General features: G+C 46.6%; 5 protein-coding genes, 8 long non-coding RNA genes and 9 pseudogenes across 57 annotated transcripts, besides 110 other annotated features; 10 read left to right on the top strand and 12 right to left on the bottom strand.

Moving 5' to 3' along the window:
- Window positions 1-12,662: 12,662 nt before the first annotated feature.
- HEATR3 (HEAT repeat containing 3) lies at window positions 12,663-53,965 on the bottom strand. 6 transcript variants are annotated; one of them, NR_138092.2, is made up of 16 exons: window positions 53,666-53,965; window positions 53,396-53,568; window positions 51,068-51,155; window positions 49,645-49,757; window positions 47,221-47,330; window positions 44,224-44,364; window positions 41,780-42,033; window positions 40,917-41,194; window positions 35,908-35,998; window positions 35,644-35,827; window positions 35,284-35,366; window positions 33,584-33,720; window positions 25,142-25,230; window positions 19,562-19,705; window positions 17,500-17,676; window positions 12,663-14,996 (listed from the first exon to the last, which is right to left on the bottom strand). NR_138092.2 is itself a non-coding variant. In NM_001329729.2 (16 exons), the coding sequence occupies exons 4-16, from the start codon at window positions 51,113-51,115 to the stop codon at window positions 14,874-14,876; spliced, it is 1,692 nt and encodes a 563-aa protein (NP_001316658.1). In that variant the 5' UTR covers window positions 51,116-51,155; window positions 52,953-53,293; window positions 53,396-53,568; window positions 53,666-53,965; the 3' UTR covers window positions 12,663-14,873. The 6 variants fall into 6 exon arrangements, 4 of the variants coding, with proteins under 4 accessions (NP_001316658.1, NP_001316659.1, NP_891552.1 ...); NM_001329729.2 differs by lacking the exon at window positions 41,780-42,033 and adding an exon at window positions 52,953-53,293 and having other exon boundaries at window positions 35,644-35,801; NM_001329730.2 differs by lacking the exon at window positions 41,780-42,033 and adding an exon at window positions 52,953-53,267 and having other exon boundaries at window positions 35,644-35,801.
- Window positions 21,579-21,671, bottom strand: RNY4P3 (RNY4 pseudogene 3; annotated as a pseudogene).
- Window positions 39,870-40,070: a silencer, noted in NCBI's record as "peak2588 fragment used in MPRA reporter construct". NCBI's record gives its function as "represses an SCP1 promoter by STARR-seq MPRAs in K562 erythroleukemia cells {active_cell/tissue: K562}" and the evidence as "EXISTENCE:reporter gene assay evidence [ECO:0000049][PMID:32103011]".
- Window positions 53,243-53,502: a silencer, noted in NCBI's record as "silent region_7469". NCBI's record gives its function as "represses an Ori minimal core promoter by ATAC-STARR-seq in GM12878 lymphoblastoid cells {active_cell/tissue: GM12878}" and the evidence as "EXISTENCE:reporter gene assay evidence [ECO:0000049][PMID:35858748]".
- Window positions 53,583-53,632: a silencer, noted in NCBI's record as "silent region_7468". NCBI's record gives its function as "represses an Ori minimal core promoter by ATAC-STARR-seq in GM12878 lymphoblastoid cells {active_cell/tissue: GM12878}" and the evidence as "EXISTENCE:reporter gene assay evidence [ECO:0000049][PMID:35858748]".
- HEATR3-AS1 (HEATR3 antisense RNA 1) lies at window positions 53,611-76,095 on the top strand. Its single transcript, NR_186390.1, has 3 exons — window positions 53,611-53,882; window positions 55,128-55,244; window positions 73,298-76,095. It is a non-coding gene; the product is annotated as an HEATR3 antisense RNA 1 (long non-coding RNA).
- Window positions 53,863-54,157: an enhancer, noted in NCBI's record as "tiled region #4020; HepG2 Activating DNase unmatched - State 1:Tss, and K562 Activating DNase matched - State 1:Tss". NCBI's record gives its function as "activates a minimal TATA promoter and a strong SV40 promoter by Sharpr-MPRA in HepG2 and K562 cells {active_cell/tissue: HepG2 | K562}" and the evidence as "EXISTENCE:reporter gene assay evidence [ECO:0000049][PMID:27701403]".
- Window positions 53,963-54,012: a silencer, noted in NCBI's record as "silent region_7467". NCBI's record gives its function as "represses an Ori minimal core promoter by ATAC-STARR-seq in GM12878 lymphoblastoid cells {active_cell/tissue: GM12878}" and the evidence as "EXISTENCE:reporter gene assay evidence [ECO:0000049][PMID:35858748]".
- Window positions 59,085-59,260: a silencer, noted in NCBI's record as "fragment chr16:50094586-50094761 (GRCh37/hg19 assembly coordinates)". NCBI's record gives its function as "represses an EF-1alpha promoter that drives an FKBP-Casp9 reporter gene in an ReSE screen in HepG2 liver carcinoma cells and phorbol 12-myristate 13-acetate-treated (for megakaryocytic differentiation) K562 erythroleukemia cells {active_cell/tissue: HepG2 | K562(+PMA)}" and the evidence as "EXISTENCE:reporter gene assay evidence [ECO:0000049][PMID:32094911]".
- Window positions 60,634-61,979, top strand: ACTG1P16 (actin gamma 1 pseudogene 16; annotated as a pseudogene).
- LOC100130602 (regulation of nuclear pre-mRNA domain containing 1A pseudogene) lies at window positions 72,073-73,477 on the bottom strand (annotated as a pseudogene).
- Window positions 72,867-73,367: an enhancer, noted in NCBI's record as "H3K4me1 hESC enhancer chr16:50080479-50080979 (GRCh37/hg19 assembly coordinates)". NCBI's record gives its function as "activates a minimal SCP1, AML or CMV promoter by ChIP-STARR-seq in primed H9 embryonic stem cells {active_cell/tissue: H9 hESC(primed)}" and the evidence as "EXISTENCE:reporter gene assay evidence [ECO:0000049][PMID:30033119]".
- Window positions 79,691-79,891: a silencer, noted in NCBI's record as "peak2587 fragment used in MPRA reporter construct". NCBI's record gives its function as "represses an SCP1 promoter by STARR-seq MPRAs in K562 erythroleukemia cells {active_cell/tissue: K562}" and the evidence as "EXISTENCE:reporter gene assay evidence [ECO:0000049][PMID:32103011]".
- Window positions 81,351-81,551: a silencer, noted in NCBI's record as "peak2586 fragment used in MPRA reporter construct". NCBI's record gives its function as "represses an SCP1 promoter by STARR-seq MPRAs in K562 erythroleukemia cells {active_cell/tissue: K562}" and the evidence as "EXISTENCE:reporter gene assay evidence [ECO:0000049][PMID:32103011]".
- Window positions 81,851-82,051: a silencer, noted in NCBI's record as "peak2585 fragment used in MPRA reporter construct". NCBI's record gives its function as "represses an SCP1 promoter by STARR-seq MPRAs in K562 erythroleukemia cells {active_cell/tissue: K562}" and the evidence as "EXISTENCE:reporter gene assay evidence [ECO:0000049][PMID:32103011]".
- Window positions 82,854-94,710, bottom strand: CNEP1R1 (CTD nuclear envelope phosphatase 1 regulatory subunit 1). Of its 4 annotated transcripts, NM_153261.6 has the most exons (7): window positions 94,595-94,710; window positions 94,234-94,284; window positions 93,468-93,539; window positions 90,137-90,210; window positions 86,429-86,538; window positions 85,779-85,833; window positions 82,854-84,518 (listed from the first exon to the last, which is right to left on the bottom strand). In NM_153261.6, exons 1-7 carry the CDS (start codon window positions 94,617-94,619, stop codon window positions 84,477-84,479), a joined length of 429 nt encoding a protein of 142 aa, NP_694993.2. In that variant the 5' UTR covers window positions 94,620-94,710; the 3' UTR covers window positions 82,854-84,476. The 4 variants fall into 4 exon arrangements, 2 of the variants coding, with proteins under 2 accessions (NP_694993.2, NP_001268718.1); NR_104042.2 differs by lacking the exon at window positions 90,137-90,210; NM_001281789.2 differs by lacking the exon at window positions 94,234-94,284.
- Window positions 94,397-94,706: a silencer, noted in NCBI's record as "silent region_7466". NCBI's record gives its function as "represses an Ori minimal core promoter by ATAC-STARR-seq in GM12878 lymphoblastoid cells {active_cell/tissue: GM12878}" and the evidence as "EXISTENCE:reporter gene assay evidence [ECO:0000049][PMID:35858748]".
- Window positions 94,397-95,021: a biological region, named in NCBI's record as "H3K27ac hESC enhancer GRCh37_chr16:50058825-50059326".
- Window positions 94,520-95,021: an enhancer, noted in NCBI's record as "H3K27ac hESC enhancer chr16:50058825-50059326 (GRCh37/hg19 assembly coordinates)". NCBI's record gives its function as "activates a minimal SCP1, AML or CMV promoter by ChIP-STARR-seq in primed H9 embryonic stem cells {active_cell/tissue: H9 hESC(primed)}" and the evidence as "EXISTENCE:reporter gene assay evidence [ECO:0000049][PMID:30033119]".
- Window positions 97,937-98,443: an enhancer, noted in NCBI's record as "NANOG hESC enhancer chr16:50055403-50055909 (GRCh37/hg19 assembly coordinates)". NCBI's record gives its function as "activates a minimal SCP1, AML or CMV promoter by ChIP-STARR-seq in naive and primed H9 embryonic stem cells {active_cell/tissue: H9 hESC(naive and primed)}" and the evidence as "EXISTENCE:reporter gene assay evidence [ECO:0000049][PMID:30033119]".
- Window positions 104,022-104,071: a silencer, noted in NCBI's record as "silent region_7465". NCBI's record gives its function as "represses an Ori minimal core promoter by ATAC-STARR-seq in GM12878 lymphoblastoid cells {active_cell/tissue: GM12878}" and the evidence as "EXISTENCE:reporter gene assay evidence [ECO:0000049][PMID:35858748]".
- Window positions 146,061-146,561: an enhancer, noted in NCBI's record as "H3K4me1 hESC enhancer chr16:50007285-50007785 (GRCh37/hg19 assembly coordinates)". NCBI's record gives its function as "activates a minimal SCP1, AML or CMV promoter by ChIP-STARR-seq in naive H9 embryonic stem cells {active_cell/tissue: H9 hESC(naive)}" and the evidence as "EXISTENCE:reporter gene assay evidence [ECO:0000049][PMID:30033119]".
- Window positions 146,562-147,062: an enhancer, noted in NCBI's record as "H3K4me1 hESC enhancer chr16:50006784-50007284 (GRCh37/hg19 assembly coordinates)". NCBI's record gives its function as "activates a minimal SCP1, AML or CMV promoter by ChIP-STARR-seq in naive H9 embryonic stem cells {active_cell/tissue: H9 hESC(naive)}" and the evidence as "EXISTENCE:reporter gene assay evidence [ECO:0000049][PMID:30033119]".
- On the top strand, window positions 151,205-164,950 carry NCOA5LP (nuclear receptor coactivator 5 like, pseudogene; annotated as a pseudogene).
- Window positions 163,794-163,853: a silencer, noted in NCBI's record as "silent region_7464". NCBI's record gives its function as "represses an Ori minimal core promoter by ATAC-STARR-seq in GM12878 lymphoblastoid cells {active_cell/tissue: GM12878}" and the evidence as "EXISTENCE:reporter gene assay evidence [ECO:0000049][PMID:35858748]".
- Window positions 184,439-184,939: an enhancer, noted in NCBI's record as "H3K4me1 hESC enhancer chr16:49968907-49969407 (GRCh37/hg19 assembly coordinates)". NCBI's record gives its function as "activates a minimal SCP1, AML or CMV promoter by ChIP-STARR-seq in primed H9 embryonic stem cells {active_cell/tissue: H9 hESC(primed)}" and the evidence as "EXISTENCE:reporter gene assay evidence [ECO:0000049][PMID:30033119]".
- Window positions 184,588-184,909, bottom strand: RPL34P29 (ribosomal protein L34 pseudogene 29; annotated as a pseudogene).
- Window positions 191,043-191,543: an enhancer, noted in NCBI's record as "H3K4me1 hESC enhancer chr16:49962303-49962803 (GRCh37/hg19 assembly coordinates)". NCBI's record gives its function as "activates a minimal SCP1, AML or CMV promoter by ChIP-STARR-seq in primed H9 embryonic stem cells {active_cell/tissue: H9 hESC(primed)}" and the evidence as "EXISTENCE:reporter gene assay evidence [ECO:0000049][PMID:30033119]".
- Window positions 195,583-195,755: a silencer, noted in NCBI's record as "fragment chr16:49958091-49958263 (GRCh37/hg19 assembly coordinates)". NCBI's record gives its function as "represses an EF-1alpha promoter that drives an FKBP-Casp9 reporter gene in an ReSE screen in K562 erythroleukemia cells {active_cell/tissue: K562}" and the evidence as "EXISTENCE:reporter gene assay evidence [ECO:0000049][PMID:32094911]".
- Window positions 196,738-196,921: a silencer, noted in NCBI's record as "fragment chr16:49956925-49957108 (GRCh37/hg19 assembly coordinates)". NCBI's record gives its function as "represses an EF-1alpha promoter that drives an FKBP-Casp9 reporter gene in an ReSE screen in HepG2 liver carcinoma cells {active_cell/tissue: HepG2}" and the evidence as "EXISTENCE:reporter gene assay evidence [ECO:0000049][PMID:32094911]".
- Window positions 197,598-198,329: an enhancer, noted in NCBI's record as "H3K4me1 hESC enhancer chr16:49955517-49956248 (GRCh37/hg19 assembly coordinates)". NCBI's record gives its function as "activates a minimal SCP1, AML or CMV promoter by ChIP-STARR-seq in primed H9 embryonic stem cells {active_cell/tissue: H9 hESC(primed)}" and the evidence as "EXISTENCE:reporter gene assay evidence [ECO:0000049][PMID:30033119]".
- Window positions 235,623-235,917: an enhancer, noted in NCBI's record as "tiled region #4070; HepG2 Activating DNase unmatched - State 4:PromP, and K562 Activating DNase matched - State 4:PromP". NCBI's record gives its function as "activates a minimal TATA promoter and a strong SV40 promoter by Sharpr-MPRA in HepG2 and K562 cells {active_cell/tissue: HepG2 | K562}" and the evidence as "EXISTENCE:reporter gene assay evidence [ECO:0000049][PMID:27701403]".
- Window positions 243,019-243,178: a silencer, noted in NCBI's record as "silent region_7463". NCBI's record gives its function as "represses an Ori minimal core promoter by ATAC-STARR-seq in GM12878 lymphoblastoid cells {active_cell/tissue: GM12878}" and the evidence as "EXISTENCE:reporter gene assay evidence [ECO:0000049][PMID:35858748]".
- On the top strand, window positions 260,656-632,411 carry ZNF423 (zinc finger protein 423). 15 transcript variants are annotated; one of them, XM_006721171.5, is made up of 11 exons: window positions 297,197-297,265; window positions 314,166-314,351; window positions 314,562-314,629; window positions 315,259-315,446; window positions 330,389-330,448; window positions 388,964-389,164; window positions 481,061-484,275; window positions 493,681-493,765; window positions 594,441-594,572; window positions 596,196-596,311; window positions 628,631-632,411. In XM_006721171.5, the coding sequence occupies exons 4-11, from the start codon at window positions 315,386-315,388 to the stop codon at window positions 628,658-628,660; spliced, it is 3,900 nt and encodes a 1,299-aa protein (XP_006721234.1). In that variant the 5' UTR covers window positions 297,197-297,265; window positions 314,166-314,351; window positions 314,562-314,629; window positions 315,259-315,385; the 3' UTR covers window positions 628,661-632,411. The 15 variants fall into 15 exon arrangements, with proteins under 15 accessions (XP_047289765.1, NP_001258549.1, XP_047289764.1 ...); XM_047433808.1 differs by lacking the exons at window positions 297,197-297,265; window positions 315,259-315,446 and adding an exon at window positions 263,823-264,200; XM_047433806.1 differs by having other exon boundaries at window positions 314,166-314,629.
- Window positions 264,320-264,579: a silencer, noted in NCBI's record as "silent region_7462". NCBI's record gives its function as "represses an Ori minimal core promoter by ATAC-STARR-seq in GM12878 lymphoblastoid cells {active_cell/tissue: GM12878}" and the evidence as "EXISTENCE:reporter gene assay evidence [ECO:0000049][PMID:35858748]".
- Window positions 279,821-280,649: an enhancer, noted in NCBI's record as "H3K27ac-H3K4me1 hESC enhancer chr16:49873197-49874025 (GRCh37/hg19 assembly coordinates)". NCBI's record gives its function as "activates a minimal SCP1, AML or CMV promoter by ChIP-STARR-seq in naive and primed H9 embryonic stem cells {active_cell/tissue: H9 hESC(naive and primed)}" and the evidence as "EXISTENCE:reporter gene assay evidence [ECO:0000049][PMID:30033119]".
- Window positions 281,481-282,310: an enhancer, noted in NCBI's record as "H3K27ac-H3K4me1 hESC enhancer chr16:49871536-49872365 (GRCh37/hg19 assembly coordinates)". NCBI's record gives its function as "activates a minimal SCP1, AML or CMV promoter by ChIP-STARR-seq in naive H9 embryonic stem cells {active_cell/tissue: H9 hESC(naive)}" and the evidence as "EXISTENCE:reporter gene assay evidence [ECO:0000049][PMID:30033119]".
- Window positions 283,142-283,971: an enhancer, noted in NCBI's record as "H3K27ac-H3K4me1 hESC enhancer chr16:49869875-49870704 (GRCh37/hg19 assembly coordinates)". NCBI's record gives its function as "activates a minimal SCP1, AML or CMV promoter by ChIP-STARR-seq in naive and primed H9 embryonic stem cells {active_cell/tissue: H9 hESC(naive and primed)}" and the evidence as "EXISTENCE:reporter gene assay evidence [ECO:0000049][PMID:30033119]".
- Window positions 283,972-284,802: an enhancer, noted in NCBI's record as "H3K27ac-H3K4me1 hESC enhancer chr16:49869044-49869874 (GRCh37/hg19 assembly coordinates)". NCBI's record gives its function as "activates a minimal SCP1, AML or CMV promoter by ChIP-STARR-seq in naive H9 embryonic stem cells {active_cell/tissue: H9 hESC(naive)}" and the evidence as "EXISTENCE:reporter gene assay evidence [ECO:0000049][PMID:30033119]".
- Window positions 291,008-291,555: an enhancer, noted in NCBI's record as "H3K27ac-H3K4me1 hESC enhancer chr16:49862291-49862838 (GRCh37/hg19 assembly coordinates)". NCBI's record gives its function as "activates a minimal SCP1, AML or CMV promoter by ChIP-STARR-seq in primed H9 embryonic stem cells {active_cell/tissue: H9 hESC(primed)}" and the evidence as "EXISTENCE:reporter gene assay evidence [ECO:0000049][PMID:30033119]".
- Window positions 297,615-298,152: an enhancer, noted in NCBI's record as "H3K27ac-H3K4me1 hESC enhancer chr16:49855694-49856231 (GRCh37/hg19 assembly coordinates)". NCBI's record gives its function as "activates a minimal SCP1, AML or CMV promoter by ChIP-STARR-seq in naive H9 embryonic stem cells {active_cell/tissue: H9 hESC(naive)}" and the evidence as "EXISTENCE:reporter gene assay evidence [ECO:0000049][PMID:30033119]".
- Window positions 298,153-298,691: an enhancer, noted in NCBI's record as "H3K27ac-H3K4me1 hESC enhancer chr16:49855155-49855693 (GRCh37/hg19 assembly coordinates)". NCBI's record gives its function as "activates a minimal SCP1, AML or CMV promoter by ChIP-STARR-seq in naive H9 embryonic stem cells {active_cell/tissue: H9 hESC(naive)}" and the evidence as "EXISTENCE:reporter gene assay evidence [ECO:0000049][PMID:30033119]".
- Window positions 308,530-309,475: an enhancer, noted in NCBI's record as "H3K27ac-H3K4me1 hESC enhancer chr16:49844371-49845316 (GRCh37/hg19 assembly coordinates)". NCBI's record gives its function as "activates a minimal SCP1, AML or CMV promoter by ChIP-STARR-seq in naive H9 embryonic stem cells {active_cell/tissue: H9 hESC(naive)}" and the evidence as "EXISTENCE:reporter gene assay evidence [ECO:0000049][PMID:30033119]".
- Window positions 309,476-310,420: an enhancer, noted in NCBI's record as "H3K27ac-H3K4me1 hESC enhancer chr16:49843426-49844370 (GRCh37/hg19 assembly coordinates)". NCBI's record gives its function as "activates a minimal SCP1, AML or CMV promoter by ChIP-STARR-seq in primed H9 embryonic stem cells {active_cell/tissue: H9 hESC(primed)}" and the evidence as "EXISTENCE:reporter gene assay evidence [ECO:0000049][PMID:30033119]".
- Window positions 310,421-311,366: an enhancer, noted in NCBI's record as "H3K27ac-H3K4me1 hESC enhancer chr16:49842480-49843425 (GRCh37/hg19 assembly coordinates)". NCBI's record gives its function as "activates a minimal SCP1, AML or CMV promoter by ChIP-STARR-seq in primed H9 embryonic stem cells {active_cell/tissue: H9 hESC(primed)}" and the evidence as "EXISTENCE:reporter gene assay evidence [ECO:0000049][PMID:30033119]".
- Window positions 318,825-318,874: an enhancer, noted in NCBI's record as "active region_10807". NCBI's record gives its function as "activates an Ori minimal core promoter by ATAC-STARR-seq in GM12878 lymphoblastoid cells {active_cell/tissue: GM12878}" and the evidence as "EXISTENCE:reporter gene assay evidence [ECO:0000049][PMID:35858748]".
- Window positions 319,018-319,518: an enhancer, noted in NCBI's record as "H3K27ac hESC enhancer chr16:49834328-49834828 (GRCh37/hg19 assembly coordinates)". NCBI's record gives its function as "activates a minimal SCP1, AML or CMV promoter by ChIP-STARR-seq in primed H9 embryonic stem cells {active_cell/tissue: H9 hESC(primed)}" and the evidence as "EXISTENCE:reporter gene assay evidence [ECO:0000049][PMID:30033119]".
- Window positions 343,388-343,899: an enhancer, noted in NCBI's record as "H3K27ac-H3K4me1 hESC enhancer chr16:49809947-49810458 (GRCh37/hg19 assembly coordinates)". NCBI's record gives its function as "activates a minimal SCP1, AML or CMV promoter by ChIP-STARR-seq in primed H9 embryonic stem cells {active_cell/tissue: H9 hESC(primed)}" and the evidence as "EXISTENCE:reporter gene assay evidence [ECO:0000049][PMID:30033119]".
- Window positions 345,438-345,949: an enhancer, noted in NCBI's record as "H3K27ac-H3K4me1 hESC enhancer chr16:49807897-49808408 (GRCh37/hg19 assembly coordinates)". NCBI's record gives its function as "activates a minimal SCP1, AML or CMV promoter by ChIP-STARR-seq in naive H9 embryonic stem cells {active_cell/tissue: H9 hESC(naive)}" and the evidence as "EXISTENCE:reporter gene assay evidence [ECO:0000049][PMID:30033119]".
- Window positions 350,527-351,403: an enhancer, noted in NCBI's record as "H3K4me1 hESC enhancer chr16:49802443-49803319 (GRCh37/hg19 assembly coordinates)". NCBI's record gives its function as "activates a minimal SCP1, AML or CMV promoter by ChIP-STARR-seq in primed H9 embryonic stem cells {active_cell/tissue: H9 hESC(primed)}" and the evidence as "EXISTENCE:reporter gene assay evidence [ECO:0000049][PMID:30033119]".
- On the bottom strand, window positions 355,223-355,482 carry MRPS21P8 (mitochondrial ribosomal protein S21 pseudogene 8; annotated as a pseudogene).
- Window positions 364,666-365,324: an enhancer, noted in NCBI's record as "OCT4-NANOG-H3K27ac-H3K4me1 hESC enhancer chr16:49788522-49789180 (GRCh37/hg19 assembly coordinates)". NCBI's record gives its function as "activates a minimal SCP1, AML or CMV promoter by ChIP-STARR-seq in naive and primed H9 embryonic stem cells {active_cell/tissue: H9 hESC(naive and primed)}" and the evidence as "EXISTENCE:reporter gene assay evidence [ECO:0000049][PMID:30033119]".
- Window positions 365,325-365,983: an enhancer, noted in NCBI's record as "H3K27ac-H3K4me1 hESC enhancer chr16:49787863-49788521 (GRCh37/hg19 assembly coordinates)". NCBI's record gives its function as "activates a minimal SCP1, AML or CMV promoter by ChIP-STARR-seq in naive H9 embryonic stem cells {active_cell/tissue: H9 hESC(naive)}" and the evidence as "EXISTENCE:reporter gene assay evidence [ECO:0000049][PMID:30033119]".
- Window positions 373,146-373,646: an enhancer, noted in NCBI's record as "H3K4me1 hESC enhancer chr16:49780200-49780700 (GRCh37/hg19 assembly coordinates)". NCBI's record gives its function as "activates a minimal SCP1, AML or CMV promoter by ChIP-STARR-seq in primed H9 embryonic stem cells {active_cell/tissue: H9 hESC(primed)}" and the evidence as "EXISTENCE:reporter gene assay evidence [ECO:0000049][PMID:30033119]".
- Window positions 374,936-375,517: an enhancer, noted in NCBI's record as "H3K27ac-H3K4me1 hESC enhancer chr16:49778329-49778910 (GRCh37/hg19 assembly coordinates)". NCBI's record gives its function as "activates a minimal SCP1, AML or CMV promoter by ChIP-STARR-seq in primed H9 embryonic stem cells {active_cell/tissue: H9 hESC(primed)}" and the evidence as "EXISTENCE:reporter gene assay evidence [ECO:0000049][PMID:30033119]".
- Window positions 399,766-400,267: an enhancer, noted in NCBI's record as "H3K4me1 hESC enhancer chr16:49753579-49754080 (GRCh37/hg19 assembly coordinates)". NCBI's record gives its function as "activates a minimal SCP1, AML or CMV promoter by ChIP-STARR-seq in naive H9 embryonic stem cells {active_cell/tissue: H9 hESC(naive)}" and the evidence as "EXISTENCE:reporter gene assay evidence [ECO:0000049][PMID:30033119]".
- Window positions 406,618-407,184: an enhancer, noted in NCBI's record as "H3K27ac-H3K4me1 hESC enhancer chr16:49746662-49747228 (GRCh37/hg19 assembly coordinates)". NCBI's record gives its function as "activates a minimal SCP1, AML or CMV promoter by ChIP-STARR-seq in naive H9 embryonic stem cells {active_cell/tissue: H9 hESC(naive)}" and the evidence as "EXISTENCE:reporter gene assay evidence [ECO:0000049][PMID:30033119]".
- Window positions 407,185-407,752: an enhancer, noted in NCBI's record as "H3K4me1 hESC enhancer chr16:49746094-49746661 (GRCh37/hg19 assembly coordinates)". NCBI's record gives its function as "activates a minimal SCP1, AML or CMV promoter by ChIP-STARR-seq in naive H9 embryonic stem cells {active_cell/tissue: H9 hESC(naive)}" and the evidence as "EXISTENCE:reporter gene assay evidence [ECO:0000049][PMID:30033119]".
- MRPS21P7 (mitochondrial ribosomal protein S21 pseudogene 7) lies at window positions 411,675-411,934 on the bottom strand (annotated as a pseudogene).
- Window positions 414,435-415,115: an enhancer, noted in NCBI's record as "H3K27ac-H3K4me1 hESC enhancer chr16:49738731-49739411 (GRCh37/hg19 assembly coordinates)". NCBI's record gives its function as "activates a minimal SCP1, AML or CMV promoter by ChIP-STARR-seq in naive H9 embryonic stem cells {active_cell/tissue: H9 hESC(naive)}" and the evidence as "EXISTENCE:reporter gene assay evidence [ECO:0000049][PMID:30033119]".
- Window positions 414,435-415,117: a biological region, named in NCBI's record as "H3K27ac-H3K4me1 hESC enhancer GRCh37_chr16:49738731-49739411".
- Window positions 415,018-415,117: an enhancer, noted in NCBI's record as "active region_10806". NCBI's record gives its function as "activates an Ori minimal core promoter by ATAC-STARR-seq in GM12878 lymphoblastoid cells {active_cell/tissue: GM12878}" and the evidence as "EXISTENCE:reporter gene assay evidence [ECO:0000049][PMID:35858748]".
- Window positions 417,397-418,747: an enhancer, noted in NCBI's record as "VISTA enhancer hs625". NCBI's record gives its function as "enhancer in: hindbrain (rhombencephalon)[3/6] | forebrain[3/6]" and the evidence as "EXISTENCE:transgenic organism evidence [ECO:0001131][PMID:17130149]".
- Window positions 417,844-418,525: an enhancer, noted in NCBI's record as "NANOG-H3K27ac hESC enhancer chr16:49735321-49736002 (GRCh37/hg19 assembly coordinates)". NCBI's record gives its function as "activates a minimal SCP1, AML or CMV promoter by ChIP-STARR-seq in naive H9 embryonic stem cells {active_cell/tissue: H9 hESC(naive)}" and the evidence as "EXISTENCE:reporter gene assay evidence [ECO:0000049][PMID:30033119]".
- Window positions 419,208-419,889: an enhancer, noted in NCBI's record as "H3K27ac-H3K4me1 hESC enhancer chr16:49733957-49734638 (GRCh37/hg19 assembly coordinates)". NCBI's record gives its function as "activates a minimal SCP1, AML or CMV promoter by ChIP-STARR-seq in primed H9 embryonic stem cells {active_cell/tissue: H9 hESC(primed)}" and the evidence as "EXISTENCE:reporter gene assay evidence [ECO:0000049][PMID:30033119]".
- Window positions 420,572-421,253: an enhancer, noted in NCBI's record as "H3K27ac-H3K4me1 hESC enhancer chr16:49732593-49733274 (GRCh37/hg19 assembly coordinates)". NCBI's record gives its function as "activates a minimal SCP1, AML or CMV promoter by ChIP-STARR-seq in primed H9 embryonic stem cells {active_cell/tissue: H9 hESC(primed)}" and the evidence as "EXISTENCE:reporter gene assay evidence [ECO:0000049][PMID:30033119]".
- Window positions 421,254-421,935: an enhancer, noted in NCBI's record as "H3K27ac-H3K4me1 hESC enhancer chr16:49731911-49732592 (GRCh37/hg19 assembly coordinates)". NCBI's record gives its function as "activates a minimal SCP1, AML or CMV promoter by ChIP-STARR-seq in naive H9 embryonic stem cells {active_cell/tissue: H9 hESC(naive)}" and the evidence as "EXISTENCE:reporter gene assay evidence [ECO:0000049][PMID:30033119]".
- Window positions 421,936-422,617: an enhancer, noted in NCBI's record as "H3K27ac-H3K4me1 hESC enhancer chr16:49731229-49731910 (GRCh37/hg19 assembly coordinates)". NCBI's record gives its function as "activates a minimal SCP1, AML or CMV promoter by ChIP-STARR-seq in naive H9 embryonic stem cells {active_cell/tissue: H9 hESC(naive)}" and the evidence as "EXISTENCE:reporter gene assay evidence [ECO:0000049][PMID:30033119]".
- Window positions 422,618-423,299: an enhancer, noted in NCBI's record as "NANOG-H3K27ac-H3K4me1 hESC enhancer chr16:49730547-49731228 (GRCh37/hg19 assembly coordinates)". NCBI's record gives its function as "activates a minimal SCP1, AML or CMV promoter by ChIP-STARR-seq in naive H9 embryonic stem cells {active_cell/tissue: H9 hESC(naive)}" and the evidence as "EXISTENCE:reporter gene assay evidence [ECO:0000049][PMID:30033119]".
- Window positions 423,300-423,981: an enhancer, noted in NCBI's record as "NANOG-H3K27ac-H3K4me1 hESC enhancer chr16:49729865-49730546 (GRCh37/hg19 assembly coordinates)". NCBI's record gives its function as "activates a minimal SCP1, AML or CMV promoter by ChIP-STARR-seq in primed H9 embryonic stem cells {active_cell/tissue: H9 hESC(primed)}" and the evidence as "EXISTENCE:reporter gene assay evidence [ECO:0000049][PMID:30033119]".
- Window positions 438,694-439,614: an enhancer, noted in NCBI's record as "H3K27ac hESC enhancer chr16:49714232-49715152 (GRCh37/hg19 assembly coordinates)". NCBI's record gives its function as "activates a minimal SCP1, AML or CMV promoter by ChIP-STARR-seq in primed H9 embryonic stem cells {active_cell/tissue: H9 hESC(primed)}" and the evidence as "EXISTENCE:reporter gene assay evidence [ECO:0000049][PMID:30033119]".
- Window positions 455,807-456,340: an enhancer, noted in NCBI's record as "H3K27ac-H3K4me1 hESC enhancer chr16:49697506-49698039 (GRCh37/hg19 assembly coordinates)". NCBI's record gives its function as "activates a minimal SCP1, AML or CMV promoter by ChIP-STARR-seq in primed H9 embryonic stem cells {active_cell/tissue: H9 hESC(primed)}" and the evidence as "EXISTENCE:reporter gene assay evidence [ECO:0000049][PMID:30033119]".
- Window positions 456,341-456,875: an enhancer, noted in NCBI's record as "H3K4me1 hESC enhancer chr16:49696971-49697505 (GRCh37/hg19 assembly coordinates)". NCBI's record gives its function as "activates a minimal SCP1, AML or CMV promoter by ChIP-STARR-seq in primed H9 embryonic stem cells {active_cell/tissue: H9 hESC(primed)}" and the evidence as "EXISTENCE:reporter gene assay evidence [ECO:0000049][PMID:30033119]".
- Window positions 457,682-458,181: an enhancer, noted in NCBI's record as "H3K4me1 hESC enhancer chr16:49695665-49696164 (GRCh37/hg19 assembly coordinates)". NCBI's record gives its function as "activates a minimal SCP1, AML or CMV promoter by ChIP-STARR-seq in primed H9 embryonic stem cells {active_cell/tissue: H9 hESC(primed)}" and the evidence as "EXISTENCE:reporter gene assay evidence [ECO:0000049][PMID:30033119]".
- Window positions 458,182-458,683: an enhancer, noted in NCBI's record as "H3K4me1 hESC enhancer chr16:49695163-49695664 (GRCh37/hg19 assembly coordinates)". NCBI's record gives its function as "activates a minimal SCP1, AML or CMV promoter by ChIP-STARR-seq in primed H9 embryonic stem cells {active_cell/tissue: H9 hESC(primed)}" and the evidence as "EXISTENCE:reporter gene assay evidence [ECO:0000049][PMID:30033119]".
- Window positions 470,713-471,912: an enhancer, noted in NCBI's record as "CDK7 strongly-dependent group 2 enhancer chr16:49681934-49683133 (GRCh37/hg19 assembly coordinates)". NCBI's record gives its function as "activates an origin of replication core promoter dependent on BRD2, BRD4, P300/CBP, MED14 and CDK7 cofactors, with strong dependence on CDK7, by STARR-seq in HCT116 cells {active_cell/tissue: HCT116}" and the evidence as "EXISTENCE:reporter gene assay evidence [ECO:0000049][PMID:35650434]".
- Window positions 502,171-502,671: an enhancer, noted in NCBI's record as "H3K4me1 hESC enhancer chr16:49651175-49651675 (GRCh37/hg19 assembly coordinates)". NCBI's record gives its function as "activates a minimal SCP1, AML or CMV promoter by ChIP-STARR-seq in primed H9 embryonic stem cells {active_cell/tissue: H9 hESC(primed)}" and the evidence as "EXISTENCE:reporter gene assay evidence [ECO:0000049][PMID:30033119]".
- Window positions 503,689-504,189: an enhancer, noted in NCBI's record as "H3K4me1 hESC enhancer chr16:49649657-49650157 (GRCh37/hg19 assembly coordinates)". NCBI's record gives its function as "activates a minimal SCP1, AML or CMV promoter by ChIP-STARR-seq in primed H9 embryonic stem cells {active_cell/tissue: H9 hESC(primed)}" and the evidence as "EXISTENCE:reporter gene assay evidence [ECO:0000049][PMID:30033119]".
- Window positions 504,190-504,690: an enhancer, noted in NCBI's record as "H3K4me1 hESC enhancer chr16:49649156-49649656 (GRCh37/hg19 assembly coordinates)". NCBI's record gives its function as "activates a minimal SCP1, AML or CMV promoter by ChIP-STARR-seq in primed H9 embryonic stem cells {active_cell/tissue: H9 hESC(primed)}" and the evidence as "EXISTENCE:reporter gene assay evidence [ECO:0000049][PMID:30033119]".
- Window positions 522,476-522,996: an enhancer, noted in NCBI's record as "H3K27ac-H3K4me1 hESC enhancer chr16:49630850-49631370 (GRCh37/hg19 assembly coordinates)". NCBI's record gives its function as "activates a minimal SCP1, AML or CMV promoter by ChIP-STARR-seq in naive H9 embryonic stem cells {active_cell/tissue: H9 hESC(naive)}" and the evidence as "EXISTENCE:reporter gene assay evidence [ECO:0000049][PMID:30033119]".
- Window positions 550,693-551,193: an enhancer, noted in NCBI's record as "H3K27ac hESC enhancer chr16:49602653-49603153 (GRCh37/hg19 assembly coordinates)". NCBI's record gives its function as "activates a minimal SCP1, AML or CMV promoter by ChIP-STARR-seq in primed H9 embryonic stem cells {active_cell/tissue: H9 hESC(primed)}" and the evidence as "EXISTENCE:reporter gene assay evidence [ECO:0000049][PMID:30033119]".
- Window positions 551,194-551,694: an enhancer, noted in NCBI's record as "H3K27ac hESC enhancer chr16:49602152-49602652 (GRCh37/hg19 assembly coordinates)". NCBI's record gives its function as "activates a minimal SCP1, AML or CMV promoter by ChIP-STARR-seq in primed H9 embryonic stem cells {active_cell/tissue: H9 hESC(primed)}" and the evidence as "EXISTENCE:reporter gene assay evidence [ECO:0000049][PMID:30033119]".
- Window positions 561,532-562,419: an enhancer, noted in NCBI's record as "H3K27ac-H3K4me1 hESC enhancer chr16:49591427-49592314 (GRCh37/hg19 assembly coordinates)". NCBI's record gives its function as "activates a minimal SCP1, AML or CMV promoter by ChIP-STARR-seq in primed H9 embryonic stem cells {active_cell/tissue: H9 hESC(primed)}" and the evidence as "EXISTENCE:reporter gene assay evidence [ECO:0000049][PMID:30033119]".
- Window positions 570,090-570,901: an enhancer, noted in NCBI's record as "H3K4me1 hESC enhancer chr16:49582945-49583756 (GRCh37/hg19 assembly coordinates)". NCBI's record gives its function as "activates a minimal SCP1, AML or CMV promoter by ChIP-STARR-seq in primed H9 embryonic stem cells {active_cell/tissue: H9 hESC(primed)}" and the evidence as "EXISTENCE:reporter gene assay evidence [ECO:0000049][PMID:30033119]".
- Window positions 570,902-571,714: an enhancer, noted in NCBI's record as "H3K4me1 hESC enhancer chr16:49582132-49582944 (GRCh37/hg19 assembly coordinates)". NCBI's record gives its function as "activates a minimal SCP1, AML or CMV promoter by ChIP-STARR-seq in primed H9 embryonic stem cells {active_cell/tissue: H9 hESC(primed)}" and the evidence as "EXISTENCE:reporter gene assay evidence [ECO:0000049][PMID:30033119]".
- Window positions 580,612-581,112: an enhancer, noted in NCBI's record as "H3K4me1 hESC enhancer chr16:49572734-49573234 (GRCh37/hg19 assembly coordinates)". NCBI's record gives its function as "activates a minimal SCP1, AML or CMV promoter by ChIP-STARR-seq in naive H9 embryonic stem cells {active_cell/tissue: H9 hESC(naive)}" and the evidence as "EXISTENCE:reporter gene assay evidence [ECO:0000049][PMID:30033119]".
- Window positions 581,149-581,649: an enhancer, noted in NCBI's record as "H3K4me1 hESC enhancer chr16:49572197-49572697 (GRCh37/hg19 assembly coordinates)". NCBI's record gives its function as "activates a minimal SCP1, AML or CMV promoter by ChIP-STARR-seq in naive H9 embryonic stem cells {active_cell/tissue: H9 hESC(naive)}" and the evidence as "EXISTENCE:reporter gene assay evidence [ECO:0000049][PMID:30033119]".
- Window positions 591,262-592,260: an enhancer, noted in NCBI's record as "H3K27ac-H3K4me1 hESC enhancer chr16:49561586-49562584 (GRCh37/hg19 assembly coordinates)". NCBI's record gives its function as "activates a minimal SCP1, AML or CMV promoter by ChIP-STARR-seq in naive H9 embryonic stem cells {active_cell/tissue: H9 hESC(naive)}" and the evidence as "EXISTENCE:reporter gene assay evidence [ECO:0000049][PMID:30033119]".
- Window positions 595,912-596,411: an enhancer, noted in NCBI's record as "H3K4me1 hESC enhancer chr16:49557435-49557934 (GRCh37/hg19 assembly coordinates)". NCBI's record gives its function as "activates a minimal SCP1, AML or CMV promoter by ChIP-STARR-seq in primed H9 embryonic stem cells {active_cell/tissue: H9 hESC(primed)}" and the evidence as "EXISTENCE:reporter gene assay evidence [ECO:0000049][PMID:30033119]".
- Window positions 601,350-602,289, top strand: ADAM3B (ADAM metallopeptidase domain 3B (pseudogene); annotated as a pseudogene). Its single transcript, NR_144553.1, has one exon. The product of NR_144553.1 is annotated as an ADAM metallopeptidase domain 3B (pseudogene) (transcript).
- Window positions 616,628-616,727: an enhancer, noted in NCBI's record as "active region_10805". NCBI's record gives its function as "activates an Ori minimal core promoter by ATAC-STARR-seq in GM12878 lymphoblastoid cells {active_cell/tissue: GM12878}" and the evidence as "EXISTENCE:reporter gene assay evidence [ECO:0000049][PMID:35858748]".
- Window positions 616,738-616,787: an enhancer, noted in NCBI's record as "active region_10804". NCBI's record gives its function as "activates an Ori minimal core promoter by ATAC-STARR-seq in GM12878 lymphoblastoid cells {active_cell/tissue: GM12878}" and the evidence as "EXISTENCE:reporter gene assay evidence [ECO:0000049][PMID:35858748]".
- Window positions 626,164-626,785: an enhancer, noted in NCBI's record as "H3K4me1 hESC enhancer chr16:49527061-49527682 (GRCh37/hg19 assembly coordinates)". NCBI's record gives its function as "activates a minimal SCP1, AML or CMV promoter by ChIP-STARR-seq in naive H9 embryonic stem cells {active_cell/tissue: H9 hESC(naive)}" and the evidence as "EXISTENCE:reporter gene assay evidence [ECO:0000049][PMID:30033119]".
- Window positions 626,786-627,409: an enhancer, noted in NCBI's record as "H3K4me1 hESC enhancer chr16:49526437-49527060 (GRCh37/hg19 assembly coordinates)". NCBI's record gives its function as "activates a minimal SCP1, AML or CMV promoter by ChIP-STARR-seq in naive H9 embryonic stem cells {active_cell/tissue: H9 hESC(naive)}" and the evidence as "EXISTENCE:reporter gene assay evidence [ECO:0000049][PMID:30033119]".
- Window positions 635,250-635,429: a silencer, noted in NCBI's record as "silent region_7461". NCBI's record gives its function as "represses an Ori minimal core promoter by ATAC-STARR-seq in GM12878 lymphoblastoid cells {active_cell/tissue: GM12878}" and the evidence as "EXISTENCE:reporter gene assay evidence [ECO:0000049][PMID:35858748]".
- On the bottom strand, window positions 650,060-653,829 carry LINC02179 (long intergenic non-protein coding RNA 2179). Its single transcript, XR_243442.1, has 2 exons — window positions 651,454-653,829; window positions 650,060-651,356 (listed from the first exon to the last, which is right to left on the bottom strand). It is a non-coding gene; the product is annotated as a long intergenic non-protein coding RNA 2179 (long non-coding RNA).
- Window positions 654,658-655,159: an enhancer, noted in NCBI's record as "H3K4me1 hESC enhancer chr16:49498687-49499188 (GRCh37/hg19 assembly coordinates)". NCBI's record gives its function as "activates a minimal SCP1, AML or CMV promoter by ChIP-STARR-seq in naive H9 embryonic stem cells {active_cell/tissue: H9 hESC(naive)}" and the evidence as "EXISTENCE:reporter gene assay evidence [ECO:0000049][PMID:30033119]".
- Window positions 665,844-747,611, top strand: LOC105371244 (uncharacterized). 2 transcript variants are annotated; one of them, XR_001752167.2, is made up of 8 exons: window positions 665,844-665,930; window positions 666,561-667,756; window positions 705,046-705,196; window positions 708,352-708,527; window positions 709,064-709,118; window positions 709,235-709,264; window positions 710,470-710,586; window positions 745,005-747,611. It is a non-coding gene; the product is annotated as an uncharacterized LOC105371244 (long non-coding RNA). The 2 variants fall into 2 exon arrangements; XR_933534.2 differs by lacking the exons at window positions 705,046-705,196; window positions 708,352-708,527; window positions 709,064-709,118; ... (1 more) ...; window positions 710,470-710,586; window positions 745,005-747,611 and adding an exon at window positions 675,132-678,521.
- Window positions 676,156-676,657: an enhancer, noted in NCBI's record as "H3K4me1 hESC enhancer chr16:49477189-49477690 (GRCh37/hg19 assembly coordinates)". NCBI's record gives its function as "activates a minimal SCP1, AML or CMV promoter by ChIP-STARR-seq in naive H9 embryonic stem cells {active_cell/tissue: H9 hESC(naive)}" and the evidence as "EXISTENCE:reporter gene assay evidence [ECO:0000049][PMID:30033119]".
- Window positions 677,714-678,661: an enhancer, noted in NCBI's record as "H3K4me1 hESC enhancer chr16:49475185-49476132 (GRCh37/hg19 assembly coordinates)". NCBI's record gives its function as "activates a minimal SCP1, AML or CMV promoter by ChIP-STARR-seq in primed H9 embryonic stem cells {active_cell/tissue: H9 hESC(primed)}" and the evidence as "EXISTENCE:reporter gene assay evidence [ECO:0000049][PMID:30033119]".
- Window positions 678,179-678,458: an enhancer, noted in NCBI's record as "active region_10803". NCBI's record gives its function as "activates an Ori minimal core promoter by ATAC-STARR-seq in GM12878 lymphoblastoid cells {active_cell/tissue: GM12878}" and the evidence as "EXISTENCE:reporter gene assay evidence [ECO:0000049][PMID:35858748]".
- Window positions 688,193-688,693: an enhancer, noted in NCBI's record as "H3K4me1 hESC enhancer chr16:49465153-49465653 (GRCh37/hg19 assembly coordinates)". NCBI's record gives its function as "activates a minimal SCP1, AML or CMV promoter by ChIP-STARR-seq in primed H9 embryonic stem cells {active_cell/tissue: H9 hESC(primed)}" and the evidence as "EXISTENCE:reporter gene assay evidence [ECO:0000049][PMID:30033119]".
- Window positions 688,694-689,194: an enhancer, noted in NCBI's record as "H3K4me1 hESC enhancer chr16:49464652-49465152 (GRCh37/hg19 assembly coordinates)". NCBI's record gives its function as "activates a minimal SCP1, AML or CMV promoter by ChIP-STARR-seq in primed H9 embryonic stem cells {active_cell/tissue: H9 hESC(primed)}" and the evidence as "EXISTENCE:reporter gene assay evidence [ECO:0000049][PMID:30033119]".
- Window positions 720,504-746,131, bottom strand: C16orf78 (chromosome 16 open reading frame 78). The gene is made up of 5 exons (NM_144602.4): window positions 745,846-746,131; window positions 742,085-742,204; window positions 741,342-741,465; window positions 723,257-723,512; window positions 720,504-720,804 (listed from the first exon to the last, which is right to left on the bottom strand). The coding sequence occupies exons 1-5, from the start codon at window positions 745,993-745,995 to the stop codon at window positions 720,657-720,659; spliced, it is 798 nt and encodes a 265-aa protein (NP_653203.1). The 5' UTR covers window positions 745,996-746,131; the 3' UTR covers window positions 720,504-720,656.
- Window positions 745,217-745,947: an enhancer, noted in NCBI's record as "NANOG-H3K27ac-H3K4me1 hESC enhancer chr16:49407899-49408629 (GRCh37/hg19 assembly coordinates)". NCBI's record gives its function as "activates a minimal SCP1, AML or CMV promoter by ChIP-STARR-seq in naive H9 embryonic stem cells {active_cell/tissue: H9 hESC(naive)}" and the evidence as "EXISTENCE:reporter gene assay evidence [ECO:0000049][PMID:30033119]".
- Window positions 745,948-746,678: an enhancer, noted in NCBI's record as "NANOG-H3K27ac-H3K4me1 hESC enhancer chr16:49407168-49407898 (GRCh37/hg19 assembly coordinates)". NCBI's record gives its function as "activates a minimal SCP1, AML or CMV promoter by ChIP-STARR-seq in naive H9 embryonic stem cells {active_cell/tissue: H9 hESC(naive)}" and the evidence as "EXISTENCE:reporter gene assay evidence [ECO:0000049][PMID:30033119]".
- Window positions 749,905-750,486: an enhancer, noted in NCBI's record as "NANOG-H3K27ac hESC enhancer chr16:49403360-49403941 (GRCh37/hg19 assembly coordinates)". NCBI's record gives its function as "activates a minimal SCP1, AML or CMV promoter by ChIP-STARR-seq in naive H9 embryonic stem cells {active_cell/tissue: H9 hESC(naive)}" and the evidence as "EXISTENCE:reporter gene assay evidence [ECO:0000049][PMID:30033119]".
- Window positions 762,189-763,117: an enhancer, noted in NCBI's record as "H3K4me1 hESC enhancer chr16:49390729-49391657 (GRCh37/hg19 assembly coordinates)". NCBI's record gives its function as "activates a minimal SCP1, AML or CMV promoter by ChIP-STARR-seq in primed H9 embryonic stem cells {active_cell/tissue: H9 hESC(primed)}" and the evidence as "EXISTENCE:reporter gene assay evidence [ECO:0000049][PMID:30033119]".
- Window positions 764,234-764,751: an enhancer, noted in NCBI's record as "H3K4me1 hESC enhancer chr16:49389095-49389612 (GRCh37/hg19 assembly coordinates)". NCBI's record gives its function as "activates a minimal SCP1, AML or CMV promoter by ChIP-STARR-seq in primed H9 embryonic stem cells {active_cell/tissue: H9 hESC(primed)}" and the evidence as "EXISTENCE:reporter gene assay evidence [ECO:0000049][PMID:30033119]".
- Window positions 764,752-765,270: an enhancer, noted in NCBI's record as "H3K4me1 hESC enhancer chr16:49388576-49389094 (GRCh37/hg19 assembly coordinates)". NCBI's record gives its function as "activates a minimal SCP1, AML or CMV promoter by ChIP-STARR-seq in primed H9 embryonic stem cells {active_cell/tissue: H9 hESC(primed)}" and the evidence as "EXISTENCE:reporter gene assay evidence [ECO:0000049][PMID:30033119]".
- On the bottom strand, window positions 769,378-795,786 carry LOC124903689 (uncharacterized). The gene is made up of 2 exons (XR_007065068.1): window positions 789,279-795,786; window positions 769,378-783,274 (listed from the first exon to the last, which is right to left on the bottom strand). It is a non-coding gene; the product is annotated as an uncharacterized LOC124903689 (long non-coding RNA).
- Window positions 773,803-774,097: a silencer, noted in NCBI's record as "tiled region #1482; HepG2 Repressive non-DNase unmatched - State 10:DNaseD, and K562 Repressive non-DNase unmatched - State 23:Low". NCBI's record gives its function as "represses a minimal TATA promoter and a strong SV40 promoter by Sharpr-MPRA in HepG2 and K562 cells {active_cell/tissue: HepG2 | K562}" and the evidence as "EXISTENCE:reporter gene assay evidence [ECO:0000049][PMID:27701403]".
- Window positions 773,830-774,030: a silencer, noted in NCBI's record as "peak2583 fragment used in MPRA reporter construct". NCBI's record gives its function as "represses an SCP1 promoter by STARR-seq MPRAs in K562 erythroleukemia cells {active_cell/tissue: K562}" and the evidence as "EXISTENCE:reporter gene assay evidence [ECO:0000049][PMID:32103011]".
- Window positions 795,787-803,419: 7,633 nt separating the features above from the next.
- Window positions 803,420-807,424, top strand: LOC105371243 (uncharacterized). The gene is made up of 2 exons (XR_933533.3): window positions 803,420-803,507; window positions 806,877-807,424. It is a non-coding gene; the product is annotated as an uncharacterized LOC105371243 (long non-coding RNA).
- Window positions 806,650-807,149: an enhancer, noted in NCBI's record as "H3K4me1 hESC enhancer chr16:49346697-49347196 (GRCh37/hg19 assembly coordinates)". NCBI's record gives its function as "activates a minimal SCP1, AML or CMV promoter by ChIP-STARR-seq in naive H9 embryonic stem cells {active_cell/tissue: H9 hESC(naive)}" and the evidence as "EXISTENCE:reporter gene assay evidence [ECO:0000049][PMID:30033119]".
- Window positions 807,150-807,651: an enhancer, noted in NCBI's record as "H3K4me1 hESC enhancer chr16:49346195-49346696 (GRCh37/hg19 assembly coordinates)". NCBI's record gives its function as "activates a minimal SCP1, AML or CMV promoter by ChIP-STARR-seq in naive H9 embryonic stem cells {active_cell/tissue: H9 hESC(naive)}" and the evidence as "EXISTENCE:reporter gene assay evidence [ECO:0000049][PMID:30033119]".
- Window positions 825,727-837,873, bottom strand: SYNAGE (synapse stability regulating cerebellar lncRNA). 19 transcript variants are annotated; one of them, XR_007065067.1, is made up of 5 exons: window positions 837,703-837,873; window positions 834,312-834,452; window positions 832,460-832,568; window positions 830,280-830,531; window positions 825,727-830,197 (listed from the first exon to the last, which is right to left on the bottom strand). It is a non-coding gene; the product is annotated as a synapse stability regulating cerebellar lncRNA (long non-coding RNA). The 19 variants fall into 19 exon arrangements; XR_001752147.3 differs by having other exon boundaries at window positions 825,727-832,215; XR_001752150.3 differs by having other exon boundaries at window positions 825,727-832,105.
- Window positions 837,444-837,543: a silencer, noted in NCBI's record as "silent region_7460". NCBI's record gives its function as "represses an Ori minimal core promoter by ATAC-STARR-seq in GM12878 lymphoblastoid cells {active_cell/tissue: GM12878}" and the evidence as "EXISTENCE:reporter gene assay evidence [ECO:0000049][PMID:35858748]".
- Window positions 837,914-838,023: a silencer, noted in NCBI's record as "silent region_7459". NCBI's record gives its function as "represses an Ori minimal core promoter by ATAC-STARR-seq in GM12878 lymphoblastoid cells {active_cell/tissue: GM12878}" and the evidence as "EXISTENCE:reporter gene assay evidence [ECO:0000049][PMID:35858748]".
- Window positions 838,097-842,018, top strand: CBLN1 (cerebellin 1 precursor). Its single transcript, NM_004352.4, has 3 exons — window positions 838,097-838,733; window positions 838,893-839,012; window positions 840,334-842,018. Exons 1-3 carry the CDS (start codon window positions 838,470-838,472, stop codon window positions 840,529-840,531), a joined length of 582 nt encoding a protein of 193 aa, NP_004343.1. The 5' UTR covers window positions 838,097-838,469; the 3' UTR covers window positions 840,532-842,018.
- Window positions 838,376-838,993: an enhancer, noted in NCBI's record as "H3K4me1 hESC enhancer chr16:49314853-49315470 (GRCh37/hg19 assembly coordinates)". NCBI's record gives its function as "activates a minimal SCP1, AML or CMV promoter by ChIP-STARR-seq in naive H9 embryonic stem cells {active_cell/tissue: H9 hESC(naive)}" and the evidence as "EXISTENCE:reporter gene assay evidence [ECO:0000049][PMID:30033119]".
- Window positions 841,071-841,595: an enhancer, noted in NCBI's record as "H3K4me1 hESC enhancer chr16:49312251-49312775 (GRCh37/hg19 assembly coordinates)". NCBI's record gives its function as "activates a minimal SCP1, AML or CMV promoter by ChIP-STARR-seq in naive and primed H9 embryonic stem cells {active_cell/tissue: H9 hESC(naive and primed)}" and the evidence as "EXISTENCE:reporter gene assay evidence [ECO:0000049][PMID:30033119]".
- Window positions 841,596-842,122: an enhancer, noted in NCBI's record as "H3K4me1 hESC enhancer chr16:49311724-49312250 (GRCh37/hg19 assembly coordinates)". NCBI's record gives its function as "activates a minimal SCP1, AML or CMV promoter by ChIP-STARR-seq in naive H9 embryonic stem cells {active_cell/tissue: H9 hESC(naive)}" and the evidence as "EXISTENCE:reporter gene assay evidence [ECO:0000049][PMID:30033119]".
- Window positions 843,176-843,701: an enhancer, noted in NCBI's record as "H3K4me1 hESC enhancer chr16:49310145-49310670 (GRCh37/hg19 assembly coordinates)". NCBI's record gives its function as "activates a minimal SCP1, AML or CMV promoter by ChIP-STARR-seq in naive H9 embryonic stem cells {active_cell/tissue: H9 hESC(naive)}" and the evidence as "EXISTENCE:reporter gene assay evidence [ECO:0000049][PMID:30033119]".
- Window positions 844,228-844,753: an enhancer, noted in NCBI's record as "H3K4me1 hESC enhancer chr16:49309093-49309618 (GRCh37/hg19 assembly coordinates)". NCBI's record gives its function as "activates a minimal SCP1, AML or CMV promoter by ChIP-STARR-seq in naive and primed H9 embryonic stem cells {active_cell/tissue: H9 hESC(naive and primed)}" and the evidence as "EXISTENCE:reporter gene assay evidence [ECO:0000049][PMID:30033119]".
- Window positions 902,786-903,309: an enhancer, noted in NCBI's record as "NANOG hESC enhancer chr16:49250537-49251060 (GRCh37/hg19 assembly coordinates)". NCBI's record gives its function as "activates a minimal SCP1, AML or CMV promoter by ChIP-STARR-seq in naive H9 embryonic stem cells {active_cell/tissue: H9 hESC(naive)}" and the evidence as "EXISTENCE:reporter gene assay evidence [ECO:0000049][PMID:30033119]".
- Window positions 905,830-906,427: an enhancer, noted in NCBI's record as "OCT4-NANOG-H3K27ac hESC enhancer chr16:49247419-49248016 (GRCh37/hg19 assembly coordinates)". NCBI's record gives its function as "activates a minimal SCP1, AML or CMV promoter by ChIP-STARR-seq in naive and primed H9 embryonic stem cells {active_cell/tissue: H9 hESC(naive and primed)}" and the evidence as "EXISTENCE:reporter gene assay evidence [ECO:0000049][PMID:30033119]".
- Window positions 950,036-957,257, bottom strand: LOC102724847 (uncharacterized). 2 transcript variants are annotated; one of them, XR_933518.3, is made up of 4 exons: window positions 957,094-957,257; window positions 956,138-956,264; window positions 950,913-951,022; window positions 950,036-950,119 (listed from the first exon to the last, which is right to left on the bottom strand). It is a non-coding gene; the product is annotated as an uncharacterized LOC102724847 (long non-coding RNA). The 2 variants fall into 2 exon arrangements; XR_007065065.1 differs by lacking the exons at window positions 956,138-956,264; window positions 957,094-957,257 and adding an exon at window positions 954,490-954,573.
- Window positions 961,563-961,857: a silencer, noted in NCBI's record as "tiled region #1667; HepG2 Repressive non-DNase unmatched - State 10:DNaseD, and K562 Repressive non-DNase unmatched - State 10:DNaseD". NCBI's record gives its function as "represses a minimal TATA promoter and a strong SV40 promoter by Sharpr-MPRA in HepG2 and K562 cells {active_cell/tissue: HepG2 | K562}" and the evidence as "EXISTENCE:reporter gene assay evidence [ECO:0000049][PMID:27701403]".
- Window positions 997,200-1,048,168, top strand: LOC105371241 (uncharacterized). Of its 2 annotated transcripts, XR_933517.3 has the most exons (6): window positions 997,200-997,533; window positions 998,839-998,904; window positions 1,005,769-1,005,959; window positions 1,008,868-1,008,966; window positions 1,009,872-1,009,991; window positions 1,043,232-1,044,093. It is a non-coding gene; the product is annotated as an uncharacterized LOC105371241 (long non-coding RNA). The 2 variants fall into 2 exon arrangements; XR_001752138.3 differs by lacking the exons at window positions 1,008,868-1,008,966; window positions 1,009,872-1,009,991 and having other exon boundaries at window positions 1,043,232-1,048,168.
- MTND4LP25 (MT-ND4L pseudogene 25) lies at window positions 1,053,206-1,053,368 on the top strand (annotated as a pseudogene).
- Window positions 1,058,604-1,059,380: an enhancer, noted in NCBI's record as "VISTA enhancer hs124". NCBI's record gives its function as "enhancer in: neural tube[9/9]" and the evidence as "EXISTENCE:transgenic organism evidence [ECO:0001131][PMID:17130149]".

Genomic DNA, 1,103,241 nt, shown 5'->3' with positions numbered 1-1,103,241 from the left:
TATCTCAACATATTTCCTTCCTTCTTTCCTTCCTTCCTTCCCTTTCCTTTTTCTTTCTTTCTTTTTCTTTCTTTCTTTTTCTTTCTTTCTTTCTTTCTTTCTTTCTTTCTTTCTTTCTTTCTTTTTCTTTCTTTCTCAACATATTTCCTTCCTTCCTTCCTTCCTTCCTTCCTTCCTTTCTATCTTTCTTTCTTTCTTAGATGGGTCTCTTTCTGTCACCCAGGTTGGAGTGCAGTGGTGTGATTTTGGCTCACTGCAGCCTCTGCCTCCTGGCCTAAAGCAATTCTCCCTCCTCAGCCTCCCGGGTAACTGAGAATACAGGCACACGCCACCACACCTGGTTAATTTCTTTGGTTATTTTTTTGTTTCACCATGTTGCCCAGGTGGGTCTTGTACTCCTGGGCTCAGGTGGTCCACCTACCTTGGCCTCCCAAAGTGGTGGGGTTACAGATGTGAGCCACCACACCCAGCCCCTATCTCAACACATTTCAAAGAACAAAAATCACACATCCCTCCCATCACTCCTTTTTTTGTTTGTTTGTTTGTTTTTTGGAGAGAAAGAATTTCGCTCTGTCAGCCAGGCTGGAGTGCGGTGGCATGAAATCAGCTCACTGCAGCCTTGACCTCCCAGGCTCAAGCGATTCTTTCACCTCATTCTCCAAGTAGCTGAGACTACAGGTACATGCCACCATGCCTGGCTAATTTTCTTGATTTTGTTATAGAGACAAGGTCTCACTATATTGCCCAGGCTGGTCTCAAAGTCCTGATCTCAAGCAATCGTCCCACCTCAGCTTCCCAATGTGCTGGGATTACAGGCATGAGCTACAGCGCCTGGCCCCTTCACTATTTCTTTTTCTTTTTCTATTTTTTTTGAGACAGAGTCTCACTTTGTCACCCAGGCTGGAGTGCAATAGTGCATCTCGGCTCATTGCAACCTCCGCCTCCTTGGTTCAAGCAATTCTCCTGCCTTGGCCTCCCAAAGTGCTTGGGATTACAGGCATGAACCACTGCGCCTGGCCCTCCTTCTAGCTATTTGAAACTATAGAATATATTATTGTTAACTGTAGTCATCCTATACAGGTGTAGAACATGAGAAATTATTCCTCTTATGTAGCTGAAATTTTGTATCCTTGACAAATGTCTCCCTATCCCTCCATTCTCCCTACCCTCCCTAGCTCCTAGTATCCTCTGTTTTACTTTTTACTTTTATGAGATCAACTTTTTTTTAGCTTCCACATATGAATATGGAACATGCAGGCCGGGCGCAGCGGCTCACACCTATAACCACAGCACTTTGGGAGGCCAAGGTGGGTGGGTCATTTGAGGTCAGAAGTTTGAGACCAGCCTGACCAACATGGTGAAACTCTGTCTATATAAAAATACAAAAAAGAAAAAAAAATTAGCCAGGTATGGTGGCACGCACCTGTAGTCCCAGCTACTTGAGAGGCTGAGACACGAGAATCGCTTGAATCTGAGAGGTGGAGGTTGCAGTGAGCCGAGATTGCACCACTGCACTCCAGTCTGGGCAACAAAGTGAGACTCTGTCTCAAGAAAAAAAAAAAAAAGAAGAAAAAAAAAAGAATGTGAACATGCAGTGTTTATTTAACTTTCTGTTCCCTGCTTATTTCACTTAAAATAATGTCCTCCAGTTTGATCCCTGTTTCCACAAATGACAACATGGCTGAATAATATTCCATTGTGTAAATATATCACATTCTTTTTATCCATTCATCTATTGTTTCCGGATGACCGGATAAAGTTGATACCATATCTTGGTTGATTCTATATCCTGGCTATTGAGAATAGTGCTGCAATAAACAAGGGGGTGAGATGTCTTTTTTTTTTTTTTGAGATGGAGTTTCACTCTTGTTTCCCAGGCTGGAGTACAATGGCGCGATCTCGGCTCACTGCAACCTCTGCTTCCTGGCTTCAAGTGATTCTCCTGCCTCAGCCTTCTGAGTAGCCGAGAGTACAGGTGCACACCACCACGCCTGGCTTATTTTTGTATTTTTAGTAGAGATGGGATTTCACCATGTTGGCCAGGCTGGTCTCGAACTCCTGACCTCAGGTGATCCGCTGGCCTCGGCCTCCCAAAGTGGTGGGATTACAGGCATGAGCAACAGTGCCCAGCCAAGATATCTTTTTGATATACTGATTTCCTTTCCTTTTAATAAATATCCAGTAGTGGGATGGCTGGATCATATGGTAGTTGTATTTTTAGTTCTTTCAGGAACCTCCCAACTATTCTCCTTAGTGGCAGTACTGGTTTGCATTCCTACTAACACTGCATGAGTTCGCTTTTCTCCAGATCCTCACCAGCATTTATTATTTTTTTGTCTTTTTGGTAATAGCCATCCTAGCTGGGGTGAAATGATGCCTCATTACGGTTTTGATTTGCATTTCCCTGACGATTAATGATTTTGAATATTTTTCTCCTATATTTGTTGGCCATTTGAATGTCTTCTTTTGAGATCATTTGTCCTTTTTTTTTTTTTTCTTTCGAGATGGAGTTTTGCTCTTGTCACCCGGGCTGGAGTGCAATGGCGCAATCTCAGCTCACTGCAATCTCCATCTTCCAGGGTCAAGCGATTCTTCTGCCTCAGCTTCCCAAGTAGCTGGGACGACAGGCACCCACCACCACACCAGGCTACTCGTATTTTTTAGTAGAGACAGGGTTTTACCATGTTGGACAGGCTGGTTGTGAACTCCCGACCTCAGGTGATCTGCCTGCCTCAACCTCCCAAAGTGCTGGGATTACAGGTGTGAGCCACCGTGCCTGGCCCTCGTTTGTCCATTTTTTAGATTGGAAATTTTTTTTTTTTTTTTTTTTTTTTGCTGTTGAGATGTTTGGGTTTCTTGTATATTCTAGATATTCATCCCCTACTGGATGAGTAGTTTGCAAATATTTTCTCCCAATCTGTTGGTTGTCTCTTCACTCTGTTGATTGTTTCCTTTGCTGTTCAGAGGCTTTTGAGTTTGATATAATCCCATTTACTTATTTTTGCTGCCTATGCTTTTTTTTTTTTTTTTTTTTGACAGGGTCTTGCTGTGTTGCCCAGGCTGGAGTGCAGTAGTACAAAAGGCTCGCTGCAGCCTCAGTCTCCTGCTGCCTGTGCTTTTGAGGTCTTATTCATAAAATCTTTTCACAGACAATGTCCTGAAGCATTTCCTGTCTATATATTTTCTTCTGGTAGTTTTATAGGTTCCAGTCTTACATTTAGTTCTTTGATCCATTTTGAGTTAATTTTTGTATAGAATAAGAGGTGAGGGTCTAGTTTCATTCTTCTGCATGTGGATCTTCAGTTTTCTTAGCACGACTGATTGAAGAGACTGTTCTTTCCCCAGTGAGTATTCTTGGTACCTTTGCCAAAAATCAGTTGGCTGTAGATAAGTGGATTAATTTCTGGGTTCTCTAATCTGTTCCATTGGTCTATGTGTCTATTTTTATATGTCAGTACCATGCTGCTTTGGTTACTATAGTTTTGTTTTTTTATATATATATATGTGTATATATATACACACACATATATGTATATATATACACACACACACATACATATATACATATATATACACATATATATATTTTAGAGTCTAGATTTTTCTTTCTTTAGACAGAGTCTAGATTTTTTTTTTTTAAGACAGAGTCTTGCTCTCTTGTTGTTGCCCAGGCTAGAGTGCAGTGATGTGATCTTGGCTCACTGCAACCTCCACGTACTGGGTTCAAGCGATTCTCATGCCTCAGCCTCCTGAGTAGCTGGGACGGCAGGTACATGCCATCATGCTCGGCTAATTTTTTTTTTTTTTTTTTGAGATGAAGTCTCACTCCGTTACCCAGGCTGGAGTGCAGTGGTGGGATCTCAGCTCACTGCAACCTCCACCTTCCAGGTTCAAGCAATTCTTCTGCCTCAGCCTCCCTAGAAGCTGGGATTACAGGTGCGCACTCCACACCTGGCTAATTTTTGTATTTTTAGTAGAGATGGGGTTTCACCCTGTTGGCCAGGCTGGTCTCAAACTTCTAACCTCAGGTGATCTGCCTGTCTCAGCCTCCCAAAGTGTTGGGATTACAGGTGTGAGCCACTGCACCTGGCCAGGAGAATTATCTTCTATCCTAAGGCAAGAAATCTAATATAATTGCCCTACACATTGACAAGCACTACTCCACAGGTGTGACTAATGAATAGAACTCTTACACACACAGAATGTAAATTTATGAACTTGCATATCTTAGACACACACAGAAAGACATTTCCCCTACTTCAAAGAACAACTTGAATATAACTTAAAAGCTGGGCATCGTGGCTTATGCCTGTAATTTCAGCACTTTGGGAGGCCAAAGTGGGTGGATCATTTCAGGCTAGGAGTTCAAGACCAGCCTGGCCAACATGGTGAAACCCCATCTCTACTAAAAATACAAAAATTAGCTGGGAATGGTGGCACATGCCTGTAGTCCCAGCTACTCAGGAGGCTGAGGCAGGAGAATTGCTTGGACCCAGAAGGGGAAGGTTGCAGTGAGCCAAGATTGTGCCACTGCACTCCAGCCTGGTGACAGAGCAAGACTCTGTCTCAAAAAAAAAAAAAATTAAAATTAAAAAATTTTAAAACATTGCCAGGAGTGGCTGTGGGCACCCATAGTCCCATCTACTTGGAGGCTGAGGCAGGAGGTTCTCTTGAGCCTGGGAGTTTTTGAGGCTGCAGTGAGCTATGATTGCACCACTGCACTCCAGCCTGGGTGAGAGGGAGACTTCAGCACTAAAAACAAAACAAAACAAAACAAACAAACAAACAAAAACAAAAAACAGAACAAAACACACACTCTCTCCCTCTATCTGTCTATCTATATAACTCAAATATGTCTTGCGTTGCCTTGAGTTCTCCCAAGGTTTCAAGTGCAACCAGTCGTGTGGGAGGTAGGTAATCCCAAGAAACACAGTGGGCAGAGGGGAATTCCAGTAGGGAAGGGATGGGAGCAACAGTGGGTGTGTTTTCCAGCAGGGTCCCCTGGGAGCCTCTAAAACCTAATCTGCTAGAGAACTCTGGGAGCCAATGTAGAATGCGCATCTGATCCTCCTGCCTAAGGGGCAGGAGTGTGGGACCTTTGTGCACCTCCACCTGTCAGTCATCCATGGAGGGATTGGGGCAGGTTAGTCCACTCCCTGCACTTCTGACCTGTCATTCTGTGGCAAAGGAGGACCTGGGGGCTCAAGGAAGTCCTCAGGCAGGGAAATACAGTGGGTGGCAGCTGGAAGTCAGGCTGGTGTCACCAGAATGTCAGGATGAGGGCAGGAAGGCGGGACTCCAACTGCACAGGCCACATTCTCTTCCTCAAGCTTCTACATAGGCTTTAGTGCCTCTTTTCTCCTGTTTCTTTCAGAATTCATTGGGCGGTGTCATCCCACATACCACAGAGATTTCTCAGGCTTCTCATTCTTGTCAGTGAGTCTTGGAAGGCAGGAAGGGACAGGGACTTTCTCACCTTCCAGCACCTGCAGGGAACCAGCGTGGTGAGCACGGAATCACGTGTGGCCTCCAGATACCCAGTGACCCATTCTTTCTAAAGCCCTCTTTAAAGCAAGGAGAAAATCCAGAATGCAAGAGGGATACTCAGGTTTCTGGTTCTTATTTTTCTTTCCAAATGTAAAGAGAAGAAATCTAGGCCGGGTGCAGTGGCTCGTGCCTGTAATCCCAGCACTTTGGGAGGCTGAGGCAGGTGGATTGCTTGAGCTCAGGAGTTTGAGACCAGCCTGGGCAACATAGTGAGACCTTGTCTCTACAAAAAAGTACAAAAATTAGCCGGGCATGGTGGCACGTGCCTGTGGTTCCAGCAACTTGGGAGGCTGAGGTGGGAGGTTAGTTTAAGCCAGAGGTTACAGTGAGCCAAGATCACACCACTGCACTCCAGCCTAGGTGACAGAGCCAGACCCTGTCTCAACAAAACAAAACAAAACTTTTCTTTAAAAAAAAAAAAATAGAAATAGGGTCTTGCTGTGTTGGCCAGGTGGCCTCAAACTTCTAGTCTCAAGCTATCCTCCCACCTTGGCCTTCCAAAGTCCTGGGATTACAGATGTAAGCCACCATGCCCAACCCAAAATACTTTTCAAGAATTATCTTCTAGGCCGGGCGTGGTGGCTCATGCCTGTAATCCCAGCACTTTGGGAGGCTGAGGTGGGTGGATCACCTGGCATCAGGAGTTTGAGACCAGCCTGAGCAACATGGTGAAATCCCATCTCTACTAAAAATACAAAAAATTAGCTGGGCATGGTGGCAGGTGCCTGTAATCCGAGCTACTTGGGAGGCTGAGGCAGGAGAATCGCTTGAACCCAGGAGGCTGAGGTTGCAGTGAGCTGAGTTCGCGCCATTGCACTCCAGCCTGGGCAACAAGAGCGAGACTCTGTCTCAAACAAACAAACAAAAAAAGAATTCTCTTCTAATATTGTTTTAACTGTTTATCATGCATGGGTATTACCTGTTTTATTAAACACAACTTTAAGAAAATAGGAAGTATATCTTCTTTCAATACAGCAATGGAAAATGTCATCTGAAATTTTCAGAACTTATTTTACCTTATTATTTAAGGTGAAAGTGACAGATCAAAAGTGAACATTTCCATATCTTTCATATAGCTTTAAGGCTTTTTTGGTAGTTTATGAGAATATTTTGTCAAATTGTGAAATGCTTTAAATTTATGTGCAAATTTTCATGAAAGTGTGCAATATGCAGTTGTCTATTTCATTGCAGTGTGTAATGTTTTAAAGACTCTAATGATTTTAAACTTAATTTCCGTTTTTGTACATTCATCTTTGAAAGAAAAAAGGAGGCTAGACATGGTGGCTCATCGCTGTAATCCCAGCACTTTGGGAGGCTGAGGCAGGTGGATTGCCTGAGCCCAGGAGTTTGAGACCAGCCTGGACAACAAAGGGAGACCCTGTCTCTATTTCTTTTTTATTTAAAATTCTTTTAAAAAATGAAAAAAAATGAAGGTGATTATTTGAAACAGCTTTGTGAAAATCACTTCAGCTCCATGTTCTGTACCTGTTCCACTATATGTAATTTAAAATCTGATGGGCCTAAAAGCAAATCCATTATTCCTTTATTTATCTATGTATTTTCACCGCAGCCTCAAACTCCCAGGCTCATGCAATCCTCCTGCCGTGGCCTCCTGAGCAGCTGGAATCACAGGTGCAAGCCACCACGCCTGGCCATTATTCCTTTAATGCAAGAACATTCATTCAAAAATATCTTCATTTCAGGCCAGGTGCGGTGGCTTACACCTGTAATCTCAGCACTTTGGGAGGCTGAGGTGGGCAGATCACCTGAGGTCAGGAGTTCGAGACCAGCCTGGCCAAGATGGTGAAACCCTGTCTCTAGTAAAAATACAAAAATTAGCCAGGAGTGGTAGCGGGCACCTGTAATCCCAGCTACTTGGGAGTTTGAGGCACGAGAATCACTTGAACCTGGGAAGCAGAGGTTGCAGTAAGCCGAGATTGTGCCATTGCACACCAGCCTGAGCAACAAGAGCGAAATTCCATCTCAAAACAAAATAAAAAAAAACTTCTTCTTATTTTACTTGAATAACTAATTATCTTTATGTTAAATAAACTCGCGATATTGGTTCCCACAAATGAGAGTAGAAAAGTGTTTTTCCTGGTTTCACTCTCTTTTTTTTTTTGAAATGAGGACTCGCTATGTTGCCCAGGCTGGTCTCAAACTCCTGAGCTCAAGGAACCCGTCTGCCTCAGCCTCCCAAAGTGCTGGGATTATAGGCGTGACCACTGCACCTGGCCCTGGTTTTGCTCTTACTAAATGGAAGAAATTGAAGATAGTAGATTCTTTATTCAAAAAGAATGTGTTCTTTTCATGGGCAAGCATACATTGCTGAAAATGTAAAAATTTTAGGGCAACTGTGTTCTCATAATTAGGACTCCTATATAAGAGCAGGAGGGATAAAAATACATTTAAGCAAACTCTCAAAACCACTTGTTTATAATTTCTCACTGCATAGAATAAAATGACTCAAGTTAATTCTGTTCACTAAAAGAAGAAAATGCTCAATTAAGTGGACCAAAATAGTCCCAATTAAAGATATACATTTCTCTGATGAGCAAAAATTGAGAATCTTCCATGATATGAAGACGTAACTTTTTTTGTTCTTAGATAAATTAATATGTACTTTTAATTCACAAAAGGGACAAGATAAAAAGACCTTTAGGCCAGGTGTGGTGGCTCACGCCTGTAATCCCAGCACTTTGGGAGGCTGAGGCAGGTGGATCACTTGAGGTCAGGAGTTCAAGACCAGCCTGGCCAACATGGTGAAACCCCGTCTCTACTAAAAAATACAAAAATTAGCCAGGTGCAGTGGTGCGTGCCTGTATTCCCAGCTGCTCTGGAGGCTGAGGCAGGAGACTCACTTGAACCCCAGAGGAGGAGGGTGTAGTGAGCTGAGATCACGCCATGGCACTCCAACCTGGGTGACAGAGTGAGACTCCATCTCAAAAAAAAAAAAAAAAAAAAGATAAAAAGTGCATTAAAATTAAGACCTTGTTAGACACAGTGGCTCATGTCCGTACTCCCAGCACTTTGGGAGGTGGAGGTGGGCGGATCACTTGAGCCCCAGAGTTTGAGACCAGCCTGGGCAACATAGCAAGACCCCGTCTCTACAAAAATTAAAAAAAAAAATGATCTGGGCATGGTGGCATGTGCCTGTGGTCCCGGCTACTTGGGAGGCTGATGTTGGAGGATTGCCTGAGTCCAGGAGGTTGAGGCTGCAGTGGTCCATGTTCATGCCACTGCACTCTAGCCTGGGCAACAGAACAAGACCATGTAAGATTTTGAAGCTCTTGATTGTGTACGTGTGTGTGTAAACCAACAGAAGCAGTAGGCAGGCTTTGAGGTTTGGGAGTAAAGAACCCAAAAACTTCCTTAAAAAGGAAATTAAGATTTCGTAGGAAAATGCTTTCTCACCTCAAACTACAGGTGTGTTCTACCTACCTTAGGCCTTGTTTTCCATCTCAATAGACCACTATTCAGTCCATTCCCTAAGTGGGAAACCCAAGCGTCATCTTAGCATTTTCCTTTGCTCCCTCTTCCAAATCCTCTGCATCACCAGTTCATCCATTTATGCAGGAGGAGGACATTAGCAATTGTGACTCCTTCCTTCAGCTGTGGCTGTCTCTTTGTTTTCTCCTTCATACGTTCCTCTGAAGACTGCTTTGACTTCACCGGCTCCATTTCCTCCCATCTCACACTCCCCCAACTCCCTCCAACCTGACTTCTGACCTGCTCACCATGGAAACATCCCCTGCTAAGATCCCCAGTGATATCCATGCCTCGAAACCAAGAGACATCCCTCATCCCTCCTTGCATCTCTCAACTGCATCCATGCTCATGGCCCCTTCTTCCTTCTGAAGCCGCTCCCTTACTTCTTTTTAAATTTTTTTTTCTTAAGACAGGGTCTCACTCTGTTGCCCAGGCTGGAGTGCAATGGCACAATCTCAGCTCACTGCAACCTCTGCCTCCCATGTTCAAGCAATTTTCGTGCCTCAGCCTCCCAAGTAGCTGGGACTGCAGACGTGCGCCACCACACCAGGCTAATTTTTTGTATTTTTGGTAAAGACGGGGTTTCACCATGTTGGCCAGGCTGGTCTTGAACTTCTAGCCTCAAGTGATCACCGGCCCTGGCCTCCCAAAGTGCTGGAATTACAGGCATGAGCCACTGTGCCTGGCCACTCCCTTACTTCTTGACTGCACTCTTCTGTTTTTTTTTTTTTTCTTTTAGAATGTATAAAATGAGGCCAGGATCTGTGGCTGTGGGACACCTGTAATCCCAGCACCTTGGGAAGCAGAGGCAGGTGGATCACTTGAGGTCGGGAGTTCGAGACCAGCCTGGCAAACATGGTGAAACCCCATCTCCACTAAAAATACAAAAATGAGCCAGGCATGGTGGCACATGCCTATAGTCCCAGCTACTCAGGGGGCTGAGGCAGGAGAATCGCTTGAACCTGGGAGGCGGAGGTTGCAGTGAGCTGAGATCATGCCATTGTACTCCAGCCTGGGGAACAAGAGAGAAACTCTGTCTAATCAATCAATCAATAAAATGTATAAAATGTAGAGGCGGGGTCTTGCTTTGTTGCCCAGGCTGGTCTCAAACTCCTGGCTTCAAGTGGTCCTCCTACCTAGGCCTCCCAAAGTGCTAGGGGTACTGGTGTGAGCCACTGCACTCAGCCTTCTGGTTCCTTCTACATCTCAGGGGACTCCTTCTGTGTTTCTTTTCAGGTTCATTCTCCAACCAGGCCAGCACTTACTAGATTTCTTCACAACTTCGTCTCAATCCTCCTTATTTTCTCTTTCTAGCTCTTTCTAGACCAGTAGTTCTCAAAGTGTGTTCCACAGATCCTTTTCGGGGGGGGGGGTCATGAGGTCAATACTGTTTTCACAATACTAAATGCGACTTGGCTTTTTTTGCTGTGGTGGCACACTGGGGCTGTGGACACTAAAGTGATGGGATGAAACTGCTGGTGTCTAGTATGAATCAGGGCATGGGCACCAAACTACTAATTATCACTGCATTCTCCCCAATCACGCACTTAGAGGAAAAACAAAGCAAGCTGCACCCAAGACTGTAGTTGATGAATTAGTAAAAAATAAATAATAATTTATCAAACTTTGACTCTTGAGTATGTCTTTTTCCATATAGATACTCGTTATTCTAGCACCATTTACTGAAAAGACTATTGTTTCTCCATCAAGTTAACTTGGCACCTTAGTGGAAAATCAATTGATCATATAATTATGGGTCTATTTCTGGACTCAATTTTGTTCCATTGATCTGTATGTCTTTACTTATGCTAAAACCATATGATTTGATTGCTTTAGCTTTATACACAGTAAGTTTAAAATCAGGTTGCATGACGCATATGCACAGCCAAACACACCCAGGTCAGCTCCCCACCTTTTTTTTTTTGAGACGGAGTCTCGCTCTGTCGCCCAGGCTGGAGTGCAGTGGCACAGTCTCGGCTCACTGCAAGCTCCGCCCCCCAGGCTCATGCCATTCTCCTGCCTCAGCCTCCCAAGTAGCTGGGACTACAGGTGCCTGCCACCACACCTGGCTAATTTTTTTTTTTTTTTTTTTTTTGTATTTTTAGTAGAGACAGGGTTTCACTGTGTTAGTCAGGATGGTCTTGATCTCCTGACCTCATGATCCACCCACCTCGCCCTCCCAAAGTCCTGGGATTACAGGTGTGAGCCTTCACGCCCGGCCAGCTCCCCTTTTTTTTTGAGACAGAGTCTTACCGCCCAGACTGGAGTGCAGTGGCGTGATCTGAGTTCACTGCAACTTCCGCCTCCCATGTTCAAGCGATTGTCCTGCCTCAGCTTCCCAGTAGCTGGGACTACAGGGGCATGCCACCACATCCGGCTAATTTTTGTATTTTTAGTAGAGACAGGGTTTTGCCATGTTGGCCAGGCTGGTCTCGAACTCCTGGGCTCTAGTGATCTGCCCATCTTGGCCTTCTAAAGTGCTGGGATTACAAGTGTGAGCTACTGCGCCCAGCCCCCAACCTTTTTTTTTTTTTTTAAGAAAGGTTTTGCACTGTTGCTTAGGATGGAATCATGATTCACTACAGCCTCCATCTCCTAGGCTCAAGCCATCCTCCTGCCTTAGCCTCCCAAGTAGCTGAAACTACAGGTGTGCGCCACCAAGCTCAGCTAATTTTTTTTATGTTTAGCAGAGACAAAGCTTCCCTATGTTGCCCAGGCTGGTCTCAAACTCCAGAGCTCAAGTGATTCACCCGTCTTGGACTCCCGAAGTGCTGGGATTACAGGTGTGAGCCACTATGCCTGAACAGTGTATATTTCTTTCTTTTTTTTAACAGAGCTCACTCTGTTGCCCAGGCTAAAGTGCACTGGTGCAATCTTGGCTTATTGCAACCTTCACCTCCTGGATCCAAGTGATTCTCATGCCTCAGCCTCCTGAGTAGCTGGGATTACAGGTATGGGCCATCACACCCGGCTAATTATTTTTTTTTTGAGGTGGAGTCTTGCTCTGTTGCCCAGGCTGGAGTGCAGTGGTGGAATCTTGGCTCACTGCAACCTCCACCTCCCAGGTTTGAGTTTCTCCTGCCTCAGCCTCCCAAGTAGCTGGGATTGCAGGTGCATGCTACCACACCCAGCTAGTTTTTGTATTTTTGTAGAGATGGGATTTCACTATGTTGGCCAGGCTGGTCTCAAATTCCTCACCTTAAGTGATCTGCCCACCTCGACCTCCCAAAATGCTTGGCCTCCAGTGTGTATTTCTAACGGGCTATTCTGGGTGATTTTCAAATAAGTATATTTTAAAGCAGACTTTTTTTCCCCTATGGTCATACAGAAAAAGCTCTCCATTATCCTGTGCCATGAATAATACTTGCATGCTCTATTGAGTTATTATGTAAATAGTTAAAACTGTATGCTGTATTTATGAGTTGTTTTCCCTTCTTTTGTGTCGTTAGAGTGGTAAAGTTGAATGGGAGAAATCCAGACCCAATTATCCATGCCTCAGAATCTAAGAGATTTTTAGGATGGCACATCTTCAGTGTCATCTCATCTTCTACCGTGTTTAAGGATGATTCTGCATTCAACAGCTGCTTTAGAGCTTGCTTAGTAAAACAGAAAATCACACACAAAACAACGAGAAAATCACCAGCATTTATTTACTCAACAAATATTTATGAAGAGTCGACTATATACTAGGTCCTGTGCTAAATATCCTGGATATTGTTTATAGGTCAGAAACTGTGGGGAAGAATAAACAGAATGAGGAACTTTTTTCTCCTTGAAAATAATTATATTTTATAAATAATTGAGGCAGAGAGAACTCTAATACTTTCTTTTTTGGAAGAGTCGTTCTCCAAGGAGACATGCTTGGGCCAATCATTTAGCTGAAATGATCACTAAACATACATATATACCTTAAAATTCATGAGCAAGGACCATAATAAAGCGAGGTGTTGTATATGGTATACATTTCTGTTTTCCCACCATATACACAATTTGGGTTATTTTACTTGGTGCCATGGGCTAGGAACTCTTAGGGCTGGGAAACAATCTTGGTTTCCCAACAGTCTATATCATATAGGTGAAAACTGTAAAATACATCACAGTGCAGATGAAATCTAACACTACTAGCTCATTTTGTGCTGCTGTGGAAGCAGTGAATTAAAATTAAGTCCTGTACTGGGGATTGGGCCTTTTGTCAGGGCAACTGAGATCAACTGTACAGAAATTTTCAAATTTCCCTTCTCATCAGGCAAACGGATGGACAATGAAGCCGGTTCAGAGGCCCAGCCGAGACAATGATGCACAGGGAAACTCCCTCGAGCCCCAGCTGTCACCTAGTACTTCGAAGACACTGAGAGGTAATGCTGCAAAGTCGTGCTGTCATTTTTTTAATGTCTCACATATATTCCAAGCAATATGCATTAGCAAACAAATATCCACGAATAGTATCATCTCATTTTCTACTAATAACCCTTTATTTGGTATCTTAAAAAAGATTTTGTAAGACACAAAACTTTCCATTAAAAAGTTGTTTATTTAAAAATACCTTCTCCCAATTCTGATTCCATATCAAATTAAATCAAGAAGTGATGTTACAGCAATAACTCATCAAAGTCATGAGTAGGGAGGATGGCAATGACCCCATTAGCTCATTAGTATAATCTAGTAAGTGAAATAGAAATTCAACTCATTTACTTCTTCACAAAAGGCAAACATAATTGATATACTTCATATCAAAAAACTAGTTTATAAAGCTTGTCTTCATATTTCAGTTTAAGGTTCAACTGATATAAAATGCCTTAAAAGAACATCCAAGCAATGCTTTGGATTTTCTTTCTTTGCAAAATTCAAGGAAAACATGATTGGTTGAAGTTTCTTCACTGCTGGCGAATTAGTTAAGAGCTACCTGAGATTCCTTCGCACTTCCACTCTTCCACTCTTTGAGTTTCCAGTGATTAAAATATGCCAGAGACATAATTTAGAGAGCGCTAGAAATGCCACACAGATCTCATCACTTAAAAAAGAGTTTCTGGCCAGGCACGGTGGCTCATGCCTGTAATCCCAGCACTTTGGGAGGCCAGGGCAGGCGGATCACTTGAGGTCAGGAATTTGAGACCAGCCTGGCCAACACGGTGAAACCCGTCTCTACTGAAAAAAAAAAACAAACCAAAAAACCAAAAACAAAAACAAGGTGTGGTGGTGGGTGCCTGTAATTCCAGCTACTCAGGAGGCTGAGGCATGAGAATCGCTTGAACCTGGAATGGCAGAGGTTGCAGTAAGCCAAGATCGCAGCACTGTAATACAGCCTGGGCAGCAGTGAGACTCCATCTCAAAAAAGAAAAAAACAACAAAACAAAACAAACAAACAAAACACACACACAAAAAAACCAGCAACAGAGTTTCTGACAGGTTTTGAAGTTTTTTTTTTTTTTTTTTTTTGGAGACAGGGTCTCCCTCTGTCACCCAGGCTGGAGTGCAGTAGCGTGATCTCAGCTCACTGCAACCTCTGTCTCCCAGGTTCAACCGACTCTCCTCCCTCAGCCTCCCGAGTAGCTGGGATCACAGGCATGTGCCACCATGCTTATGCATGCGGTTTCACCATGTTGGCCAGGCTGGCCTCAAACTCCTGACCTCAAGTGATCCACCCGCCTCGGTCTCCCAAGGTGCTGGGATTATAGGCGTGAGCCACCATGCCTGGCCAGGTTTTGAAGTTTTTACAGAATGTACAGAATGTAATCATTAAAAAATGACTTTCAGAAACATATACATTCAAAGAAAACCTTTTAGTATTCTAAGCATTGAATACTTTGGGGGAAGAACTGGTTTCTTTTTTGGATTGTTTAAGAAGTCAGTCTTTTCTCAACAGTTTCTTGATAAGCAATAAATCTTCGCAAATTCATTTTCACATTGTCAAGAACACACAGCTGATCTGTGCTATAGTTACCTCTCCCTTCTTTACGTATCTGCAAACAAAAAACAAAAAATCATATATGACTTGGTAGATATGATTAATTCATTTAAATAAAGTATTTAATTTAGGGTGTATTTAACCATTTGCTGAAGCAGATAGCTGTAAGAATTTGGAAAAAATGTTTTTACTTCCAAGGTAAATGGAACTCGGTAAGTAAAGAATAAACTGAGAATGTGCATTATTAAAAATGATAGTTACAAAGGTGACTGAATGGCAGGTGGTAGGAGTTATATAAACTATAGAAAGGAATTATGTAAACCATGAATTGGGAAAATAACCCCTAACCTCTGAAAGGTCTGCTGTTCAGATTGATTTTCCTAGTTAGTATGCATTGCTATGGTAATAATACTTAATTGTTTTTCTTCTCTCAAAGGTATAAAGCCTTAATGAAATTCCTTTGTTAGGCTGGGTGCATACTCATGCCTGTAATCCCAGCAGTTTGGGAGGCCGAGGCAGGAGGTTTGCTTGAGTCCAGGAGTTCAAGACTAGCCTGGGCAACACAGTGAGACCCCACCTTAAAAAAAAAATTCCTTTGTTAGCCAGAGGTTAGTCTGTAGTGTTGTGGTTTTTTTGTTTTTGGAACAGGGTCTCTCTCTGTCGCCCAGGCCAGAGAGCCGTGCTGCAGTCATGGGTCACTGCAGCCTCGACCTCCCGGACGCAAGTGATCCTCCTGCCTCTGCCACCACAGTAGCTAGGACTACAAGCAGCGCACTACCATGCTGGAGTAATTTTTTTAAATTTTTAGTAGAGGTGGGGTCTCACTATGTTGCCCAGGCTGGTCTTGAACTCGTGGGCTCAAGTGATCCTACCACCTTGGCCTTCCATAGTGCTGGGATTACTGGTGTGAGCCACCATGCCCAGCGCTGGTTTTGTTTGTTTGCTTGTTTTTTGTTTTTAATAGAGATGGGTCTTGCTTCATCGCCTAGGCTGGAGTGCAGTGCTGCAATCCACTGAGCTCACTGTAGCCTCCAACTCCTGCACTCACACGATCCTCCTGCTCAGCTTCCTGAGTAGCTGGGATGACAGGCATGAGCCACCACTTAATGGCTAACTTAAAAAAATTTTTTTGTAGAGACAAGTTCTTGCTATGTTTCCCAGGCTGGTCTTGAAATCCTGGACTCGAGTGATCCTCCCACCTGGGGCTCCCAAAGTGCTGGGATTACAGGTGTGAGCCACTGCGCCTGGCCTGTGGTTTTTTATATCAATTGTATGGAATCTGAGTTTGATCTCACCTCTAGTCTAGAGCAGTGGCTCTCAGGTTTTAGTGTGCAACGGTATCATCTGGAAGGCTTGTTGAAAAATAGACTGGTGGGCCCATCCACAGAGTCTATGACTCAGTAGGTCAGGAGTTGGGGCCGAGGACCTGCATTTTGAATAAGTTATCAGGCAAGGGCTGATGCTGCTGATACAAGGAGGGCACTTTTGAGAAACACTGCTCAAGAGAAGTTCTTGATTGTACATAAATGCATTTTGCAGCTAAATATACACTGAATAGCCTTTAACACAAATTGTGGCTTCATTTAGCAAAAAAAAGAGTTTCACATAAATAACTACAGGCTAGCCTCTGGCTAGGAAGAAATCTCATTAGAGCTTTATACCTTTGATAAAAGAAAAACAAATGTTATTACCACAGCAATACATACTGAGTAGGAAAATCAATCAGAACAAAGACCTTTCAGAAGTCAGGGGTTATTTTCCCAGTTCACTGTTTAACCTTTTTTAAGCACCTGCTTCTGCAGAGTTTGATGACTCTAACTATTAATATATCTGCTTTCCTTGAAGCTGCAGGGAAATAGGGGATATTTTTTTCTTATCTTGCAAGCTCTTTATCCAGAAATTTAAAGGACTGTAACCTTTAAGAACAATATGGCTGGGCACAGTGGCTCACACCTGTAATCCCAGCACTTTGGGAGGCCAAGGTGGGCAGATCACCTGAGGTTGGGAGTTCGAGACCAGCCTGGATGACAAGGCGAATCCCCGTTTCTACTAAAAATACAAAAATTATTTGGGTGATGTGGTGGACACCTGTAATCCCAGCTACTTGGGAGGCTGAGGCACAAGAATCACTTGAACTGGGGAAGGGGAGGTCGCAGTGAGCCAAGATCGCACCACTGCACTCCAGCATGGGCGACAGAGTGAGATTCTGTCTCAAAAAAACAAAAAAAAGTAAAATTAAATAAATGCAAAATGTGTATGAAAGTGCTTTGCAAAATACAGAGTATAATACTGACATATATGAAGCATTGTCAAAATTACTAAACTTAAAAAAAGAAGAACTTGTCAGATACCATTTTAGCTTCAGTTTCAATGATTCAGTAGTCACACTGTTGAGCTATGACTCAGTCAACGAACATTTTACAAAGTACTGGGGATGCTGTGCTACATATGGGGATTCGTCATGCACATGCTTCTGAGTTGCACAGCGGTAACTACACACACCCTTGTCCCCACAGAATGTTCAGACTTATGTATTTATAAGTTAAATGGCTACAAACCTTCATTTTAAAGACCGGCTGGAATTCTTTCAGAGCAGATAATAATTTAATTTGAATCGAGGCTCTTTCGGCTTCTTTACCATCTGCAAAAACATCAAAGAGGGCATCCAAAGCTTCTCCTGCTACCACAAGGGAAGGATCTTTGGTGGTAACTTCAAGCAGAAAGCACCCAATGTTCTGGAAACAACAAAACACATTTAGTATGACTAACACCAGTCTCCAAAACAAGTACCAACTTTGAATGTGGCAATAACTCATGCATACTATTTTATATACAAATGCCAGGGAAAAATTAAAACTTCAAGAGATTAGACTTAAATACTTATAAACATACCAAGTATAAGCAAGATAAATTAAACATATTATAGTTTATATTCATAAATAAAGTGAATTAAAATCCATAAATGATGTATGATTTTGGAAATCACTAAATTTTCCCCTCTACCTCTCTCAAAAAGGATTTCTCCATGATGTCAAGATGCATAGAAATATTATCTGTAACAACAACGACAACAACAAAAAATCTGCTTTTAAAAGCATAAGAAAAACACTTTAGGCCAGTTGCAAGTGGCTCACACCTGTAAGTTCAGAACTTTGTGAGGCTAAGGCGGGAGGGTCGCTCGAGCCCAGGAGTTCAAGACCAGCCTCGGCAATGGAGCAAGACCTCATCTCTAAAAAACGTAAAATAGGACTGATCTGAATCGAATCTAGTCTGTAGATCTAACTGTCAGTTTGTAGGAAATACAAGGATAAAAAAACAAATTTACCACCACAAGGTAGCAATCAGACAAATCCAGAAGGTTTTGGACACTATATTGGACAACTGATCCAGGAGGTGAGAATAACCACGTGGTGCCGGGGAGGAACTGTTCAAGATTAAGAGAGAAAGAGAAGACCCCACAGGAAACATAACATGTGGACTTCAGCAGTGTAAACAAGCTCTCTGTAAACAGATAATTTTGAGGCAACTGTAAAATTATGAATATGGACCAGGAATTAGACACACTAAGAAATAACTGTTGCCGGGTGCAGTGGCTCATGCCTGTAATCCCAGCACTCTGGGATGCTGAAGTAGGTAGATCGCTTGAGCCCAGGAGTTCAAGACCAGCTTGGCCAACATGGCGAAACCCCATCTCTATTAAAAATACAAAAATTAGCCAGGTGTGGTAGTGGGCACCTGTAATCCCAGCTACTCGGGAGGCTGAGGCAGAAGAATTGCTTGAACCCAGAGGCGGAGGTTGCAGTGAGCCGAGATCACACTACTGCACTACTGTACTCCAGCCTGGGTGACTGAGACTCCATCTCAGAAAAAAAAAGAAAAAAAAAAAAGCTTTGCAAGTATCATTTTTCAAAAATAGATTCTTAAAAACATCAGTCATCATTGTAAAGTTCTTAGCAGGTTAAGAGGTACTTTATAATAATGAGTTTATTATCCACTAGTCTCACACTTCAGCAATTATTAGCACACCAAAGTGTAATGTTACTATGACTGTCCTTTTAATTACTAGTGACGCTGTACTCCTAACAGTGCAGTTTGTGAGCAACTGTGCTAAGTGGTAAGAGCAAATATGCTGAGGGAATTGCTAGTATATTGGCACTACCAGGGTTGCTGCTTAAAATTTATGGAGTGGTATTAGAATTAATTAACTGTGTTGTATTTTTCAGAATGCATGTTGCCTGGTGTGCAAGGAAAATGGTGTGGATTGTTCATTCATCAGCAGGAGAATGTAACATGCATACATTGGATGCAACAGCAAAGGCAGAAGGCATCTTTAAAAATTCTGAATTTGCCCTTTCACTAAAGACAGATTTATTTTTTTAAAAAAGTACCTCTGGAATAACGTTAAATTGTAAAATGTGGCTCAACTTTTCAAATACTTACCTAATTAATACACATAGTTAGATCAAGCCAAAGGGTATATTCTAATAATATGACTCAATAAAGCAACTTGATATGACTTCTTCTCTTCAAGTCCACACAAGTTTTAAGAAATCCTACACCAACAGTTCTTCTCCCATTTCTAATTATTTAACATGTTAGGTCAGAAGCAAATTGTTTTACCTTAAGAGTTTCAAGTGTACCATCTTCTTTGGCAAGGACGCTGCCAGTGATTCCTAAAATGCTAACGACATTCACTCTAACCCCGACATTACTACTATGAATGCCTGCTTTGCATAATGTCATCAGCTGATCAGGAGTCATGCACTGTTAAAAGAGAAGAGGACAGTATTTATAATGTTAAACTCAATTAATTCTATCAGCATGTGAAAACCGGACTGACAGGAATCTCCTCTATAGGCTACAGGATTTTAAGAGTGACATAAACTCCTGGCAGGTAAGTTACTATTAATATGTATTCCAGTTCTCCCAGACAGAGCTGGTAATTCTGAACTAAGGTGAACCCTGCTCATGTCGGCACTGTTATCTAATATCAAAGGGGCTCCATTTAATTTGATGAAGACTTTCATTCCAGATGTACACACACTAAAGAGAGTCCAATTCCTTTTTAATATTAATGGTAAGAAAAAGGCTTTGAAAGTATAAATAGGATTGTGTGGTTTTAAAAAAATTGGCTGAGTCTATACAAGGTAAGAACTTACTTTGAGATATCTGTATTATCATAATTAAAGACTGTAGAAACCATTACATTATATGGTGCTTCTACCATGTAGTGGATAATTTTCAGTTTAAGGCTGGGCGCGGTGGCTCACGCCTGCAATCTCAGCTACTCAGGAGGCTGAGGCACAAGAAACGCTTGAACCTGGGAGACAGAGGTTGCAGTGAGCTGAGATTGTGCCACTGAACTCTAGCCTGGGCAACAGAGTGAGACTATCTCCTATAAGCAGCAGCACAGTGTAGTGATGAAAGGCTTGGAATCTGGAGCCAGACACAAAGGCTTGGAATCTGGAGATTGAACCCTGGGTTCAAATCCTAGCTTCACTACTTATCACTCGTGTGAGCCCCTACACTAGACTAATGTATTTTTATTTTTTGTAGACATGAAGTCTCACAAAGTTGCCCAGGCTGTTCTTGAACTCTTGGGCTCAAGCAATCCTCCCGCCTCAGGCTCCCAAAGTGTTAGGATTATTAGTATGAGCCACTGCACCTGGCCCTGAACATGGGCTTTGAGTAATTTTCCTTAACCATCACACTGATCCCATAAGCTGCTGCTTACATACCAGGGGAAATCAATAAAAATACTTGATATTCCTATAGGCCCTAGAGTATAAGGTTTTCTGGTCCATCCAACAGCCACATGGCAGGCTATGCATCCCATTACCATTCCTACTTCTTAGAAACTGAGGGTCAAATTATGCTCTTCAAAAAAATTCTTAGCTTTGGAAAGCTGAGGCAAGAGGATCACTCGAGAGCAGGAGTTTAAGACCAGGCTGGGCAACATAGCAAGACCTCATCTCTATTAAAAAACTAAAAAATAAAAATAAAGTATAAAAAAATTTTAAAAGCATTAAGAAAAAAATTATATAAAGAAGCAAAAAGAAATAGTGTTATTGGCAATAACAAGAGCATTGTTATTTTGATACTATTAAGTACATTCCGTAGGATAAAGCAAATAATAGTTTTAATGTCACTACAATTTTAATGTTACTACAGCAAACAATTTTAATATCACTGTATAGCAAATAATTTTAATGTCTTTTAATGTCACTACTACAAAGTACATTCTGTAGGAGAAAGCAAATAATAAAATTTTTGAAAAATATTTTTCTTTCTTTTCTCTAATTTTAATTTTTAAATTATTTATTATTATTATTATTTTTGAAACGGAGTATCGCTCTGTCGCCCAGGCTGGATTACAGTGGCCCGATCTTGGCTCACTGCAAGCTCCGCCTCCTGGGTTCACACCATTCTTCTGCCTCAGTCTCCTGAGTAGCCAGAACTACAGGCACCCGCCACCACACCCGGCTAATTTTTTGTATTTTTTAATAGAGACGGGGTTTCACTGTGTTAGCCAGGATGGTCTTGATCTCCTGACCTTGTGATCCGCCCACCTCGGCCTCCAAAACTGCTGGGATTACAGGCGTGAGCCACCGTGCCCGACCTATTTATTATTATTTTTAAAGCCAGTCAAACTTAGCGTGGGGGGTTGTATACCAACTTCAGTGACACTAATGTTAATAAGTCCTGATAACCCACTACCATCAGACCAGCTGCAAATAAGAATTTTAATGTCACTAATGTATCTTTTTGGGTACAATGTACCTTTTTGGGTACAAATGTATCTTTTTGGGGGATACAAAAAGATAGAAATACAAAATCGAAAATTAAGTAAAAATATTGTACCATTTTTTATTTAAACTGGAAATTATCAGGATAAACTTACTATTTTTGTCTCCTAAAAAAATGCCTATTTCCTAGCTATTTCCACTAAAAAGACCTAGAAACAATGGCAACATGATAGCAATAAGCACTCCACAATTCACTTTCCCCACTAAAGAAATCAGAGCTTCTTGGAGAAGTAACTAATTCCAGGGTTTTTTTTTTTTTTTTTTGAGACGGAGTTTCACTCTTGTCACACTCTTGTCACCCAGGCTGGAGTGCAGTGCAATCTTGGCTCACTGCAACCTCCACCTCCTGGCTTCAAGCGATTCTCCTGCCTCAGCCTCCCAAGTAGCTGGGATTACAGGCGCGTGCCACCACACCCAGCTAATTTTTGAATTTTCAGTAGAGACGGAGTTTCGCCATGTGGGTCAGGCTGGTCTCAAACTCCTGACCTCAAGTGATCCGCCCACCTCAGCCTCCTAAAGTGTTGGGATTACAGGCATGAGCCACTGTGCCTGGCCAGATTCCAGGTTTTAAGCAAGAAAATTACAAATTGAACCTGGGACATCCTATGCCTGGAAGCAAAAGTGATCAAAAACCTAAAATTCTTGTAAAAGAGGCACAGGAGCCAATTTGAAGGGACTCCTACTATCCAAAGATGGGATGAATTTGGCAGCAAAAAGCATGACTATAATGGAATGAAATACAAATATATAAAAAACCCTGAGTTCAAAATGATACTAAAAAAAAAAAAATCACTGGTCACTTATAGAGATTGCTAGGATAGCTATTCTGAAAAAAAAAAAAATCATAGCTAATAAATGTAAAAAAAAAAAAAAGAAAAGACAAAATTAGGGTATCTCTATTCTGCAACCCACTAATGACATAATGGAGCCAGGCAACCACAATCACTGGTTATAAAACCATTATGTGAACCCACTAATTAATCTCAGCATCACTATTTTATAATATCATATGATTTGTGATATAAATATAGGAAATATATAAAGCACTATAAATTATTCTTGCCAAAAAATCTGGACCTGTCTAGATTATTTATTATAAATACAAAAAATAAATAAATAAATAATCTGGACCTGGATCTAATTAAGGCTCTAGACCTAGCTCCCGGCTCACAGGAAACATGGGGGACAGAGGAATGCTGAACGATGCCATCATGATGAGTTGGCCAAATCTGCCAGTGCAGAAAATGCTACGGAACAAAATGAGAGTTTCTTCAATGGGTAAGTGTATGGGGAAAGGAGGGGAGTGAGGGAAATGCTATAGACTAAGAGATTTAAGAATATGAGAATATACTAAAACCACTGAATTGTACACTTTAGTTACTTATTTTTGAGACAGAGTCTCCCTCTGTCGCCCAGGCTGGAGTGCAGTGGTGCAATCTCAGCTCACTGCAACCTCCACCTCCCAGTTCAAGCAATTCTCCCTGCCTCAGCCTTCCAAGTAGCTGGGATTACAGGTGCCTGCCACCATGCCCGGCTGATTTTTGTATTTTTTGTAGAGATAGGGTTTCGCCACGTTGGCCAGGCTGATCTTGAACTCCAGACCTTACGTGGTCCACTGGCCTTGGCCTCCCAAAGTGCTGGGATTACAGGCGTGAGCCACTGCAGCTGGCCTGAACTGTATACTTTAAATGGATAAACTGCATGGTATGTGAATCAAATCTCAGTAAAATTTTTTTTAGAGATAATAAGAGACCAAAATATCAACCAAAAGCAACACATGAACCTTGCTTAGATCCTGATTTGAACAAGCCAACTGTTAAAAGACGTTTTTTTCTTTTTCTGTTTTTTTTTTTTTTTTTTTTTGAGACGGAGTCTTGCTCTATCGCCTAGGCTGGAGTGCAGTGGCATGATCTTGGCTCACTGCAACTTCCGCCTCCCAGGTTCAAGTGATTCTCCTGCCACAGCCTCCCAAGTAGCTGGGATTATAGGAGTGCGCCACCATGCCCAGCTAACTTTTGTATTTTTAGTAGAGACGGGGTTTCACCATGTTGGCCAGGCTGGTCTTGACTTCCTGACCTCAGGTGATCTGCCCGCCTCAGCCTCCCAAAGTGCTGGGATTACAGGTGTGAGCCACCGTGCCTGGCCATGTTAAAATACATTTTTAAGGCAATCTGGGAAAACTGAACTTAGACTGCAGCTGGGAAAACTGAACTCAGAGTGCAAACCAAAGGATAATAAGAAATATCCGTTAATTTGGAGCCTTGGGGTAATGGTACTGGGGTTAAGATTTTTAAAAATTTATTTTTCTGTCAGACATGCATACTGAACTACATAATAAAATATTGATGGGTCTAATATGATTTGCTTTAAAATACTCCAGGAAACAAAAATAAGGACCCAGTGAGATGAATGAAACCATGTCACAAGAATGACAGGACGCTAATAACCTGCTGAGGCTTGGCGACGGTGCATGCAGGCTCATAGGGTTATCTCTGCTTTGGACATGGTAGCGCACACCTGTAATCCCAGCTACTTGGGAGGCTGAGGTGGGAGGATTGAATCCAGGAGACTAGCCTGGGCAACACAGTAAGACCCCGTCTCAAAAAACAAAGCAACATTATTATCTCTGCTTTTAGGAATGTTTAAAAGTCTCCTTAGTAAAAAGTAGCAAAAGTGGTAAGGCACCTATGGGAGATGAAGTGCACATGGATTGCTGTGAAGGGTCAGGAGGGCATGCTTGCAAAGTCTGTAATGAAATGTTAAAAAAAAAAAAAAAAAAAAAGCTGGGTACGGTGGTTCACGCCTGTCATCCCAGCACTTTAGGAGGCCAAGGTGGGTGGATCACTTGAGGTCAGGCATTTAAGACCAGCCTGGCCACACGGCAAAACCCCGTCTCTACTAAAAATACAAAAATTTTGTGGTGACGCATGCCTGTAATCCCATTTACTTGGGTGGCTGAGGCACGAGAATCACTTGAACCCAGGAGGCAGAGGTTGCAGTGAGCTGAGATCATGCCACTGCACTCCAGCCTGGGCGACAGAGGAAGACTCTGTCTCAAAAAAAAAAAAGATTTAAAAAAAAGACCAATGATAGAGAAATTATTTACAACATATCTATCAATTAAGTTGTATTGATTAAAAAGCACTTGTTTTGCTAGTAAGCCTATATATTAAAAAATTTAAAAAATTAAATTAAAAGCACCTGTGTGTTGCTGATGGTAGGGAGCAGAAAGATATTACTTTTTATTTTAATCACTTTTGTTTTATTTTTTACAAAGATCACATATTATTCTTGTAACAGAAATATGTATTTTTTAAAATAGTGAAGTAATGAATTTTGCCTCCATAATACACAATCTTTACAAGTTTCATACAAAAAATTTTAAAACTCTTACCTGGGAAATGTTCTTGGAGGCCATTGTTTGCAAAAGGGCCCTCAAAGCACTACTTATGGCTTCTAGAAAGTCAACATGTTTAGCAAAATCTAAAACACAAAAATGAAATATAAAATTTGCATTTCTCCAAGATAGGCTATTTTGTAGAAGCAACAAACAAAACAAAGCATGCTAAATGTTAATAAATGCTATTCTTAATAAAACAAACAAACAAAAAAAAACCCTCGATATTTAAGCCAAAATATTTAGTTAACAGCCCCCTGTACACTCTATACCTAAGTCTGAAAGATGATCGTGGTTAAAATAATCACAGCAAGGAGGTGTTCTACAGACAGTCCTTGACTTCCAGACACTGGGTTTTCATTTGACTCACACTTCAGCACATAATAAACCTAAGCTAGCTTTTGCAGACTGAATTCTGTCATTCATAGATCTCCATCAGGGTGCTGGGTAGAACTACCTTTGGTGGAGTCAGAATGCTTCCTTGCCAACCCAAGCCCACTGCTTAGCCACACACTGTTGCTTGTGCAGAGCCAGGACATGATGGCACCATCACTTTAACTGACCCAGCATCCCCTTCCCACTCCTACTCCTTATTCGCACACTTTTCTTATTGTCCCTTCTTCCCACACGGGACAAACAGAACACCAGCAGTAAGCCATTATGCTGGCACAGGCACGTGCAAGGGACAGTGAGGGTCACCCAGGGGAGTTGGCTCCTTAACCTCTTTGATGGGAAGAGATTTGCTTGGTGTGGTAGACTGTATTTTCTAAAAATGGCCATGGCAATATTTCAAGTCCTGTGTGATCTTCAAGAACCTTGCCACTTCCCATAAAGATGTGAAATCTACTTCTCCTTTCCTTAAATCAGGGTGGGACTTTGTGACTTCTTCAACCAACAGAATACAAAGTGACGGGCTAGGTCACAAAAGGCAGTATGACTTCCAGCCCTGACGCATGTGTGCATGCTCTTTTTTCTCTCGACTTCCGCCCTGGGAACCCAGCCATCCTGTTATGAGGAAGCCTGCGTCACATGAAGAGGTCACTGTGGGTGTTCTTCCTGACAACCCCTGCACCAACTGCCAGACACGTGAGTGAACAAGACTTCGGATGATTCCAGCCCATACTCTGCGAGTCTTCCAGCAGAGGCCCTAGACTAGTATTTCTCAGCCTCTGCACTACTGACATTTTGGACCAGATAATTCTTCATTTTATGTGTGCGCAGGGGTCTCCTGGGCACCGTAGGATGTGAAGGAACATTCCTGGCCTCAACCCTCTAGACACCAGTTGCAATTTCCAAGTTGTAAAACCAAAAATACCTCCAGACGTTGCCAAATGTCCCCAGGTGGGAGGTGGGAGGGGATAAGTGGCCATGGTTGAGAACCACTGGCCTAGACATTGTGGAATAGGAAAAAGCCATCTCCACTGTGCCCTGTCTAAATTCTTGACCAAAGGAAACTTCGAGAAATAATAAATGATTGTTGTTGTTGTTAAGTCACAGAGTTTTGGAATAACTTGTTACGTAGCAATAGATACACTCACTTCCTGCCCCACAGTTCCTGGGACTTATACCATTCCGATCCCCCACTTTTAGGTTACCCGGGTAGAAGAGAGGCAGCTTCTGTTCAAATTCTAATCCCGGCTGATTGTATTTTTTGGCTCTTTCATTTTCAGATATGTATTATGTACCAAAATAGGGGATTTCCCGTAATGATCACAGAATAATAGGAGAGCTTTACACACTCAGCCCTAGGATAGAGAGCTGCCTTTGACATAATTATGTGACTCCTCCTGCCTTCATTTTAGTCTTGGCTCAAATGTTACCTCCTCACAGAGGCCTTTCCACACTAACTGGCCTAGTGTAACGCCTCATATCATTCTGCTTTTACTTTTTTCTTCATAGCTAATATCACATAAAACATTTATTTATACTAGAATGCAAACTCCACGAACATATTGACCTGGCCTATCTTGTTCACGCCTGCATCCCTACCATCTAGAACAGTGTATGACATAAAGCATTCAATAAATACAAGCTAAAAGAATGACCTTGGGCCGGGCGCGGTGGCTCACGCCTGTAATCCCAGCACTTTGGGAGGCCAAGGTGGGCCGATCATGAGGTCAGGAGATCAAGACCATCCCTGGCTAACACGGTGAAACCCCGTCTCTACTAAAAATGCAAAAAAAAAAATTAGCCAGGCGTGGTGGCGGGCGCCTGTAGTCCCAGCTACTAAGGAGGCTGAGGCAGGAGAATGGCATGAACCCGGGAGGCGGAGCTTGCAGTGAGCCGAGATCGCGCCACTGCACTCCAGCCTGGGCGACAGAGCCAGACTCGTCTCAGGAAAAAAAAAAAAAAAAGAAAAAAGAAAAAAAAAAGAATGACCTGGAAGAGGTTCCTTAACCTCTCAGCTAAGGTTCCTAAATCTCAGCTTCCTCAGCAGGACAATGAAGTAACAAGGGCTGTCTCATAAAACGTGGTACCTAACAGGCACTCAAAAATCAGAGTGAAGTTGTTAATAGCCTGGACCTCCCGGGCTCAAGCAATCAGCTCCTGCCTCAGCCTCCCGAGTAGCTGGGACCACAGGCACGTGCCACCACGTCCAGCTAATTTTTCTTGTATTTGTAGAGACAGGGTCTCATCATATGTACAGGCTGGTCTCAAACTCTTGAGCTCAAGCAATCCACCCGCCTCAGCATCCCAAAGTGCTGGGATTACAGGTGTGCACCACTCCGTCCAGCCAATTTGTTGCTATTAAACTTCAAAAAGTTACCATATTGACTGCAAAGTGTATATATGATTAAAGCTCTAGGTATAGCCCTATAAAATTATGAATTTATAGATTTATGAATTGCACACAAAGAGGTGATTCAATGTCTTTACTCTCAACAACTTTGAACGATATTTTTTTTTTTTTTTTTTTGAGACAGAGTCTCGCTCTGTTGCCCAGGCTGGAGTGCAGTGGTGCGATCTTGGCTCACTGCAAGCTCCGCCTCCCAGGTTCATGCCATTCTCCTGCCTCAGCCTCCCGAGTAGCTGGGACTACAGGTGCCCGCCACCACACTTGGCTAATTTTTTTTTGCATTTTTAGTAGAGACGGGGTTTCACCATGTTAGCCAGGGTCTCAATCTCCTGACCTCATGATCTGCCCGCCTCGGCCCCCCAGAATGCTGGGATTACAGGCGTGAGCCACCGTGCCCAGCCAACTTTGAACAATATTTAAGAATTTGTAGCATGTCTAAATGTAGGTACATCATCAACCCACAAGTAATTATACTCAGGTGAATTTTTCAGACTGATTTAAAATTTTTTTATTATTATTATGTTTTTTAGACGGAGTATCACTCTGTCGCTCAGGCTGGAGTGCAGTGGCAAGATCTGGGCTCACTGCAACCTCTGCCTCCCGGGTTCAAGTGATTCTCCTGCCTCAGCCTCCCAAGTAGCTGGGATTACAGGCATGCACCATTACGCCCGGCTAATTTTTGTATTTTTAGTAGATATGGGGTTTCACCATGTTTGCTAGGCTGGTCTTGAACTCCTGACCTCAGGTGATCTGCCCACCTTGGCCTCCCAAAGTGCTGGGATTACAGGTGTGAACCACCACTCCCAGCCTGAATTTTTTTTCTTATTTTTAATTAATTAATTTCTTTTTTGAGACAGAGTCTTGCTCTGTCACCCAGGCTGGAGTGCAGTGGTGCAATCTTGGCTCACTGCAATCTTCACCGCCCAGGTTCAAGGAGTTCTCCTGTCTCAGCCTCCCAAGTAGCTGGACTACAGGCACACACCACCATGCCAAGCTAATTTTCGTATTTTTAGTGGAGACGGGATTTCACCATATTGGTCAGGCTGGTCTCAAACTCCTGACCTCAGGTGATCCAACTGCCTTGGCCTATCAAAGTGCTGGGATTACAGGTGTGAGCCACCGCGCCCAGCCACCCAGCCTGAATTTTCAATATTCCGATATGGAATGGAAAATATATCCCACAATGGGATACTACCATTTTAATTATAACTAAAAAAGAACGTTCTGATTCTCAAAATCTGGAAAAACAGAGAATCCTAAATGATTTCGGAACTCATGTAATAGAGCCGAATGACAGACTGACCCAATATGAAATACAACATTGCTAAAAAACGCATTGATGTTTTGAAAACCAATAGCTTTTAATGAAGGAGACAAAGAAATTAGTGCTTTTGAATGTAAGGACCAGATTGTACTAAAATGTGCTCCTTTTATCTCTGATATCAGACACAAACATAAATGTAGGTATGTACAGAGTATCACAAATGTTATAACTACTGTATTCAGAACTGTATTTAGCATTAAAATTAAAACAAGTTAGAGCAGTAGAACAATCATACCTTTAACTCTCAACCATAACACAAAACAGCAGAGATCTTTAGCCCCATTCTCCGCACTAAATTCTCTTTTTTTTTTAATTGAGATAAGAGTCTCACTCTGTTGCCCAGGCTGGAGTACAGTAGCACAATCATAGCTCATTGCAGCCTTGACCTCCTGGGCTCAAGCAATCCTCCCACTTCAGCTTCCTTGGGACCACAGGCGCAAGCAAGATACCACTCCTGGCTAATTAAAAAACCTTTTTGGAGGAGACAGGGTATCACTATGTTGCCCAGGCTGGTCTTAAACTCTTGGGCTCATGTGATCCTCCCAATTCAGCTCCCAAAGTGCTGGGACTTCAGGTGTGAGCCACCGTGGCCAGCCCCCACTAAACTATCTTGTAACAATTCCCACTATCCATATAGAACCCATAGGATTACATTATTAATAAATCCCAAATGCTTAGAAGGACTGTATTAGAATATCATCTCTAGGACGGGCACGGTGGCTCATGCCTGTAATCCCAGCACTTTGGGAGGTCGAGGCGGGTGGATCACAAGGTCAGGAGTTCAAGACCAGCCTGACCAACATGGTGAAACCCGTCTCTATAAAAATACAAAAATTAGCTGGGCGCATTGGCAGGCACCTGTAATCCCAGCTACTTGGGAGGCTGAGACAGGAGAATTGCTTGAACTTGGGGGGCAGAAATTGCAGTGAGCCAAGATCGTGCTACTGTACTCCAGCCTGGGCAACAGAGTAAGACTCCATCTCAAATAAAAGAAAAAAAAAGAATATCATCTCCAAATATAAGCGATTATCCTTTATCAAATTCATTCTGATAAGAAAACATTCTGTTACTCCAAAATAAATAACAATGACACTACTTTTCAAGTCATTTTGATTCTCCATTTCTCCGAATGCCAATATTAGGTGATACGAAGGCCACAGATGGGATACGAGTATGGGCCCCAAGCAAGCTGGACAGCCCAGAGGTATTGTAATGGCCCTCTTCCCCCAGCAGTAACCATCCAAACCCATTACATAGGCAAGGCCAATTCAGACTACCAATCCCTGGAAGTAACTGAGCACATGTCATTAGGTGAATACATTTTCAAAATTACTGTTGTGACAGTAACGTGTGGTAGGCGATTTCTACATAAATATCATCAAGACCCTCAGGATACACAAAAGCATTCTTAACCTAGCAGCATGTCACATTCCTGAACCTTAAAAAAAAAAAGATGATGTCAAGAATAGACATGAAATGGGAATTTATTTAAAATCAAAGTGCTTAGTTATATTTTCCCACAATTCAGAAACTTTCCATTATTTCTCCAGGACTCAGCTTGGGGCAGTTTTCCTGTGATCTTTGCAGTTAATAAATGTGCTGGCCTCAGTGACCACAAATAACCAGCAGAACCAAGAGAAACATATCTGAGTGCTTTCACTATAGCACAGGCACACAGGGAGTTTGTTTCAAGTGAAATAACCTCTGTGTGCTGCCTGGGGATGGGACCGGGGGTACCTGGACCAGACTCTCAGTGAGAAATGGCCCAGAGCTGAGAGATGGCAGCTTGTGGAACCAGGGCTGCCAGGGTTACCTAGAGCTTAGGTAGGGCTTGGAAGCAGTGAGAGACTTGGGGTCCTGCTCACCTGGGACCCTGGCTGTGGACTCCCTGCCTGGCTCTGCCCCCTGCCTCTACTCAGGGGAATGGGTGGGGGTGGGCATGAGCAACAGCAGCCCTCTCACTCCCACCCCACAGGACATCTTGCTGGGCTGATGGGAGCCAGAATGCTTGCAAAAGTTGGGGAAAGTCCCCTCCCCGTTTACCATCCAGATCTCTTCCAGGTTTAGGAGGCTAGGAGACAAATACAAAGCTACAGCCATCATCTGGTCTGCTCACACTGACGAGCTGCCTCTGTACTCCAGTGCTTGTCCCGTCCTGCCCTGGAATGGGAATGGGACTAGCACTGCCCATATCCTGACTATATCCTGTCCTGGGCATGGCTGGGCACAGCTTTCATGGGATCATTCCAGCCAATGAATGCACAGCCAGGGAGTACTTGAAAGGTACACCTGTTAACTGATCAATGTTGAAAGGGTGGCAGAGACAGCTCAGTAACCACATATGGGTTTCTGAATATTTAATTACTTAATTTTTAAAGATTAATTTAGAACTTAAAAAACATGTACCATTAAACACACAGCACCTCTTAGGAACTTGACGGAATGTAAAACAGATGTCTAAAGAACTGGGGACCAACACTTGAATGGATGTTGACACAAAAACTTGTATTTAGTTAAAAGTGACTCTCTTTTGATTTTTTTTGAAACGGAGTTTCACTCTTGTTGCCCAGGCTGGAGTGCAATGGCGCGATCTTGGCTCACCACAACCTCCGCCTCCCGGGTTCAAGCGATTCTCCTGCCTCAGCCTCCCGAGTAGCTGGGATTACAGGTGCCTGCCACCACGCCTGGCTAATTTTTGTATTTTTAGTAGAGACAGGGTTTCGCTATGTTGGCCAGGCTGGTCTCGAACTCCCAACCTCAGGTGATCCACCCGCCTCGGCCTCCCAAAGTGCTGGGATTACAGGTGTGAGCCACCGCGCCTGGCCTGATCTTTTAAGAGTTCAATTCTTGGACTTAATGTTGTGTCTGAAAAGGAGGATAAAATATATGAAGAATACACTGAATATAACACAATGGAATTATCTTATTTGCCAGTGTAGAAAGCAAATATCTTCACGTTTACCCTCAAAAAATCCTGAAAGACACCTGGAACCTCAGCAGCTGAGAGAGAGGGGCAGATTCCCACCTCCCAGGCTACCCTCGCTCCAGCAATGGATACTGGGTGGAGTAATGTGGAGAGTTTTCCTTCAGTATAGAAAACACCACTTGTTCTTCTCTCTCAGTCTCTCTTGTTTTTGTTTGGTTTGAGCTCCTATAGTTTAATGTGGTCAAATTAAGTAAGATTTTACTATGAGGAACTATGAAAATCTGTTAGAAGAACATGCATTGGACTTTGTACAGCTAGTTTTTGTTTTTTTTGTTTTTCCCTCCAAGTGAAACCTACAGCTAGGTCATTTAAAAGAATATTTAATTTAACTCTTGTATCGCTATAGATCTTTGTGTGCATATGAAATTAATCCGTATCAGAGACCTGTAACTTAAGAGAATCAGCTCCTACCATGCAAAGGTGTTTGAAGAAAGATACATGTTAGATGATGGCAAGGTGTAGAATTGTGTGGATGGTATTCTACCATTTGCCTTACACACACGCACGCATGCCCGCATACACACGCTCTCTTATACATGGAGAATCTCTCTGGAAGGATACACAAGTAACTGGTGCAACAGTAACTTGACTCTGGGAGAGGAACTGGGTGTCGGAGAAAGGAGGGAGGCTTTCCAGTTTCTGTCCTCTAATAACTTTTGAATTCTGTACTACATACATATATTAATCAAACTTAAATGCTTGTAACTGGGAAGAAAATAATAGAATAGTACTCAATTATTATTATTATTATTTTGAGATGGAGTTTTGCTCTTGTTGCCCAGGCTGGAGTGCAATGGCACAACCTCAGATCACTGCAATCCCCACCTCCTGGGTTCAAGCGATTCTCCTGCCTCAGCCTCCCGAGTAGCTGGGATTACAGGCATCTCCACCACCACGCCCAGTTAAAGTTTTGTATTTTAGTAGAGCGGTTTCATCATGTTGGCCAGGCTGGTCTCCAACTCCTGACCTGAGGTGATCCTCCCGCCTCGGCCTCCCAAAGTGCTGGGACTACAGGCATGAGCCACCGTGCTTGGCTGAGAATTATCCAAATACCTTAATGAGGCCTTTATGATATTTATGATACAGCCTTGACTGGCCTGATATAACTGGATGCAAACAATTTTAACAAAAAAGAAAATTATAAGCCCAGGAGCTGCTTGCATACCTCGTTTTGACTCTGTACCCCATGGCAACTATAAATACATGATTCCTGTGTCTGGGAAAGGTTTCTGCACATTGGATGACAAACAATATACATTTACAAAATCCAAATTCCTGCCCCTTCAAAATTCTGTTCCGTCTGCGTAGTCTTTCGCAATAAAGTCTAAATACCTGGTTGAGAAAAAAGCAGCTGTGACAGATGCTGTGCAAGCGTCTGAAGGGCTGCGGCTCCTCCCAGGTGCTCCACATCCAGGAGGGACACAAGACTCTGGAGACAGAAGAGGGCTCTGCACTGAATAGTGTTCATTCTGGAAAGGAAGTGAAACAATGCCATCTGATTCTCCAGAAGTTGCCCATCAGAATTCAGTATTAACTTTTAGCCTAAGCTTCACGTTCTGACTGGAAATATCTGTAAATACAAGGTATCTATGGCAGTTAGCAAAGAATCACAAGGTGAACTGTTTTTTGTGTTTTCTAAAATTTATCATCATTTTTTAGACAGGGTCTTACTCTGTTGCCCAGGCTGGAGTGCAGTGGTGTGATCACAGCTCGCTGTAGCCTCAACCTCCTGAGCACAAGTGATCCTCCTGCCTCAGCCTCCTAAGGAGCAGGATTACATGTGCATGCAACCACACCTGGCTAAGTTTTTTATTTTTTGTAGATAGGGGTCTTGCTATGTTGCCCAGGCTGCTCTGGAACTCTTGGCCTCAAACAATCCTCCTGCCTGTACCTTCCAAAGTGCTAGAATTATAAGGTGAACTGTTAATCTGCCAAATCAAACTGCTTGAATATTCACGGCCTCTGATACACAACTCATTCATGAGTCATGAGGAATATGTTTTAGAAAAATTTCTATGTAGGGTAGCATCCTTAAAATTATAATTTTCTTCAGACAGGGTCTCATTCTGTTTCCCAGGCTGGAGTACAGTGTCACCATCATAGCTCACTACAGCCTTAGACTGCTGAGCTCAAGCAATCCTCCCACTTCAGCCTCCTAAGTAGCTAGGACTACAGCTGAGTGCCACTATGCCAGGCTAATTTTTGTATTTTTTTTTCCTTTGTAGAGATGGGGTCTTGCTATGCTGCCCAGGCTGGTTTCAAACTCCTGGCCTCAAGTGATCCTCCTACCTTGGCCTCCCAGAGTCCTGGGATTATAGGTGTGAGCCACCATGCCCAGCCTAAAATTATTTTTAATTGTGAAATGTGACATATATACAGTTAAGTACACAACATACATAGAGAGTTTAACAAACAGTCTATGAAACCAAAACCCATGCACCTGGGAAAGAAATTAACACTGCTGGACCCTGAAAGCCCCTGTATCTCTTCCATATAATATCCCACCTCCCTGACACCTACAGGTAAGCACCATACAGACTTCTATGGTAAACATTTCCTTGCCTCTTTTTTTTTTTAATAGGTTTATCACCAAGGTATGCATCCCTGAACAAAATAGTTCAATGTTGCCTGTTTCTCAACTTTGTAAAAACTGAATCACAGTGTGTGTATTCTTTTATGTCTCGCTTTTTTGGTTCAACAATGTAAGTTCCATCCGAGTTGTGAGTAGCTCTAATTCAGATCCCTTTTACTGCTGCATGTATTGTACTGCGTGATTTTGTCAAAATTTATTTACCATTCTAACTCTGATGGACAACACGTTTGTTTATGGGTTGGGGCAACTGTGACACACACTGCTATGAACACTCTCATATACATGTATTCTAGGGCATGTGGGCACATATTTTTCTGGTATATATACCCAGGAACAAAACTTCTGGGTCCTAGGGGGAGTCAGCACCTTCTATTTAATAGCCCATCATTTCATAAAATAAAATAATGACAAATGTTTTTGAAAGCAGAAGAGTTCTTACTTTCTAATCAAAGGTTTCCAAGTAGGGTTCCTAGAACATAGGTCAACTGCAATGCTGTTTGGAAAGGCAGTTTTCTCAAAAATCTAGATTTAAAAGAGGCAGTAAAGCAAAGGTTAAAGAGTAGTCATTTAACACGATTCCCTTACATAATTCCAACATATTACTCCTAAGTGAAATGGTTAGGCTTCATATAGAATGACCTTTTCGCCTATTTCCAGTACTGTTAGGCTCAGCTTTGTCTCAGATCTTACCACCATCTACAACCTGGAAGTGTGAGCTTGCTTCTTTTGTACACAAAATGAATACCTTGCTTAAGCCTTTCCCATGCTCCACGGTAAGCCTAGAATGAAAATGGATTACCTTCTTTGGGATGAGGTAGTTGGTGAGAGCCGTGTGAACTTCATGGGAGAGGCAGAGGGGAGAAAACAGCTGTCCCCCGCACTCACTGAAGGAATTCTCCATAAATGCGTCACTTTCATCACTGCTAGAAAGCTCTTCCCATTCGTCATCAGAGGGATCTGGGAAGCGGGCAAACCACGCAGAACTGGAATAGTTAAGAAAATCTCCACGGGAGTTTCCCTCTTGGCTCAGGGGGAAAATGTCTAAATGTAAATGTTAACAAACCTTCATTGCAGCACATGTTGACAATAATTTCCAGAGCAGTCTGTTGGGCTGTCAGCAATGCTATAGTCTCTCTCAGTTCCTTGTCAGTGGGCTTAAAAAAAAAAAAAAAAGTAAATGACCAACTCTCAATGGTTGGGAAAATGTTTTTGGGGAATTTCCTTAGTGAAAGCCTACTAGAAGATTTTTGCGCTTGGAATAGAGCACACGGGGAATGGGGTAGGTAAAAGAAAAGTCATGAAGTGCCAGAAGTACAAACGAGCATTATAATTCCTCTTGGTACAGTGGAGCATGCCCCCGTTAACTGGGTTTCCATCTATCTGCATGGCTATTCCCCAAGCGTCACTTAGTTAGCTGGAGAGAACAGACAAATATTCAGGAATTCTGAACAGAATTCACCCTGAAACTTATCTACTGTGTCAAGAAGTAGCTGGGCATACTAAGATTTAAACAAGAGTTCATTTCAGACACCAGGCACTTAGAAACACCAAACCTGCTTTTAGATGCTTAGCTTAGATGTCTTTCTTGGAATGGCTGCGCTAACACACACTACTAACGAGCCCTTATGTGACCTGTAGAACTTGCTATGGAGCAGACAGACTTGCTTCCTGCCTTTCTGTAAAGACTATAATAAAGCATTTCTCTAAGACTAAAGAAAGAAGGAAGCTTTTTTTTTCTCTGAAAATATATAACGCCAACTTAAACTTAACATTATCAACCAACATTTCTTAAAATGGGTAATATAAATTTATATAACCTTAATTATCAAATTGTCTATGGAAAGTGAAATAACCATACTGATATTCCAAAACAGTACATGAGCTAAAAATAATGTATATTTTACTATTTGAATATTTCCAAACTTCAGTTTTCAATTGTCTTTTTTTTTCCCCCTTAGAGACAGAGTCTCACTCTGTTGCCTAGGCTGGAGTGCAGTGGCACGTTCATAGCTCACTGCAGCCTCAAATTCCTGGACTCAAGCAATCCTCTTGCCGCAGCCTCTGAGTAGCTAGGGCTACAGGTGCATGCCACCATGCCTGGCTAATTTTTTTAATTTTTGTAGAGACAAGGTCTTAGCCAGGCATGGCGGTGCATGCCTGTAATCCCAGCTACTTGGGAGGCCAAGGCAGGAGAATCCCTTGAACCCAGGAGGCAGAGGTTGCAGTGAGCCGAGATTGTACCACTGTGCAACAGAGTGAGACTCCATCTCAAAAAAAAAGAAAAAAAGAAAAAGAAAAAGAAAAAAAATTTACCTGCTTTTTTTTTTTTTTTTGAGAGATGGGGTCTCAGTATATTGCCCAAGCTGGTCTTGAAATCCTGACCTCAAGTAATCCTCCCACCTCAGCCTCCCAAAAGTGTTGAGATTACAGGCATGAGCACCATGTCCAGCCCCAGTGGCTTCTTTGTGCAACAATTTAACTGTAACTTCTAAGCATATTCTTAAAAAAAAAAAAAGCAAATTGCTAATTCAATAGACGTAGCTCAGGGATCCCTAAATTTGAATTCTACTTATTGGTAGCAAGAACCTATATAAAAATCATTTCTATTTGCTTTGTGTGTGTGCTAATTCAACTAAATATACATTTATTAGAGGAGATTCAAAGCTAAACAAGACATGTTGCTGCTGGGCTCTCATTCACTTAAAATATACGAAAATCTGGCTTATTCTTTTTTATTCTTTTTTTTTGGAGACAGAGTCTTGCTCTGTCACTCAGGCTGGAGTGCAGTGGCATGATCTCGGCTCACTGCAATCTCCGCCTCCTGGGTTCAAGCGATTCTCATGTCTCAGCCTCCCGAGTAGCTGGAACTACAGGCATGCACCACCATTCTCGGCTAATTTTTTGCCTTTTTAGTAGAGACAGGGTTTCACCATATTGGCCAGGCAGGTCTTGAACTCCTGGCTTCAAGTGATCCACCCACCCTGGCCTCCCCAAGTGCTGGGATTACAGGCGTGAGCCACCATGCCCAGCCGAAGATCTGGCTTAAAAGGAACTCTGAAATTAAGCTCCACCTCTTTATGTAACTCTCTTGCTCAGAACTTTTCTCTGCTTCTTACTGCTATCAAGCTGACATAAAGAACCAATTTAGACGAAATGTTATGACATCTGAGATTTGCTTCAAAATAATCAGTACAGAAAAGACAGCGTGACGGGAACTAGATGAAATCAAATAGACCAGACTTTGAAAATTGGTAACTGTAGAAGCTGGGCAGAGAGTACTCTACTTTTGCATGTGCCCCCACAAAAAAACCAACTTGGGTTGAACTGCTCTTCCTTTATATCTTTGTGGTTATACCTTCTTAAGTTAAATGATGCAGTTTTGATTCTAAAGGAGTGCTGCAGAAGACACTGGATAGTGTGGAAGACCACAGCTGAATATAATTTGTGTTCCTGGCATCCTACTGGCACTTAAACACTGGCTGGCTGACCGACTAGCATGTTAATCATCCAGTCTAGTCAGTTATGTTAAGAACACTTTATTCTCCTTTTCTTCTTTTTTTTCTCCTCTACCCCCCGCCCCACCACCGCCCACCACTACAATCTTAAGGAAGACTTTATTTCTATTTGTATTTAGTTTTATTTTTCTGAAACAGAGTCTCGCTCAGTTGCCCAGGCTGGAGTGCAGTGGCGCGATCTTGACTCACTGCAACCTCCACCTCCCAGATTCAAGTGATTCTTGTGCCTCAGCCTTCCAAGTTGAGTGGCTGGGACTACAGGCACATGCCACCACACCTACCTAATTTTTGTATTTTTAGTAGAGATGGGGTTTCACCATATTGGTCAGGCTGGTCTTGAACTCCTGGACTCAGGCAATTTGCCCACCTCAGCCTCCCAAAGTGCTAGGATTATAGGCGTGAGCCACCACACCTGGCCAGAAGACTTTAAAAAGCCAGTTTTTACTATAAGAAAACACTGCATTTTTACAAGCACCAAAATAAAAGTAATAAGAAAATAAATTTCTACATATCAGTTAAATATCAATCGTTTTTCAACAGTGGCACTTCTATCTAAACCTTGTTAGACTTGGGTCTCACCCCCAACCTTACTCCCTGTAGAAGGTCCTTGGAAGCAAGGCTGGAGGTGGGGACAATCACACAAGAATGCCATTCTCTCATTCCCAGCAAGGGATTTCAGATCCTTCAAACACAGTATATCAGATAGGATCAACAGAAACCTGAGTAGGATGGTGCCCACAGCTGAAAATGACCCCATAAGCCCTGATTTATCACATCCCCTCTTTCCATGCACAGGTATGAAACAGGTTGGGTACCATGGTGCACGCCTATAATCCCAGCACTTTGAGAGGCCGAGGTGGGAAGATCGCTTGAGACCAGACAGCATAGTGAGATCTCGTCTCAAAATAAACCAATAGTAATAAAATAAAAAGATCTAGGCTGGGCGCAGTGGCTTACCCCTGTAATCCCAGCACTTTGGGAGGCCAAGGCGGGCAGACACCTGAGGTCGGGAGTTTGAGACCAGCCTGACCAACATGGAGAAACCCCATCTCTACTAAAAATGCCAAGTTGGCCGGGTGTGGTGACACATGCCTGTAATCCCAGCTACTTGGGAGGCTAAGGCAGGAGAATTGCTCGAACCTGGGAGGAGGAGGTTGCAGTGAGCCGAGATCACACCATTGCACTGCAGTTTGGGCAACAAAAGCAAAACTGTCTCAAAAAAAAAAAAAAAAATCTGTGAGCAACTCAAGTTCAGGGTGGCCTTCCCATTTCTGTTATTTGTCCCAGCACTTAACACAGTGGTTTGCACCCACAGTTTGCTCATATGAGGGGAAAAGTGGTTCTATCCACATTTTGATTTCTTTGAAACACCATCAATTTACGCTTCCCGAGACATCACGAACACAGGTAAGCATGAGAGGACATGATTGCCTCCTTCCAACTCAGCCTTCATCGTCCTTCGGCAGCCTCCTGACTGGTCCTCCTGCTGCCAGGCCCCTGTGCTCTCCCTTCCTCCAGCTGCCTGAGTGATCTCTCCAAACACTAACCTGCTTTTTCTCACCCCCTCCTTTATGACGCCCCAGGTGTTCTGTCTAAACGGCTCTCTCTGGCAGCCTCTTCCCTAGCTCTCCCACAGGGGCTGAGTCACAAGGGCTTACTCCACAGATACTATTTTCTTAGAAATCTGTGCATGGCCACGGCACTGTTCTCAGCGTAGGCCTTAGAGCCATGGTTTTATGTGTCTGTCTTCCCAACATGGAGGAAGTTCCTGAAGGCTGGAAATTACATCTTAATCATCTTTTTATCACCAGCGTCTAGCACAGTGCCTGGCATACATTAGGAGCACAGTAAATGTGAACCTGAATGAATAAAGCCTCACTCACTGTGCCCCGTCTTCCTATTTGCTCTCCTCCTTAACAAAGTGTTCTCCCAAAACACTTTGGGAGAACTTTCTCTCTCTGCAGACTGTGTCAGCTGAAATGCTTCCTGCACCCAAGATTGTTCCCCTTTACTGCAATATCACACCACCAGCACAAGTATGCCACCATCACCGACTCCAAGAAAACTACAAACCATCATTCATCTCACAGTCACCCAACCTCTTTGGATCAGTACTGGATAAATGAAGGTTTGGTTTGCCACCTTGATAAGGCTACATACTAAAATAAGAGGCAAGAATGCAAGGGACAATTCAGGCAAAGTACAAATTCCTTTAGTTTGAAGACAGTCTGGCAGACAGTATGTAACAGAAGTGGGGAGAAGCAAGAGTTACGAAGGTGATCATCTATTTCTAAAGTGTTCCAAAAGGATAGGTCTATCCCATCTCTGAAACCTTCTCCTGCATATAAAACGATTCACTTTAGACAAGAGATTTTTTTCCCCCTTTAGGAGATTTTTAATGACATAAAGAGAATCAACAGGAAAATATGACTCATTTTTACCAAAACGCACTTTATAGCTAATTTTGCTATAACATTTTTCTGCAAAGCCAAGGATAACTGCTGGAAAAAAAAAACAGCTGTATTAATCCATATTTGAGAACAGCAACCTGACTTACCGGAAGTAAATCTGAAACGAAAGTTTTCCTTCTGACTCTTCTTTTATGAGAAATTCCTTCCATTTCATCATCTTCAATCAAATCATCCCCATTAGTGTTCTCTAATATTTCCTCAGCCTCTGCAGCAGTTTTTAACCTTTGCGTTTCAGCCTCTTTCATTTGAATAACCATTTCACCAGCATCCATTCCCAAAACTTCAGATAAGATCTTTAGTAAGGCATTTATGATTTCTGCTTGACTCTTGCATGGAATAATGTCCTTTAGATTCCAAATTGTGCCTGGGAAAAAAACAAGCATAAGGATAAGAAATGCCTGTGAAATATTTTACTAAGTTTAAGTTTTCACAAGACTGGAGCTTTTAAGGCCAGTGTAATTTCAAAAAATCTCAGCCCTACTGCCTTTGTTCATTATTTATTAAATATCAATGAGTTCTGCACTGAGGCAGTGCCCTTAGTTATAACCCTGCACAATCATCTCCCTTCCTTGGCACACAATGCCTTTCTCTGATACACTGCATTATCAGCAGACCCAGAGAACACTGATCAAGTTTCTTTTAAAATGACAAAGTGAGTGGCATCACTTTCTTTCATTGTAACCTAAGCTGCTCTCCTCAGCAGCTTCTTATATTCCAAGAGTGAAATGGAATGCACTAAAATTCCAAGGTTGGTCTGACATATAAACATGAGAGTAGGTTCTTAATTTTTTGATTATCAAAAAAGAACAGGAGCTATCATTAAGTAGTCAGAGTAATTTTTTTTTAAGTTACTACAAAAATAAAAACACCTCCTGACTATAAACCCAAAAGAACTGAAAGCAGGGACTTGAACAGATTACATTCATTTTTGCCAGGTGCAGTGTCTCACCCTGTAATCCCAACACTTTGGGAGGCCAAGGTGGGAGGATCACTCGAGGTCAGGAGTTCGAGACAAGCCTGGGCAACATGGTGAAACCTCATCTCTACTAAAAATACAAAAATCAGCCAGGCGTGGTGGTGGGCGCTTGTAATCCCAGCTACTTGGGAGGCTGAGGCATGAGAATCACTTGAACCCAGGAGGCAGAGGTTGCAGTGAGCCGAGATCTTGCCACTGCACTCCAGCCTGGGTGACAGAGCAAGACTCTGTTTCAAAAAAAAAAAAAAAAATTACATCCATTTTCACAGCAGCCGTATTCACAATATCCAAGTTGTAGAAGTAACCCAAGTGTCCATCAACAGATGAAGAGATCAACAAAATGTGGTATAATACCTACAAGGCAATATTATTCAGCATTAAAAAGGAAGGAATTTCTGACACATGCTACAACATGGATGAACCTTGAGGCCACTATGCAAAAAGAAATAAGCCAGTCACAGAAAGACAAATTCTGTATGATTCCACTTCTATGAGGTGTTTAGAGGAGTCAAGGAATGGTGGCTGACAGCAGCTGGGGGAAGGGGAAATGGGAAAAATTGTGTTTAAAGGGTACAGTTTCAGTTTTGCAAGATGAAAAAGAGTTCCGGATTTTTACTGCACAACAATCTGAATGTACTTTACACCACTAAAGTATACATTTAAAAACAATTAAAGGCTGGGTGCTGTGGCTCACGCCTGTAATTCCAGCACTTTGGGAGGCCAAGGTGGGCAGATTACAAGAGCTCAGGAGTTTGACACCAGCCTAGGGAACATGGTGAGATGCCATCTCTACAAAAAAAAATACAAAAAATTAACTGTGGCTGGGGACTGTGGCTCACGCCTGTAATCCCAGCACAGGGAGGTCGAGATGGGCCAATCACTTTAGGTCAGGAGTTCGAGACCAGCCTGGTCAACATGGTGAAACCTCGTCTCTACTAAAAAAATAAAAAAATTAGGCCAGGCGCGGTGGCTCACGCCTGTGATCCCAGCACTTTGGGAGGCCAAGGCGGGCGGATCACAAGGTCAGGAGATCAAGACCATCCTGGCTAACACAGTGAAACCCCGTCTTTACTAAAAAAAAAAAATACAAAAAATTAGCTGGGCGTGGTGGCAGGCACCTGTAGTCCCAGCTACTCGGGAGGCTGAGGCAGGAGAATGGCGTGAACCTGGGAAGCGGAGCTTGCAGTGAGTGGAGATCGCGCCACGCACTCCAGCCTGGGCGGCAGAGCGAGACTCAGTCTCCAAAAAAAAAAAAAAAAAAAATAGCCAGGTGTGGTGGTGGGTGCCTGTAATGCCAACTATTCAGGAGACTGAGGCAGGAGGATCGCTTGAACTCAGGAGGCAGAGATTGCAGTAAGCTGAGCTCGCACCACTGCGTTCCAGCCTGGGTGACAGAGCAAGAGTCCGTCTCAAAAAAAAAAAAATTAACTGGTCCTGGTGGCATGCACCTGTAGTCCCAGCTACTTGGGAGGCTGAGATGGGAAGATCACTTGAGCCCAGGAGGTGGAGGCTGCAGTGAGCCAAGATTGCACCACAGCACTCCTGCCTGGGCAACAGAGGAGGACTCTGTCTCAAAAAAACCCAAAACGATTAAGACGGTAAATTTCATGTGTATTTTTCCACTATTAAAATAAAAAAACAGGCCAGGCGCAGTGGCTCATACCTGTAATCCCAGCACTTTAGGAGGTCAAGGTGGGCAAATCACCTGAGGTCCCGAGCTCAAGACCAGCCTGGCCAACATGGTAAAACCCCGTCTCTACCAAAAATACAGAAATTAGCTGAGCGTGGTGGCGCACGCTTGTAATTCCAGCTACTTGGGAGGCTGAGGCATGAGAATCACTTGAACCTGGGAGGTGAGGCTGCAGAGCCAGCCACCGCACTCCAGCCTGGGTGAAAGAGCCAGACTCCATCTCAAAACAATAAAAAATAAAAAAAGTAAAAAAGTAAAAAAAAAATCTCTCAACATAAATTATCTCTGCAAGACAAAGGGCAAGAAGAAAATAGATACATAAACTAAATAAAGTACATACTAAACAGACCTTCAGATAATTTCTTACTTCTGTATTCAGACATTCTGCAGAGAAAAGAGTTGGTGGTTAAAAAAAAAAAAACTTATGGAAAACTAAGTGGTCAATTTCTGAAATCACTGGTTCATAAATAAGTGGGGATCCTGACAACAGCATCTCTTTATCAGGTTAACAGTAGTTTGTTAAATTCGAAACAAATCTATTCTACAAGGATTTACAACTATAGACAACTGCTTGAAGTAAGGGTCTCTTCTCAGATATTAAAATTTTCAGAACAGATAAAAGCACAGAAGACCTAATGTGTTGAAATGAATGACTAAATTTTGCCCCCACCACATCCATACCAAAAGCTACTGAAACAATATACTATGCCGTAAGGCTAAATTTTACCTGCTACCAATGTCTTCAATAGAAGAGATTCCATGGAACTGACAGGAGAAAGCAGTGCTGATTCCAGCATGTTCAATGCTGTAGCACTGAAAGACTTCAGCAGCTCTGGGTTATCCTCAGTCACTGTCTGCAAACAATATGCTACGAGGCAAAAAATAAGTATTTAGAAACAAATGAATTCTGCTTTGGATAATTTACACCAGTATAACTCATCAATAAAACATTGTATCATTACCACTTCATTAGACACATGTAGGTTTTGCAAAATATATATGCTTTATCTCAGGGTGATATGCGCAAATGAGGCTTCCCAAACTATCAGTGCTGGAAAAGATCATGTTTCTTTTCTTTTTAAATTTCTAATCCTGTACAGATCTATACTTTTTTTTTTTTTTTTTGAGACAGTCTTGCTCTGTCACCCAGGCTGGAATGCAGTGGCGCATCTCAGCTCACTACAACCTCTGCCTCCCAGGTTCAAACGATTCCTGTGCCTCAGTCTCTCAGGTAACTGGAATTAAAGGTATGCGCCATGATGCCTGGCTAATTTCTATATTTTTAGTAGAGACAGGGTTTCACCATGAAAGCCAGGCTGGTCTGGAACTCCTGGTCTCAAGTGATCTGTCCGTTTCGGCCCTTCAAAGTGCTGGGATTACAGGCATGAGCCACCATGCCCAGCCAGATCTACACTTTTTACAAAATACAATTAAAAAGACTCTTTTATTTTTTTTTTGAGATGGAGTCTCGCTCTGTCGCCCAGGCTAGAGTGCAGTGGCACAATCTTGGCTCACTGCAAGCTCCGCCTCCTGGGTTCACACCATTCTCCTGCCTCAGGCTCCCGAGTAGCTGGGACTACAGGCACCCGCCACCATGCTTGGCTAATTTGTTGTATTTTTAGTAGAGATGGGGCTTCACCTTGTCAGCCAGGATGGTCTCGATCTCCTGACCTTGTGATCCGCCCGCCTCAGCCTCCCAAAGTGCTGGGATTACAGGTGTGAGCTACCACGCCCAGCCTAAAAAGACTCTTAAATGCGGCAATGTCGTTACTATAAATGTTTATAAAAGTTTATCCTCAGGCCGGGTGCGGTGGCTCATGCCCGTAATCCCAGCACTTTGGGAGGCTGAGGCAGGAGGATCACTTGAGGTCAGGAGTTGCAGACCAGCCTGGCCAGCATGGCAAAACCCCATCTCTACTGAAAACACAAAAATTAGCTAGGCATGGTGATGCACGCCTGTAATCCCAGCTACTTGGGAGGCTGAGGCAAGAGGATAGCTTGAACCCGGGAGGCGGAGGTTGTAGTAAGTCGAGATTGCGCCACTGCACTCCAGCCTGGGTGACAGAGCTGAGACTCCATCTCAAAAAAAAAAAAAAAATTTTACCCTCAATTTATGTACTTATCAAGGACCAGTAGCAAACAGCCTTAGGTTTTGGGACGTCTGGCTTCCTTTAAATTTATCATGACCTTCAAAGTTAGGGTTATTTCTGGCAGAGCAATAGCTCTTTAAGAAAAAAAGTAGTTTATATAAAAGTATGAGCAAATTAAGAGATGTGTAAAATATTAAATCATGCCCATCAAAATTACTCAAAATGCATGCTACTGCTGTGGTTGATGATACATTTATATGGAAATCCACATATATGCATTTCTGTACATATATCCAAATGTAATATCTTTGTCATTAAGAAACTAATTAAATTTACTTTAGCCAACAGCCATGACTGCTACCATACAGGTTCAAAAAAAGTTATATGAATACATGGGATGGAATCTTATAAGTTCATTTTACTATATGTAAGCATTGCTTGACTTTAGAAGCAAAAGTAATAATGTATTTTAAAAAATCATTAATCTAGCTACATGGAGAAGGAAAACACTATTATACAATGCAAAATGACTATTCTAATCCATTTCAAAAACGCTCATTAAGGGGAAGAAAAACTAAAAACAGAAATAAATCTATAAGACTAAAGGCACAAAAATAGAAGTGATTTTTCTTGTAAAAGATATGAACTAACTTTCCTGAAGTTCTCTTATTGTAACAAAAACTGTCCTCTGAGATTAAGTCACCTATCAATTTCCTAAAAATGGCTGAATCGTTTTTAAAATCCCCATTTACTCACAACTCTCCAGCCCCACCAAGATTCCATTTAGAGAAATGATTTTTAAAATTTTCTCAGTAGTATTTATTCTACTATTTTCCCTCAATTCTGTTCTCTTAAAAATATCCATTAGAGTCAAGAAAAACAGCAGTCAGGGGAATACACTTCTTCCTCCCCAGGAGAAATGCAGTTCCACAAAGGGACAGCTGGATGCCCGCAGTAATGATCGGTAGAAAAGAAATGCTCTCCCTCAATTGTTTCTCCACTCCCACCCAGAATTCTGCTGAGTTGCCTATGCTCTGACTTCTGCCTCCTGCCACTGAGCTGAGGGTCCCCAGTGGTTCCCCAGCCCAATAAAGAGAAGGCGAGGCAGCCAAAGCCACTGAAGTTGCTGGACTTTGCCTTCCCTGTCTCATGGAAGGCATGAAGGCCTAAGTGGAATTTCAATCATTTCTTTTCCTCTTTTTCTCTCAACAAAACTCAGGCCGTCAGTTTTCTGCTGGACGTATGAGATAGTAGCACAATACATTTAAATAAGTTTAGATTCCAATTAACTGGCTTAAAGGCCTGGTAGTTGTGCGTTACTGTTTCTTAGTAAATGGAGATGAAAACTTCAAGAATTAATAAAGGCTGCTAAGAATGGAAACAGGCTAGAAACCACATATCCTCACATAATTACCTTTCTCCCTTTCAGAGTCAAAAGCAGAAAAACTGAATGAGTAGGTAAAGAATTAATATTAATCACAGATTTAAGACCCAGAAAAAACAGGTGCTGAGCTACACATTCACATACAACGAAACAAAAAATCACTCCAGTGGAATAAACACGCCAAAGCTGCATAAAAATTTTTGAATAAGGCTACACATTCTTAATAAGTCATCACCTTTTCTTCACTTACCTACTGAAATAGCCAGGTCAACATTGGTAGGAAACCTACTTAAATACTTTAACACAATCTCCAAACACCCTTCTTTGTTGAATATAGACACTGCTCTACTACTGCATTCACTAAATTGAAGGGGGAAAAAAAAGTTTTACTATTCACATTTTAACAGTAGGAAATCAACCATAGCAATCCATAAAAAAACAAACGAGGCTTTATAAACCAAGGAGTTGGAATCAAACACCCACCATTTTTATCGATGAAGGAACTAACACCCATTCACATTCACTGTACATGAGAACTGGCTATCTATATTTTATTTCTATCACAATGGGACCTTTTCATCAATCTCTTTGCCATGATGCCAGTTTCCTTATAGAAGGTTAGAGCTGGAAGAGATCTTGTAAATCGTTTAATTCAACTCCCCATTTTATAAATGTGAAGACCCAGGCCCCAAGTGGTAAAGTGGCCCATCAAAGAGCACACATTTTGTTAGTGGTAGAGCCAGGCCCAGTACCTAGGTTCCCTGGGTCCAGGCTACTGTTTTTTCTTTCCTCCATACCACAATGATAACAAGTTAAAGGAGGATAAAAGGCCTCTATATTTATCACACAAAAACACAAATTTATTTTTTATTTTTTAACCTACTATATTTTAGAACATTAACAAAAACACACATTTAAAGGAAAATAAAATTATATTTTATTCAAGCCTTTTAGAGTGCAATTATAATTTCATCAAGCAGAATTTGCAGTCTACAATAGAGAAATTACAATAAGTATTTTTTAAATTATACTACCTTTTAATAAAAGACTCAGCTTTCAGTGTTATGAATAAGCAAACACATTAAATACGAGTTAACAAGGCTAATTGTAATAATTGTATCCATGTTTCCAGAGGAAATATCCATGTTGTACATGTTTCCTCCATACATATAACATACACACATGACACGCTAACAGAGCTGACTAAATTATTAAACTAAATCTGTTATGTAATGAAAAATATTTCATATCTTCTATCTACCTACCTACCTACCTATCTAGTTATGGCAGCATGAAGGAGCCCACAGTCTAGTCAGGAAGACAAGGCATATATGTGTAAAGATAATTTGAAATATAAATGATGAAACAAAAATGTTAAAAGTTATAGTAACTCAGTGATACAGACAGGGCTCATAGGTATTCAGAAAAGAGAAATCACCTTGGAGATATATTCAGATTCTTTTCAAGGAAATTTTTTAAAAACTTCCAAATGCAACAATTTCTATGACTTAAAGTTATCTGGTGCACAGAAAAACAGCACCCATCAGTTTTTGCTCAAATGCCATTTCCTCAGATCTGATCTCTCTAATATTTCTGGTGGAATGCATTCATTAAAATGAAATCACAGGCAAGGTCAGATTGCCACGTAGGCATTTCAGGATCCAACTTAATCTTGTATTCTAAGAAACATCTGTGCTTTTAGGTCAGCCACTGTAATTGCTGCTGACTGAAGATAAGAAACTGTGACAGAGTCTTGCTAGAAATGTGGGACATAAAATGGGGCAGAAAAAAGTAAATCCAGGTTGTGTTTCTAGCCATTTCCATTCCTAGCGGCAAGTCCACTCCACCCTCACCACTGCTACAATCACAGAATGGAGAGTGGCCTTCTTCCTCCTGGGGCCAAGGGAGCTCTTCTTAGGCATCTACTTCCCAATCAGACAGTAAGTGCCAGGAAAGAGAAAGAAAAGCACCAGCCAAGGTCTGTGGTCCCCATCTCAGTCTAGAGGCCAAACCAAAGCTGCACCTGCATGTGGGACTGACCAGCTTAAAGACAAATTCTGCTCAGGGTGTACAAGAAGTCGGGGGAAAGGAGGAGCCACAGGTGCTAATGGTCATGATTCCTCCTATCTTTTGTCAGATGCAATGACTGGAGAGGAAAGCCGTAAAACAAAAGATGTAGTGATGCAGTAAGAAAACGGACTGGGAAGGAGGGTTGATCTTAGGTCACTTGATCCTGCCTCTTACCAAGTCTTTTTTTTTTTTGAGACAGGAATTTCGCCCTGTCCCCCAGGCTGGAGTGCAGTGGCACGATCTTGGCTCACTGCAAGCTCTGCCTCCAGGGTTCAAGCGATTCTCCTGCCTCAGCCTCCCGAGTAGCTGGGATTATGGGCATGTACCACCACACTCGGCTAATTTTTTAATATTTTTGGTAGAGACGGGGTTTCACAGTGTTGGCCAGGCTGGTCTCAAACTCCCGACCTCAAGTGATCCACCCGCCTCGGCCTCCCAAAGTGCTGGGATTACAGGCATGAGCCACCATGTCCGGCCCCTACCATGTCTTAACATCCCAGATTAACAGGCCTACCAAGGGGAACAGAGATTCCTACACAGTATAACAGAGAATAGCAGCCTGGGTACTGCTATAGCAGGAGACTGTGTTTGGTAGGCATCTTACCATATATTCCACAGCACGTTCACAGTCTCATTGGCTATGTTCTCAATAGAATTTCTGTTCTGATCTTTTTTCTCCTGCAGAGACATCTCATTTGAATCCAGTCCAGCACTACACTGTAACCAAATATCATGATTAGCACCCTGGTTCCTAAGAAGAATTAAACAAATAGGGTAATGATGGTGATGAAACACAAAGGCTAGACATCAGAAATTACCGTGGTTAACAAGCCAGTCGAATCCTTACAAACAGTAGTACAAAATCAATACAAAGTATTTTACCTAATAAATGTAATAAAAGACAGTAGGAAGGCAACAAAAGATGAAATAAGAGCTTCTACCTAGCACCTTCTGTTTATTACATAGCGCCTTCTAAAGTACTATTCTAAGCATTTTACATGTATCAAGTCATTTAATCCTCACAATAAACCTATGAGGTAGGTGAACTATTATTATCCCCAATCTCCAGCTGCAAATGGGAAAGTGAGGTACAGGGAGGCTGCTGAAGGTGTTAGATTAGCATGTGGTGAAGCTGGGATTCAGGCCCTAGCATTTGACTCCAAAGCTGGTGCTCTTAAGCCCCTCTAGTACAGCCCAGGAGACCCTCTAAAGCAGGGCTTCTCAATCCAGGTACTACTGAAATTCTCCACCAGAAAATTCTTTGTTGGGGAAGGAAGGGCTGTCGTGTGCATTTGGGGATGTTTAGCAGCATCCCTGGCCTCTACCCACTGGATGCCAGTGGCAAACCCCACAAGCTCTGTAACAACCAATGTCTCCAGACATTGCCAGTTATGCCCTGTGAAGCAAGATCATACCCAGTTGAGAATCACTGCTCTAAAATGACTGATGCCTCTCATCAAAACTGGATATCCTTTATGTAGCCTTAAGTGAAAATTACCCATCAGTACAGAATAGAGGACCAGAGGCACTCCAGAGACAGAGCTCCTTAACCTCTTGACTATGTCATGCAATAAGACTGGAATGAGATCAAACATGAGAACTTACTGTAATCTTCACAAGTTCCTAATGTCTGTGCCTCGGCTTTGTCATCTGTAAAATGGGAATAATACCTGCCTCATAGAATACTGTGAGGATTAAATTATATAATATCCAAAACATGAAAATAATACCTGGCACATAAATAAGCAATGACTAAATACTAATTATTTTTATTGTAAGAAGTTTAACATCTAAAGGAGTGAGTCTGTACAATTTTAGGAAAGTCTTTTCCAACTATCATAAAAATAAAGCTACAAAATAATAGAGATTAGTATCAATAATGAGAGCAGATTGGTGTTTCCAGGAAAAGGAATGAAATTTCCATAAGATGTTTAGATAGAAGACAAAGTCACCAACACCAAAGTACTAAAAAAAGTCTAAGTTTGCATCCCAAAAGCTACCATCAAGATACTGTAAAAACTGCATACCTCTTTTAGCAGCGCAACCAGAGGGGTCATGATATCCTTAGTCACCATGTCATCACAAACTTCAAAACCTCCACAAGCACTGAGATTTCTACACAAGAAGTTTAAAACATGTTTTACTTTCACATCACATGTCACAGAACACTTCTACCCTCTCACATTTCTATTTTTAGCCATATTTAAGGTTTCCCAGAGGAAATAGCTTATTGTTTCTGTCATACGCTGCAGAACCAATCCAGAGATTTCCATCTGTTCTGATCCATGTTCTACAAGATATAAACAGACGACGCTGTCATATAACTTAGTTCTGAGGTCTGAAACAGTATACAGGTGCATGGCTACAAGAAGGGGAGAGGGGAGACTTTTCTCATGTGAATAAATCACATCATGTATGAAGGGACCTTTTCTTGGAATCAAGACTACAAGGGCAGGGCTAGGTGCTGTGGCTCACACCTGTAATCCCAGCACTTTGAGAGGCCTAGGTGGGAGGATCAATTGAGCTCAGGAATTCAAGACCAGCCTAGGAACAGCGGGAGACCCCGTTTCTAAAAAAATAAAATAAAATAAAAAGCGAACTGCAAGGGCAGCAAGGTGGGGCTACTGAGAATGACACCCCCTAAAGCAGCCCTGGGTAAATTTTAATTGGAAAGACATGACTTCCGAGTACACAGCACTGTGCTAGTCCCTAAGGATATGGAGATAGTCAGAAGATGCCCTCACAATGTGCCAGGATCCCCCAGCCTCTGTATGCTGTGGGAGGAAGGGAAGGGCTTTCCACATGCTGTTTCCTCCCTAAAGGAAGAAGAGCGTCTATCCCCCCTCCATCAACTGGTGAATGCCCATTCATTCCTCCGAGCTCACCTCAAGCACCACTCACTCAGTCTTCTTCCCTGAACCCTTTGTTTGTACCCTCTTTTAGCACCCTTTGTCATTACCATTCATTGTAATCATACACTTATGTAACTGTTTGGTTAATGCTTGTCTCCCTCAATACACTTTAAGATTTCTTAAGGAGAGACATTGCCTTGCTCATTACCCCATGCCCACAGCTTAGCTCAGTGTCTGGCACACAGTTGGCACTTTATACATATTTGCTATATCAGTGAATGAAATATAAATAACAAACAGAGACAGAGCTGTAAGAACTACAAATACTAACCTCTACTCTTGCCCCCTCTGCAGTCCATTCTCTGCACAACCAGCAGAGTGGTCTTCACAAAATGTGTTGCAGCATGTCACTTCCCTGCTTAGAGTTAAGTCCTCAGCCCTACACCATCGTACAGCTCATCCCTCTCTCCAGCCTCACTTCCTGTAATTACCCACCCCTGCTCTTCTCAGCCACCTACCTACCCTCTCTGCTGTTTAACCACGTCAAGCTGCCTGCTGCTTCGCTTCTTTGCTGTTGCTGCTCCCTTTGTGGGGAATATTCTTCCCCCTATTTTCCCATGCCTCCTGGCTCTCTCACCCTGCACATCTCCTTTCACAAGTCATCTAAAGAGCACCTTTTTTTTTTTTTGAGACAGGGTCTTGTTCTATCACCCAGGCTGGAGTGCAGTGGTGTGATCATAGCTCACTGCAGCCTCGAACTCCTGGGCTCAAGCGATTCTCCTACCTCAGCCTCCTGAGTAGCTGGGATTACAGGCACCCACCACCATGCCCGACTAATTGTTTATAATTTTTCTACAGACGGGGTCTTGCTATGTTGCCCAGGTTGGCCTTGGACTCCTGGCCTCCAGTGATCCTCCTTCCTTGGCCTCCCAAAGCAATGGGATTACAGGTGTGTGCCACCGCGCCCGGCCCAAGAGCACCCAATTCAAACTTCCCACCCCCAACTCATCATCATCTCGTTTTCCCACAGCAATTCTCACTATTTAATATTATGTTTTACCTTTTTACTAGCTTCCTGTCTGTCTCCCCATCAACATGACTTGTGCCAAGACAGGGATCTTGGCTGTCAACAGATCTCGCTCAAAAGTCTTGGCTGCTCAAAGTCCCCTGCATCTAGAACGATTCCTGACACATGAACTGAAGAGTTCATCCAAGCAAGGGACCCTAAGGAGGGCTTTTGGAGAGTGTAAAACGTGCGCAAGGCGTGAGGGCAGGACGCCTGAGCAGGTGGACGCTGCAGGTGAAGCAGCCAGGTGGACAGATGAGATGCGGGGATACTGGGCTTCTCCGGAGCCTGGAGACTGGCTTCAAATCTCTGCAAACGGGAGACCGGGCCAGTGCCTGATGGCACACAGAAGGCGCTGGGTGACCGCTGCGACCGCCCGCAGCCCAGACGCGGGGGAGGCCAGCGGTGGGCACCGCCCCGCACCCTTCCTGGCTCACCTCAGCGCGCCGGCTGCAGTCTCCCTGACGGCCAGGCTGGGGTCTAGCAGCAGCGGCCCGAGGCGGCGCACGGCGTCTCGTCGCGCCAGGCCCGGGAGTGCCGGCCGCTGCTGCACCAGCCGGGCCAGCCCTGCGCAGGCGCACTCGCGGACCTCGGCGCTCGGGTGCTGGAGCTGCGGATGAGAGCGAAAAGGGTCAGAAGGCGCGCAATGCGCACGCGCGCGGGGCAACCTCGTCTCGCCTCCCGGCCCGACGGAGCCCTCGCCTCACCTTTTCCAGCAGCTCCGCCGCCGGCCCGTCGTCCTCCTCGCCTCCGGTCCCATTCGCCGCCGCAGCCGCCTCGGCCTGACAGTCGCCCGTAGGGGAGAACTGAGGTCGCTTGAAGCGCTTCGTCCGGCTCTTGCCCATGGTGACGTGCGCTGGGCGGACAGACCACCGAGAGAGGAGGGCAACAGCAGGCGGTGGAGGCTGCCGCGCCGTTAACAAGGTCCGTTGCTGCTGCTCAGCTGGGCCGGCTGACGGCTGCAGCACACATGGGCAAGCCGTGCGCAGGCGCACGGCGCGTCGTCTGCCGGGTCGGGGTTGGGGCGGGGCGGGGTGGGGGGAACTGGCGCACGGAGCGCGCAGGCGTGGAAGAGGGCATAGGCGGGGCCAGCTTCGGCAAAGGGGCGGAGCCTTGTGGGTTTACCGGGTAAGTAGGAGGTTGGACTAGAATAGTAACGCCGACCCGGGCGAGAGGATCACTTGAGGCCAGAAGTTCGAGACCATCTTGGGCAACATAGGAAAACACTCCACTCCCTGTCCTCCCCACCAAAAAAATTAAAAATTATCTGGGCATAGTGGCGTGTGTGTGTAGTCCCAGCTACTTGGGACGTTGAAGCCGGAGGATCACTTGACCCCAGGAGTTTGAGGCTGAGGTGAGCCGTGATCCTGCTACTGCACTCCATCCTGGGCGACAGAGCGAGACCCTGTCTCAATCAATCAATCAAGCAACCAATAAGTTAGTAACACCGGCTACAAATAATCAAATGTGATTAAGAATACCTAACTTGCAAGGTTATTGTAAGTTCTGTAAAGTTCATAAAGTTCTGTAAAGTGCCTAACACCAAGCCTGATATATAGCAGGTACTCAAAAAGCATTAACCACGATTTTATTTTGTGTCCCCAGCACCTCCCATAGCTCCTGTCGTAGACAGAGACTAGTTAATGTTTTGGAACGAATGTGTGTCTATATTTGATAAAACAGAATCGCTTAAGAACCTAATCTCCCTGCCTTAGTTTCCTCATCAGTGAAGTGGGGACATCGATAGTATATACCTCATGGAGTTGTTACGAAGACTAAATGTGTTCATATGTTTAAGGTGCTAAGAACAGAGACTGGCAGATACTAAGCACTATGTAAATGTTTGGAAACGTATTTAACAAAGAGATTCTTTTGCAGATATTTGTTGAGTACTAGGTACAGTGCTGGGCATTGGAATAAAGCAGTAATCAAGACAGTTTGGTTCCTGTCCTCTCTCCCTGTCCTTATGGAATTTACAGTCCAGGGAGAGATCTGTTGAATATATAATTATATGAATAACTTTGGTTATAATTGTGGTAAATACTAAGCAGAGGGAAAAGTACAGGAGAATCTTAGGTGGTCTTTATAATTAGACATGTAACGAGTGAGTACTCAATATATGCATAGCTTTGGGTCAATTTTCTTTTTTTCTTTTTGTTTTTGAAACAGAGTCTCACTCTGCTGTCCAGGCTGGAGTGCAATGGTGCGATCTCGGCTTATTGTAACCTCTGCCTTGGAGTTCAAGCAGTCCTCCTGCCTTAGCCTCCTAAGTAGCTGAGATTACAGGTATGTGCCACCATGCCCAGCTATTTTTTTTTTATTATTATTTTTAGGAGAGACGGGGTTTTACCACGTTGGTCAGGCTGGTCTCGAACTCTTGATCTCAAATGATCTGCCTGCCTCAGCCTCCCAAAGTGCTAGTATTACAGGTATGAGCCACCACGCCCAGGCTCAGGTCAACATTCTACTGGAGAAAATTTCCATTCCATGGTAACCCTACTGTCAAAGAGTTGACTGTCCAGTAAGGGAAATTAATTACTATGGCAAATTTTAGAGAGTAACAGAAGTGTAGCTCATGTTGCATTTGGGCCTATCAAAGATCAATCTTGGGCTGGGCACTGTGGCTCACACCTGTAATCCCACCACTTTGGGAAGCCAAGGTGAGCAGATCACCTGAGGTCTGGAGTTCAAGACCAGCCTGGCCAACATAGCGAAACCCCATCTCTACTAAAAATACAAAAATTAGCCAGGCATGGTGGCATGTGCCTGTAGTCCCAGCTACTTGGAGGCTGAGCCAGGAGAATCTCTTGAACCTGGGAGGCAAAGGTTGCAGTGAGCCGAGATCACGCCACTGCACTCCAGCTTGGGTGACAGAGCGAGACTCCGTCTCAAAAAAAAAAAAAAAAAAAAAATCAACCTTGGAGCCACTAAATATATGTTGGTGGGTTTTACTTCCTGTATATTTTATCAGGCCATCGATCTGCCTGCCACCCACCTAGTCCAGGCAACCGTCTTTTTGTTGTTGTTTTTTTTGAGATGGAGTCTCTTTCTCGTTGCTCAGGCTGGAGTGCAATGGCATGATCTCGGCTCACTGAAACCTCTGCCTCTTGGGTTCAAGTGATTTTCCTGCCTCAGCCTCCTGAGTAGCTGGGATTACAGGTGCATGCCACCACGCCCAGCTAAATTGTATTTTTAGTAGAGATGGGGTTTCACCATGTTGGCCAGGCTAGTCTCGAACTCCTAACCTCAGGTGATCCACCAGTCTCGGCTTCCCAAAGTGCTGGGATTACAGGCGTTATCTACCACGCCTGGCCTAGGCTACTGTCTTTTATCTTGAGCACGTGGCTCTCTGGTCTCTCCATTTCCACCCTGCCTGTCCCCCATCCATTGAGCAGCTAGAGTGATCTCAAAATATCCCTCCACCTTTCTCCTTATATTGTATTCACTTCCTCGCTTAAAACTTTTCAGTGGCTGCCGGGCATGGTGACTCACGCCTGTAATCCCAGCACTTTGGGAGGCTGAGGCGGGTAGATCACTGAGGTCATGAGTTCAAGACCGGCCTGGCCAACATGGTGAAACCATGTATGTACTAAAAATACAAAAATTAGCTGGGTGTGGTGGCACGTACCTGTAATCCCAGCTACTCAGGAGGCTGAGGCAGGAGAATCACTTGAACCCAGGAGGCAGAGGTTGCAGTGAGCCCAGATCACACCACTGGTCTCCAGCCTGGGTGACAAAGCAAGACTCCGTCTCAGAAGAAAAAACCAAAGAAAACAAAAAACTTTTCAGTGGCTTCCCTTTCTCTTTGGATAAAGATCAAAATCTTACCAGGGCTGCAGGGTTTCACCCCGGCCCCCAGCCTCACCTCTTCATTTTGCTCTTTTAGCCAACATCTATGGGGCCTCAGGGGTTTGCACAAACCCCAGCCCCTACCCTATGAACTAGTGAACACAGTCTTCATAGGCAGAGACAGGGACTTCGTAGTGAGAGACAGGTCTCCCTTGAGACAGCATGTACCTCGTTTCTTTGCTTCAAAGCACATATCAAAATTACAGTCGTAATTTTCAATTTCTTTGTGAACGGTTATACAATTGCCTTTCTCCCCAGCTGAACACTAGCACCTATAAAGACAAGACAGTGCCCATTTTCACACATCACAGTATCCCCAACACTAGCCCAGAGCCTGGCACAAGATAGTCATGCAATTTCTTGAATGAATGGAGTGACCACGTAGGAAAGAATAGGGCATTAAATCTAGATGGAATAAGATGACGAGAATTTAGATGAGATAGAAACAGATTCCTCCTGTTTCTCTCACTGTGAGGATGAGCAAGAAAAAAGTGGTTCAAAACTCAGGCTGGGCGCGGGGGCTCATGCCTGTAATCCCAGCACTTTGGGAGGCTGAGGCGGGCAGATCACCTGAGGTCAGGAGTTCCAGACCAGCCTGGCCAGCATGGTGAAACCCCGTCTCTACAAAAAATACAAAAATTAGCCAAGCATGGTGGTACATGCCTGTAGTCCCAGCTACTCAGGAGGCTGAGGCAAGAGAACCACTTGAACCTGGGAGGTGGAGGTTGCAGTGAGCTGAGATCATGCCACTGCACTGCAACCTGGGCGACAGAACGAGACTCCGTCTCAAAAACAAACAAACAAAAAAAACCTTAACTAGATGAGCACAGAGGACTTTTAGGGCAGTGAAAATACTTTAGATGATATAATGGTGGATATATGTCATTGTACATTTTTCCAAACGTCTAGAATGTATAACACCTAGAGCAAACCCTAATGTAAACTACGGATTTGGGGTGATAATGGCATGTCAGTGTAGGTTCATGGTTGTAACAAATGCATCATGGTGGAAGATGTTATCATGGGAGAGGCTGTGCATATGTGGGGGCTGGGAGTATGTGGGAAATCTCTGTACTTTCCTCTTTTTGCCGTGAACCTGAAACTGCTTTAAAAAATAAAGTCTTCGGCCAGGTTCACTGGCTCAAACCTGTAATCCCAGCACTTTGGGAGGCCATGGCGGCTGGATCACTTGAGCCCAGGATTTCAAGACCAGCGTGGGCAACATAATGCGACCCCATCTCTACAAAAAATTAAAAAATTAGCTGGGTGCGGTGGTGTGTGCCTGTAGTCCCAGCTACTTGGGAGGCTGAGGTGGGAGAATCACTTGAGCATGGGAGGTGGAGGCTTCAGTGAGCCGAGATCACACCACTGCGCTCCAGCCTGGGTGACAGAGTGAGACCCTGTCTCAAAAAATAAAACTAAATTCTTAAAAAATATAAATACGTATAAATACCATAGCTAGAGCAGAACTTTGTGGTCTGTTATCATTAGTTACTCTTTCCAGTGATAAATTACCATTGCTGCTAAAATGAGTAATTAGCTTTATTTAATGAGCTTAAGAGCCCTTCTGGGAGCCACCCTCAGTCAATTGTCAGTCTTGGAAGGAGCCCAGTGATCTTTAACCAGTCTAATCTTCCTTCACCAGTCATTTTTTAAAATGCAGTGAAGTAGTGATTATCTAACCATCCCTTTTTCCTGCAAATTATCTTTGTCAAGAGGGAATTTTTGAATTAGACTGCTTAGAAGCCTCTTCCCTTGAGACAAGTTGGAAATAAGCTTGTCATCAATTATTGGTCTGACAAATTAAAAAAAAAAAAAGGAGTTAGGCTGGGTGCAGTGGCTCACCTGTATTCTCAGAACTTTGGGAGGCCAAGGTGGGAGGATCACCTGACTTCAGGAGTTTGAGACCAGCCTGGGCAACATCAAGAGACCATATCTCTACAGAAAGTTTAGAAATTAGCCAAGCACAGTGGTGTTTGCCTGTAGTCCCAGCTACTTAGGAGACTAAGGTGGGAAGATCGCTTGAGCCCAGGAGTTTGAGACTGCAGTGAGCTATGATTGCACCACTACACTCCAGCCTGGGCCATAAAGTGAGACCCTATCTGAAAGGAAAAAAAAAAGAAAAAAAAAAGAGCTGCTCTGCCGGACTCCTGTTCCTCCCACTTCGAATTTTTATAATGTAATCTTCCTACAACACACTCAGATCAGTTTTTTCTAGAACATTTAGACAGTCCCATGGTCTTATACAGTCAGGTTCAGCCTTTTACATAACATACACAATGTGGCCACAGCACTCTGCCATGTCCCTCCAACACCACATCTCCAGCCCTGGGAGCCTCCTCAGTCTTCCCAGAAACTCTGTGGGACTTTGCTTTCCTTAGGCCTGGACTACCATCGAGCTGGGCAAGCTTCCATAACTCACAATGGCGTTAATCATCGCCATTCTAGTACAGTCTCTGATCCACTTACAGTTCCTGTGAGCTTTAGGGACTCATTGTGGGAAGAATGAGAAATATAAACCCAAAAGATGGTCAACCCCTGGGGCCTGGCCTACTGTCCTCCATTTCCTGCTGCCCCAGCAGATGCTGCACCCTTGGGCCAGCCGTGTACTTTATGTGCCCTGTACCTCTCTCAGAATTGTTCATGAAGCCAGGTGTGGTGGTGCACGCCTGTAGTCCCAGGTTCTCAGCAGGCTGAGGCAGGAAAATCACTTGAACCCAGAAGTTGGAGGCTACAGCGAGCTAGGATCATACCACTGCACTGCAGCCTGGGTGACAGACCCTGTCCCAAACAAGAAAAAAGTAATTGTCCATGAGTTGTCATCAAAGGTATACGTGTGAGGCCAGGCACGGTGGCTCATGCCTGTATTCCCAGCACTTTGGGAAGCCAAGGTGGGCGGATCGCTTGAGCCCAGGAGTTCAAGACCAGCCTGGACATTGTGGCAAATCCCGTCTCTACAAAAAATACAACAAATTAGCCAGGCATTGTGGCACAAGCCTGTGGTCCCAGCTACTCCAGAGGCTGAAGTGGGAGGATCACTTGAGCCCAGGAGTTTAAGGCTGCAGAGAGCTGTGATTGTACCACTGCGCTCCAGCCTGGGTGATGGAGTGAGACCCTGTTTCAAAAAACAAAAAATGTATACATGTGAGCTGCCCACACTAGCCTCTGAATTAGCAGTGCCTGGCACTTCGCTGAATTAATGTCCCTGGTGTGTCCACTCCCTCCTCGTGGTTACTGTCCTCTGTCTCAGCTGGCCCTACATAGAGTGACTCAGTAGTCACCAACAAGGAATGTCACTGCTGGTAAAGTCATCTGCAAGATGATTAGACACTGGGTCTCTAGTTCCAGTTCTGCCACTAACAAGCTGTCTGAACAAGGGAAGTTTTCTTTATTTACATAGACTTGGTAAGGGTTTTTGAACTATTAGAGGCCTGGGAACCATTTTGATGATTTCAAGAAAGGAAGGAAAATCGCCGGTTGGGTGCCTCCTGAGCAGGTGTCAGAGCCTGGGATAGGCACTGTTGCTGGTCATCCCCCACTTGGTCCTCAGAACTTGCTGAGATAGGTGTGACAATTGCATAACTGCTGACAGCCAACCCAAGGAAGTCACTGCAAAGGGACCTGCTACCCACCGAATTTCACCCCATTCATTCATTCACTTAGCAGATATTTATAATTGAGTGCTTGCCAGGTATCAGTCCCTGCAGCAGGTGCTAGGGATAATGAGAGAACCAAGCTCCAGTCCATGATGTCATGGTGTTTACAGTCTACCTAGCCTTGCAGCTCTATGCTGCCTTTAACAAAGGTCTTGTAGAAGAAATTATTACTCACTCGCTGCCACTAGCCCACACACCACGTCCTCCCGCTGCTCAGCCACCCACTTCTCCACGATGGCGATGGAAGAAGAGATCATCGTGCTCATCATTGACAATGGCTCTGGCAGGTGCAAAGCTGGCTTTGCTAGGGACGATGCCCCCTGAACCATGTTCCCCTCCATTGTCGGGTGCCCCGGGCACCAGCTCATGATGGTGGGCATGGATGGGCCAGAAGGACTCCTATGTGGGCGACGAGGCCCAGAGCAAGTACGGCATCCTGACCCTGAAATATCCCATCGAGCAGGGCATGGTCACGAACCGGGATGACATGGAGAAGATCTGGCACCACACCTTCTACAACAAACTGCGTGTGGCCCAGAGGAGCACCCAGTGCTGCTGACTGAGGCCCCCCTGAACCCCAAGACTAGCAGAGAGAAGATAACTTGGATCATGTCTAAGACCTTCAACACCCTGGCCATGTGTGTGGCCATCCATGCCGTGCTGTCCCTCTAGTGCTCTGGGCACACCAGTGGCATTGTCACAGACTCTGGAGATGGGGTCGCCCACACGGTGCCCATCTCCCCTAACCAACTACCTCATGAAGATCCTCACCGAGTGTGGCTACAGCTTCACCTGTAGCTTCACCCCACGGCCGAGTGGGAGATCGTGCGTGACATCAAGGAGAAGCTGTGCTACGTTACCCCGGACATCAAGCGGGAGCTGGCCACCGCCGTGTTCTCGTCCCTGGAGAAGAGCTATGAGCCACCCGACGGCCAGGTCATCACCATCTGCAGCCAGTGGGTCTGGTGTCCAGAGGCAACTTTCCAGCTTTCTTTCCTGGGCATGGAACCCCCGGCATCCACAAGACCACCTTCAGTTCCATCGTAAAGTGTGACGTGGACATCCACAAATACCTGTAGGCCAAGATGATGCTGTCCTGCGGCACCACCGTGTACCTGGACATCACGGGCAGGATGCAGGAGATCACCACTCTGGCGCCCAGCACCATGAAGATCACAATCATCGAGTCCCCTGAGCACAAGTACATGGTGTGGATTGGCGGCTCCATCCTGGCCTCCCTGTCTACCTTCCAGCAGATGTGGATTAGCAAGCAGGAGTACGAGGAGTCAGCCCCCTCCATCATCCACCGCAAATGCTTCTAAATGGACTGCGAGCAGATGCCTAGCATTTGTGGCGTGGATTAATTCAGAAGAATAAATTTGCCCCTGGCAAATGCATACACCCCATGCTAGCCTCATGAAACTGGAATAAGCCTTCAAAAAGAAATTCGTCCTTGAAGCTTGTATCTGATATCAGCACTGGATTGTAGAACTTGTTGCTGATTTTGACCTCATATGCAAGTTAACTGTTCCCTTGGTATTTGTTAAGTATTCTGTACATATCTTGGATCTCAACCCTTAGTACATGTGGCTTGGTCACTTTGTGGCTGAGGTAAGAACGTGCTTGTGGAAGACAAGTCCATGGCTTGGTGGGTCTGCGTGGCCAGCAGTCTCCCACGAGTGCAGGGTGTTAATGTGTTAGGGCTGAGTGTTCTGGGATTTCTCTAGAGGCTGGCAAGGGCTCCTGAACCAGTTGTTTCTGTTCTGCTGGTCTGTCAGGGTTGGAAAGTCCAAGCCATAGGACCCAGTTTCCTTTCTTAGCTGATGTTTTCCTGCCGGAATACCATGGCTGTTACTTGCCTTGAGTTGGAAGTGGTTTGCATTTACACCTGTAAATGTATTCATCCCTTTAATTTACGTAAGGTTTGTGTGTGTGTGTGTGTGTGTGTGTGTGTGTGTGTATGCAATTCTCAATTCTTTAAGAGATGACAACAAATTTTGGTTTCTTACAGTTATGTGAGAACATTAGGCCCCAACAACACGAGTGCGTAAGGAAAAATAAAAGTGCTGATGAAAAAGAAAAAAAGAAAAATTATCCAAAACTTGGAAATAAGCAAAAAGGATAGCTGCACATTTTTTCTGTTTCTTTTCTTTATATATGTTTTTTAAATCTTTTTTTGAGACAGGGTCTTGCTCTCTTGCCCAGGCTGGAATGCAGTGGTGTGGTCTTGGCTCACTGCAACTTTCACCTCCTGGGCTCTAGCCATCCTCCCACCTCAGCCTTCCGAGTAGCTAGGACTACAGGTGCCCACCACCATGCCCAGCTGATTTTTTTTTTTTTTTGTAGAGATGGGGTTTCACCATGTTGCCTAGACTGGTCTCGAACTCCTGAGTTCAACTGATCTGCATGCCTCAGCCTCCCAAAGTCCTGGGATTAAAGGCATGAGCCACTGCACCTGACCTGCATATTTTTTTCAATATTACATTGTCCCAATGTCTAACAGACCCATGAAATGATTATTTCTCTAAGGCAGTACCATCAAGCAGAGTTTTCCACAAAGAGGAAAATGTTCTCTGCCTGCCCTGCCCAGTAGAGTAGCTACTAGCCAAACATGGCTATTTTGTTGTTGTTGTTTTATTTTTTTATTTTCTTTTTTTTTGTAGAGATGAGGTCTCTCACCCTGTTGCCCAAGCTGGTCTTAAACTTTTGCCCTCATGCAATCCTCCTGACTTGACCTACCAAAGTGCTGAGATTACAGGAGTGAGCCACTGCACTTGGCCCACAATTGGCTACTGAACACTTGAAGTAAGGCTACTGCTAGGAACTAAATTTTCAATTTTGGTTAATTAAAAACATTTTTTGTTGTTGATGCCTGCCCAATTTTCCAACAAGCCAGATGTCCATAGAACTGAAGCTTGAGAAACGTACGTTTCTTCTGTGGGATGCCCCTGCTGCCTGTTGACCAACTCCTCTTCCTTGCTGCTCCTGTTATCCTCCCATGATGTGTAAACACCTACCTTTAGTCAGGGAGGAGGAATGGATTTGAGGTTTATTTCCGGTCTCTCCCAGTGATGTCACCTGAAGAAAGCTTTCTTCCCTGCAATACTTGTTGTCTCAGTGATTGGCTTTCTGTATATCAAGCCTAGGACCTAGACTGAACCCCTGGTGTTCATTAACATTATGACATTAAAAAGTAAATAAAAATAAAATAAAAATAAAAATAAATAGCTACACGTGACTAGATGCGATGCATTTGTAAAGTGCAACTCTAAAGCAGTGCGTCTGACCTGGGGGCAATTTTGCCTCCCTGTGGGACATTTGGCAATGTCTGGAGACATTTTGGTTGTCACAACTGTGGGGGTGCTACTAGCATCTAATAGGTAGAGGTGGGTACCACTGACAGTGTGGGCTGGATAATTCTCTGTTGTGGAGGTTGCCAGTCTGGGCTGGATAATTCTTTGTTGTGGAGGCTGTCCTGTGCATTGTACAATGTTTTAACAGCACCCCTGGCCTCTACCCACCAGATGCCACTAACACTCCCCAGTGGTGACAACCAAACATGTCTTTGGCCATTGCCAAATGTCCTCTGGGAGGCAAAATCACCTTTAGTTGAGAATCATTGCTCTAGAGAAATATATGTTTTTGTTTGACTGACCATTTACTTAGGGGCCTAGACTCTATGAAATTAGATGTGAATTTATATATGAATAAATTGCAAATGATTTTGATTTTGTCCAGTTGAGATGCAAATTATTTCTGTCCAGCAGAAAAGATAACCCCAAAGGATAGAATTTCGTTGCCCTGTAGAATATTAACCAGTTTCATATCTAACCTAGAAATCCCATTTAAATACATTTTTCCACACTGACTATATAAATTTCTGTTTCTCTGTTGAACCAGTTTTACCATCCTCCCAGTTCCTTCATTAAAGAACATGTACATGCTCACCCTATGTGTATACGAAGGTCAAAATTTTAACTTGAAAACCATCCTTTGATACTGTTTATCCATAAGGAAAGAAAGGTGTTCACCAGGCACTATGAAGTAAAAAGGCAGGTTACAAAGCAGCATAAATAGCATAATCACACTTTTGGAAACACACAAAACAGAGAAAAACTCATGGAAGTATATATACCTGGACCTTTCACATTTGTAAAAATGGAAAAAAAAAAAAACCGAAACAAAGCGTATGTACCAAAATGTTTCCTGTGTTTGCCTCTGGGCAGAATTAAAGGAGATATATATATATAGATATATATAGATATATATATAGATATAGATATAGATATATATAGATATAGATATAGATATAGATAGATATAGATATATATAGATAGATATAGAGATATATAGATAGATATATCTATATAGATATCTCTATATCTATCTATATATATCCATATATCTATATCTATATCTATATCTATATCTATATATATTTTTTTTCAGATGGAGTTTCGCTCTTGTTTCCCAGACTGGAGTGCTGGAGCGCAGCAGTGTGATCTCAGCTCACTGCAACCTCCGCCTCCCAGGTTCAAGTGATTGTCCTGCCTCAGCCCCCCGAGTAGCTGGGACTGCAGGCACGTGCCACCACGGCCAGCTACATTTTGTATTTTTAGAGACAGGGTTTCACCGTGTTGGCCAGGCTGGTCTCCAACTCCTGACCGCAGGTGATCCACCCACCTTGGCCTCCCAAAGTGTTGGGATTACAGGCGTGAGCCACCACGCTGGGCCAGATACTTTTTAAAAAGTCTGATTATTGCCCTGTTTGTATTTTCTGGGTTTTCCAAAATGATTGGGTAGTACTTACATAATTTTTTAAATTATGAAATTTTTTTAGAAGAAATACGATGCAATTCTGGCCTCCTCCACACAGTCCCCATCCTTTTCTATTTCCCACATGCCCACCTGTGACCCCCCAGTGGCTGCCTTTGGCTCTCAGAAGACTCATTTGGTATCTGGACACCAGGTTAGTTGCAGCACAAGTATTTCATGTAGTACAAAGATCTTACATTTGTAGAACTTTTTTTTTTTTTTTTTAAGAGACAGGGTCTCACTCTGTCACCCAGGCTGGAGTACAGTGCTGTGATCATAGCTCACTGCAGCCTTGAACTCCTGGGCTCAAGTAATCCCCTTGCTATAGGCCCACGCCACCACACTAGGACCATTTTTTTTTTTTTTTTGAGACAGGGTCTCACTCTGTTGACTAGGTTGGAGTGCAGTGGTGCAAACATGGCTCACTGCAGCCTTGACCTCCTGGGTTCAAGTGATCCTCCTGCTTCAGCCTCCCATGTAGCTAGGACCACAGGTGTGCGCCACCACGCCTGGCTAAGTTTTTGATTTTTTTGTAGAGACAGAATCTCTCTTTATTGCCCAGGCTGGTCTTGAACTCCTGGCCTGAAGCAATCCTCCTGCCTCAGACTCCCAAAATGACATTTGTAGAATTCTTTTTTTTTCTTTTTTTTTTTTTTGAGAAAGAGTCTCGCTCTGTTGCCCAAGCTGGAGTGCAGTGGCGCAATCTAGGCTCACTGCAACCTCCACCTCCCAGGTTCAAGCACTTCTCCTGCTTCAGCCTCCCATGTAGCTAGGATCACAGGTGTGCACCACCACACCTGGCTAAGTTTTTGATTTTTTTGTAGAGACAGGGTTTCACAATATTGACCAGGCTGGTCTCGAACTCCTGACCTTGTGATCCACCCGCCTCGGCCTCCCAAAGTGCTGGGATTACAGGCATAAGCCACTGCACCCAGCCAACATTTGTAGTATTCTTATAAAATTTTCCACTTTAAAAAAATTATGATTTTCTGCCAGGCACGGTGGCTCACGCCTGTAATCGTAGCACTTTGGGAGGCTGAGGCAGGTGGGTCACTTGAGGTCAGGAGTTCCAGACCAGCCTGGCCAGCATGGTGAAACCCCATCTCTACTAAAAATATATTTTAAAAAATTAGCCGGGTGTGGTGGTGGGCACCTGTAATTCCAGCTACTTGGGAGGCTGAGGCAGGAGGATCGCTTGAACCTGGGAGGCAGAGGTTGCAGTGAGCCAAGATCGAGCCATTTCACTCCAGCCTGGGCAACAAGAATGAAACCCTGTCTCAAAAAATTAATTAATTAATTAAATTAAAAATTATCATTTTCCAGGTAAACTCACTTAATATTGCAGTTTCTTTTCTTTGCTCCCAGGTGGGCAGCATTTCCTTTCTATTTGTAGTTTCTTGTTTCCTTTGCTCAGCAATCAATGACCCCACTCTCCGTCTAGGAACTTCTAGTCTCTGCTGAAGAGCTAGTACATTCCCATGTAGTTTTTAAAAAAATTGATACATAATAATTGTGCATATTTATGGGGTACATGTGATACTTTGATACATATAATCCGTACAATGTAATAATCAAATCGGGGTAATTAGCATATCCATCACCTCAAACATTCATCATTTCTTTGTGTTGGGAATATTTGAAATCTCTTCTAGCAATTTTTATTTGTTTTGTTTTAAATTTTGATTTTTTATATTGACAAGAAATAATTGTGTATATTCATGGGGTACATAGGGATGTTTCAATACATATAATGTATAGTGCTCAGAGCATGGTAATTAGCATGTTCATCATCTCAAACATTTATTATTTCTTTGCATTGGGAACGTTCAATATTCTCCTTGTAGCTATTTTGAAATGTACGATAAATTGTTGTTAATTACAGTTACCCTATTGTGATACTGGACACTAGAGCTTGTTTTTTCTATCTGACTATGTGTTTGCACCCATTAACCAAGCTCCCTCCCCTACTTCCTTCCAGCCCCTGGTAACCATCATTCTACTCTCCACTTCCATGAGAGCAACTTTTTTAGCTTCCACATGTGAATGAGAACATGCAATATTTGTCTTTGTGTGCCTGGCTTATCTCACTTAAAATAATGACCTCCAATTCCATCCACGTTGCTGTGATAGGATTTTATTCTTTTTTGTGGCTGAATAGTATTCCACTGTGTATATATACCACATTTTCTTTATCCACTCATTGGTTGATGAATACTTAGGTTGATTCTGTAACTTGGCTATTGTGAATAGTCCTGCAATAAACATGGCTGGAGCAGGTATACCTTTGATATGCTGATTTCCTTTCCTTTGGATAAATACACAGTGGTGAAATTGCTGGATTATACAGTAGTTCTATTTTCAGTTTTTTGAGGAAACTTCATGCTGTTTTCCATAATGGCTGTACTAATTTACATTCCCACCAAAATTATATAAGAGTTCCCTTTTCTCCACATCCTTGCCAGCATTTGTTATTTATTTATTTATTTATTGTCTTTTTGATAATAGCCATTCTAACTGGAGTGAGATGATAGTTCATTGTGGTTTTGATTTACATTTATCTGATGATTAGTGCTGTTAAGCATATTTGCATATACCTGTTGGCTATTTGTGTGTCTTCTTTTGAGATGTGCCTATTCATGTGGTCTTTACCCCTCCTTTTTTTTTTTTTTGAGATGGAGTCTCACTCTGTCACCCAGGCTGGAGTGCAGTGGCATGATCTTGGCTCACTGCAACCTCCACCTCCCAGGTTCAAGCAATTCTCCTGCCTCAGCCTCCAGAGTAGCTGGGACTAAAGGCACATGCCACCACGCCTGGCTAATTTTTTTGTGTTTTTAATAGAGATGGGGTTTCACCATGTTGGCCATGCTGGACTCAATCTCCTGACCTTGTGATCTGCCTGCCTCAGTCTCCCAAAGTGCTGGGATTACAGGTGTGAGCCACCACACCCAGCCTTTGCCACTTTTTAATGGGATTATTTGTTTTTTTGCTGTTGAGTTGCTTGAGTTCCTTGTATATTCTGGATATTAGTCCCTTGTATATTCTGGATATTAGTCCCTTGTTGGATGAATGGTTTGGAAATAATTTCTCATATTTTACAGGTTGTCTCTTTACTCTGTTGATTGTTTCCTTTTCTTCTTAGTTTAATATAGCCTCTTTTGTCTGTTTTTGTTTTTGTTGCCTGTGCTTTTGAAGTCTTAGGCATAAAATCTTTGCCTAGACCAATGTCCTGAAGCATTTTCCCTATGCTTTTTCTAGTAGTTTTATAGTTTCAGGTCTTGCATTTAAGCCTTTAATTCATTTTTAGTTGATTTTTTGTACGTGGTGAGAGAGGGGTCTAGATTCATTCTTCTGCATAGGGATATCTAGATTTCCCAGCACCGTTTATTGAGAGTGTCCTTTCACCAGTGTATGTTGTTGTCACCTTTGTCAAAAATCAGTTGGCTGTTTGTGGCGGAATTCACACAGAAAAAAAAATCAGTTGGCTGTAAATATGTGGATTTACTTCTGAATTCTCTATTCTGTTCAGTTGGTCTGTGTGTCTGTTTTTATGCCAATATCATGCTGTTTCGTTTATTATGGCCTCGTAGAATCTTTTGAAGTCAGATAGATGCCTCCAAACTTTGTTCTTTGTATATTGCTTTAGCTGCTTGCATTCCCATCTGGTTTTAATTATGTCAAGGCAAGCCCTGATTCCTCTAAAGGTTACTCTATTTTTGTACTTGTTTTATTTATTTTTAACTGATCAATGGGCTAATATCACTTCAGTTTTTAAATAAGTAACTATTAATATTAGTGATTATGTATTTTTGTTTTTGCATTATCTTCCATGCTACATCAAAATCAGGATTTATCAAATTTTCAGGTAACAATGGAGGTAAGAAATTTTTATTTATTTTTTCTTTTTAATTAATATTTTTGAGACAGGGTCTGACTCTGTTGCCCAGGCTGGAGTGCAAGGCATGATCTCAGCTCACTGCAGCTTCCACCTGCCAGACAGAAACCATTCTTCCACCTCAGCCCTCCTGAGTAGCTGGAACTACAGGTGGGCACCACCATGCCTGGCTAATTTTTGCATTTTTGGTAGAGACAGGGTGTTGCCATGTTGCTCAGGCTGGTCTCGAACTCCTGGGCTCAAGTGATCCTCCCAACTTGGCCTCCCAAAGTGCTGAGATTACAGGCGTGAACCACCACACCCAGCCTGGAAGTAAGGATTTTTTAAAAGTAACTGATGGAGTGACCGGGCGTGGTGGCTCATACCTGTAATCCCAGCACTTTGAGAGGCCAAGGTGGGTGGATCATTTGAGGTCAGGAGTTTGAGACTAGCCTGACCAACAAGGTGAAACTCCATCTCTACTAAAAATACAAAAAAATTAGCCGGGTGTGGTATTGAGCGCCTGTAATCCTAGCTACTTAGGAGGCTGAGGCAGGCGAGTCACTTGATGCCAGGAGGCAGAGGTTGCAGTGAGCTGAGATCCTGCCACTGCACTCCAGCCTGGGCAACAGAGTAAGACTCTATCTAAAAAAAAAAAAAAAAAAAAAAAAAGTAACAGATGGCTTGTTTTACGTATCTCAAATAAATAAATAAAATGTTTACAATTGATTACTTAGGGAATCTGTGTCAAATGTGATAAAACATGCAAAGTTAGGTAAACTCTAAAGAATCATGTCTGTTGATGCCACATTATACTTGCAAAAGAAATAGATAACCTTGGCTGGGCGCGGTGGCTCACATCTGTAATCCTAGCACTTTGGGAGGCCAAGGCAGTCCGATCACAGGGTCAGAAGTTGGAGACCAGTCTGGCCAACATAGTGAAACCTTGTCTTTTCTAAAAATACAAAAAATTAGCCAGGCGTGGTGGTGTGTACCTGTAATCCCAGCTACTCGGGAGGCTGAGGCAGGAGAATCACGTGAACCGGGGAGGCAGAGGTTGCAGTGAGCCAAGGTTGCGCCATTGCACTCCAGCCCGGGCAACAGTGTGAGACTCTGTCTCAAAAAAAAAAAAAAAAAAAAAAGGAGAAAAGGAAATAGGTAACCAGATAACCTCTCTATAAAACATTCAGACTTACAATTTTCATTTCACTTATTTAACCAATAGCAAAAGGGACAAAAATAAACCAATTGCTGATATAGCCTTTCAATTATTTATTTTGTACTAAGAGGTTAAAACTTTTTTCAAATAGAGAACTAATATTTAAAAAATTTTTTGGCCAGGTGTGGTGGCTCATGCCTGTAATCCCAGCACTTTTGGTGGCCAAGGTGGAAGGGTCATCTGAAGCCAAGAGTTTGAGAGCAGCCTGGGTTATATGACAAGACCCTGTATCTATGCAAAAAAAAAAAAAAAAAAAAAAAAGAGGCCAGTGTGGTGGCACATACTTGTTGTCCCAAGTACTCAGGAGGCTGAGGCAGGAGGATCATTTGAACCCAGGATTTCAAGGCTGCAGAGAGCTATGATTGTGCCACTGCACTCCAACCTGGGCAACAGAAATTCCATCTCTAAAAAATAAAAATAAAAATATGATAGTAAAAGGTTTTTTTTTTTTTTTACAAAGCTGATAGCTTTGCTTGAGCCAGATCAATTTTGTGTTGTAGAATATTTACATCTTTACCTTTGAAATCTATTACCTGCTTTGTTGGCTGTTTAGCCAAGATGAACACTGAAAAGCAAACAAACAAACAAAAACAAAAACCACCTAGGTTTCAACAACAACAAGTCACACCTACTTGGTAGGATTTATTTTTTATTTTTTTATTTTTTATTTTTTTGAGACAGTGTCTCCCTCTGTCACCCAGGCTAGGAGTGCAGTGGCATGATCTTGGCTCACTGCAACCTTTGTTTCCTGGGGTCAAGTGATTCTCTTGCCTCAGACTCCCAAGTAGCTGGGACTACAGGTGCGTGCTGCCATGACCGGCTAATGACCTCCATGTTTAATGTTACATGACCAATCTCTAGGGAATTATGGAATCAAAGGCATGGAGACAGAATCCATATTTTGTTTGGGGAAAAGAGGGATAATCTTTGTTCCAACATAAGATTATGTTGGGACATTTAGTCTCATCTACAATCCAGTCCTAACGATACCAAAATAGAGTCTCAACCAACTCTGATTGGTTCCTTCCCTTTAGGAATTACATAGTATACAGTGATTAGACACTGAAGAAAATAAAGAAAAACAATTGAAAATATATGAGGAAACAGAAACATGAGATTTCTCACAAGGCCCTGGATAAAAAAAAAATTACCAAAAGACCTTTTGAAAATAATCACTATTTGTGAGCTGATTAATACACAGAGATCATCTTTTTTTTTTTTTGGCAGAGTCTCGCTCTGTTGCCCAGGCTAGAGTGCAGTGGCTCATCTTGGCTCACTGCAACCTCCACCTCCTGGGTTCAAGAGATTCTCCTTCCTCAGCCTCTGAAGTAACTGGGACTACAGGTGTGTGCCACCATGCCCAGCAAATTTTTGTATTTTTAGTAGAGATGGTGTTTTGCCATGTTTCCCAGGCTGGTCTTTAACTCCTGGCCACAAGTGATCTGCCCACTTCGGCCTCTCAAAGTTCTGGGACTACAGGCCCAGCCCATCACTTTGTTTAAACGAAGTCATAGGTCAGGTGCATGCCACTGTACTCCAGCCTGGATGACACAACAAGACACTGTGTCAAAACCCCACCACCCCAAAACTAATTCATGTTAACTTATAAAGAAAATAGTAAACAAACCAACATTTCAAACATTTTTACTAATTGTCATTTATTTTGCTAGTGTTTCTCTCTCAAAAATATGCAAAAATACCACTACAGGACTATCCACCTGTCTCCACCTCTTGCAGTCTTGGGACCGGGAAAGAGGCTGGTCCATTAATCTTCACTGTAGATGTCCCTGCAAAGGGCAGGTGCATGCGGCTGCCAGTGACATTGGGTAGTCAAGATTAATCTGACAGGCTCTGGATCGGGGACCTGAATTCTTTGCACACCAGGGAAACTCTGGCTCACTTGCACTTGTATTCTTCCAATTTATGCTTTCTCTGCGAGGGCTTCCATTGGACAATGAAGAAAATCTGCTAACATTCGAGTGAGTTGCTTCCCCTCATCTATTTCTGCTGCCATTCTGCCATTGTAATCTGCTGGCAACATACATGCATCCATCATTTTAGAAAGCCTTTCTCCAGGTTCTTTATCTGCTATTTTATCTAGTAGAGATACTTCTTGGTCTACAGCAGGCAAAAAAGTGATCCTCTAGTGAACTCCTGCATCACCCAAGGCTGCATTTTCTAGATTTTGTAATGCTGTCACGAGATTTAGAGTCTGTGGTGGTGGCTCATTTGCAGATCCCAGAGAAGAACAGTTTTTATTTTCATTCATCTTTATCTGTTTATAAATTTGCTTCCTAGGCTTCTTATCACCACACAGAGCTTAAGTTGCTCTAATACATTGTTTCATTGTTTCTTGTTTGTTTGCTTGTTTGTGGTTTTTTTGAGACAGGGTCTTGCTCTGTCGCCCAGGCTGGAGTACAGTGGTGCGATCATGGCTCACTAAAGCCTCAACCTCCTGGGTGGAAGTGATCCTCCCACCTCAGCCTCCCGAGTAGCTGGGACCACTGGAGCACACCACCATGCCCAGCTGATTTTTTTTTTTTTTAGAGATGGAGTCTAGCTATGTTGCCCCGGCTGGTCTCAAATTTCTGAGCTTGAGTGATCCTCCCACTTTGGCCTCCCAAAGTGCTTAGATTATAGGCGTGAGCCACCACGCCTGGCCTCTAAATACATCATTTGCATAAACAGACCTTTCTTCCCAAATAGACAACACTCTTCCAATGTGCTTCTGTGCTTCTTACAACTCTCATCAGTTTCACTTGAAACATGCTTAAAAGCTTCCACTATAACCAGTGCAAATCTTTTGTAAGCTCCGGCCCCTTCCTTTTGCTTTGTATTTTAGTAGAGACAAGGTTTCACCATGTTGCCCAGGTGGTCTCACTGGCAAGGTAAGAAAAGTAAGCTTCCTGTTTGGCTTTGCTCTCTGCAGCTCCAGCTACCATGCGGTGACCACGGGCCCGGGTGCTTCTTGCTGTGATGAATGAGCCACAGGGACCAGGTCTGCATGCTCTGCTGCGCATTGCTTAACCCCGACAGCTCCTTCTCCAGCGCCGCCTCAGAGAAGACTGACATCCCTTCCACCCCACATTCACGCCGTCCCACACTGGGGTGACAGGAGGAGAGTTAAGTTGCCCTCTCGCAGCCTCGCCCGCTCAACTCACCCTTTCCACACCCTCACTACCACCCTGCTTGGTAGGATTTAATCCTAACACATATTACCCAAAATCCCATCTAACTCATCCGAACTTTGGAAAGTGACACACCTTAAGTGGTTGTGATTAAAACAGGCATTAACTTCTTTTGCTCCAGTGTGCTAAGAAACATTTGAAGGACATTCTTTTGGTTTTATTTGTTTGTTTGTTTGTTTGTTTTTGAGACAAGGTCTCACTCTGCCGCCCAGGCTGGAGAGCAGTGGCGCCATCATACTCACCATAGTCACCATAGCCTTGAACTCCTGTGCCCAAGTGATCCTTCCATCTCAGCCTCTTGAGTAGCTAGGACTACAGGCGCACACCACCATGCCTGGCTAATGTTTTTAAAAATTTTTTGTAGAGATGAGGTCTCTCTGTGCTGCCCAGGCTGGTCTCCAACTCCTGGTCTCAAGCGATCCTCCTGCCTCGGCCTCTCAAAGTGCTGGGATTACAGGCATGATCCACTGTTGAAGCTACATACATAGGCAGCTCATGACCCAGCAATTCCACTCCATGGCATTCCCAAGGGAAGTGATATATCCACACAGACTTGTACATGATTATTCATAGAACCTTTATGAATTATAGCCCCAAACTGAAAACAACCCAAATGCCCATCAATCCGTAAATGGATAAACAAAGAAAGGAACAAATTGCCAACATGCGTGTTAACATAGATAAAATCTCAAAAGCATGTTGACAAAAAAAAAAAATCAAAAGCCTGTTGAACAAAAGAAGCCAGAGACAGGATTATTGTACTGCATTATTATACTATGATGTCATTTGCATGAAAATCTAGAAAAGACAAATCTACAGTGATAGAAGCAGGACAGTATTTTCCCGAGGCCAGGAATTGGGGGTGGGACCTGGCAAAGGAAACGTTTAAGAGGATAACAATATTCTGCATCTTGCTCATGGTGATTGTTACACAGGTGCCACATTTACTAAAATTCACACTGTACAGCTTAAATGGATGCATTTTATTATATGTAAAGTTTTTTTTTTTTTTTTTTTTGAGACAGAGTCTCACTCTGTCACCCAGGCTGGAGTGCAGTGGCACGATCTCCGCTCATTGCAACCTCCACCTCCTGGGTTCAAGCGATTCTTTTGCCTCAGTCTCCTGAGTAGGTGGGATTACAGGCGTGTGCCACCATGCCCGGCTAATTTTTCTATTTTTAGTAGAGACGGGGTTTCACCATGTTGGTCAGGCTGGTCTCAAACTCCTGACCTCGTGATCGTGATCTGCCTGCCTCGGCCCCCCAAAGTGTTGGGATTACAGGTGTGAGCCACTGCGTCCAGCCTAAAGTTGATTTTTTTAAAGCCCACAGAACCTGTCTCTGTTTTGATTAGTTCCCCAGATTCGTTGTTTTTTTTTTTCGTTTTTGGTTTTTTTTCTTTTTTTGAGTTTCGCTCTTGTCACCCAGGCTGGAGTGCAATGGTGTGATCTCGGCTCACTGCAACCTCTGGCTCCTGGGTTCACGCAATTCTCCTGCCTCAGCCTCTGGAGTAGCTGAGATTACAGGCGTCCGCCACCACTCCAGGTTGAGTTTTGTATTTTTAGTCAAGACAGGGTTTCACCATGTTGGCCAGGCTGGTCTTGAATTCCTGACCTCAGGTGATTTGCCTGCCTCAGCCTCCCAAAGTGCTGAGATTACAGGCATGAGCCACGGCGCCCGGCATCCAGATTCGTTGTTAATTTTAATGGGTTGCACTCCCTGTTTGGAGAGTGAGCTTCCTGCTGATGGTCAATATGTATGTATGTATGTATGTATGTATGTATGTATATTTTTTTGACAGCAGGTCTCACTTTGTTGTCCACAGCTTGCTGCAGCTTCCTGGACTCAAGCAATCCTCCGGCCTCAGCCTCCTGAGTAGCTGGGACTACAGACATGCACCACCACACTCGGCTAATTTTTTTGTATTTTTTTGTAGAAATGGGGTCTCACCATGTTGCCCAGGCTGGTCTGGAACTCCTGGGCTCAAGTGATGATCCTGCCTTGGCCTCCCAAAATGCTGGGATTACAGGCGTGAGCCACCGCGCCCGGCCGGCCACTATTTATTGATCCCTCGATATGTGCCAAATGCTGCTCTAAGAGCTTTGCATATATTAAGCTACTAAATCTACCAACCATGCCACACAATGTCAACAGCTCCGTGTTAGAGATGGGAGAACTGAGGCACAGAGAGGGCAAGCCTCTTGCCTAAGAGCACAGCACGTGATTTTTGTAAGTGACAAACAGAATTTAACCTACATAGTCAGGCTCCAGAGTTTAGTTTGTAATAATTGCAATACACTGTCTCCTACTGAATTTGCTGATAGAGCTACTATCAGCTAGTAGCTACTATCAGATAGAGCTACTAAGAGCTAGTAAATTAAGGAAATCAAAGTTTTAATTAATAGATAACACCAGGTAAAAGGAGGAACATAGAAAAATGACTAAATATGAGAGCAGGGGAAGGGTTCCCAAATTGGGCAATATGCTTTCTATACCTGTTTCCCCACTTGTGAAATAAACTACTCCACCTAGCAAACTCACACTTAGGCACCTCACTGAGAAAAAAGTATTTCACGTGCATACATGATTTAAAAAGTTAAGGGCCAGGTGTGGTGCCTCATGCCTCTAATCACAGTACTTGGGGGGCAGAGGCAGGAGGACCGTTTGAATCCAGGAGTTGAAGACCATCCTGGGCAATATAACAAGACGCAGTCGAAGAGAAGAGGAAGAGAAGAGAAGAGAAGGAAAGAAATTCTGGAAGGAAGGAAGAAAGAAAAAAAAGAAGAAAAAGAAGGAAGAAAGAAAGGAAAGAAAGAAAGAAAAGAAAAGAAAGAAGAAAAAGAAGGAAGAAAGGAAAGAAAGAAAAGAAAAGAAAGAAGAAAAGAACAGAACAGCAGGTTCTTGCCTTCTCTAGAATCCCAAGCCCTCTATGGGAAGTAAACACTCCGACCCCTTCTGTTTCTCCTGTTATTATCTCTGTATTCCCAAATGATAAGCTATCACGCTTTCTGATTTATCAGTATCATATATTATCTTTTGATTTGCTGGCCTGATAGGTAAGGACTTAGCTCTCCAAAACTCTCTCCCACATTTCTCCTTTGCCCCACAAAATTGTACCGGAATTCTCTATTAAATCACTCTAAATTTCTAGGACAATGCAAATTTTGCTCACTGCTGAACTAAGAAGCCCACTAAACCACAATTCCTTTCTTTGTTCTTGGAATTAGTAATCGCCTTTTTTTTCTTATCCTGGTTTTCCATCAATTTGTCATTATTTTTCCCCTAATGTCCAACATCTTTGTCTATCGCTGCATACATTTAAACATACCCATTCCACTTTCTTCCTCATGGTCTCCTTCCTAACCCCATGCTGTCATCGGGACTGGGTGCTCTCTAAGGATGCGTTGTGCCTTGCATGCTGGAGTCCCATTTCCCATGTGGCTGTTAGCACGTGAAGAGATGGTAGTGATGTTCACCATGATAATGCTGCTGGTTTATTGTGGAAGATCTCAGCAGAAGTCACTGTACGTCATTTTGTTATCTCTCTCCTTTTTTTAAAAAAAATGTCTGTACCCATCCATCCACTAACTGTATGTCATTTATTGAAAGTGTATTCCATATGCATAAATTGAGTTCACATATGTAATCAGATAGAATTCAGAAACAGGGATTTCAGAAACCTAGGTCCTAGGTTGTGCAATTGCTACTATTCAAGTATCCTTTTCTGGATCTCAATTCAAATAACCCAACTCTAAAGGATACATTTATGGGACAGTTGGAGGAGTTTAAGCAGAATATTTGGTATAAAATTGCTACAAAATTATTAGCGTTTCAGGTATGATATAGTATTGTAGTTATATGTAAAATTTTTCTTAACTTTTGGAGATAGTTACTGGAAGATTTCTATATCAAGTGATGTCTGTGATTTGCTTCAAAATAATCCTTTGTGGGGGTGAGGGAGCAAGTTGAAATAGGGTAGGCTGAGCATCTCAAAACTGAAAATCGAAAATCTGAAAAGCTCCAAAATTCAAAACGTTTTTGTTTTGAGACAGAGTCCACTCTGTCGCCCAGGCTGGAGTGCAGTGGCACAATCTCAGCTCACTGCAACCTCTGCCTCCCAGGTTCAAGTGATTCTCCTTCCTCAGCCTCCCAAGTAGCTGGGATTACAGGCACCTGCCACCACGCCTGGCTAATTTTTGTATTTTTAGTAGAGACGGGGTTTTGCCATGTTGGCCAGGCTGGTCTTGAACTCCTGACTTCAGGTGATCCGCTTGCCTCGGCCTCCCAAAGTGCTGGGATTACAGCCATGAGCCACCATGCCTGGCCCAAAATGTTTTGAGTGCTAACCGGACACTTAAAGGAAATGCTTGTTTTGCAGCACTCAGATTAGAGAGTTTTGGAGTTGGAATGCTCAACCTGTAAACATAAAGCAAATATTCCAAAATGTGAAATCTGAAACACTTCTTGTCCTAAGCATTTTGGATAAAGGATTCTGAACCTGTATAAGAAACAAGATTGGCTATATGTTGATAATTGCTCAAGTTGGGTGATGGGAGTTCATTATACCACTCTCTCTATGTTTGCATGTGTTTAAAACATTCCAGAACAATTTGTTTTTAAATGGTTTTCAGGGTAGGTCAGGAAAAAAAATAAATCTGATAATTGTAGGAGACAGAATTTAAAACTCATCTTCTAGCAAGGATATATTTCTTTTTTAATTTACTTAATGAACTTACAATAGACTTAGTTATTTTAGTTTCTCTACCGTTACTTAAATTACAAATCTGAGGCCAAAGTGGGACGATCACTTGAGCTCAGGAGTTCAAGACCAGCTTAGGCAACAAAGTGAGACCCTGTCGCTACAAAAAATTAAAAAGTTAGCTAGGAATGGTGAGAGCCTGTAATCCCAGCACTTTGGGAGGCTGAGGTGTGAGGATTGCTTGATCCCAGGAGTTGGAGGCTGCAGTGAGCCATGATTGTGCCACTGCACGGCAGCCTGGGTGACAGAGCAAGACCCCAACTGAAAATAAATAAATAAATAAAATTTATGTTTTAGTGTATTTACGTATTTATATAAAAACTCAGTTTCAATACCAAAGTCAAGATTCATCCATTTGTTCAACAGCAATTGAGCATCTTCCATAGATGCCAGCACTCTTGGGTACTCAAGATACACCTATAACAAGTACTCAGAATAGCGACTCAAAAATTAGTTTGTGATTTTAAAAAAAAAGCTGGAAAGCTATCTTTTACATACATTATTTCATTTCATCCTTCTAGCTATTCTGCAAGATAGCTATCTAATAGGCCTAAATGAAATTAAGGTTCAGAGAGAATAAGTCACTTGCCCCACTGGCTAATGGAGGAAATGGGACTGTAATCCACATTGATCTGCCAAGTCTGGGTCCTTCCACTGCACGTGGCCCTGAGCTCTCTTACCTGCCAGATGGCATGAGGCTTGATTGGAAGCACTCTCATCTGTTAGATCAACTCTCCACAGCATGCTCCTGGAACACAACTGCTGTGTACCACTCTAGCAGTCAAGCAAGCAAGAGAAGCTGACTTTGAGTAAACTGAAAGCCAATTATTTAAAGGATATTGGGTACTTCAGGATTTTGGAGTGGTCTAGAGAGACTGGTTCAAGGCTAAAGTTCCAGAAGAAAAAAAATGCCCAAACCCATCTTACGGAACTGGTCGGATGAGGAAACTGATGCCACCACCACTGAGTCCCACTGAGTGCCCTGCCACGGAAACACAGCTTTACCACCTCCTCGCATGCCTGGGTCCCAAATGCAGGAGTCCAAAGTTTTCTGGGTTGTCCTGAGAGAGGATGGACTGACATAGCCAGCATTCCCCAAATCTAGCACGGGTGCTCAGAGGGAGCTGGGCAAGGCAACCACTCTGTGATTCTCTCTGTGGGATGTTCAATACATTTGCATGCCTCTTCTCCAATTAAAAAAGAGCAACTGGACAGACAGAAACCACAACAAACACTCTCTGTCCCCCAAATAATGTGAACAAGTCTTTGGTGAAATGGCAGAAAAGCAGGCAGTTTAACAGGTTTCTCTACTGCAGGGCCACTCGGGACATTCATGCATGCATTCATTCATTCGTTTGAGGCAGAGTGTCACGCTGTCGCTCAGGATGGAATGCAGTGGTACAATCATAGCTCACTGCAGCCCCGGCCTCCGGAGCTCAAGCGATCTGCCTGCCTTGGCTTCCCAAGCAGCTGGGATTACAGGCATTAGCCATCGTGCCCAGCCAACATGGAGCTTTTAATATGCTTTACAGCATGAACAATCTCCAGGAGGAGGATGTAGTAGTTCCCAAATATTGGTGATCATGGAACTTTTATTTCTGTAACAGGCTAAATATGATGGAAGAAGTGGTGCTGGTGGTAGGCTTTATGCTCAATTGCTTCTTCTTTTGTCCTCTGCGAAGTCCTATTCATTTGACATTAAAAGTTTTTTTTTTTTCCTTTTTTTTGAGACAGAGTTTTGCTCTTGTTGCCCAGGCTAGAGTCCAATGGCGCGATCTTGGCTCACTGCAACCTCTTCCTCCCAAGTTCAAGCGATTCTCTTGCTTCAGCCTCCTGAGTAGCTGGGATTACAGGTGTTAGCCACCATGCCTGGCTAATTTTTGTATTTTAGTAGAGACGGGGTTTCACCATGTTGGTCAGGCTGGTCTCGAACTCCTGACCTCAGGTGATCCACCTGCCTCGGCCTCCCAGAGTGCCAGGATTACAGGCATGAGCCACCACACCCAGATTATTTTTTTAATATTAAAAAAATTCCCCACTTGCCAAGGCTGACCTATCATTTGCCCTCTAAGAGGTTTTTGGGTAAGCCCAGGCAAAGATTTTTTTTTTTTTTAAAGGTTTTAGTTCTGATTCCACTCCCTGAACTGTAGTTCTGGGGCCCACATATCTCATCTGGGCTATAGCAGCCACTCCCAACTGGCCTCCCAGGTCCTGCCCTGTCATCACAAATGCAAATCCAGTTGTCACTTCCTTAACTGAAAACACTCTGATGGCTTCCCATTGCCCTCGTGAAATGCCATGTTCTGGTTCCTACTTCCTTCCCGTTTTCTCTTGTCACAGCCCCCTCCCCCGCAAAACTTCTCCCTCTAAGGGCAACCAGATGTTTGCTAATCACCTACTTTGGAAAGCTGGTCTGGCTGGATCCTCTTCCCATGGACTCCTGTAGCATCCTACATTTTTACTTTTCATAGCACTTAAACCGCATGGTAACTGCTTGACCACTTGACCACTGGTCTGTACTCCCCACCAGATAACAAGTTCTGAGGTTCTGAGAGGCAGAAATTCATTTTGATTTTTTTTTTTTTTTTTTTGGAGACAGTCTTATTCTGTCACCCTGGCTGAAGTCCAGTCACACAAGTCATAGCTCACTGCAGCCTTGAACTCCTAGGCTCAGGCAATCCTCCCACCTTCGCCTCCTGAGTAGCTGAGACTGTGGGTGTGTGCTACACCCAGCTAATTTTCTTACACATTAATACCCAGCAAAACACTTGCCATGTAAAAGTGAGTCTATAAAGTGATGAACACACTTTAAAATAGGGTAACAAATATCTTTTTATTTTTCTCTGTCCCTTTAAAATATGGTAACAAATATCTTTTTATTTTTCTCTGTCTCTCATACAGTCAGACTGGCATAGCAGGTATCAGTGGTACACTAAAAACATCAGATTTTAATGTGTTCCATGATGAAGCAGACAAGACGCACTTCCTAGCTTTGGTGGGAAAAAAAGAAATTATACTTACCCTTTGTAAAAGCATAGAGAAAGTTTAGAGCTGAAGAATAAGACTCAAACTTCTATGGTTTCAACAGGACAGGAAGCGAGAGAAACCTCAGTTGCTGAGGGCAGGGTATTTGTCAGTTAGAAGGATTGTTAAATCTTTATAAAATGCCAATCAAGATGGCTAGTTCTAAAGGAGAAAAGAGCGTCTCAAAAAGCAGCACTATCAGATAGTCACGAGCTTGAATGTTTTCAGAGAGGTTCTTCAGGAAAACACCAAACACCATTTTCAGAATGAGAGGCCAAATATCCTCTCTTTGCCTTTAGTCCAGTTTTCAGGAGTTTGCTTGGTTCAAAAGATTAGGTAAAATTTCCTCATGGTTATCTCAACTAAGATGTTGACTTTGGGCAAAGTTGTAACAACGTTTTTTTTTTCCCCCTTAAAGATTTGGGTTAACACACTTACTGAGTATTGACTCTGCAGCTAGGCACTATTTAAGTGCTTTACATGAATTAACACTTTAAGACTTGAAATAAGCCTGGAAGATTAGCATTATGCCTGTATCCTATATATTATCTCTCTGTACCAAAGAAACTGGCATTATGCCCACTTAATAAATGAGGAAACTAAGGTTGCATAATTTAGCTGAAGTTACAAAACTACCAAGGAGCAGATCTGAGATTCAAATCCAGGCAGTTTGGCCTAACAGTCTACATTCTTAACAGTAATATTATAATGGCTCTTGAATAAATTCACTTCACACACATACATAAAGATCCATTCAATCTGAGTCAGAGATTTGGATTTTGGTGCTGGCTCTGTCTTTAGTAAGTTGTGGGGATTTCATGTAGACACTTTGCAAATCTGAGACTGTCTACTCCACCTGTAAAATTAGATGATTGGATTCAATCAGTCACCTCCTAACAACGTGAGAGAGGAGATGAGAAGGTAGAGATGGTGGTTAGAAACTAACATCACAAGGATCCTTGGCCCATTCCGAACAAATACTCCTTAGGAAAATGAGTTATTCTGCTAGAAGTTAAGGTATGAAAAATCTCTGGACTATAACAGATTGTTTTCTTTTGAAGCCCATGGAATCCAAGTAATGTGGCATCTGGAAGTCCCCTCCAAGTGCATGCAAAGACACAGGTGGGTTTTCCTAGAGGAGGAGTCAAGTCTTTTATTAAACACTCAAAGGAATTCATGACTCCAAAAAAGATGAAGGGCCTGTAAAATACTTCTTCAGCTTTATGCTCTTGGAGGAAACTGGCAATCCAAGTTTGTAAAGAGCAATATGACAAAACCTGTATTTCCTGATTAACAGCCAAGTGTTATTAGACTATGATGAATAAGACATATTAAAAGTAATCATAACCTAATAAACTGGGTACCTACACGTGCTACTTAAAATTTGCTGTCTTGGACACAGAGCTAAAGTAAAATATCTCATCTAGAACTAGCTTATATCTGATACAGACAATATGTTTTAACATTTTTTTCAGAGTTACAAACTTAACAATAAAGAAAAAGTCCAATCACGAGTTATATATAAAGTATTTATTTTTAATGCACATATTTACCTACAAAATTTACAGAAAATAAAACAAAGCAGAATATATAGAATACCCTCTTAAGACTTCTTAGGAGCTGAGGGTTTTATTGCTGCAGTTCAAAGAATCAAATTTTATACAAGTGAAAGCTAAGATGAACACATTTAAGTTAAATGGCAGCCTTGTTAAAAAGCTTTTTTATCCTGTTATTGAATTTTCAGCTTTATGTTAAATGAAATTTAAAAGATTGCTCATGAAATAATTTAAACCTTTTCAAAATCTAATAAACAGGTAAAAGGCACCTCCAGTACTTTAAAATATTTACAGCAATCCCAATAGTTTAATTTTAAGGGCTATTATAGTACATGCGGCTATTATGCATACACAGTATGTCATTAACACTCTCTAAACAGTGAGAATTGTAGACTCTAGTTTCTGGCACCACTCCCAAGTTATTCTGGTGAAGGCATAGGATGACCAATTACACCTGTGCAACACTAGTGTCACAGCCTGTCTACCACAGCGTAAAATCCAGTTATCTAAAACAATGACTATCAAATTCCCAGACAATACATAATTTATCAGTAGACTTGTATATTCACAAGCCTTTAGGGTATTTTAAAAATTATTAAAGAGGCCAGGCACGGTGGCTTATGCCTGTAATCCCAGCATTTTGGGAGGATGAGGCAGGAGGATCACGAGGTCAGGAGATCGAAACCATCCTGGCCAACGTGGTGAAACCCCGTCTCTACTAAAAATACAAAAAAATTAGCTGGGCATGGTGGCATGCGCCTGTAGTCCCAGCTACTCAGAAGGCTGAAGCAGGAGAATCGCTTGAACCTGGGAGGCAGAGGTTGCAGAAAGCCAAGATCGTGCCACTGCCCTCCAGCCTGGCAACAGAGCGAGACTCCGTCTAAAAAAAAAAAAAAAAAAAAGAAAATTATTAAAGCAATATAAAGGATATTTAGCATTAAATGAGAACAATGAACTAAAAATATAACCACAATAGTTGCTGGAGTTCAATATCTGGTTTAACAAAAAGTGTCTCTCAAAACATCTATAATTTCTTACAACATAATGGAGAGTTTTCCTCAGTCTAAGCTGAATCCAATGTTTTTCCTGCAGTATGATTAGAAATGTAAGAATGAAAGGCACACATAATAGCCAGTTTTAAAGAGCTGTGGGGATGGCAAGCAGATGTTCCTGAAATACTGGTGCAAGAGAACAAAGTCCACACAACGTTTTCCTCTTTGTTTAACATTGGCATTGATTTGCTATTTACAGTAGTTTGCAAAAATACATTATAAAAACTGAATGAGGTTCTGTTTCTAAGTTTAACTTAGTAACATACATACATACTTCATCTGCAAAAATATTTGCAGGATCTGAAGTACTAAAGTGACACTAATACTGAAACACAGGTAATCAAAAGTACCAAAGCACTGATAATGAGTCACCATCATCAAGATAATCCAGGTAAATATTGCACACTTCTTGTCAGTTGCTGCTATGACCTTTACATATCCAACCGCAAAAGGAATCCTTTATGGCTTTTTGCTGTATCACTTATTCGAAGAAAGGCTATTTTAAGTCCCATAACAATGAGTGAAGATTGTCATTGAACATGAGGCCTAGGTTTCAAAATTAGTTTTCCTGTCTGCAAAAATGAAAAGACAGAATTTTTTCAATACACAGTTCTAGTAAAAATACCACTGCTTATTTATAAACCTTAAAGGGTATGTGCAAGGAATAAGAACGCTTCTCTATAGTCAAGATTAAACAATTAATAGTTATGCTTTCAGAGCTTCCTTTGTGTGGAGCTTCCTTCTGAGCTCTTTATTTTAAAATACTACATACATCTTTTTTTCTCCTCTTTTCATTTTTTGTAGAGACGGTGTCTTGCTATGTTGCCCAGGTTCATCTCAAACTCCTGGACTCAAGCAATCCTCCTGCCTTGGCCTCCCAAAGTGCTGGGATTACAGGTGTGAACCACCATGCCTGGCCTCTTTATTCTAATTTCTGTAATGAATAGGTATTACTTGTTTAATGACTTTTTAAATTGAAGGCTAAGACACTTTTATAAATAAAATAAGCAAATCAAAATAGAAGCTACCTATCAAAATTGTGAGACACCCTTATTACACACTGGTACATGATAGTTTTTAATTTACTTAAAGACAGGGTCTCACTGTCGTCCAGGCTAGACTGCAGTGGTATGATCACAGCTCACTGCAGCCTCAAATTCCTGGGCTCAAGCAATCCTCCTGCCTCAGCCTCCCAAGCAGCTGGGACTACAGGTGTGCACCACCTGCCTGGCTAATTTTTACATTTTTTTGTAGAGATGGGGTCTTGCTAATGTTGCCCAGGCTGGTCTCAAACTCCTGGACTCAAGAGATCCTCCTGCCTCAGCTTCCCAAAATGCTGGGATTAGAGGCATGAGCCACCATGCCCAGTCTCCCATCATCTACTTTTAAAAACACAATAGGTTCATATGTCCATAGTCCACAAATTAATCTATGACTCTATATTTACAAATAACATATATAGCATATCACTTGATAAATAACAGTAGTTTATAAAACCAATATCCGCTGAGCCATTTTTGGTCAATAACAAACAACCACTGTACTTCACTGAATCTAAGATGCATCAGTTATAAGATGCATCATGATTTTATGTCATTAAGAAAGATTAAATTGTCAACTCTCCCAATTTGTCAGATCTCATTGACTGTAAGATGGATCTCAATGCCAAAGATGTTAAATGTAAAAGTACCTTAGAATCAATGCTCTAAGTATATTCTCACTATTCATTCCACAGAGAAAATTTATTGCTAATAAAATGTCTACCTTTCTAAAGCCAAAAATTTCAGTGTTTTCATGCAGGTCTATAATTTTCTAACCAAAAAAATACTTACATCATCACAAGACATATTGTATTCTGCTAATACCGTTCGACATCGAGCAGCTATACTGAATACATGTGGTCAAAGGAAAATTTCTCATTTCAAGAGTATGCTTTTAGGCCGGGTGCGGTGGCTCAAGCCTGTAATCCCAGCACTTTGGGAGGCCGAGGCGGTCGGATCACAAGGTCAGGAGATCGAGACCATCCTGGCTAATCCGAGATCGCGCCACTGCACTCCAGCCTGGGCGACAGAGCAAGACTCTGTCTCAAAAAAAAAACACAAAGCGTACTCTTTTTTTTTTTTTTGAGACGCAGTCTTGCTCTGTCGCCCAGGCTGGAGTGCAGTGGCGTGATTTCAGCTCACTGCAACCTCTGCCTCCCGGGTTCAAGCGATTCTCCCACCTCAGCCTCCCGAGTAGCTGGGACTACAGGCACAGACCACCACACCTGGCTAATTTTTTGTATTTTAGTAGAGATGGGGTTTCACCATGTTGCCCAGGCTGGTCTCAAACTCCTGAGCTCAGGAAATCCACCCACCTCAGCCTCCCAAAGTGCTGGGATTACAGGCGTGAGCCACCACGCCCGGCAAGAGTAAGCTTTTAACCATTACCTAGATCAACAAAGCACTTCAGAGAATGGAATTTAATCCTTGGTAAAGGATACATTGATGGTGCAACTACTCTCTTGTGTATTCCAGCAAAGAACAAGCCTATTAGAGTGATACAGCTAATGGTGAAAAATGGGTGATTCCATAATGATGTGAAGAAGGACACCTGTAAAAGAAGAGATGAAAATATAAAAATGTTAAAAATCTTAGGATGGCTGATTCCTACCTCCCCACTTGTACATAAATATATATAATATTTTTTATCATATAAACCATGAGGATTTGAAGACTTCTAATAATCTTAGTTCTCTGTATTGCTGCGTTGTAAAAATAAAAATGTATAGGCTATCTTCTATAAAGCAAGATAAATATAGCAGTATTCCCTCCATTCATTTCAAATACTTGAACTATTACAAATTCATTCCTATAATCAAAAAACAACCCTATCAAAAATATTTACTGAACTCTGCATTGAATGAGTGAAGATGAGGCCTCTGGTCTCAATGAAAACACAAATCAAACTTGATTTAGTTACCTTCCCTGTTTTTTTTTTTTTTGAGACAGAGTTTCACTCTTGTCACCCAGGCTGGAGTGCAATGACACATTCTCAGGTCACTGCAACCTCCACCTCCAGGATTCAAGCAATTCTCCTGCCTCACCCTCCCAAGTAGCTGGGATTACAGGCGCCCACCACCACACCCGGCTAATTTTTGTACTTTTAGTAGAGACGGGGTTTCACTATGTTGGCCAGGCTGGTCTTGAACTCTTGACCTCAGGTGATCTGCCCGCCTCGGCCTCCCAAAGTGCTGGGATTACAGGCGTGAACCACCACGCTCAGCCTACCTTTACTGTTAAAAAGCTTCCTTAAAAGAGTTGAGCAAACTCTGCCATTCATAACCTGATCCCAGTCTAATTTTCATCTCCTGCCATATTTCCACACATATGCTGCCTTGTTCACCTCTCTCCCTCCACCTGGCTAACTCTTACATATCCTCATAACACTCAATTCCAGCATCACCCCTTCCTCCCTGCAGAGGCAAAAAACAAATTTGGTTTTGAAGCTACTGAGATCTAAATGACCACAGGACATTCAAGTAGGGAAAAACGATTAGTAGCTATCCATAAAGAACTAGAACGAAGGAGAAAGAAAGGGCTGATTTCAGATCTGGACATATCAAATGATAGCAGAAAACAGGACAATCCACAAGTCTAAGAATATGTAGAGGGACAAGGGTCCAGGATCCATGACTGGAATAAGAATAGGCACCGAAATGGAAACGTTGACTGGAGACACAGAGAAGACAAGCATTTAGAGCCTGTGTAGAAAGAAATCAAGTGGATTAGTAACTAGATGGGAGCAAGAGAATCAAGTTAAGCACATCCCCACTCCACTCTCACAGCAGGAGACGCGCAGGCACGTGTTTCAAGACAGAAGCACCAGGTAGATGGCTCAGCATGGTACTGGTTACAGAAGTTTGTCAGATGAAGAAATGAGAGGCTGAAAATACCAGGAAAGAAGCTCCCAGAAAGATGATGACCCAAGGAAAAGTTAATATTCCAGAAGAACGTCTTCTTCAAACCTCCGAGGAGTTTCTCATAAGCCAGCTCTGTTGTGTGTGGCCTGCACCAGGTTAGCATATACAGTGCTTTATGTCTTCATTTTAATTAGGCCATCAGTTTCAGCCTTCCTCCCTCCATGGCAACACTCCAATGCATTGAAACAGCAGTTCTCTCCAGGCCAGGCAGTCAGGTACTTCCTGTCTGCCATATTCTTTCTCTCCCTAGGTTCTTCTACCTAGCCACTGCTCCTGAGTTTGCAACTCTTGCTACAGATACAATTGCTGGTTAAAACTCCTGTCAGGTTTGGGGTTATTAAATACTGAAATATAAAGAGCCAACCCTTAGGCGAATAGTTATATTCTCACCTAATTTAGAAAATTATATTAACTACATAGTTTTGGGCCTATTTCAAATTACATTTAATTCTGTGTTTTATTAAGATCTCAACTAGCTGAGATCAGCTTATATTTTTCCCAATTAGAAGTCAGACTCATTTCCCAAGATGGATCTTTTTCAATCTTCTTGCCAGCCTCTTTCCACTCTTCCCCTAAAGATGACTACCAAGTGCAGCCTTAAGATCAGATTTTTATAAATGAACACACAAGAGAGTTTCCTGTCTGCCATAAAAATCCTCTATTAACATAAAATTCCATCACCAATCTCCCCTTGCTTCCTATCCTTTTAAATATCTCCACCTCAGCAGATAAAGTTAGGGAGACTATATGCGAAATAAACTTCTCTGGCTGTCTGAATTGCCATGGAGACTGATGACAAAAGCCTTCTCTTAGGCTTTTCTTCTGTAAAACCTAAAAGGTACAAATAGAGCTACTGAAAGTAGTCTACTTAATTGCAGCTTAAAGCGGGGAGGGGATTTTTAAGATTTGTGAAAATTACATCATTACTCCCTAAATAAAACTGCACTGGGGGAAAGAAACTTCACTAAAAAATTGGAGACTAACTACTTCTCTAATAAAAAAAAGCCCTGAGTTTGAAATTAAAGCACAAATTAGTAGAAAGAGGTGGAAATTTGAGAAACATGCTATCAGCTTTCATCAAAGGATGCTTCAAGGAATAACATTATGAAATCAGTTATTGCATTTGGTATAGGGATATTCTTGCACAGTGCCCAGTGGGAGATCCCTCAGTGTTTCCTGTATTAAACTTCAGGCAAGAAATTTTTTTTCAGAGATAAATGTTGGGAAAGAAAAGCTTTGCTAGCCCAAGGAATTGATATATGTGTTATCTTACAGGCAATGAAAATCACAGAATTAACTGTGACTTCACTGATTAGGTAACTCAGAGACTAATTTATAATCCAATTCTGGCAAGTGTGTTGGGAAACATGGCCTATACATCAGTGAGCTGGTTTCCTTTCTGGTTTTGACCTCATGGTCCAACTTGTTTTTATCTAGTCCTGACTTTTTATTATATGTGTATTTTGCTATTTTATCATGTGTGTTTCCTGTAAAGTCATCTCCAGTGTTTTATGGGATGAAGAAAGGTATTAACAGAGATAACTCATAGAAGAAAATGTTATTTTACAATTTTTTTCTCTCCCTCTTTTTTTCTGAGACAGGGTCTAGCTCTGTCACACAGGCTGGAGTGTAGTGGCACAATCATAGCTCACTGCAGCCTCGATCTCCTGAGCTCAAGTGATCCTCCCACCTCAGCCTCCCAAGTAGCTGGGTACAGCATGCTACACTTGGCTGATTTTTAAATTTTTTGTAGAGATGGGGTCTTGCTATATGACATTGCCCAGGCTGGTCTTGAACTCCTCCCTTGGCCTCCCAAAGTGTTGGGATTCCAGGTATGAGCCACCATGCCTGGCCTATTTTAGAACTTTTAAAAGCTGGCACTGATGACACTCAATGAACAAAGCAGAATGAAGATAATACTCACACTGAAGTAAAAATGAGAGATATAAAAAAAATGTAAAAATGATAAATTCAGAAGTGAATGACAAATAACAAATAAATGTCTAAGAAATAATAGCATCTCTTAGACCTTTTCCCTGTAGACATACTTAATTCACAATAGCCAGCCAAAATCTTCCTTGAGCAAATTAATAAAAGGCATATTTTTAATATGACAATATCACTAGTAGTAGTTAATAGGTAGTGTTTGAATACTTTATCATTAACAAAGCACTACAATATCCATTATCTCATTTAATTATGCTAATGATTTTAAAACAAAACTTCTACCTTTTGTGTCTCAGGGTCTATTAACCAGTTCCAGGCACCAGTAGCTGTACAGACAGATACCACTATAAGAAGCACTGATGAAAGATAAACACGAAATTAGTAAGCAAATACATACTTAATATGTGATACTATCACCACCAGTTCCTACTAAATGACAACCAAAGAATATAGCACTTTATTAAATGGAAAATGCACTAACTAGACTCAGGAATTAGAAGGCTTGCCATCTGGCTTCGAGGAATTCTCTTAAACATTGTGAACCTTAGTAATTAAGGATACTGTTTCTCTTATGATTTGGTCAGAACTTATGATGATCAATGAAATAAAAAGCAATTCGATGGTGACACTTCAGTAGAAGAGTCTACGCTATGTAACGTTCACTGTGCTTAGTGAAGATTTTGCAGATCTTGTAAACTCAAATTAAAAAAACAAACTCATTTTCTACTGTAAACAAACCATCAAAGACTCCTTTTTGAATGTACTGAGAAGACTGACTAAAGGATTTTGCTTTGCAGATGACTGCCATGGTTACATTAAAGTCAGTGCAGGAAGTATGGAGCACACCAGTTAGTATCGGATTTTCTTTAAGAGACTTAAAGAAAGGTAGGGTAGAAATTACTGCCAGTAAAACTTAGAAAAGGTCTTTCTCTCCACTAAGCTAGAATGATTTTAGAAATTCTAAATAAATCATAAGTAAAACTTAAGAATGGTATTAGTAAAAAATAATAAAGGGGCATCAAGACCCAGTTAATATTCTGGAGATGATGACCGTTGCCTGTCTTTCAGCTAGGATGCATACATTTTTCAAATGTGGAAATTCAGTTTCCAAGAACAACAGAAATATAGCAAATATACAAATATAGTAAAACCTTAATTATCTAGAATTCCTTGATGTACTTTTAGAAGACGTAAACTAAAGAAAAAAAATCTTGTTTTAGGTATTAAATAGGATCAAAATATCAAAACTATGTTCTGAACTCAGAACAGACTGAACTCAATTTCTTACAATTCTGTATTTCCAGAAATGCACTATATTACACATGTATGTTTTAAAAAAATAAGAAAAAGCAAAATCAATACACTAGAAAGGACCTCATACACATGCTTTATTTGACTGGTTCATTAACCAAGTAAGTGCTAAGACCATGAGTCAGAGAAAAAGTAAAGTATATTTATATCACATTTTATAAGATAGGGCAGTATCATATACATTTTAAAAGATTTTCAAGTAACAGTGAAACATAGGTTTTGGGGATAATTCCTAGGTAAACCAGAGAACCTAGGAAAATCATTACCTGTAAATTCTGACCAACCAGAATTCTCACAGCATACTAATAAAACTTTGCAAATAGATTTAATAAAAATTATACAAAAAAATCTTGCCAGATCCTTAGATCCTTAGCTTCAATAGTGCTTTTTTGGTCCAGCAAACTGATTTACACTTTGAAATAAAGTAAATCCTCAATGTGTGCTACTACACTTCCTTCTTGATAGGAATTAAATCTAAATAATGACCATCTAGGAAATTAAAACTATTTGGCCCAGCGTGGTGGCTCACACCTGTAATCCTAGCACTTTGGGAAGCCAGGATGGGAGGATCACCTGAGGTGAGGAGTTTGACACCAGCCTGGCCAAAATGCAGAAACCCTATCTCTACTAAAAATACACAAAAAAATTAGCTGCCGTGGTGGCGGGCACCTGTAATCTCAGCTACTAGGGAGGATGAGGCAGGAGAATCACTTGAACCCGGGAGGCAGAGGTTGCAGTGAGCGAAGATGGCGCCACTGCACTCCAGCCTGGGCAACAGAGCTAGACTCCATTTCCAAAACAAAAACAAATAAAAACTATTCCAAACACATATTAACAAAGCATTTTGTTTGATGATCTCATGGCTCATATATTTGTCCACATTTCCTATGTATTTCCATGGGCAAGTAAGCACTGTTCAAATTATATTTTGTAGCACTCATGATACTTATGAATAGATAGTAATAATGTGAATTTTCTAGGTCAGACTTCAAAGCAGCACAATTATGCTTTGTTAAAAATCAACTAAGGGTAATTTTGTAACTTTTCCAAGTATACATTAAATAACATGACTTTACTTTTTTTTTTTTTTAAACACAGGGTCTCCCTCTGTTCCCTAAGCTGGAGTGCAGTGAACATAGCTCACTTAGCTCACTACATAGCTCACTACAGCCTCGACCTCCTGGGCTCAAGTGATCCTCCCAAGTTGCTGGGACCTCGGGGTGTGCCACCATGCCTGGCTAAATTTTTTTTTTTTTTTTTTTGAGACAGAGTCTCGCTCTGTCGCCCAGGTTGGAGTGCAGTGGTGCAATCTCGGCTCACTGCAAGCTCTGCCTCCTGGGTTCACTCCATTCTCCTGCCTCAGCCTCCAGAGTAGCTGGGACTACAGGCGCCCGCCACCACGCCCGGCTAATTTTTTTATTTTTAGTAGAGACGGGGTTTCACCGTATTAGCCAGGATGGTCTCGCTCTCCTGACCTCGTGATCCGTCCGCCTCGGCCTACCAAAGTGTTGGGATTACAGACGTGAGCCACCGCGATGGGGTCTCTCCATGTTACCCAGGCTGGTCTCAAACTCCCATGCTCAAGCAATACTCCAGCCTCGGCCTCCCAAAGTGCTGGGATTATATGCGTGACTCACTGAGCCCTATTAATATGACTCTTCTTACTAAAATTTTATTCCAATAGTTTGTAGGCAAATTATAAAACTGCTAAACGGGCTACTGAAATTTTTATTAGGTATGTCTTTATCAAAACTGTAATAATTCAAAAATTTAAATATTTTTATTATTTATTTATTGAGACCGGGTTTTACTCTTGTCGCCCAGGCTGGAGTGCAATGGCGCAATCTCGGCTCACTGCAATCCCCGCCTCCCGGGTTCAAGCGATTCTCCCACCTCAGCCTCCTGAGTAGCTGGGATCACAGGCAGCGTCACCACGACCGGCTAATTTCGTATTTTTAGTAGAGACGGCGTTTCACCGTGTTGGCCACGCTAGTCTTGAACTTCTGACCTTAGGTGATCCGCCTGCCTGGGCTTCCTAAAGTGCTGGGATTACAGGCGTGAGCTACGGCGCCTGGCCAAAAAATATGTTTTTTAATGGAAAAACAAAAACAACCACACGAAATAGACTGTTCTTTTGAGAAGGCCAGTTATAATTTCCTTTTCTTAAAAATTTCTTCATAAGGCATTGTCTACAATGTTAAATAAATTTAAACAAACATTTTACATAAAAGCAAATCATTCCTATATTAGGATAAAAGTATCAATTGTTAGTTTTCCCTTAAAATAACATTCAGGAACTTACTTCTCCAGCGTCCAGTAGCAGGTTGCAAACAATGAATATATTCAGTAAGTCTCCTCTCAAAAGCCTTGAGATCTAGGTATAAAGATGTCAATTTTCTAATTAGCCACTCTTACTCGTCTGACGAAATGTCAGAGTATTTACCTAACATTAAGACGACATGTGAGATACTCTTAACTGCTTCAGGTCTTACACACTAACTTCCATGTATCACTGCACTGTTTATTTCATTTACTATGACAGCTTTTTAAGCACTTGACAAAAAATTAGGGCTCTTTAATTCCAATTTCTCATATAAGAAAACTTGCTGATTTACTTTTAGAAGCTTCATAAATGGTATTGGGAGAAATAAGCAGCAGCCTCGGCCAGCGCCAAAAGCGAACATTTTCAGGGTTGCAAATAAAATTAAAATCAGGTCGAGTTTTAGCTCTCTGGGAACCAAGAACTTCCTATTAGAACCACGTAGTGCCTAACATCAAAGTCTTCGAGGTCTACCTGACTGCAATTACCCGCCTCCGGTTTCCAGCTCTTATATTTAATTAATGGCTACGCCGTCTGGCCTTACTAGACTTCTTGACACTGATAGCGAGTGGGTGTGGAAAGACATTCCCCTTGCCCCCTCCGAAGGGGTACAGGTGATCTTCGTGGCACCCAGGCAGCGCCTAGTTCTAGAAGACAGGGGCGTCTAAGCTGCTCCGAGTGAGTGGTGGGGTATCCTTTCCGCAGTGGTGTGCTTTAAACTTTAAAACACCGAGCAGCACTTCCTAACCTTGGCAGTTACCGGAAACCACCGCAGGAATCAGGGATACAACTCGCGGGGCTGTGAGAATGAAATGAAATGAATTAGCAGGCTGCAATGCACGAAGTGCAAGTGTCTGCCAGTGAAAAGAAAATAAAAATAGAAGCTGGCGAGGAGGTCGACCCTCTAGGTTTGTGGGGACTCAGGGAGCTGAGGCACCGCCCCCCGCGTCTGGCCAGGTACGGCCGCCTACGCGCCCCCAAGCTCCGGGCCCCTAGCTCCATCCTCTGCGGCCTCCTCCCGGGGCGGGGGTCTTCACGACGCCGGCTCCTCCGGAGCACCGCCAGCTTCCGAGGGGAGACGGGGGACGGGCCCGGGCGGCCCACCCTACCTTCCGCCTGCTCCAGCGAGTTCATGTCGGGCGGCAGCTCGGGTCACCGCCGCTGCCCTGTCCGCATCGCAGCTTCCGCGGCCCCCGCCCGGCCCGCAGCGCCAACTCCCACCTCTAACCGCTCCCCGCTGCCCCTCCCCGTCGCACCGCCCCTTGCCTAGACCCGCTACGCTCATTGGATTCCTCTACTAGACCTCCAACTAAGACAGCTTTCTATTGGCTGTCTCTTGCACCGGCCTCGGCGCCTAGCGTTGGACGGTCAGCCGGAGGGACCAAGAACTGCCGGCGGCCAGGCGGGCGTAACGCTGGCGTCGCCTGCTGCCCCGGGGAGGAACTGCAGCCCTCCGGAGCCAGTTCGTTCATTCATTTATCCCCCGTTCCCCGCTTGGTTCTTTCATTCGTCAAATGTTGATTGAGCGCCCACTACCTTCCAGGCATTATTCTGGTCGCTAGCGAGGGATACAGAAATCAAAGAGCTGGTTCTGTCCTCAAGGATCTCAAGGAGTAATGAAATCTGTACAGAACTAACTAGAACCCTAAATAACCAGTTTCCTTAATTATGGTATCCTAGATAACCAACCCCTTAAGTAAACACTTCTCTCTTGGTTACTTTCCTCTCACATCACCCAGCTTTCATAATTCCTAAATGAGGCAAAGTGTAAGCCCAAATACCTATAACTTAAGAAGAGATCTGTAAGGGATTGACTACATTTGTATTTGATCACAAGGCCTTCTTGTTCATTTATTGGTGGCATTCTTTCATTCAAAATCATTTTATTGCCTAACATGCTAGACACTGTATTGATACGCGTGTGAGCCAGGTAGACAGGATTCCTGCCCGCAAAGAGGAAGGGCTACAGCAGGCAACAAACATGCAAATAAGTAATTGATTTCAAATAAGAATAGTTGTGTTAAAATAGAGATCCTGGCCGGGCGCGGTGGCTCACGCCTGTTAATCCCAACACTCTGGGAGGCTGAGGCGCGTGGATCACTTGAGGTCAGGAGTTGAGACCAGCCTGGGCAACATGACAAAACCCTGTTTCTACTGAAAATACAAAAAAATTATCCAGACGTGGTGGTGCATGCCTGTAATCCCAGCTCTTTGGGAGGCTGAGGCACGAGAGTCACTTGAACCCAGGAGACGGAGGTTGCAGTGAGCCACTGCACTCCAGCCTGGGTGACAGCGTGAGACTGTCAAAAAAGAAAAAGAAAAAAAAAAGAATCTAAGACTGATGGGCTAGATTTTTTTGTGGCAGTAACATACCAACTTATAAACAAGACCTAAGGCCCTGCCAGGCAAGGGTTAAATCACTCAAGACCCAGACACTTAAAGAATAAACGATGTTCTAACTGCCACAATGTTCGTTTTTTTCCTCTAGCAGCTAAACAAGCAATATTAAAACAATTGCAGCTTACCAAGTACCAGTCACTGACTAACTGATCCCTTTGTTCCACAAGCCATAACTCCTGCTTTCATTAGACAAGAGACTGATTTCAGTAACTTTCTCCTGATAAGAGACCACCCACCATAGATTGGCCCTAGCCAGTCTACAGAGGCTGCACAATGAGTGCCTTTATGTTCTCTGCTTCGCCTTTTGACGTAAAGGGTCTAACTGTAATGCATTTAAATGTTAAGTCTCTACCCCAAAGTGAACATGTGACCCATGTAACATGCATGATTGTTTATTATGCATGTGTGCACCCCTCTTTCCTGAATAGCTTCTCCTATAACCTGTTAAATATGTATACTTGGCCAACCCATTTGGCATAAATTCCTGCTTCACCCTTCCTCCTTCAAAGTGCCTGCTTTTGGTCTCTGCCAGAGACCATACTTCCCAGCCTATAAGGATGGCCAGCCTGCAGGCTCCAACCCTTCAGAAATAAACCTCTTTAGGCCAGGCACAGTGGCTGATGCCTGTAATTCCAACACTTTGGGAGGCTGAAGTGGGAGGATCACTTGAGTCCAGGAGTTCCAGACCAACCTGGGCAACATAGTGAGATTCTGTCTCTACAAAAAACAAACAAACAAACAAAAAACATTTAAAAATTAGCTGGGCATGGTGGCATGTGGCTGTGGTCCCAGATACTCAGGAGGCTGAGGCAGGAAGATTGCTTGAACCCAGGAGTTCGGCGCTGCAGTGAGTTATGATTGCACCACTGCACTCCAGCTGGGGCAACAGAGCAAGACCCTGTCTCAACAAACAAACAAACAAACAAACAAACAAACAAGCAGAAATAAAGCTCTCCTCCCCAGATTTATGAACCTCATGATCCTTTAGTTGACAGTTCTATGGAGGGAGTAACAGTAATAGGATACAGTGAGAAAAAGGAAGGTTAGCAGGATCTCATGCTTTGGGAGGGCTTCATGAGGCACAGGCATTTGAGCTGAGAATGAAAAGATGGATGAGAAGAATCCAGCCATGCAAAGATGAGGGCTAAGAAGGTTCTAAGCAGCACTGCAGTTTTTCCCCTATTGGTATTTTGTGTATTTAATTCATCCTCAACCTTCCTCCTTCCCATTTGTCAGCAGAATTAATTGACACCCCCACCCACCACTTCATTTTGAAGGTTCCTCTACTATAGCACTTTTCAGTTTTCCACTTAGGGAGCCTTCCTTGGGACCAAACCCTTTCCATGTGTTATCACCCTTAACCCTTTCAGGTGATATTTTTTAAACCGTGGGTCAAAATCTAGAGAGGTTTGTAAAATCTATGTACTGATTCATGACTATTATTATTATTTTTAATTTTTTTGTGGGTTCATGGTAGCTGTATATATTTATGGGGCACATGATGACTATTTTTTTTTTAATGAATTAAGGCCAGGCACTGTGGCTCACGCCTGTGATCCCAACATTTTGGGAGGCTGGGACGGATGGATTGCTTCAGGTCAGGAGTTTGAGACCAGCCTGGGCAACACGGTGAGACCCTCTCTCTACAAAATATACAAAAAATTAGCTGGGCATGGTGGTGTGTGCCTATGGTCCCAGCTATTTGGGAGGCTGTGCTGGGTGAATCATTTGAGTCCAGGAGGCAGAGGTTGCAATGAGCCGAGATCACACCACTGCACTTCAGCTTGGGTGACAGAGTGAGACCCTGTCTAAAAAAAAAAAAAAAAAAAAAAAAAAAACTAAAAAGAAACCTAATTGGAAGTAAGGATGTGGGGTTTCATGGCCTATTGTTTCCGTTGTGTGTGGATGTGTGTGCATGCTCACCGTGTTCTCATCACAGTACAAAGCATATACCCGAGAGTTCCACTTTAAAAAAAAGTTTGAAAGTTCGAAAGTCATCACGGCCCATTTCACAACAGAGAAAGTAAAAATCAGTTTGCCCGGATCTCACAATTATTGTCATAGCCTGATTTTAAGCCCTAAGTCAAACTACCCATTTTGACTTCTTGCTCAATGTTCCATTTCTCCATCTCCAAGTCTAATTCATCACATTTCCCTTCGGCACACAGCAGTGCTTAGAGAATGGCTATTGAACATCTGTTATATGACAGGCTCTCCTGGGCTAGATCCTGGGGAGGTGAGGAGTGAAGACAGACTGATGAATAGGGCATTGCAAAGCATTGTGGTGAGTGGAGGCTTTGCTGACTTGCCTTCAAAAGGGACAGTTCTGTTAACTGCAGGGCTTTTGTTTGCCTGAGGGGGGTGTGCAAGTTTCTAGCAAGAGCTTGGGACAACAGAGGGAACAGTAAGGGCTACCTCCTGGGGTGTTGCCTCGCTATCCTTCACTCTCAACTGTGTTAAAATAAATATTGAACATGCTTTTGAAAGGGTGCATGTTATTTGCCTGTCATTGGTGTCTACATTTATGGATAGAGGGATTGGGGGACATAGGGGAGGGAGACAGGAAAATAGGGTCTCATAGTCAGGTTAAGGAATTTGGACCATGAGGTAGTTGGGGAGATGAAAAGGAACAGATTTCGGAACTTCATATCCATGGGACTTGGCAAGGAGGAGATAGTAACACATATTTAAGGAAGACGTGTTCCAGGCACTAGAGTATGAGCTGAAGATGCAAAGATCTGTAAGACTCACTCCTACTGTCTATGAAGGTAGAGTTTAGTGTAAAAACAAAAGAAGACAAAACACTAATGACCCTTAAAACAGCAATGATAAGATGAAGATCAGCTGCTAAGAGAGATCACCTATAAAATAGTTAAAGTTGGTTATCTTTTACTAGGGGGTTGCCACTCTGCCTTTTATTAGTTCAGGAGCATTGAATCTTCTTTAAACGTCACAACAACAGCTCTATGAGCCAAGGGGTGCTATCAAATTCATTTCAGAGATGAGTTTATAGATGAGTAGATGAGTTGATCAACCCTGAACCCTGTAGCTGGAGATATATTCCTTCTCTCTCGTTCTCTCTTTCCACGTGGTACATCAGATCAGATAGCAAACCCTATTAGCTCTACCCTCAACATATATTAAATATTTCAGTTTGGACAACACAGTGAGACTCTGTCTCTGAAAAAAATAATATTTGGACGTGGTCCCAGCTACTGGGAAGGCTGAGGTAGGAGGCTTACTTGAGCCTGGGAGGTTGAAGTTGCAGTAAGCTATGATCACACCATTGCACTCTAGCCTGGGTGACAGCAAGACCTTGTCTGAAAAACAACAAAAACAACACCAAAGAATCACTTCCCACCACCTTCACTACTACCTGGTCCACAGCACCATTTGGGCTTGATTACTGCAGTGGCCTCTAACTGGCTTCCAGCTTCTACTCCGTCTCCAACAGTGCTTTGTAAAACACTAAAAGATAGCATGGCTCTCCTGCTCAGAACCCTCTGGTGGCTCCCTAAAATGATTATAACAGTGACAGTGATCTTCATACAGTTTCTCTTGCTGTACCTTGTAAAATAATTTTGACAAGATTATATGCCATGTCACATGTTTGTAAAATGATATCACAAATTTTCATCATGGGTTTAAATACTTGTAAAAGATGTAATTTCTGGTAAGTTGTAGGTATTGACATTTGGAAAGAAAGCTATTTCGTCATTCTTTTTTTTTTTGAGATGGAGTCTCACTTTGTCACCCAGGCTGGAGTGCAGTGGCATGACCTCGGCTCACTACAACCTCTCCCTCCCCGGTTCAAGCGATTCTCCTGCCTCGGCCTCCCTGAGTAGTGGGACTACAGGCACATGCCACCATGCCCGGCTAATTTTTCCATTTTTACTAGAGATGGGGTTTTGCCATGTTGGCCAGTCTGGTCTCCAACTTCTGAACTCAGGTGATCTGCCCACCTTGGCCTCCCAAAGTGCTGGGATTACAGGCGTGAGCCACTGCACCTGGCCCATTGCATCATTCTTTTAAATGTATTCAATGGAATAGAAATACCATGGCAGGTTGATATTCACCACCATCCTTTAAAAAATATATGAATATCTCAGCTGGGCATGGTGGCTCACACCTGTAATCCCTGCAGTTTGAGAGGCCAAGGTGGGCAGATCACTTGGAGTCAGGAGTTTGAGACCAGCCTGGCCAAAATGGCAAAATCCTGTCTCTACCAAAAAATATAAAAGTTAGCCAGGTGTGGTGGGGTGTGCCTGTAGTCCCAGCTACTCGGGAGGCTGACACACAAGAATCACTTGAACCCAGGAGGAGGAGGTTGCAGTGAGCCGAGATTGCACCACTGCACTCCAGCCTGGGTGACAGTGTGAGACCCTGTCTCAAAAAAGAAAAGAAAAAAAAATGAGTATCTCTTATGAACATAGACAAAAAATTCTCAAAAAAATTAGCAAATCAAATTCAGCAACATATCAAAAGTATTATACACCACGATGAAATGTGATTTATCCCAGGAATGCAAAGTTAGTTTAGCATCAGAAAATGCGTTCATATAATATGTCGTATCAGTAGAAAAAAGGACAGAAAACACACAATTTCATAAGGATGCACTCATATATTGCTAGTAGGAATTTAAAATGGTGCAGCCACTTTGGAGAATAGTTTGGCAGTTCCTCAAAAAGGTGAACATCAGATAAACATACAGTTGCTATATGAACCAGCAATTCTTCTCTTAGGTATATATCCAAGAGAATTGAAAACATACATTTAAGTAAAACCTTATGCATGAATGTGCATAGCAGCATTATTCCTAATAGCCTAAGAGTGGAAACAATTCAAATGTCCATCAAATAATGAATGGATAAACAAAATGTGAGGTAAATACACAATGGGCTATTACTCTATTTTGCAACAATGAAAAAGAATTAAGTACTGAAATGTTACAAAATGAATAAACCCTATGTTTCCATTCATATGAAATATTCAGAGTAGGTAAATCCATAGAGGCAGAAAGTAGAATTCTGGTTGCCAGGGAAAAAGAAAATCAGGAGTGACTAACAATAGATACAGGATACTTTATGAGGGTGATGAAAATGTTGTGGAATTAGATGGGGATGATGGTTGCATGACTTTGTAAATATAATTAAAACACTGAATTGTGTATATGTATATATATATATATATATTTTTTTTTTTATTTTTTTATTTTATTTTTTTTTTTTGAGATGGAATCTCACTCTGTCACCCAGGCTGGAGCGCACTGGTGTGATCTTGGCTCACTGCAACCTCCACCTCCTAGGTTCGGGTGATTCTCCTGCCTCAGCCTCCCAAGTAACTGGGATTACAGGCATGCACCACCACATCCAGCTAATTTTTGTATTTTTAATAGAGACAAAGTTTCTCCATGTTGGCCAGGCTGGTCTCAAACTCCTGGCCTCAGGTGATCCAGCCGCCTTGGCCTCCGACTGTTCTGGGATTACAGGTATGAGCCACCAAGCCTGGCCTGAATTGTATACTTTGAAAGGGTTAATATTTTTACTTAAAAAAATATTTCAATAGGTTTTTGGGGGAACGGGTGGTGTTTGGTTACGCAAATAAGTTCTTTAGTGGTGATTTCTGAGATTTTGGTGCACCCATCACCTGAGCGGTGTACACTGTACCCAATGTGTAGTCTTTTATCCCTCACCAGCTCCACCCTTTCCCTGAAGTCCCTGAAGTCCATCGTGTCATTCTTATGCCTTTGCATCCTCATAGCTTAGCTCTAAAATGGTTAATTTTATGGCACGTAAATTATATCTTAATTTTAAAATATATCATTAACTTCTGTGCATCAAAGCATAACACTGAGAAAGTGAAAAGACAACACACAGAGTTTAATGAAATATTTGCAAATCATATATCTGGTAAGGGACTTGTATCCAGAATTTATTTATTTATTTATTTATTTTTTAGTTTTATCCTTTTATTTTTTTTGTAAAATTAAACAAACATACCAAAAAAGTTTTCTGTGTCTACAAAATGTAACAAGATGGAGACCATGTTAGTCTTTTAGAGCAGGGGGCCACCAAACCCCAGGCCAAGGACCTGTACTGGTCTAATGCTTGTTAGGAACCGGGCCACATAGCAGGAGGTCACTAACAGGCAAGCAAGCATTGCAGCATTACCGCCTGGGACCAGTTTTATGGAAGACAATTTTTCCACGGACTGGGGAGGTGGTGGGGGGATGGTTTCCGGATGAAACCGTTCCACCTCAGATCATCAGGCATTAGTTAGATTCTCATAAGGAGTGTGCATCCTAGATCCCTCGCATGCGCAATTCACAATAGGGTTTGCACTCCTATGAGAATGTAATGCCCCTGCTGATCTGACAGGAGGCAGAATTTATTTTTTGAAAGAAAAAACCTCTTATATCTCAACAATAAAAATATAAGTAACCAGGTTGCTCACGTCTGTAATGCCAGCATTTGGGAGGCTGAGGCGGGCAGATCACTTGAGGTCAGGGATTTGAGACTAGCCTGGCCAACATGGTGAACACCCATCTCTACTAAAAATACAAAAATTCGCTGGGTGTGGTGGCGCGTGCCTGTAGTTCCAGCTACTCAGAAGGCTGAGGCAGGAGAATTGCTTGAACCTGGGAAGCAGAGGTTGCAGTGAGCCAACATTATGCCACTGCCTCTAGCCTGAGCGACAAAGTGAGACTCCATCTCAAAAAACAAACAAAAAAACCCACAAAAAAGTACAACAAAAAACCAAAAATATAAGTAACCCAATTTAAAAATGGACAAAGGGCCGGGCGTGGTGGCTCACGCCTGTAATCCCAGCACTTTGGGAGCCCCAGGTGGGCGGATCACTTGAGGTCAAGAGTTCAAGACCAGCCTGGCCAACATGGTGAAACCCTGTCTCTACTAAAAATACAAAAATTAGCCAGGCACGGTGGCACGTGCTTATAACCACAGCTATTCAGGAGGCTGAGGTGGGAGGATCAGTGGTGCCCAGGAGGTCTTGGTTGCCGTGAGCTATGATTGTGCCACTGCACTCCAGCCTTGGCAACAAAGTGAGAACCTGAAAAAAAATAAATAAATAAATAAAGTAAAATAAAATACAAAATGGACAAAGGATCTGAATAAATACTACTGCAAAAACGGCATATGAATGGCCAAGAAGCATAGACAAAGATGTTCATCATTAGCCACCAAGGAAATGCAAGTCAAAATCACACCACAGTGAAATACTACCTCACATCTATTAGGATGATTATAATAGTAATCATGATAATAATAATAAAACATAGTAACAATTGTTGTAGAGGATAGATATATATAAATTAGAATCCTTATCTATTACTTATGGGAATGTAGAATGGTGTGGCCACATTGGCAAGAAGTTGGGCAGTTCCTTAAAAACATAAAGTCATCTGGGTGAGGTGGCTCATGCCTGTAATCCTAACACTTTGGGAGGCTGAGGTGGGAGGCTGTCTTGAGCATAGGAGTTTGAGACCAGACTGGGCAACATAGGGAGATCCTATCTCTGTAAAAAATAAAAAAATAGCACGGCATGGTGGTGCAGGCCTGTAGTCCCAGCTACTTGGGAGGCTGAGGTGGGAGGATAGCTTGAGCCCAGGAGATGAAGGCTGCAGTGACATGTGATCACACCACTGCATTCTAGCCTGGGCAACAGAGCAAGACTCTGTCTGAAAGAAACAAATAATACACAAACGCGGAGGTTGCAGTAAGCTGAGATGGCACCACCGCACTCCAGCCTGGGTGATAAAGCAACACTGTCTGAAACAAAAACACAACAAATGAACCCGTAAAAATCACCATATGACCCAACAGTTCAACTCTCGTGTACCTAAGAAAGATGAAAACATATGTCCATAAAAAGGCTTGTATGTGAATGTTCATAGCAGCATTATTTATAATAGTAAAAAAATGGGAGCAAATGTCTACCAGCTGATGAATGGGTAAGCAGAAGGTGATAATATATCTGTACAATGGAATATTATTCAGCAATAAAAGGGAAGGAAGTTCAGCCACATGCTACAACATAGATGGGCCTTGAGGCCACTGTGCTAAGTGAAATCAGCCAGTCACAAAAAGACAAATACTCTGAGTCCGCTTATATGAGGCACCTAGAGTAGTCAAACTCATACAGACGGAAAATAGAATGGTGGCTTCCAGGGGCTGGGGGTGGAGGGAATGGAGAGTTAGTGTTTAATAGGTATGGAGTTTCAGTTTTGCAAGATGAAGAGTTTTGTTTCATGCATGGATGGTGGTGATGATTGCACAGCAGGATGAAGGTATTAATATTGAACTGAATTGAGCTGTACATTTAAAAATGGCTAAGATGGTAAACTTATGAGTATTTTACTACAGTTTTAAAAAATTAAAGTCACATAGTGACCTATCATCAAAAAAAAAATCTTTGTCTTGCTCTTTCTAGATAGATCCTCCTGCAGTATTGTGGAAACTTCCTGTTTTGCTAAAGATTTCTTGTTTTTTTGTTTGTTTGCTTGTTTGTTTGTTTTGATGGAGTCTTGCTCTGTCACCAGGCTGGAGTGCAGTGGTGCAATCTCTGCTCACTGCAACCTCCGCCTCTTGGATTCAAGCGATTCCCCTGCCTCAGCCTCCTGAGTAGGTAGACTACAGCTGTGCACCACCATGCCCAGCTTTTTCGTATTTTAGTAAAGATGTGATTTCACCATGTTGGCCAGGTTGGTCTGGATCTCCTGACCTTGTGATCCTCCTGCTTCGGCCTCCCAAAGTGCTGGGATTTCAGGCCTGAGCCACCGCGCCTGGCCTTGCTAAAGGTTTCTTACTTGGTCAGACTCTCTTACACCCTCAGTTTCTGGAAAATGTATCAAAAAGGCTTTACTAAAATGTGTCAAATTGCAACAAATGTTACCTATTCTTTCTTCACTTAGAGACAACTTGTTTAGCCCAATAGGCTCAGAAACAATTGGGGAAATTGTAATATTGGTGATATAAGATACATCTTTGCTAATGTTTTTTGAAAAATAGAAAAGCTTTTTATCTTATCACATATCTTAAATATATTTTCATCAAAACCTCAAAGGAGTCAATTTAGTTCATTTGATTTGGAGACACTATTCACCGTTTTCTTTAATGCACAAAGCCAGTTCTTATTGTCAAACTGATCAGTAAAATCAGACTTAATTTCTCTCAGAAACTTTACTTCACTTTTCAATGCAAATCCCTGTGAAAACTCAACATGTTTGTAAAAATTGTTTGTATTCAAAGCAATGCTTTACTCATTTTTTTTTTTTTTTAGACAGAGTCTCACTCTGTCACCCAGGCTGGAGGGCAGTGGTTCAATCTTGGCTCACTGTGACCTCCATCTCCCAGGTTCAAGCGATTCTCCTGCCTCAGCCTCCCAAGTAGCTGGGATTACAGGCACACGCCACCATGCCCAGCTTATTTTTGTATTTTTAGTAGAGATGGGGTTTCGCCATGTTGGCCAGGCTGGTCTCCAACTCCTGACCTCAGGTGATCCGCCTGCCTTGGCCTCCCAATGTGCTGGGATTACAGGCATGAGTCACCACACCAGACGTTTTTCTTCAGACAGGGTCGCATTCTGTCACCCAGACTGGAATTTAGTGAATTTAGTGGTGCGATCACAGCTCACTTCAGCCTCAGCCTCCTGGGCTCAAGGGATTCTCTTGCCTCAGGCTCCCAAGTGGCTGGGACCACAGGCGGGTGCCACCACACCTGGCTAATTTCTAAATTATCTGTAGAGACGGGGCCTGCCTTTGTTGCCCAGGCTGGTCTCAAACTCCTGGGCTCCGGCCATCTTTGCCATGACCTCCCAAAGTGCTGGGATTACAGGCATGAGCCACCATGTCCAGCCAGTGCTTCACTCTTAACTGAGAATCTAAACAGGACAAGAAAGCCAAGAGTGCAGGATGGATTTATTGCTCATGGTTTGAGGAGACTTCAAGCGTGTCCTTATTTTGAATAAGATGTCCTTCTTGTTCCTGCAGCCAGTGCTGTCTTCCATGCACCTGGGCACCGCCCCATTGTAACTCAGCGGGGCGAGAGGTGGGCCTTTCTTCTGTAGACTGGGGTTAAGGGCGATGGTGAAGCAGGGGAGGGAAGGAGGACCAGGTCTTGAAGCAGGACAACTGGGAATTCTTGCCCTCGAGAGTCTCCCTCCCTTCTTCCTCAGTCTGGGGGTCAGAGGAGGCTTCTTAGAGGACATGGGGCTCAAGTTGATTCTCCCCAGACCTGCTCTTTATCCATGGTCACCATTTTAGTAAATGGCCCCGTGTCCACCCACTATTTGCTCAGGCAAGAACTGGGGATCATCCTTGAGTCCCCTTCTTAATCTCACATCCATTACCCAATCCATCAGCTCTGTCACCTTACTTCCAGAATGGATCCCAAATCCAGTCATCTCTCACCCTTACCATGGTCACCCAAGTCCTGGCCATCAACACAGTTGCCTGGAAGGTTGCAAGCGTCTCATCGCTATCTCCCTGCTTCACCTCTTGCTCTCCTTCTGGTCCTCCTTGGTACAGTAACCAGAGAGGGCCTGTCCCTCCTTATCTAACACCTCCTCATTGCTTTCCTTTGCACTTAAAATAAAATCTGAGGAATATTCCACCTTGTAGGGTGACCAACTTGTCCCAGGCAAACCACGACAGTTGGGCGCCCTACACAAGACCCTGTAGGCTTGGACATTGCCTACCTCTGCAGATGCTTCTCACAGGTCTCCCCCACCCACATCCCACCTCTACCCTCACTCCCCGCACTCTCCCAGGCTTACTTGGCTCCAGCCCCATTGGATCCTTCAAAGAGCCATGCTTGTTTTAGGATTTTTGCATTTGCTACCTCTTCTCACTGGAACTCTCCTGCCCTGGCTTGCTCTTGCAATGTCAGGCTTCAGCTCAATGCCCTTTCTGCAAAGAGGACTTGGATCACTCCAGCTTAAGTACTTCTCTTTTTCTCTTTCTCTCTCTCTCTCTTTTTTTCTTTTTTTTTTTGAGACAGAGTCTTGCTCTGTTGCCAGTCAGAAGTGCAGTGGTGCAATCTTGGCTCGCTGCAACCTCCACCTCCTGGGTTCAAGCGATTCTCCTGTCTCAGCTTCCTGAGTAGCTGGGATTACAGGCACGTGCCACCATGCCCGGCTCATTTTTGTATTTTTAGTAGAGATGGGGTTTCACCTTGTTGGCCAGGTTGGTCTTGAACTCATGACCTCAAGTGATCCACCCACCTCAGCCTCCCAAAGTGCTGGGATTACACCCCTCCCCCAGCCATAAGTATTCCTCTGCCATCACCATCTGGACCACTGCATCCTGCTTACTCGCTGTGCAGTTTGAAGCTCTCTGTGCTTTACTTTCTTACCCGTGACTGAGGCAGGTGCTGTCCTCAAAGAACTGCAGAAGGGATCCTGTGAGATAATTCTTGCCAAGCCCTTGGATCACTGCTGGAACATAGAAAGTGCTCCATACATATGGTCATAATTACCCTGTTCTGTTTTCTTTCTAGCACCTGTCAATATGTGACAATTGTATTTATTGATATTTCTTCCATGTTTATTGTCTGTCTCTCCAACTAGAATGTGAGCTGCATTAGGGCAAAGACCTATTTTGCTTTCCTCAGTGACTATAACCATGCCTGACACATATCAGGAACTCAAGGTGTGCGTTCAGAGAATGAAACTTAATGGTTGCGCAGCACTGTGAATGTACATGTACCACTGAATTGCATGTGTAAAAATGGCTAAAATGTTGAAATTATGCTATATATGTATTTTAAGGTTGTGTATATTTACCCCCATGAAAAAGCACACTGATGTCCCATAATAAATATTTAACAACTTTCCTAGGTTAAAGCAAAGTGAAAGAAGCTAAGTCTGGGTACTCTTGGAGGAATTAGCTGCTCAGAGAGGGCGCAGCCTGGCCTTGTGGCTTTCTGGGACTCGTTTTACATAACACCCCTTCTCTTCATGACCTCTCATTGGTGTGCACACCTTCCTGAGGAGGTCAGGGGAGGTGGGGACTGGAAATCCCAGGAGACCCTGCCAAGGCTGAAGTGCTCTGTCCAGGTGTGTCCACAGCAGGCGGAGCTCCACACATCTGGTGTTGTCACTCTTCCACTGTGGTGTCTTTGCAGCTGATCAGTGCTGTGCCAGTTGACAGCTGTGTGATCTCAGGCAAGTTACGCAACCCTCCTGTGCTTCAGTTCTTCCTCTGTGGAGTGAAATAGCAAGAGAAGCTTTCTCATAGGATGACTGTGAGGATTGAATGGATAGTGTCTGCAAAGTGTTTAGAAAAGTGCCTGGCCTACACCCACAAGTGCTATATAAATATTAGCTATTATTATTAATATTTTTGGCCTGGAGTTGGTGGTTCATACCTGTAATCCCAGCACTTTGTGAGGCTGAGGCAGGAGGATTGCTTGAACCCAGGAGTTCACGACCAGCCTGGGCAATATAGTGAGACCCCTTCTCTATCAAAAAATCAATGTTTGTATTACCCATTCAGTTGCTTAAGCCAAAAATTTAGGAGTTATACATGCCCTTCCTTTCTCCCCATTTCCATCAGCAAATCCATTCTTCAAAATGTATCTTAACTTCTTTCACTTTTTCTCCTAAATGTTCTCAAGTTTTGCCTTTCACACTGAAGCCTTTGGGCTGGTCAGGAATGTATTCAATCTCTCTTTATTTCCACATGGACCACCAGGTGTGCCAGCACTGTTTACCAAGCCCTTTCTTTGTTGCCCTGCTTGGCCAGTGCCATCATAGGCTATAGCCAGTTTCTACGTCTGCGAGGGTCTGTTTCTGGGCTCTGCTCTGTTCCACTAGGAATTCTTTTTCTTTTTCTTTTTTTTTTTTTCTTTTTGAGACAGAGTCTCTCTCTCTCAGGCTGGAATGCGGTGGCATGAACTTTGCCCACTGCAACCTCAACCTCGTGGGCCCAAGTGATCCTTCCACCTCACCCTCCTGAGTAGCTTGCTTTCTTTCTCTTTCTTTCTTTCTTTCTTTCTTTCTTTCTTTCTTTCTTTCTTTCTTTCTTTCTTTCTTTCTTTCCCTTTCTTTCCTCTTTCTTTTTTTCTTCTTCTTTCTTTCTCTTTCTCTCTTTCTCTCTTTCTTTCTTTCCTTTCTTTCTCTCTCTCTCTCTTTCTCTCTTTCTTTCTCTCACTTTGTCACCCAGGCTGGAGTGCAGTGGCATAATCTCAGCTCACTGCAACCTCTGCCTCCTGGGTCCAAGTGATCCTCCTGCCTCAGCCTCCTGGGTAGCTGGGATTAAAGGCATGCACCATCATGTCCGGCTAATTGTTTTGTGTTTTTAGTGAAGATGGGGTTTCACCATGTTGGCCAGGCTGGTCTTGAACCTTGACCTCAGGTGATCTACCTGCCTTGGCCTCCGAAAGTGCTGGGATTACAGGTGTGAGCCACCACGCCTGGCTAATGTTTGTATTTTCTGTAGATACAGGGTCTCACTTTGTTGCCCAGGGTGGTCTCAAACTCCTGACTCTGGGGCTCAAGCAATCTGCCCACCTTGGCCTCCCAGCATGCTGAGATTATAGGCATGAGCCTCGGCCTCCCAGAGTGCTAGGATTACAGACTGCTCCTGGCCTGGGCAGTCATTATTGATCTTCCCTCCTCCTCACTCCTTACATGCAATCCATCAGCAAGTCCATCCTCCCTCCAAACACAGTGAAAGCCCTTCTACTCCACTCCTCATCACTGCTGCTGTTATTTTGCTTTTTCATTTTGAGACAGGGTCTTGTTCTGTCACCCAGGCTGGAGTGCAGTGGTGCGATCATAACTCCTGAAGCCTCAACCTCCCTAGCTCAAGTGATCCTCCCTCCTCAGCCTCCCGAGTAGTTGGGACTACAGGCAGGTGCCACCGCACCTGGCTAATTTTTTAAAAAATTTATAGAGATGAGGGTCTCACTATGTTGTCCAGGCTGGTCTCAAATTCCTGGACTCAAGTGACCCTTCCACCTCAGCCTCCCAAAGTGCTGGAATTACAAGCCTGAGCCACTGCACCTGGCCTACTGCTGTTCTTTTTCTTTTTAAACTTTTATTTTAGGTTCAGGGGTACATGTGAAGGTTTGTTACACAGGTGAACTCTTGTTTTGGGAGTTTGTTGTACAGATTAATTCAGCACCCTGTGTATTAGTCTGTTCTCACTTCTATAAAGATATACCTGAGACTGGGTAATTATAAAGATTTTATAAAGGGTAATTATAAAGGTTTAATTGACTCACAATTCTGCATGGCTGGGGAGGCCTCAGGAAACTTACAATCCTGGTGGAAGGTGAAAAGGGGAAAAAGGAAGAAAGGCATGTCTTACATCGAGGCAGGGGACAGAGTGAGCAGGAAGGGAAGTGCCACACATTAAACCATCAGCTGTCATGAGAACTCACGCCCTGTCATGAGAACAGCAAGGGAGAAATCTGCCCCCGTGATCCAATCATCTCCCATCAGGCCGCTGCTCCAACATGTGGGGATTACAATTTGTGATGAGATTTGTGTGAAGACGCAGAGCCAACCATATATTTCTGCTTCTGGCCCCTCCCAAATCTCATGTTCTTTTCACATTTCAAAACACTTCATGCTTTTCCAACAGTCCCACAAAGTCTTAACTCATTCCAACATTAACTCAAATGTCCCAGTCCAAAGTCTCATCTGACACAATGTAAGTCCCTTCTGCCTATGAGCCTGTAAAATCAAAAACAAGTTAGTTACTTCCAAGATACAATAGGGGTACAGGCATTGGATAAATGTTCCTGTTCCAAGTGGGCGAAATTGGCCAAAACAAAGGGGCTACAGGCCTCATGCAAGTCTGAAACCCAGCAGGGAAGTCATTAAATCTTAAAGGTCTGAAATGATCTCCTTTGACTCCATGTCTCACACCCAGGGCATGCTGATGCAGGGGTGGGCTCCCTAGGCCTTGGGCAACTCTGTCCCTGTGGCTCTGCAGGGTACAGCCCCCATGGCTGCTTTCATGGGCGGGTGTTGAGTGCCTGCAGCTTTTCCAGGTGCATGGTGCAAGCTGTTGGTGGATCTATGATTCTGGGATCTGGAAGACTGCAGCCTTCTTCTCACAGCTCCACTAGGTAATGCCCCAGTGGAGATTCTGTGTGGGGGCTCCAACTTTACACTTCCCCTCTGCATTGCCCTAGTGGAGGTTCTCCATGAGGGTTCCGTCCCTGCAGCAAACCTCTGCCTGGACATCCTGGCGTTTCCATACGTCCTGTGAAATCTAGGGGGAGGTTTTTAAAGCTCAACTCTTGTCTTTTGCGCATCCTGTGGTCCAACACTATGTGGAAGCCACTAAGGCTTGGGGCTTGCACCCTCTGAAGCAAAAGCTGGAGCTATACCTTGGCCCCTTTTAGCCGTGGCTGGAGCTGGAGTAGCTGGGATGCAGGGTGCCATGCCCTGAGGCTGCACAGAGCGGTGGGGTCCTGGGCCTGGCCTACCACAAAACCATTTTTCTTTCCTGGGCCTCCAGGCCTCAGATGGGAGGGGCTGCTATGAAGATCTCTGAAATATCCTGGAGACATTTTCCCCATTGTCTTAGCTATTAACATTCAGCTTCTCTTTACTTATGCAAATTTCTGCCGCCAGCGGCTTGAATTTCTCTCCAGAAAATGGGTTTTTCTTTTCTACCACGTGGTCAGGCTGCAAAATTTCCCAACTTTTATGCTCTGCTTCCCTTTTAAACATAAGTCCCAATTTCAGACCATCTCTTTCTTCAAACATACGAGCATACACTTTTTGCAATAGCCAGGTCACATCTTGAACACTTTACTGCTTAGAAGCTTCTTCCTCCAGATATCATAAATCATCTCTCAAGTTCAAAGTTCCGCAGATCTCTAGGGCAGGGGCAAAATGCCACCAGTCTCTTTGCTAAAGCATAGCAAGAGAGACCTTTACTCCAGTTCCCATTAAGTTCCTCATCTCCATTTGAGACCACCTCAGCCTGGACCTCATTGTCCATATCACTATCAGCATCTTGGTCAAAACCATTCAACAAGTCTCTTGGAAGTTCCAAACTTTCCCACATCTTTGTCTTCTTCTGAGCTCTCCAAACTGTTCCAACCTCTGCTCATTACTCAGTTCCAAAGTCACTTCCGCATTTTCAGGTATCCTTATAGCAGTACCCCACTCTTGGTACCAATTTTCTATATTAGTCCATTCTTACACTGCTATAAAGACATACCTGAGTCTGGGTAGTTTTTAAAGAGAAGAGATTTAATTGACTCACATTTCTGCATGGCTGAGGAGGCCTCAGGACACATAAAATCTTTTTTTTTTTTTTTTTCTGAGACAGGGTCTTGCTCTGTCACCCCAGCTGGAGTGCAATGGCACAATCTCGACTCACTGCAGCCCTGACCTCCCAGGTTGAAGTGATTCTTGTGCCTCAGACTCCAGACTAGCTGGGACTACAGGTGCATGCCAACATACTTGGCTGATTTTTTTTTTTTTTTTTTTTTTGAGACAGAGTCTCTCTCTGTCACCCAGGCTGGAGTGCAGTGGCACAATCTCGGCTCACTGCAACTTTCACCTCCCAGATTCAAGTGATTCTCGTGCCTCAGCCTCCCGAGTAGCTGGGACTACAGGCATGAACCACCACACCTGGCTAACTTTTTGTATTTTAGTAGAGACAAGGTTTCACCATCTGGCTAATTTTTAAATTTTTATTAGAGATGGGGTTTCGCTATGTTGGCCAGGCTGGTCTCAAACTCCTGACCTCAAGTGATCCATCTGTCTAGGCCTCCAAAAGTACTGGGATTACAGGCATGAATCACTATGCCCAGACAGGAAACTTACAATCATAATGGAGAGTGAAAAGGGAAGGAGGCATGTCTCGCATGGCAGCAGGAGAGAGAGCAAGCAAGGGGGGAAGTGCCACACTGTAAAACCACCAGCTCTCATGAGAGCTCACTCCCTCTCATGAGAACAGCAAGGGAGAAGTTCATCCCCATGATCCACTCATCTCCCACCAGGCCCCTACTCTGACATGTGGGGATTACAATTCAAGATGAGATTTGGGTGGGGGCAAAGAGCCAAACTGTATTGCCCAAGAATAAAGCCCAGTACCCAATAGTTATCTTTTCTGCTCCTCTCCCTCCTCCCATTCTCCACTCTCAAGTAGACCTCAGTGTCTTGTTTCCTTCTTTGTTTTTAATTTTATTAAAATAGTGTCACATTGTGAATATTCCTTTGAAATTGGTTTGTTTACCATTATTAATTCTAAGATTCATCTGTGTTGATGTATAAGTTCTCATCATTTAGCTTGCACTTATAAGTGAGAACATGTGGTATTTGGTTTTCTCTTCCTGCATTAGCTTGCTGAGGATAATAGCCTCCAGCTCCATCCATGTTCCCACAAAAAACAAGATTTTGTTCTTTTTTTATGGCTGTTATTTTTCAGCTGGACAGTTGGGATGGTTCCCACTCCCCACTTCCACTCTGGAACCCCTGCACCCCCTGTATTTCCCCATAGTGCAACCCAAGAGGGCATGTTCCCCTTTCATCCCTTTTAAAATGACAAAATAATTAATATGTACAAACACATTTAAGTACATACATGTAAGCATATGGAGGTGGTGAGGCATGGCCATTAAACAGCCCCTGTAAGCACCCCTTGCACCCTAGGAAATGGAACAGTAGCAAATCCTCTTATGTCTCATTTGCCCTTCTCAATACTCTTGGAAACTGGTTCTTTCTTTCTTTCTTTCTTTCTTTCTTTCTTTCTTTCTTTCTTTCTTTCTCTCTCTCTCTTTCTTCCTTTCTTTCTCTTCCTTCCTTCCTTCCTTCCTTCCATCCTTCTTTCTTTCCCTTCCTTCCTTCCTTCCTTCTTTCTTTCTTTTTTGAGACAGAGTATCGCTCTGCCATCCACCCTGGAGTGCAATGACACGATCTCAGCTCACTGCAACCTCCACCTCCTGGGTTCAAGCAATTCTCTTGCCTCAGCCTCCTGAGTAGCTGGGATTACAGGTGTGCAACACCATGCCCGGCTAATTTTTGTATTTTTGTATTTTTAGTAGAGACGGGGTTTCACCATGTTGGTCAGGCTGGCCTTGAACTCCTTGCCTTGTGATCCACCCGCTTCAGCCTCCCAAAGTCTGGGATTACAGGCGTGAGCCCCTGCGCTCGGCCTTTTTTTCTTTTTTTTTGAGACGGAGTCTCGCTCTGTCTCCCAGGCTGGAGGGGAGTGGTGCGATGTCGGCTCACTGCAACCCCCGCCTCCCGGGTTCAAGCTATTCTCTTACCTTAGCTGTGACTACAGGTGCACACCACCACGCCCTGCTAATTTTTGTATTTTTAGTAGAGATGGGGTTTCACCATGTTGACCAGGATGATCTTGATCTCCTGACCTCGTGATCCACCCGCCTTGGCCTTCCAAAGTGCTGGGATTGCTGGTTCTTTCTAAAATTATTCCCTTGCTTTCCTTTAGAGCTTTACTACATATGTAGTATTCCTAAGTAATTTATTATTTGGTTTTGCTTGTTTGTAAATTTTATTAAAACATTGTCATGTTGTGAATATTCCTTTAAAATTGGTTCGTTTGTTTACCATTATTAATTCTAAGATTCATCTCTGTTGATGTATGTAGCCATCAGTCAGTCATTTTCACCACTACTGAAGGATCCATTGTAAAAATCCATGATTTATACATACATTCTACTGTTGATAGCCGTTTGGTTGCTTCTTCTTTTCTCTTCTCCTTATTTCTCTTATGCACAATGCTTGTACCTGTCTCCTGGTGTACAGGAGTTTCTCTTGGGTAGTGGCTAAAAAATAGTTAGTACTTTTCTCTCCCTCCACTCTTGATAAGTAGTGTCTTTAATGCCATGACCCAGTACACACAGACACATATAATTATTGTCACTTTTTGTGATGCACTTTGGCGGCATTTTCTATGCTATTCTATTTCATTTTTTTAGAAGATGTTAGCCAGGTACACTGGCTCACACTTGGAACCCCTGCATCCCTGGTAATTCTTTATAGTGTAACCCAAGAGGGCATGTTCCCCTTTTATCCCCTTTAAAATGAAAAAAATATTTAATATGTACAAAAATATATGAGTACATATATGTAAGCATATGGAGGTGACAAATGAGACATCAGAGGATTTGCTACTATTCCATTTCCTAGAGTGCAAGGAGGGCTCACAGGGGCTGTTTTATGGTCATGCCTCACCACTTCCGTATGCTTACATATATGTACTTACATGTTTTTGTACATATTAAATATTTTGTCATTTTAAAAGGAATAAAAGGGGAACATGCCCTCTTGGGTTGCACTATGGAGAATTACTGGGGGTGCAGGGGTTCCAGAGTGGAAGTGGGGAGTGGGAATCATTGCAACTGTCCATTGCATTGCTACCCAGGAGGCTGAGGTGGGAGGATTGTGTGAGCCCAGGATTTCGAGGCTGCAGTAAGCTATGATCATACCACTGCACTTCAGCCTGGGTGACAGAGCAAGACTCTGTCTCTACAGAAAAGAAAAAAAAAAAAGAAGCTGATACAGATTACGAAAGGATTTCATGACTAACAAATTCGTAGTGTGAAAAATCTTGAGTGCATATATGTACGCATACAGAGATGGTGAGGCATAGGGCAGTTTGGGCATATATACAGGAGTGGAATTGCTGAGCCATGGGGTATATATGGACATGTTCATCTTTATCAGATAAGCCAAATGGTTCTGCAATGTAGTTATAATAATTGACCCCTCCCCAACCCAGAATGAGAATTGACATTTGCTCTACATCCTCACTTCTTAATTTGTGCCTGTCCAGTGGGTGTAAGATGATATCCCATTATGATGTAGTGATAATGCCTTTCCATGTCTTTTGCCATTTTATTAGTGGATTTTTGGTCTTCGCAATTTGTTAAAGTTCTTTGTATTTCATGGATACTAATATTTTATTGATTATATTTAATGTAAATATCATCTCCCAGCTTATATCTTATTTTTTCACTTCCTTTATCAGCAAAGGATGATGAACAGAATTCTTAATTTTAATTTAGTCAAATTTGTCAATAGTTTCCTTTATAGTATTTTTTGGATCTTGTTTAAAAAATTATTCTCATTTCTGAGGTCATAAAGATATTGTACAAAGTTTTCTGCTAAAGAAAATTTTAAAACTTTGAATCTTTTAACACCAGGCGTTTATGCAAGTTCTCTTTATACCCATATGGGTTACCAATTGTCCCAGTACCATTTACTAAATAGCCCATTCTTTTCCCACAGACCTGCTGGGGCAAGGCTGTCATAATCAAGCTTCACCTAGTGTATGGGTCCCTTTCTGCCCTCTCCTCAGTTCCGTTTGTCAATATGTCTATCCCTGTCAATACCATACTGTTGTGGTTAAGGAGTATCTTGAATATTCTTGGCCCTTTGTTCTTCCATATCCACTTTAGACCCAACTGGTTTTATGAAAAGCTCTGTTGAGACTTTGGAATTGCATTGACTCCAGAAGTCATTTTGGAACATCTTGATAATGTTGACTATTCCATCAGAAACACAGGACAGCTTTTCATTTATTTACACATTCTTTAATGTCCTTCAATAATGATTTGTCATTTTATCCATACTGTGGATTTAAGAGAGGATTTTACAAATGTTAATTGGGCTGGGATGGTGGCTCACTCCTACAATCCCAGCACTTTGGGAGACTGAGGTGGTAGAATTGCTTGAGGCTAGGAGTTTGAGACCAGCCTGGGCAACAAAGCAAGATCCCATCTCTATGAAATAAAATAAAATAAAATAAAATAAAATAAAATAAAATAAAATAAAATAAAATAAAGTAAAATAAAATAAAGTAGCAATCATGGCAGGAGGATCCCTTGAGCCCAGGAGTTTGAGGCTGCAGTGAGCTATGATCATGACAGGGCACTCCAGCCTGGATGACAGAGTGAGACTATGGCTCTCAAAACAAACAAAATCTAAGTTAGATCTCTTCCCTTTCATTGCTCTTAAAATAAAGCCCAAATTCCTTACCTGGATATGCAACCTAGCCCCAGCTTCTTCTTCAATTTTATCTTATAAAACTAGCACCCTCATCCAAGATTGGCCAGTCTCACGATTCTGGTCGGTTCCTCTTTCTCAGTCCAGGAAAGCAGCAACAGCCAGGCAGGGTTTACCCTCTGGTAGGAAGGGCTCCCACCCTCTGCCCGGCTAACATCTATCTCAAATGCCTCTACTTCTTCACTTCTTCTTCTTCCTCTTTTTTTTCCTTTTGAGACAGAGTCTTGCTCTGTTGCCCAGGTGGCAGTGCAGTGGCGTGATCTCAGCTCACTGCAACCTCCGCCTCCTGGGTTCAAGTGATTCTTCTGCCTCAGCCTCCTGAGTAGCTGGGATTACAGGTGTGCACCACCATGCCTGGCTAATTTTTGTATTTTTAGTAGAGACAGGGTTTCACTATGTTGGCCAGCCTGGTCTTGAACTCCTGACCTCAGGTGATCCACCAACCTTGGCCTCCCAAAGTGCTGAGATTACAGGTGTGAGCCACCATGCCTGGCCAAATGCCTCTACTTCTAAGAGACCTTTTTTGAACATCGTATTCAATATTGTCCAATCCTGCCCTTTCATAGCCAGAAGGAACACCCTGTTCTCTCCCTTCCAACTGTTAATCACTTTTGGCAGTTTATGATTCACTGGTGTGTGTTTGTTTAATGTCTGGCTTCCTGAACAGCCTGAAAGCTCCCTGAGGGGATCTTGGCTGTTTGGTTCACCAAGGCACCTGGAACATTGTTTAGCACATAATATATGCTCAATAAATGCTTGTTAAAGGAAGGGTGGAAAAGAGGGAGGGAGGGAAGGTGGGAGGGATGTAGGGATTTCCATCCTATCCTATAGTGAGGAAAGAATAAACAAAGCCAAATAAGGGACTTTAGGAGCAAAAATGAGTGAATTTAACATGGGCTTTGATATAGTTTGGATGTTTTTCCCCTCCAAATCTCATGTTGAAGTGTGACCTCCACTGTTGGAGATTAGGCCTGGTGGCAGGTGTTTGGGTCGTTGGGGTGGGTCCCCCATAAATGGCTGAGTGCCATCCTCACAATAATCAGTTCATCCTGGCTCTGTTAGAAGAACCAGTTCAGAAGAGAGCTGGTTGTTTAAGGAGCCTGGTGCCTCCCCTCTCTCTCTTGCTCCCTCTCTTGCCATGTGACATGCCTGCTTTTATTTTACCTTCTGTTATGAGTGAAAGCTCCCTGAGGCTTCACCAGGAGCTGAGCAGATGTCAGCACTATGCTTCCTGTACAGCCTGCAGAACTGCAAGCCAAATTAGCCTCTTTTCTTTATAAATTACCCAGCCTCAGGTATTTTTTTTTAATTGCAATGCAAGAATGGATATATATATATATATATGGATATGGATATATATATTTTATATATATATGGATATGGATGTATATATTTTATATATATATGGATATGGATATATATATTATATATATATATGGATATGGATATATATATTATATATATATATCCTCTTGGTTTTGTCTCCCTGGAGAATCCTAATACTCATATGTATAAAAATCTATGTGTGTGTGTGTGTGTGTGTATGTGTGTGTGTGTGTGTGTGTGTTGAGAGACAGACACACACAGAGAGATTTATTTTAAGTAAATGGTGCACATGATTATTGAGGCTGGCAAGTCCAAAATCTACAGGGTAGTTGTCAGGCTAGAAACCCAGGGAAGAGCCGATGGATGTTGCAGTTCAAGTCCAAAGGCCTTCTGCGGGAAAATCCCCTCTAGCTGGGGGGAGGTCAGTCTTTCATTGGATTCAAGCCTTCAACTGATTGGATGAAGTCCACCCACATGGTGGAGGGCAGTCTGCTTTACTCAGAGTCCCCTGATTTAAATGCCAATCTCATTTCAAATCACCTTCACAGAAACGTGCAGAATGATGTTTTTCCAAATAGCTGGATAACTTGGCCCAGTTAAGTTGACACGAAAGTAACCATTACATTCATGAACACATATCTTTGTGCAAATGTATAAACTTTTATATGAACTAGATTTCTAGCAATGCAATTGTTGTTTCAAGGGATACGAACAATTGCCAAATTTGTGGAAAGATATTGCTATGCTATGCTCCTAAGGGGCTACAGACTAAGAGGTGCAAACTCCCTCCAACAGTATATGAGCATGAGTTTGGGCATGTGTGAACCTGGCCACTTTGAATACATGTTTCTCTAAATCTCTGCTTTGTTTCTGCATCAAGGCCTTTATACAAACTTCTTCGCAGCCTAGAATTCCTTTCTTCCCCACAACATCCTTTGCTTAGTTACTCTCCTACACAAATTTATCTACCTACACCCTCACCTAAATTAGGTCAAACTCTCCTGTTTATTTTTTATTTTTTGAGAGGATCAAGCATAATTTTATTTACTGAAAAAAATTGTTCCAGCTTTGCTGAGGTATAATTGACAAATAAGATTTGTAAGGGCTGGGCGAGGTGGCTCACGCCTATAATCCTGGCCCTTTGGAAGGCCTAGGTGGGAGGATCACTTGAGGCCAGGAACTCAAGGCCAGCCTGGGCAACATAGCGAGACCCTGTTCTACGAAAAAAATGTAAAAATTAGCCGGATGTAGTGGTATGAACATGTAGTCCTGGCTATTTGGGAGGCTGAGGAAGGAGGATTGTTTGAGGTCAGAAATTCAGGGTTACAGTGAGCTATGATTATACCTCTGCACTCCAGCCTGGGCAACAGAGTGAGACCCTGTCTCTTAAAAAAAAAAAGGCATACATTTCAGGTGTAGGACATGATGTTTTGATACACACACACACATTGTGAAATAATTACAACAATCAGGCTAATTAACATACCTATCATCACATAGTGACTTTTTTTTTTTTCTGGTAAGAATACTTCAGATTTACTTTCAGCAAATTTATTTATTTATTTATTTATTTTTGAAATGGAGTCTCGCTCTGTTGACCAGGCTGGAGTGCAGTGGTGCGATCTCGGCTCGCTGTAACCTCTGCCTCCCAGGCTCAAGTGATTCTCCTGCCTCAGCCTCCTGAGTAGCTGGGATTACAGGCATGAGCCACCACACCTGACTAATACATACATATTTTTTTTTTGTATTTTTAGTAGAGATGGGGTTTCATCATGTTGACAAGGCTGATCTCAAACTCCTGACCTCAGGCAATCTGCCTGTCTCTGCCTCCCAAAGTGCTGGGATTATAGGTGTGAACCACCATGCCTGGCCACTTTCAGGAAATTTCAAGTATATAATACAGTATTTTCAGCTACAGTCATCTTGCTGTACGTTAGATCCCCAGAACTGATTCATCATGCGTAACTGAAAGTTTGTGCTCCATGGCTGACACCTCCCGCTCCCCCACCCGATGCTCCTGCCTCATGCTCTTCGATACCGTCCCACCCTTCACAGCCAGGGTCACCTCCATCTGCAACTGCATGTTCACCTCTGTTCTGCAGGCTCACTGGCCTTCTGTCAGCTCTCACATGTATCAATCCTCTCCTGCCCGAGTCTCTGCATTTGCTGTTCTCTCTGCCTGGATCTCTTCCCCCAGTTCTTCATGAGACTGGCAACTTCTCATCCAAAACCTAGCTTCAAGGTCACCTCCTCAGAATGGCTTTCCTGACTTGCCCATCTATCTCTGAACCCATTCCCCAGGGCCACCACAACAAATTACCATGAACTTAACGGGCTTAAAACAGCAATTTATTCACTCACAGTTCTGGAGGCCAGAAGTCCCAAACCAAGGTCTTGACAGAGTTGTTTCCTTCTGGAAGCCCTGAGGGAGAATGTGTTCCATGCCTCTCTTTTACTTTTTGGTGGCTACCAGCAATCCTTGGCATTCGCTGGCTTGTAGATGTATCACTCCAACAACCTTCGCCTTCATCTTCGCATCACCCACATCACCTCATTCCCTGAGTCTTCTCCCATTCTCTTATCTTTTTTTTTTTTTTTTTGAGAAAAGGTCTCACTTTGTTGCCTAGGCTACAGTGCAGTGGCATGATCATAGCTCGCAACAGCCTTGAACCCCTGGGCTTAAGCAATGCTCCTGCCTCAGCCTCTGGAATAGTAGAGACTATGGACACACGTCATCACGCTGGGCTAATTTTTAAATTTTTTGTGGGGAGAGGGTCTTTCTGTTGCCCATGCTAGTGTCAAACTCCTGGGCTCAAGTGATCCTTCTGGCTTGGACTCCCAAAGTGCTGGAATTATAGGCATGAGCCACCACGCCCAGCTCCTTTCTATTCTCTTCTAAGGATACTTACCATTAGATTGACGTCCCACCCATGGAATCTAAGATGATCTTACCTTGAGATCTTTAACTTAATCACACCTGCAAAGCCCCTTTTCCAAATAAGGTCACATTTGCACGTTCTGGGTGGACATATACTGCGGGGGCCCACCATTAACCTCCTCTACACTATCACATTATCTTCTTTCATTTTTTGATGTTCAGAGTAATTATACATTTGAAATGATCTAGTTCAGTGATGTTTTCTAGTTGCTGGTTATCACTCATTACTGGGTTTTGAAATCCAGTGGGCCCGGACAAGTATTTTAAAATTTTAGATAGAAATTTATTAAAAAATGAAACAGAAAATATGACAGCCTATCACATTTAATAAGCGTGATGGCTGAGACTACTTCCATTCATACTGCCTCCATATCAGGACTGAGAGCTGAGACCACTTGGCTTAATAATTTGTCCCAGGGAAATCTTGTCCAGGAAGACAAGGTGAGAGAAGAATGTGGAGAAACTGGAACCTTTGGGTACCCTGGGTGGGAAGGTAAAATGAGGCAGCTGCTGTGGAAAACAGTGTGGTGTTTCCTCACAAAACTAAGATTTGATTACCATATGATCTATCAATTCCATATCTAGGTGTATACCCAAAAGAATTGAAATCAGGGTCTCAAAGAGATACTTGCTTTTATTTTTATTTTTTATTGTTTTTGAGACAGGGTCTTGCTCTGATATCCAGGCTGGAGTGCAGTGTCGCAATCATGGCAGGTCTCAAACTCCTGTCTCAAGTGATCTACTTGCCTTGGACTGCCAAAGTGCTGGGATTACAGGTGTGAACCACTGAGTCTGGTCTCAAAGAGATAACTCATCTTCACAGCAGCATTATTCACAGTAACTGAAAAGCGGAAGCAACTCGGGTGTCCATCAACAGATAATAGATAAAGAGAATGTGGTATATACACACGTGTTAGTCTGCTCAGGTTGCCATAAAATGCCATAGACTGGGTGGCTTAAACAACAGAAATTTGCTTTCTCACAGTTCTGGAGGTTAGGAAGTCCCAGATGAAGATTCCAGGCAATTTGGTTTCTGATGAGGGCTCTCTTTATGGCTTGCAAATGGCAGCCTTCTTGCTGTGTCCTCACATGGCCTTTCTTTGGTACATGCCCCTGGGAGAGAGAGCACAAGCTCTGTGATGTCTTTTCTTGTAAGCACACTAGTCTTGTCCAATCATTGACCAAACCTATGACTTCATTTAACCTTAATTACTTCCTTAGATGCCCCATCTTCAAATATAGTCACACTAGGAATTAGGACTTCAACATATTAACTTTGGGGGAACATGAATATTCGGTCTATAACAATACACAATGGAACCTTAGCTTCAAAAAGGAAGGAAATTCTGACACACGCTACAACATAGATGAAGCTTGAGGATCATATGAGGTACCTAGAATAAGTCAAATTCATAGAGACAGAAAGTAGAACAGTGGTTGCCAGGGACTGAAGGGGAGTACTGTTCAATGTGTAAAGATTTTGGGTTTTGCAGGAAGAAAAGAGTTTGGGAGATGGAAGAAGGTGATGGTTGCACAACATGTGAATACATTTAATGCCATAGGACTGTACACCACTTTCACTTTTACATTTATTTATTTATTTTTTATTCTTCAACTGCTCTCAAGTGGGATGCTTTCACTTCTTTTGTGTATACACCCAGAAGCAAATCCATTTGGTTCTTTTTTATAGCTTCTAGTTCTTTGCTGAGATTTTTCATTTTTCATGTTTTAAGAGGACTTGTAATTGATTGTTGGAGAATTTTTGTGTTGGCTGCTTTGAAATCCTTGTCAGATAATTCCAACATTGGATTCATCTTCTCAGTTGATTGCATCTTCTCATTCAAATGGTCATTTTTCCTGGTTCTTGGTATGACAGGTGATTTATTTGTTTATTTTTTTGAGATAGGGTCCCACTCTACTGCCCAGGCTTGAGTGCAGTGGTGCAATCTTGGCTCAGTGCAGCCTCTATCTCCCAGGCTCAAGCAATCCTCCCACCTCAGCCTCCCAACTAGCTGGGACCACAGGTGCACACCACCACACCTGGCTAATTTTTGTACTTTCTGTAGAGACGAGGTTTTGCCATATTGCCCAGGTTGGTCTTGAACTCCTGGGCTCAAGCGATCCACCCACCTTGGCCTGGCAAAGTTCTGGGATTACAGGCATGAGCCACTGTGCCCAGTGACAGGTGGTTTTGGATTGTAAATTAGATATCACGTTAGGATACTCTGGGTTCTCTTTAAATCTCTTATTTTAGCAGGTAAGCATCCTTTTTAGGTTTGGCATGGAGGTCCTAGCTACTTTTGTGGGCTGTGGTTCCAATGACAGTTTAATTTTCAGTGTCTTAGAGGCCTGCTTTGTTTTCTGTGCCTCTGGGGCTCCTGCTGGTCTCTGCTCATGCTGCCTGAGCAGGTGGAAGAGGGGAGTCTCAGGCCCATGGGACAAAGAGGCTCTCCTGGCTGGCGCCTTGTATTGGGGATGGAGAGTATTTCCTGAACTAGGTGTTTGTCATGCTGGGATCTTCCCACCAGTGCCCTCCAGCTGCTTCAGTGCTTCTTCCAGTCAGGGGAGGGGAGTATCAGGCTCACAGGGTCAAAGAGGCTCCCAGAGCCAGGCTGCTCGTCCTGGCCACGTCCCTCTTACAGTTCTTGCCCAGATATGGGGGAATGGAGTCTTAGTTCTACGGGGACAAAGAGGCTCCTGTAGCAGTCTGCTTGCTCCTTGTGGCTGGGTGCCTCCTGCCAGTTCCTCCTGTCTGCTTTGGCACCTCTTGGCAGGGGAGAGGACTCTTGGGCCCAGCTAATGCTCACCCTGGCTGCTTAGTGTTGGTGGGACTTCCAATCTGTCCCCCTGCTGGTAGTGTTGGACTACCCTGATGTTGTCAGAGGTCCTGTTCAATTTGGGGGAGAAATGACCATATCTGGGCTGGTTTCTGTAACAACAGTGTGGGTTGGGAAATGCCAGGTCTGGATTGGGTTTGGGGGGAACATAAGATGCCCTCCTGCTTTGTTGTTCTTCCAGTCTTGGGGACCCAGACCAGTTTGCCTTCTTCTTACTGTCTTTCAGAGTTCTCTCTTGGTTGCCTTTTGCATTGCTTCCAGGGTTTATAGTTTTGCTTTGAGGGGAGGAGCAGGGAGAAACTGTTCTGTGCCACCTTGACCCACCAGGTACTTTGAGCACTGGCGCAGTGGTGAAGTTCCAGGGTACCCATTCCTGGATTCATGTCTCTCAGCTGGAATAACACAGAGTTTCATCCTCTGCCAATTAGACAGCCATTGGAAGATGCTCAGAGTCCTTTAGAAACAGACAGTAACAGGAAGAAAAACAGCTACACGAGACTATGAGATCAAGTAGATGACATGCGAAATAGACAGCTTCTGCTCCAAATTCCAAATCAAAACCTCACCTTGCTTTTCTTTTTTTTGCCTTTTAAATCTTCTTTGATATAGTCTAGTTACTCTGCTCTCCATTCTTTGCTCATTTACTTGAATATAAAGAAGGAGATAATTTTTTTTAAGAGATAGGGTTTCACCCTGTCACCCAGGCTGGAGTGCAGTGGTGCAATCATAGTTCACTGCAGCCTTGAACTCCTGGGCTTAAGCGATCCTCCTGTCTCAGCCTCTCAAGTAGCTGGGACTACAGGTGCACATCACCACATTTGGCTAATTTTTTAATTTTTTGTAGAGACAGGGTCTTAATATGTTGCCCAGATTGGTCTCAAGCTCTTGGCCTCAAGTGATCTTCCTGGCTTGACCTCCCAAAGTGCTGGGATTACAGATGTGAGCTACAGTGCCTGGCCAATAATTGCTTTTGTTAACTTTTTTTTCTAGATTTATGAATTTTGTTGCTTATTTCTGGGTATGATATTAATAGGTGGTTATATATGGCTCATTCAATAGTCAATGTTCAAAGGAAAAAATGATTGCTATGTATGTTTCCAGCTTTGTAGGCTGGTCACCTCATTATTCCCCATTCCATATCCTGAACAAGTGGAACACCCTTTCAGAGACAAGAACATGGGAAAAAGCCTTCCTTAAAAACTTTTCTGAAAATTGCTATAATCATAGACCCAAGGAACAGCCTAATTCACCTTATGATGTGGTTCCCAAGAAAGGAGAAAGAAAGTGTCTAGGAAGACTAGACCCAATCTTGAGACCCAAAGGTGAGACTGGCAAGGGCAGGAGAAGTCACATGTAGTTCTCTGTGCTGGAAGGAAAGTTCCACTGGATATAACCAGCCAATCCATGCTGCCTGCTTCTCCTTGGTTCCTCTTCTTTCTTTAGCTCAGAAGAAGGAACTCCTTATTTTCCAAGTAATCCCAGCATGGAGAATTTAAGATGGCTGTAAATTCTTTAACATTCCTTATATCACAGGGTCTAAGACCCCTTCTCTTGAATGAGGGTTCTCTTTGCTATTGCTTGGATCTATAGAATACAGCAAAAATGATGCTGTGTGTAGTAAGATAAGGCTGTAAACCAGTAAGAACTGATTCTTTTGCTTTAGGGAATTCATCCAAGCCAATTTATCTGGACAGTTTGCTGAACGAGCTCTCCCATCTGGGTAACAGATTGCTCATCTGGGAAAACAGCTTGCCTATCAAACAGCAGTTTCACTGATTGAGACTGGTTTTAAGACCCTTGCCTTGATGTGTTCACCAATCCTAAAGTATCATGTCATGAAATGTGCCCAATCCCAATCAATTTCTGTCTTGAAAGACCTTCTTTGAACCACTTGAGCCCAGATCCCAATAATATACATTTCCTTTCCTCGCCTTCCCCTTTCTAAAATACTATGAAGATTGTCAAGATGGTGGTCTCCATGACTGCAGAACATCTAACAAAGTTAGCTTTGCTTGATGGCTTGTTTTTTGGTTTTTTGATGGTCTTTTGAGGAGCTGACAGGCTATGAGGTAAGCATTGTTTTGTAAAACTTGAGTTTCAGTTTTATACTGATGTGTCTGTGTCTGTGTGTGTACTGAGAAATGATGTAAAATGAATCTCAGCTGTGGGTGATAAGCTGTGTTGTTTCATTGTTGTCTTCTCATACTAGAATGTAAGCTGATGACCACAGAAATTTTATCCTCTCCGCCATACCCCCAATGTTTTGAACAATTTCTGGCACACAAATGTCTTTCTCTCTCTCTCTCTCTCTTTTTTTTCTTTGAGATGGAGTTTCACTCTTATTGCCCAGGCTGGAGTCCAATGGCATGATCTCGATTCACTGCAACCTCTGCCTCCCAGGTTCAAGCAATTCTTCTGCCTCAGCCTCCTGTGTAGCTGGGAATACAGGCACCTGCCCCCATGCCCAGCTGAATTCTGTATTTTTGGTAGAGATAGGGTTTTGCCATGTTGGCCAGGCTGGTCTCGAACTCCTGACCTCAGGTGATCCACCCGCCTCGGCCTCCCAAAGTGCTGGGATTACAGGCATGAATAACCACCACATCTGGCTTCTTTTTTTTTTTTTTTGAGACAGGGTCTTACTCTGTCACCCAGGCTGGAGTAGTGAGGCAATCCTAGCTCACTGCAGCCTTGACTTCTGCAGCCCCTGCACCCCTACCACCTCACAAAGGGGGAGTTTGGGGAGGCCCAGGGGCACCTCAGATCCTCAGTTTTCCTACTCCTTGTGGGCCTCAGTTTCCCTAGATGAGAAACGGGCATGTTGACCCCAGAACTCAGGGAGATCCAGCAGCTGCTCAGGGTCCCTCCGGCCTCCCCTGCGGCCTGCGGGCTTGTCCGCTTGATTTCCCATCTTGGCACGTGCTCCCCACGTGTAGGCTGGTGCCATCTGGGTCAGCCCTTGGGAGAATGTGGCTGCCTCCATTCCTAACCTCCTTCAATATTTATGGAGGCAGTGAATTTGGGGATTATACCCGGCTTCTGGAGTCAGACCTAGATGTGAATCTGGTTGGACCACTGCTGAGCTGTGTGACCCAGGGCAAGGCACTTTACCTCCTTGTGCATCTGTTTTCTCATCCCTAAAATGGGGATAATAACAGAACGTACCTGTAGGACTTTTTGGTGGTTAAATGAGTTAATATGGATAAAGGTTTGGATCAGAGTGAACCTTCTGATGCACCGTTATCCACCTGCCTCCACTTCCCTGCCTGTCACCACAGTTATAATCTTGCTTCTGTGTTTACTTAATCACTGTTTCGACTGCTTAACGTTTGATGAATACTTTTTCCACAAGAAGCAGGACAGAGCAAAGACAACTTTGCTCACCCTGTATCCCAGCACCTAGCAGGTGTCTGAGTGGAGGAGTCTGAGGCAAGTTTGGCCAGGCTAGGTGGTAAGAAGTGAGTTTGACGGTTCTACATCAGTCTGAAAGAAGAATTTCAACAAGTACTGTAGTCCCTCCTATCCATGGTTTTGTTTTCCTCCATTTAAGTCAGTCAACCTCGGTCTGAAAATATTAAGATAATTTGGCTGGGTGCAGTGGCGCAAGCCTGTAATACCAGCACTTTGGGAGGCCGAGGCGGGTGGACCACCTGAGGTCAGGAGTTTGAGACCAGCCCGGCCAACATGGTGAAACCCCCTCTCTACTAAATACAAAAAATTAGCAGGGTGTGGCAGCGCATTCCTGTAATCCCAGCTACTTGGGAGGCTGAGGCAGGAGAATCACTTGAACCTGGGAGGCAGAGGTTTCAGTGAGCCGAGATTGCACCATTGCACTCCAGCCCGGGCAACAATAGCAAAACTCCATCTCAAAAATAGATATAGATAGATAATTTGGGAGAGAGAACACATTCACATAACTTTTATTATAGTATATTGTTATAATTGTTCTCTTTTATTATTGTTGTTGTTAATCTCTTACTGTGCCTAATTTATAAATTAAGCTTTATCATAGTTAATGTGGGTATAGGAAAAATAATAGTATTTTTATTTTTTATTTTATTTTATTTTTTTACAGAATCATAGGCTTCAGTACTATCCATGGTTTGAAGTATCCACTGGGGGTCTTGGAACATATCACTTTGGGGGACTGTTGTATAGGAGGGTTGGGTCTGATACGGAAGCTCAGTCTCCAGGGAAAATCAGTTAAGGTCAGTATTACCATTGAAGGACATGGGTTCTTGAAAGCCCCACACCTTTTTTAAATTTTAATTTTTATATATGTATTTATTTTTGGTTATCTTTGTATTTCAGCTTTGTCCCAGTCCCAGGGGCAGTGGAGGTCAAGAGTTGTTTTGCAAGGTAAATGCCTCCTGTGGGGCTTTCCCATAATGAAAGGATGAGAGAGAAAAGATGCAACCTGACATTTGGTGTTGGCTGGCTGGCTTGCTTTCTTGTCTTCTCTCTTTCTCTTTCTCCTTCTCTTCCTATAAACTAAATGAGCTAAATCAGAGCAAGACACAATCTTGCTCTGCTACCCAGGCTGCAATGCAGTGGCACGATCATAGCTCACTGTAGCCTCTACCTCCTGGGCTCAAGCGAGCCTCCCACCTCAGACTCTTAGGTAGCTAGGACCACAGGCATGAGCCACCATGCCCAGCTAATTTATATGTGTGTGTGTGTGTGTGTGTGTAGCTGGGGTTTTGTGTGTGTGTGTGTGTAGCTAGGGTTTCCCTATGTTGCCCAGGCTGGTCTGGAACTCCCAGCTTCAAGTGACTCTCCCTCCTTAGCTTCCCAAAGTACTGGGATTACAGGCATGAACCACTGTGCCCAGCCTAGTGTTGGCCTTCTAATGGTTCTCTCAGTTAATATTGAGAATGCACTGAAATCCCCAGCACTTGCTCTGGGGCAGGTGACTTCTAGCTTCTAGAGTGAGGTCTCATCCTCCCAGTTGCCATGGCAGTGAGCTGACATGGGGTGGGGGCCCTATTCCCAAGCTCTTGGTGGAAAAAAAATGAATTTCCCTCTTGTACCTTTGTAAGTTGACAGTAAAGTATTTTTCATTATACTCCTAAAGAGTTATAAAGGATATCATTACCATCCTATCCTGTATGTATTGTATGTATGTTTTAACTATATTTTAAGCAAAATCTAGGAGTTATAGATTGTTCATTTAGTGTGTGGAAATTGTCTGGCAAAGCACCTCACTGGCCAACATGGGCCTCAATGTGTAATCCAGAAGTCTGACTTCATTTTATTAAAAAAGCTTTATGTTTTAGTGAGGTATAATTTACATATCACAAAATTCACTCATTTTAAATTTAACAATTTTTAGTAAACTTATATTAATCACTGCCACAATCAATTTTAGATTATTTCTTTTATTATTATCAATTTTTTAAGCACCAGTTTGCTATTGAAATAACATTTTCATCAAACCAAAAAGATGCCCTGAGCCTATTTTCAGTCAGTCACTCCCCATTTCACCCCAGGCAACCAATGATCTACTTTCTTTTTCTATGAATTCACCTTTTCTGGCTATTTCATATAAATGGAATCATAAACATATAATACGTAGCGTTTTATGACTGGCTTTCATTTCAGCACGTTTTGAAGTTCAGCCACCTGGTAGCATGTATCAATACTTAATTCCTTTTTATTGGTGAATAGTATAATATTTCATTGTATGGATATACTACATTTTTTTTCTTTTCTTTTTTCTTTTCTCTTGGCCTCTTGAGTAGCTGGGGCTAAGGTGCATGCCACCATGCCTGGCTAATTTTTTAATTTTTCATAGAGATGGGGTCTCATTATATTGCCCAGGCTGGTCTTGAATTCCTGGCCTCAAGCAATCCTCCCAACTCAGCCTCCTGAGTAGCTGGGACTATAGGTGTGAGCCACCATGCCTGGCTATGTTTAACATTTTAAGAATCTGCCAAACTGCTTTTCAAAATGGCTATGGCATTTGACATTCCCACCGGCAATGCATGAGTTCCAGTTTCTCCACATCTCACCAACACTTGTTTTTATTGTAGCCATTTTAGTAGGTGTGAAGAGCTATCTTATCGTAGGTTTTTTTTTTGTCTCTTTTTTATTTTGATGAAATGCACAGAACATAAAATTTGCCATCTTAACTGTTTTTTTTTTCTTTTTTCTTTTTTTTTTAGATGGAATCTCACTCTGTTGCTCAGGCTGGAGTACAGTGGTGCAATCTTGGCTTACTGTAACCTCTGCCTCCCGGGTTCAAGTGATCCTCCTGCCTCAGCCTCCTGGGCAGCTGAGATCATACCAGGCTAATTTTTTTTTTTTGTATTTTTAGTAAAGATGGGGTTTCACCATTTTGGCCAGGCTGATCTTGAACTCCTGACCTCAAGTGATCCACCCACTTCGGATTACAGGCGTGTAATCCACCGTGCCCGGCAATCCAAAATGCTGGGATTACAGGTGTGAGCCACTGTGCCCGGCAATCTTAACCATTTTTAAGTGTACAGCTCAGTAGTGCTAAGTATATTCACATTGTTGTGAGCGATCACCAGAACTTTTTCATCTTGCAAAACTGAGGCTTGTCATTCGTTAAACAACTCCCTACCTTCTTTCCCTTTGGTCACTGGCAGCCACCATTCTACTTTCTGTTTCTGTGATTTTGTCTACTCTAGATATCTCATATAGTGGATTTTTAGTTCCTAGTTGCTTATTTTCCTTCTCTCCAGTCTAAGGGAATATTCTGCCAATACTCTCTTGATCTTCTGTAGATGATTTTATTGACTTAAACTTGTTTTTTGTTTTTGTTTTTTTTTGCAGAGAAATAGAGTTGGGGTGGTGTTTTTGGGTTGTCATTAGCTGGTCTTCATTGTTATGGTTGTTTGAAAATTGGCTAAAATGGGGTGTGGGGGGGTTGGAAGCAAGCATTGTGACTTGTAAAGCTTTCTGTGTTATTAATATTGTGAAAATGGTCTTCTAATTTAATCCTAAACAATAACCAATTTGTTTCTTTAGGACTTAAGATGTCTTCATTGGTCAGGCTTCACAGAGAACAATATGGCAACCTTCAGTAGCTACAGTGAATTTTTTTTTTTTTGAGATGGCATCTCTCTCTGTTGCCCAGGCTAGAGTGCAGTGACATGATCTCGGCTCACTGCAACCTCCGCCTCCTGGGTTCAAGTGATTCTCCTGCCTCAGCCTCCCGAGTAGCTGGGACTACAGGCTTGTGTCACCACATCTGGCTAATTTTTATATTTTTAGTAGAGACGAGGGGCTTTACTGGCCCAGCCAGAAACAGAAACTAAGAAGCCATGACTGTGTTCTCTCTCTCGGATAGCCCAGGAGGCCTTCGCATTCTCTCACCACTGACTCACTGACTCATCCAGAACAACTTTCAGTTATGGCAAGCTCCAGTCTTGGTAAGTGCCCTATACAGGTTGTATTAGTCTGTTTGAGTTGCTATAAAGGAATACCCGAGACCGGTAATTTATTCACATAAAGAAAAGAGATTTATTTGGCTCATGGTTCTGGAGGCTGTACGGGAAGCATAGTGCTGGCCTCCGCTTCTGGTGAGGGCCTGAGGAAGCTTCCACTCATGCTGGAGGTGAAGGAAGGCCAGCACGTCACACGGCAAGAGAGGGAGCCAGAGAGAGAGGAAGAAGTGCCGGACTTCTTTTAAACAGCCAGTTCTCACGATGAACTAACAGAGTGAGAACACGCTTATCCCCAAGCGGATGGTGCTAAGGCATGCATGAGGGATTTGCTCCCGTGATCCGACACCTCCCACCAGGCCCCACCTCCAACCTTGGGGATTACATTTCAACATGAGATGTGGAGGGGACAAGCATCCGAACCATATTGCATGTGTACACTTTTTATCTTTTTGAGACCAAGTTTCACCCTGTCGTCCAGGAAGGAGTACGGTCGCACAATCTTGGCTCACTGCAAACTCTGCCTCCTGGGTTGAAGCCATTCTCCTGCCTCAGCCTCCTGAGTAGCTGGGACTACAGGTGTGCATCACTACAGCCGGCCAATTTTTGTATTTTTAGTAGAGATGGGGTTTCACCATGTTGGCCAGGCTGGTCTCGAACTCCTGACCTCAAGTGATTCACCCACCTCAGCCTCCCAAAGTGCTGGGATTACAGGCATGGGCCACCATGCTCAGCCCACTTTTTATCTTTATACTGGTATTTTTACTATCCCTTTTCTATGTTTAGATACATGAATGCCATTGTGCTACAGTTGTCTATGGTATTCAGTACAGTAACACGCTGTACAGATTTTTAGTCTAGGAGCAATAGGCTACACCATATAGCCTAGGTGCGTAGTAGGCCATACCATCTAGATTTGTGTAAGTGCACTCTCTGATGTTCATGATTTCACCACAACGGTGAAATCATCTAGCCACACATTTCTCAGAAGTGCTGTATCCCTGCTCTTAAGTGATGTATGACTGTCTTTGTTTTTAAATATTCAAACAACATTGAAGTGCATAGTACAAAAAAGTGCAAATCCACTAAAATCCCAACGCTGAGCATTTGCCAGTGTTTACGGTTTCATGTGTGTTCTTTAAACTTTTTGTTATATTGCTGGAGAAGTCTGTAAACAAAGTATACTCTCGGTTTGTGTGTGTTTGAAGGTAGTTTGCAGACTTAATTGCTTATGAGCCATCATTAATATTTCACCTCTGCAAACACCAAAATAGATACCCTCAAATCTTTGCACTTTTCCCCTTTCATTGTTGTTTTCACGCGTTACTTACAAGTTCAGTGGTTCTCACTCAGAGCTGGTTATGCCCAAAGAGCCTGAGTTGGGCCCCCCAATCCATTGTGGCCTTGCTTCTCAAACCTCTGGATGCTTAAGAATCACTTGAAAAGCTCGTTAAAATGCAGTTTCCCAGGCCCCATCCCTGCTATTTTTTAAATTCTAGGGCCCAGGGTTTATAAGTACTCAGCTCAGGCAACTCACGCTAGTAATCTTGGAAACATTTTAAGAATTCTGCACCAACGAATTGCTGGTACCAATGAGGCAAGGGAATAGGGTCTGGAGGCAGGGAACCTAAGGCCGACTTCCTCGAACTAAATTGAAAGGAAAACCCTGACTTTCCATGCCTAAGTAACCAAAGGACCAGAGGGTACTCCCTTTGCAAACCCTCACCTTTTCTGTGCGGCAGATGGGAAATTGAAAGTACCTCCGATTGGTTGTTTTCTTCAGCCAATCAGACTGATTGCGGGCCACTACTTTATTTACAGATAGTGAACAGCAAGTGGCCAGTGGGAACCCTCTAGCGGGTATTTGGACCCTAGAAGATTCTGCATCTAGGCCCTTGAGCGGCTGCTCGGGCCGCTCCCACCCTGTGGAGTGTACTTTCGTTTTCAATAAATCTCTGCTTTTGTGGCTTTATTCTTTCCTTGCTTTGTGTGTCCTGTCCAATTCTTTGTTCAAAATGCCAAGAACCTGGACACACTCCAATGATAACACCAATTCTCTGGGCAGCCTTGCAGCCTGCTAAGCCCAGCTGCAGCCAGCATGCGACATCTGGCTGGATGCTCTTGGTCGTAGTCAGGCTGCCTGTAATAAAAGCCCGTGGGGGACCAGGCGCGGTGGCTCACGCCTGTAATCCCAGTACTTTGGGAGGCCGAGGCAGGCGGATCACCTGAGGTTGGGAGTTCGAGACCAGCCTCACCAACATGGAGAAACCCCGTCTCTACTAAAAATACAAAATTAACTGGGCGTGGGGCGCATGTCTGTAATCCCAGCTACTCGGGAGGCTGAGGCAGGAGAATCACTTGAACCCGGGAAGGGGAGGTTGAGGTGAGCCAAGATCGCGCCATTGCATTCCAGCCTGGGCAACAAGAGTGAAACTACGTCTAAAAAAAAAATCCTGTGGGGTGTTGCTCTAGATTGGGGTGTGCACACCCGACTCTGGCTGGCCCCATGACCGCCCTGGTCATTATCCTGCTGCCTGCCTGGTATGGAGCAGGAACTCCTGCTCTCTGGCATTAAGTGAGTGAGCCAATGCTATTTGCTTTTCCCTCCCTTGGCACATTTGAAACGGTAAATAAGCAGCATTCATATACACTACAGTAGTACCTCCTTATCCACAGTTTCATTTCACAGTTTCAGCTACCCATGGTCAACTGCAGGCCCAAAATAGGTGAATACAGTACAATAAGATATAAATATATAAAAGCATATTTATATATAAATATATAAAAATTTATATTTATATAAAGAAATAAATATATAAATACTTAAAATATATATTATATAAATTATATAAATATAAATCTATGTATAAATAAATATTTATGAATATATTTATATAAATATATAATATTTGTGTTCTTTTAAGAATATGAATGTGTGGGAATTTGTTATAACAATAGAAAACTAATAAATGGTTCAAATGCCTTATGGTTTTGAATATTTCTGTCTGCAGCCTTGGCCTCCCAGGCTCAAGCCATCCTCCCACCTCAGCCCCCTGAGTAGCTGTGGCTACAGGTGCACACCACCACATCTGGCTAATTTTTTGTATAGATGGGGTTGAGACCAGCCCAGGTCTCAAACAATCTGCCTACCTTGGCCTCCAAATATTTAATATTATATATATGATATTTATATAGATATTATATAAAAATAAGTTTATATACATATATATATATATATATATAGAGAGAGAGAGAGAGAGAGAGAGAGAGAGGGAGAGAGAGAGAGAGAGAGAGGTCTCGCTTTGTCACCCATGCTAGAGTGCAGTGGTAGGAACATGGCTCGCTGTAGCTTCAACCTCCCAGGCTAAAGACATCCACCCACCTTAGCCCCCTAAGCAGCTGTGACTACAGGTGCATGCCACCACACCTGAGTATTTGTGTGTGTGTGTGTGTGTATGTGTGTGTGTGTGTGTTGTAGAGACGGGGTTTTGCCATGTTGCCCAGGCTGGTCTCGAACAATCCGCCCTCCTCAGCCTCCAAAGTGCTGGGATTACAGGTGTGAGCCACTGCATCTGGCCCAGTAAGATCTTTTAAGAGAAGGAGAGAGAGAAAGACAGACCACATTCATATAATTTTTATTACATGTTATAATTGTTATAATAGTTCAATTATAGTTCAATATAGCAATATAACAATTGCTATATTGTTATAATAGTTCAATTGTATTATTATTGTTGTGAAACTCTTACTGTGCCTAATTTATAAATTACACTTTATTATAGGCATGTATGTATAGGAAAAAGCATAGTATAGATAGGGTTTGGTGCTGTTTGAGGTTTTTTCAGGCATCCTTTGGGGGTCTTGCAACATGTCTCCTGCAGCTAAGGGAGAGCTGCTGTATAGCCTCCTACCAAAGGAGAATAGAAAAAACCCTGTAAAATGCAGACAGAAACATTCAAAACCATAAGGCATTTGGGCCATTTGTTAGCTTTCTATTGTTATAACAAATTCCCAAGCATTCATATTCTTTTTTTTTTTGGAGATGGAGTCTCACTCTGTTGCCCAGGCTGGAGTGTGGTGGCACAATCTTGGCTCGCTGCAACCTCTTCCTCCTGGGTTCAAGCGATTCTCCTGCCTCAGCCTCCCAAGTAGCTGGGACTATAGGTGAGCGCCACAATGCCTGTCTAATTTTTGTATTTTTTAGTAGAGATGGGGTTTCATCATATTGGACAGGCTGGTCTCAACTCCTGACCTCGTGATCTGCCCTCCTCGGCCTCCCAAAGTGCTGGGATTACAGGGATGAGCCATTATGTCCGGCCTCATATTCTTAAAAGGACACAAATTTATTATCTTTTAGCAGTGTGGGTCAGAAGTGTATCATGGGTCTCACTCGGTTAGAATCAAGGTGCATTCCTTTCTGGGGAGGCTGTAGGAGAGGATCCATTTCCCTGCCCATTCAGGTTATTGGCAGAGGGCAGTTCCTCTGGTTTGAGGACTGAGAGCACCATTTTCTTACGGGCCATCAGCTGAGGGCCATTCTAGAGCCTACTTGCATTCCTTGGCTTGAGGCCCCCTTCTCCTGTCTTCAAAGCCAGCAACAGCATGTCCATCTCACACTTCCATATATTGTTATAATTGTTCTATTTTATTATTAATTATTGTTGTGAATCTCTTACTGTGCCTAATTTATAAATTAAACTTTTTCATAGGTATGTATGATACTTGTGATCTCTTCTCCTCCTCCAACTCATGTCTTATTGCATCCTGGAAAGATTCTCTGCTTTAAGGACCCCTGTGATTAGATTTGGCCCATCTAGATACCCGGGACAATTTCCATCTCAGGATCTGTAACTTTAATCACACTTCCAGAATCCCTTTGCTGTATAAGTTAACATAGTCACAGATCAGGGATTTGGGGTGGGAGATATCTTTGGGAACCATCATCTTTTGCCTATGGTGGGCCATTTAGGACAGATGGTCTCAATAGTCCCTGAGAGCATCATTCCATCATGGCACAACAGTTATCCTATTTCTTTTTTTTTTCTTTTTGAAACAGGGTCTCCCACTGTCATGCAGGATGGAGTGCAGTGGTGTGATGTTGACTCACTGCAGCCTCTACTTCCCAGGCTCAAGTGGTCCTCCCACCTCAGCTTCCCAAGTAGCTGGGATCACAGGTGCACACCACCACCCCTGGCTAATTTTTTATATTTTTTGTAGAGACGGGTTTTGCTGTGTTGCCCAGGCTGGTCTGGAACTCCTGGGCTCAAGCGATCCACCCACCTCACCTCCCAAAGTGCTGAAATTACAGGCCTGAGGTTATCCTATTTCTTTGATTCTAAGATGCCATTCATTAAAAAAAAAAGTTTTTGTTATGGAAAGTGTCAAACATAAACAGAAGTAGAGGAACAGTATAATTTTCCCCTATGTACCCATCACTTTGCTCCTGTAAATACCAGCTGCTGGCCAATCTTGTGTCCTCTCTACCTTCCCTGTTTCTCTAGTTTGGAATTATCTTGAAGCAAATCTCAGCAAACATATTTTTGTCTATATGTGTTTCAATATGTATTGCTAGAAGCCTATGTAAGATGCAGTCCATAGTTTACTAATGTATCTCCTCCAAATTACTAATTTAATATCATCAAATATCCAGACACTGTATTTTCTTGTTATGCTGTACAGTTATTTATAGTTTATTTGAATTTACAGTTTATTTCAATAAAGCCTACATATTGCATTTGTTAGATGTCTCTTAAAAATTGTGGTGAAATGTACGTAACATAAAAATTATCGGGCCCGGTGTGGTGGCTCAAGCCTGTAATCCCAGCACTTTGGGAGGCCGAGGCGGGTGGATCACGAGGCCAGGAGATCGAAACCATCCTGGCTAACACGGTGAAACCCCGTCTCTACTAAAAATACAAAAAATTAGCTGGGCGCGGTGTTGGGCGCCTGTAGTCCCAGCTACTTGGGAGGCTGAGGCAGGAGAATGGCGTGAACCCGGGAGGCGGAGCTTGCAGTGAGCCAAGATCGCACCACTGCACTCCAGCCTGGGTGACAGAGCGAGGCTCCGTCTCAGAAACAAACAAACAAACAAACAAACAAACAAAATAAAAATTATCATAACCATTTTTAAGTGTACAGTGTAGCAGCATTAATACTTTCACCCTTTTGTGCAGCCATCATCTCCATCCATATACAGGACGTTTTTCTTCTTCTTAAACTGAAACTGTGTGTCTGTTAAATAACAATGCCTCTTTCCTCCTCCCAGTCCCTGGTAGATATCATTCTACTTTCTGTCTCTGTAAATTTAACTATTCTTGGTATTTCATATAAGTAGAATCATGTAGTATTTGTCCTTTTGGGACTAGCTTATTTTGCTTAGCCTAATATCTTTGCGGTTTATCCATGTCGTAGCATATAACAAAATGTCCTTTCAAAAAAATTATGATTTTAACCGTTTTTAAGTGTGCAGTTCGGTAGTATTAAGTATGTTTGTATCGTTGTGAAACAGATCTCTAGAACTTTTTCATCTGCAAAATTGAAACTCTATATCTGTTAAACAACAACTCTCTTATGCCTCATCCTGACCACCCCCTGGTAACCATCATTCTACTTTGTGTTTCTATGAATTTGATTACTTTTAGTTACCTCATAGAATTGGAATCATACAATATCTGTCTTTTTGCAGCTGCCTTATTTCCCTCAGCATGTTCTGAAGTTTCACCCACATTGTAATGTGTGACAGGATTTCCTTCCTTAAAGGCATCAGAGTATTCCATTGTATGTGTGATGGTTAATTTCATGTGTCAACTCGACAGGGTGCCCAGATATTTGGTGAAACATTATTCTGGATGTTTCTGTGAGGGTGTCTGTGGATGAGATTAACATTTTTAAAAACTTCTTTAAAATTGATATATAATAGTTGTGTGCTTTTTTTCTTTCTTTCTTTGAGATGGGGTCTCACTGTGTTACCCTGGCTGGAGTGCTGTGGCTATTCACAAGTGCCATCCTAGGATACTTCATCCTTAGACTCCTGGCCTCAAGTGATTCTCCTGCTTCAGCCTCCCAAATAGCTGGGACTATAGGTGCATACCACTGTGACTGGCTTTGTAAATGTTTCTGAAGGCTAGAATTTTACAGGGCATGTAAACTTGTCTCTAAGCAAACATGGGGTTAGTTTTGATAGACATTTACTCCTTATTCGAGGAACTGAAGCCTTTCCATGCATTCTGTAAATATTTAGTTATTTATTCATGTTTTAGAGACAGGGTCTCACTCTGTTGCCCAGGCTGGAGTGCAGTGACGTGATCATGGCTCACTGAAGCCTTGAACTCCTAGGCTCAAGTGATCCTCTTCTCTCAGCCTCCCAAGTAACTGGGATTCCAGATGTGCACCACCACACCTGGCTAAATTTTTAATTTATTGAATTTATTGGTAGAGACAGAGTCTTGCTATGTTGCCCAGGCTTTTTTTTTTTTTTTTTTTTTGAGATGGAGTCTCTCTCTGTTGACCAGGCTGGAGTGAAGTAGTATGATCTCAACTCACTGCAATCCCTCTGCCTCCCAGGTTCAAGCAATTCTCCTCCCGAGTAGCTGGGATTACAGGCACCTGCCACCATGCCCGACTAATGTTTTTTATATTTTTAGTAGAGTCAGGGTTTCACCATGTTGGCCAGGCTGGTCTCGAACTCCCAACCTCAGGTAATCTGCCCGCCTCGGCCTCCCAAAGTGCTGGGATTACAGGCGTGAGCCACCGTGCCCAGCCTATGTTGCTCAGGCTTCTATAAATATTTACAGCCTGCTGTGTATTGGGCACTGGGTGAGCAAGAAAGGACACATTTTGAAGCACATGCTTAGCCAATTTTTAGTGCTCCATAATTACTTATGAATAAATGAAATTGGATTCCCAGCTCACACAGGTGTCCCTAAAGCACGTACTGTAAGGTTGCCAAGCAGGTATAATGAGCAGGGAATTCTTGGTGTGTCTGTTTCTGAAAAGATACTAGGGAACTAAAAAGGACAGAGTAGAAAGTAGAACTGTCATTCTGCCTAACATGGTGAGGTATTCCAAGAGGGAAAGGAAATGCTATTCAGTCCCTTACCACGTCTCTCCATTTACACACAGCTCTGATAGGGTTTCTAGCACTTTGTGTGAGTGTCAGGTCATCGGCCAGGGCCTAGGAAGCCTCTGATGCAGCCTGAAAGATTTCACTCCTGTTCGTCATCTGCATTCCTTAGATAACTTCTCCCAATCACTAGGGTCAGCATTTTCTTTCTTCTATTTTTTTCCACTTACATTTATAAAATAATAAGGGCAAAATGCAATAAAATATTAAACTTTGTTGACCCATTTAAATACTTTACATGGAAGAAGCTGTCAAGGTTGCTGAGAATGCAGATCAGCTCTGAAGTTTTCCCATGGGACAGCCTGAAGTGTTGGCCCAGTGGTGATTGAGGGGCCCTGGTGTACCGCGAAGTGTAGGTGTTCCAGTTGTGGCAGTCACAAAACATCAAGGAGGTTCCAGTGCTGGTTCCTGAAACTAGAGAATTACCTAATCACTCGAGACCTAATTGTCTTTTTTTTTTTTTGAGATGGAGTCTCACTCTGTCACCCAGGCTGGAGTGCAGTGGTGTGATCTTGGTTCACTGCAACCTTTGCCTCCCAGATTCAAGCGATTCTCCTGCCCCAGCCTCCCGAATAGCTGGGACTACAGGCACCTACCACCATGCCTGGCTAATTTTTGTATTTTTAGTAGAGATGGGGTTGCACCATGTTGTCCAGGCTGGTCTTGAACTCTTGACCTCAGGTGATCCGCCTGCCTCAGCCTCCCAAAGTGGTGGGATTGCAGGCATCAGCCATCGCGCCCGGCCCCTAATTGTCTTTATGTATAGCATGTGAAGGACGGGGCTCTCTGAAACCCAGAGATCTAAAGTGTTTGCTTGGCAAACTCATCTGGGTGGCAGTTACTCATGGAGCACCTATGCTGTGGCAAGCACCATTCCAGTTGCTGGGAAATGGCAGTGAACAGGCAGGCAGAAATCCCTGTCTTCTAGGCGCTTACCTCCTGCTAGGGATTAGAGAAAACACAAATAAGTGAAGCTCACACCTGTAATCTGAGCACTTCGGGAGGCAGAGGTGGGATGATACCTTAAGGCTAGGAGTTTGAGACCAGTGTGGCCAACACAGTGAGACCCTGTGTCTACAAAAAAAGTAAAAACTTAGCCAGGGGTGGTGGCACACACCTGTAGTCCCAGCTTCTCAGTAGGCTGAGGTGGGAGGATTGCTTGAGACCAGGAGTTCAAGCCTGCAGTGAGCTAAGAACGTGCCACTGTACTCCAGCCTGGGCAACAGAGTAAGACCCCATCTCTAAAAAATAATAATAATAATTAAATAAATAATAAAATAAAATAAACCAAAATAAAACAAATAATAAAATAAAATAAACCAGCATTGAGGAATACTGGTCCATACCATGCATGGTAATAGTGACATGTGTGTGATAATAGTAATGATGACATGTTTGTGATAATAGTAATGATGATGGCATGTATGTGTGATAATAGTAATGATGATGGCATGTATGTGTGATAATAGTAATGATGATGATGTATATGTGTGTGATAATAGTAATGATGGTGATGTGTGTGTGATAATAGTAATGACGGTGATGTGTGTGTGATAATAGTAACGATGATGACATGTATGTGTGATAATAGTAACGATGGTGACATGTGTGTGTGATAATAGTAATGATGGTGATGTGTGTATAATAGTAATGATGATGACATGTATGTGTGTTAATAGTAATGATTATGACGTGTGTGATAATAGTAATGACGGTGATGTATATGTGTGTGATGATAGTAATGATGATGACATGTGTGTGTGATAGTAATGATGATGGCATATATATGTGTGGTCATGTATCAGATGCTGATGAATGTCCTGGAGAAAAGTGAAGCCAAGGCAGAGGGACAGGGAGTGCAGGTGGGAGTTGGGGGAAGGCGAGGAGGGCCCTACTGGGAGGATGGCATTTGGACAGAGCCCTGGGTGGAGGGAAGGAGCATGCCATGTGGTTACCTAGGGGACAGCAAGGGGCAAGTCCTTGTGGGAGAGAACAACTATAAGCCCATTAGAGAACAAGGTCAAGGTGGGGGCTGGGGGTGGGGTGTGGAGCACGGGGGCCCCAGATCATGGGGAACCTTCTAGGTCCCAGTGAGGACTTTAGCATTGACTCTGGGCCAGGTGTTGGCAAAGCCGTGGGTCTGGCATGGAGTCCACATCACCATAGCCCTCCTTCCATGGGCTTTTGAGTTACCCCAGAGGTCATTGCCAGGCTTTAGAGCAGGAGTCCACCACCTGTAGCCTTGTAGCCCTTGGGCCAAATCCTATCCACTTGTTTTTCTACAAAGCTGTGCACAGTGAGCCAGCAACTTCCCTCTTACCTGGTCAGTGAGGTTCCTTTATACATTTGTGATGCCATTTGTAATTGTTTTGTCACATTGTATATCCCATCCTGACTTCCTAAATGATTTTTTTTAAGGTGCATACTTTGAGATTCACTCTTGATGCCGTAAAGGTCAATGGGTTTTGGCAAATGCATAGTGTCATGTACCCACCATTACTGTGTCATACAGAATGGTTTCACCCCCCTGGAAAAACCCTGTGTATCACCATTCATCTTCTCCCTTTCCCTTTAAACCCCTGGCAACAACAGACCTTTTCACCACCTCTGAGGTTTTGCTTTTTCCAGAATGTCATCTAATTGGAATCAGATAGTATGTTGCTTTTTTAGACTGGTTTCTTTCACTTTGCAATATGCATTTAAGGTTCATTTGTGTCTTTCTTGTCTTGATAGCTCATTTCTTTTTATTGCATAATAATATTCCATTGAATGGATGTACCACAGTTTGTTTATCCTTTCACCTATTGAAGGGCATCTTGATTACTACCAGTTTTGGATGATTATGAATAAAGCTGCTATAAACATCTGTATACAGGTTTTTGTGCACATACAAGTTTTCAGATCAGTTGGGTAAACACCTAGAGGTGTGACTGGCATGATAAGACTGTGTCTAGCTGTGTATGAACCTCTGCTTTTTAGAGTATTATGGTAAAGCTGTGTCTGGCTGTTTATGGACCTGTGATTTTTTTTTTTTTTGAAACAGAGTCTTACTCTATTGCCCAGGCTGGAGTGGTGCGATCTCGGCTTGCTGCAACCTCCACCTCCTGGGTTCAAGTGATTCTCGTGCCTCAGCCTCCTGGGTAGCTGGGACTACAGGTGCATGCCACCATGCCCAGCTAATTTTTGTATTTTTTAGTAAAGACGGGGTTTCACCATATTGGCCAGGCTGGTCTCAAAATCCTGACCTCAGGTGATCCGCTCGCCTTGGCATCCCAAAGTGTTGGGGATACAGGCGTGAGCCACCACACCCAGCCGGACCTCTGCTTTTTAGAGAATTATGGTAAGGCTGTGTCTAGCTGTCCATGCACCTCTGCTTTTTAGAATATTATGGAAAGAACCTGTGACTTTTTTTGGTCTGTGTCCCTTTTACAATGCCATGTTACTCTTTTTCTATTTCTGGAGGCTTGATTGAAATTTCTCCAGAGGAGTGTTAAAATTCAAATTGTTTTCAGTGAAATTTAAAATTATGATGGAACTTCTAAGAGTAGATTCTTAAAAATCTTTTTAATTTTAAAATTTATCCCCAGTGGGCTCTACCCTGAGAATTTAATAGATCGGCTGACTTAGAAGTTGAGGTAATTGAGATACAACAGTAAAAAGTTAAAAATAATCATACTAGCATTCCTGGAGGCTTTGGGAGTGACAGGTACATTTAATTCGAAATTGCAAGGAAGGTGTTTCAGTGGACCTTATTTCCGGAGATATTTAAGGTTCTCTCCATGTAAGGACATTAGAATCTAAATTATTTCTGACCAGTGCAAAAACTTGAAACATGTCAGAAAGCTATTGTTGTAAAAGAAGGAACAAAATGGAACAGGAAAGAGGCTTGGATTTTTTTCAGCTTTATTTTTTATCCATTATGAAATTATAATTTTATAACTATTGATTTATAATACTGACGTGTAATAACACGTTGTGCATATTTAAAGTGTACAAATTAGAGATTTGGCTTATGGACATCAGACTATCTGTACAATCAAGATAAGGTACACATTTGTCATCTCCTGAAGCGTCCTCCGGCCTCTCTGTAATCCAACCCCCGTCCCTGTCTCCAGGCAGCAACTTATCTGCCACTTTTAATTGCTATAGATTAGTTAGCATTTTCTAGAATTGTATGTAAATTTATATATTATATATAATTTTACATAAGTTATATAAATGGACTCATATGGAAAATACTCTTGGTTGGGGGGAATTTTTTTGCTTTTTGGTATGATTACTGTGAGACTCATGCATACTGTTGGGTGGATCAGCCCTTTATTTATTGTTGAGTAGTGTTCATTTTATTCTGTGATGCTGTGGACTGAATTGTGCCTCCCCACCCCCGCCCCCAAATTTATATGCTGAAGCCCTAGCGCTCAATGTGACTGTATGTGGTGATAGGGCTTTTAGGAGGTAATTAAGGTTGACGGAGGTCATAAGGGTGGGTCGTAATTCGTTAGGATGGATGGCCTTACCAGAAGAAGAAGAGAGAGAGATCTCTCCTTCTGGCACGTGAGGACACCGCAAGAAGGCAGCTTACTGCAAGCCAGGAAGAAGGCCCACATCAGACCCTGGCCATGACGGCACCCTAAACTTGGACTTCCAGCCTCCTGAACTGGGACAGAAGAAATATCTGTTGTTTAAGCCGCCCAGTCTATGATGTTTGCCGTGACAGCCCAAGCTGACTAAGACATGGATACACCACAATTTGTTTTTCATTTACCTGTTGATAGGCATTCTATTTATTTACCTATTTATTTATTTTTGAGACGGAGTCTCACTCTGTTGCCCAGGCTGGAGTGCAGTGGCACAATCTCAGTTCACTGCAACTTCCTCTTCCTCAGTTCAAGTGATTCTCCTGCCTCACCCTCCCGAGTAGCTGGTATTACAGGCATGCGCCACCATGCCTGGCTAATTTTTGTATTTTTTGTAGAGCTGGGGTTTCACCATGTTGGCCAAGCTGGTCTCAAACTCCTGATGGCAGATGATCCACCCGCCTCAGCCTCCCAAAGTGCTGGGATTACAGGCGTGAGTCACTGCGCCTGGCCTTATGGACATTTTAGTTGTTTCCAGTTTGACTATTACAGAGAATGCTGCTCTGAGCAGCTGTGTACAGGTCTTTGTGTGGCCATGTGCTTTCATTTTTATTGGGTGAATATCTAGGAGTGGACGGGCTGGGTTATATGGTAGGTGTATGTTTTACTCTTTAATAAACTGTCCAACTGTTTCCTAAGGCACCTGTACCATTTTATATTCACACAAGCAGTGTGTGAGCGTTCTACTTCCTCCACATCAGCCTTGAGGTCTGAATTTTGAATTGCTCTTCCTTAGATGGTCCACCCAGAGGGCTCAGCGTTGGCTTGTGACATGGCCAGGAGAGGCAGGGCAGGCAGCTGCTTCCCTCTGGAGCCCTCCCTCATACTCTTCATGTTGTCACATGAGAATTTTTAGGTTTCTTTTTCTTTTTTTCCTTCCCTGCAGTCCAAAGTCACATGAGAATTGTTTTATGCCTATGTTAAATGTGCTTTCCATAAAAATTTAGAATGACAATATAGGTATCCTCTGACTTGTCTTTCTTACGTTGCTTTTCCTAATTATTTACTTGCAGACATCCTGGAGAGGGTTTCTGGGCTGTAATGTATTAAAAGAAATCTAGGTTTTAAAGTCAGACCGACTTGGATTTGAATTTAGGCTTCACGGCTTAGTTGTGGGGCAAGTCATCTGAGTTGAGCCTCAGTTTTGTCATCTGTTTAAAAACTTTTATTTGTTTGTTTTAGAGGATGGGATCCGCTGTGTTGCCCAGGCTGCAGTGCAGTGCAGGAGCAATCACAGCACACTGCAGCCTCCAACTCCTGGCCTCAGGTGATCCTCCTGCCTCAGCCTCCTGAGTAGCTGGGACTACAAGCATACCACCACCACTCCCGGCCCCTCCTCTGTTTTTGAAAGGTATGTGTGGAGAGGTTGATATTACCCAGCTTGTGTGGTTGTTATAAAGCTTAAATATAATGCATTGAAAACATCTTTATTTATTGAATATCTGGGATAATGTATTAATCTTCCAGGGTTATACTTGTAATTATAAGCTGCATTTTCTATTTAACAGTGGTTGACCTGCTACCCACTTAGTGACTAGGAGAAGAATTGACATTTTCATGGATGCCACCGTTAGAGGGAGGCCACAGAGAATATGGTGAAATGCAGTGGCTTTGCCAGGGCTTAGGGTAACCTCGCAGTGGTTAACAATGTCTCAGGCCAGGTGCAGTGACTCACGCCTGTAATCCCAGCATTTTGGGAGGCCAAGGAGGGTGGATCACGAGGTCAGGAGTTCAAGACCAGCCTGGCCAACATGGTGAAACCCCCGTCTCTACTAAAAATACAAACATTAGCTGGGCATGGTGGCAGGTGCCTCTAATCCCAGCTACTCTGGAGGCTGAGGCGAGAGAATCGTTTAAACCCAGGAGGCAATAAGCCAAGATCGCGCCATTGCAATCCAGCCTGGGCAACAGGGCGAGACTAGATCTCAAAAACAAAAACAATGCCTCAGCCTTGCTTCAGTCATTTGTACTGTAGTGGGGATGTATTTCATATGCATATTTATGTACTTCCACCAAGGCAATTCCTGCCTGAATGTAATTCCTCGACGTGGCCTGTTTGGGAATCCCTAGCCTCCTTAGGGACTGCTTAGTCTGTTTTTAGGGAGAACAGGAACACACTCTGGCTCCAAGAGGCAGGTTTCCCAGGCTTCTGGGATTCCAGCCGGTGTGTGTTGCCTGCCTTTTGCAGCACTTGGGCCCACGGGTGGTAAGGATGCTGCCTCTTGGCCTGTAGAATTCTTTGTCCAGCTGGCCGAAGTGTGTTGAGAGTGCATGGGGCCTTCCTTCCCATGGAGAAGTGGGGGCTTATTCTTTGATGGCTGGGCCAGACTGCTCACTGATGTCGCTGGAATTTGGAAGGTTGTCGTGAAATGGACAGTCAGGAGATTGATGTTAGCATGGGCAGGTAGGCTGGTGCTGGAACTGTGAGGGGAGTGGGAAGGGTGGGCGTTGGTAGGCAGGGGATTTGCTGTGCCAGGTGAAGGTGTCTTGAGGCCTTCTCTGCTCTGCCTGACCGCTGGGTTTCAAATCCCCTGCAGCGTTCCTCCTTAGAGCCGGCTGGCTTTCTTGGCATCATTTGGTTTAGTTGCTAGGAAGCGGAATAAGGCAAATGCAACTTCCTTTTGACTTACTCACATTGAACCATCTGCTTATTCCTTCTCGTGGCCTTCAAACTTGGCGAGGAGCATTGAGAAGAGGGTCGAGCAGAGCATCTGTGCTCATCCTTACTGGAAACGGAATGCTTTCTGATAACTCTTTAACCCTCTCAGTCCAAATTCATTGCAGTTCATCTTGGACAGCTCCTAGTCTCTTTCAGCTAATGGTTTGGAGCAAGCATTTTCTTCTTTGGTTTTGCCCCTTATTTTCATCTTAGATTTAGAGCTATGTTAACTATATAGCTCTTAAATGAGGAAGATGGTGGCTACGTACTTCAAAATATATTTGGCATGTAAATATTCATAAAAATGGTCTTACTTGAGGTTATTTAACACTTGGAATGTATGCACATGGATTGTGTAGGAATTTTCTATCACAAGCTCCATTGTGAAGTCAGTGTCAGATACATTAAAGGTGGCAGATGATCCACAAAAATTTATAGTGCTATTGAGGGAGCATCTATCAAAGAGACATTTTAAACAAAACCAGTGATGCTTGTTTTTTATAACTGCCAATTACTACCGGCATTTACCTATTTACTTTCGGGTTGAGTTTCGTTCAGTTGGGCAAATCAGATGCATTGTGTGGAAGCCCTTTTCTGCTGGTGAGTTTCCTGCCTCTCCCTGAGCCAGCGCTGTGCGTTCAGTTGTCAACTCTGCAAAAGTAGTTGAACAAACAAGCTAGGCAGAAATAGAAATAGGCATTACAAAATAGAGTTAGAGCTTCTGAAAAAAAAAAAAACAAACCTTGAGAAAGGCCATTGTTTGAGATTTTAAAATCCAGTTTAACTGAGGATTTAATCACCCCTGAGTGTACCAGAACTGTGGAAACTAATGTAGGAACTATGGGAAATAATTTCTTCTGAAGTGTAATTTTGTCTTTTTTTTTTTTTTGCAGTAAGCCATATAAACCTTTTCTGCCAACTTCTTATTCACCCCAAGAGGGCTACTTAAAGGAGGGTGAAGACATGCTAAGGTAAAATTTTATTGTCGTGGCACAATTTGCTAAAAGCTTTAGTAGTAATTCAAATGCTTTCTTACTGTGCAGACTTAGATGTTTGTTAAAATTGATGTCATTAATATTTGCTTTTGGGAAGTCCCTCAGTTCAAGTTGATCAGATTAAGCCATTCTGCTTTAACTTTTACCTTTCTGTAGTCACTTAGACTTTAGTGGCTAAAATATACCTACAGACTGAAGGACTTAGCCCCCCAGGCCTTTTTGTTCTTCCATTGTTTTGGTGTGGGTCACCTGCTTTGTGGGTTATCCACAGCAGACTCTTGAATCCCTTCCTCCACACCCTCACACCTCACCCTCTTGATTTTGCTACCCTCTAACCATTGGTATATGCTCAAGAATGTAAATGTATTCTATTGTGATACAAATCAGAACTCCAGAGCCAAATAAAAATATAAGTCACTTAAAACTGGATTTTTTTTTTTACCCCAGGAATGGATAGATCTATAAGAGCATGTAATAATAAAAAGTGGGTTATCCATAGCAGACCCTTGAACGAAAAGGGTCTTAACAAAAATGAAAAAGGGAAGATCAAAAGCTAGGTGTCTGAGACCAGTCTGGGCAACATAGTGAGACCCTGTCTCTACAAAAAATAAAAAGATAAAATAAAAATCCCTTTTCAGAACTCTCCCACTCTCCCATTTCCCCCCACCCTTTTTTTTTTTAACTGAAATGGCTGGCCCTGGCATATTGTCCTGGACTTGTTTCTTTCACTTAACTGTGTATCATGAAGGAGTCTTCATCCTCATTGTTTGTAACCACTGCGTAGCATTCTCGAGTATGTAAATCACTTTTTTTTCTCTTTTTTAAGTTGAGACGGAGTCTCAGTCTATTGCCCAGGCTGGAATGCAGGGGTGCGATCTCGGCTCACTGCAACTTCCTCCTCCCAGGTTCAAGCTATTCTCCTGCCTCAGACTCTTGAGTAGCTGGGACTACAGGCATGCACCACCACACTTGGCTAATTTTTGTATTTTAGTAGAGACAGGGTTTCACCATATTGGCCAGGCTGGTTTGAATTCCTGACCTCAAGTGATCTGCCTGCCTCGGCCTCCCAGAGTGCTGGGATTATAGGCATGAGCCACCACACCTGGCCTCGAGTATATAAATCACTTTTGAAGGCGACTTTATTTTGTTTACTCTGGCTTTTATATTCAGCAGTGAAGTTCCTCTAAGTAACTACATGGGTAAATCAACATGGCAGTTTAAGATTCTTGCCTTAAATCTTTCTCTGTAGTTTTGGTAAAAACAGTTTTCCTTGAACTGTATTTGAATTGATTTTTATATATATGAACCTTGACAGGGCCTCTCTCTCACTTGCATTAAAGATGAGATTTGTGTCAGATTAGATTAATAATTCAGAATTGAAAAATGCTTTCCTCGACTGCGGAAGCACTTGGAAGTGTAGAATTCAGGAGTGACTGTTCATGGAGGTTAGTTCTTCTCAGTAACATTTCCTGAAGATGAGACCTGGAATACCTGCACTGTTGGGTGGTCTTCTGAAGGAGATCTTCTTAGCCTTGACCTGAAAGAAACCTAAAGGCAGAGATGGATCACAATGGCCAACACTGACTCAGGGCCCACACTGCATCAGGCACCATTCTGAGGATATTGCCTGTATTAGTTCATTCAATCTCATAATAGCACTAAGAGGTAGGGTCGATTAATAATCCCCGTGTTACAGGTGAGGAAATAGTCATGATGATGTCAAGTAACTTAATCAAGGCTACTCAGCTTGTAAGCGACAGAGCTGAGATTCAAACCCAATTGCATTGTCAACATTAGGCTGCCTTCCCTGGATGACCAGGTACTGGCTTCCCAGGCTCCTCACAGTCACCTCTAATTGTTTGGTGGTGGTGGTGTTTACCTACCACTTCATTAAAAGAAAGTGTCTATGGCCAGGTATGGTAGCTCATGCCTGTAATCCTACCACTTTGGAAGACTGAAGTGGGTGGATCACTTGAAGCCAGGAGTTTGAGACCAGCCTGGGCAACTTAGTGAGACCCCATCTCTACAAAAAATAAAAAGATTAGCTAGGTATGGTGGCGTGCACCCATACTCCCACCTGCTTGGGAGGCTAAGGTGGGAGGATCCCTTGAGCCCAGGAGTTCTGGGCTACAGTGAGTCAGGATCGCGCTACTGATCGTGCCCAGGCTGTGGGCAACAGAGCAAGAGCCTGTCTCTAAAAACAACAATGATAACAACAAAAGAAAGTGTAGAAAGTGTGAGGGAAAGCCAGCAAGAACAAAAGGCAGCAAGGGTTAGGAAAAGCAGTTGGCTTACAGAACGGCCTCTAGAATCAATGGCCGGTGTTGGTCAAAGACAAATAGACAAATGAAGCCTGCTCCGGAGAGGGAAGCATTGTGTGCAGCTCAGGATTCTCAGGGCAGTAGCGGGAGGCATGGACTCAGGCAAGAGCTTTGCTTGGAAATGTCTGTTGGGAGGCTGGCTGTGGACAGCAACCCGAATAAACATCGGAAAGGGGGGAAGCACAGGGACGAACGCTCGCAGGCAGCTTGCTGAGTAGTCATGGTTTGCGGAGTGCACTTCGGGGCCGCCTCGCCGTGCAGCCTGACGCCTCTTGCTAGATAACAGCTAATTGCTGCCCGCCAGCGTGGTTCAGTCCCTGTCAGGACATTCCTTGTGGACAGAAACATTGGTGTCTGGATCCTGGGGAGCCACAGTAAAAATGCCTGATTTAGGGTACAGCGTACATCTACTTCTCCCTTTCTTCTGTTAAATCACAGCAAAAGGGACTATTTAGACAGCTGATAGATGACCCAGCATCTGTGCACTATTTTGCATGTCTTTAGCAAGGGAAAATAGCCTGCTCACAGGCGCTGTGGAGCGTTTATAAGTAAAGGGAGCAGATCTTGTTCACTCATTCTTTACTCATATCCATATCCAATGAAGACCTTCCAAGAGGAGCATCCCCAATTTTAAAGATGAACGCTTCTGATAAAATTATCTCAAACCCTTTGGACTAAACACCTTAAAGTGTGAATATATAGCTCTAGCTATCTTTCTATCTAATCTATAACAAAGATCAGTGGCTCCATATAGCACTTTTCATCTCCATGGGCAAGAGGAAACAAATGGAAAGGGCAGAAAATCCTAGAAATTTATAAAACACTAAAATAAGAGCAGAGCAGACTATGGAGCGACATTTACCTGCAGATAGACACAGGCTTTAGTGACTATAGATTGCGCTGGGTGATCTGGTATTTGCTTTTTGGCTTTTGGGGGTACACTTAGAGGGGAAAATACATCCGCAAAATATTTGAAAAAATATTTTCATATTTTTCAGTTATGAAATTATGAATATTTTATGAAATATTGAAAAATAATTTCAATGCATATTTAACAGCATTGAGGGATTACGGGGGAAATGTGGCTGATTCTTCAAAAGGGAATGAAGACAACCGGAGCGGCGACCCTGGTGCTCTCCCTTCAGTAAGAATCCTGTTGGCCAGGCGCCGTGGCTCATGCCTGTAATCCCAGCACTTTGAGAAGCCGAGGCAGGTGGATGAGGACTGAGGCAGGTCAGTAGTTCGAAACCAGCCTGACTAATATGGTGAAACCCCGTCTTTACTAAAAATACAAAAATTAGTTGGGCGTGGTGGTGGGTGCCTGTAATCCCAGCTACTTGGGAGGCTGAGACAGGAGAATTGCTTGAACCCAGGAGGCAGAGGTTGCAGAGCGCCGAGAAAGCGCCATTGCACTCCATCCTCGGTGACAGAGCGAGACTCCACCTCAAAACAAAAACAAAAACAAAAACAAACAAAATGAATCCTGTCGCAGTTCTAGTGAGTTTCTCGTCTGTTCTTGGTAGCGGTGTTGTCTTTCATTTACCCTTTTGGAAAGAGACCCTGAAAACCTTCAGCAATTGCTTTTTGGGCTGTGCAAAAACACAAACGCATAGATGTTTTTCAGATGATGCCAACATCAGGGACACTCAAAAAGAGAAGCTTTTCCAGCCCTTTTATCAAGTGATTCAGAAAGAGTGGAAGTGAGAGAGGCCTTTGGATCGTGTTATTGTTTGTATCGACAAAAAACCGAAGTAGCGTTATTTCTTTGTAGCGTGTCAAATGAGATTGTGTACAAACCGAATAATTTAGTGTCCAGCCTTGAGCACGCCAGTCACTGAGAGCTGGGCCTCCCGCAGTGCTCTGTGAGAACACTGCTTTAGGAACTGCGAGAATGATGCTCTTGGCGTCACTGGTGGTAGCGTCGCTGGTGGTACTGGAGTGACCTGAGGGTGGGGATGTTTCTGAAGATTACTGTCTTATGCATCTTTTCTGTATTGCTTGAGGGTTTTCTTTTTTTCAATGAACATCTATCAATTTCTCAATCAGAAAAAAAGTTCAAAGCTATTTTGGGGGATGGGGAGTAGGTACCATGTGCCAGGCACTATTCTGGGCTCTGGGGATACTTTGGTGAACACAACAGGCAAAACCACTGCCCCTGGGCACTGACAGCTGCTGAGCTTTCAAAGAAGGATTTATCTCATTTCTGAACTGCTTCTCCAACTCCTCTCTGCCTTTATCTGTGTGATTTTGTCTTTAGTCTGGGGTGCCTGTTCCCTCCTCTCCGCCTGCTGAACTCATGTGGACAACTTAAGCACAGTGGCAGCCTGGTCCTCTGGGCATCCTGCCCCACTGCCCCTGCCCTCTCAGCTGTGTTCAGCTTGTCCCCTGGGCCCATGTAGTGTCCTGGTGTCAGGGAGCATTGGCTGGCACTCGCTCTGCTGTGTTAGACATGTTGGTTTGCTTCTGTCCCCTATCTTGAGGACAGACAGACTTAATATGTGATGATAACTGTGTCTCTGGGTGATGTCAGGTTTCACCATGCTTGGCAAACAGCCTGGCGTGTAGACAAATGGCCAGGTGGGGGGATGCACACTTACTCTGAGCTAGCTGCTCAACAAGGGACGCTGACCCAGGCTTGATGAGCACGGACAGTCCCAGCACAGAAGACCAGGCACACACGGGACACAGCTCTGCCCTGGGCTTTCTCACCTTTTTAATATGAAAATCTGCAACCTTAAATTCAGATGACTCAGAATGTTTATCATGATATCCTCTTTGCAGAAATTGACTTTATCTGTAGAAAGCATCTGTTCTCTAAGAGTTTTTGAAAGCAATAATACAGCCCCATCTCATTCGGAGGGTATTAGGGTTGGACCTTGGGAGATGATGTACTAGAAGAAATGAGGTCAGTCACAGCATGCGGGTGGAGAGGACAATTCCTTTTACATTCAAAAATGATGGAATTTCTTTTTAATAATTGAAAGACCACCAGACGTGCCCAGGATTAATTTGATCATATAGTAATTTAAACCAATTTTGAACCCAGAGGCAGTAAAGACCCAGCATTCACGGTAGCTTTGTTTCTTGCAAAGCTGCAATACTTTGCTACAATACTGTGCATCACCCAGGGTCACTGCATTAATCTTTGACCAGATTCCCTTTCTCAAGACTTGTGGCAACCATCATATCTGACTTGTAGCATCTTATGATTTTAAAAAAGGTTTTTTTTGAGACAGAATCTCACTCTGTTACTCAGGCTGGAGTACTGCGGTGCAATCTTGGCCTCACTGCAACCTCTGCCTCTGGGGTTCAAGTGATTCTCCTGCCTCAGCTTTCTGAGAAGCTGGGATTACAGGCGCACGCCACCACACCCAGCTAAATTTTTTTTGTTGTTGTTGTATTTTTAGTAGAGATGGGGTTTCACCATGTTGGCCAGGCTGGTCTCGAACTGCTGACCTCAAGTGATCCACCTGCGTCAGCCTCCCAAAGTGCTGGGATTAGAGGCATGAGCTACCATTCCTAGTCCTTCTTTTATTTGTTTTTAGTTTTTAAATTTAGAGATGGGGTGGTCTGACTATGTTGTCCAGGCCGGTCTCGAACTGACAGCTTCCTGCAATCCTCCTGCCTTGGCCTCCCAAAGTGCTGGGATTACAGGTGTGAGCCACTGCATCTGCCGTGTGATTCTTTTAGAATTGTGACTGACACCAGCTGCCATTGGACTTACACAGCCCTGATATTCTTGCCACCTTGCCATCTACAGAGCTGGGCCCACTGGTGTTGATTTGAGGGCTGCCTTTTGTAGTGGAGAGGCATGGAGGTTGTGTTTCTTCTCCCCCTCCACCTGGAGTGGCGTTTAGAAAGGACTCCTCAGATGTCACCCAGCCTGGTGATCTGGGTTCTAGCAGTTAGCCATGCATTAGGGGACTGGGTGGAAGCAGCTTTGGAACTCTTCGGCCGCCATGTAGACTGCAGCCACCCGGGAACCCTTGAGCTGGGGCATGTTGCTGGCTCTGCTGTCACTCTGATGTCAGGAAGGTGTGTGGTGATAAATTAGTTGGCTAATCCATCCCTTTATACTCCAAAACAGTAATTAATTTTCAAATCATGCTATCCAAATGTGACTTATTTTTGTGATCATTTTGAATCACAGGCTGTCACTCCGTAGATATGAACCATGTTGTGTTTTTCTTGCTTTCCTTTTGAATTTATTTTCTGGAATCATCCATCCTTTTCTAAATTACCAGAAAAGCATTTTTCCTATTATCGTATTAATTTGTAATTCACAAAACATACATTTAATGTGCACGTGTTATATGTAGAGCTCTGTGCTTGCACAAGAAGGAACATAATTAAGTAATAATTCTTATTCGTAGGTCATGCAGCCTAATAAGATAAAACATGTACATAAATAACAATAGAAGTCCTGACATGCTAAGAGGGTTTTTCCACTCTAGGAAGAGGGTACAATTGAGGAAGAGTGGATTACCATTGTAAGGGGTTCAAGGAGATAAATCAAGGGGGTTTCAGGGAGTAACATCATTTGAACTGAGCCTTTGAGGGAAGGGCTGGTATGTGTCCAGCAAACAGACAGGCAGAGAGGACACAGCTGGAAGAAAAGGGTGGAGAGAGTCCAAGGATCACAAGAAATTACATTTGGGAAGAGAATAGGATGTCTGGGGCCCAGTAGGTTACAAAACATGTGAAGATAGGTTGAAGCCCTGTCTTGCCAGGACTGTGAGTGCTAGGGTAAGACATTTAGGATGCCGAGCAGTTACTGTGGCGTTTTTGAAAGTAATACTTTTAACAAGATTACTCAGAGGCTGAAGTGTAGGACGGATTGGAGTGGGAAAAGAAATTGTGGTAGAGGCCTTTGCAAGTTTCTAAGCAAACGTTGGGCAAGAATGGAGGCATGAACCCAGTGGAGAGGCCTAGGACAGATTCCCTGGGACTAGGAGACTGGGGCTGAGGAAATGAGAGATGAGATGACTTCGGGTATTGATCCAGCATTAGTTATAGGATGGGCGATGTTGGCTAAAGTGGCTTCCGTGTAATTCCTTCACTTTCACTTGTGTATATGTGTATGAATGAATGAATGAGGTAGGGTCTCATTGTAGCTCACTGCAGCCTTGAACTCCTGGCCTAAAGTGATCCTTCTGCCTCAGCCTCCTGACTCTTAGGACTACAGGCTTGTGTCACCATACCAGGCTAATTTTTTAAATTTTTTCTGTAGAGACAGGGTTTCGCTATGTTACCCAGGCTGGTCTCAAACTCCTGGCCTCAAGCGATCTTCCCATCTCGGCCTCCCAAAGTGTTGAGAGGACAGCATGAGCTCATTCTTTTACTCTTTAGCAAGGAATCATCTTGGTGGTAACGACCACAAGTATGGGTCTGTCCTGGGAACTAACTGTGGATGAGCCTTCTCTCATTTTTCTGAATGTACTTTTCTCATCTGTTCTTTAAAATCATCTTTTATCTTCTTTTGTGATCTTTCAATTGAAATGACTTCATCAAATAACACTTGAATGTTTCCATTTTGAAAAAGGACATTTTAAAAATGTTTTCATTTTGAGAAAGAACATTCATGGTGCTTACCCAGTGTATCATGTCAAACGAAAACACATCTCCTGCTTTCTTTATACAATCATAGACATAGTCAACCCTATGAAGACACTACATCTTCAAAAAAGTAAGTTTCCTGTTCGCCAGAGTTGCTTCCAGTTCCCTTAATTGATTCCATCAGACAGACTGCATAGCCTTCAGTGTTTCAGTGTGTCTAAGAGTGAAAACAAGTTGTGAGACTTGCGTGATTTTTTTTTTTTGAGACAGGGTCTTGCTGTGTCACCCAAGCTGGAGTACAGTGGTGTGATCATAGCTCACCATAGCTTCAACCACCCAGGCTCAAGTGATCCTCCTGCCTCAGTCTCTAGAGTAGTTGGGACCACAGGCACATGCCACCATGCTCGGTTAAATTTTTTTTAAATTATTTGTAGAGATGGGGGGGTCTTACTATGTTGCCCAGGCTGGTCTTGAACTCCTGGGCTCAAATGATTCTCCTGCCTTGGCCTCCCAAAGTGCTGGGATTACAGGTGTGAGCCACCGTGCTGAGCCCATGCATGATTTAAAAAAATGTATAACATCTTATATCTCACTTACCTAAATACAGTAAAAATATAGGATCTTATCCCTTACTTACTTAAATTTGTGGATCAAATTATCTATATAACAACTGCTTGGTGACATAGATTCTTTTCTTTGACTGAAAGTAACCTTGTGTGTGTGTGTTTTAAGGGAATATGCAGCAGTTATAGGTCATCGTTTGTGGGATCATGGCCTCGTGGTGGAAACAATCCACCTTACCTCTGATTGGGTCTTACTTGTGCACTCCAAGGAGTGAAAGATGATGGTTCCCCATTATGTATTCTTGTTGAACAGTCCAACGTAAAACTTTTTTTCTTGCACCTTAATTATGCTTCAAAAGTCTATCACATCACTTAAAATATATCCTACTTAAAAAATGTAATGTTTTTTCTTTGTACACCGGTACACTTTGAAGGTTCATGTTGGTCAATGACTAAACTGAATCTAATTGCGGAAAAAAAATCACAAAGTACTCTCCTGTGTATTACTAATAACTGAAGCTTACATCATTTTCATTGCTTCTTACTTAAGAACCCAAAACATCTCAGCCAATATATTAGGTAATCAATTCAGTCCTCTTATCTGGCATTTTTTTTTTTTTTGAGATGGAGTCTCTCTCTATCGCCCAGGCTGAAGTGCAATGGTGGGATCTCAGCTCACTGCAACCTCCGCCTCTCGGGTCCAAGCGATTCTCCTGCTTCAGCCTCCCAAGTAGCTGGGATTACAGGCACACACCACCACACCCGGCTAATTTTTGTATTTTTAGTAGAGACGAGGTTTCGCCATGTTGGCCAGGCTGATCTCAAACTCCTGAGCTCATGTGATCTGCCTGCCTTGGCCTTCCGCAGTACTGGGATTAAAGACTTACTCAGAAATTTTGACCAAATTCCACCCCCAGCTTTTCTACCCTTAGCGATACCCTGCATTCTCTTAGACTTCCTTTCTTATCAGCTTTGCCTTGTCTATAAGATCTCATCCATTCCATTATTGTTAGGCTTATGAGAATGCACAAAAATGACCACTCTTCTCCTCCCTAGAATATACAGACTTAGGCAGATGAACACATTCTAGACCACCCTTCATCTCCTTCTTCCTGGTCACACCTGCTGCTTCCACCTGTCTCAGCCCCATCTCCTGCCCTGGACAGTAGATGGACACTGGGAATGGTATTCCTCCCAGCTGCAGGCACTTAAACTGCTGTTCCTCTCCCTTTCAAGAGGGGAGGGGGCTGCCTTGCAAAGAGCCTCCTTTACAGCTCACCTGCAATCCCATCCCAACAAACATGGGTTTTCCATTCCTTTCTTCTTTGCAGAAGTTCCCGGTACTGCTCTAGTCAGTTCAGACATATTGAGTGCCTCCTGTATGCTAGGCACTGTGAATGATGTCAGGCCAGTGCTGCTTCTTTTCTCTGTAGGTAAGCAGCCATCAGGCAGACTTCTCCAACAGGCCCTGGATCATCCGTCCCAGCTCATGTCTCCTTAGCAGCGTTGGATTTTCATTGCTAGGTTGGGCGAACCTTCCCTTGAGTGTAGAGAGCACCAGTAGCTAGATTTATATCATACCTGTAGCTTCCAGAGCCTGCAGAGAAGGGAATGCAGGGTTAGTGTTCTAAATCCAGGCATAATATTGGGTCTGAAGAGTGAAAAGTGAAGGACATTTGTGCCCCATCATCTCAGGGATGCCGGGACAACTCTATTCCCACCTTTCTATTTACTGTGCTTCCGTATCTCCACCTGGCCAGCTCTTGCTCCACACTACTCTCAAGAGTGTAAAATTATGGTTTTTCTCAGCTAATAATGGCTAATTTAATTTATCAATCTAACCCACATTTATGTCATACATAAGTTCTGGAAATGTAAAAGAACACAGACTTTCACTAAGTACAGATCCCAGTCTCCTGGCGTGAGGAACAGTTTAATTTGAGCTGGTTGTGGAAAAGGACTAATTACGTCTAGTTACTTAAGTGTTTACATTCGTGCAAGATCATTTAGGAAATTATCACTGAAGTAAGTAGGTTGAATAATTTGTTGACTACTAAAATACTTCAACAAAACTAGCGCTACTTCAAAAAAGCATATAATTTACTTTTAACATATTACAAATTCAGAAAATAGTTTCTTTTTCGTGTCCAGAATAGTATTGTTAGGGACACATTTCATTTGTCATCCATTAATTTAATTATTGAACTCAAATCATAAATAAAAAGAATACTGTTTTCTCCAGAAAGCTACATCTGTTTTAGTAAATTACTCTTAGCTGGGTTCTCTTTCACAATGCTTTGTGGCCAACAGTTCATTTCATACTTTGCATGCGGCCATTATTAAGAAGCATGTGCCAAGACAAATACTTAAAACAGTCAAACAATGAAACTTCAGAGCCTGAAGGCAAATACGTATTCCTGTTTCTTCCTGAATGTAACCTTAATAGACACAGTTTAAGATTTAGCCAATGCTGTAATCTCCACTGCAGCTCTGTATGCCTTTTGGGTGCTAAATTTGTTCAGAACTTGATGATCTATGGCAAGCCAGGGTAGGGGACTCCCGTCCAAGATTAAACTTTTATGAAGTCTTATTCTCAGCAGATAAACCTGGGAGAGATTACAAGACATCTATGTGTTGACTACAATCATTAAGTTATGGGAAAGCCACTCTTGGTGTCTCAAGTTTATTTTATATGTAGTATTTAGAGCCTGGAGCATTCCCAACCTGACCTGGAAAGGCCTTTCCATGGCTTAAGATCCCACAGGGCTGAGCTGAAGACAGCAGAACCACGCAGAGGAAGTGGGTTACCCTGCATGCTGCAGTGAGGGTGCTTGAAGCCCAGCATTGGCACGTCCATCTGTTTGTCTATCTGTTTTATTAATGCATTGCCTGTACAAAGTTAGAGGAAAAATGAGCAGTACAAGGTTCACAATGAAAAACATCGGTCAAGCCGGGCACAGTTGCTCACACGTGTAATCCCAGCACTTGGGAGGCCAAGGCAGGTGGATCACCTGAGGTTAGGAGTTCGAGACCAGCCCAACCAACATGGTGAAATGCCGTCTCTACTAAAAATACAAACTTAGTCGTGCGTGGTGGCGCATACCTGTAATCCCACTACTCAGGAGGCCGAAGCAGGAGATTCACTTGAACCCGGGAGGCAGAGGTTACAGTGAGCCGAGATCACACCATTGCATTCCAGCCTGGGTGACAAGAGCGAAACTCCATCTCAAAAAAAAAAAAAAAAAAGAGAAAAAGAAAAACAGCGGTCCCTTGCCACACTCTCTCTAGTCCCCACTCCGCTCTGGAAAGGCTGCCATTCCCAGCCCCTGGCTCTTTCTTCTGTGAATCACACACATCTCAGTTGTGCACCCTGATGCTGGAACCAAATAAAACACCTTCTCCTTTTGAGTTCATTTTTTTAGTCTTTGAATAGCCAGCAGTGTTCACCCTTTTTTAGGCCAGGTTTGTTTAGACATAAGAATTCCCATTGACACACAGCACCTCCATCCCCCCGACCCCACCCCGTCAGCCTAGCCTGGAGGTGTCCACTTGTGAAATGAGGGTTTGTGTGGAAGTGGGGAGCCACGCTGCCAGTTGTTATGGTTTTGAAACAGAATGGAATGTTTGATTTTGAAACCCTTCAGAGTCCCTGCTGCTGCGAGTCCTAGTCACTCTCATCCATAGACAGTCACAGCTCCACCAAAAAGCAGAGACAGTTTAAACAACTTGTGGCTAGATTAATTGTGTTTTCTGATGGTTTTTTCTCCTTTTTTGTAAATGTGTTTTTTAAAAATCAGGGCGCCCGTGTGGTAAAACAGGCTCTTCTTGTCCCTGGTACATCGTCCTGTGCCCTCGAGGATGCACCGGGGCTGGTGACTGAAGCACTTAGGAGATTTCTTGCTAAGTGGGAGCAGCAGGAATGTCCTGCAGTTTCTCAGAGGGCTGGAGAGCAGGCAGATGACATTCCAGGACAGGAGTGCCACCGTAGCCACCCCAGCCTCCGTGCACTCAGCACCTTCTCTTCCTGTTAAATTTGGGGACACATTTGTACAGGGATGAGTTGAGCCTGATCACTGACTGCCTGAAGACCAGAAAAGGACAACTGGGAGGTATTTGGTGCTGTCCCTTTTCCCTCCCATTTCAGATACCAGAAAGTCCTTTTTCTGCACATCCATTTGTGAAGGAAAACCAAAAAAATTTTCCTTTATGAGAGAATGTGCCTCTGTAATGTGTATATCCTACAGAGGCATTGGATTTGAGTGTGTTTCAGATAGGAATAGACTGTTTCAGTATTTCACCTTTATGGACAAAAATGCTTCTTCTAAAGCTAAATTTTCTTTTGAAACAGATTTTAAATATATAAATAGAATGACCTCTAAAGATAGATGGATGTGTAAGAAATAGTTCCAGTTCCCTATCAGTTTATTTTCCTGATTCTATATTTCAGTTTTTGTTTTTAGTTTTATTTTTTAATAGTTTGTTTTTGTTGTTGTTGTTGTTTTGAGATGGAGTCTTGCTCTGTCACCAAGGCTGGAGTGTAGTGGTGTGATCTTGGCTCACTGCAATCTCCGCCTCCCAGGTTCAAGCGATTCTTCTGCCTCAGCCTCCTGAGTAGCTGGGATTACAGGCACACACCACCACACATGGCTAATTTTTGTATTTTTAGTAGAGACAGGATTTTGCCATGTTGGCCAGGCTGGTCTCAAACTCCTGACCTTAAGTGATCCACCCCACCCACATTGGCCTCCCAAAGTGCTGGGATTACAAGCATGAGACACTGTACCTGGCCTAGATTTCAGTTTTTAATTGAGACATTTGTAAGGTTACTTTTAAGTACATGGTAAATGTGAAGAAGCAACTCCTAATCTTGAAGGTTTTATTTTATTTTTTGAGACAGGGTCTTGCTATGTTACCCAGGCTGGTCTTGAACTCCTGGGCTAAAGCGATCCTCCTGCTTCATTCAGCCTCTGGAATAGCTGGGACTACAGGCATGAGCCACCACTCCTGCTTAATCTTAAAGACTTTAAAGAGCATTCCAATTAGAAGCCAAACCCTTGAAGTAGTGACTTTTTCGTTTGCTTGTTTTGAGTTAAGTGGGTGAGAAGAGAATAATAATCACTTGTCCCTTTTAGGAAAAAGAAGCAGGCTGTGTTATAGGACCATGTTAAAGCCGTAAAGAAATTGTTTATCTTACAAAACACAGAATGTGATTGATTTTGGTGCAATTTTATTGTACCTACTTTCTCAGGGCAGGGGGAACCCATGAATTTAAAACACAGCAGTCTTGTTTCTTTTTGATTATAGAAATCTCAAAGTCAGTGAACGTGAAGATCTTTCTTGAGTAGGCTGTTGTTCTTTGTGTGGCTTGCTGGCTTGGACTGCAGACTTCTGCTAACCGTTTGTTTTCTTCCTTTTTCCAGGCTTGGAGATGCTGGATCCTTCAGCCAGCAGTGAGCATTCCTCATTTCAAGGCAGGAATCCCCCCCATTGTGGGCAAGCTGCCTCCACTTCTTCCAACTCCTGGCAGGAAATCCTTCCTGGGTCCCTCCTTCAGCTCCTGTCAAGTCCCGTTTGTGAGGTGATAGGCCTGGTGGACACCTCCTTCCACTGCCAGCTCAGTGCTTCCCCCTAGGGACACAACAGATGAGTAGCTCTTCTGCTTCTCGGAGAGCTCCCCGGAGACAGCGGGCAGTTTAGAGCCATGGCAGCGTGTGCTGTTTTATATATATATATATATATATATATATATATATATATATATATATATATATATATATATATTTTTATGGAGTCTCACTCTGTCACCCAGGCCGGAGTGTGGTGGCACAATCTTGGCTTTCTGCAGCTTCCACCTCCCAGGTTCAAGCAATTCTCCTGCCTCAGCCTCCGGAGTAGTTGGGACTACAGGGATGCACCACCACGCCTGGCTAATTTTTGTATTTTTAGTAGAGACAAGATTTTGGCATGTTGGCCAGGCTGGTCTCAAACTCCTGAGCTCAAGTGATCTGCCTGCCTTGGCCTCCCAGAGTGCTGGGATTACAGGTGTGAGCCACCGTGGCCGGCTGAGAGTGTGTTGTCAATCTGCCACGTTAAAAAACAAGTTGCCAGTGAAATCTTTATGGAAAGGTGGCTTTCACCTGGACCTTAAATAAAATTTAGATCTGGGGATGTCTTTGTAAATAAGAGTCAAATACAGCTTTGACCTTTTATGGGAACCGGGAATTTTTGAGCCAAAAATCTTTCTTATGAGCACAACATTTCAACCTTGACTGCTGTTGGGGATTCAAATAGAGGGAATATGCCAGCTTGCTTTGGAAGCTGTACATGTGCAGGCCTTTGATTGTCAAGGTCAGCCTGTATTGACGATCCTCAGCCCTGCGGGGGAGCATTTCTGTGCCCCACCCCCTTTTGACCTGTTGCCTTTGGAGATGGGTGAGAGTCCGGTTCTGCCTCCCCACCCCCATGCCCTCCTATTTGGGCTTCCTTGCTCTTGTGCCTTTCCTTTTTCCCTTCCTTCCACTGGTCCTCCCCTCACTCCCTGGGCCTCTGGACTCAGCCTCCCAACTCCCGATGGGCTCAAGCCTCCCTAAGACTGGGTGTGTCTCCTGCTTCAGGCCCCCTCTTGGCTCACCCACAGGCCCATTGTGAGTACCTGGACTTTTCCTGTGAGGAGTGAGCAGAGAATGGGGAGAAGGGCTCAGGAAGAAATCTTTCTGCTCTCATTTGCCTCCCATCCTTGCCATTAGTTTAGGAACAAAGCTCTTTCTGACCTTCACAAAAGGCCCGGTTCAGGGCCTTTATGGTAAGCACTTTGAGAAAATGTCTTGTGTAGCAGGGTAAGGGCTGTGCCGGACAGCCTGCCTGTCCAAGAGGGACAAGGCTGGGTGCTGGGTGGTGTGCCAGGCCAGTATTCTGGATGGCTGGAGGGAGGCCAGCTTTTGAGGAGCAGAGGATTTCAGCCATTAATGGCGCATCTGGGAACTTCACTGCTTTGAATGTTTAAGAATATGTGTTCCAGGCTGGGTGTGGTGGCTCACACCTGTAATCCCAGCACTTTAGGAGGCTGAGGTAGTGGATCATCTGAGGTCAAGAGTTTAAGACCAGCCTGGCCAACATAGTGAAACCCCGTCTCTACTAAAAAAATTAGCCGGGCATGGTGGTGGGCGCCTGTAATCCCAGCTACTTGAGAGGCTGAGGCAGGAGAATCACTTGAACCCAGGAGGCGGAGGTTGCAGTGAGCTGAGATTGTGCCACTGCACTCCAGCCTGGACAACAAGAGTGAAACTCTGTCACTCACACACACACACACACAAGCAAAAAAAAAAAAAAAAAAAAGAATATGAATTCCAGGTGTCAAAAAACAAACAAACAAACAAAAAAACAACACTTCAAAACAGCACATTTAGAACGAAACCCCCTTGTACAAAGGAGAATGGAGGACCAGGACATTACCACAGGCTCAGACTAGACCAAAGGTTTGCAAACTTTTTTGTTGTTTGTTGTTAAAGAGACAGAATCTTGCTCTGTTGCCTAGGCTAGAGTTCAGCCATGCAGTGATAGCTCACTGCAGTGTCAATGTGCTGGGCTCAAGCAATCCTCCCACCTCAGCTTCCTGAGTAGCTGGGACTATAGGCATGTGCCTCCATGCATGGCCACCATGCATGGCTAATTTTTAAATTTTGTTTTGCAGAGATAGGGGTATCACCCTGTTGCTCAGGCTGGTGTCAAACTCCTGGGCTTAAGTGATCCTCCCACCTTGGCCTTCCAAAGTACTGAGATTACAGGCATGAACCTCTGCGCCTGGCCACAAACTTCTTTTTATAAAGGGCCAGAGAGTAAATATTTTAGGCTCTGTGGGCCAAGAACCAAAATCAAGGATTTTATGTATATACTTACATAACTGTTTAGAATGTAACCACTTAAAAATAGGAAAACTGGCCGGGGGCAGTGGCTCACACCTGTAATCCCAGCACTTTGGGAGGCCAAGGCGGGCGAATCATTTGAGATCAGGAGTTTGAGACCAGCCTGGGCAACATGGTGAAACCCTGTCTCTGCTAAAAATACAAAAATTAGCCACGTGTGCTGGCAGGCGCCTGTAATCCCAGCTACTTAGGAGGCTGAGGCACGAGAATCGCTTGAACCCGGAGGGGCGGAATTTGCAGTGAGCCAAGATCGTGCCACTGCACTCCAGCCTGGCTGACAGAGCAAGATTCTTTGTCTCAAAAAAAAAAAAAGTTGGGGGAGGGGGAAACCATTCTTAGCTTGAAGGCCTCAACCAGGCAGCAGGGCTGATCTGGTCCCAGATTCTGGTTTGCTGACCCCTAATGGCTTTCTCTGGGTCTAAAGAAGACTTGGTGGAGCTTGCAGGGCTAAGTCAGAGCCTGGCGGGAGTGGCAGGTTACTTCCTACTTAGCCCCTCTCTAAAGATGAAGAAAGATCCCTTTGGGGAGAGCAGCCAGAACTGGATTTATCATGTTTACCCCTGTCTATATTTTTGTTTTTGTTCTCTGCAGGACTGGTCAACCCCGAAGGTCTGTTTTTCCCTCCCCTGCTTGTGGCAGGCCTCTCCAAGAGGCATAACCCTTTGGGGTGCCCTGAAGGATCCCCTAGGCTTCCCCAAGCCTGCCAAGCGCCCAGTACTTGAAGAGAAGCCAGGCCTTTTAGCACTGCCATCAGGTGAGTAGCCAGGTGAGCTGTGAGTGGCATTCTAGGCTAGTGCTGTCCGGTAGAACTTTCTATGATGGGGGAAACACTCTAGGGTTGTGCCATCCAATACAGTAGCCCTTAGCTACATGTGGCTCTTGAGCACTTAAAATGTGGAGAGTACAACTGAAGAACTGAATTTTTAATTTTAGTTAATAGAAATGACCATAGTCACATGCAGCCGGTGGCTACCATGCTGGACAGCACAGTTCTAGGCTGTTGGAGATCTCAAGAAACTGTAGCAATGGGTAGAATGGTGTGATGTTTTTACCAAGAAATTCGTTACTTAGATTTTTTCCCCCTCCTTCTTTCTTTTTTAGAGTTGCAAATGCACTTAAAAAAGGAAATATATCTCTTTCACAAATGGGTATGATTCTCAATTGCTATAAAGTAAGAAGGTAACTAAAAAAAAGCACAAAACAGTGTTACTAAATTCCTGCCCAATAAGCTTAAGGGTTGCTCTTCGCTGGTTAAAAACAGGGGTTACTAAAGGTCAAGGAGGTGTTCGTGGCATACCGACACTACTAGAAACCCTCTCCTTGACTTGTTCAGAAGGATTGCAAGAGGTTGGCAAAGGGAACATCTTCTTTTTTGTTTGTTTTTTTGTTTTTTGAGATGGAGTTTCACTCTTGTCGCCCAGGCTGGAGTGCATTGGCGTGATCTCAGCTCACTATAACCTCTGCCTCCCGAGTTCAAGCGATTCTCCTGCCTCAGCCTCCCAAGTAGCTGGGATTACAGGCGCCCACCACCACACCCAGCTAATTTTTGTATTTTTGGTAGAGATGGGGTTTCATCATGTTGGCCAGGCTGGTCTCAAACTCCTGACCTCAGGTGATCCGCCCGCCTCAGCCTCTCAAAGTACTGGGATTACAGGCATGAGCCACCATGCCCGGCTGGCAAAGGAGACATCTTCTAATGAGGTTGAGTGTCTGGATCATGGGCCTGTGAATCCTTAAGTCCTCTGGAGATGTGGATGCCCCGTATCTGCTGGCTCAGGGAAGCACACAGTCCCTCCCCTGCCTGGGAGGACGACAGGAGTCTGATCTGCCATGTTTAAGGTACTGACCAATACCCAGCCCTAGGCTGGAGCCTGCAGGAGAATCAAGGCTTTTTCTCTATCTTCCTTTTCAATGAAGACCTGGCCAGCTCTCACCTCCTCAGGTGCTGCCTTTTCTCCTGTGCAGCAGAGAAGATGAGGCTAGAGGAGTCACCTAAAGCACAGAGGGTATTAATCTGCCCAAGGTCACGCCTGGGCGACAAGAGCGAAACTCCGTCTCAAAAAACAAAAAAACAAACAAAAAAGAAGATGTTCCCTTTGGCAACCTCTTGCAATCCTTCTGAACAAGTCAAGGAGAGGGTTTCTAGCAGTGTCGGTATGCCACGAACACCTCCTTGACCTTTAGTAACCCCTGTTTTTAACCAGCGAAGAGCAACCCTTAAGCTTATTGGGCAGGAATTTAGTAACACTGTTTTGTGCTTTTTTTTAGTTACCTTCTTACTTTATAGCAATCGAGAATCATACCCATTTGTGAAAGAGATATATTTCCTTTTTTAAGTGCATTTGCAACTCTAAAAAAGAAAGGAGGGGGAAAAACTAAGTAACGAATTTCTTGGTAAAAACATCACACCATTCTACCCATTGCTACAGTAGTGTCTGGTGGAGCTGAGACTGCACACTGGCCCTGTGACCCCCCTGCCTGGGCTCTTCACCACCACACAGTCCCAGTGGCACATACATGTTATCAAGTTGATGTTGCTTTCAAAGAAAATCTTAGATTTTTTCTTGGATTTCAACCACATCCACAGCCCACACTTACTTACTTTCTTTCTTCTTTCTTTCTTTCTGTCTGTCTTTCTTTCTTTCTTTCTTTCCTTCCTTCCTTCCTTCCTTCCTTCCTTCCTTCCTTCCTTCCTTCCTTCCTTCCTTCCTTCCTTTCTTTCTTTCTTTCTTTCTTTCTTTCTTTCTTTCTTTCTTTCTCTCTCTCTCTTTCTTCTCTTCTTTCTTTTCTTTATTCCTTTCTCTCTCTTTATTTATTTATTTTTTTAGACAAGGTCTTACTCTGTCACCCAGACTGGAGTGCAGTAGCTCGATTTCTATCTTGGCTCACTGCAACCTCTGCCTCCTGGGTTCAAGCGATCCTCCCACCTCAGCCTCCCAAATAGCTGGGACTGCAGGTGAGCGCCACCACACCTGGCTAATTTTTGTGTTTTTTGGAGAGATGGGGTTTCACTATGTTGCCCAGGCTCTTGAACCCCTGGGCTAAAGTGATCTGCCTGTCTCAGCCTCCCAAAGTGCTGGGATTACAGGCATGAGTCACCATGCCCAGCCAGTACAGCCCCCCTTTGACAAAATGCCAGAAGTGTTTTCATGTCACTCACATCTTCTGATTCATCACAGTGTAGAAATTCAGAGGGAAGGAGTGAAGTTGTTAGTGCGGGTCTGGGTGAAGCCACAGAAGCCTAATGGAAGAGCCAGCCTCGGAGGAAGTCAAGTATTTGGGTGCCTGGAGGGGAGAAGGCACCGTGATCTCCTGCTTAGAGAGGGACCTTCAGGTGACAAGGGTTTAGGACTCATTGAAGGTGGGGGGATGGTAGGGTAGATGTCCCATATTCTTTGGCTGTCATCAGGATTAAATTAGATTTTTTTGTTTTGTTTTGTTTTGTTTTTGAAACAGGTTGTCACTCTGTTGTCCAGGCTGGAGTGCAGTGGCACAATCTTGGCTCACTGTAACCTCCGCCTCCGGGGTTTAAGTGATTCTCCTGCCTCACTCAGCCTCCCAAGAACCTGGGACTACAGGCACCCGCCACCGCCCCCCACTGATTTTTGTATTTTTATTAGAGATAGGGTTTCATCATGTTGGCCATGTGGATCTTGAACTCCTGACCTCAGGTGATCTGCGCACCTTGGTCTCTCAAAGTGCCGGGATTACTGTGGCGTGAGCCACTGCGCCTGGCCTAAATGAGATCATATCAATGAAAATCTTCTCGACTTTCCAAGAATTGCACAGATATCTGTCTGTTGGTGCTTGGTTAATCCAATTCTGCCTGCAAAGGCTGGTTGGTGTGGTTGGGGGAACTGACTCCGACTGATGGTTGGATGTGAGCCGATGCTGCGGTTTCCTCCTCTTCGCAGTTCCTTTGCAGTTAGAGCCACAGGAGTGGGCAGCTCAGCCTGTGTCTTTGCTGAACTAAGGGAAGCTCCACCGAGCCTGGAGAACAAGGTGGTTTCTGCCCAGTTGGTGGCGTCACCCTCCTTGAAGGCCCCTGCCTGGCCTGCAGCACTGATGTCCAGGCTGTGAGTACAAATGTGGCTTCCGTCTGTCTGAAACGTGGTCCCATAGAAACTTTTTCACGTTTGGGGTCTGTGCTGAACTAGATATTTGTGGAAAGTCATTTTGTAGACAGTAGGCCTCGCAGTTGTTCAATTATGTGCGTATTAAAATACAATAAAAATGTCTAACTTTTACATACTGGTTACCCTTGTTTAAAACCTTTTTATTTTAGAATAATTTTAAATTTACAGAAAATGTACAGAGATAGTACAGGGAGTTCCCTTCATCCAGCTTCCTCTGAATGCTGACATCTTATATAACCATGGTACATTTGTCAAAACTAGGAAATTAACATTAGCACAGCAATATTAACTACGCTACACATTTTATTTGTATTTCACCAATTTTTCCACTAATGTTTCTGTTTCAGGATCCTATTCTGGGTACCACTTAGATCTAGACCCCTTTTTATTTTATTATGTTCCAGTTTATTTTTTACCTTTTTTTTTTTTTTGAGAGTCTCACTTTTACCCAGGCTGGAGTGCAGTGGTGTGATCTCGGCTCACTGCAGCCTCAACCTCCTGGGCTCAAGCGATCCTCCCACCTCAGCCCCTCAAGTAGCTGGGACTACAGGTGCACACCACCATGCCTGCCTAATTTTTGGTACTTTTTGGAGAGATGGGATTTTGCCATGTTGTCCAGGCTGATCTCAAACTCCTGAGCTCAAGCAATCTGCTTACCTAGGCCTCCTACAGTGCTAAGATGACAGGCATGAGCCACCGTCCCTGGCCATTTTTTCTTATGAAACTTTTTTTTTGTAAATTAGAGACTGGGTCTTGTTTATGTTGTTGAAGCTGGTCTTGAACTCCTGGCCTTAAGCCATCTTCCTTTCTCAGCCTCTCTAGTAGCTGGGTCAATAGGCACACACCACCAAATCTGGCTTGAAACATTTTAAATATAAAGAAATTTGAATAAATAGTACATTGAACACCCATATATCTTGTATCGAGATTCAAAAGTTAACATGATATTTTTGTAAAAACTTATACATATGTCTGTGTACATTTAACTTTTTCCTCAACCGTGAAGATAAGTTGCAGAGTTTATGACCTCTCACTTTTAAGTATCTTAGCATGTGTCTCCTAAGAATGGGAACACTCTCCTATGTAATTATGATAGTATTAGCACACCTTAAAAATTAATGACAATTCTATAATCTCTAATATCTAGTTCTAATATTTGAATTTCCCCGGTTATCCCAAGAATGCGTTTATGGCTTCTTTTTAAAACTAGGATTTAATCAAGGTTTGTGCATTACCTGTAGTTTTTATATGTCTTCAGTTTCTTTTAATCTAAAACAGCCTTCTTACCTCTTTTTGTTTTCTCATGATACTGACTTTGAGTCCACGCCTTTCCCTTGTTTTGTAGAACCTCCTGCATCTGTTACGTGTCTGATGGCTTCCTCTTGGTGTCACTTAACTGTTCCTCTGTTCCCTGTATTTTCTGTATCCCAGAAGTTTGGCCTAGAGGCTTGATTAGCCAGGCTGTACATTTTCGGCAAGGGGGTTTCATAGATGGTGCTGCCTGTTTATGTGGCTTCGTATCAAAACATACATGACTGTCGTCCTGGTGGGAGAGCTCCTATGCTTGGTCACTTGGGTAAGGTGGTGACTGCCTGGTGCAGGTAGGTTTTTTCCTGGCATCAAGCAAATATCCTGTTCCCCACCAACCATTCCCCACCTGTTTTTTTTTTTTTCAAACAAAAAAAAAGGTCTCACTCTGTCACCCAGGCTGGAGTGCAGTGGTATGATTTCAGCTCACTGGAATCTCTGCCTGCTGAGCTCAGGTGATCCTCCTGCCCCAGCCTCCTGAGTGGCTGGGACTACAGGTACATGCCATCATGCCTGGCTAATTTTTGTATTTTTTGTAGAGATGGGGTTTCACCATGTTGCCCAGGCTGGTCTTGAACCCCTGGACTCAAGCTTTCCGCCAACCTCAGCCTCCCAAAGTGCTGGGATTATAGGAGTGAGCCACCGCTCCTAGCCCCCTACCAGCTTTTACCTAGTTGTGTCTATCGGTTTTTACCTGACTCAATTGTTATCTTTGACCTACCCTCCCCCTGCCTTTTTTTTTTTAAGGCAGTGTTTCACCCTGTCACCCAGGCTGGAGTGCAGTGGGGTGATCTCGGCTCACTGCAACTCCTGTCTCCCCGGTTCAGGTGATTCTCGTGCCTCAGCCTCCCGAGTAGCTGGGACAACAGGTTTTCGCCACCAACCTGGCTAATTTCTGCCCTCCCTTTTAATTGAGGTGTGCTAACTGCTACTACTACTTCTTCTTCTTTCATCTTTCTTCTTCTTCATCTTCTTCTTCTTATTTTTTTCTTCTTCCTTTTTTTTTCTTTTTTGGGACAAAATCTTGCCCTTGTCGCCCAGGCTGGAGTGCAGTGGTGTGATCTCAGCTCACTGCAACCTCTGCCTCCCAGGTTCAAGCGATTCTCCTGCCTCAGCCTCCCAGGTAGCTGGGATTACAGGCGCCCACCACCACGCCTGCCTAATTTTTGTCTTTTTAATAGAGACAGGGTTTCACCGCATTGACCAGGCTGGTCTCGAACTCCTGACCTCAGGTGATCTGCCTGCCTCAGCCTCCCAAAGTGCTGGGATTACAGGCGTGAGCTATGGCACTCAGCCAGAGGTGTGTGATCTTAAACATTCAGTTTAGTGAGGTTTGAAAATTATACCCATATAACTTGCACCCGAAACAAGTTATAGATGTTTCCATCACTTCATAATGTCTTATTGTGTCCCTTTCCAGGCACGCACCATCCCCTCCAAACGTTTTCTGACTCCCATGACCTAGGTTTTCTGTTCTTATATTTTATGTAAGTGGAATCATGCATTATACATTTTGTTGAGACTAGCTTCCCTTGTTTAATAGAATGCTTTTGAGGTTCACCCATCTTGTCACATGAGCCTGTAGACCATTCCTTTTTGTTGTTGAGCAGGAGGTTATTGTATGTTTATCTTTTCTCCTGATGGTGGACTTTGGGGTTGTTTACACTTTTTGACTAATATAATTATGAACACTCTTGTACATGTCCTTTTGTGGACATACATTGTCATTTTGCTTGGTTAATACCTAGGAGTGGAATTGCTGAGTCGTAGGAGAGATGGATGCTTAGTGTAATGAGAGTCACCCAACTGGTTCTACCATTTTCGCTGCCACTGGCAATATCTGTGGATCCATATCCTCACCCACTTCTGTGTTGTCAGTGTTTGATTTTAGCCTTTGAGTGGGGATGAGACATTTGTCATGGTTGTCATTTGCTTTTCTCTGATGATTAATGATGCTGAACACCTTTTTCATTTTCATTGTTTTTCTGTTTAGGAAATGGCCTGGGGAAGACTTACAAAGATGCCTTTGTCAGTGTGTTGGTTTCCTAGGGCTGCTGTAATTGAGTACTACAAATTGGGTGGCTTAAAACAACAGAAATGTATCGCCTCACAGTTCTGGAGGCTGGGCAGTCCAAGGTCAAGGCGTAGGCCAGGCCATGCTCCATCTGAAACCCATGGCAGAGAATCCATCTGTGGCTTTTCCAGTTCCGGGTGTTGCCAGCAGTCCTTGGTATTCCTGGGCTTGTAGATGTGCCGCTCCCATCTCTGCCTCCATATCACATGGCCGTCCTCCTTGTGTGACCTCATGGCATCATTCTTCTGTGCATGTGTTCTTGTCCACATTTCCCTCTGCTTTTAAGGACATTCTTGGTTGGATTAGAGGCCCCATCCTACTCCAGTATATCCTCATCTTAACTAGTTACATCTGTAGTGTCCCTATTTCCAAATAAGGTCACATTTTGACGTAATAGGGATTAGGACTTCAACATATCTTTTTGGGGGACACAATTCAACCCATAGCAGTCAGTAATAAGCAAATAGATTCATCTGTCTTCTAATTTGGGGATTATGGAGGATTGGTAAGAATATATTATAGAGGCCAGGCATGGTGGCTCACACCAGTATTCCCCAAATGTTTAGAGGCTGAGACAGGAGGATCACTTGAGGCCAGCCTGGGCAACATGGTGAGACTCCACTTCTACAATAAATGAAAAAAAAAACAGTCAAGCATAGTGGCACATGCCTACAGTTCCAGCTACTTGGGAAGCTGAGGCACGAGGATTGCTTGAGCCCAGGAATTTGAGGCTGTAGGAAGCATGATTATGTCACTGAACTCCAGCCTAGGTGACAGAGCAAGATCCTGTCTCTACAAATATGTACATTTAGGCCAAGCACAGTGGCTCACCCCTGTAATCCCAGCACTTTGGGAGGCCGAGGTGGGCAGGTCATTTGAGGTCAGGAGTTCAAGACCAGCCTGACCAACATGGTGAAACCCTGTCTATACTAAAAATACAAAAAAAAATTACTCGGGCATGGTGGCACATGCCTGTATTCCAAGCTACTTGGGAGGCTGAGGCAGGAGAATCGCTTGAACCTGGGAGGTGGAGGTTGCAGTGAGCTGAGATCACACCTCTGTACTCCAGCCTGGGTGACAGAGCGAGACTCTGTCTCAAAAAAATGTATAAAGTAATAAAAATAAAAAAATATATTTATATATATTAATATATATATATATCATAGAATTTTAAAGATAAGGATGAGGAGCTTGGGATGGGTGCCTTTCTACAACTTTCAAAAGAAACGTCCTTTCCTTTGGCTCAAGGAATCTCCTGAGATTATGTGAACTGAGGTCTTTCCTTCACGTGTGAAGTCTTTCCATTGGCCTGAGAGCACTTCGGCTTGCTCTGTTGATGTTTCATTTCATGTCTTATCATTCTACAAAATGGGCGACGCGGCGGGAAGGAGTCCCTAGTCAGGGGTCACAAACCAGGTGATAGAGGGACAGGATGGTGAGAAACTCATTCTGGTGAAGTCCTTGAGTCCTGTCCTGAGGTCCTGTCTTCAGGCGCTGGTGTTTCCTGGGTGTTAGTCACTGAGCCCTTCTCCTGTCTTACAGAGACTTCCTCAGGGACTCTTGAGCCCTCCCTTGCACATAAATATTCAGAAACTTTCTAGGGGCTTTCAGAGTTGGATGAATCAGTAACATCTACAGGGCGAAAGACTTTATTTATTTATTTATTTTTTGAGACGAGTCTCACTCTGTCACCCAGGCAGGCTGGAGTGCAGTGGCGGGATCTTGGCTCACTGCAACCTCTGCCTCCCAGGTTCAAGCAATTCTCCTGCCTCAGCCTCCCAAGTAACTAGGATTACAGGTGGACTCTACCATGCCCAACTAATTTTTGTCTTTTTAGTAGAGACGGGGTTTCACCATGTTGGCCAGGCTGGTTTTGAACTCCTGACCTCAGGTGATCCTCCTCCCAAAGGAGGCCTCCCAAAGTGCTGGGATGAGCCACTGCACTCGGCTGAAAGACTTTTTTTTTTTTAATAGTCATCTAAATAATTTAGTAGAACAAGATCAGCACAGTAACTTGAGTTAAGGATTTGAAGACAGTTTCTGTGTGTGTGTATGTGTGTGTGTGTGTACATATATGTGTGTGTGTATATATATATTATTTTATTTTATTTATTTTTTGAGATGGAGTCTCGCTGTGTCACCCAGGCTGGAGTGCAATGGCATGATCTCGGCTCACTGCAATATCTGCCTCCTGGGTTCAAGCGATTCTCCTGCCTCAGCCTCCTGAGTAGCTGGGATTACAGGCGCCTGCCACTATGCCTGGCTAATTTTTGTATTTTTAGTAGAGATAGGGTTTCACCATGTTAGTCAGGCTGGTCTCGAACTCCTGACCTCAGGTGATCTGCGCACCTCGGCCTTCCAAAATGCTGGGATTACAGGTGTGAGCCACCACGCCTGGCTAGTTTGTATATTTTTAAAAGCACAGATTTGGCCGGGCGCGGTGGCTCACGCCTGTAATCCCAGCACTTTGGGAGGCCGAGGCGGGCGGATCACGAGGTCAGGAGATCGAGACCATCCCGGCTAAAACGGTGAAACCTCGTCTCTACTAAAAATACAAAAAATTAGCCGGGCGTAGTGGCGGGCGCCTGTAGTCCCAGCTACTTGGGAGGCTGAGGCAGGAGAATGGCGTGAACCCGGGAGGCGGAGCTTGCAGTGAGCCGAGATCCCGCCACTGCACTCCAGCCTGGGCGACAGAGCGAGACTCCGTCTCAAAAAAAAAAAAAAAAAAAAAAAGCACAGATTTCTGTGATGTTGGCTTGTTTCCTTGTTTTTTGAAAATTAGTATTTTAAAAAATAAATGATACATACACATGATACAAAATTCAAAAGAAACAAAAGGTAAACAGCAAAAAGTAGTTCTTCCACTTCTCTTTCGTAGCTTAACAGTTTGTGTCTCCTTCTAGAGATATTTATCCACAGGCAGGTGTATGTGAACTCATACATAAATGGTAACATATTATAAATGCTATTCTACCCCTTTGTTTTTTCCATTATATCTTGGAAATGATTGTATATCAGATATACTATTGCCTCTTTTTAATGATTGCAAATTACTCCCCAGTATTAGATGTGCGTAATTTACCTCATTTGGTCTTTTAATTTTTTTTTACATTTATTAATTTCTTTATATATATTTTTGCTTTGTATTACTTGATTTACCAAGGAAGCCAATTAAGTCTTTATTGATAGACATTTTAGGTCATTTGTAATCTTGCTGTTTAAGCAAAAGGGAGTTTTATTTTGATGTAAGTTGGTTTTGTTTTTCAGTTATAGAGCAACAAGGTTTAGAGCCAATTTCATCATTCCTGTTACTCAATAAGAAATAACACAATTGGGTTTCTGCTATTAGATGGGAATAAAATGAAAACTCATGGTGTGAATTTTACAAATAAAAGTATTTTGTAACTTGGCTAAACACTCATGCTTGTCTTCAAGCTATACATTAGAAGACGAGGCTAACATTTGGAAAGTAAGTCCAATGAGATGCTTTCTAGCCTAGAAAATTTGGAGTGTCATTATAGACACTGATTTGGATAAGAAAGAATTTACTGGATTTCTTTAGCCTACTACTTACATTTTCATTTTCTGCTTTAGCAGATTTGTTTCAAATCTCTTTCATCACAAAGCAGGCTTGAGCTGCTGCGTAAGCCTTGACAAGAACCTGGCCAGAACCTCTGTCCAGATCATTCAGAGTCCTTTGATATGCGGATGTTTTAGTTTCCTATTGCTGTGTAGCAGATGACCACAAGCTTAGCAGCCTAAAGCAACCCAAATTTATTATCTCAAGGTGTCCATGGGTCAGGAGTCTGGGTACAGATTAGCTGAGTCCTCAGTCTCACCAGACTGAAAATCAATATATCGGCAGGGCCTGTGATACTCCCTGGTTGTCAACAGAATTAATTTCCTGTAGCCAGATAACTGAGGTTCCTATTTTCCTGCTAGCTGTCAGCAGGAAACCCCACTCAACTCCTAGAGGTCGTCCTCAGGTCCCTTCCACGTGGCCCTGTTCTCTCCCTGTGGCTGTTTGCTTTCTCCCAGGTTAGCAGGAGTCTCTGATGCTTCACCTGTTAAAGAGCTTGCCTATGTCACACTCACCCATGCAGCATTTTTATACGTGTGTATGTGTGTGTGTGTAGATACACACATATATATACACATATATACACACACATATATATTTATACATTATATATACATATAACTTTATTATTATTTTTTGAGACAGTCTTGCTCTGTTGCCCAAGCTGGAGTGCAGTGGCATGATCTTGGCTTACTGTACCCTCGACCTCTCAGGCTCAAGCAATCCTCCCACCTCAGCCTCCTTAGTAGCTGGGACCACGGGTGTGTGCTGCCACGCTCACCTAATTTTTTGTATTTTTTTGTAGAGACAGGGTTTCTCCATGTCGCCCAAGCTGGTCTTGAACTCCCTAGCTCAAGCTATCTGCCTGCCTCAACCTCCCAAACTGCTGGGATTACTGGTGTAAGCCACCACACCTGGCCCTATTTTTAAAATTATACATATTTATAATGTACAACATGATGTTTTAAAATATGTATACATTGCAGAATGGCTAAATTGACCTAATTAACGTGTTATCTCACATACTTATTTCTTGTGGTGAGAACACTTAAAATCTACTCTCTTAATGATTCTCAAGAATACAATACATTATTAACTATAGTAACTGTGTTATATAATACATCTCTGAAATATATTGCTCCTAACTGAAATTTTGTGTCGTTGATCAATATCCACCCCTCATTCAAGCCCCTGGTAAGTGATATCCTTCTTTTGTGTGTGTTTTTTTTTTTTTGAGACGGAGTTTCACTCTTTTTGCCCAGGCTGGAGTGCAGTGGCGCAATCTTGGCTCATTGCAACCTCTGCCTCCCAGGTTCAAGCAATTCTGCCTCAGCCTCCCAAGTAGCTGGGATTACAGGCATGTGCCACCATGCCCAGCTAATTTTTTTGTAGTTTTAGAAGAGATGGGGTTTCACCGTGTTGGTCAGGTTGGTCTTGAACTCCTGACCTAGGTGATCCACCTACCTTGGCCTCTCAAAGTGCTGGGATTACAGACATGAGCCACTGTGCCCAGCCCTGGTAAGTGATATTCTATTCTCTGCTTCTATGCTAAGATTCTCCTATTATTCTACTCTTTACTTCTATGAGATCAACTTTTTTAGATTCCACATATGAGTGAGAAGATGTGCCATTTATCTTTCTGTGTCTGGCTTATTTCATTTAACATAATGTCCTCCAGGCTCATCCATGTTGCTATGAATGACAGGATTTCATTCTTTTTGATGGCAGAATAGTATTCCATTGTGTATATATACCACACAGGTATCCCTTTGATATAATGATTTCCTTTCTTTTGGATAAATGTCCAGCAGTAGGATTGCTGGATCTATGGTAGTTCCACTTTTAGTTTTTTGAGAAACCTCCATACTGTTTTCCACAATGCCTGTACTAATTTACATTCCCACCAGCAGTGTATGAGTTCCCTTTTCTCTACATCCCTCCAGTATTTGTTATTTTTTTGTCTTTTTGATATTAGCCATTCTAACTGGAATGAGATGATATCTCATTGTGGTTTTGATTTGCATTTCTCTGGTGATTAGTGATGTTGAACATTCTTTCATATACCTGTTGGCCATTTGCATGTCTTCTTTTGATAAATGATATGTGTTCAGGTCCTTTGCCCATTTTTTAAGTAGAAATGGAATCTCACTATGTTGCCCCGGCTGGTCTTGAACTCCTGGCCTCAAGTGATCCTCCCACCTTAGCCTCTCAAAGTGCTGGGATTGCAGGCATGAGCCACTGTGCCCAGCCTCCTTTGCCCATTTTTAAAATTGAGTTAGGTTGTTTCCTTGCTGTTGAGCTTATTGAGTTCCTCATGTCTTTGAATGCTAACTCCTTATCAAGTGTGTGGTTTGCAGGTATTTTCTCCCATTCTGTGGGTTGTGTCTTCACTCTGTTGATTGGTTCCTTTGCTGTATAGAAGCTTTTTAGTTTGATGTAATCTCATTTGTTCCTTCACTTTTGTTGCCTGTGCTTTTGGGATCATATAAAAAAAATCATTGCCCAAGTATCGTGGAGTTTTTCCTTTATGTTTTCTTCTAGTAGTTTTATAGTGTTGGATCTTACATTTAAGTCCTTGATCCATTTTTCAATTGAATCATCTCTCTTTTGACAAACTGAAAGTGTATCTCATCATACTAATTGACATCACGTACACTCAAAGAGAGGAAAGCCCATGAGATTTGGAGGGGATGCACATCCAAACCATATCAGCATCTCACAGAGTTGGCAGTTTTGTTTGCTATTGTGATGTAAAATAATGGTGAGTCTCACATTGAACTCAGAAGTAAGCCACACCTGGCCTATTTCTAGATTAATGAGTTTTCATTGGTGACAGGTCAAGAATTGACAGCAGGCACCTGGATTTCTCCTTTCAAAAGATTCCCCTTTAGAGTGGGAAGAGGCAGGAGCCAGCGTTGACCTTGTCAGGTCTTCCTGCTTGGGTGCTGTCACCTCACTTCTTTTTTTTTTTTTGAGATGGAGTCTGGCTCTGTCACCCGGGCTGGAGTGCAGTGGCGCAATCTCGGCTCACTGCAAGCTCCGCCTCCCGGGTTCACGCCATTCTCCTGCCTCAGCCTCCCCTCACTTCATTTTATAATGACAGCTTGTTTATGCTCTTCCCCACCAAAGTAGCAATTGCTTTTTTTTGTTTATTTCTTTTTTAGAGACAAGGTCTTACCCTGTCACCCAGGCTGGAGTGCAGTAGCATGATCATAGCTCACTGCAGCCTTGAACTCCTAGGCTCAAGCAATCCTCCCACCTCAGCTTCCTGAGTAGTTGGGACTATAGGCATGCACCACCATGCCTGACTAATTTTTAATTTTTTGCAGAGATGAGGGTCTCACTATGTTGCCCAGGCTGGCCTCAAACTCCTGGCCTCAAGCGTTCTGCCCACCTCAGCCTCTTGAATTGCTGGGATTAGAGGCGTGAGCCCCTACACCCAGCTAGCAATTACTTTTAGTTGGAGTTGAACTTGCTGAGCTTCACACTATCTTCAGCCACTACCTTGGATTGGAATGTTGGTGTGTGTAAGAAGAAAACAGAAACACTCCTTTTCCATACCCCTGCTACGCTCACCGTCGCGCCTTTGCCACACTCCGCTTTCTTGTAGTGCTTTCCATCTCCAGGGGCGGGAGCTCCTGGGGTCTGCTTGTCCTGTCTTCTTCTTTGGTGGAAGAAGTGGGCACAGGAACACTCTTTGTCCTGGAACGGCCCTGAATGATGCTTTTCACCCTCCCTTGTGGCTTGTCTCTGCAAGTAGTTTCTCCTGGCTCATGCCCCTGTCCCTTGACACAGTGGGTTCCCCAGGTGTGGAGTGTGAACCACTGGTGGTTATGTGAGATAATTTTAGAGGGCACACAGACACACATTTTTATTATTAGCTTGGTGCAGAACTAATTGCGGTTTTTGCCATTGAAAGTAATGGCAAAAACCACAATTACTTTTGTACCAGCCTCACTCAACAGCGAATATTTGCTAAGCACCTCCCCTGTGCTTGCTGTGGTTGCAGCCCCATTCATAGGTGTGGACATATGCCTTTTGTAATAGCTCTTTTTTTTTTTTTTTTTTTTTGAGACGAACTTTCACTCTGTCACCCAAGCTGGAGTGTAATGGCACGATCTTAGCTCACTGCAATCTCCATCTCCCAGGTTCAAGCAATTCTCCTGCCTCAGCCTCCCGATTAGCTGGGATTACAGGTGCCCACCACCACACCCGGCTAATTTTGTATTTTTAGTAGAGATAGGGTTTCACCATGTTGGTCAGGCTGGTCTCAAACTCCTGATCTCAGGTGATCCACTGGCCTTGGCCTCCCAAAGTGCTGGGATTACAGGCGTGAGCCACCGCACCCAGCTGTAATAGCTCTTATTTTGGAAAATTTCAGCATACAGAAAAATGCTAACACTACAATAAATTCCCATATAATTTTCACACACATTCACCTATTATTGACATTTTACCTCATTTGCCTTATGTCTCTGTCACTATTTTACATATATATAAAATAGACATATATATTAGATATATGTATGTAAAATATCTGAATTCTCTTTTGCTTTTTCAGCCACTTGAGAGTAAGTTGCAGTAAGTGTCCTTCATGCCTAGATACTTCAGAGGCATTTACTTAAGAAAAAGGGTATTATTCTATTAACCATAGTGTGATGATCAAAATTAGGAGATTTAATGTCGATATGGTGCTATTATCTATGTATGTGTATTTCACCAATTCTCCCAGTAGCATCCTTTAAAAGCAACCTTTTCCCTACTCCAGGATCCAGTTCAGGGTTGCATAATATATTCAATTATTATGTCTCTTTGGGTTCTTTTACTTTTTTTAAAATTATTATCTTTTTTTTTTTTAGAGATGGAGTCTCACTCTGTTGCCCAGGCTGGAGTACAGTAGTGCAATGATAGCTCACTGCAGCCTTGATCGCCTGGGCACAGGCCATGCTCTTGCCTCAGCCTCTTAAGTAGCTAGGACTACAGGTGAATGCCGCCATGCCTGGCCCATTTTTGTATTTTTTGTAGAGATGGGATCTCACTATGTTGTCCAGGCTGGTCTTAAACTCCTGGCCTCAAGTGATCCTCCTGCCTTGTCCTCCCATAGTGCTGGGATTATAGGCATGAGCCACCATGCATGGCCTTCCTTATTTTTAAGGAGTATAAGCCTATTGTTTTGCCGTTCGGTTTGTGTTCTGTATTTAGTTTTCCAATTACTTTTCTTTTTTTCTTTTCCTTTTTTTTTGCGACAGAGTTTCACTCCTGTTGCCCAGGCTGGAGTGCAATGGTGCCATCTTGGCTCACTGCACCCTCTGCTTCCCAGGTTCAAGTGATTCTCCTGCCTCAAACTCCTTAGTGGCTGGGATTACAGGTGCTCGCCACCACACCCAGCTAATTTTTTGTATTTTTAGTAGAGAAGGGGTTTCACTATGCTGGCCAGGCTGGTCTCGAACTCCTGACATCAGGTGAACCACCCATCTCAGCCTCCCAAAGTGCTGGGATTACAGGCATGAGCCACTGTGCCCGGCCCCCAATTACTTTTCTTTTATGACAAGTGACACCGGTTTTCCATCCATGGTCATGCCAAGTTTCCTTTTAAAATAGACTTATTTACATTTCAAAAGTGAGTCAACTTAAAGAAAAATAGGACATAAATAATAGTACAAGAGATGCAAGGATCTGGCGAAAATGGTGAATGCTATGTAGGAATGACCTAAATTTGGAAAATCTACTAAAATCTGCAGAACTGGCCTTGCAGGATCCAGACTGTCATCTCTTGGTCCCCGATGGTGGAGGAGGTCAGGCCAGGCCACAGTCCTGCTCAGGCCTTGGGTCTGTGAGCTGGGGATGCCCGTGCCAGCCCTAGTGGTGCCTCTGCTCCCACCACTGGCAACTGGGTGCCTTTTGGAGCAGGACTCATTCCTTTGTTTCCACCCATCCTCTGTTGCTCCTCTCACCTCCATCCTCCAATCTTTAAAGTCTTGAAGTCTTCTGATATGGTTTGACTTGAATTCCCACGTGTTGTGGGAGGGACTTGGTGGGAGGTAATTTAATGATGGAGGCAGGTCTTTCCTATGCTATTCTTGTGATAGTGAATAAGTCTCATGAGATCTGATAGATTTATAAAAGGGAGTTTCCCTGCACAAGCTCTCCTCTCTTTGCCTGCCGCCATCCATGTAAGGTGTGACTTGCTCCTCCTTGCCTTCCGCCATGATTGTGAGACTTCCCCAGCCATGTGGAACTGTAAGTCCATTAAACCTCTTTCTTTTGTAAATTGCCCAGTCTTAGGTATGTCTTTATCAGCAGCGTGAAAACGGACTAATACATCTTCCCTCTCCTTGAAACCTTTCTTTCTCACTGGGAGCAGTCTAGGCAACTCATCTATCATCTGCCCTCAATAGAATCCCGCCTCTTTCTCATGGGCTTTTAAAATGATGTATTCAGCCTCTTCTTTGGTGAGGCTCATGTCTTAGGTCTCCAACCAGGATCCAAGTTCCAGGAGGGCGGGGTCCCACTCTCTGTTCAGTCTCTGCAGCAGGGAGCTGCTGGCCTTGAACATGGAAGATGTCCAGGAACCACACTCCAGGCCCTTTCAGACTGCTACAAGCATCGTTTTTTATACAACTGACTCGGTGTCCCGGAAATGTTGGACATCTAATCCAGTTGCCCCTATGACTTCCCGGCCCCCAACACTTAAGCCTTCCATCGCCTATGGAAATGTTTTTCAAATTAGAGACACAGACCCCTGGGGGTCTATGAAATGTATCAAGGTGAGTGTGAGTTCTATAAGGATCTCTTAATTTCATGCTTTGGTTTTAATGATCACCTTCGAGACATTTTTAATAAAAGCTTATCCTGGATTGGCCAGGCATGGTGGCTCACGCCTGTAATCCCAGCACTTTGAAAGGCTGAGGTGGTGGGTGGATCACTTGAGGTCAGGAGTTTGAGACCAACCTGGCCAACATGGTGAAAACCTGTCTCTACCAAAATTACAAAAATTAGTCGGTCATGGTGGCACATGCCTGTAATCCCAGCTACTTGGGAGGCTGAGGCACAAGAATTGTTTGAACCTGGGAGGCATAGGTTGCAGTGAGCCAAGATCGCACTACTGCATTCCAGTCTGGGCAACAGAACAAGATTCCATCTCAAAAAAAAAAAAAAAAAAAAAAAGACAAAGCTTACCCTGGATGATCTAGATCACTACTTGATACTGACGCTGTTGTGCAATTTCAGCGTGTGCATTGCTGTTTGGTTTGCTTTGGGGCCAAGGGCACATCCAACATGGTAGGGTTCTAACTGTTCATGCAGTGTTTTTCCTCATACTTGGTCTGTGGATGCATTTGTGTGTGGGTGTATGTGTGTGTGTGTGTGTGTGTGTGTGTGTGTGCGCGCACACACAGCTTTGGGAAGCAGTGGTCCTTGGGCTAAAGCCACATTCCTAAGCCCAGCTTACAGGGACCTTTGCACTCAGCATCATGTCCGCCTCTCCAGCCTGGTCTTGTCCTATCCATGAGGGTCCCATGCTGCGGCCTCCTCCCTGCTCCCACTTAAAAAAATTGTAATCTTTTCCCCCTTAGTGCATTCCCCTTCCCATTCCAGATGCGGCGCATTCTCCCAGGGCTCCTTAGACTTCCCAGAGACGGACGTTTCCTCCCAAGTTTGCTTAGTTCCTGGAATGCCCTCAGTGACAGCATCTCTGTGATGCCATCAAGAGTCCACCTGCCCATCTCCCCAGCAGACTGTGAGCTCCCAGGGTACATGACTGTGCTCTCTGCCTTTTTGTGTTCCCAACACCCAGCACAGTGCCTGGACCCCAACAGGTGCCTGATACACACTTGTCACATGATTTTTATTTTATTGTTATTTTTAAATTTTTATTTGTTATTGTTTTTATTATTATTTTTTTGAGATGGAGTTTTGCTCTTGTTGCCCAGGCTGGAGTTCAATGGCGTGATCTCTGCTCACTGCAACCTCCACGTCCCAGGTTCAAGTATTCTCCCACCTCAGCCTCCCAAGTAGTTGGGATTACAGGCACGTGCCACCACGCCCAGCTAATTTTTTATTTTCAGTAGAGACAAGGTTTCACCATGTTGGTCTGACTGGTGTTGAACTCCTGACCTCAGGTGATCTCCTGCCTGGGCCTCCCAAAGTGCTAGGATTACAGGCATGAGCCACCGCGCCCCCACCTATTTTATTTTATGTTATTTTTTAGACAGATTCTCACTCTATTGTTGCCCAGGCTGAAGTGTGGTGATGCAATAATGGATCACTGCAGCCTTAACCTCTGGGATTCAAGTGATCCTCCCACCTCAGCCTCCCGAGTAGCTGGGACTGACTACAAGCATGCGCCACCATGCCCAGCTAATTTTTGCATTTTTTGTAGAGACAGGGTTTCACCATGTTGTCCAAGCTGGTCTTGAACTCCTGGGCTCAAGTGATCCACCCTCTTTGGCCTCCCAAAATGCTGGGATTACAGGCGTGACCCACCGTGCCCGAACTTTGCATGATTTTTCTAGGCCCAGAAGTCTGTGGTTGCACCAGACACCCTTTGAGCTCCCTCCCCATGATAGCCCTGACTCCCGTGTCCTCAGGAGCTGGGGGACTTGCTGCTGTGTGTGATTAGCTAACATTGCCTGACTTCTCTGCTCCAGACTGTCAGATCTGAGAGTAATTTTCTATGGGCAACTGTTTTAGAATTTTGTGTTTTAAATCACAACTGTCCATTAAGATTCTAAAGCAGCATTGCTGGCATGTTATTTTGCAGTTCTTGTTAAGATTTGCCTCACTCGAGTATAGCCTTGGAGGGTTCATGAAAATATACTGAACGCGTCACTTGTGGACGATGCTGGACACATTGAGGTTTTTCTTGGATTATTTTCCCAGTGGAGGCCACTCCTGTGTTCAGTTGGCACTTCACTTAACCTTTTTCACGTGACTGTGGTACTTATTCCACAGTATTTTTAAAGTCTTTTAATTTTTATTACCCCAAATAGCTTCACTTTTTCAATTTAACTTTCTCTCTGTGCTTGTGCCTTCAATACTTTTTTTTTTTTTTTTGAGACAGAGTCTCACTCTGTTGCCCAGGCTGGAGTGCAGTGGTGTGATCTCGGCTCACTGCAAACTCCGCTTCCTGGGTTCAAGTCTGAGACTACAGGCACCTGCCACCACACCTGGCTAATTATTGTATTTTTAATAGAGACAGGGTTTCGCCATGTTGGCCAGGCTGGTCTTGAACTCCTGACCTCAAGTGATCTACCTGCCTTGGCCTCCCAAAGTGCTGGGATTACAGGCATGAGCCACTGCGTCTGGTCTGTGCCTTCAATACTTTTACAAAGATTTTCTGCTCCCCAATAGGGAAAACATGCTGGCTGCTGTCATGAACACCTCTGGCACCCATGGACCCTCCATAGGCCTTGCTGGCAGGTTTTTGCTTCGGAGGAACTCGTAAGAACTTTGGGTCTCCCAGCAGGAATCCGTCGATGTCCGCCTGGGCGCACACCATGTGTAGATTCTGGTGCCCTCCCAGCCTTGTTGGTGTAGGGATGGATGATTCTGTTACCAGGGGCTTGGGACAGCCTTGTTTTGTTAGCGGCTGCATTGTGGGAAAGCCTACGACCCTGTGTCAAACACAGGGCCGTTCCCGGTGCCTCTAGACAGCGCCCCTGGAAGAGCTCCGCAGTATTTTTCACAGCCACTCCACAGAATCCCGCCAGCCTCGCTCCTCAGTTGTTGAGGGGAACCACCCCTGGGGCCTCTGTGGTCGACTCACTGTATGATGCTTGTGTTCCCTGGAGCCGCTGGGCAAATGAGTTGGCTTGAACTTGAACCCTCTTCTCTCTCCTGTGCTTGTTTGTGTATGATAAACTTTCCAAAGATGTTTGAAAAGTAAATGTTTGAATTGCGCATCCTTATTTGATCAATGTTTTGTACCTGTCAGTGCGTCGGACTGGAGCGGAGTTGCCTGGTCATCTGGACTGTGGCAGGAGGGACAGGGAAGGAACACGCCTTGGATGGCACCTAAGGGCTCTTTGTATCCTGACTGTTTCCCTCTGGCAGAGGCTGTCTTTTTTAGGTAGAAATTAATTTAATGTGGTTTTTTTTTCTAGTAGAACCTTGCATAGTCTTTCCTGAGAATCACAATGACAAGGACACCATAACCCTCAGGGATTCTAAGATTTTATACTTGAATAGGGTGATAGTGACAGTCATTTTATAAGAATAACATCTTTTTGCTATTGGAGGAGTAATATGCACTCAAGGCAGACAACTTGGAAGATTCAGAAATATCACAAGTGAAAAGGTACAGCCTCAACACCCCGAGATGGCTGCAGGTCCTCTTTCTTCTGTTTCCTTCCATGCTTTTCCTCCGGATAGACATGGCTTTATTTTTCAACTGTAGCTTACTGTCTGTTTCACTCATCAATAGAGCATAAACATCTCACCATGTCAATATTTATTCTTTTCCCATATGTAGATACCATATTTAATCAATCCCTTGTTGAACATCTTGTTTGACACCAGCGTTTCGTTGCTAGAGTTTTCCTGTGATAAGCATCTTTACTGATCCATCTTTGCTGACATCTGTTTAATAATTTCCTGAGGAAAAATTCTGAGAGATCAGAGTTTTTGAATCAAACAGAATGTACACTTTTCCTAAAAACCAAAATAAGAACAGATTTACTTAATCAGCGTCATTCATGTAGAAAATTAAAACTGAATCTGCAGTCCTACAATCTGGAAGCAATGTTAACAGCCAGGTGAGCCGCCTTTCAATTTCTCATGGATGGGGCTGTGGGGTACATGTTGGGAAGCAGTGGTTAAGAACACAGAACTGAGCTACATGCCTGGACTCTGGGCTCCGCTCCACCACTCACCAGTTACGTGACCCTGGCGAGTCACTTTAGTGCCCTTGGCTTCAGTTTCCTCCTCTGCAAAATGGGGACAATAAAAGTACCTACCTCATAAAATTGTAATAAAAATGAAATGGATTACCATATATGAAGAGCTCAGAGGCGGCCCTGGCACATAGCAAGTACCATGTAAGTACTTACTATTATTTTATATCCATTTTTTCACTTAACTCACTCTTTGCATATCAGTGAATATAGATCCAATTTTTCTCTAGTATCCTATAATAACAGCATTCCTTAATTTTTTAAACTGGTCTTGAGCCTCTTGCTAGTATCTCCCTGCAATACATTCTTAGAGCTGCGATGGATGGGCCCCCTTTTAATGGCCTTTAGATAGACATTTCTAAATCACATCTTCAGAAGGAGGACTTACTGTGCCTGTTTGGAAGTGAAACCACTGTTTTCCTATTACTGTGTCTAAGAGTGTTGTGCTTTGATGGGTGGCTTCATCCTATCACCTGGGCAGAAGTGAAATTGTGAAAACAATTGGGAGCCTAGCCTTTATGGTTAAACTCGAGTGACTGAGACTCCTACAGCTGTGAGGAGCTGCCACTTTGGCCCGGAGGCCAAAATGCACGTCAGCAACCAGGAATTCCAGAACTGTCTCTTACTGTTACCATCTGTGCCTCCCTTTTATAGGATAGAAAACACGGGGACTTTTGAGAAGGAAAATTATCTAACAACTGACAGCTAGTCAGGACCCACAGCAAAGAAGGAATTGTTTAGTTTATTGTTTTTGTTCCTAAGTTGCCCCATCCTTTAGAATGTTTTAACTGGAAAAATAATTCATGGAAAAACTTACTAACAGTTAACAAAAATTTAGAATGAAAAGTAAATCCCTCTCCTCCCCAAGACCTTGGTCTCCCAGAGGCAACAACTGTTAGGGGTTTTGTGTGTTGTAGAAATTCTGCTCCTATACAGCTGTGTCCTTACTGGTTTTCCAGGAGTAAGAGTATACTACAACATTGTTCAGTCTTTTGCTTCTTTCATATAACAGTGTAAAATGGCTTTCATTTTTCTTAACCTGTCTGCAGAATGTTTGGCGTTAACATCCGTCAGTGGTGAGTGAGCCTGTGACGAAATGATTGAACAGAATGCCTCTCGTCACATGTAGGGGCAATTATTTTCTCTCCAGCTGCCAAACCTCTCTAAAAGGTCTTTCTAAAAGGACCTCTCTAAAAGGTCCTACGAAAGTTAAATGAAACCGCTTCTTCTGCCCATCACCTAATGCAAACCGACCCCCTGCAGAACTTGTTGGAATGTGGCATTTCAAGGCCGAGTTTAGCAGCTTGACTGTGCAGCTGTGGATCCCTGAAGGGACATAGCCTCCCTTCTTGGGCCGCAGCTTCATTTTTAAAATGAGGAATTCAGTATCTAAGGGGAGTCTCACAAAGTCAAGACCTCTGTCTCGTCCTCCATCATGTCACCCACTTCTGGAACAGCATCCAGGAACGCAGAAGGCCACCATGAATTACGAGCTCCCTCCCAGTCCCGCATCCCATTCTTCTGTTTCCTCTTTTCTGCCCCACGCAGAGTCCTTCAGCAAGGAGACCTGGGCTCTGCCAGGACAGTGGTCCCTCACCGCATGGCGGTCACGGTCACCGACAGGACCAGGAAGAGGGACGGGACACCGGCCAGCAGGGCCCATGTACTGAGGAGGGGCTTCTAGAACCAGGCCCTATCCTTTCACAGCTGCAAACCAGCTGGTTTCTGTGTCCACCTCCATTGTAAAATGGCCCATTTCATTGCCAGGAGAGGTGACCATGCTGGTCATTTTCACCCTGCAACTGACAAACCTCAGTACAGAAGTCTCTTGTGAGAGCATGACAGCTGCTAGTTATACGTATAAACATGTAGGTGCTTACGAACATTATTTCATTTAATCCTCACAGTGACACTCTGGAGCGGGTACATCTTATGATCTCAGGTTAGGACACTTGGACAAGGCCACCCAGCTAACAAGGAGCAGAACTGAGCCTTGAGCCCAGGTCTGTGCGATGGCAAACCCCAACGTTTAACCCCCATGCCATGAGCAGGGGGACTTTGAAGGGGAGGGTTTACTTCTCATTTTGGCTTTGTCGATAAACCACACTGTGTGACCTGGGCAAACCCCTCTCCTCTGGGCCTCAGTTTTCCCATTTGAACAATTAGAAAGGATTCGTGTCATTTCTAAGACTTTCAGAGCTTTGCATGTTCCAATTCTGGGATATTTGAGCTGCCTTGAGGTCAAGAGACATGTGGCATCGTCAAAGGCTTAGGCAGGAGGATGGCTTGGGGCCGGAAGTTTGAGACCAGCCTGGGCTAACACAGTGAGACCCTATCTCTTAAAAAAAACAATTAGCTGAGCGTGGTGGCATTCAGCTGTAGTCCCAGCTACTTGGGAGGCTCAGGTGAGAGGATTGCTTGAGCCCAGGACTCCATCATGGATGGAGACCCTGTCTCAAAAAAATAAAGACAATGGAGGGGGACAGCCACTACTGGAACCTGGGAGCTGCTCCCTCTTGCCCACCCAGACCTCACGTGTCTGCTCCTACATTGCACCACGTAGGAATGGCAGCTGGGCAGTGTGTTCATGCCCAGGGCATGGAGCAGACAAACAGAGGAGCACAGATGTTGCTGGGCTTGCGGCTTGTCCTCTGAGGGAGAGAGGCAGTTACACAGACCCACGGGCACCTGCTGATGGGCACAGAGCAGTGAGAACCCCCCTGCTGCCTGCCACAGGGCCGAGGAACCAGCAGGCACCCCCCAGCAGGGCTTTCCTTTCAGAATGGACAGAGAAGCCGGCAGACCCAGCCCTGCCCTGATTCATGTGAGCCGTTCTGATGCTTCTGAATCACATTTCCACCTGGTGTCCTCTCCTTAGTGAGTACCATTGCTTTCAGAATTTCCCTAGAAATAAATGTCCTCACACGTTAAGAATTTGTTTAAGGCTCTTGCTTCTTTGGAGAAAAGGATTCTGGATGCCTCCAAAACGTCGACCAAAAAGAGTTAGTAGAGAAGGAGAAAGACCCATTTTGGGGAGCTGCAGTTTGTGATTGTCAGCAGAGTGATTTGGTAAGTGGCTTCTGGGAGCTATTGCTTCCCGGCCCCACCCAGCCCACACACCTGCCTTTCAGGTCTCCCTTATTCTACCCGTGATGCAGCCATGGCTTCAGGGTCCCCTTGGAAGCAACCTCAGGCTGCTGGGGCCCTTCTCGCCCAGCCCCATGTGCCTGCTCTATGCTGCACCACCTACCCCGCTAGGCAGCTGGAAGTTGCGTTTTTTGCCTACCCCTCTGGGTAACTGCATTCCAGTGTGGCTGTTTCTGAACATGCAGAGGGCACACTGGGAGCATCATGCCATGATGCTTGGCAGGGGCTTCTCTCCCTGTTCTGTAGGGGAGGATCGATGGTCAGAGGCTTTCTGGAAAACAAACACTCTATCAGTACATCGTAGGAGCTTTACAAACATTGTGCTTCGACCCATGATTTCTTCTTTGGGGTCCACCTCTTAAGGAAATGAAGGATTTGAACTGTGGACAGAAATGCTTCTGACAAATCTGTCATAAGACTTGAGGGTCAGAAACCCAATGCAAACAGAGGCAGGCATGGGAATGTATTAGCTAATGTGACCAAGAAATATTAAGGCGTATCTGGCCTTCAGCACAGCTGGACCAAGGGGCTCATGTGCTGCTGTTTGCTCTCCTGGTGTCAGAATGCCTGTCAGAGGCTTGGGGCCTTCCTCTTAACTGAAGGAGCCCCAATAGACAGGAGGAGAAACTCTTCACAAGGGCTCCACACTTGTCCTAGAACCAAAGCACTGGCTCTGATTGGGCCACTTGCTCATCCTGACCCATCGCTGTGTACAGAGGGATGGAATAAGCCAACTGGTAGACCTCAGCCATTCCCTCTCCTGGACCTGAGGAGGCAAGCCATTCCCACGTGGGCCACACTGTGAGGCAGGGATCCTGGAGGGTACTTGGAGTGCTCCTGTCAAAAGAAGAGTGAGACCTTTCGTGGTGGCTTACTCCTGTAATCCCAGTACTTTGGGAGGCTGAAACAGGAGGATGGCTTGAAGTCAGGAGCTGGAGACCAGCCTGGGCAACATAGTGAGACCCAGTCTCTACAAACAATTTTAAAAATGAGCCAGGCAGGGTGGCACATCTGTAGTCCCAGCTACTCAGGAGGCTGAGGCAGGAAGATCGCTTGAGACCATGAGGTCAAGGCTGCAGTCAGCTTTGGTTGCACCACTGAAGTCCACCCTGGGTGACAGAGTGAGACCATGGCTCTTTTAAGGAAAAAAGAAATAGAAGGGTGAATGCTAGACAGGCAAAAGTTGCTGAAGCCTATGATTTCCGCACAGCGTCATGCAAAAAGGTGAGAAGTGCAACCCACAAGCAGCTCTGGAAGAATGGCTTAAATTGCAGCTTATTCCTAAGGCGGAATATTATGCAGCCATTAAAACATACATTAGAATTAAATTTATGGGGAAAACCTCATGATCGAATTTATGCTAGAATGTGTTAAAAAATAGGTTACAAAGTACATATACAGTATAGGTTCAACTGTGTAAAGTATATTTATGCTTTGAAAAATGCTGAAAGAAAATATGCAAAAACTTTCATAGTAATTATGGCAACAGGCACGAATTTTATTCTGTAATCTTTTTTCTTTTCTTTTCTTTAAAACATTAAAGTACCCATTATATGAATGCCTAAGGAACAAACATTAATTTAAAGAATCCAACCTGCAGAATGATTTCTACTTGAGCAGCATGAGGCTAGGCTGCAGCCACGTGGGAACCAGAGTTGGGGAAGGGTGAAGACAGGCGGGGGTGTGGAGAGGGAGGGGAGAAAGCAGCTCTGCCAAGTCTACACATTTCAACCTTAAAGAAAGCTGCAAGCAGGTCTTGGCCCAACTGGAAGCAAATTGTGGGAGGCGTGGCTGGGAATGGGTTCCCTTAATTCCCCAAGGCTTAACTCATAAGCCCTCATCCACAGGTTTGTTTGTTCATTCAGTCAGGCACTCCTTCATGCAGTAGATGAGTGTCCCTGTGTGCCAGAGAATGTGGAAGGAAACAAGTCATGTCCACGTCCTCCAGAAGTTCACAGTGTAGTCTGAGGACACGCATGCACGTGATGCTATCGTTGGCTTTCCATGTGTTGTGGGCCTGGTTGGTGTCAGTCATTGGCAGGGGAGGCTTTGGGAGGAAGCCTGGACACCATGTGAACGCAGCAGCTGATTTTGAGAGAGGGACAGTGGGGTGATCCCTCGTGAGCTTGGCACGAGAGGGACCGGTGGGCAATTGGCCTGACTCTGTCTCCCAGGCCCCAAGCGAGGCACTGTGGTTACCAGGTTCTGGACAGAAACTGACATCTGGCGGATGGTCAGATAGTGTGGAGTGGGGATGTGGAGGGCCCAAGGGAAGAACTGAAGTGAGCACACGGGCAGAGGGGAGAGCAGGGGGTCCTGCAAGCAAGGCAGAGAGCAGCACAGCAGGTAGAAGGGAGATGGCCTCATGCCCAGGGACCCAGCTTTCCTAACACAGCCAACAGTCAGGCCCGAGCTCTGAGACCTGCGGAAGCTGCAGTATCTCTCCTAGAAAAGGGGAATGTATCCTACTCTGCTTGGGGGTTCTGACAGGGACAAGGGCTAATGAACTGAGGCACCTGGGCTGGAGTCAGGTAGACAGTAGAAGCACAGTTCCCAGGAGGAGGGCAGGAGAGAAACCTGTGGCCCACTCAGCTGGCACCTTGACCTCAGCCATACCAGAAGGTGGTCGGTGTGGCAGATTTTATTTTCTAAAGAGAGCCATGACTGTCTTCTGTCCATCATGTTCTCTTGTAATGTGACCTTGCCACTCTGCATGGCTTCTAAGCATAGGTCATATGCTCCCACCAGCTCCCCCGACTCCTCCTCCCTTCCCTCCCTCCCTCTCCAGGGATGCTCACCTTTGGAAACTGGCCACTATGCTTCAAGGAAGCCCAGGCCACATGAGGAGGTCATGTGTAGGTTTGTCCATGGGGAGGTCATGTGTAGACATGTGTATCGGGAGGTCACATGTAGATATGCGGGCTGACAGCCCCTACTGAGGTCCCAGTGGACCTAAGGCATCAAAAGTGAGTGAGGGAAACTTGCAGATGACTCCAGCCTCAGATGCCACCTGAGTGCAACCATGTATAAGACCCTGAGTGAGAACTGAGCTGAACCCAGTTAAGCTCCAGAACCATGACAGATAACAAAAATGACTGTTGTTGTTTTAAGCCACTAAATTTTGGGTGGTTTGTTGTGCTGCAGTAGATAATCAGAACAATTAGTTTTTGTTTTTGCAATAGACTTGTTTTTTTTTTTTTAACAGCAGTTTTAGGTGCACTGGAAAATTAAGCAGAAGGTACAGAGATTTCCCATGTATTTCCAGTTTGTACACATGCACAGCCTCCTTCATTATCAACATCCTCCACCAGACGGGTGCATTTTTTACCACTAATGAACCTCCACTGACACATCATTATCATCCAAAACCCATGGTTTACATTAGGGTTCACTCTTGGTGTTGTGCATTCTATGCGTTTGGACAAATACATAATGACATCTATGCACTATTCTGGTATCATACAGAGTAGTTTCACTGCCCTGAAAATCCTCTATGCTCTATTTATCCTGCCCTCCCCCCAACCCCTGGCAACCACTGATCATTTTACTGGCTCCATAATTTTGCCTTTTCCAGAATGTCATAGAGTTGGAATCATACAGTATGTACATATCCTTTCAGCTTGGCTTCTTTCACTTAGTAATATGAATATAAGATTCCTTCACATCTTTTCATGGCTTGATAATTCTTTTTTTTTTTCTTTTTTCTTTTTTTTTTTTTTTGAGATGCAGTCTCACTCCAGGCTGGAGTGTAGTGGTGCCATTGCAGCTCATTGCATCCTTGACATCCTGGGCCCAAGCGATCCTCCTGCTTCAGCCTCCCAAGTAGCTGGGACCACAGGTGTGCATCACCACACTCGATTAGTTTATTTTTATATTTTGTAGAAATGAGGTCTCCCTATGTTGCCCAGACTGGTATCAAACTCCTGGCCTCAAGTGATCCTTCTGCCTCAGTCTCCCAAAGTGCTGGGATCACAGGTATGAGCCACTATGCCTGGCTTTATTTCTTTTTAGTTCTGAATAATATTCCATTTTCGGGTTGTGTCACAGTTGATTTATCCATTTACCTACTGAAGAACATCTTGATTGCTTCCAAGTTTTGGCAATTATGAATAAAGCTGCCATAAGCATATATGGGCAGGCTTTTGTGGGGACACAAATTTTCAATTCATTTGAGATAGATACCAAGGAGTGTTATTCCTGGATCATATGGTTAGAGTATGTTTCCTTTTATAAGAAACCGCCAGACTGCTTTCCAAAGCAGCCACGCCATTTTGCATTCCCACCAGCAATGAATGAGAGTCTCTGTTGTTGCACATCCTCACCAGCATTTGGTGCTGTCAGTGTTCTGGATTTCGGCCATTCTAATATGTGTGTAGTGGTATCTCATCGTTGTTTTAATTTGCATTTCCCTAATGACAGTGATATTGAGCATCTTTTCATGTGCTTATTTGCCCTTTGTATATCTTCTTCAGTGAGGTGTCTGTTGTGGCAAAAGATGGTCATTTGCCCATTTTTTAATCAGGTTGTCTGTTTTCTTATTGTTGAGGTTTTAGAGTTCTTTGTCTATTTTAGATAACAGTCCTTTATCACATATGTGTTTTGGAAATATTTTCTCCCAGTCTGTGGCTTGCCCTCCCATTATCTTGACAGTGTCTTTCAGAGAGCCAAAGCTTTTTAATTTTAATGAAATCCAGCTTATCAATTATGTCTTCCATGGATTATGCCTTTGATGTTGCATTTTAAAAGTCATTGCCAAACCCAAGGTCACCTAAATTTTCTCCTATGTTATCTTCTAGGATTTTATAGTTTTTCATTTTATGTTTAGATTTCTGATCCACTTTGAGTTAATTCTTGTGAAGGATGTAAGGTCTGTGTTGAGTTAATTCTTGTGAAGGGTGTAAGGTGTGTGTCTAGATTCACCTTTTTGCATGTGGATGTACAGTTTTTCCAGCACCATTTGTTGAAAAGACCATCTTTACTCCCTTGAATTGCCTTTGCTCCTTTGTCGAAGATCAATTGACTATATTTATGTGGGTCTATTTCTGGGCTCTCTATTCTGTTCCATTAATCTAGTTGTCTATTCTTTCATTAATACCTCAGTCTTCATTACTGTAGCTTTACCGTAAGTCTTGAATTCAGGTAGGGGCAGTCCTCTGACTGTGCTTTGGTATCAAGTTAGCTATTTTGGTCTTTTACCTTTTCATATAAACTTTAGAATCAGTTTATTGATATCCATAAAATAACTTGCTGGAGTTTTAACTGGGATTGCATTGAATCTATAGAATTTGGGAAGAACCGACATCTTGATACAATTAAGGCTTCTTATCCATAAACAAATAATACTACTCTCTATTATTTATTTCTTCTTTGATTTCTTTCATCAGAGTTTTTTAGTTCCTCTCATATAAATATTCTTGCATATTTTGTTAGATTTATGCCTAATTCATTCTTTTGGGTGCTAATCTAAATGGTATTGTGTTTTTAATTTCAAATTCTACTTGTTCATTGCTAGTATATAGGAAAGTGACTGACTTTTGTATAATAACCTTTATCCTGCAACCTTGCTATAATTGCTTAATTTCAAGAGGAATTTTTGTTCCATTCTTTTGGATTTTCTGCAGTCAGAACAGTTTTTTAAAACTTATACCCTACTTCTTTGCTACTAAGATCTCATCTACCTAGTGACAGATTTTGTTGGGGAATGGGTAGGAGCTGAGAGGAGAAAAAGAGCTATCCTGCTGTGAAAGGTGCTTAATAATTGTAAAACAGATACTAATTTAAGGAACTTTAAAATATCATGTGAGAAAATATGCATCATAGATCAGTCTTTTTCCTAGAAGCACAGCGCACCCTGAACTCCTTCTTAGAGTAGAAGATGCATCAGTGTTGGGGCTTCATGGGTCCAGGTTGCCAGGGGTGGGATGCCAGGAGCTAAGACCCAGGCTGTCCAGGGAGCTATGGGTGTCTGGGCAGCCCCAGATCTGCATGGGGCCAAAAGCCTGGTGTTCTGGGATTGGAGATTCAGTGGTGCAGCTCTTGTCCACCCTGGGGCCTTTTTCAAGCAGCCAGTGTCAGGGGTCTCAGTCCACAGGTTGCCAATTGGTGCTTGTACTTTTTTCTGTGTTTGAGCATAAAATATCAACTTCTAGGCATGAAAGAGCCAAACAAATGAACACACAACAACTCAAGGATAACAAAACACCACTTTTTGCAGTGGACATGTGTGGTTTCCTTCTGCAGGGATTTTCGGTTCACAGCCCTTTGGAACATCTCAACCCCAGGGACTGACTTCCCAAGCCCTGGCTACAGAGGCCGTCATGTGACTTGGGCCTGGCCAATCAGCATATTCCGTTGGCTTAGCCTTGGTGATTGGTTCAGGGATGGTCCCGTGATTCCAGCTAGTCCAATGAGAGCTCTCCTCAGGACTTCTGCCAGGACTTCCTGGGAACCCTGCAGATGTACCTTTTCTGGTGGGACTGCCAAACCCTTAGGACGTCATCCTCGAACTGGGATCGGGTAGGGAACAACCTAAGGGAGAGGATGGTGAACCTGCCTGAGAGTGAAGACACAGAGGACAGCGCAGGCAAGGAGCAGGTTCCTGATATGATTGTCTGAGGCCCTGGGTCCTGGTGCTGGAAGGCAGCCGCACCCTGGCATTTTCAGATACTAGAACCAGCGACCCCCTTTCATACTGAATCCTGTTTGACTGGGTGTTTATCACTTGACTGACATCCTCTAAGAATTGTGCAGTGGGCCGTGTGCAGCCAGCCACCTCCTTCCGGAAAGACAAACTCTCAACTCTGTCAGAAAATGGGCTGTGTCTGTGCCTCTCTCTCTTTCCTAGAACCTGAGGACCTCCCTCCTGACTCCCCACACCTGGGGCTGACCTGCACGCCCTCCGAGCCACATTACCTGCGCAGCCTTGCCTGGCGATCGTGCTGAGCAGCACCTACCTGGTACGCAGCTGCTTGAGCATCCGTCTGTCTTTCTGTCTTCTCTTCTGGAGAATATGAGTCCTGGGGAGCTGGAGCCCAATCGGTCCTCCCTCCCCTACAGGCCTGGGCACCCTACCTGGCACTTGCCCGGTGCTCTGTGAACTGAATGGGAAAAGGAAAGCAGACCAAGTCACCTGGAAAGCAGGCATGGGACGAGGAAAGATCAGTGGTCTTGGAATCCAAAAGTAAAGGGCGGCATCGTGGCACTGCAGCTCTCCGGCTATTTGCTTGGGCAAATCCTGGCTTTCATCTCCAGCTGCCTCGTCCATGGCAGAGAGATCGTGGGTCTAACCCTCGTTGTGTCACAGTGAAAGCATGCTCAGGGCCAGCATGTGGAGCTCTCACAGAGGTTGCTCCTATTCCCTGGGCTTTCGCCCAGAGCTGCGTGCTTTACACTTGCAATCCCCTCCAAACCTCCCTGCTACTGGATCCGGAAGGCTCCATTTTACAGATGAGCAAACTAGACGCAGTGAGGTTGAGTCAGTTGCTCAATGCCACACAGCTGGTCATCGAAGAAGGCTGCCCTTGAGCCCAGATCTGCTCACCCCAGAGCCCTGGGTCCTAGCTTTTAGGCTCTGGTCTCTCTGAGGCTGGAAGGGCTTCCCTGAGCAGTGGCCAAGCCAAGAGGTGGCTTAGGGGAACAGTTTTGTTGTGGTTGTAGAGTCAGGGTCTCCCTGTGTTACCCAGGCTGGTGTCAAGCTTCTGGGCAAGTGATCCTCCCACCTCGGCCTCTTAAAGTGCTGGGATTACAAGTGTGAGCCACCACACCTGGCTGGCCTAGGAAAACTTAAACCCATCTCACATCTCCCCCAGCCCCTCCAACCCCTGAGTGAAATTTATGGTTCAGGTAAAGACGGTGTGCCTGTTCTTCAGCTTCAAGACAAGCCCTCAGCCCCTGCTCCTAAGGCAGACTGCCAATCTCCTAGCCTGTCCAGCCTGCCCCTACTCAGTGAGCTGATGAGACAAGGAGTGGGGCTGGGATCCTCTGAGCCAGACCACACTTGAAGCTTCCGGAGAGCCAACACAGGGAGATTCTGTCCTGGGCTCCAGGCCTTTCTGAGACAAAGCCCCTCCATCTACATGTCTCAGTTGGTGCCTGGTCCTGGGCGGCATGCAAGGCCAGGCTGTTTCCAGTTTTGAGTGTTCCTATGTGGTAAAAATGAAGAAGCATCAACACAAATTTCCACCTTTGTAGTGTACTTACATAAATAGCTTTCACAGATTAATGCTTCTAACACACAAATGGTGTGATTTAACTATGCCAGGGTACTTAGCATATTATTTTTTAAATTGATTTATAGGTCACTGAAGGGAGGCTGGCCTGGCAATGGACCGCAAGATTCAAGGTGGAGAATGTCCCTCGTTTCCATCCTGTTTCTGTGACTTGTATATGACAGTATTTAGGGAAGGTGAAAGGCATACCTTTGTGGCTCCTGTCCTGATAAGGTGGGCAACCAATTGCCACAGTCAGGGTTGGGGAGGGGCACAGGGAGGTGGTGGAGCCCTGCACCTTCACCCCATTACCTGTGCTGGAGTTCCTGCCATCGGAGGCTTCCTGAGAATTTCCAGCCACCAGAAGGGGGCAGACGGTGACTTCTGAAGCTGGGACACAATGGGTCTGTGAGGAGGCAGGCAAGAGGGGGTGGAGGCGCCAGGCTGAAACCACCACCTCCACCACCTTGGGACAAGCTGGGCCCCCATCAGCTGGGCTTGGCTCTCCGGAAGCTTCAGGTGTGGGCTAGCTCAGAGGATCCCAGGCCCACTGCTTGTCTAGTCAGGTCACCAGATTGGGGAGGGCTTGACAGGCTAGGGGGCTGGCAGTCTGCCTTAGGAGCAGGGGCTGGGGCTGGTTTTGAAGCTGAAGAACAGGCACATTGTCTTTACCTGGACCATACATTTAACTAGGGGGTTGGAGGGGGCTGGTGGAGATTTGAGGTGGGTTTAAGTTTTCTGAAGCCAGCCAGGTGCAGTGGCTCACACCTGTAATCCCAGCACTTTGGGAGGCTGAGGTGGAAGGATCGCTTGAGCCCAGGAGTTTGAGACCAGCCTGGGCAACACAGGGAGACTCTGTCTCTACAACAACAAAAACGTTCCCCTAAGCCACCCCTTGGCTTGGCCACTGCTCAGGGAAGTCCTTCCAGCCTCAGAAACCCCCAGAGCTGCCGAATCGTCCCGCATGGAAGACAGACACAGATGCAAGTGTCTAAATGCCTTTGTGCATCCTGGTTCCAGGTGGGAGGCGCTGGGAGATGGGGGCCTCTCACTTAGAAACTGCCTCCCCTCCCAAACCTGGACACATGGCCCACTGCTACACACCACCACCACCAGTGTTGGCTGTCGCAGGACGCCGAGGGCCTGTGGTATGTCTGGAGCTTCCTCGTGGACAGGCCTTTCAGCAGTGTGCCATGATGGGCCCAGTCCCTGTTGAAATTGAGTCCTTTGTGGATTTCCTAAGCTACAAAGCAACCCCAGCCCTGGGATATCTCAAAGAGAATTTTTAAATGACATGAGCTGGACATGCAACCACAAGGTGTCTGCCCAGATTAAGGCGAACTCCAGCATGGGCCTTTGAAGGGCACTCGATTTCCCAGGGTGAAGATGGATTTCCACAACAGAATTCACAAAAGCCTCCCCAGCCCACACTCGTCCACTGGGACAGGGCTCACTGTCCCTGGGGGCTGCGGGGAAGGTTCCAGGATAGCAGGTATTTTTCACATCCCACCATACACTGCTGCCCAGGCAGTGGTACCAGCACCAGAGTCCCCGGACCTGTGTCTGCCCTAAGTGTCCTGCCTCCATGCTGTCCCTTCTCAGCACAAGACCCACTGTGTGTCTAGCCCCCCACCCCACTGGTTACATATCCATGGCTCCTGCAGCCTCAGAGCAAAATCCAGACGTTTATTGTGTTTCTGTGTGGCCTCCAGCCTCTCCACTTCCTCCCTCCACACACAACCAGCCACCTGGATGTCCAGTCTCTGGAGCCCTGGGCTTGCCCTGGGACCGTCCCACATTGCCATACTCTGTCTGGACTCTCTTGCCCCACTCTATGCAGCTAACTCCTCTTCATCCTTCGAGAGTCAGCTAAAATGTGGCCTATTGCAACAGGACTTCCCTGCCTACCAGGACCCTCGGTCCTGTCCTTCTGCTCAGTGCTGTCACAGATCTCATCATCACTTATTTATGTCACTACAGTCACAAGCCCAGCTCAGTGCCCAGCACATAGTAGGTGTTCAACAAACATGTGTTATGTGAACTCAGGAGCCCCTCATATGTGTCTGCTCCCTCCGGCAGAGGCCTACCTTGAGCGGGGCTTTGACCCTAAATCCAAGGGTATCCAAGAGGGACATCTGAGCCAACCTTGGGTCTCCATCTGCCCATGACTCCCCACCCCCCTTCCCTCCCCTGAAATGCACTTTCTTCATTCACTACAGATCTAGAACCTCCTGCAGGAACTGAGCTGAGCTGGCTAGCTGCAAGCTTCTAGGCAGGGAACAGGCATGGCCAGTCTGGAGGCTGCCTGAGAGACTGGGGCTTTGCTTCTCAGGCCTCACCTGCACCACCCTCCTTAGCTCACTCTCTGAAGCCCACCTTCCTGGAAAAGCAGGAGCCCCAGCCCCACCATTCCACTAAGCTCCCACCTCCAGCCTCTTGCTGGAAGTCTCTTGGCCAGAAGGAAAATGTCCCTTCACCTAGACAAGGCCCAGGTCCCTCTATGAGGGCTTTGGACTTGGCAGACAGCATTGGGTGCATCAGTCACCATTCAGACTGGCTTTCTGAGCCACACACAGTGCTCAGACCTGAGGGACACCATGAGGAATAAATATGGCCCCTGCTTCCCCAGCCCCAGGCCTATCCCAAGAGCTCTCATCCTTTCTGTTCAGGAAAGACTTTTGAACACATTTTAGTGGCTCATGAGAAGGGATTGAAGGACCCTAAGTCAGGAAGAATGACATATCACTGGCAGAAGAGGATGACAGAGCCTACTAGAAGCCCACTCTTATGCTCTCTGCTCTGCTTTGGAAGCAGGACAGAGGACAGGCACCCCAGGAGTGGTTGCCAGAGTTAAGGTGGAGTGGGGCACAGCAGGCAAGCAGCACCCTGGCAGATGGGAGATCCCATCCCAACTCCCACCAGCTCCTCTGTGTTCCTGGACAAACCGTTAAATCAAGGTGGCGAGTTATGTGGCCACAGGAGCCAGGTGTCAGCATAAATGAGTCTCACATATCCAGTAGAGAAAGCAAGACGCCACCTGAAGGGTTGGCTACTCCAGCCTCTGGTGCCTGGCAGGAATATGAGTTGCCAGATTTGATGATTGTTTAAAAAAAAAAAAACTTCCCACTTTATTATTTTGTTTAGAGGCAGAGTCTCATTCTGCCACATAGGCTGAAGTGCAGTGGTGCAATCATAGCTCACTGTGGCCTCGAACTTCCGGGCTCAAGGGATCTTCCCGCCTCAGCTTCCGGAGTAGCTGGGAACACAGGCATGAACTAGCATGCCTGGCTAATTGTTTTATTTTTATTTTTTTGTGGGGGACGGAGTTTCACTCTATCACCCAGGCTTGAGTGCAATGGTGTGATTTCAGCTCACTGCAACCTCAACCTCCTGGGTTCAAGTGATTCTCCTGCCTCAGCCTCCCGAGTAGCTGGGATTACACGCACGCACCACCATGCCCAGATAATTTTTGTATTTTCAGTAGAAACGGGGTTTCACCACATTGGCCAGGCTGGCCTCAAACTCCTGACCTCAGGTGTTCCACCTGCCTCACCCTCCCAAAATGCTCGGATTACAGGCGCGAGCCACTGTGCCCGGCCTATTTTTATTTTTTGTAGAGAGGAGTTCTCGCTATGTTGCCCCAGGCTGGTGTCAGACTCCTGGGCTCAAGCGATCCTCCTGCCTCGGCTTCCCAAAGTGTTGGGATTACAGACCTGAGCCATCGCACCTGGCCTAAATTTCCCATTTTAAATGTTGGCTCAATTATAAAACAGAAAAACAACAGAGCAAGGCAGACGGTGTTTCTGCAAGCCGTACTTGACAGGGCAGTCTCTCGATTAGGCTCTCAGTGGGGCCACCTGTAAAATGAGGGCACTACTCGAGGGTGAGAGCCATCAACAGCGCCTCCTAATGGATCAGCTCTGCCCATAGGCCACAGGACCTCATGGCTACAGCTGATTGGGCCAGGAGTGGGCACCTAGCCCAAGGGCAGCCAATCCCAGGCTAGCAATAGTTTATGCTGTGACTTGGGGCAAATAGTTTATTCTGTGACTTGGGCCACCACCGTCCTCACTCTTCTTACTCCGGATCCTCCCCTGCCTAGCCCCGTAAGTCATTCAGAGCTGAGTTCAGATGGTATCTCCATGCCAAGGCCATCTCTGATCACCTCTGTTTAAATTGCCTCCCGTTGCAGGGCAGATTTTTTTTTTCTTTTGCATTTTGTTCTGTGATGTATCTACAGTACCCAGAATGATATCTAACACATCATAGACCCTCACCAAATATTTGTTGAAGCAAGTAGTAAATTCCCACAAGTCCTCCCTTGTCGCTCCACAGCCCCTCACATGTTTTGTGCTAGCTCCAGCGAGACCTTCTGGCACACAAAAGAAGTAGATTAGGCCTGGCGTGGTGGTTCACGCTGGTAATCCCAGCACTTTGAGAGGCTGAGGTGGGAGGATCGCTTGAGCTCAGAAGTTGGAGACCAGCTTGGCCAACATCACAAGATCCTGCCTCTACAAAAATTTTTTAAAAATTAGCTGGTTGTGGCTGGGTGCAGTGGCTAACACCTGTAATCCCAGCACTTTGGGAGGCCAAGGCAGATGGATCAGTTGAGATCAGGAGTTCGAGACCAGCCTGGCCAACATTGTCTCTAAGAAAAATACAAAAATTAGCCGGGCGTGGTGGTGCACACCTGTAAACCCAGCTACTTGGGAGGCTGAGGCAGGAGAATCGTTTGAACCTGGGAGGCAGAGGTTGCAGTGAGCCAATATCAGGCCACTGTACTCCAGCCTGGGTGACATAGCAAGACTCCATCTCAAAAAAATAAAAAATAAAAATAAAAATTAGCTGGTTGTGGTGGTATGTACCTGTAGTCCCAGCTACTTGGGAGGCCACAGCAGGAGGATGGCTTGAATTTGGAGGCTGCAGTGAGTTATGATCACACCACTGCACTCCAGCCTGGGTGACAGAGACCCCGTCTCGAAAAGAAATAATAAATAAAGCTAAATTTAAAAAATAAAAAAAATAAAACAAGAAGTAGATTAACTTACTTCCTCACTGGCTATTATGCAGAGTAAATGAGAAGGCTTAGCAACAGTGCCAAGCACAGACCCCGGCTCATAGTAGCTCCTCAGTACATGTGTGGATATTTTCTTTTAGGTCTTTGCTCTCTTTCAGTTGTAGTGAAGTTGTCTCAGTGTGGACCTTTCCATGGCCTCCATAGGCAGATGGGAGCCCTGTCAGTCATTTGGAAAAGCCCTTGGTCAGTCCCAGGCCCACACACTCACTGGGCCCCTCACACTCACTGGGCACCTCACACTCAGAGCCTTTCTGGAATCCTGAATCTGGGTCCATTCCAGGCCTGCTCAAAGAGCATCCAGACACGGGTGGTGAGCATCATGCTGGAGTCTATGGCTGATAAAGAGATCACTGAGCAGCCCATTCATATTGTGTGTCATCCAAAGGAAAATCAACTTTAAACATCAGATAAAATATGACAGGCGTTTTAAGAATGTATTTTCCAAGCAATGCACTGCGATGGGAACAGGGCTGGTGGGCAAGTTGAGGCTGCGCTGCTGAGACATGCAGTGAGGCCTGCTGCAGACACTTTAGTGGGTCCACTGTCTCTGGTTCAGCATTGCAGCCTTGTGGATGCCTAGACTGGAGGGGGCCTTCAGGCCAGGCTGCTGGCAGCTGGGGAAACAGGCTAGTGGGGGTATCACACTTGAGGGTAACTGCCACACTGATGCTGGAACCCCTTCCTGATGGAGAACCAGGAGGCTGCTGGTCAGTCCTGGCTAGAATCTTCCTGGGGACCCTGGGTCTGTCACTCTGCTTCTCTGGGACTCGGCCTTCTTTTCTTTGAAATGGGGATAACCATACCCACTGTATTAGGCTGTTCTTACATCGCTCGAAAGCAATACCTGGGGCTGGGTGATTTATAAAGACAAGTAGTTTACTTGGCTCATGCTTCCGCAGGTTATACAGGAAGCATGGCACTGGCATCTGCTTGGCTTCCGGGGAGGCCTTGGGCAGCTTCTACTCCTGGTGGAAGCGGGAGCAGGCTGTTACGTGGCAGAGTGGGAACAAGGAGGGTGGGGAGGTGCCATACACTTTTGAACAACCAGACCTTGTGAAAACTCGTGATCACGAGGACAGCACCAAGCCACGAGGGATTCACCCCCGTGACCCAAACACCTCCCACCAGCCCCACCTCCAACACTGAGGGTTACATTTCAACATGAGGTTCAGGTGGGACCAATATCCAAACCCTATCACCCACCCACAGGGAGGGATAAACAACATTAGCAGGGGTTAAAGCACTTGGATTTTTTTAGAGGCAAGGTCTCACTGTCTTGTCCAAGTTGGAGTGCAGTGGCGCAATCATAGCTCACTGCAGTCTCAGACTTCTGGGCATAAGCAACCCTCCTGCCTCAGCCTCCTGAGTAGCTGGGACTACAGGCAAGTGCCACTGTGTGTGGCGACTTTTTAATTTTTTTTTTTTTTTTTTTTTGTAGAGTTAGGGTCTGACTATATTGCCCAGGCTGGTCTCGAACTTCTTGCCTCAAGTGATCCTCTTCCCTTGACCTCCCAAAGTGCTGGGATTACAGACCTGTGCCACCCTGCCCAGCCTTAAAACACTTTGAAAACAAGTTTATTATTTAAACAGGCAAAAGTCCCAAAAGAAAAAAATTTTCAAGCCATGCAAAAGGCTCTAAGATACAGAGTAAGTTTCCCTGCTGCCTTTGGACACTGGCTTCTCCCTCCCGCCCCACAGAACGCGTCCCTCCAGAGATGTTGCTCCCATGCACGTGCACACGTGTACACACTGTCCTGGACTTGGCTTTTTCATGAGAGCCTATATATACCTTGGAGCTTTCCATGTCAGTTTAGAGAGCGTGGTCTCGTCCTTTTCAGTGGCTGCTGTGGATTCTGCCATGTGGCTGTCCGGTGCTCTGTTAGCAGTCGCCTACCTACCGGCATTTGAGTGCTGAAATCTAAGCTGCAGTGAATAGCCTGGTTCGTGTGTGCAAAAGCTTTGAAGAGTGGGAAGCACCCTGTAACTTAAGAGGTTTTGTTGGGAACCTGAGCAAAGGGTGGGGGAAAGGCTGGGACTCGTAGCCAGTAGGTTCAGGATTTGGCTTTGCTGACTATTCACAAATCTTCTTCAACCCAAACCTGATTTTGTACCTGTCCATGATGTGAGCTGAACCACATACAAAGATGAGTTTTACAGGCATCCAGCCCTTCCTTACCCTGGAGGAACATCTGTAAGGACTCTGTCATCATGCTGAGTTGAAGAGACTTCTGAATCCAAGGGTCTGCCTGAGGGAGAGCAGGTCGGGGGTGCTGGACCCTAAAGAGCCTCGCATGCCTTGAGATTCTTGTGCATTTGGAAATTCTTGATGTCATAGATACCCGAGGAGGCTTTCCAGTTTGTAAAGCTCCCCCAGGGTCTCTGCCCCACCACTCCCTCCTCTGCTGGGACAGATGCTGTCCCTCAAGCTACAGACCTGCCCCTATCAGCCAAGGCCAGGCAGTTCCTGGTTCCTCCCTGCCCGCCCGCCCCTCCCCCCACCTCTTCTGCAGATGATTGACAGTGAGGTGTTCATCTGCTCAAAGTAGACCTGCTTCACTGGTGGGAGTGTGGCCTCACCCATGGCCCCTGTTGGATAAACTGCAATAGGACTCCACGAGACCATCACCATGCAGGAGCCCTCCCCACTAGGCACTGGGAGAAAGTTGGGAAAATATTCTAGTATGGTTTCTAGTCCCCATGAAGAACTAGTAAAGGCCTCTTTCAAGGGATAAGACTAATATTTGATGGACTTACAGGCTAGCTGAATGCTAGCCACATAATCGTAGAATCTGCTATGCTGTTTTCACGTCTATTTTCTCATTTCACGCAGGGAAGTAGGTAGAGCAGGTATTATCTCCATTTGACAGATGGGGGAACTAAGTCTCCAAGATACTATGTGGGGGACAGGCTGTTGGTTGCCTGTCCCACAGCCATTCCTCCATCCCTCACACACAGACCCTTCTTCATCCCCATTTTGCTTGTCTTTCTTCTTCCCAGGGGCCTGTTCTTCTTCCCAGGGAGAGTGGGCCACTCCACAGCCCAGGATGTGATTTTTGACTGATCAAGCCCTGTTGACCTCTTCTTGCCAAGGACAGATAAACAGAGCATGAGATCTGGTGCTGGCTGAGAAGTCGGCTGGGTACTGGCGGGGGGGTTTCCCTCGCTCTGATAAAAGGACCCAAGTTAAGAATACTCCCTTTCATTTTTTGCCTTTGATCGTTGTTGGCTACATGTGATTTCTAGAACTACTGTAGCCATCTTGGAGTCAGGAGGAGAGTTAGTGCAAGTTGTTGTGCTAAGGATGTGTATCTGTTATCTATGGCCACGATAATACTGTGGACAAGCAACCTCAAAACTCGAAAGGCATTCAGCAAGAAATATTTATTGCCCACATGACTGGAGTCAGCTGATCTATTAGGTTGGTGCAAAAGTCATTGCGGGTTTTGCCACTACTTTTTTCACCAACCAAATAGCTTGCCTCAGATGTGTCCTTTGTGTCTCTCATCCTGCAGCAGGTTCTCAGAGAAATGGCAGAGGTGCAAAGGACAAGCTCTAGCACGCATCAGGCCCATTTCAAACCTCTACCTGCATCCGTGTGCTAGAATGCATGGGTCAAAGTCAAGGGACTGGGGCTGATGGGTACCCAGGGATGTGGTTCCTGCATGAATTTGGGGGCAGGGATGAAAAATGGGGGCCATTGCTCTAACCTACCACAGAGGGCAGGGCAGAAAGATCAAAGGAATCTGCTCCCTGATAATATGATTGACTTACTGAATTAATGAAGCCTGGAGCTGCCCTACCTTGAAGCCATTGGTTATTCAAGAATAAAGCTGGGTGCAATGGCTCATGCTTATAATCCCAGCATTTTGGGAGGCCAAGGCAGGAGGATCATTTGAGGATTCACAAGTCTGAGACCAGCCTGAGCAACAAGCAAGACCCTGCCTCTGTAAAAAAATAAAAATAAAACAATTAGCCAGGTGTGGTGGCACATGTCTGTAGTCCAGCTACTGGTGAGGCTGAGGCAGGAGGATGGCTTGAGCCTAGGAGTTTGAGGCTGCAGTAAGCCATGACTGCACCACTGCACTCCAGCCTGGGTGATGGAGTGAGACTCTGTCTCTACAAAAAGAGAAAGACAAAACAAGATTGTTTTGGTACCAAAGATATCAAAGGAAGAAAAAACAGTTCTTATTTTTTTTTAAAGCCATTTAGTGGTTAGTCTTCTGTATTCGCCCCCTGAATTGCTAACAAGCCCAAGATCCCCTGGCTGGAAATGGGTGGAGCTGAGGCTGGATCTGAGCCTCTTGCAGTGACTTGGTGTCCTAGGCCTTCGTTATGTTTCAGAGGATGTGACTGGACCTCCTGCTCTGCAACCCCAGACCACAGGAAGCTTTGTCATGCACAGGGCTGGCCTGGCCAGGGATGCAGAGAGAGACTCCTGCTCTGTGCTATGGCCTCACACTTCTGAAGTGCTACCCACGGTGCTGGGTGTGGTCTTGGGGAAAGGCTCAGGCCCTGAGGAGCTGGGCCGGATGCCTCTGGGGAGACTGATACCCCACTGGGGAAAGGGGCCCAAGCAGTGGCTTTTGTCTTGGGCTCTGAGGGCCACTACATATGAAGGAGTCTTCCGGACCAGTCTCTCCACTCTTATAGAATGGTTCCATCCAGAGCCATCTGGTCCATACCCCAGCTCCATACAGGCACATACCTAAGCCACGCCAGGCTGATCAGTCAAGGTCATGACTGGATTCCCATCAAAGACAGAGGCTTCCCTGGGCATCCTGTGAACAGAGGACCCAGAAGGATCCCAGAAGGTCTGCAAACCGTCTTTAGTCTCCTCTTCAGCTCATTCATGGGATTTGCTTGCAAAGGGGACATCTGCTGGATTGGATTCTCCCCATCTTTCTCCAGGTTCTGAATGGTGGAAATGGAACTGAGCAGTCGCCCCTTGGAAAAGGGTGTATAGGCTAGGAACAGGTCAGCTGCACATAATAGAAAACTCAAAATAATAGTGCCTTAAAGAAGATAAAGTTTGTCTCTCTCCTATAAAACAAGCCCAGATATGGGGAGTTGAGGGTGGTAGAATAGCTCTACCATCAGTGACACGCTTCTCCTCTTCTGCCCCACCAAACACAGCACTGGTGTTCATCCCCAAGATCACTGCATGGCCCAAGATGGCTGCCAGAGCTCCAGCCATCATGACCAGGATCACAAGAAAGTCATAGGTACAGGAAAAGCAGAAGAGCAAAAAGAGGCTCCTCCCAGCTCTGGCAGTTCCCTTTCAACATCCTTCCCAAAAGTCCTGTTCAACAGTTATGCTCACTTCTCACTGGCTGGGACTATCTTTGGCTGCAAGGGAAGTAGAGAAATATGCAGGCTAAACATCAGCGTTTGATAACCTCAAAGAGGAAAGGAAAACTGGGTGGTGGGGAAGGCCAAGAGCAGCCTCTGCCACAAGGATTTCAACCTACCTCTTAGGCTACCACAGATCTATTGGTCAGCTAGTGTATGCCAGGCACAGGGCTGGGCTGTGCTACACAGAGATAATCAAGACATGGTCCCTACTCTCAAGGAGCCAGCAATCAAGGGCGATGGTGGACCACAGATAAAGTGGCTCTCATAGTTATGAGTTTGTTTGGGAGACAGAGTGTTTTTTGTTTGTTTGTTTTTGTTTTTGTTTACATAGCGATCTTTGAAACCTGGGAGAATTCACACATGCTCTGGAATTTTGGAGTCTCTTCTAACATTTGAAGCTCTGGCAACACAAGGCCTGCATTCTTTCATCATGGCAGCAGTTGGCTGAAGAAGTGGCTGCCCTTTCTAGGAAGGCTCCTCTCCTGTTGACCACAGTCCCCACCCAGCTCTGTTGCCTCACACCACCAAGGATACCTATGTGGCCATGGTGGGGACACTGGTGGGTGGCTGGACAGTGAGCTGACACTGCGAAAACCACCCTTGCAGATGAGAACTCACTGGAATTTGTGCCTCTCAGGGAGGAAAATGGCTCTGGAAATGAAAAGCAAACCAAACCCACACACCTTCCCAAAGTCCGGTGTTCTTCTCTAACAGAGAGAGGGAAGATGTGAAAAAATCCTTTTTCACCTCTCCTTTCTTCCAGAAGGCATCTCCGGCATGTGGAGACAGGGAGGGCTGACAGAGGCAGGCATTTCTGTCTTCCTAACAGGCGACCCCTGTGTCAGGCCAAAGGCGGCCCTAACTCACTGAAGGGGGAGCAGCTGTCGGGAGCTCCTCCGAATCCAGCAGGGACCCCGGCTCCTCACTCAGCTCACCTTGGAGCAGAGGCCCCTCATTAGTGCTTGGTGCCGTCTTCGCAGGCTGCCCCCTGGAAACCTTTCTCCCAGGCCCAGGGCTGGCGGATCTTGCTGGAACCACCCTCTGTCTCGCTTCAGCGCGTCCGCCTGGCAGCCCCAGAGCCCCTGCAAGCCGTGGGGAGCTGCGGCCCATTCTGGGTGGCCTCCCCTCCTGCCCAGCCCAAGGGCGTCTTGCAGCTATAAATTGAGTAAATTGAAAATGTTACTGAGGGTTGGAGATAAAAGAGAGAGCAGGGTGTCTCCATGAATAAAACATGGGAGGGAGGCCATTTCTTGGAAAAATAGAGGGAATAAATTGCGGTGGATCAATTTTATCTAATTTCTTGGCCGAGCTTCTGACATGCAAATGAATGTGCTCATAATTTATGAGTGAGCTATGGAGATTACCAGAGGGAAGGGATGCCTGGAGTTCTGGTGGAGGAAGGGGGAGGGGGGCACATGGTCGAGGATTTAGCAGAAGTCCACTAGGCTTTTTTTCCTTAAAACCTAAAGATTTAGAAATCCTCCCAGGGAAGGTAAAAGCCAGGCAGAGTAAATCCTAGATTCCTGGGCCTGTCTTTGGGGCCAGTTCCTCTGATCACCTATGTTCTGTCCTAACCCCACCACTGGCCAGCCCAGATCACAGCAGGTGTGGTCATTAGGCCACCAGGCCTTTGCTCAGTGGGTCCCCACCTCCTTACACCAGTTTTGCCTGCTGGATTCAACCTTGACCTTTGGTTTCCAGCCTGAGACTTGCCTGATAGGTCCCATCTGAACTCACCCTTCCTTCTGAGTGCCAAAACCCTCTGGAGGAAAAAGGCACCTGTCTCTTCTGGCAAAGCTCTGCAGGGGATTGAGCTCACAGCCCCTGCTTCTCGGTGGTGATGGGGAAGGAGTGCACCGGGCTGCATGGTCACTGAGTTCCCTGCAAGGCCCTGCACAGGCTTGAGTTTGCAGCCTTTGTCTTGCCATTCCGATTCTCTGTTCCTGCCACATGTTTGACTGGGCTGGAGGAGCTTGAAGAAGGAGTACAAGTGGCCCAGGGCAGTCTCTGGGGGCTGCTCAAATTCTCCTGGTGGGGAGTACTCTTAGTGAGAGCCTGTTATGGACAGAATATGTCTCCACGAAATTCCTGTGTTGAAGACTAACCCTCAATGTGATGGTATTTGGAGGTGGAATCTTTGGATGGTGATTACGGTTAGATGAGGTCATGGAGTGGGGCCTTCGTGATGGGATTAGTGCCTTTCATGGGAAAATGAGGAGACCCAGCTTCCTCTCTCCACTGTGTGAGGACACAGCGAGAAGGTGGCCATCTGCCAACAAGGAAGAGAGCCCTCACCAGAACCTGACCCTGCACCCTGATCTCAGACTTCCCAGCCTCCAGAACTGTGAAAAATAAATACCTGTTTAAGCAGCCTCCCAGTCTATAGTGTTTTGTTATAGCAGTCTTAGCTGATGAAGATGGAACCCATGAGATAGTCTCCACTCCCACTCTACAGATCAGGACACTGAGACACAGAGGGTTTGGTAAGTTGTGCAACACAGGTGGTTAACTGGAGAAGACCAGCTTTGAACCCATGTCTAGCTGGCTCCAATGCCCAACCTCACTAGTGCCCTTTGGCCCTCTCCAGTTGGCCCTTTCTTGGTCTGCTAGGATGATAAGTTTTGTAGTCAAAATAACTTACTGGCCACTCCCTGTCTAAAACCTTGGATGGGCCAGGTGCAGTGGCTCACATCTGTAATCCCAGCACTTTGAGAGGTAGAGGCAGGAGGATTGCTTGAGGCCAGGAGTTTGAGACCAGCCTGGGCAAGATAGTGAGACCCTGTCTCTATAAAAAATTTAAAAAATTATCCCAGCACTTTGGGAGGCCAAGGCGGGTAGACCACGAGGTCAGGAGATCAAGACCATCCTGGCCAACATGGTGAAACCCCATCTCTGCTAAAAATACAAAAATTAGCTGGGCCTGGTGGCGGGCACCTGTAGTCCCAGCTACTCAGGAGGCTGAGGCAGGAGAATCGATTGAACCTGGGAGGTGGAGTTGCAGTGAGCCAAGAGTGCCAGTGCACTCCAGCCTGGTGACAGAGCGAGACTCCGTCTCAAAAAAAAAAAAAAAAAAAATTAAAAATTAGCCGGGCGTGGTAGCATGCACCTGTAGTCCCAGCTACTCCAGAGGCTGAGGCGGGAGGACCGCTTGAGCTCAGGAGTTCAAGGCTGCAGTGAGCTATGATCATACCACTGATCTCCAGCTTGGATGATGGAGTGAGACCAAGTCTCAAAAACAAACAAACAAACAAAAAAAACAACAAAACTCGGACAAGCTGCATGCAAGGCACCACATGATCTGACCTTCTCTCCTTTCCCTCATAATGCCCCTTTCTGTCCCTCAAACTCCTCCAAGAAGCAGGGGCTCTGAGCTCAGTTTCCTGCAGAGCTTTGCCAGAAGCTCAGCAACCCTGCCTCTGGGCCTCTGCACTGCTGTTTCTCCCCCAGATCATCATGGTCCTGCTTTTCTCTTATCACCAGGGGCTTCGTCACCTCTTCAAAGTGGCCTCCTTGGTCACATATGACCCGGTCTTCACAGCACTCATGTTCCTCTGGAATCATCTTGTTTATTTATTTGCTTTTGTGTGTATTCTCTCTCTTTCACCCCTGGAAACTCAGCTCCCTGAGGGCAGAGACCTAATCTTATGCCACTATACCCTCATAGTTTGCACATAGTAGGTGTGTTCAATAATTATTAAAAGAAGGGATGAGCTGGACTTGGTGGCTCCCGCCTGTGTTCCCAGCTACTCTGGAAACTGAGGCAGGAGGATTGCTTGAGGCCAGGAGTTCAAGACAAGCATGGGCGATGTAATGAGATTCCATCTCTATAAAACATTTTTTAATGAGCCGGGCACAGTGGCACATGCCTGTAGTCCTAGCTACTTGGAAGGCTGAGGTGGGAGGATCACTTGTGCCCAGGAGTTCAACATCAGTCTGAGTAATAGAGCAAGAAAAAAATAAAATAAAATAAAGTACATGACGAAGAGAAAAATGGCATATCCAGGTATCTGACCCTTAGGAATTAATTCACAGAGGAGGGGTGATGAGAAGGAGGTTCTATGATAGTGAGGTGAGGCAGAAGGCGAAGGGGTGCTGACACAGCTGCCCTCTGGTGCCCCAGGTCAGAGGGAGCCTCACGGCTCACGCGGAAGGGAATACATATATACAATGATTTGCAAGGCCGCCAGTACAGGGAGGAGAGGCTGCTTGCTGGCAAAGGGGTGTCATTGGCTGAGTGGGCTCAGGGTAGGGCCTGAGGTGTGTGTTTCATCACTCCCAGAGCATCTTCATGGTAGCAGTGAGAATCAAGGTGTCCTGGAATGTTGCAGCTGAGAGTGAAACTGATGCTCAGGGAGGGGACACCTGGCCCAGGTCACAGCAAGTCCATGTGGACACAGAGGAGTCTTCTCAGGGTTAGAGCCTGAACCTTGGGGCCTCTGAGAGTACAGAGAGGTGTAGGCACTGTCATTTCTGAGTCTCTAGATAGATGAAAACAAACAGACAAATGCCCAAACAGGATTTCAGAAATTGGGGTAAATTTTAAATGTTTGCATTGAACAAACTAACATTTTAATACATTAAAAAATTATCAGGCAATGCCATCATGCTCTTCAGGAGATAATCATAGTTTTTAGGAAAAATGATCAACTCATACATCCTGCAGGGGTGATCTGGGAGCAAATAGATGTTTGTTGTAAGATAAACATTGTCTTTTTTTTTTTTTTTTTTTTTGAGATGGAGTCTCGCTCTGTCACCCAGGCTGGAGTGCAGTGGTGTGATCTTGGCTCACTGCAACTTCTGCCTCCCAGGTTCAAGCAATTCTCTTGCTTCAGCCTCCCTAGTAGCTGGGACTACAGGTGCACGCCACCACGTCCAGCTAATTTTTGTATTATTAGTAGAGATGGGGTTTCACCATGTTGGCCAGGATGGTCTTGATCTCCTGACCTCGTGATCCACCCGCCTCGGCCTCCCAAAGTGGTGGGATTACAGGCATGAGCCACCAGGCCCGGCCGAACATTGTCTTTTCTATTTATTCATGCAGCAGGTCCCTATGACCATATGTGGCAGCCCAGTGGGAGACTCTTCAAAGCCTGAAGTTGTGCAAAGGCCATATGGTTTCCTTGAAACAGGCCAGGGTTGGATGGTCCAGGGTGTGGGTTCCACTTGGGAAGCGTTTATGAACTAAGTTTTCTGATCTAGAAGTGGGCACACTTTGTATTTCACAGAGCTGACTTCAGGATGGATGGGTGTGAAATGCTTTACACTGACTAAATACTGGCTGCCAGGTTCACCTGCAGAGCTGGAATCCAAACCCAAAGCTCTTGCTCTTTGTATACCACTCCCCTGCCCCCATAAGCTCATCTCTTGGAAAGGTTTCAGAACTCTTTACTAAGAGACCTATCCCTTGAAAGCAGAAATGGGATTTTTTTCTCCTAAATATGTTCTTTGGGGGAAGTCTTCAAAGTGAATTCTTGTAATTTCCCATTATAAAATTTTATGTGCAATTACAAACAATGAACTGTGAGCATTAATTGGACAGACTGGGAGATTTTCTGTTTTTAAATAGCAGCCTATTTTAAATCCTTCCAGACCACAAGAAACTGACCTGAGAAAATGAGCTACTCAAGGGCAGCCCAGGCAGTCACCTCTGCAGTTCTCCTTGCTGCATCTTGGATTCTCCAGGAAAGGTGGCCGCTGTGCACAGAAGAGCAATAGGGCAACAGACTTCCCAGTTCTCTCAGCACACACATGTGTTTGTGTGTTTAAATAACGGCTTTCTATCAAGTCATTCAGCCTGATCAGCACATAGTAGGTCTGCATCCATCTATTCATTTAACCATCCACCTATCTAACCATCATCCATCCATCCATCCATCCACCCAACCACCCAACCACCCATCGATCTATCCCTATCCGTCCAACCATACATCCATCTGTCTATTCACTCATCCAGCAATCCATCCATCCATTCACCCATCTGACCCTCCATCCATCCATGCTTCCACCCATTCATTCATCCATCAACCATCCATCCACCCATCCAACTATTCACCCATCCTGCCATCCATCCATCCATCCATCCAGCCAGCCAGCCAGCCAGCCATGCAGCCACCAATCCATCCATCCACCAATCATCCATCCACCCACCCGTTCATCCATCCACCCATCCAACTATCCATCCATCCAACCATCCATGCATCCAATCATCCATCCATTCATCCAACCAAGCAATATTTGTTGAGTACCTACTATGTGCCAAGCACCGGGCAAACAGAAATGAACAAAACAAACAAAAATCCCTTCTAGAGCCAACATTTAAACAATAGAGACAAAGACAGTAAACACAATACATAAGAACATTATACACTATATTAGAAGGTGTTAAGTGCTTTGGAGAGAAACTAACTGGGATGGAGAGGGATAAAGTAGAGGGGAGCTGCAAGTTAAACAGTGTGGCCCAAGCAGCCCTTCCTGAGAATGTGACATTTGAGCAAAGATTTGAAGGAGGACAGGAAGCAAGCCAGGAGGAACCTGGAGTGGGAGTGTTCCAGGCAGAGGGAAAGAGCAAATGCAAAGGCTCTGTGGGAGGCAGAGGGGGAGAGGGCAGCATGGGAGCTGGTTCACCCTTGTCAGGACTTTGACTTTGACTCTGAGAAAAATGGGGAGATTTTGCAGGTTCCAAACAGAGAAGTGACATGCACTGATACACTTTTTTTTTTTTTTTTGGTGACAGGGTTTTGCTCTGTTGCCCAGGCTGGAGTGCAGTGGTGTGATCTTAGCTCACTGCAGCCTTGATCTCCTGGGCTCAAGCGATTCTCCTGCCCCAGCCTCCTGAGCAGCTAAGACCATAGGCACACACCACCACACCCAGCTAATTTTTGTATGTTTTGTAGAGACAGGGTTTTGCCATGTTGTCCAGGCTGGTCTGAAACTCCTGAATTCAAGCGATCAGCCAGCCTCAGCCTCCCAAAGTCCTGGGATTACAGGCATGAGCCACTTTGCCCGGCTGGTCCACTTTTTAAAAGAACTGCTCTGGCTGCTGTGTTGAGAATAGAGCTACTCTGTTCGTTATCAAAACCGCTGGCCACATGTGGCTGTTGAGTGCTTAAAATGTGGCTTGTCTGAATACAGCTGCACTGTAGGTATACATACGGTCTGGGTGTTGAAGACTTACTATGAAAAAAAGGGAAACTAATTAGCAATGTAAAAACATTGATTATACATTGAAATGATAATCTTGCAGATATATTTGGTTTAAAATACATGAATAAGATTAATTTTATCCATTTCTTTTTACTTCTTTGGGTGTGGCTACTAGAAAATTCCTTACGTGGCTTATGTTTCTAGTTGACAGCACTTATGTTTCTAGTTGACAGCACTGCTGTAGACAGGATAGGCCAAGGGCAGAAGCTGAAGACAGTTAGGAGGCCATGGTCAGACAGCTGGAGAGGATGGCAGCTGAGCCAGGTGCCAGGCATGGTTGAATTCTGGGAGTGTTGGAAGCCGATTGTGATGGGTGTGGGGCGTTCATAGATGTGTGTGGATTGAGTACTTGGGGCAGGCGCTGTCTGTTGAGCTGGGATGGGGAGGTGTGTGGACTGAGAGATGAGGGGCAGAGTCAGAGGCCTCTGACACCCTCTGCCTGTGACCCAGGGAGGCTGAAGGGAAGCTGAGTGTCAGTAAGGTGCAGTGTAAGCAGAGGTCTCAGATGACAGGTGATTGAGTAAATTCAGGGCTTTTACTTCCTCATCTGTAAAACAGAGGCAGTGGGACCCAAGCTCTTAGAGCTGTGAAAACTAAATCAGCAAGGATATGAAAGGCCTGGCATAGGCGAAGTGTGTAATTGATGAGGCCACTGCCATTATTCCAGGTACAGGGACCGTGGGTGGGAGGACCAGGGGCTGGGGAACACCTGTCGCCCTTTGTTCTGCTTCTTCAAGAAGTCCCACAAGCTAGGTACAGTGGCTTATGCCTGTGATCCCAGCACTTTGGGAAACAAAAGCAGGAGGATCACTTGAGGCCAGGAGTTCCAGACCAGCCTGGGCAATGTGGCAAGATCTCATGTCTACAAAAAATTTTAAAATTAGCCAGGTACAGTGGCAGAAGCTTGTAGTCCCAGCTACCCGGGAGGCTGAGGCAAGAGGATTGCTTGAGCCCAGGAATTTGAGGCTGCAGTGAGCCATGATCACGCCATTGCACTCCAGTCTGGGCAACAGAGCCAGATTCCGTCTCTAAAAAAACAACAAACAAAAAGAAGGCCCACAAGACTACTGTACTTGTTTTATTATCAGTGCTCAAATAAATTGGCTGGCCTGCTGAAGAGGAAGGGGCCTCCCATTCTCTTCCCAGGGCACTGCCAAGATTGCAGATGGAGGCCTGGTGGCCGTGGAGGAAGCAGGTTGGAGGCACAGTCCCTGTACCCTGCAGTCTCCTCACCAGTTTGGAGGCAGAGGGGACATAAGCTACGGGATGAAGGGACGCCTGGAGGTGGGATACTGGGGGAACCCTGTGGTCTAATGGGAGGAAGATGCTCCTACAGGTGGTGCAGAAGCTGGGAGTGAAAGCTGTCTGGGACGCAAGGCTCTGCCTTTTTGGTCTTTGCTGGGAGGGTGGGGCAGAGGGAGTTTCTGTCTTCTTTCACCACCAACCCCCTTCCTACCCAGTCTAATGTGGAGCCTTGCATACAGTAGGTCCTGAATAAATATCCGTTGCATTAAAAGAGCAAGGCACTACTGGGATGCACTAGGGTAATGTCTGTTTAATGTACAGCAGGAAGAGCACTGGAAGGAAGTACTGATCCCGCCTCCTGTTGACTGAGTCATGCGTAACCTACATCTGCCCACCCAGGGCCTTCCAGACCCGGGCTCCAACACCTCTCACCTCTCACCTGGACACCCACAGCAGCCTCCTCACTGGGTTCCTTCCTTCCACTCTTGCCCCCTCAACCCCTTCACACAAACAGCCAGTGGGAAGGTTTTATTTTTTATATATATATATATGTTAGATGAGGTCTTGCTCTGTCACCCAGGCTGGAGTGCAGTTGTGTGACCACGGCTCACTACAGCTTTGACTTCCTGGGCTCAAGCAATCCTCCTGCCTCAACTTCCCAAGTAGCTGGGACTAGAGGTGCACGTTACTGCACCTGGCTAATTTTTTTTTTTTTTTTTGGTAGAGATGCGGTCTTGCTATGTTGCCCAGGCTGATCACAAATTTCTGGCTTCAAGTGACCCTCCCACGTCAGCATCTCAGGCTCCCAAAGTGCTGGGTTTACAGGGGTGAACCACCATGCCTGGCCAACAATGGGAGATTTTGAAGACATAAGTCAGATTACGTGGTATCCCTGGTTAAAAGTGTCTACAGGCTTTCCTTTCAACCAGAATACCATGCTATAAGGCCCTGCATGATCTGGCTCCGGGTCTCTGGCCACCTTCAGGCTTTAATGCTCTTGTTCTCTATGTCTTGTTTTCCTAGATCTTTTCAAGCCAGTCCCTGCCGCAGGGCCTTTCCACTGGCTGTCCTTCTGCCTCAAATGCTGCTTCCTCCCAACATTGTCTGGGTTATGTCTCATTATTCCTGTCTCAGTGCAAGTGTCTCCTCCTCGGAGAAGACATCCTTGAGCCCCAGCATCTAAGAAACTCTCAATTACTTCCTATTTTAATATCGGCTGGCTGTAGATCACCATCTACAACATTCTTCTCCATGAATTTGGTTACCTATGTCCTGCTTCTCCCCCACCAGAGTGTAAGCTTTCTGAAGCTTCATCCATCTTGGTCCACTTCTCACATCCAGCCCAGGACCTGGAACATAGTAGGTACTCAATAAATGTCCATCAAGTAAACGAAGGCCCTTATTTATACTGATCTCGAGCACTCCGTACGCATCATTTTATTTAGTCCTTGTAAGGCTCCTCTGTCATCACCCTTCTGGAGACAAGTGACCTGCCGTTGTGAGGACTGAAACTGAGTATGTCTGACCCCAAAGCTCGAGCTGTTGAACACTGTATGATGCTATCCCACTGATCTGGGGTGTGGCCCTGTGATCTGGGTCATGTCCCATTCCCTCTTGGAGCCACACTCTGCCCCTCTGATGCGGAGGGTGCTGGCTGAGCGCTTCTGAAGTCTGCAGCTCTAACCGTCAAGGGCGTGGTTCTCCACAGGGGTATAAGTGCCTTCTCAGGAGGTTTAGGTCTGGGATATTCCCATGGGGACACTGACATCCTGAACTACTGTACTTGTTTTTATTATAAACACATATGCATGTATTATACTTTATTTATCTTCTTAATTCAGGTTAGGGCCAGTCTATGAATTTCATGTCAGGGTAGTAGAAGGGGTGTTACACAAACGTGTTATGAAAGGGGGTGTCCTGTCATCTAGGGTGACAGAAGCTGGAGGAGGGTCGCCTGGGGTTGGGGGCACACACTAGGAGCAGCAGGAGGGGCCTGCTGGAAGCTGACGGGGTCCTACATCTCCACCGAGGAGGCGGTCCCACGGGTGTACGTGTGCATAAAAATTCTGTGAGCTGCACACACCAAAGATAGGTCACTGGACTATTTGTAATGCCAGCTTTTAAACCTTAAATAAAATAATATTAATATATGTAAAATACATAAACAAAAAAGTGGGCCTTGGGACAGGATCCACTGGGCCAAAGGTCTCTGCCTGCAGCCTGGGGATCCTCCCTGGCCCCTCATCTAGTGAGGTTCTGTTCAATCTCTCAAACTCAGCTCCGGTATCGACTCCACACTGACACCATCCCTCGAAGTTTCTCGGTGGAGCCCCCTGAGCCCCACCCCATGCTCCCTTCCTAGCCTTTCTCACGTGATGACCTGGTGACTTGCCAGTGACCTCCTTGGCTATGAGTCCCAGCTGGCGAATGTGGCCCCCACTTTGGCATCTGGGACACAAGCTGATTGCAGTGGTGTTTGTTGAATGAATAAGCGCCCACTGTGTGGGAGAGGAAGAGAGAGGGTGGCTACTCTTCCTTTCTCCAGCCTCCACACTGTCTTCTCTAACTGGGGAGAATATGCACATTTAGGCTCTGTAAGCCCAGAGGAGGGAGAGGAGGAAGTCCTGGCCCCCTGCACACTCTTTGCAGGGCAAAGCTGGCCTTGGAGGATGTGGCAGTGGCTACATTAGTAGCAGCTACCATTGGGCTCAAGGCCCACTAGTTGTCCCGTGTAATCCCACCTTTGAAATGAGTATCCGGACGCCACCCATGTTAGAGATGTGTACCTGCAGGCTCCGAGAGCTCCGGCCCCTTCCAGAGGCCACACAGCAGAAGGAGCAGGGTGGGAGCTGTACTCCAGCTCCAGCTCCCCACCCTTCCATTCCCTGCTCGGTCTTGCTCAACTAAAAAGACAAGGAAGGAGGGAAGACAGCACTTTCCAGTTTTATGACACTTCCTTACCTCCAAACACTGGGTCCTCGAGTGTCTGGTCTTTAAAGCAGACTTCCTTATCACCCAAGATACAGATATGGCCTGACCTTTGGATACCACATTTGCAGAACATACCTACATGAAAGCAGGAGGCGTGGCAGTTAGACCTAAGGAAGCACTTCCTGACTGTAGATGATAAAATACTGTCTTGGGAGGGTTGGATACAGTGGGCCTCCACCCCGTGAGATCTGGGATCTCTCAGGCCCAGGGTCTAATTCTCTTTGAGCTCTTGGCTCTTGAAACCCTCCTCGGAAAGAGTGAGGGCAGCCAGGCATGAGGCCTCAGGGAACCCATGTTTCTGTCCTTGGAGAAGCAGGGGCCCAGGGGCCCAGAGGGCACCTGGGGGAGAGCGCTGCAAACTTTTCCCAGCAACTTCCCAGTGGCCTGAGGCTTCCTTTGACAACACAGCCTGCTGCCTCCCTGGGCTCAGCCCCCGTGGGTGCGGGGCCCTGGGGACTGGCCTCTGGGTGATTGGAGCTGGACAACTCCCAAGCAAACCTCCCCTCCTTCCTAGTTGCTTCCTAGGAGGGCCCTGACCCCAGAGTCTCACTTTCCAGTCCCTTCCCTCAGGGACCTGTCCCCTCTCGGGCTGGGGCTCAGCTCAGGTTGCTGAGCAGAGGACACCAAAGACCCAGGGGACCAGGAGGAGCTGGAGAAAGCCCCAAGGACCCAGTGCTCCCAGGGCCCGTTGCCAGGGCCACCACTTGGAGACTGGAGCTGCATCCCAGAGGTTCCAGAGGGTAGGCCTCCCTGGGGGCCAAGAGAGGCCTTGATAAAAAAAAAAAATGCAATATTCAAGTGGTTAACGATGGCACAAGGATCTGTAAGCAGCAGCTTACAGGGTTCTCCTAGCCACATGTTTGCTTCTGAGGATTCCCAACGGAAGGAGGGAGCCCAAGCTCCCTGGGGACACAGGTGCAAGAAGCAGCTCCTCTTGTCTATTTCATTCACCTTCTCTTGCTGGTTGCCCCCAGTGGAATTTACTCATTCATTCATTCAGCATATATCTACTGGGCACCCATTCCGTGCCAGGTGCAGAAGCTACAGCGCTGAGCAAGATGGCCAGAGGCCCTGATCTCAAGGAGCTGACAGCAATGAACAGAGAGATCAGAAACAAACGCAGTGACTTCTAATTGTGATAGAGGCTGTGTTGGCAGGAATCAGAACGATGTGACAGAAAGTGAGGGATAGGAGAATATTAAACCAGGCCATCAGGAATGGCCTCTGTGAGGAGGGGACATTTCCTCTGAGGCTCGCTGGATGCACTGAAGTCCTAAAAGGGCAAAGGACCCAAGGCAGATTCCAGGAACATTGAGATGGCCTGAGTGCCGGGCATGGCAGTCAGGGGCATCTGAAAGGTGTCATCAGCAGGGGCCCGTCATCGTGGGCTGGGCTGGGCTGGCAGTGGGCGTGTGATGGATTTTACTCTGATAGTCAGGGAAGCCACTGGAAAGTTTTAGCCAGGATTGATGTGATCAGCTCTGCATTTGGAGGACACTGTCCTAGAGGCCATGAAGGGAGCAGGTTGGAGGGACCAGTAAGGGCGTGCAGAGACGGATCAGAGGGACTCCTTAAGAGCCCTGAGGCCTCTTAGGTGGGTGAGACATGGTGCTGGCTTCCACTTCAGTCTTCAAGGTAAAAAAAGGGTGGCCTACGGAGGCATTTGCAACTATAGGGGTTACCCTGGGTTTTTTGTTTTTGTTTTAGAGACAGAGTCTTGCTCTGTTGCCAAGGCTGGAGTTCAGTGGCACAATCATAGCTCACTGTAGCCTCGAATTCCTGGGCTCGAGCAATCATTCTGCCTCAGCCTCCTGGGTAGCTGGGATTACAGGTGCCACCACCATGTCCAGTTAATTTTTAATTTTTTCATAGAGATGGAGTCTTGCTATGTTGCCCAGGCTGGTCTCGAACTCCTAGCCTTAAGTGATCCTCCCACCTCAGCTTCCCAAACTGCTAGGATGATAGGCGTAAGCCACTGTGCCTGATCTTACCCTGCGTTTTAATTGACCATCTGTGGCTGCTGCTTGGGTAGAAGAGGGTTTCAGTTTATTATTTTAAAATGTGTACATGGGGCTGGGCATGATGGCTTACACCTATAATCCCAGCAGGTGAGGGAGTCTGAGGCAGGAGGATCGCTTTAGCACAGGAGTTCAAGGTTACAGTGAGCTATGATCAAATCACTGCATTTCAGCCTGCCTCAGAGTGAGACCCTGTCTCTACAAATGCACACACACACACACACACACACAAAGATTCTGCTTTTGTGGAGCAAGAAGGGACCTGAGTTCAACTCTGGCCTGAGAAGGCCAGGGCAGTTCAGGCAGCTGGTCACTGGGCACCATGACCAGCCCACCCCCGGGGCAAAGCCCAGTGAAGGAGGCATGGGAGGCTGATTTCACCTCTGCCCTCGGAATGAAAAGGGAGTACTTAGCTGGGGCTAGTGCAGAGGGCAAACGGAAGCTTGCTGCCCAGCTCACGTTTCTTTCTGGTAATATTCCTCTCTGCAGGATTCACTTGGGGACCAGCTCATTTCAGGCTCTACAGGCACCAGGATGGTCCCATCTCTGATCATCAGTGGGCAGAAGATACCTGGTTGTGAGTTCTAAAGAGGAAATCTCAAGTTAGGTCTGGTGAAAGGCAGAAATAGCTGGAAAAAGTAGAGGGGACTGCCAAGCTTTTGCTCTTCCAAAGGTTTTGGAAAAATAGGAATGGAATAACTGTCTTTCTGGAATAGGATGCAGAAAGAGTCCCTTATAGTTGCTTAAAATTCTAACTCCAGGCTTCCTCATTCACAAGTCTGGATGGTGCTCCCAGGGAGTATGGAAAAGTCAGCCAGCCCTGGAAGCTCTGGCTGGAGAAATCTGAGGGTCACTGAGTGAACTCAGGGTGGCATGGGGCGAAGAGTGGGCGCTGAGGGAGTACTCCTGTGTTTAGATCTACAGTCTGACCCTGGGAGCTGCTCCATCAGAAGCCATCTCAGAGACAAGGACACGAATCCAAGTGTGTTTAGAGGGGATCTCAGAGAGCACCACACGGGAGACAGGAAAGAGCAGGGCAGGAAGGAACCAGTAAAGGGTCTGTTTCTCAGCAGGTCTGTTTCTTTTTTTTCTTTTTTTTTTTTGATACGGAGTCTCCCTCTGTCGCCCAGGCTGGAGTGCAGTGGCGCGATCTGGGCTCACTGCTAGCTCTGCCTCCTGGGTTCACGCCATTCTCCTGCCTCAGCCTCCCAAGTAGCTGGGACTACAGGTGACTGCCACCACGCCCGGCTAATTTTTTGCACTTTTAGTGGAGATGGGGTTTCACCGTGTTAGCCAGAATGGTCTCGATCTCCTGATCTCGTGATCTGCCCGCCTTGGCCTCCCAAAGTGCTGGGATTACAGGCGTGAGCCACCGCGTCCGGCCCTCAGCAGGTCTGTTTCTGAGCAGCTCTGGGAGTCAGCACTTGGCTGCACCCAGATGGATGGGGGAGCCAGGGCATTTATATGCCAGCCCTCGCCACCATTGGCTGAGGGCTGTATGGAGGCATATAGGTGCGGCATCCACTGTGTCTGCTGCAGCAAGTTATGTAGCCCAAGCCTCCACTGCTTCTTCTATAAAATGGGGATAATAAGAGCAACCTTGCTTTAAAAAAATAAGTAAGAAGCCTGTCTCCTCAGGTGACTGAGACTGAATGAGAATGCCGGTAAGGCTTGTGCTTCAGGGCGGGGCACTGGGCATGTGCTCTTTCCTTTGTTTGATGGATATTTACTGTGGGTCTCACAGTGCCAGGCCCTGGGATTCCATAGAGAACACAAGCAACTTGTAGCTGATCCCCGTGAAGCTGGACTCATGAGCAATCCTCGAGTCAGCGACAGCAAGTGTGACGGAGCCACAGAAGGGCAAGGCAGCGTGGGGAGGCGCCCCAAAGCAGACACCGACTCCCTTTATGGAGGCGCCATGTGAGACAACCCCACCCCAGTGTCTCCCATAACAGTAACATAGCCGGTTTCTTTTTTCTTTCTTTCTTTTTTTTTCTTTTTTTTTTTTGAGAGATGGTCTCACTCTGTGGCCCAGGCTGGAATGAGTGGCGTGATCATGGCTCACTGCAACTTTGACCTCCTGTGCTCAAGTGATCCTTCCGCCTCAGCCTCTCAGGCAGCTAGGACTACTACCAGGGGTGTGCCACCACGCCGGCTAATTTTTTATTGTTGTTTATTTATTGTTAATTTTTATTTTTTAGAGATGGGGTCTCACTATGTTGACCAGGCTGGTCTCAAACTCCTGGGACATGGCCAGTTTCTATGGGTAAGGACTGGGTGACATTTTGGTTTGTGTTCAGGGGTCAAGTGGTAGGAAAAATATACACTAAAAACACTAGAGTGGTTCCCAGTGCAGGAAGGTGGTTGCATTGTGAGAGAAACCAGGGCCCCGAGGCCAACCGAGGGAGGAGGGGCTGTGCTTCTATTTCACACTCAACCATGGAGGGAGCAGCGGGCAGAGCAGCCTGCCTGTTAAGATGAGACCAGCGTGGCCAACATGGTGAAACTCCGTCTCTACTAAAAATACAAATATTAGCCAGGCATTGTGGCAGGTGCCTGTAATCCCAGCTACTTGCGAGGTTGAGGCATGAGAATCTCTTGAACCCGGGAGGCGGAGGTTGCAGTGAGCCAAGATCCCACCACTGCACTCCAGCCTGGGCGACAGAGCGAGACTGTCTCAAAATAAATAAATAAATAAAAAGTTGACCCTTTTCCTCTCTTTCTTCCCCACCTCACATGCTGAGAGGTGGTTCCATGCCTGAAATGAGTTGGGATGGAATTCCACTATTGTCACCAACACTGTGGGCCCCTGCCGTAGCCCCGCAGCACTCCCTATGGTGGGGGTGCCCATCTGGTGGCTTTTCCTGCCAGCCCCTGACTTTCTCTGGTCCCTGTGGAGGAGGCAGGTCAGGGAGGTGGGGAGTCGGCACTCCCCGGAGCAGCTCCCAGCCAGCTCAGCTATCCCTCAGCAGGAGCAGCTCAAGCACCCTACTATGTCTCCCAGGATGCCCCAGCCACCACAGCGGCCACCAGGGCAATGGCATGCTCTGCCCCCACTTCCCTGCCCTGCCTGGACTGTCTTTCCCCATTTCCTCCCCTTGGCAAATTCAGGGGTCCACTTCCAGAGCTTTGTTGACATCTTGCCCAGCAGCTGGTCCCTTTTCCTCTAAGCTCACCTGACAGTTTCTCAAACTTCCTTTGTCACAGATGTACGCAGGAACACTATTACCTACTTGGCATTTTTATTTAAATCAATGTTTTAAAATTTTTTATTAAGTTTTTAAAGGCAGGGTCTTGCTCTGTTACCCAGGCTGGAGGGCAGCGACACAATCACAGCTCACTGGAGCCTTGAACCCCTGGGCTCAAGTGATCCACCCACCTCAGCCTCCTGAGTATCTGGGACCTATAGGCACATGCCACCATGCTGGCTATTTTTTTTTCTTTTGAAGTTGTTGTAGAGACAGGGGTCTCACTGTGTTGCTCAGGCTGGTCTTGAACTCCTGGACTCAAGTGAACCTCCTGCCTCGGCCTCCCGAAGTGTTGGGACTATAGGTGTGAGCCACTGCACTTGGCCTAAATCAATGTTTTAATTGACTCACATTTTTTATTATGACAAAATACATATAATGTAAAATTTACCATTTTAACCATGTTTAGGTGCACAATTCAGTGGCACTAAAATTATGCAATCATCACCTCTACACATCTGCAGAACTTTCCCATCACCCCAGACAGAAACTCCGTCCCCACTAAACACTGACTCCTATCCTCCCCTCCCCCAGCCCTGGCACCCTCTATTCCACCTTCTGTTTCTATGTTTCTATTCTAGGGACCTCCAATCAGTGGAATCACACAAAGTTTGTCTTTCTGTGTCTGGCCTACTTCACTTAGCAGAATGTTATCAAGGTTCTTCCATGTCGTAGCATGTATCAGAATTCATTTATTTTCATGGCTAACTGATATTCCACCATAGGTATATTCTACCTTTTGTCTATTCATCTGTTGATGGACATTCAGGTTGGCTCACTTTTTTTTTTTTTTTTGAGACGGAGTCTCACTCTGTCACCCAGGCTGGAGTGCAGTGGCGCGATATCAGCTCACTGTAACCTCCACCTCCTGGGTTCTAGCGGTTCTCCTACCTCAGCCTCTTGAGTAGCTGGGATTACAGGTGTGTGCCACCACTCCCAGCTAATTTTTGTATTTTTAGTAGAGACGAGGTTTCGCCAGGCTGGTCTCGAACTCCTGACCTCAAGTGATCCACCCACCTCAGCCTCCCAAAGTGTTGGGATTACAGGCGTGAGCCACGGCGCCCGGCTAGGTTGGCTCACTTTTTAAACTCAGCTATATTTCCTAAGCAATAATATCCATGAAAGCAAGAATTGGATAGTAAACTTTGTTTTCAATACTCATTAAATAAATACATAACTAACAAAGCAAAAAAGAAAAAAGTGTGTCTGCAACCACTGGAGTGACCGTGCCTGTCACCAGGGCTTCACATGCCACTCTGGGTAGCATAGAGGTCCCAGACTGCCTACATGTTCAGGACAAAGCCAAGTGTCACCCATGGCTGAGGCTCCAGATCTAACCAGTGTCTAGTGCCTCATGATTGCTGAAAATTACTTGCTGAATGGTTTAGGTCTAGGGGCTTAGAGTCTCCTCTGGCCAGGAGAAGCTAGGGCTGAAGTCCTTCAACACATAGCACAATCCAAGAACTAATGGCCCCACCAACATGTGCCGGGACCGGGGATTGTGCCCAGGGCCCTTGGATCTGGGCTGTATCACCAATGCCTGTGCCTCACACAGGTTCCTTCACCCTGGCCACTTCAGTACACACCAGCCTGATTTCCAACTGCCAGGTCCTGTGTTCCTTCGCCTGTGGGTGCTCTCTGGGCACTGGAGACCATTTTGCCACTGTAGGGGAGTCGGAGATAAGCCCCCACTCCTCTTTTAGCTCTCAATGAGCTCTGCAGCTGGAGCTAGAAACCAAATTGACACCTGGCTTCTGTCCTGAGTCCCTCTGGCTAAGAGTCTCCTCATTACATCCTTTTCTCTCTTTTTCTTTTCTTTCTTTTCTTTTTCTTTTCAAGACAGAGTCTTGCTCCGTCACCCAAGCTGGAGTGCAGTGGCACAACCTCGGCTCACGGCAACGCCTGCCTCCCAGGTTCAAGTGATTCTCGTGCCTCAGCCTCCTGAGTAGCTGAGATTATAGATGTGTGCCATCATGCCTGACTAATTTTTGTTATTTTAGTAGAGACTGGGTTTCACCATGTTGGCCAGGCTGGTCTCAAACTCCTGATCTCAAGTGAGCCATCCACCTTGGCCTCCCAAAGTACTGGGATTACAGGCATGAGCCACCACACCCGGTCACTTTTTGTTTTTAGAGATGGGGCCTCTCTCTGTTGCCCAGGCTGGAGTGCAGTGGCATGATCATAATTCATTGCAGCCTCAAACTCCTGGGCTCGAGCAATTCTCCTGCTTCAGCCTCCCAAGGAGTTAGGACCGTGGTGCCCAGCTCATCTCTTCTTCTTTTTTTTTTATTGCAATTTGGGAATGGAGTTGGGGAAGGACCTGAAACTGTCTCCCTTTCCAGTGGTCTGTCGTCCACAGAGGGTAACCCCAACTGGATAGAGCTTCTCAAAGAAAGGGAAACCTTGTAATTAATTAACATATGAAATTCTTATTTCCGATATTATTAAATTTGTTACTCTCATACAGTGCAGAACATATTTAAAAGGCAAATTAATATGTTATGTGTTAATAAGCTTGGATTAAATTGGGCTTTGAGAACTCAGAGAAGCAACGTTAGTCCCATGTGGATGCTATGAAGGGTTTTTAAGGCGCTGTTCCCTCCTCTTGAAGTTGCTACCACTGCAATGACTCAAGAAGACATGGGATCTTAAGAGGAACCCCAGCCTGAAAGTGTAGATTTCTGAGTGTGTTTCTGTTAAGTGTCTGTTTAAAAGTGGGTTCCTCTACATTTAGGTCCCCTGACAGGTGTGTGCAGAGAGGAGGAGGAAATTAAGACAGCTCTTGAAAAAAACAGGGAAAAGCCTCCTCTCGGCAGAACAACCCCAAGGAACTAGAGCCGCCTACACAAACATCCCTTCCTCCCACAGGCAGTTGGTGACTGGCTTCCCAAGCTTGGAGAACGTGAGGGAACAATCTTGGTCGGGGTTGTGCTACTCCGGATCCACAGAAGGATGGAATAAGGACACTCTTAGCCAGTGTGACTCAGTACAGAAGCCAGAAAACGTGAGCTGCTCTCTCGCTGCAAGGTCCATCCTGGGGTCCTGGCCACATCCCGGGGCTTCAGAGTCCTCATGCCAAGGCCGGTTGCATTTTAAAGCACTCCTTCTTTGCAAATGCCACATTCTTCTCTGATCTCCTACCTCACACTCCCTCCAGTGGTGGTCCTCCAGTGACCCATTCCTCCACCATCTGCTCTCTTTACACCACAAACCTTCTGTTTGTGGAAGGGCGACCTTTTCCACTTCCCAAGTTTCTCTTTGCACCTCCTCCTCTGCTGATCCTTCTAGGTCTCTCTCTTCCATCTAGATCTTCCCCTCAAACCTTTTTGTTTGTTTTGTTTTGTTTTTTTGAGATGGAATCCTGTTCTGTCACGCAGGCTGGAGTGCAGTGGCACAATCATGGTCCACAGCAGCCTGCAACTCCTGGCTCAAGTGACCCTCCTGCTTCGGCCTCCCAAAGTTCTAGGATTGCAAGCATGAGCCACTGCACCTGGCCCTCCAAACCGTTATGCCCAGTCATCTCCCCACAGGTCATCTCCACACAGGACCCCTAAGCTCAACATCCCCCAGTGGAGACTACCCTCTTCCCCCATGACAGTGCCCTACCTTGTGTCTCATCTACCCTAATATCCCAACTGGAATCCAGGGGATGACCTGACTGCCTACAGGGAGGAGCTACCCACTGCCAGTCTCCTCTGAGCTGTTCTAACCTCAGTAAAGCTCCTCTTCATCTGGCTCAACCTCCACTTGTTTTCTTCCTGGATGTAGGACAAGAACTTAGGCAAAGGCACCACCAGCCACAGAGGTTTCCAGCCAGAAAAGCAATACCCCAAAGATCCTGTAACAATATACTATATATACATCTATATACTATACCATGTAGTATATGTATATGTATTTTAGATATATTACATATAAAACATATAAATTATATATAAAAATATTATATATAAATAATAATATATAGTATAATATATAGTACATATTATAATTTGATTCAATTGCTGATTCGTCTCCCAGCACTGGCTTTACTTCATCCAGTCACTCTTTACCAGCCTCTGGAGGGGTAAGACCCCTCAGCGGCCCCCACTGTTCTTGGCTTGAACTCCAGACTCTCCTGAGTGACTGGCAAGGGCCTCTGGGCCCCTGCACTTCCTCCTCCCCAGATGCAGCTCCAGCTCCTCCCCACAGGCACCGCAAGATCCAGTCACGCCGGTCTCTGCAGCTAGGAGGCAGAATAGGGTAGCAGCTATGCTGGGCATTGCAGCCAGGCTGACTGGGTTTCAGTCTCACCTCTTTTACTTGTCAACTCTGACTTTGCAGAAGGTCTCCACTTTCCTTAGGCAGTGGTGGGGACTCAATGAGTTACTATATGAAGAGAATTCAGAAGGATGTCAGGCACATGTAAGTGCTCAATATCTATGTAAGGTGTTACCATCTTCATCATTATTATTACTCTCTGAACACACTGTAGCAAGATCTCGAACATCGTCTCCCATCAAGAACCAGAGCTCATGGTTCCCATCCTTGCATCTGGGAGGGCTTATGACTGCTTCAACCAACAGAAGGCAGTGGAAGCCGGGCTCGGTGGCTCAGCCTGTAATCCCAGCACTTTGGGAGGCCGAGGTGGGCGGATCACCTGAGGTCGGGAGTTCGAGACCAGCCTGACCAACATGGAGAAGCCCCGTCTCTACTAAAAATACAAAAATAAGCTGGGCGTGGTGGTACATGCCTGTAATCCTAGCTACTCTGGAGGCTGAAGCAGGAGAATCACTTGAACATGGGAGATGGAGGTTGTGGTGAGCCGAGATCATGCCATTGCACTCCAGCCAGGTCAACAAAAGTGAAACTCCGTCTCAAAAAAAAAAAAAAAAAAAAAACCGTGGAAGTGCTGCTTTGTCACTTCCAAGGCTGGGTTATAAAAGGCAGCTTTTATCTTTTCCACTGGAATACTCATTATTAGAGCCCTGAGCTTTGGTCCAGCTACCCTGAGACCACCATGATGTGAGGAAGCCCAAGCCACATAGACAAGCCAGGTATAGACACTCTGGCTGGCAGTCTTAGTCTCTGAGTCACTCTGGTCTGGAGCCAGACATGTGAGTAAATGAGACTTCAGGTGATTTCAGCCCTCAGTTTTGAGTTGCATCAGCCTCAAGTTTTCCAGCTGAGGCCCCAGGCATTGAGGACTACAGGCAAGCTGTCTCCTCTCTGCCCTACCAAAATTCCTAACCCACAGAGTCTGTGAACTTAATAAAATTGTTGTTTTAAGCTGCTAAATTTTGGAGTCATTTGTTACACAGCAAGCGATAACTGATACGCACATGATGCTCTTCTTCTTCTCTGGCAAACTCCTATACATTCTGCAAAACCCTGCAAAAATGACACCTCCTCCTCTGTGAAGCTTTCCCCAGCTCCTCTATGCCCTGGAAGCTTCTTGTGTGCCTGCCTCTTGTGGCCTTTTCTTCCCTGTGTGGATCTGTTTTGTGTTCATCTCTCTCCTTAGACCGGGCATCCCGCAGGGTGGGAAGTTGGATCCACCTTTATGTCCCCAACGTCTGGTCAGGGCTGCACAGCATAGTCAGCTACATTTGCAGAATAAATTAATGCGGCCAGAGGTGGCCTTCAGGACAGAACTATCTGGAAGATATTAGCATAGTTTCCGCATCATGGGACTCGATGTATATTGGTGCAGTGAAGAAAAATCCTGACTTGCCAGGTGCAGTTGCTCATGCCTGTAATCCCAGCACCTTGGGAAGCTGAGGCAAGTGGGTCACCTGAGGTCGGGTGTTCAAGACCAGCCTGGTCAACATGGTGAAACCCCATCTCTACTAAAAATACGAAAATTAGTCGAGTGTGGTGGTGCATACCTGTAATCCCAGCTATTTGGTAGGCTGAGGCAGGAGAATCACTTGAACCCGGGAGGCGGAGGTTGTGGTGAGCTGAGATTGTGCCACTGCACTCCAGCCTGGGCGACAGAGTGATACTCTGTCTCAACTAAAAAAAAAAAAAAGAAGAAAAGAAAAAGTAAAAGAAAAATCCTGACTTACTAAAATCCTATAAAATCACCTACAGAGCTTTAAAAATTCCCAGCCCCAAGCCCCACCGCAGGTCAGCTGAATCAGACTCTCTCTGGGGGAAGCCCAGGCCACTGAACTTAAAAAAAAATTTGCTAGGTGATCCTAATGTGCAGCCAGGTGGAAACCACTGCCGTTTATCCCGACAAAAACATCAACGATGAGGTTGGGTAGTGCTTTCTGAGCACTTACCACCTGCCAGGTGTTGTCCTGCGGTTTTTCATGAATTAACTCATTTAATTTACACCATCACCCTATGCCGAAGACACTGTCATCAGTTCATCTGTTCCCCCTATTTTTTATTGAGACAGAGTCTCACTCTATCACCCAGGCTGGATCGTGCAGTGGTGCAATCTCGGCTCACTGCGACCTCTGCCTCCTGGGTTCAAGCAATCCTCCTGCCTCAGCTTCCTGAGTAGCTGGGACCACAGGTGCGTGCCACTACGCCCAGCTAATTTTTGTGTTTTTAGTAGAGAGGGGGTTTCATCATATTGGGGCTGGTCTTGAACTCCTGACCTCAGGTGATCCACCTGCCTCGGCCTCCCAAAGTACTGGGATTATAGGCATGAGCCACTGCACCCCGCCGGTTCCCATTTTTTAACAGCTTTACTGAGGTATAGTTGACACACAATAAACTACACATTTTAAAGTGTACAATTTGATAAGTTTTGACATGTATACATACACCCACAAAACTGTCAACACAGACAAGGACCACATCCGTCACCCCCAAAAGTTTCCTTGTGCCCTTGTGCCCTTGTCATTCCTCCCTCTGGCCACGAGTAACCACTGAACTGTTTTCCAAATCTATAAATTAGTTTGCATTTTCTTTCTTTCTTTTTTTTTTTTTTTTTGAGACAGAGTCTCACTTTGTTGCCCAGGCTGGAGTGCACTGGCACGATCTCAGCTCACTGCAACCTCTGCCTCCTGGGTTCAAGCATCTCAACTTCCTGAGTAGGAAGGATTACAGGATTACAGTAGCTAGGATTACAGGCATGCACCACCAAGCCTGACTAACTTTTGTGTTTTTAGTAGAGTGGGGTTTCACCAGGTTGGCCAGGCTGGTCTCAAACTCCTGGCCTCAAGAGATCAGCCCACCTTGGCCTCTCAAATTGCTGGGATTACAGGCATGAGCCACCTTACCTGGCCCAGTATGTACTTTTTTTCCTCTGGTTTCATTCTCCCATAGTAATTCTGAGATTCATCCACATTGCTGTGGAATAGCAACAGTCCATTTCTTTTCACTGTTAAGCAGTATTCCACTGTATAGATGTATCACATCATCTCCCAATTTAGCTTGTTTGTTTATTTATTTGTTTTAGCAACAGGGTGAGGACCCCGTCTGCAGTGGCAGTGGCACAATCATAGCTCACTGCAGCTTTGAACTCCTGGGCTCAATTGATCCTCCAGCCTCAGCCTCCTGAGTAGCTGTCACCACAGGTGCATGCCACCACACCCAGCTGATTTTTAAATTTTTTGCAGAGATGGGGTCTCACTATGTTGCTCAGACTGGTCTCCAACTTCTGGCTTCAAGAAACTCCTCCCTCCTCACTCTGCCAAAATGCTGGAATTACAGGCATGATCCACCAAGTCTGGCCTCTGGCCTCATGTCCCATTTACACAACGAGGAGACTAAAGCTCAGAAAGTGAAGTGAAGTGAGTTGCCCAAAGTACCTTGGCTGGTGAACTTGAACCCAGGTGATTGCATCAGGACCCACTCTCCTAACTACCACCTGTGCCTTCTCTCTGCTTCTAACTGGGCCATGATGCCTTTCACGGGGGCAGAATGATGGCTCCCATACAAGTCTGCATGCCAGTCTCTGGAATCTGTGGGTATGTTATGTAAAATGGCAAGCGGGAATTAAGGTTGCAGATGAAATTAAGGTTGCTATTGGCTCACCTTAAAATAAGATCCTCTTGGTCATCTGGGTGCCTGATGGAATCACAAGTGTCTTCTAAAGTAGAAGGACGAGGAAGAGGGAACAGAGTCAGAGATTTGAAGGCAGTGCAGTGAATTCTGACTCTGAACATGGAGGAGGGGACCATGAAGCAATGGATGCAGGTGGCTTTTAGAAGCTAGAAAAAAAAGGAAATGGATTCTCCAGAAATAACACAGTCCTGCCAACACCTTGATTTTACCCCCAGCGAGGCCCATTTCAGACTTCTGACCTCACACACCGTGTGATAATAAGTTTATGTTGTTTTACATTGCTAAGTTTGTGATAATTTGTTACAGCAGCAATAGTTAACTAATATGGTGACTTTGACCAAGCCCTTCTGGAAGGTATGTCTGAGCCTCTGGAAAGCAATTAGGGGGTATAGGGTGTGCAGGGAAAATGGGGGCAGACTGAGCCTATCAGAGGATGTGGATTCCCAGGCAGGTGGTCACACCCCCAGACCTCTGCCCCAAGCTCACGCCCAGGCTCTGGCTGAGATATTCTCAAGGTTGCAGTGGGGCAGATAAGGACTGGGAGGCCCCAAAGCTCAGAGATGTCTGCACCAAGCCAAACATTCCCGAGTTCTCTGCGTTCCTAGGGTGAATGCAAGAGGCAGGCTTTCTTCACCAACCGAGCCTGGCAGACCCGGGCCCGAGCTGCCAAGGACGCTGGCCTGGCCCAGGGTTGGCCCTGCAGTGGGTGCAGAGAAGCAGAGAAGACCAAAACCCTTGGAGAAGGAGTAGGGCTCGGGAGCCAGTGGGAGCTGCAGCGAGTGAGAGCATGCTAGTGCTTACAGAATAGGAAAACAAACTGTTTCTCCCATACACTCTCAACCCTCAACACAGAACACTTCTGCAACCAGATGTCTAGGGTTTTTCCCTGCACCAAGCAATTCTCCAATTGTCTGTGGACATCGACTGGGTGTCTACAGTTCATTTCAATTCTGACACTACCCAGAGCTACTGCAGACTCCACCCGTTAAGGGCTTAGTTCTGCAATGCTACCCCCCAGTTCAGATGCCAATCACAAGTCCCAGGTTTTCACCTGTACCTCTTTTTTTTTTTTTTTTTTTAGACAAAGCCTTGCTCTGTCACCTAGGCTGGAATGCAGTGGCACAATTGTAGCTTACCGCATCCTTGAACTCCTGGGCCCAAACAATCCTCTCACCTCAGTCTCCTGAATAGCCAGGACTACAGGCACACACCACCACGTCCGGCTAATTTATTTTTATTTTCATTTTCATTTTGTAGAGATGGGGTCTCACTATATTGCCCAGGCTGATCTCAAACTCCTGGCCTCAAGTAATCTTCCCACCTCAGCCTCCCAAAATGCTGAAATTACAGGCGTGAGCCACCTCGCCCAGCCTCTGTCACCTGTACTTCTGATGGACTGGTTGTAAATCAGAATTACCACAACTCCCTCATTGGGTTAGATAATTTGCTAGGATGATTCAGGGAACTCGGGGAAACACACTTGCCAGCTTATTGGTTATGAAGGATGTGATAAAGGGTGTGGATTGAACATCCGATGAACAGGTACATAGGGTGAGGTCTGGAAGAATGCTGAGTGTAGCAGCCTCTGTCTCCATGGAGTTGGGGTGCACCACTGTCCCAGCATGTGGATGTCTTCAGCAGCCTGGAAGCTCTCCCACCTCACGTAGTTCTGGGATTTTTATGGATGTCATCATTTAGTCATGATTGATTTTTAACTCACTCTCCCACCTCTTACCCTTACCCAGAGGATGGGGGTGGGGGAATCCAAGTTTCTAGTAGTGGCTTGGTCTTTCTGGTTCCCAGCCCCGTTCAGGAACCCAGGAACTCACCAAGATTCACTTCATCAGAACAAAAGACACTCCCATCACCCAGGAAATTTCAAGGGATTAGGAATTTCTCCAGTATCAGGAACTGGGGATAAAGACCAAAATACAAATATGTTTCTTTTTTTTTTTTTTCTTTAGAGACAGGGTCTTGTTCTGTCACCCAGGCTGGAGTGCAATGGCTCAATTATAGCTCACTGCAGCCTTGAATTCCTGGGCTCAAGTAATCCTCCCATCTCAGCTTCATGAGTAGCTAGGACTACAGGTGTCTGCCATCTCACCCAGCTAATTTTTAAATTTTTGTTGAAACGAGGTCTCACTGTGTTACTCAGACTGTTCTCAAACTCTTGGGCTCAAGCGATTCTCTTGCCTCGGCCTCTCAAGTAGCTGGGATCACAGGCACACACCACTGGGCCTGGCCCTGTATTTCATATTATAAATCACAATATCACAGTCCACCTTTCACTCTTCAGACACGGATCCCTTATAGCAAAAGGACATATAACTCAAAAAATACTGGCATGTTACTAGAATCCCATTCAGTCGTTAATAATTCGTCCAGTCCACCACCACGTCATATGAAAATGTCTCCCAGGGGAAGCCACTCGGGTTTGCAGGCTTGCATTGATCTTGTCAGGTTCCAAAAGCAGGAGTGGTCTTGGCAGACGTAGCCTCACCCTTTCAGGCATCTGCTATGATTGAGCTAAGATACACTTTCGTTTCTTGCTGTGTGCCTCTTTCAAGATGTTAGAGTATATTGGATTTCCCTCACTATGTAACCCCTTCCTTCCTTTCTTTATCCTCAGCTACTTTTTCTCCTTCTCTCCATTTATGCCCAAGCTTTTCCCTCTGTGGAAGGGACATTATTTTTGGCCACCGTGCTCATCCAGATTGCAGGCAGTAGAGCTAGTCCAGTAAGCACCTCCCCCTGAGTCCACTGCCATTCAGATAAAGTAAGGTTACCCAGGTGTGGAGTTAGTGGGTTATTTTTAGCACCAGTCAATATAGCTGCTTTCACTGTGAACCCCGATTTTGCCAGAGGGTGTGGAGGCACAACACGCCCCCTCAGGCCCTTAGGAATTCCAACAAAGTTTAAAAACAGTTACAGTTTATTGCCTAGGAATCATCCCGGCGTCCAGTACTTGGAGTTTCAGCCCTGGTCCTGACCACTGCATCAGGTAAGAAAAAGGGGACAAAAGAAAGTTGACCGGATATGGAGAAGGCAAAAAAAAAGGACAGGCATTTCACCAACCAGCGTCCTCCTCCTCTGGCAACAATTGCATCATCACACCAGAGTGATATAATCAGATATGAGCAGGAACCTATGGTGCAAAGGTCCCTCTGGCTGTTTTGTGGCCAATCCACAGGAGAGGAACAAGACAAAGGGTCACCTAGGAGGCAAATTGCAGTTAGTGTGAGAGCAATGCCGGGTTTGGGGGTCGGGGGGGGGGGCACTGGGGTGGTGGCCACAAGCTGGAGGGGACTAGGACAACTTTGGGAGGAGGGGTCGCTGACAGCCAGTGGGAAGCCCGGTCCTGCTAGGATGAACTCAGGCCTGGCTTTGTTCGTGGCTTCAGGATTTGCATCCTGGAAGGTTTTAATATTGGCACTGTGGCTGGTGGGGTCCTGGGACTGGGGTCGGTGCACATTCCAGGGCCGGCCAAACTCAGCCACGTGTGAGGCCAAGAAAAAAAATGAATGCTGAAGAGCCCTGAATCCCTGAGTGTGTTTATGGAATCTTTTCATGTCATTGTTTCTTTCTAGGCAGAATTTCTGAGGAGGAGGTTTAAGAAAGCTTTCCTGAGCTGGGTGTGGTGGCTCATGCCTGTAATCCCGGCACCCTGGGGGCTGAGACAGGAGATAGCTTGAGGCCGGGAGTTTGGGAACAGTCCGGGCAACATAGCCAGACCTCATCTCTGAAAAATAAAAATAAAAAAATTAGCTGGTTGTGGTGGCATATACCTGTAATCTCAGCTACTTGGGAGGCTGGGGTGGGAGCATCGCTTGACCCCAGGAGTTTGAGGCTACAACAAGCCATGAAGGCACCACTGCATTCCAGCCTGGGCCACAGAGTGAAACCCAGACTCTTAAAAAAACAAAAAGCCTTCCTGAGGAGCGTGAGCTGGAGGCAGCTTCCCAACCCGGTGAAGCATGTTCATGGTCCATCTGGGCAGGAGGAAGGATGATTGGCGAGCTGTCCAGATGGTATTTGGGGCCCAGGTGCCCTCTGAGGGCTCTGGACACAACGCCCTCATCCACACAGGGCCTGGGGAGACTGTCCCCAAAGTACTGGGGCACAGAGCCCCAATGATGGCCTGAGTGTGTAAAAGCTGGAAAAGGGGGCTCTGCCCTGCAGCTTCCATCCTCATAGAGGTAACCTTGACCCAGTTCCAGAGCCCAAGCCTGCCCTGGCCCTCTTCCCACTGAACAGGGCTCAGGGGCGCTGATGGCCAGGCATTCAGGGTAGGGGGCGTCTGGGCAGCCACCATCTCTCCTCCAGCCTGTTCTGTTTCCAGCCCTGCCATGGTAACAGGCAACCCCCTCTCCCACTGTTAGGGGCCGAACTGTGTCGCCCTAAATTTCATGTGTTGAAGCCCTAACCCCCAGCACCTCAGAATGTATTTGGTGGCAGGGCCTTTAAAGAGGTCGTGAAGTTAAAAAGGGGTCATTAGGTTTGGTCCTCATTCAGTATGTCTACCAGTCTTATAAAAAGAGATGAGGGCACACAGGTGGGGCACAGTGGCTCACGCCTGTAATCCCAGCACTTTAGGGGGCCAAGGCAGGCAGATCCTCCTGCAGTAAGGAATTAAAGACCAGCCTAGCCAACATGGCAAAACCCCATCTCTACCAAAAAGTACAAAAATTAGCCGGGCGTGGTGATGCATGCCTGTACTCCCAGCTACTCGTGAGGCTGAGGTGGGAGAATGGCTTGATCCCTGGAGGTGGAGGTTGCAGTGAGCCAAGATTGCACCCCTGCACTCCAGCCTGGGTGACAGAGCAAGACCCTGTCTCAAAAGAGAGAGAGAGAGAGAAAAAAAAGAGATGAGGACATAGACTCGTGCTCAGGGAAGACCACGCAGGCTGGGGAGAGGACAGCCTCTACAAGCCAAGAAGAGAGCTCCCGCAAGAAACCACCCTGCTGACAGTATCTTGCCCATGGACTTACGGCCTCCAAAATCGTGAGAAAGTAAATTTCTCATGCCGAAGCTGTGCAGTCTGCAGTACTTTGTTATGGCAGCCCTAGAAACAAATGCAGCCACCCTCACAGCAATAACACCAGCCAAGACACACTGCAGGCTAACCAGGTGCCAGCCGTAGTGACAAGCCTGATCCACGTGTCACCATTCATGATCCTCACTAACCCTAGGGATCAGGGACCTTGTGGCCAACCTGGCTCTGCCACCTGCCAGCTGTGTGGCCTGGTGAAATTACTTTGCCTCTTTGGGCCTTCGTTCCTTCATCTGTTCTCCAGGGCGGGAGTAGTACCATACCCCAGGGTGGTTTTAAGGAATGATTTAGGCTTAAAAAGGATTTAGAGAAGTTCCTGGAACATGGTTGGTGCTCACTAAGTGTTGGCTTTTATTTTTCTTATTTCACAGATGTAGAAATGGAGGTTCTGAGAAGTTAAGTAACTTGCTCAAGGTCACACAGCTAGCAAGCAGTGGGGCCACATTCGAGCCCAAACAAGGCTGACTGCAAATGAACTCAACTATGCTGCCCCACTGCCTCCTGCTCTGCTTCCCAGGCACATAGCGGCCACCTCTGTGACTTAGCCTGCCATACTCCTGGACTGCAGCTGGCCACGACGCGGTCAAGATCTGTTTGGGGTCTGCCTCCTCTGCTGCCTCGAGCCTCTCCTTGGGACCGGAGCAGCCCCAGCTCTGAACACAGGGCTCTGGATGTTTGTTTGGGAACCACGTTCAAGTTGCACTCGGCCTGAGGTTATCTCCAGGCCTTACCCTCTCCATTCATTTCTGCCTCGAATACTCCCTGCAGCCATGAGCATTGGGCAGAGCAGGGGATGTGAGGTTCAGAGAGATAAGTCACTTGCCCAAGGATACACAGGGCAGAATAGGGAGGAAACCCCTGCCCTTCCGACAACCTCAGGTCTGGTCCTCTGGCTCCCCACACCAAGGAGCTCCAGGAGGGAGATGGGACTTGCCTGGGGCTGTGGGAGGGGACCATGACCCTGCGTGGTGTGTCTGCGGGGTATAGGCCTGTGCTGGCCTCCACAAATGCTGCCGCAGCACCACACCTGCTGCAGTAACAGCCACGTACATCGGAAAACCGCTCCATGAGCCGAGTCCCAGATGACAAGGAGGGCTGTGAGGGACATCTTGGGAGACCTGTGGCCCTCTCTGGAAAGATCTATGTCCAGCCAGGGGTGGTAGCTCATGCCCTGTAATCGCACCACTTTGGGAGGTCAAGGCAGGGGGATCGCTTGAGCTCAGAAGTTTGAGACTAGCCTGGGCAATACAGCAACACCCTGTCTCTACAAAAAACTTAAAAAATTAGCCAGTGTGGTGGCGTGTGCCTGTAGTCCCAGCTACCTGGGAGGCTGAGGTGGGAGGATTGTTTGAGCCCAGGAGATTGAGACTACAGTGAGCTATGATGGCGCCACTGCCTTCTAGCCTGGGCAACAGAACGAGACCCTGTCTCAACAGCAACAACAACAACAACAACAACTTATGTCCAGAAACGAATGTCCTTGCTCCATATCCTCTCCACCTGGTAAGCGGTGTCTAGCCCACACTTCCTGCATCCTCTGCATGCCATAATGAGAAGGTGGGTGGTTTATGGCAGAGGCGAGAAAATCCAGCAGATCCCGTCAGCTTGGAGGGCCCACTGTCAGCCCCTCTACCTGCTAAGGCCGGAGGGGTGGGTCCATGGTTCTTTAGACCACAGACTAAAACAGCAAAACATGCTGGGTGGCTCCAGGTGTACCCCTTACCGCCTCACTCACTTTGGCCATGGGCATCTGAGCTGTTGTTTGTTTGTTTGTTTGTTTGTTTTAAAGAGCCAGGGACCAAGAAAGGGTTAAGCAGCTCCCAATCTGACTTATGAGACTAGAAGCTCTTGCTCCCAGCTGGCCACCCACAGGCCTCTGTCATCTGGCCAGTGCTGGGCTGGGAGGTCTCTGGGTCTCCGCACCCATCTGGCCACACTGTCCTAGCACCATCGTCTCTCATCTGGCAGCTGGGACGGCCTCTCACTGGTCTTGCCCTATCTCTGCAGCCTACAGGAGCTCTCTGTCCTCAGTTGCTGCTTACCCCCTAAAATCCTTTTAAGTGGTTTTGTACTGCTCCCATTAATAGGATGAACCAAAGCTTCTTAACTGGCCCCGTGGTCTGCCCGATCTGACCCCCTTCCTGCCCACCCAGGCCACGCTGTTTCTCCTCAAATGTGCCAGTCTCTGTGGGCCCTGCAGGCCTTGGCGCATCCTCTCGGCTTGAAATACTTTCCTATCTCCCTGCCCATTCACCCTCCCCAGCCTGTGGCTGTAGACCAACAGATCTTGGTCCTCTTTTTCATTGGGCCCGCTTGGAAACTGGTTGTCCCCCAATGTCTGGGGCAGGCAATAGCAGTCAATCACAGGTGGCATGTGAAATGAAACACATCTGCCACTCATGCACAAGTTCAGATCCCAAGGTCCCTCTCAGCTCTCCCCTTCTGCTTTCTAAGACTGTTCCATCCTCAATTTGCCCTTCTGTAGAACGGGGAGAAAGAGATCCCTGCCTCCTCTGTCATCCCAAGGGGCTGAGAGTGTGAATCAAGGTGGCTGTTTTCACCTGGGTATCTGTTTCCTTGGTGTCTGTCCTGCCTCTTGCCCCAGAATATCCCCTTCTACCCGTGGACTTCCACTCTGACCCCTGATAGCTCCCAATAGCTAGCACAGTGCACCCAACTGCAGGTATTAGGATGTTTAAAGTGTCCATGTAGATGTGGCCTCATGTGCTGCACCCTCTTGGCTCTGAGTTACATGTCCTGCTGCAAGTTTCTGAAGCAGGAAACGGTATGTGGCAGTGGAGGCCATTGGGCTTGCTGGGCGTGGGGCTTTCCTAGGTGACATACAGAGGCACCACTCCTGCTTGTCTCGGGAAGGGGGTGTTCTTTACAGGGGGGTTCATCTCAGAATGATTCAGTGGCAGTTGGTAGTTGCATGGGTCAAAAATGAGCACAGGACCCAGAGTTGGGAAACCTGGGTATTTCCGAGTTCCAGTTCTGTACCTGGAATCCGACCTGGGAGTATCTGGACACACCTTGCCCCTCTCTGCCCTGAGTGTCCCTGTCTACACAGCGAAAGGGAACATAAGTCAGTAATCAGTGTCTTCTGGTTCTCCAACTGTTGGAGAAAAAATCAGAAATCCAGATTTCGGTGTGAAATTTCCAGACTTTTGGAAACAACAGGTGCTGGGGAGGATGTGGAGAAATAGGAACACTTTTACACTGTTGGTGGGACTGTAAACTAGTTCAAACACTGTGGCAGAGAGTGTGGTGATTCCTCAAGGATCTAGAGCTAGAAATACCATTTGACCCAGCCATCCCATTACTGGGTATATACCCAAAGGATGACAAATCATGCTGCTATAAAGACACATGCACACGTATGTTTATTGTGGCACTATTCACAATAGCAAAGACTTGGAACCAACCCAAATGTCCATCAATGATAGACTGGATTAAGAAAATGTGGCACATATACACCATGGAATACTATGCAGCCATAAAAAAGGATGAGTTCATGTCCTTTGCAGGGACATGGATGAAGCTGGAAGCCATCATTCTGAGCAAATTATCGCAAGGACAGAAAACCAAACACCGCATGTTCTCACTCATAGGTGGGAATTGAACAATGAGAACACCTGGACACAGGGTGGGGAACACCATCCACTGGGGCCTGTCGTGGGTTGGGGGAGGGGGGAGGGATAGCATTAGGAGATATACCTAATGTAAATGACTAGCTAATGGGTGCAGCACACCAACATGGCACATGTATACATATGTAATAAACCTGCACGTACCCCAGAACTTAGAGAATAAAAAAAAAAAAGAAATTTCCTGACTTTTACCTGCTAGTAATGAATTCACAATTTTATGAACTACTCTGGGGATTTAAGGATATGTGCCAGTAAGCCAGGCTGGGCCCAGGGACCACCGCTTGCTAACTCCAGACTGGAACATTTCTGCCTGACATTCAGTACTGTGGTTCTCACCAGGGGTACACATTGTAATTACCTGGGGATTAGGGGAAAAAAAAAAGCTAACTCTCCACTTCCCCCCAGAATGCTGACTTACTGGCCAGGGGTGGAGCATCTTGAGGAACTTGAGGCGCAGCTGAAGGGCTGAATCCTGGGCTGGCTGGGTGGCTGGGTGGCTGGGGTAGGTTCCGTCACTGAGCCTTGTCTTAGCTATCTGAGCAGTGGGGCAGTGGGCATATAGGCAGCATTCTCTTAGGTAAAGGGCTTGGCACATTAAAAAGGTGCCCAGTGAAGTGAGGATGGAAAAGCAATTGGAAGCTGCTTTTGACTTAGATGCTTGAACCTGGCTTTGGAAAACAAACCCTTTGGCTTTCAGGACTGAGACAGTGGAAAGTTTCCCCAGGTTGGGGGCTGGAGCATGTGAGTCTGGGCGCCACCTCTGCCTCTGGCCAGCTGTGAGGTTTAATGTTCTCTGCTCTGAGTCTCAGCATCACCTGCTTTCTTGAACATCATATTGGCTGGGCCTGTCTTCACTGTGAATGCCCAATATTCACCCCAATTTATTTGAGGGGAGGCACTGACTCAAGGCGAAGCTTCTACCTGTGTTTCCCTGGGAAACCCCCAGGCAGCCTGAGAGAGTAGGTATAATTGGCCCATTTGACAGATGGTGCTCCCTCAGGGAGACACAGTCTGAGAGGAGCCCAGCTCATTTTGGAACCCAGGACCTAGGTGTATCTGACTCCCAAGATTAGAGCAGGGGATGCCTTCAGGGGCTGGGTGAGCGACTGAAAGAAGGGCTGGGTTTACAGCGGGGTGTTTGGGGAGTGATGTGGTGACCTAAAGAGCCCAGGCTCCAGCTACAAAGACTGGGACTCATGTTAAAAAACAAAAAACAAAACAGGCCAGGTGCGGTGGCTCATGCCTGTAATCCCAACACTTTGGGAGGCCGAGGTGGGAGGATCGCTTGAGCTCAGGAGTTCAAGACCAGCCTGGGCAACATAGGGAGACCCTGCCTGTAAAACAAACAAACAAACAAAAAACCCAAAAAACAAAACACAAACAAACAAACAAACAAACAAAAAAACGCCGGGCGTGATGGCGTGCGCCTGTAATCCCAGCTACTCAGGAGGCTGAGGTGGGAGGATGGCTTGAGGCAGGGAAGTCAAGGCTGCAGTCAGCTGTGTTTGTGCCACTGCACTGCAGCCTGGGCGGCAGAGTGAGACCCTGTCTCCAAAAAGAAAAAACAAAGTTCTACACAAGTATGCTGGCCAGTGAGAACCCTGGGGCCCCCGGTTTGCGAGCCCCTACTGGGCCTGCGCAGTTTGCGGGGCTTTGGGTTCTCGGATCCCGGCTGGAGAGGATCTCCAAGGCCTGCGGGGCCCATGCCCAGGCCTGGCGGCAGGGGGCGCCCGAGCTCCCGCGCTGACCGCTGGTCCTCCCGGCCCTCTCAGACGCCTCCCGGGGCGGGTCTCCAGCTGCTTGCCCTGGGAACAACCCTAGCCAGCCGTTCCCGCCCCTCGCCCGCCACGCCGCACCCTGACCCTTAAGCGGCCCCCGCCCAGCTCCCTCCTGTGTCCCTGCCCCCTCCCGCCCCCTGGGCTGGCCCCTCGACCCTCTGATCTCACTCCTGCCTCCCGCCGCTCGGTCCTCCCCTACTCGGCCAGCTGGGCGGCTCCTCAGTTGGGGACCGGGGCCTCGGAGCCCCCGGCCTCGGGCCTGCGCCCTGTTCTTCCAGCTTGGGGGCTCCCTCTTCTCTCGCCCTCCTCCCCTCTCCTTCCTCCCACCCCCGCTGCGACGGCTTCCTTCTCCTCCCACCCCCCGTGGCTCTGGAATTCCTGGGGGAGCCTACTCCCCCAGCCCGGGCTGCACCCGAGCGTGCAACAAGTCCCGCCGAGCGTGCGAGCACGCAGATGAACACGCGGTTCGCGGGCAGCCGCGGCTGCGTGGACCCAGCTGGATGTTTCAGCGTGCACAAGTGCGTGTTTCTGCATCCAACTCTGCTTAGACACTGGTGTGTAATTTTTTGTGCACACACATTCAGTGACTCTTGGGGAAAGTTTTCTGAAAATCCCGGGCTGGCATTAAATATAAAAAGGCTTTGTTTAATGCCAGAGGCATTTTCCCCCGTGTTCTGGAAGTCGAGAAGCGTTCACCTGCTTCCCCCTTCCCCTCTTAAAGACCCGGAGGCCTTGCTAGCATTGGGAGAGAGGGGAGAATAGAGGGAGGTACACCAAAGAAGTGGTTCTTTTAGAGTCCACCTCCCCGTGCCTGTACCACAGCCCTACCCACAAAAGGCTTTCTCAGGCCCTGGAAACCTCCCTAGTCTTTGTCTCTTTCCTGGGCTGTTTAGCTTTGAATCTTCTTCCTCAAATATCTGGGTGTGTTACAATGATGCCGACATCATTCTGGTTTTGGAATTCAAGTTGTAGCTTAGCCAGCATGTGGAAGGCTGTGGAGCAGGGTGTTTGGAGGGCACTGTAGGGAAGGTGGGCAAGGCAAGGAAACTGAGAGCAGGGGGGCAGAGTGGCCCAGGGAAGGGGTGTCCTCTCCTTGAGCTGACCACTGTGAAGTGGGTCATATGTCTTATAAGGCTGTTTGCGTCTATTTCTTTTATTGTACATTTAGTGCCTCGGAGTATCTGGGCATAATAGATATTAAACAAAGACAGCTGGACTGGGCGTGGTGGCTCACGCCTGTAATCTCAGCACTTTGGGAGCCCGAGGTGGGCAAATCACGAGGTCAGTTCGAGAGTAGCCTGGCCAACATAGTGAAACCCTGTTTCTACTAAAAATACAAAAATTAGCCGGGCGTGGTGGTACGTGCCTGTAGTCCCAGCTACTCTGGAGACTGAGGGAGGAGAATCACTTGAACCTGGGAGGCGGAGGTTGTGGTGAGCCAAGATCGCGCCACTGCGCTCCAGCCTGGGCAACAGAGCAAGACTCCATCTCAAAAAAAAAAAAAAAAAAAAAAACCAAAGAAACAAAGACAGCTGTTTATGATTTTGTTGGATTTTTTTGGAGGCAAAGGTATAGAATAGTGTATAAAACCATACACTTTGGATCTGGATGCAAATCCTGGCCCCACAATTTTCTAATAATATAACTTTATGTCAATTTCTGTGTGCCTCTTGCCTTCTCTGTAAAGTGGGGCCAGCAATGATTGCACGCCTCCCAGGGTTTGTGTAAGGATTGAATGAGTCAATTTACATAAGCACTGGAACAGTACCTGGCACATATAAGTGCTGTGTAAGTTTCAGTTTTTATTATCCCTCTAGAACAGAGGTTGGCACCACCTGTTTTTATACAGCCCTCCCTTGAGCTAAGAGTGCTTTACAAATTTTTAATGGTTGGGGAAGAGAAAAAGAAACACTCATATTTCAGGACACATGAACATTACACAGAATTCAAATTTCAGTGTCCATAAATAAAGTTTTATTGGAACACAGCCACACCCATGCATGGGTGTTTTCACACTACAAAGGCAGTTAAGTCAGTTCAACAGAGACCTTATGGCCTGAAAAGCCAAAAATGTTTACTCTCTGGCCTTTAGAGAAAAAATTTGTCAAGCCCTGCTGGACAAGGTCAGCTGCAAGAGTGCAGAGATTTTTGCCTGTTGGATCATTAATGTATCCCTAGTGCCTGGAACTCTGCCTGGAACATAATAGATGCCCAATAAGTATTTGTTGCATGAATGAGTTTGGTCCCAGGCAGTTGTGAGGCAGAGGCTCCAATGTTCCTGAGCTTGGCATGGGGGTCTGTAGTGATTCAAGCAGATGCTCGTTCGGAGATCAGAAGAAGGAATTTGCCCACCCCCGACCCCTCAGTCTCCTTAAGCGGGGACCAAAAATCAGACTGGCCACAGGGAAGCTGCTCCTGCTGAGTTTGGCCTTGCTTTAGGTGAGGCACTCACATGGTCCAAACCAGATCCTTTCTATCCAGCCAAATCACACCCTAGGGAGGGGCAACTTGGTGTCATCACTTGGAGGGGGGGTCTTCATTCCTTCCCTCCCCCTCTGGCAGACTCACAGCAGGCAGTGAAGTGGCTGGAAGGATTTTGAGAATGGCTTCCTTGGGGCCAGTCGCAGTGGCTCACACCCACAATCACAGCACTTTGGGAGGCCAAGGTGGGCAGATCACTTGAGGTCAGGAGCTCAAGACCAGCCTGGCCAACATGGCAAAACTCTGTCTCTACTAAAAATACAAAAATTAGCTGGGCATGATGGCACACACCTGTAATCCCAGCTACTTGGGAGGCTGAGGCAGGAGAATCGCTTGAACCCAGGAGGTGGAGGGTGCAGTGAATTGAGTGAGATGGTGCCACTGCATTCCAGCCTGGCCGACAGAGTGAGACTCAAAAAAAAAAAAAAAAAAAAAAAAGAGAGAGAGAGGGAATGGATTCCCTGACCTTCTGGGGAGAGGGTGCTCCATGGCCAAGGGGTTGTTGGCTTTGGATCTTCCTGTCCTGGGGGAAAGAAGAGAGAGGAGGCAGAGGAGCCCCAGGCTCACTGGGGGCACTTGCCATGATGAGATTCCACTCGGCTTTGCCAAGGAGCTCTTCAAAGGTCCTAGCAAGGGGTGACCATGGGCTGGGAGAAATAACACATAACCCTCAGTGTAAGAATGTGCTCAGATCCCCCAGCAGCCTGCCCTGGTGACTGGGCCTGCTGGGGCATCCCAGGGCTGCCAGAGGCTCCTTTCTTCATTCAGTGCTTCCTGAAATCCTGTGTGCAAGGTGCTGAGCTTGGTGCTGGTGCTAGTGCAGGAGGAATAAGATACAGCCCCTGCCGGGTGGAGCTCACAGCCTTCTGGAACATAAATAACTCTGATCCACTGAGGTAAGTGCATAGTCAGAGTGCTCTTCTGGATTGACCACATCCTAAAACGAGCTAAGGATACAACCATGTGTTTTGCAGAAGAGGAAACTCAAATAGCCAAAAATGCATGAAAAGAAACTCAATATGACTCTTGGTCCAGAAAAATGCAAATTAGAGCCACATAAAATGCCACTAGTATGCCATGAGATCAGCAAAAATAAAATGGGTGATAGTCCTGGGGGAATCTGGGGGAGAAGGCACTGTCATATATAGTTGGTGCAAATAGGAATTGTTATGGCTTTGAGGGGAAAAGAAACTTGGCAGTATATATTAATTCAGGTTGAGTAGCCCTTGTCTGAAATGCTTGGAACCAAAAATGTTTCAGATTTCTTTTTTTTTTTTTTCCAGATTTTGGAATATCTGCATTATATTTACCAGTTAAACATCTCTAACTCAAAAATCTGAAATCTGAAATGCCTCAGTGAGCATTTTCTTTGAGAATCATGTCAGCACTCAAAAAGTTTTGGATTGGCTGGGTGCGGTGGCTCACGCCTGTAATCCCAACACTTTGGGAGTCCAAGGCAGGTGGATCATGAGGTCAGCAGATCGAGACCATCCTGGCGAACACGGTGAAACCCCGTCTCTACTAAAAGTACAAAAAAATTAGCCGGGCGTGGTGGCAGGCCCTGTAGTCCCAGCTACTCGGGAGGCTGAGGCAGGAGAATGGCGTAAACCCGGGGGGCGAAGCTTGCAGTGAGTGGAGATAGCGCCGCTGCACTCCAGTCTGGGTGACAGAGCGAGACTCTGTCTCAAAAAAAAAAAAAAAAAAAGGTTTTGGATTTTGAAGCATTTTGGACTTTGGATTTTCAGATTAGGTATATTCAACCTGTATAAACAAAACCATACAAACCAAAAAACATACCCTTTTTCCGGCAGTCGCACTCTTGAGATTCCATCCTGAGACTTAAGGGTAAATATACCAGGATACTTATTAAAGTGTGTGTGTGTGTGTGTGTGTGTGTGTTTGAGACAGGGTCTTACTCTGTTACCCAGGCTGGAGTGGAGTGAAATGCCTGAAGCCTCGAACTGGGCTCAAGCCACCCTGTGGCCCTAGCCTCCTGAGTAAGTGGAACTACAAGCACATGCCAGCATGTCCCACTGATTTTTAAACTTTTTGTAGAGATGGGGTCTTGCTGTGTTGCTCAGGCTGATCTTGAACTCCTATGCTCAAGCTATCCTCTGATCTCAACCTCCCAAAATGCTGGGATTACAGATGTGAGCCACAATGCCCAGCCCTTAAAGTGTTTTTATGAAGGAACAAAAGCATGGAAACATTTATACCCAAGATGAAAAGTTTAATTGTGATACATTTACATGTGCAGTATTATGTGGCCATGAAAAAATGATGAGTTAGCACTATTTCTTTCTTTCTTTCTTTTTTTGAGATGGAGTCTTTCTCTGTCACCCAGGCTGGAGTGTAGTGGTGCAATCTCAGCTCACTGCAACCTCCGCCTCTCGGGTTCAAGTGATTCTCCTGCCTCAGCCTCCCAAGTAGCTGGGAGGACAGGCGCCCACCACCACGCCCGGCTAATTTTTGTGGTTTTAGTAGAGACAGGGTTTTACCATATTGGCCAGGCTCGTCTCAAACTCCTGACCTCATGATCCGCCTGCCTTGGCCTCCCAAAGTACCGGGATTACAGGCATGAGCCACCGCGCCCGCCCTAGTTAGCACTATTCCAAGTGCCTGGAAGGGCTTCTAGGATGTGTAGTTAAGTCCAGTGAGGAGAGCCAGAGGTGGGCAAGTGACCAGCCTCTTCAGTGTGAAGCACCTTATCACGCTAGTACCAGCCCAGCCCCTTCCCATACAGGTACTTCTGTTTGTGTATGACCTGTGAGCATGGAAACCAGGCTGCTGGCCTTGGAAGTGAGGAGTGGGAAAAGGCTAGATAAGTAAGGGGGAAAACAGCTTGGTCTACAACCCAAATGGAAAAGTATCTACTGCATAATGTTAACTGAAAACATGTAACCTAATGTCTTATACAAGATACTATTGTAAATGTGCAAAAGCAAATTTGCATATAAACAATGAGAAGCTAGTGACAGGGACCAAGGATAACATTGTTTTTATCTTGGGTGAGCTGGTCAGAGCTTGAGAACAACTGTCTGCTCCCTCCACCTCCACATTTTCTGCTTCTGGGAGGGTAAAATTGTGTTCTTTCCAATAAAAAATTGTTTCAGTGCCTTTGCTGTTCTAGGTTTGCTCTAGGTACAGAGGACAGAGCCGTGAATAAGATTCAAGAAGTCCCTGTCCTCATGGAGCTTATAATCTAATGGCCAGGCTTATAACCAGCCTGGCCAACATGGTGAAACCCCGACTCTACAAAAAATACAAAAATTAGCCGGGCATAGTGGCACATGCCTGTAATCCCAGCTACTCGGGAGGCTGAGGCAGGAGAATCACTTGAACCTGGGAGGCAGAGGTTGCAATGAGCTGAGATCACGCCATTGCTCTCCAGCCTGGGTGACAGAGCGAGACTCCATCTCAAAGAAAAAAACAAAAAACAGTTGAAGAAAGAGGCTCACTCTTTCTTTTCTTTTTTGAGGCAGGGAATTGCTCTGTCACCCAGGCTGGAGTGCAGTGGCTAAATCGTAGCTTACTGCAGCCTCAACCTCCTGGGCTCAAGCCATCCTCCTACCTCAGCCTTTTGAGTAGCTGGGACTACAGACACACACCACCATGCCCGGCCAATTTTTATTTTTATTTTTTGTAGAGATGGGGTCTCTTTATGTTGTCCAGGCTGGTCTCAAACTCCTAGGCTCAAGCAGTCATTCCACTTTGGCCTCCCAGAGTGCTGGGATTACAGGCATGAGCCACCACATCTGGCCGACTCTTTCTCATTGACCTTGAAACTGTCAGGACAGCTGGACCCTGGCAGCCATGCTGTCACTGTGTGGAGTCTGAGAATGAAGCCACTATGCAGGAGAGCCAGGCTGAATGATGGAGAGATGGTGTCCTTTGTGATATGATTTGAATATCTGGATCCTCTCAAGCCTGAATCTGGAACCACACAGTTTTTGTTTAAGCCAGATTTTTTTAAAAAAATCATTTGCAACAGAAAAATTCCTAAATTGTTATTCTTAGTATTATTCTTGTTGCTATCATCTCACTGCTTTGACCCTGTGGCTTCTCTGAAAGTTCAAGTGAGTCCAGGGACCTGCCCAGGAGAGGGTTCTGCATTTCTGGTTCCAGATTCCCAAACCTTGAGGCTAGCTGGACAGATATATTCATACAAGAATGACCCCCAAAAAGTGTGCGTGTGCGGGGAGTGTCCAAAGAAAGAGACGGAGGGTCTTATGCTTGAGAGTCACCATCTACCTCCTGATCCAGGTGGACATCCCATGGTGGCAGGCGGCCCCTTCCTCATGTCTAGGGATACAAACCTGCCTGACATGTTGCCTGTCTGTCGTTCCTGAGGGTGCCTGTGAACACCCCCCTCCCAATTTCCAGATGCTCTGCTGGGTATCCCTGCTCAGCATCTCTGCAGGGGCCAACAGAGCCCTGAAGCCCCATGAAGCAGGCAGGGCAGCTGACCCCCAGGGCCCTGCAGCCTTCTTCCCTGGAAGCCAGGCATAGCCTGGCTCCTTCCCTCTTGCCAGGAGTTTCATCTTCCAGGGCCCCTCCCTCAACAGGTGCCGCCTTCCTTTCTGCATCTACTCTTCCAAGGGAAGCAAGGGGGAAACAGGGAAGCAGGGGTGGAGAAGAGAAAGAAAGGGCGGAATCTTTGGCCCCAGACAAGTCGTTTTCCAGCCTCAGGTTGCACCCCTGTAAATCAGGACCCTTGCTATCTCTGCTGTCTGTTCATAGGGCCTTTCTCCTAAGGGTGGTATGTTCAAGATCTGATATTTCAGTCAAGGCCCCTGCAGCTTTGATGAATACCTAACACTGGAGGCTTTCCCAGCCCTGCTGGTTACCCCTGCAGGCCCCTGACCCCCTGCTGGTTACCCCTGCAGGCCCCTGACCCCTGTAGCAGCATTCTTAAATGGGCTTAGGTCTAGTTGGAGGGGTACAGGGAACCTAGGTGATTTGACTTGAAGCTACATTTGAGTAAGATTGAGAAAACATCAGTTGTCCATATCAACTAACCCACCCCACTCCACCACCCCACTCCCCAACAAATGTAACATTTTCATATCTATTAGGTGCACATAAGTATCAGCTATTATTATTTTCTGCATGTTCAAAATCTTTCCTAATTAACCATGAACACAAAAGAATTTGGGGGTTGATGGAGATTTAGAGGAAGGACATGCTGTGCCCCCAACCTGACACCTGATATAATCGTCTGTGGTTCCCAGATGCCATCTTTATCTATCTGTTTATATGTCTATCTAAACGTCCATCCATCTAAAATCAATATGTCAACTATGCTTCAGGCAAGTTACAGAAACTGAAATTAACTGGCTGGGCAGGCGAACACCTCCAGCTTTGGAGGAAGATTTGCCTTGATTTCCATCCCAGCTCTATTCCTTAAGGGCTGTGTGACCTTGGACCAGTGACATGGCCTCTCTGAGACTCGATTTTCTCACGAAAAATGGAGATAATGACTGCATCATGGGTGTGAACTTAAACGGTACAGGAAGACCACTCTGCAGGATATTGGGCTGGGCCTTGGAAGTGGGGCGCTGGGAGAAAAGCGTGGAAAGGAGGGGGCTGTCCTTAGCCCAGGGGATCTGGGTCCTCTTCCTCCCACCTCCTGCTTCAGACAAGGTTTCTGTGAGGTCCATGGGGTTCCCAGGGCAGAAGATCAGGAGAGTTTGTTTTCGGGCTTGCTGGCTTTTTGAGAGCGGGTTGGCGCCCCACGGGAGGCAGTGTCCCTGTGGGCCACTGCGGGAGCTTGGGCCGCGCTGCTCACGGGCCACTGCGGGAGCTTGGGCCGCGCTGCTCACGGGGCTTGGCGAGAGTGCAAGAGCCAAGAGCAGCGAGGGGCACCTGGCTGCGGCCCGCCGGCGGCCCCGCACCCCTAGCTCGCAGACCATGCCCAGGGCCGCTCCGCTTCTAGCGCTGGGAGGTGGTGCAAAGTTGGAGAGCCTCTTGGGGTGGGAATGGGCGGCGGGGGAATGGAACACCGCAAGAGCGCCAGAATAAGGGCTCCCTCTTCTTCACACACCACCCCTGCCTCCCTGGCACCGTGGCAGGCAACGAGAATGAGCCAGACTCACCAGGCTGGGGAGGTCGCAAACTGTGGGCCTGGGGCTTAGTCCCACTTAGAAACATGGTTACAGTCTGTAAGGGGCACTGCAGGGTGGCTTCCCCCGTCTTTGCAGGGAACACACTCCCTTTGACTCCACGCAGATCCCAGCCTGCTTGCCTTCTCCTGCCTGGTCAGTTAGGATCTGGGGACAGCTGGGGACAGCTGAGTTTGTGGTCCCTGCTAACCTCCCACTAGGAGAATGGAAGATTAGCGTGTGCTACGTGCCGGCTCTGGGCTAACAAGCCAGCGTGTCAGTTAGTGTGACCCCCCACTCCCCCCGCCATGACCAGGCAGTTCCATCAGACCAGGGGCTTTTCTGCCTTGCCCAGCTGGTGCCCACCACTGGCCCAGTGGCTGTCACAGCAGGGCCCCCACCGGAGGTTGCAAACATGGGTTAGGTGAAGAAAGCATTTGTGATAGTAAGATGTCACTTTCTTCAGCACTATTCTAAGTGTTTTATCTATAGGCTCCTTTAATCCTTACAGCAGCTCTACCTGGTAGATATGAGTATACCCCCATTTTCACAGATGAGGAAACTGAGGCACAGATAAATGAAATTACTTGCTGGGAGGCAGAGGAGCTGAGTTCAAAGCGGGCTGTCTGCATTCAGATCACCAGATGTCGGTCTCACCCAGGACTAAAAGCAATGACACCCTGACACCTACCCCCCACCAACATCTAGCAACTTCAGGATGTTCAGTTCCCTCACCTGCCTTCCCTCCCCCAACATTTCTTTGTTATCTGGTTTTGGAATTGAGAGTACTGGCTCCAAGGCCAGCTCTGCCATTAGCTGGCAATGTGACCTTGGGCAAATCTGTTCCTTGCTAGACATCAGTTTCTCCATCTTTCTAATCCAAGGCTAGATCATCTCATAAGGCCCTTCCAGGTCCTTTAGACCCAGAATCCTGTTGCTTTTGTAAGGGGGACCTAATTGTTCATTTTCTGCCCTTGACAAACAGGCCCTCCAGAAGTCCTTGGCTTGGCCAAATGGTGGCTCTGCTCCCAGGGGCAGGAGAAGGTTTGGAGTGCAGGCAGAAACTTCCTGAATCTTCCCCTTACTCCTGCTATGGTCTTGGCTCTGGGCAGGGGCTCCAGGGCCTCTCCCAGTGGGTGCCGGAGGCCAGAGCCGCCTTTGTCTGCTGCAGGAGGCCAGGCAGGCGGCTGCGGCTGCAACCGGCCCCTGCCCAGGCCTGGGAGATGTTTTTTTTTTTTTTTTTTTTTTTTTTTCCCTGTGTGTTGCAGCTGGGACCGTTTATAATAGGAAAAAAAGAGAATGACCAGGCCAGCCGGCTGGAAAATAAAGAGACTTAAAAAGAAAAGGGCTAGGCCTGTTCTTCTCCTGTGGAGGCTTTGGTTAAGCAGAAAGTTTTAGTTCCTTTCTGAAAGGCATTTGGGCTTTTGAAGTCCCCTGCGGGAGCTCCCTCTGGCCCCTGGGAAGCCAGGCCCTGGCATGTCCCAAAGCGCATGGCCAGGATGGGGCTGGGCCGCTCAGCGGAGGCAGCGGCAGCCCCGGGAATTACTGCACCGGGCTGTGTCCACTGAGGTCTGAGTCCTGCCCCATCTGCTCCCATCCCAGTGGGGCCCAAGCCCCATAACCTCCCTTTGGTGGCCTTTTCCCTGAATTTCCTCTGCTCCTCAGGCTTTGAACTGTGGCCTGGTGCTGGTTGGGCCAGAGGGTAGGAATAAGCCCAGATGTGCTTCTTCCTTCAGACAGAGAACCAGGGGGATTTCACAAATGGGGAGACTGAGGCACTGAGAGGGTTTGCCCAAGGCCACCCAGGGAACCTAAACTTTTTTATTTTTTAAAAGACAAGGTCTTGCTTTGTCACCCAGCAATCATATCACGCTGCAGCCTTGAACTCCTGGGTTCAAGCCATCCTTCCACCCAGGTTCTCAGTAGCTGGAACCACAGGCACACACCACCACACCTGGCTAATTTGGTTTTTATTTTTTATTTATTTATTCATTTATTTTTGAGACAGAGTCTCACTCTGTCACCCAGGCTGGAGTGTAGTAGTATGATCTCAGCTCACTGCAACCTCTGCCTCCCGAGTACCTGGGATTACAGGTATCTACCACCATGTCCGGCTAATTTTTGTATTTTTAGTAGAGATGGGTTTCACCATGTTGGCCAGGCTGGTCTCAAACTCCTGACCTCAAAAGATCCACCTGCCTTGGCCTCCCAAAGTGCTGGGATTACAAGTGTGAGCCACCACACCTGGCCATTTTTATTTTTCTAGAGATGGGGGTCTCTCTATGTTGCCCAGGCTGCTCTTGAATGCCTGGGATCAAGCAGTCAACCTCACAAAGTGCTGAGATTATGGGTGTGAACCACGGCCAGGAACCTAAACTGATTGAGTGGCTGTTGTGTGTGCTCTGCCTACAAACATTAACAATAGCTAATGTGAATTAAGCCCTCACAATATGAAGGCCCTAGGGAAGGAATCCAGGGAACGGAGGAACAAATAAAACTAGGTGCTTGTGTTCTGGGGCTCTCAGGAAGCTGCTTACCTGCTCTCTTCTCTAGCCTTAGTTCAGGTCCTTGCAAAAGAGCTTACTTCCTTGTCAGCACCCCCTCAGCAGAGTCTCAGCCATACCCATTACTGAAAAGGAACCACAATCAAAACTTTATAATGAACATTGATCAAGCACCTACTATGTGCAAAGTGCTGCGTGCTAGGTGTGTTACAGCATGAGCTGATTCCATGCCCCTTTCATATCATGGAGGCAGGTCACTATGGTGACATTGTCTTATGGATTACAACCACCCTGTGCCAGGGACACTATCCTCTCATTTTATAGGTAAGGTTGTCTTGCCCAAGGTAAGGCTGGGATTTCAATTCACCAGCTCTTTCCCCTGTGTGTCTAGAGCCCACTGCTGACCTCTGGACAGTGTCCTGCCAGCTTTTCCAGTCACCAGCACTCACTGGGCAGGCAGTGGGCACCCTTGTGTGAAAGGGGTATAGAGCAAAATTGAGGGCTCTGCCCTGAAAGAGTGTTTGACCTAGTTGGGTGGGCAAGCTTTCTTTCTTTTGTTTTCTTTCTTTTTTTTTTTTTTGAGACAGTCTTTCTCTGTCACGCAGGCTAGAGTATAGTGGCACGATCTCAGCTCACTGCAACCTCCACCTCCGGGTTCAAGTGATTCTCCTGCCTCAGCCTCCTGAATAGCTGGGATTACAGGTGCACACCATCACGCCCAGATAATTTTTGTATTTTCGGTAGGGATGGGGTTTCACCATGTTGGCCAGGCTGGTCTCGAACTCCTGACCTCAAGTGATCTGCCCACCTTGGCCTCCCAAAGAACTGGGATTACAGGTGTGTGAAAGAATGCCCAGCTCAAAGCCTTCTAATCAGCCTCTGTTGTCCGGCAGAAAGCCTTCATATAACAATGGTTGATTGCCCAGGGAGGTATTTGGGCACTTCCTCTGTGTGCCACACAGATTGATGTTTTTTCTCCCAAAGCCACCCCTAAGTTCTGAGCATCTGCAGGGTACTAGGGATGCAATGGGGAGCAGTGTAGACTCAGCCCTGATAATCCTCTTTCTCTCCCTCCTTCCTGGAGGCATTGGGTGTCTAAGGGCATTATATGTGCCGGTACAGGGACCACACATGCTGATGTTCTTCTGATGTTCTTCTGAAATCTCCATGGTATTTCTCCCAGGCCTGGGCATCTAGTAGGTTCTTTCCATGATGGTGGGGAAAGAGTATTTATACAAGGAAAGAAATAAATACCAGATTTTTCCCCCCAAAATGATCTAAGCCAGTTTCATCCTTTTCAGTAGATAATAGTGGTCACAAAAGAGGTCAGAGGTGGATGAAGGTTTTCTACTCCCCCACAACCTCTCTACCAGGTGATACTGAAGGCCAAATTCTGCCGCACACACTGACCATTATGAAACAGACATTGGCTGAGCACTGTGGCTCATGTCTGTAATCCTAGCATTTTGGAAGGCTGAGGCAGGCAGATTGCTTGAGGCCAGGAATTCGAGACCAGCCTGACCAATGTGGTGAAACGCTGTCTCTATAAAAAATACAAAAATTCTCTGGGTGTGGTGGTGTGTACCTGTGGTCCCAGCTACTTAGGAGGCTGAGGTGGGAGGATCGCTTGTGCTGGGGAGGTCGAGGCTACAGTGAGCTATGATCATGCCACAGCACTCCAGCCTGGGCAACTCAGTGTGACCCTGTCTCAAAAAAAAATGAATAAATAAAAAATAAAAAACCTGGATGTCCAGTAGCAAAGTAGGACCATTTTAAGCACAAAACAGATCCTGCAACCACTTTTGTGAGCTCCATGAAGTCTCAGTTCTCTATCCTTCCAGACTCTCTGACCAGTTCCAGTGTGAAAGGCACACTATGGAGATACCCATCACATTTCCAGTCAGGAATCTGTGTCCTCTACTGGGCACCATGCAGCTGAAATCCTACTCAATGGCTGGACTCAGGGCCCCTTAGGGCTCAAGGTATGTGTGCAGGGGGTTCGCCTTAAAGATACAGCTTATCCCAGCCTCTCTGGCTTTATAGTCCCTGTTCATGCAAGGTGGGGTGTGTCTCTGGATCACTTTTGCTAAACTGTACATGAGTGCTTTCAGTTTCACCAATGAGAGCCCACTGCTAAACATATCACATTTTTTGATGTCCAGTTTGCTAATTAGATTGGATGGTGGTTGGTTAAGCTACTGATGGTGGAAGGACTTGTGACCAGTCCTGAAGTGTTTGAGTCATGAAATTTGCATGCTACAGAGCATTTTGCCTTACCACTTCTGGGTAAAGCTGAAAGAATTTGACATCACATCACATTCATTAAACAGAAGTTTTAAACATTTTCTTAAAAAGTCCAGGCACAGTGGCTCATGCCTGTAATCCCAGCACTTTGGGAGGCTGAGGCAGGTGGATCACTTGAGGTCAGGAATTCGAGACCAGCCTGCCCAACATGGTGAAACCCTGTCTCTACTAAAAATACAAAAATTAGCTGGGCATGGTGGTGGGTGCCTGTAATCCCAGCTACTCGGGAAGCTGAGGCAGGAGAATCACTTGAGCCTGGAAGGCGGAGGTTGCAGTGAGCTGAGATTGCGCTACTGCACTCCAGCCTGGGTGACACAGAGCAAGACTCCATCTCAAAAAAAAAAAAAGTATTAAAATTTACAAAAATCATACTGAAAAAAAATTGTAAAGAGAATCACAAACATTATAAAATAAGTATTTTAAGAGAACAAAGCAGCAAGTGACTCTGAGCCAAGTGACCCCAGGCTCGAGCGTGCTGCACACCTGGGCAGCTACAGGTGGTTGAGGTAGATGCTCTCAGGGCCAGAGCCTGGAGTTTCAAGCTTTCTGAGGGTATGAGTCCATGGGGATCCTCCCGCCAAGTTGGTTTCCTTGCTGCCTTGTGGGTGTTCCCTGCAAAGACTGCCGATGTTTGAAGAATTAAATGATTATAATAATGATGATAAAATAGAAATGGCTTTCCCAGCTGAACAGAAACCAGAGAAGACAAGGAGGTTCCCACACCCGGCTTATTGTTTTTGGCACCAGGCTACTACAGCCCCAGAGAGCCCCAGAGAGGCAGATGTCTGGGTCCACTGCTGGCCTCTTTGAGTTGTGGTCATGGGGAGGGGGGGACAATGGGGACCTCTGGGGAATTTCAGGAGCATCTGCAGGGATTTCCCTCCTCAAAACACCAGGCTGAGAACTAAAAGCAGAGGAAAGGACTCTCTTTTCGATCTTGCCTTCCTCTCTTCTGAACCCTCAGGAGCTTCAAGACCAAGTCTTGTGAGAAGAACCCTGCAAATAATGATGAAGAGGTGAGGAAGACCTGGGCTTGTGGCAGCTGCTGGTTAACAATCATGCTGCTAGGCCATCTCCTGGAAGGCTTGACCAGAGAGCATGGTCATTGCTTCCTCAGTACCCTGAGAACAGGAGTGTTCAGGGAAACTTGGATTCTACAGATAGATGCATCATTAAAATAAAACACAACTAGCCTGGCCAATATGATGAAACCTCATTTCTACTAAAAATACAAAAGAATTAGCTGGGCATGGTGGCGCATGCCTGTAATCTCAGCTAGTTGGGAGACTGAAGCAGGTAAATTGTTTGAATCTGGGAGGCGGAGGTTGCAGTGAGCCGAGATCGTGCCACTGCACTCCAGCCTGGGCGATACAACAAGACTCTGTCTCAAAAAATAAATAAACAAATAAATAAAATAATAAAACGCAAATGCACAAAACCTTCTCAATAGACATAAAGAAGATAGAAAGCTTCTAGAAAGCAAGGGCAAGTCTGAATCAAGGAAATACCAGGGAGAAAGAGGAACTTATTGGTGCAAGGAGGGGATCTGCAGTTGTGTAACTGGCATCTCTATGAACATGATTGACCTCGGAGGTGGTGAAGGTGAGAGAGAAAAGGTAAGGGAGGACAGCGAAGGCCAGATGACTGCTGTCTTGTGGCCAGACAGGCAGCATGGACAGATGAGAAACCCTCAGGACCACCCTATGAGATCCGTGCTATCCGTTTTCTCATTTTGCAGATGCAAAACTGGAACACGGGCTCCCTTGCTCCGGGTTCTTCAGCTAGGTGGTGAGGGAAGCTGGACTGGAAAATGGATGGAATTGGCTCCTAAGCCTGGCCATGGTGGCCTTTGCCTGAGCTGTGACAACTCTCGCTGAGAAGCCTCCAGCTCCTTTGTGCCCCAGGCCCTTTGCACACACTGTTCACAGCTGGGAACTCTATTCTCCATCCCCCCGCTTGGCTCCTTCCTCCTCCTCCATAGGGCTCTCAGCAGACCACCTTTGAGACTCTGTTTTGTGGCCTCTTTGTACTATATTTTAATTTCTTCTCAGGATTGATCAAAACTATAAGTAAATAATTATTTTTGTGGCTATTTATTTATTTATTTGAGACAGAGTCTCACTCTGTTGCCCAGGCTGGAGTGCAGTGGCGTGATCCTGGCTCACTGCAACCTCTGCCTCCTGGGCTCAAGCAATTCTCATGCCTCAGTCTCCTGAGTAGCTGGGATTACAGACACCCACCACCACGCCCAGCTAATTTTTGTATTTTTAGTAGAGACTTTCACCATGTTGGCCAGGCTGGTCTCGAACTCCAGACCTCAAGTGATCCACCCATCTCAGCCTCCCAAAGTGCTGAGATTACAGATGTGTGCCACCGCGACTGGCCTTGCGTGGCCATTTATTAAGTCAGCCACCCCCCTTACCCCCTACAACTAGAGGGCAAGCCCCAACAGGGAGGAACTGCGATCTTTCTCATTCATTGTTTTACCCTCAGTCTTGGCACACAGTAAGTGCAAAATCATAAATAAATGTTGAATAAACACAGGAACAAAGCAGTGAACTTATTCTCTGGGGAAAAGCTGAAGGGATAAATCATCCCTCCCCAAAATGACTGCTCCTCATAGGCTGATGCAAATTCTCCACAGTAGGGACTGGGAGTTTCAAGTAATAAAGCAGTAAACAAAAACCACTCATTCCAGATCGTATATATTCAAGTGACTGTTGTCATTTAAAGTAAGTGATGTGTGTGTGCCTGGAAGGGGAAAAGGTGGGCATTTGTTTTTTCTTTTTCTTTTCTTTTTTTTTTTTTTTGAGATGGAGTCTTACTTTGTCACCCAGGCTGGAGTGCAGTGGCATGATCTCAGCTCACTGCAACCTCGGCCTCCCAGGTTCAAGTGATTGTCATGCCTCAGTCTCTCGAGTAGCTGGGACTACAGGTATATGCCACCAAGGCACGTGCCACCATGCCCAGATAATTTTTGTATTTTTAGTAGAGACAGGGTTTCAACATGTTGCTGGGGCTGGTCTCGAACTCATGACCTCAGATGATCCACCCATCTCAGCCTCCCAAAGTGCTGGGATGACAGGCATAAGCCAGGGCCTCCCTAGCAGGTGATCCATCCGTTTCATCTTCCCAAAGCGCTGGGATTACAGGTGTGAGCCACGGCACCTGGCCAAGGTGGGCATTTGGTCACTTACTGGAAAGCATCCCTTGAGCAACTCTGGGAGCTCTGCAGGGATCATAGGTCTGAGGCCACAAAGTGAACACTGCCTTGTTTTCTTTATTGTCCTATCTTGTTTTTGTAGCCCACCAGACCCTCGTGCATTCACCAGACTGCTCAAAATGACGCCTGCCTCTTGAAAATTCAAGGAAGAAGCCTCAGTTGCTGCACATGTAGGAAAAACATTCTTAAGGAGCATGGTTGGGGAAGGCACCGCCTTGGGCAAGAGGTTTCCCCTCTTCCAGCCAAGTTATGACTTTGAAGGAAGATGCACCTTTTTGTGGGCAAAGTCTTACTTGTTCTCAAAAACCTCAACTTGGAATTTCTCTTGCATTTATGATGGTGGCTCCTGCTCCTTACAGCTTACAGTGGGTTTCCACAGCCACTCCTCCAAGCAGGGCAGGAGCAGCTGTTCACTTTCCGGCGAAGAAGGAGAGCCCAGAGGGGCCCCTTCTCATAGGGGAGGGGACTGGACCCCCTATTCCCTGCCAGAAGTAGGCAGGTGGGGGGTATAAAACACACCTGAAAATGACCCTTTCTGGTCCAAGGTCACCCGTGAGAAGCAAGGCCCAGGTGTCACCTGGTGTCCCTTGAGGCCCTTGCAGTCCGAGCTCAGAGGTGGGTGGGGATTGCAAATAAGGAAGGCACTATTGGCTTTTTGTTCCTTTGAGATTTTCCTTAAAACAACATTTTTCTGGAAGGAGTTAAAAATGAAACAAGCTTCAGAAGAAGCGGGACGGGCCGAGGCGGGGACAAGGTCGGGCTCCCTCTGCACCCTGACTGCCGCTGAGCTGGGAGACGCCGAACTTGGCGGGGGAGGGCGGAGCGTCGGGAAACGGACATACGTGCAGGCGACGCGTGGGAGGGGGCCCGGAAAACTTTGTGAGCGGCTCCAGGATCTCGTCCTTTCGGATTAGGTCAGGATGGGCTATTGCGGGCTCCCCATCCTGTTGCCCCCACCTCCGTCCTCAGTCTTCAGCAGGCCCCTAGGGGTGGAAAAGGGCAGCCCCGTGGGACTCCAACCACCCCTCTCCCCCGACGGCCCCTCTTTCGTCCCGCACACGCATTCCCCACCGCGCTCCTTTTGTCCGCCCCCTCACTCTCCAGACTCCCGGCTGGGCAGGATCCGCAATCTCCAGCCCCCCAGAAAGCCTGGGCGGGCGAGCTGGGGGCCGTTCCCCGCCCCCTACCTCTAGCAGAGGCAGCCCGCGGCGGGGGCACCCCAGAGCCGAGGCCAATCGTCCCCCTCCCCCAGCGTGTGCCATCTGCCGCCTGTCAGCCACTCTCCGCGGGCCTCGATCCCAGGCGCCGGCGGGGGTGGGGGAGCGGCTGATTCTGCCCCTCCTTCCTGGCTCCTTCCCAGGCGCCTCGCGGCCCCTGCCCTCGCCTCGGCCCTTGGCACCCCCGGTTCAGCCCAACTCCGTCCATCCCTGGGCCGCGGGGGCGTGGGGGGGGGGGCTCCTATTCCCTCCGGGAAGGCCGAGATGTTGGACACTCTTGGACGCACAAGCTGGGGAGGACTGTGGCCTGGGGATGGTAGCGCTAACCTGGGGAGGGGCGGCCCTCAAGGCTTAGGTCTAGTTAGGGGACGTCTCGGTCCTGGCCTCCGCCCCTCTGGGGAGCCTCGCTCGCCCGCTGCCGCTGTCAGGGTGTCCAGCTAGGCGTCGCGTTTAGCCCGTCACCCGACTCTACCTCTGAGACTGCCTAGGGCGCGCGCGCCTGGCCCCCCTGCCTCAGGCCTCTCCGCATCCTCCAGCTCGCGCTCCCCAGCCGCGGGGGTGCGTGGGTGGCATCTACCTCGGCAATCAGCCCAGCACGGGGTTGGCGAGCAGGGCCCGGCGGGACCGCGGAGAGAGCTGAGCGGGGCCGGGCCCGGCTGGCCGGCAGGCTGGGGAGCGGCGGGGCGCGGGCACCCTGCGTGGGGCGGGCGCCGCGGCCCGGCCGGCCCCGGCGCTGTTCTCGGCGGGCAGCGGGTTTTTCCGTGAAAGGTTGCCCTGGGTAACTCGTCTCCGAGGGGACGTAGCCCTCCCCTCTCCAAGTGGCAACTTATCGATCCGAGAGATTGATAACCCCCAGCGCCGCGCCGTGCACCCGCTCCGTTCTCCTGGCTCCGGGGCGCGCCGGCCCAAGGTGGCGCCACTCACCCGGGAGGGGGGCGAGGTCGGGGCCGCTCCCCACCCGAGACCTGGCCGCCTGCAGCTAGTTGGGGAGGGAGAGGCTCCGAGGAACGGTTTAGGGGAGCCGTCTGGGGAAGACTTTTCCCAAGTCAGAACCCTTCCCGGGCCTGCCCGGAGACCAGAGTCTCAGCCGGTTCAGGAGCTGCGGGGGACGCGCGGCGCCCCCTGGCGGCTGGGTAAAACCTCGCAGAAAGTAGCAGCTGGTTTATTTCTTCTGACAACTGCGCGGGGAGGGGGTGCTCCTGCAAGGTCTCAGGGGTAAGGTGTTCCTTTTACAGTCGGACAGAGGAAGTGCACACCAGGCGCGAGAATTCTACAAATAAGGGTGTAGGGGGCGCACGGGGTTAGCCCAGTGGTGGAAGAATTTGTTGGATGTGGGGCAGGGGTGGTCTTTGAACACCGACCGGTGGGCAAAAGCCAACCTGGCAGAGCCAGGTCCCTGGATAGTTCATGTGCGTGAGGCATACATCGCGAGGTGGCAATACTAGGGCAGCCCAACTCCGTTTGCTCCCCCATTCTTTCACTTTTTACAGTTTGTGAGGCTCATGCGTCTTGGCGAGCTTGACAGCCGCGTGGGCCCTAAGTGTGTTCCCTCCTCCTGCCCCCGGTGCAGCCAGCGCCCGAGCCCCGGCCCCGCGTGCTGGTGCGGTGCCCGCGCCCGCGCCGTGCCTGCCGCCGCCGCCGCCGCCGCCACCACGGTCCGGGTTTTGCGGGCGGCCGGAGCTGTATTTCCAGCGCTGTCCATCGCTCGGTGCTGTTGGCCCTCTCTCCGTCTGATCCGAGCCGGAGCAGTGCGGGGCGCCCCACGGGATCAGAGCGCTCCCCCGCCGGGACTCCGCTCCTCACATCCTCCTGCTGGGACCCGGCTACATTTCCAGCCAAGCCTGGCTTTATTATGTGTCTCTGCAGTGCAGCCCCAGCAGCCGGATCGGGAGGAGGAGAGCCAGCGACCACAAAGAAGACAGGAGCGCGAGGGAGGCTGGCGGGCGGGCCGGCGCCGGCTGGAGCGCGGAGGAGCCGGGGCGCAGCCGCCGCCGCCGCTGCCCAGGAGGACGGGAGCCCGGCCGCCGCCGCCGCCGCCTGCTCGTCCTCCTCTTCCGCCACCGCGGCCGCCGCCTCCCCCCTCTCCGAGCCCCTGGCCCATGGAGGCAGCTAGCGGGGCCGGCGACTTGGCACCGGCCTGGGGATCGGCTGCGCGCCTCGCGCTGAGCACCGCAGCCCGAGGGCAGGCAGCGGCGGCCCGGCGCACGGGCTGAGCGATGCCCGGGGCACGGGCGCGCCTGCCGGCCGCCGCCTGAGCGCCCCCGCGCGCCCCTTCCTCCTCCGGGGGGCCGGCGCCGGGCCGATCCGAGAGCCAGAGAAGGGGGCGTGAGCCAGGGGCCCCGAGCCGCGGCTTCCGAGCCACTGCGGCCGTTTCGAGCCTCCCCTCCAAGTAGGCTGAGTTGAGGGACCCCCGCCCCCCATCCATCATAATCTCCAAACCAGGCGCTTGGGCATTTTTGAGCCATTAATATTTATTATTTTTTTTTGTGCGGCAGGGGATAATTCGAAGGCTTCTTTTTTTTTTTTTTCCTGGGGGGTACTGAGCTTCCGCGCTCCCGACCGCCTCCCGGTCTCCTCCCCCCTTGAGATACCCTCGACTCCAGCCCCGTTCCCCCTCCTCAGATGGGTTCATTGTGAGCTCCGCACCGGGCTGCGTGGCCGGACGCCTGCAAACTTTGCACAAAAATCCGGCAAGGGGCGGAGGAGGAGGAGAAGGAGGAGGAGGGTGAGGGTGGCGGTAGGGTGGGGGAGGGAAGGAGGGGGCCGCAGGGGCCGGGGGCCGGCGGGGGGTTGGGAGGAGGAGGGGGGCGGCTTTTTTTTTTTTTTTTTTTTTTTTTTTTTTGCATAACTCGGCTCGGCCGAGTGGCCTCCGGACTCCCCGCGCCGCTGGGACCGCCGCTTGGATCGGGAGCCCCGGACTGCCGCATTGCAACAGGCAGGGCCCCGGCGCGCCCCCCGGGCCTCCCCCCGCCTTCGAGCGGCCTCGGCCGGCCCGGGCTGCCCCCCCAAGGGAGGCCGCCCCGGACCTGCGGTCCGCTCCCCACAGCCGCCAACCGGGCTGCAAAAAAAAAAGTTTCCAAGAGACAGGCGGAGGAGAAGGGGGAGAAGGGCTGCCCGGAGCGGCGGGGGGCGGCGGGGGGAGCCGGCTGCGGAGGGCGACGGAGCGCCCGGAGCCCCGGACATGTCCAGGCGGAAGCAGGCGAAGCCGCGCTCGGTGAAAGGTGAGCGAGCGAGGCCCGGCGGAGGCGCGAGCGAGCGAGCGAGGAGGGAGGGAGCGAGGGAGGAGGGACCGGCGAGCGGGCTGGCTGCCGGGGACCCGCGCGAGCGAGCCGAGAGGAGGAGGAGGAGGCGGCAGAGGAGGCGGAGGCGGAGGCGGAGGCGGAGGAGGGGGAGGAGGAAGCCGGGAGCAGGAGGCGGAGGCGGCGGCGGCGGCGGCGGCGGCGGAGGGGGTACGCCGCGGACACCCTCCCTGCCCGGACTCGGCGCCGTCGCCCTTGGGGGACCCAGGCCTGGGGGCGCCGCTAAGGGGCCCTTGCCGCTCCCTCCGTGCGGGGCCCGGGCCCGTGTGGCCAATCAAGGGGTGCTGGCCCGACTTGGCGGGGATTGCGAATCTCGGCGGCGGCGGGCGGGCGACAGGAGGAAGGAAGAGGCGGCGAGGACGGGCGCCCGGCAGGCCGACCGCTCCTCGCTGGCCCCGGGCCTCGCTGGCTCTCTCTGGCCCCTGCCTGGTCGCCCGAGGACGCGGGGAGCGGCGGGCGCTGTCGGCGAGCGCCCCGGGCGCCGCGCCCTCGCCCCGGCCGCCTGGCGCCCCCTCCCGCCCCTGCCCAGGCCTTCTCCCGGCCCGGGCCCCTGCACTTCCTGCCTCCTCCACCGAGGCCCACCGGGCAGGGAGCCTCCGCCAGGAGTTCATTGTCTGCACGGCGCCGGCGGGACGCAGGTCCTCAGGGGAGCTCAGCGGCCGCGGTGCGCGCCCCTCCGCGGAGGGCGCCCCGGATCTGACCCCGGGCACCGGCACCCTGGATCTGACCCCGGGCACCGGCACCCTCGACACCCAGGCCGGCTTTCTGTGCTGGCTCCCCGGGGTGCGCGCGTTTGTGGGGAGCTGCAGATATATAGATACACACACCCATCCCTTCGTCTCCACGCTTTGCTTTCTATTTCCAGCGAGGGCCCCCAGCTCGAGGGGACCCCTGGAGAGTAGAGGCCCCGGGGAAAGGCCGCGCGCCGGCAGCAGAGCCCCTCCCCTGGCCTCCTCTCCCCGCGGCTGGCCTTTCCAGGCCTTGCCTGCTGCTTTGTCCCGATTCTAGCCCCTCGGTTGGGTGCCCGGGCGCTCGGCTGTGAGATGGGAGATGATCGAGGAAGGGGGGAACGATGAGAGCGGCTAAGTCTACGGAGCCAAAAGCCCCCAGGCCCTTGTCTTCTCCCATCTCCCCTGATGACCTCTGGCCTGAGCCCAGTTCTGCTCTGAAAAGTTCATTTCCTGGAGGCCTGCGCGGGAAGGCGCTGGGGCCCCGCTCCCTTCCTGCCAGCCTTGCGCCTGGCTGGAATGGCTGGAACTGAATCTGGCAAGGAGGATCTTGAGACACTCGTCAGTTCTGTCCTCCTGAAGTCCCCGGAGGGACTGCCCCCGGCCCAGCAGAGATCCTCCCCGTCATATTAGAAGGAGACCAACTGAGTCCAAACGGAGCGCCCGGCCCGTTCCTACTCCTCCTTTTCCCTGAGAGAAGTTGGTCTTGTTCGCCTCACCCTGGCTGGTCTCCCAATCCGGGACAGCCTGGCCTGCTCCACAGAACTGGGGGTTCAGAGGGTGTTCTGATTGGGGGACAGGGAAACCAGAAGAGAGACTCCAAGAAGAGGACGGGAAAGAAGGGTGGATGTTTCTCTTTTGCTGATGGAAGGGCTGTACGGCTTGAAATAATACTGGATTTCTTTTCTCTTTCCCTGGCTCACTGCTCACTCCTTCAGGAGCCACTTAAGAGGCGACCCAGAAGAAAATGTGGAATTGGAATTTCTGGTTGGAAAAACAGTTTTATTTAACTCAGGCAGTTGATTTTGAGTTTGCAAAGCTTGCTTACCTAGACTTCCAATCCACTTCTCCAAACCTCCTTACGTTAGACGGCGAGACCCAGAAAGCAAAAGGAGAGCAGTTTGCAGTGAACAGATGGGTGGGTGTTTCAAAGTTGCTTGAACCGAGTTCTAAAACCACTCTGTGGATCTCTGAGAAGGACTCAAGAATTGGTCTTCAGCCTTTCATGAAATGAGCCTTGAAATGATTTTTAGTGAGTGCCTCTCTCAAATGTGTATGTGTGTATGTGTAGCAGACAGTTCAAGCAGGTTGGTAGGAGAAAGGCAGCAAGGTGAACAGGAGACCAGTGGAGGCATTTCGAGACTCGGTGTTGTAAATATCAGCCACACAGAGCCTTTCTGTCCGCAGAGTCAGAGACCCCCTGATTCTTCCCATGGCTTTTTGCATTTTCCAAAAGCAGCTACAACCCTTGTCTCTCACCATTTTACCTTTTATTCTGTTTACTGGGGTGAAGAGGGTGGAGATGTGGCCACTTATCAAGGGAGGAATTAAGAGAGAAGATAATTTGGATAGATAAGAGTTCCAGCAGGTGAGGGATTTATTGCTTTTCAAGAACTGCTCCCCCCCCGCCCCGCCCCTTCTCTTAAGCAATATTCAAAAGTGTGTGCTTGAGTGTGGACAGCTCCACACCAAGTGTTTGAAACGACAAGGTCTTCACCTTTAAAGATGCTTGAAAGTGCTTCTTAAGGAACAGCGGTGTCTTTTACATTTTATTTTATTTTATTTTGCCTCCACTGCTGTGTGTCAGGGCTAATGTAGAGGCTTTGTGGACTTCCCCGGCCCCGAGCATTCTGCTGTGAAAGTCGCTTGACTGTAATTTGTAGTTGATCTCGGAAATGTGAAAGTCCATAGCAGGAAGGAAAGACAGAAATACAACAATTTCGAATGGATGCTCAGAAAGTGTGATTTGAAAGCACAGGCATTGCTGCTTTGAAAATAAAACTGGCCTCTGGGGGCTGGGGTGGTCTCACTTCCCACTCACGGACACAACCTCCCTTCTGGAGTGGGGTCCCTTGTCCCCGCAGTGTGTTTGTCCTTCTTTGGAAAACCCAGCTCACAGGGAGGACACCTAGTAAATAGGGAAGGGGGTTGGGGCACTAGGGGAGGGGGGAGAATAGCCTCATTGGTTTTCAGAAGCCTTGTAATTTTATTTAAAAAAAAACAACCCTAAAGCCGGGAGTGTTATAAAAGTCACATTTTTCTGACCGATTTTCCCTCCCTACACCTTTCTCCCCTTTTTTGTTTCCTGGTGGTGTGGTATGGTGTGGTGGTTGCAGTGATTTGTTCTCTTTGATAATTTTGGCCTCATTTTCCCGGGCTGTTCTCATCATGCTCACTGATGTTATTTCGGCCGATGATATCAGGTGGTTTGGTTAACGATTACCACTGCAGTTCTCTCTGTCACTCAACATTAAGGAGGCCTGTCCCCTTTCACCCCATGGCTTTCTCAGATCCATGCAACAGCCTCTTCATTTATAGAGAAAATTGATACATCTTTTCCCTTGCCTTAGCTTAAAACTTTTGAATAATTTTAATACTGTCAATTTTCTCTCTCTAGCAACTGCCTGTTAATTACAGTTCTTAATATTAATTAGCGCTCAGGCTATGTCCATACACCCGCCCACCCCAACGTCCCAAAGTACCCCCAGTGACCTCTCGGCACTCCCTTCCCCTTCTTTGTCTTCCTCTTCTGCCAGCGTGTAGCTCCTCTAAGTCCATCTTATAAATTTGGTGGTCTAGGGACTTGGGAACACTGCGCGTGTTTCCATGGAAATAATTGAGATGTAATAAATAGAGGCGTTCTGAGGTTACAGGTTTCTCGATTCAGCTGAGACCACATACAAGTATAAATTGTCGAGATTTGTTTGGCTAAATGTACATGATCTTGTAGGAAGGGCAAAACAAATCCTTTATAGGGTCTTTAGCTTTCTATGTGGAGTGGGGTAGCTAACATTTAATCCTAATGTTTAATCCCCCCTCCTCAATTAAGTTATCGATTCCCAGCTTTGGTAGGGCCTGTTTCATTCTAGAAAACATCCTTTACGTCTAGTAATTGCTGTTTAGATTCTTACACCTGTTTCCTTGCAAAAACTTAATAAGCAATAAAATAAGATAACTATGTGCCTCTGGCAGGGGAATCCTGCTAAACGGTTAACCATGAGGTGCCTAGCGTGCATTCATAATGAAAGGTGCAAAATGCGGGTGACTTTACAGTCATAAAGTAATTCAGAAGAAGCAGCCAGCCCTGGCAATGTTGTGGCATGCTACAGTGTGTTAACAGAGGAGGAGGAGGAGGGGGAACCAGGAAGGCAGGAAACTGGAGCACTTGAGTACAGCGTTCCTAGCTGGAGACGAAAGGCTGGGGATCTGGTTCAATCTAATAGAAAGTTGCAATAATTGCTATATCGGTAGCCAACTCTTAAGCTAGTGGCTGTGGAATTCTTCCCCTGATGTAGGATTTAATAGTCTGGCAATTAGATGCATTGATTTCTCTTAACTGTTCATTTGGATGTGTAAACGAAAGGAACCTACCACTGAGGCTGATGGTGCAGACATGCTCCCCGGCTCTTTGAAAAAGGCTGATTTAGGTGGTGGTGGTGGGAGTATATGCTTTTTCAAGGCAGTGTTAGGACCAGTTCCCTCTTCTTTCAAAATTTCTGTCCATTCTGTAGTGAAGTGAACGGCACCTGTTCAAATTCTGTTTAAAAATAAAACAACGGTATCCCATTATAGCTGAAAAGTAAAAACATCCTTTTCTGCCGCAGATGCTGAGAGTGCTTTCCCTGTCTTTGAGTGACTGGACTTTGTGGCAGGTGGTCTGTAGGGTACCAAAGGGGCAAGTCACAGAGCCTTTCGGCTCTGAGTTCCCGACAGCCCTCCTGCAGAGATAGTTCTTGCTCCCACTCCTCCTCAACAATGGTCTGAGACTTGTGACCACCTAGACCAGTGGCTCTGTCAAGCCTGGACTGGATGTGGGGACATGGCATCTTGGAAGGTTGGAAGGCTGTGAGATGTCAGTGGCTTGGAAAGTGTCTGGGAAATGACCTCTTTGAAACATGAGGCTCTCTAACTTCCTGCTTCTGGACTTGCAGTTTTCTGTAAGTGTCAACAACTTCTGACATGCAGGCATCTGAAACTGTCTCGAAAGTAAGCAGGCAGAGGATGGCTGGATTTCCTGATGGCCCCATCGTTTTTGCCAAGGTGGTGGGTGCGTTTAGTTCACTCTTTGACATAGGTTAGGATGGACTTGGCTTTCCTGGCCACTGGCTGAAGCAAAGCCCAGCCTTGTCCACGGCACGCTGGTGTTTGCAAAGGGTATTATCTTCATGTCTTGAAAACATTTGCAGAAGATATCAGGGTTCCTTCGTATCTGTGAGTCTAGGTTGATTACAGTAGAATACCTTGAAAACTGTTAGTGGGGTCCCCATTATTTGGGTAGCCAGGAAAACCCCGATACACTGTGGTTGGAGAATTTGACAATTTCTGCAAATTCCCGTCAGCTTGCAAGGGCATCTTGTGCATGGACATGTTAGCGGGTAATCAGAGAAGTTTCCCACCCAAAATGGATGAATTGAACCTGGATTGGTTACATCCCGCTTGAAGTTTTTGGGGCTGGCTGTCAGCTCCCTCAGCCTACTGTGGGAGAGGCAGGGTGAAGTGAGTGAGGAAATGCTGATGGAAACTTTTGATTCATAGCTTACCTGCCAGGATCGGTGGCAGCCAACGATTGGGGTTGTACACTCAGTAAATAAAAATACTTTACCGCTTTCAAGGAGCGCCAATTAGCTGATTGCTCCATGTGGCTGTCTTTAAGGAGAATGCTGTTTTACCTATCTTCTTGCACAAAGGTTTGATTTTTAATGTCTTGTGAAAAGGATTCTCTTTGTCTTGATTGATGTCAGGAATAAAAGCATGATGGTAATATCCCTTTGAAAGCTATTGTATTGTCAGCCCTCGCTGACAGCGGGACGGCCTCCCAGCGTTATAGATTGGTGCTGTGAAAACACTGACATTTTCTTTGTTACGTTGCTGTTGTTCTACTTGCAAAGTCAATTACACAATGTCGGAGCTCAGTTACCAAGTTGACTTTGGAGGTAACAATGTCTTTCATTCTCTTTTTAAAGATATAATTTCCCTTTGTTGTTGTGGTTGTTGTTTCGTTTTCTTTCTTTTTTAACCTGCCTCCCTCTGTTTACCTCCCCTCCCTCTTGCCTCACCCCCCTCAAGAGTCTGAACATCCTAGCTAGGCAAACACACTCTGGTTTCAATTGTGACAAGTCAAATTCAAAGGCAACCACATCATTATCTCCGAATTCTTCAACTCATTCACATTTCAGTGGCTTCTTATTGATATAGTGACTAAAGCAGCCAAGATACATAAAAACCCATCAAATGAGATTGCAGTGTTGATAATCTCTTATCAAGTGGGTTGTTCTCTGGATTTGGGGTCATTGAGGTTGGCAAATTCAGAGTTTTCTTTCTTTCTTTTTTTTGTGGAGACTACAACCTGGGCTGAACCAGGTTCTGGGTCGATGGGACCCTGGCAAACAGTTTTTTCTTACAGAAGATTTATAGGCATTTGTATCTCAGAGGCTGGAGCCATTGAGTTCTGGATTTGGGATCCTGAATGACGTCATGTAGAAGGGTAGAAGGGGTCTCATAAGAAAATCATGTCATCTGTCCTTCTCCCTTTGCAGATGGCAAACTCCAATCATAAGGCGATCCTATCAGGTGATCCCAGTGTGCCCACTAAGGACTCAGGAGTGATTTGCATTCCCGTCTAAGTGTGCAAAATCTTGCTACTGAACAGGAGGAGAAAACCTTGAAAAATATTCAAAGCTGAATATGGTTCAGGTGGATATTTTTTAGATGCCTGCCCCCTATCTTCTGTCCCTCCCTGCCTTCCCCAGAAAGAGGAAACCCTAATTCCTTAGTTCTCTAAACCTGGTCATCCAAGAAGCAGTGACCTTCGAGCTGCGGGTTGTTGGAGCATCCTCCTGCCTGATACACTGCGGTGCGAGGTGCTGCCCTGCTGCCAACTGCCTCCAGATGACAGGGATCCATCAGGAAACTCCGTCCGAGACACTAATTGTGGGCCCCCGAAGTTATTATTATGAACCACCAGACAAGAGCCTGTATTCGCCAGCAATTTGTCAGGACTAATTTTGTTTTTCTCCAATAATTGAAAATTAATGTCTTGAAGTGAAAGCAGATGTTCATGTCATCTTCTGAATTGGGATATAAAATGGGGCTCTGTGGATGTGCTAATTTAACAGCAATTTCCCTCTCCCAGATAATGGGGGTGCTGGGGCTGATGTCACCTTTGGAGCAGGGACCAGGGGCCGGGAGAGAGACAGAGGCCTGGGTTATGCTTGTGCTTCTCGAGGGTTTGTTTTGGAGGGAGAACCCATACAGAAAAAGATTTGCTTGTGCTATGAAAGTTGGAGAACTCACTGTTTTGAATATTCATTTGCAGAAGAAGTATTTTTTGAGGTAATTCAAGCATTATGCTGGGGAGCCTTTGTTTGGGGAAAGGGTGGCTTCATACAGATGAGTGGATCCCCAGCTGTCATGCCTATCACCGTCACCTACAATAAAGCTGGTTAAATTGCATATTCCTGGGCCCAGGTCCTGCAGATGCTCACCTGGCTGGTCTGAGGAGGGGCTTAGATCTCTTCATCCCCCAACTCCTGCTTTTAAGCAATTTTGATAAAATATACGTAACTTAAAATTTACCATCTTAACCATTTTTTTTTCCTTTTTTTACAGACAGGATCTTGCTCTGTCCCCCAGGCTGGAGTGCAGTGACGTGATCGTAGTTCACTGCAGCCTTGAACTCCTGGGCTCAAGCAGTCCTCTCACCTCAGTCTCCCGAGTAGCTAGAACTACAGGCTAATTTCTTAATTTTATTATTTGTAGAGATGGGTCTATGCTGCCCAGGCTGGTCTTGAATGCCAGGCTTCAGGGAATCCTCCTGCCTCGACCTCCCAAAATGCTGGGATTACAGGCATGAGGCACCTTGCATGGCCCATCTTAACCATTTTTCAGAGGCATTAAGTACATACACATTGTTGTCGGGCTGTCACCACCATGAATTTTTCATTTATAGTTGGCACCCAAATGATGGTGGATTAGGGATCTGCAGCCCACTACCCCAGAGGAGGTCATCCAGGCCAGCCTCCCATTTCCAGGGTAAGAATGAGAAACAGAGGCTTAGAAGATGAGGCCATTCTCTCGGCGGGGGGCGGGGGGGTATGTTCTTTGCCTTGTTCTAGTGTAAGAGGTGAGATTGGATTGTCCAAGGCTAGGGCAGGGCATAAGACTAGGGTTCCATCAGGGCTGGGGGAAAGGGCAGGTGGGGTGCTAATAAGGACTTGCTGAGTGATCTGATGACCATTATTAGGATTAGAATATTTGTTTTGTCTCCTTGTGGGGACAGCATTCTTTTGAGACTGTGCCTGGTGGGTTGCGAGCTTGCCCAGTGGCCCTGGCAGATCCCTTGTGGCCCCTATGCCTGCCTGCCAGGACTCAGCTCCCTCGGCCTACCCAGTCCTGCACACTTAGGCCAGTTTGTCTATGACAAGGAGAGAGAAGAATGGCTGTTTTGTCCACTTGATTGCCTTGCTTTCTAGACCATCTTGGGCCCAAAGGTCTAGGCTTTGCAAACTCTTCACTGCCTCGCTCCTTGGAGGTGCTTGGAAACTTTTTCTCCCCCTGTTTTCTCTGTAATTGAAATTTGCCCTTTCGTTACCTGGGCATGAATTATTTTTTGCAGTGTTGTCATTCCCTATCCTGCTGTGAGGTTTATCTCTTCTGTTGATCCTAATTAAATAAAACATACTGTTCACCTAACTCCTGTTGCACTGAATTTTACCTGCCTGAAGGCAGAGTGATGACCATCTGGGCTTAGTTAGGGAGGTGGGCATGGCTGGAGAGGGCAGCTGGGTTGGTATGACTACACATTCAGGCTGGAAGACTGGGCAGGGGGACCTCCTTGGCCTGGAGGCTGCAGAACCTTGGAGCCACCAGCAACATAGAGTATATTTTTGGTTCCTGAACAAGAGATATGGCTTTGTCCCTCACCCCCTGTGGCTGCAGTTTTGAACTTGGAGAGAGGAGAGACAATCATCAGCTCCTGAGGGTCCCCAGGGAGAGGGAGAGGGAGGAGAAGCAGGTGCCCTGAAGTGGGGAGATGGAAAGAGGAGGCAGGCTTCTGTCTCTGGGGTGGAGGCCACAGAGAGTGCTGGGGTCTCTGGGGAGCAGCAAGCAGTGCACGGGTTCTCAGTGCCCAGGACAGCCCCTGCAGATGCCTTGTGCCCCTTAGGGAGACGCTGGCCAGCCAGGGGCCAGACACACATTTTGGGAAGATTCACTGTTTTTGCCTTTGAGCCTCTCCTAATCCTGAAAAACACAGGTTGAAAAGGAACCTTGGAGCTCACTTCATTTACACTTCTTTGGGTGTGTTTCTGGCAACCTTGGTTTCATCCAGCCTGGACGTACACACTTTCACTCGCAGGGCGCTCACTACCTCTGTGGCATATCTATGCCTTTTTTTTTTTTTTTTTTTTTTGAGACAGAGTCTTGCTCTGTCAGCCAGGCTGGAGTGCAGTGGCACGATCTTGGCTCATTGCAGCCCCCACCTCCCAGGCTCAAGCAATTCCTGCCTCAGCCTCCCGAGTAGCTGGGATTACAGGCATGTGCCACCAGGCCTGGCTAATTTTTGTGTTTTTATTAGAGATGGAGTTTCACCATGTTGGCCAGGCTGGTCTCGAACTCCTAACCTCAGGTAATCCGCCTGCCTCGGCCTCATCCGTGGCTTTTTAGCTTGAATTTCACACATGAAGCTGCAGTCTCCTCTCTGTGTTGGTCCTGGTTCCACCTCCTGGGGCCACAGTGAATAGCTCAAATCCCCAGTCCCTCCAGCAGCCCCATGTCCTGCCTTTCTCAGGGGAAGGGTCTCATGTATGGGATGCCAGCAGCCTGCTGGGCTTCCAGGGCTCCATGCTCATTCAGAAATGGCCTTGGCTGGGTGCAGTGGTGGCTTATGCCTGTAATCCCAACACTTTGAGAAACCGAGGCAGGTGAATTGCTTGAGCTCAGGAGTTCGAGACCAGCCTGGGCAACATGGCGAAACCACCTCTCTACAAAAAATAAAAAAAAAATTAGGAGGGTGTGGTGGCAGGAGCCTGTAGTCCCAGCTACTTAGGAGGCTAAGGTGGGAGAATCACCTGAGCCCGGAAGGTTGAGGCTGTGGTGAGCCATGATCATGCCACTGTGTTCCAGCCTGGGTGACAGAGTGAGACCCTTTCTCAAAACAAAACAAACCAAAACAAAACAAAACAAAAATGGGAGCCGTGGTGGCTCAGAACTGTTGTCCCGGTGCATAAGAAGGCGAGGCTACGTGTTCGAGTTCAACCTGGGCAACATTAAAACAAAAAACCTCTCATCCATTAAAAAAAAAAAATTGCTGGGCGCAGTGGCTCACACCTGTAATTCCAGCATTTTGGGAGGCTGAGGGGGGCAGATCACCTGAGATCAGGAGTTTGAGACCAGCCTGGCCAACATGGTGAAACCCTGTCTCCACTAAAAATAAAAAAAATAGCCAGGCGTGGTGGCATGCGCCTGTAATCTCAGCTACCCAGGAGGCTGAGGCAGGAGAATCGCTGGAACCCACTGCACTCCAGCCTGGGTGACAGAGCAAGACTCCATCTTAAAACAAAAACAAACAAACAAAAAACCCCAAAAAACACAAACAAACAAAAAAATCTGGCCTCAATCTTCTGGGTCATTATGTCTAAAAGATTTGTTTTTTTTTTTTTTTTTTTTTTTTTTTTGAGATGGAGTTTCGCTCTTGATGCCCAGGCTTGAGTGCAATGGCGCGAACTCTGCTCACTGCAACCTCTGCCTCCTGGGTTCAAATGATTCTCCTGCCTCAGCCTCATGAGTAGCTGGGATTACAGGCATGTGCCACCACACGTGGCTAATTTTGTATTTTTAGTAGAGACAGAGTTTCTCCATTTGGCCAGGCTGGACTTGATCTCCCGACCTCAGGTGTACACCCTTCTCAGCCTCCCAGAGTGCTGGGATTACAGGCGTGAGCCACAGGGCCTCGCCAATATTTATTAAATGAATGAGTGAATGTGTGAATTGTTGAAGGAATAAATATGAATGGGGAATAAATATGAATGGGTGAACAAGTGAATGAATGAATGAGTGACTAGTGAGTAAATGACTCGATGAGTAAATGGATTCATAAGTGATGAGTGGATAAGTGAGTGGGTGAACTGAGAGGGAGCACAGGCCTTTGCAGGACTTGGGTTCACCGTGAGAGTCAGTCTTTGTGGGCCCCTCCCGCTGCCCCAGCCTCTGTTCCTGATGAGGAGGTGGGAGCTGCAGGACACCCGGCTGGGAGAGGCTGATGCCGGTTCTCCTTCATACTCAGGGTACATTGTGCTGTGAGATTGCAGCTGCTGTTTATCGAGGGCTTTGTGTCATGGATTGTGTTAGGCTTGTAAAACATTGCTTTTAAAATGATAAAAGCAATGTGAGATTTTTGTACTAATTTAATTTTAATTATTTATTTTCTTAAAGTTTGGATCTTGCTCTGCTACCCAGGCTGGAGTACATTGATGTTATCATAGCTCACTGCCACCTCAAACTCCTGGGCTCAAGCTATCCTCCTTCCTTAGCCTCCTGAGTTGCTGGGACTATAGGTGCGAGTCACCATGTCCGCCTCTTTTTTTTTTTTTTTTTAACAGATGGAGTTCTTCATGTGTTGTTTAGCCTGGTCTCAAACGATTCTCCCACCTCGGGCTTTCAGAATGTTGAGATTACAGGCATACGCCTCTGTGCCTGGACTTAATTTTAAATAAAACAGAATGTTCAACTCAATAACCTTGCCATCCTGCCTGTGACGCTCATCCTGCTACATCATTGCCATGGCTCAGAATAAACACATTTGACCAGCTCGATCCTGGCCAGGGATCAGCCACCATTAAGTGGCCTTGGGACCCTCTTCATCTTTGGAGGGGGGGTGGTCTGCCCTAGGAACAGCACTAGGAGTGAGGGGTGGGGCCAGCTAAGTGGGCGGGAGGGGGAAATGGGATGTGTTGGTAGGGAACCTGCCAATCACTCAGAATAGAAAAGAAAGACCCCATTCTCCCTGAAGGTCTGAGTCAAGATTCCTTCATTTCTCTCCTTGGGGAGGGGAGGGGGTTGGAGGAAACATACTCTGACTTTGGGCAAGACAGTTCCTTCTATGGGCCTCAGTTTCCTAGTTTTCTATGTTTTCCTAGTTTCTCAGTTTTCTATGAAATAGGATAGAACTAGTAGGGTTAGCTACATGAGTTAAGTTTCCAATCTTGGTTAGTTGCACATCAGTATCATCCTAGGCACTTAAAAAATAACATTACCTGGGCTCCACCATAGATGAAATAATCCAGAATCTCTGAGGATGGGGGTAATTGGAATGTGCAGCCAGGGTTAGGAACCATTAGTCTAGGAGATAGCACCTAGAGTATATAAATCTGTTCCATGTTAATAGCCATAAGGAGGTCTACAGAATCGTTGCACCAGACTTTATTTACAGTCTTCCATTGGTGAACATTTAGTTGCTTCCAGTTTTTTGCTGTTTTAAATGATGATGCAGGGAGTATCCTCATTTATAACCTTTGTGTTCTTGTTTGAGTGTTTCTTTGGCTGGATTCCTAGAAGTGAAATTGTTGGGTCAAAGGGTATTCACTCGAAAAATCTGATAAATATTTCCAAATTGCCTTCCACAAAGTCTGTACCAATTTACCCTTCAATAATAGGGCATGAATGCACATTTCTCCTAATCCTTGCCCGTATGTGATGATGTTTTGTTTTTTCTTTTTCCTTTTTTTTTTTTTTTTGAGACGGAGTCTTGCTCTGTTGCCAGGCTGGAGTGCAATGGCGTGATCTTGCCTCACTGCAACCTCCGCCTCCCGGGTTCAAGTGATTCTCCTGCCTCAGCCTCCCGAGTAGCTGGGACTAGAGGCACATGCCAGTACGCCCGGCTAATTTTTTATTTTTATTTTTAGTGGAGATAGGGTTTCACCATGTTGGCCAGGATGGTCTCAATCTCTTGACCTTGTGATCCACCTGCCTTGGGCTCCCAAAGTGCTGGAATTACAGGCGTGAGCTACGGCGCCCAGCCTTTTTCTCTTTCCGTTTTCTTTTTGGCAATCTGGCAGGCAAAAAATGGCACATTGTTTAAATTTGCACTTCCCTAATTATTAGTGATGTTGCCTTTTATTTTTTCCCCCCCAAGATATGAGGCCTTGCTATGTTGCCTAGGCTGGTCTCAAACTCTTGGGCTCAAGTGATCCTTCCACCTTGGCCTCCTAAAATGTTGGGATTATAGGTACGAGCCACCACACCTGGCCTTTTATGTTTATGGGCCTGCCTGCCTGCCTGCCTGCCTGCCTGCCTGCCTGCCTTCCTTCCTTCCTTCCTTCCTTCCTTCCTTCCTTCCTTCCTTCCTGTCTCTCTCCCTTCCCTTCCCTTCCCTTCCCTTCCCTTCCCTTCCCTTCCCTTCCCTCGCCTCCCCTCCCCTCCCCTCCCCTCCCCTCCCCTCCCCTCCCTTCCCCTCCCCTCCTTTCCCCTCCCTTCCCTTCCCTTCTCTTCCTCTGTCGCACAGGCTGGAGTGCAGTGCCACGATCTCGGTTCACTGTGACCTCTGCCTCCCAGGTTCAAGTGATTCTCCTGCCTCAGCCTCCCGAGTAGCTGGGATTACAGGCGCCTGCCCCCCATGCCTGGCTAATTTATGTATTTTTAGTAGAGACAGGGTTTCGCTATGTTGGCCAGGCTGGTCTCGAGCTACTGACCTCAGGTGATCCGCCCGCATGGGCCTCCCAAAGTGCTGGGATTGCAGGCGTGAGCCACAGCACCTGGCCATTTTTCTTTCTTCTTCTGAAGGGTCACTGCACTATAGAGCTTGGAGATATGGGCATTTCTTTCCCTTGGTGAGTCCTTTGGTTGTCTGCCCTCCTTCTTTCCCTTTCACATCCATCCTTCCATGTAAATCCTGAGCATCTGACTCAGGTGAGGCTTAGCCTAGGCTCCAAGGAAGATGCAGAGAGAACGCAGAGGAGGCCACGTCCTCAGGAAGCCTGGAGGCCAGAGAGGGGAGTAGACCCTAACCACTGGACCAGACAAGGCAGCCTAGGACAGAAGTGTGGGCTGAGGGCTGTGGGAGGGGTGAGAGAGTTTCGGGGGATTCCCTTTGGTAGGGGAATCAGGTAAAGCCTGGAAGAGCGGGTAGCATTTTTTATTTGGTCCCTGAGGGATGGAATCACAACACCAAGAGTAGCTAGCCTCTAATGGGCACCCCTTGTATACAGGCACTGGGCTATGCACGTTACGGGCAGTACCTCATGGAATCCTGACACTTGCTTTTGACTGCTGAGGTGGGGACCTTAGGCTTTCTTTTTTACCAGCAGTCCTGGAGCTTGGAGAACCCTCAGCTGAGGTTCCTTTTCATAAAGATGATTAAACTTGCCCAGAGAGGGCAAGCTAGGTGTCCAAGGTCATACAGTGACCTTGTGGCAGAATTGTGCCTGGGGATAGGAGAAGGGGGAGCTGGAGGATCTTGCTGCTGCCACTGTCCTGCCTTCGGAACAACCTAGGATCCCCAAGCTTCTGGAGTGGGGGGAGGATTCTGAGCAGACAGATTTGGGCTCCTACCCCTCTTTCCCCACGTCCTTGCCATGTTATTGGTAAGCCTCAGTTTCTTTTCCTTTGAAATGGGCTCTACTCCCAGGAGAGAGGTGAGGAGGAAATCTCAGGTAAGGAAGAGCTTGTTGTTCAGGCTTTAGCCTGTCATTTGCTGGGGCAACCCTGCCCTTTTTAGAGACACCAGGTTTGAAGGGGGCTTTTGGATCTCTCCTCGAATCCGTCCTCCCCACCCCACCAGAAAACAGTTGCCCTTCTCAAGGGGCTTCCTGGCCAGGCTCAGGGAAGCGGCTGTGTGGGAGGGCATATGCCCTATAATAGTTGTGCATGTGTGTGAGTCTGTGTGCCTGTATGTGCACATAAGTGTGCATGCATGACTGTGCGTGTGTCTGAGTCTGTGTGGGTACCTGTTGGGTATGTGTGTGCATGTGTGTGAGTCTGTGTGTACTAGTGTGTGCATGTGGATGCATGCGAGAGTGTGTACACGTGTGCATGAATGCATATGTGTGTGTGCATGTGTGTGCCTGTGTGAGTGGTCATATGTGCCAGCTTCCAGGGCAAAGAGACTCTTCAAATTGCTTGCGTGATTCAGACTCTCAGTACAGGGACAGAGAACATACTAGTGGGTGGTAGACTTTGCTTATGAATTTACTTTATATCCATTCATTGAGATATTTTCGGAGCATTGTGTTTAACCTGACCCTGTAACGAGAAAGAAGCAAGTTCTTCCTTTCTAAGATTCAGCTGGCCATGTGTAAAGTTGTGGTTGTGAGGATGGGAAATAAATTTATATTGGCATTTCCCAAAATGTATTCCAGGATTTTGTTGATGTTCCACCCCCCCAAAAAGAGAAAAGTTTTCTGTCGCCAAATGCATTTGGCAAACACTGGATTAAACAGAGTTAAAATTTTTTTTAAAAAAACTTCACGGCTTCTCGGAGCCCTTAAAATGCCAGCGTGGGACTCTGAGAGATGTTAATAATTTGTGATTTCCAAACTTATTTGATCACTTGTCATGGAATCCTCTTATCTGGGGCACGGTTTAGGTTTCAAGGCTTTTAGGAGCTGCTATCATTAGCTGCTGCTCATTTGTTCATTCATTCCTCGCACATGTTTACTGAGAACCTACTATGTACCAGGCAGTATTCAAGGTGCTGTGGCCACCACGTGGACAGGTTTATTCTAGTTGAGTGAGGAGCCATCTGCAAGCATATTTCTGTTAAGCAAATTAGGTTCTGGGGCAGGCAGGGAGGCTGTGCAGAGAAGGCCATCCTGGAGGTGATGCTGGATCCCAGATGGTGAAGGGGGCTGCTTCATGAGGGGAGCTGGGGGCCTGGAGGTCTTTGTGGTTGATGCTTTGGGAGGCTGGGAGGTTGTGGCAGGTGGGGGTCCTTCTCTGAGCCTCTGTCTCTTCACCCTGGGAGGGCGGCGAGCCGGCTGGGAAGGTGCAGGCTGCAGCTTCAGCCAGCAGGCTGGGTGGGGCCCGGCTCTGTTCTCTCTGGAGGCTTTCCTGGGGCCGCGAGTCAGTTCCTTGGGGCTGTTTCTGGGCAGAAGCCGCTTCAGGGTCCCAGTCTTGCCCTGGGGACCTCAGTGTCATGTCCCGCTCCTCCGCTGCAGACATGCAGGCCTCTCAATGCACAGGTAACTGGGAGGGCTCAGAGGATGGGCCTCCCTGGGCCTGCCTGCTGTGAGCGCCACCCGGCAGAACTCCTGCCTGTGCGGGCCACTGCACTGCTCCCTGTGCCTGGCACTGGACCACGTTCCCACCCCCATCTGACAGATGGGCACATGGGGCCAGGAGGCTCCCACAGCCCGTTACCTCAGAGGCCGGCCCCTCTCCAAGGCATCTAGCCCTTCTCCAAGCCAGGGCTGTGGCCTGAGGCTTGTGGGGTGGGAGGAAGTGTCTGGGTGTGGGGGCCGAGATTTCCAGGACGGGAGGTGGGATCTGAACCCTCCACGGTCCCCCTGGAGTCCGATTGCGCAGTTGCCTTGTAGGATCTGGGTCCTGGGATGAGGGGAGGGGACGGAGAAACCGCGGGGGAGGGGAAGGGGTCAAGGGTCGGAGAGGAGGAAGAAATCCAGGGTGGGGTGGCAGTTGGGGAGGAGGCGGGGAAGAGGGGGGATGGCTGGGAAGAGGCGGGGAAAATCAGGGGAGGGGGCCTCGGGGCTCTTCCCGCCCAGCTACCCGAGGGGAGCCCGGCCGACGCTTGGGAACGCAGCCCCTCCCGGGCCCTTGTCTGCCCGGCCCGCGGGGGCGGCCCCGGGACCCCTTTGAGGCGGCGGCATTGGGAACGCGCTGGGCCGCCCCCCGCGCGGGAGGGCTCCATGGCTGCGGCGCAGTCACTCAGGGCCAGGTTCGGGCACAAAGCGGCCGCGGCGGGGGGCCGGCTGGGAAGGCGCAGGCTGCGCAGCTCGCTCACGCGGCCCGGGTGGGGCCTGGCTTGTTCTGCGCCGCGGGCCGCCCCCCGGCCGCCCGCCCCTCGGAGTCTGGCGCCCTCAGGACTCCTGGTCCCAGGCCCAGCGCTGGGGACGGCGGCGTCGAGCCCACAGCTGGTGCCGCCCTTGGGTGGGCTGCGGGCCCGCCAGCCAGATGTGCGCCTCGGGAGCCCTGGGGCACCGGAACCCCGATCGGGCCTCCGCTTTGGGGTGGGGCTGGGGGAAGGCGAGTGACAGCCGCAGGGCCATTCCCTGGTACATCCTCATACACGTAATGCCGCTGAGCGCACTTCCCAGGTACTGAGGACTGTTCTGAGCACTTAACACTCGTTGATTCATTCAAGGTTCACAGCACCCCTGTGAAATAGGTACGTGATGTGTATCCCCATTTTACAGAGGAGGAAACCGAGGCACGGGGAAGTAAAATAAATGGCCCAGTGCCCCACAGCTAGGGCAAGATTTGAACGGAGGCACTCCAGCCCCAGAACTGTGCTCAGCCCCTGCAAGGTGCCCAGGCCTGCGTGGTGGGCTGGAGGCCTGGCCCCGGGGGTGCAGCTTCCAGTGCATCAGCACGTATCCAGTAAATTACAGATGAAGATTGGCACACAGATTTGAGTCATGATTCTGGGTTTGCCGCTTAAAATTCCTTCTCTGGATGGATCCTTCTTGACTTCATTCATTCACTGGATGGATAGTTCTGAGTTTGTGATGGGCCAAATGCTAGTGCTGGGTCCTTGCCTTCAGGGAGCTTACGGCTTAGTAGCAAGACAGACAATAAAGAGTGAGCAGCTCCCCGGATTGTAATTGTTCATTGAGAGACCGCTCTGGCTTATCTGACTTCGACAAGGTCCTCCCGGGAGGGCACTGCAGAGGAAGTGACGTGACCGCTGGTGTAGGAAGATGAGAGGGAACTGCAGAGGACAGTGGCTAGTCTCCTCTGGCTCTGAACTCATTCACTAGGGCTGCCTCTGCCTGCCTTGGGCCCGCCCCATGTGGGGAAGGAGGGAGAAGAAGAGGCCATAGTCTCTGTCCACGAGGACATGATGGGACAAAATCTGGGGGAGTTTTGAGTGTGACTGTCTGGAGGGGCAGGGGCAAGTGCTGGCAGGCTCTCCTGGAAGGGCTGGAGCAGGGATGAAGGAAGAGGCAGGGTCGGGTACTGGGAGAGATGGCTGGGTTGGGGTGGCATTGCAGGTGGCCTGTTGATGCGTGCACACAGCATGGTGCATGGTTCTTTCTGGGGAGTCCCCAGGGAAAGCCACCGGGGCCTTGTGCTTAAATGACCCCTAAGGTTTGCACAACCTCTGTGCACTGTGTGGTTCCAGAGGCTCTCACAGGCACCTCCAAGTTTCCAGGGAGTAGGTTGTGGGGGTCTGGGGAGGGGTTGTCCCTCTTCATTTGCCAGTTGAGGAAAGGAGTTTCAGAGACGCACACAGCCTTGCCCTGGCTCACACAGCCACGTGTAGCAGGGCCTGTGTCCAGCTGGCAGGCAGGCTGCTCCTTTCCAAGGTCTCCATATCCCATGGACAGGGACCCTGACCCCCAGGCCTCAGCTCGCCAGGGCCCCCTCTGTACATTACTGGGGTGGGAGGTGGAGGGAGATGCTCCATCACTGTCACCCACGTCCCTCAGCCTGGCTTTGCACACTGAGCTGCCCCCATCCCCCAGACATCAAACCAGGCCAGTGAGGAAACAGTTGCTCCAATGTGTCCCGGCGTCCACAGTCCACTTTGAATTGGGAATCTGAGTGGGCTTTATTCTGAATTTCCTGTATCTGTTGGCTCAAAATACCTATTGCTCAGGCTCTCCCAGGGGAATGTAGAGGCCTGTCCTGGGTTCCCAGGGTCTGAGCTCATTTTCCTACTGGGACGTGTTGGACAAGGTTGGGCCTGGTCCCAGACCTCTCTTTGTATCCTGTCCTGCCTTCTTACTAGTAGGAGAGTTCCAAGCCTGCTCTTGTGGAGAGAGGTTCAGTGGGGGAGAAGGAGCATCAGGAGGGGATAAGGGCATTCATGGGGAGTATTTACTGAGGTTATTGTGCGTCCAGGGCTCTCTGAGGGCTTCCTGCACGTGTTCTCATGAATCCCCTCTGCAGCCCTGTGAGGTTGGTACCATTATGTTCGCCATCCTGTGGGTGAGGCAGCTTTGAAGGTCAGCCTGAGGTCCAAGGTCACATGTCACAGTGAGGCTGCCCCATGCCTGGTGCCTGCCTGAGTAACTGCCAGGGTCACTGTCTACACACCTGGTGAGCCAGCACCATGCCGGAATCTTCTCCCAGAGCTCCTGGAGGCAGACTGTAAACTCTGAGGCTGACAACACCTTGATCCCCCGAGACCCAGCTGGTGACTAAGTCCCCCTTCCCTCCATGCCAACCCCCTCCCCCACTGGGCCTGCTCCTGAGGCTCACTTGGGAGAGAAGCAGCTTGGACAGGTTGGAGGTGGAGGATGTCCCAGGCCAAGTCCTGGGACATTTGAGACAGGTGGTGGGCAGGGCTGTACTTGCTTCCTGATTTTTTGGGAACTGCACACCCAGCAAGGTTCAAGGCCTGGCACAACTAGGCCAGCACCTCTGTTCTGCTAGGTGCGAAGTTGGAGGTGTTTGCTGCATTTAAGGTATTTAGGCTGGGGGGGTCCTCCTTTCTACTGTGTTTTCCCCACAAGGCCCCAGGAGTCCAGTTGGCTCAGCTAGGAATCTTAGCTGTGGTTGTCGGGGTAGGTGGCCTTGCTGAGGGATTCAAAACAGGGCCCTGTCCTCTGGGCCTCTCTCTGTCTCCACCCAAACTGCTCCTTGGGCCCAGGACCTGGCCTGGAAGCCTGCCTCTTCTTCCCATCAGCATTTTCCCCGGGGCTTAAGTTGGAACCTGTGGGTGTGTGCCCCTCCTGGGCCCCGTTTTCCCGGCTGCCTGTCAACTGGCACCAACACCCGGGAGCAGCAGCTCCTCTTCCCCTCCCTGCTGAAACCTTACTCCCAGGCACCGGACCCTCTGCATCCTCTGCCCCCCCACCACCTCCTATGCAGGCTTCCTGGAACCTGGGGACCCTGGAGGTTTCTGGACCATATCGAGTTGCTTGGGTGGTTGCGTCCCTTTTTTTTGGGCCATGCCGGGTGGGGGAGCTGGGAGAGAAGCTGATGATTGGGTCAGGCCCAGCCAGGGGTGGAGGCTGCCCACTGGCCCGCATCTCCCCGGAGCAGACTGTGGGCCCCCAGCCCTGTCTCTGAGGGGTCTGTGGCCTGGCTTCCCTTCCTGGCTAGGGGGCGTCGCTGTTTGCCATTTCCTGCCTTCCTCCCTTTTATTTTGCACCAGGTCCCCCAGGAACGCCTCTGCGGGGATGTGGGGCCCATGCTCACCCTTCTTCCCGGTGATGAGGCCTGACTTGGCCTGGCACCGCCACAGTCCTGCTGAGTCTGGGCCCAGGATGGGGTTGTCTGTATTCTTCTCTCCACCCTCCTCAGACCCCACCTCCCGGCTGGACAGCTGGGCTCAAGGCCAGGGCTGAGCCAGGGGGCCAGCACTGATTGAAAGTGCTCCTCACAGACCCCTTGGCTGGGGGCCCATGGGGTGTGGGGGCTCTGGAAGAGGCTGAGGGCCTCAGAGAAGAGGGAGCCCCCCAAGGCCAGGGGGTGGGAGAAAGTGAAGGACTGACTTTCTGGGGCAAGAGCCAAGGCTCAGCCACCCTGGTGTTAATCCGGAGGTGATTCTGAGACTCCCCCCAAGGCCTCAGCAGCCCCTCTGCCGCTCAGCCCTGGCCCCCCAAGGCGCACTGCACACATGGTTTTGCTTTTCCAGGCATCTTCCCCTGGTCCCCTCCCCCTGGGTGCCTTCTCAAGCTCCTTGGCCCCTCCCCCAGCCCTCCTGGGCCCCCTCCTTCCTCCTTGACCCACTTTAGTCCCCTGTTGCTGGGGGAGGGGAGCGCACAGCCGGCGGCTCTGATCCTGGCGCTCTCCCCCAGCATCCCCTGGGGCGGGCTCTGGATGGAGCCTGCAGGCTGAGCCGGCCCGGCCCCAGGGACTGGCACACAGCGTGCTCCGAGTGGCAGCCACCCTGCCCCCTCCGTGGACAGACAGTTCTGGACAGCTGCCCCTGCCCGGGCCCCTGGGAAGCCCTGCCAGGACCAGGCTCCGGTTTCCCCCAACCCCAGGGAGCAGTGGCTCCAGAGGTCCCTCCTACCACCGCCTCCTTGGCGAGCGTGCTTCCCAGAGGGGACGCAGGGCAGGGCCCAGCCCTGGCCTCCACCCATTCTTCCCCTAAATCTCTGCTGGAGAGGCTGGAGCCGGGGTCAAATCCTTTGTCTGCTGTTTATCTGTGTGACTTGGGGAACTCCACCAACCCTCTCTGGGCCTCATCTGTGCATTGAGGGACTTGGAGCAGATAGCTAACCTCCATCAAACACGCCTGTGTTCCCAGGACTGCTGACTACGTTTAGGGTCTCTTTGTATTGTCACAGCACTGTGTTCATGCTGTCTCAATCTGTATTTTCATGATGAGGCAACTGAGGCACCGAGAGAGGAAGTCACTTGTTTGAGGTTATATAGGCTGTATGTAGTGGAACTGCAGGGCCTTAAGCCCAGGCAAGCCTGATGAGATGATTTTTCTTCGCCCTAACATCCTCCAATTGATCCTGACCCTGGGGCTGTTAACTCTTCAGGGACAACCGCCCAGCCCACTGAGGACTTGGGATCTTCACTCTGTCCTGCTCGGGTGTTGGCTGGGTCCCCAAGCCTGCCGCCTGCCCTGTGACAGGCTGTGCGAAGCCAAGGCCACTGCCCGCCCCAGCTGGGAACTCGCTCCATCCTGAGTTCCAGTTCTGTGGTCCAGTGGCCTGACCGAGTACAGGAGCCAAGTGCAAGAGCCAGGATCCAGGAGCGGCCTGGAGTTTCCACCTGCCCTCCCTGCCCTCCCTGCCCACCCAGCCCTGCTGCCCCCCTGCACATGCTCCCCTCCTCCCTTCCCACGAAATCCCTGAAAAACAAGTATAACATATACAGTGGGAAGGTCCTGAGGGGGCTGTTGAAATTTGGGAACCAGTGCTTCCCTAATCTCTGCATTTTCTGTCTTTTCCTTCTTAAGCCTTGACATCTGTCCGTCTTCTGGGAACCTTTTCATTTCACCATCATTGTCTTGCCGAATAAAGGAGGGGGTGGGAGGTGGGAGGGGGCTCTGGGAGCGAAGTCAGGACATCTTTTCTTATTTGCCTAATTTCCTCACTCGAATGTGTCTTGTGATTAAACATTTTCTTAGCGAGCTTGGTTAGGGCCAGGCTGAGTTTCTTTTCATAAACATTGGCAAGTGAATTTAACAGCCCTGTTTGTATTAGCTGGAGGTTTCATTTGCATAGTGATTGTTCTTAGGAAACAAAATAATCGCTTGCAGTTTATGAAACTGTATAAATACCGGGGTCTGGAGCTGGGCGCATGCGTAGGCCTTTGCTCTCGCACGTAAATCCATCCTGTTTGGGGAGGAAATTCAGGCTCCAGGAAGAGCCAAGTGCTGAGGGTTTTCTCTGCGGAGTGGTGTTCCCCTGGCTGGAGTCCTGGGCTCTGGGTGTTGCCTGCTGGGCGGAGCTTGTGAAAGCGGATAAACCTCCCCAAGCTTGTGCGTGGACCCCAGTTCCAATCAGGGTCCCATGAGGGGCCAGGCCTGGTAAGGCTGGGCGAGGAGGAGGGTTGCTCACCTGAGCGCCCACTCCTTTATGTTGCCCTTCCAACCTTTTAGATGAAGGCTGCGAACTGGAGGCTGGAGGCTGAGTGTTGCTCACAGATGTGTTTTGATTGGCTTGCGCTGTGTTTGAAAGAAAGAAATCAACATTGAGAGATTGGAGATGTCACAGAAAAAAATCGGAGTTCTTGCTTCTGTCTCCTAAGCAATGGGTAGATCTGGGACTTCAAGGTCCCCGTTTCAGGCTTGGCTACCATCCTGGGGCTGGGGGTGGTGACTGCTTCTGTAGGTGGGCATGTCTCTTCTGTCCATCACAGTCCAGACCTTGGCTGAAGTCACTCATTGATGTCCCTGCCTGGCCCCTGGGGAATTTAGGGTCCTGCTTGCAGTGGGTCCTCTCAGTTCACCATGTGCCCTGTAGGCTTGAAGTCAGCGATTCACCTGGCCCCTCGGGTGCTCTGTTCTGACCTGTCATAACTGCTCCTGCATCTTTTGGCTGTACCCTTCCCCCTCTTGCCCCACTCAGGACCTGCCTATTTGAGGAGCGCCTATTTGAGGAGCTCTTCCTGGGCCTTCTGGCTTTGCCCCAGTGGCTGTGAGTTCAAGCTCTCCTGATGTCCATATTGGCTGGGGGTGGAGATATGGACAGGGAGTCGCTTTGCGAGGTCACACCCTCATTCCCAGGAGCTTGTCTTTGCTCAGAACATTCCTGGCCTTTTCCTCAGCAGATCTCTCTGGGGCCTGCTACCCCAGAAGACAGGCATTTCATGAGCTCAGAATCTGTTTTTCAGACTCAGGCAGCATCGCCGCCCAGCTCGGTCAGCTGGCTTGGCCCGATTTTGGAATCTACTGGAGTTAAGTGGGCCCAGAATAATACCTGTCCATTAAGGGAATGGTTTGACAAAGCTTCAGGGCTGGAGTTGGATTTCTAGCTAAGGAATGATGCCTGCCCCACACCCCAGATGACCCAGCCTTGGTGGCCAGGGCCCTCGGATATTTGGTGCCTTTATGGAGCCTCCACTTTAGAGGAGGAAAAGTCAGAAGCAACAAAGAAAGCAGGTGAAACTGATGAATACTGGCATCTTCCTTTTTTTTTTTTTTTTGAGATAGTCTTGTTCTGTCACCCAGGCTGGAGTGCTTACTGCAACCTCTGCCTCCTTGGTTCAAGTGATTCTCCTGCCTCCGCCTCCCCAGTAGCTGGGACTAGAGGCACGCCCCACCATGCCTGGCTAATTTTTTTTGTACTTTTTTTTTTTAGTAGAGATGGGGTTTCGCCATGTTGGCCAGGCTGGTCTGGAACTCCTGACTTCAGATGATCTGCCCACCCTGGCCTACCAAAGTGCTGGGATTACAGGCGTGAGCCACCGTGCTCAGACTTTATCAATAATTTCTTCACTGTGCAGCGCTCTTCCCTGTAGTCTGGGTGTCCCAAGTGTCCCCTGGGAGAACAGCTCCTGTTGATCCCTTTGTGCTTCCAGGCCTTCATCATGGACTGCCTTGGGAAGTCACTGGGAGTTTCATGCCCTGTATGGTGGTCTCATGCTGTTCTCACAGCAGCTCCAGCTAATAGTTATATTAGTTCCGCTTTATAGGTGAGGAAACTGAGGCTCTGCGGCCCAAGGTCATACAGCTGCCCGAGGTCACAAACCTGGTAAATAATTGGAGATACTGGGATTTGATCTGCCCTCTTAACCCTGACCCTATATGATTTGTTTCTCCAATTATAAAATAGGGAAAATGAACCCATTTCCTAGGGTTCTTGAAGACAAAGATAAAATAAGTAAAGAGAGATTTACAAAGATAAAATGAATAAAGAAAGATTTCACTGTAGAACATGGACTCAGGCGCTTTGAGGTTTCTTTAACTCTTTATTTCTGGGTGGTGTCATTAAGCATAACGCTTTGTTCTCTTCTCCCCCTGCCTCAGTCTTCATGAGCTGTACTTTGACCATGTCACTGCTCTGGCTCTGGCCAGGTGTTCCCCCTCACACCCTGAGGTTGTGAAATTCCCCTGGGGAGAGGGTTGCATCTCTGATAGTTGGAGCTCCTCTTGGCAGGGAGCGGTGCAGAGAAACCTGCAGGGTCTTCTGGAAAGAGGAAGAGCAAGCAGTCAGGTCAGAAATTCAATTTTGGTGGAACTGGCTGGCTGACACAGGATTGTATCACCTGGGATGCTTCGAGCTGCAAGATGTGCAATCCAAGTTCGGAAAAGCTCAAGCATGAGGGGCTGTGAGATCTCCTAGGATGAGAAGTGTGGAGGAGTGTGGCTGCAGAGAACTTAGCTGAGCAGCTCAGTACTGTCAGCAGAGATCGAGCTGCCTTCTGTCTTTATGCTCTGTCCTGCTCAACTCATTGGCTGGTGCCCTCGGATTTGTCTCCTCATGATGAAGAAATGGCTGCTGTGGTGCCAGACATCACCCCCCGACACATCAGTGTCCAAAGACCAGGAGAGAGAAGCTCCCTGACACAGGCCTGTCTTTAGGGGAAAGATACCTCTCCTAAATGTCCCCATGTTCCCTCCCTTGTATCTCACTGTGTTGACAACGGCATCCCTTGAACATCCTGCACCAATCTCAGGCCAACATACGGAGCTCCCTTTGGAGTTAGTGAATCTGGGGATGTTCAAGCAAAATTTGAATTAGGCCAGCAAGAAAGAAGGAGGGGGAAAGGCTGCTGGGGAGCACCCAGCACTGTCTGGGGGAGCTTGTGTGAGCGGCTGTCTCTTCCCATGCAAGGTTCCGGAGCATCTCCCTCATGTCATGGGAGCTCTCCCTCACATCTCATCAGTCCCCCGGCCTCAACTCATGTCCTAGGACTGTGCCGTTCTTTCCTCTGCATGGCTTTCCCCGTGACTGAGACTCTTCCTCTGTACTAGCCTGCCTGGCTCCTTCTCCTTCTTCTGGACTCAGGTTCAATGTCACCTCTTCTGCGCGGCCTTCCCTGACCCTTCTCCCAAAGTGGGCCCACTGCTGTTACTGTCTCTCTCTTGCTCTTTTTAATGTCATGTGAGTTGTTCTCAGTAGGAATTTATTGATGTATTCACTTGTTTACAGTTCCTTCCTCAGTGGCCGCTCGACTGTCCCCGGACAGGGGCCAGGTTTGACTTGCCCACTCTTGTGTCCCTAGGCTTCAGGAGAAAGGGTTAGTGGGATGGAGAAGGGATTCACAGTGCCTGGCATGTAGTTGGCATTTAGGAGATATTGACTGAATGAAGGAGCCGCTTGTCCCCCATCTTACCTGAATTCCTGTCTCTTTTTTCCTGTTTCTGTCCTCCTCTCCACTGGAGCCCCCACATTTCTTCTTGTTCTTTGAGGAAGAACAAGAACTTCTCCATGAGCCCATGGAGCTGACTTCTCTTGACAGTGTTGGGATTGCTGGCAGGGCTTCTCCAAGGGCCACTTCTGTGAAAAAATCCAATCTGGAGGTAGGGCATGCAGTGGTGAACCTGTGCAGCGGAGTGGGCTGAGGAAGGGAGTCTGGACACAGTTCAGCCGCCTTCCTGGCTGGTAGGTGCCCGCTGAAGCCAGGGGGCAACATGGATGCTGGTCTGGACATCTGGATCTGACCCTTTCTGCACAGGTTTGGTCACTTTGCTCCAGGACAGTTTTTATTTTTGCATTTTTATTTAGAGACAGGGTGTCACTTTGTCACTCATGCTGGAATGCAGTGGTGTGATCATAGCTCACTGCCACCTCCAACTCTCGGGCTCAAAGAAGGAGGGCTCGTTTACACTGCTGGGGACTCCCTCTGTCCATGAGATAGTGGGATCCTTCCATTTCAGGGGTATCTAGCCCAGCCCACTCCTGGGAAAGCAGTTCCGTTGTGAGGATTGCCAATGCCAGATTGTAAGGCTGATCTGGGAGCCAGTTGGTCATTCTACACAACACAGAGGTGGAAAGAGTTGGCTGTGATTCCTTCAAGTTTAACAAGCAATCTGAGTAACTGCCTGGAATAGCCGGCTTGACCATCCCCAGGGCTCAGATGACGTGGGTCTGGGGACAGCCACATGATATGGGTGCTGCTGCATTGTTGGTGTGGGACTGGGGATAGAGGAGAAAACGGCTTGCTCTGGCTGGGTTGGCAACATTGGAGGGTGAATGAGGGCCCAGCGGGAGCAGGGATCAGACCAGGAGGCGAGTGGAACCAGGCTAGAAAGGGTCTTGAAGGCCACAGGCCAGCCTGCCATGAAGCCTCCCTAATTTGAGTCCTCAGCCTGCCAAAAATACGGTTCATTCTCCCTGGGGGTAGAGAAAGAGCCTCCCTGGGTCTCCAGACCTCTCCTCCATAGCCGGTTGTGGGACAGATGATGGCCTTTCTGCGTGTGCGTGGGCGGGACTGTAGTGTATGTACAAGGATCCACACAGGACTCGCCTGGAGCATGGCGCCCGCCCAGGGGCTCTTTGGGGAATTTGTTGGCTGCAGTGTGAGTCTAATGAGCAAAGCATTTGGTGGTGGGTCTGTGGGTTCCCCAACAGGGTTTGGTCTCCCCAAGTCCCTCAAAGTGGAGCTGTTTAAGCTGGCGGAGTCTTTTCTAGGCCCCTGCTGTTGCTTTTAGGGAACTTGCTTATGTTATGTTGCCTTTTCTTTTTCAGTGGGAAGTGTCGGTGTGAGTAATTATATATATTTTCACAAACTCGAACTATGCTTCATTTAAACTTCTATAAACATGTCTGTGTAATTCTAATTAACTGCTCGCATAAAGCCATCACAAGTTACATGGGGAAATGCTCATTTGCCAGACTGTTGCCTAAAAGCCAAGGAAAATATTATGTTCTTCCAACAAACGGACTATTCATGTAGACTGTTACCAAGATAAACAGGAGATATTTGAGGACAAGTGAGATTCTAAGCAGCGATGGCTGAGCCTCCCGTAAGTGGTGTTATTCAGGGTTGGCAGGGTGGGTGGCTTGATTGAGTGATAAATGCTCTTCAAGAAAAATGCCTGAATTTGGAATGTGGGGTCAGGACCCTGGAGATGGGCCATCTGGTGGTGCTCTTTGGGCAGGAGGCCACTGTGAATTTCGTGAAAAGTCTGAATCGGAGAAGAGTCAACGAAATGGCTTGCACTTGTACTTCCAGGAAGTTCTTTTAGCAGTTCATACTAGGGTCACTAAGAAAGTGTGTAAAAAGAGATTCTTGGGGCTGCTTTAATAAATGTGTAAGAGTGATTTCAAGTTAATCATTCAGACTGGGCATGGTGGCTCACGCCTATAATCCCAGGGTTAGGGGATATTCTACCCCCAGAAAAAGAATGGAATAGCTCTTTCTCTACCCCCACTGAAAAAAAAAGGCAACATAACAATTTTTCCGGAGGCCGAGGCAGTAGGATTGTTTGAAGCCTGAAGTGTGAGACCAGCCCAGGCAACATAGACCCTATTGCTACAAAACATAAAAATGCAAAAATTAGCCTGGCGTGGTGGCACATGCCTGTAGTCCCAGCTACTCGAGAGGCTGAGGTGAGAGAATTGCCGGAGCCCAGGAGCTCAAGGCTTCAGTAAACTATGATTGAGCCGCTACACTCCAGCCTGGGAGATAGAATGAGACCCCAACTCAAAAAAAAAAAAAGTTAGCTGTTCATTCATTCATTCTTCCATCCAATCAAGTATTACTGAGCGTCTGTCGTGTCCCAGACTAGGTAGGGTTCTTGCTGCTGCAGTGAGAAACATCCAAACCCCTGCCCTCCTGGAGCTGATGTTCTGCTTGTTGTTGTTGGTAACCAGACAAGGAAGTGAAATGTATACAGTTTGTCAGAGACGAGGGCTCAGGAAGACAAGGAAGGATGAGGGGTGGGGGAACTGGTGAAGACTGTCTGGTGTGTTTGAGGAGGGATGAGGCGGGGGCCTGCTCTGTGGCTGGAGGCTGGAGCGAGCAGGTGATCGGGAGAAGTGGGTGATGAGGTCAGATGGCTGACCTGGGCCGGGAGATGTATCTCTTTTATTTTATGCGGAAGATGTTTCTGAGCTGCTTGGCAATTATATTTTTTAATATCTTTTCCTTCACAGAATGGTAAAGTCCTTAAAATGTTGCAATACTTGCTCAATTGCAGCAGATAAGAATACTACACAAAACTATAGAGAAGAAAATCAAACCCTCCGGAATGTCCCCCTGAAGAGGACCACTGTTGCAGCGGGGACCCTCCTTTCAGGCATCCTCATTTTATCATGTCCCTTTGCTTTCTTCCCCAGTGGCCTTTTCAAAGGTCAGAGAGAAATGCTTAGTCAAACCCCTACTTGAGTATCACAGGTGACTAATTTTGGGATCGAAGATTAAGGAGGTTTTGTTGCGTCCTTAAAGAACTTGGAATTGGAGTCCAGGTAGTTTTGGTAAGTCATCAACAGCTGGAAAGAACTGTCGGAAAGTGACTCACTTTCAGGCTGATAGTTCTGTGTAGAAAACATTCCCTGTAATGGTGAACATGTATTGATTCCTTCCTGCGTCCCAGGCACTAGACATAAGCAGTCCCTATTCAGTTCTTTCGATTCTCACAGCAACTCTATGAGGTTGGTGCTGTTATTCTTATTATCACAGGCAAGGAACAGGGTTAGGGAGGGTAATGACCTTCCCCAATCACACAGGTGGTTAGGGACTGGGACCTCAACATCAGAGTCCTGGCTCTGGGCAGGAGTTAAGGTTGAAGATGCCATGAATCAATCCAGCCTGACTTGTTCCCCTTCCCCTTAACTGCATTTTGGGTAGCCCCTGCTGCTGCGTGCCCTGGCCATGTTGAGAGCTTTGCCTCTCTCATTTGCTCTTAAGAAAGGCATCTTGGAAGGTTCTCTTTGAGTCCTCTGGGCTGGATTGACCAGAGACAGATGTAATAATGCACATCAAAGCCCATCCCTGGCATGTGACAGCCCTTTCTTTTTTATTTTTTGAGACAGGGTCTTGCTCTTTCACTCAGGCTGGAGTGCAGTGGTACAATCTCCGCTCACTGAAGCCTCGACCTCCCGGGCTCAAGCAGTCCTCTGGCCTCAGCCTCTTGAGGAGCTGGGACTACAGGTGCATGCCACCACACCTGGCTAATTTTTGTATTTTTTGTACAGATGGAGGTTTCACTATGTTGCCTAGGCTGGTCTCGAACTCCTGGGGTCAAGAGATCCACCTGTCTTGGCCTCCGAAAGTAATGGGATTATAGGCGTGAGCCACCACACCTGGCCAGCCCTTTTCAATAAGCAAGAGATTTTATTATTAGTACATTCTTCTGAAACCTTGTTGGTCCCTCGGAAAGGGCCTGGAACCGCCTGTGTCTTAGGGGGCTGGATGGATTAGGTCTGGATGTTATGGTCTGTTTCTGACCACTTCGTTCATTCACGCCCTCGCTCATTGATATTGAGGTGTGATTTTTCCAGCAAGAGAGTCCCCTGGTCTCAAGTTTCCGGAGGCACCCACTACAATCTAGATTCCAATTAGCTTAATTGCTTCATATTAGACTTCTTAGAAAAGATTTTTTTTTTCTTGCTGATGGCTGCCTTTCCAGGAATGTCTCCCCCACTGCCTTCCTTCCTGCTTCTTCCAAGCTTGTTTCTTTCAACTTTATTTCTCTGGTACTGACCTGCACCTCAGTCCTGTTAGACCCGGTGCCATTGTGTCAGTTTACATCTGAGAGGCCAAAGTGACACCAGGAAAAAAAAAAGTATATATTATATATATGTATGGAGAGAAAGAGAGAATGGGAGCTTATATATCCCATGTATGTAAAATTACATGTGTTATTTTTAAATAGAAAATTTCTTTTTAGGGTGTGTGTATGTTTCAGTGAAAGAACTGGACACAAAACCTACCCAGAGTTCTGACCCTATCTCTCTTCCTTTTGCCATCAACACCAGATTTTTTAAAAAGTAATTTTCAACAACCAAAGGAAACAGTTACATCCTGATTGACACACAGGATGTCGGAGCAGCATTCTTGCTGTTAAGTGATCAGGATTTCAGCCAAGGGAATATAATGAAATCCACATAAAAATTTATTTACCTAATGAAAATCCTGGAGTAATGCATAAGTGGTTCTCTGATAATAAAATGCAAATCTAAAACTATAACCAGGAGGACAATAATCTTCATTAAATGTATTGTCTAGAGGAAGCCTGTGACATCTACTTAACAGTGATTTGATTTGTTTAGTAATTTCCACGTAATATTTAAACTTTATTTCGAGTCTTAAAAACCAGCCCACGAGTTTCTTTTGCATCAGAGAGGAGGGCAGCTGCTGGTGGGTGGAGGTGCCCGCCCATTGGATTCTCAGGGCCTCTGCTTACGGGGCACCCTGGAATCTCGTCCTTTTCTGGGCAGCGTGGCATTTGGTGGAGAGGCGGGGTCCAGGAAGGGAAAGCAAGGGGTCAGGTTTCCTTCTGGAGTGAGACCCAGAAAAGCTCCTGTTCTGCAGGAAAATGGCATTTGAGGCTTAGAAAGGCTTGGAGATGGGAAGTGACTCGCCCAAGTTTATCTTGGAGCTCTGGTGGTGCCCAGGTCTCCTGGCTCCCCACCCAGTGCTCCTGCCTTCCTGAAATCTGGCCAGAGCTGAGGATTTGAGTGCCACTCTCCTGCCACTCAGGCTCTGTGTAGCATCTCTGTAGCTCTCTCTCCTGGCCTGAGACCACTTAGCAACAGCACACCTCCCCCACCCCCAACTTGGTATTGGCATGATTGGAAGTTGCAAGCAGGGTGGAAGTGCTTTGGAAGCAGGCTGACCTGGGTTCAAAACCTGGCTCTGTCTCTTGTCACCTGAGGAACCATGGGCCTGTACCTTACTCTCTGTGAGGCTCAGGGTCCCTACCTGTGACAGGGGGGCTCTAATCTCTACCTTTGGGACTGCTGGGAGGACTCTGAGGAAGCGTGTGCAGTGTCTGGCTGGAGACGCAATGCCTGGCTGTGGGCTTAGAAGTCTCTTGGGTAGCTTAGAAGCATGATAGGGAATAATTTATTTTGGGACATTCCCCCCCAGTTTTGACACTAATAATCTAAACCCTAGATGAGAAAAACTACCCTTTTGGATTAAAAAAAAATTTTTTTTGAGATGTTATCACTCTGTCATCGAGGCTGGAGTGCCGTGGCATTATATGGCTCACTGTAATCTCCACTTTCTGGGCTCAAGCGATCTTCCCACAGCCTCCTGAGCAGCTTGGGACTACAGGTGTGTACCAAATTTTTATTTTTTTTTGTAGAGAGGTCTCACTATATTGCCCAGGCTGGTCTCGGACTCCTGAGCTCAAGTGATCCTCCTACCTCTGTCTTCCCATGGGATTACAGGTGTCAGTCACTGTGCCCGGCCCCTTTAACACAAAATCCCAGATACATGACAGATGAAGCCTGTTGGTGTGTGTACATGTGCAAGTGTGTATGTGTGTGTGTGTATTTTCCCTCCACATATCACGGTAACTTCGCAGATTACCCAACCTTCCTCTTACTGTCTCCTCTGCCTCCTTCTTCTCCTTTTTTTTTCCCCCAACAAGTTATAACTTTTTTCTTTCCCTTTCGGAATGTTGCAGAGCATTTTGAAAAAATATTAAAACAAATTATCCATAATCTCAAGCAAGAATCTCCTTCCAAGGGCAGCATAGGACTCTGGTTAGGAACACAGGCCTGTTCAGACACCAGCTTTGAGCTTACCAGCTAGCTGTGCACCCTCGAGCAACTTCCTTATCCTCTCTGAGCCTCAGTTTCCTTGCCTGTGATGCAGCATTAACACTCGTTTTTTTCTGCACAGCTGTGAAGATTAAACAAGATAATGTGTGTAAAGTGCTTAGCAGAGTGTCTGGCACTTAGTCAGTGATTGATAAATGGGAGCTGTTTTGTTGTTGCAAGAGAAAAGGTTGCTCTGAACAGAAGCCCCGTGAAATGGAGAAGTGAGGCTTCTGTCCAGGTAGTGATGCCAGCCGACCAGCAGGCCAGCCAGGCATAATGGCTTGAGTTTCCATCCAAGGGCTGGCTCAGGTTACTCCTGGCCCATTAGCATCGCTGGTGAGAGCTTGGAGCTTCTTAAGTTCAAGGTCGATCACAGGCCTTGTCCCCGACTCGGGCCTCTCTGCTTTGCCCAGAGTCATTAGTCACCAGGGTGGTCTGAAGAGAAGGTGAGGATGCCTTAGGGCCTCCTATCCTGACCTCTGGGCCATACCCCAGGGAAGGACCTTGCTCAAGACAGGGGATCAGCCATCCAGAGGCTTTGAAAATTCACTTGTGTATCTGGAAAAGCAGTTAAATCCTGGCTGCGTAGATGACTACCTGGGCAAGTCGTTAAGTAGTCTGAGCCTCAGTTTGCTCATCTGTCAAATGGGTATACAAGTGTTATTTCACCAGGAGATTGCACATGCTTACTAGCCTGCAATAAGAAATTTTGTATTTATTCCCCCAGGAAAACTTCCTGGAGAAGGATGGATTTTACCCTGTAAAAGAAGAAAGACATGGATGCATAAGAAGAGGGGTGAGCAGGGGAGGCCTTGGGCTGAGGGGTGGGGCAAGGGAAGTAGGCAGACAGAAGGAGCTCGAACTAGAGCTTAGTTCTCTTGGACAATGTGGGTCTCATCCCTTCTGACTCAGCTAGGGGCCTTGCCTGGGGAGGATGAAGGAGCAACATCATCTTGACCCCATCTAACTTGGATTTAAAAATTCCTGCAGGGGGCCGGATGTGGTGGCTCATGCCTGTAATCCCAACATTTTGGGAGGTTGAGGCAGGTGGATCGCCTGAGGTCAGGAGTTCGAGACCAACTTGGCCAACATGATGACTCCCTGTCTCTACTAAAAACACAAAAATTAGCCAGGCGTGGTGGTGGGCACCTGTAATCCCAGCTACTTGGGAGGCTGAGGCGTGAGAATCACTTGAACCTGGGAGGCGGAGGTCACAGCAAGCTGAAATCACGCCACTGCACTCCAGCCTGGGCAACAGAGAGAGACTCCATTTCAGAAAAAAAAAAAAAAAATTCCTGCGGGGGTGACTTAGGCAAACGGGTTGTCATTTCAGCCCAAATACTCCCACAGTCTCCTGTATCAGGAGATCCTGCCCACGTGCTGTTGGAATTCACCAGCCAACCAGGGACTGCTGGAGTGTTTCTTCTTACTCATCTTCGGCTTTCCCAGCTCTTTCCTCTAGCAGGATAGGGATGTGGAAGTGATTGAACCTTCTCCGGGAGAGAGAGGAAGACCCAACTGGAGGCATTGAATGCATCCCCCAGAGGCCCTTTCATGGTTGTGCACAGCAGACCTCACCGCCTTTGAGCACAGCCTTGGAGGCTGCAGAGGGTCTGGGCTGTCGGGGGTGGTAATAAATACCCTGAGGCCTGGGGAGCCCCGTGTGGCCTCCTTCCCTGGGCCCACAGAAGGGCCTGAGTGACAGCCAGGCTCGGCCTTCGCACACACCGGGGGAGGGAAAAAGAGAGCAGCAGGGGCAGAGGAGGGGGCTGCCAGGCAGGGACAAAGGCAGAGACAGGGAGAAACAAAGGAAGAGAGAAATCTCTTCTTGTTACAACCTGTGGTTTAAAGAAAAATGTGCTTTGCCACCCCTGAAGGCCTTAGAGTGAGACCCTCCGTTCATCTGGTCACAGAGCAGGACTTTTCACTTTGCAGACCACGCCTCGAGCCCAGGTGTGGGACCCTCATCCTGTGCGTTCTTCTGGGCCTGAAGCTTCCTCCACTTAAGCTTGCATGGAATCAGTTGGAAATGGGAAGAATCAGAGGCAATCATCTGCTGCCAAATTTGGGAGCAAACATTTTTCTTTCTGGATTTAAATAATTGCATTGCCTCCCCAGCTCTGGTTCTCTTCTAAAGCCAGCCCCAGATGACATTTGGCAGGCTATCCATGGTCTGGCTCCCCATCGCCCCCCGCCCCTGCCCCCGCCCCACCACCCTGTGGGGTTTTCTTAGAATATTTTCCTCCGCGTCTGGGTAGCTGGCTTTTAAACCCGTTCAGTTTTTCTTTTTTTTCTTGTTCAGGTCTCAAATTTTATTAAATTTAAATTTTATTCCATTTCAGGCTATAAAATCTCCAAAAGTGGCTTTGAAAGTGAACAGGTTTTGGCATGCTGGAAATAGGTTACCTCCAATGCAAATAAAAGAGTCTAGCTTCCGAGGCGAACAAGGCTCCAAGGGTTGGGAAAATGCGTGGAGCAGTTAGAGACTGTGGCATAGAAATGGTCAGAGACCAATTTAAAAGCACATATATTTTAAATGAAACATTTTGTGGACATATGGAACCCATAGCTTTTGCCAAAAGCCCAATTGTGGGGATCAAGTCTTAAGAGCTAAACTTCAATCTACTACCCAAGGTGATTTTTAACAGACAAATGAAAGCTCCTTTTTGCTTTCTAGTCTAAGGGGAATCTTAATACATTTTTAAATTATTTGGCATTTTGAATTAATTTTCTTAGAATGAAACGAGATTCTTAAATTGGGATCTTGTAGGGAAAAGACAGCCAGGTAATTAGTGAACTGATCTCCTTTCCTGACACACGAATGCAAGGGGGAGGGGGAGAGTTGAACTCCAACCAAGGTGCACACAAAATCTATTTTAGAGCAAAAATTTCAAAGTAAGCAACACCATCTGTTCTTTAATTATTTCTCCTTATTAAAAAAATGTAGCTAAATTTATTTGGGTTACTTAGTTGGAAAGAAATGTCTTTAAGACACTCAGAACTGGAGCTATTAAAGTCAGATTGTCAGCTCTTGTTTGCTAGGTATCCAAGAACTGAAAATAGTAAAGGCATTTTAGCATTGACTTTCTTTTCCAACAGAGCTTCCTCTTGGTTAAGCAGGACATGGTTATCCAAGGCCTAGCGGATATTCCTCTGCTGCTCATATCTTGGGGCAGGGGCTATGGGATTAAGCAGAGGGTTCATGCTCTAGCAGGTCAATCAAGGGAGGTAGGGGGTCTGCCTTCAAGAGGAGTTAGGCCACTGGGAGTCTCTGCCCCTTTCGGAGTTCTTGCCATTCAGCTCACTGTCCATCCTTCCATTCATCTGTCTGTCCGTCCGTCCGTCTGTCCATCCATCTGTCCATCCATTCATCCATCCACCCATCCATCCATGCATCCATCCATCCATCCATCCATCCATCCATCCATCCATCCATCCACCTATTCAACAAATATACCTTTAATAATACTCCTAACCTACAAACATCAGGGCTTAGCGAGCTTATCTTAACATACTTGGAACACCTACATTAGCCTACAGTTGGGCAAACTAATCTAACACAAAGCCTATTTTATAATAAAGGGAAGAATATCTCATGTAATTTATTGAGTACTGTACTGAAGTACAGTTTCTACTAAATGTGTGTTGCTTTCATACCATTGTGAGGTTGAACCATTGCACGTCTAAACACTTTAAGTCAGGGACCATCTGTAATCAGATACTCATGGATGGGCTCATTCCTGTAATCTAGCACTTTGGGAGGCCAAGGCGGGTGGATCACCTGAGGTCAGGAGTTTGAGACCAGCCCGGCCAACATGGTGAAACACTGTCTCTACTAAAAATACAAAAATTAGCCAGGCAAAGTGGTGGGTGCCTGTAATCCCAGCTACTTGGGAGGCTGAGGCAGGGAGAATCGCTTGAACCTAGGAGGCGGAGGTTGCAGTGAGCTGAGATCACATCACTGCACTCCAGCCTGGGTGACAGAGTGAGATTCTGTCTCAAAAAAAAAGATACTCGTGGATGAGCCTATGATTACTAACAGTAACATGTGCTCTAGAGTCTAGACCAGTGCTGTCCAATAGACCTTTTGGTGAAGATGGAAATATTCTATATCTGTACTGTCCAATATGGTAGCCACTAGCCACATATGGGTTTTGAGCATTTGAAACCTGGCTAGTGGGACTGAGGAACTGCCATTTTTTTTTTTTTTTTTTTTGAGACGGAATCTCACTCTGTCACCCAGGCTGGAGTGCAGTGGCACGATCTCTGCTCACTGCAAGCTCCGCCTCCCGGGTTCACGCCATTCTGCCTCAGCCTCCCGAGTAGCTAGGACTACAGGCACCCACTACCACGCCCGGCTAATTTTTTTGTATTTTTAGTAGAGACGGGGTTTCACCATTTGGCCAGGATGGTCTCTATCTCTTGACCTCGTAATCCACCGGCCTCAGCCTCCCAAAGAGCTGGGATTACAGGCATGAGCCACTGCACCCGGCCAGAGCTGCCATTTTAAATTTGATTTAGTTAAAAAAATTAAAAATATTTATTTTAACAATATGTATTTATTATTATTATTTTTTTAGAGACAGGGTCTTGCCCTGTTGCCCAAGCTGGAGTACACTGGCATGGTTACAGCTCATTGTAGTTTTGAACTCCTGGGCTCAAGTGATCCTCTCATCTCAGCCTCTGGAGTAGCTGGGACTACAGGCGTTCACCATCACACTCAGCTAATTTATTTTTATATTTTAAGAGATGAGATCTCTCTATTTTGCCCAGGTAGGTCTTGAACTCTTAGCCTCAAGGGATCCTCCCACATCAGCCTCCAGAGTAGCTGGGATTACAGGTGAGAGCCACTGCACCCAGTTCTTTTTTATTTATTTTTAGACATGGGGTATCTCTGTGTTGCCCAGGCTGGAGTGCAGTGTCTATACACAGGTGCAGTCACAGCGCACTATAGACTTGAACTCCTGGGCTCCAGTGATCCTGCTGCCTCAGCCTCCCGAGTAGCTGGGACTATATGCATGCACCACCATGCCCAGTTTGATTTACTTTTGGTTAATTTTTATTTAAATACTCACATGAGGGTAGTAGCGACTGTATTGGACAGCATGGGGTCAGCCTCACCTGGGAACTTGGTAGCAATGCAGATCCCCGGGCCCTATCCAGGTTCTGCTGAGTCAGAATCTCTGTGGGCGCCCGGGCATCTGAGTTTCAGCAATCCCTCCAGGTATTTTTATATGGCTTTGCTCTAGGAAAGGTAGGTGTGGGTGTGATGCTATCATGCGATCCATTCTGGGGGGCGGTGCATCAAGGAGTAGGGGAATTAGATTTCAACTGCACAGAAGCCTTCTGAGAAAAAGGACTGATGAGCTGTGACTGAGACATGAGTAGCGAGGTGACCATGGCAGGCCTGGCACTGGATGGGCCTTTGGTGGTGATGGAATACAGCTCACCATGCCCAGCAGTGGGGAGGGCTTGGCACAGTTGACGAACTCAAAAAAGGTCAGAATGTTGGAGCGAAGAGATGGAGCATTTGTGAACTGGCGGGTTGGAGGCCTGGTACTGCAGCTGTGTGATCCTGAAATGGTGTCTTAACCTCTCTGGGCCTCGTATTCTCTTCATTGATAAAATGGAGCTAACCACACCTTGCGACACACTCATCTAGTAGGGTCAAAAGATGGATAGACTCAAACTGCATGGACAAAGCATGCATGTGCACAACAGAAACCCTGGGATAAGTGACATGGTGGTCTTGTTTCTTACTGAGTTTTCTTTGTTCTCTAACTGCACTGTCCCCATTTCTCCTACCTTCAGGGTCTCAGCTCTGCCTGAGCACCTCCTGCCCAGCACCACTCTCCCCAGCTGTCCTCAATCAGGCTAAGGCGGTATCAGGCGTTCTGTGTGGCTCTGGACCCGCACCCTGGTCTGATGGGACCTGTGTTCCTGTTGCTGCTCTGCATTTCCTTCCTGGAAAGTCCTCCCCAGGCCTCTGCGTCTCTTTTATTGGGTTTATAATCTCAGGGGCCCTTTCCAGACCCTCATCTGGAAGCCCAGGATGGGCCCAGAGAGTGGACTTCTGCAAGTGCACGTTAAAATCAGATGTAACCAAATGCCTTTTGGGGAAAGACTTCATAGTAATTTTAGCAGCATCTTTTCTGTTGTCTAGACCTAAGATCAGCATTTTAGGGAAAAGTGTCGAGGTAAACTTTCCCCTGCCTCCCCCTGCTCTCCCCTCTCCGCTGCTAGGACTCCGTGCAAGGCCCTCCCTCTAGGACGTCAGGTGGCCAGAGCCTCAGGCGTGCCCCAGCTACTTGGCAGCCAAAAGTTTTGTCCATGGAAGATGCCAGACTTATTTCGAGATGGCAAATGTGGCGATGCTTCTCTGCTGGAAAGACACCAAGTGTCTGATCTCAGCCTTGGGAGTGGTATTTTGGGGAGATATTAGCAGCTTCTTATCTAAAATAGACACATGCTTTTCTTCACCCTCTCAAAAGCCTTTGCAGTCAACTGTGTCCTCAGTACTTGGGATGGTGCCTTGAGCATACTGATTGCTCAGTATAGGTTAGTTATTGCTACCGTTATTGTTATTATTATTACTTTGTTTTTCCAGGACTGAAGCATTGCTTAGGCCTCTCCTCTAGACTAAGACATTTACAATAAACGCTTTGGAATCTTCCTTTTTTTTGAGACAGGGTCTCGCTCTGTCACCCAGGCTGGAGTGCAGTGGCATGATTATAGCTCACTGCAGCCTCAACCTCCCAGGCTCAAGCAATCCTCCCACCTCAGCCTCCCCAGTAGCTGGGACTACAGGTGCGTGCCACCATGCCTGGCTAATTTTTAAATTTTTAGTAGAGATGGGGCCTCACTATGTTGCTTAGGCTGGCAACTCCTGGGCTCAGGCAATCCTCCTTCCTCAGTCTTCCAAAATGTTGGGATTACAGGCATGAACCACTGCATCCTGCCTGAATCTTCTTTTTAAAAGAATATCCAGGGAGAGCACTGTTTGACTAAAAGGAATTAGTAGCTAATGGTGGAATTTTAGTCACCTGGGCAAGACATTGCTTTATAGGGAAAAGTACTTTCCAAGCACCTCTCATGTCATTTTAGCTCAATGACAAAACAAACAAACAAAAATACTCAGGACCTGCTTTGAAATCCTGGGGGAAGGTTGCAGTCTGGGAACCCGAGGAGCGCATCCAGTGTCAGGATCATTTTGTTTTCTTGGCTGCTCAGGATTAAAATTTGTTTTTGGCTAGGCACAGTGGCTCACGCCTGCAATCCCAGCACTTTGGGAAGCCAAAGCAGGTGGATCGTGGGAGCCCAGGAGTTCAAGACCAGCCTGGCCAACATGGTGAAATCCTGCCTCCACTAAAAATACAAAAATTAGCCCGGCGTAGTGGCGGGCGCTTGTAATTCCAGCTACCCAGGAGGCTGAGGCAGGAGAATCGCCTGAGCCTGGGAGGTGAAGTTTGCGGTGAGCTGAGATTGTACCACTGCACTCCAGCCTGGGCAACAGAGTGAGACTTTGTCTCAAAAAAAAAAAAAAAAAAAAAATATATATATATATATATATATATATATATATATTTTTTTTTTTTGTTTGTTTGGAATTAGAATGTAACACTTAAAATTCAGGAAAGTATGCACAAAAATCCAGATTTCTAGCTGTTCTTCAAAGCAATCAGGAGATCAAGTTCCTGTACAGTGAGGATGGGCTGGTGCTGCCTGCTTATACCCAAGCCTGCGTGCTCTGTTCCTCGTACCTATGACTCCCTGTTGTGTGCATCAAGCCTTCCTTACCCTTTAATGTTACCTGGCTGGCCCTGAAGGCCTCAAGGTTGCCAGTACTCCGAGGATTGAAAGAGCTGGGCAGTGCTGCCCTGCCAGAGTCTGCCTGGAGCTCCTGGACCAGCCCTGCCTCCTGTTTGCTGTGTGACTTGGCACCCGTCATACCACTTCCCTGTGCCTCAGCTTTCCCATCTGTCCAGTGGGGCACTAGACTGAGTTGGCAGTTTCCCACTGTGCCTGATGAAGCAGAAGCAGGTGCCAGGCCCCCTACTTCCCTTGTGAATGAGGTCTGTGCCTTAGATTTCTCATGGAAAGTTAGGGAACTCCCAGATAACTTCCTGTCCTGACCCCGTATCGAGATCTTTGTGCAGCTGCTGCTTAGGGGGCTGCTTTTTTTGGTTCGTTTTGGTGGAGCAGCTGGGGGTATCAGGGCAGGAAAGGGAAAATAATAGTGTTATTAATAAGAATGGCCAAATTTACTGAGCAGCCTATTCTCCCACTAAGGTAGGCCCTCTTTGACCCATTTTACTGATAAGAAACTCAAGTTCTGAGAGTCTGAGTAACTTGCCGAAGTTCACACAGCTGATGAGCGGCCGAGCCCCGCTGTGAGCCTGGTTGGTTTCATCCCAGACCCTGAGGCCCTAACCAGCAGGCTGCCCTCCCCGACGTGGCTTGGGAGGTGGCATTCTAGGACACACGTGTGGGAAAGAGGAGGTCAGGAGAGATGCCCGCTGCAGAGTTGAGATGGCCAGTGCTCTGGGGCTGCTTCAGAAGAGACCTGACCGCCTCCTGTCGCCTCCGTCTTGCTGGCCATCCACACTCCTGGGGTGGGGGATGCCACCTCCTCCTGGCTCCCTGCTCACATGCCAGGCTCACCCCTATCAGAGCCCTGTTTTGGGTCATGCTCCTGGGTTTGAATGAGGTAGATAAATGGGGTGCTAGGCCTGTCGAGCTGTAAACTCATTGCGGATTAATTTTTTTTTTTTTTACAATAGTGGCTTGCAAAACTTTTCTGGAACAAATCTTATAGCAAGCCAATTGATTAGGTTGTTCAGGAGGACCTTGGAGGATTGGAGTAATTTTGTACTTCTCAGGAACAAGCGTGTTTCCTGTCTGAGCCTCAGTTGCCCACCTGAGAAAGCACAGCCCATGCCTGTCCTGCTTGCCCTCCGATCCTGTCCCATTGTTGGAAAAGGCAGGTGCAGTTTATCCTGGCACAGCCCACCCCTGTCCCGCTTGCCCTCCGATCCTGTCCCATTGTTGGAAAGGGCAGGTGCAGTCTATCCTGGCACAGCCCACCCCTGTCCTGCTTGCCCTCCGATCCTGCCCCATTGTTGGAAAGGGTAGGTGCAGTCTATCCTGGGCACAGGACATGTCGGGGATGTCATCCCCCCACCCCCCAGAGCCCACGGGAAGGCAGATGAATCATGTCCATTTTACAGGTGATGCCTGAAAAGGTTCAGTATTACAGGCCCCGTCTGGAGTCCCACTGCTGCTGAGGGCTGGGCTTGTGGCCTTGACCCAGGGCCTTCTGTCTCCGAAGCCCCGGCTCCTCAGGGCCTGGCTCTTGGACCCTGGCAGCCCACAGCCTTCGACCTCACGCCTTCCCTGGAACTGTCACTTCCTGCGTCCTCTGGGCTTTCCAGGAGTAAAAAGTGGGAGTTCGGCAAATCCTGCTAACGTCCTTGAGGAAGGAGCTGCTTGTTTTCTTTTTCCAGCTTCTTCTGCAGGAGCCCACCTGGGGCCTCCCGGTTCTCCAAGGCATTTATAGGAGTTGGGGGGCGGATGTGGACCCCTGGCCCCTGTCCAAAGAGCTTTTGGCCTTTCCTGGGTGGCTTCTGAGTCAGCTGCAATGGCAGGACCATCTCCATGGTCTCAGCTGCTGTCTCGGCCACTGTGCTGGTTTCCTGTCCAGCAGGGTTCAGTGGTGCAGGTGACAGAAGCCAACTCTGGACAACTTAAGCCAAAAGAGACTTTAACAGGAGGCCAAGGGGGAGCCAACAGTGTGAATGCACAGAGAGATGGAGGCCTTGGGGCAGCTCTGGAGATGCGGGAGCGAGAGGGAATGGATGTTCTCTTCCGGGAACTGCCATGGGGCGGGAGTTTGTCACCTCCCGTGTCTCCTGCGTGGCTCTGCTTGAGGATCAATCCCTGGGCAGATCAAGCATGAGCCTGGGCCATGGCCCAGGGGAGGGCAGGGCATTTTGACTGGTGGCACATTGAGGTTAGGGTTAGGGGCGGTTCCTCAGGGCACGATTGGGGTGCTGCTGTTATCCGAGGCTGGGGCAGTGGATACCTGGAGGATGAACATGTCTGCTTGGCTGTCACTGCTCTCCTGGTGGCCTGTCCTGCCACCTCAGAAGGCTCTGGCTGCCTGGAGTCGGGGCACAGGGTGGGCTGGGGGTGAAGTGCGCCGTTGCCTGTTAGGCCAGCTCTGGGCTGTGGGGTTGGAGTCACCAAGGTAGACCTGTAGGGCACCAGGGTGGGTGGGGATTTGGGGGAAGTCCAGTCTAATGTCATTCATACGCACAGGGAAATGGGAGTTGAGAGAGAGCAGCAAGAACTTCCCCAAAGCCCCACCGCCTAGTAGGGCTACAACTAGGGGAGTGGACCAAGGTGGGAAGGCAAAAATGCAGCACCCCAAGGCAAGTGTGGGTGCCCCTGGTGGTGTGGCAGGGGGTTTAAGTAGAACACACACACACTTTTAAACACACGAATTGCTAATGAATGCACAAGGAGCAAAATTAGAAACTCCCCCAGCCACCCACTGTCCTCCCTGGAGGCCACTGCTGGTCCTAGTTTCTTGTGTCTGGTTCCAGGGCAATTTACGTGTGTTCAGACACATGAAAATTCGTGTATTTATCTCCCCTCCCCAACACAAATGGAAGTACACCATACAGCCCCTCACCCTTTCTCACTTTCCAGACTGTGAGAAATGATTCCAAATCAGCTACTTCAGTACTGCTTCAGGACTTTATTTATTCATTTATTTAGGTTTTCTGAGATGGGATCTCACGCTGTTGCCCAGGCTGGAGTGCAGTGGCACAATCACAGCTCACTACAACCTAGAACTCACAGGCTCAGGAGATCCTCCCACCTTAGCCTCCTGAGTAGCGCATGCCACCACACCTGGCTAATTTTTGTATTTTTTGTAGAGATGTGCTCATCATGTTGCCTGGGCTGGTCTTGAACTCCTGGGCCTCCAAAGATCCACCCACTTTGGCCTCCTAGAGTGCTGGGATTACAGGCGTGAGCCACCATGCCCAGCCCCCTTATCCCAGCCTTTATCAGTAGCGTTGACTATGCCCTCTCTCCCCTCTCATAGCCAGCCAGGCAGCAGGTGCCTGTAGCTTCTAGAAAACAACCAGGTAGATGGGGAATGTGGATGTGGGAGAGCCAGGACCCTCTAGCCCAGTGGCTTGGTGTGGGATTTTAAATTGCATAGGTCTGGATTTGAATCCCAGCTCTGCCACTTGCTGGCTGTGTGACCGTGAGCAAGTGTCTTAACCTCTCTGAGTATAGGTTTTCTTGCCTGTGCAATGAGGATGGTTGAGGACTCCCTGCAGGATCCCTAGGAAGGTGACACAAGTGCTCTGTGTGTGGAGCACCCCGCCTAGTCACCGGTGCTCAGCGGAGTTTTGATTGTGGTGGCACCAGAGGTCTGCTCCCTGTCACAGGCCTAGGGGCAGGAGGAAGGGGAGAGGAGAGCGGGACAGAGCCTGCTTCTCTGCCCCTGTGGCATCCATCCCAGATGAGCAAATGGCTCTCAGCAGGGCATGGGGAACGGAATCTCTTTCTGGCTGGCGGTGGCTGGCCAGCCTCAGGGCAGCTGCCCTGTTCCCAGATCTGGGGTTCCAGGCTGGGTGGCTGAGGCGGGCGGTCAGGCGGGGCCTGGGCAGCTGACAGGGCCTCTGGGGGCGGGGGTGGGGGTAGGAGGCCAGCTGTAGTCCTGGAGCAGCAGAGAGCCAACTCAGACTTTAACCCATTCCAGTCCTGCGGGGATGGCTGCTCTTCTGGGCCCGGAAATGGCTCCCTTTTCTTTCAGTAGCCTCGTTTGCCCTGTGAGCTCCTTGTCTGACCAGGGGGTCGGCAGCCTGCAGTGCAAGGACTGTATTTGGACTGCTAGAAGTTTGGTCAGCCTGTCTTAAAATTGGAATGGTTCCTATAAATATTCAGATCTCTGGCCTCCCTGGAGAAACCAGAAAATGGGACCCTGCTAAGCACACTCTGGGTGGCAGCGTGGGCTGGGTTGGGGGTAGAGTGGTGCCATTGTCTCCTCCACCCCCAGTGTTTATTTCTGGTACCTACCTATTTCCCCTGCGATCATTTGAGATCCCATCAAGGCCAACTCTAACTCCTCTCCTAGCTGAGCCTTGACTTTCTTGGGGGTCTCTCTACCGCTGCTTGGTCCCCTCCCATGCCGGGAGCCTCACTACCCCCAAGCAGACCTCCCCTCATTGCCTCTGCTGATAGCGTCCCATCTGTTTCTTCTTGAAATCGTCCCATCTGTTTCTTCTTGAAATCTTTCTGTAGTGCCTTCCACTGGTTGGTCCCGGTTTGACCCCTTGAGGCCACACAGCCAGCGCAGTCTGTCTTCTCTGTGACAGCCCTTCAGATGCCTGAAGACAGCTCTGAGGGCCCCCTGAGCCTGCCCCTCTGGGCTGAACAGCATCAGTTCCTTCACTTCCCCTCCCAAGATGTGGTTTCAAGACCCCCCATTACCCTGATGCCCCTCCTTAGCCACATCCTCGTGGGCCCGTGAACTTCTTGTGGCCGGACTCTCAGCGCTGCCCTGCACACCCCGAGGGCCTCAAGACCACTCAGACATGCCCCAGGTCCCATTTGTGTTGAAGGAGAGAAAGTGTAAATGCACAGAAAGTGTCCGGTAGGGCCGACTGCCCTCAAATACCCATGGCATTTCCGAGAGGGGCATTATAGGTGGTTTTATTTTTCCCTGAGTACTCACCTGTATTTATTTATTTTTCCTATAATCTGGAAGATTAAAAAAGTAACAAAGCAAAGGGCTTGCGATGAATTCATTTTAATCAACTCATGGCAGTTGTCTGTGGAGACGAGGCCCTGAGCTGGGAGTGAGGGGCAAGGAGGAGGAACAGGGTGGGGCTGTCCCTCAGGGAGCTCACAGCATAGGGGACCCTGATGCGCCCAGGGGTCTCAGCTGAGTCGGGCCCTCAGAGAGGATTATGGGGACCAGAGAAGGAGGCGTCTGTTTATCCAGGGATCTGGGAAGGCCTCTTGGATAGCAGAGGTCTGGTGGGGGCCTCCAACATGGCAGGGGTGTTTTGGGTAATGAGAGCAGCAGTGGCAGAGGTCCTGAGACAGGAAGGTGGTTGCCTGGAAGGGAGCAGGTGGGTGCATGGCTTGGAGCATCAGGAGGTAAGAAGGGTGTGTGGCAGGGCTGGGGGCAAGGGGCTGGCAGAGGCCCCTCTCTGGCTGTCCTCTTTGGGGTGAGGAGTCTGTGAGTCTGGGAACGTGTTCTTTCTTCTAGATTATCTCCAGGTGCCAGGACTCCCCCAGCCTCCCCGACCCCAGACCACCCTGGACCTCTGGGGCCTCTCCCTGTGTTTGTCTTCCCAAGGGTGGACCAAGCCTTCAGTGTGCATATCCCCAGGCCAAAGAGTGGGGAAGGGGTGCTGTCAGCAGGAAATGGGGCCTGGGCAGACCTTTGACACATGGTTGCCCCTGTCCTCGAGGGAAGGAGCTGGGGGTGGGAGGAAAAAATGGGTGGGCGCAGGCTGGGGGCCTGGGTCCTGACAGCTGGGCGAGCTCTCACTCTCATGCGGTTCATAAGGCTTCCCCTGGTGTCCTGCTAAGAGCTCCCGGGTGGACCCTCCAGCCCCAGACCCCCTGGTGTCTTTGTTTCCAGTCTCAGGAGCAGGCTTCAGATGCCTCAGGGCTTGGTGGAGGCACTTTGGAGGCCATCAGAAGTGGGAGCAGGAATGCTTTTACCAGCTGTGCTAACCCACCCGGGGGTCCCCACCTCTCCCCTCTGGGAGCCAGCATGTGGTCTGCTATGGGAGGATGAGGCAGCCACATCTGTTCTCGCAGGTGCAGAGCGGAGCCTCTGGGACCTTTCTCTCGGATTCTCCTTTTCCCCAAAGTCCCCCTCTCGCCTTCTTGGGGGTTCCAGGACCAGCAGGACCTGGGTGTGAGTTCCACTACACACAGGCTGCACTGGCTTGTGTGTAGTGGAACACAAGGCTTCTCTGAGACCTCTCTGCCTGGGTGGGGAGATTGAACCTGCTGCCGCCCGCTGGAGCATAGCAGTGTGGGTGACACACAGAGCATGGGACCACTGCAGCCTATGCCGCTTTGCACGAGGCAGCTTTTCCAAGGGCCCCCAGGGCCGGGCCGGCCCCTGCCAGCCGTGGACCAGATGTGCTTTTTCTGATGGTGTGGGAGAGCTTCTCTGTGTGGGTGTCCTCGCATTATGTGTGGGCCGCTATGTTTTGATCGAAGGGAGCCAAACTGATTTTCCTGGCCCATCTCTCCGCCATTCGAAGCAGAAAGTTAAATAAACACAACCAAGTATTATCGCAGGACACGCGGAAAATGAACTTGGTCCCTACGGGTGGCCACATCTGGCAAGTGTGGGGCCGTGCAGGGCTATGGGATGAGACAGATGTGGTTGGGGCAGGAAGGGCTCAGTGTGCCCCCTGCTCGGGGACGTGCCTCCTGCCAGGGGCTCTGGCCCTCAGTGGTATCCTTTCCCATTGCTGAACCTTTCTGAGGCCGTGTCTTCTGGCTTGGCTTCCCCTGAGCCTTGCCGCAGCCTGGTGGGTCTCTCTGGCCCTGTCTGGTGTGCGTAGGGAATGCACAGCTGGAGTCCCTGGGCCATGGGGGCAGGTGGTCAGGTGCACTTGGGAAATAGTCACACTTGTCGTGATTTCCACCCCTCTCCACCCCTCTGCTAACGGCCCTGGGGGGTGGATGAGCCACAGGTTTTGGGAGTACTTCACTGCTTGCCAGAGTGTGTAGCCAGCATGTCCCCCGCCCCTCCCACTGTCCTCTGCCCAGCACTGCCCTTGGCATGCAACACTCAGCCCTTGCTGAACTCCAGTGGGCTGAGTGGGTTCCCGGAGATCCATTTAGGACAACTGACATGCACCTCTTTATCAGAGGTGCCCAGCACTTCTCATGCCCACTGTCCCCAAAATGGGACATTGCACCGGAGGCTTGTGGGATTCAGGTGGCTGATAGGTGAATGGTTCTCTTTTCTTCATACTTATATATATTTATTCCTTCATCTGTTAGGAACATGTTACTTCTTATGTTTATTTTATTGTCTATTAGAAAAATTGGGCCTGGCATAATGGCTCACATCTGTAATCCCAGTGCTTCCAGGGGCCAAGGCAGGAGAATTGCTTGAGGCCAGGAGTTCAAGACCAGCCTAGACAACATGGTAAAACCCTGTCTCTACAAAAAATTAAAAAATTAGGTAGGTGTGGTAGTGCACATCTGTAGTCCCAGCTACTCAGGAGGCTATGGTGGGAGGATGGTTTGAGCCCAGGAGCTCGAAGCTGCACTTAGCTATGATGCAGCCACTGCACTCCAGCCTTGGTGACAGAGCAAGATTTTGTCCCTATAAAAGAAAAAAAAAAAGAAAGAAAAATTGTTACTAGCACACCAAATGTGTGATTTCTTGAGTAACGCTGCTTAGGGAGAAGCTAGAAAAAAAGGAATGTAAGAAAAAGCAGGGAGTTGATGGGAAGAAAAGCATCCCGTGACTCTGAGTGCCAGAGGTGTGTCCTCCTGGCAGGAGTTGTCTGGGGAGGTCCCTGCCAGCCCCGGGGCAGGGACAGTGGAGAGGCTGAGTTGCTGCTCTGGAGCCTGTGCCCAGGCAGACCCTGTCACGGCCCCTGGGATGGTTGGCATGCTTAGTGAAGGTTTTGGGGTTGTCTTGGGATGGCAGGCAGGTTTGGATTAGGGAGGGCCTGCCTTGGTGGGACCAGCTGCCAGGTGGAGCTGCCTGGGGTCCCCCAAAGGCCTTTTCCACATGCAAGCTCCCCACGGTGGGTGGGCAATGGGGCCAAGTCGGGAGCACATCTGTGCCAGTGAAATGTCCCCCTCCCAAATCAGACATTAAAAATACAAACTCCTTAAGCCGTGAAGTATTGTGCTTGCCCCTACCCCGGGGTGTCTTTGTGGAATGAAAAAGTGTTTGGAACCAGACATTACAGTTCGTTTCTGTGGAAGGTTTGGGCTTTTATTTTGTATTTTTTGTTTTTTTTTTGAGACGGAATATTGCTCTGTCGCCTAGGCTGGAGTGCAGTGGGCTATCTCCACTCACTGCAAGCTCTGCCTCCCGGGTTCACGCCATTCTCCTGCCTCAGCCTCCCGAGTAGCTAGGACTACAGGTGCCCGCCACCACGCCCGGCTAATTTTTTGTATTTTTAGTAGAGATGGGGTTTCACCGCATTAGCCAGGATGGTCTCGATCTCCTGACCTCATGATCCGCCTGCCTCAGCCTCCCAAAGTGCTGGAATTACAGGCGTGAGCCACCGCCCCCGGCCTGGCTTGGGCTTTTAATATGAAAGAGAAGGAAGATAATGTGTGTGGAGTTAGTACTGCTGTAGTGTATGTTTAACATTGCTAAAATGGTACATTTTATGCTGTGCACTTTTTTTTTTTTTTTGGAGTCAGAGTCTTGCTCTGTCCTCCAGGCTGGAGTGCAATGGCACGATCTCGGCTCGCTGCAACCTCTACCTCCCGGGTTCAAGCGATTCTCCTGCCTCAGCCTCCCCAGTAGCTGGGATTACAGACGTGCGCTACCATACCCAGCTGATTTTTGTATTTTTAGTAGAGACGGGGTTTCACCATGTTGTCCAGGCTGGTCTTGAACTCCTGACCTTGTGATCTGCCTGCCTTGGCCTCCCAAAGTGCTGGGATTACAGGCGTGAGTCACAGCGCCTGGCCTGCTGTGCATTTTTTTTTTTTAACCACAAAAAAAGTATGAGGAAGAAGAGCAATGTGTAAAAAGAGAGATGGATGGGTGATCTGTGTGTTCAGAACCAGATGGAAGCACACACACACACGTCATACATACACAAATCAGTTTTCAATGACAGACTCAGTTTCCTCTGCTCGTGTTTAAAATAAACCACATGTATAACCAGGAACTGACATTTATTTACAGTATGTTAGCACAGAGGACAAGCTGTTAAGGGGTTGTAAAAAAACATTAGTTTCTACTTTATAGTGCTTTTTCTTCAAATGAAAGTGGAAAGAAGGAAAGAGAGTGGGGTGCCGATCTTACCTGCTTCTTCCTTTCCACCCGAAACAGCAAACAGACCTGGGCAGATGTGGGTCCTCTGTACCATACCCTGAGTGAGGGGCTGGGCCCCAGGCTGATGTGCCCACTGTCAGGTTCCTGAAGTACAGGCTGCCACTTTCATCTGGCGGTTGTGTGGGCTGTTGTGTGGCCCCTCCCTGGGGGGCTGGGGTGCCCCCCGCTCCACCACCTTCCATCAGCATTTCCCAGCTGGTGGGCGAGAGCCCAGTGTTGCCCCCGAAACAGGATGCAGGAGCCAGACCCCATTGTAAATCCACGTTTATATGCTGCACGTTTCTGGTTAACGAGACCATGCAGAGATGACTGTATGAAATGAAATACATGTATGAACGAGGAGATTAACCTCAGGGAGAGATGGGATTAAACGAGAGGGCAGCCCGGGAGGCCGGGGGCCCTCCCTGTTAAGGTCCAGGCAGGCGGTTCCCCAGAAAGGGAATTTTCCGCACACATTGCAACCCTGGATGGACTGGCTGGGGGCACAGAAGCAATCATCCTATTTCGTGTTGCTCGTTGGACGCCAGGCACTAAGCTGAGATCTTTACCTGTGTTATTTCACTTTGTCTTTAAAATAAATGGAATTTTTTAAATCCCCATTTTATAGATGTGGAAATAAAGACTCGAAGAGTCCATTACCCAAGGTTACACAGCAAGCAACAGGTGGAGTTTATGATCAACGTGGGCTGGCACACCCAATACTGACCTCTGCAGACTGGTCACTGGAGGGTTCAGAAAAAAGGAGTCATTTCAACCCTTACCTGCCTGGCGAGCTTTGCCTTATTTTGAGAAGGTACAGGCAATCTGGGAAGTTTGGCCAGTTAATTACTGTTTGTTTTGAAGGGGCCGAGAGAGGCAGGATGGCCTGGTGAACTTCAGAGCCATGTAGACCCAGCTTCAAATCTGGGCTCCATCTCCCTCTGCTTCCATAATTTGGTCCACTTAAAAAAATTAGTTTAGCCCCTGGTTTTTCCACCTGTAAGATGAGTACCTGCTTTTGTAGGGCCATTGGGAGTATCAGCATGAACGTGGTAACGTGTGAAGAGGTGGCTCAGTGTGTTCTCACTACAGGTATGTGATGGTTGTCTCTAGTGTCTCTGATGTGCACAGTCTGCTGCCAAGTGAACTGGAAGGTGGGAGAAAGAGGAGATGGAGAGACTTTCCCTAAAGGGGCTGAGAGTATGGTTGTGGGCAACATATAATGCTGTGGGATCTTGGGAGGCTGAGGCAGGTGGATCACCTGAGGTCAGGAGTTCGAGACCAGTTCTGGCCAGCATAGTGAAACCCCATCTCTACTAAATATACAAAAATTAGCTGGGTGCGGTGGTGGGCACCTGTAATCCCAGCTACTTGGGAGGCTGAGGCAGGAGAATTGCTTGAACCCAGGAGGTGGAGGTTGCAATGAGTCGAGACCAGGCCACTGCACTCCAGCCTGGGGGACAGAGTAAGTAAGACTCTGTCTCAAAAAAAAAAAAAAAAAAAAAAGCTGTGGGATCAGGGTTTCCATTTGCCAGGCACTGGGTATTGGGTCCTGAACCATGCACTTTATACACACCATCTTGTTTGATCTTCAGAGCTACCTTGCAGGGTTGGTGTGCACAGGGTTGGTGTGTTACCTGATTTGCCCAAGTCACACAGCAAAATATGGTGGATTGGGATTTGATCCTAAGGCATCTTGCTTCAATTACACCCTGCTGCAGGTGAGAACTAACTTCAGTCCATGGCTGGAGAAGACTTCTTGGAGGAGGTGACCTTGAGCTCTGGTCAGTGTTTCTGACCAGGAGAGGAGGTGGCCTTGTAGCCTGTGGTCAGGCTGACTCTGGGGACATGGATGAGAAGCTGGAAGCCCTGGGCCTGTTCCCAGGTCTCCTCATAAGCCGGATCCCAGGTGATGCTAGACTGGGTGGGGCGAGGCTACCTAGATTTCCTCTAGTATTGATTTCTTTGCTTAGTTAAATTCAATTTGATTAGATTTTTTTCTGAACTTTACTTTTGAGCAGGAAAACTTGCTTACATTAAAAAAGAGACCCATGGACTTTTAAGATTTTGTCCACAATTATCATTCTTCCTGAAAATGGGATTTGCATATTAGTGTAAAAAAATCAGAATTTTAACTCTGATTGAAGTAGAAACTCATCTGAAGGCGGGGCGCAGTGCCTCAGGCCTGTAATCCCAGCACTTTGGGAGGCCGAGATGGGCAGATCACCTGAGGTCAGGAGTTCAAGACCAGCCTAGCCAACATGGTGAAACCCCATCTCTACTAAAAATACAAAATTAGCTGGGCGTAGTGGCGGGCATCTGTAATCTCAGTTACTGGGGAGGCTGAGGCAGGAGAATCACTTGAATCCGGGAGGTGGAGGATGCAGTGAGTCGAGATCTCACCACTGCACTCCAGCCTGGGTGACAGAGGGAGACTCTGTCAAAAAAAAAAAAAAAAAAAAAAGAAACTCATCCTAGCCCTGGGCCGGTTCCCCACCCCTGAGTCTGCTCTGGGGCTATGGCTATGGAGACAGAGACCCCACCTTGAGCTCTGCCTTTCCCCTTCCCTAGCTCCCTGCCCCTCCCTTGTGTCTGCACTCCAGGTCCTCTACTTGGTTTTGTCTTGTTCTGAGTTTGGGATGCATTTAGCAACCTCCAGCATACCGTAGTTTGTTCATTCATTCACTCACTCAGCTCCTGTGTGCCAGCCCTTGAAGGGGCACAGTGATGGGTAACACTTGTCACTGTGGATTCACCATCTAGTGGTTGAAGGTCAAAACCCAGCTTCCTTTTCTCATCTCTCTCATGCTACCTAGCGCAGACTTCTAGGTAGTCTAGAGGTGCTCAGTGCTTGTTAAAGGAGGAAATAGCCAAATGCCTCCTGGTAGTGTATCCCAAAAGCCTAAAAATGGGTACACTCTTTGTCCTAGCAATCAAGCTTCTGACCTAAGGAATATTATCGAACAGGCTTGTGACCATACATGTGTTGCAGCGTGGATTCTCTTACAGGAGGAGACAGCTGGAAATAGCCTGGCTATCCAGCAACAGGATATTGGTTATTTGGAGCCTCCTGTGATGGGACTCAGGCCATCATTGATAATAGTGTTGGTCTCCGTTTATTTTTATTTTTTATTTTTTTGAGACAAGGTCTGGCTGTGTCACTCAGGCTAGAGTGCAGTGGTGCCATCATAACTCACTGCAGCCTTGACTTCCTGGGCTCAAGTGATCCTCCTGCCTCAGCCTCCTGAGTAGCTGCGACTACACATGCATGCCACCATGCCCAGCTAATTTTTTTTTTATTTTTCTGTAGAGACGGAATCTCGATATGTTGCCTAGGCTGGTCTCGAACTCCTGGCCTCAAGTGATCCTCCCACCTTGGCCTCCCAAAACCCTGGAATTGCAAGTGTGAGCCATCGGGCTGGTCCTTGGTCTCTGTTTTTGATGTGAAAGGATGTTCACTGGGTACTGCTGAGTTAGAAAAGCGGAATACAGAGCACTACCTGTTTTTAATGTTGTAACAATGTATTTACATACTGGAAAGTTGTGCTTTTACTTTCTTCATTTTAACTCACATGTATTCCCTAGTTTTCTACGTTGTACATGGATTACTTATGTCAGAAACTTTTACAGAAAGAAAGAGACGTTTGTTCTAGGAAACAATAAGCAAAGGGCCACTTGGAGTGAATTCTGTGTTTCTGACATATTTGGAACATAGGGGCAAAGCCTAGGCAGGGCAGGTGGGGTGGGTGGGAGAGCTGGGGTCTCTGCAGCGTCCTAGGCTGCCAAAGCCCCTTCTCTCCTTCCTCCTCCTCCTGTGACACTGTGCCTTTGTCCCATGGTGCGCTGATCGTGCACATTTATTCTGCTCAGCAGTGTCCTGTTTGGTAGCTTGATGTTGGCTGCAGTGGGGGCATTTACACTGCAGAAAGTGGCAAACCCTACAAACCAGAGCCTCTTGTTCTCCTGGATAGCCCCCTGTTAGACATTGACCAGCACACCATTGTCTCTCATGGTTTCACCCCAAGGACCTTGAGTGCTTAGGGAGACCCAAGAGATGAACTCTCCTCTTCTTAGGGTCTCCTGGGGCTGGCACAGGGAGGGACCTAAGGATCTTAAGGATCATGGGAGCGGGGCAGAGTGAGAGAGAGTGAGAGTCCAGTCCTATGTTGACTGATCCTACTCAATCTGGAACCAGACCTGCTGCCTGTTGGAGGCCGAAGTAAAATCAAGGGGTTAAGAATTCTACTCCCAGCTGGGCATGGTGGCTCACTCCTGTAATCCCAGCACTTTGGGAGGCTGAGGCGGGAGGATTGCTTGAGGCCAGGAGTTCAAGACCAGCCTGGCCACACAGTGAGACGCATCTGAAAAAAATTAAAAATTAACTGACTGGGTATAATGGCATGTTCCTCTAGTCTCAGCTACTTGGGGGGCTGAAGTGGGAGGATCACTTGAGCCCAGGAGTTTGAGGCTGCAGTGAGCTCTGATCACACCACCGCACTCCAGCCTGGGTAACAGAACAAGGCTGTATCTCTAAAAAAATAAAAATCCAGTCCTGGCTATACCCCATCCTAGCTCCATGACTTTTGACAAATTGCTTAACCTTAGTTTTCTCATCTGTAAAATGGGGTTAATAAATGTACTTACTCATAGGTTCTCAAACTTAAGCACGCATCAAAGTCATTTGTTGGTTTTGCAAAAACACAGATTCCTGAGTCCCACCCTCAGATATTCTGATTTTGTAGGTCTGGGATGGGGTCTGGGATTCTGCATTTCCAACAAGCTCCTAGGTAATGCTGCTATTGCTGGTCTGGAAACTATATTCTGAGAATTACTTTGTGCAACCGAAGTGCACATCACAGTGTGTGGCACAGGTGAGGGCTCAGTTGCACTTCACTGCTTATTCAGAGGTGGGCAGCATTGTCCAGGAGTATTCCAGGGCCTGAAAGCTAGAATGCCGGGTTCTGAGTCTGCTTTTGCCGCCTCGTCTGGGCCCCCAGGTGAGCTATTTCTCTTATTTGGGACTCTATTCTTCCTTCTTTGAAATGGGTCAGTAAAGCCCTGACTTTCAGGCAGGAGCTGAGGAAACATCTGTAAAAGCCTCCAGTGCCAGACAGTTCTGGTGCAGGGTGGTGGGGAAGGACGTGAGGGACCTGGGCCAGGCTGGCGTCTGTCTCCTCACCCACGTGGGACCAGCACAGAGAGGCAGGCTGTGGCAGGGCACGCTCTCCTCAGTCCCCCGGGGCTGCCAACGTACCCAGGCTTGGCTCCTCTTCTGACAGAGCTGCGAGGGACTGTTTTAGAAGAAGAAAAAAGACATTGTTTTAATTCACGTGGGTTCCTGCCTTTGCGATGTTGTCTTCAGTTCTTCTCAGTTCCTGATTCTGGCTTTCCACTAACATTGCCACATCAGGTGGCTTTGTGATATTCAGTTTCCTTTTCTTTTCCTACCCCATGGCTGGGCTGGACCAGGACAGAACGAGGGGTGAATGGCTGGGTGTTCACGGCTCCCCTTTTTCCTTCCCTTCCCTGTTTTGCCTTTGAGCTGAAGCCATGCTTGGAAACATCTGCCCTGGCCTGGGATTCCGTGGCTGGCATCTGGACAAATGCTGTGGCTCCCTGGGGCTTTGTTTCCTCACCAGAAAAGTGAGGATTTTAAGGGCTCCCTCTGAGGGGGCCTGGGAGGATGGAAGGGGAGCCAGTATGTGGGATACCCGGCACTGTGCCAGATGCCACTTGGGCTCAGTGAAGGGTGGCCTTTCCTGCTCACATTGGGCACATCCTCAAGTGTGTGCGCAGGAGTGTGTGTGTGTGTGTGTGTGTGTCATGTCCAGGTGCTTGCAGGGAAGTTCTATGGACCAGAACAGAGAAACCCAAGATTTTAACCCTCGCTGTTGAGACTTTTGAAGCTGCATCTGTGCCAATTTAGAGAAAGAACCCCGATCAGTTGGCAATATCTATGGTGGGTGCAAGATAGAGGAGCTGGGGCAGGTGTTCCACATGTGTGCTGTCCTGGGTCTAGTGGAAAAACCCTTTTCCTAGTACTTAGAGAAAACTCCCAAGGAGGGAGGATCATGTGAGGCCAGGAGTTTGAGACCAGTCTGGGCAACATAGTGAGACCCCATCTCTACAGAAAAATATCTTTTTTTTTTTTTTTGAGACAGAGCCTCATTCTGTCACCCAGGTTGGAGTGCAGTGGCACAATCTCTGCTCACTGCAACCCCTGCCTCCCAGGGTCAAGTGCATCTCATATCTCAGCCTTTCAAGTAGCTGGGATTACAAGTGTGCATCCATATGCCCAGCTAATTTTTGCATTTTTTGTAGAGACAGGGTTTTGCCATGTTGGCCAGGCTGGTCTCGAACTCCTAGCCTCAAGTGATCTGCTTCCCAAAGTGCTGGGATTATAGGTGTGAGCTCCCACGCTTGGCCAGAAAAATATAACAATTAACCAGGAGTAATGGTGCGTGCTTGTGGTCCTAGCTACGCAGGAGGCTGAGGCAGGAGGATCCCTTGAGCCCAGGAGTTTGAGGCCGCAGTGAGCCAAGATGTTACCATTGCACTCCAGCCTGAATGACACAGTGAGAACCTGTCTTAAAAAATAAAATAAACCAAAACAAAACAAAGAAAACTTCAAGTGTTTCACACTCATTGTCCTATTTTACACATCATCATCATCATCATGTTTTTATTAGGGAAAGATGGAGGAGAGGAGTCACCTTTCTGCAGAGTTGCCGAAGATATAGATTTTACTGGGGTTAGTGTCTGCTTCTTCTGCAGAGATCTCCTAGCCTTTCTCTTTTGGGGTGATCATGGGGAATAGGAGGGTGAGAGGGAGATGAGCTGGCACAGAAGCTGAGCCCCTTGGCTGTCACCTCCAAATAGTCCCACATTTAGGGACACCATCCCTGCACTGTAGTGGGAACAGGAAAGCAGTGATGCTGAGGCATCTGTGGCTCTAGCTGGGCATTCCTGTGGGTGGGGCGGGGTGGGCTAAATCGCAGTGGGAAATTTGATCTCACTGCTCAAAACTCAGCTCTCCTGTCTTTCCAGGGAGAGTGAAACCTCAGCAGCCAGCCAGGAACCTGGCGGGAGAAGGGGAGCTTGAATTATCCCAGTAACATGAGCTCACATTGATTGCATGTTTCCCTGGAGCTAAGTGCTTTGGGGTATCATCTCATTTGGTCCTCTCCAACCTCCTGCGAGGTTGGTATTCTGATTATCCCCATTTTACAGAGACAGAAGATCAGGGTGGATCGAGTCTCTGGCCTGAGATCTGATGGCCTGCAAGTGATCACTTGGGGGACAGCAGCCTATTCCAGAGCCCACTTCCCACACCCCTACATTTTATAGTGTCTCTCCAGGTTCCCTCCTCTACCTCACAGCCATAGCTAGATGAGCTCTGCTGCGTGACTTCTGCAAGGGTCACTTTTCCTGTAAGGACAGATGAATTTACTTTTTGGAATTCTTGGATTATTCCCTGGTGTCTTTCTGTTCTATTTTATATATAGCAAGGCAAGGAGAGGAAGGGGCACAGTGGCTAAGCAAGGTTTAGGCTTTTAGCCCCTCTGCCTACAATTCTCCAGGGCAACAGTTTATGAGGAGTCTGTAGTAGCGTGGCAGCTTCCAGAGGTGCTGGTTCTAAAGTCAGTTTAAGGAGAAAGTCAAGCATTGCCAAAATTGCCTGTTATACAAGCGCCGACGTGGAGACCCACTGACCATCTATCAGTAATTCTTAACAATGGTTTTTCTTCACACATTGGAATATTCTGCTTTAATTTTTTTAAAAAAAATTGTATGTATTTATTTTTAAAAAGTACTAGATTGGTTAGAAGATTTCTGGTTAGGAGTTGTGTTGTCTGAAAACAGGCTTCTTTTTTATTTTGTTTTGTTTCTGAGACAGAGTCTTGCTCTGTCACCCAGACTGGAGTGCAGTGGTGTGATCTTGGCTCACTGCAACCTCTGCCTCCTGGGTTCAGGCAATTCTTGTGCCTCAGCCTTCTGAGTAGCTGGGATTATAGGTGTGCATCATCACACCCAGCTAATTTTTGTATTTCTAGCAGAGATGGGGTTTCATTATGTTGGCCAGGTTGGTCTCAAACTCCTGAGCTCAAGCCATCTGCCCACCTCAGCCTCCATAAGTGTTGGGATTACAGGCATGAGCCTCTGCACCTGGCCTTCTTTCTTCTTTTAACAGATAGGGTCTTGCTGTATCACCCAGGCTGAAGTGCAGTGATGTGATCATAGCTCACTGCAGCCTCGAACTCCTGGGCTCAAGTGATCCTCCCATCTCAGCCTCCCGAGTTGCTGGGATGACAGGCACATACCACCATGTCTGGTTACTTTTTAAATTTTTTATGGAGATAGTATCTTGCTATGTTGCCCTGGCTGGCCTGGAACTCCTTGGCTCAAGCAATCGTCCTGCCTTGGCCTCCCAAAGTGCTGGTATCATAGGTGTGAGTGACTGTGCCTGGCCTAAAAAATCGGTTTCTTTAAATACTAGACCCAGCCTCCTTTTGGTGAGATGCCCATATATTGGGGGGCAGGGTGTGGACAGAGAGACCCATGAGACAGAGCCAGAGGGTCCTGTCCCTTTCACTCTCACTTCAGGGCATAATGGCAGGCGATCTTACCTGTGCTGTTGAAACAGCTTGTTCTCTTTTCAGCAAGTGGTCAGGGTGAATCACGGGAGTTAAACAAAGGTGATTGTGATGTGACTGTCATATTGTGGCTTTTCTGATGGTCTGAGCTTGGTGCCAAGGGGCCTGTCAGTGGAGGTGTTGGGTGGTTTTAGCTTTAGCTGCAGGGAGCCTTGGCTTTTGCATGCAATCACCCCCACCCCACCCACTGCCTGAACACATCGCCACCTGAAAGGAGCCTGGAGGATGTGGGCTTCCTCGTTGGGTTTGTCTGCACTTGACCCTGGTCATTTGACCTAGGAGCGTGATGCCAAAGATGATCTTGGGCTGTAGAAAAGTGATTGGCTATGCTTTTGTGCAAAGGAATGGGCACCCCTTTCTCTGGGCATTCACAGCCCTGCACCAGGACACAGTGCTGGGTAGACAGAGTGTGGGTCACATTTCAGCTCTTTCTCGCCACCTTTGCTTGGCCTTCTGTGCAGTGCTTGGCCTATACCGCTCTACCTGCTTGGCCTCCCTGCCTGGTCTATGCTTTTCCATTCCTGGAGGTTGCTCAGTAGTAAGTCAGAAGCAGTGATGCTCTGTTTCATGCTTGACAATGAGACTTGGGTCTCTCGCTGTCCCCTTTACCTGTTGTGGCCTTGGCCTGCAGTGTGTGAGAGGGTTTCCCTAAGGTTGAGCTAAGGAGGGGCAGTCACGTGCCCCTTGCCTGGCCACCACCTCTGCTGGGACAGGGATGTCTCTGGGGAGGCATGGGATGTTGTAAGGGTGGGACGGGCCAGCAAAGCATGGGGAGGTTTCCCAAGGCCTTGGGGAAAGTAGCTGAGAACACTTTGCAAATGAGAGCCATTGGTCTATGGGTGCTTAAAGTTATTTTGGGGGTGGAGGTGGTTCTAGATCTTCTGATGAAATCTATGGATCCTTTCCCCAGAACAGTGCCCTTTTGTGCCTGTGCACAGCAGCTCACACCCAGAGCCTTCTTCCAGCCTTCAAGCCAGGCTGAGCAAGTGGCCCCAGCATGGATTTTGGAGTTCAGAAAGGAGCATTCTGGGTTCTTCCCTGGCCCTACTAGAGGCCTCCTCTGACCCTTGGACCAGCACTAGCCTCTGTTTGTCTCTCATTCACCTCCTGCCACTGTCTGCCTCAGAATCTGTCCCCCGAGCTTTCCTGCCTTTGACCTGAACCTTCTCTGCCAAAACACATCTTGCCTGACTTTGACAAACTCCTGAGCAGGGCCCCAGCCCTGTCTGGGCCCCACTGCTGTGTTCTGGGCCCTTTTTCCAGACCCCATGCCCAGCTTTCACCTTCCCTTTCTGTTTCCCTCTCCAGCTCCATCTCTTCTGCCTCTGTGAGGTGTTGGGGAGCCCTCTGGGTGGAGGGCATTACTCTCCAGGCCAGGAGCAAGTGACCTGGAGGAGGTGGTGCATGCAGGTGTCTGCCTAGTGCCACTTGCTCTGTGCCACTGGATATCTGAAATCCAGAGGCCTGGCACACAAGGGATCTCGGTGGTGGCAAGGCCTGTGCTAGTGCACAGGGGACGAGCTGTGGCCAATCCCAGAGCAGGAGAGTTGTAGCTACTTATGCACCTGCTGTGGAGTTGGGGCGACAGCATTAGGGGGAGCTCTATACTCCCATTCGTCAATCAGCCTCCCACAACTTCTGACCCCAGAGCTGAGAGTCAACGTGGAGTCCTGATCTGCCTGAAGCCCTGGCAGAGCCCCAGAATCCTTCTTAATGCACCCCAGGAACCATGGTTAATAGTGAGAGCTGGTCTTAGACCTGCTGCCACCAAGCAGGCGCCCTCTAAGGGCCCTCTGGCCTCTTTGAGCCCCTTCTTGTCCATTGTTGAGGATCTTGACTCACACAGGGAACTGGAAGCCCCCCAGGACTTCAGAGATGGCCGCAAACACCCTTTCTCTTAACAGGATGTGTTCGGGTGCTCCTTTGAAGGGCTTTCTGCAGCAGCCCTTGTCCAGAGGCTGCTGGACGTTGCCCATCAGTCTCCACAGCTTGGGGGGATTATCCCAGGACAGCTGGGAGTCTTAAGATTGAGCCCGTTCCTACCTCCCTGTGTAGCCCCCTCCATCCCTGTGGGGGCGGGGCCTCCAAGGCCCTGTCCGGTGAAGTGTTTTAGCAGGAGCTCCTCGCAGGGCTACTGTGGTGCCCTTGGGCCCTTCCAGGGCCACCTGATTGTTGAGGTCACACTCAGCCCTGGGAAGGATCCCATCTCTGATGAGCGATGATGATTCCCATTGCATGGGCAGGAAGAACTCCCTGCTCCATCCACTCTGTAACTGGATTCTGTGGCCAGAGTTTTCTGTTCAGTGCCTGCCTGACCCCAGGCAGGAGTGGTTTGTGCTCAAGGCCGGGGCAAGTGTGAGCGCCATGAGGGAGCTGGATTGGCATGTGTGACCTTCTGCTCCCAGAGCTGGTGTGACTCTAGTGTGATGGGGTGGGGACAGTGGTGGCGTGGAGGGGACAGGTGTGTCTGTGGCTGCCTTGCCCACTGCCTGGTTCTGAACAAAGCCCATCCCTGCTGCAGGCCCTCTGGGATGTCACCACACATCCTGTGTGCTTATTGATTAAAAATTTGGGCCGGGTGCAGTGACTCATGCCTGTAATCCCAGCACTTTGGGAGGCTGAGGCAGGTGGATAACCTGAGGTCAGGAGTTCAAGACCAGCCTGGCTAACATGGTGAAGCCCCGTTTCTACTACAAATACAAAATTTAGCCGGGCATGGTGATAAGCGCCTGTAATCCCAGCTACTCGGGAGGCTGAGGCAGGAGAATTGCTTGGGAGGCAGAGGTTGCAGTGAGCTGAGATCACACTATTGTACCCCAGCCTGGGTGACAAGAGTGAGACTCTGTTTCCAAAAATAAAATTTTTGTTTTTTGTTGAGCACCTGCTACTATGTTTGCACTGAGCTAGGCACTGGGATACAACAATGAACAAGACAGGCATTGTCCATGCCCTAGTGAGGGAGGCAGATAAAAGCCTAGGAAACCAATAGGTGGAAGGAATAATGAGAGGTGTTCGGGTTAGCAGGGGCTAAGCCGGAAGCTGCCCTGCAAGGTCAGGTCTGGGAATCACGAGCAGGAGCTGGTAGACCATGGGGCAGGAGTGGGCAGCTGCAGCCTGGCCATGTGACCTGGGCCACTCCAGAGCCTTTCTGCATCTCACACATGAGCGTGTGCATGCCTGCACGTGTGCTTGAACAGAGGGTACTCGAAGTCCACTGCCTGGCCCCAGCACAGAGCTTGTGTGGGGGGCCGTATGGCTGAAACAACTGGGGGAGTCCTTTGAGACAAAGAGTGCAAAATGCCTGTGGCCATTCTCAAGGTGACCGACAGGAGAGGAAATGGGATGGAAGAGAGTTTGGAGTAGATAGAAAAAGTGGGCTAGGTGCAGTGGCTCACACCTGTAACCCCAGCACTTTAGGAGGCCAAGGTGGGAGGGTTGCTTGAGGTCAGGAGTTCAAGACCAGCCTGGGCAACATGGCAAAAACCTGTCTCCACAAAAAAAAAAAAACAAAAACAAAAACAAACAAAAAAAACTACAAAAATCCACCGGGCGTGGTGGCATGTGCCTGTGGCTCCAGCTGCTCGGGAGGCTGAGGCAGGAGAATCACCTTAGCCAGGAGGTTGTGCCTGCAGTGAGCTGTGATCACACCACTGCACTCCAGCCTAGACAACAGAGAAAGACCCCATCTCAGAGAGCGAGAGAGAGAGAGAGAGAGAGAGAGACAGAGACAGACAGAGACAGAGAGGTCTTAAGTAGGTAACAGATCTTTCCTTTGCAAAGGTTACAAAACATGTAGGGCTACAGAACCCCACTGCTGGGACCCCTCCCAGTGTGCAGAGGGGCTTGAGTTTGCAAAGGGCTCTGGAGCTGGGGCTTCATTAGCATCGTGGTGAATCGGGCTCTGCCATGTGCCCCCTCCCTGTGTATTCACATCCACCCTGCATGCCCTCCTTGTGTGCATACACCTGCCCTCATGCCTCCGCTCTGTGTCACACACTTGCCCCTATGCCTCTGCTCTGTGTCACACACTTGCCCCCATGCCTCCTCTCTGTGTGCACACACTTGCTTCACGTGCTGTCCCTATGCCGGTATACCCTGTGCACCCTCCAGTGTGGGCACACCCTGGCCACCCACCTACCTTACAAATGCCCATCATCCACAGGAGTACTGTGTTCCCCTTGAAGTGGGGTAGGGTGGGGTGTGTATCTCTTGGCTTCAGTGGGGCCAATTATTGTATACATTAAACAACTAGACATGGAGCTAGGGACGTCTGGAGGAGGCGCCGCGGGCCGGCCAAGTAGCCCCTTTGGTGTGTTGTCCCTATCGGCCCCTGTGCGGATTGGGGTTTCTCTGAGCTGCGAGTCTTCAGTGTGCAGTGGGGCTCGGCAGCAGAACTCCCTCTTAGGGATGTTGGGGGCTCGCTGCTTGGGCCCCCAGAGAGTGCCTGCTGCCAGTGTGGGTTGGGGCCACCTGTCCCCAGCTCCAGTTGCAGACGGGCCCTCCTTCCTCTGTGCCTGCTGCCCCTGCTTAGTGATGCCATTGCTGGAGATCCAGTCTGGACAGAAGAGTGCAGCTGTGGGGAGAAAAAAACCTCACACTCATTGCTGGGTAGCACAGGGCCTTATGGGGGTGGTGGGGGGTTGGGTGTTGACTCTTTCTCATCAAGAATGTATAAAAACCAGGCGTGGTGGCTCATGCCTGTAACCCCAGTGCTTTGGGAGGCTGAGGTGGAGATCACTTGAGCCCAGGAGTTTGAGACCAGCCTGAGCAACATAGCAAGACCTTGTCTCTATAAAAAGTATAAAAATAAAAAAATTAGCCAGATGAAGTGGCACACGCTTATAGTCTTAGCTATGCAGGAGGCTTCGGTGGGAGGATCACTTGAGCCCAGGAAGTCAAGACTGAGAAGTGAGCTATGATCGCACCACTGCACTCCAGCCTGTACAACAGAGCATGAGCCTGTCTCATAAAACAATCCTCTAGCCCATATTCTGTTTTTGTTTTTCTGTTTTTTGAATCCTCTAGCCCATATTCACCTTTGAAGGTGTGCTTCTACCTTCAAAAAACAGAATATGGGCTAGAGGAGGGCATGTGAGTGGGGTGGTGCCTGCAGTTGTAGGAAAACGCATTAACACCCAAGTCGTAAGTAAGGTGACCCACAGATCCCTCACCACACAGGGATGTGGTTCCAGGGACTGCATTGTGTCATGCGGCTGCTTGCAGTGAGGGACCAGGAAGCCTGTAGTGAGATCTGCCACTCTGGACCTCCCCAGCCAGTTAGCACTGGGCCACTTTCCTCCTCTTTCCACCCCTGCAGGCCTGTCTGGACTTCTGGGACCCAGCACAGAGCTTTGATTTCCCCCAGAGCTCCAAAATGTTGGGTGTTTCCCTGTTCTCTTTCCCATTATGGCCGAGGCCAGATCTTCCTAAGAGGATGACTTGACATCTTTGGGGCATCCTCAAGTTCAGTGACTTGGGTGGTCACACTTCTTAACTAAACCACCTTGAGTGGGTGTAAGTGTGCAGACTATTTGTCCTGATACCTGGGTGCACAGAGGTCAGAGGAGAACTGGGGTCATGTATTAATGCCCTGATACCTGCAGATGACTAAATCAATAAAAGAAAAAGAAAAAAAAATCAAAAAGAAACTCTGTATCCTTAGCTATCACCCCTACCTTCCTACCCCTCCCAGCCCCAGGCAACCACCGATCCACTTTCTTTCTTTTTTTTTTTTTTTTTTTGAGATGGAGTCTCGTTCTGTTGTGCCCAGGCTGAGAGCAGTGGTGCAGTATCAGCTCACTGCAGTCTCCAGCTCCCAGGTTCAGGCAATTCTCTTGCCTTAGCCTCCCGAGTAGCTGAGACTACAGGCATGCACCACCATGCCTGGCTAAGTTTTGTATTTTTAGTAGAGATGGGGTTTCACCATGTTGGCCAAGCTGGCCTCGAACTCCTGACCTCAAGTGATCTGCTTGCCTTGGCCTCCCAAAGTGCTGAGATTACAGGCATAAACCACTGTGTTCGGCCCTGGACATGTCTTTTTAATGCACTCAAAAGGGATTCTGCTGAACATATTTTTTGTGCTTTTTCTTTCAAATTTAACATATCTGACCTCTTTATCAGCTCATATACCTTTACGTCATTCTTAAGGTTTAGGGACCCATGGAGACCTTGTGGAAGGTGTCTAACAAAATGGCAGCATGGTAACCTTGCACACTGGCAGCAGTCTCTTAATAGAAGCACCATATATTTACATGTGTGCGTGTAAGTAAAAGATGAAATGTAAGGGAAACTGATTTTTTGGCATAGCATTGAATGCTGTTAACAACAGCTCCTTCCGTGCATGGCCCGCTTCTGATGGCTTTAGGCATTAGCCACCCATGTTTTGGAGGCTGTCTGGTTGGAATCATTTTAGTGAATAATATCAATTTTGTCTGACACGAGGTCTTGATTGCTATTTATAAAGCTGCACATTTGAAAACCCACCCCAGCTGTAACTAGCTAAGTAAAACAATAGCTTGGGTCCCAGCTCAAATTATCTGTGCATTTCATTGTCTTGATCCTGCCTGTCCACTCTCAGGATGCGGGCTTGGAAAAGAGAGCACACTTCATTAGCATTCCTTGGCTAGTTGCTCGTGGATGTTCCCTCTTGCATGTGCTGTTTCTCAGGGTTCAGAGAAACCCATTCTGTGAGGCTTTGGGGAGGAGGAAGACCATGGTTACATAGTCAAGGGGGTAGATTGCACCATGTAGAGCACCACGTAGAGCAGGACTGTTTGAGTTGTGGCATCGACCCCCACTCGGTTGGTTGGGCCACTGTTCTAGCAGATGACAGCCCTGACATTATTATGGGGGCAGTTACCCTGTGCCGGCACAGTGCCCAATGCTGCACAGACGTTATCCCATTTAATCCTCCCAGCAGCCCTATGGCTTAGGTACCGTTATTTTCTCCATTTTTGAAGTGGGAAAACAGAAACCCAGAGGTTAGATCATTTGCTCAGGTCATATACAGCTAGTAAGAGGCAGAGCTGAGATTTGAAGGTGGGCTGTGCCTTGCGCTAGAACTCAGGTTCTGACCACAAGCCAGCCTGCTTGCTCCACTCGCAAGGTGGCTGCCTGCGTGTTGTACATGCCTTCCATGTGGTGGGTTGGGGTCACTGCCCTCCAGCCTGAGTTGCTAGGGTTCTGGATAGCATCCTTTGTACCCCGGTCAACAGTGGTTTTCAAAGCAACCTTGGAGACAGACAACCCTGGGTTTGAGCCCAAACTCTTCGTGGCTCTCACTACCTGTAAGACCTCAGACACCCCTCTGAGAGTCCGTTGAGGAAGACGAAACCCAGTGATGGCTGCAAAGCCCCAGCACAGTGCCTGGCTCAGTGTGCACCCACGTGGTGCCAGCAAGAACATCGACAGTGCAGAGAGAACTGGGTGGTTCATGGTGGCTTCAGCCTGCACATATGCAGAGCTAGAAAGGCCATTAAATCTGAAAAATACTGTGTATGCACATTTTTGGCTTAAACAAAGTTCCATTTACAAAGTCCATAACCCAGCTTTAATATTATTACATGCCCCAGACTGGGATTAATTCCAGGACAAGAGTGTTGTTATGCTGTGTAGTGTTTCTCCCATATTCTCCTAGTGCATGGCCTCTACCAGCCTGGGCTTATGTCCTGGGGTGTGGGATGGTGGGGACACCCTATCTCTGCCCAGCTTGGTTCTGTGGGGTCCTGGGTGGAATGGGGGGGAGGCTGGTTGCCTTCTGATGTTGTCAGCTCATGAGTTGCAGTGCTCAGACGTGCTGTCATTGGGAGAGTTGACCTCAGCGTGTCCTGAGGTCTATCTGTGGGTCAGGTCTCAGCAGGGTCATGAGCACTCACCACTTTGCTGATCTCTGAGAGCAACCTTATTGGTTTCTTGAGGCAGTGCTGAGATTGATTAGTGATGTCTGCCAGGGGCACAGGGCTGGGGAAACCATAACTGATCCAGCACTTAACTTGCTTGCTATTCCTGTTTTATTCCGATCATTTTACATCTCTGTGAAACCAATAAAGGCCTCTTTGTAGGCTTTGCCCCCTCTCCCCTGGTGATGGGTATTATAATAAGGACCCCCACAAATGTTCCTTCTTCCTCGCCCTGTGCCTTACCTGATCTATTTGTACAGCCTTCAAACTCACAGGCCCATCTCTGTTCTCTCTTTCAGTTGAAGAGGGGGAGGCCTCAGACTTCTCGCTGGCCTGGGATTCCTCCGTGACAGCAGCAGGTAAATGCCCGGGGGCTGGTGGAAGAGTTGCAGGGGGTCCTGGGGGCTGGCCCAGGAACTCAGAAAGCCACCCAGCTGGTTATGGAAATGATATTCTTCGTGTCACATTCCTGCCTCCAATCCAGACTACCCCATGCAACACGATTTTTATATCAGTTCCATATGGTCAATAAAATCTATTACATACGGAGACTAATATTCCCTTATTCTCCCGAGGGCCACATTTCCTTCTTGTGGCTACAGTTCAGATGGGCAGTGATTTTCCCACTGCACAAGCCTTGAAGCTCCCTGCTATGGGCGTCACTGCACATTCATTCCAATCTAATTGCATAAAAGCCACTTTAATAGGACTTTTAAACTCCAGTCTACATCAGAATTCCTCTTTCCCTCCCTGGAAGGGGCTGCTCTGCATTCTCAGGGCTGGCAGAGCTGAGCTCATGCCTCCAGGGAGAGGTAATAGAGGGAGCTCAGACTCGTGGGGTGTCGGGGGTGACGTGACAGTCAGGATCCCCGCATAAGCTCTTTCCTGTACCTCTGTTTCTTAGCTGTAAAAAGAGGTGGATGAGTAAAGTTTTTCTGACTGTGAAGTTTTGTAGCTTGGAGCCTTCCCATGAGTACTGAGATTAGAACTGGCTTTGAGAGGTCTTTGGGAGCTCCTGAATGAGGGCCCAGGCTCTCCTGTTTGCTCCTCATGCAGCCAGGGCCTCTCTTGGCAGTGATGCCCCTGGCTCCCTGTCCGGCAGGCGCCGGGATCCCCTTCCTTGTCCTCCTCCCCTGCCTTGGGCCAGGCCTGCCCTGGGATCCTGACCAGCTTTTTCTGGATTTGTGGGGGAGCTGGAGCTGCTTCAGTCTTGCAGAATCCTAAGGCCTGAGGAGGCCTATGAGGGAACATTCAGTCCAAGCTTCTCCTCTTTTAGTTGTGGAAACTGAAGCAGGAAGAGAGATTTGCTCTGGGTCAGTATTTCAGAAACGCGGTTAGGCATCAGGTATATAAACATTTAATGTTTTCATGGTTATGTGTCTAATGTGTGGTATTATAGACATTTGTGACTTACGATGATGCTAAATTCATTTAAGTGAAAAAACTGAGTTGACAAGAAAGTGTTAATAGTACAGAATACGGAGACTCAGCGGGAAGCTTGAAGATGGTTCAATGAAATTTGGGAAAGGAGACTAAGCCCTTGAACCCAAGCCTGTGGCCCCTGGTTCCGTGTCCTTTCCAGCAGGAGCTAATGCTGCCTGCAGAGTCTCCAGGGTCCTGGTTGACCCAGGCTTGGGCACTGTTGTGGCTGCAGGTGCCCTGGCCCTTGGTGACAGGGGCTTCCTCCATAGAGAGGGGCCTTGTCTGAAGCCAACGTGGTAAGTGGTGCTCAAATTCTAGGGAGGAGGGTCCAGGACTAGGACAGGCCTTGGGGTCAGCACTGGGCAGATAGGAGGCTGGGGGAAGGGGCTGTGTAGCCCCCCGTGTGTCTCCTTCTGTGCGGGGAGTGCGTTCCCCATGGTTGGCGGAAACAGCAAGGCCATAAGGCGCCGTGTCTCAGACATGTAGTCCTCCTGAGAGACGAGGGGTGCAGGGGCTCAGGCTTGCTGCCCGCTCTAGAGAGGATCCCACTGTAGGAACCCCTGAACTAGGAAAGCACTCAGCCCAGTGTTGTCTACAGAAGGTCCTCCTTCCCAGCTGCTTTCCCGGTGGGGCTGGAGGTGATGCAGACAGATGGGAACAGCAGTGGCGTGCAAGGAGGGTGCTGGCAGTGATTGCTATAGACAGACAGCCCTGGGCAGGGGGGGTGTCAAGCACCCCAGCTGCATCCCCTAGGCAGTGAGGTGTCTCCCAGCTTGCAGAAGGCAAGGGTGGTGTTGGTGCTAGGGAACTGGGTTCTGTAGTTCTGTAATTCCATAGTTGGGCAGCCAGTCTTAGGGCCTCTCTGGGGTGCCTGGGAGTAGTGGGAGCTGTGGGATTTGCCAGTTTCCAGGCAAGAGCTGAGCATGCCTCGTGCATGTAGGAGGATGCACACTCCTTGTGACTCCATGGCCGTGGCTCGCCACGGTGCCAGTTTCGGATTCTCTGCTCAGCTATGGGGAGAGGGAGGGCAGAGCATCCCTGGCAGTGGATAATCCACAGCCAGACAGCCAGGCCAGGAATTGTTTTGTTTTCTTTGGCTCATTTTTGCTGGTGTTTTTTCTTTTTTTTTCTTTTTTTTAATAGTTTGTGCTGTGCATGTGTAAATTTTCCTTCCCAGTTCTATTGGAATTGGGCTATTAAAGTCAGCTTTTATTCCCTGAGCACTGGGCGTGTGAGACGGCTCCAAGCCTGGGTGGCAGGCGGAAGTCAGTGTGGGAGGTAGCCCTGGACGTGGGCGATGTCACATTTATTGAGCACTTACTTAGTGCATGCCAGGCACTGAGTGAAGACTCTACCTGCAGCATCTCGCTGAGCCATCGTGACAGCTCTGTGAGGTGGGTGCCACTTCCAGCAGCAGCTCCATAATTTCTCTGTGGGCTTGGTTTAGGGACAGCCATCTGGTTGACACCAGGGCCAAAGGCCTGGTGAAAGCTGCTTTTGTCTAATACTTTTCATTAAACTGAGAAAATGTCACTTGGCCACATCAGAGAATGGCAGCAGATGCCAAAGAAGATTATGGGGGAGCAAAACCTCCCAGGCCATCCTTGGCACTGCTACTGAGAATCCCCATCCTCATTTGACAGATGAGGGAAAGAGCTTGGAGCTGTACAGTAGTGAATCCACGGTCCCCAGTCGGCAAGCTGTGGATCAGGGACTCGAACCCAAGTCCTCCAGAAGCCAGAGCCTGTGGTTTCACCTCTGCACCACTTGGCATCGGGAGGTGGAGAGCTGAGCAGGACCTGAAGGCAGGGCATTATGGGGACTTCTGGAAGGTCCCTGGCAAGACAGGCCTGGTGGCTGCAGGGCATAGGTGGTCCTGCTCACAGGCCCCCAATGTCCCTGGGCTGAGGGCAGTTTACCAGGAGGAAGGGAGAGCTGTAAGGCATGGAGCAGCCCCTCTTCTTGGGGGGCCCTCTTGGCCCAGAGCGCAAGCTTTTCATGCGCCTTCCTCTCCCCTGCTTTTCCCAGCCTTGGGTGTGTGATGGAGAACTGCAATAAAGAAGCAGAATGCGCAGTTTGTGTCTTCACTCACCCCTGGCCTCCCCTGGCCACCCTGCCAGTGGGGACCCTGTGGCCCTCCGCCCCCAGAAACAACCAGGCTTGCTCCTTCCGTGCCCTCGAGCGGGGGCCCTGACAGTGATGGAGAGCCTGGCCTTGCCTGGCAGGGAAAGGAGCGAAATGATCAGCTCATGGCAATATCCTGCAGTCCGGAGGCGGGGGCGTGGGGAGCGGAGTGCGCAGGCCCACTCATGCCACTTGCTGGTGAATGGGGCTGCTAATGGTGAGCCCAGGGGAAGGAGCACTTCATCTGGAGTCAAGATGTGGGGGTGCCTTGGAGGTGTGGAGCTGGAGGAGTTCTTAACCTGTTTTGAGTCACAGGTGCCTTTGGGCATCCAGTGGAACTGTGTGGATTCTCTTTCGGACACACACAGGGTTTCATGTGTGACTTCAGGGGAGTTCGTGGGTCATTCTTCTTCTCCTGCCAACCCCAACTTCTCCTGCCTTGCCAGGCCATAGGTGTGAACTCCTTACAAATGTGAAAGTCCTTTGCAAATGGGAAAACCTTGCCAGGGTCACAAACTCAAAGGCCCACCCAAGGCAGGCTAGTGGCCCAGGTGGGCTGATACGTGAGGGGGCCGTGGTGGATGGTGACACAGACCTTGCAAAGGGGATGGCTGGCCCTCAGCTCCTGCTGGCTGGGCCATGAATTGCCAGAATTCTGGCTGGGTCCAGAGTTGCCAGATCTTCAGAGGTTTTAAAAGAAAAGCCAGAAAGCTGGATTTTCATAAGAAATCTTTAGATTCTTAAAAAAATAAAAACAAACAAACCCAGCTTATATCTTTTTAAAAACAGCTTTATTGAGATATAATTCACATATCATACAATTCACCCATTTAAAGTGAATTTTGGTATATTTAGAGATATGTGTGACCATTACTACAGTCAACTTAGAACATTTTCATGTCCTTAAAAGGAAACTCTGGACCAGGCGCGGTAGCTCATGCCTGTAATCCCAGCACTTTGTGAGGTCAAGGCAGGAGGATTGCTTGAGCCCAGGAGTTTGAGACCAGCCTGGGTAATATAGTGAGAGCCTGTCTCTACAAAGAATAAAAACAAAATAGCCCTGGGCATGGTGGCATGCACCTGTAATCCCAGCTACTTGGGAGGCTGAGGCAAGAGGATCACTTGAGCCCAAGAGTTTGAGGTTACGGTGAGTTATGATCATGACACTGCACTCCAGCCTGGGTGACAGAGTGATAACTTGCCTGCCTGCCTCTGAAATAACTAACTAAATAAAAGAAAAAGAAAAAAATAATAAAAAAGAAACACTGTATCCTTAGCTATCACCCCTGCCCTCCTACCCCTCCCAGCCCCAGGCAACCATTGATCCACTTTCTTTTTTTTTTTTTTTTTGAGACAGAGTCTCATTCTGTCACCTAGGCTGGAGTGGGGTGGCATGATCTCAGCTAACTGCAATCTCCACCGCCCGGGTTCAAGCGATTCTCCTGCCTCAGCCTTCCGAGTAGCTGGGATTACAGACGTGTGCCACCACACCTGACTAATTTTTGTATTTTTAGTAGAGACAGGGTTTCACCATGTTGGCCAGGCTGGTCTTGAACTCCTGACCTCAGGTGATCCACCCACCTTAGCCTCCCAAAGTACTGGGATTACAGGCATGAGCCACCACACCTGGCTGATCCACTTTCTGTCTCTGTAGACTTGCCTATTCTGGACATCCTGTCAGTGGAGTCATATAATACATAATCTCCATTGACTAGCTTCTTTCACTTAGCCTAATATTTTCAAGGTTCATCCATGTTATTATAGGAGGTGTCTGTCCTTCACCCCTTTTTAGGGCTGTATAATATTCTATTGTATGGGAGGACCACATTTTGTTTGGGTATTGTTGATTGACATTTTGGTTGTTTTCATCTCTGGCTATTGTGAATAGAGCTGCTGTGAATATCCATGTAGAAGTTTTGTTTTGTTTTTAGAGGTGGAGTCTAGCTATGCTGCCCAGGCTGGATTTGAACTCCTACCTCAAGGGATCCTCCTGCCTCAGCCTCCCCTTGTAGTGGGGACTACAGGTGTGTGTCACCGCACCTGGCAATGTACAAGTTTTTGCTTGAACGCTTGTTTTTATTTCTTTTGGGTGTGTTTGTAGGCGTGGAATTGCTGGGTTATAGGGCAACTTTATGTTTAACCTTTGGAGGAGCCACCAGACCTTCCCAGGCGTTTTACATTCCCACTGCTCATGAGGATTCCACTTTTTCCAGGTCCTTGTCAACACTTGTTATTTTCCTTTTTGTAAATTCTAAACTTCCTAGTAGGCATGAAGGTATCTCATTCTGGACAACTCATGGATTTCTTTTTCTTTTCTTTTTTTTTTTTTTTGAGTTGGAGTCTTGCTCTGTTGCCAGGCTGGAGTGTAGTGGCACCATCTTGGCTCACTGCAACCTCCACCTCCCAGGTTCAAACGATTCTCCTGCCTCAGCCTCCCGAGTAGCTGGGACTACAGGCACGTGCCATCACGCCCAGCTAATTTTTATATTTTTAGTAGAGACGGGGTTTCACCATGTTGGCCAGGATGATCTCGATCTCCTGACCTTGTGATCTGCAAGCGTCAGCCTTCCAAAGGCTCCCAGTGCCTTTGACCTCCCTCCTACCAACGTCTCCAAATCCCCTTTATTCTGCGCATCACAGCCTGGCACTAGCCCTAACCCTAACCCCCCCTCTCTCCCGCCAATCCCAGCCTTGTACGAAACCTACCCCTACACCTAACCCCCCCTCTTTCCCACCCATTTCAGCCTGCTACTAAACCTAACGCTAGCTCTAACCCCCCTCTTTCCCGCCCATCCCAGCCTGCTACTAACCCTAACCCTACTCTAACCCTAACCCTAACCCCCCTCTTTCCCGCCCATCCCAGCCTGCTACTAACCCTAACCCTACTCTAACCCTAACCCTAACGCCCCTCTTTCCCGCCCATCCCAGCCTGCTACTAACCCTAACCCTAACTGTAATGCTAACCCTAATCCCCCTCTTTCCTGCCCATCCCAGCCTGGCACTAATCCTAACTCTAACCCTAACCCTAATCACCCCCTCTCCCACCCATCCCAGCCTGGTACTAACCCTAACCCTACCCCTAACCCCTGTCTCTCCCGCCCATCCCAGCCTGGCAGGGAGACACATCTTACCTTCAGCATTTCCTCCCTCTTCCCACAAGCCCTTTGGAATGAGGTCTCTAAGTGGCAGACACCAGAAACATCATGCGTGATCCTGAGGTCTATGATGTGGGGTTTCAGGGAACCAACACGACCATGTGGAAATTTACCTCCTCTTTCCCTGTGACTGAGTTTGATCTGGGAGCTGAAGCTGCTCATCTTTTTTTTTTTTTTTTTTTTAATTGAGACAGGGCCTTGCTATGTTGCCCAGGTTGGTCTCGAACTCCTGGGCTCAAACAATCCTCCTGTCTCAGCCTCCCAAGCAGCTGGAATTACAGGCATGTACCACCATGCTTAGCGTGAAGTGGGTAAGGGGGTCATTTTTATGTAATTGTCTAGTCAGAGTCTCATTGGAATCTCCCACCTCTCCAGGCTGGGTTCTGGGACTGGTTGGGCAGAGTCTGCTCCATGGCTTCCATCCAGCATAGCAGCTCTGGAACAGCAGCAGGGAGAGGCAGTAGGAGAAGGGTCTGTGGATGGGCCAGAGATAGGACACAGTTTGCTGACACATACTTCTTGTGAATGCCTGGGCAGGTTAGGTAAGTTTATTTCTGGCATGGTGACAGACACACTTGTGGTTTGAGAGGAACACTCAGTATTATCAGTTGACCGTGATGGACCCGCAGCCTGAGACCTTATTGGTGTCGCACTGTGATCAGACTTTTAGGCTTTCCTGCCATGGGACAGGTCTTCTTGCTCTGGTTAATAGGAACCGTCACTCCCATTTACGAGGTGCTTCTAGGAGCCAGGGCTCCTTTCCAGTGCTTTTCACATACATGTGAGAAAACCGAGAAACAGAGATGCTATAACTTGGTTCTAGGTCACTCAGCCAAGAAGTGGCAGAGTGAGGGTTTGAACCCAGGCCGCTCATGCATGAATTTAGTGCCTCAACTGTAGATGGCAGACATGCCGGTGAGAAAGTGGGTCCCATGCCTTGTTTTAGAGGAGACTCTCTGGAATCAGCTCTGTGCCCCGGTCACTCCTGGGTCAGGTAGAAGAGTCTGACTGCAGCCAGCTCTCAGGATTTGCTGCCTGGAAGGAGAGGAGGTACATGTTTTGAAGACCTTGCACACATCTCCCATGTTCAAAGCCAGGCCTGGAAAACACTGGGCCAGGCTCTCTGCAGGGACTCACACCACCTCCAGCCCCATCCCCAGCCCTCCTTCCACATCTGGGTGTTGGGCATGGGGCCAGTTTGCAGGGGAAGGTGGGGATAAGGCTGCAGTCTCTGGGACCTGCTCAGATGGGAGGTAGAGCTGGCAATGGGGTAGCTGGTGTCCTGGGACCTCCTTGGGAAGAATGCATTGAAGCCTCCCATTTTTCTTTTAGCCTGGTTCTGGGTAAAAGTTGGGGTGAGGAGAATGGTCAGGGTCCCTGCTCCTGACCAAGGCGACAGCCTCATCCCCTGCAGTCCTTTGCCCCGAGGTTTTGGCTGGGGAAATGGATAGAAATGTCCAGAAGCCCGGGCCTTTCACCATGGGGAGGCGAGGCCACTCCGTGCAGTCCCGCCTGCACTTCTGAACCACGCGGAGCTGCCTCCTGCCCTGCTTGTGTTTTGCTGGAGTGCATAGTTATTATTTCAACAGCTTCACAGAAACTCCACCCACACCCCTGCGCTTCTGCACTTGCGTTTGCATTTCTCCCAGTCCCCTTTCGAGCTCCATTCGTCTATAAGCTTCTAGATGAAGTCCACGCTGAACTCGCAGTGGGTTTCCCTGTAGTCCCTGTTGGACCTGAGCTTCCTGTGATCCTGGGACCCACGTACCTCTCACCTTAGTGTCTGTGCTGGAGCCCTTGAGTGGATGGGCATGAATGTTATTCTCCGCCTCTCCCCTGTTGGACGTTTGGACTGCTTTAGGTGATGGCTGTTGTAAATAATGCCATGATGAACATCTTCGTGTGGGTGGTCTTTTTTTTTCTCCTTTGGAGATTTTCTCAGGGGCTCCCAGCACCTTCTAACTTTTTCTTTCAATCCCCAAATCAAGGCTGGAGAGACTGTTCCCCTCTTCTCTGTCCATTGCTCCCCGCTGGGTCTCACTTTACACATTTCCCCAAGTGACCGTCCTGCATTGGGTCACCTGTGGGATGTCCCACCCACCCACGATACTTGCCTGGAGCTGCCTGGCTGTGGCCCGTGGTGCATGCTGCCTGGGCGCCCTTTGGCTTCCGGCTGGTGTGCTGGTGGCGTCCACCTTTTGTGCTTGAGCCCTCAACCCAATCATCTTCTTGATGAGGACCAAGGGACATTTTAAAGGAGCAAAAAAGTCTCACTAAATAGATGTAGAATTTCCCAGCATTTTAAAGACTTATGAAATGCATTTTTATATGGGGCCAGCTGGGGAGTTTCTCATTAGCTCGGCTGGGGAGCCTGTGGGGAGTTGAGCTAAGTGGAGCCAGGCAGGCTGGGTAGGAAGACGCGGTGGCCCTGAGCTCACCGGGGGAGCGTGGCAGGCATGCGCTGGCGGGTTGGCTCCATGGACCCCTGGCCAGGCAGCCCGGGCTGCGCCTTTGTTAGAGCTGCTCCCCCTCTAGCACAGGGGGCCTCAGAAATCGTCAGGTGGTGACTGGAGCTGAGAGGTGGCCACTCTGTTACCATGGTGAGCAGTCTATGGGGTAGGGCATTCTGTATCTTGTGTGCACACGGATGCATGCACTTGTGTGTGTGCTTGTGTGTAAGTATGCCCAGGTAGCTGCAGCCCTGACTCGGACCCCTGGCAGGGGGAGGCTCCAGCACCCCTGTGCTCCGCCTGCTGGTTTGTGCTGCATCCTGGGCTCCCTGGGGCTGCCTTGGACCAGTTCTCTGAGGAGGAGGTGGCATTTCCTGCCCACCCTTTTCCTCTGGCTCTGCACCAGCCTTGGGGCCCCCATTGGGCTCCACTGTACTTGGCTTCCTCGTCGACATGCCTGCTGTGCACATGTGTATGCAGAGCCTGTGCATACATGTACACATGTGTGCTCTGGACTCAAGTGTGCTGGTACCCAGGACATGTGGAAATGAACACGTGTGCAGTGCGTCTTCTGACTCCTGTTTTCCTCCTGTACCTCTACCCTGGCTGATGACTTCGCTTCCACGGAGCTAGGCTTGTCTTGCTGATTTCCACCCACTTGAGATGGACTTGGGGCTTCCCTGATGGCAGGGATGCTGTCATTTGTCTCGTGTCCCTGGCCTGGCATTGAGATTTTGCAGCGCAGTTGCTCAGTTGATTTGGGACCATCTGCCCCAGCAAGCCCATGGCCCTGCCCCTCCTCTCCTGGTGCTGTTGGGCTTTTCGGGGGACTTCAGTAATGAGGATTGTAAAGACAAGGAGGGGCCAGTCCTACTTTCTCCAAAGCTGGGGTGCTCCCTGAGGATGGAAAGGCCTCTCTTTGGTGTTGGCTGTTTCCTAGGTCCCCAAGGATCCCGCTGTCCTGCTGGTGGACACTGGAAATCAATAGTTCTTTGGCGACTTGAAGCCTGCCTGTAAACAGTCAGGCATGTCTGTGGGTTGGGGTGTGTGGGGTGGGGTGCCAATGGCATAACTCCTCATGCATTTGGGGGAGTTGCTGCCCATCCTGCTCCCTCCAGTGTTGCCCAGCCTTGTGCGTCCTGGGGTGGTTTGCACCAGTGCTCCTCAAACTTGAACATGTGTGCAAATTGTCAAGATGCAGATTCTGACTCAGCAGGTCTGGGTAGGGCCTGAGATTCTGCATTTCTAACAGGCTCCAGGGTGATGTTGATGCTGCTGGTCCATAGACTGTGTGTGTCCCCTTGGCATTTTTTGAAGCTCAGCCTAAATGACACCTCCTCCAGGAAGTTTCCCATGATAGCCCTGACATAATTTTGTGCCCCCTGAGCCAAAGAGCTCCTGATCCTGGCCCTCAGTGCTCCCGCTGCCCTCTGCTTGGTTCTAATGTTCCTTCTCTTATACCCAGCTCCCTGATGCTCTGCTCACTCCTAGGGGACAGTGACCAAGTCTGATTCTCTGTGTCTCCACAGCCCAGCCCTGGCTTGGCAGTTGGCAGGTGCCTGGCAAATGTCTGCCAAGATGCAGAATCTCACCTCTACTTCTTCGTCTGTATTTGTCCTGGGAAGTGCAGGGCCTGAGTTTTGTTCACTTTGTTTAGAGCAAAATCTGGGTTTGAGGTCTAGATACTTATTAGCTGTTCAATATGGAGTAAGTTACTAAACCTCCCTGTCATTTCATTTTCTCATCGGAAATGGGGAGAATAATAATTCTACTTCCTAAGGCCATTGTGAGGATGGCACGGGAAATCCGTATGGAGTGCTCAACCCCTAAGGTGCCACCTGGCACCCTGTACCTTTACTTTTGCTATTGACACCATGTGGAGGGAAGTGCCATAGGAGCTTAGCTCTGAGCTTTGCGTCTGTATGGGTGACAGAGAAGGCTCAGATGGGCCCCTCCTTCTCGTCACATCGTCACAGCTTCCTGCCTTTCTCCCCACATCGTGACTGGCAATCTCTGGGCATGGCCACAGTGCCTGGGGCAATCCGCTTCACCTTCCTGCAGATTTGGGGTGGAACTGAGTCTGTAGGGAACCATTCTTGTTCACCGTGGTTGGTGAGGCATGGCTTGTTTCCCAAGTGGGGAAGGCCAGGTGGGGTGGGGGTTGGTGGGAGGTGGGCTGGGTCTGCTCTGAAAGGTAGAGGCCTGAGGCTGACCTGAGATCAGGTTCCTTCCTTGGGTGGGGCTGGACACATGGACTGTGCGGCCATGGGCCAGTGCCCATTAGGAAATGGCCAAAATCAGCTTGACCACACCACCTGGCGTGTGTTGGCTTCCTGGGTGGACACTCTGCAGGGCCCAGCTCCTGGGTTGGATATGGTCAATGGTGCCCTGCTGTAGACTGCAGGCAGCCCACAGGGGTTAGGCTGCTGTCATGTCAGCTGACATTCCCTTAACATTCTTGAATGTGCAGGCAGGTGCACACACACGCACACACACACACACTCTCACACACATGAGATTATGCTGAACCTGGCTATCTGATGCCTCTCTGGTTCAAAAAATTATTATTTTACCTCCACTGATAATTTGTTCTCCTTTGTCATGGTTGATTGCTTTAACTGATGGCTGCTGGCCATACGTGATAGTTAGCACATCAGACTCATGCTTAGTCTGGCAAATATGATATATTTTACTTATGCTATTCTACTTATCAAGGCTAAATGCCTTGCAAACCTGGCAAGCTTGTGGAGGCAGGGACAGTGCCTGTTTGCTTCCTGTCGTATCCTCAGCAATTATCACTGTCTTAACAATAACAATTAAAAAATAATAACCATCTAGTGAGCATCCACTTGGTGCCAGACAGGGGGCTGTGACATGCATTATCTCATTTAAGCCTTGTTAACCACAGTATTAGCATTCCCGTCTCACAGATGAGCAACTGAGGCCAAAGAGCTAAAGAGACTAGTCCAGTCTGCACAGCTAGTTGGGGTTTTGTCTGAGTCTAGGGCACGCTTTCTGTAGTTGCTAATTCACAGTGCCTGGGACTCAGTGGAGACTTACTGCATCTTGGTGGAATGACGGGCACTAGAATGTGCTGTAATCCCTAATGTCATTGCAGCGACACACCACTAGTGAGAAGCCACCAGGGTCAGTGTGGGAATGAGTGATTGCTAATGGGCAAAAACCTGTGAGTGCTCTTTGGTGGTGATGTGTAAATTCACAAGTCATTGTGTGTGCATGCATGTGCACACACAACATACACATATTACATGCACACCAACACAAGGATGCATGCACACATTCATACATATATATGCTCATACTCTCACTCAGTGCAAATGTACTCCACACAATGCACATGGACATTCACACACATGTAGGTACACATTTGCACACAATGCACATGTACCACCCATGCACATGTAAACACACACGTATGTGCACATTGGCATATGCATACTCCACACAATACACACATTCACATATATGGGCCTTCACATACATGTTCCTCCATACTACACACATATGTACGCACAGCCAAGTGCATGCATATGCATAATGCACACCCACACAGATGCCTGCAGACACAGGTATGCACACACATGCATAACACAGATGCACACCCATACGTGCATACAGGAGTGTGTTCACACTGCCAACATACCCATAGTGCGCATGTGCACACACTTACAAATGCATGCACATACAGAGGCATACACACATATGCAGCATTCACTCATCCACACCCAGGCATGCAAATGAGCAGAAAAAGCCTGTTTCTGGGCTGTCTCCCTTGAAGGATCAGGAACAGTGCCCAGGCGGGGTGTTCAAGATGTCCAGATTGTCTCCTTGCTCTGTTTTCTTTCTTCCATTTCTTTGTCGTACCCTCAGGGCCCTAGACATTCTTTCCATCCAAAGATTTGCACCCCTGCACTTGGGCCCAGTGCTGGGCTGACCCTGGTGTGGACCTAGACCCCAGTCTTGGTGCATCTGTCTGTTCGCCTGCCTGGCCTGCTGTGGCCTGCATGGGCCGCCCCGCAACCCCCAACTTGCATGTGACTTCATTTTACACCCTGCACCTGCCTCTTTAAGAGACCAGGGGCCTGGCAGGCCTGTCCCCAGGGTCGGGGCTGGGGGAGGCTGGACAGCTGCAGGTTGGGGGGAAGCTTTGTGAGCTCCCAGTGGCCTCTTGGAGCCTGGGTAATGCTGGGGAAACTGAAACAAAGGCCGACAATGGCCTCCTTCCCTCCCCGGGTGGCCTCGGAGCAGGGCCTGCCTGGGCGGCCTCTGGGGGCCCCTGTTATTTCCTGTGCTGGCTGTGGGGCTCCTGGCCAGCTTGGAATGGGGCAGGAAGCTGGGCAGGGCATCGCCTCCCCACCCGCTGGGCTGGCCCTCGCAGGCCAGAGTAGCCGCTCCTGGGAGTGGGGGTCGGCTCAGCGTTCCTGTTCTGTGACCGCTGCTCCAGCTCCGCTTGGCCTGGTCTGCCCTACTCAGGTCTGGCCAGGCCTCCCAGGAGGGAAACTCAGCCTTCCGTCTCCGCTGCCCTCTCCCTGCTGCCGACTCCATGTGCTCCCACCATCTTCATTGAGTCCATCTATGCTGTCACCTGAGCTCCTGCATCTCCTCTCCCTAAATGGCCCAAGCCTCTGTGTTCAGAGCCCTTGCCCCACAGAGCCAAGGACAGGGTCAGGCAGGGAGCATTTCATGGCTTATTAATTAATTCATTTGGGATTATGCTAGAGGTTAGCATAGGTTTGGTTATCAGGGTTAGGGTTACACTGAAGGTTAAGTTTAGCGTTAGGTTTACCAAACCCTGCAGACCAAAAAGACACGAGCGTTAAGGGCATGGGTTTTCAGGCAGATAGGCCCTTATTTCAATCCTGATTCACCACCAGTTATTCATCATAGTATTGTCAGGCGTCTGTGTGCTTCTAGGCCACAAGGGCACAGTTGGGTCCCTGACTTCCAGGACTCACATTCTAGAGTGAGGAGGCAGCAGTGGGCAGGTGAACACACACAGCACAAATTAAGTGTATTCACTGTGAGAATGGGCTTGACTCAGTGATTGCACCTTCCCAGAGCTCAGTTTTGTGATCTGTAGAATGGGAATAACAAAGCCCCTACCTTGTGGCACCATTATAAGGACAAGTGAGAGGGTACATGACATGTGTCCAGCATGGTGCCTGGCACACAGCATGTCCCCAATAAGTGCTAACTGTGATGATTACTAATGAAAGGCTGTCGAGGTGGCCTGTGGGTCAGTGGGGAGCTCAAATAATAGTTGAAGAGACTAATTATGTCAAAACCTAAGGGAAGGGTCAGGATGCCTTTGAGCCTCCTGGCAGCCAAGGCCCAAAGAGAAATAGAATCAAAGCTGCTTCTGTATTATGTAAGAGCTTGGGACAGACCAGTGTTTTCCCCCTGGCTTGGAATGCTGAGGAATTTATTCTGTGGATCCTCATTAATCAATGGACAAACAGCAGGAACCATCTCAGTAACAATTTGGCACACGATGCAGAAACATCTTTCTTAGAGTTCCTTCTTCAATTGACCCTGGAAAAATGCTCCGTGCCTCAGTGCACCACACAACCCTGGAGTTCCATGCAGTACAGCCTGGAGGGAGCTGGGCGGAGGCAATGCTGCCTTTGCTGGGCTGCGTCTGGGGGCTGGTGGGGCAGCTGCTGGGGTAACTTTCCTAAGTGCCTGGTTAAGTGCAATTGAATGGGTTTCTTTAAGGCAGGATCTCCAAGGGCCCTCAACATGCCTGTGGATGCTTTGAGTCATAGAGAGGGTTCTTAAAACTCTTGGGCTCAGAATCTGTCCTTCATCCCTTTTTTTGACTACCACCTATCCCTAAGCCCGGAATCTTGGAACACAGTTTGGGAAGCTCTGTTTATGTGCTTCTCCTTTGAACTGAACACCATGGGAGGCACCTCACTCACGGTGTCCCCTCCTCCCCTTGCCCAGACTGTCATTTGGCTGTGGTTTATTCCGATAGGCCTGGGGGTCTTCATCTGGCAGAGCCCACCCACCTGTTGCTTACTTCTTACTGGATGATTGCATTTACTCATCTTATCTGAGTCCAATCCAGCCTCCAACAGGGGTGCAGTTAGGGAAACTGAGGCTCAGAATGCGTAGAGGGCTCAGGGCATGCTCACACACATGCATACACCTGCATGCACGCACGATCACCCACTTTTTGCTCTGCGTGTGTAGGAACGTTGTTCTGTGTCTGAGATCTAAAGTCTGGCTGGAGCCCCCTCTCCCTCTCCTGCCCACCTCCCCCTCCTGGTGGGCAGGACTGGGAGCCTGCCCCAGTTAGGCCTGCCAGTGGCCACTTACTCCGTGTCTGGCGGGTGCCCTGTGGAGTTTCCATGGTGAGCTGTCCTCTGGGGGCCCTGGGTGGGACTTTCCATCTGGGTGGAAACCTGACCCACTGGCCCAGGGCTGGAAGGGGAGGAAATGCCTTCTCCAAACGTGGAAAGAGGAAGCAAAGAGAGGTGGCCAGCCTGGGATTCCAGCCACAGTCCCTGACTTCTGCAAAGCCACAGGGCCTGAGGACCCCAAGGAGCCTGGGAAAGAGCTGCGTAGGACTCACCCATCAGGGACGGCCACAGCTCAGATAGGGCCATAGCTGCACAGTGTGGCTTCGCTTTGGGAGCTGACTGTTGTAGGCTCCTGTGGTTCTGCCCTTGAGCTCGTGCATGTCTGTGCTGGCATTCCTTGCATGCTCTTGCAGAGACTTGGGGCCAGCCAGTTGGTAAATGGCTGGGCCAGGATTTGGACTCAGCTCACTGTCCCCAAGGCCCATGTGGTTGTCACTCTGCCTCCTTGCCTCCCTCAAGCAGGCATTTCCATAGGCATTGCCTCACTGAGTCCTTGCGGGCGCACTTTGACCATTGGTATTATCATTATTCTTGTATTTCATAGGTGGAAATTGAGGCTCAGAGAGGCTAGGCATCTTGCCCAATGTCACACAGCAAGTTTGTGGCAGAGCTGCACTATAGCACAGATTCCACTCACCCTTTACTTTGCTGACAACAACATATGCCTATGTACAGGTCATTATTTATCATTTAACTTCCTTCAACATAGATAGGCACATTTGCCAAAAAATGAGGACAATAACAGTGTAAAGGGATTGGCAATTGCAGTCAACAGGAGCTGGCTTACTCAGGGAACCTGCGATGTGGTTAGGCACTGTGTCCCCACCCAAATCTCTTGAATTGTAATCCCCCAAATCCCCATGTGTCAGGTGGAACAGGTGGAGATAATTGAATCATGAGGGCAGTCTCCCCCGTGCTGTTCTCGTGACAGTGAGTGAGTTCTCACAAAATCTGATGGCTTTTTTTGTTTGCTTTTTGTTTTTTTTTTGTGAGATGGAGTCTTGCTCTGTCACCCAGGCTGGAGTGCAATGGTGGCATCTCGGCTCACTGCAATTTTCGCCTCCTGGGTTCAAGCGATTCTCCTGCCTCAGACTCCCGAGTAGCTGGGATTACAGGCACCCACCACCATGTCTGGCTAATTTTTGTACTTTTAATAGAGATGGGGTTTTGCCATGTTGGCCAGGCTGGTCTCGAACTCCTGACCTCAGGTGATCCACTCGCCTAGGCCTCCCAAAGTGCTGGGATTATAGGCATGAGCCACAGTGCCCAGCCAATCTGATGGTTTTATAAGGGGCTTCCCCCTTCGCTCAGCACTCACTCCATCCTGCCACCCTGTGAAGAAGGTGCCTGCTTCTCCTTTGCCTTCTGCTATGATTATACATTTTCTGAGGCCTCCCCAGCCATGTGGAACTGTGAGTCAATAAACCTCTTTCTTTATAAACTACCCAGTCTCAAATATTTCTTCATAGCAGTGTGAGAATGGACTAATACAACCTGTGATGTGGGTGAGAATCTGCTGTTCCCTCGGGTGTTGGTCTCTGTGGCCCCTTGTGGGGCAGGTAAATTTGACTCTGGGGTTTTAAGATGTATTTTCATCCCACATGCTTGATGTATGGACCAAACCATTCTCCATGGATGTATCTCAAGCCACAGCAGTTGTATCTTAGGGGAGAGGAAAGAGTTTTGGGGAATAACTTTGACTCTAAGACACATTTGCCTCATAGACTAACTTTAGAACCTGGCACTCCCTTGCCCCCGAAGCTGGGACAACAGGGGTGAGCCTGTGCCTGACCCACGGGTTCACCAAGGATGCTTGGACCAATGTGTCAGGGCAGGTGTGATGGCCAATTCTGTGTCAATATGACTGGGCTAAGGGCTGCCCAGACAGCTGGTGAAACATGATTTCAGAGTGTGACTGTGCAGGTATTTCGGGAAGAGATGAGCATTTTGATGGCTGGACTGAATAAAGCAGACGGCTCTCACCGGTGCAGGCTGGCATCATCCAGTCCACTGATGGTCCGGATAGAATGAAAAGGCAAAAGAAGGGTGAATTTGTTCTCTTTGTTTGAGCTGGGCCATCCGTCTTCTCCTGCCCTTGGACGTCGGCACTCCTGTTTCTTGCGCCTTCAGCCTGGGACTGGGACTGACAACATTAGCTCCCCTGGGTTTCAGGCCTTGGGATTTGGACATGAACTGCAGCATCGGCTTTCCTGGGCTTCCAGCTTGCAGATGACACAGGGTGGGATGTTTCCAGCTTCTATACCTGTGTGATCCAGGCCCTCATAACACATCTCTTTTGTATGATCCAGGCCCTCATAACACATCTGTGTGATCCAGGCCCTCATAACACTTCTCCATATATCCATATGTGGATCCTCTTGACTCTAGTTCTTGGGAGAACCCTGGCTAAGGCTCTAGTTCTTGGGAGAACCCTGGTGAGGGTATGTGGGAGCTGAATTTTCTCTGTGTGAGTCCATTTTCATACTGCTGTGAAGAAATACCCAAGACTGGGTAATTTATAAAGAAAAAGAGGTTTAATGGCCTTACAGTTCCACATGGCTGGGAGGCCTCATAATCATGGTGAAAGGCAAAGGAAGAGCAAAGGCACGTCTTACATGGTGTCAGGCAAGACAGAATGAGAGCCAAGCAAAGGGGGACACACCCCTTATAAAATCATCAGATCTTGTGAGATTTACTCACTACCATGAGAACAGTATGGGGGAAACTGCCCCCATGATTCAATTATCTCCAACAGGGTCCCTCCCACAACACATAGGAATTTTGGGAACTACAATTCAAGATGAGGCTGTACTTGGTGGCTCATGCCCGTAATCCCAGCATTTTGGGAGGCTGAGGCAGGAGGATCACTTGAGGTCAGGAGTTCAAGACCAGCCCGGCCACCATGGTGAAACCCTGTCTCTACAAAAAATACAAAAATTAGCCAGGTTTGGTGGTGCATGCCTGTAATCCCAGCTACTCTCAGGAGGCTGAGGCAGGAGAATTACTTGAACCTGAGAGGTGGAGGTTGCAGTGAGCTGAGATCACACCATTGCACTCCAGCCTGGGTGACAGAGTGAGAGAGTGAGACTCCTTCTCAAAAAAAAAAAAAAAAAAAAGAAAAAAAAAAAAGAAATTCAAGATGAGATTTGGGTGGGGACACAGGACACAGCCAAATGATACCAGTCTCCATCGGTGGTGTTATGCTTAGTCTTACTCCTGAACAACACCTCTCAGCCCACTTCCCGGGGCCTGACCTGGAGGTGCCTTGGGCCTTGGCAGAGGGGAAGATTGGCTTCTCTGCTCCTCCGTCCCTTGGCCCCGACTCCTCCAGCATCCAGCACCCCTCCAAGCTCTGGTGCGAGGGAGGGAAGGTGGGGGCTGGAAGCCATGGCCTCCTGCTGCCGTGGGGAGGCTCCTGTGGGGTGGCTGGCTGGATTCAGAGGCCACCAACAACTTTGGGAAGTCTTAGTGCCCTGGGCCAGGTGGAAGCAACAGAGGCTTCACTGGGGCAGTTGGCTGGGAGAGCCACGTTGGTGGGTGATGTAGTAGGGCCCGGAGATGATCTCTTGTAGGCCCGCACTTTGTCCTTCGTCTGCATCTTGGCCCCTATGCCTTGTGCCCCTCCGAGAGCACCCTCTCTCCCCTTTCCCACCTACTCCAAAGTGGCAGTCTTCCAAGGCCCAGCCGCTGTCCCTGCCTTCCACAAACCCTTTGCACGTGAGTCTTCTGGGGGGGCCTGTCCTTTCCATGAACCCCTATCCTGCCCTTCAGAGCCTATGACGACCACATGCTGGCTTGTTCCTTTTCCTCAGCCATTCATAGGCTTCGTCTCCTTCCCACCGTGGAGCAGGTTCTCTCCCTCCCCTACTCCCCCTAACCCCAGTAATCTAGCACCAGGCTCACACTATACATTTACTCATGGATGGACAGTTTCTCAGCACTTCTAGCACCAGGAAGTTCTACTTAATGTCTAACCACTTTTTCCATTGCTGCTGGCTGAGCCTCGGTGCTGTTGTTGCAAGACCTCTCTTTGAAGGGCTGTGATGGTTATGAGCCTGCACCACTGGCAGGATCCATGAGGGCCCATTCATTCATTCATTCATTCGTTCATTCTTTTATTCATTCTTTCAGTCACAGATATTATTGAGCACCTACCATGTGCTGGTGAACATCCAGGAACAGAACTGACAAAGTCTCTGCTGTGCTCAGAGCTCACAGTCTTGTGGGGAGATGGCACTAGAAAAGTAAAAAATGAATCAATGAATAAAAATGCACCACATGCTTTCACTAGGGGTGGCCAGCAGGGTGACCAGATAGATAGAGTGGTGGGAGGTGAGGAGGAGAGGGCCGGCTGTGTTGGGGTGGTCAGAGAGGCCTCTGTACCAAGGAGGGGGCGTTAGAGCCATGCACAGCAGCGGAAGCAGTGTCCCAGGCGTTCCCCACTGTGGGACAGAAGGGACTTCACTGTGCCTGGAGGAGAGCAAGTGCCAGGCAGAGGAGGGAGAGGTGGGCTTGGAGATGAGGGAGGGAGACGGGGGTGTGAAATGAGGTGGTGGGGGGAGCGTGAGGTCAGGGAGATGAGAGGGGGAGAGAGGGGAAAGACGGAGCAGAAAGGAAGGAGGTGAGGTTGGGAGATTGTCGAGGGGAGCAGGCAGAAGTGTCTCATTTCAGGCCTGGAGCCTTAGTGGGTGCCTTGGCTTTTCTTCTGAGTTGATGGGGAACCAGGGAGGGCTTTGCACAGGGCAGTGGCGTGATCAGGTTTATATCTGGAAGAGGTCCCTCTAGTTGTGTGTGGGGAAGAGATGGTCGGGGCTGACCAAGTACTCATCCAGGTGCAAGCTTATGGGGTTGGGAGCAAGGTCAGGAGGTAAGCAGAGGTCAGATTCTGAGTTTCTTTTTTCTTTTCTTGCCTTTTCTTTCTTTCTTTTTCTTTTCTTTTTTTCTTTTTTTTTTTGAGACAGAGTCTCATTCTGTTGCCCAGGCTGGAGTGCATTGGCGCGATCTCGGCTCACTGCAACCTCCACCTCCCGGGTTCAAGTGATTCTCCTGCCTCAGCCTCCCGAGTAGCTGGGATTACAGGTGCCCACCACCACGCCCGGCTAATTTTTTATTTTTAGTAGAGATGGGGTTTTGCCATGTGGGCCAGGCAGGTCTCGAACTCCTGACCTCAGGTGATCCACCCGCCTCGGCCTCCCAAAGTGCTGGGATTACAGGCATGTGCCCAAGTTTCTTTTTGGAGGTAGGTTGAAAAGAGTTTGTCTCTGGATTGGATGTTGGGCATGAGAAAAGGAGAGGAGCTGAGGAAGCCTGCAAGGTTTTTGGCCTGGGCAGCTGGTGGCTGGGGCTGTGCTCACTGAGATGCAGGGTGCTAGGAGAAGTTGTCAGGGCGTAGGGCAGCTCGGTGTGGATGGTGTGGCTCAAAAGTTCGGCTTGTCCATGATAAGCTTGAGATGCCCGTGAGATGTTGAGGGGGTACTTGAACGTGTGTTCTGGCAATCGGGGGAGGATGGGACCAAGATGTGTTTTGGGTGCCATGAGTGTGTGGCTGGGACAGATGCACCCACTGGGGGGTGAGCATAGACTGAATACAGAGGAGCTGAGGTCTAGGGCCACGTTGACATTGCAGGTTGGGACATCGGCATTGAAGGTTGGGACATCGACGTTGAAGGATGGGATGATGAGGAGAGACTGAGGAGATGGAGAAAGGTGTCAGGGAGGAAGGAGGAAAACTGGGAGCGGGCAGGTCCCCAGAACCCTATGAAGAAAATCTTCCAGGAAGGACAGGGTCACCAGGCAGGTCCACTGCTTTCCAAAGCAGGCGATGGCGTGGGAGTACATGTGCCGTGACCTTGATGACACCGGCTCTTCGTTTAGATGTGGCCAGGTTGCAGGAGACGTGTGGAAGGGAAGCCCAGCCTAGCGGCTCTCATGCTTTGCGGGAGCCGGATCTGCTAAAACAGCCTTTGCTTGAAACCATTCTGGGCCGAGAAGAGTTGGGGCTCACGGGTTAATGAAATGAACTCTCGTCTGCAGACTGGCCCATCCGGGGGTGTCCGCGCCGCGCCCCCGTTCCCGGCTCCCGCTCAGGGACGTACCCATGGCTGGAGCAGAGGTGGTGTCTGGGAGCTGCAGACTGTCCACGGCAGAGTCCAGCTGTGCGCGAGCCCTCAGCGCTGAAATTGCCAGCCTCGTGCAGCCCAGAGCCAGCCTGCGGAAGTGGGCCAGCCGCACCTCCGTACAGGATTAGAGGGATGTGTAATGGATTAAAGATCAAAAATGTTAATTAAGAAATGGTCTTTTCTAATAAGATGCCTTCAAGGGCACAGGCCTGAAAAGGAGGGGATTTCTCATTTTGGCAACACGGTTTCTGTTGTAATGAAATTGGTTCACAGACAGTGGGGAGGACCCGACGTAAGCCTGGTTTTAAAGACATCTCCATCCAAATTAATTAGCAATAAAATACAAAGGCCCAAGTGTCAGGCTGGCAGGCAGACAGTGCGTATTGGCCTGGCTGGAAGGATGCGTGGACTTCAGAGGATTCCTTCTGTGTCCTGGTGCCTGCTGGAATGTTGTCCTCGATGCTGTGTTTGAGGGCATGTTCTTGGGGTGCCTGGTGGGGTCTGACTCTCCCTGGGATTAAAGGATGAGGCCTAACTCAGTGGGAACTTGCTGTGTGACTTCTGACTGCGCATGCCCCTCTCTGATCATTCCACTAGTTTCCTTTTTTATCAGTTGTGGATGACAGTGAATGACATCTAATTAGATGTCAGTGACAATGAACAGCGCTCCATGGGCTGTTGGATCAAATTGATTCCTAGATCCCAGTGCTGTGGAATCTCAGAATGGTTCATATGAATCAGTGTGATGATGGCTAAGGGATAGTTTGGTCTTTTTGTACCTGATGCAGCCTCTTGGCTGGGAACAAAGATGGAGGTGCCTTGGCCCACTTCGAGTTCTGCTTTCCCCGGCCTTCCCTGGTCTCCAGGCTTTGAAGTCCCCCATGTTGTTTGAATGTCTCAGAAGACCATCACAGTCTAATGGTTAAGAATTGGGTTCTGGGGCCAGGCACGGTGGCCTGTAAGCCCCGCACTTTGGGAGGCCGATGCAGGAGGATAACTTGAGGGCAGCTGTTTGAGACCAGCCTGGGCAGCATAGCGAGACCCCATCTCTACAAAAAAAATAAAAAAATTATCTGTGCACGAGTGGCACACACCTGTGGTGTAGGAGGACTGCTTGAGCCCAGGAGTTCAAGACTGCAGTGAGTGAGCTGTGTTTGCACCACTGCACTACAGCTTGGGCAACAGAGTGAGACCCTGCCTCTAAAAAAAAAAAAGAAAGAAAGAAAAGAAAAAAAAAGAATTGGGTTCTGGGGTTCTGGAGTTTGCCAGGTCATAAGTTTGCATCCCAGGACCTCCTACTTGGGACTTTAACCTTAGTACTTGACTTGTGAGCGTCAGTTTCCTCATCTGTAAAATGGGATCAGAGGTCCTAGTTTATAGCACAGCCGGGAAGTGAGAAAGGAGATAGTGCTGTGATGAGCCTGGCCTCTGAGGGACCGAGGCTCGGTCTGCACTGCTGAAGCTGTTGCTTTTATTGCCGAGATGCAGAGAATCTGCCTGTTGGTTTCAGACTGGGCCTCAGTTAGAGGCTAGCAGCTTCCCCACGGCTCAGGCTCAGGCTCAGGCCTGTAGTGTTTTGAGTTTCCTGGGCCTCCCGGGATCTGAAACTTTGTTTTATAAGAAGCCAAAGGACTGGGAGTCCCCCAGAGCCTGGGACTTGCTCTGAAGGTCACAGGCTTGGAAAAAGCGTGGGTGAGGATGTCTGAAGGAGGGTCTCTCAGTGCTGTGGCATCAGGTCTCCCTCTAGCTGACGGAAGCACCTGCGTTTTCTTGCCTGCCACAAACCTTGTTTTCCTGGGAGTGATGTTGGGAGCCTGTGTGAGCAGGGAGAGGAGCCTTCCTGTCACTTCTTGGGCAGGAGATTTCCTCATCCGCTGTGCCTGGCTCCTCCTTTAGGCTCGCTGGAGCTGCAAACCTTCACTTAAAAAAACATGAAACAACCTTGTCTTATTTAATGATATTTCCCTTGAATTGCATTTGGTCCTATGTTAATATCCTGACTTCTGCTTTGAATTTTCTTGCATCTGCCTGCTATACATTTTCTCAGTATTCTACTGTTTTCCTCCATTAAAATTTTCTTTTTAGAAATTGTGGTAAAATACATAAGATAAAATTTACTATCATAACCATTTTAAGTGCACAGTTCAGCAGCATTAGGTACATTCACATTCTCGTGCAGCTGCCTCCACCATCCATCTCTAGAGTTCTTTTCATTTTCCCAGGTGAAACTCTATTCTCATTAAACACTCACTCCCCATTCCCCGTCGCCTAGGCCCTGACAGCCACTATTCTACTGTCTATCTGTATGAATTTGACTACTGCAGCCAGGCCCTCATGTGAGTGGAGACATACAGTATTTTTCTTTTTGTGCCTGGCTTGTTTCCCTTAGCATAATGTCCTCAAGGTTTATCCAGCTTGTAGCATATATTAGAATTTCCTCCCTTTTCTTTGACTTATTTTTTTATTTTTCAAGGTAGGGTCTCGTTCTGTTGTCCAGGCTGGAGTGCAGTGGCGCGATCATGGCAAACTGCAGCCTCGACTTCCTGGCCTCAAGTGATTCTCCTGCCTCAGCTTCCCAAGTAACTGGGACTCCAGGTGCATGCTACAATGTCCAGCTAATTAATATTTGTGTGTGTGTGTGTGTGGAGATGAGGTCTCACTATGTTGCCCAGGCTCGTCTCAAACTCCTGGGATCAAGAAATCCTCCTGCCTTGGCCTCCCAAAGTGCTGGGATTACAGTCCTGAGCCACTGTACCCAGGAAAATTTGTTTTTATTATAGTAAAATATATGTCACATGAAATTTATCATTTTAACCATTTATGTGTGCAGTTCAGTGGCGTTACAGTACATTCACCTTTCAGTGCAGCTACCACCACCATCCACCTTCGGAAAGTTTTCATCTTCCCAAAATGAAACGATGTTCCCATTAAAACACAAACTCCCCATTGCCCTTTCCCAGGCCCTGGCAAACACTGTTCTACTCAGTTTTTTCTTTCACTTAATAAAAGAGAAGGCTCATTGCTGGCTCATGGGGTTACTTCTCTATGTGGCAGCCTTTTTGCATACATGGGATTGAGGTGAAGGTAGAGAAAGGTAACCAAGAATGGGGTTGCAGGAAGAAAAGAGGTGGAGGCACTTGGCTGGGGGTGGTGGCTGTAATCCCAGCACTTTGGGAGATGAGGCGGGCAAATCACTTGAGGTCAGGAGTTTGAGCCCAGCCTGGCCAACATGGTGAAACCGCGTCTCTACTAAAAATACAAAAAAAAAAAAAAAATTAGCTGGGCGTGGTGGCGCACACCTGTAATCCCAGCTACTGGGGGAGGCTGAGGCAGGAGAATTGCTTGAACCTGGGAGACGGAGGTTGTAGTGGGCCGAGATCGTGCCACTACACTCCAGCCTGGGGGACAGAGTAAGACTCTATCTCAAAAAAGAAAAAAAAAGAAAAGAAAAAAGAGGTGGGTGTCGTATCCACAGGCTCAGCAGCCCCGCCGATCCAGACAGTTCTTTTCCACCAAGAGGTTGATCCTTGGAGCCATCTCCATGCTGTAGATCTGCCAGCAGGTTCCGTAGCTTTCCCCTGTTGCTGGTGGCATGGCTTCTCATGGCACCGCTGATGTCGAATGTCCTCAGCGAGCCCATTCATGGCCACGATTCTGTGTTGGGTCCCGCACGCACCTTTCACGGTCCTTTTCTGTAACATCACAGTCCTGGCAATGAACTCCAGATGTTTTGCCCTGACCTTGGATTTAAGTCTCCACTCTGCAGGCCCTCATGAGCTCAGTCCCAGCCCGCCTTCTTTTTTAAGGCTGAATCATAGTCCATTGTGTGTCTAGCCCACTTTTTGTTTATCCCTTCCTCTGTTGATGGACACTGGGTTGCTTTAATTTGTTCAGGAATGGTGGGGTGAGTGGGACCCAGTGCAGCATGGTCTTCTCTTATGCTGGAGGGGACTGGTGGTGAGAGGCTGCGTATCTGGGAGTGGCTCTCATGTTCCCCGCAGCAGGGCATGGGAGCGAGGGGTCCTCTGTGGGGTTGGGGGCTCTTGCCAACATCCATCTTCCCCACACACATCCTCTCTTTGGCCTGAGAAAAGTACATCGACCTCCTCCCTCTTGCAGTTTGGCTGTGGGAGTGGGTGACTCACAGACACAGCCCCTTTCCTGTCTCCTCCTGCCCGTGGGGCCAGCAGGCTGCCTCAGCCGTGAGACTTTCTGCACAAAGGTCCGTCAGAGGAGAGGTAGCTCTCCGCTGAGTGGTGTCTGGTTGCCAGACATGGTGATGGAAATGCTTTAAACCTTAAACGAGCTACCCAGCAAATGGTGGGAAGGAAGGAACGGGCTGATCTGATCTGTGGTCTTCTGTTTGTTCATGGTGACATGGATGGGGCAAAAGGATTGGGTGGAAACTGACCCTTTGGAAAACAAAAATTAACAGGAAGGCATGAACGCAGCAATAAAGATGAACAACCAGTTGCCACCCCCAAGTGTGGGTGACTCGTGTAGACATCATGTTGAGCAAAGGAAGCAGAGGCAGCGGAGAAGTGGGGTGCACGTGTCTGTTCCTGTGACGCTGGGGAGTGGGCAAAGTGGATGTCTGTGATAGAGGCGAAGAAGTGACTGCCTTTGGAGGGACATGTGGGAACCTACTGGGGTGCAGGGAATGTCCCATACCTTGATTTGTGTGCTCATTTATGTAAAACCTTGCTGTCCAGCAAGGCAAAACCCCATGTCTAGAAAAAATACAAAAATTAGCCAGGTGTGGTGGCATGTACCTGTAGTCCCAGTCGGGAGGCTGAGGTGGGTGGATTATGTGAGCCTGGGAGGTAGAGGCTGCAGTGAGCCATGATTGTTCCACTGCACTCCAGCCTGGGCAACAGAGTGAGACCCTGTCTCAAAAACAAAACAAAACAAAACAAAAACAAAAACCAAAAAACCCAGAGTACAAAGAACAACAACAACAAAAATACCTGCTGTCACCCAGTTTGCTTAAGATTTGTGAGTTAAACCTGAATAAGAAAGGGATGCTGGGCACAGTGACTCACGCCTGTAATCCCAGTGCTTTGGGAGGCTGAGGAAGGAGGCTCTCTTGAGGCCAGGAGTTTGAGACTAGCCTGGGTGACGTAGCAAGACCCCATCTCTACTAAAAATACAGAAATTAGCCAGGCATGGTGGTGTGTGCCTGTAATCCCAGCTACTCAGGAGGCTGAGGTGAGAGGATTGCTTGAGTCCAGGAGTCCGAGGCTGCAGTGAGCTATGATCATGAAAGGGACGTGAAAAGAACTGATGAGATTAAACATTTTCATTTCAGTGATGTGGAGGTTGTGGGCTTTTTACTTGGCTTATTTCCCCCTCAATTATTAGAATAAGATATTCCAAGACCAAGCGTTGGGCTGGTTGCCTGGGCTCAGTCAGCCTTCAGATGGGGTGTTGAAGGTAAGAGTCAAAGGGCCCACCTAGGCCGTTCCCGAGAGCGGAAGGTAGTGGGAGAGTCTGGAGTGTCCTTGCACCTCCTGAGTGACAGCTGCCAGCCCTCCAGTCCTCCCCTCTGCACTTGTAAAGTAAGTCTTGGGCCTTCTTATGCTGGGGAAATTGTTCTAGAATGAGGTGCAGGATGCCTATCTTTTCTTCTTCCTGGCCTGACCTCATCAAATTGCTTGACCTCATGAACATTAGTCCTCTTGTCTAGACACAGACATGGTCATTCCTGGCTCACCAGCCTCACAGAGAGGTTGGGAAGCTCACTCGGGGTCTTTGTGCCCTGCGAAGGGCTGGCCACAGGCTTCTGTGTGGGGCATTCTGTCTGGGCATCATGGGCTCCTATAGCCAGAGATGGAGGGAAGACATGGGGAAAGGTGGACACTGCCTGAGCTTAGGCCCTCAGTGGAGGCCCACTTCCTTCTGGGGCGCTGGGGGACGTGCACCATGACTAATACAACCTGGTGTGGGGATTGAGATTCACAGGCATTTTCCGAAAGGGCTGGCAGTTCTGAACATAATGCTTCTCTAGGTGTCTGGGCACGGAGGCTCAGCCTGCTGGGCCTCAACGCCTTTGCTGAGCAGCTTTTAAATATGGATTTGGGCTGGGTGTAATGGCTCATGCCTGTAATCCCAGCACTTTGGGATGCTGAGGTGGGAGGATCACTTGAGGCCAGGAGTTTGAGACCATCCTGGGCAACATAGTGAGACATCTTATCTACAATTATTTTTAAAAAATTAACTGGCCATGCTCCTGTAGTCCTAGCTAGTTGGGAGGCTGAGGTGGGAGGATCACTTGAGTCCAGGAGTTGGAGGCTGCAGTGAGCTGTGATCGTGCCACTGCATTCCAGCCTGAGCAATAGAATGAGACCCTGTCTCTCTCTCTTTTTAAAGGATTCGTTCATGTATTCATTCCCTTATTAAGCCTTATTTGAACACTGTTACTGTACCTTGGATGTTTGTGCAGAGGTCAATAGTATTCAGAATTAGCTGGTTAGTGGGAGAAGAGGAGGGAGGAAATGGAGGAAGGAGTTGCCATTTTCTCAGCACCCACTCTGTGCCTATCTGGGTGCAGGAGGGCTCCCATACGCACGCATGTTGCTGCATTTACTCTTTACAACAGCCCTGGGAGGTGGTTTTTATGGCTCCTGTTTTGCAGGTGAGGTAATGAGTTCAGTTGGGCTGAGTCTTTGCTACTCAGAGCGTGGTCCTGGGACCAGCGTCGTTCTCCTTACTGGGAGCTTCTAGTAACGCACAATCTTGGGCTTCTTCCCAGACCTGCTGAAGCAGAATCTGCATTTGAGCAGGCTCGCTGGGGATCTGTGTGTAGGGTGAAGGCCCTGCCGTGGCATGGGAGCAGGCTGGCACAGGCCAGGTTTGCTTTCCTCTGTAGTATGGCCTCCTCAGTCGTAGCAATGGCAGTCAGAATGGAGCTATTGGCAGCTATGGTGCCCAGTGTTGTGCAGGACCCTTTCATGGTTTCTCACATTTAACCACCAGCAGTCCTATGAGGTAGACATTGTCATTGTCTCCCTTTATTGCTGGGGAGACCCAGGTCACAGAGAGGGCAAGTAACCTGGGCTGAACCTCTCTCAGGTCACACTGTGTTTGGGAGGCAAAGGGCCTTCTCAGAGGGTGTGTGTGTGCATGTGTGTGTGTGTGCATGTATGTGTGTGCATGTGTGTGTACGTGTGCATGTGTTTATGTGTATATATGTGTGCGTGTGTGCGTATATGCATATGTGTGTTCATGTGCATGCATGTATGCGTGTGTGTACGTGTGTGTGTGTGTGTGTGTGTTGGAGGGAGGTGGTGGTGACGGCATGGCAGGGGGAATTTGGGGAGATGACTCTTGGAAGCAATGGATATAGCAGATGGTCGGGGGAGAAGTCAGTGGGGTGGAGGGGACCCCAACCACCGCCTAGGGGTGCTGTCCTGAGTCTCAGGGGGAGACTTTCTGGCTTTTCAATCAAGAGTCAGGTCCAGGTCCCCTCCTCTGGGAAGCCCTCCCTCATTCTCTGCTCAGTTCGAGTTCTGTCTGTGCTCCTATCTTGTGCTGCTTGCCCTCATCACATTGTCTGATGTGTGTTTCTCCATTCCTGGCTAAATGGTGAGGTCCTTGGCGGCAGGACCATGTCTTGGTCATCTTCGTATCCTCTATCCCTAGCACAGTTGGTTTTTCTTCACCCATTCATTTATAAAAATATATTGGAGGCCTACTGTGTGCCGAACCCTGACTCAGGTGCTGATGGGTCCGTGGCAAGTAAGGCAAATATGATTCCTAATCCCCTAGAGGATATGCTGGAGAGGAAAGCTCTTGTGAAAGGGTGACAAATTTATTCATTAGTTCATCCATCCATCCATTCATTAATCCATACATCTACCCACCCCACCCACCCACCCATCCACCCATCCATCCATTCATCAACCCATCCACCCATTCATCCATCCATTCATTAATCCATCCATCTACCCACCCCACCCACCCATTCAGCCATTCATCAGCTCATCTACCCATTCATCCCCTCATCCATCCATCCATCCATTCATTAATCCATCTACCCACCCCACCCACCCATCCACCCATTCATCCACCCACGCATCCATCCATTCATCAATCCATCCACCCATTCATCCACTCATCTGTCCATTCAGTCATTAATCCATCCATCTACCCACCCCACCCACCCATCCACCCATTGATCTACCCATCCATTCACCCATTCACTAAGCAAACACTAGGCACTGGGGTTACAGTGTAAGCAAGTCTAAAGTGATCCTGGCCCTTGGAGCTACAGCCCAGGGGAACACCCACAACTCGCAATCTCTCTAAAGAGAACCAGGGCCAAAGGGCAGGTGCAGCAGGGACCCTAGTCTCATCTGCACAGACAGGGCCACCTCCTGTGACGTCTGAAGGAGGTTGTGGAATTACACAAAAAAGGACTTTACACTTGGAATGTTAGGCACCCAACACATTCCAAACTTACAACACTTCCAGAGTTTTGGGATCTTAACTCTAAGCTGTCACAGGGGTTAAAAGCAGGAAGTTTCAGAGGGTGTCTGGATTTGCAGAAGTGCAACTCCATGCTTTTCAACAGCCATTGCCCTGCAAAGCGCACTCCTGGCTGAGAACTTTCATGAGTATGTGCTGCTCCTGAGGCTGCTGTGGTCCCGCCAGGGTTGTCTGTTAGGGTCTGTAGCACCTATCTGTAAGTTGACCCTGGGCTGGCTAGATGTCACCCTGCAGCCATTCGCTGGCTCTTGGGTTGCATTGCACCTAGGCAAGGGGATAGCAAGCTTTCCTTTTTTTTTTTTCTGAGGTGGCGTCTCGCCCTGTCACCCAGGCTGGAGTGCAGTGGCTCGATCTTGGCTCACCGCAACCTCCGCCTCCCGGGTTCAAGCGATTCTCCTGCCCCAGCCTCCCGAGTAGCTGGAATTACAGGTGTGCACCAACACACCCAGCTGATTTTTTGTATTTTTAGTAGAGATGGGGTTTCACCGTGTTGGCCAAGATGGTCTCGAACTCCTGGCCTCGTGATCTGCCCGTCTTGGCCTCCCAAGGTGCTGGGATTACAGGCGTGAGCCACAGCCACCATGCCCAGCCAGCAAGCTTTCCTTTTATTATTTTTTTAAAAATATGGTTTTATTGCAAAATGAAACACAGATCTAGAAACCCACAAAGTCAATGTAGAACTTAGTGAATTTTTATAAGGTGAACGCCATTGAAACCACTTCCCAGGTCTAGAAATAGAACTTTGCAAGCTACTTCGGAAGGCTTATCCTTGTTCCCCATCCCTGTTTCTCCTTCCAGAAAGAATCACTAGCTTGACTTTTATGGTGATCACACCCTTGCTTTGTTTTAAAGTTCTGTCACTCACGTGTGTACCCCTTGCCACTATAATTTAGACTTGGAGTGCCATTCTTTAAGGAACATGAGGGAGTAATTTTTTTTTGTAGTGATGATTATTTTACTTTTTTTGGAGACCACTCTGTCGCCCAGGCTGGGAGTGCAGTGGTGCCATCATAGCTCACTGCAGCTTCAAACTCCTAGACTCAAGCGATCCTCTCATCTCAGCCTCCCTAGTAGCTGGGACTGCAGGTGCATGCCACCATGCCTGGATATTTTTTAAAATTTTTGTAGAGATGGGGTCTTACTATGTGGTTCAGGTTGGTCTTGAAGTCCTGGCTTCAAGCGATTCTCCCTACTTAGCCCTCCAAGTAGCTGGAATTACAGGTGTGAGTCACCATGCCCAGCTGATTATTTTAAAAATTCTTTTGGTCAGGCGCAGTGGCTCACCCCTGTAATCCCAATACTTTGGGAGGCTGAGGGGGGTGGATCACTTGAGTCCAGGAGTTCCAGACCAGCCTGGCCAACATGACGAAACCCTGTCTCTATTAAAAATACAAAGATTAGCCAGGCATGGTGGCGGGTGCCTATAATCCCAGCTACTCGGGAGGCCGAGGCAGGAGAATCGCATGAACCCAGGAGGCGGAGGTTGTAGTGAGCTAAGATCATGCCACTGCACTCCAGCCTCGGTGACAGAGCGAGACCCTGTCTCAAAAAAACAAATTCCTTTCTAACAATTCCTGATCTGGAAGCTTCTGGTGATTAGGCTCCCGGGTAAACCATTTTCTACCTTTGGCAGGTGAAGGCGAGGCAGGAAGTGCCTACCATTTAGCAGGTGTTCACTCAGAGTTTGATGAGAGGCTGGAGATGCCAGGGATGTTTTACAGTCACCTGGGGAGGAGGTACCGCAGTCCTGAACCAGGGTGACCACAGGCAGGGGGACCAACAGTGTGGAGGGGAGGAGCCGAGGGCGGGTCAGGGGAGGATTAACATGAGGGGAAAGGAGATCCTGTGCGTCATTCTTTCTTTCCCTTTCTTTCCCCTTCAGTACACTGGGGGAAATTAATCTCCCACCTGCCACGGCAGGGAAACCTGAGTTTGCTGTTGGGGCTGTCCAGGGCACGTGGGGTGTTTGTCTTTGAGGCCTTTCTTCACCAGAATTGATGACAGGGGTGTATTTCCTGCTGAGCCGGGCTCCTCACCCCACCCAAGGGGGATTTGGAGGCAGGTGGTCACGTGTCTGGCTTGGTTTGGGTGTCCACAATAGCCTGAGGGATGTGTTGAATTTTAGAAGTTACTGACAGGTGAGTTCTATGGGAGAGGGCTATGGTGATTTTCAAATGCTGGGTCAACAGCATTCTGCAGTCCTCACCATGCAGGTGCTCCTCATGTCCTGGAAACTTAACTTCAAGCAGGTGGCTGATCAAGCCTTGCTGTTGGTAGGAGCAGGGGGCTGGCCTCCTTATTCACCTAATCTTCTCTACATGGGAACAGGATAGTGGTTTTATGACTCATTACTGAAGGCTCCCTTTGTTAGAAGTTCAGACTGTAGGAGATGTCGGTGTAGCCAGTTTTAAGCTGAGTCAGGAAGAGCATCACGAACCTATGGAATCTCCAATAGCACATGGAAACAGGAAAAAATGAGAATGGAAATTCTTGGCCTCATTTATAAATAAGCGTTGATTAAAAGTCTATTTTTTTGTCTTTGTTGTGGAGGACACAGGAGTGTTGGATTCAGTCCCAACATTGCACAGCGTAATGGAAAAGAAATAACTGTCATTGTGCATCGTGACAAGTAATTTATAAGAAAAACAAAAACACTTGCACAGGGCCAGTTGTCTATTGTGTGTTGGTGACACAAAATGGGACTTCTCACTATAGTTAGGTGGGGTTTCTGTCTTTTGGCAGGACTTTGGCTTTTAAAAGTGCCACACACTCTAGAAGAAAACAAGGAATTATGCAGCCATGTGGACATGGGTTCTGAGGCCTGTTCATGTCTGCCCCTCCCCGCGCATGCTGGCTTCCCCCCGCCATCTCGCAATGGACTTGTCCTCAGGGGTGCTCACAAGTGTCCGAACTCATCATGGGTGCTTCCCCCTGTTCTCAGCCCACCCATGACCCGTGCCTTTTTGCCCGTGTGCCCTGGGAGGTGGTGATGGTTGCCACCTCCTCCTTTCCATGCAGGTGAGAGCTGGGCTGGATGAGGTGGTCTCTTAGGTCCCTTCCAACTTGAAGCTTCCCTGGGTCCAAGCTTAAGGGATGGGCAGGGACCTTTCGAGACACGCATTTGGTGGGAAGATGCCCCTGAAAGGTGCCATGGAGTCATCTGTGGCAGTCCGGGTGCTCTTTGTCTAGGCCAGTGTTGGAACTCCGGGGAGGGGTCCAATTCCGTATCAGTGTGGCGGGGACTGGCCTTCCAAAAGGCTGTTTTCCAAGCGCTTGATGTTCATGCTGTTTTCATTCTAAGATGTGTATTTTGTCATTGCCTAACATTTCTGAAATTGGGAAGCATTTTAATGTCTGTATGTGTGTTTAATAAAATGACAGTCCCTCCAAAGAGAGAGCTGTCATTAAGATAGTGGTGGGCCACACACTTAGAGCCTCTTAGACCTCACAGGCTGTCGTAACTGGTGATAGGCGGCCTGGGCTGATGCAGGCTGCCCCCAGGATTCAAAACAGCAAGTCCGTTTTGAAAACCCTTGTCTCTGAAACCTTCCAGTCATCTCTGTGGGCTGTCATCTAATTTTGCTTAAACACTGCATTTGCCTCCCCTCCCTCACTCACAAACCTCCAGTGGCTCCCTATTTCTTCTACCTGAACCTTGGACTCAGCCTGGCTTTCAGTCTGGCCCCTGCATCATTCTTTCTGCCTCAATCAGCCACTCACCCAGTTCCTTTCCAGTAGGAAGATTTCATGATCTCCTCCGAGGCAGGGCCGTCTCTGACTCCACCGGGTCCCTAGCACAGGGTCTTCGGGTGGCAGGCATTCCGGCAACACTTGTTGGCTGATGCATTGATGTGGCTGCAGCTCAGACCTGAAGTCCTTTGGGCATTTTATTACCATCAGCATCTGGGCAGTGTAACTCGAGGATTAACAGAGTTATAGGAGAAAACTCCACTCTAAGAATGGCTAATTATTATTATTTTTTAACCAACTACAATTTACAGAGGGTTCGTAGAGGCACAAAAGAGCACACACCCTGTAAACGAGGGTTAATGAGAAAGCTTCCCGATAGCTTGTGCTTCATCAGCAACAGAACAGCGTGTAAATAAATCTAATTTCTCTCCAACTCAACTCGTCACAGGCTTAATTACCGCAGCCACAATGTGTGCATGTGTGTGTTTTTTTCATTAGCGAAAGAGGGTCATTATTAGCCATGTCTGGTAAGAATTATGATGAAGAGCCTGGCTTACCCTCGATAGGTGTCCTCAGAGAGCAGAAATGAACTTTCCTTGTGAACTAAAGAGTTCCCAATTAAGGTGGTTTGGAGGAAGCAGGAAGCGGCAAGCAGATTAGAAAAAGATTACAGAAACGGGAAAGCGGGCGAGGAGGCGGGAGGGTTCTGGTGGGCTCGGTTAATGACCGAGGGAGGAAGGTTTTCTTCTGGGGGCTGTGCCCTCTTTTCCCGCCTGCTTTGTTATTTGCTTGCCCAGAAATCCTGGGGGCTCCGAGACCCCTCCTGGGGTCCTGTCTTGCATTCTGGCTCCAGAGAGCTGAAAATGAGACTTGCACTTGTGGGGGGACAGGGCTTGACCGCTCCCAGCCACCTCTTTTCGATGGCTTTTCACACCTCCCTCCCCTCCTGCTGAGGAGGGAGGCAGGGGAGAGCGTGCCGCTGCCACCGCGGAAGATAGCCGCACCGGCGGACTGTTGCAGTGAGTGTATTGTTCTAGAAAGAAATAGCTGAAAACCCTGAGTCAGAAATTAGTTAACACAAAGGAAGTTGAACCCTACAGGCCAAGTTCCAATTGTCTGCAGGAAGTGCCCTGCCCAGGGGGCCCTTTGAGGGAGGATTTAAGTCCATTCTGCCTGGCACTCTGTACACAATGTTGGCAAAAAAAGTTTTTTCTTTCCTTCCGACCCCAGGCCCGCAAGCCCCCCATAATGATTGCTTTCCTCATTAAGCAGTGCAGGAGGCCGCACTTTGAGGTGCAAATACATCTCTAGTGATTGAGAAATGCAGGCGGCTTCTCCGGCTTGGTGCACATGTGTTACGGCTGCTGAGACGCTGTCTGTCCCTGAGGCAGCCCGAGCTGCCCCTCCATCCCTTGCACTGGGCATAGGGCAGACCTGACAGCTTTCATAGTGGAAGAGGACCTGGAAGCCTCTTCTGGGTCTGAGGGTCCCTAGCATGTCTTCTTCTAGGTCCTGCTTGGATGCCTCCAGGGATGGGAGTCTCATCTCATTCCAAAGCAGCTTGATCCCTATTGGCAGCCCTGATGATCACATTTACTGAGCACTTACTGAGTGCCTATAATTACTTAATTAAACAAACATTATTGAGAATCTCTTCTGGACCAGGCACTGTGCTAGGCATCGGGGATTAATCAATGACCCTGGATGGAGGTTTCCTGCCCTCTTGGAGCTTACGCCAGATTGAATGCAGGAGGGAACTGATAAATGCAATGATGAATGCTTTGAAAACTAAAAGTGTGTAGAGAGAGGGCAGGTTAGGTGGGGGCAATGCCACTGCCTTGCTCAACAAGGAGGAGTTACTAAAGCCAAACTTCTCCCCGTTTCTTTATGAAACCCCACCTGACCTGGCCTTGGGTTGGGGCCTTTGCATAAACAAACTATTCTTCCTCCACCTTTTAATGCCTGGCTTTTTTTTTTTTTTTTGACGGAGTCTTGCTCTTGTCGCCCAGGCTGGAGTGTAGTGGCGCAATCTCAGCTCTCTGCACCCTTCTCCTCCCGTGTTCAAGTGATTCTCCTGCCTCAGCCTCTGGAGTAGCTGGGATTACAGGCGCCCGCCACCATTCCCAGCTAATTTTTGTACTTTTAGTAGAGACGGGGTTTTGCCATGTTGGCCAGGCTGGTCTCGAACTCCTGACCTCAGGTGATCCGCCCGCCTTGGCCTCCCAAAGTGCTGGGATTACAGGCATGAACCACCATGCCCAGCCAAATGCCTGGCTTCCTCGTGCCATTCAAGTGTTTGCTCAAATGTCCTTTCTCCAGAGAGGCCTTTTTTGATAGCCAGAGCTGAAGCTGCCTCTTTGCTTTTCAACAGTTCCTGTCCTAACACCTTTTATTGTTTTTTTTTTTTTTTTAAATAGGGTCTTACTCTGTTGCCCAGGCTGGAGTGCAGTGGTGCAGTCACAGCTCGCTGCAGCCTCTAACTCCTGGGATCAAGTAGTCCTCCTGCTTTAGCCTTCCAAGTAGCTGGGACTACAGGTGCACATCACCACGCCTGGCTAATTTTTTTTTTTTTTTCTGTAGACAGGGTCTTGCTATGTTGCCCAGGCTGGTCTTAAACTCCTGGGCTCAAGCAATCCTCCCACCTCAGCTTCGCAAAGTGCTAGTATTATAGGTGTGAGCCACCGCGCCTAGCCTCCTATCACCTTTGTTTCAATACTTGCCTTGCATTTATCACCCCCTGAGATTTTCTGATTATTATTATTTTGCTTTGAGACAGAGTCTTGCTCTGTTGCCCAGGATGGAGTGCAGTGGCATGATCTTGGCTCACTGCAACCTCTGCCTCCCGGGTTCAAGTGATTCTCCTGCCTCAGTCTCCCAAGTAGCTGGGACTACAGGCTCACGCCACCACGCCTGGCTAATTTTTGTATTTTTAGTAGAGATGGGGCTTCACCATGCTGGCCAGACTGGTGTTGAACTCTTGCCCTCAAGTGATCCACCTGCCTCAGCCTCCCAAAGTGCTGGGATTACAGGCGTGAGCCACTGTGCCTGGTCGATTTTCTGATGATTATATTCCTTGCTGCCTAGTGGATTTTGTCTCTGCGGTTGACTGCTGTGTTCCCAGCCCAGGACATTGCCTGGCACACAGCAGCCCCGCAGTCCTGACTTGTTGAGTGGGTGAGGACATGTGAGGCTCATGCTACCCTCTCTGTTACCTTGAATGAGCTCCACAGCAACCTCCCATTTTACAGATGAAGAAATGGAGGTTCAGAGAGGTTAAGTAATTAACCTAGGGTCACACGGGGATGCATCTCCAGTCAGTAGAAGGTCAAGCCCATGCCCTCAGTTGTCCCGATGAATTTGTGCAGGTTTTTTCTCCTCCTGATCAGCCCGTGGGGTCTGTTCTGTGCTCTGTGACCTCCTGGAGCAAGCCTGCTTGCTCTATGGGCCACCCTCCTGTGGTCCCTAGACAGTCTCCCTGGCCTCCCTGGGCTCCCCTTTGAAAAGGACAGGAGGCTTGGAGAGATATCCAGGGCTAGAGTTCTCTGGTGATGTTGCTATGGTCAGAAAGGGGGACCAGCCTTGCTCCCCCAGACCCCTACTGGGTCAAATGGCTGGTGCTGTGGATGCCCAGGTGGTTATGCAAGGGTTTCTGTGGCTGGGACACCGTCAGGAAGGGATGTTGAAGACCCCAGGCCCAAGCCATGTGGGGTGGGGGAGGGCCACTGGTGTGCACCCCCTCTCCCAATTCCGGTGTGCAGTTCTTGCCTGGGGGCCATGGAAGCCAGGCGAGGCATCAGGCCACCTGTTTGCAATGCCTTCCTGGGCCACGTCACGGGCACAGTGGCCCGCATTCTTTGATTCCTGAGGTAGTGAATATCAGGCAGGGGGAAATGTGGCCACACAATTCTGCTTTCTTCTGCAGGAGCTGGATTTGGGGGTGAGCACTTTGATACGGGCCAGGAGAGCCTGGGGTGGGCACTAGGGGTCCTGAGATGAGCTGCTGCTCTGCATTTGCTCCCTCCTTGCTGTGGGGTTTTGGCCAAGACCTTGCCCTCCCTGGGCTGTGGGGGCCTCTTCACTGTCCTGCCTGGGTGGGAGTTTGAGTTCTGAACCACTGAACCTTAGCCTTGGAAGGAAGAAAAACAGACTGTGGCTCCAGTGCACCTCTGGGGCAGACAACACCAAGCTCCACTCTCTGTCATAGTTGCTGAGTTGGCAAGGCTGATCCCATCATTATTTTGGGGAGCAGAGCCCATGCATGGGTGGTACTGCTTCTTCCTCTCCCGACACTCAGAAGCCCAGCATGGGTTTGAAGATCATTTACTCTTTAATAAATCAGAAGACTAGTTCTGGCTGAGGTCATGATGGGATTTGAACCCAGGTCTGACCTTGCAGCCAGTGCCCAGGCCAAGGCACTTTGCATGGAGCTGGGTACATATTGCTAACTCAGAACTCTCATGTTAGAAATGTTTCCCAATAAGATTTGACCAATTTAGGCTGGGCACGGTGGCTCATGTGGGCTCCCATCTCTGCCTCCCAAAGTGCTAGGATTACAAGGTGGGAGGATTGCTTGTGGCCAGGAGTTGGAGACCAGCTTGGGCAACATAGTAAGACTTCATCTCTACAACAGATTTTTGAAAAAAACTAGCCAGGTGTGGTGGTGCTTGGGAGGCTGAGGTGGGAGGATCACTTGAGCCCAGGAGTTGGAGGCTGCAGTGAGCTGTGATAGCACCACTGCACTCCAGCCTGGGTAGCAGAATGAGACCCTGTCTCATACAACAACAACAAAAATAAAAGATTTGACCAAGCTGAGTTATTTTAAAGTACGGAGGCTGTCAAACAGTCTTGTATGTGACATGAGCACCTGCAGTCTATCTTCAGTCTGGAGTTCCCATGTGTGCCTTGAATGGAGTTGTGTGCACTGGACTCTGGGCCGCTTGAGGGGCTCTCCCAGCACCTTCTGATTTCAGGATTTGATGGCGTGTCCTGGGCCTTCCTCGGGCCTTTCGTCGCCGTCGGGCCTCTGTCTCTCAGCTCTGTGCTGTAGACACACTGGCCTCCGCTTGGTTCTTGGAGTGCACGATGCTCCATGCCTCAGGTTCCTTTGTGCTTGCTGCTCCCCATCACTGTCACCATCACCGTCTGGTTCCCTGCAGCTTGGCTCACGCTGCTTCCTCAGTGAGGCTCTCCCTCCCTCACCACTCTGGCTGGAGCTGGCGTCTTCCAGCCCCTGTCACGTCAATTATTTTATTTCCTTGGATGCGCTGATCACTCACAGCAATGATTTTATTTCTCTATTTATGCATCTTCTGTCTTTTTCCCCACTAGAGGGTAAACTCCCTGAGAGGATCTGTCCACCTCATTCCCGGTTTTGCTCTGGGACAGTCCCTGGCACGTTGCAGGGTCTCCGTGAGTGTTTTGTGAGTGCACAGATGGCCTTAAATGCCCCTGCGCCTCTCTTCTGGAGAGGAGCGTCTGGCTGACCCTGGGGGCTCTGGCCCTCCTCCCTGTGTCTGGCTGACACGTCTTCTGTGACTCAGTGCTGGCAGTTGGCAGAAAGAGAGGAAGGTACCTCCCAGAGGAGTCTGCTTCCCAGAAACACCCAGCCCACTTCCCCCACCTGGGATCCCCCAGGACAGAGGAATGCAGGGACTTCTTGGAAACCCCTGACTTGGCCCCTGGAGGGTGATGACTTGAAGCCCCATATTTAAATGTTAGTGACAAAACCCAGGAAGCCTCACAATTTTGTGCCTAGGAAGGGGTATTGGTGGAGGAGAAAGAGGAGAGGAAGCCGCCAACTGAGAATTCCCAGAGTAGGAATTTCCTAAACTTTTCCCCAGATCACTGGGTGCAAGGAAGCAGCCCCGATGTGACTCACCCCGAGCAGCAGCATGATAGGTGAGCTTGCACTTGCCTGCACAGGTGTGAGTGACAGCCAGAGATGGGCTGTTCGGCAAGGTATGGGCTGACGGCAGCCTTCCCTTCAAGGTCAGCCCCAACTCTCCACCACATGGCCCTTTCCATCTGCACGGATGGACTGGGATGTGGGGAGAGTGGATGGCAGCAATGCTGAAGCAGGTGGCCCCCTGAATTGCACCTCCAGAGACACATGCGTTCGCGGGAGGGAGAATCTCCTTAATGCAAAGACTCCCAGGGTGAACCCATTTGCAAAGCGAGGAAACCTTTTCTAAGATAGAAACCCCACCCCCACCCCTCCCCAATTCACTACTGGGGCCTGTTCACATTTAACTAGGAGTTGTGGACCCGTGTGATTTCCCTCCAGACGAAACTTTAAAGGCAGACTCTCAAAACGATCCCTGGAAGAGATGACCATGGCCCAGGGGCGAGTGGAACAAAGTGTAGAAAGGTTACAAATCAGCGTGTGGCGCAGGATCCCATTCGCACACGGCGATTGCTGCGCGTGTCCGTAAACGCAGGAGAGGATGTGCGGGATCGCGCTCATCAAAGTGGTCACAGCCCCAAGCTCTGGTAGTGAGATTTCAGGTGTTTTTTACTATTTTTCTTTATACTTTTCTGTATGGCTTGTATCTTTGACATCAGTCGCAGTTATCTTTGTAATCAGAAATAACAGTAAAGCATCGTTTTTTTCTGGGAAGGAAAGATACTCAGAAACACAGAAGCAGTTCTGGGGAGAAAGCCGGGTAAGACCACAGGCTGGCCGAATGCACGCCCTGCATCCCTGTCAAGGTCAGGACCTGGGATGCTTGTTGCAGTGTGGGCAGATTCCCCGGCATGGGCGTTTCTTGTGGGGGTGGGCTGGGTCCTTCCTGCACCCACTCCTGCTCCTGGCATAGCCCAGGGCTCCCAGGGGACCTCACTTCTGGGGCTTCTGTCTTTGGTGAGACTTGGTGCTGCTAGATACCCCTGTGGAGTGGTGCCTTGGCTTGAGAGGAGGTTACTCTCCTATGCTGTTTCGCCACCTTCCTCGTCTCTTTATTTAATGCCGTGGAGATGGGACCGTAGCCCCTGGACTCCATAGAAACCGCATTGTCCATGTGGAAAAGCTGCAGCCTGTGGTCACGCTGGTCTTTACCATGCGCTGGACTTCTCTGTTGACCTCTTTCTGCATGAGAGGGGTGCACACAGCGGGGCTCAGAACCTGGTATCCCGGGAAGCACCTCGATGCTCAGAAGAAGCTGGAACCCCTCTTCTACCACCCTCTAGCAGTGACCTTCCCCCTCGGGGCCTCAGTTTCCCTATCTGTAATAGTACCTCTGTCATAGGGCAGGGGGTCACAGGTGGGTACCCATCAAGATACTTTCCCATCCTCCCATCCCTGCACGGAAAAGGGGCTTCGCTGGAAAGATTTCCAGAAACTGTTTTGAACTCTGACCCTGGCCATGTCTTGCCTGTAGTAAGTGATCAGGTGATGTCACCCGGTGTGATTTCTTAGCAACCAGCTACTTTGGTCGGCCAGCTGGCAGATGTTCTCCTACGGAGAGAGTTGGAGTAATTTTTTCCGTTCGATGTGCACTCCTGGAAGGGGGCCAAGACGCGTTTTAGGCAGTACCTGGCTCCTCCTTGAATTAGGCCGTTTTCCATTCTCATCTCCCCGAAGGTGGTTTTCCAGCCTCAGCCATGACTCACAATCTCAGCATACCCACAGGAGGGTCAGAAAATTGGTGAGAAGTGATTTTCTTTTTAAACTCAGAGGTGGAAAATCTGCATTTACTGAAAAATGACTAACTTGGTGTTGTCCAGCAATGGGGCTTGTCCAAGAAGGTCTGCTTTATGGAATGATGTGCATGACTTTAATCACCTCAGTCTACCTTCATTCATCCATTCAACACGGGGTTATTGTGCACCTACTACGTGCCAGGCACTGTTCTAGGTGCTTCGGATTCCACAGTGAACAGATAGAAGTTCCTGCTCTGAGAGAACAATATACTTAGGTCTTATTTGTTTATTTATTTATAGAGACAAGGTCTCACTTATTGCCCAGGCTGGCCTTGGATTCCTGGGCTAAAGTGATCCTCCTGCCTCAGCCTCCCAAGTAGCTGGGACTACAAGTGACAGCCACTGTGCACCTCAGTACCATTTATTCAAGCTCATCCCCTAACCAGGGCTAGGCTCCTCCACACCGGAGGGAGGGAAGGAGCACAGGGCTGGGGCAATAGCCCTGGTTCTGCCACTAACTTGCCTTGTGCCCTGGGGACAATCTCTTGCGTCACAGATTCTGAGAAAGCGCTGGATTGGATTGGCTGTCTTCTTCAGTGCCTTCTCCATCTAAAATTCTGTGCTTCCCTGTGGTTCTCCAATTTATTCACTGTTCTTTTAAAAACTTTTATGATCTAAAAATTTTCAGTGGCTCAGCAATGGTGTTTTTTTTTTTTTTAAATGAAATATCTCAGATAAACAGAAGAGAATAACGACTGTCCAGGATATACCTTTCAGCTTAAGGAATCGTTCACCCAGCTGAGTGCCAGAGTGCCCTACTCTTCCTGCCCCGTTAGGGCTTGGCATTCATCACTTCCCTGTATGCCTTGCTTCTGGAGATATGTGATATTTAATTATAGATGATATCAATTCTTCATTTCCCTGTATGTCTTGTTTCTGGAAATACATATAAATGGTATTTAAATACTACTGATATACATGTTTTAAAACAATATAGATACCATATTTTACCATATAGATAGTTTATCTTTAGCAACTTGCTTTTTTTTTCCCTCTCTCAACATTATGTTTGGAAGATTAATCCGTGTTGATACATGTAGCTGTTTCATTAATTTTAATTGCTGCATGGTGTCCACTCTGTAAATGTACCACAATCTATCTATCGATCTGCTGTTCATGGAGATGTAGATGCTAATTTTTTTTGGCTATTACAAATCATCCTGCAGCAGATACTCTCACGGCGGACTTTCACAAACAGGAGTTTTCTAGGATATAAGCTTCTGTGGGCAGTGACTGAGTCGAAGGGCATGGCTCAAACTCTTTCCCCCGATCTCTGTCTGCCCGCTCTGCTCTCCCCACTTTAAGTACCTTCTTTCCCGGTGGTTCTAGCATATCTCCGGATTGTGTCTTAGTGTCCCCACTTGGGTCATGGGCCGAGCTCGGAGGTCAGGGAAAGGTCAGGATGCTACGGCTAGGGGTGCCACAACTGCTGAGCACTGCTGGGCACCGTGAGGTGCTGCTTCGGGTAGATGGGCTCCAGCTGTTAGGAGGAAGTAGTTCTTTTGCTTCTTGCCCTGAGCTGTCTTAGAAAGCGCCCAGTCTTGGCTGGGCGTGGTGGTTCACGCCTGTAACCGCAGCACTTTGGGAGGTCGAAGTGGGTGGTTCACCTGAGGTCAGGAGTTCCAGACCTGCCTGGCCAGCTAACCCCATTTCTACTAAAAATGCAAAAATTAGCCAGGTGTGGTGGTGGGTGCCTGTAGTCCCAGCAACTCAGGATGCTGAGGCGGGAGAATCTCTTGAACTCAGGAGGCGGAGGTTGCAGTGAGCCGAGATTGTGCCACTGCTCTCCAGCCAGGGTGACAGAGCAAGATTCTGTCTCAAAAAAAGAGAAAGTACCCTGTCTTTTTGGCAATAGCAGTAGGTGAGCAGATGAAAGAAGCCTGGGTTTGTGCTTCACTGTGATTGATAAGGGCAACCCCAGGCTATGACCTTTAGCTTGTCCTCTTTTGAGGTGGGGAAGCTGAGGCTCGATGAGTCCAAGCAGATCTGAGATATCTGTGAGACCCGCTCTCACAGGAAGCTGCTCTGCTCTTTGTCCCACATTTTCTTCCCGCACCCAGTGGCCAGGTGATTCCTTTAACGGTGCAGGAAATTAATCCTGCACTTTTATAGGTGGGGAAACAGAGCCTGGAACAGCAGGGGCCAACATTGCATTCCACTCACAGAATGCCCTCCACACAGAGTTGATGTAGGATGTTGTTACAGGTGGGGAAACTGAGGCTCGGGGAGAGGAAGTGACTGGCCTGAGGTCATGCCAAGAGTTAGGGACAAAGCTCAGATGAAATTACGTACTTCCTCAGATCCCCCTGCACCTGTCCTCATTTTAGGGTATTTCTCTGCCCTGAGTAAGCTGGTGTTGGGGCGCAGATCCCAGTTGGACCTTCTGTGGGGTGAGGGGATAGTTCACTGGGTCCCAGTCCCCTCAGCTCCATCCCCGTGGGCTCCCCATAGAGAGTCCTTTCCTGCCTTTGATGCAAATTCTTGCACTTTCCTGATAATATTCTGGGCTCTTCTTAACACGAGGGGGTCAGCGGCAAGGCATCTCGGCAATTTATAATTCTTGAAAATTCTGTTTGGTGACACGAGTTAGCATTTAATAGACACCCTGCCACCTCCTCTCTCCCTATTGTGACAAGCTCCTGGCAGAATCCTTTTGAGACTAAGGGTAATTGCACCACGCTGCGAACGGGAAGACCACGTCGCGCTCGAGTGCGCCTCAAAAATGTCTTCACAATAGACAGTCAGGTACGAGTTTGCTGGGCTTCAAGGTAATGATTTAAACTTAATTTGACCCTTGATGAGGGAGCCCATGTTTCTGATCAGATGCAGTCTTTAAGTTTGGGCTTGCCTGCCATGCCTTCAATAGTAGCACAAATAATTCCTTCATAACAAGTGCCTTTCAGAGGATGTCTGCTGCTGACAGCTAATATAGAATTATTGCCCCTGAATGCATTTCTGTAATTACTTCCCAGAGATCTGTCTTTGTGTTAGAAGACATTTCGCACTTTAGTAACATAAGTGTTTTGGGAGAGCACGAGCAATAATTATGAGCAGTCTTTCTGTGAAAATAAACCTAAAAAAATTATAAAAGCTAATGGTAAAATTGGTTAGAGCCAGGGAGGAATTTCATCTGAATTTGATTCATGTATATTTATTCTGAGTATAATAACCTTTCCTGCATGGAAACTTTTTTTTTTAAACAAAAGCAATAATGATACAAAGAGCCCGCTTTCTAATTTTTGAGCCAGACCGAAACTGAAAACTGATTAAAAGTGACAAGTTACTCAAGAATGAAGAAAGAAGCCTGATCGTGGAGCTCTGATAGGAGACATTTGCGGTAATGGAAAATGAAATGATTCACAGTGTGATCAATAAAAAATTAGCAGCATTTAATAAAAGGTTTCTGCTTCATGTTGACTAAAGAACATCGCCAGCAGTTTGAAATCCGAGTTAAGTGATGGTTTGAGGAGGAGCCTGGGGGTGGTGAGTGGGGTGTGGGGTGTGCGTGTGCATGTAGATCACACTGATATTGGCCATCAGGCAGAGGCAGCCAGGTCCCTGGGGTGGGTCTGGAAGTTTCCTTGGTGCGGTTCACTTGACCTTTGGCCTGTGGCTAATCCCCCCATGTCTCTGCATCTCTTTGCCTAGGAATGTGAATCCAGGGGTCCTAGGCTGCCAAACAGGCCTTGCTGTCACTGGCTGGGGGGTCTGAGTGCAGTCCCCATCAAAACCCTGACCCCGAGCTGGGTACACCCCAACCCCGAGCTGGGGACACCCTGGCTGGCCACATGTGTGCTGAGCGTGGGGACACCCCGCCTGGCCTCGTGTGTGCTGGGCCTGGGGACACCCCACCTGGCCATGTGTGTGCTCGGCCTGGGGACACTCCACCTGGCCACGTGTGTGCTCAGCCTGGGGACACCCCGCCTGGCCATGTGTGTGCTCGGCCTGGGGACAGCCTGCCTGGCCACATGTGTGCTGAGCATGGGGACACCCTGCCTGGCTGTGTGTGTGCTGAGGCTTCTCGGACCTCTGTGGCAGACGTGTCATGCTGCCCAGGCCATTGGCTTTGTTCTGTGCCTTGCTTCCAGAATCCAGGTTTCTGGAGACATCAGAGAATGTCTTACAGCCCACTTGTGGGGCTCCAAACACCCTCTTGGGGACTGACGGGAAGTCGGCAGAAAGCCGGCAGACCTGAGCAAGTGGATGAGGGTAAGCGGTGGGGAGACCCCTGGGGTCTCCTGGAGGAGCCAGCTGCTTGCATGGATCCTTGGAGGTGGGCTGAGGCTGCCACCCTCCTCCAGTGAGTGGGTGCCTAGATGGGGGTTTACTGGGAGCGGCTCCTTGGAATCTGAGTGTACTCCTCCTGGGGTGGGATAGCACGGGAAAGCCACTCCACGAGTCCTGCTCCCTTTTCTCCAGGCGCCACTTCCGTATTCCCTGGAACGTGGCTGCGCACCAGGCTGTCTCCATGCCTGGCAACTGGTTAATTTTTAAAGGCTTTTTGTGGAGCCTCTGCACTGCGACTGGAGGGAGAGGGGGCTCCCCTGGCCCTCCAGGCCCACCTGGAGGCTCGTTGGTAGGAGGATCATTGGTGGGAAGGGAGCTGCTGGCTTTTGGGTTATAATAGAGGCCCTAGAGCCGGGTCTGGGGAGTCCCTTGAGCCCCCTGTGTCCCGGGGCAGCAGGCAGGACCAGGGGCCTGCTTCGGGCTTCATTCCTGTTGTCCCATCCCTCCCTGGAAATACAGACCTGTGGCTGGATCTTTAAATGTCAGAGTGGGAAGGGCCCTTCCAGACAGCTTCTTCAACACATCCTTATTAATCACCTGCTGTGTACCAGGCCCTATGCTGGGTGCTGAGAGGTGGAGAAGGGGGAAGCAGAGTGAACAAAACTGATGCGGACTTGCCTGCCTGGAGCTTGCATGCCCAGGAGACCTTCGCACATCCAGCAAATAAAATCATGAGGACTGCTATGATAAGTGGAGAAGGAGAGGTGCCCAGCGAGCTCCCAGAGCTCACAGGGGAGGCCTGACCCTGTGGGGGTGCAGATTCACTGAGCTGAGACCTGAACGGTGAGGAGGAGTTGGGCAGGTGAACTTTTACACACTTTCTATTTTGACAGTGAGGCTCTTTCTGCAAAGTGCTGCTGCGGGACCCTGGCGTGGAAGGCGGGCGGCAGCGGGGCTCCCTGGGTGTGGAGGTGTTGTCTTAGAGTTCTGTCCTCAGGCCTGCCCCTGGCACAGTGTTGAGCTGCTAAGGTGCATGGTTTTTAAAATTGCTTCTCTGTGGTCCATGCCTTAATTTACAGATGGGGCAGCTGAGGCCCAGAGAGGGCACACCTTGCCCGGAATGCACAGCGATGATGCCTGGCCCCTGGGCTCTGGGCTCTCCATTCACACCGCCTCTGTTTATCCTTGGCTCTGAGCCAAACTCCATTAGCCTGGCCACTGGTTCTGGTTTTAGGGGTACAGATCCCTCCTCTCCCTGCTTTTCTTCCCCTAACCGGGATCCTTTTTTTGCAGCCACAAGGGGGGTGATTTGCGCCCCAGCATCCTAGCCTTGAGTTCTGCTCCAGGACTGAGAGCAATTAGGAGTGTCAGGCACTAGCACTGGCCACAAATTAGCTGGATTTATCGAGCTCCCCACGCTGCCTGACCATCCTCCCTCCCCTGCCCACCGCCGGCCCTGCTCCCCCATCTCCCCCTTCCCAGAGACAAAACATGACAGCAAGGCGAGGGCAGAATGGTCACTGCCTCAGGAGGTCACGAGGAGGTAACAGTGCACAATTTTCATGGTTCCAGGGTGGCTTTGTCTGACTGTTCTTCATTACTGCACGCGGCGAGATCAGTTTTATTAAGATTGTAAGGCTTGGAGGAGTGACACCATTAACTACTTGCTGGAAAAATAAATTTGATTTTTTCTTGCAGGGGGTGTTTGAGGTTTATTTTTCTCCCCCCTGCTTCCCTCCTCCCCTCTTCCCTCCCTCTCATCTGCCTTCTTTTCTTTCCACTCATTCCTGACCCACTGTAGTTGAGAGCTGAGTGCAAGTGTCTGTGAGGTTGGGGAAGCTGCCATCTCTCTTTACCTTCCGGGGATTTTGTGGCAGCTGAGCCCTGCAGGGAGGGTAGAGTCATTCATTCGTGCATGTATGGAACACCCATAAAAAACAAGGTCCTTGTGACCAAATGTCAGCCTGTCCTGGTCATGGAGCTGTGTATGGTTCTTTCATGTGTTTGCATCTAGAACAGGGGCTGGCACATAGTAGGTGCTCAGTAAATGTTTGTTGACTGATTGAAGATGTGGAGGATTTGTGTCTGACATGGTTCCAACGTTTAGGGAGCTCACTGCTGACCAGCGCCTGGTGGGCAGAGACCTGGAGTGAGGTCACCTGGAAAGTGGTCCCATAGGGAGCATCCACAGCATGAGTACCATCCTCATTTTCTAGGTGAGGAAACTGAGGCTCAGAAGTACAAGCAACCAAGGTCTTGCACAAAAATGGACTTGAACTCAGTTCCTGAATCTCTAAAGAAGAGACACTTTCATCACTGCTTAGCTGACTGCTCAGCTGACTGCTCTTTCTGGTGAGGAATGAGCAGATGACCCTGTGCTCTAGGGGCTCTGAGGGGCTCTTGCTGGACACACTCCATGGCAGAGACCCTCAGTGGGTAGCCCCCAGGCTGGACCAGCCCTCCAAGGCATATTGTTTAGCCCATACTGTGTTTCTTAAAACTTGAAGTCAACATTTAGAAATCATCCAGAAATTTTATAGAGAACGGTGGATTTCCTCCTCCTTCTTCTTCTTTTTTTTTTGAGACAGAGTCTTACTCTGTTGCCCAGGCTGGAGTGCAGTGGTGCAATCTTGGCTTACTGCAATCTCTGCCTCCCAGGTTCAAGTGATTCTCCTGCCTCAGCCCCCCGAGTAGCTGGGATTATAGGCATGCGCCACCATGCCCGGCTAATTTTTTATTTTTTTGGGGCATTTTTAGTAGAGACAGGGTTTCACCATGTTGGCCATGCTGGTCTCCAACTCATGACCTCAAATGATCCACCCGCCTTGGCCCCCCAAAGTGCTGGGATTACAGCTGTGAGCCATGGATTTTCTTCTTTAAAAAAAAAAAAGCAGCAGGTGTGTTTGCAGTGCTGACCATCTAGAGGAGTTGAGACCCCTCCCTGGGTGGGCTTCTGTGTGCTCACTCCACACCCCATTCGCTTGTACACTCATTTCTGTAATTTGTGTGGTGGTGGGGGAATTGGAGTTGAGAGCTTCTCTCCACTCGTTATCCGAGTGACTGAGGGGGCTGTCTCAGCCATCGGAGCCTCAGTTTTGCCGTCTGTAAAATAGGTCTGGTGGTAACGTCTCCCTGACAGGGGCTGGGGGTCACGAGGCGAAAGATACAAAGGAATTGGAAGTTCTGGCCTGAAGGAGGCGATTGCCATCACACTGCTAGTCCTTTAGGTTCTAGACTTGCTGACAACTGAAGATACGTTCTCTGGAAGTTTCTAGTCATTTCTGTGGGCCTCTGCAGAGGGTTGTCCTGTATCAGTCCCTCATGGCCAGACGGAGCAGCCCAGCAAGGCTTGTGTGATGTAGCCGAGGTCAGGTTCAATGTCTCTGACGGACCTTGGCTTGAAATTCCATCCACAGAGCCACAGGCACCGATAGGGACACCGGGGTCTCCCCAGACAGCCATCAGGAAGTTGCTTCCTTATTTAAGAAGCCGAACTTGGACAGCAAATTATGTGTTAAAATATTTGCCTAGAGCTCTGCTGCCAAGGGGACCCTTTAGGCTGAGTGTTAAATGTTACCCCGCTGCCTGCACTGCAAATATTTTAAACCTGAAGATAAATAATGGCTGCCTTTTGGAATTTGGGGCCAGCAATGGATGCACAAGCCGAGTGCGGAATTGGGGTTGGTGGGCTCTTTGCCCAGCCCTGGCCACACCCCTCCCGGGGCCTGCTTGAGAGAGTGTTCATGGAGGAGAGGGTTCTTCTCTGTGAGCAGGACCCAAACGAACACTGAATAGAGGCTAAGCCAGGGCTTTGACCTGGTGCTCAGATTCAGAAAAGGCATCTTGCCCTCGGGAACATGTTTTTAGGAAACGTGCAGGCTGTTAGGGTGGAGGATATTTTTTTTAATGAAAAAGAAATGTCGGCGGGGTACAGTGGCTCACTTCTGTAATCCCAGCACTTTGGGAGGCTGAGGTGGGATTACTTGAGGCTGGGAGTTTGAGACCAGCCTAGGCAACATAACAAAACCCCATCTCTACAAAAATTTTAAAAATTACCTGGGTCTAGCCGAGTGCGTTGGCAGGCGCCTGTAATCCCAGCTACTCGGGAGGCTGAGGCAAGAGAATCACTTGAACCCGGGAGGCAGAGGTTGCAGTGAGCCGAGATTGTGCCACTACACTCCAGCCTGGGTGACACAGCAAGACTCTGTCTTGGGGGAAAAAAAATTACCTGGGTCTGATGGTGCATCTGTAATCCTGACTGCTCGGGAAGCTGATGTGGGAGGATTGCTTGAGCCCAGGAGTTCAAGGCTGCAGTGAGCTGAGATCGCATCACTGCACTCCACCCTCGGTGACAGACCAAGATCCTGTCTCCAAAAAAAAAAAAAAAAAAACCAAACAAAAACAAAAAAACAAACGTGTTGCTCCAGGGTAAAGACTTTGGAAATGGTAGGTATCTTCCTGGACCGTTTTTCCCTCAGCCACCTACAGAGGGCGGGCACAAGAACAGTGGGCTTGTGGGTTGTAAGCTGATCACACCCCTTCACGGAGGAGGTGGCTCGCACCTTACTCAGGATCGCACAGTCTGGGAAGGGGAGGATTCACACTTGGACCCAGGACTTTCCTCTCCTGATGGAGTGGATTTTTTTTCTTTTGGTATGCATGGACATTTTCGTGCCTTGCAAGAGGGCCTGTGCCATGACATTCCTTGTCCTCCTGCATCCTCAGGAGCATGTGAGGCCTCCTGCCAGACCCCTCCGGGTTTGACGCCTCCAGCTTTTGTCTGCACTGCGATGCTGCACATGTTGGTTTGAATCATAACCCAGCAGCAAGACAGTGCTTACCAGCTACCATTGTCTCAAGCTGTACTATGAGCCAAGCATCTGGCTTTGTATATATCACCTTATTAAAATTATGTGACTTAATTAAATGAGTCCCAGAGAGGGCAAGTGACTTGTTCATGGTCCCCCAGCTGCTAAATGGTGGAGTGTGGATTTGAACCCAGACAGGCTGGCTTCAGAGCCTGTGATTCTTTTCTGTTTTTTCTCTGTCATCCCCGACAGTCCCTGGAACATGCATCCAGCCATCTGCTGCTTGTATGTGTCATTACTTAATGACTGTCTTTATTTCAACAACTTGGTTCCATCAGCTCCACTGCACTCCTCTACCCCAGTGTCCCGATGGCTCCTGTACAGTTGGGTTCTCTGGTAACCCCTGGATATGCCTAGAATGTGGCGCCTGGTGGTTCTGCTTTCTGCAGGGGTGGGTGGTATGGTCTCCCATCCAAATCTGATTGGGAGAAGAAGTGAGAGGTGGGGAAGCCTTTCCAGGGCTTGCTGGCCTTGCTGGTCCTGCTGACCCCGCTGCCCTCTCACTCTCACCTGGCAGTGTTCCTGGCTCTCTCACTTTCTCCGCTCCACTGGTCTCCCTTCTCCCCTGCACCCTTTCTCCTCCCGTCCATCCCTGCTCTGGCCTCCCCTATCCCCTCGAAACCCCACAAGGCTCCTATATCCCCTGATGTGGAGCTGAGCTGTGTGCCTGTCTCATAGTGGCCATGCATTCAGGTGAGCCCCGCCTCCCCACTGTGAGGTTGGAGAGGATGGCGTTCATGAGATTCAGGCTTCTTTTGGGCCTATGAGGAATCAGAGGCTCAGGTAGGGGACTTGCCTTGGTCAAGGTCACTCATGGTTGGGGGCTGAGGTGTACTGGAGCTAAGACCGGAATCTGGGTCCCCGACCAGCCCCAGCCCTGGATGCCGGCCCCTTACTACTTAGCGTATCCTCTTGGGCATTCATTTATTCATCTAATCACTCATTTGCCCACCCCATATTTATTAAGCATCTTTTCTGTGCCAGCCTTTGTGTGGGCTTTGAGGCCGCCAAGATGAATGGGGTTGGGGAGCACCCCGTATGTTGCAGCAAATGTGCATGTGTTATGCCTGGCACACCGTAGGCACTTAATAAGTATTTGTGGAAAGAATGAAGGAAAGAATGGGTGAGTGCGTGTGATTGTTGACCCTGGTTTGTCGCATGTCTCTCAAGCTCTGTCCTAGGTCTCTCTGTCTCGGGTGCATGGAGGCAGCTCCTGGCCCCCTGCCTCCATCTTGTGGATACTCAGCCATGTGGCCCCAGAGGTGGGACCTCTGATGGTGGCTGGGAGGTTTTCAGTGTGCCCAGGGCTCTCTGCTGACTAGCTGACTCCCGGGACACGAGAGCAAGGAAGAGGCATCCTTCTGGGTGAGTTTCCTTCTGATTCGTGTGCTGGCCAGGGGCCGACATTGGCTGACCCTTTTCTAGCTGGCCCTTGGGAGGGTGAGGCCCTGGTGGCCCTGGCTCATGACCTTGCGAAGCCCTGCTGGGAAGGTAGGAAATGTGCTGTTCTCAGACCTGGCAGCCTGTGGGCAGTCTGGTCCCCTGGGGCCTCTCCCCGTTCCCCTTTTCCTGGCAGTGGACCCAGCCAGCTGTCCCCTGCCCCGTGATTTTGCAGGCATTCCCTTTCTGCCTTTCCGTATAGTGGTTAAGAGTCAGGATCAGCTGGGTGCGGTGGCTCACACCTGTATTCCCAGCACTTCGGGAGGCCGAGGCGGGTGGATCAGAAGTTTGAGACCAGCCTGGCCAACATGGCAAAACCCTGTCTCTGCTAAAAATATGAAAATTAGCCAGGCATGATGGTGCTTGCCTGTAATCCCAGCTACTCAGGAGGCTGAGGCAGGAGAATCACTTGAACCTGGAAGACAGAGGTTGCCGTGAGCTGAGATTGCACCATTGCACTCCAGCCTGGGTGACAGAGTGAAACTCTGTCTTGGAAAAAAAAAAAAGAGTCAGGATCTAGAGTCAGAAGACCTGGATACAAATTCCTCTCTGCCCTTCCTGGCACGTGCTTTGAATGGGCTCCTGAGCCTTGTTTTTTTTTTTTCCTCATTGACAAAGTGGGTGAGTCCATTGCACCTACCTGCAGAATGGGGATATCCATTGTACCTACCACATAGAGTTTCTGTCCTCATCGAAATGGGGCAGTGTGAGTGTAAAATGGTACCAGGAGATGCTCACACCATACTCAGCTCCCCTCAGGGTGTAGGGGAGGCTGTGCCACCTCCCTCTGTCCCTGGCAAGGCCCTCTGTCCCTGGCAAGGCCTCTGCTGCTCCTTCCCTCTAGAGGGCATGGGGCCATCTGTCTTGCTGCACAGCGTTTCTGCAGGGTCCGCTGTCTGCTCTCAACGTCATCATCTTGAATGCAAGCCCTTTCTTAAGGGCAGTAGCTCAGTGAGGTGGGAAAATTCACTACTTTTACTTTATTTTTTGAGACTCTTGCTCTGTTATCCAGGCTGGAGTGCAGTGGTGCGAACACGGCTCACTGCAGCCTCCAACTCCTGGGCTGAAACGATCCTCCTGCTTCAGCCTCTCAAGTAGCTAGGACCACAGGCGTGCACCACCATGCCTGGCTGATTTTTAAAATTTTTGTAAAGATGGGGTCTCACTGTGTTGCCTGGGCTGGTCTCAAACTCCATAGGTTCTCCTGTCTCATCCTCCTAAAGTGCTAGGATTACAGGCGTAAGCCATTGTGACTGGCCTGAAAATTCAGTGCTTTCCAGCGAAACATGATTGAGGTGAAAGGTTTTGTTATTGCCTCTCTTTGCTCATAGAATGTCCCCCAAGTCCATATCTTGGGTTCAGGGAAGCTGGGTTTGGGTGGGTGTGGTGTAGTGGGGTTTCCTGGTGTGGGTGTACCCTCTTCCTCCTGGCTGCAGGAAGAAGCTGGCAGGACAGGGCAACCTCGTCATATGTGAGGCTGAGCCATTTGAGATTGCCAATATTCAACTTTTTTGACCTAAAAAATGGCACCTTTATATGATTCAATCTAATACTTATCGTCAGACAATAAACTGCACTGTGGCCCCTTCCCCTCCTTCTGCCTCTACCTGTGTGGGGATTCAGAGGCCTGCTTTTTTGAAACCAATCAATTAATTCACTCATCCATTCATTCAACATTTATTGAGCCCCTACTATATGTCCCTCTGTATGCCAGGGTTGGGGGAGGTGGCACTGAGCTAAATTAGACACAGCTCCTGCCCTCATGGAGCTTATAGTCCGGTGTGGGGCGAGAAGGTCGGCTATCCATTGCTACGTAACAAACCATCCCAAAATGTAATGGCCTGAAGCAATAATTTATTACTACTTCTCACAGTACTATGAGCTAACTGGGTTCAGCTGGCAGTCTCACTGGGTGTTTCTTGTACAGTTGCAGCCGCATGGTGTTTGGAGCTGCTGTCATCCAAAGGCTTCTTGGGGTGGGATGTCCAAGATGGTGTGCTCCCATGGCTGAAGTCGGTGCTGGAAGCTGGGAGCTGTTGACTGGAGCCCCTATGTGCTCTCTCTCCATGTGGCTTGGGCTTCATATATTATGGCTGCTGGGCTTGAAGGGGGAGTGTCCCAGGAGATGCAGGGGGAAGCTGCAAGCCTCCTTCTGACCTAGCCTCAGAAGTCTAGAATAGCACTTCTGTTGCATCCTGTTGGTCAAGGAGCCACTGAGTCTGGCCAGCCCCGAGGGGGACTGTGGAGGAGAATTCGGTCCCTCGTTATGATGAGGGAGTCAAGGTCTCCCTGCAGAAGGGCAGGTGGGGTGGGAGATATTGCTGTGGCAGTCTGTGGAAAATGCAGCCTGCCAAGGGAGAGAGAAAGTAGACAAATTAGCCCACAAAAGCATGAGTGCACGTGATGCTGAGAGCTCTGACTGCAAAGGGAAGAGAGCCCTGGGGAAAGAGTAATGGGGCCCCAACTTCCGTAGGTGCCCAGGCTGGTGGAGATCTTTGGGAACTGTGTGAAGACTTAACGGAAATCTTCCTGCTGGAGATCAGGAGTGGGAAGCCCTGGACCAAAGAGACTTGGAAGTTTATGGGGTTGAAAGATGACCTTCAAGGCTGTGGAGATGGGCGATAAGTGAGAGAGATCAGCAGAGCCGTTGCTGAACCTTAGGGGCTGTGACCAGGACCCTACATGGGACTTTGAGGGGTTTTACAAACTCCCAACACCTGGCTCAGGTGTTCATTGCGTCTTACTGTGAGGAAACCATGTAGTAGAGTGGTTAAGAGTCACATGCAGTGGGCTTGAAACTCAGCCCCACCACTTCTCTGTGGCCTCACTTAAGCTCTGTCACTTCCCAGAGCTCTGCTTTCCTCACCTGTAAAATGGGGATATGATGACATCAACTCATAAGGTGCCTGCACTTGATTAAGCATTGAGTGCTTAATCAATGCTCACTGTTCTTGGGGCATGCCTGGGCAAAAGGATGCAGGTGTGCACATCAGAAAACAGTTGTCCATCGTGGAAAGCATGAGCTCTGGGAGGTAGGGAATCTTGTCAGCTGGACGGACAGGTCGGCGTTCACAGCACTGGTTCGGTTTCTGTCCCATGCACATGGCCCTGAGGGAGAGGTCCCTGATTTGAAATCCATTTGGCTCGGGCCTTCCCTGAGCGAGCTGTCTTCATGCTGCTGCAGACAGCCCCCAGGAGGACAGGGGAGGAGCCAGAGGGAAAGGAGCCAGCCGGCTGTTTTCGGGAAGCCCTCCCCAGCCCTGGAGGCCTCTGCAGAAAAGCATTGAGCCATTGGCCTTCTCCTCGGCCTGTTGAAGTTGCTTCACTGGGCTCTGGGGTGATTGGAGGAACCAGTGAGCTGCAGTTCTAGCCCAGGTCATTGAAATGAGCCAGCGCTTGTGATGGGACTCACAAGGCAGGGCCAGGTGCTGGGCCTCTGGGCCCTATGTTCTCTGAGTTTGCACAGGTGATGTCCAGACTCAGGACAGGGACCAGTTGAGGGGCCTCTGGGGCTGGACAGAGCAGCACACAGGACAGGCGGAGCTGGGTTGAAGGAGTAGGGAAGGTCCAATCATTCCATCCCCAGGACTTACTGAGCAACCGATCAGGTGGGCCTGGAAAAGAGGAACCCCAGACGGTCTCCAGGTAGGTCTGATGTCCTTGGAGCTCCCTGTTGTTAGAACTTCTGCCTCCTGGGCCTTGGAGAGCTTGGGGCTCCAACAGGCCCAGGGACTTCAGGAAAGGTGTGCTGCTTAATGAACACGTGAACGTGTAGATTCGATCCTGGCATGGCTTTGGGTGGCCTTGCAGAGGCTCAGTTTTCTCATCTGCAAATGGAAAAATAACACCATTTATTCTTTTGTCTTATGGTGAGGTTCAGAAACTCCTGGGCATGAAAGTGCATTGCAAGAGGCAAACCCTGCCTGGGGTGGAGGCCTTCCTGTTCTCCAGCGCCTGATTCTGCTGAATCAGCAGAGGGGCCCTTGGGTCTTCAGGGAAGTCCCACTCCCCAAAACTTCTTCAGGCCCCTGAGTCTTCCCTGTCTTGTGTCACCTCCCTGAGGGCCAGGCTGGGACCCCTTGGGAGCCCAGAGGATGAGGTCCGCGCCTTTGTGTGGCCTGAGCTCGCCTTCGTCTCCATCCCTTTCTGCACAGCCACCCTCCCTTCCCATTAGTAGCCGGCCATAGGGGAGGTGACAGTTGCTTAAAACAGATTTATACTCTTGGATGACTTTATGGGTTTTTGCCTTATAAAAACCTGAGAGTTGACATTCTGATTTATCTACTCCCGAGTCAACAGGATGTACCAGATTTAAAGAGATCAAATACATTGTGATGTTTGTGGTTCCAGTTGTGGATTAGATGAGCTATTATAGAAAGTGCTGCCAAGTAAATACGGCAAAAAAATAACGAGGGGATAATTTAAATATGTCTATTAAATTGTGTGTTAAGTAAAGTAGCACAAGTGTGGTGCTGATTGTAACTTATTATCTGGAGGGTCGGTGTAGTAGATAAAGCCAGAATTATGGCTCTTTTATTTTCCCTTTCTACAGAACATTTTTTTTTTATTAAGGAAAGACTGTAAACGAGGAATTTCGGAGACGGGCACTTGACTGTGTAACCATGGTTGTATGATGACTTACAATATCGAAGGCTCCAAATGATATTTCTCATTTCTTTGCTTTCTATTTCTTACCCTCACTGCAGCGGCAGATCAGATTCCCTGAGATAAATATGCTGCCTGACTTTTAATGGGATTTCTGTATTGCCAGGAGTTGGCGCGTTCTGATAATAAAAGAACCTAAAAACTGTACATCCCTTAATTGGTAAGAAGAGAGATGTTTTGATGGGCCACAAATGGAAACATTGATTTTTACTGCCTCCGCGCAGTTCCAGGCGGCGTGTCGTGCAACGTTCCCCGCCTTGGAAGGAAGCAGCTGGCTCTCCGATGAGCCGATTTGTGTTCCCAGGTTCTTGATGTCGGGTGCTTGGAAGGGCATGTTCTGTGCAGACAGGAGAAATAGAGCCCTTATAACATTATCTGTTTCCAAATTGAAATATTCACAGGACTGTGGTTTCCACCTTGAATTGAGTGCATTCTTTGCTTCGTGTCTGTCTTTCTTGCTTTGGCGCCCGCCCTCAGGGGTTTGCAGGTTGTGCACTGAGCCTTTTCCTGTAACTGTGATGTTGCATGTACACACATGTACATACAGGTGCACATACACGCACTTTTGCATATGTACATATGCTTTCAAAAACACCTTTATGGATAATAAGATCTCTTTCTTTGATTTAAATCAGTGCAGCTAGTTTCCGGATGGGTAAATCTGTTTTCCAGGACAGGCTGTGGGAAGAGACAACACACACTTTTATTTTCCAATCCGAGGGTCTCTGCATTTTAACACACAAATTTTATCCATTGACATTTATTAGGATTACTGATATATTCTGTGGGTTATATTTACCACACGCTTTTGCACTTTGATTTACAAGTTCCTGGTGTGTCTTATTAATCTGTAAGATTGGGGCTGTGCTCCATTACCCACAGTTGTGCAGGGAAGTGAACTAGACCAGGAGTCACGAAGTTGAGCTGAGCCTCTGTAGGGTGCTTGGGCTGTTGCTTCTTCTGGTTGGATGCCAGGTACCTTACCTGTGAGACAAAGCTGTCCCTCTCTGCAGGGGGTTGGATCACATGATCCTTTGAGCCTTCTTTGAGTTTAGGATATGCAAGACTGTGAAATGGGGCTGTGCATATATAATGGTGGCTTTGAAGAAGCACGGAACACAGCACAATTGCAAGGCATCATTATGATTACGAATTCACTTTTCCCTATAGATTAGCCACTCTCTGCACAGTGCTAAGCACAGTAGCTGTTTTATTTTAAAGAAATCAGTGAGATCATTCCACGACTGATTCTAACTGTCTAGGCCTGTACCAGGTCACAGGTGACACTATTTATTTTATTTTATATTTTTTAGAGATAGGGTCCAGGCCCAGGCTGGAGTACAGTGGCACGATCATAGTTCCCCGTAACCTCGAACTCCTGGTCTCTAGCAATCCTCCTGAGTAGGTAGAACTACAGGCACACACCACTATACCAGGCTAATTAAAAAAAAATTTTTTTTTTTTTGTAGAGATAGAGTCTTGCTATATTGCCCAGGCCGGTCTCAAACTCCAGGCCTTCAGCAATTTTCCCACCTTGGTCTCTCAGAGTGCTAGGATTATAGGTGTGAGATTCCATGCCCAGCCTGGATGCATTTTAAGCTTGAGATTCGACCATCCATGGTTCTTCAAACATGTGTACTTCCTTTATTTCAGAGTTGGACATCTTTGCAAAGAACTGAGCCAACGTCACTGCCCTGGGAGGCCTGTTGTGTGGAAGGCGAACTTGGCTAAGAGATCTCCCAGCTCTAAATTGCAAGGCTGTGGGGAAAACTAAAAGTTTAGGTGTGTTAGGAACAGCTGATGGAGGCTTTAAAAAGGTGTGTAACTGAATCTGGTTTTTAGGAGACAAATAAGGTTTTTCACCTCTCCGATGGGTCACGGCCCCCAGCATCCGTGCACAGAGGGGAGATGACAGGAAATCCCCCTAGAAGATTTGCACCAAGAATTAAAGAATCTGGTTGAGAATTATGGCACCACATGCTACAAAAAAACCCCATCTATTAATATACTGAGAGGTGTCAAGGATAATGGACCCCGGGAGGTAGAGTAATTAAATGTATCTTAATAAATGCCGGGCGATTCTTTTAAAACCCTTTCCCAAGACCCCATCAGCTGACATGGACTGTATTCTTCCTGTTGGCAGGAGGCCTAGAAGGAGAGCCAGAGTGCGATCAGAAAACCAGCCGTGCGCTGGAAGACAGGAACAGCGTGACAAGTCAAGAGGAGAGAAATGAGGATGATGAAGACATGGAGGATGAATCAATTTACACCTGCGATCACTGTCAGCAGGACTTCGAGTCTCTGGCAGACCTGACGGACCACCGGGCCCACCGCTGTCCTGGAGGTAATGCAAAACAGCCCCAGGACTCTGACAGGTGGTTACACGGGTAATTGGACATAGCAACAGCTTGAAGCCTCAAGTGAGATTAAAGAATTAATAATGTAATTTTACAGTTAATGTCATTTTATTGTGGTGTCTTGGGTACCCTGTATCCGCCTTTTAAATACAATTAAAAATAAAAGCAACAGCTTTCCGGCAGGCAGGAATTAGATGGTGGTGCTCTGTCCCGGCCCCCTCTCCCCGCAAGCTGTGCTCTGGTACTCAGGCCATGAATGGGTGGATGTGCACCCTGAATTTCTGGAAGGCCTTTTGGAAACGCAGTAATTAAGAGGTTGTTAGTGCAAAGTTAAGCAGCTTAAGTGTGGAAAGCTGCATAAAGGAGTAAGCTCCGAGGCAGAGCTTCTGATGGGATGAGGAAATTTCAAAGGCCAAGGACAGCCCGTGAAAAAGGGACCTGTTTCCAACTCTGTGCTTGACCTCACACTTCTCTGAGTAGGAGGAGAAGGGTAGCTGGGAGCTGCTTCTGCTAGATTTGACTGGAGCTCTGTTCTCCATTTACTTGGTGCCTTGGAGAGGGTGTGTAAGACCAGTTTTCTAGGAGCTACTGAAGACTTCAGGAGTTTTGTGTGTATATGTGTATTTGTCTGGGGTGATTGGGGTGGGGAGTCAGAGGGCATGTGCATTCCCTGGGATGTGGAAGCCATGCTACAGGGATGACACATTTCTGGGCTCTGAGATCTGCAGAGGGAGTCCATAGGACCTGTGTTCCTTACACAGTCTTCCTGAGAGACCTTCTTCCATCAGGGTTGTTGATGAAGCTCCTTGGATACTGGTTTGTGGAAGAAAGCCTGAAATCTCAGGCCTGCATTCTAAAGGGAACCCATCACTTGTTGAGGGGAACATTTACTGGTAGGGATTAGATTGGCACCCAAAGCTCTTGCTTTTTCTACTCCTCATATCATCTTGGAATTTTGAAATTAAGTGTTTGGGGAACTGCTATGATTTGCCCTCTAGTGACATCTGTGCCTGCACAGGGCTGGCTAGACCAAGTTCCCATTCTCAACCTCTGGAGGAACAGATATTTTTAAAATAATAATAATAATAATAATAATAATAATAATAATAATAATAATAGACCTAAGAGGAATCTTACAGTTTTGGACATTTTGGGGCCCAGTAATCCAAACCCCAGTCATTTGGAATTTGTGATATTGCAACCAGAGGCAGAGGTGATGGTTAATTTTCAATTCTAAATCAGAATTAGAAGGGACCTATGAGGTTAGCTTTTTAAGTCTCCTCACTTCCCCAAGGGAAATACTAGGGCAAAGGGAGGAAAAGGTGATTGCTTGGCCGGGGTCACATATCTGTTTGGTGGCCAAGCTAGGACCTCCTCTGGACACTGAGCTATTGACCCTCATCCTACTTGAGGAATAATATTATAGATGTTGGTATATTTCTTGATTTAGCCAAGAATTAACATGGAATCTTAACTATAAGAGAATAAAATATTGCCACTTACTTTATAATCAACTAATTGATCTAATGAAAAGTTATTCTCTTTATTTTCTAAATGCAAGAGAATAGGCCATTCTGTGTAGTTGTTAGAGCAGGGCCCCACACCTTCTGCTAAGCTGTGCTTTCTTGAGTCCCTGCAGCTCTTAGAGGCTGCCCCTTCCTCCAGCCCTTCAAATCAAGGAGATTCTCCTGTCTTTCAGTCTCACTTTTAAGAATGGTGGCATTTCGGGCTGGGCACGATGGCTCATGCCTGTAATCCCAGCATTTTGGGAGGCTGAGGCAGGCGGATCACGATGTCAGCAGTCCAAGACCAGCCTGGCCAATATGGTAAAACCCCATGTCTACTAAAAATACAAAAATTACCCAGGCGTGATGGCACATGCCTGTAGTCCCAGCTACTTGGGAGGCTGAGGCAAAAGAATCGCTTGAACCCGGGAGATGGAGGTTGCGGTGAGCCAAGATCATGCCACTGCACTCTGGCCTGGGTGACAGAGCGAGACCCCATCTCAAAAAAGGAAAATAAATAAATAAATAAAAGAATGGTGGCACTTCTAGGTGGAAAAAGGAAACTGGGAAACTGGGCTATATGTGAGAGTCTGAGCCAGAAATAAGAACTGGTAGCTAATTGTGCTTTGGTCCCCAGGAAGAATCCTCCTCCCAGTGGCAAACCCTTCTCTCATCAGCCTTTGACTCCAGGTGAAATCCATGGCAGCCCTGTTTGCAGGGTCCCCAGCTGTCCTTATTGATGCTGGTGGTATCCACCGACACTCCTGCCCGCTTCCTAACAGGACCCTGCTAATGACCTCCGTGGGGACGCAGGAGCTAGGAATACCCCCAAATCCTGGAGCATTGGAAGGGAGTCAGAAATTCCTTGAAAGAATGAGGGAAACAACCTTGCCTAAGCGCATCCCTGAGAAATTCATTACCGCCTGGTAAAGGCATGACCCAGCCTGGGATAGTTTCCTAGATGTGTGAGGAGTTACTTTCCCCCAGGTCTTCGGTTCTTAGGATTACTCAATGATGGGATAAACCACCGGGAATTGCGTATGTATTATTCAAAACAGTTCCCTACCTGGAATGCCTCCACACCCTTCCATTGTGCAGTGGTTTTCGAACTGTGTTCCCAGAGGTATCTCTGGGGCTATGGTGTGGTGTGTTTGGGGTGTAGGAAGTGAGTACTGGGGCCTGTCAGACTGAGGGGGCACTGATGTCCAGTCCAGTCGGAGCGATTCACCTTAAAAGTCTGTTTTATACCTGGGGCTTTAGCAGATGATGTTGTTTGAAAATTGGCCTCTGATTTAAAGGTTTGGAACTGATATAAATGTGCAATCGCAGGCTCCCCCTGGCCAGGCTGATGGGTCTGCTGGACTCTCACCACTGGTCACTCGATAGAAGCCCAATAGAGACCGTGTCCGAGAGGGCCGCGCTGGGCGCAGGCTGGGCAGACCATGGTGCCCTGCAGATGTTTCTGTAGGAACCAGAGGGTCTGCCCACTTGGCCTGGAGCAGAGGGCCTGCTTCTCAGGAATCGTGACCTGGGGTGTGAACAACCCTCCCCTTCATAGGGACTGTTGCTGCTGGAACGTGGAGGCAGCACGTGCCTCCCCAAACGGGTGTGTCCTGGCAGGGTCAGCCCTTGCAAGCCATTGGCCTTCTGGGGAGAGTGCTGTGTGTTGGGGTGTCGGGGGTGTATTTGTGGGCGGTGACCGTGAATGTGGCTCTTCCTGAAAACTGCTTCTGTATCTTTCTATGGCAGTTGGGGTGGTGTTGAGGGGGAGATTGGGGGCAGCGTTTTGCTCCCTCAGAATCTGGGACAGTGCTGTGGTGAGGTTTGGGGGTTTTCTGAGGTGGGGGGATGCTTACCCCTCAGGGGTGGGAGGGGAGCTTCATGCCAGAATGGCCACGATGGAAGACCCCCCCGTCCCCAACCTGGAGCCCGGCCTCTGTGCTAAGGAGCCTTCATTTCCAGTTGGGAGCTCGAGAAGGCACCTCTCTGTTGTCCTCAGCAGGAGTGGCATGCCGGGCCCATGAGCTGTTGAAGCGTGGACTTTAAGGTCTCGGACAACTCCATCAAGTCCTGTTCCTCTCTCTCCCTCTCGCTCTCATTTGTGTCTGAGGAGAAACCAACCTTAAACCCATGAGGTATCAAACATTGCATTTTTATGACACAAACTGAAAAGAGCAAAAATCCAGTCCTCTCCATTCATTCTCCCGCCCTGATGTCTGTTTGATTTTTCTTTGTTCCTCTCCAGCCCCTGGCCACAGGATGCCACACGTTCGCATGCTTGGGGTTGTGAGCACATACGTTTTCACGTTCTGTGTTTGTCACATAACATGTTATGAAGGGGTTCCCATGTGGTTACCTGGTCTTCGCCATTTTTTTTTTTTTTTTTTTTTTTTTTTGCTAGGGGGAACTCTGTCTTTTAAATAGCAGTGCTCAAGGGCAGGAAGCTTGGGTTGCAGGTACTGTGTCCATACTCTGAAAATATTAAATTTAGACTAAGATGTCTGTAGATGAGGCTTTTTGCCACAGTGTAGATAGGGGCTGACTGGGTAAGTGTGATGGGCTTCTCTGTTCCTAATGGAGACATTGTTTGTGGGCACCAAGTCAGGAAATGGCAAAGGATTTGGTGGCTGTCTGAATTGCCAAGGATGGGCAGTCCCTGTCAATTCAGGTCTCACTGATTTAAATCATGTTGGAACAAATAACGTCATAATTTGTGAAGCGCTGGCCAAGCAAATTTGGGTCCTTTAAACTGCAGCAGGGGGTGTTTATCATCATCTTCTAGGAGCCAGGAGGACTTGGACTGCTTTAGAAAGTTTCTCTAGGAACTGCCTGGGGTACCATAGAAGCAGGTGCGAGAGGTTTGGTTTGCCCATGGGGTGATGGTGGTTTTTTATGTGCTCACTGAAGCCAGTCACCTGTGGGCCTGTAGTCTGGATTTTTCACTTCCTGGTGCAAATACTCCCTTTTAGAGATACTGCAATTTATGTTGACCCCTGCTTTGGCCTGAATTAAGAGGCTGGCAGCTGGAGGGCGTGTGGGTGCTCCGTCTGCGCTGTCATGCTTGAGACCTGACTTTCCTAGTGCTGTTCCTCAGAGTGTCCACAGTGGGCTGTCAGCAGGGGCCTGTGCTGTGCCAGTCCTGGAACATGCCAGCCCAGGTCCCCGGGGCTGGAGCACTTGACAGCTTTTGGGGTCTTTGGCCTCTTTGCTAAAGGGGCTGCTGGCCTGATATATGGCTTTTTGTTGTAGGTAGTAAGACTGCGGGCTCCAGGCACTTGCCTTGGAATAGAAATCGCCTTCAGGACCAGTTTGGAGCTCAGCATTGGTGTCTTCCCTTCAGCTCCGTTCCCTGATCTCTGAGTTGGGCCAGGCTCCTGGCGGGCCCTAGAGAGGTGGCTCTGAAGCAGATGGGGTGCGTGCTGCCCTCCAGGGGCTGGCAGTCTGGTGCTGGGGGCAAATGTGTGAGCAGGTGTTGCCTCCTCCACACTGCAGTGAAGGCTGTAGTCCTGATATTCTTTGTGTTTTCAGTGCCTACTGCCCGCGAGGCACTATGGGACTCTGCCTGGAACACACGCCCTGCAGCCCTCCCTGCTGGCCCTCTGCAGCCCCCACGCCCACACAGTCCAGAGCACCCATCCCTTTCTGTAATTGTCTTTCACGTGTTTCTCACCCATCTCTCTCCCTACTATTAAGCTGCATGAGGACAACAGCCATACCTGTTTTGTTCCCCGTTATGTTCTAGCCCAGCGCTAGAGTAGAATTCAACATGTTTGTTGAATGAATGAATCATCTCACCTAGTCTTTATAACAATCACCTTTGGTGTCCAAGGTGACGCTGTCTTCATTTTTTTTAATTAATTAGTTTTTTAAGAGACAGGGTCTTGTTCTGTTGCCCAGCCTGGAGTGCAGTGGTGCCATTTGTAGCTCACTGCAGCCTCGACTTCCTGTGCTCAAGCGATCCTCCCGCCTCAGCCTCCTGAGCTAGGACCACAGGCATGCCCCACCATACCTGGCTCATTTTTAATTTTTTCTTGTATGGATGAGGTCTTGCTATGTTGCCTAGGTTGATCATGACCTCCTGGCCTCAGGCAATCCTCCTGCCTGGGCCTCCCAAAGCTAGGCACTATTTTCTACCATTCGTCCTCATTTTGCAATTGGGTGACTGAGGCTCAGAGAGCTGGAGGACCTTGCTCAAGGTTACAGATCGTGTCAGTAAAGGCAAGCTCTGAGGTCGGAACAGCTTGCCTGTGCTTGAGAACACAGATTGGGGACTGTGAGCAATTTCAAACTAAACTCCAGATGGCTTTTTTGAATGCTCAACTTCCAAAAAAACAAGAGGGGGGACTTTGTTGAAATAGCAACAGCAAAAAATGTGTTCCTGGTGGGTTAATTTTGCGGCTCCCCTCTCCGCTATCCCTTCTTGAGGACTGGGACCAAAGAGTGTTTCCCTGGCCCCTGTGAAAGGTAGGCCCTCCTTTTCTGGCGAAGGTGAAATGCTGCTGTGCAACAAGCCGGGTGGAAAGTTAATTACACCCTGGTTTGTTCAGCTGTGGCCAGAGTGACCTGTGGGCCCCAATTACAGGGCTGGTGCTGTGTGGAGCTGGCACCTTTGCCAGCCGTGTGCTGTCGGCCGGCTGGCCAGCGCTTGCCTTTTTGTGCTGGCTCAGGCCCCTTTCTTGCTCCAAAAGCATGAGGGGCTCCCTGCCTTACTGACTTGCGGCGCTCCTCGAACTGGCTCTGTTTTGGTCGTGCAGTGTGGGGCTGGGGCCAGTGCCAGACACTGTGCTACCTGATACACAGGTGCTGGGTGTGGGCTCCTTCTGCCCACAGGGAATGCACTCGGGGCCTTGGTGTCAGTTGACTTCACATGGCGCAAAAGGCTAGGGGCTTGAGCACAATTGATATCCGCCCCCTATCTTAAGAGTTTTCCTGCATGCAGACAGCTTCCAGTTAGGAAACACAGAGCAAGAAATGGTCCCGTTATGTCAGCCACAAAATGTATAAAAACCAGGGAGCAAACCCAGTAAGAAACATTCAAACGGCATGGAGAGGACAGACAAACAAAATCAATTATGGTGGGGGGAAGACAGGGAACACAGAAGAGACCTTACTCTTATTCTTGTGGAAAGATTCAGTATCATAAATATGCCAATTTCCTCCAAACGAACCTATTGGCTTAATGTTAGCTAATGAAAGCAATGGTAAGATTTGTTTAGAAATGGATGTGCTGAATTTATAGTTCATAAGAAATAGTGGGTATGCAGGCATCAGAAGGAATCTTCTGGAAAAGGAACAGGGAGTGGGGACAGGAACCAGCTCAGATTGCTCTGGAGCGGAAAGGATTCGAAGTGGTGTGAAACAGAAATGGACCCAAATACAACTGGAAATCTAGTGTATGAGAAGGGTGTCCCTGCACGACAGTGGAGGACAGATGGCTCTCTCAGCAACTGGGATTAGGATGAAAAGGTGGCCATCCCCCAAAAAGGAAATTGGATCCTTCCCTCACTCCTGACACCAAACTCAATCCCAAGTGGATCAGGAATCTAAACATAAAAAGAAAACTTTAAAATACTAAAAGAAAACAGAGAGCTTTTAAATATTTTAATTCAATAGTATCAGAGTGAGGAAGGCCTTTCTAAATATAACCCCAGTGTCAGAAGCCATAAAACCAAAGTCAAAACATTCAACTACATAAAAATAAAAAAATTCTACATTGTGAAAACCACAGTAAATCAAGCCAGGGACACATATCACAGGCAAAAGATGTTTTCCTTAATGTGTAAGGAACTCCTACAAATGCTAAGAAAATAGCCAATAAATCAACACAAAAAAACATGGCAAAGGCTAGGTTGAGGCACAGCCAAGCCTGCTTGAGATGCCTGGCCTTCCCCAAGGTCTGTACCGTCTCTGATCCATTGGTGCCACACTGGTGGTTAGATGTTTTGAATATCTCCCATGTGCAAACTACAGAAATGGACAGAAATGGAACCAGAGAAAGAAATACTAGTGGGATCCTAAATATTTAAAAAATATTTATTGGGAGGCCGAGGCAGGCGGATCACGAGGTCAGGAGATTGAAACCATCCTGGCTAACACAGTGAAACCCCGTCTCTACTGAAAATACAAAAAATTAGCCGGGCGTGGTGGCGGGTGCCTGTAGTCCCAGCTACTCGGGAGGCTGAGGCAGGAGAATGGCATGAACCCAGGAGGCGGAGCTTGCAGTGAGCCGAGATCACACCACTGCATTCCAGCCTGGGCGACAGAGTGACACTCAGTCTCAAAAAAAAAAAAAAAAAAAATTAGAACCCCGTTTATAGTAAGGGAACTGCAAATTTAAACCATAAGGAAATACCATTTTAAAAATACCAGAATGGCACAGATCAAAAAGTTTGCCAACACCATCTCACTGGTCAGGTTGTGTTCCATGATGTCCAGGCTTGGGGTCTTATTCTCTTCCCTCTCCGCAGGATTGCTTTGGCCTGTGGCTAGAACACATAGTAGGTGCTCAAGGAATGTTTGTTCTTGGGGCTAAGGAGGCTACAGCCCTCCTGCAAGGCAAAGGGGTGTGTGCAGTAAGAAAAGTGGAAATGCCATGGATACAGTGCTTTGGGATATGAGATAGAAAAAACAGAAGTTCTGGACATAGTAGGTCCTCAATTAATGTATAATCAGAAGGGTAAGTTTAGAGATGGAAGAGATGGTTCGTTCATACAATAAGTGTTTCTTTAGTGTGTGCTATTAGCAGGGACCCTCTGGGCTCTAGGGATGTGGAGGCTATTATAAAAGGTAGCTCAGTGGAGAAGGTGTTCACTTCACAAAAGGATGCTTTGACTTGTGTGATGAAGTGCTGTGGTGGTCTTTAAACAGCCTCCTTCTCTAGTGTCCTTAAGAGGGGCTTTGATGAACAGAGACGTTATTCTCTATAGCTCTCAGGAAGATGCTGACCTGCTAGCAGGCTTCCACTTGGGAGGGAAGTGGATGGGCAGGGTGGACCACCGGCCAGCCTGGGTCTGCTTGGCTGGTGGCATTTGTGGAAGCCTTCCCTAAATTGCCTGCCCCCTGCCCTCCGATGGCTTCTGATGGGGAACCATCCGGAGTAAGCTGGGGAACCAGCAGGCTGCATAGACGGTGGTTCTGAGTCTTGGCTCAGACAGCTGTGTCTTGGGTTCCTTCCTGGTGGTAATGTGGTGGTGGTGGGGACTTGTTTCTTAGTTGCTGACATTTTTATTCACCGCCTGCGAAGTCCGCAGGTTGCAGAGCATCCCTCCCTTGACTTGATTACATAGAGCGAATGCTGTTATCACACTGTTGGGCCTGTAAACCTCCCCAAAATTGGATGACAAATTAACAATATAGAAGGCAGGGGTCAAGGTGGGAAGATTCTGCATTTCTTGTGTTTTCCATGGGAAAAAAGGCATAGACCGTGTCTATGTGTCTACAGTCTATGTGTCTTTCTGGAGGTTTTGAGGACTCTCCAAAGTGGAGGAGGTTTTTGCTTCTTTCCTACCCAGCCTGCTTGACCACCTTCATGATTTTCTGAATAATTGAGCTTCTTGGATTCTTTGGTTTCCAAGGGTGCGCCAGAGTGGGATCCAGTGTGGCGCCTGGCACGATGGGTGTTGCTGCTGTACAAAGCCCCTGGGATGAGCCTGGGGGTTGATTCTGGAGATGGTTCTTGGGGAGCGAGGTGGGCTGTCCCCGGTTTCTGTTACCTTCCTGGCAGCAGCCAAAGCTTCCGGTGTCCTCCTGGGCCCAGGATGTACACCAAACTGGCCTTTAGGCTGGTTGTACATGTGTTCCCGGTGTGGTCTGGGTCCAGCCTGCTGTTGTCCATTTCATCTTGGGAGTTTCCAGAGGGCACCTGTCAGCAAGCAGTGATACCATACCTGCTGTGTATTCGGGGCCGTGAATGCCTGTGCATGGGTGTTCATTCATTCCCGTTAAGGGAAATGTATAGTCTAGCTGGAGGATGAAGTTGCTGTGATCCTTTTGGCTGCCAGCACATAGTTGGTCCTCAGTTAATGTGCTATCTGCATAGAGACTTGGCTCAAATTGACAAGCAGAAAATAGAGGATTCATTGGCTCCAGGAACTGAGAAATGCAGATGTAAGGCTGGCCTCAAGCTTGGTCCTCCAGGGCCTCCAGAGACACTGCCCCATGTCTGTTGACATGAACCCCATCACCGTGTGTACATCAGCAGAGGTGCCCCAGCACCTCCAGGCTCCACCTTTTCGACTCAGCAGTGACAATGGAATGAGCAGCCTCTTACCATTGCCAGGGTAGAAGTCCTGAGGTTGACTCTGTAGAATGGCCAGGACCAAGACTCACCCCCGCCCATGATGCGGCCAGGGAGACAACATACATGTTAGCAAGGGTCAGGGTTGGGTGCGGGGAATCAGGGCAGCTCCATGCAGACCACTGGGCCTGAGAGCTGGGGAGGGGCTCCCCTGAATGGTGGTCAGGAGCCACAGACATCTTCTTTAGGAGGTAGGAATTACATGCAGACAAACAGGAAGTAGTAAAAGAGTGCAATGAAATGCCAGATTGTCAGGTATCAGTTATCAATTGATAACCAATACTTTTGCTTTTGACAGTGTCTAGTCAGGTAATCTTAGAATTTTAGGGAAGCAGAATCCTTGGTGTGTATATCCTCAAACCTTTTTTGGTTTGAATGTGGTTGAAACAATGGCAGAACCAGTCTCTCAAACACAGCCAGGGCACTGACTGGACCAGGCTCCTTAGTGAGGTAGTACTTGTCCCAGGTCACACAGGGAGGTGGTAGCTTAGCCAGCACTCTCTGAGGTTATCTGCTAACTGCTGGTGGGGGGTGGGATTGCAGCTCCCAGGGTGGACAGGGGACTAGTGCAGCCTGCAGGGCACCCATGTTTTCTGGCAGGAGGTGCCCGTGTATATGCAGCTCCTGCCTGGCTCATGGGTGCTTCTGGGAATGCCACATCGAGCTCACTGTCTTTGAGGTCTCCAGACCCACGGACCTCACACTGTTTGCACTGGACCTTTTCTTTGTTTGCATCTTGTGGAAGAGTGACTTTGACCCTTGAATTCTAACAAACTTCATAGAAGTTGTGCCCCCACCTTGGGTGTTCCATAAAGCCATGGTCCCCCTGAACCTCTGCTGCTTGGTCCTTTGGGGGCAGTGCTCTGGGAGGTGGAAGGTGGGGTAATGGTGTGTCAAGCCCTCGTGGCATCCACCAGCGGCTTGGCCCCTACAATATTATGTTCAGGTCTCAGGCCAGGCTGGAGAGAGGCTGGGCAGCCACCAAGTTAGTCGGAGCCTTGAGCCTGAGTGGCTCAGGTGCCCAGATGGTGTTGAGAGGCAACTCTGAAATCAGCCAGCTATGCTGAACCTCTCTCGTGCGTTCCTGAGAAACCCAGTATATTAGTTCATTTTCACACTGCTATAAAGAACTACCTGAGACTGGGTAATTGATGAAGAAAAGAGGTTTTTAATTGACTTGCATTTCCTCAGGCTGTACAGGCAGCATGGCTGGGAGGCCTCAGGAAACTTACGATCATGGCGGAAGGTGAAGGGGTAGCAAGGACATCATAGCATGGTGAATCAGGAGAGATAGGGTGAGGGGGAGGTGCCACACACTTTTAAACAACCACATCTTGTGAGACTCACTCATCACCAGCACAGCAAGGGGGAAATCTGCCCCCATGATCTAATCACCTCTCACCAGGCCCCTTCCCCAACACTGGGAATTACAATTCCACATGAGATTTGGGTGGGGACACAGAGCCAGACTATATCACCCAAGTGTTACCAAAAAACCACATCATTTGCCATCAGCCAGAGGGAGAAAGAGGGATGCAGCTACGTATTCTAAAATTGCACTAACAAGGTCTTTTCTTTATTCTGTAGATATTTCAATAATAAGTTTTTTCCCCCAGTGTATTAGTGTATAGCTCTAAAACCTCAGTGTCACTGAGCCAGCTCAGGGCCCGTCACGTGGAGCTGCTCTTCCTTTCCCGTCAGGTCTGCTTTTTCATTAGGCCGGCACTTCCTGCCCTCCTTATCCTCTGTCTCACCCCTGGGCGGGAAAAGCAAAGGCCAGAGCCCCCCAGAGAGGCCCTGCTGCCTTTCTCCTGGAGGTGCTTGTGCTAATTCTGGATTCTGTTGGGCATAAAGATCTGAAAATTGTGTTCCCTGAGTAATCAATCTCGGTTACTACCAATTTGAGGTTTGCAAAAGCTTTGAGAAATGCCTGTGGGTGAGGATAGGAATAGCCTCCAGCTGGGATCCTGACCTGATTTTGGGGTAAAAGAGGCAAATAGAGGGGAGTTGTTCTAGAAGAGTCCTTTATTATAACTGGCTATGGTCTGAATGTTTGCTTTTCCCCCAAATTCGTTTGTTGAAATCTAATCCCCAATGTGGTAGTATTAAGCAGTGGGCCTGTAGGAGGTGATTAGGTCATGAAGGCTCTGGAAGAATGGGATGAGTGCTCTTACAAAAGGGGACCCAGAGGACTGCCCAGCTCCTTCCACCATGTGAGGACGCAGCAAGACTGTGTTGTCTATGAGAAATGCGCCCTCACCAGACACAGAATCTCCCAGCACCTTGATCTTGGACTTCCCGGCCTCCAGAACTGTGAGCAATAAACATTTGTGGTTTAGAAGCCATCCAGTTTCTGGTATTGTTGTTATATGAGCCTGAACAGACTTAAGACAGAGCTGAAAAGTGTTGATGCTCTCTTCTTCCATTCCTTACTCCACAATTCCAGGCACTCAAAGGAACAAGCAAACTTAACGGATGAAAGAGAAGTGTGTTCCTTAGAACCACAGCATCCCCTGGCACGTGTGCGTTCATTCACAGATCTTTTATTTTTGAGACAGAGTATCACTCTGTCACCCAGACTGGAGTGCAGTGGCATAATCTCGGCTCACTGCAGCCTCCACCTCCTTGGTTCAAGCAATTCTCCTGCCTCAGCCTCCTGAGTAGCTGGGATTACCACACCCAGCTAATTTTTGTATTTTTAGTAGGAAGGGGTTTTACCATGTTGGCCAGGCTGGTCTTGAACTCATGACTCAGGTGATCCTCCCACCTTGGCCTCCCAAAGTACTGAGATTACAGGTGTGAGCCACCACACCCAGCCACAGAGGCTTTTTTTAAAAGCATCTACTGTGTGCTGGGAACTGGGTGAGCAAAACACTGGGTGAGCACTGGGTGAGCAAAACAGACAACAGTTCCTGCCCTTGTGTAGCTTACTGGGCCCCTCGATAACTTTGGCCAGGGGATTCTTGAATGTACTCCTATGAGTTGGTTGGTCCCCTCCCTCTGTGGGGTAGTCCAGTAGTTCAGTACTGGCCAATGTGTGCATGAGTGGTGTGGAAATGAAGAACAGGAGCCGGTTCACTGCCAAAGGGTTATTTACTGTGCTCTGACGCTATGTCAGCAGAAGCAGAAAGAGTGTCTGTTCTGTGTGTTGCTGGAGGGAGTGGTTCAGGGAGGACAGAGAAGGAGAGATCTCAGGGTCATGCTTGCAAGTTGGAAGGTTGGGATTCCCTGCCGACCAGTGTCAGACAACCAAATCCTAACCAGCTGAAATCAAACAGTGCAATGTATTGGCTCATGTAAATAGAAACCTAGGTGTAGGACTATCTTCAGGTGCAGCTGAATCCAGGGACTCCAGTGAAGGGCGAAGGACCCAGTCTTCCTGCATCTCCTGGCTCTGAGGAATGCCATGATGGCTTTTGGCTCAGGTCAAGTCAAGTGCTCTGAATAGCAGACCTGAAAAGTTTCCCCAGAGGAAATCAGGGTGCTGCTAGCAGAAGAAGTGGGGATGGATGCTGGCCGCAGAAGCAGCCTGAAGAGAGAAGGAGCTGAGGCCATTTAACCTAGACAGCAGGTGACCTGACCTCCTGAACTGAGGGGTAGGCAAGAGCTTGGCTGGAAGTCCAGCCAGCCCTACCAGTTCCATGGGGGCCTGTTCCTATGATGGTGAAGGTATGGCTTGAGTGGCTGATGCTTTTATTATTGCCTCTGGGTAAGATGCCTCTGTGTGCCAGGGCAGTGGGGGAGTGGGGATGAGACCTGTCCACCCCTTTCTCCATTAATGTTGATACTCCAAGGGCCAGACCAGGACCAATTCCAGAAGTCCCCAGGGACACCTGCCTGGCCTATGTGTAAGGAGTGATGTTTTGGTTGGTGAGAGTCTTTGCAAGCCTGGAGATGAACACATCAGAGGGTGGCGGGGGAGGAGAGTGGGATGCAGGCTTGGGGCTGAGAGATGGGCATGTGGATTTATCAGGTTCCTTCAAACCTTGAGATCCTGTGATTGACATCCCTAACATGACACCCTAATACAGAAAAATAAAGAACATCCCCAAACAAAATGAGAAACCAACCAAATTTATCTCCCGCTGACTGGGGCTTGCAGGTCAAGGAGTGCTCCCAGCAGATCATCCCGTAATGCGGATTCCACTTTCCTCTGGTCACAGCCTCCCCAGCACCCCAGCCCACTGGCCTAGTGGCTCAGAGGGGCGATCAGGAGGAACTGCTTCTAGTGTCGCAGCAAAAGCCGGGGAGCAGGGAGAGGCGGGGGATTCGGAACAGGAAAAGAGCAAGGAAATTTAACTCTGGCACTGGTCTAAAATAAAGCGCTACTATTGGTTGAGTGTTTTGGCAGTGTTTTTAAACACTCTGTGCCAACTCAGAGAAAAAATGTACAGGGGATTATAAAATGCTTCATTTTGTGTTAAACAGTTTTATTTTGGAGTTGACTGGCTAGGATTTGGCTGCCTTTGGAAATGACGTCATGGGTATGAGGGTGCATGTGGGAAGACTGAGGCAGGCGAGGTGGCTCTGCAGGTGGGGGAATGGCAGCCAGCTTGGGGGAGCACACCTGCACCTCTGTCCCCGCCCTTGGATATGGAGTGTCTCAGCCTCTCCAAGGGCTTGGCTGAGCAGGTTGGTGCTGCCTCATGATGGGGGTGATGAGGTCAGATCTGCTGGAGCGGGTCTGACCCCTCTGAGGGTTGGTGGGGTGTGTTGTGGGAGGTAGGTGGAAGGAAGGTGGCTGAGGGGCAGGCAGCAGGGAGACTTGGGAGGGGCAATGGCTGGCATCTGCCTGTGGGCACCCAGCCTGTACCCAGCCTTTTCTCCTCAACTGCCCTCCGCTGTCCTCAGGACAGCTTGCATCTGACTCTGCTCCTCCCCCACTGCCCTGGGGATGAATCCACTCCCCTGCCTGGCCCTGTGCCTCTTGCGGCTTCTCCTCCTCCTGCTTGATTATCACAGCTCACTGCAGCATCGACCTCCTGGGCTCAAGCAATCCTTCCACCTCAGCCTCCCGAGTAGCTGGGACTATAGGCTTGCACCACCATGCCCCACTGTGCCCAGCTACTTTTTTGATTTTTTGCATACATGGGGTCTCTCTATGCTGCCCAGGTTGGTCTTGAACTCCTGGCCTCAAAAATTCCTCCTGCCTCAGCTACTCAAAGTATTGGGATTACAGGTGTGAGCCACTGTGTCTGGCTTTTGTTGTTGGGAGACAGGGTCTCACTCTGTCACCCAGGCTGGAGGGCACTGGCACGATTGTTGCTCACTGGAGCCTTGAACTCCTGGGCTCAAGCCATCTTCCCACCTCAGCCTCCCCAGTAGCTAGGACTATGGGTGCACACCACCATGCCCAGCTAAGTATTTTATATTAATTTTGAAAAAATGTGGTCTTGGTAAGTTACCCAGGCTAGTCTCAGACTCCTGGCCTCAAGTACTCCTCCTGCCTTGGCCTCCCAAAGCACTGGGATACTTGTGCCAGCTGCCGTGCCCGGCCTCAGTTCCTCCTCTTGAGCCGTCAACAGGCCGTGCTCATTCCACTGCAGGGCCTTTGCACCACCTGCCTTCCCCGGGTGTTCTTTCAGCTTTTCACGTGGATAGCTCTCTCACTTCCTTCTGTGTCTCCAAGGTCACCTCCTCAGCGCGGCCCTCCTTGCTGACACCCTCCCCCGTCTCCTGCAGCAGCGGCTCCCTTCAACGCCAAACACATCACACCATTTATTTCCTTTATGGCAGTGATTGCTTGATGTTTTTGAATTATTGTCTCTGCCACTCGAAGGTGACCCTCTTAGGAGTCCCGTCCTGTGCTGTCTCCCTCATGCCTGTTCCTGTCTCTGGCCTTGTGGCAGACCTGGTGCATAGTAAATGCTCAGGGAATACTTACTCAGTGATTTGTTGGAAGTGGCCTGGGTGGTGCTAAGTTGTTCCCTTGGATGGCACGAACACCAGGAATTCTTGGGGGCTTGCAGCTGGGCCGTCTCCTCGGGACTGGAAAGAAGCCTTCCCCTCCTCAAATTCCACCAAGCCACACCCAACTCACACCTCCCTTCCCATTCCAGAAATGGCTCTTCCCATGGCTTCCTGGGGGCTGGAGAGCAGGGGCCGCGGGACAAACCCCAGGGTGCATTTCGGTCTTCAGTGGAGGGGGCAGTTCATATTTCAGACCACCCATTTTTATTTTTAAATTAATTTTTTTTTTGTAGAGATGGGGTTTCACTATGTTGCTTAGGCTGATCTGGAACTCAAGCAATCCACCCATCTCAGCCTCCCAAAGTGTTGGGATTACAGGTGTGAGCCATTGCACCCGGCCTCATCAGTTTTTTTTTTTTTTCTCCCAGGCTGGAGTGCAGTGGCGAGATCTTGGCTCACTGCAACCTCCACCTCCCGGGCTCAAGCAATTTTCCTGCTTCAGCCTCCCAAGTAGCTGGGATTACAGACACCTGGCTAATTTTTTGTATTTTTAGTAGAGATGGGGTTTTGCCATGTTGGCCAGGCTGGTCTTGAACTCGTGACCTCAGGTGATCTGCTCACCTTGGCCTCCCAAAGTGCTGGGATTACAGGTGTGAGCCACCGCACCTGGCCCCATCAGTTTTTAATTTAGCTCCTAGTATGTACTAGGCCCTGGCTGCGTGTTGAAATATAGCAGCACCCTGAGTAGACCAGATCCCTGCCCTGGTTGGGGAAACAGATAATAAGGAGGTAAGCACCGGGTGCTTCGTCATACCGTCATACCATCATGTGTGAGGTGATGAATAAATACAATTGGCTCCCGCCCTTCGGAGCCCATGATCTCCTGGGAGAATGAGCCGTCTGCAGGGCACAGGAAGATGCTCCGGCTCCTGGGGATGGGATTTGAGAAGCACTGCTGGGGCGTTAAGCAAGAGACCCAGAGCTGGGCTTCAGAAGCAACTGTGCCTGGTGGGTTCACTCTCTCCTCCTTCCTTTACCACACTGCCGGGCTGACTTGTCTGCCCTGTGGGAGGCGTGATGGAGTTGCAGGGAGAAAGCCACTGGTCATTGACTCCACACAGCCAGATCACAGGGGAGGGATGGGGGCCCTGGCAGCGGGGGAGTGAGTTACTGGAAGATTCCCTCTTCGCCCACATTCTCTGGGCCTGCGTGTCTGATCACTGACTTTCTGTCTCTCCAGTCTCACGGATGGCATCTTTCACACTGCTTCCTCGAATGCCTTTTTATCACAGTCTCAACAAACACCTTGCAGACATATTTACTTAAAAATTCTTTAAAGAATACCCCCTTGGTCAGGGTCCCAACAGAAAACAGATGGCGCACTCAAACCGGGAGATGGAGGAGCATTTAATAAAGGGCCCATTTGCAGAAGCGGGCAGGGGAAGAAGGGGAGCTGTCCAGGAGTGGGGCATCATCCTGAGAACCTGCCAGGGTGCGGGGAGGGGCATTTAGGCCACCTGGAGAGACTGGCTGTAGGGAGGCTGCTGAGGGAGAGGGGTGCAGCAGGGCAGGGCAGAGGCTGGGAGAATAACTACCCCAAATCTGTCTCCTCCCCCACTGCAGTCGCTGCAGGAACACAGAGCAGGAATGGACCAAGGTGGGGGCGGATCTAGAGGGGACAGTGGCAAATATCCTTTGTACCCACCCCACTCCCTGGGCTCTCTTAGATCCTGCGGATGAGCAAATGCTCAGAAGTCAGATTTTGGAGATCAGCCCCAGTTTATAGCAGTTTCCTGTGTGATTTGTGTGGGGGAGTGGGTGGTGCCCTGTTTCTCCTGGACCCTGAGGCTATGTCAGGTGACTGTGGGCTTTTAGCTTTTGGTGGTCCCTTTTCCTGGGACAAGCCAATTGCCAGCACTTTGGTCTTGCTCTGTAAGGCCACAGATGATGGAGCAGAGGAGCAGATTTGTCAGACTGGAGGCCCAGCGCCTGGCAAGTGGAGGTGTACAAATGGAGGCCTGAGCTGCCAAAACTTTATTTGCATAAATGGCGACATGAATCAGTTATCATTCTGATTAAATCCATTTTCTGCTTAACTCCTGGAGAAATTGGCAATGGAAGGCATTCTGTGGCTGTCACCTGCACGACGGTGTCATTCTGTTTGTGGCTTCATAGGGACAATGGCAGTGGAGAGGTCAAGGAAAAGCAGGAAGGTCAAGGATGCATCCGCGGAGCCTCTTTGTTCATTATGTATTTCCATCACACGTGGTTTCCACTCGCGGATCGCGCCGCTCCCGGGACCCCCAGAGGATAAGACAAGGGAACCGGTGCTCTGAGCACCAAAGCTATTTTTATTTGTGTGCAGGGCAAGGTGATGTGGCGGCTGCAGGCCGAGGTTCAGCCGTCCCTGACACACAGAATTGGATATTAAGGTGGAATTAGAAGCTTGAGTCTGAGGAGGTCCCTAGCGAGGGATGCATTCAGGATGGCATTATGACTTTCCAAACTGCTTTTGCAGAGGGCAGTGAGGGGAGATGAAGGAGCTGTTTTGGGGGCCAACCCTCAGCCCCTGAGTAGCCCTCTATCAGTGGATTATGAATTGTTTGTTTCCCGAAATCAAATTCTCTTTCTATTGTTTCTTTTTTTTCCAATGGCACTTTCCCCTCTGGACATTCCTAAGAGCTTTTTTTCTCCTCTTCACAAAGCTTTGCGGCACCCCACCTGCTCAGGCACGCGAGCCCCACCGTGCATTAGCAGTGCGGGCGCCCGTTCCTTCTGTGACCAATGCAGGCCCCTATGTTATCAGCATCACTTTGCCTCCAAGTGAGGAGCAGAGAAGGCCTTCCCTCATTATTTTAAAACAATTAAATGTGATCAAATATCACAGTAATACATAAATGTATTCTTTATTATTATTATTTTTTTAAATAGCGACAGGGTCTCGCTCTGTTGCCCAGGCTGGAGTACAGTGGTGTGAACATAGCTCACTGCAGCCTCCTGGGCTCAAGCGATTCTCCTGCCTCAGCCTCCCAGGTGTCTGGGACTGCAGGCATGTGGCCCCATTTCTGGCTAATTTTTAAATTATTTATTTATTTTTTCTAGAGACGAGGTCTCACCGTGTGTTGCCCAGGGCTGCTCTTGAACTCCTGGGCTCAAGCCATCCTCCTGCCTCAGCCTCCCAAAGTGTTGGGATTAGAGGCATGAGCTACTGCGTCTGGCCATAAATGTATTCTGTTTGTAAAAATTTCAAAGATAGGCTTCAGGCTGTCCCCACCCCCTTGTTAACTACTGTTATTACCATTTTGGCTTTCTTGATTCCAGACCTTCTCCTACACCTTTACGTAATACTGTATTTCATAGATTCTAAGACACATTTTAACATTTCTGAAATTGAGGTGCATCTTTCAACTAGTGGCTTGTCATGGTTTAATTGACAGTGGGTTTTGTTTTTCTTTTTCAGTGGTCTGTAAAATAATGGTGCATTTTACCATCCACGGTGTCTTACGTTCAGTGAAATATAGTGTTATGTGTATCCACAGAAACAATGTTATATTGATTTTTGATTAAAAAATGAATGATACCATATTGGATCTATCATTCTGCAACTTGCTTTTTTTCCATTTAGTATTAGACCTCAGAGAGCTTCTCACCTCAGCGGGTACATCTCCCTACTTCTTATTAGCTGCTGTGGGGCTTGCGTAGTGTGGATGCCCCGTGCTTTATGCAGCAGGCCCCTGGTGGGGGGTATTTAGGGTGTTTCCAGTTGTTCACTATAGTAAACATTCTTGTACACGTCTCCCTGTAGGAACACTTTTTTCCATGGTTGATAAGGAGAAGGGGCATCGTTGGGCCCAGCCTCTGTAACCTTCTCTTTCCTTCATTCCAACATTCTGTTCCATTGCATCTTATTTTATCCCACCTGCTCTACTCATCCCATTCCACCCCTCTCATTCCATCCTATCCTGTCCCATCCCATCCCATCTCACCCCGTTCCACAGTCGTCACCCTAGTACCAACTTGGCTTTACATACTGTGCTTGAGGGGCCCACAGAGGGGAGTCAGTACCTGCCTACCCGGCAGCTTCTGGTGCAGCTGGGAGAGAAACCCTGAAATAAGACTTGGATCTGAGCCCCATGTCCCCAAGTGAAGCCTGGGGGTGGGGCACAGGTGTTGTCTGGTGCTGAGGGAGACATTGCAACCTCATTTTACACTCATTCTGGGTCCTCTCAGGCTGGCAAGCCCCTCGGGAATTAAACAGTGTTCCTTAGCATTGCCACGTGTTGTCACCTCTTGACTGGTATGGAGCTTAAATGAGAATCTTCCCCAGGTGGGTTCCTTAAGGCTGGACACCTGTTTGACTTTTTGTGGAGTCCCCTCTCTTGTTTTCCCACCATTAAGAGCCACCTGTCATTCCAGTGGCACCCGGCTGCTCTGCACAGAGGTGCTGTGCCATCTCACCAGGATGCCGGGGATGGAGAGGATGCAGGGATGGAGTCTCCCTCACTACTTCTGCCGCCTGGTGACTTTTGAGCAGAAAGTGCCAGAGTCGGCCCTGAAGTGACTTCAGGCAGTGCTTCTTAGGCGTTTAGGTCCTTATGATCACTTGGAATCTTATGAAAATGCAGTTCCATTTGAACAGACCTGGGGTGCCGGAGAGTCTACATTTCTTACAAACTCCCTGGGGATGCAGATGCTACTGAACCACACCGGAGTAGCAAGGACTTTAGGAAGGATAGGCCAACTATGGAGGCAGGGAGGACCTGGGAAGTGTGGAAGAAGAATTTTGGTGAGAGCTGAGGTGTTTTAGGGTCCAAAACTAGACATGACGAGCAGGTCACCTCTTCGGACTATAGATTATTGTCATTATTGTTATTTGTACTTTTGGCTCGCTATCTCTAGCAACTGTGTGCAAGTCAAGGGAGAGTTTGTTGGTTTATTTTAGGCTGATAGATTTGTTCTAGAGTTTCAACTGTTCTACATGTGGCATGTAGTGGAGCATAATTCTTCATTCTGAGGACTGTTCCTTGCTTGGCAAGACATTCAGCATCCTTGGCATTGCCCACTAGATGCCAGTAGCAACCTCCCTGATTATTGTGGCTGCCTCAGTCCGCTCTGGCTGCTATAACAAAATATCTGAGACTGATTGTGTGATTTACATGCAACAGAAATTTGTCGTTCACAGTCCTGGAGGCTGGGAAGTCCAAAATCAAGGTGCCAGGAGATTCCGTGTCTGGTAAGGGCCCACTCCTCATAGATGGAGACTTCTATGTGCCCTCTGGTGCAAGGGCAAAAAGGGACTAATAAGCTATGTTGGGGCTTTTTGATAAGGAAACTGATCGCACTCGTAGGGATGGAACCCTCATGACCTAATCACCCGCCAAAAGCCCCACTTCTTAATACCATCATCTTGGTTAGGTTTCAACATACAAATTTTGGGGGGACGTAAACATTCAGACGATAGCAGTGGCACTTGAAAAATGCTCCTGAAGGGCGGTTGCTGCCCCTGGCTGAGAGCTGCTGAACTAGATGCACCCCTTGTTGAGGGCGGGGACCATGGTCTCGTTTCCATACCTGGAGTGGCTGGCATCGTACCTGGCGTGGTGTAGGAACCTGATAAACGTGTCTTCCATGAAAAAAGGCAGCCTCTCGGGCACTAAGATGATGTCATTGTGAAGAACCCCTGCTTCAGGGAAGAGTCAGATTTGTGTGCCTCTGTTACACCGAGCAGGGTGGCACCTGCTGAGAACAGCAGCGTCCTGACCTCGAGGGATGGTTGGGGGAGACAAGAGGCAGGAAATGATGGTGCTTCTGAAGTCAGCTTTGTTTCCTTGGCTTTCCCCCAGGGCTCCGAAGCTCCGTTTTCATATATATATATATAAACGGCTGCTGAACGTTTGAGTTTTTTATGCGTTTGTCTTTTCTGGGCCGAGCTGCTGGAGGATAAGGCCTGTCTTGTTCATCCTTATGTCCTCAGGGCCTGGTACATAGTAGGTGTCTTGTAAATGTTTGCTGAAATAACTATTTGAATTCCTTAGGGAAATCAGCTCTTCCCAGGAGCTCAGTGATGGATCTTTCTGTTTCACTGAAGAGCAAGTTTGTAATGTGAATCTTTACCCCCCGCCCATTCATTCATGGGGTTATTAGTTCATTCATTCATTCAACAAATATTTACTGAGCACCTACTAGGTCCCATGCCCTGTGCTGAAGCAGGAGGAGGCAGGCATTGTCCTCACTGTGGAGCTGAGGGTGTGCTGGGGGGAACAGACATTAGTCCAAGAATCAGACAAGCAGTGGGAAAATGACAGCCTCCGCAAGTGCTTCTAGGGGAAGGTACATCCATGGCCTGTGAAAGGCTGTGCGGGTAGCACGTGTTGGGTCCCTGTGGCATGTGGGCAGTGGAGGATGTCGGGGAGGGGTCCCTGAGGTGGTAGAGTTGGAGCTAAGTTCTGCAAGGAAGAGCAGGGCATGGTGGCTCATGCCTGTAATCTCAGCACTTTGGGAAGCCGAGACGGGCAGATCACTTGAGGTTAGGAGTTTGAGACCAGCCTGGCCAACATGGTGAAACCACATCTCTACTAAAAATACAAAAAAAATTAGCTGGACATGGTGGCACACACCTGTAATCCCAGCTACTGGGGAGGCTGAGGCGGTTGAACCCTGGAGACAGAGGTTGCAGTGGGCTGAGATCTTGCCGCTACACTCTAGCCAGGGGGGCAGAGTAAGACTCTACCTCAAAAAAGAAAAAAAAAAGAAAAGAAAAAAGTGGTGGGTGTCGTATCCACAGGCTCAGCAGCTCCGCCGATCCAGCCAGTTCTTTTCCACCAAGAGGTTGATCTTTGGAGCCATCTCCATGCTGTAGATCTGCCGGCAGGTTCCGTAGCTTTCCCCTGTTGCTGGTGGCATGGCTTCTCATGGCACCGCTGATGTCGAATGTCCTCAGCGAGCCCATTCATGGCCACGATTCTGTGTTGGGTCCCGCACGCACCTTTCACGGTCCTTTTCTGTAACATCACAGTCCTGGCAATGAACTCCAGATGTTTTGCCCTGACCTTGGATTTAAGTCTCCACTCTGCAGGCCCTCATGAGCTCAGTCCCAGCCCGCCTTCTTTTTTAAGGCTGAATCATAGAATCGCTTGAACCTGGGAGGTGGAGGTTGCGGTGAGCCAAGATCGCACCATTGCACATTAGCCTGCGTGACAGAGCTAAACTCTGTCTCAAAAAAATAAATAAATAAATAAGTAAGTAAAATAAGATCTGCAAATCTGCAAGGAAGTGCTTAGGGCACTAGTATTTTTTTTTAAAGCATTAGAGGATGCATAAGTAAATAATACGTAAATTTTATCAAGGCTTCTTTATAGTTATTTTATAATTTAGTGTTTTTTATTTTGAATTATGAGTAGGGAAAGTGCTCTTTGTTTTTTTTTTTTTTTTTGAGACAGTCTCACTCTGTCGCCCAGGCTGGAGTGCAATGGCGTGGTCTCGGCTCACTACAACCTCCCCCTCCTGGGTTCAAATGATTCTCCTGCCTCAGCCTCCCGAGTAGCTGGGATTACAAGCGCCTGCCACCATACCTGGCTATTTTTTTTAACATTTTTATTAGAGACGGGGTTTCAAGATGTTGACCAAGCTGGTCTTTAACTTCTGACCTCAGGTGATCCACCCGCCTTGGCCTCCCAAAGTGCTAGGATTACAGGCGTGAGCCACCATGCCTGACAAATGCTCTTTTCTGTATATAGGTTCTCCCCACATCTTGACCCTGGGTCTGAGAGGAGCAAGAGGTAAGTGGGTGGAGCCTAGTGGGGAGAGTACTGCAGACAGTGGGGAGAGCATGTGCAAAGGCCCTGGGGAAGCAGAGGTGACACAGGGCGTCGGGGTACCGGCAGGGACCCCGGGGGTAGGTACCCAGGGAGCGGTGAGGTGAGGGCATGGCATGGGGCTGGGGCCAGATCACATAGTGCCTCGCAGGCCATGGAAAGGGGTGGGGATTTTATTCCAAGCCTAGTGGGAAGCCATTGGAAGAGGTCAGCAGAAGGGTGACAGGATCCGGTGTGTGTGTTTAACAGATCCCTCTGGCTGCTGTGGATAGCATGGGCAGGTGTGTGGGTTGTCCTGGGGGTTTGTTTATAGGTTTCTCCTTCCTGGCTGGCAGTCATGGGTCCTGGGACCACCTGCCATGTGAGGCCGAAGGTGCCCTTGTGTTGTTGGTGCCCGGAGCCATTACCTCACTTTGTCTGGGTTCTGGACTTTCTCTTCTGTTTCTGGGTCAATCAGACCTGGCCTTTTGAAGCCAGATGGAGGCAGAAGACCTTCGGGTGATGTTTAGATCTCTAAGTTGCTGTAAATCTCACTGAAGTGACCTATTTTTCTTCCATGTTGCTCTTGTATTTTTTATGAATGGATGATAAAAAATGTGGCAGGGTCATTTGTTTTAATTTCCTTCTGACACCTGGATTCTGTGTTTGGTGGCAGCCATCCCACCAGTGGCTGGAAGTCTGCCTCCAGGCGGTGGAGTGGCCCTGGGCCCAGTTCACACCTGGCTCTGTTGTGAATGGTGGGGCAGCATGCCCTGGTCCCCACAAGGCAGTGAGCCCCCTTTAGAGCACAGGACTGGAGGGTCAATGCTGGTACCCAGGGATGGGATTCTTCCAGCGTGTCTGTCTGATTGGCCAGGCAGCTGTGGCCATGGCTGGCCTGGAGGTGAGAACTTGAAGGCTCTATCCTTTTGGGACTACAGTCCTGCCCATCTTACGGAGGGTCCAATTGTTAAATGGAAACTAGTTCTTCAAGGCAAACTGGCTTCACCTTTGATGGGGAGTGGTGAGGGGTCAGTTCTGAGGACTGACAGCCTCCAGTGCCCATGAGACCAAAATTCATTTTTTTTCCTAGGGTGGCCATTTGTGGTCATGTCTGGCCCTATTTTCCAGGCTATCTTACCACTCCCCACCTCACCCTTGCCTTTGAAGTGTGTGGTGCCCTTGCCCACGCTGTTCTCTCTGCGTTAAACACCACCCCGCAGTGTGCCTCCCTGTAAAGCCATCCCATCCTTCCAGTCTTCCTGGAAGCCTTTCCTGACCTCTACACAGATGGTCGTCCACGTGCCTTCTCTGGGGTTCCCAGAAGCAATGGAGCACTTGGACACTCCCTTGTTTCTCAAAATACATTTTTCTTGTTTTATGCTTGCTATATAAACTTACTGTGGGGCCGGGCGCAGTGGCTCATGCCTGTAATCCCAGCACTTTGGGAGGCCAAGGTGGGTGGGTCACCTGAGGTCAGGAGTTCAAGACCAGCCCAGCCAACATGGCGAAACCCCATCTCTACTAAAAAGACAAAGATTAGCCTGGCGTGGTGGTGGGCACCTGTAATCCCAGCTACTTGGGAGGCTGAGGCAGGAGAATCGCTTGAACCAGGGAGGTAGAGGTTGCAGTGAGCCTAGATCGCACCACTGCACTCTAGCCTGGGCAACAAGAGTGAAACTCTGTCTCAAAATCACGCACAAAAAATAAAATAAACTCACTGTGGAAGGTCTATTAAGTACAGAGAAGTGAAAAGAAGAAAATCCAGTTATAACCTAGAGATCCAGAGAGTCATTTTGGCATTCATCCATCCACATTCTTGTTCTGCAATCTGCTTTGTTTTTGTTTACCCATAGGTTGTAAACAGCTTATCATATTAATATTGTCCAAAAGCCTCCTTTTAATCGGCTTTATACTGTTCCATTGTGAGGTTGTGCTCAGGTGTGTATTACAGTGCCCTATAGCTAGACAGAGGGCACTCCCCATCCCAGTGATCCACCTGCCATGCTGTGACCATGGCAGGCTTTGTGAAGGGCTGGGGCCTTGACTCTGTTGAATGAATGAATTCTCCTGCATTCACATCTGTCTCCTGATGTACCAGATAAGCCTGTATTTAAGGCCTTCTTATTCTCCCATCCCAAGTGCCCTCCCACCTTTTTCCCAGAAAGAAGACAGGACAGCCCACCGTGCTGTCATTTAACCTTTAAAAGTGCAGGCCAATAGCTCGGGCAACAAAGAGGCTGGAAGGGCTAGGCAGGAGTGGGTGCAAAGGGTGGCCTCCTGGAGGTGGCAGTGTTGGCACAGGTTTGTAAGTGGCTTCCAGGCCAGGAGGGAGCCCAGGGAGTTCTAGGTGGCCTGGGGCTGCTGATGAGCAGGAGAGACTCCAGTTGGAAGTGGAGGTCCCTTGGAGCTGGGAAGTTTTCATGCCTGGTTCCAAGCTCTGGCAGCCATATTTGAAGGCCCACAGTGCAGCTGAGGTGGCACTGTGGTGTTTGGGAGTCTGGTGTGTGTGTGTGCTCTGCATAGCAGTTACATGGGAGTGGAATTCTGTCCTCTGTGTGTGATGAGACACAAACCTTCATACTCCCTCCAGATCTACTGGAGCCTGGGAACAAAGCCTTCATTTATTCAAGCATGCATGCATGGAGTAAGCAAATGTTCACTGCATCTTCCTCTCTATCAGGCTCTATGCTGGTTCCTGCTCTCACAGAGCTCACAGTCTTGGGGGTGAGGGTACAGCTATCCCAGTTTGCTCATGACTGACTGACTAATGGGCTTCCTGGTATGTATGTAGCATTTTCAGTTCTAAAATTGGGGAAGTCCTAGACAAATTGGGACAAGTTGGTCACTGGGTTACTGTCATCCAAGGAGAAAGGTGTCAGAGCCCTGTGGGTAGGACTGAGGGACCCAGAGGAGGGAGGTCACCTCTGGATTTCCTGTTATAGGTGTGGCATGCTTAGTGGGAGTTTTCGTGGAGTGTCATGGAGTGGAGTTGAGATGCCCTAGAAGGGGGTTCTAGCGAAGATTCTTCCCTTCTCCTTTTCAGTTCTTTATGCCCCTGCTCCTGTGTTCCCCCTCTGGCTATGGCACAGCCAGGGTGTTCCAGAGGGGCTAAGACTGCCCTCTGGAAAGTGGATCCCTGAGACCCGGGCTCAGTCATCCCTTTCTGCCTCCAGGCCCTCTTTGAAGAACAGGGTTCTCTGAAGTCCACTCTGAAGGGGAAACCTGCCCTTCCTCCCTTGCACTGAATGGAGTCTACTGGGGTAGACTTAAATGGCTTTTATTTATGGCCTGGGCGCATCACTCATCAGTTGCTTCACTCACCTCTTCACTCACCACAGGGCTCCTGTTCATCTCTTATGTGCCGGGCACTGGGCTGGGCACAAGCTGGTGATGCATTGAACCCAGGGTGGGGCATAGAGGAGCTGGGAGATAAACAACCCCTGCCAGCCCAGCGAGTTAGGGCGACCTAGGAGCCAGCCAGCTCCAGAAGCCTTAGCAGCTTCTCACCCAGGACAGCTGGTGGGAAGGAATCCATTAAGTCAGCAGAGCCGGATCCACCCTTGCTGGGCCTCCCTGGGCTGACCCCATGGGGCTCCCCTGCTAGGTGCCTCTCTGGAGCCTTTGTCCCTAGAAGTCTGTGAGGGGCCTTGGGAGAGTGGAATCTTGCACCCTTCTCTAGGAAGAGCCATTTGTCCATTGAAATGTAATTTTCTCCTGAAAGGAGGAAAAAGACAGGAAGGGCCACCAGGTTGAGGATAGGATTCTGGTCCCAGATCCAGAGTAAATTTCCAGCCTGCAGGTAAAGTCCCTGAAAAATGTAGGGCTGGGTGGATGGGCACCCTGCCCTGGGAAACCCCCACCCCATCCCTGACTCTAAATGCCGTTGTGCCTAAAAATTAAATTGAAGTCAGAAATGATTTTTACTCCTTCACATGCTTTAAAAAAAATTCAATGAAGGAAAACCCCAAGCTGACGTAATGGATAGAGTACAGTTCAAAAAGAATAAATGTTTTCAAGAAAGAAATTTCTAAAGGAGATTTCTTTGTGTGTTCCAGCGGCCATGACACGGTTAAGCAGGTCGCCTCTCTGGTCCTGGTGCACCTGTGGGGAGGTTCTAGCGGTAACCGCAGAGCCCAGGAGGGAGGAGGGCCCAGCATTGGAATGCGGGCGTGTGCATGCCTGCGCGCCTGTGTTGGTGCATGTGTTCGTATCAACACATGTACACATTTATCAAATTACATCTGCTTTTACCTTTAAAATTTTATGAACATGAGCATATGGTGCTTTATCCTGCCATGGAGTGTGTGTGTGTGTGTGTGTGTGTGTGTGTGTGTGTGTGTGCGTGTGCACACAGGCAGGTTGGCTTGGCACTCGCTCCTCCAGCACACATGGGTCTGTGGCCGAGAAACTCCTTTGGAGATGAGAGCTTGGAAGCGTGTGGGGCTGTGGGTGAGCCAGCCTCCCCAGGGCCCCAGCCTGGCCCTTGGCCCACCAGGCCATGAATACATTTCCATCCATCTCTGGCCCCCATCACCTAGGCAGCTAATTCCTCGGAGCCTCTCAGCCTTATTAAAGTCACAGATCACTTTCTTGAGCTTAATGCTGTCAAGACCAAGCGTGCCCCTTGTTCTGACCCCCTCCCGCCATCCAGCCTCTCCTTGAGGGCTGGGGGTGGAGGTGAGGGGCCCGCCAGCCCCCCGCCTCCACCCTGCCCCCTCCTCAATTTGATCGGCATGACGCCTTGCAGTGATCAGTGAGGTCGCCTCAAGATTCCTTCAGTAAAGCCCTCGGCAGGGATACAAGGGCCGTCACAGCTGTGCTGCACAAACCAGCTTCCAAAGGCGAGGATGGGGCTGGCCCACTCGAAGTGGCTCCTCGGCAGAGGGGTGCGAGGCTCGCTGCTGATTTGGAGAACACTTCTCCCGTCCCTGGCTGCCTTGGCCTCCCCTGTTATGAAATATGGATGGTACCGGTTCCAGCGTTCAGAGACTCGCTGGCAGTGTGAGCGTCTCCAAAGGCCCGCCTTGTGCATGCACCTAAACACTTCACTGAGCAATCTGTCAACATGTCAGCAACACATGTTTTGTAAAAAGCTTCCAGTGGGAGTAATGACTCCCACCAGGACTTCCAAAATGCTTTGAATTCAGCAGATTTCTATTGCGGGCATCCCCTGGGGTGCCTTTTACAATGCCTACATTTCAGAAATTTGAGCCACAGACCCCTGGGGGTTTCCTTTCATAATGCCTCAAAATGTAGGGTTATATTGTTGGAAGTCCCCATGGGGTCTTTATTAATACCTGAATTCTGAGGAACTGGAAATTACACAGGGCACTGCAGGGGCCCAGATCCACACCAGGAAGAAGAGAAAAACTCTGTGGGGAGATTTTTTTTCTTCATGCAAGAGTGAAAGAGAAGAATTTGCTAAAGGACAAAATTGAGTGTGTTTGAGCTTCCTTCATTTAATCTGCCTTCTAGAACGCTACAGTAAAATCTGCAACGGGGAAGGGGGGAAATGACTTTTCTATTTTTAAATCTCACTTTGATATTTTAGGGGCCAGAGTATGTTCTCTTTAAACACCCAGTGTCGAAGAGGTATTGTTTAAAAATAAATTATTTTTCTTTTTGGTAATTGAAAACACCTCTGCCGTGCCCCTCTCCTGGGTCTCCCCTCTTCCTTAGAGCTGTTAAGCTCCTGTAGCGCGCTGCCGTCTCATTATCATTAACCGTTTGGGGTCGGTTTGAGATATTGGCCCACTTGCTCCCCTCCCCTCCCCTCTCCTCCTCTCACCTCCCCTCTGCACATTAAAGATGAGAAAATCAACCTTGGAGATGGTCCAATCTCCCGTGCGAACTGGTTTCAAATCCTCGTCGCTGGTTGGGGCCATCAGCGTAGGAAATATCAAGGCTGGCTGCTACTTTTTTGCAAGCATTTTGCTGCTGAAGTCTTGAAAAGACAGAGGGGTGCCTTCCTGTCCCCCACCCTACACACACACGTGCGCATGCACGCACACGTGCATATACCGGCTTCCACGTGTGACTCATCTCAGCCTCCATCACCTGCACACTCACCTTTGGTTCTGTTTTTTTAAAAGTTACAAGACTTAAACATGTTAAGCCTTAGGGTTAATTTAAGCTGCCTTTTTTCATTCTAAATCTGGCACTGACTAGCTTGCTGAAAAGAGGCCTCTCTATTTCTATTACAATCTCATTGACTGGGACAAGAAAATAACATTGAGAGAGCTAACTTACAGCAGCCAAGGCCAAGAAATTCTAAGTTGCTGATAAGACCCTCCTCCCTTCTCCTCCCTCCTCTGCCCTCCTCCCTCTTCCCTCCTCCCTCCTCCTTTCTCCTGCCTCCTCCCTCCTTTCTGCCAGAGTGACTGGATCACACAGGGGACTCAGGAACTCACATTTTCCCCCCTTGGTGAGACTCCCAGACGGTGTTCAACCATCTGTGGTCCCGTGGGCCCAGCAGAGGGGGCCCAAGGAGGGGGGTTTGCCCATCAGGAGCTGGTTGGGTCAGATGCTCACAGAGATCCTCTGCACCCACCCCGAGCAGGCTGATTAATTAAGCAATTGCATCATTGATTCAAGGTTTGTGATTTGGTGCCAGGGCGCTGGCGGCTGCGTTCCTGAGCATTGCTTCCCCTCCCTGGGCTGTGAGTTGCAGGATCCCTTTCCTTTCTCCAGCCTGATTTTCCTCCCCAGTGCCAATCCTGGATGTTCCATCAGGAAAGGAACGGCCCCCTGTATTCCAGCTGCCCCTCCGCCCCAGTCAGGAAGCCCTGTGCCTCCTGGGGTGTCATGATGGGTGGGGCTGTGGGCCATGAGCAGACCTCAGGAGGGGCCTTTTCTGCTCCCAGCAGGCCCTGTGGGCTTCAGCAGGGGCTTGGAGACGGAGAGGGCAGGGAGCCCTGTGGTGCTGATTTGACATTTTTAGCTGAAGACCTTTGTTCCGACCAATTTCCAAGTAGCTTGGGGTTGGAGTGCATTCTGCTTTTTTCTTTTTCTTTTTTTCTTCTTCTTCTTCTTGTTTTTTTTTTTTTTTTTTTTTTGAAATCCTGGGCCTCTTTTTCCTTTTTCTTTCAAAGCGATGAAATAGAATCTGACCCTGGGAATCCCATTCTTGCCATCTCTTTCCCCAAGCCACCCTCTTCTGCCTGATCAAGGAGGCCTGGATTTCCTGGCAGCCTCTGGGTCTCAGAGGGTCTTTGGCCTTGAAACCCTGCTTCTAGCCCAGCCCCTCGCCCCTGTCTTCTGAGGGCTGCAGACTCCCCAGGGAGGCTGATATCCTGGCCTGGGGCCCTGGCTCGGGAGCTGCTGTGGGGTGGGGTCCACTATTTTTCTGTCCTCCTCCCTCTTGGAGACTTTGGCCCTCACTTGGCCTCAGGGTCAGTGGGTGGAAGAGCCGTAAGATAAAAATTTAGCCCACTTCCCAAGAACACAGACTTTTCCTAAGGAGGCCTGAACCAGGCAGCCAGAGCCCCTTCAATTTTCATCCAGTGGGGATGGCATGGTAAGAGCACTCAAAAATAAACAAATCAAAACTGAAAACATCAAAACAACTAAAAGCCGGACAATAGAAATTCCTTTTCCTTGTGAGCCCCAAAGTAAACAATGAAGATACCACCTCTGGGAAAGAGGACATGACAAACTTAGATTCTTTTGAAAACACATACTATTTGCCAAATCAGATGGCAAACCTCCTTCCAGCATCAAAATCCATGTGGTTCCAGGGAAGAACGGGGGCAGGGGGCGGGGGACGGTGTGGGAGGAGCCTTTGCGCCCCCAAACAGATGTCCAGGGAGGCGAGGCCAGAAAGCTTCCGTGGAGCAGTGATTTATTTTATTTTTTAGATCTAGATGTTTTGGCCGCATTTATTTATTTATTTCCAAAGGGCTATTTTTGGCGTCTGCCTGGGCTCCTTTGTAGCAAAGCCCCCTTTTCTAGAATTTCCTTTCCTTTATTAGAGTTACAGCTCAGCTTTGTGCGGCCCCCGGGGGAGCCGGCCAGCCGCTGGCAATTTCTCTCAGACACCCAATTACCCCCTGACGTCAGTGCCGCCTCGCCCAGCTCCCCTGGGTGCTTCCATTTTTCCCTTTGTAACACTAATAGCTGACTAGCTAAGTGCCTGTCGGCTCCTTGGCAGAGGAGGTGATTGTGTTTTCGGCTGGATACTAAATCCAAAAACTATGTAAAAATGTCAATAGGTGAGTGCACATTGATTTTGGTTAGTCACAGTGATATTTGAGCCCCTTTGGGGACTCTGTCTGGGGAAGTATTTTACAAGAAAGATAATATAACAGAAAATTACTGGAGCTCCGCGGGTCTCTGGTGGGTTTCTTAGAGGCCTGCTAAATTGCTGTAGAATCAACAAATGCTTTATTAATCTAAATTTGTGGTTTTGTTCTTTCTTCTCTTCAGAAGGTTGGAGTTTTAATGATGCAGGCGGCTCCGGCGGCCGGGCTCGGCAGCGCGGCCCGCACCTTGGCTGACGGGCTGGGGTACCCTGGCTGGTAATGAACTCTCAGAGGGTCCGGGAGCAGGGCGGCTGTGTTCCCAGCTGGCTTCCTGGGGAATGTGGAGCAGGCGCCGGGCCCACCGCTTGCCAGGCCGAGGTCTGTGCGAGCAGATAAAGTGAGGGGCTGAGGGCCTGGAACAGCTGTGGCGGGCCAGACTGACTGGGAGAGGCTGATAAGAGCCCAGAAGGAGCCCAGGCGGGCGGCGTGGCAGCGCCAGAAATCTGACGGGGTATCACGACTGGCAAAGAAAGTTAAACACGGCCGGATCGGGGGATGGTTGGCGGACCTGCGGAGAAAGATAATGGTAATTGATGGAATCAAAGTCGCAGCACAGCCTTGTGTTTTCTTGGCAATTAATTCCCCCACCCCTCCCCAGTTTCTAACCCCCTGGCATTCTTAGAGCCCAGGATGCCCCGTGAGCAGGCTGCACACTCAGATAATCAGCACATGCCCTCCTTGCTTCGGGGGGCGGGAGCAAAGGAGATGCAGCCAAGAAAAGACACAATTAGAGACCTGGTTTAAAAAAAAATGTTACAAACAAACAAGTCAGAAAAAGAAAACCCCACTGAAAAGTTAAGGACGTGTCACTCCGGGAGCTCATCTGATCTTGCTCTGGAAGGGAAGGAAGAAAATCGATGTCTTTGTAAGAGTGCCGCACTCTCCATCTCCTGGCTGGGCAGGACAATGTGGAGTCGGGCTGGTCCCTGCACACACACACACACGCACCCCCAGATGCTGCTGTGGGGAAAGGCGGCGTAATGGGGCAGTGGTTCATGCCACAGACAGATGTGCCCGCCTCTCCCCGTGTATCCTCCTGCCCCCTCTGCCTTTTGTCCCTTGAAAGGCATTGCTCCCCAACAATGGGCTGGTTAAGGCTGATTCGCATCACCGCGGGCTCATGCCGCCTGCCCGCACCGTAGGTAAGGCTTTCAGCTGGCCTTTTGTTGTGTCACTGACAACGTGCACACGCTGGGACACACCTGCTTGCAGAAACACGCGTGAACGCACAACTCTGGCACTCCTGCCCATCCCACTGCACGGTCCAGGGTACTGCTTCCTGGGCCAGTCCTGTTGTGCCCCAGGGAGCCCCTGTGTTTGCTCCAGGATCTTAAGCAAATAAAACACTCCAAAAAATTTCCCTAGAGTCTTTTGAAATTAAAATCAGTGTGCTGTAAACCTGCGTGTCAGTCTGGCATACGAGACGCAGGCCTCCAAATAACTGGAAATTGTATGAGGGAATTGATCAGGAATGGCCTTCTAGGTGGTTCTACCTGGTGCTTGGCTTGGACTCCAGGAGCCTACTTGGTAGGTAATTAGCATTTTGGAGTGAGCCCTCCTATTAGAAGGTGATGTGATAAGCCAGAGGGACTTTTAAAAAACATCATGTGCTTGTTCCCTTGCACAGGATTCCTGGCCTTCTCTCTCTTTCTGGGAGCTGCTCTGCTCCCAGCCCATCTCTGGTTAGGTGACATCAGTTCTGTACCCAGAAACCAGGTGACAGAAGGACCTGGTGGGTTAGGGACTGAGAGGCTTCTGACTTATTCTGACCACTTGTCCTGTCTACTCCATCCCACCTTGGTGAGGGCTGAAATGAGTCTTGCTTGGAAGCAAGGTCCTGAGCCCTGGGGAATTCTGGAAGGTCGAAGAAAGGTGTGGGCCAGCCCGTCACCAGCCAGCCTCCTCCCCCACGATGGACTGCATTCCTGCGTCAACCCTCCGGCGATTCCCTGTGAGCTTTGTCTCCTTGACAGGGTGGGAGGAAGGAGGGTTTGGAAAGGAGGCCCCCCTGGTGACTTCTGAGCCATCAAAGCCAGCCCCCCTCCTGAAAGCGCTCTGCAGGCTGGCAGCTGTTTTGGGGCCTGGAGAGGAGACAGGGGGCTGGTCCTTTGTCCCTTCGAGGAGCCTCCTGGAGGCCCAGGCCTGCATGGCGGGCAGCCACATTAACCTTCCACCCTGGGTGGGGGGGGCTTGCCTGAGGTCAGGCACTTAATGAGGCCAGGTCCCTGGCTGTCCCCCGCCAGGACTCTGGCAACAAAGGCCCAGTCAGGCTGCACAATGAGGGGGAGGTAGCCGGGTGGGGGTGGGTAGGTGCCGTCACAGCCTCTGTGGCCCAGGGTTTTCCTTCCAGCCCACCCCATGCTGGGCACTTCAAAGGGGCTAGGGGAGAGGCCAGCCAGGCCTGGCGGGCCTGGGCCTCCTTCTCCCAAAGCCACTGGAGGTAGAAAAACACCTTGAGAGCGGGGCTGATGGAGTCAGGTTTTTGGAATCTGGCACCATGGGGAGCCCCTGGTATGAGGTCCTTCTCTGGTAGCCTTGTTTCACTTTCTTTGTTTGGAGCTAGAGCTTGGTGTGGCCCAATTACTTAAATCAGAGCCTTCTAGCCTTTCATGTCAATAATAACAGCAATAATAATACCCCATGTATGAGGATGCCTGTCACTGAATTCTGAGCCTGCTACCCCACCCCCCACCATCGCAATGACTTTTCTACCTGCTTTGTGAGGCTGGGGAGCAGGCGTGAAGACCTTTGTCATTCAAGCGAGAGGAAGGAAAGGAAAAGAACAGTTCCAGGGCTCCATGCCTTCTCCCTTCATTCCCTTTGTGGGTTCTCACAGTAACAGTGAGAGTTGGGCATGGGTTCCCATTTTACGGATGAGTCCACTGGGGTCAAAGAAGCTGAGTAAACCTATCTGAGATCACACGTCTGGCCCTAGCACTTGCAGACTTTATGACTCTGGTGAATTTCCTGAAGGTCTCTGTGCCTCAGTTTCCTCATCTATAAAATGGGGATAATAATAGTACCCACCTCAGGGTTGTAGGGAGGATGCATTGGAATAATGTATGCAAGAGCTTGGAGTGTGGCTGGCACAGAGCAAGCACTCAGTAGTAGCTGTTGTCCTTCTTGTACTAAATTGTCTAGTCTGGATTCCAGTCCACACTCTCCAGGCTCCAGAGCGAGTACTCTTTTTGCTTTATGAACAAACAAAATAAAAACCAGTAAGGGGCCTGGCGCGGTGGCTCACGCCTGTAATCCTGGCACTTTGGGAGGCCGAGGTGGGTGGATCACCTGAGGTCGGGAGTTGGATACCAGCTTGGCCAACATGGCGAAACTCCGCTTCTACTAAAAATACAAAAATTGCTGGGTACAGTGGCTAACGCCTGTAATCCCAGCACTTTGGGAGGCCGAGGTGGGCGGATCACCTGAGGTTGGGAGTTCGAGACCAGCCTGACCCACATGGAGAAACCCCATCTCTACTAAAAATACAAAATTAGCCGGGCTTGGTGGCGCATGCCTATAATCCCAGCTACTTGGGAAGGCTGAGGCAGGAGAATCACTTGAACCTGGGAGGTGGAGGTTGCGGTGAGCCGAGATTGTGCCATTGCACTCCAGCCTGGGCAACAAGAGCAAAACTCTGTCTCAAAATAAAATAAAATAAAAATACAAAAATTAAGCCAGGTATGGTGGTGCATACCTATAATGCCAGCTACTTGGGAGGTTGAGGCACAAGAATCACTTGAACCCGTGAGGCAGAGGCTTCAGTGAGCCCAGATCGCGCCACCGCACTCCAGCTTGGGCAAGAGTGAGACTATGTCTCAGAAACAAAAACAAAAACCAAAACCTGTAAGGTTGCTGAGGGATCCTTCGCCTGAGCTGCTCGGTGCAGAACTGGGGAATGGAAGCCCAGGGAGGGGAAGGGACTGGCTGTGGGTCTCAGGGTAAGTGGAATATGGATGTGGGAGCCAGAGGCTGCCTCTGAGGACCACACTCTCACGTCTTCACTAGGTGGACAAGTATTTGTAAGGCTTGGTCATATTTTGCCTGGTTTCCCTTAGTTGCAGAGAGACATTTCTTCACATGAAACCAGACCCTATTTTGTGTGTTGGAAATGCTCACAAGTATTTCCCAAGGCTCTCCCTACCCTACCTCAAGATGCTGTTAGGAGTAATCCTCCACCCTCAGTGTGGCTGGCGGTGCCTGCCCTGGCCAGAGGGCATCAGAGCCCTTCCTGGATGGAGGAGGGCAGGGCCTCCCTTCCTTTCCCTTGGAGGCCAGTGGAGTTCTATGTGTGGTGTGTCTGTTGCAGGAGAGGAAGGCATAGGGGATTTGACTCTTAGAAGTCTGGGGGTATTAAGAATGGGAAAGAAAAGGTATCCCCTGAAGGCAGCTGAGCACAGGGGCGGGGGGCATGATTTCCAATCCCTGCTTGCAGATGAGCAGAGGCAGGATGTTTTTACCATGTGGCCAAAAAGGTGTTCAGGGCTGGAGGCACAAAATCATGTGTGTAGCTTTACAAATCCAATTCTACTGCTAGTGCCCCTAGCAATTGGGGGATTTAATGGAACCCTCTCTGTTTCTCTTGGCACAGCAAAGACTCATGCTTTGTTCTGTGCATTCAGCCCGCCACACATCTGATTATTTTTAGAGGGGTCTCTGTATGGCAGGCACTGTGCTGGGCACTTGGTGATACCAAGCTGAGTAAGAACAGGTTTTGATCTCTGGGAATTCAGTCTCCCTCCCTCTCCCTCCTGCTCCCCCTTCCTACTTCCCTCCTTTCCATTCACTAAGTATCTATTAAGCATCCTTATTTCCTATGTTAATAATAGGGGTCCATAGAAATGATCACGGCATGGGGAGAACCTCGTTAGACAGACTGAGGAGGAATGTTGCACTGGCAGAGGAGTTTTCGTGAGACTTGGCTCTAGCCTTGGCATTGACACTGACTATGAGCTTGACTAAGTTACTGACCTGCTCTGAGCTTTCATTTATAAGAGAAGGATGTTGAACTGAACAATAATAGTATTGGGCAGGCATCTTTCATTTGCAAGGAATAGAGTCGCATCTCAAACTGGCTTAAGGATAAACCTTCAGGCCTGGCCGGATCCTTAGGAGTTCATCTCTCTAGTGTTCTTGTCTCTGCTTTCGTTTTTGTTGGCTTCATTCTCTGCCAGGCTCTTCCTAAAAGAGGGCAAGTTAATCCCCCTTCCTCCGGTGGCCCCAAGCTCATAGCCTCCTTGCTGAGGTAGAGCATCTCTTTCCTGTAGTGTAATGAGGTCTCAGGATTCACGCTGATTGGCCTGGATTGGTCATGTATTCATCCTTAAGCCAATCACTGTGGCTGGAGGGTGCAGTGCTATTTGGCCAGGCTTGAAGTACCTGAATCACATAGCGGGTAGGGAGTGTTTGCTCAAGGAAGACAGGGCTGGTCTACAGAATGCAGGGATAGATGCTGGCCAGGCTGAAAAGCATGGAGCATTTCACCACGGTCATTGATAAGCATCCTTTGAACCTTATTCACGCATAAGACAGGACCAGGAGCCTGACTGTGGGTTCTAATCCCACGTATGCATCCTTCTTACTGTGTGACATTGGGCAGGTAACTTAATTCTCTTAGCCTCAGTTTCCTCATCTGTAAAATGGAACTAACGATAGCATATACCTCATACTCACGGGTTCTTCCCACACCCTGCTCATTTCTGTGGACCCCTATTATTAGCATAGGGAATAAAGATGCTTAATAGATATTTGATGAATGGAAAGGAGGGAAGTAGGAAGGGGAAGCCGGAGGGAGAAGTAAATGTGTTAATCAATTTAAAGTGCTCAGAACAATGCTTGGCATGTAATAAGCACTTAATGTTAGCTATCACTCTTTTTATTTATTCACACATTTATTCATGAACTCTATGGCTCATCCAAGCAAGTGAATACATCATAATGTTTGCCCTTGTGGAACTCACAGAGGCATTCTACGATTGCTTTTCACTCGTTCATTCAAGAAACATTTATTAAGCACCTACTATGTGCCTGGCACAGTGCTAGGCTAAGCTTAGGACACAGGGGTGAAGGAAATAGCCCTTGCCTTCATGGAGATGTAAGAGGTATCTTTGCTTATTCTTCACCTCTCATCTAAACACTAGAGACAATATTGTCTTCTGCAGAGAGACTGCATAGAGAGAATAGATGTGGGCATATGTTAAAAACTCGAAAGTGGCCTTTTGTCTAGCATGTTGTGAGTGGGTGGGCATTTGCCTGTCCTTCAGGGGTGTCCACCCAGGATTGTAGCTTCCCCTGCCTCCTCCTCATCCTTTCTCCAAGCTTTCCCCTGTGTGGCTGTTCCCTTGGCTTCTGTGCCTCCTAGCAAGATGGACGAGGCGGCTGCAGGCTTCTCAGTCTCCACCCTGCGTGGTGAAAGGAGGCAGTGGGGGTCAGGCATGGGTTAAGGTGCTGGTTCTTGGGTCCAACACCGATCGGACTTCAGTCCCTCGTCCCACGTCAGTTTGGGTGGGGTCTTGGGCCTGGCTTCACTCTGGTTTTTTTGGGTTGTTTCCTGGGGCAGACCTCTTGGCTCTGCATCGGGCTGTGTGCTGGGGGTCTGCCAGAGAGGAGTGGGGAAGGAGAAAGCCTCATCGTTTTCCCCCTTATAGCCCATGGGAAGAAGTCCTCATATGTCAAGTGCTCTGCATAAGAAATGGGGCAGGTCAGGTGTGGTGGCTCACCCCTGTCATCCCAGCACTTTGGGAGGCTGAGACAGGAGGATCGCTTGAACCCAGGAGTTTGAGAAGAGCCTGAGCAACACAAAGTGAGATGCCTGTCTCGACAAAAAAAATTCAAAAATAAGCTGGGCATGGTAGCATTCATCTGTAGACCCAGCTACTCTGGCGGCTGAGGCTAGAGGATCTCTTGAGCCTGGGAGGTGGAGGTTGCAGTGAGCCGCGATTGCACCACTGCACTCCAGCCTGCGCCACAGAGCGAGAGACCCTGTCTCAATAAACAAACAAACAAGCAAACAAACAAAATAAGAAAAGAAATGGGGCAGTGTAGGGATAGGGGGCCACAGCCGCCCTGTCCCTCAGCAGCAGGAGGAGGCCAAGTGCTCAGCCCCAGGCTTATAGTCACTGCATAATGGCGCTTCCCTTGTGCAGCCACCCACCCCATCTTCTATACCCTCAACATCTCTGTTACTTGTGAACGTTGAGGATCCTCTATTTTTTTTTTTCTTGAGATGGAGTCTCGCTCTGTTGCCCAGGCTGGAGTGCAGTGGTGCGATCTCGGCTCACTGCAAGCTTTGCCTCCCAGGTTCACGCCATTCTCCTGCCTCAGCCTCCTGAGTAGCTGGGACCACAGGCACCCATCACCATGCCCAGCTAATTTTTTGTATGTTTAGTAGAGACGGGGTTTCACCATGTTACCCAGGATGTTCTCGATCTCCTGATCTCGTGATCCGCCCGCCTAGGCCTCCCAGAGTGCTGGGATTACAGGCGTGAGCCACTGCGCCCGGCCGAGGATCCTCTGTTTTAACCTATGAGGAAACCGAGGCTCAGAGATGTTCAGTAACTTGCTCACGATCACCCAGCCAGGATGTGTTGGAGCTTGGAGGCAAACCCATGCCGGTCTGATCAAACAGCCCAAGTTCTTGGTCACCAAGTTGTACCATCCCACAGAGTGAATATTTGCACAGACCCCAGCATCCTCCCAACTGGGAGGGGGCATAGAAGGTGGCCACTTTTCTAGCTACAAGTTGGAAACTTCGAAGATCAGAACTTGCCAAGAGGGCGAGGGCTTTGATAGATGAACCCACTCTCTATGTCTACCTGTCTGACTCCCTCTGTCGGGCCCTCTGCCCTGGTCGGCTGATTCTTCCCCACTAAGGGCCGCTCAGCCCCCTCCGACGGCTGCTTCTGAGAAGGATGTCATCAGTGTCTCTGGTCAGATGCCTGGGCCTCAGGCTGGAGCCATGGGCTGCCGGGGAGCTCACCTCTCCTGTCTCCACACGCTCCCCAGGCCTGCGGCTGGTGAAACAGGTTGCTTTAGTTTGCTCACCGACCTCCTGGCTGTCTCTGGAGCTGCAGCCTCTTTCTACCTGCCACACTCCACCCGGGCCTGCCATCTCCTTGTTTCCAGGTCTCCATCCCCCTCCCATCCTCCAGTGACTCCTGTTGGGAGCGCTCGGGGGTACCTCTCTGTGTGCCCCTATAGGGTGTAATAAGGCTTCCAGGAGGCACCGCCTGTCGGGCATGGATAATCCATTTGTTTATCCAATGGTAACCCAGTGGTACCCCCTCGCTGCCTCCTCCAGAACCCCTCTGGTCAGTACTTTCTCTGCAAGGGGATTTATTAATAGGGGTGGAAGCTCTGAAGAATTCCTGGGAGATGATGTCACATCATGAAAAGAAAAGCAGATAAATTGAATTATTATTGTTTTTTGTTTAGAGATAGAGTTTTGGTCTGTTGTCCAGGCTGAAGTGCAGTGGCACGATCTTAGCTCATTGCAGCCTCAAATCCTGAGCATGAGCGATTCTCTTGCCTCAGCCTCCCAAGTAGTCAGACTCCAGGTGTGCACTACTATGTTTGGCTTTTTATTTTCTAGAGGTGGGATCTCACCATGTTGCTCAGGCTGGTCTCAAACTCCTGGCCCCAAGTGATCCTCCTGCCTCGGCCTCCCAGTGATTTGGATCTTGACAGTTCTGTGTTCACATTTTTTCTCTGCCCACAGTCTTTAGCAGTTAACGTATTTGTGAGCCACAGTTTACCCCTCTGTGAAATGGGGCCACTGAAGCCTCTCTTGCATGGCGATGAGGGTTCAGGGCAGTAATGGGCATGAAGGGCTGGCACACTGCCTTGTACACTGGGCTGCACTTAGTAGATGGTGGTTCTGTGCCCTTTTGTGTAGAACAGGACACCCCTGGGGGTGCAGGGAGGTGGAGTAGGGTGTGGAGAGGAAGCCTTTCCTGGGGATGGCAGGTGGGGCAGAGTGAAACAGTCCAGGCTACCATCCTCAGTGGACCTGGGAGAGTGTCCTTGGCTATTGAGCTATCTGGTGGCAGAGCTGGGTCACTGCCTGGGAGCCTTTCAGGACTTGTGAGATCCAGAGATGTGGCCATTCTGAGGGAGGACTGCCTTGGTTTTTTGGTCGGGGGAAGGACAGCCACCCCTCCCAGATGCATCTCCAGCCTGGATGCCTCCTCAGGTACCACCTGCCTGTTCCTGACCTTGGTAAAGTTGTGTGGAGATACCAGCAATGGTGTACCATGCCTTTGGGGCCCCCGGGGTGCCACACGGGATTGCTTGCAGTAACTCTCAAGGCCTCTTGGCCTCTGGCTGGGTGTTGTGGAGTGTAGGGAGAGGGCAATATCCTTGTTCCGTCACAGACACTGTGACACCCCTCGACCTCCTGGAGGTCACGGAGGTGTGGGGCACGCTTTTAATGTTTCTGAAAATACTTCAGGAAAGCAGCATATCTTTGCAAATATTGGCCTAAATTCTTTTTTTTTCTTTTTGAGGCAGGGTCTCTCTCTCTGTCGCCGAGGCTGGAGTGCAGTGGTGCCATCATAGCCCACTGCAACCTTGACCCCTCAAGCGATCCTCCTGACTCAGCCTCCTGGGCAGCTGGGACCACAGGCACGCACCACCACGCCTGGCTAATTCTCCTCACCCATCTTTTTTTTTTTTTTTGTAGAGATGGGGTCTTGCCATGTTGCCCAGGCTGGTCTGGAACTCCTGGGCTCAAGCCATCCTCCTGCATTGACCTCCCAAAGTGCTGGGATTACAGGCATGAGCCACTGTGTCCAGCCCCAAATTCTTTATTATACAACACAATCTTAGACCCATGCCCCGGGTAAACACATGAATCAACACATCAGTAGGAACAAATCCTTCTCATCCCTACACCCAAACCTCCAAATCCTCACCTGTGTGGCTGTGCTCCTGGCCAAGATCTCCTGAGGTGCCTGGTATGCTGTCTCGGGAGCCAGGGTAGTGCAGGTGGCTCCTGGTCCAGCTCTAGGCTCTTGCTAGTATCTGGAGGACAGCCACTGGCCCAGGAGCTTCCGTGGAGTGGATACTAGCGTGGCCATTCTCAAAGAAATGGGACACCAACCACAGGGTAACTGGAGGTGCTGAAAGAAGCCAATCCTACAGCTTGAAATCTGTCTTCTGCTCCCCACCCACCACACTGCCTGCTGGCATCGGGAGTTTGTAAGTTTTCCTTTTTTATTGAGTCTCTCATTTATCACGTGAATAACACAATCATCTTCCATTGTTTGTGGATGTGTTTTAAGAGCATGAGTGCTGTAAATGCTTTAATTATTTAAGTCACTAGACATTTGAAATGTACCGCTGTTTTGGTCACCTTGGCCTGGCATTTCTTCCTTGATAAAATATACATAGAGTCTCCCAACTTAGGAAGACCTAAGCCTCATTCAGCCTCCGGGGGAGCCGCCCGGGCTGCCAGCAAGACATCTTCCTGAAGGTTCCCGTCACTCGGGGATCTCGCTGGCCTCCCTGGCCCAAACCTCCAGCGGCTTCCCTCTATGGAGCAAGAGGGCGGGCTCCTATGTCTTTTCTGTTGAAATGATTTCTCTTGCTCCTCCCCTTGATACAAAAGACCCAAGTCTGGGTCCAGAGTAAGTTATTTGTAATGCATTTTTAGAGTCCATATTGCAATATTAGCCATGACTGTCTGCTGTGTAGAAAAAGGAGGAGTTTGTGTTTGAAGTTTAATCCAGCTTCTACTTAAGCTCGGTCCCTGGGCAATCCTTTTTTCTGCCGCTGAGCTCAAACAGCCGGGCCTCAGGTTTGATCTGCTGCCCCACGGAGCCCTGCCCAATGTGAATTTGAAGAGTTTTTTTTTTTTTTTTCCCTCTCAACCAGGGAGACTTGCGAAAAAAAAAAAAAAAACCGCACCGTGGTCTGCAGCACCCGCTCCCACTGTGGGTCCCTGGGTCCCTCCTGGAGGCCCTCTGGCTGTTTTTTGGGAGGGCAGATGGGTTGGGACCCACCAGGACCTTCCAAGATGCAGCCGTGTCCCTCCCTTGGGGTCTCCAAGGAGCCCCTCTGAGCTCTCTCTGCTGGAGGACGTCAAGCACTGGGGAGTCTGGGAGTCCTGTCTCACATGTGGGGGGCAGAGAAAAAGGAGGGAAAAAAGGGAGGGAAATGAAAGGCACGAGTTTGTCGGGAACTGGTGCTGGCTGTGGAAACAGGAGCCGCAGCAGGACGGAACCTGGTGGCCTTCAAAACTTTTCTTCTCCCCTCTCTCCACATGACTCGGAGGATGCAGGCAGTAATTAAAGGCCCCCCTGGTTCCTCATTTTCTGTGCCCATGTCTTTGATCTGGCTCATGTTGGGCAGCTATTTTCATTGTTCCTGCCTTTCTTTCATTCTTTTTTGATGGCAGAAATGAAGATCTTTGATTCTAGAGTCGGAGGTGGGCAGGAGAGTGTTACAGGTCTTACATAATGCATCTTTCACATCTTATTTTTAAACGCGGGCATAATCAGGGCTGGGCAGAGGCTGGGCTTGGTTTGCACCCGTGTGTGGGGAGAGGCGGTTGCCTGCCCTGCAGTGCTAGCCCAGGGGTAGGTGGGGACAGGCAGTCCTGTGCAACTGAATGAAAATTACTAGAGGAAGCTTCCCCCACTTCCACCCCTTCCTAAATATAACCTGGAGGGAGTTTTTCCTAATTGTTCCCTTATGGTGAAAAATGTGTTGAGAGAGGGCAGGACAAGGAAGGCCCTGCCCACCCAGCCAGGGGTCTCTTGGTGGCGCCCTGGGAGGCCTGCCCACTGTTTATTAGTGGATGTTAATAAACTATAGGGGACAAACCACGGGGGTGGTGTATGAACAGTAACTCAGGTACCCAAGATGAAATAGGGGTGCTCTGCCAGATGTGGGGAGGTGGCAGACATGGAGGGGGTGTCGCCATCTGGTTCTTCTGTACACCCTTCCTGGGGCTTCCCTCCAGGCAGGAGACCCTGGGGCAGACAGAGATGAGAAGGTGAGGCCTTCTCCATGGTTAGGAACATGCGATCCAAGGTGGGATGGGGATGCGAGGCTGGTGCAGGGATCGCAGGTTCTGATGATGATGGGGGTTCTGCCTGGGAGGTGAGGAAGCATGGGTACAGGCTGGCGGGGCTGGTGAGTCGAGATCATGCTTGCTCCTCCATCTGTTCCTGTCCATGGCTTCTAGATTTCCAAGAGAAGCCAGTCACTTGGGTCTTTATGGGAAATCTCTTAGAGATGAGAAGAAGAGGTCTGCCTTGGTCAGGGGACAGTGATAGTAAGGTAGGTAGGAAGCCTGGCAGGTAGGAAGCCTGGGTGTGGTGGGAGAGGGGGTGATTGGAGCGTCCAGGCCACTCAAGTGTGGTGGGTCTGGCAGGAAAGGCTGGGAGGGCACTGACAGGGGACCTGCATCCTCCGTGTGGGGCGTACGCAGGCCTGTGTACTCCGAGTGGCTGCAGGGCTGCTTCCTGGCAGTGAGCTCCACAGGGCCAGAAGGTTTTTGTACATGATACCTGAGGCTTCATGTCACCTCCACTACGTGCCTGGTATTCATGACGGTGTGGTCCCCTCCTGCCCCAGCATGGAAGACAGAGCCTCTGTGAGACCCGCCTTGCACTTTGGATGATGCTAAGGAAGGTTGCGAGGCTGGCCTTCCTGCCTGCCTACCCGAGACTCAAGCAGCAGGACTTTCATAATTAATATGAATTAATGCATATTAATTGAGCACCTACTTTGTGCCAGGCTGTGTGCTGAGTGCTGGGCATACAACAGTGAGCTGGACAGGCCTGGACTCTCCCCCTGTGGAGCTTCCAGTCTGTGGGGGAGAAGGACAGCTAGACAAACCACCCCATAAATAGCTACGTTTATCTTCTAGGCGTGGAAGCATCTGGAAGGAAGAGCATGGGGCATGAGAGAGAAGCAAAGGCTTCTTTGAAGAATGGACACTGGAAACGAGGGCGAAACAATGAATAGAAATTATGGGGATAGCCATCCAGACGGAAGGTTTGAAGACTGCAAGTCAGGAGGGCGCTGGCATGTTGGGGGGATTGGTGGTAGGCAGCATGGGGGAGCGTGGTGAGCCAGCAGAGCGTGTGTACGGGTGGGACCAGGTGGGGCATTTGTATTATGTTCTAGGAGCAGTGTGGGTGGTGGGGGTCTTGGCATCCTCAGACTCATCCTTGGCAGAGTTCCTGCCAATGCCCTGTCAAGGACGGGCGTGGGCAGGTGGGGACATGGAGAGGATGGTGCTGCAGGCAGTGGGGACCGAGAACAGAGGGTGTGTGCGAGAGCCGTCCTAGGGACCACGTTGACAAGGTGTGGAAATGGATTAAATTTTGGAGAAACCCAGGAGGATCCCTGGTTTCCTGGCTTGGGCATCGAGGTGAACAGAGGGGTCTCTCCTGAAATACACAGCGCTGAAGGAGGAATAGGATTGGAGGCAGAGAAGTCTTTCCCCTTTTCTGACTGAACTGCACCAGGGCAGGGGCCTGGGGGACAAAGCTGGTAGGGACAGTGGGGTGTCAGTCCAAGGAACTAGACCCTGGCTGCTGCTCAGTCCCCTCAAGACCCCATGCTGCATGTGAGCAGGAACCTCCATTGCTCTATCCCTAGCTGAGCCCACCTAGTCCATGCCTGGCACACAGTAGGTGCCTTGTTAATATCTGTTGTGGAGACCTGCTCTAGAAGGCTGCAGATCAGTTAAAACTTGCTGGGATGGGGATGCTGCTTGATGGGGGAAGATTCTGCCCTGGGCTGCCTCCTCCTCCAACTTCAGATGTTGAGTTTTGGGGGCTGCTACCTTCCAGAGGGAGGCCCTGAGCTTGAGCTTGAGCTGTTGTGCCTGGCTGGGCTGCCGGATGCCCGCTTGTTATGGCCCCAGATGGGGGCAGCCTGTCCAGTGTTCCTGACTCCCTTGTAAACCCTCTTGGCTGGCCTGGCTGGGCCTCTGAGCCTGAGGACAGCCATCAGCCGGTGTTGGTGGTTCGCGTGCCCCTGCCTTTCTGGGCTGTAGATTCCGCCCGCTGTCTAGATTGCGTGGAAATCTGCTTTGCCTGGTGTGTGCAGAGCCTGGCTCCAGCCCTCACACACTCCAGCTGGCCGCGTGTCAGGGCCCCCTCATTTATGTCCACCAACTTTGGCAGCTCCTTCTTGCAGCTGGGCTGGGGTGGAAGTGGGGTGCTGCTTAACCTGGTGGAGGGGCCCAGGGCTCAAGCTGAGGGGAGGGCTTATAGGAAGATGCGGGTTCCACCCCCTACATGAACTGGACTGCTGCTCTTGGGTCCTAGATTTGCTCTCTGGGCTGAAGGAGAGTTACGTCCTGGGGCCACTCACATCCTGACCAGAACCTTGAGGGGCTCAGCTTCTCTTTTCTTCATCTTCAGCCCAAAGCAGACTTTTAACAGAGGCATGACCAGGTCTGGGCAGACCATGGGGAGGTTTCTTCATCTGTAAAATGGGAACATCAGGCACCCACCATAGACCCATTTCCCTCACCATTCAACATTTAATTAATGGCATGGACATCCTCAAGATGGTTACAAATGTCTCTTTAATTTTCCCCAGGGCAATTTGAGAATCTAAATATCCCTGATATAATCTGGCCATGTGGCTATAGTCTTACAACCTGAGAATTCAATGGATGAATCTCAGACAACACAGTTAGTTGTATTTTGAGAAAAAAATTCCTCATTACCCAAACACCCTATTTTCCTGATGATATTTCTTTTGTGTTGGTCTTTGTCTGCACACATGAGAATTTACAGGATTCCAACCAGAGGGTGTCTAATATATTCTGCTTTTTTTGCCCAGGGAGTTCACGGTCTGACCTGCATCTGTGGTCTGTGGTCCTTGTAGCTGCTCTTATTTATTTTATTTTAATTTTTTGAGACCAGATCTTGCTCTGCTGCCCAGGCTGGAGTGCAGTGGCACAATCACAGCTCACTGCTGTTTTAACCTCCCAGGCTCAAGCAATCCTCCTGCCTCACCCTCCCAAGTAGCTGGGACTACAGGTGCACGCCACTAAGCCTGGCTAATTTTTAAATTTTTAGTAGAGATGTGGTTTTGCCATGTTGCCCAGGCTGGTTCCTGGGCTCAAGCGATCTGCCTGCCTCAGCCTCCCAAAGTGCTGGGATTACAGGCGCACACCATCATGCCTGGCTAAGTTTTAAATTTTTTGTAGAGACAGAGTCTCACAGTGTTGGCCAGGCTGTCTTGTAGCTGCTTTTAATGCCCTCTCGAGGAGCTGGTGCTAGGTGTGGGTCAAGTGTTGAGCATCGGACCAGGCATATTGGAATCACCCAGGGGGCCCCTCTTCCTCCCGGTTTCTTTTTGGACAGTAGCCCCTAAGGGAACTATTCTCAATGTACCTTGTGGCATAGAGGAAAGCACTTCTTTAATTTGGAGTCAGGAGAACTGAATTCTAGCCCTGGGTTACCACTAAGCGGCTCTGAGTGAACTTGGTCCTTTGTCCTCTGGGTGTCAAGTTCTCTGTCTAGAGATGAGGGTTGGTCTCCTCCACCGCCCACATCCTGAAATTTGCGATTCCAAAGAAGGAATACACTTATATTAAGTATAAGAATGTATTTTCAATATTAAGATGAGAATATATTTGTATTTAGTTATTTGTAGCTCTTTCTCCAGTAGTGATTTTACACTTCCAGGGTGCAATTTGCTGGTCAGTGTCTGTCTCCTGCAGGAGACAATGGGCTCCTTGAGGGGCTGCCTTGTCCTTGGTCACTGTTGAATGCCCCACTGATCCACACGGGAGAGCTGAGTATTTGTTGAGTGAATAGTCAGATAGCAAAGTTGGAGGCAGACGCCAGGCACCCCTCTGCCACCTGTTCATAAGATTATTACTGGGGAGAAATACAGGGAGATGGCCAGGGCGGGTCCCCACTCCTCTGGGCACTGCAGCTCTGCAGCCTAGAGAAGGGCCCCTTCTTTATTGGCACAGGCGGAAAAGCGGCTCCCTCAGCCCTGAGGCTCCCTTGCATGACACGGGTGCCCGGTGGGGTTGCGGCTCTGCGCTGGTTGTGGTAGGGGCGTCTCCTAGATACCCACTCCGTCGAAGTCCTGACACCCACTCAGAGCCGCCAATACACAGTGCAGATGTAAGAATTGCCATCATGACAAAATAATTGCTGTTTATTGAGTTCTTTGGACATCGTTCCCATTTTACAGATGAGGAAACTGAGGCTCAGAGAGGCTAGGGAATTTGCCCAAGGCCACACAGTCAGGGAGTAGCAGGGATGGTGTTTGAACCTGGGCAGTCCTCATGACTGACCTCTGCTTCTTCCTTCGGCTCAGCATCCCCACCAACCTCTCCTCTCTTCCCATCTTTCATGTCCTCCTGTCATACTCGGGGCGGCATCCCATCTGTCAGAGGTTCTGTTCAGGCCAGATGCAAGGCCTCTCCTGGGATCCTAGACCAGGACAGTTGCTGCAGAGGGAGGTGAAGGGAATTCTCAGGCTGTGTCCCTGCTCCAGACCCTGGCATTGCAAGTGTGGACCGGGAGGATCTGGCATCCCTTGGCTCTCCCTTGGGGCCGGGCCTTCTGCACCCACCCTCCTTTCCTGAGCAGGAGGGGTGGGATGTGCTCGGCCAGCCCTGGCACTCACAGCAAGCTCTAGCATGGTCATTCACTCTCTTGCACTTTCTTTCTTGAGGTCCAGGGAGACGGTTGGAGAATGGGGGGAAAATGGGGTTGGGGGAAAATGGGGTTGAGAGAAAAAGGGGCAGGAGGAAGGCTGAAGACAGGAGCAGGCAGAAAGGCAGGACAGACCCTCTGGGAGAGCAGAGAGGAAACTGGCCGAGTGCTAGCAAAGACATGGGTAGGGTGAGAGCTGGCTTCCGAAGGGGAAGGGGAGGAGGAACAGGAGACTGGGGGGTAATTAGAGGACAGAAATGGAGGGAATGGAGGAAGGATGAGGGGAGGCAGAGAGCAAAAGGGGAGATAGACATGGGGGCTGTGAGGGGTGGGAGCTTGTTAGGTACAGAAAGAATTCTGATATTTGAAAATCATAATGTTGGGCATGGTGGTGCGTGCCTGTAGTCCCAGCTACTTGGGAGGCTGATAGGGGAGGATCTCTTGGGCCTGGGAGGTGGAGGCTGCAGTGAACCATGATTGCATCGCTGCACTCCAGCTTGGGTAACAGAGCAAGTCCCTGTCTTAAAAAGAAAAAGAAAAAGAAAATCATAATATGAAAGGCCAGGAAGCCAGCATTCAGATCCCTGCAGCCTCCAGGAACCCATGGGCACCTGGGGGAGTGGCCGAGGCTGTGGGGGTGGGCACGCCTGTGGGCTGCCCTTGCTGGCAGGCCAGGCCTGGGAGCCATCCCTTTGAAGTCCCTGATATCGTGGTGAAACGATCCGGCCTGAGGTCTCATTTAGTCTCTACTTTGCTGCACACACCCTGTCATTTAATCTCCCAGTCCATCCTTCCAGCACCAAGGTTTATACATCTGCCCCATTTGCTTTATAAAGCCTGTCGCTGATGTGAACTTGGCAGCGTGAGTACATGAGAGTTTTTCTCCCCTCTCTGTATCCCCAAAAAGCACTCAGTTACCAAAGTTCTCCTGCTGACGGGGAAGAAAGCTGCCAAAAGAGAGCCCATGTTTCATTTTGTTATTTAGACATGGGAGCTGTGTAGTCTGGATGCTGTTGGATTTTATTTTCCCCAAACTAGAGCAGCTGCAGTCATGGCTTAGGATAAAAGATACCTTGGTGTTCAGTTGGTTTTCCCCAAATCCACCCTTCACTTCTCGCTTCCTTTCCTATTGGAGTTTGTACTGAGTCCGCCACATAGTGCTTTCTGCTTTGTTCACCAGAAGTGGGAATCCCTGACTGTCGAGTTTGGGCGAGCCTGTTGGTCTCCTACTTGGAAAGGTCTGCTGCTCCAACTCTAAGGTGTGCAGAGCTGAGGGGCCCTGTTTGGACACCGACATTTCTTAGAAAATTTGCCCTTGGCTGGGCATGGTGGCTCATACCTGTGATTCTAGCACTTTGGGAGCCTAAGTTGGTGTCACAGGATCCTTGGGGTGTTGCTTCACCAGCCAGAAACCTCTGTGGCCAGCAGTGCCTTCTGCCTGACTATATTGCTCATGCCTGCTGGGCTCGTTCTGCACCCTTGACCTGGCAGGCTGTGCTCGGCTCATGCTACCAGCCTGGATCCCATACCTGCCAAGGGTGATCCAGGTGCAGAGCCGTGAGGCAAGTGAGCATGAAGTCCGGCCACTTCACACAGCCAGGCATGCTGGCTGCTGTGGTGGGGCGGGCAGCTCCATGTGCTGGTTCCATGTGAGGCTGTGGCTGGACCAGGTGTACTGTAAGTGGCTTCCACTGGGAGTACTGGGGAATGCAGTGGTGTCCGGAAGCTTGGAGATGCCAGGAACCACAGAACCCCAAGGAAGGTGTCACAGCCCTGGCTTGGGGAGCCTCTAGGTCTGGGCTCACCGAAGGGCTGCAGCTCTTCTGTCCTTCTCATTGCCTGCAACATGGTAAGCAGGGAGTGTTTTTCCGTGCTGTTTGTGTCATAGCTCTTTCCGTCCTGCCATTCAGCACGTACCAAGTTCTTGTCCCATGTCCAGGAAGAATGAGGTATGCAGACAACTGGAGAGTGAGCAAGGCAGAGAGGAGCTTCAATGAGTGACAGAACACCTCTCAGACCTCAAGTGGGCCACTCCTTCCCATGGGCAGGTCGCCCAACAAGTGCCCAGCTCTCAGCTGAGAGGACACCTGCAGTGGGTAGCTCCTTTCTGCAGGCAGGTCCAGCTCTCAGTGGAGAGGAGACTGCAGTGGGTAGCTCCTTGCCTCAGGCAGGTTGTCCCCATGAGTGTCTAGTTCTCAGCTGAGAGGAGACCGCAGTGGGTAGATCCTTTCCACAGACAGGTTGTACTAACTTGTGTCCAGCTCTCAGCTCAGAGGAGACCCACAGTGGGTAGCTCTTTTCCACAGGTAGGTTGTCCTGAAGAGTCAGGAGACCCGAAGTGGGTAGCTCCTTCCTGCAGCTGGTAGTTCCAACATCTCTGTGAGTCTGGCTGAGTCTGGTGTAATGGGCTTCAGAAGGGAGGAAGTGCGTACTGATTGATCCTTGGGTGGTCCCAGAAACAGCACCATAAGTTCTCACTCTGGGCTGGGACTCCACCTGGAACTGACAGCCCAGACCCCAGGTTTCAGGCCATTTCTGGCTAGAACGTGGGGCTTCACTGGGGACCCGCCCCTTTCTGCTCAGGAGCCTGTCTGCTTCCTGCCACCATCAATCATATCATCCACAGCACCCAGACTGTTTGTGCCGAGGGGCACCTGCAGGCCCACGCTGAGCCACCCTTAGCTCCCTCTTGGTGTCCCTCCCATGCTCATCTGCACCAAAAGTCTGGAGGGGGCTGAGGTGGCAGGGGGCTGGCATGTCAGCACTGCCCTGAGTGCATGCACATCTGGCCGGGTCATGACAGTGTCTGGGCTTGGCCTCAACTTTGCTCCAAAATCAGAGAGGGTGCTGGGAGCAGGGAGAAGCCAGGCAGCAGGAGCAGGCACTTCCGAGCCTGTGAGGACAGGAGAGGGGGGCCTCCCAGGCTCCCAAGAGCTAGGTGGCTGCAGCTGTGCTGGGGAGGGTGGGGATCCCACCCTGCCAACTTGGAAGGGGGCAGAGATCCCACCTGTTTCCGGCTCCCGCCAGCTCCACGGAGGGCGCAGCCCTGGCCATGCCTCCCCAACTGCAGCTGGCATCTTTGCAGCGGTCGCTCCAGACTGGGTGCTGCTGCCATTAGTGGGAGGATTTCTTGATCCCAGGGGTTCAAGACCAACCTGGGCAACATAGTGAGACCCTGTGTATACTGAACAAAAACAATTTTTCAGGCATGGTGGCACACACCTGTAGTCCGAGCTATTCGAGAAGCTGAGATGGGAGGATCCCTTGAGCCCGGGAGTGTGCTTGCGAGTCACTGTGGGCTCCTGACCTGTGTACCACTGGGTTGACTGAGGCCCAGAGAGCCTGATAGGCTCAGGGCAGTGAGGGCTGGTGTTGTGAGCCAGTGCTCCAAGGTATCTCTGAGCATTTGTATGGATTGAGAATTGATTCCTGTATCTCATGTCAGATCCTCTTCATGATTTGTATTCATTCACTTAATAAATAGTTGAGATTGGTTTCCCCAAACTGTGTGCTGTGGCACCCCAGGGCACAACAGCTAACCTACAGGACCTCTGTGAGATCTTTGAAAATTTCAAGTGAAAGACAGCCATACCCAACATCTGTCAGTGCAAATTATGAGCTGGAGGTTGTTCCCAGTGCAGGGGTGAGGAGAGGGAGGAAAGACACCCATCAGGCACCTGGCACAGGGAGGACAGCATGGGAGGCCAGTGCCTCACACATGGTAGGTGGCAATCAATACTTTGCCCTGCTTAATTTTTTTATTCGATTCCAGTTCCCTGACATCTTGCCCAGTCACTTGTTTACTGGTTTATTGTTGCTTCCCCCACTGGACTGTCAACTCCACGAGGACAGGGACTTTGTGATATTCTCTGCTGTTTTGCCATCACCCAAAACCATGCCTGATACAGAGCTCGAACGCCCCACTTTCCTAGTTCATGGCACCTTAGTGTCGGTAACTTTTTTATGGTGCCCCTTAAGCAAAACAAAACAAAACAAAACAAAACAAAACAAAAACCTCACAGTTGTCTAAACAACTTAAATATTTATGTCCTAACAGCATAGTAGCTTTAAAAAAAAAATAAAACACATACATTCAAATAAAATGTAATATTTTATTTTATTTTTGAGATGGAGTCTTGCTCTGTCACCCGGGCTGGAGTGCAGTGGCGCGATCTTGGCTCACTGCAACCTTCACCTCCCAAGCTCAAGCAATTATCCTGCCTCAGAGTCCCGAGTAGCTGGGATTACAGGCGCCCATCACCACGCCCAGCTAATTTTTGTCTTTTTAGTAGAGACAGGGTTTCACCATGTTGGCTGGGCTGGCTTTGAACTCCTGACCTCAAATGATCTACCCGCCTCGGCCTCCCAAAGTGTTGGGATTACAAGTGTGAGCCACTGCGCCTGGCCAAAAAATGTCATATTTTCATTTCATTCTTAACATAATTACTAATGGAATGTATGAAATTCAGATTCTTATTTAGCAGCTCCAGGTGGACCTGAAATTCTGCATTTCTAATCATTCTCTCTCTCTCTCTCTCTTTTTTTTTTTTTTTTGAGACAGGGTCTTGCTCTTTTATCCAGGCCGGAGGGCAGTGGTGTGATCATGGCTCACTGCAGCCTTTACTTCCTGGGCTGAAGCAATCCTCCCACGTCAGCCTCCCTAGTAGCTACTTTTAAAAAAATTTTATAGAGACAGGGTCTCACTGCATTGCCCATGCTGGTCTTGAAGTTCTGGGCTCAAGCAATCCTCCTGCCTCCCAAAGTGCTGAGATTATAGGCATGTGCTACTGCACCTGGCAACAAAATTCTTTTCTTTTCTTTCCTTTCCTTTCCTTTTCTTTTCTCTTCTCTTCTTTCTCTTTTCTTTTTCTTTCTTTTCCTTCCTTCCTTCCCTTCCATTCTCTCTCTCCTCTCCTCTCCCCTCCCCTCCCCTCCTACCCTCCCCTTCCCTCCCCTCCCCTCCTCCCCTCCCCTCCCCTCCCCTCCCTTCCCCTCCTTTCTCTTCTCTTCTCTTCTCTTCTCTTCTCTTCTCTTCTCTTCTCTTCTCTTCTCTTCTCTTATCTTCTCTTCTCTTCTCTTTTCTTGTTTCTATGTTGGAGTCTCGCTCTGTTGCCCACACTGGAGTTCAGTGGCGTGATGATGACTCACTGCAGCCTTCGCCTCCCGGGTTCCAGCGATTCTCCTGCCTCAGCCTTCTGGGTAGCTGGGACTACAGACACGCACCACCACGCCAGGGTAATTTCTGTATTTTTAGTAGAGATGGGGTTTCACCATGTTGGCCAGGGTGATCTTGAGCTCCTGACCTCAGGTGATCCGCCCACCTCGGCCTCCCAAAGTGCTAGGATTACTGGCATGAGCCACCAGGCCTGGCCTAAATTCTACATTTCTAAAAAGCTCTCATGTGATGCTGAGTTGCTGGTCCAGGGCCACATTTTGAGTGGCTGACTCCCATGGCCGCTAAGTCCACCATCCCCACTCCTTTCTAAACCCTCCTTCTCACGTCCTTTGCTCTCTGTAGACAGCTTTGCCAGCCCCGTGGCATGAGTTAGAAGGTCAGTTGTTCAACTGATGTGGTTTGAGGTGCCCAGCACAGCTGTCCCCATCTCCATGAACAGAAATCCTTTCCATGCCCATCTAGGGTGTCAAGTGGTTGACATTTGTGTATGAGTGTCAGGTCCTCATAAAGAACAGTTGTTTGTGGCTGCAGAAGTGGCCACCTGCAAGGTGGTCTCGGTGGACCTGGAGCATACTGGACATGCTTGCTAGGGCAGGATTGACCTACTCCAGGCTGTTTTTGTTCCCTAGAGTCACCTGCCTGTGTGAAGGCCATGTGTCTGATTTAGTCCCAGAATGTCAGGCAGCCTTGTGGACCTCCAGGCACCTTCCCTTCTGGGACTAAAGTCCCATTAAAGGTGACTGATTTCTGTCTCCTAGCCTGGATGACTGCAGCCCTCCCTTGCCAGTTCCTGGTTGTTATGGATGTCCAGATCTGGGAATGTGCATTTTCCAGCCACATGCCCGTGTGCGTGTGTGTGTATCTCAGTTAGTGCCTCGTGGAGCTCTGCAGCACAGCTGCAAGGGCAGAGCTGCGCCTCCAGTCTCTGGAAAATCCAATCTGCGGTGATGCATAATTGTACTTGTGGGCTGTTCCCGTTTGCCCACTGTATCATTGATCAGTGGATTCATTTATTTATTCATTCTCTCCCTCATGCAGCAAGTGTTTATTTACTAACCATGGCTGATGTTCTGAGCTGGAAGGCCCAAAAAGCTGGAGAAGACTTCCTGGAGAAGGGGGCACTGTGGGGTGTGTGCATGCCTGTGTGAGTGTGTCCATGCATATGTATGCAGGTGCGTGTGTGCGTGGATGTTGCACACCTCTGCACAGTGTTGTGTGTGGAGCACTCATGGACGTGTTCAGAACACACACATGTGCATGCACATATGGCTTGCATGTGCACACAGGCTCGTGTGTAGGTGCACACATATGCTTTTACATTTGTGTACAGGTGTGTATACAGGTAGGGTCTTATGAGCAAAGTCTCGGTGCCAGTAACATCAACTTTGGAACCCCTGTCCTGGCCTGCATCGATCCCAGGCTGGAGCAGAGGAGCTGCTGTTTGGTAGAACTGATTTTGTAGCTTGGCTCCATGTGCGTGTGAGCACTTGGGTGTGTTTTAATTAACTAGAACATTTGCCTGGAAATGAGCAGCAGCAGCAGCCGGCGCACAGGCAGCTGGAGGGGGGTGGGGTGGTGCAGCGTGGTTGTGGGGGCCGTGGCAGCCCGGAGTCTGAGTTTTAACGTGCCCAATTCCAGCTGAGGGCACCGCTGAGGGAGGGGTGGGGCAGTTCACCCCCAGTGCTGGTTATCACCCCAGCAGGGAGGGGATTCTGGGAGTGGCTGAATGCTGTAATTCCCAAGCCTCCTAGTCAAAGATGGCCAGGTTAATGGTTCCAGCACCTGGGTGGGTACGTGCCTCTCCTGCATGATCCAGGGTGGGCTTCAGACCCATGAGCCATGCAGCACTGACCAACTGCAAAGGTCACCAACTACAGAGCTTATACCTGGCATATAGTGGGTCCTCTGTACATGAGTGAGTCAACAGCTAGAGGAAGCTGAGGCTCAGAGAGGTTTAGTGATGTATCCAGGGTCACACAGCATGTTAGTAGACCAGCTATAAATGTTGACTTTGTTTCCAGTGTTATCTTTCCAACCCTGGTCATGTTGCATGAAGAAATAGCATCATCTCACAGCAGATGAATTCCACACACCACAGGCCTCCCGCTCTGCCCTGGGCGGCTGTTCAGTTGCCTGCTTGCCATCCTGTCTACCTGGGTGGTGGGAAGGATGGACTTCCCAGGACATCTTGGTGTGCTGGAGTTTTCTCTCACCAAGGGCAAGATGGAGGAAGCAGGGGTGGTCATGATTGGAGGGGAAGGGCTGGGACTCAGTCCCTTTCTAAGACAAACCGGCCACTGGGAGCTCACAAACTGTAGTCACCGAAGAAAATCTCACTCAGACCGCAGAGTCCCCTGGTGCCCTCTTCCCTGCCTTCCCATCTGTTCCAAGGCCTCAGAGCATCCCTGTGGCTGCAGCCCCGTTCCGCCCCTCTGCACAGCACTGCGTGGCTGCCTCTCGGGCTTTGGTCTGTGCCTTCACTTTGTCCCACCCCACCTTGAGGACCCCTGCCTGATTATTTTCCCTGAAGTACAGCTTTGTTCACATCTCTGTTCCGCCTGGTGGTGCAGGGGGTGGACTCTGGGCCACACTGCCTGGGGTCAGATGTGGGCTCTGGCCCTGACTGGTTTTGTGTTTCCAGTAGAGTGACATCACGTCTCAGAGCCACCCTGTCCTCCCTTGTAAAGTGGGATGACGCACCGTGTACACATCGGCTGCAGCACACGTATGCACATGGCCAGGATTACCGACTGGACTGCTCCCCAGCCGAGAACACACTGCGTGCTCTGCACACACACACACCACAAATCCCTTAGGCACTCGGTGACACTTGCTTTAGGAGAGGTTACTGGAACATCAGCTGTTGGACTGCACAGCAAAATTTTGTTTGCGTTTCACACTCATTCCTATCTCAGATCCTGTGCACAAATTTTCTTTTTGCTCAGCACACAGCTAAATTCATATAGGTTTAAAAAAGTACCCATGCTAGAACTCTTGTGTTATCTACATTTACCCGTTTTCCACCTGCCTATTTTTCACTCAGAATAATTTTTGTTCTCAGAGTGCCAGCTACCTTTGCTTGCCTTTGCTCTGGCTATTTTCTCTACCTGCTCCATGGCCTTTTATATTTTTTTCTATAAATTAAGACCCAGCAGCAGGCCTTCATGTCTCAGGGTGTCCCTGATCACCCTGCCAGAACTGAGCTCTCTGGGCTTCCTAAGGACCCTTTTAAGGTCCCACCATGGACTGTCTTACCTTGTGCACTTTCCTCAGCCTCCTTTAGAGCTCATGCTCCTGAAGGCAGGGCCCTGGGTTTCTTCCTGTGGGGCACGTGGAGTGCGTGATGCTTGGTGAATCCTCATCAGGGTAGACTGAATGGATGACCAGATGGCGGTTTGTAGCCCCCCATGGGCAGAAGGGTTTGTGTGCATGTGCAAGTGTGTGCACATGCATACATACGTGTTTGCACACCTTGCATAAGCATGTGCATGTGACACACGTGTGCCCATGTGTTTGTGCACATGTGTGTTTGTACCATCAGCTTGATGCTAATTGGGTTTCTGAGGAAAGATGCCTGCTTTAATTTTTAATTAGAAACCAGGGCAGTGTGGGAGCTGCAGCTGGAGGTTTTCCTCAATGCTGGAGTTCTCCTTAACAAGCACCCGCAGTCCAGGCCAGCCTCGGTTAGCGCTGGACACCACCGCTCACGCTGGTGGGAGTGTCTTAATGCCTATGAAATGATCATGTAATTATTTGGTAATAGAATGCCAGGATTTTGCCTATGCAACAATCTTTCCCAGTGGGTGAAAAAATTGCCAATCAAGAGAAGTTGGAGATGACCAGGGGAGTCGTGGGGCTCCAATGTCATTTTGATGGGATGGGGTCACCACTCCTCCCAAAGGCATCTGGGAGTCCTGCTGGAAGCCTCAGCCCCTGTCAAATGGGATTTACCTGCAGCATGTTTCTCCTGGCCTGGGGCTGTGTTTAGCATATTTGTTGTGGGTAAAATGATCTGTGCAGACTGTGTCAGGTAGGGAGTAATTACCTGTGTACCACGGCGGGGTGGTGAGCCTCACCTGCTGGTGGGAGACCGCCTTGGGCTCCTGGGCTCCAGCAAGGCTCTGGGCAGGTGTGGGAATGCCACTCAGGGTTTGTGTAACTCCTAGGTGAGTGCCTCCTGGTGGAGGCTGGCCCATAGATCACACCGCGTGGTGGGGCAGGCTGTGGACACTCGGTACATTTACAGATGCTCCACTCTTTTTTCGGAGGCTTTTATTTTATTTTATTTTATTGTACTTATTTTTAAATTTTTTTGAGATGGAGTTTCACTCTGTCGCCCAGACTGGAGTGTAATGACGCGATCTCGGCTCAGTGCAACCTCCGTTGCCTGGGGTTTCAAGTGTTTCTCCTGCCTCAGCCTCGCGAGTAGCTGGGATTACAGGCATGTGCCACCATGCCTGGCTAATTTTTGTATTTTTAGTAGAGACAGGTTTCGCCATGTTGGCCAGGCTGGTCTTGAACTCCTGACCTCAGGTGATCCATCTGCCTCGGCCTCCCAAAGTGCTGGGATTACAGGCGTGAACCACCATGCCCAGCCTCAGGAGGCTTTTAAACTGCAGCTCCGTACTTTGGTCAACTATGGGACACCCTGGGGATGGAGAGTGCAGACCCTCCAGGCCAGATGGCCATGGTTTCCGCCCTGCTGCCCCACAGACTATGGGGAAATTATTTCTTAACTTCTTTGTGCCTCACTTTCCTCTCTGGGAAGCAAGAGTAGCAATAGTACCTACCCCACAGGGTCACCAGGAAGATTAAAGAGGCAGTGGAGGTCCAGAATCCCCTATTCACAATTCTGAATTCCAGAAAGCCAGAAACCTGAATTTTTTTTTTCTGTAATGTATTTGGCAGCCAAGTTTGACCTGAGCTGATGTGAAGCTATTTATGGTCTTTATTTCGTTCACATTAGTGAATACCGATATGTTTTGCTGCAGAAGTATCAGTGTGCCTGACTGCTGCTGGAGTGTTCCCAAATTTGCAGCAAGTGCACTGTCTCACCTTTCTAGAATCTGAAAAAGTCTGAATTTTGGACCACATCTGACGGTTTGGGTTTGGGGTAGGGAGTTGTGGACAGGCAAATAAAAGATGTGGGCTGAGCGCGGTGGCTCACGCCTGTAGTCCTAGCACTTTGGGAGGCTGAGGCAGGCAGATTGCCTGATCTCAGGAGTTTGAGACCAGCCTGGGCAACATGGTGAAACCCCATCTCTACTAAAAATACACAGATTAGCCTAGCCTGGTGGTGTCTGCCTGTAATCCCAGCTACTCAGGAGGCTAAGGCATGAGAATCTCTTGAGCCCAGGAGGTGGAGGTTGCTAATGAGCCGAGATCGCACCAGCACTCTCCAGCCTGGGCGACAGAGTGAGACTCCGCCTCAAAAAAAAATAATAAATAAAAAATAAAATAAAACGTGTGGGGCACCTCTCCCGGAATAATTGCTCAGCAGACATTAGGTGGAGCCATCACCTGACCCATCACACAGAGCAGCACTGCCGGATTTCTTCCTATTCCTTTCTTCCTCCCACTCTTGGCCATGCAGGGCGGGGTGGGTGGTGGTGGGAGGGCTCGTTTGCTTGGAAGTCATGTGCATGCACACATGCACACCCATGCTATTCCTCTTGGCTGGAGGTGGGACACCCTGTAGCGGGTGGACGCGTGCTTGGGACCTCATGGAACTATCAAGGCCGGGCTTGGTCCTAGGGTGGGCTACAGGACCCAGGGCCTATGGTTTGTCTGTTTTGGACGTGGCTGCTGCCAGGCCTTGAGCTCCCTGCAAGAACAAGATCAGAGGGGACCCCCTTCACACCTCGTCCCTTACCCTCACTGCCTCTCCCAGGGGGCAGTCATCCTTGTGTTGGAGGGCACTGCCAAGTGCATGCTGACACCATTTCTTCTGTGCCCCCTGGGTGACCAGGCACAGCTAATGAGGGAAGCTGGGCCTTCCTAGTCCCGGGAATCCTGTTGGCGCTGAAACACCTGAAGGGGCTGTGGAGTGTGGAACTGCAGCTGCATGTGAAGGAAGGCAATTAGGAGGGTTGCAGGTGGACCTCCCTTCTTTTATGTATTTACTTTTACTCCCCAATAAGACATCTCCTTCGAGAGGTTTGTCCCCTGGCGTTGCTGGCCTGACTCCCTAAGGGAAGTAGCCTCCGATCTAGGCTGCAAGCACAATTCCATTCCCATCATACCAGCTTTTTAAAGAGCCCACACACTTAAAAAGGATGCTTTAAACGTCTCGCCTCAAGCCGGCGTTGTCAGCTAGCTGTAATTTATCTTTGCGATTGGGTTGTAAAACCCAGCAATTAAGAAAATCCCTGCTTCAGATTAATTGTAGCCTACGTTGGCTGAGAATGAGGCAGCGTGCTGTTTTGCTTGGGTTTCACAGCTTATGGGGCAGGGGGAGCCGGAGCATGTGGGGAAACTGAGTCCCCAACAGAGGCGTCCCCGAGATGCAGATGGCACAGGGGGCAAAAGTGGGCAGGACTAGAATGCAGCCCCAACTCCTCCTCTGCCTATTCCTTGGCACTAGGTTGGCTGCCTGCATCTAGTTGAGCCTGCCTGCTGGCAGAGTTGGGCAGGTAGGGACAGCTGCTGGTGACCCATGAAGTGGGAAAACCATGCCTTCCCATCCTTACAGGGCCACAGCCATGAGGGGGTCTGAGGCCTTGGGACCAGCCTGCTGAGCTGGGACACATGGTGCAGTCTGCTTCTTTTGCAAGGAGTCATATTTTTTTCTGGCTTCCATCTGTGGGCATCTGCACTGAACTCTCGCAGAGGCAGGTTGTCTGAGGGTTGGCGGCTGGGAGAACTCAACCAGTGGGTGATGCCTACTGTGTGCTGGGTGCCGAGCCAGGTGGCCGCATCCCAGAGACCCATGTTGTCTGCTTTCCCCTTCCAATGTCACCAAACAGAACTGCTGGGCTGCAGCAGCTCCTGCCTGCACTCTGGGGCCCTGGAGGGAGCATCCAGCCCTGGCGTGAGCCTCCCTGACTTTGTCTTCTTGGCCTTTTTTCCTCTGTTCTCGTGGTGGGGCCACTGCCCTGATGCAGGGGAACGGACAGATGGGGCTTGCCCTTGGCGTCTCCTCCCCTTCCTATCCTGGTTACCCTCAATAATCCCGTGTGTGGCAATGGCTCTCGACAGTTTACAAAGCATCTCCACAGCCATCATTCCCCTCTGACCCTCACTGCAGCCCTGTGAAGTAAGCAGAGCCAAGGAGGGGAAACTGAGGCTTGGAGTAGAGTAGAAGGGAGGCTTGTGTAGGGCCATCTGGCTCTGGAGTAGGGAAGCAGGAGCCCTGGCTAGGGCCCGATTTCCCAGCCCAGCTGGGCTCTGTGTGGGGGGTGACCTGGATGGTGAGGGGGTGCAGGGGGAGATATCACCAACTCTTTTTTCATGTGGTTCTCTTCTGAATCCTGATGGTAAGAGAGGGAAGTTTTGGGCTTTCCAAGGGGTCTCTAGGTCCAACTCCTGCCTGGTGGGCCCAGATCCCGTAAGGAAGAGGTTTGCACCCCACCTGGCCTGGCCGTGTCCTCTGGGCTGCCCTGTCGGCTGCCTGCTGGGCTTAGCTTAAGAATGGCTGAGATGAATCTGTGCTGGGCAGGGGACAGTCCTGCTGCATCTGAAAGAAGGGTGCCCCATATCCCACTCATTGGGGATGGTGGCCTGGGCCTCTAGGGTCGCCATGTGGGAGATGAGATGGATTTTTTTTTCTTTTCTTTTTTCTTTTTCTTTTTCTTTTTTTTTTTGAGACGGAGTTTCGCTCTTGTTATCCAGGCTGGAGTGCAATGGCGCGAACTCAGCTCACTGCAACCTCCGCCTCCCGAGTTCAAGTGATTCTCCCACCTCAGCCTCCCGAGTAGCTGGGATTACAGGTGTGCGCCACCACACCTGGCTAATTTTGTATTTTTAGTAGAGACAGGGTTTCTTCATGTTGGTCAGGCTGGTCTCGAACTCCTGACCTCAGGTGATCTGCCTGCCTCGGCCTCCCAAAGTGCTAGGATTACAGACATGAGCTGCCGCGCATGGTTGAGATGGATTTAAGACCATGCTGCACTCCCCACTCCCCACTCTCTGTGCTTACTAAGGGTTACCACTGGGGAAGGGGGACCAGACACTGAGCTAGAAACGTCCCTTCAGTCCTCAAGTAAGGAAGGAGACATGCACTGTCACCATCTTCATTTTATAGTTGAGGTTTGTGACTCAGAGAGGGGAGGTCACTTGTCCCAGGTCACACAGCATGTAGATGACAGAGCCAAGATTCAAACACGAGCCCATGTGCTTACCTCCCTGCCCACCCCTCCTTCCTCCTGGGGGCCTGGTGCTTACTGGGGGTGGGGCTGGGAGAGCCTGCAGGCTGTGGGTCTGCAGCGTTAGTGGGTTAGCGGGAACTGTTTCCCCAGGTCCTACTCCCTGTACTGAGGCTGCATCAGGTGGCTCTGACCCTCCTGCCACCTTCCCTGTATCTTGGCTGACCTCCAGGCATACCAGGGGTCAGCTTGGGCCCTGCCAATCAAGTGGAAAACAGGATCCCTAAACAGGACCAGGACAGCTACCACTAGCCCAGTGGGACCTTCTGGATGGAGCCTGTGTCCAGGTTCTTTTTCTGAGCACTCCCTGGGGTCTCAACAATGCTGCTCACCTAATAGATCCCAGGAGGACCTGCCTGGGCAAGAGAAGGGCAAGGAAGGTAGGAGTCCCATCCTGGGAGGACTCAAGGTTTGCAGAGTCAGCCTCTGAGTTGTGGGAGTTTGAGCCTCCCACCCCTGCCATTTCGGGGCCTCAGTTTCTAAGTCTGTAAAATGTTTTCCCATTTTACAGTAAGGCCTCTGTGTACAGGTTCTTTCCCACCTCCTACTCAGCATGGGAGGTGGGTGGGGGGTAGGGGCTTGAGGACTTGGTGAACTCCTGCAAGGAAAAGGGCCACACTCCTGAGTTTGGGTTGGGTGGTCTGAGGCTCTTGTAGTTCCCAGAGCCAGAAGCCAACTTCAGGCTCTCCTACCTGCTGGAGTCCTGCTAAAGAAAGTTTGTAGTTGGGAGAACAGGTTGCCTCGGGAAGGAAGGTGGAGCGGGGCTGGGCATTAGCATGCAGCTTGCAGCCACACAGACCTCTTTGCACACTGCCTCTGCCAGCCCAGGCTTCTCACCTCCCTGAGCCTCATGCTCCTCTTCTTTATTATCATTATTATTTTTGAGACAGGGTCTCACTCTGTTGCCCAGGCTGGAGTGCAGTGGTGCAGTCATAGCTCACTGCAGCCTCAAGTTCCTGGGCTCAAGTGATCCCCCTGCCTTAGCTTCCCAAGTAACTGGGACTACAGGTGTGCACCACCACACCTGGCTAAATTATTTTTTAATTTTTTGTAAACATAGGGTCTTGCTATGCTGCCCAAGCTGGTCTTGAACTCCTGGGCTCAAGGGATCCTCCTGCCTCAGCTTCCCAAAGTGCTGGGATTATAGGCATGGGCCACTGTGCCCAGCCCTCGGTTTCCTTTTCTGTGACATGGAGATAACAATTGCTTTTACCCCAGGGTGTTGCTGTAAATACCTATAGAGCAGGTCTTCAGAAGATAATGGTCTGACTCTGGGCCAGAAGTTTTCTGAAGGCTTCCCTCCATCCCAGTTGGTTCCTCTTTTTACCCTGTTTAATTTCTTTTATCCAGTTTTAAAATTCTCCCCTTCCTCACTCGGGGGATGAGGGTTGAATAAGAAATTGAAAGTCACCAAATGGCTAGCTCTTGTCTGGCTGTGCCCCGACCCACTGTCTGATGGTCTCTTCTCGGGCCTCCATGCCCACACCTTTCATTTGCCAGAGTGGCAAACACTGACCCAGTTTGTTCTGGACTAGGCATTTTACTGGCATCTCTAATGAAATCAGCACAACTGCCCCTTGGGATAGGGACTACTGTTGTTTCTTATTTTTTGGATGAGGAAGGGGAGGCTCAGAGTTAGTAAGTGGTGGAGTTGGATTTCAACAAGATCTGGCTGACTCCAGGCTTATTTCCCTGTGGGCTGAGCACCCAAGGAGGCTCTGGGCCTAAAGGCAGAGCTGCAGACTGGCCAGTTTACAGGCCATGGGAAGGGAATTTGAGGTCGGTGTTGGTGATGGAGTCGGTGATGGGGCTGGCCTCCTTCCTCCCCACTGGGCCATGGGCTTGTGCTTACCCCTGGCATCATGCTTTCCCACCCTGCCCTTTTTTCTGGGGTCCCAGCCCCACTCCCCTGGCCTTTTGTTTCCCCTCCTCCATTGCCCTAATGATTTAGCCCAGGTGGCAAGTTGCGTAGAGAAACTACTCCAGGGAAATAAGAGTCCTTACTACCAGCCTGGGCCTCAGGTGTGCACCCAGCGGCCCTCCCTGGGGGTCTGGTGAGCTGGGCCTCCCCCATCTCCAGCTGTTAGGCAGGAGCTTGAGGAGCTGTGTGTATTGTGTGCACATGTACTTGTGTGTGGTGTATATAACTCTGGGAATGTAACTGTGCATGCATGCATGTAATTGAGTATAACCATGCATATGTAATGTGTTATATGTGACTGTGTATATAGAACTGTGTGTCTGTGTAACTTTATGTGTGTGGAATAGGCAACCGTGCATGTATGTAACTGTTCACTTATAACTACGTGTATGTAGCTGGTTTAATACGTGATCATGTGTATAGAACTGTGTGTTTGTAACTCTGTGTTTGTGAATGTAACTGGCGTGTGTAGGTGGCTGTATGTCGTAGGTGTGTTTACGCCTCTGTCGAAGGCAGGTGGGGAATGGAGAAGTATTAAAGGCGTGAGGATTGGGAGCAGGGCCCCAGTAACGTATGGTAGGGGCTACAGTTACCTCCTCTGCGGGTTAAAACACTCTTTGTAGAACAGAGTTACACACATGTTTAGATAATTAGAACAAAAGCCAAAAGAACAATTCCTTTCAAAGGGACGAAGCTGGGAGGCGGGGGCCAGCCAGGATCTGGGGGGCCGCATTCCGTCTCCCCAGCTCTCCCCGGCCTTCGCTGCGTTTTGATCGCACTATTTAGAAAATCCCTTTGTTGTAGGATAAACTGACATTGGCCTGCGCAGTTCTGCTGTGAAGTTTGCTGTGTTCCGGGGCCCACTCGGGACAGCCAGGCCATTAGGAGCTGATTAAATGAGCTAATTTTAATTTGTTCAGTGGTTACAGATGCAGAGACCTTTCCATGCCCTTTTCTTGAGGCTCTATTTATTTATTAATTTTCTTTTTTTCTGAAAAGAAAAAGACCTTCAGGTCTCCCTTCTGTCTTCCCATCCCCCCTTAAAAATAAACATATGAAAACATTTTTAACTAGAACTTCAGCTGGGAAAGAGACGGCTGGATGATGGCTTTGTGGGATTGGCCTCCAGAGGTGCTGATGGGGGGCTCCCCGAGTCTGTGAGCTGGGGTGGGGGGCGGTGCTACCAGGGCTGGGCCACCCACTGTGGCTGAGAGTGAGGAGCGGAGGAGGCTCCGTGAAACCTGTCAGAGACCTCAGTCTCACTTCCAGGCCTTTGCTCTTGCTGGTCCTGCCGCTTGGAGCTCATTTCTGCCCCTTGCTTCCTTCACTTGGTGAATTCTTCATCCTGCTGGTCTCCACGGAGAGCCTGCTTTTTCCAGGAGGGCTCTGGCACCCTTACTGCGCCCCTGTTCTCCCCCCAGGCCCCACACACTTCTCCTAGCAAACACAGGGGATCAAATGTTGTCCCTCCACCTAGGCTGCGAGCTCCACAGGCCAAGAGCTGCCAGTGTGGCTCACCCTCCTACCCTCACCACCTAAGTGCCTGCTGGGTTGTAGGCACATCAGAGACATCCTGTGAATAACTAAATGGGTGAATTAATGAATGAAAGGATGTGTGGGTGACATCTATATTTACTGAATGCCGCTACCCACCAAGCTCTTGATGGCAGAACCCTGGTGTCCCACCAATTTGGAAGTGCCACCCCTTGGGCCTCAATGCACCGTTGAGAGTTGAATTTCCAAATATGGCGGGTGTGGGGACTTCAGGCCTGCCTAGCCAGGCCAGTCCCCAGCCCCAGGCCCAGCTCAGCTGATAACCTGACCAAGGCTGAGCGGAGGGAAGCCAAGGGAAGAAAATTGCGCAGTTAGTTGGCTTTTTACAGCACTTACAGGCAAGCAGGCCTTGGGAGTACAATGTGCCCACAATGAGGGGCGTTCAGAGCACAAAAGAGCAGGGATCGTGGGGCTGTAGCCAGGGGCCACCCCCGATCTCGCTCAAGCTGCCTGGCCCCTCCTAGCTCGTTCATTTTAACATCACCTTTCGCTCTGGTTGGGGCACCTTTCGGTGAGCAGCGGGGTTTTCCCTGGAGCTGTGCCCTGGCTGTGGCCCGGCCAGTTTCCAAGGCCTGGTTTTCATTTGCTGAGAGCTGCTTCCCGCAGACAGCTCCCCACCCACCCCACCCAGGGGCCTCCCAGGGGCCGTCCCCCCACCCTGTCCTGGCAGACAGGGGCAGTGTCCGAGAGAGACCCCTTGCTCCCTTTCTGTGGTCCTCCCTTTAACCCCAGCCTCAGCACCAGGCCCTGGCATGGCGCCGGCCCCAGGCCCTCCTCCATCTCTGTAGAATCTCAGAGCTGGCAGGGGAGCCAGAACTCCTCGGTCGCCCCCGGGGCCTGGATCCCTCAACTGGGTCAACATCTGGCCGCGTGGCCTGAGCCCTGGGCCTCCTCTGTCCTCTCCCTCCCCATCTGTGCCTTTTCCCAGCCCCTTTTCTTCCCCAAGGCCCTTCCTCTCCCGCTAGCTGGGTCCTCCGCCAAGCGCCGCCGCGGGAGCAGCACACCCTCGGCCCATCCTTCTCCGCCGGCCCAGGCGGCCGGGTGGGGATGCGTCCCGTGGCTGAGATCACCAGTGGGCCGGTGGGAAGCGCCTCTCCAGCCCTCGCCTGCCCTGCCGCCGGGTGCTGGGAACCCGGGCTCAGGTTCTGGCCCTCTTGGCATCGGCCAGTTTGCCCTGGGACGCCCTGGTGAGCAGGGGGAAAGGTAAGCGGAGGCATGGGACAGTGATGAGGGGGTGGCTGGGTTGGAAGGGGGAAGAATGAATAAAACAGGCTGGTGTCTGCACCGGAACGCCGAGTCCCCTTAGAGGCTCCCGGCGCGTTGGGGAGTGGAATGTTTGCTCAGAGTGGAATGAAATCCAGAAGGAAGGAAACGTTTTTTTCTGGAATGAGAGAGGAAAAGTGGGCGGCCAGCTGCCAAGCAGGTGGTGGTGGCCAGGGTGTCAGACCTGGGTGGGGCCCTGCGGCATGGGGATGGGGAGGGCCCTGGGGTGCACCCTGACTCCTAGGTCTGGAGTCCCTCCCTTGCCTCTCTCCTGTCCTTCCCTCTGTGCCCCACCCATTGACCTCCTGTCCCCTCTGTCTCCCGTGGGGAGGGCTGGCTTGCATCTGTGATGGTTTTTGCACTCAAGTGCTTGCCTGCCTCTGGCTCCTGCCCTCTCCCGTGCCCTCCTGAAGCCTCATGTCTGTCCCACTTCCTGCACCACTGGCCGGGAGGGAGGCCACCAGAGTGCAGCTGCCGGGCCTGACTTTGCCACCTAAAAAGCCATCCCATCCCGGGCACTGGTCCCCTCTCCAGTCACAGGGGCGGCATGCCAAGGGGACATTGAGACTAGCCTCTGAAGTACTGAATGCCAGACTATGATTCCTGATGGATTCTGTAGGGCCTCGAGGGGGGTGGGCTGGGGGGCCTCAGTGGTAATCGGGTGTTTCTCGTGGCCAGCCACTTGTTCTCCTCAGGAAGAGGCTGGTGAGTTTCTTTCTGTTTATGTGGTAACCAGGCTACCGAGATGGCAAACTTAGGTTCTGCAATTACACAGCGTTTCAGAAGCAAATTGATAGGATAACGTGTTATTATTGGCTACTGGGTTAATAGCTATTTTGGCAGGAGTACCAATCCTGCGTGGTGTTGCTGGCGCGGGGTGTGAGAATGGCGCGATGGGGTGGAGAGGAATGGTGGGTGCGCTTTGCATAGAGCTGCAGACTCGGGAGGACTCTGGGGGCCTCCTCTGCCAGCGCCTGCTTGGATAATGCTCAGTTCTGATTAGCTGTTGCCGAAACCAAGACCAGAGAGGTTGAGAGACCAGAGTCAGATCATACAGTGAGTTGATGCTGGGGTTGGATTTTGGGTCCCTGTGGGGTTTTGGATGACAGCTTGGCCTGTGATCTTAGAAGGCAGGGCACATGCCTTCACACTGAGCCCCACGTGGGCATCTCAGAAAATGTGCCCTGAAAAGTTTGCATGCTCTGGCTTTGGGGTGCTTGCACCTGCTAGATCCCTGCCTGGGATCCTCTCTCTCTAGATTCTGCCTTGGCCTGCTGCCTTGTTTGCTTCTGGTGTCTGCTCAAGTGTCGCCTTGTCACCTGTCCAGAGTGGCACCCCACCCTTCACCCTTTTCCTGCCCTGCACTTCTTCATAGCAACACGTGATTTACTACGGACTGATTTATTCCTTCTTCAGCAGGAAGATTTAGTCTCCTCTCTTTGCATTGTAAGCTCACTGAGGGCAAGGACTTTGTTTCTTCATACCCTATCCCCAGAGCCTCGAACAGGGCTGGCAGAGTAGGCACTTATTCGTATTTATAGAAGGAATAAATGAATGTAAATTGCAATGTCATTTTAAAAAATGGCTGCCATATCGCAGGTGACTCGCTGTTTGTCCTTCCTCTTGGAGGATGGTTGGAGTCAGAGGGTCCTGTTATTCCTGTCCCTGAGAGGAGGTCAGCAGGCCCTCCTTTGGGGCTCATCAGGAGATCATTTCTTCCTGCAGACTAAGGGAGTTCAGAAGGGAGTGGATTCCCCTTCATTGGAAGGGACCAAACCTCTTTGTAGAAGGGATTTAAGGACTTTTTGGGGTGGACCAGAGCCCTTCAGGGGGACTGGCTTTCTTTATGACATGACATTGGCAGGAATGACATAAGGAGGTGGTAAATTGGGGATGCCCGCGAGAAGGGTAACCTGGGAGTGGGGGTGGAGTTCCCCAAGGGCGGGGGTCTCACAGTGAACCACGGCTCTGCCCAGCGGTCTCTGTGTTTGCTGCCACTGGACTGGAAACCACACACAATGATCTGTTCATTGAGCATGTGCCATGTACCAGGCGCTGGGCCAGTGTGCTTAACCTGCGGTATCTGATCTCATCCTGTGCACAACCCGAGGAGGCAGAAGGGATTCTGCCTGTTTTCCCTCTTGGTGAAGATTAGAGAGGTCCATTAACGTATCCTGGTTTACACCACTGGTCAGTGGTAGAGCTGAGATTTGAACGGAGGCTCTCTGGCTCCAGAGCCTTCCTGGACATGATCCTGATGCCCCCGGAATGCAGCCTCCATGGTGCAGGGCTTTGCTGGGTGTGCTCACTGCCCCAGGAATTGCAGCAGAGCCTGGCACAGAAGAGGCACTCCATAAATATTTCAACAGTGCAGTCGCTGGCTGATTGAGTGAGTGGATGCGAGGTGTTTCCCAAGATGAGCGGGAAGTGCTCACTTTTTACTGTTGGTCCATTGGACAGAGACAGGGAAGCCCAGGCTGGGAAGGAGGTGACACCGACTTGTGCTTGGCTGGCCCGAATTCCTCCTGAAAAAATTACAAGGGCACTGCTTGGCTGTGTGTTCCTTGTGGAGGGGTGCATTTGTTCACAGGTCCTGGTTAGGAAGTAAGGAGGTTTCTGGTGAGTTTTGGGGGTCCCCCCTGGTGGGGAAGACACACATGCCTGCAAGCATATACATGCATATTCACATACCCTTATTCTCCAGTGTGGTGTGTGAAGAAAGGCATCCACTTGAGGGGTGTTTTCCCGGAAAAATATGGAGACTCCCACCCCAAATCCCACTGTTGAGTCTGTGTCTTTTTTTTTTTTTTTTTGAGATGAAGTCTCACTGTGTCGCCTGGGCTGGAGTGCAATGGTGCGATCTCGGCTTACTGCAACCTCTGCGTCCCAGGTTCAAGTAATTCTGCTTCAGCCTCCTGAGTAGCTGGGATTACAGGCGCCCACCATCACACCTAGCTAATTTTTGTATTTTTAGTAGAGACAAGGTTTCACCATGTTGGCCAGGCTGGTCTTGAACGCCTAACCTCAGGTGATCCACCCTCCTTGGCCTCCCAAAGTGCTGGGATTATAGGTGTGAGTCACCATGCCCAGCCCCAGTCTGTATCTTTAAGAGCATGGAATCTGAGCTTATTATCTTATTAAATCTATCCATTTGTTTGGCTCTGGTCTGAATAAGTAAGCTCCCCCCCCATCCCCCCACACCCTGCCCCAGCTCTGTGTCTCCTTTGTTTTAATGTCATTTCTCTGGGATTCAGGCTGAGGCTGTGTAGCTGAGCTGTTCCTTCTGCCTCCGTCCGTGCTTCCTGACCCCCACACCCTTGCTGCTTCCCTGGCTCCAAGAGGCTCTTTCAAATAAAATCATAACAAATTCAGACCCCACTGAAGACTGGAGTAATTGCATTCTGCCATAATGAGAGGGGGCCCGAGGGACCTTGGTGATGCTGGACAGGCTCTGCTGGGGGCAGCCCCACTGGACCCAGGTGGTCAGGAGGGTGGTCAGGTCAGGCTTATATACTCCCTGGCTTCCAGCTGGAGGCTCTGTCCCCAACTCCTAGGCCCCACCTTACAGGGGCCTCTTGAGTGGCTCCTTGCTGCTTCTTTGTGATTAGACTATTCATTCATTCATTCATTCATTCATTCATTCGTTTTCTCATTTTCTCATTCTGAATTCATTCATACCATAGTTTTCAAGTGCCTCCTTTAGACGAAGCCCTGGACTTCAGTATTTCATCCATCCATCCATCCATTTATTCATTTATTCATGCCACAGTTACCAAGAGCTTCCCGTAGGCCAGGTACCCTTTCATCCATTCATTCATTCAGTCATTGAGCAGATAGTTATTGCCAGGCACCTTGTGGGGGCTCCCAGGGATCCAGGGATCCAGGAATCCAGGGCTTATCAGAATTGTCTCCAGGCAGTTCGAAGCCAGGAGTACCTGTGAGGAAACCTTAATCACATTCTTGGAAGAAGATAAAAAAGCATAAGGGAAGTGGTTGAGAGGTATATTGCGGGTGGAGGAGGAGGAAGGAAGGTGCAGCTCCCTTCTGGCCCTGCACCCCACCCTGACGAGTGGCCTGACTAAAGTGTGCATCCATTGACTCATTTGGCAAATATTGAGGGCCTACTGTGTGCTGGGTGCTGGGAGGAGCTGGGGACCATTTGGGGACCGTGGAGCTGCCTGTGGCAGACTGTAGGCCCAGCACCACCCACAGGGGTGCCGTCAGCCTGAGCTGGGCTGGGGGTGGCATCTCCCCTTCCCAGACCCCTCTATGAGGAGGGTACCAGTGCCTGCAGCGGTGGGCACCTGAAGCCCCTCGTGTGCCATGTGCAGGATCTGGGGTGACTGATCGCTCTCCATCAGTTTCTCTCTCCCCTGCATTACACTGTCCACCCGGCCTCCTCTTGAGAGTATGTGTGTCAGGGGTGTGTTTCCCATAAACCCCACATCTCAACATTTCATATGGCTGATGAGTCAGGTGGCCAGATTCTCCTGGCTCTGCCGGACTCTGCCCTGGGGCAAGTCCCTCCCTCAGACCTCAAGGGCCTCAGTATCCCGATGTGTACAATGCACAATACATCGTAAAATGGGGGGTCTAGTGAAAGGATTATGTGTGGCTTAAATGCATTAAATAGTAAAACGGCCGAGCACAGTGGCTCACGCCTGCAATTCTGACACTTTGGCAGGCTGAGGCAGGAGGATTGGTTTAGCCCAGGAGTTTGAGATCAGCCTGGCAACATACATAGCGAGTCCTCATTTCTACAAAAAAATATAAAAAATTAGCCAGGAGTGGTGGCACACCTGTAGTCCCAGCTACTTGGGAGGCTGAGGTGGGAGGATCACATGAGCCTAGGAGGTTGAGGCCACAGTGAGCTATGATTGCGCCACTGCACTGCAGCCTGGGCGACAGAGTGGGACTCTATTTCAAATTTAAAAACCCAAACCACCCCCCGCTAAAACAAGTAAAACATCAAAGACTAATATGAGTGAGTAAATAAATAATATAGATTTTAAGAAAGCCCGGCACGTAGGAAGTGTCTGGTGAGTGTGGCTGATATTCAGGTCTGTTTGTGAGCAGGAGCACATAATGAGGCACACAGATGAGGGCCTGGTTCCAGTGGGAGGAGGTGGTGGCCACTCGGGCTGAGAAAGCAGGGACAGGCAGGGTGCTGGGGCGGGGGTTCCAAGGAAAGAGTCAGCGATGCTGGGAAAGGGTGGGGGACCCACATGCCCCAGCCTTGATGCCTAGGACTTCAGGGGCCCTGCCCCACACTCCGGAATCCAGTCAGGGGAATGCCCTGCCACAGCTGCCTTCAGGGACCTGACGTGCTGGCCAAACAAACTGGAACTCCTCCTCCTCGTGGTGGTCCAGGGCCAGGTGGCTGCCTCTCTGCTGCTGCTGCCATATCCCAGAGCCTTCCCCAGGCCTGATGAGTCGTTTTCATCTCCTGCCCATCACGGGCAGGGCTGGGGCAGCCTTCAGCCATGAGGCTCAACAGCCCAGCTACAAAGTCCACGACGACAATTACTCTAGGGGTGGAAACATGAAAATCGGGAAAATTGGAATTTCCTCTGTCGTGTTGTAGATTTGGATGAGTTTAGGGGTGAGTGGGGCCCTCAGAGGGGCCGCCTGGCTAGCCCAGCACATCCTTGAAAATGCTCTGGCTCTTCTCTTCCTGGCCCTCCTCAGGCCCCGGGCTCCTTGCAGCGCCCAGCCCACCTCTTCTCTCCTGCCTGCCTCTGGCCAGGCACGGTGCTGGGGACACAGCAGCTATGAAGGTGCGCCCTCGTCCCTGCACTGCCCTGTCTGGAGGGGGAGAGGGACAGACCAAGAGCTGCAGTCACTGCAGTATGGGCCAGGGCAGCAGGACTTGCGCCACATCTAGGGCTGCCCAGCCCAGTTTCTGGTGGTTCATGCATGTTTAACCCAATTACATCTTTATTTTAATGGGCATTACAAAAACATCATACTCATGATTTCATCAATATCATGATTTAGGATTACACTTGGGTACCTGACATTGTTAGTCCTGAGGTCGTTGAAAGGACAAGGTTGAGTAATAGTATAGGACACAGACCCTGACGGTGGCCTCTCAGTGACTTGAGCATGGCAAATCCTGGCAGGTGCAGATTAGGGGCTGTGGAGGAGGCTATGCAGGCTGAAAGACATGGCTTCCAAGTCTGACACCACCATCTGTGGCAGTTGTACCTTAGTCAGTGTTGCAGGGAGGACCCCTGAACACAGAGCCTGAAGCAAGGACTTAGTGCACATATGTGGCGAGGAGGCACTCCCAGGAAGTAGGACGGAGGAGACAGGGCCAGGGAAAGGCCGATTTTGGGGTGCAGTGTTGAGCCTGCTGCTGTAGACCACTGGGCTTGAAACTGCCAAAACCTTCGTGTCTGCAGGGTGCCCCAGGAATGGTCTTCAGAGGAGCCCACTGGCTCCAGGCCCTTTTAGGTGAAGGTTGCCCCTGGGGGCATCACCTCCCCTCCCTTTGGGGTCAGACTTGAGACAGGCAGACACCTGGAGGTGGGGCCTCAGGCTCTTTTACTCAGACTGTCCCTGCAGCTGCTGAATTCCCAGGGGGCCACTGGCCATGATGCACACATCAGGTCCCTGAGTTCCTCTGTCCCTCAGCGTTCCCTTCCATAAAATTGGACCAAGCTCATGACTGTCTCCTGGAGCTGCTGGAGGGCACCTGGCACATGGCTGGAGACAGGGAGTGTTTTTGGGGAGTTTCTCCATCCTCCAGATACTTGGGGTGGGACCCTGGGGCTAGGTCCTGGATGGGATTTGACTGAGAAGCAGGGGATCTGTGATTTGAGGTCACACAGTGTGTGCCGCTTGTCTGTGGAAGTCTCCAGCCAAAGGAGCGTGTCACCCTGAGAGGTGTCCAGGCTGAGAATACGGACCCAATCCAGACATCCTGTCAGGCTGGGCTCCACGGGAGGCCACCTCCTTGGCAGAATGCTTGTGCCCCTGAACGGGTGTCACTCCCTCTCTTTCCCTGGGACATGGTGGTTCATAAACTCATATCCCGCGGTGGTTAGGAACACAGCCTCTGAGGTCAGGGAATCCATGTTCAAAGCCCTGCTAGGCCATCTCCACCTGTAAGGCCCTGAGCCTGTCAATTAACCTTTATAAGCCTCAGTTTTCTCATCTATAAAATGGGGCTGGTAATAGGAACACATCAGATTGCTGTGAATATTAAAATGAGACAACTCATTTTTTTTCTTGGAGACAAAAAATAAAATGAGACAACACGTGACATGGATCAAACACCCAAGAAATATGTGGCACTTAATAAACATCATTGATTAGACCTATACGTACATATGCAATGTATGATATAGAATACAAAGTATAATCTATTAATTATTCTTCAGTGTCGCCAGTTGGTCTAAGCTCAGAGTTCTAGCTTGGAGGCATTATGGGGTTTTCTCTGATACTGGCTTTTGGGAAAATTATAAGATGAACTTGGTCATCCATTTACCCACTTGCCTTTTTTTTTCTTTTTTTTTTAAGACAGAGTCTTGCTCTGTCATCCAGGCTGGATGCAGTGGTACAGTCTTGGCTCACTGCAACCTCTGCCCCCTGGGTTCAAGCAATCCTCTTGCCTTAGCCTCCCGAGTAATTGGGGTTACAGGCGTGCACCACCACACCTGGCTAATTTTTATAATTTTAGTAGAGACGGGGTTTCACCATGTTGGCCAGGCTGGTCTTGAACTCCTGACCTCAGGTGATCCACCCGCCTCAGCCTCCCAAAGTGTGTGGGATTACAGGCACGAGCCACTGCACCTGGCCTCCGCTTGCCCATTCTTTATTCGCATTGAGAGCTTCCTCTGTCTGCATCTCTGGTAAGAAAGTCACATAAACCAGCTGCATTCAGTCCTCCGTCTCACCTACACTGCCCCAACGTGGGGCACCACTGTCAGAAGGATTTGCAGTGTAGATGGGATGGAGGACTGGAAGTCAGAAGACCTTTGACTCGGGTCCCTAGGTAGCCAGGGTGGGGGTGGGAGGAGAGAGGGAGGTGGGACAGACACTTGGAGAGTTGGAGACTTGCCCTGGACCCGATGAACAAAACCCCACTGGAGTTACCTCGTGCACCCACTTAGCATTCAGTGCTTCAATTGTATGTGCTCTGCAAGGGAATGACTGCGTGGGTTTGTGGAAGAAAAATAATTCAGTGGTGTGGGTTCAGGGGCGAAGTGACCGTGAGATGGATGCTGTTCTGGGCTTTCGGCTTCCACACTCCCCTCCTGTGGGAGCAGACACCTGTTCAGCATGTTGAGGTCCATGGTGTGTATTTGGGAACACCTTGGCTCTTTCACACAGAGGACATGGCAATTTATTCCAAAAGTGGAGGAAAAGCTGGCTGGGTTGGACTCACTGAAAGGTGGTGCGCCCATCCCCCTCAGTGCCCCAGCAGGGATCCTTGTGAGGGGAGTTGATACTTCTGCTGTCCACAGTGACTTGAGTGTTCAGCCCCCACGTGGAAGGGGACCCCATGCTGATTGTGCAGGGGTTTTCTCCTGCAGGGGCACCTGATCTTGGCTGTTGAGAGCCCTGGGTCGTTGGGGTCACTGATCACTGTTTTCCTTGAAATGGGTTCTGCTTATAGGCTAGTGATTGTTTAACTCTCAGTCATTCGCAGACCTGGAGTTATGGGAGGTCTAGAAAGAGCCCTGGGCTGGGGAGTCCAGATCCCACTTACTCATGAGCTAGTGTTTCAGATAGTGTTGGTGGTTGCCAGGGCCTGTGGAATGGAGTTCTTGGCTCCTTGGCTTGGTATTTAAGGTCTTGACGATGGGCTCTCATTGCACCTTCTAAGCTGCTTCTCCCACTGATACCCAAGCTTCAGCCATGGCTCCCGCCATTGCTTCTCCCAGGAGGCCTTCTCCTCCCATCTCTCTGTATCTGGAGGTCCCAGGCTTTAGTCATTTGCATATCTCTACTGTGATTCTTGCAACATTTGAGTATCACTGATGCTATGATTCACCTAGTATTTGTCTTTGCTGGCTCTTTTGTGGTTAAATTAATTAATTTACTTAATTCTGCAAATGGAAAACCAGTATCATTTACTGTAAGATGACAGTAACCTTAAAAGTAAATAAAAAACAAAACCGAAGAAAATTCCATGCTCACACTATTCCAGACATGAGCTGCTGTGTTCTGGAAATGCTAAGCGTGGACTCTGCCCTCTCTTTTGCTGAAATGCTGGAGAGGAGTTAGAGACAGCCTTTCTCCCTGGCCTAATCTGAAGGCTGACAACAGAATGGAAAGGGCGCTAACTTTCTCATTTGTGCATCAGGGTTATTTAAGACCATCTTGGCTGCGCCCTAAAATGATCACGGGTCCTACCAATGGGAGGTAGCCCATGTTTGGAAGAACACAGATCAGTGGAGCTCCTACTCCTTCTTCAAAGCCCAATTTGAGTGCTCCTGCCTCCCATGATGGCACCTCATCTGTGCATTTCCATTCCCAGCCCTCCCGGGCTTGGAGCTTCTGGCACCCAGTGGCCTTGGCTAAGGGAAAGCTCCCTACAACCCTGCAGGGACAGCATGAGCTCCTTGTCCATGCCCCTGCCTGGGGCCTGTGCTCTACGCCCCCCAGGACGTATTGGACTGCCATCTTCTGTAGGCCCAGATGAACACCAGGAAAGGAGGAAATGAGGACCTACTCTTAGCCATGCAGGAGACCACCCTTCCCACCACCACCTGTGAGATGCTTGGGGAGGTGGGCAGAGCTGGCCCCCAAGTCATGGGTTGGGCTTTCGGGGGCAGTGACCACCATGGCCTGAATGAAGGCTCAGGAGCTGGAGCAGGTGAGGCATGCTCGGTATACATCTTTGATGACAGTGGGTGGTCTTGATGGCTTTCTGGAGATCTATGGAGTCATTCCAAGCTCCTTCTACTTAATTGCTGTGGAAGTCAGGGCCCTCGCCCTCTCTATGTCTCAGATGTCTGATCTGTAAGATGGGGGTTAATGGTGGTAGTGGTCACCACATAGGATGCAGGTGAGAGTTTAACAAAATGGAGCTTACGAAGAGCTTGGCACTGTGTCTGGCCACAGAAAGGGCTCTGCAGAGGCTACCAGTCTGAAGTTCAAAAAGTGGTTCACTATGACAATGCCCCAGACCTAGAAAGATGCAGGAGACACAGGGACACCCCAACCACTCAAATATAAACAGGTAGTGCCCTGAAGTCAGGGAGGATGACAGAGGCAGTCAGGGAAGGCTTCCGGGAGGCAGTGTCTTGAAGGATGGGCATGTGTTAGCCAGGATAGAGTAGGTTTGGCATGCCACAGTGGCAGTACAAGCCTCCAAAAGTGTTGTCCATCTCCCTCCCTGCAAAGGAGAGAGAGCATCTGCTTCCCTCTAAGCCATCAGATGGGGATGCAGCTCTGCACCCCACCCACCCCTTTCCCTGGAGGTGGCAAAGGGGATGACTGAACACTTCTCAGAGGCTCCTGAGCATGTCCAGACCTTAGCTGTAACTTCTGCAGCTAAAATGTGTGGATGGGAAAAATGCTATCCAAACATGCCTAATCCCAATCAGAGGATTATTTTCTTACAGAAAAGCTTCACCTATACTTAATAGTTTTAAATTGTTCCGGGTACCAATTAGACTTTTAATTTTGCTGTTCCCTCCGGCGGCTGGAGGATGTGTGTGGTTTGCGTTTAATCAGAGTTGAATTCTTTTTTTTTTTTTTTTTTTTGGTGGTTCTTGGGGAGGGAAGGAGATGAGGCGCCTGTTCAGGGTTTCCTTCAGGTCCTCCCAAGACTTGTGTAGTGGGTAGAGGTGCTGGGCAGCTCTGAGTTAGGGGTTCTCTGTCTGGGCAGCAGGGGACGCCTCCAGAGTGGGGACCCCAAGTCCCCTCCCACCCGCCTGAGGTTTTGCCGCTGCAGCCCTGCCTGGAGAATCCAATGCCGCGTTAAATATGTGGATTATCCAAAAATTTCTGCAGCAATAGGGTGAGTTATTATTGATTCACAGAGCACGACAAAACATCACTGCATGAATTAGCAAACAGCTGTTTCTAATTTGAGTTTAGAACGGTACACAGAGGAACTTGTTTCTCTGTTCACTCCTTTCATTTATAATGAATTTTAATCACTGCTACAGGTGAGAAAAATGTAGAAACAAGCTTGTATCTTGTGGAAGAAACAAAGGAGAGGCAGATGCTAACAGATTTCCAGTCTGTGATAAAAGGGATGTTTTGGTACACTTTACATGTAATTAGAGCGCAGCTGTTTCCAGTCCCAGGTCCACGAACACGGCCGAATGTGGGCTCTGCCGATCTCCAAAGGGAGTCAAGAAAAACAGTGATTCAACCCCGAAAGCATTTTGCTTTCACTCGAGTGGAGCAGAGCGCCCTTTGCTCAGGCCCTTGGCGGTGTTGCTTCATGAAGCTCACGGAGATGACTTCACAAGGCGCCAACTCCTTGTGAAGAGGCGGGCAGGCGATGTCAGGGTGCGCAGGAGGTCCACGCCAGGAGGCTGGCAGGAGAACCTTCCGGAGCTCCTGAGCTCCTCGTGCCCCTGGGGAGTCCCTTGTAGGGGCAGACTTGGGGGGCTCTTCCTTGCTGGCAGGAGTTGATCACTAGGCTCCTCTTTAGCAAGTTTGATCACAGCCAGCTCTCGGGTGAGCTGATGAGCACTGGCTTTTTTTTTTTCCCCTTTCCTAGTCTGTTTAATTTCTGCAATAAAACTCGAGCTCAATTGCATTTTCAATATCAGTGCTAAGTAAATTTGTCTAAGGGATGGAGCTGCCTGGCAGGCTGTGTGTTCTGCGAGGTCAGAGGCTTCAAGGGGAAAGGTGGACGCGTCCTTGCCCTGCATGTCCAGCAGCCATGTGGGGGCGGGGGAGGGAGTGTTCTGGGAGTCTGAGCCTCATCCCCCACCCCCTCCACCATGAGCTGAGGGACCCACATCCAAGCCATGGATGGCTCCCAGTACCTTAGATTCTCTGTTTGTGTAATGAGAGCGTTGGGCTCCATCTGTATAATGAGGGGTCTTGAAGCTCCTTTCAGGGCTGATGTCCTGGGATTGTAAATGGCAGGGGCCCTCTGAGAATTTTGGCAGGTTGAGTTTGCTTTGTTTGAAAACCATCTTGTGCACGGGTAACTGTAGGTTTAGCTTAGACCCTGTTGGTTATCAATCAGGGCTCAGGGAGGTGACACTGTGTCTTGTGTCCCCTCAAACCATTCCAGCCATTGCCAGCCTCTCCTTGTCCTGTGACCACCTTATGGTGATTTGGGAGCCAGTAGCCAGTGACTATTTTAGGCATTATAGAACATTTGTCATATATAACGCCTTACAGATATTCACTGATTTCATCTTTAAAACAACTCTATAGTTGGGTCTATAAATAGTCATCCCCATTTTACAGATGTGAAAACTGAGACAGGTTTCTCCATCTGTAAAATTGAGCAAGGGTCATTCACTTGGCTAAGGTCACACACATAGTAAGTGGGGGAGCTGGGAGTCTAAGCCCTGCTGCCGGCTCTCAGCCACCAGGCAAACACAGATGTCTCCAAGGCCCGGGACACCCCCTAATGGTGAGGGAAGTCCTGGGGTGCTGGGCATGCAGGGGGGTGGGGGTCCCTCCTCCAAGAAGCCCCAGCTGAGCTCCATCTTCCACATGCCAGATGCAGAGTCTGTGCTCCCAGGCCTTCTTCTCCTTCAAGAAAAACCGTAAGTGGGCCAGGCGTGGTGGCTTATGACTGTAATCCCAGTGCTTTGGGAGGCTGAGGCAGGAGGATCCCTTGAGGCCAGGAGTTTGAGACCAGCCTGTGCAACATAGAGAGACCCTGTCTCTACAAAAAAAAAAAAATTAAAATTAGCCAGGCATGGTGGCACGCACCTGTGGTCCCAGCTACTTGGGAAGCTGAGGCAGGAGGATCGCTTGAGCCCAGGAGGTTGAGTCTGCAGTGAGCCATGATTGCATCACTGCACTACAGCCTAGGTGACAGAGGGAGACCCTGTCTCTAAGAAAAAAGAAAAAAAAAAAGCCAAAAGTGACTGTGAATTAAGGAACAACAACAACAAAAAGTTGGGAATTCTTGATTTGTAAATGTTGGCATTTTCACAAAATCACTAATACTGATAACTGGGTGGCCCCCAGACTGTCCAGTGGGAGGACAGCCATGATGACCTATGACCCATTGCTCAGGGCATCATTTCTCCCAGTCCAGCTGGCTAAGAGCCCTGGGTTGGAAGTTCAGGCCTAGCTCTTCCAGTCACTTTGTGATGTCAGGATGTGACCTAACCTCTCTGTTCTTTTTCCTCATTACTGGGGTGACCACACAACTTACTGTGTAAGCTCAGCTGTTTATGAGGGTGAGAGGGATTCACTAACTGAATGGGATGCTGGGTTCCATCCCAGGATGCCTGGGTGTGTGGCCCCCCACTTACTCGTAATATGGGGATAATAACAATAACAAAACCACCATGACCACCACCACTGCACAGAGTTGCTCCAGATGTCAAATGGATAATGGGTGTGAGGTGCTGCGCAAAATGTTAAATGCCCTGTAGATTATGGGATTTACGATGAATGATAATAGTGTCAGTTACATTAGGAACCCCTTTATCTTATTTAGCCAATGTTCATCCAATGTTTAGCAGTATGTAAACATTAACCACTTTGTAAGGTAGTTACTTTTAGTTTCCCCAGGACATGGGCACTCAGAGAGGGGCAGTAATTTTCCCATGGTCTCACAGCTAATGATGGCTGAGCAAGCCAGTGCACACTCTTACTCATGGCTCTGCTGTCCCTCAGGGCTGACGTCTCCCTGCAATTGACTGAGTTTCTTCAAGCTTAGCAGCCTAAGCTAAGTTTTGAGTCCCTGGAAGTTTTGTTAAGGGCCTTGGTGGCAGCTGTTCACTGTCACATGGCATTTCAGCAGCCCCCAGAGCTGGCTGGAGAAGGGCAGGCCTGGTCAGTCTCTGTCTTTGAGATGTCCAGTGACCTCTGAGTCTTTTTTCTCCCAAACCGAAGGAATGATCCCTACTTTTCCTTGCTTATACTTTGGGGATGATGAGATCCCATTCGTAAGAAACTCTCAGCTCCCTGGAGGAGGAATGAGTGAATAGGTGCTGCTATTATTTTTGCTAATAGCATAATTCTAACTCGAGATTTCAGGAAGAGCCATGTCAGCTTCTGGTCACCTTTGTGGAGCTCCTTGGCTTACCTCTGAGGAAAGAACCTCCAATAGCCTCATCCCTTTCCTTTCCCAGGGTGGACTTTTGATGTCCCAGGGGTCAAACTTAATCCTTTACACTTCTCCTGTCAGATATCTAGGTGCAGTACTGATGTTACAATTGAAGGGATTCTCTCTCTCTCTCTCTCTCTCCCTGTGTGTGTGTGTGTGTGTGTGTGTGTGTGTACTTCAAAGCAGTAAAGGGTTTCTTTAGTGTTTAATGTTTAAACAGTAATTAATTGACACGGAGATTGGACAGATAAGAGCATAGAAACCTAAGAATGCTGGGTACCTCTACACCCTTTGGAAAACTGGATATTTAGAGCAGGCATCCTAAATATGTGCTGAATTAAAAAACCACCCGAACTAGGAGATAGTAGAGAGCTGGGATACCTACCACCTGAGACTTACTCTGTACCCAGGGCAGGCACAGACATCATTAAGTGATAACAGACTGTAAGAGCTACAAAGCCTCTTAGAGACCTGTTCGTCGGATTCTCTCTATCAAGAGATGGGGAAATGAAAGCACAAAGAGGGGATATGCTTGCCCATGGTTACACAGTTCTGGAATCTGAACCTGGTCCAGTAGTGATCTCATCCACTATGGCTCATGGCTCCACCCTCTGGGCTTGAGGTTCTGCCCGCTTAGTCATCCCTTTTTTCCCCATGAAAGGTAGCATGTACTTTCATCTGAGTAGTTTTATTAACCTGTTTCCTGCTTGTGAAGTTTTGGGTGTCCAACAGACTTCTTTCATCCTGTACTCTCTCTGTCCTTTTTGGTTTAAGCTGGCAGTGTTTCTGTCAGTATAAACTTTTCAAGAACCTTGTGAGTCTCCTGTGTATGTCATGGGTATTTTCTCCATTATTCAAGATGGTCCTCTACAGATATTTCCTGGATAATCCCTTCTCTACTTTTGTCTTTTGCTGAGATTGCTCCAGAGCAATACCCCCAAATTTCCTAGATGCTCTCTAATTTGATCTAGGAGATCTGTGAGTCACACCCTTAATCTCACCAAAGAGCCTTTGTTGTGACTGAATACTCAATACTCTGGCATTTTGATTTTCCTGAGATATTAGCAATATGTGCAGTCCTACCTTCAGCTTTTTCTCCGGAGCATGCTTTCTTGTAAGTAAATCTCTTAGAGTTTTTTTTTTCTTTTTTCTTTTTTTTTTGAGATGGAGTCTTGCTCTGTCACCCAGGCTGGAGTGCAGTGGCATGATCTTGGCTCACCACAACCTCCACCTTCTGGGTTCAAGCGATTCTCCTGCCTCAGCCTCCTGAATAGCTGGGAGTACCTGGAATTACAGGCATGTGCCACCATGCCCAGCTAATTTTTGTATTTTTAGTAGAGACGGGGTTTCTCCATGTTGGTCAGGCTGGTCTCGAACTCCCGACCTCAGGTGATCCGCCTGCCTCAGCCTCCCAAAGTGCTGGGATTACAGGCGTGAGCACTGCGCCTGGCCTGCTTAACAGTTCTTTTCTTAATCTTTTTTCTTTTTAGCAGCAAGAAGAAACCAGCCCATACCTTCCACAGTTTGCTTGGAAATCTACTTAGCTAAGTATCCAAGTTTATCCATGAAAGTTCTGCTTCCCACATAACTGTGAGTCATAATTTCACTTAGCTTTCTGCCACCAAGTATCAAGGATCCCCCTTCCTTCAGTTTCACTGTCAGTGCCTTTATTAATATCCATATTTCTCTTAATAGTCTGTTCATGATGATTTAGATATTTCCTAAAGTGATTTAGGTTTTCTCTGATGTGTTCCTTACTTTCTTCTGAGTCTTTATTAACAGAGTCATTAATATCTATGTTTCCATTAATCTGTTCAAGGTTACCTAGGCTTTTAAATAAATCATACTCCTCAAAATTCTTCTACCCTCTGATCGCTGCCCAATTCCAGAGCCACTTCCATGATTTTAGGTATTTGTTCTCATAGCACCCCACTCCTGGTACCAAAATCTGTATTAGTTTGCTATTACTGCTGTAACAAATTACCATAAGCACAGTGGCTTAAAACAACAAACAAAAAATAGTATCTTAGAGTTCTGTAGGTCAGAAGTCTGACCCAGATGTCACTGGGTTAAAATTAAGGTGTTGGCAGGGCCGCATTCCTTTCTGGATGCTCTTAGGGAAAAATCCATTTCCTTGCCTTTCCAGTTCTTAGAGGCTGCTCACATTTCTTGGCATATGGCCTCCTTCCATCTTCAATACTAGTAATTGCTGGTTGGGTCCTTCTCATATTGCATCACCTCAACCTCCTCTTCTGCCTCCCTCCTGCACATTTAAGGACCCTTGTGATTACAACAGACCCATGTGGATAATCCAGGATAATCTCTTTATTTTAAGGTCAGCCAATTGTCAACCTTAATTCCATTTTACCATGTAACGTAACATATTCATATGTTTTGGAAGTTAAGACTTGGACATCTTTGGGGTAATTATTATTCTGCCTACCACAATCTCCAGGTTTGCTTCTGCATAGGCTATTTAAGCAGCAGGCTACTTTACCTGCCATCCAGTGAGGAAAGAGGCCAGCAACATTCATTAGTGCTTGGCATCAGACCCAGCCTAGCCTGGTCATCCACCACTGACTTTGCCTCAATGGCAGGTGGGGTTGTAAAGCTTAAGACCTGTACCTGGTTCAAGTCACGGGGCCTGGTACTGTGCTTGTGCATGGTGGACCTCAAGAAAGAGGGAGCAGGTCCAGCAGGGATATGGGCCTTGGACTGGCTCCAGGGCCTGGTGAAGCAGTGTAGCCTGGTGGTTAGTAAGTGGGTGGGGGCATCTGCCACTTGCAATGTCTGTGCGCTCAGAAGTTACTTTCCTTCTTGGAGTGTCACTTTGCACAGTTATAAAAAGGGGTTGTTAATAGTACCTACCTCATAGGGAATGTGTGAGAATCAATTGAGAAAAAGCTGGCAAAGGACCTGGCACATAGAAAATGTGTCATACAGCTGGGCGTGGTGGCTCACGCCTGTGATCCCAGCACTTTGGGAGGCCAAGGCAGGTGGATCGCAAGGTCAGGAGTTCAAGACCAGCCTGACTAAGATGGTGAAACCTTGTCTCTACTAAAAATACAAATATTAGCCGGGTGTGGTGGTGGGTGCCTGTAATCCCAGCTACTCAGGATTCCTACCGAGGCAGAGAATTGCTTGAACCCAGGAGGCAGAGGTGGCAGGAAGCCAAGATCGTGCCACTGCACTCCAGCCTGGGTGACAGAGCGAGACTCCTTCTCAAAAAAAAAAAAAAGAAAAAGAAAAGAAAATGTGCCATAAACAGTAACCACTGGATCTGCCTGTGACTTGTCATGTTGCCTCAGTTTCTCCATCAGTGAAATAAGATGAGGGAGGAGCTATGCACCCTCTCTTGCCCTCAATACACTGATGCTAGTTTTACAGGCAGGGATGTAATTGAGTTGAGGAGTATTCTGGGATGGATGGCTAGTTCTGGCATCAGGTGTGTGCAAGTACCCCTGGTTTCCCAAGAAGTGATCAGGAATATGCCCAGATGCCCCTTGAGCTCAATTTGGATCATTTCGTGTCTGGAAAGCCACCTGCTTAGGCTCTGGCTACCTCTGTGGGAACCACAATCTACAGTGTGCCCTGAAGCATATTCAGGTCTTGCAGCTCTTATTACCCCAGGCTCTAGGAAACACTGACTGGCTCTCCTCGGTTGTCCGGGCTGCTTTGTGTCCACTTTGGGCAATCCTCACCATCAGCTGATGTCACAGCTGACCTATCTGGCTGGAGATTCCTCTCCAGACTCCAACACAGTTCTACAGTATATTAGTTCATTCTCATGCTGCTGTGAATAAATACCCAAGACTGGGTAATTTATGAAGGAAAGAGGTTTAATTGACTCACAGTTGTGCATGGCTGGGAAGGCCTCAGGAAACTAACAATCATGTTGGAAGGGGAAACAAACATGTCCTTCTTCACATGGTGGCAGGAAGGAGAAGAATGAGAGCTGAGCAAAGAGGGAAGCCCCTTAATACAACCATCAGATCTCATGAGAACTTACTCACTATCGCTAGAATAGCATGGGGGAAACCACCCCCATGATTCAGTTACCTCCCACCAGGTCCCTCCCACCACAAGTGGGGATTATGGGAACTACAATTCAAGATGAGATTTGGGTGAGGACACAGCCAAACCATATCATACGGTATCTGTCAGGGCCTCTTGTCTCTCTGTGACCAACAGGATTTTGGGAACACCAAAGCCTCATCTCTCAAAGAGAATGGACAGCTCCTTTTTTGGAAGAGGAAACCTGAAAAGCATCTAGCATTGGGAGTCAGGAGACTCCTCTTTCCAGTTTGCTCAGTGCCCTTTGACTATTCCATTCCTACATGTCTCTGCTCATGGCAGACATCATCAGTTGATTGCAGCACTCATTTCTTTGGACCTGAGATAAGGCCTTGGAATCCTTCTGAACACAGGATTCTAGGCAACCACTACCAATTAGCTGGGCTTGTAAGTTTTCTTCTCTTTTCTGGGCCTCAGCTTTTCCATCTGTATCATGTGGGATTGGGTAGTTGGTTCCTGAGTCTAGGGTCCCATTCCTCTGAGCTTAGGGAAGGGCCACAGTGATTCCTATTCTTGGAGCTCTGTATGGGGGCAGCAGAGAAGCTCTGCTTGGTGTATTACAAAGCTTTGTCCTGTCGGGAACTGGTCTCCTTGGCAATTTTCATTTTTCTGAAGAAACAGTTGAGTGGCAAGGAGTCTTTTTGGGGACTTTGTGAAGCACTGTAAGGCCATTTTGTGTCTATCATGAAGATGGTCTTGATGGTTGGAGTATTGTACAAGGTGATCTTTATATTCATATGGCAGGGGCTATAGAGAGCATGAATTCCAGCTTCCCATGAGCCAGCAGAGGCAGTGGAGGCCCAGCCTCCTGATGGACTCTCTGCCCGTTGCCCCAGCATGACTCCCACTGGTGCCTTTCTTGCTCTACTTGGCCTCTCCTTTGCATGGTCTGGAATGTCCTTGGGGCAGGACCAAGGTGGGATGCACCCAGGCGACCCTGCAGTATTCAGCACAGTCCTGGGCACAAGAGGCCCTGAGGACTGGGATGGAAACCTTATTCCAATGGCTGGATGAGCTCTTGTTCCCTCTGTAGGCTCACGGTTTTTTTTTTTTTTTTTTTTTTTTTTTTTTTTTTTTTTTGAGTCAGAGTTTTACTCTTGTTACCCAGGCTAGAGTGGCATGATCATAGCTCACTGCGGCCTCAAACTCATGGGCTCAGGTGATCCTCCTGCCTCGGCCTCCCAAGTGGCTGGGGTTGCAAATACACATCACCATGCCTGTGTAAATTTTGTTCTTTTTTTTTTTTTTAAGAGACAGGGTCTTGCTATATTGCTCAGACTGGTCTCAAACTCCTGACCTCAAACGATCCTCCCACCTCAGCCACCCAATGTTCAGGGATTACAGGCATGAGCCACCATGCCCGGCTGGATGGTCATTTTTATTCACACAGATGGAACTGCCCAGCTCAGGAATGTCCTAGTAACCTGGAACTTCCTGGGCTCAGCTATCTTCCCCCCAAACTCAATGCAGAGAGTCCCCCTAGTGTTCTTTTTAGGGCCTCTTGCATAGCTTCGATGGCAGGAGTTCACTTCCTCTTCCATGTGTGCCCCCCACTGCAGGAAGGTTCCCTTTCGGCCCACTCCTGTGAGTCTGTGGGCCAGTCACTCTCCTGCCTTGGCCCGAGCACCTTCTCCAGCATCTCTGACCTTGATTCTCTGTGACAGAGGAGCCGTGAGCTGTGGCTCCCAGCCATTCTGGGCGGCCACTTGCACTGCTCAGCCTAGATGAGGTGTGTCCGAGGCAGTTTTACACACTGTAGCATCAGCCTGCTGAATTCATGTCCTGCTCCATGCTGGTCACCAAGTGTGACCACATGAGCTTGGGAATCACCTGGCTCTTTCTGCTGCTGACGTGTTCTGAAGCCCAGTTAATGTTCTTTTTTCAACTTAATTGAATTTTTATCAAAAATTCTCTCCTCTTTTATGCTTGTTTTCTTTCTCTTCCTGCAGCAGACAGCAAAAGCCTCATATAACCCATTTCCTATTTGGCCTTTTTGCAGGATTAGTCATTTTTAAATGACTTTAATCTCCATTTTGCAAGTGTGTGTGTGTTTTTTTAACTCATTTTTGTTATAGTTCTTTGATTGCATTTACTCTGGGGGGCAGGGGAAGCATGGGTCTGTCATTAGTCATTGTACTTCCCACTTGATTTTCTCATGCTTCTCCTCCCAAAGTGGGGGGTGGGGGGTAGTGAAGCCTTGTGGGTGAAAACACTGACTGAACAGGACTAAGGGGGGGTTCACATCCTGACTCTGCTGCCTGCTGGCTGTGTGGCACTGGGCAAGTCACTCAGTCGCTCTGTGCCCTGGTTTTCTCATCTGTAAATGGAAATTATAACAGTCCCTAACTCATTAGCCTATTGAGAGGATTGAATGAGTGAGTACACATTAACTCTTAGAAGAATGCCTGGCACACAGCAAAATCGATGCAAGTATTTACTTGAAAATAAAAATGTAGCGACTGAACAGGACTTTCCTTGAACCCACCTTCTTCCTGAATTCTGGAATGTTCATGTTGGAGGGGACTTTGGGATTGCCTTGGCCACAGTTGCAGGTGTGTGTGTGGTGTCCAGCATCCAGCATGAGGAAAGTGTCATTGCTATAAGAGAGGAGAACCTTGGGCCAGGCGCAGTGACTCACACCTGTAATCCCAGCACTTTGGGAGGCTGAGGCGGGTGGATCACTTGAGGTCAGGAGTTCGAGACCAGCCTGGCCAACATGGTGAAACCCTGTCTCTACTAAAAATACAAAAATTAGCCGGGCATGGTGACATGTGCCTGTAATCCCAGCTACATGAGAGGATGAGGAAGGAGAATTGCTTGAACCTGGGAGGCAGAGGTTGCAGTGAGCCGAGATCACACCACTGCACTCTGGCCTGGGCCACAGGGCGAGACTCCTTCCCCTCCTGCCCCTGCCAAAAAAAAAAAAAAAAAAAAAAAGAAAAGAGAACCGCTTTCTCTGCTGACGCCCCTGTAGATACATCCCGAGCTTTGGCCCTAGCTTATCTCTCTAGCCTGTTTCTAGAGCACTGAGCTAAGTCCCCCCAAAGCAAAATGCATTTGGAGGGGGTGGGATGGCAGCAGGCGAGGTTGAATGTTCTTTGAATAAAAGACTTTAAACAGGGCAATCTGAGTTTGGGACTTTATATGTCAACATGCCCATTTTCCCTGATTGGGCCTTTTCAGTTTAAGGAGCCTTATTTTCATTTCAATTCAGATGATTATAATCTCAGCAGTGGCTCAGCTTGTTGCTCCCAGAATAATACGCTTTGCTTTAGTTTCAAAACTTGTTTGCAGAAAAATAAAGCCAAGCAGCCAGCCTGCAATGAACCTTGGGTACTCTGGTGCCGGGCAGGTTAAGATTCTCCTTTTCAAAGCCTACTGGGTGAATGACTGATGTGGGGCCTCGGGACCAGGTTCTGTACTCCTACAGGATGAAGTTTGGCCAGACACTAAATGGGGCATCTGGCTTGGTACTGGGGGCCAGTTCCTCACCTCCCTGAACCCCACTTCCTCATCTCAGAAATGGGAATGTTACTGCAGACAGCCAGATATGGTTGTTGTGAGGATGAATAGAAATTAATTGCGATAATAGACATACTTAGCACAGTGCTGGCACGTGGGACATTCTCAATAAATGGAGCTGTTAATATTGTTAGCACTTGTGGCACTAATTAGTACTAATTCTTATTATTGGCAAAATAGTGCTTTTGTTTAACAACTTTATTGAAGTATAATTTGCATACCATAAAATTCACTTGTTTGAAGTGAGCAACTCAGCCAGTCTTTGGTAAGTTTACAGAGCTGTGCAGTCTTCACCCACAGTCTAGTTTTAGACCATTTCCCTCATGTCAGAAGGATCCCTGTCACCTGTGCAGCCAGTCCCTGCTCCCATCTCCAGCCTCGGACAGCTGCTAACCTGCCTTCTGTCTCAGATGCGCCTTATTCTGGACATCTCATGTCAGTGGCATAATAGTGCTTTCTCCCATTAGTTTTTCTCATCCACTCCTCCCAGTGATTCCCTTTTTTCAGATGCGTAAAGTGAGTGGTTAAGAGGAATGTTCAGGGCATGGATGAATTCATAGAGGAGCTGGGAGGGCTCTGGCTCTGAGTGAGTGTCTTCTGGTCTTCAGGTGGTGTGAAAGGTTTAGGAGCAAATGAACCCTGGCAGAAATATCTGTTCAGGCTTGTCCTAGGGACAAGAGTGATAGTGGTTTCACCTGCCCAGTTGTTGAGACTTCTCCACACATCAGTTGCTGGGTGGGTTCCAGCCAGTTCCTGTGTCTCTCTGAACCCTGATGAGCCCCTCCCAGAAATGCAAATCATGGGCCAGCCCCAGCCCTCTTCACAAGGCAGGCTCCAAGGAGATCAAGTCCTGAGGACCCTGGAGGCTTTACACGTGGGCCTCTCCCCTTCTTACCCACGCAGGAGTGGTCTTATTTGACTGTTTGGCCCCCAGAAGCTGGTCCAGGCCCACATCACGATCAAGGGGCCTGAATGTGGACAGTCCTGGCATCAGTCTCTGGCACTGTCATTTCCCAGAGCAAGTCTCTGAGGCCGTGCCTCAGTTTCCTCGTCTGTCCAGTGGGAGTGGACCTGGCCACTCATTTGCAGTTGTGAGAAAGCACTTAGCACTGAGTGCTGGGCACACAGGAAGGGCTCAGTGGCAGTTTGAGTGAGTCTGAGTGAAGACATCAAAATAATAAGAAGCCAGTCCAGCCTGGCCTGGAGCGGGGGCCGAGTAGGTCCCCTGGCCCCAGCCATCTCCTCCCTGGGGTCCCTTTTGTCTGTGCCCCAGAGAGCCCAGCTGGCAAGAGCTGGGAATTGGCAGGCAGGGGCTGGGGCGCCTCCCACTGCATCTCATCTGGGGAGCTGGCCACGACTGCTGCATCCTTCCCGTCTGCCGAGCCCGTCATGTGAGGCCCCCGGGGGAGAAGGTGCTGGTGCTCTGGGAGGGTGTTCCAGGAGGCCCCTTGAGCTGGGCTGGGGAGCTGGGCTTCAGAGGTGGGTTGGCTGCCGGAAGCCTTGCAGTCGGGAGCTTTGGAGAACTGCGAGCTTCGGAGAGCCGCATGCATCCCGGTTGAGCTGTGCCAATGGTGCCAGGGGGGTCAGGTGGATCTTCACACAATCAGCGCTGCGGGGGCCAGGGGGTGGGGGCGGGGCCTAGGACCAGGCTCAGCCCCAGCTGTGAGGGACCCCTCAAGACCCCCCAATCAGCCTTTGTTCTCTCTTTAAGTCTTAGGATCGGCCTGGGACAGCAGAGGCAGCTTGTGTGGAGAGCCTTGTAGGGAAACCACAGGTCTGTGATGTGTGTGTGTGTGTGTCTGCAGGTGAATGTGTGTACATGAGCGTGTGCATGTATATTTAAGTTTGTGAGTGATAGTGTGAGTGTGTGGGAGTGATGGTGTGAATGAATGTGTGTGATGGTGGGTGTTGTGTGTGTATGTAGGTAGGCGTGTGTATGCGCATCTGTGTGCCAGTGTTCACCCGTGCTGGGAGCATGGTGCGCCTGCCCCATCCCTTCCTGAAGGTCTGGGCTGCCTCTGGGCCAAGGTTACGTCTGGGTTACGTCTGTGAGGCTCTTCTGAAGACTCAGCCAGGCTGGCTGGCGGCTGGAGAGGCGGGGGCAGTGGTTTATTTCCTCGGGGTTACAAGAGCAAGGTCAGCGGAGCCGAATCTGAGCTTTTGTTTGTCTCTCCCCTGCCCGCAGCAGCCTGCGGTCTGTTTCATTCATTATTAAGTTTTAAATCCAGCCGAAGAGAAACTTGAGCCTTGGAACTCACTCCCTGCCCGGGCTGGCTCTGCTCGGCCCCCGCCGGGGAATGTCTCTAGCTTTATTCACTGTGTCCTGTGTGCCTTTGTTTTCCCAGAAACGGCCTACCCTTAGGTTTGTTTAGTTTTCCTCTGAGGCTAGCCGGGCCAGCAAACGAGGGGGGTTGTGGGGGCTGTCCCCAGGGAGGGTGGGACTGGCTGGAGTCTGTACAAGGATTGTCTCTTCCTTGCCTTTGCAGTGGGGTTAAGGGTCCGCCTGGGTCTGAGCTCTGTGGCCTTCCATGTCCTCATTCATCCTCCAATCACTGTCACCATCTCTCCATCTGTCTTGATCCTGGGTGGGGTTGGGGCAAATCCAGGGGTGCAGTGGGAACAAAGAAAACAAGGGTCTCAGGATGGCCTGGGCCAGGAAACCCACAGATGCCTCTTCAGTGCCCTAGGTTCCCTTCCCACCTGAGCACTGAAGTCTGCTGTCTCTTGCCCTGTGATTTCACACCTCCTATGTCTTGTCTACCACCTGAAGCAGCAGCTTCCAGCTCCATCAGTCCACCCATACCCAGAGAATGGTGCATTCTATGGCCAATCTGATAAGGGCATTTTTGTTGTTGCAAAATTTTGCCTGTGTTCATAAGGACCAGTGGGATTTCCTTCCCTCCAGGATTAGGGATTTGAGGGGAGTTGACTCCCAGGTGTGGATCAAGTGACAGGACTTGTCTTCCTTTTGGCCTATGGGACTGGTGGTCTGTGAGTTCGTTTCCAGTGACTTTGTCCAGGCTGCCCCTCCTTTCCCTATCAGGAAAGTGGCCGAGAGCCTCCCCTCTGATGGGGGGTATCATGTCCTGCCAGGTCCAGGCAAGTGTTGTGAAGGGAAAAGGCGCTCCCCCTTCATTATCTGCCGCCCCTCTGGCGTGCCCTCTGCAGACAGGAAGGCCCTGGTGTCCACTTGCTTCCGGCCCCTGCCCCTCCCCACAGCCCCCTGCAGCCGTTGGCCAGCTGCACAGCCTCAGCCCGCGTGCTGTCGAGAAGCTGGCTCTGTCCTTGTTTCTCGGCAGCCCTGGGAATTGCCTCTAATATCCTCTCTGCCTTCTCTTGCAGATGGTGATGACGACCCACAACTCTCCTGGGTGGCCTCGTCTCCCTCCAGCAAGGATGTTGCGTCACCCACGCAGATGATCGGAGATGGTTGTGACCTCGGCCTCGGCGAGGAGGAAGGGGGCACGGGCCTGCCATACCCTTGCCAGTTCTGCGACAAGTCCTTCATCCGCTTGAGCTACTTGAAGAGGCACGAGCAGATCCACAGCGACAAGCTGCCGTTCAAGTGCACCTACTGCAGCCGCCTCTTCAAGCACAAGAGGAGCCGTGACCGGCACATCAAGCTGCATACGGGCGACAAGAAGTATCACTGCCACGAGTGCGAGGCAGCCTTCTCCCGCAGCGACCACCTCAAGATCCACCTGAAGACCCACAGCTCCAGCAAGCCCTTCAAGTGCACTGTGTGCAAGCGCGGCTTCTCCTCCACCAGCTCGCTGCAGAGCCACATGCAGGCCCACAAAAAGAACAAGGAGCATCTGGCCAAGTCGGAGAAGGAAGCCAAGAAGGACGACTTCATGTGCGACTACTGCGAGGACACCTTCAGCCAGACGGAGGAGCTGGAGAAGCACGTGCTCACCCGCCACCCGCAGCTGTCCGAGAAGGCGGACCTGCAGTGCATTCACTGCCCTGAGGTCTTCGTCGACGAGAACACACTGCTCGCCCATATCCACCAAGCCCACGCCAACCAGAAACACAAGTGCCCCATGTGCCCTGAGCAGTTCTCCTCAGTGGAAGGTGTCTACTGCCACCTGGACAGCCACCGGCAGCCCGACTCCAGCAACCACAGTGTCAGTCCCGACCCTGTACTGGGCAGCGTGGCCTCCATGAGCAGCGCCACACCCGACTCCAGCGCCTCTGTGGAGCGTGGCTCCACCCCGGACTCCACCTTGAAGCCGCTGCGGGGGCAGAAGAAGATGCGGGATGACGGGCAGGGCTGGACCAAGGTGGTCTATAGCTGCCCCTATTGTTCCAAGCGGGACTTTAACAGCCTGGCCGTGCTGGAGATCCACCTGAAGACCATCCACGCGGACAAGCCCCAGCAGAGCCACACATGTCAGATCTGCCTGGACTCCATGCCCACCCTCTACAACCTCAACGAGCACGTTCGCAAGCTGCACAAGAACCATGCCTACCCTGTGATGCAGTTTGGCAACATCTCTGCCTTCCACTGCAACTACTGCCCCGAGATGTTCGCCGACATCAATAGCCTGCAGGAGCACATCCGCGTCTCCCACTGCGGCCCCAACGCCAACCCCTCTGACGGTAATAATGCTTTCTTCTGCAACCAGTGCTCCATGGGTTTCCTTACTGAGTCCTCCCTCACCGAGCACATCCAGCAGGCCCACTGCAGTGTGGGCAGTGCCAAACTAGAGTCTCCGGTGGTGCAGCCCACGCAGTCCTTCATGGAGGTCTATTCCTGCCCCTACTGCACCAACTCCCCCATCTTTGGCTCCATCCTGAAACTCACCAAGCACATCAAGGAGAACCACAAGAACATTCCACTGGCCCACAGCAAGAAGTCCAAGGCCGAGCAGAGCCCAGTCTCGTCCGATGTGGAGGTGTCTTCCCCGAAGCGGCAGCGGCTCTCAGCAAGCGCCAACTCCATCTCCAATGGGGAGTATCCTTGCAATCAATGCGACCTCAAGTTCTCCAACTTTGAGAGCTTCCAGACCCACCTGAAGCTGCACCTGGAGCTGCTGCTGCGGAAGCAAGCGTGCCCCCAGTGCAAAGAGGACTTTGACTCCCAGGAGTCCCTCCTGCAGCACCTGACAGTGCATTACATGACCACGTCGACCCACTATGTGTGCGAGAGCTGCGACAAGCAATTTTCCTCGGTGGATGACCTGCAGAAGCACCTGCTGGACATGCACACCTTTGTGTTGTACCACTGCACCCTGTGTCAGGAGGTCTTCGACTCCAAGGTGTCCATCCAGGTGCACCTGGCGGTGAAGCACAGCAATGAGAAGAAGATGTACCGCTGCACGGCCTGCAACTGGGACTTCCGCAAGGAGGCTGACCTGCAGGTGCACGTCAAACACAGCCACCTGGGCAACCCGGCCAAGGCTCACAAGTGCATCTTCTGTGGGGAGACCTTCAGCACCGAGGTGGAGCTGCAGTGCCACATCACCACACACAGCAAGAAGTATAACTGTAAGTTCTGCAGCAAGGCCTTCCACGCCATCATCCTGCTGGAGAAGCACCTGCGGGAGAAGCACTGTGTGTTTGATGCTGCGACCGAGAACGGCACGGCCAATGGGGTACCCCCAATGGCCACCAAGAAAGCTGAGCCTGCTGACCTGCAGGGCATGCTGCTTAAGAACCCTGAGGCACCTAACAGCCATGAGGCCAGCGAGGATGACGTGGACGCGTCGGAGCCCATGTACGGCTGTGACATCTGTGGGGCGGCCTACACCATGGAGGTGCTGCTGCAGAATCACCGGCTGCGGGACCACAATATCCGGCCGGGCGAGGATGATGGCTCACGCAAGAAGGCTGAGTTTATCAAGGGCAGTCACAAGTGCAACGTTTGTTCACGGACTTTCTTCTCGGAGAACGGGCTACGGGAGCACCTGCAGACGCACCGGGGCCCTGCCAAGCACTACATGTGTCCCATCTGTGGTGAGCGCTTCCCTTCGCTGCTGACGCTCACCGAACACAAGGTGACCCACAGCAAGAGCCTGGACACGGGCACCTGTCGCATCTGCAAGATGCCCCTGCAGAGCGAGGAGGAGTTTATTGAGCACTGCCAGATGCACCCTGACCTGCGCAACTCACTCACGGGCTTCCGCTGTGTGGTCTGCATGCAGACAGTCACTTCCACGCTTGAGCTCAAGATCCATGGCACCTTCCACATGCAGAAGCTGGCGGGCAGCTCAGCGGCGTCCTCCCCCAATGGCCAGGGGCTGCAGAAGCTCTACAAGTGCGCCCTGTGCCTCAAGGAGTTCCGCAGCAAGCAGGACCTGGTGAAGCTTGACGTCAATGGGCTGCCCTACGGCCTCTGCGCCGGCTGCATGGCCCGCAGCGCCAACGGACAGGTGGGTGGCCTGGCCCCGCCCGAGCCCGCCGACCGGCCCTGTGCCGGCCTCCGTTGCCCCGAGTGCAGTGTCAAGTTTGAGAGTGCCGAAGACCTGGAGAGCCACATGCAGGTGGACCACCGTGACCTCACGCCGGAGACCAGTGGGCCCCGGAAAGGCACCCAGACATCGCCAGTGCCCCGGGTAAGTGCAGTCCACCTCATCCTGCTCCCTGCTCCTCTCCTTGGGGCTCCTCTGGTCCCCACAGGAGCCACGTACCCTGAGTGCCGTGTTTCCAAGAAGCGGCGCTATCGCGCAGTGGCAAAACAGAACTGCTGTGCTGTAGACTCCTTGAGTTTGAACCTCAGCACTGCCATTGCCTTTCCAGCCATGTGATGGGCTCATGTTATTTATCTCTCTGGGTCTCATTTGTCAAATGCTAATGTATAAAATGGGAATAATAATTGTCCCAACCTCAGAGAATTGTTGTAAGAGGCCGAGGACATCATACAGGTAATGTGCCTGGCACAGTGGCTGATGCACAGTGAGGGCACCATGGGTGGTGGCTTGTGTCTTTGTTGTTGAGCTGGGGTATGACATACTCATTTGCTTATTGGGTCTCCTTAGGCAAGTCACTGACTTCTCTGGGCCTTAGATCCAGGATTCTTTTGACAGTTCATAGAGATCACACACACACAAGGGGCCGAGAGCCCAGCACTCATGGCTCAGTGGTGCTGGCTGTCATCACCAGCTGGTACTCTTATCACCAGTGGCATCATTTCAGTTAGTGCAGTTGCTGGTATGTGGAAGGCCCTTTGATGTGGTTTCAATTGCTGTTATTGTTAATGACTGATTGATTCGTTCATCAAATTTTCCCTGTTCATCAAAGCACCCATTATGTTTGGAGGTGCCTGGGAGCCAAGGAGAACCAGAAATGGACCCTGACTTGGGACTTGTGGACCAGAGGGAGCCACAGGCCCATGATAAGTGGCTTTCAATGAGCTGGGGAGAAGTCTAGGCTATGGATGGGCCCACACAGGCCTTGGGTACAGGGGCTGAGGGGCAACCAATGGTGGGCCTGGAGTCTGTGTGGCCCTTGGGTGTCAGACAGCACAGGTGTGGGGTTCCCATTGAGTCTGTGTTGTCTGTTTCCAGACCAAGGAGGTGCCAGGCGGATCTCAGGAGTATATTTCCCTCAAGGACCGCTGCTGGCACCATTGGCAGGGAGGCAGGATTTGGGGAAGGGCCATCTGCCATAGGCACCGGCTGGGACACAGGGGTGTTTGCTGAGGGTGTTTTTCCTGGGACCCTGTGATTTTGAGGGGGTGAGGAGGGCAGAGGGGGAGAGAAGAGGGCCAGAGAGAGTAAAGGGAGGACCCCACAGCGGAAGGGGCCTCAGTGCCTGCTGACCTTGACTTCTGGTGTTACACACAGGCCCACGGGAGCCAAGAGGGCCAGGGGACCCGTCCGTGGATATCTTCCTGAAGAGAGGACAACTTGAATGAAAATAGCGAGGCCGGGTGCTGTGGCTGACACCTATAGTCCCAGCACTTTTTGAGTTTGGAAGATCAAGGCTGCAGTTAGCTATGATCACACCATTGCATTCCAGCCTGGGTGGCAGAGTGGGACCCTGTTCCTTAAAAAAAAAAAAAAAAAAAAGCCAGGTGTGGTGGCTCACGCCTGTAATCCCAGCACTTTGGGAGGCTGAGGCAGGTGGATGACGAGGTCAGGAGATTGAGACCATCCTGGCCAACACGGTGAAACCCCGTCTCTACTAAAAATACAAAAATTTAGGTGGGCATAGTGGCATACACCTGTAGTCCCAGATACTCACGAGGCTGAGGCAGGAGAATTGCTTGAACCCACGAGGCAGAGGTTGCAGTGAGCCAAGATCACACCACTGCATTCTAGCCTGGGTGACAGAGGAAGACTCCATCTCAAAAAAAAAAAGAAAGAAAGAAAGGAAGAAAAAGAAACAGAGCTGCATGTCTGGCTGGGGCCTGGAGTCTCTCCTCAAAGTCCTGTCTGGAGTGGAGAGCTCCTTTTAGGGGCTATAGCAGTACCCCACCCTCTCAGGACCCTTTGTCTGAGCCAGGGTTCTAAACAGGGCCCCAGGAGGACCCCCTCCAGGGGCTGAGCATGGGCACTGGTTTCTGCTGCCCCGCTCTGTCCCCCTCAGCCTTTCTAGGGGGGCATAGGTGCTCTCAGGGAATGTTTTGGCCTTGGAGTCAGGTGGCCTGGGTTAAAATCTCCTTCTCCCAGGACCCAGCGGTAATTTGACCTCTCTGGGCCTCTGTGTTCCACTACGAAGCCAGAGGTAGTGGCAGTGGTAATGAATAGTGATAGTAATGGAATAGTAATAGAGTCTCTCCTGGGCTGACATCTCTGCATCTAGGGAGAAACTGGGGGGCCTCTCTGGTTTTTTAACCATTATCTGCTCTGATTGGTCACTGCCTGTTCCCCATCATTTGTGAACCATTGTGACTATTTCTCATGCTGACCTTAGCGTTTTGCTCTGAGGATTAAATGTGTAAATTAAGTGCCAAGCACATAGTAAATGTCGCTGATATTTTTCCCTTTTACAATGGCAATCCACACTCATTGAGGAGTAAGGACTTGCCAAGCACTTTCTATTTAATCCTTACAATATTTCATGTTGTAAATGAGGAAACTGAGGCATACCACAATGAGGTTGCTTGCCTCAAGCCCCCAGCTTTCGAGAGCTGAGAGGAGACTTGAACCCAGGCAGGCAGCATCTGCACCACAGCCCCTGATCTTGACCAACAGTCCACCCAGCAGCTCTGGACCACATCCTGGCTGCAGGAAGGGAAAGGCCAGCTGGGGTGGGGTCCCGGGTGGTCACAGCTGTGCTCAGGCTGTGGGGCAGTGCAGCTGGGCTGGGTCACTGTGCCCGCTTCTCCTGGGTGCCCCTCAACCCAGATCACCCCTCCCTTTCTGGCACTGCCCACCATGGTGCTGGGTTTTCTGATGGCCAGGGAGCTGTTTCTAGAGCCTCCAAAGCCTTGGGCTGTGTGAGCCTCCCTGGAGTGCTCTGCATCCGGCATCAAGCACCACTTTGTGAAAGCCCCTACTATGTGAGTGGTGCTCTGCTGGGCACCAACTTTTAGGTCATCTCTGTAGCAACAATCCAGGAACCTTGCTGTGGCCTGTGTTTTGGTAAAGAGGGGCTCCAGCTCAGAAAGGTGATGCCATATACCCAAGGATGCACAGCTGTGCGCGGCTGTGCAGGGACTGAAACTCAAGGGGACCGTGTTTCCTGGGGGCCCCCAGGCCTTCCTCTCCCTGCCTTTGGGCCTTGTGTGAGCAGGGATGAGCTGAAAATCATGGCTCTGCCTGCCTGGAGGCCTGGGGAGATGGGCCATTGCAGAAACAAAGCCCAGGTACCTCCCCAGGCAAGGCGGCATTCTCTGGGGCCTTGCCCCCTGTGTGGGCACACCTGGGGACAGGGGCCCAGATGTCAGTTAGCCCACCCCTTCCCTCCCTGAGGACCCACTCATGTAAGAACAGACTCTGGGGGTTTCACAGGGGCTTGGGGGCTGGCAGGCTGGGACCCTCGGGAGTGTATCCATAGCAACCAGCTCTCAGAGGACTGGGTTCCTGTGGGGCTGAGGCTGCTGTCGGCTGGAGCATGAAGCATTGAAGTTCCACCTCCCCCTCTGTTTATGGGTAATGACAACATCACCCCAACTCGAGACCAGCACGGGCAGACCCTGGCCATCCATTGATCCTGCAGATCCCCACGGTGCCTTTCTCTGCTAGGTGGGACAGGCCAGGTGTTCTCATACCCATTTTACAGCCAAGTAAACAGATATCAAGGTTAGAGGGCCTATCCAGATCCCACTAGCTTTCTGTCACCTAGACCAGGCCTGGCAGGAGATCTGGGACATGGAGCTGAGAATGGCAGCTCAGACAGTGGGCATCGAATTCCAGTTCTCCTACTCACCAGCAAGAGGCTCTGACCAAGTGATGCAGCCTCTTGAAACTCCACTTACCCCATCCCTAGGGTGGAGCTTGCAGAGGGTTTGTGAGTATTTAGCATAAATGCTGCCCACACATGGCAAGTGCTCAGTGAACATTGGCAGTGCTCACGATCATGGAAATATAACAGCTCTGGCTGGCTTTTCCTTCTCTCCTTCCTGTCTTGAAGGGCCTGGCCATTTCTTCCCTGCCCTCCCTCTCCTGTCTTTGCCATTCTCAAGTGTGTTTTCTTCCTGCCCGGGGCCCCCCTCTGCAGTTGCTCAGGGCTGTGTTGGGGGAGGCAGCCCTGGCCACAGGCCCTGGAACTCAGCTCTAGTTCTCCTGGGCTGGGCCCCAGGGAAGGGGCTTATGGCAGGGGAGGTGCTTTGAGTGCCAAGTTCTGTCTTTCTGTAATTATATCTCCTAGTGGGGGCTGAAGCTGCAGGAGGAGGGGGTCTCCAGGGGGGTTGAGAGTGGGGATAGACTAGGAATAGATGTTGGGGTGAGGACTGGAGTCCAGCCATGCTTGGAGGGTTTGGGGGCTGGTGAGCCTGTGTGTGTATGTGCCTATGTGTGAGTGCACATGTGAGCACTTATGAGTCTACATGTGTGTACATGAGGGTGTGTGGTACGTGTGGGGATGGGTCTGTGTGTATACTTGTGTCAGAAGCTGCATGCATGTCTGTGGGCGTATTTGGGAGTACCGGTGTGTGTACTGGGGTTGTGGTGAGTGAGCTGAAGGCAGGGTCTCTGGATGAGTGTGAACATGCCCATCTGTGTGGCCTTGTTCACCCATGTGGATGGCCCTGCTTCTCTGGGGGTTGCACATATGTATCTGTGTTACAGGTTGCTGTGTGTAGGGGTTGCGGGTGTGTCTGTGAAGGTCTTGTGTGTTGCTGGTGAGTTGGGGTGAAAGTGAGCATGTGAATGCATACGTGTGCTTGCACATCTGTGTGTGTGTCTTGTGTGTATGTGAGGGGTCAGCCCTTCTCCCGGCCCTTCCCTTGGGAACCCTCTGAACCCTATGAAGCCCAGTGCCCCACCAGGAGGGGCTCAGTTATTGGGCAGTGTTCTTCCTATTACCAAGGGGTGGCAGAGAGGCATTTGAGGGCAGCCTGTTTTCCTGCCCAAGCCCCTGGGGATGTATTTTCCAAGCACAGTGAGCTCCCTTTATTCACCTGCCCCTGAGAAGATCAACCAAGTCACTGTGATCATGGACTGTTCCCTGCATGCCTCTGGACCAGCCATGGCTGCAGCCTCTAGAGACTTGCACCCAAGCAAATCGCCATCCTTGGAGGGGGGACGTGGTCATCTGCCCGCAGCCATTGCTGCTGGTTGGTACCAACCCCATCCTCCCACCCACCCACCTATAGGCCTGGGCGGTCCTCATCCAGCAGGCCTCCCATGGGCTTCCTTGTGATGAAGCTTCCCTTCCTGGGATGTGCTTCATTCATTAATTCACTCATTCCATTCATTCGTTCATTCATTCAACCACCAAAGGCTCTTGCACTTTGCCAAGCAGAGTAGGTGGGGGCACATGTGAGACAGAAGGGATGGTTTTGATGCTGGAGACACCCGAGGTGGTTCATCTCCACGACCATGGCCCTGGAGTTGACCTGAGATGTGTACTCTGGGCTGCATCTCCTGAGAAGACCTCAGGCCCTGTAGTCTCCTTGTGGCCTAGACGTCTTCCTTTGTCTGTGGCAAGGCTGGACTCCCCAGCCCTGTCTTTCTCTCCACCCTGCCCCCGACTTACCTAGCTCTTCCCAGGGCCTTTCCATGCAGAGTGCCTGTGTCTGGGCCCCAGGCTGTGGCCTGTACTCAGGACACAGCGAATCCCCCAGGTCTTCTGAAACACTGTGGGAAAGGCCCCTGGTTTTGTCAGAGCAGGTCCTGGAGCCTGACGCATCCAGCTTCAGCTTCTCCAGTTGTTTCTTCATTCATTCATTTGTTCAAGCAGCATTTTCTTAGCGCCAATAATAATCGTAATAAAAGTTAAATAATTATTATGCACTGACTCTAGGTAAGGCCTGCGCTAGGGTGGTGTGGGTCCAGGACACTGAAGTCATCTTTGGTTCTCTTTGTCACCTCTGCCTGAATAGACTCCTCTGCATATGTTATTCTGCAACTTTATGTGTTCAGCAAATGCTTGTTAAGCACTTCATGTGCTGCCTCAAAGGTAGACAAAACACATTCCTGGCTCTCTGGGTGCTCATGGTGCAAGAGGGGAGCAGATGAACCAATCCACCCTGACACAACAATGTATTAATTACCCAGGGTCCTTTAGCATAAGTTCAGGGATGTGGAGGGGGTCCTGGACCCATTCTGGGGTGAAAAGAGAAGTCTTCTCAGAAGAGATGACATTTGAATTGAGTCAAGGATGGAGGGGGTGTTGCACATAGAGGAACCAGCACAGGCAAAGGCCTGTAGTTACTTAGGGAACTGTGGGTGTGGGTGGAAAGAGGGAAATAGGAACAGAGAACAGGTAGGATAAAATAGAAATTAATTCAAAAGATGGTAGGATTTAAAATCAACCATATTGACAATTACACTAAGTATAAATGGAGTTGAAATTTCAATCAAAAGGTAGAGATTGTCAGATTAGATGCAAAGAAAAAAGCAAGACTCAATTGAAAGCTATCTACAGGGCCTGGACTATAAATATAAAGACACAGGTAGGTTAAAAGTAAAAGGAAAGAAAAGTGTGCACCATGCAAGAGCTCATCATAACATTTCAGAATGATAAAGAGGGAAGTAGGAGCTGAGATGGTTAAGCTACCTGGTGGTTCATCTGGCTGCATAGTTGAGGGTTGGGCCTGGGACCTTGGCCAAGAAGTGTGAAGTCCTGCTCCCTTTTCCAGAAGTAAGAGAAGCCCTCTCATCCCAGGAACCAAAGTGGTCTTCAAAAAACTTGGATATTGTGATTCCAATACCACCCCTCTTTCTTCAAAAAACCCCACAGCCACAGTCCTTCCCTCAGATGGGCAACACCACCTCTGTCCCTGGGGTGTTTCAGAACCATCTGGGATTAGTTGTGTGAGTGAGGTTCACTCTTTGGAACAACTCTTCAAGAAGCTTTGAAGCTTCTCATCTCAGTTTTTCTGCCCTCAGCTCCCACAGGCAGCTGGTACTAGCCCCTGTGTGTGGAAACCAGCTGTAGGAACTCTTGGGGTCATTTGTGCTTAGGGCAGATGAGGAGTTCCTTAGCCACCCTTGAACACCAGAGTTGGCAGGAACAGTGTCCCCTGCTCAGCCACATGGTTATTAGGGTAAGTAAATGGATGAGAAGGTTATTGGATAGGTAGAAAAATAGATAGATAGATGGATGGATGGATGGATGGATGGATGGATAGATGGATGGATGGATATGTGTGTAGATGGACGAATGGGTAGACAGACAATAGGTAGGTGGATGGATGGATAGACTGATGGGTGAATAGATGGATGGATGGGTGGGTGTATGCGTGGATGGGTGGATGTGTGTGTGGATGAATGGGTAGATGGGTGGATGTGTATGTAGATGGATGGGTGGGTAGATAGAGGATGGATGCGTGGGTAGATGGAAGATGGATGAATGGGTAGATGGGTATGTGTGTGTGTAGATGTGTGGATAGGGAGATGGATGGGTAGATGGAGTATGGGTGGATGGGTGTGTGAGTATGTAGATAAATGGGTGGGTAGATGAAGGATGGATGGATGGGTGGATGGGTGGGTATGTATGTAGATGGATGGATGGGTAGATGGACGATGGATGGATGGTTGGAGTAGATGGATGGATGGGTAGATGGAGGGTGGATGGATAGGTGGATGGGTGGGTATGTATATAGATGAATGGATGGGTAGATGGAAGATGGATGGGTGGGTATGTATGTAGATGGATGGATAGGTAGATGGAGGATGGATGGATGGGTGGAGTAGATGGATGGATGGGTAGATGGAGGATGGATGGATGGGTCTATTGGTGGGTGTGTATGTAGATGGGTGGATGGATATATGGATGGATGGGTAGATGGAGGATGGATGGTTGGATGGATGGATGAATGGGTGGATGGATGGGTGTGTATGTAAATGGATGACTGGGTAGATGGGTGGGAATGTATGTAGATGGGTGGATGGGTGGGTGGGTGTTTATGTAGATGGATGGGCGGGTAGATAGAAGATGGATGGATGGATGGATGGATGGGTAGATGGAGGATGGATGAATGGGTATATGGGTATGTGTGTGTGTAGATGTATGGGTGGGGAGACGGACGGGTAGATGGAGTATGGGTGGATGGGTGAGTGAGTATAGATAAATGGATGGGTAGATGGAGGATGGATGGATGGGTGGAATAGATGGATGGATGGGTAGATGGAGGATGGATTGATGGGTGGATGGGTGGGTATGTATATAGACAGATGAATGGGTAGATGGAGGATGGATGGGTGGGTATATATGTAGATGGATGGATGGGTAGATGGAGGATGGATGGATGGGTGGAGTATATGGATGGATAGGTAGATGGAGGATGGATGGATGGGTGGGTATGTATGTAGATGGATGGATGGGTAGATGGAGGATGGATGGGTGGGTATGTATGTAGATGGATGGATGGGTAGATGGAGGATGGATGGGTGGGTATGTATGTAGATGGATGGATGGGTAGATGGAGGATGGATGGATGGGTGGAGTAGATGGATGGATGGGTAGATGGAAAATGGATTGATGGGTAGATGGAGGATGGATGGATGGGTGGATAGGTGGGTGTGTATGTAGATGAATGGATGGGTAGATGGAGGATGGGTGGGTATTATGTAGATGGATGGATGGGTAGATGGAGGATGGATGGATGGGTCTATTGGTGGGTGTATATGTAGATGGATGGATGGGTATATGGATGGATGGGTAGATGGAGGATGGATGGGTATATGGATGGATGGGTAGATGGAGGATGGATGGATGGGTCTATTGGTGGGTGTGTATGTAGATGAATGGATGGGTAGATGGAGGATGGGTGGGTATTATGTAGATGGATGGATGGGTAGATGGAGGATGGATGGATGGGTCTATTGGTGGGTGTATATGTAGATGGATGGATGGGTATATGGATGGATGGGTAGATGGAGGATGGATGGATGGGTCTATTGGTGGGTGTGTATGTAGGTGGATGGATGGGTATATGGATGGATGGGTAGATGGAGGATGGATGGTAGATGGATAGATGAATGAGTGGATGGATGGGTGTGTATGTAAATGGATGAATGGGTAGATGGGTGATTGTGTATGTAGATGGGTGGATGGGTAGATGGAGGATGGATGGGTGGATGTTTGGATGGATGGGGGCATGGGTAGATGGATTTGCCCTTCTAAGCAAGGAGGCCTCCCCTCAGCTCCCTTAAAGCTTCACCTTGAGATGGCAGTTTTCCCAGATCTAGCAGAGAAGCAGCTCCCTTGGAATGTAGCTTCATGCCCCTTCCTCAGTCTGGTAGAGCTGGATTTAGAGGAAGGTGGGAAGAGAATGGCCTGGGGAGACCTAGGAGGGGACTGGAACCATTCTGGAAAGTCTTGACCCAGGCCCCCTAGGAACTTTTGCTTTCTCCTTTTTCCTACCTCCTGCCTCTCTAAATCTTTTATTTTTGGTTTCCAAACAGAAAAAGACATACCAGTGCATCAAGTGCCAGATGACCTTCGAGAACGAGAGAGAGATCCAAATCCACGTTGCCAACCACATGATTGGTAAGAGAGCATTTCCTCCCAGCCATGCTGGAGCTACTCTTTGGGGTTTTAAATTTGCGGTTCCAATCATCATTTTACTGGCTTTTAGGCCAAAGGACAGAGTCACTGCTGCTGTTTCTGAGACATTGCACATGGGAGTGAAAATGTCAGAATGGGGGCCCTTTCTCCATCTGAGCCTTCTTGTCGCAGCTCCACTCACATTATAATCAAACTTTTGACAATCTCTTCCATTTTCCAGCATAAATTTCCCTCCGTTTCTGAAACAAAGTGCTTTCCAATTGTCAAGCACTCAGGAGCAATTATGCTTCAATTTTGTGTGTCATGACATTGAATAGATTTAACTGCTCACATTTCCCTACTCAACATGGTGAATTCCTCAGGCACATTGTCAAAACAGAACGCTTACAAAGTTATTTCAGTACTTTTCCCATTCCTCTTCAAGTGGTTTTGGACTTTGGAAAATTCAGCCTCTCTAGAAGGGCAGCTTGCAAAGTTCTATGGAGTTCACACACTTGGCACAAGAGACCTGGGAAGCTGTGAAGTCCCCTCTACCTTGGATGGGTGGATGTGGTCTCCTTGGCAGCTAGGGGTGCCCTCATTGTAGGAGAGGGCACAGCTGGATGTTCTGATGTTCTGATAGGCATGGAGGTTCTAAGGGAAGGGGCTGGCCTGGGATGGGCTGGGGCCTGGGAGAGCTTCAAGAAGCCTGGTACCCTGGGTCTTTGTTGGACATGTGATCACTTTCTCCAAGACTCTAGTCTGAGCAGTGAAGTTGCAGCCATGGGTTGAACTTCATCTTTTTGTTAATTTTTTATTTTAGACAGAGCCTCACTCTGTCACCCAGGCTGGAGTGCAGTGGTGCAATCTTTGCTCACTGCAACCTCTGCCACCCGGGTTCAAGCGATTTTCCTGCCTCAGCCTCCCAAGTAGCTGGGATTACAGGCACCTGCCACTGCGCCTGGCTAATTTTTCACCATCTTGGTCAGGCTGGTCTTGAACTCCTGACCTCGTGATCCACCCGCCTTGGCCTCCCAAAGTGCTGGGATTATAGGCGTGAGCCACCACGCCTGGCCTGAACTACTTCTTTACTTCATCTCTGTTTTTCTTCTTCTAGCATCTTTTCATTGTTGTCTTAACAGCTATGCCATCGGAGTACTGGTTTACAAAACCCTTTACTGCGTACATTTAGAAAACTTCTCATAAGTGAGAAGCTTAATGAATTTTCATGAACTAAACACACTTGTGTAACCCACACACAGATCAAGAAACAGACTATTTCCAGCATTTCAGAAGCTTCCCTCTTGGGCTCCTTCAGGCCCTCCCTTACCACCAACAGGTCATCACGATGCTGATGTCTAATAATATAGGTTGGTTTTGCCTGATTTCTAGTTTATGGAAATGGAATCACAGTTTCTACTCGTTTGCACCTGACATCTTTCACTTTTCACATTATTGCCTCTAGTTAGAGATCATGCCTCTCATTGGTGTATAATAATCTGTCACAGGAGCATGCCAACCACTCTTTATCTGTTTGATTCTTGATGGGCCCATTCTGAAATAGTGCTGGCATATTCATGGACATGTCTTCTTTTGTTTTGGTTTGGTTTGGTTTTTTTTGAGACAGAGTCTCACTCTGTCACCCAGGCTGGAGTGCAGTGGCACGATCTCTGCCCACTGCAACCTCCGCCTCGCAGGTTCAAGTGATTCTCCTGCCTCAGCCTCCCAGGCAGCTGGTACTACAGGCATGCAGCATCTCCCCTGGCTAATTTTTTTGTACTTTTAGTAGAGACAGGGTTTCACTATGTTGGCCAGGCTGGTCTCAAACTCCTGACCTCAAGTGATCTGCCCATCTCAGCCTCCCGAATTTCTGGGATTACAGGCATGAGTCACCATACCTGGCCCCATGTACATATCTACTGATGAACATATGTATGTGATTTTATTGTGATTATAGGAATATATAGATATTATATTTTGCGTTTATATATAATACATTATATACTGTTATATACTATATTCTTTATATGTGTAAATATGTATATAAAATGGGAATATAGGATTTGGATGGACTTGCTGAGTCACAGGTTAAATGATGTTCACCTTTAGTAAATGCTGACAAATACATTTCTGAAGTGGTTGTATGGACTTAACGCCCCCACCAGTGGTGTATGAGAGTTGGAGTTTGCTCCAAATTTGTACAGCCATCAAGGTTTTGTTTAAGGTTTGCATTGCAAAGGCCCTTCTTTAGTGAAGGTGCTCTCAGGGCAGGTATGGGTCCCCTGGTCCCTACCTAGCCACAGCATTGGCCAGTCCCCCTGACCCCCAACCTATCTGACAGCCTCTACCCCCAGTGCCTTGGAGCCAGTCTCCTGCAGCCACTGACTCCCAATCGTGTGTGTGGTGGGGCTCACCTGGCGGAGAGTGGGGAGGAGGGGCCCAGGAAGAGCAGGTGGGGGCTGTGGGAGCTTGGCCTGACAGGGAGATTGGTGGCTTCTTAATTTCTCCGTCTGAAAGCCCCCTGCTGAAGGATAAGAAGGGGCACTCCCCTGTCAGTCACTGGCTGCTGAGAGTCCTTTCACGGAGTGTCAGGGAGGTGAAGATGAAGATATCTAAAAATGTTTGCTTTTGTAGCAGATGTTAATGCGCGTTCCTGTTTGTAAGCATGAAGGGCGCAAGCCTGGCTAATTGGACTGCAGTGATTTCTGAGGTGTTTCTGCCCCCTCCCTCCTCTCTTCTACCTTGCCTTTAGTGCAGAGCCTGGAAGCTATGTGTCCTCAAGTGCAAGGCAAGGGGGTTGCTCTTAACTAGAGTTGTGGGAAACACAAAAGGAGGGTGTGAGGGGCATTTGGGCCTGTGTATGAGCTGTGGGCCGGGCTTCTGAGGGAAGGCGCCTTGGCTGGGGGGCTGGACAGGTCCCCTTGCCCATTCCTGCCCTGCAGCGCTGTCAGCTGACCTGGAGCCCAGGAACGTGGGAGTTGGAGGCCTGGAGAGCAGGCAGCAGGGAGTGGTTGGTTGGTCCCCGAGTGCAGATTCCAGTTCACTGCGGCATGGAACCCCGGGTGAGCCAGACCTCCGGTGGCTGGGCAGTCCCTCTCGCTCTAACCTGCACTCCCTACCTGCCTGCCCTCCCCGAGCCTCATCAACCCAGTCTACCAGAGGACCTTGACTGAGCACCTATGGCATGTTGAGAGTTGCAGCGGTCTCTGTGGGTGACGGGAGTACAGGGGACATGGTCTCTGCTTCAGAGATCATCCCATAGAAGACACTGCACATAGCATGCAGCAAAGAGGTCACATTGAATAAGGATGCTAACAGCTGCTACTGACTCAGCCTTTCTATGTGCCAGGCACTTTACATGGGCACTAGTTCCCCATCTGACAGATGAGGAACCCGGGGCTTAGAGAGGTTACGTGAGTTACCCAAGTCCTTCCAGCCTGAGTAATGGAGGCAGAGTCTGAACCACAGCTAGGGTCCCTCCATTGTGTTTGGAGCCCCTGCCAGGGCCTGTGGTGGGAGAGACCTCAGGGTTCCCTCTCCAGGGGAAGGCTGATGGGCATGCAGGTAACTGCAGTGCAGTGATGTGGGTGCTCCCAGAACAGGGCCCCCTGGGCATTGAAGGATGAAGAGGGGGGACGTTGCCTTCGGAGAGATGGCTGAACATCAGGAGGAGGCTCTGGAACAATGGGTTTCTGCCAGGCTGCGAGGGTGATGAGCCACTGCCTATAGCAGGATGGGGGGTGAGCAGAGCAGGTGAGTCTGGGGGGCTGTAGGTGCTTGGCTTGGCCAAGACTGAGGCATTGTGGGGAGTGAGAATGGGGAGGGGGTTGGGGTGAGCCATGGAGCACCTCCGATACCAAGTGGAGGGGTTAGGGTTTGTCCTTCACCCCGTAGGCCAGGGTCCAACTTTGGGGGCCCCTTGGCTATGGTTTACTAGGCTTCTCTTGAAAAACCACAAGAGGTGGCAGCAAGGGCTTCACATTCCCGCAATCATCATTCCCACCTGGCGTGACTTAGCAGCAGCAGCAGTTTCCTGTATGTAGGCAAGGCATGCATTCCCAGGCATCATGGTCTTGCTCAGTTAAGTCTCCAGCCTGGTCCCTGTGGGTACCTGAGTTTAAACCTTGGACTTAAGCGCTAGGGAGCCATTGAAGGTTTCAGAGCAGGGTATATCCTGGCCTGAGCCTTAGGAAGAAGAATCTGGCTGCGGTGTTGAGAAGGAACCAGTTGGGAAGAGAACGAAGACCCACCTGGTGTGGTCCTGGGGTGAGTGAACAGGGCAGGGGGAGAAGAGGAGTTGATGGAACTTAGATGTGGCTTGTGCTGTGATTCTGGCTGGCCCTGGTGGCTTGGGAAGGCTGCTGGGGAAATGGTGAGAGGCAGACACTGCAGGCCTGGTTTGGGGCTGGCTCTGCAATCCCAGTAAATCTTTTGGGGCCCAGTGTCCCAGTGGATGGCTTCTCCTGCTAAATGGTCTGAGCCCAGAGTGGCTGCCCTGCCGCTGACGGGGGTAAAAGTCCCCCTTAGTGGCACCAGGGGGACTTGGTGGGTAGAAGTGGCCCTGTTCAGCTCTGCAGCCTTCTCATAAACTCAGGGCACTTGGGGGTCTGAGGCAGGCCTCCCCTGGGACCCGGACTGCTGGAGAGCTCCCCTGCGGGGCGGTAAACCGGCCTTTTTATAGCGGGGGCCTCTGCATGGCTCTGCAGCCCGGAGACCCTGGGAGTTATGATGACTCAGGGACATGTCTCCTTGGAAACATTTTCCCAGCACCCCTCTCCTGGCTGCTGCTTGGAGGGGAGTGATTTGGATCTGATAGAAAGGCGAGGGTCTTTGGAAACCTTTCAATAGCAGGGTCTCCTTTGAAATCCCCCCTCCGCATGGAGAATGAGGCCCCTTCCCTGGGACTCCCCCAGCTTTTGAAATGGCTTTGACACTTCCTCCCCCAGAAGGCACATGAAAAACTTGGAGCAGCCCAGAGCTCTGTGCTGTGGCCTCCTGCCGGGTTGACCCAGCTCTGCCCAGTCGCCCTTTCCCCACCTCCCCTTCACCCCCTCCGAGGACTCTGGGAGGATGACTCCCACCTCTGCCGCCCCAGGAAATTGCTCTGCAGGAGGCCCCTGCCTTGGGCTCCCCGGGGGGGCTGCTGAAGGAGAGAGAGGGAGGCTTATGGGGGGCTTGGCCCAGAGGAAGCTGGTCCCCCACGGCTGGGAAGGGAGGAGCAGTGGGTCTGCCCACATGTGTTGAACATATATGTATAATGTATGTACACTGCCCTCCTGGGGCACATGGCACCTCACCCTGGGGGGCAGGGCCTGAGTCTGGAGACCCCCAGGAAGCCGATTTGCTGGAGAGGCCTTACTTTTAGTTTGTTTTGGGTGGGGATGGCTGGATAAGGGGTCTGAGAACTTGTCCTTGAGATAACAAACTTGCCATGACCCAGGTTGGCCCCAAGGGAGTGACTCAGCCTCTGGGCCCCTGGACGTCCTCACGCAGGGCCTCACGGGCCCCTTGGGGGAGCCCCGGGGAGGGTCAGGGCTGGGAAGGGATGGTCCTCAGGGAATCTTGTCAGGAACGCTTGCCCTTGCTGTCCTTGGAAAGTGGCTGTGGACTCTCTGGCGGGCAGCCAGGCCAGAGCCAGGCCTGTCCCGGTGGGGCATTAGTCATTCCGGAGGCCTGCTTTTCATGCTCACGCCGGCCCTTTCCCTGGGTGCCTTCAAGGGCTGGGCTCTGCTGTCAGGGGCAAATACATGGGGGAGGAAGTGGGTGTTTGGAAAATCAACCCCTCCTGCCTCCTGCCCAGGCTCTTAAAGTGTCCCCAGTGCCAGCTTCTGTCCTTGTGTGTCCTCTTGTCCCCAGCCCTCCCCTGTCACTGTGGCAGGACTGGCCCTGGCCAACCTGGAGGGAGGCATGTGTTTTGTGTCTGTGTGTGTATGTGTCTGTGTGTGTATGTGTATGTGTGTGTCTGTGTGTGTATGTGTATGTGTGTGTATGTGTGTGTTGTGTGTGTGTGGTGTGTGTGTGTGTGTGTGTGTGTGTGTGTAGAAGAGAGAGAGGGAAAGAGGGAGACAGACAGAGAGAGGGTTTTTCTACCTTACAAGTCTTTATGAAGCACATCCCTGGAGATACTTTCAAACCACCTTGCAGAGCCAGGGCCCACTGTTCAAGCTGCCATTTGGACCCTGGCCCCGTGCTGAAGGCCCAGCCTGCAGCATTTTGGAGGGGAAGGAGTCTCTGGTCCAAGGAGGACAGTCTGGAGTGGAAGTCAGTGTCTCGCCCCAGCTCCAGGGAGATACAAAAAACCCAAATAGAACCACAGAGGAAAATCTCATGAACATGAAAAGAAAAAGGGGTTCCTGTCTCCTTTCTGCCAGGATCACGTGTTGCTGAACCGGGCTGTGTCAGGCTCTTCAATGGTGCTTTTGATTCAGGTAACACCAGACCCAAAACATCTGTCTAACCTTAATATGTGATAAAAATGTCTCCCTCTCCCTCCAGAGATCATGTTTCAGGTTCTGGAACTGTTCTGTCAGAATAACAAGCCTGTACAGCAAGACTATAATCCAATTCTTTTTTATTCTTTTTTTTTTCGTTGCCAAACCCCCAAACTAGGGCATAGTCACTTCCCCCTCAACAGTCTTCCTGGCTGAGAGAACCAGCCCAAAGGACTTGGTTTCCCTGACTTTGAATCCCGTTGGTTCATTCGAGGAAGCTGTTTAGGTCTATGGAGAATCCATCAGTTCTGAATTTTAAAATAGTGGAAAATTTCTCATTTTCTTGAGTTCCTTTTGTATGCGTATGTGTTTGTTTGTTTGTTTTGGGGGAAGGCCTCTGTCATTGAGGTTTCTTCTAGTAGTAACCTCATACCTTCATGTTCAGTAAACACTATTAAAATCCTCGGTGGGCTCTGTGAGGGGCCGCTAACCCAGCTCAGGAGATGATAACCTGCAAGGTCAATGTAACGTCACAAGTCTAAGATAAGGGAGCTCAGAGGACAGGCATGTTGCCCAATCTGGGTATTCCAGGAAAACTTCCTGGAAGAGGTTACACCTAATCAGGGTCTCAGAGTATAAGAAGTAAGGTGGGAGGGGAATTCCAGGCAAAGAAACTAGTACAAGCCAATTATAGAGAAAAGAGGTCCATGTAGTATGTAGGGACACTGTACACAATTCAGTACTGCAACAGAACAAACTTTGAGGCAGGAGGTGGGTGGATCACAGCAAAGGGGATGAGGTAGAGTAGGTGAGAGAAGGTGAGGATGTTGGATAGGAGGATATGGGCTGGAGAAACATTTAAGAGACATAACCAGCAGGATTTGCTTATTGAGTGGACATGGGAGGGGGAGAAGTTAGGAAGACTCAAAGGTCTCAGGTGACCAGGTTTTGGGTGACAGGTGGCAGATGATACCATGCCAGAGGAAGAGCTCTTAGGGACTGGCAGAGAAGACAATGATGCTAGCAGTGGTTCATGTAGCAGTCCATTCTCACACTGTTGTAAGGATCTACCCAAGACTGGGTGATTTATAAAAGAAAAAGGTTTAATTGACTCACAGTTCTGCAGGGCTGGGGAGGCCTCAGGAAACTTACAATCATAGTGGAAGGGGAAGCAAGCACGTCTTACATGGCGGCAGGAGAGAGAGAGAAGAAAGCAAAGGGGGAAGAGCACCTTATGAAACCATCAGATCTTGTGAGAACTCATTCATGAGAACAGCATTGGGGAAACCACCTCCATGATCCAATCACCTTCCTCTCTCGACACGTGGGGATTACAGGTCTCTCCCTCCACACATGGGGATTACAATTCGAGATGAAATTTGGGTGGGGACACAGAGCTAAACCGTATCAGTCAGTACCATCTAATGAAGCTTACTCAGCACCAGGCCCTTCTTTCCATATCTGCAGGTGTTATCACACTTCACCCTCACAACACCCTGTGAGACGTGCTGTCATTACTTCCTTTTATCCATGGGGAGTTGAGGTGTCATGTCCAATGTTGCTAGTTTCAGGGTAGGGACCTGAACTCAGCCAGTGTGACTCGGGGCCTGCGCCCTTAACCCCTGCACCTGAAGGCTCATCACGTTTGGTGGGCTTGAGTGTTTGTGATAATGTGGCCTTGCACAAGATACCCATGGAGATCTGAGGGCCAGCAGGGCCCTGTCTGGGGAAGAGGATCCAGCGGCATCAGCATAGATGGTGAGAACATCTGGGAGGAGCCTGGAGAGTGAGGAGTGTAGGGTGGTTGGTGCTGAAGGAGCAGTGTTTCCAGGAATATCAATTGGGTGCAGTGTGAAAAGTGCACTGGGAGGGAGGCTGAAGAGGGTCTGTGTGGCTCAGCAACAAGTGGCCATTGTGTCCTGGGTGTGAGCAGGGTCAGTGGCATCAGATGGAAGGGGTCAGGAGGAGATGGGGGTGGGCAGCAGTGTCAGTGGACTTTCCGGGTTCCAGGCTGGGAGAGGAGGGAGAGAAGTGGGAGCTGGAAGGCTCCAAAGGTAACAGGAAGTATTTGCATTTTTAAGAGAGAGAGACCAAAGTGTGTTTCTAGGTTCGGGAGAGAGATCCAGCAGGGAGGGGAAGAGGAAGGATGGAAGTGAGGGAGATGCTGATGGAGCTGGTCCTGGAGGGGCTGGCACTGGAGCCCTGGCATCATCTTGCTTGAGCCGGCTCATAAGCATGTTCTTCTCTTCTTGCTGTCATGTCACATGGGCTTGGTGGCCTGGATTGTTGAACTGACTTTGTTGAGCATCCTTTGATGTCATTTGGCTGCTTGGCAGCAGCTGATGCATGGGCAATTTCCCTCATACCTGCTTCTGGCTGAGCCTTACTGGAATAACAGCAGACAACAAGGGTCCTGTGGCCAGTGGCCCCAGAGCTTGGTCCCCTCTGTCCTGAGCACCCAGTGGGCTTCAGAGCCTCAGACCTGGCCTTGGATCCTTGGGGCCCAGCGGGGAGAAAGTGGAAGGCCTCTTCCACTGGCCTCAGGAGCGTCCTGAAGCTGCCCATGAGCCAATCGTTATGGCCAGGGAGGTGGAGCTGGTTATCTGGTCAGGCTGGTGACCCCTGCCCTTCCTGGGTGTCTGCCCCCCAGCAGTGGAAGTAGGAAGGGTATTATTGAAAAGAAAGAGGGCTTTTATTTCCACAAGAAGGGGCAGCACAAACAGTGCAACTCACCACACCTACTGGTTGGCACTGTTTGGAGGATTAAATAAATTAAAATGTATGAAAAGGTCCCAGCACACTGCCTGGCACATGTTAAGTTCTGAATAAATTCTATCTATCAATATTGTATTAGTGTTATTAGATGATGATGATGATAGAGTCCCAGTTTAGAGAGGAAAAACCGGCCATGCTAAGCCTATATACCAGATGTCAGTGCTTATCAGCTCAGAGGATGCTCCTGAGGGCTTTCTGCAAGAAGAATGGCCCCCTCTCTCTGCCTTGTCAAGACTCCAAGGGGCTGGGCCTGGAGGACAGACCCAGAAGGAGTAGCTCCAATCAAGCCGATTTTTCATTTATTCCTTCATTCATTCAGTTTTCTTTTTTTAATTTTTAATTTTTATGGGTACATAATAGGTGTATATATTTATGGAGTACATGAGATCTTTCGATACAGGCATGCAATATATAATAATCACATCAGGGAAAATGGGGTATCTATCACCTGAAGCATTTATTCTTTCTTTGTGCTACAAACAATCCAATTATACTCTTTTAGTTATTTTAAAATGTACAATAAATGATTGTTGACTGTAGTCACCCTGTTGTGCTATCAAATACTAGATCTTACTGATTCTGTCGAACTATATTTTTGTACCCACTAACCATCCCCACTTCCCCTCCCTCCCTGCTACCCTTCCTAGCATCTGCTGACCATCACTCTGCACTCTATCTCCATGAGTTCAGTTGTTTTAAATTTTAGCTCCTACAAATGAGTGAGAACATGGGACATTTGTCTTTCTGTGCCTGACTTATTCCACTTAACATAATGTCCCCCAGTTCCAAGTTATTTTTCTTTCTTGAATACCTACTGTGTGCCAGGCAGTAAGCATGAATATTGCAGCAAGCAGAACAGTCTTTGCCATTTTGTCCCAGAGCATAGTGTCTGGTGGGAGCAGACAGGTGTTCACTAAGAGAACAAGTAAGAGCTCCTGATTGTGTCCAATAGTGATGGGTACCACACAGAAGAGAAGGGCGGGTCCTGGGTGTGTGTGGGAGCAAGGTGAAAATGAAACGTATGCAGCGGCCTCCCTGGAACTGACTTGCAGGCTGATAGCAAAGTCTCATCAAAGCATTTTTTGTTTTGGTCAAGCACGTGGCTGCCCACCGACCTGAACACTTGAACCCACTGCTCAGCACGTCCTTTCCCTGTAGGGAGGCGAGACCATTTGGGTGGAGCCAGGTCATGGCGACAGAGGCCCAGGGGTTGGCCTGGGCTTAACTGGGTGATGCTCCTGGTGCCTAGAGGAGCCCCTTGGTCAGGCTGCCAGGCCCCCTGTTACCGAGACTCCAGCATCTGCTCTTTAGACCTCTGGTTTCTGCCTGATTGCCCCACACAGGGTTGTTTCACCAGCAGCTGGGGGACTTCAGGCCTCCCAGCTTGTGACTGCCCTCTGCCCCCACCATGGGACTGCCTAGCCTGCGTGCCTTTCTGGTCCTCTGGCATCCCTTTGCTCATTCTCTTTTACTTCTCCCTGTTTCCACCCTGCCTTTTTCAGCCCACTGTCCCTGGGGGCTCCAGAACCCTCCTGTCCCATCCTTCCCCTCTAGGTGTCCAGATTTACCCACTAAAAATACAGGCTAAGTAAGTTTGAATTACAAATAAACAGCCAATACATTTTTAGTCGAAGTATGTCTCCATTCATTTGCATGGGACATACTCTACTAAAACATTATTTCTTGTCCGAAATTTGCATTTGCCTGCCGTCCTGTATTTTACCTGGCAACCCTGCACCCTCTCCACGCCTCAAGCCAGTTAGCCTGGGAAGAATGCTGGTGCTCATTACCCCCCTGCCCCGTGTGTGTGTGTGTGTGTGTGTGTGTGTGTGTGTGAGATGGAGTTTCTTTCTTGTTGCCCAGGCTGGAGTGCAATGGCACGATCTCGCCTCACTGCAACCTCTGCCTCCCAGGTTCAAGTGATTCTCCTGCCTCAGCCTCCTGAGTAACTGAGATTACAGGCAAGCGTCACCACACCTGGCCAGTTTTTGTTTTATTAGTAGAGATGGGGTTTCACCATGTTGGCCAGGCTGGCCTTGAACTCCTGACCTCAGGTGATACACCCGCCAGAGCCTCCCAAAGTGCTGGGATTACTGTTGTGAGCCACTGCTCCCTATCCATTCCCCCTTCTTTTAAAGCCCCTCCTGGGCTTTTATTTGTCCTTTAAACATTTTTAGCTTAAAGACAATAAAGTTCTTATTTTGAGATAATTGTATATTCACATGCAGATTCACATAGAGGTCCTCTGTACACTTTACCCAGTTTCTCCCAACAGTAACATCTTGCAAAACTAGAGTACAATATCACATCCAGGATATTGACATTGATACAGTCAAGCTACAAAACATTTCCATTGCCACAAGAATCCCTCCCGTTGCCCTTTTATAGCCATAGACACTTCCCTCCTACCCATAATCCTTGGAAACCACTACTCTCTTCTCTGTTTCTATAATTTTATCATTTCAAGACTGTTATATAAATGGAATTATATTTAAGTTTTCGTTATTTTGGGGGTAAATTCCCAAGAGTGCAATTGCTAGGTCTGTAGTACTTGCATGTTTGACTTTTTAAGAAATTGCCAGACTGTTTTCCACAGTGGCTGTGCCATTTTACATTCCTACCAGCAATGTAGGAAAGATCACATTTCTCTACGTTCTCACCAGCATTTGTTCTGTCACTATTTGTTTAGTTTAGCCAATCTGATAGTTGCATTGTGATATCTCATTGTGCTTTTAATTTGCATTTCCTTAATGGCTAATGATGTTGAACATCTTTTCATGGGCTTATTTGCCAGCCATTCCTCTTTGATGAAATGTTCCTTCATAAATTTTGCCCATTGTCTAATTGGATCATTTGCTTTTTTACCATTTAGTTTTGAGAGTTCTTTATGTATTCTAAGTACTAGTCCTTTGTTAGGTATGTGGTCAGCAAATATTTTTCCCAGTCTGGAGCTTGTCATTTTATCTTAAGAGGAGCTTTTGCAGAATAAAAGTTTTTAATTTTGTTTAATTAGATTTGTCAATTTTTCCTTTATGGATTATACCTTTGGTGCAAAGATTTTCTCCTATTTTTTTTTTCCTGAAAGTTTTATAGTTTTATTTTAGGCCATGGTCCATTTTGAGTTAGTTTTTATATACAATATAAGACTTAGGTTGAAGTTTTTTGTTTTTGTTTTTATTTTTGCCTATGAATGTCCAGTTGATCCTGTATCATTTGATGAAAAGGCTATCATTCTTCTATTGAATTGCTTTGTTTGTTTTTAGAGACAAGATCTAGCTCTGTCGACCAGGCTGGAGTGTTTGTAGCATGATCATAGCTCACTGAAGCCTTGAACTCTTGGGCTCAAGCAATCCTCCTGCCTCAGCACCAACTTCCCCCCTAACAAAATAGCTAGGACTACAGGCATAGGCCACCACATCTGGCTAATTTTTAAATTTTTGTGGAGAAGGATCTCACTATGTTGCCCATCTGGTGTTGAACTCCTGGCTTCAAGCAATCTTCTTGCTTCAGCTTTCCAAAGCACTGGGATTACAGGCATGAGCCACATTGTCCAGCCTCTCCATTGAATTGTTTTTGCACCTTTGTTAAATATCAGTTGAGCATATTTCTGTGGGTCTGTTTCTGGGTTCCACTGATGTATGTGCCTATCCCTCTGCCAAATACAATATAGTCTTGATTACTATAGCTATAGAATAAGTTTTGGAATTGAATAAACTGATTCCTTCTTTATTGATTGTCTTTTTCAAAATTGTTGCTATCTAGCTCTTTTTGCCTTTCCATATATATCTTAGAATAATCTTGTCTGTATCTACCAAAATTCTTGCTGTAATTTTGACTGGAATCATGTTAAATGTGTATATTGATTTGGGGAGAAATGACATCTTTACTGTCTTGAGTCTTCTAATCCATTAACATGGTATGTTTCTCCATTTATTTAGACCTGTGATTTCTTTCATCTTTTTTTTTTTTTTTAAAGTTTTCAACATCCTAATTTGGTACAGGTTTTGTTAGATGTATCTAATTATTTTAATTTTTTGAGCAATTATAAATGGTATTGCATTTTTAATTTCAGTGTTCATGTGTTTATTGCTAGTATATAGAAATACAGTTGGTTTTTGAATGTTCATTTTTGTATTGCTTGACTTTGCTCAACTTAGTTGTAGGAATTTTTCTGTAGATTCTATGGGATTTTCAGCATAGACAATCATGCCATCTGTAAATTGGGACAGTTTTATTTATTTCTTAACTATCTGTATGCCTTTTATTTCCTTTTCTTGCCTTATTGCCCTGGCTAGACCTACTGGCACTATGCTGAGTAACAGTAGTGTGAGAGTGGGTATGTTTGCCTTATTTCTGATCTTAAGGGAGACAACATTCAGTCTTCTACGATTAAGTAAAATAACAGCTATAGGTTTTCTTTGTAGATACTCCTTATCAAGTTGAGGAATTCTCCTTCTATCTAAGCATTTTTTGTTTGTTTGTTTGTTTGTTTTTTACCATGAATGGGTGTTGGATTTTGTCAAATGCCTGAAGTTTTTGTCTTTTTTTTTTTTTTTTACTGTACCTATTGTGAGACCATGCACTTTTTCTTAAGTATGTTAATATGGTGGATTATATTGACCAGTTTTCAAATATTGAGTAAGCCTTGCATCCTTGATATATATATATCTCATTTGGTCATGGTGTATACTTCTTTTTATATATTGCTAACTGCTATTTGCTAATACTTCGTCAGGGATTTTTGTATCTGTGTTTATGAGGGATATTGGTCTGAAGTTTTATTCTTGTCCTGTCTTTGACCGGGTTTTAATATAGGGCAATATTAATTTACTGAAATAAACTGGGAAGTGCCCTTTCCTCTTCTGTTTTCCAAAAGAAGTTATGTAGAATTGGTGTTGATTCTTCTTTAAACATTTGTTAGATTTATCCAGTAAAACACCTGGGTCTGGGGATTTCTTTACAGGGAGTTTTAAATTATGAATTCCATTTCCTTAATAGAATAGGACTATTCAAAATATCTATTTCTTATTATGTGTATTCTGGTAGTTTGTATTTTTTGAGAAATCAGATCATTTCATCTAATTTATCAAATTTATGTATGTAGAGTTTTTCATAGTATTATTCCCTTATTATTCTTTTGATGTCTGTAGTGTCTGTAGTGATATCCTCAGTTTCATTCTTGATATTGGTAATCTGTGTCTTCTCTCTTTTTTTGTTAGTTTTCTTAAAAGAATTGTCAATTTTATCAATCTTTTAAAACACCACCTGTTTGTTTAATTGATTTTCAATTTTGTTTTACTGTTTTCTGTTTCAGGGTTTCTGATCTTTTCCTTATTATTTTCTGCATTCTGCTTGTTCTATGTTTATCTTCATCTTTTTCTAGGTCTTTGAGGTGGAAGCTTAATTAATGATTTGAGACTTTTTCTCTTTATTAAGCATTTATTGCTATACATTTCCCTCTTAGCCTTTACTTAGCTGTGTCCCACGAATTTTGACATGTTGTAGTTTATTTTTTTGTTCAGTTCAGTGTATTAAAAAATTCCCATGAGCTTCCTCTTTGATCCATGATTATTTAGAGGTACGTCGTATAGTTTCTATTGTTTGGAGGCTTTCCTGCCTTTCTGCTATTAATTTCTAGTTTGGTTCCATTGTGATAGGAAAAAACACTATGTATGATTTCAGTTATTTTAAATATGTTGACATTTGTTTTATGACCCATGATATGGTCTGTCTTGGTATTTGTTCTCTACGCATTTGAAAAAATGTGCATTCTGTTATTGTTGGGTGGAGTGTTGTATAAATGTCTATTAGATCCTGTTGGTCAATGATTTTGAGTTCTTCTGTATCTTTTCTGATTTTCTGCGTAGTTGTCCTATCAGTCATTGAGAGAAAGGTTCTGAAGTTTCCTACTATAATTGTGGATATGTCTATTTCTTCTGTCAGCTCTATTAGCTTTTGCTTAGCATATTTTGCAGCTCTGTTGTTTGGTGCATACATATTTAAGATTTTCTTGGTAGATTGACCCCTTTATCATTGTTTAATGTTCTTTTCTTTCTTGCTAATTTTTTGTTCTGAAGCCTTCATTATATAATATTAATATAGCCTTTTTGCTTTCTTTCAATGAATGTTTGCAAGATATATCCTTTTACATTCTTTTACTTTCAACCTGCCAGTATTGTTATATTTTAAGTGAGTTTTTTGTAGACAGCACATAGGTGAGTCATTTTCCTTCCAGTCTGCCAATCTTCATCTTTTAATTAGTATAGTTAGGTTATTTATATTTAATGTTGTTAATGATATGTGAGAGCTTCAGTCTGCCATTTTATATTTTATTTTCTGTTTTTCATTTGTGGTTTACTTTTTTCCTTTCTGTGACTTACTTGAACATTTTTAAGAATTTTATTTTGGTTTATCTGTAGTGTTTTCATTTCTTGATACAGCTTTTTATCATGATTACTGTAGGTATTATATTATATACACATAACTTATCAAAGACTACTGGTGTCATAATCTTACCAGTTCAAGTGAAATGTAGAAAAGTTACCTCCCGTAGGTCCCTTTACTCTTCCCTACTTATGACTGTCTTAACTATTTCTTCTGCATATATTTAGTACTACATCAGACAGTGTTAACATTTTACATTAGACATCAAACATAATTTAGAAAACTCAAGAAGAGAAGGGGAATTAGTGGTATCTACAGTAAAATTTCCTTACCATGTTCTTTCTTACTACCTAATGTTCCAATCATTTCCTCTCTGTTTAGAAAACTTCCTTTAACCATTCTTTTTAGGGTGATTCTGCTGGTGACGCATTCTCTTAGTTTTCTTTTATCTGAGAGTATCTCAATTTTCCCTTGATTCTTGAAGGTCATTTTCACTGGATGTAGAAGAACTCTGGATTGACAGTTCTTTTTTATTCAGCAGTTGAAAAATGCTCTGCCACTTCCTTCTTGCCTCCATGGTTTCTAATGAGAAATCTGCTGTCATTTGAATTATTTTTTCACTGTGTATAAGGTGTCATTTTTTCTCCAGCTGCTTTCAAGATTTTTTCCTGTCCTGGAGTTTTCAGGAGTTGGAATATGATTTGTCTTGGTGTGGATTTCCTTGTGTTTATTCCTTTTGAGTTTCACTCAGCTTCTCGAATACATCTACATCTCTTGCCAAATTTGGGAATTTTTCAGCCATCACTCTTTTGAGTACATTTTCAATCCTGCCCTCTTTTTTTTTTATCTCCTTCTGGGACTTGAATCACAAAAATGTTATAGTCCCACTGGCCCCTGAAACTCTGGGTGATTTTTATTATTCTATCTCCTATTTCACTGATTCTTTTTTTCTCTTCTCTCTTCTGCTGTTAGGCCTATTCATTGGGTTTTAAGATTTTCTCCTTTATCCATTTCTAAAATTTCCATTTAGTGCCTCCTTGTATCTCCTATTTCTTTGTCAAAACTATCTAGGTCTTTGCTGGACTTCTTTTTTTTTCCACTTGTTTCAAGGATGATCATAATTGTTTATTGACGTAATTCTATGATGCCTCCTTTAAACTCCCCATTAGATAATTCCAACATCTCTGTCATTTTGATTTTGGCATATATTGATTGACTTTTTTGCCATTGAATTTGAGATCTTGTTTCTTGGTAGGATAGATGATTTTTGATTGAAATCTTTATGTATTACATAATGACACTGTGGATCTTATTTAAACCCTCTGTTTTAGCTGGCTTCCTTTGACCCCACTCCAGTGCAGAAGGGGTGCAGATGCCATCTTGCTACTGCCAGGTGTGGGTAGAATTCCAGGCTCGTTTCCTCCCTAGGTCTCCACTCATACCTCTCTGAGCAGTCGTGGTAGGAATGCATCATTTCTGCTCTCCACATGGTCTCCACTATACCAGGAGGATGGGTTAGGGCACTTGTTACTGTTAGGTAGGAGGGGAGTCCAGGCTCCCCATGTGGTCTCTACTGACACCATGGGGAAAGGCCTTGTTACTGCCCAGCAAGTATGACTGTCTTGGCTCCCTGCTAGGGTTTCTCTGATGCCACATTAACAGGGATGGGAAGAGCGGGCGGTGAGTGCCTCATTATATAAGCCTTGCCAGCACGGCAGTCTCAGATCTCCATTCAGCCTTTGCTGGAGTGGATGGTGGTGGGGTCATAGTTTTCTTCTGTGGGGTTTGCCTGGAGCAGAGCTGTTATTGTCTAAACGTTTTCTGTTTTGCCAGGCAAAAATCTTTCCTGGTCCTTTGGCTAGAAAGAGTGGGGTTTGGTTAAGGCTTAAAGCAAAATCCTTGTTGGTGTTTCTGGGTTGCCAGTTTTGTCAGGTCCTAGTCTGGGATATATGAAGCAAAAAGAAAACCCAGGATCCTCACCGCTTTGTCACTCCTTGGGTCCCTGGCTGGTCTGGCTTCTTCTCTCTGCCTTTCTGAATCTTCTTCTGTTTCTTTCATATATAATGTTCAGGGTTTTAGTTGTACTTCGACAGAGGAATAGGGAATAGTACATCTGTGGGAGTGATCTGGAAGCAGCACAGGCAACTGAGAACCTCCATAAACATTGTTTTATTCCACAGCAACTTCTGTGCTAGCTTGTAGGACTCAGGGTGTGGAAATTGGAGCTAAGAGTTTGAGGGCTTGAGCTCAGGCCCCTCCTCCTTCCCCCTCCCCTCCTCTTCTGACTCGCCTGTTGGTGGCAGTTGTAAATCAAGCCTAGCAGTAAACGTTGATACTAACGATCCCTTGTTCCTGTGCCAGCATTGCTTTTTATATTCTTCCCTCCGATGGTCCTTCTCACTCTGGTTTTATCCTCCTAGGAGCTGATGAGGTAGACAGGCTGGGGTGGGGTCCCACCTGACATATCAGATGGGTGCACTCATAGTGTAGACCAGGAGCTGGGCAAAGGTGGGGCATAACTGGTGCTTGGGGGTTGAGGGGAAAATCACTGATCCAGTGTTGAAGATATGGGGTGGTAGAATGATCTCCAGTCATTGATGCCTAGGGCTAAAAGTTGTCATGGGAGTTGGGAGGGGCAGACGGAAATTCCACTGGCCATATGGTGGTCTTGTCCTTCAAAGGAGGACAGCTCTCGCACTAACACCACTTCTCCTGACTGGGCATCTTGAGCCCCCTCCCCGCATTCCCACAGGTGGGGCCTTAGGAAGCTGTTGTGGAATTGTAGCATTTGGATGGATAATGGAAAGGGGTGGATGTTCCTGAGATTTCGAGGCAAATAAAAACATGCCAGATTGTTTTTGAAGCATCAAATGCAAATTGTCAACATGAACATATTTCTGGACTTAACAGTTGAATGTGTGAATTAATTATGGGCCTATTAAGATACAGAATGATCCTTACTTTCATATGACTAAAACAACCCCATTATCCAGCCCTTTCACTTTGGGAAGAGGATTCCGTGGGCTGCTCTTTTAAAGCTGCAGGGGCTGATTGAAATCAAGAAGCTCTGTGACACAAACCCAGCTTCTTCAGTTTTGGTGATCTGCCCCCAGAATCTGGCTTAGGATTAGATTCCCATCAAACATCAACATACACAGTAAAGAACCCATAGCTTTGGGAAAAAGGTAGTCATTTCTACTGATAACATGAATCCTTAAAAGATGCTGAAGTTGAGGTCCTCAGTCCATGCTGGGCTTAGTTAATCTTCTTATGTTTATGAACTCTGAATTCTGTGGCCTGTTATGCAGGGCTGCAGTGAGCCACAAAAGGCACCTTTCACTATGCAAGGACCACAAAAAATGCTATCCTGAGTGGGGTTTTCATGAAGGGTTTATCATAAGGCCTGCTTCCTTAAAGGAAAAACAAAACAACAACTCAGTAGTCACCTGTGTGAATGAAGGACTCTGACTCTCTCAACTGTCAAGATCTGTTTTACAAAAAAAAAAAAAAAAATCCAAAACATTTAACGTTTCACCATAAAACATTTTGGGGCTTCTTTCTGCAGCATCAGGATCAGAATCTGGGTTCAGACATCTGGCTCTGTCTCCTGCTCCTGGGGCAGCTCATTTCTTTCTCCTGGTGACCTCCTCTCCCTGCAGACCCCCACCCGGTGGGCTCTGCTCTGGTTCCAATGGCCTTCACACGGCTTGCATGGTCCCCACTTCTCTGCTCGGAGACTTGGGAGGCCTTGTTTCAGAGATGGCAGGAGCATTACTCAGTCAGTTAAAGGAACATATAAGTGAAAAGATAGTTAGAATGTTCCTCGCTGTGTTCTCACCCATCCCAGGGCCCCTGTGATCACTGTTCACCAAGGCACCTGTGTCAGGACACCTTAGCTGGTATGCACCAGTACCACTGTACTGTTTGATAAAACATTCATGTGCTTCCTAACCACCTAGCAAATAGTTTCTGCCCTGAGACCCCTATCCACAGGTTCTCCCTCTGGGACCTGAGCCCCCTGGGCATCCCCAGCACTTGAGGGGATAACCCCCAGTCCATCAGGGCTACCACATCACCCCCTGGGATAATTCAGGTTGGTGGGGACCCTGGTGCACCAGTTGTTGAAACATTCTGCATATCAACTTTGCTGGTTACCCTATTTTCTACTCTTTCTGTCCCTCCACTCCTCAGCAAGTGTTACTGAATTCTAACCATGGGCTTGGCATGACACCATTTCCTCGCTCTTAAGCTGGCTTCTCTAGGTCCAGCGTGTGTCTTCCCAGTCACATACCCTCATGCCAGGCCCCTTCTGCTGTCGGTGGGCATTACAGATGTTTCTTCTTACTGCACAGGAGAGCGTCTAAGAGAGGACTTTATTTTGCTCTAACTCCAAAGGATGGGACTTTCCCATAGGAAAGTGACTCCTACATGTCCTTCTGCAGCTTTCACTCTGTTTACAGTTTGATGACAGTTGCTTGCTTCTTGTTACATCCTCAGAGCTGCTATGACAATGGCGCTGGCTGCAGGTGCACGCGGCTGTGACAGCGGCCCTTCCCTCTTTCTGCTCAGCCCCTGTTGCATTCTCATTACGAAGTCTTGATGACTTTGAGCTCTGTGTTTGGCTAGTGTTTTTCTCATTCGTCCCATCACCAGGTAGAGGTTGGGGAAACACCTTTCCCGGGAATCTGCTCCTTGTGTTTTCAGTTTGGAAAGTTTTGTCATTAGCACATCTGCTCCTTGTTTCACAGTCTATTGGCCTCTGCTGCTCAGCAAGCTGCAACTGACACTTGTCAGTCAACCGCTGCCTGCCAGTGACAACGGGGGCCTTGGGAATGACTCCACTCTTCAGAGTGGCAATGTCTTAATAAGTGAGGCACATGCAGGAAGCCACCTCGCCCAGCTCACAGTCTTCCAGGGCTGGTGCAGGGCCGGGGCTTCATTTATTGAAAAATAGTATTTTAATTCTCCCGAGGGAGTGTCTGCTGTCGCTCAGAAGGGGGCCTGAGGGTCTGTTCTGGGGAATGGAAGGAGGTGGGATGGGCTTGGTTCTCTTTTAGAAGGCTGAGTTGGAGTTCTCTCTTTGTTTGGAGCAGTGTCTAGAAGGGGCTTGCTGCTCTGTTGAAGCCAAGAAAAAGCTGGAAGCTTCACGACTAAGTGGTCCATTTTACTTTTCAGGAAGCTGAGGCTTTGAGAGGGACAGACACTTTCCCGAGGTTGCACAGCTGGCCAGAGGCTGGGATGGATGCAAACCCGCCCAAGTTCCATCTCATTCAATAAGTATTTAATGAACGAGAGAAGAGATGGAACTTGGGTGTGAGGAGGCCTGGAAATCTGGGTAGCCAACAAGCATCCTCCACCCCCAGGATTTGTATCTCCAGGGAAGTCTGGGAAATTCTGGTCGATACTACATCTGCTGGTGGTGAGACCTGGAGCTCGGTGGGAACCTGGGAGCTGGGACTTTGGGACCCAGTGGCCCAGACCCAGGGCCGGGACTATTTCTAGAACCCTCAATACCCTTGGCAAGAGGAGAAGAGTGGGCTGTTATGGGCATGGAAGCCAATACATTAAGCCAGGCAGCATCCGAGGCAAAAGTTGAAAGTGGTAATACATTTCCCCCTTTCCTCTGGGGTGTGATTTATTTTTCTTTCAACTGTTCCTTTGCATTCTGATTCTGCCCTCCCAGGATCTGGTGATGTGGACAGTCTGGGTTCTGGAGGGGACAGTGTCCGGCTTTCATCACACCAGTAGGGACAGTGGTCGTGGCAGCCCAGGAATGGGGTGGATGCAGCAGGCTTCTTGGTGTTTGGTGGTCAGACACAGGGGCAGAGCAATGCAAAATTCTGAGCCTTGAGGATGGGAGAAGGATCTCAGGTTGCATGACCAGATGGCCAGACTGGAAGTTGGGACAGGGGCAGAGGGAGCAGGGATTGCACTGACCGTGATTGTGCATCCCTCAAAAAAGCTGAGCTCTTGCACAAACCCAGGATGCCCCTTTTATGGATACAGAAATAGAGTGAGGTTTAGGAACCCTGCTGAGGTGATGCAACTATTTAATATTGATGGAGACTAGAAACGAGGCCACTAGATCACTGGTTCTCAAACTGCAGTGTGGCAGCGTGTTCAAGGCAGGTGCCCGTGGGCCAACTAGATGGGGTTGGGTGACGCCTTGCTCTGTTCTGTCCTTTGAAGTTTTCACTGGAAAGCTCTGTCCTGGACCACTGTGCCACTACCAGGGCTAGGGGAGGTGTGGGTCAGGCCTGTCCTGGAGGGTGGCTGTGGCCAGTCTTCAGCCCTCTGTGACCCCAATGGTGAGGGCACTCTCTCACAGGTGGCTGGTCAGATGTGATGAAATGTCAGTGGCCGTGGGTGCTTTGAGAGGCCTGGGTTGAGAGACAGTGGTGAGGGGCCCGGGTGCCCGCCAGCGGGGTGCTGATGGTGACCCTGTTTGCCGCCTGCTTGTGCATATTATCTGGCCTGCTTTCTGTTGCTCATCCACTGCCACAACCAGGGGCTGTTCTTGCAGCTCAGACACCGGTATCGTACGAGAACACCCAAGGGCCTTTCGTCTCAAATGGGTTCCTGCTATCAAAAGCTTCTCCCTGTATCAGGGCTTGGCTTTGGAGATTTCTGGCATCCTTGTGCCCTTGCCTGTCCCCAGGGCTCTCCAAGCCCTACCCCTGCTCCTGGCAAGCCACAAGGGGACTGCTTGGAGGATGAGGAAGGAGGGAGGCTATTTTCTTACTTTTGGTATAAATTATTCAGGCATGGCTCTGGTGCTCTCAGACATGGAGGAAAGATCAGCTGAATAATTTGTGGGACCTGATGCCAAATGAAAATGTGGGCTGTATGTCAGAAAATTATTAAGAATTTCTAGGCCGGGCATGGTGGCTTACACCCATAATCCCAGGACTTTGGGAGGCCGAGGTGGGCGGATCACCTGAGATCAGGAGTTCGAGACCAGCCTGGCCAACATGGTGAAACCGCGTCTCTACTAAAAACACAAAAATTAGCTGGGCGTGGTGGCGGGCGCCTGTAATCCCAGCTACTCTGGAGGCTGAGGCAGGAGAATCACTTGAACCCGGGAGGCGGAGGTCGCAGCAAGCTGAGATCACACCACTGCACTCCAGCCGGGGGGACAAGAGTGAGACTTCGTCTGAAGAAAAAAAAAATCTAGACAGTGACAGTAGGGTATAAAACCATATGCTGGGCTTTTCTAAATTCAGGAACCTGTGTGACTGCATGTATTACACGTCCTTGAAGCCAGTGCTGTGTGGAGGCAAGATTCTTTGAGTGACAGGAACCCCACAGGACACAGGCCTGCAGGATATGGTTGTGCAGGTTGTCTACTGCACAACTCTAGGGGACACCATTTACATTGTGGTCCCTGGCGGCCCTGCCAGAGATCACTGCAGCAGGCCCCAGATAGTGACAGTGATCCAGAACTTTGGGACAGAGAGGCTGCTTGGTGATGGGCTGGTATCCTCCCATCCAGACCCTTTTCTCGCACCAGTGTTTCGGAACCTCCTCCTCCCATCCTCCCTTTCTCCTTGGCATTTCAGGGACACGTTTCTCTGCGAAACCGAGGTGCCAGGGCTCCACGCGGGCGCTGCTGGGGAAGCTTCCGCTCCTCGGTGCTGATCGCCCGCCGGCAGCTCCGCTGTTAACCTTTGGGGTTTGCTCACAAAATAGAAACTCTCTTTGTAGGTCAGTTTGTCAGTAATTTTGGCAGCCGCGGGGCCACCGAGGGAATGAGGCTTGGTTCCCACTTGTCTCTTGTGCTCGGTTTGGAGACTTTTGCGGAGCCCTTCCCTGGGAGGAACACTCACCCCTGCCGGAAACAAGAGCCGGTTTTCTCTGACCTGGTTTTGAATCGGCAGGAGCAATTCCTGCATGCTGGAAACGCATGGCTGCTGAGAAGGAATTTGGTCCACACCCAGCCTGTGCCCTGGGCCTGCGGCTGGAGCCCAGGCACTTGTTTTCCTGGGCAGAAGGCACTTGGATGGGGCTGCCGGGTTTTACACTTCTGCTCCCACATTAGGCTACCTGGAGGAATCTGCTGAAACTGCCCCCCACCCGAAACTCGCTGAGTGTGCCCTGGTCTATGGACACCTTCATGACCTGCCAGCTGACCTGGTTCTGTGCAGCCCCTCCTGACCTTCACCCCCACCCTCAGCCTGGGCTGTCAAGGCTGTGGACATCTTCTACGGTGAAACTCTTCGAGTGCAGAAAAGATGAGGAGGGCCTCCTCACACCCTGCCTTCCAGGGGCTGGCAGCAAAACTGAGGGTGTGGGCAATTAGGCCATGAGCAGCTTGGGGAGGACTGGTTGTCAGAACAGCCATCAGGGAGTGCTGAAGAAGTCAGGAGGCCTTCCTGGCGGAGGCAGTGATGAACTGGACTCTAGCCCCTCTCTGTTATTTCGGGGCTTCCAGGGAGTCAGATTCAGAACAGAGCATCTCTGGTCCAGGACAGGAAGCCGGGGAGCCTAGGCTGGCATAGCTTTATGGCTCAGAGATGTAATGACACCCAAACAATAATTGAGCACCAACTGTATGCAAGACCCAGTGCTGGGACCAGAGTTAAGTCAGAGCTGGAACAAGTCTCCACAGCCAAAGCTGAGGTTTATAGGAAAGACTCCAGATCACCTAGAGACATGAAGGTTGTGTGTCAAGGAGGGAGAAGAGGAGGACTCAGGGTCTTGAGGAACAAGCCCCTGCCTGAGGCTGCCCATCTGTTTCCTCCGCCCTGGCTCCTGCTTCCTCTAGGAAGACAGGCAGGGAGGATGCTCTCCAGCTGCGGCTGTGTTCCTGAGCACCGCCTGCAGGTCCCAAAGCCAAGGGGGGACCACAGGCTGACTGAGCCCAGAGAGAAGCTTGCAGCTCTCCCTGGCTCACTTGCTGTGCAGCGCAGACCCCTGTGTCATTGACGTTGCATGTTTACAGAGAGGGCTGCCTTTTATGTGAACGAGCCACAGCCTGGACTCCAGCCTGTCCCCACCATGTGCCTTGTGACCTTGAACAAGTCACTCCCCTTCTGGGATCCACACTTCAACAATACCAGGGCTGAATTGGAGTAAGGAGCATTTCACAATGTTAACCAGGTTCCGTTCCTGTGGGAAGTTTCAGAGTTTTAACACGATAATAACAACAGTAATATTGATCCCAAATGAGTGTATAGCACTTATATGCCAGGCCCTGTTCTAAACACTTAATTCTCCCATCAGCCCCAAAGGGATACCCCTATTCTCTCCATTTGTAGATGGGGAAATTGAGGAATACAGAGGTGAAGTGACCTGCCCAAGGTGACACAGCCAGCGGATGTCAGAGCCAGGATGGGAACCCGCGTGGTATGGCTGTGGAACCCGTGTGCCTCACCACCATGCCACATTGTCCCCAATTTGGAGCATCTACCTAGAGGGAGCCGGGTTCTCTAGGAGACCCTTTTAGTCCGTCGTCAGCACATGGGCCCTTCCGAATCCTTGAATGCCTTGTCCAGTCTCAGACAAGGATTTTGTTCCAACCTCCAAATTCCCACCAATGTGGACTCCTGTGGAGTTGCAGAGATTAATAGTCCCCATTTTTTCTTTTTTCTCCTTCTTTATAAACATCATATCAGAGAAATTCTCCGATGATGCATCCACCCGAGAACCCCCTCAGTAAGGCAGCTGAGTGTTAAGGGGAAATTCGTGAAATGAAGTTTGGAGGCCGCCGGCCGGGCCGGAGCCCCTCCTGAGCGACGGTGATTTATTTCGGCAATGTGGTAGTCATTAGTATCTTTGGTGTCGGAGCCGGAGCACTCACTCCGGCCTGGGTCTGTGGCCGAGGGAGCCTTCGGGGCCATTACGAGCTAATGGCGCAGTGTGGGCAGAGGAGGGCTGCAGTCAATCTTGCCGCTGGCGGGTAATAAACGTCGGCCGGCTCCTTCCTGCTCCCCACGAGAGAGGGGAGGCCATGGCGCATGGTTCCCTGCTGGGCCTCATCTCCCCTGCTGTGGGGGCCCTTCCTGTCACTTTTTGCCATGGAAGACTGAGACCGAGAAGTTGCCCAGAATTGTGTCTATCTGACCCTGAGTTTAGAATTGTGAGGCTGGTTAGGGGACTCTTGTTTCTGCTGGCTTGGCTTTGGGGTGTCTTCCTGCAGGGCTGCACGAATTCATCGCATCCTGTGGGGAGAGCTGCCCGAGTGAGGGTCCTTGCTGCCTCCATAACTTGGGAGGATCTGCCCCCTTTTATTTTATTTTTTTAATTTTTATTTATTATTTTTTAGGGACAGAGTCTTGCTCTGTCGCCCAGGCTGGAGTGCTGTGGCGCGATCTCAGCTCACTGCACTGAGCTGAGATCCACCTCCTGGGTTCAAGCCGCTCTTCTGCCTCAGCCTCCTGAGTAGCTGGGATTACAGGCATGCACCACCATGTCTGGCTGATTTTTGTATTTTTGGTAGAGACAGGGTTTCACCATGTTGGCCAGGCTGGTCTCAAACTCCTGACCTCAAGTGCCTCAGCCTCCCAAAGTGCTGGGATTACAGGAGTGAGCCACCACGCCCGGCCTCTTGCCCCTTTTAATTGAGGCTTAACTTACATACAGTGAAGGGCTCAGATCTTATGGTATTGCGTGATACAGTTTTACAAGTGTGTACACCTGTGTAACCAGCACCCACATCAACAAATTGAGCACTTCCTCCTCACCGGTAATTTTCTTCAGGCTTCCTTCTAGCTGATACCCCTGTACCCCTACCAAAGGCAATCACTGTTCTGACGTCTTCCACGGTGGATGAGTTTTGCCTGTTTCTGAGTGTCATTTCTGTTGAATCGCCCCATGCATCCTGTGGTCCTTGTGTCTGGCTTCTTTGGCTCTACATTTAGTTGGTGAGATCCATCCGTGTTGTGTGTGTATCAGCAGTGTGTTCCTTTGTATTGCTGTGTGTTTGTTGCACTGTGTGAATATGGGAAAATGTGCATTTTACTGTTGCTGGGTGCTTGGGTTGTACCTGGATTTGGGCTGTTATTCACAGTGCTGCTAAGCCCATCTGTGTTCCATGTTGTCTATGAATCCTGGCTCTGGGGTCTTGGGATCCGGCTCTGCCACTCACTTGCTGTGTGACCTTCTGCAGGTTCCTTAACCTCTCTGAGTCTTGGTTTATACATTTGTGAAATGAGGGGATTAAGGAATCTATGGTCAAGTGCTCAGCACAGTCCCAGGGAACACTGAGGGACTGGAGCCTTTTACATCAATGAGCTTCACTTGGGCGCAGATTGTTGTATACTGATTGCAGTGGGGTGAGTGTGCAGGGTAGGTTTCCCTTGAGTTTTAAGGGCTGCCAAGTAACCTAGCCTTTTTCTTTGGAACATGGAAATTTGCCATTGCACAAGCCTAGATGGGTCTGTGTCTTTTCCCTCCCTTCTTTCTTGGTTTTTAATTTACTTCCAACCTGTAAGCGATTTCAAAGGCAGACAAGCATGTTGTGTGCATGTCTGTGTGTGTCTATGTGTGTGCACACACATGTGTACAGTTAGGGAGGGATTTCTGCTGAGCCCGGGGTGCCTGGTGTGAAGTGTGGCCTCCAACTCACAGTTCAGAAACTGGGGCTTTCTTCGAAACCATGTAGCCTTTCATTCCAGCCAATAGTCACCCCACTTTCAGGTGTTAAAGATAGTAAGTTGAGCATCCAGTTTTGAACCTACCAAAATGACATTTTCATGTGGTTCAGCCTAATACTTTCAGACCCTTTAGAAGCAACCATTTACAGTGCTGCAGTAGTTATAAACCATCTGCATCCAGTCCTAACATCACCCCCGACCACTTCAGTTTTTCCCTGGATATTTCCAAAAGCATGTGGAAGTGAAGCAGTGAGTTTCTTCAGCAGACAGCTCTTACCTTGGACTTTCAGGTGTCTCTGCACAGCCAGGATTGCAGGGCCAGGCCTGGGCCTTTTGGCGTGATGGCCTCCCTTGCTCAGTTTCCTGTACAGTGGAATGCCCTACCCAGTTTTGTCCCCAGTGCGCGTGCTCACCAGCCAGCTGGGGTCTGTCAGCAGCGAGGGCCCACAAATCTCCAGGCAGCCCCCTTTCTCCTCTACACAGGTTTTCACTCTGGCCTGACACCTGTTTCCCTTCACTGCTTCTGCCCCCAGGAATGATGCTCCAAGTGCCAGCTCTGGAATGACAAAAATGATAATGATGGTAAAAGGAATAAGAGCCACTGTTTATGCAGTGTGTGCTGTGGCCAGGCACCTTACGTGCATTATTGCAGTTTTCCCTCAAAGTTTTATAAAGTAGGAGTTATTGTTCCCATGTGACAGATGAGGAAATGGAGGCAAGGAGAGGTTCAGTAACACACCTAAGCTCTCACAGCTAGAAAGTTGCACAGCCTGGAGGTATAGTCAGGCTACCTAACTCTAAATGTGTCCTTCTCACCACTCCTGTCTTCTTTCTGGCTGTTTTCTTCAAATACACACATGTGAGGAGAAGTTGAGGAACAGTTTCCAGGAAGCAGATACTACCCAGGGAAGGAGGTTGTGTGTGATTGACAAGCTCTCCCCATGAGGACCTGTTCTGCATTGTGGGCAGGGGAGAGTAAGGGAGGGTGGGAGTCACCCAGGAGGCTGCCGTAGGGAGGGTTGAGCTATGTTTGGGTTTAGGAGAGGATGCGGGGAAGGTAGCTGTGATTACCAAATATTCCAGCCCTTTTTGACTGAGGAATGAACAAGGCCAGGGCTGTGGTCCTGCCCTCTTCATAATGGTATTTGTAAAGTCTGTGTTAAATGCAGAGAACCAATAGTAATATAATCTCTGAGTATTGTGCCCTCTTAGAGCTGTAGACTTGCAGATTGTTGGAATCACAGAATCCCAAACTCTGAGAACTGCAGAGCTCTAGAATCATAATGTTGGGGGCCTCCCATTTACACGGTACCTAAGAGAACGGCACCGACATGCATGGACACCAGGCAGGCTTGCACACGGCAGACTGGAGCATCCTCTACAGCAGGCTGTCCAAAGGAAATAGGATTCGAGCCACAAGTGCAATTTCAAATTTTCTACTAGCCACATTTAAAAAAAAATTAAAAGGAAACCGGTGAAATTAAAGAGTATACTTTTTGTTTAACCCAATATATCCAAAATATTATGATGGTACCATATAATCAACTTAAAAATTATGAATGAGACTTTTTTAACATTCTTTTATCGTACTAAACCTTAACAATATGGTGTGTATTTTGGACTGACAGCACGTCTCAGGGTAGACCCACCCCATTTCAGTTGCTCAGTAGTCACATGTGGCTAGTGGCAACTGGAGTAGATAGGATAGCTCTAGGTAGGAGACCCTCCTCCCCCAGGTTCCCACTGGGAGGTGCATTGTGAGGCCTGGGCTGTGGGCTGATCTTCCCCTGGCCAGAGGAGCAGGCTCTTGGGGAACATTGGCAGTGGCGTTACTCTTTTTGTGGTTTGGAAACAGACACTCCCAACTTGGAGTGCTCCAGCCATCTTGCCAGCTGCTCCTGTTCATCACAGCTGCTCCAGGGCTGACCTTCAGAGAGATCTCTCGATGCCCAGAGAGAGCTCTTAGGTGGTTGGATGGAGCCCGAAGCCCAAGCCGACCCAACAGGGCAGAGAGGAGCCACGTGGCCGAAACCCCAGGCATCCTTCTTGCTTCTGCCCCTTGCTGGAACAGAATGGCTGGGCTGTGCTTCCTGGCGTGTGGCCCTGCCATATTCCATCCCTGCCTGCCAATCCCTAGGGGGTGAAGAGGTGGGAGTGGGGAAGCACACAGCCCTGTGCCTGACATCCCCCTCCTCTGCACAGCATGCAAGGCCACCTTCCCGGGCTGATGCTGTGAAAGCGATTCTCTGTCTCTCTCCTGCAGCCACGGGGAGATAAAAGCCAGGGCTGTGGGGATGGTAGAGAGGGAGCCAAATTATATTTATAATATTAAAGTGAGTGCATTTGTGGCTTGCTGTTCTCCAGGGTTTTTCATAAGTAGAAAAACACAAATTAGCATTTTCCATTTCCATATATTGACTAGAAAAATCGCCTGCTCTCAATTAAGACCTATAGCTTTTGGGATGTATGCAACAATTTTATAAAATATTTACAGCAAGATTTGCATTTTACATGGTGTTACAGTTTTTCTTGTGTTTAGGAGTAAGGGCTGAGGCCTTCGAGAGGAAATACATTCTCTGGAATCGAGGGGGAAGGAAGCTGCGGGCTGTTGTTTTTCTTGCCTTCTCTATCTACTCCGGCTGTCCAGGGCTGACGTTGTCTCTGGTAATTACCTAAGGCTGATCCACCCCTGAGCTATTTGTTAGTCTGTTTTCAAAGCCCGTGCTCCTTTGACAAATCTATTACTTTCCCTTTAAAACTTGCCGGAATGGAGCTGTTTGCGGCTTTGTGCGAGATGAAGAAGAACATTTTTTTTTCCCAATGTAAAAGCATGCCGTAAAGAACATAGCTATTTCCTGGATAATTTGCAGTTGTATATTTTATGTTAATTTCACCGAAAATACTGCACCCCTGCCAGGTTTAGTAGTGGCTCACTGTGATATGAATAATTTCTAGTGAATCATTTTTTTTTCTTCATTTAAGATTTGGCACCTTTTTAAGATTTTAATAATAGCAACAAGGAGGAAGATTTAGAACAAGTGAAACATTAGTGCCAAAGAAATTCACGTTGAGCGCTAATGTAAAATAGCAAGAATAATTACATGGAAAGCAGTTTCCACAGATGTTTTTCCTTGTAATGTAATAACTATTTACTAAACTGTTTATTTTAGGCCTTTGGTTTATAATAAAATATTTATACATTCTCTGCTGTAATAAAAAAATATTGACAAAATACTATAGAGGTTTAAAAAGACAATTGATATTTTTATTTTCCAGGAAGCGAGCATGGTTTAAAAGTTTGGTGCTATTTTGGTGGATGTTTCAAGATTAGTGAATCTGGGTTTGGTTTTTGAGTTCATTTCTTAGTTTACTGTTTCAGAACTAACTGCACAGAAAAATTTTGTTAGCCTATCATTGGATGCAGGTACTGGTGGGCACTTTATTTTTTAAAATAGAATTCTTACCTGTGAATCCCTCCAGTTGAGTGCTAAATATGAGTTGCAGATCTCTCCCTATTAATCAGTCAGGCTAAGCTGGTCTGTGGCTGGGAAGGCAGGAAGATGCTAGTGAGTGCGCCTGGGAATTTAAGTTCAGGCAGGATCAGGGGCTGTTTGGAGGGCAGTTTAGCCCTGGGGTTTCTGGAAAGATTTGACCTTGATTTTCAGCCTCTGTCTGTAGCCACTGAAGTATGTCCAGGGACAATGTCCCAGTGTGGGTTTACCACATGTGAGCTCCATCTGGAGCTGGGAGTGGCAGGGAAACCCTAACTTCTTGAGCCCCTCTTTTGTACTGTCCTCATTGGGGAGGAAAACCAACAGGAGGGGACACAAGAGAGACCCCCCCACCCCCACCTCAGCAGCACTCCCTGCCCTCCCGCCTTTAGCTGTGACGCAGATCGTGCTGTTGGGGTCACCCGGGTGTTCAGGGTGAAAATGGCCAAGGTGGTGGGGTGGAGAGGAATTTAAGGACCAAAACAAGAAAGAGGATGCCAAGGAGTTCTGAAAGAGCCTGGCTGGGCCTTGTCTGTGTTTTGGGAGCAACTGACCAAGGTCCAGTTTTGTAAGAACCAGCCTCCTTCCGCCCTCTTGCTCTCCCAAGACATCTGCGTTGACAGCCCTGTGTGTGCCTGTCGTAGCTCCTGAGGGTATGTCTGTGAGCCTGAGTGGTGGCCTCTGTGTATCATGTTGTTCTTGCTGCTGTTGGCCGTGTGTGCTCTAATTTGTGTTATATTTGCGCCTGTCCATCTGCATCCCCGTGAGTTTGTTTCGAGTCTTCTGTTTATGGGTTTAGATGTCTTTGTGCCTGTGGGTGTTTTTTTGGGCTAACACATTGGATGCTTCTTTCTGTGCTTTGTGTTTGTCTTTGAGTGTGTTTGTGGTCTTATGTGTTTAATGCTTTGTATTTGGATCTGTGGGTTTATCTGTGTTTTTGTGTCTATCTTGGAGTGTATGTCTCTATATTCCTGTCTGTGTGTTGTGTGTATGTTGGGTGTGACAGTGAACCCCTCTTCTGTATGCCTGTGTTTTTCTGTTTGTGTCAGTATGCACTTGTGTGTGTGTGTCTGTGTGAGAGAGGTAAGCATTCCCTCTGTTGAGAGAGGCCTGGGGGCTTCCCAGCTTGGAGGCAGCTGGCTGTGTTACCGCAAGGGTGTGGCCATCTCTTTCCACCAAACTTTCTGATGGAAGGAGAGGAGAGAGGAGGCAGGGAAGAGATTCCAGAGGGGCCAGAGGGGATGGCGCATGGGAGGGAAGTGTGGAATTTTTAATAAAGAGAGAGACAACTGAACCAGGGTCTAACACCCTGCACAATCTGGAAGGGAACATTTACTGCTCTGGGTTCTTAATCCAGATATGTCCCCACTTCTGTTTACCCCCCAGCTGAAAGGCAGGCAGCTGGGGGGCTGAGGGGAGGGGATGGTTCTCAAGGACTCGCTTTGCACTGCTAGTTTTTGAGTTCTATCCTGACTTGGTCCATCCCCAGTAATCTAGGACAACATTTCCTCCTGTTCTCCTGCAGGGGACAGGAAGCTGCCTCTGGGGAACCTGCGGGTTCCATGGGGGGCCAGGAGGAGCCTCTTACAGATAGAGATTTCTGCTGCCTTCTGAGCCCCTGGCAGAGTTCTTGGTCTTCTCTTCAGTAGTGTGTTGCCTCCGCGGCCCCCTCTCCCCAACCTTGTGCTTTCCTAAATAAGCTTTACTCACTTTGCAAAGGAAGTGGATTTCTTCCAGGTCCCACACCAGCGGTGCTGGTCTTGGGGGCTTCTCGGAGATCTAAGGCCATTCTCCCTTCTCTGTGAGCAGGCTTGGGGCTTGGGTGTTTCATGTATACAGATGGAGAAACAAAGGCACGGAGGGCATATGGCTTGGTTGCAGGCAGAGAGTCAGGGTAGAGTTTGGAAGTTGACCTGTGGGAGGTGCTACAATCCCACCAGAAAGAGATCTCTGCAAACCCTGTCCGCCAGACTTCAGAGAGGGTTCTGGCGGGAGAGGCAGGGGTGAGACCTCTAAGGGACAAGAGTGAGGTCTGTGAATGGCAGAGAAATTTTTTTTTTTTTGAGACAAGGTCTTACTCTGTCACCCAGACTGGAGTGCAGTGGCATGATCATAGCTCACTGCAGCCTTGACCTCCCAGGCTCCAGCAATCCTTCCACCTCAGCCTCCTGAGTAGCTGGGACCACAGGCACGTGCCACCACCCCTGGCTAATTTTTAAATTTTTTTTGTAGAGACAGGATCTTGCTATGTTGCCCAGGCTGGTCTTGAACTCTTGGCTTCTTGTGATCCTCCCAAAGCACTGAGATTACAGGCATGAGCCACCACGCAGAGCCCAGAGGTTTGGCTCTTTGGGGTGGGGATGAGTTTGGGGTCAGAGCTGGATTGCTGTGGATAGCAGTCACCACCAGGGGTCCCCCTTCTCTTCACTCCCCCATACAACCTTTCCTCCAAATCCATCTTGATCAGGTATTTGAAGGATTTTGGTTTGGGGAGGGTGAGCTGATGACTGCACCTGGATGACTGACCCTTCTCCAGACCCACAACCGCACGAAAGCTGTCTCTCCACACCTTGCTAACATATCTTCTTCCCTGTTTATGGATGGCAGTGAGAAGTTGAGCCTGTGAATCTGGGCATCGCAGAGTGAAGACTGATCTGTTAGAAATGGATCTAAAATGAGCAAGGAGCATGTGGGGAGGGGAGGCGAGGGGATAGCCCTCAGGTCCGCCGGTTCTGGCAGAGGTGGGGGCATCACACACCTTTGCTGAGTGGGTTTGAGTTTCCTGCCTGCTTTGTCTTTTGTGTAACTATTCTCTGGTTGCACGTGGCTGACTCCCGGCTGGTGTGGGTGACGAGGATAGGCTTTACAGCGATGCCCTGGCACACAGAGCTGTCTTATTCACGTTTTGGTTCATGGCTTATGGCCCAGGCCAGGGAAAAAGAATTCACTCCTGCAAGTGACTTCTGCAAAAGAATTCTGTCACTGTGTTTTAGGGGAGCCTGCATTAAGAAGACTCTGGGGTCGAATAGGTCCCAAACTGCATTTTATGCTTTATTTGTTGAGTAGATGATGATGTGGTGGTTGTTATCAATTTTCCTAATTGGCTGTGTTCCTTATAATTTCAGCTGAACTGCCCCTCCTGTTTTTAAAAAAGCTGTGTTTTAAAAAACTCAAATAATACACTTTCCTTACAAGAAAAAAAATGCTGATAAACAGAAGAAAGAGATAGAAATCACCCTTAATCTCACCTCCCAGGGAAAACTGCTGTTAACAATTTGATGTTTACCTTTCCCAATTCTGTGTGTTCACACATGCATAGATACAGTTTTAAAAAGCATTTTGTTGTAGTTTGATATTTATACAGAAAAGTAGACATATCAATAAATAGAAATTAAAAGCAACTGCAAAAACCTCAATTACTTTTACACCAACCTAATGTAATAACCCTTTATTGATGCATTACATACAGAAAAGCTTACTTGTCATAAGCAGCAGATAGCTTGCTGAATTTTCCCAGACCAAACCCAGGTAAGCACTACATCATGACACAGTGTGACCCACACCCCAGAAGTTCACCTCCTGCACCTTCCTGTCCCAGCCCCCAGAGGACCACAACCCTGACTTCTAACAGCAAAGACAGTGGTGCCTGTTTTTTTTTCCTGTGTAGAAATGGAATCACTGCCTACTCTTTTGCATACTCATGTTTGGTTTCCAGCAGAGTTTTAATGTCTGTACTGTTTTTGCACACTTGTGTTTGGTTTCCAATGCAGTTTTAATGCCCATACTGTTTAGTTTCCAGTGGAGTTATAATGCACAGACTTTTGCACACTTGTGTTTGGTTTCCAGTGCAGTTATAATGCCCATACTATTTTTACACATTTGTGTTTAGTTTGCAGTGGACTTACAATGTCCATACTATTTTTGCACACTTGGCTTGGCTTCCAGTGGAGTTATAATGCCCTATTTTTGCACACTTGTGTTTAGTTGCAGTGGACTTATAATGCCCATACTATTTTAGCATACTTGGTTTGGTTTCCAGTGGAGTTATAAATGGCCATACTGTTTTTGCATATTTATGTTTAGTTTTCAGTAGACTTACAATGCCCATACTATTTTTGCACACTTGGCTTGGTTTCCAGTGGGGTTATAATGCCTATACTATTTTGCACACTTATGTTTAGTTTGTGGTGGACTTATAATACCCATACTGTTTTTGCACACTTGTTTGCTTCCCAGTGGAGTCATAATGCCCATACTATTTTTGTACACTTGGCTTGGTTTCCAGTGGAGTTACAATGCTCATCCTATTTTTGCACACTTGTGTTTAGTTTGCAGTGGACTTATACTGTCCGTACTATTTTAGCACACTTGGTTTGGTTTCCAGTGGAGTTACAATGCCCATATTATTTTGTAATCATTTCCCCCCAACAGTAGGCAGTGACAGTTTTCTGTGTCAGCACACATGTCTCTACATCATCATTTTTAGTGGCTGCTTGGTGTTCCATTATAAGAAGTGCCACAGTTTAAATTTCCCGTTGGAGCTTTTAGTAGTGTCACTATTAGAAACAACTCTCTATTGAACATCATCCTAACCAAATGGGTGACTTTCCCCTCCTTCTCTGGAGACAGAGTGGCCAGAGTGGTGGTGGGGGAAAGGCCCTCACCGGGCCGGCTGGAGCCCAGGTTGTGGTGTGAGGATGCTGGCATCGCTTCAGTTTGCCAGCTGGACCTCATCAAGTGCGGGTGTTAATTACTGGGAGGCCCCTGGTTCTGTGAGCAGGCGGGGGACGCTGGGGCTAACTCATGAAACAGGGTCACCTTGAAACAGACGCTTCCAGGGGAAGAGAAATCGAGGAGAAGACCAAGGGGAAGCACAGGGCTGGGGGAACGGCTTCCCACCAGCCTTGGCTAAGTCACCCTGGTGCCCTGGAGCTCCTGTATGGGATGTGCAGAGGCTCTCCCTGGCCCTGGGTGATAATGAGTGTGTGTCTTTATCCCTGCTTTTAATTGGGGTGAGCTGGGAGCAAGAATGCCCGTATCTGTGGCTTTCTCTTTTCCAGAAGACCCTTGCCCCCCGAAGCAGCCGTGATGCCTGCATGTCTTGAAAACGTGGCCGGTGTGAGTGCTGTGGCTTGGGTGTGAGCCGGGGCTGGGAATGGGGGACTGCCCGGCAGTGCCAAACGGGAGTCCAGCTGTGCAGCATGCCCGGGTCAGGAGGTGCTGCCCGCAGCCCCAGCCAGGTACGCTTAGGGCTGCAGGCGCAGCAGGGCCAGGTTGGAGGAGAATTAGGTTATTGCATTTCTTCTGTAATTCTTCATCAGGGCTGCTGCCTGGATCTGCTGCGGGAAAATCAATGTGTTCTGACTCCATAATTTCCCAGGTTGCCTTACTCCAAGTACCTTGCGCAGGGAAAGGTGACATCTCTGGTCACGTCTGTATGGACCAAATATATATATATATATATATATTCGCCACTTCCCCTTTACCCCATCCCATCTCCACCTCCCAGCACAAGACTCAAGACTCGTTGGAATTTCACAACCTTTGCATGCTTTTGTGAAAACACTCATTTGTGTTTGCGCCAGGCCGCTAATGGCGGACGCCAAGGTCTGCGGAGCCTACCTCTGTTCAGCTCTCGTTATGGCGAGGAATGTGCCGTTAATAATGCATCTATGGAACTCAGCTGTGTGGGAGCCAAGTAATTATCCCACTGTAGCGTTCCCGGCTTCAGTGTCATCACAACTGGGGCTTCATTAAAAGTCCTAACAGAGACGATGTTGTGTGCTGCAGCCTGTATATATATTTTTTCATTTAAATTATCAGCCTTGCTATGGCTCAGAGGTAATTTGACTTTTTGAAACCGCTGAGCCCCTGTGAATTCCCCTCCCCTTCTCCCTCTCGCTGCTCCACCAGCTGATCAGCCCCAGAAGAACAAAAGGTTTATCTGAAGCTATGAAGCATATATTCACCAGCTTCTGGCGTCTAGATAAAAAAAAAAATCAAAGTACTCCATTGAACATGTTAATACTGAGCAAAATGCACACAGCTAGACACTAAACCTTTACAGGGATTTGGGCATTTGAAAAGTGATACCCAGATCAGGTCTTGAGCTACGTTTCTTCGCCCAGAGTAGAGCGAGTAGCAGAGGAGGAAGAAATCATGTTTATAAACTAATATTAAAGACAGCAGATGGATGGCTCAAGAGTTCCTACCTTTTGTCTTATCTCTTTGTCTGATTTTGGTTGGGTAGGCAGTGGGAAAGCTTGGACAAGGGCACATCCTAGAGAGCTGGGTTTTCCCCTTTGTGATGGACTTTGACCTACTGAGACTGGAATGTGGAGTGGGAAGAGGGGTTTCAGTGACTCTTGGGGGAAATGCCAAGAATGGGGATGGTGGCTGTTGTCTTTGTTTCTCCTGATTTTCTGTGGCCCCTTCAGTTGTTGACAGAGGAGGGCTGCTGGGGAGGACCTCAGAGAGGGGCTGCATCCAAGCACATTGCTGCTGTGAGCAGTAGCTTCTTGGGGCCTCCTTGAAGTCATGCACTTCACAGCTCCTTCCAGTTCTGTTGGAGAGCAGCTGTCCGATAAAACTGGCAGAAGTGATCAAGTTGCATGCATGAATCATTCATCATGAGATAGCAGATAGGTGCTTGTTTGGCCATGTCTGCCACTGGTGGCGTAGTGGTAGCAGGCAGCACTTTCCCACTATTTTCCTATCAAATATTCTTGCTTGGCTTTGGATTGAGGTAGATATTTTAAAAGATATAGGATTTGTTGCTGCCCTCTAGAAGCTTTCAACATATTTGGGAGGCAGACATAGCTACCGTAAAACATCTCATGTTATAAACAGTTTAGGATTAAATGCTAGAGTCTGAGTTTTTGATGGGAAAGAGAATGTAGAGGATGGAATAGTCAGAAAAGGTTTAGAAGGATGTAGCCTGTTTGGGTACTGATGAGACCAGCTTGGGTGGAATTTAACCTGCTCATGAAGCCAAGAAAGTGCAGCATAATTTGCAACAGCTCATACCCAGATGGAGTGAAAGGGAGAAGAATCCAGTTTTCACTTGTGGGCCTCATGGGACCTGGTGAGAGCTCTGTCCTTTGGGGATGGGGCTTAGCCTCAGCGTATGTAAGGTCGGGAGCCAGCTGCCACCCCTCTGGACAGACGCCCCCAGTGTGCCCTGGGAGGAAGATGTTCATCTCATGCACTGAGTACAAACACATGGATGCCCATGGTCTTCTGGTTTCTGGCCCTGTTGGTTCAGGAGTTGACCCCCAGTACAACTTACTGAGGCAGCCTACTGCAGCAGGGAAGATTCACAGGGTCTCAGACTCTCCACCCTAGGCTTGGAATAGTTTTCCTCTCATGCCATCTGGTCTGTTTCTGCCAGCTCCATGCCAGGCTTTTTGCTGTTTGCTGGGGACCCTGAGCTAAGGCAAACACAGCTCCTATCCTAGAGGAATATCCAATCTGATGGGAGAGGTAGACACATAGATGTGCAAATTCCTAAGTAGTATGAATGGGTTAGGAAGTGATTGCCTGTCCTGGTTATGTGTGCGTGGGAATAGATATGTGAAGATAGGGGGTGGTCAGTGGAAGTTTGAAAGAGGAGAGGCATTTGAGTTGGGTCTCTAAAGTGATGAATAAGAGTTCACCAGAAGAAACAGTGAAAGATAATTCTTAGGTGATAAGTACAGCAAAAGTTAGAGGCATTGCAAAGAGCATGATGCTCTTTGAAATTCTTTTTGCTAGAGTCACCGGTGACTCCTGATTGTAGAAGTTGATGACTTTTATAGTCTTTCCAGGCCATTAGACCCTGTTGACTACTCCTTAGACACTCTTGTCCTCAGGCATGTCTGAAAACCCTCATCAATGGTGTCCAGCCCTAACTTCCTTCTCTCTCCTGTTCCACCCCAACAGCCAGCTGCCTGAAACTGTCTTCACCCTCTCCCACACCAGTGTCAAAGCCCCTTGTCTCAGTGCTTCTGACTCAGCAGCAGCTCCTAGATCAGCTCCTTCCACCTGTCCCCACAACCCCTACCCACATGTTTGTTGGACCCCCGATGTTCATAGCCTCACTCTTCCCACCTGCCAAGCCCCAGCTCTGATCCAGGTCTGTGGCACCTCAGGTTATTTTGCCAAAGAGGCTTCATCTGGATGCCTCGAACATTCGCCAAATGCAGGGTCAGTGGCACTTCATTCTTTTTGCTTTTGTTTGTCTAAAGCACAGGGACCGTTTCCAAGGCCTGTCTGTCATTGTCAGGGGCTCAGGAGCTCTGCAGAGGGAGAGAGATTCAGACCTAAAGGAACGCATGGGAAACTGGATATTGACCCTCAAGACGTTACACACCCTGGGACTTGGCCTCCCAAACTGAAAGCCTCCACCCATTTCTGGGAAAATCGGTCTTTCCCTCTCTTTGTGACAGCGAGTTTGTGCTTGTGTAAACCGTTGTGGAATCATTTTGGCTGTTAAGTCTTCACAGGGGCTACTTGTCCCTCATCAAAACCAACGAGACATTGTGCCTGGTGAAGTTACACCCACCAGGAATGAGGTTGCCCCTCCTCCAAGGCAGCTGGGGCTGGGGTTTCAGAAAACAAAGTGCCTTGGTGCTGTCCTCACCATTAAGGATTCCGAGGTGAACAAGAAAAATCAGCCAGGCTCATGTTGGCATCCGGGGACTGGCTCGGAGGTCCCAGCTCCCGGTTCTCCCTGGTTCGGAGTTGGAAAGAAAGAGGCGGAAGAAGTGTTTGAATACTGTGCTGTGAAGGGAACAGTCCTGCAGCGAGGCAGTTGTGATATTAGAGCAGACCTCCTAAGAGATCCCCTGGCTCTGAGCTGTGATCCACACGCCACATTCGCAGACAGCTGGTCGCCCAGCGTGGGCTGCGCCTGCCGCTCGGAGCTGGCACACTGGCGGGGACCAGGTAATGCTCTAATTTCCCTCGTGCAGATGCGGCCAGGAATATCTTAATTTATTGGTGTGCTGGCATGCAAGAGGGAATGCTGCCGGTGCAGCCTTGCATAACTATTAGCAAAAAATGGAGCTGATAGGGGCTTGACTCTTCCTAAAGTGGCTTTGAAATAATCATCGCCTTTTGTTGTGTTTGGAAGGGCTTGAACAATTCTTAATTATTTAATTATAGATATGCAAGTAATACACTGGGAATGGCCCAGTCATTCCAGGGATACTGAGCAGAGGAAAATGTTTAGTTACAGGAGGAAAAAAAAAAAGGTGGTAATTAAATCGAAGTGTCGTTTGTATCACGCCACGCTACTCTGTCAGCGACGCAGGCGGGAAGAGGTCTGCTGGGCCTCACCTCGGAAATTCTTATGTAATAATAAGAACATCAACAGCATCACCACCTTCTTCCAGGTGAGGCCAGGAGAGTTAGCAGTGCTCTTTCGTTGCTGTTTGGTTGTGTTGTGCCAGGTTAGCGTTCTGGGAGGCAGATGCTATTGTTCCCATTTTACAGATGAGGAAATGGAGCCCACTGTCTCATTTTACTCAGGGCTTGAAATCACAGTTGTATATTTCAGACGTCACGGTGGCCTGCTTTCCCACCCTGTCCAGTGACAGGGCTGAGCCTCCTCTGGATCACAATTCCTTTTCCGTCTCCTAACAGCCTAGGCCAGCCTTGAGAACTTTGGTGACTGTTTGCCTGAATTGTGCGTCTGACTCCATGGCTTGCCTCTCATGACGGACACCTTGTAATTATCCCTTATAAGCACTCATTGTATTCATATCATTAATTTTGTTTGGGCTGTTACATTTGATAGATACATTAAGCATTATATAGTTCTCTTTATACATGAAATTGAACTGCCTTTGAACAGTCAGCCGGCTAATTGCCGGTAATTTGTGTTGCTAACGAGAGGCAGAATAGTGGTATAACATTAGACTCAACAGTCAGTTAACAAATTTGCCGATTCAGATTGCAAAGCCTGCTCTCTGTAGCACAGGCAGTATGCATCTCACACATGAACAAATTTTTCAAAATGCATGCAACTAAAAAATACCTCCCAAACTCTCATCCCCCCATCGAGGCCTGTGTAACAATGGCTGGCTGTACAGCGGCTATGGGTGTGGGGGTGGGGGGTCTGACCCTCCATTGGTAGCTGTGGGACTTGAGGGGACCTTGGGAGTGGGAGGGAAGGTGTGGGCTGCTCCTCAGGGGGCTGAGAGGCCGAGTCAGTGCCTGCCTCCTGAGCGCTTTCTCACCCACACCTGATCTGTGTTCTGGGGGCAGCCACGGCTCTTTATTATCATAATTTTCCTTCTGCAAGGTCTTCCAATCCATCAGGTCTTGCTACCCTGAGGGGGTCTTGGGGGAAGAGATTGGATGAAGTTACCTTCAAGTCCCTGTTGCCACAGCCTAAAGGTAATTTAGAAAGAGGGTGGCTGGGGAGAAACAGTCAGGGTCATTGCCCCTGAAAGTTCATGAGCACTTCTGACCCTTCTGCCTTGAGAAAGCCATGGCAGTGCTTAGAGGAGCCTGGTGCACTTAGCTAATGAAGTGAGTGCCGGGGAGGAGGCTCTGGATCTGACACAGACAAGACAGCTGAGGCTCCTTCCTTCCGGAATAACAGAGACCCAAGAAGACACTGTTCTGGGCTGAATTATGTTCCCGGTGCATTCTACATATTGAAGCAATATGTAGCAATATTGAACAATAAATTACATATTGTTACATAGGTAATTTAATCAAAATGAGGCCCTCAGTTGGGCCCTAATACAATCTCACTGGTGTCCTCATAAGAAGAGGAAAATTGGACAGAGAGACATCAGGGATGCATGTGCTCAGAGGACAGATCATGGGAGGACACAGCGAGGGGGTGGCCACCTACAAGCCAAGCAGGGAGGCCCCAGAGGAAGCTAGCTCTGTTGACACTGCCACCTTGATCTTGGACTTCCAGCCTCCAGAACTGTGAGAAGATAAATTTCTGTTGCTTAGGTCACCTAGTCTTCATGTGGTTCTTCATTATGGCAGCCCCAGCGTATGAGTACAGACAATTCCTATAGCTCTAGGAGGCTCGGGGAGGCTGTGGTATGGGCTGTTGGAAAAGTCCCAGAAAACCAAAGTTCAGCAGCCCCCTTAAAGCTTGAAAAACACAGTTTTTGGACAAAGTACAGGATGCCCTAAGCGTAGGCAGTAGATAGCAGCCACTCCAATTCATTCCACAATAGAGGCCCAGCTCCTAAAAGGGATTAGATAGACGTTCTTTCGTATATCCAGTTAGCTACTAAGGGACACGATGGGGGCTGTGGGAGGGATCTTCTTTGTCATTTGAAATGGGCTCCACAGAGGCCTCTTACACCCTTGCACCAACCAGCTATAACTCTCATTTTCATGGGAAGTGTGGGAGAGGTTTGCATTCCTGCATCTTCCTTCTCTAAGCACATGGGTGTTGGTGCCTACAAACCAATATTTACAAAAGGGACTTTTTAAGCTTGGAAGACAATGCTTTGTGGTTATCAGAGCTTATTCTAGCATCTTCTAGGCCTGGCTGGTATCTGCTCAGTGAACAAGCTGGGTCTGTGACTGACACATTCCTGAGCACCCCAGGCTCCAACTTCCTCCTGCCCCTAGCTCCAGTCCATAATTTAAAAGAATTTAGCTTTCTTATAACTTAGCAAAGTAGCAGAAAACATTTGGATTCCCAACTTTGGACAGATAGTTGATATTTGCAAGGTTGTGGTACTTGGTTATAGGACCACTAGCCTAAACCTGATCAATATATTTTATTGATTGTTCATTAGCACTATGTCACACTTGCTAGGCACTTGCCATTATTGGATATAGATTTGGTACAGTATCCACCCTTTCTCCCTGGGTAATGGTCATTGAGCTTGACGACATATAAGTGTGTGTATATATGTATTTATGTATGTGTATATATATATGTGTGTGTGAATATATATGAAATATGCATAGTCATTAGTACTTCTGTAGATGGTTAATGCATCTGTAAAGAAAATTATGTCATTAGAATAAAATTGATAGGCTTAATATTTTTGCGCACATGTATTTGTTCTCAAATCATTTAGAATCCATAGACATTTCTTATAGAATGGGAATGATGCTGCCATCATGACTTTTTTTCCCCACTTATGGTGTGATTAGCATCATCACAAGATGCTTTTCTAATGTCAAATGGCAGCTTTATCTGGAAAACCCAAATGTCAGTGTCCTGCCAGCATCCCTGGTCATACTGTTCTTGCTATTCTTTCATCCAAGGATAGGAACATACAGGAAATGAAAAAACCCACCATTGCAAGTTGGCCAAAATGCCTCAAACACATGACCATTTGTTCCCATCAGTCCAGGAAGGTTCCTAGGTCCTAACCCTTTGCTAGTGTCCAAAATTGCGGTCCATAGGTGGCCTCTGAGGTCTCATCGTGGTTCTTCTTGGCTGGCCTTTCCTTCTGTTTACCAGCCAGGCAGGAACAGAAAGGGGAAGGCAGAGCCCAATTTTGAGTAGGTCGCTAAGAGAATTTCATCTTCAGAGGGGTTCCATACATACAATAAATTAACAGTTGTGATGTCAGCAAGATATTCACATATGGATAGGGAGTATGGGTCATTTAGAAAGTTGTGTGATAAAACTGATCTTTGGTGATAGTGGTTTATCCTGTGATAGCATTCATTCCAGTGAGTTAAATGTAGAAATTCAAAATGGTGCTAATAAGTGTTTTTTTCATCAACATAGGTTGATTTTATTGTTTTTTCATCCAAAAGTAATGCATATTTGTGGAAAAACATTTTAATACATAGAAGAATATAAATTCTTCCTTCTCTAACCCCTCTTGACTCCTCCCTCAGTTTCCACTGCCTGGAAGCCACCTACCACTCTTATTGATGTTTATGTGCCTCCAAGAATTTCCTATGCCCATTTCCATGTATTATTCAGATGGGATCAATTACATTGGTTATTCTGCACCTTGCTTCCTTCGCTTTTAGGTTTGCACTGTGGACTTCTTTCTATTTCAACCCATTTGGTTCTGCTTCATTAAAAAATAGAGTATGCATAGTGTTTTATTTTATGGCTGCACCGTAACTTATTTAATCACACCTTTCTGGATGAAGTAAAAGCATTTGCAGAATGCAATGGGAGCACAGATACAACTCGGATGCTGGGGAGGGCTTCAGAGAAGAGGTGACATTTTATAACAGGTTTTGAAGAGTGGCTTGGAGTTTGTAAGTTTGATCAATGTCTGCAATATGGAAGGAAGCCATGGGGGATGAGAAGAGGAATAGGAGACTCAATGGATTCAGGAAGGGAACAGAGTAGGATCTCATGCACCTTCCTGCCTGGAAGGGGCTTCCCCTGGGAGGAAGTTCTGCAGTTGGAGAATGGGACAGTTTCTTGCATCCCCAGCTTGCGTGTAGGCGTCAGGTGGGCTCAGGAGACTATGTGAGCGTGGTGAGTTGCATGGGTGTGCAGACAGAGTAGGTGCAACTAACCAGATATTTGAGCCAAGTTTCCCAGCGTGGCAACCAAAATAAAGAGAGCGAGAGAGAAGGAAAAAACTCACTCAGCTTGCTGATAACCCTGGTTATTGCTTGGGAAATGTTGCACAGAACTGACGCCTGGTGACATGTCAGCTCCTGACAGAAACCCGGGTTGGCAGGTCCCGTTTTTTAAGCTGAGTGCCTGTCTGCCAGATCGCATTTGGATTGAGTGGCTGGCATTCCTCGAGCCTTGCTTAATAGGATTGAAAGAAAAGAAATGTTACTTTTCATCACCCAAGACAACAAAGAGAAACGGGGAAACGAAAATATTATTTCGTTTGAACAAATTACAGGGAGACTCTCTGGGGCACTTTCAGGGAGTTAGATGAGGAAAAGCACTTAAATATCATTCCATCAAGCTAAATTTTTAACTACAATTTTTTACAGATAAAATGTGTTGGGAGGATTCAAAGAAGATTAGAGCTCACCTAAGAAACAGTATTCAAATTTTACCAGCTAATGGAGGCCTAGCAAAAACTGTTAATGCCTATAACTTTCCTCCAAGGGACAGAGATTTCAGTATTCTTATAAAAACACATTGAGCTGATTTCATTTCGGTGTCTCTGCAGACTTCATTCGTGTAATTTCAGTAAGTGTTATAAATGTTATTTTAAGTATTATAATGATAATCCCTACTGACGATGGGGCTGCGCATCTCAGCTTCCATTACTAAGGTAATGTTTACCTCGGATAGCACATAATTGTTTGCTTTTTTTCACAGTAAACTCTCCGCTCCCAATTGCTTAATCAGCCATGGAAAAGAGAGGAGACTTTAGAAATGTTTAATGTTCTTCTGATTACATTAGAGTAATGAGTAAGCCCACATCAGTGGGGCTGGAGGAACATACCGCCTCTCTTCCCCCCTTGTTTATTTTTTGGGGAGCGGGTGGTGAGTATGTGTTTGTTTTTGTCCACGGTTCTTAAGGAGGACTGAGGTGGGCTGTGGCAATCTCGTGAATCATTTATTGTTATAAATATCACGGCTGGAGCGTACATCTACTCAGCCCGTGAACTCTCAGGGCCCTTTTTCTGTGCATGTGGTGGGCCTGGCTGGGCCTCGGGCTGTCCTCCTGGTGGGTCCTGTGAACTCTGGTATTCTGGTCACAGTCCACGTTTCTATGCTCTCACGATCCACAGAGCACCCTGTAGGCTCTCTGAATGCGTTCTCCGCTGCCTGCTCGTTGGAAGCAAGATTTTATTAGGCTTTATGAAAGTGAAACTTTTCTACCCTCGAATGTGGAATCTCTGGGGCCTTCTCGGGGCATTGTATAACATTTGCTTCTCTGGCTTCTTAAATATCTGAATCCAAATGTGATCAGGAATTAAGAAGGAACAAGGAAGATTGATATGCATCACAGGTTGGAAGAATATTTGTTTCTACGGGTCTTGAGTGTTCAAAGCTCTCCTTTCTTCATCCCTTGGCAATGGGGAAGTTCTGCTTTGAGCTAACTGGAAGGCCTGTGTTCTTTAATTCATTCAACAAACATTTGAGAGACTGCTCTGCTTCAGGCGCTTTGCTGGGCTCTGGGGAATGAATACATGTATTTTCCACACCTCTGTGTAGTTTACTGTGTTGATGGGAAAGCCAGGAATAAACAGGCAAACAAGTAAATACATAATTACAAACTAAGAGACGTGTTATTGGTGCAGGGATAGGGAAAATTGGGAGGATGTTGGTCAAGCTGAGGTTTAAAGGATGAGAGGGAGCCAGCTGGGTGTGGGGCTAGAGTGTGGGGAGTGACCGGGACAGTGGCTCCCATGACGTGAGAGAGGCCAGCAGAGCCCAGGAGATATTGGGCCTTCCAGGATGTGGCCAAGAACTGGGATTTTATTCTCTGCAATAGGAAATTATTGCAGGACTATAAGCTGTGAGTGACATTTTCCTATTTTAAGTTTGTATAAAGATTGCTATGGCCTCTGGGTGGAGATGGGAACATCCAAGAGCAAGGGTGGAAGCTCAGGGTCCCGTGGGTGGCCACTGCTGCTGCTGTACTGGCTGGAGATGACAGTCCATGGTGGTGGCAGTGGCTGGGGAGGCTGCGTCAAGGTATAATTTGAAAGGTAGGTGGACAAACTCACTGGTAAACTGCATGTGAGGCAGGAAGGTGTGTTGGTCTGGATGACTCTGGGCCACTGAATTTCTTCAGCTGACCCTCTGCCAGCCCTCCCTGTGCCCTCCCATGGGAGAGGTCATCTCGCAGGACTGACTACCTGGGGTGTCTTCTTCTTTCCCCAAAGACTGTTTGGAACCCTTTATGGTGGTCCTTGAGAAAGGATGGAGCAGGGGCTGGCTGGATTCCCTGCCTCCCCAGCCCCTCATGAATTATGTTACTCCTACGCAAGCCTCAGTTTCCCCAGCTTTTCCTGAGAAGTGGATGCCAGCACGCTCAGCTTGCCTGGACCCTCCCTTCTGTCTCCCCACAAGCCCAACAACAGCCCTTCCTCCAGCCACCACTCCCAAGCTCCCCACGGTCTGTAATATAATTTAGCTTAAGCCTTTAGTTAAAGACCAGGGCCAGTAGGTAGCTGATTTTCCCAGTCCTCAGGGTGGACGCTTGACAGGTTTCTGTGCTGGGACTAAGGAGCGGAGGGAAGGGAAGTGGAGTGACTGATAATTAAAGGATCCTGAGGGCCCTAGTGTGGTCCAGTTGGCCCAAGAGGGGTCCTGCCCCATGGAGATCTGGTCAGTGGGCATGTGTGCACCTGACCTTCTGGAGGGTAGGCAGCTACCACCAGGGGCTGGGGTGGGGCAGCAGTGGGTGGGGGTGGGGGGGCAGGGAGTAATTGCTTGGACAGAATATTCCCAGTGCCCAGCTTCGAGTTGAATTAACTTCCAAGAAAATATCTAATATCCCTCCCCTTTCCCTTGGAGAAGCAACAACTAGTTGAATCCATCCATCTGTGTCTCTCCCACCCTCTGCATCCTGGGGAACATGGAGGAATCTAAAAAAGAATTTGCCAAAATCAAGGTGGAGCATGAACCTCCCAGGTATGCTTGGGAGCAGAGGAAGCGGGGAAAATAATGTTTTTGTTTCCCTGAAACACACACACCCTCTCAGTCCCAACCAAAACCAGATGAATATTTTAACACTAGCGCATTTTGTTCAAGCCAGGAGTACACTGCATTCCTGGCAAGGCCAGAGAATGACCTGAAAACCTGAATATTTCAGGGAACAAAAGGTCCTTGGGTCTACCTCCGTCCAGGGTTATTTGATGACTGGTTTGGAGGGGTTTCGGGAGTGTGGGAGGAAGTGGGCAGGGTTTCTGCTGGTCCCCCTCCCTTCCAGGCTGCCTACTGTGGGAGCCCATGCCCTGCTCCGTGGCACCAGGCAGCCGTGTGGAGCCACAAGGTCCCAGCTCCCAGCCATGCACCAGGCAGAAAGGAAGAGGTGGGAGAGAGAAGGAGAGGGCGAGAGGCGAGGGGGCTGGGAAATAGAGAAACAAACTCTGTTTTCTGCTCATCTGTGGCGGGAGGCTCCCGCGGCCCACAAGCTCTCGGAGTGAAGCAATTTCAGACAGGGATGAGTGTCTGTTTTTCCCTGGAGCAGAGGCTAAAAAACCCCAAAGCCCTCGGTTTCTCTTCCCTTAATATCCTGTTTTAGAAAGTGCAGTTGTGAGAAGGTGAAGGAAATGAAGAAGACCCTTAGCAAATGGAAGCAGTCCTTCCCCCGCTGGAGCCAGGGGGCTGGGATGCCTTGTTCCAGCTGCTATGGATAGGCTGGACAGAGGCCACCTCTGGGATTGGGAGAGGGAGCTTGTTGCTGAAGGGGGTCCCTGGCAGGTGGCCATTTGCAGACAAGGATTCAGATTCCCGTCCTGTCTTGGGGGATGTTTACTGGGACTGGTGCCATTTGTGTGGCTTCAAAAGCCTTGGACAATGGCATGCCCAGCTCCCTGCCCAGAGAAATGAGGATCTTGGAATACTGTGGCTCTAGGCTCTGTTGATCCTGCCTTTCTTCCAAATGCAGGTGCTGGACATTCACCCCCTGCCGCCTTCTTCCACCTGCCCACAGTGTGTGCCTGCCATGTGTCTAGGTCAAGCAGGCACTGGCCTTTACTGCAATGTGAGTGCAGAGTTTCAGAGGCAGCCTGGTCCAGGGTGGCTGGGAGCCGGGTCTCTATCGCTGGCAAATAGGAACTACAGAGGCTGTTATGTCCTGGAGAGGCCTCTTGCACCTGCATGGTGGAAGGAGGACAGAAGCTGCTTCTACAGTGGAGGTCTCCCTCTTGTGCCATCAGTGGGGCGTGGGGAAATCCTTCTCTCCATGAGTGAGGAGGGTCGGCACTGCCTGTGGCTGCCAACAAGGTTTCCTGCAGGCCTTAAGTCACCTCCTGGCCTTGCTCTCCTCCTGCACTTACCTGCTGCAAGTTGAGCGGCTGCTGGACTGCCTGCCTTACCTTCCAAGTCTTGCACCACATTTCCCTTCTCTTTTGACCCTGCTTGGAGGGATGTCCCAGCCCTCCTTTTCTCTGTTTGTGGAGATGCTGGCTCCTGGCTGGTCGCTGGGCCTTGCTGGACATGGGGCCCTGGCGTCTGTCTGGGTGTGAGCCTCAGTTCTGCACTCTGCTCTCTGGGCAACTAGGCAAGTCATGTAACCTCACTGTGCCTGCTTTCTCCTCAGTAAAACGGTGATGATAACGGTACCCTCTCCTTATGTGCTAGTGAGAATTACATAAGCTAAGTATGTAGAGTGCATAGATCAGTGTTGACATGGAGTAGCAATGAGTACATAAATGTTTGACATTATTATGGCTGTGGTGGTTGATTTCTTTTCCTACAACTCTTTCCCATTCTTGGAGACTTGGCTCACAGCACCGCTCCTGCAGGGACCCCACCCCCCCACGCCAGCTGGCCTGACCCCAGGTCTTCCATTGTCTGCCCTGGGTGGTTGGACACCCAACCTTACTGCCTCATTGTCTGCCCGGGTTGTCTTTAATGTTGTCACATCCATTTGGCACATCTCAGTTATTTCCAGATTCTTTTGAGAACAGGGACTTGCCTGTCTTCTCATCTGTGCCCTCTGTTTCTGGCCCCCAAATTCTGGATTTGGTAAATGTTTAGTAATCACTTGCTTCATTGAATAGTATTAAACTACATTTTTAAAAAGGTAAAGGCCTTTCACTTCAAAGACTACATATAATAAAGAATATATGCGCATCTATTCCTTATCATACAGTATCTGCTCTGGGCTAGACCCTGGGAATCACACCCAGTGCCAATGGAAAAAATTCAGCTCAGAGAAGAAAACTAATTTGCCCAAGGTCACAGCAACTGGAAAGTCAAAGGTAGGACTTGAATTCAGGGCTCTGAACTCTACTGGGGCAGACTGTGTGGGCAGCAGAGAGTTGGGCTCTGGGGGTTTTCCAACAGGACCAGTTTTCTGATGGGTAGGGGCCAATTTGCTAAGGGTTGGCCTTGAGCTACGGACTGCAGTGGCCTGAGTCTACAAGTCTGTGAAAGAGTGCCTGCCTCCAGGTAGTGTCCACGAGTGGCATGGTGGCCTCCGTTTTTATTGGTAGTGAATGTAGTTGCATTGGGGCTAACACTCAATAGACTTGACTCTGTCAAGGTTCAGGGCACCTGGCAGTGCCCAGCCCAGCTACTGCTCTTGCCTGCACCCCTGCCTCTGCCCCTGCCCCCACCACGAGTTCACCTGGCACCATGAGCTCCCTTGGACAGCAGCTGGCCAGGCACCCCAGTCAGCTGCCTGAGCACAGGGACCACAGCCACGGTTGCTGTTCCCAGTGTTCCCAGTGTCTATCTTGGTATACAGTAAGTGGTCAATGCGGGCAGCAGGAAATATGATGAGGGCCAAAGGGATTTGTCTGGTTCTGGCAATTTCCTCCAGAGAGCAAAGGAAACTTCTGGTTCCATGTCTGGGTATGGAGTTTGAGAAACGGGATGAACAGGGTAAGATGAGAACACTGACCTTTGAAATAGCCCTGCCCCTCTGTCTCTCCCAGGAGTCAGGAGCACTATCTGGGGTGATCAGGAGAGAGCCAGGGGAGAAAAAGGACCCCACCCTAAGACAGAGTTTGGCCTTTGCTTCTCCCAGCCTGCACTCAGTCTCTGATCTAACCACCCTGGAGGGCAGCCCGTGCCTCCTTCAGGCTCCTCCAAGTGTGGGCCAGTGACCTACACCATCTGCAGTGTCTCAGAGTGTGCGAGAAGTACCAAAGGCCAGGCCTCACCTGGTCCTGCCAAACAAGAATCCGTGTTTTTAAAAGAGCTCCAGGTGATTTGCATGCTCAGTCAAGTTTGAGAAGGGCTGGCTTGGAAGTCGGGACACCCAGGGCAAATGCTGCCGGAGGTAGCACGGTGCCCTCCAGCCTGGCCTCTGTCGAAGCCCCACCCACTGCTAGCCATACAGCTTGGGGATGTGGCCTGTCCTGGTTTCATTTCCTCCTAGGCACAGTCGGGCCTATCTCCCTGTGCTGCTGAACGAGGACTGGGGCAGCCACTCCTAACACATGCTCTGCACTTAGCTCACAGCCCGGGTGTTGTGAATGCTGGCCGGATGTGATGTTAGAGGCCTGAAGAACCTAGAGAGTGAAGGGGCTGCGGCAAGTAGGAGGGGAAACTGCTGATCTGAGAAGCTAGTTTTGCGTTGGGCTTGTTTAGTGGAGCTTAAATTAGGAGCTAAATACCCGCCAGGACTCCCCGTGGAATTATTACATGAAATGGCAGGGAGACGGGGAGCCAGAGTTAATGCTGGTGATAGCAGTTTTTTTTAAATCTAAAAAAAATGTGTTGAAAGCAAGTGAAACCCCTGGTGATCGCAAATGAATTGCCTAAGTTCTCTTAGCATATCCACTTTCCTGAGTGATGCCTGGGTTCGCGTGAATGAGCCACTTTCTTCTCATTACGAAGGTGCAGTGTGGCTCCTGCAATGACTCCTGGTTCCGGCTGGCAGTCTGGTATGGGCCCGACCCCTCGATCCGCCTGTGGAAGCTGCATCCTTGGTGGTGGCAGGAGGGGCTCCATGGGCAGGGCCGGGCATCTGGGCCTTCTAGCAGTTTAAATGCCTCCGATTAGCAAGTCGGGTGGGAAGAGGTGCTAAAAAGAATCCTTCCCACCTCCTCCGCTGGCATGTTTTGAAGGGAGTTCAGTTATGAGACTATTAAAATGTTATTTTGATAATTAAGCCCACAGCTGTTCTGAGGGCAGCAGGGGCAGGCAGCACACAGGCAGCAGAAGGCCTGGTGCTCTCCCAGGCTCCAGGAGAGAGGGAAAGCAGGAGGGAGCAGGGCAGGGCGAGGTGGGATGCACGACCTGGAGTGCAGCTGGCTGTAGGCGGAGAGTGCCCCTGTCATTGGGTTCAAGGATGCCTTTGAATGACAGGAGGCAACAGTGGCTCCAGCAGGCTTCCAGTCTTAGGTATGGCAAGCTGTCCCCCACATGGGGATACCTACTAGGTTTCACCAAGACTCTCAGAGCAGGGGTCACTAGATCAGTGGTTCTCCAAGTAGAGTCCAAGGACCAGCAGCATCAGCATCAGCAGCAGCATCACCTGAGAGCTTGCTAGAAATGCAAATTCCCAGCCCCACATACAACTGCTGAATCAGAAACTCTGGGTGAGGACTGGCAATCAGTGTTTTGTCTTTTTAGAGACAGGATCTTGCTCTGTCACTGGAGTGCTGTGGTGCTATCATAGCTCACTGCAGCCTCAAACTCCTGGCTCAAGTGATCCTCGTGCCTCAGCTTCCTGATTAGCTGGGACCACAGGCATGTACCACCATGCATGGCTAATTTTTAAAATTTTGTGTAGACAGCGGGTCCCACTATGTGGCCCAGGCTGGTCTTGAACTCCTGACCTCAAGCAGTCCTCCCGCCTCAGCCTCCCAAAGAGCTGGGATTACAGGTGTGAACCATTGCACCCAGCCTGTAATCTTTGTTTTAAAAGACTCTCCAGCTGATTCTGATTCACTAAAGTTTGAGAACCACTTTCCTTAAAGATCACCTGGCAAATGGGGCTCAGCCGTGCAGTGATTCCTTAGAGATTGGTACGGCTTGCTGTGAGGTATGGATGAAGGCGTGGGGATGATCAGCAGGCTCACCACATGTACGCATCCCTGATCTAGTCCTATTCCTTCATTGAACTGGATAGCAAAGAGAAGCCCAGAGAGGGGAAGGGGCTTGTCTAAGGTCATTCAGCACATCAGAGCAAAACTGGAATTGGTAATCAGCTGGGTCTCTTGATTCCAGATCTTTCTGTTGGACTATCTTTCTGAATGCAGAGGATGGATGCAATGGTTTGAATGTGTCCCCCAAATTTCATGTGTTGGAGATTTAATCCCAAAATCCGTATGTTGAGTCATTTGGAGGTGGGGCCTTTGGGAGGTAATTAGGATTAGATAATGTCATCAGGGTAGGCCCAGATGATGGAACTGGTGGCTTTACCAGAAGAGGAGAGACCTGAGTAGACAGGCACACACTTGTCCTCTTGCCATGTGATGCCCTGTGCCACATTACAACATAGCAAGGAGGCTCTCTCCAGATGTCGTCTCTGTGCTCTTGGACTTTGCAGCCTCCAGAATCATGAGCTAAATAAACTTATTTTCTTGATAAATTACTTGTCTGTGGCATTCTGTTATAGCAACAGAAAATGGAGTAAGACAATGGAGCTGGGAGAGAAGAGGTTTCAATTGGAAGTGATTAGGTAAGCCAAGGAGATACCCCATGGTTTATAAACCCAGAATATATTCACTGGCCTGGAGTCTCCCAGCATCCTCTAGACATGTTCTGCTGGGAGTTACTGCAGGACATACATCAGTCCATCCACACATCCATGCATCCACTGGTCCATCCATGTATCCATTTACTCCTCTACCCACTTCTACCTTCCATCAGTCCATTCATCCACCCATCATCCATCGTCCACATGTTCATATATCCATCCAAATATTTAAGTCACCATTCACTCGCCCATTTGCTTATTCACTCCGCACCCATTCATCCATCTACCTGTCCACTAGTTAGCCAAACCTTCCCGCTCTCCCTTATGGAGAGCCTACATGTACTATGCACTCCATATCATTCTCAACCAGTAGAAACCTAAGTTAACCCAGGTCACATGAGTTGGTCACATGAGTTCTGTAAGAGACTATTGAGCCAGGATTATGACAACAGTTGAGTCTCTCCACAGCTCTGCCTAGGACCTGCTCTTCCATTCCTCCCATTGCCAGCATCCCTCTCCAGTGTGCACTGTGGGAGGCCTCATGTTCTCGTCCTTTGTAGCACCACCACCTGCTCCATCCACACCTTCCTCACAGTTCCTTGAGCTATGGTAGTGGCGTGTCAGCTGGTCTCCCCACAAGCAGCCTTTCCCAACTCGTGCCGTTACTCACAATCTGGAAGTACCACACTTGATCATGCCACTTCTCAAAGACTCCAGTGGGCTCCTCAGTGCCTGTAGAAAGAAGCCCACTGTTTTGCTCAGCTATCTTATGCTCTCTGTGCTTGGCCCAGTCTAGGTATCAATGTTACGGCCCTTTGGTTTCCAATTTGTGCTGCAGCCAGAGTGGGTGATTTGGTTTCCAGACTGTTTTTGGCATGTGCTTTGGCTTCATGCTTTTGTGCATGCCATCTCCTGCGGAAAACACCTTCACCTCATGTGCCTCACTCCCCCCAGTTAAAATCCTTCCCACTCTCTGTGGTCCTGCTCCAATGCCTCTCCCTCCTTTTACTCATGGGGTCTGTCCTTGTGTCCCACTGGGATGGGACGTTCCCTCTGCCGAGGGAATTGTCATGTTTCTGGCTCCTGTTTGCAAGTCTCCTGCTCATAGCAGATTTCAGGCAGCTGCAGGTCTGTGTTGTCTCCACTCCAGGTCACTGTCCAGTGCCTGACACATAGTAGGTGCTGTTTCTGAACCCGGCAGTTCAGGACTTAGTTACATGTGTCTAAGATGGTGTAGAAAGGGCTACTGGGGTCTGACTGTTGGGTTAAAAGGCCTTGAATGTTGTTTGCCCCTTAGTACACACGGTGCTTGGCACATAGTAGGTGCTCAATCAGTATTTTTTGGATGGAAGAATGAATGAAAATATTTACCTTCTCCTTTAATGTTTGTAATTTCAAAATAAATATGGAGCAAAGAAAGCAAGAATAATAGTAAAAATTCAAAACCCAACTTGCCCTCTGCAGTGTTGGTCATCTAGGAGGGCAGCTGCCTGTTCCCTTGTCCCTGTTTTGGAGTGACCTATGGGTTCGAGTGGGGAGGGGCTGTGCATTTCACTTCTGAACTTGCAGTCAGAACCTGCATCCTCTCTGCTCTTCTGGTCTATTCTACGCTCCCAACCACTCATCTGTTCTCTATGGTGAACTGGAAGTGGCCTTCTGAATGTGTCTCCCTGTCTGGAGCCTTCAGTCGCTCCCATTGTCCTTAGGTAGAGACCCTCAGTGTAGGCCACAAGTCTCTGTAGAGTGGTCAGACACCCCCATCCTCCCCTCCCCTCCATCTGACACTTGCCCCTCACTCTGCATTCCAGCCACAGGCCTTTGTGCATGCTGTTCCTCTTCTGGGACTTGCGCTCCACGTGTCAGACCTGCCAAGACACAGGCCTGATGCCCTCGGAGCAGCTGCCCCTTTGTCTACCCTCCTGGGCATCCATCTCTCAGGCTGCAGTTAGGTGGTGACTCGTGTGTACAGTTGGTGAATATCTTCCTCCCTGGCTGGACTGGGAGCTCCTGGTGGGCAGGCACCACCCAGACCTGAGGCTTTATGCACAGTAAACATTTGATGCTTGTTTTTTGAATGAATGAATAAATGGATTAAAAAAAAAGATACAAGGTAGGTGCTTAGTAGATATTTATTGAATGAATAAATGGACGGCACACTATAGATGCCTAGCAAATTCTTGTTGGATAAACCAAAAAACCCAAGCAAATCAAGAAGGCTCAGCACCTTGTTGGAAAAGCCTGGCCAATGACTCTTCCAGTTAGGCCTTCTCCAGACCAGGGATACTATCTGTCTGTCCATCCAGCCCTCCTGCTCTTTTCCTGTTAGCTCAGGAGGCCATGCATGGCCATGCCTTTGACCCTCCTGCCTGCTCTACCCCAGCACACGGGCAGGACCTGGAGGAGGGTGGCAATGGGGCCCTAGAGACCTCTGCTGACACACTTGTGCTGGGGGTGGCCTTCTGGTGAGTGATGGGATGGAGGCTGCCCTGGCCTCTGGCCCCTGGTATCACGACTCTCTTTGCACTTCTGTAATCTTTTAAACTCCAGAGCCGTCTGGTCCAGCTATGATCTGGAAACATCTTCCAGAACATCTGTTTTCCTCCTCAATCAATACACTCCCCAAAGAGGGCCAAGTTGCCAAATATTATATATAACATCAAACATGCTATCTGAATTCAATTAAGTGGTTTGGTTGGGGAAGAGGTTGTGGTAATTAAGCATACTGTTTTGGAGCAAATTATAGCAAACTGTTTCATTCTTCATTAGGAGGCACCTCTCTTGACTCCCTACGAGCTAAAAATGAGGGAGAGGAAGAAAAAGAATTAAATAAATACCCCCCAACTCACCATATAAATGAAGATAGCTTGATTTATTGGAACCATTATGGGCTTTAATTTTTAGCTCTGTGGTGCTCTGTGGCCATGGTGCAATTAACCTCTCTGAGCCTCAGCCTTCTTATCTGTAAAATGGGGATGGTAACACCCATCTCACATGGTTGCCATGAGAGTTCAATGAGATAATGAAAGAAAGAGCCTGCCTGTTACAGTTCCATGCACAAAGCAGGCCTTCACTAAAGGGTCACGATGGCATGGGGGTGCATTGAGGCTGGATGATTTATGCTCCGTCAGTCAGAGCCAGATTAGAAGTCCTTTTTCTACCAAATGCATCTCACGAGTGTGCCAGTGTCATTTGTGAGTTTCTGGGAGCAGGGATAAGGACTCTCCTATTTCATTTTGTTTAACAGCCATAGTCCATAGCTCAGAGCAGGCAGGCTCCATAGGTGAGGAGGGTCAGAATGCAGACCTCAGATGGCTTCAAGTGCTAGTTCAGCACCTCCTTTAGCAGCTCTGAATTCCCTGGGCAAGTTGCTTACGCCCCTGCCACATCAATTTCCTCCTCTGTAAAATGGGATATCACTAATTATTACTGACCTCCTAGGCTGCTGTGAGGATTAAATGAATTTAACAAATGGAAAGCACTTACAGTGCCTGACACATAGTAAAACTCCCAATACATGTCAATTTTGTTATTCATTTATTTAAAGAATGGCCCGTTTAAGCTGCCAGTCTTTTTTTCCACGGGCACTCCACTACTTAGGCTAGGGATACACCACACAACCAGCCCCAGACTAATAGCAGTGCCCATTTATCAAGTGCCTACCATGTGACAGTGGAAGGCCCAGAGGAGGTGCTTAACATCCATTCTCCATGGCTGTTGCAACAAGCCTGCTGTTACTTTCATCATCCAGAGGAGGAAACTGAGGCTCTTAAAGTAATCTAGCTGAGGCCATATAGGCAGCCAGGACGTTACAGGGCTAGGATTTGTACCCAAGCCTATGGGACCCCAAAACGGCTCTCTTTTCACTCTGCCATGCTGCCACTCAGGAAAACACACCTCCCAACCCTGACCCTAACTGGGCATCTGCTCTGTGCAGACTTTCATATCTGCAGTCTCAGTGGATTATCCAGAAGTCTTGGAGGATTCGTATGTTGACCCCCATGGGGCATTCTGACCCTTAGGAATTGCCTTCTCCAGGAGTCCATGAAAAGCTCATTCTGGGTTGAGTGAGGTGATAGGACAGGCTCATCCTCCCTGGAAGGGGGGAAACTGGTTAGAAGGATTTTGTCATCCAGGAGGGAAAAGATAGCGGCCTGAAGAAGGATGCTGGTAGCAGAGGTGGAAAGGAGAGGGTAGATTGTGGAGAAAACAGGATTGGTCACCAGTGGCATGCGCAGTAGGTGCTAGAGTTCTTTAGAGGCGGGGGTTTTCCTCGGAGGGATGTTGTTCTGGGAAACCTTACTAGAAGGGGCTGGTGGGGTCTAATCTGACTCCTGAAGGAGGGATGGAGTCATTTCACACAGTAGAGACATGAAGAGTTAAAGGTCTGGCGGTGGGAAGGCCCTGGGACCAGCTTTGGGGAGCAGACGAGGAGGATGTGAGAAGGTTCCTGCATTCAAGGAGCTCCCCGTGTGTGCTGGGACAAGAGGCCTGCAGCCAACAGTGGCTCAAGCAGAGTGACATCCAACACCAGCTATTCCACAGATTTGGGTGGGCTGTGAATTTTAGTGAATAGGAATGGGTGTGGGAGAGATTGGGGAGCCCTCACTGGACCCAAAGGCTTGCGCAGACAGCATTTGTCATTCATTCATTCATTTGTTCAGACCATCGATGTACTAATACTGTGGGGCAGGAGAGCAGGCGGAGGCAGGAAGGGAGACAGACAGAGGGACAAAAAGGGACAAAAGCCCTCCATGGGAGGCACTGAAGATTTAGGAGGCATACATACCTTGTATGCCTTGTCAGAGGTTTTTTGAGTTGCAAGAGCTGGAACCCTGCCTCCAGCTGGTCTAGGGAACAAGGGGAAGGGCTCACTGCTGCTGAAACTAGGGCTTCTTAAGGTGCAACAGGCCCAGCCCTGCCCTCTGTGTCTCCAGCTGTTGGTCCTCCTTTTCTCTATTAGCCTCCCTCTCTGCCAAAACCCTTGCAGTATGGTACGGAAAATGGCCACCAGCCCCTCCAGGCCCACATCCTACCCCCTTAGCTGGCAGTTCCATGGTGTTCCATGACAGGAGAGTCCTTTAACCTCCATAATACCAGAAAATTCTTACAATTGGCTCTGATTGGCCAGGCCTGGTCACATGTTCATCTTTTAACCAATCACTTTATCCAGAGGCATGGCATACACTCATTGGCCAGGCCTTAGTCACATGCTCATCCCTGACCCAGTCTCTTTATCCAGAGACATGGAATACACTAATTGGCCAGGCCTGAATCACATGCTCACCTATGATTCAGGAGTGCCATTATTCTCTGATGGTGGTTCCCCAAAAGACTCTTGGGTCATTGTTCCCAAAAGGAGGGAGAATGGATGCTGGCGGGAATAAAAACAAGGTCCACTTCCGGAGGAGTATAGGCCGGCTCTCCCCTCCAGGAATGAGTGGAATGAGTACTTAGAGCTGGGTCCACCCTGTCAAGTGGAATGTCAGGAGCTGGCCATCAGAGAGGGCTGGGTCCATGGGAAGGGAGGGTCTTCTGGGCCAAGGAATGGCCACACCTGGTGGAGGCCACATGGGCAGAGGAGGCCCTAGCCTCTCTTGACATCTCATGCACCTAATTTCCTTGCACCTGCACTGGACGGCTATTTGCATCCTCCCTACTGGGGCTGGGCTCTTTTCAATGCCTTCCCTTTTCCCTGGTGAGTGCATTTCAGGGTGGGAATGGGAGCTTTTGTTAAGGCCGCTTGTTGTCCGATTCCTGGTTGGCCAGCATGAACGGCGACCGAGATGGCAGGGCTGGGTCTGACTGGGAGACCTTTTTCTTTTGAACCCTTCTGGGGTCTGTCTAGCCTGATTCTATCTGGGCAGCGCATAGTGTTTTCTGGACAGAAACCCAAAGCTCACCCCTGTTTCCACATTGTGGAGCTGTGCGTCAGCATCATGGGAGCATCGCAGTGGCAGCTTTGTATCTCCCTTTTGTCCTGAGAGGGAGAGAGGTTGGCTTGGGAAATGAAAGGATCAGCTAATGCCATCCTGGGTCACATCAAAGCCAGCTAAAGCTGGGTGAGCTAGCTCATCACAGCTTCACAGGTGGGGAGGTTCAGTTTGTCAGAGTCCCTAGTCCTAGCCTCAGCCCTGCTTGCAACTTGCCTTGTGATCTTTGGCAAGTCTCTGTTCCTTTCTGTGCCTTGAATTCCTTATTTGTCCACACAGGAACATGAACACTTTGTGAGGGGTAAAACTTAATTCGCGAGTGATGTCATCAATTTGGGCCCATTCCTTTCTGTCCCAATGAGAGTCCCAGTGAGAGGACCCCGTCTTACCCCTCTTCTGTGCTATTGTTGCTGGCAGCTTAGGAACACATGGCTCTCATTTTAGGACAAATGGCTCTCCCTACTCAGAGAATCAGCTGTGAGTTTTCTGCTCAGGCTACCCTGTCTCAAGGTTGCTGCTGACCCCCTCCCCAAAATTCCCTGACACCCTCTTCCCCTCCCCTTCTCTAACTTCTGGGGTGAAGCTCGAGGCTGCCACCACCTCCCCGCGCTGCCCGCCAAGCCATTAGTCTCCCTTCTCACTGGCTGCGCATCAGCACAGTAATCATTTTCAGATTTACAAGCATTAAATATTTTAATTTAATGCCTTGGCTCTCTTGTAATTCATGCACTTAATTATATGATAATTACTCAAATGAAAGAGATACAGCTGCTGCCGTATCAATTCTGAGGGAAGACTGGATTTTTTAGTTGGACTCATTTTGGGAGGTGGCCTCCCCCACCACACAGCTCCACATCCCTCCCCAGAGGCCTCCTGCAGCCCTTCTTTTCTTTGGGCCATGGAGTCTTTCATAGCCCCTCCTCTCCCAGCCAGTGCTGGGGCTGGGCTGCAGGTGGGGTGAGAGTCTAGGCAGGCTGCACCCATCTGCTCCAGGAGCAGGGTGTGAGTCCTGCCCCAGTTGGGTGACCCAGACTTTTATGGGTGCTGCTCTGTAAGCAGAGAAATCTAATGACCAGTGAGCCAGGTTGGGAGGAGCCATGGGCCTTCTTTGAGTGGTAGAAGAGGAAGGACCCTCTCCAGGCCTCTCTCCCCACTGGGCAGCAGAGGTGGCTATGAGTGCTGTTTGGGGGCCTCTGTAGCAGGTGGAGAAGCCAGGAAGCCTGTCTCCTCCGCTGGTGATGGAAGTCTGGGGGTAAGGAGTCAACTTCTCCTCTGAATGTCTCCACTGGAAGTGGGGTTAGACCAGGCCTCCTACCACTGACCACCAGGGGGTTTGCAAAGACAGGTTAAGGATGGATGGAAGGAAGGAAGGAAGGATAGATTGATGGATGGATAGATGGTGCTTTCTGATGGGAGCACCCACCTTGTTCCTATCACCCCTCCCCTCCCTTTCTCTCCCCTCCCTTCCTCTCCCTTTCTTAACCCTCCCCCTCTCCTCTCCATTCTCTCCTTCCATCCTTATCTTTTCCATTTTATTTTCCTACTTTTCTTCCTTTCTCTCTTTCCCTATTGACATCTAAAATTGTGTTGGATGCCTGAAGGGTACTGGCTGTTGTGTAAGAACTGTAACTATTAATATTTGGCAAGCATTTCAACTCCTGCCCTCCCCTGTTCACGGAGCCCCGATGGGTCTGATGTTGCTGAGTAGATCGACTAGAGACCCTTTGAGTTGATGGCACCAGCAGATTTGAGAATCAGGTGGTGTTGCCTTGAGCCAGGTCCTCGTTGGTTCTGAGGGTGGGCAGCACGTGGGAGGGCTTCCACAAAGCTGAGCCTGCTTCCTTAGGGGAGAAAAGCCCCTTTCTCTTACTGAGAATCAAAGGGAAGTGGCAGAGGAGTCCTGGGCAGAGCCCTAGTGAGAGGGGCCGATGGTGCTCTGGCGCTCAGGCTTGAGCTTTTGAAGAAGCCTTTTGGCTTTCCTTGGGATGAGAAGTTGGGTCAGGAGAGTGAAATTTCCAAGCCAATAATGTATTCAGGCTTTTTGAAAGTTTCCTGGTTGTTCGGGTGGGGAACCTCTTGGTTTAAGGGAAGATCTTGGCCACTCTGGGCCCACGTGTTTCGTAGGTGTGGGAGAGCTGGACAGTGCATTTCTGCCGAAGTGTGGGTTTGCACTGAAAAGGGTTACAAATGGTTCGCCCGTATGCAGACAATTTTCAGCTAGCTTACAGCAGCTGCGGCGCCGTGCTGATAGATTAAAAGCAGCAACCAGCCCCAGAATGAAGTGTATTAGAACTCCTGCTGGGTCGAGCTGGGGAGAGGCCCACACAGCTGTCATCTAGGCCAAGTTTCCAACCGAAACCTCAAGAACAGGATGGAACTCTGAGAAAAGTTAGCTTTCTAAATGAGGTGGCCGGCTGTTAATCAGGAGAGTGGGGAGAGGGACCCGTGGAATGCCGGGAATTTAGAAGATGAGGACGAGGAGGAGATTGGTGGAGGTGTCCTGCCCAGACCAGGAACTTTGTACAGAGCTGTGATTTCTGGGGCCAGGGAACAAACAGGCTGTTGCTGGCGGGGGACCAAGGGCTGGGCACAGCACCCCCTCCTTGTGCCTTGCTCCAGGCATCTGTCTTGGGAGTTGGGTGAATAAGGACATCTGGGTGTTTCCACACTACTTCCAAAGGCTCCAGGAGCTCAGTGCCACCACACCATGCTCAGGCCCCCCTGGCTGAAATGGTAGGGTGATTCTTGGATCTGGGGAGCTGCACAGATCTACTTTTGTCCTGGGAAATTTCTCTGTAGAGCCACCTGCTGCCAGCTGTCCTTCGCTTTCCCCTGGCTACAACATGGGGGCTGTTTTGATTTCATATGTTTAAGGGATGTCTTCTCTTGTGTTGAGAAAGGCTCTTGGCAGGGATTGGGTCCTGGCCCCTGAGTCTGACTCAAGGCCACAGAAGGGGTTCCTTCCCATTGTCACAGATGCTACTTGAGAGCATATCTAGCACACCCCCATCCTTAGCCAGCATGCCAAAAGAGAGATCTGGAAATATTCTTTTTTTTTTGATATGTACTTATTTTTGCAATAAGCAAAATACTTCCTGTTTTAAGGGTCAGGTGAGTCTTTGCTGAAAAAAGGAATAAATCCAACTTAACTACATTGCGATTATAAATAGTACAATATATGGCCATAATTCAGTGGCAGTGGCGTTTGTGGTACATCTATAGCAAATCTATCCATTTAACAATTTGCTGTGTCCTCACTCGGGCAGGCCATTGGGCAGGCTACTGTGCAGTCCATCAGCTGCAGATGTGGCTCTAAGCATCAGGTGCAGTTGGTCATCAAGGAAACACAAACCTAGGCAAAGAGCCTGCTGGTATCACACATCAACTGTGGCAGTCTTATGTTGGGAAGAGGCCTGGCTTCCAAAGCTGCTGTGCATGACCTTGGCCCATCAGATGGTGGGAAATAAGCTCTGCCCATTGGTGGCATGATTGGAGGCTCTTGAGCAGACATGGAATTCTCGTGGTTTCTTGCCTGATGAGCAATCAGGTCACAGATGTTTTCTTGGATTCCTGAGCTGGCCATACCAGTGGGATGTGTATGTTTCAGTAGCAGGCCATGGGGAGGGGTCTCAGGGGGTGAGGGAGAGGTGCAGGTGGATGCCATTGGCCTGGTCCAAGGGTGTGGTTGGGATGGTGCCGACAGGCCTAGAGGCCAAAGACGTGGCTCTGGGAGGCAGACCACCTTGGTTTGAGTCTGGGCTCTGCCCCTTCCTGGCTCTATGACTTTGGACAGGCTGCCCCACTTTCCTTGACTATAAAATCAAGATAATGACAGCATCTCTCTCAGAGAGTTGTTGTGAAGATTAAGTGAGATATCGTTTGTCTTAGACCTTGTGTGTTGCTGTGAAGGAATACCCGAGGCTGGGTGATTTATAAAGAGGTTTATTTGGCTCCCAGTTCTACAGGCTGTAGAAGAAGCATGGCACCAGCATCTGGGGAGGGCCTCAGGCTGCTTCCACTCATAGGATAAGAGGGAAGAGAGCTAGCATGTGCAGAGGTCATGTGACAAGAGAGGGAGCAAGAGGGAGGGGGGAGGTGCCAGGCTGTTTTTAACAATCAGCTCTATGGGAACTAACAGAACAAGAACTCACTCACGCTCCTTCCCCTGTGATCCAAACACCTCCCACTGGATCCCAGCTCCCAACACGACCACACTGGGGATTAGATTTGAACATGAGATTTAGAGAGGTCAAACATCCAAACTATAGTGACATGTAAAATGCGTACAGCTGGCTGTGTGGGCGCGGTGGCTCATGCCTGTAATTCCAGCACTTTGGGAGGCCAAGGTGGGTGGATCATGAGGTCAGGAGATCAAGACCATCCTGGCCACATGGTGAAACCCCATCTCTACTAAAAATGCAAAAAAATTAGCTGGGCTTGGTGGCTCGTTTCGTGCCTGTAGTCCCAACTACTCGGGAGGCTGAGGCAGGAGAATCGCTTGAACCCAGGAGGTGGAGGTTGCAGTGAGCCGAGGTTGTGCCACTGCACTCCAGCCTGACGACAGAGCAAGACTCCATCTCAAAAAAAAAAATGCTTACAGCTATGCTGGGCATTTAAGTACCCAATGAACGTTGGCTATTTGGACAAATTCTTCCATAATCTTGAATAGTTTGACAAGAATCCTAGAACCTCAAATCATCTGGTCTGATTCTAGAATCCGTTCATGAATCTCTTCCACAAATGCCCAGCTTTCCTTGAATGCCTCCCATGATGGGGAACTCACCCATTACAATCAATCATAGACAACTTTTTGTGGATCTAGTTTCCAGACTGTACTTTTTTGTTGGTTCTCACCTGATACAAATACTTTCCTGGCTTCTTCAGTATAGACTCCCAAGAACAGTTAACAGCTGCCACCCATCGGGTGTGTATCAGGCCAGGCACTGCGCCAAGCACTTTACCTACATGATCTCATCCATCCTCCTGTGTCCTAAGAGACAGATGTTATTTTGCCTCCATTTTACAGATGATGATAAAGGGTCAGAGAGTTAATTTGTTTAAGACTCACACGGATCCAGTTCAGCTGGCTGGGACTGAGACCTGTCTGATGTCCTAACCATTATCCTTTCCAAGCAAGCTCAGAACCAGCTAATTCTTTGGTGTTTTTCTCTGCTTCTCCCTTCTCAACTGCAGTCAGACCACTCTCCCATAATGGTTTCTTCCTATTGATGTTTTATTTGCGTGATTTGGGGAGACTATATAGGGATGTTACCTTTTGTGAGATATTATGTCTACAGCTTCTCACAGCACCATTAAACTAGTAGGATAAATTCTGTCTGCAGGAGACAGAAGCCACTCACTACTGTTGTCTAGTCTCTTAAATTAATAAAAATAATAATCTGATAAACTGGTTATTGTAATTTATCCCCGTAAAGCAGAGCACGTGCCTGAATTGTCAATCAGCCCTCAAAGCAGTAGAAAATAGCCAGCAATTACCAAAGGCTCAGTGAGCAGGGCGACCGCAATCCTGGCGTCTTCAAATTAGGAGAAATAAAGAATGCATCCAGAACACATCCATTTTTCAGCAAGTGCTGCATGGATTATAAAATTTATTATCAATAAAATTATTCATTTGTGCCCTATACCGCACTTAATGCACCTGAAGTGAGAAATTAGAAGTGTGTTTAATTCTGGGGCTGGAAGAAAATACAAGTGCAGCAAATTTGCAGTAATAGGAGAAAGTTAATGCCTGGCAAAAAAAGGAATCAATTTAGTGATTGCTTTTATATTTTGGAAGAGCAGATTGGTTTTTCATGCTTTTTTATGATAAAAGCATACAGATTCACTTAGATCCATGGTTTTCATATTGCTTTCGAAGAATAAAGAGAGGTTATGGATTAAGGGGAGTATACAAAGGTTAAAAGTACGTGCATGTCATCTGTATTCTGTGTATCTGGTGCATATATGTAATATATATGTGTATATATCTATATATGCCTCTATACATCTATATACACACATACCCCCAGTAAAGTAGATGTAGTTACAATATAGTTGGTAAATATTTAATAACTCACTGTCCGATAAAAAACAGAATTTTGATTTTGTAGCCTTTGCCGATTTCTGTGGTGTAAATACTCCCACTGTGGGCCAATTTCAGTCTACCAATATCATTTCGCTGAATCTGGAGTTGGGAAGAGAAACGCACAGTTGGCTCTCAGGAGTCAGTATGAACTGGCTCTAGCACAGCCCTGTTTTATATGTGCACATGTACGTGCATATAGACAGACACATATTATCTCTATGGTTTAAGAAAAAAAGAAAGGAGACATAAATGCTATCCATCAGTTTGAGCCCTGAGTATCATCTCTGTGTTTTCCCAAGTGCCAGCCTCCTTTAGTGAATTTGCATGTACATTTTATTCAAGTAAAGAGCAGCCTCCTGCCCTGGAAACACGGTGACTTTATTTTCATTAAGTTCCACGTGCTAAAGGAAAAAAGAAAAGAAGAAAAGAAGAGGTGAAGAAGGAGGGGGAGAATCCAGGCTTGGCTTCCCTTGCATTAGCAACACTGGCTTGTCTTCAGCGTACTCGGCCGACTCGCCTCGGTTTTTATCCAGCCATTGTTCTTTTTACACCGAGTTTGCACACTGTGGCGTGTCTGGGGAATTTCAGCAGTTGGAATATACATGAAAAGAGTTCCGTTCCACTTTCATAAGGTCCCTGGATGGCTTGGACGAGGCCTCAAGGCCCCATGGTAGAGCCGGCACCACATTCATATTCCTTCCCACACCACACACGATAGCACGAAGCCCAGACCAATCGAAAACTTGACAGTAAGCCTTTTGATTTTGCGGGGAAACCTTCATCATGCTGCGAGAGGGAAGGGAATATAGCCCAAACTGGACTTCATACTGTGGCAAGCTTGAAATCCCAGCCCAACCGCAGAGCTGGCTGATTGGAATTGTTGGAAACTGTGTCCAGGAATTCGGCTGCAAGAACTTGGCTCACAGCAACTTCGGCCTTTTTGAAAGAAAAATTGTCAACTGGGAGAGCCACTTGGGGCCTGGGTTTAATCTGTCCAGGCAGTAAAGATTCACGGAAATGATTGGCCAAGTTTCCCTAAAATGCTCAGAGCTCCTGCCTATTTGGGGACTCTGGGGGTGGGAAGGAGCAGGCTCACTGGCTCCTGGTGACAGCTGTCGTCACTGCCGTGATGATGGCAGTTGTCACCGGCTTCGATGCTATTGCTATTTTGTTAATCGCCAACCTGCTGCTTGTGAGATAGCAGAATCAGAGGTGCAAACAAAGCCATACAGAGCATATGTTCTACTCGGTACCCTGCTCTCAGGCTACTGTGACAGGGTGGCAATTTTCTGGGCACACCTTTTGCCCTGGCAAAGTCACCATGACATTTAGACAGCCAAAGACCAAAGAGAGACTAACATTGAAATCATAGATGTGTGCTGGGTAAATCTACAAGCAGTGGTACCGTTTGCACCTCTCTTGGGAGGACATCTGTGGGCTTTCTTGACTGGGATCGTGCCTTCAGTTTACTCATCTTTGTTTGAAAATGTTAGTGAATATGGGACCCTGCTATGAAATACCCATGAAATTCTAGCATCTGGGTACATTGGCCAGCAATGTCCTGATGATACTGATGTAGACAGTAGACCTTGGTTCAAATGCACAAAAGATGGAGCTTGGCGAAGGTCCAAAGAGCCAGGAATCAGGAGCAGACCGCCCACAGGAAAACATGTTGTCATCAACTCTTCTTCCTTGACAAGGATATTAAGTCCTGGTCTTTTCAGTGGGGGAAGATTCATCCTCTTGGGGCAGAGATAAGTCAGTGATGTTGAGATAGGTTTGGGTCCAACCACTCATTCTGCAGCAGGAGAGAGTTGGAGGAATTTCATCAGGGATGGATGGAGACTGGTGAGGATGTTCCCTGGGGCCTCCTAGAAAGATTAGGGGAAATCTCTCGCCATCTGGCCCCATGCTGATGCTCCAGCCCACCATACCTCATTAGCAGAGAAGGCTTTGCTTTTCTGTTTTTCTTTTTATTTCCCGTACTGTACCCTGTTCCCTGACCCCCTTTGGTACTGAGTAGGAAAGTACAAAGCGGGAAGTGGCAATATCCCAGGGCTTTGCCCCTTTTGTGTGGCCAAGCCACAGATAAGTCAGTAGACCTCTCTGGGACTCGCTTTCTCTGTCCATGAGATGGAGAGTACTCCCCACCCCAGACATACAACTGCCTTTCAGAGTGGTGTTTAGGAGTCCAGGGGATGGTGAGAAGGTGGAAGGGGCAGCTGACTCAGGCCATGCCTGGGGCAAGCCTGGGCCAGGGATGTCCAAGGTTGAGGGAAGCCCCTGTGGCCCCTAAGGAGCTCAGGACTTGCCCCCACCTCGGACATCCCTGCCTCTGAGACCCCCTTACTGAGTGGTTCTGATGTCATTGCTGGGCCCCTCCAGGTGGGACCCCCCCAAAACCCCGCTCGCTTCCAGGTACACCTTGGTGCTTCCCAATGCCAAGACTATTCAGGAAAGGGCAGAAACCTAGTAATTTCTCAGCTGGAGAGTGTTGTAAAAATAAATGTCTTCTGGAGGTTGAAAGGTTGTCAAATACACACTGAGCTTAATTGGGTCCTCAAAATGTGCAATTCCTGCTGATTTCATGGAAGATGTGGACGTGGGATGTGTGTGCATGTACAAGTGTGTGCGTGTGTGTGGGTGTGTGTGGATCCCTTAGCAGAATTGGGCTGATGCTAGCTTTTGAGCTGTGTGGATTTGCATATCTGTGCAGGTACCTGGGCCTCTTGATGGGTCCATTACTTAGCAAAGGACATGATTTCTCCTGCACACTGGGGAGGGCCCCTACAGCCACTTCTGGGCCTACTCCTCTTATCCTGCATCACTTTCAAGTTGGGAAGTGACCCAGGGCTGGGGCCAGGATCTTTGCCAGGGCAACTCACCTTTTTCATGCCATGGAACTTTCTCTCCTTGCCCCCAACAAGTAAACATCTTAATACTAGCTAATGCTCCTGGGGTGCTTGTGTGCCAAGCAGAGTTTAAGTGCTGTGCATCCTTTATTTAACTCATTTAAGTCACTCCTTAGCCCTGTGCAGAGATTGTGACAATCAAATGCAGTGCACCTGTGAAATCTGCCCACCATTGCTGGGGTCTGGGGCCCCACAAGCTCCATCCACAGGTCCAAGTTATGAACGCCTGCCCTGGAGAGTTAACCACCAGGTTCAGAATTGATCTCAAAAACAGTCCTTGCCTCTGTTTTTCTGCAAGCAAAACTGGCTTCAGAAACCTCCAGCACTGCAGGATGACACTGTGTAGCTCCAGTCCGGCTGTCTGTTGGCTCTCTCTGTGGTGGGACCCTCGTCTTTTCCCCTCTGTGGGCTGTTTCCCTGTTTGAGGCTCAGCCCCTCTGGAGCCAGCCCTCTCTGGCTTTGGGGGCCCCAGGTGCCCAGGCCCAGACTCCTTCTCTAGATCTGGCTGCCAGAATTGAATTGATCACTTCCTTGCAGGGCTGGAACCAAGGGGGCTCAGGATGGAGGCTCTTCCTCCTGGCCTTTCCTGGGCCTCCTGCGTGCTCATCCTGTGGGTGGGAGGAGGCCTTCTACCATCCTTGAGGCCTTCATGGGAGATGAGTTTCTGCATCTTTGTGAACTCAGTGCTGTGCCTTCAGAAGGACAGATTCCCACCCAAACCGCCCCATCACCTGGCAGCTCCTCCAGCCCCAGCCCAGAGGCTGCTTCTGCTGCCATTTCATTCTCTCACCTGGGCCAATATCAGGGGCCTGCAGCCATGCCATCGTTTTCCACCCAAGCACCCGTGTCCCCACCACCACCCCCTGGGGTCAGAGGGTCAGAACACTGCCCCAGGGCCACCTGCTCCTAGGATCCCCTCATGTAATTCCCCTAGCCCTGGTGGCCCCGGGAGTTCCTCCTTCTCATTCCACCCAGGCTGCAGCCCTCTCCACTGTCGCTGGCTTGTTTGTTCAGCCAAGACAGCCAACCCGGGGAGGAGGAGCGGGCAGGGGCTGCGGCGTCTGCCCCCCTCCCTCCTCCTGCCAGGCGCTCATTTGTATGCAGAAGGGATTAGGCAGAATTTACCGTGGCCTCACCCTGGGGAGCTGCTCGCGCCCTAGGAATACTCTCCGATGGCGGCGTGCAGTTGGTAAGATTAGAACAGCCCCTCTGCCGCCCTGCACGCCCTGGTCACTCTCTAGGCCGCCAACATCGAAATCATTTTCATTTATAACCTTTTTGATCATCCAGCCTCAAAGAGGGCCCGCCTTGTGTGACAGCGGGCACCAAAATGGCCCAATTATTTGGAAGAGGAGGGAGCAGCTGAAAACAGTCAGATATGAGAGACAGGGCACTTGATCTGGGCTCATAGTTTTTTTCCTGCCTTCTCCCACCAATATTTTTACAGCTGTTGACATATATTGAGTTACATGTGCCTGGGCTAGATCCCCGTGGTACTGTTTCAAAGATCTGTTCACCGTAAAGTGTGCTGTTCTCAAGTAAATGACTGACTTCAAGAAAGCACAGTAGTTTAAATGTTACTATAAATACAGGAGCTAAGACATTTTAATTATAATTTTTGAGTTATACAGTGTTCTATAAGTACACGAGGCATTTACAAAAGAATTTGTGCTGAGCTTCAAGACACTGTGCTCTCTTGTGGATAAAGAAGTAACTGCAGGTGGCTAAATTCCGCAGCCCAGTGGCTGAACTCTTGTTTACTTGTGGCCAAGAGGGGTAGGGGGAGGCTGCAGAGTCTGTGGAGGTCTCAGTTTGGGATGTTGGAATCAATTCCACACATATTTATTGAGTTCCTCTCTGTGCAAAGTACTGAACTGGGGGCTGTGGGGGCCTCCGAGTTGATAGGGCAGAAATCTCCGCTCTCACGTGAATAGTCCCATGGGAGAGGACAGCTAGCAAATCAATGTGAGAGACGCTGGGATAGAAAAATCTGTATGGGAGCTCTGAGAAGGGGCATCTGATTCTGCCTAGGGTGAGAGGGAGGGCTTTGGAGAAGAGGGGGCACTTCTGCTCTGACTTGAAGAGTGATGAGAGCCACAGGGAATGTTTGGAAGTGAACAAAACCAAAGTCAGTCTTCAGCATGAGAGCAGGTATTTTGGGCAAGCTGCATGGACTGCCTCTTTCTGTATGTGGCTTGCCTTTACCTGATGCCCTTTAAATTCTCTACTGTCCACAGTTGGAAAGCTCCGAAGGTCGGAAGAGACCAGTGATCTTGTGGGCTTGAAAACTCAGCCCTTTGATGGGTTGAGTGGAAATAATTCCTAGGTACAATGGGAGGGAAGCAGGTCTGTGGTTCTCATGTTATTGTAGTTTTGATGGGAGCAGCCTTGTGGATCATCTTCTTGTGTGTGCTCCAGTGCTGAGGCATTGGGTTAAGGAAAGGAGGCAGATCTGGACTGACACATGACTATTATCCACCTGACATCCACCCATCCATCTATCCATCCTTTCAACCTCCTCATCCCATCAATCCATCCATCCACACATCCATCTCTCCATCTCACCAACCTCTTCATTTCATCTGTCCATCCATCCATGCACCATCCCTCCATCCATTTATTTATTCACCCATACACTTATCCTTCCATCCGCCCACTCATTCATTCTTCCATCTACCATCTACCATCCACCTGTCCATGGTTACATTCACCTGCCAGATGTCCATCTACCCATCCACCATCTATCCATCTATCTGTTCATAATCCATGAGACATTATAGTGTATGGATCAAAAGCAAGGATTCTGCAGTCAGATTTCTTGAATTAATGTCCTACCTTCAACACTTACTAGCATTATGTCCTAGGAAAGCTACTTAACCCGTGTGTTAACCCTTTCGTCTACAAAATGGGAAAAAATAGCAGAGGACAACAGAAGCTCATTGTCAAAATTAAATAAGATACTACACACAAAGTGCTTAGCACAGTGCCTGGCATGGTAAGGGCTCAGTAAATGTTGCCTCTGTTTATTGAGTGATGCCTGTAGGCTGGATGCCACCCTGCACAGCCTGAACTGAATTACTGGTGCTCCAGGTATAGACTGGAGAGGTTCCTTCCCAGCTTCTTCCTTGTGGCAAGGGCTAGGATTTTGGAGTGGGAGGGACCTACTGACATAGGCATTAAGGATCATTAAGGAATGACCAGTGTATTTTGTTTTTATTTTTGTTTTAGGGGGAAAAATCCTAGTTTTTGATGTAGGTGTGTTTAATATGTGTCCATGAGGTCTCTTAATTTTTTTTTAACATTTAATTATGAAATGAACCCATGAAATACAGAAGAAAATGATACTCCTTGGTGAGTTGTCTACATCCCAGTTTCCATCTTGACCAAGCTCTTAATTTTAAAGTGCTGTTTTAAAGCACTTTACATCCAAATTCACTCATTCTTTGATTGTTCTTACAGATTTCTTCAAGCTACATGTGTCGAGCACCAGCTGTGTACCAGGCACTGTGCCAGGTGCTTTTGTCCTGAAGGTCTCGTGTAAGATTTATATCTTCAGAGGGAAACAGACCAAAATCTTGACAGTGGGTTTCTAACAGGGGTAGAATTAAGGGCGATCTTTATCTGTTTTTGTATTTTGCAAATTTCCTACAATAATCATATAATGATTCCATATCAGAAAAGCCAACTGAAAATAATTCAGGGAGATCAGAGAGCTCACAGTCAAGCAGAAGAACCACCATTTATAATAGCCAAAGTGATACCATAGGGGCCTATTAATGTAATGAGTCCCTGAAAACAAATGGAGAACATTGAGTTGGCATTTTCAGAACAACTGGTCCTGGAGACACCCTGGGTGCTCACCACCCACTGCCCAGTCGATTCTTGGCATTTAGAGCACCCTGTTGAAATGGTTTAGACTGGACAAAGTAGGGAGAGGATGTTCGGCCAGATTGTTTAGGAGGTAGTTGGGATTTGGGGGCCTGGGTCAAGGTGTGGTCACCAAGGTGGGCTGTGAAGGTGGTGTGGGTCTTGCCTCCGAGCTATGGCAAATGGGTAGAGGTAGAATGCTCATTCTTAGTGCACTTGCTCCCTGGGCTGCTATGCCCGGCGTTACTACCTGAGGATCTAGGATTGGGGAAGGGAGGAAGTCCTTAGGCATGCTTCAAACTCCTGGTTTGAATGTGGAGTTGGAGCTGTGGCCTCAGGTGTGGGGTCTGTAAAGTTGGGAGCTGGATAAGCTTGACTCTGGGGCTCTCCAGCATGGATGCATCCTGTTCTAAGTCTGCCCAGTGCCAGTGTCAGGAGAGAAAAGATATCATTGTTGTGGGGGGACCATGAAGCCCAGCAAAGGAATGGGCACTGGAGGGGCAGTTGGGAGTCCCCTCTGCCTCCAAGGCGGGACTGTGTTGGGCTGGAGGCATTGCTCTTCCTGTTGCTAACTTGGCAAATTTGTTTGGTTCAGTCATATCACTTTTGGGGGGCTTCAGTTCCCCATCTAATGGAGAATCTTTCACTTCATCTTCTGAGCAACCCTAATGAAAATGTTATGAGAGAATCTTATAAACAGGGGAGCCCTATGCCAGGGAAAGACGTTATTTCATAAAAAGACTTAAAATTATCATCTAATCTACTAAGAGTGGTTGTTATTAAGAAATACATATAAAATTGATCATGCCACTGCACTCCAGCCTGGGCAACAGAGTGAGACCCCATATCTAAAAAAAAATAAAAATAGGCCAGGCTCGGCGACACATGCCTGTAATCCCAGCACTTAGAGAGGCTAAGGTAAGAGGATTGCTTGAGCCTAGGCATTTGAGACCAGCCTGGGCAACCTAGCAAGACCTCACCTTTACAAAAAAGTAAAAAAATAGCCCGTGGGGGTGGTGCATGCCTGTAGTCCCAGTTACTTGGGAGGCTGAGGCAGGAAGAGCTCTTGAACCCAGGATTTCAAAGCTTCGGTGAGCTATGATTGCATTATTGCACTCCAGCCTATGTGGCAGAGCAAGACCAAGAGCCTGTCTCAAAAAAATAAAATATAAGAAAAGAAATATATATATATAAATTATAATGTTTACATTTTTAATCATGACCATAATATTGAAACTGTCGTAATTATTAGAACTCAGTATTCTGCCAGATACTGCACAGGTAGTACCTCTAACCCTTCTAACATCCCTGTGTAGGGTAAGACTTATTATTATCATTTTTCCAGTGACTTCATGCAGATTTGAGCCCAGCTCCTTCTGCCTTCAGAGTCTGTGCTCTGTTGAATCTTAACACCCCAGAAAGCTTGTTTGATATTTTTTTTAAATTAATATTTGATCTTTACAGCATCCCAGGAGAAAGCTGGGGCCATTTTTCTGTACCCATTTTACAGCCCAGAATAGCCCTGCTGGTGACTCTGCCCTGGGCCTCCTGTTTGTTCTTGCTTGCACCATAAATGCTGGTTTCCAGGGTAGAGCGGGTCCAGGTGGGGTCGGGTCTCTTCTGCATCCCCATCCCCTCCTGGAGGGGTGGGGGCCCTTGGGGAGCACCGCTGGTTCCTCTGCTTGCCTTTTGGGATCATGGCCCGGCCTCTGAGCAAGAGCCTACAAGCTGCCTTCCATCACCCAGGCAGGACCCTGTGTGAGGTTTTTGCCTTTTGCTTCTTGCCCTTCCTGAATGACACGCTTGCACTTGTCCCTTTGGTTTAGCTGGAAACCGAAAGTGTGTCATCTCAAATGCAGACTGACGTGCTTCTTTTATAAATTCTTGGGCATTACTATTGATTTTTGGCTGAGGATTTAGAAATCCTATCTCTAGGACTCCCGAGATTTCCCTCTGCAGTAATAATGCATTGTCATTCTTAATATCTCCAATCTCTGACACAATATTCATATCAAGCTGGAGTAGTGGCGTCAGCACATCCTTGGGGACAGCTGCAGGGGCTGCGCTGGCCCCTTGCCCCCCTCCACCCTGTCTTCTCACCAGGAAAATTGCTCCTGGCCCACCCCCTATTTGTAGGGGCCTAAAATTGCATCAGGGAGGCATCAAGTATAAGAGAGTTGATTTCTACCCTCCTCATTGCACAGTTTTTACTGAGGCTCAGAAAGGGGCAGGAGCTTGCCCAAGGTCACACAGTGAGTCAGTGGCAGAGGGAGCTGGTACCCTGGTCTCCTAGTTCAAGGGTCATCAACTCTGTGTCTATGGGGGCCAAGCATTAACATAAGTTGGTGCAACAGCTGCACGTGGGACAGTGAGGGTTATGCAGACCCTGCAGAGAGCCCACACCCCTTCCATGGCTGCCCAGGCAATTGCATCTGGGAGAGTCCAGATGTTCTGAGTTTTCAAGAGAAGCCAAAAGCCCATATTTTAATACAAATTTCTTGTATTTTAAATGTTGGCAACTAATGACAAAGCGCATGAGTGCATGCACACACACCCATGTGGCCCTAAAACAGAACCACAGATTTGAGTTGGAAGATGGTACAGGACTTGCACAGTGTACAAGTGGGAGGCCACTCTCTTGGTCCAGGTGTCCAAACACCTTGACTTCCATCCATGTCAGATGCCTTCCTGGCTGTTCCACTTGTCCCAGCCACAGACTTGAGGGGCCCGTTTTCGGTGTCCCTTCCAGCTCCTTGTCTTCCAGCCCCCACCCACTCTGGCTCAGCTGTGCCCCCGAGGGTCTCCTCACCCTTCCTGGGAGGAAAGGAGGCCTTTTCTAAGCAATCCTCCTCTCTGGATCCCAGCTTCCATGCACCCTGCGTGTTTTGCAGCAGGTGCAGGTCTGACCCACCTCCCGCCTGGTTTGTCCTTTGCCCCCATGCTGCCAAGGAGACAGAGCTACTAGTTTGGCCTCGGGACCTCCTGGGAGTGTCACTGAATAGGTTCTCACTGAGGGATTGTTTTTCTAGTCCTTGGAATTGATTCTGCTTAGACCATAAAAATAAAAAGACCGTATCCTGGGTACTTAGAATGTGTCTCTTGAAGAAGCTGATGTGTGTGTATTTTGGGAGGGGGGATGGAATTGTGTTTTGAGATGCTGATAGGAACCAATTCCTTGCACCTTGCAAAAATCTCCAATGGAGGCTTTTGAAACTTTTTGGCAGAAAAGCGGAGCGTTGGATGTTGGAACTGAGGTTGAATCTGTGAAAATTAAAATAGCCAAGAAATGCTGTTTTCTTAGTTGCAAAAACATTTTGTCAACACGATAGGAAGTTTGAGTGGGAAGGAGGGTGGTGGGAACACACATCCCTCCCAGTGTCCCAGCTTGAGGGCCTTCCGTGGGGGGCCCACCTGGAAGGGGCATAGAGATAGCTCTTCTGTTTGGGACCTGATGATAAGGGAGAGTGGGGAGAGATGGTGCTGATTCTGCCTGTGGCCCTGTGAGAATCACCTGTTTCCTCCTCTGTCTCTTCATCGGTCCAGCAGCTTCCTGCAAACCCAGCCACAAAGGGGCCCTCTAGGTACCTGCGAAGGGAGGCCCACCCTGATGGAGGTCACTCCCAGGCAGGCAGTGCCTCGCCTTCTCTGTGTGTGACCACATGGGCTCTGCCCAGCAGGCTGGGGGCAGTTGGCAAGCAGCCCTCAGAGCTAGACTTGTTGGGCCGGCCACATCCCCAAAATCATTACTGGCATGAGTTGAGAGCCCCTTTGGGGAGACCTACATTCCCTTGTCTGTCCCTTGCTCCCACGGCTGTCCCTTATCCACAAATGATGTCCCCACGCTATGGCCAAGGACCCAGTTATCCCCAGTGTGGTTAGAAAGGGGCACTGAGTAGGCCCAGGAAAGGCTTAGGGTTGGCGTTGACTGCAGGTTTTGTAGAAAGAGAGCTGGAGGCCTGGGCTTTGGTTCTGGCTGGGCCACAGACTTGTGTGGCCTTGGCCAAGCAGTCTTCTCTTTCCGAGCCTCAGTTTTCCTTCTGTAAAATGAGGGAATTGAAATAGGCAGTGTTTTCCACATTGCAGGCTGCAACCCATTAGCAAATCATGAAATCAACTTAGGCAGCCACAGCCAACGAAATGAAAGAGGAAACAGTAGGGCGGAGCAGAACACAGAATGGAAGAGAATGGACGAAAAGGGAAAAGGGAAGGGTAATGTCAGAATCCATCCTCCTGAGTAAGCTCTCACGTGGTTCCATGAAACTTGCTTTGGTTTCCATGTGTATTAATGTGCAGCTAGGTCATCATGTATATGCTTCTTTCTGTGGGTTGCAGTTTAAACAATTTGAGGCTGGGCTCAGTGGCTCATCCCTATAATCCCAGCACTTTGGAAGGCCACGGTAGGAGGATTGCTTAAGGCCAGGAGTTCGAGACCAGCTTGGACAACATAGCAAGACTCTGTCCATATTGAAAAAGATTGTCTGTGCATGGTGGCGTGTGCCTGTGGTCCCAGCTACTTGGGAGGCTGAGGTGGGAGGATCGCTTGAGTCTGTGAGGTCGAGGCTGCAGCGAGCGGTGATTGCACCACTGCACTCCTGCCTGGGAAGCAGAATGAGACCTGTGTCTAAAAAAAAAAAGAAGGAAAAAACAAAACATATTTGAAAAGTACAGAGTAGCTTATATAAACATTCTTCTAAGCCTTACGGTTCAGAAATGTAGTTAGTTCACTGGCTGGGTTGATCTTGAGCAAGTTACATAATCTCTCTGTGACTCAGTTTCCTTATCTGTAAGATGGGAATAACAGTAGTTCCCAGCACAAAAGGACGTTACAAGGACCGGATGTGTGAATTTATGTAAAGTATTCAGCACATTAGCACACAATCCATGCTCCATGTTAGCTGCTGTTGCTGAAGCTGTAGATGCACCCTTCTACCTAGGGAAGGAGGTGTGGTCCCAGACCTGTCACCTTCTCGGTCAGCCAACCTCTGGAGGAGAGGAGAGGAAATGGGTCTGCTGTGCCTCCGTTCTTTGGGCCCAGGGACAGTCCCAGGGAGCTGCAGCTGATGTGGGGAGGTTCACAGGGGAGCCCATGCCCCTAAGCAGAATCATGCACTTGCCTGGTGAGAGCTCTTCCCTGCCATCTGGCTGGAGGCCGGATGGGACCTTTGTCTGCTCTGGGGGGTGCAGGCAGGGTGGGGCATGGCCTGAGTTGCAGCCCAGACCCCCAGCCTGCAGCTCCTGCCTGTTCCCACCCTCAGTCTTTGGTGGCCCCGAGACCATCTCTCCTGCCCCCCATTCACCAGGCAAAGCCAAGAGCCCCACGGCCCCAGGAATCCAAAGCCCAGTGGAAGTCCTCACATGCAGATCTGTGATCTGCCACCATCTGAGCATTTCCATTTCATTCAATAGTTCGAGTCTTTGAACCCTGTAGCTCCATTTTGAACCATCTGAAGTGGGCACACATCTGACAATAACTACTTTTTTTCACCACTCATCCCACTTAAGAAAAAAAATGCAAGATAGGCCTGTGTTAAAATGAAAAGGAGAAAGAAAGAAATGAAGTTGTAGAGGAAGCTGCCTGGTCAGACCAGTGTTGCAGTAACTAGGAACTGGAAGGTTCAAGATGAGTCTCTAGAGAGGCAGGGAAAGGAGGGATGACACTGGGGCCACCTTTCTGGCCAGGGGCAGGAGTGTGGGTCCGGGTGTGGATGCCAGAGGAGTGGAGAATGGACCCAGCGCTCTTGGGAAACTTTTCCTGGTTCAGGCACGGCTTGCCTGGCAGCGAGGAGCAAGGTCATTGGTTCGATGTCAGGGGAAGGCTTTGTGCTTCCCCGAAGGCGGCTGTCTCCTTCTCTCCCTTCTCTCTGCTCCGCCTTCCCCGTCTCTCTCCCCTTCTCTTTCTCCCGAGGTGCAGATGGCCACATTTGCAGGTTAACTGGAACAGCTGGAGATGCATTATTAGTTTCCTGCTGCTCCTTCATATTTGCTTGGATTTTTTTTTTTAACGGCAACATAATTTACAACTAGTACACTGGTGTCAGAGCTGGCATGTTCTAAATCCGCATCAGATTTATGTAATGCCGTTGCTTATCAGTGAATGAAGTCATAATTATTGCTTTGTACCATTAAATAGCATAAATATATAAACTGTTATACAAATTGCAGCAAACGTTTCCTCTGGGGAGCTCTAGACCAAATTTTAATGTCGTGCATTTGTCTGGGATGGCAGTTTCTATGGTATATAATAATGTTGATAAATTTTACTGTAGCAAGTGACATTTTAAAGCATTAATTTTGGTGCTAAAAAAAATTCTGAAGAATGCTCAGACCAAACTGGGAGGTGCTTGGAGGACCCACTGGGTGAGGTCGGGTGAGGTGGAGGTTTTTCCTTAAGAGGACAGTGGGTGATGTGTGGCACTCCCAGCACTCCTCCACATGAGATCACCCCTCCTCTCTCAACTCCCCAGGGAAAGTGGCAGATACATTTTCCATGGCAATGATGATAATTAATTTCAAAAAATTCAAATCGATTCATTTCTGCCTTAAATTTGAGGTGTGCAAGGGAAAGTGGAAGGAGGCCGTGGAAAACGCACAATTGGTGGGGATGGTCCTCGTTGTAACCTCCTTCCCAATTATGTAAATTCTGTGTGGGGTGAAAAAAATCCCCATCCTAATTAGAGATGCAACACCTGGCCTCAGATGATGTTTCAGATGCCAGGCGTGTGGTTGCATAGCCTCCTAAAGCCATTATCGTCAAGAGCGACTTTTGCGAGAAGCCCCAGGACAACGCCCAGCATTTACCTGCTGTGCTCTTTGGAGAGCTGGGTGGCTGTGGTGGAGTGCTGGAAGGAGCGTGCCACCCTCCGCCTTCAGAAGAGGGCGTGGGGGTTGGAGGTTCCCCGCCAGGGCCCACTCACCACTGTGGAGCTGACCCAGGGAGTTGGAGAGCATGCTGCCAGCTGCTCACCCCCACCATTCCTGGGCCTTGATGAATGCAAACATCCTCTGAGAACCTTTGTTACCATCCTGAGTTTTCAGGTTTCATCTTTTTTCTTATGTCCCTGACTCCTCCCTTGAGATTCTTAGAGTGCTCTGCTGAGCCTTATGGCTCTTCTTGTTAACGTGGTATCCTTAGTGTCGTCTTTTGGTATGTGGGAGGATCACGCATCGTGGCCCCTTTGTGTTGGGTGAAGCCTTGTGGCTAATTCTGGCCAGAGAGCCGTGAGTGGAGCCTTTAACCAACAGAGTGGGACCTTTCAGCATTCTCTCTTTCCCTGGGGCACTCTCAGCATCTGAGTGTTTTTCACAAGCAGAAACCCCTGCAATGGATGTGAAGGGCAAATGAGAAATAAACCATTGCACCCCTTGAGATTTTGGGAGTTGTTACTACAACATAGCTTTCCCTATCTTAATACACAGGTCTTTGTTGATTTCTCTAAAGTTTACAACTTTCTGCAGGGTATTGGAAGTGTGGGAAAGCTGGCTGATTGTTTTTTTTTTTTTTTCTGGAAAGAGTATCAAGTAGATAAAACTTTTGTCCATTCTGGACAGTGAGAAAACTGAGGCTCAGAGGAGTTAGGTGACTATCCTAAGATCACACAGCTTCCAGGCACCAGGCATTGACGTCCCCCAGTTAACAAATGTTATGCTCTTTCTTCTCTCTTGCTTTGCCTTTGAAGAATGAATTCTCTTTCACAGGGGTCACAAACTCAATGACCTTTGAGGTCAAGCAGATCAGGGTGGGGCTGAGGAGCACAGGACAATAGGGACTGATAAGAAGTGCAGGGAATATTCGAAAAGCATTAAGGTTCAGCCTTGGCGTTTAATTCTGTGCCCCCTGATGACATCTCGAGCTTCCACGGATAGCTTCAGCTGCTGTGCGCGCTCACTATGAGTGCCTCCTTCTGATGTCTTGCCCTCGAGTTTAAATCTTGAACTTTGTAATGGAAGTCTCACATGCTCATCCCTTTATAGCCGCCAACTATCTGATAAAGTCCTCTACAGTTAGGATGGGGACTGGCCATTAACATCCTAGTACTCTATCCCCGAGTGACCTTGTGAGTTATCAAATCCTACCTCCTCCTTTCACAAATGAGGTCTCTGAGCTCAGAAAAGGCACCAACTTACCCAAGGACACCCCACCGAGTAGTTTCTTAATGAAAGCGTTTGTACTGTTTGGAAGTGAAGAAAGTCACAGTTTAAGTGGATGGAGGGGTGTTGAAATGGAATTGAGAACAGCCAGTAGGGAAGGAAAATGTGTTCTCCTTAAAAAATGTTAACTTTTGTTTGTTTGTGTAGTCAGAAGACATTTATTGTGCAAGATGCTGGGCAATGTGCTTGATCATTAAAAAAAACCTTAGTGAAAAGATGTCTTGCATTTGTGGGTATAAAAATCTGAAACTTCTTGCAGACAGAGGTCAGTTCTCATTCTGCTTATGTTCCCAACACCTGGCTCTATGCTTTGCACATAACAGAAATTAAGTGTTGAATTTAATTGCCTCTATCCTTATGCTACCAATGGCGATTATGAATAATGGTAAGGAAGTTAGCACAGCCCTGGGGTTAAGAGCACAGCTCTGTGGTTGAAAGGCCTGGGCGCTGTCACTTACTGTAAAGTGAGGACAAGATCATGACCTCCTCGTAGAGATTTTATGAGCCCATCCCAGATGTAAAGTGTTTAGCTGAATGCCTGGCAGGTAGTTAGCACTTGAATGCCTCCAAGATAGTCCAGGAGAGCTAATCTTTATTAACTCAGCGAGCCCAGTCTTGGCTAGTGTCTGTTCAGCTTTGCTTGGGAGACAGAACTGTGGCTCAGCACAGGCAAATACATTCTGCCCACTCCCCATGTGACGTGGACAATAATTTTGTACCCCAAACTGCAAAATCTCCATTTAAAGCAGCTTGGGAGAATTGTTTCAGCATGAGCTACCACTGCAGTCTGGGGTTGCTTTTCTGTCGGAGGCTCGGTGCTGAACAGTTAGAGTGGGGGGTCACCCTGGCTGGCAGGGCTGGGCATGACACCTGTGTAGCTCACAGGCTCTGAGCAGGGTTGATGGGGTGGCATGGTCATGTGGCAGCCAAGGCCCAGTCTTGCACATGTTGAGATGTGATGGGGCTGCCCTTGTCAAGCCTGCCCGGCGCCTCCTCTTCATGACAGTCCCCATTATCCTGTCCAACAGCAATGGGCAGGGGAAGGAGCACTGGACAAGGAGTCAGGGCCCTGAGATTCACTTCCTCTGTCACTTACTATCTTTTCAACTTGATACTTAGAAGCTTAGTGTTCCAACTTGCAGAATGGGACGAAAAATGCCACCTCCATCCAGCTTACTCACATGGCTGAGAAACAGACCTGGGGATAAAGTGTTCCGTAGAGGCCAAGGGGAAGGGCCATTGTTGGCAGAGGTTAAGAGTTGCATTTCGGTCCTGGATCAGCCACGTGGGACAATCACTTTACCTCACCCAGTGTCACTTTCTCCATGTGTGGAGTGGGAATAATAACGGCACCGGCCCCATAGTGCCACTGTGATGAGCAAGTGACTGTGTAAAGCTGGCTTCGCTTCAGCTCTGATCCTCTGGTCACACTGTGAGGTCAGAGGTCCTGTTGTCCTGTTCTGCTGCACATCACCAGCACCCAATGCTGCACCCTGCGCTTGGGCGCTCAGTTTCTGCAGAATAGAAGAAGGATGCGATCCCCTGGAGTTACGTCTTGATGTCTGATGCCTGTAGACTGTGAGCCCAGCAAGGGCAAAAGCCCTGGCTCCCAGGTCACTGCTGCATGCCAGCACCTGGCTCAGTGAGGAAAACCCTCCCAAGCCTTCAGCCCCTGCAAGCACCCTCCCCTGGAACGCCCTCTCTGCCTCCACATCTCAGCCTGTTCATCCAAGGCCACCTCATTCAGGAAGTTATTCATTCACTCATCCATTCAGTAGGTACCTATGCACCAGACATGTGCTAAGGTGATCCTCACCTGTCACGGAGGAAGTTTCTTCCCCCTTGGTGTTACCTCGACCCCCATCCCAAATATTTTATTCACCCTTCTTAAGGAGCTGACCCCTTCCTGCCTGGTGTAATGCTTATGTGCATACCCAGCTGATCTCCCTCCCTAATTAGACGTGAGGGTTTTTTAAAACTTTGTTGAAGTATAGCGTACGTTCAGAGAGATGCACACCTCTTAAGTGCACAGCTTGATGAGTTTGCAGAAATAGAACACATCCAGATCGAGAAGTCGAACCCAGTGGCCTCTGGTAGCTCCCTGCACTCCTTCCTGCTATTGCCTCCCTCAAAGGCAAGCACTGGCCTCACCTCTGGACCATACTGTCGTTTTGTTGCTAGAGGTGATTTAAAGGCAGGTGTGTCTAATTCATTCTCTCTTCTCCAGACTGCTTAGCACAATACCTGGCATTTGTTGAATAAACAGATAGGTGGATGGATGGATGGGTAGATGGACAGGTGGATGTGTGCATGGATGGACCCAGTACCACAGGGATTAGACTAATGACGGTGTTAATTTAACAGCTGACAGTTGTTGCATTCTATCAGCCCACTCTACTCAGTGCTTTATAGGCACCTCTGCTGGTCCTCACAGAGCCCTGTAGGGTAGATCTCCCTCTGTTTTTACAGATCAGCAGACTGAGATTCAGAGAGGTCAGCGACTTGCCCAAGGTCAGCCAGCCCGTGAGTGGCGGTCGCTGTGACCGGGGTCATATGACTCCGGCTTGCGTCTGGAGCTGGCGCTCTGTGCCTGAGTTCCCACTGGTTTACAGCCCTGGGCAGTCCTTCCTCAGTTGGGCCAGCTGGACATAGGCTCAGCGGGCGACAGGGCTGAGCTGTCCTTGGCGGGGAAGCTGATGGGTTCCACGCTGCCCCCGCCCACCCGCCAGGCGCCCCATTCCTCCCGGGCTGCACTGAGCCTTCTGTGTGCCTCTCCAAAGGACAGGGCATATTTCTTCCCAACCCTCTTAAGACCCAGCCCGCACTGGAGGGCTTCATCATTATGCAAATTAGCTGGATTGGATCCGCTCCCGCAGAGGACTCCGGGGGCAGCAGAAGGACGGAGCTGCCTCTGGAGCGCTGAATTGAGCCTCAGATTAGGCCAGTCGATGGGTGGGGGCTGTGGTGGGGAGTGGGCACGGAGATGGGGCTGGCACCGATGATTTGCCACCCCTGGGGAGGCTGTGGGGATTGGGGGGCTGAGGACTGGTGCTGGAGAAGGCCCGCTGCTTGGGCTTACCCAGGCCAGGCTCCCAGCATTGTTGCCGAACATGGGATGAAGAAAGACATTCTTTTTGGATTTTCTTTGTGTGTTGAGCCCTTTTATGATTCATCAGTAAGTAAATATCAGCTGAGGGGGTGATTTGTTTCTAACAAGCTTATAAAATACTGGCGTCATTTGTGGGCTTATTGGAGTGCTGATTATAAACACTCCCCATGCCCACTCCTCTATGTCAAATTAGCATTCAAAATACAAATATTGGATCTTTGGATCACTTTCTGCTGTCTCTTTGGAAGCTGGTAGGCTGGGAAGGGGTAACAGACCCCAGCCTCAGATGAAGAACATTTCCACTCCACTAGGGGACTTGAGGGGTTGCAGACAGAACCTCTCGCTGCACCCTTGGAAGGGTGGGGGCCACGGGGTGCTCTGAGCTCAGCTGCTCCTCTTGCCTTTCTCGTTGCCAAGTTTCCGCTGACCTGGCTCCTCCCCACCCCCAGAGCCTGTCATCTTCAATCTCATGGAGGACGCAGATCTGGGCAGGCGGCATCTGGCCGGGTGAGCCTGTGGAGCTGCCTCCTCCCCAGGGTGGGCTGGGGCCCAGCCTGCACCCAGCCAGACAAAGTGGTTGTTGAGAGTGTCTGAACTGGCTATGGGAGCCATCACGTGGCAGCCTCCTCATGGGGGGTCCCAGGCCTCCCTGGCATCTGTCCCTGACTCGCCTCCCAGCTCCTCACACCTCCTGGCCTCTGGCCTTCTGGCCATGTGTCACAGCAGGCACATTCCAGCTCACATGGGACAGAACACTGTGTGAGGTACGAGAGTGGATGATGACTCACATCTTTTCAGGGCCATCCATAGGGACCAGCCCAGCAGGTGCATTCACTCCAAGCTCTACAAATGCATAGGATCACTCAATCCTATGCATCAAGCACAATTATATCCCCATTTTACTGATGAGGCCACCGGGACACTCAGTGGCAGAGCCCGGGCTTGAAAATTGGCCTGTCCATTCCACTTGACAGGTGATGGAATAGAGTCAAGGCCAGAGGGAGCAATTTGCCCCCATGAAGGCAGAGACCCAGCAGGGACCAGAAAGCAGATCTGCTGAGGCCTCAGCCCAGCAAGAGCTGTTGAGTGAAGAGTCACTGCCACTGGGAATCTCTGGTCTGAAGATCTGCAAGGCAGGGGCTGAGAGGGGCTGTGGAGCTCTCTGGTCCAACCATTTCCAGTTATAGATAGAGAGACCTAGGCCTAGTCATTACCAACATTGTCTCCATCACTAGTCAGTGGATTAAAATTTTTAAAAAGCTTTTATTGTAGTGTATTACTTCGCTCTCATGCTGCTGTAGAGAACTGCCTGACACTGGATACTTTATAAGGAAAGAGGTTTAATTGACTTGCAGTTCCGCAGGGCTGGGGAGGCCTCAGGAAACTTACAGTCATGATAGAAGGGGAAGCAAACATGTCCTTCTTCACATGGCAGCAGGAAAGAGAAGAATGAGAGCCAAGCATAGGGGGAAGCCCCTTATAAAACCATCAGATCTCGTGAGAAATCACTGTCATGAGAACAGCATGGGGGGAACTGCCCCCATGATTCAATTATCTCCACCTGGTCCCGCCCTTGACAGGTGGGTGTTATTAAAATTCAAGGTGAGATTTAGGTGGGGACACAGAGCCAAACCATATAAATTACAAAGGCTATACATGTTCATTGCAGGAAAACCAGAAAATCCAGCCAAGCAAAAATAAGAAAAACATATCCTGCCTTCCAGAGATGACCCTCTAACACCTTAATGTGTGTCCTTCCAGCAAGTTTCTCAGCGCACACAAGCACACACAAATATAGTCATTCCCTTCTTTCCCTCACTTTTCTTTCTTAACCAAAATAGCATTGTGTTTACTACCTGGTTTTGTGTATTTCCACTTAATTGTGGGTGAAGTGGGAGATTGTTAGTCTGAGTGATTGTTAGTCTGCCTTTTTAGAGAAGACGTTTGTCTCTGGTCCACAGGGCTGTGGACAGAGACTAAATGTTGTTTGTCTCTAGAAAGCCCCCTGCCATTGAGCAATCATTGGCTGAGTGCCACTGTGTGCCAGGTTGTTAGGTGCTGGGAAATGCCTAAGCAGTGTGAGAGAGATGGTGGTCCATCCTTCCTCCCTACCTGTTCTAGGGGAGGGAAGCATAGGTTCTGGGTGCAGAGAGCGGGAGTCCCTGATGGGGCAGACATGAGGGGCAGGTGAGCAGGGAGTGTGCCTGTGGAGCTGAGTTCTTCAGCCGGGTTCTGAGGACATCCTGCTCTTGGCAGGAGGGGCTCAGCCATGGGAAGTTGGGGAGGTGTTTTCTGTTGTCAACTAGACAGAGGGCCACTGGGACCCCCATTTTCATGCTGGAGCTTGTTTCCACCAGCACATGCACAGCCCTCTCCATGGTGTCTTGGATTCCTACTTTTCTCAGCTCTGGATGAGGAGAAGGGAGCCATCCACATGGAGGCCAGGATAGGGCTGGGTGCAGGTCCCCACCTGAGGGTGTGGAGGCATGGATTGGAGACACAGTCTGTTTTGGAAGTGGGATTCAACAGGCTTCACTAAACCCTGGCTTTTGGAATTCTAAATTGTCACTAAGGTCCTGCCCTTGTGCATTCAGGGTGTGATTAAAGCATGAGGTGAAAGCAGAGTAATCGGCTTTGGATTTGCTTTTTCCCCCAAAATCTGAGTTTAACATTGTGGGCCAGGCGCATTGGCTCATGCCTGGAATCCAAGCACATGGGGAGGCCGAGGTGAAAGGATTGCTTGAGGCCAGAAGTTTGAGGCCAGCCTGGGTAACATAGTGAGGCCCCATCTCTACCAAAAAAAGAAAAAAAAAAATGAGTGGGGCATGGTGGCCTGTGCCTGTGGTCCCAGCTGCTCAGGGCTCTGAGGTGTGAGGATCGCCTGAGCCTGAGAGATGGAGACTGCAGTGATCTGTGATTGCTCCACTGCACTCTAGCCTGTCTTAAAAACAGAACGAAACAAAACAAAACAAAACAAAAACATTGTGGATGGGATTCAGGGCCACAGTCTTTGCTGTGACTGGAGGTACTTACTGGAAATTCCTTAGTATGCAGGACCTTGAAATGGGTTCTGGAGCAGTGAACTATGAGCTAGATTCCCCAGCTGAGGCCAGCATTCTAGAGGCTGTGCATGTGTGTGTCTGCCTCTTGGTCATGTCCAGTAGGAAGGGAGGTATCACCCCTCTAGACCAAGCCCTTCAGTGGCACCAGAACATTGGCCCCTCTCACTGGTCCTCTCTGCCCTTCTGCCTGCCCTCTTAGAGCGGCTCCTGCATCCTGGGCCCTGGGTCACTGAGGCTGTTCTGTGGCATGACAGAGGCAGGACAGACAGCTCTGGCACAGGCGGGGCTGAGCTGCTGGGCCTCCAACTCCTGCCAGCCCAGACGTCCATGGCATTTCCCCTGGAGCTCTGCTTCCCCACTCTGGGGTCCCAAAGGACTTGGTTTTGTTTTTTTTTTAGGATTTCTGGGCGACTGTGTTTTCACACAAAGTATGTCCCTTGGCCAGGCCTCCCAGACTCCTCCTAAGCAAGCTGGGTGTGACAGTGTCTCACTGGTCTCTGTTACACTCACACCCCCCACACCCACCACCTTGCACAGTGCCTGCCTCAGGGTCAATAATAACCATGACAGTGATATTAATAACTCAAGCTATTAAGCCTGTTCATCTCCCAACAGTTATGATGTAGGCACTACAATCATTCTCATTTTACATGGTGGGGAACATTGGCCCGGGGAGGTGGGGTTCCAGGATCCCACTGCTAGTGGATGGTGGTGGGAGATTTGAACCTGTGCAATCTGACTCCGAGGCTGCACTTCTGTTCATGTGCTGTGCCACCAGAAAGCTATAGCTGAATGCAGCCGATGAGCAAATGAGGGGGTATGTCCAGCCCTGAGAATGGCATGGTGGCTGAGGTGGTATGGGGTTCCCGGGAAGATGCAGCCCCACCGCGTCACCCCCACAGAGCAAGCCTTGCTCCCGGACATGAAGAGTGGCATCTGTGGACCCAGAGCCACATGTCTGGGTTCCTGCATTTGGGATGGTGTTGAGACCTGGACCTGAATGCTCCAGGGCTGGTGTCCAGAGCCGTGGGGGGTGTAGTTGAGGCAGGACTCTATCCATCAGGGGACAGTGTGAGGGACCTGTGCCTGCTGCCACTGAAGGGCATGGTCTATAGGGATGACACCTCTCTTCCCACGGGACATGATCAAGAGATGGACACACATGTGCACAGCAAACTATTAGCATTTATTGAGCACCTCGTGTTTGTCTGGCTCTGTAAGAAATACCAGAAAAGTGAAAGAATTGCTTTTTCATCCTCAGATAATGTATTAGCCAGGATTGTTTTGGTTGGAAGTTGACAGAAAATCAAGTTAGCTTAAGCAAAGAGAAGGAATGTTTTGAAAGCTACCTTTTTATTTCACATAGCTATGAATAACTTGGGTGCAACGAAAACTCCTTTTTGGAAAATTGTGGCCTGGAGGACAGAGGCAAGGCATCGAGAGCTACTTGAATAAGGGTACAGAATCCGTAACCTAACCCTAGCCCTAACCCTCAGGAATGAGTGAGGCCCTGTGAGTGCAGCCCTTGGGCCAGGAGGAAGCTGGGTGCGGCCAAAAGTAGGGGTGTTAGGTAGGCAGGGCCAGGGCCACCTGGCAGAAGAGTGCAGCTTTGCACTGGGAAAAAGGGAGCCACTGCAGGTTCTTGAGCAGGAGAGGGAAATGATGGCTGTGGAGCCTGGGGAGGATTATCCAGGCAGTGTGTCTGAATGTGGCAGGGGGTGAGGCTGGAGCAGTCATGATGAGGTGGGGCCAGGAGCGGAGAGCAAAGGGTGAATTGCCAGGTGTCTGTCGCATGTGCTTTTTGATGAAGGTGTCTATGAAGATGTCTTTTCCAAGTAGGAAAAAGGCAAGATGCCAGCCAGAGCTGTACGGTGGGGCGTTTTCCTGCTATGGTGTGTGGGCCTGGCACTGCTCACATCTCATCACAGCTAATGGCAGCTGTTCTGCTCGCTGCACCTCGCTGGAGAGTTGGAGGCTGTGTGGAGGTGGCCTCCACCCCCACTCCCCTGCTGCTCAGCAATGAGCCCATTCTTTACCTGCCCAGTCCCCCTCTGCCTGTCCCTGCCTCTCCTGGTGGGGGCTGTCAGGAGCTGTCAGTAAGCTCTGCCTCTGTGGGTCAGGAGTGGCTGCTGGATGGGATCAGCCCAGACCTTAGGCTGCAGGCACCTGCTTGGCAGGTGGGAGGCACAGCCAAGGGCAGACAGGAGGGCTGGCTGGGCTCTGGGAGCTGGCAATGGGGTCTAAGCCGCCCAGAGGTGGCAGACCCCCCATCTGGTCCCTGTGTGCTGGGCCCACACCATCTGAGAAAATGGTATGGGAGGGCTCAGCTCTGGGAGCTGAACACATCAACAAGCTAATGTGAGCTTGGGGCATCCCATCGGCCTCATTTGATCTCAGTCCTGGGTCTGTTGAAGAGAGAAAGGCCGAGCACTGGGCTTGGCCTCAAGAAGGTGGTATTTTGTTAGGGGAGCGAGTGAAGGAAGGGGAGAGGTGAGTAGACTTGAGAGGAAGACGTGACCTCAGAAAAGACCTTTTGAGGGCCCTGTGCACTGTGACCATAAGCCTCGCTATCTTGGGTGACTTTTCAGCCGAACTGAAGAAAGACCCGCTTCCCCAGAGTAGACCCAATACTGGTATTAGCGTCGCAATCATGTGACTACTTGGAAGGAGTATCATTGATTTGAATGTATTCATTTATTCCATGTTGCGTTTGAATTTCCAATTTAGCTTCAATTTTCATTTTACTTGGGTCACAGCAAAAACCCGGCTCTCTGAGACATAGCCTGCAGAAGCAGAGCTGAGAAATCACACAGACCACTTAGCTCAGCATCAGAAATCCAAGCATTTATTTCCTCGATGAGCCACAGGGCTCAGCCGGCTTAAAAGGCAACTCAGTAGTGCTGTGGCCGGTGGGCTTCTTGACTGGTTAGGAGCCCAGGTGCTATTGATCCACCATATGACTTGTTGGTTCAAAGTTATGGTATTTGGGTTACATCCTTCAGAGAAACTTCATGGCTCTGCAGTGTTCCTGTGTTCGTCATATTCTTACCCACTTTGGGCAAAGTGCCCACATAATTATCAGGGTGTAGGTTTATGTTGAACGTTGGAGAAGTTCACATCTAAGTGGTTTCTCAGGCAGGGCAATTGCAATTGCAAGCAAGTGCTAACAGCAAAAGGGCTGAGGTGTTCTTCATAATATTTGACACTCACATTCCACAGTTCAATAAATATTTGTTAATCACTTGTTATGTGCCCAACGCTGTTGTAGGTTCTGGGATTACAGTGTTGAATAAGACAGGGAGAGCCCCTGCCCTCACCTTGCCTGTATTCTAACACAATGCTTTCCAAATGAAGTTTCTAAAATGATGGAAATATTCTGTACTACCCAGAGTGGTAGTCACTGGCCACATTAGCTATTGCAACTGAGGAACTGAATGTTTAAATATATTCAACTTTAATTTAAATTTAAATAGCCACAGGCTGGGCACAGTGGCTCATACCTGTAATCCCAGCACTTTGGGATTTGAGGCCAGGAGTGTGAGACCAGCCTGGGAAAGATAGCAAGATCCCATCTCTACTAAAAATCTAGCCAGGTCTGGTGGTGCACTCTGGCAGTCCCAGCTGCTCAGGAGTCTGAGGCAGCAAGATCTCTTGAGCCCAGAAGTTTGAAGCTGCACTAAGCTGTGATCATACTATGGCACTCCAGGCTGGGCAAACAGTGAGACCCTGTCCCAGAAAAAAAACCAAAAAAAAAAAAAAAAACCACCCAGAAACTAAAGAGCCACAGGTGGCCAGTAACTACTAGATTGACAGTGTGGATCTACTTTTTAAAGCTTTTCAATAGAAGTCAGTCATTATTTTCTAGTCTCATTGTTTATTTTTTTCAGCTGGAGGGTGGTGTCCAGTGACCCAGGTCAAGGTGGACTTTGAGAAAGTGGTGAATTCCAGTTTCCAAGCTGAACTCTGGGGGTTTTTTGCTTTGAGTACTAGTAACTGCAGGAAAAGTTCTGTCTGTATTTACCTGGATGGGGAACTTTTGAAAAATGTTGCTTTCTTGCATTCTGCAGGTGTGTGTTGTGTTTGTGTGTGCCCGTTGGTAACTGTCAGGCTTTTTGACACATTGCTGTTGCTCATTTTAAAAAATGATCTTGGTGGGGACAAAAAATGATGTCGGCAGTAGAGAAAACCCTTGTAGTAGAAGCAGGGGTAATTCATGTGTCCCTGGCAGGGTCGGTGACAATAAGGGTTTTGCAACCTGCCTGTCATGTTAATTGTGTATTATTAGAGGCCATTAATCTGAGGATTATTAACATGATGGATGTTTAGGCAATCGTCTTGTTGAAAACTTTAATCTGAAGATCAGTGATATACATCAGTAGGTGTTTGATGAGTTAAGAAAGAATAAGCTACTTGCTTTTACCTAGTGGATCCCCAGGATGTAGTGGAATCTTCATTTTCTGAGGTGATCAGCCTTCAGTTCTTTACAGGTAAAAGGGGATGTGTGTGAGGAGGGCTGTGGAATGCCTTCTGAAAATGTGCAGGCAGAGAAGTTCTGAGTTGTATAGAACTCCAAGAGTTCTCTTTCCTCGGTTCTCAGTGAAGTCCCGCTTGTTCTCTTGTGTGTGGTTTATTTCATCACTCAGACATCCATTCTCTTTCTATTAAGAAGCTGAGATAGTTACCTCCTGTCTCTTGGTGTTATGTCCGGGACCTGATCTTTGTCTTTTCTTTTGCCAAAGACCACCCGTCATGATTGCTGATCGCTCAAAGAGCCGGGATTTGGATGTGTCTGCTAATGATGTGTCTCTGAGCAATTGCTGATCACTCAGAGAGGCGGGAGGTGGATGTGTCCGCCAGCGTCATAGGAAGTTAGCAAGCAGGACCCTCTGTGATGGTGATGTTCTCCTTAACCACCCAGGGCTGCTTGCACCTCAGTGCTAGCTCCCTGGCAGTGTGGAATCAGCTCTCAGAGCTGGAAGGAGCCTCCACTGGTAATCCCATCCAGGCTGGGCCCCGATCTCTGCGGTTTTTGGGCTCTGAGGCCTTTCAGGTTAGGGAGATTTCTGCATGGGCCCAGCTATGGGGAAGGGCTGGCCAAGGGCCAAGGGGTTGGGGGGTGCATGCAGCTGATCACGCCCCTGACTCAGTCAGGCCCTGCTCTGACCTTCATGAAAATCTCAGGGAATTTCAAGAGAGAGAAGCAAGAAGAACCATAAAGAAATGGGAAACTTGGGTCCAAGAGCATCAGAGGGGAGGCAAAGTCAACTCATATGGCCCGAAGTAGGAAGCTGCAGCGAGCCACAAGGGAACAAAAGGGCTTAAAATCTGGACACGAGTTTCGCCATCGCAAATATGGGAGTGGTGTGGAGGTAGAGGAGGAGGGAGATGAAGAAAGCTGACACAGAAGCATTTTGAAGGTGGAAGTAGCATAGGACGTGCCATGAGAGAACACACAATGTCCCAGGTGCTAAGGGTCTTTAAACATTTACTGGGGTAGGGGCATGGACATGGCTGGCCATATGCCCTGAAAGAGGAGCAGGGTTCTATTGCCTTGATGGCCCCCACAGCGGGTTTGTATGTGCCATGTCACCAGGCCTGAGCATGGAGTTTCAGGTAGAGTCATGTCAGAAGTGACAATGGCAGGCTGGGCGTGGTAGCTCACTCCTGTAATCCCAGCACTTTGGGAGGCCAAGGCAGGCAGATCACCTGAGGTCAGGAGTTCGAGACCAGCCTGACCAACATGGTGAAACCCCATCTCTACTAAAAATACAAAATTAGCTGTGTGTGGTGGTGTGCGCCTGTAGTCCCACCTACTTGGGCGGCTAAGGCAGGGGAATCGCTTGAGCCCAGGAGATGGAGGTTGCAGTGAGCTGAGAACGTGCCATGGCACTCCAGCTGGGCAACAAGAGTGAAACTCGGTCTCAAAAGCAAACAAAAAAAAAAAAACAAAAAAAAAGAAGGAGAAGTAACAATAGCAGTAATAGTTGTGGTGGTAGCATTATGATCAGTATTCTTTAATTTTTTTTTAATTTTAAAAATTTTTTGTGCTCTTGTTAAGAGACAGAGTCTCCCTCCATCACCCAGGCTGGCTGGGGTGCAATGGTTCATAGCTCAATGTAACCTCAAAGTCCTGGGCTGAAGACATCTTCCTGCCTCAGTGTACCACCCACCACCATGCCTGGCTAATTTTTTCCTTTTTTGTAGAGATGGGGTCTCACTGTGTTGTCCAGGCTGGTCTCAAGCTCCTGGGGTCAAGCAATCTTCCTGCTTCGGCCTCCCAAAGTCCTGGAATTACAGGTGTAAGCCACTGTGCCGGGGGTCATGCTTCATATTCTTTACTTGGCTCTCATTTACTCTCATAACAGCCCTGTGAGGTGGACAACCTTCTCCCCATTTCACAGTCAGAGACTGAGACACAGAGGGAAGCGCTTGGCCCAGTGTCACCCTGGGCATCTGCAGCAGAGCCAGGATTCTCCTCCGCGCAGCCTGGTTCTTGGCCATGTTTTTCCCCACTCCCTGAAGGATCTAGTCTTGATGAAACAAGGGCTAGTCGGGGGCCGTCCGCTGAGCTGTCCTGTTTGCTGTGATGGGAAATCTCACAGGGAGTTTACCAGAAATCATTCTCAAGCTTAACTGACCCCTAGCTAAGATCCATCTGACATGGCTCTTGGGAGCAGTTGGTCAGTGGAACCATCTGGAGTCTTCTGATTTGAGTTTCAGAGAAGGAGAGAGCGAGCAAAGTACTTATAACTTAGGAGAGCTGTGTCCTGGAGACAGGCTTTGGCCAGATGGCCGATCTTGCCATGGAAACCCTGGGGTGAATGCTGGGGTGGTTGAGGCAGCCAGCCCTTCCTCGGGTGTGGGACCAGGAAGGAAGGCCTCTGTCCTCCTCCTTTCTTAGCCTTCGTTCCCCGAATCCCATTGCGACCCCCAGGTGTAGAAAGTGATGAACTTCCACCTGGCCTCTCTGTCCAGCCTCTGGCAGAGGGGAGACTTGTCAGATGCTGGAATCAAGGAAGACAACCTAGTGATCAAGCCAGGCTGAAACCACATGCCTGCATAGCAAGCGAGAGGGCAGATCGCAGAGGCCGTCCCTTGGTGGGCCTGGACCAGATGCTGGAAGGCAGGAGAGTCCAGTCTTGCTGTGGTCAGTAGCGATGAAGGGCGAGGCTGCAGGGTGGGGGGTGACCCTTCCCACCCACACCCACGTGCCCATGCGTGGAATTGGCATTCTACCCAGATGGGGCATTCGGTCTCCCCCTTTCTCCTGCCATGGGGTAGCGTTCGTTTGCACATGCGATGTCGGTTTATTGCGGTGTCGACAGCATTGTGGAAGGGGGACGTTGGTGGGTACCTGGGTAAATAAGTATAAATAGTTTTCTTTCTGATATGTGACCGGATTATTTTCCAGTTGATTTCAAGCCCTGGCCCCAAGTGGCCCACAGATCAAAAAAAGATAAGGGTCAGTTACAAGGTTGAGCTCATTCTCCGTTGCCATGGCAACTGACCTCAGGCAACCCTCGGAGGACTACACCCAGCTCCCCAGGTGATGTTTTTACTGTCCACACCATCAATCCCAAGCCTTTCAAAACTCAGACTGCCTAATTGTCAGGGCTCTGTTTTGAAGAGGCTCTGGGTCCCCCGTGGGGCCCGGTTCAGGCTGCCAGAGCTCATTTAGAAGCCTTTGTGAAACACAGGGGACCATACGATGGGTCCCTTCTGGGCAGAATGGCCTGGGAGGGTGCCCCCAGGGGGAGGAGGAAGGGCACAGCCCATCCTCCAGCATTAATTAGGAAAATGTGAGCCCAAAATGGGAGCAGCGTGGTGGGCTGTGCCTTCAAGCCATGGCTGAGCGGTCTTGAGTGAGGAGGACACCGAAGGGTGGAGAGCCCCTGGCACTGGGGGTCGGGGACAGCCGTGATGCGGGGATGGTTTGGGGGAGTGTTAGCCACCCACCGTCAGAGTCTCCAGCAGCCTCTTCAAAGATATACTCGCATCATTTCCATCCCAGGAGTAACCACAGGAAATATTTTTCATTGCTGACGATTTTTCAGTCTTTTGCAAAATGTGGACAAAAAGTGACTAGAAAACTTCCTGCCTTTTAAGAGATCCTTCCACATAGAATATTGGTCAAAGCAGTGGGACAGCTCCCAAACCCAGCTTCGGGACAGCAGGATTCCAACAATATCAGCGTCCCTAAGCCCCTTGTATCGCGCTCAGTGGTTCTCAAGCGTTAATGGACGCCCCAAACACGGGGGCACCTTTAAAATGCTGCAGCTCTGGGGCAGGCCTGAGACTCTGCATTTCTCTCAAGCTCCCAGGTGCTGCCCGGGCTGCTTGGCAGGGAAGTGGGTTCCCGTGGGCTGCCAGAGCTGGGGGTGTTGGGGCTCCCATGGTCATCCTCCATCACCACTCACCTGCTCCCAGCTCTTGCCCAGCCTTTGACAAGGGACACTCCTCAGACCCTGAGTTCTCCTATGACCCTGGTTGACTCCCAGCCTAAATGTCACTCTCTCCTTCCCTTCAGCCTGGACTGGTTAATTTCTTCATGGCATTTAATGACAGATCAATAGATAAACGGCCCAATCTGGCTGCCCAGATATTATCACCTGCCCTCCTCTTTCTGCCTGGGGGTCTTTGTTTCTTACAGGAAACAAAGGACAGAGTCTCCCACAGCTCAGGTTCCTAGCTCCTGTTCTGCGCTATTTGTGGTTATCTATGGGGATGGTGTCGGAGGGGTCCTCTCCTGGGGTCACCCTCACCTCACCCTCTTGCCTCCTGGCAAGATTTGCCTGGATGAGTGCTGGGGCCTTTGCTCCCATGCTTCCTCTCTCCAAGGACCATTTACCGCGCCCATTTACAGTGTGTGTGTCTGAGCCCCAGGACCTCAGGACTTGACCTGATACTAGATGCGCAGGCCGCAGGCTGTCCCTGGTGCTGTGGAATGTCAGTCTGGGGCATTTATTTCTGGGGCTGGTAGTGGAGGGGCCGCAGCTTGGCCAAGCAGCCTGTGTATTCCCTGCCTTGCTTCCACCTGCAGACACACTCTTGGAGAGAGGAGGTGCAGCCTGGACTGTCCCACGCTGTCACATGCAGGGCTACCTCCTCCCCTTCCTCAGGGAAAGCCCCAGCCCTGCTGCCAACCGGCGCTTGTGCTGGCGAGGGGACCCCCCAGGCTCAAACATGGAGATGCGGAGGGCGGCTCTGTCTTCCTTCTGACCAGGATTTTTTTGGGTGATCAGGGAGCAGGGGTGGCTTGCTGGGTCCCAGGTTTTAGGTCTTGTGGCTGTTTCTTGAATTTTCTAAAGCCAGAGAGGGCTGCTGGGGGTGAACAGCAGGGCTGCTGCTGCCCCGCTCTGCCCTGCTCTGCCCTGCCACATCCCTGTTAGGGGCCCTGCCTCTCTAAGCGTCCCTTCCTCTTCTGTCAGCTGAGGGAGCCTCTCCACGCCCTCAGTCTTGGAGCAGGCTGTTGTTCCGTGGGGTTCCAGAAAGCGTTACTGGAGTTGAGGTTTTTACAAGCCGAGTCCTGTGAGATTAGGGGTGACCATGGGTGCATAGTGATGGCATTTACCAGCACTCCCACCCTACCGCAAACTCTGTGCTAAGTGCTTTACATAAATCATTCATTTCCTGCTCGTCAAGCGTCTCCTGGTGCCAGATCCTGTTCTAGGCACTGGTGACATAGCAGTGGGCAAAGCAGCCCTCATGGAGTTTATGTTACTCTGTCTGTGTGCCGGAGGGAGGGAGGGACGGAGGGAATGAGAATGAATTAAACAATGAACCCTGTAATATACCAGGTGGTAGTAAGCGCTATCCAGGAATTAAAGGTGGGCCAGGTGCTGGAAAGGACGGGGGTGTGTGCTGTGTTAGATGGGGGTCTCGAGTAAGGCCTCCCTGAGGAGGTGTCCTTTAGGCAGACCCCTGAGTGTAGTGAGGGAAGGAGTGTGGGATGGTCTGGGGGTCTCAGCAAGGGCAGATGTCCTGTGGCCAAATAAGACTGCTTGGCTGCCATACAAAAGCCCCGTAATGACTCTGCCTATTTTCTAGTGGCAGAAGCAGAAGCTCAGAGAGGCAAAGTAACTTACTCCAGTCCACACAGCGAGTGAGTGGTGGAACTAGGGCTCAAACCCAAGTGTTCCCGGCTCTAGCTTTTGTGTCCTTCATTGCCACATCCTGGATGTAGGTGGCTAGTCATGCCCCTAGTCAACACCAGGCGGAAGTCATTGGTCTTCTCCTAGACAGGTGTGTGCATTAATGATGCCACTCTGGGGTCAGCTTTCCCGAGGGGGGTTCCTGCTAAGAGAGGGGGTAGGCAGGGACTATCCGTTGTGGCTGGAGCAGGTCACGCTCAGTGCACCAGAGCCCGAGAACAATGCCCCGTCCACACCCCGCTGCAGCCCGCCGCTCCTCCCTCCCAGGCAGCAAATTATGGCCTCCGAATGTGTGCCCAGGCCTGCCTTTGACATCAGTGGGGCCCACCTGAGCTTCACCTTCAGGATTCTGATAATCAGCTCTCTCTCCTCCTGGCTTCCCCCAAGACCCGTATGGAAATAAGTATGTGTCTGCCAGGGATCAAATGCTTTTGGAGACAAAAGTCGGTACCAGGGACATTACAGGGAGCTATCATCTCGGCACGATGCTCTTCCACAAAGCCCTCTGCTCCTCTTTTGGGCTGACACAGTTTCAGCCTGAAAGGTTCCAGCAGGCTGACTTGGTTTTAAGCAAAAGCACATCCTATTATTTTTTTGAGAAATGAAGTGTAAAATTAACACTTATTCCTGAGCAGAGGAGGGAGAAAGGAGAGACAGGGACTTTGGGATTTTCCTGCTTGGCGGGTTGTTTGTTTGGCAGTTTGAGTTTTTATTTATTTTTATTTTTTTTAATCATAATAAATCAATAGATTTCCTTGTGCCAGCCTCGACTTATGGGGAACAGGAGGCAAGATCTGAATTTCAGCAGGTGAAATCTGCATTTCACTTTACAAATGAGCGGGGCTGCATAATTCACTTGAGTTGTGTGGGTCTGTCTTATGGATGCCTGTCATGTGCTATTAAAAAAAAAAAAGGCACAGAAAAGGAAGGGAAGCAATTGTGCGTCTTAACTCACAAAATCCTCCAGTCCCCACGCTGGGGTGGAGGGGCCTGCAGGCTCCCAGACAGCTTTGTCATTCTGCTCCAAGGTGTCGGCCGAGCACTGTGCGATCTTATATAATTCAGGAAAGTGATTCTCGGAGGGTGCCACTATCGGCGGACCCTGCATCTTGGGGTGGAACGAGAGGTTGTCAGCGCCTGCGGGGTGAGAGTGATGGTGCTAGCAAATTCTATCAATATCCATGGGCTGGCTCACATTGGGTCACCAGCACGCAAAGGAGTGTTTGTCACACTAACTAGGGCAGCCCCTCCCCGCCCTCTCCACCTCCCCGGCCCTCCCCCTGTTTTCCTGGATGGTTTCATAGGCAGAGATACACGTAATGGACACCCAAGGGAGTACCTCTAACCCCTCCAGTGGGGAGAAGGCCTCGTCTTCAGAAAGATTTGCAAATCAAAAGGTCTTGCCTTGAGTGGGAGCGAGTCCCAGCTCTGCGGGAACCCTTCAGGCTTTATTCCATCCCCTCCCTTCACTTTCACTTTTTGCTTGTTTTATTTCTCCTCCCCTCTTTCCCCAGGTTTGACTCTCTTAAAACACTTGGGGGAGAGAGAGGAAAGGGTCCCGAGACACACAGTGGTCTGTTGGGCTCTTGATCTAATTAGCCTGGAACCTTACTTTGACACTGGTTTGGGGCTGTGATCTGCTTAAATGGTAGCCGTTTGGGCCCCGGACGGCTTGCAGCTCCAGGGCTGCCTGACTGTGCACATATTTATGAACATGGGCGCTGGGTGTAGCTGCGGCTATGAATCAGGGGGGACCAGCTGATGAATTGCTCGGCACTCGGAGAACGGAAAGTGACTGTCAGACATGATTTCTCTGATTTATAAGTTGCAGGAGGCTTCTTTGTCCTCTCGGTGTTTGTGTATCAGATGGGCCCGTCGCCATTCACAGCCAAGTGGTTAAAGGCCCCCGCTCGGCAGAGAGCGGTAAATCCTGTTTGCCGTCTCAGCCCCCAGAGCCCCTAGCTGGGCAGGGAGAGAGGGCCCAGCCTGGGGACGTCTCTCCTCTGTGAGTATTTCCAAGCCCCTCCTGCAGGCAAGCCCAGAAAATCTCACATGGTTACATGAATCAAGGGTCATTGTGCCTAGTGAGGGAGTAGTCGTGTGTGTGTGTGTGCATGCACACGTGTGTGTGCTCATGAACTGGAATAGTCAGGGCAGGCTGCCTGGAGGTCATGTACAATGAGGGGTACAAGTCAGGGCAGGCTGCCTGGCGGTGGTGTACGATGGCGGGGGTACATGCATATAGGAAAGGTTTTGTATCCTCTTCTGCACCGCCCCCATCTGGCTGTGTTACTTGAGTAAATGGTCTAATTCTCCGAACCCATTTCTTCTTCCCAGAAATGCAGTTTTCCAAGTAAGCTGGGTTATTTCTGAGATTGAAATATGTTATAAACTATTCTTACAGAAAACTCTGCACAGTTGTCAACCTCACATACCCCCTCCCTCCTTAATGTCCACGGGGTGTCCTCATTCTAATAAGGTCACATGTAAGGGTGGAGTCTCTTTCTTTCCTTGATCCTACACCCTGTGCCAGGCACTGGGCAATGTTGTTTGTGCAGGGGGCAGGGGATGCATTGGGGGGTCTTTTGAGGCAGCCCCCCACACTGGAGGCCATCTCTAATTATGATGAACGTCTCCCCAAGGGAGGTGGAGGACGTGCGTGGGGCCTGCAGGGCGAGCGTGCTGAGCCTGCCCTGTGTCCCAAAACTTGTCAATGAATTCCTTTTCTGCTAGTATAAATGGAAGATCTGTTTGAGTCTCTGTCGGGTGTATGTGGCCTAGTTGCCAGGGCTCCAGGGGCATGACAAACACCCGGTAGATTCCAGCCAGTGGGCTATGTGGGGCAGACCCACCTGTGTGTGCACGTGTGTGTGTGCGCCTCTGCGGTGGGGTGCCCGGGGGTGCGGGGGATGGCTGGGCCAGGGGGAATGCCTGCTGTCTCTGCCAGCCCCTGCCAGGGCCTAGGGACCCAGGGACTCGCCAGGAGCCTCAGCCCATCTGTGTTCATGTCTTGCCACCAGCAGAACCCCTCTGCTACCTAATTCTTGCCTTTAAGGGCAAATCAGAGCACCTGGCGCCTTCAGTGAGGCTGGTTCCCTGGGGGAGCCCAAAGGGGAACCCGTGTCCTTGGCTGTCCCAGATAATACTCTCACCAACACTGACATGCCTGGCAGTAAACACTTATTGAGCACTTGCTGTGTGCCAGGGTCTGTTCCAGACCCCTGTGCATGTATTAGCTCATTTAATTCTCATAGCAACTATAACAGAAAAGCTGTTATGGAGTGTTTCAGACAGAGGAAACTGAGGTACAGAGAGGTTGTGTGACTTGCCTAAGATCACCCAGTAAGGGGAGGGACGGATTCCAACCCCAGGTGATGTGAAGCTCAAACCAGGGGATTCCCCATCCCCACCACTGACCCCTGGGCCCCTCTGTCCTCCTGCAGCCCGGGAAGCAGGGAGGACAGGTGGTCCCCATCTTACTGCACATGAGCTTGTGCCCACAGCATGCTGTGTGGGGCTGAGGAGCCAGAATTTGAACCTGCTGCTGCTTGATTGTGAGTGAGGGCACCAGAGCTCTGAGCCTCCTCGACATTGGCAAGGCTGGTGCTCAGGCACTCTGTGTCCCCCGGCGCCTTTGGGTGAAGGTTTGGGGTCTCAGCGGCTCCCAGGTGGGGAGATGGAGGAGCTGTGTTCTGGTCTGAAGCAGGATGGCGAGTTTGCCTGTTGTCCATCATCCACTGCATAGACCATTTGTTTAAAAGAAAAGCAAATAAAAAGAGCGTTTGGTGCAGTATCTTCCATGCTGCCCGTCAGTCTCGAAGTAAAATTCCAAAGTCCTCCAGGGGCTGACAGGGCTTTTCTTGTGCATCCCTGTGGCCTCTCTGACCTCACTCTTGGCCCTCTGAGCTCAGGCACTGTGTTCCCATGCTGGGCTTCAAGCCTGTCCAGCATGGCATGGACCCACCTCAGGGCCCTGCCCCCACCCCTCTCCTAGAGTGCTCTCGCCATGTATTCACATCACCTCCTGACACTGCATTATGTGCTGATGATTTTGTTTATCATCTGTCTACCCCACCACCAGAGTGGGGGCAGAGACATTATTTGTTTAGTTGCCTAAATAATCCTTAGAGCAAAGTACCTGGCACATAGTACATGCTCAATAAATATTTGATTGGATTTTTTAAAATCCTGGTTGGACCACCTTCTCCATCCTGTACCTCATCCTGGGTGCCTCTGCACAGTGACCCAGTCTTGGGACTCAAGCTGTTGACCATGGCCTGCACACCTGGCTGCTTGATCAGCAGGAGAAATCACAGCAAATGGCACCTCCAAGGGCCACATATTTGGAGCCGGTCCTCTGGGGTCTGTAAGCCTCTAGGGGTGAGGCCATGTGGAGCCAGGATGAGTCTTGGTGTCTGCAGTCCCTTCACCAGCCCCGGTGCTGGGGATTGGAGGGGGGTTAGTGCTGGGGTCTATGGGAGGCCTTGTGAGCACCTGTCTGGGGGACATGGCATGCTGGTCACTGACTGGTCACGGGTTTTCCTTGCAGAGGAAGGCATCAACCACGAGTGTAAGCTGTGCAACCAGATGTTCGACTCCCCGGCCAAGCTCCTCTGTCACCTCATTGAGCACAGCTTCGAGGGCATGGGCGGCACCTTCAAATGCCCCGTGTGTTTCACAGGTAAGGTACCCAGCTTGTGCCCCTCAGGGGAGAGAGATGAACACAGGAGCCCTGCCCTGTTATTGCGGGATCCCAGTGTGTGCTCTTCCTCTTTCCTTGGCAGGCCTGTTATAGACCAGGACTCCGTTGGGGATACCCTGAGGGATTAACAGGCCCTTTGCCCCACGTCCCTCAGTTCAGAGCTGACACGCGCCCTCCTTCAGTGCTCTCTGGCCTCTCCTCATCAGCAGGCTGGTTGGCACCCTCTCCTCGCCCTCTGCACACAGGAGCTAGAAGCCCTTTGTCCAACCCAGCCTCAACCCTCTGCGGCAGTTTTCCCCTCCCGGGCCCTGTGTTTGTCTCCCCGAGCCTTGAGCTCTATTCAGCACTTCTGGGGCTCCCAGCTTCACATACTCCTGGTTCCCCCTTCCCTGGCCTACCTAGCTCCCATCCATGCTCCAGGATGCAGGGGTCAAGGGCAGCTCTGCCGGCCAAGTTCCCAGCCCCCAGACTGGCTGCCGGCCCAGGCGAATGGCTGTCCCAGCCCGAGGCAAGTCTCAGGGGCTCTGCCGGCCCCCTCCTGCTGCCCAGATGGCAGCCGGTGTGCGTGGGAGAGCCTGGCCTTCCCTGCCTCCCCCGACATCTGCTGTCTGCCACGGCAGGAAGCCCACCCTGGGGAGGACGCCTGGCAGGAGGGTATCTCTGAAGTGCTCACCTCCCAGACACACAGCTGCTCTGGGCCACCTCCTGGGTGCGCTCAGGGCTGGGGCCACCTCAGAACTCCTGCCACTGGGAAGCCAGGGCTAGACCTTCTCCATGCCAGGCCCAGGGGTGTCCACTCTGGGGCAAATCCCCCAAACACACACCCCTGGGGCTCCCCAGAGCCCCTGAGCACCCTGATGCCATCTTCCCCCTCATCGCAGGAGCCCCCACCCATCTGTCACTGCCACACTCTGAGGCTGGCACTGAAGGGCCCCAGCTGCCCGTCTGCCAACCCAGGACATGGGGGCCTCTGTGTGGGGGCCCGAGGATGCTGACAACAATAAAAATAGGAATTTGTGTTGGTTGAGCAACTTCTTGTACAAGACCCTGTGCTGAGCTTATTTAATTCAAGTCTAGGCTCTGCCACTTGCTAGCAGTGGGACCTTGGACAAGCCATTTAACATTCCTGGCACCTCAGTTTTCTCTTGTATAAAATGGGGATAATAGCACCTGTCCTACAGGCCTGGGAGGGGTTCAAGAAGCTCACCCCTGTAGGTGTCTGGCTGTTGATGATGGGGACGAGGAAGACAGCATTCATTTGTCTGTGGCAGGCCATCTTTTAAGCACTTTATCAATATCCCATTTGATCCTCCCAGCCACCCAGCTAGGGACATATTATAATCTTCATTTTTTGAGTGAGGAAATGGAGCCCAGAGAGGTTAAGTGACTTACCCAGGGTTGCACAGCCACTAAGTACCGGAGCTCAGCTTATCTAACTTGAGCCTCCTCTAGTATGTGCTAAGAACACTCCCAGTAGCCCACTGTTTGGCTGACTGTACCTATGCCACAGTGATCCCTGCCTGCGAGTGTTGTGGGGGCAGCTGCCACAGGAGGCTGGGCTGGTGTCCTGAGCTTGGCCCTGACAGCCGTGTCTGTGTCTAGTCTTCGTCCAGGCCAACAAGTTGCAGCAGCACATCTTTGCCGTGCACGGGCAGGAGGACAAGATCTACGACTGCTCACAGTGCCCTCAGAAGTTCTTCTTCCAGACCGAGCTGCAGGTGGGTGCCCACATCCGCTGCACCACGCCGCCTGATGGTCCTCGGTTCCCCCGTCAGCACCGACGGTCTCAGGGTTAAGGCAAGCTGGTGGAGTCTTATGCTGGCAGGTCTGCAATCAGGGGCTGACCTCCTGGCTAGCAGGCATGGAGTTTCAGCCCCCTGGCCTCTGCCAGCCCAGCGTTCTCAAAAGAACCAACTGCCACTGGCTGAGCCCAGAGCAGGAGTCAGAAGCTTACATTTGAGGTGTTTCGTGGCAAGTCCTGTCTGCTCTTGGGGATTCCAATTTCCCTACCTCTATTGTAAAATGATATTTCACTGAGCTTTGGTTCTGTGGCTAGAAGCCCATGATGTCTTTGTGGCTGGGTCCTGGGGCTGTGTGGGAACAGGAGTTAGGTCTGGGGCCTTGGAGCCTCCAGTTTTGTCCATAAAAGCCAGAAAAGAAGAGTAGTGGTGCCCGATTGCCCCAGCTTAGAGGCAGTCACCAGAGGTCCTGAGACTGATGTGGCCCTCAGGTAAGGGACAGGGGCCTCAGCCAACTTCCTTGCATCCTCATCCCCAGCCTGTGGTAACTGAGAGGACCTTGGGAAAGGAAGCTGGTGTGACGGTCTTCCCAGGCATTCACAGCCACCTGCCTTGGAATCCCATGGGGCCCCATTTCACCTGTTACTGGTTTTTCCAAGGAACAAGATCTGTGCCCAAGTGAAACTGCTTTCTCTCCCACTGGTTTTTGCAAAAAATTCTTGCAACACTGGAGAGATCACATGCCCACCAGAAATACAACACACGTACACAGAAAAATCTCACATTCACTGTACCTGGACCATAGCATCACACACACAAAGGGAAGGTGCACGCACACAGTTCCTATCACAGTGTATATGCCCAGAGATGTCACAAAGAGTAACACTGCATCCACCCTGAGGAATACCGCACACATGCAGCACAACACTGCACCCCCAAAAGAAGGACCACACTCATGTCCACAGATATATCACACATACACATAGACGGACATGCCGAAATGTCACATACCAAGAATGAGCCTGTCGGGAAGGATATGGGTAGGTTAGGCTGCAATAACAAACCTCCTCTCGGTCTCTGTGTCCTCAACAAAAGGTTTATTTGTTGCCCATGTGACATATCCAAGCAGGTGATGGGGAAGAGACTCTGTTCATAATATTCACTTAGTGACCCAGGCCCACGGAGGGTCCATGCCCATCCACGTTTCCGTAGTCACTGAGGCAGGGAGAAGAGGGAGGTGGTGACTTCTCTACCAGCACTTCAAGCTTCCCCTCGGAAATGATGCACGCCACCTTCTCTCACATTGTGTTGACTAGAGTAAGTCCCGCGGGCATGCCCAACCTCAAAGCGGGTGAGGCAGGGAATTCCACCCTCTGCCTGGAAGGAGAAGGGAGCCCTAAGGACTCACACACACCAGTTTGGCCCTCCAGGGGGGACCCTACACACCCAGCAGCACCCTCCCTCATCCCCATGCCACTGCTGCACCTGCATGCAGCAATCTCCCACATACCCAGGTTACAAGGCTGGGGCCACTTACACCATGCAGAGTCACTTGAATGGCCACAGTGGTGCCTCCCCCTCTGGGGTTAGAGGGGCACAGCTGTGGCCTGTTGTAGGGGGCCCCCTTCTTACTGTGCTGTGGCCCACCCACACTGCCAGGCCTGGGCCCGCCTGTCTGCACAGCTGGTGGTGGCTGTTGCCTGGAGGATATGCAAACAGGCCCTTGGAGGGTGTGGGGACCGGGGGGATTCACCATTAGATGGTCAAGTCCTGTTTCCATAGGCTGGCCCCATGCCAGGGCTAGGTAGGCTGAGCTCAGGGCTGGCCCCGAGGAGCACCCAGCTGGTGTGGTGGAAAGCCTGTTTCTTTTCATCCTTACGGTGCTCATAAATTTGTGTATTGTACATGAGGCCTTTATCCCATTGTCACAACGTGGGACAGAGTTATGAAACCAATCATACAGACCTGGCCCAGAGAGGGGGTTCCACTTCCAAAAGGCCACCACTGAGCTAGTGACCCTTACCATGCCACTGCTGTCTCCCCATTGATCCACAAACTGAGCTGATGTCTCTGTGCTTAGGATGTGTGGGGCGACAGCTAGGCGTTGATGCCATCCAAGAAGCCTCCCTGCTCGTGTGCTGGATGCGCACCCTCTCCCAAGTGCAGTCCATGCAGCCGCCTTATCCTACCTGCCTTACCTGAGTGGCCCAGCTACCAAAATAGGCCTGGGTATCCTGACAGAGGAGGCTTTCTATAGCCCAACAGGTCAGGCCTCTTTTAAACCCGTGAGTGCATATAAACTACGATTTATTTACACTTTGAACTTGCTCAGCTCCTGCCTGGCTCGCCTGCATTGTCCCAAATGCCAAGAGGTCTCTTCTCTGATGGCCTCAAGATTATTCCCAGAGAAGGTTTCCCATCCTGACGTTTTTGAGCTTCATTGGTGTCACTGGGCTGGGGGCCTAGCTCATAAGTGCAGAGGTGGAGGGAGGCTGCTGCTTTCAATCTGGATCTTGCTTCGATCCCACCTATCTCGAGCTGTGGGCCACACTTGACCTGAGAGCGGTTCATGTGAGCTGGTGGTTTCCTGGGTCATCCCGTTAAGCTTTAAGTCAGATCCTCAAATACTGAGAAACCGCTAAATTACAGCCTTAACGAGTCACTATTTTCTGCAATTAATGATTTTAATTATAGACCGTTTAAATACGGAAGTGTTGTTGCAATGCCAAATCTATGCAAATAATGGCTCTCGTTAAGTAACTTGAATAGCAATTTTCTCGTTTTTGAGAGGAGGGTTTTTCAGGCATTGGAGTGTTCATTGTCCCTACACAGAAGCTGGGGCTGGAAGGCCCTGGTTGGGTGGAACAGGCAAGTGTGCTGTTGTTTCTTGGAATGAGCTGGGGGTTTGGGTGGGGCAGTGGGAGGCAAGGCCAGCTGGAGTTCTATCCTTGCTGGTTTCTTGTGGCCTTGTGTAGTTTGAGGTTATGCACGGAAATTCCAGGCACCTGGTATTTGCAGGCACAAGGGACTATGGGCTGAGAGGTCTTGAGAAGATTCTAGGCTTAGGATTGAGCTCACTGCAGGACCAGGAAGTGCTGCTGCAGGAATAGAAGTTTAGGAGGTAGAACTGAACCATGACAGGCTTGGTCTCTGTCAACATTGACATGTCTCCCTCCAAACGTAATGTTTTCTTAGGTTGCGTTAACAGGAGCACAGTTGCCAGTATAAGGGAGGTGTGAGTCCTCTTTGATTCCAAGTTCGGAGGGCTCTGCCCAAAAGACTGAGATTAATTCAAAGGAGTTTAGACAAACTGTTGCAAATTCACAACCGAATAATTAGGAACATGAGAGGGAACTAGCTTTCCTATTCATTTGTTTGAAGCAAGTATGTGGAGGGCCCATGATGTGCCAGGCCCTGTTTCTAGCACCTGAGAAGACAGTGGTGAAAAGATGAAGAAATACCCACGGGGTCTGCATTCTAGGGGATTGATGGGCACTTTCCAATAAGAGCCAATGACATGAAAAAAATAAAACCAAATAATGGGCTAGAGCATGCTGGGAGGTTGAAGTCAGACACTCCTTGGTAAGTGTGGTCAGGGAGGGCCTCCCCGAGGAGGTGGCATGCAAGCTGAGGCCCGATGGCATGAAGGCAGTATTGTGTGGAAGAGAGCCGTGAGTGCAAAGGCCCTGTGGCCACTGGGTGCCAGGGCTAGGATGACAGAAGGCAGAGTGCAGCTGAAGCACAGTGAATTGGGGCAGAGGCAGTGGAGCCCAGATCATGGCAAGGTTTTCAGGACAGTGAAGGACTTTGGATTTTATCTCCATCATGATGGGAAACCAAGCAGGGGACAGATATTATCTGATTTACACCCTGAATCAAAATGTAAGAAGTTTGCTTTTGAAAGACATGGTTAAGAGAATGAAAAGTCACTGATTGGGAGAAAATATTTGCAAATCACATATCGAATAAAGCACTTGTATCCAGACTATATGAAGAACTCTCAAAACTCCATAATGAGACGGGACACAGAACAACTAAAAAATGAGCAAAAATCTTTTGGCAGATGTCTCACCAAAGAAAATGAACATCATTAGTCATTAGGGAAGGGCAAGTGAAAACCATAGCCTGATGCCACCCACATAAATGAAAAACTCACAATGCTGAGAGTTGGTGAGGGCGGGATAGGAACTTTCACACATTGCTGGTGGCAGTGCAAGATGGTATGGCCATGTGACAAAATATTTGTCAGTTTCTTATAAAGTTAAACGTTCATTTACCGTTAGACCCAGTAATCCCACTCTTAGTGTTTACCCAAGAAAAAAAGGAAAATTTACACTCACACCAATACCTCTACATGAATGATGATAACAGCTTTGTCATGGCCCCAAACCGGAGGCCTGCTCGTTGTCCCTTATTTGGAGGATGGGTAACAGATGGGGTCATGTGTTACATTGGTACAGGTCATGTGTACATTCTCAGCAGTAAAAGGCAACTGCAGATACATGTTACAATGTGAATGAATCTTGTTTTGTTTTTTAAGTGACAGGGTCTGGCTCTGTCACCCAGGCTGGAGTGCAGGAGTGTGATCATGGCTTACTGCAGCCTCAACCTCCGGGGCTCATGTCATCCTTTCACCTCAGCTTCCTGAGTGGCTGGGACTATAGGTGCACACCACCACACCCAGCTAATTTTTTAATTTTAACTTTTAATTTTATAGGTGGGGTCTCATGATACTGCCCAGGCTGGTCTCAAACTCCTGGGCTCAAGCAATCCTCCCGCCTTGGCTTCCCAGAGTGTTGGGATTACAGGCGTGAGCCACTGTCCCTGGTGCCATGGATAAATCTCAAATGTCACATGACAAAAGCCATACTCAAAAGGTTCCATGCTGTATGGTTTTATTGACATGACATTCTGGAAAAAGGTAAAAATATATCGCCATAGAAAACAGACCAGTAGTTGTCAGTGGCTGAAGGTCGGAGTTGCAGGGAAGAAATAGGGGAGACTTTTTTTTTTTTTTGCAATGGAACATCTGAGTTTTGTGTAACTGATGTGAAAGCTGCTGATTTAGAATACTGCAGCAATAAGACTAGATATTGCTTTAAAGGAGAATGCAGAGATAGGGACAGACAGTGCGCACAGTTATTTGGAAAATTTTCTAAGTCTGCTAGTGTTCTGTGTACAGAAAAAGTGAATTTTCTAAATGACAAATTTGGAAACTGTGGTTCCCGTTGTCATTTTTATGATATTCTTTGTGGAAAGATTGTCACTGGACACATTCAGAAACAGTATCAATGACAGACTTTGATATACAATATACTTACCTTGGGGGTCATGTATGTTTGTCTGCACATGCAAGAAATGGTTCAAAATAATGGGGGACCTATGCAGAAGCTACAAGTGCATGTGGTCAACACAGGTTATGTAGATTCCAAGGATGCAAATATCTTAGTGACATAAATATAACAAGATATAACATAAATTGCAGAGAGAATAGGGCTTGCAATGAACTTTTCCATTGTCAGTGTGATCCTGGTTATGCTCCTCCAGATTGTGAGCCGCCAATATCATCACCAGGAGGAAGTGTTAATGATGGATTTTAGCTTACGGTAGAAAAAAGTGTACCTTGTTTCCAAAACGACGTGCTGCTCCTAAAAACAATGGTCTTTTGATCAGTTTCTACATTTCTTTTTTACCTTTGCTCATTTTAATTGCTATTGTTAGTCTTAAATGGAATAAAATGAAGAGATTTTGGAGCAAAGCGGGAACAGTAAGCAGCATATCTATCTCAGAAGACAGCAGCAGGAACAACAACGAGTCACAGAGTTAAAGTAGCCCAAGTGATAACTTCGAAGCCATAGGGTGGAGAAAGGATATTACCAAGAAACTCACCATTAACTGGCCTGATCTAACAATGAAAAAAAAAAAGTTTTCTCTCATTTTGTTATGGCTTAAAGCTTTCAATTTCACAAAACAAAATAAATCCTATGACTTGAAAGCAAGAGAAAAAGAAATAGGGGAGACTAAGCTTTGTCCATATACCTGTACCCTCACCCACATATACACCTGCCCACGCTCACCCCACACCTTGAAAACCCAGGCAGTAGGGGATCCAGTCTGACCTCGAGGTGCTTCCAGGAGTCTGTCCTAAGTCTGTTTAACCAGGAGAAGACTTGGATGGATTGCAGAAGAAATGCAGGGACAGTTGTCTTCGAGCATTTTAAGAACTCTGGGTCCTGGAGGGGTTCTTATTGCTTCAGGTGGCTCCAAGACTTTTGGCAGTGGGCGCCAACTCAGAACAGGGGTTTTGGTCCTGGATAGTCATGGCTCAGGCATCACTCTCTGCAGTTGGCGCAAGCTAGAAGGGAAATTAAGCTGTAGGGACATGAGTGGATTTTGGATGCTAAGAGCAGGAAGCAATGTTGGGTTTTTGGCAGCCCTATTCCCGGAGCCAAGTGTCACTTAAATAAGGCAGCTACACTCTGTCTTCTCTAAGACTGCCTGGTCCCTGCCTTCTGCCTCTTTCTGGCTTTTATTGTCCTCTCTCTCTACAGCCTGACTTTCTGGGCTCCTCTGTACAAGGAGGAAGGTGGTCAAGGTTCCACAGCTCCTGTCAATTCTGCTAAGACAGACACCCTAGGTAGCTCAACAGAGAGGATTTAGTGTGAGGATTGGTGACACAGGTAGCCAGAAGGAACACCCAGGAAACCCCAGAGATAGTGACAGCGGTGGCAGCCAGCCCTCAGGCAACAGGTGCTAGATCCCTGGAGGGGGAATCTGGTAGGTGAGCCTGGGTCAGCTGTCCACCCTGCTCCAGTGAGCTGTGGCTGGGGGTAGGATCATATGATACAAACCAGCAAGTTCAGGGTGCTTTTCAGGGAAGGGGTGCATGACCTGGATGGACACTGAGCATTTGCAGTATGCGGGAAAACTGTCCAGAAATGGAAAGTGCTGAGGTCCCTGTCGGTAGAAGTGTGCAAACAATGCACGTGTCTGAAATGCTGCCAAGAGTGAAGCAGGGAGCGGCCCAGTCTTTGTGAGGGCAGCTCCGTATTTAAAACCTTGCTCTGTCATGCACCAGCCGTAAGCCTCAGTTTCCTTACCTGTAAGGCAGGGGTGTGAGTAGTTCCTACTTAAGAGTTCAGTTGCAAAAGGCCCTTGGCACAGTGGCTGGCACACAGAGCATGTAGCAGACGCTGCCTGTGATTATTATTGACATTGACTTCTGGGCAGTTTGAGGATCAGATGGCTTTGGGGATTCCCTCTCCTTGGAGTTTGCTTTGCTTTCATGGTTTCCAGCCTGAGTTTGAACAAAGTGAGACTCCAAGTCCTTCCTTGTGTGGCATCCCACCAAGCCTCAGGGCTGTGGGCACAGGAGACCCCACATTGGGGCATTGGGAGGAGCCAGGTGCCCAGGGCAGTGAGACGGGGCATAAAGGGCATGGAATGGAGGCCAGAGGGCCGGGGCTTCGGGTCCCCCTTCCCCTACTTCTCTGAGCGCCTTTGACCTGGGCTCTTTTCTTAGGACCCTCTATTTCTGAGCCACGTCCGGGCGCCGTGGAGGGTGGTATGTAGATTTGACTGGGGGTGCAAGACAGCCCGCAAATGTCAGAGCTGTTGGCCTTGCATTCCCAGCCTCAGGCCTCAGCAGATGAAGGCCTGGGGCCCTATCGGCCCCATGCCAGCGGTTAGCCACCCTGAGGGGAGGGGTCGCCTCTGCCCACCAGCCCAGCTGTCTCTGCATCCCCATGGGCACCTCTGTGCCCACAGACACTGGGCACGGATGGTGCCTCCATCTCCCCATCCTAAGAGCCTTGCTGCTTCCTGTTCTTCATCCTCACTGTGGGGATGCGTGCATGAGGGTCATATGCGGCTTACCAGCCATACAGGGCTGGAGTTAGACAGTGGACAAGCTCCCCTGAAATTGTACCAGAGACAATTCTCATGGCCTTCACCCCTGGGCCCTAGGTCTGTGCTGCGGGCCAGGCTCTGTTCTGAGCACTTTGCATGGATTGTGTACAGCCCTATGAACAAGGTACTCTCATCCCCATTTACAGATACAGAAACTGAGGCTCTGAGAAGTTAAGCGGTTTGCCGAGGGTCATTTGCAAATGGCAGAGCCACACATAAAGCTGGATTGTCTTTGCCACCAAGGCAAACAGAAACCCTCCAAAGTTTAAATAAATTGCCATTTATATGAGCTAATAGATTTAAATGAGGCCTGCAGTGCTGAACTATAAAAAGCTTTCGTTGTCAGGGGACCCAGAAACTATTTTAGTAGTTGGGCCAAGCAGGTAGCACAAGTAGCAGTAACAGGGGATGCAAGAAAAATTGCTCCTGGGTGAGCCCAGGTGGGAACGCCATGGGGCCTGTGCGCGCGGGGCCAGGGCTGTGCATGGCCACGTTTGCCAGGCTGCAGCTCGAGGCCAGGACCCTGCAAACCCTGTTGCTTGCAAATGAGCATCAGGATGGGTTTGGCTTAGGCTGGGCTTGGGGAGAGGAAGGATTCATTCTCGTCACGGAGATAGGGACTTCCTAAGACCTCAGGTTCATGGTGCTGCCACCTTTCTCCCCTTTATGACTTGCTTGGTCCTGTCATGGGGGAATAGAACTTGAACTAGAGAGATGTCTTTTTAGACATAGAACTTCTGGGATCTTGGAGCTGTGGGGCACTGCCTGCCAGGGCATGTCAGAGTTCACAGCGCGTGTATGTGTGCACGCACACATGCACATGTCCTTGATGAAGATGGTTTTGGGGTGTTGGACCAGCGCCACGCCCTGGAATCTTGACTCCCTCATTGACAAAGCCAGGGGCTGCAGGAAGTGATTCCGTGAGCCGGGCCCGCGGTGGCAAAGCGGCCAGCCCAGCGTTGAGCGGGCGCATTTAAAGGATTAGCTCATGCTGTTTGCTTGTGTGTGCCTAATCATGCTGCTTCCAGCTAAATGATTACAATTGATTAAAAGCAGAGCTAGGTATTCTAACAAGCAACCCGGAGCCCTTTCGATAGGGTGAGCCGGGCTCTGCCAGGCAGGGTCCTGGTACCCGGCCAGAGGGAGAGCTCTCTGAGACAGGGGCGGGATCTCAGCTCCCTTGGGACCCTTCCTTCCTAGCCCTTGAGAACATTTGATTCAGCCCTTGCCCTGATTCCATTTACTGAGTACCTACTCCCGGCACCACCTCAGGAGCCTGAGACAGAACTGGGAACAAGGAGACAGGGTTTCTATTCTCATGGAGCTGACATGCTTTGGGAGACACTGATGATAAGTCAGTAAATACATGAACTAGGGGATTTCAGAATGTGAAAACGCTGTACTGTGATGGAGAGTGGTGTGTGTATGTGCATGTGTGTGTGTGTGTGCGTGTGCGTGTGTGTGTACGCATGTGCGTGTGCATGTGTGTGTGTGTGTGTGTGTGTGTGTTGGGTGGTCAGGAAAGGCTGGCATTTCAGCTCAATCCTGGAGGTTGCAGAGCCAGTGTGGGGAAGAGCTGGGGGATCCTCCAGGAGAGGGAAGAGCCAGTACCAAGTATCTGAGGCCCAAGCAGATTTGGGGTGTTCTCAGAACAGAATAAAAAGGCAGAGGGACTAGAGGGGCAAGCAGGACAGACGGCCACTGCCTTCCTGCATTATTCTCCTGGGCTGGCCTCGCATCGCCTACCCAGTGAGATCAAGATGGGGCTTCCTAGATGCACGTACACCTGCCTATCTGCCTGCAGGAAGTACCCTTTCTTTCTCTTAATGCATCAGCCCAGCTCCAGTGCCTCCTCCCCTGAGAAGCCTCTCGGATTCTCCTTCCTTTGGTTTCTCCAGCCCTTGGTTTAACCCCCCTGATTCCGTTGGCCATATGGATTGTAAGTCACTACGTCTACACCAAACTCTCCACTCTGACGTGAGTTTTTGGAGAGTGAAGACACCCTTTGCCATCCGTCCGTCCATCCATCCATCCATCCATCCATCCATCCATCCATCCATCCCCATATGTGTTAACATATTTTTTGAGCTCCTGGAAAGTCGGAAAGAGAACACAAGCAGGAAAGGAGGAAAAGGAAGAAGGGGAAACCCACAGATTCCGGGAGCCCATTTTTAAAATCCCTGGTCCTTATAAGATGGGTAACCAAAGAGCCAGTTTCCTTGTCTCTTTGTACTGCTGCTGTTGGATCCAGCCAGATAATTATAACTAATAATAATTAAAAATCAAAAGTGCTCTAGGCACATACTTAGCATTTGACTCTGGCTGCGCTTTCTGTGAGTAGCGGCATCTTCCTCCTTCCTGCTTTAGAGATGGCCCCATCCTTGTCAACCTGACTTCTGCTGGGAGACCAGGGCCCAGATGGGTGTGGCCTGAAGTTGCTGGCTGACACCCAGTGGTGGTTCCAGGGAGTGAGAACCTGTTGCTCACGCTGGAGTCAGCCACTTGTGAGGCCAGGAGCCTGGGGAGGGCTGAGAGTTGGGCTGGCTGCTGACCCCCCGAAGTCTCCCAATCCCCATTATTTTCTTTTTTATTTTTTTGAGACAGAGTCTCACTCGGTCACCCAGTCTGGAGTGTGCAGTAACACGATCTCGGCTCACTGCAATCTCCGCCTCCCGGGTTCAAGTGATTCTCCTGCTTCAGCCTCCCGAGTAGCTGGGATTACAGGTGCCCACCACCATGCCTGGCTAATTTTGTATTTTTAGGAGAGACAGGGGTTTCACCATGTTGGCGAGGCTGGTCTCAAACTTCTGACCTCAAGTGACCCACTTGCCTCGGCCTCTCAAAGTGCTGGGATTACATGTATGGGCCACCGTGCCCAGCCGCCCATTATTTCCTACTGCAGATGTTGTATTTCTCTGGGCTCAGTTTCCACATCTGTTAAATGGGGTAAGACCTGCTGCCTCGGGTTGTTGTGAAGATGGAGTTCGCATGTGTAAAGCACTTTATAGCACTTAGGATAGAAGGATTGCTGAGGGTCATTGTGGCCCTTTTCCAATAGGATCACTTTATGCTTCCTGCCTTCCCCACTAGGGTAGGAAACCAGAGCCCAGCACAGCCTGAATTCTACTGAATGTGACCACATGTTGTGGCGATGCCATGCCCATGCTGTGGAGCTCACAGTCTGGCCTCAGATGCCAGCCCTGCCACCAAGCAGCTCCATGACCATAAGCAAGTCACCGGCATTCTCTTGCTTTCAAGAGACCAGGGTTATTGAAGAGCCCTTCTTTGTTTGGTACTGGGGTAGCTGAAGGCAGTGATGCCTGAAAAGCTCCCAGCATTGGGTCTGGGTCAGAGTCAAAGGTTGGTGAGCCCTAGTCATTGCCCTGCCTGTGGTCTGGAGGTGGTGGGCTTTCTGTTAATGCGTTCATTGACTCATTCAATCAATCATGTGTGGACGTGCTCAATCTAGCCTGCAAGTGTTTACTAAGCACCTGATCTGTGCCAGCTGTGCATAGGTGCTGGGGACAAACAGAGGCATAGACTAAGCCCCTCACATGTTGCAGGGAGGGGAAAGTAAGCTAATAAGGACAAACAGAATTTTTGTTATGTGTTTGTGGAATATAATATAATGTGATGTAATATGGTATAGTATATAGTATAGTATAGTATAGTGCTGCATCATACCATATCACTCATACTACATACTAAATACAACATAAGTGCTACACAAAACAGAGCCCCACAGTTGGGCCCCCATGTGACATTAAGGGGCACTGTGGAGCCTGAGCTTTGCCCTTGCTCCCTGTAAGTTACTGTGTTACGAGCACAGTTGGTCTGTGTCTCTAAGCCTTGGTTTATTTACTGTCAAGTGGGGCAAGGGTGTTCCCAACCTAATAAGGTGTGGCATCATCATCATCATCATCACTGTTGTCATTGACATGATTATTATTGCTGCCACTACTGGAGGCAGCTGTGTCTCCTGAGGGGCCATGTGTGGCAGTTTGTGGTCTGCCTTGGGAGAAGTCTGGGGTGGACACTGACAACACTCCTTGTCCTTAGAAGGCCCAAGGCACAGGCCTGAGCCCCTCACCCCAAAGTAGTACAAATGAGACAGCATTTCCTGAGTGCTTACTGGGAACCTGACTGTAAGCCCTTCATGTGGGTAGCCTCTTAGGACCTCACGCATGAGGTCCATGTCATAGATGGGTAAACTGAGGCTCCCCATGTGGACATAGCTGCCAGCGTGGAGAAATGTGAGGCCAGGCAGTCTGACATGAGTGCCTGTGTTCGCAGCCTGCGGGCTGAGGCAGTGGGGTTGGAGATGACTCTCAAAGCCCTTAGAAGCCAAGGGTAGGTCTCTGGGTGCAGGGTCTCGAAGTGGGCCTCACCTCCCAGCGAGGCAGGCGTTCTAGAGGGTGACATGGAGGCTGCATGCAGCTCCCGGGGCATGATACTGTCGCTGGTCTGGACAGCCCTGGGTGAGCAATGGCTTCTCCCTGGTCACCACAGAGGCGCAGTGAGGAGCGGGCACCGGAGGGGTAGTGTTGAAACAGAAGTCTGTGTCCAGCTGTGCTCAGATACCCTCGTGAGCCTTGAGGGTCAGCTCGCCTGAGCAATGAAGTGTGTGGAGGCCCAGGTGGGGACTGGGGGGCCTCCCCTCAAGGCCCAGCTCCAGGCAGAGATGGCACTTGGAATCAGCCTCCGGCTGCCCGTCTGCCCATTGGAGCCTGTCATTCATGCCCTAGGGCAGGGGGCCAACCAACTTTAGAGGGCACCATGCCATCTCGACAGATGGGCACGGGGGAGCTGCCAGGAGCCTCAGGCCGGTGGCCATTGTGTGTGTGGCGAGCCGAACCCCTCCCCGGCGCTGCCTCAGCCGGGACCACATGCCTTCAGTTTCTTAGTAACAGTGACAACACTGCGAGTGGCGGCGCCTCACCGGCTCCACATCCACAGAGGTTTGCACCCTGTAAGCCCTGCCCCGCATTGACTCAGACAAAGAGGGAGCCTCTCACACGGGAAGACATGGGGCCTTGGGGCCTGAGGGGAAGACCCCAGACATAGACACAGACACAGACACTCCTGTCAGACCACCTGGGCTCATAGCTCTGCTTTCCTGGCAGCTCTGCCCACATGGGGAGTCTCAGTTTACCCATTTACAACAAGGAGACACACTCATGTGAGGTCGTAAGAAGCTACTCACGGGAAGGGCTTGCTGTGAGGTCCCTAGCAGCACTCAGGAAGCACTGCCTCATTTTTACTGCTTTGCGGCGAAGGGTTCAGGCCTGTGTCCTGGGCCTTCTAGGGACAAGGAGCACAGTCAACGTCCACCCCCCAGAAATGAGGTTTGGGGGCCTCAGAGTTGCTTTGTCAATGTGACCTTGGGCATGTGACCTCCCTCACGGTGACTCATTGTCGTCACCTGGACAGTGGGCTGCCAGTGCCCCTCTTGGAGGGTTACTGTGGGGATGCAGCATCATGCTTGTAGATCATCGAGCATGGTGCCTGGTCCCCTAGGAAGGCCACATGGAGGAGGCAACATCTGAGGTGGAATTGGCAGAGTTGATGTGGATATCACTGTCCCTCTTTCACAGATGGGAGAAGCAGGCTCAACAGCGAGTTTAAGCCACTCGCTTGATGTCGTGTCCCACGGCTGGTAAGTGGCAGAGCTGAACCTGCAACCCTGGTGGTAAGAGGCAAGGTGAAGGACGATGGTAGCACCACCACCAACCAGGCACTAAGGGAATCCTTTTGCCTTGATTTTTTTCCCATTCTGAGGGCAAACCTATGAAGCCAGTGCTGCTGTTATCCCCGTTTCACAGGTGGGGAGACTGAGGCATAGTTGGGCAGAGATGAGATTTGAACCCAGGCAGCCTGAACATACAACCATTGTCCTAACACCAAGGGCAGGATGTTTTGTGTTACTGAACTCCATTTGTGTCAGAACTTTCTTGATACAGCAGCCTGTGATCCTGACTTATTGGGAGCGGGGATGGCTGCCTGCATCAGGAGGCTGGGGTCTGGCATGGCTGGGGATGTCTTAGCCCCCATCAACGAGAGACCAGGGTGCTCTGGGTGGAAGCCTGGATTGTACTCTTTGGTCAAGCAGGAACAATTACTAATGACATTTACAAAGAAATTAATGATGAGAAATGCAAGTTGGCATTTCAGGAGCACCCGTCAGCAGCCGTGCGCCAATACTCATAGGAGAGGCGAGGTGCTGGGGGCCGGGCATGGGGAAGAGGAGATGGCAGAAAATTAATTTTGCTGTGTCAATAATGTGGCTCCACTCATTCTGCTTCTGAAGTTTAGACAGAATCAATCATGGACGGACTGGGGCTTGTCCGGGGCTGCATTGAGATTCACTGTGTGGCTGCAATATGAGCAAGGGAAAGTGACAGTTTCAGTTTGGTGTCTCCTTTAGGCGTCCCAGGGGACAGCAGGGATGGGAGTGGCAGGGGACAGTGAGAGGGAAGGAGGTAGTCATCCTAGGACAGGGCCATTTGGGCTAAAATCTATGTACCACCTCTTACCAGCTAGACGACTTAGCGAGCCACTTTGCTTTTCTGAGCCTCAATTTCTTCATCGGTCAAACGGGAACAACTGGGAGAAGTAAAGATAATATATAAAGAGCAGAGAGTCCAGTTTCTGACACATGGTAGGAGCTCAGTATACGGGAGCTGTTGCCTTATTTCACGGTTGTATTTTAAGATACACAGCTTTCCTCCTTAGAGCCTCTCTTACATTAAGTTGCAATACCTCATTTGTGTGCTGTAGTTTAATTGGTCATATTTTTTGTTTGTTGTGATACATAAAATACTGGAGCATCTTATGCTCTTTGGGGTTCTAGGGTAAATAAAATACAGCGTTGGTGGGAAGCGTGGTGGAAGGTGAGGAGCAAGATGCTAAAATTGTCTAGGGCAGGGAGGGGATTTCCAGTAGGATAAGGAACCATGCCTGCCCCTGCCCTCCCTGACTTCAGGAGCATCCAGAACAATCTAACCCGGTCTCTCCTCACATAGGGGAGAAGGGACGCACAAGGAGAAGTCACTGTTTTTATAACATTGAACACTTTTATAGAGCAGAGGGTGAAAACTCACAGTCCATGGCCTGGGGATTGTGGAACTTTTAGAGGGTTCTCTATATTCTATTTTCACTTTTTTTTTTTTTTTTTTTTTTTTAAGAAAGAGAATCTTGCTCAGGCTGCAGTGCAATGGTGTGATCATAGCTCTCTGCAGCCTTGAACTCCTGGGTTCAAGCAGTACTCCCACCTCAGCCTCCTGAGTAGCTGGGACTACAGGTGCACACCACTATACCCAGCTAACGTTTTTATTTTTTGTAAAGATAGGGTTCACTATGCTGCCTAGGCTGGTCTAGAACTCCTGGCCTCAAGCAATTTTACTGCCTTGGCCTTCCAAAGTGCTGGGATTACAGGCATGAGCCATGCGCCTAGCTGGTTGTCTGTGTTTTAAAACAGAGAATTTCCATCATCATAAAGAGTCATTTAGCTAGTGCTTTTTGAGTGCCCGGCATTGTTCTTAGCACTGGTAGGCATAAAAACATTTGATCCTCACAATGCCTCTAATATGAAGACAAGCAAAATGAGGCACAGAGAGGTCAACTAACCCCCCAAGGCCTCAGAGCTGGTTAATGCTGGACCCAGGCCACCAGCCCCGGCTTCTGTCCTCTTCACCACCACACTAAATGGCTGGATTTATTGATTTTTCTATAAATCAGGCCTGGCAGCCCCTGGCCGACATTTCTGTGTGACCCCTTTGGATACTGGGATGTGCTTCCTGGTTCAACACAGCCCACAACTGGCCTTCCTTACCTGGCTTATTACCAACTTGCACTGTGAGTTTGTAACCCCGTTGAAACACTTCACAGTTTGCAATTATTATCTCATTGGTGCCTCTGCAACCATTGCTGCCTCTGCAACATTCTAGGGGCCACTAGAAATGCTCTTGACTCTCACCATTTTGTAGACTTGAATACAGGCTTGGGACCTGGGCATTAAAGTAGGATACTGGCAGAGAGAAGTGGGGCTTGTGGTGGGAGTTGTGGAATGTGTTCTACTCATTTGGGTTTGAGTGTTTGAGCGGAGGAGGCAAGTGAGGCTCTCTGCTTCCTGCACAGTGACCAGTTTCCCAGCTGAGGCCACACCTGGAGGTATAGTCTAGACAGCTGCAGCCCTGACCTGTGGCGCCATCTTTGTTTCCTCATCTTTGCCTCAGAAGCTGCCACATCAAAAATGTGGTATTGGCCAGGCGTGGTGGCTCACACCTGTAATCCCAGTGCTTTGGGAGGCTGAGGCAGGAGAATGGCTTGAGGTCAAGAGTTTGAGACCAGGCTGGACAACATAATGAGACCCCGTATCTACCAAAAAAAAAATGTGGGATCATCCATGTTTTTTAGTTGACAGAGATGACAAAGCCCTGTGGTTAGTATTAGTTATGACCCTATTAAGTGTCCATACAGCATTTTACATGTTATAAAACCTTTTACATATGTTATCTAACTTGAAGCTTCTAACAAGGCAATGAGGTAGATATTATTAGTCTTACTTTTCAGGTGAGTGAAGGAGTGCTTAGAGAAGCGAGTGACTTGGCTAGGGTCAGAAAGACAGTAATTAGCCAAGGCAAGATTTGATCTCCAAAGCCCATTGTCTTCTCATCAACTCATCAACGTTTACCGTCCTACCCAGTTATTTATTCATGCACTCCTCTTCCTCCCACCATTCATCCATTCATCTACACATTTATCCATCCACCCACCAATCCATCTACTCATCCATCCACTCACCAATCCATCTACTCATCCATCCACTCACCAATCCATCCACCCATCCATCCATCCATGCATCCATCCTCTCATCCATCCTCCAGCCACCCATCCACTCATCCATCAATCCATCTGTCTATCAATCTATCACCTACCCATTCGTCCACCTACCCATCTCTCCACCTATCCATCCACTCACCAATCTGTCCACTGATCCTTCCATCTATCTATCCACCCACCTTTCCATCCATCCATACATCTGTCCATCACCTACACACCATTTCATCTATCCATCCATCCATCTATTCATTCATCTACCCATCAATCTGTCATCCACCCACTCCTCCACCTACCCACCTATCTATCCACCCACCTTTCCATCCATCCATACATCTGTCCATCACCTACACACCATTTCATCTATCCATCCATCCATCTATTCATTCATCTACCCATCAATCTGTCATCCACCCACTCCTCCACCTACCCACCTATCTATCCACCCATCCACCCACTCACCAATTCATCCACTATCCATCTTCCACCTACCTATTCCTCCATCTACCCATCCATCCATCTGTCCATCATCCGTCTACCATCCATTCCCCCATACCCATCTACCCACCTATCCATCATTTATCCATCCATCCATCATCTACCATCCATCTCCCTATCCATCCAGCTACACGTTCTTTCACCATCATCACCCTCCAGTATTGAGTGTGAGGTACGTGTCAAGAACCACACAGCTTTTCGGATGCCTTCTTCGTGTGCTCTTAATTTCACACTTCACTCTTACCTATCCCTCTCCTTACTTTAAAACTGTGCATATACCTACACACACATACACACACACACGAAAGCACACACCCCTCTGGTGAGATGAGTGGGATGGGACAGACTGGCGATATAGATAATTCTTGGTTTGCATTATGAAAACCAGTGACTTCTGCCTGGTGATAGAAGTGGGGGGCACAGGGCAGACCCACTTGATCATTGTGGGGCAGGTATCTGGGCAGTGACAATGTGCCCACTGTTTGGTTGGAGGCTGGGTATGTATGAGAGGGCAGACGAGGCATTTGAGGCCAGGCCACAGCATTCTTCAGCCTCATCAGTGGGACCAGCTTCCAAAGAGTGGGCAGCCCATGGAGCCCTGCCTTTCTGGGTGACGGGATCACCCTTTGCTGGGTGCCAGGTTGGACCCCCTCTCTGGACTGGCAAGGATGTACACCTACGTGTTTCCCAAGAACCGTCACAATCATAAAGTGTAATCGGTCTCAGCTGCAGTTTTGATCACTGGTGCGTGCACACAATTTATCACAGCAAATTAGGTCCATCCTTACAAGCTTCTGCCCTGCAGCCTGGGGGTCTGTCAGCAAGGGGGCTGGGCCATGAGGGGCTGGGGGCCATTCTTGGGGGTTGATGGGCCATGTTTTCTGAGGAGGCCCCCTCAGAATATCCGCCAGAACAGTTCTTAGTCTGTAGGACTTAATTTTCTAGAAATTTTGAGGATGCAGGAAAGTTTTCCTTTTAACCAAAATTTGGAAGAAAGTAAAAATGGACACGATCAAAGTTTCCTTATATCATTTGCAAATCCTAAAAGCACTGGGTTAGTTTGGGGACCTGAACATATGTGTTCTGTATAATTAGTGACCGTGTGACCTAGATTTTCCAGTACAGTCCTGATTTCAAGTACTCCATCCCAGCTCTTGGCTGTTTGTCCTGATTTTTGGTTTGTGGAATATGGTGACTCTATGTGGATCTTGGTTTTCTCATCATATTTTGATGAATAAATATTTAAAGTGGTAAAGGCTTGCAGAGTCAGAAAAAATTTTCTCCCACTTATTTTTTTCCAACCTGGCAAAACATGTCATGTGTAGGTGTGCCCTGTGCTCACCTTCCTGCCTCCCACCTGCCCTGCCAGAGCAAACACAGACACTTCCTTCCTGCAGCATTTGTAAGCCATCAGGGCCCCCTTTGCTGGACTGGCCTATGACTGCAGGTGAGGCCTTTCCATAGGGGAAAGAGCTCCCAGTTCCACAAGTCTCTTGAGGTCTTCTGTTCTTCCACTAGCTGGCACTGGGAGCCACACTGTAGACAACAGTGGATGGCTCAGCCCCAGCAGCACAGAGAAAGCCCCTCTGCTTGCACTCAGCTGGTGGCATGTTGTCCTGGGATGCTGTGGCTCCCTCCCACCCAGCTGAGGATGTCTCGGGCTGCTATGATCTGTGCACCTTCCAGCCAGGAATGTCGCTGAGTGTCTTAGCTATTGGTGCAGCAACCCTTTCTCTTACCTTCTAAGATCCTGCCCACTTTTTTGTTGTTGGTGGTGGTGACAGAGTCTCATTTTGTCACCCAGGCTGGAGTGCAGTGGCACAATCTCAGCTCATTGCAACCTCCGCTTCCTGGGTTCAAGTGATTCTCCTGCCTCAGCCTCCCGAGTAGCTGGGATTACAGACACACGCTGCCATGCCCAGCTAATTTTTGCATTTTTGGTAGAGATGGGGTTTCGCCATGTTGGCTAGGCTGGTATCGAACTCGTGGCCTCAAGTGTTCTGCCCACCTTGGCCTCCCAAAGTGCTGGCCTCCCAAGGTGCTGGGATTACAGGTGTGAGCCACTGTGCCTGGCCTGTTTTTCATTGTAAAAATTCACGTAGCATAAAATTTACCATCTTAACCACTTTTAAGTGCTGGTTCAGTGGCATTCAGCACATTGACACTGTTGTGCAATCATCACCACCATCTACCTCCAGAACTTTTTCATCTTTCCCATCTGAAACTCTGTTCCTGTTAAACATTAACTCCCCATTTCCCCTTTTCCCAGCCCCCAGCAGCCACTGTTCCACTTTCCATCTCTATGATTTGGCTGTTTTAGGCACCTCGTACAAGAGAAATCATATAATAATTCATTCCACCTGGCCTAGTGTCCTCAAAGGATCCATCCCAGCTTTAAGAAAAAGGTATAACCTGCTCTGGGCATGGCCGGGGCAAGGGTTATGGGGAAGACAGTGGAGCGGGGCAACTGTATTTTTTCTTCTTCTCCCTTGACCCTATCAGTGGAGGCCTGGCTTTGCTACAGTAGCTTGCAGGCTGTCATTTCAGAAATACTCGTTGAGTTTTTACCAAGCACAGGCTCTGAGCTAATGGGGTACAGTGGAGAGCTGAGACAAGGTCCCTGTCTTGTTGCGCTGATGGTGTCATGAGGGGCAGTTGGCCATGGTGCGTCAACAACCAGGTCACTGCAAGTTGCAGGACATGCAGAGTTGAAGCCTCTGCAAGGTGCAGAGCGATGTTGTGATGGGAGTCTGTGGTCAGCGGACAGGAAGCCTGCTCCAGGAGGATGGCTCCGATGTGGAGAAGCCCCAGGAAAACTGGGGTGTGGGGGACACTCTGGATAGCGGGAGTGCTGCTGGGAGGGGGAGGGGCTTCCGGGCTGCGGTGTTTGGGGGCCTGGCAGAAGGTGGTGGCTGAGGCTGTGGGCCAGCAAGAACCAGACCATGGAGGGCCATCTGGGCTGTGGTCAGAGTCCGGATGTGTTCCGGGTGTGGGTGGGACCCGCCAGGGAGTTTAAAAAGCAGAAACCCTTCTACAGCTCTGCCTCCTCGAGGAGACAACCCGGACTGTGCTTCACGTTGTTTTCTCAGCTTTCCTTTGCCAGGAAGGGGGCCTTCAAGGGGCCCTTGCGTCCTGGGCAGGTGGGGCTGCTGGAGGGACTCAGCAGTGGGGTGAACGTGGGGCAGATTAGCCGCACAGGGTAGACAGAAGGCCAAAGTAAAAGTAACTGGCCTCTGACCGCTTAGCACTACATGGTTAGTGTCAGGACTGGGGTGTGTGTGTGTGTTTCTGGGGGGGGATTCGAGGGTATCCATGAGTGTGTACCTGCATGGGGTTGTGGGGTGTCCATGAGTGTGCATGGGATTGTGGGGTATCCGTGTGTGTGTGAGTGTGCATGGGATTGTGGGGCATCCATGTGTGTGTGTGTGTGTGTGTGTGTGTGTGTATGCGTGCACATGGGATTGTGGGGACCTATGTGTGTGGGCACATGGGATTGGGGGGTATCCGTGTGTGGGGAGGGTGGGCACATGACGGGGGCAGGTGTGTGTGTGTGTGTGTGTGTGTGTGTCTAGAGTATTTGTGTGTGTGCATGCATATAGAGTGGTGTGTGCACAGTAATAGGAACGCTGCCTTGGGAGGCTGCTTTCGTAAGCACCCCAAGGGGCTGCCCCTCTACCATGCCTGGCCTCTCCTATTCCCCATGGGACACTGTGGAGGGTAGAAGGGAGGGATCTCAGGTCCTTTGAAGCAAGGAAGGTGTGGGGGTTACTTATGGTCCAGATTTTTGAATGCGGTCATGTGGCAAACTCTGGCGCTTGTCTCTCCAGATAGCCCACGGACAACCCCCGAGACAGCCGTGTTGAGCCTCCTGGGTGGCTCTAGGAAAGTGGGAGTTTCTGGTCTCCTTACATGCTCCTTGGTCTCCCAGGTTTGCCAGCACCTGGCGCACCCAGAAACACTTGGGCTGGCTGGGTGGGAATGCCCATGAGGCAGCAGAACCCAGGACATATGGATGGTTCTGTCTTAACAGAACTTCATCTTCTACCCTTACCCTCTTTGTCAGAACTTAACCACACCGAGTCCCACATCCCAGCCCCTTGGCTGAGGATTCAACTAATGTTGGGCCATCTGCTGCCTAATGACACCACTCCCCACCTCACTTCAGGGTGTCTGGGGCTTCTCGAGGCCCTCACCAACCCCAGAGGTCTCAAGCTGGTGGCCCGAGGGCCAGATTCAACCTGCAGATATGTTTTCGTGGGCTTGCATAGTACTTTAAACATCAAGAAAGTTTATGGATTTATTTTACTTCCGTTTTCCCCCAACTTTTATTTTAGATTCCAGGAATACATGTGCAGGTTAATTACATGGGTATATTGCATGCTGCTGAGGTTTGGGGTATGACTGAATGCATCACCCAGGTCATGAACATAGTACCTCATAGGTTGTTTTTCAACCCTTGTCCCCTCCCTCCCTCCCAGCTCTTTTATTCCCCAGTTTCTATTGCTCCCAACTTTATGTCTGTGCGCACCACAGTGTTTAACTCCCACTTATGAGTGAGAACATGTGGTATTTGGTTTTCTGTGTCTGCATTAGTTCACTTAGGATAATGGCTGCTAGCTGCATCCATGTTGCTGCAAAGGACATGATTTTATTCTTTTTTATGGATGCATAATATTCCATGATATATATATGTACCACATTTTCATTATCCAACCCACTCTTGGTGGGCGCCTGGGTTGGTTTCATGTCTTCGCTACTGTCAATAGTGCTGCAGTGGACATATGAGTTCATGTTTCTTTTTGGTGGAATGCTTATTTTCCTTTGGATGCATCTGCAGTAATGGGATTGCTGGGTTGAATGGTAGTTCAATTCTTAGTTCTTTGAAAAATCTCCAAACTGCTTTCCACAGTGTCTGAACTAATCTGCATTCCCACCAACAGTGTATAAGCATTCCTCTAAGAAAGCTGATATTTTAAACAAATCTAAATTTCCAGTTTTCTTGCAAAACCGGAAGCAACACTGGGCCTATATTCGCATGTGGCAGTCATTGCCTAGAGCTGACAAGTGCTGCCTCTTCTTGACAAAGTTTGAGTTCTTGGGGCTGACACAGACCCCACTGGGTCTTACTGCTTTGCACCTGGCCTGTGCTGCACTTGTCCATGGTGTGAACCTGACAGCACCCACACTCTAATCTTGAGGCCTCCATCCAGACATGCAGTTCCATGTGGTCAGAGGAATCCTCCCCACTGCAGACAGATCTCCTGGAATTCACCCGCTCTTTTTCATGACATAAACATTTTCTGAGCATTGGTACCCCTGCTGACAGGTGCTTCCGTCTTCCCAAACTGCTTCACGTGCATGATCTTCTTTGACCCACACTAAGAGCAACAGATATACTTTGAAGTGAACCCTTTTTTGGTTTTGAGAACCCGTCCACCCAATAGCCTTTTTTTTTTTTAAATGAGGTCTCACCCTGTGGCTGGAGTGCACTGGCATGATCCTAGTTCACTGCAGCCTCAAATTTCTGGGCTCAAGTGATCCTCCCGCCTCAGCCATCCGAGTAGCTGGGACTACAGGCACACGCCACCACACCCACCTAATTTTTTTTTTTTTTCGTAGAGATGGGGTTTCACCCAGGCTGATCTCAAACTCCTGGCTTCAAGTGATCCTCCCACTTCAGCCTCCAAAGTGCTGGGATTCCGGGCATGAGCCACTCACCCAGCTCCAGTGCCATTTTTTATGGAGTTTCGTCACTTCCACCCCAGGCTCTTCTCAAGGCTTTGCAAGAGGTGCACTTGACTGGATTCCTGGCCCAGCAGCATCAGATTGGGGCCCCATCTTTTAGGGGTCTGATTCAGGCTCTTTTAGGGCAGGGGACTGTGCACTAATTCATATTTGAGATGAGCTGTCCCACGGGGGCCTGGTTTCAAGCAGGCTGCTGTGGTTAGAATGGAGTTTGCAGTGGCCACAGGTTGACAAGATCAGTGCAGCATTTCTACCCAGGAGGGGGCCAAAGGCCACAGAAGTGAACTTGTGGTCACCTGGCACACTGTTGCTAGGACCCCCGATTTTCAGTCCTGAATCTGCTGCTAGGTACCCTGTCCCCAAGGGGCTTAGCCACAGGGTACCCCCACCTTCTTTGGAGAAACAGCAGCAGTAGGTGGGGGTCACATTAACTCAGGCCTCAGAGTCAGGCATAGACTCTGTTGCTGAGGAGGAGCAAGTCTATAAGCAGCCCTGGAAGCATTCCATCTTCCTTTGCTTGTGACAACAGCCATAAAACTCTCATTTTCCCTTGCACGGCTGCTATCTAAAGTCTCACCGCTCACCCAATTCTCTGCTCACAAACAGACTGACGGGGCCCATTTGCATTCTGAAGTGCAGCTCCCCTGAGTCCCCTGTCCCTCCAGGCAGGTATTATTAGTCCCCTTGTTTTGTTGGGTGACTCTGAATGGGAGCCTGTTTACGGGCTGGGTTCCTAATAGAAGGCTTCGGTTCCCTCCTAATAATCTATCCCCTGGTGGGTTTTATTTCCAAAGTACAGCAGTACAGAACCTGCCCTCTTGGGAGTTTATTGGGCTTTTTTCTTCCCCACAATATTTTCTCCCACGTTTTCATGCGAGGGAAGAGTTTCCTGCTCATGGAACTGATTGTTGACCAAGCCACCTGCGTTGGTCTTTTGTGTCCTGGCAAGAGGGGGTTCACGGAAAGTGGGGGGCACCCTCCTCCCCGCCTCGGCTCCATAGAGCATCTCAAGAACACGGAAAACCTGGATCCGGTTGGCATCAATAAAAGGAGTCTGGGTCAGAGGCTGTGTGGATGTGGCTCTTTCTCAAATGTTACCCCAGGTGACTCAGGTCGCTGCATCTGCTTCTGCTACTGGTTCGGCAAGGAAGCTGCAGAACCCCCACCCCAAAGCCAATCCCCTTGCTCCCTGGAAGTTGGAATCTCCCTCTAGGCCGGGAGTTCCGGATGAATTGAGGCTCTCACATGAGAGACAGCTTCCCTGGCTGAGCGTTGCAACACTCATCTCCTGCTGCTCCGGGGTGGCAGACGACAGGCTGCCTCACTGTCTGGCAGGCAGGGACGGGAAAACCTCACGCACATCCCGTGCATGGAAGAGCTGCTGCTCCCTCTGCCATAGGACATCTCAGGGCTTTGTCCAAGGCCAGTGGGCCACCAGCTTCACTCTGAGGCCAGGGTTGGGTGTCACACCCACTCGGGCAAACCTTGCCCTGCCATCTGCGTAAATGAGGCAAACCTCGGCTTGCTGGGTGGGGGTCATGGGAGAAGTGAGGTGTGTCCACGTCATAGCCTGGGCCCCGGGGGATTGACTGCATCACAGGGCAGGCATTTAGAGGGAACCTTGGCCATCACTCACTCCTAATTTTAATGACATGCATTAGCTAAATTGTGTTCTGAGTATTCATTCGGCGCTGTTTATGGTGTGCTCTCGAGTATGCTTACCGTTTGTCAGAAGTGCAAACTAGCGAACATATGAGCCTTTAAGACAGGCCATCTGTTCGTCTTAGACCCTTGGACGATTGTCAAATTCTTCTAAAAATAAGTGCTCACAAGCAGAGAGGGGCTGCCCAGGTGATACACAGCAGATAGGGGAGGCAGGGCTGCCTGTATCTATACCCTTCCCAAAGGGAAAGAAGTAAAGTGTGGGAGGAAAGGGGAAGGTTTTCCAGGGAACAGGGGATGGGAGCAGAGGGAAATGATGGGCGAGAAGGCCCTGCTGACACACCTTTTTGGCTGGAGGCATGAGCTTCTCCCTGTGTCTTGCCTCTCCTGTAACTCCACAGCTCAAATACCTTCCATGGCTCCCCATGGCCCAGATTTAAGGGCAAGCTGCCTCGTCTGGCATCAAGGAGCCTCATCAATAAGGCCCCCGCCTTCCTCTCCAGGCTGGTCTCCATGGCACATACCCTGTGCTTCTGCCAAGCTGAATTATTCATTGTTCCCCCAACATATGCTGCACTTTTCACATCTCACAGGCAGAACAGTGTGGTGGTGAAGAGTGGGCTCTGCAGACAGACTGCATGGGTGCAGACCCAGCACTGCCATCACCAGTGGCAGGACCTGGGCCTCTCTGCGCCTCAGTTTTCTCATCTGTAAAATAGGGAGGATGAGAGTATTTAATGCGCAGGGCAGTCGTGAGGCTTAAATGAGCTAATATGGGTGGAGGTTAAGAATGGTGTCTGGCACACAGTGAGCCTACCATCAGTGTTAGCAGCGATCATGATCGGTGCCATTCCCACCTTCGTGCTGTTGTCCAGGGGTTCACTCTGCCTGGAAAACCATCTCTCAAGCTCTCACACACACACCCAGTGCAAATCCTCACCTGGGCTGTCCTTAAAGGGCAGCTAAAAGGCCAGCTTCTTCCTTAAGCATCTCCTATTGGAAGTCCTCTCTCTATAGTCCTTAAAAGGCCAGGATTGTGCCTCACTTGCTCTCTTCCGTCTACTGCACAGGGCCAGGTGCCTTGTTTGCTAAGTGAACAAATAACGGGACCCAACTTCACCCCTGCTGAGCACGAACATGGCTGCCACTTCAGCCTCAAGGGCTACTTCTTCCCCTGGAAAGGGAATCTCTCAGTGGTTAAGGTGCATTCTCGGGCTTGGCCCTAGCTCCTGGAGAAAGTGAGTTGTAAAGCCAGCCTTGTGAGAGCCACTGTGGCTGGAACCTGCCAGGGAGTGGCCAGTGGTGGGCAGTGGGGAGAAGGGGGATTGGCCACAACCTCTTTCCCAACCGGAAATCACAGTGAGGTGATGTGCAGGCCGGGTGGCTCTGCAGGTGGGGCCGGGAGAGCAGGGTGGGATGCTCTGGGTGTGGGGGCTGAGTGTTCTTGTGCCTTCATATGCTATAGGGACTCAAAGACTCAAGGGCCAGAACCACGGCCTAGTCTCCAGAGAAGAGCCAAGCCTTCTTTTTTGCCTCTTAATGGTCTTCAGGGTCTATGAGTTTGGCCATCGGCACCCTCACCATGAAATTGTGAGCTCCTCACGGGAGGGCGCTGGAGCTTCTCAACCTGTCTGTGCCCAGTGCCCAGCCCAGGGCCTGACAGACAGGAACTCAGTGAACATCTGTGGAAGAAATGTATGCATGGATGGATGGATGGATAGATGAATAGATGGGCGGATGGATGGATGGGTGAGTGGATGGGTGGATGAGTGCACACCTATTCCATCCCCTGTGGAGTCTCCCTGAGGCTGTCCTCCCCTGCAGACATGGCATTCTGTTCCTGAGGGTGGGGAGGAGAAAGCAGTGATTTGTGGGTACAGGGGTTCTAGCCAGGGGGGATTATGGGGAGGGGATAATGACACCTGTTGTTCCAAGGGCAGGACCATCCAAAGTTCAGCCATCTCGGGATTGTTCTTAAGACCTTGCCAGCCCTTTGGACACCCAGAGGGGAAGGGGGAGGGGTACAGCTGGTCAGTCCATTAAACCTCTATGAGGCCCTCACTGTAAGCCCCAATCGTGCCTGGTCCCACAGAAGTGGCAGGGAGCAAACAGTCCCTCTGCCGTGGAGCACCCTGCCAGGTCAGGAAGACCAGAAGACAGTCCTCATGCCACAGAGCACCCTGCTGGGTCAGGAAGACCAGCACAGACACCACTATGGAGATCTGTGGAGCATTTGCCGTAGCCAGACTGGGACGTATGCAGGCATTATCTCCTGAGTCCTCAGGGCATCTGTATTAGTCTGTTTTGTGTTGCTATAAAGAAATACTTGAGGCTGGGTAATTTATGAAGAAAACAGTTTTATTTGGTTCACAGTTCTATAGGCTGTACAGGAAGCAAGGCGCCACCATCTGTTTCTGGTGAGGCCTCAGGAAGCTTCCAATGATGATGGAAGGCAAGGGGAGCTAGTCCGTCACATGGGGAGAGAGAGAGATTGCAAGGAGGCACCAGACATTTTTTAACAAGCAGATCTAATGGTAAGTCATTACTGCCCAGAGGACACCAAGCTGTCCGTGAGGGATCCTCTCCCATGACCTAAACACCTCCCACTAGGCCCCACCTCCAACACTGGGGATCCCATTTCAACATGAGATTTGGAGGGGACAAACATCCAAACCCTATCAGCATCTTAGGAAGAGGGCTGTGTTATTAACCACCCCCAAAACCCGGAGGTCACAGAACTTGCCCAAGGCCACATGGCCAGTAAGTGGCAGAGCCAAGATTCAAACCCAAGGCGTAGCCCATCTCGGCCCACGAAAGCTTCCTGCCCACCTTGAGGTCACCAGGGCAGTGGCTAGCACCAATGGAGCACTTGCCAAGGACAAGGCAAGGTGCTAGGACTTTACAGACACTGTCCTCAGAGTAGCTGAGAGCCAGGAGAGGCAGCTAGCAGGGTGTGTGGAGAAGCTCTTTTGCTTTATGCTGCTGGCATGCTTAAGCCCCTCACGTCTCTCCCACTTGACATGGTGATGGATAGGTATCAAAGGGAGACCAGGCAGGGTCCCACGCCTAAGCAACAGAGAATGGAGCCAAGATCTTGAGAAGCAATCCTGGGCTTCACACTAGGGAGAGGCACACAGTGTTCCTGTTTGTGACTGTGTTGGGCATGGAGGTGGGCTGAGCCAGGGCCCCCTCCTGGGGCGCGCAAAACCAGCATCAGACCCCAGCTGAACCTCCAAGGAGCCCATTCCCTCTAGTGTGTGGCGGTGCTTTGGGAAGGACAGTGTAGCCACCAGGCTCTGTACTCTGGCCCGCTCCTTCCATGCACAAAACATTACCCTGGATTGGGTTCAGGATCAGGATCATTTTGCTGCTGAATTCCCAGCAACAAGCATAGTGGCTCATTGGCTCAAAGACGAATGAATGAATGAGCAACCATGAAATGAATGCTGGGCTTCTTTCCTTCCAGAGGCTGAGGGTGTGTCAGGGAACCAGTTCCTGAGTGCTCTGCTGACGATTTGCACAGAGAGGGCTCTTTTTGTGGGTCTCACCAGGACCCAGGGTAGGCCTGCCCCCAGCATAGGCAGCACACAGGTTTCTGTGCCCGGGCCCATGCCATCCCCTTGGCTATCACTGTCTTGTGTCCCTGGCCCCGTGTGCCAGGCAGAGGCCCCCAAAACAGGCTGTACCAGAAACCTCCATCCAGGAGAGCACACGAGCTCTGCTGAGTGGATGGATTGAGGCTGCAAACCATTGCTGCCCACCCCCTCCTGCTCTCCCGTTTTATTTTCCTCACCTGCTTCTCTGGCCCACACCTGTGTCTCCCTGGCAGGCAGCGAGGCCGAGTGGATGCCAGGCCTCCCTCTAGGCATTTTCCAGTCCTTCCCTGGGCCCCTGTCTCCACCCCCAGCCTTTATGGTGGTGGGAAGTGTTCATCTGTGGGGTGGGTAGCATCTTTAAAAAACGATTTTCTTCCTTCTCTAAAGGGGCTAAATATAGCACAGGCATAAACAGAGAAAGAGACATTAAGGCTGAATGCCCTTGTGAGAACTATGCTGGATGGAAAGAACTCTTTAAGAAGGTTTGCTGAACCTCCCCACGTTCCTCAAACCACAGCTTCTAGCTGTGGGGGACGGACCACGGGTTCTTTCACGGTTATTGAACTGTGCTGATTGCAGTAGCTGTCCAGAGCTGCTCTGTGTCCTGGTGTTGGGCGACTGGTAAGTCTTGGGGACAGGGGTCCCACCACCTCCTCTGCCTGTTGAGATACTGCCCTTGGCCTATGGAGGAGCCAATGCCCTCCTTGGCTGAGCACCTGGGCACCTCTGGGCTCCCCACCACCATCACACAAACTGATCGGGTGACCTTGACCAGTTTCCCTAGCTGAGCTGCCAGCTGCACCATTAATCCCACAAATGTTTGGGTGTCTGTGTCTAGCCCCTCTAAATCAGGCCCCTCGAGGGGTAGGCCCAGCTGGTGTCTTCCCCTCCCCCTCACTGTGCCAGTGCAGAGCAGAGCATCCAGCAGGTGCTTAATAATGTAGTGCTGAGTGAATTCTGGTGCCTGGTCCCCTTGGGGCATCAAGTTTTGACATTTCCATCTGCTGTGACATCCTGGGCTTTTGTTCCTGTCACAAAACTTCAGGGAAGGAAGTTTTATCCTTCTGTCTCAGAACCCTCTAGGAGGAAGTTCTTTCTTGAGTGTAACCTCAGAGCCCCCTGCTACTGCTATTTAAGTGGGCAGGCACACTGTGGCTTTTCCTGGGGAATGGCATAGGCATTCTGGAGTTTTCCTCACCAGTGGTCCCAGGTGTGGGTTCCAGCCTTCATCATGTCTGCACCAGCAGTGCCCTGGTGAGCCAGTGTGGGCCATGTGTGTCACACTGAGCCTGTTCTTGGCATCCTGGCAACAGGCTGCTTCATTCTCCAGAGATCCCAGACACCCCCTGTGCCCATGTTGGTAGTGGGTGGTCCTTGGGGATTTTGTGGAGATCGAATATCATGTCTGGTTTTCTGTGGCCTGTGGAACAAAGTCCATGTTTGTTGGTACTCAAGGCCTCCACTGTCCGTAGGCCATGTGCCCACCAGCCTTCCTGTGACTTCTGTGCTGGGACCTGTGCCTGCATCGCCACTTGGATTCTAGGCTCCACACCTCCGTCTCTGCTATTCTTTCCTCTTGGAATGCCCTCTCCCCTTTCCACATATCCACATCCTATCCATACATTCATTCGTTTTCTTTCCATTGACTCATTCACAAATACTGCCTGAGTGTCTACTTTGTGCCAGGCCCTAGGAACCATAATTTGAGGACAAGAAAGAGCTGTCCATGTCTCCCTTCCTCATGTCCCCTCTCTTCCTCCTCCCTGTCCTCCCCCTAATAAAGAATGACCCACCCACACCAAGATAGCAGGGGTTTTTGACTGGCGGTTGGCAGGGTGTGAAAGTGCAGACCTCCAAGTTGCTCCTGGGCAGCTGTGCCTGCTGGGGATTGGAGGCCCAGGCGTATGGTCAGGACAGTGCATGCCCAGCCCTGGGTCCTGAGAAAGGAGGTGCCGCCACCCTGTGTGCAGCTCAGCAAAGGAGGTCAGTCTAGCTCATGAGAGGTGCGTGGCTGTGTGGGAGGTGGGCTGCAGGTGCCTGGAGAGGTCTGCAGGGATGGGAAGTGATCCATGTGCCTAGAGGACTCAAAGAGCAGCTTGGTTGGGAGGGAGGAGAAGGGAGGCGGGAACTGAGTCAGCAGAGGCTTGAAGGTAGCAGGAGGATGGCTGTGTAGAGTGTGGATTCGGCTCCCCACAGGACTAGCTGGCTGTCCCTGCACAAGTACAGGGAGAGGTGCCACGGCTGGAGGGTGCGGGTTCCCATGGAAACCGCCTGCATCCCATCTGTGGCCTCAGACAACCTGCCTGGTGCCTCTGGGTCCCTGACGCCCCCGACCGAGGTGTCAGGCCCGGCCGGCAGAGGTGGCACTGTGTCTGGTGCAGAATGCGGGTGATTTGCAGACTGCGGTGCCCATGGGGTGCAGGCCCTGGGAAGCCTGGCTCCCCTGAAAATCCCCTTGCTCTAGTGGATTCCAGCCATCTGGTTCAGTGCCCGGTGCTTCCAACCTGGGTGACCTTGGGCCTGTAATTTTTGCCTTCCTAGGCCTCGGTGTCTTCATCTTAAGAAGTCCCACCTCGCAAGGCTGTTGTGAGGATTGAAAGAGCGGTGCCTGCCACGGCACAGAGCACGCATGCCCACCAAGCCCCGGCCGTGCGCCTGCTCCGCCCGCATGAGCACGAGGCTGTCGCTTGGCGCTGTGGGCATCTGCTGGGAGGCAGGCGCGGGCTGCCTCTTCCCGGCCGGGAGCTCGCAGGAAGGGTCGGTGACATTACCACGGGGGCCGCAGCCTTCGCAGTGCCCGTCACGGGAAGGGACTGCGCGGGGCCCTGCTCCAGGGAGCAGGAGTGGCCCGTCTCGGCCCCGGCCCCGGCCCCGGCCCCGGCCTCGGCCTCCGGGCGAGGCTACTGGCATCACCTGGTCGCCCTCGCCGCGGACCCGAGCCCAGGAGAGACGCGGTGCCTCTGCTGACCCCTGGCGGTCAGCGGCACAGCTGCAGGAGTCGCCGGGCCCTGGGGGGCGCCCAGAAGGAGCCTCTCCCGGGGATCTAGGGTCCTGTGCGGCCCCAAACAGGGCCACCCTACACCTGGTGGATGTTGCCTCCTTTCTCCAGGTGTCATGAGGTGGAGCACCACCTGAGGCTTTGATGAAATGGGTCTGAATTTGGAACACGAACCACTGAAAAGAAACAAAAAGACGGCTTTCAGATGCCAAATCCCACCCCCAGTCCCAGGCCGCTGGCTCCTGTGAAACAGATCAACCCTGCTGGCCCCCTCTGGCTGGCAGGGGGAGGAAATGCCATTGACTGTAATGAGAGGGAAACATTTGGCCACAGGGTCCCACCTGGGCCCTGGATTCCTAGGTGCATTCGGCCAAACTGCACTGAGTCCCTGTCTCTGGTTGGGCCATTGCCATGTGACCAAGCAGGCAGGCTCCCGGAGCCCAGCAGCAGAGGCTCCTCCCGCGTCTTCCTGCCGGGTGACCTGTCCCCTGCCTGGGCCGCAGGCACCACGGCCGCCCACTGCCTCAGCACGCCTGTGCCCGCTCGGGTGTTTCTTGGCCGGAGAGCTGCACAGCACATCTGCTGTCTCCCTCTGCTAGGCTCGGAGCAGCCACGGGGAAGACTGAGAGGGGGATGCGAGGGCAGCCTGCAGGCGATCAGAGTTTCCTCCTCTTCATTAGAGGAAAAGGGAGATGGAGAGGTGAACAGGGATGTTTTTAATTCCTGCCTCCTCCCCGGCATTTCCCCTTTCCCTCCACCTAGCCAGTCCCCCCGGTAAGACCTGAATGGTCTTTAAAAAAAAAAAAAAAAAAAAAGCCAAAAAACAACATATAGGGAGTCCAAGTTGGCAGTAACAGGAACCTATCCCCAAGCCCCAAATCAACGTGGCGTCTTGGCAGCTGCGTCCCTGGAGCACTTTTTCCTTGTTGCATTTTGTTTTGTTATAATCGAGACGCTTTTCTGCGGCTCCCGGCGTAAATGCACTGAGTGGGAGGGACGAGCATGCTCTCCATTCTTCTCCTTCATGTGTGTCTCCTTTCTTCGCCTTTGCAGAACCACACGATGAGCCAGCACGCACAGTGAGGGATCGCTCAACAGGACACCTCTCCGCAGAAGGCTTGCCGGAGACGCCGTGGGGAGGGCCATTTGAACATTACATCCAATCAAAGTGTCATTTGCAACCCAGATGTAAAACTCTAATGATTTGGCCATGAGGCGCTGCTATTATAAGCAGCTGGAAATGAATATTAATGGCAGAGATTAAAAGTATTCCATGCTCAGTATTTTTTATTGTCCTGCTACAGCTAGTGTGCTTTTAGACTTTCCGCCGCAGACTACATTTCTAGAGTTAGAGAAACCTGCTTTTTAAGGCTATTGTCCTTTGTTCCTTCATGTATTATATTGATAGTTTTTAAAAAAGAATTAGTGTGATTTTTTTTCTTTGCTTCTTTTTTTTCTTTCTTGTTTTTCTTCCCCCCCACCCCCCACCCCCTTCGGTTAACTACTTTTTAATTGCAATTCTAGGTAATTGTGCATCGTGATGTGATTGCTTGGCTATTGTCTGAATATTTCCTTTTAATTTTTTAATTAAAGACTAATGCTTTGATTGGATTTGCCAGTTCACCGGACAGTGATTAAAACTATGTAATGAATATAATCGGTTTCAGTGCAACTGGATGGTCTGCTTTTAAATGTGACTTAATCTGACTGCAGTAACTAGTACAGTTCAATAAAGGGAATCCATGCGATTAGCATCCGGCTGCCTGGTTCTCTCCTCCCCAGCCTAGGGCCGCGTGGGGGGCTGTCAGCTCCTGTAAGGTGTGTTCCCCTACAAGTTCCTGTGGGCTTGCACACGCCCTTGGGGACCTGCACACAATAGACCCTGCTCCCCTTGGAAAAGAATCGTAGTAACCTAATGCATGCAGACTGGACAGGCTGGCAGTGGCCACAGGAGTCAAAGCAGAAGACCCCTTAATGATGGAATACCCTGATCTTCCCACTCTTGGATGGGGAAACAGAGGCCCAAGGGTAACGTGCAGCTTTCCCAAGGCCACGCAGCAGGTTGGTCACCATGCTGATTGTGAAGTCTTCTTGGCTTTCCCTTCAGGGTTGGCTTTCCCCTTTGTTGGATACAGGCAGGCAAGTGGGTAGCCCTTCCCTTGCCAGGACTCCAGGTGGCACTTGGGTTCTGAGGCACGGAGATGTGTGACTGGGGACTGCAGAGCAGAGCCAGGTAGGAGCCGCAGGTTCCCAGTCATAGAGATCAGTAGGATGTGAGAGCATTGAGACTGGTGGCGGGGGCCAGGTCTGGAGTGAGGCAGGCAGGGGCCTGGGGTACATTATTTCAGGGGGCACTCGCTCTCAGGGCCCCCCTACACCTGCAAGTGCTGGGAATGGGTGTCCTCTTGCATTTTACACTCTAGGCACCTTGCTTATTTCACCTACTCCTGGCCCTGCTGGCCTCCCAGGGCCCACCCAGCAGCCTTGGTCTCCAGGCCTCCTCCATGTTACCTCCCACACCTCCATCATGCTGGTGCTCAGCTGACTTGCCAATCAGAGGCCAGAACTTGCACGGGGAAACCCTTCCTTGCTAACTTTTCACAAGGGGCAAGGAAATTGGTTATTACCCTCTGCAGAGCGGAAATGAAACAGGCAGACAGATTGCACCTAATTATAATGTAATACTAAGTCACGGGTGTGGAATTTGGAGCAATTATACCCATCATCTTCTAGAAGACTCCCATATCAAGGGGCTTCTGGTGACCTATAAGAGTTCCCCTTTCTTTCTGTCACCTCATGTAATGTTCTCACGCGGGTGGGGCTTTCAGTTTTTCAAAAGGCATCTTACATATGTGAATCATAGAGCAGACCCTGCCAGTAGTGGGCTGTTGCCTCCTGGAAACTGAAGGCTGTGAATGCCAATTTTCAGCCTCCTGGAGACCTGGCAGTTTTGGGGGAAGACCCCAGGGTAGACACCAGTGTTCCTCTAAGTGTGCCCACCCGTGGACTGGGGCTTGGGGCCTGGGGCTGGGGCTATGTCTGAGTGAGGCTGCCACACATCCACAGCCAGGCCTACCTTTTGGGCAGTGCTGGGACTGTCGATGGGACCAGTATGTCCCGGGGCCTGCCACATCTCCGTCTCAGGGCCCTCTCCAGCTCTGGATTTATCCCAAACCCCATGGAGCCCAGGTGAGCCCTCAGTAACTACCAATAGAAGATTCGATTTGACGGTTGGTGGCGTAGGGCTAAATTAGTCACTGCCCCCATTAAAAATACAGCGGGGGGTTTAAGAGCTTTTCACGCCATGTGGGAATCAGCAGCGAAGCCGGCTGATGCCTTGGGTAAGGAGAGAGGCGGCCTAGGGGACCGTGAGGTAATGAGGTTTATGGCGGTGACAAGGCAGCCAGGGAACCCCACCGACTCCCCCCTCACCCCGGCCGCATTGTTCTCCGGCTGGCTCTGTCCCTGCTGCTACGGCTGAGAGCCCCTCGTGACTTTGTGTGGGGAGGGGGCTGGCAGTGGGGACCCTGAGGCCCTTCCTGGGACTGGCATTCTTTACCATCAGGTGGTATTAGGGTTGGGGAGCAGTGTAGGGTTATAAACCTGTGCCTCGGAGAACTCACTAACCCCTTCCAGAGGAAAGGTCTGGAGCTGGGATGAGACACTTGCCTTTCAACTGTGAGGGGCCTTAGAGGGTCTCTGGGAGGCTTGTATGAAGTGATGCCTGACAAAGGGCTGCACACAGAGACCTGTAAGCAGCATGGTCATCAATGATGGTGCCAGGCATCCTGCAGGAGGGCACCTTTTCAGCCAGGAGGGCGCGATGGAATCAGCCTCTCATTTGGATTTGGCTTTGGGGAGTGGGCGAGGTGACTGAAAGCCTAAGGTTCATTGCTGCTGTATTTAGATGTACAAATTGTCAGTTTCTAGCGGCTCTCTGGGCAGAGGAATTTTGCCCAGGCTGGGAAATGGACCAGGACCCTTGGGCCACAGGCCCCTGTCATGGAACACCTGCCCAGAGTGCCCAGAAGCAGGCAGGTAAGGGTTTCAGTCTCAGTGGAGAAACTGTCATGGGAGAAATCTTCTCGAGTTCCCCAGCCTTAAAGAACGCTCCTTTTAAATTCACAGTTGTGTAATATTGAACTTTTCACCTGTTTTTCTTCCCTCCTAAGGTGTGTGTTCCTAGGGATGGAACCTGTACCTATAAATATTCAGTAAATAGGACCAAAACTCAAATCCATCCCTTCCTCTACTCATCCATTCAGCAAGTATTTACTGAGCTGCCCCCAGGTGCCAGGCACTGCACAGGGCACTGGGGATAAGGAGATGACCAGCAGATGTGGTCCCTGGCCTCATGGAGGCCACAGTGGCACAGGCAAGCATGCCAGTAAATGCATAGCCACACCTGGTCATGAGTGCCGTGATGGCAAAGCCAGAAGCTGCCAGGGATTAATGGAGGGACCCGTGTATGAGACACAGGGGTGCATTAAGGAAGGCCTTGCTGAGGCAGGGGCTTGAGACCTGAAGAAATAAGGGAGGTGGGCAGTCCAAGAGCAGTGGGAAGAGAACACTGCAAATGCAGAAGCCGTGAGCTGGAAACGAGCCAGAAGTACCCTTAGAGAGCTGTATTCCTATGGAGTTTCAATTCTAGGTGGCTTAAAACAATCCCAGAGAAGTTCAGAATCTTGTCCAAGATCATACCATTCAGGATAGACTTGCGACTATAACTTGGGTGCCTCACCTTCCAGCCTGGGGTGTCTGACTCCATTGTTAATTTTATTATAACAATCATGATGACAACGATGAATAAAGTGAAATTGTACTGTACAGGAAAGACTGCTGGTTCTCTTTCTTTTCATTAATAAAGTAACCAATTTATAGCTGAGCAGAGGTTACCTTGGAGAAGGGAAGGGGCAGATTATATATCCTATCCTTCCCAGAAGTTAGGTGTGGTCCTATTGCTATTGGTCGCCATAGGTTCTATCAGTAGGATATAAATAACGGCAGTATGTGCAAATTCTAAGAATTGTCCTGAAAGCGAAGAAATGAGTTCATTCCTCCTATCTGTCTGATGGCTGGAATGTGACTGCAATAGCTGGTGTTCCAGAAGCCATTTGAACCATGAGGTAACTTGACTAACCCAGTAATCACTTCTGGTTCCTGTCTATCATAGCACCTGTGACATGTGGTGTTATGTATTTATTGGTATGGCTTGGAACTTGCCTTTGGAGAAGAGAGAGACACCCTACAAGGATTTATCCCCCATATGCTTGTTACCCTTCAAAGCAAGTCCACGGTGCCACTATTTTACAACTTACAGTTGATTTTGGCTCATTCAGACTTGCCAGGAGAGTGCTCCATGATTATATACCCTGTGCAGTACTCTTGATGTCAGAGAACAGGAGAAAACTCACAACACTCAATAAAGGCTGAATATTTGCAACTCTATCTTGCTTGATCTCTTTCCAAAAGCACCAAATAAAGTACAGTTTGCCATGCATGCCCCTGGCTGTCCTTTCCCTCCATGCCTTTGCTCATGGTGCTTCCTCTTGCTGGAATGCCCTTCCCTTCTCCCGCTCCCTCACCCCAGGTTAACTCCTACTTTTAGACCCAGCTCAGCTGTCTAATTCTTGGGGCCAAGACTTGGGTGAGATCAGTGAAGCACTCCCCTGGGAGCAAAACTTAAGTGGGTGCCAAAAAGCTAAGTAATCCAAATAAACAATATTTTCATGTAATATTTTTAAAATCACATTGGCAGGCTGTAGCCTGCAGGCTGGCAGCCCATTTTTGAAAATAAAGTTTTACTGGAAGCAGGGCTGGGATTGGGATTTGGCAGGTGAGGCGGGATGGCACAAATGTAGCATCAGATTCTGTCTTTACTTAACACTTTGCCATTTTTTTCCATCATTTTTTACATTAATTTTTATTTTCAGAAACATGAAAGTATTACTCTGGCTTTTTGTTTGTTTGTTTGTTTTGTATTCACTTAAATTTTGGTCCCAAAGGAAGTGCCTCATTCATCTCACCCTAGTCTTGGCCCAGTTTATTCTTCAGGCCACTTTGACCCCCGCAGCTAAGTAAAATGCTCTCATAATAAGAACGCTGATACTACCTGGTGTGTAAGTCCATCCCTGGGCATGCACAGTACTGCCTTTTATACCTATTTGTCTGTGGGACTGTCTGTCAGTCAGGACAGGCTAGGATATGGCACATTAACAAAAGGACCCAAATTCTCATGGTTTAACACAACAAAGATTTCTTTCTGACTCATATTCCATAGCCATCTTGGATACCCAGGGGGCTTCCTTAACACATCAAGGTCACTCAGAAGTTAGGATCAGGGAGCAGCCACCCCCTTAAATATGGTCAGCAACCAAGCAGAGAGAGAGAGAGAGAACTGGCAGTTCAGTGCTCTTGCCTGGGACTTACACAAATACAGAGCTCTTAGACTCACAATGCATTGGCCAGCAATTGTCACATGGCCCCATTCTATCACAGGGCCAGGAAGTGCAATCCTGCCCTGTGCCTGGAAGAAGTGAGAATCAGCAAGGCTTGGAACACTGCACTAATGACTACCCAAGCTGTCCCCACCTTCCACCCACCTGTCTCTGACTATCTTTGAGGGCAGAGCCTGACTCTTAGTAAATGCCCTTATATCCAGCACCCTACATAGGATCTGGAGCAGATAAGATATTTACTAAATGAATGCAGATATTGCGTATGAAAGTGAATCCATGACAATTTAAAAGGTCTAGGGGAAGATAAGCATGTATATGAAGACAACTTGTAGCCTAAGCTCTGCGGACTATGATACCTGGATTCAGACCTCAGCTCTATCACTTACTAGCGGTGTGACCTCAAATAAAGCCCTTAACTTCTCTGAGCCTCAGTGTTTTCATTGGTAAATGGGAAAAATAAAAAATAATACTTATCTCACAAAGTTGTGAAATTAAAATAAGAATGACGGTGACGTTTAATAACATTATTGGTGCCTGGTATTCTCCTAGGCACCGTGTATTAACTCCCCTAATCCACACAATAACTAACGTTATCACGTGGGTACTGTTATCTCTTTTTTACAACTGAGGAAACTAAGGCAAAGAGATGCTAACTTGCCCAATGCTCAGATTCTAATGCTGGCAGTCCGGTTCCAAAGCCCTGTTCCCAGCCCCAAGAAGCCCTTGAGCAGAGCACATAAGAAATGGCTAGCTCCAGGCCGGGCACAGTGGCCCATGCCTGTAATCCCAGCACTTTGGGAGGTCTAGATGGGGGGATCACTTGAGGCCAGGAGTCGGAGACCAGTGCGGACAACATAGCGAGACCCTGTCTCTACAAATAATAATAATAATAATAAAAATCAGCCATGCGTGGTGCCCTGCCTGTAATCCCAGCTACTTGGGAGACTGAGGCAGAGTATCACTCGAGCCCAGGAGTTCCAGGCTGTAGTGAGTTGTGACTGAACCACTGCACTCCAGCCTGGATGACACAGCGAAGCCCTGTCTCGAAAGAAGAAAGAAAGAAAGAGAAAGAGAAGGAAGGAAGGAGGGAAGGAAGGAAGGGAGGGAAGGAGGGAGGGAGGGAAGGGAGGGAGGGAAGGAGAGAAGGAGAGAAGTGGTTAGCTCCTGATACTCTCATCACTGGGGTTGGTTCCAGGTGATAGTCCACTGGGGTCAGCCTCTACTTGGACTGCTCCTAGCTGGGCGGATCCTTGACCTGCCTGAGCCGGGACAGCGCCGGGGCGGCCCCAGCCTGGGGTTGGTGCGCGGCCGGCCCGCCCCTTCCCTCCCCTGAGCCCTGATTGGCCCGCATCGGGCCGGCCCCACCCACCTGGGGGCCGCGGGCTGAGTGCGCTGCGAGCGGCTTGGTGTTACCTTATTTGTGGAGTTATTAATTACTGAAGGGCGCAAACCGTGCTTCTATGCATAAAAATATGTTTGAGCAGTTTCTACTTAAACTTTAAAGAGAACGTTAATCAATTTTATTTTAACAAAATGACCTTAAGCAGGGGAAAAAAAAATTGGTGTTATTTGCCCAAACAGGCAAATTAATTTCTCTCTCTTGAGAAATCTGAGAAGTTTCCAGAAATAGCTATGCATAATTTACACCTGCCCTGGCCGCTTCTAGTTTCACGCCAAGCCCAGTCACGGGCCCCACACCGCTCCAGCCCCAGCAAGAACTGCAAACGAGGGTCCCTGCAAAAGTCCTGCCACCCAGAAGCCGACTCATTTTACGACCTTGGGAAGAGGATAAGAGGGGAAGGGGCCGTGTCGTATCTGAAAGCCCAGCCCAGCTTGGGTCAAGGTCACTGGCGGAAGAGGGGCGCCTGCCCAGTTCTTTGGCCTGGCATTTTCGGGAGGCCTAGAGACAGTTCCCAGCGAAGGACCATCCTCCAGCCTGCCGGCTGGGTCCTGAAGCATGTGGCCTGCGGCCCCCTGCTTTGCCCTCCCCTCCACCAGCCCCTACCCTTGGGGGTTTCCGGGATGTCAGAGTCTCCAGAACATTCTGCAGCGTCCGTGTGGTCTTCCAAACTCCTGCCCCTCTGGCTCTCCACACCTCTGGTGCTTCCCATCCAATTGGGCGGTCCCTTACCCATGCAGTCGCCTTGAGAGTGGGGTTTACAGTCAGGGCACTGGGGCTGCTGGAACTGTGGTCAGTTTCCAGTTGGGCCTTTCAGTAGCATTGTGACTTCTGCCTGGCCACTGGACCTCCCTGGACTTGGGTTTCTCTCCCTGCACTTCTGAGGGATGACATGACCATTGATTCAAAACAGACAACCCCAGAAATACTGAGAGAGAATTTCAGAGCCACCGATGGTAACCCCTGCATCACCCGAGCAAGCACGGACCAGGGCCTTGCTGTGTGTTTCTCATGCAGAGCCACGGGCGCTGGGCTGGGCATCCATGCTCTTCTCTGTCATCATTTCCCCCTGTGACTCTGGGCAAGCCCCTTTCCTACTCAGGGCCTCGGTTTCCTCGTCTGTGAAATGAGTGTTTAATCACAGCTGTCTGAGATGATCTTAGCTTTAGAGCTTTCTGTGCGAATGAGGCTTCCTTGGGAGGCCTGGATCTGCGATGGGGCTCATGGGTGGCTTCTGAATCTGTAACTGGGGAGAAGGATGTCTGCACCCTGAACTGTGGAGGGGATATGAGGATGTGCTGCACTTGGCAACACTTTGTGGCACACTGAGCACCCGAAGGACAGTTTTATTAGCTGATGGCTTTTAAAGTCTCATAGAAAACAGAAAAGAAAATCAGCTCTGAGAATACAACGAGGACATTACCCTGGCCCTACTGTCTTCTTAACGAAGTAAGAGCTCTGATCGGCCTCCTTGAAGGAGAACTGCCTGCCCTGACAGCCTGAGGACTCCTGGCTGGGTTCCCAGGTGCCCCCTGGCCACCCTGTCTCCAGGCACCGTGGGTTTGCCTTGCCTCCTGACATCTCTGTCTATAATTACATTTCTCCTCTCCTGGGCCCAAACAGATCCTACAGCTCCTTCGGGGTTCAGCTCAAGAGCCACCACCTTCAGGCAACCCCCTGCCCTCCCGCGATTTCCCCTCAGGTGCTTCCTGGGTTTGTTCTTGCTCCTAAATCTTCACAGCACCCAGCACAGTGCAAGGTACACCGTGCTGCTCTGCTAATTTCTGAGTCCTGGCACTCCCAGACACTTATTCCTCATGATCTTTGTCCTTGTTTGACAGTGAGGGAAGCTGGGGTCACCTCTACCAGCTAGAGGGTGGTAAAGTTGAGATGGGAAAGCAGGTGATGTGTCTGTTAAGGCTGGGCTCCTATGTTCTGTGCTACTCTGGACTGAGCAGCCAGGAAAACCATGTGGATGTTGATATTTAAAACAAAGTTAAATAATAAAAGAAAAAAGTGTAAACTGCTTAGAAGGATATAAAATAAAAAATCACTAAAAACCAACTGTCCCTCTTACACTCTTCCCAGTCTCTTTCTGTCCAAAGATAGTCTGTGCACATACATACATTTCCATATAGTTCTTTCCTTTTTTTCATAAAATCTATGTTATTCTGTGAATTACTCTATGATTTTTCATTCTCTTATAAATATTCCATTTCTTTTCATGTGAGCACTCACAGATCTTGCTCTTTTTGAGGAGTTTTTCAATTATGAATCCAACTTCCTTAATAGTATAAGTTATATGTAAGGCTACTTAAACTTAAAATATGATCTATGTCATATTGGGTAAGTTGTGGTAATTTGTTTTCCAAGAAATTGGGTAATATAATCTAATTTGTCAAATGTATGCATGTAGAGTTGTTCATCCTATTCCTTTATTATCCTTTTGGTATCTGTGGGTCTGTAGTGATATCCGCTATTTCATTCTTGATATTGGTACTTTGTGTTTTCTCTCTTTTTCTTTGTCAGTCCTGTTAGATGTTCTTCCATTTTATTGATCTTTTCAAAGAACCAACTCTTTGTTTCAGTGATTTTTCTCCGTTGGTTTTCTGTTTCAATTTCATTGACTTCTGCTCTTTATTTTTTCCCTTGCCTCTGCTTGCTTGGGATGTATTTTGCTCTTGTTTCTCTAGGTTCTTGAGGGGGGAACTTAAATGACTGATTTAACACTTTCTCTTTTTTGTAATATATACACTTAGTGCTATAAACTTCTCTCTCAGCACTGCATTGGCTGTGTCCCAAAATGTTTGATACAGTGTATTGTCATTTTCAGTCAGTTCAATGTATTTGTAAATTTATCCTGAGACTTTGTTTTTGACCCGTGGATTTAGAATTGTGTTGTTTAGTTTCTATGTTTTTGGTGACTTTTCGTTATCTTTCTGTTATTGATTTCTAGTTTGATTCCACTGTGGTTGAAGAACACACTCTATGATTTCAATTCTTTTAAATTTGTTGAGATTTATGTTTTATGGTCTATGATATAGTGTATCATGGTGTATGTTCCATGGGCCTTTGAAACATGTGTATTCTGCTGTTGTTGGGTGGCATGTTCTATAGATGTCTATTAGATCCTGTAAATTGGTGGTATTGTTGAGTTCTGTATACTTACTGGTTTTCTAATTGTTCTATCAATTGTCCAGAGAAGGTTGTTAAAGTGTCCAAATATAATTGTGGATATGTCTATTTCTTCTTTCAGTTCCGTCATTTACATATTTTTCAGCTCTGTTGTTTGGTGCATACATATTTAGGATTGCTGTATCTTCTTGGTAAATCCATCCTTTCATCATTATGTAAGATCCCTCTTTGTCTTTTTAGTTTTCTTTGCTCTGAAGTCTACTTTATCTAATGCTAACATAGCCACCATGTTTTCTTTCAATTAATGTTTACATGATAGATCTTTCTCCTTCCTTTTATTTTCAAACTGTTTATATTATTATATTTGAAGTGAATGTCTTGTAAACACTATAGAGTTGGATTATCTATTCTGCCAATCTCTTTTAGTTGCTGTGTTAGTTATATTTAATGTAATTATTGGCATGTTGGGACTTAAGTTTGCTATTTTATATTTTTTCTGTTCTATTTTTTTAATTCCTCTGATTTCCTTTTTCTGCCTTGGACATTTTTTAGAATTTCATTTTGGTTTATTTACACTGTTTTGGATATATCTCCTTCTATAGCATTTCTAGTGGTTGCTGTAGATATTACTATATATGTGTGTGTGTATATATATGTGTATATATATATATATATGGCATATTAAAATCTCCTGGTTTCATCATCTTACCAGTTCAAGTGAAGTATAGAAAAGTTGCCCCAGGCAGGGCACAGTGGCTCATGCCTGTAATCCCAACACTTTGGGAGGCCGAGGCAGATGGATCACCTGAAGTCAGGAGTTTAAGACCAGCCTGGCCAACGTGGTGAAACCTGTCTCTACTAAAAATACAAAAATTAACCGGACGTGGTGGCGCATGTCTGTAATCCCAACTACTCAGGAGGCTGAGGCAGGAGAATCATTTGAACCCAGGAGGCAGAGGTTGCAGTGAGCCAAGATTGCACCGCTGCACTCCAGCCCAGGCACAAGGGTGAGACTCTGTCTCAAAAAAAAAAGTTGCCTCACTTTATATCAATTTACCCTCCCCTTATATATAAGTTATATTTATAATATAATTGTCTTAAATACTCTCCTACACACATTTAGAATCACATTAGACCGTGTTAAATATTTTGCTTCGGCCATTAAGCATAATTTTAAAAACTCAAGAGGAGACAGAAACTCTATTGTATTACCCATATTTTTGCTTACTGTGTTCTTTCTCCCTTCCTAATGTTCCAGATCTTTTCTTTTATCATTTTCTTATGTTTAGAGAACTTCATTTTGCCATGTTTTAGGGCAAAAGTTCAGCCCTAACAAGAGCAGCTCACTACAGATTTTCTTAGTTTTTCCTCCTCTGAGGATATCTTGGTTTCCCTTTAATTCCTGAAGGATATTTTCACTGGATATAGGTTTCTGATGACAGTTTTTTTTTTCTTTCAGCACTTGAAAAATGTTGTGCCACTTTCTTCTAACTCCTGTGATTTCTGATGAGAAATCCACTTTCATTTGAATTGTTTTTCCCCCTCTAGGTAAATGTCATTTCTCTTTTGCTGCTTGGAAGACTTTTCCTTTGTCTTTAGTTATCAGAAATTTGACTGTAATGTGTCTTGGGTGTGGATTTCTTTGGGTTTTATTCTGTTTGAGATTTACTCAGCTTCTTGAATCTATAGGTATATGTTTTTTGCCAAAATTGGGATTTTTGTTTAGACAGTATTTCTTCAAGTATTTTATTGGTTCTACTCTCTTTCTCCTCTGTTTTTATTTTTATTTTATTTTATTTTATTTTATTATTTTATTTTATTTTTTTGAGACAGAGTCTTGCTCTGTCGCCCAGGCTGGAGTGCAGTGGCGCGATCTCAGCTCACTGCAAGCTCCGCCTCCTGGGTTCACACCATTCTCCTGCCTCAGCCTCCTGAGTAGCTGGGACTACAGGTGCCCACCATCATGCCCGGCTAATTTTTTTAAATTTATTTTTATTTTTAGTAGAGACGGGGTTTCACCATGTTAGCCAGGAAGGTCTCAATCTCCTGACCTTGTGATCCACCCGCCTCAGCCTCCCACAGTGCTGGGATTACAGGCATGAGCCACCACGCCCTAACTCTTTCTCCTCTTTTTCCATAATTCCAATGACACTAATGTTAGAGGGTTTTTTTTGTTGTTGTTATAGTCTCACAGTTTCCTAAGGTTCTGTTTAATTTTTTCCCGGTTTATTTGTTCTTTTTAAATTAAGATTGTTAATAGTTGGGCAGAAACATAAATACAAAAAAAAAAGATTGGATAATTTCTATTATTCTATCTTCTAGTTCACAAATTTTTTTCCTGTTCCCTCCATTTTGCTGTTGAGCCTGTTGATTTAATTTTTTTTAAGTTATGGAATTTTTCAGTTCTAAAATATCCACTTGGTATTTTTTGATACCTTCTATTTCTGTGCTGAGACTTTCTATTTTTTCCTTTGTTTCAGGCAAGTGTGTAGTTGCTTGTTAAAGCATTTTTATGGTTGCTGCTTTAAAACCCTTGCCAGGCATTTCTAGCATCTCTGTCATTTCACTTTCAGCATCTGTGGATTTTCTTTTTTCATTCTGTTTGACAGCTTCCTGGATTTTGGTATGACAACTGATCCCTTGTTGAAACTTTTACATTTTGTATATTATGTTATGAAACCCTGGGTCTTATTTAAACCTTTTCTTTCTCCTGTAATACCTCCCCAGAAGGAAAAGATAGTAGGCAGGGAGGGGTCTCACTGCCTCCTTAATGCCAGATGGGAGTAGAATCCCAATTTCCCCACTAAGCCACCATTAACACCTTAGGTGGGGGGCTCATTACTATAGCTGGGTGGGGGTGGGAGCTCTAGCTCCCCACTAGGTCTTCACTGATATGTCCCTGGCTGGGAGGGGTAGGAGTGCCTAGTTGCTGGTTCCCAAGTAGTCTTCACTGATACCACAGAGGGGCAGGTGACCTTGTTACAACTGGGCAGCGGCAAAAGTCTTGCCTCTACAGCCCACTTCCTCTGATACCATCCCCGTGGGGACAGGGGCAGGGGTGCCTTAATACTACTGAATGGGTAGTGGAAATTCAGGCTCCCCTGGGACTGTAGATGACGGCAGTGGGCCTTGTCATTGCACAGCAAGGATGAAAATTCTAGGTTCCTGTTTGGCCTTCTCTGATTTCCCACCCTGGTGAAGAGCATTGAGGAGTCTCATTATAGATTGGTGAGAATGAAAGCACTGTGCAGTGGAGCCAGTTTTTTCTGTGGCATTTAGCTGGAGAAGCATTGTTATTGTCTAAGAGATTTTGTTTTGCTAGGCTGATTCTTCACTGGTTCTTTGGCTAAAGAAAGCAGACATTTGATGGGGCTTTTTGGCCTATGCACATTGGTGTTTCCATGTTGCTGGCCCTTTCTGGGACATATGATGCAAAAAGGAACCCACCATCATGTTGTTCCTTAGGTCTGGAGGTTTCTAGTCAGTCTTGTCTCTTCACTTTTTGGCAGCTTCTTCTTCTTCTTCTTCATCTTCTTCTTCTTCTACTTCTTCTTCTTCCTCTTCTTCCTCCTCTTCTTCTTTTCTTCCTCTTCTTCCTCTTCTTCCTTCCTCCTCCTCCTCTTCCTCCTTCTCCTCCTTCTTCTTCTTCCTCTTCTTCTTCTTCCTGTTCTTCCTTCCTCCTCCTCCTCTTCCTCATCCTCCCCCTCCTTCTTCTCCTTCTTCTTCTTCTTCTCCTTCTTCCCTCCTCCTCCTCTTCCTTCTTCTTCTTCCTCTTCTTCCTTCCTCCTCCTCCTCTTCCTCCTCCTCCTCCTTCTTCTTCTCTTCCTTCTTTCTTCCTCCTTTCCTCATCCTCCTCTTCCTCCTTCTCCTCCTTCTTCTTTTCTTCCTCCTTCTTTCTCCTCCTCCTCCTTCTTATTCTTCTCCCTCTTCCTTTTCCCTTCCTCCTCCTCTTCCTCTTTCTCCTCCTCTTCCTCTCCCTCCTCCTTCCCCTCCTCCCCCTCCTCCTTCCCCTCCTCCCCCTCCTCCCCCTCCTCCTTCCCCTCCTCCCCCTCCTCCTTCCCCTCCTCCCCCTCCTCCTTCCCCTCCTCCTCCCCCTCCTCCTTCCCCTCCTCCTCCCCCTCCTCCTTCCCCTCCTTCTCCTCCTCCTCCTCTTCCTCTTTCTTTTTCCTTCTTTCCTCCTTCTCCTTCTCCCCCTTCCCCTCCCCCTCCCCCTTCCGCTCACCCTCCTCCTCCTCCTTTTTCTTCTTCTCTTCTTCCTTTCTTCCTCCTTCTTTCCTCCTCGTCTTCCTCCTCCTCCTCCTCACCCTCCTCCTCCTCCTTCTTCTTCTTCATCTCCTTTTAAAAATATTTACTGTCCAAGGGTTTTAGTTATACTTAGCAGGAAAAGTAGGGAAAATATGTCTACTCAATCTTGCTGAAAGCAGAAGTCTCTCCAGATCTTGTTTTATTATAATGGCCACAATACATCTCATTGGCTGAATGAGTCATAATTGATTGACTTCATTTATGTGTTGTAAACAATGCTGCAGTGAACATCTTTGTGCCTAGATCTTTGGGTCCTTGTATGTATGTATAACACTTCATGGATTTGTAACTGAGCAGATTGAATTTCACTTAGTAATTTGATTCTTGGGGTAGAAGATTTTGGTGAAAAAAGAAGAGAAAAATGGTGGAGGGAGTTGGACTGGGACTGACCAGGGAGAGCATGCATCAAGCCCTGCAGCAAGTAGACTGCCTCAGTTTCTGTCAGAGTGTTGCACAGATCTCTGGAAAATTCTTGATGAGTCTTGGTGCAGCCTCACCCTATGTCTAGGAGATGGCACCTTGTGACTGCTATCTTTCAGGCTTATTCCCTGAGATCAGAAAAGAGGCCAGCATGTGAGAATATGCACCCTTCTCCCTGCCAGCAGCTCTTGTCCCAACAGGGACAGCCGTGGTAAGGGCTGAGGGATGTCCTCCTGTGGATCCATCATTCTTCCCTCAGGATAAGGATCCAGCTTGGTTCATTCCCATTGTAAGGGCACTCCCCTAACTGCACCATAGCACACAACACACTTTATACATGTTATCTGCTTTGGAGCTCCCTGCCATGCAGGAAGGCAGGCTCAGAGAGGTCAAGTGACTCCTCCAAGGTCACACACCAGGGAAGACACCTGCAGAACTCAGTCTCTGCTGATCTGATTCTGAGCACGAAGTCAGTAGAGGAGTTCAGGGCCCAACGTGACATTCTGGAAAGGGGCACATAGAAAAAAAGACCACCCAGAGGGCCACCTAGGTCTAGGCCTGGCCAAGGGAGAAGTCCTGAAGGAAGAGATGGGGAGGGAAGGGAGGAGAGAGGAAGAGGTGCCCACTTTTACCTGGTCCCTGGCAAAAGAAGATGGAGCAAGTGGAATTATTAATACTTGGGGACGTGGCAGTCCCCAAGAGGGCCTGCTGAACTGTGTCATACAGCAGTACGAATGCCAGAGGAATTTCAACCAGTCCACTCTTACTGGGGTCTGAAAAACATTACTTGTCACTAGAAGCAAAATTGCTTTTAGCAGCCATGACAAAGATGGGCAGGCACACAGAGGCACATGTGGAGAGACACATCCAGGCCCACACAGACACACAGCCCAGACACAGCCAGACACGCACGCACATAATAGCCTGGAGCTGTACCACAGACATGAATACCTACACACACATCATACACACACAGAGAGGTGCACACACATGCAGAGATAGACACACACATGCCACACAGACAACAGAGAGGAACACACACAGCAGGTAGACACGCACACACGCTGCACAGACAACGGAGAGGTGCCCGAGCACAGAGAAGATAGACACACACACACACATATACACTCCATACGGACAAGAGAGAGGCATACACACACACAGCAAGTGACACACACATGATATACACACTCACTGCATGGGCAACAGAGAGGTACACACTCACAGAAGAGAAACACACACACGCCACACAGACAACAGAGAAGTACACACACAGCACTGACAACAGAGAGGTGTACATTCACAGCAGAGACACACACACACCACACAGACAACAGAGAGGCGCACACACAGCAGATAGACACACATTGCACGGACTACAGAGGGGTGCACACTCATACACAGCAGACACACACACGAGCACACACCAGGCAGATATGCATGAGCTGCCCGCCTGGACACACACAGGTACACACAGAGACAGGCTGCACGAACACACATGCATACACGTGCACACACCCGCGCACACCCACATAGCGGCATATGGAGCAACCCTGCCTCCCCCACGGTTTCCAGGAGGCTCAGCGGGGGGCGCGAGTTCCACATCTGACTTTCCTTGTGTTCGTTAGACTGTCAGTGTAATTAAATGTTACATTGAATAATCCAGCGTGCTCAGTGTAGGCAGAGGCAGCTGTGGAGGGCTGGCGGATGTGGGACTGGATGCCCATCCCAGTCTGGCACCCTCCTTGCCCCTTCATCCCCTCCAGCCACCCCCTTGCCACAGACTCTGGAGCTGTGTGGACAAGGAACCCCTGGCCAAAGCATCACCAAGAGCAGAGCAGCTGTCAGAGCTGCCCCTTCTAACAGGCTGGGAAGGATGCAGGTTCCCAGGGGAATGAGTGCCCAGAAAGCCCTGGCTGGTCCTGGGGCTGAGCTGCCACTCACCTCCTGCTCTTACTGGGAGTGATTCCCACCTGGAGCTCACAGGCAGAGGTGGCATCTGGATGCTGGGAACTTTTCTGTCCAGCAGAACAGGCGCCTTTCACACCTCACCTGGGAAGAAGAGGCAAGAAGTTGGTTCTATCTCCTCCTCTGTTCTTTTAAATGAGTTTGCAAACTCCCTTAGCCTCTGTGGGAGGCAGCCCAGGGTGGTGGTCACGAACCACCCGCACCAAGTTCACTATGTGACTTGCAGTGAATTAATTCACCTCTGAGGGCCTCAGTGTCTCAATGGGTAAAATGTGATAATACTGATACTCACCTCATGGGATTGTTGAGTGGATTAAGTAAGCCCTTAAAACAGCATCCGTCCCCTCTTGGAGCCCCAATTTCCTCACCTGTGCAGTGGGGTTGATTAACATTCTGGCCTGGCAGGGCAGAGAATGAAATAGTCCACTGCAGGGGAAGGAAACTGATAAACTGTTGGGTGCCGTATGCAGTGAACAGCTTGGCCTCCTCTTCTCTGCCCTTCTTGTTCTGACCTCCTTTCCGGCCCTTGAGCCATAGCTCTCCTCCCATCTCCAGCCTGCTCCAGGGAGCGCAGAGACAGGGTCAACACAGTCGGACCCCTTTGTGTCTGTCGCCTGGAAGGGATGTAGGTTGCTTGTCCTGGTAGTGAGGGCCTGGTGTAGACAGCACAGTGTGGAGCTGGGGTGCCCAGGGTGATTTCACCATGGCCAGCCTCTTTCTGGTGTGGATTTATGAAATGAGTGCCAGCCTCTGGAATATGCCAGCTGGGCAGTAGGCAGGGTGTGCTGAGGATAAGCCACCAGGGAGGTGATGTGGCCTCTGCCTGTTCCAGGAGGGGCCACCTTGGAGGCAGAGTGGCTGGAAAAGAACTCGGAGTCCAGGACCTCACTTGAAGCCAGCTCCCCCTTCCCCTATCTGCCATTGTCACTGGGGCTCCCAGAGGCGGGTAAGCCCAGAGCATGAACCCTTTGTGTGCACACACACTGGTGCATGCTCAAACCTCCATGTACCCATGGGCACAAATATGGGCAAGAGCCAGAACATACCAGATAGGCTCCTGGATTCTCACATGCAAACCCAAAAGGACCCACCTGGAAAGATGGTCAAGTACATGCATGCCCACGGAGACACAGCTGGATTCCAGCACATCACATGTAGAAAAGCATGCTCACTAGACATGCACAACTGTGTGCACGCATGCAAGGGACATGCATAGCACCGAGCCACACCACTGCTGGGCCTTTCATTGCTTCAGAGAGACATGCCACTTTGCCTCCTGTCCCATGTAATCCCCAAAACCATCCTGTCACTCTGTCTTATGAGGGGCTTACAGAAGCCAGTGGACTGTGCAAAGCCATGTCACTGTTGCATAGTCCAGCTGGGTGGGTTCCCAGGCCAGTACTCTTTGCAGCTTCTCATGGGAAGAGGCCTCCTGGCTCCCCTCCCCTGGTCTCCTGCAGAGGCCGAGCCACCAGGGATGGCTGGAGAAGGGGGCGCCTCTGAGAAGAAACCATGACTTTCGAAGGATGTTTTAAACATGGAGCGTGCCCTGGTTGCCTCCCCCATCACCCCAGACTCTGAGCTATGCAAAGGCAGCTCCTGAATATTCAGGACCCCATAGACACTCTTCTCTGGTTCTTCCTCCACTCCTCATTTTGTGCTGAGTCTTAAGTGAAATTGATCTTTTTTTTTTCCTAGGAAAGGGAAATCTGTCTTTTGTTCCCCTACTCCCCTAGGGGCCTCTCAGAAGAGGACGCTCCCCACCAGTTTGAGGGGCATGCCTCAGAACCAATCGCTGCCTGGCACGGCTCCCTGGGTGAGGGGCTTGGGCGCAGTGCCATATGAGCAGATGGCCGTGATTGCTGGCAACCCGGAGACCCTGCAGGAGAGTCGCGTATGGGTGTTTACAGCATCCTGGTCCCGCCGCGAGCATCAAAATGGCAGACCAAGTGGTGCCCAGCCCATCCAGGGTGGGGTAGGGGCAGCTCGCTTTCCTGAGAAAGGAGAAGGAGGTCCCCTTCTTCTCCTAAGGAGAGTCCTGCCCAGCGCCCAGTGCCTAGTGTGGGGTCACATGTAGGGAAGAGCAAACCCTTGATTCTGGGGTAATAGTCCTCCCTAGTCCTCCATCTTCCTCCCCTCCTGTCTTCGAGCACTGTCCCTGCAGATCCCCAAGGTCCCTTGTTCTCTGAGCTAGTCCCCAAGAGAACCTGCATTCATTCACCAATTCATTTGGAAAATAGATATGAGCACCTACTGTGTGTTCAATGAATGAAGAGCAAGCTAGAGGCCTGCAAAGCCTCTCTCCTTTCCTTCCAAGCCCTCTTTGGCTTAGAATGTGTGTGTTCAGTGGACAAATGCCTATCTCTATTATCATACTGAACTCTAAGGGCAGGGGCCTGGCACATAATAGGTGCTCAATAAATATTTGTTGAATGATGTGGGGGACCTTGCCCCAAAGAGATTACAGGCTGGTGGGAATGTGCTCCCTCTCCCTCTCTTCCCTCCCTCTCCCTGTTTTATCCTGTGCTCTATTCTCTGCCCAATTAAATGAAAGCTCCCTAAGGGCAGAAGCCATGGCTGGTGCACCCATCCCCCTAGATTGCTGACCACATGGTGGCTGCCTGTTATATAGATCATGAGGCTGATGTGGAAATGAGGTGCCTGAAGGGGCCACAGAACTGCCTGGAATGCTGTTCCCAGAGAAATTGTCAGGAAAGCAAATCTGACCCATTCCTCTCCTGCCCATAGCTCATGGAAAGGTTCCATTCCTGCTCCTTAGACTGACATTCAAGGCTCCCTCATTGTCTAGAGCCTCACATCCTTCCTTTTTCCCCTTTCATTCATTCAAAAGTATGCATTGAACACTGCTGTGTGCCAAGTCCTACCCAGGGGCTGAGGACAAGACAATGAATAAAATACACAAAGTTACAGTTCTCAGGGAGCTGATATTCTATTGGAGCTATTCCATTGGGGTGGACTGGAGACAAGGGGCGAATAAATGGATGAATGTGTTCTATGCCAGGAGGAAATTAGTGCTTTGGAGAAGGACGAGGCAGGGTAAGCTGGAAGGGGAAATAATGGGTGTGGGCAGGAACAGCTTCTAGGACATTTGAGAAGAAATCTGAATGAAATGTGCAGCGAACTATGTGGCCATCCAGGAGAAGAGCATTCTGAGTGGAGGGAATGGCCGGGTGCGGTGGCTCAGGCCTGTTATCCTAGCACTTTGGGAGGCCGAGATGGGAGGATCGCTTGAGGCTGGGAGTTCAAAACCAGCCTAAGCAACAAAGGGAGACCCCCTATCTCTATTAAAACAAAACACAGGTGAAGGGAACAGCAAGTGCAAAAGCTCTAAGGTGCAAATGGCCTGGCTTTTCTGGCCCTCAGCCACTGCAGCAAGCCAGGGTCATGAATTCCAACACCCATGGCTTCAGGCAATAAGAACGAATGAGGTGAACCAGGTACAACCATGATGACAAATGCGCCCTACACTCAATGCCTGTGAGGGAGGTGATAAGGAGTGGTGGGGACTGTGGGCGACAAGGCAGGTCTGTAGCAGGCAGCTGGCTGGTGACATGGGAATGCCAGCCTGGAGTAGCCAGCGCTTCTAATATTTCAAGCCAAGCTACAAACCTCTATCTTTTAAAACGTGAAATCCTCCAACTTTGAAATGTTGGCAGCTAATTTAAAAATGGCATTAAAAACACTCCGCTCTGGCTACTCAAAACTCAGTGACAGATCGGATCCAGCCTGCGAACAGTTCATGGCTTTGGAATCAGCTCTGAGGTCCCTGCAGGGCATGATTCTGAAGTGTTGGTTCCATTCCCAGTGGACAGCCAGAGGGGGCCATGAAGTCTTCAGTGGTGAGAATTTGGGCAGAGCTGAGGGATCTGAAATCTGAGGCTTTAGCCTCAGGGGCCTTGAGGGCTGGTCCAAACCCCTGTCTCCCAGGAGCCTCCTCTCCCAGGCCTGTCCCAGTGAGAGCAAAGGCTGATACAGAGGGTGCAGAAGCTGTGCCCCACTCCCAGGGCAGGACCACTGCTTCTTTTTTCTTTTTTGGCAGGATCCAGCAGGCAGCTGGATGCAGCCCTGCCTGAGAGTCTGAGGAGGGAGAGCCTTCTGCTCCAGCCTTTTTGGGGACCCCAGTGCTGAGGGGACTACCAGGGTCTCCCCACATCACAGTGCCACCTGCTCTTGGCAAACTCAGGCAGACAAGGCTGGAATTGCCCTCATAGCCCCCCTGCCCTGCAGACCAACTCTCTAAGCAGCTTCATCAGGAATGATTTTCATGTTTGCCACACAACCCCGGGCCCCCAGGCACCCCCAGCCGAAGCCCTCCGCCCAGAGCCCCCCATTAATGTTAATGGAAGTCCCGTGGCTCAGACAGGGCGCCCTGCTGGAAAGAGGCCTCGGGACACCCTCCTGCAAACATGACCTTTTCCTGTGTAAGAGACAAGATTTCAAAATCAATTCCACCTGCGAGGCCTGCCCATCCCCGCCACATGGTGCTGCTCAGGGAAGAGGCCACGTGCCCCATGACAAGCAGGAGTCAATACTGAGTCTAAGGGAGCCCAGCTGCTGGGCCAGGACATCTGGGAGGTTGCTGTCTAGCCCCTCTGCTGGGGTGTCTCTCTGCAAAGGCCACAGGAATACTTTCTGATTGTACTGAATCCTCCCACGCCCACCTGGAACCAATGCGGCAATGGTGGCAAACACTCGCGCATAGAGCTGTGTGTCCAGACCAGCTGCACAAACCCTGAATGCTCACCAGACTGGTGAATTAGGCACTATTATTTTTTATTTATTTATTTATTTATTTATTTATTTATTTATTGAGACAGCGTCTTGCTCTTGTCTCCCAGACTGGAGTGCAATGGCACGATCTAGGTTCCCTGCAACCTCTGCCTCCCAGGTTCAAGCAATTCTCCTGCCTTAGCCTCCAGAGTAGCTGGGATTACAGGTGCACTCCACCAAGCCCGGGTAATTTTTGTATTTTTAGTAGCAATGGGGTTTTGCCATGTTAGCTAGGCTGGTCTCGAACTCTTGACCTCAGGTGGTCCTCCCACCTTGGCCTCCCAAAGTGCTGAGATTATAGGTGTCAGCCACCGTGTCCAGCCGACACTATTATTATCCCTATATCACACGTGGGGAAACTGAGGACAGAGAGGTTTGAGCTACCTGCTCAAGTCATACAGCAAGTAGGTAGCCGTATAGGGATTTGAACTGAGGAAGCCTAATATCTGTGATGCTTCTTAACTTTCTCCTGTGCACTCAGAAAACACTTGCAGGCACCTGCTCTGTGCCAAGCCCGTGCTGGGGGGCACAGAAGTGAGTCATATACAGTTCCTCCCCACCAGAGCCACTGTTCCCAGGGGAGGGGATGCCACAGGTCACTGTGAGGTATGATGAAGGCCTGGAGAGAGGAGGGGCAGATCTAGCATGCAGTGTGAGGGAGTATAGTCAGGGAGGACTTCCTGGAGAAGGGGATCTATGAATAGAGCAGAAGGTGCCCAAAAGCACCTGAGTATGCCTTTGGGGGCAGGTGCTTGGGTGCACGCAGGCATGTCCTGTGTCTGTGCACACATGTGCAGGCCTGGGTGTTGGCCCCGGGGGTATAAGGTTGCCAGGTGCCAGCCCCAGGGACCCAGCTGAGGCCATGAAGGCAGCAACAGCAGTAGGGAAGGACTGCTTCCTCTGAAGAGTTGGGCTGCCAGGCTCTTAGGGAGCATGAAGGATGCAGATGGAGCTGGAGCTGTGACCTGGGGCCTGGATGTCCCCATCCTGCACATGAAGGCAGTACTCTGGCAGGCCTCTCGCTAGGCTAGGAGGGAGACAGGATTCAGGAACCATGCCTGGGAGGCCCTGAGTGGGATAGGCCTTCAGATGGACATGGCCCTCAGATGGCCTCTTGTTGGCTGTAGAAGTGGTGCTTAGTTTTTGCAGTTTGAAGGTCTTTAGGTGCAAAAAGCCCTCTCTGTTTGCCCATAGTCCCCACACATCCCTCTTGGTCAACACCTTTGCCCATCCACATTTCCATCACCTGCCTGGCCTCTGAAGGCATTTGTTTTTGAGCACCTGGCTTTAGCAATTTCAAGTTCTTCATGTAAGAAAAACAAACAAACCTTGTCAATGGCCTCTCCTAGGAAAACTCCTATGTGCAGTAGGCTAACAACATCTCTATTTCTTTACCTTACCAAACAGCCCCCTTTCCGCCAGGATGAGGCTCATTCATTCATTCAACAAATGTGTACAGAGCACCTCATCTTTGTCAGACCCTGTTCCAGGTGCTGGGATGGATCAATGAACCAAGCAATCGAAAGCCCTGTCTTCCTGGCACTTCCATTCATGTGGTCCTGGATAGTGAGAGGAAGTTACAAAGAGCATGGGGCCTGGGGCCTGCATGGTCAGTTCCTGGGGCCAGCGGGCTCCCAGGAGCCTGACTACAAGCTCAGTCCTTGCCTCGTGTCCTTCCCCCATCAGCTCAACCTAAGGCCCAAGTTCATGGGTCCAGTGGGAGTCAAAGGAGGAAACAGCCAGCAACTCCCTCCTCGAGCAGCAGCCCGGTCCATCAGGCACCCTGGTGTCAGCAGGGTGCATCATCAGCTCCTGGAAGGTTAATGCCAGCCCAGATGCTAGGCTCTAGGACTGGGAGGGGGAATGAGTCGAGCAGCTTAGAATAGCCATCCAATAGCCAGAGGAAAGGGCACCATTATTATCCTTACTCTACAGTTAGAGGAACTGAGGCTCAGGCAGGCAAAGTCACACAGCTAGGAAAGGATATGTAGGGACCCACGTCTGCCTGACCCCAAAGCCAGGAGTCAGGTCCAGACTCTCAAGGGAGTGGTTTCCTATTATTCAAGAGACTTCACCTTCTTTCTCCTTTCTCCTTTCCTGCCTGATCTTCGGGCCCACCGCTGTAAAGCAGATGCTGCTGTTTGTCCTTAGTGAAGCTCCCATTCCATTGCTATTGGCACCCCAGACCCGGCGTCTTTGTTATGCTGACGGGTGGTCCTATGTAGGGGGAGCTGGTTTCTTAATCCTAGGATGCCCCTTCTCCAAGGAGTTGTGTCAGAGGCTGACCCAAAGCTGGGTGCAATCATATGTGCTCAATAACTGTCTGTGGATAACTTTTGTGGACTAATTTACTTGACCAGAAGCCAGCATTCGAGAGGAGCCTGGCATAGTGAGCAAATCTCTGAAATCAGCTACATGTGGCCTCACCACTTAACGGCGATGGGACCTTGGACCTGTGAGCCAATTCTTTATCCATAAAATGGGGATGCTCCTTCCTCCCCTGCAGATGGCTATGAGGATGCATCCAGTAGAAGCCCCGTAAGTGCCTGTGTGGGGCTTCTTCTACCACAGACATGGAATTAGCATGAGTAGCCAAGAGGGGGAGAAGTCAGGAAGGCCTGACATAGGAGAAGGATCCATTTGTGAAACTTGATCCTGAACAGGAGGCTGAGAACAGGGCCTTGAAACAGCCCTGTGGACCAAATGGGGCAGGTGAACCCTCTTTGCTTGGCTCAGGTGGAGAGGGTGATTTGTTTTGAGATCTTATCTTATTGGACAAGTCAGTCATACGCCTGCCCTAAACAGCCATGGGCCATGGGGATGTGATGTGCTGACTGGCACAGTCATGTGTTCCTCCTGGTGCAGTCCAGATCCTGTTGCCTGAAGTGGGGATGGGGGACCCCTGGTCAACTATGGGGGACTACTGCCTCTTGGCAGAGAGGCACCATGACAACCCACCAAAGTGGGCTAATCAGGCCTCTGCTCTGATTTATTTGGAGTCATCCTTCCTCCTCTTGCAACTTCTATTCATCCTTAAAAACCCAGCTTAAACACTGCTGCTGGAAGCATCCCTGTGCAACTTCAACCTTCTCTGAGCCTCTGTGGTGCGGGCAGCCTCTGCCACATAATGTATCAACCTCCAGATCATCACTGCTCCAGCATAGCTGAAATATTGCCTATGGTTTGCCAAGTGTGGGCACGTTATCCTCATAACAACTGAGAAAGGGGAAAGCCCTCTGACAGCCTGGGCTGGCCTGGCATTCACAGCCAGGCCATGGTGTTCTGTTGGACATGAACAGTTCTACAGCCCAGAAACATCAGACAAGACCGCTCGGTAACCATGAAGGATCAAAACAAAGACGAGACCATTCTGTAGTCCTGCCTGAACGCAGACGAAAACGTGAACATCGTCCAAATGACAAAACTGCCCAAATGTTCCCCTTCCTGGCTCAAATGTTTCTTAACTAATTGCAGTTGTAGCTTTGCTCAGTTCCTCCTGCCGTCTAGAAGAGAATCATTGACATACCCAATCACAGAATTACCCTTGCTTCCTGACAGCATCCAGCCTAGAGAAACAGCCTGCAAAATCACTTAATGCGAGCCCAAATCCCATGATCAGTCCTACTAACATCCCCTCCCCGAGACATCCAGGGGTGCGCATTCCCCTCCAGTGCAGTGACTCAAAAAGCCAACTTTGTTCAACCGAAAGGTGTGTTCCTGGTAGCCTTTGGCCGGAGGGCATTGCATGATCCTGCAAAAGAGATGTTATTGTTCTTATGTCACGGGCAAGGGAACAGGGGTTCAGAGAGGTTATGAAGTTGCCTAACGTCACAAAGCAGGGAGGTGGCGAAGCTAGGGTCCTCAGAGCTCTTCCCATGAAAACTCATTCACATTTGTCCTTTCTTGTTTTACTTTACTATGTGTCTGTGTGTGTATTGTGTAGTCATCAGTGCTGTTTGGGATGCAAATGACAGAACTCAAACCAGCTCAAACAAAAACAGGGTTTGGCTCAAAGGCCCTGTGGTGACTGGCGGAGGCTGAAAGCAGGACTGTGTTGATCTCAAGAACAAGAGTTAGGCGCGCAGACCCTGTTGGAAGTCTCTCTATCTCCTGCCCTTGCTCCTCTCTCTCTGATGATCAGACTTTTCTACTTCTTAGTTGATGCAGCAGAAAACACCCGCTGCCAACAACCCGCAGTTCAGCTCCCAACCTCTCAACACAGATTGGAGTGAAGAACCCCGATTGTCCTCCCTGGGGTGCTGCACACCCCTGAACTATCCCCTGAGGTTGGGAGGTGGGGCTCCTGGCCGATGTGGGCTCTTCCAGTAATTGCACGTAAAATGGAGCTAAGAGCTGGGGACTCCCTGAAGAGGGGAGAGGAGTTTCTCGGCTGCCGTGTGCACAGCCGCCTGCAGCGGGACCCTCGTGCTGCTGTCTGGCGCCTCTGCTCCTTGTAGGTGGATCCCAGCTCTCCCCACCTCACACAGCCGGGTGCAGGGAAGCGCACAGAGGCCGCCGGGGCCCTCACATCCCGGAGATTTTTTCTTCTAACAAGGCCCAGTTGTGAGGTGGCCATCATCGTTAAGGGACCAGCCACAGCCCCGCCGGTCGCCACTCCTGGGTCCGGCCTCACCTCCCCCGCAACCCAGGGTCTCCGGGGTCTGGCTCAGCCTACGGTGTCAGAACCCGGGACAACAGTGCGGGCCCAGACCAGACTCCCAGCCCGCAGCCGAGGGAACCCCGCGCTCAGGCTGCCCCGGGGCTTTTCAGCCCTCTCCGCCTCCCCGCAGCCCATGCCCACCTCGCCCGCGCCCACCTCGCTGGCAGCCCTCACCCTCACCCTCACCGGGCGCTCGTCACAGCGCCCCCTACTGGGCCCCGGGGCCTCTCAGCGTTTCCGGCGCTCTTCACCTGACTGTGTCTCATTCCCCCCTCTTTTCTGAACACTCTATGTGCTTCAGCAATGAACTGACAAGTGTGTGGGTGTGTCCCTGTGAGAGTCCCTGCCTGTGTCCCTGTGTGGCTCTGTGTGTCCTGCTCTGTGTATTTGCTCTTCCTTTCTTCCCCTCCCCGTTTTAGGCGTTTCTCCGCCCTTCTTGCTCCACTCCACACCAGAATCTTTGCTCCTATGCGAGGTGAGTGGGGTGGGAGTTCGGGGTCCCAAGCATTTGGCCCTGTGGACCAAATGGGGCAGGTGAACCTTCTTTGCTTGGCTCAGGTTGAGAGGGTGATTTGTTTTGTGCCACTCAGGGCAAACTCTCGACACCCCAAAATAGACAGGTCTGAAAGAGAACTCAGGGATCCTTTTACCCAGCCCCTCATTTCTTTGTACTAAATGGATCTACTGTATGGCTCAACGCTATTATCACGGTCCCTACAAAGCCCGATTATTAGAATTATTGTGTAGGTTGAACCATATGAAATTGCCTATATTTGACCGTTTTTCATCCACAAGAAAGTCAGTTTCACCTGGTTCAATAGAATGCTAATTTTTAATTATATGACACCTGCCACACCCCATCCAATCCCAGGGCCAGAGCATTCCCAGGGACTTACCCTACTTATGTGCCAGCCCCCACCCCCACCTTCTACAGAATGGAAAACCAAGGCACAGGGAGGTCAGGGGATCTCCCAGGCTGCACAGGCAGTGACAGAGGGCTGAGATCCTGCTGGCCTGTCCCCTAGGATTGAGGTTCGTTGCCTGGAACTTTCCCCTTGACTTCTAAATCTTTTTTTTTTTTTTTTTTTCCTTTTTTGAGATGGAGTCTCATTCTGTCACCCAGGCTGGAGTGCAATGGCACGATCTTGGCTCACTGCAACCTCCACCTCCTGGGTTCAAGCGATTCTCCTGCCTTGGACTCCCGAGTAGCTGGGGTTATAGGTGCCCACCACCACATTCAGCTGATTTTTTCCCTTTCTAGAACTCATCTGCTCATCTGTTGCAAGCTACCCTGTTAGCCAGAATTAACACACATTTCCTTTCAGAAAATACTGCAAGGACATCTCCACAGCCAGACACAGAGCATCAAGACTGAACAAACCGGATGTGGTTCCCACCCGCAATCTTGTCAGGGCAGACAGAAAGCCAGGTGTGCCATGAAATGCATGCGTTACCTTGGTGACATTCAGAGAAGAAGGGGAGGGGGCCCCCTTGGGGAGCATGGCCAGGGAAGGCCTCTCTGAGGGGATGACATTGCAGCCACCATCTCCCTGCAGGTCCCTTAGCAGCCCTCCCTCGCCTTTTTGAATCTTGTACTTTTGAGCCATCCTGACCTCTTGGCCCTTTCGTCAGCCTTGGGTCCGGAGGTTTTAATGACGAGGTTAACAACTCTCTTGTAACTGGAGCATTGAAATCCCTGAATGAAAGCAGCTCAAAGGTTTAGTGAGGCCCACATGCTCTGCACTCTCCCCCTACCTTGCCATCCCTCCCTCCTGCCAGTTAATGTACCACTTTTTTTTTTTAATGGGAGAAGTACGATTTTTGGCATATATGTTCCTGGCTTTTGAGGGGCTGGAGCTGTGGGGTGTGTCGTGGGCTGCACTGATGGCTGTCCTTGGGGGAGGAGGTCTCCTGCACGGAGGGGCACAGGTCCCAGGGAGAGTGCACTGAGGTGAGGCCCCCTCTGGAGGCCTTTGGCTGTTGCTGGCAGTGGGCAGGTGTCTGTCAGAGTGGAAACAGCTGCTGATCTGGTGACTCCCTTGCTTCCTGGCAAGCACAGGTGAGGGCTGTAGAGGATCCTACTGGAGAGACAGAGAAGAGAAGGAGAAAGGGCCGCCAAAGACCATGGGGGTGAAGGCCCATGTTCATGAGGCCCGGCCAGTGCTGAACCACATCCGGGGAGGCACACAGCGACCCCATTTCACAGATGAGGAAACTGAGGCTCAGAGACTGAGCTAAGGGGCACTCAGCTGGTTTTCCACCCAGGCAGTCTTGTCCCAGAGCCTTCTGCTTCCAATCTCACTGGAGCCCAGGACTCACAGTCCAGTGCTCTATGACCCTGGAAGTAGTGAGCGCTCTGCCTGGGTCCCTTGACTGGATGCAGGCACAGAGGGATGGACGGGCACTGAGCGTGAGTGTTTGTTGCTCCCTGGACCTTTGTCCCTGTGAGTGTGTGTATTGTGGGGTGAAGCAGGTGGCTTGGCATTCTGTCTGAATCCTTCCCTCTCTCTCTGGGTTTCTGGGACTTGCTCTCACTCTTACCTCTTTGTCTTTCTCTCTTCGTTGTTGTGGTCTCCATCTTGTTCCTCTGTCCCTGTCTCTTTCTGTCTTGGTTTCCCTTTGTCTCTTTACATCTTGTGCCCTCTCTCTGTCTTCCTCTCGTCTTTGATTCTCTGTCTAGCTCTGCCTCTCTCTCTCTGTCTCTGCTCCGTCTTTGATATCCCACAACTGCATCTCCTTTATGTCTCTCCTGCTTTGTCTCCGTTTAGATTCTCTGTCTTGTCTTGTTGACTGTGTGTCTCTGCCTCCGTATTTCCAGGGTTCTTGCTCTCTTTCTCAGTTCTTCCCTTTTTTTTTTTTTTTGTTGGAGACAGGGTCTCACTCTGTCACCCAGGCTGCAGTGCAGTGGCGCAGTCTTGGCTCACTGCAACCTACACCTCCCACGTTCAGGCAGTTCTCGTGCCTCAGCCTCCCAAGTAGCTGGGATTACAGACGTGTGACACCACGCCCAGCTAACTTTTGTGTTTTTAGTAGAGGCAGGGTTTCACCATGTTGGCCAGGACTGGCCTCGAACTCCTGGCCTCAAGTGATCTGCCCACCTTGGCCTCCCAAAGTACTGGGATTACAGGTGTGAGCCACCATGCCCAGCCCGTTTCTAATTTTTTGTCCACCTCTGTCTCTCTCCTTTCCCCCTCCCCCAGTTCTCAGAACATGCACTGTTTGTGGCCCCTTCCCAGGCTTAGCAAGCCCAGCACATCATGACAGACCAGCCCCGGGTGACCCTCATGTCATCGTCCCACACAGCAGGCAAGGCAAGGGCCTGGTCCCTGCCCAGGCTGGGGAAGCTGAGCTGGGAGGTGTGAGGTGAGGTGTGCCTTATCCCCGGCCGACAGGCAGGACCTGGATGAGAGCCCCAGCCTGTGTGGTCCCTGTGAGTGTGGGCCCCTGTGTCTGTGTGCTTGTGGCCGAGTTTGCCCTGAGGTGTTTGCCACATCCCCAAGTCCCTGTGGCCCCCACCTCCACCCCACCTGTGTCTTCCAGGTCCTCCCTGATCTGCACGACAGGCTAGGCCCCGAGTGGGTGCTGTTGGCATACAGTGGGCCCTGTGGACTTGTCTCTGTGCTGAGATAAAGGGGGGCTTAGCAAACATGTCAGCCATCACAGCCAAAGGTTGTGCAAACCCCTGCTGACCCCCCTGGCCCTCTGGGAGGACTGGGCCACTCTGAGTCCTTAAGCCTTGAGGCCTGGAGGTGCCATCTGCCCTTCTCCTACCCTGCACCCTGACCTCTGCCTTCTGCTCTGTGGCATGGCGAATTTCTTCTTTACAAATGTTATTCAGCAAATCCACACAGGGTGCCTGCTTGAAGTTACAGCTGTGCTGGCCCCTTGTCTTGCCATCTACACCTTAGGGGTCTGAGGACAAGAAAGGCCCTGCTAAAGCTCCTTCATCAGGGGCAGATGATGTGACTCTGGCCAGAGGTGTCCCACCAGGCTAGCGCTTCATCACCTGGGTGAAGAATTAACTTTCTCCCGGGGCAGGGACAGAAAAGCACCCGACCTCCCTGTGCAGGGGTGAGAAGGCAGAGATGGGCGCCATTTGAATTCCTGTCTGTGCCTTGAAAGGGCTCCAAGTTTCCTGAGTTTAAAGGGAAAGGAATGAGTTTCAAGTTGGAAAACTTAATGGGTGTCCAGCCTCTCTACACTGTCCTCCAGCCTCACGATCCTGGCAGGGGGGTAACATGAAAGGTGCCCGTGGAGGACAGAGGCGCCAGCTCGCCCAAGCCCCGGCTGGGGACAGCCCCACCCTCACCCACTTTAGAAGCCCCCTTGGAAGCCCCCAGGTAAAACCCCCACTTCCTTTATCCCAAGCCTCTTTTTTGAGGTTTGCCTGCATTTTTGATCTTAACAAGTTTCCTTTTCTTTTTTGTCATCTTTGCCAGAGCTTTTATGCGATTTCCTTTTATTTTAAAAATGGTGGCTTTCAAGCCTCGTCTCATCTATGATTGTTTCATGTTTGCAGGTTTCTGGAAGGTTTGGAGCTGGTCCCTGGGTGGGCAACTTCCCATCTGCTCCTTGCTCTGCTTGTCTGCTTGGAAGGGGCACACGAAGTGACGGCCCCTTTTCAGGGATTGGGGCGGGCCTTGAATCGACAGCCTCCTTTTCAGCTCCCCTCCAGCTGGGTTGGTGCGGCTGGAGAAAGAGGCAGGGTCCTCATCCTCCTGCCTCCCTCAAACCTCCCCTTCTCCATGCAGCAGCAGTAGACCTCATGGTTGCAGGCAGGCTGCCTGAGTTCCAGCCTCTAGCCACATGACTTAGGGCAGCCACTTGTACCCTTTAAGCCTCAGTTGCCCCATCTGTACAGTAGAGAAAGTAATACTTTACTGTAAGATAATAGTAATAAGTACTTACAAATAGTATAAGTAATAGTGCTATAAGATGATACATGGAAAGTGCTTGGCATAGTGCCTGGCACAGAGTGAAGACTTAATAAATAGAACCTATTATAATAGGACAAGCCCTTGGGCTCTCAGACCCCTGTGAGCTGGCCATTATCTCTGTATCCAGCCTCATCAGCTTCTTAGCCCATCTGGAATTTTCTTTGCTTACAAAGTGCCATCCCAGTAGTGCCACAACTCACCTGGCAACTTTGCAACACTGGATCTTTGCTGACACTGGTCCCTCTTCCTGGGACCCTTCTCATGCTACCTTATATGGGAAGACTCCTCCATCCTTCAGGTTCAGCTCAATGCCACCCACTTTGGGATACCTTTACCTCCCCAACCCAAATAAGAATTAACCTGGCCTTCTTCAGTGCCTGTATAAGTGAATTTGATTTTTATTTCACTTAATAATGGAGCAAGTGCTGGGTTGGTCTGTCTTTAGAATCAAAGAGATTTATATTTTAATCTAATTTTTGGCAGGTGCTAGCTTTTCCATTTCATATTTGTGCAACCATGAGCATTCTCCTTAATCCCTCTGAGCCTCAGTTTCCTTCATTTGAAGATGGAGGTGGTGATACCTTCTATAGCATAAGTTCTTGAGAGTGGCTAGAAATGCACTGTGTATTTCTAGCATGGGAACACTGTGGGCACTCAATAAACCTGACCATAGATGATCACTGAGCATTCTTGACTACTTGGCATATAAATAGTTCTCAATAAATGGCAACTTCCTTTATATCATGTCCATTTTTGTTGAGGAACTCATTCATTCACTTATTTGTCAACAGATGCAAATATTGAGTAACTGCTGTGTGCAGACTCAAGGAGACCTCCCAGAGGAATGAGAGGCATCTCTGCCCTTGCAGAGGTCCACTGACAAGCTGATGCAGGCAGAGTGAGGATGTCCTGTGATGAGCCTGGCTCAAGGTTCAGAGGCCGTATGGCACTTCTCTTGACTGTTCACTCTGTACTACACAGCCCATGGGCCTGCACACGCTAGATGCCTACTAAATGCCCCTGGACTGAATTATGTCTGATCCTTGGAAACTCATCCCTTCAGAGTTGCCCCGGGTTGGGCTGCCCCACAATTTAGCCAATCCCCAGTGCCTTGGGATCAGCTCTCTGTTATGTTCTGATGCTTTCCTTGGTGGGCTCCTCTGCCTCAGAAAACCCAAAGTAGATATGGATTTGGAGACAGAGCAGCTCCTCAGCTCCAGCTTCAGCCCTATGATTGATGTTTCTGCTGCTTCCTCTTCTCTTTTGCTAGTTTGTGTGTGTGTGTGTGTGTGTGTGTGTACCTTTATTTACCCTAGAAAGCAGACATAGGCTAACACATCATTTTGGTGTCCCCCAAAGCAAGGATTTTCAGATACTTCTTTCCACAGCCAGCCCAGGCCCTTCAGGACTCCACAGCACCACGGGGCCCTGGAGCACCTCAGGCCATGTGCCCATGATGGCTACACTCTGAGACTGAGGATCTAAGTTTTGGAACGCTCCTCCCTCATCAGCCCAGCTCCACCAGTCCTACTCAACACATGTCATTCTTTTCCCATCTCCAGGCCATTGTTTGGCCTGCCCATAGAACTTTAAAACTTCCCCTGTCCTTCTCACTATTCAGTTTTATGGTGGACATCTCCTCTTTGTCATGCAGCCTCCATTTCCCTTTATTGGAGCAAGCACGTTCTGTTTGTTCATCTTCCTTTAGGAGCCACACACTCTCTTACTTGCCATCCTTGGGCAGCAGGTGGATGAACACTACCCTGCTCCCAGGGGAAGAACGTGTGACCGAGAGCTGACCCATTCAAGTAGTAAGTCCCTCTGACCATATGATTGGCTCATGGATGCCCATGTGGCCGAAGAGGAGCCAATCAGGCCCAATCACTGCTAGTCTGGGACTTTTGCTCCTTGGACTAGAAAAGGTACTCTTGACCATTGGCCGTGGAGTGGGGAGGGTCGAGGTTGGTTGCTGGCAGAGACACTGTTTGGAGACAGTCTGCCTGTAAGATATGGAGGAGAGATGGGGAGTAAGTAATTTGTTCAAGTCGCTGTATTTTGCCACTTCTACCTACCCCTGGACTTCTTGGTTACATGCACCAACAAATTCTGCTTGTCTGCACACGCTCACATACATACACACATACCTGCCTTTTTTTTTTTCTTAAGCCACTTGGAATTGGGTTTTCAGTTACCTTGCAATAAAAATATCTAACCATTTGCTGGAGTCTCTGGTGGATCTGAAATTCTAAGCCCTGGAAGCAGGAAGATAGGTAAAATGTACCCCCAAGGCCACTTCCATGGTGGGATTGCAGGTGCAGCTGCCTTTTTTACAAACCCCCCCTCTGCTTTTCCCTTTGGCCTTGCCTGTTGGAGAGAGAAGGCTTTTCCCCTTATTTGGGCTGAGAGAGGGACACTATAGAACAAGGAAGCCCAAACCACCTTTCCTTCTGCTCCAGGGGTTAGAGGCCACTCTCCTTGGGTTTTTATTTTGTTTTACCTTTTATTTTTTGCAGATTTACCTTCCTAATTAGGTTCTGCTCAGGCAAATATATTAGGATTAGTTTGTAATCCTTGAGCTCACAGAAAGCGAGGGTGGGATGGCCCAGGAGCGGGCTAGGAGCCAGGAGGAGGAGGTGTTTGCTGTGGAAAATCCAGAGTGGGAGATGCACGTGGATAACAAGGTGTGTCTGCACATTAAATGGGTTTCAGATGTATCATTTGTTCATTGTTTGATACAAAGCTATGAATTATTAATTATGTACTAGGTGTTGGGGAGACAGAAGTGAACAGGACAAGACACCTGTCTTCACGGGTCTCTAGTGGAGGGTGAGAGGTAATGAGCAGGACTAATGGTGGTAACAGGTTGCCCAGGCTCCCGGGCCGCTGCCCCTGGTGCCGTGGACGACTTGTGTCCCTGTCTGCTAAGGCTGCGGCTGTGGCTGCTCCAGCCCCAGCAGGTGTAAGAGGCTCTGTAAAGAAGGGTGTTCCTACTTTCCTTTGCACTTGTTTGGTCTCCTCTGGTTCCAGCGTTTTTTTGGTTTTGTTTTTTGTTTTTTGAGACAGGGTTTCACTAACTCACCCAGGCTGGAGTGCAATGGCATGATCAGAACTCATTGCAGCCTTGGCCTCCCTGGGCTCAGGTGACCCTCCTGCCTCAGTCTCCTGAGTAGCTGGGATTGCAAAGATGCATCACCATGCCTGATTAATTTTTGAATTTTTTTGTAGAGACGGGGTCTTGCTACGTTGCCCCAAGCTGGTCTCTAACTCCTGGGCTCAAGCAAGCCAGCTGCCTCGGCCTCCTGTGCTCACCCTCCTGTGCTCACCCTCAGCCAGGCTTCCTGAAACCCATCCTCCGAGCCACACGTCTGGGTCAGGAGTAGGTCCCAGGCTGTGTCAGAACCAACGTCCTCCCCTCCTAGCCATTTGGACAGTTTGTACTTCCCCTTTCTTTGCGGTGAGCCTCCTCTCGGTATTTGCTGTCCTCGGGGTCCCTTCCAGCCGGGAGTCACTGCTTTGGGAAAGAAGGCAAGTGTCAATTCTCTCCCCTTGAGGCTTCTTGGCCCCAGGGCAGTTGTGTCACAGCATGGCAAGTAGACAGTGCAGATGGATGGGGTTAGCCCCTGTCAGGTTCCCAAAGTTGGGGCCACATCCTTCCCATAGCCATGGTGGCTCACTCACCTAACTTGTGCCCACTAAAGCAAAGGCCCTTTCCTGAACAGAGAAGACCGTTCCAAAATGGCCAGTGGCTCCACCTCAACCGACAAGCAATGCTGCAGCTTGCAAATGGCTCCTTCTTCAAGCCCTGCCTGAGTGGCGCCTTGAGCCCCTTGAGTCCCTCAGGGAGCAAGCATCTTGGGGCACAGCTCAGGGGCTCCCAGGCATCCCAAGGACCCCCACTTCTCTCGTGGGGAAAAGACAGATTCTACTCCAGGGGGCTGGATGTCACCATCACTGCCCTGGGACCAGGAAGCCTGCTGAGCCTAGGGCTGCTGCCATGCATGGGGGAGGCCTTGGGGGAGGTTGGTGAAGGGCACTGAGACCTTCGTGGGGTGGAAGGGAGACTCTCGATGGGGGATGCCTCTCACAGGGAGAGCATCAAGGCTGCCTGCCCTCCATTTTGCCTGTCATCATCTCCTGCAAATGGCCATTACAGGGCCCAGAGCTCTCCAGAAGGTCGTCCGCCCTGAAATTAAAGCCCAGCCTCCTTGGAGTGTGTCAGAAGCAGGGTGCTGATGGCCCATCTCTCTCTCATTGAGGGGGATTTACATCTGTTAGTAAATTTAAATGATGAGTTAAATGGGGTTTAGATGGCACCATGAGCAGGTATGTCCTCTGCTTAATGACCATGCAGGCCCATTAGCGGTTTCTGAGCTCCTGCATGGGCATGCTAGGGGCAACTCCTCCCCCTGGTGGGGGACATCCCACCACTCTATCCCCACCCTCCCATCCAAGGCCTGGGCATTGCAGAGGACTCAGCCTTGGCAGAGAGGAGGGCATGGGCAGTGGCTGTGATGCAAGCTGGGAGGACGGGGTTCTGCAGTCCCTGTCCCTGCCACCCTCTTCCTGCCTCCCTCTCCCCAGCGTTCTTTCTCTTTCTCAGTTTGGAGAAGTCTCATGCTCTCCAACTCTTCACGATGCAGCAGAGCCAGATGGGTCCTGGGAAGCTGCTGAGCCCAACATCCCACATTAGAGCTGGAGAAGCTGACAGTCCCTGGTTGGGAAGCAGGTTGAGATTCTGTCCCGCCTCCCGCTGAGGTGGACAGAGGGCACCAGAACAGAGTGGGTGTCAACCCTGGCTGTGTGGCATCTCCTGGGCAGCTTTGAACAAATAGGAGCGTGGGTTCTGCCTAGAGCTCCTGATTTCACTGGTGGGGGTGGGGCCTGGGCCTCGTTGTCTCTCACAGGCCCCCAGGTGACGTGGCTCTGAGGTACTCCAGGGTTGGCAACCACGGGGTGGTTCAAAGGAGTAGCTGGGGACTGAACTGCCATCAAAGCAACCTCCGTCTGCCTGGCCACACCAACCTAGGGCCACAGAGGGGGCATCCACAGCAGTGACATATATTTGTGTGGTTTTGCTTTCACTAAATATTGCAAGACTCCCAGAAACCCCCTCAAACTGTCACCCAATTATTTTGGGGTTACTCCAGGCTTGCCTCCTGTAGACTCGCAAACATGTCTGTCAGCTACCAAGGGGCACCTATGTCTGCTGCCTAAGCAGTTGTTGGGGTCCCCTGGCTCCTGTCCCCATGCTCTGCTGGATCCCGCACCTGTTTCAGGCACCATGATGTCAGCTAGCCACGCCTTGGGCCCTCCGGGTCTGGCTGTCTCCTTTGGGCCGTCCTCCCCGCTGACCCTACAGTGGTCTCTGAGCACCTCGCCCCCAGTGCTGGTGGGCTGACACTCCCAAACTTTGGAGCTGCAGTGGGCTTCCCATCACTGCTGCTCTCTGTTAGTGGCCCCCATGGCGAGGCTACTTGGTCTCACTGTCTTTTGAATTTTGATGAAAACCAAAATTTCAATTTTTGTAGAGAAGCTCTTCTCACTCCCAAGGACTTGGAGCATGAATCCAGGAGGTGTGGTCAGGAGACAAATCTATACCTGCCAGACACTAGAGTCCTGGCCTTTCCCTGCCCCGAGCTCAGACCTTTGTTAAAGCTAAGCTGGTGTTCCCGGCTTTCCCTTTAGAAGGCACTCTATTCCAGGGGGCTTCCCAACCCGTCATGCTGGGAGACTCCTGGTGGCCCTGTCCTGCTCCTTCCACTCCCAATACCCGGATATATTCTGTTTCTATCAGGAGACATGATTCAGGCCCAGGTTGTCCCTTCAGGGACCCCAGTGTCTTGAATCAGAGTTTCATCTTTAGGAAGCATTTTCCTATATTCTACGTTGGTGGGAAGTTTGCAGTTGAGATTAGGCTCTGGCTTGCATCATAACCTGTTCCTGCCCCACCTTCTGCAGGCCTTTCCATTGCTCCCTCTCACCCTCATGTTCAGGCCAGCCGTGTGGGCGCACAGGTAGAGATGGTCACACTCTAGGAAGGAAGAGGAGCCATTTTTCCCCAGGACACCATCCCCTTCCCTCTCATTGGCTAAAATGGGGTCACATGCCCACCCTTAAGCCAATCACTGGTAAGGGTCCTGGGACAACTGTGATAGGCTGAGACTTGCGGGAGCCTGTCCTCAGGGTGGGGAGGGGCTGAGCCATCACCCAGCACCAGGTTCCGGTGAGGACCATAGCAACTCCTGTCCGCACTTTGCATACTTACATTAGTTTCCTGAAGGTAAATTGTCACTAGCTTGCTGGCTTAAAGTAACAGAAGCCCAGAAATCCAAAATCAAGGTATCCGTGAGGCTGCACTCCCTCTGAAGCCTCGGGGACAATCTGGTCCTTGCCTCTTCCAGCTTCTGGTGGCACCAGGTGTTCTTTGGCTCATGGCCACATCCCTCTAATCTCTGCCTCTGTCTTTGTGTCTCTTCGCTGTTTGTCTCTTATAAGGATACTTGTCATTGAATTTAGCCCAGGATGATCTCAGGATCCTTAAATAATTACACCTTTTCCGTATAAGGTAACATTCACAGATTCCAGGAGTTAGAATGGGGACATATTTTTTTGAGGGCCACCATTTAACTCGCTTCAGTATTCGTTACCTCTGTCAGCAGAGACAAGGGTGGCACACAGACTACTCTTGGTAGACAAACGCCAGCATAGCTGAGGATCCAACACAGCAGGGCCACATGAGACTTTGGCAGTGCTGCCTGGCCTGGTCATATGGGGCCTGCTTGGAGGAGGAGGAGGAGGAGGAGGAGGAAAAGTTGTGTCTGCTTTTGAGTTTACTTCTAACCCTCTCCGTGGTTTATTTTCCCCACTGTCCCATTTGGTCTTGACTTCCTGAATTTTTCTGTGATTGCAGAATTCTCCCATTGTGCCTTGCCCGACATCTGAGAGCAGTGAGTGGTCTGCCTGGCATTGAAAAGGAAAAAGTTTCTGGAAGACCCACCTGGGGCTAGAAGCCTTGAAGTTGCTGTGGGTCTGGGGCTTGTGAAGGGAAGCCGGAATGGGGGAGGGCTGCGTGGAGGCAGGGGACTGGCCCTGAAGGCCAGAGACGATCTCCTGGGCTACAGATCCCAGGCCCCTGGGGTGGGATGGTGTGTGTGTTGGGGGCACCTGAGTTGCCCACCTCAGGGGAACTTGGGGGTCCTCCAGGGCCCCAACTGCGAAGCCCCTATTGCTGTTTTTCCTAAGCCCCCAGGCCTAAAAGCTAGAGTCCCAGGGAGAATAAAACAGCCTGAGCAAAAAGGCTCCAAGGCAGTTCAAAGACAGAGAGAGACTGAGGATGAAGTTTTCAAGCCACATCCAAGGGGAGGGCTTTTCATCTGCCAGCCTTTGAATCGGGAATCAAGGCGGGCAAAGTTACTACCAGGTTAAAGTTTAAATGGCACAGAAAGGGGAGACAGGAAGATGAAACGACGGCCGTCTGGCCAGGGGAACAAAGCCGGAGCCCAGCCTGGCCACCTGGCCGCAGAGGCGCTGAGTGGTAGCAGTCCCAGCCAGGAGGGGCTGCGACGCTGCCATTGTTCAGCTGAAGAACGAAAGTAATTGAAAGGAAAGGTGAGCCAAGGAGAGGCAGCCGGTGCGTATGACTGCCTGGATCGTTAGAAAATAATTTAAAGGGAACAGGCCTATCAAGCAGTTTCTCTTATGGAAATGCCATCATTGAAGAGAAAGGAAGGGGAGGGTGGGGGAACCTTTCATTCTTTGGAAAAGAGTGAGTTTTTTTCCCCTCACCAAATATAGACTTGAATATTATTTGAAATCCCGTCATTTGGCAAACTTGCTTTACTCCCTAACTACCTAGGCTGGGGGCCCTCCACAAAACCTTGAGACTTTGGGAACCCTGATGTCTGGGGGGAAACGGGGATGACATGGCTGCATAGCCACAGGATTTTCACTATGAGACCGGGAAGCTCCCTGCATCCTCAGGAAGCCCAGCCCTTGTTTAACTTCCTCCCTGGTTCTGCCTGCAATCCTTACCTCAGAATCGCCCCAGAGCACTGCTGCTTGACCACCTACCAGCTGTGATTTCTGGGGTCTTGAAGACACAAATAGGTGAGTTAGCATGCTGCCCCAGGGGGTGCAGGTGCCCCTTACACCCCTACCTTTCTAGATGAAACTTCCCTGTCCCCAGTATTTGACTGTACACAGGGGGAAAAACCCTGATAACGTTGTTTTAATCTTCTGGAGCTAAAAGACGTGTTCAAAATTGTCAGCATTAGTCAAGCACTTATTATGTGCCAGACAGAGTCTAGTGAACAAAACACAGACCCCTATGTTTAGGAACCTTTAGTCTAGTTGAGGAGGTGGACAAATAAATAAGCAATAACAATATAGATGAATAAGAACTGTGATAGATGAAGCATTATGGCTGTGGGGGGTCCATAGCAGGAACACTTAACCTGGTCTGTAGGCCATGAGGGAAGGCTTCCTGGAGGAGGTGACACGTGGGCTGAATTGTGAAGATTTATGAGCTATTAGTGAGGGAACTTCTACTTCCAGCCAAGATGGAGTAACAAGAGCCATATTTACCCTTCTGCCTGAAAAAACTGGACAAAATGTATGAAACGGTGGTTTGTAAGACACTGGACATTAAGGAATACAGGACAGTGTTCCCTGAGAGAAGAGAGGCAAATGATGCGAGCCCTGTGATTGCACCAGCTTACTGCCTTGAGAGGGCTTCTGAGCCATGGCACAAGGAGGGGGAACCAAAGAGGAAGACTGGCAGGCCTCCTGAGTTGAGGGGACAGAGCTGAGAGTCAGGACCAAGGTGGTGAGAGTCTGCAGGCAGGAAGGTCTAAGAGGAAAGAGCTGCACTCAGAAAGAGCTCTGGAGATTCTGCTCAAGTATTCGGCAGAAAATCAGTCAGCATGTGCATGTGAGGGAACTATCTGGAGCTTGGGAATTAATCATTCAGAGGATCAGAGTGAAGAGTATCTGGTGCTCACACAAAGAATAGTGCCTGTTCCGGCCAGCCAGACTAGAGGACCTAATAATTCACAGGGATCGAGTAGGGCCCTCAGGAAACTCTTGCCTCAGTAGTGGGAAATGATTAGCCTTAGACTGAGCCCTATTCTGGCCCCACCTGGCAAATCTAGAAAATAAGACCCCAAAGGATGAAACTGTCTCCAAGTGCTTTAACTGCATCCAGAACAAAGCTCAAGAATATTTATAGGAATACAAACGTGCCCATCACCTAGAAAGGTAAAATTCATTATGTCTGGCATCCATTTACAAATTACCAGCTGTGCAAAGAAGTGGGAGAATATGACCCATGATGAAGAGGAAAATCATTCCATCAAAACTGATCCAGAACTGATGTAAATGTTAGACTTAGCAGACAAGGTCATTAAAACAGATCTTATGATTGTATCCTGTATGTTCAAGAAGTTAATTAGAAATAGAGAAAACATGAAAAAGATGCAATCAGACTACTAAAAATGAAGACTACGGTGTCTGAGACTGAAAAGTGCACTGCATGGAATTAATAGGAGATGACACATTGCAGAGGAAAAGCCTGGCGAACTTGAAGACATAGCCATAGAAACTATCCAACATGAAATAAAGAGAGCAAACATAATTTTAAAAAATACATTGAAAGAGTATACGTGAGCCATGGCACAACATTCAGTGGTCTAATATACATGGAATTGGGGTGGCCCAAAACGAACAGGGCAGGAATAGAGGCCAAAATTTTTCCAAACTTTATGAGACCCATAAACCCACAGATCCAAGAAGCTCAATGAACTCCAAACACAAAAACATGCAGAAAATGGTGGCACATCAAGTTTAAGTATCAAAGAACTGTCAAACCAGAATTCTATTCCTAGTGAAAATATTTTTCAAAAATGAAGCAAAATAAAGATTTGTTCAGACACACAAAAGCTTAAGGACTCCGTTTTAAATGGAAATACACAAATAGGGTTAAAAGTAAAAGGATGGAAAAAGGTATAACATGCTAACAGTCATCAAAAGAAAGTAGATAAGGTAGATTTCAGACCAAAGAATATTACTAGGGTAAAAAGGTCATTTTATAAAACTAAAGGGGTCAGTACATTGGGAGGATATGACAATTCTAAATTTTTATATACCTGTTAACAGAGCTTCAAATAATGAAGGAAAAAATAATAAGACTGCAAGAGAAATAGACAAACCTGCAATTATGGACAGAGATCTTAATACCCCCTCTCAATAATTAATAGACAGAAAATCAATAGGAGTATAGAAGACTTAAACAACTCTATTAACCAACTTGACCAAATTGACACTTATATAACATTCCACCCAACAATAGCAGAATACACATTCTTTGTAAGTACACACGGAATACACTTTGGCCAAGATAGACCGTATTATTGGCCATAAAATGAGCCTTAATAAATTTAAAAGGATTTAAACCATAGAGTATGTTCTCTGACCGTAACGAAATTACATTAGAAATGAATAACAGAAAGATCTTTGGAAAGACTCCAAATATTTGGAAACAAAGTGACACTTTCTATATAAGCTATGGTTCAAAAAAGAAATCAAAAGGGGAAAAGAGAGTGTATATATATATATATATATATACACACACATATATATATATACACACATATATGTGTATATATATATGTGTGTGTGTATATATATATATATATATATACACTCTCTTTTCCCCTTTTGATTTCTTTTATATATATGTGTATATATATATATATATGTATGTGTATATATATATATATATATATTTTTTTTTTTTTTTTTTTTTTTTTGAGAGAGGGTCTCGCTGAGACACCCAGGCTGGAGCGCAATGGTGCGATCTGAGCTCACTGCAACCTCCACCTCCTAGGTTCAAGTGATTCTCCTGTCTCAGCCTCCTGAGTAGCTGGGGCAAGGAGGGGGAACCAAAGTAGCTGGGACAAGGAGGCGTGCACCACCATGCCTGGCTAATTTTTGTATTTTTAGTAGAGACAGGGTTTCACTGTATTGGCCAGGCTGGTCTCGAACTCTTGACCTCAAGTGATCTGCCTGTCTCAGCCTCCCAAAGTGCTGGGATTACAGGCGTGAGCCACCGCACCCGACTGAAAGAGAGTATTTTTAACTGAGTGGAAGTGATAATACATTATTTCAAGATTTGTGAGATATCTCTAAAGCAGTGCTGACACGGAAATTTATAATACTGAATTCTGACATTAGAAAGGAATAAAGCTCTCAAATCAGTTATCTCATCTTTTGCCTTAAAAAAACTAGAAAATACAAGAGCAAATTAAGCTCAAGATAAGCAGAATAAAGAAAATAAAGATCAGAGTAGACTAATGAAATAGAGCATATAGAGAACAGAAAAACAATAAAACCAAAAGCTAGTTCTTTTAGAAGATCAATAAAAATAGTAAGCCTCTAGTCAGACTGATCAAGAAAAAGGGAAGACAGAAATTACCAAATATCAGCTGGGCATGGTGGCTCATGTCTATAATCCCAGCACTTTGGGAGGCTGAGGCGGGCAGATCACTTGAGGTCAGGAGTTCGAGACAAGCCTGGCTAACATGGTGAAACCCCATCTCTGCTAAAAATACAAAAATTCGCTGGGCATGGTGGTGGGTGCCTGTAATCCCAGCTACTTGGGAGGCTGAAACAGAAGAATCACTCGAAACTGGGAGGCAGAGGTTGTAGTGAGCCGAGATTGTGCTACTGCACTCCAGCCTGGACAACAGAGTGAGATTCCATCTCAAAAAAAAAGGACCAAATATCAACAATGAGATAGTTGACAACATTACATAATATATAGATATTAAAAGGATAATAAGGGAGTATTATGAACATCTCTCTATCTTAGATGAAATGGACAAAATCCTTGAACATTGCAAACTACCAAATCTCATCCAAGAAGAAACAGAAAACCTGAATGGCTCCATGTTTATTAAAATAATTGAATTTGTAATTAAAAACTTTCTGATAAAGTAAGCCCTAGGCCAAGGTGGCTTCACTTGTGAATTCTGTCAAACATTTAAAAAAGCAATAATACCAACTACACACAAACTCTTCCAGGAAACTGAAGAAGAGGGAATATTTCCATCTCATCCTATAAGGCCTGAATTATCCTGTCTTCAAAACCAGACAAAGCCATTACAAGAAAAGGGAACTACAGACCAATATCCTTTATGCACATAGATGCAAAAAATCTAAGTAAAATTTTAGGAAATTGAATTCAGTGACATATACAAAGGATAACATATCATGACCAAGGTGGTTTAGTATTAGGAAATTGATCAGTGCAATTCATTTTATTCATAAACTAGGGAAAAAATGGTATGATCACTTTAATAGCCACAGAAAAAAACATTCAATGAAATTCAATACCCATTGATGATTTTTTAAAAAATCTCAACAAATTAGGAATAGAAGAAAACTTCTTTAACTGGAAAAACCTACAGGTAACATCATACATAATGAAAAATTGAACGTATTTCTCTTAAGGAACAAGTCAAGAATGTCGTCTCTCACTGCTTCTATTCAATATTGTACTAGAGGCGCTAGCCAGTGAAATAGGGGGAAGACAAAGAAAGAGAGAAAGAAGTAAAAACGTTTGCATTTGCAGATAACATGATCGTCTATATAGAAAATCTGATGACACCTATAAAACAGCCACTAGGACTAATGAAGATATTTAGCAGGGTTACAGAATACAAGATCAATATACATAATCAGTTGTATTTTTATACACTAACAAGGAGCCATCAGAACTTAAAATTTTAAATACCACTTACCGTAGCATCAAAAACCATGAAACACTTAGAGATAAGTCTGAGAAGAGACGTGTAAGATCTGTACACTGGAAACTCTAAAACAATGCTGAGAGAAATTAAGGAAGATCTAAATAAATAGAGACATGCCTTGTTCATGGGTCAGAAAACTCAATATTTTTAAGATGTCAGTTCTTCCCAAATTTATCTACAGATTCAGAGCAACCCTAATCAAAATTCCTGTAGGCTATTTTGAAGATTCTCAAATTGATTTGGAAATGTAAAGGGAGCTAGAATAGCCAAAACAATTTTGAAAAAGACAAAGTTGGGACCAATGTTATCTGATTTTGAGACTGAGAATAAGGCCATAGTAATCAAGAGCCTGTAGTACTGGAGTAAAGACGGAGAAAGAGATGAATAGAACAGAATAGAGAACCCAGAAATAGAGCTCTGTCTCTACATGTGGACAACTGACTTTTGACAAAGGTGCAAAGGTGATTCAGTGAGAAAAGATAGTCATTTCAACAAATAGTGTTGAAACAACGGATGTCAATACACAAAATAAGTCAACTCTGATTTATACCTTACACATACAGACTTTGACACAAAATGTATCATAAGCCTAAATGTAAAATATAAAGCCATACAAATTCTTTAAGAAAACAGGAGGAAGCTTTTGTGACTTTGGATTGGGCAAAAGTTTCTTAGAGAGAACACAAAAATCATGACTCCTAAAAGAAAAAAAAAAGATACGTTAGACTTTAAAATTTACATTTTAAAGATACATTTACATTAAAATGAAAAACTGATGCTCTTTAGAAGCTGCCACTAGAAGAATGAAAGGACAAACCACAGAATTTGATAAAATATTCTCAACCATATATTTGGTAACAGGTTTGTTTCTAGAATATATAAAGACCTTTCAAAATTCAATAATAAGAACACAAAACAATGGAAAATGGCAAATGATTTGAACAGAGACTTCACCAAAGAAGATACATGGATGGCAATAAACACATGAAAAGCTGCTCAACATCTTTAGCCATTAGAGAAATGCAAATTCATATCACTAGGAGCTAGCTACCACGGATCATCTATTAGACTGGTTAAGATTAACGAGACAGACCAATTGTTGGTCATGGTGTGGAAAAACTAGAACTCTTTTATTCTGCTGATTTGAAAACAGTTTGGTGGTTTCTTTGAAATTTGAACATACACCTGTCGTACAATCCAACCATGCCACTCCTAGGGTATTTATTAAGTTGAATTAAAGCAGGTGTACATCCAAAAACTTGTACATGAGTATTCATAGCAGCTTTATTTTTAATGGCTACAAACTGTCAACAACCTACATATTCATGGATAAGCAAATTGCATGGCATTCATACAATGGAATATCACTTAGCAAAAGAAAGGCATGAGCTACTGATACACACAAGAATGTGGATGGATCTCAAAATAAATGCTTAGTGAAAGAAGCATTTCAGGGATAAAAAGAGTGCATAGCATATGGTTCAATATACATAAAACGCTAGAAACTGCAAATTAATCTGCATAGAAAGCCCATCAGTGGTTGCTTAGCTATGGGGACAAGAGGTGAGTGGGAGGGATTACCGAGCCAGGAGGAAACTTTGGTGGTGATGGACAGGTTTCCCACCTTGATTTTGGTGATGGTTTCATGGGTGTATACATATGTCAAAACTTGTCACATTGAACATTTTAAAAGTGTGCAATTTATTGTGTGTAAATAGAGTCTCACTAGAGCTGTTAACAAAAGTAGAAAGCAGAGAGGGAGAGAGGAGTGGAGGTGCTCCAGGCAGAGGTCACAGCTTCTGCAAAGGCCTAGACGTGAGAAGGAACAGGGCGTCTTGGCTTGGCTGGGGAATAGGGCATGAAATGGGGAGGTGGGAGACAGGAAGGAAGCTGATTATCCTACCCTGTGTTCTATGCCTCATTCAGAAGTCTCCAGGGAGCTTCAGACAGTGTCCAGGCCTGGCCCAATTCTATCTTGTTTTTCTGCCTCTTGTAGGTGCCTGTAACACTCAGCCCCTCCTTGCAGTTGTTCAAATGAGCCAGATCCTGTATGTCAGGGCTCAGGGACTGCAGAAAGGAGGCTGTCAGCTGGAAGAAGGAGAAGGTGTCAGGATCCCAGGTCCACAAGGCCAGATGCTGGAGGTGGAGGCCTTAGGGGCCAGGGAGATGGGCCCCCGAGCCTCCCTCAGAGAGGGAAAAAAGAGGGAGAGAGGGACAGAGAGAGAGAGAGAGAGAGAGAGAGAAAGAGAAATAAAGGACCATGCAGGTTTTTCCATGAGGATGAGAAGACAGAAGAGTCAACACTCCAACCCAGGAGGGGAACTAGGTCAATTCACGAAGCCAATGTGCAGAAAACTTGTTGAGCAGAGTCCCCTTTGCTGAGTGAACTATCAGACACACATCTTAGCCTCCATCCAGCAGAGTCCTCTGGAGCCACTGTAAGTCCAAAAGCCAGGTGCAGAGGCAGAGTTTTGGGACAACTTGTGTATTTGCATGAGAACGGCAGAGGTAGGGGCAGAGACTGGGGTGAGAGAACAAAAACTTTCCAAAATACCCCACAGTAGCCTGGTCAGCCAGTCATTTGGTGAACTGAATTTCTAGATTGGCTTTTGGCAAAGGGATTTCTGCAAAGCAGTTTTCCACTTCTCTTCCTGTCTCCCACCTCCCCATTTCAGGCCCTGTTCTCTAGCCACTTGGGAGGACAAGTGTCATCGCAATCCCTAAGGGAGGACAGAAGTCATTCACGGCACTCTACAGAAGCCAGAAGATGTGCTTATAGGCGGTGTTGGGTGTTGTCTTGAGCCCACAGTGGGCCTAAGCTGTACTGGGGATGTTCGATGAAAGCAGAGAGAGAAATAAAAGATCATGCAGGAACTTCCATGAGGATAGGAAGACAAGAAAGGTCAACACACAGCACGGCCAACAAGCAAGACAGTCTAAGAATGAACATGGTGACTTAAAAGATGACATGGGGGCTGCAGGGAGGGAGAAACAAACGGGGAGGGAAGCACAAGTCTTGTGAGTGTCTTTTTGGAGAGACAGGACTGAGATGGGTCTCCAAGATAAATTTAGTTTTGGATCAGGACAGGAAAAGAGAGAAAGGCCCTGATCTGAGGGTAAGGACGAGATGCACAAAGAGCAGCACATTCTGTAACATGTCAGTAGTGAGTAGAGCTTGCTCTGAAATGATCCTGCATAATATTAAAATCACCCTTGATAAAAGATGTGCAGCCAGTCTGGAAACGCCAACAGTGATTGAGCATATAGGTGATGGGGTTTGCATGTTTGTTAATTTATCTGTTGTTTTTCTTTTTTATCTTTCCACTATGAATATGTAGTACTTGTGCATTTAAAAAATGTTATAAATCTGCAAGTTAACAAATCTAATGCATTTCCCTTCAATCTCATCATCCCAAGACTAGACCTTTTTCGGACAGTGGCTTGAAGACAGACAGGCTCTCCTAAGAGATGGAAGCCCAGGGTGTTCAGCCCCCACTGTCTAAGGCCCCCCAACTCCAGGAGCCCCATATGTTCCTACCAGACCATAGGCTTAACTGGATGTAGGCCAGGGGTGGGGGAATGTGCTCTGCTTGGCATTGTAAGGTGCCAGGCGCACCTGAGCAGCTGGACAGGTGTGACAGATGCCCTGGATTGCATGGAGCTGGCTGTGCCTGTGCACACACACCCGTCTGCACCCCGTCCTCCCCTCCCTACACCTCCCTGTCTTCCCGGCTAGCTCAGGTGTGGTGCATCTGTGGCCCATTGGCAGCTCTCTTGCCCGCAGTGCACAGGGAGCTGTCAGGTTAAAAGCTGGCTTGCTCGATTTGATCCCACATGCGAGCTGTTTTATTTCCCTCTCTCTCCCTTACACGGCTTCGGTGTGCTTTTATAAATATTTCACTAGCCTTGCTAAAGTCTATTTCATCTCTCTCTTAAATTTATTAAATATAAATGCAGCAACAACTCTACCATAAGTCTCTCTTTGCTGTCAAAATCTCAGGCTCCCATGGAAGTAAATATAATTTGCTTTGTTTACCGTAGGTAACTTGGAGCCCTATCTGCTATCTCAACACCCCCTAAGCACCCCCAAATCTCCCTGTTTTTGTTAGCAGGGGTCTGTCTCATCCCAATGTAGTGCACGGGGACACGGGTCACGCTTTGAAGAGGGCGTGACAAAGGGGCTGTTCTCCGACACTCGCATGGCAGGGAATTTCTTGGTCCGCTGGTCCCTCAATGACACAATCAATGAGTAAAGGGGGATACCTTTACTCATCACCTCAGACCTGAGCACGCCCTGGGCCCCATTTGGGCAGAGCTTTGCTCTTTGCTTTTCTTTTAAAGTAAAGGGCCCATCTGCTGCAGCTAGTGACCTGGCCAAAAAAGACACAGACTGCTGTGAAATGATTGAGGGCAGTGACTCCCCTCCCACCCCAGGAGCCAGAGCCGACAGAGCCAAGAGCAAGGCAGGAATTCAGGTCCCCAAAAGCAAGCCAGAAGCACCACCTCCAAGCGCCCTGCCACTTCCTTTGTTCTTTGTTAATTGCAAAATAAACACAACCCTGCCCACCGACTGTGGAGAAAGATTTCTGCCAACTGGGGGACCCGGCAGGTAGTGGGCAGGCATTTGCCCTCCATCAACCACATGTGATTTCCTGGAGGAGAAGGGGCAGTAGAGAAGGGGCAGAGTGGCAGGGCTGGGATGGACCTAGCTTAGGGCTTGTAGGTCAGGGAAGTGAGGGAAGTGGATGTCAAGATGGAAGACACAGGCACGCTTTGTTTGCATCTGAAATCAGTGAGAATAGCTTTCTCTTCCACAAAGAACTGGATCTCTTTCACCCAGGTGAAAGGTGCTATTTCTAGCTCTTATTTCTTAATGAAAATGGCCCTCTCAGTCTGTCCTGTTTTTCTCTACTTTTGGTGGTGACATTGGAGCAGAACGATGGCATTTCCGCTTTCTATAAGAAAGAGGGCCAGGCTTGTCTAAGAACCCCCACCCCTAACTCCTAGCCTGGCATCTTCCATTAAACTTGCAGAGATGAAACAGGTGACTGACATCTTGGGCTGGGGGGACAGACGTTTAGAATTAGCTCCTGGATGCATCCAGGAATTCAGATCTGTGCTAAAACTCTCTATAGCTCCAGAAGACTGGCTTTTACAGTGGCTGTGCCCTGGAGTCTCAGAGACTGTCCTGCAGATTCAGGAAGAGAGGTGTTGTACGGACTTGCAGATTTTCTGTCTCACCGTCCCATTTAGACACAGGAAGACAAGAGAAAGTTACCTCTAGGAGGTGAAAGGAGTAAGTTTTTTGGGGGGGTCAACTGAAGATCTGTGTGAGAACCTTTTCCACACTACAACAATAGACTAAAAAAAATTGACTCAGCTTACATAGAATGCAATTGTTTTGTACAATTATTTTGCTTAAAAAGTGAAAAGGGTTTTAGAATTGTGGTTTTGAACTTGTTAGTAATTTTGATTTTTCAGTTTTATTCTTGTATTTTACAGTCACAATTATTATTATTTTTTTCTTTTTAGATCTCAAGCATGTTTAATGGCCCCCGAAAAGAATCTATAGACCCCACACTGTTTATGGGGTAAATCAAGCCTCTGGGTCTGGGATGGAAGAACCAGAGTGTGGGGTTTCAGAGAAGGGTAGTGGGGAAGAAGCCACTTGCTCTGGAGCAAGTGATCATTGGGCCTTCCCTGGGATGGCCCCAGGGAGCACGCCTCTGGCCGACCTCCACCGGCCTGCCAACCCAGGCTGCGGGGGCGGCTGCGAGTCCCCCGAAGGTAAATGACGCGGCATCAGCGGGGTCCCTGTGTCAACTGCATGATGGCTTTCAGGCCTGGGGCTGGTGGCTTCCTGTCTCACCGCTGAGAGCGAGGCTATTTCAGGATCTCGCTGCTTCCGTCTGTTCCGGGGAGGGCAGGATGGAGGGCGGGCAGTGGAGAGGAGGCGGAGGCCCGGGTCTACATCTACCAGGTGTTTCAGAGGCAAACTTTCTTTTTCCTCCTGTTTCTGCTGCCCACTGCTGGTGGAATGGGTTTGTCAAGTTGGCATTACTTTCTTTGAAATGCTTTTTATTCACTGCTTTTGGAGTAAAAAACAAAACTCAGTCATATCCCTACTCAAGGCTTGGATAATTGCCCAATACAGCAACATCTTCTGTAGTAAAATTTACCTTCAAAAATCCTGTGAATCATTAGGACCTGATGGGTTCTGAGAATTTCACTTATTTTGTTTGTTTGTTTGTCTCTTGGGCATTTTAGCTGTGCCTTCCCTGTCCCTGGGGCGATGGGGATGAGGGAACAGTGACAGGGTCAATAAATGCGCCTCTGCCTGCCTATTTCTCTCTCCTTCTCTTTGTCTGCACTCACTTAGCTGAATTTGGGTAAGATGGTTGTTTGTGGGAGCCAACCCCATTGTACTTCTGCACAGTACGTTTACTGCTGTCAGAACACTCTCACACGCACACGCACCAAGCCATTGTTTGGGGAAACTTCCCTGGCAGGTCGAAGGAATGGAATTGCTGTCTCCATTTCCCATCTCAGGACGCTGAGGCTGGGAGAAGGGGACCGGCCTGTGCGGGTTGCAGGATGCGTGGCTGGGGTTTGAAGCAGCGTCCCCACCCCCGTGCGTGGGCTGTTGCCATTGCCCCACGTTTCTCACGTTTCCCCTTGGCCTTACTTGAGATTCCCTGTTCCCTGTGGAGGGGCCTAGGAAGGGCCCCTGATTGACTTTTGGCCCCAAACCGTGACTCTCTCTCAGAGGTGGCTCAGGGAACTTTAATGATTTAGGGCAGCGCTGCTTAGCCAGGGGCAATTTTGTTTCTCAGGGGACATTTGGCAGTGTCTAGAAACATTTTTGGTTTTCACAATTGGGGGTTGCTACTGGCATCTAGTGGGTAGAGGCTGTTAAACACCCTGTAGCCCAGAGGACAGGCCCCTCCTGCCCTGCAACAAACAATTATCCGGCCCAGAATGTCAACAGTGCCAAGGGTGAGAAGCTCTGGTTTAGGGGAGTGAACTCCAGGTGGTTAGGAACTATCGCCACATATTTCTTGCCTTCTTCTAAGCTCTCGGTCCATGATGTTCAGCAAGGAGTCACTGAGCACCTCCCACACGCATGGCACACTCCCATCTAGGCTGCCTGCCTGTGCCATCTCCTTACACTCTCAAAGGCATGGTAAAGTGGGTGAATCTCTCCATAGGACTCATGAGAACATGAGGGTTTAGAGGGTGTCACCGTTGGGTGTCCTGGGAGGTAGGCTCTGGGGTGGATATTTGTATGCAGAACCAGCCTCTGTAGGGAGAGAGGGACTCAGGATGGGGCAGAGAAGGAGATGGGCGGTGATGCAGTCATAGCAAAGGCCTCTGTTGATCCCCTGGGAGCCCTGGCACTGCTGTGATCATTCAGAGATGTTCCAAATTGGGGTGAAGAATCCAGGCTTTTCTACCGGCCCCCAACATTGACCATTAGATGTGGCCACCCCAGGGTGGGGGGTGTCAGTGTGTGAAGTGTCTCTTGGCTGAGGGTAAGGCTCTGAGATGGGCTCAGCCAGGAGCAGAGCCACCAGCATGCCTAAGCAGCTGTTCCCAGGAGGCTTTTGGGGATTTGGGCAGAGCTCGGTGTCCACTCTAAGGAGCTCGAGTGCTTGCCCAGGTTTGCTCCCTAGCTGGGCCGCCCCCCTCCCTCATGGTGGCATTGGAAGTCTGTGGAAACTGAGGCCTCCTAACCCAGGGCTGTAATCTCTGACAGAGTACCATCAGCATTTCTTAACCCCATAAGCCACAAACTGGCAGCACCGATTCATGTTTTGTGTACCACTATTTTTAGTGAGTTACCACTGTTCTAAAATAAGGAGATTTTTACATAAAGTTCTGAATTCCTAGGTTTCATGGAAATATTGGGAGACCTGACTGTGCTGGCACACTTTCTAGCTGTGCAGGAGCGATCCCTTTTGCAAAGTAGGTGTGTGTGTTGAGGGGGGTGTCTCACCACTCCATTGTATGCCTAACCCACCACCCTCATTTACTCATCCATGTCATGACTCTTACTCTCTGCATGGGCTACTGTTGGAGCCTAGTTCTTCTGTGCTAAGCATTGGTGTTTCTCTCTTCAACCAACAGGGTTTTGCCTGTTCTTCGACCTTAGGGCATTTCCCTTGACCCCATTTCCCACTGTGGCCTTTAAAGAGAATCTCAAGAATCACAGAGAAAGCTTCTCAATGAAAACCAATGGGAACAAATCCGGCCTTTGTTCCAGGACATCCTGCCCTTCTGGCTGGCTCTGAGGCTGCAGGTACCAAAGCTGTCCCTGCTCAATCCTCCCTCTCGGAGTGGGCTTTGGTTTTTGTGGGCGACTCCATTGTTAAAAGCCAGCCCTACAATGGGACGAGGACAGTTGACAGGTTTCTGTGCAAGCGCGTTTCCGATCGCGCAAGGTAACAGCTTCATTACTCAGTGATGAGTGACCCATATTTCCTAACATGATTTCCCTGCTGTAACTCAAATTGAGTTCATGTTATTCTAATGATATCAGTTGACCTTGAGAATTAGACCAAGAAGCCTGGGGTTATTCTTCCAACTTCCACTGCAGATTCTTCTGATGTGTTTGGAAACACAATCTACTCCTCATCGCCCTGAAGTGGGCAGGGGGAAAAGAGAAAACAAAGATCCCGACCTGCTCTGATTTTTAGAAAATACATCTGGGCAATTTCAGGCGACGGGAGGCTCTTTCCCTCTCAGTTCTGCTCCCCCACCACTGCCTCTCCCCCAAGATCCTGGATCTTTCCTGCCAGGAAGAGTCCTCCTCTAGGTCCTACGGGATCTCCTTGCTGCAGCCTCTCCTTGCCCCACCACCCTGCTGGGTCAAGCTCCCAAAACCAGAGCAGACGGCGCTTCTCTAGTTCCCTCACTGGCTCCTCATTGCCTGCTGGTAAACCCCAGACTCCTAAGCCTGGCATTCAAGGCCCACAATTCAAGCTCATCTGCATCCTCAAATACAGGATCGGAGCTGATGGATCTTTCCTGCCAACACAACCCCTGAAAGTGTGTGGCACAGACGGACTGCACGCCTTGGTACATATGACATTTTTTTGTTTGTTTTTGAGACAGAGTCTCTCTCTGTCACCCAGGCTGGAGTGCAGTGGTGCGATCTCGGCTCATTGCAACCTCCCCTCCTGGACTCAAGTGATTCTCCTGCCTCAGCCCCCCAGTAGCTGGGGTTAAAGGCAACTGTCACCACACCTGGCTAATTTTTGTATTTTTAGTAGAGACGGGGTTTCACCATGTGGGCCAGGCTGGTTTCAAACTCCTGACCTGAAGTGATCCACCAGCCTCGGCCTCCCAGAGTGCTGGGATTATAGGTGTGAGCCACTGTGCCTGTCCCACATCATGTTTTTGTACCTCTATGCCTCTGCTCACCATCCTTTCCTCCTGAAACATCCCTGGCCACCTCACTCCTCTGAGCTGTGCCAGCTCCATTTACTTGCATTTACTAGTTTACTAGACCTTTCTGCAGCTTGGATTCTGTTCTGTTGTGGTTATTGCTAGGAACAAGACAGATCCGGTCTCTATCCATAGTGAGCTTCCATTCCAGGAAAGGAAAAAGACAGTAACCAAGAAAACAGATAAAAACTAGCGGGGACATCCCAAGGTGATAAACTTTGAAGGAAATAAGTAGTGTGATGTCTTGGGGAACTTGGGGTAGGGGCTCTTTTCCTGGGGGGGTCTCAGGGAGGGTCCCTGAGCATGATATTTGGGCTGAGACCTGAAGGATGAGAGGCAACAAGACCTGCAGAAAAGTGGGGGGAAGGAAGCTCAGCCCCAAAGCTCTGGGGAGGGAAGGGCTTTGTTGTTCTAGGAACCAAGGTGAGGAGGGCACTGTGCTCACCAGAAGGACTGCATTGCAGGCCACGGGAAGGCAGCAGAGGGCGGCACTTCCGAGCCGGAGCCCCAGGGTGGATGGCTGGGCTCAAATACACTGTGCGGCTGTGTGACCTTGGCAAGTTTTCTAACTTCTCTGTGCCTCAATTTCCTCATCTGAAAAATGGGGATACATTATAAAGAGTACATGAGTTCATATTGCACATTGTTTAGAATTATGTGTGTGTATTCATTCACTAAATTGTCCAGGAACTTGTACACATTTTATTTAGGTCTTCATTTTTACAAGTTGTAACCAGTGATCACTGGTTACAATTGGAAGCCAGCAAGCACTTGTTCTTGGGATGGAATAGAACAAAATAAAGAGCCTAGATGTGAACCTCGGGAAATCCGAGCCAGCTGAACCTTGCCCGAGTCCCAGGCCCACTCTCTGGAGAGTGGCAGAGGATCCTGCCTGGAATTTCTGGGGACCAAAACCATTGAAAAGAGCCCTGCAATGTACCCCCTTCTCAGGAGGAACAGCCAGGCACCCGTTTGGGGAGGAGAAGAGGGTGATTTCACCAGGGCTGGTGGGGAATGTGTGATAAGCCAGGATACAATGTGGCTTGAATCTTTGCCCTTGTTGGACGGGAATATGAAATTAAGCATTCAGACCTGGAAATCCTGTTTCTCCCAGGATTCTGCTCCTTTGGAAGACAGCACCTCTCCTAGCACAAAGGGAGAGGAAGCAGCTGATGGAGCTGAAAGAAAAGGAGTTCCTGGGATGAAGGAAGATATAAGATTGTTAGGGGGAGAGATGAGAGGAGACACGTGGAGGGAGAGAGAGACCGAGAAACGGAGGAATGGAATCCCAAAGGAGTGTGTGTGTGGAGAGAGAGAAAGAAACAGGAGGCAGGGACACACACAGATGGACAGACAGTGAGAAGCAGAGACAGAGAAAGATGGAGACATTGAGACAGGCAGAGACAAGCAGAAAGAAACTGAGAATAAAAGACCTTGGGGCACAGAAAGAGAGACAGGAGCGAAGAAAACTAGACACAGAGACAGAGCAAGGGAGAAGGCCAAGGGTGAAAAGTCTCAACTGGACCCCTTTGACTACAGCCATTTGCCTGAAATAAAGCTCGCACTGTCTTCCAAGGTTGTGTTGGGAAAAAGTTATTTCTTTTGCAGCCACTTCCAGCACACACTCTCCAGCAACCCCTCCTTCCCCCGGGCATGCACGGGTACCTACGTGTGCACGAACAGGTGCACACACTCACCATGTCCCAAGGCACATGTCTGCTCCCCCAAAACCCAGGATCATTGATTCCCCTGGGTTTCATGCTCTTTTCTGTCCCATCTGTATTTGAAACTCTTTTGCTCGAGTCTAGAGAGTGTGTGCCCTCACCTTAACAAGGCTTGGAATGTTATCTTTGATTTTAACAAACAATAAGCACGTGGGTCCTGGATTCTTTCCATTTGCTTTGGGACCCCTTTCAGTCCGGTTTTGTACCTAGTGGCTGGGACTGTCCTCTTCAGTAGGTGTCCCCTGTTGCTGGTGGGCTCACCTGCCACCACCAACACTTCTCTGTTTCTGGCTTCTGGAATTTTTGCAGTAGATTTAGCCTGAGGCTGGTTCCATGGGAAGCCCAGAACCTGGGGTACCAGAGTAAGGCTAGGCCAGATGGGGAGCAGGCCAGGTTCTCTAGAAGCTGAAAACTTGAAATCATCCCCTTTCTTCAGCTTTCTTGAAATACGGTTTCCCAGGCACCCCTCTGACCCTCGCCCACCTCTGTCCTGACTCCTGATGTTGACTGTGACACTGAGGGGCAGGGGACAAGGAGCACTGTGGTAGTTCTGGACTGATGGCTCTGCCAGCTTTAGAAATGTCAGATCTGGGGGAACCTGGATCATAATACCAATTGCCGGTATCAATGAGGCCTTAGTGTCCTAGATACATCACATGCACCCTTTTATGTAATCTTCACCAAAGCTCCATGAAGTGGGCACTCTTACCATCTCCACTTTATAGTTGCAGAAATGGAGTTTCAGAAGGGTAGAGGCGCTGGCCCAGTGTTACCTTGCTCTGATTCTAAGGCCCATGCTCCTAAGCAGTCGATATTATAGTGACTTTTGATTCCCTTGAGGATTTCTTTCCTCAGTGGATATTTGCAGGAAGATTTGGGAGCCCCAGTCACTGAAGGACTGTGCCTTCCTCATTCCAGCTGCCGGGCTGTTTTTCAAAAAGGTGCATTTGTAAAGTGTGTTCATGACTATTATCTTATCTGGCCCCCAGGAAATACCTGTGGAGTAGGTCAGGCTGCCTTGTCCATTTGAGGGATGGGGAAATCAAAGCCCAGAAAGGGCTGCCCTCTGAGTGGAAGGAAAAGCTTGAGCTTGATAAAGAATTTCTGTGTCTAAACCTCTAGGAAGACCCTGGGCTCAGGTGGTGGTCGCCCCACTGTGCTGTGGGCATCTAACTGCTCTGCCCAAAGCCTTTTTAATTTTTTTTAAAAGAACATGCTTCTAAGAGTCTTGACGGGATTGTACTGAGGCTGGGCCTTGATATCCAGGCCAACTGTGGGCCTCCGTGCCGGTGGTGGGAGCTGGAATCTGCCTTTGGGCTGGACTTGAACTCATTTCCTCTTCTCGGTAGGCTGTCGGCTCCAGGAGGGCAGGGGATATGTCTGTCTTGTTCACCAAATGATCTCCTCAGGGCTTTGCACATGCTGTTCTCTTCTGGTACTTGTCCCCGCCCTGCTCTGGCCTCACCTTGTTCATTCCCACTGGGCTTTGACATCTCAGATGAAAAACTTCCTCCCCTAAGCCCTAGTCTACACTAGCCCTCTATAATAAAGTGCCCCTAACACCTTCATCTTCTTCTTCACACTCTTCTGGGTTGAAATGATGCATATGTGGAGCATTTGCTTAGTATCTGGCTCTCCTGTCAAAGTATAGCCTCATGAGGTCAGAGGCCATGGCCATGACCTCAGCATGATGGGGCTTGGTTATCATAGGTCCCATGGAAGCCCTTCAGTAAGGACTTGTTGGCAGAATGAACTACAGTCCCTCCAGCCACTGATGAGTGGAGGTGGGTGGCATGAAGGTGGGGGGTGGGGCGGGGTCAGCATCCCATGGGAGGTCACTGAGTTTGGGGCATCTATAGCTTGGAAAGCCAGTGCCCCACATTTCTAGCTGTCAGGCCATTAAAAAAAAGTGCATCATTATTATTTTGTTGGAGATGGGGTCTCACTCTGTGATCCAGGCTGGAGTGCAGGGTGGCACAATCATAGCTCACTGCAACCTGAAACTCCTGGTCTCAAGCAATCCTCCCATCTCAGCCTCCCGAGTAGCTGGGACAACAAGCACATACTACTATGCTCAGCTAATTCTTGTATTTTTTTGTAGAGATAGGGTCTTGCTATGTGGCCCAGGCTGGTTCCGAACTCCTGGGCTCACTCAATCCTCCTACCTTGGCCTCCCAAGTAACTAGGACTACAGGCATGAGCCACTGTGCCTGGTTATGGTGCTATTTTAAAGGGAGAAAATGAAGATATTTGGTGAACTATGTGTAGCCATTCAATCTGCCTTCCACTTTCATCGTCTCTAGATCTTATCCTGGGGCTGCACCCAAGCCTGGCCCAGCTCTAGGATGTTCTGCTCTGTGAAGCCCCTGGTGAACAACACCTTCCAGTCCTGTTCTATGTCTCCTAGAATAAATCCCAGCTCCCCAGCATGCCTGTAGGGTCCTTACCCCTACTGACCTCATCTTATGCTCCCCACCCCACTTTACTCTAGAAAGGAGCCTACTTTCTGCTCCTCAAAGATGCAGAACTTTTTCCTGCCCCAGGGCCTTTGTGCTTACTGCAGCCTCTGCCCCTGTCTTTGCTTGGCAGGACTGATCTCTTATTCTGTAAGAGATCACGTTTTACTTCCTAAGAAGGGCCTTCTCTGACCACTCAATGTAGAGCAGCCTCCCTCTCCCCACCATATGCCACTCTATCCTGTCTCTCCATTTATTGCCTATGCTACCCTCTGGAGCTCAGCTTGCTTATCCATTCACTTGTTTGTACTCCCATGAGAATATGAGCACCATGAAGGCAGGGCCTCTATCTGTGCTGTCTGCTGCTGCATCCCCAGAGACTAGAAAAAGACCCAGAATATAGTAGGTGTTCCAAGAACACTTGTAGGATGCAGATAAATGAATGAACAGGATCTGATTCTAAAGGGACAGTGTAAGACCTTGAGTTTTACACCTGCTGGAGGCTCCCACAGGTTAAATTCACCACCCCTCCCTTCTCTTCCTCTTGGTGTTCCTCTTTGAGCTTCCCTTGTCTGTATCACCCATGAGAAATGAGTTCCTCCAGAGAAGGTGGTGGGGCCACCAATCATTTAGCTCACCCTCCCGCAGTGGGTCAGGCATAGAGGATATGTCTGAGCTGTGGATCTGATAGTCTGGTTGGTGAGATTTCCTTGAGAGGAGCCCTTTTTAGGGGAACCAGAGCTCAGCAGCCTGCTGGTAGGCCCCTCACTGGGTAGCCAGTGCCCTATGCCCAGAAGCAGCTCCTTCTCAAGGGCCCTGAAGACTTGAGTGGCAGCGGGCCTGGGCATGAGAAGTCCTCAGCCTTGTGAGCTCTTGTCATTGAAAATAGCCACCCAACAAGGCTGTGAGCTTGCACTGGAAGTGAGGTCCTTCGGGGGTGCAGAGATCGGGAGAGCATAATTCCTGCATTCAAGAAGCAGTTACAAAACAACACAACACCAGTGAAATATCCAGACAAGCAAATGTATTCACAGAACAAAGGACTGGAAGATCAGACATCAAATTGTTCATAGTAACAGGTGACTTTTTTGTTGTTGTTGCTTACCTACATGTAATAAAATGAAGACACATGATCTGGGCTACCTGAAACAGGCTTTGTTTGTGTGTTTGTTTGCACATAGCATAGTTTGTGATACGGGGCAGCATAGTTCCCTTCTAAGAGACTGGGCAAACCAAGCAAGCAGTAAGCCAAACATTCAGAGGAGGGGGACTTATGGGTGTGACAGAGTCCTTGGCGGGCTCCTAGGGCAGGCGGGCTTGGAAGGAGGAGGGGGCTTTGGGTAGAGTGGGGAGGAAGCATCAGGAAGGAGAGAAGCAGAGCCATGAGGATTGTGTCCTTGGTGGGGCACAGTGTGCATGCCATGCTGGTCAGAACCATGCTGCCACCGGGCGAGATGGGGCTGCATCTTTTCTGTTGTGGTGCGTGCATCGGTTGCATTTTTATTTGCTTGACTTCTCTCTGAATGATGAACTTCTTGGGGAAAGAGCCCGGTTTTTTTGGCTAGTGAATCCTTAGTGCAAGGCACAGAGTAGGGCTGATCAAATATCTTGCATGAATGGATTCAGAAAACACACAAAAATAGCTGATTCCAGTTGAACAGCTGGTTAGCACCTGGTTACCGACTCAGCTCCACCGGTTCTTCCACACCGTGACCCATTTGTGAGGGAAAGCATCCTTGGAGCGCTGGTGGCTGGCTCCCGGCAGCCTGACACCTGGTCTGACGGAACTGATGAGATACTCTGGCATCCAGTCCAGGTTGCCCCTATGATGCCGAAACAATCAATCACTTCAGCCGAGAAAGACACTGAAATGGCCAAGTCCATTTGCAGTGCTGGGTAGATGGAACAACTGGTGCTTTCCTGTTGCCATTTGGCTGGTTGTGTTTTGTTGTCCCCTAGACAGCCCAAGTGTGGCCAGGGCACTGTGTCCCTGGCTTTTCTCCAGTGGAAATGAATAGTGGAGGTTCCCCCAGAAGAACTCTGGGTGGGCAATGGGGTGCCCCTGCTACCTCTGGGAATTCTTGCTCCAGCATCTGCAATACCACCCGTCTTGCAGAAGGGGAGCCGAGGGTCAGAGGGGTTAGTCACATGGACAGTGTAGTTGAGCTGAGACTTGCAGCCAGTTCCTTTCATTGCAACCCGTGTCTCAGGTGCTGAATTTTCAGAAAAATAATATGGTCAGATATTAGACCAAAATGATGGGGCAAGTTAAATCTGAATAACAATCAGTCCATCCCGGACTCAAGCTCTTAGATGTTTCATGCTCGGTGGGACATGGTTCAGAGCAAGCCCTGGAGGCCGACCACACCTACCTGGGTCAGAACCCAGTTCAACCCTTTAGAAGCTGTGTGCCCTGGGGAAACTTACTCACCTACCTGTGCTTCAGTTTCCTAACTGTGAAAGGGATCTGTTCCAGCTGACCTGATGGATTGCTTCTGGATTAATGAGATAAGCACACAGCACTGGCACAGCAGATCTCATACATGTGGTTCTGAATCAGAGCTGGGCAGCAGGCATGCACCCAGCATGCAACCCCGTGGGTGGGAGAACTCACACGTGGGGGCCCTTGTGCGGGCAGTCACGGTGCCGCCATGGGAGGGTGCTGGTAAATGTTTTGTTTAGAGTGGTGACATCAGGATTCGGGATGTCGAGGGTAGCACACCACTGTGGGAACACCGACCTGGAGGATGGAAAGGGTGCTGCATGGAGCTGGAACCCGGGATTCATAGACTGGCTGAAAACTGGACATTGTATACAAGGGTTATTACTATTATTATTATTATTATTTTTGAGACAGGGTCTTGTTCTCTCACCCAGACTGGAGTGCAGTGGCATGGTCACAGCTCACTGCGACATCCAGGTGTAATGAAGGGAGCAAAGACCACCTGGCGGCCATCGAGTAGGCCATCCAGACACACACAAGAAACTCCTGTATGAGGGATTTAAAGTAAACGCACGCGGTCTTTGCTTGCCAAGGTGTCCTGCTGCATACTTCTGCATTGTTCTGTTTTTCTAATAAAACTTTTCTTTTTCGGCTGGGCGCAGTGGTTCATGCCTGTAATCCCAGCACTTTGGGAGGCTGAGGCGGGCAGATCACCTGAGGTCGGGAGTTCAAGACCAGCCTGGCCACACAGCAAAACCCCATCTCTACTAAAGATACAAAAATTAGCCGGGTGTGGTGGTGGGTGCCTGTAATCCCAGCTACTTGGGAGGCTGAGGCAGGAGAATCGCTTGAACCTGGGAGGCAAAGGTTGCGGTGAGCCAAGAATGCGCCATTGCACTCCAGCCTGGGCAACAAGAGTAAAACTCCATCTCAAAAAAAAAAGAAAAGAAAAAAAAGTCTTCCTTTTTTCAAACCTGTACTGTTGTTGGTAAATTATTCTTACCAACCTGCAAATCGACTACTTCCTGATGCTGGGGCTCTGACACCTCACCCAGCAACAGGGACTACAGGCACACACCACCACGCCAGGCTAATTTTTGTATTTTGAGCAGAGATGGGGTTTCACCATGTTGCCCTGGCTGGTCTCAAACTCCTGGGCTCAAGTGATCCTCCCGCCTCAGCCTCCCAAAGTGCTAGGATGACAGGCATGAGGCACTGCGCCCGGCCTGAATGGTTACTGTTTTATTTGCCCTCACCCTCACTAAGACAGACATTTGACCAGTTCCACATGTTAGCTGTCACAGGGAAGACATGTTGTAAATGCCAGCATGGTAGGGAAGTGCATCATCAGAGACGAGAGAGGGACATCAAACAGTGAAGTACATTTTAGTGGGATGAACACAGTGCTGGAGATTTGCGTGGTGGGGACAGGCTTGGAGGGTTGGTGCTAATCCACTGTGTGTGTATGTGTTTGTGGTGGTGGTAAAGGACGGTTTCCTGGAAGAGATGACATCTGGGCTTGTGTTAAAGAGTAAGTAGGCCTTATCCAGAGTATGGGGTGGGGATAGTGCATGCTGGCCAGCTAGAGAGGCTAGCATTAGGAAGGCACAATGCGACAAGGATCCTGGCTTGTGCAGATGCGTAGGCTGGGGTGGGTGAGTGAGGTTGGTAGGGATCCCACTGGTGGGGATCTTGTAGGCCTTGGTGAGGAGTTTGGGTTGTGTCTTGGGCGATGGGGAACCTTGGCAGGTGCAAACAGGTCACCCTCGCCAGATGTATATTTTTGATAGTTCTCACACACTGCCAAGATGAGCTATGGTCTGTGCTGGGTGGCAGATGGAGGGAGTGGGAAACAAGGCTTGAGGAAAGAATAAAGGTTATCAGAGGCTGTAGCCATGGTTCAGGAAATAGTGGTTGGTAGCTGGAACTGAGGAAGTGGAGGCAGAATGAATAGGAGGGGAGTTGGGGGATGGATGTAGGATATTGCATTCACTGAGTGTGATGTTCTGTTGCTGAGATGCTACTGAGGAAGAGTGAGCAGTCAAGGACAAGACAATTTGGTGAGCTAATGGACAAGGGGCCAACAATGGAGATCTGGAATGCAGCAGTGGGGCAGGTCTTGGGGTACCCATGAAACATCCAGACGATACACTCAGAAACAACTAAACATATGAGGCAGAAGCTTGAAGGATAGATCTGGGCTGAAGATCTGGACCTGGGAGTCATTGAGAGATAGTGAAACCAGGGAGTAAATGAGTGAGAAATAGCAGGCCAAATACAGAACACAAGCAGCAACATTTGCGGGATGGGCAGAAAGAGAGGAGCAGCAAGAGTGGCAGCCCGGAAACAAAGAAGAGTGGTGCAATGGAAACCATGAGAATACTGTATCAGTCAGGGTCTGCTGTGTTGTGCTGCAGTGACAAACAGCCCCCAAATCTCAGAAACAGAGATGGAGTAACAACCATGTCAAGATAGCTTGTGCCTTTTGCCAGGGTCCAGGCTGATGGTGTAGCTGTAACCCAGGGTCCCTGGGTTTTGTTTTTTTGGGTACACACTGTGAAAAAAAGGCCCACTTGCAACTGTCACACCTTGACTTCTTGCTGTTTCAGAAAAGTTCTAGGAAGAAGCCCAGCCCTGGTAAAACAAAAACTGATTGGATGCAGAAATGCTTGAGTTGGAGGTGATCTTTGACGAATTATCCATATATCCATACTAAAAACCCTGCCCAGAAAGGAACTTACTCACCATTTTCTATACATGTGACTTATGTAGAAGCATGATCTGCAACTGCACCTGTGCTGACTTTATTCCACCTCTGCATACGATGACTCAGCTCTCCAGCCCAACAAGAGCCCTGTTTTTACCTGTGTTCTGGGAGGCACTGCTTTGGGAACTACCCCTTGTGTCCATCTTACTTGTTGTAAGTCATAAAATTCCCTTGTTAAGTTCTCCTTGGTTGTGGTCATTGGACTGTCACCCACTAAGCAAGAAAGCCCAGTCATTGTGTGGGTAACATAGCTTCTCCCTATGATGCTGCTTGTTTCATGGCAGAGGTAAAGGGGCAATCACAACCGTGCACTTCTTCTTGAGACTTTTGCTCCAAAGTGACAGATGTCACTCCTGCTCATATTTTATTGACCAAAGCCAGTCCCAGGCCAAGCCTGGGGTCCACAAGAGAGGGAATTATAATCCTTCCCATAGTGGGGGCACATATGTCCTGCACAGGCATACACTTGAGCACAGGTAAAGAGAATGCTGAAGACAGGGGAGACAAGCAGTGCAAAATGTAGCCAAGACAGAAGGGATGATAAAGATGGAAGAACCTCATCCAGGGTTACAATTGGCAGATCTCCACTGGCTTCTCCAAGAGCAGGCTGGGTGGGGTGGTGTCCCTACTGGATCTCCACTGGACACACCGAGAGCAGGCTGGGTGGGGTGGTGTCCCTAATGGATCTCCACCGGATTCACCAAAAGCAGGCTAGGTGGGGTGGTGTCCCCACAGGATCTCCACCGGACTCCTCGAGAGCAGGCTGGGTGGAGTGGTGTCCCCACTGCAGCAGAGACAGGCAAGTAGCCAGGGCAAAGACTGCAAGAGTCATCTGCTCTTTTGGGAAGTTTGCAAGGTAAAGAAAGATGGGTAAGGAGGGTGGTAGCTGAGAAGAAATGCTGAACAGGAGAGGGATTTGAATGATTCTCCTGCTTCTGTGTTTTCTCTCCAACCAGACACATCTATGTGGCAGAGGGCAAAAGTGGCCCCAGATTCTTCCCCATTCTGTATTTGTGCCCATCCAAAAAGACCTTGGAGCTCCTACTGGGAGGGAGAGTCTTTCTCCACCTCTTCAACCAGCTGGCCCTTTGACTTGCTTTCACCAGTGGGCCTGGGTGAACCTGACCCAAGAACTTGAAAAGGGCTTGTGCTTGGGGCTTGCCCGCTCCTTGCTATTGGAACCCCGAGACAGCCTGTGGTCAAGCCTGGGCTAGTTTGCTGGGTGATGGCAGACCTGTGTGCCAGGGACCCCTTTCCAGCCCTACCTTGCCCCAGTTGATAGCCAGCCGACTCTACAAGTGGAGCCGCCCTACCAACCTGTGGCCTGTAGCTGACCACAGAGGCAGCCCAGCCAAGCCCAAAAGACCTGCCTTGTTGAGTCCAGCCCAGCGAGCCAACCTCTGGAATCAGGAGCTAAATAAATACTTGTTTCAGGCCATTGCATTTTGGGGTACTTCATTTTGCAGAAAAAGCTAAGTGATATAGCCTGTGTAATCCAGGTGTTTCATGATGAACAGATTATCTGTGGATTTTTACTGGAGGCCTGAGCTCACCAAATTTTCCTCTTTTGATGTCTACTACTTTAGGGTGGGAGCTGCCTGTTACTTCTGTTTCTTCAGCCCCTTAACTGGAGTGTGGCCTGTAGTAAGTGCTCAGTAAACATCTGTTGAAAGAATGAGTGTTTGAATTCCATTTACAAAACACCACCAGACTATGGACTTTGGGTGATGATGTGTCAGTGCAGGTCCATCCATTGTAAGAAATGTGCAGCTGTGGTGCAGGTGTCAATAGTGGGAGGCTGTGTGCAGATGGGGCAAAAGGTATATGGACACTCTTGTTGTACTTTCTGCTCAATTCTGCTGTGAATCTACAATTGCTCTGACAGATAAAGTTTATTAATTAAAAAAAAAGACGATAAAACCACCAGCAGAGTTTTCATCTGAGTTTTGGGAGCTGGGTGGGGGAAGTGATTGGCACAGGCTCTGCAATGCTCATGGGCAACAACAGGGCCATTTTTCTGTCCCAATGCGGAGCCCTGGTCACCCTCCAAAGTCTCTACCCCATATTTAACTTCCACCCAAGGGCACCAAGATGGCCTGCAGTCACATTAAAAAGATGATGGATATGAATATTTTATCTTCTCTCCCTTCTTGTCAAAACCCACAATATTGCTTTCCATAAATCAATTTCACTTGTGCACTCTGTCTGGGGTGCGGCATGCCTTTATGTATTTAGTCTTTGATTTGGTCTCTGGCCTGCCTTTATGAACAGCCTGACTCTCAGAGACTCTTCAGAGCAGGGACATTCTGATGGTGAGCAGGTGGCTCCCTAAGTTGAGCAACTTCTCATCAACTTCATTGCTTTTACATTAAAATAATCATTTCAGCTGGGGCAGCGGGGGGCTGAACGTTAGCTGCTTAATTGCACCCACCTTTCAGCCCTCTTCTCAGAGACTGATTCCAGGGCTTTCTTAGCATAATACACGCTGGGGTCTGTAAATGCAGAAAGCGGCGGCCTCTTAACCAGCACAGCAGAGCCAATTGATGCATTTCTCCTGTTAAATTTACTGGCTTTATTGAAAGGTCTTTTGGGAGTTGCTTGCTCATTAAATACACCAAATACAAAATCTCTCTTAATACAGTATTGTCTTGGTAATTTAGAAGACTTTCCCAAAGTGAGCTCGGAGAGATGGAACTGTCAAAGCTTTTAGGAGGCCACACTCTCAAAGGTTGTGCTTCCTCTCATAAGCGGCTGCTCTGCAGCTTTATGATTTGGGGTGCCCTTCTGTCTAATCTAGTCCAAAGCATCACCCTCCTATTGCCCCACCCCATCCCCATTCGCCTCCCAGGTCAGTGTGTGGCCAAAGATATGACAGCTTCCAGAATCACAGAAAATTTGAGATCAGATTTCTCCACTGACTTTTACTTTTATGTGTTTATTCATTTATTTATTTATTAGAGGCAAAGTGTCACTCTGTTACCAAGGCTGGAGTGCAGTGGCATAATCATAGCTCACTGCAGTCTCAAACTCCTGGGATCAAGTGATCCTCCCACCTCAACCTTCCAAGTAGCTGGGACTACAGGCACATGTCACTGTGCCCAGCTAATTTTTAAAATTTTTATTGTAAAGATGGGGTCTTGCTATGTAGCCCAGGCTTGTCTTGAACTCCTGGCCTCAAGTGATCCATCCACCTCAGCCTCCCAAAGTATTGGGATTACAGGTGTGAGCCACCATGTCTGGCCTCCACTGATTGTTAGAATTGAGGAGTGGAAAGATTTAGAAATACACAATCCTTAAGCCAGGTGTTGGTTCTGATTTTGTGTTGTGGCAAGAGGATTAATCTGGTGGTGGAAGTGGGGAAGGGGACAGTGGCTGGTTCTTCCCACTCCCAGATACTTTGGGACCCCAAAGTAGTAGTGAGAACTTGGGACATGTGGCCCTGAGTCAGACCCTGGCCACACCAGCTGAATTCGGCTTCCAGCGGGACGTAGCGGGGTGGAGCGAAGGTGCGTCCCCCTGACCAGGACAGAGCCACAGAAGGAACACTGAGCTCTGAGCACTCCTACTTGATGTGACAGGTTGACAAAGTCACTTCATAAGTTCTGACTGTCAGTTTCTCTCTAAGTAAAATCAGGTTAGAAATTCCATTCCCTCTGTTATAAGTTTGGTTAAAAAAAAATAAAAGATTCCATTACATTCCTAAAAGGATATGGGTCAGCCAACAACGCAGGAAGTCTTGGATAATTTTAACAGAACAGAAATAGAAGGGAAAGCCCAGAGTGAAGGGGAGGAAAGGGAGCTTGCACACATTTAGCCAGACAAGGGATAACAAGTGCTATGGGATGCTCTGAGCAAAAAGCTCAGGACGTGCTGGTGCAGTGGTGGCTACTTCATCTCTTCACTGCTTCTCTCTGCCCCTTTCCTTCCAGAACCCCAGTTTTCTTCAGGTCTATATGGCGGCTGCCAGGAGACCACAAATTAGTGTAGCTGTCCCCGTGTGTTCCCTTCCTCACCCCTGACGACCTGGGCTGGGCCCCTGTCCTCAGTGGATACAAAACTTGGAATTCATCCTCCATGATTTTCTTTCCTTTGCCTGCCACCCATTCACACATCCTGTAGGATTCGATGATGAGGAAACGCAGTCTCAATCTTGCCCTAAGGAGCACACAGTTGTTGAGTGAGATGTGCCAGGCTGTCCTCTGTCCCCGATTATTGGCTGCCTCCAGGAAGGAGATCAGAAGACCTTTGCCCACTGGGACTTTGCTTGGAATTTGCAGTGTCTCACACTGCAGGAGGTTGAGGCTTCTACACTACCCTCTGGCCAGGCCATGGATCTTGCTTTACCAATGGAAGGTGTGGCCACTGTGAACAGAAGGACCATCGCGTGGTCCTGCCATTGCTGTGTTCTCTCTGCCATGGGAAATGCATGTCCCGAGTGGAGATGCTACTTCAGCCTTGATCCTGGAAGGAAAATGACATGCAGAATAAAGTCAGGGATGATGTGTGGCCAGAGCAGGAAGTAAATCCTTATTGTTGTCAGTTGGTGAGGTTTGGGGCTGGTTTGTTATCTAAGCATATCTTAGCTAAAGCTGACTAATACACACTGAGACCAGAATTACATATTATAAATATGTCTAAATAAAATGTGTAAAATGTAGCCACAGCAAGTGCTCTGATGGAAGGTCCCTGAAGCCATGACAGCACATGTTAGAAGAAGCTGGCCCAGTGAGGCAGCAGCAAGGGTTAAGGAGGTGAGGAGAAAGGGGAACAGCATTCTAGGCAGAGGGAACAGCACCTGCGAGGTACCGACTTGGGAGGGACTGGGGGTACATCTGAGGAACAGAAAATAGAGGGAGTGGGAGTGAGAGGGGCATGGGTGTGGGATGAGGCAGGGGCTTATGGAGCAGACTGAGGATTTAGGTCTTTATCCTAAGAGCAAGGACAGTGATGGAGCATTGAAAGTGGAGTGCGGACATATGAGACAGGACTTTTTTTTTTTTAGACAGAGTCTCCCTCTTTCACCCAGGCTGGAGTGATCTTGGCTCACTACAACTTCCGCCTCCCAGGTTCAAACGATTCTCCTGCCTCAGCCTCCTGAGTAGCTGGGATTACAGGCACGCACCACCACTTCTGGCTAATTTTATATTTTTAGCAGAGATGAGGTTTCACCATGTTGGCCAGGCTGGTCTCGAACTCCTGACCTCAAGTGATCTGCCCGCCTTGGCCTCCCAGAGTGCTGGGATGTTTTTAAAACCTCACTACGCTGTAATGTGGTAGGTGGCTTTGAAGGTGGGGTGGGGCTAGGGGAGGCAGAACAGAAGCAGGGAGACAAGGTAGGGGGTACAGGGAGGTCCGGGGGGCTGCCTCAGGGCTTGGGCTCTGCTGGGAGCTCAGCACCGAGTGGTGGTCTGCACTGAGCTGGGAGGTGGGACTGTGGTGTGAGCAGACCCCAGGCAGAGCCCTGAGTGGCAAGGGAGTGCTAGCAGAGGGAGCAGAGGCTCAGGTTGATCTGCAAGGCTCGGTGAGTCTCCTCTGGAGCTCTCCAGGGTCCTCCAGAAGAGGAGCAATCGGGTTATTCTTGCACTGAGCCACCATCTGTCTCTGTCACCTTGTGAAGGATGATGGGTGAACTATCCTTGGGTCCCTACTTTGCACCGGGCACTGCATTCACTCATCATGGGGGATGGAGGTCTTAACCTTTATTGTGCCATGGAACACTTAGCAGTCTCAGAACAATGCTTTGAAATGCATAAAATAAAAGATATGGCATTGTAAAGGAAGCCAATTATATGGAAGCACAGTTTTTAAAATATTTTTTAAATCGTGAAGTAGGAATATGTTTCCTTGTTAGCACCTTACCTCGTGTCAAGTGACTATCATTTTGCAGCAGTGATAAGCATAAGTTCTGTCTAGAGGTATCTGCAACACTGTGGGATGATGAGGAAAATGTCTGTGCTTTCTTGCGGTGATGAAGTGGAAGGCACTGATCAGACTATTTTAATTTGTTACTAAATTTGTAATTTAAGGGAATAGTAAATTTTAGTTAGAGGTGGGTGAAAATAAAGATGTCACCTTTTTTTTAATATCCTAGTTCACAGACTCCATGAATCTGAGCCTCGGTTTCCTCATATTGAAATGTGGGTCATAGTATCGTGTTAAGAGCTGTTAGGAGATTGGGGAACAAATCTGATGTTTCATCTCGAAGGTCTGATATCATCTGTCCAAGACCCAGGTGAAGGCTCCAGGCGAGGTGCTCTGATTTGGAGTAACCCAGAGTTGAATTCCACTTCTCATGGCAAACCTCGCCTCCCTCCTGAACCTTGCCTCTCCAGCTGGCCCTCCCTGTCAGGGCTTCCCAGGCTGCTCCTTCCCATCCTTAGCATGTGACCCAGGGCACTGCCATGGACATCCTCCTGAATAGCAGCCACTGCTCCTAAGAGTCCAGGCCTCCTGAGGCATTCTCCTTGCCTTTGGCAAATCCATCTGGAGTGAAGAGCAGCTTCCTGAAATCCAAGGATCGATAGGAACAAACCCAGGTGCACACCCACTCTTGTGGCCAGGTTGGCTTTCCAGAAAATGGAATCGATGCCTGGACTGTCGGCGCCTCTCCCTGTAGACACACTCAGTGGGCAAACCCAGCCATTCCAAATGGTGCTGATGGAGGCAGCAGACATGGTCTCTGCTGCTGCTGGCCCATGTGGCCTTGACCCAAGCCCTCCAAGCCTCCATCTTTCCACCTATGGATTGGGCTCCTCGTCTGTTCTGCTACCTTTCCCCCAAACCATCAGCAGCCCGCAGAGCACTGTGATGAGGGTGAGGGCCCATCCCCACCACGAGCTTGCTGAGAGACCGTGGCCTTCACCCCCAGAGCCCATGTTTTCTCGCCCATGAAATGGGCTCATGATCCATATTTCTCAAGGGCTGTTGTGTGAATTAGAAATGTGCTTGATAGCTCATCCTGAATGCTTAATATGCATCAAAAATGTCATCTGCCCCATACAGGACTCTTGACAGACTCACCCTGCCTCTGTCCAATCACACTGCTTCTCTGTTGTGAATCTTGTGATTCCCATCTCATTCAGCTCCTTGCAGCAGCTTATAGAGTCCTCAGTGATCTGGCCCTCTCCCTCCTACCCCTTCCCCACCCACGTTCACAGCCCCTCCAGCCACGTTTTCCAAGTGCTCACTAAGCCTATGCCTGAGCAGTGCCCTTGTGCTCGTTCTGCCTGGAGCACCTTCCCTGCCTGTGCCTCATGCCTCGCTCCTTCTCATCAATTAGTTCTGGGCCCAACATCATCTCCCAGAGAGGCCTCTTGGACCGATCTGCTTGGAATGACTCCTCACATCTCTCCACCCTCCACCTTGCTTTAGTTTTCTTCCTGATCCTAATGGTCTCTGAAATGACAGTGTTTATTTACGTTCTTGTGTGTGATCTTCCTTGCCGACTGCCAGGGGCACCCCACGAGCACAGGGACTCTGTCTCTTGTTTGCCGCTCCTACAGGCGCCTGCTAGAGAGCCTTGCTCATAGTTGGAACCCCAAAATATTTGCTAACTATAAGAAGACATTTTGGAGAGAATTGAGAAGAATCAAATAAGAACTAGGTGTTAGATAATGTGAAGAAATTAATAATTTGGTTCAGTGTGATAACGGCATTCAGGTTAGGATGAAAGAAGAAGCCTTCGCTGTTTGTTACAAGCTGCAGTATTTACGGGTAAAATGGCATGTCTGGGATTTTCTTTCCTTTTTAAATTTTGTTGTTGTTGTTGTTGAGATAGTCTCTCTATGTTGCCTAAGCTGGTCTTGAACTCCTGGACTCAAGTGATCCTCCTGTCTTGGCCTCCCAAAATGCTGGGATTACAGGCATGAGCCACTGTGCCCAGCCAATGGAATTTTCTTTAAAATAGTCCAGTTTAAGAAAAAAGTATGATGGGGGTGAGAGGAGACAAAACAGCAATGGCCAAATGTTGATAATGATGAAAGTTATGAGTACACTTGGGTTAATTCTATTATTCTCTTACCTTTGGTAGGTGTGAATATTTCCATATTAAAGAATTAAAAACGTATATTTGTGGAACTCATTGAAGAGTGAGTGACTAGTGCATGAAATGCACTTAGCACAGAATCAAACGCACAATAGACATGCTGACACTGGGCTAAGCACTTTGCATGCATGACCTTACTGAATTCTCCTGATGATGCTATAAATTAGGTATTTTTATTATCACCATTTTGAACATGGAGAAGCTAAGCTTTCTGGAGGTGAAATAACTTTTCTTGGTAGAATCAAGACTTGACTCTAGAACCTGAGCTATTAATCACTGGTTGTCTATCATCTGGGCTAAGTTACAGGGGAGACTCAGCCCGTGGGGGCCAACCCTACAGGGGCTTGGAAGGCTGACAGCATAAAAGCAGCCAGTTTTATGCCTTGGACATGAAGCAGCCAGTGTCTGTGCCTTTCCCGTGGGGGCTGGAAAGAGGACTGTTGAGGACAAATAAAAGAACTCCTGCCTGACCCCGTGGAAAACAATGTTTTCCTAAGCATACAGTGGTTTGTGATTGAACAGCAGGTGATGCTGCTCCCTGGTGTCACAGTAAGAGCAGAGTTAGGCATGGCTAGGGCTGTGTGGCATCCCAGGAGGAGCACTAGATTAGCAGTTCCAAGATCATCTCCCTACTCTAATTCTTAGATGCCTTCCACGGCTCTGGCCAAAGTGATCAATGTGGAGGAGGCCTTGTCATCCAAGCCTAGCCAGTCAGAGCAAGTCAAGGGGCATTTGTATGACCAGGAAGCAGCATTCTGGCTCCCTCTTTCTGGGCTTGAAGCCAGAAAGGTGTAAATTCAGGGTGGCACAGCCCCTCTACTATCCGAGGGGAGAACTTGTCAGAGAAGAGAGCCTGCAAAGGAAGGAGAGCTGAGCTGATCCATCCAGCTCCTGGATCAAGCTTATCTGATGTCAGGCTGGCCATGGACCTGTCAGTTAACAAGAGCTAACACATTTCCCTCCTTGCTTACGCACTTTGGGTTGTGGTTTTTGTCACTTGCAACCAAAGGAGTTCTAATGGCTGTAATATATTGGCTGCTTGGGAGTTTGAAAACCCATTTGTGGATGGGGAGCTGCTGCAAGTTTTTGAGCTGAGTGGCCAGCCCTGAGCCTCACTCCAGACAATGTCTATGGTGCTTCTTGGAGGAAGAGTGAGCAGGCTGCCCACACTCACCCTGGCCCGGCTCTGCCACCTTGTCTCTGCCTGTTACCTCTGTCTGCCATGGAAGGTGAGGCTCTGAGCTTCCACCCGCCCTGGTGCTGGCTTCATTCACTAGCATCTTCTCTGTGAGAGAACGAACCTCACATCAAAGTGGCGTGGCAGCTTTCCTTAAACAAAACAGTCCTTCCCCTCCCTGCTGCCTTGCACAGGCAAGAAACCGCATTTAACCACCTACAAGTTTCCTTTCATGGTCTCCTGTCATTATGGGAATGCTTTGATCGGGCGCCGGGAAGCGGGAGAGGGGGAGGCGCACTCCACCATCACAATTAACTTGTTAGAGACAATGACTCCCAGCCAAGATGCCCGCCTGCATGGGGTGTTGGGCAGGCATGATGAGAGCCGGGGCCCGTGATGGGGGCCCGGGGCCTCTGGCGTGGAGACCATCTGAGAGGGGCCCCAGCTCTTTGCTGGCTCTGTGAAGGTGCCAGTTGGTGGTCTTAGTTCACAGGGTGGCCACAGTGGCTCCATGCATCCCCCGACACCAAATGCCATCTTGGCACTGTGCCACACTGAGGAAGCCAAGAGCTCAGCCCCTGGCACCAGAGAGCTTCACTTTTTGAAGCTATCGTCAGCTTCCATCACTGCTCTAAGCCTGTCCCTTATCTGTAAAATGGGGCTAGGAAAAGGATGCCCATAAGGGGTAGCGGCATGTCTGGGCTCTCTGTGCATCATTTCTATCCTTATCAATAAACAGTAGGCTTCTCCCCAGGAGTCCTAGAAGAACAGCATGGCAAATACTGCCACCACAGTGATCTTGGGTGTGAAAAACCTCAGCCAGGAGGGTTTTGGGGTTGTGTGAGCCACTGGCTTGGGCTCCTTCCCTTCTCAGGTCTGTCTCTGGCATGTGGAAGGCGGGTGACCATGGAGCCCCTTCCCTAGCAGTGAGAGTCGCTGTTCAAATCCATTCTCCCAGATCCTTTGACCCCCAGACTCAGGGGAATCCCCGGACTTTAGGACTGGAAGGCCCTTCGGGGTCTCCAAGTTCCCCGCTCCTCACTGCCAGCCATGGCAGCCATCCTAGGATGGCTCACCCTTGCCTTGAAACTCACACGGTTGAGACCACAGAAAGCCCAGCCCCTGGGATTCCTGAAGACTTGAGGTGGTGGCTATGGTCTTCTGGTTGCTCTGAGAGACTTGCCTGTCTCCCCTTCACTGCCGCCTCCTCCAGGAAGGCATCTGAGAGGATCAGTGAAGCCTCAACTACCCCACGGGTTCTGCGCTCTGCCTTCCTCCCCATGCCCAAGAGGGAGTGGGTTTTGAGGCACCCTGCTCTTTGGCCCTGTGCGCAGCTCTCCTGGCAGAGTGGAGAGCTGGTGGTAATTGACAGGGAAGTGATTGGGTATTCTTGTGTCTCTGGCCTTAGTAACATCAGCATAGCCCTCAGTGTCTACTTTTCTCCCTTCCCCTGCCACCCCTGGGTTCTCTACAGATGGTGGCTCTGGTGAGCCCATGGTTCTCTCCTGCTAAGTCTCTCTGTTCCCTGCCTTGTTTCTCTCCATATGGTGGCCCTGATGAGCTGTAAGAAATGCCAAGCTGAACCTCTCACTCTTCTGTTTTATTTATTTTATTTCATTTTATTTTATTTTTTTTAGAGATAATGTATTGCTCTGTTGCCCAGGCTGGAGTGCAGTTGTTCAATAATAGCTCACTGCAGCTTCAACCTCCTGGGCTCAAACCATCTTCCTACCTTAGCCTTCCAAGTGGCTGAAACTACAGGTGTGTGCCATTACATCCAGCTGTTTTTTTCAAATTGTGCTTTCTATAGAAATGGGGTCTCACTGTGTTGCCCAGTCTGGTCTCAAACTCCTGGGCACAAGTGATCCTACTGCCTCAGCCTCCCAGAGAGCTGAGATTATAGGCATGTGACACTGTGCCTGGTCATTCCTCTGTTTTAAACCACAAAACTCCTGACTAGTCTGGTTTCTGCCTGGGAGTCCACCTCATACCCCGAACCCATTCTTCATAACTCTCACTTGGGCCTTTGCACCTGCTGCTCCCTCTGCCGGAAGCCTCTCTTCTCCTGCTTCAACTCTGCCAGGTTGAAATGCCTCTTCCTGACCTGGCTCTCCCAGCGGGGGTCTGAAGCTGTGGCCTCCGCAGCCACCCACAGGCCACCTTGCACTATCCCCTCCCAGTACCTTTTCTCTTCTTCTTCTTTTTTTTTTCTTTCTTTCTTTTTTTTTTTTTTTTCAGGCGGAGTTTCACTTTTGTCGCCCAGGCTGGAGTGCAATGGCAGGATCTCGCCTCACTGCAACCTCCATCTCCTGGGTTCAAGTGATTCTCCTGCCTCAGCCTCCCAAGTAGCTGGGACTGCAGGCGTGTGCCAACATGCCCAACTAATTTTTGTATTTTTAGTAAAGACGGGGTTTCACCATGTTGTCCAGGCTGGTCTCGAACTCCTGACTTCAGGTGATCTGTCCACCTCGGCCTCCCAAAGTGCTGAGATTACAGGCGTGAGACACTGCACCCAGCCATACTTTTTCTTATCTGTGTGGCCATATCTCCCCCGCCTCCCTCTCTGTTGTGCGACTGCCCACCCCATAAGGGCAGGGAGGGTCTGCACTGCTCCCCACTATACCCCTGGCTTCCAGGGTAAGACCTGGTCTAGGGAGGCCCTTCCCCACCTGACACCGGTCCTGTCCTGCCAGGTAACCCAGGAGACCCCCGAGCCGAGGCCTGGTATCTGGGTGAACCATCCTGGCTCCATTGCAGCACACTATGGCAGCTGAATAATTAACTCTCCAATTATAGGCCCATAATAGAGGCTTAATCTGGGGCTCGTTGGTAATGAGCCTATTCACAGGCCTTTCATCCAGGCCCCAGCCCTGCGCCGCTCAGAGAGCCCCCGCCTTGGCTATGTGTCAGAGTCCACCCTCCTGCTCACCGGGGCCTCGGCCCTGCACCCCTAGCCTGGCTGCAGCCCACCCCCTGGCCTTGAGGTGTCCTGGGCTGTGTCTGCGGTCCCAGGTAAACCCGGGGAGAAAAGAGCATGCTCTGACCTCTCCTCCCAGGGCTGGGTGGGCAGCAGAGCTCAGAGCCTGCAGCAGATGCCTCTCCGCCAGGCCAGGATGAGCCTGGAAGCTACCAGGAAAATGTGCCCCCGGCGCAGAAGGCCCCCCTCATTATGGAGACACACCAATTGGCTCGGCCCATGAAAGCCTTCAGGTTTGAGAACGTGAAGACTTAATTGCCTTATGGACATGGAAAGAATGGAGGGGCTTCTCCAGGGAGCGGTTCCTTGCCTCGTGCTTTCTCTCTCCCCCACTGGATAATGACAGGACTTATGACTGATTAAAGGGGGAAGACAAACTCCCCTCTGGGGGGCCAGTGACAGGTTCCACCTACATTTAAAGCATGCCCCCTCCTCAACTCCACTCCTCCTCCCACCGACTTTTCAGAGGTGATTTTTAATTGCTTTTTCCCAGGTGGAGAGAGGGAGTGGAGATGAGGGGTGCGCGGGGAATTTCACATTCGACAGCGGCCCCTGCATCTTGGTTCTTACTGGGGCACGCTGTTCCTGTGGGGCTTGGAATCGCAGTAAATTTGTCGTCCAGGGAAGCATGGAGAGCAAATAGGCACACAAAAACTCCCCTCTCTCATCCCTGGGCTCAAGGCTCGTGGTTCTGTTCCTGGGCCCTCTGGCCTCCCCTCCCTCTGCAGCCCAACCTGCTCCCTCTGCTCTGGCCACACAGGCCGCTCGTGCTCCTTTGGGCTACCCAGCTCCTCTCGCCTCTGGGCCTCTGCCCTGAGCGGTGCCCTCTAGTTGGAAAACACAACTTCCTCCATCTTTGTAGGGCATCCTCCTTGTTATCTAGGTGTGGCTGCAAAGGGCCCTGACTGCTCACCCTGCAGAATGTCCAGTGCATCCTTTGGAGGCCTCTCCCATCATTTTGCCCTCACACTCTCAGTATATTTATTTGCATTTTTATCAAGCGTCGGTCTCCCCTAACTGAAATGCAAGCTCTGTGAGAGCAGCCTTGTCTGCTCGGTGGTTACTCACGGTCTAGGGCAGTGCCTCGTAGGTAAATATTTGTAGAAAAATAGAAGAGAGCTTCCCCTTATGGACCCGCAAGTGCTCTTTGGGCCCCATGGGCCTGGCAGAAAGCCTCACCTCACCGGCAATGGGTCCCTCCTAGGACTTTACCGTTGACAATGGTGCCTTCTGGAAGTCACCTCCATTTCCAAGCTGGCCCGGTGGGGCCCAGATAACGAAGCTGCTTTAACATAAATAATTTGCTTCTGAGGTGTAAGAAGTGGGGAATATTTTTAGAAGGCCTGCCCTCCTAGGGGAAGTAAATGACTTATGAAAACGGGATTTTTCAAAGTGGCCTTCAAGAGAAAAGGGAGCCGTGTGTGATGGCCAAAATGGAATTCTATGAATTAGTGCGACTCATTATTCTGGCCGTACGCACACAGAAACACGCACACACACACACACACACACACTCACTCACTTTTCCTCCTGCCTTCCATTTCATGGTCTTAGCTCGAATCTGAAATAAAACCCCGGCAGCCCTCCTCCCCTGGCCCTCAGCGGCGGCCTGTCTGATTGGATGCCTCCCACAGCCCTGAAGACCAGAGCTTCAAGGAGGAAGCCGCCAGGGACACGCTGAGTCCTCGCTTCTTAAAGTGCGCCCGTAAGTTACCTTGAAATGTTATTTTTTAAAAAAAAAGTATTTTAGGTTCAACAGACACTTGGGTTCCTGTTAACAACTCATTTAAGGAGAAAGTGGGGGGAAGGCATTCAGATCAAGGCTTCTTTGACAACGTGAACCTCCTTACTTTGAATCCTTACATTGTCGATGGGATGAAAGATTTCGTGGAGACGCAGATGGGTAAATGCGCAGGTGAGAAAGGACAGATGTTCGCTACAACGGAGACGCAGGGATCTTGGGATGAGCTTTGTCTGGCCAATAATGGAGAATAGATATTGGAGGGAGGGGGGAGTGGGAGACCCAGAAAACCAAGACACAAAAACCACTTTTGTGACCATTGTGTTTCCACTGGAGTCTTGATCTAGGGAAGATGTGCTGTTTGGAGAACTAACAAGATGACCGACTGCTTTGATGGGGCATGTTCTGAAAACCAAGGTCTACAGAAGTCATCCATGGCTGGCTCCCTGGGGCCTTTCTCCCCTTTTCTACAAAATCTGGCTGCCATGGAGGCACAGATATGTTTTCTGCCCATCACCCCCCAAAAGCCCCAGACAATCAGCTCAGACCGTCTTTTCTTGAAGGTTCATGGTTGCGTCCTGGTGCCCACAGGCTCAACTTTGAACTTCTCAGCCAGGAGCCAAGGGCTGCCATGAGCTAGCTCTACCTTGCCTTCTCTTCCCAGTCCTCACACCTCCCCAAGACCCTACTCCCACCGGACCAATCTTCTCCCTGATCCCATATTATTCTTTCCTCCTCCATGGAGGTCCCCTTATCCAAAGATTCTCCTGTCTACTTGTCTGAGGTCTGCTCATCCTGGACAACCTGACTCCCAGGAGCCTTCTGAGCCCATCTTCACTGAGCTCTTGTAAGTTCCAATTCTATGTTCCTTTGATCCATCTCATTGACTGTCTTTCTAGTCTACTCTCCCAAGAGGACTTTTTAACTCTTTCAAAACAAGGGTTCTGCCTGGTAGGTGCCAGCAGATGGCACAAGACCAACAGAGTGGGCACAATAAGAAAGTAATGGCCTCTTCCAAACAGCATGAAGTGGCCAGGCTGTGGACCAGAGGGTGCACATGATATGGTTCACCACCCTCTCTTGGAGATCTTCCATCCTTGAGGCTCAGGAGCAGAACTCAAGAGAAACTGCCACCATAGTGCTGTCACCCTCTGCTGACCACCCTGAAACCTGGAGGCCTGCTTATCCCCTGGGGCAAGACCCAAACTATCAGCCTCTCTATGTTGTCCCAACTCTTTTTTTTTTTCTAGAATAGTTCATTCATTCAATAAAATTGTTGAGTGGCCCACTCACTGTGTGCCAGGCACTGGGAATCTGGGGGTGAGTATCCTATACCCAGTCCATTGTCTTGGTACTTACAGACAATGAATTAAGAGCCACAGAAATGACTGATTACAGTCAGAATAAGTGCAACGACAGTTTAAGTGCAGGCTGCTCTGAATATTTCGATAGACCTAACAATTGCTTCTCAAGGTTGCTGTTTTACATCTGGTGGGTTTTGAGCAGGCTGCCCTACAGCAGTGGCAAAAGGAGCCATAAGCTGCCTTGATGGGACACTTAATGGGATGCTGAGCCTAGGGGGACTGATGGAAGAAGGTCAGTTCTCATGGTGGGTCTGAGGCGAGGCTGGTGCTCTGAGTGCTGGTGGAGAAGTATCTCCAGGCAGGGACTGTACCTGGAATTCTTAGGAATGTAGAGGAGGTCAGAGCAGGAGCCAGCTGTCTCCCCAACTTAGGCCATAGACAGAAATGTCTCAACATCCTCTGGTGCTAAGTGCCTTCTCCTCTTTAAAAGGAGGGCCTTCTTTTCAACAAGCTCCCATGTCCCATGGAAAGAGTCCTCCAAGCCTTGCTAGCATCACCCTATTGGGTACCAGTTACTCCCTCACTGGCTGTATTTTACTTCCTTGATTTTTCTATTAATGAAGCCAATGAGCTGTTTTGTATTATGACTTCTTCTCTAATGTTTATCTACTCTACATCATGGTGAATTCCAGGAGAATTAAAATTATGTCTAGTTCTTTTTGGATATCAAGGATCCTAGTGAGGGCATAAACCAGATAAACAAGTATCTGGCATGCATGCCACCACTTCTGAATCCAGTGACCATGGCAGACATTATTAATCAATCCTGATACTCATTTCTGCTGTGCCTTGATATGGTTTCAAAGTACCTCCTCAGAATACTCTTTTCTGGTTACCCTTTGGGGGAAGTCACTCCTCCTCTGATTTTTTTTTAATGACTTAAATCATTCTTTTCTTCACAGTGCTCTTTCACTTGCAATTACATATTTTTAAAGGCTTATTTAAGGACTGTTTCCCCAACTAAGCTGTAAACTTATGGAACCATGTCTGTCTTTGCTCATCATTGCAGTGGGGTGGTGAGCCCATCCCTTGTCCTGTGGGAAGAGCTCAGTGCATGTTTGCTGCAAGTTGACTGAATGCTTGAGTAAATGAGTGATTTAAAGAGGACCCAGGTTTATCATCAAAATGCCTGGCTTAATGCTGGCTCGGTAGCTTCCTAACTGTGCACTTGGACAGGTCCCTTCCCTTCTCTGGGCATCAGCTTCCCCATCAGTAAAATAAGGATAAAATCTTTCCTTTTGCAGAGTTGCAGTGGGCATCTGATGGTGGAAAATAAGTGAAAACATTTTGTAGCTCAGAGGCAAACGCTGCCAGTGGTGATTATTGGTGTGATTTCTCCCCTTTTCTCTGCTGCAGGGCTGGGAGCTGTTCAAGCAGAGGTTTCACTTTTCTGGAGCTTTTGAAGGCTCTGGGACACAGACTGCCCTCCTGAGCTTGGGGGCCAGGGGGAATTTTATCTTGGATTCGGGTTGGTTTGGGGGATGCTAGCAGGCTGGTGTTCAGTGCGGGGCCCAGAGGGTGCATGCCGGGAGTGGGCAGCTGCTCCTCCCCTCCTGCCTGGGTCCAGGGTGGCAGCCTCTCCACTGCTGGGGCCCTGTGGGGAGGGGGCCTGAGGTCCTGGGTACTGAGCCCTGCCCATGGGAGGCATGCACGTGACTCTGGCCTTGAACATTTAGGATGCAGCGTGGCATCACTGCCTGCATGGGTGAGGAGGGAGGGGCCACTGTGTGCTGCACTCCTTTGTTGTTTCTACAGCTGGGGCCAGGCAGCCCCTTCCCTTTGGGGATTTGAACCCCTGGAGCCCGTTTCCCTACAAGGTGGTCCTTCTCTGGCCAGTGAAGCCTGCCTAATGCACCCTGGGGAGGCTGATGCCTTAAGCAAAGTGGCTCGAGCCGGCCCTGCTGAAGCTGATCCCAGCTGGCCTGGAGCGGGTAGGAATTTGTGTGTGTGTTGTAGCAGGGGATTGGGGGAGCTCAGGAATGGCCAAGTGCAATGGCAGGACCCTGACTGGCTGTTACCAATCCCAGAAAGGGGCACGGAATGGTGGGGCTGGCCAAGACCCAGTGACTCCGGGAAACAGAGAGCTCCACTCCCCTGTCCCCTGACTCTCAGCTGGGGTGGGTGGCAGGGCCCAGCAGGAGTCAGGCCTTTCTCCCAGAAGGGCAGGGCCCATAACTTGTCCTCCTAGAGGGCCAGTTCACTGGGGAAGATGGGTCCTGGTTGCAGAGAAACCAGGCCCATTCTCCCTTGGCAGCCAGAGATCTTGAGTTGTGGGGGCAGGAAGCAGAGGAGGGCCTGGGAGTAGGTCCCCCACAGGCAGGTGGGGCTTGGGAAGCTTGAGAGTCTTTTTCTGCCCACTCTCCTGTGCTGTCCCCATTCAACCACTCAGCAAAGCTAGATTCCACCCACTTCCCATCTCCCGCCTTTGCCTGGGGTGCCCTCATCCCACCTTTTATTTCCCTACAAGGTCCAATGCAAATGTCACCACCTCTGCAAGTACCCCTGTGACTCCTCCAGAGAAGGTCAGTTGCTGCCCCTTCTTGGGTCCTACCCTCTTTTTTTCCCCCCATTACTAGGGTGTTCTTAGGTGAGTAATTATGAATTAACGAGGGCATTGTTTTCTTCTGTCTTCCTCTAGACTGTGAGCTCCAAAGACATCATCATTGTGGTCAGTATCTGTCATTCCTGCCTGCCTTGCCTCCAGGTCTGCTTCCTTCTGTAATGGCACCTGTGGTCTCCAGTCCTCACCATGGCCCCCAGTGATGCTTGGCTCCTGGTCTCCACACCCTTGTGTTGTTCCCTCCCACACTGACCAGGGCTGAGTTGTGTGACTAACAGGACATTACAGAAGTGAGGCAATGCAGCAGGGTGTGTGACTTCCCAGGGGACAGCAACAAGGGCCCTCTAGCTTCTGCCCTGTTCCCTTTTGGGCTGGTTGCTCAGGCGAAGCCAACCGCCATGTTGTCAGGACACTCAAGTAGCCCCATGAAGAGGCCCATGTGGAGAGGTGTTGAAACCTTCAGCCAACAGCCAGCACCAGCTGGCCAGCTGTGAGACTAAGCCACCTTGGAAACGGATCCTCCAGCCCAGCCAGTCCTTTGGATGACTGCAGCTCTGCTGACAGATTGACACCAACCTCATCACAGACCCAGCTACCCCACTGTGTTCCTGACCCACAGGAACCATGTGGGATGATACATATTTGTTATTGTTTGGGGAGAAATTATTAGCCAGCAAAAGAACCAATAAGTATCTCAGTTCTCCTCAGAAACTACCCTTCGTCCACTGTGTGTGGCCTTGGTAGAACTGGCACTTTAGGTGCTCCATCTTCCCTGGGCCAAGGGATGGGGGCCTTGACCCTAGAGAGGACAATGAGACCCTCTTTCTGGAATTTGTATCTTGAACCAGAGAGACTAGACCAGGAAATGATTGGACTGATTTCCAGAAGCTACTTGACATCACGCACACACACGTAGGAACACACACACACATATACGTATATACATATATACATATAAACACACACGTATGCACACCACATGCACATGCACCAATACATATATAAACATACATACATATACACATGCACATATATTTTCCTTTTTTTGCCAAAGTTAGGTGCAGCCATTGCTAGCATCATCTTCACATGTCATCAGAAACCACACCACTCATATTAGGCCCTGGAACACACGTCATTCAGTAAGTGCTCAACCAGTGCATATTGGGTAAATTAAAATCCTAGAAATAAGAATGAAGTCAGGGCTGCTTCTTGTGATTTTGACTTGTGTTTTGTTCATCGTCTTGGAGAAGATTTTGAAAGCCTGAGATTGATGACCTTTGTTCTCTGTCTCCCTCCCTTGCCCACCTTCCCAGAGGAGAGTAGCTTTGCGCTCAGTTACCTGCCACAGAAAGGTTCTGCTGCCAAGCAGGGAGTTGAAGGGATCTGCAGACAGCCTGCCTGTGTTGGTCTGGAAGCCCATGCTCTTTGAGGTGAGAACTGGGGTGAGAGGAAGGCATAAGCCTCAGAAGAAAGCATGGCAGTGGTGGGGGTAGGGGGTAGAGAAGTGGTTGTTGTGAGTGGAGACTTTGTGAACTTTTTGGGCTGTGACCTGCAGCAATTCAGCAGTGACCAGTATAGGTTGGCACCTACCCCAAGGTATTGCTCTGTCCAGGACCTTGGGGGTGTAAGAGACGGAGCCCCACTAAGGGATGGAAATTGAATTTCCACCAGTCCAGCTCAACAGGGGCATGAAATCAGATTTTTAGTGATTTGATTTAGGGGGCTCTGCCATTTCTCCTATACTCAAGTTTGTGGAATAAGTCTCAAAGCTACTACAGTGGCAGGAATTTTCATTTTTTGGTCTTTGTTCATTACTGTATTACGAAGCCTGGCACATTGCCTAAAACACAGTAGGCACTCAATAAATGTTAGTGCTTAAAGGCACATGTAGAAAATGAAAATTTCCTGGGTGCCTGCTAAGTGCTAGAGACTCTTGAAACTTCCCTTGGATTCTTCTTTTCACGCCAACACTTGAAACTTGGTATTTTCTTTCACATTTTATTTCTCCTCCCTTCCTTCCTTCATTTCTTCCTTCTTCCCTTCCCAATCCTTTTCCAGCTGTCTGAATGTATTTGCATGTGTTCTTGTAAGCAGTGTGTTGTTGTATGTGTGTATTTTCAGTTTGTGTTAAGACTAGAGTGTCCCTTCTCATCCTGTTTCCCATCTTTTTCACTCACCTTGTTTTGCCATCCACCAGCACCCAGACATTCCTGCCAGTGCTAGTGTCCTTAAATAGATCTCCTGGGATAGAACTTTGGAATATACGTCCAGGAGTGGGGCTGCTTGCTAGGTCCCTGCAGTGTCCATGTGTAATTTAACCTAGAGCGGCTGCAGTGGCCCACACTCCTACTGCAAGGCATGAAGCTTCCTTCGTTTCCACGTCTGTGCCAACATTGGCCTTCCCTAGCTTTCTAACATGTTTCAGTCTCATAGAGTGGTACCTCATGGTTATTTTAACTTGCATTTCTTGCCCCGATTTGGAGGAAAAGAATTGAAGTCTCAGAAAAGTGATGTTAGTGAGTAGCTGGGCTTGTGTTCATCTACCCGAGGCTTAGGCTCGAGGGCCCGGCTTCCCCTTGGATAGGCTGACGGCTCTGCCAGCAGCCGGGCCAGACAGCGTGGACACCGTCAGGAGAGTAGCCTTCTGCTGTGATAGAGCCCCACCTGGTGGCGCAGGAAGGGAAGGGGAAGGGGAAGGGCAAGAGGAGGGAAAGAAATGGAAGGGGAGAAATTTACTCCAGCAGCTGCACAAGGCCACGCCCTGCCACAGTCATTGCACACCTGGAGGACATGCGCCAGGCCTTAAGGGACTTAGGTTTAGCCTCTGCCTCTGGGAGGTGGAAGGAACTAGAATAGCTTCACCATTGAGGAGCCTATTGTTTTTAGCAAACGAAACCGGAACTTTTTTTTAAACAAAAAACACTTAGTATATTTCTTTTTAAAATGTACTTTTAACTAAAGTACAATATACCCATATAAAGGGCATAAATCCCAAGTGCACAGCTCAATGAATTTTCTAAGCTAACTGGCCTCCGGTGGATCACATACCCCCTCTTCCAAGGATAGCCACCATCCTGACTTCCAACACTATAGATTAGGTCTAGGTTCTATTTTTTTTTTTTTTTGGCCTGGGTTGAAGGTTGTATAAATGGAACTCCACAGGTGTTCTTTTTTGTATTTTGCTACTTTTGCAGAATACGTTGTGTATAATGCATCCGTATTGTTTGGTCATTCTTGTTTTCATGCGGTATTCCATTGCATGATTATACTGCAAGATATGCTTTCTACTGTTGACTGATGGATATTTGGGTTGATTCCAGTTCTTGGTTATATAGAATAAAGTTGCTGCAAAAGTTAGCACATGTCTATTGGTGCACACATCCATTGGCGCACACGTCTATTGGTGTACACGTCCATTGGTGCACACGTCCATTGGCGCATACGTCCATTGGTTCATACATCCATTGGCGCACATGTCCATTAACACACACGTCTATTGGTGCACACGTTCATTGGCGCACACGTCCATTGATGCACACGTCTATTGATGCACACGTTCATTGGCGCACACGTCTATTGATGCACACGTCTATTGGCGCACACGTCCATTGGCACACACATCTATTGGCGCACACGTCTATTGGCGCACACGTCCATTGGCACACACATCTATTGGCGCACACGTTCATTGGTGCACACGTCTATTGGTGCACACGTCTATTGGTGCACACATCCATTGGTGCACACGTCTATTGGTGCACACGTCCATTGGTGCTTACATCTATTGGTGCACATGTGCATGCAGTTCTGTTCAGTATGTATGCATAGGAAATACCAGACCATAGAGGAGTGTATATTCAACTTTACTGGATGCTCCCAGTTTTCCTAAGTGGTTGTGCCAACCTGCAGGGCAATGGCAAGAGTGTGAGAGTTCTGATTGCTCCAGATTCTCACCAATGGGCTTTGCCATTGCCAGTCTTCAGCCATTCTAGTGTGTGCGTAGTGATTCTGCATCGTGTTTTATAACTTGCATATCCTGATGATTAATGACATTTTTTATGTTTATTGGTCACTTGGCTATCCTCTTTTGTGAAGTTTCTATACTAATAGAAGCTTTTGCCTATTTTTTCCACTGAGTGACCTGCCTTTTTCTTACCAATATATATAGGAGTTAAAAATATATCACCTGGATAGGAGTCCTTTGTCAGATATGTTGTCAGAAGAAATATCTTCTCTTGCTTGTGTTGCTGGCCTTTTCACTCTCTTAGTGATGTCTTGGATAAGTAGAAATTCTTTTCTTTTCTTGAGACAGGGTCTTGCTCTGTTGTCTAGGCTGGAGTGCAGTGGCATGATCGTGGCTCACTGCAGCCTTAACCTCCTGGGCTCAAGTGATCCTACCACCTCAGCCTCCTGAGTAGCTGGGACTACAGGCATCCACCACCATCCCTGGCTAATTAAATAAAGTTTCCTTTTGTATAGATAGGTCTTACTATGTTGCCCAGGCAGGTCTTGAACTCCTGGCCTCAAGTGTTCCTTCTACTTCAACCTCCTAAAGTGCTGGGATTACAAGTGTGAGTCGCTGCACCTGGCCAGAAATTCTGAATTCTAATATAATACAATTTATTACATTTTTCTTTTATTATTGGAGCTTGTTGTGTTGTGTTCAAAATCTTTTTGCCTACCCCAAGGTCATGGAGATTGTCATCTACCATTCTTCTAAAAACTTCCACAATCTGCATCCATCTGAAATTGATTTTTGCATATGGTGGGAAGCAGAGGGTCAATATTTTTTCCATATGGATATTTAATTGACCAGCCTGATTTATTGGAAAGACCATCATTTCTCCACTGCACCGCAGTGTCACCTTTGCCATAAACCAGGGGATAGTACACGTGTGAATCTGTTCCTGGTATATGTGTTTGTCTGTTTCTGTATCTGGTAGTAACTGTTTTAGGGAGTGCAATAGAATTATACTATTCGTAAGGCAATTTCAGAGTCTGTAAAACACCCGTTTAGAGTGTGCTGCAGGTGGTGCTGTCTGCTGATGGACGCTGGCTTGGGGTTGTCTGATAAAAATTCTTTTCTCAATGCAAGCTGTGAATCTTAGGACTCACTGTGGGCTCGCCTGGTCAGGATGTCAGGAACATGAATCTAAGGCTTCTTATGCTTGTGAGGTCCAAGAATAAAAGCACTCTGCACCCACAGAGGGAGCCATGTAGCCTCAGCTGTTTTGAGTGGGACAAGGTCTCTTCTCTGCTTTCATTTCCTTTCCCTTTTCCAGTTCACGCCGAACCCCAGAAAAACCTTCAGTCTGGCGCTACAGGTGCATCTGGTGTCTGAGAGGTGGGCTTCCCACAGCAGTTCCTCCTTGGAGGTTCTGGAGGCACCAAGCAATCTCTTGAGGATGTGGCATTCAGCTCAGCTGGGGCTGGGCTAGACCTCCTGCTAACGTTACTTCATGAACAGGGTTTTTGTGTTGATGTACAGGTCTCCAAACAGGGGCCTTGGGTTTGCAGAGGGAGAAGCTCCCCAGGCCTGGCTCTGAATGTACCACTGGAGAGGCAGTGGGATGGGCCTGCCTCCCAGGGCCATCAGCCTGGGGCTCAAGCTCTGGCACTTTCACTGGGCACAGATGGGCAGCAGGGTGTGGCTGTGGGGACAGGTCGAGGAGAGCGTTAAGCATGTGGGTTCCAGCAGCAACTCTACCATGAACTCAGGGGAATCATAGGGGGATACTCCACCCATCCCTGGGCCTCTGACTCCACCTTTGGTCTCTGTATTATGGGTTGGTTGTGTTCTTCCAAATGATGTGTGGAAGTTCTATCCCCTGATACCTGGGAATAATCTTATTTGGAAACAGAGACTTTACAGATATAATCATGTTAATAGAGTGGGCTCTAATGTAATAGGACTGGTGCCCTTAAAAAGAGACAGAGGCACATGGAGAAGAGGGCCCTGTGAAGATGGGGGCAGAGACTGGAGTTGTGCTGCCACAAGCCAAGGAATGCTTGTGGCTGCAAGAAGCTAAAGAGATAAGGAAGACTCTCCCCCAGAGGTTTTGGAGGGAGCATAGTCCTGCCAACATCTGGACTTTGGACTTCTACTCTCCAGAACTGTGAGAAAAATGCCTGGGCTGGGTGTTGTGGCTCACACCTGTAATCCCAGCACTTTGGGAGGCCAGAGCTGGAGGACTGCTTGAGTCCAGGGGTTTGAGACCAACTGGGCAACATGGTGAAGCCCTGTCTCTACAAAAAATAGCTGGGTGTGGTGGTACATGTCTGTAGTACCAGCTACTAGGGAGGCTGAGGTTGGAGGATTGCATAAACCCAGGAAGTCAAGGCTGCAGTGAGCTGTGATCATGCCACTGCATTCCAGCCTGGGTGACAGAGTAAGACCTTATCTCAAAAAAAAAAAAAAAAAAAAAAAAAGAAGAAGAAATAATCTGTTGTGTTAAGCCACCCAGTTGTCGTACTTCATTCTAGCAGCTCTGAGAAGCGAATGTACCCTGTCTCTGGGCTTGCTTCTCCAATCTGTCCTTCACCACATCATTTCCTGCTCCAAACCCATTAGTGGTTCCTCATGACCCCTGGAACATCATGGATACTGGCAGCATCTCCCATCTAACCAATTCTAACCCAAATCCTGACTTGTGCCTTTCTCTCTTTTGCTCTTTCCCACTGCATTTCATGGCACACCCGACAGTCACTCAGGCCAAAGGATGGCTCAAGGGTCATTCCTGAGTCTTCTCCCTCTTGTCCACACTCAACCTGGTGACAAATTCTTTCAGCTCTACTTCCAAAATACATTCTCAATAATTTGCTTCTGTCATGGCCATCCTACTTTAAGCCTCCAACCTTGTCTTTCTTGAACTGCACACTAGCCTCTTGAGGTAGGCTGATTGCAGAATTGCCCACAGTCTTGGACTACTCCCTGCATCCAAGTTATTTGAAACTCTTTCCTTCTATAGGTACAGGTTATTTCTCCATCCTTGAATTTGAGCTGACCTTGGGACTTGTGTTGGGCACTGAAGACTAGAGTGAGGTGGGAGTGATTGTGTGCCATTTCTGAGCCTAGTACTCAAGAGACCTTGTGTACTTCTTGGAATGCTGCCACCATGAGCACAAGCCCAGGCTAGCTTGTTAGAGGAAGATCTGCATGGAACAGAGGCCAGCCAGCCCAGACAAGGCCACACTAGACCAGCCAGACCCAGTTAACCCACTAGCTGACTGCAGACGTGTAACTCCAGCCTAGCTCAGCTAAGCCTGGCCAACAAAGATCAGCAGAGATGCTCAATTGACCAGTGGAATCATGAGAATTTGTGTTGTTTTAAACTATATTTTGGAGGTTATTTGTTACACAGCTGTAGCTGACTGATATACCTCCATAATCATCTCCAGGCTTTCTCTTTCTTTCCCACAGAATATTTTCTCCTCTCAGAAGCCAGAGGGGCCTCTCCTGTACTTATTGCCCTCCAACATGATTTTCTGTTGCAACTAGAATGATCTCCAAACTCAGGACCATAGCCTCCAAGGCCTGACCTGATCAGTTCTCCCAACTCTCTCCTTTGTTCACTCTGCTTCCACCACACTGACCTTCCTGCAAGTCCCATGAACATGCCTTGGCTTTTGCCATCCCCTCTGCTGCAGCTGTCCCTTCAGGTCTGCTCGTGGTGGCTCCTTCTCATCTTTCAGGTGCCAACCCAATCACTTCCTCCAGGAGGCCTGGCCTGACCACATTGGCTAAAGCCATCCTCTCCTACCCTCCTCCCAGTCACTTTTCTTGCATTCCACCATTTTTAGTTTCTCATTACTTGCTAAAATCTTTGTCATTACTTGCAAAAAAAGCCTTTTGCTGAAGTGCATATTATTTGTGTCCCCAACTAGAACGTAAGCTCAAATCAAAGGAATGCTTTGATTCACTGCCGTGGCCTTAGTAGTTATAACAGTTTCTGGCACATAGTAGGTGTTCAATAAATATTTGCTAAATGAATGAATAACAAATGAATAACAATAACCTTCGGGGGTGAGGGGAGCCTTTGTCGTGAAGCTTGCAAACCCTTTGAGCATATTATCTCCTGCCACTGTGCTTCCTGTTAATCATCCACTCCATCCAGACTGACCTACCTGCAGCTTTTCTGCCATGCCACGCTGTCTCTGGCCTCTGAACCTTTGTACATTCTGTTCCCTCTGTCTGCTCTTTCCTCCTATACAAAGATCTTGGAAACTCCTATTTATCCATAAAAGTGTGACATTAGATATCTTCTCCTTTGAGAAGCTTTTCCATCATCTGCTGTTCCCAGTCCATGGTGAAGGGCCTCCTCCCCCTGTTCTCTGAGGACATTTGATTCCCTTCACCTCACTCATCATGTGGTGCTCTCAAATAGCTTGTTATTCCTCTGTCTTCAGGACTGTAAACCGCATGTGGGCAGGACCAGGTTTTCTTAATGACTGCATCCCTGGACTCCCATAGGGGCAGGGATGACACACCCATAGGTGGGTGCTTAGTAACTATGTAATGGCTGAGTGTTAGGATTGAGGAATATGACTGGAGGCCAATGGACTAGAGGAGATCAAGGTCTGCCCTCTTTCTCTGACTGCACATGAATCGAAACCTGTGAAAAGTCAGGGACAATGTGGGCCCTGGGTGGATTTGGAGAAGCTGAGAGTGGATGCAGCATTTGGGATTACACACATCCTCCTGCTACTACCAAGCACAACACAGTGAGGAGAGCTCCTGATTAAGGCCAAAATGCTGGCATCTCCCTCAGCTTCTCTGTGACATCAGAAGGGCTGGGCTTCCCTTTTTTCTGAATACCTTTCTCACATTGGGGCTCCTAGTGAGTTGTGGAGGAATGGAACTGATGTATGACTCCAGCTCTTCAGAAAATGATCCAGGGGTCTTAGTGGACCACAGGGGAAGTATAGCACATCAGCCATGTAATACAGCTGGTGGAGGGGAAAAATGAATACATAAAATCTACATGTCATCTGGAAGTCAGTCCTTATTACAAGAAAGGAATCCAGCCACTGGCTTCATGCCTTATTCTGGGTCCATTTTTGGCTATTGCATTTTTTTTTCTTTTGAGGTGGAGTCTCACTCTGTCTCCCAGACTGGGTGCAGTGGCGCTATCTCAGCTCACTGCAAACTCCGCCTCCTGGGTTCATGCCATTCTCCTGCCTCAGCCTCCCGAGTAGCTGGGACTACAGGAGCCCGCCACCATGCCTGGCTAATTTTTTGTATTTTTAGTAGAGACAGGGTTTCACCGTGTTAGCCAGGATGGTCTCGATCTCCTGACCTTGTGATCCGCCCGCCTCGGCCTCCCAAAGTGCTGGGATTACAGGCGTGAGCCACTGCGCCCAGCCGGCTATTGCATTTTTAAAAGGGACACACTAAGGATACTGCAGAGATAATCAAACTGAATTATATCACAGAAAACTGTGGAAAAAACAAGTCTGAAGATGAAATGGCTAAATGGTCACTGTCACATTACATCGCTATGGTTAATATATCTGACATTTAACTTTTTAGGGCCATTTTATCTGTTGTTTAATTTGTTCCTCATCACTAGTCCTGCCTGAATGTGAATATTTACCAGGCAATGAAGGCTAGGGCCATCAATGCAGGATAGAGGTTGGCGGTGCTCTCCCTAGCTGCCGAGTCTGTGATACTGAAGTGAAGGCCTCTGAGGATGCTTTCAGATTTGATTTTGGTTGAGTTAATATTGACGAAGTGCCTGACACTTGTGATGCTCAGAAAATTTGTTTCCTTTCACCTTTTTGAAGCACTGTTTCTACCCAAGGGACTGGTATTTGCTGGAGAGAGGGAGTATCGCTTAACCCTTTGCAGCTGTTTCCTTGGATTCTGGCTTGGGTCTCACTGTAGTTCGGTCTAAACATCGCTTGCTGGATCCCGAGTGTCCTGCTTAGTAGCTGTGTGACTTTAGGCAAGCTACATGGGCTCATACTTCTCTGGCCTGCCCGCTCCTTGGAGGGGTGTTGTATTCCTTAGTGGTGACTGCAACCCTAGGGTGGGCTGGCGTGGGGTAGGGGAGGGTGGGTCCGGCAGCCCCCAGGGCCTCTCTCTGAGCCCCAGTGGCAATGACTTTCAGTGGAGAGACCTACTTACCTTCAAGAGACTACTTTAGAACCTCAGGGTAGGATATGGAAATTTAAAAGTACATGGAAGGAAAATCCCTGCTATTTTAGTATACGGAGTCAGGGAGTAAAACCTGCTCACAAGACAGACTGGAGTAGTGGCTGCCCAGCCGAGATTCTGTACCGGAGTATCTCTGGGGTGTGGCCTAGCTCTTGGAGGCCCAGAGATCATTAGATGTTTAGGTTTGCCATGAGCAGATGTGGATTTGGTATTAGCAGCTTTTCCAAGGGGATTGACGTGCCTAGTTTTGGGGATCCCTCTCAGAAAAGCAGCGGCTGGAAAATCAGCTCCTCGTCTACCCCAGTGAACTACGAAACAGCCCACATTTGTATGGAGTTCTTGGCTGTCACTGACTGTGCTCCCTGCTTCACATGCAAGCTCTCATGTGCTCTTCACAGCACTCCTGCTCAGCACATACTGTCATTAAACCCATTCTACAGGCGAGGAAACAGAGGCACAGAAAGGTAAAGTAACTTTCCTAAAGTCACACAGCTATTAAGTAGGACACGTGGGATTCAGACTTGCTTGAAACACTTGCAGGGACTGGAAGGGCCTGAGTTTGTGACCTTGGTTGGCCAGCATACCCAGATGGGAAGGCTGTGTCTCAAAAAATTCCTGCAGGATTGGCCACAGTCATGCAAGAAAGCAGGGCAGGAGACTTGGGGAAGATACTGTTTTCATCTCAACCCTGCCGTTTCTCATCTATGTAACTCTGAGCAAGTTTCTTGCCCTCTGTGGCTTCTTTTATTCAAATGAATAAGGTCCTGGACTTGCTGATGTTGAGGCACCTACCAGCTCTGAAAGGTTTCAGGTCCCCTTTTGGGGTCTGTGGTTGTAAGCACACAAAGGTCTCCTTCCTTGCCTCCATATGTTGATAGCATTTCCCTCTCTCACTGCCCCAATCAGTCCCCCACTCTGCACACAAGGAAGCCAAGTCCCCACAAAGCCAAGTCGTGCCATGGGCGTGGGGCATGTGTGTGTGTTCTCAACCAGCCCCTTTACACTTCGTGCTTTCTAATGTCCCTCTGAGGACCCTGGACCCCTCCCACTTTTTTTTTTTTTTTTTTTACTCCTAAGCCTTCCTTCCTAAGAAGCCCTTTCTAAGGACTCTTCTTTTGGTCAGGAGAAAAACCAGTTTCTCCTATGCTGGTTCTGACTCGGATGTCAAGGACCAGTCTTACGGAAGCACAATGATCACACAGCCGAGGCTTGTTTTCTGATTGCTTACTTTCTAAAGGGATGCACTAAGTTGGAAGGACCACTTGTAGTGTGCCAGAGGATGGCATCTGGAGGTGAAGGGTCCCATGACAGAAGGAGCCTGAAGGTGGTGGCGAGAGGAGCTATTTAGAGGGCCATGCTGGGTATTCCGGTGAACACCTTTTTAGCATCTATGTCCTCTTCGACCATGTGGGGGTGGATATCCACATTCATTCCTGCATCCTTGCACAACTTGAGCAAGGTCCGAATGTTCTCCTTGGATAACCTCAGGTATCTGTTCAAGAGAAGGCAAAAGAGGTCAGTTGAAGGTGGAGTCACAGCAGCTTCTAACTTTATTGAAAAGAGCTTAGATTTGAGCAGCAGTAAGTGTGGGTGCTCTGCAAGGGGCTGTCTCTCCCAGTCATCCATGGAGCTGATAGAGACCTTATAAGACAGTGGGACACCCCACAAAGGCGGCGGGAGTTTGCGTTTGTGTAACTCTTTTGGCAGTCGGTTGACTCCAGAGAAAAAACATTCATTATCTTTGACTCAGTAACCCCACTCAGGTCCTCGATATATCCCAAGAAGAGGAGTCAATGGAAAGAAAAGCTATATAAATAAAAGATGTTCATTTTGGGATTGTCAACAACAGGAAAATGAGTAAATCCACCAACAGAGAATTGGTCAATCTGATAATGGACTACCTCATGTCAAGGATCTTAATTAAAAGGCCACAGTTAGAATGGCATTAGGAAGAAGATGGTGCCACGTGGCTGTGACAATACCAAGTGGGGAGAAAAGACAGAATGTGAATTGTTACGTGATTTGTCACTGTCATGCGCACATACACTGAGAGAGGTCATGGGCCGGGAAAGATACAGACAGTGGAAATAATCGCTGAGCAATGTTGCAGGCATAGCGGTGAGCATTTGTTTTTAATAATATCCACACAATTTAAAAATCAGACCATTGATTTAGAATATTAGCTAGAGCCCCATAATTCTGATACTGAAGAATGGGATCAATCCCATTTGTACTGTGTGATCCAGAGAGCTCCTTGTTCTACCAGCAACTCTGACCTTGGTCCCAGCTTTAGTATAGGGTGTAGGCCCCCTACTCAGGCTGCCTGCTGGTTGCTTACTTTGCCACAGACTATGGGAGAGGAGCTGTGTGTTGATATAATGTGATTTTCTGCCTGTTAGGAATGGCCACTGTTCTTTAAGATCTTCCCAGAGCCTACCTGTTCTTATGGCCAGCTCAGACCCCCTCACCAATCCCCACACTTGGACTACTTTTTCCCTGATCAGCCTAGCCTCTGAGGGTCTCATGCATATGTATATGGGGACACCCATTACGGTCTCATCCAAGTGCTGTGGCTCACATCTGTAATCCAGCACTTTGGGAGGCCAAGGAAGGTGAACCACCTGAGAATAGGAGTTCAAGACCAGCCTGGGAAACATGGCAAAACCCCATCTCTACTAAAAATACAAACATTAGCTGGGTGTGGTGGTGCATGCCTATAATCCCAGCTACTCAGGAGGCTGAGGCACGAGAGTGGCTTGAACCTGGGAGGTGGAGGTTGCAGTGAGCCGAGATCACATCACTGCACTCCAGCCTGGGCGACAGAGAGAGGCTGTCTCAATAATAATAATAAATCCCACTCTGAACCACTTCATTCTTTTCTTGGATGTTTCTTGAATGGCTTCATATGCTACCTCTTCAAATATTCTTTCCCTCTCTTTGGAGGGCAGGAGTCCTGTCCAAATCTCTTTCCCCCCACCATGGAACCCGGGTAGGCTGTCTGTTGCCCAGAGTCAATTAGAACCACATGGCCCATCTGAAAGCCAGGGCCAAAGTCATCCACCCATGGAACCAGCCAGCAAAGGCAGTCTGCTGAGATCTCTCCCTGTTCATCTGGAAGCCAGTTAACCATTCTATTCATCCATCCTTCTGCCAGTCAGTGAGCAGAGCAGGACTTTGTGATGGAGTTATTAGATTGCCAGACATTTGAGGCCATCTTAAACCTATAGATGAGTTTACTGATGTCAACCTTACAAGGATGATGACAACTACATTACTCTGTTGTTTTGTTTCCTTATTTGCTAAAGTTTCTGAACTTTGTCAGTTACAACTTTACAGTAAAGGAAAACACTGGGCTAGGGAGAGGGATGCTTGTTTTTTGATGGGGGAATCTGGGGTCCATTGCTGAAAACCAGAGAGCCCTGATAAACAGGACAGAGAGCAAATGAGAAGGGAGACTCTTTGGGAAGAGCAGTAAATATCAAATGGTTTCACACTTTGTTCATGATCCCTTTGACAGTCTAAAAGTCCAAACATGCAGCAGGTAGGTCACTGAGGATGGTGGCTACCATCACCAGCAACTCAACCCCACAGTGCAAAGGATCGTAGGGAAATCTTCCTATTAAGACAAAGCCACATTCTTTCCTTTTTGAGTAATATTGAAACAAACGGAAATATTGGGAGGGTTGTTGAAAGGTGTGGCATCAAAGTGGCAGCACCTAAATGACATGCCCATTCAGGGGATGGTCTACCAGCAGGTGAGCTGCTGGAAACCCACTGGCTTGAGCCCTGGAGCAGTCCTTTGGGACCAAAGGGCGGAGCTCAGCCACACCAAGCCCCTACTCCTAGATCTTCAGGCTAAGCCAAGGTGTTTGAGCCAGGGACAAGAGTGAGCAAAGCCTGTTCCAGGACCCCACCCCATCTGCCCAGGGGGTGGCAGCTCTCACCGGCAGCTCAGCACCTCCTCTGGCTTCAACATCCTCATGGTTTCCATCTTAGGTTCGGTGCTTTTCTCCATGAGGCTCTTTAGCTTGCGTTCGTAAGCCATGTCAGGCATCTTGTTGGACCAGTCTCTTATGAAGGTTGCCCTCTGGCTGTTAAAGGTACCCTCCTGTAACATGGGATCTAAGACAATGCTTTGTCGACGGAATGGGTTTGGCCGCTGAGTGGACTCTGGGTCGACTGCATCCTTGATGTCTGTATCTGAAATTGGACAGATGCCATCAAAGAGTTAGACCGTGGGAGACGTGAGAGGTGGGGTAGGCAGGAAGGGGATGAAGGCTGGAGGAATGCATGGACTTCAAACCGTACCTGTTCTGAGATATGAGGTCTTTTCGTGGCTTCCACAGGTTCTCTATACCCCTTCTCCCCTTTCTTTTTTTGAGACTGAGTTTCCTCACTCTGTGGCCCAGGCTGGACACAGTGACACAATCATACCTCACTGCAGCCTCTATCTCACAGGTTCAAGTGATCCTCCTGCTTCACCCTCCCGAGTAGCTGGGCCTATAGGCACATGCCTCCACTCCTGATAAATTTTTATATTTTTGTGGAGCTAGGGTTTTGCCATGTTGCCCAGGCTGGTCTTGAACTCCTGGGCTCAAATGGTCCACCTGCCTCAGCCTCCCAAAGTGCTGGGATTACAGGCATGAGCCACCGTGCCTAGCCCAGGTTCTCCTTCTTTATTTGTTCAATCCTTTTACCCCTCCCTCCTTTCTCCCTGCCCTGTTCCGACTCCCTTCCTTTCCCTCCTTCCCCCTTTCTGCTTATTTCAATCTGTTCTCTCCATCCTCCCCAGCAGGAATTCCCCTAAGTGGAATGAGCCTAGAGGAGGTAGCCTAGAGGATATCTTCTGATATCCCAGGGAAGGTATCAGAAGAGAAAAGCTTTGAGCTGGGTTTAAAAGGGCGAATCGTTGATCAGTTAGAAAAGGAAGGAAAGGATCGCAGGCAGAGGAACAGAATGTGTGAAGGCACAAATACACGAAATGTAATGGTAAGTGTCTGATGTGACCCAAATATGGGGTTTGTACCAAACAAAATGTTGTTGGACTTGCAGGGGTGCCCAATATTTTGGCTTCCCTGGGCCACATTGGAAGAAGAAGAATTTTACTGGGCCACACCTAAAATCTGCTAACACTAATGATAGCTGATGAGAAAAAAAAAATCGCAAAAAAAAATCTCATGATGTTTTAAGAAAGTTTACAAATTTATGTTGAGCCACATTCAAATCCGTCCTGGGTCCCATGTGGCCAGCCTGAAGGTTGGACTAGAGCTTGGACACCTTAATATTTTTTTCTTGCTAAATTTCCTTCTAAGTGTTTTATGTATTTTTACTCAGGAGGATGGAATATTCTCTACTCATTTCCATTTCTAACTGGTATGACAAGTATGTAGAGAAAAGTCTACTGTTTTTTAAAAACTATATTTGTCAGCTGGGCATGCTGGCTCATGTCTATAATCCCAGCACTTTGAGAGGTGAGGCAGGTGGACCATTTGAGCCCAGGAGTTCAAGATCAGCCTGGGCAACATGGATTGAGGCCAGAAGTTCAAGACTAACAAAGTGAGACTCCATCTCTAACAACAACAAAAAAAAATTAGGGGTCTGGTGGCACATGCCTGTCATCCTAGCTACTTGGGAGGTTGAGGTGGGAGGATTGCTCGAGCCCAGGAGGTCAAGGCTGCGGTGAGCTATGATCACACCACTGCACTTCAGCCTGGGTGACAGAGTAAGACCCTGTCTCAAAAACAAACAAACAAACAAGCAAACAAAAAACTATAGTTGTCTAGTATACCAGCAACCACAGTAAATTTTATTACTTTTTAACTAGAATTTCATGAGTTTTGCAGATATACAATCATATTAGGGGAAAAAATGAACATATCATTTCTCCAATATTTATCAAAATTATATATTATTTTTAATATATATTACATTTGACAGACCCTCTAGAACATTGCCAATAATGATGATAGGGATTATGCCTCATTTTTTTCCTGATTTTAAGTAATTTGGGCATTGCATCATTTAGAATGATATTTGCCCCTATTTGGGATACATGTTTTATAATATTTTAGTGGTTTTATCCCTGGTTGACATAGAGTTTTCACTGGTGATAATTGCTTGATTCTATTCATTGCTTTTTTTTTGCCATCAACTGATATAATCACATTTTTTCCTTTAATATGTTGATGTAATAAATTGTGTTCTTAGATATCCTGATAATGAACCACTTCTCACCTGCTGTAATAAAGCCCACTTGTTCATGGTGGAATTCATTTCAGACATTGTACATTTGATGTATTTTCATACATTGAGTATGTTTGCTAAAAATTTTTAGATTTTCGCATTTATATTATTGGCCAACTTTTTTGGTATAACTTTTAATATTAAAGTTCTGCATTAATTTAATAGCTTTTTAAATTAATGCAGAAATGTCTATATTTTATACAGTCTGTAATAGTTGAAGTAACATTAGAATTATTTGCTCTTTAAATGTTAAAACCTTGCATGAAACCATTTGTCTTAGTGCCATTTTTTAGTGGGAAAATGTTAATTATTTTTCAACCTTCACTGCAGAAATTGCCCTATTCAATTTTTCTGCTCTATATTGTACCAATTTTGATAATATATAGTATAATAGAAAATCATCCATTTCCTTTAGGTTTTAAAATGTATTGTATAGAGGTATAGTATTCTATTACAATTCTTTTATTTTATTTGCATCCTTTCTCACATAAAATCTTGTGTATTTTTACTCTTCTTTTTAACAAGGCTTATGATTACTTCATAGCAATTGCTTTCATGTCACTTGCTTTTTCAAAAAGCTAGCTTTATATTTAGCCTTTTAACAACTTTTGATCTTGATATTATTCATTAATCCCAGCCAGTATTTAATATATTAATTTTCTCTTTTTCATAGTAATTCTTTCTTCTACTTATTAAACTAATAAAAGTGTTGGCATTTTCTTTTATTATGTGTTTTATAAAGAATTATTACTTTTAGTTTTTACTGTAAATTTTCTTCTGAGCATATGTTTTGCCTATGTCTCATAGGTTTTGGTATGAAACAGGCTTATTTCGTTATTTATTTTCTTTGATACAAGGGTAATTTGGAAGTGTGTTTCTTAATTTCCAATTTTTAAAGTTGAGGGTTATTTCTAATTGTTGGTTTAGGGTGATGTAGGTAGCCCTAAAATCTTTACTTTTTTGAATGTTAATTTTTTTTATGACAAAGCACACAGGTGATTTTTGTAAATATTGTTTGGATATATAAAGATACATGTTCTCTATTCAGATGTAAAGCTACAGTTTGTTAACTGCATTGTTACATTCTTCTATGTATTTCCTGTTATTGTCTATATGATCTTCTATTTGGTTCTGAAGGAGGTGTATTAAAATTTACCCCTATAGTGGGGAGAATGGGAGGGAGATGTGGGTTGGAAGGCTATGTATCGGGTTACTATGCTGTATGAGTCTGTTCTCATGCTGCTAATAAAGATGTACCCGAGACTGGGTAATTTATAAAGGAAAGAGGTTTAATTGACTCACAGTTCCACATGGCTGGGGAGGCCTCACAATCATGGCAGAAGAGCAAGGGACATCTTACATGGCAGCACGCAAGAATAACTTGTGCAGGGGAACTCCCATTTACAAAACCATCAGATCTCATGAGACTTATTCACTATCATGAGGACAGCATGGGAAACACCTGCCTCCATGATTCAATTACTTCCCACCAGTTTCTCTCACAATACCTGGGAATTGTGGGAACTACAATTCAAGATGAGGTTTGGGTGGGGACACAGTCAAACCATATCATATGCTCACTACTTGGGTGATAGCATCATTTATACACCAGGCATCAGCGACACAGAATTTACCCATGTAACAAACCCGCACATGTACTCCTAGAACCTAAAAGTCGAAATAAAATAAAATGTACCACTATAACTGTATGTTTAGCAGGTTCTCCCTAGATTTCTAAATGTTTTGTTTTATTTATTTACCTACTATTTACCTACTACATTTTTTGATGCATGTAGGTTTATGGTTATTAGTTATTCTCTTTAACATTTAAAAAGATCCCTCTTTTACTCTATGTGTTTCTTTTAGCCTCAATTCTAACTCATCTACTTGCGTTTCCTTGTTGTTTCTTTGCTTTTCCTTTTGTCATAAACTTTTCTATCTCACCTGGTTTTAAATGTGTATCTAGATTTTATTTTAAATTACTTCCTAATATGTTGCTTCTAGTCTCTCCTAGAGAATTTTCTGCAGATGAAGGAATGTATGGCTGATAAAAATCCCTAAATATTTCTGAATCTACAAATATAAGTCATTCATTTGATAGTGACTTATGTGAGTTGGGGTCAGTATTATGGGGGTCTTTACTCTTAGTAATGCATATGTGCTATTCCACTTCCAGGTTGATGGCAGGCTGATTTTTTTCCCCTTGTAAGTAAATTATTCTGTCTGTAAGCTTGTAAGATTTCATCAACAAAGTTTGGGAATTTTATCAGGATATTCCTAGTGGAAATGCGTCTAGACCTCCTGCAATTACATAAATGCAGAGACAGTGGCCTGAGGTGTGGGTGTGACCTGCCCAAGGTGTCACAATGAGTTAGTGGCTGAATTAGGACTCTTTATGGTACATGGTGCTCTGGCATGGTAGCTGGTCCTTGACAGGGTGATAAGGTCAGGTGGCCTCAGCAGTCCCTGTTTGTGCGTGGAGGAAATTGGCGCTATGCTCTGGGAGGATCATGAGCTGCACATTCTCTTTGACACAAATAAGGAAATTCCTTGGAGAAAGGGCAATCACCTTTCCTGAAATATCTGATCCTCTTCCATGCAAGGTGGGTCTCATGAAGGAAGGAGCGATAGCAATATAAAAAGTAATGACAATTACACAGATTAGCTAACATGTGTTGAGTGACTCACATACCAGGCAGTGTTCAAGGGCTTTCTGGCAGTGGGGGCACTTTAGTCTCACAACCACATCATATCCATTTGACAAAGGAGAACATTGAGGATCAGAGGGATTAGGTAATGTGCTCAAGATGCCACAGATTATTAGTGGTGAACCGAGGACATGAGCCCACATTGTCAGAGCCTTTTTCTGGAAGCCTGTCCTGGCCACTCTTTTGGACAAAAATGACCCACATTCCTGGGTTTGTGGCTGAAGAGATAGGTTATATTTCTAGTGAGCCATGTTTGGGACACCAGAAGCTCACTCTGTGCTCGCGGAGACAAAAGGGGGTATGGCCTTCTAGCCCTGTGCATTAGGAATGTATCCTTGGCCTGGCATCTACACAATATTCTGGACATAGGTGCCCAGGGAGGGAATTCCCTTTCCAGTCTACTACTCAGACTTTGCCAAGATTTACTTTGGCAAGGTGTTACAGTTGTTTTCCCAGGATCTTTTCCTGGCTCATAGCCAGAGCAACCTTTCTAAAATTTAAATTCAATTTGGTAATTTCCTTCATAAAACTTTTCAGTGACTTGCTATTGCACTCAATAAGGTTTATGTTTTGGAAAGGCCAATCTGAGACTTCTGCCTTCAGCCAAGATGGGGTAGCAGGGATTCAATTTATCCTTTCACCTTAAGCAATTAAAAAATTGGGCATGTCATATGAAATAGCGGTTTTAAGACATCGGACAACACACAACACAGGGAAGTGATCCTTGAGTGAGGGGAAAGAAATGAGAGGAGCCCCATGATTGCCCCAACCTTCATTTGGAAGATGCTTCCAAGTTGCAGCACGGGGTTGCAGGGAAGCCTAGGCAAAGGCAGAGCCTAGCAGTCCCCTTGAGTTGGGGAGAGAAACCAGATAATTTAGGTTAAACCATAAGAGGTAGAACAGGAGGAAAAAGCTGCACCAAGAACTGCAAAGTTATGCAAAGATTCCTCTCAGCTGAGGACTAATCGGCACAAGCCGGAAAAGAAAGTACTCTAGTGAAAGAATTAGTAGACAAGAACATGGCAACAGCTAGTATGACATACTCTTGTTATGCCCTCCAAGGCAGGGTCACATTAAGAAGAGACACAGAAGATTTAAAATGACCCAAATTGAAGTTCTCGAGATGAAAATAACAATATTTGAAATAAAAATTATATTGGATGGGATTAACAGAAGATTAGGTATTGGAGAAGAAAAGATTAGTGGACTTGAAGCTATACCACAAGAAACTATATGAGATGAAACACAAAGAGAAAAGACTGAAAGATGAAGAAAAACACAAGATGAATTTTGGGACTCTAAATATGTGTAATCAGGGTGCCTGAAAGAGAGGGGAGAGAATGGAGAAATGAAATAAATTTGTGAACAAATAATGTCCAAAAATTTGTCAAATTTGATGAAAACTGTAAACCAAGAATTTCAACAAACCCCAAATACAAACCCAAGAAATATTAAGCAAATGACACTGAGGCACATCATAAGCTCCTTTCTTAAAAGAAAATCTTAGAAGCCAGAGGAAAAAGATACATTACAGAGGAACAAAAATTAGGAAGAGAGCCAGCTTCCCATTGCAAACAAGCTAGAGGACAGTACAGCAACCTTTAAAGTATTGGAAGAAGAAAGGTTGACAATCTAAAATTCTACACTCAGCAAAACTGTCTCTCAGAAACAAAAGTGAAATAAAGACCTTTCTGGATATACAAAAGCTATATGAATTTATTACCAACAAAGCCACACCACAAGATACGTTAAAGAAAAATCTTCAGGTAGAAGGAAAATTATTCCACACAGAAATCTGGATCCAATGAAGAGCACTGGAAATGTTAAATATGTGAGTAAACACAAAAGTCTCTTGAAAACATAATTGCTTGGGGCAAAAATCATAACACTTGCGGGGTTTATAATATGGAAAAATATAATGTGTGGCAACAACAGCATGTAGAAGGGGAAAGGAGAAATGGAAGTATACTCTGATAAGGCTCTTATGTTTACATAAAATGAAGATAGACTGTGCTAGTTTAAAGAGGTATACTACACACTGTAACAGAATCACTAAAATTATTATTATTACTTTTTAATACAGAGTCTCGCCCTGTCACCCAGGCTGGAGTGCGGTGGTGCAATCTTGGCTCACTGCAGCTTCCGCTTCCCAGGTCCAAGTGATTCTCCTGCCTCAGCCTCCTGAGTAGCTGGGATTACAGGTGTGTGTCACCACGCTTGGCTAATTTTTGTATTTTTTTTTTTTTGAGATGGAGTCTTGCTCTGTTGCCCAGGCTGGAGTACAATGTCACGACCTCGGCTCACTGTAACCTCTGCCTCCTGGGTTCAAGTGATTCTCCTGCCTCAGCCTAGCCTCCTGTAGCTGGGACTACAGGCATGTGCCACTATGCCTGGCTAATTTTTGTATTTTTAGTAGAGACGGGGTTTTGCCATGTTGGCCAAGCTGGTCTCGAACTCCTAACCTCAAGTGATCCACCCACCTCCGTCTCCCAAAGTGCTAGGATTACAGGCGTGAGCCACCGAACCAGGCTGCAACAAAGAGTTATAACTAGGAAGCTAATGAAGGAGATGAAATGGAATCATAAACAATATTTGGTCTAAAAGAGGGCAGGAAAAGAAGAAAGAGAAAGCAAAGAATAGATGGAACAAGTTAGAAACGCACGTGAAGATATGTGTTAATTTCCACATATTTTTAGATTTTCTAATTTTTCTCATGTTATTGATTTTTTGTTTTATACCTTTGCGGTAAGAAAAGATAGTTAATATAATTCTAGTCCTCTTGAATTTGTTAAGATGTGTTTTGTGCAGTGCAATAAAATTAGAAATCAAGACCAAGAAAATCACTCAAAACCATACAATTTTGCTGGGCACAAGGGGTGCCTATAATTCCAGCACTTTGGAAGGCCAAGTTAGGCACATTGCTTGAGCTCAGGAGTTTAAGACCAGCCTGGATAACATGTCAAAACCTCGTCTCTACAAAAAAAATACAAAAATTTGCTGGCCATGGTGGCGTGCACCTGTAATCCCAGCTACTTGAGGGGCTGAGGTGGGAGGATTGCTTGAGCATGGGAGGTCGAGGCTGTAGTGAGCCATGATCCTGCCACTGCACTCCAGCCTGGATAACAAAGTGAGACCTTGTGTTAGGAAGAAAAACCCCATACGATTTCATGGAAATTAAATAGCCTGCTCCTGAATGACTTTTGGGTAAATAATGAAATTAAGGCAGAAATCAAGAAGTTATTTGAAACAGATGAAAATAAAGATACAATATACCAGAATCTCTGGGACACAGCTAAGGCAGTGTTCAGAGGGAAATTTATATCACTGAACACTCACATCAAAAAGTTAGAGAAATCTCAACTTACCAACCTAACATCACAACTAAAAGAACTAGAGAACCAAGAGCAAACCAACCCCAAAACTAGCAGAAAACAAGAAATAACCAAAATCAGAGCTGAACTGAAGGAGATTGAGACACACACAAAAAACCATTTGCAAGATCAAGGAATCCAGGAGTTGTGGGTTTTTAAAAAAAAATTTTTTTTTCTTAATAGAGACAGGATCTCACTATGTTGTCCAGGCTGGTCTTGAACTCCTAGGCTCAAGGCATCTGCCTGTCTCGGCCTCCCAAATTGCTGGGATTACAGGTGTGAGCCACCACAGCTGGCCTGGTTTTTTGAAAGAATTAATAAAACAAATAGACTGCTAGCTAGACTAATAAAGAAGAAAAGAGACAGGATCCAAATAGACATAATTAAAAACTACAAAGGAGATATTACCACTGACCCCACAGAAATACAAATAACCATCAGAGAATATTATGAAAACCTCTCTGTACATAAGCTAGAAAAAATGGATAAATTACTGGACACATACACCCTCTCAAGACTGAACTGAACCAGGAAGAAACTGAATCCCTGAACAGACTAATAATGAGCTCCAAAATTGAATCAGTAATTAACCTACCAACTACAACGACAACAACAACAAAAGCCCAGGACCAGACAGATTCACAGCCAAATTCTACAAGATGTACAAAGAAGAGCTGGTACCATTCCTACTAAAACTATTCCAACAAATTGAGGAGGAGGGACTCCTCCCTAACTCATTCTATGAGGTCAGCATCATGCTGATACCAAAACATGGCAGGGACACAACAAAAAAAGAAAATGTCAGGCCAGTTCCTTGAACATTAATGCAAAAAGCCTCAACAAAATGCTGACAAACCAAATCTGCACAAGAGAAGAAACTATCAACAGAGTTAACAGACAACCTACAGAATAGAAGAAAAAAATTTCAAACTATGCATCTGACAAAGGTCTAATATCCAGCACCTATAAAAAACTTAAACTTACAAGAAAGAAACGACAACAACAACAACAAAAGTGGGCAAAGGACATGAAAAGACACTTTTCAAAAGAAGACATACATACATGCAGCCAACAAGCATATGGAAAAAAAAACCTCAATAGCCCTGATCATTAGAGAAATGCAAATCAAAACCACAATGAGATACCATCTCACACCAGTCAGAATGGCTATTATTAAAAAGTCAAAAAATAACAGATGCTGGTAAGGTTGTGGAGAAAAGGGAACACTTATGCACTGCTAATCAGAGTGTAAATTGGTTCAACCATTGTGGAAAGCAGTGTGGTGATTCCTCAAAGAACTAAAAGTAGAACTATCATTCAACCCAGCAATCCCATGACTAGGTATATACCCAAGGGAATATAAATCATTTTACCATAAAGACACATGCACACATATGTTCACTGCAGCATTATTCACAAAAGCAAAGCATGGAATCAACTTAAACGCCCATTGATGGTAGGCTGAATAAAGAAAATATGGTACATATACACCATGGAATACTATGCAGCCATAAAAAGAACAAGACCATATTCTTTGCAAGAACATGGATGGAGCAGGAGGCCATTATCCTTAGAAAATTGATGCAGAAACAGAAAACCAAAGACTGCATGCTCTCACTAATAAGTGGGAGACAAATGATGAGAACACATGGCCACATAGAGGGGAACAAAGGAAACTGGGGCCTACCTGAGGGTGGAGGGTGGGAGGAGGAAGAGGATCAGGAAAAATGACTAATGGGTACTAGGTTTAACAACACCTGGGTGATGAAATAATCTCTACAACAAACACCCATGACATGAATTTACCTATGTAACAAATCTGCACATGTACCACTGCACTTAAAAAAAAATGACTTGTGGTCCCACATATGATCACTTCTGTAGAATATTCTACATACATTTGAGAAGAATCTGTATTTTGATGGAATGTGTAAACATATGTTAGGTCCATTTGGTCTATAGTTTTGTTCAAATCTGCTGTTTTCCTTATTAATTTTCTGCCTGCATGACCTACCCAATGTTGAGAGTGAAGTGTTAAAGTCCCCTACTATTATTGTATTGCTGTTTATTTCTCCTTTCAGTTCTGTTAATTTTTTTTATATATTTAGATACTCTGATGTTGAGTGAATAAATATTTCAGTTGTTATGTCTTCTTGATGAATCAATCCCTTGTTATATGACAAGCTTCTTTTTTTCTTGTGACAGTTTCTGACTTAAAATCTGATATAAGTATAGCCACCGATGCTCTCCTTAGGTTACCATTTGCATGGAATATCTTTTCCAATTCCTTCTCTTTCAGGCTGTGTGTGTCCTTAAAGCTAAAGTGAGTCTCTCATGGGCAGCGTATAGTTGGATCTTGTTTTTATTAAATTCATTCAGCCAGTCTATGTCTTTCAATTGGAGCATTTAATCCATTTATATTTAAAGTAATTATCAATAGGTAAAAACTTACTGTCATTTTGGTCATTGTTTTTTGACTGCTTTGTAGTTTCTTTGTTTCTTTTTTTCTCTCTTGATGTCTTCTTTTGTGATTTAATGACTTTTTGGAGCGGTATGTTTTTATTTATTTTCCTTTTATTTATTTGCTACAGGTTTGTTTTCTGTGGTTACCATAAGGCTTGTACAAAACATTTTTTTTTTTTTTTTGAGATGGAGTCTCACTCTGTCACCCAGGCTGGAGTGCAATGGCATGATCTCGGCTCACTGCAACCTCTGCCTCCCAGGTTCAAGTAATTCTCCTGCCTCAGACTCCCGAGTAGCTGAGGCGCATGCCACCAAGTCTGGCTAGATTTTGTATTATTAGTAGAGACGAGGTTTCACCATATTGGCCAGGCTGGTCCTGACCTCGTGATCCAACCACTCGGCCTCCCAAAGTGTTGGGATTATAGGCATGAGCCACTGTGCCTGGCCATAAAACATTTTATAGTTATAACATTCTATTTTAAACTGGTAACAACTTAACTTAGATCATATACTAAAACTATACTTTCACACTCCACATGCCATTTTAGGTTATTGATAAAACAATATATATACATATATTTTGTATTGTGTATCCACTAACAAATTATTATAGTTATAGTTAATTTTAATACATTTGTTTTTTAGCTTTTATACTAGAGTTGAAAGTCATTCATACATCACCATTACCATATTAGAAAATTTGAAATTTGACTATATATGTATCTTTACTAGTTAATTTTATACATTCATGTGTTTTACATTGTTAATTAGTGTCCTTTTATTTCAGCTTGAGGAACTCACTTTATGATTTCTTATAAGGCAGGTTCAATGGTGATGAAAACTCTCACTCTTTGTTTGGGAAAGTCCTTTCCTCTTATTTCTAAAAGACAGCTTTATCAGGTATAATATCCTTGGTTGGCAGTTGTTTTCTTTCAATATTTTAAATATTCATTCCATTTTCTCCTGATGTGCAAGGTTTCTGCTGAGAAGTCTACTCATAGTCTTGTGGGGGTTTCCTTGTATATGACAAGTAGCTTTTCTTCTGCTGCTTTCAAAATTCTTTCATTGTCTTTGACTTTTGACAATTTAGCTATAATATGTCTTGGTACAGACCTTTTTGTGTTCAACCTATTTGGGAATGATTGGGCCTCATGAATCTTAATGTACATCTCTTTCCTCAAATTTGGGAACTTTGCAGCCATTATTTCTTTCAATACATTTTATCACTCTATTCTCCTTCTTAGACTCCCATAATATGTATTGTTTCACTTGCCAGTGTACCATAAGTCTGTTGGCTTTCTTTATTATTTTTCATTCCTTTTTTTTTTACTCCTCAGACTGAATAATTTCAAATGACATGTCTTTAAATTCACTGATTCTTCTGTTGGATTGAGTCTGCCATTGAAGTGCTCTATTGAGTTTTTCAATTCAGACATCTTGTTCTTCAGCTCCAGGAATTAGTTTTCTGCTTTTTTTTTTTTTTTTTTTTTTGATGGAGTTTTGCTCTTGTTGCCCAGGCTGGAGTGCAATGGCACTATCTCGGCTCACTGCAACCTCTGCCTCCTGGGTTCAAGTGATTCTCCTGCCTCAGCCTCCTGAGTAGCTGGGATTACAGGCACGCACCACCACAACCAGCTAACTTTGTATTTTTAGTAAAGATGGGGTTTCTCCACGTTGTTCAGGCTGGTCTCGAACTCCCTACCTCAGGTGATCCACCTGCCTTGGCCTCCCAAAGTGCTGGTATTAAAGGTGTGAGCCACCGTGCCTGGCCTTTTTTGGCTTTTAAAAAATGGTTTATATTCCATTGCTGAATTCATTTTGTCCAAATATTGTTTTCCTATTTCATTTAGTTGTTTGTTTCCTTGTAGCTCGGTGAATGTCCTTAAGAGGATTATTCTGAATTATTTGTCAGTCAATTCATAGAGCTGCATTGCTGTAGAATCAGTTATTGGAGCTTTATTAATTTATTTTAGTGGTGTAATGAAGAAACTCAACGTATTTGTTTATTTGTAGATGGGGGTCTCACTATGTTGCCTAGGCTGTTCTCAAACTTATGGCCTCAAGTGATTCCCTTGCCTTGGCCTCCGAAAGTTCTGAGATTACAAGCATGAGCCACATTGCCTGATCCAAAGCTCACTTTAAATATAAAGACATAAATAACTGAGGAAGGCCAATGTGGCAGTCATAGAAGTTGAAAGCAACTGGTGATTCTTATAGTGGATGAGGATCACAGTTAAGCTAAGACACTGGTTGTGGAAATGGAGAAGAGAAAGAGATTAAAGATATTAAGGAGGCAGAAGCTACAGGACCCAGTAACTGGTCATGAAGGGAGAGTGAGGCAGAAGTGGTAGGATAGACTCTGACATCCAACTTCCACATTGAGATAGGACCATTTCCTGGGAGGGTGCATGTAATGTAATGCAATCGGGATGTGCTTTGACTATGGCAACCCAAGCTAACATTGGGCATGGTGTATGTGACTATCTTTAGGCCCTTCATAGGTGCTGCTTTGTTTTGAATTTGTCTGCCAATTCAGATCATACCCATTCATTTTAGTCCTCTTGCCAGTCTACATGAGAGGCTCTCCTTACTGTGCCCAGGCTCAGCCCTGACTAGGTCCTGGGTGCCACATCTTGAGGCCCAGACTGTTCCTAGATGCCTCTGAGCACCTTTTGCACTTGGGCTGGCCCATTTGCAACCACACCACCCACTGGCCATTGGTCTTATTACATCAGGAGAGACAAGGCTTCTTCATTCTCCAATAGAGTGGATTCGACTTGAATGGTGGAAAGAAGGGAACTGCAGGGAACCAAATGAGTGTCAAGTCAGCCTGACCTGCTGGCATCCTTGTGCAGTGAGATGTAAATAATTATTTAATCAGCTGGTATGGGTTTCTTTTAGGGAGTGAATTGTTTAAGAAAATGTCTTAATAGACTACTTTGAGTGTGAAACAGACAAATGAAACATGGTTCTCTTCAAGTAAAAAGCCAATGGGAAAGTGTTAGGTGGAGAAGGAAGACGAGGGAGGAAAGAGAAGAGGAAAGAGATAGGAAGAGGGAGAACTGAGCAGTACCAGGACTCGGGTGAGGAAAGCAAGGTGTCCAGGATGCAAAATTTAAGGAGGTGTTCACTCTCAGACTCACACAAGTGCATGATTCGCATCTGAGAGTGAGTGCTTCCTTAAATTTGGTGGCCTGAACTCCTGGTTCGCCTCACCTTACCCAGTCTTGGAGTTGAGAAAAATATCAGGGGGCTACTTCCTGCAAAGACATGTAACTAGGGAAAAATCTCGTGGTGGCAGGGGATAAAGGACTTTGAAGAACAAGGGAGTCTAATAATCAATCTCTAATTTGTTTGCTGTATAATTCTGTGATGTAATTCTTTTTTTTAAATTTATTTATTTATTTATTTATTTATTTTATTATTATACTTTAAGTTTTAGGGTACATGTGCACATTGTGCAGGTTAGTTACTTACGTATACATGTGCCATGCTGGTGCGCTGCACCTACTAACTCGTCATCTAGCATTAGGTATATCTCCTAATGCTATCCCTCTCCACTCCCCCCACCCCACAACAGTCCCCAGAGTGTGACGTTCCCCTTCCTGTGTCCATGTGATCTCGTTGTTCAATTCCCACCTATGAGTGAGAATATGCGGTGTTTGGTTTTTTGTTCTTGCGATAGTTTACTGAGAATGATGATTTCCAATTTCATCCATGTCCCTAGAAAGGACATGAACTCATCATTTTTTATGGCTGCATAGTATTCCATTGTGTGTATGTGCCACATTTTCTTAATCCAGTCTATCATTGTTGGACATTTGGGTTGGTTCCAAGTCTTTGCTATTGTGAATAATGCCGCAATAAACATATGTGTGCATGTGTCTTTATAGCAGCATGATTTATAGTCCTTTGGGTATATACCCAGTAATGGGATGGCTGGGTCAAATGGTATTTCTAGTTCTAGATCCCTGAGGAATCACCACACTGACTTCCACAATGGTTGGACTAGTTTACAGTCCCACCAGCAGTGTAAAAGTGTTCCTATTTCTCCACATCCTCTCCAGCACCTGTTGTTTCCTGACTTTTTAATGATTGCCATTCTAACTGGTGTGAGATGGTATCTCATTGTGGTTTTGATTTGCATTTCTCTGATGGCCAGTGATGATGAGCATTTTTTCATGTGTTTTTTGGCTGCATAAATGTCTTCTTTTGAGAAGTGTCTGTTCATGTCCTTTGCCCACTTTTTGATGGGGTTGTTTGTTTTTTCTTGTAAATTTGTTTGAGTTCATTGTAGATTCTGGATATTAGCCCTTTGTCAGATGAGTAGGTTGCGAAAATTTTCTTCCATTTTGTAGGTTGCCTGTTCACTCTGATGGTAGTTTCTTTTGCTGTGCACAGACAAACAGAGAGCCAAATCATGAGTGAACTCCCATTCACAATTGCTTCAAAGAGAATAAAATATCTAGGAATCCAACTTACAAAGGATGTGAAGGACCTCTTCAAGGAGAACTACAAACCACTGCTCAACGAAATAAAAGAGGATACAAACAAATGGAAGAACATTCCATGCTCATGGGTAGGAAGAATCAATATTGTGAAAATGGCCATACTGCCCAAGGTAAATTACAGATTCAATGCCATCCCCATCAAGCTACCAATGCCTTTCTTCACACAATTGGAAAAAACTACTTTAAAGTTCATATGGAACCAAAAAACAGCTCGCATCGCCAAGTCAATCCTAAGCCAAAAGAACAAAGCTGGAGGCATCACACTACCTGACTTCAAACTATACTACAAGGCTACAGTAACCAAAACAGCATGGTACTGGTACCAAAACAGAGATATAGATCAATGGAACAGAACAGAGCCCTCAGAAATAATGCCGCATATCTACAACTATCTGATCTTTGACAAATCTGAGAAAAACAAGCAATGGGGAAAGGATTCCCTATTTAATAAATGGTGCTGGGAAAACTGGCTTGCCATATGTAGAAAGCTGAAACTGGATCCCTTCCTTACACCTTATACAAAAATCAATTCAAGATGGATTAAAGACTTAAACGTTAGACCTAAAACCATAAAAACCCTAGAAGAAAACTTAGGCATTACCATTCAGGACATAGGCATGGGCAAGGACTTCATGTCTAAAACACCAAAAGCAATGGCAACAGAAGCCAAAATTGACAAATGGGATCTAATTAAACTAAAGATGTAATTCTTTCCCTCTGTTGACCCCAAGCCTTCAGTAGAATGTATTTACACACAATGACTTCGTGTGAGAGGTTTCAGGAGAAATCAAAGAGACAAGATAGCAGCCACTGGAAGCAAGATTTACAGAAGCTCCAGGGCCCAACAGGACCAGGATTTTGGAGCCAGACATTACACTGGTAGTCACAGAAAATTCGGGGAAGGTATGGGGCTTCCCATAAGGCATAAGGCAATCTAGATTATTTTTTAAATAAACCTTAAATATTTTGGAATAATTGTGGTGTATTAATCAAGGTTCCATCGAGGGTCAGAACTAACAGGATAGATGTATATATGAAGGGGAGTTTATTAAGGAGTATTGACTCACATGATCACAAGGTGAGGTCCCACAGTAGGCCATCTGCAAGCTGAGGAGCAAGGAAGCCAGTCTGCGTCCCAAAACCTCAAAAGTAGGGAAGCCGACAGTGCAGCCTTCAGTCTGTGGCCAAAAGCCCGAGAGCCCCTGGCAAACCACTGATATAGAGTCAAGTGTCCAAAAGCTGAAGAATTTGGAGTCTGATGTTCAAGGGCAGGAAGCATCCAGCACAGGAGAAAGACGAAGGCCAGAGGACTCAGCAAGTCTGATCCTTCCAACTTCTGCCTGCTTTATTCTAGCTGTGCTGGCAGCTGATTAGATGGTGCCCACTCAGGTTGAGGGTGGGTCTGCCTCTCCCAGTCCACTGACTCAAATATTAATCTGCTTTGGCAACACCCTCACAGACACACCTAGGAACAATACTTTGCATTCTTCAATCCAATCAAGTTGACACTCAATATTAACCATCACATATGGATTTACAGAAATGTTGCAAAGAAAATAAGGAGGATTCCTGTATATCCTTCATCCATTTTCCCTTAATGTTAACATCTTACGTCCATGGCATGTTTGTCACGACTAAGAAATTAACATTTTTTTGTATATTATAGAACTTTTTCAGATTTCGCCAGTAATGCCCCTAAAGTGCTATTCTAGGATTTAATCTAGGATCCTAAACTGCACTGAAAGCCGACTGCATTTAAATCTTAAAGGGAAGTGACTGCAATTTGGTCACAATGGCTTTGGTATATTAAATGAAAAGGGGAAAAAAAGATTTTGTTGCTGTTGTTGGGTACAATGGGGGCAATTTTATATATGAGAATTGACCGCCTCTGCTTGAAGACTCCTGTGCACTTTTCTCCTGGGCTAATTGGAATCCCTTCCAGATTTCTCTTTTACCCTACACCTTTGTCCCAAGGGGCCAGACATAACAAATGTATCTGTTTTTCCAACACCACAGTAAAGACCACCTGAAATTTTAGCAAAATTTTTACTTAGAAAAAAACCACTAATATTTATTCAGCACCTCCTCTTGGTCAGGCTAATTACTTTTCATGCATCATCTTGCTTAAACCTCACAACCATACTATGAGGCAGGTATTGTTGTTGTCCCATTTTATAGATGAAAAACCAGACTCCAGAGATGGAATAAGTTGTCCAGGATTATACAACTCTGAGCTCCTTATAAAGTGGTAGAGCCAGGGTCAGGACCCAGGCAGTCTTTGAAATTGGGGATCTGGCACAGCCTAAGCTCATCCCTTCCTAGAGGTGAGCAACCCCTGGCAGGTTTCAGGCCAGCAGGAGTGGTACCTTCTGTAGTTGATATTGTCACAGTATCTAAATTAATTAGATGATTTGTAACTCATGAAGTTGATGTCACCAAAATAGCTTCAGGAACCTGGACACATGAGGCTGGTTTCCTGAGAAGGGAACACTCGAGATGGGGCAGGGCCTTGACAGACACTTGCCTCCTGTTCATGTCACACCCTGCTTGCCAAGAGCGACCCCAGGAGTGGTCCCTACTGAGCCTCCATGTGGGCTTCTGACTCCTGTGTGCACAATGGTTGGATTGACGTGGACGCTACTGCTCTAAGAATGGCGTGAGCTTTCGGTTTCTTCTAGAGGAGGAGATTATGGAGCAGGATTCTGGTGGCCGGGGCCAAGGTTTTTCCCTTACCAGATTTCTTGGGGCCATCCTTGATGTAGCTGCCAGGGACCATGCTGAGGTGTTTCCCCTTTTGCTCCACTCCATAGAGGCTTCGGTAGGAGGCGGCGTCCTTCCTGAATCTCTTTCCTAAGGCCTTGGAGGGAGCAGGTGAGAAGTCACACCCCAGTTACAGGACCTGGCTCGCCCTCCCCGCTCCATCCCAAGCAAACAGCAATTTCAAGGGTTTGCCAAAAGGCAGGCAAAGGCAACCAAGGAGAGAGCTTCCCCGGGCCCTGGGAGAGGTCGGAGGGGCAGGGTCTGCCCACGGGTGCTTGCTCACCAACGCCTCCCTCTTCTCCCCACCATATATCGGAGGGGTCCCTGGGGGCCTTGGAAACACAGGCCCTCGGAGGCCATTAGGTCTGGGTGGTTCTGCCCTGTTAGCTGTGTGGCCAGGAGGCTCTTGTCCCTCACTGAACCACGGTGTTCTCATCTTCCAAGTGGCCTTCTTGAATGGTTTCAGGGATAAATGTGGGCAAGGGAGGATGTGACACGTGTGAAGAATGAAACTACAGGGAGGCAGCAATTGGGTAGCACGGCTGGACAGGGTAGGGAGGGGTGGAGATTTTATTTGAGTGTTAATGTGGGGCCAGAGTGAATTTCGGAGCCTTGAAATTTAGAAAGTAGGCAGGCATTATGCAGGAGAGAAGCAGGGACCCCTCCTCCATTTGGAGACCCAGTGGGGGTGAGTGGGGGAAGAGGGGCTGCATTACCTGCTGGGAAGTCTCCGTGTCCCTGCGGTTCCCTCCCCGTGCTGTCATGAGGCCTTTGCCTTTCTTCTCTTCCTTCTTCTTATTTCGTTTAAGGACTGTCACCACTTTGGGCTTTTGCTTCTGAAAAGACAAGGGAAGAGAGCCCTGCAGCCACTGCTGTGGGGACAGCATCCCCTCCCTTTCCCCAAGGAGAAGGCTCCCAGGTGAGGGGCTGTCCCTCCCCTCCACAGGCTTCAGCACACACACTCTAGGGCCTGTCGTCACTGTTCCTCTGCTTCCAGATGCGCCCTGGTATACATGTCGCCGCCCCCAGAGCGACTTTCTGAGCCTCAGGCCTGGTCCTGTTCCTCTCCACCTCAGAATCCATCAGGGGCTCCCCATCACCCCCCACATAAGGGCCTCACTCCCTAGCCTGGTAGGAAGCCCCTCCAGCCCCCTTGTGGCCTTACCAGCTCAGACTTCCCTGCCCCTGCCTCCAGTGTGGAGTCACAGGAAGGCTGCCCTGACTTTGAACAGGTGCTGCTGATCCAGACCTCTGGGCCTTTGCTCACCCCGGCCTCTCCCTTGGTCCCGGAGCACCCCAGGCCCACCCCATCCTGTCTTCCTGGAGTGGTGGTCACCACTGACCTTGCCTTTCTATTTCCCCAGGTATTCCTTACCACCTGCCCAAGAGCTGAGCACACCCTGCCCTGAATGGAGTTCCCTGTGCATGGCACATTCCTGGCCCTCCTGCTCTCGCAGGGGAGGCAGGGAGGGCAGGGTCATTAGGGATCTCCAGGGTCCCACAGTCCAGGAGCCCAGCAGAAGCACTTAAAGGGTGGGCCACCCAGGAAGCATTCTGCCTAGTCTATAAGGGTTAGGGGTGGGTGCCAGAGCATCATGGCAGAAACTAAATAGACTGGATCTCCTCTGGGAATATGCTGCTTATGGTTACAGGGAGACGGTGGCCTGGACTGCAGTGTCCAGGTCAGACTGCCTGGATTCCTGCTCTATCCACGGCTGAGGGCTGAGTGACCTCGGCAAGTTTCTGCTCTCTCTGTGGCTTAGTTTCCTTGTCTGAAAGGTGGGGATAATAGTAGGACCTACTTCATAAGGTTACTGAGAGCAATAACTGAATTACGACATGCATGTGCAATGCCCTCCATGAATTATGGGAGGCAGGTTATTATGCGGGGTGGGTGGAAGGGAAGTTTCGATAAGCCATTTGGGAGTATGGAAGGAAGCTGTCCAAGGGCCTGCTCCATGTTGCAAGTTGCCTTCTAAGGAAGGTAACGCTGGTTAGCTTTAGGGTTTTGTTTGGTTTAGTGGAGAAACAGTGCAACTCAGAGCCAAGGCTGCATTTTCAGGCTGTGAGGAGCTAGGATGACCCATCTCCTCCAGGGCAGCCCCTTCCACCATCCCCCACTCAATCCTCAGCCTCCCTCAAAGAGTCACCTGAGTAGCTCCCCACACAGCCCCCATTTTGGGGAAGCTGAGCGGAATTGACATGGCGATGCTTTAGACTCAAGGAAACTGCAACATTCAAGGATTCAGCATCCTCCATGGCTGAGACTTCAGACCTCAGGGGTCTTCGCTGATGCCAAATGGATCACAAGGGGGAAATACCATGAGCAGTCTGTTGGGGGAAGAGCCTGGATGGCCAGGTCAGACCCCAGGAGAGAACAGAGGAGGTCACAGAGGGCCCTGAGTGGTGAAGATAGACCCCAACCATCTCACCAGAGGGTCCCCCATCACCTGCTGCTGTCGGAGACCTGCCAGCACACATCATCTTCCTCTTAGAAGCTTCTTTAAAAGCCCAGATGCTTCTGGGAAAGGTAATGATGCTTGAAGACTTAATTATATTTCCCATGTAAACTTGCTCCCTCTCTAGGTCCAAAGTTATTTACAATAAAAGCCACATTTAAGGTAAAGTTGTTAAAATGTGATTATTAGAATCTTATCCTGGTAAAAGGAGATAGACCTGAACATATTAACCAGGGAAGTGAATGTAATTCCTGTGATGATATTAAATTGAGTTTGGAGAGACCCAGAAGTCAAGCTTCCCCTTCGCCCCCAAATCAAGGCAGTGGGTAGGCTATCTGTAAATCATTAGCACCTTAGAGTAAAATATGTTTGTCAGATGTGTCTGATGGAATTGGCACTCGAGATCTTTCTGACTATAAATGGTAAGTGGTATGGTTTGGATCTGCGTCTCTCCCCAAATCTCATGTCAAGTTGTAATCTCCAGTGTTGGAGGTGGGGCCTGGTGGGAGGTGATTAGATCATAGGGGCACTTTCTCATGGTTTAACACGATTCCCCTTGGTACTGTCATGAAGGCGAGAGTTCTCGTGAGATCCAGTCATTTAAAAGTGTGTGTGGCACCTCGTCCTCCCACTTCTTGCTCTTGCCATGTGAAGTGCCTGCTCCTCTTTTGCCTTCTGCCATGATTGTAAGCTTCCTGAGACCTCCCCAGAAGTGGAATCTCCTATGCTTCTTGTACAGCCATGAGCCAATTAAACATTTTTTTTTATTTTTTTTTTAAATAAATGACCCAGTCTCAGGTATTTCTTTGTAGCAGTATGAGAATGGACTAATACAGTAAGTAAGCACACAAACATAATGGAAGCTTTCCCCAAAGGCAGGTGCTGACCTGGATAAAGCAGAGGAGTCTATGCATTTGGGAATTGGAAAACCTCAGTTTGAGCCCTGGCTCTGCCCTTTATTACTTCTGTGACTTCAATAAAATGACTTATTTTCACTTTCCTTATCCTTCAACTAGGGGTAAAAATGGTGCCTCCCTGGTAGCCTGACTGGGAGCAATTGACCACATAACCCAGGTACAAATCTAAGCACAGGGCCTTGACCACAGTAAACATTAAAAGTTAGTGATGTGTTGAGCATTGTTATTAGTAATGGCATTTTTTACTCATTTTGCTCTAGGGTCAGGAGATTCAAGACCAGGTGGCATCTTCTGCAGAGGACACCACTTTCCAAAGACATGGCTTGGTTCTTCATAGATGATAGGTCTTGGGGGAGCTCTGGGAAAAACTAAGGCAAACTTGGTTGCTACATTTCTTGGAGAAAGAGGAAAGGGTGGGTTAGAACTAGCTCGATGTAGGGTAGAAAAGAGGAGGTATGTTAGCTGGAGTTGCAGTTGCAGTAATGGCAGTGAGGAATGAATGTTCTTTGATTCTGAAGGCATCACAAGGAGAGAAGAGCTGAGGGCAGTAGGAGGATCCCATCCTGCAATATGGAGACCCAGAAGCCACTGCCCCTTGGCCCTTCTAGAATTCTGACCAATACTAACATTTGCCCAGCTTGACTAAACTTTAGACAGGTTTCTTCCTGATGATAGGCCCTTGGCCTCCTTTTCCTTAGAGCATTTCCTCTAGAAAACTTGGATTTGTAAATTTTTTCTCTGCCCCTTTGAGATGTAAATCTCTCAGTCTCTTGCTAGTTTTACAATCCAGGAATGTTTTTCTCAAGGACCTGGGAGGACCCTTTGAAATGTAATCATCAAGAAAGATTGTACCTTGTCTCTCAGTCTCTGTGAGAGGATGGGAGCCTAACATTTATAAGTGCGAATTAGCAACACAGACAGCCTAATCATATTAACTAATTCCCCCACCCCCTTAATGTCCTTGGGTAGTTCTCACTAGCTTATCCCAGCACTTCAAAACCATCCCGCCTTTTGTTTCAGGAGAGTTAAGTTCAATCTCTCTCCCCTACTGCAACTACCTTGAGTAAAGTCTTCCTGCCATTTCTCTTGGATGGTACCCACCTCGGGAGCTTGTTTCTTCTTCCCCTGCCTCCGCTCCAGCCACTCCAGCACACAGGTGAGGTCAGACATGCGCCTATCTTCAGCAGTCTTCCACATGTATTTCCTCTTTGTGGGCATTAAATCCTTCAGGTCCATTTGTTGCTCTGACATTGTGGAGTCTTGCTAGTGGCTTGGGTGGGAGGTGGCTGGCACTGTCTCACTCTTTCGATCCCTTTGTCTGGACTTGATGGCCTGGTGACTTAGAAGGTAGGGTGTGGCCTCCAGATGTGAACATAAAGGGCAGAGTGAGCCAAGACCCTGGGATATTGGCCTTAAAAGGTGGAAGGCCTGGGCAGTGATTGTGAAGTCATTGCCCGTCTTGGTAGCTGGCCCTGAGGTCAGAGTGGAGGTGGGACATTGGCCACCTCCCACTGTTCTCCATGTGGCCACTACCCCTCTTCAGGCGCTATGTCTCCTCTGGACTCTGCCACAGCCTCCTTGCAGCCTCTCCACCTCTACCTCCACAGAGATCTTAATAAAATAAAGGTCTGTCCACGCATCTTCCTTTCTCAAAAACCTTCAATGGCTCCTTGTTGCCTATCTAAAAGAAATCTGAATTCTTTAGTTTGGCATCCTATCTTTCTGTAGTGTACTCTAATTAGAAGAAAGCTTTTTATAAGCCCAATTCGTCTATATTCATTTATTCATCCAACATGTGGTTATCAGGCACCTACTAAGTATTGGGAATGGTGCTGGGGATACAATGCAGGAAAAAAACATAGGCAAACCTCCTAAGACATATGGGCTAGTGGAAAAGACAGGGCAGATAATTACCGTATGAATTCATAATGACAAGTGAAGATGAGTGCTTTCAAAGAAAGGAATGTAGTTCTATGAAAGGCCATATCAATGGTACTAGACTTGGATGGGGTGGTGGGTAGGCCACCTTTGAGCTCTGAGCTAAAGGATAAATAGACTTCAACAGGGCTGTTATGGTCTGGACATTTCTGTCCCTCCAAAATTCATGTGCTGAAATCCTAACCCCCAAGGTGATGGCATTAAAAGGTGGGGTCTTGGGAGGTAATTAGGTCATGAGAGCAGTTCTCTCATGATTGGAATTGGTGCCCTTGCAGAAGAGACTAGAGAGAGCTCCACCATGTGAAGATGTAGTGAGAAGGTGTCACCAGGAAATGGGTTCAGCAGACAACGGAATCTGTCAGAGCCTTAATTTTGGATTTCCTAGGCTTCAAAAATGTGATAAATGAATGTTTGTTGTTTATAAGCTACCCACTTTGTGGTATTTTGTCATAGGCCCAAATGGATTAAGATAAGGGCTTTGGACCAGAGAAATATGCCTGTGCAAAGGCCCTGTGACAAGCGGGAGGCATGGCACTAACAACAGAAGGCAAGGGTGACTAGAGTACCAGAGGCAAAGAGGCAATGGTACAGAGGTGGCCAGAGGCCAGGCCATCCAGGAACTTGGTAGCCACAGGTTCTGCTCAGACTGGGAAGGGAAAGGGAGCAAAGGAAAACAATAAAGGAATTCAAAAAAAGGGGAGGGAGTGGCATGGTCAGGCTTCCCTTTTTTGCTCTAGTAAACTTCTATTGAAGGAAATTATATATACAAAAATGTGCCAGAATCACAAATGAAGACATCTATGTAACCAGTACCCCAGAATCTTCCATACAGCCCCTGGTAGTTATTACCACCCTCCAAGGGTAAACATCATCTTATCATCCAATTTCTTTTTTTTTTTTTTTGAGACAGAGTCTCGCTCTGTCACCCAGGCTAGAGTCGGCTTACTGCAACCTCCGTCCCCCAGGTTCAAGCGATTCTCCTGCCTCAGCCTCCTGAGTAGCTGGGATTACAGGCGCACTGTAATTTTTGTATTTTTAGTAGAGACGGGGTTTCACCATGTTGGCCAGGCTGGTCTTGAACTCCTGACCTCGTGATCCACCTGTCTCGGCCTCACAAAGTGCTGGGATTACAGGCGTGAGCCACCGTGTCCGGCCTTATTATCCAATATCAAACTTTTTCTTCCTGTTATTGAGTTAAATATAAACCAAATAATATGCATGTGATATTTTACATCTGGATTTATTAATTTTGCAATATATTTGTAAGATTTTAGAAATAATGAATTATTTTGTCTTTGTTTATATGGTAATGTCTTTATTTTACCTTCATTCTTGAAGAAAGATTTTCTGGATAATGGAACTCTTGGTTAACAGTTTTTTCATTTGATTGCTTTTTGCCCTCTATTGTTTTATATGGGAAGCCAGCTGTTAACTGCATTTTTGCCTCTTGTAGTAATAAGTCATTTTTCTCTTGCTTGTTTTTCTATTTCTTTCTGTCTTCTGACTGCTTGCCTATGATTTGTCTAGGTGTGGATCTCTACATATTTATCCTACTTGAGGTTTATTGAACATTTTGGATGTGTATTTAATTTTTTTTTAAGTCAAATTCTGAAAGTTTTTGGCCACTGGTTTTTCCATATGTTTTCTGCTCCTTCCTTTTTATTTTCTACTTCTGGTTTTCTCATTATACATCTGTTGGCTTGATGTTGTCCCACTGGCCCCTATGGTTCTGTTCCTTTTACTTCAAACATTTTTTTTCTCTGTCTTCCTCAGATAGATACTTTCTATCACTCTATCTTCGAGTTCATTGATCTCTTCCTCTGCCATATATAATCTGTTGTAATAGATCTTCACAGTAAAATTGTAATTTATGCTTTTCAACACCAGAATTTCCATTTCTTTCTTTATAATTTCTATCTCCTTATTTAGAATCTTTCTCTGTTGATTGTTTATTATCATAATTTTATTTACAAATTTAAACAGTTCTTTGAGCATATTTAGAGTAGCTATTTGAAATCTTTGCTAAATACAGAATCTAGGAAAACTCAGAGACAAGTTCTACTATCTGCTATTTTCCTCAGTATATGTCACACTTTCCTGTTTCTTTGCATATCTTGTAATTTTCTGTTGAAAACTGGGCATTGAAAATATTGCAATGGATATGTTAATTGATATGTCATGAATATGTTAATTATCTTGATGTAGCTGTTCCATAATGTATCATTATGTTGTACACCACTAATATATACAGTTTTATTTGCCAATTAAAAAAATTACAGCAACTTTGGATTCTGATTTCCCCCACTCCATGGTTTATTGTGAATCATGAAATTGCTATCTGGGAATCTTGTCTTCTCTGTTGTGTGAAGCTGCTGAAATTTCTGATGAAATTTCTTACATTCTTGCTTTTTAAAAATATTTAAGGCTAGCTTCCTAAGCATTATCTCTGTGTCTGCATATCTAATTGGACAGAGATTGTGCTGAACCACCTTAAACAAGTAAAGTCATCTGACATCTGCTGATGAATCTACATGTGAGTATGGGAGCTGTATCAGTTATCTTATTGCTGTTTAATGTTTAAGTTTGGTGGCTTAAAACAAGAGAAAGATTTTACAGTTTTTGTGGGTCGGGAATCTGGGTGTGCATTAGCTGGGTTCTCTGGCCCAGGCAACAATCAAGGTGGTGGCCAGGTTGCAGTCATCTGAAGGTTTGACAGGGGAAGGATCTGCCTCCACACCCCTCATGTGATTGATGGCAGGATTGGGTTCCTTGCAGGCCATTGAACAGAGAACATCCCTTCTTTGTCACATGTTACACCCTTTGTTCCTTGTAACATGTGCCTCTTCATAGGATAGCTCATGACATGCAGCTTGCTTCATCAGCACAGGAAGGGGGAAGAACCAGAGAGAGAGTGAGAGCAAGGCAGAAGTCAGTCTAACCTTGGAAATGACATCCACCATTTTTGCCATATTAGCATGTGATTTTTTGGAAGCAAGTCACTATGTCAGCTTCACCCAACATGAGGGGATTACACAGGGTGCTAATACCGAGGACAGCATTTATAGGAGCCATTTTAGAAGCAGCCTACCATAGGAACACATTCAAACTTCAGTTCATTTTCATGCTTTCTCTATTTTTTGCTTTCTACTGGGCTCTTTCTCATCTCCTCTGCATATCTGTGCAGCCTCAGAGTTGGCCAGCAGAGTCTGGCTAGACTGGGCCCTTTCTGGTTTCTGCTATGCAACTATGCAGCTTTAGCCAGAAACATTTACCCCAGTCATGACTGCAACCTCAGTCTAAAGGACCTTTTGGCCCTCCTGCTTTTCTGCCTTGGCAACTTTTACTTAAACCAACATGGCTGCCAAGAGTGGATGTTGGCCAGTGCTCTAAGTCAAATAAGCTCCCTTTAACTGCAGCAGAGAAACTGCCTCGCCTCCCAGTGTGCCCCACCCTGGAGGAGCCTCCCTACTGACTTAGCTAGCAGCCGGAGATGGGAGCAGCCTTAGGCTAGAATGCCACAGATTCTCACTGTTGTTACCCAGATTTCTGCAGTTCTCAAGCATAAATGTTGCTCCAACTGTTGTATGCCTTCAGTTGATTTCTGGAGTGCTGTATGATGGTTTTGATCAATTTTTTGGAGCTTTATAGTTGCTTTTCGGGGAGAGCTTGGCCATAGACACTGTCCCTTGCTAATGCCCTTTTAATACATTTTGTAATACCTTGTTTGCTATTTGGAAATGAAATCCATATAAAACTTAACTTATCTGCATACATACATTTTAAAAAATTGCTATAATCCTCTAAACTAATATAAAAAAGAAAATTTTAACAATACAGTCTCTTTTTGGGTATATTTCAATATTATAATGTCTGGTCACAAATAAAATAATTGATAATAATTTAGTCATTCCACAATATATCATCACGTTGTTTATTATTAATGTATACAACTTTATTTGCCAATTTAAAAATATTGTAGCAAATTTGGATTATGATTTTCCCCTAAATAGAGTCTTAGGATCTCTATTTTAATGTTAATCCTGGTCAGTTGTGTTGACCAAAAAAAGAAAACTCTGTAGTATATTTAAAGAGTTTTATTCTGAGCCAATATGAGTGACCATGGCCCAGGAAACAGTCTCGAAAGATCCTCAGAACATGTGCCTGCGGTGGTTGGGTTACAGTTTGGTTTTATACATTTTAGGAAGATAGAAGTTATAGGCAAAGGCATAAATCAATATATGTAAGATATATAATGGTTCAGCCCAGAAAGGTGGGACATATATATACATATATTTGTTTGTTTGTTTGTTTTGTTTGAGACAGAGCCTCACTCGGTCACCCAGGCTGGAGTAAAGTGGTGTGATCTTGGCTCACTGCAACCTCTGCCTCCTGGGTTCAAGCAATTATCCTGCCTCAGCCTCCTGAATAGCTGGGACTACAGGTGTGTGCCACCATGCCTGGCTAATTTTCCTTATTTTTAGTAGAGACAGGGTTTCACCATGCTGGCCAGGCTGGTCTTGAACTTCTGACCTCGTGATCTGCCCACCTCGGCCTCCCATAGTGCTGAGATTACAGCTATAGTGCTGAGATTACAGGTGTGAGCCACCGCACCTGGCAGGTGGGATATCTTTTTTTTTTTGAGGTGGAGTCTTGCTCTGTCGCCCAGGCTGGTGTGCAGTGGCACGATCTTGGCTCACTGCAAGCTCCACCTCCTGGGTTCACGCCATTCTCCTGCCTCAGCCTCCTGAGTAGCTGGGACTACAGGCACCCACCACCACGCCCGGCTAATTTTTTTTATTTTTAGTAGAGACGGGGTTTCACCAGGCAGGTGGGACATCTTGAAGTGGAGTGGGGTGGTGCTTACAGGTCACAGGTGGATTTTCTAATTAGCAATAGGTTGAAAGAGTTAAGCTAAAGACTTGAAGTCAGTAGAAAGAAATGCTTGAGTTAAGATATAGGGGGTTGTGGAAGCCAAGTTTCTTGTTATGTAGATGAAGTCTCCAGGTAGCAGGCTTCAGAGAGAATAGATGGTAAATGTCTCTTGTAGACCTTAAAAGGTATCTGACTCTTAGCTAATTTCTTCTAGATCAGGGATAGGCCTGGCTGCATTAACGGAGGTTCTTTACAGATGCAAGCGTTCCCCTACAAAAGATGGCTTTGCAGGGCCATTTCAAAATATGTCAAAGAAAAATCTCTTGGGATAAAATAGTTTCATTTCCTTCAGGGTCTTCTATCTGTCATGTGATGCTATACCAGCGTCAGGCTGGAATTTGGTATCTTATTGCCAAAGAATCTGTTTTGTGAAACTTGGGATCTCTATTTTAATGTTAATTCTGGTCAGTTGTGCCTAAACTCCATAAAGGAGGGACTATACTGAGGCGTATTCAATCTTCCTTCTTACCAAGGCCAGGAATTCAATTTTTCAGGTTTCTCTTGTCCCAGAGAGGTCTGTACAGTCAATTAGGGGGACTTAGGATTTTATTTTTGGCTTACAAAGGTAATCCCCCAAATTTCCTAAATGTCTTTTCGGGAATGGTACAACCCCACTGAAAACTAACAGCATAATCAAAACTGTCTAGACTCTATTTCTGCAGTTCTTGTGGGGGGCAAGTTCTGTTTTGAAAGTTTTCCATGGCTGAAAGTTTATCTTCCAAGGTCTATTTTTTCCCTGAACATTCATGCAAACAAATCAACTTTGAAAGAGAAATGCACTTTCCTCAAAGGATATTAAACTTGGGCTGAAAAGCTTTATTACATTTTTTCTGACTAGAACACCTCAGAGACACTGGTGGTGGAAGGGAAACAGAAGCCCAGGTTAGTTTCCCAAGGGGAAGGAGAGGCAGAGTGGGTCTGGAGTGGCTTGGCCCAGGGACTAGAAGGCACTTTTGCTGGGCTCCTGGCCTTGTGGGATAAGGGTGTATTTAGAAGGCATCAAAGTCAAACCATGATGTTAGTTATGTCTCCAAGAGTAGAAACTTTCTTCCAATGATCTGGGTTCTTTAATCTCTCAGATACCCTCCCATTTCACAAATGGCTGCTATTATTAAACTTGAGAAATATCCCTGGCTTTTCTTATTTTTCCTTCTTTCTAATTTCCAAATTCAAACTGAAGTAGAAGCTCTTTTATGGCCTAGTCTCTCCAAGAAACATTTTCTAATTTTTATCCTGAAATCCTTCTACTGAATGTACAATGCACATTGATAGAATAAAAACTTCAGCTGAATTAAATTTAAAAGAGTTTAATTGAGCAATGAAGGATTTGTGAATCAGGCGGCCTCCCAAGCCAGAGTAGGCTCTAAGACTCCAGCACAGCCACATGGCAGAAGAAGATTTATGAACAGATAAAGGAAAGCAACATACAGAAAACAGAAGTGAAATACAGAAACAGCTGGGTTGGTTATAGGTTGGCATTTGCCTTATTTGAATATGGTTTGAACAGTTGGCTACATTTGATTGCCAAAACTCAGTAATTGGCACAAGTGTAGGCTACGGTCTGTTTACACTTCCATTTGTTACAGTTCATGATGTACAGAAAAACGTTTAGGCCAAAACTTAAAATATGTAAGGAGGGAGCTTTAGGCTAAACTTGACTTAACAACATTGATATTTATTAATGTCTACCTTATACTTAATTGCATTCCATTCATGCTATTATTCATGAGGCTTTGAGAGTAAAGACCACACCTGGTTCATTTCCACATCACCTGGGGTGTCAAGCACAGGGTCTGCCACATAGAAGGTGCTTGACAACTATTTTTTGCTATAATAAACAAATAGCAAATCAATGTGTAAATGAATGACTGAATTATTCAAATGAAACATTGAGTAGATAAAACCAGTGAGGGCATCAATCATTGAGTTAAGGTTAGAATGAATCACTGTATCAATATCTGTACTAGTCAAAGCATTTTTAGATGCCGAGAACAGAAACCTACTCAGACTAGCCCAAGTAAAAATAGCACTAGGAGAGGGCAGGCTATTGCTTAACAACTCAACACAGTGTTTCTCTGTTGAGAAGGAAGGAAGTTTCCACAAGGACATAGAAGTAATGATACCGTGTGAACTGGGCTGGAAAGCCCACACCCAAAATGTCTACTGGAAAATTTTACTGATAATCTTACAACTCAAGGCTCCAGGGTACACAGCTGGGCCTCAGGGTACTAGAACCAGAAACAAAACAGATGGGAGCCAAGGCTGAGGGCTCCACATCCCTCTCATTCCTGTCCATCTGTCTGTCTAGCTGTTGTGCCTTCTCTCCTTGTATTCTGGCTCTCTGCTTTTGTCTGTATCACAATCAGTGTCTTCTAGATCATTTTACCTACATCCTTTCTTTACAAGACATTTCAGCGTAGGCGCCTGCCACTGTAACAGTGAAAAGGAGGTCTAGCATGACTAACTCTATTTTGCTTCTAATCTCCCTCCTTAGGTGATGATTATCTTTTAGGTTACCTGCTTTTGCTTACTTCTGTATGTAGGCCAAGCCAAGTAAGGGAGGAATTTTAGCTCATAGTTTACCTTTAAAGCAAGGATGACAATAGCCCCTTCCCAAAACTAACCCCTGAGTAGATAAGGAGGGTGTACACATGGTTAATACTGTTGTGTTAAAGATTTACAGGAGCATCGTGACCTAACCGAGGACAGTGAAAGTTACCCTTGCTGGTGCACAGATATCTGTGGTCATCAGTAACCTTTTGACCACCACCCTCTCCTTCACCTCTTCCCATAACATTAAAGGAACCCCAAATTCATATGAGCTTAAGATGTCTTTAATCTTAAGTCCGTCATCTTGGTTTGCTGGCTCTCTAAAATAAAGTCACTTTCCTTGCCCCAAGACCTTGTCTCTTGACTTATTGGCTATTGTGCTGTGAGTGGTATGAGCTTTGGACTTGATGACACCAAAAATTGCATTTTTTCTTGGTTCAAATCCTCCCCCAATACTCCCTGAAAAGAAAGAAATCTCAAGGACTCAGTCCACTCTCTTTGGCTCAGACCTGATTTTCCTTGGGGCAGCTGTTATCCCAATCTTATCAAGGGTGGTGGGGGTGGGCTCAGGCCAGCAGGGCACAGTCACATGGTCTGTTCCCATTTAGCAGGCCTGTAGGTAGGGGAGACAATGATAAACAGGCACAAATACAGCCAGCGAGTGAATGAATGAGTGAATGAACAAGACGTGGGGGTGACTCTCAGGCTTCTTCACCCGAGGTTGCTCTTTCCCAAATCTGCAATAGAGACCAGCAGCTACATGTTTTGGAAGCCTTGCCCCTGTCTCCACAGAAGGCAGCTGGAGGCCTTGTCAGGGGCTGGGGTGCGGATTGGGTTACCAGAATTCTACTCTTGCAAATACAAAGTATTAGCTCTCTTTCATCTTTTAGAGACAGAATCTTGCTCTGGTCACCCAGGTTGGAATTCAGTGGTGCAATGATAACTCACTGCATCCTTGAACTTCTGGGCTCAGGAGATCTTCCCACCTCAGCCTCCTGAGTAGCTGGGTCTACAAGCATGCGCTACCATGCTCGGCTAATTTGTTTACTCCTGGCCTCAAGTGATTCACTGATCCACCCACCTCAGCCTCCCAAAGTGCTGGGAGTACATGAGCCACTGTACTTGGGCTTTCTTTGTTATTTTAAAAGATACCAAAGGCCAGGCCCACCATGCCCCAGATGGTCATCTGGTACTGTTAGACATAGTTAGACAGGCATGAGTGGGGAAGGAGCAGACTCTCCCCAACGCACTAGGGATGTTGGGTGATGGTTTGGCAATCATCACATTGCATCTCTAAAAGTGATAAATTGGCAGCTAGCACTAGGGAGAGGCCATTTCTTGATGGCCCACCTCTGTTGCAGTAAAGTGTTAACTGAATGCAGGTACCAGGGAGAAGCAACTTCCTGGGCACATGCATTAAGAGATAAAATGGTGGAGTATAACCTTCCAGGGGCACACCACAGGAAAAGGGAAAAAAGCCTCAGATGGGCATGCATACAACTTCCTAGACACACTACGTGTGCTCACCTCCCAAGGGTAAAGAGGGCACAGTGCACATGGGCAGCCCACACTAAGAAAAGAATCATGGGAAAGGGGTGCAAGATGCTGGAGGTTGGCAATATGAAGACTTTTCATATCTATTGTGCTAGGCCATGGGTCTCAAATTCAAGTGTCAGGCATGTGACATACAGGAGTGAAGCTGGCTGAGTATAAGGCAGTAGGGAGTGTGTGGAGTGGAGTGAACTGTCAATTACATGCCCTTCCTAAAAGGGTGGCTGTCACTTGGTGTCAGGTTGTTGTGGCCATGTGGGAAGGTGAGCCCAGTGTGGCTAGATCTTCTGATTTTTTTTTTGAGAAGCTAGAAATTTTGATTTATATGTGACACTAGTCGGAAACTGTCTTAGTTCATTTTGTGTTGTTATGAAGGATACCTGAGGTGGAGTAACTTATGAAGAGGTTTATTTGGCTCACAGTTCTGCAGGCTGTACAAGAAGCATGGCACTGGCATCTGCTTGGCTTCTGGTAAGTCCTCAGGAAGCTTGTATTCATGGTAGAAGGAGAAGGGGAAACCAGTGTGTCCCGTGATGAGAGAAGGAGAGTCAGAGAGGAGGAGGGGTCAGGCTCTTTTAAACACCCAGCTCTCATGTGAATTAATAGAGCGAGAACACACTCATTAACTCAGGGGTGGCACCAAACCATTCGTGAGGGATCCACCCCCATGACCCAAACACCTTTCACCAGGTGAAACATTGGAAATCACATTTCAACCTGAGATTTGGCGGGGACAAATGTCCAAACTGTAACAGGAACAAATTTGAAAAGAAATGTTGGCTGAGAGCGATGACACATGCCTATTGTAGCAGCACTTTGGGAGGCTGAGGTGGGAGAATTGCTTGAGGCCAGGAGTTTTGAGGCCAGCCTGGGCAACATAATGAAACCCTTATAGCTACAAAAAAAAAATACAAGAAATTAAAAATTAGCTGGGTGTGATGGTGTGCACCGATAGTCCCAGCTACTCAGGAGGCTGAAGCAGGAGGCTGAACCCAGGAGTTCAAGGTTATAGTGAGCTATGATTGTGACACTGCACATCAGCCTGGGCAATGGTGAGAACTTGTTGCAAAAAAAAAAAAGACATGCTAATTTTTTTTTATTATTATTTGGACAAAACTCATGTGATCCTGCTCAGGCCGATCTGCAATCTATGCCTCGTTCAACCCTCACCACAGCTAGGAGGCACATCAGGCCAAGTGACTGCAGATGAAATTGAAGCACAGAGATGGGGAGGCTACTTATTCAAGTCTACTCAGCTGGGAATAAGAACACTCAGGACTTGAACCCAGTTCTCCTGGCCCCCAGTCCAGTGGGGTTCCACAAGAGAAGAGTCTGAGAAACAGGGCTCAGGCAGCAGTCATCCCTCAAGGATGAGAGGGCCTTGAAAGTGGAGAAAGGTCTGAACACATCTCCAGCCCTGGGGTGTTCATGGCAGTGAAATCCACAGGATTTTTCACCTTGGTGCTGCACAATTCCTGAAGAGATGGGGCAGATGTCTTGTTTTTATTTTGTCCTACTTTCTGCTGTTTTAATATCCAGTATCATTGCAATAAACAAAAACCATCTAAAGAATATATAATCTTATTAGTGAGAACTGGCTTCCCTGTGGCTGGTCTAAGTTCCAGAGAAAAGCCATTGGTCCCCCTGTCTCAGCAGGGCATCTCAGGCGAGTGGCTCTGACTCTTGGAATGCCACATCTGCCCTATTTTCTAGGACATTCCAAGCAAATGTCTCAATTAGGCCGCAGGATGGATGTGCTGTGGAGTGTGCTGTGATTTACATATTCAGAGCCCTGCAGTCTCTTTTGCCCTAGAAATGTCCTTCCTTGGCTCTGCAGGGCCCTTGAGGAGACTACTGGCTTCCCAGGGGGCACATGCCTTGGGGCTGGATGCCTGCGAGGGTGATGTTAAAGACCAGGCAAATAGCAATGTGGAACTGTGGAAATCAGGCTGATCCAGGAGCCAGGGATATTCTATGAGGCCTATTGGGCTCTGTGTCCATTCACTGGATGACCTTGGGCTTGCTATGTTCCCTCTTTAGTCTTGCCCTTCTGCTATGAAGTGAAAAGGATTCGATTAGGGGTTGCAAACTGGTGCAAGTTGTATTAGTTTGTTCTCACGCTGCTTATGAAGACATGCCCAAGACTGGGTAATTTAGAAAGGAAAGAGGTTTAATTGACTCACAGTTCCGCATAGCTGGGGAGGTCTCACAGTCATGGCAGAACATGAATGAGGAGCAAAGTCACGTCTTACATGGATGGTGGCAGGCAAGAGAGCTGGTGGGGGCAACTCCCACGTGCAAAAACATCAGAACTTGTGAGACTTAGTCACTACCACGAGAATAGTACGGGGGAAACCACCCCCATAATTCAATTATCTCCACCTGGCCCCACCCTTGACACATGGGGATTATTACAATTCAAGCTGAGATTTGGGTGGGGACACAGCCAAACCATATTAAAGTGATATTTAGCTCACACATGTATTTTATTCAACCTGCAAAGTGTTTTAGAAATCAGGGAATTACACACACACACACACACACACACACACACACACATTCAGATTTCTGATTTGTTTAAGTAAATAAACAGTCTGATATGACTGGGCCTAGATAGCACTGGCCCCCTTGAACAGTGGGGATGCTACCTGTTGCTATAATGCCACCTGGCCAGCTTCACCCATTTATGGAATCTGCTTGTCCCTTGAAGACATTTGTGTTTGTGACCCCTGGATTAGGTAATAATCCCACCCACTTTACTGTTACAAGGACAAAGTTGTATCTCCCTATCTTTAATCTGGAGAAGTAGAGATTCTTACCCCATTTTATAGGTTTGGAGCCCAAGGCTCCAAGACACATGTTCACCCAGGCTGTCAGTTACTATGAGGCGCAGCTGAACTCACACCTTTCTGAGCTCAAGCCCCATCTCCTTCTAGGCTCTCATTACGTGGGGGGTTTATCTCCAGTGCATACCTGAGCTGACTGAGGCTAAGGGTCCTTCTAGGTCTCATTGCTAGTGAAACCCTGACACTTCACTGCTTGCCACTTGCAGGACAGAGGAAAAGGCTAAGGGGTTGGGAACACCTGGAAAGTTCTCTGGTGCACCTGTTCTTGCATTCCACAAGGGGACTAGAAGGGAGAGGGAGGCCTTTGGGATAAGGGATTTACAGAGAGGCTAGGCAGGGCAGTGGGCAGAGTGCAGGGCTGGGCACCAGGGGATTCACTGACTCTGTTCCTTTCCTTGGGGCCTCCTGATCTCATGACTATAGGGAGGCCAGTTTTTCATAGACCTCATTTTCCTCATCTGCAAAATGGCATTGACATCACCCTTGCTTCTCTTGTGGAGGTGCTCGTGAGACAACCGAGGGCTTTGCAAAGTTGCAGAAACTCAAGGCATGATGACAGAGCATCAGAGTTAAGAGCACAGCCTCTGTAGGCAAATCCACCATGTGCCAGCTGTGTGCCCTCAGGCAGGATGCTTAACCTTTCTGGTCTAAGTTTTGTGTTCTGTAAAATAAAGTCAATAATAATCCCTATGCCGAGCAACTGTGGGCATCCAATGAGATGTCTCTACCAAGTGCCAGGCACACAGTAGGTGCTTCATACAGAACATGGACAAACACATGGGCCTATGATGACCAAGGGTGGGAGTGATGCTGAAATGCACAGAATGAAGGCCCTGGGAAGGCCAGACCAGGGGGACCAGTGCAGGGGGATAAGCACAGAAACAACTTCAGCAAAGTCCAGGCAATGTCCTCACCCTGGTTCCTCCTCCCGCAGGTCATCATCACCACAGCTGGAGCAGGGAGGCAAGAATCCATGAGGAGGTGCTTTGGGGCTGGGCATAGGCTCTCAGAGGGTTTGTCCTGCTCCAGGATGATAACTCAGGGCTCATTTCCTTCTTTTACCAGTCTCCTAGAGAAAGCCCAGCCTGGTAGGCTAGAAGTCTGGCCCAGTGGGTAGACAGAGGGTGACTGACCCCAGATTCTGGGCAACTTGATCAAGCGGGGGTGGTTTAGTCTGGCCACCTTAAGCTAGTCCTGCTCCATACTGGTGGCCTGGTTGACAAGTCCCAGTCTGGTTATAATCATTGTAATTTAAGTACTAATAACCCCCAACCCTCCGCTGCCCTCAGGGGAGTGGCCTCTTATGGCGGTGCACACTGCAGGAAGGGATGCCGGAGGCTGCCTTTCTGTTTTATAGGAAGCCATCCTGCGGAACCAGCCTTGCAATTCTCTCCTTGAAAAAAAAGCCCTGGCTGTGAAGTCTTTGTGCATAGAAGTGGGGAGAGGAGGCTGAGCTGACCCCTGCTCATAGGTGTCCCAGCTTTCTTGTTGTTTGACCCTAGGATATGAGAGTTAGGTTGAGAGTGAGGGTTGGGGCTGGGATTAAGGCTGCCAGGCCCTGGAGGAAACATCTGGGGTGTGATACGAGGCTGATACTGGTTTTTGGGCGCTGTGGTCTCACCCACTGCCAACCAGGCACTATGCTAGACGTTTCTATGTATTTTCTCATTTAATCCTCCCAACGAACTGGCAAAAGAGGTATTATAATCCCCACATGATAGCTGGAGAAATCAAGTGTCAAGGAGGTGAAGTTGCTGACTGAGGTCCCATCAGTGGCAGGGAACAGAGTCCCCATTTCTCTTGCTTCTCAGGAAACTGGAATTCTTTTCCTCATTGCATAGCTGAAGAGACTGCAGCCCGGGAAGGGAAGCAATGGTGCCACAGCCAATCAGTGGAGGGTCGAGAATTGAAGCAACTCCCCAGGTCTCGAATCCACAGCCCTTTCTAGTTAGCCCAATGGGGAAGGCCCTCATGATGGAACTGCCAGCTCCTTTGAAAAGCTTCACATAGGTGTTTTGCCAGTTCTTGTCCCCAGAGGCATCTTGTCTATGCAGTCCTGCAAAAAAAGAGGCCAGCTTTTCTGTCCTCTGACAGGGGCTAATGGAGTGTAACAGGCATGTGCATGAACTCTGGGGCCAAGTCACTAAGATTTGAATCCCAGCTCTGCCACTGGGCATCTTTGACAAGTACAGAAACAACAGCAATAAAACCCTTTCTGCCTCCCTCTCCTCCTCTGTAAAATGGGATAAAACGATATGACAAATCTCATAGATCACTGTTTAGAGTTCTGAAATCGGGCCACAGGTGTGAAGTGCTTACAGCAGTACCTGGCATATGAAATTGCCAGCCGCCATTGTTTTGGTGCAGGTGAACAGTGGTGTGGAGCTGCAGAGAGAACATGGGGGGCTGGGTTCCCACCCCCAAGCCCCTCCACTCCCTGAGTCTGAGTTTCCCTGCTGCTGCTCAGTTTCTTAGCACCCACTCGCCTCCAATTCCGAATCTGCGATTTTGCTGTGCCAGAGGAGTTTCTCAGTGACCCAGCACAAGCATTCATCTTTTCAGTGCATGGGACACATAGCATCACACGGGTCTCCCTCTGTAGCGTGTGAGCCCACGTGTTCAGCTCCCCCTGGTATTCCATGGCTGCACTTATTTCACCTCTTCCCTCTCACCTGTTCCCACAAAGCATCACTGAGACCCCGTGGGTGCCAGGCCCTGCACCAGAGATAGACGCTGCCCTGCAGGAGCTCTCATTCGGGGGTGATTTTGCCCCCTCCAACCTCCAGCAGACAGTTAGCAATGTCTGGAAACATTTTTGGTTTGGTGGGTGCTACTGGCACCTGTGGAGCTCTGCTTAGAATGCGACCTGGAGGGAGCTCCTACCTGTCTTTTCGTGCTGCCCCGGCCCTCCCTACCCCAAGGCTCTGTGGCTTTCAGTCCCCAGCTTTCTTCACCTAGAAAGATCACCTGAGATATGGGAGCCTAAGTCACAGCTCACGTTTATGGCCCTTCCTTTCTTCCCTGTGAAGAAGTGTCTCTCTGCTTTGCAAGCTAATAGTGTTGTTAATAGTTCCCATATGCTTATTGTGTTCAAAATCTTTATGTGGATTAATCCTCACCACCACCCTAGGAGGTAGGTGTTATGATTAACCCAAATTTTGCAGGTAAGGTAATTGAGGAAGAGAAGTTAAAAAATGTGTCTCTGGTCACACAGGCAATAAGGGAGCTGTGGTGTGCACTCCAGCCAGGGATGCGGCTAAACACCCTGCCAGGCACGGGGCAGCCTCTATGACAAAAAATTTTTCAGCCAAAATTGCCCATAGTGCTGAAGTTGGGAAATTCTAGTCTTTTGGACAACACAGACATGTGGCTGAATGGTTAAATTAAATGTGAGAAGCCTACGGCAGAAGTAGGGACAGAATTATTTCGAGGTCCAGAAGTGGACCGCATCAGAGGGAAGCAAAGGCAGCGCCCATGGAGGGGGGGACGTGACAACATCCTGTCTCCTCTGTGTCTCAAATATGTTCCCGAGCTTCAGTTGATTTTGTAGAGCCTGCAAATACAGCCCTTCTGACAGTTGAAGCCCCATCTGCTCTGGTAATTTCATTTGTACTCCTGGATCCAGCCATGCCTGAATTCTTGTACTCTCTGGTCATGTGGCACCTCTAGGTTTCTTTATTCCTTAGACTTGTTCGAGTTTAGTTCTAATAAATAGATAAACATTATGCTGGTAACACACTCACATATCTTGGGCAGAGTTTGCTTCTCCCCTAAGCACCTGATGGCCCCCCACCTCATATCTGCTCTCTTCCTCCTTCCTATGGTATTTTATTTATCCTATGGTTGGTGGCTTCCATTAGGGCTGCAGAAGTGGCAGCTGCCATCCCTGCAGCATCAAAATATCCAAGCGTCAATTGCGCGATTGAACTGTTCCATCAGCCCGGACTGGGGACGCCATGATCAGATGTGGTTCGTGGAACAGCTGCCCGTGCAGGGCTGGCAGTTAATTAAAAGCCCCACGCACTTAGTGATTAACTAATCACAGCATGGTGGCAGTCGGTGATGAGGCGGTGACTTCTCTGCTGGAGTCAGCTGAGAAGCTCCAAATGTCTGCCTTCCGGCGGCCGGCCCCGGCAGGGGGCTTTGGGAGCCCCAGTGTAGGCGTCCCAGCAGTTTGCCTAGCAGATTCCCAGCTGTGCCTCTTGTTTAAAGCTTACAGGAGAGAGAGTGAAAGAGGACCCTGGTGGGAGGAGGAAGGGGTGGCCATCACTGCAAGGGCTGGGCAGGGTGGGGCTGCAGAGGAAGGGAGGGGGTGCTGTCAGCATTTGGGGACCACTGTGCAGGCAGAGGCTGAGCCTGATGAGACGTCAGGAAGGTGGCAAGAAGGGAGGGAGTTGGCCATAGGTCCTGGGTGGAGTCTCGGGTTGAGTTCAGGGTTGGAAGAGAGGACAGAGCCCTCTTCATCTTAGGGCGGTGCGGTCCAAAGGTTAAGGGTGTGCTAGAACCAGGCTGCCAGAGTGCACCATACGGCTCTGCCTCTTACTTCCTGTATGACCATGGACACAATTTTTAACCTCTCTTCCTCAGTTTCCTTACCTGCAACATTTGGGTTAATAATAACACCTAGCTCCCAGGTGGTGGTGAGGATTAATCCACATAAAGTTTTCAACACAGTAAGCATGTGGGAAATAGTAAAGACGCTATTAGCTTGCAAAGCAGAGAGGCACTTCTGCCCAGGAAGGAAAGGAAGGGCCATAAGCCTGAGCTGTGATTTTGGCTCCAATGTCCCAGGGGCTCCTTCCAGATGAAGGAAGGTGGGGACTGAGAGCCATGAGACCTTGAGGCAGGGAGGGCTGGGGGTCCTGAAAGGCAGGTGGGAGCTGCCCCCATGTTGCATTCCAGGCAGAGCTGCAGGGAGCAGCTCAGGCTCTGCGTCTCCATGGAGGACCCTGGGCTGGCACCCCTGGAGCTGTGCGGGTTGGGTAGCTGGCTGCCCCTTTCCCACTCTGTCCTGCCTTCTAACCCAGTTCCCTGGTTCCTGATTCTGATTAAGTGCCACCCTACATGATTGGGAATAGCTGTGACTTCAGTGTCATGAATGCTGCCCCCCCGCCACCCCCCTCCAATTCCCCATGGTCCAACAGGAAAAGTTTATACAAGGCTTGTGGGCCTGTGGCCAGCTGGGTCTGAACTCCTCCAAGTCTCTCTTTGCTGGGGCTGGCTGGGCCATTGGGCAGGCACTGGGGTTGCAAGCCGCAGCCACTGGCCCTGACTCACTTGGACCAAACACATTTGTTGGAAGGAGCTGGAGTAGCTCTCAGAGCAGCAGGAAAGTGTGGAAATCTGGGTCTTGGGAAGCCCGAGCTGGGGGCAGAGCCATGTGTCATCTGCCTCCACTGGCTGTGGCATCTGTGTGTCCCTCTGCTCGAATTTTGGTGGGGACATAGCTGACCAGCTTGGTTGCTGGTCACAGGACAATCCTCTGTCAGGGGAGGGCAGGACCCTTGACAAGGGACTCAGAATGTATCCCATGAGGAGGGATGGTTCCCCAAATCAGGATTGGGGTGCTAGCATCAGAAGAGGAAAGTCGATACTGAGGCATCCCCTCAACTAAGCTAGGTCCAGGTTTCTGGGAGGGGCACATTGTGGGGCCCGGAGCCCCAGGAAGATGCCCTCCCTCTGCCTTTACATCTGTCCAGGCCCTTCTTTAAGGGGCTGGGTCACAGCAGGGCAATGGTCAGCAGGTACGTGTCCTTTCTTGTCCTTCCTACATCTACCACCAAGGGCCTGAGTATCTGGGCCATTTTCCACATTCTGAGGAATGTTGAAGGTGGGCGGACACAGTATCCTGCAATCAGAAGACGAGGAGGGACACCACCGCTCTCACTGCTGTGTGACCTTGGCACGCCCTCTGAAGTCTCTGAACTCTTGTCTCCTCACTGGGGATAAGGAGACTGTGTAGACAGGGAGTGCTTTGAAAAGTGTGAAGTGTGTGGGTTTGGGGACACCTTAGCAGGGAGTTGCTCATGTCAGCCCCACTCCCCACAGTGTCCTCCCTCTCCTTCCTTCCCAGCCCTTCACCCTGGGGGCAGGACCCTCTCCCTGCATTCCTGCTGAGGAGGCTGCTCTGGGAGCTGCCCCAGCACCTTGTCACTTCCTCGCCCAGCGAGGAGACCTGGCTGAGAAGGCAGCAGAACTGGCGGCATGCAGGGTGCCTGCAGGCAGAGGCCAGGTGGCCATGGGTGAGGGTGTGGGGTCATCTGGGGAATGGCTAATGTGATGACGGCTGTGGAGGGCAGGCAGGTCCTCGGCACCTTGGACAAGCTGGTCCCCACAGTCTTGGTGCTGCACAGAGGACATTCAGGGCACGTTCCCTATAGAAGAGTCTGAGGGATGGATCTCTCAGCCAGAATTGCTGGAAATAAATACACATCCTGGGCTCAGAGACCATCACTGATTTGGTGGAGAGCTGTTGGTTTTAAAGATTGGTCACTCACCGGATCATACAAATAAGTACCTCGTCTTAATCACTTTGGGCTGCTGCAACAAAAATGCCACAGGCAAGGTGGCTTACACAACATATTTCTCACAGCTCTGAAGGCTGGAAGTCTGAGATCAGTGTTCCAGTGTGGTCGGTTCTGGTAAGGGCTGTCTTCCTGGGGTGCAGACGGCCATCTTCTCCCTGTGTCCTCACCTGGCAGAGAGAGGATGAATGCTCTCTGGGTCTGTTTTTTTTTTTTTGAGATGAAGTCTTGCTCTGTCGCCCAGGCTGGAATGCAGTGGCGTGATCTCGGCTCACTGCAACCTTTTCCTCCTGGGTTCAAGTGATTCTCCTGCCTCAGCCTCCTGAGTAGTGGCACTACAGGTGCACGTGACCACGACCAGTTAATTTTTGTATTTTTAGTAGAGACAGGGTTTCACCATGTTGGCAAGGATGGTCTCGATCTCCTGACTTTGTGATCCACCTGCCTTAGCCTCCCAAAGTGCTAGGATTACAAGTATGAGCCACCGCGCCCAGCCTCTTTGTCTCTTTTTATAAGGACACTAATCCCACTCACAAGGGCTCCACACTCATGACCTCATCCCCTCCCACAGGCCCCACTTCCTAATCGCATTATGGGGTTAGGATTTCAACATGGATTTTTGGGAGGACAAACATTCAGTCTGTGACATGACTCTACACTTTACATAACGTGTTCATGCCTGCTTTCTTATTTGGCTTTATCTGCATTTCACAGGTGAGAAACTTAAAGCCACCAAGGCCAGGAGGCTTGCCCAAGTGCACATGGCAGTGACTTACTCTTGGTAAAAGTTTCTGTCTTCACTTAAGGGTGAGGTGATCCAGAGCTGGCCCTCAGCTATACTGGACACTATGTGGCCTATGAAAGACCAGCTGGGAAGGGGAGGGAAGTCTTTATGTTGGGCTTCCAGAAATCCACCCAGGGAGGACTTGTGTGAAAGTGATTCACTGGGAAGTGTTCCAGGAAAGACCAGCAGGGACTAGAGAATTATCTACGTGAGAGACAGGCCTTGCTCTGTGGAAACGGAAGCCACGGTGGCTGCTGTTACGGGGCATATGGCCTTGTGTCCTGCTGAGACCCAAGACTCAAACAGAAGAGAGCAGATCGGTGGGCCAGGGCTGGCCCAAGCCCCCTTTATCCTGGGCTCCACTGTCCTCAGTTCATGGCTTCTTCCTATGTGGCGGTATGTGCACTGGCCATCATGCCTGCTTTCCCAGACAGCAGGAATGAGGGAGGGAGAGGAAAGGGGGCACTGCTCTTTATAAGGACACTTCTCTGAAGCTGTACATGATGCTTTGACTCTGGGTTTTTGGCCAGATCTAAGGTCGCAGGCAGCCACAGCCAGCAAAGGAAGCAAGGAAATGAGGGCTTTGTTCCCAGCAGCCTGTGTCTAGCTAGAAAATGTGGATTCTGTTAGTGAAGGAGGAAAAGAGAAGGATGAAGGGGCACAAGTTGCAGCCATTGTCACAGCCAGAGAATGCAAAAATTGGACTTGGCCAAGTTTGATTTCCCCATTTGCCCAGCAGCCCCACATCTGCCCAGAACTTTCTCTGTGGGGTCGATGTGGAGCCTATCTTCTAAAGGGGTGGGCGCAGCTGGACTCTAGGAGTTCTGGGTCCAGTGAGGCCCTATCCTGTGGAGTCAGTCTCCCCTCTAGGAGCAGCAAAGGTTGGTGGTGTAGACAGAGCTCCCTGGAAGCTTCTTGGGGGTGGGCAGCAGGGGGAGCTGTACTGGACTAAGCCCTCAGCTGGGAGCTTGGCTTTTGAATTCCTGGTTCACCTCTGGTTTGCCAGATGGCCTTGGGCAGGCCTCTTAACTTCTCACATTCCTCAGGCTCAGCCCCATCCTCTGTAAAATGAAGACGATATGGGGAATTCAAGGCCGGACATGGGCGAGACAGGAAGCTCCCAACTCATGCATAAAATTCAAGAGGGTACCAAAAAAAACCTCAGTAATGGAGATAAATAATCAAGATGAAGAAATCATGCAGCATTTTTTATTGTGGTAAAGTACACATAACATAAAATTAGCCATTGTAACCATTTTAAAGTGAACAGCTGAGTGGCAGTAAGTGCATTTCCATTCTGCAGCCATCACTACCACCCATCTTCCCAGCTCTTTCTCTCCCCCATTAAACAAAAACTCCGCATTCCCCCTCCTCCCCAGCAACCACCATTCTACTTTCTGTTGCTATGAATTTTACGACTTTAGGTATCTCATAGCAGTGGAATCATACAGGATTTGTCCAGCAGTGTTGTAGCCTGAGTCAGGACGTCCTTCCTTTTGAAGCTGCTTATTATTCCATTGTGTGGATAGACCACATTTTGTTGATCCTTTCATCTGATCATGGGCACTTAGGTTGCTGACACCTCTCGGCTATTGTGAATAACACTGCCAGGAACATAGGTGAACGTGTACCTGTTTGAGTACTCACTTTCATTGATGTAATATTTTGTAAAAAATCAAAATTTATGCAAAAAATCCACAATGAATAAAATATCATTTTTTTTAAAAAAGGGTATTGCTTTGTCACCCAGGCTACAGTGCAGTGGCACAAATGTGGCTCACTGTAGCCTCAACCTCCCAGGTTCAAGTGATTCTCCCGCCTCAGCCTCCCAAGTAGCTGGGACTACAAGTGTGTGCCACCACACCCAGCTAATTTTTGTATTTTTTTTTTTTTTGTAGAAATGTGATTTCATTATGTTGCTCAGGAAGGTCGTCTTGAACCCCTGGGCTCAAGTGATCTGCTGGCCTCAGCCTCGCAAAATGCTGGCATTACAGACGTAAGCCACTGTGCCTGGCCTCAAAATTTTAAATAAAGACAACATCAGTAACCGTGGTCACTGTACTGAGCCATATCAGAGCACAGGCAGTGGAAGATGGGCAGTGCTTGCTGTGCATGATCCTGTCATTACTCCCCTTTTGAGGCTGAGCCTGAGGTGGGCCATCTTCTCCTTACCCTCAGCCTGGCCCTCCCTCCAGAGATTGAAGTGAGCCTGCGCTGAGTATGCCAGGCCTGGGAGCCTCATCTTCCCCAGCCTCACTGGGCCGATTTAGAAACTAGGGCCACAGAGGAGGTTCAAGGTTGCACAGTGAAGCTGGGGTTCCCTCTCCCCTTGGATAGATCCATCTTCATTAGCCCATCAGATAACAGCACCTCCCAGGCAGCTGAACTGTGGAGACAGCCACTGTGTCTTCCTTCCCTTTGAGTTGCTTTGCCAAGTGACAAAGCAAGAGATGTGTGTCCCCACTCAGAGTTGGTTTGCAGAGATTGGTTTGGGGCCATTCTAATGAGACAGGTGATGATGCTCTCGTCAGTTACCCCTTAGGTGGCCTGGGGCTGTGTGCAGGGGCTCAAGTGTGGGGACACCTGCCTGTGAGCCTGAGCTCCAACCAGGAGGAAGATGCCTGCTTCTGAGCTCACAGCCCCAAAGAGTTGAAAACCAATTCAGTCCCCCAAAGAGAACTGCCTCCTTTAGTCATTGAACACTTGGTGCACTCCTACTGCGTGCCAGGCACTGAGTGGGGCGGGCAATGAGGGTTGATAAGGAGAGGAGTTGGCCGTGGTCCTGACTTTAAGAAGCGCGTGGCTCAATAAAAGTTTTGCCCATTCGTCAGGAATTGAGATGTCTGGGGAAATGTATACGGAGGGCAAACCAGGGGGTGGTGAGAAGCCAGCTTGGCTCATCCTTGGCTGGGGATGTGTGTGTGTGATATGTGAGTGGAGTGGGTGATAGGTGTTTGTGTAATGCATGTATATTAGTTTGTGCGCACATGTATGAGTGTGTTTGCATGTGTGAATGTGTGTGTGAGAATGTGCATGTGTCTGTGTGCGAGTGTGATTGTGTGTTCACATATGCCAGAATGTGCATGTGTGTGTGAGTGTAAATGTGTGTGGGCATGTGTATGAGTGTGAGTGTGCGCGTGCACGTGTGTGTGTCTGTGTGTGTGTAAACGTGCATGTGTGCATTGTGTGTGTGTGTGCGCCTGTGTGCATGTATGAGTATGCGCATTTGTGCTCTTGCATGTGTGCTTGTGTGTATGAGTGTGTGCGTTGGGAGGGGGGTGGGGTGCTGGCTGTGGAAGGGCCACCCTTGCCTTGGGCTACCCTAGAGGAGACACCGGCTCCGAGGCACGGACCTTGCCTGCTATCTTGAGACCGACCAGCAGATGGCGGAATTGCAACGGGAAAGTCCGGGACCTCTGGTGCTGGGGAGTCGGAGGAGGGAAGGAATGAGAGGGAGGAGGGAGAGCATCTGAATCTGTTGGAGCTGCCGTGACAAAATACCATAGACTTGGGGGCTTAAGCAACAGAAATTTATTTATCACAATTCTGGAGGCTAGGAGTCAAGATCAAGGTGCCGGTGAAGCAAGGCTTCCGTCTGAGTCCCCTTCTCTGGCGTGTGGGCGGCTGCTGCCTCGCTGTGGTCGTCCCTCCATGGGGAGGGACCCCTTTTCCTCTTCTCATAAGGACCCCAGTCCCATCGGTTCAGGGCCCCATCTTTACAACCTCATTTAACCTCAGTTACCTCCTAAAGACCCTGTCTCCAAACACAGTCACATTGGGGGTTAGGAATGCATTTGCAGGGAATTCAAACATTCAGTCAATAGCATGGAGAGAGGAGAAAGAGACAGGGAGAGAGAGGGAGAGGGGAAGGAGAGGGAAGAGAAGATGGGGCAGACCCCGTGGCACTGGTGCAGGTCCGGACGGCTGGTGTGGGCAGCCTGGCCGTGACTCCATTGCGACGCTGAGAAGCTCCTTTTCACTTTGGGTAGCTCATCCTCACCTCTAAAGGAGGTGAGGGCCCACCTGCACCTTTTGAAGTAGCAACAAACTTGCAGACAGCAGCTCTCCAGTGCCTCCCTGCTTTTACACTGAGTGACGCAGCAGCCCGGGAGGGGCACTGCCACTGTCTCCACCTGCAGACAAGGTCAGGGAAGTGAACTGGCTGCCCACAGCCCCACAGCTTCGTGTGGTCTAAGCAGTAGGGAGGGAGCTCTGAGGGGGTGGAAGATACAATACAGACCTGAAGGAAACTCAGAACTCCTTGGCACAGCCCATGTTGACAAGCTGGGCCCCCACTGGGGGTCCTTCCTGAAGCCTCCCCAAAACCTCTGAGAAAGGGCCGGCTTGATGGGTGTCCCTTGCAGTGAGCACAGGTCCTGGAAGCTGGCCCGGAGACGGAGCGTGCAAGAAAGCACTCCCTGGACACACGGTTACCCGACAAAGTTGCCTGAGTTGGGGGCCTCTGTCCAGCCTGGGCGTGCTGGATGGAGAAGCCCATCCAGCTCTTGGCTCTCACTGTCGGGTGTGCAGGGCCGAATGCAGGGAGGAGAATCTACTCCTCCTCTCTCAGAGACCCACGAGGGACGCCTAAATCTAATAAGTTAATCTAGACTCCTAGAAACAAGATTAAATTTTCAAATAAAGGCAGGCTCTGACAGCTAAGGCATAAATCTTTTATTTAAAATAGAGACTAAACCCATTCAAATGCGATCAGCGATGACAGATGCAGATAGAAACAAGCTCTGATGGGATGGTTGAGGTGTGGGTTTGTCTGCTCCTGGTGACAGATCGCCAAGGGTGACCTTAAGGACAGTGTATAATTGTCAGCAAACAGTGGTGCCTCTGCATCCATTTCCATGTGGCTTGCTGGCCCAAGGTGGTGCCAGGGGCAAGGATGTCCTGAGGAAAGTGCCCATGCAGGTGGAAAGGAGCTGCCTTGGATGTCTTGGTCCCACTCCTGCCAGGTCAGCTGCCACAAGAGGGCAGGGGAGAGGGGCTCGCCACGTTTGGAGGTGCCTGGAGCACCAGCAAAGGAGCTGGAGATGTGGGGAGCTGTCAGGAACAGGTCGGATGTGGTTAAGGCAATAGGAGCCACGTGGCAGCATTTCCTGGAGCCTCCAGGGCAGAGGGTAAACTCTGCCTGGACCAAACCCAGCTGGGCCATCTACTGCCTTGGCTCTTTATGGTGGACGCTTCCAAGTGCCAGACATTGTGTTCCCTGCATGATCTCATTCAATCCTCACATCAAGCCCTTTTTACAGATGGCGGGCTGGGGCTCAGAAGGGTTAAGTGCCATGCCCAGAGGTGCATAGCCAGTTAGCGACAGAGCTGAGACGCAGCACCAGGCTGCTGGTTCCAGTGTGCACGCTCCTCCCTCTGACACTCTAGGGCTCCCAGGCACCAAGAGACACCAGCAGCTGCATTTGTTCTAACTCAGGCTGAGCGATTTCTCCTAAATATCGCCCCCTTTTGGAAGTGTTCAGATGCTTGCTGCCAGAATGCTTCACAAGGGCACAAACTCGAAGACACCACCATGAACATACATCCCGTGAGGACGAGGGTTCCCCAAAGGATAGTCTATGAATCTGCATTCAGGAAACATGTAATAACAAATGAAACTCCCACAGAAACAATGCTTTTATTAGGTAAATCTGGGAAACTTTGCCTACTCTAGCCCCTTCTGAGAAGTCCTGCAGAAAAAAGAATCCCATCAAACCTTATTTAGTCCAGCATTTCCCCAACTAATTTGAACATGAATATGTTTTGTTTCCCTTGCTGGGCATCATATCATGTCAACCTGTATTCCAAGGAGCACACTTGGGAAAACATTGATATGAGACTTTCATCTCAAGTTGGTCTGTAGCTTCCTGCTTCTCCAGAATGTGTATTTTGGTACATGACATTTCACCTTAAAACCTTGAAGCTATTTACAGATGCCCATAGGAGTCAAAATTGATGTTGGTCGTTTTCAGTCTCTTTAGAATAAAGTCTCCCTGAGTAATTTGATGAAAGTTGTAGATTTTTTCCTGTGGGGAAAGGAGAGGCACTCACATTCATATACACAGACTGATGAATTCAGATTCAGGGGTTCCTCGGTTACCCTGAGGTCATGAACCCCTGTTTTAAGTCACTGTCAGCTAATATCCTTGGCGTCATTGGCAGCCAAGCACTGGGCCCTGCTGGGGTGAGCCTGTGGGAGCAGGGCCACTGAGAGGGTCTGAGTAAACGGGTCAAATCCACTCCTAGCCTTCTGACAAAGGAAAGCAGGAGATTCATGCCAATCACACATGTTCAGTGGACTGGCACCTTCCAGCTGCCCACGGTGTGGGCCAGGGTGCTTTGAGCAGGTTAGTGAGCAGAGACCCCCCCTGAAGGTCTGAAAGACTATCCCACACCTTGTGGGGACCTCAGGGCTCCCATGCCTCTCTGAGCCCCCCACAGTCTAGTGCCTAAGAATTCTGCTGCTGATGCTGGTCCAGCACCCATTCCCTGCCCCCTTTCTTCTAGGAAAGGCACCCCAGCTGTCCTTGGGGCACCACCATGCCCCAGACCTAGCTTGTGTAGATTGTATGGACTGGACCTCATATCAGACTCATGGGTGGGCTCGTGAATCAGGCTTGGATAATCAGAGAATACCACGTTTTTGGTCACAGTGGTTGGTTCAGGGATAAGAATGGGACCAAGCCAAGACAATTAGTGCCAAAAAATACCTTGTGGGATTTTACTGAGAAAGAGAAGTTCTCCTGGGGCTGTTGATAAAAAGATGTATCTGGAGCTTCTGGTGGCCACTTTGACCCATGAAGGGAGCCACCTGGGATGGTCAGAGATGGGAGGAGAGGGTGGGTATCCCAATGAGACTGTTGGAGTCTGCATCCAGCTGTGCCTGACAGTGTATCTAGATCCTGGTGCACTTATAGGAATCAATACATTTCCTTTCTTGCTTAAGACCGTGTGAGCTAGACTTCTGTCACTTGCAGCTGAAACAATCCTAATGCCCCTGTGTCAAAAACACATTCCCAGGCCTGTGAAGGTAGCTGAATTAGAATCTCCAGTAATATGACATATACCTGTATCTGTATCTTTCTGGGGAATCTCATGATCTAACAGCTCTTGCTTGAAAAAAATTTCCTCTGACGTTCTACCATGGAGTGTGCAAGAAGCCCAGTTGGGAAATCCAAGATTATCCACATGTAAAGATGGCTCAGGCTGAATGCTTCGGCAAGTCTAGGAGTCAAGGTATTTTACATGATTTGTCTTTAATCTATTCCTGCTCTTAAACTCTCAGATGGGAATCACACTTTCTGATTGTGGCAATTTCTCAGCTTTGGAGAGGAGGGAGACAGAGTTCTGTGGTTCTGTGTTCAGTAAGACCCATTTCCTCATCTTTCTGCACTCCCAGTCCTCCACGTATGAGCCAAAGTGATGTGTGCCAATTTCAGGCTTGGCTCATACAAATCTCCCTGGGTTTATTTATTCATGATTTTTTCCTCTGTCTTGACACAGATAAATACAGTGACCTTAGAAGCCACTTCAGAGGTGGCAGAGCAACAAGGAGCAAGGGGCCTGGGCACCAGAGTGTGCCTCAAGACAAGTGCCAGTCAGGCCTTTTGACAGGCAGCAATCCCTGTCTGGGGCTTTACACAAGTCAGAAAAAATGTCTATTGTGTTAAACCGCTGATTTTGGGGTTTGTCTGTGATAGTCGTCTCCTTAACAGTGAATTTTTATAAATTCCAGATAACTTTCCCACCTATTGATTCATCTGAGCCTTTTATGAACTCTGGGTGGCAGTCTGGGAGTGGCACTTTACAGATGACAGTGCTTGTCCTGTTTACGTCCTTGGTGGGAGGCTAGAAAATGGTTCTAAACAGAACGCAATTTGATACACATGTAAAGAGATGTCCATGATGTGTCCTTCCTTAGCTCTGACTTCCCTCTCATCATTCAGGCACTTTGGTGGATACATATCTTCCCTGGGACTTAGCACCCATCTTACCACCCTCTGCCTCCATCCCACCTACAGGGAAGACTGAGGGCTCTGCCTCTGTCCGCGGTGCTGAAATGGGTGATAGTTACAGAGCAGAGTAGCTGAATGGGCCAGGACTTAAACACTAGACAGAACTGGGCTTTCCGTCTAAATATGTGTTCCCTTGGGTGGTCTTTCTACCTCTCCAAATATTAATTTTTTGGTCTGTAGAAAGGGAATATTATATCTTCTTCATGGGACTGTTCTGAACATCAAATAATGTGGAGAAACTATTGATGTAGTTGTGTTCTTTTCCATCCTCTGTCCTCCTTTTTAATACTGAACCTCGTCTTCTACCAAAAGTAGCCTTCAAGGGCTAGACCTTTCATTCCCAGAGGCTTGAGTGAGTTAAGAGAAAAACCAAATTGACTCTAGAGAGATTGTCTGTCATGAATCTAGCTGCCATAAGCTACAGGGGGTTATGGGATATCCTAAGAGTTTAAAGGGAATCTGAAGCTTGAGGGAAAATATGTGTTTCTTTGTTCCTCAGTTTCTCCTTCTTTTGTAAAATGATGGGTAGTGCATGGTGGCTTAGGGGCTTCCAACCCTGCAGAACAAGAACATCTTTTAGTATTCTTGCAACCCATTGATCCCCATCTTTGTAAAAATTTTGTCAGCTAAACACACTGCACTTATTAAAGAATAACAAATTCATTTCCCCAATTTTATTAATAAAAGACATTTAGAAATGATTGTGCAATAAAAACAGTATTAAGCTTCCCAGTTTAATGAGGTGGCTGATGCTTTAGTTAGTCTGTATGGCCTCATTATCAGCTAATGCATGGATTCCCTTAGGTTTTCTGAATTTTTGCCAAGAATTCACAGACCCCAGTGCTACTCCTGTGAACCTCAGCACAGGAGTCATTATTTCTGTGGGCTCTCAGGATCCTTCCAGCTTTGACCTGATCCTGTTGAGCTCTGATGTACTAAGCGGGGTAGATTGGAACCACAGAAACCTCCCCTGGCATGCAGTTTAATCCACACCTGGGAGATGGAATTCATAATCCCCATGATTGCCTTCACAGTGAATGGAGGATCTGGAGTAGCAAGAGGCATTCTGAGTGTGTATTTGTGGCTGGAGAGTTAGTTTATTAATGAAAAATATGACAGCCAAGGGAAATAGTCAATTGGCCCCATTTCTGTCCACACACTCTCTCCCAGTTGCACATGGCATGCGAGGCCAATTTGAAATCAGAAGGATGCTTGGTGGGCACAAAACTGGAGTTAGGAAGTTATCTGGATGGTCTTAATGACATTGTCTGCAAACTGTGATGGCTGTTGGGATCTAACTTCGCAGAGTTAGATCCACTCAGGCCCATTGAGGAACCAAGACCCCACTGTGCCCCAGATGATGCTGGAAGCAATCGGCTAACGCTCTGCCTCTGGGCTCTGAGATGCTCAGGCTGCTGCCCTTGTTACCTGCATTCAGGTTTGGGGACAGCTGAGTCTGCTCCCGCAGTGGGGTGGGCACTTGGGCTGGTCTTCCCGCACTGGCACAGGGGATGGCAAGCCCCTTCCTCATGCTGCCAGCCTCCTTTTAGGATAGCTTGTTGGTTTGTTTTTTCCTTACAAGTGCCACCTTCAAGTTTGGATGATAGCCATGGACAACTAAACCATATCAGTCCTGGTGCAGTGACAGAGGACAGGCATTTACAGTGAAGGGCTAATCAAACCTGTTCATCCCATCCCCACCTGAGGAGACGGGGAGATTGCCATGAGAAGTGAGGATCCAGGGAAGGGGACATCAAGGCTGACTGAGAGGATACTGCCTGCTGCCAGCAGGTGATGTCTGCTTCTTAAACTCAGGTTCTCTTGCCATGCCCTGGACCTTCAGCAAGGACTTGCTTCATGCCGCCTCATTTCACAAAGGATGTGTGATAATTTACACAAGGGACACACAAAACAGGACAAAGCAAATAGATGAGTAAACTAGGGCAAGAATAAATTGAGAGTCTTCGCAGTGGCCTGAAAATTTGGGTCTGAGCCTCCTAGTAGCCAAAGCCTAGATGAAAACATGATTGGTCCCAGAATGACAATGCAGTGTGGTAGAGGATTACAAAGAGCCTTTCTGTGGGCACATGGAGAAAAGCTCTTGACTTGGCCAAGAAGGCTCTCTGGAGGAGGTGATACCCAAACATGATGCTGTCTCTTTCAGGGATCTTTGGCACAAAAATGACTGACTTTTACTGGGCTGGACAGAGCCTGAAGGCTGGGGCTGCCTAATGAGTGGCCACTTCCTAGTGAGAAATTTTCAGTATAATAATTGTATTAATTATTTATGCATTACAAATCACCCCAAAACTTAATGGCTTCAATAAAAAAAATGAACATTTGTGATCTCGCACGGTTTTTGCAGGTCAGGAATTCACGAGCTTAGCTAGGTGGTTCTGACTCACACTCCCTCATGAGCTTGGAGAGAAGATGTTGGTGGGAGCTGCTGTCATTTAGGGGTTATCTGGGGTGGGGGGATCTTCCTCCAAGCTGCCTCACTCACAGAGCAGGTAAGTTAATGCTGGCTGTGGGTAGGAGGTCTCGGGTGCTCACCATGCAGACTTTTCCATGGGGATGCCTGAGTGTCCTCATGACATGACAGCAGTCCTCCCCCAGAGCGAGTGATCCAAGAGACTCAGGCGAAAGTCACAGCATCTTTCAGGACCTAGCCTTGGAAGTCACATTCTGCTGTCCCCACAATCTCCTATTAGTACACAGATCAACCCTATTCTGGTTAAATAGCAGGCATGAATACCAGGGGGAAGGGATCACAGGGGTCATTTTGGAGGCTGTACAATTAAAGTGTTAATAATAATAAATGATTTAAATGATAAAGATAACAACCACAGCCAATATGCAGTGGGAACCTAGGCATTGATCTAACTCTTTTACTTGTATGATCTTCATTGAATCCTCTCAATGACTTATGGTTTGGGTACTATTATCAGCCCTACAGTATGGAGGGGAAACGACAGCTCAGAGAGGTTGTGTGAGTGGCCCAAAATCACACAGCAAATAAGTGGTATGAGTCTGAATTTGAACTGATGTTTTTATGAGTCCAGAGCCCATTCTTTTGACTGCAACCCTATACTCCCTCCCTAAGGTACTTTTCTTTTGAACTCTAGAGGCACAGCTCCTCTAGCCCTCTCTTCAGAAAGCCAAGCCAGAGGGCACTGGGAGCTAGAGCAGGAGAAGCCACTCCCCTAGGCTGGCCGGCCCCAAGCCTAGCTTTGCAGGCCTTGGCAAGGCAGAGGATTTACTCACCTCCTGAGGAAGTCTCAGGCTTTGCTTCTTTACTGACTTATGAGCTGTGTAAGTGAAGTGTGTGTCTGACCTTTTCAGTTACTTCTCCTCACGATCACTATAGCTGCTGCAGAGAAATGAACTTCCTTCATGCTTTCCCAGCTGCTGGGAGGGGACCCCACCTTCCTGCATCCTGATGGCTGCCATGGCCCGGGTGCTCAGCAGAGGCAGGACAAGACCGCCTAGGCTCAGAACTCAGGATCTCCCAGGAGGGTCCAAACTGACTGGGCCATGTGGGGTCCATGGAGGCCACTTAACTTTAAATCTGCTCCCAAGACTGCACTCTCCTCTCCAACTCCCACCCCCAGCCCCTGGTCCAGGTCTTCCCCGGGGAACCTGCCCCACCACCATCCCAAGCCGCTGTCTCCCAGAGAAGGCACATCTCCCTTGCCTCGGGGGGTCAGTGCCTCCTGTGTCCTTTCAGGCCCCACCTCCTCGCGTCCCTCTGCTCAGAATGGAATGCTCCCTCCTTGCTGTTCATGTTGTGTGGCATTGTTCCCTCCTCTACTGTGGCCCTCTTTACTTTCGGCTGTACTTACCTGCAGGCTTTCTTCTTTTTTAAAAAAACAAATTGTCATGGTATGTATCTGGAGAAACTGTAGAACCCTCCTCATCTTCTTTGCGCACTGCTCGGTACATTTCTAGTCTCTACCCAATGATCTGTTAAGGTGAGAATGTTAATTTATCCTGGTGGGAATATGCCAACATCACCCCAAGATAAAGATGCCGGCACTCTGAGATGCACTTAGAATAAAACCCCAAATCCTTGCCATGGCTGACAAAGCACTGCAGGGTTTGGCCCCAGCCCACCTTGACCTTGCCTTCCATCACTCTCCCCCTGGCCCACTGAACTCCAGCCACACAGCTGTGACCCTGACCCTGCTCCTGCCCAGGGCCTTTGCCCTGCCACTCCCTCTGCCAGAGCACACGCTCTGCTTCTCTGCAGGCTGGCTCCTTCCCACCACTTCCATCCAGCTCAGCCCTCCCTGACTTCTCCGTCTTGCTGCACAATGCCCAGCGTCTCTCCATTGTAATATCCCACTGTCTTTTCCTCACTGCACTAAACAATTTCAGAAATCACTCCTTCAAAAATGAGTTTCACTTTATTATCTTTTTTTTTCCTTTAGAGATAGGGTCTCATTCTTTCTCCCAGGCTAAGTGCAGTGGCATGATCATAGCTCACTGCATCCTCCAGTTTCTGGGTTCAAGTTGTCCTCCCACCTCAGCCTCCAGAATAGCTGGGACTATAGGTGCACATCACCACGCCTGGCTAATTTATTTCTAATTTTTTTGTATGTGTGTGTAGAGACAGGTCTTGCTATGTTGCCCAGGCTGGCCTCGAACTCCTGGGCTCAGGAGGCCCAGGCTCGCCTCGAACTTCTGAGCTCAAGAGATCCTCCTGCCTTGGCCTCCCAAAGTGCTAGGATTATAGGCGTGAGCCACCTTACCTGGCCTATTACCTTTATCCTCCAGCAGGACATAAGCTCTACATGGACTGGGATCTTGCCCATCTTGCTGGCTGCTGTGTCCTTAGAGTCTCAAAGAGTGCAGGGCATTTAGGAAGTTCTTCATGTTTGCTCAATGAATAACAAGTGGTCACACACAAAGTACTCACATGCAAATCTCTTTCGCCTGTTTGGGGAGTCTCCATCCTAGCCCCTAGTATCTTGCCTCTAGCATGGAACACATAGTGAATGAAATGAATTAAGTCACTTGCCCACTGGCTTATCTTCTTTTTAAGGGGACAGACCAAATCATGTGTTTCTCCAACCCTCTAGCATCTTGAGCCACTGCTTAAAGCGCTTGTTGAATTGAATAGAATCCTTTGAAACTGTTGTGTCACCAACTTTGGTAATTGAAGGAAAGGGGTCTGCCTGGTCCTTCCAATGTGACTTGTTGGAGAAGCTAACACCTGGAGTTCTCATTCTCAGGTGTGGGTTCCGGATCCTGTGAGTGCAAAGGCCACACCTTACACAGCAGACGTGTTGATAGAAAACGGGGCACATCTGCCTAAGATGCCAGGTGTCAGAGGAGCGGCATAATATCCTTCTGACACTTGAAAATTGCAAATTTGAAAGGTTCCTTCTCACTTGTCAGCTGTCCAGGCCTCCCCGAACAGATGGATTCCAGGCCTCACCCTCCGAGGCTGAGCGTCCCGCTGCCCAGGACCAGCCAGCAGACATTGTTAAGATCCCACAGTGGGCACAGAAGCTCAGGTGTCCTAGGCACTCGAGTCTCAGTGTTTTATCAGGATTATTTCAGTTACAAGTGGTTTTAAAAAGGGATTATATTACCTTAAGCACTGAAAAAATGTTGGGTAGAAGTTGCTTGAGGCATAGCTGGATCAGAGCAAGAGACTGGATCTGTCTGTACTTAGTTTATTCTTCTTATGGGGAGAGGCAGGTTGGGGGGCAAGATGGCCCCTGGAAGCCTCAGACTCACTTGTTTAATTTAATTGTCCAATCATCATCCACTCATTCCATTCCAGTCATTCCTTTTTTTTTTTTTTTTCCCCCGAGATGGAGTCTCACTCTGTCACCCAGGCTGGAGTGCAGTGGTGTGATCTTGGCTCACTGCGACCTCCACCTCCTGGGTTCAAGCGATTCTCCTGCCTCAGCCTCCCAAGTAGCTGGGACTACAGGCATGTACCAGCACGCCCAGCTAATTTTTGTATTTTTGGTAGATACGGGGTTTTGCCATGTTGGCCAGGTTGGTCTTGAACTCCTGACCTCAGATGATCTGTCCACCTCGACCTCCCAAAGGGCTGGGGTTACAGGCGTGAGCCGCCGCACCCGGCCTCCAGCCATTCCTTTTATTTCTGGTCCTCAAATAAAGCAGGCACACTCCTACCTTAGGATGTTTGCACTAGCCAGTCTATGTGTCTGGAAATTCCTAGCGCCCACCCCTGCATAGCTACATACCTCATTCCCTGACCTCCTGCACAGCTTTGCTCACACTTACCTTCTCAGTGAGGCTGATCCTGACCCCCCTATTTAAAATTAGAACTCCTCTCCTCAGCCCACCCAATCCTTCTTACCATGATCGCTTTCCACTCCCTCATAGCAATTACTGGCATTTTTTTCTTTGAGACGGAGTCTCGCTCTTATTGCCCAAGTTGGAGTGCAATGGTGCGAGTGATTCTCCTGCTTCAGCCTCCCGAGTAGCTGGGCTACGCCTGGCTAATTTTTTGTATTTTTAGTAGAGACGGTGTTTCACCGTGTTGTCAGGCTGGTCTCGAACTCCTAACCTCAGGTGATCCGGCCACCTCAGCCTCCCAAAGTGCTGGGATTACAGGCATGAGCCACCGCACCCAGCCGCAATTATTGCCTTCTAATGTTTTCCATACGGCACTTATTAATTATCTCTATTGCCCTATCACCCACTAGAATGTCTGTTGTGTTCACTGATATATCCCAAGAACCTGGAGGGCCCTGTCACATAGTAGTCGCTCAATTTGTTAGATGAATGAATGAAGCAGAAAGAAATTAATTCAACATCCAGACATTGGAAATTCAGCAGTGAACAAAAAATACCACCCCCGCCCCCGCAAAAAAAAAAAATCCTCCGTGGTTTTGGACCTTACTTTTTGGTGGGGATGGGAGATGATAAATGAGATTTTAAAGAAGCACTAAATATAGGGCATTGCAGGTGGCAGTGGGGGCTGGGCAGGAAACACAGCAGATGCACAGTCAAGATAAGCCCAGTCCCTGCTGTACGCTGAGAACCCAGCAAGGATGGAGACCGCTCTTCTTCTGTCATTTGAAGTTTATTCTTTTTGGAAGCAGCAGAGGACAAGCACACTGCTAATGATGGTAATAAAGCTTCTCCCAGATTTGTTGACAAGTTGCGTTTGTTTTATTTTCATTCCCTTCTCAATTTGGGAGTGGGCGTGGGCAGCCCCCTGCCAACCCACCATTCCCTTGCCACTTCCCACTCTCATGATTTAAATAAAGAAATATGCAGATTGGCTGGGAGCCGCTGGTGTTTGGAAACCCCTCTTGGTGCCAGCTGCTGCGTGGAGAAGAAGCAACCCAAACCAATAAGCGGGTATTGATTCACATTGGCATTAATCTCTTTTTGTATTGACACAAGTATCTTATCAAAATTTGCCTGGGGGGAACATCCATCTTCATACTGACTTAAAATAGAAGATACTACAGGGTGGGAATTCTATCTATATAGTATAGACCTCTGCATACAAATGCATAATCAATATTTCATCATCAAATTATGATCTGGCTTTCAATGTTTTGCAGAGAGAACCTGAAGATGAGTCATAAAGTGCAATAATAGATTGAAATGCAAAGGCTTTTTTTTTTTCCATTTTAATAAGAGTTGGGGATGCTCCATGGCCATTCTGTGTAGGCGGCAGGAAAAGACCCGTCTGGCTGCAGGAGAGATATCATGGAAACGTTTGCAGACAAGAAGCTGCCTACACTTTGCCATTGCTTGAGAATTAACTATATGAATTAATATAGTTATTATTCAGCCACATTGCTGTGCTCCACCTGGACCCTCTCTGATCCCTTCTGTCGCTTCACTGTACCAGTGCCTCCAGTGGTCAGCAGATGCCACTCTTGGGGAAGTGTTTGGGTGATTAAGTCCCCTGGGGACAGCGCTTAGCCAGAGACTGAGGAGTGGGGGATTAGGAAAGCCCAGCTCCCTTGCCTCAGGGGCAATGCTGAGCCGTCACTGACATCCCAGAGTTCCCCTGGGGATCAGGTAGAAGCTACTCCCAGGTGAAACAAAAAACAGGGGGCTCTGTTTAGACGATTGATTCTCTGTTCTTGGCTCCCTGGCCCCCTTGTCCCATTTCTGCCACTCTGCTATTGTCCCCTGGGAGCATTTCCTTAATACAACACACGCACTTGAAGCCTTGTCTCCAGGTCTGCCTCTGGAAAATCCCACTCAATATGCACCATTCATTCTTCAAGTGTTTGTTGGCTCTCTACCATGTACCATGCACTGTGGTTGGAGCTAGGGATGGAGCAGTAACAGTAGTAGGTATGGCTCACATCTCTGTGTCAATTTTGGTGTGTTTGGCTATAAAAGAGAGAAATTAAACAGTATCTTATCATCTCACTTTGGCGGGAAGTCAGAGGGCTCTGGAACTGGTTGCTATAGCTGCTCAGTGGTGTAATTAGGGTCCTAGTTCTTTCCATCTCTCTGCTTGGCTGTGTTTGGGGTTGGTTTCATCTTCAGGCTGGGCGCGAGTGGCTGTAGCACTTCCAGGCATCGCATCCAGACACGGTGACACCCTAAGGAAGGAGAGAGCCCTCTTCCGGTGGCTCTTTCAAGCAAGACCCTTTGCTTGAAGCCCCTGCCTCCCCAGCAGAAATACCTTTGTCTCATTGGCCTCATTGAAATAGGTCCCGTGTCCCTGCCCAAGCCACTCTGGCAAGGGGACGGAATTACCTTGGGCTAGTCAGGTCTTCTCTGGACCTCTGAATCAGGGTGGTTTCTCCTGAGGCTCAAGGGAGGTTCGAGGGGGGCAACAACTGAGTGCAACTGAGATTCTGTTGGAAGGAAGACGAGAACTTCATCCTGTGCTTTCTCCATCACCCTGCCCTCTTGGTCTCCTTCATGGCACTCCAGTCAGGCTACAATCAGACGTGCATTCCTCTGTGTGATTCCATCTGTCTCCTTTACTACATGGTAACTCCCTGAGGGCAGCACCCTGACTGTTCTGCTCAGCAGTGGTGAATATGATGATTACGATTAGCACAATGCCATGCAGATAAATATGCTCAATAAATACTTGATGAATAAATGAATGGTAATATCAAGGGAATGAATGAATGAATGAATGAATGAATCAACGTGTGCAGTTTAAAGAGCAGACATGTAGAAAAGGTGGAAGTGGAGCTCACCATCCCCTCATGTGGATGGTGTCCTGTGAGGATGGCGGCAGCAAGGGGCCCCTCCTTGCCAAGGCAGCTCAAGGATAGAATAGGAGGGGGCTTCCTTCTTCCCAAGGCAGCAAGGGTGGTAGCTCTGGGTCAGAGAGACTGAGGCTCATGCTTTGGCTCTGATGTCAGCTGTGTGGCTTCAGGCGTGACTCCTCCTCTCTGCATCTTGCCATCTTCTCTAGAGATATTGTGAGGATTCAGTCATTGGACAATTTATTAAGCACCTATTGTATGAAGATGCTGGGGTGCATGTAGGAAAAGTACAGGGTGTTGTGGAAATACTTATGGGATCCAGCTGCAGGCTTCAGGGTTGGTGCTCAAGCTGAGATCTGAAGGATGCACAGGGATCAGGAGGTGACTGGGGTGGAAACGAGGGGCAGGGAAGAAAGCATGCCCCGAGGCTCTGAGACAGGACCCAGGCTTCTTTGAGGAAAATGAGGCCTAAGCTTGGGGTAAGGAGGGGGGCATGGTATGAGAGGAGGCAGTGAGGCCAGCTGAGGCCAGACCAAGGAGGCTGCGGAGGCCACAGCACACCTTCTACTGTGTGTTTTATTTTCTTATATTTAATTTAATTTATTTTATTATTTTATTTTATGTTTTAGATAAGGTCTTGCTCTGTTACGCAGGCTGAAGTGCAGTGGCACGATCCTAGCTCACTGCAGCCTTGAACTCCTGGGTTCCAGTGATCCTCTCACCTCTGCCTCCCGAGGTGCTGGGACTACACAGGTGCACACATCACACCTGGCACTGTAATTTACTACATGTAGTGGGCCCCACAGAAGGGATCTGGGTGGAATGGCAGCCTGATGAGATTCAGCTGTCAATTGGAGGAGATGCTCAGCCACGTGGGACCAGGTGAGGGGCTGCTGTGTTTTCCCAGCAAGAGTCAAGGTGGCTTGAACTGGTGCAGCGGCAACGGTGAAGGAGAGGCATGGGCTGATTCGAGAGATGCTGGGAGGCAGATCTGGTAAGCGAAGGAGAGTCAGAGATCCTGCCCTTGTTGGCTTCAAGGACACTCGTTCTCACCTGCTTACTGAAAAGTATAAACCAGGTCCTCCCCATCAAGGAGGATAAACCCAAGGGTTTGCAGAGGGACGCTTTCTTTCACTCTGAGCCCAGAGAATGAGAGGAGAATCAGGCATAATGCAGTTAAGAAATACTATGTAATCAATCACACTAGCTTAAATAAAATGCAATGTCCAAACGCATTGCCTAGCATTTTCCCACATCAAACAGAGGCCCAGGTGAATCACCAGCATCACTAGAGTATTGTTATTTGAAGCTGGAAAGGGGATCCTCAATTTTGGTGGATGGGAAGGTTGGTGGGGAGCAAATATAAGAATTGCTTAGGGGTCTAAGTTCTAGGAAAACTAACACACTTGTGAGAAGGGGCTATAATGCCACAGAAAGTGTGTGGCATTTGGATTTGGAAGGCCTGCCTTTGAATCCCAGACTGCTATACATTAGCTGTGTGACCTTGGCTGGTCACTTAGCCTCTCTGATTCTTTTCCTCATCTAGAAAAGGGAGCTGATCACAGTTGCTTCAGAGGCTACTGTGGAAATAAAAGGAAATAATGATAGAGAAAGTGCTTTGTCAGCTGCAAAGAAATATCAAATATTGGAGATTATTAAGAAAGTATATTTTAAGCAAAAAAGTGTAATTGGGTGATATTATTGAATTGATGTTATTTTGCATTGTTAGGATAATGTCTTTATCCTTAGGAGAAGCACACTGAAATATTTAGGAGGGAAATGTCAAAATGTTTAAAACATTCACATGGTTCGGAATAAAACAAAATTGTACAGCTCAATGTACGATCTGTCTACCTATTTACATCTATATTTTGAAAAAATGTGGCAAAACATTAACTATTGGTGAATTTAGTGGAAGGATATTAGTGTTCATTAAGCTATTTTTAATGTTTCGGTAGACTTGAAAACTTTCATAATAAAAATCAGAGGGGAAATCATTTCCAGGTGGACAGCAGGTGTAAATAGGGAGGGAAAACAATGCCTCAGAAGGTGACAAAGGGCAGTATCTTCATGGCCTTGGGTAAAGGTGGCATTTGGTAGGGAGGAAACACCCAGCCTCTCTCCCTGGCTTTCCTATCTCCTCCTGGTGCCTTCCTTAGGCTGAAGTAAATGATAAGTCCAAGGGCAGAGCCTAGTGATGAAATCCAGGATTGGCCTCCAAGGGCACGGAGCCAGGAAGAGGATAGAGTGGGACAGAGAATGGACCCAAAGGGATGACTGGAGAAAAACCAGCACCTCTTCTTTTGCAGGGCATGGCAGACAGAAGCTCAAATGCCAGATAATCATTTTCCCAGCCTCCAGATGCAAACCTGGCCGAACTTTCTCCTGCAAAGTAAAGTCTGTGGCTGGAGCTGGGAAGTCTTTTCCTTTCTAACTAGAGAACAATGAGTGACAAGAAGCTGTCCCTCCTTCCCTGATTTTGGATATTATTGTGTGAGGATATGATGCCAGGAGCTGCGGCAGCCACCCTGCCACCAAGAGGATGGCAGAGCAGCCACCAAGAGCCCTGACATTGTTGAGCAACACAGTCTGGACCACCTGCTGCCAGACTTCCCAACACATGAGAAAAAGTCTCCAGTGTTGGGGTTCCCTTGTGGTTGGGCATCTTGTCTCTTGCTGCCACTAACATCTTAACTGATGCACAGGTCATAGTCGAAGTGACCTCCCGGTCTCTTTTCCCTTAGTCACACCCTTTCCCCAACATGCTAGATTTTCTACTGTGATAGTAACAAGAAAAAAACCAACAACAATGAAGACAAGGAAATGGGAGCCAGACATGGTGGCACATGCCTGTAATACCAGCACTTTGGGAGGCCAAGGCGGGCAGATCGGATCGCTTGAGTCCAGGAGTTCAAGACCAGCCTGCGCAACATGTCAAAACTGTCTACAAAAAATATAAAAATTAGCCAGTGTGGTGGCATGCACCTGTAGTCCTAGCTACTTGGGAGGCTGAGGTGGGAAGTGGGAGGATCGCTTTAGCCTGGGAGGATTACTTTAGGTGGAGGCTGCAGTGAGGGGAGATCACACCACTGCAGTCCAGCCTGGAAATGGGCCCTGAGGAAGAGAAAAGCATTGCGGTGCCATCTATCATATCAGAGGTGGGAAACGCAGAAGCACACGTCACAGTTTGCATTTCCATACAGGGTGCTGAGCTGACGGATGGAGGAGGCAAGGCTTCACCTGTGGAGCACATGCAGTGCTGTTTGCCCAGACTCCAGGATCCCTAGCACAGCTCTGCGCACCCATCTCGCAGCTTCTGAGTGCTGTGCTGCTAAGAGCTCCCCACCCCAGGACCGCAGGGGCCGCTTTTCTTGGGCTCTGGAGCCACATCACTCTTACCGAGAGCCCAGGTAGCCAATGACTAACCCATGTAGAGAAAAATGCCTCACAGCTCCTTTGCCCCAGGCTCTGAGGTGTAATTTATGCTGCAAAGCCCCTCAACGGATCAGGCTGAGTCTTGGGGTTCACCCCAATTGCTTCTCCACTCTTACTCAACTGTCCTGGGAGAGCTCTGCAGGAGATGCAGGAGTAAAGTCACATGCGGTGGCAAACAAAAGACTCCATGAGGCCTTTGTCCTGAGAGCCTTGGCCATGGCAGCTTGATCCCTGCATAGATCACCGAAAATCCCCCTGCAGGCTCTCCTGTAAGGCAGAGCTTACAAAGCCCACTATTGTCTGACTCTTTCAAGGATTTACTTCATTTGCAAGTGGCTTTTCTCACCACAATGTCATTAATGTGTGGAGAGACCTGGAAGCTGGCATTTATGGCATTTACGTGAAAGTGATGTCTAAATCCTCAGGCTCAGGCAGGGCAGAAATAGCCAGGAAGCTGACAGCAGAAAGGGGACATTTGCCTGGAAACAGACTTATTTATCTTCTCCCACTAAAGCTTCTCTCTTAGCAATGAAGTCTTTGCCCTCTGCTGGCTCCAGGACATGTCAAGACTTTGAGCTTGGTAGAATGTGCTGCCAACACTGCTTCCCTTATTACCCATTTCAGTCACTAATCTGGGACTACATCAGTGGTTCCCAACCCAGGCTGCACTTCAGATTCACCTGGGAGCTTTTCCAAAATACACTGCCCCTCCTTCCTCAGGAATCTCTGGCACAGGTATGAGATCCTGGCAGGTATGAGAGAAAGGAAAATAAGAGAATCTGCCTGGTAACCATCAGAGGCAAGGAATTAACATATTATCTAAAACTATGTTAAAAGGTCAGAGCCCACCACAGTGGTGCATGCTTGTAATCCTAGCGCTTTGGAGGCTGAAGCAGAAGGATCACTTGAGCCCAGGAGATCAAGGCTGCAGTGAGCCATGACCACACCACTGTACTCCAGCCTGGGCACATCAGGCATCAGTATTATTCTAGCACCCCAGTTGACTTCAATGAGCAGCAAGGGCTGAGAACCGCTGCTTCACAGAAGGGAGCATGTCCTGGGGGATCCAGGAAGGTCTTTCCAGGCCTGATCTTGTTGGTTACTTTCATTTCCCGACAAAGGGCTGCTAGATCCTCCTGTGGCTCTCTTGGATCATCCTTGCGTTTTGCAAAATATTGCTTTCTTTAAACATTCAAATATGTGGCTCCTCTGAAACTGTGAACATTTCTGAAGATCATCATGAACTGTTGGTAACTGTAAAATCCAAGGAGGCAGAGTCAGAGGAACAGGTATCTGGAGACATGGGTGGCTGCTGCTCCCAGCATCAAAAGCGTTCATCTGAAGTCATCCCGTGGGTGGAAGCTTCTGCTCCTCCATGGAGGGCCATAGAGTGTGTTAGAGTAAGTGAGGCTGCAGTGTGAGGTTAGGCAGTCTGTGTACACACCTTCATAAAGCATGTTAGCTTTTGTAAAGTGCTTACTAGATCACGAACATTGCTTTTTTTTTAAAAAAAATCAGAGTTTATCACTTGACAAAAGATGTAATTTTCCAACACACACTCAGAAGTACCACTGTGAGTGGTAATTTGGCCCTTATAAAGTTATTATCATTTTCCTGTTATTTTCACCTGTGTTCAAGGGGAGAAGCAAAGCTTGATCTTCAAATGAATAACATAAACTTTACTTAATTACCCAGAAAGATTTGCTTTTTTTTTTTCCAGTCTAAGCATTTTAATGCCCACCATCAAAGGCAGAGGGTATCTGAGGGAGAGAATTTCACAACAACTTTACCATCCCACTTCATGAAATTCTGACCTTTTATTTATTTATTTTTTATTTATTTTTCAGAAAGGGTCTCGCTCTGTTGCTCAGGCTGGAGTACAGTGGCGTGATCATGTCTCACTGCAGCCTTGATCTCCTGGGCTCAAGTGATCCTCCTGCCTCAGCCTCCCAAAGTGCTAGGATTACAGCATGTACCACTGTGCTGGGCTCTGACCTTCTAACATAGTCTTAGAGAACATGTTAATTCATTCCCCCTGATGGTTACCAGGCAGATTCTCTTATTTTCCCTTCTCTCATACCTGCTGGTTAGGAAAGACATTATGTCTCTATTAAAATTCTTTATTTGACTTAGTATACAACATCCCATTTTGGGTGTTGTTTGAATCCCCAACACCCAGAAAATTGAGATTATTTGTTTGACCTCATGCAGGAAAAATAAACATTTAATGAATGGTATTTGCCATTTTAAAAAGGTTTTTTGGGGGTGGTGATAAATAGATGCAACGTTTATCTACTGCTCAATACCAGGTCACTTGGCCTCCTGATCCATACAAATATTCATTCTGAGCTGTGGTTATGCACTGAAGAGAAATGTCACCACTTCCAGCTTACGCAACTGCCATCTGCGACTTGGCCTTTGCCCATTGCTTTGTGGTTTTGCTACCTATGCACCATCCTTCTACTCCAGCAGGGGGTCTCAGCCCTGACTGCCCATGAACAGCACTTGAGGCTTAAAAAAGATGGGTGTGCCAGCCCTAGGCCCAGAGATTCTGATTCCATTGGCCTAGGATGGGGCCTAGGCACAGGTATATTACAGCTGACCCCCAAGGGAGTATAATATGCAGGTGGCTTTGGAAGCACGATTGTTGACCGTCAGGTCTTCCTGATAGCTGGCAACACTGCATCCTCTGCCTGGTATCCCCAGCACCTGCGATGGAGTCTGGCACAGGATGGACACTCACGAGTCTGCTGTGAATGATGCATCGACTGTACCTGGAATGAACTTGGAATCCTGGTACCATCATGCCACAGTATCACCCTCTTTGGATGTATTCCTCAGATGCTGTGAATTAACCACGAAGCCAGACTGTCAATTCTAAAGAAGCAGGGCTGCTGGAACACAAATTCGTCATGGTTCACCCTTGGCCCATGTTCCATTATTTGCTAATATTCAAAGACAATGCTATAGCATTTAGCCAGTAAAAACAAAAAAGAAAAGAAAAAGAAAAACAAGTCAGTATATTGAAAAGGAATATTATGTTATTAGAAATGCATGGCAATAGATTGTAGACACATGAAGCACAAATACCAATGCTACCTAATCACTCCAGAGAATGCTGTGCAGAACAAACATCCCTTTCTTTCATGTGGTTTAAAAAAATAGCTACCTAAATACAAAATTTTAAAATAGTTACCGAATACAAAAGCAGAAACCCAACTGTCAATTTTTCATTTTATTTTTGGCTGGTTGGCTGATTGATTGATCCACTCATTCATTCATTTGATTTGGGCGTACTGAGCCTCTTTGTACCGGGCACTGTTCCAGGTGATGGGATACCGCAGTGAACTCAAGTGACCTGGGCCTAGTCTCATGGAACTTATATCAAACATGGGAGGTAGGTAAGAAACGAGTAAGCAGATAGCACAGAACTCAGGCAGTAATGAGTGTAGTGGGATCAAATCACAGGGGCCAGGGAGCAGGTGCAACCCTGGTGGTCATGGAGGGTGTCTCTGAGGATGTGGCCTGGGAGCTCAGGTCTGGATTTCTGAGGGCAGGAGACAGCAAATGCATGGGTGCAGAGGCAGGAACGAACTGGAAATGTGAGCAACAGAAAGTCCAGGGGCTAGAACTTGGCAGGAGAAGGAGGAGTGGTATGAAATGGGAGGCAGGAGCTGGATAGCGTAGGGGTCTGCATGCCATGGTAAGGACTATGTATGGGGACAGTAAAAATGGCAAATGATGCCATCAGTTTCCACTTTAACAGAATTGCTATCACCCAAGAGGTCTGTAATGGGAAAACCGGCTGAGTGAGTTCTCTAGCCTTGGCAAAGCCATTCCATTATTGGGTCAAGCCTCACAAAATCACTTGAGTAAAAAAATAATTGCAAGAATTTTCTTTTCTTCTTGAGTGTTGGAATGGGAGTGGGGGATATTGAGTCTATTCTTCCCCCAGATATCCATGTAGCCTTTTAATTTTATTTTTCTTTTATTAGACAGGGTTTCGCTCTATCACCTAGGCTGGAGTGCAGTGGCGTGATCTGGACTCACTGCAGCCTCGACTTCCTGGACTCAAGCGATCCTCCCACCTCAGTCTCCTGAGTAGCTGGGACTACAGGTGTGCACTGCCACGCCTGGCTAATTTTTGTATTTTTGTAGAGATAGTTTCACCATGTTGCCCAGGTCTCAAACTCCTGGGCTCAAGTGATTTTCCCACCTCAGCCTCCCAAAGTGCTGGGATTACAGGCATGAGCCACTGTGCTCGGACCCCCTGTCTTTTTATTTTCTTCATTTAAACCTCTGTTCAAATGTCATTTCCCCAAAGAGGGCTTCCTCTCTGCTTCTGGTGGTCTTCATGGTCTCTGCTACTACAATATATTATATTGTATATCTATTTGTTCATTTCATACTTCCCCCTCCCCTCTGGAAGGTAAATCCCTGAGGTCAAGGGCTTCACTTATTTTGTTTTCTGCTGTACTCAGTACAATCCTTGTACTCAGCACATGGTAAGTGCTCAACTAATATCTGTTTAATGAATTAGTTGGAATAAATGCCATTGGATTTTGCTGCATTTATTTGGGCACAAAGGACTTGGGAGAGCCCTTGTGTTGCTATGCTTCTGTTTCCCAAGCACATTCGTGTCCTTTCTAATCTTTCTGCCTTAATCACTTTAAATGTACCGACAAGCACAATTGACCAATTAATAGCGCTTATGCTCTTGTTACATCATTTGTAATCCATGATGCTCTTTCTATTCGTAATGGCCTTTCAATTTTTCATGACTCAAAACGGATGACATGCATAATGAATACAAATAGCAAATTGATTAAATGCAATGCATATTCTACTGCTTGCTGGGCTTATGCCTGTTATTAATGACAGAAATCCAGCAAACTCTCATGAAAACACCAATGACATACAACCTTTAATGCAAGATGCTGGAGCACTAGGGGTCCTAAATTTTCCTAATTACTGAGCAACAGCAGAGATTAATTTCCCAGACGGCAACCTTTGTAAATAAGAACATCAGCATGGCTGCTTTGTCCAAGTTCTTTTTGCTGAGCACAAAACCCATCATGCAACCCATTTTTACTTCATCAGACTATTTGTGTTGTGTTTCAGAAAAAAAAATACACTTGAGAGATCGCCTTATGAGCAAAGTATAAAGGATGCCACTTGTGCAAAATCAAATTTATTGTCTGCTCAGGGATTGCATGTCTTTCTGGAATCCTAATACACTGCGATACAGAAGCCACATAGCTTCAGTTCATGTATTGAGTATTAAAGCATCACAAAAATGATAACACAAAACAAGAAAGAAGATATGGATGGGAGTCTGCAATGGACAGTACGGTAAAGGACATGCTTTTAAAAGACCTGCCTGGCTAAATGTGCAGTTTTGGTTTCAGATTGCCAAAGAATGAATTGGTTTGCAATAAAAGGCTGTGTGAATCAACCTTCTTTTCCCCATTAGTGGGAAACCTTCTGGGAAGCAGGCATTTTCTTTGACACACTGGGGCACATGATGACTGGTTTACCCAGGTTGGCACTGGAAAACAACAAGCACCTGTCTGATGGGTCTATTAAGAGGGAATGAAGTGGATAGGAGCATTTGTCAAGGCCCACCCACGCTCAGAAATCATCGATCACAGCATGCTGACCACTGCTCCTGCACTCTTTCTCCTGAATCACAAATGGGCCACTCTGCAGAAAGAAGGTGGGGTGAGAGAATGGGCAGCTGTGGTCTTGGTCCACTTCCCCAACAGCTCTTCAGATAACACCTTGACAGGTCTGCCTCCACGATTATTCAGGCTCTGAGTCAGTGGAATTCCAAACCCAGGGAAAGCAGAGCTCTGCCAAATTTGCGGCCTGCACCCTGCCAGTTTGCAGCCCAGAGTGGTTTTGATGATACCTAGTCTAGGCTTAGTAGATTCACTTCTACCTCTGAAAGTGTGCACATCATCTGGGGTTGGAAACTCCAGAAGTGACCCCGAACAAGTGAGTGGTGTATTGGGAGATACAGAGAGTCTGGGTAGTGAGGGAGAAGTTAGACAGGGAAGGGAAGGCGGCCACACAATATAGGATGCATTATTAAGTCAGCTACCACAGTGGGTGATGGCAGTTGAATCTCACAGGGTAACTCTGGAAAACTGCAAAGTACGTGCCTTGGAATTACTTTAGCCAAGGGGTGAGGGAGCTGGAGTATTTATACCCATATAACCAGCAGTCATTGCTTCAGAGTGTCCCCAGAGATATTAATTCCCAGGCACTTTCACCTTTCCATGCCTATGGACAAAGTGGAGCCTAGGGGCCATGTGTCTGACAAAGATGCAATGGATGTGGGAGGAGCGCCCATACAGACTGCTTCGAAGTCACCCAAGGACTTAGGATTCCTTCCAAGATATACAAAACCCACACCCCCACCCCAAACTTCTGAAGGCATCACCATTACTCATGATCAAAATGTCTGATTAATGTACACAGTGCATTAAGCACACTTTTGAATGTGATTTGAAGGGGAATGACATTAACAGACTCTACTTGCTGAATTTTCCACTCTATGGAGATGGCAAGACAGACTTCTTGCTAACATTTAGGAAACACACATGCCCTCCTTCCCCACTGTCATATGTCTATGTGAGAGAATAAAGAATTCACAACTAGTTCTAAAAAAAAAAGAAACTAGGAAGAGAAATACAGACTACAGAGTAAGATAAAGCAATAGCGCTAACAGAGAGACAGACAGAAAGGAATGAGAATTTCATTTATTAAAATTGGAAAAAAAAACCCAAAAATTATTGGTACCTTTAAACATGTTCCCCAGATGAAGCCTGAGGTACTCTGCTGGAACTTTCTGATTGTAATATGGAATCTGGTTGTTAAACAGCCTCATTTTGTACTGGAATTCATCTTTTAAAGCCAAATAATTCTTTAGCATCTCCATTTCTTTTGACACTTTAGTTGCAAAAATCCTTTCTTAGTGCGTAACAATGATAATAATTAGTATTTATTTCATGCTTACTATGTGTGAATTGTTTTGCATGTATTAACTCATTTAATACTCACAATAAACCCATTAGTTTCCCCATTTCACAGGGAAAGAAGCTGAGGCTCAGAGAGGTTCAATGACTAGCCCAAGGTCACTCAGCAAGTGGAGCTAGGATTTAAATCCAGGGGGTCTGACTGCAGAACCCCCAATTTTTACATCTCCATATTATCTTTCTTTCATGTGCCCTAATTACTTACCTTAATAGGCACATGTTTTTACAAACATAAATCCTTCCTTAATTGTTTCTATCCCAAGGATGTGATGGCTTGACATTTTATGCTGAGGTAAGTGCAATACTTTCACATGAACAACATCCTAAAACAGAGCTCATTCAAGGAGGAGAGAGGCCCCAACCTCCCAAGCATGATGTCTGGTTTCTCCACCAGCATGCCCGGGTCTCTCGCCAGGAAAGCCTTGAGAGTTTTACCCCACACCCATCTTGGAATCACATGCTCTCTAAATCTAGGGAAAATCACTGTGGGCTACAGGAAATCAATTTTGTTTGCTTCTCTTTGCTACTGGATGAGCCTACTCAACCACTGGACTCCATATTGAGTAAAAATAAGAAACATGCAAATGGCACTCCATTCTTATTTGTTACCTTTTTACTAAATAAAAGAAGGAAGTCTGAGTGATCATAGATAGAACCATTGCTTAGAAAGCACTTGAGCGATTGTTTAGATTCACATTTATTATGGTGTGAGCTGAGTCTAAAAAATAATTGACTTTTTTTTTCCAGTAAGGCTTATAAATACAGATCCAGAGAGGCCTCTCATTCTCCTAACCATCTTTCCAGGCGGAGATGAGAGGGAAAAAGCTCATGCCTATGATAAAAGCCTATGGTTTGCTTTTCCACGATGTTTCTATTACAGTGTAAGTGTGTATATGGCATCAGTACATATGCACATAAGTGCCATTTGCTAAATTTAAAAGAAAGATGGTTTTCCCACTTCTAACACTTAAGGACTTAGAAAAGATAATGCTTTAAGAGGCAGCAAAATCCACGACTACACACAGATAAAAGACCCTCTTATTTTTCTAAATATTTAGAGAATTAGTCTACAGAAGGACTACAATGGAAACTACCAAAGTGAGATGAGATAAAATGATAAAAGTGCACCTAGGGAACCGTTTAAGTATGCGAGAGTGTCTATGGAGTGTGTGTATGTGTGTGTGTGTGTCCCCATTTACACACACACAAGAGAATGAATAATTTTAAGCAAAAGCATTCAAGAATTTTATCATTCTGTCTTGACTTGTCCTTTCCACATGTTCAGGTTCAGTAATAACGGCAGCTTTGAAAGTGTCAGGACCAGATCAGTCAGGAGGATTCATTTAGAAATTGTGACTGGTCACAATGTGCCTTTATTTAGCCAACCCTCATAATAAGCGATTTCTATTACACGGGGCTGCTGTGTGATGAGGTGGAGAGCGCGTAACTGAGGCTCTCTAGTCAGACACCCGCAGAGCCTGTGCCATCCACACGCTCACCACAGCTCCTGTCTCGGCATGGGGGAGGCAGGCGGAGGGATGAGCAATATGTATTTCAGATGCCCTTTTGGTTTGGGGGCTGTCAAGTCTCCTGATGCTGGACAGGACTGGGCTATATTGAAAATTACACTAATTAGGAGATTTGGATTTTTGACTCATCTTTGTTTCTGTAAACATCTTGTGAGTCTATCTAGCCTCAAATACCCAGCTAGAAACAAATATACGGAGATGATATGAGATTGTGCATGGAAGTCCCTCAAAGATGGCATTACACAGACTAAGACTACTAAGTAAAAAAAGTCCATGTAAATTTCAAAGAGCCATTAGCTGAGTCATATATTTACAAAATATAGTCAACCATCTGACTAAGCTTTCTTAACTTCTTGAAAATCTGGACAATGAGATGCTAAGACAATAATAATGACCCAGAGAGATTGATGAGAAATTGAAAATTCTGCAAACACAAATAAAAAAGACAGATAAGCATAAAAATGGAAACGAATGCTAAATCAAAAGTCTGTCTCTAGCAAGTTGACACAATTCTGCAAGCCACAGATGCTCATAATTGGAACACTAAATAAAATAAGGATGTTAAATTAGCAAATAACTCAGTAAGGTTAGAAAACATATTTATGGTATTAAAGTGTCCCGGGTAATAGCAACATAACAGAGAGAAGAGGAGATCTTGGGCTGGGCATGGTGGCTCGTGCCTGTAATCCCAGCACTTTGGGAGGCCGAGGCAGGTGGATCACCTGCGCTCAGGAGTTCGTGACCAGCCTGGCCAACATGGACAAATCACGTCTCTACTAAAAAAATACAAAAATTAGCTGGGCATGGTGGTGGGTGCCTGTAATCCCATCTACTTGGGAGGTTGAGGCAGGAGAATCATTTGAACCTGGGAGGTGGAGGTTGCAGTGAGCCGAGATCGCACCGCTGCAGCCCAGCCTGGGTGACAGAGCAAGACTCTGTCTCAAAAAAAAAAAAAAAAAAAAAAAAAAAAAAAAAGGAGATCTTAAATATTATGATGGGAAAATCTCTAGAATCAACTTCGTGGTGAGGAGGGGGCCGTTCAGAGATATAATTTAAAGTTGAATCATGGACAACCGAAGGTTTAGACTAAAAGAAAAACAGAGGTACCAAGCGCAAAACCTTGCTAAATACAACACTGTGAGATAAATAGGGAGATAGGCATCACTGTTATATAGAAGATGTTGAAGGAAAATTAGAAGGGTTCTTTGTCCCCTCAATATTCAACTGATTTCCAAAAATGCAAGCTATTAAAGTATGACATAACTTCATAAAAGAGGGTAATTTTTACTTCTTGGGAAAGTCAGAAGAATAAAATGCAGAAATATTTATAAAATAAAGTTTTATTTTTACTTTAATTTCACTATTTTATTTTGCTTAAACTAATGCTTATATTACACTTACTGTGTATATCAGGCACCATTTAAAATACTTTGTAAACATTAACCGATTTAATCTTCTTAACAACCCTAGAATGTACTATTATTAAACCCTTTTACACGTGAGAAAACAGGCTTGGAGAGATTCAGTGACTTGCCCAAGGCCACACAGCTAGTAAAAGGTGGAGCTGTGGCCGTGTGCGGTAGCTCACGCCTGTAATCCCAGCACTTTGGGATGCCGAGGTGGGTGGATCACAAGGTCAGGAGTTTGAGACCAGTCTGGCCAATATGGTGAAACCCCGTCTGTACTAAAAATACAAAAATTAGCCAGGTGTGGTGGCAGATGCCTGAATCCCAGCTACACAGGAGGCTGAGGCAGGAGAATCGCTTGAACCCGGGAGGGGGAGCTTGCAGTGAGTCGAGATTACACCTCTGCACTCCAGCCTGGGTGACAGAGCGAGACTCTGCATTTAAAAAAAAAAAAAGGTGGAGCTGTACACAGGCCACCGGGCTCTACAGTACTTGCAATCACTAAGCTATGTTGCCTTTACAAGCAGAGGAATTAAAAAGTGACATATTTTGATGATCTTGCTCTAATTTCTTAGCTTCTGAACCTTTGAAAGATTAAGTGAATATATAATACAATTCTACACTCTTTAGAACAGGAAAAAATTTGAGGAAATTTGATCTTAAAATATATCCATTTGTCTTTAAAATTATACATGGAACCTTAAGAATTCTTTAAAAGAGTAAATTGGTATTTCATACAAACACACACAAAAGAGACTAGATGGATTGGAAAGATGTATTTTTCTGTTATTCCACAATAACTTTTACATTGAGATCAGATTAGAAAATGACCAGGATAAATGGCCAAGAATAAAATTCCCCCAAGTGTTGCGTATACATTCTACCAGAAAATATGTGACAACATTTTTAAGAAGTGTTTCCTGCCACAAAGGCAGAAGTGGGTGCTAATGTTAACAGCTCTTAAAAAGCTGTAGCCTGAAAAGAATAATGTCCTGAAAGGTAAATTGCATTTCCCTACAAAGGTTTTAATTAAAAAGCACTCTTACCTTCAGTCCTGACTCTTTAAACTTGCAATTTTACCAATAAGACAACAGTATTAATTCACTAATTCATTCAACAAGCATTTATGGAGCTCCAATTTAGCACTGAGACTATCCCAAAGTGAATGAGACACAGTTTCCACTTCTCAACAAGTCCATTTAGAGAATATGAACTTGGACAATTAATTAACAAAACCATGAGCTAAGTGTTATAGAGGCTCCAATAACACAAGCAGCAAGATCTTTTTAAAAATGTGCAATGTGCTCCTGGCTCAATATGGTGGAATAAGCACATGCATTATTTCTTGTCCTAACTAAAACCCCACTAAAATGAGAGTAAATCCCAAATTTCCACTTCTAGCCAAAATGGAGTAATAGGAACTTGCTTTATCCTCCCACCTAACCTCACTCCCCCCATCCCAGTACAAAATATATTAAATAATATGCAAGACACTGGACTTCAGCCAACAATCAGTGATCCTTGAGAGAAGGGAAGCAAATGACACGGGCCCAGTGATTTTTAAGCTTACTGCCTGGAGAGAAGTTCCAGGCTACAGCATGAGAGGGCAAATCCAGGCAGAGCCTGGTGGGCTCCTCACATTGAGTAGATGAAGCTGAGTCTGAGGACACCTAGGCAGCTAGAGTTTACAGAGAAGAGTACTGGAGAGAAGGCTTCACATAGAGAAAATGCCAAAGATCTAAAGATAGTCCTTCTGGCTGGGCATGGTGGCTCACAACTGTAATCTCAGCACTTTGGGAGGCCGAGGCAGGTGGATCACTTGAGGTCAGGAGTTCAAGATCAGCCTGGGCCAACATGGAGAAACCTCTATTTAAAAAATACCAAAAATTAGCTAGGCATGGTGGCTTGCACCTATAGCCCAGCTACTTGGGAGGCTGAGGCAGAAGAATTGCTTGAACCTGGGAGGAGGAGGTTGCAGTGAGTTGAGATCATACCACTGCACTCCAGCCTGGGTGACAGAGTGAGACTCCATCTCAAAATAAATAAATAAATAAATAAATAAATAACAATTTAAAAAAATAAGGATAGTCCTTCTTGAGTATTCAGCTGACTGCTGAGAAGTGTATGCATGTGAGGAAACTACCTAAGGTTAGGTGGAAATCCACACAAAAAGATTGAAGAACAGTGCCCGCTACTTACACAGACCTGGAAATAGAGTCTATTCCTGCTAGTCAGACTGGGAAACCTTAAGATTCTCTGACATAGAGCAGTTTGCCTCTATTGTAGGGAATAGCAACACCTAAACCAACCACTGCTTTGGTATCACCTAACAAACCTTAAAAGTGAGGACAAAGGATAAAACTGCTTCTAAGCAATGAAACTGTGTCTCAGATTAAAGCTTAAGAATATTGATAGGAATAAAAAAATGTCCAGTACCAATACAGTAAAATATACAATATCTGGTACCCAGTCAACAATTAACCAGCACACAAAAAGCAGGAAAATAGGACCATAAGAGGATATCAAATCAATCAATCAAAATAGACCCCAAATTAACACAGAATTAGCGGTTGCTATAACTGCATTTCAAATGCTTAAAAAGTTAAGTAGATACATGGAAGATATTTTTTAAAGGCCAAAATCAAATTTCTACAGATAAAAAACAATGTCTAAGATAAGAATTACATTGGATGGGAATAATGGAAAATTAGAGACTGCAGAAGAAAAGATTAGTGAACTTGAAGACATAGCTACAAAAATATTTAAAATGGAAGACAAAGGAAAAGATAATTTATAAAATGAGTAGAGCATCAGTGAGTTGTGGGCTAACTTCAAGTAGCCTGTACTTAAGAAACTGGAGTCCCTGAAATAAAAAGAGGACAGGATAGAAAAAAATTAGAAGATATAATGGATATAAAATGTCCAAATGTGATAGAAAAAATAAAACCAGAGATCCATGAAATTCAATAAACCCCAAGCGAAAGAAATACGAAGAAAATTACAGCAAGGTACATCATAATCAACTTTCTCAAAAGAAGTGACGAACAAAAAATCTTAAAAGCAGCTTCAGATAAGAAGGCACGTTATATGGAGAGAATCAAGGCAGGGATTATTGTATAATATATTTCTAGACAGAAATAATGCATGTGAGAAGATAGTGATGCAACATTTTTAAAGTACTAAAAGGAAAAAAACTGTCAAACTAGAATTTTATATTTAGTAAAATAGCTTTTAAAAGTGAAGAGGAAACAAAGACTTTTTCAGACACACAAAACTTAGAAGAATTCATCACTGGCAGATTTCACCACAAAATTTAAAAAAAGTCCTTTAAGGGTTATGAAAATAACACCAGATGGTAACAGGAATCTCTACAAAGGATGAAGAGTATTGGAAATGGGTGTGTGTGTACTTATGTGTATGTATACACATATACATATATATATACACATATGTGTGTGCATGTTTTACTTCTAACTTAAAAATCTCTTTAAAACACAATTAACTATTTAAATAAAAATAATAACATAATGTAGAGTTTATAAAATCTGTAGAGGTTAAATGTTTTCCAATAATTTCAAAAAAGATTGGGAGGGGAAAAATCAAAATATACTATTCCAAGATTATTACACTATATGTGAGCATAAAATCACTTGAAGGTAAACTGTGATAAACTAAATGTATGTACTATAAGTCCTAAAGTAACAATTAAAATAACAAAACAAAAATTATAACTTATAAGCCAACAAAGGACACAAAAAGAAATTGTAAAAATTATTCATTTAATCTAAAATCAGGCAGGAAAAGAGAAAAAAAAAAAGAAGAGATGGGACAAAACCCTCCCACAAAATTAGCATATAAACCTTATCACATCACATATCACATTAAATATAAATGGTCTAAATGCCCCAATTAAAAAGAAGAGATTGTCAAATTAGATTAAAAAAGAAGACCCAACCACACGTTGCCTACACGAAACACATTTCAAGTGTGATGGCACAAACAGGTTAAAAGTAAAAGGATAAAAAAAAATATCATGTGTGACACCAATCAAGGAAAGCTACAGTAATATCAAGCAAAAGATGTTTCAGATCAAAGAGTATTACCTGGGATGAAAAATGTCATTTCATAATGATAAGGAGTCATTTCATCAAAAAGACATAAATAATCACAAATCATGTCTATGCACCTACTAACAAAGCTTCAGTAGACACGAAATAGAAACTGGTATAACTGCAAGAAGAAACATGCAAATCCAAAAATATAGTCAGACATTTTAATACTTCTGTCTCAATAATATATAGAACAAACAGAATGAAAATCCATAAGAAAATAGAAGATCTGACCAACATTATCAAGTAACTTTTAAAATGAACATTTATAGAACATTTCACTCCCAAAACAGCAGAATACACATTCTTTTCAATAACACATGGACAGCTATAACAATAGATCATACAGTGGTCCATAAGTCTTATTAAACTGAAAATAATTAAAGTCACACAAAGTACATTATCTGACCACAGTGGAATTAAATAAAAAAATGGCAACAGAAAGATCTCTGGGAAATCTTCAAATATTTGGAAACAAAACAACATACTTTTAGATAACTCATGGGTCAAAGATGAACTCAAAAGGGAATTTAGAAAGTATTTTTAACTGAATGAAAATTAAAATACAATATATCAGAATTTGGAGGATGCCATTAAAACAGTTTTTAGGGAAAATTTTATAGTACCAGCTTATATTAGAAAAGAAAAAAAGTATTAGTTTTTCCCTTAAAAAACTAAAAAAAAAAAAAGAGCAAATCAAACTTTAAGTAGAAGGAAATAACAAAGGAACAGAAAACAATGACATAGAAAAAAGAAAAACAATAGAAAAAAGTTAATGAAACAAAAAGCTGGTTCTTTGAGAAGATCAATAAAACTGATAAACCTTTAGCCAGACTTATTAGGAAAAAAAAAGAAGACGGAAATTGCTGACAGGAGAATTGAGAGAAGTGGCATGACTGTTCAGTCCCCAGATGCTGAAAATATAAAAACGAGGATGTTGTGAAGAACTTTATGCCGACAAATTCAACAACTCAAATGAACAAATTCCTTGAAAGACATAAATTACCAAAGCTTACTCAAGAAGAATTAGATAACCTTGTAGCCCTTTATCTATAAAAGAAATTGAATTTGTAATTTAAAAAAAACTCTTTCACAAAGAAAACTCTGGGCCAAATGGCTTCAGAGGTGAATTATATCAAGTATTAAAGAAGAAATAATACCAACTCTACACAACTCTTCCATGAAATTGGAAAGGAAGAAATATTTTCCAATTTATTCTATGAGGTCAGCAATGCCTTAATACTAAAACTGGACAAAGACATTACAAGCAAAGAAGACAGACCAATATCCTCATGAACCTAGAAAAATTCTAAACAAAATTTTAGCAAATTGAATCCAGCAATACGCCAAAAAGAATATCATGGTAAAGCAGAGTTTATCTCAGGAATGCAAAATAGGTTTAACACTCAAAAATCAATCAATGATCAATATAATCCACTATATTGCTAAACTATAAAGAAAAACCATATGATCATCTTAATAGATGCAGAAAAGGCATCAGAAAAAATCTAACATATCTTCCTGGAAAGGCTCTCAATAAAGTAGGAATTAAAGGGAACATCCTCAATATTATAAAGGGCATATACAAAAAACCATACAGCTAATATCACACTTAATGGTGTAATATTCAAGACTGAATATTTATTACTTAAACCTGAATTTCCCTCCCTAGAATAAGACAGAAATAAGACAAGGATGTCTGCTCTCACCACTTCTATTCAATATTGCACCAGAATTCCTAGCCAGTGGAATAAGTTAAGTAAAATAAATAAAAGACCAGATTGTAAAAGAAGAAGTAAAGTTTTGTTTATTTACATATGACATGATTGTCAACTAGAAAATCCAATGAAGTGTACAAAAATGCTGTAATAAGTGAGTTGATCAAGGTGTAGAATACAAGATCGTTCTACAAAGATGAGTTGCATTTCTCTATGCTAAAATGAATAATCAGAAAATGATATTTGAAAAAAGATACCATTTACAACAGTATCAAAATATATGAAATACTAAGAAACTACAGAAAATAACTGAGTTGGCATCTTTTTAGAAATCCAAAATACTTGGGCATAAAATCTTATGTATTATTGTGAAATTTCAGAAGCACAAAAATAAAAATCCTGAAAATTTCCACGGGAGTAAACAGATCACCTATAAAGAACTAAGAATCAGACTGACAAGAGCCTTCTCAATGGTCAAAACATAATGAAGTTAGAGGAAAAGGTTAGGATAATAATATTAATTAAATTCTCATCTGACATAGCAAAAATTTGATAGATATTGGTTTAAGGTGGCAAACTACTAAATAAAGGTGTAAGCATATTATTTATAAATGTGGAGCTAACCACCAGAAGGCCTATCAATAGAATGGGTTAAAACTGGCTGCCTTTGGAAGTACGATGAGAGAAGAAAAAGATGGGGTAGGAAATAAATTTAATAGGGAATCATTTAATAACCCTATTGGTATTACTTGATTGTTTTTAACTATATGTATGATCTCAATGTGTTTTAAAAACACCTCAGTGGGTGCATGGTGACATCAGAGCCCAGAACAAATTAAATGGATCCTTGAGTAACATGGCTGCACTTTACATATGGCCATGAACGTCTATATTACAGCTAGTAGCCGGCTGTTTTCTTCCCAATATAAGCTTCAATTCGACTGAATTTATTGTGCTCTCTCCCTCCTGCCCCCCACCTCGCCCTGTCTCTCTCTGTCTCTCATGGTGACAAAGAGCCTTGTTGCTCTTTGACTCTGACGGAACAATGCTTATGTGTGAAGCCAAATGGTGTGGGGACAAGGTAGTCGGGCAAAGTATGTGCTCTGGATACACAGATGATGACCTCACACCAACAAGAACATGCAGACACCCAAAATTCTGTATGATTGATTCATTCTAAGTTGATGCAAGATTTTAATCGGTATGACCCCAAGTCTCGTGGGAAAAGTTGTTCCTTTTTCAATTCTCTTTCAATCCTATTTATGTCAAGGAGAAAAATGTTGGTTTGGTAGCCTTTTAAACAAGAACTCTTGTTAAAAGATTTCATTCTCAGACCTCCGGCTCAGAGTATTTCACTAATATTTGATTGTTGTATTTGTGTTTGTTTTCATGGTTACTGTCTATTTTATATATGAAAAGTGAAACTGGTTTTCCATCTGTGGCCAGTGACAAAGGTTAAATTTATCCTTTTAAATAAATTTACAAACAATAAGTAGGTAGTTTAAGAAGAATATTAAGCATATTCTTAGGAGGATATTAATATTAGAAGAATATTAAGCATATTAATAGGAGGAAAGTTGTTATGGCAACATTTGTCAAGATGGTTTGCAAATAACTGAAGTTTGGGGAACAGCAGTCTGGTAAAAGCCCTGACCTGGTTTACCTTTATCAAAATTTGTTTTTATTTATTTTATATGTGTATATTTAGGGGGTGCAAGTGCAGATTGCTTATGTGTGTATATTGCATAGTGGTGAAGTCTGAGCCCCGGTGTACCCATCATCTGTACTGGCTTGCCTTCTTCATATGGCTCCTGGCAGGACTGTGAAACAGGAAGGGAAGAATGTCCTCATTTAGGTTGGACATTGGCAGCATTTTCTGGGCAAGAAACTCTGAATTTGCTCATGCTTTTTAATAATCTCCCAATTAAATGCAACTGTTTTGAGATATATCCCAATTTGAAGTATACAATAAAACCTAGAATACAGCCTTGGGAGTTGTGGGCCCATAGTTTCTGAAAAGTAGATGGCAGGGAAAGTGCTGAGCTGTTTCTTTTCCTTCCCAATTACACCAGAAAAAAAAAAAAACCCAAAAAATAAAAATGAAAAAACCCTCCCACATATAATGAATGCGCTCACCCTCTCCACATATATGTTGCCTCAAACTTCAAACCTTCAATCCACATACATTTGTGAAAGAAAACATTCACACCAAAGCTGCTTTATCATCCTAGTTTGCTGGAAATGGATTTCAGTAGCTATGACCACACCCTCCCCACATGAGGCTCCCCTACAACTGAGGGATGGACAGCAAGGAGTCAGCACAGAGTCTCAGCTTCAAACCCCAAATGAATCTGGTTATTTCTCTAATAAGCAATGTATAATAAGTTTACAATGATAATTACAGCATATTTACAAGGAAATTCGGAGAAAAAAAGAATAAGATTGAAAAATATAAATCTAGGTCAAAAACAATGGTGACAAAAGACACCATAAACAAATTGAAAAGACAGGCCAAAGTCTGGGAGACTGACATATGTAACAGATACAGGATCACAATACAGTGTGTATATGTGTATATATATATGTGTGTATGTATATATACACATGCATACACACATAACTCCTACAAAGTAATTAGACAAATTAATAACCCAATAGAAAAATGGTCAAAGTGTTTGAATAAGCAAATAATAGGGAGGAAATACCAATAGCCAATAAACATATGACAAGTGGTTCGATCTCATTAGTAATAAGAGAAATGTACATTAACTCCATTTTGGAGAGCGATTTGACCCTATCTAAAATGTGCACATTCTGTAACCCAGAAATTCCATCTGTAGGTATAAACCTAGAGAGGCACTCATGTGCATAAGAAGTCACGCACCACAGTGGCATTTTTAATAGAGAAAAATTGGAACACAAATGCCCCTGAATAGGAGAAAAGCTACATAAATTACAGCATAGGCACAACATGAAATATTATGAAACAATGAGGTAGATCTATATGAATTAACATGGAAAGATCTTAAAGAAATATTAGTAAAAAGCCAGCTGCAGACACATTCAATGTTATGCCTATATAGGGGAAAAAGCCTTTAAAAAACAATGCTATCTAGTTGCTTAGTGCTATAGATTCACAGCACTGTGCTTAAATATACAAAAAATATTTCAGAGGATTCAGACTAAACTGGTAATTGTTACTGGGAAGGTGGAGGGTATTGAGGAGAGGAGGGGGAATAGGAACTTGTATGGTGGTAGAGGTCCAAGGTGATTTTTAACTTATCTATAATGTTTTAATTTTTTCAAGTTGCTGATATTTATGTATTACTTGAGTAATTTAAGTAATACTTGAGTAATTTATATAATGCAACAAAAAGTTGATAAAAAAATAACACTAATGATCTAAGAAGGACTGAGAGAAGGGGATAGAGAAGTTAGCCCAGCAGCATAGGATCTGCTACTGTTAGTTTACTGAAATTTGTGACAACATGAGTTGTCATAAATTCATCATGTGGAAAGCCATCCACGTTGGGCTCCCCTCCCATTTGTAAACGAATTGTCTCTGTGACTGTCCAAGGCTCACACGCTCCTGGGGCCCATGCCTCCCTCAACAGTAGGAAGGGTTGAGACCTCACTAATAAGACTCAAAGCTACAGTCTAAGAACCCTTGGTCAGAAGAAACTCAAAAAGATAATACACATGCAGTGTAAAGGAATCTTTCTCTGCTTCTTTATTAGATTGTTATATCCACATATTGCACTTTAGCAGCCAAAACAAAGTTCTCTAATGTAGTCTCATGGCAATAATATTGTAAAACAATACAAAATGGCAATAACTGGCCAGTTTCTGAAGGTGGAGGTCTGAAATCGACAATGCTTTTCTCAAAAACCACAACTTGGTAAAAGACACAGCTATTAGAAAACAGATTCTCTTCCTAAATGCCTTGAAATTCATGTCCTTTTTAATTGCCCAGAATTCATGTCACTTGTGTGAAAAAGCTATAAAAATACACAATCATAAAAACACACTTAGACATCCTGAACAAAATCAATGCCATATTATTTTAGTTTATTATTCCTTGTAGAATTCACACTGGTCTTCCTACTTTGATATTTATTTATACCAAAGAAGCAAAAGAACATAAATGCCACTCTTGGGACAGCACTAATGCTAGAATTGAGTAGAATACATATAGCTTCTGCCTTAATTTAAAAAACTAAAGCAGTCTTTACGAATCAACCTCACATAATATAGGACAAAGCTGAAGGTCACTGTATTATTCATTTAAAAAGGCACTGATAAGGATTAAAATTAAGGTTCATGAGGTTTGAAGGACTGTTAGCTTGCATAAATGGCTTCTTCCTTCCTAACTGCGGATGATGGGGGGGCAGGGGCGTGGAGGGGGGAGTTGATGATAAATAGTATAAAAAAGGATATACTTTTTTCTTCCCCCCAGGGCTTTGTTATTCGTCTCTCACTGGAACCTCTAAGCTCTTTATTCAAGAGGTCCTCTGATATTCACAACTTTGCTGCTCTTATGAAAAATTGATGATTGCTTTCTCTTCAACAGAAAACTGCCTTATTTTGCAGAAGATTAACAAAGAGGATGCGGTGCAGAAGTGAGTCCCTCAGCAGGAGAAGCTTCTCTCACACCAACCCATTTATGGCTGGGGGAAAATACCCCGTTAGTTCAAGGATAGCAAATAAATAGATGGTGTGCAGCCTGGTACAGATGGTAGAACAAGGACTACATCCTTCACAAAAGGGATGTGCCAACAAAAACAGCCTGCCCTCAACAGCAAGCTGACCCAACGCCCTGCTCGCTGACTCCTTTATGCCGGCACCGGCACCGAGTGCCACGCTGCGTTTGCAAGCTATTGTTCAGCAGGCAGATTTTCTGCTGGGGGTTAACAGGTGAGAGCAGTGATCCAAGAGCAAAATAGAGAGGATGCTTTTAGTTAAGCTGCCAATGCTTAGCAAACACTTCTGAAAATATCACAGCTCAATATTGCATCATTCATGAATGGAAGAGCTGCAGGGTGGGGGGTGCTTGTTTCAAAATGATTTACCAAAGTAAGGAGAGAGTGCAGAAATGCAGAAATAAAATAATGTGGCTCATGTTCTGTCATAAGTATGCGTCAGCTTTCATTTTAACATCTAGTTGTGGCCATCAAAGTAATTTCTGGTGAAATTCCGCTTTCACTATTTAAAGTCCCACATTGTTACATCATTTCACATGTTAATTTCACTCAATCTTTGATGACCACATGTCCCCTAGACTCCCTAAAGCCAGAGAGGTTATATTAATTATTGTTCGTTAGTAAGGGACCGGGCCTCAAACTCAGCTCTTCCCACCCTGAGCCCAGCACTCCTGGGAAGCTGTGGAAGGGCATTCACACACCCTGATCCCGGCATCCAGCCAGCCAGGGGCTGGGGACAGAGCACATGAAAAACGTTTGGAAAGAACAAAGGGGCCCCTTTCTTTCATACCTGTTAAAATGGCTATTATAAAAAAAGATGGAAGACAAGTGTTAGCATGGCTGTGGAGAAAAGGGAACCCTTGTGCACTGTTGGTAGGAAGGTAAATTAGCACAGCCGTGATGGAAAACAACATGGAAGTTTCTCAGAAAACTAAAAATAGAACTACCATGGGGCCCAGCAATCCCACTTCTGGGTAGAGATCCAAAGGAGCTGAACTCAGTGTGCCACAGAGATATTTGCACTTCCGTGTTCACTGCAGAATTCACAGTGCTGAGTTATGGAAGCAACCGAGGTGTTCGTCATTGGATGAATGTATAAAGAAAACGTGCGTGTACAAGACGGAGTACTATTCAGCCTTTAAAAAGAAGGAAATTCTGTTATTTTTGACAACAGAGATGAACTTGGAGGACATTACACTAAATGAAATAAGCCTGGCACAGGACAAATGCCACATGATCTAACTTGTGATTCTCACATGTGGAATCTGAAACATCAAGCTCACAGAAGCAGAGGGTACAATGGTGGTTCCCAGAGGCTGGGAAAGGGGGTTGGAGGGAAAAAGGTGAGAGATGAGGGTGCAAAATTTTAGTTAGACAGGAGGAATAAACTTTACTGAGCTATTGCACAGAATGGTGACTAGAATAAGTAATAATGCATTGTATATTTCCAAATTGTTAAAAGGGGAGACTTCAAGTGTTGTCACCACAAAAAAAGATAAGTATGTGAGGTGATGGATTTGTTAGCATGATTTGATCAATCATTCCACATTGCACACATACATCAAAACATCACATTGTGCCCCACAAATACACAATTATTTGTCAGTTAAAACAAAGAATGAAGGCGGCACCCACCTGACGCTAAGCACCTAGAAATGACTGAATTCCACCAACATGTGGTTGGCATGGACATGGCCTTTGCCTTCACGGAGCTTCGCGGACTCCTGGGGCAGGTGGGGCCAAACACATTCTGACCCTGATAACTCTACCATCACACTTGTGATGGGCCAGACTTTTGGAGCTGTGGTTCAAGGACATATCTTTTGTGAGTTTTTTTGTCTGTTTTTAACTTGTTTTTTAAGTGTTTGGAGTAAGAAAGCACTGAGCTTGGGTGGCTGAAAGTGTGTGATGGAGAATCTATAAATGATAGTTTCATATAGATCAGTTGTGCTCGTCATTGTCTGTATTGGTCTATTTTTCGGTGTCACTAACGGCATATGAAATGACAATTAGAGACGTCAGCTGCTCTTTGACTTGAATATACTTTCCAGAGAGCACTAAATCTACAGTGTTTCTCCTCATTTGTATGAATCTTAAGGTAGTTGAGGGACAATGACTGCTGGGCCCTGTAGAATGTTTTCTCTATGCCAAGCACTGCTCCAGGACCCTCTGAAGTGTTACCACTCAGTTAATCTTCACAGAAGTCCCATGACACTTGCACTGTTATTTTACAGGTACCCCATTTTGCAGATTAAGAAACTGAGAAGCAAAAAATTAAAGTGGTTTGCCTAAGGTTTCCAGATAATAGGTGGGAGAGCTGGGATTTAAAGCTGGTAGACTGCCTCCAGTCTGCTATGACTTCTGCCTGAAGACAGATGATATCTAAAATAATTTTTAAACATATGAAATTCATTTTCAGTATAATTATAGATAGCAGATCAAAATAACTAGAAAAATCCAGGAAAAAGAGCCATGAATATACACTTTCAAAGAGTGTGCAATGAAGAGCAAAATCAATTCTTGCTTTATAAGCTATCACAAGGATTTTACCACTGTCAACATTTTATTATTAGATATCAAAAAATCATTACCACCAAAACAAAACATTCACAATGATATAAAAATGGACTTTGCTCCTTAAGGAAATGCTATAAATATGCACAAGAAAATATTTTTCTCTGAGAAATGGCAATCAGCCAATAAATCAGCAAGTCACACACGAATCTCCTCTCTTTTCCTAGAATTTAACACATGAAGATTTAACAAGGCTTGTAACCAGTTCAACAAGAATGAGAGAAGCCTGTTAGAAGCCATCATTAAATCTAAAACTTAAAACTTCTGCATGACAAAATACATCATAAAAAGGTTAAAAGACAAGCTATACATAGGGAGTAAATATTTGCAACATGCCTAGTAAGAGAAGACTGTTAACCAGAAATGATGAACAACTCCTACAAGTCAGTAAGATAAGCAACTCAAAACAAAGAAGCATAAATAATAGGTTCAAGGATTTCACAGAAAAGGAAATTCAAATGGCCAATCAACATGGAAGGATGTTGAACGTCACTAGCAATTACAGAAACTCAAAATAGAACCACAATAAGCTACTTACTTCAAATGTGCAAAATGTTTAAGTTGGTCGGTATCAGATGTTGGTGTAAGTATGGGGAAATGAGTGCTTTCATATGCTGCTGGTGGGAGTCTACATCATAGCCAAGTTGGAGGTACTTTGGAAGGACCTAGTAATATTGAAGATGAGTGAATTCTATAATCTTAAAATTATCTGCACAGAGAAATATTTGCACAGATGCACTGGGGGATATGTACAAGGACGTTCACTGCAACATAATTTGAAATAATGAAAAACTGACAAAACCTAAATATCCACCAGCAAGAAATGAATAATCTGTGGTGTGTTCCTAGGATATAATAGTTATAGAATGACTCTAGATGTAAATTATCAAAATGCGCACAGCTCAAAAATGACGAGTGGAAAGAAGTTGCAGAACAACATACAGTGTGATATCATTTATATAAATGTTTTTTAAAAATTCCCACATCAACAATATTATGTGTTTCTAAGGATATGTGAATATACATGTAAAAGTTTACAAAATGGGCTGAAAGCATACACACCAAGTTCAGAACAGTGTCTATTTCTGGAGACTAAGGAGAGTTACTGTGATTAATGTGATAGACAAGGTGGGGGAGGGTTAAGTCAATAATGTGCTTTTTCTTTTAGAAAAAGGGAAGAATTAATCCATACAGTTTTAAAAATATTATATACATAGGAAAAAAGACTGACTCAAATATGCCAGTGATTAATTCCTGTTGGTGAAGATTTCTTGGATTTTTCTTTCCTCTTCTTTTTTAAAATAGTTTTATACATTTTCAATTTTCCAAAATAAAAAAATACAATGAAAAAATCAATAGAAATATAACTTGTAAATTTCAACTAAATCTGCAATGTCATGATCTACCTCTTGTGATTAGCTTTTCTTTATTTTTATCTTACACAATTATGCTCTTAAGTAAGGACAAATGAGAGTCAGAACACTTTGGTCCTCCATTTCCTTCAATAAAAAGGAACATAATGTATTTGGATAACTGTTTTTGGTCTAACAGAGCTTTGACATTACAGAGGCATATGTTTCATAGATTATGGATGACATTGTTTAGAAGACTTCAAATTCACAGGTGGCAGCTGGAATCCCATAAAGATGTTGTATCTTTGGTTTTAAATAACAGTTGCAAATAAGAGTTAAATAACTCTGTGCCACTCTTCTGGTCATATATAAAAAGCACAATAGTATAGTGGTTTAGAGCTGAGCTGTCTAATACATGTAACAATGTGTTCTCATTTAAATAAAAATGAATTAAAACTAAATACAATTAAAAACTGAGTTCCTGGTCAGGTGCAGTGGCTCACACCTATAATCCCAGCACTTTGGGAGGCCAAGGCAGGCAGATAAACTTGAGGCTGGGAGCTCAAGACCAGCCTGGCCAACAGGGTGCAACCCTGTCTCTACTAAAAATACAAAAAATAAAATAAAATAAAATAAAATAAAATAAAATAAAATAAAATAAAATAAAATAAAAAAGTAGCCAGGGATGGTGGCGCACACCTGTAATCTCAGCTACTTGGGAGGCTGAGGCATGAGAATCACTTGAGCCCGGGAGGCAGAGGTTGCAGTCAGCCGAGATAGCACCACTGCACTCCAGCCTGGGCAACAGAGCAAAACTCTGTTTCAAAAAAAAAAGTTCCTCAGTTCCTCAGTCAAACTAGCCACATGTCAAGTCCTCAATAGCCATTTGTGGCTAGAGATTACCAGATTGGACAGCACAGATATGGAATATTTCCTTCATCACTGAAAGTTCTATTGGACAGCATTGGCTTAAAGCATGGACTCTAGAGCCAGACTCCCTGGATCCTGATCCCAACCCTACCACTTGTGAACTACCTGGTTGTAAGCAATTTTGAAATCCATCTGTGTCTCAATGGCTTCGTCTCTAATAATAGGAAAATTGTGAAGCCATCCTCACTGGGTTGCTGTAGGGATTAAAGGACTTAATTGATATATGCAAAGCTTATATTAACATAATAAACATTATATAAACTGCAAGCGCTTATTATATCTGTCGGCTGTCTACCTGATGAAAGGAAGTACCACATGGCCCTTGTCATCTCTTACTTCCAGAGCCATCGGGACATGGTGGAGGAAGAAGGAATGCTCTGGTCACCATGAGAAAATCCTTGTTCTCCTGGGCCTGATGGCTGCTGTATTGAGAACAAAACACAGGGCACAGAGCGGGGGACACAGGGACAACAGTGAGGAGGCCACTGTGATAATCCCAGCAGCAGGTGATGTCCCTGGGCCATGATGGTGGCAGTGAGGTGGTAAGAAGGGGTCAGAATTTGGAGTTGAAGTTATATCCTGACAGACCAGCTGTGGCATATGAGAGAGAGGAGTGAGAATCTGCAGGTTCCTATTAAACACTCGTTGGCTGTCCTTATTTGGTACTTAGAGCCAGAAGCCCAATACAGAGACTTGTATTTGTCACCATGAGGTCATCACCGGGCAGGATATACCAAGTAAGAATGACACAGTGGAGAAAAATATGTCAACCCATTTTCTTATATAAAAAGGGAAAGGATAAATCATATATTTAAATGGTTATTTATAGGAAAAGAGAGGGAAATGAGGGGATGCTGGACTTTGAATAGCTCTTGTTTTGTCATTTTGACTTTGCAATCATGCAAATATTTTTATAACGATAAATTAAATTTAATTTAAAGATGAATTATTAAAAATTTAAAGCAAAATAAAGCAAGTGAACCTAACTATATAAACAGTTGGTAGTATAGGTACACACAGAGGAATGATTCCAAGTAATTCTATAACACAATAATTTGACTGTACATCCTTAGTGGGATATATCTGAAGGACAAAGAGAAAAAAAATTGAAATGTTTTCATTAGCCATATTGTTATCACAGTTTTTGTATAATTACTCTGAGGCTGATTGTGTGTTGTGTGGGATATAGCAAATTAGTAATTACATTGGAATTATTTAGAATTGGGATTTTCAGCATAGGAGAAGGGAGAATGTGGGTATGAGGTCCATGAAGTAAAGTAAAAACATGATTGTCCTGAATTTGAATTGAACATATCAGAATGGATTAATCATTTTTGTTTAAAAACTTGTGTTTTCTATCTTTGTCCACTGTAAATAATAACCAGCCCAGAAGCAATGAGCACACTTACTGCTCAGAATGTGGTCTGTAAATAATATTTCCCATTAAAAGGAACCAGGAATCCTAAGAGAAATGGCTGATTCCAGGTATAGGGTAGGATATATATAAGTTGAACCTGGAACATACCAGAAAGCAAGGAAGCTATCAAAGACAATTAGGGCCATGTCAAAAGTAGTCCAGAGCTGACTTGATCAGGCTTCCACTGGTCAAAGATTGAACAATTTAAATATTGTAAAATACAATAACTGCAATCACCATATAAAACATATTTAACACATAAACTCTTAATAACATTAATTATAACAGTAACAAGCACACCTTTGGAAGATGCCAGGAAACACCTCATTATTTGAAAACTGGTATGCACAGGGAAGAATAAAGCACATATCCTACCTATTCCGTATAAACTTTACCCCATGGTAGCCAAATGGGGGAAGGGGAAAATTTTCTCTTTACAGAATATTTAAGTTGACACATGAAGAGAAAAATAATAGAATGAGAATATTTATTACAGATTGCCATTTTTGCAACCTGTAATAAATGAACAGATATAGGCAATAATCATCAATAGCTGTTAATGCCACAAAAATAGAGATTACAAGACATTATGAACTTGCTGATGGAGGTATAAAACATAATCAATGAAACAATCTTGCTGTCCCCTTCTAAAGGCAACAAAACAATAAAACCCCTGTGTCTTATAAAGCCAATTCATAGGAAATAGAGGAGACACAGGGACAGGTTAAACAGCACCATAAAGAAGCAATCAGAGAATTTCTGATATTTTATAAAACAAACATCCAGGTTTCTTTAACACAGCAACAATGCCAATGAAAACAACAAAATAGGAAAAAAAGTGGGGGAGAAAAAAGAAGGGAAGGGAAGGAGGAGAGGGGAGAGGAGAGGAGGGGAGGGGAGGGGAGGGGGGAAGGGGGAGGTGAGGGGAGGGGAGAAACAGGGAGAGGAAGGGAGGGGCAGGAAGGGAAGGGAAGGGAGAGAAGAGAGACATGATGGGAGGTTAAAAGAGACTTAAGGAACACAGCAATGAATCAATATACAAGGACAATTTAGATCCCAATTCAAACAAACAACAAAGAGATAAAATAGTTGAAAAAAATAAGACAAACAGGAAACTGTAAACACTAAATGTATACCTGGTGATATGAAGTCCTAATATTAATTTTTCATTTGTTCTTTCTTCATTAATGTTTTTAGGAGTGATATTATATGGTTATGTTTGGGCTATGTTTTGTTTTGTGTGTGTGTGTGTGTGTGTGTGTGTGGTTTTTTTTTTTTTTTTTTTTGAGTCAGTGTCTAGCTTTGTCTCCCAGGCTGGAGTGCAGTGGTGCGATCTTGGCTCACCACAACCTCTGCCTCCCGGGTTCAAGCGATTTTCCTGCCTCAGCCTCCTGAGTAGCTGGGATTACAGGCGCCTACCACCATGCCCAGCTAACATTTTATATTTTTTAGTAGAGACAAGGTTTCACCATGTTGGTCAGGCTGGCCTCGAACTCCTGACCTCAGGTGATCCACCTGCCTCGGCCTCCCAAAGTGCTGGAATTACAGGCTTGAGCCACCATGCCCAGCCTATGGTTATGTTTTTGAAAGAGCCTTTTTATTTCTGAGATGCGGTTGGAATATTTACAGATGAAATTATGAAATGTCTGGGATTTGTTTCCAAATAATCTATTATGTGTGTAAAGGTGGGCAGGGCAAAGAGGCAGGTAAGATTATAAAGGGAAAAAAATTGATTCAGGAGTTGATAGCTGTTGAAGTGGATAACGGGTATGTAATTCTTTTTCCTTATAATTTTGTTCCTGCTGTGGTAGCTGCCTACTCTGATTAGGATTCCTCCTGGATCCCTCCCCTCCTCTCACCCCCACATCCAATCCATCGGCAGGTCCTGAAAACTCTACATTTAGAGCATGTCTCAGGCCTTCTCCACTCCCTTTCCCCAGCTACTACCCTAGTCTCAGCTGGATCGTATCAGTAACCTCTAACCAGACTTCCTGCCCCATTCCTGTCACAAGGAACAAAGCAAGTACAAAGAGAGTAACTTCATTTGAACTTGAAGGATGAGAAGTCTGCCAGATCGGCTGGGGTGGAGGCATTCCAGGCCAGGCGAGCATGATGTATAAATGCATGGTGGTGTCTATCAGCACCATGTGGTTGGTGCAGAGAGGGCAAGCAGCTCCATGTGACTGGAGTTCAAGAAGCAATGAGATACAAGGCTGGAGAGCAAGACACAGGATGAGGGACAAAATGCCTTGAATGCCATGTTATGTTTCCCTGTTAATCCAAGGGCAATAGCCAGTCATTGAGGAATTATCTATAGAAACTGACATGATAAGATTTGCACATTCAAGAAAGAACTCTGGGGGCAATTCAGGGGAGGTTGGGCTGGAGGTTCCTGAATTTGGAACTCAGAGGCCAATTAGATTACTGCAATCCTTCAGGTGAGACAAAATAAGTGACTGCACTAGCAAGATGGCAGCAGGAATACAGAGGTAGGCAAGGTATTTGTTGGGCAAATCAGTGGGATTTGGTGATTGACTGGATGTCCAGTCAGCAAGCAAGGAATCTAGCTCCTGGTGGGATGTAAAGTCATTAACGTCATTAACGAGGATATTGCAATGAGAAGGAGATCAGAGTTTTGAGGGAAAGGGATACAATGAGTTAAGTATTGCACATGTTGGTTGGTGGGAAATCCAGGTGGAGGTATCCAGCAGGCAGCTGGGTATTTGAATCAGGCTGAATAAGAGGATCTACATGACAAACATTTATTTTTATACACAGCATGTAGTCCAAAGGAAGATATTAAAAGAAACTGATTTTAGCAAATTCCACAGCAAAACGGCAACAACAAAGAAGCAATTTTAAGTAGTAAGTGTGGAAGCACTTGAGTAGTTTTAAAAGTAGGCACCTGAACTGGTGTTTTAACAATCTTTCAACTTCCTTCCCACCTTCTTTACTCTGTTCCTACTTTCTGTTCCCTCCTTTCCTTCTTTCCCCTCTTTATGTATTTTATTTTTTTATATTTTATTTATGATTTTATTTTTAAGAGATGAAGTATCGCTCTGTTACCCAGGCTGGAGTGCAGTGTCTTGATCATAGCTCCCTGCAGCCAAGTACTCCTGGGTTCAAGTGATCCTCCCGCCTCAGCCTCCCAAGTAGCTGGGACCACGACAGGCTAATTTTTGTATTTTCTGTAGAAACAGGGTCTCGCTATTTTGCCTAGGCTGGTCCTGAACTACTGGCCTCAAGTTATCCTCCTGCCTTGGCCTCCCAAAGTGCTGGGATTAAAGGCATGAGCCACCACACCTGACCTCTTTCTGTATTTTAAGAGAGTATTTATGAAAGAGTTTACTATATGCCAGATGTGGTACGGCAGACATAATGATGAATAAAAACTGGATCTGAATACAATGGATTTGACATATGCCCTCACAGACCTCAGTCTTCTAGGATAGACATTAAACAAATGCTCAAAAAATAATTGCTTAATTACCAACTGTGGAAATCTTAAGGACAGGTGCATGGCAAAGTTATCCACACACAAGGGACCTTAAGGAAGGTTTCACTCATAAAGTGTTGATTTAACAGAGAATGATGAATAGGAGATTCTACTAAGTGAAGGGGATTGGAAGAGCCTTCCAGGCAGAGACTTAGCATGTGCAAGAGCTCAGGGACAGGGGAAAGTAGCGAAGAATTGGAAGAAGGCCGATTGGACTGGGGGTCAGAGACAAAGGGGAGCTTATAAATAAGACGAGCTGGAGAGGCAAGTGGGGTCAGCCCATGCAAGACCTTCTATGCTGTAGGAAAAGTGTTGTCTTTCCTGAATGGTAAATAGGAAGCTATTGAACAATTTTAAGTAAGGAGTGATACGATCAGGTTTGCATTTTAAAAATGTAACTCTGCTGTGTAAAGAACTGATGGAAGCCCTTCAGAATGGATGATGGGAAACCAACTGGAAGGCTACTACAGTGACCTAGGAGAGATGACAGTGGTTGGATAAAGTTGTGGCAATGAAGATATAAAGAAGTAGATGGATTCATTCCATAGTGTATGTGTGTGCATGTGTTTTTTAAGGAGGTAACATCTGTGGTGAATAGGCTATGGGTGAAGGAGACAGCTGCCAAGGGTAGGCATTTGTATTCATCCAGCATGGATATTTGCCATAGTTGTAATGGAGACAAAGGTTTAGGGTCTTGTAGGAAAGCTATGGAAAAGAAGGATGGAAGAACTCAGTCAAATGGCTATGTGTCATCCTGGAACAAATTCCTTGCCCTCCAGGAACTTGGAATCTGCTAAGATGAGCCTGGTACGCAAAAGCCAGCTCATTTACAGTACTTGGGATCAGATGAGTACAGGCTATTATGAGGGATACTGACACCATGTGATCTAGGAGTCAAGAGAGGAGAAGAGCCAGGGTGAGCCAGGTCAGGGATTTCTTCCTGAAGGACAAAGCACAGAGAGGCAGCTTTCAAAATCCTTGCAACACATCCCTAAAATCCATATAGAAAACTCTATGTGTTTGGTGTAATACTGGAAACAAGCATTTCTTTTTTTTTTTTTTTGAAATGGAGTCTCACTCTGTCGCCCAGGCTGGAGTCCAGTGGCGCGATCTCGGTTCACCGCAAGCTCCGCCTCCTGAGTTCATGCCATTCTCCTGCCTCAGCCTCCCAAGTAGCTGAGACTACAGGCACACACCACCACGCCTGGCTAATTTTTTTGTATTTTTAGTAGAGACGGGGTTTCACCGTGTTAGCCAGGGAAACAAGTATTTCTTATGTTCACATTAAATATCAGTTATATTCATTTCATGACACTCTAACAAAAGCATACACATTCTGCTCCTGGCAAACAATTGATGGCTACAAATGCCAAAAATCATACCTAGGAATTTCAGATATTTATTGTTAGTTGATTCCTCCATCCTTTTTTTTAAAAAAAATAAGAAAGCAAATTCCTGTTTTGGTAGGACAGTGGTAAATCAGAAATGTACAATTAACACTTAAGTAAATAGATAGAAGTGCCTCTAGAGTCCCCTGCGAGTGGCTGTCATGATACACCACCCAAGTTTACAGCTTTGCAAATGGGTGTTGTTCTCCCAGAGTGAGATACAAAGTGAACTTTCTGTCTTGGGCTTGAAGACCCAAGGGCTGCCTGGACCTTGAAGGAGAAGTAGAGTACATACTGTTCCAAGACCACATCCTCAGCAGTCCCTGAGGACACAGCTTGTAATCATGTGGTTAGAACAATCTTGCTTTTTCTGGCATATTGTTAATATTGAGGGGGGACCAAGGGAAGTGGGCACACAGAAAGGGTGACTTTTGCCCTTTGCTGTGTACTTCTCCATCATTTGCATTTAAAAAATAATTCTATTACCATAATTTTTGTAAAAAAGAAAGGTGAACATTCTTTTATCTAAATAACACATGATTACCTCATTCTCCTAGTTGAGGTTTATGGGAAAACAATCAGTTTCCATATTCTGTAAAGGAACCCACCATCTATGCAAAGACAAAGGATGAAGCTTTCTCCTTGGTATGCTTTTCCAAAGTAAATGGTTATTCTAGCACAAGTTACCAGATGCTTTGAAAGAATCAGGGTTACAGTGCCTGAATCCTTGGGGAGGCCTATAGCTACTGGTAATTGTGTAGGGCTCAATTTTATGACCATTCTTCTATCTGCGTTATTTAGGAGGCTAGATATTAATGAAGAGGAGGCAGAGATGAGCAGCAGGAGATCTCGTGTGCTGACACAAATCCTAGAGAGGATTTCTACATGGAGACTTGTAAAGGGAGATTCTTGACATTGTGTTTGTGCAGGTCACATGTCACATCCTCTTTTCCCAAGCCCAGGAAGGAAAAAAATGAATTTTTGGCTGGCATTTGCTAACCTTTAATAGTACAAATTGTTGAACCATATGATAGAGCATTCTGAATAGCAAACGAGGGGAAAATAGCAGCTTGTTAAATTCAATAGGAGAAGGACACTTTAAGATCACATCGATCTTGTGGGCTCAGGTACTTAAAATGTGAAGTGACATCCCCAAAGTAGATATTGAATAAAATGAATAGAAAAATGTTGGTGACATATGATGAAGCCTCATGGGCAGCCTGTCTTCTACTTGTTCCTCCGGATCCACTCTCTGCCCTTCTTCAACATACTCTGCTCATTTTGAGAAGTGGGGCTCCCTGGCCCTCTGGCTTCCGCATGGGGCTTGTGGGAAGCCTCAGCAGGGGACCATAGGGAAGGAAGGGGGAATTGGAGCACTTACTCCCTACCGAGGAATTGCCCAGGGCTGGCTGTGTCTTTCTAATGCAGTCTTGGCTCCTGCCAGGGACCTCTCCACACACACAACCCTGTGTCTGTCTCCAGGTCTGGTAACTGCCCCACTCCTTGCCCCTTCAGGCCTGGGGTGGTAAAAGCTCCCCAGTGTTACTGGCCTTGGAGTGCAGCTGTTCCTGGTGGCTTCCCTGCATCCTGCCCATCCTTTGTAAATGTTCCCTTTATTCAATTCTCAAGTTACTCAATTTGAGCATGCCATGCTTTTCCTGCTAAGTCTCGGACATACCATCAAAGGAAGCTCTTAACCAGGGTTCTGGTGTTCTGAAAGAAAGTTCTAGTGGACATCTGTCACTCTTTTTGCACCTTCTGTCACCCCAGCATCTGAGCTGAATCTGGGGATTTCCCGCCTCAAGAGTATATGTATGTATGCATGAATTTATTGGTGGGGTGGGAACAGGATCTCACTCTGTTGCCCAGGCTGGAGTGCAGTGGCACCATCACAGCTCACTGCAGCCTCAACATCCTGGGCTCAAGTGATCCTCCTGCTTCAGCCTCCCCAGTAGCTGGGACCACAGGTGCACACCACCATGCCTAAGTTTTTTTTCTTTTTATTCTTTCTATAGAGATGGGGGTCTCACTTTGTTGCCCAGGCTGGTCTTAAACTCCTGGCCTCAAGTGATCCCCTTGTTTCAGCCCCGCAAAGTGCTGGGATTACAGGTGTGAGCCACCATGCCCGTGCCCAGCCACCTCATGAGTCTTGATGGGGGGCAGAGACCAACAACTCCACAGAAGCCAGATGCTTGCTTTCCCAGCCTCTCTTGCAGCTAGGGCTTGGGCATGTGATCCAGGCTCAGCCAATCAGATGGCACTGACTCTTGGCATGACATGGGCTAAGGAGGGGCTGCAGGGAATCCATTTGGGCTGGGGTGGCAGCTGCACTGGGAGCGACATCAGTTTCCAGAGGGAGCAGCAGAATCTGGCATCAGGCTTGGGGCGTGGTAGGTGCAACCAGACTCTGCACCCAGCAGCAGTGGCAGAATGGGTTCTCTGTGGAGAGTCTGTGTATTGCTCCTTCCGCTGAGGCCACCAGCATCTGCCTCCATGAACCCCTCAGAGCCTGTGAGCAACTCAACAGCCTTGAATTTTTTCCCTTCCTGTTTGAATGAGCCAGGGTTGTTTCACTGCTTGAACTAAGAGCCGTTCCTGACATGAAAACTAAGCCACATCTTTTTGACCCAAAGATTCTGGCATCCTAAAATACCCATCTCATTTTAAGTTAAAAATAAATCCATGTTTGAGCATCTACTGTTTCAGTTACTGTGCTAGGTGTTACAAAGCTAACTAAGAGTGACAAGTAAATAACTATCATCACCATGATAAACAGAGAATGGAACCCTGGTTTTTGGAATACAGACACAAAATGATTAATTCTGCCTGGAAGCGTTTTGGAACATTTCAGAGAGGTAGTGAGCTGGGCCAAGAGAAGAGCATACGCAAGGAATGGTGGCATGAAGTTGCCTGGTGTGTCCTGAGAAGAAAGATGGGCTAAGAAGGACTGGGGTAGGGCAGAGAAGGGGGTCACTGGAGGTGAGGCTGGGAAAGTGAGCCAAGGCTCAAATGCAAACTGTCTGAACTTCATTTTCTGTGCAAGCAGGAGAAGCCGCTGACATGGGTTTGGAAGATGGACTGAAGCCGGAGAAAAATGGAAGCAAGAAACCCTCTCACAAGAGGCCATAACCACAACCAAGTCCATGAGATTGAAAAGGAAGGCAGATATTTGAAAAATATTTAAAGAGATGTGAGGGGTAGGACAGGCACAGTGGCTCATGCCTGTAGTCCCAGCACTTTGGGAGGCCGAGGTGGGCAGATCCACGAGGTCAGGAGATCAAGACCATCCTAACATGGTAAAACCCCATCTCTACTAACAATACAAAAAATTAGTCAGGTGTGGTGGCACGTGCCTGTAGTCCCAGCTACTCAGGAGGCTGAGGCAGGAGAATCGCTTGAACCTGGGAGGCGGAGGTTGCAGTGAGCCGAGATTGTGCCACTGCACCCTAGCCTAGGCAACAGAGCAAGACTCTGTCTCAAAAAAAATAAAAAAAAAAAAAAGAGAGAAAGAGAGAGAGAGATGAGGAGTTGCTGCACTGCTGGGTGTGGAGAGCCGAGGAGGATTCAAAGATGGTCCTGAAGTCCCAGCTGGAAGAAGTAGGCGGCAGCAATGTTTTTAATACTGTAAATTCATCACGTAGCACAGGTTTGGGGTGGAGAAAGAAAAATTGCATTGGCTTCAGGGCATGCCCAGATCTTTCCTCATCTTAGGCGTTTGCTAATACATGCATTTTCTAAGCTGATGTCTTGCGTTTAATCACTGCTCCATTCAAAAGAGAGAAGGAGGTTGTTTCAAACCTAGTTGATATCATTTGACTTCCATGCTATTCACAGGGCTATTTTATTTGAAACAGGTATACCACAGCCTTAAATTGCAAGTTAATCCAGGATGTTCCTAGGTTGGCAGTTAGGAACATGTAATTCTTTGGAAGGGCTAAAAGTCAGCTCTTTAAATTATCTCCATATGAACCTTCTCTCCACCTTAGGGTGGATCCACTTATTTAGTCCACTGCCAGTACCACACTAGAACCCGGGTGGTCACTGGACTCCAGAAACAACAGTAGCCCTCTCTCTGTTCTGTCTCTTTTTGACTATCTCTATTCTGTTCCTGACCCTGATTTCTCCTGCCAAGCTCAATTTTGACAGCTGACAACGGCAAGCCATGGCTTCCCAAAACATTATTTTCAGGTCAACTTATAAATTTCAAGAACACATTTGGCTCCGCTTCCTGTGGTACTAAGCCTACTTCTTGACAGCATTTGCCTTTGTTGTAAATAGCAAAGTTCTTCTAGTTGGATTTTTGCTAAGAAGTGTGTGGATGTGGCATGTGACGACATCTTTAGCTTGGATTCTAGAAAGGCACTACCATTGTGCATTTGGCTAAAGGAAACACATTTTACCCGTGAATGCCTTCTATTTACAAATGCTCAGCTAGCACACAAAGCTAAGTACAAGCAATAAGTACTATCCTACAATGTTACTCATTTCTGAAAGCACAAAATGATGACTGGTATAGCTTTGGAGATGTTTTCTGGAAACCCAATAAAGGAACAGATCTTTGTTATTCCACACCTACAAAGTCAGAAGATGCACAGTCTTTTATTCATGTTTGAACAAGCTTCCTTCTTGAACAATCAACTATAAAGTGATGTGATTCTCTACTAGACCAGGAACTCCTTGAGGACAGAATGAGGGTCTAATCCATATTCTAAATCCACACCACCTGGCACAATACATGTTGCATGGTTAGGGTCAACTAAGAGTTGGTTGAATTAATCAATAACACACAGCAAGAGAATTCACAAAGAGAGGGGAGTAATCCCCCAGCCTCAATCACTCGGCAAGTGGAATCGCTGGGCACTGATTCCAGCTCTGTCTCAGTGCTTGAGACAGAGCTGAATGTAATGTGAACATTTCAAATGAACAGGAAAACTAGACTCACGGATAAGCAGTGTAGTCATCAAGACAACACTGTCTTGGAGGTTTTTCTGAAGTTAAAACCATGCTACATAAGCAATAAATTATGAAGGCTGAGCATGTGAATAAAATTTAATGTTGTCATAAATTTTATAACAAAGTTAATCTGACACATTTAATGACATGCATAATCATTAGTATGCAGCACTGTAATCAGACATTGATAATAAGCAGTTCACACCAGTGACTGTAAGAGTCTTTACTTGTGTTCAGCCAAGCCAACTGCTTGGTATATTTTTCTCCCTTCTTAGTCGTTAGTTTTCCATACCTACAATAACTATCAGTGGTGATGGGCTTCTCTGACCATGTGAATAATTTAATCCTCAATGCACAGATACAGAAACCCTTGCTGAAGACAGTGTGGAGCAGAGAAGGCTGTCTCCACTCCTTCCACCTGAAACACCTCTGCAGATGGATATGGGAGCTCTGCCTACAGCCCTTGGACCTAACCACTTCAGTGTGTTCCAGTGAGTGTCTGGACCTCGGCCTGAAAGATTTTTCCGAAACTAAAGAAAATTTCTCTGACCTAAAGACCTTAACCTCCACCCCAGAAGCTCTCACCAAGGACTACAGGGAACTGGTGGGGAAAATCCTTATCCCTTACTCCTCAAGGCACAGGGCAGTAATGCTGAGGCTTGTGCGCCACACTTGCTCCCAGAGGTCCCCAGCGGGCTACCTGCGGTGGTGAATGACCTCCTAACACGCCCCTTGACGGCCTTCCTTTCCTTGCCTCACTTCTCCACTCTCCTACCAGCATTGCAGGGTTCACATCCCAAATATACCACTGGCACTTGAATCCTGGTCTCCAGGTCTGTTTCTGGAAAAACCCAAGTAAGACATTGCCCCAGTAATGGGGCTAGATGTCTGAGGCTTCCTCAAGTATCTACCTCGAAAGCTCTTACTGCTGTACACACATGCACATACACACACGTGCGTACAACCAGTCACATCTAAGCACCCCGAATACCAGCCTGTTGAAGGTAGCAGAGAGCTGCACTATAAGCCAAGGCTGCTCCCAAGAGCCGCTCCATCACTGAATTGGCGCCCCAGCAAGATGAAGGAATGTAATCATTGGAAGGATGGAGAATGTTCTCTGAATCACTGACAAATTGGAAGGGGTGGAGGGCAAGAGTCCACCTGGTGGAGAGATGGAAAGAGCGAGAGAGCCTGGAATGATAATGCCATTGCTTAGAAAAGGCTGCTCCAGATGCCATATCTACAGAAATTGTACAGCCCAAACATCTCTGAGCAATAGGTCTCTGGTAGTCTTGATGTCTAGACCAACAATTCCCAGTTCATTCTTCTCAGGGAAGGAGCCAGGATAGTCCAGAGACTCTCATTCTGCTGTTAGATTGAAAGGGTTAGGCACAACAGCCTTGGCAAAGTCACAAGGGCAAATTCACACTAAAGTGTAAATGACCCACAACTCCTCTTCTATTTTTAGGTTGGGGAGGTGCTTTAGAACATAAGGAGGAACTAAAGAATATTCCTGTTACATACAAGGCAGAGAAAAGGGAAACTAGTGGTGACAAGACAAATCATCCCTTTGACATTTGGCTGGCTCTACCTATTACAGCTCTGGGGGTGAGGTGGGAACAAAAAGATGCTGTGTAAAGAAGTATCTTATGCCATCCCTACTGTAGTGAGGTGCAGTTTAGAGGGGACACTGATCAAGCAGAGACCCAGAGTGTTTCGTTCCAAGCCAGAAACAGAAATGTATAAAACACAGCCTTTCCAGCATCAGAAATGAGTAGTGGTAGTGGAGAACTACCCAAAACAGGAAAGAGGACCACGTGAGGTAGAGTGTCAAGGCCCTACATTCCAGTGCCTCTGCTCATGACTGTAATTTTGGGTAGGTCACTTAAAGTCTCTGGACCTCAGTTTTGCCATCTGTGAAATAGGGATAATACTATCCAGCATAAAATTGGTTATGAGGCTCATGTAGGGCCTGCCTGGGATGATGTGTTGCTAATGGTTAAGAACACAACTTCTGGGGTCTGACTGGACAGGCTGAAATCCCTGCTTAACACGTTCCAGCAGAGCCCTGGGCGATCTATTTAACTTTTGTTTTCTCACCTGTAAGCTGAGACGAAAGTACCCACTTTATAAGATTATTCCAATAATTAGTTGAAATAATGCATGCAGAGAATTAAGCATGGTACTTGTTATTTGTTAAACTAGCTATTAAAATGTGTAAAATATAAAGTATTGTATGGATTTTAGGACAATGCAAAGACTCTTTGCTTGCTGCAATAGTTCGGGGCCCTTTCAGATGGCTAAAGGCAGAATTTGTATGTGTAAATATGGTGTGCTTGTCTCTGCTCTGGATACTGAGGGCTTACCCTGTTATTAAACTTATTTAGTAAATATTGAACTGTCATGAGGCCTAACATTTAGTTCCAGTTATTAGATAAAACATTTGCTTTGAATGGTATTTGAATTGCCAGGTTCTAGATTATTCTGGTTGACAAACTCTTCGTATTTTATAAAGAGGCTAAAATTGGTAAGCTATCACAGAACAGATGTGCCATTTTCAAGGTATATTAAACCATGATTCACTGTAACATTGTTCCTACTGGCAACAAATTCAGAGCAGGCTGGACTTTATTTGGTGAAGAAACATTGAGTGGAAGAGAAATGACATTATTTTATGTATTTACATTTTCAAATTACTGTGGCTTAAACCTGTTCAGCCAACATTACCCACCTTCAGTCTGCTAAATAAATGATTCAGTACATTTCTAATTTACAGAATTTTTTAACAAAAGAAAATGTAATTTGATAGCCAAATCAACGTTAAACATTATACATTTAAAAAACCACAGGCAAAGACACAAACATGATGACACTAACTTTTGTTAAAGTATGCTTACCTATGGTTTCCTCTGAGGCACGTTCTTTCATGCTAAGCTTCCAACATAATATGAAAATGAAGGAGATGCATTTTGCAAAGCAAAACAGACCTTAAGCAAAATATTATACTTCTCAAATTAACACTGTTACAAAGTTTTAGAATTTAATAAGTTCATTAATTTAAAAGTTTGGATGTCTGAGTCCTTCTATCCCAAAACAAGATCTTGGAGGGTCTTCCACAGCCATGTAATACCATGGTCACATGACCCTTTCCAAAATTATTAATCTGAATTTACTATATGAGGATAAATCTATCTTTTTGAAAATATTTAGGAAAATGAGCTTGGTATTTATAAAATGAAGCTCTCTTTGGGTGGTATCCTAAGACACGTCAAGCCAATCAGCCTGTAACTGTGAAAAAAACATTGGTAGGTACAAAAGTGGGGTGGGAGAGGAGTGACTTAACTTTGTTAAGTGATGGGAAAGAAACACTAATAGCATTATCTCAATAAAATGTGATTTAAAAAAATTTAAAATACTAAATCATTGAACTGACAAAGAAATATAAATCATTCAGAAATAAACTCATTAGGTCATCAAATCCTGTTAAATCTGCAATTAGGAAGAGCAAGGTGTACAATCCATACATTTAAACTCACAGGCTCACTTTGCACAACGTCAATTTACTCCTTAATATGTTATTAATACGCATTTTCCAAAAGGATGTATTAGTAAATGGTACACATCTACTTCTTGGCAACATCATATAACCTGGTACAACATAAGCATTCTTCTTATAGTTAAGAAATGTGGATGGTATCAAAATTAGAAAAATAAATGCCCTATTATGTTGTGGTCAGGTTTAAGGCATGTGAATTTTATCTTCATACAAAAGATTAAAATCTAGATATTAAAAAGTAGTGCAGTATCAGTGATGCTGCCTCAGTTCCCAAAATGTCACATCACAAAAATATCCCATAATTGCCTGTAGTTTATTCCTTGGCTTTCCTCTTTTCTCTCTGCATCTTTGTAACAATTTTTTAAAAGTGGAAATATAATTGTTGGCAATGCTAACAGCTGTAGAAATGATTACAAGATGTGGAAAAGCATAACAGGAATGTCAAGAATCTGTTTCTGGCAGTAATATATATGGAACATTGTTCAGGACAAAAGAGGAGAAGGAAGAAAAAAAGGAGAGGGGTTTATCATCTCTAAGAATTTTCAAACTAAACCTCATTGCTTAATAGGAAAAAAAGATTCCATATTTAAAGTTAAGTCACCTCTAACTACTAGCTAAAGCATGACATCACCAGCACTGGAGTCAGCGGAAGTGTGTTTTTGAAGGACAGTGTTGCAGGAGAATCTGGACAGGTTTTAGAGCCAGGAGAGAGAAAATAATTCTACCTCTGACAGTTGAAGGACCTTAGGCAAATCAGTTTACCTCTGCTAGACTACACTCCAAAATTTGGACATTCAAAAATTTGATATTAATAACCACATGAAAGTCTCGTGTTGAGGTGAATATGTATTTGTTGGTGAAAGATATGTTGGTTTTTAAACAGACAGCACTCTGCAATTGTAGGCTATTGTTTTGTTTTGCCAGTTGTCAAATTCTATCCAGCTATACACACTTGTGTGGCCTCCTAATGGTGTTTTTCCAGTGGCTAAAGGTTTATGAATAAGACACTTTTCCTAATGGAATTAACCCGATGCTTTTCTTAAACATGTAACCTTGAGTTCACCGCAAAAAACAATGCTTCGATTAGAGCAATGCATATAATAAAGGTTACCCTCGTTTCTTAGACACTAGACATCATTCACAAAAAGAGAACTGCTTTTGAAAGGGATGTATTTGCACTGGAAAGAATAGTTTTCTACTTCTAATTATAAATGATTTATTGGTGAAAGCAAAACAACAGCCTGTCTGAGAGGCACTTCTATGAGCATCCTCACGTGTGATTTGCAAGGTTGAAGAAGAGGGAAAAATGCCTCAATTGTACCAATGGTGAGAAAACACCCAAAGTACAAAGCAGGTTTCAAAAAAACCATACTCATAACCAAGGACAATAATAAAGCAATGTGTTGACATATACTCTATAAGTCTTCCTCCATAAATAGTTTATAGAAATTTTGTAATTTCTGTAAATGCATCCTATAATAATTTTGCATCTTGCTTTTTTTTTACATTTAATATCAAGTAGATTTCTAAAGGGCAATTATTTGAAAATTATCCCAAATACATGGGGAAATATACATCAAGTGAAAAAATGCAGTGGGTGATAGAGATATCAGGAAGCGCCTCAAATATTTCTCATCTCGTTGGAGAAAAACAAACATGTTCTCATTTAGAATGAGTGGGAGTTACCTAATTGATTTAGGCCTCTATATTTAACTTCTAGTCAAAAAAGGTAGTTCTATCTAGCAACAATATTATGGGGAACAAAAGAAAAAATTAACTCTCTAAATTTGCAGTAGGGTCTTTTCTTCAGAAGTACCAAATCCCATCTATTACCAGCTCCATGCTTCAGGCCTAAAATGGATCTCCCTGAAGCAATGACAGAATTTTTGCCAAGTGACTAGGATATAAACACCACTTTGGTTGCACAGTGAGACATATGCTCCAAAGAAAACTGGTTCAAAAACAGGCAAGTGGGTTTCTACAGAATAAATGAGAGCCCTGTCAATGGCTTCATCTTCAGGGCTTTGTGTCTGTGCTTGCGTGGTGGCTCTTGTTTCATCTATGGATAATGGTGGCACACAGTTTTCATAATTCCTTACATTAATGAACTGCTATAAATTTGTTTTTGGTATTCTAGAGAGTCCTAACTTCAGCTTCTGGGCAATGCTGAGGAGGCACCCTATATTCTAGACTTACCTTTTGCAAGGTGTACTCTCAGCATTGTGGGCGATTTCCATGGGAGAATATTCTATTTAAAGAACTACTGTCCCAGCATAAAACAAAAAATCATTTATGAAGATGCAGGAGACTCGGAAAGCTCTCAATTATTGTTTGCACAAGCACAATGTCACAGCCTCCTTTCCCCATTCCACAAGGGGGTCAGGAAGAGAGTACTCAGCTGTGAGAAAAGACATACAGAAGAATTCATGTGGTCATGAGAGCGAGGACATGGCCGATCCCCCAAGGAGGATGTGTCATACACTTCATGAGCCCAAGAGTGTGCTGTAGGGTCTGAAGGGCAAGATGCTGGTTCACTGATGTAAAGGAGAGGGAAAAAAGCTTCAACCAACTAGAAAAACAGTCTCTATGCATGCTATTTTTGATTTTAAACACAGGTATCAATTCCTTCTCTCAGAGAGTCCATTTTAAAATAGGATACATTTTTAAAGGAATATTTAAAGGACACATTCATTAAAATTTATTTTAAAAACTTTTCAAAAGAAACAAAAGGTATGAATTTTATTTAATCCTTGAGGAAATGGTTCTTTTCTCACACACATAAATCACTCATTTTGTTTTTCTTTATCTCCTTTATTAATCTACATTAGAAAAATAAACTTTTCATACACTAAGAACAAGGAAACCACTCTCAATTGACAAAATGTTCCAATCCAACACAATGATTACTTTCACCTTTAATTTACAGGCAGCCAGATTCAAAATCCTTAAAGTTGCTTAAACTTAAAAATGACAATGACAACCTAAAAGGTATAATGTTGATTGGAACAGACATTTAATTGGAAAATTGATGATTTTCCATTTCCAATTAAATCTCTAGATAGAAATGAAAAAAATTAAAAATCGTATTTAAGAAAAGCCAAATCTTGGGTTGTGAGGTATCTTTTTAAGGATGTTTCAGCAGAAAAAAACAAAGGCTCTCACAATTGTGTAGCTGCCTAGATTAAGTGGGTATCCTGATCAAGGAGATGGGGGATGATTTGGCTTTAGTATTCCAATGATAAAGTTTATAATGAGAATAACATGTTGCTACAAAATCCAGTCTCTTCCTCAGATGCCTTCCACAGAGGGCAGGAAGCTTTGTCAGTTTTGTTTGCTGATGATGCCTGGTTCCGTCAACAAATAACACCTGTCACACGGTGGGTAGTCAATATACATTTGTTGAATAAATATGAAAAAAAGAAATGTACAATATGTTTGTGAAGCCAACTGTGTGTGCATTGCTATTGAGGTACACAAAAAGTCTTTGTTTTAAATTTGAGAATGAGGACTTTCAATGGAATATATCTATAAAAATGAAAAAAAGACATTACTGTCTGGACTTTTGTACAGCAAGAGAAGAAAAACCACTAGCCAAGAGCCAACTCACCTGATAGGCCTGGATCAAGCATGCAGCTGTGGAGAACACCCCTGGGACTCTAACTCTGGCACTCTGCAAGCTGGGTACTTGGGCAGGACAGCAGCAGCACTCATGAACTGGGCAGCACCTGTTGGTGAGGGCTGATCACATGGATTCTCTCATCCCAGCCTTACAATCAGTCCTTCAGGTACATACTTTTTCTGACTTTGCTGATGAGGAAACTATGCACAGAGGTTACACAGCTTAACAAAGGGTTCTCACCTAATGAACAATGAAATGGGATTTTAGCCTTTCTTTGCATCTGGTCTTAGAGCCAATACCCAAGAAGCACTGTACTGTATGCATTGTCTCAGAGAAACTTACTCTTCCTGGGCCTCAGTCTTTAAAAGGTGGGCAGTTGACTTAATAAGAATTAAAGATCAATGATTAAGGTTCAAGGCACTCCAAAATTCTGGTCTTTATTGAAAAGGCTACAGAAGTCTCACCTTAATAATACCCTATAGACTTGATATTCTTGGTTAATTAAATATTGGAAACCAATTTCATAGTAATTGAGGTCAGAAAAAAGTACTCATGACATTTTAGAATATGATGACAAAGCCATAGATAAATTTCAATGCACCTGTAATTACTTAAAACTGTTATAGCATGCAATGTGTTACCACAACAGCCAGAGAAATACTAATTTACTCAGCCTATTCTTCTAGACCAGTAAACACTAGGATTAAATAGATATTTTCATTGAATTTGTTCTACCCTTCATTGCCATTTATAGATAGCTTACTTGTCATAGATTACTTTCTAATTGTTTTATGTTTCCTAACTAGCCTGCAATACTTTGGCAAGGACCTCAAACAATAGTAGACAGTAGGTGTAAAATAGATGGCTACATTGAACAGATGACTAAAAGGATGCCTCCTAAGTACCTATATCTTGAAATATATATTATTGTGCCTTGCTTTCAATTTGTGATTTTAAAATCTAGAAATCACCTGTTTTATGTAATAACAATAAAATCCTTCTTTGTTGAAAACATGCACAAATAAAGTTTACAAGCTCAAAAAATTAAACAGCAGTAACGGTCAAGCTTTCCAACAATAAAATACATTTTGGTAAGGTTTTCATTTTACAAAAACTCAAAATAGCTTTATGAGTTCACAAAATAATATGATATTTTTCAAGATATTAACATATTCTTATACCGGAAGAGCATAGAATAAAATTTACTTGGAGATTGAGCATTTGCTTCTTTAAGAAATACTTCTTTTAGTATTTTTACTTTAATATTATGAAAGCTACATAATTACATTCAGATTCATTAACTACTCCAGTAGTTAATTTTTAAAACTTATGATGAATAGTTTTGTTTAAAATATATAACATTGGTAATATGCAAATCTGAATCTGTAATAAAGAAGGATTTGCATTCCTGATTTTTTTTTCTGATACAACCAATGACAAAATAACTAATGGTTCCACAGAGGATAAAATGTCTCAAATCTGTTGGTTCTGAAGGTGAAGCGAGATTTTTGTACTGATACCGTGTATCACTGAGATACCAGGAGGAAATGGAATTAAACTCAGATAGTTCAAATGGAGAGATTTTAATGAAGGGACGACCTACAGAGGTGTCGGCAGGGTTGGGGGGAATCAGCGAGATATGCTTAGAACCCACCGACTGGCAAACCTCCCCCTGAAGATGGAGAAGGAGGAAGGAGTGTTACTGGAATGAGAGCTTGAGTCCAGGGGAGGAGGATGGGCTGCTGAGGAGGCGACACCATCCTGAAAGAAGAATCCTCTGCCAGAGGCTTTTCAGGGTCATTTCTTCACACTCTCTGCAGGGAAGCACGGAGACAGCAGGAAGAAATATCCTAACCTCACTCTCTTCCCTCTACAGGTGCTTCCATTGGCCAAATCCACCCAGAGGCCAGTTGGTGGCGATCAGCTTCCAGGGGCAAGAGGAGGGAAGAGGAGGGCAGAGACTGGCTTCAGGGGTGGGGGAGCATGCACATTAGGGGCTCAGTTGTTCAAGTACCTGTCACTGAGGCCTAATGAGGGTGGGAAGACCAAGCATGCTCCTCTGATGTAATTTCTAAGAAATCTACCAGAATTAACATTTGTGGATTTTTCCATTTAATGAATTTTTAAAAAAATACCCGCCCTCTCAGCCCCATTTCTCATTTATTTACCTCTCTTCAAGTGGTATTTAAATTTCTTCTTTCATTTTCCTTCTGGTAACAAAGAAGTCTGTGGCTCAAAAGATGTTTCTCTAAGACCCCATCCTATTAGGTCTCTGAGCTGTGGGAAGTATTTATACAATTGCTTGTGAATATAAGATCCAGGAATTTCCCTAAGATCCCTAACAAAATTGGTGATAAGTAGTCCCACATGTTAATCCAGCCACCCACGGATGACAGCACTTACCATTTCTTTGATAAATGTCAAATGCATTTGAAGTACCTACCTGAAATATTTGTTTAAATGCTATCTAATCTATTAATTTTATATATGTGTGAGTCTGTTTTGTATACCTTCTGATTATAGGATAAATGTAAATAAATCCAAAGAGTAATCAAAGCTACCACTTTCAAGAAGCCTTCTTTGTAGAACCGGAAGAGTCTTAAATAGGCTTTTCAGGTATGCATCTCTTATTATCGCTGAACTCCAAGTCCTGCAAGGCAGGCATCATGTGTGGGTCACCTTTACAGTAGGCACAGGCCTTAAAACAGTGACATGCACATTGCAGGCACTCCATAAATGTTTGCTGAATTGGCTAAACCTTGGTTTGTTCCCATAATCAACCACCACAAACAGCACACAGATAATTACTTCTTGGAAAGATTCCAACTAGTGTTTGATGTTACCTACGTGGTTTTTCTCTCAAGATCTTAAGAGCAGCTCTGTAGGATTACATTATTTTCTGTTTTTTTTTTCCTTTGACCTTAATGTCATCTACTTCAATAACAGCTTCATACAAAATTCCTACCAGCACATACCACAGCAGATTCAAGGCCTTGTTTTAAAAATGGTGCCAGCTTCTCTTAATTTGGAAGATATATTGTCTCTCCTGAACATGGGCTAAGAAAATGTATAATTTGGTATTAACATAAGAGCTGAAGACACTTTAAATGCATTGTTTCATTTTTATAAGATAAAAAAAATTTTAAGAATCAAAATGTTATCAACAGACTTGTCCTTCATTAAAAAGTAAAACTGCATTTGCCTACATTTTATGAAAGTGTCCAATTATGAACAATTTTGAAATGTAACTTTTAAAAATGTAAACAGCAAAAATGTTGTATTTAAAATAAATCTGGAAAGGCAGAAAAACAAAAAATACCCAGAAGACAGAGTTTTTGGTGAAAGTTAAGATATTTCATCTTTGAACAACTTAGAATCTTTCCTGCATTTTATAGTCTAGTTCCAGGCATTAATTTGAAATAACCTTGGAATCCTAAATCTAACACCCTTCGGAACAAAGTAGCTTTTCTCTTCTGCTTTATGAGCAAATGGACTAAATACTAGGGAATGGTACTGTCTGGGCCTTTGAACCAAGATTGAAAGAGATGAAATCCTATATGATATGTATAAACATTAGAGAATCCATTTTGATTTAATAAAAGGTTGAATTTGTTCTATATCCTGTGAGAAAATGGTTCCCTTTTCCTGAAAATGTTACCTCATTCCAACAATAGAAAGTTGGTTTTTTTCCAGGGTGTGGTGTTGGCGGGGGACAGAGTTGCCATGAATATGGCATCTATGAAGACTGCTGTTATATTCATTTCTCAAAATGCACTGTGGTAGGAAATTCAGAACGCAGTGAGAGAAAATAAATGTTTGACTTCAAAATATAAGGCCGCATTTAAAGCAGAAGGTAAAGTATAGAACAGTTGACAGTATAAATTCTTTATCTGCAATCTTGCAGTTCCCTAAATCTCTGTAACACATCACTTTTAAAAGCCTCAGATAAGTGGTTCTATAATAATTTACCAATAATTCAACCCCTCAAAAGTCTTAGCAAGTTAAACCTTATAATCTTACATTTTAGAAATGACCCAACTTGATCCTTTTATTCTTCAGAATATCTCTCTCAAATTTTCATTTGTTTTTCATTAATTGATGAATAATGAGACATTTTAGGTACCTGTCCACAAAGAAATGAAATTTTCACTTTCCAGGAACCTAACAAATGAAAAGATAGAAATCAATTCCAACAGAATATTACCAAAGAAATCTTTTAGAATGGACTGTTAAAATTATTTATTTGTATTTATCTGGCTCTACTATTTGTGGTACATTTCCACTTCAAAGCTAAACCTCAAATAACATCATAGTGAGTGGTTGACTTCATGTTTAACTGAGATCTTGAAGACTGAAAAAGACCACGACAAACACACATCTATTTTCTTGGCTACTGCATCCGTGTTCATCACCATTCTGATAGTCTGCAATGTATTGCAGCTCACCCTTTGGGAAGGACTAAAGTAGACATCTGTTTGTTCTGCTTACTCAGCATTCCTACCCTAATTTTCCTTTGGAGAACCCCTTTATTCTAGACCACGTGAAGCTAATGCCAAACCCCATTCCAGGGGATGCACCTGAATCCAACCTCCATCATCTAAACAGTGCCTTCTCCACGTTCAGAGAAGAGCAAGTGACTCAAACTGCCCTCATAAGAACAGACCTGGGACTTCTGCTGCAAATATTGAAGAGTAAGTACTCTTTTTTCTTGCTAGGACTAAGCTGGTAGTACCTTCTATGAGGCTATCATATGGAAACAACTTGTCTGAAAATGAAGCCACAACTAGAAAACAGATCCTGGTAACCCGGATTGATGGATCCAGCCCTACCTTAAATGGCAAGACCTAACCCGAGGCTTTTTGCATCAACCAATAAAGTCCTTAAGCCAGTTTGAGTTGGTTTTGTCACTTGCAGCTAAAAGAATTCTGACTCTAACAATGTGACAATAGCAAAAATAAACATAACTGCTTTTGAGGTTTCTAATGGATTTTCCTCCCTATATACATGATTTCATTTAATCCTCACAATTCAGGAAAGCACATATCTATTAACATTAAATTAATATTCATTATTTTGAACACATGCTATGTGGATAAGGGATGAGGAAAGCCAAGGAAGTAATCAACGTGAAATCTCACTTATATGGGAGGGAAGTGGAGGTTACATATCTCAGGGCACTTAACAGATATCATCAAATGAAAGAATAAACAGTGTGTGGGAGAGGCAGTAGGTGATTCTTCATCAATTCCTGGATGAAAAATTAGGAGATAATGAACTCCGAACAGGCAGCCTAATGAGAATGGCTCAAGCAACAGGACATAGAGAGGGAGTTAGGTTAGACATGGGGTTCTTGGGAATTTTCACCTCGTGGGGGGGCGGGGGGGTCGTGCAGCTGTTGTCAGTGGGAAAGGGAAAAAGGAAAAGGCTGAGTTTGGAAGGCAGGGAGGGAGGAGACAATGTGAGTCAGTGAAAAAGGGCCCTTAGAATGACAAGTCTGGACCAGAGAGAGGCTAAGACTGAAAATACAAGTTGGGTAACCACTGGCATACAGATGGCAGTTCAGGCTTGGGCACTGCCCACCAGAGCCTCAGCATGAAGAGAAGAGGGGGAGGCTGGCCACCACCTCCCTCTAGGTAATCGTCATCCTGATGCTGAGCTCCTGAAAACAGGCTCTTTCACTCGCCCCATCTCTTGCTCTTGATTGCAACCCGGCATTCAGGAGGCACCCTGTAATATCTGTGGAGTGACCGACAACACAGCGCCAGGGCACTGAGAAGATCCCAGGGCGCCAGGGACTGGTTCTACAAGGGTGCCCCTCCCGGTCCCCTCCAGCGCGCCGCCAGAGCTGCCAGTCTTGGCTGCTACACGGGAGGCAGCCTCATTATGCAGCTCTCACCTCTTAAATTAGTTCATGCTCTCACATTAGGTGTAATCACAGCTTGCAACGCTTTCTGGGGATGTCTCAGAAAGATCTGAGTTGAAAAAATATTTTTGTGTCATTTTAATTTAAAGTAAAATTGCTGCTTCTTCCCCGCCCCTTTCTTTCCTCCTGGCCCACCCAGCGACCCTGGCCGGCCGTGCTCAACGGGGGCGGGGGTCGGAGGTGAGATTTCCTCCACATAATTCCTTAAACAGCTATCAACTAAGTCTCAAAGAAAAAAAAAAGAGATCTAGAAGCAGAGACGTGGCTGCTGGCGATCCCAAAGCTGGTGTTCGCTCTTGGGGGAGAGCGTACCCTGGGGGAGGCCGGGAGGCCGGGCCAGAGGCTAGCCCAGAGGCAGAGGGCAGGAGCGCTCAGCCGGCGCCCCGCGTCTCTCCAGCTCCCGACGCTGCGCTGGCTCCGCTGAGCACGCCAGGATCAAGGTCGCCTGGTGGGGACCGGAGCGCCAGGAGCCTGTGGGAAGCGTTCCAGCCGGCCTCTGACTGGGATCCGGCGCCGCGTTTCTGCTTTGGACTTGACTGACAGGTCCCCCCGCCCTCCCGCCGCCCTACTACCAGCCTGGGTTCATCCTTCAGGGCTACGTCTACCGCACCCGGGCTGGAAAGCCTGGAGCGCGCCCTTCCTCTCCTCATCTTCTCAGCTCTCCTTTCTCCCTGCCACTTGGCAAAGCTGCATTTTGACTTTCACGTTTTGGACTACGTGTGTGTAGTTCCAAGTCCATGCGTGGCACGAAAATCCACTTAGGGTAAAAATTATTCTCGAAAAATCGCCCATCTCAGGATCTGGTGTCTACACTCAAGGCTAGGAGGTGCAGGTACGGGTGCGTAAAGCATGCCGTAAGGGTGCACAGTAAATAAAAAGTACGGATGCAAAATGTAAATTTTAAGTGCAAAACAGAAAAGCAGTACTCGTTGCCGCCCCGCACGCTGGGTTTTAAGGGGCACGAAGGTGGGCCTCGGCTGCTTTTGCTCAGCCCCGCGTCCTCAGCGCCCGGCCCAGTACCCGGTACTCCGTAGGGGTTCAATGATCTCCCCTGAATAAGTGAACGAATTAACAAATGAATGAATGACCGCTCGATCCGACCTCCGCGGCCGGCAGAGCAGTCGCTGGAGAGGCGGGAGAGAGCGAGAGGCCAAGCTCCACCATCGCGGCCGCCGGCTGGGGCAGAGGGACACGGAGACACTCGGCGCCCCGGCTCCGCACCGAGTCCCCGCGGTGAGTGCCCGCCCAGCAGCTCCCGGGCACCACGTGCGCCCGCCAGAGCCGCGCAGGCCCCGCCCCGCCGCGCGCGCACGCGCCCTGCACCCCGGCCGCCGGGACCCTGAGCCAGGCTCGCCCAGCGCGCCGGCTGCCCTCGCGCCCGCGCCCGCTGGGGGGCGCTCCCCTCCCAACGGGCGCGCCCACAGGCGGGCAGGCGACTCGCAGCCTCCAGCGATTCCACTCCCGACCCCGGGGCGCGCCGCCTCCTACCTGAGGGCCGACGAGTGGGGGCGGGCAGGAGGGCCGAGGGAGGCGGAACAGGATCGAGGCGCGAGGCGGGAGTCGAGAAAGCGAGCGGCCGAGGCGACTCTCAGTGCGCGGACGCGGGCGCGCGCCCGCGCTCCCTTCGTCGACTCACGGCGAGAGCCCAACCCTGCTGCCGCGCGCCACCCGCCTCGCCGCGCCTAATAACAACGGCGCCCGGGGTCAGGTGGCCGAGCGCGGACAGCGCCGCCATTGGCTCGGTGGGGAGCGCGGCGCGTCAGGATTGGCTGGGGGGCGTGGCCTCGGCCGGGGCGGGGGCAGGGCCTCGGAGGGAGGCGGGCCGGGAGGCGGCGGGGGCGGGGCCAGGCCGAGGTCCGCGCCTTTGTGCCCGGCGCGCGCTCTCCGCCCGCTCCGGCTGCAGCGCCGGCTGCATCAATAATTCAGAGCGGCGGCGGCGGCGGCAGCGGCGGGTGCGGGCAGGAGGCGGCGGCAGCAGCGGGACCGAGCAGCAGCGGCTATGCATCCAAGTGCGGCTGGGCAGCCGCGGCACCCCTGAGGCCCGGGAGGGGCTCCGGGAACACAGCGCGGAGGGGACGCTAGTCGCGGAGGGGACGCTAGTCCCGGAGTGCGAGGAAGAGGTGTAGTGTCCAGAGCGGCGGCGGCGGAGCTGCGCACGGAGCTGAGGAGGGGGCTTCGGAGCGGGACTGGGACGGGGGGGGCGGCTGGCGCGAGCAGCCCTGGGGGTGGGGGGCGGGGTGGGCGCCGGCGGCGCGATGCTGGGCGTCCTGGAGCTGCTGCTGCTGGGGGCTGCGTGGCTGGCGGGCCCGGCCCGCGGGCAGAATGAGACGGAGCCCATCGTGCTGGAGGGCAAGTGCCTGGTGGTGTGCGACTCCAACCCCACGTCCGACCCCACGGGCACTGCCCTGGGCATCTCTGTGCGCTCTGGCAGCGCCAAGGTGGCTTTCTCTGCCATCAGGAGCACCAACCACGAGCCGTCCGAGATGAGTAATCGCACCATGATCATCTACTTCGACCAGGTGAGTGTTCCTTCCTCCCGCGGCGTGCAGATTGGGCTGGTGAAGGAGGGATGGATGGAAGACCGATGCCCGGTCCTCTCCAAGGGCTCTGCGGAGGCGCGGGGACGACAGTCCGGGACCGATTCCTGCCCACTCCCCTTCGTTCCCGTCTCGTTATAGGTACTAGTGAACATTGGGAACAACTTTGATTCAGAACGCAGCACTTTCATCGCCCCGCGCAAAGGGATCTACAGTTTTAACTTCCACGTGGTAAAAGTCTACAACAGACAAACCATACAGGTCAGCCGACGCCTCGTGCCGGGCCCTGGCCCCGTAGGGGGGTTACTGGCCTCAGGGGTGCTCGGGCTGTCCGGAGGTGGTAGGCAGAAGTGGCGGCTGCATGTACTTCGGGCTGCTTGGAGGGACAGATAGCGGGGCCTCTCAGTTCTGTGGCTTCAACTGTCCTCTGCTTTCCCTGTCTCTGGCTCTTGGGATCCAGCCCCATCCCCCGAGAGACAGAATTTTCTGCTTCTGCCTTCCGGGCCTCTCCGAAGGGTTCCCTGGATTTCAGGGACTTCCTTGTAACGGCTGTTGTTAGCGCCCCAGACAGCTGCCGCTTGGGAAGCCTTCCCGGACTCCCCAGGAAGCACCGCGACAGTACACCCTACCCCTTGCCCCGGCTCAGAAGCCTGCGATGCGGCTTGCGTGCTTGTCTTCAGCACCACGGACGGGGCCCCCGTTTTCTCCCACTTGTCCCCAATCCCCACCCCGTGCGGACTGTGGGTTTTTGAGCTAGCAGCATTTAGCCCCGGAGGGTGAGGGGTAGAGAGAGGAGGGAGGGAGGGGGCGTAGTGCTACTCTCTCCCGGCTCCAGCCGTGTCCCAGCAATCACTCGCCGGCTCTCCGGGTCCCCAAAGATGTCCAGGTTTCCCTTGGGCGCCGAGAGAGGTGGGACGCACAGCTGGGGAGAGGGCGCGAGGCCCTTGGCTGACGGTGCCACCACAGGGGCAAAACCAGGCGGTGGCGGGCGCGGCTGGATGGGGGAGGGAATTGAGCCCGTGGTTTGGGGAGGAAATACATTGTGCCGCTCGGTGCGAGACTTCTAATCACAAATCACAGTGGCTTCTCCACTGTGTCCTGGCAGCTGGGTCCAGGAGGGATCAGGGGCTTTTTGTTTGTTCGTTTTTGTTTTTCCGGTAGCGCCAGAAGGAGCCTGAGTTGCTGGGTTTTTTTTGTTTGTTGTTTGTTTTTTGAGGCTGAGGGGAAACGGGAGAGAGGTCAAAGGTCTCAGGGCGCTAGAGCCACCTCATGGGTTTATTAAATTGGATCACAGAGCACAGTCGAGATTCGCTTGGCGCGCTCATTTGAGAAACTGGAATAAGAGCAACTCCCGTTTTGGGGACAGGCCCTTCCTGTCACCCAGATGTGTGGTCTTTCGCCCCACTGGAGCCTCAGCAGTAAGCTGCAAAGCCCCTTTTCCTCCATTCGCCCCCCCCACCCCCCACCTCTCCGTGCTTCCAGGCCTTACAGGCTGTTAGCCAAGCAAGGAGGAGGTTCGCTCCACCGCGGCTTCGGTGCCTGCCTAGGTTGCGCCTCTGAAGCGGGCCTTTCTCTTTCTCAGGTGAGCCTCATGCTAAACGGGTGGCCGGTGATTTCAGCCTTCGCTGGTGACCAGGACGTGACCCGGGAGGCCGCCAGCAACGGAGTCCTAATCCAAATGGAGAAAGGCGACCGAGCATACCTCAAGCTGGAGCGGGGAAACTTGATGGGGGGCTGGAAGTACTCGACCTTCTCCGGATTCCTGGTGTTTCCTCTCTGACTGGCTCGTAGCCGGAAGGGAGGCAGGGAGAGGGCGAAGGCAGGAAGGGGAGTGAGAAAGAGGCTGAAATTAAGAGGGCGAGAAAGCAGCACGACTTGAAACTTCCTACATGTTCTCTAACTGTATCTGGGTAAAAAGGTGCGCGCCAGCTGTGGGACAACTTTGTCCATTTCCTTATTAGGAGAAATAAATTTCGCTTAGCTCTGCGCACTCCCATTTCCAAAAATAAACTCGCCTCCCCCATTCCAGTTGCAGTAATCAAGAAAGAGACTGCCTTGTCATTGTTTCTTATCCCCCAACTTCATGTTCCCTGCAATTTATTTAAAGAAACTTTGTATTTCACTACATAATCTGAAATCTTTCTCCCTAGCCCCCTCTGAATCCTTCTGCCTACTGAAATCTGATATATTACACACCCCCAACCTTTTTTTTTTCAGTTTGGAAAGGGGTAAAGTTTTGTTGTTGTTGTTGTTTTGTTTTGGATGGGGAAGGTAGTTTTAATTTGGCAAGTGTTGCTCTTCTTAAAACACTGCTCAAATTAATTAGCTGAAGATACTTAGTATCCTCGGCTGCTTGTTAGCAGAGAAAGGACTCACCTTAGTGGTGACTGGTTTAAAAAATATAAATATATATCATTTGTATACGAAGAACTCTTCCCAGTGGAAACTGGCTGTGTTTCCGTATTTCTATGTTCTATTCGGAGTGATCGTGAAATCTAAGGCTGCTTGATGTTCTGATGCTTGTCAATGCCGTCGTGCTCTGTGACTCCACGAAACGCCAAGGAGCTTCTTCCGGACGCCTCCTCTTCCTCTGTAACATACGTGTGAATAGTCAAGGTTTAATTTTGCTTTAATCTAATAAAGTCGAAGTGGGACTTTTATTTTTCTGAAACAGCTTTCTAAAATCCGCATCTTCCCCAGCTGCGAGGTTGGGGGTCTGGGGTGCCAAAGGGCGAGGTTCCGAAAGGCAGGAGACTTGGGGGAACGCAACCATAGAAAGGCCTGGGCGCGAGGGCTTCCTTGCAAAGCCGGCCTTGCGCTCCTTCCTGCGCCAGGCCGGGGACCAGCACTGCATTCGCCTGTGTTCACAGCTTTGGCGGAAACGTAAGAAATGTGGCCGAAATCTTGCTAGGCCAGGCGCGGCCGCCGGCCCAGGAGCGAAGTTTGATTTTTTTCTTTGCATTCCAAATGCATCAGGAATAGTCCCAGTTTGAGGACCCAAACGACCCTGCCTGGAGCGGCAGACTCCTCAGGCCTTCTGTCCCCGGATGTCTCCCACCGCGTCCCCCTCGCAGTTCCCGAAGCAGCGTATGTTTTATACACCGCCTCTGAATCCGGAGTCCACCCGCCGCATACTCGGGCGCCCAGGACCTATGATTCCGCTCATTCACAGGACTTTATTCAAGAGGTTCGTCCAGGAGTTTTGATTGTATCGGAACATAATGTGAAAGCAAAAATGAAATAAACGACTTCGTTTTAAGTCTGAAAGGCTGACCCAGTTGCTTCGGCAGCGGGGAGGTCGGGAGCCGGAGCGAGTGGGCAGCCTAGGGCGAAGGGCCGGGAGCTGGGAGCTGCAGCCGGGTGGTCCCCTGCAGTTGTGGTTCCTTTCAGAGAAACGTTTTCCTGGCCCAATATTCAGGAATGAATTTTATTTCCTCTAGGGGCGTGGGGAGAAGGGAAAGTTAATAATAGCACAATAAACAACGTTTCTCGGATTTATCCCAGCGGCTGGTTCGAGTTAGAAATTCACGGAGCACGGGGCCTCTGTTGAAACCCGGGCCCGTTTCTTCTCCGCATGCAATCCGGTAAGCCGTGGAGCAGCTCTAGCGGGCGCCCTTGCAGCCCTGTGCCTCCGGGACCCACAGAGATAGATAGGGACTTCGCGAGTGAGGAGTGGACCCGAGTACTTTTCTGTTTCTGCCCAACAGTTTCCCTTCTACTCTGTTAGGCCCCAGGGAAGTGTGAATGAGAAGAAATAAGGGGCCTTAAAGGGATTTAAAGAAAAACTGCTTTTAATAAAGAGACGCGCTTTCTCCGAAGTCTCCTGGTTGGGAAGGAGAGGTCGGAGACAGTTGGAGCCTTTGGCAGCGAAACTAGCTCCACCCAGCAGCTCTGCCGTTGCAGGGCCAGCCCTCCGGGCTTGTGGAGACCCTATAGTCAGTAGGGTGCGTGTAAGCTTGAGGCTGTAGGGCCGCGAAGGTTGGAGAGCCACCGCTCAAGGAAGCTGCCCCTGTACGCTTTGGCGCTCCCTGGGCTGCAGGTGGGTGGGTCACCTCTCTTCCTGAGGGCAAGAACCACCAGGGTTCTGGTCTCCGTGGCTGCCTGTTCTGTGGGGCCACCAGGCTGTGTCCCGGTGGAGTGACTTTGGCAAGTCCGCTATCAGGTCCTAAATTTGCCCATTTATATAAAGACAGGGAGAAATCTAAACACCTCTCAGAGTTCCTCCTGCTCTGTGGATCCAGCCCTCCTCTGCTCCCAGACCGGGAGTCTGCAGATTCTTTTTCCTGGGTGAGTGAGTCCTGGCTGCAGCCTGTGCTTACCTGGCTGCCAAGTGGCAGCTCCTGAGTGCTAAGCCTCGGGCTAGGGTGCAGGCCAGGGGAAGCCTGTGCATCCTGGAACTGGGACTCATTCCTGAGCCCTAGCTCTGCAGCCTGGAAAGTGAGTACAGTGGGAGTGAATTGTCCCCAAATTCGAAGAAGAGGGGTTGATTTTCCTTTGATTCTGCTGTAGTTCAGCAGACCTCCTTCCTGGGAAAGGATCCCTGCCTCCCACAATGTCCGAACCTAGTATCGGAGAACCTTCTTGATTGGGCTCTAGCCTCCCTCTTCTTTCTCCCTCTTCTTTCTCCACCTGCTGACCCCTTCCCTTGCCATCTGATGATTCCACCTCCCATTGTTGTCTTTATGCCTCCACACCTGCTGTTCCTGATTGAAGTTGAAGCACCCCTTCTCTACTCCGCTTTGCAAAATCCTATCCTGCTGAGGACCCAAGAAGTCCAGCTGAAAGGCTGCCTCCCCTGGGAAGATATTCTACCCACACATACAGGCATTGCTCCCCGAGGTTCAACACCCCTTCTGCACCTTCCAACCAGGCCTTGTTTTGTGCTGGTTGGGAAGGGAGACATCTGGGGCTGAGCTTGTCTCTTACTCTGTGTGGGTTCCATGGGGCAGAGGCAGCCCACACAGCCCTTAGCATGCTAACCTGGCGTCCACGCCCCAGAGGGCCTGGGGAGATGTGGGGCTCCATATCTCTCAAACTGCCCTCACCGTCAGGCCTGAGCCTCCCAGTGGCCTGAGTGGGGCTGTGGATAGCTCTCCCCAGGGACCTGGAGGTTCGAGGCCTTAGGGTCCTGGCACATGCGGTTGGGCCACCTCCCTCACCTCTGGGGTGAAGGTGAGGTGAGTGTTACTTCTGCTAGAGGCAGGGGAGCCACCTTCTGAGCATTGGGCTTCAGCTGGGAGGGAACCAGAGACTTGGAGACTAAGAGATGGAAAAGGAGGGGCACTAGGTAGAGACTACTTGCTTTCCCCCAGCCAGAGGCTAGGAAGGGGACCGATTCAGAAACCCACACCTCACAGTGGAATCCTTTCATGCTTAGAATCCTTTGGGCCCCGCCTCTTGCTTTCATCTCAAATAAACCCCTTCAGAGCAAAGCCTGTAGGGGTTCCAAAGCCACCCCTTCATTCAGCCTTACCCTGGTCCCAAAGGCTCCTCCCCAGCCCAGGTCACCTTGGTCACCTCCTCCGGGAAGCCTTTCATGCCTTTCTGCTCTGGCCTCCCACTTTGGAGTGTGGCCTCTCTTACCAGCCTGCCTCCTCCCTCCCCACACCCCGTCAGTTCTCCCAGGGCAGAGGCTGTTTCCTATTCTGCGCAGCGTTTCCGGCACCCAGCCAGGCTTAAAGGTACTGTGAGGGGAACTCAGGGAGGCTTCTAGGACCCAACAAGCCCAGACCTGGCTTCTCCGCCCGGGTTCTCCACACCGCGCTAAGCGCCCCGGGAGCCGCGCAGGCGAGGAGCCGAGGGTGATCACTGTGGTGTCTGCTGTCTGCGGAGCAGCGCTGGGTTGCGCTGGGCCCCGCGCCTGCCCCCCAGCTCGCTTGCTGCCCGGCCGCCGCTTCCACCATTAGCCGAGCTGGGAGCATGCCTTCCAAGCTGCACTGGAGCGCTAATGCTCAGAGCCCGGGCGCATCCGCTCTTAATGAGAACACAATTACCCAGATGGAGAGGGAGCCTCACCCCTCTCCTTAATTGTTGCCTTAATGAGGTGGTGGTGGGGGATAGTGCGGCGCGGAGGGAAGGTGTGGGACTCTCCCACAGATTGCAGGTTGGGTCCTGGGGCGGGGCGGACCCAATGGAAGGCTAAAGACCCTGAACTGCGGACGTGTGCCCTGCACTTGGCCTCTGGCTTCATATGAGACCTTAGAATACTCTCCCCGAATACGAGCCTTACTTTTTTTCAACTCACAAATGCGAGGGGTGGGCTAGAAGACTTCTAGTGTTACTTCCAGGAGGTCTTACTTTCTGATCAGTGTCGGTGTCCAGCCACCCATCTCCCGCAGGGGCTGGGCCTAGTCACCTCCACAGGCTTTCAAACAAAACATTGAAACCTAATACTGACTCTGGGTGGGGAAGTGGGCAGAGAGAGGGGGGTAGTGGTGCCCCGGAACCGAAGGTCAAGCACAGAGGGAAAAAGCTCAGGCACAGCTCCCTTTGAGCTAATTCCACGGAGAAAAAAAAAGGCGGGGGCGGGGTGGGATTGCCCAGGGGGGATTACAAAGATCTCTCAATCTCTTTGCATAGCGGATACATACACACTCCCCGAGAGCCTCAGCGTCCTCACATTTCAAATGGGAACAATAATGCCTTCACAACAGGGTAGTCGTGAAGACTATGCTAAAAGGTCCAGAAAGTGCTCACCACTGCCTGACACATAGTAGGTGCTGAATAAATCCAGCAATACCAAGGAGCGATCGACACCTGGCGTATCCCACAGTCACAGAAACAGGACATATGGGAACATCTGGGTAATCCCAGCAGCATCAAACAGATGCGAAAACTGAAACCAGAGAGCAAGCGAACCTGAATGGTGGATGTAGGAAAAGGACCCTGTGTTCTTTCTTGTTCCTGCACACTCATCCCATCCTCACACACATCAACCACAAGAATAGGAGATTTTACCCCCTAAATATCTTTCGTCTTCATCCCTTTGCTTGTATATTTGCGTCGACCACTGTGGATGAATGTTCTCTGCGTGTCTGCAGGCTCTCCCATCAGACTAAGAGCTCTGTTGGCATGTCTGTGTCCCTGCAGAGGGTGAGCCCTCCAGGGTGGGAACTGTGTCTTCCTCATCTTGCCTGGCCCTGTGCCTCCTACACAGTGCCTGGCACAGAGCAGGTGGCCTGTGATCATGTCATGAGCTAACCCAAACTGTGTCTGGCACAGTTGCAGGATATGGACACAGCCAATGAAAGTGCCCTTCAGGGGACTTCCTGGACCTCTCAGTCCCTCCCGTCTCCCCACCCCCTATATCACTAACAGGAACAAAGCTGGAATGGAAGTGCTCCCAGATCCTGGGCAGAGACAGAAACCGTTCTAGGTACCTGCACTTGCTTTTATCTGTTCTTCACATTTCAATCTGAGCCTAGCCTGTCCCCAGCAAGTCCCAGCTGTGATCCTGAGAAGGTAGTGAGCAGGGACAATGAGAAAGAGGCCAGAATCAGATGTATGGGCTGGCATTTGGATTTGTTGCTCGGTCTTCTTACTGGGAAAATGCTTTGCTGTTCATAGATGAGGCTGCCTGCACTTTAGGAGGTGGCAAGGAAACACAACGCTGCTGATATCAGGAAGGAGAGCCTCGTGATTCTAAGCAGAGGTTTTCTGGTTGTGTGGCCACAGCCCAGAGCCTAGGGAGATCTTTGTTCATCTTGCTAAGCTCCAAAGACTTCAAGGAAGGGGTATAAGGTGAGGGATCAGGGTGCCTCATCTGAGCAGACTCCAACCTGACCTCAGTGCTCTATTTGAGCACATTCCTATACCCTGTACCTCATTGGCAAAGCCCTCCCTGACCCCTATTCATTAGCTTGTCCTCTGCTGACCACCTGAACTCTCCTATTCAGATCACGCCCTGCCCACATCTCTGCTGCATGCTAAGCTCTAAGAGGATCAGGCCCTCATCTGCAGGCTCCCTGCAGCGTGCCCAATGCCTAGCTCAGTGCCAGGGGTGGTAAATGCTCTTTCATTGTTCCTTGAATGCGTGAGAAAGTGAGCATATGACTGCGTGAACAGATGGATGGAGGGATTACTGGTGGCATTGTGAATGCATCTGCCTGGCCCACCAGACTGGGAACTCCACAAAGGTATCTGTCTTCTCTGCTTTGTTTATAGCTGTGTCCTCAGTGCCTAGCACAGTGTTTGGAGCACAGTCAGCATGAAAAGTATTTCTCCAATGAATGAATGAGGAATTATATGTATAATACTTTGGAAGTGGGACTCATGGGACTGTGAGATTCTAGGGTGCAGGCTTGGCACTGTGCTCCTCTCTAAATCCTCACTGTTCCCCTGAATGTTTATTTTGGAACGGAATTGCATTGTACCTGTTGTCTGGAGTCAACTCTATAGCACAAGTTGTTTTTGTATGCTGTTTGTCCCCATGCCCAACATACTTTGAGCACCTTAGAGGGCAGGGACCATATTTTATTTTCCTTAAAGGAGAGGGATACTCTCCTTTTCCCACCAGCATTCAATAATGGGATTTGGTATTGGTTGATTGGTTGTTTAATCCAGGATCAAGCCATTCAGCCTGTGGCAATGAATGGGCATTGCCGCCTTAGTGATAGTGGTAGGTAACAAAGATCAGAGATTGCTAACCAGCAGGCTTTCCCATGGTACTGGCACACTGGCCAGATGTAAAAAGTAGCCATACAGGGTCTTGGCCAATGAGGGGGCTGGTAATTCCTTGTTCATGGATGGCCATAAGGTCACTGGGTTTTTGTTCTGGCTGGAAGCAGAATGAACTCTGAAATCCCATCATAGCTTTGGGTTCTCCTGCAGATCATGGAGGTGGAGTGGGCTTGACTGGTTTCTTCTAAATAAAATCAAAGACTCCCCCAACCCCCTACATTTCTCAGACCCAGTGTCCAGTTGGGAGTTCAGCCTGACAAAGGGTCTCTGGAATGCTCTGCTAGTCGCAGCAACCTGCTTACTCAGGTGAGGCTCAAGAGCCTTTTCTTCCATCATCAGAAATTACTGCACACTTTCAGGGAAACTTTCAAAGAGGGAAGAGGGAATTACTAACAAAGGAGCGGCAACTGGGCATTTTCTTCTGGCTCATTTAAAAGGAAGCTGTGTGTTCTGCCCAGATCTTGAATTGGAAAGGCTCTCCTTTGTATTCTGAGAGACTCAAAAATAAACTCTCCAATGTGTACTTCTGCTGAGAAGTTCAGATGATTTTATAATGACTGAGTGGCTCCAAATATGGCATTAAAATGCAGCTGATGAGGAGCCTGCTATTTTACTAACTCATCTTGATCAAAGTTGGTCAATTTAGGTCTCAGCAAATGTTCCAAATGCTCTCTCTTTTTCTCTCTTTTTGGAGTTCATTTCAGGTAGATGGATTATTTACTTATTCTGAAGGTGCTGAGGGAGAGGGCATGTTAGCAATACTAATTGAGCTGTGGGTGCGAACTCACAGCTCATCCTCACATGGCATCTGGGTGTCTGGTGCATTTTCTTCCTCCTGCTCTGGGCTCTCGATGCCTCCCAAGTGGGGACTTACTTGGCAGGTTCACCAGCATGTAGGCCTCAATAACCTCCTGCATCAAAGTGAGTGACAGTGGTGCTCTTTGAGGCTGTGAAGTTTGCAGCTGTTTTCCTTGATTGCCTAAATATGTCCCTGTCTCTGTCATGAAAAGTTGGGATCCAGGCTGAGAGCAGAAACAAGTCTGTTCCCCGAGGAGTGACACCACACAGCCTCTAGGGTCTCATGCTAGCTTGAAGTCTATGCAATGTAAGACTCCACAGACAGCAATAAGGGTCTTTGTGTCTGCGTTTCCAGCTTAAAGTTGTGACTAGCATCCTGCCTTATAGCCCCAGCCCACAGAAAAAGTCATTGATGGCTAGCTCTTAGAGATCTGATGGGAGTCTTCTTTGTTTTTGTTTTTTTTTGGGGAGTGGTAGAGGGGTGGGGTGGGGGGAGGTGAAGTCTAGTTCTGTTGCCCACTGGAGTGCAGTGTCTTGATCTCGGCTCACTGCAGCTTCTGCCTCTAGGTTCCAATGATCTTCCTGCCTCAGCCTCCCCAATAGCTGGGACTACAGGCATGAGCCACCACGCCTGCCTCCTTTTTTTTTTTTTTTTTTTTTTTTTTTTTTTAGTACAGATGGGGTTTCACTGTGTTGGCCAGGCTAGTCTCAAACTCCTGACCTCAAGCAATCTACCTGCCTCAAAGTGCTGGGATTACATGCTTGAGCCTGGCTGTGAGCCTTCTTAGGACTCTTCTTAACCCATTTTTTCCTCACTTGCCAGAGTGAGCTTCTCAAAATGTAAACTAAGTCAAGTGACTCTTCTGCTTAAAACTATCCAGTGTGAACCAAAACTCCTTATAGTAGCCTCCAAGCCTTCCGTGATGGGGCCTCTGCTAACTTCTGAGACATCATCCTCTATTGTTTTTCTCTATTGCAAATTAGCTCATTCTGGATTTCTGTTAGTTCCTAGAATATGCCAAGCTGTGTCCTGTCCCAGAATCTTCACCTGTCGATCCTTTATGCGCAAGGGATACTCTTCCATCTCCCACTTATTGCTGTGGCCATTTCCTTCTCTACTTTTGTATCTGAGCTAAAAAGTCACCTTTGCAGTGAGGCACCATCCTGATCACTCTGTCTAATATTGAGACACCTCTTCTTTACCAGCTGAGCTCTATCATACTGCCTTGCTTTATTTTCCTTATGGCAGTTGTGACCCTGGAAAATGCTCATTTATCTGTTCACTTGTTTACTGCCTCTCTCCCTCCCTGGGGATAGGAACCTTGCTGCCTTTTGTCTTACTTTATTCTCAGTGATTGGAAGAGAGCCTAGAATAGTAGGGGCTTGATTCATGTATGAATGATGGAATGGCAAACCAGCCATAGAGTCCTGGTCCCCAGAGCTCAGGGCTTCTGCTCCATCAGAGCAGAGCCATCTCCTCATTAGTCCCTCTCCTCAGGAGCTCAGGAGAAGCTGAGGTCCATGGGAGCCATTAAACTTGTCACCCACCAGAAACCATCTTCATATTGAGGGGAAGTGCATCAGGAGCTGTGAGCTCAAGGATGCAGCTGGAAAACTGGTCTCTTAGCCACATGCCCAATAAATGGGCCTTTTCCTTGTTAATATCTGCTGTTAAAATTGCATAATTCAGCTCAAGCATGTGATTGGGCTAGGGAAAACTGACGTTAGCTGTGAATTATTGAATTTTTTCTTGCAGAAGTTATCCTGCAAGTGGGAAACAGAGAACAAGGAGCAGAGGGGCTTTGGTCTGGGGCAGAGATGAAAAGCATTCTGGATGCCATTCCTGGAGCTGTTGCTCAACACGGAGCAGAAGTGGGTGTTGAGATGAGGACTCAGGGATGAGAGTGAGGCCTGAAGAGTCATGCATAAGACAGAAGCAGCTTCGTGACTCTCCCCAAGATGGGAGAAGGGAGCAGTGGGGGCAGAAATAGCAGCAATGTGAGTCTAAAGCTGCTGAGAAAAGATACTTATCCTCAGACTGTAAAATATCCACCACAGAAATACCTAGGTGGCTTGGAGTTGTCAATCAAAACATTGGTTCGACAATACTGACCTCAGAATCTCTGCGTACCTGCCCAGCAGCAGCTCTGCTCTGCAGGTCCGTAGAAAAACCAGGCGGGGAGCCTGCCTCACCCACAGTCCAGCACAAGAGAGTGTAGTACAGAGAAGGATAAGAAAGTAATGTTAGGGACTTGGCTGTCTATTTCACTTGCATTAAGCCACTCCCACACCATTGTAAGTGCCTCATGATCCAACTCAATTTTCATGACCTTTGGATTTCACCCCTGTTGTATGGCAGAGTAGCAAGCACTGATTAAGAGAATAGGCTTTGAAGCAGAGCTGGTTTTGAAGACTGACTTTATAACTGTACTCAGGACTCTTGTGGTTTCAGATGACTGAAACTCAGCTCAAACTGGCTTTAGTACCACCCTCCCAAAAGAATTTACTCACTCCCAGAACCAAAAAATCCAAGGGGTGTTGAATTCAGGTATGGCTGAATCCAGATGCTTAAATACATCATCAGAAATCAGCCCTTTTTCACACAGGCAGGCCTATTTCTAGGTCCCTAATTGTGACAATTTGACTCGAGCAATAACAGGCTCACATTCTCCTTGCCTAGTTTCCCCATTAGGAAAAGAGCACTTTTCTCCCCTACAGTGCCAGCAAAAATTCCACAGCTGATGGATATTCAACTAACTCTAAGTCATGTGCATTCCCAGAACCAATCTGTATGGTCACAGAAAAAGAAATGAGCTAATTGGCCAAGCATGGAGCCAGGTGGGGGTGGAGATGGAGTTGGGAAGAGGGAGCCTTATCTGGGAGCAGCTGTTACTAAAGAGGGGAATGCATGTGAGGTTGGCTACTTCCTGGCTGTGTGACTTTAGGTGGAGAGCTTAACATCTCTGAGCTTTGGTTTGCTCATCTGTTAAAATGAATGGAGCAATAATGTCTAGTTCTATTAGGATTGATAAGTCATTACCTATGAAAATGGGAACTAGAATTTCCACAGGGGTTCAAAAGCAAATGTCTGTATTTTACCGAATGGTGTAATATAATTTTGAGCATGTCTTGGTCTTTGTTAGAATTGTGAGATGCCTCCTGAAGCATGCTCCAAAGGCTCTTCTTTGCTCACAGCTGTATGCCAGTTATGGCTGGATCCCGTACCATTAGTCAGCTGGTATTTCTTTGCATTGCTGTGGAGCCAACTGATAGTGAGATGGGCAGCTCCTTCCCAGAGTTAGTGCACAGTAAATAGTAGAGTTGTTATTACTATTGCTCCCAAGGCAATTTTGCCAATGCTTATGCACCCTAGCATTGTTATTTAATTATATCACAAATGTGTCTTTTTTTCTGCAGAAGAGCACAAGCTCCTTGTGGCCTAATAATGCTTATTCATGCATACAGATCATCTGGAGATCTCATTAAGAGGAAGATTCTCATTCCTTTGATATGGGCTAGGGCCTGAGATTTCCCGATTCTAACAAGCTCCCATGTTATGAGTTTGCACACCACACTTGAGTTGTGATGGCATAGGACCATATATAGACCATAGTTATTTCCAAATACCAGTCCACAGACGAGTTATGGCAGACCTGGAAGGTTTTTTTCTTTTGGAAGAGAATTTACCGGTGGCTCATATAACAGAAAAGTAAGTATGAAAGACAAAGATCGCTGCCGACATAACTTGATCATTCATGCCTGGTCTCTGTCTATCTCATGCACTCAGTTCCCTTCACTCCTCACAGTCACAATACAGCTGCAGAAGCTCCAACTCTTTCATTGTCTCTGCTTCAAGTCCTCGATCTCAAAAGTCTTTGAAAAGTTCTCATGTTCATGCACCCTGGTATTGTTATTTAATTATGTCACAAATGTGGTTTTTTTCCACAGAAGAAAAGGAATCTTTTGTGGAAGAAATTGTAAAGGAATCTTATGCCAATCTCTAAAACCATTTCTATGGAAAGGCAATGCAGGTTCGAATTGGTGGTCTAAGTCATTTCCCCCTCATCAAGTTAGAGAGTAGAGTCCACTTCATTTAAGCCTCAAGGATTGTGTGTGTTTGTGTGTGTGTGTGTGTGTGTCTGTGTGTGTGTAGAAGGAGGAGGAAGATTTCCAAATGAAAACTGAAAAATAGCACAGAAAATTAAAGGACCACCCAGCCTCAATCCTAACCCTAGACTCTGATACCCAACTCTTCACTCCGCATATTCACTCACATGGCTAACATGCATCTCAGATATACCATGTTTAAAATGGAGCCCCTGGTCTTCTGTCTCCAAAGCTGCTCCTGTCGAAGTCTTTTCCTTCTCAGTTAATGGTAACCCCATGCTTCTGGTAGCCCAGACCAGACACTCTGGCATTATCCTGAACTCGTCTTACTCTTTTACACTTGATATCCAATCCATCTCCAAAGTCATATCCACTTTACCCTTAAAATAAACCCAAAAGTCAGCTGATCCAGGCCACCATCACCTCCCCCTTGGACAATGGCAGTCACCCCATTTGTCTTGTGGCCTGCTGTCTTGTTGTCCTACATCTATTCTCCCCACTGCAGCCACAGCATGTGAGTCAGATTATGGCACTCCTCTGCTAAACTTCCAAATGGGTTTCCTGCTCATTTACAATAAAATTTAAGCTATTTGTCATGGCCCTTTATGATCTGTCCTGCATCCCACCCTACCTCACTAAATCTCTGGCCTCATCTACTCTTCAGCCAGTAGCTTCACCCAGTAGCTTGTGTGAAGTGCACCTGCTGGTTCCTGCTCCTAATATTCTGATCCAGTAGCTCTCGGCTGGGTCTGGACCCTCTGCAGTTTTACAAGTCCTATGTGTGAATTTTGATTTGCAGCCCAGTTTTGTAAACAATTGCTCCCAACACCTGGCATGGATGATGGCATAGAGGTAGTGAATCAACATCTGCTGAATCAGCCTCTCATCTTTCCCTCTGATTATGTGTCGTTTTCAGGGTGGAGTGGAATGTGGGAGGGAAATGGGGTTACTTATTATTTCCCATAGTGAAATCTGATTATACAAATGATGTTACTTCTGTAATACTGAGGAGTTCATCTGAGAAGTGTAATTAGCATCAGTGTGTCTTGCAGGAGAAAGGGGCATCCCGCCTGTATTGGCTAACACGTTCACTTCTCCATAGGATGCCTGGGAGGCAGGCCATGTGGTTACTGCATCCTTACTTTCTGCCTTAATGGTGACAGCCCATTGCTGCACACTGTGTTTCTGTCTGGCTTCTGCATGGATGCTGAAGGTGGCTTCACAAAGGCTGTTATACAAACTGTACCTGCTGGAGAGCCTGCCCACCTGACTCTTGTCATTTTCCTTCACACTGCCAAAGCCACCTTGTCTGCTGTCCCTCCCTGACCAATGCCACTCTTGGATCTGCTTGCCCCTTTGAATGTGAGCATCCACCTTCTTGCCTTTCTCATACCCATTCCTGGGCTGGGCATCCCTGATCCCCCTCCTGATCTAGGAGGCCCCTGTCCTTTCTCCACCACCTCCTTGAGTTTCCCTGTGACAGGCACTGAGCTCCCTGCTGCCCTCTTTTTTTTTTTGATACAGTGTTGGCTTAATATCCAAGTGTAAGAAAACCTGCCATAGAACATCAAAGGCCATAGTCCATGATTTGAGCCTCAACTGGGAGTTCTATGAGGACTCTGGTTGCAAAGAACAGAAATTGTCTATTTTAGGCAAAAAGGAATTTCTTCCTATGCCCTGGGGCAGCACACAGCATTGAAGTGAAAGCTAAAGAAGTGGGCTCAGGAAAAGACAGGGAGCAGGAGGACAGCTCTGAGCTGTGGGTTCTAGGGGACAGGAATGATGACAGTGCCTTTGGGATCCCACCTTCACGATGTATCAACGACAGTGATTTTTATTCTTGTGTCACTAAGCTCAACATTTAATGTCCCTAGAGAGAAGACTCTTCATTTTTCACTTGAGAAAACTGAGGCCCACACACACAAAATAAATAACTTGCTGAAACCTACACAGCTGATCAGGGCAGAGCTGGGATACAAACCCAGACAGCTTCATCTAGGGGCAGACTGGGCATCTTGATTGCCCAAAGCTGTAGACAGCGGAGCCAAGTAAGTTTCTCTGGTTGAAGTGATGGCTGAAAATGTGGGCTCTTGAGGCATAGCCTGTCTGGCTTTGTATTCCAGCTCTGCCCTGATCAGCTGTGTAGCTTTCAGTAAGTTATTTATTCTTTTGTGTGGGCCTCAGTTTTCTCCCCTGAAAATGGAGATAATAATAATGGCCACGTCATCAGATGGTGGTGAGGCTTAATTAAAGGAATATGTGAGACACTTAAAATGGTACAAGGCACACAGTAGGCACCCAGCAAATGTTAGTTATTATTCTTAATTTTTTTTTATTTCTGTAGGTTATTGGGGAACAGGTGGTGTTTGGTTACATGAGTAAGTGCTTTAGTAGCGATTTGTGAGATTTTGGTGCACCCATCACCCGAGCAGTATACACTGAACCCGATTTGTAGCCTTTTATCCCTCACCCCCTTCCCACCTTTTTCTCCTGTGTCCCCAAAGTCCATTGTGTCATTCTTATGCCTTTGCATCCTTATAGCTTAGCCCCCACTTATGAGTGAGAACATATGATGTTTGGTTTTCCATTCCTGTGATACTTCACTTAGAATAATAGTCTTCAATTTCATCCAGGTTGCTGTGAATGTCATTAATTCATTCATTTTTATAGCTGAGTACTATTCCATTGTATGTATATACCATAGTTTCTTTATCCACTTGCTGTGTGATGGGCATTTGGGTTGGTTCCACATTTTTGCAAATGTGAATTGTGCTGCTTTAAACATGTACGTGCAAGTACCTTTTTCATAGAATGACTTCTTTTCCTCGGGTAGACACCCAACAATGGGATTGCTGGAGCAAATGGTAGTTCTACGTTTAGTTATTTAAGGAATCTACACATTGTTTTTTATAGTAGTTGTACTAGTTTACATTCCCAACAGCAATGCAGAACTGTTCCCTGTTCACCGCATCCACGCCAACATCTACCATTATTTGATTTTTTGCTTATGGCCATTCTTGCAGGAGTAAGTTGGTATCACATTGTGCTTTTGATTTGCGTTTCCCTGATCATTAGTGATGTTGAGCATTTTTCATATTTTTTTGGCCATTTGTAGTAAATGTTAGTTATTATTCATAAGACTAACAAAAGGTGTGCACATATAGTGATATGCTGGGTGACCAATAAGGCAAGTGCTTTCTCCATAGGATTTGTGTATGTCTTGACCCTCACGCCCTGGCTCTGTGGGGTTCGTTACCCTCTCCCCCTGCATGAGTAGTGTTTGGTCAGAAGGAAGGAAGTCTCTGGACATACCTAGCCCATAGGTCCCATGAACGAAGAGGGACAAGGCAGTATAAATACTGATCAGGAGCATGGGCTTTAGAGGCATCTAGGTCTTGTCCAAAGCTTGTCTCTGTTACAAACAGTTGTGTGACCTGGGTAAGTTGTAGAGTATTTCTGAGCCAGATATGAAGAAGGATAATAAAATCCTACTTGTCAGAGTTCTTAGGAGGACCCATGTATTTATATAAAAGCAGCCATTTTTAATGATCACCATTCTAACATCAGGAAACAACAGATGCTGGAGAGGATGTGGAGAAATAGGGGCGCTTTTACACTGTTGGTGGGAGTGTAAATTAGTTCAACCATTGTGGAAGACAGTATGGTGATTCCTCAAGGATCTAGAACTAGAAATGCCATTTGACCCAGCATTCCCATTACTGAGTATATACCAAAGGATTATAAATCATTCTGCTATAAAGACACATGCACATGTATGTTTATTGCGGCACTATTCACAATAGCAAAGACTTGGAACCAACCCAAATGTCCATCAATAATAGACCGGATAAAGAAAATGTGGCACATATATGCCATGGAATACTATGCAGCCACAAAAAAGGATGGGTTCATGTCCTTTGCAGGGACATGAATGAAGCTGGAAACAATCATTCTCAGCAAACTATCACAAGAACAGAAAACCAAACACCGCATATTCTCACTTATAAGTGGGAGTTGAACAATGAGAACACATGGACATAGGGAGGGAAGCATCACACACTGGGGCCTGTCAGGGGGTGGGGGGCTAGGGGAGGGATAACATTAGGAGAAATACCTAATTTAGGTGATGGGTTGATGGGTGCAGCAAACACCATGACACGTGTATACCTACATAACGAAACTGCACATTCTGCACATGCACTCCAGAACTTAAAGTATAATTTAAAAAAAAAAAGAAAAAAGGAACAAAAAAGCAGCTATTGAACCTTACAATGAGCCAGATATTGTTCCAGGGGCCTAGACTATAGCATGAACCAGACACAGTCCCTGCTCTCAAGCTAGTAGGTACACCTTAACTCAATAATAATATTGTGTTACATAACCACAAAGAGTTATAAATACTATGGACCAAATGCCTACATGAAGAACAATGAGCCCTCAGCGAGTGTGATGTTGAGCTGAGATTTGAAGTTAGGAATTAGCTAGGCCAAGATTGGGTGGGGAGAGAACATTCCAGGCAGAAAGAATAGCATGGGCAACGCCCCAAGGGTGGAAAATATCATGAATCTGTGGAAGCACTGGAAAGACTGAGGAAGAGATAGTGTTGCCCCAAAAGTAAGGGTGGGAAAGAGGTCAGGATGAGGCTGGAGAGCTGCAGGAGTCAGATCGTGGAAGTCCTGGCAGGCCAGGGTGAGGATTTAGGCCTTCATTCTGAGAGCAATGGGCCCGTGTAGGAAGATTTAAAGCAGAGGAGTGCTACGATTGTCTGTACATGTACAGAACGCCATGGGGGCTGTGGGGAAGGGGATGGCCTGGACAGGGACAGGAATGGAAGCAGGCAGATACTGGCAAGGCTGTGATGGCCACCAGGCTCAGGGATAAAGGCAGGTGGACTAGGGCCGTGACAGTGAGGTTAGAGAACACTAGATGGATTTGAGAGCTATCTAGGGCTAAATCCTGAGGATTTAGTGATGGATTAGGATGCAGCGCAGGGAGAGAGGCATGGGGGGTGGTCTCTGATTTCTCTGAGATTTCTGGTTATGCTATGCACTGCTACTCCTTGAGGGAAGAACTAAATGGTGGGGAGGGGTAGTGAGGTCAGTGAGGACATGGAATTCGAGGTTCCTTTGAGGTATTACATGTCAATGGCAAACAGACAGCAAGATATCAGGGTCTGGAGGCTAGAGGACAGGTCTGAGCTGAAGGAATAGACTTCAGCCTCACCAGCGTTAAGATGGGTCAAGAAGCCTTGGCAGAGATGAGCTGGCTGAGGGGGACACCAAGACAATTGGGTCTTAGCCCATGTTGTCATGTTACAAAGACTTCAGTGGTTGCTCTGCATGTGTGTGTATGTGTGTGCATGTGTGTATGTGTATATATGTGTTTGCATGTGTGTATGTGTGTGTATTTTTATGTGTGTGTATGTATGTGTGTCTATGTGTATGTGTGTGCATGTATGTATATATTTGTGCATGTGTATGTGTGTCTATGTGTATGTGTGTGCATGTGTGTATACATGTATATGTGTATTTGTGTATATATATGTGTGTGTATATGTATATATGTGTGTATGTGCATGTGAGTGTGTGTGTATGTGTTGTGTGAGTGTGTGTGTGTATGTATGTTCCTATAGCCAAGTCTATCCTCTTGAGACTGCTGCTATGATTGGCTTCTGATACAGGATTGGGACTAGTTTATTTGATTAGCCCCTCTGGTCACCTAATGAAGGTCAAGTGCCTACAGTATGGTGGGGTAGGGGGGGAGAGAAGACAGGGGAAGACTGAGGCACAGAGGTGAACTTATTAAGCTCCTCTCACCTGCACCTCCACACACAAACAATTCAGGCCTGACACTTTGATTGAACTTAATTTCTTTCTTTCTAATGCCTTCCCTGGAAGAATTACAAGCCCAGCTTCCCTGACAGCACCAGGGGGAGGATGATATTGGCGATGGCATAAAAGCCGAGAGAGAGAGAAGAGCAAAAGATGGAGCATTTATCCTGAGCAGAGTCCTGGAGCACCAGCCACCCTCTGAGCGAGACAGACAGAAACCAAGGGCTTTAAAAATAGAACTTCTTAACTGCTTCAGGTGGTGGGGAAAACAATCCCAACTAAAGCTTGCATTCCTGATTCTAGGCAACTGATCGCCGTTGAGGCAGAGAGGGTCCCTGAGCCCCAGAAAGGAGGTGGAGAGCAGTTGGGCAAAAGGGGAGGGAGCTTGACTGGATTCTGGTCCTGGAGCTTCATCTTGGAATAAGCCGAAGTGATCCCTGGCCTCTGAAGGGAAGGTGTCAGTCCACATGGGACACCCAAGTCCCCTAATGGAGACAGCAGTGTCCTTGGAGTTGGTGACAGGAAGTGGGATGGGCTATTTCAGGAACAGACCAGGACATCTGCATGCAAGCACAGGTCGTTGTATTTAAAGCAGTTCTCAGAAAACGCAATCCCCTTTTCTCAAACGATGGCAGGGATGGTGCTGTGGCAGAGGTTTAGGAACTGCTGGGGATAGATATGTGCAGATGTGGTCAGTGCCACAGTAGACAGAGGTGCCAAGTCCCACGGGATCTCGGGGGAGGCAGAGGACTTCAGGGAGGAAGTAATTTTGTTTTCAATACACTTTATTTTTTAGAACCATTGTAGGTTTACAGAAAAATTGAGAAGATAACACAGAAAGTTTCCATATAGAAACACGGAGTTTCCCTCTCACCCAGCTTCCCCTGTTATTAACATCTTACATTAGTATGGTACATTTGTTGCAATTAATGAGCCAATTTTAATAATCATAAATTATGATTAAAGTTCATGCTTTTTCAGGTTTCCTTAGTTTTTATCTAACTTCTTTTTCTGTTCCAGGATCCCATCCAGGACACTAGATTATATTTAGTCAGCACGTCTCCTTAGGCTCCTCTTGGCTGTAATGGTTTCTCAGAAGTTTCCTTTGGATGACCTTGGCAGTTCCAAGGAGTACTGTCAAATGTTTGTAGGATACCCCTCTATGAGAATTTATCTAATATTTTCTCATGATTATAGACGAGTTATGAACTTTTGGGAGGAAGACCGCAGAAGTAAAGTGCTTTTTCAACACATCTATTAATGGTGCATGCTATCAGTGTGACTTATCACTGTTGATACTGACCTTCGTCACCTGGCTAGGTAGTTTTTCAGGTTTCTCCACTGTAAAGTTAATCTCCACCTCCTTCCCTCCTTTCTATACTGTATTCTTTGGCAGGGAGTCACTATGTCCAGCATATATTTAAGGAGTGAAGAATTATTCTTCCTCTTGTTGAGAGCCAAGCACATAAATTATTTTGAATTCTCTTGCAAGAAAGATTTGTCTCTTCTCTTTATTCAATCATTTATTTATATCAGTATAGATTCATGGATACTTATTTTATACATTAGATTATAAGGCATTACTTTTTTATTTCGTTGCTCAAATTCTTGCAGTTTGGGGCATTAGGAATTCTTTCAGTTCGCTGCTGTGTCCACTTAACATACCCCTTTCAATGTAGTTTTTTTTTTTTTTAACTTCCTCACTTTCTGGCACTTCAAGACACTCCTGGATCATTTTAAACATTTCCTAGTCCTGCCCTAGAATCAGCCATTTCGCAGAGAAGCCCTGGTTTCTTTTTTTTTTTTTGGTATTAGAAACCAAGATCTGGGCATTGGGTATTTTCATTGTCATGGGGTGTCATTGCTTGTAGGACCTCTTAGCTGACAGAGAAAGAAAATATATGTGTATATTAACCCTTGCATATGCATATATCAATAAGTATTTCTGGGCATAAATATTTATATTTATACTAGGCTAAAGATGAGTTCATACTGATGTCTCTTACCACATGGATCATTCTAGCCTCCTCTCCTTGCTTTTCTGTAAATTCTCACTCTAACAGCAAGGAACCTAGCTCCAACCATCTACCATTCATTTACTTAATTGTTCAATCCTGGTATGTATGTGTAGTGATTTCAGAATTGTTAATCTGCAATCATGTAGGAAATAACTTTTTCAACTACAGTACAAAGCTTATGTGAAGTTCCTTTTGCCCTTAGTCTTACAGACTCTGCTCATTTGCAAAGTTACTTAGGTCAGCACCTTTTCTCCCATTCCTTTCAGTGAGATTGCTTCATACACTTATATTACACATAAGATTCTCTTGTCACATCTGCATTCTTTCCAGGGATTCCCAAAACTCCTAGTTTTTAAAATGTGCATACATTAAGGAACAGTTCTACCAACAGTGTACAAGGGTTCTCTTTTCTCTACATCTTTACTGACACTGGTTATCCTTTGTCCTTTTGATAATAGCCATTCTAAGATATGAGGTGGTATCTTGTGGTTTTGATTTGCATTTTCTCAATGATTAATGTCATTGAGCACCTTTTCAGATACCTAATGGCCATTTGTATGTCCTCATTTGAGAAATGTCCATTTAGATCTTTTGCCCATTTTTAAATTGGGTTATTTATTTTCTTGCTTTGGAATTGATTGAGTTTCTTATATATTTTGAATATTAACCTCTTATCAGATGTATGGCTTACAAATATTTTCTCTCATTCTGTAGGTTGTCTCTTAACTCTGTTGATTATTTTCTTTGCTGTGCAGAAGCATTTTAGTTTGATGCAATCCCATTTGTCTACTTTTGCTTTTGTTACTTGTGCTATTTGGGCTATACTTAAAAGAATAATTGCCCAGACCAATGTCTTGGAGCTTTGCTTATGTTTTCTTCTAGTAGTTTTATAACTTCAGGTCTTATATTTAAGTCTTTAATCCATTTTGAATTGATTTTTGTATATGCTGTGAGATAAGGGCCCAATTTCATTCTTTTGTATGTAGATATTCAGTTTTTTCAGAACCATTTATTGGAGAAATGATCATTTTCCTATTGTGTGTTCTTGGCACCCTTTTAGAAGATCAGTTAACCATAAATGTGTAGATTTATTTCTGGGTTTTCTATTCTGTTCCATTTGTCTATGTATCTGGTTTGATTACTATAGCTTTGTAGTGTATTTTGAAGTTAGATAATGTGATACCTCCAATGTTGTTTTATTCTTGCCCAAGATTACTTTGGCTATTTGGAAAATTTTTTCATTTCATATGAATTTTAGGATTGTTCTTTCTACCTCTATGAAAAATGTCACTGAAATTTTGATAGGAATTGCATTAAATCTGCAGATTACCTTGGGTTGTATGGACATTTTGACAATATTAATTCTTTCAATCTATGAACACAAGATTGTTCTATTTGTGTGTTCTTCAGTTTCTTTCATCACTGTCTGATAGTTTTCAGTGTATAGATTTTTCACCTCCTGGGTTAAATTTATTCCTAAGTATTTTATTGCTTTGTAAGCTATTCCAAATGGGATTGTTTTCTTTATTTATTTTTCAGTTAGCTCATTATATGTGGAGAAATACAACTGAATTTTGTATGTTGATTTTGTATCTTGCTACTTTACTGAATTCATTTATTAGTTCTAACCGTATTTTAGTGGATCTTTAGGGTTTTCACTATGTAAGATCATGTTATCTGCAAACAGTAGACACTTTTACTCCTTTCTTTCTGATTTAGATGCTTTTTATTTCTTTTTCTTGTCTGATTACTCTGGGTAGGAAATCCGGTACTGTATTGCCCAGAAGTGGTGAGAGTGGACATCCTTGCCTTGTTCCTCATCTTACAGGAAAAGCTTTCAGCTTTTTGCAACTGAGTATGACGCTAGCTGTGGCTTGTCATATATGGTCTTCATTGTGTTGAAGTGCATTTCTTCTATTCCTAATTTTCTCAGGGTTTTTATCATCAAAGGATGTTGGATTGTGTCAAATGTTTTTCTGCATCTGCTGAGGTGATTGTGATTTTTATCCTTCATTCTGTTAATGTGTTGTATCACATTTATTGATTTACACATTTGAACCATCCTTGCATACCAGGGATAAATCTAACTTGATCATGGTGAGTGATCCTTTTAATTGTGCTGTGGCATTCTGTTTGCTGTTATTTTGTTAAAAACTTTTGCATCTATGTTCATTAGGGACATTGGCCTGTAATTTTCTTTCCTTGTGGTGTCTTTGTCTGGCTTTGGTATCATTTGGTACCCATTTTTGTACCCATTTACTTTTTAAAAAGTGACCTGAAAGCATTATTTTATTTTTGACAAATAACAATTGTATATTTATGAAGTACAATGTTGTATTTCAATACATGCATACATTGCGGAAAGATCAAATCAGGCTGATTATCATATCAATCACCTCAAATAGTTATTTCTTTGTGTTGAGAATATTTAAAATTATCTCTTTTAGCTATTGAGATACAAAATAGATTATAATTTTACTTTTAATCTATATGTGTGTTTTGGTTTGGTTTTCTTTTTTAAAAAAAGTTCAGCTTTGACATTTATTTCTGTCTTTTAATCAGTGTGCTTAAAACAGTTATATTTGAAGTATCTATTGATATCTATCTACTTAGTGAATGTTTTTTATTCATTGTGTTTGTTCTTTTTTTCCTTCTCTGGTTTTAATTGGCATTATATATTATTTTATTTTCTCTCCCCTTTTTTCATATCAATTAAACATCTTTTCAAATTTTTTAGTTGTTGTACTAAAGTTTGCAATATATCTTCACAAATAATCTAAGTGTACTTTCAAAAAACACTTTAATACTTCACAGGTAGTACAGGTACTTCATAATAGAATTTTTCCAATTCCTCCCACCTATCTCTTATAAAATTGCTGTGATTAATTTCAATTATTTATATGTTATAATCATATAGTACATTGTTACTATTATTGCTTTGAGTAAACATTTATTTATTAGATTAAGAAAAATAAAAGATTTTATTTTATCTTTATTTATGTCTTTTCTGATACTTTTCCTTTTATCATGTAAATCTGCATTTCTGACCTATGTACTGTTCCTTCTTTCTGAAGAATCTCTCTTAGCATCTCTTATAGGGCATTTCTGCTGGTCATGAATTTCCTGTTTTTGTATGTCTGCCAAAGTCTCCATTTTTCTCTTCACTCTTGGAGGATTATTTTGCTGGATGTAGAAGTCTAGGTTGGTGGGTTTCTTTGTTTTGTTTTGTTTTGTTTTCAACACTTTAAATATTTTACTCCACTCTCTTGTTGCTTGCATAGTTTCTGATGAGAAGTCCACTGTAATTCTCATCTTTGCTCCTTTATAGGTAGAGGCAAAGGTGTTTGTCTTTCTTTGGCTTCTTTCAAGAGTTTCTCTTTGTCTTTGTTTTTTTCTGAAGTTTGAATATGATATTCCTAGGTGTAGAATGTTTGGCATTTATCCTGCGTGATGTTACTCTGAGCTCCCAAGATCTATAGTTTGGTGCATGTCATTAATTTTGGAAATTTCTTGGTGGTTATTACTTTAGGTATTTTTCTGCTCCATCCTCTTTGCTCCTTCTAATTTGAATTACGTTCAAACTCTTGAAATTGCTCCACAGTTTTGGGGTATTCTATTCTGTTTTTTTTCCCCATCATTTTAGCTCTTTGTATTCTAATCTGTAAAATTTCTATGGACACATCTTCAAACTTATGAATTCTTTCCTCTTTCATGTCCATTCTACTGTGAGCCCATTAAAGGCATTCTTTATTTCTATTACAGTGGGTTTGATTTCTAGCATCTCCTTTTGATTTCTTCAAAGAGTTATCATCTCTCTGTTTACATTCCTTATCTGTTCTTGTATGTTATCTACTTTTTTATGAGAGATCTTAATGTATTAATTGTAGTTATTTAAATTTTCTTATCTGATAATTCCAAAATCTGTGTCATATCTAAGTCTGATACTAATGCTTGATTTATCTCTTCAGAATGTGTTTTTTCTGTCTTTAACATGTCTTGTAATTTTTTGTCGAAAGCCAGATATGATATCTAGGGAAATAGGAACCGAGACGTAAGTAGGCCTTTAGTGTAAAGTTTTGTATTAATCTGGCTAAGTATTGGTGTATGTTTATTGTTTTCTGTAGCCATAAGTGTTAGGGACTTCAAATTCCTCTTGTATCCTTGGGTTTTTTTTTTTGATCTGTCCTCATGTTTTTGAGTTTTCCTGAAATTTACTTCTTAAATAAACAGAATCTGAGCCTCTCAGCTCCTTCAGCTATATTCCACTGCTATTATACTGCCATTCTGTTATTGTGGTAGTATGCTGTGGATAAGGGAAGGGATTCTATAATCTTATGATTAAATCTTAGTGTTTTAGTGGGCCTTGGCCTCTAGGCTGTGACCTTCACAAGTATTTCTTATCACAACTCCTTCCTCCACCCTTAGGTGAGACAGGAAGACTAGAAGGGGCTGAGATTGGGTAATTGCTCTTCTATTTAAGTGAGATAAGATTCTAGTAAAGTCTTTTTCACTGAATAGTAGGACTTTTCTATGGAGGGTAGAGTGAGCATTTTTCAAAATGGTTAATTTCCCCCACTCTTTGCCAGAAACACAAGGGACTTTTTTTTGGCTCTTCACATGAAAATCTGTTGGGGTTCCTGGAGGTAAAACCCAAGAAAGTGTGAGAGTATTTCTGGGACTATGGCCCCCATGATTTTCTCACTCTTAAGCTAGTCCACACTCAACCTCCAGCATTTCACCAAAACTACCATTTAAGTGTCCTACTAGTTTGTACTCCAGTGGCTTCTGCTCCAAGTAAGCTAATTTTGACTATTTCTCTGTATTTGCTTGGCTCTTCAGATTTCTGCCCTGCAGCCTTAGTTCTCTAATAAGTCCAAGAAAAGCCATTAATTTTCGGTTTGATAGCCTTTTTGTTGTTGTAAGGATGAGAATGATGACTTCCAAGCCCTTTATATGTAAGAACTAAAACCACAAATCCAGGAAATGACTTTTGAGCTGGGTCCTGAAGGACAAGTATGACTTCTCCAATAGAAAAGATCACCCTCACCAGCCCTTGGGGCCTGCCATCATCATGGAGGTGTCCAAAACAATGGGGGCTGAGAACACTGGCAATGCCCTTTGGGTCTCTGGTTCCCAGGCCTGTCCTTTTCCCTTTTGGGTTTCCTCACCTCCAGATGGTGATCCAGATCTCTCATCCAGACCAGTCTTCCTTGAACAATGCCTCTATCTATTTTTCCTCTTCTGACTCTGAGGTTATCACTCAGGAATTTACCTGTGAAAGAGTCATGTCAGTGTGGACATTGGTTGTATTTTGACCATGCAGCCATACATATGTTCTACCTTTTGTAGAAGCTCCCAATTTTCCATTAGTGATGTACCCCTATTCCTAGGCAACAATCTGTGTGCTTCAGATGAAACCAATTCTTTCTCTGCAGCCAGGCATGTGACTCTCGCCAGGCTAATCAAAGCCTTGAGTTTATCTGAACACAGTGATTGGTTCATAAATGTTCCCATTATCCCACTGGAGCCAATGAGATGTGACAGGAGCTACTAGCAAGCATTATGAAATCAGAAGGGAAGAGCTTGATGACAATCACACTAATATGGAGGAAAATGACTTGAGTAATACAGAGGAAAACCATATCCTAGTGACATTGTTTAAGCTTCTGCTTCCAGCTGTTCCTGAAAACTCTTCTACTTGTGAACTTTTCACTTACAGGATCCTCATGTTACAGGATTCCCTTTTGTTCAAGTCATGTGGGTTGGATTTAGTTTTGCTGTCTACCAAATAAAAGTTCTGAGTGCAAGAGAAATCTGTGGTCAATAAACTCTATTATGCCAGAGAACAATGCCTAAATGCAGTAGATGACCCTTTAATGGAAGAATTTCAGATCTTATAAGGGGAGATAACAGTTCACCAACTATGTGCACATGCCCTGGTGACTGTATCCCACTATGTGGCACCAGGTTGTGTGTTTATTTGCCGAGGCTCTTTCTCCTTCTTCTTACCTGCCGTTTACCCACAGTTTCCCTGGGAGTTTTCTTAGTATCTGATTCTAGGTGGGCCATTCTTGCATGGGATTTTGAGATTCTAAAATACTTTCTTGAAGCTGATTTTGCCTTTTTCTGTCATTTTTTACCCTCAGCTTCTTCAGACATAGATCCCCATTTAGTGTGGGGTTTAGCTTACCTCTGCAGCTTTTCCTCTGAGGGAGCCAACTGGAACCATTTATGCTCACAGGACTGCCAGGGGTCCTGCAGTGTGTGAAGCAGTGGGATGGTGGGGGATACTGCCTCATTCAAGTCAGATCATGAGAGGGGGATAGAGCAAGTGTATGTACAGACTTTCAGAATTCCTGCTGGCAGCTTGGAGATCGCTTAACCCAGGGTTTGGCAAACTTTGGGCCAAATCCAGCCTACTACGTATTTTTGTAAATGGTTGAAAAAAATTAAAAGAAGAATACTTTTTCATGACAGGTGACAATTATATGAAAATCAGTTTTCAGTGTTGATAAATAAAGTTTTATTGGAACACAGTTATGCTCCAATAAGTATCATTAACATAGTTTCTATGCCTACTTTCATACTACAACAGCAAAGTCTCATGAGTAGTTGCAATAGAGACCATATGGCCTGCAAAGCCAAAAATATTTACTGTCAGGTTAGTTACAGAAAAAATTTGCCAAATTTTGGTTAAATAAATGAACTATAGATACAAGTGGCAACATGGATAAATCTCAAAAACATAATGTTGAATAATAAAATCAAGTTTCAAAATGATGAGTATAATGATAGTATTTACCTAAGATTAAAAATATGTAATCTGAGAATTTTTTTATTTTTTTATTTTTTGGGGTACATGATAGGTGTATATATTTGTGGGGTACATGAGCTGTTTTGATTCAGGCATGCAATGTAAAATAATCACATCATGGAGAATGGGGCATCCATCTCTTCAACCATTTATCCTTTGTGTTATAAAAAATCCAATTACACTTTTTTAGTTATTTAAAAATGTACAACTAAGTTATTATTGACTATAATCACCCAGTTGTGAGATTGAATAGTATGTTGTATTCATTTTTTTCTATTGTTTTTGTATCCATTAACCATCCCTACCTCACCCCAAATCCTCTGCTACCCTTCCCAGCCTCTGGTAACCATCATTTTACTCTCTACCTCCATGAGTTCGATTTTTCTGATTTTTAGATTCCGCAAATAAGAGAACAGGCAATGTTGGTCTTTCTGTGTGTAGCTTATTTCATTTAACATAATGATCTTCACTTCCATCCATGTTATTGCAAATGACAGGCTCTCATTCTTTTCTATGGCTGAATAGTACTCCATTGTGTATCTGTACCACACTTTCTTTATCCATTCAGCTGTTGATGGACACTTAGATTGCATCCAAATCTTAGCTGTTGTGAAGAGTGTTGCAACAATCATGGGAGTCCAGATTGATTTGAGATTATGTATGACAGATATATGTTATATGACATATTAACATCATAAAAAGTATAGAAACATGAATAGGAATAATACATACCAACTTTAAGGAGTAGTTGCCTCTGGGGAGGAGAATGGGATCTGAAAGAATACAAAACCAGCCTAACATAGTTCTATGATATTTTATATCTTGAAAGAAAAAAGATTTGAGACAAATATTGCAAAGTACTAAGATTTGTTAAGCCAAACGTAGATACACAAGTGTTCATTATGTTAGTTTGAATTTTTTATTCTGCAGGTTTGAAATATATTTTAAAAATATTTTTAAGGAAAATATAGTGAACACATCAAACCTGTAGCTTCATGGATATTACAAGGCAAGTAAAAGAGGGACTGGTTTAAAGTTAATATAATAAAAATATTTGGCATATGTAGTGAGCTGAATAGTGTCCTCTGAAAAGATATGTCCAAGTCCTAACCCCTAGGAGCTGTGAATGTGGAAATGGGATTTTTACAGTTGTAATTAAGTTAAACTCAAGATGATAAACTGGATTTAGGGTGGGCCCCAACTCCAATGACTTGTGTTCTTATAAGAGGAGGGAGGATGCAGAAACATATGGGGAGGATTATGTGCTCTGTGCCAGTTATTGTATGAGGCATTTTGAATACAGTCTCTTCTCTGGAAATCTGAATTAAGTGGGTAATAACAGTAAACTATATAGTATAAGCTAAGCATAGTATATATGACATACAGAAGACTGAGCTCTTAATCCCATATGACTGACATCTTTATAAAAGAGGGCAAGAGGCAGGGGAGACAAAGCCGTGAGAAGATGGGGACAGAGACTAAGCTGATGCTGCCACAAGCCAAGGGACTCCAGGAACTACCAAGAAGCTGGAGGAGGCAGAGGAGGAATCTTCCCTCGAAACTTCAGAGAGTGCCTGGCCCTGCCAACACCTTGGTTTCAGCCTTCATGACTCCCGAACTGTGAGAGAATAAATTTTTTTGTTTTAAGACACCTCAGTAATGGTAATTTGCTACAGCAATTCTATGAAACGAATCCAGGAGATGATAGTTCAATCGGCATATGAGTGTGGCAAACATTCTGTAGCAAGTACTTTAGTGACCGACTTTTGGGAACACTGATTTATCCAGTGATTTTGTTTTAGAGATAGAAGATGAGGCACCAAGATGAGCCTGGTGCAGGGGTACACAGCTGGGTGGTGGCAGAACTAGGATTTCAGTTCATGAACAATGATCCATTGACTTGCCATTTTTTTCTCTCTGCTGGATAAATGCATACCAGGTCTCCCACTGCCACCACCTCATACAGTGGGGGAGAAATTCCTCCATCAACACCCTAATTGCCCTCTAAATAGAGAGTATAGGTGCATTCCAGTGTCTCTCAGTGGCAACCCGACACCTACCATTCCACAAGAGCAGTTTTGCTGCCTGACAACTCTTTCCATTCCTACCTAAATGTGTCCTGGGCAGTGGATCAATCAACCCCCCATCCACAGCAGGACATGGCATCAAACCTCTTCTCTCTGTCTTAGCTCAGGCTGCCACACAAAATACCACAGAATGGGTGGCTTAAACAACAGAAATGTATTTCTTACAGTCTTGGAGGCCAGAAGTCAAGATCAAGGTGTCTGTAGATTTGGTTTCTTCTGAAGCCTCTCTCCTTGGCTTGCAGGTGGTCACCTTCTTCCTGTGTCCTCACATGGCCTTTTCTCTGTGCATGCACATGTCTTCTTCTTCTTATAAGGCCATTAGTTGTGTTAGATTAGGACTCAACCATCGTAACCTCATTTAACCTTAATTACCTCCCCCAAAGCCCCATCTCCAAATACAGTCACGTTGGGGATTATGTGTCCCCCCCACCAAATTCAATAAGAATTTTTTGAGGGGGACAAAATTCAGTCCATAACACCACCTTTCAGCCAGTCCCAGCAATTTTTCTTAATTCCAGATGGATTTTAATTGCCTTAGGGGAATGATGATTAGTTCTAGTATTGAAAATGTTGCTCAGCAGACATTGGTTAAGCACCTTCTCTGTACCATCTGCTGCACTCAGCCAGCAGGACTGCATCTATCCTGAAAAGAAATCCCAGCCTAGAGCACAAATGAAAGTAGGGCTGGGAAGTTTGTTCTCATGGACCCTCCTCTTCCCTCTCAAGCCCGTTCCTCTCCTGTTGTCCTCTCATCATCCAGTATCTCCCATCCAGGCCTCCTGTCTCCCAAAAATACCCCTCTGTACTTAACTGATGCACCCCACAACTGCCCATCCAAGGCTGCCCTTAACAAGCTATCCTTGGGGAAAGTGAGCCTATAAACAAGTCCACACTGAAATATTAGTGATGGGTAACTGTTTAGGGAGCTCCCTCTCCCAGGGGCCCAGTTCAGGAGCCAAATGAACAAAACCCTCCTGGTGGAATTTGAGGCATTGAAGAGGGGTTGCTTCAAAGGTCCTTTCTGTTGTTCTTCTCATTGCACCAAGAAGGTGTTATTCTTACTTGCAGATTCTGGAAGGGGTGGCCGCTTGAGAGGCAGAAACATAGCTTAATAGAAGGTCACCAGTAAAGATCTGGGCCTTGGCCAGGCACGGTGGCTCATGTCTTGTAATCCCAGCACTTTGGGAGGCTGAGGCAGGCGGATCATGAGGTCAGGAGTTTGAGACCAGCCTGGCTAACATGGTGAAAACCTGTCTCTACTAGAAACACAAAAATTAGCTGGGCATGGTGGCACGTGCCTGTAATCCTAGCTACCTGGGAGGCTGAGGAAGGAGAATCGCTCAAACCTGTGAGGCAGATGTTGCAGTGAGCCGAGATCATGCCACTGCACTCCAGCCTGGGCAACAAAGCGAGACTCTCAAAAGAAAAAAAAAAAGACCCAGGCTTTAATGCCGATGTTGGCCCTGATGTGTCACATAACCTTGGGCAAATCCCTTCCCTTTTCCAGGCCTCAGTTTCCCTACTGGCACAGATGAAAGGATAAGCCTCCAGGGACACTGAGAATGAATGCTGTAACAGGCAGAGAAGTGTTTTAGATGGAAATGCCATAAAATAAATTCAAGGTGCTATTATTTTAAGGCACGAAATCAGAACTTATAAAACCAAGCATAAAAATGTCCTGGTGGATATATTTTCATTCTGGAGAAAATTAATGGCTACATCTTGGGCTTGAATTTCTCATAGAGTCAGTCTCAGGCTGTCAGAGTTAGAAAGTCCCTTAGAGAGATGAACTCCTACCCCTCCTGATGGGGATTCTGAGGCTCAAAGAAGGAAGGGACTTACTCAGGGTCACACAAGTTAGGGACTCGGTTGGGATTGGGACTGGGTAGTCCTGGTGCCTCCTCCTCCATTCCACTCATCCTTTTCATGGAGATGGCAGAGAGTGGATGGCTAAAACTTATGAACCACCTTTAAGTAATACTTAAGGCTTGTGAGACCACCTTAGCATTTGGGCACATCTCTCCCTGATGAAGGCTTCTGATTTGCAGGCCCAGTGGCCTCTCAGAGGAAATTTTTGCCACAGTTGCTGACCTCAGCTTCTCAGTGCTATAGACTGGCTCGACCCAGAAATTCTGCTGCTGGTCTCTTTTCCCCCACTGGGATGGCTCCTGTACAGTTTGGCTTGGTCTAGTTTGAGTGCAGAGGTAATTGCAATATATTGAGGTTTGGTATTGTAATAAAAATAGGGGCCATTACAACTACCATTTATGTCATTAGTATTTAGTGGTGGTGTGTTGCAGCTTTTTTACTGCTCATAAAACTGTCACTGCTTGCAGATATGTCACGGCATTGATATAAATTTAAAGGGTTGGAAATCCATAAGTCATAAAAACTGGATGGTAAATAGCAACAGAACAGGATGGACAAGAACAGTTGCATTAGGCATGCAAATGCTTATGGATTTGCATGTCTAGTGCTTGTATTAGCATAATGACAAGCACATTTACATTACAGATGGACTTGATTAACTAGGCCCTTGTAAATAAAGTCCACTCAGCCTCAATAGAGGGTTTTTGGGCACCAGAGAAGAAATTGTTACAAGACCCAAAGGGCAAGTAGAGTCATTTCTTGATTCCTCTCTGTTGATATTGACTTAGAAGAGAAGTCTTCAGAATCACTGATGACGTTCAGATGGGAATGGATTTGGACTAATTTGACATAATCATAATGACTAACGTGTTGAGCGCTTACTACGGACTAGCCGCTATTTAAACATTCCATATATATTAGCTCACTTAATACTTACAACAGCCCTATTATTATTCCACTTTTACAGACTAAGGAAGCTAAGGTGCAGAGAAAATAAGGGCATTTATCAAAGTCCAATTATCAAGGAGTGGCAGAACTAGGATACAAACCTGGACAGCCTGGCCCCAAAGCTCACCGGTACACCAGGTACCTCTTATTCACGCAGTCCATGCATGCATGTAACTAATACTTATTAAACATTGACTGCATGCAGGCTTCATGCTACTGTCAAGGATATAAAGATAAGTAAGTTAAATGCTCTCTTCTTATAAAGCTCATACAGTCAAGTGGAGAAATTGAGACGAAAGCAAAAATTCCCACCGTACACTCAGGGAGCTCAAGGAAAGACACTTAGCCTCTAGGAAAAGTGAGTCAAAGAAGACTACTCCAAAGAGATCCCCCTTAAACTGAGAATTGAAGGATATGTAGGAGCCAGCGGGTGAAAAACAAGAGAATTAGAACACTTGCTTAGGGAACAGCAAATACAGAGTCATGGAAATGGAGCATTGAGTGTGTTCTCAGATCCCAATTCACTCCACACTGGAGTGTGGGGTCCATATAAATGGGAAGCAGGAGAAGCAGGAGCTGGTCATGAGGACCTTGTAGGATGTGGGAAGCCTTGTGGGGGCCAACTAATCCCTTGGTCCTATGGCCTTCTCCAAACAGAAACCTCTTTCCAAATTAGGCACTCGGGTTTGCAGCTCAAATACCAACTCTCTATTGCAAAATCCAGAACCAAATCCTACTCTAAAGTCCTGTGCCTTTTTCATAGTTTCACAGATTCATAAACTCCAGAATTGCTGAGGGTATTGTGGCCATTCAGACCCCCCTTGCAAGATGCATGAATCCTGACATAAGTGCCTCGTAACTGGTGGGTTGTTTAGTTTCTGCCTGAGGACTCCCATCTGAAGTTGGGCAGGAGGGGAATGTAAACTGGCTCATTCCTGGTAGTCCAGTTGAATGAGAGGTCCAAAGAATCCCCAATATTTCAGGGTGCTCTCCATCAAAATGCATCTGTCCCATGAGCTCTCCTTGTACTAATAGCTCCTGACAGTAAATATACTACTTGTTCCAGGTGCATTTGAATGGAAGCCTCCCATAAATGATTTTTTAAATAGTCCCAGACAAAATATAGCAAACAACATGGGGAATTCCTGAGAGTTGACATCCTCTCTGAATCGCCCTAGGGAGTCAAGGTGGGCAGTTTCTTTGTAGGTGCTTTAGTTCTCCTTTGTCCCTCCAGATAACATGCAATGTAGATTGCTTTAGGCTGAATCTTCAGCGGGGCCAGCAACACTGGTCATCTTCTCCACCATTTAGAACTTTTCATTTGTCTTGGTCATGGTTCTGGGGTCTTCAGCAGGCAGAAGTTGTCATCTTGAGGTGGGCAACAGGTGCCAGGTGAGGATGCTGGTTCTGAGATTGGAAGCCTTATTTGAGGGGCAGAAGGAAGGCATTTGGGAATAGTAAGCCATAATCAACAAGCATCAGAGAGAAATGTGACAGAAATTCCACAGTGGGGCTTTATAATAGAAAAAGCAGAAGGTATGCTGGAGGATCCATGGATTACGGATTCATGCATCATGAAAGGGCCGGTCTGAATGGCCATGACATCCTGACAAGTTCTGGGAGTTAATGACGAATCTACAAAATGATGTGAAAGGTACAGGATTTCGGAATAGGCAGAAATTTGCAATACAGAATTGTTATCTAAAATGCAAATCTTGATGCTTAATCTGGGAAGAGGCTTCTGTTTGGAGAAGACCATAGGTTGGTCTCTCCCATGTCTTCCCACATCCTACAAGTACCTCCTGACTAGGTCCTGCTTCTCCTTCTGCCTCTCACCTCCTACCCATCCCCACCCACTCACCCCTGGTGAACTCTGTCCAGAGTCCTGGTTTTCATTTTCTTCTTCAGTAAAGCCCATCGGGATAAAGCTTGCCACATTCCTGGCTGGTTCTGCCTTCAGTCAACCAGAAGCTGCTCAGAAATTCCTTTTCATAGCTGGTAGGAAAGCTGGTTTGGGGACCAAAAGCCTTAAGAAAAAATTCCTGTCCAGCCCTCTGGGCAACACAGCCACTGGCTGCTAGAGTTGACTTCCCTGGGGTCTCAGGGCTTCCAAGCCTAAGTCTCTGACAGCTGGATCTCCCCAGCAGCAGAGCACTGTCTCCTTTCACGTGCTTCCTCCCTCTGCTCTGGGCCATCAGCACGGCTACGAAGCTGGGCCCGTGTAGTGTGGACTTTGAGCTAGAACCAAGGCTGGGGGCTTCCTAGGTTCTCTGTTTCTTGAAGGTGCTGCACATGTGGTCTAGTTCATGACTGTACAGTGTGTGACAGTGTGACAGTGTGCCAGGTGACATTTTACTAGTGCACACATATATGTGCATATTTATCTTTTGTGGGTGTATGTGCATCAGGCTGTAAGTACATATGTGTCTATATGGACGTATATCTTGCTGCATGTATATGCATGCATGTTAGTCTGTGAATCTCTCTACAGATTTGTATATGTGTATATGGGTACTTATGTCTGTGAACATGTGTTCCTATGTGTATTCTTACATACCTGTGTGTGCACATGTGTCTGTGTATATGCACATCTGGAAATGCTGACAAGTGTGCGGGAGGTGCTTGTGGCAGGACTAAGAGCTGACACTGTAATCTCTTCCTGGGAATTTCAGAGCCTCTGATGACAAAATTCCATGACAGGAGGCAGGGGCCTGAGTTGCCAGCTAGGCTATAAATCCTTTTTATGTTGCCCAAGGCCATTGTCCCAGACACTGGTCCTGGCCTGGCAGTCTGGGAGATGGCAGGATCTGCAGGAAGGTATGGTAAGAGCTAAGAGGGCTGCCACCACTGAGCAGGTGTATTAGTCCATTTTGTGTTGCTATAAAGGAATACCTGAGACTGGGTAATTTACAAAGAAAATTTACAAAGAAAAGAGATTTATGCAGTTCTGCGGTTGTATAAGAAGTGTGATGCTGGCATCTGCTTGGCTTCTGGTGAGGGCCTCAGGAAGCTTCTCTCATGGCCAAAGGCAAGCAAAGCTGGTGTGTCGCATGGTGAGAGAAGGAGCAAGAGAGGGAGGGGAGGGGGTGCCAGACTCTTAAACAACCAGCTCTCACATGAACTAACTGACGATGAACTCACTCATGTCTCTGGGGAGGGCACCAAGCCATTCATGAGGGATCCAGCCCCATGATCCAAGCACCTCCCACTAGGCCCACCTTCAGCACTGGGATCCCATTTCAGCATGGGTGTTGGAAGAAACAAATATCCAAATATCAGCAGGGGAACCAGGCTTCCCTCTCCCTATGAACTAGGAGCCCAGGGGTGGGGATGGGGGAATCCTAGTGATAGCATACCCACATTGAGCCAAGTTTTACATGTATGCACCCATTTGATTCCAACAGCTTCTGGTGGATTATTAGTCCCAATTTCCAGAAGAAGACACGAAGGCACAGTGAGTACAAGTAACTTGCCAGGATTGGATGGCAGGCAGGAGAGCTCTGGCTGTGCCCTTAGGCATGAAGCTCCTCCGGGATGAGCCACACAGCTCTGAGATTTCTTTTTCCCAGTGACCAGAGGTCGTTTCTGGTTGAAAGGTCAAACCAGCAAAGTTTTTGTTTTTTGCCTTTCTTCCCTTCCATCCTCATTCTTCTCTTTGCTCTGAAGGTGTCCACACTGCATCCATCAACACCTGGAGCTTCTTACAGGGGCCACTGCTGCATTTAGAACTTGTCTAACCAGTGCCACTGCAGACCCCAATATTTCATCTTCATCATAATTGTCTGTGGTTGCTTGCCAATTTCTTACTGACCTGCTCTCTGCTTCCCAAGCTGTTTCCATATCGAGCAAATTAATCAGTGATAAGGTGAGTGTGGCTACTAATGACATTAAATGTCTCACTTCCCCAGGACAGACCACAGAAGTTGTAAGTGCACTTCAAGTTAATATCTCTTTAGGCTCAAAGAAGGGACATGTAATCTGCCCAGGTTACAAGGCTAGTGAGTGGTATATTGGCCTTGAACTCAAGTCTTGTGGTTTCAAACCCAGTACTTTTCTCACTTAACCAACTTCTGATTTACAGTTAATCCTAAAGAAGTGTGATGATGGTGGAAGCCTGTGGCCAAGACTGATCATTGGTGGAGATAGTTTGGTTGTACAATGGGTCTCTATCTGTGAGTAGAGCCAACTTTCTTGAGATGTGGGAACAGAAGCCCTCCTGAATGGATTCAACATGACAACTTGCCTTCACCTCTCTTAGGTACTTGTCTAAGGTAATAAAAACTCCAACCTGACATGTGACCTTTTGCCCAAATCTAAGATGACCACAAGTGTCAGCTGCCCATGTATCGATATTCTTTTAAGGATAAGATGCAGTAAATGGGGGGATAAAAGATGACTTTTTTTGTAATATCTTGGTTAAATATTTGGTGTAGATCCCCCTTTCTGGAAAACTCCAGCCAGAGAGCAAGTCTGAGATTGGGAGAAGTGAAAAGCAGGTAAGACTTAGTTATCATATACATATAGATTGACCCTCTATAGATCCTACTTACTGCCCTGGGAAGCTCTGCGGTAGCACTCCTTGTCATGTTATAAATAATCATGGGTTCTGAATCTCCCGGTTAAAAGTGTCCTTGATGCGTTTTATGGGTGGAACATCTTAAAGTGCATGACAGAGCAGCAAGAATCCACAAACTCCAAGCTTGGGGAGAGGAAGCCAGGGGCATCTTCCAGCAATGGACTCTCTGCCTCTCCTGTGGTCCCAGGATCACTACCAGGTTTTAAGGGGCTCAAGGACACCAGATGGCCTGCTGTACAGTCAGCCTTAAGGTTTTCCCATCTCCAAGAAACTCACGAGCTGCTTAAAATGAGTTTCCAAATGTGTGTTTAGGCTGGATTTACGTCTGGGTTGCTGCATATTAAATGCTGATTATTAAAAACATTTGCATGGCACTTTAACAATGATAGATTATATATCTGTTACCTAAGTCTCAGTGAAGGCTTTATTAATTCATTATTATTTTATCAACATACAATAAACTGTTCTATTAAATCTAAATTAGACAGATATTTGGGGAGGGATCATCTAAAAGGACCTCAGCCCAGACTGTCCCCAGGGAAGGACTTAATGAAGTTTCAAACAGTTAATAACCCTCAGTTCATAAATAAACCATGGGTATTTAAAGACCTGCAAAATACTAGAATAAGATGTTGAGATTCAACAAAGGAAGTATGAAAGAACACTCGTGGAATTCCCTTCCTTGAAACTCACAGATGGAACCTCCACCTTTAGACAATATTTAATGTGCACGTGAGAATACGTGACACCCCTGGGAATGAACTCTGCCCTTGGCCCAAAATTCACTAAGGAAATTGGTAGATTGACAACTTTGAAACAATTTTCTCCTTCTTTCAAATAATCCACTTTTGATTTAAAAAAATGTTTTGGTGTAGAGATAAGGGATGAAAAAGTGAGATTATGTCCTAATAAGAGAGATAAAAATTTCTTGATAATCCTGTATGGTAAATTACTATTATTTGAAAGCCAGATCTCATTCTACGTACTCCAGAAGCAGGACATCATTTGCAGTGCCCAGTGCAAAGTAAAATGCAGAACCCCTTGTTTAATAAATAGTTAAGAATTTTTAAATGGCAAAAGCAGAACATTCAACCAAGCACAGGGCCCTTCCAAAGGTGGAGCCTGATGTAACGGCACAAGTTAATGACCATGAAGTTTGGCCTTATTTGGTGACATAAAAAGCAAAGGCCCTGAGTTGGGGAAGTGCTGGTGTCCCGCTGGAGCATGGGGAGTGGAGAAGTTAGAAGGAATCCCTGTAGGAAGAACAGCGAGGCTGTAAGTTAGGCAGAGCCAGACCATAAAAGGCCTAAGAGCCAGGGTAAGGGACAAGGAAGTTATGCAAAGTTTTAGAGCAGAGTGTGATGACCTCAGAATTTCAAGCTCGCTGATGGTCTAGGGCCAAGGACTGCCTCAGGTGGAAAGGTTTCCTCTCATTGCAATGAATTGTACTTGCAAACTTACTTATTCTGGGGCACTAACCAGTGCCAATACTTGGCTTTTTTTTCTTTGCAGCCTGAGTTCCCAACAAACCCTGTACAGTTTTCTGGGTGGTGACCAACTATAGTGGGCTTCAGCCTTTCTTAATTTGCCTTCCACTGAATGAAGCGCCTGAGACACAGAATTGGGCGTGATATGGTTTGGCTGTGTCCCCACCCAAATCTCATCTTGAATTGTAACTCCCACAATTCCCACGTGTTGTGGGAGGAACCCAGTGGGCAGTGATTGAATTATGGGGGCAGGTCTTTTCTGCCCTCTTTTCATGATAGTGAATGAGTCTCATGAGATCTGATGGTTTCAAAAATGGGAGTTTCCCTGCAGGAGCTCTCTCTTTGCCTGCTGCCATCCACGTAAGATGTGACTTGCTCCTCCTTGCCTTCTGCCACGATTGTGAGACTTCTCCATCCACGTGCAACTGTAAGTCCATTAAACCTCTTTCTTTTGTAAATTGCCCAGTCTTGGGTATGTCTTTATCAGCAGTGTGAAAAGGGACTAATGCAGGTGTAAGTCATTTAATTGTGGGTGACCTGAATGGGCAAAGTGAGGAAGCAGGGAGAGTGAGCTAGGGAAAGAGAAAAAGCCAGTAAAAGGTGTTTCACTGAGTGGGCTGCCACAGTGGGCGGCTGGGTCTCCTCAAGAACTGTGTAGAATGCACTGCAGAATTGTCCCTCTGCAGAACAGGAAGCTAAAGCGTAGCCACTGACTTTCACTCCCATTGGTTGAGGACCTCCTTTGGGGCTACTGTCTAGCACGCACTTTCAGGCTACAACTGCTAACAGCTGAAGGACCTGCTTGGCTGTGGAAAGCATCTTGGCATAGAAAGAAAGGGAGAGAAGCTGCAACATATTTGAGGTAGGATGCTGGCTGTGTGCTCAGTGGTTCCTTGATAGCGGCATAGAAACTGAGTGGGCATATGACATGGGATATATAAAGTATTTATAACAACCCCCCTAGACCACCAGAAAGGGTCTGAAAGCCTTCATAGTCTCACACACTTGGGACTCAGTCTCTGAGGACACATAGATGAGTGGAAAGGTTTTCAGGGAGTGGTTGGCTGTACTTTCCAATGCCATACACAGAGGCAGAGTATGTGTCCTAGAGGGGGCCAATTTAAAACACAGGTAGACCAGAAAGCTGCCTGGAAGGTACATTGAATCTCCCCACATTTCCTCTTATTGGGTTCCTGAAATTCTTCCTCTGATTCCTCGGTTAGAGGATTGCCTTTTCCACTGAAACCTTTGGGGGGAATGGCAGCATAGCAACACTAGACTCCCAGCATCACGGGGTAAGAGAGGGAGATGTAAAACTCTGCCAAGGACCAGCCTGGAGGTCAAAAACCATGATTCAACCTTAAAGACATGGGTGTTGGAGAGGAACAGCCCTGAGTTGGAATCTTTGTTCTATTACTTGTCAGCTGTGGGATCTTGGGCAGGTCACTCATTCGTTTGTACGGTGACTAATTAAATAGTCACAGAGCATTGATTCTGTTTCAGGGATGAAACAAGCTTGCTTAGAACTTTCAGGCTACAGAAGAAGATAGACAATAATAGATAAGAAAATAAAAGATAGAAACAATTTGTTACAAGTACTATAAAGATGAATCATGTAAAGTGACAGAAGATGGTGGGTGAGAAGGTGAATAGACTATACAGATGAGTGATAAGTCTAGGTTTCTGAGGCTGGAGGGAAAAAAATAAACAGTCATGGGAAATGCAGGAGTGAGAGCTTTCTAGGCAGATGGAACCACATGTACTAAGGCCATGAGGTATTAAAGAACTCACATACGTGGGCAACCAAGAGGAGCTCAGGGTGACTAAACCAATAGTAAATGAAGGGAAGTGAGACATGAGATAAAGTTGCAGAAGGAGGCAGGGGTTAGATCATGCTGGGCATTGAAGCCCAAGGAAAGAAGTTTAGGTTTTTTTCATTTGTTTGCTGGTTTGATTTTTAGAGACAAGGTCTTGCTTTGTCACCCAGGCTGGAGGGCAATGGTGCCATCATAGCTCACTGCAGCCTTGAACTCGTGGGCTCAAGCAATTCTCCCACTTCAGCCTCCTGTGTAGCTAGGACGCCAGGTGTGCACCACCATGCCTGGCTATTTATTTTTTTATTTTTTTGTAGAGGTGGGGTCTCGCTATTTTGCCCAGGATGGTTTCTAACTCCTGGCTTTAAGTGATCCTCCTGTCTAGGCCTCCCAAAGCACTAGGATTACAGTTGTGAGCCACTGCATCTGGCCTAGGTTTATATTAAGTGCAAAGGGAAGGCATGTAAGTATTTTAAAAGCAGAGTGATGTGATCCAATTTCTTCATTTAAAAAAATTACTCCTGATATTGTGAGGTGACTAATTTGGAAGAGGAGCAAGAGTAGCTATAGGGAGACAAATCAAGAGGATTTTGTGGTATTTCAGAGATGATAGTGATAGTAGGAACAGAGGGAGGTGGGCAGACTTGAGGTATACTTGGGAAGATGGGTCATCCAGATTTGCTGATGGGTTGCATGTCAGGGTGGAGAGAGAAGGCACAGGAATTCTGGAAACATGAGAGAGGAACAGCCTTGGGTTTGAATCTTTGTTCTATTTACTGAGGTGGGTAAGACTAAACTAAGAACACGTGTATATGCCCATGGGAGAGCAAACAGGTGGACATGTAGAGTTTGAGATGTCTGTAAGACATGCAGGTGGAGATAGCTATTAGGTATTGGCTATTTGAGTCTAGACTTTGGTGAAGCCATTTTGGCGAAGCCTGACTTGGCAGTCATTGGCAAAGAGGTGCTCTTTGAAAGCCTAGGGAAAGATGTTATCTGTAAAGATGGGAGAAGATCTGTCTGCAGAGTCAGATGACGCCCAGGAAGTTCAAGTTTCCTTTCCCCTTCTCCCTTCCTCCTTTCCCTTCCATCATGGGAATCAAGTGTATGGGCCCCTTGGAGGCTTGTGCAAAGGCCAGGGGGAGGGATCCAGCCTCAAAGGAGAGGAACAGCACAATTTCTGTTCAGTCTCAACACCAGGTGTCTTACCCAAGGTCCTTACTTCTGAGCAACAGGATGCATTGGGTTGTGCCGGAGGACTGTCATAAACAAGATTCACATGGGCCTTTGACACTGAACTCATTCCCAAGATAGTGGCCACATTGATTCATCTTTCAATGCAGTCAGCTGGAGAGGAGAGACAGGTTTGGTGTCAGGAACCTGAGTCCCACACACAAAGCGACCATGAGCCCATTTGAGGCTGTGACGACAAAAGGCCTTGGTTGCTAGGAAGAAGGCAGTGGAGAGGCACCGCATAGGCTGTTTGCCAGAGTGGAGTAAATATACATTGAAATATGAATCACTGGAGGCCTTTTAAACACTGTCGCCTGACATACAGAAATCACATTTCTCTTGCAGTGGAAAATGGCAGCAGGCATAAATTGTTATTGGATGCTTTGTGAATGGCAGGCCTTGTACAGGGCTTTGTTCTACCTGTAACATTTCTGCTGCACAATGATAGTTTCTGCACAATGTCTGCAAATATACACAAGTAACCACACATACACACACCTTTGTTATTCATTTATAGATATTTCAGAGCTTCCTTTGAACTCTTATTAAGCAAGAAGGTTCACATGGCTTAAACTGCCTTTGTCTAATTCCCTAGAATGTTTCCACCACTGAAGAACTTTCAAGGAATCATGACACCAGCATCAACCATAATATTTCTGCATACCCAGTTAAGAATCCCAGTTCTGGACTCAGATAGAGTTGAGTCCAAATTTTGGCTGTGTGGCTGTGATCTTGGACAAGTCATTTTGTTTTTCTAAGCCTACACTTCCTCATATATAAAATGGAAATGAGGACATGATCTCAGTCTGTACAGAGTGTTTGGGAGTGTTAAGAGGTTTGATGCCCAAAGAGCACTTAGCACAGAGCCTAGGACATGACAGGCACTCGTTAAGTACTGCCTATTACTTGTATCCCAAACCCCAACTTTCAGATGAGTTGATGGAAGTCACCAAGGTTGAGTGATTCAGCCAGGGTTACACAGCTGCTGTGGTGTTAGGACTGAATGTTTGTGTCTTTCCAAAATTAATATGATAAATCCCTAATACCCAGTGTGATGCTACTTGGAGATGAGGCCTTTGGAAGGTAATCAGGGTTAAACTAGGTCATGGGGGTGTGACCCTCATGATGGGATTAGTGGCCCTTAAGAAGGGGGGAGAGAGAGATATTGGCATACATGCACAAAGGCCACATGAGGACCAGTGAGAGGTCAGTGGTCTGCAGCCAGGAGGATAGCTCTCATCAGGAACTGAATCAGTGGGTGCCTTCATCTTGGACTTCCCAGGCTCCAGAACTATGAGAAATACATTTCTATTGTTTAAGCCACCCTGTCTATGATATTTTGTTATGGCAGCCTGAACAGACTAAGACATATGGTAAGTCCCAACTCATATTCTGGCCCCAAATCTAGGTACAAATCTCAGACAAGCCCTAGAAATGGGCTCAAAGCACCCAGAGGCATCATGGAAATTGAAAGTGGGCCTATACTTTGCCTCCTTCTCATCCTTCTTCATTTCCATGAAATTCTGCCCTGTCAAAAACATGTAGTTTCCTAACCCAATGTCAAAGTGTTCACACTAATAAACTTGGATATGATAATTTTATTCATTTAACATTCATTTAATTTACATATTTTTTCATTTAGTCATTCTTTTAACATATTTTTCATTCACCTTTCAATCACTCAGCATTTATTGATCACCTATTGTGTGCAGAGTCTTGGCTAAAAAATGAAATAAAATCTCCTTCAGACCCTGGGTTCCTTCACAGCATGCTAGGGGCATGAGGAGTGTCCCCCTGTCTGCCCTCCTCCCAAATGCTTGCCCTTTGCCCTGTATCACACCGTCTCTCCATTCCCCTATCTGGTTCCAGCTCTCGGCCTCTGGAGTGTGGAGATTCCAGTGCTTGCCTGTCTTTTCCAAGCACACCTGGAACTCTGAATTTGCCTTCTAGGGCTGCTGTAAGAAATTACCTCCAACCTAGTGGCTTAAAGCAACATAGATTTATTTTCTTTCAATCTGTAGGTTAGCTAAAGTTTGGCATGGTCTCACTGTGCTAAAAGCAAGGCTTTGCCAGGGCTGCATTTCTTTCTGAAGATCTAGTGGAAAATCCGTTTCCTTGCCTTTTCAAGCTCCTAGCAGCCACCCCCCTCCTCCATCTTCATAGCCGGCAACGTTGAATCTCTGACTTTTCTGCAGTCATATCACCCTTTGAGCCAGCTGGGAAAAGCTCTCTGATTTTAAGAATCTATGTGATTATATTGGGTCCACCTGACTGATTCTGGATACTCTCCCATTGTCAAGGTTGGTAACATGAATCACATTTGCAAAGTCCCCTTTGCCATGGGAGAAATTCTAGAATCACAGAATCAAGGCTTAGTCCCCTAGTATATTCACAGGTTCTGGGGCGAGGGCATGGATATCTTGGTGGAGGTGTTATTCTGCCCACGACAGTACCTCAACACATCTCTGGGCAGGGCCAGCACCTGATGGATTCAGAGCATCTGTCACTGGGCCCTGGTAGGCCTGCAGGAGGGTTTTACGTTCCAAGCCAAAAAGAGCCATAAGTGGAAGTTCCGTTTCAATGCAATGGATGGAGTCTCTCTAGTCAGTCAAATTATAGTTCAATCAGTTCATTTTAATCACTCCTCTGGAGAGAAGTAAAACCCTGTGTTGAGGAATATGCAGCAATTTTATTGATGACAAGTTTAATTGTTTCATTTTTCCTTACTGTCTCCAACATACCCGACTTTTAATCAGTGGGAACTGAAGTTTAATGAAGTAAAGTCCACTTTTCCACAGTTCACAACTAGCTGGAAATAATTGGGCTGAGACTCCCATCCAGACACTGCAGAGCCGCTGGCATCTTCCTGAAAACTGGGCTTAATTGCTTTGCTGATGTTGTTAAGTAGTCCTTAGGGGGTGGAAATAGTAATGCTGCCCACATATGCTGGGAAACAATACCCCAAAATGTCCTAAAAGGGTTCTCAAAGTCTGTCCAATTGGTAGTGAGGAAGAAAAAATAAAACTGAGTGTGTTTTCTGTAGGCAGGGATCTGGGGGAGCATGCGGGGGCTGTAACATAAACTGCCACAATTTGATAAAGAGCAACATCAATATCAACATGAACAACTTTTTTCCTTCCTTTGAAAGCTAAGCAGGATTCCAAGAGCAGGTGTGAGCCTGTGAGTGTGTATGCCCATGTCTGTGTTTCTGCGGGGCAGTTTTAAGGAAAGCATTGAGTTTTCAGGGACAGGTGGCTGGCTCTGGTCTCTGAAAAGGAGGGCTCAAGGTGGCAAATCTGCAGGATTCTAGAGGGCACTGTCTCAGCCCCAAGTAGAGGTCGAGAGATTGGCTGGTCTGGAGAAATTCTAGAATCACAGAATCAAGGCTTGGAAAAGCCAGAGAGATTATTTTATTTCTCCCAACCCCTATACCTTTTACTTTACTTGAAGGAGATGATGATGATAGCAGCAATAACTGCTGGTTTTTGCTCACTTATTATATAGACAGATACTTGGGCTAAGTACTTTAATTTTGTTATCTTATTCCTCATTAAACCCAATAAACTGGGTGCTATTATTATCCCATATTACAAATAAAGAAAACAGATAAGCAAATCAATAAAGAGAATTGTTGCTTGGGATAAGTCCTGCAAAAAGTAACAGAGTAGAAGGTAACTCCCAGGAGTGGTAAGAGGCTTGGGTGGTCATGAAAGTCTCCTAAAGAGAATGTATGAGACCTGAATTATTTGCAGGCATTTGGGAGATTTTAGGTAAAGGTAACAGTAGTGCAAAACTCTTGGGGCAGGAATAAGCTTGGCTTGTGGAAGAGCAGGAAGAAGACCAATATGGCAGGAGCATAAAAAATGAGGAGAAAGGAGGTGGTGCTATGGTCTGAATCTTTGTGTCCCCTCAAAATTTCATAGGTTGAAACCTAATCCCCAATGCAGTAGTATTAAAGATGGGTCCTTTAGGAGGGGATTAGGTCATGAGAGTGGAGCCATCATCCATGAGATGGATGCTGTTATATAGGAGAGAGTCTGCCTGCCCTTTTGGCCATGTGAGGACGCAGCTAGAAGGCACCATCCATGAGGTATAGGCCCTCACCAAAAACGGAACCAACAAGTGCCTTGATTGTGGGCTTCCCTGCCTCTAGAACTATAATAGTTTCCTTTTTTAATAAGCCACCTAATTTCTGGTATTTTTGTTACAGTAGCTGGAATGAACTAAGACAAGTGGGATATGAAGTTGAAAGGAAGACAAAGAACATCTTGCAGTACCTGAAGACACAGGCTACAGAATTTGAATTTTGTTCTAATCTCAATAGGAATCTACTATAGGGTTCTAAACAAGAGAATGAGAACCTCTGATTTATTTGTTTTTATTTTTATGTTTAGGGCAGAGTTTCACTCTGTCACCCAGGCCGGAGTACAGAGGTGCAATCACATCTCACTGGAACCTCAAACTTCCAGGCTCAAGCAATTCCCCTACCTCAGCCTGCCAAGTAGCTGGGATGCCTGCCACCATGCCCTGTTAATTTTTAATTTTTTTTGTAGAGATGGGTCTTGCTATGTTGCCCAGGCTGGTCTCAAACACCGGGCCTCAAGTGATCCTCCTGCCTAGGCCTCCCAAAGCACTGGGATTACAGAGACGAGCCACCATGTCCAGCCTGACTTATCTTTTTTTATCTTTCTTTTTTTGTTATACTTTAAGTTTTAGGGTACACGAGTGCAACGTGCAGGTTTGTTACATATGTATACATGTGCCATGTTGGTGTGCTTCATCCATTAACTCATCATTTACATTAGGTGTATCTCCTAATGCTCTCCCTCTCCCCTCCCCACACCCCATGACAGGCCCCAGTGTGTGATGTTCCCCACCCTGTGTCCAAGTGTTCTCATTGTTCAATTCCCACCTATGAGTGAGAACATGTGGTGTTTGGTTTTCTGTCCTTGTGATAGCTCGCTCAGAATGATGGTTTCCAGCTTCATCCATGTACCTAGAAAGGACATGAGCTCATCCTTTTTCATGGCTGCATAGTATTCCATGGTGTATATGTGCTACATTTTCTTAATCCAGTCTATCATTGATGGACTTTTGGGTTGGTTCCAAGTCTTTGCTATTGTGAATAGTGCCACAATAAACATATGAGTGCATGTGTCTTCATAGCAGCATGATTTATAATCCTTTGGTTATATACCAGTAATGGGATAGCTGGGTCAAATGGTATTTCTAGTTCAAGATCCTTGAGGAATCACCACACTATCTTCCACAATGGTTGAACTAGTTTACTGTCCCACCAACAGTGTAGAAGTGTTCCTATTTCTCCACATCCTCTCCAGCACCTGTTGTTTCCTGACTTTTTAATAATCACCATTCTAACTGGTGTGAGATGGTATCTCATTGTGGTTTTGATTTGCATTTCTCTGATGGCCAGTGATGATGAGCATTTTTTCATGTGTCTGTTGGCTGCATAAATGTCTTCTTTTGAAAAGTGTCTGTTTATATCCTTTGCCCACTTTTTGATGGGGTTGTTTGATTTTTTCTTGTACATTTGTTTAAGTTATTTGTAGATGCTGGATATTAGCCCTTTGTCAGATGGGTAGATTGTAAAAATTTTCTCCCATTCTGTAGGTTGCCTGTTCATTCTGATGGTAGTTTCTTTTGCTGTGTAGAAGCTCTTTAGTTTAATTAGATCCCATTTGTCAATTTTGGCTTTTGTTGCCATTGCTTTTGGTGTTTTAAACATGAAGTCCTTGCCCATGTCTATGTCCTGAATGGTATTGCCTAGGTTTTCTTCTAGGGTTTTTATGGTTTTAGGTCTAACATTTAAGTCTTTAATCCATCTTGAATTAATTTTTGTATAATGTGTAAGGAAAGGATCCAGTTTCAGCTTTCTACATATGGCTAGCCAGTTTTCTCAGCACCATTTATTAAATAGGGAATCCTTTCCCCATTTCTTGTTTTTGTCAGGTTTGTCAAAGATCAGATGGTTGTGGATGTGTGTTATTATTTCTGAGGGCTCTGTTCTGTTCCATTGGTCTATATCTCTGCTTTGGTACCAGTACCTTGCTGTTTTGGTTACTGTAGCCTTGTAGTGCAGTTTGAAGTCAGGTAGCATGATGCCTCCAGCTTTGTTCTTTTGGCTTAGGATTGTCTTGGCAATGCAGGCTCTTTTTTGGTTCCATATGAACTTTAAAGTTGTTTTTTTCCAATTCAGTGAAGAAAGACATTGGTAGCTTGATGGGGATGGCAGTGAATCTATAAATTACCTTGGGCAGTATGGCCATTTTCACAATATTGATTCTTCCTATCCATAAGCATGGAACATTCTTCCATTTGTTTGTGTCCTCTTTTATTTTGTTGAGCAGTGGTTTGTAGTTCTTCTTGAAAAAGTCCTTCACATCCCTTGTAAGTTGGATTCCTAGGTTTTTTATTCCCTTTGAAGCAATTGTGAATGAGAGTTCACTCATGATTTGGCTCTCTGTTTGCTTATTATTGGTGTAGAGGAATGCTTGTGATTTTTACACATTGATTTTGTATCCTGAGACTTTGCTGAAGTTGCTTATCAGCTTAAGGAGATTTTGGGCTGAGATGATGGGGTTTTCTAAATATACAATCATGTCATCTGCAAACAGGGACAATTTGACTTCCTCTTTTCCTAATTGAATACCCTTTATTTCCTTCTCCTGCCTGATTGCCCTGGCCATAACTTCCAACACTATGTTGAATAGGAGTGGTGAGAGAGGGCATGCCTGTCTTGTGCCAGTTTTCAAAGGGAATGCTTCCAGTTTTTGCCCATTCAGTATGATATTGGCTGTGGGTTTGTCATAAATAGCTCTTATTATTTTGAGATACGTCCCATCAATACCTCGTTTATTGAGAGTTTTTAGCATGAAGGGCTGTTGAATCTTGTCAAAGGCCTTTACTGCAGCTATTGAGATAAACATGTGGTTTTTGTCTTTGGTTCTGTTTATATCATGGATTACGTTTATTGATTTGTGTGTGTTGAACCAGCCTTGCATCCCAGGGATGAAGCCAATTTGATCGTGGTGGATAAGCTTTTTGATGTGCTGCTGGATTCGGTTTGCCGGTATTTTATTGAGGATTTTTGCATTGATGTTCATCAGGGATATTGGCCTAAAATTTTGTTTTTTGTGTGGTGTGTCTGCCAGGCATTGGTATCAGGATGATTTTGGCCTCATAAAATGAGTTAGGGAGGATTCCCTCTTTTTCTACTGATTGGAATAGTTTCAGAAGGAATGGTACCAGCTCTTGTTTGTACCTCTGATAGAATTCAGCTGTGAATCCATCTGGTCCTGGACTTTTTTGGTTGGTAGGCTATTAATTATTGCCTCAATTTCAGAGCCTGTTATTGGTCTATTCAGGGATTCAAATTCTTCCTGGTTTAGTCTTGGGAGGGCGTATGTGTGCAGGAATTCATCCATTTCTTCTAGATTTTCTAGTTTATTTGTGTAGAGGTGTTTATAATATTCTCTGATGGTAGTTTGTATTTGTGTGGGATTGGTGGTGATATCCCCTTTATCATTTTTTATTGTGTCTATTTGATTCTTCTCTCTTTTCTTCTTTATTAGCCTTGCTAGCGGTCTATTAATTTTGTTGATCTTTTCAAAAAACCAGCTCCTGGATTCATTGATTTTTTGAAGGGTTTTTTGTGTCTCTATCTCCTTCAGTTCTGCTCTGATCTTAGTAATTTCTTCCCTTCTGCTAGCTTTTGAATATGTTTGCTCCTGCTTCTCTAGTTCTTTTAATTGTGATGTTAGGGTGTCAATTTTAGATCTTTGCTGCTTTCTCTTGTGGGTATTTAGTGCTATAAATTTCCCTCTACACACTGCTTTAAATGTGTCCCAGAGATTCTGATATGTTGTGTCTTTGTTCTCATTGGTTTCAAAGAACACCTTTATTTCTACCTTCGTTTCATTATGTACCCAGTAGTCATTCAGGAGCAGGTTGTTCAGTTTCCATGTAGCTGAGAAGTTTTGAGTGAGCTTCTTAACCCTGAGTTCTAGTTTGATTGCGCTGTGGTTTGAGAGACAGTTTGTTATAATTTCTGTTCTTTTACATTTGCTGAGGAGTGCTTTACTTCAAACTATGTGGTCAATTTTGGAGTAAGTGCAATGTGGTGCTGAAAAGAATGTACATTCTGTTGATTTGGGGTGGAGAATTCTGTAGATGTCTATTAGGTCTGCTTGATGCAGAGCTGAGTTCAATTCCTGAATATCCTTGTTAACCTTCTGTCTCGTTGATCTGTCTAATGTTGACAGTGGGGTGTTAAAGTCTCCCATTATTATTGTGTGGGAGTCTAAGTCTCTTTGAAGGTCTCTAAGGACTTGCTTTATGAATCTGGATGCTCCTGTATTGGGTGCATATATATTTAGGATAGTTAGCTCTTCATGTTGAATTGAGCCCTTTACCTTTATGTAATGGCCTTTTTTGTCTCTTTTGATCTTTGTTGGTTTACAGTCTGTTTTATCAGAGACTAGGATTGCAATCCCTGCTTTTTTTTGTTTTCCATTTGCTTGGTAGATCTTCCTCCATCCCTTTATTTTGAGCCTATGTGTGTCTCTGCATGTGAGATGGGTCTCCTGAATACAGCATACTGATGGGTCTTGACTCTTTATCCAATTTGCCAGTCTGTGTCTTTTAATTGGAGCATTTAGCCCATTTAAATTTAAGGTTGGTATTGTTACGTGTGAATTTGATCCTGTCATTATGATGTTAGCTGGTTATTTTGCTCGTTAGTTGATGCGGTTTCTTCCTAGCATCGATGGTTTTTACAATTTGGCGTGTTTTTCCAGTGGCTGGTACTTGTTGTTCCTTTCCATGTTTAGTGCTTCCTTCAGGAGCTCTTGTAGGGCAGGCCTAGTGGCGACAAAATCTCTCAGCATTTGCTTGTCTGTAAAGGATTTTATTTCTCCTTCACTTATGAAGCTTAGCTTGACTGGATGTGAAATTCTGGGTTGAAAATTCTTTTCTTTAAGAATTCTGAATATAGGCCCCCACTCTATTCTGGCTTGTAGAGTTTCTGCTGAGAGATCTGCTGTTAGTCTGATGGGCTTCCCTTTGTGGGTAACCAGACCTTTCTTTCTGGCTGCCCTTAACATTTTTTCCTTCATTTCAACTGTGGTGAATTTGACAATTATGTGTCTTGGAGTTGCTCATCTCAAGGAGTATCTTTGCGGAATTCTCTGTATTTCATGAATTTGAATATTGGCCTGCCTTGCTAGGTTGGGGAAGTTCTCCTGGATAATATCCTGAAGAGTGTTTTCCAACTTGGTTCCATTCTCCTTGTCATTTTCAGGTACACCATTCAGATATAGATTTGGTCTTTTCACATAGTTCCTTATTTCTTGGAGGCTTTGTTCCTTTCTTTTTACTCTTTTTTTTTCTAAACTTCTCTTCTGGCTTCATTTCATTCATTTGATCTTCAATCACTGATACCTTTTCTTCCACTTGATCGAATCAGCTACTGAAGCTTGTGCATGCATCACGTAGTTCTCGTGCCATGGTTTTCAGCTCCATCAGTTCATTGAAGGTCTTTTCTATGCTGTTTATTCTAATTAGCCATTCATCTAATCTTTTTTCAAGGCTTTTGGCTTCTTTGTGATGGGTTCGAACATCCTCCTTTAGCTCGGAGAAGTTTGTTATTACTGATCATCTGAAGCCTTCTTCTCTCAACTCATCAAAGTCATTCTCTGTCCGGCTTTGTTCCGTTGCTGGCAAGGAGCTGCATTCCTTTAGAGGAGAAGAGGCGCTCTGATTTTTAGAATTTTCAGCTTTTCTGCTCTTGTTTCTCCCCATCTTTGTGGTTTTATCTACCTTTGGTCTTTGATGATGGTGACGTGCAGGTGGGACTTTGGTGTGGATGTCCTTTCTGTTTGTTAGTTTTCCTTCTAACAGTCAAGACTCTCAGCTGCAGGTCTGTTGGAGTTTGCTGGAGTTCCACTCCAGACCCTGTTTGCCTGGGTATCACCAGTGGAGGCTGCAGAATGGCAAATATTGCAGAATGGGAAATGTTGCTGCCTGATCCTCCCTCTGGTAGCTTCATCTCAGAGGGACACCAGGCTGTATGAGGTGTCAGTTGGCCCCTTCTGGGAGGTGCCTCCTAGTTAGGCTACTTGGGGATCAGGGACCCTCTTGAGGAGGCAGTCTATCCATTCTCAGATCTCAAACTCTGTGCTGGGAGAGCCACTACTCTTTTCAAAGCTGTCAGACAGGGACATTTAAGTCTGCAGAAGTTTCTGCTGCCTTTTGTTCAGCTATGCCCCCAGAGATGGAGTCTACAGAGCAGGCAGGCCTCCTTGAGCTGCTGTGGGCTCCACACAGTTTGAGCTTCCTGGCCACTTTGTTTACCTACTCAAGCCTCCACAATGGCAGATGCCCCTCCCCCAGCCTCACTGCCACCTTGCAGTTTGATCTCAGACTTCTGTACTAGCAGTGAGCGAGGCTCTGTGGGCATGGGACCCTCTGAGCCAGGCACGGGATATATCTCCTGGTGTGCTGTTTGCTAAGACCATTCGAAAAGCACAATATTAGGGTGGGATTGCCCCAATTTTCCAGGTACTGTCTGTCACGGCTTCCCTTGGCTAGGAAAGGGAAATCCCCGACCCCTTCCACTTCCTGGGTGAAGCGATGCCCCACCCTGCTTCGGCTCATGCTCCATGGGCTGCACCCACTGTCCGACAAGCCCCAGGGAGATGAACCTGGTACCTCAGTTGGAAATGCAGAAATCACCTGTCTTCTGTGTCGCTCATGCTGGGAGTTGTAGACCGGAGTTTTTCCTATTTGGCCATCTTGGAACCTCCCTCCATTTATCTTTTTAAAAAGGCATTTTTAGTTGACCTAAGGAGGTAAGTTTAGAAACAGAAAGATTAGTTAGGAGGCTCCCATTATAGGACATACTGAGGTCTCAACAAGCACTGGATTATTACACTAATTATTATCATCTCAGAGAGCAGTTAGCCCCTGAGGAGATATATTTATAGATAGCAGGAGAAAAATGTTCTGGTCAGTCATGTAAAATGCCAGATGAGAATTTTTAGAGACAAATCTTCTCAAGTCATTGTGTTCCTTAATGAATCAAAAGGTAGTGAGTGTGGAAAACAGAGAAGGAGGAGCCTGGATGATGATGATGGGACAGGAGTGGCCAGTCAGCTGGCCTGTTTGCAGTGATTATGAATGTATGATTGCCAAGCCTTTTAAGCAATATATAACCCAAAATGTTCTTGCATAAATGAAGCTGGGAACAGCAATATTGTCAGAACTTCGTTCTTGAATTTGCCACTACCTAGGCAGGATCTCAGCATTTGTTGACACACTTCCCAGGCCAGACTGTTGATGTCTCCAAGTCAGAAAGAAGAGAGAAATAAACTTGTAAATAGGATCATGTCAGAAATGTGTGTGTGTGTGTGTGTGTGTGTGTGTGTGTGTGTGACAGAGAGAGAGAGAGAGAGACTGACTTTTCAGTTTATCCCAAGCCATGGTAGTACTTTTGTTCGATTTTTTTTTCTGCTTCTCTTAGGTAACAAAAGGGTAAATTAAAATACAATAAAAATATTACAGAGGGAATAAAGTCAAAAGAACGACATTCTCCTGGCATTTGTTTCAAGGCTGCAAAATGTAGAGTTTCTTGACAGCATCGAGAGAGATTTTTCTCTTTTAAACTAGGTGTCAGAGAATGTGCTTCATTTAAGCAAATCAATATCTTTAATTCCAGCCTGTTGCTCTGGATTTAGTGCCTGATTTTCAGGGAAATGAAGAAAAAGTCAAGCCTCATAAGTTTTGCATACTTTCCATGAAAAGGCAGCAGAAGACTAAGGGAGATTCAGTGTCTATTTTTAGGAACAATTTAATTCTTTTCTACTTCTTGGCAGAATATGGACTGCCTGGGAAGCTGTAAGGCATTTCAGAAAAATAAAGCCAAGAAGAGGATATGAAGCTTTGAGTGTGGGGACTACAGTTGTAAATATGGCCTGCGAAAGCCTCACTGAGAAGGTGACATTGAATAAAGACATGCAGGAGACAAGAAGGTGAGCCAGGTAGAAACAGAGGAAAGAGGATCCTGGGCAGAGACAGCAGAAAAGCCAAAGGCTCTGAGCTTGGAGCAGGCTTGCTATGCCCAAAGAATGAGGAGTTGAGTATGGCTGGAATGGCAAGAGAGAGTAGAGGATGAGGTCAGAGATAACGGTGTTCAGATCATGTAGGGCTTTCTGGCTCATTTTAATGAACTGAGCTTTCATTCTGAGTGACAGGGGAACCTCTCAGGGGGTGTTGAGCAGAAGGGTGACATGATCTACCTTACACATTAAGAGGATCCATCTGATCTGTGTTAAGAATATCTCAAAGGGGAACAAGATAGAATCAGGGAGCAGAATTAAGAGGTGATTGCAAGATTCCAGTGGAGAGATTATTGTAGCTTGAACCAGTATTGGAATCAGTGTCAGTGGCAACAATTGTAAGATCTGATTGTTTTGTTGAAGTAGAAACAACAAAGATTTGCTGATGGGCTGGATGAGGAATGTAAGAGAAAAATGTAATTTTTGATGATGACTCCAAGGATTTGGGTAGAAACTCTCAGAAGAGCATAGTTGTTATTAACTGATATGGGGGAGGTTGTGGGAGGACCCAGTGTGGGGGACTGGAGATCAGAAGTTTAGGACATGCTAAGTTTAAGACATCCATTATACATTCAAAGGGAGATGTTGCAATTGATGTATGTCTGAAGATAGGGGTAGAGGTCCAGGCTGGAGATACAGATAGGGGAATTGTCAATTTAAATAATAATGTAAAGTCATGAGATGAAATGAGCTCAGTGAAAGAGTGAGGATATACAGTTAACCCTTCAACAACACAGGTTTGAACTGCGCTAGTTCACTTATACATTGATTTTCTTCCACCTCTGCCACCCCTGAGACAGCAAGACCATCCTGTCCTCTTCCTCTTCCTCAGCCTACTCAATGTGAAGACAATATGAGGTTGAAGACGTTTATGATGATCCACTTCCAGTTGATGAATAGCATATATGTTTCACTTCCTTATGATTTTCTTAAGATTTTATTTTCTCTAACTTGCTTTATTATAATAATATAGAAGTATATAACAGAAATAAGATATAAAATATGTGCTAATTGATGGTTTATGTTACTGGCAAATCTTCTGGTCAACAGTAGGCTATCAGCAGTTAAGTTTTTGAGAGTCCAAAGTTATACATGGGTTTTTGACTGTGTGGGGAGTCAGCACACCTAACCCTGTGTCCTTCAAGGGTCAACTGTATATTCAAGAGAATAACTTTAAAACTTGGCCCACGAGACTCCAATTTTTGAATTTAATAACCTTAATTATGGGGGAATGGGGCAGTTGAAGGAGATGAGGGAATGAATGAAAGAAGAAACTCCTTATCTAAGATCTCATGTTAGATTTTACATTTCTGCATTGTCTCATTTTTTTCTATGCACTAAGGCCAAAGGATCACCCACCCATTTATCTATCCATCCATCCATCCATCTACTCACCCACCTATCATGCCTTTCTGTTTCATGGCATATGTGAAAGAGCATTGAGCATTTTAGAAAAATGGGATTCTCAGATTCGCTTTGTCTCTAATTCCTCACCTAGCCCCCAGGCAAACTTGACCTCAGTTTCTCCGTTAGTCAGTTGAGAAGATTGCCTTATGAAATGTCTAAAAGCAAGCCCGTCTCTGACATTCTGTGATTTTTAGGAATCTTAGAAAAATTTGGGTGTCCTTATTTGAGTTCTCTAACATGGGTCTGATATGGTTTGGCTGTGTCCCCACCCAAATCTCATCTTGAATTGTAGTTCCTATAATCCCCAGGTGTCATGAGAGGGACCCGGAGGGAGGTAATTGAGTCATGGGGGCGGTTACCTCCATACTGTTCTTGTGATAGTGAGTGAGTTCTCATGAGATCTGATTGTTTTTTAAGGGACATACCCCTTCACTTGGCTCTCATTCTTCTCCTTCCCACTGCCATGTGAAAAATGACATGTTTGCTTCTCCTTCTGCCACAATTGTAAGTTTCCTGAGGCCTCCCTAGCCCTGCAAAACTGTGAGTCAACTAAACCTTTTTCCTTTATAAATTACCCAGTCTTGAGCAGTTCTTTATAGTAGCGTGAGGATGGACTAATACAGGGTCCAACTAGATAAGTAGAGAATTGCTCATTGTTTCTTACCACTTCTTGTATTCCTGATTGTGTGTAAAAGGGGACACATACTAGGGCCGGGCGCGGTGGCTCACGCCTGTAATCCCAGCACTTTGGGAGGCCGAGGCGGGCAGATCACGAGGTCAGGAGATCGAGACCATCCCGGCTAAAACGGTGAAACCCCGTCTCTACTAAAAATACAAAAAATTAGCCGGGCGTAGTGGCGGGCGCCTGTAGTCCCAGCTACTTGGGAGGCTGAGGCAGGAGAATGGCGTGAACCCGGGAGGCGGAGCTTGCAGTGAGCCGAGATCCCGCCACTGCACTCCAGCCTGGGCGACAGAGTGAGACTCCGTCTCAAAAAAAAAAAAAAAAAAAAAAAGGGGACACATACTAAATAATGAATCTTCTGAGTCTCCTGTCTCTAGGTTCCCAAGTCCATTTTCATCCAAATTCCTTGAGCTTTTCTTTGCTCTGAGGATGACTTTGCTGTATTGAGGTGTTAACATGCAGATGTGGGAAGGTTTGCTGAACAGGCAGTTTGGGGAGCAGAGTGTCACATTGTTCAGGGGGGCAGAGCATGAGCAGTTTTCATTGGGGCCACTTGCTCATGGATGCTTGCCAGTTGGCTCATCTCTTCTTGTGGTATTATTATTTTAGAGTCAGGAAAAGGCCAGCGGGTTGAAAAAAAATGCGTCTTAGAAGTCTTCTTTGTCATCTGTCAAGATGCAACAGTGCTTATCCATATGCATGATGTACCATCAACTTGTCTCTTAATTTGACCTCTATGGTGTCTCTTTAGGCAACAGGAGCTGGTTCTTCCACAGCTGTAGACCAAAGAGCCTTTTAGCTACCCTGTCTCAAATATCTTACCAAGTTCAAGATTTAGACCTTAGAGGTGGGGGTACTTCTTGGGACCTTTATACCATTCTACATTTACCCCATGATGACAACCCTGTATCTTTATATTAACTGTCTCTGCCCTTCAAGCCCTCTGCTTATTGCTAGTAAATATTATTAAAATAACTGACCACACGCAATATCTGGATATATCAGTCTTAGCCCTGGGTCACCTTGGTGGCTCCAGTTATTGGTGATCTGTTTGAAGCTTTGGCATGGGCCAAGGAAGGTGGGCCTGGGTTTGGCCGTTGCCTTCCAGGCAGATACTGGGCCTCTGGCCATGAACATCTTTATTTATCATCTTCATTTCAACCTCTTTCAGGCAAAGCCATTGTCATAATCGAGTAGGTGCAATTTATTTTGGTCTTGGCAAAGGAATGTCCCCATTCTCCAGGCTTTCATCTTCTTTCTCCCTCTTTCTCTGACATTATTTGTCAAATGATCCAAAGGTAATTTTTAATACCCTTACATCACGCTGAAGCTAAGTTCTGCAGGATTATAAATGATTAAATATCTTCTAGTCATCCACCTGCACAGTCTGTAACAAATTATCTCAAAAAGGAGATTAATTCCTTTATGATTTTTGAATAAGAAAATGATAAGACAATGTCCTGCAGCTGTTAGAACCAAAATCGTCTCGCATTTCTGAAAAAATGTTGTTTTATGGTAAGGGCTTGAATCTCTCCTTCAAAGGTCATTTAGAAGGTATTTACTGAGACCTCCTGGCATATTAGCTCTGTGTAGTGCTGCAAAACTTGCCTAATCCTCATAGTCACACGGAAAGCTTTGCAGAAATACAGATTATTAGTTCCACCTCAGACCTCCTGAACCAGAATTTCTGTGAGTGGAGCCCAGGATTAGGAATTTTTGGAAAGTTCCTCAATCAATTTTCTAATGTAGCCAGTCCATAAAACTGTTTTGGATTCTCTGCTGTAGAGAATGTGAGAGGAATAGAGGCAGGTTCCTTGCCTGAAGAGAGTTACCATTTCACAGGATTTACCTGGGATGCACGATTGTGCCACTGCACTCCAGCCTGGGTAAGAGAGCAAGACCTTTTCAAAAAAAAAAGGAATAAAGGAAGGAGGGACGGAAGGGAGGGGGGGAGGGAGGGAGGAAGGGAGGAAGAAAAAGAAGTAGACTGTTCCAAAGGGAAAGACTTAGGGGTGGCTTCATGAAGGCATAGGTGAAGAAGGAAACTGTCCATTATATAGAAGTGGGGGTAATAAGTGGTTAAACTTTATCTAAGTGCATGAGGAATGGAGATTCCTTTCTATCATGTATCTATCATCTCTATCATCTGTCTTTCTATTTATCATCTATCTATTCTGTCATCTATCTATCCATGTATCATCTGTCTATATCATCTCTCTCCTATTATCTATCTATCAATCATCTATCAATCATCTATCTATCACCTCTATGTATCTATGTGTCTATGTATCTATCTATCTCTATCTTCCCTATCAATCAATCATCGATAGATGAATCTATCTAATCTATGAATCTATCTAATATACTTTCTATGAATCTATCTAATATAATGTATCTAACTGTATTGGGTTGACTTTATCGCTAAGCATCTTTCCAGCACACACGAGTTGAGCAAGGGTCAGTCATCCTGGATTTGAGCCCTAGCTCTGCTTTGTTAACTGTTTGATTTAAAATACATCTTTTCTTGATAGGTCTCGGTTTTCCCATCTGTGGGTGAGATCACTGGATTTGGTGACCTCTAGGGTCACCTCTAGCTCCTATACTCTATGAAAATATATGAGTCCACTTTCCTGCCCTAGCAAAAACAGACTAGTGGCCATAGTGAAATCTTTCTTCCCTGTTAAAGGGTCTGGCAAACCTTAAGTCTTCATCCTGAATGCGAGTTGCTGTTTATCAGAGATTGAGGTGGGAAAAGTCTACGCATTTTGGCTGAACTTTCATTGAACACAGAACAAACTGTGGAAGGTGATTAGTTCTAAAAAGACTACATGTCAGCTCTGAGCTCTTTTTGGTATCATTTGTGTATTCCTGTCAAAAGTAGATGCAGGGAACAGCAACAGTATTATATTGGGTAATTATAGTGAATGGATGTGATACTTTATTTGCAAGGAATCCTACTCATCATTGTCCATAGTAATTGACAGAGCAGTGCCATTTACCAACAAGGGTTTACTGAGCAGCTATTTGGCAAGCCTTGTGCTAATTTGAATCAACATGCATACCTCAAGTTGAAATGCTCTGAAAATTTTGTTTGTTGCAATCTCGCCTTTCTCATTATGTCAAATAGACAAAAGGTAAGAACCATCTTATACTTCCTGAACCATCCAGACTAAGGGAGTTGGGTTGTTGGTGACAGGGAGGCTTCAGGGTGGGTGTCAGGCCATTCTCTTTAGTGTGTCCTCTATGAGTCATGCCCAGCGTCCCATTTATGCCTTTGGTTCAGCTATTCATACATTAAAAGGGTTTTTTTTTTTTTTTTTTTGCCTGGTCAAACCCAGCTACTCATTGTCACTTAAAACCTGCCTTCTCCAAGAAGCTTCTGAGGCTAATCTCAATGGGCACAGTGTTTCCCTTGTCTCTGACCCAGTTGTACTTTGTGCTATTTACTGAGCATCTGATGGGTGCCAGGCAGTGTGTGCTAAACACCCATCTCTATTGCATTGCCTTACCTCTGTTAGAAGCACTAGGATATTAGTCACATTTTTCAGAAAAGGATATTTAGAATGTGAATTCATTTGTCTGAGATCTCAGAGCTATTATGAAGTGGTGTCAAGGTTGAAAACCAGATCAGCCTGGATTTGGACTTCTTTACTCTCTTGACACATTCTTTGTTGGCCCTCCTGATATACCCACTAACCACATGGCACCCCAAGTTTGTCTTGGGCCTGACCCACAACAGCTTTGCACACATGGGAGAGTCACTACTCATGTTTCTTTGTCTGTCCTACAGCTCTGAGATTGGTGTTGTCCAGTCTCTTTTTTAGTAGACAGTTGTGGAGCTGAGTGGAAGTGGTATGTCTGGTTGCCACTGAGCTGGGTGTGTGGACTTGAGGAATGGGAAGAGAATGATTGCAAGTCCACCCAGGCACATGCCGCCCCTCTCCCACCAGCATCATCAATGTTTTGTCTCTAAGCACCCATTGAAAAGAAGCTTTGAGAACCAAAGCACTGGCTTCTGAATATAGAAAAAATAAATACCTGCCCCTTAATAGAAAGCAAATTCTCGCTGTCTGTGTTTGTGTACAATAAGGAGGGTGGGGTGGCAAAAGGGGTAACCATTTCTTTGAGTAAGAAATAAGACATAAGAGCTTACTGGAAAAATTCTCTTTTTTCCCCTAGAATTAATTTAATCATCTAAAGAAAATTTTACTTATTGGGGACCAATTATTCTAATGATTCAATAATGTCTCTCTCTCTCTCTTTCTCTCTCTTGTTCTCTCAATGAAAAAAGACAACCCTGTTATGAAAAGGAAATTAGCTGCAGATAGTAGAAGCCTGGAACAGGTCCTTTGAGCCATGAGTTTTCTAGCAGATACTTATGATTTGATCCTATGCAAATGCAAAGCTTCAGTGGACAGGCTGCTCTAAGATCACTACTGTCTCAGCCATTACAAAAATGGTGAAGAACAATACTTTAGAGAGATGCATCTGACGTTAAGTTACTTCCAATTTTTTTTTTAATCTGGGGAGAGTTCGGTTTCCAGACGTGAGATGCAAGATTATAAAGACACAAGAGTTTCATTTCCAGCACTATTTATATAAATTTAAGGATCCAATGCAAAAGTAAATTAGAAAATGCCTCCTTAGAGTTTGTTTGATTATATTAACAGGGAAACAAATACCTCAAACCTGCTAGGTTTTCGCTTGTTTCTGTATTTGCCACAGAAATGAATACTAGACCAATTGTGCCTTAGCAGCTTGAAAAATGCACTGGGACTTCATTTTACATTCAAGACAAATAATGTCTCTTTTGTTTTGCATTTAAAATAGGAATGTTGCATCAATAACCCTGGTCTAACCTCACCCAGCACCTGCAAAGGGAGACAGAGAAGCCAGCATAATTGAGTATGTGACTTTACCTCGAAACAAGGGACAAGGGCAAATGTAGTTTTATCCTTGCAAGAGGTTTTTGGAAGGAGAGAGTTCTTTTTTCTTTAAGGATGACTGCATTCCTCAGTTGAATTCTGTAGCTTCATGACTAAGGCCAACAATTTAAAGAGTGGACCTGAAGCCATGGTGACAGCAGAGAGGCTGTCAGTCATCACAAAGCACCCTGACTGTGTAAGGCTGAGGATGTTACACCTGCATGGCATTGGGTCACATGTCATCTTCTATGCCCTTGTGCCAGCTCTGTGTTGTAAGAAGAAAAATGGCTTGATGTCCCCTTCCAGCAAATGTGGAACTTGAGACCCAGAGAGGTAAAGGAACTTGCTTGCAGCCACACATGTTGTGGGGAGGGGTGGTTCAGTGGGAGACTCTGAGTTAGAGCAGAGGTCATGCTGCTGCAGCCTCCACACCTCCATTCCACTTTGCCTGGAGATGTTGGCTTTGCTCAGGGGTTGGCTTTCACTCTTTCCCTGTCAAAGCTCAACTGCTCTGCATCTCTAGAATGTCCTGGGTGAAACCTGATGAAGTGTTATCGAGCATTAAGAGGTGATGACTGGGATATCTGGTGGATAGATTCTGGCTTTAGGATCAATTAGAACTAGGTTTGCCTCCTATGTGACCTTAGGCAAGATACTTAAACCTCTCTGATCTTGGCATTTTCATCATTGAAATGGAAATAATGGTATGTATCTCAGATGAAATGGAATGATACACATTAAGGATACAGTAGTCAACCATTGTGAGCCCCCAGTTTCATATTGCCATGATTGTCTTCAATGGTTAAATCCAAAAGGATTCAATGGAAGATGAAGTTATGATCCCAGTGAAGGCAATTTTGGGGGTGCTGTTGGGAGGCTAACATCATATCTCATGGGAGGCTACTTCTTACCACCTCAGCTGAAGCATAGTAATAGAATTTCAAAATAGAAAAGATTATTGGGGACCTGTGTTTAACCCAGCTTCATTTTGTGTGGAGCTCCTTGAGGCTCAGAGACAGGAAAGGAAACACAGAATGTAAGTGAAAGGAGAAAGAGGGAAGGAAGGAGAGTGGTCCACAATTTCAAGGCACAGTGTACAGGCTGGCTCTGCACAACAGCCCTAGGATAAGAAGTGGGCAATGCCTTTCCAGGAATTAGAGAAAAACAGCAGCCAGCCCATCTGCCCAGGAGGCTGTGAGTGCCTGGACAGTGCATGTTTTGTTAATTAGTACAAAGGTTCTACCTGAGCTGGCGGAGGTCCTGCCAAGTACTCTTCCTGGAGCTAGAAAACTTGGGCTGGGATCTGGGCACGGCTAGAGTGAGTCCTCTCTCTCCTTTGAGACCGTTTTATTTGCATAAAACAGAGTGTGGCTTCCTCACTGTTCACAGGGTTGCTGTAGAATCCAATGAGACCATGGACGTAAAAGATGCACAGCACATTGTGAAATGCTGACACTGCCCGTGGCTAGTCTTGGAGCTTCCTCTTTCTCTGGACTTCATTCATTGCTCCTCTAGCTACCTTTAAGACTAGCTCAGGTGAATCTCCTTTTATCCTGGCCTTCCCGGTGATCCTGAGATTGCCTTGCTTACCTCTGCTATCTTAGTATTTAAGTCTGTGCTATGTGCATTGGGTGGTTCCAGGAGGACTCTCGTTGTAAGTGACAGGAAACCAACTCAGGTTTACTTGAGTTGGGGGAAAGGAGAAAACACTTTTGTATTCATGAAAATTAGAAGTTCAAAATTAGTTCTGGCTTCATCTCCCTCTCTCAGCTCTGCTTTTATCTTTTCAGCTCCATTCTCAAGCAGGCTGTGATGGTTAATAGTGTCAACTTGATTGGATTAAAGGATGCAAAGCATTGTTCCTGGGTGTGTCTGTGAGGGTGTTGCCAAGGAAGATCGACATTTTAGTCAGTGGACTGGAAGAGGCAGACTCACTCTCAATCTGGCACCATCTAATCAGCTGCCAGTGAGGCTAGAATAAAGCAGGCAGAAGAACATGGAAGGACTAGACTTTCTGAGTCTTCGAGCCTTCATCTTTCTCCTATGCTGGATACTTCCTGCCCTCGAATATAGAACACCAAGTTCTTCAGCTTTTGGACTCTTGGATTTACACCAGTGGTTTGCCAGGGGGCTTTTGGGCCTTTAGCCATGGGCTGAAGGCTGCACTTTCAGCTTCCCTATTTTTGAGGTTTTGGGACTCGAGCTGGCTTCCTTGCTCCTCAGCTTGCAGACAGCCTATTGTGGGACTTCATCTTGTGATCGTGTGAGTCAACACACCTGAATAACCTCCCCTTCATATACACATCTATCCTACTAATTCTGTCCCTCTAGAGAACCCTCACTAATACACAGGCTCTACTTATGCAGTGGCCAAGACATGTATCTGACAGCCTTGGGCTTGTGTTCTACCAGCTTGACACCTGTTTGCAAAGAGGAGGGTCTCTTTTTCCAATAATTCAAGCAAAAGTCCCAGGATTGAATCTTAACTGGTCAGGTGTCTCGTCTGAGCCAATCACTGTCACCCAGATAATGGAATATGATATCTGACTGGAGATGTGTGATGTTTAACCCTCTGGGGCAGATTTTAGGATCATCTGCCCCTATACAACATTACCACATGTACTGAGTGGAGGTGGTGTGTGTGTGCCTGTACGTGCATGTGTGTGTGTATGTGTGTAAGAGAGATTCATTTAAGGCTAGAAATTTCTTTAAAAAACCCAAAGTTACAATAAATGGAAAGTCTCCAAAGTAAACTAAACTTATTGATTAGATAAAACAACTAGAAGATAGAAAACCAGTGTCTAATAAGATTCTTTCCTCGCAGGCTGACTTCTATCCTGACAGAATCAGAACTCATGCTGGCTCTTGCCTTTCTTCTTCCTCCTTTTAAATGGCTCTCTTCCTGGTTCTTTGATCTCTGCTTCTCTCAGTCTTTCTCCCTCCTTCTCTTCAGGCTCCTGGGTAGGGACAGGAGAGAGACTGCTAAGGCAGGTGCCTGGCTACACCTGGTGCCCTGCAGAGCTCCTCCCTCTCCACAGGGGCGTGTAGGACTTCCATGGAAATCTCTGGTATCAGTACCAGGAACTGTTTTCTGACTCTCACTCACCCTGCGCCTAATTCCCAGCCACTCTTTTCTGTTCTTTCTGTTTCTATCTGAGTATCTGATCCTAACTTTAAAAATCCTTTCTTTATTCCCCACTTTCTCCCAGGTACTATCTGAATGCTCTGTTCCTATTGCACAAGGTTTTTCAAATCAGTTATTCATAACCACATCACCACTTTCTCACCTTTATTCTCTCTTCATCCCAGTGATGTTCAAAATTCCATCCACACTACTTGACTGAAACTACTTTTGTCAGTCACCAATATGTACATGTTTCCAAAGCCAGCGGCCACCTCTTTATTCTCATCTAACCCAGCCACTCAGCCCCACTTGGTGTAATTGATCCCCCCGTCCTCCTTAAAACACTTGACTCTCTGCCTGTCCACCAACCTCACTTGCTGCTATTCCTTAATTTCCTTGCTTGGTACTTTCTCCTCTTCATGACACTTAAGGATTAGAAGGCTCCAGGGGCTAGTCTTTGGCCATCTCCTTACCTAAGAGCATCTCCCTGGATGCCCTTATTACTAAATATTTGGTAATATTGCCTATGACTCCCAAATATCTACCTCAAACCTAGACTTCTCCCATGAATTCAAGTTTGTATTTCTAAATGCTTTATTTACATTTTCACATGGATGTCTAACAGCCATTCCCTGAACTTACATCTGAGTCTTCTCATGTTAATAAATGGCACTGGCCAGGTACGGTGGCTCACGCCTGTAATACCAGCACTTTGGGAGGCTGAGGTGGGTGGATCACGAAGTCAAGAGATCGAGACCATCCTGGCCAACATGGTGAAACCCCGTCTCTATTAAAAATACAAAAATTAGCTGGGTGTGGTGGCACATGCCTGTAGTCCCAGTTACTCGAGAGGCTGAGGCAGGAGAATCACTTGAACCTGGGAGGCAGAGGTTTCAGTGTGCCAAGATTGCACCACCGTACTCCAGGCTGGCAACAGAGCAAGACTCCATCTCAAAAATAAATAAATAAATAAAAATAAAAAATAAAAATAAGTGGCACTAATATTCACCCAGTTATTCCAGCTTAAACAATCTGGATATTATTTGAGATTCCTTTTTTTTCCCCTATCTTCTTCTTGCTAACCCCATGTACCAGCATGCTGTAAAAAATACCTAAAACGTGGAAGTAACTTTGGAATTGGGTAATACATACAGTCTGGAAGAGTTTTGAGGAGGTACATAATAGAAAAAGCCTAAATTGCCTTGAAGAGCCTGTTGCTAGAAATGTGAATGTTAAAGTTGCTTCTGGTGAGGTCTCAGATGGTAATAAAGAACATGATATTGAAAACTGGAGAAAAAGTGAACCTTGTTAAACTGGCAGAAAACTTGGATGAACTGCACACTATTTGTGAAAAGTAGAACTTGTGAGTGATGAACTTCAATATTTAACTGAGGAAACTGTCAAGAAAAGTGTTGAAGGCCAGGTGCGGTGGCTCAAACCTGTAATCCCGGCACTTTGGGAGGCTGAGGCAGGCAGAGCACTAGGTCAGTAGTTGGAGACCAGCCTGCCCCACATGGTGAAACCCTATCTCTACTAAAAACACAAAAAATTAGCTAGGCATGGTGGTGCAGCCTGTAATCCCAGCTACTTGGGAGGCTGAGGCAGGAGAATTGCTTGAACCCAGGAGGCAGAAGTTGCAATGAGCTGAGATCACGCCACTGCACTCCAGCCTGGGCAACAGAGCAAGACTCCATCTCAGGAAAAAAAAAAAAAGAGAGAGAGAAAAGTGTTGAAGGTATGGCCTGGTTTCTCCTTTTTACTTATAGTAAAATGCAAGAGGAAAGGAAGAAATTGAAGAAGAAATCGTTTAGCAAAATGGAACCAGAACTGGAAGATTTGGAAAATTCTCAGCCTACCCATATTGCAAAAAATGAGAAGGTATGTTATGAAGAGAACACTCAAGGGTGTGGCTGAATGACAATTCACTAAAGGGATTAGATGTGTGACTTGAGGATCTAATCAACTTTCTTAGTAGAAATGCTGCCAGCTTGAACTGAAGGGGACAGAGATAGGATGAAATGAAGGAAGGCTGTTGGACTTCTAGGATTCTATGCATGAACTATGTCTTACTGATTTTAATCCTATATCCTCAATCTGTCTACCTCTCCATCTCCACCTTATTATTCTGGTCCAAGCTACCATCGATTCTTTGTGTTGCCACCATCTCTTCAGTGGCCTCATAAATGTTCTTCATATTTACATCTTGTCTCTCACCTACCCCAACATGTATTCTACAGAGCAGCCAGAATAAGTTTTTTACAAATGTAAATCACATCTTTTCACGCACCTGCCCAAAATACTTTGACATGTTCTCATCATGCATGATATAAACCATGATCTTTAAGGCCGTACTTACGGGTTCCTCACTGCTTCTTGACATAATCTTCTCCCCAACTCTGATCCATCCACACCAGTTTTCATTGCTGTTGTTGCTATTCCTCAAATAATCCAGGCTTTCTTCTGCCTTAGGGCGTTTACGCTTTCTATTTTCTCTGCCTAGAAAGTATTTCCACCAGAAATTTATTTCTGTTTTTTTTTCTCCAAATTAGGTATCAGCTCAAATATTGCCTCCTTCAAGAGGTCTACCCAGACCACTAGGTGCTATAGATTTTATTTTACAAATGGGAACAGAACGATCCAGGAAGGGTAACAATTTGTCTGAGGCCCCAAAGCTAGAGAGTGTAGTGGGACGCAGGATGAGAGGGCATGGTTGTGACCTCCTAGCTCAGGGCTTTTGCTGCCTGAATCCATTGAGTACACATACAAATGCTAATTCCACTCATCCTGGGGAAGACAGTGGGATTACCGAAGCCTCTTCTCTTGTCTGTCTGTCGCATTAGGGAAGGCCCCCTGACTTGGAGCCAAGCCAGTGGGATGCTCTTTGTATTCCTCCTCCATCCATCTTGGTTTGATTATTATGCGGTGAACGGCTGGCTCTTGAAAGATTACAACTCAGCTTGGGCCAGTGAGATGCAGAGTGCAGTGGGGCATTCTGAGTGTCAGCCAGACTTCAAAAGCAGCCTCTGAAATGGAGACAGCCAGAGCCATTCTCACTTTGTCATGAAGGCAGACACAGCCACAAACCGTGAAGATGGCTTAGATGCTGCACAACCTGCTGGTCTACCTGAAAATTTCCCTTCTCCACAGGGCACTAGCTGGCTTCCTTGTGGTTCTAACAGCAAAGCAGGGGACAGTCACAACTCCCCTAGTCACTCTAGCTAGCCTGACACATCACTACACCTGCACAGACATGAGACCTCCCCTTCCTCCCCTCTCCCCTTCACCCACCTTCTGACTCCTACCTTCTCCTGCAGGAAGGCCACATCCCATTTCCTCCAGAAAGATTCCCAGTGTGTTGGGCTTGATTTGAATTCTGACTTGATCTTTCTTCTCATCCTGTTTCCCAATCCCAGTGGCTTTACTCTGTGCTTGGAGGGCTTCTCTACTCCCCAGTGCTACAGACTATCAGAGAATAGCAGGACTTAGACACCCACAGGGCCAGAAAATAAACAGGCAAAACCACTGGGATTTTGTTTGCTAGGATAACAGTGCACAAGAGACCAGAAACCTTCACTGGAAGGAACATCCCTGGCCTGGATGAAGAGCTCAAATTGAGGATCCTACCTGCTTTGATATCCTAAATACCATTTCAGCTGGTCAGGAGCAGGAGAACTGCAGGGAGGTTTATCCATCACTTTTCTTTACTCTTTCATTGAGTCACTGGTCTAGAACCACTTAGTCAGAAATGATGGAATTGTTCAATATCATGGATTCAGAAGGCAGTGGCCACGGCAATCATTCTCTGGCCCAGTGGCTGGCTCATTTATGGCCTCAATGAACTGAAGGACAAAGGACCCTGCCAAGCACTGGAGAGGCAAAGTTGGCTCCTCTGATTGCTCTGGCCGGGGCTGGTTCTGCCTAACTGCCCAGGGTGGCCTCTGAGGGGCATAACCCCAGCGCCAAGAACACTAAGCATATCCAAGACACTTGCGGCTATGAAGGAATTCACTCATTCGTCCATTCACCTATTCATTCACTCATGACCCATTTTTTTTTTCATTCTTTAAGGGCTTGATATAGGTTAGGCACCAGGGATGAGCAAAAAACAGACTTTATGCTTTTATGGGACATACTGAGGAGTAGAAGAGACAGACATTACTCAAATAATGACATGAGTGGATGTTTTATTAGGAACTGGGGAATCCCCATTAAGGAGAGGACAGAGTCTTCTAAGTGCGCCTTAACAAAGGAATCTGGCTAGGAAGAAGGAAGGAGTTGGAGGAGACCTGCCATAGGCTGTGAGGCTTCTGCTGATTGCTGAACAAGTACGAGGAGCTGAGTGAGGTAAAGGTGGGGAAAGTGTGTAAGAGGAGAAGGGTTACACATGCGCAAAGTCTCTGAGATAGGAAAGAACTTGGCACTTTCCAGGAGCTAAAGGAAGGCTGATGGAGCTGAGAGAGAGAGTGAGAGTGAGAGAGAGAGAGAGAGAGAGAGAGAGAGAGAGAGAGAGGATGAAATATAGGAGTTGGCTTTGCAGGGCCTTGTGGATGGTGATTTCCTGGGGCCTAGAGTCACACATTTAGTGGGCAGACCAGAGGCTTCCCATGTAACCACAGTCTCTATCATAGAACCTTAATACCCACTAGTGGTCATTCTTGGCTTACAACATTAAACCCTAGCCCTGCTAAAGTGCAGAGATTATTGATGCATGATTTCAAGGCAGAAATACCTTAGCATGCACCTTACCCACCTGGACCTGAAAGAATGGAGAACAGCACAGATTATTTTGAGTGAGATGGATCTGGATGGGGCACCTTGTTTCATGTGTTTTGCTTCCTCAACAAGAATATATGTTTAAGTCTGGAATTTTCACATCCTCTGCCAAAGGCCTAAGAGCATGCTGGGCACACAGAAAATACTTAGCTTCTACCCAGATGGGTTGAGAGTCCTGCCCTGGTTCTCGCTGCTCCCCACCTAGACTTCAAGTAATAAGCCCAGGCTGTGTGCATGTGTGACAAGGGCCCAGATGGGTCAGAGGGATCCAGAAGACCTGGATCTAGAAGGTCACCAACCCACTCAGCATTTGTTAGCTGCCGCCATGAACTTCTGGCTGTTGCCCTACTTTAACTATCCACAGCATGTATAAGGGATTTTTTGTGTGTGTTTGTGTCAGGGGGAAGTGTAATTTCTCAGCCACAGCCAGTCTGTACATCATCTCAGCTGCTTTAGGGTTCCTGATCAGAGTGTAGATTATAGTTAATGGTGACAGCCTAGAATGAAGTTAGGAGGTTATGTGTAGATTCGGAGGCAGCCTCGTGCTATATGTAAGCTTTTAGACAACTCCATGTCCCTGAGCTTTCACTCCACTGAAATAGAGGACTGGGCTCTCCCTCTCCCCCTCCCCCTCCCCCTCCCCGTCCCTCTCCCTCTCCCCACGGTCTCCCTCTCCCTCTCTTTCCACGGTCTCCCTCTGATGCCCAGCCGAAGCTGGACTGTACTGCTGCCATCTTGGCTCACTGCAACCTCCCTGCCTGATTCTCCTGCCTCAGCCTGCCCAGTGCCTGTGATTGCAGGCGCGCGCCGCCACGCCTGACTGGTTTTCGTATTTTTTGGGGGGAGACAGGGTTTTGCTGTGTTGGCCGGGCTGGTCTCCAGCTCCTAACCGCAAGTGATCCGCCAGCCTCGGCCTCTGGAGGTGCCGGGATTGCAGACGGTGTCTGGTTCACTCAGTGCTCAATGGTGCCCAGGCTGGAGTGAAGGGGCGTGATCTCAGCTCGCTACAACCTCCACCTCCCAGCCGCCTGCCTTGGCCTCCCAAAGTGACGAGAGTGCAGCCTCTGCCTGGCCGCTACCCCGTCTGGGAACTGAGGAGCGTCTCTGCCTGGCCGCCTATCATCTGGGACGTGAGGAGCCCCTCTGCCTGGCTGCCCAGTCTGGAAAGTGAGGAGTGTCTCTGCCCGGCCGCCATCCCATCTAGGAAGTGAGGAGCATCTCTTCCCAGCCGCCATCCCATCTAGGAAGTGAGGAGCGTCTCTGCCCGGCCGCCCATCATCTGAGATGTGGGGAGCGCCTCTGCCCCGCCGCCCCGTCTGGGATGTGAGGAGTGCCTCTGCCCGGCCACGACCCCATCTGGGAGGTGAGGAGCGTCTCTGCCCAGCCGCCCCGTCTGAGAAGTGAGGAGACCCTCCGCCCGGCAGCCACCCCGTCTGGGAAGTGAGGAGCGTCTCCGCCCGGCAGCCACCCCGTCCGGGAGGGAGGTGGGGGGTCAGCCCCTGCCAGGCCAGCCGCCCCGTCTGGGAGGGAGGTGGGGGGGTCAGCCCCCCGCCCGGCCAGCCGCCCCGTCCGGGAGGGAGGTGGGGGGTCAGCCCCCCACCCGGCCAGCCGCCCCGTCCGGGAGGTGAGGGGTGCCTCTGCCCGGCCGCCCCTACTGGGAAGTGAGGAGCCCCTCTGCCCGGCCACCACCCTGTCTGGGAGGAGGTACCCAACAGCTCATTGAGAACGGGCCATGATGACAATGGCAGTTTTGTGGAATAGAAAGCGAGGAAAGGTGGGGAAAAGATTGAGAAATCGGATGGTTGCCGTGTCTGTGTGGAAAGAAGTAGACATGGGAGACTTTTCATTTTGTTCTGTACCAAGAAAAATTCTTCTGCCTTGGGATCCTGTTGATCTGTGACCTTACCCCCAACCCTGTGCTCTCTGAAACATGTGCTGTGTCCACTCAGGGTTAAATGGATTAAGGGCAGTGCAAGATGTACTTTGTTAAACAGATGCTTGAAGGCAGCATGCTCGTTAAGAGTCATCACCACTCCCTAATCTCAAGTACCCAGGGACACAAACACTGCCGAAGGCCGCAGGGTCCTCTGCCTAGGAGAACCAGAGACCTTTGTTCACTTGTTTATCTGCTGACCTTCCCTCCACTATTGTCCTATGACCCTGCCAAATCCCCCTCTGCGAGAAACACCCAAGAATGATCAATAAAAAAAAAAAAAGAAAAGAAATAGAGGACTGGGAAAAATCAAACCCTCTTCACAGAATCTAATGAGGGATACATGAGATAATGTATGTAAAACCAGCTAGGGCAGGGCTTTTTCTATTTGTCTTCAATAAATTTGGGCTCCAATAAGTTGAGGCCCAAGTAACAGCTATACGGTTGGAGAGAAGTGGACAGATTCACCATATATTTAGCAGGCAAAACTGGAAGAGCTTGTTGCTAGAGTAGATAAAGAGTTGAAGGAGGCCAGGCATGGTGGCTCGAGCCTGTAATCCCAGCACTTTGGGAGGCCGAGCTTGGTGGATCATTTGAGGTTAGCAGTTCAAGACCAGCCTGGCCAACACGGTGAAAACCCATCTCTACTAAAAACACAAAAATTAGCTGGGCCTGGTGGCAGGTGCCTGTAACCCCAGCTACTCAGGAGGCTGAGGCACAAGAATCGCTTGAACCCAGGAGGCGGAGGTTGCAGTTAGCTGAGATTGCGCCACTGCACTCCAGCCTGGTTGACAGAGTGAGACTCCATCTCAAAACAAAACAAAACAAAACAAAAAAGTTGAAGGAGACAAAAGACAAAAAGAAGAGTCCTCGTTGACTTCCAGGTTGCTGGCATGAGAACTGTCACAGAGAAGCAAGAAAGAGAAACTCATGTGCCACCAGATTCACACAGTAGCCACAGAGGTCTTTTACACGTTGAAGGCAGATAATGTCACTCCCCTGATTAAAATTGTGACAGCTTCCTATGGCATTTACGATAATCTCAATATTATCCAGCTCCACAGCCCTATCTCACCCAGCCCTATGCCTGATGGATCCCATCCTTCCACCTCCAAGTTCACTACCCTTCAACCACCCTGGCCAGAAAGCAAAGAAAGCTCTCTGTTGTCTCAGGGTCTTCTCATATGTAATTCCTCCTTCTAGAAGGATCTTCCCTCCACTTATAAGCTGGCTGATCCTTGCACATCCTTGAGGTGTCAGTTTTAGTTACGTCTTCAGAGAGCCTCTCTGGGATGGCCACCAACCAGGTCACCTGGCTTGCCCATCACGGCCTTGCCCTCATAGGTGAGATGCATTCTTTTTTTCACAGGTGTGTGCCACCACACCCAGCTAATTTTTGCATGTTTTCTTTTCTTTTCTTTTTTTTTTTTTTTAGGTGGAGTCTCACTCTGTTACCCAGGCTGGAGAGCAGTGGTGCGATCTTGGCTCACTGCAACCTCCACCTCCCAGGTTCAAGTGATTCTCCTGCCTCAGCCTCCTGAGTAGCTGGGATTACAGGCACGTGCCACTACGCCCGGCTGATTTTTTTGTAATTTTAGTAGAAATGGGGTTTCACTATGTTGGTCAGGCTGGTCTCGATCTCCTGGCCTCATGATCTGCCCACCTCGGCCTCCCAAAGTGCTGGGATTACAGGCGTGAGCCACTGTGCCCGGCCAATTTTCGCATTTTTTAGTAGAGACAGGGTTTCACCATGTCGGCCAGGCTGTTCTTGAACTCCTTGCTGCTGCCCCCACCAGCCTCTAAACTCCCTAAAAGCCTGTGCTGTTCACCTCTGTGTCCTCAGCACAGTGCCTGGCACAAGACAAGTTCTCAGGACATATTTGCTGAATGAACCAATGAATGCATCGATCATTAGGGGTGCACTGCACCCTCTGCCTCCAGTGTTATTTCTCTACAGTTCTCTGAGTAAATGGGCAGCTAACTCCATCTATTCCCACACTTGCCCTGCAGGTGCAGCCAAACCCCAGGACACAGGGGCTCCCTGTTCCCCTTTATTATTTGTGCCTTGCCTCTTAAGAACTATATATCTCCAAAAGCAAGAACAACTTCTTTTTCTAATACCCTTTTTCTCAAGAGGGTCATATGAAGAGAAGTCATGCTGAGGGAACACAGGCTGTGATGAGGGAGGCCTCACTTACCACCTTGACAATCATTTTTTCTCTCAGAGCCTCGTTTCCCCCATTTATAAATAAACTTTTTTTTCATTTTAAAATTAATTAATTCCTTCACCCATTTTTGCAAAAGCTAATGCATGTGAATGGTTGAAAGAAAGGTACAAAAGCATACAGTGTGAGAAGTAAATCCACATCTCCTGTCTTTAGCCTCTCACGAACAGTGTGGTAAGCTGGCAGAAAATTAAGGTCTCTCCAGTATTTAAAAACTTTTTATAATATTATTGTAGAAAATTAGAAAACATAGATAATAATAGAACATCAAAACCACAAAGAGAATACTGAAAATTTTTAGTATATATTTTTCAAGACTTTTTACTATATTCTTAGTTTTTGGAGTGTGTTTCTAAAATATTTATTGAGCACCTAGAACAGACCAAGCCCTGCTGTAACTGATTTTATGTACATTATCTCATTTAATCCTCATTAGATTCTGTAGACAGGGTTGATTCTTCTCAATCCTATTTAACCAGTGGAGCAAAAGCTCAGGGACACAGAGTCATCTAAAAGCTTACAGATAGCAAGGTGCTGCCTTAGACTCTACACTGAGCCATGCTCCATTTCAGGCTCGCAGGCTTCTCAAGATCTCCAGGGTCTCTCTGGCTCCAGCTGGATCCTAAAGCTTCCCTTCTCTAAAATTGTGAGTAGCCAAGCGGGGTGGAGGGACTATCCTCCCTTTCATGGTGGTCTGTGTTCTGTGAGTGTGTGTAGGAGTGATGTACAGAAATGCTACCTCATTTTTTTCAGGAGCAGCTCCTATTCCAGTAGGGGCTAGGAAGTGCTTTGGTGGGAGTTCTATTTTTAATCATTTTCCTGGGGTCAGGGCCTGGGCGCTTAGTACTGGAGCCAAGCTCACACCCCATGCTGTACATTAAGATTTAATGGGCCTTCCTTATTTACACCTAAATGAGGTTTTTAATGGTTTAATTAGCAAAATATATCAGTTTGCTTTTTTAAATCTTGAGTCTCAGAGGTAGCACTTTTAGCGATTTCTAGTGTTTAATAAAAGATGAAAACCTTCATTCTCTCCACTAAGGAAGACTGTGACCGCCTTCATCTGATTAGCACAAACTTGGGGTGCCTTGGAGAAGTCGAAATCAGAAAGTCAATCAATGGCAATGTTTCCCACCTTGCCAATGTGACCTTTGCTACCCAGGAATTTTTGTCATCACTTTCTCTCGCTCATTTAATTCAAGTTAAATGTCTAAAATGAAAGTTTTACACAAGAAACCATAGTTCATAAGGGGTACTTTTTTTAGTTTGGAAAATCCCTTTGAAATTTAGACTGAGGATAACTGTAAAGAGGGTATTAACCTCACCATTAAAAGCCACCTTGCTAGCTTTGCAACACCTCTGTGCAGTGTAAGTGAAATATCTTTTTTCTTTTCTGGGCATATCCAGAAAATTTTTTTTAATTCAAAATATATTTTTAATGACTTTAAGCATGGCAAAACATTATTTTTGTGTTACAAAATTGCAAACAAAAATTAAAATAGCAGAAAATCTAAGATAAAAATCACCTACAATTTTATTACCTAATCAAAGCAATGTTTTTTATTTGAGTCTGTTCCATTAGAACCCTTGTCTACATGGTTACTTAATTTGTAAATACTTGCAGCAGCAATGTAGATAGTATTTCATATTTTGTATTTTTACTTACCATGCTGTTTTCGCTTCCATTTCGTAGCAATCCTTTTAAATTTTCTATCTTACACCCCCTCTGTTTTTCTCCTTTTCCCCACTCTCTGTTCCCTGTCATGCAGAGAAAATCAGTGCTAACCTCCTGGTGTCAATGATTCCAGGTCCTTCTCCAAGCCTGGATAGACAATTACAGACATACATATGTTTTCTATGGGCTTTTACTTTGTTTTTTTCCCCCAGTGGGATTTTATGATACACATTTCTTTGTAGCTTGCTCGTTTATCCCACTTAATACATTGTGGACAATAGGTATAGATGTTAACTAAGTTTTTAATTTGTTGTCTTTTTTACATTTAAGCTGTCAATCTACCTGGAGTTTCTTGTTGTAACTAGTGTCAGACAGAGGTCTTACTCTGTTTTCTTCTAGGCATATAGTCAATTATATCAGCACCCTTCATGAATCAGAATATTCCAGTAATCTCCTCAGCTGCCCCAGCCTGCTTGGGTCTCTTCAAATGAGTGCATCATTTGGCCCAGACTCGGTGGAGCCTGAAGTGGGAATGCTTCTGGGTTTGTGGTCCTGTCTTCAGCCACTGGAGACCAAAGCTCTGAGAGGATGCCTGGTCTGGTATCCCCATCTTACAATGACCACGTGGAAGCCCAGAGAGGCCAGCAGTTTGAAGAGGTTGGACTAGTATTGTAAGAGAGACCCAGCACCTGAGCTCAGCCAGGCCTGGAAGAAAATCCCACTTTGGACACTTTTTTTTTTTTTTTTTTTTTTTAGACAGAGTCTCATTCTGTCGCTCAGGCTGGAGTGCAGTGGCGCAATCTTGCCTCAGTGCAACCTCCGCCTCCCAGCTTCAAGCAGTTCTCCTGCCTCAGCCTCCTTAGTAGCTGGGATTACAAGGTGCATGCCACCACGCCCAGCTAGTTTTTATATTTGTAGTAGAGAAGGGGTTTCACCATGTTGGTCAGGCTGGTCTGGAACTCCTGACCTCGTGATCTGCCCACCTCAGCCTCCCAAAGTGCTGGGATTATAGGCGTGAGCCACCACACCTGGCCTTTGGATGCTTTCTAACTGTGTGACTTCAGGCAAATTACTTAGCTTCTTAACACTCAGTTTTCTCATCTGAGCAATAGAGATTCTACTACCTGCCTGACATGGGTGTTATAAGGACTGGAGAATAAATCTGCACAGTGCCTGACACACAGTCAGCACTCAAAAAAAAAAAAAAATGACCTTAAGTGTTAAAGCAGCACTAGGACTGGTTCCCACTGCCCTGGTTGTTAATCTAGTGCTTTTCCATTGGACCTGCATTCCCCAAATGTCATACAAATGATTTCAGGAGATACAGGTATAGATATTCCTGTTTTAATAATTATGTAATTGTTTGACAGTAATCTTCTATTGGTGGCAAATTATACTGCTTTTTATGCATAGGAATGTTATAAAGTTTATTTTTAAAGATAAATTTATTTAGGGTCCAAAGTTAGTTGATTTGCAAAAGCGATTTAAGTACATGATAATAAGGGTGGTAGAGCACTATGGCAAAAATTGTGGCTTGTCAATGGCCCAGGCTTTTGGATACTGCCCCTCTTCACACCATCTCTCCTGTGACCAGGCAGTGCCTTCCGCAGAGTGGGGGAGCCAGGGCTCAGCTGCATATTGGTAAGCACCTCCGCACCTCCTGTCTGGCTGCTACTCCTCCCTGTTCATCCTCACCCCAAACAACACGCCTCCAGTGACTTTTATTCTCATAACTGAAAAGGAACAATGAGCTCCCATCTACCTTGGCTGTCATTGCCTGTGTGTGTGTGTGTGTGTGTGTGTGTGTGTGTCTATGTGTGTGTGTGTGTCCTGAGAAAGATACAAGCTTCTCAAGGTCAAAGGCCCCTTGTCTGTCCTTGCAGAGAGCTGGGCACAGAGTTGATACTCAATCTATACTTATTGACCAATTGGGGACTTTTTAATCTTTGATTTTTTTGGGGGAAAATCCAATGTTGGTGTTTTATGGATTTCTGTCAACATTTATTGGGTATTTACAATGGGAATGATAGAAATGAGGCGTGCATGCCTTCCCCCTGTCTCCATCACTACCCCATAGCCAAGGCAGACGTCACACATTGATGCCAGAACTTTTTAAAACTGGGTCAACTCAACTTCATGGAGTTGACATGCAACATGAAGCATTTTGACCACCCCTGACCTATTGCTAGGCCAAGGATGTAAGCACATTTTTGATCTTGCCAAAATGTCCAGGATGGTGTCCACCCTACTTTGCCCCCTCTTGCTCATGTGGAAGCTATGTCTAAGAGACTGTATTCAGTTCAGGACAGGGGCTTCTTGGAGAGGCAGCAGGGATGCAGACACACTTGCCAGGCTTCTGGCTTTCATCTTACTTCACCACTCAGCAGGAGTTCAAAAATGCCTCTGCTGAGTGTGATCCCCTCCCAGGGAAGGGGCTTGTCTATCTTGTTTGCTGGGACATCGTCCTAACTCAGCACAGTGTAAGCGAAGCTTCAGCAAAACCTGCCAGACTTAATCTTGAGACAACAAATGGAGAGGTGCAAAACCCAAGAGCACGTGACACACCATAGTGATGGTTTGAGGCAGGGTGACAACTTGCCTCCTCTGGGGAGGAGGGACAGTTGGGGTCTGGCAGTGGGGCAGGGAGGAATGAGTGTTCATGGGGGAGGAGGCCCAACCTCATTCTATTCTGTTGGGCTCAGGAAACACTGAGCATGCACTGTGCCAACCTTTGTCCTGGGCATGGAGGGAACCCAGACCCATTCATTCTGCAAAACTCTCCCAAGTGCCCTATGATGTGCCAGTTAGTGTCTTAGGCACTGGTGATGCAGAGATGGACAAAAGAGCCAAGTCCCTCCCATTAAGGGACTTATATTCTATTGATAAAGACAAACAATCAGTAAAGAGGTACAAATATATATCACAGCAGGACAGACAGGCTAGGTTATGTTCCAAATACAAACCAAACATTGTGTTGTGACTTTTCACAACAGAAGTTTATTTCTTGCCCACTCAGGTTCGACTGCAGGTCCAGGTGGCTCTCCAGAGCAGCTGTTCTCCATGTGGTGGCTCAGCCTTCTGGGTTGCTCTGTCTTTGTAGCACCTCTGTGCTGACATGTGCTCCATAATTGTCACTGTGGTGGAGAGAGCACAGAGAACTGGGTGTGCCTCTTAGATGCTGTCACCTGGAAGTGACACATCTCACGTCCACTCACGTTTGTTTGCAAAAGCCAGTCATATAGACTCTCCTAGCCTCTAGGGGCTGGGAAGTCCAATCCTCCCATGTCCTCAGAGGAAGGAGGACTAGAAATCTTGGTCAGCAGCAGTAGTGTCCACTGTGGATGTGTATTTACAATGAGGATAAGTGTATAAAGGAAAAGAACAGAATTCTGTGACAGAGTGTGCCTTGGTGTTTGAGTTGCCATAACAAAATGCCACAGATTGGGTGGCTTAGACAACAGAAATGTATTTTCTTGCAGTTCCAGAGGCTGGAAGTCCAAGGTCCAGGTGGCAGCAGCTTTGGTTTCTTCTGAGGCCTCTGTCTTATGCTTGTACATGGCTGCCCTTTTGCTGGGTCCTCACATGTGCAAGCGCATCCCTGGGGTCTCTCTGTATGTTTAAATTTCCTCATTTTATAAGGACACCAGTGACACTGAATTAGGGCCTACTCTAATGACCCCATTTTAACTCCTTCACCACTTTAAAGGCCCTATCTCCAAATACAGCCATATTCTGAAGTACTGAGGGTTAGGGCTTCAACAGAGGAATTTTGTAGGGACATGATTCAGTCAATAACAGAGTGTAACTCAGGAACTGCACCTTAATGGGAGGCTTGGGATAGTAAGCTATGAATGGGACGTTGCAGGATGAGTAGGAGTTGGCTAAACAAAGAGTGGAAAAAGGGGAACCAGAGAACAGGAACAGCAGGGGCGAAGGCCCCAGGGCACAGCATCCATACTAGGGGACCTCACAGTCTGATAGGGAAGATGAGCTTAGGGTTGGATCATGCCACTGTCTTGGGGAACATGGGGAAGAGGGGGTGCAGGGACAGGAGGTCAGCTAGCCTGGCCTTCAGGTGGGCAGGTGGTAGGAGGGTTGATAGAGAGCTGCATCCTGAAGGAGGAGTAGGCATTTGGGGCAGAACCTTGCCAGCAGAGAGATAGTCAAAGAGGTGGGGGCAGACTGACAAGTGTGAGGCTTGGGTTCCCTGGAGGGGGAGTTAAAAAGTGAGGACATTGCAGAGAAGGCTGGAAATGGGGCAGCTCCTGGAGGCCCGACCTGATGATGGGGATGACAGGATGTCCCCAGCAGGATCATACACTTCCTGACCACTGACTCCCTCCAGGAGCGCAGTCACTAACCAGTGCACAGGCAGGATGGAGTGAGAGCTTCACAGGGAGGGGAAATTGAGGAGAGATTAATTTTAGCGGGCAATGGGTGAGAGTCAGGGGAGCCTTCTCGGACCAGGTGGTCTAAGCTGGGCAGTGTGTATGAAGGATGTCAACCAGCAGGGATGGGAGTGTGAGCCTCTGCAATTCTTGGGATGTGGCCCATTTTATAGCATCTGGAAGAGAGATTCCCTGCAATGGGATTACAATATTTGTCTGAGAGACAGACTGAGCCAGAAGTAAAACTGGACTTGAGTATGAGGTTCCAGACCCCAAAAGGGGGGTCAAGAGGGGCCATCCTTAGACATTTCTTGCTTCTCAATTCTGTTCAGGGACAGCACTAGCTTCGCACTAACTCTAGGGTGTTTGCAAAGTTTCCTTTTTCAAGGTCCCTCTCATGCAGTTGATATGACTCCTGTCTTAGGGCCAGGCCCAGGGCTAACATATATTGAGGGCCTACTATGTGCTAGATGTTATTTGAAATGTTTCATACATATTAAGTCAGGTGCACCTGGTAGAAATCCTAAGGAGGTAGTTATTCTCTTTATGTGCATGTTACATATCATGAGCCTGAGATGCAGAGAGGTTAAGTAACTTGTCTAAGACCAGCCAGCTAAGTAAGTGGTAGGGCTGAGGCTTGAACCCACAAAGTCCTAGCTTTCTGTGGTCAGAGGAAGCTTCTCTGGGGAGGGATGCTGAAGTGTTCCAGGCAGGGACTGAGCCAAGTGCATGGAGTGAGGAGGATGGTGGGAGAAGAGGAGGGAGGGACACATGTAGGAGGAGATATTGGATGGGAGATGAAAGGATGTAATATAAGCTCTACCTGGTGCTTTTAAGAGATGACAGAGGCTGCAGCTATGAGAAGAATGGACTGTAGGCAGGCAAGAGTGGAAGTAGAAAGATGGCAGGGAACAGGGGTTGGCGGTGTGCTGCTGCAGTCGCCCAGGGAGGTCACTCAGGTGAATGTACATTGGGCACTGGAAATTCACTTTGGTCCCTTCTACTCTCCAGGGCTGTGCTGAGTCCATGCAGGGCAGCCCTCCTTGTGGTCATGAACTAGGGCACTAGTCAGTGGCAGGTGGTCAGTGGCATGGCAGGGGTGTAGCAAGGGGCTGGGGGATAGGGAAGGCCTGGCACAGTGGAGAGGAGCCTCCGAGGGAGGCTACTGGTACTAGATGTTCCTTAGGAAGTTAGTGAAAGGCCAGCTGGAGTCTCTCTAGCTGCAGCTGACGGGCTGGGTTAGAAAGAAAATGCTTCCTTCAGACAGAGGGAGAAAGGCTTTCGTGGTCACCACAGACTCCACCATGAACATGGGTTCTCACCGCCAAGAGAGGTGTTGTCATCGGCGTGCTGAGCCAGCTGGCAAAGCACTCCCTTTAGTCTCCCTGCAATAGCTTGGTCATTTCCCAGCTATGAGAAATGAAAGAAGAGTTGAGTTGGGCAGTAGGTGATGGAGAGATGTCTGCTACCTGCTCTTCTGTAATATGGCTTCAACCCACCAGTAAGTCCAGGCAGTGGTGGAGGAAAAGTATCAGAATATAAATGTTTCTAGTATCATTATCATCATCATTATTATTACTACTACTATTGCAACGAGTATTCAGTACTTACTATGTGCTAGAAACCATCCTAAGCACTTCATACACCTCATTTCATTTTCACAACAGCCTATAAGATACATACTGTTGTTATTCCCATTTTACAGATGTGGGAAAAGAGAGTCCAGGGGCACACATCTAGTCAGTTGCAAGCCAGTGTCAGAACTTGGGCAGTCTGGGCGGGGCACGGTGGCTCACACCTGTAATCCCACCGCTTTGGGAGGCTGAGGCGGGCAGATAACTTGAGGTCAGGAGTTCAAGACCTGGCCAACAGAGAGAAACTCTATCTCTACTAAAATTACAAAATTTATCTGGGTGTGCTGGTGCATGCTTGTAGTCCTAGCTATTTAGGAAGCTGAGGCATGAGAATTGCTTGAATCCAGGAGGTGGAGGTTGCAGTAAGCTGAGATAGATCACACCACTGCATTCCATCCCGGACGACAGAGTGAGACTCTGTCTCAAAAAAAGAAGAAAAAGAAAAGAAAAGAAAAAAGAACTTGGGTGGTCTGGCTGGCTGCAGGGCTCACAGGTTTCATCACAAGCATATGGTGGCCTTAGCATAGGCAGGGGAGGGGTTGCACTGGGCCCTTTGGGGTGCTATGTGGGGACATTGTGCAGCTGAATTGGTATAGATTAGTAGGGGAGGATTGAAGTAGAGATGACCTAGGAATGCCAGAGCCAGGAGGCAGCGGGAGGAGGATTCTATCAGAGAACAACACAAAGCAGACAGACAGGAGCCACAGCTCCATCCAGCTGAGACAGGTGTCTCCACTTCTCCTCACCTCCCGTCAGGCCAGGGCAAGGCTCCCTTCCGGGGTGGGGAGCTGCTTGGGGCATCAATTGTTTCTGCCTGCCCAGGCTCCTTCGTTTTCCTTGTAGGGACCTGACTCCTTCCCACTCCTGTCCATTAGGTTTGAATGAGGCTGACTCTGCCCCTAGCTCAAGGGTGGGCACATAGCCCAGGTGCGGCCACTGAGGGTTATGGATAGGAGACTTTTGTGGAACCAGGGAGAAAGAAGTATTCTTTTTCTGCTGGGGGCCCTAAGCTGGTAGGATGTGAGCTTGAAAGAGCTGGTGGCCACACTAGCTGAGAATCAAGCCAACAGAGAAGAAAGACATGGGGAGGGACAGATTCCTGACAAGATTGCTGGATTCAGCCATTTCTGTTCTAGGCATTGCTATTTTAGTAAAATTATCCCCTGTACTGCATAAGCCTGTTTGGGTTGAATGACTGTTGCTTATGGATGAAAGATACAGGTACCCCTCTCCAAAGCCAATGATTTCATTTCAGTGGGAACCCAGGATAGTGACTTCTCCATCCTGCCCACACCTTTCCTGGGCTCTCTAGGCAAGGGGTGTGTGTGTGTGCGTGTGTGTGTGTGTGTGCATGTGTGCATCTATGAGAAGGGTGCAGAAGACCATGGTGTTCAGATGGGCTCTGACCTCTAGGTTGTGGACTTGTGGCAAGGCCGGAGTTAAGGCAGAGGTGGTGGTGTTATGTACACTTTACAAGACTTTGACTCTTTGTATTTTTCTTTTTGATGGTGGCTGTGCTGGGTCTGAGGCTCAGGGCCAGATCTGCTCCATGCTCTTGGTAAGCAGTAAAGGGAGGCTGGTATAATTTAGCCCTGGGTCAACATTTCCACATGCCACCAGGGCTTTTACATTACAGCTATTGTGTCTTTTCAAGAAGGAGCACTTCACAGGCTCTTTTAATTATATAGACCAGTGAGAGTCCTAAGGGAGGGTCCACTAGTGAAACTGAGCTTATAGGCATGTCTCATGTGTCCCAAAGAATGTTTAAAAATTAAAGATAAGCTGCCAATTTTGAAGGATCAGGAAATTCCATCTTCAAAAAACAACTCCTATTTCTAGATTCTCTTGAAAAAAAAATGACAAAGTCTGGGAACTCTGGGCTTGCATCACCAAATGGCAGTAGGCAACAGAAATGGGATTAGGGTCTTGGTCTTTTTGATTCCATTTCCATCAGATGGCAAGGTTGGGCTAGCTAACCTTGGGAGCCCTTCCACTTCCTCACTCCTGTAGGTCTTCATGCTTGATCTTTCTGGGCCATTTCTTCATCGTCCCTCTTTCTCCATCTTGGACTTTGGCAGGAACACACTCTCTTGCTGTGGAAACTGCCTCTGAGATCAGCCTAAGTGCCATTTCCACCTCCTGGCAAGTTTCAAGACTGTCCAGTCCAACTCCAAATGGAGAGTGGTCAGAGGAAAGTAGCTATAGCAACAGCTGCCAGCCAGGACAGTTGCAATGTCACCTCAAGTAATGGTCCCTATATGCACAATAATAATTTAGTGTGAGAAGTCAAAATCACAACAAAGCTGTATTGAGATTCCTGATGGGTTGACAGTAATTACCAAATAACTATTATGGGAAATGAATGGGACTGGTCATTAGGGAAGGATTTTATTATTATTTTTATATCTTTGAGAATGAAGATCAAGGTCTCATGTCCATCAGTAAAATCCCTGAGAACCACAGATTTACAGTCTTGGAGCAGAAAGGGACTCTGAAGCTTTGCTAAGTCCAACTCCTGCCCAAAGGATAGATCAATAAACCACTCTACACAAGACTTAAATACAGTTACCTGGCCTCAGCTTGCCCGCCTTCACCCCAGATAGGTTCATGCCCTACTGGTGGACTAATCCAGTATATCTAGATCACTGTTTGGTGTTGAAAGTGCGGGCTCTGGAGTCAGACTTTCTGAATCCAACTCCTGGATCTACCACTAGCTTGGGCTTCTTCCTGAATCTCTCCGTGCTTTTGTTTTCTCATCTGCTACAAGGGAGTAGTTGTGGTATTTACTTCTCCAGTTGTTGTGAGTACTCAATAAGGTAATATATGTAAAGAACTCAGCCATGGGAAGCACCCAGGGAATGCTATATGCAGTTGTTATAAATATTATCCTTAAGGTGAGCTCTATCTCACTGTGTGATGCCTGATACCACAGAACATCAGCTGTGAATGTTATCAGTGACTAATGTAAGCCTCACCCCATCTTCCATCAGAGTGGCCTCAGTTTTATCTGTGTTATACCTTTGGCTTCTATTGATAGTTTAATTTTGAAGGAAGGTTCTGTAGCTAAAGCCCTTTGACAGTCACTGATCTTATTCAACTCCATTTGACAGATGAGGAAACTGAGGAGCAGAGAGGGAAAGGGAGTTATGTGCCCTAGGTAAGACTGCCAGATTTAGCCACAAGCGTACAGGATGCCTGATTCAATTCAAACGTCAGATGAACAAATCATCCCTTAGTATATATATCCCCAGTGTTGCATGGTACATGCTTGTTTACCTGCAATTCAGATTCTGTATTGTCTCGGGTAACCCTGTATTAGTCCATTTTCATGCTGCTGATAAACACATACCCAAGACTAGGTAATTTACAAAAGAAAGAAGTTTAATGGACTTATAGTTCCACACCGCTGGGGAGGCCTCACCATCATGCTGGAAGGCGAGGAGGGGCAAGTCACATCTTACTTGGATGGCAGCAGGCAAAAAAAGAGAGAGTTTGTGCACAGGAACTCCTCTTTTTAAAACCATCAGATCTCATGAGACTTTTTCACTACTGCAAGAACAGCACGAGAAAGACCCACCCCTGTGATCCAATTACCTCCCACCAGGCCCCTCCCACAACACATAGGAATTCAAGATGAGATTTGGGTGGGGACACAGTCAAACCCTATCAAACCCTATCCCCGGGTCACATGCCAAAGAAGTTCCAGAGATTGGACTATGACCCAGGTTTCCTGAGCCTCACTTTGCTGTTCTTTCACTGGACCAGGATTTCCAGACACATAAGCTATGTGCTTCCAAGCCCTATGGGCAACTGCATTAATTAATCATGGAGTTCTTTCCTCCTGAGCCCTGTCTCAGCCACAAGACTCTTTGCAGGAAGCCACAGCTACCTCATCAGGGCTGGCTTTCCATTTGCAGTCCATTTGCCATCCTGTCACTAGACGATGCTGTTGCATCCTTGGGAGGTCCATAGAATAAGTCAGTTCCTGCTCCCCATCCTTGTCCAGTGGTTTTCCATGTGTCTGACCCTGTCACCTTATATCTGACCCCTTCTACTCTGAGCCCTTGTATCTGGACAGACATCAGAACAGGTTTGCCAAATGAACATGCACAGGCTCCAGTGGATTTCTGGAGGAGAAATCATTTCTATGTTCTTTTCCCAAGCAAGATCCAAGCAAATAAAACCAATAAAAGCCAGGTTCAGCCTAGGGATGGGGCAAGGGGAGGCCTTCCCATGTTTGAGGTTGAAATGGGACTCTTTATTCTAGGTGGTTACAAACATGTCTGCCTGTATGTCCAGGCAGGAAGGCAGGTGAAATGGGCTGGGTGGAGAACAGGGCAAACAGCAAGCACACACCCCACAGTGCTTAAGCTCCAGCTGAAACTTGCCCTGTGGGAATTTGAGTCCCCTATTGCCAGATACTCCTATTTTCCTAAAGAAGCCAGCAATCTGGATGTTTATAAGAAATCTCCTGCTTTGGAGATGTTAATAATGATTTCAAATTTTCCCAAGATCATCATGTAGGCCAAACAAAAGACGACCACCGGGTACACTCAGCTGCAGGGGAGGGGCAGGTCAGGACCCCACTTCATCATTCCCAGGGCAAACTCAGAGGCCACCCCTCCTTGCTGGAAGGCCTCTCAGGCTGGGCTACCTGGAGGCCTCACTCACGGTTGCCTCTGCAGGGAGCCTGGGATCAGATGGCTCTCACCTCACTCAGAGCGACAACACAGAGAGATGAATAAATATTCCAGTCCTGTCGATCTATCATCTTCTGGCACCAAATTACGCACGTATCCCATTATCATTACAGAGCTTTTGGGTTAATTGCAAATCAGGGAGTTAAGATTATTAATGTGAGTGGAGGCTTCTGGGGGTAAGAGAAGGGCTCAGGCCCGGCTGGCTTGTGTCCCGCCTACCCCTGGCTGGACGGCCCTCTCGCCATGGGCTGACCTCCTGCTCACTCCCACATGGGCGATGCCTCTGAACTCCCTGCTGTCTGCTGTCGGCTAGGGCACGTGCCTGCAAACCATTTCCCAGGAACTCTTTGTAGCAGGAGCATTAAAAGCAAATGTGCTCATTATACCTGATGGCGCACAATCCATGCAGAGGAAATTAGTAACGATTAGGGCGTCATTAGAGGGAGATGTCTCTCTTCACCCAAAATATTGACGGCAAAAAACCCAGCAGTGCAGATAACAAATGAATAAGACTTAGAAACACAAAGCACTGTGGTGATGATCAATGTTGTCCCGAGTATACCCCAGACGTCTGCAAAGCAGAACAGTTAGCAGCTGTTCCAGTTCTCTTTAGCTGTTGCAAAACAGTATTTGGATGTCCTCATACATTTTTTTTCATCCAGTGTTTTTACCAAACTTCCTAAGACAGGACAGTGGAGTAGAATATCTCAGTGACGTGGATTTTTATTTTTCAGAGGTCACAAGCTGCTGGCCTAATCTGCCTTCAGATACAATTTGTTTAGACTGCATGATGCTTCACAATAGATTGCATGGATGTTAACATCCAGATCTCTAGCTTTTCTAGAAAATTGGACTGTGGAATAACACTGGGCCCATGTCTCTGTATGACAATTGTCAGTTGGAGGTGCATATCTACTGCCTCAGTGGGTGCACCAGCGGTTTATAGCAGTCTCCACCACTCCCTCTTCTTCCCCAAAAGTAATGATAGAATAGCAGTTCCCATTTATTATGGCACTTATAATATTGCCTAGCCCTCTTCCTGTACTGGATGCCTAATTCTTTGGGCATCTGAGTCTGTAACCCCTATTCAGGTTCACCCTTCTTCATAAGATCACCAGACTGATGTTAGTTAAAATACAGGTTGAAGTGTATTCTACATTTCCTCAAAATCCTGAGAGTCTTCCCCCATCGAACACCACTGCCACCAGCACCATCACCAATCACCTGCAGGAAAAAAGCCGAGCACTCATTCAAAGCCATTTGTGACCTGGACAATCTTGCCTGTCCCTTATCCCTTCCAGTGTCCCATGCACTTGGATCTCTAGCTACCCTGGACTGCATCTCCCTTGGAGACACACCAGGCACCCTCACTCCTCAGGGCTTTGCTGCTACAATCCCTCCAGCTGGAGAATGTTTACCCTTTGTCACTTCCCAATGAACTCTGATTCCATCCTGCAGGGCCATCTCCCAGTTTCCATTCTGGTCCTGAAATTAGAATGGCTCTCAGGAGCAACCTGCTCATCCCTGTTCTTGACATCTCAGTTATCCCCGGCCTCCATCTGCATGCTTCCTACCATATCCTGAGCATCTAAAGGACAGGCTCTCCTCTTCCCATTGCTGCTCCCCTTGTAGGATTCGGCCAGCTCTGCTCATAGCAAGTGCTCAATAGAACTTTATTGAATGGATTCACTTGGCATCAGACTAATTTCTTTTTCCTCATGCAGTGCGAGTTCTCAGACTTTGCTAATGTTCTGGAAGAGCATTAATTCTCACCAAGTGATTTAATTAGGACTGGTGGTCCTGGCCAGGGCCTGCCAACCATCAGAGGCTTGAGGTCTCTCTCACTCACTTCTTGCTGTAACCTGGCCCCTTGCTTCCAGACTGGCTAATCCCAAAGTCTCCACACTGCTGAGTTGTCTTCTATCTTCCCAAATTAATCAGTCTAATAAAAGATGCACTTACTAGGTTATTAGGATAGTTTATGAGAGGAGAACAGATTTGGCTTGAATCGATCACTCAGAATGTATTGAGCAATCGCTATGCTGGATGTTGTGAGATTTCAGAAAGGGACTCGTAGGTTTGTTTTGTATACAGAAAAGTGTGCCTATTTAGAGGGTATAGCCTCCAAATTTTCACAGACGAAATACACCTGTTTATCAGCAAGCAGATCAAGAATCAGGCAAGACAGTAGCCCAGAATCCCCACAGGCTCCTTTCCAGTCACTAAGCCCTCCTCTGAGACTAACCATATTATTAACTTGTAATGGGATAGAATAATTGCCCTTGTTTTTATACTTTATAGACATGGAATCATAGAGTATGTACTCTTTTGTTTCTTTCACTCAATATTATGTTTGTAAGATTCATCCAGGCCAGGCACGGTGGCTCATGCCTGTAATCCCAGCACTTTGGGAGGCCGAGGCAGGCAGATCACGAGGTCAGGAGATCGAGACAATCCTGGCTAACATGGTGAAACCCCATCTCTACTAAAAATACAAAAAATTAGCCAGGTGTGGTGGCAGGCGCCTGTAATCCCAGCTACTTGGGAGGCTGAGGTAGGAGAATGGAGTGAACTGGGGAGGCGGAGCTTGCAGTGAGCAGAGATAGCACCACTGCATTCCAGCCTGGGTGACAGAGCAAGACTCTGTCTCAAAAAAAAAAAAAAAAAAAAAAAAGAAAGATTCAAGATTCATCCATATTTTTGTTTCTGGCTGTAGATCATCATTCTCACTGCCATTTAGTGGCATTCTGCTGTGTAAATACACCACCATTTATTTATCTATTCTTCTGTTGATGAACATTTATGTGTTTTTCCCCAAGCAGTTTTTGCCTGCTATGAACATTCTCATTCATGTGTTATAGTAAACACACATGCATTTCTGTTGAAGATATTCCTAGGAGTGGAATTGCTGGGTCGTGGGTTAGTGTGTATTTATCTTTGGTACATACTTCCAAAAAACTTTCTGAAGTGGTTGTTACTCATTAATTTTTAAGATTTATTCCTTCTTTAATTAATTCATTCAATAATGACTTAACACCTGCTTTGTGTGAGCCATTGTGCTAATTGTTGGAGAAAATATAAAGATGAATAAAAACAAGTCATGACATTCACTTATTTTAAAACTGTCAGTGATACTCATTGCCTGAGGATAAAATCTGAATATCTCTGCTTGGCAAACAAAACATTCACCATTCTAGATTCAGGTTCTTTCATCAGGCCAGAGATCTGAAACTCAAATGACTTCCAAGGCCAGGAAGGCAATAGGGATGCATGCAGAGAGCTTGGTGGGGTCTGTGAGGAAATGAAACTCACTTATCCCATCTACGTGGGATAGGGATAATGCATTTCCAGTTAATTATGGACATGAGGGAATATGGACCTATGATGTCCCATCTAATATTTTCAGAGAAGCTGAATATCTGAATTTGATGTAAAATCTGCTAATTTTTAAATTTGAAAGCTATTTTAAAAATTAAAACACTACACTGGTCAAACAAAACATAGGTGTAAGCTGGATTTGGGGGCAGGTTGCCAGTTTGTAAACTTTGCACCAAACGTTTGTTCTAGAATTTCCCCTCTATCTCTTAGGTTCCCATGCTCATGCTTCCTCCAATCCCAGCACAAGCACCAGGACCTTCTTTTTCACATCTCTGGGACTTGCATTCCATTCCCCTGAGAAGTCCTTTCTCCTATTTTTCAGGTGCAATTGCCCCCTTTCCCTGGAGACCCAGTTCAAATGCCACTGTTTTCCTGAAACCCTCCTCCTCCCTCATGTAAGCTTCCAGACCACCCTGGGATTGGTCTCGTGTGATACAGTGTTTGATCACATATCTCTTTTCTTCCTTTGTTCCTCCAGGGCTGAGACCTGACAGCTTACTTATCTCTGTGTCTCCAGCATCTGGTTCACAGGAGGGTCTCATAAATGTTTACTGAGTGAACCAATGGTCTCCTGAGCATTCATTCTCCTTTTCTCTAGTTCAGTCCTTGGCTTTGACTTGGGGACCCACCCATACCCTATACTGTGGAAACAGAAACCAGGTCAAAAATAACCTGGGAATTCTCTTCCCCTGGCCTCAGTGATAGCTTAAAAGAGAGCAGATGATTAGATTCCACCCAACTGAAATAAACTTCAGAGCTTCTCTGACATTGTCCAGAAATGAGGATAGATGGATAGAGCCTCTGACTGCCATCCTGTTCCCCGGTAAAGCCTGAGAGGGGAGCCAACTTACAGAAGAGGAGAGGCAGGAAATGGGAGAGACTGGGTCCTCATAATATCACGAGAGCACCTGAATCCATTTGTATCTGAAGGCAGCACTGCCCTGGGCTTTTCATTGCATTAATCAGTTAAAATAAATTATTTCCTTCTGCTTAAAACTTGAGGTGAACTTCTATCTCCGACAAGCAAGAAACATAAAAAATATAGAAATCACTAAAACACAGAGTAGAATGTACAAATTTCTTCAAATATTTATATGAAAAAAGCATTTACATGCAAAGTAGTTAGAAATCCCCTTCATGAGGGAAATTACAATCACATTGGCTAGATGAGAGGCACCCAGAAAAGAAGTAGAGATTGTGAAGTATACAGTTATGGGAACCTCTGTTGGACCCAGTGAGGACAAATAAGAGGGAGGAGGGATGAGTGTGGGTGAGCAGGCTGGGGGAACTTCATGGAGGAAGTAGGATTTTATTCCAATATGTGTGTGTATGTATATGTGCACCCACAGGTAAATGTGCCAGCATATACAAAATACAAAGCTCTGACTTGGAGGACCTAATAGCTTAATGAGGGGAGACATATCAAAAGCAAATAACTGGACAGATACAATAATCGCCTGGTGGTAATAAGTGCTCGGAGAGAAATGAATCATGGGAAGGTCCTATTTTGCATAAGGAGCTTAGGTAGACTTCTTGGAGGAAGTGGTTTTTAAGCCAACATGTAAATTACCACAAGGGTTTGGCCGTGTGAAGAGCCAATTTAAGAGTGATCCAGGCCGAGGAAATAGCATATGCTAAGATCCTAGAGCAGGGATGAACTTAGTGTGTTCAAGGAAACAAAAGGCTGGGACTGCTATGTGGTCATTGAGGGAGAGTCCTACATGCTGTGGATGAAGAGTTAGGCAGGAGCAAGATATGCAGTCTTGTTGACTGTGGTAAACAGTTTGGATTCCACGCCATGAGAAATGGGAAGGCACTGAAAGGTGATGAGCAGAGAAGGGACATGTTCTCTTTGTGGGTTTTGATCATTGTGGCTGTTGTGGGGAGAACAGGCTACAGGGAGCAAGAGCAGGTGAATAGAGAGAAATGCACAGATTTGAGATCTCTTTGGAAGTAGAATAAATATAATTTACTTATGAATTAGGGATTGAGGAAAAGGGCAAAGTTCTATCCCGGGTTCTGGCTCCAGTATCTTGGTAGATGGTGGTTCCATTTACTGAGATGGGGAAGAGGTGAAGAGGACTCAGGACAAGTGTGATTGACAGCAGAGGGATCATGAGTGCAGCTTTCAGACTGCCATGGGCCTTGATAAGAATAAAGGATTGGAACAAGGGAAAAATAGAGATGCCTGTGTTCAGAAGGGAAGCTAAGAAGGGGGTTGGCTCAGTTGGTGTGTATCTGGAGATGGTTGTGCCAGAGCCTGAAGTGGTTTTCATTATCCATGGCATTTAGCCATGTGACCTTTGCACAAACAGGGCTTGATTTGTGCTAGGGAAGAAAGTATTTGGGGAGATTTGATCAGTAATTCTTTCCATGCAGTTAAACACAGCAGCCCAAGAGTGAGTGATGGCATAATTTAATAATGCACAACATGCCACTGAGATGCAGTCTGGCTAACAGGAGTGATTAATAGCTGCATACTGCAGCTGTGACTCACTTTCAGTGATGGCACGGGGACAGGAAAGACAGAAATTCCCATTATGCTATGACAACAAGGTCTAGACTTTTGTACTTGATGCTATATGAGGAAAGATCCATGGTGCACACAAAGGATCCCAAAATTACACACACATAGGCACACACACACATATAGGCACACATACATAAACTCACACACAGAGAGCCTATGCAAGGTCAGAAAACTGTTCCAACTCTTAGTTGGATGTGGTGGTTGACTGAATATAGGCCAATAGAGTCAAGTGACCCAAATTCTAGTCCCATCAGACAGTAAATCTCCTCCATGTGACCTTGGACAAATTGATACCTTCTCTATGCCTCAGACATTTATCCATCCTTTCAGAAAGTATTTATTGTGTACTGACTACATATCAAAAGATATGAAGGCACAGGTGTTATTGTGATGACCAAAACACACTTGGTTTCTGCTCTCAAGAAGCTTATGGTCTAATTGACTAGTCAAGTGTCCATATCCCCAACTTTCAGTGATCTCATTGGACTACATGATCTTCCAAAGCCCCCTTTATTTGTAAACTGTCTAGAGTTAAAAGTGGGCATAAACTATTCCTGAAGGCTTTTAATTAATTTTCTTAAGTATCTATTAAGATTTTTTCCTAGGAGCTACTCTTAGCAATTTTCAGGAATACAGTACATTCTTATTAGCTATAGTCACCATGTTGTACAGTAGAGCACTTAAACTCATTCCTCCTACCTAATGGAAATTGTGTGTTCTTTGACCAATATCTCAACTCCAAAATAATAAGTATGTGAGGTATGCATATGTTAATCAGCTCAATTTAGCTATCATAAATATATACATAGTTCAAAACATCATGTTGTATATAATAAATATATGCAATTTTTATTTGAAAAAATCATGTTCTTTATTTTTAAAAAATAAAATAACTTTTTTTGTCTGAGTATTTTCTCCCTGTAAAATTTCAAACTTGACCAAACATCCGTCATGTGGTAAATAAAATTTCCCATTACAAATCTGTCTAGTAATACAAGAAAAATTAAAGTTATTACTATATTTGGCAGTGGTATAATGTACATTTTGTTTACTTTTGAACCTACAATTGTGTTAGAAAGATGAGAGTTATTACGTGGTTGTCAGTGTTTGTGCATGACATCAGAGCTTATAGCAGTGGTGACAGTAGCCTGGAAGAAAATCCTGAAGATAAAAATGGAATATAATTTTAGTAAATTCTACATTACAATCCTTTTGATTTGCAAAGAATACAACACTGTATAGAAAAACAGCAGCACTGATGATTCAGAGATAAAAGTAATCAACAAGATTTGGACTCTAAATGTAAAGAAATTTTGTGAATACTTGTATAATAGATCACTTAAACTTATTCTTAAAGTTCACTTATTCTTAAAGATCACTTAAAAGATAAGCTACCTATTTGTGTAGCTTATATTTTTTTTATGTATGTACTAGAGTGATATTTTATTTTCATGTCTAAATATGTATAAAATGATACTTTTAACAATTATGAAATAAAAATTATAGGTGACAACATAACATTGCAGTGTTTATCCCAGGAATGCAAGGATGGTTTAACAGAAAACAAAACAAAACAGAAACATATGGTCATTTCAATGGATGCTGAATAAGCATTTGAGAATTCAAAATCAGTTTCTGATAAAAAATTTTCATCCAACTACAAATAGAAAATAACTTTCTCAATCTGATAAAGGATATCTACAAAAATACCTACAGCTATGAGTTTGACTTTTTTAGCTTCCACATATAAGAGACATCATATAGCATTTGTTTAGAGAGTAGGATGGTGGTTACCAGAAGCTGGAAGTTTGGGAAAAAGGGAGATGTTGGCCACAGGGTGCAAGCCTACAGTTATGAGAGGAATAAGTACTGGAGACCTGATGTGCAGCACAGCGACTATAGTTAATAACCCTGTGTCATTTACTTGAAATTTGCTAAGAGAGTAAATCTCAAGTGTTCCTTCCCCACACACAAAAATGGTAATTATGTGAGGTGATAGATGTGTTCAGTAGCTTGATTATGATAGTCATTTCACAATGTATACATATATCTAAACATTATAATGCACACCCTAAATATATGCATTTTTATTTGTCAATCATACCTCAATAAAGCTGGAAAAACTCACTTTGATAGATTATATAAATTAAAAATATAGTACCAAACAACAATAAAAATACACATGCATAGTTTATTTTGGGGTTCTACTGTAAACCGGACTACATAGGCTAGATTTTTCTTGGTCAAATCTTAATATTGTTATTTTTTTTCTGATTGTGATCTGGCTTTTTATATAGAATTCTTTATGGGAGAAAATCAGAGTACATGACAGTTCAGTCTGTGCCACATTTATAATTATTTTTCTAAGTAAATAAAATGCTATTCTGGCTTAAATTTAAAAAGAAACACACACACAAAAAACCCTACAGCTAATATCCTACTTAATAATGAAAGAATGCATGTTTCCTGAGATTAGTAACAAGGCAAGATTTGCCTACTCTCATTGCTGCTATTTAATATAGTACTGGGGGGCCCTAGCTATTGCAACAAGGCAAGAAAAACAAATAAAAATCATAAAGATAAAAAAGAAGCAAAATTTAATTATTATAAACTGACATAATTATTTATGTAGAAAATCTTAAGGAATCTATAGATACACTGTTAAAACTAACAAATGCATTTAATCAGGTTGCAGTGCATTAACTTAATACACAAAAATAAAAGGTATATTTATAAACTATTGACAATTAGAAAATAAAATTTAAAAAGCAAAATTCATTTAAAATAGTGTCAAAAACCTAAGATACTTAGGAATAAATTTAAGGAAGCTATGTAAAATCTCCACACTAGAAACTAGAAAACATTGCTGAGAGAAATTAAAGGAGACCTAAAGAAATAGTGAGATATACCATGCTCAGGAATAGGAAGACTCAACACTGTTCAATTATCCTCAAGTCGTCTTAAAGATTCAATGCAATCCCAAACAAAATTCCAACAGGATTTTTAATTTTTTCGTAGCAACTGACAAGCTGATTATAAAACTTACATGAAAATCCAAAGATCTAAAATATACCAACTATCTAATCTTGAAAAATAAGAACAAAGCTGGAGGGTTTCTTTAGCCTGATTTCAAGGCTTAATATAAAGCTACAGTAATGAAGACAATATGATATTGGCATAGGGACTGACAAATAGGTCCATAAAATGAAATAGAGAATGCCCACTTATGCATTTATGATTTGATTTTCAACAAATGCAACAAAGCAATCAAATGGCAAAATGAAAATCTTTTCCATTAATTGTACTGAAAGAACTCTAAACCCATATTATTCAAAAAGTAATCACAGCACAGTTCCTACCTCATACAATACATAAAAATCAATTCAAGATATATTTAGATGTAAATGCAAGAGCTAAAATCATACAGCTTTTAGAGAAGTAGGCACAGCCCACAGACAGCAATGTCAATAAAAAATCATTAGAGTTCATCAAAATTAAAACTATTCACTAAAAGGTAAATGTAAGATAATAAATAGGCAAGTCACAGATAAGAAAATATTGTCAAAACATGTGTGTGGAAAAGGACTGGTATTTAGGATATATCAATAGCTCCTATTACTCAACAATAAAAAGACAAACAACCTAATCAAAAGTGGACAAAAGATTTAAATAGATACTTCACAAAAGGAGATATATGCTTGTCTAATAAACACATAAAAATGGACAACATCATTAGTCATTAGGGAAATGCAAATCAGAACCATACTGAGATATTATTCCACATCTATTGGAATAGCTAAACTGAAAAAACTGACAACCCCAAATATTGTAAGATTGTGAAACAACTTGAACCCTCATATATTGTTGATGGGAATGTAAAATGCTATAATCATTTTTGAAGAAGATTTGGTGATTTCTTACTTTACTGAACATGCTATCCTATGACCCAGTGATTTCACTTCTAAGTATTGACCCACAGAAAAAGAAAATATATGTCTACAAAAAGGTTTGTACAGGAATGTTCATAGAAGCTTTATTTGTAATAGTTATAACCCATGTCCATTGACAAGAGAATGAATAAAGTAGTATATTTGTTCAATACTATATTACTCAGTAATAGGAATAAACTACCAACATATGCAATAACATGGATGAATCTCAAAATCATTATTTTGAATCCAATAAGTCTTAAATAAGTGTATCTACTATGTAATCATTTATATGAAATTCTACAGGACAAAACTAGTCTACAGTGGGAAGAAATCAGAATAGCAGTCGCCTCTGGGGAATGGAGGTAAGAATTTATAGTCAAGATGCAAGAGGGTATTCCCTGGCAGTGATAGTAATGTTCTAGAACTTGGTAGGAGTTTTGAGTCACACAGGTGTGAACACTCATTAAAACTCATGGAATGCATTTAGGATTTTTACATTTTATTATATGTAAATTTTATATCAGCACAAAGAAACTGCAAACAAAATTTGAACTCTTTTAATAAAATCCATGCTGGGCTACTTAGGGGAAAATATATAAAGTCTTCAATTTACTTTGACTTATACCCCAAATAAAATGGATTAATGGATGGCTAAAAGAATGGATAGATGGGTAAATAACGTGATAAAGCATGGATAGTAAACTGTTCGTAGTGGAATCTAGATACTGTGATTCACTGTAATATTCCTTTAACTTTACTATATGCTTCAATATTTTCATAATAAAACATTGGTAATAAAAGAACTCTAAAATATTTTTTGAGAAAGAAAAAATTTCAGAGCTGTCATTTACGTCCGGGTGACCTTGTCATTTCTGAGTCTCCCAGGAGTGCTGAAAGGATACGTAACCTTCTGTATACGCATGAGTGTTTTGCAGGTCCTCAGGGTTTTTACCCATGTTGGTAATTGAACCCTGCAGATCAGGCAGCAAACAACCTGTATCAATGCCTACCCCGTCCCCACCCTGCCTGTATCATTCCTCCCCTTCGTCCCTAGAATAGTTTTGATGATCGCATAAAACAACCAAATAGCAGACGCAGACGGCACTTTACAGAACATGTCTTAAAAACTCCCCGATTACATATTTACTCCAAACCCATCAGAAAGGAGATGGCTGTGTATCGTTAATGAGGGCTGTTTGAGAGTCAAGTGTTCAGCAAATTTGGCCAGTGGCCACTTAGGGAGTTCCAACCTCAGAATCACCAGGTGTAGTAAATGTATACACCAAAAGGGGCCGCTGCTGCTCACTCTCGCTACCCCCAGCAGCAACCACCTGGGCACACCCAAGGCCTGGGTAGATACTGTCTGCTTCCTCCTCTGGAGCTTGCAGATCCTGGAGATGGTTACCAGGACCACAGGGCTTCTTGGGTTAAGCCCACCAAAAAGGAATGCGTGGGACCAGGGTGGAATACAGGGATAAGCAAACGTAAGGAAAAGCTGAGCTAGCAATTCCAAGGGGCTGCTTCAGTATGTTTTCATTAAATAGCAGTGGCCCCAGCCTCAACAATGAAGGCCCACATCTGCCCCTGGCTGGGGTCAGGGGTGAGAGAGAAGTAGGGGCCCCGGTTTACACCTTTCTTCCTGTGTGATTGGGGCAAGTCCCTTTCTCTCTCTGGACCCCAGACCCTCCTTCTGCAAAATGAGGGTGTCCAGATTCATTCAGAAGTTTCCCTTCTAAGACTCTGTAGTCTATTTGCAGTATTCCCTAAAACCTAAGACACAGCATGCATTTAGGCACCATAGCAGCACAGGTTCATACAGACGTGACAGTCATTGCTTGTGCCTGGAATTGTCTACTCAGTGTGCTAGTGTTGCTGACCCAAAGTTCTGATTGGCAGTTATAGATACCCTATAACAAAGAAGTAAATATGTATTTCTTTCACCCCAAACATACTGTTATCACCTTATAAAAATGCGACACAGCACTGATCGCCTTCAAAGTGCCAGACACTTTGCCAAGCACCTTAAATACATTATTTCATTTAATTAGGTAAACTTTGTTCATAGGCATTATTTCCATTTCACAGGGGAGCAAACAGAGGGTGAATGGATTGATACCTTATCCAAAGCCATGCAAGCTGGTTAGGAGCTGAACCCACGTCTGCATTCTTTCTGCTCCGCTCCAGTCTCTCCAACACTGCAGAATCCACTCCACCACCCTAACACAACTGTCGTTAGCATCTTGATAAATATGTATCACCCCTTTTTAGTTAAAGACATACATACTGTGTACGTCTTTCATACATTAAAATGTGAAAATGAGTTGTTAAAAGATGCTGTTTGGTAAAAATGTCAGGTTAATGGGAGAGAATAATAAAAGGTGTGCTACATTCTTTTGGTCAGAGAAACATCTGGACGAATCAGTTGAACCCCATAATCTTGGTTGGCCCAGACTGGCTGCAGCTTAGATCTGTGAGCACAGGCAGGTGAGGTCTATTTTCAAATAATAGTTGACCTTAATACTTCTCCAAGGACCACTGTTTTATTCCCAGATTATGTTCAGTGGCTCTTTAAATTGTGAAATTGCTTCTTTCCACATTGCACCAAGACAAGTAAAAGAAAGAAAGAAAAAAACCCTAAAGCACCATTTCTCTCGGTGTGTCCTTAAATGCCAAGTTTAGCTCTATGCAGGTTTTTATGGTCATTATAAACCGTCCACCGCAGCATACAACAGTGGCAGATCTTTAGTGTGGTTACACAAACACGGCTGCCATAATAAAACACATCTTATTTGATATTATATTGTATCAGAAGCATTAAATACACATTAAAGGGGTGTTTTAAGGCTCTTTGCAGTAAGTGGCAGATGTTATGAATAATAACCTGTAAAATCCTTCTGAATTCTAAAAAGGTGTGCTCCATAAAGCTGTCATATAAATCTTTGATAGAGCAGAAACACATTGAGCAGTGATTAGAGGAAATCTCTAATCGTATTAAGCTATTAGAGATAACTGGAAAAGGATTGGTAGTCTCAAAAATAAAATAAAATAAAGCAAGGAAATGAACACATCATGAATATGAAAGGTTTCCTATTTAGGCCTTTGACAGTTCTTTCCTGGAGGGAGCCCGGCAAGTCTGTGTAACACACAAGCACACATGCAGTGTAAAACCCAAACTGCCATCATTCACTGAAATTTATGTAAATGAATATGCATTCCTTTATACGAAAAATCAGCAACATCTGCGCTCCATTTAAACAATCTGATCTAATGGAGTCACCAACAGATAAAGAGCAGGGCAGGGGGAAATGACCTCACCCACCCTCCCCTTAGAGTATCTCGAAAAACAAATAAAATAAAATATAGGTTACAGGCAAAATAAACAGAGTTAAAAATATTGTCCCAGAGGACTCCAGCTTCCCAGGAAGCAGAGGTGTTTAAGGGGAGAGACAAGAGACAGCTGCAATAAACTCTGGCTCAATAAAACTTAATTAACCCCTTGGGGCCTTTGCAAGGAAGCTTGTCAGCAGAGAGACAGCATGCGATCCCAGTGCCTGGCACTAAGGGGTTAAACTTGCCTTGCCAGATGAGACGAGGAAATGCTGGACCTAAGGGAACAAGTGACCCTGTGCACATTCGCAACCACATACATGCACACACCTGTGCTCACACATACACCAAACCTGGCCATGCATTGCTCTTACTAACTTTGGGAAGTTTAGTTAAACTTGAGCCCAGAGTCTTGGAGTCTCGGCTTTTGAGGGTTAGAATGCACTTCTGAGTAATCTCACCCAAATCCCTATCCACTGCAAGGGGCCTCCCAGCCTCTAATTGAATGCTTTCAATGCCAGGGAGCTCAGTCTCCTTTATGGTGGCAGAATTCCAGGCCTGGATCAATCAAACGGATGTTAGCAGTTCTTCCTGACACCGTGTGTATGTGAACACCAGCCGAGAGATTGGTTTCTACTGCAAGTTCCTGTGCTTTCTTTTTTGGTGGGTGGGAGGATGATAGAAATTTGAGATGAACCAAACCAAATCCAAGAGAAATGCCAAATGCTTATTTTTTGTCTACTTTGTGGCAGGCCTTGTTTAGAAGTTTTGATACAAACTCCTAGTCTTAAATAGATATCAAAGGGTGACTAGAAGTTAAGATGTTTTCAATCTCATGAGAAAGAGCACATATGTCTACAAACACATGTAATGTTAGGTAAAAAGTGCTGATAGATCCAGGAGCTAGTGGGTGGGGGAAACCAAAAGTATACAGTATTTCCTGAGGGGTGGTCTATGTAACTCAGGAGACACAGTGGTTGGTTTTAGGTGGTGTATGGCCTCATTGTCTCTACAGTTCTTTTAAAAATTCTCATTATGCCAAGAAGAAAGTATGAGTTTGGCGCTAGCCTGTCTTAACATTCCAGACTTCAAACTCAGAGTCCAAGGCAAGAAACAGTATCTAGCTGAAATTTAGGAAGTACTTTTGTTTTTCTTACATTGGTTTTTTTGTTTGTTTTTGAGACAAGATCTCACTCTGTTGCCCAGGCTGGAGTACAGTGGTGGGATCATAGCTCACTGCAGCCTCAAACTCCTGGGCTCAAGTGATTAGCCACCATGCCTGGCCAATATTTTATTTTTTATTTGTAAAGATGAGGTCTTGCTATGTTGCCCAGGTTAGTCTTGAACTCCTGTACTCAAACAATCCTCCCATCTTTGCTTCCCAAAGCACTGAGATTGTAGGTGTGATCTTACATTGATTTTTTTTTCCACAGTAAAGCAACAGATTTTTATTTTTATTTTTATTTTTTTATTTTTTTATTATTATTATACTTTAAGTTTTAGGGTACATGTGCACAATGTGCAGGTTAGTTACATATGAATACATGTGCCATGGTGGTGTGCTGCACCCATTAACTCGTCATTTAGCATTAGGTATATCTCCTAAAGCTATCCCTTCCCCCTCTCCCCGCCCCACAACAGTCCCCAGAGTGTGATGTTCCCCTTCCTGTGTCCATGTGTTCTCATTGTTCAATTCCCACAAAAAAGCAAGTGGTATTAGTTTTCTATTTGTGGAAGTATTCTGAAACTTCTTTCAAAATAAATTTGAGTTTTACCATCCATGGTGAATTAATTTAAATAAAAATACAAAATAAATAATGCAGTTATTATGGGGCAAATCATGAGCGTGGTATACAAGCATCTGGGTCTGGGGAACACTCACTGGTGGGTCTTGGAGAACACGATGGTGAAACAGTGTCCCTCTCCCCTTCTAACCTGACTGCCTCAGAGTGCTGCTGTTTTTTGAGGTGGCTGCAGAGGAGTTGAATTTCTGCCTGTGGGCCCCTCCTTTCTCTGCCTGCCCCATGCAGTGTGTGGGGAGTCTAGGGCTGAGCACACAGTCAAAATCTGCAGCTCCTGGAGCCCAGTGGATCAAAGGTTTACAGCCAAGCTGCCGGAGGGCGCCCAGCCCATGGCAATAAAAGTGAGCTAATATTATCCTGCAGCAAGCAGATTCTCCCAGCACAGCAGATCTGCAGGCCACAGCTCACCTGGGAAGCTAGGGAGCAGAGGGTGGAGCAGGGCTCAACTATGTCATCCCAGCCCATCTCAGTGCACCAGGGAAGGGCAGCTGCTCTGGCAGGGCTTGCTTCTTGGCCAGGGTAACAAAAGGAAGGGCCACTGGTTACTCAACCTTACTCCCATCCCTGCCACTGACTCAGCCTGTGGTTTTGGACCAGCCACTTGTCTTATCTGTGCCCAATTTGCCATCTGCAGGAGGTAGGGTATTAAGGCAGTAATTAGCTTGGGCACAATGATCAATCCATTGGAGAAAGAGCCCATTCAGCTTCTCATGCAGCTTGGAAATGGTGAACTTCCAGGGCAGCCAGAAAGAAACATTTCCAGATTGTGATTCCACGGGCAAAATCCCTGGCCAAATCTCTGTTTTCTCTGTGACTGCCCAATCTCTCATCTTATTGAGTGACAGCTTGACTATTTCAGAACCTGGGGGAAATTTCCTTCCTTTTGTTCTGCTTCTCAGCTTCTCAGCACAGAAGTCTGAGCCCATATTTCTTCCTCTGCATCATGCTTGGTCCACTAAGTCTCTTTAAATGTCCTCATTGTCCAAGGTGGTGGGGCAGAGCTCTTACCTTCAGGCTGTTCCTGAGCCCAGGTACCACTGAATTGAAGGTCTCAGTTCTCATCGAGAGAGTGGGATGTGGGGGAATGGCCACAAGTGGACTGTCAGATGCAAACTGTCTTACCATGGAGCTTTATTTTGTCCAGTAAATAGATGTGCTCTTGAACTCCTGTTCCATCTTGGATAACTTGTACCTGAGACTTCTTATGACCAAGGTATCCCTGGGACTTCTGCAGATTCATCTCTGTAGTAAAGAAAACTTTGGTTTTGTAAATGATTCTGTTTTTACCAAGCACAAAGACCCCCAAGCAAACAGAGTAGTTCTGTTCCTCCTGTAAGGTGACATCATTCCACTGGCATTTCTTACAATAAGGGGGGAATATAAGTTGTCTGAGAGTGATCTAATCCTTCTACTTTCTCACCCTTGCACCATCCATCTCCCAGTGTAAGGACCTGCTTACTCCTTCTGATTGTGTTCCCTTTCTAGATAACCATCTCTAACTAGATGGGTGATCTTGGACAAGTCACTTGCCCCATCAGAGCAGATGTTTCCTCTGTAAAGTAAGTTGATTAAATTAGTGAAGTCCATAGATTAGATGTTAAAGGGACCTTAGAAGTTTCTCATGGTCCTTCAACTCATTGTTGAATTTTCTCATTGATCTGGAAATGGAGTCATCATCACACATTCCCAAGGAAGTAAGTTCTTATTCCCTGGAGTTTTTAATGGTGGGAGGCTGACTCTTTGGGAAAGGGGGTGTTAGTCACCCCCTTTACCCCATTCATTGGTCCCCAAAAGAGTTTCTGAGTCATGCCAGGGGAGTTTTCAGATAACCCTCATGAAGTCATTCTCCAGAGGAAAGGCATCTTCAGAACTTCCTATAATTGACCCATCAAAGATAGAGCTGTCATTTTTGGGTTTATCCAAGGGCTAACTTCTCCATGGAGCACAAATGGAGTGAGGACACCCACTCAGAGTACGGCTCTTCTCTGATCCTGGTGAGGTGTCCTTAGTGGTCTGTGCCTGCCTGGCTGAAATGCCATGACTGTGTGTACACATGCAGTGCCCAGAGAAGCACCATGGGCTCAAATGAAAAGAACTGCAGTAGGCACAGTGGTGCAGAATGAAGAGTCAAGAGCGTAGGCAGGTGAGTGGAGTCTCAGTTCTGTTATCTCCATGCTGTTTAGCCTGTGTTGGTTATTAACTGCTCTGGCTTCCAGGCTCATGGTTTGTGAAGTGGAGGGGCTAATCATGCCTACCTTGGTGGTTGCTCAGGAGGATCAATCAAGATAATGTGTGTGTGAGTGCCCGGTGAATTCCTAGGTGGCATGCACATGGAAGGGATTTTGTTCTTTGTAGGAGTGGGAGGGATGGTGCCAGCTGAAGTCCCCCCAGCCCCAGAGTCTCCAGAATGGATCAGTGTCAGTCAGTAACATTCTGACACATGGAAAACAATGTGAGCTTGAAAGCTAATAACCAGATCAAAAACAACAGGCTTGAGGAGGGAGACCAGCCTGGGAAATGTGTTATGAGCTGATCAGAAAGGAGAAAAGAAATAAAGTCATTAGCTTAATTAAGGGGCAGGAGGGAATGATGAAACACATCTCCAGCAAAACCAAATTAAGCATTTAGAAGATATTAAAAATGCATTTGAACTCCACTGGTGCTGCATTTCTAATAACATTTTCTGGGGCCATAGTCAGCTATCAGGTCAGTCTGATATCAAGAAAAGATACGATTTCTTACTGTCTCACGTCTCCGCAACCCCCAAACCTTCTCCCAGCTAAATCTTCCGACTGTGTGTCCCCTATCTACAGCCTTCTAACCACTTCTTCTTCAAAGATCCCCCTGGGTCAGCACGTGACTTGCACAGACTTTCAAATTTTGGCAAATTTGGCTGCTATTTCTGTAGTCTTGGGATCTTGATTTCTTTTAAGTTTTGTGGTCCCATTTTGAAGAGAATCTAAACAAAATTAACATGATCATATTCTGGATCATGAAGATAAGCTCTTTATGTGGATTCCTGCCATATGGTGCCTGTGTTTGGATTTATGTTTATGACCACATCAGTATGAAGAAGTAGTAGTAGCAGTACTGCTAATAGTAACATGAATGGTAATAATAGATAGGTAGCATTTATTAGACACTTACTGTGTGCTAGGCACTGTTCTAAGCATATGTCTTAACTCAATAGTCACTTTTAATGAACAATTTTAGTATTTTCATTATTTCAGAAGGGAAGCTAAGGCATTAGTATTTGCATTATTATCATGGTATTATATCCATGAGAAAACCCAGTGTGTGAAATTTTCATAGGCTAATGAGAAGAGAATTGAGGTTTCCTTAATACATATCATGTGTCTGATTTTGTAGTAATTTGAACAGAGGAAAGTGGTGGGAGAAGATAGTAAACTGAACATGACCAGCTCAAAACACGCTGGTCACCAAGGACAGTCTCCTATGTGTATAATCCATCATCCAAACCATCTGCAAGTCCCGTTTGCACAATTTCCCAAAGATTCCCTGAGTCCACCAACCTATGTTCATCTCCATGTGATCACCCACCCTAGTCATAATTGAAAATTCAGAGAGAGACAGATCCTTTTTTGGATCCATGGTGTGAGAGTGGTTCCTGGGATCTGACCTGAGTCTTGAAGTCTAGACTGAATTTGGAAGTACTCTTAGGGAGAATCCAAGGCATAGAAGTCCAATGAACAGGGAGTGGGAAAAGATGGCAACAGGCTTAGGAGAAAATAAGGGGTATGAGGCTTTCAAATCTCACACAGACTGAACAAAGAACCCAGAGGAGATTTATTAGCCCAAGAAGCTGAGAGTTTGGCATCAGGCACAAATGGGTCCTGAAGCTCAAGTGATGTGTTCGACTTCTCTGCTCCCCGTGCCACAGCTTTGCTCTCTTCTGTGTTAGACTTACTCTCCTGCAGGCCTTTTCTCCAGGTGACACCAGCCTTATGCCCTCCTAGCTAAGCAGCCATAGTACAGATGGGTTCTCCTTGTCAATAGTTCCCACAAAACCAAGGGACTCTTATCTCATTTACCTGATTGAGTCACATCTCCATTCCTGAACTAATTTCCAGGCCTAGGGAGATGAAATATTCTGATTGATCAGGACTGAGCTATGCATCTCTTTTGAAACTGAAAGATGAGACCTCACATGAACCAATGGACTAAGCCTGAAGAAGGGGTTGTTTCTTCAGAAGAAATCTGAGGTGGTGTCATCAGAAAAGGGAAGATCAATGATAGGAAAGGAAAAACAACATATTTCTGTCATGGCAGTGATAGTGCAATCAGAATGCAGTAGATGATTTGATAATTTTTTAAAACTCTGTGCTGATACAGAAAGTATGTGCAACTGTGTTCTGAAGACCCAGGGAAATGCCAAACACAACCCTAGGGTGGAGAAGAATTTATGTATGATAAAATATCACCCTGGCAGAGCAGGCTGTCTGCCCCAGACTCAGCAAACAAAGCCCAACTTAATTGCTTGCAGTCTTGGATGAACTTCTAACTCTTTAGCCCTAGGAGAGGAAAAATTGCATAGACAACCTGCTTTCTCTCCTTGGCATGCTGAGCCTCTGAGAAAGTTATTTAACCTCTCTCAGCAGTGATTCCTCAGCTGTAAAAATAGGATGACAATCTTTGCCCATTCAGGGCTGCGGGGAGAGCTGGAGGGAACAGATCTATAACAAAGGCTTTCCAGGTTGTGGGCTAGACAGCATTTTAGAAATGTGGCATCATGACTTTGGAGTCTTCATAGGTTTAGTCATCTGAAGGGTTCAGAGCAAACTTCCCCCCAACTCTCAAAGCAGTTGGCAATGTTTTCTTCTACTTCTAGTGTTAATGAGAAAATGACATTTCATAAAAAACATGTTTTCTCTATTAGAATTTGTGCTTCCCATGAATCCACTCAAGACATAAAGGCAATGGCAAGATCCGAACACTAGCCTGAAGTTGGTAGCAGTATCCTAAAGCAGAGAGATAATTATGTGAATTATTCTGGGGAAAGCATTTCTTGCGCTGAGCCTGGGTGGTGGAGAAGTGAAAATGTGCCTGTCCTTGAGGAGCTCAAAACCTAGTAGAAGAGGGAGAGGGAGGGAAAGAGAGAAAGTTGGGATGGGGAGATGGAGGTAGGGGAGAGAGCAAGGCAGAGTACATGAGAGAAGAAAAAAGGAGAGAAAGAGGAAGGAAGAGAGGGAGGGAAAGAGAGAGTTGGGATGGGGAGATGGAGGTAGGGGAGAGAGCAAGGCAGAGTACATGAGAGAAGAAAAAAGGAGAGAAAGAGGAAGGAAGAGAGAGAGGGATGGATGGGGAGCAGGGAGAAGAGAAGGAACAATTACAAGCAATTACTCTCTGGGACAGGGGTTGGCTAATTAAGGCCCATGAACCAAATCTGGCCTACTGCCTTCCTGTTTTTGTATAGCCTATGAACTAAGAATGGTTTTCATATTTTTAAATGGTTGAAAAATAATAAAAAGAGAATGTTATCTTGTGATAAGTGAAAATGATATGAAATTCAAATTTCAGGGTCCATAAAGTTTTATTGGCACACAGCCCCTGTGATTTGTTTACATACTGTCTATGGCTGCTTTTGTGTTTCAACAGTAAAACTGAGCAGCTGGGATGGAGACCAAATGGCTCACAACTCCTAAAATACTTTACAGAAAGAGTTTGATGACCTCTGCTCTAAAGAGACATATTTTGTTACAACAAAAGACTGGATATGAAGAATAAGGCCCAAAGGGAAAACCTTTCAACACAATATGGGCTCTGATCTGGGTTTTGAAGATGGGTAGGATTCTAAGAGGAAGAGATAAAGTGAAGGTCCATAGACTTAGAGATTTGTACTTCCATTTTATAGATCGGGACTGAGAAGTTGACGGGGGGGAGCTGGAATTTAAAACCCAGTTCGGTTCCATAGATTGTATTATTTCTGATTGCCACTTGCAGCCATCAGCCACCAGGGAGAGAAGGTCTGCTTGACTGTGCCCAGCCCAGAACTTGGATGCTTTGACCTTGGATAGCAGTGAGATAGGCAGGAAGAGATCTCAGAAAGGACCAAGGGGAAAAATGTAGAGGTATGGAGTGAAGAGGAGACAGAAGCTATGGAAGAAAAATCAAAACAACAACAACAACAACAACAAAGACAAAACAAAACAAAAAAACTGACTTTAAGGCCCAGTGTGAGGGTGGCAAACATAAAACACAGCACTTACAAATGGTTAAGGTGGGCCTGATGGGGCATGGTGAAGCCAAGAGCTCTTGCTCTGTATAAAGCAGGCAGCAGTTTCCTAGTTTTAACCATTGTTGCTGTGAGAGAATATACCTGCAGCATTACCAGATGTGACTTTTCAAGAGAAAGAGGAAATTGGATATTTATAGGCAATCCTTTGATTTTTAAAATTTGGCAAGAATTTCAATCAAAAGAGAAACACGGGATGAATCGACTGAATGTATGTAAGGGCTGGATCTAGCCTATAGGCCACTGGTTTGCAGTCTCTCACCTATGAAGTCCTGCAAATTTGAAACCCTGGTGTCCTCTCTCCAATCCCTCCTGAATGACTCCCTTGCAGCCCTGCCATGTGGGACCCAAGCCCCTCCTCTGGATACTCTCTCCATGTCTCCAGCATGGCTGTGCTTGTGCCAGTAACTGCTTGTGACTGGGATGACAAGTTTCCTGGGTGCTCCACGTTCAAGTCATTTTCAGGTCATAATGAACAAAGGTGAAAAGAAGAAACATAAATTCACCACCATCTGCACCAACCCACAAAAGATAAGAATGGTTCTGTTTTATGGTAATCATAGAATAAAGGAAAAAAGCCTTTGGGGTCTCCGGCTATTCTCCTGGTCCTCAGGAAGAACTCAGCCAATACCCAGAGGCAGAGAAGTCTGGCTGTGCTGCAGGGGAAGATGGCAGTGAGCAATCCTAGATGTTCTCATGTCCCAGCATGGTGGTCACTGTCTGGCTGTTGTTGAGTGTCGAGCCAGGTTTGAGGATGAGTGAAAGTGGACTTTCTCCCAGGAGCCTACATTATTTCTGATCACAAGGGTCCTGCATCTGGGAGGAAGAGCTCCACTCCAGGACACATTCCCAGCCTTGTGGTGAGGGCTGCTGGACATGTGAAGTGAGGAGGAAGTACAGCCGTCCTTCCTTCTCAAAGGGTAGAAGAGACATGTAGGCAGCGACATGCCTCTTCTGGTCTGTGCCCAGGGTCTTGAGGAAGGTGAGACCAACCTGACCTGGGAAGTGTGGAGGGATTTCCCATCAGAGGGTATTAAAATAAATCAGGGGAGAGAGAGTGAAAGGAATGTCTTCGTGGCACATCTCAGCCTTCTGGAAATGACTTCACAGAAGACATCCATACTGCTCCTTTCCAAAGCTCCTCAAACATGCCCCAGCAGAGAGGGCTGAATCAGGCCTTCTCCTGGTATTTTTCAGTGGTCCTTTAAATGAATAAATGAAGGACCAAGTCACCAGCTTGTTCTAAGAATGGCAGGGTGTAGAACCACGAAAGACCTGAAAGACCCAGGAGAAAATAATGTGATTGAGAATCTAGCAGATAGTCAAGTTTGATCATTAATGCAAAGACATGCTAAAAGAGATATGAGAAAATAGGATGGAAATGAGGGAGATAAGAGGTTAGAAGTCTGGGTGCAGTGGCTCACGTATGCAATCCCAGCACTTTGGGATGCCGAGGTGGGCGGATCGCCTGAGGTCAGGAGTTCGAGACCAGCCTGGCCAACATAGTGAAACCCCGTCACTACTAAAAAAAAAAAAAAAAAAAGAGAGATTAAAAAAAGAACTCAAGTTCAGGAAGGAGAGTGGGAGGCAGAGAGCTGACAGAGTCATAAGAGCTTTCTATAAGCCTATGTGACTTCACCCAAGGATGGGGCTGAAGCCCTAGAGAAAATAAATTAGCTTCGACAGGCATTTTCAGGAAGTTAACCTGCATATATAACTATCACTGTAATACTTGAAGATTTGGCTAGGGCTGGGTGAAGTTAGCTCTCAGTTTTATCTTCACCCAATGCAAATCTTTTCTAATGCTTTTCTCAGCCATAGATTTGGGCAAATTTCAAAAATCATACCATAGCATTTTAACCATTTTTTCTGGGAAAACTTATCTTGGAGTTAATCCAATCCAAGCCTAGACCTGCAAGAAATGATTGTGTGCACATTTTTCCAACTCTGTATTCAGTAATGACACTTTGGTAGCTTGAAATTGGCCACAGTGGGAGTATTTACACCACAGAAATAGGTGAATGCTACAAATAATGCCCTCCCCTGGCCAGAGCCTGCTGTGGAACATTTACTTGCATGTCACACCACTCGGTCTCAGAGGACAGTGTGGGTTCTCTGGCTGGGCAGGGCCTCTAGTAATGATCAAGATGTCTGTACCAAAGCCTCTCAATATCTAAAAAGTTGCTCTCATGGTTATGTCTTGCTAGTTAAATGGGAGGTGGGGTTGCTAGGGAGGCTGGGAGAGCCGTTAGCACGAAGTTAAGCCATATAGGAAGGATTTATTGTTAATGGAAATAACTTCTAGGGAAAGTGATCAAATCCAAATTTCTATTTATTTTCTTATTTTTCCCACTTTGATCTGAGCAACTGATCATGCAACCAGACTCCACTTATATCGGGTACTAAGATTTGGCATGAGCAGTTCAGAGATAGAGAATGCCAAATAATTCTCATTAAGTCTCAAAAACAAGTGGGCATCTCAAAATATCTTAGGTTAGATGGAACAGGTAATGGCTGCTGGATGCTCCATCCACATCCACTCCTCAAGAGCAACATATCCATTCCCCATTGCTGGGAATGTCAGGTGCATGGGCTCACAGCTGCATCCCTCCCTGGAAGTTGCCCTTGGGAGTGGGGAACTGCCTTACCCGCCCATAGGAGAGCTCACAGCCAATTACTGGCTGATGCAAAATACCAGCACCTTGTCTCAATTTGTAACAACTCTGAAGAGCCATCCTGGTTCCAGAACTGCCTTTAGGATTGGCTGCATCCTCAGCTGAAGCTTCCTTGTGGGTCAGCTTTTCCTTCTGTTTAATCTAATCTTCCTTATGTCTCTACAGGTGTATCTCCCAAGAGCACTCTCCAAATCTGCCTCTGTTTCAGTAGGACAAGGTTTAAGACAAAACTTTAAATTCATCTGGCTCAGGTACTCTCCTGATGGAGCATAAGTCTCCTCTGGTGCCTCCCTAATCAGAGAGGTCCAGTCCTTGTCTCACATTTGCTAGGAAGCTCTGCATATTGGAAAGCCTGTCCTCAGTTTGAGTTGAAATTCACCTCCCTGTTTAGAAAGAGGCTTGTTTTCCAGGTGCACATTATGTGTTCTGATTTGTTCCAGCTGACATTGCTTTGGACAGACAGTATAAGAGGAGGGTGATATATGGTCCTCATCTCTGAAGACCTCTCTGGGAGAGAGAAGACAGGCTGCCAAATTGTGTGCCATTGGAATTCAGAGCAAGGAGAAAGTTGAAGGGTGATGATAGGGGTGCTTTTTGGGGGAGGGCCTCTTGAGCGAGGCTTACAGAGATGCATAGGAGTTGTATAGGTACTTGGCAAAATGCTTTTCAGAAATGCTGGGCGTGTTCATCAACTGAAATGTACCTTTGCTATTTTAGCTGACGTACTTTCGTTTTTCTCTTCTTCTGCTAATAGTTCTTTAAGTTTTCTTTGGGGATCTCCCCATCAGTCCATATGATTCAAATGGGGGTGGACGCACTCCCTCAGCTTCAAGAATGAGCTTGTGGCTCCGGTTTAGCCAGCTGGGTTTTTTCTTCCTGCTAACCACAGTGAGGGACATGTGACCTAGTTGATCCCATGATACTGAATCCCAGGACTTGCATGAGAGTTCCTGGAAAGGAGTTCTAATTTCCTTGGAGTTGTTAGGCAACACAGGAGTAATCCGTGAGCTTCTGTGGGCTAAACAAAGAAGGAATCAGAGTTTATCTTAGGGTGGAAGTTAGAGACAGACAGTCACAGAGAGAGAAAGAATAAAGAGATATTTTGATTTGATGATATTTGTTAGAGTCCTGTTTCATCTTTACAATTGCATGAACTTGAATCAAAAATTCTTTTTATGCTTAAGCCAATTTGAATTAGATTATCTATCACTTGTGACACAATGACTCCTAACTATTGCAGAAACCAGTGTTTAAACTCTAATCTGATGTTGAATCTCTGTTCTTAGTACAATAGTATGATTCAGAGAGACAGGTGTCAGCAAGCTTGATGGGAGCAGAAGATACTCTAAAGAAATTGAGCCTACAATTCAGCCAGGAGGAATCTGTAAGGATTTCTTTAATTGCTCTTTCCTTTAAAAGATCAGACATACCGGTTCCCTTACTACCCACTGTTTTAGGATGCTATCCATTTTTCCTCAGTGATTGGCCCTCTTCATCAGATCTTCTACAGAATCTCCAACTTTTTAGATGAATTTCTATTAGAACAAGCCCCTCTTTAGTCTGGTCTTCAGTGAATTCCCGACGTCCAAGTTGCTTCAATGGCTTCATTCCTAAGGTGAATTTGAAAATGGATCATTCAAAAATGGCTCTCAATTTGCATGAGAAAGTCATGAGAAAGACCCCATTGAGTTAATCCCCAAATTCTGCCTGTGATGTGAGCATTAAGGGACACTGGGTGGAGGGAGAGGCAGAGGAAATCTCCACCCCATCTATCCCCTCCAGGAGCTCAGAGACTTTGATCATTTCTTTCTTAGCCTTTATATTTCCAGAACAAAGTGGCTCATTTTGATCTATCCTTGAATGGCATCTCTGTCTCCACCTCCTTGATCATTTTCGATGTCCTCCCCCTCACTTCCCCTAGCTTCTTTATGTCTTTTAAAGGTATGCCCAGAACTACACATAATATTTCCAGAGGTCAGAGAATTAGGCTTTTATCTTTGCTCATTGATGTTAAAAATGTGATCATGATAAAATAAATCATTTGAGAAATTTGTATTGGCTTCTAAGCCCAAAGTCATTCCCTCTTTCCTTCACTAACTCACTGATTTACTCACTTCATAAGCAATTAGGAAGAACTTACTGTGTGAATACAAAGAACCTACAAAGGCTTGTGATAGGCTTTTTGGGATACCAAACAGGGTGAGAAATCATTCTCCTCCCTTAAGGAGTATGCAGTAAAGCTGATAATGCAAGACTAACATATGAGAAGCCAACAATAATAATGTCTTCCTCTAGAATCTGACATGAAACACGGGCTCATTTGATTCCCACACCAGTTGCATTGTCATGATGAGGGGCTGAGAGCCAGGAAAGTAGGGATATTTAGGATTCATGTGCAATCACCTGTCTCCAAGTTCATGAGTCTTTCATCTGGACAATGACTTCCTTTATCCATCACCCAGGAAGGGTCTTAACCCTGAAGTTCTGAGACACAACAGAAAAGATCCCAACTCCTAAGTGAAATAAGCGTCAGAAGAAGGAACAGATTTCATAACGTGAGTACCTGTGGAGGGCAGACTTTTGAATTAGAGCTCTCCCATCTTAGAGTTTTTCTGGAATCTTATTAATGGATCTAGAGTGGGCTGAGCTTACTTCCCATATTAATCCCATTCAGGAAAACTCTATTTTCATTGCTTTTCCTGCCATCAGCTATTCCCTCTCCATCCAAATACAGTAGCTACATTTAGGCTGAACAATCTCGCACTCCCAACTATCAGTTCAAATTTGAATGACCCTAGATTCTGGCTCCATTGTTGAATATATGGCCTGGCTTTGGCCACTCAACCCATCATCATTTCTGTGTTTCTGAAATTGATCCAGAGATGGTTACATGATTTATGGGCCAATCTGAGACAATAAAGATGTGCCCTGTGATTTCTGGAAAAGGTGAAAAAGGTAAGCTCTCTTTCTTCTGGGATTATGGGGTAAGTATAAGACTGCTAGTGGCCATCCTGACACTGTGTGGAATAAGGCAGTCTGAGAATAGTCACTTGGAGAAAGCAAAGTGCACAGGTGGAGCTGGATTGCTGATAAGACATACTTAGCCCTGCTTAGCAGCCCTGGATTTTCAGTCACATGACCCAATGATAGCCCTCTCATGCATAAGCCAGTTTGAGTTCTGTTTCTATAATTTGCAACCAAAAAGAGTCTTGACCAATTTTTCCATCCACATACAAATTACCTCCTGGCAGCATGGGTTTCTATCTTTCCTTCAATTCTCTAACCGTGTCTTTCCTTAACCATGTTTCATTCATATATCTTTTTCATGTTCACTAGACACAGAGCTCCATAAGGATTAGTATCTTGTCTACTTTATTCACCACTTAATACCAACAGAGTTGAGTGATGAAATAAGCTCCACAGTAACACAGGAGATGATGCCATGTTTCTTCAGGGCCTACTGAAATGACAGTAAAAATTTATTCTAAGGTTTCAATAACCTAATATAGTGTTGCAAGTAATTTATTAAGAAAAAATAGTCAAATTAACTAAAGTGCTAAAGTTTGCAATTTTTGGTAAATTATTAATTTTTAATAACCTATGATAGACTGAAGGTTATCCTTATAGCATCACTGTCACTAAAATTCCAAGATGCTTTTCTGAATGAGACTAAAAGTGTATGGGGGGCATTATGAACAGCACAGGAGCCTTTAAACCACGTGACAGCCTGCAGTGAGTCTCCCTTACTGAGTTACATTTTATGTTTGTGGAAATTATAATTATTTTAGTGATTTGAGTGGGGAGGGGGACGGCGCATTCAATCCAATATGGTGATGTAAACTGGAGAAGGTCATGTATTTTTATCCATTTGGGGGGCTATGGGGGAAACATTCTTGGGAACCAGGACCTACTGTGGTACCTTCTGTTCTGTGCTTTAATCTGGCTTCTAACTTTCTTCAAAATTATGATCCACTACTTTTCTTTTCCTTGCTACTATTTCCTATGATAATGGAAGCAATTTTATTTCCCCTTATCCAAATATATTATGCCTTGTCTTAACACCTTTTGTGTTAGTCAGTCAACCAGAAACTCTTTGTTCTCCTCAAACACTCCAATCCTGGGCATCCTTGTTTAATTTCTAGGCAAACGTCATCTCTGACATAAAGCCAATCACTAGTCCCCCAACCTAAATGATATTAACCTCTACTTTAAACAATTGTTTACATTTTTAAACATATACAAATAACAAAATTAATTCTTTTTGGTGTATGGCTCTAGGAGTTTTAACATATGTGCAGATTCATGTAACTCCCACTACAATCATGACACAGAATAGTACTAACGAGCCCCCAAATTCTCTTGTACTGCGGCTTTGTAGCCAAAGCCCCTCTTACCCCAAATCCCTGGAAACCACTGGAATTCTCTGTCCCTATAATTTTTCTTTCATAGAATGTCATATGAACGGAATCACACAACATGTCGTCTTTGAGACTGGCCTTTTTTCATTCAGCAAACTGCCTTTGAGATTCATTCATGTTGTGCATATCAGTAGTTTATTCCTTTTTATTGCAAGGAGTAATTCATTGTATGAATGTACCATAATGTATCTATTCACCTGCAAATGGACATTTGGGATATATCTAGTTTTTAGCTATTATAAATAAGCCTGCCATAAACATTTGTGTGCAAGTCTTTTGCATACATATGTTTTCATTTCTCTTGAGTAATTACCTAAAAGTGGAATGTTTGTGTATTTATTTATTTATTTTTGAGACGGAGTCTTGCTCTGTCCCCTAGGCTGGAGTGCAGTGGTGCGATCTCGGCTCACTGCAAACTCCTCCTCCCAGGTTCAAGCGATTCTCCTACCTCAGCCTCCTGAGCAGCTGGAATTAGGGGCACACGCCACGACGCCTGGCTAATTTTTGCATTTTTAGTAGAGATAGGGTTTCACCATGTTGGCCAGGCTTGTCTCAAACTCCTGGACTCAAGATCCACTTGCCTCGGCCTCCCAAAGTGCTGGGATTACAGGTGTGAGCCAGTGCGCCTGGCCAAAGTGGAATGTTTGGTTCAAGGTAAGCGTATGTCAAACTTTATAAGAAATTGTCTATTTACAGAGTGACTGAACCTGTACCATTCTGCATTCCCACCAACAATGTGCAAGAATTCCAATTGCTCTGTATTGTAGGTAGCACTTGATAGTCAGCTTACTTCGTGATGTAAGCTTGATGATGTATATCTTTTCATGTGCTTTTTTGTCCTCAATGTCTTCTTCCGTGAGGCTTTTTTTTTCAAATTTCTTGCCCATTTATATTTTTAATTGAGTTATTTTTCTTAATGTTGAGTTTTAAGAATTCTTTATATTCTTAAATTCTGGATATAAGTCCTTTGTTGAATATATTACTTGCAAATATTTTCTCTCAATCTGTAGCTTGAGTTTTTATTCTCTTAACAGTGTCTTTTGGAAAGTAATCTTTTAAAAGATTTTTGAAGAGGTCCAATTTATCAGTATTTTCTTCTAAGAATCATGTACTTGGAATCATTAAGAATATTTTTACCTAACATAATATTATACACATTTCCTCTATTTTTCTAGAAGTTTTATAGTTTTGCATTTAGATATGACTTAATTTTTGTATAAGGCATGAGGTATGGATTGAGGCTCACTTTTGGGGACATAGAAATATGCAAGTATTTCATCACTTTTTGTTGAAAAACATCTAACAAGACTAGCAAATGAAAACCCAAGAAGACACAAATTACCAGTAAGAAGAATGAGAAAGAAGATGTCACGATAGGCCCCACAAACATTAAATGGATATTTATGCATGTAAATTTAATATCTTAAATAAAATGAACTGATTCCTCTAAAGCCACAAACAAGCAAAACATACCCAAGAAGATATAGATACCTTTACACCATACGTATTTTAAAGAACTTAAGATGAGAAAAATAAACTGTTAAATTTACCCAGATGTTTACCATTTCTGTTAGTCTTCTTTCACTCCTAATGCTGGTCATAGATTCTATTTGTTTTCTTTTATCTGAGAATATTTTCATTTCAACTTCATTCCTGAAAGATAGTTGCTGTATACAGAACTTTGAGTTGGCAGGGTATGTTGTTGTTGTTGGCAGAATCTGTTTTGCTTTCAGCATTTAAAAAATGTTCCACTACTTTAAAGCCTCCATGGTTCATTATGACAAGTCAGCAGTAATTTGAATTGTTGTTATCCTATAGGTAACATTCATCTTTATTTTATTTATTTATTTATTTTTGGCAGCTTTCGATATTTTTTTCTATTGTCTTTTGTTCTCATCAGTTTGATTATAATGTGTCTTTGCATGCATTTCTTTGTTTTTTTCTGTTTTGAGTTCACTGGACTGGGGTTTTTTGAATATGCAAATTTATATCATTTGCCAAATTAGAAAATTTTTAGATATTATTTATTCAAATATTTTTTCTGTACCACACTCCTTCTCCTCTCCATCTGATACTCCAGCAATGCAGAAGTTAAATTTTGGGGTCTTTTCTCATAGTTTCCTTAGGCTCTATTCTGTTTTTTTCTTCATTTTTCTTCTCCATTTTTCAGGTTAGATACTCTGTACTGATCTATCTTCAAGTTTACTGACTCTTTCCTCTGGAAATTACTTTGTACGCATCAAGTGAAATTTTTGTTTTGGTTATTATTGTTTTTATTTATAATATTCCTCTCCATTATTTTTATAGCTTTTATTTTTCTACTGAGACTTTCTATATTTCCCTTGTTTCAAGAGCATTTGCCCTTACTTCCTGAGTATGATTATAACAACTGCTTTAAAGTCTTTGTCTGATAATTTCAACATCTTTGTTATCTTGTATGCTGTCTGTTGATTTTCTTTTCCTTTGCAAGTTGTTGAGATTTTTTTTCCTATGGGAAATAATTTTGGATTATAGCCTAAGAATTTTGAGTATTGTGTTATAACTATTGCTCTTGTTTTAATATTATGGATTTTTTTCTTTTTTAAAGCAAGACAATCAACTCAGTTGCATTCAGGCTATAGCTAATCTTTAATGGGCTGTGTTTCCCATGTCAGTTTGGTTTCAAAGCTTTTCCAGTGCTGCCTAGATTTCTTCCAATGTGCATAACTCTGGGGAACATTTGCTCTGTGGTTCAATTCTGAAAGCCTCAGATATGCTGTTCAGAGTCATATCCATGCATGCACAGCTTGTGAGTGAGCCCAAAATTCACATATGACTATGGATTCATTTCTCAAGCTGCCTCCTGTCTTCAATCTTTCTGACACTGTCTGGCTCCCCAGATTTTTGCATCTTGGTCCTCCAGCTAAAAAGCTGAGATTTTAGTCTCCCTGCTCTGTTGCACAGTTCCAACAAAGGGGTCTGTCTCTGTGGTCAAATGGAAGGAAGACAGAGAAAGGCTGAATGCAACAGTGAGCCCCTCTATCTTGTTCAGGTGGTACTTACCCTCCCTCAGAACTTTAGGTATTTGCTGGCAACCACCAACATTTCTGCCTTGCCCCTGTCCTCCTGCCTCTCAATGGCTATGGGATTACAGCTTTGGGACTGGGGATTGCCTGGGAACTGGAATGGGACAGGAAGAGAAAACCATAAACAAAAAATTCGGGAATTTACCTCACTCTCCCTGTTTTGTAGGTGCCCTTATTTTCACTCTGAACCAGAAATTAGTGGCTTCTCTTAAGTATCTTAGGTTCACACTTTATATGAGGTTCGAGAATTTGGGTTGTGCTTGAGGTCAGGCCTGGAGAATCAGAAGGAAGAAAATTCAGGAAGTGTTACACTGGAAAACATATAGTTCAAGTTCTTTTTCCTTCTCCAATGTGCTAGCTACTGTTTACTTTTTGGAGTCCTCACTTAGTTCCATGCATTCTATCCAGGTTTTCAGTTGCGTTTGGTGAACAGAACTGCAACCTTTCTGCTTCCACTTCTTGTCTGTTCTAATTAAATGTTAGCATCTGGAAAGAAGTGGCTTTGTGTCACCTTTTCAGTAGTCCTCACATTTCCTAAACTATGTGTGGCACACCAGGATATGACCTTTACTGCATTATATAATTTCATCTCCAGAGCACTTTTAAGAGGTAGACCTCATTACTTTCATTTTATAGACCAAGAAGCAAGTTTGAAAAAAAAAATAACATTCAAGGTCATAACAGACGTGCAAGGATTCTAACTCAGGTCTATAGATACTTTGCTCATCCTAGGGATGAACTCCTCATAATAATGTTCAACTTCAGCATTATTATTAGTTCCTTATTATAAAGAAAGAAAAGGGCTCATTGAGGCAACATGGCAAGTCAGGTTTCAAACCACAGCATCAAAAGCTAACTACTTCATGGAAAATTTATATGGCTAGACATGCAAAAAGGGATCAACAAATATTTATTGTAAAATGAGGATTTTTTAAAGGAAAAAAATGTGCCTCAAACCAGTGGAATTATTTTATTAAAATGGTGAAATATGGCTCATGTTTTAGGTTTCTGCAGCACTGCTTATTAACTCACACAGTGTGTTCTTCCATCTCTTTAAAAGTGCATTTCCCCCTTCTTCTTATTTCATCAATTACAACATACCAGTTGTTTGGTTTCCTAAGTATTTGCAGCTTGGGCAGCCAAATCTCAATCTGGGTGTTTTCCTGCGTTCTCTATATTTTCCCTGCAAGAGCAAATTAAAGAGCCAATGAGGTTTCTTCTCCTTACAGTTGTCTCCTGCTTCCACAAGTACAGATAGCATTGCTGTAAACCTGAACCTTGTGGTTGCTGTCATCAGAATGGAGGAGATAATCACATCTAGAATTTCACAAGATTCCATTCAATGAGGCTGACTTTCTTCCTAGATAGGAACCCATTCACCATGGCCTTTGAGTCCTTCAGGTGGAATAAATGTGTTTCTGTAATGTCTATAAAATGAGACTAAATTTAGTGGCCTTGCATCGGAACACTTTCTATAGCAGAGAAGATGATAATAAAGACAGAAAGTGTATTGTGACCCCCATCTCGCTGCATTTCCATAACAACACAGCTTTATGCCTCCAGTGGGGCAGGAAATCAGCCAGGAGATTAACAGATGTTTTATTTATATGCAGATTTTTCAGTGTCCAGGAATGGGGAAGGCTTCTATCAGGTGTATTTTCCTAGGTCATTGATGGAAGATGAATTCAACAAACTGATAAGCCTTTGGAAATCTTTTCACCAGTTAATTCTCAAACTCTTTTGCCAGTAATTTAAAAAACATATAGAGAGACTTGTACCATCAAAACAAGACATACTTCACTGAAATGGAACTCTTTGGAAGACTTCCTTGGTGCCTCAGTAATGTTCTGCCCCCTTCTCTGAGCTCTTTCTTTTATCCCTTTTCTTTGGAGGTTTTCATTTAGTGATCACAGAGGATATTCAGATGTGCATAATCAATTTAATATGTTCCCTAAAGAGGATGCCATCTCCATACACACATGCATGACTGTTGCCAATTGCAGGAGAAAAAGTGTAGAATTTTGTAAAGCAGGTATGGAAATAACAACTAAAAAGGCTGAAACTGAGCTAGATTTTCATCCTTTGGGTAGGTTGTATGGTCAGAAAAATTTTTCCCTAATACCTTGAGATTGTAGATTCCAGTGTGCTCCTAGGATAGCAACAGAAAATAGGATTCAGATAGGAAAAGATAGGAAAAAGATCTAGACTCAATGTCCATCAAGAGTCAACCTAACATTTCCCTAAGGCAGCATTATGGCGACCTGGAGGTTTTGAAGTTGTTTCCACAGATGCTATTTACCTTGCATATGGCTAAAGACTCTTTTAAAATTACAAAGGGAATTTTTTTAAAGAGGGAAAAAATATGCTTCAGCAACAATTACAAAAACCAGAACTTTATCTCACTGAGTTTTATAGATTCTAGTTGCAGGTGGTGAGCTCACAGATGGCAGAAAGTAAAGTCACTAGCTGAGGAGAAGAGCCTGCCTGGTGCCAGAGAACCACACAGTCATATTAAAAGAAACAAAAACAAAGACTCACACCAAGCCAGGTGTCCCAGGTACTAAGAACGAAAGTCAAGTTAGGAATAGGTTCAACTGTTGACTTCCTCGCAGAGCAAGGCCTCAGAGAGGAAGAAGAATTTTAATGGGCCCCAGCAATATGATGGACCTCAATTGTTCTTAAGGCTCACTTCTGTTTTGTAATTTACCTCTGGCACCAATTTGCATAACATAAGCTTTCTCCAGAGATTTGGGGCAGGTCATATAGATAAACATAAAACATTTTTGGAAAAACAAAACCAAAACCAAATGAAACGAGGAGTGTTGCTCTCCCTTCATTTCTAGGTCTTTTTTTTTTTTTTATGACATCCTTCCTGGGTTACTTTGTATGTGATTAGACCAATTATTATTAGAAATAATGATTTAGTAATTCATGTAAATTGTAAAATTAACCAATATCTTCATTTTTCCAAATAATACATTTTTCCTAATAACTATTTATTGGAAATTTGTTTGGTATCATGTGTCCTAATATGAATATAAATGAGATTTGATTTTTGTCCTGAAAGAGTTTGGTGTGTATTAGTATGGAGGTAAAATTAAAGTGAATAAGCAGCTCAAAAAGTAGAATGCAATAAATGCCATAATTTTTTTTTTTTTTTTGAGATGAAGTCTCACTCTGTCACCCAGGCTGGAGTGCAGTGGTGTGCTCTCAGCTCACTGCAACCTCCACCTCCTGGGTTCAAGCAATTCTGCTTCAGCCTCCCGAATAGCTGGGATTACAGGCATGCACCACCACACCCAGCATTTGTACAATACAAAAATACATTTGTATTTTTAGTAGAGACAGGGTTTCACCATGTTGACCAAGCTGGTCTCGAACTCTTGACCTCAGGTGATTCACCTCCCAAAGTGCTGGGATTACAGGCGTGAGCTACCGCGCCTGGCCCATAAGGTGTTTTAATAAGTGGCTTTTTAAAACCAACTTAACTTTTAAGCATAATGTCTGCTAAGCAATAAATCCTCTCTTGCTCAATTAATAAATTAATAAGTGAATATGTAACGAGTCACTTAAATGAGCTTCTGTGGGAATTAAAAGGAAGTAGAAATTATTTTTCTGGGGAAGACATCAAGAAGAATGACATGGAGGAATTGCCATTTGAGCCTCAACAGTTGAGATTTGAGTATCTAGAGTTGAAAGGAAGGGTTTTCCAGGACAAGGGAACATGAGCACACACTCGACAGTGAGATAATGAGAGATGTGCTTGGCCATGTGTAAGCTGTCCAGTTCTGCTGAGCAACTATCACAATATACACCGAAATACATTGGAACAAAAATAAAACGAAATAAGCCAAGCACTTGCTGCCCTGGCAAAATTAGCAAAATGTGGGACACAGCCCCACTGGAGAATGGTTTGTCATTTGAAGCAGGCCAAGTCCTGAAAACATCAAAATCAGCCAAAATGACATTAAAAGATGGAGAAGTGATCTAAATTCTCTGGACCTCAGTTTCTGCATCCATAAAACAGGGTTAATTGTACCTATAATGCAAGGTTGTTTTACAGATTATGTGAAGTCTGATCTATAAATTAACTGGCATATGATAGAAATTTGATACTTATTATTTTTGTTAGTAATATAAAAAATAATAGGCATTATCTAGCCATGTGTGGCCAAACATCATGATATAAGCACCATTTATTTGAATTATACTGAGCTTATATAATTATAGACAATAGGGCAACTTACCTGTTAAGTTCAATCTCTATTTTGTGATTTACTTCATGCATTGATCTGCTCAGCTGCATCTGGTTAGAAATGTAAAACACTGCCATCACCAGAGATTTAGTGCATTTCATGTAGGTGAACATAAAACCAAATGTTTTCAAAGCAAGCAAAGAAGAAAATAGTAAGGTAGAACAGTGTGTTAGTGAAGGAGCCACACATTTTGGAGACAAATCTAAGTCCAAATCCCTGTTCAGCTTCTTGCTATCTCTGTGACCTTAGGTAAGTTACTAAACCTCTCTAAACCTTAATTTCTTCATTGTAAAGGAAGTGTGATGATGATGATAATAAGAATAACAGCAATAAGAAACAACAACAAATAACAACACAACAGTAGTCATCATATCTACTTTATAGAGTCATCAATTAAAGCACAGTGTCTAGGACATAGTACTATTATGATTTATTGCAATCTTATTTCCCTTATATATTCTTCATAGTTCCAATGTCAGGTGACCAGAACTTATGGGAAAGATGAATTTTCATGTGAGAAGAGAATGTTTGATTTGCAGTTGGAAAATCTAAACTCTGATTCTAGCTCTGCCACCAGCTCATTTTTATGACCTTGATAGAGAAAAGATCCCCATTTAACCTCAGTTTCTTCATTTGTTTAATGTAGAAGTTAGACTAGTTATCTTCAAGGCCTGTCATTTTAGGATTCTATTCACCTACTATATGAAATTTCCCACAAAATTGAGTCTCTGTATATATTGCAGAAGACAAGACCAACCAAAACCAATGCACAATTTAACGGATTTTTTTCACTCAAAGAATCACAAAACTACACAAATAGATAAAAGCAAGCCAAATTTCTGCTTAATGCAGGCTGCCATAGAGGAATCCATTCTTCTTCTTCCTTTAACTCTATTTTTATCTTCATTCTGGATAAACTTTGTGTCGTGTAGGGTAAAATTTAGTGAAAAAAAAATCTTAATCTACCTAGATTTTTCCCAATGTGAGTAGAGACTATTCAGGTTGTTTATGGGGGGTTTTGATTTGTTAATGAGGCCAGTACTTTTGAGTAGACTCAGAATAACTGTTTAAAGCACCTCTAGTTCTCAGGATTGAAAGACATCCCAGAGACATTTGAAAATTCCTGGATATTATTTATAGAGACAATTTGGAGAACATGTTTTTATAATGGCCCTGCAGAGTTAAGGGGTGGGTATTTTGGCTTCCCTAGGCACCAGAGAATGCACAGCACCTGTTTTTTCCAGAAACCAAATAGCAGAGACATATTCTGTCTGGTTTTCTTGGTGCATTTTGGAATGAAGCCTGGAACCTGTGGTGTGCCACATACCTTAGCCACTTTGATCCTCAAACAAAGATCTATGGAAAGCCAAGGCTGCACATAGGCAAAGGAAACCATATATGTGCCGCTTCTAAACAGAACCCTGGACAGTGCACAACAGCAGTTGCCTAATCAGCACCATGGACAGCTCACACAAACACCTTTCTCTTCTTCACCCCCAGTCATCCTTGGCTTCTAATGGCTGTCCAGGACCCAAACTAGAGTAGAGCAGCAGAGCACGGAGGGCACACCCTGAGAGTGAGTGCCTCCTTACATTTTGTGCCCTGGGTGCCTTGTTTGGCTCATCCTAGTTTTACCCTGCAGTGGTTTATTGTTCATTTGTCCATTCAGCAAACATGTTGGCCAGCTAATAAAACTTTTCTTTCACGGGGATTTGTTTCTTAAAGGATCTCCAAGTCAATATGACTGAAATAATTTTGCAGAGGTGGAAGTGTTTCAAGAAATAATTTTAGGACGTGAGCAGGAAATACAACATGACTGTACTAGTAGAACACATTTAAAGGAATAAAGTTTTTTAAAAGTCCATGGCAATTAAAGCTCCATGACTAGGGGTACATGTTTGTGTTGTTTGCCACTGTAAACATAGCACCTAGCAAGAAAATAGGCAGGTACTCAGTACTTATTTGTTAAAAGAAGAGATAATTATATGATATGTGTGATAGTGAACCACTGGATTTTGGAAAGTGTAGTAGCTTGTTCCTTTTTGCATTTTATAAGCATCATTGTGGCAGTGCTTTGGAAGACAGATTAGAGGGGAAGGAAACTAATGACAGGAAGACCAGTTAAAAGATGATTGCAGTGGTTGAAGTGAAAAATGAAAAATTTCAAACCCAAAATAGATGTGAGCAACAGTGTATGTGAAAAGGAAAAATATAGAATTAACAGGAATTTAGGAAGAGATGTAGATTTGTGGAAAAGAGGGTTCTCTCTGGGATAGCTTTGTGTTTGAAGTGGCTGTGAAGTATTACAGTGATGGTAAGCAGGGGACAATTGTCCTGGTGGCCATCCAGAAGTGTGGTTGGTGAACATAGATATGTTTCTAGCAACATATCTGTGGAGAGATATTTTTCTAGAAACATTCTGGAGTTATGGGCTCCATGGAGTCATTTACTTCCTCTCATAAGACAGCTAGCTGGGGCTTGAGGTGTGGAGAGAGGCAAATGAGAAAGAATCACAAAACTAGGATATCTAAATATCAAGTAAATTATATCTTGACAGATAGACTTGTTTTCTCAGTCACAGAATGAAAATATTGGTTCAGGTTATCTTTTTGTTCATTCCAAATTTTATGTTACCTGGCTATTCTAACTCCAAATTTAGAAGTCTAACACCTACAGAGGCAAAGTAAATTTTTCTAAGTTAGCAAAGTTGGCCAGGAAGAGGCTGTGGAAATTTGAAGAGTTATGTGCCACTTAAGGTGGTCACCTACTCCTTGTCTCCAGGTAACCATTGCCACGTGAAGCTCTAGACATTAGAAAATATTTGGAGGTAAATGAGGATGGCATGTTGAGTCCTCTTGGCCTAGTTCTTAGTTCATTTCTGGAGGAGAGATCCACGTGAGCTCTAAGTCATCTTGTGATGACAACATCCCATCTTTCTGCCTCAAAGTCTTCCCGAAAGTTGTGGAACGTACTGATTTGCATACAAGTGAAATCTAGAAATGTGGGCAAGTTAGCACCCTGGGGGGCCACTCCCAGCCAACCAGGATGGGAGCTCATGAACAAATGCTCTGACCTCTTATCTTTCTGGGAGTTAATTCTAGAAGTCACTCCTTATGCGTTCTAGAGGTTAGAGTAGAACTGAGCCCTCATTGCCTTTAGCAGAAATTTGATAATTCACCCTTCTATTGTGAAATGTAGAAAGTCTCCATGACAATTTTAAAAGGACTCTTGTTTTTTATGGCTACAGATGGAATGCACAACCTCAACTGATGCCCTGTGCTAAAGTCAGGACCATGTTAGGGAGGGAGTGGGTCCCTGAGACATGGACTCAAGACATTTGGGTAGATGTCTATAAAACTTGAACCCCCAGATTTTCCTGGGCCCTCTTAGGTAGTAGATGCAGCCTCTTTCTCTTAGTAGAGGAGAATAGCCTCCTCTCTCCAAAAGTCCTTTCCTGGGGTGGGTGTTTCTCCAAATGATGCTTCCTTCCAAAATATCCACCTCTGCCTCCCCTCATTGCTTTCATACTAATAACTAGACCAATAACAGTCTTAAGCATAGGTAAAGTGAGTAAATATAATCCCATTACAGAGAAAAAAACTTATTCACTAAAAGAGTGTGTGACCTAGGTATTGGTGCCAGCAGAAACCCAAAAAATGTGCAGAAGAGAAGACGCTGATGGAGGTGAATCAGGTAAGACAGAACACAAAGATGTGTAAGGGTGGGTTTACTGACATGAAAGCACACTCTTGTAATCTAGAATTTAGCAGCCTGGTAAAAATACCAGGAGCTCGTCCTATTAAGCTATATATATATATATGTAGAGAGAGAGAGAGAGAGAGAGAGAGAGAGAGAGAGAGAGAGAGAGAGACTTGAAATAGATTAAAGACTTAAACATAAGGCCCAAACTAAAATTCTTAGTTTCAAGTGGGATAACTTGCCCACATATATATATATATAGCTTATATATATACACACATATATATATATATATATACACACATAGTGAAATGGTTACCACAAACCAGCTAATTAACCTATCCATAACCTCACACAGTTATCTCTTTTTTTATTAAAACATTTAAGATCTATTTTATTAACAAACTTCAAGTATACAATACAGTACATAAGATGCCCAGAATTTATCTTATTACTGAAAATGTGTACCCTCTGACAGAGAGCTCCTCATCACCTTGCCATCCACTGGCTCGTGCAACCACCATTCTACTCTCTACTTCTATGAGTTTGACTTTTCTGGAGTCTGCATACAAGTGATATTGTGCAGTATTTGTCTTTCTGTACCTGGCTTATTTTACTTAGCATAATGTTCTTCGGTTCATCCATATTTTCACAATGGCAGGATTTCCTTTTTCATGGCTGGATAGTATTCTATTATGTGTGTGTATATAGATACATATATGTATTTATACAATAATTCACTCATCAATGGACACCTGGGTTGTTTACACATCTTGCCTATGGTGAATAATGATGCAATGAACATGGGAGTATCTCGTTGAGATAATGATTTTGTTTCCTTTGGCTATATACTCAGAAGCAAGATTGCTGGATCTTATGGCAGTTCTATTTTTAATTTTTAAGAGAAAACTTCACACTGTTTTTTATAATGTCTGTACCAATCTACATTTCTACCAACAGTACACAGGAGGTCCCTTTTCTCCGCATTCTAGCCAACACTTTTATCTCTTGTCTTTTTGATAACAGCTATTCCAACAGGTGTGAAGTGATATCTTGTGATTTTTTTATGCATTTTCCCAATGATTAGTGATGTCGTGCATCTTTTCATGTACCTGTTGGCCGTTTGCATGTCTTTTATTTTTTAAGCTGCCATTTTCAGGTCCTCTGTCCATTTTTAAATTAATTAATTAATTAATTAATTGTTTGCTCTTGCGTTGTATGAGTTCCTTATATATTTTGGATATTAACCCCTTATCAGATCTATGATTTACAAATATTTTCCCCCTTCTATAGATTGCCTTTTCATTTTGTTGATTGTTTCCTTTGCTGTGCAGAAGCTTTTTAGTTTGATGTAGTCCCACTTATTTATTGTTGCTTTTGTTACTGTGCTTTTGGTTTCATATCCAAAAACTCATTGTCAAAGAGTCTTTTTCCTATTTTTTCTTCTAAGAATTTTAGTTTGGGCCTTATGTTTAAGTCTTCAATTTATTTCAGCTTAATTTTTGTGAGTGGTATCAGATAGGTGCAATTTATTCTTTTGCATCTGAATATCCGGTTTTCCTCACACTATTTATTGAAGAGACTATCTTTGAGGCTCTTGTCAAATACTAGTTGTACTTATGTATGGATTTATTTCTGGGGTACCAACATAGTTCCATTTGTCTACATGTCTGCTTTCATGCCAATGCCATACTATTTTGATTACTGTAACTTTGTAATATATTTTGAAATCAGGACATGATTCCTCCACCTTTGTTCTTCTTTCTCAAGACTGTTAAGGCTATTTTTTTTTTGTGGTTCCATGTAAATTTTAGGATTGTTTTCTATTTCTGTGAAAAATGCCATTGGAATTTAAATAGAAATTACACTGAATCTGTGTATCACTTGGATAGTATGGACATTTTAACAATATTAATTATTCTAATCCACTGACAAAGGAAATCCTTTCATTTATTTTTATGTTCTTCAATTTCTTTTATCAGTGGTTTATAGTTTTCAGTGTACAGATCTTTCACTTCCTTGGTTAAATTCATTCCTAAGTATTTGATTGTTTTTGATGCTGCTGTAAATATAGTTTTCTTTATTTATTTTTCAGATAGTTCATTGTTAGAATTGCAACTAATTTTTTTTGTTTTGTTTTTAGTTATTATTATTATACTTTAAGTTCTAGGGTACATGTGCACAACGTGCAGGTTTGTTACATATGTATACATGTGCTATATTGGTGTGCTGCACCCATTAACTCATCATTTACATTAGGTATATCTCCTAATGCTATCCCTCCCCACTTCCCCCACCCCACGACAGGCCCCGGTGTGTGATGTTCCCCATTCTGTGTCCAGGTGTTCTCATTGTTCAATTCCCACCTATGAGTGAGAACATGCAGTGTTTGGTTTTTTGTCCTTGTGATAGTTTGCTCAGAATGATGGTTTCCAGCTTCATCCATGTCCCTACAAAGGACATGAACTCATCCTTTTTTATGGCTGCATAGTATTCCATGATGTATATGTGCCACATTTTCTTAATCCAGCCTATCATTGTTGGACATTTGGGTTGGTTCCAAGTCTTTGCTATTGTGAATAGTGCCACAATAAACATACGTGTGCATGTGTCTTTATAGCAGCAAGATTTATAATTCTTTGGGTATATACCCAGTAATGGGATGGCTCAGTCAAATGGTATTTCTAGTTCTAGATCCTTGAGGAATCACCACACTGTCTTCCACAATGAATGAAGTAGTTTACAGTCTCCACATCCTCTCCAGCACCTGTTGTTTCCTGACCTTTTAATGATCGCCATTCTAACTGGTGTGAGATGGTATCTCATTGTGGTTTTTATTAGAAATGTAACTAATTTTTATATGTTGCTTTTGTATCCTGCATCTTTACTGAATTCCTTTATTTGTTCCAACAGGTTTTGGGTGGAGTCCTTGGGATTTTCTATATATAAGGTCATGCCATCTGCAGAAACAATTTTACTTATTCCTTCCAATTTGGATGTATTTTATTTCTTTCTCTTGCCTACTTGCTCTGACTAGAACTTCCAGTGCTACATTGAATAGAAGCAGTAAGAGTGGGCACCCTTGTCTTCTTCCTGATCTTAGAGGAAAAGCTCTCAGCTTTTCACCATTGAGTATGCTGTTTGTTGGGCTTGTAATATATGGCCATGCAATATTGAAGTTTATTTCTTCTATATTCAATGTGCTGAGAGTTTTTCTCATGAAGGAATACTGAATTTTGTCCAATGATTTTTCTGCATCTATTTGGACTATATGATTTTATCCTTCCTTCTGTTAATGTGGTGTATCACATTTATTGATTTGTTTATGTTGAATCATCCTTGCATCCCAGGGATAAATCCCACTTGATCATGGCAAATGATAGTTTGATGTGCTGTTGAATTTGGTTTGTTAGCATTTTGTGAGAATTTTACATATATATTTATAATATGGTTTGGATTTGTGCCCCAACCCAAATCTCATGTCAAATTGTAATCCCCACTGTTGGAGGAGAGGCCTGACAAGAGGTTACTGGATCATGGGGATGGATTTTCACCTAGCTGTTCTCATGATAGCACGTGAGTTCTCATGAGAACTGGTTGTTTAAAGGTGTGTAGCAACTCCCCCCTTACTGTCTTCCTGCTGCTCCGGCCATGCAAGATGTGCTTGTTTCCCTTTCCTCCATGATCAAAAGTTTCCTGAGGCCACCCCAGCCATGCTTCCTGTACAACCTGAAGAACTGTGAGCCAATTAAACCTCGTTTCTTTATAAATTACCCAGTTTCAGGCATTTCTTTATAGCAGTATGAGAACAAACTAATACAGTTTATTAGGGATATTGGCCTGCAGTATTGTTTTCTGGTGGTGTCCTTATCTGGATTCAGTATTAAGGTAATGCTGGCCTTATAAAATGAGTTTGGAAATGGTCCCCTCTATTCAATTTTTTGAAAGCGTTTGAGAAAGATTGGTATTAGTTTCTCTTTAATGTTTTATATGAAGCCCTTAGGTCCTGGACTTTTCTCTGTTGGGAGATTTTTTATTCCTGATTCAATCTCTTTACTCATTATTAGTCTATTCATATTTTCTATGTCTTCATGATTTAGGCTTTGTAGGTTGTATATTTTGAGGAATTTATCCATTTCTGCTATGTTATGTAATTCATTGACATGTAATTGTTCAAGTCTGTTTTGATCCTTTACATTTCTGTGGTAGGGGTTAATATATCCTTTTTTCATTTGTAATTTCATTTATTTGAGTTGTCTCTCTTTTTTTCTTGGTTAATCTAGCTAAAGGTTTGTCAATTTTGCTTACCTTTTCAAAAAACCAAATCTTTTGGTGGTGTTGATCTTTTCTAGTCTTTCATTATTCCTGCTCTAATCTTTGTAACTTCCCTTCTTCTGCTACCTTTGGACTTAGTTTTTTGAACTTTCAAGTGTAAAGTTAGGGCGTTTTTTTGAGATCTTTCATTTTTTTGATGAGGTCATATATAGCTATACTCTTTCTTCTTAGAACTACTTTTGCTGCAACCCATAGGTGTTGACATGTTGCATTTCCAGTTTCATTTATTTCAAGATATCTTTCCACTTTCCCTTTTGGTGTTTTCTTTGATCCATTGGTTTTTCAGGAGGGTGTTGTTTAATTTCTACTTATTTGTAAAGTCTTCAACTTTTATTCTTATTGATTTTTAGTTTGATATCCTTGTAATGGACAAGATGCTTGATGCAATTTCGATCTTTCTGAATCTGTTAAGACTTGTTTTGTGGCCTAACATATGATCTGTCCTGGAGGATGTCCATGCATATTTGAGAAGAATGTGTATTCTAATGCTGTTGAATGAAACATTCTGTATATGTCTGCTAGGTCTGTTTGATCTGGAGTAATGTTCAAATTTGTCATTTCTTCCTTGATAGATTATTCTGTCTGGATAATCTCTCATTGTTGAGGATCAATATTGAAGTCCCCTACCATTATCGTATTGCTGTTTTTTTTTCAGTTCTGTTAGTAGTTGTTTTATATATTTGGGTGCTCCAATGCTGAGTACATAAATATTTACAATTGCCCTATCTTCTTGATGAATTGACATGAAAGGGAATACTTTTAGATTAGCATATTAGGTGTGACTTGGTTCCATGCATAGAAGAATGGGGTATTCAATTTTTGTCTGATTATAATAGTACACATACAACAAAATGTGAATTAATATACAATTACGTCTTCGACAGCCTGGAGCCCACGCATTCCCTGGGCTTGGATGTAAACATTTGGTATTGGGGCTGGGCATCTTGTCCACTGATATTTTGGGTCTGGCCCTGGAGATCAAGCCACTGAGCTAGTTGTCAGAGTCTCAGGCCACGGCTACTTGAGCAAGTAAAAAACATGCAGCTGGTGCCGGAGTTTTCAATACCCATGTCCCCTGGGAGAGTCCTGTTTGGTCATGTGCATCTAAGCACACAACCTTGGTTACCCAGGAAACCAAGGCCAAGTGGATCTGGATGCTTTTTCTATGGCCTTTGTATTTAGCAGCTGAGATATTGCCAGAGCAGCCCAGCTGTGAGCATCTTGAAGATGAAGGATTCATGCAGATTCCTTCACAAATATGTGTGGTGAGTGTGATTGGAGCAATTTGTGGTGACAAACCCACTGAACACTGGAGCAAATTGTGATGACTCTGAAAGTCTTATGTTTCATATACAAAATGAAGTGAACACTCATTCATTCAAGACATATGAAGTGCCTACTATGTGATAGGCAGCGTGCTAGGAGCTGATAAAATAGTAGACGAGACAGACAAGGTCCCTGATCATGAATTTACATTCTTTTGGGAAAGACAGATGTTAATTAGTCTAACAAACAAACAAGACAAGTTCAGTTATTAATAAGGGCTATAAAGAAAATAAAATGTGGAAGAAGGTGCCTGGCATGTGTTTGTAAGGATGATAGAGAAGTCACTTTTAAAGGAAAGGCAGGACAAACCTCTCTGAGATGACATTGGATCAAGATGTCAGTGCCACAAGGAAGCCAGCCAAATGAACATCTGCAGGAAGAGCCTTTCAGCTAGAGGGAATGTGTAAGACCTCAAGGCAGCAGTGAGGCCCCCCAAAGTGTTGGAGGCCTCTGCCCCTTTAAACTGATGCCCCTGCACCTGAGGCCAGGTAAGGCATTGGAATAGGGAGGAACTGGAATGTTAGGTGAATGTGGAGGAAAGATCCTTGGGCCAGTGGGAAAAACTACTAGATCCTTGTGGTTTGTCTGGTCTCTGTTAGCTGGGTGGCCTTGAGCATGTCCCTCTTGTTGGGCATCACTTTCCCCACCTAGACCTCAGTTTCCTCAATCCCCAAGTAGAAATGAGGGTGTTGAAATACTTCAGTGGTTTCCTTTTGCATTTCCAGCTATTGAGCCTTTTATTCAAAGAAAAATTTTTTTCTTTTCCTTTGTTTTTAAGACACAGTCTCCCTCTGTCACCCAGGCTGGAGTGCAGTGGCACAATCTTGGCTTACTGCAACCTCTGCCTCCTGGGTTTAAGCAATTCTCGTGCCTCAGCCTCCCGAGTAACTGGGATTACAAGCATGTGCCATCACGCCCAGCTAATTTTTTTATTTTTTACAAAATACAAAAATGTATTAGTAGAGATGGGGTTTTGTCATGTTGGCCAGGCTGGTCTGGAACTCCTGACCTCAAGTGATCCACGCACCTCTGCCTTCCAAAGTGCTGGGATTATAGGTGTGAGCAGCCGTACCTGGCCCCAAGGGAAATTTCATCTGATAGTTAATATATAAAACAGCAAGGATATGGAGCATGGTTAAATCCTGGATGAAATGCTTAAAGACCCTCCCTCCATCAGCCTGGAATTTCAGAATTCCAAAGATCCAGGCCTCTTTGCTGAACTCTGAGATTCAAGATTGTCCCTGCTGGTTTCTTCAATGTCTTCATGTCAAACTATGACCCCTAAAGCTTGTCCCATGGAGGTTCTGGCTGTCTTGCCTATATGCTGGTATAGTGTCTGGGGAGTGTAAGGTCTGCTAAGTCAAGACAAAAGGGCTCCTCTCAACTCTGAAGCATCACAGAGCACAGGCCCAGAAGAGAACTTGGTTGGGGGCAGGGGGGTGTTGCCTCTTCTAAGACCAGAGTCATATGATCTCCACAGCCCAGCATCACAGATGGGCAGAACCTCAGCCCAGAGCCATTTGCTCCTGGATTAAGTCATGGAATATGACAGTGTCATGCAAGAATGTGCCCTTCCCTGGGCCGTGTGGAGGGTGCACATGGCAGGTGAATATTCTTTATCCCTTCTACAGTGGAAGCAGGGCTGGGACCTCTTCAAGCTGTGGGCCTGCCGCCCTCTCACCACCATCACTTCCTGTTCTCTGACTTTGCTGGTGTCAGCCAAGGAGAATGCAGCCACAGGTTGCAGGGAAGTGGGGACTGGTTCTGCTGCCTCAGCAACTTGGCTTTGTGAAGCACCCTGGAGAAACCTTCTCATTACTGCCCTGGAGCCCACATGCTCCTAGGGGAGTGATGAAGAGCCCATTAAATGCTTAAACGTGAAATATCGTGTAACTACATTTTGAATTGGTTTCTCTGAGCATAGGGGGATCAATCTGATTATGTAAATAATGCATAAATCCCAAACGTGCAAGGTAAACTTTCATCAGCCTCAGTAACTCAGGTTGAGCTTTAGGCTTGAGATGTGAAGAGAAAGCTGATTTCTTTGACTAAACACATTTGGTTATTTTTTTTGAATTGCAGTTGAGGGAGGCAGAGTGACATGGTGCAGGCTAAGAAGAGCACTGAACGGGGTGTCTGGAGCCCTGCATCCTACTCCTGGCCTACCCCTTTGTGATCTTAGATAAGCCCTTTACTTTTCCAGGCTTCCACTTTCCTTACCTGATTCAGAAGGGCCACCAAGCCCCAGTTTTCCTACCTCCTCAGGATATGATGAAAATAGAATGAGACAATGGATGTAGAGCAAAAGCTACTCAGGGTGTGATAGCACCCTGCCAAGTGTGCGTTACCAGTCTGCAGGAGGATGATTGCAGAAAGTAAGAGTAAGTGTTTAGAAACTTTTATAGCAATTTAATATTGTGGTGACATCCAAGTTTGTGATCCAGGGACATGCTTCATTCAATAGATCATGAGGCAGCTTGGGTGCTGCCAAATTCACAAGATATGTCATACCTGGCCTGAGCTGCATGCCAGTGGTCCAGGATGGATAAGAAATAAAACCAACAAAACAACAACAGCAAAAACTTGTTCTCCTTTACAAATACTTTGAGAAACACTGATGTAGATTCCTGCTTTCAGAAGTCCCCAAACATTGGGAATAGAGTGATGTGTGTTGTGATGTAGCTGATAAAGGAAAAGAAATGACAGAAGGGAGTGCTGGTCCTGGCCATGCTGCTTCCTTGCTGTGTGACCTTGGGAAAGCCACTCTCCTCTCTAGGCCCATTCGTGATCTCCACGTGAGGGTTTCTCTTTTTGCCAAAGATGTCAGTATAAGATCAAGGGAACAGAATTCCTGTTAAATGGAAGGGAATCCCAAATAGGCTGATGAATTAGGTGTGGGGTTGGGAGATGTGGTTGATTGCAAAAATAGCCTCCATCCCTCATTACTCCCTGTACCCATGTCCTTTGCAATATGACTTTATCTAGCTCATTCCATCAAGAGGTGTATTTTTTTTTTTAGATAGAGTGTCCTTCTGTCACCCAGGCTACAGTATAGAGGCATAGTCATAGCTCACTGCAGCCTCACATTTTTTGGCTCAAACAATCCTTCCACCTCAGCTTCCTGAGGAGCTGGGACTACAGGCAGGTGCTACCACACCCAGCTAATCTATTTTTATTTTTGTATAGACAGAGTATTATTTTGTTGCCCAGGCTGGTTTTGAACTACTGACCTTAAGTGATCCTCCTGCCATGGCCTCCCAAATTGCTGGGATTGCAGGAGTGAACCACCACACCCAGCCCAAGAGGTGGAATCTGTTCCTCTTTCCCTTGAATATGGAATAGCCCGTGACAGTGCCATAGAAGTGATGGTGTGCCAATTCTGAGCCTAGGCCCCCAGAAGCTTTCTCTTGCTATCTTAGATTCCTGCCCAGCTGTCCTATGAACAAGCAATGAGCTGCCCCACTTGAGGCCAGCCCAGATCAGCCAGCCCACAGACAACTTGATAGGTAACTGTAGATTCACTAGTGAGCCCAACTGGGACCAAAGAATCACTCAGCTTAGTCTAGTCCAAATTGCTGACCCATAGAATCATACAGTAAATAAACGCTATTGTTTAAACCACTAGGTTCTGGGATGTGTTTTTATGCAGCAGGAGCAAATTAATCCAGGGATAAAATACAAAGCTGGTTGTGCTAGGTGGTTGGTTGAGTAGTTGGGCACCAGGCAAAATGATGGCAGAGTCAGTTTGATTTGATCACCTTTCCAGCTCTTCTGTACCCCTCCCTCCAAACTAACCCCAAAGTTGCTCCTGGCTTCCTGATCCCATGCAGGGAGTTATGCTCTTGCATGTCTCCCACCACCACAGGTCAATGCCTCATCAGCATCCTAAACAATGGAACTCCTTGGGAAACTGACGAAAGCAAAGACTTTGTCCCTCAGGAAAAATGCACAACTCTACATTTATGTATGCTTTGTGTACAGTTTTAAGACTCTGGGATCCAGTTGTGAACTCCTTTGCCCAGGTTAAGTGTTCTAGGTACAGAACTCATAGTCTCTTTCCAACATCTCTTGAATCTCTCTTCTCATGCTTCCCTGTTGAAACTTCCCAGTCCTCCACCTTACCTCCTAAGGGACTTGTAACCTTATCAATTAATTCACATGAGACAATGTTAGAACAAAAATTCATTAAAATGTAGAGCTCTTGGAAATGATTTCAAAACACCCTCATCCATAGTATCTCAGTTAATCCTTTTGACAGCTCTGTAAAGGATGTGGGCATGACCCATCCTCTTTATTTTTCCAGTGAGGAGAATGAGCCTTAGTCCAAGGATGTCACTGTCCGAGATCACTCAATCAGTAATGGGAAGCATCAGGATTCCTAGTGTCCTTCACTTTTCAGAGACATTGCATGTTGATGGTAGCAAATACAGATGGGGAAGGCGTATCCTGTGTGAGGAGCATCTGCAAGGCCTCTGTGGATGTATGGAGAGCAGAAAAAGAGTGGTAGGAGCTGATATCAAGTTGGAATGTCTAACAAATGTAGGATTTTCCCTTTGGAAGACCACACACCTAGAGTATGAGCAGGGGAGGCTGTCTGCAATATATGAAGTTTACCCTCACTTTGGAAAATTCTGTCATTAATTGCATCTGTCTATATATATATATCCTCCCCTTCTTCCTCTTCTGAAAAAAGAAGGAATCTCAAGTCTTTAACACAGTCCAAACTTAGAATTATTTACACTTCAACTTAAACATGCCAGTCTATACCTTTCACAGCAAAACACAACTTGTTGAATTTTATTTTTAAAACAAGCAAGTCTGACTTCGAGACTTCATGTCCTTTGAGCCAGTTCGAGAAACATTTATCATTGCACCTACTAGGTGCAATGTCCTCTCCCAGGACCTGAGATTGGTGAGCATGAGAGTTCAAAGTTGAATTCAATGTTTCAAATCCTCATGACATATCAGGGGAAATAAGAAGCATCTCACTCACCTTGTAGACCTTTTCAGCCTTCAGGGATGGATTTGGTGTTCTATTCTTCTGTGCCCTTTCCTACTCCAGAAGGAAACATTCTCTCATTTTGGTCTGTTCTCCATTGCCATAGGAATGGAAAATACATCAGTGGGAACCCACAGGATATTATTATTTGGCTATTAGTGTTTTCTTTGCTTTTTTTGTTTTTGGTCTTTTCCATTCAGCTGTGAGCTCCCTGAGGGCAGGCACATGTCTAATTACTCTTCTGTTCCATTCCCCAATTTCAACTTCCCAAAATCCACACAACACCACGGCTAGTAAAGAGATGATTGATTGAGCTAGAAAACCACAAAACACACAGAAAATGCTACATGTCCAAAAAGAGGTGCAAACAAGGGCCTTTAAAAGTGTATGCATGGGAGAACCTAGTTATATTACATGACTATTGTTCTTCTTAAGGGCATAAAAGACCAATCCATTAACAGAAATGACTAATCTTAATCACTTAATCTTAAGCACTTAATACAGAGCTAGAAATGTAGCAACTACTTGAAGCAGTTGAGCTCTTGTTATTACTCATGTTGCTACTGTTATAATAATATTACAATTTCAAGTAGGAACATTTCTAAGGAAAAAGACTCCCAAGCCTTTACACACACCCTACCCAATTTATGTCGTTCAGGCTGCTGCCCCAGCCCATTCCCTCACTTAAACAGAGAATTTCCTTTTGTTTCTTAATCCAAGGAAAATGGACTGCAGAATATCCTTGCTCTAAAGTTATCTTTGACTGGCCCTGCAGCCCTGGGATTCAGTGAGCATATCTCTCTCCTCTAGGATTCAAGGTAATGGAGCACACATCTGCATGGTTACCATGGCTCCAGGGGCTTGTTTGGCTTGCTATGAGAGCATTTCCAACCTTAGACCCCTTATTGTATTTAAAAATTATTCTATTATCCACTCAGGAGCTGGAGAAGAGGGCATGGATGGACATAAAGAGTCTCTGTGAATGGAAATGAACAGACTAGAGACACTGATCCAAGGCCAATGCACACAGCTCACTTGGGGCACACCAACTCTAATCTTACAGGTTACTAATTTCTTGTGGGCTACCCAATCGATACTTGGGTCTGTTTCAAGGGAGGGCCAAGGTTGAGGTTAATTTCTTGTAGAAATTTATGAATGGTGTCTTGGTTAATAAATGTTTGATTGAAAGTAACATAAACCAACTCAAGCCAGCTTAAACAGAAAAAGGAATTTTCTGGAAGGAGAGTGAGGCCTCTCATGGAACCCTAGAAAGAAAGAAAAGTCACATCTCTAGAAAAGGCTGGAGCAGGACCTCTTTGGTGACCCTGAGTATTGTTATTTTAGGCTACCCAACATTCATTCCTCTTTCTAACACCATTCCAACCTTCCTTTTGAAAAAGTATTATTTCCCTTTTGAACACAGTCTGGTGGAATTATAAACAGAGGCCCTAGTTAAGAAGAAGCCATATCACACAAGATAGTCCAATTGGCTGTTTAATCCTGAAATTTGAACACTAATCAGAAATTTAAGAGACTCAAAACAGTTGAGATTTATCTATTTGGGCTGTAGTGCCTGGAACAGCTTGTTCTTACCATAAAACTATTCCCAAAGTTACCACTTATTAAAGGGTCACCTGGGTTCTGTGCCTTATCAAGTTTTTTAGCTTTTCCAACAATTCTATGAGGTACCTATATTACCATAAATGCCCATTCCAATAAACGACCAAGTCAGTCTCTTCTGCTGGCAACAAAGGAACCCTGATCAATACATAGGCCACCCCTCTAGAAAGTTGCCACTGACTTGAGTCAGCTTACCACCCTTATTCTATATCTCACAATCAGAATCTTCCAGGAGAGAGAATTTGGCACATTTGGCATCCCCTTGATCCAAATAGCTGTACCTAAGGGGGGCGGGGTCATATAATTGGGAACATACCTGCCAGAGGCATACTCTGGCAGGAGTAGGGTGGGCAGTTCTCAGAGAAAAGGATGGGTCTAGCGGACTGGACCAACACCTTTTCCAAGGACAATGGACACAGAGAGAAAAGCTCTGCTGACCAGGAAGCATGTTATGTTTTGTAGAAGCAAACTTCTTACTGGGAACCAGGTGTGAGCAAGTAACATCAGAAGCCAGATATTGATGAGATCTAAAGAAGGGCAGTTGATCGCAAACCCCGCATAATCTTAAGACAATAAAACTACATTTATTCCAGGCTAACTATTACAAAGAACTTAGCTAAAAACTGGATATAATGATGTAAATAAACTTTTTATTGAATTTACAATCCCTTTTTCAATACATTTGAAAACCAGTGGAGGAACTTACACTCTGTTGGGTACGATTAACTCATTGTCAAATGTGTACTACTAAACTCCTATTAAGGGTGCACTATTAAATTGAAAAGAGGAGAATTCCATGAAATCAAGATGTTTATAATCTTCTTAGGACCATATAATAAAAAACTACATAATTAATCCTGGAGAATTAAAAACTACTTAATCTAATATTATGGTTTGATAGATAATTACGTCCCTTAACAACCTTTTTTTAGAACTTATTGGGTTCCCCCAAAATTCCCTTTTCTCTTCTGAGTCTTCCCCATGGGGTTTTCTATTTAGTGTGCTTCTAAATCACCTTTCATCAAATTTCTATCTATCCTCCATTTCTGTTTCAGGACTAATCATTTCATAAAGTTTCCTCTTACTTCTCAGTTTGAAATAGTATTTTTCTCACACACTCACACCACTCTGCTCATGCTTTGTTTATAGGTATTTATGTATTCTACATTGTATGGCATTCATATGTAAACCTCGCTTATCTCCACCCCTTTATTAAGGGCTACTTGGGAACAACATCTGCTTTGTTCATCTATCTATTCTCAACAGTATTTGGCAGAGTTTGCAATAACAAATAGATGTGTATTAAATGACTGTTGAATTGAACTCTGCATTTTGAGTGACAATCGAGACTTGGATTAAAGCAGACTAGACACTCTAGTTTGAGCCATAGTTTCCAGTGGAAAGCACATTTATATGCTGTTTATCTAATAGTAGCTCTAGCCTGTGGGACTCTAGTGCGTAAACACTTGTTAGATAAAAGACATGATTTTCCAGTATTAGATTTCAGAACTTTGGTGTCTTTGTCCCTAAAGCTATGTTTCTTTCCCACTCTCATCTGCCAATCCAGCCCTGTGATAGCAGATATGAATTATCTATATACTCTATTTGGTGTAATTCTCTACTTCACTTAGACCAAAATAGTCACTGGTTATTTTCTTCCAGTGGCACTTATTTTTCCCATCATTGATTAGGTCATTAAAAGAAGGAGTCTTGGAAAATTCAAAATCCCAAATATGTTTGCCTTCTCTGGTCTGTTTTACCCAAATATTTGTTCTCACTCTCTAACGAACAAACTTTCTCTGTATGTTTGACATATACACACTTCTTTAAGAAGCTGAGTCTCTGATACTTTTGGAATCAAAGGCCACAGAATAAGCTAATCATAAGTAGAAGCAACATTTGTCCTTGAAGGAAATGTCCTGGGCATCCATTTTCAGCTTGGTTGGACTGCGATTTCCAACTTCTCCTGTTTTATGAGCAAAACACAGACAATATGCAAATATATAATCTTGAGGTCATTTTTGACTTCTCACTTTTTCCAAAAGATGCTAAATCAACTTGAGCTCACATGATGGGCTGGTGGCTGTAGGTTGTCAATATCATAGGAACCCAAAATCCCTGTACTCGTAGTATTCCTGGTTAGAAAGCAGTGCTTCTTCCTTTTTTGTGCATGACCTGCATGGTAACATGTATAAAATCTTTAAAATCAACATTTCTCAGTTAAAAATATCTGTGCTTAAAAATGAATAAAGAAATTGATGTTACCTTATGCCCAGTCCTCTGCAATGTGGGGGAGATGAAGGAGATGCAGTTTTTGGACTCAAAGAGCAACCATTTGTGCAGCATTTACTATAGTCAGTCCTGGTGCTTCAACTTTTATGCCAGCACTGTGGCTAGACACTACAATGATCCCCATTTTATTGTGAGGTAACTGAGGCTTAGAGACATCCATGTGACTACTGACTAATGGAGCTGGGACTAATAGATGAATAGAGCTCAAACCCAGGACTGTCTGAAAGCAAACTCCATGCTTCTTAGTAAGCAAATGAACAACCTGAACAAGAAGGATGTTGTGGGTAATTAGGGTGGGTCAGACACAGAACACTGGGGTGGGAGGGAGGACGGGGAGGATAAGGAAGAGAGAAAGACAGGGTGGGGTAGGAGAAAAAGAGATGACTTTCTGGAGGAGGTAGAGGATTTCTGGATCTTTTGTGTGTGTGTGTTGAAAAAGAAATAATTCAATCGACATTTACGAAAAGGTTTCACCAAGAAAAATGGATTCATGTCTTTGTCTTAGTCCATTCAGGTGGCTATAACAAAATCCTTTACACTGGGTAACTTATAAGCAACAGAGGTTTATTTTGCACAGCTCTGGGGGCTGGGAAGTCCAAGACCAAGCCACTGGTGCTGCCTAGTGGGCGTTTGCTTCCTGACACTGTTTTTCTAGCTGTGTCCTCACACAGTGGAAAGTTACAAGGCGGCTCTCTGGGATCTCTTTTATAAGGCACTAATCTCATTCATGAGGGATCTTCCTCTGTGGCCTGAGCATCTCTCAAAGGACCACCTCCTAATACCGTCACTTAGAATTTTAACATAAAATTTGAGACATTCTGATCATAGCAGTCTTTCTTTTTTAAATCACATCTGGGAACCCAGAACCCCCCTCTGCAGAATGAGAAGTGGTTACACTCAGCAGGGGTGCCTCCCTTTAAATGGGGTACCCACTTTCCAGTTTGCCATTCAGTATCTACCTACTGGGGCTGCTTCATACATTGGCAATTCCTACCTGGCCCCTGTAGGTTTTAGAGTTTGAGTTCCTCTAAAACCTATGGTGGTTCTTAGGGTTTCCTTTATATTCTCTCCTCCACACCCCTCAGTTTCATGCCAGGAAAGAGAGTTAATTATGGCTCAAGGCTGAAGGACAACGTTTGACCAGGGCATCTGGAGGTGTATGGTTTGTGTCCTTTTAAAATTCATATGTTGGAACTTTAACCCCAAGGTGATGGTATTAAGAACTAGGGCCATTGGGAGGTGACTAAGGCATAAGGACTTGGCCCTTGTGAATGGGATTCATGATCTTACAAGAGAGGCTAGCCTGGCCCTCCCATCTTTTCTGCCATGTGAGAACATGATGTTCATCCTTTTTGCCTTTCCACTTTTCCCCTATGTGAAGAGGGTGCAGCAAGAAGGCATCATCTTGGAAGCAGAGTGCAGCCCACACCAGACACCAAATCTGCTGACACCTTGATCTTGGAATTCCCAGACTCTGTGAGAAAACAATCTTCTGTTCTTAATAAATACCCAGACTCATGTATTTATAAATCCCTGTTATGATCACACAAATGGACTAATGCAGGGGGTGAGTACGCACAATTGCTGATGAAAGTGGTGAAGAGTTTTTACCTCTGGCTGGTGGAATTCCTTACCTTAAACCAGAATGTGTGGCCACTTTCAGGAACAAGCTAGTAATGAGGTTACAAAGATAAAAGTGAATGATCTTAAAATATTACATATGAAATTTAAGCATCAGCAAGCACTCTTTTTTGTTGATAAAAATGAATATGGGCTGCTGTGGAATTATTGTTCTTGGAGTAAATCTTCATACCAATTCTCCTAGCTGAACTGTTCACTACAGAAGCCCCTCCAATATCATAATTATGACAATAATGATAATAGCATCAACTACTATTTACTGACCATTTATAACATGCTAGATTTGACTAAGTACTTTACACACATTAGCTCATTTAATTCCCTCAACACTGTAAGGCAGGTATAGTCATCCCCATCCTACAATATGAAGAAACTGAGGCTCAGAAAGATTCAGCAACCAGGCTAGGACACATAGCTTCAAGGTGACAGGTAGACCCAGCTTTCTGAGTCCAAAGCTCATGTCTTTAACAGTAATGTCGGTTTCACTCAGAGTGTGTGGGCCACAGGTTCCCAGCATCTGAATTATCTGGAGTAGCCAAACTATAAAAATGCAGATTTTTAGCCTCCACCCTGGGCCAGAATCTCTGAAGATTCACTGGGCATTCCTTGATGCTCACTAAAGTTTGAGGACTCGCAGCCTCCTGGGCTTCCTTTCTCCAAGGTACTACTTCTGCCCAGACAGCATCTTCTTGCACTTGAAAAGGTTAGCCTGGCTCTCTGCTCCACTCCAGTCCAGCTCTGCAAGCTGATGAATTACTGAAGTCATTTCATGGGAGCCAAAGGAATTTTCAAAAACATCACCTTCATCCGCTTATATTTTAGATGAGAAAACTGAGGCTCGGGGAAGATGACCTACTTGATCTAGATCACAGAACAGCCCAAGTACTTTGCTTCTCCATCCAATGTGCTCTCCCCTATGCTGAGGGTCCCTTCACTTCCTCTGGCCCTTCTTTTCCCTCCTTTTCAGACAGATGCATCTTTTCTCATTCAAGCAAGATGGACTGAGCCTAAGCTTTTCTTTGGGGCTGGCATTTACAGAGACAGAAAAGAATGCCCACAACTGGATCACATCAGTAGAGTTCAAGAAGGCACGAGGCCTGTCTTGCACCTAGGGTAAAAATTTCTCAACTTGCGAGCATACAGCCACAACATTTGCATTTGGGCTGCGGAACACAAACAGACTTCGCCTCCATCTGAAAATTGAGAACTTCACCCAACTTGCCTTCCGCCATGTCCCCGTGTGAGCCTCATCGAGTGCCCCTTTGCTCTCAGCAGCCCCTACCTTAAACTTTTAAACACCAACAAAAACCTTCAGGTGCCACATTCTCCTGGCTTTGTGGTTGTCTTTTCCTCCTCCCTCTCTCTCGCTTTTTCAGCTGCCTTCAAAACAGAGAGGAGAAGCCTCTATTTGGTTCTGACAACAAGATCTCCTGGTGCATATTTCGCCTTGTGTTTTCCTTCTGTCATTGATCAATAGACTCAAATGCCAGGCCTCCATCACAGCTGCAGACTTTGATAGCCCAAACTGTCTTGGCCCAGCGGAGCTTGTCTGCTTGAGTTCTGATGCTGAGAAATGTCACAGCAGGGAGGGGCTAGGAGCCCCTGTCAGCAAGCAAGGGAGGAGGGTGGTGACAGCTCATTCAGGCACTGTCTAGGCATCCCCTATGGGCTGGAACTCATTCCTGTCTGGGGCTGTTTGCAGCCACAGGTAAAGCCTGTCACTGTGCAGGCACTAGGTGAGTAAGGCATCGCCAGGGCTCATGGCAACCAAGCCTCGTTAATTTTTTTGCCATGAAATCCTCAAAGAAAAAGGACATCCACAAAGAGTTTTCTGAATCCAGGTCTCAGCTGGGATGCTTACCATCAGTGTGCCCTTTGGGCTGCACTGAGCTTATCTGGGCCTCAGTTTCCCCAGCTCTGTAAAAGCTCCCCATCCTCATCACCTGTCTGAGAAATAAACAAAGCAGATGTGAAAGTGATTTGGAAGGTGCAGAGTGCTCTACGAGTGAGGAGGGGGCCATGATGGAAACTAGATAAGCAAGTGCTTTTTCAAATCTCTGTTTCTTCATTGTCTGTCTCAACAAAAATGAATCTGGAGCTGTGCTGTTTGCAGAGCAATTCTCACTTACTAATTACTGTGAAAGTTAAAAATAATAGGTAGATATGGAAGAAAGGAGAACTACGTAGTTGCTAAATTATTCACAAATGCTCCTGTTCAACAATTACCTTTTACTAATCTTCACCTCCCTCTGCCTCAGGTCCTAAACTCCACTCGCCACAAAAAACCCACTCACAGGAAGATGGACTAGAAGGGAAGGCAAGAGATGGGTGGTGGGAGCCACCTGCCTCCTTTGCCTAGTTGTGATAAGAGTGGGCTCTTGTCAGTTTTCTCTGCCAAGCGGGGGGCATCACTTCTTGGCCAGCTGGAAGTGAGATTTCTGCTCAAATTTCATTAGAAGAAAACTTCATAACCAAGAACACTGGTGTCCTCTTCAGGAAACGGCCCTGTATTTTACTGGGGGCAGACTTCAAAGTGGATATATCCAGAACCACTTTTTTTTTCCCACATGCTCACTAACTTTTTGCCATCAAGGTTGGTGGTAGTGTCCCTTTCACCTGGCCATCCGAGACAGGCTGATAAAGAAAACAAGTCTATCTGGATGGGTGGGATTTTCTCTAAATCAGAGTGCTCTCCCTACTTCCCCGGGCTGTCTCTCTGATTGCAGCAGAAACTACTCACACTCCTTCTTATAGCAGGACCCTTAACTAGAATATCTGTGCCTAGCAGTTGCCCCCTACACTGGCACTGGATACAGTCACAGCTCCCACCATGAATGTTAAATGCAACACAGAAACTCACATTATAAATCATGCTGGTGGTTGGGGGAGGGGGTATTGCCATAATTTTCAGCAGCTTCCCAGCCATTTATACCGAGTTCAGTGGAGCTGCATTCCACTTGCCTCCCCTCTATGGTAAGGAAACTATCTACACTTTATATAGAAAAAAATTACAAAAGAAGGAAAAGAGCTTACCAACCAAAAAGAGTCCAGGACCATATGGATTCACAGCTGAATTCTACCAGAGGTAAAAGGAGGAACTGGTACCATTCCTTCTGAAACTATTCCAATCAATAGAAAAAGAGGGAATCCTCCCTAACTCATTTTATGAGGCCAGCATCATCCTGATACCAAAGCTGGGCAGAGACACAACCAAAAAAGAGAATTTTAGACCAATATCCTTGATGAACATTGATGCAAAAATCCTCAATAAAATACTGGCAAACCGAATCCAGCAGCACATCAAAAAGCTTATCCACCATGATCAAGTGGGCTTCATCCCTGGGATGCAAGGCTGGTTCAATATACGCAAATCAATAAATGTAATCCAGCATATAAACAGAACCAAAGACAAAAACCACATGATTATCTCCATAGATGCAGAAAAGGCCTTTGACAAAATTCAACAACCCTTCATGCTAAAAACTCTCAATAAATTAGGTATTGATGGGACGTATCTCAAAATAATAAGAGCTATCTATGACAAACCCACAGCCAATATCATACTGAATGGGCAAAAACTGGAAGCATTCCCTTTGAAAACTGGCACAAGACAGGGATGCCCTCTCTCACCACTCCTATTCAACATAGTGTTGGAAGTTCTGGCCAGGGCAATTAGGCAGGAGAAGGAAATAAAGGGTATTCAATTAGGAAAAGAGGAAGTCAAATTGTCCCTGTTTGCAGATGACATGATTGTATATCTAGAAAACCCCATTGTCTCAGCCCAAAATCTCCTTAAGCTGATAAGCAACTTCAGCAAAGTCTCAGGATACAAAATCAATGTACAAAAATCACAAGCATTCTTATACACCAATAACAGACAGAGAGCCAAATCATGAGTGAACTCCCATTCACAATTGCTTCAAAGAGAATAAAATACCTAGGAATCCAACTTACAAGGGACGTGAAGGACCTCTTCAAGGAGAACTACAAACCACTGCTCAATGAAATAAAAGAGGATACAAACAAATGGAAGAACATTCCATGCTCACGGGCAGGAAGAATAAATGTCGTGAAAATGGCCATACTGCCCAAAGTAATTTATAGATTCAATTCCATCCCCATCAAGCTACCAATGACTTTCTTCACAGAATTGGAAAAAACTACTTTAAAGTTCATATGGAACCAAAAAAGAGCCCGCATCGCCAAGTCAATCCTAAGCCCAAAGAATAAAGCTGGATGCATCATGCTACCTGACTTCAAACTATACTACAAGGCTACAGTAACCAAAATAGCATGGTACTGGTACCAAAACAGAGATATAGACCAATGGAACAGAACAGAGCCCTCAGAAATAACGCCGCATATCTACAACTATCTGATCGTTGACCAATCTGAGAAAAACAAGCAATGGGGAAAGGATTCCCTATTTAATAAATGGTGCTGGGAAAACTGGCTAGCCATATGTAGAAAGCTGAAACTGGATCCTTTCCTTACACATTATACAAAAATTAATTCAAGATGGATTAAAGACTTAAACTTATACCTAAAACCATAAAAACCCTAGAAGAAAACCTAGGCATTACCATTCAGGACATAGGCATGGGCAAGGACTTCATGTCTAAAACACCAAAAGAAATGGCAACAAAAGCCAAAATCGACAAATGGGATCTAATTAAACTAAAGAGCTTCTGCACAGCAAAAGAAACTGCCATCAGAGTGAACAGGCAACCTACAAAATGGGAGAAAATTTTTGCAACCTACTCATCTGACAAAGGGCTAATATCCAGAATCCCCAATGAACTCAAACAAATTTAAAAGAAAAAAACAAACAACCCCATCAAAAAGTGGGCAAAGGACATGAACAGACACTTCTCAAAAGAAGACATTTATGCAGCCAAAAAACACATGAAAAAATGCTCACCATCACTGGCCGTCAGAGAAATGCAAATCAAAACCACAATGAGATACCATCTCACACCAGTTAGAATGGCAATCATTAAAAAGTCAGGAAACAACAGGTGCTGGAGAGGATGTGGAGAAATAGGAACACTTCTACACTGTTGGTGGGACAGTAAACTAGTTCAACCCTTGTGGAAGTCAGTGTGGTGATTCCTCAGGGATCTATAACTAGAAATACCGTTTGACTCAGCCATCCCATTACTGGGTATATACCCAAAGGACTATAAATCATGCTGCTATAAAGACAAATGCACACATGTGTTTATTGAGGCACTATTCACAATAGCAAAGACTTGGAACCAACCCAAATGTCCAACAATGATAGACTGGATTAAGAAAATGTGGCACATATACACCATGGAATACCATGCAGCCGTAAAAAAGGATGAGTTCATGTCCTTTGTAGAGACATGGATGAAATTGGAAATAATCATTCTCAGTAAACTATCACAAGAACAAAAAGCCAAGCACCGCATATTCACACTCATAGATGGGAATTGAACAATGAGAACACATGGACACAGGAAGGGGAACATCACACTCTGGGGACTGTTGTGGGTTGGGGGGAGGGAGGAAGGATAGTTTTAGGAGATATACATAATGCTAAATGACGAATTAATGGGTGCAGCACACCAGCATGGCACATGTATACATATGTAACTAACCTGCACATTGTGCACAGGTACCCTAAAACTGAAAGTATAATAATAATAAAATAAAAAAAAAAAAGAAAAGAGCAATTTGAATGGTTTCTGTGATTCTGCTCAGGAGTGAATGAGCATGAAACGAGGGGCATGCCTGGGGTGCTCCTCAGTCGCCAGAATTTCAAAATGCCTCTTGCCACTAGGAGTGGGATTCCACCTCCAAACTACACATTGTCTGAAACACCAGCTGAGAAGTGCCACCCTCTATTTTGTGCCTATTCCCACATGACGTGGAACCTTGGATTTAGTGGGTGATTTAAGCTATATTCAAGAGTTATTTGGACTTCACTTGATTTTTACCTTAGTCTCTAGAACCCAACATCTGGTGAGAGAACCCAACATCTGGTGAGAGAACCCAACCCTGTCTAAGCTCAATAGAAGGTAAGTTTAGACTTCTTTTATTATTATTATTATTTAGAGCTGATGCAAACATACCTGTAGCACCCCTGCCTCTTGCATCCCTTGTGATAGCAAAGACATGCTTGAGTCAGAAAGGAGGGAGAGAGTTTCCATTAGGGCACTGGGAGCCGAGAATTCGTTTACCAGGCCACAAGGTTGGCTGTGGGATTACAGAGTTGTGCTTCAGTTTTCTATTTTGTCAGGGTTTACCAAAATCAGGGATGTGGAAATTACTCATCAAGTGTCTCAAGGGGAGAATAAAATGCAAAGACCAGGGTCACATCACCTCTCTGACCCTTTTACTCTTTGTCTTCCACCTCCTGGGAAATAAATTGGCACAGATACAGCCAAGGGCCCTTTCCTTTGCGGCCTTCCTCCCAGTGCCCCCTTCCTCCCCAGAGGCACTTTTTGTTGACGTTGTTCTCCCTTGCATATTTTTATATTTCACTCATTAATGTTTCTCCCTTGCATATTTTTATACTTCACTCATTAATGCTGACATAGATTACCGTTTTATGTATGCTTGGGTTTGTATAATGATACCAGGCATCACATGCCCCTTTGTGGCTGGCATTATTGCTACTTTTCTTTGCTCTGCTGTAAAGAAATCTGTCCCGACTCTCTGAGCCCATTTGGAGTCTGCAGTCTTTCAGGAGGTCCCATGGGTGCCCTAGCTCTTACCAACTCCCCTCTTGTCTGGACCCACTTGGTACTGGCTGTCCTGCCCTGCCCACCACTGGGCTCATTTGTCTCTGAAGGCAGCCACTGAGACTCATCTGTCTTTGCAAGTCCTCTCTCCTGCCCCATCTCACAGCACAATACCGGATTTGAGTGGGAGTTACTAAGTGATCTCATTCAGTAGGTTGTGGGCAGTGAAAGCATGAGGGGTAAATTGTCTCCCTCACCCAGTCTTGGGTAATTTGTACTGTAAGTTCTAGGCCTTAGGAGGGCCCAAGAGGAAGCAAAAGACACCGCCTTGCAACAGCCAGCACCAAACCTGCACAAAGAGGACTGTGGACTTGCTGGTGCATTCTCTCCCCTAACTTACGGCTTACTCAACATTTCGGGGAATTTTAGGAACGTGACCAGCCAGAGTTGGGCTGAGATTTTCTCTCTTGTGGCAGATGTTTCCAAAATTGATGATTCTCACAACTTCTTGAACTTCATAGTCATGCAAGGAGTTTGTTCAACCTGAGGTTCCTGGTGCCATGCCTGAGTCTGATCTGTATGTGAAGCTGTTCCCACTCTCAGCGTTCACTGAATTGTATTTCTTCCTTCCATCCAACATCAGTTTCTCTGGGGGCAGGTTAACATAACCCAGTGTTTCCAGACCTTCCTCATCCTCATATTCCCTGGGGAAGGCTCGATAAAAATGCAGATAGCCTGCCCCAGCTCTACTGAACCTGAATCTGCAAGAAGAGGTGCTAGGAATTTGTATTTTTAAAACAAATATTGCAGGAGATTCTAATCGGCAAAGCTTGGGAAGTACTGATCTAATAAATGTAACATTTTCTCTCGATATTTTAATACAAAAAATTTCAAACATACAGAAAAATGCAAAACATTTAAAGTGAACATGAGTATTTCCACAGCCTAGATTCTACCACTGACATTTGAAGGTACTTGTTTATTACATATCTATCCATCTATCCATTTCTCTCTGTACAGATCCACCAGGATGTCTTTGTTTTGGGACATTTTAGTGTAAATTACAGGCATCAGTACACTTTCCCCTAAATACTGCAGCATGCATTTTATTAACTAGAGTTCAGTCTTTGGGTTTACAGTTATTTTTCTTCTGAGATTAAATTTATATAGAGTAAAATGCACCAATTTTAAGTGTACTGTTGAACTAATTTTGACAAATGCATATACCCAAACCCTCTTAAGCTACAGAGCATTTACTCACTCCAGAAGGTTCTCTCATACCCCTTCCCAGACTATCTCTGCCTCTACCCCTCAAATCCAATTTTCTCCTGTTTTCTACCATAGTTGAGTTTTGCCCTAATAAAAACAACCTTTAAAAAGCAGTAAAACGAAAAATGGTTTTCTAGCAAACTCATATCCAGATTATCAGTATCTCCAATGACTAATGTGGAGATGCTGCAGTTACGGCTGTGTGTGAATTCAGAGTCCCGGGCTCTGGGTCTCCATGTTGTTCCCCAAATCCCTCGAGGTGTCTGTTTTATCCCCTAGTGCTCCAAGGAACTCCATGTGAAACTGTGGCCCTGGGGGCTACTGCAGCAAAGATGGTCTTATATTATTTGGTCCTTAGAGTGTTGCTTTATTCTTGGGAAACTTGCTTTCTCTCTCTCTCTCTTTTTTTTTTTTTTTTTTTTGAGACAGAGTCTCACTCTTTCCCCCAGACTGGAGTGCAGTGGTGGGATCTCCACTCACTGCAACCTCAGCCTCCCGGGTTCAAGCGATTCTCCTGCCTCAGCCTCCTGCGTAGCTGGGACTACAGGTGCATGCCACCACACCCAGCTAATTTCATTTTGTATTTTTAGTAGAGATGGGGTTTCACCGTTTTAGCCAGGATGGTCTCGATCTCCTGAACTCATGATCCACCCTCCTTGCTTTCCCAAAGTGCTGGGATTACAGGCATGAGCTACCGCACCCAGCTGCTTTCTCTTTAAGTGGGAAAAAGATTCTGGGCTCCTAGATATAGCTTGCTACAATAATTCTACAAAGAAGAAGAAGAAGAAGAAAAACATACTTTCAGTTATTGTTTTTGTTTTTTTGTGGGATGGGGAGTTTTCTTGTTCAAATTTGGGCACATGGGTAATGCAGTTTCATTTCACAATTCTCAATAAAGCTACCTGAACTCTGATTGTATTAGGAACCTCCGGCTACTTCCCTATCATACAACCTGTAATATCAGCCTGTAATTTTCACTGTGCAGCAGAGACAGGCTTTATGGGCTGGGGGACGCAGCAGAGTTTCATCTTGCTGCCTGGTTGCCACAGGCTAGCAGTGTGGAACAGAGCTCATGCTCAAAATATCAGAAAGAATGTGAGAACAGCCCCCACTCCTGCCCAACTGGAGCTTAGGATGAGGAAAGCAAGGGGTCTCCTAGCCCTTCTTTCCGTGAGCCAGCAACCAGGTTCTCCTGGCTGGGCTGCTCAGCAATCCTTTCAACTACCCAGTCTCTCTGGACAAACAGTTGCTCACCCACAATATCCTGGGGAGTGATACTGACCCCAGCCCTGCTTCTTAGTCACAACCTTCTGCTTCAAAGTTGTTTCTCCAAAGCAAGCTGCTAAGTCACAAATGAAAACCAAGAAGCAGGGGTTAGCTCCAATAAAGAGTCCTATCCCAAACTGGGCCCAAGTTAGGATGACCATAGAATTCAGAGTACAAACAAAAGCAGCTTTCAGAATGCAAAGGGACATTATATTATGCTGATGTAACATGCAAAATTGGGAAGGAGTGTCACCCTAACTGGGAGCCCAAAGATGTGGCCAGATCTGTCCTGGGTTAGGCCAGGGTCCAGACCCTGTTTTAATCTTGTTGGCTCTTCCCTTTATTTAATTGGCCAGCCTGTCTCCAACTTTTGGCACTAGTAATATGAGCAGATTTATCTGCCAAGAGGCAGGCTGCCACAGTTGTGCCTAAACCTACATACTTTGGCTGAGCATGGTTCCCAGCCACTCAGGAAGCTGAAGTGGAAGGATCACTTGAGGCCAGGAGTTGGAGACCAGCCTTGACTATGTAGCAAGACCCTGTCTCTCTCTCTATATTTTTTTAGTTAGCTGGGCATGGTAGCACGCACCTGTATTCTCAGTTACTCAGGAGGCTGAGGTGGGAGGGTTGCTTGAGCCCAGGAGCTCCAGGCTGCAGTAAGCTATGATCATGCCACTGCACTCCAGCCTGGGTGACACAGCAAGACCTTGTCTCAAAAAAAAAAAAAATTTGGGGTGGGGGGCGTGGGTGGGAATGCTTTGAAGTAAAAAAGAACTTGGATTCCAGTCCCAGTTTTGTCTTGTTATTAACGATGACACCCTAGGAAAGTCACTTTGCCTCTCTGACCCTCAGTTTCCTCACTTCTAATGTAGAGATAATTATATGCTCATTCCACAGAATTGTGATGAGGACTAAATGAGATCATATGTGGCAGCACCTGACAGAGTGCTCAATAAATGTTGAATACTGCCTTGTGAGGCTGACCCCAGTGCCTCTCTCTCTGTCTCTCCCTGTCATTCTGTCTCTGTCTCTTGTCCTCATGAGCTGTGTGTTTCTAGTATTAATACACAAAGCATATTTGCAATGATTCTTTGCTGAATTATTACAGAAGAAATTTGATACATGACGCTTGCATCTACACATAGTCTCCATTCTGTGGCCCCATGCCAGATCACTTTCATTCATTTTAGGCAGTCAATTATTGCCTTTAGAACTGAAGCAGGGACTCTCTTCACCCTAAACAGTATGGTTTTAATCAGCTCAAAAGCAGACAAGTGTCCCAAGCCTCTTGCCTGTTCATTTTTGGACGTTGGTGTTACCAGTAAATAGAGACACTTGGGAAGAACAATGAATAGAACAGGACCCATTCTTTCGCTATGAAGAATGACCTTTTGTTAGCTTATAACACAGGCTGCACTTTATTATAATTATTCATTTGTGGAATGTTGACTAAGCCTGAATCCCTGGTATGAAATTCAAATGCATTTTCTACAATTCAAAGACATTTAGCAGGGGTAAACCTCAGTCCACAGAAGCCTGAAAGCAGAAATTACGTCATCCTTTATTTGCTTTGAACTCTGAGCTCTCTTCCCACCAGGTCAGTGGGGAAATTCAGTCTCGGCCAGGACAGGAGATATCCCCACACTCCAGAGTTGGCTGATCTGCTGGTGCTTTACTCACTGAGGTAGTTGTCAATGCTGATTGTCAACTATTCTGCTCCCTTTTCTCTTTCTGGACCATGGCATGACTTCACTTCCCTGAGTCCATTGTGCTTGGGTGGGGCTTGATGGCTTATTCAGACCAGTGAGCTGTAAGTGGAAGTGATGAAGCTGGGGCAAGGATACTGAGAAACTGATCCTTTATTATCCTTGGCCCCATGAGACAAAACTGGCAGCCTGTTTGTATCTCATACTCTTCAGATGGTGCAGTAAACTGACATGATGTGGAAGCTGGGGCTTGAAGAAAATCCTGGCTCTAACTAACCTGTTGTGGGGCATTGGACAAGTAACTTAACATCCCAGAGTTATCATTTTTATGGATACAAAATGGTACCCAGGATTAAGTGAGATCTTCTAAATAAAGCTCCTACTAGAGCACCCGGAATATGGTAGCGGCTTAACAAGTACGAGTTACCCTTTGCTAGCCAGTTGTAGTCTCACAGCTGTCTCTCAGACGTCTTGATAGAAGTGTGGGTGGCACTTAGCTCTAGATAACAAATGTTTTTCCCTCTAAGTCTGCCAGATTCTGTTGCAGAGTTATGTCAGACACAGAACCAAGACATTTACTGGAAAGGAAGCAGGCAGCTGCTGAAAATGCATTGGTTCTCTACATCAGGTTTGCTATTTCAATGAACTGTTAAATGTCAAGTGAATGTTTTCCTCCTTCTTTCAGACCTCACCAAGATCATCTCTCTGTGGCCCCAGAGAGAAGGGCTTGGCAGTCTTGATTCACTTGCAGACTGTATACTAGGACTTGAAGGAGGGGAGTTCAATCAGCCTCATATGTTAACACAAACTCAAATTTTTAGCTTGGAGATTTGTATAGCTTATTTTACTTAAAGTATGTATGCATGTATATTATGCATTCATTCAAAAATATTTATCAAGACCTTACAATTCATCAAGCACTATTCAAGAATCTAAGGATACAAGGAAAAACAAAAGATAAATATTCCAGTTCTCAGGGAGCTTACATGAGCTTACATTCTATGAGGGATATAGAAAACAAGCAAGATATGTAAAATAAATGAGAAGGTAGATATCAATAAATGCTAAGGAGAAAGACTAAAGCAGGGGAGAAGAATAAGAAATAAAGTGGAGGAGCAATTTTAGATAGGGTAATTTAGGAAATCCCCATGAAAAGAGAACTTCCGAGCATATACAGGTATCAGCATCTCCAGACTTTGAAAATGCCCCTGCCCTGCCCCATCTCACACTATCCTTTCTGATAAACTCAAAACAATGGCCAGGATGTGCACATGACTGGTACCAAGAATAGCGATAGAAAGGATGAGCAAAGAAAAAACCCACTGAAGGATGGAGTGGTAGGAGTGCAGGGTGCAGAGATGACCCTGAACAGGTGGAGCTGTTTTATTCATTCATTAATCCAATTTTTCAACAAATATCCATTTCTGCCAATAATATATGTTTATCTTGTAGTTAGATTTTAAAAATGTTCTTAGAATATGATTAAGAGGGAATTAAAAAAAAAGAGTGAAGACCTTTATGGGGTGTTGGTCCTGTCCATGGTCCTGAAGCCCTCAAACCATGGAGTCCTTGCCATGAGGGAGCTTACCACCTCGTGGAGGAAAGGGGTCCAGGTATATATTAGTAATAGCAAACACTCACAATAAAGTGTGCTTTCTGCCAAGCTCTAGTGTAAGACTTTAACAATATTAAGTCATTTAATTGTTACTACAACTCTATGAGGTAAGAACTATTATTATCCTAGTTTGCAGAACAGGAAACGGAGGAACAGAGAGGCTAATAGCTTGGCTCAAGTTACACACATAGCAGGTGGCAGAGCCAGAAATTTGAGCTCATGCAATCTTGCTCCAAAACCTATACCCTTAATCACTACACTGCCTTTCTACAAACAAATAAAATGAATGATTATAATATAGAATGATATGTACTGAGATAAAACTTGTATTTTTTATGCCACTGATATTGAAAGACACTAGAGTAATCAGACTGTGACAAAGGTCCAAGGATTCAGATGTGGGAAAAGGCATCTCCCTTGTGCTCAGCTTTCTGGGGCTGGGGAAGACCCGGCTTGCCCATGGAGAAAGGACTTTGAAAGTCATAGCCTAGCAGAAGCAGGAGGGTCCTTGTTCACACATCAATTCTGTCACCCTCTGGCAACCTGAAGTGTGTCTAGGAGGAGCTGTTAACAGTATTTGTTTCTGGTAAACACCTTTGTTCCTTGTGTTGACTATTTTTAAACTTTTCAAGCTGAGCTAACTTCAGGTGTGACATTTCAAAGTGGCTGCCCAGTTTTCTATTAGATGAGTGAGGGGGAAGGGATAAATGAGTGAAGAAAAGAACCTGAGAGAATATATTTACATTGCACAAAATGGCAAAATAGAATGTAGGAATGATGCTTCAGCCATCCGGTATACCTCTGGAGGCATTTTGGTGTGGCAGAGCAGGAGGTGAGAAAGGCGGAAAGGAGCATCTTTTATACCTTCTTTCCCCAATTTAACAAAGGTTGATATGATACTCTTCACTCAAGCATCCAAGATGCTTATGGTTACACCACCAGATTGTAGTTTTTGATGTATAGTCATTACCTGAACATCCTGTTTTCCTAGTCAGTTTTGAATCTCAAAGCTGACTTTTTAAGACCACAGTTAGGTTGAGTTTCAAGAGCTGCCTTATTTATAAATCAATAACCAGGTCTTGCTACTTTGGACCCTACAGCTTCACTAGTAAGCACAGGCAGAGAAAATTCAGCAGCTAAAATAAAGAGAGTGTTCCCACCTCTGCCATCTTCTTCTCCAGGGGCACCAAGTGCCTGTGAAGTGTTTAACAGCCTCCATGGGAAGGAGCCCCATGGTGACCTCATATGGGAGCAGTGGAGCAGCTTTTGTCCAGGTCTGTTTTATGCCAAGCACAGAGATCAGCCAGGAAGGTGATCTACCAACTCTGTGCAAGTGGAAAACTCACCAGGAGGTGTGTTTCACCAGGAAGGAAGAGAAAGAGATCTTCTTGGGAGAAAACAATTGGTGGAAGGAAGGCAAGAGATCACAAGTTGGGGTTCTGGGCCCTCCCTTGAGGGGAGGAGTTGTGGAGACCTAGACAAAGTTAGAAAAACTCCCATAGGTTTGGAGAACTTCTGGATTAGGGAATTTGCTTCTTATTTCATGAGGGTCAATTTGAAAAATATTGCAAGCCTCCGAGAAAAACTCTCATGTTTAACGTGGAGCTGGAATAGCATGATCCCACACAGGCTGTAGTTGGGACCAGCTGCAGCGATGATGTAGGAAGTGAGAGGGTTGACATTGGTGTCTCTCAATCACCCTGACTCTATTGAGCCATGAAAGAAGCACCAAGATCTCATAGGCTTTCAAAGGGAGTGAGGCTGGCAGTTGAGTTGCACTGCAGGGATCCCTACATCTTGGGAAGGACTGTGTCAGCTGGGACCAAGGAAGGCTTGGTTATTTGGGGGCACTATACATTTTACTACCATGACTTTAATGGTATGTGTCAGAACATGGCCAAGCCAGAAACAAACAGGCCAGAATTCCCTCCCCACAAACAAAATAACAGCACTTGGTTCTACAGCTCCTACCTCATCATCACTAGGTTGCCGCACAAAATCCCCTGGAATTCAGCATCATTAAAATACAAAGCCAGAAAAGGTGGAGCAGAGACAGCCTGGATTAAACCTGAATTTCCTAAATGTTTACTCAACAATGTTAGCAACCATTTGATACTGAGATGTTGATTGGAAAGCCTAAATTCTGTATGCTCCATTACCAGTCAGTAGTAAGGGATTCACAGGAAATTTAACTCAGCTACAGAATGTAAAAAATGCCACGTTTGAACATCTGAGGGTAGCATTTGAATTGTGCTCTCACACTTTAACTTAATTGAAGGGATCAGACTGAAATAGAAAGCAAGGCAGACAAGGGGTGGTGGGTGTGAAAGGAATGGGGCAGACAATGGCGGGTGTGATGGGGTCTAGGTGAATTGAGGGAAGAGGGCGCTGCTGGGTAGGTAGGAGAGTGGGCAAGTCACCTCTGGCCTCTGGGCCTCCTGACTGCAAGCTGGTCTGTTTCTCTCTATCCCAGCTGGCCCATAGTTTATTGAGAGAATCAAATGATATTACAAATGCCAAAAAGCCAGAAAGACTGTAAATGATGTTGATGTTTGTGCTTCTTCATTCATACTTTGGTTTTCTATTCTCACTCTGCTGTTTTTGTATGCTTTCCACAGAACAGTTTACCAAAAATATTGTGTAAGACATGCACTAGGTGGGCTCCAACTGGATGTTTGGGAGAGAATAAATGTAAAGACAAAAAGGCATGTTCTCCATCCTCAAAAATTAAAAATAAATTAAAATTAAAATTTAAAAAATTTAAAAGAGCTTCAGGTGCCCTTTAAGTGGCTGGCACACCTCCTGGTGAGTTTTCTGCTTGCATGGAGTTGGTAGATCACCCTTCCTGGCTGGTCTCTGTGCTTGGCACAAAAGCGACCTGGACAGAAGCTGCTTCACTGCCCCCTAATGAGGTCACCGTGGGGCTCCTTCTTCCCATGGAGGCTGGTAAACACTTCACAGGCACTTGGTGCCTTTGGAGAAGAAGGTGGCAGAGGTGGGAGTGCTGGGGAACAATGAGGAGGTTGCTGTACAAGGAAAGTGAAAAGGCTGTGGAGAACCCTCACCCCTCTTACTGGGATAGAGGCAGGCTCCATCCTGTGGCTTTTATGCTTCTATCTCAGACACTTCCAGGGTCATGTCCCGAGAAGCCTGGATAGGGCTGTTAGTGCTGAGAGCCTTTTTCCTGAATCATGCACATTCTCATCTCTAGCGGCCCTCCCACCGACCCTAAGAGGTAAAATGAGTCAATGCCATCGCTCCCCAGAGTATCAGAAAAGCCAGGCAGACACAGGGTTTCCTCAGTGAGCCCTGGGCTCTTTTCTCCATTGTCCAAATCATGGAAAACATCAGAAACAGAGAAGAATACAGAGTATTCTACATAACACATACACAATCACCTCCAGATGGAACAAGTACTGATGGTTTAATATACATGCCCCAGCTTAAAAAATGCATGATAGACAGAGCAAAGTTTACCCTTTGAAATCTTCAAAACTCCATCTTACTTTTCCTCCTCAGAAGGAACTATTATGAAAGTCATGTTTATCCTTTCTGTCCATGTCTCTATCACTTATGAATTAATAGACAAATGTAGGATATAAACTTTTATGTTTTCAAACTGTTTCATAAATGATAGTGTATAGAATGTCATTCTTCAACTTGCTTTTTCTTTCTGTCTACAATTGTTTGGAGCTCTTTCTTTGTTAATTCATGTACTTAGACTTCATTTCAGGCTGAATTGTGTCACACACTCAAATTCACGTGTTGAAATCCTACCCTCAGTACTGCAGATTGTGATTGTAGTTGGAGATAGGGTCTTAAAAGAGGCAATTAAGTTTAAATAAAGTCACAAACGCGGGCCCTAGTCCATTATGACTGATGTCCTTATAAGAAGAGGAGACTTGGACATAGAACCCTACAGAGGGAAGGTCGTGTGAAGATGCAGGGAGAAGGTGGTAGCATCTATAATCCAAGGAGAGAGGCCTGGCACAGATCCTTCTCTCACAGCCTTCAGAAGGCAGGAACCAACCCTATCAACACCTTGATTTCAACCTTCCAGCCTGAAGAACTGTGGGAAATAAATTTCTGTTGTTCATCATCCAGTCTGATGCTTTGTAACGGCAGTCCAAGCAAACGAATACTGACTGCCTCTCACAGGGGAATCCTACGGGAGGGCCAGGGGCTGGTCATGGACTAGTACGTTGCTTCTCCCTGAGATTTGTGGATTTTATCAGAGGAATTTATGAAAGCCTTCGTATCTATTACCTTAATATCTTGTTAGGGCAGAGCTTGAGGAACTGTCACAGGTTGTTGGAGAATAAGTTTTGGGGCAAGGGATTGTTCCCAGTGCCCCATAGTTATCTCCAGGACACCAGACTTTTATGACTACACAAAAGACTGCAACATCATTGGCCACATCTCAAGAGCATTGGCCACTACTTCTAAATTCTTTCTAATCTGGGGAGTCTGATTGATGCTCCCAGAGGCTGCTCTCAGTTCAGAAGCTTCCTGTATTACACAAAGCCTGCCCTGCAGGTCCCGAAAAGGCAGAGGATGGGAAAACACATCATAGAGTCAGCTTGTGATATCACGCATCATCTTTAAGAAAGCATTTGTGGAGCTTCACGTAAAGCCCCTGTGCCTCTAACGTGGGCCCATACCTGGGGAAAATATTTGGATAGATTTTATCTGGCAAAAGGCCAAGGAAGCCAGCCAAGATGAGATCTGTTCCTCAGACTCACTCATTGCAGCTCCACAAGGGCTCACCTCATGGACATGCTGCAAGAACAGGTTCATGTAACAACAGGTAAGAAATCTTCTTGCTGGAGGAGGCAGCTTGAAGAAACCAGACAGTTTGCTTGAAAACTCAACAGCTTTTTGTAGCCCAAATGACTTAAAGTGCTCAGAGGAAAAGGTGGTATTTTGTTCCCTTCAGAAGCATTTTGGGGCCATTGTTTATAATGGTGAAAAACTGGAACCATCCTAAATGTTTCCAATTTTTTAAAAAGTGGGATTTATTAAATAAAATAGAGAAGTGAAGCTCTTAAAAATGATATGTAAAGACATGGAAAGATGATGAAGAAATGGTGTTATTTGGATAAAAAGTTACTTTTTAAAACAGTAAGTATGCTACAATTTCATCTTTATTTAAAAATATTTATAAGAAAGACTAAATGGTTATGTAGAAAATGGTAACTTATCTCTAAGTGGTAAGTTTATAAATGCTTATATGTTTTCTTCTTGTTTCTTTTTGCTGTGATATATACAGTCATATGTTACGTTGCTTAATGAAGGAAATATGTTCTGAGTAATCCACCATTAAGTAATTGCATCATTTGTGTGAACATCATGGAGTGTACTTATACAAACCTAGATAGTATAGCTGACTACATACCTAGGCTATGTGTTATAGTCTATTGCTCCCAAGCTATAAACCTGGACAGCATGTTGCTATGACGAATACTGTAGGCAATTGCAACACATTGTGTACTTAAACATATTTAAACATAGAAAAAAACAATAAAAATGTGATATTATAATCTTACGGGAACACTGTTATATACGCAGTCCGTCATTGACCGAAATGCCATGTGGTGCATGACTGTATGTATGGATATATCTATATCTATATCTATATCTATATCTATATCTATATCTATATCTGTATCTATATCTATATCTATATCATCTATGTCTATATCTATCTATATATATGTGTGTGTGTGTATATATATATGTAAATATATATATACAGAGGAAGAATTTACCCTGTGTTTTTGTCCCTCTTTATGTAGTGAGAGAGAACTAAACCAGACAATCTTTAAGCTCTCTACCAGCTGTAACATTCCAAGACTGATTCTGAAACATTGGAAATTAGTTGGACTTAGTGACACAAAAAGTATTTATGAAAAGAATATTTGCCTGATTAAAAACAAAGTTGTTGGAGAATGTGGAGCTGGCTGCTACATCAACACAACCCATGGGCTTTCATGATGTTTTGGCTGTTCTGATTGCAAAGGAAAAATGATGATAGCTCACAGCTACTAAATGCATTACATACTTGGAATTGGGCCAACTGTTTTACATGTATCATTTTACTTAATCCTCACAGTAACCCTATGAGGTAGATGCTCCCATTGCAAGCTGTAACTCTGCAGAGATCAAGTCAATGCCCAAGGTCAGTAGCCAAGAGAGCGGGGTGTGCGTTTGAAGTTCAAACCCTGAGATTTGAGTCCACAGCCTTCATCTTACTTTCTGCTGTCCCCTGGTGGAGCACTTCCCTTAGCCTTGCCATGGCAGGAAAACATGACATCCTGGAAGAGACCAACGGGGCAAGTGTAAGCCTTTTGGGTCATGAGCATTAGAGAATAACCCACTGAAGTCTCCTTAGGGCAAATGAAGTGACTCCACAAACCAAGAGCTGAGCTTGGTGGGAAATGAGTCATGAGCGTCAGCCCAGGGAAAGGTCACGGTGGTTCTCCTCGGTGTCAGGCTCAGGGTGGCTGGAGCAAAGTGAAGAATTGCTAGGAATGGAGGGTAAATAAGGGAAATAAGCTACACTGAAGGGTTTGCATTTCCTTAAAAGTGTTATGTAAGGTTTCATGCTGGAGATGAGTTAATGAAACATGCTGTTACTTAAATGAAGTGTTCTAGTTTTAGAAGCATGAGGTATTGCATGCGAGCTGTGCAATTCCCCATTCCTGCCCTGCCGTGCTCTATATCATGGAGCCAAGAGCCTCAGGTTCCCATGCCAGCTCACCCCCATCTGGGTTCAGATGGTGGAAAGAAGAAAGAAGGCAGGACATCTCCCTCCATGGCCTCCAGCAACATCTCTGCTAGAGGTCACGTCTCCTCTGAGGCTCTAGCCCTCACTGAATGACCTACCACATTTCCAACTTCTGCTGGATGATGTGAAACCCAGGATCTGGTAACCCCCTTCCTCCCAGTTCCTGCCCGCCCACCAGTCTTGTGGTGGTAGCAGCTTCTACCATCACCAATCTTTGGCTAACTTTCATCCTTTGCTTGATTTTTCTGTTTTCCCATTAGTTGTGTAACCAATTACATTCCCTCTGTTTGACATATCAGAGTGGTTTCCTTTTTAATTGATACATAATGATTGTACATATTTTAGGGGTACATGTGATATTCTGTTAAAGGCATACAATGGATAGTGATCAAATCAGGGTAATTAAGATATTCATCACCTCAAACATTTATCATATGATTCCTTTCTTTTGATTGAACTCTGACTGTTATGTTCTTTTGGTTATCAATTTCTGAGTTATTCCATGATCTATAGGGTAAAGTGTGGCAGGTAGTGTAAGGGGACTTCAAGGAAGATTCTATGGCAACATGAAGGTGGGTAATGATAATACCACCAGGAGCATCAGGTGTGACATTTAGCTTGGCCATTAATGAGGCCAAGCTGAACGAGGGAGCTGGAAGAGAGAGGAGCATTTGGGTGAAGGGATCTGTGTAAGCAAAGGCATGAGCAGTAAGAATCCTGGTCTTGTAAATAATGGCCAGTAATGAATAAAAAATAGATGAAAAGTCTTCAACACTGCAAAACGAAGAAGTTCTTCAGTGAAGGTGCACTTGAGGATGGAGATATGTAGGGAGTATCAGAGAACCAATGGGTTGTGGATGTGTCTAAAATGCAACATTTTGAAGTGGGAGGATTGCCTGAGTCCAGGAGTTTAAGACCAGCCTGGGAGCATAGCGAAACCTCATTTCTACAAAAAATAAAAAAGTAGACAGGCATGGTGGCACAAACCTGTGGTCCCAGCTATTTGGGAGGCTGAGGTAGGAGGATTACTTGAGCCCTAGAGGCTGAGGCTGCAGTGAGCTGTGATCAAATCATTGCACTCAGCATCGGCAAGAGGTGAAACCCTGTCTCTAAATAAATAAGTAAGTAAATAAATAAATAAAAAGTGCAAGATTGGAGAAAGTTGGGAGGAATAAACCCAGAAGGGTATATTGAGGTATGACTAAATGCCAGATTAAATATTTGGGCTTCATCTCAAGGCAACTGTAGGTATCATTGACTCCCAGGGCTTGGCCATGAAAGGTATTCAATTAATCTTGTTTAATAAGTAAGGAACTACTGAAAAGCTTGGTAAAGGGAAAAGACATAAACAGAGCCATGCTCTGCAAAACTTGTTCTGGCAGAAATGTGTAAACTCAGAGTGGTGGGAGGGCAGGAGGGGTGGGGACCAGTTAATAAGTGACTGTAAGCTGGCTGGGTACAGTGTCTTATGCCTGTAATCCCAGTGCTTTGGGAGGCTGAGGTGGGATGATTGCCTGAGCCTGGAAGTTTGAGACCAGCCTAGGAAACATAATGAGACCCCTTTCTCTACAGAAATTTTAAAAATTAGATGTGCATGGTGGCACACAGCTGTAGTCCCAGCTATTCAGGAGGCTGAGACAGGAGGATCATTTGAGCCTGGGAGTTTGAGGTTATGGTGAGCTATGAATCACACCACTGCACTCCAGCCTGAGCCACAGAGTGAAACACAGTCTCCAAGAAAAAAAGAAAAAGAGAGAAAGAAGAAAGAAAGAAAGACAGAAAGAGAGAGAGAGAGAAAGAAAGAAAGAAAGAAAGAAAGAAAGAAAGAAAGAAAGAAAGAAAGAAAGAGAAAGAAAGAAAGAAAGTTACTGCAAGCAATCATGAGCCTGAGAAAGATAAGGAGGACTCAGATATCTTACATATCAAAAAATTAGAATTGCAGATCTCAGATGTGGGTGACACAAGAGCACCTCTGAGGCCCAGCACCCAAGACCTGGGAGTCAATGAGGCCTACGGTTGCCTTGAGATGAAGCCCAAATATTTAATCTGGCATTTAGTCATACCTCAGTATACCCTTCTGGGTGGACAGAAACGCCAGCATGAGCATATGCATTTGATCAAGCAGGGGCCCAAGAAGGGCAGGCATGGAGAAGATGAGGGAGACGCGTGTTTAGTGGTGACAGTTATTTAATAACCACTCTTGGATCTCCTGGCCTTTTCTCTCCTGTTGCTGTAAAGACATTCATTTTTCTTTAAACCCAATAAATTATTCTCTGTCAGCAAGCTTGGGGGAGGGGATGAAGAGAAGACCTCGGTTTGCTCTTGGCTTTCCCTCTGTCTAGTCCAAACACTGGAAATGTCAAGTTTGCCCACTAATTAAACATGTCTGTCTTGGACTGCACTTGTATCTTTCACTGAGAAGGTGTAGATTTCCAGGGAGACATTACACATTCATGTTTCCAAATACAGCATTTTACAATCTCCCTGTGTGACACAAATACCAACTTTGTGAAAGTGTCTCCTGGTAGGAAAGACACCTGAGTAAGGCAGCCTGGGTCTGGTGGAGAGTGGGGATGTGCTCAAAGCCTTCCCTTTGATTTGTTTTCTTGGGGAGCTTCTCTGGGAGCCTCTGTAGGGCCAGCTCTGGACCTTGCTGGATTTCCATGAATTCTGCTACACAGCTGATGTCTCCCAGGACTGGATCATGGGAAATCTTGTTCCCTGGTCACGTTGACACTCCCTGCTACTGTCCTTGGTGTCTGGGTGGTAGGGAACTTGGCAATTTGCAAGTGTATCTGTGGCCATAATTTTCATAATTTTGCAAAGCTTTCCTAGAAACCTAAGAGAAAGGTATCATTATCACATCCATTCCATAGATGCGGGCTTGTAGTCTTGAAACCGTTATAGAATGAGTTTTTTTTTTAAGTGTATTTTCTAGGTGCTAGCTATGAGCCTGGCCCTGTGTTAGGTGCTACAGATAGATCTGTAAACAAGATCGGCACAGTCCCTGCCCACCTGGAGTTTTAGTGGAGTGTAGAGCAAATAAATGATCAGGCACTGGGGAATCAGAGAGGTTAGGAAACTCACTGAGATTCTGCTGGTTAAGTGGCCAGGCCAGGCCTGCTTAACTTCAAATCTCTGGTCCATCTTCTTGGGCAGTAAAGCGTGAACCTTAAAAATGTGAGCTGAAGATATGGATGCCATCTGAATCCCGTGGAAGTCAAGGAAGAAGAGAGCTGGAGGGGCCACAGCCTGATTCTAACATGGGTGATGGCATTTCTGTTATGCTACTCCCAGAGTGCCAGGCCGGGGTGACTCACTTGGAGGAGGCATGCCCCGGCAGAAGTCTGCAGGGTGCTCCCAGGCTCCCTGCCTCCTCCCCCCACTGTTAAGTCACCACGGTGTTGTGGGGGCTGGGGAAAAGCAGCAAGGCTGTGGGATGACAGTTTTCCACCCGCCTTCCTGGACCTGTTTTAAATCTCAGAATCTCAGCTTCTCCATCTGAACATGGGCATCTTGACACATCGTTAGACCATGAGTGGCCAGTGCTTGGGATTTCATGGACCACTCATATTTTCTAATGTGTATGTGTGTGGTGCGGGGGATGGAGCTCAAGTTAGGAAACTATACATTTTTTAAAAACCTGACTGTCTACTTTTAAAATCTCTTGTTAAACAAAAGACAGTTTCATATCAGGTAAAGAAAGAAGGAATAATACAATGTATAAGAATACAAAATTAAAAATAACTGTTTAAATGGAATTTACATTAGTGGTTTTTGTGTGTGTGTGTGTGTGTGTGTGTGTTTTGTTTTGTTTTGTTTTGTTTTTGAGACAGAGTTTCGCTCTCGTTGCCCAGATTAGGGTGCAATGGTGCCATCTTGACTCACTGCAAACTCCACCTCCTTGGTTCAAGCAATTCTCCTGCCTCAGCCTCCCAAGTAGCTGAGATTACATGTGTGCACCACTATGCCCAGCTAATTTCTTTTATTTTTAGTAGAGATGGGGTTTCACCATGTTGGTCAGGCTGGTCTTGAACTCCTGACCTCAAGTGATCCAACTGCCTTGGCTTCCCAAAGTGCTAGGCTTACAGGCGTGAGCCACCTTGCCCGGCCGAATTTTACATTAGTTTTAAAGAGCTGACTTTGTTGTCATTTTTCTCACTTCTCTTTGGACTGTGGTGAAAACTGCACCACGGATCCACCCCCATCTTTGGCCCTGGGCCCAGCAGCTGGGAAGATGGTCCATAAGCCCCTTTCGGCTGTGTGAGTTCTGGGCTTGCGGCGTCCACAGGGCAGTCTAGGGTCTGCAGCTATTCTCCTAGGAAGCAGACAGTCTTGGCTTCATTTCACTCCAGAATTGCGTCTGGAGGCTTCTGTTTGGTCTGTGATCACTGAAATGGCAGCGTCCTGCCAGAGCAGCTCCCTCCAAGTCTCTCCATATGGGGACTGCATTTCCACCAGTCCTGGTAGCTCTTTTGCTCATAACATCAGTCCCTACTGACAGATTCATCCCTGTCACACTATTTACTGAAACTAGGCCACTTAATTAAAAGTAAGAGATTTTGCATAAACTCCAGCAGTGGCTTTATAAATTCCAAGCATTGTAAAGGGACCAGATGGAAGAACGGGCCAATTATCATAGAGCCCAATGTTCCCACCCTTTCCAACATGCTTCTTAATCATGGAGGCACCTGCTCTCGCCAGGGAGTAAAGATCCTACTTTCGTTGTCAGCTTACCATGAACATGAAAAGGGTCAACCCCAGCACAAATATGATTTGCTTTCTTGGGATATTTACATCACAAAGTCAATGGTTCAGAGATGCACTTTTTAGACAGCTATGGAGCCACATTAACTGTATGGGAGAAGGGACTGCAGATGGGGCAGATGTCTTGTCAGCAGAGATTTGGGTACCAGGCTGGGAGGAGGCACTAGAGAACCAAGCAGGCTTCCAGCTCTGAGTCTTACACTGTGGAGTCTTTTGGCTTCTCCAGATTGCTTCTCTACTCTTCTCCACTCTGCTGCACCTCAGGGGCTGACCTATGTGAACTACATGGTCCGACTCCCCTGCCTCCTGGCTTCTGCTTGCATTTGGCTGATGAAAGCTGCCAATGAGGATAGGAAGATGGGAGGAGCAAGAGGCGAGGCTTTATTCCTCGTTCTCTCCTGCCAGGTCATTGTGGCTTGGCCCCGCAGGACACCTCTCCCATCAGGTGGCTCTTCCTTTACATTATTCTCCCCAGTTTGGGGAACTGCCAGCTCCCTTTGCTCCTTCATGCCTCTGATGGGGGGATGCGGGTGGGGGTATTGGCTCCCTGCTTTGGCCAGTCCTGGATACCATACTATCCTTTATTAGTTTCTCTAAACTTTGTAAACAAGTCTTGTTTCAGAGTATTAATAAAATACTACGAAAATAACCCCATCTGGGTAAGCCATTTCTTGACCACCAGGACTCCAACTGTGGCAGGGGTCTTTAGGAACGTCGGGAGTGAGTACAACACAGCCCTTGTACCCAGGAGCTTACAATGGAGTTGGAGACATGAGTCACAGATAGAAATGGGACCAGACTTTCTGTTAATCCAAGGCTGCTATGAGGCATCCTTGATTCAGAAAAAGGATCAATATGGGCTGCAACAACAGGGGAGGCTTCTGAGAGGAGGTGGTGGCTTGGGTTGGGTCTCAGTATCGTCCATGTTTAGGGAAGTAGGGAAGAGGTGGTGGCATGTTGGGTAGGAGAATAGCCTAAGCAAAGAGCAGGGGATCAGGAACACCCGGGGCATGCAGTTTCAACTATAAACTCCACTGGCCTGATGGGAAAGGAAAGTGGAGGAGGAAGAAGGGAAGCATTTGAAGAGGTGGAGGAGGCATGATGAGTCTGGACTTGGTGAGAATGAAGAGAACCACAGTCTGTGCGAATATCTCATTCTCTCTGTCCAAGGAGCAGGTGCAGCTTCTTTCAGGCTTATTGTCTGAAAGAGCCGGCTGCCCTGGAAGAGCTGGCTGGACCGTTCTCATTATTGAGCCCTCAGATCAAATATCCCATCTCTTGAGAAGGCTTCTGTGGCAGCCAGCCTCCGAGGTGGCCCCAGTGACACCCACCTCTTGGTATTCACAATCTTGTGTAGTTACTTCCTGTTGAGTGAGGGCTGGACCTAGTGACTTGGGTCTAAAGAACAAAATAAGGTGTGTGTGTGCATGTGTGTGTGTGTTTCAGAGACTGTCATAAAAGACAGTGTGACATCTTCCTCTCCTGCAGATCATTTGCGCTGGGGAAAGCTATTCCAGCTGTCCCGTGCAGAGACGTGCTTGGCAAGGAGCAGAAGTTGCAGGCCAACAACTGCATGTGGGGGCAAATCCACCAGCTTCAGTCAAGCCTCGGATGACTGAGCTCCCAGCTGACAACTTGATTACAGACTTGTGAGAGACCCTTAGCCAGACCCACTCCAGGTAAGCCACTTCCAGATTCCTGACCCTTAAAAACTGAGAAAACAAACATCTGTGATTTTGAATTGCTAATGTGTTGTACAAAAATAGCTGACCAATACACACCTTCTCTGACCACAAAAATTAAATCAGCACCTCCGTCTCCACCCTGCACCTCCTCTTACCATCACGCCATGCCCCAGCTTCACATGACCTGGTCGTTGCTCTCTCCGAGGGTCCTTCTCGTTCCTGTTTTATTACTTTACTGCTTCCCTTGCTGCTCCTTGAACCTGTGGGGCATGCCCCCACCTCACCACTTTTGCACCTACTGTTCTTTCTTTCCAGAAAATTTTTTCCCAGTTACATGCATGGTGTGCTTTCTCTCTTCCTTGAATTTCTCAGTGAGCCCTTCCCTGACCACTCTGTTTCAAAGTATAACCACATTCCCAATGCCTCCCTAGACTTGTCTCAATGTATCTTTCTCCATAGCATTTATCAATGCCAAACACAGCATATACTTCTACCCATTTATTCTTGTTTTTTGGTGTCTTTTTCTCACTAAAAGGTAAGCTCCAGGAGGCTAGGTATAACCAGCACTTAGAACAGTGCCTGGTGTATAATAGGTGCTCAATAAGTATTTGTTGAATGAATGATGATCACATTATTTTTTTCTGCATTTTGGCCCTCCTTGCCCCTTGGTATACATATGAGGGTGTAATTTTATGGGGAAAAAAGAGACTCGGCAGATGTAATAAATGTTACTTATCAGTTGACCTTAAGATAGGGAGATATTAATAATTGTGGATTATCCATGTAGATTCATACAAGCATATGAGCCCTTAAATGCGGAGAGTAAGGGCAGAAAAGGAAAGCAGCAAGATTCCAAGCATGCACAGTAGCTGATGAGAAGAGGTGTAGGGTCCATGAGATGAGAAGGAAGGCGGGCAGCCTCCAGAGGCTGACAGAGTGGCCCCAGGCTGCAGCCAGCAAGGAAGCAGGGACCTCTGTTCTGCAGCCACAGGGAACTGGCTGTTCTGCCAGCAGTCGGAACGAGCCTGGAAGATTCTTTCCAGAGCCTCCTGATAGGAGTCCAGATGGCTGACACTTTGATGTCGGCCTAGTGAGACTTGGAGCAGAGAGCTCACATGTGCCTTTCTGGACTTCTGACCTACAGAACAGTGAGATAATACATGTTTGTTGTTTTAAGCTGTTAGATTCATGGTAGTGTGCTGTGGCAGCACTACAAAACTAAGACAGAACACTCTTAATTATTGGCTGTTATGTTACTAGTTTGTTTAGTGTGAGCTCAGAGCTATTGTCTGTCTTGTAACCCCAGTACTTACAACAGTGCCTAGCACGGAGTTGAATAAATATTTGTTGTATGAATGAGTGAATGGATGGATGGATGGGTCTCTACTTTGCAATGGAGTGGGGGTGTCTGTTGGCTTGTCTAGGAGTTCACTAGATTGTGAGAATCTCAGGCACCAGGGTCAGTTGCATTCAACCGCACAACCTCAGTGCTCTGCCCTGACCTGCCTCAGAGTGGGCTACAGTACACCTTTGGCAAACTCATGGGCAGCCTAGGGCCAAGCTACAAGGAAAGAGCACACAACACTGGCAAAATAGCCTGACTCTGTATGCAAAGTCCTTATCCCCGCACCCTGTAGAGTCAGATTCAAGACGAGGAAGACTTTGGTGACAGATTCAAATGCAGCTGAGCTTTTTACTAACTTCACTTTCTCTGAGCTTCAGTTTCAAGCTCTCAAGTGGAGATGATGATGATAATACCCACCTCCTAGGGCATTTTTATGAAGATTAATGAAACTGTACAAGTAGAAGACTTTGCACACAGTAGGTACCTAATAAATAGTAGTTCTTATTAGTTTGCCTTTTGTTGAATACTGCACCTTGGTGTTTTCTGGGGAAAGCTTCAGGTGAGTTTTTAGAGAATTTCACTTGAAATGGTTGACAAGTCTGGTCAGTGACATCCGCTTTGACTTCCACAATGAACTCCCCCAGCCCAACTCAATGTCTGTTCACACCAAAGGTGATCAGCTTGCTCTGGCCGCAGCCATCCAGGGACCAGATTTCCACAAAGCAAACACAACTGATGTTCATAGAAAGACAATGATCATAAAACACATGGCAAAAATGACAATGTTGAGTTGATCCATTTAGAAATGATGGAATGAAATGTATGGTGTTATCAAACACACACAGATACTCACACACAGACACACACAAATACACACAAACACACATATTTATACTCATACACACACACCCCTCACTGAAAAGGTTAAAGACAGTTAAACTATCATGGGAATGGATACAAAATATTGCATGGGGATTTAGAGGCAAGAAATACAAGGAAACATAATGCACTGTAAATTAAAGTCATTTATAAAGTGCAACTGGCACCCAGATAGAAAGGAAAAATGATTTGTCAGCAAAAGTGGGATGTCCTGTTATTTATTTACAGACTATTTCTATGGGACAGGAAAGAACATATTTATTAAGGGCTTGCTGGTGTACAAACACAAACATATTAATGCCGGGCACTGAGGACACCTACCTAATTATTTGTCTCAAACTGACTTTGTTCATTTGTTAGTTTTAAGCTCATGAGGCCCCTCTGGCATTCCTTGGAACGTCTGTTCTCCCACCAGTGTGGATCTCTTTAGCTCTAGGGCTGGCCTTGCCCTGCTCTGTGGACACACGGCATGGAAAAGGTTACTCCCAGGGGTTACCACAGCCTCCCCTGACTTACACAGCACTGCTACCCTCATTCAGCAACATTGACAGGGTCTGTGTGTTGAATTTTCTGCCCTGCCTCTCCAAGTGAGCATGGCTTTTGGTGTTGGAGGGGAGCCACTTCTGGCCTAAGGAGCTGTTGGTTTGATGTTTCTTCCTTACCTTCTGCATTCAAAAGGAGTATGTGTTACCTGGATATCACCTGGCCACTTGTGACCCTAACAGAAGCAATGAATAAATCTGGAAGCAAAAACAAACAGAGAAGCCAGAGAAGAAGGTGAGCTATATATTAGAAAACACTGCTTACAAAGAATAGGATGGTGTGGATGGTGAAAAGGGAAAGAAGAAAACACAAGAACCTCCAATACTCAGACTGGAGAGAGGACTTGGGAGCATTTTGAGAGGATTAAGTGAGAGTGTGTATGTAAAATATTTAGTACAGTTCTTGGCACCTAGGAGTGTTCAATACATGATAAATAATAATTATTATTATATACTAAAAATATTAACAATGAGAACTTGTACCTTTTAATAACCCTTCTGTTATCTAAGCAGTTTATCTGAATTTTAGAAGCACACAGAATGTTTATTATTATAAAGATCCTGCTTTCTAAAGCAATATTACCAGTTCAAGAATTGGAACCCAACTGAGACCCTATGGGGACAGTTGCACAGAAGAAATTTAAAACCAAACACCAGCTGTTGATATTTAAGAAGTAGGCATCTCCTGAGATCAAGGAGAAATGTAACATGTCACTGATGTGTCAGCTGATGTGAGGTAATTTGAAAAATTGATTAGGCAATTTTTCTACCGTACAATAGAAATATAAACATTCATTGCACCTCAGTGCAAGCACAAGTCAGTTCTGAACTCTGCAATGGATACTATCGTGAGTACCCTGGGAAGTATCCAAGTAAAAGTACAGAAAATTAGGATTCAAGAGACAAATCTCCACAACAAAGAAACTGTAGCAAAGAAAAAGATGACTTGCTTGAGTCCCTAGAAATGACGAAAGCTAGGGCCAGGAACCAGACTCCATGCTGCTAAAATCCTAGATGTACTGGCATTTATTTCTTTCTGTCTGACCAGTTTCCCTTTTCCCTTCAATAGCAACATCACCTCCTAACTTTCTTTATAGAATCACACTTCTCCCATTTTCCGTCCATGTGTTTCAAATGCAGCTGACTCCCCCCAACTCCAGAGAGAAGCAGGTGAAGCAGGTGTCCCAGGCCTAGCCAACCAGAGCACCATGACAGTGACAGGCTCAGGAAGAAGCACACAGTCCAAGTGGAGTCAGCAAGGTTTGGTTCCGGGACTTTTGTTGAAATTCTTGAAAACAGAAAATCTCCCATTCTAAAGAGATCGTCTGGGAGCCACCAAAAAAATTCTATTTGAGAATGGACATAAGACAAGGAAAACTGGAACTGAGAGACAGTGTGAGGTCAGGTCCTGATACAATTATTGAAGCTTCTGGATCCAGCAGAGCTTGAAACCAGTCATAGTACTAGAAAGAGGAACTGATAGATAGGTAGATAGATAGATAGGTAGGTAGACAGACAGACAGACAGACAGACAGACAGACAGATAGATAGATAATAGGTAGATAGAGAGGTGGCAGATAGATAGTAGATAGGTAGATAGATGATAGCTAGATACACAGACAGACAGACAGATAGACAGATAGATGATAGGTAGATAGATAGATGATAGGTAGGTAGATAGATAGAGATGGATAGACAGATGATAGGTAGGTAGATAGAGAGATGATAGGTAGATAGATAGATAGAGATGGATAGACGGATAGATAGATAATAGAAGAGTAGATTATAGATAGGTCGATAGATAGATGATAGATAGGTATAGATAGATATATGGATAAATAGATGATAGATAGGTAGATAGAAAGAGATGGATAAATGGCTAAATAGATAATAGATCGATAGATAGATGATAGATAGGTAGAGATGGATAGATGGATAAATATATAGATGATAGAAAGATAGATAGTATGTAGATCGATAGATGATAGAGATGGATAGATAGATAGATAGATAGATAGATCAATAGAAATAGCTTATGCTGTCTTGGGTTGGTGTCATTTATTTGTACCTGAATGAATCCTAACTAATATAAAATATAAATCCTTTCCTCTTCTGATACACCACCCTGCCTCTTAAATGTTGTCCTTTGAGAAAATACTATGGTACAGTAACCACTAAATACTTGAGTGTATCTCCCTAGGGAGAGTCCTCCCATGTAAGTCTAGCACCTGTGCTTGTGGGAGATGCTAATGAGGTGCACTGGCCCCCATGCAGACCTGGCTGTGGGGAGGAGGAAGGATGATGGGGAGCAGAGGCCAGAGAGTGCCTACAGGCAGGAATGAGCAGACTTTCCTGCATGCCTGGCAATGACATGGCACCTTAGCAGTGAGAGCTGTCAGCTTAGGCATCAGCTGTGCCACAGCAGCCTTCATCGGAAAAGGCATCTTAACAGGAAACAGTGAAACCACCTCTGAGGTGGCTGTGAGTGTCATGACTGAGACGTAGAGGGAAAGTGGCCATCCTGCATGGAATAGCAGGAAATCAGGAGTTGCAAGATCCAAAGTCCGGGGTGGGATACTGCTTGCTGATAGGGGCCTTGGAAAAGTCTACAGCTCCAAGTTCCCAGCCCGTAAAATAGGAATAAAGATACCTTCTTACCTCTTGGGATTTCCTGAGGCTCAAATGTGGCCAATAATAGTAGTAAAGAATGACATTTTCTGTTCATTGATGTGTCAGCTGCAGTGTTTAGCATCTTGCCTACCTTTCCTCATTGAAACTTCACAAGATCCCTATGAGGTAGGCCATGTTGTTATGCACATTGTGCAAATGAGAAAACTCAGGCTTACAGAAATTTAATGATTTTCCCAAGGTCATACAACAAATGAGTGGCAGAGCCAGGATCTGAACTCACAGTGCGAATCCAGGGCTGTACCCTACTGTTTCCTAATGTGGTCAGAGAATATAGACCTTGAATAAGGACCTTGAAGATGCAGACAATGGGAGCTAAATGTTCACAGTGTGCTGTGTTTGGATTAACTCTTTCTATTTTCCATTAGGTTTTCTGTTATTAACACAATGACTCTTCTCTAAAAAGCTCTGGCATCTGGGATAAATTACTGTCTTTGTCCAAGCAGATGAGTTGTAATAAACAGCCTTAAAATCTCAGTGGCCTAGCACACTGGAATTTTATTTCTTGCTCACATAATGCACTGTAGGTGTTTGGTTGTTGACCTTCACGTGCTGATCCAGGGACACAGAGTCCTTCTATCTTATAACTTTAGCATCCTCTGTGGCCCTGGAGTGGCCTGCTGCATCCTTTAAATTCAGCTGGAAGAGAGGAGAAGAGAGAGAAAATAGCATATGGAAAGGTTTTTATGGGCCACTAGGACAGACACATTCACTTTACGCACACTTCCTTGGCCAGAATTCAGTCATGACTACATAACTACAAAAGAGACGGGTGTGTGCTCAGGAGGAAATGGGTTTTGTTGAACAAATAGAAGTCAGTGCCACATGTATGAAATAACCATTTTTCTAGCTTACAAAATTTTTGATGATTTTATTGATTTCATGTCCTCTGTCTGGACTGCCCAGGAACCAGGGCAATCAATGTCTTTGACTCAGCCTCCACATGGATACCTTGAAGAAGACATAATTCATGAGAGAAAGGAAAACAATACTTCATCCCAGTGAAGCCTTTGATAATCCCCTCTCTAGTGGATGCTGGGATGCGCCACCCAGGTTCCTATCGGACAAAGGTGCTCATCCCCCCATTGCTGGAGTGTCGTTGGCTGACAGATATCAGCTGAGATGCTCTCCAGAAGTTGTCCTCAGATGAAGAGAGCTGTCTCACCCAAGGTTATGACCTCTTCACAGGAACAACTTCCAGACAATGACTCCATTATGTGGGATATAAAGACCCAATCCCCTTGCCTCAAAGTGAGGCAAAGAGGGTGCTCCCAGCCCCAGAGCTCCTGTGGGGTTAACTGAAGCTAATTGATGCTAACTGTGGCTGCATCACAGCCCAACCTATCCTTTTGAACAATCCTACTTCTTCCCCTCCCCAACAGATGTGGTTCTGAAGATCCTCCTCAATCAGCTTCCTCTGGGGAAACTCTATTTCAGAGTCAGTTTCCTTAGAAACCGAGCCTAAGACAATTGGTGTCAAGAGTGGTTTAAAGAAGCAGACCCCAAAATGGAGTTTTGGAGCTGGATCCCCTGTTAACCACCTGACAGTGAGAACACCGCCACTGGCTGAGGGGTGAAGCATGGATAATGCTGGAGCAATGCAGTTATTAAAACTCCCCAGTGCTGAACAAGGTGGGATAGTAGTGGAAGAGAATATCCTGGAAGGGGCATTGTCTCAGGCTTTTGAAAAGTGTAAGGGAAGTCATGATTATAAGGACTGTGGAATTAGATGGTTTTGTGTGTGTGTGTGTGTGTTTGTGTGTGTGTATCTATGTAGACAGAGTCTCACTCCATCTCCCAGGCTGAAGTGGCAGTGGCCCAATATCGGCTCACCGCAACAACCGCCTCCCAGGTTCAAGCGATTCTCGTGCTTTAGCCTCCTGACTAGCTGCGACTACAGGCATGCACAACCACACTCTGCTAATTTGGGGTATTTTTAGTAGAGATGGGGTTTCACCATATTGCCCAGGCTGGTCTTGAACTCCTGCGCTCAGGCACTCTTCCAGCCTTGGCATCCCAAATTGCTAAGCCGCCATGCCCTGCCTAGAATTAGATGGTTTTTGTGATAGTCCATGCATTAAGAAAAAACAATGAATGGCTGGCGGAGTTTGTAAAGGCAAAGTTGAAAGTCATATGGCATCTTTGGCTGTATGTAAAAGAGGCTTTCATCCTTTGTGACCAAATGACATAAAAAGCTAAGGATCAAGCCCCATATTTAATTAATAGAGCATCAAGGACTAGTGGTGGTTTAATTCTCAACCTTGACAAATCTGCTTTACAAGGGTCAAGTTTAGGAAGGAATGGGACACTAAGATAAGGGATGTGGGAACATCTGGTTGAGGCATTCAAAAGTCTTGAATCCACAGATCCTTCTTAATACCCTGAGCTGAAAGAAGGGGTCCACTCCTCCCCATTAAAGACTAGCACCTCCTTGGTACCAAAATCTGTCTTAGTCAGCTTGGACTTCCATAACAAAATACCATAGGTTGGGTGGTTTAAACAACAGAAATTTCTTTTCTTACAGACTGAGATCAGGGTGCCAGCATAGTCAGGTTCTGGGGAGGGCTCTCTTCCTGGCTTGCAGACAGCTGCCTTCACACTGTGTCTTCATGTGATGGAGAGAGAGAGAGAGAGAGAGAGAGAGAGGAGATTATCTTCCTCTTTTTATAAAGCCACCAATATTATCAGATTAGGGTCCTACTCTAATGGCATCATTTAACCTTAATTACTGCCTAAGAGCTCTATCTTCAGATACAGTTACATTCAGGGTTAAGGCTTCAACTCATGAATTTGGGGTGGGGGGGCGGGTACACAATTCAGTCCATAGCAGTCTCCTCGCTTGATGATTATGTAGAAGCCCCTGCTTTGCATGAAAACATACACTGCCTCCTCCCACCTCAGGATCTACCCTCACCTCATCTCCTTGTCACCAGACAAATTACTAGGGTTAAGTTACAAATGAAAAAAAGTCAGCAGAGGAAACCCTGGGCCTGCTAAGAGAGGACAGGCATATATCTTGAAGGAGCCATAGGACCTGGCAAACGTATTCCAGCAGGAGATAGAAGAGTATGAATGAGACTGGATACTGAGGGTCCCGGGTCAAAGGGACAGTTGAATAAGGGAGAACTTATCAATATGGGAACACAAAAGACTGTAACACACTCATGTGCTGCTCTTGGAAGCATGGACAAAATCATGGTCCAAGTTACATAAAAATGATAGAACTTCTAGGATAATTCTGAATGAAGGGATCAAAAAGCTTAAGGAAGTTGGCAAGCTGGAATTGATATATTACCTAAAGCCAAAAATCCATCAGCCAACTATGCTCTGCAGGTGGGACCAGAAGGCACTCTATTTACAAAATGAAAAGGAATGCACTGGTGAGAGGGGCATGAACATTGTTGAGAAGTCCAGTGATGGCTGACTTCTATAGTCCAGGGTAACGGTAAGAAATGCTGTCATTAGCCTATCATATTTCCTTGATAGCAGTAGGGTTGATGCCAACAGAATCTCCAGTCAGCAGAGGTGAGATGGCAGTACTCAGCCATCAGAAGCAAGGAAGATGCAATTATTGTAGTAAGTGACAAGGTCAGGGCCTTGACCCTCTGAGAGATATGAAGATGGTTAATAGAACCCAGCATTCCTATTGATGAGATAGATGGACAGCCAACAACTACATTGCTCAACCTATACAATCAAAAGAAATGAAGAATGAATGATCAGGAGGCTGAGAGCAATTGTCACAATAAAAAATTATAGTCCACAGAACAGATCTGCATCTGACTAGTTTTTAGACCTGTAACTGACTTAAGGGGAGGCCAGGGCTCCAGGAAGAAGTATTCTGTAATACAAGGGCAGGTATATATGGAAATGATTCACACAGCTCTTTTAAAAAGGGTCCTGGCCGGGCGCGGTGGCTCACGCCTGTAATCCCAGCACTTTGGGAGGCCGAGAGGGGCGGATCACGAGGTCAGGAGATCGAGACCATCCTGGCTAACACGGTGAAACCCCGTCTCTACTAAAAATACAAAAATTAGCCGGGCATGGTGGCGCGCGCCTGTAGTCCCAGCTACACGGGAGGCTGAGGCAGGAGAATGGCGTGAACCCGGGAGGCGGAGCTTGCAGTGAGTCGAGATCACGCCACTGCACTCCAGCCTGGGCGACAGAGTGAAACTCCGTCTCAAAAAAAAAAAAAAAAAAAAAAAAAAAAAAAAAAAAGGGTCCTATGACCATTTAACAGTCACTCTAAAGAAAAGAGAATGTCAAACATTGGAGTTAGACACAGGGTTGGAGTTGACATTGCACCAGCAACTCAAAGCAACATTATAATCCTTCTATTAAGTGAGAGTAGCTAGGAACCAGGTAGTAAATGCAGTCTAACCCAGTTGTAGATCATATTGGGTTAACTGGGTCCACAGTTTCACCCAGGGGTCATTTCCCCACTTCGCAAATATATAATGCCAACTGACATATTTGGTAAATAATAGAGCCACCATACTGGTTCCTATGCTTGTGGAAAAGCCAAGTGGAGGCCACTGAAACTGTCCCCCAATATAGTAAATCAAACAATATCACAAACCAGGTGACTGGCATAAATAAGTGCTACCCTTAAAATCTAAATGACGCAGATGTGGTGGCCCCCATAATATTCTGGTTCATAGGTCTGGCTCCTAAAAAAGCCATACAGATCTTGGAAAATGAAAATATACCATGGAAACTCAACCAGACAGTAATCCCAATTGTAGCTGTTATGCCAGATGTGGTATATTTGCCAAAGTAGATTAACCTAGTCTCTGATACATAGCATGGTCCCATGTGTTTGGTGAATGAGTGTACTCTTCTTCGTTCCCATAAGTTTTCACTCAGTTAGGGCAGGAAATAGTATTCATTTACGGTCATGCCCCAGGGCTATGTTAACTCTCCCACCTTCTGTTATAATTGAGTGTCCGGAGGGATATAGATCATTCTGACATTAACAGAACATCATATTGGTTCACCAAATTGATGACATCATATTGATCATACTAGGTGAGCAAGAACTGGCAAATCCATTGGAGGCACAGGTACTCAAAAGAGTGGAAAATAAACCCCTCAAAGTTTCAGTCCTACAATATTAGTGAACATTTTAGGGGTCCAGAAGTTTGAAATATGCTGGGACATCTCATCCAACTATAAAAAGAAATATTGCATCTTCCTCTTCTTACAATGAAGAAAGCACAAATCCCAGTTGGCCACTATGGGCCCTGGAGGCAGCATATTTTAAACGCTGATAAATGCTACCACCCATTTATCAGGTAACATGAAAGGCTGCTAACTCTGGGTAGAGCCAAGAGCAGAAAAGGCTCTTCAGCAAGTACAGGCTGTAGTGTAAGTAGCTCTGCCACTTGGGCCATATGACTCAGCCGACCCTACGGTATTAGAGGTAGCGGTAGTGGCTCTCAGGATTTCACTTGGAGTTTGTGTCAAGTTTATCAACTCTTAGAGTTTTAGAAAAAAACCATGACATCGGCAGCAAAGAATTATACACCATCCAAAAAAAAAAATACTTCTGGTGTGCTGCAGGCCTCTGGCAGGGATGAAGCTCCTGAACATGGGATACAAAGTGAGCCTATGGCCAGGACTGGTTATTGGTGGAGCAGACCCAGGAGCAATCCAATGTATAATTGAAGTGGCACTTTCAGACATTATCAGAGACAGAGGTACAAGTAGACTGCATAAGTGTGACCCAGACCCCCACATTATTAAAACTGTCGCACTGACACATCTCCCTTTGTTTATACATACAGCCCCATAGGAAGGTTTTTATAACCAGGGACAGAGGAGGAAAAGGCTGAGCTTGGTTCATGGATGTACTTACTCATCAGGTCACTGTGAGTCAAAAATGGATTGCCACTTAACTACAGCCTCATGTAGGGGTGTCTTTGTAATACAGAAATTCTCCCAATTGGTGGAATGTTGAACATTGCACTAGGTTTAAATGGAAAGAGAAGTGGCCTGAAGTAAGAGGGTGTGTATTTATGGACTCATGCATGGTGGCAAATGTCTGACTTAGGGATCTGGAGGGAGAAAAATGGGAAGATCATAGTCAAAGGGGTTGAAGGAAGAGGCATGTTGCTATAAATAAATAAATATGAAGTTTGACGGTCTTTGTGCATCATGTGAATGCTCATGAGAGAACATTCACCATGAACAGGCTACTAAATAACCAAATAAACAGAAGGACATGTCATCCAACTATAAAAAGAAAACCCAGTCTCTGCCATCAGCTGCCAAAGTGCTGGCACACTAATGGAGGAACCACATGGCAGGGACTGAGGCTATGCATGGGCCCAACAGGACTGAGGCTATTCATGGGCTGTCACTCACCAAGGCTGATCTTGCTACTGCCACTGCCAAATGTCAACTTGCCAGCAACAAAGACTGATACTGAGCCCCCAATGTGGCACCATCCCTTGAGGAGACCAATCATCCACCATAGGCAAGTTGATTACCTTGGACCTCATCTCCCCAGAAGGATCAGTGATTTGTCCTGACTGTACATGACACATATCTGGGTAGCAGTTTGCCATTCCTCCTCTCAAGATCTCAGCCAATATCACTATGTGAGGCTTATGAGTGCTTGATCCATTGACATAGGACCCTACATAATACCACCTCTAAACAAGGCTCCACTTTATAGCAAAGAAGTATGGGAATGGATCCATGACCATGGGATTCACTGGTCCTTTCAAAACTGGACCTGTCGGAAGTTTCCACCAGGAAGTCACATGAGGGTTTTTTGAAAGCACAATTGAGGCAGTCCCTTCACCCCTGAGAAGATGGGACATTATCCTCTAGGTCACAATAGAAACCCCAAATTAATGGCCATTATGTGATGCTCTGTCTCTAGTAGGTGGAACCCAACGATTTGAGAACTAAGGGCTGGAAGCAGAGGTGGTCCTACTTGCCATGGCCCTCAGTGGCCCTATTGGGGAATTTGTGCTTCCTGCCCCATGACTCTGGGCTCTGTGTGGCTAGAGGTTCTCATTCTGAGAAGTGAGATAAATGTTTCCACTAGGTGACGCAGCATGCGGTCTAGGCCCATCCAACTCTAAAGCTGCAACTTAGTCACTTTGAGCTCCTCAAGCTGAGAGACAAGCAGTCAAGCAAAGGAGACCATTCTGGCAGGGATGTTGACCCAGATCATCAGGTGGGGGTCATGCTGATGTCAATATGAAGGCGGAAAATAATATGTTTGGCATCCAGGTGATTTATGTCTCTTGGTACCTCCTATCTCAATTTTTGATGGTAAGTGAACAACTACAACATTCTAATTTGGTTAGGATATGGGACCTCTCAGGGACAAGGGTCTGGGTCACCAACCAGGTAAGTCACCTAGACCAGCAGAAGTGCTCATCCAAGGATAAGGGGAATCTAGAATGGGTAGAGAAGGGAAGTAATGAGTATCAGGTGTGAGCAAAACAGACCAATTGGAATTTTGGAGAAACTGTTCCTAGAACTTATTGTGTAAAGAAAGTAAATTTGAATGGTGCAAGAAATGATCTTTTGTGGTTCTGTGGTGCTTGGCTCAGATTTCCCCTTCAAGATGAAGGCATGTGTTCTCTACTGCTGGGAGTTTTGGAGGCTAATGGATATCAGCTGAGTCCCTTTCCAGGAATCACCCTTAGCCAAAGAGAGGTAACTTACCCTATATCACATACCACCTGGAAAAGGAGGGGTGCAGCCTGCATTCAGTGACATGTTAATAGGGATATAGCAGCCCCAATCTTGCTGTCTTTATTCTTCTACAGATGTTGATCCCTAGGTCACTCCCTGATCAACTTCCTGCATGCATATCTCTGTCTTATAGCTTACCAGCCAGGGAACCAGACCTAAGACAGTCTCATCCATTATTCAGTTCTGTGAAATCCATTTTGTAAGCCAGGGAGTGGGAGTCACATTACCAGGGGAGACTTGAGAACTGCCCCCATGACATTTTTCCTACACTCTTGTGAATGGCCCCTTCTGTTCTCTTCTTATGGGCCCACAAGAAGTCACAAGACTCCACTCACAAGCCTAGAAAATGCAGACATTCCTAAAAATCTTGGCACCAAGGTATCTCTTGGCTTCTTTCTCTCAGGTCTAATATTAGTTGGACAAAATAATAGAAAAATCCATAAATCTAACATATTGGCTGATAAAAAGTGAAAGGCAAATTTTCTAGGTGCGAAAAATGAATTGTATATTAGTATTATTATTCAGAAGCTCTCGCAAAAATTAGTAAATTCTGAAATCCATGGTGGTAATAGAGAAGAATTGGTGACCGAATCAATGCTTTGATTCATCGTAGTCCAGAATCCCTCTCCAGCACAGTTCTGATTGCAAGATACCCAATATCTTCAAACATTTCTAATTTGAGCTTCATGGCTCAGATAACGATTTTGTTTTCTTTAATCCAGCGTTTCCTCTGTGGGGAAGCAGGGGATTCTTCTTTGAATTAAATTAAATTAAATGAAACTTTTATAAAATTGGCAAACATGTAGGAGAATAAAACTGGATCCTCATCTCTCACCTTACACAAAAATCAACTCAAGATGGATCAAGGACTTAAATCTAAGACCTGAAACTATAAAAACTTCAGAAGATAACATCAGAAAAACCTTTTTAGACATTGGCTTAGGCAAAGACTTCATGATCAAGAACCCAAAAGCAAATGCAACAAAAACGAAGATAAATAGGTGGGACTTCATTAAGCTAAAGAGCTTCTGCACAGCAAAAGGAACAGAGCAGAGTAAACAGACAACCCACAGAGTGGTAGAAAATCTTCAAAATCTATACATCTGACAAATAACTAATATCCAGAATCTACAATGAACTCAAACAAATTAGCAAGAAAAAAACAATCTCATCAGAAAGTGGGCTAAGGACGTGAATAGACAATTCTCAAAAAAAGACATACAAATGGCCAACAAACAAAAGAAAAAAATGCTCAACATCACTAATTATCAGGAAAATGCAAGTCAAAACCACAATGCAATACCACCTCACTCCTGCAAAAATGGCCATAATCAAAAAATACAAAAGAAAAAATTGATGTTGGCATGGATGCAGTGAAATGGGAGCACTTCTACACTGTTGGTGGGAATGTAAACTAGTACAACCACTATGGAAAACAGTGTGGAGATTCCTTAAAGAACTAAAAGTAGAACTACCATTTTATCTGGCAATCCCACTACTGGGTATCTACCCAGAGGAAAAGAAGTCATTATACAAAAAAGATACTTGCACATGCATGTTTTAGCAGCAAAATTTGCAATTACAAAACTATGGAACCAGCCCAAATGCCCATTAATCAACAAGTGGGTAGAGAAATTGTGGTATATATATGATATATATATATGATATATATATGATATATATCATATATATATGATATATATATGATATATAGGATATATAGGATACATATGATATATATATGTGTGTGTGTGTGTATATATGTGATATCTTTTTTATATATATATGAGGGGATACTACTCAGCCATAAAAAGGAATGAATTAATGACATTTGCAGCAACCTGGATAGAACTGTAGACTATTTTTCTAAGTGAAGTAACTCAGGAATGAGAAACCAAACGTTGTGTGTTCTCACTCACAAGTGGGCGCTAAGCTATGAAGATGCAAAGAAATAAAAAATAAAAAGAATCTATCTAATAAAATTTTAATTTTAGATTCAGATGGTACATGTGCAGTTTTGTTACATGGGTATATTGCATGATGCTGAGGTTTGGGGTATGAATAATCCCATTGCCCAAGTAGTGAAAATAGCACTCAATAGGTAGTTTTTCAACCCTTACCCTCCTCTCCTTCCTTCCCCCTATTTGGAATCTCCAGTGTTTATTGTTCCTATCTTTGTGTCCCTGTGTACCCAATGTTTAGATCTTACCTCTAAGTGAGAACACTTGGTATTTGGTTTTCTGTTTCTCCATTAATTTGCTTAGGATAATGGCCTTCAGCTGCATCCATGTTGCTGCAAAGGACATGATTTCAATCTTTTTATGGCTGTATAGTATTCCATGGTGTATATGTACTCATTTTCTTTATTCAGTTCACATTTGATGGGCCCCTGGGTTGATTCCATGTCTTTGATATTGTGAGTAGTGCAGGATAAACATACAAATGCAGGTGTCTGCTTAGTAGAAAGATTTATTTTCCTTTGGATATGTACCCAGTAATGGGGTTGCTGGGTTGAATGGTAATACTATATTTAGTTCTTTGAGAAATAGCCAAACTGGGAGCAGGACTTCTGACACAGATAAGCTCACTTACAAGATATATATACTTGAACTCTGCCAGATCCTACACCAAGCACAGAGTTACCGAGGTGAACTGTGCCCTTGATCTGGAAAGAATACTGCCAAGAGCTGTGGCTTCAGAGCTAGGATTGTCCATCTCTGTGTCCTGAGAGGCTTAGGGACCTTTCTGTTCACAAGACATGGAAAGTACTTTCCACAGTGACTCTTGGTGAATCTTTAAAGTTGTAAAGAGCTGAATAAACGCACTAATCTTCCAGCACAATAGTCACTTTGGGACATACCTCTCAGATCGGCCCTTGAATTTTATGTTGGTCTAGCCTGGGAAGGCAGAGGACCTATGACAGTACAGACACAACACTCAAAGCTCTTTCTCTCCCTGTATAATCCAGGGACCTTGATTATGAAGAGTCAGCCTGCCTTCCCAGCACACAAGTTATTAGGTCCTGTGTGGTGCTCTAAGATCCTTTGTGGCATAATCAGGCAGGCAAGTACTCATGTCCTTATTTCATTTATGTTTTGATTTAAAATTTTAACATGAAAGAAAAAATACTATCTTATGTAACTGAAAAGTCTGGAGCACCAGGCTGCAGCCAAGGCTGTATCCAGGTATTCAAGTGATGTCACTGGGAATTTGCCTCTATCTCTCTCTTGGCTCTGCTTGGCTCTGTGCTGCCTTCATTTCCAGGTTTTACCCACATGGGGTAAAGATGGTCCCCAGCAGTCCCTGGCTTACATGGTCCATGTGTCTCCAACTGCCCACTGTCTCCTGTTGCCTCATACACCTTCCTGATTCCTAGTCTTTGGTTCCTTTTGAATAACTATTTATTTCTCATGTCAGATCTCATCATTTATTTTGACCTCATGCCATAACCCCAGTGTCCTTCAGGCTAAGTCGGAGAGGTCTCTGGGTTTCTGTTTAATTTAGTCCACATGTTTTAAGTTGGATAGATGGAATATTAGTGACTATAATTCCTCCTTGCAGGAGAAATTCCACTTTGTTCTTTAACTATGTTTGCTCAATACAGGGTGAAATCCATATTCTCATACGGCACTATTTGAAGTGAGAATGGAAGACAGATGGGTGGATTTGAAGATTTGAAAGGGTGGATGGTCTGATACAGGTGCTGCCCTGGTCCTTGCTCTTGCAGTGGTGTGCCCTTTACTATGCAAACCTATCATTGTCTGCTGGCTAGCAGAGCAGTGGGTCACATTGTGCAGCGATTGGTATTTGCTTAAGAGAAATCTCCCCGACTGACCCAATTCCTGTAATGCATAAAAAAATGACAGAAGTAATACTTTTGTTCTTGTTTCACTTTCATTCATCTTATTTGATCAGGGCTGAGAAAAACTGACATCTCATCAAACTCCAAAGTGTGTTTCAGCGCCAGGTTCACTGGAGGGTGGCATTTAAAACACAGACATTGCAGGAACAAATGTATTTGCCAATCCTGTCCAGCAATGTAAACCTGACCTTTCTCCTGTAGATTTATTGACACGAGCCTGTTTTGTATCATATTTCATTATTGTGCATGGAAGGATTGAAAGTTCTTCTCTTGGAAAACAACTCAGTTGGGGCCAGAGTGGCCAATATGCCTTCCCTTCATAGAGAGAAAAGAGGAATTCGTTAATCCTGGCAGGATTAGCACAATTCCTCAAAGAGTGTCTTTAATTAAAAAATACCTGCTACTAGCAGTATAGGCCAAGAAGAAATTGGCATTTGGCATGTGGCAGGAGCAGAGGAATTACATCCAAGGTGATTGTCATTTACTTGTTGTGAGGTACATTACAGATTCCTTCCATCTGGGAGCCCTGGGAAGCGCCCCGCTCCCGCTCATTGCAGAAATCCATCTCTGAGAAATGCTCACTCAGTCTGAGCTATGACATGCTCTGTGTTAGAAGTCTATCACCTCACCCAGCCAAACAGCTGTAGAAATTATCCATTTGTGCATTCGTGAGACAAAATATCTATGTGTCTAGAGACTCCCCAGGTACTGTGCATATCATAGTGAACAAGAGAAATAATATCACTGTTTTCAGGGAGCTTCAATCTTGTGACTGTTGATAGTCTTTAAGTTAATAACTAAACAATTTAAATACAACAATTTTAGAAAGTGAGGAGCATTGGTTATTGTGTCTAACAGGGAAAGGTAATAGAGAACGGTTGTGGGATGGTGGGGGTGATGTGTGCACTGACTTCTGAGGTTGCGGGTGGGTATCGAGCTGAGATCTGATTAGGGAGATGGAGCTAGCCATGTAGAAGCTAGACCAGAGACTGTTTCAGGTACAGCATACCACAGGTGCAAAGGCCTGAGGTGGAAATGTGTTTGGCATTTTTGAGAAACAGAGGGAAAGCTAGTTAGTGTGGTAGAAGCTTCAAGAATGAGTAGAGGCAAGCTCTGGAATGAACCCACGAAGTGAGCAGGGACAGACCAGATATGCCTGCCTTGGGAGATCTAAACGCTGCAGTGGGAACTGTGAAGGTTGTTAAGCTGAGGAACCACAGAGGCTCATTTACACTTGCAAATGGTTACTCTGGCTGCAGGGTGGGAACTGAATTGTAGGGGAACAAGTCAGTAATAGCAGAAACCAACTGTATGGCTTTTGGAGCCAGTTCTAACAAGAGATGATAGTGCCTTGACCCCCATCTGATCTACTGAGCCAAAATGTGTGTCTGTAGAAATCAGTTCTTCCCTCCCTGCTTCTGTCACCATCCATGAAGACAGAGTGAATCTAGCCTTTCCCAACACTTGGTGACAGTGTTTACGATTCCCCATTATCTCCTCTTCTCTGGGTAAAGCAGTCCCATTTCTTCCAACTCTTCTCCACATGACACAATTTTAAATCTCCCTCATCACCCTTACCACCCATTCCTGGCTCCATGTCTCATTAAACGTAGAACCCAGCATGCAGCCACACACTTCATGTGTGGGTATTGCCATTTTGCAGCCAGTCTCTGCCCTAGGGAAGCCTTCCTTCACCCCACTATTAGCTCATGTGCACCAGGTAGAGTGGGCTCCATTCTTGGCTGAGAAACAGAATGCAAGACCTGAGTCTAAGCCAGTCAGTGCCTTCCATCCCTCATTGTGATTGATCCAGAGAGGACCACATAATTTAATCTGAATCAATGAGAGGGAAAGGGTATCTAGCTGGGAATGCTGGGCTCAGATTGTCATCCTCTGTCACTGAATTCAACTTGAAATATGGAGTCTTAGGAGCTTCAAGCTCCTAAGGACTGTGAAAAGAGAGCTTGTTTAAGAATAGACAACCATTCCAGTAAGTAGAGCTGAGAAATGAAGAAAGAGAGAATGAAGGCATGTCATTTGTACATAGGAATTAAGCACAATCTAAAGCCCAGTTCTGAATAATTCAATGAATCAATACATTTTCTCTTTTTCTGCTTGAGCCAATGGGTCAGGTTTTCTGACACTTCCTATCAAAAGAATTCTAGCTGATAGACCAATCAGAGAACAGTGGGGCTATCACCTCCCTTGAATAGATCATGATACCCCAATGGATGCAGCTGCAAGTCCTCACTGTTGTCAGCAGCTGTGTTGTCTTGTCAGCGCCTATTGTTTGAGCTTATAGCCAATGAGAGCTCACACTTTCCTGTTCAGCAGTTTCCTTCTCAATTTCTCTCTGAGACATCCTCTGAGGGTTTATGTAAAGCCCTTTTATGAATTTAGTATTTATTAGACCTCCCTCTTGCACTTGACACGTATCCATTTTTGCCTGAGTTGCAAACTCCTGAGAACCCAATACTATGATCCATTTGGGGGTAAACAGCAAAGAGAACCAATAAAACCTAACAAAGCTAAGTCTAATCATTGCCAAAAACACCCATTTGCCTCCCTAATGGGCCAAAGGGGAGGGGGCCGTGATATCTCAGTGCTTTTGCCTTTCACAATCGTTCCTGATGCCTAGAAAGCCTTCCATTAAGCTACACAGCAAAGCCATTTTTTAGGGGCCTCTGAGACTCATGTCTGTGTTTGTGGCTTTTGCAGCTTAAGTGGCTGAAGTCAGAGAGCAGCTCAGAAATGGGCCAACTGCCCTGAGGACAATGGAACCTGCAAGTCCAGCTCTCAGCCCTGCTGACAAAGTGAGGCATCATGGAAGAAAAAAGGAAACATCTAACTTTTGACCTTAGACAGGGCTTAGGATATAGACAGGGATGGTGCTAGCAGCTAGCTAGCTGGCTTACAGTACTCTAAGACGAAGGGCCAGAAGGGCCTTTTAGGGGCTGCTAGTCCTGTTAGGGAAACTGAGGCCTAAACAGAGCCAGACATTTTCCTCAGGTTACTCAGCAAAGTTAATGCCTGAATGACCCTAGGTAGAGTCAAGGTCTTCTGTTACTTCAGCCACTGTTCTTCCCAATGCACAGGGCAGGGTAGCAGAGTGGTTAAGAGTGGCACACACGGCTACTCGTTATATAGAACATTGGATCCTCTCTCTGGTTTCCTGGGGCTGGTGAGTTGGGCCATTCTGTGGATGAGGAGACTCCATATTCACATAAGGAACCCTGGAGACAAAAGCCCTAGAGATGAGATGGGGAGGGGCAAGTGGCTTCTGGCTCAGGAGATCAACATTCTAAACTTGACCCCATCACTCACTGGGCAGTGCAGAGCAAAGCACATCCATTTCGAGCCTCACTTTATTCAGCTGCAAAGTTGCATAAATAATAGCTAGCTCTTACATGTCAGATGCTGCCTTATTGCTTTACATTATAAACTTCATGAATCATGATAATAATTTTATGAGGTATTTGTTGTTATCTCCAATGTAAAGATGAAGAAAGTGAAGCACAGGCAAATTAAGTAATTGGGTCAAAATGATCCAAATCAAACCCAAGCAGTCTGGCTCCAGAATCCACTCTTAACCTCTATGGTAACTGCCAAAGAATAATAATAATTAATAGTAAAATAAGACTGGTAAATAATAAAATATAAATAATAATAACAATAAAGCAATGCATCTCCCACAAGCTTCTTGTGACGAGTCAATGAAAAGACCTGAATGTATTATTATGGCTTTTATTTTCTGTATTCTGATGCTTTGACATCTGAAGCTGACCCTGAGACTACCTCTTCCAGGGTTAGCCAATTCCTAGAGACTGCAAGCAGTTCACCTGAGGGTGTGCTCTTTATACACAAACCAACCAACCCAGAGTCCACACCTGCAATCACCTCCTTTATGGGGCTGTCACACTCTGGGTCACTATCCCTCTGCCTTAATCATCCCACAGTCCTGTGCCCCAGAGCCTGCTGAAATTATTCAAACTAGCCAGTCCTAAACCTGCCAACCCTGTTTTGCCACTTCTTTCCAGTGGAAACCACAATCAAGGCTGTTGCTGCCCTTCCTCACTGCCTCTGCCTCTTGACCCACCCTGGTGCCTCCCTGTGTGGCCCCTGTGCCATGGTATGCCCCCTCCTCTTGGGAACCATGAATAACGAGCTGTCTCTTTAGTGGCAGTCATCTCCTGATTTGCTTGCCTTGTTACCCCTTCTCACGAATAGTGCTACAAATGTAAGTTATTATCCATTTACCCTACCTGCAGGGGACAGAAATGATCAAGTGTTTACCAACTTTGCGCTCAGTATTTTACATATATAATTTCATCTAATCATCACTACTGCTACTATTAAAACTAGGAGGTTTTTTTAAATTTAGATTTGGGGATACATATGCAGGTTTACTACATGGTTATATTGTGTGATGCTGAGGTTTGGTCTTATATTGATTCTGTCACCCAAATAGTGAACATAGTACCCTATAGGCAGTTTTTCAACCCTTGCCTCCCTTACTCCTTTCTTTCAGAGTCCCCAGTGTCTATGGTTCTCATCTTTATGTCCATGTGCACCTAAACTTTTGTCCCTACTAGTAAGTAAAAACATGCAGTATTTGGCTTTCTATTCCTGCATTAATTTACTTAAAATTATGACTGCTAGCTGCATTCATGTTGCTGCAAAGGATATATTCTTTTGTATGGCTGTGTAGTATTCCAAGGTGTATATGTACACTACAGTGTATGTGGTGTATATGTAATGACAATGTACTACATTTCATTATCCAGCCCACTGTTGATAGGCATGTAGGTTGATTCCATGACTTTACTATTGTGAATAGTACTGCAGTAAACATATGAGTGCAGATGTCTTTTTGGTATCTAGTAATGGGATTGCTGGGTCAAATGGTAGTTCTGTTTTTAGTCCTTTGAGAAATCTCCAAACTGCTTTCCACAGGGTCTGAACTAATTTGCAATCTCACCTACAGTGTATAAACATTCCCTTCTCTCCACAACCTCGCCAATATCTGTTATTTTTTGACTTTTTAATAGAAGCCATTCCTACTGGCGTGAGATGGTGTCTCATGGTTTTGATTTGCATTTCTCTGATGATCAGTGATATTGAGCATTTTTTCATATGTTTGTTGGCTGTTTGTATGTCTTCTTTTGAGAAGTGTTTGTTCATGTACTTTGCCCACTTTTTAATAGAGTTATTTGTTTTTTTCTTGTTGAGTTGTGTAAGTTCCTTGTAGATTCTGGATATTAGTTCTTTATTGGATGCATAGTTTTCAAATATTTTCTTAAAACTAGGAGTTATTATTCCTACTTTACAGATAGGAAAACCGAGATTCAAGAGGTATAAGCAGCTTTATTGAGTCACTAAGTTTGTAGAGGGCAGTTTCCAAGTCTGACTCTTGGTTTTTTTGATCTTAAAGCTTCTCTTCTCTGCTCCACTCAAGAGCAGAGGACATTATGAAGTTTCTTCTAGAAGGAATGAGAAAACAAATAGGTTTCAATAGCAAAGACTCTGCTCTTTTCCTGCCTGTTTGCCTTCCTTTCTGGTGTGTTTCAGGAAGATTTTCTCCCTAAAGAGCTTCTTTGCCTTATATGAGCCTTTGCCTCTTCATTTATTAATTCCTTCTCCAGCTCATTCTCAAGACAGTGGGGAAAGCCTGGCTTTTAAATAACACATGCTTTAATTTCACCTTGACCTGGATCAATATTTCCACTTGTTCCAAACTGGCAACTTGTCCTCTACTGCCATCCCTAGGGCCATTTATCCTGCTTCTCGCTGCAATTCCCTTAGCTAAGACTGCTCGTTAGGCTCAGCTCATATTCCCAGGCCAGCGACTGGCAATTAGTATGGCATTCCCACATTCCATCTCCCCATGATATGTAACTCCAGCATGATAGACAATTCCTTTGGTGTGATCAAAAATCCAAAGAGTGAGCATTCAGATGGAGGAAGGCAGTCTTGGTTCTATTTTCCTGCAAGGTGGGTCTCAGACAATGCAGATAAGTATCAAGGAGGCAGGCACTGACTCAGTATGAGAAAGAGCTAGCTAAGAGTTAAGCTGGGAATTTTGAAGTTGGATTCTGTATTTACTATTTAGGTATTTATATTATGTAATGCTATTTTATGTATTTATCAAAGTTTCCTTAAGAAAACTTCCACCGCTTATATGGTCCTTTTGCTCTATGTTCAAAGAATCAAAAACGTAGATTCTTAGTTTCCTGGAATTGCAGGGTTAAGGATTATCATAGAAATCCAACTTCCTGCCCACCCCCACCCCCCCACTGGCATGACTCAAGAGTTGGTGTTCTGCTGCAGCAGTCCCTGTGATGAGGAACTCCCACCTCCCAGCCTCTTCTGAAAGGCAGGCCCTTTTCCACTCTTCGGTTACACTTCCCGAGTGGGGTCCCTTAGGGGTAATGCTTGAACTGTGTATTTAGAGCCCTCTGTCTGGTCTCACATTTGATGAGAACCCTTAGGAGTTAACGTATTTGAGGAGGCAGCATGTGCTACCACTCAGCAGAAGTGGGATGGCTTATCCAGGGGTAGGGCAAGAAAGGGCTATTATTTAGAGGTACCCAAATAATCTCCACCTGTACAATAGAAGCATAACATGTAGCACACAGAAGGTGACTGTCATGGTGCTTTTGCCTGCTCTCTATCCTCTCTGTGGTCTTAGCAGCTGTCTCTTGCTCTTGGGAACCACTTTCATTGCTGTGATTTCAGTAGGGTTGACAACACCCCTGACCCCTAAACCTCCAGTACCAGCACTGACAAATTGGACTATTGCAGTTTCTTTGGTTGGGCACATGACTGATTCAAGTCAATGATCAGCCCTAGGATTTTAAAATAAATAATTGGGAAAGAGGTGCCCTTTCCTTTGGGGAAGTTCAGCTGATAGGAAGTGGGTATGGGGTTGCTGGTGGCCCTATTTGTACCACATAGGCATAGCTTGCCTAAGAACAAAGCCAATGAAGAGGAAGAGCAGAGAGGAGATGGAAGACAATCCTCTTGTTGGCCTAGTTTAGACACCCAGATCTAGTTGAGCCTCAAATTAGATGCTCTGCATGACTCTCAGTTGTGTGAGCCATCACTGTCTCTTTTAGTCATGAGCAGTTTGAATTGGGTTTTGTCCGTTGGACCCAAAATAGTCTGTACTAATTCACTGCAAGTCCCCCTCTGAGCTGCACAAGGTGGACCCTCTGCTGCAGCCACACTGACCCTGGTTTTCCTTTGTTGGTTGTCCCAGTCTTGTCTCTTGAAGCTATCTTTATTAGGAATGTTCTCCTGCACTCCCATGTTGCCTGGATAACTTCTATTCGCTCTCTGGATCTCAGCTCAGACATCATGTCCACCAGACCAAGGCAGGCCCTTCTGTGACACATTCTACACACCCTTAAGCTTTATTTACTTCAGCACATTTAGCCGTTGTAATAATGTATTTATTTTGGTAATTTTCTGGTTGTCCTCTCCTCACTAGATTGGCAGTCCCACAAGGGAAGAGATTCTGTTTTGTTCCTCAGCAGATCCCCAATACCTAGCATAGTGCCAGACACACAGTGGAGGCTCAGTAAGTCTTTGATGAATAACTGTATATGGGAAATAAGTATTGTATCCCTGTGTGGACTCCCTACAGTAATGAGAGGCATGAGACATATTGGAGTGGGGCCAGGGGAGACAAGGCAGTGATGCCTCATCTCGGGGGAGTGGGATTGCTGCCATCAAATACCCAAGTCGTGGGCCTTTGGATGAGGGAGGCAGTCTCTGTGTGTGTGAATTTATGGGCTACATGTACAATTTTGTTACACGCATAGATTGTGTAGTGGTGAAGTCAGGGCTTTTAGGGTATCCATCACCCGAATAGCCTACATTGTACCCAATCACTTATTTCTCATCCTCTAACTCCCTCCTACCCCCTTACCCTCTCAAGTCTCTGTTGTCTAACATTTTATTCTCTACTTCCATGTGTACACATTATTTAGCTCCCACCTGTAAGTAAGAACATGCAATATTTTTCTTTCTGTGTCTGACTGTTTCATTTAATAATAGTCTCCAGTTCCATCCATGTCACTGCAAAAGAAATGATTTTATTCTTTTTATGGCTGAATAGTATTCCATGGCGTATGTATACCACATTTTTAATCCAATCATTTGTTGATGGACACTTAGGTTGATTTCATATCTTTGCTGTTATGAATAGTCCTGAGATAAATATATGAGTGCAGGTATCTTTTTTATACAATAATTTATTTTTCCTTTGGGTAGATATCCATAGTGGGGTTGCCAAATCTGATGGTAGATTTTTGTTGCTGCTGTTGTTTATTTTTTAGCTCTTTGAGAAATCTCCATACTGTTTTCCACAGAGACTGAACTAATTTACATTTCCACCAGCAGTGTACGAGTGTTCCCTTTTCTCCACATGTTTGCCAACATCTGATATTTTTTGTCTTTTTAATCATAGCCATTCTGACAGGTGTAAGTCTGTTTCTCTTTGCTGCAGGGCGGGTCTCTGACAATGCAGAGAGCATGAAGAAGGCAGGAAGTGTCTCAGAAGGAGAATGGACTTAGAGCCAAGCTGTGAATTTTGAAAGTGGATTCTGTAATATTTTATGTATTTATTAAAGTTTCCATAAGGAAAGTTTGACTAGTTGTTTGGCCCTTTTGCTCTTTGTGCAAACCCTAGAATCACAAACGTAGATTCTTAGTTTCATAGAATTGCAGGATTAAGGATTATCATAGAGACCCAACTTTCTGCCCTCTTCCTCCCTATGCCGTGACTCAAGACGCAGCATTCTGTTGGAGCCGTCCCCGTGATGAGGAACTCCCACCTCCCAGCCTTGTCTAAAGTACGGGTTCCGTTCCACTCTTGCCTTATGCTTCTTGAGTGGTTGCCTTTTCGGTAATGTTTGAACTCTGTGTCTTCAGAGCCCTGTGGCTGGTCTCTGCATGGTCAACGAGCCACAGGTTTATAGCTTACATTGCTCTGAAATAGGATTTTTGATGAGAGATGTTGTTGCTAATAAAGATGGGCCTGCTGGCAAAACCAGCTATTAACTTGGCTTCCACCGGGCCCTCACTACCTCCACACAGATGACTCCAATGAGATAAATTACTTTTCCACCAGTAGAAACATGACCGTAATCAATATAGCTAGTAAATAACATGATTTTCAGAAGAAAAGAAATTACCAATTTTAAATACATTTATATCAACATGAAGCCAGGTTGGTCAAGATGTGTGTGAGTGCAGGCACCCATACCTGTGGCCCTTGGGAAAGGTACTCGAGCTGAGCGTTTGCCAATGCTCTAGCATGGCTGAGGACTCACCCTCTCCTCCGCCCTAGACCTAGGCCCCGGGAAAGCAGAGTAAGGATCATGTCAAGAGGAATTTGGTTCTGCTAGAAAAATGTGCTTTGGGGTCTCAGATCTCTTTTTTGCTGGAGGTTTGAGTCCTCTGCTCTTCCTTCCTTGGGCTGTGGAGTATTTTTCCAAACATTTGGTCCCTCTAGGTTTCATTTGTGTCATCTGCTAAGCAACAATAATTTTCCCCACGGAAGCACCCTCTAAGTAAGGCTGTAATATGGATCTGCTGACACATTGGAACAGCTCTGGAAATCTTCATGTCCTTGACACATACCATTTGGTCCTTCCATCCTACTTGCCCCCTTGCCTCCTTCATTCACATTTTATAACACTGCTGGGGCAAAGGGACTCCCCAGCTTAAACTTAACATCAGTTTTTGGGGATTAAGTTTGTCCAGAGCAGAGGCCGCAGGAGAAGCATGGTTGGAAAAACAGAGAATAAAAATAATAACAACATCAGCACTATCAAATATTTATTGAATACTCATTATGGGTTGGCCCTGTGTTAAGTAAGCATTTTACATCAATTATTTAATTCTTGCAACCGTTATGCTCTGTTATGATCCCTATTACAGATGATTAAACATAGGCTGGAGTGGGGATAAAAAAGCAAAAAGTGTTCTTTTAGGAAGGGTAGACAGGACAGGCCTCTCTGAGGGAACTCTATGTGAGCCATGAAGTGAACCTAAAGTGGGGCATGAACCCTGCAAGTAGACATCTGAAAGGGGCATTCCAGGCAGAGGAGTGAGCACATGCAAAGGCCCAGTGTCAGGACCTGCTCAGTGTGTGTGACAAACACCAAAGAGCATGTGAGGAAAGAGCTGTAGGAGATACATCAGCGAGGTAGGCAGGGTGAGACTTTTGGGCTCCTGAGGACTGTGGTAAGAAGTTTAAATTTTATTCTAGTGTGAATGTGGTGGCCATGAGAATTAAATAATTAGCCCAAAGCCATTTATGAACTGTAAAACATTAAACTTATGTGGTATGTTATTTTAGTCATTCATTCATTCATTCGTTTATTCATTCATTTAACACTCCCCCTTTGCTGGTCTATGTCCAGAGGGGGCTTTTTCAGGGAACTCAGATTCAAAGCACTCCTAGCTGTTTCCTGGATTCCAGATGGGCTGTTAATGGACCAGCCCTGTCCTTCAAAGATTTGTGAGCTAGGAACTGATCAGGTAGTAGAAGCCCAGAATAAGGTAGCCCCCAGGAATTGCCCCTTCTGATTCCTTTCCAAACTAACAAGCTATTAAAATAAGGCCTGCTCCCTGCCATTTGGAAATACGTAATGGGCCATTGCAAGATAGCCATAACCACTCTAAAGATGCGCTTGGGTAGTTTCAGGAGGAGAGTCTCATTTCTAAGCACCCAGAGATTTCCTCTTGGTAGTTGGTGTAGCCTATAAAGAAATTACATTAAATACTCTCCCCCCCATACCAAAAGGAAATGCAGAACCGTGAATTTACAAACTTGCTAAGCAGGGTCCTGAGGATTTGCACAGCCACACATTGGTCTGCAGGCCCTAACTCTGGATTAATCCTATGAATATTTGCAAAGAGCAAAGCAATAAAGTGTAAAGGTGCATCAGAGACATTAAATCATTCACAGATGCTGGCTGTAAGGAGTTCAAGCTGGGATGGAATTCCTGGGCAGTCACCCAAACCTGGAATCCTCTTTTCTTAAAAAGCAGAGTGTGCGTTTATTATTCTTGTCCTAAGACCTTGTAATTTTGCCAATTTCATGGGTTTCATCATTTCTCATGTTAGTTTTCTTGATTACAAATAAAGTTAAGCCTATTTTTTTAAAGGAGGAAGGATATGTATTTGTAAATGATGTTAGGCACTGATTATAGCAGCATAAAGCCGATCTTTTTTTTTTTTTTTTTGCCTGACATTTGCTCTTCTTTCTGGAGATAAATGAATGGAGGTAAGATATGTTATCAAAAGTAATACCACTTAGCCAAGAACATGTCTGATATGCCTATTATTTATCTCTTTTGCGTTATAAGCAGTTATGAGCTACCACTTCCGTAAGTCAAAGTAGCGAATGTGGACTTCTGCAACAGAAACCTCTCACATCTCAGTGGCTTATAACAGTAAGGATTATATCTCACTTGTACAAATTCCTGTGCAGCTTAGGTGTCTCCCCTGCATAGTTATGCTGCAGGTGGTGACACAGGGATCCAGGCCACTCTCATCTTATAGCTATGCCTTCAGAACAAGGAACTTCCAAGACTGTGGTGTCAGGGAAGAGAGGAGTGGAAAATTGTATTGGATGATTTTAAGAGTTAGCTTGGAAGTGACTTGCATTATTTTTACTCACATTCTCTGGGCTTGAATTCAGTCACCTGACACTGCCTAGCTGCAAGGGAGTCTGAGAAATGTAGAAGAGCACATGGGTAGATGTAAGCACATGGGTGGATGATGTGAGCACATGAGTATATGATGTAAGCACATGGGTAGATGATGTGAGCACATGACTAGATGTTAGTACATGACTAGATGATGTAAGCACATGTGTAGGTGATGTAAGCACATGGGTAGATGATGTAAGCAAATGGGTAGATGATGTAAGCACATGGGTAGATGATGTGAGCACATGACTAGATGTTAGTACATGACTAGATGATGTAAGCACATGGGTAGGTGATGTAAGCACATGGGTAGGTGATGTAAGCACATGGGTAGATGATGTAAGCACATGGGTAGATGATGTGAGCACATGGATAGATGATGTGAGCACATGGGTAGATGATGCAAGCACATGGGTGGATGATATGAGCACATGACTAGATGTAAGCACATGACTAGATGATGTAAGCACATGGGTAGGTGATGTAAGCACATGGGTAGATGATGTAAGCACTTGGGTAGATGATGTAAGCACATGGATAGATGATGCAAGCACATGGGTAGATGATGTAAGCACATGGGTAGATGATGTAAGCACACAACTAGATGATGTAAGCAGATGCGTAGATGCAAACACTTGGCAGTATCTGCCTTACACCCATGTATTGGCACTGGTGCTTGCTGGTAAGAGAGATTTAGGGGTATGAGCACACCCACCAAGGAACTTACAGCCTAATTGGGGGAAAAAAAAAGCCCTACAGAATTATGCCATATGGCAGAGGATTACTGGGGCATCATGAGAATTATAGATCAGTTGCTATAAATCTCTCCACACCTTAGATGGTGGTACAGGTAGAGAGATCAGCAATAACAAGGTGTGCAGACCAGAAAGCATGAGGTGTGTCTGACAACTGTGACACACACTTTAGTTAGAGACGAGGACATGTGAAGGGAACAAGTGGCAGAAAATAACTCTGAAAATGTAATTTGAGGCCAGATTGGGGACAGGATAAGGAGTTTCAGAAGCCATTGACTGTTCTTGAGAAAGGAAGGAAAGAATATTAAATAAAGCAACTAATTAAACAGTTCCACCAAGATAGGAAAAGTCTGCAATCACTTTGTGCCTTCCTTTCCTTATCTATAAAATGAAGGTGTTAATCTTTACTTTTTATGGTTGTTGTGAGGATTAAGTAAATAAATACATATAAAGAGTTTAGAATTATTCTTGATATAGTAAGTGGCTCACAGTAATATTAACCAAAGAATACGTAGTCTTGATGTACTTACATCTCCAAGGGAGATAGACATAACTTGAAGGACAATCTTGACCAGGTCATTAAAGAGATGGCCCAAATTGGTTGACAATCAGGATGAGAGAAGTAAAACATACAAGGTGAGGACAGAAATGATTTTCTGGAAGGTTCAGTACTTCACAAAGGCCATATTCCCCTCCATGTACTCTCTTGCTTTGAGAGAAAGCGTATAAAAGCATATTTTAGACTACATGGGGGCCATCCAAGGATCCAAGGAGTCCTGGGGAAAAGTACATGTTGGTTAAAAGAGTGGGTGCTGGTCTCAGACTGTTTGGGAGTGAATTCTGACTCTGTCATTTATTAGCTGTGTGATCTTTCACAGTTTATTTAAAACCCTGTTAAAGTCTCAGTTTCCACTGCTGTAAAATGAAAGTCATATTTACCTCATGGAATTGTTAGGAGGTTCAATGAGAAAACATATGTAAGATGCTTAGCATGGTATTTAGTTTTTACTAAGTGTTCACAAATGCTGGTTATTAGATTTTATTAATTAGAAGACATAAAGAATCAATTAAAAACTAATTCTGTAGCCAAATCAAGGGTCAACACAAATCCAAATATCTGGACATTTGAAAACAACTTGTGGATTTCATTCCATTTCTATTCACATGTTTAGAAATGTTTAGGTACCATCCCAGAGAAGTGAGTATATCTGGTCAGTTTCTTGCTTTTCCCAAAGGAGAAGCTTTAAACATATGTCAGACTTAGGGGGTAATTTAACCCTTACCTTAACCCAGGTTAGAAAAATCTTATAGTTCATTTTCGTATCTAATTAGGTTCCCATATGATTTTATTTTTCTATCTTTTTCCCAGCAAAATCTTGGGTCCTGTGCCTTTGAAGCAAATAGAGCTAGCTCTGTCCATTTGGAAGGAACTTTTAGAGCATTCAAAGGAAGGGCTGTGTGTGTTGATGGTGCTTCCTCTACCTCTCCAAAGCCACCCAGCCTCCAGGGCCTAAGCAGGGCTGGCTTCTGTACTCAGGCACAGACAATGGCCCTTTCCTGACCCTGTGCCTGCCCCAGTGCAGCTATGCTAACTCTAGTGCCTCTCCTAAGATATAAATTATAGTCTAGGACTTTATCTGCCTGGTCACCCAAGGGGCCAGGTAGCTTAAAAGACCACCATTGGCCGGGCGCGGTGGCTTGCGCCTGTAATCCCAGCACTTTGGGAGGCTGAGGCAGGTGGATCACGAGGTCAGGAGTTCAAGACCAGCCTGGCCAAGATGGTGAAACCCCGTCTCTACTAAAAATACAAAAATTAGCCATGTGCGGTGGCAGGCGCCTGTAATCCCAGCTACTCGGGAGGCTGAGGCAGGAGAATCGCTTGAATCTGGGGGACAGAGTTTGCAGCGAGCCGAGATCATGCCACTGCACTCCAGCCTGGGTAACAGAGCAAGACTCTATCTCAAAACAAAAACAAACAAACAAACAAAAAAATCACTGTCCCCATTGTATCCTGTTGAATCTTCCAGAATCAGTCTCTCTACTTAAAGCATCTTCCTTCTCTATTAGCCAAAATAAAAGAAGCCTCATTTCAAGTCAGGAAAATAGTTGCCTATCATTCTGTAAACAGTCAAACTCTGAATCTAGTTTGGGCTCAGAGGCCCCTGTCCTAACCCTACCCGTATGCAACCCTACCCCTATGATATGTAGGACAAATTCAGGCAGGATAAAGGAGGAAGAACATGAAAAAGTTAGAATTGCTGTATTTAATTCAGTTCTGCAAACAGGTATTGATGCCTGCTGCATGCCAGGCCCTGCTCTGGGCACTGGGAGTGAATAAAGGCCTGTCAGTGGCCTTAAAAGGCACAAGTAAAGTGGGGGAGAAAAAAGATTAATCCAACAAAGAGAAAGTCCATCTAGCAGGATAAGTACTATACTGAAAGCAATTATCACATGATGTATCCGCACAGAGGAGGGGGCAAGGGTGTCAGAAAAGGTCTCTTGGGGGACATATTTGTCCTGGATTTCCAAGATTGAATAGGAATTCTGCAGGTGGAAAGAGAGGTAGGAAAATGAATAAAGGGAAGAAGTGTTCTCAGATCTTCCTATTCAGAGTGTGATCTACAGACCAGCATCATCATCACCTGGGAGCTTATGAGAAATGCACAGTCGCAAGCCTCCTCCCAGATATGCTGAATCATAATCTGCATTGTAACAAGATCTCTGCCTGATTCATAGGCACAGTAAGACCTGAGAGTGCTCGTCTAGGAGGAGTGAACAGAGCAGAGGAAGGGAAGATAGAAATCTGGGCCTCTCCAGGGAATTACAAGAAGCTTAGATTAGCCAGGGAGCCAGCCAGGGGCAATGGTAGATGAGACTAGAAAGGCAGATCCCACACCCACACTACGTTTACAAGGAAGAAAAGATCCTTCTTAACCTAAATTCCCCCACATGTAACCCCCAGACCTTTCCAACAGCAGTAGAGACTCAAACCATGACCAAGTGTGGGGAGCTGGGAGCTTGACTCTGGCATCTGCCTCACTGGAGGCCAGAACAGACCTCGGTTTGCATTTACTCCTGCAGGCTGAGGTCTGCTAGAGCCGATTCAGCTGTTTACCTCTGCCCACATCATGAGGCTGCTCTGATGAAAGTTCATACACACCAATCAATCAGGCCGATTTCAATTAACTCTAATTGTTCTGTTGGGATTCCTTGCTAGTAGCTAAGATGTGGTGAGACACTGGCATGACTTCATCATGGCCGTCAGAATTCCCATCGATGCTGGAGGTGGCTCACCCTGTTCTGAACTCTGCAGACCTCTGTGTACAATGGTGTGCATGCGCGCGTGCGTGTGTGTTTGCGCGCCCACCCATCTATGGAGCACACAGTATAGCTCCTCAGAACAACTCATTGCCTTGCTCTTTCCTGTGGTTCCTCTTCTGGGAGTAAGGGGAAGACCCATTGACAGATGAAAGATACAGGCACTGGTAAATCCATGCACAATTGCTTGACCTTTGGGTCTCCTTTCCCCCACCTCTAGGCACAGTCATGGGACGCTTTCCTCATCTCTTACTCGTTCCATCCTTGTCCACAGATACCACATGTCCCTTCACATCGTCTTTGCACATGCTGTTCCCTTTGCCTGGAATGCCCTTCCCCTTCTGCTATCTTCCTGGAGAACTCAGCTGCAGTTGTGCCTCCTCCCTGAAGCCCACGGTGGTACTCCCAGCAGAGTGTGTGGAGCTCTCCTCTCCCTGTCTATAGTGTATAACTTGGCTTTTTCCTGAACATTTCTCATGCTGAACTGAGGCTGGGGTTTGTGGGATTCCTCCAGGGCAGGGATTATTTAACTTATTTTTGTCTGCATTTTTACACCAAGAACATTTCTTAGCACACAGTAGGTATTCAATAAACCTGCAGGGAAAATTCTACTCTATTGGAATTGAGATGGAATATTATTTTGTGAATAAGTTTAGTCAAGTAATAAGAGTGAATTTTTATTAAGTATGCATCATGATTTAAAGAATATTAGAAATATAGCCCCAAATCTTTTCTCAATGCTGCTTAAACATCCATAAGTAAAAAATGGACAACAGATGTGAATTGGGATATTGGGAGAAGGAAAGCTTAGAGAACGTGGCAATTTTGCAAAGACTGGACCAACAGGGATAAATGATGTCTCTCCGAGGGCTACTCTGAGCCCCAGAGAAAGAACCCAGAGCCAGGTCAATTCAAGGAGCTTTTGCAATCCCTTCCCAGTTAAAAAAGACCTCTGCTAGTATGGGCAATGAGATATAGATGAGGAACTGAAGCAACCAGGAGAGACAGGTTCCAGCTCCAGCCACAAGCTCCCATCAATAGCAGTGCAGTGACCACTGGATTGTGAGTGAGGGACAAGATGATGGGGAGCTCCTTATGTGCCTGGACTTGACACAAGGTCATCTGCATCAAGTTGTCCAGGGGAGTTCAGGGTGGCTGAGGAGAAGGCACGTTAAGAAGATGAGTACAGGATCCAGAAGAGCTGGGTTTACATCCAGGCTCCACCACTGACCACATGACCTTAAGGAAGTTTCTTGACTTTACCAAGACTCAATTTCTTTATCTAAAAAATTGAGATATTTACAGAAGCTTCTTCATGGGGCTGGTTGGGAGAATTAAACAGTGCTTAGAATTGTGCCAGGCACACCATGCAGGCTCAATTAATGGGGGCTGCTATTGTACCTTCCTACCTGACAGTCATCCTTACCAGAAACAGAAAAAGGTACCCATCACAGTCCAGGAGTGTGTGGCTCCTGCAGTGAGGGTCAGATGCCAAGCAGAATAAGAGGCACAATCGTCCTCTAAGTGAAGACCTCCTCCTTCCATCCACAGCACTGTCCACTGGGTCTTCACAGAAGCTCAGAGCATCAAGAGCCACAGCTCAGACATGTGGCCAGATGGCCTAGCTCTTAGTCCTGGCTGTGCCATGGGACCTTCAGTGAGACTTGAGGTCTCTCTGGGCCTCAGTTTCCCTCTCTGTAAAATGGTGCCATTCACAGTTATCTCAGGTGGACTGAGTAACATGATACATCGATGCATGCAAGAGCGATTGATAAGCTGTGGAGCATGGGACGGAATGATTACAGTTCTGTTTGGTGGAGTGGGCTCATTTCTTGTTAGGATTTTTGTTGGACCTGGATGGGGAAAGAAGAGGAAGATTCTTGTTTTAGTACGTATCACTCAAGGGCCTTTGAAATCTGTCAGACTTCTCTTGGACACCAAGTTCATTTTATTAATTAGTTAACTTATTTCTTTATTTTTGAGATAGAGTCTTGCTTTATTGCTCAGGCTGGAGTGCAGTGGTGCTATCTTGGCTCACTGCAACCTCTGCCTCCGGGTTCAATTGATTCCCCTGCCTCAGCCTCCTGAGTGGCTGCGATTACAGGCATGCACCATCATGCCTGGCTTATTTTTGTATTTTTAGTAGAGAAGGAGTTTCACCATGTTGGCCAGTCTGGTCTTGAACTCCTGACCTCAAGTGATCCACCTGCCTTGGCCTCCCAAAGTGCTGGGATTATAGGCGTGAGCTGGACACCAAGTTCATTAGGGCTTTAACAATTCATTCATTCAACACACACTCACTGAGGGCCTCCAACATGCCGGGTGTCCTGGGTGCTGGGAATATATCCTTGAATGCAGCATATAACGACTTTGGATATTTTCACTGCCCTGTGGGCCCCCAAAGTCCAGGCAGTCCATGCCACATGGCTATGAATGTCACATCGCAGTCTATGAAAGATGAGACAACCCCAGCCCAGAGAGGTTAAGAAACTCGGCATGTTACTTAAAATAGCACAAGTTGGTGGAGGAGTTGAGACGTGGTTAGATTCCAAGGCCTCATAGTATTACGGTAGAATGATGTTAACAATTTAACATAGCATGGTGACCTACTGAGAAATTACCCTGTGCTTGATTTTAGCCATTTTAGATTTAAAAAAAAAAAAGGAAGGAAACTTCCAGCATCCACACCACCCCATGATTGACAGGTCTTTTCTCCTAAGGCCTCAGTTTATTCAAGATGGGGAAGGAGAGGATAAGCATTGTGAGTCCTCTTTTTTTTTTTTCTTGCAAGATCCACCCAGTTCTTCAAGGGGTTGTAAGTACAGGGACATATAAGTCTTAAATCTCTTTACGTCTCCTCTCCCCTCATGGATACTCAATGAATAAGTGTCAAACAGAATTATGGCTGATAGAAAAGTCACTTTTTTGTGGGGTACCAGGGAGAACTCATATCCTTGTCATTAATATTAACTTCTAGGGCTTCTGGGGTTTCCCTACAAACCTGTTCAAGTCACCCTACTGCATTCTGATAGCTTCCAGGTACTTCTCCAAAGTTCCTAGCATGAAGCATCTTGTAGTGCCAGAAAGTAAGGAAGAAAAAAAAAAAAGAAAGAAAGAAAGAAAGAAAAAGAAAAAAGAAAAACAAAAACACAACTATGGGAATATGTCAAAGGGACATAGAAGCCAATTGAAAAAAGCTCCCAATGGCCAAATAGGGAACAATTTCAGCAACGAAATAAAAATAATATTGGATTATAACTCAAAGTATAAAATAAACATCCATAAGTTCAAACTGATATAAAAACATGATTAAATAAATACATAAATAGGGAAGAATAGACAAATCTCCCATGTAGAAAAAAATTCCAACAGCTCTTCCCTAATCTACAAGGCCCAGACTGATCTGCCCCTCCCTGCATCTCTGGCTTCATCTCCTGCCACTCTTCCCCTTATGCACAGTGTTCCAGCCACAGTGCATTTCTGGGGGCCTTTGCATCTGCTATTGCCTTAGCCTGGAACATTGTGCCTCCGATTCTTTGCATAGTCAGCTGCCTCTTGTCATTGAGGTCTCAGCTCAATGTCACCACTACAGGGAAGTCCTCCTGGATCACCCTGACAACTCTCTATTCCTTTGACCTGTTTTATTTTATTGATCGCACTTGTTATTTCTAAAGTGATCTCATTTACTTGCTTATTCATTTGTTTATTTGCATTGTCCCCTAGTTTAAAAAAATATGCCACAAGAACAGTAATATTGTCTGTCTTTTCACCACTGGGTCACTGATTCCAGTATTGAGAACCTACTCTGTGCCAGGTACCCTGCATGGCATCAGTGGCCCAGTGGTGAAATACATATATGAAATAAATTAGTAAACGAATTAATGCTTATCAATGTCCACATTCTTAGAGCCAGGCACAGTGTGGAGCATAGACTAAGGGTGAATATAGTTTTGAATGTGTACATCATTAACAAATAAGTGAATATACTAGGGGATGAATGAGCAAAGAATGATTGAGTATGAATACGTGAGTAAAATGTGTTTATAAAATCCTGGGCTGGCCCCATCTAATGCATTACTAGTGAATTCACCTGTCAGCTCATTCTGCAAAATTGTCCTGCATACCGGGCTGTAGAAAGTTAGCCTGGTTGGAGTTTATGGATAATTTGTACCTCAGCTTCAGAGATCCCTGTTTTAGGTAGGGAGGAAAGGAAGCCTGTGAGCTTCTCCTCTCTAAACATTTAATGAGGCTTTTGGAGCAGATAATTTGGAGAGGATGCTGCAGAGATGAGGACTGGGGTATAAAAATAGATGGATTTCCTTATTGCAATGACTCCTGGTCATATTTTCCCTGTGTGACAGAATGATTAAAACTCATAAATTACTATTAATGTTGAAGTGAGCACATAGTGAACCTGGAAACATCTCTTCTATTTTAGATCCAGGTCTCAGGAGCCCTCGGGGAAGGTTTGGTGGCTGCAGAAAGGACTTTCTCTGAGAATCCAGAAGTGACATCAGGGAAGAACCTCAAAGGATCCATGGTCCCCCAACACAGAGCAAGTGACTGCAGCTCCTAGAATCTCTTCCTTCAGGGAGGCCCAGAGAAATTAAGTGTTAAGAGGCCTTACCCTCAGACAACATCTTCTCTCAGCCTCTGTGGCTACAGTATGTACAGTGTGCTGAGTGTGGAAGGACCTCTCTCCCCATTAAATCTGTAGTGCGATCACATGGAAGGCATCTGAGGACCTAGAGCAAGGAAACATGGCTATCCTGCCCCACTGTGGTCCCGATCTGGGTACTGAATCAGCATCTTCCAAGGATTTTTAAAATAGAAACCCCCAGTTCTCAGCCTACACCAATGAATCAGAATCTCTCAGGATGGGGCTCAGGGAAGCTGTGTTTTTAAAAACTCCAAGTACCTTACTTACCTTCTCACCATCATGAAAATAGAAATGAACAAAATTAACAAGGCAACAATTTCCAGGCACTGGACCAGAGGCACAGTGCAGAACTGTGATCTCTGAGAGGAGGGCAACACTCAAGGGAGGGAGACCTGTGTTTGCCCAGGTTCTGCCCAGGTGAAGCACAGGGAGGGGAAACCCAGGCAGACCACAGTGGTCTGATGGAGCTGAGCAGAATTCGGAGCTTGGGCTGCTGAAGTGGCTGGCATATGTGGGGGCAGAAAACAGGAAAGGAAAGCTGCAGAGGGAGAGAACAAAGACCCCAGAAATGTGTATGCGCATGTCCTGTGGGCTGTTGGTTGAAGCCCGGGCTTTGAAGAACAGAGCAAGACTTGGTGGAGCCTAGCAGAGAGCAGCTGCTAAGGGCCTGGGAACAGAATGGAAACATAGGGAGACTCTCTGCAGGGCTGGGAGTTCCAGCTCAGCTAGAATGGAGAAACTCTGGTGTGCATCTCAGTGGAGACTGCATAAAGGCCATGTATTAGGAATAAAGACTACGCTTCTAGGAGAAGGACTACACCCTAGCACAGAGTTTCTTGGTATCAGCAATACTAGCATTTTAAACAGGTCATTTTTATTTTCCCCTCCGGAGACAGAGTTTCACTCTTGTTGCCAAGGCTGGAGTGCAATGGCATGACCTCAGCTCACTGCAACCTCTGCCTCCCAGGTTCAAGGGATTCTCCTGCCTCAGCTTCCCAAGTAGCTGGGATTACAGGTGTGCACCACCACGCCTGGTTAATTTTTGTATTATTAGTAGAGACGGGGTTTCACCATGTCGGCCAAGCTGGCCTTGAACTCCTGACCTCAGGTGATCCACCCACCTCGGCCTCCCAAAGCACCGGGATTACAGGCGTGAGCCACCATGCTCAGCCCAGGTCATCTTTTTTGTGGGGATTGTTTTGTGTATTATAGGATGTTTAGCAGCAACCTTGCCCTCTACCCACAAAATGCCAATAGCACCCCACCCCCATTTATGAGAAACCAAAATGTTTCCAGATATTGTAAAATGTCCCTGGAATGGGGAGCAAAATTGTTCTCAGTTGAGAATAACTGTCCTAGTATAACGGCCACATCTTATGACTAATGATGAAATGAAAATAGACCAGTCCTAACAACAACAACAAAACAACAAAAGAAAACAAAGTGTAATAGGATCATGAGAATTCATCAGTATTTAAATGTCTAAATTAATAGCCAAACTCATAACATTTAAAGGAAAACAACATAATCCAATCTCCCTACAAGGTATCATCCACAATATCCCACCTACAGTGAGACAAGTGAAACAAACAAAAAAATATGATCTATAATCAAGCAATTGGTAGTCAATAGAAACAGACACTTAGATGGCACAGGTATTGTAATTAACAGAAAGACTACAATAGCTATTATAAATGAGGGGTCAGGAAATGTAAAGATGGATCAATAGAAATTATTCAATCTGAAGAACAGAGAGTAAAAAGAGTTTTTTTAGAAAAAAATGAATAACCATTGCTATTGACTTTAATGTGTCAAGATTTTCAATGGAGAAAGAAAGTCTTATCAGCAAATATTAATAGTATAGAAGAAATTGGATAGTGACATGGGAAAAAAGAACCCCACACTACATACAAAAATCAGCCTGAGATGAATCAAAGATGATTTAGATTTTAAAAGTGAAGTCTAAAACAGTACAAAAACTGAAAGAAAGCATAAGAGGATGTGATTTTGGTAAGCCAAAGTTTCTTAAGTGGGACACAAACAGCAACCAACAATAACTATAAAAGAAAAATATGATAAATTGCATGCCATCAAATTAAAACCTTTTGTTTCTCAAATGCACCATGAAGAAAATGAGTAAGCAAGCCACAGATTGGGAGAAAATATTCCCAAAACATATATTTCACAAAGGACTGGTGTCCAAAATATAAAAAGAATGCATACAACTTTTTAGAGACAGGGTCTCATTCTGTTGTCCAAGCTGGACTGCAGTGGTGTGATCATAGCTCACTGCAGCCTGAACTCCTAGGCCCATGTGATCCTCCCACCTCGACCTCCCAAGTAGCTGGGACTGCAAGCACATGCCACAACACCTGGCTCAATTTTTTTTTTCTTTTTTTATAGAGACAAGAGTCTCCCTATGTTGCCCAACCTGCTGAGCTGGTCTGAAACTCCTGGGCTCAAATGATCTCTTGGCTTGGCCTCCCAAAGTGCTGGGATTATAGGCCTGAGCCACCGTGCCCAGCCTAAATCCCCAGTTTTTGAAATAAGCAAAATAAATTTGAACAGACATTTCGCAAAAGGAGATCCATCATTGGTCAATTACCACATGAAGAGTGCTCAACATTGTTGGTCTTCAGGAAAATGAAAATTAAAACCACGATCTGTACAAATTCATCCAACAAAATACCTAAAATTCAAAAGACAGAAAACATTCAGTGTTGGAAAGAATATGGGGCGATCAGGACTCTTGTGAACTGTTGGTAGAAATATAAAAAAGTACAACCAGTTTGAAAAAAGTTCCAACAGTTTCCTTGTAAAATTAAATAAACACCTGCTTTATGATCAAACAATTCTACTTCTAGGTATTTACCCAAGAAAAAGGGAAATACACATTCACAGTAAAAGACTTGTTCAAGAAGATTCATAGTAGCTTTATTTACAATATCTAAAAGCAGAAAACAGCCCACGTGTCATTAATAGTAGACTGGCTAACTAAACTGTGGCAACTTCACATTGTGGAATCCTACTCAGAAGCAAAAACGAACAAACTCCTGTTACATGCAGCAACATGACTCTCAAAAAATCATTAAGCAAAGAAAAAAACTTACAAAAAAGAGTATATACTGCATTATTTTATTTATATAACTTTTTTTTTTGGACAGATTTTCACTCTTGTCACCCAGGCTGGAGTACAATGGCATGATTTCGGCTCACTGCAACTTCTGCCTCCCGAGTTCAAGTGATTTTCCTGCCTCAGCCTCCCAAGTAGCTGGAATTACAGGCATGCCCACCACACCTGGCTAATATTTTTTATGTTTTAATTTTTATTATGTTTTTATTTTTAGTAGAGACAGGGTTTTACCATGTCGTTCAGGCTGGTCTTGAACTCCTGACCTCAGATAATCCACCTGCCTCGGCCTCCCAAAGTGCTGGGATTACAGGCATGAGCCACCATGCTAAGCCTATATAAAGTTTTATGAGAAACTTTAATAATAACTTCAATTTTCCATAGGTTAATGTAAAATTAATTAAACTGGTGAAAAATAATTACAACAGTGGTTGTCTCCGGGGAGGAAATTGACTAGGAAAGAGCATGAGAGAACTTTCCGGAGTGATGATAGTGTTCTACATCTTGATAGAAGTTTGTGTTATGCAAGTGTATGCATTTGTCAAAATTCATCAGGTGGTACACTTAAAATTTTAAGTGTGTCATTGATGAGTTTTGACAAACTATAGGTATAAGGTTTATACGTATGTACTTGTATCTAGATATAAATCTTACCTTTGAAAAGAAACCACAAACAAATATTAAACTCTTGTAATAGTGTCTATGCTATTACATGGATTTGAGGACAAACTGTATTGATGCCCACAACTTACTTTGAAAGCCATCCTAAAATTAGATGGATTGATGGATGGCTAGAAAATGAGCAGATGGTTAGATATGTGATAAAACAAAATGTTAATTATGGAATCTTAGTGGTGAGAATATGGGTCTATAATTTCTTCAATTTCTTATATGTTTGAAAAATTTCATAATAAAATATTAGAAAGTAGATGAACAGAAAGTCAGTAACTAGTGGGTCAAAATCAAGTTGTCAAACATATGCACAATTGAATTTCCTGAAGAGGAAAAAGAAAGAATGGAGAAAAAAAATTCGGGAATAAATAATTTCCAAAATATCTCCCAAATTGGTGGAAAACGTCAATGTACAGATCCAAGAATTCTAAAGAACTTTAAGTTGGATAACTACAAAGAAGACAGTATCTAGGTGCATCACGGTCAAACTGCTAAGAAACAAAAATAAAGAGAAAATCTTTAAAGCAGCCAGAGGAAAAAAGTCACATCATGTATGAAGGAATGATTAATTAAATAATAGCCGATTTCACACCAGGAAAAAAAATTGAGCCCAGAAGACAGAAGGATGGTATCTTTAAAGTGCTTGGGGAACAACACCAGTGCAACATTCTATGTCCTACGCTCCCCCAAAGCAAAGCACAAACAAAACGAGATATTCTTCAAAAACAAGAGGGATAGAAAGACGTTCAGATAAGCAAAAGCTGAAGCTGTGTGCCAACAGGGAATATGTGTTATAGGAAGTGCCAAATAAAGTTCTCAAACTGAAGGGAACTAGCAACAAATAGGAAATCCAATCTATTGTAAGAAAAGAAATGGAGAGCTTTACTAATAAATAGTAAATATATGTATAAAAATAAAAGACTCAGTTTTATTTCTTAAAAATTTTAAAAGACACCTGACCATTTAAAGCAAAAAATAATAACATTGCATTGTAGAATTTGTAGCTTATGTATTAGTAAAGCATGTGACAGTAATAGCACAAAGATTGGGGGAGTGGTAAAAAGAATTATACTGTTTTGGTTTTACATTTTATGAAAAGTGGCACCATATTACTTCTAAATTGACTATGGAAAATTAAAGATACATCTTTTTCTATCTGGGGCAACTACAAATAAGAATATACAAAAAGTATAGCCAAAAGCCAACTGAAAAAATAAACTACAACACTACAAAATATTTAATTAGTGTGAAACAAGGCAAGAAAGAAGAAAAAAAAGCCCATAAAATAGTAAGATAACAGACTTAGTTATGTCAATATTTACATTAAATGTAAATGGACTAAACGTTCCTGTTAAAAGACAGAAACTGTCTGAATAGATAAAAATGCTAGACACAACTATATGCTGTCTAAGACATGCTCTTTAAATATAAGATGCAGGTCAGTTAGACACACGGAACATGTGACAGGAGAGAAGTGAAGATAACAATGTCAATAGACACAAGGTCAGTATACAAAAATAAACTCTATCGTAGCAGCGCACAACAGGAAAACATAGTTTAAAAACAATTCCACTTGCAAAATGTAAAACCATACATGCTTAGACATAAATATAGCAAAATATGTTCAAGGCCTTTGCATTGAAAACCAGCAAACATTGCTGGGATAAATTTAAAAGAAGATTTAAATAAATGGAGAACTATACAATACTATGGATTAGAATACTCAATATTTTTAACATGTAATTCTTGTCAAATTGGTGTATATATTAAATGCAAACCCCATTGAAACACCAATGGGCATTTTTAAAGAAATGAATAACTTAATTGTAAAATGTACAGCAATGCAAAGGACCTAGAATGTTACAGCAATTTTAAAAAAGAACAAAGTTGGAGGAGTCACACTACCTGACTTAAAGATTTGCTAATAAGCAACAAAAATCAAGACAGTGTAATATTGTCATAAAGATAGATATATGGAAAGATGAAATAAAATTTAAAGCCTAACATAGATTTACACATCTACAGTTAGTTTATTTTCAATAATGTATCAAGGCAGTTCAAAGGGGGAACAGAAAGTCTTCAACAAATGGTACTAGAACAACTAAATAACTGTATGGGAAAAATTCTAACCTCTACCCCTATATAATACCATGCAAAAGTTCAATTTGTACTAGATCATAGAACTAAATGTAAATGCTTAGGCTCTAAAGCTTCTAGAAGAAAACATCTTTGAAAATCATCATGGCTTTGAGGTAGGCAAAGATTTTTTAGAGTGGGCCTTAAAAGCACAAATTATTTAAAAAAATGGTAAATTAAACTTCTAAATTTAAAACACCTCCTTAACAAAAGACATCATTAAGAAAAAGAAAAGGGCCAGGCATGATGGCTCATGCCTGTAGCCCCAGTACTTTGGGAAGTGGAGGTGGATGGATCACTTGAACTCAGGTGTTTGAGACAAGCCTGGCAACAAGGTGAAACCCCATTTCTACAAAAAATACAAAAAAAAAAAAAATCTGGGTGTGGTGGTGTGCACCCGTGGTTCCAGCTATTTGGGAGGCTGAGGTGGAAGGATCGCTTGAGCCTGGGAATTTGATGCTGCAGTGAGCCATGATGATGCTGCTGCACTCCAGACTGGGTGACAGAGCAAGACTGTGTCAAAAAAGGAAGAAAGAAAGAAAGAAAAAAAGAAAGAAAAGGAAAAAAAGAAAGAAAGAAAGAGAAAGAAAGAAAAAGAAAGAGGGAGGGAGGGAGGGAAGGAAGGAAGGGAGGAAGGAAGGAAGGGGAAAGAAATAAAGAGAGAAAGAAAGAGAAAGAAAGAAAGAAAGAAAGAGAAAGAGAAAGAAAGAAAGAAAAGAAAGAAAGAAAGAAAGAGAAAGAAAGAAAGAAAAAGAAAGAAAGGAGGGAGGGAGGGAGGGAAGGAAGGAGAAAGAAAGAGAAAGAAAGAAAGGAAGAAAGAAAGAAAAGAAAAGGAAAGGTGAACAATTCACTGGGCAAAGAGTATTTGTATATCTGACGTATATCTGACACAGGACTTGCAGTATATATATAATTCATATAATAATTTAAACAAGTATAACACCCTCCAAAAAATGAACAAAAAGACTTGAAAACTCATCTTACAAAAAAAGATATATAAATGACCAAGAGTCTCATGAAAAGATATTTATCATCATTTGTCATCAGAGAAATTCAAATAAGATTATAATGAGATCCTACTTCACACCCACTAAAATGGTTAACATTAAAAACTTGTCATCACTAAGTGTTGAAAACAATGTGAAGCAATGAAAACTTTCATACTTTGCTGGTGGGAGTGTAAAATGTTACAAGCACTTTGGAAGATTCTTTGACAGTCTCTTATAAAATTAACTATACAACTACTCTATGACCCAACAAATCTTTTCCAAAGTTAACCTAATTGCTAACGGAATAGGCAGTGAATAGAGATATAAACAAAGGAAACAAGATCATTTCAGATTGTAGATATGATCTGATCAGATAATGTTTTTAACATGCTTAGCAAGGTTATTGTGGTGGCGGCTGCTGTCGTTTTTTATCAATCTATGGGATCCTGGAAGGCCAAATTGGTTCTGAATCATTCCTAGCCTCAAGTACAGTGCCCAGACACATTTATAAAAATGTTTTATTGAATGGTTGAATTGGAATGCATGAGTGAACTGGAAGGAAATCAATGAACCCAGATCACAGTTAAAACAAAGCATGTACGCTCCAAATCATGAGATACTATTGATGTGAACAGGTGCTTAGAGAAGAAGATGGGCTGGAGAAGTCTGGGAAGGCTTCCTGGAGGAGGTAAACCCTGAACCATGGTTCTAAAATGGTTCAGATACTGATGGCTAAATAAGAGGAAAACAGAGCTAAGCTGAAGGGAAGATTCAGATGAGAAGAAAAAGACTCTGGAGGGAAGCCTGGTTTGAGCCATATTATACTTTGTGTTAGTAGTTGAAATCGTCCCTATAAGCTTTATAAAATTAATTAGGGAAGAAGGGAGGGGGATAAAGGAAACAAGCCCAGCTTGCTGCACACCCAGCATTCATCACGAGGTCAGCCGCTCTCTGAGCTGCTTGCTCAGGGTTGTTTGGTGCCTATTGTCCTAGAATCCCATAGACCCCGTTACAGGATTATCGATCTTCTTAAGTGAGCTATAGGTAACAATTTGAACATTATGAAATGTTAAGTTTTCCCCTCAAAAGATCCCTTCAGTTCCTATATACGGATGAAACTGCTGACTCAGCTGGTCTCATGGACCCCCACAAGAAGCTGACTCACTGAGGAATGCAGTTTCCACATCCTAATGACTTCATCCCCCTTTCCCCAACCAATCAACAACCCAATTTTTCAGCCCCTTCACCCTCCACCATCCCCTTAAAAACCCCCAGCCCAGAATCCTGTGAGAGATGGATTTGAGGGTCTTCTCCCATCTCCTCATTCAGCACCCTGTGATCATTAAACTCTTTCTCTGCAGCAAACTCTGCTGTCTCAGTGTAATTGTCCGTTACTGCACAGCCGTCATACCAGCCCGTTGGTCTATAACATAGTCATCTATGGGGACAGGTGGAATAAAGGCTTGCTGATGACAACTGTGAAACAAGGTGGGGGTTCTTCTCAGCCCTGCTGTCAGTCAGGCACTCAACAACTCACCACTTAGCAGTACTCAGTCCACACAGTCACACAGGGCTCTCTAAGTGGTGGCTTCAGGATGTTTGTTCCCTCTGCTCACCTCCCCTGTCCTGGTGGAAGTGTGTGAACCATTTATTATTAGCCTGCTTTCTGAGTGTCCCTGGCTGACCTCCCAGCAAGCTGCTGATGGAGAAGCTTGCTTCGGAGGTGATTTTGCAACTGCAGGAGTGGATGGGGAGTTGAAGGGGCAGGACCAGAGCCAGTCTGAACACTGACCCTAAATTCAAACTAGCTGCACTAAGTTGTTAAACCCTCCATGAAAATCTAATTTAGAAATTGAATTAGAAACCTAACCTAAATAGATCATTTTAAAACATCAGTGAACAATTTCAAAGCAGAAACTTATATATACATATATATATACACACACATATATATACACACACATATATATGTATATATACACACATATATATATTTAAATTAGTGACTTGGTCAGTGGTTTTAAACATTAAGGGACATCAAGTGCACCTGGAGGACTTGTTAGAACATAGATGCCACTCTCCTGCCCCATCCCCAGAGCTTCCAATCCAGCAGGTGTCTGGCGAGGCCTGAGAATTTGCATTTCTAAAGCATTCCCAAGTGATGCTGATGATGCTGGTCCAGGATCATACTTAGAATCCCTCTCCTAGAATTATCTAGGAGCAGCGACATATTCTCCAAACCTGAACTACACAGGTTCTTTTTTGGTTCTTGTTACATCTTTCATTTAGAGCGACAACTGTAACACTGACAACGACTAAACTTCCCGAGTGGCTTCCTCTAATGCTATGGCTTTTAATCTTGTTTGTTTTAAAATAACCTTTGGAAATCTGATTTTTAAAATTGTATGAGTCCTCGCCACAGAAAAGTTCATGTGGACAGGTGCACACAGAATTTTACTTGCATTTTGCTGTCGTTGAGTCCAGAGTATATTATTTTAATTGGTTCATGCCGATTCCTGGATGCCAGGCTAAGAAAATATGCTAAAATAAGCCTGCAACAGCAGGCTACACATGCGATGAAGAACAGGGGTTCAGTGATCTCCAGCCCAGCTGTGTGATTTTGAGCTAACCGATTACCCTCTCTGAGACTATAAAGAGGGGGCTTATGATACCTTCCTTTGGTTACCTCTGGGGAATGGGTCTTAGAAAGTTGGAGAACACATCTTTAATGTTTATTTGATATGCTTCTTTACTCTTTAAACTTTATGCTGTGTGTAAATTTAAACACAACACACCACACACATGACAGACCATATTTACCAAATGCCCTCTGTTTATATCACTATTATATTAACATACACCATATCACTGCTGGGAATATTGGTCTATCGATCCCACCTTATATCATCCCAAGGCATAATACTATGAATATTTATTATAAATACTCTTATAACCTTAAATATACATTTCATACTCTCAATTAATAATCTTTTTTTTTTTTTCTTGAGATGGAGTCTCTCTCTGTTGCCCAGGCTGGAGTGCAGTGGCGCGATCTTGGCTCACTGCAACCTCCGTCCCCTGGGTTCAAGCAATTCTCCTGCCTCAGCCTCCTGAGTAGCTGAGATTAGAGGCACCATTCACTACACCTGGCTAATTTTTGTATTTTTAGTAGAGATCGAGTTTCACCATGTTGGCCAGGCTGGTCTCGAGCTCCTGACCTCAGGTAATCCGTCCGCCTCGGCCTCCCAAAGTGCTGGGATTATAGGCATGTGCCACCGTGCCCCAATTAATAAACTTTAACACCTTTGGTGCCTACAAATGAAATTTTAAAATTCTGCTTCTATGGTTGTTTTTAGTTCCCATGTATGTGACAATGAAACCACACTAAATGGTGAATAATTCAAACGAAGTAAATAAAAGTGGTGTAAATATTAAACATGCATCCTATTCTTTCTGGGTTATTTGAGACTCAAATGGAAATATGTATATGAAAGAACTTTGGAAATGTATTTTGTGCATCAAAAGATCATTACTTTTGCCACGGCCATTGTCATCATGCCTACCGGGTTGGAAACCCTTCCAAGGGCTTCCTGAAAACTCCTTTCTCTCTGCCAGTAGCTGAAACCCATTTCCTTCACACCAGACTATTTTGGGTAGAAAAAAGAGCAGGTGGAAGGCTCTTCTTAGAAAGAAGCCCAATTCTTTAACATGCAAATGCTGGTGTGAGTATGTGCGTGTGCATGTGTGTGCATGCCCGGGCAGTTGTGTGCACATGTTTGCATGTGTGGGGTAGGCGAGGTTTTTAATCTATGCCCCCCATTTCCTCCTTAATGAGAAAATAAAGAAACAATGCGTAAAAGCCTGGAGCTATCCTTCACCTGGCTGATAGGCCCTGTTCCCACATTGGCCCTCTTGCCCTGCTCTCCCTAAGTCACCACAACTCCAGAGCTTTTTCAGTGAGCTCATCACAGCAGCCCCAGTGGCCAGTCAATGACTCCCTGCCAGTGGAATTGGTGTCCACCTCACACAAAAAGCAGGCACTAGGGGCTTCCAGGTCCCCTGCCCTAAAGTTCTCTTCTGATGCTGTGATGGTCCTCAGCCAGGCTGCCCTCATTCAGGCCCTGGCAGGCCCCGGCTGGTGGCTGTCCTCACCACACACCTGTCTAGGCTAGGCTGAGTCGGGGGTAGATGGAACCTTGGCCTGGGGCTCAAAACACCAGGCCCCAGGCCCTGCTCTGTTTAACTTGTGAGCATTATGACATGTCCCTTTCTCTCTCTGGGCCACAGTAGCTCCACTTATAAAATAAGGACAGTTGGCTTAGACCAATGGTTCTTGGCCTTTTGAGATCTGAGGGGCCTTTGAGAATCTAAGGCAGCAATGGGGTCCTCTCTTCAGAATAATATCACAAACATGCATGCATAACTAATCCACATCTAATTTTAGCGGTTCAGAAATCTTCTAGAGCCCATTGATAAACCACAGGACAGTTGTGAGGTTCTTTCCAGAAATAACAACTGCACAAGGAGATGATAAACTCTTCTGTTTCCCGCTCTCTCTGTCTCTCAGTGTTGTTATATGAATCAAAGGAGGCAATGTATGGAGAAACTCCTCAAAACCTGTGAAGTGCTTTGCACATGAAAGGGACTGTTCTTATTAACATGTAAGCTGTTCTATAGCTCTTTGTTGACCCCACGATGATAGTAGCTACCATTTATTAAGCACCTACTTAGGATCAGGTGATGTACTAAAAGCTGTCTACATATTATTTAATCTTCAAAATAATCCTTGGAGGTGGGTGCTAATATTACCCCCATTTTTACAGATGAGAATATTAATCACAGAGGTAAATTAATCCTGTCCAAGATTACACAGAAAGTGGCAAAAAACAGGTAAGTTTTGATTGAAAATAGCCGGATAATAGATGCCTGGGTTGCCAGTCACAGAGATGAATTTTATCCAATGGAGGAAATGTTGAAAGTAATCCCTGGACTAGAAGATCAGGGGATCTATTCAAGGACAGACACACACACACACAGGTAAACTCACACTAAAACACACATGCATAGACACACACTCACACACAGGCACTGAAGAACCCAAGTTAGACCAGCATAGATGGATGTAGTAGCAGGAGCAGTCTTGACTGATGTACCTGGAGAGACCAGACAAAGAAGCTAATCAGGTGGCACTTCCTGGAGAAGGTGAAACTGGGCTAAACTTGAAAAAAGGGAAAGACAGATAGTGAACGAGGTGACCTTCCAGGAAGGAGGAGGAATAGCTGTGTAAGCACAGAGGCAGAGGGAACCTGGGGTATCCCAATTTGCAAACATTTCATGAGCACCTACTCTGTGCAGTCCATAGCTGCTCAGTGTCCACTGGGGACAATAAGAAGAATGCAGGGACATCAACCCATGTGGCTCAGGCAGCCACACATTTGTAAAGAGCCCACAATCATGATTTATATATAAATCAGTCAGCTCTGCCGCTGACTGACTATAATGGTGATCATGTTATTTAATCGATCCAGCCTCATTTTTCTTATCTGTAAAATGGGGATAACCATAGGATCTGCAGAGTTTTAGAGTTGTTGAAAGTATTAGATGGGATAATGCATGTACAGGACTTAGCACAGTGCTGGCCAGGGATAAGCCCCAAGCAAGCGGTGGTGAATGCCACCCCCGTCACCATTCATTCATGAGTGTAATGAAGTTATAAGCATGATGTCTGCCACATACCAGGTATTTCTGTATTAGTTTCCCTTTTCTTAAGGCTGCTTCCTGTGCCTGTTCATTCGAGATAGAGGAAAGAATGTTTTATAAGGGTCACAGAGGAAGAGGAAGCCTCCCCTCTGCTCCCTTAACTGATGTCCAGGAAGTGAATTGCACAGTTCTTTAGAAGAAGGATGATGTGCTAATAAACTGCACAGACTCTGAGAACTGGGCACCCAGTAGTGATGGCTCAGTATCTCTGACAGGTGAAATTGAACACTTAGAACATTTCACTTGATTCCTTTCAAACAGAGAGCGAGGCGGCCCACACCTCCACTTTGTCCTTAATTGGCCACATTTTGAAGCACGCTGTTTACTTGTGACCCCGGAGTTAATAAACAGCCAGTCAGAGTCTTCACTGTATCAAAACACAGTTTACAGGAAGGAGATTTGCTGGGTGCCAACAGTCATCTGCTGGGGTTTTAGAGTAAATTACGCATCCATCAATTTCTTCTTTTTTTTTTTTTTTTTTTTGTTCTGGGAGGTATTGTGTCAGGCCAAAGGATCCTTGCTAGATTGAGACCAAAAGATAAAAATACAAATTTACCACCAAAGTCATCTGAAACACAACAGGTCCCAAGTGGTCCCATGTCCTTGTCCTCCTCCCTCCCAGCCAGCCACCCTTCTGCCTTGGCTGGCTCCAAGCTGTAGACTTAGTGTCCTCTTTGCCCCCACCCTCACTCTCCACCTGTAATCAATCACCAAATCTGATGATTCTGCTTCCAGAGAGTCTCTCCACCCATATTCCCACTGCCCCAGACCCTCATCTCCACCACTAATGAGACACCTGCCATTGTCTCCTAACTGCTCCCCCTGATGCTATTCTACTCCCTTTCAAGCTATTCTCCGTGTGGCTGCAAAGGAGATCCTTCTAAAATGCAAATTCAGTTTCATCATGCTCCTGATTAAAACTGTCCAAAGTTTCCCTGTTAACATCAGGATCAAGTCTCAGCTTTAGATAATGGCAGGCAGGGCCCATCAAGATACTGACGCCACTTGCCTCCAGCCCCTGACTTGCCTTCCTGCTCCCTCCTTGCTGCTGTAAGGTAGAGGCTTTAGCAAGACCAAAGCAGTGGTGGCTGCAAAGGACTCACGGTTCTGCCCTGCCATGCACACATCACTTCCATCCCAGCATGCCCTCCTTTCCTTGTTGGGTTGGAAAACTTCATCCCTTCCCCTCCTCTGACACTCAGCTCTGACATCACTACCTACAGGAAGCCTTCTCTGACAGTCACCTCTCATAGAAACAGTTTCTCTTGAAATGACATGAATATATTTCAATTGTTGAATGCATCTCATTGAATTAAAATTCTCTGTATTCAAGTCTGATCTCTATTTCAAACTGGGAACAAGTTGACGTCAGTGTCCTTGAGTCATAAAACCCCAGTGCCAAGCACAGTAGGCTTCAGGTGGACAATTCCACTTTGCCATCACAATGTTCATGTTAAGTAGGGACATTCCTTTCTCAATTTTATAGAGATGGAAACTTAGACTCAGAGAGGTTAAGTAGCTTGTCCAAAATCACACAGGCAGTGTCAGAGACAGACTTGAACTCAGATCTGAAAGACTTGACTGGGAAGAGGTGCTCAAGAAATACTGATTTCTTCATTGAATGTTCATCAGGAGCTCATTTTCTTTTTAAATTGCCACTTCCCCATATCCTGAAGATACATTTAGAAAAAGACCCTAAAGGATCCTAATGAAAATGTTTGGACATATATTTTTGTATTAAATGACTATACCATGTGTGCTTGAGTGGGGAGGGTGGGAGGAGGGAAAGAATCAAAAACCTACCTATCAGGCACTATGCTTATTACCTGGGTGATGAAATAATCTGTACACCAAACCCCTGTGACATGCAATCTACCTATATAACAAATCTGCACATGTACCCTTGAAGCTAAAATAAAATTTTAAAAATAAAAGTAACAAAGGGATACCACCTGTATAACCTCTTCCATAACAAAACTCCCTTGAAATTGGAGTCATGGAAAGAGCTTGAATTTGGAGAACCTGGGGTCCATCCCAGTAAATTCTGATCATTTACTTGCATAAATTTCCTCAAGCAAAAATCTTTGGGTGTTTGCAGTTGGTGAGCATTGGAATGACAAATACCAGGGGGCTGTGTGTGGAGCAGTGACAGTGTCTATTAGAAATAGTAACAATGATAATAACAAGGTTCCAATCATTGAGCATGGACGATGTTCCAGACACAGGACTAAGCACTTGGCAGGACTGCACTCTGATAACTTGCCCAGGATTGCACTCTGCCAGCAGGCAGCAGAGCGGAACCTTATACCCATGGCTACTGAGGCCAGAGCACATGCTCTGATCACTCTTCCACCACTACTCCACTCTGCTGCTTCTTGTGCTCTGCTGAGATTTAAGCAGGTTCAGTAGCTGGCAGGGAACTGCTGAGATGGATTTGCTCTGGTCTGGATGCTCTGACCAGCGCTGTGTGAACAACCTGGGGTATGCATAGGTGCTGTGAAGACCTCCACTACTAGACAGCAAGGATCCAACTGCCTCTGTGAGCCTGGAGTCTATTCTCCCTGTGCTCAAAAGTTCCCTGTACTAAGAGCTCCCTGCACCCCCAGGAATGTAGAAACAAAAAGGGAAAGGGAACAGGGAGCCCCTGCATTCTTGACCTGCCCCACACCCCAGAAAAAATCTTGGCACTTCCCTCAGCCTGGCACTGAAAGAGTTAACCTGAAACAGCTTCCATGATGAATGGCTATAATACTGTCTACGTAATGGATTTCCTATTTAAATTTTGTGAGGATTTAATCAGTTGGGCGCAGCTGTGCAAGATGCACCATAAACTATGTTGAAAAATATGTAGACATATACATTTATCTGCTACAAATTAAGCTCACTTAGAGGTGGTCTTAATGGCCCATGTAGCCATCATTACAAGCATAAATTCTAAACTGTCTGTTTCCAGTGAATTTGCTTTGAGAAAAAAATTAATGCTCATCCTTAGCAGAGCATAGTAATAAATGAAAGGACCCTTAATTTGCAAAGCTCTAATAGCCTGGCCATTTTCCATTAGGAACCCCATGCTGGGTCATACATGGCAGGGTCTCTTCATGGGGGATTCCAGTGCCCAGGCTGGGGAGGGACAGGGGCAGACTTTCTGGAAGTCTACCCTGTGTGGTTTACCCAGTCTTTTCAGAGGAAGGCTAAAATCCTGATTCTAAAGCTAGGAGGTGAGCCTGCAAAAGAATATTAACAATAAAAAAAATATGAGTGCATGTTTCTTTTTGGTACAACGATTTATTTTCTTTTGGATATGTTCATCACGGCACTATTCACAATAGCAAAGACACGGAATCAACCCAGGTGCCCATCAATGGGTGGATTGGATAAAGAAAATATGATACATATGTGCCATGAAATACTATGCAGCCATAAAAACTGAAATCATGTCCTTTGCAGTAACATGGATAGAACCAAAGGCTGTTATCCTAAGCAAATCAATGCAGTGACAGAAAACCAAATACCATATTTTTCACTTATAAGTGGGAGCTAAACACTGAGTACGTATGAAAATAATTAAGGAAACAATAGATACTGTGGACCACTAGAGGGTGGAGGAAGGGGTAGTGAGTAAAAAAAACTACCTATTGGATCCTATGCTCACTACCAGGGTGATGGGATCTGTATTCCAAACCTCAGCGTCACACAATATTCCCACGTAACAAATCTGCACATGTACCTCCTGCATCTAAAACACAAATTGAAATTAAAAAAACAAAAATCCTTCAGTCTTGGCTGCATCCAGTGTGAGTGTGAGTGTGTGTCCAGAGACATACATTCAGATTTGCCCTGGCCATGATGGCAAAATGCACTCAGCACATGGTTAGCCCAACTGCGAGTGTGGATCTGGTGCTAATAGAACTCACAGCATGTGAAAGCTCTCCCACTTTCTCCACTTTCTCTCTAGCACTGGAAAAATGGCACAAAGGAGCTGGGTTTGAATCCCAGCCTGCTACCTTGGCACAGCCTGATCTGGCAGCTTGCTTCTCCAAATAGTCACAAAGAGCTGCCAGTTTGCAAGACATTCTCTCATTTCTCTCTTCACATCTCAGTTGATCCTTACTTCATGACAACCTTAGGAGGTAGGTGCAATTATTTCTCCTATTTTAATAGGGCTGGGGCTAGAGCAAAGCAAAAGAAGCACCCAGGCTACAAGATTTAAGGAAGCACTCACTTTCAAGGTCCTATCAGTGTCAACTCTTCATTTGCATGACCCTGACATGACAGCCTCCTTAAACTTTGCTCCTTAAGTGCCTCTTGCCACACTCTAGTTCCAGCTCTGGATAGGGACCCCAAGGCACAGAGAAGTTAAGTAACTTGTTCAAGGACACACAGGCACTGAGAGAGCTAGAGTACAATTCATGGCCATTTAACTCTGAATTCCAATGTCTTTTCTATATGCCAAATGATGGCCATTTGAATTGAAAAGTTTGATTTATTCAGCCCAAGTTGGGCATTTACTGTGGGCCAAACTATACAGCCAAAGCTTTCACATAAGAAATATCTCATCTCATTTTCTTCGTGGCATCCTTTACTTTCAGAAATAATCTTATCAATTCATTTAAAAAAAAGTTTGTGGCCTGTGTGCCCCACTAGAATATTCACTTTATCCTAGTGGCTAGAGCAGTGCTTGGCACATCGTAGGTGCTCAGTAAATATTTGTCAAATAAATTATCTTATTCAACAAATGTTTAAATGAGAAGTTGTATGAAACTAGTCTGATGGTTCTCATGCCTGGTTCCAGGTACCCCAAAGATGGGATCGAACCACTTAGGAAGTGCCATTTACTTCCTCTCTGCTAAGTGTCAGGTGTTCCCATAACTCAACCATCCTGGGAAAAGGAATTGGTGATGGAAAATCCAATCATAAAAAAATTAAAATCTAGGATGGTTTTGTCTGGTGCTTTTTCAGAAATGAAAAATGCAGAAACACTTTCACCAAAGTGTCTGATGGCAAGAATTGGGGCTGCATTAGAAAGTGGTAGAAGGGGCTGGGCACAGTGGCTCATGCTTGTAATCCCAGGACTTTGGGAGGCTGAGGTAGGATTGCTTGAGGCCAGGAGTTTGAAACCTGCCAGGGTAATAGAGAAAGACTTCTTCTCTACCAAAAAAAAAAAAAAAAAAAAAAAAAAATAGCCAGGTGTGATGGCGCCACCTGTAGTTCCAGCTACTTGGGTTGGGAGGCTGAGGTGGGAGGATCGCTTGAGCCCAAGAGTTCAAATCTGCAGTAAGCCATGATCACACCACTGCATCCCAGCCTGGGCTACAGAGAGAGACCTTGTGTCTTAAAAAAAAAAATAGGCATGGGGAGCAGTTAGAAGAATGAAAATCACAATCTTAAACAAATGATTCTATCAAAACCTGACCAGTTGCAAAGACACCAGCAATTACAGGACTCTTAGAAGGCTCAAGAGAAGCATGTAATAGCTTCTTTTCAAAACTTAAGACAAGCCCCCAGAGCTCTTTTCCTGTGTCCTGCAGGCCCAGCCTTCTCATTTGAGACAAGGCTCCCTGCAAGCCACCTCTAGGAAGACTCCCAGCGTGCCCTGTGCCGTTTCCATAGAAAGCACCAGAGGAGGAAAACAAATCTTTACAGATCTGGCCTACGGTTCTGCACAATTTAACAACTGACAAGCTTGTGGAAATAGGCAGGAATCATTACTGAATTAGCATCATTGCCATTGAAACAGATGATGAAATTAGGAGCAGCCAAAGGGAGCTGCTTGTGCTCCCAGCTGGGTGGCTCATGGGAGCGACCCTTATGGGAAACTGTACTCCCTGGGCAGGCTCTACTGGGAGAGGTCCACACAGGACAGTTTCAGTGGGCACTGGGTGGACTAGGGAGTGGGTGACCATTGAGTATAGCATTGGGGTTCACACAGAGAAAGCCAGACTGCATTCCTGACAGGTCACAGTGATAACATTTAAAGTTAAACATAAATTCACAGATAATACATTTTTATAGCTAGTAAGGGCAGAGGGCTCATCTGAACTTATACCCAGGGCCACACAAAGGTAGGGGCCTCTCATCTGCACTAACAAGCTTCTAAATTAACTTCCTTTTGCCTGTGGAACCCCAGTCTCTCCCTTCCCACCTGACTAGCAAATGCCACTTCCTCTAGGAGGCCCTCTCTGATGTCCTACCCTGCCCTAGACTATCTCAGCGTCTCTGTTGGCATTCTCAGAGCACCAGGTATGTAGAATCAGCCTCCACTTTAGCCCTTCCTGCACTTGGCCTGCTTCCCATGCAGTCCCAGGAGGGCAGAGGCCACAATGTCTCATCCACTGTTGATTCTCATCTCCTATGTCATCTCCCGTCTCATCTTCTATGTCATCTCTGGTCTCCTAGCACAGATACTAAGCACCGCATAATACTTGTAATAAATGAATCAGTGAATCAATAATGGTCTACACCAGGGCATCGCAAACATTTAGGTGCATAGACTCATTGGAGGACCTTGTTAAAATGCAGATTCTGATTCTCAGGATTTTTATTTCTAACAAGTTCCCAGGTAAGATCCCCACAGCTGGTCCTGGTGCCCTACTTTAAATAGCAAGGGTCCATGTTACCATAAAAGACATGTACATGCACTGTTACCAACGCAGAGAAGTGAGGCTTTACCCCCACCCTTATTTTATGAAGCGAGTTGGTCAGGGTGCCTGATATCTTGTTCACACTCTTAATTTTGGGGGAGCAGCTGAGCAGTCAGCACAGACTTTAGAACATTTTTGAAATGCTCTACATGCATGGTAAGTTCTACCCTAAATGAAAGGCTGTTGTTGAAATCCTTCCTATTAATAATACACAGGTAGGACTGCACTAGTATGAGGGCAGCATAGCCCTGCTGTGACATGCTAAGCTCTGGAGTCCAATCTGTGTAGGTTTGTCTCCTGCCTTTGTCACTGGCCGCCTGTGGGGTCCTGGGCAAGTTACTCAACCTTCCTGTGCCACAGATGCCCCCATTTAACATGGAGAGAATTATAACACGTGCCTCACAGTGCTGGGAGGACTAAACAGGAGACACACTCTGGTGGAGTCCTAGGCACTGATCAGTCTCTGCTGTTCTTAATTGTTGCTTAATGCACAAACGGAACTACATCTCTGCCGGACCTCAACCCAGAAGAATAATTCCAGGGCAGCTGCTCAAAACTCAAACCGTAGACACTGGAGGCCAAGAGACAACAGCCACCCAGATTTTATGATTTAAATGGGATAGAGTGGGCTGCCTACAACAAAGCATTTTTTAAACAAGAGACTTGTTCTCAGGTTGACATACAAAGATGTAAATTAGAGCCATAATCTCCTTCCACAGCCCTGGTGCGAGTTGCTCTGTGGTGCCTGAATCACTGGGCAGACTGCCTTGTTCAGCCTGGCCACAGCCTCACCCTCTGCAGGGTCCCTAGAGCCCTGGCGTCCCCAGGGACCAGCACTTTTCATACAGCAACATCTTCCCCACAGAGTCTGTTTCCTGACTTGAGCAAAATGGCAGAATTAGGAAGCTAAGTGTTGCCAGGTGGAAGAAGGCTCTCTCTAGCATCACGCTTGACAGACAATGACAGGGCGCAACAAAGCCAAATACATGAACCCTTCCCAGAGAGGTGCTTTTAGGCCGCTCCTGGGTTGATGTCACAGAGTCAGTTCAGCTAAGACAGCGGCATCTCTTTTGGCCTTAGGAGAATTTCCTTCCTTGGAATGCTCCAGGGAGAGACCCCTGCTGTTCTCCAGCTCATGCCTCTCCTCCAGCCCCAGGCACACAAGCCTTTCTTTCCACCCCTTATTGTTTGCAGTGTCTGTCCATTCTCACCCTTCTAGACTCACCTTAAGTATTATCTTCCCAGAGGGGTTGGAGCTGATGCCAAAATCTAAAAATGTAGCCCCTACCATCATTCTCTCTCATAACACCCTGCTCATTTTCTGCATGGCATGTCCTGCAATTTCTCACTGCACATTTTTGCTTGTTTTTGTCTGCCTCCCCTGCTAGACTGTATGCACCACGAGGGCAGGGCCACATGCATTCACCCACTGCTCACTGCTCCATCCCAGCCCTACTGCACAGTCGCCATGGCTAGAGTGAAATGTATGGGTGCCTCACTCTGTGCTGATACTTTTCTAAGGAATGACTCTGCTTTACCTCCTCCTTTCCTCATAGCCCTATGAGGTAAGCACTATCATTAGATCTGTTTTTATAGATAAGGCAACGGGAAAGCTGACATCAGTAACTTCTTCAAGGTCACATAGGAAGCAGCAGATTCATGAGCCTATTCAGTGGGGCTGATGTCAGAGCTGGCCCTCTTAGGACACTATGCTGTCACACAGTAAATGTTCAAAAAGAATTTGTTGAATCAATAAATGATTAGAACCACTCGGTCCAATACGATCCCATTTAAACCCATTCAATTCAGTTAATTCAGTTCAATCAATGCACACTGGGTTCTTGGCAATGTGTTCGGTGCTGAGGGGGCCCAACCTCAGGGAAGATTATTAATGGTGGCTGTGGCAGCAGAAGCCTGTGTGCGGATGACATTGCCAGCCTCCTCTGGCTCTCCCACTTGCCCGACTAGCTCATCAGATGCCCTCAGGATGCTGGAATTTTGTGAATCTGAGATGTGCGTAGCATTCCATGGTGCAAAACTGAATGGCATAAGGGCCTCAGCTTCCATGTCACAATCCCTTAATTGTAGATATGGACACCAAGCCAAGACAGGTTAGGCACATAGCTAAGAAGGAGTAGAAAGAAGATTTGAATCCATCCAGACTTGGCTCTGGAACACCCATTACACTATACAATATCATAGTTAAAAAAAAATTTAAAGATGCACTTATTTCATTCGTCACAAGCTTTCTTATGTGTAGTTGAAGCCAGAGTCAGCTACAAGTAGCCAGTCATCTGTCTGCAGTGGGACAGCCAGGGAGGGGCTGAGCCGGGACCCTTAGGCCAGCACAGTACCCAAGAAACACTGCATGTGTGCACCTACAATGGGCACCATCCTGCTTCTGTTAGAGCAAAATTTCACTAATAAAAACAATAAGTGAATGTCTGGTAGAACGCATACGTCAAGAAGGGTGAGACCTATGCAGGCACACAAAACACACACAATGAGTTCAGATTCAGCGTCTTTTTTTCTGGATATTTTCTCCAACAGACTTAATTTAACTCTGAAACTACTTATAAGAAGCACTAGATGCAAAGCAGTAATTTCTAATCTCCTGGCATTCCTGTTGCCACACTCATGAGTTCTCTCATGCCCACAGACCACCTGTACTGTTAATTACTTAACACCTTATCTTTAAATGAACTCACTTTAAAAAAACCTTAAAATACAATTATTTTAAATTTATGAAAAATACACTTATTTTTAAATGGTCATTAAAAAACTATAAGTGGAAAATGAGTAATATTAGGTGGTAACATTAACTATAAACACAATGAAAACAAAACAATGTTATTAAATTCAAACCAGATATTGTTCCCTAGTCTCAACCAGAGGGCTGCCCTGTGTTTGTTGCAAAGGGAGACGATAACGTTACAGAGGTGTGAAGGCCAGATTAGCAGCAAGTCAAGCCTTTCTTCCTGATGTCATCAAGAGCTGAAGTAGAATAAAGCTGGAAAGGGAATTATTGTCTCTCTAAATGAATCAATGTTCTTAAAGGCATTTAATATCATGGACCCTGGGAGACACTGGGGTGGGGACAATGGAGCAGGGCTTCAAGTCTCATCTGTGCCACCCACCCACTCTGTGACTTTAGGCAAGTCACTTATTTTTATTTTTACTTTTGGAGACAGAGTCTCACTCTGTCCCCCAGGTTGGAGTGCAGTGGGCATGATCTTGGCTCCCTGGAACCTCTGCCTCCTGGGTTCAAGCGATTCTCATGCCTCAGCCTCCTGAGATTACAGGTGCATGCCACCATGCCCGGCTAATATTGTATTTTTAGTAGAGATAGGGTTTCACCATGTTGGCCAGGCTGGTCTCAAACTCCTGACCTCAGGTGATCTGCCTTCCTTGGCCTCTTAAAGTGTTGGGATTACAGGCTTGAGCCACCGCGCCCAGCCTGAGTCCCTTCTTTTCAATGGGCCTCAGTTTTCCTACCTGAGATGCAAGTTTAGACTAGAATTTAGTTACCAGCTGATCTCTTGGGTCCTTCCAAGTCTCAGATTCTCTGACTCAATTCCTGGTGAACGATATTACATCCACCAAACTGCTGCACACTGAAATTGAGAATGTGTCCTCTAAGAGCTGTTCAAACACATCATTGTTTCCACAGAAGGCTCATTCCTGGGCTGAAATCAAGTTTCAAGACTTTCTGGAAAGCCTTCTTCCATTGGCAAAGGTCATTAAGATGTGTGAAGAAGGGGTGGGGGCTTGGGCAGGAGGTGAACTCGGCAAATAAAAGTCCACTTGATTCCAGAAAACCAGCCTCCGTGAGCAATTGGAGTGGCTCACTTTGGTTAGAATATTTTGTAACTAGTAGGATTATCTACAATGATAAAATCATACCTCCCAGCTTTCAAATAAAGATGTCCCCAGGAGGGTATTGATGGCATCATTGTTGTTGGAAAGAGAAAGAAAGAGTGGCCGGGTGATCCTATTGTGTGTGGAATAAAAGGGCTGGGAAACAGATCTATTTTCGTATTAGCTAACTGCAGACCATTGCACCCCCAGATCGACTCATTCTTCGGCCACAACAGCTCCCCTCCGGGAAGCCGGGATGTGCTTCTAGCAAACAAACACAAGGCTGGACACCCTCGGGGCAAGGGCCTGCTTTAGGGGCACAAAGAAATGCCGGCATGGTGTGCTCCCATGACAGCCAGATCTTCATTCTCCACACACCTGGGGCCACTGACCACTGCCCTCCCGCCCACAGCTTCTCTGGCTGCAGCAGCAAAAGGCCTCCCACCATTCTTCTCTGCCCATCAGATTGTCTATGGTCACCACTGGGGACATGTGAACTAAAGGACCACACTTGGCCCTGCCCAAAGATGAGGAATGGCTCAGGAGACACAAAACCAACAGCTTCATTACCAGGGACTAAGCATTAATTACTTATGTTTTCCAAATTTAGCTTGAGGACCACAAGGTTGAATGGGAGAATGCCCAATGAGGACGTAGAGTAGTGGCAGCTCATTTCCCTGGCCCCTGTACACCAAGTGCTATCCTAAGTGCTCCGCATATGCGAAGGCATTTGTTTCTCACAGCAGCCCTGATATTGGTACAACTCCTATCATCCCATTTTACACACTTAGAAACTGAGGCACAGAAAGCCAAGTGATTTCCCCCAAATGTGAATCAGCCAGAAAGTGCCAGACACAAAATTTGAGCCTTGGCTGAGTGGCCAGTCCAGGCTCTAAACCACTGTGCAAGCAAACCTCTGACCATGGCAGGCAGCCACCGTGGGGGCCAAGAGCTTACCCCTGAGAGGCCAACAACCTTGGTTTTGAGTCAGAGTTCTGACACTTATGCCCTCACTGAGCCTCAGTTTTCTCATCTGTAAAATAGGAGTAAAGATGCTAAGGATAAAGAATAAATGAATTAAAGCTGTTCTGCTATCAGCACAGGGCCTGGCACATAAGAGACGCTCAGTAAATGCCTTTCTGTGAATGATGATGGCAATTTCTTCTCCCTTCTCTCTGCCGATCCCAGTCCTTGCCTATTCTTGCAGCCTCAGTCACAGAAGTCCAATATCACCCTCCAACTTCACCTTGAGAGTCCCAGGAATTCAGAGCTGAAAATGACAGGAGAGCTCCTCTGGCCATTTTACGGATGAAACTAGAAAGAGCAAGATATTGTCCAATCTTACAGGGGAAATGAGCAGAGCCAGGAATCTCAGGCTTGGAGCTGGGCCACCCCACCCACCCATCTCCCCCTGCTGACTCCAGTTTCCATCCCAGGCCCTTGGGGCTCACATCCTTCTCCAAAACTGGCTCCCTGGCAAGGCCAGGCCAGGCCAGGCAGGGGAAGGGGCAGTCTGGGCCCATAACTCAGCCAAGTCACCTGGCAGCTGCTCCTGGCACACAAGCCATTAAAACCTTCACATCTGTTATCTGCACCAACAGCAAATCAACATGAGGCCGCTCTCCTTCCCTCAGCAGGTCCGAGGGCTTGGATGCAGCCACCACTGTATTAACTCATTAACTCTCAAATTTTAGCCCCATGCCTCAACCCAATCTCATGTTGGTCACCCCTTCCCTCTTGTACTCAGTCCTCTCCACACACTGACCCTACCCAATAGCCACCCCTCACTCCTGGCCACAATCAAGCCAGAGGGTTAAGCCACGTACATAAATCACTAAAACACGGGGAAATTCAATACTTGGATGGGTGAGGCAGGACCCACTCCTTACTCAGGAGATGAATAGCTCCCCTGCCTGCTCCTCTCCTTTAGAACTGTGGGTCTCAACCCCTGGAAGGGTACATATCTGAAAAGTTCCAATGCATAGAATGAGAAAATCAGAAACCCTGAGGTCAGAGCCAGGCTTGGAACATTTAAAAACATCTCTCCAGGTCATTCTGGTGCACAGTCACAGCTGAGAACCACAGGTTAAAAGCTTGGTTTGTGGGAAGCAATGTGATCTCCTCTCATGAGCATTCATCACACTCTGGGCAGTAGAGGCCTCCCGGCCACCAGACTGTCTTTGTCAGTGCAGTGATTTTGTGCCCAGGCTCTGGAGTGAGATTGCCTGGGCCCAAGTTCTGTTTTGAAAGTCTATGCAGACAGTGTGACCTCTTAGGTGAACGTTTAAAAAAGACTCTGCAAGCCTCTTCCCTGAACTGTGCAAAGGACAGTGAGAGTCCTGACATGACTGTGTTACTGAGGAAGGAAATGAGGTGATGTGTACAAGGAACACTCAGGCCAGGCACTCAGTAGGTCTGGAGGGATGTGGGTACTTTTCCATCCCAGGGTGCTCCATGCACTCGGCTCCACCCTCTTTCCAGTGCTTCTTTGGAATCAAATACTACGATAGCATCAGCATGAGCCAGACATGCTCCTACGTCTGCTTATTATCTTGTTCCTGGCACATGGCGTGTCTACCAGGGAGCTCACCAGATAAGTAAAGGAAGCAAATACCAAGGTTCATGTCTCAAGTGTTGCTGTGAAAAATGAGAAAAAGAAAAGCTTTCCACCTCTCAGAACTTGTTGGAGCAAAATCATAGTGATACCACTGATTATGTTTTGGTGGCTGTAGATATTTTTTAAATGCCCTAGTTTTAGGCCAGGCACAGTGGCTCACATCTGTAATCCTAGCACTTTGGGAGGCTGAGGTGGGGAGATCACTTGAGGTCAGGAGTCCGAGACCAGCCTAGCCAACATGGTGAAACCCAGACTCTACTAAAAATACAGAAATTAGCCAAACACGGTGGTGCATGCCTGTAATCCCAGCTACTCGGGAGGCTGAGGCAGGAGAATCACTTGAGCCCAGGAGGCAGAGGTTGCAGTGAGCTGAGATCATGCCACTGCACTCTAGTCTGGGCAACAGAGAGAGACTCCGTCTCAAAAAAAAAAAAATGCCCTAGGCTTAAAAAAAATATATGTATTTATGCTCCGGATTTTTAAAAACATATATGCAATTATGTGATTTGGGTACAAACCAACATTTTTAAAACTCCAGATGATAGGCCTCGTTGTAAAACACAGTGATGGGCTGGGTCTATGTGTGTTGACTCTGCTGCAATGACACTGCCTTCATGGCAGGACCCTGATTTTTTGAAGGGCCCCTGCCCCTCAGCTGGTACTTAGCACAGCTTCAAAGAAAGAGGCATTGAGTCAGGCATGTGAGGGCATCTTTTTCTTGTTGGAACTTCCCTCCAGCTCTTCACTGAGGCATCAGGGGAGGAGCTGGGCAAGTTGACCAACCTCAGGCTTTCACTTTGAACTTTAGACCTTTAAGTACCAAGTCATGGAGACTTTCAGAGCCTCAGTTTACTCATCCATAAAATGGGTATAATTTCCTTGCTAGACTATTTTGAGAGTTAAGTGAGATAACATATTATGAAAACACCCAGGTCACTGTAGAAAATGGAGCAGACACCGCTTAAACGAGCTGGTTCTTTTTCTAAATCCTTCATCGTGGGAAATGTAAGCCAGCTCCTCTTGCCTCCATGGGGAAGCCCTGCCTCTTTGGGAGCCTATTAGCTGTGCCAAGTAGATAGTTAAACATACAAACTGACAAAGGGGTTGTTGAGCTATTTCAGAGCACCCCACTACCCCGGCAGATGGTCCTGGGCCAGATGGCTTGGGAGGTAGGGGGCCGGGAGTGGCAGCCCAGGTGTTTGCTGTGGCAGCATAGGTGTGTGAGGGAAGAGTCCACTTGTCCACCTCCTGCCCCCCTCGGATTTCTCCTCCAGAGGGGGCGCTGCCCAGCCTCGACAGATGTGCAGTCTGGGAAGGTTTCCAGGCCCAGTGTGGGGAAAGAGGCCAATTAACCCCATGCCAGGACCTGCTCTGGCAAAATGGGAAGTTGGTGAGTTTGTCCTGGTGCTTTTAAGGTTCCGCTGCTCAACTTTCTTCACCTTCAACCATTGACTCCTGCACCTTCCAAGGTTAGCATGCTGCATTCCAATTTGGCAGCTTCTGTCTCTCTCTCACTCCCTCAAAACTCCTTCCATTTTTCTCGGGATTTTATTCATACCTGTGGAAGCAGTTAATCGGTTGCAGCAGTCCATGCTGGTGACTTAGACCCCTAATGTGTCTCCCCTCCAGGAACCCCTGTGTTGTGACTCTTGATACCGGTAGGAGTTTAGCAGCCCCACAGGTCAGTGAGGGAAACATCTGTGATGGGCTCCTCACATCCTTTGGGAGAGTACCTGCTCTACTCACATGAGGGAACATTGCAAAGAGAGAAAGCCTACTTTCAATGAGCCACAGCCTCTCTGGGCCTCAGTTCTGAGCATTCAGGGTTGCACGAAAATAAGAGGTTGGGATAATAGTGCCATGCAAAGATCTGGAGGATGCTAGCGTGGAAAGGAGGTGACGTGTTTCAGGCACTCGTCACAGAGCCCATTGTTCTTCTAAGGGTGAGTCACATTTGGAGGCAGAGGCCAGCCAGGCATTTCACTCATGGGGACATGAAAGAGTATTGAAAGCAGTATAGTTTAGGGGCCATATGCATTTTCTGGGGCTGCAGTAATGAAGTGCCACAAGCTAGGCATCTTAAACAAGAGCAGTGGGTTGCTTCACAGTTATGGAGGCTGAAAACCCAGTGTCCCGGTGTCGGTGGGGTTGTTCCTTTTGAGAAGTGTCTGTTCCAGGCTTCTCTCCTCAGCTTGTGGATGGCTGCCTTCTCTCTGTGCTTCTTCATGTCATCTTCCCTCTACAAATATCTGTCTCTGTGTCCAAATTTCCCCTTTTATAAACACACCATTCATATTGGATGAGGGGTCTACATTGCTCCAGGATGACCTCATCTTAACTCACTGCATCTGCAATGACCCTATTTCCAAATGAGATCACATATGAATCTTGGGAGGGGACACAAGTTAAACCCATAACAGAGCTAAATACGGCTCTGCTGTCACACAGTCCTGAATTCCAACCATGTGGGACCTTACTTAGAAGAACCCTTCAACATTACGAGGCCCCAGTCTCCTCATCTGTAAAATGTGAATAGGAAGAGGCCATCCCTGAGAGGGATATTTTAAGGCAAGCTAAAATAATGTCTACAATACATTAAACATGTGAATTGGGAAAATTTAAGTCCTCAAGGGACAGCAGTTGCTATTTTGATTATTCTGCCCATGCAGCCACGTAGGGACCTGTCCACCTGATCCAGAGATCAGACTGTCTTTGTCCATGTAACTGGGAAAGGAGAGACCAGACCTAGTCCCCAGCCATGTGGGTGTCTAACCCAGTCTCTCATAGCTCGAGGCTTGAGGAAATGCTATGTTAAAATAGAACAAAGATTTCCAATGCAATTAAAATTCCTTTGGTAAAGAAGTAAAAGATTTGTGGCAGCAAAGAGTATGAAGCAGAAGTAATAATTAAGATAATATCAATGCATGTTATTTTATGTTTTTCACATAAGGTCTTTTTAAAAGTATATTCTTCCTTGAATCTCAGTTTCTTTTGTCTTTGGAGGAAGCAGACGGCTCAGAAACAAAGTTCTGGCAATTTGGAAGCATTCTCTGGGATTCCTCCTATTCCCCCCACTTCACAGTCATTTTCAAATCGTGTGAGAGAAAAGATTCCTGCTTAAGTATGTCTCCAGTCTCCCAAACCTAAAGGTCTCCTGTCTGCAACAGAAAAGCACCACAATAGCCATGTTCCTATCCAATTAGGAGCTTGAGCTGATAAAATATTTCCTGCCAAGAATAGCAATTCAAGAGAAAAAGAGAGAGAGAGAGAGAGAGAGATTTTCTTCTTCAAAAGTATGGAAAAAAGGCTTTTAATCAGAGAAGCAGATCTTTCTTTTTATTACTGAGGATAATATGATATGAAATTCTCCTCAAAACTGCACATAATGAAGGTAAAATGAATCATGGGAAAATTCCCTTCTGTTACTGTAAAATTCTGATGAGCATGGGAGAGTTTAGAAGTGTTTTAGTTAGTTAGTCTGAATTAGTATCTACTTTTTCTCAAAAGAAGATGGTCTCTTTTTGTTTAAAGAAATATCCTCAGGCACTTGAGGTAGACTAAATAATGACCCCCAAATATGTCCAAGTCCTCATCGCTGGAAGCTGTGAACGTTACCTTATGTGGTGTGGTGATTAATTGTATTTGTCCACTTGGCTATGCTGTGGTACCCAGCTTTTGAAAACTTTTTTTTTAGAGATAGGGTCTCACTATGTTGCCCAGGCTGGTCTTGAACTCCTGGGTTCAAGCGATCCACCAGCCTCGGCCTCCCAAAGTGTTGAGATTACAGGTATGAGCCAGGGCACCCAGCTGGTACCAAGTTTTTTGATCAAACACCAATCTACCTATTACAGTGAAGGTAATTTTTAGATGTGATTCACATTTAAATAAGTATACTTTGAGTAATGTGGGTTACCCCCCATAATATGGGTGGGTCATATCCAATCAATCATGGCCTTAAGAGAAGGTAATAAGCTTCCCCGAAAAAGAGAATTCTACCTCCAGACTTCCTTCAGACTCAGAACTGCAACATCAACCCTTTCCTGAGTCTCCAGCCTGCGAGCCTGCCCTGCAGAGTTTAGATCTGTCAGCCTCCATAATCATGTGAGCCAATTCCTTAAAATAAATGTCTGTCTATATTTATCTATCTAATCTATCCATCTGCCTCCCTATCTATCTATCTATCTATCTATCTATCTATCTATCTATCATCTACCTATTATCTATCATTGTCTATTATCTATCATTGCTATTATCTACCTATCTATCTAATTGATTCTGTTTCTTGGGAGATGTGATAACATTCAGGGTCTTGAGTTGGGGAGATTATCCTGGATGATCTAGGTGGGCCCAGTGTAATCACAAGGGTCCTTATAAAGGAACTGCAGAAGAAGTCAGAATCAGAGAATGTGATGTGGTGACAGGAGCCAAGGCTGGAGATGTGATCTGCATATGGAAAAAAGGAGGCCACAGCCAAAGGAATCCTGGCAGCTTCTAGAAGCTACAACAGGCAGGGAGACAAATTCTCCACTCAGAGCCTCAAGAAGAAGCCAGTCTTGCCCACACCTTGACTTTGACTTTGGGCCTTCTGAACCCCAGGACTATAAAATAATACATCTGTGTTGTTTCAAGCCACCAAATTTGTGGTAATTTCTTACAGCAGCAATAGGACACTAATACAATGACTAAGAGCTACCAAAGAAAACTTGCTGGGTATGTGAAATAAAAAGTACTTTTAGAGCCCTGTATTTTTATTTATTATTATTTATTTGTTTTGAGATGGAGTCTCGCTCTGTCACCCAGGCTGGAGGGCAGTGGTGCGAGCTCAGCTCACTGCAACCTCCACCTTCCAGGTTCAAGCGACTCTTCTGCCTCAGCTGCCTGAGTAACTGGGGTCACACGTGCATACCACCACGCCCAGCTGATTTTTGCATTTTTGGTAAAGCTAGGGTTTCACCATGTTGGCCAGGTTGGTCTTGAACTCCTGACCTCAATTGATCTGCCTGCCTCAGCCTCCCAAACTGCTGGGATAGAGCCCTGTATTTTAAATATTGACGATTATTACTACTAAGGGTTATTATCCTCTGTAAATAGCTCTTATATACACCATGGAATACTATGCAGCCATAAAAAATGATAAGTTCATGTCCTTTGTAGGGACATGGATGAAACTGGAAACCATCATTCTCAGCAAACTATCGCAAGGACAAAAAACCAAACACCACGTGTTCTCACTCATAGGTGGGAATTGAACAATGAGAACACATGGACACAGGAAGGGGAACATCACACACTGGGGACTGTTGTGGGGTGGGGGGAGGGGGGAGGGATAGCATTAGGAGATATACCTAATGCTAAATGACGAGTTAATCGGTGCAGCACACTAACATGGCACATGTATACATATGTAACAAACGTGCACGTTGTGCACATGTACCCTCAAACTTAAAGTATAATAATAATAAAATTTAAAAAAAAATAAATAATTAAAAAATAAATAAATACAAAGGTAGATACCTCACAACACAGAGCATTTATAAGAATTCAGAGAAGAGGAAATGGCAATATCAAATAAATGCCATAAATATTTTGGACTAGTTGATAATAATGAGACACTATTTTTTGCCTACCTGCTTAGTAAATGTCTTGAGTGATAATACTCACCGAAGATAAGACTGTGGCAAGGCAGCACTTTCCAACACAGCTGGTGGAAATGTAAATGAAAAGCATCGTTTTGGAAATTATTTACATAATATATATCATGAGCCTTGAAAATTTATATCCTTTCACCCATGTGTTCACATTTAGAAATCTAGACCAAGGAAATAATCAGAGATGTGGGCAAAGATGAATGTGTGAGTGTTGCAGCACTAGATACGATGTAATGAAAACAACCGATGAATGTCCATTAACGACGTAATGAAAACAACCGATGAATGTCCCTCAATGTAACAATAGTTAGGGATATCGTAGTAAATATGATGCAACCATTAAATAGAGTGTTTTAAAAAAATCTCTGTCATGGAGTGATGTCAGTGAAAATAGTGAATTAAGGGATTCTAAAAGTCTACCAGTGAGGCCAGGCATGGTGGCTCACGACTGTAATACCAGCACTTTGAGAGGCCAAGGCAGGTGGATCATGAGGTCAGGAGTTCAAGACCAGCCTGGCCGAGATGGTGACACCCTGTCTCTACTAAAAATACAAAAATGAGCTGGACATGGTGGCGGGCACCTGTAATCCCAGCTACTTGGGAGGTTGAGGCAGAGGATTGCTTGAACCCGAGAGGTGGAGGTTGCAGTGAGTCGAGATTGCACCACTGCACTCCAGCCTGGGCAACAGAGCGAGGCTCCATCTCAAAAAAAGAAAAAGAAAAAAAAAAGTCGACCACCGTATCAAACAATGAAAACAAACTGGCAAAAATGGTCGCAATCAATGTCTGACAATCAAACTAAGAAAAACTAACCACTCCTCAAAGTAGTAGCCTTAAAAATAATATCCCATATTCTCATCTCCAGCATAAGAGGAGCAGGATAAGCCTCAAGAATTGTAATTACTAGCTGAGTACCCACTGGTGGTTCTTTGGAAGACCAGCTCAAAGCCTTGTCTTTACCTCACCTAACTGTGCCCACCAGGTACTACAGCAGCTACATGGGGCATTTGTCAGAAACATATATGGGTAAATGTTTCAGCTGCTAATACCTGAGGCAATGGATAACAGTTGGTGCAAGCAATAGACTAACCAAAAAGCTTTGGAGGGAAGACTGAGGACTGAAATGCTTTGGAGAATAAGGGCTTTGAAAAGCTTCAACCTATTCCTGGGAATCTAGAAGGCCATGTGCATTCCCAAGGCTGTGCATCTGCTCAAGAGAGAACTAAGAAAGCCCAAAGCCCTAAGATCTCACCTCTGGCTGATGTTGAAATTCTGTGCAAATAGGAAGTGAAGGCTAAAGCACATTTGTAAACTGCCTGGCTGATTGTTGAAGGCATATCCCATAATACACACAGTACATCTTCAAAGACTGGAAGATGTTTTGGTTCCAGGCATTAATGAAATCTCTGTCCAATTATTAGCTGACTATTAAGCTGGTGAAACAGAGATGTCAGTGGTCACACATTACAAAGAATGCAGACTTTACAAAATCAGTTCAGAAAAGTCACCAAACAACTACAGCAAGCAGCAACAGAAAACCACATTATAATATGCAAAATGTCAGGTTATTGGCTAAAAACTACAAAGCTGGCAGAGAATCAAGAAAGTATTACCCATACAGAAAAATAAAAGAAATCAATAGAAATTATCCCTGATGAAGTCCAAACATTGGACTTACTCCAGTCAAAAGGCAGACACTGACAGAATGCATTTAAAAAAAAAATCATCCAACTATAAACTGTCTATAAGACACTTAGGCTAGAGTCAAAGACACAAATAGGTTGAAAGTAAAAGAATGGAAAAAGATACATCATGCAAAGAGAAATCAAAGAGAGCTGGAGTGGCTATTTTAATATCAGATGAAATAGTCCTTAAGATAAAAAAAGTTACAAGAGACAAAGACAGACATTACACAACAATAAAAGGGTTAACCCAACAAGAAGATATAAAAATTGTAAGTGCATACACATCTAAAATCAATCCCCAAAATACATGAAGAAAAAGCTGACAGAATTGATGGAAGAAATAGACAGTCCAACTGTAACATAGTTGAAGGCATTGATAACTCCTTTAATAATAGATGTGAAAAGTAGACAGAAGATTATCAATTACATAGAAGACTTGAACAACACTGCAAGCCAATTGGACTTAGCAGACATCTACAGAACATTCGACCCAACAGCAGAATATACATTTTTGTCAGATGCACGTGAAACATTCTCCAGCATATGTTATACCACAAAACCAGTCTTAATAAATTTTGAAAGAGTTAAAGCATACAAAATATCTTCTGTGACCACAGTGGAATTTAGTTGAAAATCAATAATAGAGGGTAAATTGGAAAATTCACCAATATGTGGAAATTAAACACATTTATAAATAACCAGTAGGTCAAAATAGGAGCCACAAGGGAAATTAGAAAAAATCTTGAGATTAACAAAAATGAAAAGACTATATAATCAAATTTATAAGATGCTATGAAAGCCGTGCTAGAGGGAAATTTATAGCAGTAAATTGCTTTAAGAAATTATAATGCATTGCATATTTGAAAATTGCCAATAGAGTAGATTTTAAATGTTTTCACCATCAAATGATAATTATGTGAGTTGATAATTTGTTACTTAGGTTTATTTAATCATCTCTCAATGTAAACATATGTAAAAAATCACATTGTGGCCAGGTGCAGTTGCTCATGCTTGTAATCCCAGTATTTTCGGAGGCCAAGGCTGGTGGATTATCTGAGGTCAAGAGTTTGAGACCAGCCTGGCCAACATGGTGAAACCCCGTCTCTACTAAAAATACAAAAAAATTAGCCGGGTGTGGTGGCGTGTGCCATCTGTAATCCCAGCTACTCAGGAGGCTAAGGCAGAAGGATTGCTTGAACCTGGGAGGCAGAGGTCACAGTGAGCTGAGACCGCGCCAATGCCTTCTAGCCTGGGTGGCAGAGTGAGACTCCATCTCAAAAAAAAAAAAAAAATTGTACCCCATAAATATACTCAATTGCTCAATTGTTTTTGTCAATAAAAATTTTTTTTAAATAATTTTTAAATGCCTTCACTAAATAAAAAGACATTAAGTAAATATCTTAACCTTCAACCTTAAGAAAGTAGAAAAATAAAAGTAACTAAACCTGAGCAAGCAGAAAGAAGGAAATCATTAAGATTAGGGTAGATATAAATAAAACTGAGTATAAAAAAATAGAGAAAATAAAAACAAAAATTTGTTCTTTAAAAAGATTAGTAAATTTTTAAAACAAAGTCCACGAAGTAGCTATTTTATTATTCCTGTTTTACAGATGAACAAGCTGAAGTGTAGGGAGCTGATTCACTTATTAATTCCACAGTTATTGAAGCACCCCCTTTGTGCCTGGCCCTGGGCAAGGCTCTGGAGAGACAGCTGAAGGCAAGACGCACAGTCAGGGAGCTTACGTTCTGGGAGGTAGACACACAACCAGCGTGGTGACTCTAAAGCGAGGCCTTCTTGATCTGCAGGTTCAGGAAAGGTTTTTTTAGAGCAAGTGAGGTGTAAGTGAATTCCTGAGGGAATGAAGGACGCCCTTCACCGGAGGGAGTACTGCCATGCTGAATTTAGCCAGTAGAGACCCATCCAGGGCTGGCAGGCAGAGCTGGCACTGGGACCTAGGGGCTGGCCAGCTCCATCACACATGTACAATGTAGCAGGCCTTCCTCCCTGGGCTTCTGCTCTCCATAGGAAAGTGTCTTTCTTCCTCCTTCCCCTCACTATTCTGGGAAGGAGTTCAGGAAGGGAGAGCTCTGCCTGTTTCAGGGTCTTGGGTCCTTTGAACAGGTCTAGTTACCAGAACTGAGAGGCCCATTTCTGCCAAAGCAGCAGAAACAAGCCCCAGGAATAGGCGTAGAGTTCTGGTAACCTCATTGTAGGAGCAGGTGCGGGGGGAGAAGAGAAATGACATTGTTTCTTACTCAAGGTTACAGCCTTCAGGCACAGGGCCTCCTCACTCAAGGGCTGAGTGGCTGGAGACCCAGCAATCAGAGCTGTCTCCCTACATGGTCCTTATAATGCAGTGGTGGAGGGCTGGGGCTGGCCTAACAGCTGCTGGCAGATAGATCCGTGTTCTGATCGCCAAGTCGCATTAGATACCATCTCTGTGACCCTAGATACTTCACTTAAGTCACTCTGAGTTTCTGTTTCATCTTTAAAATGGAAGCAATCAGAGTATATACTTCATCGAGGTGTTTGGGAGTCAAATGAGATACATTTAAAATGCTGAACATGGTAGACAATAAATGTTTGATGCTGAAAACAGAAAGATCAATACAATAGACAATTCTATTGTAGGCTGACAAAGAAAAAAATAAAGAAACTCAAATTGCTAAAATCAGGAATGGAAGTGGAGATATTGCTATTGCCCTTGCAGATACTAAAAAAAAAAAGATTATAAGAAAATACTAGGAACAATTGTATGCCAATAAATTAGATAACCTAGCTGAAACGAACAAATTCCAGGACACACACATTACCAAAACTGACTCAACAAGAAATAGAAAATCTGAATAGATCTACGACAAATAAAGCTATTGAGTGATTAATTTTAAAAAACTTTCAACAAAGAAAAGCCCAGTACCAGATGTTTCCAGCAGAATCAACATCAGTCTTCAACTTCTTTCAAAAATTGAAGAGGAAAAAACACAGCCTAAGTCATTCCACGAGACCAGTTTTATTTATCCTGATACCAAATCTAGGCAAAGTCATCACAAGAAAAGAAAATACAGATCTTTATGCATATATCATCAACAAAAATCCTCCGTAAAATATTATCAAAATTATATTTTAAAATCCTCAACAAAATATTAGCAAGCCAAATCCGGCGGCACATTAGGATTATTCACCATGATCAAGTTGAATTTATCCCAGGAATGCAAAGATTCAACACAAGAAAGTCAATCAATGCAATACAACACATTATTAAGGGATTAAAAAAAAAACCCACATGAACATCTTAATTGATGCAGAAAAAGCATTTGACAAAATCCAACACTCTTTCTTGATTAAAAACAAAAACTGAACAAACTGGGTATTGAAGAGAGCTTTTTCAACGTCATGAAGGGCACCTATGAAAAACCCACAGCTAACAGTAGATTAATGGGAACAGATGGAAAACTTTCTTCCTACGGTCAGGAATAGGACAAGAATGTCTGCTTTCAATGTGATTATTCAAATTACACTGAAAGTTCTAGCCAGGGCACATAGGCAAGTAAAACAAATAAAAAGCATCTAAACTTGAAAGGAATAAGTATAACTATCTCTACTTACAGATGATATAATCTTACATATACATAATCATAAAGACAGAACAACAAAATTATTAGAGCTAGTAATTGAGTTTGGCAATGTTGCAGGATACAAGATCAATACACAAAAATATGTTGTAATCCAATACATGAGCAATGAACAATCTGAAAATAAAATTAAGAATACAATTCCATCTACAATAATGTAAAAAAGAGAATAAAATACTTGGGAGTAAATTTAACCATGGAAGTGTAAGTTTTGTACACTGAAAACTACAAAATGGTGTTGGAAAAAATTAAAAGATGGCCCAAATGAATGTAAAGACATTCATAGACTGAAAAATTTAATACTGTCAAATAGCAATACTCCCCAAATTAATTTACAGATTTATTGCAATCCTTATAACATTTCCAAACATTGTTTTTGCAAAAATGGACAAGTTGATTTTAAAATTCACATGGAAATGCAAGGCACACAGTATACTTGAAACAATCTTGCAAAGGAGAACAAAGATGGAGGACTCACACTTCATGATTGATTTCAAAATTTACTACAAAGCTACAGTAAGAGAAACAGTGTGGTACTGAAATAAGGGTAGACATATATGTCAATGGAAGAGATCGAAAGCCCAGAAATAAACCATACATCTATAGTTAGTTGATTTTTCTACAAGAGTGCCAAGACCATTCATGGAGAAAAGACAGTCTTTTCAACAAATGCTGTTGGGAAAACTGGATATCCTCATGCAAAAGAGTGAATTTGGGCTCTTACTTTGTACCATACATACAAATTAACTCAAAAATGGATAAGATCTGAATTTAAGAGCTCAATATTGCTTCTTGGCCTTTTGGCTAAGATCAAGTGAAGAGCTAAACATAGAAAACCCTTAGACAGAAAAATAGGTGTAAATTTTTGTGAACTTGGATTAGGCAAAGGTTTCTTAAATATGACACCAAAAGCACAAACAACCAAAGAAAACAACAAATAATTTGGACTTCATAAAAATTAAAACTTCTATGCATCAAAAGACACAATCAAAAAAGTGAAAGAACATTTCACAGAATGGAAGAAAATATTTGCAAATTGTTTACTATGTTGATAAGAATGTAGTATTTGGAATATATGATAAACTCATAGTTTTTGTTAAAGGACAAAAAGATTCAATTGGAAAATGAGCAAAGTACTTGAATAGACATTTCTCCAAAGCTTTATAAGTGGCCAACAAACACATGAAAAGGTGCTTAGCATCATTAGTAATCAGGGAAATGCAAATCAATACTACAGTGAGATACCAATTCATAACTAGGATGGCTATACTCACATAAATGGAAAATAACAAGTGTTGCAAAGAATATGGAAAAATTGGAGCTCTCATACATTGCTCACGGGAATGTAAAATGGTGCACCTGTCTTGAAAAAAAGTTTGGCAGTTTCTCAAAAAGTTGAACATAGTTACCATATGACCCAGCAGTTCCACTTCTGTGTATGTACCCAAGAGAATTAAAAACATGTGTCCACACAAAAATTTGTATACAGATGCTCATAGCAGCATTATTCATAATAACCAAAAAATGGAAATGATCCAAATATTCATCAACTGATGAATGCCTAAATAAAATGTGGTATATCCATACAATGAAATAGCATTTCACAATATAATGAAATTGAAGTTCTGTTACATCCTACAACATAGATGAATCTCAAAAACATTATGCTAAATGAAAGAAGCCAGTCACAAAAGCGCACATACTGTATTATTTCATTTATATGAAATGCCCAGAAAAGACACATTCTTAGAAACAGAAAGTAGATAGTGGTTGCCAGGGGCTGGGACAGGAAAAAATGGGAAGGGACTATTTAATGGATATGGGGTTTCTTTCTCAGGTGATGAAAATGTTCTGAAATTTAAGTAGTCGTGAGGGTTGCAAAACATACTAAAACCAACTGAATTACCACTTTAAAATAGTTCAACTGTTGAACTTCATGCTCTGTGAGTTTTATCTCATTAAACATTTTTAAAAATAGTGTATAAAAGTATGAAAAGTGTTACTTTACTAGTAGGTAAATTTAAAAGAAAACTATCTTTTCTGTGTAGTGACACAGGAAATACCTTATTTAAAAAAATTAGGATACAAAATTATAGATGTATCAGTTCCCAATTACATAAAAGACATGAATGAGAGTGTGTGTAACCAAGAAAAAAAGATCAAAAGGAACATGTGAAAATGTTAATGGTGATTGTCTCCTGGTGTTAATTTATGTTATCTTCCCTATAGCTTACGTACATATCTGTATTTTAAAATGATCTAAGTGAACATTATTTTAAAATTTTAATTTGTTTTATGTTTTAAAAAATATTTTAACTTTTATTTTTAGGTTCAGGGTTACATGTACAGGTTTGTTATATAGGTAAACTCAGGGGTTTGGTATACAGATTATTTCATCCCCTGGGTACTAAGCATAGGACTAAGTGAACATTATTAATTTTTTTTTTTGAGTTACACAGGAAACATGAATATCCTCACTATAAAAAAAAGAAATCAAACAGTACAGACAAAGAAAGAAAATTCCCTTTCATGTTTCACCTGCCAGCTGATCAGTTAAATATCAGTTTCATCAGTGTGGTTCATGTCTTAGCAGACCATTTGTTATTGATTTACTGAGGTCCACACACACTTAGAAAAATGTAGGTTTTCTTTTTGCACTTTTTAAAAGCACAAATAATACATGAAACACAATATGTCTATTATTCTGCAAATTATTTTTCTTCCTCTTACTTATGCATTGTGGAGAGTTCTCAGTGTCCTCACAGAGATCTAGCCCCCACTTTTTAGCTGCTGCATGGAACTCCACAGCATGGACACACTCCACGTATCCCATTGGATAAAATGTCCATCATTTCTAAATTTTTGCTCTACAGACAAACTTCATTAGTTGTGCCTCTTTGGGTACCTGGGCAAGGATCTTCTGAGGAGAGTTATCTAGAAACAGCAGTGCTAGGTCACAGGCTACATGCTCTTCAAAATTGTAGTAATTCTACCACCCTTTCCTCCAGAAAAAATGTCCCAAATTGTTTTGTTATCACTTTTATTATCAGTACTAATTTTTCACCACATATCCCTTTATAATTAGAAAATGATTAAGCCTTTCCAATGTACTCTTTGTTTTCTTTTTTAGCTTGGGCACCAATAGCCAAGATAGGCATCATTGGGCCAAGATTCAATGGGAATAGAGTTCCTCATGTCCCTCCTTCATCATCCTTATCTGCAAGTAAGGAGAATAATTATAGTGGTCCTTGGAATAACAATAATGTCTGGTACTCATGTTGGTATTTGTGGTTTGCAAGATGCTTCTGATGAGCAAACCAACCAGTGAGCCTCGCGGTCCTTGAGCAAAGTGGTAACCAGGTGACCAGGCTGAGGTCCAAATGTAGGACCTGACTTGATCACTTACTACCCAGCTGGGTGGTCTTGGGCTCATTGCTCAGCTTCTCTGTGCCTCAATGTTCTCATCTGTGTTAAAGCAGGGATAACAGCAGTGCCTCTCTCCTGGCTGTGGTGTGGACAAACTGAGATGAGATGCCTGATGCTTAATATCCCTCAGTCAAAACCAAATTGTGTTGTGATGATACCAGCAATACATGAACAATCAGCTGGTTTTACTCTAGAAAGTTAACTCTGTTTCCTTCCTTGTCTTCCTGCTGCAGTGGAAGAAAAGGCTACACCAGACTCTCACCTTGAGGCAGATCATGCCCAATTTGCACTCAAGGAGACAGCAATGCCCATCTTCACACATATTGTAAAAAATTTAATTGCTGATGTTTCTGGATTTCAGTTTGAAGGGCTACCTAGTTCTGGTGTGAAAGAAGCAGGTGAGAGAAGTGTCTTTAGGGTAACAGGGAGGAAATGCAGAGGCTCCCATCCCAGCCTCAGCAAAGAGTGAGGGCCATGCATCCCAGGCTTGGGAGGGAAGGGACAGAGAACCAGCTCCAGGGACCATGAGGGCTGGGATGATGGACTCCCCAACAGAAATCCTTCAGTGCTTGAGATTCCAGGGGCTTTGTAATGTCTTGGCACTTTGCACAGCCAAAATACTGGGGTAGAGGGAAGAGGGATGGGAAAGGGAAGATAGAGGTATATCTGCCTCCCTAAGAGGGTAATTGCAGGAAAGGCATGGTTAGGTCACGTATTTTGTTTTGCTTTTGTTTCCTTAGTGCTTTGTTTTTTAAAGGCTCTTTCATTTATCACTATTCTTTTTCAGCCATGAATTGTCTACTAATTCAGTTATGAATTTAAGACTACTGTCACCAAGTTATTCTACGTTTCCAAAACGTTATCAATTCTCTATGAAGATGCCCCAATAGAATGTAGTCCAGTGCATTCCAGAGCGTAATACACAGGCCATCAACAGCAGTGAGATAGTTATTGGAGGCCCACAGACATTTCTTAGTGGTTATTTATTTTAATATGCATGTGTATATATACATACATATTATTTACACCAGTTTTCCACTTATGATAGTGACGTGAAATTTTCTTTGTAAAAATTTTATTTAAGTTGAATGAAACAATTTAAAGTAAAATTATTAGGTGAACAAGTTGTTCTAAGATGTGACAAAAATTGAGCAATGATTAAGGTTTGGGAAATCCTGTTGCAGAGAAGAGCAATCCACTGTGTGTGTTGGTAGGTAAATGTTATAACTTGTTTTTAATCCTCTCTGGAGCCATGTAGAAATAGAGTCACAAATCAAAGTAATTCTCATTTAAAATCCCCTTCACTTTACAGCCATAGCTTTATAGATTTGTTTTCTCTTTCCTGTGTGGCAGCAAAGTCCTTTTCTACGTCCCACACCATCCAATCACCTGCCTCCCCGAAAAGAATTTCTTCTTTTAAATTTTTTTATTTTTTATTTTATTTTATTTTTTATTATACTTTAAGTTCTAGGGTACATGTGCACAACGTGCAGGTTTGTTACATATGTATACATGTGCCATGCTGGTGCGCTGCACCCACTAACTCGTCATTTACATTAGGTATATCTCCTAATGCTATCTCTCCCCACTCCCCACACCCCACGACAGGCTCCAGTGTGTGATGTTCCTCTTCCTGTGTCCAAGTGTTCTCATTGTTCAATTCCCACCTATGAGTGAGAACATGCAGTGTTTGGTTTTTTGTCCTTGTGATAGTTTACTGAGAATGATGGTTTCCAGCTTCATCCATGTACCTAGAAAGGACATGAACTCATCCTTTTTTATGGCTGCATAGTATTCCATGATGTATATGTGCCACATTTTCTTAATCCAGTCTATCATTGATGGACATTTGGGTTGGTTCCAAGTCTTTGCTATTGTGAATAGTGCCACAATAAACATACTTGTGCATGTGTCTTTATAGCAGCATGATTTATAATCCTTTGGGTATATACCCAGTAATGGGATGGCTGGGTCAAATGGTATTTCTATTGCTAGATCCTTGAGGAATCGCCACACTGTCTTCCACAATGGTTGAACTAGTTTACAGTCCCACCAACAGTGTAAAAGTGTTCCTATTTCTCCACATCCTCTCCAGCACCTGTTGTTTCCTGACTTTTTAATGATCACCATTCTAACTGGTGTGAGATGGTATCTCATTGTGGTTTTGATTTGCATTTCTCTGATGGCAAGTGATGATGAGCATTTTTTCATGTGTCTGTTGGCTGCATAAATATCTTCTTTTGAGAAGTGTCTGTTCATATCCTTTGCCCACTTTTTGATGGGGTTGTTTCTTTTTTTCTTGTAAATTTGTTTGAGTTCTTTGTAGATTCTCGATATTAACCTTTTGTCAGATGAGTAGATTGCAAAAATTTTCTCCCATTCTGTGGGCTGCCTGTTCACTCTGATGGTAGTTTCCTTTCCTGTGCAGAAGCTCTTTAGTTTAATTAGATCCCATTGGTCAACTTTGGCTCTTGTTGCCATTGCTTTTGGTGTTTTAGACATGAAGTTCTTGCACATGCCTATGTCCTGAATGGTATTGCCTAGGTTTTCTTCTAGGGTTTTTATGGTTTTAGGTCTAACATTTAAGTCTTTAATCCATCTTGAATTAATTTTTGTATAAGGTGTAAGGAAGGGATCCAGTTTCAGCTTTCTGCATGCGGCTGGCCAGTTTTCCCAGCACCATTCATTAAATAGGGAATCCTTTCCCCATTTCTTGTTTTAGTCAGGTTTGTCAAAGATCAGATGGTTATAGATGTGTGATGTTATTCATTAGGCTCTGTTCTGTTCCATTTGTCTGTATCTCTGTTTTGGTACCAGTACCATGCTGTTTTGGTTACTGTAGCCTTGTAGTATTGTTTGAAGTCAGGTAGTGTGATGCCGCCAGCTTTGTTCTTTTGGCTTAGGATTGACTTGGCAATGCGGGCTCTTTTTTGCTTCCATATGAACTTTAAAGTAGTTTTTTCCAATTCTGTGAAGAAAGTCATTTGTAGCTTGATGGGGATGGCACTGAATCTATAAATTACCTTGGGCAGTATGGCCATTTTCACGATATTGATTCTTCCTATCCATGAGCATGGAATGTTCTTCCATTTGTTTGTGTCCTCTTTTATTTCGTTGAGCAGTGGTTTGTAGTTCTCCTTGAAGAGGTCCTTCTCATCCCTTGTAAGTTGGATTCCTAGGTATTTTTTTCTCTTTGAAGCAATTGTGAACGGGAGTTCACTCATGATTTGGCTCTCTGTCTGTTATTGGTGTATAAGAATGCTTGTGATTTTTGTACATTGATTTTGTATCCTGAGACTTTGCTAAAGTTGCTTACCAGCTTAAGGAGATTTTGGGCTGAGATGATGGGGTTTTCTAAATATACAATCATGTCATCTGCAAATAGGTACAATTTGACTTCCTCTTTTCCTAATTGAATACCCTTTATTTCCTTCTCCTTCCTGATTGCCCTGGCTGGAACTTCCAACCTATGTTGAATAGGAGTGGTGAGAGAGGGCATCCCTGTCTTGTGCCTGTTTTCAAAGGAAATGCTTCCAGTTTTTGCCCATTCAGTATGATATTGACTGTGGGTTTGTCATAAGTAGCTCTTTTTATTTTGAGATATGTCCCTTCGATACCTAATTTATTGAGAGTTTTTAGCATGAAGTCCTGTTGAATTTTGTCAAAGGCCTTTTCTGCATCTATTGAGATAATCATGTGGTTTTTGTCTTTGGTTCTGTTTATATGCTGGATTACATTTATTGATTTGCATATGTTGAACCAGCCTTGCATCCCAGGGATGAAGCCTACTTGATCATGGTGGATAAGCTTTTTGATGTGTTGCTGGATTTGGTTTGCCAGTATTTTGTTGAGGATTTTTGCATCAATGTTCATCAGGGATATTGGTCTAAAATTCTCTTTTTTTTGTTGTGTCTCTGCCAGGCTTTGGTATGAGGATGATGCTGGCCTCCTAAAATGAGTTAGGGAGGATTCCCTCTTTTTCTACTGGTTGGAATAGTTTCAGAAGGGATAGTACCAGCTCCTCTCTGTATCTCTGGTAGAATTCGGCTGTGAATCCGTCTGGTCCTGGACTTTTTTTTTGTTGGTAGGCTATTAATTATTGCCTCGATTTCAGAGCCTATTATTGGTCTATTTAGGGATTCAACTTCTTCCTGGTTTAGTCTTGGGAGGGTGTATGTGTCCAGGAATTTATCCATTTCTTCTAGATTTTCTAGTTTATTTGTGTAGAGATGTTTATAGTATTCTCTGATGGTAGTTTGTATTTGTGTGGGATTGGTGGTGATATCCCCTTTATCATTTTTTATTGCATCTATTTGATTCTTCTCTCTTTTCTTCTTTATTAGTCTTGTTAGCAGTCTATCAGTTTTGTTGATCCTTTCAAAAAACCAGCTCCTGGATTCATTGATTTTTTTGAAGGGTTTTTTGTGTCTCTATCTCCTTCAGTTCTGCTCTGATCTTAGTTATCTCTTGCCTTCTGCTAGGTTTTGAATGTGTTTGCTCTTGCTTCTCTAGTTCTTTTAATTGTGATGTTAGGGTGTCAATTTTAGATCTTTCCTGCTTTCTCTTGTGGGCATTTAGTGCTATAAACTTCCCTCTACACACTGCTTTAAATGTGTCCCAGTGATTCTGGTATGTTGTGTCTTTGTTCTCACTGGTTTCAAAGAACATCTTTATTTCTGCCTTCATTTCTTTGTGTACCCAGTAGTCATTCAGGAGCAGGTTGTTCAGTTTCCATGTAGTTGAGTGGTTTGAGTGAGTTTCTTAATCCTGAGTTCTAGTTTGATTGCACTGTGGTCTGAGAGACAGTTTGTTATAATTTCTGTTCTTTTACATTTGCTGAGGAGTGCTTTACTTCCAATTATGTGGTCAATTTTGGAATAGGTGTGATGTGGTGCTGAGAAGAATGTATATTCAGTTGATTTGGGGTGGAGAATTCTGTAGATGTCTATTAGGTCCGCTTGGTGCAGAGCTGAGTTCAATTCCTGCATATCCTTGTTAACTTTCTGTCTCATTGATCTGTCTAATGTTGACAGTGGGGTGTTAAAGTCTCCCATTATTATTGTGTGGGAGTCTAAGTCTCTTTGTAGGTCACTAAGGACTTGCTTTATGAATCTGGGTGCTCCTGTATTGGGTGCATATATATTTCGGATAGTTAGCTCTTCTTGTTGAATTGATCCCTTTACCATTATGCAATGGCCTTCTTTGTCTCTTTTGATCTTTGTTGGTTTAAAGTCTGTTTTATCAGAGACTAGGATTGCAACCCCTGCCTTTTTTTGTTTTCCATTTGCTTGGTAGATCTTCCTCCATCCCTTTATTTTGAGCCTATGTGTGTCTCTGCACGTGAGATGGGTCTCCTGAATACAGCACACTGATGGGTCTTGACTCTTTATCCAATTTGCCAGTCTGTGTCTTTTAATTGGAGCATTTAGCCCATTTAAATTTAAGTTTGGTATTGTTACGTGTGAATTTGATCCTGTCATTATGATGTTAGCTGGTTATTTTGCTCGTTAGTTGATGCAGTTTCTTCCTAGCATCGATGGTTTTTACAATTTGGCGTGTTTTTCCAGTGGCTGGTACTGGTTGTTCCTTTCCATGTTTAGTGCTTCCTTCAGGAGCTCTTGTAGGGCAGGCCTAGTGGTGACAAAATCTCTCAGCATTTCCTTGTCTGTAAAGGATTTTATTTCTTCTTCACTTATGAAGCTTAGTTTGGCTGGATATGAAATTCTGGGTTGAAAATTCTTTTCTTTAAGAATGTTGAATATTGGTCCCCACTCTCTTCTGGCTTGTAGAGTTTCTGCTGAGACATCCGCTGTTAGTCTGATGGGCTTCCCTTTGTGGGTAACCCGACCTTTCTCTCTGGCTGCCCTTAACATTTTTTCCTCCATTTCAACCTTGGTGAATCTGACAATTGTGTGTCTTGGGGTTGCTCTTCTCAAGGAGTATCTTTGTGGTGTTCTCTGTATTTCATGAATTTGAATGTTGGCCTGCCTTGCTAGGTTGGGGAAGTTCTCCTGGATAATATCCTGAAGAGTGTTTTCCAGCTTGGTTCCATACTCCCCGCCACTTTTCAGGTACACCATTCAGACGTAGACTTGGTCTTTTCACATAGTCCCATATTTCTTGGAGGCTTTGTTCATTTCTTTTTATTCTTTTTTCTCTAAACTTCTCTTCTTGCTTCATTTCATTCATTTGATCTTCAATAACTGATACCCTTTCTTCCAGTTGATCGAATCAGCTACTGAAGCTTGTGCATTCGTCAAGTAGTTCTCGTACCATGGTTTTCGGCTCCATCAGGTCATTTAAGGATTTCTCTACACTGGTTATTCTAGTTAGCCATTCGTCTAATGTTTTTTCAAGGTTTTTAGCTTCTTTGCGATGGGTTCGAACTTCCTCCTTTAGCTCGGAGAAGTTTGATCGTCTGAAGACTTCTTCTCTCAACTCGTCAAAGTCATTCTCTGCCCAGCTTTGTTTTGTTGCTGGCGAGGAGCTGCATTCCTTTGAAGGGGGAGAGGCACTCTGATTTTTAGAATTTTCAGCTTTTCTGCTCTGCTTTTTCCCCATCTTTGTGGTTTTATCTACCTTTGGTCTTTGATGATGGTGACGTACAGATGGGATTTTGGTGTGGATGTCCTTTCTGTTCATTAGTTTTCCTTCTAAGAGTCAGGACCCTCAGCTGCAGGTCTGTTGGAGTTTGCTGGAGGTCCACTTCAGACCCTCTTTGCCTGGGTATCAGCAGTGGAGGCTGCAGAACAGCGAATATTGCTGAACAGCGAATATTGCTGAACAGCAAATGTTGCTGCCTGATCGTTCCTCTAGAAGTTTCATCTCAGAGGGATACTCAGCCGTGTGAGGTGTCAGTCTGCCCCTACTGGAGGGTGCCTCCCAGTAAGGCTACTCGGGGGTCAGAGACCCTCTTGAGGAGGCAGTCTGTCCATTCTCAGATCTCAAACTCTGTGCTGGGAGAACCCCTGCTCTCTTCAAAGCTGTCAGACAGGGGCATTTAAGTCTGCAGAGGTTTCTGCTGCCTTTTGTTTGGCTTTGCCCTGCCCCCAGAGATGGAGTCTACAGAGGCAGGCAGGCATCTTTGAGCTGCAGTGGGCTCCATCCAGTTCGAGTTTCCTGGCTGCTTTGTTTACCTACTCAAGCCACAGCAATGGTGGGCCCCCCTCCCCCAGCCTCGCTGCCACCTTGCAGTTTGATCTCTGACTGCTGTGCTAGCAATGAGTGAGGCTCCGTGGGTGTGGGACCCTCCAAGCCAGGAGTGGGATATGCCTGGTGTGCCATTTGCTAAGACCATTGGAAAAGCACAGTATTAGGGTGGGAGTGACCCAATTTTCCAGGTGCCGTCCGTCACTGCTTCCCTTGGCTAGGAAAGGGAATTCCCTGACGCCTTGCGCTTCCCAGGTGAGGTGATGCCTTGACCTGTTTCAGGTCATGCACGGTGGACTGCACCCACTGTCCTGCCCCTACTGTCCGACAAGCCCCAGTGAGATGAACCCGGTACCTCCGTTGGAAATGCAGAAATCACCCATCTTCTATGTCGCTCACGCTGGGAGCTGTAGACTGGAGCTGTTCCTATTTGGCCATCTTGGAACTCTACCCTAAATGAATTTCTTAAGGAGAAGATGCATGTTGCCCAGGGGTCTTAGTTCATTCAGGTTGCTACAACAAAGTCTCATAGACTGGGTGGCTTATAAACAGCAGAAATCTGTTTCTCATAGATCTGGAGGCTGGAAGTGTGAGATCAGGTTGCCGGCATGGTGAGATTCTGGTGAGGACCCTTCTCCAGGTTGCAGACTGTGCTGGCTTTTCATTGTATCCTCACATGGCAGAAAGAAACTGAGAGCTCTCTGGCTTGTTTCTATAAAGGCACTAATCCCATTCATGAGAGGGCCACCTTCATGACCTAATTACCTCCCAAAGGCCTCACCTCCAAATACTGTCATGCTGGAATTAGGGTTTCAACATATGAACTTTGGGGGACACAGAGATTTAGCTTATTGCACCTAGTGAACTTGCTTACCCATTCCAGCTGCAGTAAGCAATGCCCATAGTGCAGCTCCTGCTTCATGATCTCAGCCTTGGTGGAGAGCTGGCTAAGAGTTTTTAACTTCTTCCCACTGATTTTATTTTATAAAATTTTACCAGAAGATCTTACTAGAAAAGTTAAAATAGTTTACCTACCATGTGCAAATTGGCACCATTTAGAGATAAGGCAGAATGTAACTCATGGACAATATTTGATTTTTACACATTGTGATTTTAATTAGAAATGTTAATTAAACACATATGCTAACCTGAAGCTGCCAAAAGGCAAAAAATAAATATTTGTAAAGAATAAGTTACCCAGCATATTGTCATACGATTTGGCACAGATGAAAATATCTTGGCAAAAAGCTCATGTTTCGTGGCAAACACTAGTGGCTTGGAGTTTAAAGATATAAATTTCAGTCCCATCTTTCGCTCTGACCAGATTTATTTATAGGCAAACAAACCAATTCACCAATCTATGCCTCAGTTTCCTCATTTGTAAAACAGTGGAGCTGAGATCTCCTCCATGTAGTTGCTGAAAAGTTCAAACAAGAAAGCTTTCAGTGTTTCACAAAGTCTAGGGCAGCCTCTGGATGCTTTGCCATGAAGTCCCAGGCATCCCTGGTTCCTGGAGCTCTGCTCAGAGGTCACCATGAACAGATGAAGGGTTTGCATCCTCGAGCTCCAAATGGAAAGGCAAATAACACACTGCAGGGCTGAGAATTCCAAATATTAAGACCCTTCTTGTGTTTGTCGCTCCTCTCCAGTGCTTGGCAATAACGTAAGGCAAATATCAGGAACCCAGAGGGGAATTAATGTTAAAAAAAAATTAAAAATTCTGGTGTGCTCTGGTGTAATTAAGCAATATAATTAAAGTCCTCCTATTGAAGCCAGCTGACAGGAGACACAGGTCACCATTGCAGAGGCAGCAAAGGTGCCAAAGTTTGTTTGCTTCTTCTGAGGTTTATCCATATTTCATGTTTTTATGCCACTCTTCCTATGTCAGAAACACAGAAAAATGTGTGTATGTGTCTATCTTCTCCTACCAGTCTATAATTTCCTTGAGGGAAGGGGCTGTCTCTTGTCTGTCTTTGTTATCCTCTGTGTACCGACAATGATCCTGACATGTGATTAGTGCTCATGCTGCGAGCCTTGTCTAAACTCACGGAGGCCGGATATCTCCCAGTTACCTATTCTGGGAAGTCCTCACCGCCCACTGATTTTGAACAGTGCTCTCTAATGATGGATATGCATTCAGTGGTTACTCTAATTTTGAATGAAGTAAAGGTCTCATTGATTAATAGCTTAGTGCAGTAGTCCCAGGCAACAGGAGCTTCTTAAATGCCCCTGGGGCCCACTGGGAGAGTCACTCTCTCATGCATTCAACAATTCTTTACTTAGCATCTTTTATGTGCCAGGCAATGTGATGGATACAGTGGATGTAGTGATAAATAAAGTTGTCAGAGTCCTGGCATTCAGAAAATGTATACTCTAGAAAAGGAAACAGAGAGCAAAGAGGAAACACCTGTCATGTGTTGAAAGCTGGTGGTACAGGCCATGAACGACACTAACAAGGGAGTAGATGGTGGCTGAGGAAGGCCCATCAAAGGAACAGAGACCCATAGAAGGAAGGGAACCATGGAAATACCTAGAAGAGAACATTTTCAGGTATGGGGAACAACAACCCTCAAATCAGGAGATGAGAACCAGCTTGACATGGGCTAAGAACAGAGGGAAAACCAAGTTTGCTAGAACATACAGAAGGGAAGTGTGGTGGAAGATGAGGTCAGGGAGACAGGTGAGTCACCAGGTGGGCCACTGGGGCCACGGTGCAGAGTCTAGATTTCCACCTAACAGGAAGGGGAACCTTGGGGGGTCTGAGTGAGGGAGTGATATAATCTGATTTGCCCCTGTAGAAGATCTCTCTGGCAAGTGTGTGGTCATATGACCAGCAGGGGAACAACAGAGGCAGGCAGCTGACTTGGGAGGCAGTCTTGGAGTGAAACAATAAACTCTTGGAGCTGATGGTAGAGGTGAAGATGGAAGTATAAGAATATAGATGGATTCCTGTCCCAGGTGAGACAGGTTGGATCAGTGGCCTTCCCTGACCACTTCCAGCCTGAGGTGTTATGGATTCTACAGTTCTAAGATTGTAGAATCTGTGACTTCTGAGTTCAGTCTCACTCCCAAGATTGGGCCCAGTGGTTGGTCTGACCATGCTTCTCAGAGCAGCATCCTACAGGGATGAAAACTCAGACCCCCATCTTGAACCTCAAAACCAGAATTTGTCCCTGTAACAGACACATCAGTTCATAACCACAAATCTCAGGCCACCACTTCAGCGAGGCAAGGAATGTGTCTATTTGTGCATTCACTAAGTGTGTCAAGCAGAATAATGGTCCCTGAATGATGTCCATGTCCTCGTTCCCAGGATCAGGACCACATAGCAAAGGGGACTTAAGGTTGCAAATGAAATTAAGGTTTCTAATCAGCTTACTTTAATATTATTCAGGTGGGCCCTATGACAAGGGTTCTTAAAGTGAAAAACAGAGGTAGAGAAAGAGATGTGACCTTGTAGGATGTTCAGGTGATGCAATGTGAGAAGGACTCAACCTGCCATTGCCAGCTTTGAAGTTGGAGAAAGGGCCCACGAGCCCAGGAATGTGGGAGGCCGGAGGAAGCAGGAAATAGCAAGAAAACAGATTCCCTCCTAGACTCTCCAGAAGAAATACATCCCTGCTGACACCTTGATGTTAGCCCTGGGGAGCAGTCATGTAGACTTCTAACCTGCAGAGCTGTAAGTTAATGAATGTGTATTGTTTCAAGACACTAAGTTTGTGGAATTGGTTACGGCATTGGTAAAAAACTGATACATTAAACTTCAATGATTATTTATGTCTGTATCCCACCAGATAATGGAAACTTACACTCAGTCAAGTTGAGATTTCCCCTTCCCCGAAGGTCGTTTCTAAGTTCTGGGGGCAGGATTCACAGGCAGTGGGAGATGGGGGTGGGAGTGTCTGGTCCTCAGTTGTGACGTGTCCATGCCGGTGTCCTTGAAAGTAGTGCATCATGCATCTGATTCTTGGCTGTCACAACACGTGGGTTGTGTCTGCAGCGCCCTTCACTCCTGACCTTTGGGCCTCTCCCAGCCCGGCTCCTGCTGTCAGTGACTTGCCTGCTCTTCTCACATGCAGCGGGCAGGGGAGGAATGGGCGCCCTCCAACCTTAGTCTGGAATCCCAAGAAGTGCTGGGAGGCTGCCTCATGGCCTTCTGAAAACCACAGGCCTTGTCACTCTTTATATTCCTGTCCAATTTTTCTCTTCCTGTCCAAGACTAGAGAATTTTCCTCTGGGGCAGCAAAACCTGCCTGAAACTGTCACGTGTGCTTCTAAGTCTTCGTCTTCAGCCTTAACCTTGGGTTATGAGTCTGATTTCTTTGCCCTCCGATGCTAATGTGACACCTCTCTCTTGAAGATTGTAGGGTCCATGGTCTCCTGACCCAGTGGGGAGGGTTGTGAGATAATAGGAAATACCAGAGGGGATCCCTCATTAATTCTTCTGGATATTTTTCCTCTGTATCACCAACCCCTATTGTGGAGGAGGAGCCAGGACCCCAGTCCCTGAAGCCCGCTGGATCCCACAGGGCTAAACACAAGCTTCTCCTGGATGCCAGGAGGTTCCTGTTCTCCTTGAACTCCTGAGGCTGAGCCAGAATTCCCATCACTGGCGGCAGCAGTTGGAGTTCTAACCCATCAGTTTCTTTTTTGATTCTAAAGGCCTTGTTATGAGTTGACTTTTCTCCCTGCCCCTACTCCCCAACCCCACCAAATTTATATGTTGAAGCCCTAACCCCAGATACCTCAGAATGTGATCTGATTGATGCAGAGTCTTTAAAGAAGTAATTAAGGTTAAATGAGGTCATTCGGGTGGGCCCTCATCCACTTTGACCAGTGCCCATGTAAGAAGAGGAAACTGGGACGTAGACTGTACAAAAGGAAGACCATATGAGGACATGGTAAGAGGGTGGCCAGCTACAAGCCTACCTGAGAGGCCTCGGAGAAGCCAGCCCTGCCGACAGCTTGATCTTGGCCTCCCAGCCTCCAGAGCTATGAGAAGATGAAGTCCTGTTGTTTAAGCCACCCGACCTGTGGTCCTTTTTTATGCCAGCCAAAGCGCACAAATTCAGGCCTTAAGACCTTTTGTTCTGTGGCCCTGCGGTCCAGGAAGAACAGCTCCAAAGGCAGCATGAACCTTCCCTCCTGCCAGCTCCCAGGAGCTACTTTGCAAAACATGCCCCTTCCTCCTTCCCAAATGAAAGCCAGTGCCCGTCTCTCAGCCCACCCCTCTCTCTTTATGCTTCCATTTTCATGTCTGGATTTCTAAGCCTAAAATGCTTGCTATCTTTAACTTGAAAGACCAGTCAAGTCTTTTGGTGAGGTGGGGGTGGAATGCATCTCCCAACCACACCTCAAGAGATTGCTTTTCTCATTCTTTGGGTCTGAATTCAAGTCCTCTTCAGCCACAAACCTTGTGCTGCATCCCCTCCGGGATTTTCCACAGCAACAAGTTCATCCCATTTCCTCCAGCATGGTGTCCCAGAAGTATTATACCTCCAGCAAAGGTGGTTCACAGGATCATGTTAGGTGGTACGCAGAGAAACATTTGTCACGTGGTTAGGATTGATTTTAATGTATAGTAGAAAACAATAAAGCTGGCACCTCAAACCTGTGATTTTACAGGCTTTATGGCTGATGCTGAGGCTAGCATAGGTGTTAAAATGTCCTACACTAAGTAAATACTGACAGGAGGGGTGTGGCAAAAATCAGCACAGTGGGGTGAGAACAGCGGAAGCTTTGGAGATGAGTATTTTCATGAGCAAGTGTGTGCAGCATTGATCTGCAGGAAATTGGCAGAGTGGAGTGGTGCAGGGGTGTGAGTCAGCAAGCGTGAAGGGGGCAGGAGAGGGTTCTAGTCAGCCCTGACACCTCTGTTACTCCTTCTCCATAACTGATCCAGGAAAATCCGACCCCGGATGTTTGTTTCCCATGGCTACAGTCCATGTGGAAAGCTGCCCAGGCTTGCAGGGGAGGCCAGAAAGGCCCTTAGGAACTTATGCTATTGTGGGGGCTCTTGCATCTGATTTTACAGGCATTTCACAGGCAGCAGGGGGCTTCATTTTTTTCCAAGTTCCCTGGTCTTGTCAGAGGCTGGCAACCTCAGCTGTGAAATGAATTTGCTTCCCCCGTTTATGCATTGGACAAATGCAAGCTCTTTACCTGAGCCCAGCCACTGAGCAGCACCCTGCAGGGAAACACAACTGTCCAGACAGCAGACAAACCCACCCCGCCGCGAAGCCAAGGGTACGTCCCAGTGAGGGCTTGGGGGAGAGGAGGCATAAGACCTGGAAATCCAGGAAACATGGAGGGCACTTGCAGATGGTCGATCTGCCAGGGGACCTTCCCGCAAGCATGGAAGTCTGTGTCCCCACGCCCAGGTTGAGTCACCGCCGGCTCCCCAGCAGCCAAGTAGGGTACCTCTCTCTGTGCAGCTGAAAGATCACTTACCTGCAAATGACTATGACTCCTCATTTGACTGAGGTTTAGCTTGTTAGTTCTAAGGAGCCTTTAAAAAAATGGAGTATTGTGGGAAAGCATGCAACTGTGTGGGCCCTTTCTGATGTAACCATGTGTCTCCGGCTATATTCATCCAATGGCATTTAAGGCTCATTAAATTTTGAATCCAGCGTCACCTGCCTTAGGCTTAAAATAGTTCTCCATGTGCCTTTTGTCTCCAAACTCCATTTTAATGGAAATTGTTTCCATTCACCTCTCCGTTCCCTTCTTCCTGCCAGCAATACCCTATCTTTAATAATCTCCAGTATGCAGATGTGAGCTCTGTGAACCTGTCATTTGGGGGAATACATTGGACCTTGACTGCTGTAAACAGTTGATGGTAAAAATGCAAGGAGAACCTTAGGATGTTCCCTTTTCCTCCTGCTTCCTCTCCGGCTGTGCAGAAGGACCCCAAATCCCGCACCCTCAATATTACTGATAGCTGGAAGCTTCATGAGACTCACCACAAGGTAGTCTCTGCTTCACATCTTGTGTCTTAACTCAGGAAACTTCCAGGGTTTCACACAGGACATGCATAAGCCCCATCTAAAGGCAGTAGCTGTTCATCATAATGAATAAATCTTAAACGGCTCTTAATAAGTGCCAGACACTGTTCTAGTGCTTATAACTAAGTGCCATGGGGGCTATCTCCTTTTTTATAGATAAAGAGACTGAAGCACAGAGAAGCTAAGTAAATGGCCCAAAGTCACACAGCAATTAAGCTGTGGGGCTTGGATTTGAACCCAGGCCATCTGAATGAAGTCCGAAGCTATATCCTGCCCACTCTGCTATATGCACGCCTACGCCCCCAGTTGGAGGTTGCCTCGTGTTAATGTCAGGCAATCATTTCCAGACCTTTGTATTTTTTCAGAGAAGCCAGAAATCTAAATTTTATGTGAAATGTCCCGATTTTTTAAAATTGGCAAATAAAATCATTTTTAACACCGTGAGAGCCAAACAAAATATGCCTATGAACAGTAACTGGTTTTTATGCCACCCAGGTGAGACCTCTGGTTTAAACTAACTCTTCAAAAAAAGCAAAGTGGCCATCAAATTCAAACACTTCCATGCCAGCGAGAAGCTTCTTTTGAAGCTGAGCAGAAAGCCCAAAGAGCAGGCAGAAATCCGTTCTGGGATCCTGGTTGGATATCCCGAAAGTCACCGTGCTTCACGGAGCAGGCAGCTTCTCCAATCGTGACTGTTAAGTTGCTTTACAGAAAGGTTCAGGGAAACTTGCTTTGCGGTTGGTTGAACCTGCACTGCGTTAAATCAACACAGCAAATGTAGCAACCAGCACAAGAAATGTCAGCTCTCATTAGCCTGCATATAAATCTGCCTCCACCAGAATCGGTATTACAGAACATTGGGGAAAATGCCAGGAAGCAGGAACATATGTTGCTCACACAAAAAGAATCTCCAACAATGGGTGTCTTCCTCCACAGTGGAGGCACCTGGAATAGGGACAGGGAGGCTTTGTTTTGCCTTGATGCCGCCCCCACCCCCACCCCGCTGTTCCTGGCCAGGAAACTGGGAAAACTCCATAGCTTCATCATCTGTGGTAGGAGGTTGTGCTAAGTGTTCGCTGACACAGCTGAACAATCATAAAATGTCATAAAGAGTAAATGACTTGATCATGCAAAACAGTAATTAGGATGTGGGGCATATTTATGCTATTTACATATTTTAACACCCTGATATTAACGATCTTCCTAATAGTACATAAGTAATCTAGCCTTTGTGCAATTTGTTCTGGCCTGCCACGAACACGTAGTCCTTAAAAGCAAGTGCCCGTTTCCCTTCTCTCTCCCGACTCTGTATCTGCATTCATGGAAGCCCACCGGGGGAAAGCCAGGCAGGAAAGCTGGCAGTGGGCAATGGAACACCTTCCCTAAAGCACATAGGTCTGGAAGTCATCGGGGGAAACTCAGGAAGGAAGGAAGTTCCCTTGGTGAGAAGTCTTCCTGCAGGCTGTCTAAAGGGGCTGAAGACAGTAAGTGCGCTGATAAATGTGTAACAACCGGCTCTCAAAATAAAAATCCTTGATATGTAGCACTTGCCAATTTTCATGAAGTAAATACACCCACTATGGCCAATGTAGTGTCCAAGCTCCTGACACAACTTCACTGAACACCCAGTTGGGAAGGGTCTCTAGCACACCATTAGTTGGGAGTCACAGCCACCACCTGATTGACCTCAGTCACTACCTTAACTCCTGTCTGCAAGTAGAGAAATGCAGCAGGGCCATGGCTATAAGAACTATGCCCAACTCCAGATATCGTCCAAGATTACCCAGGTATTTTCTTATGCAAAATAATTGTCCTGGAGAGCCGGTAAGGAATAACTGAATTCATCACCCTGGCTGCACAAATGGGAAACTGCAGCTGAGAGTCAGAAACAGTTTATGCAAGGGCGCACAGCAGTGGACCTCAGCACTGCAGCTGGAGCGCCACTCTCCTTCTCTACCCAGCGCTTTTTGTGCCAGGACCTTTTCCCTGCACGTTCCCTGCTGGTTCCTGCTCAGGCGCCACAGCTCGCTTTTGTGCCTCACAGTCTCCTTGGCCCGGCCCTGTGTATATAAGTGTGTGCACACGTGGAAGGCGGGGCGGCAGGCTAGCAGCCCTGTGTGGTGATGATGGTTGCCAGGTAACAGGAAGGCATCGTGGTGGGGAGCCTTCCTTGGCAGATATAGATAAATGGGCGCAGCAGGGAATGGAGCCTCCCTGGAGGAGGAGAACGTGGCAATGTCTGGTATGAGGGTTCTGAGTCAGAAATGGGGTATAAAACCCAAGAAGGAGGGGTTAGGGAGACATTACAACTCAAGGGGATGTTAAAGAAGGGCTGGTCCGTTTCCTCCATCAGGAGCCAAGACCCAGCACTGCTAGGAAGCAACTTGCTCAAGGTCACACCATTCAGAGTCAGGGCCACTGGAAGTGAATGGTAGGATCTAGGGCTCCCACTGAACCCCAATGAATATGATAGAAACCTCATAAGGCACAAGTGACCCTGAATGCCAAGTGCGGGAAGTTTAACAATAACCTCCATGGCTGTGCGTTTGGAAGGAGCTCTGTGGTGCTGCCCTGGTCACCACCGACCTTTCCCTCCCCTTCCCATCTCAGCCCTGGGGAAGGGAGCAGAGCCAGGGAGCAGAGAGAAAGATGAGAAGGAATGATGCTGACGTCACCGGGAAGGGGCGTGAAATTCCAAGGGGTCACTGGGCTGAACAGATGGCCGGCAGATATTGGTTTTAACTCGCACATGGCTGAGTAAATAATGTTTAAGTTTTTCTTGCCAGCCTGGGGAGCCGACAGATCGCACTGAGTGGAGGTACCTCCACCCCCCGCCCGCATCATCTGCTCTTCCTGGGGTTTTCATTTCCTACCCTGTTTGCGCTTTAGAGCATGGCTGGCTGGTCAGGAAGCCAGTGCCCTTGGAGGCAGGAGCCTGTGTGCGGAAAGAGGCAGGGAGAGGGCATAATGGGGAGGAGGCCAGCCCTTTATTGGAGTGTGTGCCTGGGCAGTACCTGTCAGGCAAAATCACCATCAAGGGTGTCTTGGGTAAATTGCCTGGGGTGGGGGGAGCTGGTCATGTTTCAATCCTTGATAACAAAGAACGTGGCATGACTACACACCCTTTGGTCTGCCTGTCAATAAGATTGTTTCTCTGTCCACAGATCAAAGAGCTGGGTCTGGTGAAACGTCAAGGTGGGACTGCGCTTTTATCCTGAAGTGGCCACTCACTGGCCTATGGCAAGTCTCTTAACTCTGCCGAGCCTCAATTTCCCCATGCATCCAATGAGGGTGTTGGCATTGTCCTGAGTATCCTCATAGGGAAGAAATGTTTGGATGAATCCTGTCTGTATGAATGGGTGATAAGAATGCAGATGTACATGGTGGACAAGCCCAAATTTGCTGGCACAGCAGAAATGGATTCACTGAATTATTTTTGAGCTCCTACTCCATCAAGCTTGGGATGCAGAAGTGAATAAGGCATGAGCACTACCCCCAAGGAGCTCCTCTGAGTGGGGAGACAAATAAGAGAATAAAACTACCAAATTTTCCCTGTGGTGGTTATCAGTGTGGCTCTGGGGTCAGACTGCTTGAGTTTACACTCCTGTCTGTCACCTAAAAGCTGTGTGACCTTGGGGTGGTAACCTTTGTGCCTCAGCTCCCTAATCTGTAAAATGGGCATCTTAATAGTCACTATCTCGCTGGGATGTGGTGATGACAGAGAAAATGCAAGCAAAGTAAGTAACATGGAGCCATGACCCACCCAGGGCAAAGACTCAACAAATGGCAGCTGCTGTTACTACCAAGTCTGTGAGAGTAGCAGCCCAGGATCCCTGGGCTCACAGGGAGAAAGACTCAGCCCAGCCTTGGGGATGAGGTCAGTGAGGGCTGTCAGAGCAGGATCTCAGTTGGGTCCTCAAGGCCAAGTTAAGGGTCGACTAGGAGGCTGGGCGTGGTGGCTCATGCCTGTCGTCCCAATTCTTGGGAAGCCAAGGTGGGCAGATTGCCTGAGTCCAGGTGTTCGAGACCAGCCTGAATGACATGGCGAAACCCCGGCTCTACAAAAAATACAAAAAATTAGCTGGGCTTGGTGGCACATGGAGTCCCATCTACTTGGGAGGTTGAGGCAGGAGGATGATGTGAGTCAGGAGAGTCAAGGCTGCAGTGAGCTGTGATCATGCCACTGTACTCTAGCCTGTGTGACAGAGCAAAACCCTGCCAAAAAAAAAAAAAAAAAAAAAGAGTTGACCAAGGAAAATGCAAATTCATTCAGCAAATAGTAAAAATGAAGAGCAAGGCAGATAAATCTCTGCTGCTTACAACTCTCATTTAGACCAAGGGCCTGCAAATTTTTCTAGAAAGGGTCAGGTAGTAAATATTTGAGGTTTGCGGCCCATATGGTCTCTGTCACAACACTCAACTCTGCTACTGTGGATGTATGAAAGCAGCCATAGACAATCCAGAAACACATGAGCATGGCTGTGCTCCAGGAAAACTGAGTTTTTGAACACTGAAATCTGAATAGCCTATCATTTCCACGTCATGAAATATGACTTTTTCTTTTTTTAACATTTAAACATAAAAAGCATTCTTACCTCTTGGGCCATACAAAAATAGGCAGTGGACTGGATTTGTTCGATTTGACCCATGGGTCATGGTTTGCAGATCCTTGTTCAAGAGTAACAATAGGTACGGAATCAATAGAAATGTGACAATTTTGGATCATGGCCATGACACAGGACAATGACGCAGTGTGTTGTGACACAATCATGAGGGTGAAGGTACCAATTTGGTTAAGGTGGCTGTGACTCTATGAGGAGGTAAAATTTGGGCTGAAATCAGAATGTCAGCTAACACTAAATACTGCAAAGTCGAAACAGAAGTAGGACTCAGTCAAAGGTGGGCTCAGAGCTTTAATGGCAGAAAGAAGGTCAGTGTGGCTGGAACGTAGGACTTGTGAAGGAAGGGGAGGAATTGACTAGAAAAGAGAAGGAAGATCCTGAAAAATGGATCATGAGAGCTTGAGTTTATAAGGACCTACATGTGATTAATTCAATATCTGTGGAACTGGCCTTGGTTTGATTGAAGGAAAATATTTGAAAAGGGATTCACTATGTAAATACCTTTTGTGATTTTTTTCAATATGTAGGGACAAAGGGAGGGAATGTATTGAAGCATGCAGAAACGCTGAATCAGTGTTGGGCATTATTATCTACCAGCCCTAATGAGTCTATTTCTTTTGCAGAGCCTGGGACCAGGCGGGGTCTCCAGCACCCCGAGGCACAGATCGTGAGTGCCTTCTTGCATGTCTTTAATGAGTTGTTCCCCCTCAGCACGGTGGACACGCTGGCTCTCTGCACCCAGAGCCCCATGTACTGATTACATTAAGCTCTGCCTTGTCTCTTAGGTGGCTTCGCCAAAATAAAGTCAAAATAGATTT

This window comes from Homo sapiens, chromosome 16 (genome assembly GCF_000001405.40).
Source record: "Homo sapiens chromosome 16, GRCh38.p14 Primary Assembly".
NCBI lineage: Eukaryota > Metazoa > Chordata > Mammalia > Primates > Hominidae > Homo > Homo sapiens.
The sequence above is the reverse complement of the archived record's forward strand: the minus strand, read 5'-3'. Positions and strand labels throughout refer to the sequence as shown.

Bases quoted from the DNA above. Each gene is read 5' to 3' on its own strand.
- HEATR3 (NM_182922.4), bottom strand. From the start codon at position 53,803: ATGGGCAAGAGCCGGACGAAGCGCTTCAAGCGACCTCAGTTCTCCCCT. The intron at 44,365-47,220 runs GTAAGTGAAGAA...TTTGCCTCGTAG, and splicing joins TGACCTGGCTATTTCAGTAG to CATATTGTTTGCAGACAGTG. The intron at 25,231-33,583 runs GTATTTAGACTT...TTTGTGTTTTAG, and splicing joins GCTGCTTTTTTCTCAACCAG to ATTTTGCTAAACATGTTGAC.
- CNEP1R1 (NM_153261.6), bottom strand. From the start codon at position 94,619: ATGAACTCGCTGGAGCAGGCGGAAG. The intron at 93,540-94,233 runs GTTAGGAAGTGC...CTTTATACCTAG, and splicing joins GGTTTCCGGTAACTGCCAAG to ATCTCAAGGCTTTTGAGAGG. The intron at 90,211-93,467 runs GTAAGTTCCTGA...ATCTTTCATCAG, and splicing joins TGCTACTGGACGCTGGAGAA to TGCTTCTTATAGTGGTATCT.
- ZNF423 (XM_047433803.1), top strand. From the start codon at position 314,137: ATGGAATTTTTTAAATCCCCATTTTATAGATGTGGAAATAAAGACTCG. The intron at 484,276-493,680 runs GTAAGTGCAGTC...GTTTCCAAACAG, and splicing joins AGACATCGCCAGTGCCCCGG to AAAAAGACATACCAGTGCAT. The intron at 493,766-594,440 runs GTAAGAGAGCAT...TTTTCCTTGCAG, and splicing joins CGTTGCCAACCACATGATTG to AGGAAGGCATCAACCACGAG.
- C16orf78 (NM_144602.4), bottom strand. From the start codon at position 745,995: ATGTCAGAGCAACAAATGGACCTGAAGGATTTAATGCCCACAAAGAGG. The intron at 742,205-745,845 runs GTGGGTACCATC...TTGTCTTTTCAG, and splicing joins AGAAGAAACAAGCTCCCGAG to AAGCAAAAGCCCAAAGTGGT. The intron at 723,513-741,341 runs GTAAGGGAAAAA...GTCCAATTTCAG, and splicing joins GGATGGCCCCAAGAAATCTG to ATACAGACATCAAGGATGCA.
- CBLN1 (NM_004352.4), top strand. From the start codon at position 838,470: ATGCTGGGCGTCCTGGAGCTGCTGCTGCTGGGGGCTGCGTGGCTGGCG. The intron at 838,734-838,892 runs GTGAGTGTTCCT...GTCTCGTTATAG, and splicing joins TGATCATCTACTTCGACCAG to GTACTAGTGAACATTGGGAA. The intron at 839,013-840,333 runs GTCAGCCGACGC...TCTCTTTCTCAG, and splicing joins ACAACAGACAAACCATACAG to GTGAGCCTCATGCTAAACGG.